At 38.1% G+C, this 1,153,433-nt stretch overlaps 34 protein-coding genes, 7 long non-coding RNA genes and 6 other non-coding genes across 55 annotated transcripts; 24 read left to right on the top strand and 23 right to left on the bottom strand.

Annotated features, from left to right (window-relative positions):
• Positions 1-107,679: 107,679 nt before the first annotated feature.
• LOC134673452 (nucleolar protein dao-5-like) lies at positions 107,680-122,435 on the bottom strand. Its single transcript, XM_063531442.1, has 3 exons — positions 119,456-122,435; positions 118,532-118,735; positions 107,680-111,284 (listed from the first exon to the last, which is right to left on the bottom strand). Exons 1-3 carry the CDS (start codon positions 122,258-122,260, stop codon positions 111,204-111,206), a joined length of 3,090 nt encoding a protein of 1,029 aa, XP_063387512.1. The 5' UTR covers positions 122,261-122,435; the 3' UTR covers positions 107,680-111,203.
• A 4,428-nt stretch (positions 122,436-126,863) lies between these two features.
• LOC134673334 (uncharacterized) lies at positions 126,864-129,646 on the top strand. Its single transcript, XR_010099462.1, has 2 exons — positions 126,864-127,267; positions 127,886-129,646. It is a non-coding gene; the product is annotated as an uncharacterized LOC134673334 (long non-coding RNA).
• A 4,509-nt stretch (positions 129,647-134,155) lies between these two features.
• LOC134673303 (chromosome-associated kinesin KIF4) lies at positions 134,156-157,488 on the top strand. The gene is made up of 17 exons (XM_063531266.1): positions 134,156-134,288; positions 134,458-134,851; positions 135,830-135,931; positions 136,685-136,876; positions 137,402-137,561; positions 138,583-138,794; positions 139,734-139,896; positions 140,757-141,267; positions 142,713-142,901; positions 143,283-143,456; positions 144,951-145,154; positions 145,678-145,832; positions 146,192-146,340; positions 147,031-147,275; positions 154,982-155,101; positions 155,930-156,124; positions 157,017-157,488. The coding sequence occupies exons 2-17, from the start codon at positions 134,608-134,610 to the stop codon at positions 157,323-157,325; spliced, it is 3,324 nt and encodes a 1,107-aa protein (XP_063387336.1). The 5' UTR covers positions 134,156-134,288; positions 134,458-134,607; the 3' UTR covers positions 157,326-157,488.
• A 257-nt stretch (positions 157,489-157,745) lies between these two features.
• LOC134673317 (chromosome-associated kinesin KIF4-like) lies at positions 157,746-162,172 on the top strand. Of its 5 annotated transcripts, XM_063531287.1 has the most exons (6): positions 157,746-158,109; positions 159,032-159,078; positions 159,149-159,256; positions 160,119-160,209; positions 160,395-160,461; positions 162,029-162,172. In XM_063531287.1, the coding sequence occupies exons 1-5, from the start codon at positions 157,807-157,809 to the stop codon at positions 160,404-160,406; spliced, it is 561 nt and encodes a 186-aa protein (XP_063387357.1). In that variant the 5' UTR covers positions 157,746-157,806; the 3' UTR covers positions 160,407-160,461; positions 162,029-162,172. The 5 variants fall into 5 exon arrangements, 3 of the variants coding, with proteins under 3 accessions (XP_063387357.1, XP_063387359.1, XP_063387356.1); XM_063531289.1 differs by lacking the exon at positions 159,149-159,256; XM_063531286.1 differs by lacking the exon at positions 160,119-160,209 and having other exon boundaries at positions 159,149-159,389.
• Positions 162,173-162,892: 720 nt separating this feature from the next.
• On the bottom strand, positions 162,893-163,011 carry LOC134673689 (5S ribosomal RNA). The gene has a single exon (XR_010099499.1). It is a non-coding gene; the product is annotated as a 5S ribosomal RNA (ribosomal RNA).
• A 4,357-nt stretch (positions 163,012-167,368) lies between these two features.
• On the bottom strand, positions 167,369-167,487 carry LOC134673695 (5S ribosomal RNA). Its single transcript, XR_010099504.1, has one exon. It is a non-coding gene; the product is annotated as a 5S ribosomal RNA (ribosomal RNA).
• Positions 167,488-170,103: 2,616 nt separating this feature from the next.
• LOC134673694 (5S ribosomal RNA) lies at positions 170,104-170,222 on the top strand. The gene has a single exon (XR_010099503.1). It is a non-coding gene; the product is annotated as a 5S ribosomal RNA (ribosomal RNA).
• A 576-nt stretch (positions 170,223-170,798) lies between these two features.
• LOC134673692 (5S ribosomal RNA) lies at positions 170,799-170,917 on the top strand. Its single transcript, XR_010099502.1, has one exon. It is a non-coding gene; the product is annotated as a 5S ribosomal RNA (ribosomal RNA).
• Positions 170,918-171,284: 367 nt separating this feature from the next.
• On the top strand, positions 171,285-171,403 carry LOC134673691 (5S ribosomal RNA). Its single transcript, XR_010099501.1, has one exon. It is a non-coding gene; the product is annotated as a 5S ribosomal RNA (ribosomal RNA).
• A 493-nt stretch (positions 171,404-171,896) lies between these two features.
• LOC134673687 (5S ribosomal RNA) lies at positions 171,897-172,015 on the top strand. The gene has a single exon (XR_010099497.1). It is a non-coding gene; the product is annotated as a 5S ribosomal RNA (ribosomal RNA).
• A 6,926-nt stretch (positions 172,016-178,941) lies between these two features.
• Positions 178,942-265,728, top strand: LOC134673595 (putative epidermal cell surface receptor). The gene is made up of 20 exons (XM_063531595.1): positions 178,942-179,187; positions 206,623-206,742; positions 234,499-235,019; positions 235,455-235,641; positions 236,826-236,955; positions 237,626-237,770; positions 238,156-238,537; positions 243,909-244,125; positions 245,049-245,378; positions 245,413-245,519; positions 248,770-248,943; positions 249,540-249,714; positions 250,497-250,698; positions 252,968-253,104; positions 259,700-259,890; positions 261,001-261,220; positions 261,526-261,629; positions 262,364-262,528; positions 263,114-263,197; positions 263,361-265,728. Exons 2-20 carry the CDS (start codon positions 206,634-206,636, stop codon positions 263,366-263,368), a joined length of 3,588 nt encoding a protein of 1,195 aa, XP_063387665.1. The 5' UTR covers positions 178,942-179,187; positions 206,623-206,633; the 3' UTR covers positions 263,369-265,728.
• Positions 265,729-266,017: 289 nt separating this feature from the next.
• Positions 266,018-270,014, bottom strand: LOC134673332 (uncharacterized). The gene is made up of 2 exons (XR_010099460.1): positions 267,784-270,014; positions 266,018-267,749 (listed from the first exon to the last, which is right to left on the bottom strand). It is a non-coding gene; the product is annotated as an uncharacterized LOC134673332 (long non-coding RNA).
• A 53-nt stretch (positions 270,015-270,067) lies between these two features.
• Positions 270,068-378,770, bottom strand: LOC134673594 (neuroendocrine convertase 2). Its single transcript, XM_063531594.1, has 15 exons — positions 378,705-378,770; positions 378,351-378,620; positions 329,776-329,880; positions 316,457-316,691; positions 313,517-313,554; positions 308,035-308,111; positions 295,325-295,413; positions 287,278-287,453; positions 278,103-278,215; positions 276,532-276,732; positions 276,009-276,084; positions 274,546-274,703; positions 273,835-273,999; positions 270,778-270,895; positions 270,068-270,254 (listed from the first exon to the last, which is right to left on the bottom strand). The coding sequence occupies exons 1-15, from the start codon at positions 378,768-378,770 to the stop codon at positions 270,087-270,089; spliced, it is 2,055 nt and encodes a 684-aa protein (XP_063387664.1). The 3' UTR covers positions 270,068-270,086.
• A 10,106-nt stretch (positions 378,771-388,876) lies between these two features.
• On the top strand, positions 388,877-392,839 carry LOC134673593 (uncharacterized). Its single transcript, XM_063531593.1, has 4 exons — positions 388,877-388,987; positions 391,202-391,390; positions 391,496-391,638; positions 392,677-392,839. Exons 1-4 carry the CDS (start codon positions 388,877-388,879, stop codon positions 392,837-392,839), a joined length of 606 nt encoding a protein of 201 aa, XP_063387663.1.
• Positions 392,840-398,161: 5,322 nt separating this feature from the next.
• LOC134673319 (uncharacterized) lies at positions 398,162-405,183 on the top strand. The gene is made up of 4 exons (XM_063531290.1): positions 398,162-398,316; positions 398,820-398,876; positions 402,581-402,829; positions 403,646-405,183. The coding sequence occupies exons 1-4, from the start codon at positions 398,265-398,267 to the stop codon at positions 403,786-403,788; spliced, it is 501 nt and encodes a 166-aa protein (XP_063387360.1). The 5' UTR covers positions 398,162-398,264; the 3' UTR covers positions 403,789-405,183.
• A 1-nt stretch (position 405,184) lies between these two features.
• LOC134673312 (protein arginine N-methyltransferase 1) lies at positions 405,185-414,010 on the bottom strand. Of its 2 annotated transcripts, XR_010099455.1 has the most exons (9): positions 413,699-414,010; positions 413,436-413,596; positions 412,248-412,412; positions 411,878-412,026; positions 410,939-411,086; positions 410,483-410,572; positions 409,759-409,908; positions 407,111-408,967; positions 405,185-407,058 (listed from the first exon to the last, which is right to left on the bottom strand). XR_010099455.1 is itself a non-coding variant. In XM_063531280.1 (8 exons), exons 1-8 carry the CDS (start codon positions 413,760-413,762, stop codon positions 408,824-408,826), a joined length of 1,071 nt encoding a protein of 356 aa, XP_063387350.1. In that variant the 5' UTR covers positions 413,763-414,010; the 3' UTR covers positions 405,185-408,823. The 2 variants fall into 2 exon arrangements, 1 of the variants encoding a protein (XP_063387350.1); XM_063531280.1 differs by having other exon boundaries at positions 405,185-408,967.
• Positions 414,011-419,091: 5,081 nt separating this feature from the next.
• Positions 419,092-434,842, top strand: LOC134673308 (b(0,+)-type amino acid transporter 1-like). Of its 2 annotated transcripts, none has more exons than XM_063531272.1 (9): positions 419,092-419,240; positions 426,148-426,392; positions 426,548-426,817; positions 431,498-431,623; positions 432,194-432,338; positions 432,663-432,890; positions 433,417-433,513; positions 433,917-434,238; positions 434,624-434,842. In XM_063531272.1, the coding sequence occupies exons 2-9, from the start codon at positions 426,161-426,163 to the stop codon at positions 434,686-434,688; spliced, it is 1,485 nt and encodes a 494-aa protein (XP_063387342.1). In that variant the 5' UTR covers positions 419,092-419,240; positions 426,148-426,160; the 3' UTR covers positions 434,689-434,842. The 2 variants fall into 2 exon arrangements, with proteins under 2 accessions (XP_063387342.1, XP_063387343.1); XM_063531273.1 differs by lacking the exon at positions 419,092-419,240 and adding an exon at positions 425,199-425,221.
• LOC134673044 (uncharacterized) lies at positions 427,246-429,670 on the top strand. Its single transcript, XM_063530983.1, has 4 exons — positions 427,246-427,410; positions 427,509-427,841; positions 428,577-428,760; positions 429,257-429,670. The coding sequence occupies exons 2-4, from the start codon at positions 427,510-427,512 to the stop codon at positions 429,401-429,403; spliced, it is 663 nt and encodes a 220-aa protein (XP_063387053.1). The 5' UTR covers positions 427,246-427,410; position 427,509; the 3' UTR covers positions 429,404-429,670.
• Positions 434,843-435,851: 1,009 nt separating the features above from the next.
• LOC134673323 (DNA damage-binding protein 1) lies at positions 435,852-466,781 on the bottom strand. The gene is made up of 23 exons (XM_063531294.1): positions 466,600-466,781; positions 466,123-466,271; positions 465,298-465,563; positions 464,702-464,801; positions 463,694-463,799; positions 462,449-462,531; positions 461,694-461,847; positions 461,121-461,342; positions 460,496-460,658; positions 459,712-459,820; positions 459,108-459,292; positions 455,277-455,428; positions 455,008-455,179; positions 453,952-454,095; positions 453,196-453,319; positions 452,122-452,320; positions 442,732-442,865; positions 441,449-441,574; positions 438,536-438,685; positions 438,093-438,223; positions 437,594-437,758; positions 436,673-436,901; positions 435,852-436,009 (listed from the first exon to the last, which is right to left on the bottom strand). The coding sequence occupies exons 1-23, from the start codon at positions 466,658-466,660 to the stop codon at positions 435,926-435,928; spliced, it is 3,408 nt and encodes a 1,135-aa protein (XP_063387364.1). The 5' UTR covers positions 466,661-466,781; the 3' UTR covers positions 435,852-435,925.
• A 1,957-nt stretch (positions 466,782-468,738) lies between these two features.
• On the bottom strand, positions 468,739-477,917 carry LOC134673536 (uridine diphosphate glucose pyrophosphatase NUDT14-like). Its single transcript, XM_063531534.1, has 6 exons — positions 477,549-477,917; positions 477,151-477,361; positions 476,755-476,831; positions 476,309-476,459; positions 474,186-474,259; positions 468,739-468,899 (listed from the first exon to the last, which is right to left on the bottom strand). Exons 1-5 carry the CDS (start codon positions 477,736-477,738, stop codon positions 474,187-474,189), a joined length of 702 nt encoding a protein of 233 aa, XP_063387604.1. The 5' UTR covers positions 477,739-477,917; the 3' UTR covers positions 468,739-468,899; position 474,186.
• LOC134673535 (uncharacterized) lies at positions 468,784-472,703 on the top strand. The gene is made up of 4 exons (XM_063531533.1): positions 468,784-470,007; positions 470,157-471,124; positions 471,229-471,348; positions 471,444-472,703. Exons 2-4 carry the CDS (start codon positions 470,989-470,991, stop codon positions 472,646-472,648), a joined length of 1,461 nt encoding a protein of 486 aa, XP_063387603.1. The 5' UTR covers positions 468,784-470,007; positions 470,157-470,988; the 3' UTR covers positions 472,649-472,703.
• Positions 477,918-478,180: 263 nt separating the features above from the next.
• On the top strand, positions 478,181-479,958 carry LOC134673497 (17S U2 SnRNP complex component HTATSF1). Its single transcript, XM_063531489.1, has one exon. The coding sequence runs from the start codon at positions 478,305-478,307 to the stop codon at positions 479,907-479,909; it is 1,605 nt and encodes a 534-aa protein (XP_063387559.1). The 5' UTR covers positions 478,181-478,304; the 3' UTR covers positions 479,910-479,958.
• A 1,467-nt stretch (positions 479,959-481,425) lies between these two features.
• Positions 481,426-487,049, top strand: LOC134673071 (WD repeat-containing protein 20). Its single transcript, XM_063531009.1, has 3 exons — positions 481,426-482,279; positions 483,557-483,739; positions 485,542-487,049. Exons 1-3 carry the CDS (start codon positions 482,001-482,003, stop codon positions 486,841-486,843), a joined length of 1,764 nt encoding a protein of 587 aa, XP_063387079.1. The 5' UTR covers positions 481,426-482,000; the 3' UTR covers positions 486,844-487,049.
• Positions 487,050-492,123: 5,074 nt separating this feature from the next.
• On the bottom strand, positions 492,124-510,013 carry LOC134673096 (protein phosphatase 1B). The gene is made up of 4 exons (XM_063531033.1): positions 508,859-510,013; positions 506,231-506,348; positions 496,743-496,869; positions 492,124-495,966 (listed from the first exon to the last, which is right to left on the bottom strand). The coding sequence occupies exons 1-4, from the start codon at positions 509,669-509,671 to the stop codon at positions 495,858-495,860; spliced, it is 1,167 nt and encodes a 388-aa protein (XP_063387103.1). The 5' UTR covers positions 509,672-510,013; the 3' UTR covers positions 492,124-495,857.
• A 433-nt stretch (positions 510,014-510,446) lies between these two features.
• Positions 510,447-524,811, top strand: LOC134673327 (translation initiation factor IF-2, mitochondrial). The gene is made up of 16 exons (XM_063531297.1): positions 510,447-510,713; positions 510,789-510,927; positions 511,117-511,237; positions 512,245-512,408; positions 512,987-513,167; positions 513,652-513,828; positions 515,999-516,048; positions 516,541-516,755; positions 517,702-517,780; positions 517,963-518,088; positions 519,098-519,250; positions 520,872-520,944; positions 521,491-521,612; positions 522,544-522,727; positions 523,157-523,297; positions 524,628-524,811. The coding sequence occupies exons 1-16, from the start codon at positions 510,691-510,693 to the stop codon at positions 524,798-524,800; spliced, it is 2,121 nt and encodes a 706-aa protein (XP_063387367.1). The 5' UTR covers positions 510,447-510,690; the 3' UTR covers positions 524,801-524,811.
• Positions 524,812-526,319: 1,508 nt separating this feature from the next.
• LOC134673097 (uncharacterized protein CG45076-like) lies at positions 526,320-550,288 on the top strand. Its single transcript, XM_063531034.1, has 10 exons — positions 526,320-526,577; positions 544,015-544,209; positions 544,605-544,717; positions 546,149-546,282; positions 546,485-546,646; positions 547,761-547,962; positions 548,355-548,400; positions 548,503-548,937; positions 549,176-549,282; positions 549,820-550,288. Exons 1-10 carry the CDS (start codon positions 526,506-526,508, stop codon positions 549,950-549,952), a joined length of 1,599 nt encoding a protein of 532 aa, XP_063387104.1. The 5' UTR covers positions 526,320-526,505; the 3' UTR covers positions 549,953-550,288.
• Positions 550,289-551,043: 755 nt separating this feature from the next.
• On the bottom strand, positions 551,044-551,723 carry LOC134673098 (uncharacterized). Its single transcript, XM_063531035.1, has 2 exons — positions 551,564-551,723; positions 551,044-551,250 (listed from the first exon to the last, which is right to left on the bottom strand). The coding sequence occupies exons 1-2, from the start codon at positions 551,678-551,680 to the stop codon at positions 551,077-551,079; spliced, it is 291 nt and encodes a 96-aa protein (XP_063387105.1). The 5' UTR covers positions 551,681-551,723; the 3' UTR covers positions 551,044-551,076.
• A 424-nt stretch (positions 551,724-552,147) lies between these two features.
• LOC134673040 (probable maleylacetoacetate isomerase 2) lies at positions 552,148-554,688 on the top strand. The gene is made up of 5 exons (XM_063530980.1): positions 552,148-552,313; positions 552,666-552,843; positions 553,543-553,661; positions 553,850-554,061; positions 554,516-554,688. Exons 1-5 carry the CDS (start codon positions 552,305-552,307, stop codon positions 554,640-554,642), a joined length of 645 nt encoding a protein of 214 aa, XP_063387050.1. The 5' UTR covers positions 552,148-552,304; the 3' UTR covers positions 554,643-554,688.
• Positions 554,689-556,974: 2,286 nt separating this feature from the next.
• On the top strand, positions 556,975-769,908 carry LOC134673326 (phosphofurin acidic cluster sorting protein 1). The gene is made up of 19 exons (XM_063531296.1): positions 556,975-557,324; positions 737,051-737,278; positions 740,998-741,091; positions 745,166-745,325; positions 746,086-746,225; positions 748,077-748,217; positions 750,490-750,615; positions 751,226-751,379; positions 752,999-753,067; positions 754,706-754,839; positions 755,127-755,276; positions 755,796-755,992; positions 756,865-757,004; positions 757,778-757,919; positions 758,316-758,430; positions 762,602-762,766; positions 763,821-763,950; positions 765,749-765,871; positions 766,065-769,908. Exons 1-19 carry the CDS (start codon positions 557,215-557,217, stop codon positions 766,187-766,189), a joined length of 2,643 nt encoding a protein of 880 aa, XP_063387366.1. The 5' UTR covers positions 556,975-557,214; the 3' UTR covers positions 766,190-769,908.
• On the top strand, positions 641,780-643,891 carry LOC134673109 (uncharacterized). The gene is made up of 3 exons (XR_010099417.1): positions 641,780-642,275; positions 642,773-642,901; positions 643,784-643,891. It is a non-coding gene; the product is annotated as an uncharacterized LOC134673109 (long non-coding RNA).
• Positions 643,666-645,553, bottom strand: LOC134673108 (uncharacterized). The gene is made up of 3 exons (XR_010099416.1): positions 645,185-645,553; positions 644,855-645,087; positions 643,666-643,935 (listed from the first exon to the last, which is right to left on the bottom strand). It is a non-coding gene; the product is annotated as an uncharacterized LOC134673108 (long non-coding RNA).
• LOC134673077 (NADH-quinone oxidoreductase subunit B 2-like) lies at positions 708,891-724,230 on the bottom strand. Its single transcript, XM_063531017.1, has 5 exons — positions 723,954-724,230; positions 723,191-723,380; positions 713,644-713,771; positions 711,314-711,539; positions 708,891-709,013 (listed from the first exon to the last, which is right to left on the bottom strand). The coding sequence occupies exons 1-5, from the start codon at positions 723,995-723,997 to the stop codon at positions 708,897-708,899; spliced, it is 705 nt and encodes a 234-aa protein (XP_063387087.1). The 5' UTR covers positions 723,998-724,230; the 3' UTR covers positions 708,891-708,896.
• Positions 769,909-770,881: 973 nt separating the features above from the next.
• On the bottom strand, positions 770,882-772,460 carry LOC134673526 (actin maturation protease). Its single transcript, XM_063531524.1, has 2 exons — positions 771,823-772,460; positions 770,882-771,326 (listed from the first exon to the last, which is right to left on the bottom strand). Exons 1-2 carry the CDS (start codon positions 772,311-772,313, stop codon positions 771,005-771,007), a joined length of 813 nt encoding a protein of 270 aa, XP_063387594.1. The 5' UTR covers positions 772,314-772,460; the 3' UTR covers positions 770,882-771,004.
• Positions 772,461-772,792: 332 nt separating this feature from the next.
• LOC134673305 (uncharacterized) lies at positions 772,793-789,848 on the top strand. The gene is made up of 12 exons (XM_063531269.1): positions 772,793-773,045; positions 778,254-778,438; positions 779,697-779,872; positions 780,002-780,199; positions 781,145-781,295; positions 782,679-782,848; positions 783,947-784,158; positions 785,239-785,426; positions 786,124-786,243; positions 787,083-787,198; positions 787,996-788,300; positions 789,659-789,848. The coding sequence occupies exons 1-11, from the start codon at positions 772,946-772,948 to the stop codon at positions 788,180-788,182; spliced, it is 1,803 nt and encodes a 600-aa protein (XP_063387339.1). The 5' UTR covers positions 772,793-772,945; the 3' UTR covers positions 788,183-788,300; positions 789,659-789,848.
• Positions 773,534-774,738, top strand: LOC134673511 (uncharacterized). Its single transcript, XM_063531505.1, has one exon. It carries the CDS (start codon positions 773,927-773,929, stop codon positions 774,572-774,574), a length of 648 nt encoding a protein of 215 aa, XP_063387575.1. The 5' UTR covers positions 773,534-773,926; the 3' UTR covers positions 774,575-774,738.
• Positions 789,849-791,013: 1,165 nt separating the features above from the next.
• On the bottom strand, positions 791,014-844,357 carry LOC134673306 (uncharacterized). 2 transcript variants are annotated; one of them, XM_063531271.1, is made up of 11 exons: positions 844,013-844,357; positions 801,767-801,928; positions 800,728-801,003; positions 800,455-800,532; positions 799,889-800,022; positions 798,999-799,095; positions 797,903-797,953; positions 796,921-796,953; positions 795,886-796,065; positions 792,824-792,992; positions 791,014-792,002 (listed from the first exon to the last, which is right to left on the bottom strand). In XM_063531271.1, the coding sequence occupies exons 1-11, from the start codon at positions 844,046-844,048 to the stop codon at positions 791,821-791,823; spliced, it is 1,398 nt and encodes a 465-aa protein (XP_063387341.1). In that variant the 5' UTR covers positions 844,049-844,357; the 3' UTR covers positions 791,014-791,820. The 2 variants fall into 2 exon arrangements, with proteins under 2 accessions (XP_063387341.1, XP_063387340.1); XM_063531270.1 differs by lacking the exon at positions 844,013-844,357 and adding an exon at positions 823,463-823,995.
• Positions 815,093-820,018, bottom strand: LOC134673340 (uncharacterized protein K02A2.6-like). Its single transcript, XM_063531303.1, has 2 exons — positions 818,988-820,018; positions 815,093-818,692 (listed from the first exon to the last, which is right to left on the bottom strand). Exon 2 carries the CDS (start codon positions 818,661-818,663, stop codon positions 815,400-815,402), a length of 3,264 nt encoding a protein of 1,087 aa, XP_063387373.1. The 5' UTR covers positions 818,664-818,692; positions 818,988-820,018; the 3' UTR covers positions 815,093-815,399.
• Positions 844,358-849,662: 5,305 nt separating the features above from the next.
• LOC134673328 (uncharacterized) lies at positions 849,663-978,707 on the bottom strand. Its single transcript, XM_063531298.1, has 8 exons — positions 978,659-978,707; positions 941,491-941,538; positions 941,040-941,113; positions 905,478-905,683; positions 897,099-897,126; positions 871,428-871,512; positions 854,479-854,655; positions 849,663-853,902 (listed from the first exon to the last, which is right to left on the bottom strand). The coding sequence occupies exons 1-8, from the start codon at positions 978,693-978,695 to the stop codon at positions 853,694-853,696; spliced, it is 864 nt and encodes a 287-aa protein (XP_063387368.1). The 5' UTR covers positions 978,696-978,707; the 3' UTR covers positions 849,663-853,693.
• Positions 978,708-1,029,199: 50,492 nt separating this feature from the next.
• On the bottom strand, positions 1,029,200-1,030,669 carry LOC134673592 (uncharacterized). Its single transcript, XM_063531590.1, has 2 exons — positions 1,030,578-1,030,669; positions 1,029,200-1,030,141 (listed from the first exon to the last, which is right to left on the bottom strand). Exons 1-2 carry the CDS (start codon positions 1,030,629-1,030,631, stop codon positions 1,029,200-1,029,202), a joined length of 996 nt encoding a protein of 331 aa, XP_063387660.1. The 5' UTR covers positions 1,030,632-1,030,669.
• A 19,369-nt stretch (positions 1,030,670-1,050,038) lies between these two features.
• On the bottom strand, positions 1,050,039-1,058,478 carry LOC134673591 (uncharacterized). The gene is made up of 3 exons (XM_063531589.1): positions 1,058,396-1,058,478; positions 1,051,915-1,054,875; positions 1,050,039-1,050,104 (listed from the first exon to the last, which is right to left on the bottom strand). Exons 1-3 carry the CDS (start codon positions 1,058,435-1,058,437, stop codon positions 1,050,039-1,050,041), a joined length of 3,069 nt encoding a protein of 1,022 aa, XP_063387659.1. The 5' UTR covers positions 1,058,438-1,058,478.
• Positions 1,058,479-1,060,352: 1,874 nt separating this feature from the next.
• On the bottom strand, positions 1,060,353-1,071,977 carry LOC134673320 (uncharacterized). The gene is made up of 2 exons (XM_063531291.1): positions 1,071,863-1,071,977; positions 1,060,353-1,060,704 (listed from the first exon to the last, which is right to left on the bottom strand). Exons 1-2 carry the CDS (start codon positions 1,071,923-1,071,925, stop codon positions 1,060,369-1,060,371), a joined length of 399 nt encoding a protein of 132 aa, XP_063387361.1. The 5' UTR covers positions 1,071,926-1,071,977; the 3' UTR covers positions 1,060,353-1,060,368.
• Positions 1,071,978-1,072,350: 373 nt separating this feature from the next.
• Positions 1,072,351-1,077,946, bottom strand: LOC134673321 (uncharacterized). The gene is made up of 2 exons (XM_063531292.1): positions 1,077,813-1,077,946; positions 1,072,351-1,072,692 (listed from the first exon to the last, which is right to left on the bottom strand). The coding sequence occupies exons 1-2, from the start codon at positions 1,077,873-1,077,875 to the stop codon at positions 1,072,372-1,072,374; spliced, it is 384 nt and encodes a 127-aa protein (XP_063387362.1). The 5' UTR covers positions 1,077,876-1,077,946; the 3' UTR covers positions 1,072,351-1,072,371.
• Positions 1,077,947-1,083,855: 5,909 nt separating this feature from the next.
• On the top strand, positions 1,083,856-1,085,636 carry LOC134673331 (uncharacterized). The gene is made up of 2 exons (XR_010099459.1): positions 1,083,856-1,084,555; positions 1,085,438-1,085,636. It is a non-coding gene; the product is annotated as an uncharacterized LOC134673331 (long non-coding RNA).
• Positions 1,085,320-1,087,197, bottom strand: LOC134673330 (uncharacterized). The gene is made up of 3 exons (XR_010099458.1): positions 1,086,839-1,087,197; positions 1,086,509-1,086,741; positions 1,085,320-1,085,589 (listed from the first exon to the last, which is right to left on the bottom strand). It is a non-coding gene; the product is annotated as an uncharacterized LOC134673330 (long non-coding RNA).
• A 19,563-nt stretch (positions 1,087,198-1,106,760) lies between these two features.
• Positions 1,106,761-1,109,224, bottom strand: LOC134673313 (uncharacterized). Of its 2 annotated transcripts, XM_063531282.1 has the most exons (3): positions 1,109,091-1,109,200; positions 1,107,773-1,107,791; positions 1,106,761-1,107,466 (listed from the first exon to the last, which is right to left on the bottom strand). In XM_063531282.1, the coding sequence occupies exons 1-3, from the start codon at positions 1,109,151-1,109,153 to the stop codon at positions 1,106,871-1,106,873; spliced, it is 678 nt and encodes a 225-aa protein (XP_063387352.1). In that variant the 5' UTR covers positions 1,109,154-1,109,200; the 3' UTR covers positions 1,106,761-1,106,870. The 2 variants fall into 2 exon arrangements, with proteins under 2 accessions (XP_063387352.1, XP_063387351.1); XM_063531281.1 differs by having other exon boundaries at positions 1,106,761-1,107,791; positions 1,109,091-1,109,224.
• LOC134673333 (uncharacterized) lies at positions 1,108,057-1,117,235 on the top strand. The gene is made up of 2 exons (XR_010099461.1): positions 1,108,057-1,108,184; positions 1,116,006-1,117,235. It is a non-coding gene; the product is annotated as an uncharacterized LOC134673333 (long non-coding RNA).
• Positions 1,117,236-1,117,367: 132 nt separating this feature from the next.
• On the bottom strand, positions 1,117,368-1,142,257 carry LOC134673302 (uncharacterized). Its single transcript, XM_063531265.1, has 9 exons — positions 1,141,965-1,142,257; positions 1,139,379-1,139,651; positions 1,129,774-1,129,968; positions 1,126,113-1,129,502; positions 1,123,516-1,125,913; positions 1,123,250-1,123,373; positions 1,119,238-1,119,416; positions 1,118,249-1,118,365; positions 1,117,368-1,117,667 (listed from the first exon to the last, which is right to left on the bottom strand). The coding sequence occupies exons 1-9, from the start codon at positions 1,142,142-1,142,144 to the stop codon at positions 1,117,522-1,117,524; spliced, it is 7,002 nt and encodes a 2,333-aa protein (XP_063387335.1). The 5' UTR covers positions 1,142,145-1,142,257; the 3' UTR covers positions 1,117,368-1,117,521.
• Between the last annotated feature and the right edge of the window lie 11,176 nt (positions 1,142,258-1,153,433).

Raw genomic sequence — 1,153,433 nt, 5'->3', positions numbered from 1 at the left:
TCTACGAGTAGGTAGGTGTGTTCAATTTGTTTTGGAAATGGGGCGCTTTGGCACTGAAAATGTTAAACGTTATAGGTAGGTATTTAAGTATTTTAGCTACCTATGTCCAAGTTAATCTATTTCTTAGCTTGAAGCCTACCTGTTGACAACTATAGCTGGCTGCGGGCGTATCTAGGTGCCATACGTCTTGGCCAGCGCGCGTGCGCGCTCGCTCGGTCAATACCAGGCTTCTAGCAGTGTATCTATTGCGAAACATTTGGATGTGAATAGGTAGCTGGGTTTTTGTATGGTGTGAAATGATAATGGGTGGGAATTGACTAATTATTCCAGGTAACAGAGACACATGTCTGTGCCTAGCATTGTCCAAGCTTTGCACGAATTGCAGTGCTAGTAATAAATGCATTCCTGATTGGCGTGAAATAAAAACTACACATATTAATCATGTTATTCGACAATTTTAATAACAAATCATCCGTGAGACACAGACATATTAAAAACGGGTCACTCACATGTCATACATGTCGAGCATTTGCGACTTAAAATACGTGAGTGACCCGTTTTTAATATATTTAACATGTTATTCGACACACTGAAAAACCAATGGTACTTAATCTTAACCTCAAACATCGTAAATTTTATAGCATTTTCGGTGCAGCGGAGTGGTGTTAACGGAATTGGTATAGATAATTCCAACTGAAGTGGTAAGTTAAGGTTAATATTAACGTAATTAACGGTAATTAATCATAATTAGGGTTGAAATTGTTTATACCAATTCCAGTAACACCACTCCGCTGCGCCGCCGCCGATAATGCTATAAAAATTGATGATGTCTGCTTATATATGTATATGTATTATTATATGTATATAGAAATAGAAAATATTTATTCGTAAACAGAAAAGAAAGTTATAGGTACAAAAATAAACATAAGGAGGGAGTACCTAACTACTACGAAATGGTCACATTTCAGCGTGATGATGGCGACTTCCAGTGCTCTGCAATTTGCGAATTTCGGTTTTCGCGGTAGCCCCTCTGATCTTCCGACGCGACCCGCCGGTGAAACAATCACGACATCGAACTCTAGTTTGGCTTAAGCACTGGGGGCTTAGCCAAGATAACACTCGTTGATAGAAAACGCCGAAACTTGAATAATGTATAGAAATAGTCACGTGAGTTTTCGTAGTAGTTGTCATCCCGTATTTTCTTTACGTTTGGCGTTAGTCGATGTATGATTGCCACTTTGGATAGGCCCCCTGGGCCCTGGTACTCTGGAAAAAAAGTTTAAATTTTTATATATATATATATATATATATATGTAAATGTTTGGTAAATAGGTACGCTAGAACCATCTTTGCTGTCCAATATTGTAAATGTAGGTAAGTATGTGTAGGTACATAAAATGGTAAGTATTCAGAGAATAAACCACTTTTAAGATAACTAATCTTTAGACTAGTAATTACCAGTACCACCTAAAATAGTATATAAAAATAGCCTATTCTAAAGGTAAAGATAAAGGAAGTTTCATACTTCTCTGCCGAGCTACGATGATCAATCAGTCGATTGTGGCTGATGTAGCCAGCCCTTCAAGTATTAAGTTAGAATCTAAACGAATTCTGACATTTTCGAATTCACCCAAAAACGATAACGTTTTATAGATATAGAAATAACCACAAATAAAAGCAAGTGAAAATTAAATCCCATAAAAATAGTTTTATCTATAGCCGCAGATAAATTTTCTCCCCAGTACGTGGCCGGCGCGCCCTCTGCTGTGTCCTGATAATTCCCGATGTTTATTTGCCCAGGCTAATATCGGGGGTCGCAGTCCGAGCTTCGCACTGATCTACTTTCGTTTTTTGACTATCAGAGTAAAAAATATCCTAATATTTCAGTTCAGGTTGTTCTGATATGTTTTTGCAAAAGTCAGAAGCAACAAACAAGTGATGGTCGAAGAAAGACTTTACTTCTATAGATGAGTATCTATAGAATGGACGTTACTTCAATCATTTGTGACGTCGCTTTTATTAACGCCGCTCCAATATTATTGCGGCGCTATGCGACGTAAGCGATAGCCGCCATAAGGTACCTTTTGTCGTGGAACGTCACATTTGTTCTTGTAAAGAAAATAAAGCGGGCTAGTATCCGACTAAGCTAACCTATGCAACGACTTATTGGCAGCGCAGCGCCACTATAGAGATACACGTGTACGCTCTATAAATAAACGCCATATACTCTTATCAAAGAGAATAGATAGTATAGAGGGCTATTGCCAAAGTAAATTTTGTAGTCACGGTACATTTACTGCCATCTATCGACACACGATTAAAACTTAAAATAAAATTGAAAATGTATAAATTAATCAAAATATGTTTACGGATAAATGATTTATAATTTTTATTGTTCCATACTGACCCATGTTCTTTCACTGATGTGTTAAAATTGTTAAATATCAAACGGTGTCGTCAACGCCATCTAGCCGAGAATAGGCCAAAGGTGTGTGCGCCATCTATTCGAGAATGACTTTTTCTTGTTTTCCGAGGCACGTTTTTTCTTTAGACTTTATTTATCTTATACGGAGTTATATACATATATCTCTGCTCTTATGGTTATCTTGGTTTCATAAGTATTTCACGCTTATGGTAACGCTTTTACAATGGAAGGTAAAGGTAAAGGAAGAGGTATGGAAAACAATCTCCATGTATCAAAAGGTGTCCGTCAAAAATCCTTCAATAGGTGGGTGGCATCACAATACCTAGAATATTTGATAAAAATATTCAAATTATCGACAATAACACCTACGTTCTTATTTTTATTTATTTATTATTTAGAAATTTAATTCAGGCAACAAGGCCTATATTACGAATACCTTACAGACTAACATACAAATGTATTTTATAATTTTTATAAACTAAAAAACTAAACACTATTTAGTCGACAAAACGGCGTGGCTCCGTTGCATCGGCTACTCTTGTGTCGGATTTGGGAGTTTGCCCCGGAACCTCCGAAACACGACACCTTTCGGCCAGAAGTCGGCGCACTCGATGGTCCCCTGCAGCGGTCGCGGCACGCGCACCATAAAAGAGTTGAAGTGCACTCTTAGCTACTCTAGCGCTTCTCTGGAGAGATTTGGAACTATTATTTACAGCTAACTGCTGGACACTTTTACAACTGTTCTACCATAAGAGATTTCACTCCTTTTACTCTATACTCCATGACTTTTACAATTCGTTGGTTGCAAACTCGCTGCAGAGATTCAGGTCAATTTGAACGTACACTTACAAAATTAAACTCGAACCACGAAGATTTGATGAACATTGAATAGTTTTATCTATATTATAGCACTGCAATAGGTTTTCTGCTAGTACGTGACCGGGCGCCCTCTGTCGCCCCGATAATTCCCGATGTTTATTTGTCCAGTCTAATATCGGGGGTCGACGTCCGAGCGTGTGCTCTACTTCATGTCGGAGTTGCTCTTCGTTTCTGTTGTTTTAGCTGACCGATGAGAAAGTATCAAGGTTTTAATATGCTTACCTATAGTTTGGCAAAATGTATGCGCGAAGACCTCCCATAGAAATTTTGAATTTCGTGCCCTTTTCTACTAAGTGGGTTTACATAGTGTGTATATTAAATAGTGTTGGGGGTAGATACTTACATACATTTTTTCTTTTGACATAATCTGTCTGTTTTGACAAAATCTTTTGGCTTTTGGAGTGCACTGTTATTGGGGTATCTTACCTATACTTAGTACCTAAACTAAGAACATACTTAAACCTGTTATAATTATTACGAGTAAGTTCACTGTGATATTCTGTTGAGTTTTTTTTATGTAGTAAACTACAAATGTGTTAAATTATTTTTGTATTAAGCAGATATATTTGCTAAAAATACTACTTATAAAAGAAAAGTGGATAAAATGTGCGAGAAAGTGGGCGAGAATCGAATATGTTACACCGAGACTAACTCGGTGACAATGGTTTTATAAATTTTGTAATTAATTATTTTAAAGTCATTTCAGCGTCAACTTTATCTATGTACAAATGTAATGTTTTAGAATTGACACCTATTTCATTTATAGGTAATACATATAAGTATCTTCAATCAAACTATTATGTCCCCCAGATTAATGAGCACTCCAAACTTTTTCCGATAAGAAGCCAAGCAATTTGATGGCATTATACGTATTTCGCCAAGCAGACGCTGAGCCAACATTGCTGTTGGCTCATTATTGTCTAAGTCCTCCTTTTAACTCCCATTTAATATTAGCCGGCTTTTTTACGGGACAAGACATTTTATACAAGTATTTGCTATCGAAAGATGAAATTAAAGATTTCATTTCCTTTGTTACTTATTTTTTTGAGTTGCGTAAATAAGGAAAATTTAATCATTCAGCTATTGTTTAATAAAATTAAATATAGGTATATAATTAGATAAATATCGCCTACATATGCAATCATCATCATCATCTCAGCCATAAGACGTCCACTGCTGAACATAGGCCTCCCCCTTGTTATGGGGGGTGAATGCCATAATCGCCACGCTTGGCAGGCGGGTTGGCGATGGCAGTCGAGTACACCGAATTTGAGGGACGCTGCTGCCCGTCCACCGGTGGTCTTGGACATCCCCGGGTACTACATATGCAATAGTGGTAAGTTAACAAAAAAATATTATATACATATAGCTAGATTGTATTCATGGAACAATTATTATTTTTGTGGTTTATAATTTATAATTTTAAGTTATTGTAACTGGATGAAGAGCAAAGCTAACATATATAATTCCTGCACCAATATTACTCAGTTCCGCTTATAAGGTATAATTTCAGGATTGAAATTAACCCTTAACCAAACGGAACACTTTTTATGAGATTTTTGAAAACTAAGAATGGTTTTTAGGTAATTTGGGTACGTAGATTACGATAGAGATATAGATAAAAAGAATTTTAGTGGGGGGAAAGGGGGTTTTGCGGTGGGAAATAATTTCCCGTTATCCGTTACGGAATAACAAAATTTTGAATGAAGTGGGAAATAGTTTCCCATTGTCCGATACGGTTACGAACTTTTCACTAGTTAGTAGCTCCCCCCGGCTTTGCTTGGGATTCAAGTATGATCCTTTAACGTTATCTTCAAAAATCAAAGAAATAATAAAAGAAAACAGAAAACAAAAACAGGCACAGATTTTTTTGTGCAACAGGCAAACGGGCATATATGTATTTTTATTTATGGAAACCAATTAAAATTTAGGTGGAGAACAAACACTGGGGAATAATTTCCCACTTGATAAAAACTACCAATTTTTTTGTAATTCGTACGTTCAGGGACAAACAATGGGAAATAATTACCCACTTACTAAAACCTTAAAATCTTGGCTAAATTATATCGTTATCATAATTCTCTTCAAGCAAAACACAGGGAAAATAAGTCTAGTTTATGATAGTGTTCAGTGTATGCACTTACAAGATTTTTTTTCGCACTTAACCTCAAAACACAAAAAAAATTGTCGTTATTGCAAAAAAAATCACAACAACTGACATTGACTTTGACGTAATGGCGGCCATTAGAAAAGTGTTGCCATTTTTCAAATTCAAAATGTTACTAAGATTTTAAATCTGTATGGTTGGTATCGCTGAATGCTGCATTTAAAAAGATAAAAAATATTTCGTAAATTAGAATGAAGTGGGAAATAATTTACCGATATTTGATTAAAGGTTAATTAAAATAACATTTAACATTTTCATCAAAATATGTATTTTCTTATTCACACTCAATTTATTAGTCAGAGTTCAATTCATCTTAATTACATAACCTTGGATTAAAAAATATACCTTGGATTTCTTTCTCTTAATAAAATATTCATAGAAATATTATAAACTATATTTATATTATGACGACCGGTCTGGCCTAGTGACTTTGTGAGTAGTGACCCTGCCTGCGAAGCCGATGGTCCTGGGTTCGAATCCTGGTAACGGCATTGCGGATATTTGTTCCTTAGTCATGGGTGTTTTCTGTGTAGGTATATAAGTATGTTTATATCGTCGCCTAGTACCCATAGTATACCCATTGTACAAGCTATGCCGACCGGCTAGGTCGATCTGTTTAAGATGTCCCCAATATTTATTTATTTTATCTATACTCGTATATATAAATGCAAGTGTCCTGACTGACTGACTGACTGATTCATCAACGCAGAGCCGAAACTACAAAAGCCAGAAAGTTGAAATTTGCACACCAGATTACATTTATAAAGTGTACAAGAGATAAGAAGCGATTTTGAGAAATTCAACCCCTAAGGGGGTTAAAAAGGGGATGAAAGTTTGTATGGGGTTAAAGTTTTCTTTTAAGCTAGGAATTTGAAACTTCGTAAAAAGATATAATATTAAAAACACAGAAAACTAATTTCAGCGTTTTTGAAAATTCATCCCCTAAGGTGGTGAAAAAGGGGTTGAAAGTTTGTATGTATATCAAACATTTTTTCGAGTGGTGGACTTGAATCTTTGTATTTAGGGATATTATTAGAAGACAGGAAAAGTAATTTCAGCGTTTTGTAAAATTCATCCCCTAACAGTGTTAAAAAGGGGTTGAAAATTTTAATCCATTACAAATGCTTTGAAACTTCTTAGAAAGGCATAATAGCCAATTACAAAAAAAAAATATTCCAACATTTTTGGAAATTCAACCCCTAAGGGGGTTAAAAAGGGGATTAAAGTTCCTCTTCGGGTGCAAATTTTATTTCAAGCTAGGAACTTGAAACTTTGTAAAAACGTATTAAATTAAAATACAAGAAAACTAATTTCAGCGTTTTAGAAAATTCATCCCCCAAGGTGGTGAAAAAGGGGTTGAAAGTTTGTATCAAATATATCAAATATATTTTCGAGAGCGGGACTTGAATCTTTGTATTTGGGGATATTATTAGAAGGCAATAAAAGTAATTTTAGCGTTTTGTAAAATTCATCCCCTAACAGGGTTAAAAAGGGGATGAAAGTCTTATATGGGGTTAAAGTTTTCTTTATAGCTAGGAATTTGAAACTTCGTAAAAAGATATATTATTAAAGTACAAGAAAACTAATTTCAGCGTTTTTAAAAATTCATCCCCTAAGGTGGTTAAAAAGGGGTTGAAAGTTTGTATGGATATTAAACATTTTTTCGAGTGTGGGGCTTGAATCTTTGTATTTAGGGATATTATTAGAAAACAGGAAAAGTAATTTCAGCGTTTTGTAAAATTCATCCCCTAACAGGGTTAAAAAGGGGTTCAAAGTTTGAATCCATTACAAATGCTTTGAAACTTCTTAGAAAGACATAATAGCCGATTAGAAAAAAAAGTAATTGCAACGTTTTTGGAAATACAAGCCCTAAGGGGGTTAAAAAGGGGATGAAAGTTCGTCTTGGGGTGTAAATTTAATTTTAAACTAGGAACTTGATCTTTTTGCAAATAAAGGTTTTAAATTAAAAAAAACATGAAAACGAATTTAAACATTTTTGAAAATTCATCCCCCAAGGTGGTGAGAAATGGGTTGAAAGTTTGTATGAAGATCAGATATTTTGTGAGTGCGGAACTTGAATTTTTGTATAAGGGCATAGGTACCTATTATTAGAATACAAGAAAAGTAATTTCAGCAACCAACATCAAAATCCACTTGACTTAAAACTTCATACAACTTGATAAAAAAGAAAAGTAATTTCAACATTACTAAAGATGTAAAATGTTGAAGATATGATTTCACGCGGACGAAGTCGCGGGCAACAGCTAGTTTTATTATAGATTCAAAGGTACCTACTCAAAATAAAACTGGCGCCAATTTACTGAACTTTCTTAAAACTGTTGCAGGTTTAAACGAATCTATAATTGTACATAATAAGATCAAACAGTGATTACTGAGGGCGACGGCGGACTTTTCATAAGTTCAATTGAACGGAAAAATCCATCCGTAGTAATGACTTGGACGGCGTCATGCAGTAGTGAAAGTATAATGAAATATTGCATTATTTTATAAGTGTGTGTATTGTGTTGTTTCCTAATTCCTATTTATTTTTATTTTATTTTGTGATATTAATAGAAATAAAGATGTTTTTGTCATCATCCTCAGCCGATTATTGTAATTTGCCGATGTCTAGCACATGGTACATAGGCCTTTCATCATAGGTAGCTAAACCAAATGACTTAAATAATCAATATTTTCAATTTGGGATGGAATTTTCTTCTTATTGAAGTGTCTTATAATTTTGATTAAAATATAATGCAACCTATTAACAGGTTTGAATTTAGGATTATCTAAAGTCAATCCTGCAATACGAATGCTAGTAAACTTAAAGTTTTATATAGGATAATACTTACAGCTACTTTCCAAAAACACGTTCTTATCAATCCAATGAACCAGCAATATTCCTTGGCGCCTTATCGTCCACTCCTCTCAAGCTAACAATTAAGGTTGATTTAAAAAAAAAACCTTTATTTAAGAGAGGACTGGACCGAGTCGTAATTTGTTCAAATTTTCTTTAAAAATTCTCATCGATGTCCATTTAATGGAGTAGGTACTTGTTTATTCTGACTTCGTAATTCGATTGAGTCGTGAACTTTGTAATGAGATTAGCTTGTAATTCTGTTTTAATAATTACTCTGGGGTTTTATGATGATTAATTTCTAAAGAGGTATGTCTATGTTCGATATTCTTGCCTAATTTTAATATTATTAATTTGAAATAATTTATGTAACTAATTCATGTGTTTGGAGTCTCGGCGCATGACGTGTCCACCATCGGAGTCGCCCTTCGGTTAATTTTTCGGGCAAAGGTCTGACTTTAAAGCCCGACTACGGCGAAGCAAAAGGAAGATAATGATTTAAACTTACTGCCGTATTCGAACTTCAAGATATTCACAAGAGACGACACGTACTAGATTCATTCTAGATACGTTATAGTTTAGATATCAACTAGTTCTATTTTGCAGCGTAATTCGGGCAACCAATGTCACTTTTACGTTAGATAGCGTAAGATATCAATTAAATGTAAATTGGATCTCTAAGTCATATCCTGAGGAAATTAGTCAAGAGTATTTCCAGAATCACGCAAATGTCAAATTTGACAGGTTTGAGGTTAGGTTAGATCTTAAACATATCGTTATCGTATCTTAGTGATGTCTAAAAGATATCTAATAGATGTCTATTTCAAAATCCGAATCGGGCCCATAAGCTATATCTGTCCTAACGGCTGACGCTAGCGGTCATATCTGTCCTAATCGTAACAGACGCGTTTTGTTAGAGAGTGAATCTTCTGTACCAAGTACTATTATTTTTTCTGTGCCTAATAATGTAAAATATTTAATAATTTATATTGAATTTTGACCTGGATGTATGTTCATCTGTTCGTTCGCCCTCATAACTTCTAAAATACTTAGGTAGGTACCTATTTTTTTCTGTAAGCACAGTGTTCCTTCTTAGGAGACAAGTTCTCAAGCAACTCCAAAGGTACCAGGCCAACCGACAATTATAAAAACGTTATCAGCAGAGATAAGGCCCGGAACCGACGCGCAGACAGGCAAACAGACTTATCTGGACGGTTGGGACCTTCTAGCGCTTTGTTATGTACTTATTGCGTTCCGATGCAGTACCTACTACCTACCATTTATCTATATAGAAAATAATTATAAATCAAAATAGATGTACGTACCCACGTGAGCCGTAAAAATAATTTTTGAATGCAAGCTACAGGGATATATTTCATTCGTAAAACTATTCGAGAGTGGCAGAGGCGTTGTCCTAATCCATATGTCCTGTCCGTACCTACTGTAGTTGCTGACTGTGCCACATTCGGGAGTGTAAAAATAACTTGGGTACCTACTCGGATACAAGATGGCGCTCTCCTTGATGAGGACCAACAAAAATACCACAGATTATTCGATGTTCACGTTTGTACCAATTTGGCAATCGCTCCACGTTGCCGCTGACGCGAAGCCAAACATTCTCGGAGCCGGTCGCGGCAGTTTTTTCGTCTCGCCGCCTCCTCAGCTGAACAAACAGTGACAAGTGTGCGCTTCAAGGAAAACAGCGATTCAGAAAAATGAAATTTTTCGCGTAGGCTCCCGATCCATTGGCGAAGCGATTTTCTGCTTCGCTTATACTAGCAGGACATTGACAGTATCCTGCTACATCTCAGACGCTTTAGTTTATTAATTGAATCTTGTCTTATGTAATAAAATTATTGCAATAAGGCCTTTATAAGGGGTTCTGGGGCTCAAGAGTGTATAGAAACCGTGCGCGTTGGAGGGTCTGCCATCTTGTGGCCTGAATCGGAAACATAATGTGCACATGTACTTTGCCAAAGCAACCGTTGTCGTCGGTACCTTTCCTTGTGCATAGTAGGTTCCGCCATCTTGCGGGCTACATCGGAAGCATAAACGACACATACAACTACGCCTTGCTCCATCTGATGGCTCCAATGCTGCCCCCTATAGTTCATGCACGGGGCCTATAAAGTAGACAATGTCAAATATTTGACAATTGATGACAAGACCAAAGTTATAAAAAACAAGTTGAATCTAGCTCCCTTTAGAATGCACTAAGAATGGGCGACTTCAGAGATTCATCCTACCTTATAGCCTTTCAAATTTGCTTATGATATCTGTAGCTTACAAATAAATAGAATTAGCTGTCTCGCCACTGGACAACCGCCTTAAAACACGCCCTTTCCATATCCGTCATTTCTCCGTTTATTCCATTATTTCCATTACAACAAGGTGTAAATTCCTACGAAGAAACTTTTCTGTTTCCAAGGCCTAACCCATGTGCTGGAAATTACGAAATTGAGAAAAACAGCTTAATGGGTGGCCATTGCGAAATACGTGCGATGCTCATTGTACTCAGTACGGCGTAATGATGTCATGCTAAGTGACCTTTAAAATAACCTTGCCAAAACTGGAAATTTGAGTTATTTCCAAGTGTTGAGTTTCAAAGATATTTATGTGATCTGTTTAAATTATTTAAGGTAAATAGGTACATTTATTCAATAAACTATTTTATTTATTACAACTTCTGCTCCTACTCACTATCATGTACACATCATACATATATATGTGTATCATGTATCATGTATGTATCATGTATCATGTATGTGGCTTTACCTAGGTTCAGGTCTGCTATAAATAGTATCCCCTCCACATAAATTCGAGTCTATATTGACTCATTCGACAGACTGAAATAATGATTAATTCCTTTACTTAAAAACTTTATCATTTCCTAAAACCTCAAAAACGAGAACCCTAAAGGATGACTCACGCTAGACCGGGCCGTGCCCGGGCCGGGGCGTCCGACATGTCATTTTCTATGACGGCTGATCGGTGATCACGTGGTGCTTCCATAGAAAACGAAACTCCGGAAGCTCCGGCCCGGCCACGGCCCGGTCTAACGTGAGTCATCCTTTAAGGATTCTGCTTACCGTCAAATACGTCTGGACTCAGGTCTATTATACGAGAAGGCTAAACGTACCCTTCGGATTCTGACTACATTAGGATTCCTGCAGCGGTATTGTAGCGCGACATAACTGCTGCCTGCATCGCTGCGGTAAATGTAAAAAAATACGGGCAGAGACATCGATTTTGACATTTGTGGCAGTAGGTAAAGCCGTGTAGCTGGTGTAGTTTGAATCCGAACGGTACATTAAGAGTGGGGTCTTTACACATCGTATGCTTTACATACACTTTTGAATTTCGTCGCAGATATGTCCAGGTTTCCTCGCGACACACTTATGAATTTCGTCGCAGATATGTCCAGGTTTCCTCGCGACACACTTATAAATTTCGTCGCAGATATGTCCAGGTTTCCTCGCGACACACTTATAAATTTCGTCGCATATATGTCCAAGTTTCCTTGCGGCACGCTTATGAATTTCGTCGCAGATATGTCCAGGTTTCCTCGCGATATTATCTTTCTCTGGAAGTTTTACAAGTAAGCAACTCTTAGATAGTGGAATCCACATAGGCACCTATCAGCCCCTCGATATAGTAACATTAACTTGCGTAACACTTATCTATAAGCTGTATGAAGCAACAAGGAAAATTACTCAACCATTTATTAAAACTGTAAGCTTTCAGTGTCAGTGATAACCTATAATCAGCCGATGAACCCATATCGACAAGGGTTTCATACCTATCTGTAACTAATAACATCGTAGATAACCAATATAAAGGTGATCTTTTGACCTATAACAACTTAACGTAATCAAAGTTCTTATTATACTGGTTATCAAATGAAATGGAATAACAGCCAAGTTTACTATCAAGGTGCTTCGGTTATCTTAGAGTAGCCATTTTGTGTCTACGCCACTCCAGATTAGCGATTAGTGTCTAAAGAATTGGTTTTATCGCTTGTAAGATTGGATTAAGGTATCAAAACAAGCAATTTATTGTTTTAATCAAAGTAATAGGTGTATCGAAAGAAGCGGATCAGACTACGCCTCAAAAGCATCTAACAACTTAACAAAAACACTCTTTATGTATATTAAAAAAAAACATATAGACTACTAGCGATAGGGTTACACAAAACCTTAACAAATTATATAGCTAAACCTTCCTCAAGAATCTCTCTATAGTTAGGTGAAAGCCGCATGAAAATCCGTTCAGAACTTTTGAGTTTATCGTGAACATAAATACACATTACACACAAAATCAGACAGACGCGACGGGGAACTTTCTTTTATAAGGTAGTGATTACAGATATTTTTGTACGCAAACTGTAGAGATATATATGTATTATCTCTGTTTGGAAAAGTATGCTGACTGCAGAAGGGTAGTAACAAGGTTTTACTCGTAGGATATTGATTGAAGTCTATTTCTTACTTAAGTTTATAGTCTCACCAAACAAAGTCTGCAGCGGATTTGATATTAGCCCACGCAGTGTATAAGCGTTATGTTTACGTCATAATTTCATAGAAGTTTGACGTTTAAAATTCACTTGCACTGCGTGGGCTATCAAAATCGCTGCAGACTTTTTACGGATTGACTATAGTTGTTTTTTGAAACTCAACGATTTCGGCTAATTATTTTTTTCAGTGTAGGTAAGTCAGCAAAACGTTCGGCCGTGATGTTTGGAGCCCATGTTGTTTTAATTCCGGCTAAGTGCGAGCCAGTCATCTCCGGGGACGAGATCAAAGACGCCGGCGAATGACCAGGGGGCTATTCTGACCAGCGCTCGACATTTTCTGAAAAAAGTAAAAAATTAAAAACAGTCTTAGTGCTTATTTATAACCAGATATTATAACATCTAAGTTGAGCAGTCAGAACAACGATGAATAGGTAACTATTATAGTTAATCGCAAATATTCTTTCTACAACCTAGATTTAGGTCACAATTCTAGAAATCCAGGACCTAACGCTAATAATAAATCCTCTAAGTAGCTTTTAATAAGCAAAAACAATAAACAAAATGAGCATTTCTGCTTTAATTCATACTTTTATAATTGTAAGCTGTTTATTTCCCAATAATAAAAAAAAAACAATATTATATAATATAAACCTAACCTGTTGTTAAAACTAGCGCTGCGATTCATTGAAATCTGTCTGAAGGGCGTATCAAGTTTGTCTGCAGCTGACTGTACCTAAGGATAACTATAATATAATCTAGCACTGAGTTTAGCATCTGACTAACATTTTTGTCATCACACCATTGTCATTTTGTAAGGATAAGTTACCCGTGTAGTCATATTTAATTACACAAACGGGTCTACCGCGATATAATTTCATTGGTTTTACCTTAAATGCCCACGTTTCAGCTGAGTTGCAGCTGGTGCAATATGTGTACAAAACGCGAGAGTTTAAAGTGTTACACCCGTGTAGTAGTTGAGAATAGCCCCGGCGAGACGGAGCGAGACACAGGGAATATTAGATGGCTCATTCCCCATAATCTCGGCTGCGCGAGGAATTAGCTCGGCCACTGCGCATAGGCAAGGTGCTACGAGCGATATATGGCTCTCCTTAGGCACAGAATCAGTAATAGTACTACCGTACAGAAAAACCTTAGCGAACTCGGCGCCGTCGACTGGACAGAGACGGCTTTGGACAGAGTAGCATGGCGGTCTTTGGTGTCGGAGGCCAAGATCCACTTAGGGTCGTTGCGCCACAGCAGTAAGTAAGTAAGTACTACCGCACAGAACGGAAACTACCCACAAAACTGACGTTTGAATCATGTTTTCCCTTTTATCTGTCGTTGTGCACATGCAAAGGAATGTCAAGTTTTGCCTACCCGCTTTCGAATTGCTCGTATCGTAGCAATGCTGAGCCGAACGGAACCGAGAACGCCCGAAAGCCAGAGTGTTACCCCAAGGCCTTTGGTAAGTTTTACCGGTCATTCTTTTCCTATTTATAATATCTTATTATTATTTTACACAAAAGTTTTTCCTGGGTATATTTACCAGTTTTCTTTGGTTCCCCACATCAGCAAAATAGAAACCCAATCAATGTCGTGCATCGACTGCTTCAAAACCTTAAAAAAAGTATAAATAGGAAAACTAAAAAATATTTATTTCAGTAGGATATTCATTTTTAAGGCCGTTATCAAGTTTCTAAATGATTAATTCTAATTACCACCATCGACAAACAAACAACCCCCCCCCCCCCCCAACAAACAACCCCCCCCCCACAAACAAACAAAGTCCCCCGCCGCATCTGTCTGTTTATATGTATGAATGTTCGCGATAAACTCAAAAACTACTAAACGGTTTTCACCTATCCATAGGTTGATTCTTGAGGACGGTCTGTACCTATACATAAATTTTTTTAAGGTTTACCCGTGCGAAGCCGGGGCGGGTCGCTAGTTCCATATAAGATTATTTTTACTGAAAATGACCGGTTAGATCTCGCCTCCGCCAGGAGTGGCTCACTCCGCGATGTCGTCGCGTCGCTACAAGTACATGCGGCCACACCAGTTTTGGTGTCTAGCAGTAGTAGTTGCCGCGCACCGTTACGGAAGGGGCGCCTGCTCGCACTTGCGCCACATTGCGGTCATATCTGTCGTAAGAGAACGCGTTTTGTTAGAGAGTGAACCTTCTGTACCTAGTACCGTAAAACGGGGTGAGTAGGTTTCGCGGGGAGAGTTGGGTTATGAATGGGGAGAGAAGGTTTGATAGGGGGGTGAGAAGGGATTTTAAGGCTACTGCTACAAAAATAATGTATTCCAATTTAAAATGGGGCTATAGTAATACGCATAATAAAAAAAAAATCGATCAAACAATCTTCCAAAATCACCTTTGTATGAAAAACCCTCTCACCCCAAATACGAGGCACTACGGGGTGAGATGGGTTTTCCTCTTTATCGTCAAAGTTATGAAATGGAACTACCCAAAATAAAATACAAACGTCCGAACCACTTATTATATGCACCATTCAGTTTTCACATCATGTAAAAATAAAATTTTATCGAGGTTTGAAAGTCAAATTTCACCCAACTCACCCCATTTTACGGTACTAGTATTTATTCTGTGTTTCCGCTCAGTCTCTCACCATCCGCCCGCCTTACCCTGATTACATCCAGCGACATCCCTTTGATGCGTCGGACGTATGAAAAAGTTACATACTGCAGAATTTTATTATGAGCGCCGCTTAAGCATGCAGAGGGCCTACCGCGAACCACGTTCGTCGTGTTGCCTCCCCTATCACACTTACGTACTAATTTACAAGTGCGACAGAGAGGCAACACGTCGAACGTGGTTCGCGGTAGGCGAAAATAGATTGTAGGCGGCAACTTGAGATTTCATATCAAAATTGTGTACTGCTTACGGATTATAAGCCTTATGGAATTAATAAAAAGGTATATTTTAAAAGTCAGATTAAATGCACAAACTCTGCAACATGTTTATTAGATATACTGCAGATGTTGACGTTTTAAAGTTCTATGTAGATACTATTTTTTATACACTTATACATAAAATAGATAGGTGCTTATACTATAAAATGTATGCGCTTGTAACTAATTATATTTCCACCATTTTTTTACAGCTTTGAAGAAGGTAATTACACCGCAGATATACATATATTTTAAGACTAGCTGAAAAGTAGTTGAAATACATGAAAGCATAATTTTGTTCTTATTTATTTTAAAGTAATATCGAAAGTTATGTACTAACTTAATTTCAGATGTATTGGTTAATTTTAATAAGGTATTTAAATAAAAATACCATTCAATTTCCTCGGAAAATTACATTCCACGAATTTAAAATAACGAATTTTCCACAAATCTGACGGTCAAGGGATTAATAAGGCTTACAGAGTTATCGCAAACAAGCCTACGCGAAACCATAATCAATTTACTTCTAAGAACCAGTTTTCCGTAAATACATCTACACTATTCATAGAACAAGAACCGAATTCAGATTTAACAGTTTGTTATGGTTTTGACATCATTTTGACACAGCACAACATTGAAAATCTTTCGCGCTGGAAGTTAAATAAAGCGAAAATCGTGTATAAAATGCGTGCCAATCACGGAGACGGTCGTCAAAGTCGTATCAAAACCAGCTCAAGATCATAACAAAATGTTTAATTAGAATAGTCTTCCAGAATCTTCATCTCACGTACTTACCTACTCTTAGCGACGTCAAATTTGCTATTCCAATTAAACGCATTTCATTTCCAATCGTTTGGTGTATCATATAAGGTTGAAATTTGGTTGGTTTAAAAATGTTTTGCAAGATTAGAGGAACTAAACTTAACTAGAAATTCTGCATTGGTTCTGTCTTTATCATCTTGTTTGTTTCTCGGAGCTTCGTTTCTTAAGAGTTTCTCTATTTATTTAACAAGTTTATGAAGGGGTCAATTGTAACTTTGAACTTCTAAATTAGGGACGAAGAAACAAAACAACATTTTAAAAGTAGCACAAATAACATTTAACCGACGTAATTTTTTCTTTATTCTTTATTTCATTGTAGTCATGTTCATAATACAGTAAGGTGTTACCAGTATAAAACGGTAGGTACCTACATTAAATTAACTTATTTTATTTTTATTTTATCTTTCTTTGGTTACCAATGGACACCATGGATTTTATACTTACAGTGTGTTTTTCCTTTCTGTCAAACAAAGAGGTCAAAATTGCTTCTGTCATTTTAATAGTCATTGAATTTTTGGCCCGTGATATTTAAGAATTAGGAGCAGAATATGGAAGCAATTAGCGCTTTCTGACCTTTACGAGTAGGTTTGTAGGTATCTTATACTTTCCAGTTCTTGTTAAACACTAAAATATGATAAAATTAAAATTCCCGGTACCGAGCTAGGAAGGGAATTTTTAGACCCTTCAGCACCCATTGAAAGTGCTAAGCGGGCATTTTTGGACGTTTTTGTTATGTTTCTGTGACATAGCGACCTCGCACCGACCCGCTAACGACGGGGTTCAGGGAATCAGATGTGTGCACACGTATGGAATGCAGGTTCTATACTGTAAAACGTAATTCAAGACCAAAAAAAGTAAACAATGTTGCCACTTTTTACTAGCGCGTCTTGCATTTATGTAAAAATAAGTAAAGAAAAGTACTTTTTTTAAATAAGTAGTAGGAGTAAAATTACGAATAAATAATTTATCTTAGCGTGATTATTTATCAAAAGGAATTTACTATTTTACAAACAAAGGTCTTGAATTACCTTATGCAGTTTAGTGGTGAGGCTTGTAAACCTTCACTGCCCAATTCAAACTGATACGTCAATTAATAAATCTATAAACGATATGGATTAGATGTGTCAGTGTTAAAAGTGACGTTTTTGTTTGAATAAACGTCAAATTGCCGTATGTTAAAGTTCGAATCGGGCCGTCATTCCCACAACACAAGCATGCCAGTCTGAGGCATTGAATACAGCATCTTAAATCAAAGTTTTAGCTCATATTATCATATAAGTCAGAGATTACCCTAGATGTGGTAAGGCTGAATATTTTACAAGTTTAGGTACTGTTGCATGTGACAAGTTTTCATGTATCTGTTGTATCTGATTTTGATTATCTACTTGTTAAGTCAAATCAACATATAAAATGAACATACCGTACCATGCCGTACCGGTAGGTACCAACTTAAAAACTATTAACGGAAGTTCAATATCTTGGAACTAGCTTGCAAACAGAATAACATAAACATAGAGTTCCTATATGTACCAATATAAACTCTGGTTGTTTATAATAAGTTTTCTAATACAGACGTCACATTTTTAAACATATATTAGTCTTATTCTGTTCTTTTACCAGTGGGGGTACACAATATATTTTGGAAACCTAATATGTTACTAATTAATCTGAGGAATCTCCAACATGTTCAGCGCACAGACAACACGCAGCAACAATTGGCGACATACCCCAATAGTGTGGAAAGTTAACAGGCAAACAGGGAGATTACACGACGCCGGGCAAACAACGACGGACCTTCATTCGAAATTCTCAAAAACCGTGCCGTTGTCTCGCTTACATAAATATTTACTCTGGCCAGTTATTGGCGGGTACAGTCGCGCTCCGGGGCACTTGCTTTTTACTTTTTACTCGTGTTTCACGGAGATTTTAGGTTATTGAGGACGTGTTAGCTTTCTTCTCGAGTAGCTGGATTTTGTGCTGAAGTTTCAGGCTGTTCAAAGCCAGTAATTTACACCTAATGTAGTAATCGCTAAAGTCAAGTCAACATTGTTCCGCTGGATCAAGACCTGATACAGTTGCGGCAGTGAAAACTCAGGAACAGGCACTCGTTTCCAAATGATAGAAATCGAAGATTCCTTTTTTAGTGATTCATAAAATCCTAAGTTATTACAATTTATCTTATGACTGTGTGATACCACTGGCGTACACGAAGAGAGGCCTATGCTCAGCATTGGGCGACTGAAGGCTAGAATGATGATGATGATGATGATACCATTGTGATAGGTACAGATACCTACGCCAAAGAAGGGCCGCTTCTTAAACTTGTCTACTTTCAAATTTTCATACTTTAAATGTACCTAAACGGGTTCAAATTTTCCTCCATGTTCGCTAATACCAAAACTGCAAGTTCATATTAAATATAAGAAAATAAAAAATTAAAATAACGACGGGCTTTCTTTGCTGCAGGTATCTTAGTGACGCATGATACTCGTCGTAGACACAGATAATCATAACGTCAAGCGTCAAATCTATACAGATGTAGTGCATAATTAATTAATTATCTTCCTTGGTATTTTCACGGAAACGTGTCTTACTATTTCAATCGTCTCGGTATAAAAAGTATTGAGTACTTTTAGGTTCAAAACGTAGGTAGATGCATCTGTTTGCCGATACGTTACCTATTTCATCATATAGACATACCGGGTGTGGCCTGTAATATGAGCAAAAATTTAAATTGTAGGCTTTACTCTTCATACTGACCAACATTTGTTCATCGACTTTTAAAAATAACTTGTGGTTTGATTTTAAATACACTTTAAAGTTTATTCTACGACGCAATGTATTGCAAATTTTGTTATGTTTAAGGCGTGACAAGCATCGTCAATCACAATGAAATAGCGTGGCGATGGCGTCCATTGAAGATAATATTTATTTTGTATGAAAAATAGGGAGTCTAAATACTTCATAGTTTTTAAAAGTTGTTGAACAAAAGTGTCACCGTTTGAGGAGTGCAATCTATGTTTTAATTATTTGTCATGTTACAGGCCACACCCGGTAGATGACCTTAACGACCTGTGCGCCGGACTGTACTGAACACAAATCTTTTTCGCCTCGCAATAGACTTCACGTCCACGCTCCACGGTCCACCTCTGCGGCTATTTGCAGGTATATTGTAGTTTTACATAACGAATAGATTACGTATTTTCTCTGGGTTATTCGCGGACGGTCTAGAACGCAAAATGACGAACCTAACCTACCTGTGTGATATAAAAAAGTGGTAATTTTGCGTTCTAGACCGTTTGCGATATATATAGGCAAATATTACACTAGTCATTTTGCGTTCTAGACCGTACGCGGCTATACCTTATCTCTCTGGTTTTTGGCCATGAGGTTCGTGTAGAGTTAAATCAAGAAAAGTCTGCAGAGATTTTGACAGCACACGCAGTGCCAGTGTTATTCATAATAACCATAATTTCATAGAAGTTTGACGTTTAAAATAATCCACACTCAAAATCTCGGCAGACTTTTCTTGGTTTAACTGTAAAACGATTTTGGAATAGGTAAACTGTTTAACTGGTTGTATTGCAGAATTTTCTTGTGCATTTTAAATACAAATTAAATTAAAAAAAAAACTTTAAAATTAAAAGTAGATATTTAAAAAACATTTTTAGTGGATCCTTGAAATTGAGTGCATATGTCGTGGATGTTGTGCGAAAGTTTTCATCTCATGAAACATATGTAACCATCATATCTAGTAAACATGTAACACCAGCCTACCTTATATACCTAAAATCGTTAATAAAAATTTTAGGTATATAAGGTTTGCTGGTGGTCAGTTAAGAGTATTGATGTACCTACATTACCTCCATTTACATTACCTACATTTAAATAAAGTTCACTCTAGAAAGTACAATGTACCTATCCGCCTCGGCTCATCTCATTTTATATTTTTACATATTAAAAACAAATGTTTACAGGTTTATGTTGTCTTAGGGCCGAAACAAAAGGACTGCAACCCGACTGCTATATGTATGCTGCTGGCCGAGTGCAACGTGGCTCTAAAGGTGACAGTCCATTTCCAACGACAGCTGCATTATTGTTCATTTTACTATGGAAATTGATAATAACAGCGACGCGTTCAGTACTAGTAGTAGTAGTAGTGCAGCTGCGGTTAGAAATGGAATGTTACCATTACGTGCCGCCAAACTGCGCCGTTCCAGACCGACCGTTTAAAAACTTCTTTTCTAAAGTATCGTTTCCTAACAAAAAGGCTCATAAGGCCACTTAGCTTTATCGGAGGCTCACGAGCAACGAGGTGCTAATCCACTCGCCTTATTAGAGCCCGTGCTAATCACGCGCAAAGCAAGTGGCTGGCAAGTAGCCTGGCAAGTAGCGAGTAGGCGAGTAGCTCAAAGGGCTTTGTTGATTCCAGGCAATACGCTGACCTCTTAGCAGAAAATTAAGGTTATTAAGTGTCGTAACTTTTTCTTAGCACTTTGAGATTGTTCAGACTTTTTCAATTTGCAATAGGTACCTTACAAAGTTTACTTTTGTTGTTGACGTTCATTGTGAAAAACAAATTTTCGTACCATTATTTTAATAGTATGAAGTGGTGTATTTCCAATATAAACCAGGTACTAACTACACATGTTAAATAAACTTAGTAGAAGCAAAAAAAAATAGATAGTATAGAGGGGTCCTGTCATAGTTTTTGTAGTCACTGTCAATTTACTGCCATCTATCGATACACGACTAAAACTCAAAATAAACACGTATAAAAATATCGAAAAATGTATATATATGGATAAATGATTTTATTATTTTTATATCATTTTGACCCATGTTCATTTACTGATATCTATGTGTTAAAATTGTTAAATATGAAACGGTGTCTCGTCACGGCATCTAGCCGGCCATAGGCCAAAGGTGTGTGCGTCATCTATCCGAGAATGACTTTTTCTCGATTTCCGAGGCACGTTTTTTCCGTAGACTTTATTCATCTTATACGAAGTTACATATATCTTTGGTAGAAGTTAGCAGTTGTCAGTTGTGTATGTGTAGGTGATCGCCATTTGCTTTCGTTTGACTATGTATTCAGTTTTGGTACGTACTTGCTACATTTTTGAATCACTCTTGAAAAATATCTAAGTCGTAATTATTTATTAAAAAATACAAAATTATTTAATTTAAAAGTAATTTCCAGTTTTTAGTGATATAGAAAATATCCACGTGGGATTGTGAGCCCCCTTTCAATTAAATTGCATTAAAACCGCTTTACTTCACTGCCCACTCTATGTTGCATACAAAGTGACATATAGGACACGTAACGTCATTATATTTAATTACCAAAAAGCATCAACTGACTAGCTTAGAGCTACAATTTTGAACTGAATCCTATAGGAATTAAGGTGGGAATTTGAATGAATTTGGGTTTTTAGGTTATACGTTTTGGTTGGCTAGTGATGTATATGATCACGCTGCAGTGACCTCTCGAGGCACAAACAGAGAGCCTTTGATCACGCCGCCACACGGCGACAAGAGCCGACAGGGTTGCTGCAGGTTGCTATTCGTGTATAAAAATGAAAGAAAATCAATATCGACAGCAAAAATTAAACTAAGTAGGTAGTTAATAAAATACATAGGTACTATCTTTATAAGTTTCGTAGGTATAATTTTTAAATTCCGTAACCAAAGTACCCGTTCCGTAAACGGGACCTTATTACTAAGACTCCACTGTCCGTCTGTCTGTCACCAGGCTGTATCTTATGAACCGTGATAGCTAGAGAGTTGAAATGTTCAACTTATGTACTTCTGTTCCCGCTATAACAACAAATACTAAAAAGTACAGAACCCTCGGTGGGCGAGTCCAACTCGCATTTTTTTATTATACGGTTTTTATTATACGGATTACCAATTCGCTGGACGATATCAGCCTGTCAGTTCAAGGAAAAATTTGACAGTTCCAAACAACTGACAAGCTGATATCGTCTGGCGAACTGGGCTATAGCCGCGAAAATCGAAGTTCGTAAATTGCGGAGATTTTTCTCTGTCACTCTAATTACGCCTTCGTTGGAGTAAAAGAGAAAGATCCCCGCAATTTGCGAATTTCGGTTTTCGCGGTAGCCGCTCTGGTAATCTGTGGGCCCCTTAAGACGCGACAACCCTAACGTCGTAGGCCTTTGATGAGATTGTGTATATGTAATGCGGATGCATGCCGTGTAAGGCGTTTTCTTTGTCATCCTGTTTCACTATGCTGACTATGCATGCAACTATCATACCCCAGTTTCGCACCTTCATTGAACATGCAATTTTATCGTTAAAATCATGCTTATATACGTAAAGGTTGTCTGGAAGAGATCGCTCTTAAGCGATAAGACCGCTTGCTGTTTCCCCTATTGTCTTTACTATTAGAAGTATTTGAACAAATTAAATTATTTTTTCAGGGGGCGCCATAAGTTCAGTAAGAAGTGCATATACTTGGAAAAATTCGACTTGGGCCGCTGTGGCCCGGTGGCCGAGTGGCTTAGGCATCTGCCGCGATAATAGAGGACGCTGGTTCGATTCCAGCCTGGGGCTCTGGAGGCCTTGGTCACTTTTTCTTAGTATATGACATTTATTTCACTCTATTGTCTTTGTTTATGTTACTGTAGGTATATTTATTGTAGACTGAGAGGTGTGCAATAAAGAGAGTATTGTATATATCTCCTCATTTAGTAGAAACTAAAGTAATTAAAACGAATTCAAATAGTTTATTGTAAAGTACCTTTTTCTTACCATTTTAATATTGTGTTGTCTTCGTCAATGACCATTGTTGAAGCAACATAAGGGAATTTATTTCTCAGATAATTTGGGCAACGTCCATTTGAGGGACACAGCGCCTCTTGTGACTTAACAAGTTTATATTTTTGTAATTATTTTGGTAAGGGTTATAACCCTTTATTTTAAGTTCTCTAAGTTTAAGTTTAAGTTTTATTTTAAGGTCGTTGGGTGGATGACCTTCAGAAAATTGAGGGGACTTTTGGATGAGACTAGCCCAGGACCGGGATAAGTGGCCTACACGAAGAGAGGCCTATGCTCAGCAGTGGGCGACTGAAGGCTAGAATGATGGATGATGATGATGATTTTAAGTTCTACGTTAAGTAGGTAAGGCAAGGTTATACATTACACCTAAAGCCCGTTATCAATGTTGCAATTTATTGAATACTAGCTGTGCCCGCGGCTCCGCCCGCGTGGAATTCGATCTGTGTCAGTAAGCGGCTAATTTCTAATCCTAATTTCTCTCCCTCTCCCCTGGAGGCGGAACTTGAAGTATAGTTGACAGATGGATATGCTAGAGGACTGCAGTCCAGATACAATATTTTACAATTAGGTACCACAAAATAAAACTACAATCCAAAATCAATAGTTTTGCGATATAAAAAAAAATCGATATAAAAACGCAATTTGATAGACATTTGTACATTTTTACTTTTAGTATGGAAATCAGTCACATCATTTTATCACGAAAATCAACAGTACTACAGCAGTAACGTTGCAACAGAGTAATGCTGCCGTAGTCGCCATAATTATAAAGTCATTGAAACCGCGAGCGAAGCGAGCGCGAAAATTTTTCGATATAAAAACGCAATTTGATAGATAGTTGTAAATTTTTACTTTTAGTATGGAAATCGGTCACATCATTTTATCTCGAAAATTGACAGTGCTGCAGCAGTAACGTTGCAATAGAGTAATGCTGCTGCAGTCGCCACACATCAGAAAGTTGTTGAAAACGCGAGCAGGCGTGTCTGACTCCGCGATTTCGTCGCTTTGCTACAGGTAGCTAAAAGTACATCCGTTCGGCCCCAATTTTGGGGTTTGCCATAAGCCGCGCGTGGCGCTGTCGCCACCTAGCGGCCATATCTGTGCTGATCGTAACAGACGCGTTTTGTTAGAGAGTGAGTCTTGAAGTACTTAGTACAATTATTGATTCTGTGACGCGAGCGAAGCGAGCGCGAAAATTTTTCGATATAAAAACGCAATTTGATAGACAGTTGTATATTTTTACGTGTAGTATGGAAATCGGTCACATCATTTTATCACGAAAATCGACAGTGCTACAGCAGTAACGTTGCAACAGAGTAATGCTGTTGTAGTCGCCATACATTAGAAAGTGATTGAAACCGCGAGCGAAGCGAGCGCGAAAATTTTTCGATATAAAAACGCAATTTGATAGATAGTTGTGCATTTTTACTTTTAGTATGGAAATCAGTCACATCATTTTATCACGAAAATCGACAGTGCTACAGCAGTAACGTTTAACAGAGTGAGAGTGACATTCCATTTCCAACTGCAGCTGCAATACTGTTAATTTTACTATGGAAACGCGTCGCTGTCATTGTCAATTGCCATAGAAAATGAACAGTATTGCAGCTGCAGTTGGAAATGGAATGTCACTTTAATGCTGCTGCAGTCGCCACCCGAATGTCACTTTTATCGTAACTTATAATGTTATTGTAAACGCGAGCGAAGCGAGCGCGAAAATTTATCGATATAAAAAACGCAATTTGATAGACAGTTATACATTATTTTTTACTTTTAGTCCCAACCAGGCGCGAATCCAGGATTTCATACAGAGAAGGGACGGGACAGTTTTCTATCAGCCTAGCTTCGCATAGGGCTCGACATTTAAGGGTCTCAGCGAGGTTGTTTTCATACAGAAAAGATGCAAGAAAGCAGAGCTTTGAATTGACCAAGTGAATTGAATTGGCGAAGTGTGAGCAAGGCAGAAGGCCCAGCTGCGAAAGAGGAAAGCTTGGATTTGGATCCACGCCCAAGTGTAATTAAGGGAGAAGATCAACTTTGCCATATTATGTGTAGAGTTAAAGGTGACTCAGCTCAGGTAAGAAAGCACATCAAATTGTATGAAAGCATCTCATAACAATCAGTCAGATTCATATAATATGTATTCTCATTTCTTTTATTGATTTTAATTTCTTTTCCTTTTGTAAGATTTGATATGTTTTCTGAAAGAGCTACGTATTTGTGATTTCATGTACATATATGTTTATTTTTTATATCAAATTCTATAAAGTTATGTACTCACTGAGTATAATTGCATGAATTCTATAGTAATTTAAATTGTATTTTTCTTAATTACTCGTAATGCATGTTAATTATAAGATGTAATAATGTTTTGGAAAGATGTGTCCCGCCGAGTTTGTTGCCGGTCCCATATTGGGATACCCTCCTCCAATTGAGGGGGGATTTAAATCTTCTCGGGGCAGAGGTGTACGGTTGGAGCCGGTAAAGGTTTATTTGACGTTCATAAGCGCATTGTAATATGCCTACTTGAATAAACTATTATTTATCTTATCTTATCTTTATAAGGCAGAAGACCTCGCGTGAGACCTTACGCCGAACTGCAAAGGAGTGGCTTGAAATCGAATCTATATGCATGTAATCACGACTCTTCTACTGCTCGCTCTTTGGCTTCACTCGAAAGCGCTACTTCATAGGATCCTTTTAGTTTTCGGCTTTCACGGGGCCCCTTATAACACTTTGACAGTTAGGTCTCAGGATCGCGGCTAAGGAGCAACTCGGCTTGGCCGACAAATCTGGCGTGCAAGAGAGCAAAATTCGCTATAAAATCGGTAACCTATGTCGAAAAAATCGGCTGGCCGCAAGCCCGAAAGCAAGATTTTTTTCCATGACTTTAAGGGCCTCCGCGTAAGGTCAAATCGAAAGCCTACGTTGGAGATGTTCTTACGTACCCTCACTCTCTTACTTGATCCCTATATACGGCCCTTCGTTATTAGATGGGTACTTGTATGTACACGTATAAAAGTTTCATGTAGGTACCTACTCCACGACGACTGCAGTGCTAATGCAGCCTGCGCTTTTTTTGGCCTACGGTTTTGGTGCCATAAGCAAGTGCTTATTTTGCTTAAAAGGGTTAATCCGGCACTGCAAATGACAGAGGTCAATGTTTTTTTTTCAAAGTACCCACCTTCGTGGTCATTATTATTAAGTGCTTAAAGTAGGCGATACGTATGAATATAGATTTGATATGGGTGCAATAATTACGATTCATGATAGAGAAAATTAATAATTTTAAATAACTATGCAATTATACGCGTGTTGATATGTGTGTTTATTTTACCTCTACGTAACTATGTAAACTAATTTTTAGTTTTCTTGATTACTTAATGTTTACTCAGTTCCCCAAAAGATGGCACTGTGCAATGAGGGGCAATTAATTTACCGTCGTTTAATTTTGTTGTATTATTAATTTATTAAATCAACATAATTATTCCATTATTTTTGTTGATATATCCGTACTCCCTTTCTAAACTTAGAGTTAATTTGGCAAAATCTTTCCTCGGTGGCTTATTCATGTCACAATGTATTAAATTCAGCGCCATCTGTTAGTTTACCAGGATACTCAATAGTTGTAGCACAACTATTGAGCAATAGTTGAAAAGAGTTTGCCCCTCTTTCCTAAGTAGCGCCATAAGATTCAGGGGCAAACTTAAGTCAATCGAGTGTTGTGGCTACCCCCCCTTTTAGGGGTTGAATTTTTATAGCCTATAACCTGGCCGGGGATTTTCTCGACAGATTAGTAAAGTTTTCATCAAAATCCGTTCAGCCGTTTTCACGTGATGCGCGTTCAAATAAACAGACAAACAGATAAACAGACAAACAGATAAACAGATAAACAGACAAAAATTCTAAAAACTGTTGGAACGTGTTCTGTTATCGATTCTAAGTATCCCCAGCCAACTTTTTTTCAAATATCTTCCAAGTACAGACTTTCGACCGTCTTCAGCTTTATTATATGTATAGATAGATCAGAGGTTGGTAAAACTATCCAATCCACCGTAGGGAACCCTTTTAACTTCGCCGTCGGTACCCAACTTCGCCCAAGTACAATTTATAACTAATAATTTAACCAATAGATCTCCACTGAATTCACAAGAAAATTAGCTATATAGGAATAGTGTAAAAGTATTTTTTTATTTAACCTACATTTGCCACCCGTCCCCCAACTTAACCGTATATTTTCTTAATTTTTTTTTTTCTTAGCCTATAGTAGTGTCCCACTGCTGGGCAAAGGCCTCTCCCCCTGATTTCCACAACTCCCGCTGTAGTGCCTTCTCCGGCCAGCCACTGATGAAGGCATCTAAGTCGTCCCGCCATCTCCGTCTGGGCCTGCCACGTCCGCGCTTCTTTTGCGTATTTTTTTTAATAATATAGTTAAAATTAAACTACCTACAACTGATTCCAAATTCTAAATGTTAAATACTTACGCCCATGAATCTCGTGATACAATTTATAATCACGAAATCATGATTTAATGTTAGTAAAAGCGAAGTTATGCTACATATATTTTTGTCATCCACTCGTCAAGTTGCCGAAATCAACGCCCTCTATGATTCCTGATTTCTAGGTAATAATTTCCACCACATTAACCCCACAGTACTTGTTGGAGTACGAGACAATAAGTCTGGTGTTTCGTCCGTTTATTAGAACGCACACAATGCGCACTACACCGGATCGCTTTCGTTTTATTTTTAATATTAAACCCCCCGGCGACGGTTCGGCGGCCAGAGTAGGGTGGGACAGAGAGTATGGGATTAGTTTTAGTACCTACTGTAATTATTTTTATCATACTAGAGAATAATAACCATTAATATTAAACCTGTGTTGTGTACAATAAAGTGATTACTACTACTACTACTAATATTTCATTCTCTCTAAACTATAGTACATAGTTTCGAAATATAATTCTAACTAGGGGGATATTGCTATACATGTAATACTTTTATTTGAATGCCTAGCATAAAAATATTATTTACAACGGGTAGAAAATGACAGTTTTACACGATAATATGTTGTTTTAATAATATAGAGTTAAATTGACCGCATAGAATGAGGGTGTGATGCGAAATCTTACGTAGACAGTGCTACGACGACCCGTAGACACTGCGTAGCGATATCTTCACACAAATGTAACATATCAGCGCCACCATCACCAGCATGGATATTGTGGTCGTATTTGTCTACGCGACAGCGAGATAAAACGGTGCCCGTCACTTTCTATCCCGCTGTGTTAAACAGTGACAGTTATTTTATCACATGGATAAAGCCATCCATAATACGCCTATTTGCATGTTTGACATTTTTTTGTAGCTAACAAGCTTACAGATTGAATATTACATTTTTCTTTATAAATCTGCCCGGAAATCTGGATGTTGTCTCTGTACTGCTATGATCTGCGCGTTGCGTTTCTGCGCAGCTTGGTGGAGAGTCCTTCAGGCTATTATTGAGACCAGTCCTCGTGTCTTCTGGCTCCGTATTCGGCACGCGTAAAGTCCTATGACGGTATTGATTTGGGTCTCAATCATACGTCTGCAAGCTATGATGATTATACGATTGATTAGTGAATGAAGAAGTTAGATACTACTTAGTCTGTGTAATAATACCTATGTTATCGTAATAAAGCAAACTAACTTCGAATTGTATTTTTTTCGTACCTATTAATGATATATATATTTATTATTAATAATATGGCCGGCGTTTTAACGCTTCCTGTCTTTCTATCATCCTACATATTAGTGCGATAGAGACACAGATAGCGATATCGTTTCACTGTCGTAGCGTAGCGTAGCATCCTTGCTAGGCACGCTGGCGTTCTTCGAAAATACTTATAAATGCGATGTCTGTCTATAATAATAGTCCACGGGCCTACCGCGAAAATGGTTATGTCGCGAGTGATAGAGAAGCATATCGATTTTCCATATTCGCCATGGACCTACGTTTTTATAACTAGAGTTAGACCAAGAAAAGTCTGCAGCGATTTTGATAGCCCACGCAGTGCAAGTGTCATTTTAGACGCCAAACTTCTATGAAATTATGACGTATAAATAACACTTGCACTGTGTGGGCTATCAAAATCGCTGCAGACTTTTCTTGGTCTAACTCTATCGATTGATCGCCCTAAGTGCGTGCGCAAACAGCGAGCAAGTGGTTTGACAGCGATGAAATTCGCCATGTTTTTGCACCAGCCGCTCCTTCGGACTGTCAATTACTCCCCTAAGACACGCGGCGCCAACTGTTACTCGACTACTGCGATGCTAGCACGCCAAACGGTTTTGTAATGGGTCCCGGATCAAAACTTAAGTACTTAACTTTTAATATCAATGTCCTCTTTGAAAAAGTAAGAATAAGATTTAGGAATAGAAACAAAAGCGGCACAGGAAAGCCCGAGACGCACGTATTTGTTCGAAGCTAAAGAGAAAGTCAACGTAGTGACTTGAAGAACCTAGTTCAAAACTGTGGTAGAGAGAACGGAACAGAGATTTTGGCCAAGCTCTTCAAATTATGATGAATTGTGATGATATCCTATTTAAGGTTTACATTGCTGCGGACTGCATTACTACATGAATTGTCAAAATCAATTTTGATGCCTGAAGAATTAACATTTCCAGCATATGTAAATAACTCCATGTTTTTTTTTTCTTCATCCTGTCGTACGTAGAATTTCAAAAGTAAACTCGTAAATCCTCACTTTTAGATGTCACTTTAACAAACATCAATCCGATTAAAAATATTTTTTTTTGTTCGTGTTGAGATTGAACTAGAAACCCTTGCCCCAAATTTTCAACCTCCATCGCTGGCATTGAAGTAGTCAAACAACAGTACGCAAACTGGCCAGATGGTGTAGTGTTTGCCTCGAACTTTGAACTGAACCACGCTACCCCACCTGTCCATGTTTGGGTATTAAACCTATGTTGTTTAAACGTATAAGATAATCTTCATTAGCGGGGTTACTTTTTTTATTAACTGTATATGACCGCAACATTACGTACCTACTTAGCTGTTGGATTTGCGTAACGACAAACGAAAATAGTTTGCGATATTATAGAGAGTACTTATTGCGAATATTTGAGCCAATACGACCATGGGTTAGTATTGATTATTTATATATTATGCCTGACATTATTCTTGTTTTCAATGTACTAATAAATATATTTTAACAAAATTGATTCTACTTTTTTAAATCACTTTTGGACATTTGAACGTTGATAATAATATAAGACAGCATATTTTTTTAGGAGTGGTCATCTAATATTAATAACGTTATATTCATTAGGTTATTATTTTAGTTGGCCTGGCAAACACAATTAACTAATTAATTTGTTTTGAGACCATTAAATAATCGTAAGTATTAGGTCTTCTTTGATGTTTTTAAGTGGTTAGTTAATTACTACTTCTGCTGCTATTTTGGGTACAAAAAATAAGACTTAGTCTCATTTAAAGTTAGACAATGTGATCTGTTAATAGGTATGTCGATGCGTAACTATATGTTCCTTCGGCTATAAAATCTTGTTTTAATGCCTATTTTTTTACTGATTTTCACACAGGAAGTGAAACTTCATTGTGACTTTCTCCTACTAATATTAAACATCAAATGATCCCAGCGTTTTTTGAAAATTCATCCCCTAAAAAGTACCCACGAGGAGTTGAAAGTTTGTATAAGGTGAAGATTTATTTTCTAACCGCCACTAGCACCATCCCACTAACCGGGGGTTAAACGGTTAAACCTGGAGTTGCCATGGTCACCAATGTCACCAGTACAATTTGACGCTGGGTTAATGGCTTAACCGGCTGACCCCGGGTTAGTTAAATGGTGCAAGTGGCGCTGAGGGAGATAAAAGGAAGTTCAAAGTTTACGTAGGCTGTTCCATAAGTCTTGCAATGGAAGGAATCTAACAAGCTTTGAAATGTATGACTGAGCGTATGGTTATCTGCCACTAATTACAAGTTAAACATGATGTGTTTGTTGAGCCTGCCAGCAGTGATAGTCGGTAAATAGATCGAAACAATTGTGAAAAGGGTAACCGCGAGTACAGAGTGATTTTCTATTATAATTTCAAACGTGGATTATTTTACCAAAAGTGCCACGAGGGAAATGTTCGGTGCCTTTGGTAAAGAGTGCCCTTCCCTTTCTACCGTATTCAGGTGGTACAAGGAATTTCAAAGAGGCAACTATAATTTAGACGACGACGAAAGACCGGGCCGACCCTTTACAAGCAGGACCCAAGAAAACATAGACGCTGTTAGAAAACTGATAACTATTAATAGGCGAATTACGTGCAGTGCAGGCAGATTGAGGACTTCTCCACATTAGTGCATCAACACTTAATTCAATTTTACACGAAGACCTACAAGTTAAAAAGTTATGTTCTCTCTGGATCCCTCATCTGGGCAGTTAGCACCTCCACCATCATAACGCTCCTGCTCATCGTGCGATTAGAACTCGGGAGTTTTTGGAGCAATCGGGGCTTACTGTGCTGTACCATCCGTCTTATAACCCCGACCTTGCACCGTGCGATTTTGGTCTCTTCCTGCTGATCAAGAGCCAATTAAAAGGACGACGGTTTGCAACTGATGACGAGCTAGTGAGTGCATGGGATGAAGCCTGCGCCACTGTCACAAAGGAGCGGTGGAAGGTCATGTTTAATACATGGTTGGAACGCATGCATAAGTGTATTAACAGTGATGGTTTTTATTTTGAAAAAGCTTAATAAGAAGTTACACTTTTGCAAGACTTATGGAACAACCCACGTATATCAAGAACGATTATTTCCAAAGCCCATATGGAACTACAACCAAAATAAAAAGCCACGAGAACGAAGTGGCAGGCAACAACAACTAGTCTTACTATAATGTGACAGTGTAATGTAATGATATGTAAGTATATTACAGTTAAAAACAACTAAGGGCCCGATTCGGATTTTGAAATAGACATCTATTAGATATCTTTTAGACATCACCAAGATACGATAACGATATGTTTAAGATCTAACCTATCAAATTTGACATTTGCGCGATTATGAAGATACTCTTGAACGATTTCTACAGGATATAACTTAGAGATCCAATTCACATCTAAAAGATATCTTACCCTATCTAACGTAAAATTGGTATTGCAAAAAAGAACTAGTTGATATCTAAACTATAACGTATCTAGAATGATCTAGTACGCGTCGTCTCTTGTGAATATCTTGAAGTTCAAATACGGCAGTAAATGACATATTCTTCTTTTAAACTAATGCTCACAGGTGGTGAAAATAGGTACCTATTTGCGTCATACAATGCGTCATAGCATAGCGATAACTTGTTTCGGTGATGGATTCGTCTGTTCACGTCACACGATACATCTTGCTCGAGGGAAACTTATGTTATACTGCAGTTTATAATAAAATTGTATGTATAACATAATAATTATTAAACGTAATCCGTAAGTAATTATACTATGAAGACAGTAAGTGTCAACATTGTATCAAAGAGAATTTAGACTAGAGGAGTATTGTCAAAGTAAATGATTTAGTCAGTACATTTACTGCCATCTTTCGACACAAATTATTAAATCTTTTAGAACGCCATTTGACTTTGATCCTTATTTTTTATATGAACGAATAAGGTTCAAAGTCAAATGGCGTTCTAAAAGTTTTAATCATTTGTGTAATGTACATAATTTACTTTGACAATATTCTTCTAGTCTAAATTCTCTTTGATTGTACCTATACCTAGAGGTACAGTGGGCTACTTTGTAGTATGTCCGGCTGATGGTTATCGAGACGGCGCGGCAATTTGGACCATCGCGTGCGACCTGGCAAGGGGCTGCAGTACAAAGTAAGGGTGGTAGCGGATACATATTACATTAGTATGTTATAATCATAATAATTTATTAATTGCATTCATTTATTCCCTAACCAAGAAGCTTTTAACGTGCGTAGGTAGTATAAATGAGGAGAGTTTTTTCAAAACGGCTTATTTCTCTATGAACCCCATACCCCATACAAAAATACATTATTAGAACGCCATTTGATTTTGATCCTTATTTTTTCATATCAGTGAAAGAATAAGGATCAAAGTCAAATGGCGTTGTAAAAAAAGAGTTTATTCACTTAGACAAGCTCAAAGGTTGTCTGGAAGAGATCGCTCGTAAGCGATAAGACCACCTGTTGTTACCTCTATTCAATTGTCTTTGAATATGTTACTGTACATTTATTGTAAACTAAGTGGTAAGGGGGAGGCCTATGTTCAGCAGTGGACGTCTTATGGCTGAGATGTGATGATGATGTGATTGTAAACTATGTGAGATATTATTCTTTTTCCTCATTTTCTCACATTGAAACACTGAGGGTAGCGACCACATTGTTTTGTGCACCAAGACTCTCTAAATATTCTACGATTTTCCGCCGCCTGTGTGGATCCCTGGCAGGCCTAAACTAAACTGATATAACTGACAGTAAACCGCTAAAGCTTGTAACTTGAGGTTATAATACCAACACTAAGCGGTATCTAATGGCCACGGATAACAAAGGCAATTACAAAGGTTGTGTAAAGTTTAGCGCACTAATGCCTGCATTGTTTCACTACACAACTACACATCTCATTCGCACTTCATTATTATAATCATAATTTCCTGCACTCTTTTATTAATCCTATACTTACCGGCTCGATTCGGAAAATGAATTAGATTTCTACTAGACTTCAACAAGTTACGATATGGATAATTTAAAGATATTTGTAAGACAGATATGTCAAATTTGACGTTTCCGCGATTCTGGAGGTCCTCTTGAACGATTTCGACAAGTTATGACTTAGATATCCAAGTCACATCGAGTCGATATCTAATTTAGATCTAGTTGATCTCTAAATCGTCTCTAGATCTTGTGATTATCTCGAAATCCGAATAGGCCTGCTACTCTTATTTCAGCGTTATTCTTATTTCATACCAATAGTTCTGCGCGTATACGCATCCTGTTTTTAGTTATACTGGGCGTGTCTCATTAAAACTGTATATTACAGATTGTCAAAGGACTGTCTCATTTCAATCATAGACAGAGAGAATCATAGGTACTATCTTTGTCTTGCACTTACTAGCACCCAAAAGAAAAGGATGACTTTAGTTTTCCTGGTTCTTACTGACTGACAAATCGGTTCGACCAACTATATATATCTGTACTCTTATGAAACATTTTGAAACTTTCGAAGCAGTCCTCGTGTGTAGGTTATTTTAAAATAAGATTCCTTGGACTTTCCTTTCATTAAAGAGACCTACTATATTTAAAATAGGGCTAGCTAAAAGTTCTCCAAGGCATTTACTCAGCTTGACCCTCGAAAACGTTTGACGCCGAATACTTAGCATGCAAAATTACCAACACGAACGAAGGTTATTGCCCCCTCTGTTCCACTTTGAACCACCTAAAACCTTCAAATTGCCAGTTATGTAAACACCGAGCGTTAGCATGCCTCAAGTGGTCCCAACGGGGATGCGTGTACACTCGCCGTGCCCCATACCCTAGGGTACCGGGTACCCCTGGGGTATACCCTGTTTATTGCGAGCCCAGCGGCCTTTGTCTTCCCCCAAATTGAATATATTATTAATTTAAATGTTACCAAAAAAGGTTTGTTAATTTTATATTGCCGTGATTGTGTTGGTTTAGACGTTTCTAATGAAAACTTTTGTCAATATTTACGAGGAAAATAAGTTTCGTATATCTTTAATTGTTTTTCGTTATTAACTATTTGCCGACGTTCTTGTGATCTCGGGCAGCTTCGTTCTTAGAAAGTTTAATGAAGTACTTTATCTTCACGTTCGTAATAGCGACTTATAAGTAACAATAATTATAATTTGTTGTTTTTTATGTGTTTTTGTATTTTACTTTTATATTCATGTTATAAATGACCTAGCCTAAGAAGAAAAATAAATAAATGAAATTATAATTAAATATATAAAATACAAAGTAATTACATTAGTTTGTAAGTATAGACATGTAATGTTTGTTTGGTCCAATAATGCCAGGAAAAAAAATATTTATCCAGTTACTGAAACATTATCTTATACATTAAATATGTATCATCAGAATTTTGTGTTTTTGCGATAAATAATGCGAAAAGACAAAATAAATTTTAACTTGCTTATTAGAATGTTTCATATTCTAAGCAAGTTAAAATTTAACCCATTATCCATAGTGAAATAACATTTTAATAAATTGCCTAAATATGCCTAAATGTCAAAGACGGCATTTGTCGTACAATTTCATTTAAAAACGAATTCAATTTGTAAAATTCGGCTATCGCCTGGTTGTTTGACGAGTTTTTCATGATTATATTGATCGTTCCGACAAAAAAATTAAAGGTACCTAAGCATGGACTACATGGTACAGTCAGCCAAGAAAGTGGATTACCACTTTTCGACTCTATCATCTGATTGATAGAGTCGAAAAGTGGTAGACCACTTTCCTGGCTGACCGTACGGTAATATCTAAAACGAAACCTTACTCATATATTTAAACTGAAAGATAAATTATTACCCAAACCATAACCATTTGGCAATACTTAGATTGCTTAGCCAAAACTCTGAATCCTAGAAAACCGCCATATGTAATTAAAACTAATAATACCGGCTTAAATCATAACAATCACAGTGTAAGGGGTGTGGACATATGGCCGACATTACTGGACGGTTTTATTAACTGGCTGTCTGTCAATTTGCCGTATTAGGGCCCCGGGCGCGCGGATCAGGGGTAGAGCGTGTCCGCAATATTAAGTTGGCTAAAAATATATTTTGGTTTTTTCCGTGGCTTTAGGCGCGTAGAAATACATATAGTTTAGATAGATATACTCTTTATTTCACACGTGAATAAAAGAAACAGTATCTAAGTACATGAAAATAGATAAAAGATAGGGGCAGACAAACGGCGGTCATCTCAGGTAACTACGCTAAAAAGTAATCTCTTCCAGTTCAGGTAACCTTAGGATATTGGAATCTGCGAATGTTTAGATACATGTGCCAGTCTCTCGCAAGAAATCCCATATTTTATTAAATACTTACTAGAAGTAAATTACAGTGCTTTATCTGTAGGTAAATTTCTACATCGTTAGGTAGAATGAAGTAGGTTTAATATTGTAATTTTAACCAATAATTTTGTATTTAACATCTATTTTGAGCATACTTACTATGAAAGTAAAACTACAAAATGAAACACAACATACCTACTTTTAAGCATAATAGCCTCCAAACACTATTATATTTTTTATTTTCAATATTTTATTTCTACCCTGTTCTTTTTATAAACCGAATCACCCCGTACACCAATCCTTAGCCGCAAGCGTTTAGCGCTGACAGCCATTGAATAGATCTACCAATGTATACCAAAAAGTCGTATGTTACCATGAATTTTGTATCAAGATTCGTACCTTTCGGCTCCGCGCTGTAGAACTGCGCGGGAGTTTGTTGTGAGCCGCGTATAATTGATTCAGTTGCGCGTGAAATTCCAACCCTGTAGTACGTCATTTTATCGCTCCGATTATTTATAATAATGTTTGGATGGTTATGAATGAATTTGGTGTACAAACTTTGTATGACTGACTTATTATCAATGATTTTTAAAATAAAACTTTTTTTTTAACGGCGTAGAGGTGAAGGAAGGCTACACGCGCACCTATATCTATATGGTTTATACGATACGCAATATATTAGTTAAAGATACGATTTTTTGGTAGCCTATTAAGGTGTCCCACTGCTGGGCCCCTTGTCTTCCACGACTCCCGACATAGCGCCTGCTCTGGCCAGTTATTGAGAAAGGTATCTAGGTCGTCCCGCCATCTCCGTCTGGGCCTACCGCGTCCGCGCTCTCCTCCAAGTGGATGCCAGAAGGAGAGAAAGATATAATAATTCAGAGTAAAATAACCCCAAATGCAATGTAAACTCCTTACAACGTCACTCCATATAACGTTTCACTCCGAATTACGTCGACATTTTTGGCTCTAGTTGGTTTATCATAATATTATTAAATTCACTCTATTTAACGAAAACTCTCTATTTAACGTCAAAAAGTGTCCGGTCCCTTGAGTGTCGCTATACCGGGTGTGGCCTGTAACACGAGAAAATAATTAAAACATAGATTGTACTCCTCAAACGGTGACACTTTTGTTCAACAACTTTTAAAAATTATGAAGTATTTAGACTCCCTATTTTTCATACAATATAAATATTATCTTCAATAGACGCTATCGCCACGCCATATCATCGTGATTAACGTTGCTTGTTACGCCTTAAACATAACAAAATTCGCAATACATTGCGTCTTAGAATAAACTTTAATGTGTATTAAAAATCAAACCACAAATTATTTTTTAAAGTCGCTGAACAAATTTTGGTCAGTATGAGGACAGCCTACAGTTTAATTTTTTACTCATATTACAGGCCACACCCGGTATAGAGTTTACACCATTTTCGTCATGTGTTTGAGCTGTATTGTGCTTAGTTCCTACAAAAATGTCACATACGCAATAGAATATTTTATGATAAGCATTAATTAAAGGTACACACGCACATGGCCGATATCACTACAAGCTGCCCAAGTGTCGCATTCAGTAGGGGAGAGAGGGGTATAGTGGATCAAGGGTAAAAGTCTTTTTCCACTTTTTTTAAAAACCCCTTTCTTGTTTCATAGTATTAGAGTAGATAATGTTAGGCTAGGTTTAATCTGTAAATGTAACTGTATATGGGAGTAATTTTTTGAAATAATTTACATATTTTATCTAAATATTTAATTCGTCACCTGTTTGTTAACACCGCCCCGTAATAACAATTGACAACTGTCAGTGAATAGAGTTTAATTCAAACAAGTGTGATTAGAAATGATAAAGGTAAGTTTGCCTCAAGATTTAATGACAATTTAATTTTGGGAAATAGCAACCACTAGCAAACACAAGCTGTTGACGAACACAATTGATATTCGTTACAAAACTTTTTTTTTACTCCAATCAGTCATCAGCTTCTATATTTAATGATCGAGTTATCCAGTCTATCCCTGTATTACTACTTACGAGAACTAGGTATATAGGTATGAACTTTTATCTGCATTTACACCCAACTGTTACTAATAATAAACTGTCTGCATCTTTATCTTTAATGTACAGGTACATATTTATCGATGGGTGAATGTTTTTCTTGAATATACAGCTCAAGATCGTGTTATAATTATTCTCCAAAATGTATACACAGGTGTATCCGTTCCCGTCATAAAATGGCGTATGTGAGCGAAAAAGATATGACGGATAGATCTTTTTTAGGGAGGTGAGTGGGTGCTCTAAATACCGAAGCACCGTACGAGTCTCGCAAGAGTTTAATTTTTATGTATAGTCTTGAATTTGTGTTTTATATCTAGTCGATTGAAAAATAATCTTCAGGTATTATAATTATTTTATTATATTCAGCTACGTCATAATATATTAAACGTAGGACTTAACTATGTACCTATATAGCAAGGTAAGCATGAGTTTAATAACATTCAGTACTGTAATAGTTCATTTCAACAAAAAATTCTCGTTGTTCCAGTAGATAAAAAGCGAGTTACAATGCCACCACTATCGTCGGTGAGGTTTCCATTCTGCCTTTTACTAGAAATGTTGTATTACTACAATAGGTACATGGCTACTACCTACATAGACATATACAAATTGCATTTAAATGCACATTCACTATGAAATTAGCGGTTCTTTTAAAGAAACCAAACCATGTTTGTCGAACAAACCCACGAGTCGCAGGCAAACTCAGCGCATGCGTCGCACGAGCATGCCACATCGCGAATAAGCTATAAGTTTCACAATAACCGACTGAACTCACAACCAAATAGAACAATATACCTTTTCCTTAATAAGCATAAACGGCTTTTTGGTTTTAAGGAAGTTCTAGGAATATAAAAGAGTTTTTGGGATCGTGTCTTACTTCTTGGAATCATAAAGTGCAATATTTGTGGTGTGATAATTAGTTGGTTTTGCGAAATAGCATTTACATGGAGACACAACTGTTGTTATTAACGCGACAAGTACATAATGTATGACGTATGTAATTAAGTATGTACCTATGTATATATAATATGTCCTCAGCGGCCCACATCTGCATTCGAGAGGAGACAGAGCCACTTAGTACCTTATAACGATTTTTTGACACTTCAGCCACGTTGGTGTCAAACGTGGTTGAAGTGTCAAAAAATCGTTACAGCTTTATAAAGTTATTTAAGTATAGTTGGTCAAGCAAATCTTGTCAGTAGAACAAGGCGCGAAATTTTCTATGGGAAGATAACCCTTCGCGCCTACATTTTTATTTGCCGCCTTTTTCTACTGACATGATTTGCTTGACCAACTATATAAATACTTCTTTGCGTACTTCCGCACACGGCTGCCGTACGTTACTTACTTGTTATAGAAAAAGACGAAATCATAAAACAAAAAGTAAAATGTATTAACAGTTTTACAAAATGTTAATAAATTACATATAAACAAGGATTTTTTTAATTGAATGTATTTTTCAAATTTGTCCACTGCAACAGTTACAATTGAAAGGGGCCATAAGCCATCTATAGAGGTGTTTATCCTCGCAATAAAAACAATCGGGGATAAATAGTGATCATCACACCCTCGCCATTAGCGTCATTGTGCCGACGCAACGGCGTCGCCCGCGCGGAACCGAAATCAGTGCGGATGACCCCAAATCTCGACGTACCCTGTACCACAAGACACGTCTGTTTTCAGTGACAATTTAGTTTGACTGCGTAGTTAAATGAAGTAGGTAAGTTGTCAAGTGGGATCTATTGTAAGTATGAAAATGAGACTTTATATCCAGTGTTTAACACCCATTAAAAATGGTCCCCTTGTATATTTTGAGCTGGAGTGGGCAGTGTTTTACAATGTTGCTTCGTAGGTTCCAAGACCATATACCTGAGCCTTGCTACAGTTGCTACCCGCATTGGGTAGGTACGTAAAAATTGATAACCAGACTGAATAAAATGTAACAAAACAAACATATTACGCAGCTTAATTAATTACAATATTTTCCTTGATTTTAAGTATTATGTTAGTTAGAGTCTGTGCGGAAAGAGAAGTGTCGTGAAATATATGGGGCCCAATACATTCTTCGACTCTTCTATTTCCGAACAGATTATATATACCTACCTATTAATCTAACGATTTAGTTTGACAAAATGAATCCACGAAAAACCGCACTGAATCGTTTTTTTAGATAATTCGCGATGGACAGAAATACAGGGTGTCAGAGTGCGGGGCGGGATTATCTTTCGTTAGCAGGCGGGCCGCGTGAGCCGCGCGTGACGGCGCGAATATGTGGGTAGGTGAATGAGGGACTAGGGGAAAAGTACTGGTACAAAACGTGTTAAATTGTTTTATAAAGGCTTTTAATTTTTTTATTCGAATTGTTTCATATGCAAAAGTACCGTATATAACCTTACAGTCTGTTCTACAATCAAAATTTTGATGGATAAAGTTATATCGAAGCAAAGTGCACTAAAAGGAAATAAAATGTACCACTATTCACCATCTCTTCCCGTTAAATAGGTTACTATTAAATTTAAAGAAACGTTTCCAGAATGAAACATAATTTATATTTGTTGTAAATCATATCGGGCGCAGATGTTTTTCATTAGGTTTTCTATATAAATAGTTTTATTTTATTATGAATGGGCTTACTCATGGTCTTAGTTCGATAATGATGGTTTTCATGAGATTTTAAATTAAGTTTAATAAGTATTACCTACTCGTAACTAAATAATGTACGTCGCAATACCACGGAACGGACAGTCCAGCAAAAGCAATTTAACATTAAACATAAACCAACAACCGACCTTTCCTGTAATTCTCGTAACCATTCTCATAAATCTCCACAAATGACGTCCAAACTAAATGCCCGTCAATTGGCGACTATTAGCGCCAAGATTTAAAACTCACAACTTAAATAAGCTTGTCGCACAAACGCAACACATGCTATCGCATTTGTCCTCCCACTATAACAATCAAACATTTAAACTGTTAAATTTACACCGTGCATTCCAAAAACAAACAGGTTCCCCCTTCGTACGAAGTCGCATAGACTTACGACCTTTAGTTTCAAGTAGGTTGCTTTAAGGGCAAGTTCACCCTATGATGTTAATCTTTATTAAGGGGCTTATATGTGGATTGGTTGATTTGGACAGATTCGCGCGGGATTTCATCTCAGATTTATGTTTATGTCGACGAAGAATTTATTGTTACATTTTACGGGCGTGGGGTTGGATTGTTAAATGATGTCGGCCTTATTAATTATTATTGAATTTGATCTAGAATCAGAATTTTAGTGTTTCTGTTAATATTAAAGGTCTCGTTTTATACATTTATTATCATTCTTATCAATATCATAATCTGATCGTAGACGAAACTAGCTCCTACTTTCAGCGCACAATAGTTTTTACTACAATGGGGTTGGCAACTGTCAAAGGTTTGCATAGATGGCGCCATCATAGCTTGCCCCCTTTTCTGTGAGATTTGGCTTAAAGGGCTGGCATACAGGGCGTTAAAAAAAAACAAAAATTTTACACAATTCTAGGGATTGACAGGGCAAGCTATGATGGCGCCATCTGCTAAATACTTTGACCGGCCAACCCCATTAGCATACCATTACAATAAAGTTAGACTCATGTCTGGAGTATATATTATGTGCAACCTGACACTTTATTATTAAAAGATATACAGTCGACTCTCGTTAATTCCAACCTGCGATAATTCGAACCTCTCTATAATTCGAAGTTATCACGAGTTCCCTAGAAAATCTCTTTATATTTCGAAATAATTCCATACATTTTTAAGCACTTGGTAATTCGAACAAAAAAATCGTCGCTACGTAACAAAACCACGCGTTAATTCGAACTCATAGGCGTCGAACACTCGATAATTCAAAGTTATCAGATTGCAGAGGTAAGTGTAAGTAAGTACCCTACATTTTGAGACAAGTTCAAGTTCATCGTTGCACGAGCATTTGTTATTGTAAAATCATTTCCGGCACTAGATATTTCTGATGAAAAAAAGTTATTGATCAGTCTCAGCAATGTGCTGTGAAGCAAACTAATATTACAGACTTCTTCCCAAAGACTAATAATTAATTCACATTATGTATATGCATGTATGTATGTACCTCTAACCTTTGGTAATTGTTAAAAAATTAGGAGTTAATAAATCATAATTGATTATTATTCAATAATTCGAACTTACATATTTTTTCTCTCAAAAATTTCGAACTATTTGATATTTCAAACTCTCGATAATTCGTAATATTTTTAAAGTCCCTTGGGTTTCGAATTAACGAGAGTCGACTGTACACATAAAACTGATTTAATGGTTATACGGAGCGCATGATTATTTTTATGCTTGATATTGTTTTTAAAACCATAAATTTATTTTCAGTTAAATTAACTTATCTATGAAATAAAATTAAACTGAAACTAAAAACTAATAGTAAATAAAATTAAAATACATCCAAAAAAATTGGGAAACATACAAATATATGAATATTTATCTTCTTTTGAGAGTAGGATATGCATATTTTTTATTCATTAGAAGGCACTTTCTAATTAGTTTTACTTTTACATTTGACGTTAGTTTACATGTTTTCCATTTCAACAATGTAGGTACCTAGTTTAAGTTTATACTATATTTAGCATATAAAACATTATATTTACATAGGTCTCCCCAAGGAGCACAGTCGTCTTATAACGGGCTCCGCGAAATTGCTGGCCCGTAAAAAATAAATAAACCTCCCCTCAGTTTAGTTTGATAGACTTGTGGAGTTTAGCGAAACTACGAGGGACCGTGGGGATGCAGCTTTATGTTATTTACTACGTTTGTTTTGGAATAATTAACTATTTTTAGGAACATACCAAACGTAAACCAACACAACGTTCAAAACCGGAATAATAAATTATTTAGTCCTGGTCGTTCAAAGAGGTAACGCCAGCAGCGTGTTAGGCACATTTACCCGGGTACCTAATCTACGTAGTACATATTATAGTATCCTTAATTTTTAGATTTAGTTTTTAATAAGTTTGTAAGTTATATTACTTTTTAATATTTGTTATACAAGTAAATACATTTTTCTAAAAACCATACAAATTTTATCTACTTTAACAAAGAGGTACCTACGTAGGTAGGTACTTAGAGTCCATCTAAGCTAACTCTGCGCTCTTTAACGTAACAAAATGTATAAATGCAATAGCATTTTATAATAATAAACTTCAGATTTTCATAATAATTTGACGTTTACAGTGATACAATCTGCAATCTGTGCAGAGTTCTTCGAATCTACAAGTTTTCCCAAAAAAACTGCCAAATACGACATTCGTCTCCGTCAATCACGCAATCAACCGCATTCGGCACCCTACTAAAAAGCGCTAAACACGGCCCCAATGAAACAACGATAATTTATTCAGTTGTACGATAATCCCCGCATCGCGTCGCGATGAAACGCAACGCAGAGAGGGAGGGTTAAGGGAGTTGTACACTAGCAAAGTTTAGCAGGGCGCCTAGCCAAGATGAAAATCGTTTGCGCCACGACAACGAAACGCTATCTATCTCTCTATCACACTAATATGTAAGAGTAGGCTAGGCCCCCTAGATTGCTTGGCAACGTTAAAATATAGCTCGAACAAAATGTGAACTCATTGTGGCTGATTCTTTCTTCTTTTTTGCATTTAGGTGGAAACTGGACGACCGCCCCTTAACTGCCTTTCCACACTAACTCTACTAGGTAGGACCATTTAAATTTTGCATGGAAATGTTTTTCGCTCCTAATATAATAATCAAAAAGATAAGAAATAATCATATATTTTTTCGCTGTTGTATGTACAGTCAGCGTCAGAGAAACGTGACCCCCCTGATTTTAAAACTATAGCTCACACGGCAACGTCGAAACATTAGTTCAACATCGCCACAGCTGTTTCAAGCATCATATTATTTCAAAAAGTCATTTTTCCCTTTTGTCTCCAACCGTTGTTGGGAATCGATCCTCGGACCTCGTGGCTGTTATTAAGACTACATGTTCTTACATTAGTCCGTCACTTAGACCATTGAGCCACCGAAGACATATTATTACTTGCGAAAATATGAATCACTATCGTCAAATCGTAAAGGTGGAAGTTACTTACTCGTATGTCGATGCGTCCTTGTCTTAGTCATAGATACTTAATATAGTCTTGTCTTTGTTTATTATTATTTCTCTACCCTCATATCCGAATCCGAAAGTGAGTAATAACATCTTTAACTAAATATGTGTTTAGGTTGAATTTAGTATGATTATCCCGTTTCGCATTTTTAAAATTACAATTGAGTTTTAGGGTAACTTTGTAATAATTCGCATCCGCCGCAAATCATTACCGTCATCGTTACGTCTATTCTAGGTGTGCCGAAGTAGTAACGTTGTTACATATTATTCTCGACTTGTCCGAAAACTTGTGTCAACTGAGTTTTAAAATGGTTCGATTAAACTCTTTTATGAGATCGAAAATTGTAGTGCTTCGGGAACAAAACCAGAGTATTAAAAAAAATTGCACGAGAAATTAAAATAGCGGTGAGTTACTTAGAGTTTACTCCATTCCATTGGCCATGTTTTGTTAATAGACCTACCTATTAAGTTTAAATTGTGTTTTTTTATTTGCAGAGGAACACGGTTCGCAAATTGGCTAAGGCGGTATGAAAGAACGGGTGACGTTAAAGAAGATCGGCAAGGCCCTCGTCCTTCTGCCTACACAGAGGAATCTCAGCGGCACCGTAGTATTGTGCAAATTCATACCGGCGCTCCATTTACTACAACTCGCTCAACAGCTGAGACATTTGGGGTCATCTCTTAGCACTGTCAGAAGACATTTGCACGCTGTCCAGATACACCATTATAAACCAGCAAAAAAAAATAAGTTTGTTTAATAAGCATCGCGACGATCGTCTTAATTTTGCCAAAAAATATTAGGATTTCGACTGAGAGAAGCATTTAACGTGTCTTTACATTTAAAACACTTTTGAAAAATAAGTCATAGTAAATATGTTACAGTTGTGTAGCAAGGATATATAGGTATTACATTATTTTGGTTTCATAAGTAATAATTACTTTTTGTTAGAAGCGTATTATTCCATAACAAGACTTGTCAAGATTGTTAACCCTTTTTCTAATGCTAAAAACAAGGTATAGGTAGTAAGTGTTGTGTTTCCTAAAATTGTGGTAACGTGACAGGAGATGAATATTGTTATCGCTGGCCGATAACATGCTGTTTCTCTCTCAAACGTAGTTAATGGCTCGCAAGGTTAGAATATCTTCGCGTTTTACACATAACCATTATTTATCAAACCCAATATTTATATATAGTTATCTGTTATGCAACTGCATAATAGATATTAAGACAGCTATAATCGCAGCCTATGTAACATACCACAATTTTAATTAACTCCCACTATAATATTGTTGTTTATTTAACTATTAAAAGACAACTATGCAGCTGTTATGCAAAGATAAAATACCAATAAAATACAGTGTTTTTAAGATTGTTTTTATTTTATTTTTTCCTATTTCTACTATAATATTTGATATTTAGTGATATTACCCGTATTTAGTTTCCAATAGTTCTGAACTTAACAAAACAAAGAAAAAAACCAAAAAGATTCTAAATCCTTTGGATCGGTCTCGAACCCGGTTTCTTAGGATCTTTAGTCCGCTTATTATGAAACCACACAGCTACGCAAACATTACGTGTGATGACGAAATTATTGTACAGTTTCTATACTGATACCAGGGGGGTCACGTCTCTCTGACGCTGACTGTACATTACAGACAAATTGCACTATGTAATTTACTAGTTGAAGGTAAATACAATTGCTTATGTTGCTACATATAGCCCCGTAAGACCCAAGTCAATTTTTGCGCTATCGAATTTGGAACTTACTTTTATTTCTTTTAGAGTTCATAACTCAAATTTAATTCGTACTTGTACAAGTACGCGGGGACATATGAGGATAGAGCTCTTCATACTATTCTAATTTTTAAATTTAATTAAGTATAGTATTATAGTATACTGAGACTCCACAGTCAAACTAAATGTAGTTTTGTGGAGCATTGTATGTAACAATAAAGTTGTAACTTCTAGTATAATAAATAACTAAAATGATAAAATAAAATAATATACCTCGATAAATTAAATCGCAGCGTTTATCAGCAAGTGTGCAACCCCCTCGCAAACTGCACCGCGGGGCGGCGACCGAAAACAACACGATTTCTATTTGCGTCTAAACCGTTCTTTGTTGTGCGATTAGTCGCATTGTGCCGCAAGTGCGCAGCGGGCTTACATTATATTAGTAGGCTGGAATAGTGGGTGTGAAAAGATTGCAGATGGGAAATCAAATGGCGTATTTATTGGACTGTTTCATTGGGGTAAGTTCATAGAAATGATTTTTCGGTAGTTTTCGGAGATTGCGAGTTGCTATTGCTACTTTAATAAATTGACTTAATATTGAGAATGTTAGCGTTTCTTAAATTCTTTACATTTGCATAATTCTGAACTTAAATTTATTGTAATTTGGAGATTTAGGGAATCAGGTTGTCCGATTAGCTATGTACAGTCACCTGCAATAATATGTTATACAACGAAGGCCGCAAAAATATCTCACACGATCTTATTTGTAGAGCCACAAGAGCGTGTCACATATTTTTGCGGCCTTCGAAGAGTGACATATTATTGCAGGTGACTGTACGAGTACAATCAGCTAAACAATTAGTTTATCACCTCTGCATACATTTTTATTGTATAGGGATACTATTAAACTCATAGTTTTTGTATCTATTTGGATTTAAACTTTGAGTAGTTTTACATATTATATAGTTGAGCTGAACTAAATCTCTTACTTATAAAAAAAAAACTAAATAATACCTTTTACGTTTGGAACTCTGGATTGCACCGGTCCGGATTTCAAAAACAAAAACTGTGACAAAACTTGTAAGGCATTTAGTCCACTTGGCTATGGCCTGTTATATATGTATGCGCAAGTATATAGTTTACCCATATAACCATTCCAGTCGCAGAATCATCAAAGTGGTAACTAAATGTCAGATGTGTCGTAACAGAGTCCACACAATGTGTCTAGAATTGTTTCGAAACAAAGTGTCGTCGCCGTGTCTACACTTTTCCGTAACAAGGTGTCGACACATTTGTGTGCACTTTGCGTGCGGTTTGCGACTAAATCTGACAGCGAATTTGTGACAGCAAATGTCAATATAAAATACCTCTTGAAAACCAAGGTTTGTCAAACTACTATTAGTGTCTCGTGTGCTCGTAATTCTAGTAAGTCATCATGGGCGATGCGAATGATAAAAATCGACCAAAACCATATAAACACCCAACACCCGTCAACCTTTTACAGAAAAGTTTTTAAAGAAATGCAATACGCTACTAGGTCAGGCAACGAATGCTCAATAAAGTTGTAGAAGGAAATGCTCAGAACACAATTTTTGGCTCCTTAACTTGGTTTGGACAAGTTAGGAGGTGAACATATCAAAAGTCCTCGGCCGTAGCCTTTGAGCGGGGGGGAGAGAGGGGGCTTTGAAGGTCCCATTTTCCGGTTTTTCGATTATATCTCGGAAACTATGCATCGTAGCGACATGGCCACTTATAGAAAATGAAAGTTAATTTAATTTGTTACAAGTTTATTTCGTCAATTTTTTCCATATATTGAATAGTTTTTGAGATATCCGCTCTTGAAACTTTATTTAGGGCTCTCAATTTTATCTTGATCTCTACATCAGTGAAGGTGCTAGGCTAGTTCCACAAAATTTAAAAACAATTTTTTTAGGGTTCCGTACCTCAAAAGGAAAAAATTGAACCCTTATAGGATCACTCGTGCGTCTGTATGTCTGTCCGTCTGTCACAGCCTATTTTCTCGGAAACTACTGGACCAATTAAGTTGAAATTTGGTACATATATGTAAATTAGGGACCCAAAGACGGACATATAACGTAAACAAATTGATTTTATACCCAAAAAATGACCATTGCCCCCCCCCCCCCCCTTTATCTCCGAAACTACTAGGTCATAAATTTTGAAAAAAATACACAAAATAGTCCTTTACCTATCACGATTATTAAGGAAAAGGAAAACCTATTAGAAATGTGCAGCCAAGCGCGAGGCGGACTTAATGTACGGAACCCTTAATACGCGAGTCCGGCTCGCACTTGGCCGGTATTTTTTAAACTCCTCTTGACGCTTAACCGCTGAACCGATTTCGTTGAAATTTGGTATAGAAATAGTTTGCGTCCCGGAACAGGACATAGGATAGATCTTATAACCAAAATCATCTTTTGAAGGTGTGAAAAGTGGCGTGAAAATTTGTACGGACAATCAATAACCGCTGAACCGATTTATATGAAATTTGGGATGGTCTACAATTCTACATCTTTGATTTAGTTGAAAATGATAAAAAACATGACTTCAAACCTAAACTTAAACAGTAAGTATTAACTTCAAGAATTCAATTCTGAATTCCGCCCTGCACCACATTTCACACCTTTAAAGGATGATTTTTGACATAACTTATCATGTCCTGTCTCGGGACTCAAAATATATGTGTACCTTTAAATTAAAACTGTTCAGCAGTTTAAGCGTGAAGAGGAGTTTAAAAGAAAGTATTTTAATAAGTTTATATGTTTTTACTTCGGAATGGTGTCAATGTGATACCATAACTAAATTTGGTACTGTGAATTTATACGAAAACGATACCAAACATGGCCTCGTAGCTTTACTGATGTAGAAGTCAAGATAAAATTGAGAGCCCTAAATTCTTATTACTTGGCCTAACTTGTGTAGAAGGAAAAGGAAAAATAAAAGTCTTCGGCAGGAATATAAGACACAAATATAATTTTTAGAGTTACTATTTCAACCATCAAACATAAACATACCTTGATTATATTATTCTAGTGAGATACGCATATATAAACAAAAACATTAAAAAAATTACAAGGTCGAAATGTCACGGAGCTTGTGTGAGTTATATGTGAAAAATAAAAACTTTTATGACAAGAAAATCTGGACACAATTTAAGAATCATCCAATTGCGTCGAGGAATCATCAGTATTTTTGCTTGTTTCATTACCTCCTTGCTTCTTTTTTTGTCCTTTGTATTCTGTAGCAATTGATTAGATCTGAAAATAAAGATAACTTGCGTCGTCACGGATGTCGATTTATAGGTTTTAGGGAGTGCAGAATTCGAAAATGATGACCATTTTATAATCCAAGATGGCGGCTACGCATGTTGTCATAAAAGTCGTCATGAATATTGTTTTATAGGTTTTAGGACGTGACAGGTCCAACAATAGGGTATATTACTGCAATGTTCTGCCGCCAGAGTGCAGCACTACCGACTCAGTAAATTCATAGACTAACTTATACATACTGTGCCTTAAACTGTTTTTTGACAAGTTTTCAAAGACAATAAAATATGACATTGATGCATCAAGGCGGTTTGTTAACAAGTGCCTACCGGTAAACGCGAAAATCGAAATTTAGTTATCCGCCTCTTTATCGCTCGAATATGCGAGAGTGATAGAGAGGCAGAAACCGAACCCTCGATTGTCGTGTTTCACGATAGGCGATATGTGAGTGACGTAGTGACGCATGTTTGTTTACTGTATGTGTACTACAAGTGCCACCTACGCAGAGCTTTGCCTAATATTCCCTATTGTCTACATCACTGTAATTGAAGTCACAGGCCTCCATGGGCTACGGTAAACGCTTACCATCAGACGGGCGGTGTGGTTGTTTGCCACCAACATGTTAATTAAAAAAAAACTCCACTATATCGCCAGTTAATAAGTACTTATTTTGCGAAGCTAATGACATTTGTCACAAGAAATACGACAATTGTCACGAAATTCCGACACAGAACTCAAGAATTACCGAAAGTTCTTTGAAATCTTGTGACAATTTCCATCATTATCATCATAAACATCGCAAAAGAAATACATGTTTTTGCCGATATAATAAAGTTTTTAAAAATAATACAATGATGGTGACAAACAGGAATACGGCCCGCCCGATGGTAAGCGATAACCGTAGCCCATGGATGCCTGTGACGTCAGCAACAATGAGACTTGTCGAAATGTCGCACCTGTCACGTTACGTCACATTGTCACGCCAGGGAGTACATCTGAAAATTGTGTGTTCCCATTTGTCCCCATCCCGATAAGGTGGGAAAAAATGGGAAATATTTACATGCAAATCCTATTCCATCTGTTCCCTACGGAGATAAATGGGAATACATCCGAAAATTGTGTGTTCCCATTTGTCCCCACCCCGATAAGGTGGAAAAAATGGGAAATATTTACATGCAAATCCTATTCCATCTGTTCCCTGCGAGGATAAATGGGATTACATCCGAAAATTGTGTGTTCCCATTTGTCCCCACCCCGATAAGGTGGGAAAAAATGGGAAATATTTACATGCTAATACTATTCCATCTGTTCCCTGCGGGGATAAATGGGATTACATCTGAAAATTGTGTGTTCCCATTTGTCCCCACCCCGATAAGGTGGAAAAAATGGGAAATATTTACATGCAAATCCTATTCCATCTGTTCCCTGCGAGGATAAATGGGATTACATCCGAAAATTGTGTGTTCCCATTTGTCCCCACCCCGATAAGGTGGGAAAAAATGGGAAATATTTACATGCTAATACTATTCCATCTGTTCCCTGCGGGGATAAATGGGATTACATCTGAAAATTGTGTGTTCCCATTTGTCCCCACCCCGAAAAGGTGGGAAAATTGGGAAATATTTACATGCAAATCCTATTCCATCTGTTCCCTACGGGGATAAATGGGAATACATCTGAAAATTGTGTGTTCCCATTTATCCCCACCCCGATAAGGTGGAAAAAATGGGAAATATTTACATGCAAATCTTATTCCATCTGTTCCCTGCGAGGATAAATGATAAATGGGATTACATCCGAAAATTGTGTGTTCCCATTTGTCCCCACCCCGATAAGGGGGGGAAAATGGGAAATATTTACATGCAAATACTATTCCATCTGTTCCCTGCGGGGATAAATGGGATTACATCTGAAAATTGTGTGTTCCAATTTGCCCCCACCCCGATAAGGTGGGAAAAAATGGGAAATATTTACATGCAAATACTATTCCATCTCTTCCCTGCGGGGATAAATGGGATTACATCTGAAAATTGTGTGTTCCCATTTGTCCCCACCCCGATAAGGTGGAAAAAATGGGAAATATTTACATGCAAATCCTATTCCATCTGTTCCCTACGGAGATAAATGGGAATACATCCGAAAATTGTGTGTTCCCATTTGTCCCCACCCTGATAAGGTGGAAAAAATGGGAAATATTTACATGCAAATCCTATTCCATCTGTTCCCTGCGAGGATAAATGGGAATACATCCGAAAATTGTGTGTTCCCATTTGTCCCCACCCTGATAAGGTGGAAAAAATGGGAAATATTTACATGCAAATCCTATTCCATCTGTTCCCTGCGAGGATAAATGGGATTACATCCGAAAATTGTGTGTTCCCATTTGTCCCCACCCCGATAAGGTGGGAAAAAATGGGGAATATTTACATGCAAATCCTATTCCATTTGTTCCCTGTGTGGATAAATGGGATTACATCTGAAAATTGTATGTTCCCATTTGTCCCCACCCCGAAAAGGTGGGAAAATTGGGAAATATTTACATGCAAATCCTATTCCATCTGTTCCCTACGGGGATAAATGGGAATACATCTGAAAATTGTATGTTCCCATTTGTCCCCACCCCGAAAAGGTGGGAAAATTGGGAAATATTTACATGCAAATCCTATTCCATCTGTTCCCTACGGGGATAAATGGGAATACATCTGAAAATTGTGTGTCCCCATTTGTCCCCACCCCGATAAGGTGGAATAAATGGGAAATATTTACATGCAAATCTTATTCCATCTGTTCCCTGCGAGGATAAATGATAAATGGGATTACATCCGAAAATTGTGTGTTCCCATTTGTCCCCAGCCCGATAAGGGGGGAAAAAATGGGAAATATTTACTTTCAAATCCTATTCCATCTGTTCCCTGCGGGAATAAATGGGAATACATCCAAAAATTGTGTGTTCCCATTTGTCCCCGCCCCGAAAAGGTGGGAAATATTTACATGCAAATCCTATTCCATTTACGTACAAAAATGTCCCCCTGTCAACTTTCAATCGAGATTTATTCGATTAATATTCAGATTAATGCAATTTCAATCTATGTTAGGTCGACTAAATTAATCGCGATTAAAATATGAGGATTAACTTTTTTTTATTCCACGGCATGGCTCTTACACTTTGAGAATATCTGAAAACGAATGAACACAAGGAGCCATTTTGCAAATCCAGTAACTTTGTTATTACTTTTGACAGCGCGTGTCATGTGTCAACACAGAGTCGACACAAAGTCGAAACATTTGCGACTACTTTGTGACTGCAATATTTCTCAGCCTTAAACCATATTTATACATCATAATTAACAAGTTTCGTAGTATGTAAAGCGTTATTTCTGTTATTTAAGTATAGTATACGCATCGAAGTACTAAAAATGCATCAAATAATATAGTTATGAACACAGGCACTGAGAAGTAAACAATTTCATTTCCGGCTAAACTAAAACAATGTGGTGGCGCGTAGATTATATTACACTTAGTTTATCAAATCACTCGAGCAGTTTAATTCCCCATAATAATTTAAGTCCTATTGTAATATAAATGCAAACAATATATAATTACGTCTTGTAATCCGTTTTAGAGATGGCGTATTAATGTCACTTATTTTTATTTAAGCATTTTTCCATCTGACAGTTTCCATTTGACAGGAACGAAATGAACGAATGAACGAATGATTTTGGCATAAAGTAGTCGCAAACCCGAAACAATGTGTGCACACGGCGACCACACTTTATGTCACTTTGTGTCATGTGTCGACCCTTCCCCATTTCTGGTAACTGTGTCGACACGGCGACGACTCTGCGACTGGAATTGTGACCGAAACAGACGGTGTCGACACAAGATGTGTCAACACCGCGTCGTAACGGCGACTAGAAATGGTTGTATGGGTAGTTAAGTGGGTAATGGTTGGTATATAATTAACTTGATTACACGAGGCTCGGTCTCTTCCGCTGCCAATTAATTAAAGCATCAAGCCGCCGCCGGCTACAGGGTGATTCAGTTGGTTTTCAATTTCAATTAATTAATTTAAAACTAAATGCAACCTTATACACAGGACCAGCCTAAGTCATTATGTTTCTTACGAGTCAATAAACAATAAAATAAAATAAAAAACAATAATATTAAAAATAAGTAATAATTACATAAGGTCATGTCATATTTTATGTTACAACGGGATTAGAAAGAAACCGAATAACCACAAGTTTCTATTGGATGGCACCAAAAAAGTAAGATGAGTAGATTTGTGGCATGGCGGTGCCGAACCCAATCCAGACTTTCTCTCCTTCCTTGGATACCTCAATTTTGAGGGTCGTGACCCATTGATCAGTTTACCCATCTTTAGCTACGGCTTCAACAAATTATTTAAACGCCACCTGCCGCCTTTGGGACGGTTCCGCCAAGCATCAGCTGGCGGCCCTGGACTCAATAGAGCGCCGGGCTCATTCAATTCAATTCAATTTCAATTTATTTTATTAACGCAAAATGCAATTTTACAGGACTAGCCTAAGTCATTACATTTCTTATACCTAAGTTCAATTATAAATTAACTAATAATAATACAAATAAAACAAAACGATTACATACAGATCATGTCATACAATACATCGAATTTAAACATTTAAATCATTTGGTTAGTAACTCGCATATTTTCAAACAATCTTTCTCAATAACCGAACCGAGTTTCTCATAAACTTTTAGGCGATGACCCAGCTGTCAAATCGAAGTTACAGAGCCTCGATCATCGCCGACGAGTCGCGTGTCTATCTGTGTTCTATCGGATACATTCTAGGGAGTGCGCACAAGAGCTGCATGACCTGATCCCACCTTCCCCTTTCCATCATCGGACGTCCAGGCGCGGGGAGCGAATGCACCCGTTCGTGGTTAATATCCCATTTGTCCGCACAAAACGATTTGCCTCGTCTGTTTTGGTAAGGACGCTAGAGTAAATAGGCTATTACTGAACCGGTGAGCTTCATCTTAGGCTCTGTCTTCACTTTCCATCAGGTGTGACTAGAGCCAATCGCCGCTCAGTTTATAATAATAAAAAAAACGTCGAGTGTACCTAGTGTAGACTTTTTCAGACCAGTGCACTCTGTGCTCGGCCCCATTGGTCAACTGTCAAACGTTTCCAAAGGTTTCTGCGGGAAAACTTCACATTGCTTGTTCAAATAATATACAAGATGCACGTCCTGTGAAGCTAAGTTAACTTTCCTAACAACAGCACCCTGTAATAACGTTATGCGATACTGTAGGTGGCTGTACGTAGATATACTGTTGGTGCGCATCCCGTAGCCTAGTTTCTTAGTAATTTACTAATAGCTATATTATTCGCTTCCATACATTCTCTCTACTTGATATGTAGAATGCATACAACCTTATATTCATGTAGTTTGTATGTATGTACTGTTATGTGCCTACTGTAAACTTCTGTAATAAACAACGTCATTACAATAGACAATTCATACTCGTATTCAACTTAAATGAGGTACTTGATGAGGTAAAAGTCCTAGTGTTCGACATGCTAATGCCCCTGCACCTGTCACGTCTATTCACAAGGACTTTCAAGTTTTAAGACGACATGTACTGGGACAGTGACGAGCACTCAGGCGTTTACCTTACGCGAGCTTTACGGAAAATCAGATTACTTGAATTCTCTTGAGCAGGGATGCAAATACATATCTCTATGTATTTAGATCGGGCCACTATATAAGTAATCAGGCCGCGTAGCCAAGATGCCAATCGCTCATGCTCCGTAGCGATCGAAACGCTACTGTCACTGTCGCACTAATATGGAAGAGTGATAGAGAGACATAAAGCTTTTCGCTGTCGAAGCGATAGCGATTGTAATCTTGGCTAGGCAGGCAGGCCTACATTATCTCAAGTAAAGCCAAGATGCTGCGCGGGGGCGATAGCGGGCCCGTGCCCGCGGCGCGCGGGGCCGGATTAGGCCCCAACTTTGCAAGAACGGACTTAAAACGGGGACGGTTATCCGGGAAATAAGGGAACTTTGCATTCGGATGTTTAGGTATTGCGAGAGGCTACGCCCTTCGGAGAGGATGCGCGGACGGGCATTCTTAAAGGGGCCCACTGATTTCCAGTCCGCCGGAAGATATCGGCCTGTCAGTTGTTCGGAACTGTCAAATTTAGCGTTTTAACTGACAGGCTGATTATCAGTAACAAATGCAATGCACAAATTGCAGAAATTGCAGAAATGTTCTCGGAAATTTCAGGTGATTAGATGAAAGAAACATAGAAAGTTCTCTGTGAGAATGTTCCCATGAGAACTTTAACGTTTTGTGTAATATATATTATATCACGCCACATAACAGTAAAGCGGGCAGGCGAAATATTTAAAATGGCATGTGTCTACGTCGGTCTTGACACGATTAGATTTTTTATTAAATTTAAGTTCCAGAGAATATTCTTCATAGAAGTTTCGCAACTTAAGAAACTTCTCCTCGGTGCATTGCTAGGCTGATGTCGTCCGGCGAACTGGTAATCAGTGGGCTACTCTCAGCAGGCGTAGTAGTCAATTTTTAACACCACGGGATTGAAAGTGACAGACGCCGTTTTATCACGCTGTCACGAAGACAAGAACGACGAAGTGTGTATGTTTTTAACATAGAATATTAGCTTGTTAGATTATTATATTAGAAGTTACCTTCACCCATTAAAAGAGACATAACCGCGCGGGTTAGGACTTTGGTTATGGGAGTTTGGTTTTGGACGTAGCCAAAATGACAATCGTTTATCGACGATTAAAAATTATAAATAATATATTCGTCGGCCTAAATCGCAAACCTCGAAACTCCATTTCAAGGAAATTAGTAATTGCTACCTTGGACAACAATACTTATAGTTGCAAATCTCGTAACTCCCCCGAAGGAGTTACGAGGTTTGCGATTTAGGCCGACGATATAGGAATGGCGTTCAGAAACCCGGCTAGAGTTCGACCGAGGTAAGTCTGCAGCGATTGTGATAGCACACACAGTGCAAGTGTTATTTATAAGTCATGATTTCATTGAAATTTGACGTTTTAAATAGCACTTGCACTGCGTGTACTATCAAAATCGTTGTAGACTTATCTCGGTCTGACTATAATCGCAACCATGTACTCGTATGGCTATTTCTAAAACGTGTAAGTCTAGTCTAGTCTATTTTGAAAAGACACTAATAAAGCCAAATGCGAACGACAAAACTCATAATTTTGTTTTATAACCATCTAAACTCCCTCGTACTGCTAGACTTGCATAATCGCAAACAGTTAAAAGACGCTGAAAAAATATTAATTAACATTCCCGTATTTACCCGGAATCGCAATTATGAAACGAGTTGGCGACAGAGATAGTGACACGGTACTGTTATACGCACGCAGTATCTTAACTTTATACTTTCCTGTTGTGAGCTGATATTATATGGAAATGCTCACTGTGTGAATTAAGTATCTAGTATATCAATTTATGATAGATATATTTTTTTTCCCAAACAAACAACAACATAACAAGCGTATAGGTACCTAATAGGTATATGGGAAGTAATTTTCTGCTAGCAAATTCAATCCGTGGAAAAGCAGGCTACATTCCTACTAGTCAAGTTAGCTTCTTTTTTAGAACTGTCAAAACGGTTTGCTAATATGGAATTTACATGAAAACGAATTTATTTAGTGACCTCACGGTAAACTCACCTACTTTTTATATTTCAATCCGATTTATTAAATACAAATTGTGTTTAAAAATAGCTGCTATCTATGTTTTTCTAATAATTATCTGGTGCTATATTTCGTGCACGTTATTTTAAGTACAGGAAACATCCCTATTGGCCGTTTAATTGCCAGTATTTAAGGTAAAGGCCTCATCATATTTGGTTAACCTTTTGCAATACTGTTTAAAACTTAAAATTTATTCAATTACACAAACGGGTCTACCGCGATATAATTTCATTGTTTTTACCTTTAATTCCGACGTTTCAGCTGAGTTGCATCAGCTGTGGTCACGGAAAGACTGAAACGTCGGAATTAAAGGTAAAAACAATGAAATTATATCGCGGTAGACCCGTTTGTGTAATTGAATATGTGTACAAAACGTGAGAGTTTAAAGTGTTATAACTTAAATTTTGTTAGAACGGATTTAACTGTGTATAAAATTAGCTAAGTACTAACACAGTCTAAATAAGTCCAAATACTGTTGATAATACTTATAATGTGAGGTTGCGTCCCAGTTGTTTTATTGCTGAAATTAACCCGTTTTTAGTGGAGATACATAATATAATTAAGGAGGGAGGCCCCCTTTACGTGCCCGGTTCAGATGTTTAGAAAAGATTCGACATTTGCTTACACTTTTCAACTGTGGTTTAAAAATAAAAAACTGATAATTATGGCAATTATTATCTTTAAATACCATAAATATATCGTCAACCTTGTGTATCAGTTACCATCTTAGGGTTTAAAGTTTTTCTGTTTTTAAATACACACTATAGAGCTACGCCGTAGTCCGTAGCATATTACGTAGGTAGGTTCTTAAGGTTAACTAAGTAATAAGTTTATAATTATTTAATTTTAAGAAAATGTTTTGATATAATTTCAAAGAATCGAGGTTTTTGCTGCTGTAGTTTTGTACCCACCCATCCATCTGGGATTTTAGGCCCTTGTTACAAGATAAAAAAAAATCCTTAATTTTTTTACTATCAACCACATTGTGTTCTAATTTGTGTCACCAACTTCCTCCGAATATCCCAAACAAAAACCATATCGGTGACATTAAGTGTTTCAATCACACGAACAACAATGTCCGAAACGCGCCCGCCACGCTCCTACGCATATTCCCAATATTGCTGCCGTCACACGAACTGTATCACCAAACCATTTTGCACCCTAACATTTAAACTATAGAGTTCAGTTTGTAAAAGATTGGAGGGTAGTTTTAATATTGCAAAGCGTTGCGCGCACACGAGGACACGTGCTGACGCGTGCGCTGTGGAGGACCGGCGGCCATCACTAATTTTGACGGGTACCTAATGATCGTTTGCTCATTTCGGTTTTAATTCTAGTGATTTATTCATTAGGGTGGTAAAATCAGCAGGATGACGAATTTTTCGGGTGACAGAAGTACGATAAACGAAGTAAAGAAAACGAAGTAAGTATGTATTACCTATCCTTACCTGCGTACCTACTTAGAAGCGCACACTAACTACGAGTACCTAAATTATTCATGTTGTAAATGAAGTATACAAAAAAATCTTATACCTAAGTATAGAATCAGACCGAGATAAATCTGCAATGATTTTAATAGCACACGCAATGCAAGTGTTATTTAAGATAACGTGAAACTTCTATAAAATATGACGTACCTAGGTATGAATAGCACCAGCATGCGTGTGCTCTGCTATCAAAATCGTTGCAGACTTACATCGGTCCGGTCGGTACACTAGGTAATTTTTGCTGCAATGCTGCACTTAATCGGGAGGATTGGAGGTCTAGGGGGGAGGCCTTTGCCCAGCAGTGAGACACCTTATAGGCTTTAAAAAAAAATTTGGATAGACAAATAAAAAAACAAAATTCTCATAATATTCGAACTTCGAAGAAATAGTGTTTCAGCGACAAATATGTTTGTCTTTATTTGTTGGTTGTTTACAAAAATGATTTGTATCTATTAAAAGATTTTTACTTTGTTTGCTATTTACACCTACGCTTAATTTAATATACTTTTGCATAATGTACGTTTGCCTAATACCCACGCTGAATAAATACCTAACTACGTACGTTACACCAAACTTTGCAGTTCATGCAAACCCATGTACGAACCTTCCTTCCTTCCAACAAACCTACCCAAAGGAATCTCCGTTTGAAATGAGCACTTCGACTATGAGTCTAGTAGACAGAGAATTTTAACAAGTTAGTTCTATTTGATTCGTTCCGTTCCACCGGCGGCCCTCTATTTTAATATTTCATTACGCGCTAGACACTCGGCTTTAATAGCTTTGAGCTCTTTTATTGTACTTAGCTGGTTTTCCCAGTCGACGATTTGAGTTCGGTTTTTTGTGGGTTTAGTTTTTTTGTTTTTGTTGGGGTGGGTGTAAAAAATCTAGGTACCTACCTAAGTATGTACCTATATGGCAATGGACAACTTCTTATTTTTTATTTTCTTAGATTCTTCTTAGAATTAGACATGCTTTCGTGTTTCTTTATTGTATCGAGCCAACTTTAACCTTTTAATCTTTTGTTGTGATACCTAGTTGATATATTTTCTGTGTGATTTTTTTTTCAAGACATTTGAAAAAAAATTAATTAAATATTACATAAAAACTACTTATTTTTTCCGCTAGCCCCCTCCTAAATCAAAGCAACTACGAGTACACAGAGGATAAAATACACATTACATGTGCAATATTTGTATATTTTCCTTTCGGCAATACAGTCGGGTTCACGTTTACGGGCACCTTCTTCACCGTAGGTAATAAGGTAAGCATGAAAAGAGCAGATGGAAATTATTTCCCCATTCTATATGCTGGCGACTGTACCAAGTGACAATGCTCAGTAATTGGAAGGGTTGTCGATCAAATTGTGAACGGGTAGCGGGTTCACGCCCGCGCCGGCCCGGTATCGCCCGCTCCTTATTTTAAACACAAATATTTGCTCCCAGTGAAACTTTTCCTCAGTCTCCGGGCCTTATTAATATTTTATTATTTTGTCTTGTTACGTTTCGGAAATTCTCAACTTCCCTTGTTAGCAGTTCCCGGTCTAAAGCGATTATATTTTAAATTATTTTAATTAAAACACTGTGTAAACTGTTAAGTACTCGCGATTTTCTGTTGAAATTGTTTCGTAGAATAATTAGAAATGTTCGGTGCCGGTAAGTTTGTACTCTTAAGTGTAACTTACAAGGGCTAATATTTTAGAAATATACCATGGCTACTCCAGTTTTTATAACCATAAAATAAAGACATGTTTAAAAAAAGTAAAATTAGATATTTTTTTCGTATAATCTAAAAACTTTTTCACATTAAATAAAACAGTAAAAAATACTAAATAGGCAAGCACTATTAAGGCTAACTAAAAAAGCTACAATTAAGTGACTAAGTACTTACCTGTATACGACTATAAAGTTTGCGAAGAGAAACAGTTCCAGTCGTTTTTATTTTATTCAGGGCATTTATTACTACATTAGAAAATAAATACACATAATACTAATCCTGTAAATAACCAACTCTACACACTAAATACAATCGTTTATTTTCTTTGGGTAGTTATATGTTTTTCGTAAAGAGCTGTAGGCTGTATATTTAAGTCAGTGGCTGTAGGTACCTATTTCATTCAACTATAAGATTTATTTTCTTAGAAGAGTTTTGCCTTCAATTGTTTTTAATTTGAAATGCCCGGTCGGGTCCTCGATTAAAAAGCCTGTTTACCCTCATTCCGTCGCTGGGATGCCAAATTATAAATATTTACCCCTTTATTTCGATGCGCAACACAGAAACAATCTTATTTTACATTTATGTGTGAATTTAAGTAATATTTTTTAATCTTACTTGGTATTGCCGTCAAAATATTCCCAAGGTAAATAGAATAGTTTTTGGAGGTAACAAATAGCGCTTGAAATTGAGCACTATTCGTTAGGTCTTAGTTATGTACCTATATGAGATTTTTTTTACTGATTGAGTTGGGTACACAAGCTCTTTGCAATCTAGTAAAAAATGCAAAAACGATCGCGATTTCGCAAATTCCCTCGCAGACAATTTAAATATTCAAAGTTATAAACCTATTACAAGTTCGCAACTCAAACTACTGGGTTATTCTGTGAGGCTTAAAGTTTTTGTGAATTTTACACAAGTACGTATATTAACAACGCTCGGAGGCCGATGAAAGTTTCACCGTCCTTAATTAATTAGATTAGCCCCCGAAAATGTACGTTTAGAAAATATAACGTTTCAGAATATTCCCGAATTTTAGCGATACTGTAGAACCTACCTACTATGGGTAAGTGAAAGTTTAATTTGCATTTTTAATACAACTATTTTTTATACAAGTTCAAAGGCCGAATTAAGAACTTATTTGCCTAAACAATAGGTTGATAAAACATTGATACGCTTAAAAAAATCTCTTCACTAAACAAATGATGCTTAGGATCATTTTATATGCATCCCCGAAATGTATCTAAAAGGACATGACGATCATTTTGCTTTCGGGCGTTTTCAGTTACTTACAATAAATATATATCCACTTCACTTAATCTCAACTTAACCAGAAAAACTAAACATTTGCTTTTGATGCAAAACCAAATAAACCACAATAGGTTATACAATCATAAAGCATAAAAAAAAACAATTTCAAACTAAGTATTGTAAATCTTAATTTTATAAAGATAAGGTTCAACATACAATATGGCTTCTGATAATAACTATAATAAGCAACTTAGAATAATTATGTTTGCTATGGAACTGTCAGTTAACGCGCCATTTTCGAGGGCCCTCAATGTTGCCAGCGTCGAGAGCGGCTGATTCTGACGGCTTTTGTCACAAACGGATTATATTTTACTATAGATAGCTTTCTTCTAACAAACGTGAGGAGATTGCGGATAAAAATAATAAAGTTTGTGTTATGTGTGAAATAACTGTCAAAAGCCTATTGAGAATTATGTCACTATGATAAATATTTGTGTTGCTGAAATGAATAGATAAGTATTAGGTAACCACCAACGAGGCTCCATTCAAAATAATAAAGAAATAAATAATTGTTTATGTACTTATCCACTGTCAGTCGAATATTGCAGTGTAGGCAGATATATGTCCCGTAAACCGCAAAAAGTAATTAGGATTACATATATCGTGATTAGTTCGTGCTTTAAATAATAGTTGCAAAGTTACTTAGGTAAATAAAGCGAGGTTTAGACTAGCAAGAACTTGCATGCAGTTTTCATTACACTACGGTATCTGATCAAACTTTTGAATGCAGTTTATCTTAGTAGTCGGCAATGTAACGTAAAATACATGCAAGATCTTGTTAGTCTACGTCTCGCTTAAGTTTATTTAAGTTGAGTATTAAGTAGAGATGGGCCGAATATTCGGTAATTATTCGGTATAATATTCGGCCGAATATTTGGTTCGGTACGAGCTGAACCGAATATTCGTATTTGCAAAGTCTATATTCGGCCCATCTCTAGTATTAAGTCATATAAGTTTTAAAAACTTGCGCTATTTTATAATTTGCCTACTCATTGTTTACCTACTTATAATTTTCCACAGCACATGGTGTCACCAGAGCCCTGATAACGCTCTAATCCTCATATAAATCACGGCGGCAAATTTACGAGCCATTCATAAATACCTACGTAAATTATTGCCAGCGCGAAAAATACCGTCCTAACGGGGAAGTAGGTTAAACGTGCTTCTACACGGTTTTAACGAGACTTGATCTTTCGAATTGTTTTATTTATGTACGAATTTACAAGGGTAGGGAGACGCGCGCTGAATTTTAATAAAAAAGTATAAGTTGGTATAATCTGTCTATTCGAAAATTTCGAAAAGTTAAAATAAACCAAGGCCATGACAACATGAATAATTAAAGGTTTGCATTTCAAAGGATAATAAGATCACAATAAACTTCGGAAAGCATTTATTTTATGTAGGTAATTAACTATTCTGATAAGCAGAGGGTATGTAGTAAACTAAAAATAAATAAAAAATCTTTAAGATATCATTGTTGTCTCTTGCCTTACAGTATATTAATCTAGTAAATTGTTATGAAAATCTTATCTCTATAAAATTTTTCGCTACATCTACTTATACTAGACATAGACATAGACATAGACATAGAAAAACTTTATTTAACATCACAAACATGACATGAATGGTACATTTGAACATAAAATCTTAAAAAACTTCTAAAACAAAATTAAATTTATGTTAACATATAAACAAAACAGCGTGATGTTAAAAAGGGGCTCGACTCAGCATGATGTTGCAGTAAAATTAACTGCAACGCTGATTTTCAGTCTACTAATAAAACCTAGCCTAATACAAATCCATCGCTATCCAAAATAAGGTATCTCTTAAAAAGTTAAGTATGGCATAAATTAAAAGTAAATCTACCGCAATAACTTCCAATTTTAAATTTCCTATTGTTCCAACACGTGGCGGTGTTGTATCACCAAACGCTTTTTTCTTCATGACGCGTAACCTATTCTCAAATTCTACCGGCCAGACATGTGTTATTATTATTCCGTATTTCATTCACCTTTCTTTGTCCAACAATGAGCGTCCGCGGAACTATGGGTCTAGTATAATAAGAGACAATATCCAAAAGCATAAAAGAACCGAGAATGTTGGAAGAAAAATGTTACGCCGCTTCATACAAATTGTATTTCGGATTGTAAAACAAACTGACATCAAATGTAAATATCTGCCATTGTGGAGTGTTGTCATCTGTAGAATAACATTTATAATGGATATTTAATGGTCTTTTTTGATGAATAGTCCAACGTGGACAAATACTTCCGTGCTGTCGCTGTTTGCATAATTTTAAATAGGTCATGTTCTACATTAAGTACACGTCCTAATTTTGGTGTTCAAACTCATTAGTTGTGGTACTTGTGGTAGATATTATCACTTAGGTAATAATAAAAAAATATGTAAAGATTCCGATCCGCACCGGGCTTGCGTGGAAACTACCTACTTAATAGTTTAACTTACTTTACATTAAACTAGGTACAGTCGCCATCAGATATATCGGAGCAGGCAAGGTGTTCACAAGTATCTGAACACGCCTCTATTGTCAAGGCGTTAGAGTGCGCGTTCAGATATTGTGAACACCTTGGCCGCTCCGATATATCTGATGGCGACTGTACTTGTGTTTACAGAGGAGGTTATAAGCCCTATGTTTGCAATGACCCCCAGCTGACATTTCCTTTTGTTTATTTTAAATGTAACAAGGGTGAATTGAAGGAGAAAAAGACGGAGACAACCAACAATAAAATGCAACGAAAAACAATTATTGGTAGAATTATTCGCTAATGCTTTTGGATAATTTAAGTTGATATTTTCAAAGGGTCGGACCAAGTTATGCAATGACAAAGTGAGGAAATGTCATCATCAATGTCAAATTACATACTACAAAAATATGACGTTTATAATGACACTATCCCTCACTTTTGTTCTATTTAATTCCGTGCTAAGTTGGCCTAATAGACGGGGTCTACAAGCTTAATTTAGGAAGGGACCCCTATAAACCAAATAAATAAAATAAAACAACCGTAAGCCACAACCCCTCGGCACCACTAAAAGTTTGACATTTTCTTAAATTTATATACTTAGGTAGTAGATTATCACAAATTTTCCAACAAGGTTTTACCACCTAATGTAAAAATACTCTGCGGCTTCTCGGCCTACCCTTTCGGTTATCTAAATCCGACTACGGGTTAGATTACAGACAAAAGTTGTTCGACAATTAAGAAGACAAACAAACGAAATCAACTTTACTAGTAAAACCACAAATAAACTCATTGAATTGTGATTTGGTATTAATGTTTGCGTTTGAAGAATTTAACTTTAATTTAGCCGTCTAAAACGTAGTAGGTATAGTTAATATACTTTTCTCAAAAATGGACGGCAAAGTCGACTTTGCCGTCTAAAAAATTGGGCGCGAAGCGCGTAGTTTATGGACAGACAAAAATTAAAAAGTTAAAAACATTGCAGTCTCGATTTTGGGACTGCAATGTTGCATACAAATTCCATTATTTGTCGAGTTCCAAACTTTTTAAAAGTTGAAATTACCATATCAAATGAAGGCACAGGCCCATTAAACAGCCAAACAGATGAATAGTACCACGACTATTTAGATGTCTCAAATAGGTTGGCGTATTTTTGGCAGAAAAATACACTTCTATTTGTTTATTAAAAAAAATAAAAAGGCGGAAAGGCTTTTTTTCTGTCAAAATATATATGTAAGAACGTTGCTTTTGTAAAATATTTCTATGATATTTATATTTCTTGCACCATTTTTGAGAAAAGCACTATATATGACTCGGCTAGAAGGCTACTTGCTGGCTTCGGATTCAATTAAACGGACTCCCAAGGTCGTCCGTTTAAAACGAATCCTCAGCCTGCAAGTAGCTACTTCCGAGCCTCGACAATAATGTACTATTGGGTCAAGCGTGAAACATGGGCAAATATTTCTGGTCTAGTGATAATTTATAGTTTTAGGTACCTACTACAAATATGTATAGGGTACAATAGGTGCATTAGGTGAAATCTAGGCTACGCTACTTTCAAGACCACTTATGACTTATGAGCAACAGCTTTGATGTTAACACTTATTAAGGGACAAAATCAAAGAATCAGCCTGGTAAGTATTACAAGGTCCATCCATACATTTTGTCTGGATGCCTTTTCTCTGGAGCCACAGAAATTATGGCGCCGCCATGACGCCTCTACCCTCTGTTCACGCGTTATGTTTGAACTTTGAAAGCTGGAACAGTTAAGACAATAATAGTATTTTTCATCAATTTGTGTATTTTAGATATGCCAGAGTGTCTTTAAGTCTCTTTGTCTTTTTGTCCGTTTAGCCACGGTGGCACAAACACGTCACGCCTCTCATTGACAAACATGTTTTTACAGTCAAAAAACAACGAGCAAGTTTATTTTTAACCTTACCAGAATAATAATAAGACCAGTTTTAGCCTGCATAGGTTTCTTTAAGTTTTTCTAAAATTTCTTGAAGACAGATCTCTGGTTTTGTTACGTAATGGGATCTCGGCGCGTGAGTGGAAACCGAGGCTTTTGTCTCACGACCGCTTATGCTAATACACTCTGTAGTTCATAATAATATTAATACACATTTGGTTTAACTGGAAAACCACGCTGACTCAGATTTAGAACAAGGTCAGTATAATTATCTGGAACTGTCTCAAAGAAACCTTTTAAAACTCGAAAAGTTTACTTAAGAGAAATGCAATTCAAAGATAGATCAATTTACAATTTCACAGCACGAACAGATCGTCATTCCGTTTTTAGATTTAATTTGTAACAGGCGTATCGCAAACAAGTGCACCAAACAAACTTCATACAATCTTCATAAAAGTACTGATCGTAGGCATTTCAACAAAAGAAAACATACCTGTTAACAGGACATACCATACATCCGACGAAAACTTCCGTACACCGACAAAGCTCGCGAATTCGCCACGCCCAAATCAAAATATATTATCGACCTATAAATCGCACAAAAACTGGCAACATCGATTTAAAAAAAAACGGCATTCGCACAATCAATCAAGCGATAAGCCAATAAACCTCAACGATGCGCTTTTGAATTTGGAATTCGATTTTTGAATTGTGCCATTGTTGCGTTATGGCCGGCGGCGGTGCGAGCTGCCTTGTCGAATGGCACAATGAAAGGGCAAACGGAAGTGAACGTCGGTGTCTCCTGATCAATGGAACTCTGGATAGTTCAGGAACTATAGAAGGCACTGTAAAAACGGCGGTAGCGTCAGCAAAGATATTCAAGAGATAATGTAAGTAAAGCCAGTTGGTGCACCGACCTGTGGGTCGATAAAAGTCTGTTGTTTGAATGAAATATCCTGTGCGTTTTACCGATATGAATAAAACAACCGAATATTCTAGAAGAATTTATTTAACAGTGTTACCTCCCCAAGCATATCAATTGTAAGTAAAGGAGATTTAGTCAAATATATATATTCCAAATATCCATAAGTAATTACTACATGAATCCGAAACTAAGATTTCTCTTCCGACCATACAAACTGATATCCACATATGATACTCGTATAAAAATGTCCAGATACGAGCCAGAAAAAATATTGTATAACAATACACCGCCCCCTATTGAACACAAACCTGGCATTGTAGCCGCCGTCACGAGTGAAAAAAAATTACGTCCGGGGTTGCCAGCGCAATAAAATAAAGGCCCATAAAAGGTGAGTAATAATGAAATATGTATTACACGGGTATAATGTTGTTAGCCCCCGTTTAAGGATGAATGGGCGCTTTGATAGTCAGTTTGACTTGTCCCCATTGTGGGATTGCCCGTGAAATCGCTCGAGATTCAAGGGATAGATTTATATCCAAGGGAACTAATAGTTTTGCTAATTACAGGGGTTGACACTATTAGTCACGTTAAATTGCAGGGAAATTATGATTTCAAGCGTGGTTTTTAACTTAAAGAAAGCGATACTTTCTCTGGCTCTGCCATTGAGTTTAGTCTGAGTTTATAAGCATTTTTGAAATATATACTTTAGCGATTGAAGACCTTAAACTTTGGTAATAAAGATGGATTAATGCTCAAGAGTCTGTAGGTGCGAGATGGTATTTAGAAAGACGGCACTTTCGTTCGTCGGAAGAAGTAAAGCCGGTTCGACTAATTAGTGTTAATCAAATAACGTCCTCTTTGGCGGTACCGGCTGGTTTTGACTAATAAGAAATCTTGTGAACTTAAAAATGTAGTACGGTGATTTATGCAAGATTTTCTAGCGACGCAACCCAAACAATATATAAAAAATATCGTATATTAGGTAAAGTATCTGCAGAAAGGCCTTTTTAGTAATTCTAGTATACTATACCTCCACGACAAAAGTGAGATTCGGATAGCGACTAGCCGCGTAGAAGTCGTTTAAAAAAATAAAAATTATAGGACAAACTTACACAAATCGACCTAGCTCCACAGTACCTAAGCTCAGTAAGGTCTGTGTACCTACTAGATGACGATATATTACTAGATAGACAACTCAGGAACAAATATCTGAATCGAATACACAAATAAATGCCCGTAGCAGGATTTTAACCCGGGGACCTCCTGATTCGTAGGCAATGTGGCAGGGCCATTGCCGACTAGGCTAGGAGGAAGTATCTTTAATAATTTCCTTGAAAAATTCAGTGACGATAAAACTTTGTAATCGCGACAGCAATGCGGCACCACCATTAGTTGTCATGCAATGTCATGGAAATTATCAGTTCCATCGCCCATTTTCTGCTGTTGCAACGCAGCTGCAGTCGCCGCCAGAATGTCACCTTTAATGTAATCTGTGACACACCTGTCATTTAGAAACATCAACCAATAGCTCTACTATAAGTTCCGTGAATGACAGTGAGAAGTGAAGATAGTGAGAAAGTTAAGGAAAATGTATGGAGTAATTGTACAGTGCCTCTACCGGTCACGTAAAGAACTAAAAATTTCAATTTGTACCATGAGTTACAAACGTTTTTACGCGAGTTTTCCATACTTGCCTAACTTCACACCTAAAACGCTCTCTTTCTAATTATATAATGAAAACTGAGCCAGAATTATTCTGCGTAAATACTTTACGCGAGTAAACGTGACAGATGTTATGGAAAAATACGTGCGTTTTCAACGTGACATTTCTGTCAACTTGTAAACACAACAAATACGCAGATTTTTCACGAATATTAATGCAATTTTCAACGTAATATGTATAAATTTATAACAGTATGTGAACTTCAAGCAAAACTTTAAGGGATAAATCAATTAATAGTTCGATAAAAGGCTGATTTAGTACAAAGGTAATGAGTTATACTTGACTTGAGTTCCTATTTCTACTGCTACATTTGCGAAAATCACATTGCTTACGAGCAATTTTTGGTTTTAGGCAAGAAGCTGATTGAAAACAACATTTCCATGAAAACCCGGATTGCATCATGTATGCATGCATATGCATGTAGAAGTTACATATGTATTAAGAATTAAGGCTCAATACAAGGGGCGGTACATAGACATGTTGCTGTTTTTGTTGCTGGGTGCACATAACACATATTGTAGTAAGAACATACCGCAAGACCTATTATAATATTTACACAAGAATTGCTACGTATTTTATTAAGCATTATTATCTTAAATAAAATAAAACATACAAATGTTCTGTGAGTTTATTTATTTTTCTTTAAGTACTAAGTAAGTATTATTTTATTTTTCGTTGTTCAAATTATTGTGTTTGGTACCTAGGTAATCGTTTTTCATGTCAACTTGGTAACAGGAAATATAAAACTTTCTTCAAAAACTTTTGCTGGTGGTTCAGAATCTGAAAATTTAAATAAGATTTAAACACATTTATTGCCAAAAACCCGCTGCGTGGGTTCATTTTGTATTGGAAATGGGGCGCTTGGCACTGAAATATACTCGAGATCATATAGGTACTATAAAATTAAGATCGCTATTACGGTCATACGTAGGGTCTGTGCGGAAAGAGAAGAGTCGTAGGTATAATGTATGGGCTCCCCTAAATTTCACGACTCTTCTCTTTCCGCACACTCTATTAGATAATGTTACTTAGCAGTAGGAGACGGCCGCTGTCATGATGCGGACTGAAGCGGACCATTATAATACATACCTATACTGGGTCAAGCAAATCTTGTCAGTAGCAAACGGCGGCAAATTTGAAAAATCGCGGGTTAGCAACACTGTGTTCGAATAATTCGAAAATCGCGTGTCACCTGTGTTTTATCTGTGGAATGTGGACCGTGAATGACAGCCATCATCTTCTTTGTTTACATTCTGAATCGATTCTATTTCGAGAGATATTTCTGCTGCGTCACCATTAAATACCAATATATTAAATAAGATTATGCTCAAAGCTAAGATGCCTATAATGCCTACAGTGCCAACTGAGAAATTTAATAAAATATTAAATTCCAGTAGGACATCTAACCTGCTGAAGCAATACATTCTTGTTTAACGGCATAATCCACTTCTAATTTTATTTCGAGATCTTCAAATTAGTTAATCATTTTTATCAACATCACACACCGCTTTAAATTGTCCGTCCATACCTATTAATAACAATTTTTAACATTTTCAATTATTTTCAATGGAGAAATCCGCGAGTGACAATTTGAATTGACGTACGTAATAGGGCGCGTTCAGCGGAAAAAAAAGTTTTGGTTCGATGTACATTGTACATTGCTGCTTTTCTTAGCGCAATACTACTCTTTGAGTGTTGCCCTACTTTAGTTTGCTTTACATTGCTACTGACAAGATTTGCTTGACGCACTATATTTTAATATTTTAAGATTTCTTCTCATGTGTGTACTATTTTCATCATAGGTAATAAATATGTAGCCAAAAGTAGCCTGTATAATCGCGCCGTATACTTTGCTTCCTATTAACACGAAAAGTCATAATTTTAACTCGATTTTTAATGATGTTTACGTAATTATCATATTTTGCAATTTTTGTCTTGAATACAATATATTTTAATTTATACATTGTTTACTAACATTGATGTGTTTATTATTTTCGTAACTATGGCAACGTCAAATCTTTAAAAAATTTTAGAATGAAGGTTGAGTCAGTAACAAAGTGACAAAATTGGTCTTAGAGCATTTAATAACTGGAGTGGCCATTGAGTGCTTACTGTTAGGATTTAGGATTAGGGTTCCAAGCAGGAAAGAAAAGCTTGTTTTAACACCATATAGGTAATGTTTATTAATCTCAAGCAAGACTACATAGTAATGGCACATCATCTCATCTCATCGAGAAGAAAGAACACCTACATTTGTTATATATTGACAACCGAATAAATCAAATATCATAGTCGTAGTAGTCTCGAAGGTATACTCTTTATTTTTTTGTTGACATTATTACTTACCCCTCTGCCGAAAAACTTGCACAATTGTGCAAACTTTTGTATGGACTGACATGGCTATTTGTACGTTACGTACAAATCATGTAGAAATAGCAATACATTTGACGTCCCCTCCCCCGCAAAAATCGGCAGACTGTTTTGTAAAGAAAATGACAGCGATGACATCTCCCTTCTAAATGCTCTTAGTGGATGGTAGAGGTAAGGAATACAATCTCCATGTAATTAATAATGAAAAAGTGTCCGTCAAAAACCTTAAGAGGGAAGTATACTACGTAATCGTCCATACAAAAAGAGAAAACGTTTTTCCACTTGTAAATACGAGTATCTTCCATTCTCCATGATTTTTAGTACGGTATTGATACAATGAAAAACTAGGTGTATGGGTTTTCTTTTTTTCGCTTTTTCGCTACTCTGGAGAGATTTAGAATAGTTATAATAGCTGACAGCGTGCCCAGTTTTTTCAAATATTCTCCCATAAAAGAGTTTTCTCATAAAGTCATAAAGGATTCTCCTTACCTCTACCCTCCATATTCACGGCTACCATCAGTATATGTAACATTACTTTCTGTGCATCTCACTTGCACTAATATGCGAGAGCGAGATGCATAGATAGTAAATTACGTAGACGTGAGAAAATGTGTCAATTTTGTTATTTAGTTCTTTAGGTGAATCCTAGAGGCGCTGTATAAAACTCCGATATAACTCTTGCTCTGTTTTTTAGTATACTTAGAAAGGGACAGCATCGTTTGGAGTGGAGTGAAGTTAGGTACATAAGACCGTAAAGAAACGTAAAACGTGACTCACGGCACGTTTATTCACTGAAAGTAAGTGAAAAATACTCTGCCAACTGATGGTAGAGGCACAAATCTCTTTGTCACCTTAACTAGACTTAGTTATAAATACGGTAATTATAATGATAACGTCAGCCTGACTCATGGAAAATTACCGCACTCTCTCTGACGGAGGAATTAAAAATAAGACTTGCAAAATGTGACATGATAAGGACGTAGTATTTATCTTGCTTGGTAAACAACATGTTTACTTTAATGAAACGATATTAAAAACATTCGCAGATTTCACAACATTATCTGTAGAATTTCAATATAGTTTGATTGAGATAGTAATTTGCAATATACATATTATGTGAAATTCATGTACCTATGTACGTATTTAATAATTAAAGATATATATGTACCTAGGTATATGCAAATCGTTGATAAGTAGGTACATAATAAAATTTTAAAAGCATATTTTATTAGTTGAAGCAATTTAATCCTCCTACAGAAGTAGGCAGGGAAAAAATCAAATTACTTTTATTTTTAATATTTCGGGACATGGCGGTAGCGGCTTAAGTTGAAGACGCCAGTGCTGCGATTTAGACCTCCACTAAGTAGGTACTGGAGGGCTTGGTCACTTAACATATTTTTCTTTAGTAGGTAGGTATATGATTTCAGTTGATAAATCCTCCCGATATTTAAGAAAGAAAAGTTACAAAAAAACGGTCAATTTTATAAAGTTTCAAAAAATAATAAATATTTAAAGACAAACAGTATAAAGGATAGTCATAAAACAAGTCAACAGGAGATCCGCTGCAATAAAGCGACATTTATACCAGTCAAATATTAAATATTTACCTAATAAACGTGGGGCCATGTTTGCTGGCAAAATAATTTCTAAGACTCGGCAAATTCATTTAGAATGTTGCCCGAATTGAGCATTGATAAATAAAATCAATATACAGACAGACTACAATAATGTTAGGCACTGCAAATATGTATCTTTGCATTTATATTATGATGTGAGTTAGTTATTAGCTTATTAGTTTGATATGTGTAATGTTGGTTGGTTTTGGATAACTGGGGAAACCGGTAGTGCTGTAATTAAGTGATATATTGAGGTTTCATCGCGTTAGGTTAGTATTTGCACTGCACTGCCCAGTGAGTGATATTTAAGTATGTTTACGTAAGTTTTCTAACGCAAATTTTAAAGGCACGATCTTCGAATGAAACCAATAAAGGCGCCTGCTTTACCAGACGCCGTTCGCAGCGGGCTGCCAGCCACGCAACTGACGACGCCGAAATGCTTTGTTAGTTAAAGTATGTGTATGTGCAAGCTCCACAAATAATAAAGATGTTTACCAAAGAAAATATAAACTACTCATGAGTTTAGTGCAGTCCAATACTGTTTGTATGACACAGCCGCGGGTGGCGTTTTACGCAGACCGTAGTCTTTTACATCTGGTGCCAAATGCTGTTTACATCAAAAAATAAATCAGTCGAGCGTCAAACGACTAGGTAATCTAGATATTCAATCATTTTAAAGCTTAATTGTTGTTTTCGAAACAATACAATCTATCCTACAAAATAAATAAAGTCCTCCATTCGTCTATTAGGTACATTTCCCAAACAAGCGTCCCAACAAAAGAAGCCCACTTGCCCGCTAACTGATAAAACAAATGAAACCTACACTAAGTGAGGTGTTAGTATTATAGTCAACAGCTATTATTCAATACACATTTTACTTAGAAACTGTAATCTTTTAGCCAATAAGTGATCAAACAGAGTTGGACGTGCGACTTTCAATAATTATGTGTGCGGATTGTGTTAGCGGGCCGTGTTGGCTCACGGACAAAATGGTAGTGGAAAAGTTATATGTGGAAATGTTTTGTAAGTTATATGACGCAATGGCTGTAACTTTTTAGAACTTTTTAGAAGAATTCTTTAGCCTATTTGAGTCTCCAAATGCTGGAAAAATACCTCTCCTCTAGTTTTCAATTTTGTAGGTACTTCCGGACATTTGTAAAGTTTCAAAATCTCCCTGGGCCTACCCCGCCCACACTTCTCTACCTGCAACCACTTGGTGGGTATGTTAGCCCACCTATCCGGATGTATACGATATATGTTGCTGGCACAGTCGCATTTTAGCCCATTTGCGAAGAATAAACTATAACTGCAAATTTCAAAGTAGGAGGTTCCCAGATTACGGGGAAAGTTGCGAAGGGCAATATAATATGTTTTCATTGAAGAGATAGAGAAATAGAAGATTAACATCCCATGACCCATTAGGTTTAGATCCTTTTCATTACCCCGTAATTGTTCTTGTTGCATATTCCGCTTAATTGTTTATGTTGTGACGTTACAGCTTGTCTTAATGTATACTTTAAGGTATACAAATCTGTTTACAGATTTATTCAGTATAGTTTCCAAAAATATATTATTTTATTTAAGTTACAAGTCACAAAGTAAAGCGCATAGGTTTAGTTGATGGAGGGACCTACGTTTAAAAATAAAAGCCACTTGAAAACGACGACTCTGTTGAAGCATTTGGCCTGAGTGAATTGCAAGGGGACTGGTGGCATGGCAGATGGACTGACATAACAGTACTTACTGGTGGCACTGGACGGCGGAGTATTACTTAATAAATCTAATTTCGAATATTTGAACTTTTCAGTAAAGTTATCAAAAAATATTGAGAATGAGTAGGTAAGGTATATTGAAATTTACACTTGTGTACTTATACATATATATAATAATGAGTTGTTGAAATATATTATGTGTCATACATAGGTACTTTTGGGTTCGACGAAAATCATATACCTACTTACAATTATTATGACGGAGTTTAATTCACTCCGTATAAACTCAGATATTTTTTATTTCTTTGAAAGTGCCTATGTATGTAAGTACGGACATTATGCCAAGTAATTACAAAATTGTGACTAGATAATACAATTCAATTAACGCATGGATTTGGCTTTTTTGACCCAGAGCCAAGAAAATCCACGTAGTGAAAGAATTGGCGGTCGCTCATTCGTTCGTCGCTCAGTCGCAAGTCCTAGAACTCGAATCTTTAAAACACTGATACAAAATAAGCACATATCCCGTATGTCCTTAAAGATGTTTATATAGGTACGAGAACAAAGGTCACAGCTAAGGGCATAGCTACACCGTGTTCAAATATTTTGGAGTTAACTTTGTCCCGATGTAAATAACCTCGTACTAAAGAATTTTGTTCGTAGCGTACTGTTTCAAGTAGGTACATCGAAGCTGTGAATTATCTTACTTTGGACAGGACAATTATATGTGTATCGCTAAACAAATACGCGTTAGCCGTGGTATCGAATCAGTGTGGGCGCGAATTGAAAACTCAAACAGTTGACTTTGCGCTTTTGGAGATGGTGCCTTGTTTAGTAACTACTTCGGCACGATTACATGGAAACTACACGCATACCTACTCGTATACTTATTTAAATACTTGCATCCATGCATGGTCATCATCATCATCATCATTTCAGCCTATATACGTCCCACTGCTGAGCACAGGCCTCCTCTCATGCGCGAGAGGGCTTGGGCTATAGTCCCCACGCTAGCCCAATGCGGATTGGGGACTTCACATACACCTTTGAATTTCTTCGCAGATGTATGCAGGTTTCCTCACAATGTTTTCCTTCACCGAAAAGCTAGTGGTAAATATCAAATGATATTTCGTACATAAGTTCCGAAAAACTCATTGGTACGAGCCAGGATTTGAACCCGCGACCTCCGGATTGAAAGTCAGACGTCATACCCACTCGGCTACCACTGCTTCCATGCATGGTGCATGAGACTTATACGAGTTGGCAAACGAAATATTACTTTTAAACTTTTTATAGTAGTTAGGTAGGTAGGTACCTACTTGCAACTGTAGTGTGATCTCTAATTTTTAGTTTAATAGTCCTTTCAAAGTAAACAGGTAACCTCTCTGCCGAGAAGCTAATAGCTTTGTAGTAAAAGTGAAAGTTACACAGTAACTCAGTATAAACACAAGTTTTTCTCACTGTTCCCGAAGATTTCCCCTGAAAACTTAAATATATAAAATAACACATGGAACAACGCGAATAAGATCAATATCGCAAATAAATAGGTCGCCACACCATTTCTTTACGCTTTCTAAAAATCAATCATATGGTGTTCAAATGACTTACCAACTTAACCAACTACTAAAACGTACCAGTAAACGCAGCACCACAGGGCATCAGAGGGTCGTATTACAGTGGACCCGATAATTTGTGTTGTCGGCTCTCTCGTTCATCTCATTAACACGTGCGATGCGATCCGGGTACGAATGTGGAAGACATGGAACCACTAAACACGGTTACTTTGCTTGTTGCATAGTTCTTGTTGCGGCTACAGAAGGTCTTTTATCGCTTGAATATTAGATATAATAAGTTGGTTAGGTATTTAGATACAAGCTTTGGCGTGGCGATGTCATGTTCTAAATTAAAAATATGTTTTGAACCAAATACACTTGTACCAGAGACTGCTCCATAACCCATGTAAGAATGCTGGTGCCAAGGTTTGCACGCACCCATTGTCTTAACACGTTCGCTGCGATATAAGGCTTAAAAACCCGATGCATGTACTCCCACTCTGTGCGGAGGCGAGAAACGGTGAACTTCCCCTGGTGCGGCGGCTGTATAAGGAGCATTTCTGTATGTACAAAAGAGACAAGTATAGGTTTGAGTTCACGACCTTAAGGGCTACTCAAAAAAGCATGAAAATTGTGCTAAGGCTTTCCGGCCTGATAACGCACTAAGTAATTCTTTTTTCGATTCCTTGCGGGTAACGGGCCGGAAGGCCTGTCATAGAACACAAGGTCACTCCACCCCTTCCCGCACTGTTATAGGTGATTGAATTACTTACTTACGATTAGTGTTGTGTCGTAATTAGCGGGAACAGACGTAAATACGATGGTGCATTATTCGAGTGTTTGTTTACGTTTTTACATGGTGTTATTGAAGTTTAATTGTGTATTATGTCTCGGCCAAATAAACGATGTAGAAAAATGCTGGAACTATCGTTTCAGCAAGATAGAAACCTTGAAAGTGAACTTTCTGATACAGACAAATCAAAGTGGAGAAAGGTGTTTGTGAAAAATGATTTAAAAAAGAATGACTCGCAGCAAAATCGCTCTGAAATTAATATCACCAATCCTTGATATTAAAAATATTATGTCGATAACTTATTTCCCAACACTAATACTTCCTGAAATAAACCTGTAATTCGGTGCGGTTTCGGGTTACAAGACCTCACATATACTTTGGCATATATCTCTCAAGTAAATAGTAGGAACCCGGGGCGAAGCCAGCACTATGACCACCAACTCGTCGACTATCGATATTGATAGGTAGGTATCCATTTTTTTACGTTTTCGCTTAGTTATAGTCATTTATATCGGTCGATACCTTACTAGGTCAATAAGCCTCATATCGCCGCGGCGGAGAGTCTAAGCACCAGGCCAATCGGCCAGTTAACGCACCATATAAAAAACCGCCAGTTTTGGTCCCGCAGCGAACGTGTTAAAGACGAGACGCTAAGAAGAAAACATGATCATACTTCTTGACACTAAAGTCCATATTCTACAGCTTAGTCCACTAATACATGTGTCACATATACTTCTAATTTGATGATGATGGAGTTAAAAGAAGTTAAACATAGATATTTCATAAATAAGTTAACTACTACAATAACTATACAAATACATTTAAATGTATATCTACTAAAGCGTGATCGTAAAATTGTGTGTTTTACACTAGCTGCATATAATAGAGAAAATGCTACCTACCACAATAAAATTATATAGGTATAAACATAAGAAAAGCTTAGAGTAGGATAGACGACCACACTGAGATAAAACGACTTTGCCATCAGTTTTCCGTAACTACAAACACTTTCATGCAGCAAAAAGTTAAAAAACAAATCGCGACCCGCCCACGTAACAATGTACACAGATTATCGTTTCAGTGACATTACACAAGTGGCAATGTCGTAATTGTGCTTTCGGTACAAATATAAATATTATGTTTATATATTGATAGAGTAGAGCGCTCGTCAAACAGTTGGGTGCCAATATTAACTCTAGTTATCAGGCTGTGGGTGAACCTGGTGAAGGTCAATGTCAGGGCTACGTTTCAGGGTCGTGGAGTGTTCTATTTTCAAGTCTTGGTGGGAATTTAAAATTTGAGGAAACAGTTGACGTGCGTGCGTGCAGGCTGGTTTTATATACGAATTTATTTTCGTGCATTGCGATGATGATTAATAATTTTGTAAATCCTTGTAGAGTCGGATCGGATCACGCTAAGTTTTCATGTCAAATGTAGGTACAACAAGTATGGAGCTTTTAAGGATATGTATGCCTTATTAATGCCATGAAAAGTTTGATTTATTAATTTACGTCTTAGCAAGTATCAGAAACAAATGAGTATCAGTTGAAAACATTTGCTTCAACACAGTATTCTATAGTATAAACTCTCTTCTTGTATCAAGTTTTATGTCAGCTACACACACGGCTATCCTGTTTGCCCAAATATTCGTATTGCATTGAATCTTTTTTTGTCAGCATTAAAATAATAATATTAATTTGTTATATAATAATAATAATATTATCCAATAATAATATATGCGTGCGTTAATTATCTCTTTACAGCCCTCTTCAACAATGAAGATTTTTTTTCACATTGGTAATAGGTACTTAATTTGATCATTTTTCACTTCATTAGGTATATAAAACGTCCTGCAAGTAAAACGTTTTTATCCAAACATGTAAAGATTACAATACAATACAATACAATACTCTTTATTGCACACCTCACATACGAAGTAATCGGATTTTTCAACAACAGCTAATCAGAATATTCCAACGCCACCATCAACCAACAAATAAAATCCATTTAATATATCATAAAATAACGATCGACACAAATTGTGTATTTAATTTATCAAGGCAAACTCCTTGGATTACATTGGCGGTGTTTCCAAATATTTTCCGTGCAAGCGGGCGATGTGTGCTGTGTACATATTATGTGTGTTTATGTATTGTGATGTGTGTAGAGCACATATTTAGCTGGGCCCAATACGAAGCCCCTTGGCCTTACGTTATACCTGACTGGGTTAGGAGAAACCTTACGGTTAGTGTGTTGCAGAAGGTTTGAACGAATTCTATTGACATATACCTATAGGTACGTGTTATAAGATATGTTGCTAGGGGGGTACCGTTAGGGGGTACTTAGGTACATATTGTAATACCTACGGCGTGATTCGGGAAATGAATTAGACATTCACTAGATATGAAATTGTAACGATATGTGACGGTCCACGGCAAAAGGTACCTTTTGGCCGCAATAATATTGGAGCGGCGTTAATAATAGCATAAGTGCCAATCGGAGTAGCACATCGGAGTACTGATAATCTGGAAAAACTCATAATAACCGGCAAGGTTGATGGTAGGCGACCAAGAGGACCCAGTCCCAAGCGATGGTCAGACCAGGTCTCCAAAGAAATGAAGATGCCGATGTCACAGGCTCACAGGCTCTCCATCAAGCTGAAGACCGCAATAAATGGAGAAGCCTATTGCAACGTTTCCGTCGAAGCCACGATCCTCAGCAGTGAGGGAACGACTTAAGGAGGAGGAGGCCAACCGCCATTGTAATTAAGTTGGTTCTGGAAAATGGCAGCCATTTAAAGGATGACTCACGCTAGACCAGGCCGGGGCTGAGCCGAAGCTTCCGTCGCTTCGATTTCTATGGAAATCACCTCGTGATTACCAATCAGCCGTCATTAAAAATGACAAGTCGGACGACTCGGCCCGGGCACGGCCCGGTTTAGTGTGAGTCATCCTTATGGCCTTTACGATTTTGACGAATAGGGAATAAGTAGGTAATGATTTAGGGAGTTTTATAATTTTAGGTTAATTTTATTCTAAGTTTGTTTTTAATTATGTTTATGGTTTTATAAAATAAAAAAGTAGGTAATTTAAAAGTTCTAACCGAAAAATCAATCTAGCTATTAGGTTCCTTTTGCCACGTTATCACGCAGAAGCAAGAAACTATTTTTATTGTTATTTTATCAGGAAAAGTGAATACTAGATTTTTTTGAATTTACTTATAACGTGCATTTCAATGCATCCTGTCGCGCTTAAAAAGGGTTGAGCACAATTTACATACTGTGTGTCAACACGATACGGTAATACTCGTATAAGTCCCTATCTGAAACATGATGTAGTTTAATTTTTTTCCATTCAGTTACCATAACATCTATGGGTTAGGTTATTTGTAACAATAGATTTGGGTACATTTTACTAAGGCTACAATCAAAATCATACAGCTTTTAAGAAGTAGACGGTTGGAATGGAACATGGTGGGTATAAGGGCCGGACCCGGACCTAAGAAAATTAGGCTTTAAAGTCCATCTATTTAATTATGTCCACAGAAAAGACACTTAACTAAAAAGTTTTCGACTCAATCGAGCTGCAGTACAGAGCTAAAAGTACCTACTGCATATTCAGATAATCACTAACCTAACAAACTTTTAAAAACACATCGAATATCCAAATAAAATCCTCAATTACGCAAACGGAATAATCCCAAAGTTCTCATTAACATAAAAGTAGGCACAAGGAGACCTTTTACAAAACAGGTCTCCAAACTCATTTCCATCGGTTTACCGCTCCTCTCACACAGACCAATCTAAGATTGATCTTTGATAACGTGTACTTAATACGGGTCATGAGGTCATATAAATGTCGTAGTCAGATCGTATAATCCGCCGTATTACATTACGGCTAGCCGTTTTCAAAAACAGGGGCGTTTTGAAATGTGGCGGTTCGACGATTAGCCGGATTGTCATTGCGATACGTTCTTCAATAAGGCGGCCTACGTTTAGCCGCATCGTACTACTATTTTAGATTGTAGAGTGACCAATTCTTTCGGTCGGCTACGTAACCGGAGTTTGACAATGTTTGCAATTTAATTTATTTTTACCATGGTCCAACCGCACTACATGTGTTTCTTTTACAAAAAAATACCTTCACAACTTAAATAGACGGAGCCCCGCTTCGCGGGGCTCCTATTTCTGGGCGGTTTGCCCTTCGGGCATCTGAAGCTACCTAACGAACCTAACCTACTTACCTACCTACGCTTTTTTCCCCAAAGTGTAATGTTTTCACGGATGTCTCACTTAATAAATAGGTAGGTAGGTTAGGTTCGTTAGGTAGCTTCAGATGCCCGAAGGGCAAACCGCCTAGAAATAGGAGCCCCGCGAAGCGGGGCTCCGTCTAATTAAGTTGCGAAGGAGATGTTATTTGAAAAGAAACAGTCCGACGAACTCCAGATTTGATGGACACCCCAGCGTTTGTCAGACAGCGCCACGAGTGTTAAAAATGGGAACTAAAAACTGTCAAAGCGGCGGCTAATAACTCGCTGTATTACATTACGGCTAGCCGTGTTGAAGAACGTATGGCGCCGAATACATTCCGGCGGATTCTCATTCAGCCACATTCAATACGGCTAATCGTTAAACCGCCGCATTTCAAAACGCCCCTGTTTTTGAAAACGGCTAGCCGTAATGTAATACGGCGGATTATACGATCCGACTGCGACATAAATACTGGTAGGCTGAGACAATGGTACGATTGAAGATGGGAATAGAAGAGACTCTTGCGCAGCGGCGCGCGCCGGCGCTCTGCAAACAATATGGCGGCGATAAGCGGCCATCTTGGGACGGATCGAGGTTACGACGCACCGCTGGAAATTCAAATTATGATTTTATTGCTGTGTTTGACTTAGTCGCTAGGTATGTAGAAAAGAAACCGTAGGTAGGTTTTACAAGGGGGTGTACCTATTAAAAGGAGGGGACATAGAGATTACGTTGGATATAGCGTTTAGAAATTACGGATGGAGAAGATGAGAGATTGGTAGGTGAGAAGAGATCTCTGCTGCGAACAATTGAAAACAGAAGTGGAAACATGTTGGGGCGCCTCATACGTCACGATACTTACATTAAAGTTTAAAGCAGAATAGATAAACAGAGAGGCAGAGGAAGACCAGACGTGCGTATTTGGACCAGACCAAAGAGAAAATCAACGTAATGACATATCAGTAGCTCAAAACAGTGGCAGAGAGAAGACTGGGATGACGATTACTCCACCGACAAGAGCCAGGCTCTTAAGAATAATGATGATGATGAAGATGAGTGATTTTGTAAATAAAGGTAAGTACCTATATTAACTTTTACTACAATAATATTGTGATTTTTTTATCATACTGCCGTATTCGAACTTCAAGATATTCACAAGAGACGACACGTACTAGATCCATCCTAGATACGTTATAGTTTAGATATCAATTGGTTCTCTTTTGCAGCGCAATTCGGGCAACCAATTGTCACTTTTAAGTTAGATAGAGTAAGATATCTATTAGATAGTATAACTGACAGGCTGATATCGTCCGGCGAACTGGTAATCTGTGGGCTTTTTTAAGGATTTTTAAATTTTTATGAGGGTAGAAATGTTGCCGATAAAATGCAGGAGAGCAGGCTGCGATGGTATGGTCACGTAAAAAGAAATAACTTCTGACTACGTAGGAAATTCGGCTCTACAACTTTCCATCCCAGGTCGAACATCTAGGGGCAGACACACGGCTCAATTCGGAAAATGAATAAGTTCTCTACTAGACCTCAACAAGTTACGATATGGATAATTTAAAGATATTTGTAAGATAGATATGTCAAATTTGACATTTCCGCGATTCTGGAGGTCCTCTTGAACGATTTCGACTAGTTATGACTTAGATATCCAAGTCACATCTAGTCGATATCTAATGTAAATCTAGTTGATCTCTATATCGTCTCTAGATCTTGTGATTATCTCGTTTCCCGAATACGCGTGACAGAACAGGATGGAAGTATGTAGTGCTAAAGGACATGAGTGCAAGTTATCCGAGGACGATGTCGTGGACAGGAAAAGTGTGTTTTTTACGACATCTACGCGGACGCCATCCTAGACGAAGCTGTATAAATCAAACATTATATGTAGGTATGTGCTAAATTTGGCAAAAGCAAACCGCAAACACAACAAGAGCAACATTTTTGCTCTCTAACTGTGAGTCCACCCTTACACGCGCCAACTAGGTGCCTGATTGTTGGCTCAGCAAATTTGTTCTCTGTCTCACTTCGCAGCGGGGATTACTCTGTTTTTCTACAACAGATAACAGTATCACATGTACGTGGTTGCGAAATAGCGGGCTTGAGTCATGTACGGTCGTTAAAGTTTAATTATGAGTTTATAGGGTAATTATTGTTTTAGTTCAAACAGTATCATTTTAAGTATTTAAGGACCATGAGTGCTATTTCTACAGAGAAATAAATTGTCTTTACGATGGTCATAACTCTTTTAAATAAAGTTTTACCTCTACAAAATAGGTAGAAGCAGATATTTTTAAGTCGATTGTACAAGGATTTTCTCATTTTTGTTGCTATTTAAATACTTAAATTTGTTGTTGTTTAAATTCATCTAGGTAGGTATCAGTAGGTATCATACATAGCAATATACTTATTGCAATATTGGACTGATTACGGGGAATCGGAGATAGACGAGTTTTGGAAAACGGGATTAGAAACGGATTCTAAAAATATATTCATAGCCTGTCATTATAAATCTACTATTTATAGATTCCTTTACTCAAAGTCATACCTAAAACACCCCAAGAGTTTACGTCATCGTCAGCTAATATTTAATTGCCTTATCTAGATGGAGATGTTTAATTCTACATTGAAAACGGTTGTCTATGTATTGTACGTTAATGCATATACCTATATAGTCAGGCTGCCTTATATAAACAGGTAAATGATGTTTAAAGATGTTAATACCCGGAAACAAAGATGACGCAAACCTATGCAATTACGTTCACTAAACAACAGAATAAAACTAAACTGATAATTTTTGGGGGGTTTTATTGAACCAAGGTATAGGTAGCAGGAATACTTTGTAACGAAAATAGTGTATACATATAAAATAAAGGAATATACATTTATAAAGGATAGAGAGGAATATATAAGGTTGGAGGAGGCCTTTTGCCAATAAGTGGCACACAGACAGGGAAAATAATACGTAAAAAAATTAAATTTACCGTCTGAAATAAAGGATTATTACATTACATTACATTATTACATTTATAAAACCAATGAAACGGCCAGGACATCGATGATTGAGTATGTTTGAATTATTCTCATTAATTGATACAGTAAATCATAATTAATGCCATATATACCATTACAATGGTTTTAAATTAAATGTATAAGTGTGCACAGTTGGTCTTGTTTTTGGTGCGTATTAATGAATTGTGTATAATTTATAGGTAGGTATTACCATTTCAATGAAATATAAAATGATCGTGTTTTATGCAAATTTCGTAACAGTTTAAAATATTAACTACAAAGTAAAAACTTAAGAATGTTAAAATTCATTAGTTCACGTTTTCTCATTTCAAATTACCTACGATCTGTTTCAATTAACTTCTTTCATTAGTAGTACACTACACTGTCTAGTAGAAAGTGCATTTACGAAGTTGGCAAAAAAAATTAGGGTAACACCACAAATAAATAGGAAAAAATATGAATAATAGGAAAAAATCTAAGAAAATGTAAGAAGTATCGTCAACCATCATGCTTCAGTAAAGAAAAAGCGGAAAAAGCTAATAACAAATTAATAATGTGTGGTATGTTAGCAAAAGATGTAGGTATACAAGGATTTATAAGGAAGGAGACGCAAAAGAGGGGCAAAAAGAAACACGTGTAACTTAAAAACGTGTAAGGATGTTAGAGGACACGTGTAAGGAAGTCTTCCGTGACCACAGTTAGGGCAACCTGGCTGAAACGTCGGGAAAAAAGGTTAAAATAATGAAAAATCGCGTTAGACCCGTTAATGACATTAATTATGTTTAATTAATGTTAGAGAAGTCGACAGAGAAAAACAAATGCTGAAATTTTGTCTAAGTTAGTCTTCTTTATAATTTAGGAACATTAAGTATTGGTAAAAATAAATAAATAAATCAGCATACATAGGTATAGGTACGTCCTACTGCTGGGCACAGGCCTCCTCTCACTCGCGCGAGGGCTTGGGCTATCGGTCCCCACTCTGGCCCAATGCTGAAATATAATAAAAATATAAAACACCATAAAAACAGAAAAAAATGTCCTTGGTTAAATTTTTGTTATTTTATTACCGTAACGACCGAGTGGAGAATTTGATATTAATCAAGCTAATAAAAACCCCGTCATTTATATATTGAAAGTTTATCATAATTAATAACCCATTTACAAGCAGTTGCACATTAAGATACCAAAGCGCAAACATAATTATGACAATATTCTAACAAAACAAAGACGATCAATGTCCAATCCGCACACCAAGTAACACGGAGACCAGGACACACAGACAAACAGCACGACAATATGTAGATCGTCTAATCGCGCGGAGAGATTTCAAATATTAGTGTTTGGCAAAGAAATAGAGCCCGGCGCTGTTTGCCTCGGACCCCAATCAGCTGTTAACTTGGCGACCTACTATTATATCGTTCTTTATCAATATCTTTTTTAATTTGAGTTATGGATTGCGTTGCCAAAGGATGAAAGTAGAGGGATAAAGATAATTTTTAAGAAAAAAAAACCGACTTCTGTGGGGGCCGGTGAAAGATTATTGTAGATGGTACACTATGTAGAAAAGGAGTTAAAACCACCCACTTTTCTACTAGCATTTCGCTTCTGTAAGGGTCGTAGTTCTAGCCTAACCTAACCATTGTTCGGTTCTGTGAGGATCGCAGTTCAAACCTAACCTAACCCACTAAACGGCGGGGGTTTAAGCGGGAGGGGCTAGTAAGATTGGTATCATCATACTTTATACCTACATTTTATGGTAGGTAATCATAGTGGTTTATTTAGTTAAGGGTATCATAGTGGTTTTCCGGGTCAAGGTCCGGGTCCGAAACCGAGTCCGAGTTCGGGTCCGAGTCCAGGTCCGAATCCGGGTCCGAGTCCGGGTCCGGGTTCGGGTCCGGGTCAGGGTCCGAACCGGATCCGGGTATGAGTCCGGTTCTCGGTCCGAGTCCGGGTCCCAGTCCAAGTCAAAATCGAAATTCGTAATCACCAAACGTGTACTCTATGCGTCGTTGAAGAGTTCTGTTCTGGTCATCATCAGCAGTTTCACTTCATCAAATGCGATATGTTTTTAATGTAAATGCTTGATTTTATGATGATAATACAGAAATCTTTATACGCATGCCTTTAATATTTGAGGAGTTCTCTCAATTCCCTATGGATCCCATCATGAGAACTGGAGCTTGACAAAAATGTGCCTTAAAAACTAAACTTGCTTAACAAACATAACGAAGAGGAAAAATCGCCAAACGTGAACTATGCGTCGTTGAAGAGTTCTGTTCTGATCATCATCGGCAGTTCCACTTCATCAAATGCGACAGTTTTTAATGAAAATGCTTGATTTTCTGATGTAAATACAAAAATCTCTATACGCATGCCTTTAATATTTGAGGAGTTCCCTCGACTCCTTATGGATCCCATCATCAGAACTGGAGCTTGACAAAAATGTGCTTTAAAAACTTAACTTGCTTAACAAACATAACAAAGAGGAAAAATCGCCAAACCTGAACTATGCGTCGTTGAAGAATTCTGTTCTGATCATCATCAGCAGTTCCACTTCATCAAATGCGACAGTTTATAATGAAAATGCTAGATTTTCTAATGTAAATACAAAAATCTCTATACACATGCCTTTAAGATCTGAGGAGTTCTCTCGATTCCTCATGGATCCCATCATCAGAACTCGAGCTTGACAAAAATGTGGCTTAGAAACTTAACTTGCTTAACAAACATAACGAAGAGGACAAATCGCCAACCGTGAACTATGCGTCGTTGAAGAGTTCCGTTCTGATCATCATCAGCAGTTCCACTTCATCAAATGTCACTTTTTTGGATGTATATGCTTGATTTGTTGATCAAAACCCAAAAATCACTATATGTATGCCTTTAAGATTTGAAGAGTTCCCTCGATTCCTCATGGATCCCACTATCAGAACTGGGTTTTGATAAAAACGGGACCAATCTGTATGCATATACATTCAATCAAAAAAAGAATTTTCAAAATCGGTCCAGTAATGACGGAGATATGGAGTAACAAACATAAAAAATAAAAATAAAAAATAAAAAAAAACATACAACCGAATTGATAACCTCCTCCTTTGGGATTTGGAAGTAGGTTAAAAAGAAGCACCTATTAAGAACGTAACCTGGAACAAAATAACTTTATTAATTGGCCAATAAGGATGACTCACGTTAGACCGGACCGTGTCCGGGCCGGAGATCCGACGCGTCGTTTTCTATGGAAAACGTCACGTCATCGCATGTCATGTCATAGAAAAGTCATCCTTTAGTTCGGGAGTTCGTATCGGAAAAAAGTTTGAACTGATAATAATTAATGGGTTTTAAATGCCGCTTTAAAAAAAATGCCGCTTTTGTATTTACCTATATGATGGTGGGGCGGATATTGCTAGGCTAGATTGTATTTTATTCGGCTTTCATAAATTAAAATTATTAGTCTATTATGCATGATAAAGCATTATGCAAACCACTCACTCGGGAGAAAAGTTCCATTAATATTTTTCTTTAAATTAGTTTAAGTTAAATGGTTTTTTCTTTGTTTCATAAACTATCGAAATGAGGCAAGAGTGAGCTGTCAACAAGAAGATAGGAAGAACCAAAATTTCGGTGTCAATATAATCTTATATTACTTAGTATAATATGTATATGTATGTTTAACAAGGAGGCGAGGCCTCCGGTTTGGTAATGATTCAAATTTCGTTATTTATTCGGTAACTATTTTTATTACCCATATTACTGGAAAGCTGCTTTATATCACCGATGATAAAAATCGTGATTCTTTCTCGTAATATTAGTCCAGATGTCAAAAGGCACTTCCAAATTCCGCCCCTCAATTATCGAGTTTCCTCATTGTTAATTACTATTCAGCACAGTCGATACCAGGTGTTAATTTAAAATCATTAATTGCTGCTAATCTAATAATCCAATAATTAACTTTTCCGACACCGTCGTCAGTAAGGGAAAAAACTTGACTCGAGAAGTTGGTAATTTAATTTTAATAAGAGTAAAAATTCGGCGCGACTTTAGATTATAAATTTAAGTTCATATTGCAAATTAGTAGGAAGTAAGGTAGCTACAGTCAGCTGCGGCGATGGATACGTCTATAATATACAGGGCAAAATAAGTGCATTCCCGTTGCCAGGGAGGTTTTGGGATTATACTGAGCAACTTTTACTATGCGATCAAATCCGAATTTGCGAAAAAAAAATTTGGCTGTTTCATACATTTTGGCTGGTTCATTTTCTATGGGAGGGTAAATATTTTTTTTCGCGATTTAAGGGTTGGTTCCATAGTAAAAGTTGCTCAGTATAATCCTAAAACCTCCCTGGCAACGCGAACGCATTTATTTATTAGCCACCGTGTATCGTTTTACAATAATACTCGTAGTATGTAGATTATTTACGTTACTTAAGTATTCCCTAATTTATGAATGAATATAAACCTTGAAATGGACATTATTTACACATATATCTTCCCTATCGGGCTATCAGGATTAAGCAAAACAAACTATTTCACCCTCAAAATTACTCTAATCTATAATTCCAACTCCATTCGTTTTGGAACGCCACCTACGTTTCCCAATTAATCCGTTTGGCGGCAAGTTAAAAATCGTTTAAACGCTACCTGAGCACCAATTGAATTATTAATGCAGCCTCCACAAACGGCGCGGGTACATATTTACCCGCGCGTAAATAGATGCGCACACAACCAACACGCGTTTTCAGTTCTGTATATGTAGAATCCGCACATGCAACTGCCGGCGTATGGATGGCTTTATCCACGTGATAAAATAACTGTCATTTTTTAACACCGCGGGATAGAAAGTGACGGATACCGTTTTATCACGCTGTCACGTAGACAAGAACGATCATCATATCCATGCTGGTCACACTCTAAAACCAATTACCTACGCAGCGCAGCGGTACTCAAACCCCTTTCGAAGGAAATTTTCATCTTCTTGGCCACCCCATCCAGTCCCACTACGCTGGACCCCTGAAAATCTGACTAAATAAATATTTAGCTTAATAGTAACTAGTAAGACGCGTATATTTTTGTATACGTAATTCCAGGCCAAAATTTCACGGATCCCATCAAAGAAAGTCCGTCGTGAAACCGGAAATACAATTTACTGAAAATGTGTAGTGTACCCAAATCACCCATGAGAAACTAACAATAAAATCCGGTTAGCGTATAATAATGAAATAAATCCCTACGGCTTAAGTATACGTGCCTACTCGGATATTTAAATTTCAAAAATGTTGGGTAGGGTGTTTTAAAAAGTGTAGGTAGAGTCTATGTGGAAAGAGAAGAGTATAATGTATAGGTTCCATATTCCACGACTCTTTTCTTCCCGCACAGACACTACCTAAGTATATTTTTTTTTCTGCAACCAGAGGGCCTACCGCGAAGCACGTTCGACATGTACGAATTTACAAGTGGAACAGAGAGGCAACACGTCGAACGTGGTTCGCGGTAGGCCCTCAGTGCAATCCACATTGCTTCATCTGAAACCACTTCATATACTTCTTCGCGTTCTTGTACACAGTTCGTACGTAAAAGGCCGTAGTTTTCCCGGTTGCGCGCGCCTCTGTCGATGTGTGCATGTATGTATATCCCTGTGTCTGTGTGCACACATCCCTCTTTCAAAACCAGAACGTACCAAGACGAAAACCCACTTGGGAAATTTCTGTCTTAGTGGGAAACAACTTAAGTTCAAAATTGCGTAGTCTGGTGTGTTTTAATGATCTTATGTATCTGTAATGCAATTTCACATGTATTGGAAAGTAAAGGACGTAAGTGTCGTTGTGATTTCAGTGTAATTACGTCGTTTTTCATAGTTTTCTGAGCGTGTGTGTGTGTGCGGGGTTGGCCTTTTGGGTGGGGCGGTGGGGGCAAGGGAACCGTGGAGTCGTATTTGCCGACTTGTGCAATTAACAGCTCTTTATGAATATTCAAGAGTTTTTATACCAATTGGCGATCTTCGCGTGTCTTCAGGATATAGACGACGTGTTTAGTTTATAAATAAAATAAAATTGAAAGAAAGAACTACGTGTTTTAGTTATAAAATATGATTAAATTATCATCGTCTAATGACGAAAATTACTATTATGAGTTCCTACGTAAAGTTAGGTAGGACAATGTAATTTATAAAAAATTTGAAAACAACTTTACGTATAAAATTTTCTTTCAAATATAAATATTGTATAACTTTTACTTCGTCATACTAAATAACTTTAAGAAGATGTGGTCAGGATTTGTTAATAACATTATTCCCTTCAGCAATCACTCAAAAAATCTTAAGTAATCCCCATAAAATGGGTACAACCCAATCAGAAGTCATGGTGTAAAATGCGTTGGAAATTCCGAAACAACATCTTCAGCATTACAAGACTCTCCACGCGACGGGAAACTGTGCGAGCGAGACGACATTGCGTTTAAAGAGACAGCGAATCGGGGGTGAGCTCTGTACAGAAATATCTAGAAAAGCGTATGGCTCGCGAGGAGGGCCGTTCCAAAACGAATGGTGGCTAAACGTTTTAGAGGCGTTTTTTGTTTGTTTATTGTGTTATGTGAGTATTGTGCGTGTTGTATTAAGGCAGAAGAGTGCGGACAACAAATATTGATTCGGTGCGAGGGTGTCTCCGGCGGCGGTGCGGGGCGGGGGGTTATAATTTGGACTAATTCCTGTTCTGTTGACATAAGCTTGTCTGGCTACCCAGTGGCCAGTGCAGATCAACTTTTAAAAGTAACCGGGAAGAAAATGGAACTGGAAACGATCTTTGCGGGTTTCCATTTTGGTAGGGTGACGGTAAAGAAAGGTAGTTAATAATTATCAACGTAAGTTAATGCAATGATTTAGGAAACATACCTGGTTATTTTATGAACCTAGCTCTCCTATCATAACAGGTATTCAAGTAAAAGTATACATAACTTTTACTGATGCATATGCAACAAAATGCTGATCATTCTGCGTTTCTGAAAAGGATACCTAATAAAAAAACAGAAATGAGACTTGCAGTGACAGTTTGGGACTTGCGCCTCAGGTATTAAAACTAGATTTTCGTAGGTAAAAGTGCGTCAAGCAATTCTTGTCAGTAGCAATGTAAAGCAAACTAAAGTAGGGCAACACTCAAAGAGTAGTATTGCGCTAAGAAAAGCAGCAATGTACAATGTACATCGAACCAAAACTTTTTTTCCGCTGAACGCGCCCGATTACGTACGTCAATTCAAATTGTCACTCGCGGATTTCTCAATTGAAAATGTTAAAAATTGTTGTTAATAGGTAAGGACGGACAATTTAAAAGCGGTGTGTGATGTTGATAAAAATGATTAACTAATTTGAAGATCTCAAAATAAAATTAGAAGTGGATTATGCCGTTAAACAAGAATGTATTGCTTCAGCAGGTTAGATGTCCTACTGGATTTTAATATTTTATTAGATTTCTCAGTTGGCACTGTAGGCATTGTAGGCATCTTAGCTTTGAGCATAATCTTATTTAATATATTGGTATTTAATGGTGACACAGCAGAAATATCTCTTGAAATAGAATCGATTCAGAATGTAAACATAATGTAAACAAAGAAGATGATGGCTGTCGTTCGCGGTCCACATTCCACAGATAAAACACAGATGACACGCGATTTTCGAATTATTCGAACACAGTGTTGCTAACCCGCGATTTTTCAAATTTACCGCCGTTTGCTACTGACAAGATTTGCTTGACCCAGTTATAATAAGCGCAAAATCACTTCTAAGCCAATAGCATATTTTAACCAAACATGACAGGAAACGGATTCATTATACCTACATTATAATATGTTTGCACACCACACCTCGGATGGGAATAGAAAACAAGCCATCAGTAGCACTTAGTGTGTGCTCGAACATTTACATACATAATTCATTAAAGTACACCGTTAATTTGATTGGTAAACGTTTTTGCCGAAGCGAAGTGTCCAAATTGAAAATGTACGTAAGCTTTGTATTAGAATCGGAAGGTTTACTCTGTTAAGTAGCTTTTTACGTCTTTGAAAGAGTACCGGGACAGCGAACACCGCAGCACGCTGCTATCTTCAAATAGATACCAAAGATTTTATACTGCCTTCGGTAGGTAAAAGTAGGGAATATTACGCATAACTTTGCGTAGGGGTCGCCACTACCATTATCCATCACAATCTGGGGGGCTACCGCGAAACAAGAAATTCGAAATTTCGTTATCTCCTTATTTTTGCATATTCGAGCGATAAAGAGGCAGATAACTAAATTTGGATTTCACGTTTCCCGGTAGGCCCCTGAACAAACTACCTTGATGCATCAATGTCGTATTTTATTGTCTGTGAAAACTTGTCAAAAAATAGTTTAAGGCACAGTATGTATTAAGTATTATTATATTATCGTATGGCTTTATTGAAAAAAAAATTAAATTAAATTTACAAAGGTTAACATTATATGTACATCTATAGCTTAATATCTAGGTTTGACAGCCAATCCCTGGCATCCGTAGTTATTGCATGGAGATCTCCATGTATTAAGTTACTCTATGGTTTACTAGCTAGCTTAGTGCTGCACTCTGGCGGCAAAACATTGCAGTAATACCCCCTATACCCGCTATCCCAATCCCAACTACTTAGGCCCGCTTGCACCATTCCACTAACCCGGGATTAAGCGGTTAAACACAGTATCATAGTATCAAATTGTACTGGTAACCATGGGAACGCCAGGTTTAACAAGTTAACCCCGGGTTAGTGGAATGGTGCAAGTGGGCCTTAATATTATAAATTACGTAACTAACTTAAGCTATCTGTTACCTTAGGTATAGTTTTTATCCATCATCAACATCATCATAATTCCAGACATACGGCGCGATTCGGGAAATGAATTAGAGATGCACTAGATATGAAATAGTAAAGATATGTGACGTTCCACGGCAAAAGGTACCATTGCCCCGGCTGAATATTGGAGCGGCGTTAATAATAGCGTAAGCGCCAGCCGTCATAAGGTACCTTTTGCCATGGAACGTCACATCTTTACTATTTCATATCTATTGATTCTCTAATTCATTTCCCGAATCGCGCCGATAATAAAATAACTAGTGCTCAAAAATATTTTGAGATTTCTCTATGGAAGCTTAAGTAATTATCCAGGTATTTACATTACATGTAACGCTAAATTACCTCCAGGTACCACATTCCCACAGAGTTTAGACCAACAAGTCTTATCTCTGTTCAAACTGCTCGTATCTCAGAATATTTCCATATAAGAGAGTTCCGAGAAGATAGCGGGTGAACGGTCCTTTGTCAAGGGTAAAAAATACGTTTTCACGCTTTTAAAGATAGCTTAGGGTTACCAGCCGGTATTATGGATGGCGTTATCCATTTTTATCCACGTGATAAAATAACTGTCACTTTTTAACATCATGGGATAGAAAGTGACGGACACCGTTTTATCACGCTGTCAAGTACAAGTAGACAAGTACGACCATCGTATCTGTACAGATGTAAGGTTAAAAAGTCCTGAGTGAAAAGAAAATGTTGAAAAAAATCTGACCCGGATCAAAAACATTTAGGAAAACTGGCGTCTTTACTGTAGACAATACTCAGAAAGTTAACGATTTGGGTGCATTTTAATAAGGCTTTAATTATCTAAATTTCAAGAATATTTGAAACATACGTTTAAGAGTCCGAAAATATACGCGAAGTACCTACCTACAAATTGTAGGTGGCTGCGCTCGTAATGGACTGGTATTACTTTCATATTTTACGTTCGTTTTGTATTTATCTTAGTTTTTGTTGCCTTAATAATATGTTGCCATAGAACTAAGTACGACATTCGAATCATACTCGTAATCGTCTCTGAATGAAAATATTCGAGTTAATTTTGGACTACGAGTAAGTATACGAGTAATTGGCTGATTTTTGCGGTTTCCATCTACTTCATCAGCCGTTTACTTCTGAACAAATCGCAATGACCGATTGTGCGCTGTTCATTCCTACAGTTTTCTACGTACATTTTCTGGTTATTTTAAAGCCCTTATACCTACGGACCTTGTAGGTACCTACACCCCTTTTGGCAACTACCATACCCCCTCTTCCAAACGTACAATAACAATTTGCCAGCAATACAGCATCACCTAATAAACGTCAAATGATTCACCGTACAAAATCAGGGACGTTTAGCCCTAAGGGCCGCCACCCTCGAAGGGATGATCCACGATCTTACGCGATATTAGAGCCCGGGGCAGCACAACCCTATAAATAAAAAATACTTATTACAATCTGTAGGGCGGCTGCTGGTATAAATATGTAGTGATTTTTTAGGGATTTGAGGGCTTACTATTGCAATTTTCAGGGTTTAGGAAATAATTTTCACCCTGAACTGCATTCTTACATTAGGTGTTTTTTTTTTTTCAATTTTATTGAAATTATAAATTGGGTTGAGTTATTTTTAGTATTCTGTCGGTACAATTAGTTTCTTTAATTGTAGTTTGTGTTTGTTTGTTTGTAAATGAGTTTAGTTTAAATAACAGTATATTATTTAACGATGGCTAAGTTTTCAAAAAGAGAAATAAAAATCCTCTTCTTATTCAGCCATTCAAAAGTAAGAAATCATATTTATTTATTAGAAGTAGGTACAAATGGCAGATTTCATAGGTACCTTAAGGCATTTCTCTACCAGTGAACCTCTGGACCAAAAACCAAAAAGAGACGTTTGTTAGGTGCAGGATTTATTTAATTGAGAATAGATAAATGATATCACTACCTACCTAAATATTAGGTACCTTCCTACAAAATAGATATGTAGTTACAAAATATGCAAATTTTAATAAAAGTACCTAGAACATTTACTTTTACATCTTACATAAAAGGAAAGCGATGGTACGGGCCGCCGAAGCTTATGAGAATTTTAGATTCTTGTCTCTTGCACTTGTAATGAATTCGGCTGAGATTGTTACTATTTATATGTCTTTATACCTAAGCTGCTAGGTTTACCTAATAAAAGGGCACGTTTTCAAATGTTTCCATTTGCATCTTTTAATGAAATTCAATTTACATTTGATAACTTTACTTGTCAGTCTCTTGCGGCGAATTTATAATATTAACTTTGAGTATATTTTTTGTAAATTTATAACTTTGAAAGTTATTTAATTTACGTAGGTAGTTATTTATTAAAGTAAACTTTGCATTGGTAAATAGTACATTTCGATGCTAGTGCGGAAGGTATGTCATTACTTCACGAGTACCGAGATATCTTGCCACGAGCCGCAGGCGAGTGGCAAGACTCGGGACGAGTGAAGAATGACATTTCCGCACGTGTATCGAACGACGTTTTTTAATACAGTTGCGAAAAAATAAGAAAAACATTGTTAATCGTACACTAACCAAAGTGGTAACAGTGACAGCTCGGTTAGACGTCCTCTTTAAGTATATTATATCTATGGCCGTTTGGCAGCTATTCCGTTCCATTCAGTCAACTTATTAAGAACGGAATTTTCAATATTGAATATTAAAAAATAAACGTGTTATAATCATGAAGAGGTAAGTAATTAAATATGAAATATGTAATATTTTTCGTATTCTTACATTAACGGTAGGTTTTTATGCTGATTACGACGTTTAAAGGAAACTAATATTAACACTCATCAATAAGTAGTCGTGAATTGGAACAAGTATAAATTTAAAAAAATTGGAAAAGTAAAAAGCACTAGTTCGAGATAACCAACTTTCCGCACGCTAAACAGCTACGTAAAGTAGCACTTTTTGAGCAACTGTATTAAAATAGTACATTTCGATGCTAGTGCGGAAGGTATGTCATTACTTTACGAGTACCGAGATATCTTGCCACGAGCCGCAGGCGAGTGGCAAGACTCGGGACGAGTGAAGAATGACATTTCCGCACGTGTATCGAACGACGTTTTTTAATACAGTTGCGAAAAAATAAGAAAAACATTGTTAATCGTACACTAAACAAAAGTGGTAACAGTGACAGCTCGGTTAGACGTCGTCTTTAAGTATATTATATCTATGGGCGTTTGGCAGCTATTCCGTTCCATTCAGTCAACTTATTAAGAACGGAATTTTCAATATTGAATATTAAAAAATAAACGTGTTATAATGATGAAGAGGTAAGTAATTAAATATGAAATATGTAATATTTTTCGTATTCTTACATTAACGGTAGGTTTTTATGCTGATTACGACGTTTAAAGGAAACTAATATTAACACTCATCAATAAGTAGTCGTGAATTGGAACAAGTATAAATTTAAAAAAATTGGAAAAGTAAAAAGCACTAGTTCGAGATAACCAACTTTCCGCACGCTAAACAGCTACGTAAAGTAGCACTTTCTGAGCAACTGTATTAAAAAATCATTTTTCACACTAGGTAAAATAGTAATAGTAATGCACTAGGTAACATAGTAATAGTGTTTAGGTTTATTGAAATTGCTTTGTTGTTGTCATCCTATGGTACCCCATTCGTACAGAGGACCTTCGTGAGACGTCGCCATCTGCTCCTGTCCAGTACCTCGTGCTTATTTATACAATTTCAATTTACCCCCCTGTCATGACAATGTCTTAAATGTTATAATAATTCGTAAGTATTAGACGTAGATGATTTCCACCGTGCGAAATTCGTTGCCCGATATATTACATAAATCTAGCTTCTGTACGCTACTTCCTCTGCGTGTAATGATGATGATGATTGCTAAAAACCTATGTCCTATATCTGTACGGATATGATGGTCGTTCTTGTCTACGTGACAGCGTGATAAAACGGTGTCCGTCACTTTCTATCCCACGGTGTTTAAAAGTGACAGTTATTTTATCACGTGGATAAAGATGGATAAAACTATCCATATAGGCCGGCAGGCCTCTGACTATCACCATAGGTAGTAAATTTCATCTTTATCGGTACAGCGGTTTAAAAGTGAAGCAGTAACAGAGTAACCGATAGAGTTTACTTTCGCATTTATAATAATATATGGGAGACTGAGCTTTGCTCGAAAAACATATAAAAATTCAAAAATGCTTGTTTTCCCAGAGGTAAGACCTAGCTAGATCGATTTTCGCCCGCAAAAAACCCCCATATAGCAAATATCATCGACATCGTTAGAGCCGTTTCCGAGATCCCCGAAATATATTCATATGTCATCGTAAGACCGATCGTAAGATCAGGCATATCGTGAAATTCCTAGGCATATCGTGAAACGTGAAAATCTTTGATTCGTTCCCTGAGTCGACGGAGCCCCGCTACGCGCCGGGCTCCTATTTCTGGGCAGTTTGCCCTTCGGGCATCTGAAGCAATCGAACGAACCTATCTTACCTATATATTGGTTTAATGTGACTATCCTCAAATCAATACACAGAAACATTACGATTTGCCTGATCTTACGATCGGCCGCCGACATATATAAATAAACAAGAATTACTCGTTTAAAGGTATTAGATAGATAGATAAATTAGTAGCTTTATTTCTGCATGAAAACACGTGAATGACACCTACAATTTACATTCAAACGCCATCGACACAAAGAAAACCAGCGTGTAATTTAATGCGCCTATTTTGCCGGTTATGTATTCACTACCCTTAAATTATTCCCTACACCCTCCCCTGAGCAGTAACTCTCGCAAAGTACACCCAACTTGAGAAGTATCTAAGTACCAGCTTAGCGAATCTACAATTTATGCGCCAAGAGTAGGGTTTGCAAGACGGATCCGAAATGTATGGGAAGATCCGCGGATCCGGATCCAGATCCGGATAATTTCATACATTTCGGATCCGGATTGCAAACCCTAGCCAAGAGCAAATATACTATTTTAGACTTGCCGAACTTATAGTATACCTTCTGTGAAATAGGTAGTCCATAGTACAGGATGCTGATTAAAACATCTGACACAGGTGAAAAGGTTATTATAGTACAATAAGTACGGTCGGCCTCAAAAGCCTCTGAGCATTCAATCGTTTTCCGATTTCATATATTTAGTCAACCATTTTCCCTTTTTTCGCCAAGTATGGCGCATATACGCAACATTTTCATAGTATGACACTTCCTGAGGGCCTAGCCAAGATGCCAATAATTTACGCCGTAGCGAACGAAACGGTAATGTCTTACAGTCGTCCATATACTTAAGTGCGATAGACAGACATTAGCGTTTCGTTCGCTACGGCGCAAACGACTGGCTTCATGGCTAGGCCCCCAGATATGGTTACTTCCAAATCGTTGCAATGCAAACTTAACGTAGACTGACTCTACCACGGAATACAATAATAAAAGGATATTGCCTTATCAATTAGTAAGTATGTATCACTTTTTAGTCAAGTGACTCTTGCCATCTTGCCATGGCAGGCTTGCCATCTTGCCATGGCAGGCTTGCCATCTTGACTCTTGCCATCTCCTGAAATAGCCAATTTTATACATACTTAGCTCGTTAAAATATCAGCTTTTTATCTATTTAGCTGCCACTGCTTGCAACATTAGCAGTCAAGTTTCATAAGGCACTCTATATAATAATAAAAAGTTAGGTTTGCGAGATTTTACCTCGTCTAAAATCGACGCATGGCTGCGTGTTATAACAGAGCCCAAGAAGTACCGAAGCAACATAAAAGTTCATTGACTGTGTACAAATCGTTCCAAGAGTAATTAGGCTTCGGTTCCACCTCTAGGACCCTAAGTCAAACAAGTTAATTCGACCGTAAAGGCGGCGTAAATAATCGCGCAAACATCATAAAACACGGAATGATTGCAACGCGTAGCGGCCATCTTGGTTTCAAAAGTGTCATTTATCAACGTCGATGTGTGGGTAAGGGCGTTTTTAAAAATATGATGTAATTAGTATATAATCACAAAATAAGATTTTGAAATTTCAGCATGATATAAACTAATAAACGTTCTGCTTGCCTACTTTAAACCAAAATGCCTACATTAAAATATATTCGAGGAAAATGCGGAAAAATCTTTTCACAAGTATTTTATAGGTAATATGGAATATTTGCGAGAAGAATCATCAGTCATCACTAGAATAGGTGTAGGTACAGTCAAGGAATTTAAATTCCGACCCATTTCGTACTTTGTCACAGTGACAACCGTATGAGGTCTCTAGCGGCTTTCATATTGATTGTCACTGTGACAAAGTATGAAAATTAAATTCCTTGACTGTACCTACCTTTTATTTCTACAGCTTGGAAAATTCTGCGTGACATTATTTAATTTCTTTGTAACTCATTGTTGTTTTTCGTTAGGTTACTTACCTAATCCATTAAATGTACCAATATAATGTAATTATTAATGAGTGTGTGTTATATGGGTGGTATGTAGCTATGTGCGAAGTTGGTGGTGAGGGAAATACATGCAACGCCAACGCACGACGTGGTAAAGATATGAACTTTTGTGGGACGACATCTTCATACTAATGTAATTCGCAATTGTAACCGTCAATGACGCCCCACACCCACTAGGGTGGCGCCACAGTCAAGCACTGAGCGAATAAACGTCATCACTGTCTTTGCTTTAGCCTGGTCTGATTCTAAACATCTCTAGGCATATGCAACACTTCTATATTCAAACTAACGGCAACATATTTTTTAAATATTCGGCAACTTATCAACCAGCATTAACTGAAGGGGCGTTCAGACCATAGAGAAGCAGATGCGTTCAGGGCGTGTTATTTGCTTAGGATGCGTTCGATGCAAGCCCGGGGGAGCTCCGGAATAATTGAATACCAAGATTTGATTCTTGCTGTTTACGGATTATCGGACATGTTTTTGATTTTTATGTTACGAAATCTTGTTGGTATTTTGGTTGACTGGATACAAATGTAAGTTCCGTAAAACCTTAAAGATTCAGACAGGATAATAAAAAATATTTAATACTAGTAACTAGCTGTACCCATTTCAAAGTCTTTCGTCAAGTTACTAAACAACTTTTTTAATTTCATTTGCTCACATCGCGTCCTGAAAACTTAAGCAGGCCACTGACGAGCCTTCCAAATGGATGCCGTTACAATGGATTCATCCAAATGGACGGCATCTTAATATTAAACATTGTACGTTTTTGACATTCACGGACCGATTTTGGATTGCTGCCACGCTATTTGGACTGTTGGAAGGCTCGTCAGTGGCCACCTTTAGACACGCACCTCGACTTTGGCATGGGCGGTTTAAAGTCGGACCAAGCTAACACTGCACGGGGTTAGCCTCGGGTTAGCGATGACAAACTGTTTTCTATGAAAAAAATATGTTTGTCCTGTTGAAGTCTGTACAAATTTAGACGGGCTCTATCTTAACACTAGTCTTGTGTTTCCATCTAAAACTACACCGAGTCTGGTCTCTCTAATGTGTACGAGTAAGTAGGATTAACGAAAGTTAACAAACAGTACAAGACTTTTGCCTTCACGTCTTTAAAGATAAGACCTAAGACAGCATGAGAGTATGTTTTGATACAGGCATATTTAACTAAGTATATTATTAATTTAATTGAAGAGTCGTAGAATCGTACAAATAAATGACGTAAAGAAATTCGTAGCTCATTAGTCATTTTTATATAAATACCTAAGCCTCAGATAATCTTAATTAAACTCAACTTGTAAGTAGGTACGTGCTTTTACGTCTACACAAACCTACTGGGTACCTAATAAGAACAAAAACTATTAAAAAGGTATGTAATGACCTTTTCAGTGTTTAAAGCAACAACAATAGAATACTTAAATCCGAAAAACCCCGTCTAAAATAGTAGGGAATCCCGAATGCCATCCTTGAAGTAAGCAACGATGCATGAAACGACTGATATCTTGAGGCCGTTTTCTAAACGTTTGTAAACTGTACCGTACCTACTGTAGTTCGGAACCTTAAAATCCAATCTGAAAAGAAACTCCACCTTAATCCTTAAGGACGAAAGTTAGGTCGTTAAATTACCTATATCGACATCATTAGAGCCTTTTCATTTTTACGAATTACAAATACATTATGCCTAGGTAGGTAAGTATTTATATGTACCTTTAGCTACCGCTTCGTGGGTTCTTGAAAACTTAAACAAACGATACCAGTAACGACATCTATGAACAAGCGTTGGAATTAATAAACTCCGTTCAATTTGACCATCGCGTGTATCGTGAGTTCATGGCATTTTTCACCCCACATTATGCACATCTTAATTACTTTTTATTTTTTATATTATTAGGAAAGTTACTTACATAAAAACATTTTAGCCAGCCAGAGTTTTAGAAAAAAAATTGCAGTTTGAATTCAGTGCTGCTTGTTAGTGTTGTTTTTTTAATTGGTATGGTTTTTATAATTCAGCATTTTACACAATAAACAGCATTTCCGGCTAAAATAAACCTACTTTTTCGGTGAAGTTAACAAAAACTGTAGTTTGTGTCCAATAAGACATACACTCTACCGTTATAATTGATCGCTTTCATTTATGCAGCTATTCTATCGAACTGCCACAGAATAAATAATAGTACTAGGTACAGAAGACTCACTCTCTAACAAAACGCGTCTGTCACGATCAGCATAGATATGACCGCTAGGTGGCGACAGCGCCACGCGCCGCTTATGGCAAACCCCAAAATTGGGGTCGAACGGATGTACTTTTAGCTACCTGTAGCAAAGCGACGAAATCGCGGAGTGAGCCACGCCTGGTACTGCACAGTATTGCAGAAATCACTGAACCAACACACGTAACAAAGAGTAATAATGTTGTAACGCTCAGCAAAACACACAACGTTATTTAATGTGTCATTATAGCCCAAAGCTCATGGCCGAAAAAAGTTGAGCACACATTCGTCGGTCTGTCCGTCCTATTTGCGGAAGCAATTTCGCGAAATGCCACAATTTATTTAAAAATTACCCTTGTTTGTGTGAGTAAATATTGACGTGTTTGGTTTATGATAATGGCAACACTGGCAGGTACGAGCGCGGCTAGCGACAGTATTATTTAACAGCATTTAATATTTGCCGTCACAATGTAAAGTTTACTATATAATATTTGTAAAGTGATGCCCCTCTTTTGAAAGTTTGTATTTACAGCGTATATATGGTTTTTAATGAAGGCAAATTTGTAGAGCGTCTAGGAATACGTTCGATGTTTATGTTTGCAAATAATTGTACAGCGGGTTGATCGGCTGACTAATAACTTGTACTTAACACGTCATTAATCCTATTAATGTTGGTGTAATTAAAATGTAATCTATGTTTACACTCAAACAAGTTACATTTACATGGATATGACTTATGATCCCGGTACTAAAGAGTGTACTAAAGAGTGCACACAATAACACCATTAACACCTAAGAAAGAGCTCAACATTTTTAGGGTTCCGTACCCAAAGGGTAAAACGGGACCCTATTACTAAGACTTCGCTGTCCGTCCGTCCGTCTGTCACCAGGCTGTATCTCACGAACCGTGATAGCTAGACAGTTGAAATTTTCACAGATGATGTATTTCTGTTGCCGCTATAACAACAAATACTAAAAACAGAATAAAATAAAGATTTAAATGGGGCTCCCATACAACAACGTGATTTTTGACCAAAGTTAAGCAACGTCGGGGGGGGGGGTCAGTACTTGGATGGGTGACCGTTTTCTTTTTGCTTTTTTTTTTTTGCATTATGGTACGGAACCCTTCGTGCGCGAGTCCGACTCGCACTTGCCCGGTTGTTTTTGCCTGACATAGCTTTTTAAGCAATAGAGCGAGGACTGTGTGGTGAGAACATAGACTAGGGAAAATCCAGGACCCTACCTTGAACAAATTTGACTTTGATAGTGGAATACTTTACGTTTGCGGTCTAGCGAGATCAGTTGAAACGGTTGACCAGCTTGACCCAATGAGAGTCTTGTCGCTGTCAAAGGGACAGGAAGAGGTATAGTACCTACGTTCACACTAAGATCGTAGTCTTCGTACTAACGTTTACGATCGTTTACGAGTTTAATAGTTAAGGGCGTCATCAGCCTGGGAGCTTTCTGTTACTCCAATGATCTATTCAAGAGCCGTAAAAATGTCTACTTTTGCTGCTGTGTCCCTAAAGTCTCTAATACAATGAAATTAAATGGAAATTAAAATGAATAGAAAGATTACTTAGTCCAGATTTCCATGGAAATTGGCCTGCCTTCCTGGGTTACTGTTTTCTAATAAAAATGCATATAAGAGATACATATTATGACAATTTGTATAGGTACTCCTAGTAATATTATTATTTAAAAAAAAATACGCAAATTAATTATGAGAGGACGATAGAAAGGGCAATACCAAGGGAATATAAGCATAACCGAGACAACCGTGTGTATAACAATAGGTACTAAGTACCTAGTTTATAAACTTTGTTACTTATTTCAATTACCTATCCATGTAAATTTGTAAACACCTGCACTTGAATGTACTATTAACATTGATACCTGCACTTGAATATACTAGTGGTTAAAACAATAAGCCATAAGGCATGTTCATGTGTAGGTAAATAGGTAAGTAGAACTATAATACTCGTAGTTTAGCATTTATAGCACTACGGCTGTACGGCTGGTTGCCGAACGGTTGCCCGATATACAAGAATAATCTCATGATAATGTCATGAAATAAACTCTTAATGAAGGCCCTTAATTTATGTACTTAATGCCATTGTAAACCAAACAAAGGAAGCGCGCGGACGACCTTCTCAATCAATTTATAATAAGTGTTGACTTGTTACGCGCCAAACAAACTCTCCGATCGAACTCAAAGTCTAACAGCAAACAATATCATCATAGTATTTGTACTGAAACAACAAATTTGTAGCTAGCTTTAAATGCAAGCTTAACAGGCCAGCACACACTCAACGTGTGTACAAAGACAATATGTAGGATACTACTAAGATCTTAAGCAACGCGATAAAATGAATCTCCGTTGCGACTGATACCTACGGCCCAAATCAAACAGTCACCGCCATTTTGTTTCCAGCTGCACCGAAGCAAACTCGACCTAAACAGACTAAACTTTAGATTTAAAGTGGAACAGCAGTAATCGCCAGTAGAAACATCGGAAATTAAGGGAGGACTAGACGCGACTCTGTTTGCCGTTGAACGTCCCAGGACGAAGTTACAAATATTTGACGTGTCAATTTTGTGAATGTTGACCGAGAATTGTGGTTAATATTCCTGACCCGGACAACCTGGCTGCCGGTAATTAAATGACTCAAATATTCTAACTGTTAATTTATTAAGTCGCGAGCTGGGACATATTAGCTATACAAATTAATGGCGGGCTTGAACATTGGAAGATACACCAATCCATTTGCGTAAGTAGCTCGCGCCTGCTGCTACGCGCGGTTCTCGACTGATACGATTTCCTATATCCACGTTCCAGTAACTGACTGATGCAGTCTGTACTATGTAATATTTGTTAACTACTTACGCTGAGTATGATGCCGCAATAATTGCGTTAAACTTCCTTAACCTTTTCGACGCAGTGTCAAACACAAAAGCTGTCACGCTGACGCCACGTCACCGAAGTGTCAAAACTGAAATTGAACTTTATGCATATACACGTAGGTCTGTGTTGCTCTGTGGTCCGTGACCGATTAATCGGTCTTTGGCGTTGAACCTACGGTGCGCATATATCGGTCATTGGCGTCCAAAAGGTTAATACAAATATAGATACACCACCTCCACCTATCTTCTAGAATTCTTGCAGATACTAATCTTACGGCGCGGTTTCTCCCTAGATACGAAAAAGCTTCTGTGGTCAAAACGGTTTAAGTAGTAAGAATGTAGTACCAACCTAGTTTAATTAATTACATAAGATTAAAGACTATGAGGCCTGATATAGAGACTATATATAGCACCTGATGGCATCTAGGTATGTGCCGATCCCAAAAAACCAAAATATGGCTTGAAGAAGATGAGAATGCAAAACAGGATTAACGTTTAGATGAAATAGGATATATTCGCTGTGCACGACTGGTGCTGCCCTCATTTTGGCGGAATTTCTACGTTAAATCTTATGGAGTAAAATTAGTTCAAGCGGCTGCCGCTAGTACTAATGTCGGATATTCCATAAGATTACTTACCTGTGTTTGTGACGATCAGCGCCACTGACTTCGCATTTTCCCAATATGTAGATGTGTACGATTTAACTATGCACTATACCTACCACACCTTATCAAAAGGACTCGCACTATTCAGACAACCATAACATTGTCCCAACTTGTTACCGCATATTGCTCCGCGCTATTTATTTTCAAGTGGCAACACCGTGAAAACAAAAAACACTACACTTCGGCAATTGTTTTCATTGACAACAATGCTGTGTTACAGTAAGTGGCGGCACTCACTTTCGCGACTCAGGCATCTGAGTAGGGGCCCTCAGTATTTTCATTGTATGCTTTTAATTTTGAGTGCGCGAACTAGCTCGCTCTCCGGGGAGGAATGTTTGCGAGGGTAATATTTGCTTCCGCTGTATAATTCAGCTGGCCGCCATATTTGCCAAAGAGCAATCATTTTAATATCGTCAGGCATCACATTAGGGTCGGATACGTTCTTCCGCCGGTGGATTACTTTTTGCAATTTTAATTATGGCTTTTCTTCGTTATCGTGGTGTTTTATTATGGAATGGAGACTTGGGTAAAAGGTTTTCTAATTGAATTCAATGCATTAGTTTAGTTGACTGTCTCTGGTGCCCATCATTAGTAAGCAGAGTTAGCTTAGGGTGGGTATTCACCTGTTCAATTTGTATTGCATCTCGCATTTTTTGCTTAATGAGAGAGTGAGACGCAATGACATTGGACAAAGAAATTGGACAGGTGGAACACCACCCTTAAGCATTTCGTCCTTAAGAAGACCAAGGCCCACTTTTTTTGCAACGGACTGTTGGTATAGTTACTTACGATACAAGTGCGAAAAAGAGGAAATTCGAAACGAGTGGTGTTAAATTAAAACACGACCGAAGGGAGTTGCGAATTACCTATTCGCACGTGTATCGTACAACGTTTTACAGTACATATGGCCCTTTAAACTTTTGACATCGCACGAAAAGTGCTATTTTACGCACTAGTGCGGAAAATAGGACCATATGTAGTGTAAAGTATATTAGATAGCTACGACTAATATCTACTAGTAGTGTACGAATACTAATATGGCAAAGAAATTATAGAATAACATACTTTAGCGCCTATTATGACTAGGTAAGTCCCATAACTGACTGAATTAGTTTCTTAAATATCGAGAAATGTGTAGGTACTTTTAGTACCAAACGCACCTCCACCCACTCTTCAGTCGGAATGCCGCATAGGTAAGTACTTGCAACAACACTCGGTAAAAACAACAGTTTATCCCGTTTTCACGCATGGGTTTATTTTTACCTCCTGCCTACAACGCCATCTGTCGACTGGGGCTAACACTAAAACTAAACGCACAGCGCCACCTAGTTATATATGTATGTACTCATTTAGTTTTAAAACTACATATATTTTTTGTATAAAAATGCATACGTTTCAACGTATTTTATGTTACGTTGTGTTTGGCGGGGAAATTAAAAGCAATAGACTGACCTTGACCAACTAACCATGACACATAATTTTCTTACTAATATAGTTCGTTTCTTTAGCATTAGAAAAAAGGTAATCTTACGTGTCTTTTTATTGAAAAACACTTGAAAAATAAGATACGGCAAATATGTAACAATTATGAATCTTATACGATTATTTACATTCTTTTGCTTTTATAGTAGGTAACTGATTTCTATAAAACATTTTTCAATTAAAAGACACGTCAAGATCGCGCATTCTTTTTCTGTTGCTAATAAAACTAACTAGGGTAATTCGCCAGTAACTGGCCACTCTAAACTAAAAATGAATTCTATTCACCTATGAACAGAATTCATTTTAGTATAAGTAGGTGGCTAGTTATTGAAGGCTGGCCAGTTATTGACACCTTGAAGTATGAATGAATGAATGAATTCTGTTTATAGATGAATAGAATTCATTTTTAGTTTAGGGTGGCCAATTATTGGCCGGTGACCAGTTACTGGCGAATTACCCTATATGAATTCACATCGCAAAACTAATTTTATTTTGTGTTTATCGCTATTTTCTCAACAGTTGACCAGTCAATCCAATGGCAGGCATATGTTTAATTATTGTTTATCCAATAGTACTAACAAGTATAATAACAGGCATTTTGGATTATTAAATATTTATTTAGTAAAAAATTTAGGTACAGTTATTGGTCCCTTCAAGCAAAATCATCCTACACCAAGAATAAATATTCTACGAGACATATTGAGTAGTATTTTAACTGAGGTATAAACATTACTTATTGTCAAACGTAGTATCAAATGCATATGTCGGCGGCCGATCGTAAGATCAGGCATATAGTGAAATTCCTAGGCATATCGTGAAACGTGCAAATCTTTGACTCATTCCCTGAGTCGGCGACGCGCGGCTCCTATTTCTGGGCAGTTTGCCCTTCGGGCATCTGAAGCAACCTAAGGAACCTATCCTGTCTATCTATTGGTTTAATGTGACTATCGTCAAAACATTACACAGGAACATTACGATCTGCCTGATCTTACGATCGGCCGCCGACACATACACGTGGTAAACTGAAATTAAAATTTAAATTAATCTTTATAGAGAAATTAGTTACTTAATTATTTAAATATTACAGTGTTAAAATAAAACATTGTCAATTCATCACATTATTGTCGTAATTGCAAATAATTATTGATTGTATTAGCAGAGATATATATAACTCCGTATAAGATAAATAAAGTCTAAGAAAAAAACGTGCCTCGGACGGCCAAGGAAAAGTCGTTCTCGAATAGATGGCGCCATTACCTTTTTACTATTCTCGGCTAGGTGGCGTTAACGACACCGTTTGGTATTTAACAATTTTAACACATATCAGTGAAAGAACATGGGTCAGTAGGAAACAATAAAAACTAAGAATCATTTATCCGTTAACATATTTTGATTATTTTATACATTTTCAATTTTATTTTAAGTTTTAATCGTGTGTCGATAGATGGCAGTAAATGTACCGTGACTACAAAATTGACAATGACAGGACCCCTCTATACTATCTATTCTTTTTGGTATTAGACATCTAAAGTTAGATGACTTCGTGCTTCAAATTTGACAGCTAATGTAGATGGCGCTGTACGGCCCCGTAAATTATGAGGTTTATCAAAAGTTGGCCTTTGAAAATTAAGTTACTAAAAACAGCGCCACAGAGTCCGTGCGTGTTGATCTGCCATCTCTTGACCTCAATCGAAAACTTCAACAATGGGGTTGGCAACTGTCAAAGGTTTGCATAGATGGCGCCATCATAGCTTGCCCCTTTTTCTATGAGATTTGGCTTAAAGGGCTGGCATCCAAGGTATTAAAAAAAAACCAAAAATGTCACACAATTCTAGGGATTGACAGGGCAAGCTATACAATACAATACAATACAAATACTCTTTATTGCACACCTCATTACAGAAAACAATACAAATAATACAGGAAGAGGAGGTCAGGGAGAAGCTATGATGGCGCCATATGCTAAAAACTTCCACCGGCCAACCCCATTAACACCTAAGCAGGTGCTGCCCCCTACTGTCCACGCACACTCTATTGCGCGTAGTAGTCTGCCATCTAGTGGCTTAAATCTAAACATAAAAACATGACAATGTGCTTCGCGCCAATGAATAGGAGGCTTCTGTGCTGCCCCCTACAGTTCGTTTACGCTCCCTATACAGCGCCATTTTCTTCAACTGTCAAACTAGACGATACTTTTTAGGGTTCCGTAGCCAAATGGCAAAAGACGGAACCCTTATGGATTCGTCATGTCTGTCTGTCTGTCCATCCGTCCGTATGGTTCCCCATACTTAGAACTGAAACTCAATTTTTTTTTTTCATCAAACCCATACGTGTGTATCTATGGATAGGTCTTCAAAAATTATAATGAGGTTTCTAATATAATTTTCTTCTAAACTGAATAGTTTGCGCGAGAGCCACTTTCAAAGTGGTTAAATGTGCCCCCCCCCCCTGTAATTTCTAAAATAAGAGTATGATAAAACTAAAAAAAATATATGATGTATATTACTATGCAAACTTCCACCGATAATTGGTTTGAACGAGATCTAGTAAGTAGTTTTTTTTAATACGTCATAAATCGTAAACCGCAATTGTATTATGTTACTTGCTGCTACGGAACCCTTCATGGGCGAGCCCGACTCGCCCTTGGCCGCTTTTTTCTTATACTTTACACATCTTAACTCAATCATTGTTAAATAGTAATGTTAAAAACACTATGACCGGCATTATTAATAAAATCAAATTAGGTACATTAATATCAACATTCGAGATATTAAAATTAAGATCAATACAGATCAAAATGTCAACTTAATTCAGATTGCCACTTAAAACTTAAAATCTGATAAATATAACCACAGCACACTCACTAGGTACTTATATTAGATTTCACTTAAAACAAAACTTACTATAAACTTGTATTTTAAATGCATAATTTGACTTAGCAGCGAATCCGTGCTAAAAATCCTCGAGTATGGTTAATTTTTAAGGTATCCCTGTTATTAAGAGTTGTTCATAATATAACATTTAGATATCTTAAAAAATTCTGACTGCACACATATGTAACTGACGAATCATATGTTTTTTTTTTCTATTAAAAGTCTTAGAAGTCATGATATGAATTGATATTATAAAATTATATAAATGTTACTTATACATATAAAGAAAAGGGTATGCTATATTTTTTAATCCTGTTTGCTTTATATAAATAAAAGAATATGCAAATTTAAACCGATAAAATATTCACAGAAGTTTACTTGTCTAAATTTTAAAAAAAAACCTAATCTCCACTCCGCTTATATTATAAGACTTAAAGTAAAACTAAAAATATTATACTTAATTTGTAAAAAAACGCGTTGTCATGTAAAAAAGAAATTTATGACGAATTTTGTACTCGTACATGTATGGCAAATATTAAATATGGCCGCACTAAAAATTTCTTGGTTATTTTGAAACTAAAAACTAAGTCATGATCATGATAATAAACTCATACATAATAGACCAATTTATACATAAGAGTCAGAACGGTTTAAGTCCACTTTAATTTACACGCGATTAAACTCCTTATATCGCAAACAATAAAGAGTAGAATGGCGTAAATCTTTAAGTGAACATAGTTTTGTCTGTTCTCAACTATAAGAATACTTAAACTACAGTGTGATTACGACGAATACTGTGATTAAAGCCTGACCAGGAATATATGATCACGCGCCGTGTTGCGGAATTTCACTGGAACTTTTTTTTCATACTTTACTGAACTATCACCCTATACATGAAAAAAAATAGCCGCAACCGAATACAGAACCTCCTCCTTCTATGAAATTGAAGTCGGTTAAAAATAAGAACGCCCTCTTGACAATGATCATATATTACTGGTCAGTTTTAACGTGATAATGACTTTGAATGTTCAAAAAAAAATTACAGCTGTAAAACAAAGATGATTTCTAAAAAATGGATGGCTTTAGTAAGATTTATTCTTACTCTAAGGCCCACTTGCACCATCCCACTAACCCAGTGTCAAATTGTACTGGTAAACATCACTCCAGGTTTAACCTTTTAACCCCGGGTTAGTGGGACGGTGCAAGGGACGCTAATAAGATAAGCCTGTGGTGATCTTCAGTCGTAAGTTGTAACACAAAAATATTCAGAACCAATGAAAAGGATACATAAATTCCATACACGGCGGGAAGAACTTGATAACTCCAGATATTCTACTGAAGAAATTTGAACTTAAAATAAACTTCCATAAGGTTCAAATTTCTTCAATTTTTTCTTGCCAGATATCAACTTCTGCCCGCCGTGTACGGCATTCTCCATGGAATTACAACCCGTTTTCATTGTTCTTGCATTAAACTTAGAAGACTGCTCCATGATTTCATTGATATTTACAGATCTATTCAACCACCAAGTCAAATTCTTCAATGTCCTCGCACATCGAGTTGAAACATGCTGCCCAGGCGTCCACCTCTGCTTTCTGGAATAAAAAGTCTTGTAAGAATTCTATGAGCCAAACGGCAAATGGTACAGTCAGTAAAACTATGAGTAGATACGTATTTGTATGCAGAAGTGCTAAGCTAATAGTTTTGATTATTATATTCATAAAGATTAGCTGGGTATTTATTTATGAATAATTATGAAACTTCGGAAGTAGGGATGTAACGATACCGATATAACTGGCAGGCCGATATATATCACAATCGCGGATTGAAATTCAGCCGATATCACAGTTTGAAAAGCACGCGAAACGAACGACGCTGCTAATAATTTCGTTTCGTTAAAATCTGCCTAAAGTGAACTATAATTACTGATTTGATTTACTTTTGCTTTGAGTGCTTGATGGTTACCTAAATAAATATTTTCTTTGATTTTTATTTGGCATTTTTCTTTATTTTATTTTACAGTTATTCACACTTCATAATATCGAGTGTCTATTATACATAAGTATGTTAGTATGTTTTATGCATATTAAGTATATAGTTCCTTATTTATTTGATTTATTAACTAACTACTATGCCGGGGGGGAGGAGGGAGTAGGTACGCTCAGGTATGCGACGCTGGGCTATTGGCCAACACCTCAAGTCCATCATACACGTCCCCGTCGTCCCTGTATCTGCCGCCGCGGATCAGGGCCGAACCCACCCAGGGTCTCATTGGTGGGTGGGTCGTCCCTCCTGGGCAATGCTAGTGGTCGGATCGGGCGTCGCTATATTTACCAACTTACCCCGGACCACTAGTAGCGAAGTATGAGGGCCCCGCCTGGTGTGGGCCACGCCAAATGTTGTGGCATTCCAACCCGCCAGGTGTTCCTGTCCTTACCCTAGAATTCCATCTTTCAATCCCATGATCCAAAATGTCACTTCCTTTCTTTATTCCCGTCTCAACTTTCCTTCTTCTAGGGTTTGCAGTCCGGAGCCTGAATGTGCGGAATAACCCTTCCGCACATTTGGGACCCGGAATGCAAACCCTAGACTTCCCTTTCACTCCACAACTCCTACTCCACTCCAAGAGGAGACAACCTCTTTAATAAACCCCAATCTAAGGTGGACCAATCGTGCCGAGAGATGCGTGGCTGAGGGGGAGCTCAGTCGCTAACGATGACCCTCGATACCGGGCAACCTCGAGGTGTATTTTGCCTTGTTCCAGCAAGCGGGGCTCTGCTGGCAACTGACCACATTTTTCCCTAGCTTCTCGTGGGATTTGTATGGAAGAAGCAAATAAAAAAACTGAAGGTACCCTGGAAGACCTATGCCAGGAACTAATGCCCCTGATGGTAGGTGCGGAAGATTCTGCCCAAACATCGGAGCAAGCCATGGAGGGAGTGGAGAGCGCCGACACGGTTGAAAGGAGCGATACTCATTGCCCAAACAACCCAACGGAGGCTCCCAACCCTGACACGCGCAAGTCCGTCAAGAAATTGACGGGCTCTGTGAAGGGCCGCTACAAAGCTCTTAGAGGACTAGGAGTGGCGCACTAGGAAGCGCTACAACTGTCCGCAAAGAGCTTTGCGGAACTTAAAAAGATGGGGTACAAGTTCGGGTCCTCACACTCCAAACCCGAGCCGAAATCGGCCAAACGGCCGCGCTCGGAGGAGAAATCGCCACAGGGTAACGCTAGCAAGTTCCCAAAGGTGAGTGAGAGCCCTACAACCCAACCCCAACCTCCACAACCCTATAACGAGGTCCTTAGCCAAGTCCGGGTCGGAATCAAGGACTCCAAGCCGATGAATGTCGCGCAATTGGGGTCCCTATGCAATACCATCCTGCAAAAGATTGCGACCCTGGAAATGGACAAGGGACCAAAGTTTAAGGGTTACGCTTACAAGCCAGGCTGGTTACTCATTACATGCAGTGACCAAAGATCTAAAGCCTGGCTTGAGGAAATAACACCAACCCTAAAACCATGGCCGGAAGCCAACCTCGGGGTCATCCCTGAAAATGAGCTTCCTAAGCCTAATATAGGGATGGTGTTCATTCCTGAGATAGACGACTCCAAGGTCAAGCAGTCGCTATCTCTACTCTATGCGCAGAACCAGGGGCTGCACACAGAGTTATGGAAGATTCTCCACACCAAAGTCGAAAAGGGCGGGGTTATGGTAACCCTGTCTCTAGACGACGTGTCGGTGGAGAACCTTCAAAAAAAGGGCCTAAAGGCAAACCTAGGTTTCCGGGAGGTCCAGTTTCGGCTAAAGGGCCAACCTAAGACCCAACAGCCAGAAACGCAACCCACCCAAAACCCTACACCGCAGCCTGCAATCCCTGTCCCACCCACCACCCTAACCCAAACACCCGCCCCAAAGGTGCCTTCCGGCCCAAAGCGGGCGGCTCCTTCCACCTCCAATCCTACTCCAGGATCCTCGGGGATGCAGCGGTTTCTCGCCAACAGGGGAGGCCACAGGGGCAAAAACCGTCCAAGGGGTAGAGGGAACGGAGGAGGCCACCAAGGGCACAACAGTGCCCACCGCCGTGGCAAATAACGACGCAACCAGGGGTAGGGGGGGATGTTCCTACAGGCCAATCTACACTACGCCATAGCGGCCACTGCGGTCGTAGAGAAACTCTTCGGCGAAAATGGCCTGGACATCGCCCTCATACAAGAACCATGGATAAACAACAAATCCATGGTAACAGGACTCAACAGAGCAGGAAAGGTACTAATCGACGAAAAAGGTGCTAAACCGAGAGCCTGCATCGTATTTAACAAAAACATTAACTTCTTGCCTGTTGCAGAACTATGCAGTGAAGACACCGTAGCTGCCTATGTCAATCTCAAAGGGAGAGGAGCACTGAAGGTAATAGTTTGCTCCGCCTACCTGCCCGGAGAGAAGCAAGACCCTACAGAAGAACTGACTAAAGTGCTAGAGTACGCTCAGGCACAAAAGGCGGAACTTATTGTGGGGTGTGATGCCAACGCCCACCACACCATCTGGGGGAGCACTGGAATCAACAAAAGGGGTGAGTTACTATCCCAATTTATCTTTACCAATTGTCTGCACTTATTGAATAAGGGCAACACGCCCACCTTCGTAACTAGAGCTAGGCAAGAAGTATTAGATATAACCTTTGCTACTGAAAAGGCGGCAAGCTGCCTAGTCGACTGGCGAGTCAGTAGCGAAAACTCAATGTCGGACCACAGACATATTTTGTTCAGTGTTAAAGACTCTCTAGCTAGGGAATCACTAATGCGTAGAAATCCAAAAGAAACGTCATGGGAAGCCTATAAGACTGACCTCGAAAACCGTCTAAAGGATTTACCAAAATATGTTAAAACACCAGACTCTCTCAACCTAACAGTCGACTTATTATCCGAAGGCATACTTAAGGCCTACGAACAAAATTGTCCTTTGAAGGAGTCAAAAACTACTAACTCAACGACGTGGTGGAACAAAAGGCTAGAAAACCTCCGCAGGTCCACACGTCGCATATTCAATCACTCTACCACACCGAATGAGTGGGAAAGGTATGGTAGAGCACTGACTGAATATAATAAACAAATCAGGAAGGCAAAAAGGAAGTCCTGGAGAAGGTTTTGTGAAGAGATTGCCCAAACTCACAAAGGAGCACGAATTCACAAAATACTCTCCAAGACACCAACCAACTACCTCGGTCTTCTTAAAAGACCAGATGGCACTTTTACGAACACAGAAGAGGAAACTCTAGACCTGCTCAGAGGCACCCACTTCCCCGGTTCGTACACAACCAGTAACACACAGTTATGCGCCCAAAGGAATAATCAAATCCACAGGGCACGCAATATAGACTGGAATTTGGCAACTAACATCTTTAGACCAAACAAAATTAAATGGGCTTTGGGAAAATTTAAACCATTTAAATCGGCGGGAGAAGACGGAGTGTTTCCAGCGCTTTTACAGCAAGGACAGGACCTCCTCCTCCCGCATCTGGTCAGAATATTCCGAGCAAGTTTTGCGTGGGGAATTATACCAGATCAATGGACTAGGGTCAAGGTACGATTTATACCAAAAGCAGGGAAAAAGGACTATTCACAGCCTAAATCCTTCAGACCCATTAGTCTAACATCGTTCTTACTCAAAACGATGGAAAGAATCATTGATCAGCACATTAGAGCGAAATACCTGGTGGAGAGACCACTAAGCGTAAACCAACATGCTTACCAAAAGGGAAAATCTACGGAGACTGCCCTACTCGACCTGGTTGACAAGGTGCAAAAAACCCTAGAGGAAAAGCAAACCGCTCTATGTGCGTTCCTTGATGTTGAAGGTGCTTTCGACAACACGCCCACAGAGACCATACTCAATGGTATGACATCAAAGGGAGTAGACGAAATCACCACCAGATGGGTACATAGCATGCTCTCGAACAGAGTAGCCACTTTGACCATGAATAATATAGAGCATGCATTTTATACCACTAGAGGGTGCCCACAAGGAGGCGTTCTATCCCCACTATTATGGACCCTAGCAGTGGACCAACTTCTTGCAATCATGTCAGGCCAAGACTTTGACACACAAGGATATGCCGACGACCTTGTAGTTATCGTCAAAGGCCCTTGCCTCAGCACCATATCCAACCTAATGCAAGAAGCTCTAAACACAATATTCAAATGGTGTAAAGAAAATGACTTGTCCATTAATCCGAGCAAGACTGTAATAGTACCATTCACAAGGAAACGGAAGCTCGATAAACTAATAAAACCAAGACTTAATGGACAAATAATACCGTTCTCGGATGAGGTCAAGTATCTAGGGGTCACTTTTGACCAAAAGTTAACTTGGAACCCTCACCTGAGAAACACTATGCAAAAAGCAAAAATGGCCATGTGGTCATGCTGTCGAATGGCAGGAGCAAGATGGGGCTTAAGACCCAAAATTGCTATGTGGTTATACACAGCGGTAGTGAGGCCAATTGTCACCTACGCCTCCGCAGTCTGGTGTAACAAAACCAACCAAAAGACAGCAATAGACACTCTAAACAGCCTGCAACGCACGGCTTGTTTAACAGCAACAGGCGCCTTCTCCTCGACACCGGGAGCGGCCCTAGATGCACTGCTAGACATCATACCACTCCACCTGCAGGTGCAAAAGGAGGCCAAGCAGTGCGTCTACAGAATATGCACGCTAAACAGGCCAAAATGGCGCTCTCAGGCATTAGCCAATCTAAAGGCCTGGGTTTTTGCAAATAGAACCCTTAGCATGCCCACTGATGACACGCACACCGAATGTCATCTCACCAAACTGTACACAGTAGAAATACCTCCTAGAGACAAATGGATCAACAACCAAATGTACGTCGAAGAGGGAAGCCACGTTTGGTATACAGATGGTTCCAAAAAAGGCAATGATGTAGGATGTGGGATCTATGGTGAGAGACCTAAGCTCAGAGCTAGCGTCAGCATGGGCACACAGGCCTCAATCTTCCAGGCAGAAGTCTTCGCCATCAACAAATGTGCGGAGATCAACCTGGATAGAAACCTAAGACACCAGCATATCTACATCAACTCAGACAGCCAGGCTGCTCTGCTGGCACTAGAATCCCTTGAGTCAAACTCAAAACTAGTCCAGAACTGTAAAACAAACCTAAATGCACTGGCTAACTCCAACAAGGTCACACTTAGATGGGTACCAGGGCACTCCGACATTAACGGAAACGAAGAAGCGGACGAACTTGCTAGAAAGGGCGCAGACACACCCCTGGTCGGCCCAGAACCGTTCTGTGGAATCACAAAACGGGATGCATATTCTCTGCTCAGCAAGTTAGAAAAAACGAGAGCAACCGAGTGGTGGAAGTTCGTTAAAGGACAAGAACACTCGAAAGCTCTAATCAAAGGGTTCAACAGCAGAACTGCTAAAGAGCTTTTAGGACTCAAAAGGCACAAAACCTGCGCGGTGACCAGAATACTGACTGGACACTGTAAGTTGAATAAACATATGTTTCAAATTGGGAAGAAACAAGATGCGACATGCAGGTTCTGTCAGGAGTCAGAGGAGACTGCAATGCACATTGCTCTGCTCTTGTGGACCACTAATGTCAAAAAGAAGTACCTACCTAGGGCGACACGTAGTGCAACCCTATGAGGTACAGAACATTACGGCCCAAAGAATCTGGAACTTTCTGGATGCAACGGGCATTAGTAATGAACTTTAAAGGGCCGTCACAATAGATCAATGCTGGTCGATGCGACACTCAAAGGCCCACAACACCACAATAATAATAATAATAAGCCCGCAGGGCAGCTTGTGGCGAGCTGTTGGGGAGTAACGACCCCACGGACCCGAGTGCTCCCGAGAGTCGGTCAGGGTCTCCATCTCCGGCGTGTCTTCGTCGGTCGGAGTGGACCCCAAGGGGACCCGCAGGACTCTCAGCTCTGGTTTGCCTTAATTGGCCGTCCAGAGAGGAGTCGTTAGAGCTATATGCTCCAGGGGTGGAAGTGAAAGATGCATAAGATGCGAGTTGGCACAGTGGCTGGTAACAGCCACTGGGTAGAAAGCGGCGCACACCTCTCGACACCCCTGAGCCGCTCACACCGATGTTGCTCCTGGTCGTCTTCGCGACGGCAGTTTCAGGGGCCCATCTAGTCAGCGGCAAGTCACCACCTGCCGCGATAACATGTTTTAGCATTGTTATGGCAGGTGTCCGGACTTCTCTACAATAGCCCAGTCTCATTGTCCATCCAAACTTCAATCCATAGACCGGTATACTATTCACTTTTTCTACAATAGTCCCAATGCCTGCTGCGACCGGTTCATGGGTGTTTATTGTTGCGCCTGTGAACGGGTTCCAGCAGGCGTTCTACATGACATTAAAGCTCTCCAAGGGGCCTCTACGTGTTGGATCTATATCCCCACGCAAGCCTATCAAAAGACCGGGATTTGTAGGCCCGTGAATTCCAAAATGGAGAAACAAATAATAATAATAACTACTATGCCATTGATATCGGTATCTGTATCGGTATCGCCGATTATTTACTTCAAAAATCGGTATCGGTATCGTAGCGGCAAAATCATGTATCGTTACATCCCTATTCGGAAGCAATGTGAATGATACAATCTGCCCGTAAAATAGTCTGTTGTCAAAGTTTATTATATTTGTACAATATTTGAATTTCAAAGTCCACCAATAGGAGTGTTGCTGTTTGTACAAATAAAAACCACAACTCTCCAAAACGTTTATGTCAATAATTTGTCAATCCAGATGTTTCTGCAGAAACATTTTGCTAACATAACATAATAAATAACTCTAAACATACCTCTTTCTTTGACAGCACCTGTTTCTTAGTTTTCTTCTTCTTAGTGGCTTTCTTGGCCTTAACCTGCGGTAGATGGAAGCTCAAGTCTTCAAGGTTGTCGACTTCTTCATCACTGGATTGGTTGCGAGCTTCGTCTTCAGACGCGCTGTCGGATGAGTTTTGGAAAGTCACCTTTTTGGCCTTGCCATAGCTTTTGCGGGTTGGCTGGAAATTAGAGAAAGATGAGGTTAGATTGGACAAAGGTTTATAAGGTAGGTGTTATAAATAATATAAGGATAATTTTAGACAAATAGATCTATACCACAGTAAGCTGAATAAGGCTTGTTATGTGCATAATACATAGGTATATACAAATACTTATAATACGTATATGCATAAAAAACATCCATAACTCAGGAACAAATATTTGTGATAAATGCCCTTAGCAGGATTCGAACCCGGGACCTCCTGCTTCGTAGGCAAGGTCACTACCAACCGACTAGGCTAGCAGGCTGAGATTTAGGCATAAGAGTCTATTGCAGCATTTCCCAAACTACGGGTCGCGACCCATTGGTGGGTCACGAGCGAATATTGAGGGGGCCCTGAAACTACTAGGGAATCTGAGCTTTACCAATAATATTTTATACCCCCTTTAAGACCGCCAAGAGGTGGGTCCCGAATTTGGCAGTATTTGTTAGGTGGGTCGGAGCCCAGTCAACTTTGGGAACCACTGATCTATCGAATTAAAGAAGCTTAAAGAAACACTTGAATCAAATGAGAAACCTTTCTGGCCCTAATAATGAGGGAAAACAGGAAAACATCATCATCACATTCAATAAACAGACTCACTTTTCTCATACTAGATGCATCATGGGCCTCTGAGGAAACAGCGTCAACCTTTAACTATTTTAACTTTATTATAAAAAAGACAAAGATTATCTGTACCTTCAAATGATGAACCAACTCAATATCTTCAAATAAATGCACTGATTGGCTGTCATCTTCCAAGCCATCAGCCATCTCAACATTTGTAACCTCAGCATCTCCCTGCTTATGCAGCAACACAGGTGCATCAGCGGCAGACTTCATCTGATCATAGATCTTCTCCACTGCCTCCGAGCTTGGAGCAAGCTTAGCTTTCATTGCAGCGGGTAATTCAGCCCTCATAGGTCCCGTTTGCTTATTTATTTCTTTGAGCACAGCTCCTGATCGTGACCTGAGGCTTCGTAATCTGTTATTATTCACTTTTACTGGTGAAACATTCTCCTGATTTTCACTGTCATCAAAACCGAATAGTGTATTCTCATTGTCTTTACGAGGTAGTTTTGCTGGAGTGGGATTATTATCATCATTATTTTTACGTTTCTGTGGTTTGTTGTGGTCACTAATTTCATTATCTGCACTGTTGTTGGAAGCCCCAGATGTTTCTTTACTTGGTGTGGCTACGTTTCTTGTTACATTAGACATATCAAATAATGAATTAGCTTTTGTAGGTGTGGCTGAGGCTCCCCTCTTCTTTCTATTAGATTTCTTTTCACAAACTTCTTTGATAAATGAAATTATGCTTGTTTGCTTTAACTTGGGTGCTGCATCTTCTAATTCTGGTAAAGGATCATTAGATTCTGTAACCATGTTAGTATAAACATGTTTCTTCTTGCTATCATCAAAATGGTTGACAAATGAGCACTCTAAAGCGGGAGTCATGTCTGGTTTCACATATGTGTTTGCCTGCCATTTAATGGGTAGATTTTCAAATTCAGCACGCCACGGTGTTGCAGATGGGTTCTTTGATGTATTCATACTACTATTTGCGACAGGTTGCTCATCAAAGAAGCTTAAATCATTACGCAAATTTAGAGGATCATCAGGCCTGTACTCTGGGTTTGTATTGGACGGACAACTTTCTGGCTCTGTTTCAATTCTGTGAGGCGAAATCACTGGAGAGTAGTTAATTTCATGATCCATGGAAGCATCAAAATCGGCAGCAATGTCTTCAACCCTATATGAAACATGTTTAGTGGACACATTACTTCTTACAGAAGTATTTTGAGCTGGATCAGGGTGTATCTCAGCAACTGTGCTGATGAGTATTGAACTGTGTTGATTATTACCTGGTTGCATAGTATTTGAGGTTTTTGCGATTGTTTTACTCTCCGGATTTTGTTTAGAAACTACATTTTTCAAGTCTGCTAAACCTCTTGCCATGTTTGTCTCATAATCAGGGTGTATCTCAGCAACTGTTGAAGATGGGTTAGGTACAGAGACTGCTGTTTTGTTACTTGCTTGTTGCATAACATTATTACCTGTTTGCACTGTATTTGAGGCTTTTGTGGCTGTTTCACTCTCCGGATTTTGTTTGGTAACTACATTTTTCAAGTCTACCAAACCACTTGCCATGTTTTTCTCATAATCAGGGTGTATCTCTGCAACTGTGCTGATGACTGTTGAAGAGGGATTAGGTGCAGAGACTGCTGCTTTGTTACTTGCTTGTTGCACAACATTACCTGGTTGCACAGTATTTGAGGTTTTTGGTGCGGTTTGACTGTCTGGTTTTTGTTTGGTGACTACATTTTTCAAGTCTGCCAAAGCTTTTGCGATGTTTTTCTCATAATTGTTCTTATAGACCCTTGTTTTTGGTTTGGTTGGTTTTCTAGTAGTAACTTTCTTCTTTTTCTTCTTTTGAGGTGCAGGCTCTTCAGTTGGATCAAATATGAATTCATAAATATCTTGCTCACCATTTTTCGATTTTTTCTCTTCTAGAATTCTAAATGAAGAATTTGCTTTTAAAATTTTCTTGCCTCCAGTGTTTGTTGATTTCTTTTCAGGACTCTTTAATTTAGGACTTAGGGTGTCCTCTTTATATTCTACAGGTTTTCTTAACCGTCTTACCCTGTCTTGTTTTTGATTTAAGTTTGTATCTGTGTTGTTGTTCACAACTTCGCTTAATTTCTTTTGTACAAGTTTTTTCTGAGTGACCTTAGTTTTAAATGGTGTAACTTTGTTGGGTTTTAGAGGACTTTTTTGAGGTGTAACTTTCTGTGAGTTAGCTTTTTCTGATGAAGTATTTTGTGGTGCCGCTTTCTGCAATGTACCTTTCCTTGGTGAAACTCTTTGAGGTGTTATTTGCAATGGTTCATTTTCAATTTTTTGTTGTTGGGCCTGTTTTTGTTTGCCAACATTTTTAACATCTTTAGGCTTCTCATGTCCTTTAGACACCAATGGTGTGCTAGTATGACAATGAGTTGGAACAAATTTGTTAGGACTTGAGTTTTCATCAAATTTAGAAGGTAGCCTGCTGACTCTCTTCGGTCTATTTGCAAGCAGACTGTTATCTAGTACTGTAGTTGGCGTTTTGAAAGGCGATTCTACATTCACAGTGTTTTTAACAGGGGTTTTTTTAAGTGACTTGGTAGGAGAAACTGCATTTTCTTTACTGTTAGAGAGGCTGTTTAACACTTCGTTTTCAACATATCTAGGCGGCAGACGCCTGTTTCGACGTGGTCTATTTTCGTCAACAGTGACCGGAACTGCTGCAATAGGTTTTTGTATTGGTTTGTTCGACTTCTTGATAACCTTTTTGACGTGCTCTGGACTAGTATTTTCATCTGAGGCCGAGTTCGTTTTATCCGCTAGGGGTTTCCGTGCCGGTTTTGTGGCTTGCCTTGTGTTTTTCGTCTTATTTTTGAGCAGGTTCTCTACATTTTCTTTGGACGCTTTTGGCGCTCTGACTGTGCGAGTCCTAGCAGGCATTATGCCGGAATTAACACATTTCACTGGTAAAAAGATAGCTTTAAACTGTCGTGATCTATGATTTTTTCACTGCTGACTAAAATTATACTCTTTTAATTGAGCAATAAGTGGTGTCGATGATTTAAAACGTAATTGTAAACAATTATCTCACGATTTTCGCTCGTTTTTCCAACTTTTGACAGATCGGAACATTACCATAGAGTATACATACTCTTTCAAATCCGTATAAAGTTGCCAGTGTCTGTCGGCCGTAGATACAAAAGCCGTAACACACCACCGTACCGCACCAAGGCCGTGGCCTGTCGTGTGAGCGAGAAAGAAATATATCTTTCTCGCTCTCACTTATGGGTGCGCAGCACCAAGGTCGCGGTGCAGTGCGATAGTGTGATATGGCTATTGAAGTATGTAGTTTAAAACTATTAAAACAATACATATTGTTCTCATAAGAATATCACATTAAACAACTGTACCGCTATTCGGAACCTAATAATAATATTGAGAATGGCAACCCTGTTGTCGGTCGTATTGTCCTTTTCTAGCATATACGTCCCTCTCTCTCCCACACTCCCACCACACAGCAGTTTGCTTTTTGGCGGTTGTCGCAAAAACAAATTTCCAACTCATTGGCTTGCTGTTTTTCCATCTGGAAGGTCGTGAAGCTAAACTGCTGGTGAGTTTTTGAATTGTACCCCAGTTTAGCTGACTATATTGAAAAACAGTTTCTAACGGCTTTTGCCGTTCGAAATAAATAATTAAATTTAGTGTCCGTTAAACTATCTAGCAAATAAAAACGATCCGGAATAGTAATGTGTAAGTTTTCAAAGGCTGCCTGCGCGCACCGTGGCTATGCTAATGAAAATACTAAAACACATAATGGTAGAAAACACATCGAGCTGGTAAAGCGTGCACTTGTCACCATTAGAATTTAATTAATATTATACCTACATTAAGTCTCTTCAGAGTCTTATTACTTAATTACTTTAAATCTTTGTGTGTCTATAATAACTGTTGAAATTAGGTATAACACTTAAATGGTGATGTGTGGAGGCATACCCTTCAGTTTTCAAGTGATTTGTGTTTTCGAATACGAAAGGATCGGATAGTTAATACGTGTTACGTAGAACCTACGTATTAAGGTAGAAGCTTATAGACGTGTAGGGTTTATCTGTCCAAGTATCTATCAGCAACTTGTCGGTTTATCCCGTTCCGGGTTAAATATAATATTGCATTTTTGGTAATAAACTTGCTGATAAATAACGTGTACCCGCTTAGGAGTCGACGAAGCCCCGCTTCGCGGGGCTTCTATTTCCGCTCTGAGGGACACAAGGTAACGAACAAACCTACATCGCAAGAATTGCATTTATTTTTGTGGAAAGTGAGTACTTCGGCAGTACGTAAACTTAAGTCTGACTAGATAAAGAGATATATTAGCATGGCTCTGCGCAAGAATGACATGGAAATCCTTAAGTATCTCACTCCTTATCAATTTACATCTCTCCAACTAGATCTTAGATTTTGAAAAAAAAAAAAAAAAAAAAATGGTTAAAATGTAGGTAGATAGGTATCTCTTTAAATAAATAACAGGTACTAACAGCTTAAAAGAACTCTTGCATGTAGTTGCTATATGTGCTTGTATTATTTTGGATTTGAATAACTTGATTATTCATTCTATATGTAACTATAGGTACATACAAGACGGTTCTTTAAGCCTACCTACCTACCTACATAAATAGTACCTACACTTGTAAACGTTTTAAATAAAATCGGAAGCCTGTGACTTGAAAGGGCATTAACAATATGGGAATGTTTAGATTGATTCATTGACGAAGACGCATGGTTTGCTTCATAATTTCAAATTATATTCGCTAACTGTAGAGTTAAAGTTTAGTCATGGCAAATCTCGTCACCGTGAATGACACTTTCTAAAAGTGCCTATTAAAGTAAATCCTTTCCCCTTGTCGAGCGAAGAACTCGCAACTAAGGGAATATTACCCATAAACATAAACTTCATTTGAATGATATTCTTAAGCTATGTCTGTTATGGTTCCACCTGCGTAAGGTGTGCCTAAGAGAATCTTTTATTCAGTCACAAACTAACGTCAAGTTATTTGTGATGATACCAATATGTTGTGTACCTATTTAAGCCTGCGCAAGGCTGCCATGTTTCCACCTGCGTAAGGTGTGCCAAAGAATCTTTGATTCATTCACAAATTGATGTCAAGTTACTGATGATGATATTACAACCTATATAAGCCTGCGCAAGGCATGTCAGAAATTAAATGATATGGTCATAACACAGGCGAGCGAGTAGGCCACAATCATAAAAATATAACAAAGATGAATATGTAAATACCTCCTTTTGGACAAAGGACAAGTGAAAAGGGTTCTAACAAAATAATGTTCTGGGTAAAAATCAGTCGAAATAGGTTACGTTATTCGAGGTTTCATTTTTGTTTACCAATCTATTTTAAGGGTCCCGGATACCCTATTGGCTAAACTCAAAATTGGAATAATTAACATTTCTAAAATTATAATATAATAGATATGAAATAACCTAAGATTCCAGGCCTATCTCGACTCATTTTTATTTTAAAGATGAAAAAATCTTTGCACCCTAATATAAAATTGTGGTCTAGAGACGCTAAGCCTCATAACGTTGGTGGCATAGATAATACTAAGAGATTTAGTCACCTAAATTCGACCATAAGCCCAGACAGAATATTGATATTTAGAATAAGGTGTGGTCAATCCTCCAAGGTCCAGATAATCTGTGGACTCTAATTAAATCAGGCTCACTTAAGCTCACGACACAACATAGCTTACGGTTCAATTCTGAAATAAGCTATGTTTAATATCACTGATGGTGTGAAAATAAAATTACAAGAGCACAAACAGCCTGCTCAAGGTGTACAAAGGGTTCCGTTTAGCGGCCCTATGAATATCTAAAAACCTTTGAAGTCTATGCCTGCTATGACAGACTAGAAATTAATATAAATTATATTTGCCTCGAGAGCACTAGTCTTTCAGTTAACATTTTTACGAGTACCTACCTATGTAGGTACACGACATAACCAAGGTTAGGTACCTATTTAATTATTATATCCCTGACTGGCATGGTATAGGAAAATTGTCATGTGCTGCACAAGCATGTTGGAAATAAAAATGTACAAAACTGACCTAACGGGGCGTTTATGAATGATTTATTTTACACCCTTATGTCTGCCTTGTGAACCTTGAGGATTCGAACCACCTTGATCGTAAGTGCTCCTATGCACAGATTAAGTTTATTTTAAACTACCCATGCACTAATCTCAAAGGCACGTGCTTCTATGCACGGACCAAATATTGTTATCACTTAATTCACTTAACATTATTCGTCATAGTTTGATACTATACGTTTAACAAATGTACCCACCGTGGAATGTAATGTACCCAGTCATAAGGTTTTTAATAAACAGTGACTTAATGGTTTGCACGAACGATTCTAGTATAACTTCTGGGCGGTCACGTCTAGGGCATGACCCTCTAGTTCTCAATTTATACAAAATTATAGCATTGCGATACTGTTTGCTTTGCACAATGTGAAACAGCAGCAAGCCTTGCGAAAAGGCGAAGCTATTTTGAAAGGCGAGTACTTTTCAAAAATACATTGTAATATATATAAATATGTTTTTGTCGTGGAACAAGTACACCCAAACAAATGCAGTCATTTATATTATATTATAATATGTTGGCAAAACTCTGCAAAAGAGTTATATAGTCTGTCTGTACAGTGTAACTTGAAGGCATCAATGCACATGAATCTCTTGAAACATGGTGGATCAATTAATTTACACCCCGTCTGTGTCTTGCTCCTATTACCAAATCCACAAGTTAAGGACCTCAACCTATATATAGGTACCCTTCTTGCTCGAGACCTGTAAAAAATGTACACAATAATTTCATGCAGTCAAGTGTCGGAAAACTAGATCCACACACTTAGCGATATCGTGAATATATATCCAAGAACTCTGTATATTGCCTCCCAGGAGGCGGGATGTTATTAGACTAACCTATATAGTAGGTAGTAGGCCAGAGATATAGTATACAAAAGTACACTGGCCCAAATTAAGTAATATTATATTTCAGAATATAAAATAATTTACAATCTTGCTATTATTGAAATATAAACAAGTAACAATTATCCTTAGTTCATAAGGAGGATAAGTATACCTAAATATCTAATAGATTCGACAAAGTGTTGATTCTAGCATTGGATAAAATAGGTCCCTCTTAAAGGGCCTCTGCGCTGTGGCTTTGGGGCCACAGGCGCCCGGCAAATGGTCGGGAACCCCCTGGTTTCCCACAGCAAATAATGTAAAATCACGAAATAAGCACATAAATTTGTATTATTATTACGCTGCACAAACTTCTTCATGATAATTATTTACTTGTAGTAGGCGTAATATCATTCAGCCTCTGGCCATGTTAAGTATTCAGAGTACCTAAAATTTTAAAATTTCTCAACGAGAATTCAAAATTTTGTATCAGATTTCTGAACGCATAGTCGCGCCCCCGCGCGCGCGCCGCTTCTGTCGCCCTCATTGACGTTTTTCATGCAGCCGCGGCCATTACGTCCTATTAAAATAAAAAAGTATTTATATCAAATAAAGGACGAAATATGTAAAGAAGAAAATAAAATAGTATATCTTATTTACCAATATTGCGGAATAGAAGAAAAAATAAGAAGATTGGAGAAGATTCAAGAGCATACGCGTTCAAATCCAAATACGGCGTCCTTTCGTTGGAAAAGGCCCAGACGCGTTACATACCGATCGATGGATCATGGTCTTCAACCTATTCTAGGTCTGCAATTCTGCATCATCTAGATCCCTATCTCCGCCAGCGGCGTAGAGAAGTAGATATCGCTCGGTATCCAGATGTAAGCCTCGCTCTCCAATAGTGCCAGCATTCGGTTAATTATTTAATACACATAATATTCCGAAAAGGAACATTAATTATAATCAGGTAAAAAATATGATTTGTTTAAGTTATTTTTATCTGGTGTTAGTGCTGTGCGTTGGAGTGTTATAACTAGCCAACTGGTTGCTGACTGTACTTGGTTATGATGTGCATATGCATTCTGTAGCGCTATTCTCTGTTTCTAACTGCATAAAATGGCTGTGCTAATCATTTTGGAGTGTTAATCTAGACATCTCTGTTTGATATTCGCATTTGGCAACTTTGGCGTACTACACTAGGTGCGTTCACTGCCAATAGCCAGGGGATATTGTCACATATTCCTTGCCAACAACACTGAGACATTGCTCATTTCCTACCTGATAATAGGGTGCATTATAAGCCACCTACAAGTCTTGCTAGATAAACTTACCTACTGGGTTTTGTGGCGTGTTAGACTAGACACCGCTCTTAACCTAATGAGTTAATCATGTGGTATGCCAGATTAGGCCGTCTCTTGATATATACTCATCTTCAAGTAGGTGAAATTAAGAAGGTACTTACTTATTCTAATGTCAGCAAGCGAAGAATTAAGCGAGCAAACCTTGACATTGTCGGAGGGACGCACCAGAATTTTGGATATTATGGGAAAAATCCTTATAGGATAGTGTTGTTGTTTGATTACAGATAAATAATTAAGAACATTATAAAAGAAGTATGACCCGGACAAGATTACAAAAAACTACTCTGCGCTGTAAGAAATTATTGGTCCTCCAAAGATGAACCCACAGACTTAACCTGCAGCTGGCGAGATTCTTGCCAGTGGGGAACGAGGCTAAGTATTGAAATGGTACAAAATAAAGTTTCCTGTTCTCTGACTGTGATGATTTAGCTCTCAAAAATTGTGTACTGTACCAGCTATAAGAAGGTATTGTCACTTCTAAGTGATTCTGTCCATTTTTTGAAATTAAATACTGAATCATAATAAATGGCATAAGAGGTTTATTAAATCTTTTAAACATGCTGTTGACAAGTGATGTTTTAAGAAAATCTAGCAGAAGAAGTTTAAACTCCGGCAGCCCAGCCCGTAAGCCTGGCACTTTAAACTTCAAAGGCTCAAATACCAATCATATTTTCTAACGTATGATTTGCTGTTGTATTTGTTTCATACAATAAAGTATTTATTAAACATAACAATATACAAAAACCCCTGGTCAAAAGCAAGGAAGAGGAAGCAGAGCAAGACTTTCCTCTCTGCAGTCACAATGTGGTCGCCACAGTGGTCGCACACAGCGACATCACAACAGCCTGTGTTCATTTAGAACAAATTCTTAAAAGCTGTGGTTTACTTAATTGTATGTACCTAACCTACCTTTTTTCACATATAAGGATTTTGTCTGGTCTATCTCATACAAAGTTCCTTTTTTATCTGTGCCAACACCTACAAGTATTCCGAAATATGATCACTTCTGTGAAATTGATAGTCGAATACTAGAAAAATATGTGACTGAGGTATATACTGTGTGTACAAATATATGCCTATGATGACCTTATAAAATCATGTTCACTTTATAGGTACCTATAGGCAAGATCCATATATTAATATATAAGCACATTTAGGTAGTGCAACTGAGCGGTTTTAAGTTAACAAGATATTAGAATTGCCAGAAACTAAGAACACAAAATTGTTAAATGAGCACTAGCTCCAAGATGTTTTACTTGATTTCTTGAATGTAGAAAACATATCTGTTTCATGTGGAAAGATGAGATTTCAGTTTTTAGTCTTAACATACCTAGACTATTAAACTAGATATCTCTCTAGCTAGATATATGTGCCAGACCTTTTATGAAGTGTTTAAGATCACATACACACACAGACTGTTTAGATGATAGATATATCTATTGTTGATACTCCTTATAACAAATGTTATACTATGTAGGTACTTATACAGGACACACTTAATTTTAGTCTTGGTACCATTACCTATGTGGAGTTATAATCAAATGGAACTAGCTTCTTAGTACCTCAGAAAGCTGGCTACTATATAGATTTATTTCTTTACCTACTAGGGAAAAAATTCAAAGTTAATCAAAAGATAAAGCCCTTTATAAATTGGTACATTGCTAATATAAATTGGTTGTTTGTATAGTTATAGGATAAGTTTGGCTATCTGTATGTTTACACAAACGCTTTAAGGGTTAAAGAGCTGAAAAGACAAAAATACATACTTAAGTATACTAAATTCAATATATTTTAAGGAAACCTAGTGTGACATTTTTTTTGGTGGCTCATTAAAATAAAGATTTATAAATATACTTTCTGCAGATATTTACTTACTTACAGTAATAGTTTATTGACACGCTGGGGCGGCAGATTAGAATGAGTTAGCTGTTGGATTATGGAAGGAGTCAAAAAGAATATATATTACATTAAATTTGTTCAGCTTATGGTGGTCTTTTATGTTTAAAGACTTTCTTTCCGGTTTAACAGATTGTGAGATGCTTCTGAGAGCACAGCTTGACAACACAGCTATCGCAATTATTTATAAACCGAATAGGTGAAATTAAATCCTGTATTTTTATGGCTAGGAACATTTTGCAGTGGTGCGAAAAAAGACATTACAATATTCTACTTAAATGATATATTTGTGCTATAAAGCTATTAAGTGATAACTGGGGATTTTAGAGTTAATACAAAGTTTTAATACAAATTTGAAATGTCTTGCAACATTTTGCAACTTCATATACCTATCGAGTTATTGGTAGCCGTGCAGATGAAATATGTGAACGCTATACATATATCCTGGTGAAGTAACCCAGATGTTTTTTCTACATAAGTAGATGCTTTCACGTTTTCATGCATATAAAAATTATTTTATCTATGCTTTTCTTTAATTTGAAATGAAATCTAAGGTATTAAAGTTATAGGAAAACCAGAAGGCACGGTCACTGAAACTACTCAGTTTAACAAAATATTTATAAGTATATGTTACATATAATTGTAAAGAGTAAGAGCCCCAGCTCTCAATTAAATAAACTTATTCTATTAACCGATTTCAAGTTTCAACATGGTTATCCCAGTGTTATCCGGGGAGTGTCATCAGCCATCTCTGAACGAGCAGGGAAGAGGAGGAGGAGACAGGAGGAACTTCTGATTGGTGAGGCCAACAGTATGGTGTAATCCCTTGCGCCCAACACCGTCAAGCAACATGATGCCTAAACACTTGAAATACTGGTGTATATTTTGTGAAAATAATTACATTATTTTATGGTATCTGTTCCAGAAGTGCTTGCCGTTTTAATAGCATTACTTATGCTAGGTATAGAAGTGTAATTTTCTGTAAATCTGTTCTTGGGTTTTTATTGGGGAATAGGCTCTCCTCAAATGATACAATTGAACATTTTAGGAAGAACGTTTTTTAGATTACACCCACCTCAACATTAAAGTGTGAGCTGATACCTTAATCAGTCTTAAATTACTTATCAACAATGTCACCAACTAATGAAAATATTTCATTAGGTACAGACAGAAAAAGTAAAAAATTACTTTATTTCTTTTATTAGCCATTGTGATTATACGCAACGTGCAAACCCTCAAATTGATAAAATATGAAACTTTATTCTGATTTTTGATAAAGACCTTTATGGGCTTTATAAATTACAGTAACCTTTGCTACCTTCAAAATTAATTTTTCAAGATAAAACTAAATTGAAATTGAGTAAGGTTGCTTAAGCTAAACATTGGTTAGCTATATATAAATGAATGATAATATTCGTGATGGTAGATTATAAAATTGTTAGTGATTATATATTATTGCCTTCAAAAACCTCATGCAAAATTGCATGTTAACTCCTAATTTCTATAAGTACCTACTACATCTCAAGCAATAAAATTCTATGTCTATTTCAAAGAAAAAATCTCTTCCTAAACGATTTGTAGATGGACTAAGTCCTACTCTTAAAAAATAGTGGTGTTGATATTTTTTAATCCCACCACTCATTTAACCCATTATGCGCAGCCTGACAAGGCTGCTCAGGCTGACAAGCAGCAAAATCGTTTAGGAGTTACAAAAACATTATACTTCTAATAATTTTGCTCAATTTCATAATCATAGTTCCATCTAATTCTAATAATTATATAAAGATATATCCTTACTATCTAGTTAATGAGAAAATACGTGTTACCAAAGGTTGTAAGCAGCAACACACTATCAAGAGTTGCTTATAGTTGTTGAATTCGTTAAAAATTGCATCTCATGCTAACATTTGATTTCTTTGATAGTCCTATAATAATTGAGTTTTAAGTGGTACTTGGTGCTATTAATGAAATACCTATTAATAAGAAACAAATTAATTTTGTTTCAATTATCATATGACAGGCAGTTTGATGAAATAATGATCTCTATATCTATAATGATCACTAGATCTCTAAATAATGTTGTTAACTAAATATACATATATACTGAAAATAGTTGATGATAACTAAAAAGGTACCTACTTTAAAAATGAAATCATAAATCATTGATTTCATTATTGTAAGTAATACAAAGCCAAAACAAACTTTGAATACTTATCTCTAAACATCTACAAGTAAATAATTATCATGAAGAAGTTTGTGCAGCGTAATAATAATTGGAAATTAAACGAACTTACCTGTAAGTGAAGTTCTATTTCAATTATATTAGCTGCACAAACTTCGAAATGATAATCCCTCCCGCCCAGTACCCGCGTTGTCCTGAGACAACCAGGGATTTTAATAGTGAAAAATCCCTGTCAAAGTTTAAGATAATATTGGCTTTGCTGAGTTGCGGGCCAAGCTGTCATATCAGTTGGCATATTCACTGCCAGCGCGAGCTACGAGCGAAGCTGATAATATGCGTTTTCCGCTTTGTAGCGACAAGCGCCTAAGACTAGAGAACCTGCCTAGGTAGCGGGTCACTGGCAGTGAAAGTATTATGTCTTGGCTTGTTACTCTAAACTAAATGAGGGCGACAGAAGCGGCGCGCGCGCGGGGGCGCGACTATGCGTTCAGAAATCTGATACAAAATTTTGAATTCTCGTTGAGAAATTTTAAAATTTTAGGTACTCTGAATACTTAACATGGCCAGAGGCTGAATGATATTACGCCTACTACAAGTAAATAATTATCATTTCGAAGTTTGTGCAGCTAATATAATTGAAATAGAACTTCACTTACAGGTAAGTTCGTTTAATTTCCAATTTCGGTTAAAAGCACCTATGCGATGAGCTAGGGTTTCGAATTAAGTATCTGATTCCTTATAATTTACACACTGAATAGAGAAAACTGAATATTCAGAATTAAGCAATGTCTATGAATAGTTTACAGAAATTAAGCCACTTTAGCGGTCAGAACCAATAAAGTTTTAAGGCTTATGTCTACCAGTAGGCACCAGATAAAGTAAACCACTAAGAAACTACTCTTACTACATATATACAAATTATTGAGTAAAATTAAGGTTATGATAGCTAAACATGAATTTAATTAGAATGACTCTGCAAATATTATTGATAAAGTTCTGTGGCAATTCTACACAAGAACACCACAAAGCGTCATAACTAGTGCCACAGCGCAGTGAACAATGAGTGTTGTGGCTTAAGCTCTCATAGTACCTAACCTTCACACTTTTAAGTAAGGTTTATTTATGTATTTACAGTGACTTGCGTTCTCGTTAGTAAAGCATATAAAAGGGTTAAATGCATTTTATAGCTATAACTATAACCTATAACCAAGTATATGGCTTACAGTCATTAAATAAATTTAGTGATTCCCTATGACATTTGAATAAGTACCTAATTTTATTAACTCTGTTTGTGGTGATAGTGATATAACGAATAATTAAAATATTCGTCTACCTAATCCCGAGGGATTCTGGAAATAAGAAAGGTCCTGTCCTTGTTATATTCCTGCAACTGCTTACTTTACTATTATAGATAATTATTATCAAATTTGATAAGAATTGCGACTTATAAATAAAAACTACTCTAGTACGTTATTATTTTTATCTTTTCATACTTGAATTACATTACTCCTTATAACAGATGTTGTATGCTCTTTGAAGAGTAGACTGACTTATCACATCTTCTTTTACCTAGTTTTCACATACCTACATTTAAGTAATTAAGTATAGCACCCTTGTGGTGACTCACTTATTCTTTTTGAACATTTATAAGTACATTAAGTACGTATACAAAATGTTAAGTTAGTATCATAATCATAATATAATGGAATATCAAATTGTATGCTTTACTAAATACCTCTCTCCTCACAGGTGTTAAAATAAAGGGTGTACTGCATAATTAATTAAACACTCATAATATAATAATATTACATATACATAATAAGTACATGTATAATCACATTGGCTTGGCGTCTTCCCACCACCAGGCGATAACAAACACGTCTCAATATTATTATTAGGTTCCGAATAGCGGTACAGTTGTTTAATGACAGCGTTTTACACAAAAATAAAACGCTAATTAAATAACTTACCCTATTCGGAACCTAAAGTTTTAATCCTGCCTGGTGTAATTTTGAGACAATGAGTTGGAAATTTGTTTTTGCGACAACCGCCAAAAAGCAAACTGCTGTGTGGTGGGAGTGTGGGAGAGAGAGGGACGTATATGCTAGAAAAGGACAATACGACCGACAACAGGGTTGCCATTCTCAATATTATTATTAGGTTCCGAATAGGGTAAGTTATTTAATTAGCGTTTTATTTTTGTGTAAAACGCTGTCATTTAAAATTTATTACATTTTGTTTTTATTTCTACTAAAAGAGTCTCGTTGTTGTTCCCATTTTCATATGCTACATGTATGGCTAGCTTTATTTTTTGTTTGTTATTGTGGTACTAAAACACGGTAAATCTATTGCCTAACAGATGGCGCTGTTTGACGTGATGTTGCATACGCATATGGCAACATATGTTTCAAAAATGACGTCGGTTTGATATCCATCTCAAATCAGTCCAACCGTTGTGCCTTTGAAAATTGTTAATGTTCGCGAGTGATATGGTGTGGCTAATTTGTTTTTATTATTTCTAATGTGAACTAAAATTAAGCTTAAGTAGGGTAAGTAGACTTATTCATATGAATTCACTAGAAAACAGTTCATTTTCCTAGCTATAGTCGCAGTACTTTTTGGTGTTTAACCTTCGCAATTCTCTCACAAATAAACCTATGTTTTTTTATTATCAACAAAGCGAATTTATATATCTTATGTTCTTCAACCTTATTACAGATATATAACGTCACTGGTTGGCATAAAATACTTAACTGGCGTAAGCTGTCCGGTTATAAACATTGACATACCAACAAAGGATTTCTGACCATCCAAGACCGCATTTGCGGTATAACTTGGAATTATTGGACAATCTGAACCGAAGACAACATGGTTGACGGGGAAAATAGCAAAGGAACGATAGATACGGTCCAGGTGGCCCTTCGTATTAGACCTTTGATGCAACAAGAGACTGACAGGGGCTGTGATGAATGTATAGAAGCGGTGCCCGGCGAAAACCAAGTTCAGATCAAAGACCTGGCGTTTACGTATAACCATGTATTCCCACAACACATAACACAGCAAGAGTTTTATGATACGGCAGTGAAAGGGCTTATTTCAAAGCTGTTTCAAGGTAATAATTATTTTAATCTGATAATGTATGTTTTTTCTATACCTGATTGGATAAATAAGCTAAGCTGATTTGTGTTTATTTAATATTTTGTATCAAAGTTGATAAGGCTAATCTTTGTATAATTTCTTTTAACACTTTCAGTGCCCAGTACCTGCTTGTCAGGTCCATTTTGTATTGGAAATGGGGCGCTTGGCACTGAATGAATTAGACTGTAGTGACCTTAATGTATGGTCAAACTATTAGTAGGCCTTCACTCAAAACTTTTAAGCTCATCATTATCAGAGGTGCGAAACTCTTGACTTCGGCCAAACTCCGCTCCGCTCGGCTCAGCATTGCTCCGAGCAATTATTAGGGTTGGCACCACTTGACTTCCTTTTGCGTGCACGACCACAGATAAGATAATCACTTGAATTATGACAACCCTAAATAGCCCAAAGGGATAGTGCCATATATTAGAAAGGAATAGCAAGATTCGACCCTGAACTGCTGTCAAACTTCGGTTTTGTAGGAAGTTTCCTTTCTGTACGATAGTACTATTATTTATTCTGTGTCATTATTAATGAGGAAGCATTTGGTGTGTGTACGAGGTGTGAGCAGCACAGTTGCCCAGGGCCTTGCTCTTGCAGTGGCCTCACATTACAGCCAACACCTTGTTGCAACTTCTATAAGTACCAAAGCATGACACCTTTGCTTGGCAGAAGAAATGTAGGCAGACCACCCGCCTGTTGGTCCGATGATATTAAGGAAACTGCAGGACCAGTCTAGATAAGGGAGACTAACAACCGCTCAAAATGGAGAGATATTGGAGAGGCCCAATGGTGGGCGAACACACCTGAAGAAGAAACCTTTGCTGCGGCAATTAGTTTAACTCTTAATGAAGCATACTTTTCATGGGGTATTTTGATCCCAGTGAAGATGCTTCTGATGCACATGCTTATCATGGCATATTAAATAAAAACAAAGTTATTTTCATTCCAGGTTACAATGTTACTATATTGGCTTATGGACAGACGGGGTCAGGAAAGACTTACACAATGGGCACTAATTATTCAGGCTCTGATGGAGACTACACTAAACTAGGTAATGTAGGTGGGAAGAAGTTGATATCTGACGGGCAAAAATAGAAGAAATTTGAACCTTATGCAATTTGATTTTAAGTTCAAATTTCTTCAGTACAATATCTCGAGTTATCAACTTCTTCCCGCCGTGTACGGATTTATCCAGTATTCATATCATAAACATTGAAATGAGAAGTTCTGTCTAGGATTATAGCTTTCATGCAAGATCTAAGTATGTAAAAATTGTCAAGGTATGAATTATTAGGGTCTCTCCACAACCATCAACGTGGAATTGGTAATAGTAATAGCCGATAGAAAAAAGCTATATGTCTACGCAATAAGAGAGAAAAAGACGTAGTCAGGTGTGAGCTGAGCCGGGCTTAGCCAAACGTCTTTTTCGCTTTTATTGTATGGACTTAAAGCTTATTTCTGGCGTCCTTTGCTGATTCCGCTGTGTGGGAAGACCCTTAATTTCATCCTTTCTTCAGTTTTAAGTTTTTAGGCAACTTAAGCCCAATTTGATCCATAAGAATCTTGCAAGAATGTTAAAGCAGGAGTTCTCCAATACGGTTCCAATCAGGCGGTCTAGCATAACTTGCGTTCTCGCGCGCCAGTCTATACTTGAATTCGCGCTTGATGTATGGAGTCGCGCGCGAGAACGCAAATCATGCTAGAACATCAAAGTTCAACAGTATAATGTAAAAAAATCAGGTATAGATTATTATATCTGCTATGTTAAGACAAAATAATCTACTAAATCGTCATTTGTCTACAGGTGTAATCCCACAGGCAGTAGCAGACATATTTGACTTCATAGAGACCCACGAGGACAAATTCATCTTCAAAGTAAATGTTTCGTTCATGGAACTGTATCAGGAACAGTGTTATGACCTCCTCTCGGGAAAAGAGAGGGGACACTCTATAATTGAGATTAGGGAGGACATCAATAAGGGAGTTATTTTGCCAGGTTTGTATGAAAATTTTGCTGATGCATTTATACAGGATGGCTAGAAAGTAAGTGCATTCCTGTTGCCAGGAAGGTTTTGGGATTATATTATTGGGATATGGGACCAAGTCTGAAATCGCGAAAAATATATATTTTTTTTTTATTATGAATGGGCTTACTCATGGCCATAGACTAGCCGAGGCGTAGACGTGGCCTACGATGGAGCGAGCTCGCCCATACGCTCTCATAGAAAATAGACCTTGCAAAATGTATGAAACAGCCAAATTTTTTTTGCGATTTCGAGGTTTGTTCCATTGTAAAAGTTGCTCAGTATAATCTCAAAACCTGGCAATGGGAATGCACTTATTTTTTGGCCAACCTGTATGCTACAGGAATCATACTCAAGCTGAGTCTTAAGGTCTGTCTAGATCTGGCGAATACACTGCCTTTTAGCTTTTTAAATTCCAATAATTATAAAAATATACATAATTTTGTATTATGTATATTTAATAATCCCACTAAAAATTACAACTGTTCTACATTTAGGTATAACGGAGCTGACCGTGACATCAACCATGGAGACTATGATGGTACTGGAACAGGGTTCCTCTGGCCGAGTGACGGGCTCCACTGCCATGAACCAAGCCTCTAGCCGGAGTCATGCTGTCTTCACCATAATCATCTCCAAGGAAAGCCGGACTGACAAGTGAGTTTATGTTAAACTAGATTCTAGGTACTTGATACTTCATCTATAAAGGTACCTATACAAAGATATTATAGGGCAATAAATAAATAAATATTATGGGACAACTTTACACAGATCGACCTAGTCCCACAGTAAGCTCAATAAAGCTTGTGTTGTGGGTACTAGACGACGATATATGTAATATATAATAATTGTGTAATATACACACATATATAAATACTTATATACATAGGAAACATCCATAACTCAGGGAAAAATATTTGTGATCATCACACAAATACATGCCCTTACCAGGATTCGAACCCGGGACCTCCTGCTTCGTAGGCAGGGTCACTACCGACTAGGCTAGGAGGCCGTTAAAAGATGAACTTTTCAATCCTTTTTAGGGTTCCGTACCCAAAGGGTAAAACGGGACCCTATTACTAAGACTTCGCTGTCCCCAGGCTGTATCTCACGAACCGTGATAGCTAGACAGTTGAAATTTTCACAGATGATGTATTTCTGTTGCCGCTATAACAGAATAAAATAAAGATTTAAGTTGGGCTCCCATACAGCAAACGTGATTTTTGACCAAAGTTAAGCAACGTCGGGCGTGGTCAGTACTTGGATGGGTAACCGTTTTTTTTTGCTTTTTTTTTTTTCGTTTTTTTTGCATTATGGTACGGAACCCTTCGTGCGCGAGTCCGACTCGCACTTGCCCGGTTTTTTTAAAAGATATAGCGCAATATCATTGCCATATTATTAAGTACTTCTGAAGAATTTATCTATGTTGTGTTATTAGCAAGAAAATGGTTGGTGGTGGAACAGATGCCAAAGATTCGTAAGCACATTTTTGGGGTTCCTTACCCAAAGGGAAAAAACGGGACCCTATTACTAAGACTCCACTGCCCGTCCGTCTGTCTGTCACCAGGCTGTATCTCATAAACCGCTACAACAAAAAACACTAAAAAGTACGGAATCCTCGTTGGGCGAGTCCAACTCGCACTTGTCCGGTTTTTATTGTAGTTATGTACGTTTTCAGGAATCTAGCCACCACATCAAAGTTCCATCTAGTCGATCTGGCCGGTTCAGAGCGCATCAAAAAGACGAAAGCCAGCGGAGAGCGGCTGAAGGAAGGCGTGAAGATTAACCAGGGCCTTCTGGCTCTTGGTAATGTGATCTCAGCTCTTGGAGACGGCACCAACAGGAGTTATATTAGCTATAGGGATAGCAAGCTGACCAGGTTACTGCAGGGTAAGTTAACACTTTCCTGTCAAGAATTTACCTGAGGACCCCCCCCCCCCCCCACATCTAGCGTCTTTCGAGCGTCGGCGACCGGCGTCTACAACTCTATGGCCGCTGCTCGACGCAACAGCGCAGCGACGTCATTTTCCATAGCGCTGACCAGACGCCGACGCTCGAAAGACGCTAGATGTGGGGGGGGCTTAACGACAACGACCTTGGCTGTGCTAAAGATATTTTTTCTGGATTTCATTGAATACAAATGCCGCTAAAATAATAAAAATTTGGTTAAATGTCTTTTGGGCACTACACCATATAAAACAAAGTCCCCCACCGCGTCTGTCTGTCTGCGTCTGTATGTCCGCGGTAAACTCAAAAACTACTGAACAGATTTTCATGCAGTTTTCACCTATCAGTAGAGTGATTCTTGAGGAAGGTTTCGCCGGGTGGGTCGCTAGAAAATAAATAAAAATTTGTTGTAATGTTAAAAGTATTTTTTATCTCTCCTGTTCGGATAGTTTACCTTTCATAAGCTGATAACCGGGTGGAAAATTGCATTTTCCACCTTAGGGTGGAAAGTATTTTTTTTTTTACTTCGAGCAACGGCTAACAGCAATATATGCCATATTATAAGCTCTCATATCAGCTTCCGCATGACTGAAATTGGCGCCGTTTACATTTTCAAGTGATTCGAGTCACTTATAGTTATGTGGTTTACCTATCTATCTTTTAATAATTTGTTCTAAAGAATTATACTTACCAATAATAAATCTACATTTCTCGTGTTTAACTTTCCTCATAGTCGAAATGAAGAGTAGAGTGTTTAACTCAGGTAAAAGTAACCATCTCACCCTCGAACTATTGGCGCTCTCTCTTCGTTCGACCGCAAAAAAATCTCGGGTGAAATGGTTCACTTTCCACCCTTAACGATCTACTATTATTTCCCAACAGACAGTCTTGGCGGTAACTCTCTGACGCTAATGGTGGCGTGCGTCAGCCCAGCGGACTACAACCTGGATGAGACCGTCTCCACGCTGCGGTACGCGGACCGAGCGCGACGTATTCGCAACAAGCCTATTATTAACCAGGACGCTAAGGCTGCCGAGATCGTCAGGTAAGGCGACAACGAAACAACAACAACAACAACAGACAACGAATGTGGGAACGAAAGGCTCCGATTGCTGTGCCTCGCTCTAACCTATGGTGACACCTTAGCCAAAGCCAGTCGCGCAATGTCGTGGTCAGGCCGTAAACATAACTAAGGGCGCATCCAGATTGCTTATATACCATGAATGTGCCAGTCAGGCTCGCTTTGTGTGCAATCTAAAGTTGATTTGCGTGCGAGTAGCTCGCGAATGACGTAGGTGCGGCGTGTGTTCAGCGCGTGGAATTCTGGACGCACCTTAAGATGCGCCTCTAGTGCCTCTACCTCTAGAGTCAAACCGAGAAAAATCTGCAGCGATTTTGATAGCCCGCGCAGTGCAAGTGTCATTTTAAAGTTCAAACTTCTATGATATGTAAATAACACTTGCACTGCGTGGGCTATCAAAATCGGTTTGTGTAACTCTACCTCATTTTCTGGTGCAATTAGACACACAACGAACAGACAAAGGTTTTTATATACATATAAATGTACAGTTGCCATCAGATATATGGGAGCGGCCAAGGTGTTCACAATATCTGAACACGCACTCTAACGCCTTGACAGTAGAGGCGTGTTCAGATATTTGTGAGTACCTTGACCGCTCCGATATATCTGATTGCGACTGTACTCGTAATACGTGAGTCCTTTGTTGCAAGGTTCTAGTGCTCCATCGTAGTAGTTTCTATCTTCATTTATAAACGAGAATGCATTGTTTTAAGCTTTCTATTTTATCCTGTGTTATCTTAAGCATCTTTCAACCCTTTAATATTTTTTATTTCTGTAAATATCAAACCAACTACTCTGTTTACGTGACTTTAAACTTTTTACAGGCTAAATAACTTAGTTAACGAACTCAGACTCCAACTGCTCGGCAAAGCGCCCACCGTCAGCGAGCAAAACAACGAGAAACTTATAGAAGAAATCGAGCGCGAGAAAGCCAAATACGCTGAACTACTCAAAAAACACAAGCAAGTCACCGAACACCTTGGAAACATGCTCATCGAGAACACAAATCTATGTGAAAAGGCGCTCCTAGCCGAAGCTGCCAAAGACAAAATAGAGCAGAAACTCAATGAGCTCACAGAACAATGCAATCAAACCATAGACAATCTAAATGAAAGTAAAGACGATGAAAAGAACAAGACGACAGTGCTGGATTATATTAAGGAGATTAAGAGTAAGCTAGAAGATTTGCAGTCGGTGAACTTTAAGACGAATGAGGAGTTGATAGATTATGAGATAAAGTCGTCATTCACGAAGGATGAGGGCGAGGAAGGGGACGATGTGGTGCTGAGCGAAGACCAGGCGGTGCTTGAAGAAGAAAAGAGAGCTATGGGACAGGTATGTTTCTGCTTATACTTATGAAACTATATCCAAATAGTTTCACAAAGTTGTAAAATTATACATCTGGTTGGCGCAGGGTCGCCATGTGGTGTTAGGCGTTAAAGCAAACACTGTTAGACTTTTGTTCATTGAGCACTTTATTCTTTAAAAGACACGTTTAAAATACGATTGTTAAACACTGATTTAAACTTTCACGATTTATACTCATTATTATCTAGCAGAACGGATCTAAATGGGCGATTCCCGTTCTCTCAATAACACGGTTCATCATCATCATCATCATCTCAGCCATAAGACGTCCACTGCTGAACATAGGCCTCCCCCTTTTTTGGGGGCTGAATACCATAATCGCCACGCTTGGCAGGCGGGTTGGCGATCGCAGTCGAGTACCGAATTTGAGGGACGCTGCTGCCCGTCCACCGGTGGTCTTGGACGTGGTTTAAGGACATACCCGGGTCCTGGACGTAGTTTAAGGACATACTCGGGTCCTAACACGGTTATTGTCTGTTTAGTTGCAGGCTTTTAAGATTGATTTCAGCAACACGAGAGTACCGCGAAACGCGCCATCCGACAGAATATCGCGCGAGATAGACTATTCGTTTGATTTTATATTTAGAAAGAGGCCAGTAGTCAATATCATGGTCCTAGTTGTGCGGGGTTGCATGATCAAAATGGCAGCCACTAATTCACCACCAATTCCTAGTAACAAGACAATAGATAATATAACAAATATCATATTCCAGGTGGCATTAAACCAAGAGCTACAAGAGTTAAACCGCGCCATGGCCATCAAGGCGTCCGTGGTGCAAGCGATCCTTGCCAACAACAAGGACATGCTGGACAGCCACAACAACCTCAAGGAGAATGAGGAGAAGATAGCGCTCTTGGAAAAGGAGAAGGAGGAGCTAGTGCAGCAGTTGAGGAATAGTAAGGTAGGGTGTTCATTATATGTGACGTATAACAGGTCATATTCCAGATGGCACTAAACCAAGAGCTACAAGAGTTGAACCGCGCCATGGCCATCAAGGCGTCCGTGGTGCAAGCGATCCTTGCCGACAACAAGGACATGCTGGACAGCCACAACAACCTCAAGGAGAATGAGGAGAAGATAGCGCTCTTGGAAAAGGAGAAGGAGGAGCTAGTGCAGCAGTTGAGGAATAGTAAGGTAGGGTGTTCATAATATGTGACGTATAACAGGTCATATTCTAGGTGGCACTAAACCAAGAGCTACAAGAGTTGAACCGGGCCATGGTCATCAAGGCGTCCGTGGTGCAAGCGATCCTTGCCAACAACAAGGATATGCTGGACAGCCACAACAACCTCAAGGAGAATGAGGAGAAGATAGCGCTCTTGGAAAAGGAGAAGGAGGAGCTAGTGCAGCAGTTGAGGAATAGTAAGGTAGGGTGTTCATAATATGTGACGTATAACAGGTCATATTCTAGGTGGCACTAAACCAAGAGCTACAAGAGTTGAACCGCGCCATGGCCATCAAGGCGTCCGTGGTGCAAGCGATCCTTGCCGACAACAAGGACATGCTGGACAGCCACAACAACCTCAAGGAGAATGAGGAGAAGATAGCGCTCTTGGAAAAGGAGAAGGAGGAGCTAGTGCAGCAGCTGAGGAATAGTAAGGTAGGGTGTTCATAATATGTGACGTATAACAGGTCATATTCTAGGTGGCACTAAACGCTGTAATAAAAAAGAATAAAAAAATATAAATAAACGCCGCTGCAATACTATTGCGGTGCTCTGCGACGTAAGCGCCAGCCACCATAAGGAATACCTTTACTCGTGGATCGTCACATATTAGTGCGAGCGAAACCTATAGAAAGTAAGTTACGCAGACGTTAGCGTAGATGTAAATTTCACACTGCTAAGGCGGTCGTGGTAAGGACTACTAGTGACTTTATTTATTAAAACTCAGATAAGGAGAAATTCCCATTAGCTTTAGTCAAGAGAAAAGTAAAAACTCTACTACAGAAAAGTGAATTTTAACTTTTTTTCCCCATTTAGAGTAAGGATCCAACCCACGAAGAACGCCGCACCAAGGTCCAGACCCTGGAAGCTGAGATCACTGACCTCAAAAAGAAATGCCAGCAGCAAGCGTCCATCATCAAGAATAAAGAAAAGAACGAGGCTAAGATTGCTGCGCTCAATGCCGAGTTAAAGGCCATGAAAGCTACTAAGGTAAGAAATACATCGGTAGAAATGGTGGAATAAGGTCATCTGTTCAGTAAGGAAATTAAACGAGTTTAAATGGAGTTATATGGGTGAATCAATTTTTTTGTCAAATGTTGCCATGGCTACGTTTTCCTCGGTATCTCTCAAAACTCTTGTTTTATGGTATTTAACATTTTGAACGCCAAACGGCGCATCCATTTGCCGTGAATTTGTGAATAAATAATACCAACCTAAAAGTGGGGTGTTTTTCAGTAGATTTTCATCAAGAAACGATCGACGTCAAATGCCGTCTTTGGCGTCGTTGTCACGATTTTGCGTTGACCTCAATTGCCGTCTGTAGCGATCAAAAGGTTAAATTAACTAAAAGTGCAAGTTTTATAGTCCGACAAGAAATTGTAGAAAATTATTGAGGGCGCCACTTCCTTCTCACTAGCCGGTGTTGCTCGAAGTCAATGACAGATGATTTTAACCACACTAATAGGGTATTATAGGTATACTGTAATTAAAATAAATTATTTTACACCATGCATGAAATAAAGCACCAAATAATTATTAGAAGGGTCAAACTGAGAACCTCATTTTTTTTAAGGCGGTTAAAAACACAGATAGTGGTTATTTATAAACACAAGTTCTATTTAATAAATCGGATAGAAATATAAAAAGTAGGTAAGTTGACCGTGACACCACGATGTAATGTTTCACATAAATTCCATATTAGCAAATCGTTTTGACAGTTCTAAAAAAGTAACTGATTTGACTAGTAGGAAAATACCCTATTAATGTCCCTCAAGTGTTAAGTATAGTCTCTCTTTTTATTTAGTTCTGTATGAGAGAGATCGGAGATGAACTATCGCATGGTCGAGGACAGTGGATGGAAGATTTTAAAAAGAAGTTTATTGTCGATTTTGTTAATATTCCATTGGAAAGAGAGATAGTATGTACCGACTTTGGCAATTCTTTTTTACAATTGTGTATAAAATTAATCTATAGCATAGTCATCATTAGCGTAAGCCATATAACTTTCATAGCACAGTCTCCGATCATATAGTTTGGGTTCATAAACACCTATACCGTATTCGCGATAGTTTGCATCTAGCGGAAAAGCGATATAAATTTCTCAGTTCAGTCCCTAGATCGATAAATACTGTGTCTGATGTCACAAAAATATCAAGTACAAAATTAAACGATTATGTGTGGATTTGCATCACAGAAGGGTCCCTATGCACAGAGGCACATGTAAACCATCACTATTTTTAAGTCTTTGTTTTATATGAATATAACCATGAAATACGTGTTTTTAAATAAATTATGTTTATGCATATGCTTCAAGTGCAATAAGGACGTTTCCATCTGAAATTCTGAGAGAACAGTCCTCATTGCAGATGAAGCATAAGGACCCTTCTCTGTGGAAAGCCACATATACATTTTTACATCTAAATAAACTTTAGACGTATAATTTCGTATTATATTAAAGTACAAAAATATCAAATTCCTGAACAGGTGAAAATAATCCGTCAAATGCGCGAAGAAAGCGAGAAATTCCGCAAATGGAAGGCCGACAACGAACGCGCCATGCTCCGACTCCGGAACGAGGACCGCAAGCGCGCCAACGCTATGGCCAAGATGGAATCTCTTCACGCTAAACAGCAGAACGTGCTTAAGAGGAAGATGGAGGAAGCTGTCGCCGTCAACAAGAGGCTCAAAGTAAGATCTTCTTCTTGGTCGTGACCTCATGAGGTCAGACACATCTGAGACATGTCTGAGGGACGTGACTCCTATGGGGTATTCTTCCTATCACTGCTCTCCTCTCGATCTTTCTGCATCGTTACCTGGAGCGAAGTCAAGGTGAGATAGGAGCTGACAATATTCTATGTTGCACCTCAACGAGGACCGCAAGCCAACGTCATAGTTAAGATGGAGTCGCTACACGCTAAACGTGCTTAAGAAGAAGATGGAGGAAGCAGGCGCCGTCAACACCGCTCAAGGTTCGAATTAAATCCTGCGTATATAAACGATAGCTTAATCAATCAATCAAAATATACTTTATTCATGTAGGCCTAGCAACAAGCTCTTATGATAAAATCAACTATGTAAATGTGTTCACGTATATACTTACTCTTAATCACTGTAACAGTAGAATTCTATCTCGCCTATGACTAGCGAAGCGTCTAGACAAGTAAGCTGTATATACTTGAGAAGACTTCTAAAATTAAATTTTATTTCACAGGAGGCCTTAGACAGGCAGAAGCAGACTCAAATGAAGCGTAGCGCCAAGGGCAACGTGAAGGCAGGGGCCGTCCAGCAGTACATAGAACAAGAGCTGGAAGTACATCTTAGCATTGTTGAGGCAGAGAAGTCGCTCGAGGAACTCATGGAGTACAGGTACTTAAAGCAAGCTTAACGCTGTACCTCCAAAGGCGTACATTATGTTATGTTAGATTGGCTGCACTTTTGATTGCACTGATCCCTGATGGGTGAAATAAATGGAAGCCTTCCATTTCTCTCAGATTTTTTCTGTTTCCATCCAGTTCTATCCAGCTAGTTGTATGATGTCGTCTGCCCATCGTTTTTGATTTTCCTCAACCTCTTTTTCCCCTTGGACCTGACCATTCTGTTACCCTTAAGGTCCACCTTCCGTCCAAATATCCTAAGTATTAGATAAACTATAAGTATAAGCATGAACACGACAAGACTGAAACAATTACTTTGTGAGGGTGATTAATAATGATAACACCTTTCAGAGCGTGGATTACGGAACAGATAGAAGTCCTCCGCAAGGGCCCCGACAGCGAAGAAAACCAGCAGAAGATAGCCGAGCTCGAAGATAATCTGGCGCTTCGCAAGGCACAGATATCCGACTTGCAACAGAAAATACTCACCGCCGATCAGGGTAAGTTTCACGCCGTGCACGAAATAAAGCACTAGATAATTATTAGAAAAACATAAATAGCATTATTTTTAAACATAATTTATATTTAATAAATCGGATGGAAGTATAAAAAGTAGGTAAGTTGAGTGTGACGTCACTACACAAGTTTTCATATAAATTCCATATTAGCAAATCGTTTTGACAGTTCTAAAAAAGAAGCCGATTTGACTAGTAGGAAAGTAGCCAATTGGCACACTACGACCGTGAGTTTACCCTAGCGTCTTTAAACTTACTTGCAGTGTATTTCGCTCAGACTGTCTTATTGTGAGTGTATCGCTAGCGAATCATCATCATCATTGGCCACGGGATCTTGGATGATTATTGCAGGGTGTTCAGTGCGGACTGAATTAGTTAGTGCTGGTAAATCTTCTTTGGTGGTTAAATAATAACTACTAAACGCATAGTAGTTGGTAATCGTAGGTCTACAAAAGCCTAAGGGCCTAGCCACGACAATGCGCGACCGGCGACGGCGGAAAAACGAAAGGTCTGATCGCTGTGTCTCGCTTCAACCTATGGTTGTCGTCGTCGCCGTAAGTACTAGCGTTTGGTTGGCGCCCAAAATTACATATTTAACCGGCTACCAAAAAAAACTTAACAATCTGAGGGCCTGATGATTTTGCCTCATAAATTAATATTATATACCATTTCCAGAAAACAAATCCCGCACCCAATGGGACAACGTCCAATCCATGCTCGAAGCTAAGGTCGCCCTCAAATGCCTCTTCGACCTCCTAGTAGAAGCCAAGAAAGAACTCCAGAACCAGAGCGAGAAGGGTTACCAGGCGCGCTACGAGGAGATAAAGGAGGCGCACGACAGGCTGCTGATGGAATTCGAGAATTGTAAAGCGGACTTGGAGCAGAAACTCGCCAACCATAAGCTGCAGAGCGAACAAAAGGTAAGATCTGACCCGATCAGGCCCCAATTTCACCACGGCTACAATTGTCAGTGACATATTAGACCAGCGGTGGAACAAAAATGGGTTTTGATAACATTAAAGTTTTTTCTTTTTTGATATGTTATTGTAAGCATGTTAAATAACATTCATGTAAAAAGTTAGAAAATTTTAGGTGGAGCGTTCGGCCATATTTAAATTTTCAATTTTTGCTAAATAACTATGTGAATATAAAATTAAAGTTACAAAAAACTTTAACATATTCAATAACACTTTAATTTATTCACAATATTCGGTTTTTAGAAATCTGGAACAGCTGCTTACTGGTGAACGTAAAAACAGGAATTATTATGTAAATACAGAATTAGAGTAGCTGATATTGCAAAATTACGATATTATCTATCAACTTAGTATACATGTAAAAAGTTAGAAATGTAGACAATGTGCTTGTCTAGATATTGATTTCTGGTTAAGCAGTATAGCCAATATTGAATTAAAGTTTGTAGAGTTAATATTACACGGTCATAATAAAGATCTTACTTCTCACACAAAAGATTAGAAATATAAAATCACGGCGACACTAAATACTGATACGTAAGTATGCATTCCGCGCTTATATTGAGTTACATTTCAAACGCGCGGCGATTTCGCGCGCCGCTGTGTTCGCCGTGGCAGGAGGCAGCGGTCGACGGTGGCGGGCTAGCGATTAGCGCGGTGCCCTTAAAAATACGCAAAGCGTTTATAAAATTATTATCAATGGTAAATAGTTATATTGTTAATAGTGGGTACACTAATGGAAACTTACCTACACTTATTTATTTGTATATGTACTAGGGATTGCCCGCGGTTTCGTTTACGTAGAATTTGTTATCATGTTATACAGGGCGTCCCACGGCGATGCCACATGGAGGGAAAGTACCTTAAATATCATAGATAGCATATTTTGCTGAAAGAAGACTTCATTTTATTTTTAAAACTTAGTTAAATTGCATTCATACTTTTTTAATTTTTTTTGAAAAAAAATTAAAAAGGTATGAATGCAACTTTACTAAGTTTTAAAAATAAAATGAAGTCTTCTTTCAGAAATATATGCTATCTATGATATTTAAGGTACTTTCCCTCCATGTGGCATCACCGTGGGACGCCCTGTATAAGTATAGAAATAATAGATACATTTGAAAATTATTTTAGGTGCATTGTCATACAGATAACCACCATTGTTAAAGTATTCTTCAAATTCAATACACAGGTGTCATTTCAATATAATTTTGCGTAATTTGGCGCTTTTAGGTTATAAATGACTAGCGACATATATTTTTTAAGAGCGATCATCTCCGATAATATTTACTTTATCATAAAATCAATTTCAAACTAACGTTATTCAATATTTATCATTTTAAAGTCAATATTACCAACCAACTGATCCAATTTACCTACGGTAACAACTCAAAATTTGCATCAAATTAAATGCCACTTTTCTTATCCGTTTCGAACAATCAAGAGGGCCTTTACGAGCTGATGTGGTGAAAATTTTATTTAACCTTTTTTCATTCACTACGCTCAAGGTTCAACTTTACGAACCACTCGCTACGCTCGTGGTTCAATTTTAGAATGTTTGAATTTGTGAATGTGCTTCCTGCCTCGCACAGCCAAACTGTGGAATGAACTGTCCGATACGACCTTCAAACCTTCAAAGACCCCCATCTTAAAGGTCGGCAACGCGCTTGCAACCCTTCTGGTGTTGCGGGTGTCCATGGGCGGCGGTAATCGCTAACCACCAGGTGATCCGTCTGCTCGTTTGCCTCCTATTTAATAAAAAAAAATGTTTCGCTTGTTTGGGTATCAATATGAGCACGAGCGGTTAATTAACAACTTTTCCCCTTGTAAAAATATGGTAGGTGAGGCAGCAGGTGGAGCAGGCATATGAGGCCCGGCGGGTAACAAAGGCCCAGCATTCAAAAATAGCAGTTGCTCCCTATTATTCCCAATTATTCTGAATTTGTACTTGTTGCTAAGAAGGCCCACTGTCAGTGCAGGTAAAAAGGTCTAGTCCCGGGCCTTATTGAACGTATGAGATGAAATATTAGATTAAAATATTTTAAGATAATTTTCAATATTTTTAATCTCTTATTAATAAGGTCGATTTGAAGAAACTTCTATGAAATTATGACTTATAAATAACACTTGCACTGCGTGGGCTGTCAAAATTGCTGCAGACTTTTCTTGGTCTAACTCTAATAATTTTTCACTTGCTTTATTGACCTAAAGAATCAAAAAGTCTAATAACATTGAGGCACTTATACTTTTTAAAGGCAGTAACTAATTACAAGTGACTTTTTTTTGTTAATACATAGGTAGGTATTTACGATCATCATCATATATTTAATAGTATGACTCTTGTCGGTGGAGCAATTTCCATGTTTGGCGGTCCTCCGCCTTCTCTTTGACAGCCCGATACGACACGACGTTGATCTTTTCCTTTATTTGATCCATGTACGCTCTCCTTGGTCTTCCCCTCTTCCTGTTTGCTTCAACTTTCCCTTCTATGATATTTTTGATAAATTCGTCGTGTCGTATCAGGTGCCCAAGCATCCTTCCTCTTCTATTGTCTATAGTTCTTAACAAACTCCTCCTCTCTCCTACTACATAGGCCACACTGAATGTTTTACACTACTGGCCACTGGTAAACATTTAAATTATGAATTGTATATTTAAAAAAAATACAGGCTTTTGATTATGGAATGTGACAAATGTTGGCGACAAATCGATCGTCTTTTGTTTTTAATGGCTTGTCAAAGTAAGTCAGTGCGTTGAACGTGGCTTTAACGCGAAAATATTTTTAGAGCTATGATTTTGTTATGATTTTAAAAGTTCGCTTACTCCGCAAGAGTGTAGTGCTTGCCTTCAAAATGCTTTTGGGATTGAAGCACCACATCTGAGCATCGTGAGGCGTTGTTATGGTGAATTTAGTAGAGACAGTATTATTCTAGATAATGATTTTCGTGAAGGTCGACCGTCCACGGCGATCATTCAAGGAAGCGTGGCTACTGTGAGACGACTCATTGAAGAAAACCCACGAATCACCTATGACGAAATTTGTGGACAATTAGGGATAGGTATGAGACAAATACAAAAGATTTTACAAGAATATTTAAAAGTCGGGAAGCCTTGTTGTCTTTGGATTCCTCACGAATTAACTTCAGTCCAAAAATAGGTACTTTTTGACTGGTGCCGAGAAATGCTGCGTAAGTATAAGCAAGCAAGTTCAAATGTTGTATATAACATCGTTAGAGGAGATGAAACCTGGATTTACTGCTACGATCCGGAAAAAAGGCATTAGTCCAGTCAATGAGTCTTTCGAAGGTGACAGGAGGCCCATAGAAGTTCAACAAGCCAAAAGCGTTGCCAAACATTTTGATCGTCTGTTTTTTTTTTAAACGCGACATTTTTGTACCGTACTTTTAAATAATAAAAGAACGTTAAATACTGAGTAGTACACTACCATTTTTGTGCCCGCAGTCATTGAAAAAGACCGCGAGAGACGACCGAGAAGCCGCATGCTCCTGCGTCATAATAATGCGTCCACCGATACCGCAATAAAGGCAAAAACATTTTTTAATTACGAAAACGTGGAAAATGTCTCTTATACGGATTATAATCCAGACATTGCACCCTGTGACTTCTATCTATTTCCCAAAATTAAGGATTTAATTTGGGGTTTGACATATTTAAGACCCCGGATAAGGCAGTTACTACGTTTCATCACCACGTCGAAAACATGCAGTCAAGTGATTGGGCCTCATCTCCGAAACTACTGGGTCTAAAATTATGAAAAAAATACACATATTAGCTCTTTTCCTATAGATGACAGGAAAAACTATTAGAAATGTGCAGTCAAGCGTGAGTCGGACTTAAGTACCTAGTTTTCCGATCCCTACGGGTTTTTTAAAGACATTTTACTCACTTTTCTCTAAAAAAAATATATTGTTCAAAATTGTGTAATGTACAGAACCCTTGGAACGCGAGTGCGACTCGCATTTGGGCGGTTGTTGTATTATACTTACATACAATAGTTCTTGTAGAAACGAAACGGCCAAGCCACACACTTTTGGTGTAGAGCTAGTAAAGTTAGAGGGCTTGTAGAGTTAGAAGCTTGGCAAGAGATCTGATAACTTTTTGATAGTGCGAGCCTTATGGTTTCGTTTGGGCAACATTTTGCATCAAAATGTTTTTGATGGGATTTCACTTCTTTTTGTAAGTTGTTTATGACAATCTTCCATCCCCTAATTTAAAGGGTTGGGGGTAATTTACTATTAAAAATCCTGAAATAAGTATCTGGGGGCATCTGTTACACAATGTACTTCTTACTGATTCCCCATATAAACCCTTCACCCCGTAAGGGTAAACTTTGGGGTTGAAATCTGCCTTCACCCCGTAAGGGTAAACTTTGAGGTTGAAATCTGTTCTATATCCTTCCCCATAACAATACCTATCTACATACCAAATTTCAACTAAATCGGTTCAGCGATTATTGATTTCCCATACAAAATTAAACCCCATCCTCTTAGGGATAAAAATTTTTTGAATTAATTTTTTGTTTGTGTACTAAAACTATCTTACATACCAAATTTCAGCTTCTTAGAGGACTTCAGGAAGTACCCGGTATTGATGATCATCAAGTGAGTGAGTCAGTGACGAAATCGAAGTTTTTAGATATGAATAAAATCTAAAGTATAAGAGCTATGCAATTGATATGCTTAATAAGTCCGAGAACTTTGTTTATCTGGTATAATCCAACCCCAAGTTATGAGGGTTCCAAAAAACGACGAAGCGCTTCGAGAAAAGGTAGATAGTGCCCTTGCGCTTTTCTCGTCTTGGCGGGGGCACTGCCGTGCCCCCAGATGTTAAAAGATGAGACTACTGTAACTAATAAAGATTTATGTTTAGTTACCTACTATTTTCGCGTAAACTAGACAATTTTTATATCTTTAGTTATTAAGACCCAAAATAATTATTTTCACTTATTATAAATAAATCCTCCTGTTATGAAGTATCAAATATTCTTATTTGTATATGTATAACTCTTAAGTTAAAAACAATAAAATCTGGTATTACCTACTGTCAAAATGATTATTTGCGGGATATTTGTCAGTAAATAAAAACAAAAAACTATATTCATCCTTTTCTTTTGGGTGCTAGTACTAGTGTAAGTCAAAGATAGTATGATGATTCTCCCTGTCTATGTTTGAAATGAGACAGTCCTCTGACAAACTATGTATAGTAAAAAATAGTTGTGAATATCTTGTACATTTTTATTACAATATTAGTCAAGATAATGAAATATAGCTGGTCAAGCAAATCTTGTCACTAAAACAGGCGCGAAATTCAAATTTTCTATGGAACGATATCCCTTCGCGCCTACATTTTTCAAATTTTCCGCCTCTTTCTACTGACAAGATCTGATTGACCAGCTGTAGGTATTTTTACTTAATAAGATATTTTAATTTCACGTAATGTCCGCATCTAATTTATATATGTGCACAGTAAACAAATGAATGATAAGAAAAGACAGACAGTGTTACTGAGCGGGAGGTGGGGCGAGGGGCGAGGTATAGGTAGGCTATGATAGGCTCTCGAGCGCCGCGCCGGCGACTGACGGACCAGCGCGGCGTATGTATGAATTTCGCGCCTTTTTAACTAGATTTTACTATTACAATGCAAGCTACACACAGAAATTTCTTACTTTCCATAATATGGCTTCGTATATTATTTTATAGTAATAGACTTATTTTTACAGACTCTAATTCAATATTAGATCTTATAGGACAAAAAACCCATATTAATTCTAAAGCATATATCTTATTCTTCTAGCTTTTTAGCTTGCCTATTAACTTATAAATTTAGATATGTTGTTGTGGATTTATTAAACTTTAATTCAATATCGACAAAATAATAAGCTAATTGTAGTTTGACAAAGAAGCACGTTAAAAAAATTTCTAATAATTTTACATTATAAAGCGTCATACATATTATAAACAATGGAACTTAAACATTGCACTTTAATTCAATATTAAAAAATCATTACTAAAAATATATAAATACCTAATTTATATCTAACGCTCGTTCTAACTTTTCATCGTATATAGCATATATGCTTAAAAATATGTCCTATATCAGATAAGTATCACTTTTTCAACTTTAGAATTATCAAAACTTTTAGTGCAAAAATCCGGTCCCACTATTGAGCTATATGTCGCGCGACAATTGTCAAGCGACAGATGACATATTACAATTTTATAAAATATTTTCTATAGAAATACTTACAAACATGACAGGCATTTTGCTACAATTGTATGTATTACAATTATGTTGTGAACCAAGAATTATTTTTTGTAATCGACATATTTGTAGAATTGTCGGTGAATCTTGACAGGAAATGAGGATTGATGTCGGAATTTCGTGACAATGTTTCTTGTGACAATTGTCATAAACTTAGCAAGAGAAATATCTGTTTTTTTCCGATATAATAAAGTTTTTTTTAATAATAGAATGATGGTGGCAAACAGGAATACGGCCCGCCCGATGGTAAGCGGTAACCGTAGCCCATAGATGCTTGTGACGTCAGCAACAGTGACGTTTTAAAATTTTTTGCACCTGTCATCTATGTGAAATTGGGGCCTGATCACAAACATAAGCGACATAAATACGAACATGATTGACGTGATGCCAACGGCCGCTTTCTACTACGGCACCGTTTATCCTGACACCCTAGAGCTTCTCCTAGGTCGTCTTAGTAGGAGTAGTAGTAGTAGTAGTTAAAATATTTTAATTTTAGTTTCCATGCCTTGTATTTAAGTGTTTTTCTTTAAATTTGTTACTTGTAAATGTAACTTTATTATGTAACTAATTCAGTAATTTTAATTGTAACTGGTTCCCCGCTATACAGGCGCAGCCTAGTGCGGAGACCCCTGTAATATTCTGTTAATTATGTGTTTTTATTGATACTAAAATTTATTCTTATTCTTACTGTACGGTTTAAGAGGAATATTCCCCTGCGGATGCTCGGACTGTGGAGTGAGATCCCTGCCGAGGTTTTCACGAGGGACTACAGTATGGGGTTCTTTGAAAAAGAAGTGTATAGGTTTTTAAAGGATCATTCTAATTTAAATAAATTAGAAAACAGCCCAAAACTTATCTCAGTAAGCTCTATCTGCAGTGAAAAACAATAAACCAGGTGTTACCTAAGTATCTTCGATTAATTGTGATTTATACATAACATAGTTCTATTTTTTTTAACAAGCGTTTATTAGGCCGACCTGGGGCCGACTGCATAACAAACTACAACTAATATTACAAGCGGAACTCCTTTTCTAATTTCACTTATTAAATAAGGAGTTCCGCTTGTAACTATGTAATGGAATCTAAGGTAACTAATTAAACCATCTTCCAAGGATCGTAGCGTCATGAAAATTGGCAGCTGTATGTAGTCCTGATGACAATACAATAATATGGTACTGTCGAACTGATCTGATGATGGAGACAGGAGGTGGCCATAGGAACTCTGTGATGAAACAACGCAACCTAATTGTGTTAGGAGTTTTAGAATTGTCTCGATGAGTATTAGTTGTCTGTCGTAAGAAAAGTACAGTCAGCGATAAAAGCTTGTACCAAAAATGTTTTTTTTTTTCAAAAACTTCTTTCCTTTTCAGCTAACAGCGCTAGTCGCCCTTCAACGCGGCGTCGTAGGCAACAAGAGTCAAGCGTGCCAACACCTCCAAAACGTGATACAATACCAACAAGAGAAACTGGACCAGGTCGAGGCAGAGAATGTATGTAGTGCGCTCAAAATATACTATCCTTATTGGTTCCCCACGTTTTATTGTAGATTGTTGTCTCTTTTTTTCTTTAGGTAGGGAGCGAGAAAGCCTTTTTTATGTCGAGTTTTAGTTTAGATTAACTTGAAATGATATCTGCAGATCGTGATTCAGTATCAGCGAGAAAAGTTGGACCAAATTGAAGCTGAAAATGTATGTTGCTGATTTCATGATTTTGTAGATAGATATGTCGTTATTTTTTTTACCGTCACTGGGTTTTGGTAGGTATTTTAGTTATATCATTAGGTATAACTAAGATAACATAAACTTTAGAAATGGATGTAATAATTGTTTTTAAATAAGCTGTATTACTGCAACTATTTATGGGGAAAGAATATCACAATTTATATGTACCTGTAAGAAGTTTATACATTATAGGTATGAAGTGTTTAGAAACCTATGAATCACAAAAAGTTATGGTAACTCGTTATAGTTCGTTTTTTTTAGCATTAGAAAGAACTTGAAAGAAGATAAGCGATCTTGGCATGTATTTTAATTGAAAAACGCTTTTAAAAAATCAGTAATTATTACTTATGAAAGCAGAAGAATATAAATCGTATTAGATTCATGATTGTTACATATGTGCCGTAACTTATTTTTTAAAGTGTGTTTTTCAATTAAAAGACACATCAAGATTGTTTACCTTATTTCTAATGCTAAAAAAACGAAGTATAAGTTTTAAAAGCAAAATATCAGCTGGAATTCTTGCAAAGAAATGAAATAAACAAACAATAGTACATATAATTACCATCACCTATATATTTTTCATAATAAAATTTCCAGAAAAAGTTGTCTGACGAACTAGAGCAGCTCCGCACAGCGCCCACGAACGGGAACGCCAAGAAACAGAAGAAGGGCAAGAAAGAGGGAGATAAGAAGACTGAATACGTTGAGATTTCCGATGAGGAGGAAGAGGACAGGGAGAATGATGATGACGATCCTGATTGGAGGGCCACGCCGCTTTACAAGCGTATACAGGTACGGTCATCATACTCGTACATACGGTGCGGGAATGTTTTACACTAGCCAAATAACAAGTAAAAACTGTAAAAAACGATACTAATTTAACATTTCTAAGCGCATTTGGACCTTACTACCTACGTTTAATTCATAGTTTGGTAATTATTTTACAATAAACAAAGTTATAAATACACAAAATCATTCCCGCACCGAAAACCCGATGTAAGGTCATCAAACGTCGAGTTAGGACGCTTCTTGCTAGAGTCAAAGGAAATTCAACCTTTTGGTGCAGTAGTTACATTCATAATTTAATTGGCAGCGTCGCGCGTCTACTTTAAGCGCGCTTACGGTGCAATACGTATAATTTACGCGATGCGAATACCTATTTCAATTGTTCCCTAGTTCAATAGACAAATTTATTCGAATTGTTCTTTAGTCGAATAGGCAAATCAATAAATTATATTGTGGCAAGTCGGCTTTCTCTGTAGAAAAGGAGGCAAATTTGATGAAGGAGCTAAGGATCGATCTCTCATACAAAATTCGAATTTCGTGCCTTTTTCTACTTACAAAGTTGGCTTGCCAGAGTATAAAATCTCTTAGTTCTTCTCTTCTTTGTCGTCACACTCTTGTCAGAGTGGTCGTGGTCGTCACATCAGGGCCGCTGGCAAGCTTCACAATCCGGCGCCATTCCTCCCATACTGTAGCCCTTCTTGTATATTCATGGAGTGGCTCTTGGTTCTAATTCTCATCTCATTCTAACATTTGTGGTTCTGCCAGAAAACTCATGTCCAATCTAGTACCTAGTATTGCCTTTGCGACCTTTCCATTCTCTAATACGCGGAAAATCTCTTAGTTCTAATTCTTATGAATTCTCATTCTAATTCGCCCTACTATTCTAATTTCCCCACAGGCGCACCGGTCCCGCCTCACAAACAACTTCACCGCCGACAACGCCAACAACTCCAACGAGCGCCTGCGCGAGCGCGAGCCCAGCCGCGCCGTCAAGCGCGACAGCGGCGGCACCACGCACTGCACATGCCGCGGCAGCTGCTCCACCAAGATGTGCGGCTGTGTGAAGGCTGGCAACGGGTGCGGGAGTGGCTGTCGGTGCCAGCCGGCGCTGTGCAAGAACAAGAAGCTTTCTTCTACTAATGCGTCGGATAGCGAGGAGAAGGAGAACACGGTTAGTAAAGTACAGTGTAAGGGACAAGCGAGATAGCGGCGGCACCACGCACTGCACCTGCCGCGGCAGCTGCTCCACCAAGATGTGCGGCTGTGTGAAGGCTGGCAACGGGTGCGGGAGTGGCTGTCGGTGCCAGCCGGCGCTGTGCAAGAACAAGAAGCTTTCTTCTACTAATGCGTCGGATAGCGAGGAGAAGGAGAACACGGTTAGTAAAGTACAGTGTAAGGGACAAGCGAGATAGCGGCGGCACCACGCACTGCACCTGCCGCGGCAGCTGCTCCACCAAGATGTGCGGCTGTGTGAAGGCTGGCAACGGGTGCGGGAGTGGCTGTCGGTGCCAGCCGGCGCTGTGCAAGAATAAGAAGCTTTCTTCTACTAATGCGTCGGATAGCGAGGAGAAGGAGAACACGGTTAGTAAAGTACAGTGTAAGGGACAAGCGAGATAGCGGCGGCACCACGCACTGCACCTGCCGCGGCAGCTGCTCCACCAAGATGGGCGGCTGTGTGAAGGCTGGCAATGGGTGCGGGAGTGGCTGTCGGTGCCAGCCGGCGCTGTGCAAGAACAAGAAGCTTTCTTCTACTAATGCGTCGGATAGCGAGGAGAAGGAGAACACGGTTAGTAAAGTACAGTGTAAGGGACAAGCGAGATAGCGGCGGCACCACGCACTGCACCTGCCGCGGCAGCTGCTCCACCAAGATGTGCGGCTGTGTGAAGGCTGGCAACGGGTGCGGGAGTGGCTGTCGGTGCCAGCCGGCGCTGTGCAAGAACAAGAAGCTTTCTTCTACTAATGCGTCGGATAGCGAGGAGAAGGAGAACACGGTTAGTAAAGTACAGTGTAAGGGACAAGCGAGATAGCGGCGGCACCACGCACTGCACCTGCCGCGGCAGCTGCTCCACCAAGATGTGCGGCTGTGTGAAGGCTGGCAACGGGTGCGGGAGTGGCTGTCGGTGCCAGCCGGCGCTGTGCAAGAATAAGAAGCTTTCTTCTACTAATGCGTCGGATAGCGAGGAGAAGGAGAACACGGTTAGTAAAGTACAGTGTAAGGGACAAGCGAGATAGCGGCGGCACCACGCACTGCACCTGCCGCGGCAGCTGCTCCACCAAGATGTGCGGCTGTGTGAAGGCTGGCAACGGGTGCGGGAGTGGCTGTCGGTGCCAGCCGGCGCTATGCAAGAATAAGAAGCTTTCTTCTATAGCGAGGAGAAGGAGAACACGGTTAGTAAAATACAGTGTAAGGGACAAGCGAGATAGTCGAGACAGCACTTGCGAAAGAAGTTGCTTCAATAAGAGGTGTGGTTGTGTGAACGCCGAGAATGGCGTTATACAAGAACACGCAGCTTTCATCGACGAATGTGGTGGATAGTGTGGAAAAGGAAAAGGGTTAGTTAAATACCTTATACACAAACACAGATTTGACTGTGGAAGACATTGGCGGTACATGAGTTAGATTAAATAACGCTATTACCAGTTTCCGAGGTCCAATCGAAACCTTGAAAACTACCTCATTATATTTGGGCTTGTTAAAATTTTTTTGATGAGTATTAACACATTCAGGGCCAAGAACCCGACTGTCGGGTACACTTTTCGTAGCGACTACGCGCTCCATACGGCAAAACCGTGTCTACGCGCTACGAGCGTAACCCGTAGCACTTAGTGGCAATGAATGTGTTAAAATTAGAGGCAATAAAATTTAGTGTAACATTTTTGACAATAACTAACTATATTCTATTATTTTTACAGCCAACCAGTGTGCTGGACACAACACCGCCCTCATACTTCGGCACCAAGTAAGTATCATTCATGCAACCCTTTCCCACTCCACCATCGCAAAACTAACCCTAATCATTTCCCGCCTAGCTTACGCCCGACTAGCCCAGAGTCAACCCTCCAGCTCACGCCTATCAAACAGAGAGAACGGCCGCTGACGAACAGAAGTCTACGAAGCAACCAGACACAGAAATGGATGTTCGCATTGCTAGTATACAACACTTGTGTGGCGCCTATGTCTTCATACTGCGCCAACAATATAGTACAATACGGGATGGACGTGGCCAAATATAATGTGCTTGCGAACGTAGTAAAACTACTGATGCGGGAGGTTACATTAATAATTATGAGTTTTGGGGACTATGCTCTTACTGATAGATAAATACAAAGACGGATTTTCTGTGTACTTGACAAAAATAATTTCGTTTTTGTTTATAATGTCTGAACAGAGGCGAATTTAAGTGGCAACACTGACCGAAACCACAATAAATAATAGTACTAGATACATCAGAAAGGTTCACTGTCTATCAAAACGCGTATATTACGACAGATATGACCGCTAGGTGGCGCAAGCGCGAGCAGGCTACTATGGCTAGACACCAAAATTGGTGTGGCCGCATCTACTTGTAGTGACGCGACGAAATCGCGGAGTGAGCCACGCCTGCCAAAACGCCCCTTTCATTGGTCAAGCGCGAGTCTAAAGCCGTTTTATAACTATAACCACTTTAAAAGATGGGGTCTAGGTATATACAGTAACGTCTACTAAACATTATGACTTGCAAGCTATCATCCAAAACCTAAATAATTAAAAATGTCAATCGCAAGCCAACTGTTTTGCAGCAATAATTTGGCTAACACAGCTTGTATAAAGGCACTAAGCTTTAACAGCGTATGCCTCCACTTTCAATCTTTTGCGACATTGTAGGAATCACAACGTAAACATAGTGTTGAGAAGGTTAAAACTATTCGATGTTAAATATATTTAAAAACAAGCTAGTATTATATATTGTCGAGTGCACAGAACACCAAATTCATACACATATTTCTTTGCTTTTTAAAGGAGAAACGAGAAGTATTCATTTTACAAAAACTTGTCTGGGATTTGGCACATATTTAAAAAGAAGGATGGTGGCACCAAAAGTTTGCCCTCAGTAAGTGCATAGTTCTGCAAAGCATATTTGTAGTTAGCCTATAATATAGAGCTTAGACCTAGGTAGAGCTTTTAGAGTAGTTTAATCTGTAATTATTGCTATGCAGAACTATGTATCTTGATTTGTATTTTGTAGACTTACAATAAGTCATAATAATAAGCTTATCATGTCTTGTTTTTTTTCAGAAGTCACCCTAACCTAACGTTCGTAAAGAAAAGACAGAGGAGTTACTTTTTCTCTAACGACGAATAGGTAAGAAAGTACTAATTTGTTTGCATCATAGTAAATTGATTAGTTTAATCAAATCAGTAGATAAATTTGGTTAGTTTGGTTTGGTCTTAAAGTATTGTTTAATAAGTTTTTTTTTATTTACTGCAAAAAAAACCGGGCAAGTGCGAGTTCCGTACCATAATGCAAAAAAAGGCAAAAAAACGGTCACCCATCCAAGTACTGACCCTGCCCGACGTTGCTTAACTTCGGTCAAAAATCACGTTTGTTGTATGGGAGCCCCACTTAAATCCTTATTTTATTGTTTTTAGTATTTTTTGTTATAGCGGCAACAGAAATACATCATCTGTGAAAATTTCAACTGTCTCTGTCTAGCTATCACGGTTCGTGAGATACAGCCTGGTGACAGACCGACAGACGGACGGACGGACGGATAGCAGAGTCTTAGTAATAGGGTCCCGTTTTACCCTTCGGGTACGGAACCCTAAAAAAGGGATTCTCTTGTCGCTGTCTAAACTGAGACGCGTCACGACAAAGCGCATGAGTAATATGTTCAAATTTCGAGGCATTCATCAAAAGGTCAACTTTCGTAAGCGACGTGACGCGTATGAACAACTAACAGCAAAAATCTATAGGTTTACCGTTAATTTGCCTTATCCCAAATTTCAGACGTATAAAAATATATCACGTACACCGAATCGCAAAATTGCATAGCCACTTTATGAATGAATTCACTCATAAGTCATAATGTGTCCATGCAATTTTGTTGTTCGCTGTACCTGACGCTATCTTTCGTTACACAGACTGTAATAGGCTTCGTACCATCGTCAACATCGTTAACTGATATCTCGTCAACCTTATTGCAACGAGAGAAGGCCCATCAATGCTCAGTAAAACCCCATTTAGACAATTCAAGAACTTAGCGTATTTAGTCGATCGACTGAATTCATTGTACTCTGTCTTAGAGCATTTAATAACTGGAGTCGCCTTTAAGAGCTTACCCCTCTGCCGAAAAACTTGCACAATTGTGCAAACTTTTGTATGGACGGACATGGCTATTTGTACGTCACGTACAAATCATGTAGAAATAGCAATAGGTACATTTGACGTCCCCTCCCCGCAAAAATTCTGTTTCGTATAGAAAATGACAGCCATGACGTCTGCAGTTACTAAATGCTCTAAGTACTTTGTAGTTGGCAATGTATCGAATATTGCATGCAAGTTCTTGAAGCGTCTAAATGGGGACTTTACTGAGCATTGATAAACCTTATTTCGGGTTATTCGCGGATGGTCTAGAACGCAAAATGACTAAAATGACGCTTCCGCGGGGCTCCTATTCTGTGCTGTTTGGCCTTCGGCCATTTGAAGATACCTAACGAACCTAACGTACCTATGTAAAATGTGGTGATATAAAAAGTGGGCATTTTGCGTTATAGACCGTTTGCGATGTAGACTAATAGCGATATAGACAAAATTACTGTAGTCATTTTGCGTTCTAGACCGTCCGCGATTGACCCCTTATTTCGTTGCAATAAGATTATTATTGCGTTTTGTTCGTTCAAATTATTCACATGTAAATTTTCTGTTCCAGACTGACTTAATCCGCTGGATGCCGCATAGTATTTATAATCTATATCCTTAATGTGTTTAAATGTTTACGCCTTTACAAATTTACTTATACGCTCCGCCGAAAATTACGATGTTGCATTGAATTATGAAAATTAGGAGGTTATAACGAAATAAATTCGTATTTATTACGTAGTTTTGTTTCATTTTTAGATTGCATGTTAATTTGGGTGTTGAGGTTTTTGCATGTACATTCGTCATCGCTATTTAATTACTTAGGCGGACTACTTGCTTTTAGTGGCACTAATAAATAGTTAAATTTAAATGTATTAGTGCGTTAATCAAATCTTATGGTGAGTCTGACCACGCTAAGATTTCATGCAAAATGCCGAGTAGTCAAATATGGCGCTCCTATCTTAGACAGCCGCATAAGAAAAAGTCTAAAATAGACCAGTTGAATTTGAACCTGTAGTGTAGGAAAGAGTTGATTTTGCTTTCTTTGAAAATTGAATGGTGGTATAAGCATTAGCGACGAATGCGCACAGCGTAGAGAAACTGTCAACTGTCATGATCACGAGAGACTGTTCATACTATTTGGCAGCTGCCAACTGTCAGACAGTTAGTTTGTGTTTCTTACCCGCCAGTGCGGCGCCACAGTTACGAAATTCAATCAGAGTATATTATTGTATTAGATACCGCAAACACAAGGCGCCTAAAACAAATTCAGAGTGATTTTTAATGTTTATTGATTATCATCTCTATGGCCTTAGATATTATTAGATGTATAATGAACTGGCCGGCACGCGTCTACTTAGCGCGTGCCAAACAGATAAGACAGCTGGTTAGGGCAACGAACAGAGGAGAACGAGAAACCAAAATAAAAGCAAAAAGGCAACGACACGAGGTGTTCCCAGGCGGTCACCCATCCAAGTACTGACCTCGCCCGACGTTGCTTAACTTCGGTGATCGGACGAGAACCGGTGTATTCAACGTGGTATGGACGTTGGCGATCAAGAGTGCAAAATTTTTGATCTAAACATTACCGGAACATGAAAGTTCATTGTGTAAGGTTGAATTTAAAAAAAAATAGTTATTTGTTTTACAAGGGGGCAAAGTTGTTGTTTAACCGCTCGTGCTAATATTGATACCCGAGCAAGCGAAAGATTCCCTATCAGTTTTTGAATTGCAATGTAAGCCTTTCCGAACTGGTGTGGTGAAAATGATTTTGTATAATCATAAACAATCACCTTATGATTCTCAAGGATCGATACAATCAAAGATTGGTTACAAATAATCAGCGAAACATTAAAATAAAAGTAAGTTTAATATGGGAGCACATCTTGGTACTAAAAAATAAATAACAACCTGTTACATGTTCGAGCGCCATTGGTAACGTTTGTTCAAATAATCTATAGTTCGTTTTTTTTAGTACTTATTAGAAACTAGCTGTGCCCGCGGCTCCGCCCGCGTGGAATTCGATCTGTGTCAGTAAGCGGCTAATTTCTAATCCTAATTTCTCTCCCTCTCCCCTGGAGGCGGAACTTGAAGTATAGTTGACAGATGGATATGCTAGAGGACTGCAGTCCAGATACAATATTTTACAATTAGGTACCACAAAATAAAACTACAATCCAAAATCAATAGTTTTGCGATATAAAAAAAAATCGATATAAAAACGCAATTTGATAGACATTTGTACATTTTTACTTTTAGTATGGAAATCAGTCACATCATTTTATCACGAAAATCAACAGTACTACAGCAGTAACGTTGCAACAGAGTAATGCTGCCGCAGTCGCCATAATTATAAAGTCATTGAAAACGCGAGCGAAGCGAGCGCGAAAATTTTTCGATATAAAAACGCAATTTGATAGATAGTTGTAAATTTTTACTTTTAGTATGGAAATCGGTCACATCATTTTATCTCGAAAATTGACAGTGCTGCAGCAGTAACGTTGCAATAGAGTAATGCTGCTGCAGTCGCCACACATCAGAAAGTTGTTGAAAACGCGAGCAGGCGTGTCTGACTCCGCGATTTCGTCGCTTTGCTACAGGTAGCTAAAAGTACATCCGTTCGGCCCCCATTTTGGGGTTTGCCATAAGCCGCGCGTGGCGCTGTCGCCACCTAGCGGCCATATCTGTGCTGATCGTAACAGACGCGTTTTGTTAGAGAGTGAGTCTTGAAGTACTTAGTACAATTATTGATTCTGTGACGCGAGCGAAGCGAGCGCGAAAATTTTTCGATATAAAAACGCAATTTGATAGACAGTTGTATATTTTTACGTGTAGTATGGAAATCGGTCACATCATTTTATCACGAAAATCGACAGTGCTACAGCAGTAACGTTGCAACAGAGTAATGCTGTTGTAGTCGCCATACATTAGAAAGTGATTGAAACCGCGAGCGAAGCGAGCGCGAAAATTTTTCGATATAAAAACGCAATTTGATAGATAAGTAGTTGTGCATTTTTACTTTTAGTATGGAAATCAGTCACATCATTTTATCACGAAAATCGACAGTGCTACAGCAGTAACGTTTAACAGAGTGAGAGTGACATTCCATTTCCAACTGCAGCTGCAATACTGTTAATTTTACTATGGAAACGCGTCGCTGTCATTGTCAATTGCCATAGAAAATGAACAGTATTGCAGCTGCAGTTGGAAATGGAATGTCACTTTAATGCTGCTGCAGTCGCCACCCGAATGTCACTTTTATCGTAACTTATAATGTTATTGTAAACGCGAGCGAAGCGAGCGCGAAAATTTATCGATATAAAAAACGCAATTTGATAGACAGTTATACATTATTTTTTACTTTTAGTCCCAACCAGGCGCGAATCCAGGATTTCATACAGAGAAGGGACGGGACAGTTTTCTATCAGCCTAGCTTCGCATAGGGCTCGACATTTAAGGGTCTCAGCGAGGTTGTTTTCATACAGAAAAGATGCAAGAAAGCAGAGCTTTGAATTGACCAAGTGAATTGAATTGGCGAAGTGTGAGCAAGGCAGAAGGCCCAGCTGCGAAAGAGGAAAGCTTGGATTTGGATCCACGCCCAAGTGTAATTAAGGGAGAAGATCAACTTTGCCATATTATGTGTAGAGTTAAAGGTGACTCAGCTCAGGTAAGAAAGCACATCAAATTGTATGAAAGCATCTCATAACAATCAGTCAGATTCATATAATATGTATTCTCATTTCTTTTATTGATTTTAATTTCTTTTCCTTTTGTAAGATTTGATATGTTTTCTGAAAGAGCTACGTATTTGTGATTTCATGTACATATATGTTTATTTTTTATATCAAATTCTATAAAGTTATGTACTCACTGAGTATAATTGCATGAATTCTATAGTAATTTAAATTGTATTTTTCTTAATTACTCGTAATGCATGTTAATTATAAGATGTAATAATGTTTTGGAAAGATGTGTCCCGCCGAGTTTGTTGCCGGTCCCATATTGGGATACCCTCCTCCAATTGAGGGGGGATTTAAATCTTCTCGGGGCAGAGGTGTACGGTTGGAGCCGGTAAAGGTTTATTTGACGTTCATAAGCGCATTGTAATATGCCTACTTGAATAAACTATTATTTATCTTATCTTATCTTTATAAGGCAGAAGACCTCGCGTGAGACCTTACGCCGAACTGCAAAGGAGTGGCTTGAAATCGAATCTATGCATGTAATCACGACTCTTCTACTGCTCGCTCTTTGGCTTCACTCGAAAGCGCTACTTCATAGGATGCTTTTAGTTTTCGGCTTTCACGGGGCCCCTTATAACACTTTGACAGTTAGGTCTCAGGATCGCGGCTAAGGAGCAACTCGGCTTGGCCGACAAATCTGGCGTGCAAGAGAGCAAAATTCGCTATAAAATCGGTAACCTATGTCGAAAAAATCGGCTGGCCGCAAGCCCGAAAGCAAGATTTTTTTCCATGACTTTAAGGGCCTCCGCGTAAGGTCAAATCGAAAGCCTACGTTGGAGATGTTCTTACGTACCCTCACTCTCTTACTTGATCCCTATATACGGCCCTTCGTTATTAGATGGGTACTTGTATGTACACGTATAAAAGTTTCATGTAGGTACCTACTCCACGACGACTGCAGTGCTAATGCAGCCTGCGCTTTTTTTGGCCTACGGTTTTGGTGCCATAAGCAAGTGCTTATTTTGCTTAAAAGGGTTAATCTGGCACTGCAAATGACAGAGGTCAATGTTTTTTTTTCAAAGTACCCACCTTCGTGGTCATTATTATTAAGTGCTTAAAGTAGGCGATACCTATGAATATAGATTTGATATGGGTGCAATAATTACGATTCATGATAGAGAAAATTAATAATTTTAAATAACTATGCAATTATACGCGTGTTGATATGTGTGTTTATTTTACCTCTACGTAACTATGTAAACTAATTTTTAGTTTTCTTGATTACTTAATGTTTACTCAGTTCCCCAAAAGATGGCACTGTGCAATGAGGGGCAATTAATTTACCGTCGTTTAATTTTGTTGTATTATTAATTTATTAAATCAACATAATTATTCCATTATTTTTGTTGATATATCCGTACTCCCTTTCTAAACTTAGAGTTAATTTGGCAAAATCTTTCCTCGGTGGCTTATTCATGTCACAATGTATTAAATTCAGCGCCATCTGTTAGTTTACCAGGATACTCAATAGTTGTAGCACAACTATTGAGCAATAGTTGAAAAGAGTTTGCCCCTCTTTCCTAAGTAGCGCCATAAGATTCAGGGGCAAACTTAAGTCAATCGAGTGTTGTGGCTACCCCCCCTTTTAGGGGTTGAATTTTTATAGCCTATAACCTGGCCGGGGATTTTCTCGACAGATTAGTAAAGTTTTCATCAAAATCCGTTCAGCCGTTTTCACGTGATGCGCGTTCAAATAAACAGACAAACAGATAAACAGACAAACAGATAAACAGACAAACAGATAAACAGATAAACAGACAAAAATTCTAAAAACTGTTGGAACGTGTTCTGTTATCGATTCTAAGTATCCCCAGCCAACTTTTTTTCAAATATCTTCCAAGTACAGACTTTCGACCGTCTTCAGCTTTATTATATGTATAGATAGATATATAGATTAGATAGATAGATAGAAGATAGATAGATATATAGATAGATAGATAGATAGATAGATAAGGATTTTGAATTGAAAAACACATTTTGAAAATAAGTCATGGCAAATATGTAACAATTATGAATCTAATACGATCATTTATATTCTTCTGATTTCATAAGTACTAGTTTTTGATTTTTAATAAGCCATGTCAAGATCGCTTACCTTCTCGCAAGTTATTTCTAATGCTAAAAAAACGAACTATAGATTCGAAAAGAGCGAAGCTGAAAAAGCAAAAAGCCAACGACACGAGGTGTTCCCAGGCGGTCACCCATCCAAGTACTGACCTCGCCCGACGTTGCTTAACTTCGGTGATCGGACGAGAACCGGTGTATTCAACGTGGTATGGACGTTGGCAAGTAAGCGTTTGAAATTGCTGATCGCTTGGTTCTACATCTACATATGTGACGTTCCACGGGAAAAGGTACCTTATGAGGGTTTCTAGTTTCGGAGATATGAAATGTTTTGTAAAGAGGTGAAAAAATGCTCAATTTTTTTTATTGTGTGATCTGAAACCTTAATGCGTAACGTTTGTTTACCTGTTTTTATTTTTGTTATAAGTTAGTTATAAGCCTAGTAATGTCGTCTCAGAGTTTAGTCGAAAAGGTACCTTATGGAAAAAAGATTGAAAATTCCCAAAAAAACTAGTCAATACGGGAAAAGAAGTTTGGTAGAGAACTGTATTAGCATTCTGCAAAACTAATTTGATAATTTCAGTTCTGGTTGGGGCGCCCAGCAAATATTATAACCGTACATCGACCGACATTACAAATCCAAGTAGCCTGCTATTATACCAAAGTTACTCTCGTCAAGTCTTTCTTAACTAGAATAATCTTCATTTGGTTTGGTCGCATGCAATAAATCAGCCATTGGTTTGCTGAAAAATGCCAATACCCGACGCATTACCTTATGGAATATCTGAGGTCATTGAACCTCAATGCCGCTTGTCTTCAATGGCAACCAAAATATATTATTGATAAGTAATAGACTATTTATACCATCTTTACCCCAAAATATTATTAGTTTATCCTAACTGTTCCTTCATCATCATGCCTCATCATGTAACTTAACCACAAGGTACCTTTTCATTACATACAAATTATTGGTCTTTTTTAAGATTATTATGACGAAGAACTAATTAAATTTGTGGCAGTTTAATGTAAATTAATATTTTCTATTCATAAAAGATAAACTTCAATGTGATTGATGTTTTGTAGTGATGTATTATTAGATTTATTTCCATAAGGTACCTTTTCGTAAATGTATGGAGCAAATACTGTAATTGTTATGTAAGTTTAAAGTGGCATATAAAAAAAAATAAAAAATAAAATAAATAAATCATTTATTCAGGTGAAATAAACCCTATTTTACAGATGTTTTTCTTCTGCCAAACTGCAGGGCAGTTTGTTGGCAGAGGGAACTCCCTTAAACATAGATGGGTAGACTTAGCTAATTGCCTAATTAATTGTTAACTTATTTAGGTACATCTTATTGCTTATGCTGGTAACTTTAACTTAATTTTGTTTAATAAAAACCTTTTCATTTTACCTTTAAACATCCTAGCTGATTTACATTCCCTTATTTATTAGGGGTTAAATATAGTATTTAGTTGGGGTTTTAGGATTTATTTCATTTGAATGATAGAATTTCTTTCATATGTGCTCAGAAAAATTGATTGTTTGTTACATTAAAAGTAAAAATATTCAATTTTCTGATTTTATATGAAAAAGTCAGAAAATACATTTTCACCTCTAAATCGGTATTGCTTTTTGCTTAAACTGTCTTTCAGTGTCGTTTTCTAATAGATACAATTTAAATCTTGAGAGCTCATTGCAATCAATCGTGAAAATGAAATAAAACTTTATTTCCAAGAGATTGGTTAGTATACACATAAATCAGTCGATATCAAAGGTTTCTATTTGCATTACAGAGCAAGTCGCAACATTTTTTTAATCTCAGATATATAAGGTATTATTATTTGTAGTCAACTATGTAACTTACTTCAGGAACATAGTTTTCTAGGTGGCTAAACTTAAAACTTCACTATTGTAAAGTTGCTCATTTCACAACATTATTTTCAAAAAATCATATCTCTGTAACTACGCAACTTAGAAGGTTGATCTTTTGTGTTATCGATAGCTTATTTATTGTAGATTACTGGGGTATGCATAACTCCATACCCGCCATAAGGTACCTTTGCCCGTGGGACGTCACATATTATAATGATCCAATTGCATCAGCCACAGTTGGTAGTACCCATGTCATTATTTTTTCCAAACAGAAGTTATACGTGCCATTTTAGTACCGTTACTGCGTTCTTTATTTGCATATTTGACAACCGTATTTATTTAGGTCGACCGTAATTGATTAGCTTATTTTGTAATTACTAGAATGTAATCAAAATTATTGTGAAACATTATTTTTTCCGATTTTGAGTTCCGTGCCATCTAGCGGCATATATTGGTACTGCCAATAAACGAGGGAACTACTACTCTGATAAGTATGTACTCTGTGACAGAGATGGCGCTTTCGTGTACTGATTTTCATATTTTTAGTTTACATTGTCCAACATATTTTCAGTTATAAATCATTTTAAATATGTTTTTTTTTGTAATAGTTACGTCGACCAAATGTACACATTGATTAATATTAAATGCGAGTTTATACATTTGCTACTGAACGCTACTAGAAGTAGCAAACGTATGTAAGAGCCTTAGACTCGTGATGAGGGAATAATCCCTTTTTGTGACCTTAAATATTAAAATAATAACTATAAAACCTTACTGTTCTTGATACAAGTTTCTATACTTTTGATAACATGTTTGCAAAATACTCGGTTATCACTATCACACCAATGTTGATCCACAGGGCCACCGGTTAAGGTTGTAAGAACAAGACGTCTGCAGTGCGTATAACAACACAAGCTACTCAACTAGGTATCTCCTTGGTAACAACATTTTTGTCCAAATGGTCGCCAACGTCCATACCACGTTGAATACACCGGTTCTCGTCCGATCACCGAAGTTAAGCAACGTCGGGCGAGGTCAGTACTTGGATGGGTGACCGCCTGGGAACACCTCGTGTCGTTGGCTTTTTGCTTTTTTGGAGTTGCAGTTCTAAACCACTGCAGAATGCAGAGCGGGCTGTAATATAAGATTTCCATTTCGGTTGATTCTGCCATCTTGTGGACTCTGGAAGGGTATAACAAAAGATGTTCACTATATTTTTAATGTACTACTTAAAACTAAAGATGGCATGGCACCCAATATGTAGTAGGTACCTACGTGATAACTTGTGTTTGTTTAAATATTGTTTTATAATTGATAGATTTCAACGTCACTTCATGAAATTGCCAATATAACTCATAAAATATATTTTAAAGGGAAAAGAAGCGTTTCAGTAATGAATCTCGGCGCGATTCGGGAAATGAATTAAAGATTCACTAGATATGAAATAATATCTTTACTATGAAATAGTAAAGATAATATCTTTACTATTCATTTCCCGAATCGCGCCGTATGTCTTTAAATTGGTGACCCCGACGTGATCTCTCTACGTCATTATAATCGGGAGTTATTCGGGAAATGATTATGTGTCATCGTACGCTAGTGACGTCACGTACTCGTAAGCACTTACAGTTTTTGAACACAATTTTTGTCATAGTGATCGCCAACGTCCATACCACGTTGAATACACCGGTTCTCGTCCGATCACCGAAGTTAAGCAACGTCGGGCGAGGTCAGTACTTGGATGGGTGACCGCCTGGGAACACCTCGTGTCGTTGGCTTTTTGTTGTTTTATTTTTTTGCGGAATGCCGGTAGCAGTTATGTGTGTCACTAACTTTATTTTATTAGATAGCAATATAACACATCTATTTTAAAACTGGTAAAACGCGTGCCCTTCGCAATTCAATAAACACAATTCTGACAATAGAGTTTTTTTTGTGATAATATCATTACTTTTGCTACTTGCTTTTACTCATAAATTAATACCTGTTAATACTTTACGTGCCACTGGTGGTGAAGGTGACCCTTACGCACTGCCTGTACTTTAATAATTTGTAGTTTGTAGTTATTCAGGTACTGTCATACGCAGTGACGTCAGATAAAGTACTGTGATACAAGTTATGTAGAACTATTTTGATATGATGGTCGCCAACGTCCATACCACGTTGAATACACCGGTTCTCGTCCGATCACCGAAGTTAAGCAACGTCGGGCGAGGTCAGTACTTGGATGGGTGACCGCCTGGGAACACCTCGTGTCGTTGGCTTTTTGTTGTTTTATTTTTTGCGGAATGCCGGTAGCTAACTTTATTTTATTATTATTACTATTAGATAACAAATATATCACATCTATTTTAAAACTGGTAAGGATGGTATTCCATCTATCCAATATCTTTGTCCAAAATGATTATTTGCGTCTCTCATTAATTTGCTTAGTGAGAGAGTGAGACGCAATGCACATTGGACATAGAAATTGGACAGGTGGAATACCACCTTAAAACGCGTTCCCTTCGCAGACCGGGAATCACAATTCTGACAATAGAGTTTTTTTGTGATAATATCATTACTTTTTGCTTCTTGCTTTTACTCATATATTGATTTCTGTTTTTACTTTACGTGCAACTGGCGGTGATGGTGACCAACGCACTGCCTCTACTTTAATATTTTGTAGTTTGTAGTTATTCAGCTGCTGTCATACGCAGTGACGTCAGATACAGTACTGTGATACAAGTTATGTAGCACTATTTTGCTACTATGGTTGCCAACGTCCATACCACGTTGAATACACCGGTTCTCGTCCGATCACCGAAGTTAAGCAACGTCGGGCGAGGTCAGTACTTGGATGGGTGACCGCCTGGGAACACCTCGTGTCGTTGGCTTTTTGCCTTTTATGAAAATGGCGTCCAAATCTCAAATGTTTTGTATTTGGTTTTTTCCTTCCAAACTATTTTAGTACTACAAGGACTCAGAATGTTGAGTAAATCATCGTCATCATCATATCAGACCTGCTAGCATGACATGCGATTTCGCGGGCGACTCCATAGCCATACATCTTGCGCGACTTCAAGTATTTTTTTTATGATATAGGAGGCAAACGAGCAGACGGATCACCTGATGGTAAGCGATTACCGCCGCCCATGGACACCCGCAACACCAGAGGGGTTGCAAGCGCGTTGCCGGCCTTTAAGATGGGAGGACGCTCTTTTCTTGAAGGTTTGAAGGTCGTATCGGTCCGGAAATACCGCTGGCGACAGTTCATTCCCCAGTTTGGCTGTGCGAGGCAGGAAGTTTCTGGAGAAACGCACAGTTGAGGACTGCCAACCATCCAAGTGATGGAGATGGTAATGTTGTCGCGTAGGGCGATGGCGAAAAGAAGCGGCAGGGATTAATCCGAACAATTCCTCGGAGCACTCCCCGTTATACATGCGATAGAAAATGCAGAGCGAAGCCACATCTCTACGCAGCGCCAAGGAGTCAAGCCGTTCCGAAAGACGCAGGCAGTCGACAATTCGAGCCGCTCTTCGTTGGATGCGGTCCAGAGGGAGAAGCTGGTATTGGGGTGCCCCTGCCCACAGATGAGAGCAGTATTCCATGTGTGGGCGAACCTGCGCCTTATAAAGCTGTAGGCGCTGGGCCGGTGTGAAATACCGTCTCGATCTGTTGAGCACACCGAGCTTCTTGGAGGCTAATTTAGCCTTACCCTCTAGATGACCGCGGAACTGCCGGCCTAGCCAAGGTTACAATCGCTATCGCTTCGATAACGAAAAGCATTATGTCTCTCTATCACTCTTCCATATTAGTGCGACAGTGACAGTTGCGTTTCGATCGCTATGGAGCGTAAGCGATTGGCATCTTGGCTACGCGGCCTGGACTTCACTCGAAATGTCGACACCAAGGATTCCGATACTAGCTGCGGCACTCAGGGGAGTGGAGTGTCGGTGGGGGGGCGAGACGAGACGTGGACTTGCGCGCCAGAATGCAACTCATGCTAGACGCTCAAGTGAATGTTGTTAACTACTGGAAATAATAACGTTCAAATGGTTCAAAAGGTGTTCAGTTGGTTAATGGATGGATCGAGTTTAAATTCCTTAACAGACTACAATCATGAATGTTTACAAGCAACCATTTGGATTCATCTCAAAAATGTCACATGATTGTTTCCATATGCTTACGTATGGCTTACGTATTTTGCATTGGTTATCGGTTACTAAACAATTGTTGAAACATGGCATGTGGCATGGCATGTGCTTATGTTGTGGTTTACCGTGTACGTATAGTGTTTCAAGAATTGATCTTTACAAAGCTAACAATATTCTTTTAAAAGGAGTCCTGAGAATTTGATACGGTTTGCCATTTGTGACCATTCTGAGTAGGTATATGAAAACTGATCCGAATCTCATTTCGTCTTTAATTGTAATATTTTCGTTTCGTTAGTTAGATTTACTCGTCAAATACAATAGAGCACAAAAATGTATTATTGCACACCTCAATAAAAAGGCATTAGCCAGTTCTCGCTAAAAGGAGCTTTTACAGCTGACTTAAAATATTTAATATGATAATGATTCTGCATTCATATAGGTACCTACTTCTTTTAATTTCGCGGATAAAATACGAGTAGGTAATAAAAATATACTGTCTTCTTATCTAAGGTTGCCTCCAGAATCTCGCGAACTAAATTGACAGGTGAATGTGCACAAATGATACCACAGTTTGGCCATAGATACAACCAGTGAAACCTGTGTCGAAACGTCGGTAAATAAAGGTTATTGAATATAATTCGCGTTAGACCCGTCTATAATGTGAGTTAACATATAGATATTTTCAAAAAAGTTTGAATTAGAGAATATCGTGAGAATTCACCGCTAGCGGCGCTACTGTTGCGCGGTCAGTTAAAATGTATCTTTAAGTAATTTAAATTATTTTACAAATGTTACTTGGTATTTCGAAAATTGTGCAATTTTATAGTAATAGATACAAGGATATTGGATAAACATATTGTAGGTAATTAAATAAATATTTTATTATATTTATTTTATTTTATTTCTTAGGAAAACTTACAGCTAGAGTAACAAGTTGTAGGTGATAACATAGAAACAGTGATTTTGGCTCAAAATACAAATAAGGCCGACCCAGACGGGGAAATAAAATAAGATTTCTCATTTTGTCTGGTGTGAACGTAAAAATGAAATCGCCTCGTTGATCCCTAATTTTTCGATTGTAAAGAAGACCAGTCCCTAAACTGGACATTCAAGTTGACAATTAGGTCAGAATTTAAATACAGTTACACCAAAAAAAGTCTGCAGCGATTTTAATAGTCCACGCAGTGCAAGTATTATTTTAAACGTCAAAATTCTATGAAATTATGACGTATTAAATAACAGTTGCACTGCGTGGGCTATCAAAATCGCTGCATACTTTTCTTGGTCTAACTTTAATTAACGATCAATCTCATCTACCGGTCACATTGTATAAAATTAAATAACCAATTTTAGATTTATGGCGATAACCGCGACCTCTTGATATAAACAACTTGCCCCCAAACTTGCATATAAATGCCAACAGGAGTGGTCATATCTCCATACAAACGTAATCGACTGTTTCCTCCGTGGGTTTTGATACTAGAGCAATGATTTTTTCAACACAGATTAATATTGTCAATACCTGCGTGTCGGACCGTTTTGATATTTTTGTTTTTTAAGGCGCTAGAGCCCTTCAAAAATGGCCAAAATGGCCTAATTGACTATGCCGCAATGAGAGGCGTGGTATTCAAAACTGATATCAATTAGCCAAAAAAGCAAAACGGTCCGACACAGATAATCTCAATCATTTAGATTTCCAAATTTGGTTACGATTGGATAAGTGTTGGAGGAGGAAACAGTCGAGTACGAAACCTCGATTTTAGAGATTTTTACGCAGGAATTTTCGCCTTGTCCTTATTGCACTAGTTTTAGGAGCCGCTTCCGTTAGCGAGATGGGTATATTTACCTAAAATATTTAAAACTCAGCTCCTGTTTCGTCTTTACATTGAAATTTGTCAGTTTCACATTCGCACCTCCTGATTTGATTGGTAACGTCTCAATCTCAATTTTACAATTGAAGTAACCACTTTTCTCGTCACATTCATACAAATTGAAATCGTTATAATTATCACATGGGTAGTAAGTGCATCTTACTTATCGATATCATTTTATCGACATATACCCCTGACTATTTTTTCTTTGCTATTCCTGCGGGCGCAGCACGGTTCCATTTTTATCGACTATCACTATGCGCGTCCCTTTCGCACTTACATACTTGTTAGAACGTGACAGGTATGGTGACAAGGGATAAAAACGCCACCGTGCTACGCCGCCTGGTATCATTTTAATTGTCAAACTCATGTCACTTTAGTTTGCGAGTTTCTGGAGGCAACTGTAGGTCCTTTTAAGAGTCTACCTCCTACCTCGCATGCTATAGTCCGTTTTTTTAGCATTAGAAAGAACCTTGCAGAAGTAAGCTTGTGGTTCCAAACCTGGCACTTTTAGCGGTAATAATTTGAAGTAAATTGTATGTATTGACCATGCTACATTAGATTATTCAGTACTTATTAAGTTATTAACAATTAAAGAGCCTGACAAAAACTGCACGCTTGCTTCTGTGGAGTTCTTTCTAATGCTAAAAAAAACGAACTATAGATAGGTTAGTGTCGAAGATGCTAGGTATTTTTAGGGTTCCATACCCAAAGGGTAAAAACTGGACCTTATTACTAAGACTCCACTGTCCGTCTGTCCGTCCGTCTGTCTGTCACCAGGCTGTATCTTATATGAACCGTGATAACTAGATGATGTATTTCTGTTGCCGCTGTAACAAAAAATACTAAAAACGAAATAAAATAAATATTTATGTGGGGCTCCCAAACAAAATACGTAACTTTTTTGCCGTTATTTGCGTAATGAAATGAAAATGAAATGAAAACATTTATTTTCAGGCAACTATTGGCCCATAGATAAATACCTTAAAACTAGCATACATATTAATACAAAATATATCTTAAAACTAAAAACACAATTATGGCTGCGATGCAGTTCGCAACCCCGTAGTGTCAGGGAGCCGGCCGCGGAACCGCCGGAACTTGACACCCTTCGGCCAAAACTCCTCCTTGGTGAAGGTCGCTAGATGTTCAGTCGGAACGCTCAGCACAAAAGAATTAAAATTCACACTGTGTCGAGATTCCAACTTCACGACCCTCAGGATGAATCCGGACTTTACTCGTACATACTTCACGATTTCCTCGACCTTCGTAAGGTAGTGTAATCGGGACACATACAGCAGCGTCGTCGTAATGGTACGGAACCCTTCGTGCGCGAGTCTGACTCGCACTTGGCCGGTTTTATTTTTGGTTATCATAACGTTCTATATTTTTAGGTAGTCCTTAGAGCGGGATATTAATTAGGCACTTCTTGAATATATTATTTGTTATTTGACTTGTAATATACCTTCATATTGTATTGTATGAAATAGTGTCGATACTCAATTTCAATTATTTATTCATAAAATTTACATTTTATACGTGTATCTATGTGTGTGTATACATGTAATACGTGTATTTTATACGTGTATGTAATGTAATCCGTTTGGTTGGACCTTCAATATACTTATTGTTCTAAAGATGGTTTAATGTATTTATTTATTGATAAAAATGTTTAACATGACATTACAGTAATAACCAATGCGTCACGAAACTTAGCCTAACAACAATAATAATACTCATAACAGCAACAATCATAACAATGAATAGCAAACACATTATATTGGAACAGTTAATACTTTAATTCCGTGTTTTGCGTTAAACCACGTCAAACCTAATAATAACTTTTTTATTTCTTAAGCACGCTCTGATAATTGGATTGGCGAAAATAAAAAACGACACTAAAAGTAGAGTGACTTCATAATTCATACATAGTGCGCCTCCTAACATCTAACCATAGAGGTGGGCCATTGCCACTGCATGCTTGTAATAAACTGGTATGTATTTTCTAAGTGTAAGGAGAATTTATTTAAATATATTTTAGCTAGGTATCTTGTATGATCAAACGTAGTAATTCAAAGGGGGAAATGTAATATGTAAAAACAGGATTAAAATTAATGGCCTCCGGGTTTTATTATTTGGAACAGGTGCATATGACATGACGCCAAAGTATTATTTTCTTGCGTAAGCCTTCCTTCAATGATCACCTTAAATTTGCATATTATCTGATACTTTGACCATTTAGGAGGTCCTTCGAGCCGGATACCATTTCAACAGAATAAATCGAAGTTTCCCAACGATCAATAGGAATTCCGAGATGTGCATTCTATGTCACGCGTACAGTTTTTTTTGCGTCAGTCCTTTAAAAGTCCACCTTGACCGATTGCGAACATCCTGCCCAGCGTCATCGAACGCTATGTGAGTCAAACGAAAGCCCCAAACAATATTACCAACGGTTCTCGCACAGATGTCGATGGCAAAGTTGACTTTAACCAGCGGTATGTATGTCACAGACGTCTCAGTATATATGAAAGTAAGAAGGAGAGTGTCATATTCGTACGTACATAGGATGATGATTAGTCGTGACATCACAGTGAGAATTCTGTGCATAGAACTTATTATTTAATCTGTGCTTTAACTCAATATTTCATGCTTTGCTATGGAAATAGAAGTAGGTAGCTAAGAATCTTAAAAGGTGTATGTCTATGAAAGACTGTGGTTCTGCAAAATTTGTCCTAACACAATTGTATTTTTTACAAATCCGAGCTAGAGTCAGTAAAATATCACAAAATCTTCTAAATACCGCTAAGTTCTGTAAATTCTGAGAAATAGCAACACTTGAAATACAATGGACGCTGAGAGGAACTATAAAACAATTAAGTAGAGTCTATGGTTTAGTTCTGTTTACGGTGTTTAACGCTATTCAATCTGCTCCATTCCTGTGTTATTTTCTTGCTTCTTGGAGATAGTAAGTTGTATTTATAGACAGGTTTTTTTAGGGAATGACAGAGTGATGTTTAAATTAAAGGGACAGACTAAAAAATCCTGGATATTGTACCTATGTGTTAAATATTAAAAAGTTTGCTATAAGATTATGTTGTTCCGATTGCTCATATTTTTCTCTGCGATCTACAATCAAACTATTCAGGGAAACCGGGGGTCAATAGAAACATAGGTCATTTAAAACAAGTTCAATAACTCCCAAACGGACGATGGCAATCATGGGGTTCCAAAGAAGAAAAGGTGCCGATATCTTGCATTGACCTTAACCACAGTAAGGGGGTAACTAATATAGCTCTAGTTGGAATAGACTAGATAATTTACATGATAACTGCAGTCCCAACAAATACATAAATATATGCACTCAAAGACTGTGGTAAAAAAAAAGCCAAACATACCTACCTACTTGCTGAAATCGGATCTCTACAGCACGCTTTAGCAGCTCTATGTATAAGACTACACTCCTACACTGATTCTTCTTTCGCCCGTCCTCTCATCTTGCTTTAACAGCAGTGGGGAGACACTCCTGACTTCGGTCGAACTCGGCTCCGTTCGGCTCAGCATTGCTCCGAGCAATTATTAGGGTTGGCACCTTGACTTCCTTGTGCGTGCACGACCACAGATAAGATAATGACTTGAATTTTGACAACCCTAAATAGCCGAAAGGATAGTGCTATATATTAGAAAGAGATAGCATGATTGGACTCTGAATCGCTGTCTAACTTCGGGTTTGTAGGAAGTGTCCTTTCTGTACGGTAGTACTATTATTTCATCTGTGCTTTAACCTCTTTCTCACCTTCCAATCGAGTACTCATAGTACCGCTCACACCTGCGTTTCGCCACGAGTCGAGGAAAGGCTCGCTTTCGATGTTTACGGGGAGAAATCTCTGCCCGAGACCGGTCGCGCCAGTCTCGCGGCCCGCGCCGTCCTCGCACCACGCATACCGCCGCGGCCAACCTTCCCCGAATTTCCCCCCCTATTCCCGGTAGTGAAGTGTTTTGTTTGTGAGTGAACCAGGATTTTTAAAGTGTGTTTTTGCTCGGGTACGTTCAATTTTGTTTTGTTTTTAGGGACGCCACCGGCATCTAACCTGATTCTCGTGAAGCTAAGTTTAATTGACCCGTGTTAAAGGTTTGTGGATGGACCGTGTTTGAGTTATGTTGCGAGACTTGCGAGTTAGGGAGCCGTTAGTTTGAAAGGTTTTGGTAAAAAACTTCGGGCGATGCGAGCCGCGGTGTAATAGAGTTCAACGCTTCACTTTGCCCCAATATTACAAGTACATGCCACAAGCAAGACATTATACAAACAAACGTCACCAATAGGTAGGTATGCTGTATTATTTTGGCGTATTTGAATTCATTTTGATCGTTTTCCAATGCATGCGTAGGTCTTATAATATTTGTAGTAATGTAGGTAACTCTACCTTAGAACATAGTAAGATACCATGAAGATATTAAGTTACGAGATAGTTACTGACTGCTTATTTAATTTTACTTGTTTACTCTTAAATTAAGGTATCAAAATTATGTTATCAGAGTGTATAATGTTTATGTGTATGTATATATTTTTATACAAAGTTATTATCAACCTTCACTAGTTGGAGAGGCACTAAAAGAGAGAGATATGTACTGTAATAATTTATTACGATATTTACGATATAGGTACAGTCAGCCAAGAAAGTGGTCTACCACTTTTCGACTCTATCATCTGAGTGATAGAGTCGAAAAGTTGTAGACCACTTCCTTGGCTGACCGTACATATAATATTATTGCCCCCTCTTACTCTTGACCGTATGTTGGTGCAATTACCTCCTTAATATATAAACAAACTAGCTACATAAAAATTACAGCTACATAAAGTTGTACATAACATTTTTGTTATGATTTAGTGGCAAGTATTTAGCAAGGTTGTCTCAAAGACATAGGTAGGTATATATTTTTAGAAAAAAGACCCGCATGTTGTTTACTTCTGCTTTTAAATTTCATGATTAATAGGTACCTACAAAAAATATATTTTTGATTAAAAAAGGTAAGACTTAAAGACTAAGAAACATTAATCAACTTGCTTCGAGAGATACTTATAACCACTTTCAGTTCAAATCCACATAAATCCATAAATTATTATGAAGATATTGAGGATTCTAAAAGGCTTAGGCCATTTAGCAACTACGGTTATTACTTGAGAAGTCTCGAGACTTCTGAACACTGCCTTTCTCAATTTATAATCTGACGTCAGCGTACTCAAACAGCACACGTTTGGGATGTTCCATTTAAAACATAATAATTATGGTCCAAGCGGACCACGCAAAAGATATGACATAGGTATTATAGAGCAACGAAATCCTACTTTTTAATGTGCCCAACAATATCCTTATTACTATATAACAGCAGATCAGAACCTGACAATTGTTCATCAGTAGAGGCTACAATGGCAGGCTGACCCTCCGTCTATTATTCCTGAATAATCACTAGTCTCATTGTTAAATTAGTGCAAAACCTGGTTATAACCCGACTAACCACGCCCCGGACTTAATGTCTGCTGCATCTCAAATATTAAGAGGAGAGTCTGACTGCTTCGACTTGATGGCGAAGACGACTACCTTATTTGTGCTCGACAACTACTTATGTGGTCGTAGCCATCGCCTCCTAGCGAATGAAATATGAAACCTCTCACACAACAGCACACCAGTACTCTCCATTTCTCCAATCGTCCGCTCCCGGACACTTCTCAAAAATTTCTTAGTTTTTGCACCTGACTGCGACTTTTTTGCCGACAAACATAATAAACTTTATAAGGAGTTTTTACTTTTTTGTGAATCAACATAGTCATAATCACTGTAGTTTAAATTTTATCATATTTATCATATCATTATTACTATAGCTTTACTATAACATTATTTAATTTTACAGTGCATTAGCGCTAGCTATAATGCTGTAAAATTGTCTCTAAATAGTTAAATAACAAATAGTTTACCAACTGCGTTACTTTCTAGGCATTGATTTCATCTCGACTGTCTTTACAGCTATACAGTATGTATCAGAACGAAAGGCAAAGAAAGAGACCCATTAATGTTTAGGTTATACTGAGCAACTTTTACTATGGGACCAACACCGAAAACGTGGAAATAAATTGGATGTTTCATACATTTTGCTGGTCTGATGTTGAAATTTCCTATGGGAGAGTCAAATTTTTTTCCCGATTTTGGGGTTGGTCCCATAGTAAAAGTTGCTCAGTATTACCTAAACATTAAGGGGTCTCTTTCTTGGCATTTCGTTCTGATACGTACCATATTTTCAATAAATCCAATAATACTTACTTGCCTTAACTAAAAGAAAGTCTATCTGGTTTATGTTTCTTAGAAAAAAGCAGTCCATTGCGTGTCTAGTGTCAGGCTAGGTGCTGATTCTTTTTTGCCGATCATGAAACGATCTCGAAGCTTTGAAATCCGTGGCTTTTTCCACGCATGTCCTGCTCCATTCTTTTCAAATAAGACACGACGACTAGACGATGATTACACGACCGACGACGAGGTGTAGACGATGACAAGGAGGAGGAAGGAAGGAAGGAAGAAGGATTATAAAGACGGCTAAGAGGATGGACTTTGATGGACTTTCTTACAAATATCATGTACCAACTTTTGTAACTCCTTATTTTGCACATAAATTAGTATGAATTATGACAAAATTTTTACTTCATTGGCATTATACATATTACTTGTTAATACTTAAGTAGTTAACTACGACAACACCAAGATTCGATGATTGATAATTGTTGAAATCTAACTTGGTACTTACGGTACATAAATAATTGGTAAGTACACATTTTAATTTGCGTTTTGGAATTAGCAAAGAAACGTTGCGAATTTAAAATATTTTCTGTCTGATATTTGACAGTCAATATTTTTTTAGATTTAGATAAATTGATGACCTATATCTAATTTGGTCGTCAAGTTTATAAACGCCTGACTAATATCTTGAGCTGACTCATGCGAGTTTTCTCCGTGCAATATTGCATCACACCACAATATTTACATTACACCTCACACGCCCACTGTCCCATTGTTTTCACACAGAGTCTTGTTTCATCAATAAAATATTTGTATCCAGCCTGATAAGAATTTGTAAGACATTATAAATTATATTATTGAATTTATAATAAGAGTGATGAATTTTGAAGATATTATTGTTTTTTTTTGATATTTTTTTTCTATATAGGTACTAAGCTTTATTTTCTCTAGTGATCAAAATAGATTATATACAAATTAAAATTTTCAATGGTCCTTTCCGTTCCTGTAAGTTTCCAGTCTTGATACTCTTAGGTCACGACTCATTTGTCACAAACTTAATACAATATACTTATAGGCAGTGTTGGCATCAATCTGAACTAAATCAATCCGGATTGATCAATCGAATTGACGCGTCAATCCGAATTGATCAATCCGGATTGATCAATTCGAATTGAATCAATTCTGATTGACGCGGCAATCCGATTGAATCAATTTGAATTAACGCATCAATCCTCAATTCGGATTAAATCAATTCTCAATCTAGATTAACCATAGTCCCTAAGATTACTTTTCAAAGGTGTAAGTTTTTGGGACTTACTTACTGGACTTAAATTCGATATCTGAGGTTCCCAGAGGTTCGAAAACATGTTCCTGATGTCAGTATTGACTGATGTCCCTTTTTGGGACATTTTTCGAAATTGGCCGATTAAGTTCATATTCGTAATCGATGTCGACCATAGGTCCCTAAAAGTTTTTGGGACTTACTTACTGGACTTAAATTCGATATCTGTGGTTCCCAGAGGTTCGAAAACATGTTCCTGATGTCAGTATTGACTGACGACCTATAATTTTATTATTACAGGACCGGGAGTACTTATTTTATTTATTTTATATATTATTTATTTAATGTATCTTATTTATTTTAATTATATATATATATATATATTATTTACTTGATTTACTTGATTTTTTTTTAATTCTTTTTTTTATTTTTATTTATTTTATTTATTTTATTTATTTTATTTATTTTATTTTTTTTATTTATTTTATTTATTTTATTTATTTTATTTATTTTATTTATTTTATTTATTTTATTTATTTTATTTATTTTATTTATTTTATTTATTTTATTTATTTTATTTATTTTATTTATTTTATTTATTTTATTTATTTTATTTATTTTATTTATTTTATTTATTTTATTTATTTTATTTATTTTATTTATTTTATTTATTTTATTTATTTTATTTATTTTATTTATTTTATTTATTTTATTTATTTTATTTATTTTATTTATTTTATTTATTTTATTTTGTTTTATTTTGTTTTATTTTGTTTTATTTTGTTTTATTTTGTTTTATTTTGTTTTATTTTGTTTTATTTTGTTTTATTTTGTTTTATTTTGTTTTATTTTGTTTTATTTTGTTTTATTTTGTTTTATTTTGTTTTATTTTGTTTTATTTTGTTTTATTTATTTTATTTATTTTATTTATTTTATTTATTTTATTTATTTTATTTATTTTATTTATTTTATTTATTTTATTTATTTTATTTATTTTGTATTTTATTTATATTATTTATTGTATTTAATTACTTTTATTAATAATATAATAAGATTTATAATAAGAACACACCACACAGGTAGATATAAAGATAAACAGAGGAACGGCAAAAAAACTTGTTTATGCTGGAGGCTTCATAGATCGCTCATGCCAACCTCGGTTATTCAATAACAACTTGAATTTAAGTGTGCGTAAAGATTACAATCGTTTGAACTGGTCAAAAACTTTATAATCAGGTAACTGAATAGACTGACTGCGTTTTTATTTCGGTTACCGGTAACAGAGGTTAACCGTATCTGATACGGTTACCGAATCAAAGTGTTACCTTATCAGACGGTTACCGTTATGGTAGGTGTTTTTACAACCGCTTCTAAAATAACCCTATGAAAAACCCCGGTTAAGGTAACCGGTTCCTGTCCCTGGTAGAATCTAAATATTGCCGTTGAAACCATGTTTTGCACCTTAGATATCGATTTTGAATGCAATCAGTCACTTTCAAAAAATGTCACTAAAATGTCCCGAAACAGGACACCTTTCAATATTGCAGTCGAAAAGATGTTTAGAAACCTCTGGCTACCTCAGATATCGATTTTAAACGCAATCGGGTAATTTCTAGAAATGTCCCAAAAAAGGGCATCTCTCAATATTTCCCTCGAAAACAAGTTTCGAAACCTTTGGGCACCTCAGATATCGATTTTGAACGCTATCGGTTAATTTCAAGGAAAATCCCGAAAACGTTCCAAAAAGGACATCCTTCATAATGCCGTCAGAAACATGTTTCGGAACCTTTGGTAAACTCGGACACCGCTTCGGAACGCATTTGGTCAGTTTCAAAAAATGGCCTAAATAAACAGGACATTAGGTGTACATACAAAGTAATCGTCAATCCGAATTGACGATTGAGGATTGAGGATTGACCGGCCAATTCGAATTAACGATTAGTAATCGTCAATCTTCAATCAGTAGATTTAGAATTAGTTTCGTCAATCGTCAATCGTCAATTCGAATTGATCGGTCAATCCTCAATCGTCAATCGTCAATTCGAATTGATATTTTGCCAACACTGCTTATAGGTAACCACTAGGTAACAATATTTCAAGTTTTGACAGTATTCTTACTCTATAACATTTAAGCATAATGACCATAGGTATACTAAAAAGAAGTCAAATGAAGTATATAATAATAAGTGGGAGAGCCATACATAATATTGCTCCGTTTTCTAAAGCAACTGAGCCGCAAAAGTAAAAGGCTTGTGATGATTTTGCCTTTTGCGACAAATCAGTTCCGTTACTCATTTGTTAAGTTATTCCGACACTTTCAGTTGCCACTAACACTTTTCTTTTTCGTCTATAGTTAGGTGTGAGACAATGTAATGAGTGCCAATAAAGATTGTCATTTGTTACACTGGATTCATTTGTAGATACTTACGTTACGTTGGTCAGTCGGTATATTTGGAAAAAACTTAATTTGAACCTACCTATCTCTCGAATAAATTTTTCGCCGTACAAAATCATTGCAAATTATATTTCGAGATCAAAAACAACTATACTTACATCCTTTTTCTAGGATTTCGTATTTGGCTGATTATGTGAACCCTACATATTGTTTGTTTATCTTCCTATGTCTACGTTTAAATATCACTAGTTTTAGTTTACCTAATAAGTACCTATAGAACATTATTAGTTATGTTTCTGGATAATTATTTAGTGTTTATATTTGTTATTCTCATCGGACATCAACAATGTTCTCTTTAGATGTATATTTAATGTATATTTTGTTATGTTATTGCTGTGGATGATTTTCACACTTAATTACTTAACACGAACCCGGGGCCGGTCGCAGGTAATTTATACGTGGATTGTAAAAGAGTCATTTACTTACCGTAGGTACGTACTTAATACCGGTCATAAAACTATAAGCGTTACCTACTCATGTTGTAATCATTCAATATAAAACACAGAGTCGGACCAAGGTAACTGCTTGACATTTTGCAATGGCAAAGTGTGGCAATGTCATCTTTAATGTCAAGAATTTAGATTCCGGTTCGTTACAGCCAAATATCATAATGCCCTTTTACATATTTTACTAAATCTCAAATTGTCTTAGTTCCAAAAATGCCTAAATTCCCAATTTTCAATACAATAAAATGTCATAATAACATTTACACATTACATCCGTTATCCAAATTGTATAGTCGGTAAAATGAACAATAACTTCAAATACCGAATTATTATTGAGACTGAAAGTGAAAATGCATTAGCTTCATAATTACCAAAATTCAAAAATGCCATGTGTTGACAGGCCCAAAGATCAAAATGACACTGTCTCATAATACCTAAAATTTTAACCACGCAGTATTTTAGTGTTACGTAATTATAAATGTAATAAATTAGTTCAGTTTATCAGAATTGGTTTGGTTAAAAACTGTAAACTTCAACGTAATTTTAAATATTTTCCATAGATACTGAGTTTTAGATATAATTACTCGTAAATGATGACGTTTATAATGACACCCTCACTGTTTCTTTTCAAATATACTTGGAAATGAAAACTAAGCGCTAATGAGCCGTAACTCTATGAGCATCCTTTCGCAAAAAAAACTGTTGAATTCGTGCCGACTGCCAATAATCAACCCACTTCTTCGATTTAAAGAGACAATGGAATTAAAGCTCTGCTTCTTAGAAGATAAGGTGGAAACGTTTTTGTGTTCAATTCTCGGGATCGTTGCTCCACAAGTTGACTATATCGGGCTCGTGAGAAATAAAATGTCTAACAGGGTCGAGTTACTCAACTAGGTGAGATGATTTTCTAACGTCGTGTAGTGAGCAACAGAAATCTAAGCTAGATGTATGTAATATAGATCACACTTTCAATACCGTAAAATCACTCATGTATAGTCCAAAATGATCTTAAGAGTTCAGGTGAAATTATTATTTGAATTTCGTAGTTCGAATGCTAAATAATTAAGTGTATGCATAGGTGTAGTAGGTACCAGACTATAGTTGGGTGGTTTTAGGGTAAGCAACGTATATACAGGGTGAAATCTGGGTCGTGTAGTAAGAAAGAAAAATAAGACTTGCCACTTAATTAGGAACACAACACTGTAGATTAGAGTGCATTAATTTGTATTTTTTTTGCACATACAAAAATAAAATACAAAATAATTTCTTATTTAGGGTCATGGTCACCCTACAACTTGACAAGACAAACATCTAGAATCTCGAAAAGAAAGTAGTGGTAACTTACGATAATTAACTGATAACACTTATCTTCGGTTTTACATTCAGTGTAAAAGCAATTAAAAAGTTTAAAAATAATTTAAAAACTTTATTAAAATTATTTACAAGCACTGGGACGGAGACTCCACAAGCTTTTAACAAATACGATCACAACTTAAACATACTTCAGGAGCTGCTCGAAGTGTGATCCGTTTTGCTGTCGACACAATTCGGCTCGTCCTCTTAGGTTATCTTTTAATCTGCCGAGAGCAAAGTGATCCATTTTCACACTTTCAAATGCTCCAATATCTCGCTGACAAAGCTCTTCGATGGTACAATCTTTGGATTTCGCCCCAGAGAAAAAAATCCAAGGGCGTCAGGTCGGGACTACGAGGAGGCCTTGCCACGGGTCCGCCGCCGCCTCGGCCAATCCAACGTCCCGGGGAACTGTTCATCGAGGTAATTGCGTACTCGGTGTTCAAAATGAGCCGGAGCACCATCGTGTTGATAGTGTAGGTTATGCAAGTAATGTTCCGGCACTTCTCGCAGTAATTCAGGCACCACTTTTCTCAACATATCAATCGATAACGTTGGTGAAATAAATCCCGAGCAGTGGTAGCACGACGTGCTTGGTAATAAAACATTACCATGTCAGACCGCTCAACATTTGAAAACGGATATGCCGCGGGCATCTTTCTGCTTAATTATCTTTAAAATTACCAGAATTAATGAACTCAATGTACAATCTTTGAATGATTTTATTTATTTTAAAGTTTTGACTTTGTCATAACAGTGACGGTTGACATTTCTTACTCATCTAATCAGTTGTTTATTAAATAGGTTTTAACAGTAATTGTAAGGTAACCATAATTTGTGTTTTTAACTGGGATACTTAAATTGTTGATTAATTAATGAATAGCTGCAATTATTTAAAAATTAACTTCATACCTAACATCGCGTTAATTTACCGAGTTAAGTACAATAGGTTTGAATCACGACCCAGATTTCGCCCTGTAGAGTTAGACCAAGAAAAGTCTGCAGAGACTTTGATAGCCCACGCAGTGCAACTGTTATTTTAAGCCTCAAACTTCTATGAAATTATGACGTATAAAATACACTGCGTGGGCTATCAAAATCGCTGCAGACTTTTCTTGGTCTAACTCTAGCTACACCCTGAAAGCTAGACAGTAGTAGGTACTAGATAAGACTCTTGGATTATAAGGGTCAAGCAGTTCAGAGCTGGAATCTTCGCACATTTGATCGTGGCGCAGATTCCTAAATATTCGAAAATTAATGTAACTATACTGCAGCTCAAAAGCAATATTGACCCGAAATTTTGTAATCTATTTGCAAAATGAGTGGTGGTGGAAAAACTAAAACTGCTGTACGTCGTGGCAAAAATCTTAATGGTCACGGGCCCAAACTTCATGCCATTTGAGATGCGTCAACTGTCAAAATAACTAATGTAGTTCATAGCTGTCACACACACAATACGATTAATTGATCAATATGCATTAAATGCTTGGCATTGGCATACGCATACTCGTAAGCATATGCGTAACCAACTTATGCAATGGATTAACATGCAGTGCGCGCGTATGAACCTCCGGGATGGGGTCGACATGCTAATTTCAACATGGCGTCTGGTCTGTCAATATAGCGACATCCATTTCGCGACGACTTGACTGTAATGTGGCCAGTACAATGTTAATCCAGACGGGCGTTTTAAGAGAGGCAAGTCTCTATAGTTATAGAGAAAAAAATATAGAGACTTGATTCCTTTTCAGAGAACTCTATTTTTTCATTCATCATAAATCATACATTAACGCCTATCTTTGCTGTTATTTATATATTAAACTTAAAATACAACTATTGACATAGCCTTCAGAATGAAAATTCGGAAGCTAGAGTCCTTTTGAGTTGCACTTATGTTCGGCTTGGTACTTAAAATATGTAGGTACGTACGAGTACGCTGAGTCTCGCAAAACCTAGTCGAGTTCTTCAGATTTAGAAACAAAAGACTAGTAACTGTCAACACTATCTAGAGTTAGACCGAGGTAAGAGTGCAACGATTTTGCTAGCACCCGCAGTGCAATTGTTACTTTTACGTCATAATTTCATAGAAGTTTGCCGTTTTCAATAACAACTGTGCTATCAAAATCGTTGCAGACTTATCTCTGCCTGATTCTGTAGCTCTCTTAAATCGATATTGTCAAACTCGTGCATATACTTATTTGATTTCAAAATTATTTTAATGCCTTAAGTTTGTATAAGCGTCTATGTACATTCGCCATCAGATATATCGGAGCGGCCAAGGTGTTCACAATATCTGAACAAGCACTCTAACGCCTTGACAGTAGAGGCGTGCTAAGATATTTGCGAACACCTTAGTCGTTCCGATATATATGATGGCGACTGTAATATCACAGAATAAATAATAGTACTAGGTACAGAAGACTCACACTTTAACAAAACGCGTCTGTTACGATCAGCACAGATATGGTCGCTAGGTGGCGACAACGCCACGTGCGGCTTATGGCTTTCCCCAAAATTGCGGTAGAACGGACTTTTAGCTACCTGTAGCAAAGCGACGAAATCGCGGAGTGAGCCACGCCTGGTAATATGTATACCAGTAAAAGTAGGTAAGTTAAAATGAATTATGCATGTACATAATAAAAAGCAAACAGTCGATACTTTGCATCTGAGCTAACAAAGTTTAATTAAATATACGACCGCATTGCGAACGCTCTAGTTTTGTGGATTTCTCCGAATATACGGTCCGAATATAAAATATGCAGTAACTGGTATAAATAGCTAAGCAACCAAAATTATAATTATTAGTTGAATTGTTAATTTGGCAGTAAAACTGCAATCATATGCCCATTCGCATGGAAAATTCCCACAGCGGGAAATGTATACATATTGGAAAGTTAATTAATTAGCAATAGGTAAGTTATAATTTGAACCAGTATAAAATGATCATTGTCATCTGAAGAAATATTGATTATATGATTATAATAATGATACGTAATGATTATAAATCGTTATTTGCCTTTCACACTACATATGGCGGTCAAATTACTTTCTGAAACTTTCTCGAGTCAAATTGGTCCTGGTAGACTCACCGACTCACAGGCCTATTCGGATTTCGAGATAATCACAAGATCTAGAGACGATTTAGAGATCAACTAGATCTACATTAGATATCGACTAGATGTGACTTGGATATCTAAGTCATATAACTTGTCGAAATCGTTCAAGAGGACCTCTAGAATCGCGGAAACGTCAAATTTGATATATGTAGGTATCTTACAAATATCTTTAAATTATCCATTTCGTAACTTGTTGAAGTCTAGTCGAAATCTAACTCATTTTCCGAATCAAGCCGTCAATGCCACCATTTTTTTTTTCAAAATCTGAAAAGCTTGAGCAAAAATAAGTCACAAATGCTAGAAATTTGGTACTTCGGACTTGTGAAATGGATATTGGCTGGAAAACCAAGACGCCCAGCTAAGGAGGTTTTGAGGCTTCACCCGAAAACGTCAAACGAAGCCTTACGATCAAGTATCAACTTATGCAAAGAACAATGGCTTTAAACTCATGGTCAAGGCTTTGGTTATGTGATTAATGGCCTGTATGGGATCCGCAAGTCAGCAGTAAAATACGGTCTAGGTTTACAATTACGTAAAATCGATAATTCGGTCGTTAAGGCCGGCTTGTTATTTGTGAACTAAGCTACGGTCGATAAAAGCTTATTCTTAATCAATAATTAATACTAAAGGCTTCCAGGAGTTCCAGGCTGAAACAAGTCTACTCTAGTAGTAGGAAAAGGCAATTTTAGGTAATATAGAGAAGTATTTGGATTTGAAGCAACTAGCTGCAGAAATATTGTAGCATATTAACTCACATTATAGACGGGTCTAACGCGAATTATATTCAATTACCTTGATTTACCGACGTTTCCTCTCTGTCTGGACGGGTGCGTGGATATTGTGAGTGTTTCGTGTCGGACTATTGACAATAATTAACATTATGTGTGGTGGGTGGTTTGAAAATGTGATGTCTACCCCAAACTTTTCCATACACTTCTCGTCGGGTAGATGCACAAATCTCTGTTTTGACATTTTGCTGGGACTCAGTCAGCCGCGACCACGACCAGTGAAACCTGTGTCGAAACGTCGGTAAATCAAGGTAATTGAATATAATTCGCGTTAGACCCGTCTATAATGTGAGTTAATATGTATTCAAAACGCGAAAATTTAAAATATTATATTGTAGCATAGTTTTTCTAAATCTTTACGATGCGATAAATAAATATTATAGGATATTTTTATACAAATTGACTAAGCCCCACGGTAAGTTCAAGATTTTCTTGCGATATTCTTATCTTTTGCTTAAACCTACGTATTATATAGTACACTGAGAGAAAAATCATCACCAGGAATTAAAAAACAGTACTGTACTGGGGGAAAAAATGAAGTTTTAATCATTATGGACGTTTCACTATTTCTGTAAAGTTTATTTATTTCTACAAACAGCTCAGTAATCCCAAATATAATTTCAACAAACAGATAATAGAAATTGCAAAAACTAATAGAAATTGCAAAAGTCAATTTGTTCCTATTAGTTAACTCTCCTTGTCCCCGGATTAAGTTTATTTTTGTAATTCTAAGTGTATTTTTGTTGTACTTTTCTCTCAGTGTACTTGTACCTATTTATTAGTATCTCATTGAATTGGTATCAAAACGAATCTGTAGGCGAGGTCGGCAACTTCTGCGATCAATTTAAACAATCTAAAAAAAACAATTTAAGAAAGTAGTCTTGGTCGCGTAGCCCCCATTACATATTAAAAACTGAACAACAACGCCACCACTTCGCTTAACCGCTGCATGGCGCAATTCTTCATTCTATTTCGACAACTCGTGACATCGCTTTTATGATTTTACTGCCGGGCTAGCACATGATTGGCGCGACAGTATCTCGCCGCGAGATAGACTGCCCGTCCCTACTTAATTAATACAGTTAGAAAAGGACCAGTAGTTACCTACTGTCGTGCCAATCATGTGTCATTTAGGAGCATGAGCATGAGCCATTTCAAAAAATCCAATTATTTGTTGCCGACCTTAAGGCCCCCCCCCCACATCTAGCGTCTTTCGAGCGTCGGCGTCTACAACTGTATGGCCGCGCTCGACGCGACGTCGACGCAACGTTGACGCAACTGCGCAGCGACGTCATTTTCCATAGCGCTGACCAGGGCTATAACCGCGAAAATCGAACTTCGCAAATTGCGGGGATTTTTCTCTGTCACTCTAATTACGCCTTCGTTGGAGTAAAAGAGAAAGATCCCCGCAATTTGCGAATTTCGGTTTTCGCGGTAGCCGCTTTTAGTGAAAGGACAGTAACAGAAAAGAGCGAATTAAATTCAAACAGTTCCTCGCTTTATAGACTAAAGTCGCCATGTGACGCGCTGTGACAAAAACATGTTGAACAGACCTTCAATCTACGCACGCGGCTCTAACATTTCTTAGATGTTCTCAGAGATAGCAACACTTGCCAGACACTGTTTCTGCCCCAACAGACAGCGATTACTCGCGGTTGTAAAGCGGAGGGGAGTACAAAGGGTGCTACAGTTGATCTTATCGGGTGTCCCCTGATAACGTCCCTACCGCAGACAGCTGGACTGAATAATTTATTTGAAAATAGCCTATGATGCTCAGATTCGTTATTGATTTTGGTTACTGTCGATGTTATCCTTTAGATTAGTAAAATCTCTAATGACTTGGGAGAAGTAAAGCTGTTATGGTGAATTTGGTGACGAACATAATTTTCGAAATCGGTTCATTAATGCCGCAATTCTAAGGTAACAAACATAAAATAAAACATACAACCGAATTGAAATCCTCCTTTTGAAATTTTGAAGTCGGTTAAAAGAGGCGAAAAAGAGAAATAGAATACTAGTTGAGAAAACAACTAATTAGATCAAAAGTTAATTACATAAGTATTAGCTACCTAGGGTGCTGTCCATAAATAACGTCGACGATTTTTGACCCCCCTCCCCCCCCCCAATCATCCAAAAATCATGCTTCGAATGACCCCATTTCCTCCTACGACATGCTACCATCATCCGATGTCCTAGCCCCTAGGTTTGGTTTTGGTTTAAAAATCTAGAAATTGTAAGTATGTGTTTCTATCTGACACAGATTAAAACAAAAATAGCCAGAATAACGGCCCACTCAAACACCGGTTATCGGTATACAAATGCGGATGCGTTAAACTAGTTAAAGTACCTTCCTACACCGTTTACATTATTCAGCGAAGAGTGTGATATAATGCCGGTTTTGCATAAGTAGTTACCTACTGTTTGCATTAAGGTGGGATTCCACCAGTGTGCAGAACTGTGCGGCATAGGCATATTCAGTACAAAAATGCTTGTGCCGCGCACTGGTGCATGATTTTAGATTTAGATTAGAGATTCCAATGGAATCCAGCCATTATACTTAATCTAACCTAACGCAGTAACCTGTGTTCTGTGAATTGCTAGACATATAAGTAAATCTAAAATCATGCACCATTTTTGTATTGAATATGCCTGTGCCGCACAGTGCTGCACACTGGTGGAATTCCACCTTAATGGATTCCATGGAATCCAGCCATTATACTTAATCTAACCTAACGCAGTAACCTGTGTTCTGTCAATTGCTAAACATATAAGTAAATCTAAAATCATGCACCAGTGTGCGGCACAAGCATTTTTGTACTAAATATGCCTGTGCCGCACAGTGCTGCACACTGGTGGAATCCCACCTTAATGGATTCCATGGAATCCAGCCATTATACTTAATCTAACCTAACACAGTATCCTGTGAATTGCTAAACATATAAGTAAATCTAAAATCATCTCTATGTGATGTCTTCTATAAAACGATCTCTAATCAGGAATGTAGTTAGGTATTTAAATAACATTTTTGCTACTTATGCACATACTCGTATTTAACCCGCGGAGCGCCCCAGAATTACCATAGTATGGAACTCCTATATTAGTTACCAGCATACGTGTGACAGTAGGGAAAAAATGCACTAAACTAGTAGTGATTTTATTACCCCTCCCCATTTGAGATCCCTACAGTTTCCCATATATTTATATATAAAGCTTTCTATATATCTAGCTTTCTAGTAGTCGAGTTAAAAAGCTTATAGAACATACAATAATGGTTATTATGATTAAACTATTATTTTAGCATTATGCATTCATGCATGGAAAAACTCGCATAAGTATTCTCATCATATTCACATAGCGACTCATCTTCTTATAATTTATAACCTTTATGATTAATTTTATTCATACTTCATGTCTGTTAATGGCATCATTATTATGCCTAGGAACTCGTTTTCAATACCCAGTCTCAGCTTAGCTGGAATGGAAACATGGTTGCAAAGAAAAATCTTAATTATTAGAAAGCGAAGTTGCTTATGTTGTTCTTATCGGGAATTCAACAACAATTCCACGATATTTATAAACTAAAATTATACAAATTTAATAAAAATAAAACCTTAACTATTAAATACTTGCAATCCCGCATCGTGTTCACTTCTTTAGGTTTTATTTTTATAAATTTAGTATAATTCCACGATATTATAATAATTTTATGGTTATACAAGTATGTAGGTAGGTACCGTCGCCATCAGATATATCTGAGCGGCCAAGGTGTTTACAATACATATCTGAACAAGCACTCTTAACGCCTTGACAATAGAGGCGTGTTCAGATATTTGTGAGCACCTCGGCCGCTCCGATATATCTGATGGCGAATGTACAAATGTACAGAATACTAAATAGTGAATGTGACTAAATAGTCACTCTTCACTCTTGCTGTTTCTAGGAGGCTATGGGTTAATGTTAGTTAAAAAATTAGCAATGTTTTACAAGAAAAAAAATATCTATAAAGTTGGGGGTCTCTATTAAATGCCGTCATCGCTTTATGACATGTTAATCAATCTATGATTAGAAATTTCCCACTCCCTAAATTAGGGGTCTAACCCCTAAACCGAACATAGACTTTTTTAATGGGTTTCTCCTCTTATTGGGTTTTGGCAGGAGGGATTTTGCCAATGACGACGTTTTAAGACGTACGAGTACCACGCACAACTAGAATGTTCGGTGAATTATTTTGATTTGGTAATAGGTATTGTGCTGGGAACCTAAAACAAAAACATTCATTGTTATGGACATCACAGACAACAAAGTTTAGGTACGTTGTTTTTGTGGTAGTACTAGGATTGAAATTACAGACACTTTTTATCATTATTTTCCGCCTAAAACTATGAACATCATGATTACATTCCAGCTTAAGTAGGTACCTACGTATTTCATGCTTTGTCCGCGTAAATATTTAGTGAAAAAACTATTTTTTAATTGCATTCTTTAAGACTAGGTTGTGTTTACATCGATTGTCAGGCATCGATGGCAGCACTAGGGCTTAGGTACACAAGTACAATGCGTTCCCATAGCTACTGGGCACAAACAATAACTCCACGTTAAACAAACCAACATACAAACCGTGAGTAGAAACCACCATTTTACTAACCAATTGTATAGCCAATTTGGTTTTTATACGTTCATTTAGCATACATCATGTTGTGATGAAACTATCGTAAATGAATAACCTCAGTATTTTTATCGACGGAATAGCGGAGTCAAAAATAAAATATTAGGTATTGTCAATGTTTACTTGCTAAACAAGTTTGTAATAAAATTTATATAGGTAAATTATTGTTTTTTTATTATTCTATTGTGGCTTTAAATATGCCTCACAGTTTTTTGGCTAAACACCCTTCTTTTCCGTTGGCAACATGTGGTTATGACAGATGAATGTCATTCTTGTCGTTGGCTTAATAATAATGAGCTTTGATGTAAGTAGGTAACAAAATAACCGTCAGTAGTTTATTAAATCTTTCCTCAAAGTTTTAAATATGTGTATGAGCTCAACTGCCATATGTATACAATTATAATAAAGCTCATCCATAGATTTTACATTTGTGCGTGATGCTTTAAAATCGCCGGATGAGCTTTACTGTATTTTATTATGTTCAGTTGAGGTCATAGGTATTAGGTATAGCTCAAAGTATTAAAATAGGTAGCTTTAAGTATTCAATCATTTATGTCATAAACAGAAAATAACCGAAATATTTGTAAGTGGAAAAAATGCGTTTATTTAAATGAATAAATACACACATGATTGTGGTCTCCGTATAACCTCCCGGCAGTTATACCAACCTAGTTTCCAAATCCAACGCAGACAGCAAATTTCAAAATGCTCATTGTACCTACACATCTATGAATGACTAAAAGTTCAACATAATATCATATTCACACGAAGACGAGCTTCCAAAGCCGACCCAGCTGACCCCCGGCTAGCTAAGCTCAAGGCCAGTCGCCTGCGCAACTATTGACGACACTGACCAACCTTAAACCTTAATGCGACGCGATAAGGTCTATCAAAGGTCAGTTCCGTTTGTTGCTGTTAGTACTATCGATTGTATAATTCATTGACCACTCCTAAGCCTTAAGGCAACGGGATAAGGCTCACGAATGAGCATTTAAGTACTCATTTGAGGATGGGAACTTGGCGTTACTCAAGCGTGCATAATAGCGTTAGAATGAAGCTTAATTTCATTGTTAGTAACAGGTTATAAATACATATATTATATGTATATATTATATATACTCCTTTATTAAAACGGAGTTCATGGCCAATCTATTTATACAGACTTTTATTGAATAAATTTAACAGCTTCTTTTCAACAGTTTACAAGCCAGCTAGCTTCCTTGTTCCGATTGAATCGATTATTAGCAAAGTTGATAATAAGTGTTTGTAAATTGTTATTGCAATTTTAAATAGGTATCTTCGTAGGTACCCAGTTAAGTCTTTGTTTTTTCATATTATGTACCTACTACAGTATATGCAACATGCAGCAGACAATTAATTGATTGAAGATGTTCCACTGACCTTTTTGTAATTAACCGTTAACATTTTCGACACCAACATTAATTGCTTTAGAACAATTAAGTGCTGGTGTTTAGTTGAATATTTCGAAGTATTTTGACGCAATTGCACATAATTATCTTTCACTAAAAGTTTAGGAATATCTTTATAGTGATGTGATTGTGTAATTACCTACCGTCGCAATGTTGCCGAGACCGTTGGGAAATGGTTTAGGTACGAGTAAGCTAATTCTAAAAAATAGGTAGGTATATTAAAATTTTATAATACTTACATATACATTTCTTGCAGTTTAGGTACATTTGTTTGGCTCTTTTAAACTTAGGCGTGCACCTACACATTGCTTGCAACGAAAATTATCGTTATTTATCAGCATTTAAGGGCAATAATTACAATATTAGCACGCCAGAAACTTAAGACGTAAAGACGTGACAGCTGTTGTAAAGTGTTGTGTAGTAGGTAGGTATACAATTCTGCTTCCTAAAATCATTCTATCTATAGTTCGTTTTTTTTAGCATTAGAAAGAACTTGCAAGAAGGTAAGCGATCTTGACATGTCTTTTATTTGAAAAACGTTTTTAAAAAATCAAAAACTATTACTTATGAAAGCAGAAGAATATAAAAGATCGTATTAGATTCATAATTGTCACATATTTGCTGTAACTTATTTTTAAAATGTGTTTTTCAATTAAAAGACACATCAAGATTGTTTACCTTATTTCTAATGCTAAAAAAAACGAACTATACTGCACGAATTAACATTCCATCATATTGAAAGGCAAATTACCGGGTATGTGAAAAGTTAAGCCAATAGAGTCACGCATACCTACAAACCTAAAAAAAAAATGTATTATGTTTATTTTTTTACCACTACACAAAAAAATAGTACTTACATATTCCCAGAAATATTAAAGTAATGACACATCACTAGGAATGGCATTAGGACGCTTCTCCCAGAACGTTGCAACATCCCATCGATCATAAAAACCTAACTCGCTCCATACAGGTTTTCTTAACAACAGTTGGCACGAAACTTTTTGCGGTTTCCTCTCGCTTCTTCAATCCGAATTTAGCTTATAAATATAGGTAGGTAAGGGTTAATATCCTTTGTGTTCTACAGATGTAGACACAATGAGATGATTTCGCAAGTCAGTTGCCAGTTGCGCTCCGTTTGCTCTCCTCAATGGCCGGCTCTGATAGGGATCTGACGATTTTGACACTTAGCGAAATAACGCGGCATAAATACCGTGGTTACTGTACACCAGATAATGAAACAATACTTTGATAGTAAACATAGTTAAACAGGCTGTAAGTACCTATAATTTATTGCAAGCAACAATTTTTGATTTTTATTACACATTGGTTATTACACAAGTTGAAAATGATTGACCATCACCAAGAAACTAAAATACTTTGGAATCAAAATGTGTAGGATTTTGCAGGAGCACTTGTAAAAAGTGTTTATATTTCTTTTGTCAATTAAATTTACAAAAAATCTCTATATATTATGTTTACCATATTTTTTTCACTAGTACATTTTAAGTACCTAACTACACAATACCTAGCCATAGACAGCGAAGATAACAATTATTTATCGAACTAACGCCAATCGAAAAGAAAAATAAATCGAGATGAGATACGCAAACGAAAAGTCACGTAATCATGCCCTTAGATTTTTCTGTAAGTAAACGATTGGCACTAGTTTAGCTCCATTTTAGAGGATTACCATTTTGAGAATTCAGCATTTATCTATTAGTTCGTTTTATTAGCATTAGAAAAAAGTAAACAATTTTCACGTCTTTTTATTGAAAAACACTAGAAAAATAAGTCACGGCAAATATGTAACAATTATGAATCATATACGATTATTTATATTATTTTGCTTTCGTAAGTAATAGTTACTGATATTTAAAAAGCGTTTTTCAATCAAAAGACACGCCAAGATCATTTACGCACATTTACATTTTGGCACTGCATCACAGGAACAACGGTAACACGAGAAGCCATTTCAACGCAAAGACGGCCTACTAATAACTGCGAGCCACTTCGGTCGGTCGTTCGTCTTTTTGCCTCTCTATCACTTAAATAAGTGATAGAGAGGCAGATAACGAAATTACGATTTTCGCGGTAGGCCCTCAGTGTCAATCACCCGTTAATGGAGCGTGCCATTATTACGTGTTGTATTTACGTTTTTCCGTCATCAGTGTTGAACGTCGAGTAATACAGAGCATTTCTTATCAAGTATTACGTCGCAATAGGTACGTTGCATCCTTCGAGGTTGCATCTTAAAGCGAAGATGCTCTTGATGTGGCTGAAGGGTACTGACCTAAGTATAACTAGTCATTAGGAATAAAATGTAGTACTTATTCTTGATTGAATAGCAATTAATACTCATAAATCGGATGCATTGCATCCGTGCTGGTGAAAATATCTAAATTTTCTGAACTGTCACAGCAAAAAGAAGTAGGTATGATGGGGATCCGGATTTCACGTTTTTAGTCCGGACACGTGGAGCAACGTCGTCTGTTCATAAATTCATGATGACAAATAACTATTTAAAAACAGTTGTGCAAGTTTACATTGTATCCTATATAATATGTATTTGGTGTTAGTGGGGTATGCGGATATTTACAAACTTGACAACACTAAGAACAAGAAACAGTACTAGTACTACGAGTGATCTCAAAATAATTCGATATCTTTTTAGGTTATTTTATTACACATCGATTCACCTGTACTGTACTGTATTACTACCTAAATATTCTTCGTCATTAGTTATTTCTATGTTCAAACATTACAGTTCTCGTCTCGCATTAATACAACATTCATGAAACAAACATCGTAGTTCAAGCCAAAACTAGGCAGCAACGACTGAATTCAAATTGATTACGTCTCACAGCACACAATGGGTTACGAAACAGTGACCGATTGAGGTGAGAAAAACTGTAGTGTGGGAAAGTTTGAGGTTTGTTCAAACGCGACGTGGGTACAGTTAGATATATCGATTCTGACGTATTAACAACACCAAGTACCTAATATAAAGTATATGGAATATGAATAATTAAATTAAAAATAACTAAACGGAAGACTTACGCATACCTATAATTGCTGTATACCTATAATTGTATATATGTCAATATAAGGGTCGATGAAGATAGGAAGGTATAACACCATCTTGTGAAGGCGCTCTGGCCTCTGCACCTTTTGGGTGCAACAATATGTCAGGCACAAACTTTAACTGTCCATTCCCCGCAACATCTTTCTAAGGCACCTCAGTACCTATCGTAACCTATACTTCACATTTTACCACGTACTCAATCCTTCTCAATAACCAATTACATCTAATTACACGATTTTTACTCTTATTCCTATGGTAACAGAACTGTCTTCAATGATTCGCCTCTATAGTCGAAGGGATTAGATTGCAAATATCAAAGGCTTCGAATGTCATAATTGTTCCATTAACATCGGGCCTTTTGTATCTAGCGCGTTGGACAGTGTAGTTAATCGTAGTGCTCGCACGCGCTCATATCCGTCCTGTGAAACTGTAAATTCTCTGATCTGCATTCAAGTAATAAGCGGTTGATGACATGTTATTTAGCTACCTACTAATGCAGCTCTTCATATGAACTTACGGTTCTGAAACTGATTAAGACATAACATGATTTAAATTGAAACATTCAATGATGATCATGGATGTTTTTCCAAAATAACGCAACATCTTGGTTATACCTCAGAGGGACGGAAATCGCACACCTTCGTATTGTGCGAGCGATTGCGAGCGATTCTAGCTCTTAGTGAAATAAGCCTTATCCAGGCGTGGCTTACTCCGCGATTTCGTCGCTTTGCTACAGGTAGCTAAAAGTACATTTGTTTCACACCAATTTTGGGGAAAGCCATAAGCCGCGCGTGGCGCTGTCGCCACCTAGCGGCCATATCTGTGCTGATCGTAACAGACGCGTTTTGTTAGAGAGTGAGTCTTCTGTACCTAGTACTATTATTTATTCTGTGCCTTATCCAATTTTACATCATTTAAAAGCTAATTGAATAACCTAAGAGTGAGTGAAATTTTAGAGATTGTCCAATTCTCCTCGGATTTGAGCTTAGACTTTCCTTACTTGCTACTAGAAAAGCTTGCTTTGAATTAAATAAAAGAGTCTCGCACCTCGTGATGCATCAGTTTTCACTTCACCCACAAATAAGGAAATCAAAATGATTATTGCTTACTTTCAATCTACCCAAGTGCAAAGCTTAGATCCAGGCCAGATCACCGGTAATCATACAAGATTACCCGTTTTTATCTTTCGATTATAAACGCCTGTTCCCATCGCGTTCCATCGACAATGCAGAGAAATTTGTGTAGAAACAAATGTTTTGTTAAATGTAGCCAATTAATTTGCTTAGTAAAAGCTCGTAATTATTTTGAGAGTTTCTTTGCGTGTTTAAAAAATGTTTAGTTGTGTATTGTGTAACGTGTTAACACGACTTTCATAGAATAAACGTTTTGATGTTCAGTTTTTACAATCTTTTGTGTGAGTCATACATACTTATAGAAGAAAGTCAGCAACATCCACTTTTTATGGTTTCACACCAAAAAGGTAAAAAAGAACCTTTACTGGTTGCTGACTTTGTTACCATAAGACATATATTTATGATAGAAACAAAACGTGGGGAAGCCTGTGCCCATCAGTGGGGCAGCATATTAGGCTAATAAAAAAAGTTACAGCGCTGTTATTCACCATAAGACATACTAAGAACTCTACTAAACTAGAGGTGAAAATGTCATTGTGACCACGTATTGCTCCTTAGCCTTAGATTTATTCAAAGTTGCTGGTCATATCGTAAGTTTGGTCGCATGAAGAACAGTAATAGCCCTACTATTAACTGAGACAATAGCGACCGTATGTCACATGCATCTGGCATGGGAAGTATGAAGAAATCGACCCGGTTCGGAGCTGCTGCGATTTCACGCTGCTGCCGGTAATTTTAACGAAGATAATTCAATTCTGTCACTTCCTTGTTAGGAATGTCATGTGCACCATGAAAATTCAGCGGAAAGTGGCTTTTCGATCTTATAATGGTATATAACTACAACTATTTAATTGTTATTTGTTACGGTGATATCAAAGAGTTAGCCCTTCAGTAAACGTGCAATTGTAATTAAAAAATATGGTAAATAATACACGCTTTTTTGTAAATTTTAAACGCTTACCTACTTATTATAGTCACTAACCTACGAAATATGGGGATACCTACTACCTATATACTTACATAGAGTCATACATTCCACGACTCTTCTCTTTCCGCACAGACTCTGACAGAAGGACGGGCGGACTAAACTAAAATGTATTAGTTACACTTACAACATAATATTAACAATATCTGTAAACGTCCTAGTTCTGTAATAATATTCATATTGACGTAAAGACTCATTAAAACCGACGCTAATAAGTACTAAGAACTGACACAGTTACCCGTTTAAGCCGTTAGTTCCGATCCATGAAATTTTGATGAATAGCATGTGAAACATTATAATATCTTTTGAAATCTTTGGCGGCATTTCGTTGAAAGACATTGTGGCTGAATGGTCGCTTTCTTTGCCTTAATCACGGGATTTATGAGTGTTGCCGTCCCAGCAACAATGCGTAAGCCTTAATAATCTTTTTGTTTAAGTCGAGACGAACTGTCATTCTGAAGGACCGTGTCTGGGGTTTTTGTCTTCAGAGTTATGGGGGAAACCCGGCAATTAACAAAAACAAAGCAACAATTAGGTTTGAATGTGCTCTTTGCTGTTGAAATTTAATGAGAAATCACGTGTTATTAAAACATCCGGAATCATTAACATTCGAGATTATTATGAGTAGGTAAGCATGTCTTCCACTCCCAAATGAGTTATTGTGAAGGTACTATCGGCCAAAGCCAGAGTCGACCACCTTAAAGGCGCATTTTGTTTGAAGCGGGAACATCTGCCCGAGGCTCTTCAGCTTTCGTCCACCAATGAAATTTGGGGGCGGACCACTAGAATTTCTCTTGAAGTTTTTTGTAAAAAAAATGTGTATGGGTATCGGTCATCTGTTTGAAATGCAACGTCTGGTCATGTCCTTTAGGACCCCAGCAGGTAAACGCAGTTATTCGATGCTTGACTGTCCAACGAAAAACCCCCACGCTATAGTGAACGTCTCTAATATTTTGGAGCCCTGGACTAGTACCAACTGTTGGAACAGGAAGCTCAAAATATGTTAGTCCCCGTATGGTGTGGATAGCTTTGTAGACTAGGAAATAAGTATAACTTATAACGCCACTCCAAAGATGCGCAAAAGGACACTTGTAAACTACTTTTAATAATAGGTTTAGGTTTTATAATATAAAATTACGTTTAGGTATATGATATGGAATATTGATCTTCATAGCTCGGGCCCATGCAATCCCTATGTGAAACTACTTTTAATATTACCGACCATATTCCAATACAATCGAGCATCAGTTTAGGCGACAATAGTTGAACGCTCTGTACTGATTTTACTATAAAGTCGAGTTCATTTAGGGTCCATATTGGGTAGCATAATAATTGATTGTCCTAATGTAATGTTACGCATAAAACTCATTTCGCATAATTGTTATTGTGCTGGAAATATTAACATTTCTGAAAAATTATAACACAAACCTAACCTAACCTACCCTATTCTATACAACCTATGCAAAATATTTTGGAAAATACTTCCTGTTTCAGCTGGAGAAAAAATATGCGAAAAGTGATTTATATGATATTATAGACATACACGGTGATTGGAAATTCACCGTATTCCTTGAAAGGGGTTATTCTATAAGTCATTTGCAATGATTTAACTCCAGTCAACTAGGGGTCAAAACTCAATGGTTTTCAAGTTTTTTGAGTTTTTAGGTTTTTGTTTAAAAAACCCGCCTTTCGACTAAAAAGTGGTAATTGTGAAAAAACTAATGTATCTAATGTAATAAGTATGTGCGTTCAATTTTGCATGAGCTGCATGTAGAGTAAGTAAGTAAATATTCTTTATTGCACCAATAATTATACATTTTACATACATGTAAAACTACAAAGAATTTTTAACGGAAAAATAGAACCGCAATTCAAACTTTTTCAAAATTGTTCGTAGTCAATATAACAAGTAAGTGGTAGTAGATACAAAGAGGTTCAATAATCTACGACAGTAGAAATCAATTGGACTTCCCGACCTTGTGCGAAAGCGACAACTAATTTCAATACAATTCGCTGGCACGCGAACAATGCTTGTTACGTAACAGCCCGAACTGGCACAACATAATATTATGTGGCGACAATTCTTCATTTTTTGTCGGTCTTCCGGCGCAGAATAGCCAGAGACCGTAAATTTCCTGAATGTTGCATCATTAAGAAAAAAGTTTATTGCCTGGAACGCTGCAGTGGTACTAATAATGCAGTAAAAAGCACAAAGAAAAACTTCCATATATTCCTTCCGTACTTACTTATTTTAAAGACAGTTTGGAGAGTAGTGCCTACGTGTACGCGTAAAAGGCTAAAAGCCTATTTTACTAATTAAATAGAAAAGGCTTTTAGCCTTTTAGGCGTCAAAAGATTGGACGAGCCCTAAAAAAAGAGCTAACAGGGCTCGAGTCTTTTGGATCACTATTCGAGAGTCTTGAAAATGGAACACCGAGTCCCACGACGTTCGCGTCGGTCAGTCGATCGATCGATCCATCGGAAACATTCTGAAGTGTGCACGAAAAAGCGCACACTTCAGAGGAATTAGGACGAAAAGCACGATTAATTTAATTATTCTTTTAATATGTAAATAGTTCATTGACATAATTATAGGTAGTTACTTAATTTATATACTTATAATAGTTTATTTAACAACATGGCAAAAAAAAAAAACTTAATGAGATTAAATTACGCATCATGCACATTGTTATCTTTACGATTTAATATTAAACTTAGGTGCATGTGCTTGTTTTGTAATTGATATCATAAGGACAAAATATGCAATAAAAAAAATTCGAAGTTAAGGTTTTATTTTTCGTCAAATGGCGCTAGTTGTCAAGCGGACCCCAGGCTCCCATGAACCGTGGCAAAATGCCGGGATAACGCGAGGAAGAAGAAGGTGTTAAATCGTATTATGTTTCCATGTTAGGCTTAACTAAAACTATGTCAAAACAAACAATTGACACCAGCGGTCGGAGTGTTTCTCAATACGGCAAACCACAGTGCCCCTTTTACGACCACGAAATAAAGCAGTCTCGCTTTACTTACTTTTAGATCAAATAACCTTTGCTCCCTCTAAAAACTAAATTTTGACTACTGATATCACTAAGAACCTTTCATATGTGGTGGCCAAAAATAGTGGGTTCAAACCTTGGTTGTACTATTATGTATAGAGCAGAAAAGATTGTTCTCGAAAAAATTTTTGCATTTTTTTCGAGTAGTATTTACGACTAAATATTCACTCAGGATTCTTAACGTACAAGAGGTTAATACCTCTCATTTATTTAGATATGTAGGTACCTAATTTTGATTCGAAAAATCACGTTGCGTCCTCTTACACAACCTAATAGCATGTGGCGCCCTTTCGACTGAATGCAAGTGAAGAGGGCGCCACCAGCTACCACCTAATACGTGGGCCACACTGAAAGTTTCTGGATTCTGATATATGATACGACAATTTTTTTCTAAGTGGCCAGTCCAGGAATTTTCAGTATGCCCTAAGTAGTAGCGGAGTGGTGTTTTGACTATTAGATAAACATACAGAGCAATAGTTACTTTCCTTTCCACCAGCCGTTACCGTGTCCCCGCTCTCCCCTACTCTTAAACCCTTGTGAAGTGGCTCTCTCTGTATGATGCATGACATCTTTGCTGCACTGCAGCATTATCAGTTTACTCTAACGCCACATTATAACAATGGTGTTTTTGTTTTAAAATAATAAATATTAAAATCCCTTCACCTAACAACATTTTACCTACTAGGCTACTACCACAGCACGTAACTAAAATCGGCCTGCAAAACAATTATTGTTTTGTGATTGACCAATTTCATTGTTCATTGTATTCTATCCATAAACCTTTATCCCAGCGATAATGCCGAAGATGTTATTGACAAGGTATTGTTTAGTAGTGATTTGTATCTATCGTGTAGATAAATAGGTCATCCTAATTAACACACAAACCTATTGCCTATCCGTCATGCCTCAGCTGGTCACCTACTAGGTTTAATCCAAGGGTGCAAAATAAATGTATTTATCACTTGAGATTGCCCTAATCGCTTACCTTAGATACCTCACACGTATGGGTTTGACGAAAAAAAAATTTTGAGTTTCAGTTCTAAGTATGGGGAACCCCCAAAATTTATTGATTTTTTTCTATTTTTGTGTGAAAATCTTGATGCTGTTCACAGAATACATCTACTTACCAAGTTTCAACAGTATAGTTCTTATAGTTTCGGAAAAAAGTGCCTGTGACATACACGGACAGACGTTAGACAGACAGACGGACAGACATGACGAATCCATAAGGGATCCGTCTTTTGCCATTTGGCTACGGATTCCTAAAAAACGATATTAATTTAACATTTCTAAGCACATTTGCACCTTACATTCATAGTTTGGTAATTATTTTACAGTAAACAAAGTTATAAATACACGAAATCATTCATCCATGTCATGATGACCGATTGTTGTTCCAGATGTGGCGGTGATGGCTATGTGCGCGCGCGCAGCGCTGTTGTGCGCGCTGGTCCTCGCCGGCGCGCACGCCTACACCGTCGACTGCAACCGCGAGTACACGGACTGCGACTCTGAACTAAGTAAGTCACATACTTATACCATAGCCAAGGGTTGTCTGGAAGAGATCGCTTTTTAGCGATAAGACCGCCTCTTGTTTACCTCTGCTTGTATTTCTGTTTTCTTTTGTATTGTCTTCTTTAATGAGGTGTGCAATAAAGAGTATTTGTATTGTATTGTACAATTATGACCGAGCGAGCGCGAAATGCAGGCGAAGCGTGTCAGTTTTAGCTTGGACAAAAATAATTTCGTAGGTATGTCCGGCTATCCTTTTCAATAGGTAGGTCGCATTTTTCAACCGATTTTCGTGAGATGCCGACCTAGCCAAGGTGTCAATCGCTATCGCTTCGACAACGAAACGCTTTGTGAATCTCGATCAATCTTTTATATTAGTGCGACAGTGACAGTTGCGTTTCGAACGCTGCGCAGCGTAAGCGATTGGCATGTTGGCTACGCGGCCTGGTTCGATATTAAGTTATTGCCAATTCAGTTTGTGAAATTATATCAAAATAGCGGAGACATGGAAGTTCACATGGTCAAAGTCTACAACTCACAATTCAAATAATGCTACATTTTGCGTTGTTCTCATTTGTTTTACTGAACCAATTTAAACAAAAGGTCTATAGTAATGAAAGTGTCAATGAAGGCATTAAGTCCGCCATTTGTACATTATTGTATTATATTTTGTGCAATAAAGTTTAAATAAATAAATAATGAATAGACATCGTAAATTTCATAGCATTTTCGGTGCAGCGGAGTGGTGTTAACGGAATTGGTATAAACAATTTCAACCCTAATGATTAATTAGCATTAATTACGTTAATATTAACCTTAATTTATCATTTCAGTTGGAATTATCTCTATCAATTCCGTTAACACCACTCCGCTGCACCAAAAATGCTATAAAATTATCTACCCATTTATTGTTGGGGATATACCGGGTGTGGTCTGTAACATGAGCAAATAATTAAAACATAGATTGTACTCCTCAAACGGTGACACTTTTGTTCAACAACTTTTAAAAATTATGAAGTATTTAGGCTCCCTATTTTTCATACAAAATAAATATTATCTTCAATGGTCGCCATAGCCACGCCATTATCATGGTGATTGACGTTGCTTGTCACGCCTTAAACATAACAAAATTCGCAATACTTACATTGCGTCTTAGAATAAACTTTAAAGTGTATTAAAAATCAAACCACAAGTACTTAATTTTTAAAAGTCGCTGAACAAATGTTGGTCAATATGAGGAGTACAGCCTACGGTTTAATTTTTTGCTCATATTACAGGCCACACCCGGTAGACATCATTTCATTTTGTATATCCATGTCATACAGCCACAATTATTAAGGCCATCTTAACATTGCATCTCTGAAAAACAACATTCCGACGCCGTCAACAACATTAAATGTGATTACGCCTAATTAATTACTAAGTACAGTAGTAGATATTAATGTCGTTCTGATTGATGGGGGCAATGACCTGGACAGTTAGGTGGTCCGAAAGTCTGGTCATGTACGGCGAACGGGAAAAGCTACCGTTTTGGCATCTGTTTTTATCCGGCTACGGCAAAAAAGGGTTATGATACTTTTGATTTTAGCTATCTGTGAGGTGGTGAGGGAACTATCAAAATGACTGTCGCAAGAAGAAGAAAACGATGGAATCCGGGTTTTTGGTAATTTTGCTGCTGTTTTTGGAGTGTTTTGTGTGAATTTAAATTATAAGTTCGAGCTAAAAAGACCACAAATTTAGATTTCTCGGTACAGTCGGCATCCAAAGTAACGGGTCAGACTACGCATCCAAATTAAGTATCTATCATTATTGAATAGCTTAACAAAACGGGATATGTCATTATATGTAGAATAATTAGACTGTACCGAATTATTTTGAATGAGACCTGTAGAGTAGAAGCCGGGATAACGCTAGGTAGAAGAAGACCTGTAGACATACTTGAGAAATTTTTATTTGGAAAAGTATTCCAGGGTTAAAGAGAAAAGAAATATAATAAAGACAATAGAAAATAAAATACTAATTGGACATCTGCTACGACACGACATGTTCCTAAAGAACATCATAGAAGGAACAATAGAGGGAAAAAGAAGAAGAGGAAGACCGAGAATAAATTATTTCAACCAAATAAAAGAAAAGGTTCAGGTCCTGTCATACCAGAAGGTTAAGGAGATGGCAGGGGACCGGACGAGTTGCAGATTGTTCCACCGACAAGAGCACAGCCCTTAAATGTAAAGAAGAAGAAGATTCCACGTTGGCAGATACATTTGGTGCGTTGTTTCATACGCTACTAGGTATAGATAGATGCTGACGGTACCTACTAATTCCCTCGTTCAAAAGACTCAAACGCGCGCTCGAGCCGAACTGTAGATAATCTTGTTGGTTTTTGTGAAGCTTTTGTTTAATAGACGAACGGCTATTAGCGGTTATAATCTAACGACTAATTTGGCCGGCTTTGGGAGCAAATTGCTACATTACTCATGGGAGTAAAGGAGGGAATACACGTTTACTTTTTCAAAGTATTTTTTTTGCATTTTATGTAGTTTTTTTTTGTCTATAAAATACTTAAGTAGGTAGGTACCTACTTTAGTTTAGAATAAAATAGAATAGAAGAATAGAAATATTTTTATTCGTGAGCAAAAACACAAAAAAGAATATTATTTATTAGGTACCTACTTATTTGTATCATTTAACGAACTGTACCTATGTGTTTGATATACGCGTGGTTATTTTAAAAACTTTGTTTTAAAAGTAAAATCTCACCCGTTTCGTCTAAAATGAAATTTTCGCCCCCAATAATCGTAAGAAGTAAGCAAACGAACATTCCAAAAGCGGCTTTTAATGTCAATGTACATTCTTGTCGAGGCAAGTGCCCACATAATCCCCAAATTCCATATTTAATTCGCGATAAGCCGGTGTGAGCGCAGCCTAACGTTTTTTTTATATTTGTTTTTTTTTTCGGTCGGCCGATGATTCTGTTACCGCACTTAATACGCCGGTAGACGTCTTTGTGTGGATGAGGCTTTAGAAAAAAACATAGCTTAAATACTACCTATAAGTGACATTAAATACTTTATTTCATTTACTTATTTATGTATGTAGGTATTATACTTTATTGCGCATAGAAATTAAAACACGAGAAACTCAGTTACAGCGTAAATTAAATACCTACAACAAAGGCGAACTTATCCCTGTATGGGATCTCTTCCATAGAAATACCATAGAAATTTAGATTTTGCTCGACTTAACTGTTAATTTTTCAGAGTTATATTCTTGACCGTTCGACGATAGCATAGTATCCAAAAAAATATGCTTTTAACCGTCCGCGGGAACCTTAATATCCAAAGGGGTGGAAGAAAGATTTGATTTCAGAGCCATCTAACGGAATATTTCGGCATTATTTACTAATTCTCTTGATGCGACAACGTAGCCTAACTAAATAGTTAGCTCTAAAAAAAATTAGATGGCAGTGTAGTTACAATTTTTGTAGAAAATTGTGAATGCGCTGCGCGGGGCGTGCGTCGCTAAAAAAAACCCGGACGGTTGACAGGAAAACAGTCTCGCGGGCCGGACGGTTGAGTGGTTATGGTTAATATAGGGGCATTTCACATGTAAAAAATAGAACATAAAGAGAAACATGGATAGATTATGCTCATTATGTTCTTACACAAAAGTAACATGTAAAGAGTTACAAAATTAACAACGAACTCGACTAATGCCACGGTGTTACCTACAAAATATCGACGACCGAAACTAAAGTTTCCTTAAACTTGTATGTGAGTTGTATGTATTTGAACAAGTTAAAGCTTTTAGTTCAATTGTATTGTGTAATCATTTCCGTGTGTAAAAAGTTCGTTTGAATGCCGCTCTACCTGGACAAGTAGGTGGACCGCTTCCTTTTTTATTCCTTGGAAGTGCTTTTTGTGTCGCTTTACTTTGGTATCCAATCCTAATGTGCAAATATGTATTATGTAGGTAGTACTGCTGTCTAATAGTAATTTATTTATTAAAGGTAAAAAGAGTATTGTAGACACTACAAAGTCTATTTTTTTCAGCATTATCCGACGAAAAATACATGAAAAAATAGTACGTGTCGATTTAAAAAAAATTACGAGACGTAGTGAAACACCTCAGTCTAATAACCCATTTTTATTCCGACATTTATCAAATAAAATATTGTTTCGCCTATGAGTCAGCGACCAATTTTGCAGTATTATATATATGTTTATTGGTTGCAAACCGGTCAGTGTGGATAATGTTATGCCCGTAGAGGCCGTGCGAATATCGGTAAACGGCATTGCTGTCTTTTGTTTTCACTACTTTATGGATTTAGGTATTGGACTATTCCAATACTACAATTATGGTCCACAATTAGGTAACAAAACCAATGCTTTTCTTTTGTTTTGCCTGAGTTTATCTTGCCTCAGAACTGCGTCATTCAAATAATAGGCACACCTAAACAAAGATATTATACCTAATACGTATTCGTGTGATTTTGCGGTATGTAAAATACCTATTATTCTATTGCAATTCCTTGAAGTAAATTTAAAGTGACTGCTTTTTGATTGGAATTAGTATTGATTGACATTAGTATTTAATTATTTAATTAATGTTGTAATTAGGATGACCACATCACGCATGAGCGTGATTCATAAGTTTCATGAATATCCGTGTCCGCATGAACGTATTTCTAAATTAATATACCTTCCCACGCCATATATGAAATCTTTTCCACATTCTTTAAATTTACTATAAAATATTTTAACGGTAAATCCACACAAATCTTTAGTGAATGTGTGCACGTGGGCCCGAAAGGCTCTCAATGAGAATTCCAAACCGGCTCAGGAGATAACATCCACGGGCCGCGTCCAAATATTTTACCACCTGGCACCGCTGCGTAACTCTATACGAAGCTTGGAAGAATCAACCGTGTTACACTAAAACTGTATACATTTTGTGAGAAGTTGGAATGTTTTGAGTGCGGATAAAACATAATACAAATAATATTTTGACATCTATGCTCGCGCAATTTTCTCGTGATTTGCATGTGAACTCGGCCATACTTGAATATATAGAAATAGTTTTGGCTGACCGCGTCATAAAATATGAAAAACACTTGTTTAATTTCCTTTAACAGTTTTTACATTTTATGATGGCTTGTTTTCTTTCAATTCGTATGCTCCAAATTCCGAGCTCTTTGGATTTCAATAGGAGAATAAAGAGTAAAGAAATGGCATTAACTGTGTCATTTATAGCTGGTTGTACAAGTATAATTCTCTTAAACCATACCTTAATTAAATCCCAACCACATAATTATACAAACATAAAATAGGTAACTGTCTAATGAATACCCAGAAACATCAAAAGATGAATCGCCCCGGTGTCGGTCAAAAAAGCCTCAAAAAACTCACTGTATTCAAAAGGGAACACATCGTTTCAAGTTACTGAGGCGCATTCGCTCTTTTTAAATTCGAGGTAGCCCAAAAATATGGCGGAACCGCCCGAATAGTGAAGTCGTGACTTCACCGCAGCCTTTTTCGGAAGGCTCTACGCATTCCTTGTTTTGGCTCGTTTTATTTTCTGGTTTTTGTGCTCGGGCGGTCATCGCTTCATCACGGCGGTTTCAACGGCCATGTTGTTGTGGAATAAGGAAACTGGTGGCGCGAACCGCGACATTTCACTAGTTTTTTGGTTGCGTGATTAATTACGCGCCACTTGCACCATACCACTAACCCGGGGTTAACCGGTAAAACCGTTAATCCAGTGTCAAATTGTATTGGTAACCATGGTAATGGTAAGTCCAGGGTTAACCGGTTAGCCCCGGGTTAGTGAATGGTGCAAATGGCCCTAAGAAGATTTATTGTTAATGTAACTTTCGTTGTGATTGTTATAATTAGTTGTTTAGTGTAACTTTGCTGCTATAATGCGACTCTTTCGAGTGGTAGGCATAAAAGTAGGACTGTAATCAATAATACTAAAACAGACAGCAGCTTAATATTAAAGCTGTTTGTAAGGTTAAGGTACTGATGCTCGACGGGGTTCCATCAGTACATGCCAACTTGAAACTTAAGTCGTTGTCAATAGAGGCACAGAATAAATAATAGTACTAGGTACAGAAGACTCACTCTCTAACAAAACACGTCTGTTAAGATCAGCACAGATATGTTCGCTAGGGGCGACAGCGCCACGCGCGGCCTATGGCTTTCCCCAAAATTGGGGTGGAACGGATGTACTTTTAGCTACCTGTAGCAAAGCGACGAAATCGCGGAGTGAGCTACGCGCCACGTCTGATAGAGCATTAGCATGTCGAGCACTAGTACGTTTACCTTACGTTTTTTCGTTAAATAGAAGACTATGTTTTGTCTCGTCGATTAGTCAGGGAAAGTTACAATTACCTATGTCTGGCATACAAAATTCGCCACGCTTCAAATAACACGCGCCCATTTTGTAGTAGATACGAGTATTTGACAAAATTAACTTAATTCTTCGGAAACAATGCTCAATACAACAGTTCCCAGCATTGCAGCAGCGGCACTTTAGCCTGGGAAGCTGTTTTGTGTAATTACATCATAGTTTTACGACATTAGTTTAATCATAAACAAGAGAAATATCACAAAACTAATCTACATAATACAAGTAACCATTTTATGAATATTTGGACTTGTAACACTATTTTTTGCATGCGTGATGTTATGTACACTGGCGTTCAAAAGTGCATTCAACCGTAATTTTAACTGCCGTATTCGAACTTCAAGATATTCACAAGAGACGACTCGTACTAGATCCATTCTAGATACGTTATAGTTTAGATATCAACTAGTTCTCTTTTGCACTGCAATTCGGGCAACCAATGTCACTTTTACGTTAGATAGAGTAAGATATCTATTAGATGTGAATTAGACCTCTAAGTCATATCCTGTGGAAATCGTTCAAGAGTATCTCCAGAATCGCGCAAATGTCTAATTTGACAGGTTAGATCTTAAACATATGGTTATCGTATCTTGGTGATGTCTATTTCATAATCCGAATCGGGCCCTAAGGCATTACGGTCGACAACAGAACTATCCATGCACTTTTGAACGCCACTGTACAGTTCAATAACATGTAATTAAAGAAATGTTATGACGGAAGTTTATTCACTTTCCTTATTATTTTGTGTCGTGTCAACTATGCGCTAAAATCAATTTTTTTCTTCAATTTCCTGCCCTATGAAGTTATAATAATAGTTGTATTTAATGTAAACTTGATCGAGGCCACTATTTTTGGTACCGATTACAGTTCTAGAATTGTAATTCTAGAACGGAATAATCGAAAGGGTTATGTAGTTACCTATAGTTATTCATTCCACGCGAAAGCTTAAAATGTTAAGAAACTATTATTTATTGTTAACATTTTATTACCCAACCGTCGGTTTTTGTGCCACGATGAGTACTATCTTTGATAAATAAACCATTGTTTCATTTGTATCGTTAGTAATATCGTGAACTAATCGAAAACAACGAAAACGTGAATCCACGAATCGTGTCCCAATTAGTTACCCGAACTCGAGACGAGGCGTGAGTGAGGCTTTAATAACTATAAGGATAGAATTTTAGATATTTTTTAAATATTCCTTTGAAAATATTGTTAAGTGAAATAAAAATAGTTGGGTTCAGGTACTCCAGGGTGCTTAGCCAAGATGTCAATCGCTTACGCTCCGTAGCGAACGAAACGGCAATCGACGCACTTATGGGGAGACTAAATACCGTATCCACCACGGAGCGAACGATTCTCATGTTGGCTACTCACCCAGAAGTGTACTTTATCTGCAGAAATACATACCTATTAGATGTTAAAAAGAAAATTCAAAAATATGAATACATATATTGTTTAGGTCGTACCTCAAGAAATCGGTACCTAATGCAATTTCATGCAAGATGATTTTGCAATTGTTTTACTATAACTTTTCTCTATGTAAGTACATAAAGAAAAGTCAAAATAAAGGGCCTTTTCGTAACAATTTCATCACTCGCACAGAGCGTTGCTCACGAAATGCACTCTTAGGCTGTAGGTACATAACATAGTACAGGATACAACATTACTTCACTCTTCGATTGACGCCCTTCGATTGACACACATTTACACAAGTGGGTATTCCTTATTGCACTACAAATCAAAACAAATGTACAATTTAAATAAAGTTTTACCGCTATCGTCGCTTTTACCATATCTTCCAGACAACTTTAGGGCAGCTGGAGATAAATAACGATGTTTTTAAACAAGTAGTTAGGCAATGAATAAGTTTCTATTATTTATTTTGTGTCGTTTAAATTTTAGTTTGTATCTACATAACATACCTATTGATGTTGCAGAAATCGGGCCCGATTATTCGTCAGATCACAGGCAAACGTATTTAATGCTTGAATTTAATATTTAGATACGAATAAAATATATTGGCACCTATTTTATTTTACTATAAAATAAAAGAATACATTAATGAATCTTGAGGTTAATAAAAATATACAATACAAGCGAATATAGGTACAATAAAAACTATTGTCGTGGGAGTTCGTTGAAATGGCCGACACATACATCTGTATTGTGCTTAACTGGCTATTAACGATTGAATAGCCGTAGATACCTATCCTGGTATTTATGTCCCTCAATAGGTACCATCCATCAAATCCCCACGGCCATCCACTTTCACTACCACGCAAAACGGCACAAGGTCGATGATCTACAATGATAGACCGATTCATGTGATATATGGCCACTTGCGTACTTGCGTAGGCGCATAACATGATGCAACTGCTTGACGTTTGACATGTCATATGGGAAGGAGGTCGATCTGATTATTGCAATGATTGTATTTAAGCATGTGCGCTTATGACAAGTGTGGTGAAATTTAGAATTACAATTATGTACCACATACCTATACCGTTATAAATCTAACAACTAAGAAACAGTCGACAATCGTTTGTGTTGTCTGTTATATTCACGTCCGTGTTAGTTACATTACAAACATACAAAATTGAATAGAGATATGCAATATTTTATGAATAAGTACTTTTGTATGTATAGGTATTAGGTAAATTCATTAAAGCTGGCGCTAGATTAGTACTGAACAGTCAACATTTTCATTGAATATCCGCGTTAGCTTTCGTGGAATGACTTATACGGGTACGTATAAAGAATGGAAGTTATATTTTTAGTATAACTCAATTAAACAAACCTATTCAAGTATCTTCTGACCGTGTGCGACACACGTAAACAACATACACTTTAGCTGTAGCCGCTCATACGTCAAACCTTGCCAAACAAAATGAAATTTTATGTTGTCAACACAAAGTTCAAATTAGAATCGAACAGGAGACCTTTTTATAGGTCTCTGGGCGGCTAGAGGTTAATACCAAAACGTCTTAACTTGATACTTACTTGATAAAGTTATACATCACACGTCGTTTTTATGGCCTTGCTTGCTTGATGCTCCCTTTTAATTATTCGCAAGACATTCAACCCATTACCTACATAGTACGAAACCGGTATCATTATCATACCCGAGATATAGAATAATAAAGCACAGACAGTAAGTATTTATACTGATGGGCCGTAGGAAAATTTCCAAAATTGCGAAATTTCCACTTAGTGAAATTTCGGAAACTTTCCTTTGTTTCCTGTGAAATTATCCTTGACTTATCCAACTATTTGGAAACTTGCACATTACATATATAGAGTTAGATGAAGCTAAGTTGGCAGCGATTTTGATAACACAAACTGTGCAACTGTTATTTTAAACGTCAAACTTCTATGGTGAATGGAGTGAGCACTCTATTCTTAAGTACTATATATCTCTATGCCCAGACTAAACTGACAGTATTATAAAGAGTGTATTTATGAGGATTATGAGATTAACGCATTATTGTACAAATATATACATCATCATCATCATCATCTCAGCCATAAGACGTCCACTGCTGAACATAGGCCTCCCCCTTGGACCTCCACTCATACCGGTTGGAAGCGATCCGCATCCAGCGTCTTCCGGCGGCCTTAACAAGGTCGTCCGTCCATCTTGTGGGTGGACGTCCTACGCTGCGTTTGCTAGTCCGTGGTCTCCACTCGAGCACTTTTCGACCCCATCGGCCATCTTCTCTGCGCGCAATGTGGCCTGCCCATTGCCACTTCAGCTTGCTAATCCGGTGGGCTATGTCGGTGACTTTAGTTCGTCTACGGATCTCCTCATTTCTGATTCGACCACGCAGAGAAACTCCGAGCATAGCCCTCTCCACAGCTCGTTGAGCGACTTTGAATTTTGAGATGAGGCCGATAGTGAAAGACCACGTTTCGGAGCCGTAAGTCATTCTATACATAGTTTTCACATTTTACGTTTCTACTGCATCTCATCCTATCAAGATCTACTATAGGTCAAAATTAATTACTATCAAAAGTCAATTATTGCAGGACTCCGACTATGAGATCGGAGTCTATAATTTATTCGCGTGCGCGGCGCCGGCGCCGGTTATGTCAACGTTACGCGCTTCCTCCGGTTATCGACTCCTGCGCAACTCTTTGTTTTTTTTTACATTTTACGATGTCGTCGTTACAGGATGTCAAGATAATGTGTTCTCGAGCGATAACGTACTATTTTTCTGTTTATAAGTTTTTTTTTACCGTGTACTTTTGTCTTATGTAAAAATGAATATTTTGGATAGGTACCACTTCGGTGGCAAACAACTGAAATAATCAAAGGGCCCGCTTGATGGTAAGGTAAGCGATTTCTGTAGCCTCTTGACCCATGCAAATCTAGACGCCCCTGATATAAGTCTTACTTATTTAATATTTTATTGTTAATAAGTATTACAAAACTCATTGTAACATTTGTAATGGAAAAAGAAACTAACACGTCCATAAACTTTGTAGTTGAAATAAGTAGACAAGTAGGTAAGTAAGTAAGCAAGTAAGTAGGTACTAAAGGCAGAACTATAAAGTTCAAGTTAGTCTTAAATATTAGATAGGTACCAACTTATGGAAATTTGTGGAAATTAACCAATAGAGTTGATTTATAACTACAGTCGCTGAGGTTTAAATGTAATGTAATAACAGTTATTATTTTATAGCCGCATTTATAATTCACGCTTCGCCAGCAATTACATTTACGGCCAAGGAAAGTAATAGCATCGTTGTTTATAGTTTAGCCGATCACGCCAAACTTGTACAATGAAATGCACTTTCACTGCAATTCTGTCATTTTCCGCGCAGTGATCTTGCTTGCAATTTTATTTCCCAAGGGAATGAATGTCATCATTGTTTTAATGATTAAAACTTTTGTATAATTTTAAACGGTTTCTACTCTTTAGAAAACTTTTTTTTTGTTGACTTATCTCACAGTGTAAATGCCCCCGAAGCACACTTTAATTTTATTATGAAACGTAATTACGTTTATACACAAATTGTGAATCTAACCGCCATGTTTTATTCCTAATTTACTTAATGTTTGATTTTTCTGATTTTCGATTTATAGGGTACAATCTTTATTTGTATTTATTATATTTATTTGTATCAAATTATTTATATTTGTTTATGACAAAAAACTACGTACCTACATTTTTATGTCACAATACGGCGTGATGACAGAGCTTGGGCCCCATACGAGCACAGCCATAAAACAGCTTTAATTCAGCTAAGGAAACCACAGTCCTTAAATACAATAAATGGTTGTTTAATATTAGCAATAGTTTAAATCTAAATTAACCCTCCTTAAAACGCATCATCCCGGAAATTCCTCGAGTAGGCATCATGGAAAACTAACTACCTATGTAAGTATAATCTCCATAATTACATTTCAATTTCCTTAGCTTCGTAAATGGCTTCCGTACTCGCTAGTGTGAGCTCGTGATCGTTCTTATACTATTAATAGTTGTGTAAAAAGTGGAGAGACATTGTTTTGTTTGCTTCAATGACTGTAATTTGAATAAACATAAGAAGCCCCTTAGAGACGAGAAGTCGACGAGGCGTGATACATAAGTACTTAGTAATGCGTGTCTTTTACTTCGAAATAATGTTCATAATGTAGGTACAACTCACTTGGTAGAGTATTTTTTTCATGGCATAAATTTTTTTAAAGCAGTGTAAGTATGCCGGTTTAATACATGCATAATGCAAATGCAATCTTCTCCCCATAGATAGCCAAGTATGTTGGAAATATATCGACGGGTGACAAACAAAAGTCACTAAGTACTATCAAAAATTGAAAGTAACAATGCACTTTATGACACTTGTAACACGGTTTATTGTCCAATTATTTCAATGGTGTTAGTTAGTGACTTTTGCTTGTCACCCCACGATATAGGAGTGAACTTAGAGTGCACATCATTATAATAAGTTTTATCAAGAAAACTTAATCATAATAAGATATCACCTATCTGCAATTAGTAGGTATTAAGTTCCCGTTGCACTTATTATCTGATAAATGAGGATATCCTTGTTTGAACTGAGCAGTATAATTCAGTGAGGTGTCCATTTAATTAAAGATAAAGATAAAAAAATGTTTATTCAAGTAGGCATATTACAATGCGCTTTTGAAGGTCAAATTAAACTACACCGGCTCCAACCCTACACCTCTGCCTCGAGAAGATTTAAATCCCCCCTCAATTGGAGGAGGGTATTCCAATATGGAACAAATTAAATTGACGCTTCACTGAATTACATATACTGCTCTGAATTAAACAGCAATCGAATTCAATTACTTAAGAAGACTGCCATTAACACCATCTAATGGTGATGACTGCATCGAGCCACGTTAAAAGGTCCCTTTCATTCAACCTTGATGTTTCGTGATGCCTTAACGACCTGCATGGGGCCCTTAATAATAATGTCACGATATTTCTATTAAGGTTTACCATGCTGTTGACTGTAGCCATTGTTTGTGCCAACGCGAAGGTTGAGCTTATCATACAAGTGTTATTTGGAATATGAACAGAGCGAACCAGATTTCTTCCGTTTTTAGGGTTCCGTACCCAAAGGGTAAAACGGGACCCTATTACTAAGACTTCGCTGTCCGTCCGTCCGTCCGTCCGTCCGTCTGTCACCAGGCTGTATCTCACGAACAGTTGAAATTTTCACAGATTATGTATTTCTGTTGCCGCTATAACAACAAATACTAAAAACAGAATAAAATAAAGATTTAAATGGGGCTCCCATACAACAAACGTGATTTTTGACCAAAGTTAAGCAACGTCGGGAGTGGTCAGTACTTGGATGGGTGACCGTTTTTTTTCTTCTTTTTTTTGTTTTTTTTTTTGCATTGTGGTACGGAACCCTTCGTGCGCGAGTCCGACTCGCACTTGCCCGGTTTTTTCTGTTGTAAGTGCCTATGTAGTCTACATGAGAATTATTCCGACAAAATGTTTCGAGAGTTATATTTGCATTAGCGGCTACGAAACCCTACACTGCCTCTTTGCCGGTTGTTGACACTATCTCCTACACAATCTGCATGGATGTCTCCGACTCTCGGTCAAATTGAAAACTGTATAAAGTATAAAAGGGGTTTCTCTGCGTACTAATAAAGTAGTATATACATAATTGTTTTCCATCGTATTTTTCGGAAACGTTCGTAGTTGTCATGCCACTGAAATAGCAAGACACGTTCTTACGTTTCCGTGAAAATACGTTGGAAAACAATTATCCACTACATCTGTAATCTGTATATATTGGTACGTATTCTTGCTATGCGTAGGTAGAATAGGTAGGTACGGCGTGAACCGAAAACAGTCTGTGACCGAAAACCAAAGGACAAACACTAACTAAAGTCTAAACCGAGACGTTACGCTAGTATGTGTTATGCTTCCCGTGATCTCATAACGTCAATCCGCGGAAACGCTATAACGCCACGACCAGTGAGGCGTGTGGCGTAAATAAATACAGAGGGCCTACCGCGAACTACGTTCGACGTCTTGTCTCACTGTCACACCTATAAATTCATAAGCAAGTGTGACAGGGAGGCAACACGTCGAACGTGGTTCGCGGTAGGCCCTCAGCTCTTCAGTGTTGACTGCATTTCACGCCTACCGCGCGCGTGTCGCTTAATTATGGTAAGATAATTAGATATCTCTCTCTGGATCTTCATATACTACTGTGATTAATAGTTAAATATAGTTTAGATACTTAATCACTATCACTACACCTTATAAAACAAAGTCCCCCGCCGCGTCTATCAGTTTGTGTGTTTGTTCGCGATAAACTCAAAAACTACTGAACGGATTTTAATGCGGTTTTCACCTATCAATAGAGTGATTCTTGGGGAAGGTTTAGGTGTGTAATTTGTTAACCCGTGGGAAGCCGGGGCGGTTCGCTAGTTATTAATAAGTATGTTGTTATTAATTAATTATTGAAATTGCTTACTTGCTGTGGCACCAGCCCACGGATGCTATTGATAGGATAATTATTAGATCAATTTTTTTACAAACTGACTTTAACATACTTAAACGATATTCCGCTAACGAACTTTGTTAGTTCAAAGGTTTTAACATATAAATCTTCGTAGCTATATAACTACCTATGGTTTCGTGCGCAGACATTTTCACGTGTGATTAATCTTGCGTCTAAAATTCCCACTACGAGTTAGTTAGGTAACTCTGTACCTGAGACCAAAAGTGAACAAATTCTCACTTGTTTACACGCGACTACAATCCTTATCCCAATAATTTTAAGTTCTATAATAGTGTAACATCATGGGTCCTTTTTGGTAACTAATTTTAGACAGGTTAAGACTTATGTGCGACTAAAATGCGTTTGCAAAGCTTGCTCACCTCATTCCGATACTCTTTACAAGGCATCTTGTTTAATTATATTTATTTATTTATTTATTTAATCTTTATTGCACAAAAGAAAAATCTTATAGTACAAAAGGCGGACTTAATGCCATAAGGCATTCTCTACCAGTCAACCTTAATTATAGTCAATTTTGTTTCTTAAAACGTCCTACTTAGTACCTAATGTGTTATAATTCATAAATATCATAATTCTCGTAGGATAAGTTTTATATTATTATAGGTTTAGCTGTCAGGTTTTTTAACAGAAGGCACTAAAAAAACGAAATGTAATTATAAAAATTTGGTAGAACATAGTTGAGTTTCATACCATAGAGTAAGTATCCGTGATCGGTTTGACTTTCACCTTGTCAGGGTTTTACTTATACCTATCCGTGGTCACTATGACAACATTATTCCATAACAGGACTATGACGTCACGGTATACCTACTTATTGCCAAAAAACTAATTTTGATTGAAGTAGATTCTTCCTTATAATATCAATATACAATTAATACTTCCGTAAACAAAGTCGTAACCGAACACTAATTGTATGACAGACTAGTTACGAATGTTACGTTAACAAACTGAAGCGTGTAATAATTATCAATTACTTAACCTTAAACTTCCTGCTCAATAAGTTGGCGTAACATTGGCGCCGTAATCCGGATCCGGACTGGATCCGGAGGACGTCCGGGTAGGATAATCGGACCGGTAAACATCCGGCGACACCGTCACATCGCGTGCGTACCTGCCTACCAGTTTTTAATATTACAGTACACAGATTTATAGATAGAGCACATAGGGTACATCGCCAATTATTAGCCAGTTTTCAATTACTGGCCACCTATACTAAAATGAATTCTGTGTATAGGTGAATAGAACTCATTTTTGTAAGAGGCGGCCAGTTATTGAACGAGTGGGTTGTGGATAAATTTCAGTTACTGGCCATTTTCCTTATACTGAAAATGAGTTTTATTTATCTGTAAATAGAATTCATTTTTGGAATAGGTGGCCAGTAATTGAAAACTGGCTAATAATTGGATTTTCGTACCTTATATACTAAAATGAACTTTGTTAACCTATAAATAGAAATCAAATTAAGTGGCCAGTAATTGGGGGGTGGCTAGTAATTGGCGATGTACCCTATGTGAGATCATGAGATGGATGCAACCTTAACGCAATCTGGACTGACGTACTAGTAGGTCATCATCATCATCATCATCATTTCAGCCTATATACGTCCCACTGCTGAGCACAGGCCTCCTCTCACGCGAGAGGGCTTGGGCTATAGTCCCCACGCTAGCCCAATGCGGATTGGGGACTTCACATACACCTTTGAATTTCTTCGCAGATGTATGCAGGTTTCCTCACGATGTTTTCCTTCACCGAAAAGCTAGTGGTAAATATCAAATGATATTTCGTACATAAGTTCCGAAAAACTCATTGGTACTAGCCAGGATTTGAACCCGTGACCTCCGGATTGAAAGTCAGACGTCATAGCCACTCGGCCACCACTGCTTCTATTTGCGAAGGTGCGAACAACTTGCGAAGTTGCGAAGTCCTATTGACACGTAATTCCTTATAGTAAATTATAGCTACCCATCGGCTGCATTTTCGGAGCGCCTTGCGCAAACTATCGGGAGGTATTTTCCACGATGCAATACCGGCATACATAATAGGTATATGACAGCATACACATACGTATTTAATTATTTGATATTCATTAATTTGGTAACTTGGAAATAAATATAATACAAATACATAATAAGGGTGGATGTAATCTATGGTTTCGTGCGCTGTAAGATGTAACTTAAAAAAAAATAGGTATGTAAGCTGTGGTACTTGAAAATATTTTTCTACTTATATTATCCTACATAGTTTAAGCAACTATAACCAATTAACCACGTATTTCTTGGCTATAACCAAGATGATGGTTTGAAATAAAAAAAAAGTTTAGAGGCGTCAAAAATAAAGCAGGATAACGCTGTAAGTGATAGAAGTTGACTGTAAAAAGTCAAAACTTGCCTTAAATGAGACACTAGCACGCGGCCCGAGGGATCCAAACGACAGATCTCGTAAGGGCCACATTCCACGCCGTCGGATTACACTAAACGAGCCATTACAATGCCCATTACTCCCATTAGACACGTATTTTATTCGCTAGAATAAGGCCCGAGACACAGTCAAGATGGTATACTTAAGACAGTATTTTAACACCTTCAGGCCGGATAGTTTCGAAAATATACCTACTTCCTATTTTACCATAATCTTTATATATAAATATACCTAATTTAGGCAAATGTAAAACATAGGTACCTCAATTAAGTGTAGTGTGTAAATAGTAGTAGTGTTCTGCAATTAGGTATAGATGTGCAAAAATAAGGATTAAATATGTGTTAAAATTGATAAAAAAAACTCAACGTCCAACGTCAAAATCAAGCGTCTAAACGTCTCGTACGTAGGAAAAGACGTCGTCCTAAGGGTTTCCTTTAGCTCCGTCAGATTACACTAAATGAGCCATTACCTACATCCCATTACTTCCAACAAACACGTTTTTATTCCCTTACTCGTAAGTCGTAGAATAAAGCGCTGGGCATATGATCGTGATGTTATAGCCAGTATTTTAACTTCCTACTTATACATACTTAATATTTACACAATATCAGAACTGATGCAATAATTCCAATAGCTTTGTCCGTTTGGATTATGGTGACGTTTCTATAAATCAATTGTGAATTTTTGACACAGTTATCGAGGAATTAAATACACATACACATTACCATACAATAATATTAATACTTTATTTATGTATGAATAAAGTAGTAATATTATTGTATATATAAAATCATAATGTAAACATTCTAAACGGTGTGCCTATAATGCTCATATGTGTTCTATATTGAGTTTAAATACTTTTTAATTTATTTATACCATTACCATGTAACGTTCTTTAACGATAAATTACGCTCTGGCAATGAAAATAACTCTTTTCACCTCCAAATTGGGTCTTCAATTATGCTGTACGTAAACGTCCAACTTCCTACTTTGTCATACTGCCGTATTCGAACTTCAAGATATTCACAAGAGACGACACGTACTAGATACGTTATAGCAAAGACACATATAACTTCGTATAAGATGAATAAAGTCTAAGAAAAAACGTGCCTCGGAAATCAAGAAAAAGTCATTCTCGGATAGATGGCGCACACACCTTTAGCCTACGAGTACCTATTCTCGGCTAGATGGCGTGACGAAACCGTTTCATATTCAACAATTTTAACACATAGATATCAGTGAATGAACATGGGTCAAAATTATATAAAAATAATAAAATCATTTATCCATATATATTCATTTTTTTGATAATTTTATACGTGTTTATTTTGAGTTATAACTAGTCGTGTGTCGATAGATGGCAGTAAATTTACAGTGACTACAACATTTACTACGACAGGACCCCTCTATACTATCTATTCTTTTTGGTTATAGTTTAGATATCAACTGGTTCTCTTTTGCAGCGCAATTCGGGCAACCAATGTCACTTTTACGTTAGATAGAGTAAGATATTCTATTAGATGTGAATTGGATCTCTAAGTCATATCCTGTGGAAATCGTTCAAGAGTATCTCCAGAATCGCGCAAATGTCTTTGACAGGATATATCGTTATCGTATCTTGGTGATGTCTAAAAGATATCTAATAGATATCTATTTCAAAATCTGAATCGGGCCCATAGTAGAAAAAGTTGTCCGCTTCACGAAGGTAGACCCATGGTTAATATTTAAAGCCTGTATTAATGTTATAAATTAACACCATAGCTAGCTATGGGTGTATGAGTTTATATATTTCTTTTTATAAAAATGTGTTGAACGGTGTTGAAAAATTACGCGCATATTACCTTAATTAAGATATTAACTCTTTTCTTTTAGAGTACCGTAAAATGTGGTGAGTTGGGTGAAATTGGACTTTCAAACCTCGATAAAATTTTATTTTTACATGTGAAAACTGAATGGTGTATATAATAAGTGGTTCGGACGTTTGTATTTTATTTTGGACAGTTCCATTTCATAACTTTGACGATAAAGAGGAAAACCCACCTCACCCCGTAGTGCCTCGTATTGGGGGTGAGAGGGTTTTTCATACAAAGGTGATTTTGGAAGATTGTTGGATCGATTTTTTTTATTATGCGTATTACTATAGCCCCTTTTTAAATTGGAATACATTATTTTTGTAGCAGTAGCCTTAAAATCCCTTCTCACCCCCCTCTCAAACCTTCTCTCCCCATTCATAACCCAACTCTCCCCGCGAAACCTACTCACCCCGTTTTACGGTACGCTTACCAATTTCTTAGTGGAAGTTAGGTGGAAATGCATTTCGCACCTGAAGCGTTCGTATACCGGGTGTGGCCTGTAACACGAGCAAATAATTAAAACATAGATTGTACTCCTTAAACGGTAACACTTTTGTTCAACAACTTTTATAAATTATGAAGTATTTAGACTCCCTATTTTTCATACAAAATAAATATTATCTTCAATGGACGCCACCGCCGCGCCATATCATTGTGATTGACCTTGCTTGTCATGCCTTAAACATAACAAAATTCGCAATACATTGCGTCTTAGAATAAACTTTGAAGTATATTAAAAATCTAACCGGAAGTTATTTTTAAAAGTTGCTGAACAAATGTTTACTACAGTTTAATTTTTTGCTCATATTACAGGCCACACCCGGCATAAAGTACAAGCGAAATGTACTATATCAATTTCGATATTTAATTTTTATTTTTAGAATACCGTTCCTTGTAAGTTGTATTGCTATTTTAACATCGATAAGGTAAGAATGGGGCTGATTGTACAATGGGCAGGTCGGCTGCCCTAAGCAGAAAACAAGTAACTCAGTTTTGACAAATTTTTGAGGAGAGCAAAAAAACGTAATTTGTCTGTTTTGTTAGGTATTTGGTCTAAAATATAACATTTTATTATACCATTATGTTAAGGGCGATAAAATTAAGCTTATACAGACTTTATTTTTTTATATTCTTGTATATAAAACTTTGTACAGGCATAAAATGTTTTCTGTGTAGTTTACTGCCCGAAAATCTCAGAACCATTCTACACAAATTCAAGTATCTCGTGTTTAGCTTTGAAATAGCAAGCACTTTAGCTTCTTAAATACTAAACATATTTGGCTCTCCGCTCAATAACTTTTCAAATTTTCATGTAATTCTGAAGGAAATGGTATCAAATGAAAGCTAATGATATAAGCTACCGATAACTCATTTTTGTTTCTTTCTGGTTTGTCGACTTCAAAATTTCTGTTACATAATAAAACGCTTGAAAGAATTATATTTTTTTTATATATATTTTAAACTCATTTTCTCTTGGAAATTATACTTTTTTTTATTAGTAATTGCCCAACTAACAATTAAGCGACACTTAGCACTTATTTTATCACCTAAAGACATAGAACGGCTGTAGAATAGCTACATATTCTAAGCTTACAGGCTCTGGTGACATCAAGGTCTTTAAGAGGTCCATATATAGCTTTAAGATCCACAGTAGCCGTTTTGGCCGCTACAATGCATCTTAAGCCGCTAGTGTTATAGCTCAAAGTGAATTCTACCACCTTAATATCTATATGAGTAATAAGCAGCAGCAATTTTCGCTTAAGGTTCTAAACAGGCGATAAAAAGTCTTTTATAGCTCCGTGTATCATAATCGCTACTTAACTCTCTTGTATCACTTACAGTCGAAAAGAGAAGTTATGAGTCACCATTATCGATCATGTAGTCGCAGACGAGCGTTATTCAATACCTTAGTACATCTTATACTGTTATTAGAGTCTTACTTAGGACCTAAGCCTATAGCGCCATGTTAAGATGACCGATGAATCAATAAGCAAAACAAAAACTATTAATTAGAACGTAAATACTTCATAAAAATCGATACTTTTGCTCAATATTGACCTAATGTTAGTATTGTTATATTTAAAACCGGACTTTACGTATATTGAGAAATTTTACGAAAATTAAATACGGTGGACCACAAATAAAAAAATATTATATTCAGATAAATATGCAAAGGATCAGAGGCCCATTAAAATTCTGTTAGTAATACATATAGTTTTTGACAGTGTAATTAATTTCGCCATCATAAATCCGCAGATAACTCCTGCATCAGTGAACTAAAATCATTATTTGCTTTTAATTATCCGCCATTACATTTCACTTCAAGCTGTCACAGAGCAAGCTTACGAATAATAATACAAAATGGAAACATCTGCAACCAAAGCAGATAGGGCTAAGGAAAAAATATGCAATTACCTTCTTGAGTGTTACAAATATTGACTTTAAATGCTAATATACCATCTAAAGCTGAAAGTATCATCTATATGGCCCTACACTACTACTCAAATAGTTAGTATTCGCTTATTTGGCACCCTTTTAAACCCTAAGTACTTAATCAACGCTATTACAACACTACTTTAGCGCTCTTCTACTACAACAGTTTGTAGTCACCTATATGCAACCCATCTAGCTCCTAAAGAATTAATTAACACTATTGTAGCTCCACTATACCGCTCTTATATCTCTTTTTTTATCCGCTAACCCTACTGTAGCACTGTTATAAATCTTATGGTGATAAAATTTGTGCCCAATCCGGGGTTAAAACGGGGTTATAGCCGGCTATAACTCCTATTTTTAGAGTACTAACAACACCTAAAGAGTAAATAGGCGCTTATATAAATCTCTTCTAACCCTTAAATTTAGCGCCTAATATATGTTAGTTGGGTGATGTTGCCATCCTCAGACCTTCTGACACATGGTTATTGGTAGCTATTTCATCGATTTTATTTATTGCCAGCGATTATTTTGTGATGCAATATCCCATTCCTTCAACAAACCCTCTGTCTTCGTGGATGGGTGGTTTCAAACTTCTAAATTAACGTAAAAAAAGATACGGTTGTTTATGTCAAAATACGTAAGTATTCGACAGTCTCAAATGAATCAAAATTTAAAACTGGTAGGTAGTAGGTAGCTTAAGGAAGTCCCTTTGACCTAGAACTATGAAATGTGGCAAGTAATATTGTCTTACACTATAAGTATGGGAATAATCTGAAAACTATAAAGTACCTACTAAAAAAGAAATAATTTAAATTTGTAAGGTCGGCAAGTTTGACTTGCGCTTGCATTTTTTATAGTCCTATTTGACATATGTCTTTGATAGGAATGAGGCTGGTGCATGGTATGGTGAGAGCTGGTGAGTCCATAAAAATCAATATTTGGGGACAATCTTTCACCTGTTGACCTAGCCCCAAATTAAGCAAAGTTTGTACTATGAGTACTAGGTGACGATGCCGACGATATACATACTTGCATAGATAAATACTTAGGTGTACATAGTTACTTTATTTACTATTTAACTTTACTTATGTAACAAAGTAAAAATCGAATTAAATCCTTCAAGTCAGTTTTCCCTCTTTCTTATAAATCAATATCGATTCTTGGCTATGTTACCTATTAATATGGTAAGTAATTGGTGGTTCTCTTTATTGGCTAGAGTTAAACCAAAAACTGCAGAGATTTTGACAGCACACGCAGTGCAGGTGTTATTTTAAACGTCAAACTTCTATGAAATTATGATATAAATAACACTGGCACTGAGTGTGCTCTCAACATCTCTACAGACTTTTTTGGTCTAACTCTACTAATAGCCTCCTCGAAATTGATCTCAGATGATTCACTACACCACATAATATATTTCTTTATAAAAATTCAATTTCTGGATTAAAATAAATATTTCCCTTTTGGTCAATTGAATCCAGTCAGTTATTGTTTGTTTCTATTTTTTTCCAAAACCTTTGGCATGGATACGGCATGATTATGATTTCCTCTTTCTTTGGCGTAGGCGTCTATCTCATGCATTCTAGTGTTCTGTTTTCATTAATGTAGACAATACAGATAATTTTAATTGTTTTAACAACACTTTTTCTTTATACTTAAATCTCACAGACTCTTCACGTGTTAGCCTTTGACACGAATATTGCTAAGCAAATTTGTTCTCTATGTACTCGTCAGTATATGTTTAAACAAGGTACCTTCTGTATAACTATGTAACTAATTTCTTACCTAAATTGCAGATTGTGTTGGGAGATACTTGTTTTACCATTGTAATAAACTGATTCGCAGTTACGAACATCTACGCTAAACTCAAGTATCTCGGTCATCTATATGAATTACAAGTATCTCTGTTTAGTTACTTGAATTTAGCGTAGAAATGGGACATATACTTGAATTCAGCGTAGAATACAGGGTCAAAAAAAGATACTTGGATTTTAAAAACATGAATATTTTAAAAACTACGCATTATTTTACAATTATTTTTTTGGTGAAAGATGCGCCTAAAATTGTAGATTCCGAAAATCCAAAAAACCCGTTTTTGAAAATTTCCGAGATACTTGTTTTCTGCTTAGGGCAGCCGAGGTTAACGCGTGTCGTCTCGTGACTGCACTCGTTTAGATTTCGCTGTTGATTCGTCAAGCTTAAAGTGAATTAAACGAACCAAACCGCTGTAACTAATACTTATCCAAATAAATAGAGCATTTAGAAATGTTTGTGCTGATTTTTTTTAACTGTGTATCTATATCTAATGTGGTTGGCCTACACCCCTACACGATCAGATTCTTTGAAAAGAATTCTTTACATGTGAAAATAAAATGTATGACGCATTTAGTCTTTTCGGTTTAGCTAGTGTAGTTACTAAGTTTTCGCCATTATCATATTAGCCAAATAACTCTCACTACTTATTACTATAGGTATTTAGGCCTTCTGCTATTTGGCGTCTACAGTACTCGGTCTCTTGCGGCCTTCACCCATTGTACTCCCACAACGTTCATGGATCAACTTCGGATTTTAACGAGGAATTTAATATAGGTATTCGATAATTCAGAATCGTAATGCCTTGGAAGTATCGAATACCAATAAATTTAATATTGATAGATAAAAACAAGCAACCCGCGCACCAAGTAGCGATATCATATTATTGGGCCGCGATTAGAATTTAAACGAGGTAGCGGTTAATTTACATATTTAACGTAAGTATATGGATGCCTATCAATTTTAAGAAAGATAAATACGAATATGTGGACGTCAATATCTTTATATACACAGATAGGAAGTAATTTTTAGGGTTCCGTACCCAAAGGGCCCCATCAAAAAACTATTTCTATTTCTATTTAAAGGGTAAAACGGGACCCTATTACTAAGACTTCGCTGTCCGTCCGTCTGTCCGTCTGTCTGTCACCAGGCTGAATCTCACGAACCGTGATGGCTAGACAGTTGAAATTTTCACAGATGATGTATTTCTGTTGCCGCTATAACAACAAATACTAAAAACAGAATAAAATAAAGATTTAAATGGGGCTCCCATACAACAAACGTGAATTTTGACCAAAGTTAAGCAACGTCGGGCGTGGTCAGTACTTGGATGGGCGACCGTTTTCTTTTTGCATTTTTTTCCGTTTTTTTTTGCTTTATGGTACGGAACCCCTCGTACGCGAGTCCGACTCGCACTTGCCCGGTTTTTAGATGTTGATGATTATTGATTAGGTACCTATGTACCTACCTATGTCATGTGTATGATGTGTGCTGGGAACATCAAAATACAGAATTATTAAGTAGACGCGGCACTAGTATAACTCAAAACTCAAAACTCAAACTCAAAATATACTTTACTCATGTAGGCCTAGCAACAAGCTCTTATGAATCGCAATTAATCTTAATCTAATTATCAGAGCAATTTATTGATGTTAATATTATTCCATAATAACATTAGATTATTATACAGATCAAATTTAACACTAAGAATTTCACAAAAGGATCGTCAAACATTAAAAAAATTGTATAAAAAAATACTAGTCTAGAATTTCTAGAATAAAATCTAAATGTCAAAACAAAAAAAACAAAAGAAGTAGATAGCATTACATCAGAATATCCATTTCCTCATCAATAATCAAATATACCTAATAAACAAATTAATAATCATTTCGAATAACAATTAATCCCGGTATCCCATAGGTAGCGGTTCCAACCAGGCATGGCCTGGGGTAACTGAAATCCCAGAAGAATTTCAAAATTATACAGGAGAGATAGAGAACTTATATTGAACTAAAGTACCTACACGTTTAAACTGCATTATTGGCAATTCTAGATTGTACTTAACCCATTACCTACCTTTAACCTATCGGCTATTAGAAAAACCGGCAGCGGCGTTGTGCGCCGGCCCTTACAGAACCGGTCGGCGGTTGTTTGGGCTAACCCACATTCGGTCGGTTTGAGGTCGCCACCTTAGGGCATCCGAGTACCTACCTGCACCCGAGCGTGAAAAATGACGTGTTCGATTTAAATTCGCTCTTTTTTGGAGTCAAAGGAGTACAGTCAGCAGCAGATGTTGCTAAGCGGGTAAGAGGTTCAAAATGATAAACTCGTGTTAAATAAATTAATTTTTAACACCTCGGCCGCTTAGCAAATTCTGTCGCTGACTGTACATTATGCTAAATCAAGGCACCTATTTAATTTATTTAAGTAATTTCTGGGTGTCTTCGACCTGATTTGACGTTGTAAGCACTTGATTTTTTTAGGGTCATACGAACATTTAGATTTCACAACCAGAATTTTAGTTTAGTTGTATGTGTCTATGCCTATGTATAAGATAAGGTTTACTCGGGTAATTCCGAATGTCGAAAACTGTCGGATAATTCCGAAAAGAGACTTTTATTATGATGGAATTTAGGGTGATTTTCATGTGAATTTTGGAATTATCCGACATTCGGTATTACCCGAATACACCTTACTTACAACTCCGTCTTTGTGCGAGTGCGGTCTAAAATTTGACTTATTTTTGTGGTAACGATAAAGACCCAATATAGACCTCAAAACTCGAGGACTCGATTCTCGGAGACTTCGCTCGTGAACAAGCAAAGAGTAAAGCACAGCCTGCACTCGTATGCAACGTATGCAATAGTATGCATGTCACATATCTCGTGCTAATATCGAGGTGTTGGGCCGCCTGGTTCGTGAACTCATGTGTAACCATTATGTAAATGTATGCAGGTGTTGCATTGTTTTTAGAGCATTTGCTTTGCTGCACTAATTGAGAGGTAATATTTAATTTTAAAATATTAACTGCATATAAGTACATATGTACATATAACTTATATATTAGACTTATATCGACCGGGATATGAACCGTGATTACTTTTTGTATTGTTTACCGTGACTAGCCGTAAATCATTCAACACTGTTACTTCTATATTGACGCAAAATAAGGACTCTATTTTTCTGTGTCAATAAGGGTATGTTCTATATATTTACGTATGTATCTTTACATTGGCTATATATATTTATACCTATACACAACACAATCCTTATTGAATTTACCTTACCTTATTGTCGTCGCGAAAGAATGTTCTTACCTAATGTTATTTGTCATTTCATTCTCTACGCGTGACAAATACTTATTGGCATGCATGAAAACATGTCTGGTGATGAACATTGTTGATCTACATTGTTTTGACAGAGCTGTTTACCGCCAATGATACGAGTATTGTTACAAATAAAATACGCACCAGTATCACAGAATAAATAATAGTACTGCCGTACAGAAAGGAAACTTCCTACAAAACCGAAGTTTGACAGCGGTTCACGGTCGAATCATGCTATCCCTTTCTAATATATGGCACTATCCCTTTCGGCTATTTAGGGTTGTCAAAATTCAAGTGATTATCTTATCTGTGGTCGTGCACGCAAAAGGAAGTCAAGTGGTGCCAACCCTAATAATTGCTCGGAGCAATGCTGAGCTGAGCGTAGCCGAGTTTGGCCGAAGTCAGGAGTTTCGCACACCTGCCTGTGTTTACACATTATCCAATTTAGCTGAAGCCTCCTGAGGTATTTCCTTTGCGCTACGACATGGGATTTCTTCAAGAAGCGGGTATTTAGGGTTCTCAAGGGTCGGCAACGCTTAAGTGGGTCCTGTGGTGTTGCTTATGTCCATGGGCGACGATGACCGCTTCCCATCAGGCGGCTCGTCTGCTCGTTTGCTGACTATTACATAAAAAAAAAAGTTCTATTTTTCGCGTTATGGAAAATTACCTAATTATATTAAGGCTTAGCTCCCATCCCATTTTTAATCTCATCATAGCCGGTACTCTTTTGTTTTGCGCTCTACTGACCACACACTTATTGCTCTTTTAGTATTTATTCCAATTAAGTTCAATCACGAAATGCGATTCTCACGCTCAAAAAGTCATTGTATTGTCTACGTGCCCGTCGATACGTCTCGGCATCGCATAAGAAAACTAACATATTTACGCACATCGTGAAACGCAAAAAAATCTCTATTACAAAGTGCGCAAGAACGAGAACTATTAAATTTACGTTTCGACGTCAGCAAATTTATGTTTGTTTGAGAAGTTCCAATCGAACTTTACAAGACAGTTACGATTGGAATCCGTTAACGGATTCGATCGAGTAGTTTCCGATCACTATAAGTCAAAGCCTTTATTACATGTACATAAGGTTTTAAATTGCAATGGAAAAATAACCGTACCTTTGATGTGCAGGTTCCTCTCGCCTACTGACCTTGCTCCAGTTTTCATAACTTTATGTTGGAATAATCAAATGGAGTAGATTTTTGATATGCTTTTTGCAGCTGTATGCAAAATAGCAAGACGGTGTTTGATGAACTACAAAAGTTACACTCTGAAAGTGGGTCATTGTTATTCTATACAAGATGTCCAGAAAGTGATACGTTTCTGCACTAGAGCATTTTATATTCCATGTCGTTATAACGTTGATATAGTTTCAGTGATGCAGGAGACAATATTTTTTCACATCACAATGCTAATATTCAAAGCTTCAAAGCTACTCTAAATTGTCTGTTTTTGTTCTAATTAGTAATTATTATAATTTTCTCTCCAGGTAAACTAGTAGGAGAAGAAGATGACGGAATAGTGGCAGCACCTCAAACCGAAACAACGGTAGAAATGGTAGAACATCTCACCGAATCACCCTCCCCCACATCAACCAAAGCCACAGCGCCCCCCACGAGATCTACAGCTCCTCCCACACCAGAACCAGAAACAGGAAGAGAAACAGAAAGAGAAACAGAAACCACTAAGGAAGATGATACGGCTACGATCGAATCACCCAATCTGAAACCAAAAGGAAGACTACTAAATTTAAATCTAGATGAACTAAAGAATTTCGCCCTCACACTACATAATAGTACTAAAGTTACTGATCTTAGCGATGTAACTTTGGATGGCGAAGAAGAATTTGATCCCTCGAAACTAGAAGTTCTTAAGTCTATTAAAGATCTGCCTGATAAGTTTTACTCGAATCTGCAAGCACCGTTCCATCCTGCGCTTTTGGCGGATCATTCTGATGAAGGGAAGGAGGAAGGAGAGACAATATGCGTTGAAAATGGAATCAGTTATAAGGTTAGTTTAATATTATGACTTTGACTTGTTATGACTGACCGTAGCCGTTTGTTAGCTGCTAGTTAGAAGCTGACTTAGTGCTGCTAATTTCAATAGGTTTCATAATACACATAATAGTTACATAATTATATCAAAGTACAAGTTACAGAAATTTCCCAGTCAAAAACGTTTCCATTTAAAAACTAGAAAATATCATTCCATATTACCATAAATGAGACCTTGCCAGACATTTTCTTGAAAATTGCACAATTTTGGTAATTTTCCATTGCCATATATACAAATAGTTGGTGTACCGAACCGAAAAAGAAAATGTGCTTGCGTACATATACCAAAGAGTTTTTATCTATTGTCAAGCTTTTGTATGTACGATTCTCCTTACACTATTTAGGTATTCAAAGAAATGTAAAACGTCAAATCCACGTATCTTATTCCCAGGTAGGACACCACGTGGATCGTTCATGTGAAGAGACATGCGAGTGCATGCCAAACGGCAAATTCAATTGCTCCCCGCGCTGCAAGCATCCGTACGTCCGCCGGGGACGGACACTGAACGATCCGCTGTGCTTCGAGTCACCCGTCGATGAGTGCTGCAGTATCATCGCGTGCGCCACTGGGAACGGAGGTAACTTGTCCGATTGGCAGGTGTTCTTACGGCTTAGCGACGATATTCTGGGACTGGCGTCGGCTAAGACGACAACCAATAGGTTGGAGCGAAACAGCGATCGGATAAAGGTGGTAAGGACGAAAGCGTTCCCACCTATGGTTTTCGCCTTAAGGTGACAGTCCATTTCCAACGACAGCTGGATTATCATTCATTTTACTATGGAAATTGACAATAACACCGACGCGTTCGAACTAGTAGTGCAGCTGCGGTCAGAAATGGAATGTTACCCTTAGCCGAAGCCAAAGTCATGGCCAGACCGTTAGGCCCAGGTTGTTCTCACCCGCCGCTCGCGTCGAGAGCGACCACTCCCGAACATCTACGAACACACCATACAAACGCCCCGAACGAACGGTGAGAACGACCAGAGGGCCTACCTCGAATCACGTTTGACATGTTGCCTCACTATCGCACTCGTAAATTCGTACGTAAGTGTGACAGAAAGGCAACACGCCGAACGTGGTTCGTGGTAAGCCCTCTGGGCTGGGCTTACAATCGGAGCGTTCAAATCCTGGACTACGGGAAGTATCCGAGAAATTCTAGATTCTGCTTTTCTTTTTGTTATATTAGCGATATTATGAAAACAAATTTCCTTAATTTTATATATGTGACGTTCCACGACAAAAGGTACCTTATGGCGACTGGCGCTTACGACGCATAGCGCCGCAATAATATTGGAGCAGCGTTAATAATAGCGTAAGCGCCAACCCCTATAAGGTACCCCTGGCACGTCACATATGAACTAGTGCCAATAGGGATGTTTCCTGTACTTAAAATAAATTATTTCAAACCGTGCACGAAATAAAGCACCAGATAATTATTAGAAAAACATAGATAGCAGCTATTTTTAAACACAATTTGTATTTAATAAATCGGATTGAAATATAAAAAGTAGGTGAGTTTACCGTGACGTCACTACATTAGTTTTCATATAAATTCCATATTAGAAAATCGTTTTGACAGTTCTAAAAAAGAAGCTGATTTGACTAGTAGGAATGTAGCCTATTCAAGAAAAGTAGGTAGGCGTGCAGCATACCATAGGTACCTTTTTTAGTACTTCGTTAAAAAAAGATCTGGCAATTAGTAATGAGTGGCATGACTAGTGTCTAAAATCCCAAGATGTTCATTTGTTTCCCTGCCTGCAGACACGAAGGTGACCAAACTGGAGGTGTGCAAGTACGGCAACGACACGCACCTCACGGGCGACACGTGGAACGTGGGCTGCGAGCAACGATGCACGTGTGAAAAGAACTCGATCATCGTCTGCAAGCCGAGGTGAGTTTAATGCAATGTGTCAGTTTTTGCTCTCTCTTCGTCTAATCGTTTGACCCTTACCATGCCCTCCCATCACGAAAGGCTTATAATTATTTTCAAATCGATATCATAGATGGCGCTAAATGTCGCAATTGACCATTACGAAATTCATTAATTAAAAACATTATAAATTAAATACAAACATGAATAAAAACACGAAATCAATGCATTATTTTAGAAAGTTATAAACTACAACTTGCTACAACCCTTACTAAAGTTGTATTGATCGAAAATACCTACACAGTGTGATTTTTGAACTGTGTCAAGTTAGTTATACCGAATAATTATTACCTACTAAGGGGCTAACCCCGAAATCTCAAAAACAAATACTTTAAACACATCGCTTTATATCACACATCGGTCGGACATACTCCATGTCACATTCTTATTAGGTCAATTTCGAGTTATGTCACGTTCCGAGGATGTCACTTTCTGAGGACGTCAGATTCTGAGTTTGACACTTTCTGAGTTCGTCACATTCTGAGTGAGTCACCGAAATGTATGAAACAGCAGATTTGTTATTACGCTACCTACAACTTATTCACCTAATCCTTTTCAAATCATCTTGTAATAGCAATGACTGCAACGTAGGAATAATACTCTATCTTTTTGACTCTATTCTTTTTCTCAGGTGTGCCCCTCTACCCCCATCGGACAAATGCATCAACGTCCAAGATCCCAAAGACGCCTGTTGTGAAGTGCAAATCTGCGACGTTTCGCAAGATGTGCACGAAGATCAAACTGACAACGTCACTAATTCCACGACTACTGCTGAGGTAAGAGGTGTCTGCGTGATCACAACTAAAAAAAATATAACGTAACAAAAAAAAAACATTAAAATTTTATTTTTGGTTTCATTACAAAAAATATGTGGTGCTTAGCTTTCAATTTATCAGACCAGCAGTCTAGCCTATTCTGAGAAAAGTTTTTAAGTGAAAACTTCTTTAGCGGCGCTGGTCACTTTTTGTGATGGGGAAAAATGTTAAACTCGCGACAGGTCACGTGACCGACAGTTTCGACAGATTGAAAATTCGTATGACGGACACGTGACCTGATAGAAAAATTGTTACAATGTCATCGAGTTTTCACTTCTGCTGGCACTCCCGGAGTGCAACCCGTTGTTTTTTTTCAATCTCAAGAAAACGAAACTTGTATTTCCAGATACCAAACCTCACAGAGGAACCTCCAACATCTACCACCATGCGTCCACTAGTGCTGACCGAACCTATTGGCTCCATCAAGGTCCTGCAAAACAACAGCGTCCAGGTGGCCCTAATGCACTCCAACAGCAGCGATGCCCCCATCCATCTCCTCATCAGCAATGACGGAGGAACCACGTTCGAAGACGTAGAACTTAAATATGATAACCTCATCCTTAACCTGGACGGTGGAAAAGACTACATTCTGAAGACGAAGGAGACTGGAACTAAGTTTAATTTCACGATAACTTCGATGGATATGGTGGAAAAAGAGCCGCCTGAGGAATTGGTTGAGGTTGATGAGAAGATGGGGTGCCATGAGAATGGCAAGTTTTATGAAGTTGGTAAGTACTTACTTACAGATTTTTTTGTACGGCGTTCCGTAGCTTATTGCTATAGTTAATTTTTTTTGCATTAGAAATAAGGTAAACAATCTTGATCTGTCTTTTATTTGAAAAAGACATTTTAAAAATAAGTTGCGGCAAATATGTAACAATTATGAATCTAATCTAATAAAGTTGATGCAGCTTTGAGAGCCTTCCTAAGCGCGTGTATGGGACAGTGGACCACAGTCCTTCGTCAACCAGGAGGCAGGGATGACCGTCCTGGCCCGCAGGATTTTATAAGGATTGAGCGAGGAATTTTTCAGGGCGACAGTCTGAGTTCTGCCTAGCTTTAAATCCCCTCAGCACCCTGCTGAAGCTGAATTTGGGACTAGGTTGTCGGCTTCGGAGAGAGGGTGAAGTCATTTCGCACCTTCTGTACATGGATGACCTCAAATTATTTGCACCAAACAACCAAGACCTGTCGGAGCTACTGAAAACCACGGAAGTCTTCAGTAGTACCATCAACATGGAGTTTGGTGTCGATAAATGTGCGGTTATGCATGTAGAGCGGGGGAGGGTTGTAAATTCAACAAATTTACAACTGTCTGAGACAATGTCTTTCAGATCTATCTCTGAATCAGAAACCTATAAATACCTTGGTATGTCACAGTCGTTGGGTATTGAGGAGGAGGGTATTAGACGGTCGGTGAAGGAGCGCTTTTTCAGTCGGCTCACAAAAGTCCTTAACAGTCTTTTGTCAGGAGGCAACAAAGTGCGCGCCTTCAACGCCTGGGTAATGCCCCTACTCACATACTCCTTTGGCATACTAAGGTGGACTCAGACCGAGCTGGACGCCCTGGATCGGAGGGTCCGATCACTGCTCACCACACATCTCATGCTACACCCACGCTCGTCAGTTATGAGATTGTACATCCCACGGAAGTGTGGAGGCCGAGGCTTCCTAAACGCCAAGGATCTCCACAACCGCGAGGTGTACAGTCTCAGGAACTATTTCCTTAACAACGAGTGTGGGATGCATCGTGATGTGGTGGCAGTAGATAGGAACCTCACGCCGCTCTCCTTGGCAAACGAGAACTGGCGCAAACCTGTGGTACTAAGTACTGCGGATCGCAAGGCGGCATGGGAGAGTAAGGTGCTACACGGGCGGTTCTACAAGGCCCTCACGGGACCCGATGTGGACCTGCTCGCGTCGGTGAACTGGTTACAATTCGGGGACCTCTTCGGAGAAACCGAGGGTTTTGCCTGTGCAATTGCAGACGAAGTGATGATGACGAACAACTATCGGAAATATATCCTGAAGGACGGTACGGTCGACATTTGTCGGGCATGCCGCCGTCCCGGAGAGTCACTCAGGCATATCATTTCCGATTGTTGTCATCTTGCTAACGGCGAGTACTTGCACAGACATAATCTCGTAGCCAGGATTATTCACCAGCAACTTGCTCTTCTATATGGCCTTTTGGACCGCGAGGTAGGACTATTGTAGCCAATAAGCCTGATATTGTGATAATAGACCGTTCGCAACGTCGGGCCGTGCTCGTTGACATCACCATCTCCCATGATGAGAATCTCGTGAAGGCCGAGAAGGACAAGTCCAGTAAGTACCTAGACTTGGCTCACGAGATAACCGCCATGTGGGATGTTGATTCGACGATCATTGTCCCGATAGTCGTTTCAGTGAACGGTTTAATAGCGAAGAGTCTCGACCAACATCTCGAGAGACTCTCGCTAGGTGGTTGGATCAAGGGACAGATGCAGAAGGCGGTGATCTTTGACACGGCGCGGATAGTACGTCGGTTCCTCTCTCTGCAGCCCTGACCACCGGTAGCTTGGGCCTTGCCCCGCTGCTGGCGGCACCCTAGGTTAGGTTTTTTATAATGTGTTTATTAGGGTGGGTCGATTATGTATGACACAATTTTTTTTTACTTAAATTGTAGCTGGCTGGGTTTAAAAAAGCGCGTTTTTATTAATACTTTTATAAAATTAAAAAAAAAATTGATTTCGTTATATGTTTTAGCCCTCTACAGGTATTCAAAGTTTCATAATTTTTAATTTATTGTAATTATTATCATTTATTAAAATAAAATTATATTACATTACAATATCATTAAAGCCCATTTACAAAAGTTAAAATAATACAATATTTCATAAGGATGGGGTTTTTTACAATTTATGTTGAGAAAATAAAAAAATAATTTGTCTGTTTCAAACATGCATTTTTATTACATTAACAGTTGTATTGCGCCTTGTAATCAATAATCAAATGTTGGCATAATTGATCTAGATTCCAGTTTGGTCCGAATGATTCCATCCCGAGCATTTTTTGATGCCACCGTGATTGATGCTTCTGTCACAAGTTTTATGCAACGTTCTACAGCCTGCGTGTGACAGGGAAATTTTGGGAACATTATATCTTCTGATGGTAAGTCTTTCGCTATCATCTCGTTCAAATTCTCCTCGGATATATGGCTCATTATTGGCGGAGGTGTTACTTGGCATTCAGCCCAGATTATCATATCTATATAATCAGTTGCATTAAAGTTGAGCTTGGGTAATTTAAACACTCTAACAGAACTACTGTTTTTCTGATGTCTTGCTTGTAAAATTTTTCGAAGAGCAAGTTCCCTTACTGACCTCCTCTCATCCGATATCATAGCCATTAGTATATTTTCAGGATGAGCGAAAAAAGCATTTCTTTGAATAACAGGGTCAATTATGGATCTTACATTTTCATTGAAGGATCTAGATAAACGTATTAAATTGAATACGTGTTGTGGGCTATAAATACAAGACTGTTTTTGTTTGATTTCAAACCAGACTGGAGCGTACACTTTAATTATATATTCAACGAGTATCTTCAAATTATTTGACGGTTTCTCACATCCAATATAGTAGCGTAATATACGATTAGCTGTGGTAAGCCAACGAGAATGAGCCATTTTCCCAGGTTGTCTATTTGCGAGTTCTGCACTGCAAGTCCCCGTCGACACGGCACAACACATTTCGTACAAATACTTTTGATCTGTGCTTAAAGATTTTAAAACATTCTGATCTAGAATAGCCATATCACTATAAATAGCTACGTACTTTTTTACGGACAATTTTTCGCAATTTTCAAGGGCCTTTCCTATGGGACCAGAGTATTCTCGAGGGCCATTTGTGCCTCCATCTAAGTGACAAAATAAATGACGCAAAGGCAATTCATTTGCATGGAGTTGGCAATGGTAATGGTCTTTGTAATTCCAATTCAGTCAGTCTAATAACTCCTGCTTTACATCCTGTATTTGTGGCAGTTCCATCACAACCTATACATTTAATTGCTTTCAAATCTATTTGGTTGCTTTGGCAAAATTCTATAATTGAATTGCTAATTTCTTTGCCAGTTCCAGCTCTTGGTGTCGTGTGTCCTAAATATACGGAACCTGGTTCACTTATAAGTGATATATGTTCTTCTACAATAAGTCTACGATAAGAACGATCATCAGAATGTTCAATAAGCAAGGTTTTATCCTTCCTGCCGTCAAAATAAATCGCTTCGACTTGATTATAGCTAACATGCTGTTGCAAGTTAAGTCGTTCCTTATTGCGAGCCCGCCGTACTTTGCTTTTATCAACTACCAAGTTTTTCTCTTCGCGTGATATTATTCCTATGTCTTGGAGTACAGCTGTTGCGATGGCAGCTCCCGATCGATCTGAAACTCCGTATCGATCACAAGTCTTCGCTAGTTCTGGTAATCTTAAGGTATTGTATGTTGACTCATTTTTTAACGGTAATGTCAGGGATGAAGTTAACTTTTTAACGTCGTAATTAGAAGCAGTATTTATTTGCGAAGAACGTGCTATTTTGTGATTGGAGCAAATGGAACTTGGGCCTGGTTGAGACTTTAAAAAATCGGTCATCCGTTGCTGCAATTTTTGTTGTCTTTCGATTTTTGTGTAATTTTTTTTGGTCTGGATTTTATCTACACCTGCTATTGCCATTTTTCTTTCCGACCGTTGATCTAGAAGAAATTGTTGTTCTATGACTGGCACTTTGTTTTGCTTAGGGCAGAGGCAATAGTTGGTTGAAAGATTAATTCTACACTTGCAAGCTGCTATGTCAAAAAGTTGAGATAGGGAACTGTTTTTGAAACTTGTTAACTTTTCAATGTAATTCTTAGACCTTTTGTTTTTAGGGTACCGTATAATCTTCAGGTATTCATCATAATACTTTTTTAGTAGCACTTTTATCCTTTTGGGACTTACAGTAGGTATAGAAGCAGAAATCCAGATCTTCTCAATGTCGCAGGTCACAATAGCAAACACTTCGGTAATTGATGGTTGCTTTCCGGAATTGATATCTTGTAAGTTACGTCTTACATAAAGTATATATTTTATAGTGTCTGATATTGTAGGCAAGACTCTCGTATTAAGATCGGATGGTGGTCCAAACAAAGGGCAAGATACTTCACTGCGCGTTTTAAAGATAGATGGTTTATTACTCATTTTTAAGAAAAGAACTCGAAATTCCAACAGTATTTATACAATGTACTAGGTATAAATGTTATCTAACACAAAGATTAACGAATATTTACTGAAAATCTTGCCAAATAAGTATACATAACGTTTTATTTATACGACAATATTTACATCAAAACGTAAGTAAGAAGATTGGCGGGTATAACGAAAATAAGGTTGACAAATATAAGTCTACCTTCATTTTAATATGAAAAATTATGTTTAGGTTTCGTTCCATTACTCGCAAATAATAAAAAAAAACAACAAAAAAGTAAAAACAAAATATTTGAATACATTTTAGGTACAGTAATATTACTCATCGAAAAATAATTATTCCCAAATATTCAAGTTTCGGTAGAGGGCTGAAAAATATATCGATTATTTTTTATATTATTTTTCTGACACTAAATGAACTAAAACGCAACTTTTGTAACATACCCAACATTCATTATAATTATTTTACAAAATCGACCCACCCTAGTGTTTATATGTATTTTTATTGTTTTGTAAGTGTTTTTATATTTTACTTTTATATTCATATTATAAAAATACCTAACCTAAGACGAAAAATAAACAAAATGAATCTAATACGATCATTTATTTATATTCTTATGCTTTCATAAGTAATAGTTACTAATTTTTTGATCATGACATGACTTTTAATTGAAAGCGTTTTTCAATGCCAAAGGAAATCTCTTGTTCACGCAACGCCGTATTTTAGGCCCAGCACCTTCTAGGTTTGTTTTATGGCAATTCTGAAAATTTACGCGTTTCTGAGAAAAACCAATTATGACTAACGAAAATTCGGACACACAATACATTATGACTTAAAACTTTTTGGGAAAGAATAGAAACCATAAAACTTTTCCAGGCGAAGAGTTCCACATCGGGTGCTCCGAGCTGTGCGAGTGCACGGGCGATGAGACGCGCGAGTGCGCGGCGCTGGAGTGCCCGTCGCACGTGGGGCTGGAGCTGATGTCGAAGGGCTGCGTGCGCTGGGCGCCCAGCCCGCCGCCCGCGCCGCCCAACTGCTGCCCGCGCGCCGCGCGCTGCCTCAGCGACGGCACGTGCCATTACAATGGAGTACCGTAAGTAAACTATAGTACATTGCGCAACATGGGGCGTAAGTTGAATATTGCAAACGAGAGTAAGTTAAGTAAGTTTATAAACTCGAGTTTGCAATATTATTACGCCCCGAGTCACATAATGTTTTTCATCACACTTGCAATACAAAAATTAAGTATAAAGACAAAAAACTGTTAATTATGCCACTAGAAACTTCATAACTCCCTAGGGAGAACGCTTTTTCTATAACTCCCGCTAAGCCTGCGTGCAATTCCACATTTACTGAGCGAGTGTGATGAAATAGATATTTAAGGATTTATCCAAAAGGATATCAGCAGATGCCACTGGTGATCGTAGAGCTGGCAGCTTCCTCGCACAAAGAATAAGTATTGCGATATAGCAAGGATATGCTGCCAGCATCTAGAGCACCATTCCGCCGGGGAATAATTTGTAATTATTTATTTTTAGATTCGTTTTATATATTTTTAGAACTATAGATATACTCGTAAGTAGGTACGCAAGACGTCAATGATCTAATTAAGTTGGTTCTCTGAAAGCCTTCTCTGATAAATAATTAGCTGATTAGTAAACGTAAATATATAGTTTTAACTGTTTCTTTGTTAGTGACAGCTTACCATTTTAATAAGTTTTACACAAAAAAAAAATTTAGTAGGTACAAGCTTTTATCGCTGACTGTACTTTTCTTTCCACGGGCAACTAATATTCATCGAGACAATTCTAAAAACCCAAGCACAATTAGGTTGCGATGTTTTACCAGATAATTCCATAATATTGCATTGTCATGCATTGCATGCAAATTTTCGGCTCCACTGGAAGTCGGAAAGTGAGTCAAATTTAACTTACAAGATTTGACCGTTACAAACTTAAGCAGGTTGATAAAAAGCTTGTAAAATAGGCTTTTTTTAATAGTCATACCTTGTTCCAGCATCCCGAACTGGACCGACGTGCCTATCAGCCTCACGGGCTGCTCGCAGCGCTGCTTCTGCGAGAACGGCGAGCTAGACTGCCAGGAGGTGTGCTCCCCCCTCCCGCCGCTGCCCCCGCAGAACATGCGCTGCCCCCCCGGACACCACCCCGGGGCCGTCAACATCTCCATCGACGACTGCTGTCAGCAGTGGGGCTGCGTACCGCACGGTAATGTCCTTACTCGACTGGTAGTATTCCCCCTCCCCCGCAGAACATGCGCTGCCCCCCCGGACACCACCCCGGAGCCGTCAACATCTCCATCGACGACTGCTGCCAGCAGTGGGGCTGCGTACCGCACGGTAATGTCCTTACTCGACTGGTAGTATTCCCCCTCCCCCGCAGAACATGCGCTGCCCCCCCGGACACCACCCCGGAGCCGTCAACATCTCCATCGACGACTGCTGCCAGCAGTGGGGCTGCGTGCCGCACGGTAATGTCCTTACTTGACTGCTAGTATTCCCCCTCCCCCCGCAGAGCAGCGCCCGTCCAGCCTCCACCCCGCGCCCGTCAACATCGACGACTGTGTTATCAGTGGGGCTGCGTGCCGCGCGGTAATGTCCTTTGCCTAAAATGAGTGGAAGATCTGGCGCGGCGTCCAAGTTAAAAATTTAGTTATTTGTTTTACAAGGGGGCAAAGTTGATGTTTAACCTCTCGTGCTAATATTGATACCACGCACGAGAGTTAAACAAAATTTCCCCTCAAGTGAAACACAATATTTTTCACCACACCAACCCGAAGCAAATATTAAATGTAAAATATCAAACCAAATCAAATCCAAATGAATGTTATTAAATATTTATCATCCAAAATCGTCATTTAAAAGCCAATTCTACCAGCAAACATAAGAAAATAACTCAACATTTGCATTTGATTACTTTGCCTCACATGTGAATAAAATGCAACTTTGCTATCAGTGTTTGAAGTGCAAAGTAAGCCTTTCCAAGCTGGTGTGGTGAAAAAATACAAACATATAGGTACGAACGGCCTCAGTGCACGCTGCTCAAATCACTTGGAAGCTCGACGTCCCGCTGGACGCTCGCCACTGGGACTATACACTTACTTCCAACGTAAGCTTAGCATTTGAAGGCTTATGTTAGGTTTTATCAATAGGGCCGTCATATGTGAAACTTATGCTCTAGTCGCCGTATTAGCAATTCATATTCAGTATTAATAAATGAGACCACTATCCAAATATAAAAGTAAGAGCCCATCCATCAGGTCCGGATAATTTGATAACCATATAGCTACTAGTTGATAGATCATCACCTCTACATCACGCTATTGAAACATCATCATAACTAAAATTTAAAATTTAATAAGATTAGTAGGTACAGGCCGCGTAGCCAAGATGCCAATCGCTAACGCTCCGTAGCGATCGAAACGCAACTGTCACTGTCACACTCATGTGGAAGAGTGATAGAGATACATAATGCTTTTCGTTGTCGAAGCGATAGCGATTGTAACCTTGGCTAGGCGGCCTGTTTCTGTCACCCACGCGATTCCTAGTCTATGCCCACGGCAAAATATTAAATATACTGATTACCTACTACCAGAAATTATACAACCACTGGAAAAAATCTTTAGAAGTGGAGTGGAAAAACATCACATCATCAATCATCACCATCACAACTGTCTTGGAACTCTTAAAGCATGCTTTTTGAAATGCTGTTGCATGATCATTCATATCATAATCAGACATCGTTAACAACCAAACACTAATTTTACACTTAAAATTACAGAATTTAATTAACATGATTGGCTGTTAAAGATGTCTGTTATTAATTCATTTTACTTACAGCTGAAGAGGGGGATGTATTACATTCTGACACGACGCCGCCGCCAATCACCGTGTCTTTCCCACCGCGACAGAGCAAACCCACTGACAGCGATCCCTACAGTCGCCTCAACCTCAACCAATACATAACAGAACCCGACGACTTCAGTCTATCCAATGAAAACGCCACAGTCTTCAACTTTGCCCACTTACACATTCCATTAGACAGCTCCGAACCCATGGAATTAAACAACTATTCGGAGCCAAACAAGGGAAGACTTCCCGAGATACAAATAACTGACGATGGTTATACATTTTTCCCTCCTAAACCTGTCGTTCCAAAACAGCTTATTTACAAAGTTATGCACAATTCTCTCCCTAATGTCAGCCCTCCAGTAGCCGTCAACCAACCACGCAATAAAGATACATCATTCCAAAAACAACCCATCAAGAATGAAAATCCTCCTGAACAACCAATTTATTTCACACCAGCTTCTAATTTTAAGCCGTCAACTAAAACTATCAAGACCGAGCTGACACAAAATTTCGTACAACCGAAAGTTCTCCTACCCACACCCTCAGTCTCACATTTCAAATCAACAACTTACAACGTATCAACGCTAACGCAGAATCCTGAGCGTTTCGCCCTTCCCATACCTATCAACAAACTTCCAGATTACAGACCACACGCAGACAGACAGACTTATGACAGACCACATGGAAAATTCGTGACAGCATTACAGGGCGTGTCTGTAACGAAACCAACGAAACCACCGACTGACAAAAGGCATTGGGAGCAAAGCACTAAGATGCACGTGTTAACGAAATTGCCCAATCCTTACGAAAACGTCCTACTAAGAGCTGTGCCCAGCACGAATGAACCGTGGTTCTTATTCAACCATCAAAGTAATACTCCTACTAAAGCTTATTCAGCTTTAGACCTAGAGAATCTTCTAAGCCAGATGGAAGTGGAATCAGAAGCAAATCGGAATTTAGAACGATCAGCAGACAAAAACCGATTTACCGGGGCAGGTCAGTGACCTCGCCAGGTGTTAGATTCTTCTAGTATCTGTATTGAGGCTACTGACTGACTTGAAACGACTGACTCTAGTTTGTGACGTTACTAATAAAGTGCAACGTAGTTTGGCAAGACTTTTTAACAAAACCCATTCTTCACTTTTAACTCTCATGAACTAAACTATCAGTGGTGGAGCGTCCATAGAACTCGATTCCTATCGGCTTATCTGGTATTCAGGCTATTGGGCCATTCTCTTTAAACTTATGAAGAAAAGGAAAGGCAACTTAGCTACGGCTTGCCTACGAACTATCTAGACGCGCCGCCACTGATACCTATTCAACTATAGTTCGTTTTTTTAGCATTAGAAAGAACTTACAAGAAGGTAAGCGATCTTGACATGTCTTTTAATTGAAAAACGCTTTATAAAAATATAAAACTATTACTTATGAAAGCAGAAGAATATAAATGATTGTATTAGATTCATAATTGTTACATATTTGCCGTAACTTATTTTTAAAATGTGTTTTTCAATTAAAAGACACATCAAGATTGTTTACCTAATTTCTAATGCAAAAAAAAAACGAAGTATAAAACTCAAAACAAACTAAATTATTTCAGCTTTCTTCTTTTAGTAAGGAATGTGAATTTAGACTATTCCTACTAATACCTTACGTAACTTACCTTCGTAGTTTAAAAACTTACCTATGAACGTTTTAGCGTCTAACAACCATCTTCGTGTAATCAATTAGCTTAAATTGTACGTAGATACTTACTAGAAAGGCTTATGATGTCCCTACTTATGTATTTTCAGTATTGCTCGCTGTGTATATTGTCGGTGTCTCACAAAATACAATGCCAATTTCCATAAATAAATGAATGTCTTCCAGGTCAAACCCCGTCATCAGAAGTGCCGAGTTCCACACAGACACATATACCAAAAGCGCCGTTCCTGCCAACGGTGCCCCCGGATTCCTCGATCCACTTCCCGGATGAGGATGTCGGACAGAACCATATAATACAGCAGCGTCCTGTCAACCCGCTGGTGAACGGGCTACCACCAGGTAAAAATTTTAAAATCAAGCATCATCTTTATCAAGTACACAATTTCTCGCGGTATACATATTGAACACTCCGTTCCAGATTTTTCGCGTCGCCAATTTTACAGTCAACATTGTACTTAGTGTTAAGATCTAGGTGGCTAAACTCAATATCTTATTACGTTTACGGGACCTGCGGAAGACTTGCCAATTTTTTTCAAAGTGGTGCTTATCGCTCAAGAAGATAACTACCTAATCAAGAAACCAAAGAGAGAACGCAGCCAGTCTTATGGGAACCCTGCCACAGGGATAGGACCTGGGTGATCTAGCATAATATAATATACATAGTGTGCTACGTCACCCATGTTATGTTTTATTTATTTTTTTAGGTATTAGTTTTAGTTTTGTGGGTATTTTTAATTTTATCAAGAAACAGACAACCGTTGAGTTCATAAGGATTTAATTAATACGAGTAGCTTTAGATACGAGAATTAAAGGGGGCAAAAGGAATCCCATGACATTGGGTAGATTAAAAATTGAATTCACCGAAACTACAACAACAACACACAACAAGAAGACAACAACAAGACAAAAAGTAACGCTAAAAAAATTCTTTCCAGGTCTCATACCCTCCGGAATACCTGGAATCACGGTACCGCCGAACAACGAGAACAAGAAGCTGACGGTAATCAACCTGGTGGCGGATTCGCCGACCAGCGTAAAGATGCTGTTCGCCCTGCCGCCTGTACTCGTTGGGTTGCGCGGGAGTGTCGACCTGAGATATACTGACAAAGCGTGAGTCACTTTCGGCTGATTTAAGGATGACTCGCGCTAGACCGGGCCGTGTCAGGGCCGGAGCATTGTTTTCTATGGAAAGCACCACGTGATCACCGGTCTCCTGTCATAGAAAAAGAAGCGTCGGAAGTCTCGTCCCGGGCCCAGGCCGTTCTAGCGTGAATCATGGTTTAGTCTCACCAACCATTTTCCTTACTATAGTTCGTTTTTTTTAGCATTAGAAAGAACTTTAAAGAAGGTAAGCGATCTTGACATGTCTTTTAATAGAAAAACGCTTTTTAAAAATCAGTAACTATTACTTCTGAAAGCAGAAGACTATAAATGATCGTATTAGATTAATAATTGTTACCTATTTGCCGTAACTTATTTTTAAAATGTGTTTTTCAATTAAAAGACACATCAAGATTGTTTACCTTATTTCTAATGCTAAAAAAAACGAACTATAAAAGGAGGCGGTGAAATTTATATGGGGATTTATATATATAGGGGGAACTTTGACTGCCCTTTATCAGAAGTCATGACCACTCATTGGTCTCCGACTGACACAGTGCGGTGAGTGTTACACCTTCTTATACCGAAGACGGTAAAAAATTGAATAGGGACGTTAAAACATGATGAAAGCACATTGAAATTAGTAGAAATACTGTAATGATAAATAAAATACACGACCTTACTTTTGTTTATCTTCCAAGATGAAAAGTTAATTTTATAAAAACGTATACTCTCTGACTTTTGCTAAGTTTTTTGAGCTCTAAGTAACTACAATTTATATTTCTCCCCAGTGACGAAGACATCTCACACTGGTACTCCCAAGTGTTCGCGCCGGCGGACGAGGTCCTCACCACGTCGCGCCTGGAGTTCCGCCTGACCGGCCTGAAGCCGGCCACCGTGTACAAGATGAGAGGGAAGCTATACCTGCACAACTTACCCGTAGAGCCGGAGAGCGAGATATACAGCATCCGCACGCTGGATCCCCTGCCCACGGTAAGTAATAGATGGTAACGAGGTCCTCACTACGTCTCGCCTGGAGTTCGGCCTGACCGGCCTGAAGCCGGCCACCGTGTACAAGATGAGAGGGAAGCTGTACCTGCACAACTTACCCGTGGAGCTGGAGAGCGAGATATACAGCATCCGCACGCTGGATCCCCTGCCCACGGTAAGTAATGGTAACGAGGTCCTCACCACGTCTCGCCTGGAGTTCCGCCTGACCGGCCTGAAGCCGGCCACCGTGTACAAGATGAGAGGGAAACTGTACCTACACAACTTACCCGTGGAGCCGGAGAGCGAGATATACAGCATCCGCACGCTGGATCCGACGGTAAGTAATTATTTCACTTAATTATTCCATGGTATCTAAGTTTTGACACTTTTTAATTGCTTAGTTAACTAGGTATACTTATTTTATTTATTTTATTATACAGCTTTGATTGTGCATGGGGAGGACTGGTCTAGCGCTAAAGAGGCATCGGAGAATGCACTATATCATGTGTCGCAGTGGCTGTCATCTAATCTTCTTACACTAAATGTCGATAAATCTAAGTTTATAACCTTTTCGCCAACATCTGTTTCGCAACCAAGTGCGGAGTTCTCGGAAATTATTGTTCACAGATGCCCAAGGCAATTAGCTGAGTGTACTTGTTCCTCACTTTCGCGTACTTATAGCATTAAATACCTGGGTGTAATAGTTGATAGCAACCTCCGGTGGGAATTACATATTGATACACTAAGTAAAAAAATTAGGAAATTAATCTATATTTTTAAAACCCTTCGCTCAGTAGTCGACCAAATGGCATTAAAAATGGTGTATTTTGCCTTGGCACAATCACTGCTAACCTATTGCATTAGTGTATGGGGTGGTGCTGCGAAAACCTTACTCTTGTGCTTAGAAAGAGCGCAACGTGCAGTCTTAAAGGTAATTTTCAAGAAGCCCTTCAGGTATCCTACCACTGATCTTTATAGGGAGAGTAAAGTGCTGTCGGTACGAGGTCTATTTTTCCGCCAAGTCATTTTAAAAAAACATAAGACCATAACCTTTGATAAAAACCTCAGGAAAAATAAACGTAGAGTTCGTGTCTGTGGTATACAGAAATTTCGCCTGGCAGTTTCAGGACGTCATGTTGATTACCTTAGTTCTAAATTGTACAACAAGGTTAACGACCTTACCGATATATATGCTCTCACACTAAGAGAATGTAAGCAGAAAGTCACTGATTGGCTACAAACGCTAACTTATAACGAGATTGAGGATTGCCTAGCCTCTCATTACTAAAATATAATTCGAGCAACTTACACAACTAACACACATACACACATACACACACACACACACACACACACACACACAAACGCGCGAGCGCGAGCACATTCACATTTACAAATTAATCACACTTTCAACTCCTGTGTATTTTTCCGATATTTTTAGTTTTTATTTTTATTATCAGTTCTGTTGTACACTTGTAGATTTAGTACCAAAACCTATATAATAATATAGGTATACTTAATGTTTTCTCCGGGGTGAGAGCCTGGTGAACTGTAATACAGGTTTTTTACCTAGTTCAGACTCCAGTCTCTCACAAAGGATCACAACGTCATCTCGAATTTAAATTTTGTTATCATACTGTGAAATTGTTACAAATCCTTTGTGAGCTGATAAATAAACATTTTTTATTATTTATTATTATTATTATTTATTTAGTGAAGGTATTCAATCATTCGGTCACTTCTGTGACCCACGACCTAATAGTCATATTGAGCAACCCACAGATTTTACTTTACCTACGCCATAGATAACGACTGGATATAACGCTTGTGCTCTTATACTTTGTGTGAAGTACTTATACTTACCTACATATCAACAAAATTGAGTTCTCAAGTATCATTTTCATCATCATATCAGCCCTTTATCGCCCACTGCTGAGCATAGGCCTCTCTTCTAGTACGACACTTGTCCCGGTCCTGAACTAATCTCATCCAGAAGTGACTCGCAATTTTCCGAGTGTCGTCCACTCAACGAGCCAGCGGACGCCAGGCGCTTCTTTCATTTGAAAGCGGCCACCATTCTGTTAACATTTTAGTCCACCTGCCATCGCTCTGCCTAGCAACATGTCCCGCCCAATTCCATTTTAGTTTGGTAATGACAAAACCCACGTCATGCACCTTGGTGCGGCGACGGATCTCGACATTCCTTACTCGATCTTGAAGCTCGATACCGAGCATCATTTTATGAGTGGTAAAGTTTAGCTTTTGTGGACAGGTGGCACCGGTAGAAGTGAAGAGGCGAGAGATCGATAGCAGAATGGCGGTCCACGAACTCAACGACTCCGTGGCTCAGATCACATGGAAACGGTTCACCGAGGCAGATTTACCGTTTATTGACGCCATTCAAGTTCGGTAAGTCTAATTCTATTCCTAGCCAATGGTATTATAAAGAGGCATAACAATTGGAGGGCTTCAATTGAAGGGATGTTTACAAAATCAACATATCTGACTACACTGGTTGACACCTGAAACGATTGACAATGTTTTTAAAAAAGTGTCAACCGCTCTAAGCAGTTATGTTGTTTTTGTAAACATCCCTTCAATTGTACAGTTGCTCTTTTGGTCGCGCCTATAGTTCGTTTTTTTAGCATTAGAAATAAGGTAAACAATCTTGATGTGTCTTTTAATTGAAAAACACATTTTAAAAATAAGTTACGGCAAATATATGGAATAATTATGAATCTAATACGTTTATTTATATTCTTCTGCTTTCATAAGTAATAGTAATTTATTTTTAAAAAGCGTTTTTTATTTAAAAAACATGTCTAGATCGCTAATCTTATTTCAAGTTCTTTCTAATGCTAAAAAAAACGAACTGTAGGCAAGCGAAAAATGCACGCGCGAATGAGCACACAACAACGATAGTTAGTAACAAAGGTAAGCGAAAGTTAATCAACATTAACAGATTCGTTCGTAGATATGTAATTAAATAAATGTGGAAGTATTTTTGTGCTCTTTATGTATGAGTAAAACCTGTCTATAATCATATAACATTGTTTCTAGCCTGTTTTTTCCGAAAATCTTGTAAACGTATATAATATATTCCGGTTTTGTGTGTGAAAAACTTGTATAAATACTTTAAGTTTGTTAAGAATTTACCCCCTTATTACTAAACACAGTAACTAAACCTTTGTGAACCATTCGTATGCCTTGACAAAAATTTGGTTAGTACTAAATTAATAACCTTGATATTAAAACCTTAAAATTGTAAATTACAGTCCAAAATTGTCTGGATAAGGCATACGAAAGGTAAAATGTTGTCTATTTCTAACAAACGGAATTCTCAAAATGACGTACATGTACAAATTCCAACGGTTTGTTGGATTTGACAAGACGATCAAATCCGACTATAAATCGGAATGTATCTTCGCCAATTCTTCTTCACTAGGTTTAACATCAATTCTTGGGTCACTAACAGAAATTCTCGTATTATTTTCATCATCATTTGTATCTTCTCGCTCTATAACTTCCTCTTTTAAATGAATTGTCAGTTCAGTATCCTCATTTTCTGTTTTATTATCAGCAACTTTAGCTTTCTTCAACTTTTTAGCACTTACTGTGTTACTATTCCTTTTTTTTGAGTTATTGCAGTTCTTGTTTAATAAATACAGTTTCACCCGCTGTTAAGGAATCTTTTTTTTTATCGTCTCTATTCTCACTGGCATAATCTCGCGCATATTCGTCACGGCGATCATCTTTGTCGTCATTGCTATCTTCTTCATATTCAGTTTTGATAACTAACGTTTCAAATTCCTTCCTAGTATTTTCTAGTCCTATATTGACTTCTGTTGCATGTTCTATTTCAATATTGACAAGCGAGTTCTGTGCGCGTTTAACGTCTTAACAAAATTGTACATTTATAGTTTCGTGTCACAGTCTCGGCAGACAGTCTTAGGTAAGGATGCGTCATTGAAGTCTAACTATACGATGATGTCGTTAAAGGCGACTGTTGTCGTGTTTATAGCCAGATACGGCTTGTTGGATATGGAGCTGCATTCTTTGCTGAATTCGCCACAGAAGCGACATTTCTCTATAGTGCCTCTGCTTAGAGGGTATTGTAGCTCCTTGGATGACAAGTTGCTATCTGGAATATAGTGTTTTAGCAAGACAACTCAGATATAAAAGTCAGGAATTGCGACTATTATCAATCAAGAACTGTGGAGTAGGTAAATTTTTCCTTCCTCTGAATCGATTATATATTAGGATCGGTTCATTCGAGATAAATCTTAAAAGGCGATGACTCAAAATATTGAACACTAGTCTGTCGGCATATTATTTCAGTGAATCCTGCAAATTAACGCCGCAGTGGGCTGCCTGTATTTATTACAGCTCCACGGTCTCGCCACTGGGCCTCGGCAGCATGCGCAACGACACCAATACATCGGAGTTTAACATCAAGATGTTGGCAAGCTTACTCAATTCAGAACTAGCGGATGTTAAACGGGGTCTGGTTAGGATTGACAATAATTTAAGTACCAGAAATCAAGATATTTTTAATGAAATGAAAAAAGAAATCTCCCGCGCCATAGGTGGCATTAAAAATGAATTCACCGAAACAACTTACGTTTTAATCCAACAAATAAAAGACCTGCAGACCAAACTCTCTGCAGTCAATCAAACAATGCAAAACCTTACACAAAATAACTATCGCCTTAACGCAGAACTTACAGGTGTAAAAACTAACCTTAGTTCAACACTAAATATCACGGAGTTGGAAGAAATAGTTGACCAGATGCATTCAGAGCTAAATGACAGAGACCAGGCACTGTTGCAAGATGATTTGGAAATAACAGGGGTACCAGAACAGCCGGGTAAATCAGCTTTACACTTTACGAAAGGGATCCCACTGAAACTTGGCACGAGACCGGAAGAACCAGATGTCATCAGCATGCAACAACAGAGGCCGGTTAGGACGACCAGCAGTGTTGACGGCCTATGGCTATGCCCCTACCCGCCGGCTATGCGTTTCACTAAACGTGTAATGAAATCCTGCGAAAGGCACGGATTCGCCAGGACCTCGACACCAAGGACATCGAATTTCCTGAGCACACTCTTTGCCGGAAATTTACTTAAACGAGAGGCTAACAATGACAAATATTTTAGAAAGTACGGCAAGCGGCCAAAGCAACCGGCTGGAAGTTTGTGTGGACCGGGGAGAGACACATGTATGCCAAAAAACAGACGGCATCGACAGCAAAAGGCTAAGAATTCAAAATGAAAATGAATTTGAGCGTGTTTATTTTATAAATCCAACAACGAATATCTAATAATAAGTAACTATACCTACGTGTTATATTATAATGTTAACGTTTTACCTCTGGATTGTAAATTATGTATGAATGTAGCTGAGTTTAAAAATATGCTCTTATACAATGGAAATATATATCATGTTATTTGTATTGTAGATAGTTATTATAATAGTTTTTTTTACTTTTAGGTACACACTTAGAAATTTGGTTATTCTTTCAGGAGATGGCTTTACGATTTTATTCTTGATTTTCTTAACATGTGATTTCCAATTTATGCCTGTATCAATATTTAATAATTAAATATTACAAGAACCTAATGAGTAATGAATATTGATATTCATAAATATTTATTTTATGGTGTTGAATTGTGTGTCAAAATGTTTTATTATTATTTATTTATGAATATTTTTATTTAACATTGTTATGACAATCGAATTATATTTTACACGGGTTCTTAAACATCCGCCTTAACCCATTGTATGCCTTTGTCAAAAATTTGCTATTGAATGACCTTAAAATCGTCCATTAGGCCCCCCCCCCACATCTAGCGTCTTTCGAACGTCGGCGTCTACAACTGTATGGCCGCGCTCGACGCAATGTCGACGCAAAGTCGAGGCAACTGCGCAGCGACGTCATTTTCCATAGCGCTGACCAGACGCCGAAAGACGCCGACGCTCGAAAGACGCTAGATGTGGGGGGGGCTTACAGTCCAAATTATAAAATAAAAAATATTTTTTTCTGGCAAAAGAAGTGCACAGTATGGGTGTTGAAGTCCCTGTCTTCTAAGCTAGGCAAAAACCTGTGTTACAAAAGTCAGTGTCCTCTCCCAGACAATAGAAACTGTGTAGGAATCAGGAAATTACATATTATGGCTTATTATTATTAACTACAATTTATTGTTAATTTTTAAATTTGAAACAATTCTTTTGTGTGTGTACGGGACAAGGCATACGAAAGGTTATGGTTAAGTATACAGGGTGGAAAGATAAGTCCGGCCCTGGAGGGAAACTACCTTAAATCCTTAAGCTGGCTCATTTTACTTAAAGGAGACATTCCTTTATTTTTAAAAAGAAACAGAACTGCATTCAAAGATTTTCAAAAACTCGCTTGCCTCGCCCGGGAATCGAACCGTCTAAAAATTCCAAAAAATAAAATCTCGCAATTTTATTCTACTAATCGATACAGTTAATGTTAATGATAACATTTCTCCAAGAAACATTAGGTCTTACACTCGTCTGTCGTACAAAATATCCATAAAATGTAATATTTAGTACTTAAGATTTTTTTAGACAAGCCAAATTGAAGAAAAAAATAAAAATACTGTAAATACTGTACTGTGTTACACGTAATAAATAAATATTCATTCATTCATTCATTCAAATGCAGTTTTGTTTCTTTTAAAAAATAAAGGAATGTCTCCTTTAAGTAAAATGAGCCAGCTTAAGGATTTAAGGTAGTTTCCCTCCAGGGCCCGACTTATCTTTCCACCCTGTATATTGACATAAGTTTTGCTTACAATGAAAATATTAGTCATACAAAATAATGGCCCACAATGTAAAACAATGAACAAGTTACGAGATACGAGCTTTTTAAAGTAACTGTCAACGCTTGTTGTTGTTGTGTGGTCACAGAATAAATAATAGTACCACAGAAAGGAAACTTCCTACAAAACCTAAGTTTGAGAGCGGTTCAGGGTCGAATCATGCTGTCCCTTTCTAACGTATGACACTATCCCTTTCGGCTATTTAGGGTTGTCAAAATTCAAGCCATTATCTGTGGTCGTGCACGAAAAGGGACGTCAAGTTGTGTCACCCTAATATATAATTGCTCGGAGCAATGCTGAGCCGAACGGAGCCAAGTTTGCCCGGAGGGAGAAGTTTCGCATCCCCGGTATGGCGTAGCATTTATTGCTTGAATGAAATGGGATTTACGCGTGTTATTTTGTTTTATGTACTTCGCAATGTTAAAGTGACATTCCATTTCCAACTGCAGCTGCAATACTGTTCATTTTCTATGGAAATTGACAATGACAGCGACGCGTTTCCATAGTAAAATGAACAGTATTGCAGCTGCAGTTGGAAATGGAATGTCACTCTTAATCCTACGAGCTGCATGTTTGCAGCATAAAGTAAACAATTGAATAAAGGGCGTTTTCAGAAATAAATATCGAAAACCCGATTCTCACAGATCCCGGTGTTTTTGGGTTCTTTCAACTCAGAATCACTAGCATATTCAATTCTGATGATAAAATAAAATGTCCAACAAGTGAAAAAAAATTTCATTCTAAAACGTGACGTAATGGAATGGACATTTTGGGACATCTTTTTTTAATAGTGAGATGGGGAATGCTGTCGATTCTGAGTAGAATAAGCCCAAGAACGTCCAGATGTGAAAGAATCAGGTTTTCAATATTTATTTCTGAAAACGCCCAGAACATATTAGGTAAGTAGGTATTACTACTACTACTAGATATATATGTACATAGATTTGTCTACCTGTTGCTCAAAGAAAAGTTTAACAATTGTTATCTAATTGAATTATTTGTGAAAATACTAACAGAAAAAATTGTTTAAGATGTCACAAATATATCATTAATATTACGAACCAAAACTCTAAAAAAAACATCCGATTAACATACTCTGGCAGGCCCACTTGTCAGTAGAAAATAGAGGTAAATTTTAAAAATGTAGACGCAGAGTTGACATCCCATAGAAACTTTGAATTTCGCGCCTATTTCTAGTGACCAAGTGGGTGTGTTTGAGTATAGATGAGAATATTTATACTGTCAAATGATATATAGTTGGTCAAGCAAATCTTGTCAGTAGAATAAGGCGGCAAATTTAAAAAATGTAGGCGCGAAGGGTTATCGTCACATAGAATATTTTAATTTCGCGCCTTTTTTTACTGACAAGATTTGCTTGACCAACTATAAATAAATAATTTTAAGTTCAATAAGTATCAGTAAGTAAATGTAAATATATATTATATTTTAGTTAAAATTATGTCATCAAAAAGACTAATAAGTACTTCTGTAGGATTTTAATAAGCATATGCCTCGCTTATTTTAATGTGTAAATAAAACAAAAATGTTTGAAGAGTTATAAGTGTTTTTGTGACAGGTACCTACAGTAAGCAATAACATGCCTGTCATCTCAAATATGAAATTATGACGTATAAATAACACTTGCACTGCCTATGCATTCAAAATCCAAATTGTTCCCCTCCCCAAATATTTTTAAATGGGTAAAAATTCTTTTTGTATTGTTTCTGACCACTCTGTCACGTTTGGTTTTCCGTCTTCTATCAAATTAATAAAAAGTCGAGTGCTATATATCGCATGTCTTTCTAGCGGTAGATTATATTTTACACAAGAAAAAATAAAAACTAAATTTCATCTCACAAAAAAAGCTACACTCCGTCACATTTTTTGAGGACAAAAAACAAGAAAACGAATAGAATTTTGACCCAAATACAGTAAAACCACCCAACCATTATCTAAAAGCTCCCAAAAATATGTAAAAATAACATAATATCTTCGTTGAGATGTGAATGTCACAGTTGCGCAGATTTTTTTGATTCACAGGACGAAAACACTCAGCCGACGCCAAAAAAAGATTAGTATTGATATTTACTGAAATATAATTGGGTGGTTTTAGGATATTTCATTTTATTTATGTATATTGTTCGGATTGTTCCAGCTACCGTCCCGTTGGCAACCCGATCTACAGCATGACGGAGTTACTCCACCACAGTCGAGACTCCGTGTTCCTACAGGAGCTACGACCTGGGAGCAGATATGAGGCCTCTCTAGTACTAGTGCCGCCACCTGGAGCCACTACTGAGCTGCACGACCCCGCTGTGCTCGAGTTCACGACCGCACCTTACATCGGTAAGTGTGTTACTATGACTTGCTTCACCACAGTCGGGACTCCGTGTTCCTACAGGAGCTACGACCTGGGAGCAGATATGAGGCCTCTCTGGTTCTAGTGCCGCCACCTGGAGCCACTACTGAGCTGCACGACCCCGCTGTGCTCGAGTTCACGACCGCACCTTACATCGGTAAGTGTGTTACTATGACTTGCTTCCCACAGTCGGGACTCCGTGTTCCTACAGGAGCTACGGCCTGGGAGCAGATATGAAGCCTCTCTAGTACTAGTTCCGCCACCTGGAGCCACTACTGAGCTGCACGACCCCGCTGTGCTCGAGTTCACGACCGCGCCTTATATCGGTGAGTGTGTTACTAATGACTTGCTCCACCACAGTCGGGACTCCGTGTTCCTACAGGAGCTACGACCTGGGAGCAGATATGAGGCCTCTCTAGTACTAGTGCCGCCACCTGGAGCCACTACTGAGCTGCACGACCCCGCTGTGCTCGAGTTCACGACCGCGCCTTATATCGGTGAGTGTGTTACTAATGACTTGCTCCACCACAGTCGGGACTCCGTGTTCCTACAGGAGCTACGACCTGGGAGCAGATATGAGGCCTCTCTAGTACTAGTGCCGCCACCTGGAGCCACTACTGAGCTGCACGACCCCGCTGTGCTCGAGTTCACGACCGCGCCTTATATCGGTGAGTGTGTTACTATGACTTGCTTCACCACAGTCGGGACTCCGTGTTCCTACAGGAGCTACGACCTGGGAGCAGATATGAGGCCTCTCTAGTACTAGTGCCGCCACCTGGAGCCACTACGCCATAGTAACACACGGTAAGTGTGTTACTATGGCTTGCTCCACTACAGTCGGGACTCCGTGTTCCTTTGCTAGGGGCAAATAACATAAAATGCCATGAAAATCTTCTCAAAAGGCATAAGAAACGCGTCAAAAGTACCCGTAGGTCAAGTTACTCGGCAAAGGATTCGCTGTTTTATCGATCTACGTGTACATATGTTCACATTTTCACGTCGTTCATATCTTTGACGTCGACTACGTCTATGTTTAAAGGCGAAGATAAAATGTGATAATTTAAATACTTACCTAAACCCTTACCTTCTGATTCCAGACCCATACAACTGGTCAGTGCAGCTGGAAGCCCGCTCGGTGGGCGCCGAGGCGGCGGAGCTGACGTGGCGCGGCGTGCCGGCGCCGGCGGAGCGCTGGGTGCGCGTGTACCGCGCGGCGCACGCGTGCGGCGCCGGCCGCCGCGAGCACGACGCCTTCCGCCTCGCCGTGCGCGACCAGGCGCCCGCCATCACGCTCACCGGCCTCGAGCCTGACACGAGGTCTCTATTTCTTTCTCTTAGCATTCTCTCTCTCTCATACCCGGAACCCACATTCCGCTTTGCGACATTTCCTCCTCCACTTTGGTACCAGCCTACCACAAAAATTGAAATTATTTGTGACGGAGAAAGATGCCCGCAATTTGCGAACTTTGTTTTGCGCGATAATAGCCCAGAAACTAGCTATCGTTTTTACTATTTCAACCAAGCTTATCCACTTACCTATACAAAAGACTCGTAACCAACAATGTTACAAACTATGTTATGATATTATTTATGTGCTAAATGTGAATTATTATCATTTTCAGGTGTCGTGTGTGGCTTGAGCTGTTCCTTACAAATGGAAAAGTGAAGACCAGTAACGTGCTAGAAATTAACACAAAGTCCCTAGACTCTCCGGAGCCAATCGACAGTGAGTATAACATGACTTTTTTTTTAATAGCCTGTTATAGTGTCCCACTGCTGGGCAAAGGCCTCTCCCCTTGATTTCCACGACTCCCGTTGTTGAGCTATTTCCGGCCAGTTATTAATGAAGGTGTCTAAGTCGTCCCGCCATCTCCGTCTGGGCCTGCCACGTCCGTGCTTATTTGCGGCATCCACTTGGTGGCTATCCGGATGTATGCGGCCGACGTGACCTAACATGACCTAATACAAATACCTACAAAATAACATGACCTAATACAAAAAAAAATCTTGGAATTACGACACAATAATTATTTAGGTAGTTTTGTACCTTTGTAGGTAAAATAACCTACCAAAAGGATTACCTTTAAGGTTAAGGTATTAACCTTTAAAGGTTGGTTCTTATGAATAATTCATGATGGACAAACCCTTTTTTTTGCATCTAAGGGCCGCCATACACGGACTGCTTTGAGCAGTCAGTGCCAACAGCTTCAAGCTGTCGCCGTTGGGTGATCTGCAGTTTCAATACAAAATCTCTCAAGCAGTTGCAAATGCTTCGGGCGGTTGGCCGCGCGGTGAAATTTCATCATGCGGTCATGCTGCAAAAGCAGTCCGTGTATGTTGATCAATGGGTTACTGCTCGAGCAGTCCCTGTATGGCGACTCTAACGACTTTGTACGACTTCGTTGTGTAACGAGAAACATAAATAAAATACTATAGTTAAATTCTACCTACCATTTCCAGATGCCATCGAAGCCTCATCAGTGGGTGGCGCCATGGCGCCGCGGGGAGATTACTACGGAGCGCTAGTGGTAGTGGGCGTGGTGGCCGCATTGGGCGCGCTGACGTCACTTTTGCTTCTGCTGGTGGTTGTCCGTCGACATCGCCCGCGCTCTGTACCTATTACTCGTAAGTAATCGATGGTGTTACCACTTTTTATTTACAAGCTTTTATTTAGTTTCACCTGACCGTTGTCTGTAATCAAATCTTGCAAGTTAAATTTGATCCACTTCCCGGTTTCCGATTGAGCTGAATTTTTGCATACATACGTAAGTCGGCTGACAATGCAATATTATGGTGTCATCGAGCTGATCTGATGATGGAGCCCAGAGGTGGCCATAGGAACTCTATGATAAAACAACGAAACCTAATTGTGTTTGGGGTTTTTAGAATTGTCTCGATGAGTATTAATTGCCTGTGGAAAGAAAAGTACAGTCAGTTATAAAAGCTTGTACCAAAAATGAATTTTTTGTCAAAAACTTATTATTTATTTTGATTTATGGTACTACTTAATACTGCGTCAGTCAATTAAAAACTAACGGCATGCCGGGGCTAGTATTGTGAATATACCTAGCTAGTAGCTATCACACTAATATTCATTTAGTGTCGTAGAAATATAGCTAGTTCTTATTCACTTCCCAGATTTTCTACACTATCTACTATTTTAGATTAAAAAATAAAAACGAAAATTAATTCAGTCTTATTTGTTTACAGCTGTACCTACCGCTCCAAGGGAGTCGTCGCTTCCACCGTACGACAACCCCGCGTACAAACTAGAGTTACAGCAAGAAACTATGGGTAAATAACCACAACTATTGTAAATGATACCTTACCGTTCAAGCTTTAAAGTCTATATTTAGTTGCCTTACCTCAGTGCTCAGTCCTAGTCCGATTTCAGAAAATTTATGACAACATGGAAAATAGAACCTTATTCTCAAACCACTAATGTTGTATTTTCCAGATCTCTGACAATTAAGCTCCCGTGGGCACACGAACGGCCTGAACGGGATCTCGGAGCGCGGCGTGGACGTGCCAAACGGCCGGCATTACAACGAAATGGGCGTTTAAAGAGCCGGCTACGAAACAAGTGTCAAGACATTGTAGGAAGAAATTAAATGCACGTAAACAGAAACGATGCTAGATGCACATTATATAGGACTACAGCTGACTGTACATCGAAGATAAAATCAGTCTGTCAGAAAGTTGGCCAGTAGTTTTTGACGTAATATGGTTGAACTTATCGCGTGATTATGACAATATAAAATGTGCGTCTTTTACTGTACATAACAGTAGTCTGAAAGTGAATTATGTTATTGCTTGAAATAATTTCGTCATAAGAGCGACCATAAAAGATCGTCAGCAGCTTTTATTCTTCAGATTTTTTTAGTACAATGTCTTATTTGTGGATGTAAAATGCCGCCAAGCCTGCTCAATGGATGGACTGATTACCAATTATTTTGCTGCAAAGCTGCTTCGCGTGGCTGTATTTAACAACTATTGGCACTCCATATATTTCTTCTAAACAAGAGATATATGATATTTGTCAATTTAAGTGAAGCATAAAAAGAAAGACCGAAATGTATCGTAAGCGACATATATTCTAAGAGATAGGCGAGAATGGATCCTAATTAAAGAAGTATTGGACTATTACAGGTTACTTCTATAGCAGTGAGTGAAAGTGACAATGATCAAGTGCAAAGTGTTAGCCAAAACTAATAGTGTTATATTGTAAGATAGATATTGTTTACGTGTAGGCAACTATAACTTTATTAGGAGTCAATATAACATGATTGTACCTACATATTTGTAATGAAATATTTTACTTTGTACCTATACACTACGACATATTCTTTGAACAAATCAATATCTTTGTAAATCATTTGTGACCTTATTTACTCTACATATTTGTAAGTCAGATTGGTTACAGTCAATTTAGGATATGGAAAAAGTATAACTGGTCAAAATATGGTTCAAAAATGGGAAAAATATTTTAAATACTTCAGATGTGGCTGTTCCAATCTAGTAATTAAAGTTTAACATTTTGTTTAGGTATAAATGTTATCAATCTTTACAGAAGAACTTATTGTATTTAAAAATGTGATTTCAATAAGTTTCAATTTTAAAACGTTAAACCTTTTCTGGATAAATTATAAAGAGCTTAATAATTGCCTTAAAGTACTGCAACTCAAGCGCATAGTGATCAAAAACACCATATACTTACGACAGCAGTTCTATTGCCGTATCTTCCATACAGTTTTCCCACGGTATTTCGTTTTTTTTAGTGATACGGCAATATTTATAAGATTTTCTCTTTAAGCACGGCAATTTGAGACTGTACACACCAACCCCAATAAATAATTAAGTATCTGGAAAAATTGGAAATCGCTCTAAATCATATGAATATTACATGATTGAGGACATCGTCAAAAATAGTGTGTCATACTAAGGCTCATTTTGTTTTTTGTACAGTTTATACTCGTATTGTTATAGTTATACCTAACTACCCTCACAGAGATTATTTTAAAACGTTCTTTAAGATAAGTGAATACAGATAGTGCATAGGAAATTATTTCCCATCGTATTTTCACGGAAACTTACGAACGTGTCTTGCTATTTCATTTAGTCTTGGTAAGTATAAAAAGTACTGACTGAGGTTGACTGAAGTAACATGACAATTTCGAACCTTTCCGAGAAAATACGATGGAAAACAATTATATGCTGCATCTGTACTTGTTTAATTACAACATATCAGTTCAATTGACATATTCGCTTGAAGTATTTATTATTTAATTTTTAAAGACTATAAGTATATTAAAGCATAGATTTTTTAATGAAAAATAGAACCAAACACATATTTTTAATTCTTGTAAATCCTATTTCATTGAATAAATGCATCATATTAATAACCTATATGTCATTTTTATGATTTTTTTTATTCAACTTCACATTATTCAAACTTTCTTTGCTAAAATAAGTCGTGGTAATTTTTCTTACATTTAAAACAGCGTGGTAATTTTAAACGCCGCTTGTTTGAGATTAAAAATGTACATAATGTTGCCATGTTTTCGTAGTTATCTTAGTGTATTTATAAAATATAATCAGTGTTTGGACAACGAATTTTTTAAGTAAAATTACGAAAGTGCCTTTTGAATCGACCAACATTTTGATAAATTGAAATTTGTATATAGTGTTAATAAGTTAAGTAATATTAAGTGTAACGTACGCTGTGGTACTGATATTATGTGTTTGTATAGATTAAACTAATGAAGGTTTATAAATGACTAATGCCGCAAATCGTTAAACTTATTGTAATATAGCTTTACAAGTTATTTCTTGTTTCATTTGCACCTAATGTTAGTTACGTAATCTTATCAAAAAGTAAAAGTACGCGTTAATAAATAATATCGTAAACCCCTTTGCTTTCATCGCGTCATATTCACGAGTGACTTTACCTAGAGTGAGTAGTGCTTAATTTTTTTATCGTTCTTTTGCCCTATACAAGTTCCAAAGGTTCTAAATACTAGACAGATCTCCTGAACACATTTTGCATACGTGTTTTGATACCGACAAATAATTAGTGGGTCACGTGGTCACCTTTATCAAACTAAACGACTGAAGAAAACTTTCAAATATATCTTTATTAGAGATTTTACTACCTCGGGATACTTGCATGAACAGTAAGAAAGGGAAAGGAGTAGCAATTACAAAAACATCATTTAATTCATATACAACACCAAATCACATTATATTTTCTATATATTTCTTAGTAGGTACATAATAGATTTCTTTATATAATTTTTATGTTCTAACGACTACCTATCCAGCAATAACCCGTGGATATTTATAACGCCGGAGCGTACACAGTTCCATTTTCAATTGGTAATAAGAATTGAAAAACACGTTATGTTGTTTTTTATTTATTGTATTTAATAATAAAAATATTATGTTAAGAAAATATATAAGGAGCCGGAGGTAATCGTAAGTAATCATGTTCACTGGGCCCGAAAGGAAGTTCTCTGATCGCATAATTACCTCTATGTTTATAAATATCTTTATTATATACCTTATGTCAGTAACAATAACGTCTATGCTATTAATCCTTCATCTTCCTGGCGCACGCTGGGTGACATGGGAGGATGCGCCACGAAAATCGGATGCCGTCAAATGGACGTCATTTGGCTGGGACAAATGCCGTCCATTTGATTATTTAAACGGAACAATCAAAAATAAACTCTAAAAACTTAAAAACGTTAAAAAGAAATGGAAACGTTCCAGAAAAAACGTTTCTGAATTTATCTCAATTAACTAAAAATTATAAGCGTATTAAAAATCAAATGATTTGTAAGAAATATTGGACCTGTAGTATCAAGCAATTTTACAGATTTTTGAGAAAATATGTTTATGGTCAAATATTTCACCGTAAAATAGATTGTTTTGCTCGACTTTGAACCTGAATTTTGATATGTCGTATCATCCACAAACTAAAGCCAAGTAATGAATTGATAATAGGTAAACATCTCACGCCTCACATCACCAAAATAAGGTAGATATCTGTTTAAAAAGAAGTAATAATTACAACTACATTGTAAATAAAATAAAAAAATGCTAAAATAGCCATTAAAGTGAGAAACTCACGCGTGCATAATTTAATAATTTTTACGACAAATAAAATATAATAAATACAAAAATTAATATGAGTAAGAATTATTCCAACCACAATAATTCTCCTCCTGCTTTGAATTTCAAAATAAAGGCCACAACTTTCCATTTTTTTTCGGTATTTTTTTATAAATTGATACAAAACCTATAACAATAGGTAGGTATGTGTGTAAATTGTTGAAAATTGTGGCCCACATACTCCAAGCGATGAAGTATTTTATAAATTATTTCAAAATTGTAGTTGAAATATTAAACTATAAAAAAACTGCAAGTTATTTGCAGAATAAAAGGTTGCTGGTATATAATATAATCTAGAGATTTACCGATTTATTCAAATGTGAAATAAACATTAATCGCATGGAGTACATTTTGGATATGGTCACCACCTTTACTTTTTTTGCGTTGTACGTTCGTAACATTAAAGCACTACTTAAAATATTTATTTAAAAAATTGTTCTAATCTTGGCTCGAGTGTATCGGATGGTAAAAAATAGAAGGTATAAGATATTTTCAAAGAAGGATTGGTTCACGTTATCAACAGTGTCATATCAAGCATTCAGAATATGAAATAAGATGCAAAGAAGTTATCAATCAAATGGTCGTATACTAATCGGTTGTGTCAAATATATTTTACGTTAGCACACTTACGTTCAGATATGAAATCTAACTTTTCATTCAAAAAATAAAGGTCCTCATTATAAAGACAACAACTTCAAGATCCACACATTTTCACTTGCAGAAGCAGTAAATTCTGATGATAAACTCGTTTGCTAGACTCTTATTAGATCACCCATCACCACTTGGTCTGCACCTTTCGCCACAATTGCTCTCTCGACTTTACCAAAACTGACTAGACTGATTGAGTGCCTAACACATTCCCAAGTTATTTTTTTTTTATCTTTTTCATAAACCAATCAACATAGCCTGAGATCAAATCGCATTACAAGTTTATATTAAGATGTAATTTTGTCCCGCCTATTATTTTTCAACCTTTACTTTTAGTACATAAAATAAAGTCCTTTTCAGCCGTAGCAAGCACGCACGTAGATATATCGGAGCGGCCAAGGTGTTCACAATATCTGAACGCGCACTCTAACGCCTTGAAAATAGAGGCGTGTTCAGATATTTGTGAACACCTTGGCTGCTCCGATATATCTGATGGCGACTGTACCTAGTAGCAGCACGCGTTAACACGCATTAGTTTAGCATCCTTTAATCTGACCCCACAATTTAAGGCGCTACTTTGACATTTTGCTTAAAATACGCAGTATATTTTCAGACACTTGCTGGTTATTTAACATTTTCTAAGTGAATGACGACGTTGTATATTTTTGCTGTTAAAACAAGTGAATTATAATTTATACAGAAATACCTTCATTCAATGTTCTGCGCAAATCATTCTTCTATAATTATTCAACGTTCACTTAAATACACTCAGCAGCAAATATCGACGTCACGACTTAATATCTTAGGGCTCATTTATTAGACGATACGAGAACTCGCATGCGAATTTCATTGCATTGCGGGTTTTGATCGACCGGTTGAATTGGACGTAACTAACAGTCCGCAATGTAACTAAAATCGCATACGAGTTCGCGCGCCGTCTAAATCAGCTCTTAAAGTTTGCACTTGTTTTTATTAGCCACTGTATTAGTACCTATAAATCCTGATCTTCCTTTCCAACTGGCCGGTGGATAAAATCTCTTCGACATTCGAATTATCACTAATTTTTAAAAGGATGTACTTTGGTGCGTGTTAAACGTGTGCCTGGAAGTATGATCGCGTTTACCGTTATCATTTAATCACCTGGTCCGACTAAGGCGCTCACAAATATCGGTACACGCCTCTATTGTCAAGGCCTTAGAGCGTATGTTCAAATATTTACGAGCACTTCGGCCGCTCTGAATCCGATATATATGAAAAGATCCGCAACTGGGTAGCGACAAGGATTGCCCACAGGCGCGTACCTGTGCCCACAGGATGGGTTTACAATTCGGCCAGAATTGAGTCAAAATATGTCTCTCGTGCGGTGCGGACGATGAGATTAATACATAATTGTATTAGATGTGTAAAGTTTAAGACAGATGCGTTCGATTTGAATTGACAGCGTTCATATATTCGTTCATTATGCGGTCACTTTAGTAGTCAACATTAGACGTTTGACAAAACAGCTTTATACTTATTCTTAACTTTACACATTCAAAAATTGTTTTTGATAACGGTAAACTCGAGCATAAATAGGGTTAGCCGGTCGCAGTATTTAGCAGATGGGGCCAGCATAACTTGCCATGTCAATCCCTAGAATTGTGTAATTTTTTTGTTTTTTTAATGGAAGTTTATGCCCTGGATGCCAGCCCTTTAAGCCAAATCTCATAGAAAAAGGGGCAAGCTATGAAAGCGCAATCTATGCAAACCTCTGACAGTTTCAACCCTATTGGAGCTGCAGCCAAGATGACAATCGTTTAACGACATCGAATCTCAAGGTAAAGTTAGACCGTAAAAGGTCTGCAGCGATATTGATAGCCCACGCAGTGCAAGTGTAATTTTAAACGTCAAACTTCTATGAAATTATGACGTATAAATAACACTTAGGTACACTGCGTGGGCTATCAAATCCGCTGCAGATTTTTATTGGTGCGACTTATATCTGGTTAACAGCTACGAAAAGTGACGTAATCATTTACGAGTATTTTAGTTTCATTTGGCATTCCCTGCGAACGATTGTCACTCGGCCGCGTAGCCAAAATGCCAATCGCTTACGCTCCGATAGCGATTCAAACGCAACTGTCACTGTCGCACTAATATTGGACGTGCCACGTGTAAAGGTACCTTATGGCGGTTGGCGCTTACGCTATTGTTAACGTCGCTCCAATATTATTGTGGCGCTTTGTGACGTAAGCGCCAGCCGCCATAAGGTACCTTTTTCCGTGGAACATCACATATGGAAGAGTGATTGTTGTCGAAGCGATAGCGATTGTAACCTTGACTAGGCCGTCTGATCTTTTCGGCTACGGCGGTCTCGGTCTGTCTAATGCTGAGCGTCCTCGTGCGCCTTCTTGACGACGGCCAGCTTGGAGTGCGGGTCCTGCGGCTGCAGCTGCGCGTACGGCGGCGCGCGCGTGCCGTGCAGCACCAGCGACCAGCCGCGCAGCCAGCCGGAGGCTTGCGACGCGCTTGAGCCGCCGTTGAAGCGAGCCTGCCAGACACAATAACATTTTTAATTTGAGGCTTAACCTTAATCCTTTTTTTGACAGACATTGTCGTTTTTGTGAATCGATATTTTCATATCACAGGGACCGTGTTAAGTTTTCATCGAGTGCTACGTCAATCATGGCGCTCCTATACTCTATCATTCTTCGCGTGATCAGAATTTATTGGGTAGTAATGATGTGAGCTCAGGGTAAGTGTGCTCTGATTTGCAATCACAATATTATTGTAATTTAATATCAACTCTTCAGGATTAATAAAGAAGCCTTTTATGTCTGCTTCCATAACTTCGTAATGACGATCAAATTATAAATCTTACTTAGGCCCACTTGCACCATTCCACTAACTCGAGGTTAACAGGTTAAAAATGGAGGTACTATTTGGCACTGGGTTAACAGTTTAACCGCTTAACCCCGGGTTAGTGAGATGGTGCAAGTGGGCCTTAAAGAGTTAAATCAGTTAAGTCAGTACATCTGTACCTATATAGGAGTTTTTAGCAATAAATGTCGTACCTCTAAAGTCCACGTGCCCTGCGGGTACTCGCCCCAGGTGTGCGTGGTCATGAACGGCCACTTGGCGAAGCCGTCCCGGCTGTCATCATCGTTGGCTCGCCTGCTCAGGATCATTGACCTGCAATATAAAATAAAAAACATGCAGAAAACTTGCTCGAATTTCATAGACACGTGTGATAAAAAAATCCGAGGCCTGGATGTGCATCTTAGGCTCACTTGCACCATCCCACTAACTTAACCCGGGGTTAAGCGGTTAAACCGTTAACCTAGTGTCAAATTGTACTGTTAACCATGGTAACTTTAGGTTTAACCGGTTAACCCCGGGTTAGTGGAATGGTGCAAGTGGGCCTTAGATGTTTGAACCATCTCATCATCTGTATGCCTTTAGAATTTAAGGAAATAAAATTATCTATACAGGCAGGTTTCATGCTTGCAACGCGGAGTAATTTCCCACAAGAGACGTGGATTGTTCCGGTTCAGATGCTTTAAGTTTGCTCAGATTTGGAATCTAAAGATACGGAAGGCTACAAGCATGTAGGGGCGGGGCTTCCGTACAGCAACTGGCTACTTTCCTACTCGTCAAATCAACTTCTTTTTAACCGACTTCCAAATCTCAAAGAAGGAGGTTATCAATTCGGTTGTATGTTTGTTTTTTTATTTTTTTTTATTTTTTTTTTATTTTTTTATGTTTGTTACTCCATATCTCCGTCATTACTAGATCGATTTTGAAAATTCTTTTTTTGATTGAATGTATATGCATACAGATTGGTCCCGTTTTTGTCAAAACCCAGTTCTGATGATGGGATCCATAAGGAATCGAGGGAACTCCTCAAATCTTAAAGGCATACATATAGTGATTTTTGGGTTTTTATCAACAAATCAAGCATATACACCCAAAAAAGTGACATTTGATGAAGTGGAACTGCTGATGATGATCAGAACGGAACTCTTTAACGACGCATAGTTCACGGTTGGCGATTTGTCCTCTTCGTTATGTTTGTTAAGCAAGTTAAGTTTTTAAGCCACATTTTTGTCAAGCTCGAGTTCTGATGATGGGATCCATGAGGAATCAAGGGAACTCCTCAGATCTTAAAGGCATGCGTATAGAGATTTTTGTATTCACACCAGAAAATCAAGCATTTTCATTAAAAACTGTTGCATTTGATGAAGTGGAACTGCTGATGATGATCAGAACAGAACTCTTCAACGACGCATAGTTCACGGTTGGCGATTTGTCCTCGTCGTTATGTTTGTTAAGCAAGTTAAGTTTTTAAGCCACATTTTTGTCAAGCTCGAGTTCTGATGATGGGATCCATGAGGAATCAAGGGAACTCCTCAAATCTTAAAGGCATGCGTATAGAGATTTTTGTATTTATATCAGAAAATCAAGCATTTTCATTAAAAACTGTTGCATTTGATGAAGTGGACCTGCTGATGATGATCAGAACAGAACTCTTCAACGACGCATAGTTCACGGTTGGCGATTTGTCCTCGTCGTTATGTTTGTTAAGCAAGTTAAGTTTTTAAGCCACATTTTTGTCAAGCTCGAGTTCTGATGATGGGATCCATGAGGAATCAAGGGAACTCCTCAAATCTTAAAGGCATGCGTATAGAGATTTTTGTATTTACATCAAAAAATTAAGCATTTTCATTAAAAACTGTTGCATTTGATGAAGTGGAACTGCTGGTGATGATCAGAACAGAACTCTTAAACGACGCATAGTTCACGTTTGGCGATTTTTCCTTTTCGTTATGTTCGTTAAGCAAGTTAAGTTTTTTAGCCACATTTTTGTCAAGCTCGAGTTCTGATGATGGGATCCATAAGGAATCGAGGGAACTCCTCAAATATTAAAGGCATACGTATATATTTTTTTGTATTTTCATCATAAAATCAAGCATTTACATTAAAAACTGTCGCATTTGATGAAGTGAAACTGCTGATGATGACCAGAACAGAACTCTTCAATGACGCATGGTACACGTTTGGTGATTACGAATTTCGATTTTGACTTGGACTGGGACCCGGACTCGGAGTCATACCCGGATCCGGTTCGGACCCGGATCTGGACTCGGATCCGGATTCGGACCCGGACTCGGAACCGGACTCAGACCCGGACTCGGATCCGGACTCGGACCCGGTCTCAGACCCGGATACGGACCCGGACTCGGACCCGGACTCGGACCCGGACTCGGACCCGAACCTTGACCCAGAAAACCACTATGATACCTTAACTAAATAAACAACTATGATTACCTACCATAAAATTAATGTAGGTATAAAGTACGATGTTGCCAATCTTATTAGCCCCTCCCGCTTAAACCCCCGTACACCGCACGGCATGCGCCATTAAGTGGGTTAGGTTAGGTTTGAACTGCGATCCTCACAGAACCGAACAAGGATTAGGTTAGGTTAGAACTGCGAGCCTTACAGAAACGAAATGCTACTTGAAAAGTGGGTTTGATTAGGTTCGAACTGCGAGCCGCACAGAACCGAACTGCTATCTGAGGAGTGGGTTAGGTTAGGCTAGAACTACGACCCTCATGGCTCCTCTTCACGATGGGCCAACGTCGGCCACTCCAAGGGACGCATTTATGCGTTAGAGGGAGCAAGTGATATTGCTATCTCATTCTACCGCATGGCTGCGTCCCTTGGAGTGGCCGGCGTTGGCCCATCCTGTAGAGGAGCCATTATACAGAAGCGAAATGCTAGTAGAAAAGTGGGTGGTTTTACCTCCTTTTCTACATAGTGTACCTACCATCTACAATAATCTTTCATCGGCCCCCATGGAAGTCGGTTTTTTTTTCTTTAAAATTATTTAGAATGGTCAAAACGATTTGCTAATATGAAATTTATATGAAAACTTGTGTAGTGACGTCACAGTCAACTCACCTACTTTTTATACTTCCATCCGATTTATTAAATATAAATTATGTTTAAAAATAACTGCTATCTATGTTTTTCTAATAATTCTCTGATGCTTTATTTCGTGCACGGTGTGAAATAATTTATTTTAAGTATAGGAAAGTACCCAACAGAAGCAGCAGAAAGGAACGTACTTCGTGCCCATGGGGCTCGTGAGGAACAGCTCCAGATCTCCGCGGCGCGTGGCGTTGGCGCTGACCACGGCTTGCACGTGCTCCAAGTAGCGGACTTCGCTGGGCGACCCGCCGCATGCCGTCGTCTCGATGCGGAGGAAAATGCTGCCTTCTGACGGGATTTTTCTGTAATAGCAAATTGATTTGATACATTTTGAGATGCTAGGGCTAAGGTGGTCGACTCTTTATCACTTGTCACCATGCCTGTCACGTTCTAACAAATATGTAAGTGCGACAGTGCGTAAGTGACGCACGGTATGAAAGGTGATAAAAATGCGACCATGATACAGCTTCAGGATCAACATAGCCTCTTAAGTCCCTGCGTACAATTTATTGTACATATTTCAAAATCTATTTTGGACTTTTATTGTGTAACTTAGGGTTCCAATTTCAAAAACAAAACAATTGCTTCTGGATCTCAGGAGGTTAAAATTGGTATTGTTATTCAGTCCATTGATCATCGAAGGATTGACAAGATGCCGCCAACCTGCTGGTTTATTGTATTTATGGAAGTTATGGGCTTTGAGCTGAATTGGAAGGCAGAATTTTGGTTAGCTAAAAAAGCAAGCACATAGAACTACCTGAGGCACTACAATCTTGGCAACCAATGTCATGATTGCAATACCTCACCACGCTGAGAGCCTAGAGATGGTGGTGTAGATGTAGACTTACGTGTGGGTATTGACGGAGCCAGCCTCGCAGTGGTACCGTGGCGGCACGGAGCGCCAGTTGGCAGCCAATGCTGTCATAGCCCCGGCGTCTAGAACTCCAAACCCGAAGAGATGATTGAACTCCAACCCGACCCCGTTCATCGTCCAGTGGAAACGGCCCTGAAATTAAACAATGAGGTTAAATAATTTAAAATCCAGTAGAGACCGGTAAAATATAACACAAGTTCCGATTACTATATAGTCTGTATCTTTGGGTATTTAAAAATAGTAAACAAAATCTACAGTCAAATGGTTTCTTAAGCTAGTAGAGGGTAGATGAAAACATAACATGATCAAATAATATAGGTTAAAGTCAAGTCGTTCAGTGACAGATCCAGGTGGTTTTGTATTTGGTTGGTTAATCAATAATGTACATTTTCGGGTAGTCATAGTCGAAAATGTACCAATTATTTGTTTACTCTTACTTAAGTACCTAAAGATACAGAGCATAATAAAACATAAATAAACACACTATTACTTAATATCTGGGAGACCGAGTTTTGCTCGGAAAAATATAAAAACCCAAAAATGCGCGTTTTCCCAGAGATAAGACCTAGCTAGATCGATTTATCGCCCCCAAAAACCCCCATATAGCAAATTTCATGGAAATCGTTAGAGCCGTTTCCGAGATCCCCAAAATATGTATATAACATATAAATAAATAAATAAATAAACAAGAATTGCCCGTTTAAAGGTATTAGATTTAAAATATTAATAATTTTGTATACAAATCATCAACTATGTTCATAACCTAACTTACTTAAATGAGGTTACAGCGTTATTACAGTAACTAGTTAAATTAATTTCCCCTAAGTATAGACTAAACATAATTAATTATCCCAGAGATCATTAGTTACAGTTACCGAGAAGGGCTCCACGCTGTTATTAACTTAGTTTAGATATATACCCAATATTGTAAACAGAGTAATAAACTTCCAAAGTGGGATGAACATTGAACACCCACTAAGTATATTTACTGGAAATTCACGTTACTGTGCCAAGTCAGCCTTCGGCGTGTGTGGGACGCGATCGTAAAGTGTACCAATCTTCATAAAAAGTCAAATTGCGCTCACAACGCAGCGCCTACACCTCATAAGACCATAAAAAATTAATAGACTTAATTTAGCAACTCAAATAAGATAAGGTTTATTACTTTTATTACACTTTCCCAGGAATTCCAAACATCAACACTAAGTAAGCACCATTTTTTTACTTTTTTTTTACATTACCACAACATAAACAAACACAAATAACACAAACATAAATTTAACAGAAATTTAATTTACATTGTAACATCGTCCACACTGTTTTTGTGTTGTCAACCTTTTGGCAAAGAAATAAGGTTCAGAAATGGTGTTGCTGTTAATACATCTAGCATATGTATACCGTACTCAGAAAAGGTTGTAAGGTAAAAAAGGGTGAAACCTTTGCATCGTAAAGCGAGTTCCTCTTTGAAGTCAACACGGTCAGATGCTGAATGTCTCGCCAAGTTAAACTCGGGCTGAAATTAAAAAGATACGGTTTTATGTTCAACGCTTTTATATAGAAGCCAAGGAGTAGTCAGATTTTAATTTATTAGCCGTATATTTCAACTGAACTTGAAGATTGAGCTGCCTAAAAACCACTTTTCATATTCGCGTTCAGATGCTGCTAAAGAATATTAATCACTAACCAGTTTGATATTAAGGACATTACTGCGCTTTTTGTCACGCGACACAATCTTGCCAAAAATCAGGAAACAAGACTTGTAGCTGCGCTGATTCGCACGCGATTTGAACGCAGAATAGGCAAAGAAAACAGAGGCGCTACCGCGAAAACCGAAATTCGCAAATTGTGGGGATCTTTCTCTTTTACTCCAATGAAGGCGTAGAGTGACAGAGAAAAATGCCCGCAATTTGCGAACTTCGATTTTCGCGGTTATAGGCCTGTATAGATGACAGCGACTCACTTGGCATGAAGCGCCAGAGCGAAGACTCCAGCGGCCTCAGGCGCCGCCGCGGACGTCCCGGAGTGCGTCGCCGTGCATTTGCCATACAAGTCAGTGGTGGCTACACCGGTGCTTGGGTCCCTTGCGCCATTACTGAACGTGCTAGCCAGTGTTGAGGAGCAGGACTCGTCGTAGTGTGCGTTCTGGCCATCGTTGATGGCGCTGAAAATGAAGCCAGAATACGTAATTTTTATAACTAGAATATTGACCATCCCTGGTGGAGATGTACGACTGCAAAATTGTAGACAGAACAGCTAATCTACTTAATAATATCCACCTCTTGTACGAGTATAATGAGTGATTTACATAGCCAGCCTATACCATAATAATAGGTCAATTATACAGTTTAGTTTAAATTATATAGGTTAATCGGATACCCGTGTTTATAAATGATTCTGTGTAGAAACCTAACTTTGGTCTTAATTAGTAGGTGCCTATTCACGTCGATAACAATATCCAGGTCACTCCAATAGGTAATTGATATTGTTGATGCCAAAAATACCTCTTCTCTTTAAAGAGTTAGAATCAAATATCTAATACGGAGAATAGATAGTGATAACATGACACTGATGGCTAAAGTGGACAAACATAATATGGACACACCTTTGTTACCGGACTGGCTAGAAATAAGGATGTATTCCGATATAGGTACCTACTGTAATCTGCAGGCCTAGCCAAGGTGCCAATCGCTATCGCTTAGACAACGAAACGCTTTGCGTCTCTTTATCACTCTTCCGACCCGGGACCCGGGTATGTCCTTAAACTACGTCCAGGACCCGGGTATGTCCTTAAACCACGTCCAAGACCACCGGTGGACGGGCAGCAGCGTCCCTCAAATTCGGTGTACTCGACTGCGATCGCCAACCCGCCTGCCAAGCGTGGCGATTATGGCATTCACCCCCCAAAAAAAGGGGAGGCCTATGTTCAGCAGTGGACGTCTTATGGCTGAGATGATGATGATGATGATGATCACTCTTCCATATTAGTGCGACAGTGACAGTTGTGTATCCCTCGCTACGGAGCGTAAGCCGTCTCTCATTCACATGGCACTTTATCCAACTCGTGAGCCTATATTTGATCGTAAATGAGATCGTTCTTCATCATCCCGTCAATTAACATTCATCGAGCATCATAAACTTGTTGCAGAATCTATCTGACCCACCGGTCGGCAGCGTAATTGGCTTCTTCCCACTTTGTATTAAGTAATTAAGCACGGAGAAACTTCGCGGTGTTGAGAAAACCCCGCTAATCGCTCGTTCCAGGATTATTGCGGGAAATTGACGAATAAGAGATTATTTTTTAAATTTTGCATCAACATAAAGTACCTTCGTTTGTTAACACAGGTAAGTGGTAATTTTGTAAACCCTATTGCTAAGGTACAAGATAAGGTCAACCTTAAAAACCTGTGCGTATTTAGCACATATTTAGAGATAGACCAAGTTAAGCTGACATCGTTTTTGATATCACAGCAAAATCTGTGCTTCCAAATCGCTGCCAACTTATCTTAGTCCAACTCTATTTGTTTTACCTACCTGTTAATAGAGACGGTCCACATGGAAGCAGCATAGCCGTCGCAGTTGCAATCGTCGTCCTCACCCCCGTCGCCGCTAGCCCACACGTAGATGTTGCCCAAACCATTACGACCCTGTGTACAATATCGAACATTTAAAGTGACATACTTAATTTATACACAATTTAGTCACAAAATGGGGAGACCCACTTGGCAAAAGAGGCCATGGCAGACCACGAATGCGTAAAGGGCTTTGTATTTTTTATTTTATTTTAGGTACTTAACTTATGAGCGGATTTTAGGCTGGTAAGTAGGTATAGCAAGCCGAGGTAAAATGACAGGATTATGGTAGGAAGTCGTTGAATGAGATAAATACCAAGTGGTAGTTTACATTCATGTAACTTTTAAGTCTTGCGGTTGGCATCAATATTTTCTTTTAACTTCGTTCTATATTGACGCTACCTATGTACCTATGTAAATAAAAATAACATGCGGAAACTGAACTAGAAACTACGCTTAACTGGGTAAACGAAGAGGCCATGCTGAAACACGCACATTTTTAATAACTAATGGAAATAGCCAGTTTACTATAAATAAATTTGTTCACAGCAATCATGAAATCGTTTTGGCCATAAAATAAACAGAAAAGGCAAGGCTTTATCGTTCTTCTCTCTGAATATTTTAACATATTCAGAGCGAAGAAAGATAAAGCAAGCAGCAACACCTCATAAAATAGTTGGGTTTATTATAGGTAATTTAAATATTAACCCTATATAGAACCCTATGGAGGAACCTGGTCTTCAACAGAAGGATATGATGTCACGATCCTCAGTATTGAGGGACCGACTGAAGAAGAAGAAATATTAAAATACACTGGCGTCACTCGATAACTGTAGGTAATAGGTAAACCGTTTTATAAAAACAGGTAGGTATTCATTAAATTAGATTTTTGGTAAAAAAAGCTTTTTTTATTTAAGTCATCTCGTCTAATTTGGGCGATGATTCAAAATGTCGACAAATATCAAATTTGCCGAAGCCCACGCAATCGGAATTTGAGAGAAATTCAATAAGAAAATTTGTGCTATTTCGGAACAGGATAAATGTGCGTTCATTAGTGACCCGTGAAATTTGTCTTCATCAATGTAAAGTAGGTATAGGGGTATACCTATGTAATTTTTAGGGTTCCGTACCCAAAGGGTAAAACGGGACCCTATTACTAAGACTCCGCCGTCCGTCCGTCCGTAAATCATCATCATCATCATCATCATTTTGTTAATAGTAGTAGCAGTAGTACCCACAATCTCTCTGCTTTGCCTAAGGTTGACGCATTATGTCCGCCTTTATGTACGATAAGTTTTTCTTTTGTGTAATAAAGATTAAATAGGTAAATAAAAAAATAATTAATCTTATTTAGTAAGTAGACCGAATTTTGTCCGGACCACTGGACCGAACCGACCGTTGCTGTTTTCTTACGGGCAACAACTAATTATTTTTCGTAAATATCAAGCCATTTACGCCCACACGTTTGCCATTTGAACTATAAGTATAAATAATAATGAAATAGGTACTCATTCTGTGCTATAATGATTAATTAAGACTATGTACTTGAGCCTACATCTCTGACATACTAAATTATATATTGTACATTTAGTTGATATAATAGAGACAAGTTTAACGTAAGCGTAAAAATCTGTACAAAATTTAGTACCTTTATTTCAACTTTATTTTGGACTAAAAATCTCATCGTAATCTATCATTATGTATCTCGCTATGTACAGTCACCGCACGGGATTGTTATGCCATTTAGGGTTCTTACTAAATTGGAAATTCTATAGGGTAAGTATTGAAAAACCAATTTAGCTAGGACCCTAAATGGCGCAACAATCGAGGAGCGTGATGATACAATATCTTAACCACTTCAAGATCAGAATATCTACATTCCTTATTAGAAAATACGAATTAGCCTCCGAGACTTGACGCGGCGCATCCTCTTCGTCTAATATGTTATGTACGTCTCGTTTTAATCTTATATTTCGGTTTAAACGTGACAAACGTCGCATCCATGTGTGAGATCCCTTATCGGGCGAAAATGGAATCCTATAAACCAGACACTGAAAAAAACAGAGCCTTTACTGTCCGTTGAAGCATTTAAATCCAATCCAATATAGTAGAGCGATATTTCATCTGCTGCGTATTGCAACGTCAGCCAACCAAACAGAAGGGATATAAAGAAGGGGGAAGGGAAGGGGTATATGAATCCACTTAAGGGTGACAAAAGTTAACCTTGGGAGATTGTAGGTTGGGAGGTGTCGTTTATGTGATGGAAAACTAAACGGATTCGGATATTAATCGAAAGTATTTTTTGTTCGAACCGAAGCGGAACGGATGACGAAAATAACAATTACCTAACACATATACCGGTACCTAGATACTACCGTATTCGAACTTCAAGATATTCACAAGAGACGACACGTACTAGATCCATTCTAGATACGTTATAGTTTAGATTAGATATCAACTAGTTCTCTTTTGCAGCGCAATTCGGGCAACCAATCTCACTTTTACGTTACATAGAGTAAGATAGGTACTTATCTATTAGATGTGAATTAGATCTCTAAGTCATATCCTGTGGAAATCGTTCAAGAGTGTCTCCAGAATCGCGCAAATGTCAAATTTGACAGTTTAGATCTTAAACATATCGTTATCGTATCTTGGTGATGTCTAAAAAAAGATGTCTATTTCATAATCCGAATCGGGCCCATATATACCGAGTTATAGCGTTATAAGAAAGAAAACGTGTGTAGCTGTATGTAATTAAATAAGACATTGTATTCCGGTGTGGGAGCACCAGACGACAAACCATTTCATCATCATCATAATTAACTTAAGAGTTATCCTCTTGTCGGTGGAGTATCTTCCAACTTTCCCTATCTTGCGCCAGCTCTTTGACTTTTTGATACGACACGACCCTTACTTTAATGTATACGTAAATACTATTTGAAATTCAGTGTCGCTTAGAACTTACGATTGAATTTTGGGGTACAAAGACTTCGATAATCATATTTATGGAGTTGTAAAATATTTGGATAACTCAATCAAAAATTAATTATTGAGCCTACTCTACCTATGTCTACATCAAATTGCCCTATAAAATATTTAAATTCAATTAAAGCTACGAAATACCCAGCTTTCCTACCAGAATACATTAATTGAATCATGGCCCGTGGGTCAACAACTTAGTCCAAAGAAATTAAATCAAGGTATTAACCGCTTTATAAACATTGTCTCAACTTGCGAGGATATTATACAGCAGTCTCATTACGATGCTAAGACGAGCGTTGGCGACTTGATCGCTCAGGAAACTAGTTTAAAAACGTTGTCCAATTACGCAACAGATGTTAAGGATCTGGAGGTCAGGATACATTGGTTAACCCGAGAATAGGACTAGCCCGCGCTCGCGCGTAAATTATGAATACTTGGACAGTCGGCTCGTCACGGCTCGTTTCTTCAGCAAAATCCCCGTCGTTACCTCTCATCTGAAACGAGGATTTGCTACAAAGCTCTTGAATATTTAAGTGATGAGTAGCTTTTTCTAAATTGTTATTTTATATTAGCGCTAGTAGACCTTTCGGATTTAAGTACTCGCAGAATACGTTGGAATCACAATTTATCGCCTACTTTTCTTTATTGTACTCTAATAAATTTAAGCAGCTTCGATTTATAACCCTTCCAGACCATCAGGCACTTGCGCGTAAATCTAAGACCCTTTTTCACACAGAGAAAAAACAAAAGGAATGTTTTATTGAGGCTATAAGCGCTGAAGTGCTAGACTTGGCTATATAAAGCCTGGAACGGGAGTCTGAAAGACGTTTATTATTTTCTTGAGTAAAGTAAAAATATACAGTACATAAGAAGTGCTTACCTACAAAGAAGAGTACCTATAGATTTCAAAATACTCCGTATTTATTCTTATAAAATTCAAAATACTTTTTAATGAACCCCGGTATAGAGGGTTAGTTAAACGGAAAGTTAAAATCCAACAAAAAATTTAATTTCTCAATAAGATCACATACAAGCTGTAGGCATACTACATATCATACTGTAGGTACTCTATACACAGATATTTCATGTATAATACTGGCACGCTAAACGGCAAGGCAGGAAATGATGGTGCCAGTCGTGGAAATGGAGTTCGCGACAAACCAAAATAGAAAATGAACGTTTGTGAATGCTGACAGACGTAAAATACATATTGTACCTTATACCTTCTGAGTTGATGTCAATACCGTAGGTATACAGAACTATATAGGCCTATATACTATAACTGTGGTCCAATTTTAACGTTGATTATTGAAGAGCCGAGTGAGGATTCTTTAGCACATACTTTAACATAATTATATGAATTTTAATTTTGACCATAGTTGTAGGTTTTGGACTAAAGTTACCTGATTTTATGATTTTAAGTACAAATTCAGAGTTGCCAAAAAAAATAGTTGTTCAAAGAAATGGTCAATATAACCTAATTATTTTAACCTATCCCCAACTTAATAATATTTTTCACCAAAATCAAAACTTCTGCCAAAATCTACAATGTTACACCATTCACTTTAAATCTTGGGTGGTCAAATAATTTTAGTTAATGACTAATTATGACTAAAATTAAATTCAAAGACTGAGGCCAAATATCATTTTGTACTTTCAATGTTTCAATGTCGTTAGCAAGCTTGTGTAAGAGCCCATGACGGGTATTATGTACAAATCATTTTAATGATTAATGGATATGAGCTATAACATGCGTAGCTCGTATTTATGGAAAATAGTTTCAAATTTTCTTAACAATCTTACATAGTATTACGTCAGCTTAAGAGTTAATTTTAGTTCAGCTAAGTCTTTAAGCTGTTGTTTCTAAAGTGACAAGACAGGATAGACCACGACATTTTACTTCGCAAAGTACTTGTCTTGCAGAGATTAAACAAGTAAAGTTTTGAGATACAATAAAAATTACCAAGATACATAATTATATATATGTGAACTGAAGAATAGATATTTATATTTAATAAAATTTATATAATATCATTGAAATAATATTTATATATAAAATCACAGATAGTTTAGCATAGGTATTTACGATATTTAATCGATTTTTCTAGTGCAAATTACCTTAAATATACTTAGCAATGGTCACTTAGTCAGATACAATAAGATATAGAATTCGACAATAACAGATACTTTATTGTAAGAAAAAGGTCACTGATTCTATAGTTACGTGAAACAAAAGAAAAAGAAAGCTACCTGCAAAAACTTTTTCTACAGTTCCGTTCTCAACAAAAAAAAACCTAAACGGCTGGGAAAATAAGTACTTTGCAGGAAGAATCCATTAGGCTTAGAAAAATATCGGATTACCGTTCGATTCCCTTACCTAACCCCCGGACTCACCCCCTGCTGGCACCCCTTGGTCGTAGTTCACCCCTCATTGTGAACTAAAGTCTTCAGATTTCAGGTAAAGAGTGTTTTGTGAAAGGGTTAAATGTAGGTGGCTTATTCTACTTAAATACTTCAACCTTGTCTGTCTATGTAATTGGAATAGAAGAATTTCATCTATTAAAATTAAATTGAAGTAGCTATGTTATCCATATATGTAGTTTTTACCGTAAAAAATACAAATTCATATCATAGCATTTATACTAAATTTCAAAATTAACCTGTACGTCACGTGACCGAAAGCCCCTACCTCCATTTTTTTCTCGTGAGCTATAGCAACTGTAGTAGAAACAAGTGTTAAATTTGTAACAACGGCGACAAGTTTTGACATTTCTTTGTTACTGCACTGCTATTATGACGTCACAAAAAAGACGGTTGCCTTTTTGGCGCGAACATTAAAGTGATTGGTAAATTAAAAACAATTTTTTCTTTTCGTAAAGCGATATTATTTTAAGGAAATAAAAATACCAGTTGGTTATCGAAGCTATATGAACATTTATAAATATATTAAAAAAAATCTAAAAGCGTATTTCAGAAAAATATATCCACATCAGTATTTTAGCGAGCTAGTTAGCTACTAGCTAGTTCATTAATCTCTTTTATAATCTAGAACCATAACACGAATGTGTTTGTGTACAAGCCTTTCACATTTACCGCCCCGCCCACTGAACTAATCGCACATTATCTTTTATCTCTCCTCGAGGAAGTAATGAATACGTTATTGATTGATCAATTATTTTTATGATATCGCCCACTGTGCTTCAACTAAAACCACAATATGTTGACCTTTGTTCTATTTTTATAAAACACGGTAAAACATCTGATATCTGTTTGTTATAATAATCCAAGAAACTTATGTAATAAAACTTCGTCAAATTTTTATTACGTATAAAGTTACGAATAAATGAAAACTTTCTGGTACTAAGGATTACTAAACTAAGCTAAGTAAATAAAAAGTTTCCTGAGCCATATTCAGATTTTTCAATTGGTTATGAACTGGTTTTGATACATACTTGACGTTCGTCTTGCATCTTTCACGACTTTCACGTAATTTTTTTTTTATAGATTCAAAATTTTGCATCTCTCTTCTTTTTCTCAGTCGGATACTCTTGTTAGAGCAGTCGTGGTCATGAAGTCGTTGTTTCTCGTAGTTTCCTGCCATGCTTCTCTATTTATTGTATTCTGTACGCACAGATTTAAATTAAAGGTGACCCGGTGAGAGCCTTAACTTGGTCGGTCCATCGCATTTCTCAGCGTGAGCAATCTTCAAGGACGTATCACAAGCAGTGCAAGACCATAAATTCTTAGATCTGAATTCTCTCCTGCTACCTCCTCCTTCGGACTCCTTGGTAACTACGGATCTCTAGACAAAAATATATCTCATCACGTTATACTAGGTATGTACTTTATTTTCTGACGTTACTTACTAGCAGTACCCTTGAATCTCAATAGGAGCGAGTTACGCATCCAGTTTAATTAATCAAAAGCCTAATTGCGTTAACTGCTTAATTAGATCCTGAATTAATGTGGCTCAGGCGGCGAATTATGCCTACTGTGTAACACATGACAGTGATTCATAAATTTATTAACGTTGGAGAATAGAATCTAATTCCTACCTATATGTTCCTATATGTGTACCTATATGTTCTTAAATAAAATGTCCGACTGAAAGAAATTATAGGAAATCTGTAAGAAATTGAGGGTGCCACTTTTCCCATTCTTGAAATAAAATAATTAAATATGGCTACAATTTAGTACCTATGGAATTTTTTTAGTTCCATTTTATTTTATTTCTACTATTTATGGCGCTATGAGATTGTTGCATATGAAAACCATATTTAAAATAACCTTGTCTGGCAAATTTCGGCAGCGGGAATGCGCCGGAATAATTAACGGAAAATTAAAACGGCAACTCAAAATTATTTTTCTATAGGATGCCAGCTGAAGGATTAATTGGCAAAGCCTTTGTGAGCTGCGCGAATGACTGCCTAACAGCTACGGGTTACATTAACAGAGGGCCTACCGCGAACCACGTTCGAAGTGTTGCCTCTTTGTTGTACTTGTAAATTCGTACGTAAGTGTGACAGAGTTTGCGATAGGCCCACACCACAGTTTTCATGTGTCAAACAGTATTAACATTTGGTCCTTTGTAATTTCACATTCCTGCCACAGTGCGCGCTTTTATCACGTTTTGTACGCTTTTAGCACGTAGTGAATAGAGGTAAGCCATTTTCTTTTATTACGAACTCTATGATATATTACTCGTATGTACTTGAATGTACAAGTGATTTCTTTAGTGTAAGTCTGTATTTAGTATGTTATAGAGGCAGTAGGTACTGATACGACTGCTCTCCGTGGGCACATTGTGTGGGAGATGTTAAATATTCAGCAAATTTGAAATCTACAGACAACAGGCTTCATTAACGAAAATTAACTCAGATTACAGCATCTACATAATTGGTGAAGCGAAGTTTATGGCAAATTTCTAGAAGTTTTCTGACGAAATTGAATACGTGAAGTTTTGTAAAATTTTAATTGATGAATACATCAAATGGCTGGCGTTCGGTTAGTAGTAGCAATAATTCAATAATAATAATTAACTTGCTTAAAGACGAGTTCTTAATATTCAACCTAAATACCCATTAAAATACCGTAAGAAACACCTGCATGAAGATAGTATGTTTACGAGCTCGAACATATTTTAAATGCAAATTTCACCCAGCGCGCGACGTGTGAGAATTTTAACCATTTTACCTTCAGAAAATGTGATTTAAGTAAAACATGAATAATTACATGAGGTGAAGCTCACAGAGTATTACTTTCCGTATACTTTGTGTCGAACTTAGAAGAGTGGGCGTCTCTGAACAAACAAGACCGTATTACGAGTAGTTTGTTCAATAACGTGAGAACTCAATTTCCCAATTTTATACATCGAGTTAAGTGTCTTGTTTCAGTTTATTTTCACTTTACTTAAGTGTTTCTTCTGCAAACTAAACAGGACTAACAGAGCCCTAAATTATATAAAACTTACCTTAGTTGCTAAGAGCAGGAAGAAATATAGCATAGATTGGACCTGGGGAGCCGGCCGTTTCCCCTCCTTTTCGGGGGTAGGCACGGTACTATCTAGTGGCTACCGGGCCAAATCAGCTTTGTTTGACCTTAGGAACAATCGTGACAAGCGGCATCGCCTGACAAAAGTGCACACTACTGCACTTACTGAGCCTACAGTTCGAAAAAATTATAAATTTTGAAAGGCTTTATTATCTCGGAAACTATTAGATCTATAGAGACAATTCTAGTCTCGTAATTTTTTATCGTCCGGTACGCGACTCACTCAACGAGCTATGGAGAGGGCTATGCTCGGAGTTTCTGTGCGTGATCGAATTAGAAAGGAGGAGATCCGTAGACGAACTAAAGTCACCGGCATAGCCCACCGGATTAGCAAGCTGAAGTGGCAATGGGCAGGCCACATTGTGCGCAGAGAAGATGGCCGATGGGGTCGAAAAGTGCTCGAATGAAGACCACGGACTAGCAAGCGCAGCGTAGGTCGTCCACCCACAAGATCGACGGACGACCTTGTTAAGGCCGCCGGAAGACGCTGGATGCGGGTCGCTTCCAACCGGTATGAATGGAGGTCCAAGAGGGAGGCCTATGTTCAGCAGTGGACGTCTTATGGCTGAGATGATGATGATTCGACTCACTAGATTAAAGCTCACCTCATTGACTCCCCTGACGATGGCTCTCATAGTGGCGTTCCTCGGGCCGTCGACGGTGCGCCCGTCGTCCGTGGGACCCCAAGACGCGCTGTAGATGTGGATCTTGTGTGGCTCGTGCCCCATCGAGTTGGCCTCTATGAGGTCCGTCATGTAAGGCTGGTCGAGCATCCGGATTCCTGTCGAAAAAAAATAACGTAAGGTCCAAGTTAAAAAAACAGATAGTAACTACGTACAATATAAGTTTATAACATTCAATAAGAATGGAATGTAACCATGAACATATTGATTCAGCATGGATGAGGCCTCCAACTCATATCGAAACGCAACTCTGTAGTTACTGCATTTTTTGTTTCGACGCCATTTTCTTTTTTAAATAAGTTTATGCCGTCTCTTTCAGAGATTTTATTTTTATAAAAATATTTTGAAAGCATATTCTTCATAACTAGAATAAGATGTACCTAACGAATATATTAATTAAGGCTTTTGTCCAGTATAGAAACCGTCAATCATTGCAAAACGTGTAACCACCTCGCAATTTCAATCCCCAATCCACATAAAGCAATTTGCCGGGTCGTCTCAATCGTTGCAAATAGCTATGTGTGGCTAAATAGCTGTGTGCGGCCACACACAGTGTAACATCGCCTCAAATTGCACACAGCGCGCGCCGCAAAGCCTTCGATCACACTCGAATTACCAATTCAATTTCCTGGGAACACGCCGCTGACATTCGCTAGGCGACAAACGCCTGGGCCGATATAATGCAGCCTTTGTATTACGGTAACCTGCCAACAACGCGCGTGAGACGCGCTCGTGCGTACTGACCTAATTCGCATCATGACTTCTTTTTTCATGGTAACAATCGAGCTTTTTTCTGAGAAAAAGTTCGCGTCAAAAATTTGGTGACAGAGGTCAGCGATTTATATTTCCTCTCTTATTGACAAGAAATTTACATTTTGAGGTCAGCTACCTATACGAAAAGGTAAGTATTCGATAAGTATTCGGTTAGCTGCCTAAGCTACGAAGTTACTTAACCCTGTGCCCTGTTTATCAAAAGCTTGTAACTTGTAATTCAAGCGGAAGTCCCTTTCAATTAAAAGCTGTCAAAAAGGGACTTCCACTTGTAATACAAGTTACAAGCTTTTGATAAACAGGGCGCTGGTGTAAAATTAATCAGCCTTGTTGTGTTTCGAGTGTTCCACTCGCTCGCTCTCGGGAAACGATTGGATTAACTCTCCAGGGTAGAAGGTCGCACGAGAATGATGTATTAGGAAATGAAAATGTGTCAAAACATTATGGAGTATTTTGCCTTTATTATTCCTACAATCTTCCAGCCTTTTTGGGATTTCTGCGGACAGTTGATATGTGGCATCTGTTCCAAATAGGCATATTACAATACTCTTATGAAGGTCAAAGTATATCTAATATCTTTCTTCAAACTTGCAATCTGACGTTGGTTAAATCTGTACCGTTTTTAAATGAAGTGTTGGAAAAATATGTTTTTATTCCGACCTATATCCTAAACGCGTTCATCGGGGCGTTACGGAAAACTAATATCAACTAGGGAAAACGCGTTTTACTTGAGTTTTTACGGTAACATAGACACTAAACTACATCCTAAAGAGTAATATTTTTCTAACTATAGCCGTAAATAGCTTCAGTATTTTCTAGGTCTAGTATCATGGTGCTGAAAAGCTATTTAAATGTCTGCGGTCCATAAAGCGATTAATGTTTCTTAATTTTGTTCAATAAATCGTTTCTCACGAACTGAAATCCCTATAAATTTATTAGCTGCCGCGTTCACCAAGCTAACCGCACCGTATCCTCAGGTAAATTAAAATCATCCTTTAATTAATGTTCCGTGAAACAAGTTTGCTACGGAACACTAACTCCGCCTCCGGCCGGCATCAGGTACCGGTACCCTCTGACATTTTGGATAACTGAACAAACAGCCTGAATGGGACCTTATCAGCGGTTATCGCGTTCAATCGAGCCCATCTATCTGAATCAACGCGACACCTCTATTGTATTATTTATTTCCTGTCGCCACTTAAACGTCATATCAGACTATATGAAATGAAAAACAAAGCATTTATGAAGCAATATGAAATTAAAAACAAGCGCGATATACGTGGATGAATTAATGGTGTGATGAAATGAAATCTGAGAAATGTTTATCAAATCAAGTTAATAATATCATATCATACCTACACATTACACAAAAGCTACCTAAACGCCAACAAAGTTGCAACCCCGTCATGTAAAATGTAGAATGTAGATGTAACTGTCAAAGTTCACACGATGTGAGTTGTGGGCATCAACTTGCCAATACATACATACAACTTTGTGAATCTTAAGGTGACAGTCCATTTCCAACGACAGCTGCACTACTGTTCATTTTACTATGGAAATTGACAATGACAGCGACGCGTTCAGTACCGGGAGTGCAGCTGCGGTTAGAAATGGAATGTTACCATTAAGAATGACTCACGTGAGAACGGGCCATGGCCGGGCCTGAGCTTCCGGAGCTTCGTTTTCTATGAAAAGTACCACGTGATCACCGATCAGCCGTCATAGAAAATGACATGTCGGACGCCCCGGGCACGGCCGGGTCTAGCGTGAGTCATCCTTTTTTTAGTTTTAAGTAGCTACACACGTGTAAACCCGCATTCTATTCTGAGAAACGGTTACTGTTTCTGGCCAGAAATAAATCAAAGAATAGCTACTGCCGTATTCGAACTTCAAGATATTCACAAGAGACGACACGTTAGTACGTGTCCATCCATTCTAGAGACGTTATAGTTTAGATATCAACTAGTTCTCTTTTGCAGCGCAATTCGGGCAACCAATGTCACTTTTACGAGGTAGAGTAAGATATCTATTAGATGTGATTTGGATCTCTAAGTCATATCCTGTGGAAATAAATAATAATAATAATAAATAAGCCTGACATCGTGATAATAGATCGATCGCAACGTCGGGCCGTGCTCGTTGACATCACCATCCCCCATGATGAGAATCTCGTGAAAGCCGAGAAGGACAAGTCCAGTAAGTACCTAGACTTGGCTCACGAGATAACCGCTATGTGGGATGTTGATTCGACGATCATTGTCCCGATAGTCGTTTCAGTGAACGGTCTAATAGCGAAGAGTCTCGACCGACATCTTGAGAGACTCTCGCTAGGTGGTTGGATCAAGGGTCAGATGCAGAAGGCGGTGATCTTGGACACGGCGCGGATAGTCCGCCGGTTCCTCTCTCTGCGGCCCTGACCACCGGCAGCTTGGGCCCTGCCCCGCTGCTGGCGGCACCCTAGGTTAGGTTTTTTATAATGTGTTTATACTTATTTTTTGTTGTTTTTTATGTGTTTTTGTATTTTACTTTTATATTCATGTTATAAATGACCTAGCCTAAGAAGAAAAATAAATAAATGAATAATAAATAATATTAGATCTTAAACATATCGTTATCGTATCTTGTTGATGTCTAAAAGATATCTAATAGATGTCTATTTCAAAATCCGAATCGGGCCCCTAGGCTAGCCACGGATTTGATTTGATTCATGAGCGGCCGGACGGATTTGGTAAGATAAATAGTCCCTCACGGGGTCAAACGGATTATGTTCATACGGAGAAGGTTAAGGTCGTCTCTTAGGAATATTGGGAAAATAATCCAGCAATTGGAAGGTATCCCACGTTAGTCAATGAAAATAGGATAGGCTATATAACTCGTATCATGATCCGATCATCGGCCGGCTGAGAAATAACAAAAAACCTTGACATCACTACACCTGAAATGGTTCTAGCCGTTTTTATCGGAAATTTTGAATTTTTGAGTTTTAATAATTTCTAATCCTAATCTACCTAAATGCATCTACTTTCATACTTTTTTTGCTGAAGTAAGTCGTTTTAATAATATATTTATTGCAGTATATGTATTCACTTAGTCCATGTAAATAGTGAAAGGTGTTTGTTTTAGTTCGAATGGAGAGAATAAATACTCGTGGGGCGCTATTTTTATCGATAAGCAAATGGGTACCTGCATCTTTCCGAAGCGGGAGATTGGTTTCGTAACGACAATCCCGACGACGTCAGGAACAGAAAAAAGTACATCACTCAGAATTGTATTTAAATTTTGTTCAAATTGTAACGAACTTTAATAACACGGCGAATTAATTTAATTAAACAAAGCGGGCGACGTCTGAAAAATAATGATCCATGGTTGTAGGAATAAGATACGATAAGATTAAAAATTAATATCAAATTTAAAACCTATAGCCGATGCCTAAATATTTCACCAACTTCACAATTGTCACCTAACAATAACTAATATTTCCCGCCCAAGTAGCACAGATTAGCTGTATAGCAGCCGCATAATGAAGTACGAATACGCTTGAAGCTGGAATATAAAAGCTGCATAATCGTTGTATAAGCGTCTTTTCTGCTTTTATAACTCTTAAATGGGCACAAATTATGCAGCCTTAAGTTCACATAGCTGTTTAAGAGCATTGTAGCAGCAATTTAATGGAATTATAAGGGGTAACAGGAGTTATAAGAGGTGTATATTGACTGGGTAAGAGACCACCAGTTACCCTTTATTCAGTTAATACGTCACATGTGCGCCCTAATACCGGGAAAGATTGACGTTGGGCTGAATAAAAGATAATTATTAACATACTTTTACACCTCTGCCTTAAAAAATATATTTATATTGAAGCAAAAACGTTTAGCGCAACGACACCATAAGTCATTTTGTTAAAGTGTTTAGTTAAATGTTAGTACATGATCTTTTATATATATAAACATCGCATCGCATCTTTCTCGCATTAATATTAATGCGAGAAAGATGTTTGGGAATGCAAGTTTATTGACATTATATATATACATTATCTAAGAAAATTTCAATGCGCCACGAAAATAATTAGGATTTATTTAAATTAATCATATAAATAAGCTATTGTGTAAAAACTATTTTAGTGGTTTGGACAGAATTATGAGATAAAAAGTTAATAATACGTTATAGGAAGTGCTAAACTAATGATTTAGGTTAAGAACTCATGCACAAAACGTTATTGTTGCCCTTAAAAGTTGGAAAAGTAATTTCAATTTTGTAGGTTATATACAATAAAATGGCGGTCAATGTTAAAAAGCAACGTGAACCGTTAAAATTCTAATATGCAGCATACGACTGTTATATATCTGATAAAGATACTTAAGTGAACCACTATAAAGTCCAAGTCGTTCTTTCGATACACTAGTGAACCTCTAAACAGTTATAAGGTATCTTGTGAACGTTTAAATAGCCGCTATACACACAGTCTCAACAGTAGTATAATAGGCTGCTTAGCGGTAAACATGTTCAGCGCTAAGCCGTATTATGCGCCACATGTGTTCGATTATACGTCTATTGGTTTCATAATAGTTCACCCGTTCTTCCTTATAATAAGATAGCGAAATAAAAGCTGCTTTAGCGGTATAAACATCTTCAGTGATAAGCAGTATTATGCGCCCCATGTGTTCCATTATACGTCTATTGGCTTCATAATAGTTCATTCGTGCTTCCTTAAAAAGTCAGAATAATAAAAGCTGCTTAGCGGTAAACATGTTCAACTATAAGCTGTATTATGCGCCACATGTGTTTCATTTATAGGTCTATTGGCTTCATATTAGTTCACTCGTGCTCCCTTAAAAGTGAGCGTAATAAAAGCTGCTTAGCGGTAAACATGTTCAGCGATAAGCTGTATTATGCGCCACGTATGTTCCATTATACGTCTATAGGCTTCATAATAGTTCATTCGTACTTCCTTAAAAAGTCAGCGTAATAAAAGCTACTTAGCGGTAAACACGTTCAGCGATAAGCTGTATTATGCGCCACAGGTGTTCCATTATGCGTCTATTGGCTTCATATTAGTTCATTCGTGGTCCCTTAAAAGTCAGCGTAATAAAAGCTGCTTAGCGGTAAACATGTTAAACGAAAAGCTGTATAATGTGCCACATGATTTCCATTATACGTCTATTAGCTTCATAATAGTTCACTTGTGCTCCCTTAATAAGTCAACGTAATAAAAGTCCACAATTACCTCCTTATACAGCACATGGCGTAATTTTATCCACTAAACAGACCTTATAACGGTTAAAGCATTTGATAACCCTTAAAGCTGTATAGGTTCGTAGCAAATATACCTTTATATCACTCTTTGCGTATTAATGGCAGTTTTCAGAGCCGTAATGCAGCTTTTAATCAGCCCTAAGCTATATAAATATCACTGAAATCTATTATACAGCTGTAGGACCACGAGTGTGCTGTTATAAGTGTCTTAATACGCACAGAGCGTTAGATAGAACTAAAAGTGAGTAGTTATAGAGCTATCTGTGCTACTTGGGCGAGGCCCTACCGCGAAAGTCGGAATTAAGGTTTTCTAGGTTGAGATAAGTAACCAGCATTTTGATTTAACGTTGAGGAAAGCTGAAGTAGGTACTTCAATATCGAAACTTTTTTCATTCCCACATAACCGCAGAAAGGAAAAAGATAATTTCTCTCAACAGGAGAATTATTAAAAGAATATTTCCTGAACATCTCCACGAACGGTATGATAATATTTATAATTATGTAAATATGGCGATGGAAACTTTTAAACGTTGCGAAATTGGTCAGATGGAAATAATTCTCATTATTACATGGGCAACAAAATTCTCCATTTCTTTTATTACCTATTTGTAAAATTTCCGAGAACATTTCAAACCTTTTTGCAAACGTTCCGCAACTGGCACATCATATTGATAGATAATCAATAATCATTCCGCTATTGCAAGTTTTGAGTATTAATATGGGTAGTAGGTATTTCAGGTATTTGTACAATTTTCTAGGAGGGACAATAGGCTTGCTTGAAAAGTATAATAAATCTCCTCGTCTCGAAACTAATATGACGTACAATTTCAATAAAAAGTTCGTAAACTGGAATCTCATCTAAAAACATGGCCGATTCTCACTAAGAGTCGTACGTAACATTCGGTGACACGGGCCGAGACCAACGTGCCAATCATACGGCCCAGCGGAGCGAGGGTAATGTGTGGTGATCCGGCCCCAATCACCGGGGAATAAGGACCAATTTCGCGTGAGCAGAAGAGTCAGGTGGTAATTACAGAATGTTCACAGAACTGTATAGTTTCTATCAGTTTTATGTATGATTGATATTGTTGAGAAAATAAAAGTCGATAAATTCGTAACAGTTTCTTGGTTCGAATATTTTCATCCGCACGAAATATTATTTTTTTAAAGTTAAGTAGAAACTCCTGCTAGCGTATCTGCAATATAATCTTTTCTTCCACTTAGTATGCATAATTCGATGAATGTAGGACATTACTTCGATAAAACCCGAAAATGGCTTAGAAATCAAAAGGTTCAAATTAAGATCATTTTCTAACTTATTAAGACATATTTCCAATGCAAATTGTTACACGAGACCGACGCAGCTTTAATTTTCTGCCACAGATCTCTAATTTGTTCTAAAAGGACCGCTTTATCACAAAGCGAACCATTTCAAATTCAATTCCAGTGGTCTCATCGGAACGGATTATTAAAAGTAAAGTTCCGAGCAATCAACGTGGTAGGAATAATGTAGGAGGAGGTATTAGCAATCAACTTGAGCAGTGTTTAATCTCTTTATGAGGCTGGGGGAAGTGGGGGGGGGGAGACCCCAAGGTGTTTGACTCTCTGTTCAATGAGCGTGATAAGGAAAAGCCCATGAAAAACAACTAATCTTTAGTTAGTGTCCATATTATTGTTTCACAAGAAGGTAAAAAAATTAGGAAAGAAGCTAAAATTGGGGGTTTTATTACGGTACAGTCAGCAGCAGAAATAGCTTAATGAGCGAGATTTTCAAAATGATTTCGTTTCGTGTGAATTTTGGAACGGAAAATTTTAAACAACGTACAAAAACATGAGAAGTTTCCGAAATATTTCAATGTGGTCTTTTGGAAACTTCCCTTCGGCACATCAGTATTTATGTTTATGTAGCGCATGGCGTGAATCAGAGATCCTTCAAACCACTTACCAGCAACTTTAGAGTGGTACGCGACACCGACGCCGCAGACGCCGTTGTCGCGCGCTGCGGCGACCTCTCCGGCGCACCTCGTGCCGTGGCTGCGGAGAAACCAGTACTTTTAATAACATTCTGATAATAAAACAGCATAGCATATCGCATGCGTTCGCTCAGTCGCTGTGGTAAATGTGAGTATGTCATACTTTAACTGCGAAGTAAGCAGTAGTTTTAAACCTTTTCCAGGTATAGTGCACCTAACGACTACATACGCGCCAATAGAATTTCAATCTTAAGAGTCCAATGTGTGTAAGGTTTATATTCGATTGGACTTTCGGGAAAACTGACTTGTGATTAATCATCAAAGCTGCATTATTTTTAATATATTTGCATTTTTTAGGAAAACCTTGTAGTTTGATGCGGCCTGAAAAAGGGTTAATGAATACTAATGATGAAACCACGATGAAACAATAGCAAACGAGGGAGTCGTTAGTTCAGCTCAGAACAAAGACCCGGGAATCTTTCGGGCGATGGTCCGTTTTAATTGTTCCAACTACCTATTTTATTGTATTAGTTAGTACATTAGGGGCTATTTATACAAACTTTGAAAATACCTTAAAAAAAGATTGATAAAAATTGCACATTTGGGCTCCTGTTATACAAAAAGAGTTGGTACCGTAAAGCATAGGATGTGGAAGATAATTAAATAAACACACTTCGTTGATCTTCTTTATATTCTTTTAATATATTTTAGCTACGTTATAATAATATTCGGCTAGCCTTGATGGCTGCCTCTTCTGGAATGCCGTTCCGCACACCCGATCCATCTGACAGCGAGATCAAATTCTAAATTTAAATAACTGGTAGCCGTCATTGATCAAAAACGTTGTAAAGGTTGCAAACTTTACTGTAGCCCGGCTATAGCCCGATATAAATACCTACCTAAATAGATAAATACAGAAATGATCAATACACGTGCCCTTCAATGCCGAGACTTACGAGTATTAGTTACCTATCTGTAACTGAATTACGAAAGTACCCTACACTGCAGATCAATTTTGTTTGCTCTAGGTGTTTTAGTAAATTGCCTTGCGAAGACGCGTGTTGTAACCACTTGTATAACTAAGTGTAGAGGTTGTGTGTATTCATAAATAATTTCATAACTAGTCGAGACAATGGATTCCTGGGGGCAAAATGTAATGAGAATGACAGTATGTAAGGTATGTAGTTCCTATATCGATAAACTCAATTTTATCGATAATTTTCCCTTGAACTTGTCACGGCTCCAAGTTTTGCGGGTAAAAATACTATGATACGCGTAGTATTAATCAAACAAAATAATAACTTAATTTTCTTCTACTTTATATTATATTTAAAATGTTTTTTAAACTTCTTTAATCCCATTTTTTCTTCAAAAGTGTCTTACCGAATATGCTATGCTTTTAACTATGTCATTCAGTTTCCTTAAATGTGCTTGGCCATACCCAGAATTTAACGGAGTAAAAAACCGTGTATGTTTAAACTATACTCCCATCAGTAGCTCTACTATCAGTTGGCAGAGTATTTTTCACTTACTTTCAGTGAATAAACGTGCCGTGAGTCACGTTTTACGTTTCTTTACGGTCTTATGTACCTAACTTCACTCCACTCCAAACGATGCTGTCCCTTTCTAAGTATACTAAAAAACAGAACAAGAGTTATCGGAGTTTTATACAGCGCCTCTAGGATTCACCTAAAGAACTAAATAACAAAATTGACACATTTTCTCACGTCTACGTAATTTACTATCTATGCATCTCGCTCTCGCATATTAGTGCAAGTGAGATGCACAGAAAGTAATGTTACATATACTGATGGTAGCCGTGAATATGGAGGGTAGAGGTAAGGAGAATCCTTTATGACTTTATGAGAAAACTCCTTTATGGGAGAATATTTGCAAAAACTGGGCACGCTGTCAGCTATTATAATTTTTCTAAATCTCTCCAGAGTAGCGAAAAATAGAAAACCCATAAACCTAGTTTTTCGTTGTATCAATACCGTACTAAAAATCATGGGGAATGGAAGATACTCGTATTTACAAGTGGAAAAACGTTTTCTCTTTTTGTATGGACGATTACGTAGTATACTTCCCTCTTAAGGTTTTTGACGGACACTTTTTCATTATTAATTACATGGAGATTGTATTCCTTACCTCTACCATCCACTAAGAGCATTTAGAAGGGCGATGTCATCGCTGTCATTTTCTTTACAAAACAGTCTGCCGATTTTTGCGGGGGAGGGGACGTCAAAAGTATTGCTAATTCTACATGATTTGTACGTAACGTACAAATAGCCATGTCAGTCCATACAAAAGTTTGCACAATTGTGCAAGTTTTTCGGCAGAGGGGTAAGTAATAATGTCAGGAAAAAAATAAAGAGTATACCTACGAGACTACTACGACTATGATATTTGATTTATTCGGTTGTCAATATAAAACAAATGTAGGTGTTCTTTCTTCTCGTATGAGACGCCATTACTATGTAGTCTTGCTTGAGATTAATAAACATTACCAATATGGTGTTAAAACAAGCTTTTCTTTCTTGCTTGGAACCCTAATCCTAAATCCTAACAGTAAGCACTCAATGGCCACTCCAGTTATTAAATGCTCTAAGACCAGTTTTGTCACTTTGTTACTGACTCAACCTTCATTCTACAATTTTTTAAAGATTTGACGTTGCCATAGTTACGAAAATAATAAACACATCAATGTTAGTAAACAATGTATAAATTAAAATATAATTGTATTCAAGACAAAAATTGCAAAATATGATAATTACGTAAACATCATTAATAATCGAGTTAAAATTATGACATTGCGTGTTAAAAAATAGGAAGCAAAGTATACGGCGCGATTATACATGCTACTTTTGGCTACATATTTATTACCTATGATGAAAATAATACACACATGAGAAGAAATCTTAAAATACTAAAATAGGTATGTATTATAATGGTCCGCTTCAGTCCGCATCATGACAGCGGCCGTCTCCTACTGCTAAGTAACATTATCTAATAGAGTGTCCGGAAAGTGAAAAGTCGTGAAATTTAGGGGAGCCCATACATTATACCTACGACTCTTCTCTTTCCGCACAGACCCTACGTATGACCTTAATAGCGATTTTAATTTTATAGTACCTATATGTGACGTCCCACGGGCAAAGGTACCTTATGGCGGGTATGGAGTTATGCATACCCCAGTAATCTACAATAAATAAGCTATCGATAACACAAAAGATCAACCTTCTAAGTTGCGTAGTTACAGAGATATGATTTTTTGAAAATAATATTGTGAAATGAGCAACTTTACGATAGAGAAGTTTTAAGTTTAGCCGCCTAAAAAACTATGTTCCTGAAGTAAGTTACATAGTTGACTACAAATAATAATACCTTATATATCTGAGATTAAAAAAATGTTGCGACTTGTTCTGTAATGCAAATAGAAACCTTTGATATCGACTGATTTATGTGTATACTAACCAATCTCTTGAAAATAAAGTTTTATTTCATTTTCACGATTGATTGCAATGAGCTCTCAAGATTTAAATTGTATCTATTAGAAAACGACACTGAGAGACAGTTTAAGCAAAAAACAATACCGATTTAGAGGTGAAAATGTATTTTCTGACTTTTTCATATAAAATCAGAAAATTGAATATTTTTACTTTTAATGTAACACACAATCAATTTTTCTGAGCACATATGAGAGAAATTCTGTCATTCAAATGAAATAAATCCTAAAACCCCAACTAAATACTATATTTAACCCCTTATGCCACTTTAAACTTACATAACAATTACAGTATTTGCTCCATACATTTACGAAAAGGTACCTTATGGAAATAAATCTAATAATACATCACTACAAAACATCAATCACATTGAAGTTTATCTTTTATGAATAGAAAATATTAATTTACATTAAACTGCCACAAATTTAATTAGTTCTTCGTCATAATAATCTTAAAAAAGACCAATAATTTGTATGTAATGAAAAGGTACCTTGTGGTTAAGTTACATGATGAGGCATGATGATGATGGAACAGTTAGGATAAACTAATAATATTTTGGGGTAAAGATGGTATAAATCGTCTATTTCTTATCAATAATATATTTTGGTTGACATTGAAGACAAGCGGCATTGAGGTTCAATGACCTCAGATATTCCATAAGGTAATGCGTCGGGTATTGGCATTTTTCAGCAAACCAATGGCTGATTTATTGCATGCGACCAAACTAAATGAAGATTATACTAGTTAAGAAAGACTTGACGAGAGTAACTTTGGTATAATAGCAGGCTACTTGGATTTGTAATGTCGGTCGATGTACGGTTATAATATTTGCTAGGCGCCCCAACCAGAACTGAAATTATCAAATTAGTTTTGCAGAATGCTAATACAGTTCTCTACCAAACTTCTTTTCCCGTATTGACTAGTTTTTTTGGGAATTTTCAATCTTTTTTCCATAAGGTACCTTTTCGACTAAACTCTGAGACGACATTACTAGGCTTATAACTAACTTATAACAAAAATAAAAACAGGTAAACAAATTTTACGCATTAAGGTTTCAGATCACACAATAAAAAAAAATTGAGCATTTTTTCACCTCTTTACAAAACATTTCATATCTCCGAAACTAGAAACCCTCATAAGGTACCTTTTCCCGTGGAACGTCACATATGATCTCGAGTATATTTCAGTGCCAAGCGCCCCATTTCCAATACAAAATGAACCCACGCAGCGGGTTTTTGGCAATAAATGTGTTTAAATCTTATTTAAATTTTCAGATTCAGAACCACCAGCAAAAGTTTTTGAAGAAAGTTTTATATTTCCTGTTACCAAGTTGACATGAAAAACGATTACCTAGGTACCAAACACAATAATTTGAGCAACGGAAAATAAAATAATACTTACTTAGTAAAGAAAAATAAATAAACCCACAGAACATTTGTATGTTTTATTTTATTTAAGATAATAATGCTTAATAAAATACGTAGCAATTCTTGTGTAAATATTATAATAGGTCTTGCGGTATGTCTTCTTCTTACTATGTGTTATGTGCACCCAGCAACAAAAACAGCAACATGTCTATGTACCGCTCCTTGTATTGAGCCTTAATTCTTAATACATATGTAACTTCTACATGCATACATGATGCAATCCGGGTTTTCATGGAAATGTTGTTTTCAATCAGCTTCTTGCCTAAAACCAAAAACTGCTCGTAAGCAATGTGATTTTCGCAAATGTAGCAGTAGAAATAGGAAAATATGATGCCAAGTATAACTCATTACCTTTGTACTAAATCAGCCTTTTATCGAACTATTAATTGATTTATCCCTTAAAGTTTTGCTTGAAGTTCACATACTGTTATAAATTTATACATATTACGTTGAAAATTGCATTGATATTCGTGAAAAATCTGCGTATTTGTTGTGTTTACAAGTTGACAGAAATGTCATGTTGGAAACGCACGTATTTTTCCATAACATCTGTCACGTTTACTCGCGTAAAGTATTTACGCAGAATAATTCTGGCTCAGATTTCATTATATAATTAGAAAGAGAGCGTTTTAGGTGTGAAGTTAGGCAAGTATGGAAAACTCGCGTAAAAACGTTTGTAACTCATGGTACAAATTGAAATTTTTAGTTCTTTACGTGACCGGTAGAGGCACTGTACAATTACTCCATACATTTTCCTTAACTTTCTCACTATCTTCACTTCTCACTGTCATTCACGGAACTCATAGTAGAGCTACAGAGATATATTATAACTCCGTGTAAGATAAATAAAGTCTAAGAAAAACACGTGCCTCGGAAATCAAGAAAAACTTCTCGAATAGATGGCGCCATACCTTTGGCCTATTCTCGGCTAGATGGCGTTGACGACACCGTTTGATATTTAACAATTTTAACACATTTCAGTGAAAGAACATGGGTCAGTATGGAGCAATAAAAATTAAAAATCATTTATCCGTAAACATATTTTGATTAATTTATGATTTTAAATTTTATTTTAAGTTTGAATAGTGTGCAGCAAATGTACCGTGACTACAAAATTTACTTTGGCAATAGCCCTCTATACTATCTATTCTCTTTGCTCCCATCAAATGAAAATTTGTAGTCACGAAACTAGTCCAATTTAGATAAGTCAAAGTATCGCTGAAAAGCAATAGTTAGCGCCAACTTAAATCAACATCGAATTCCACTGGTATTTAAAGTTGACGAAATCATTTAATTTGTCTAAGAATTTAGCACCACATTTAATAGTGTTTAAGTACAATTTCTCATTGAGAAATGTCGTGAGTTTAACAAGCCGCTGGTATTGTGCTTCATTGATTACGCTAAGGCGTTTGACTGCGTCCAGTGGAGTACGATGTTAGATGTGATGATCGAGATGGGCGTGCCTGAACACCTTACTTTTTTGGTGCAGAATTTGTACCTCGATGGTTCGAGCTTCGTGAAACTGGAAAATGAAAAGTCAAATAATTTCCATACAGAACGAGGCGTTCGTCAAGGCTGCATTCTGTCGCCGAAACTTTTTAATTTGTACGGCGAACATATTATGAGGAAGTCATTGGACGGCTGGAAAGGCGGTATCGTAGTGGGTGGACAGAGGGTCAGCAATCTGAGATACGCAGACGATACGACGATAGTGGCATCGAGCGAAGAGGAGATGGCAACTCTTCTGAAGAAAATTGAGGTTGAGAGTTGTAGGCTTGGTCTTAAGATTAACCATTCCAAAACGAAAGTAATGGTGGTAGACCGAGCCAATCTACTTCCCATCACCGATGCACTCAGTAAATATGAAAAAGTGAGTGAGTTTGTGTATCTCGGGTCGCTGATAACCTGTGACGGTGGCTGCACTGGCGACATACGCCGCAGATCTGGCATGGCAAAAAGTGCAATGGCGAACCTCGACAAGATATGGAGGAACAGAAGTATTCGTCGTTCAACCAAGGTGCGCTTGACCCGATCTCTGGTATTCTCGATCTTCGTTTACGGTGCCGAGACATGGATCTTGAAAAGTCGCGACAGGGCAAAAATTGACGCTTTTGAGATGTGGTGTTGGCGAAGGCTCCTACGCATACCCTGGACGGCTATGAGAACCAACAAGTCTATCCTAGAGGAGCTGAAGATCACCACACGGCTCTCTACAAAATGTCAAGAACGCGCACTCAGCTTCTTTGGTCATATCATGCGGTCTAAAAAGCACGACCTAGAAAGGCAAATTATCTTGGGCCAAATAGAGGGCAAGCGAGCGCGAGGAAAAGCACCCACGAGATGGTCTGATGTTGTGAAGAGAGTGGTTGGCGGCAACATGCAGTGCGTGACCCATATGGCTTATGATCGCACACTGTGGAGACGTAGCATACATGGTCGCGATCCTCAGCAATGAGGGACCGAGGAAGAAGAAGAAGTACAACACTAAAATGGTTAGGTTAGGTAAGTCATACACAGGCACAGGCAACATAAAAGTAAGGCGGGGTTGAATTATTTTATGAAAACATACTTAATTTTCCTGCTACCCAAAGGTTGTCTGGAAGAGACCGCTTTTCAATGATAAGACCACCTGTTGCTACTCAGTCTTAACTTGTATTTCGTTTGTATTTTTTTTTCACTATATGGTGCACAATAAACAATAATTACTTTCTCATATAAGGCGCTGCTTTTAGCAATTTAAAGAAAAAACTAAAAAACGAAGGAGTTTTTTATAACGATAAATCTAAGCTCAGCAGTCTAAGTGCTGACGGGTAATCCAAAGTTTTAATAACTGGAAGATTATACAGACTAATTTTACGGAGTGGTTGTTAGGTTGTTACTCATCGCGGTAAAGGTCAAAGTTCATACTTTTCCAACCCGCCCCTAAGATTAGGTACTCATTTTAATTTAATTGCTGTACGAAATTTCATAATACCTTTTCTGAATCAATTAACTCCTGTGTGTTTATACACGGCTACGGGTAAAATTAGGTAACGGATGTGCCTAAAGGTGACAGTCCATTTCCAACGACAGCTGCATTACTGTTCATTTTAGAGTGACATTCCATTTCCAACTGCAGCTGCAATACTGTTCATTTTACTATGGAAATTGACAATGACAGCGACGCGTTTCCATAGTAAAATGAACAGTATTGCAGCTGCAGTTGGAAATGGAATGTCACTTTTACTATGGAAATTGACAATGACAGCGACGCGTTCAGTACCGGTAATGCAGCTGCGGTTAGAAATGAAATGTTACCATTATACTTACTCTAAAGGCCCATTTACACGAATCTGTAGGTATGCATTCAATTTTCGTTACATTGCGGTATTTGGTTGATCAGTTGAATTAAGTAGTTAGCAATAATATTGCATGGAAATTCTCGCACCGTGTAAATGGAGCTAACTCAAGGTGAGGTAAGAAGGTGATAAGGCTAAAGTATCTTATTTTCTAGGTATCTTTCAAGGAAAGTTTTTATCTTATGAAGCAGGTTGCAGTCGGTGCAGGACCTATTTGAAGCACCAGACTTTTTATTAATAGTTTAAACCACTCTGGCGCTCGTTTTAACGACGATCGTTGACCTAAGAATAAGCTACCTCTAGCCGCCCAGAGACCTATAAAAAGGTCTCTTGTTCCATTCTAATTTGAACTTTGTGTTGACATAATGAAATTTCATTTTGCTTAGCAAGATTTGACGTACGGGCGGCTAGAGTTTAAACTGCTGTTTAGATATGAAATCATGAGAAGTCTTACAATAGTATCCCTTTAATAACTATACGAAAAAAGAGCATTTTAGTATTATAATAGTAGCCTAGCTTTTGTCTACCTAACCAATTAACTTTTCACTCAAGGACGTACAAAAGCAAAACAGAAGACTAATTGAAATAAAATGTCACGCTTTGTGAAAGTTATTATAAAAGACAACAACTATTTAACGCAAAACAAAGGGCTTTTTTTCTCTCTAGCTATTTTTATGGAATGAGTTTGTGCGATAAACTTTTCATTAGATTTTATGAGAAAATTGCTTTTTATTTTTAAGCGTTACCTACTTAAGTAGATTGCATTTATAAACCACGGATAAATAATAAACAATATTTGCAGACAGTAGTGTTTATGATTACATTTAGATGAATTGCAGTATAAACATTTGTATTATGCATTTGATAGTATACGTTTACGAGTATATAGTAAGTAGTAAATAGTTTCTTTCTACATTAATATGAAGGTTGGTAAAGTTAATATGACGTACTCGTATTTATTTAGCCAAATGCTAGCCAAATGTAATTATATGTATACAAGTATACGATTTAAATAGGTACATATAATGCGGGTGTAGAATGATCTTACCATTAAAATGTAATTTTCTCGATGAAATGCTAGTATAACTAGGAGTTTTATAATTTAAACAACCAAATCAAGATATTTACATATGTAATTGAAAGATAAGGCACCCTACCGGAGGGCACGGACCTGGGGCCAATTTATTATTTGTAGGTTTTTTACTTTTTAGGTAGTTTTAGTTAATTAGTTTAATTTTTTTTTACTTTATTATTTTGCTTCTATTTATATTTAAGTTTAGTTTTTAATTAGTTTTATGTTTAGATTATGTAGTTTATTTTTAACTGTTTGCATAATAAATCTGCCATTGATAGGTAGCTTACTTATTCGAAATAAAACATGGTATTAAGACATGATAGGATTGATAGGTACCAAAGTCAGCATGTCACATACGCATAAAACCCACTTAAAATTATTGCATTTTATAAGATAGACTGTTAATTTTTTGTAGCAAGTTAACAAGATTATACCTAGTTAATTTTAAAAGTAAGAAGTAATATGAATATCCAATCAAATTAATGTAACAAAAATAATTAGTTAAATTGAGTCAAGTATTATAGCTACCTATAAAAACTCGTTTACAATTTTTCACTAAACCCAGTAAGTACTTACGAATTAAAATGGCAAAGTAAATGGTAAAATAAATTTAATTCATCAAAAATGTTTAAAAGCCACTCTACTTTTATTAATCGTCAATTTGGAGAATTTAACAGAAATTCTTTGCTCATTCTAAATGTTGTTTATGAATTAAAATAATCGGCTTTGTAAAGAACATTTGCTTTGGCTGCTTTTTAGAGAGTCAAAAACAACTTTATATCTTGAATCAGGTAAATACGTGATTAACGCATTATATATTCAAGTTTTAAGTAGTTTTTAGGGTTCCGTACCTCAAAAGGAAAAAACGGAACCCTTATAGGATCACTCGTGCGTCTGTCTGTCTGTCCGTCTGTCACAGCCTATTTTCTCGGAAACTACTGGACCAATTAAGTTGAAATTTGGTACACATATGTAAATTAGTGACCCAAAGATGGACATTTTTTTTTAATAATTTTAAAATACATAGGTTCGAAGTTATTTAAGAAAATAGCCATAAAAATGACCATTCCCCCCCTTTATCTCCGAAACTACTGGGTCTAAAATTTTGAAAAAAATACTCAAATAATTTTTAAGAAAAAAAAACCGACTTCTATGGGGCCCGGTGAAAGATTATGGTAGATGGTGCACTATGTAGAAAAGGAGGTAAAAACAGTACTTTCTAGTAGCATTTCGTTTCCGTGAGGGTCGTAGTTATCTAGCCTAACCTAACCCACTTCTCTGATAGCAGTTCCGTTCTGTGAGGATCGCAATTCGAACCTAATCAAACCCACTTTTCTAGTAGCATTTCGTTTCTGTAAGACTCGCAGTTCTAACCAAACCTAACCCACTTTTGTTCGGTTCTGTGAGGATCGCAGTTCAAACCTAACCTAATCCACTTAACGGCGCATGCGGTGCGGTGTACGGGAGTTTGAGCGGGAGGGGTTTGGCATCATCATACCCACATTTTATGGTAGGTAATCATAGTGGTTTATTTAGTTTAGGTATCATAGTGGTTTTCCGGGTCAAGGTCCGGGTCTCTGAGTCAGAGTCCGGGTCCGAGTCCCGGTCCAAGTCCGGGTCCGGGTCCGGGTCCGAGTCCGGGTCCGAGTCCGGGTGCGAGTCCAGGTCCGAGTCCGGGTCCGAGTCCGAGTCCGAGTCCGGGTCCGAACCGGATCCGGGTATGAGTCCGTGTCCCAGTCCAAGTCAAAATCGAAATTCGAAATCACCAAACATGTACTATCGTCGTCGTTGAAGAGTTCTGTTCTGATCATCATCAGCAGTTCCACTTCATCAAATGCGACAGTTTTTAATGTAAATGCTTGATTTTATGCTGAAAATACAAAAAATTCTATACGTATGCCTTTAAGATTTGAGGAGTTCCCTCGATTCCTTATGGATCCCATCATCAGAACTCGAGCTTGACAGAAATGTGGCTTAAAAACTAAACTTGCTTAACAAACATAACGAAGAGGACAAATCGCCAAACGTGAACTATGCGTCGTTGAAGAGTTCCGTTCTGATCATCATCAGCAGTTCCACTTCATCAAATGCGACAGTTTTTAATGAAAATGCTTGATTTTCTGATGAAAATACAAAAATCTCTATACGCATGCCTTTAAAATTTGAGGAGTTCCCTCGATTTCTCATGGATCCCATCATCAGAACTCAAGCTTGACAAAATTGTGGCTTAAAAACTTAACTTGCTTAACAAACATAACGAAGAGGACCAATCGCCAAAGGTGAACTATGCGTCGTTGAAGAGTTCCGTTCTGATCATCATCAGCAGTTCCACTTCATCAAATGTCACGTTTTTGAATGTATATGCTTGATTTGTTGATAAAAACACAAAAATCACCATATGTATGCCTTTAAGATTTGAGGAGTTCCGTCGATTCCTCATGGATCCCATCATCAGAACTGAATTTTGACAAAAACGGGACCAATCTGTATGCATATACATACAATCAAAAAAATCATTTTCAAAATCGGTCCAGTAATGACGGAGATATGGAGTAACAAACATAAAAAATAAAAATAAAAATAAAAAAAATAAAAAAAATAAAAAACATACAACCGAATTGATAACCTCCTCCTTTGGGATTTGGAAGTCGGTTAAATAGTTCTTTACCTATAGATGACAGGAAAACCTATTAGAAATGTGCAGTCAAGCGTGAGTCGGACTTATGTACGGAACCCTAGAAACGCGAGTCCGAGTCTCGCACTTGGCCGGTTTTTATCAGTAAAATTGACCTACTGGTCCCTAATAACAAATTTAGCTATCTCTATTCGTTTCCAATTATCTACCTTCATATTGAGATTAAATTATAAACTGAAATAGAATATATCTCAATGTACTAAAGAGTGACCAAGCCCTCCGCTGGCCGAATATTAGTGTAACTACTTAAAACACAAATCAATTAATAATATGAAATAAAATAGTTTTATTTGTTCCCTAGTTGTAATTCTTAATAAAGTCAATGTAGACCAAAATTTCATGAACACACAAAAATGAACTCGTACATAAATTGGTAATGTAATGTACCATCACCCTCCGCGATTCTTGCGCCATTTAGAGTCCTAGCTAAATTGGTTATCCCATACTTACGCTATAGAATTCCAATTTAGCAAGAACCCTAAATGGCATAAACATCCCGTCTGGTACAATATACCATGATACGATTCCATAGTACTCGTGGTAGTCGGGGCATCCACCGTTACACACTGCAATGAATGTCGACTCGACACCATTATCGACTTTATCACAACCCCCACAAGATTGATATTGCAATAACTCACCTATTGAACCAATCGTCCGTGTACCGCGGGTAAGGGTACGGGTCGTTACTGCTGAAGTCATACGACGCCTCGGCATTCTGCAACCAACAACTTTTAATGGCGACACGTTCACACTTGGAATAATAACGACGTAAGTTACTGATAGTTGGGTGGAGATAAGGCATTTTACATGGGGACGTTCTAGCGTTAGCAATTCACGACGCAGATCTTTGTACTCGTAATGCCAGCGTAAGGTGTTCCTGTAGCCGTACAGTCAGCAGCAGAAGTTGCTAAGCGGGCGAGGTTTTCAAAATTACCTTAAAACACTCTTATTATCTTAACAATAAAGTCGCCTCAAAAAGATTTTGAACACCTGGCCCGCTTAGCAACTTCTGCTGCTGACTGTACCACTAGTTGACACTTGACGTTTACGTTGGCAACTGTATTGGTACGAGAGAGAAGGAATGCTATCGAGTTCACGCAGGTGCTGTGACGTAAATTTCAAACGCCAACTCATGGCAGCCGTGCTGTTCGCTTAAAGGCCTGACCAGACGAGGACAATTTTTCGGTAATCTGATTAAATTGTCCGATCAAATCACGTGGTGGTGGACGCAAACGCCAATTTGGCCACTTTCACCAATCTTAAATTTATGGTGATGTTGAGCGCTCTAAATTAAAGAAATGCCCCCAAACGCAAATACAAGCGTCACAAACTGGTATTCTTGCATCCGCACCCCATTTTATCGGTAATATCGGTCATAATCGGCAGTTGAATTCGGCGAGCCAAATTGGCGTTTGCGTCCGGCCTGATTTGATCGGACAATTTAATCAGATTGGCGAAAAATTGTCCCCGTCTGAACAGCCTTAAGGTGTGCGAGCGTGACACAATTGAGCTCTCAGACGTACTTGGTCTCATTATGATCTCTTTCAGAAATCATATTGCTATTCATTCTCTTTCAGAAATCATATCATATTGATGAGAATCAATAGGAGAGCGAAAGAACCTTTGCCTCGCTTATGATGTGTAAGTAATTACGTTACCTACAGGAAAACATACTCGTAAATGTCGAGATAAGAAATACAAGTGGAAGCTGCTCAGACAGGCTTGTGTATGTATGTATGAGTGTATGCCTCGTTAAAAACCCCGTGCAGCAAGAATATTGCAAATACGCATAATAATTTACACAGCGTACGAGTATATCCTTGTATGAAACTTTGCTTTGTACAAGAGCATACGAAATAGCAATGCGCAAGTTAAAAGAACAAATTGTAATAACCTTTTAATAAATTTAAATTTCGAAATATAGCTCCTGCAGGAGCGGTTTCGCACTACGTCCGATCCGAATCCGATCCGAACCCGTGAAAATTTGGTCCGTAGTAGGACTATTTCTATAGATTTCTATGGTAAGTCACGCACCGCACACGTTGAATGACGGAATGAAATCGGATGACGGAGATCGGATCTAGTGCGGAACTTACCATACTTAGAAATAGTTCTACGGCTACTACGGACCATACTTTCACGGGTTTGGATCGGATTCGGATCGGACGTAGTGCGAAACCGCTCTAAAAGTTAAAGCATTAATATGTTAGAAAGAAAACTTCCATGTATAACAGAAGTCACAATCATGTTTAATACACTCAAAGGCGATCAAAAATCAGTCTTTTTTAAAGGAAATTTTGAAACACATTCATAATGACGCCAGAACCGTGCTTAAATACTTCACACATATTGCTCTGCCTCTTATTCATACATATTTATTTTTTGTCGACCGTAAATATTAGAATAATTATTAAATATTCTAAAGCAGAATAAACCCAGCGACACAAATAGCTTTAATTATAATTTGGTATCATCAAAGTCAAAGGAACACGAAGTTATAAAAGAAAAGCCATCCTAAAAATAATTCTTGTTAGTGATAGGAAGCCAAGTTATTTACGTTTTCGAAATATTAAGGATTCGTTCTATCTATGACGTTGGTATTGTATAATATAATATGATCAATGAGTGCGATTTTGAAATCATACTACTAGACCACTACTAGACTAGTGAAACCAGTCGAAGTAGTTAGTAGAAGCACAGAAGAAATAATAGTACTAGGTACCGTACAGAAAGGACACTTCCTACAAACCCGAAGTTTGACAGCGATTCAGGGTCGAATCATGCTATCCCTTTCTAATATATAGCACTATCCCTTTCGGCTATTTAGGGTTGTCAAAATTCAAGTGATTATCTTATCTGTGGTCGTGCACGCACAAGGAAGTCAAGTAGTGCCAACCCTAATAATTGCTCGGAGCAATGCTGAGCCGAACGGAGCCGAGTTTGACCGAAGTCAGGAGTGTCTCCCCGCTGGTAGAAGTGAAGTAGTAGTAGTGGACTTGACTAGTGAAATCAGTTTTTTTTTAGGATTGTCATAACGATTTGCTAATATGGAATTTATATAAAACAATAACTTCACGGTTAATTCCCCTACTTTTTATATTTCTGTCCGATTTATCAAATAGAACTTGTGATTAAAAATGACTGCTATCTGTTTTTCTAATAATTATCTGGCCGCGTAGCCAAGATGCCAATCGCTTACGCTCCGTAGCGATCGAAACGCAACTGTCACTGTCACACTAATATGGAAGAGTGATAGAGAGACAGAATGCTTTTCGTTGTCGAAGCGATAGCGATTGTAACCTTGGCTAGGCCGGCTGGTGTTTTATTTCATGCATGGTGTATAACTTAATTTAAATACAGTAAAAATATGGTCAAGTGTAAAAATATGAGTGCGCATACAACTTACTCAAAAATATATCCCATAGTTCTTATTTCGCGGACTTAAAAGCTATGGGACATATTTTTGAGTATAATGAGTGCACCCATATTTTTACACCTGACTGTACTTCTTTGCTCAATATTATATAACTACGTACTCGTGTCAGAACTTTAAGGGGCCCACTGATTAACAGTCCGCCGGACGGTATCGGCCTGTCAGTTAGAACAAAATTTTGAGGCCGATACCGTCCGCGCGGCGGACTGTTAATCAGTGAGCCCCTTTATGTTAATGTTCTCTAACTCCCAGTATTTCCTACGCTAAATAAATGTACTTATAATTGCCAAGCTATAAAACGTTATATTCCTTCATCAAATAACCCAGCAACCTTTATTTATTGACTACATTTCCAACGTCAATAATGCGGCCATTAAATTCGTAGTAGGTATTTGAGGCGTAAAATGATCGCGTTGTTAGAAATTGTACGAATTTACGGCAGGTGTGATTTGCATTCGGTTCTTGACAATACATTCGGTGCGATTCGAGTTGAATTATAGATTCGATTTCGAAATGAATTATAGATTCACTAAAATGAAATAGTAAAGATATGTGACGTTCCACTGCAAAAGGTACCTTGTGGCGGCTGGCGCTTACGCTATTATTAACGCCGCTCCAATATTCAGCCCGGGGCAATGAACGAAATTCATTTCCCAAATCGCACCGATTGACAATGTAATTTTAATGTTCGCCGCAAGTTCTCTGAGGTTGTACAGATGTATTTAGTGCATAATTTTATTGTTTTCCATCGTATTTTCTCGGAAACGTTCGCATTTTCATGCTATTTCAGTCAATCTCTGTACTTTTTGTACCGAGACGGAAATAGCAAGACACGTTCGTACTTTTCCGTGAAAATACGATGCAAAATAATTATGCACTAGACATCTGTATTTTTATCTGTGAGGCTGATTCTGGTTTAATAATTTAATATACTTTTCATCTTATTTTGATACCACCTTGAGCCAACGTGCGCCGCTGCACCAATGTCAATGTCATTAACTTTCTCTCTTGCACTTATGGTATGGCTCCTCTACACGATGGGCCAACGCCGGCCACTCCAAGGGACGCATTTATGCGTTAGAGGGAGCAAGTGATATTGCTATCTCATTCTACCGCATGGCTGCGTCCCTTGGAGTGGCCAGCGTTGGCCCATCGTGTAGAGGAGCTAGTACGCGTGAGATGGCTTGATTGAAAACTTTGAATCAAAATAAGACCATATCAAATTTAAATTGTAAAAAAAAAAATAACAAAAAAAAATTTAAATTGTAGAGTTCGTATTTTTTAGCATTAGAAAGAAGGTAAGCCATCTTGACATATATTTTTATTAAAAATCACCATTGGAAAATAAGTCACAGCAAATATGTTTTAATTATAAATCATATAGGTACAATCTTTTACATTCTTCTGCATTCGTAAGTAATATAACTAATTTTTTAAAGCGTTATTCAATATTTTTAATAAAAAGCAACACGTCAAGATTGTTTACCTTTCTAATGCTAAAAAAACGAACTAAAGAACTCTGAATCGGAACTTGTTGTGTAAATTAAACCAGATCTTAACCAGTATAACGACCACTTTAATGTTCCTGTTCCTACTGTAGGTACTTTATAGACGACGCTTTATGCCATTCCATTTGGGATTGCGTAGTTACTGAACTTTAAAGACCTATCAACCTGTTTTCGGTACATAAAAGTGCAGCATTAATAGGGAATATTACGTGAAACTCTGCGTGGGCGCTACCACAATACATCACAATCTGGTGGTCTACCACGAAACAAGAAAATCGAAATTTCGTTATGTAACCTATCACTCTTGCATCATCATCATCATCATTTCAGCCTATTTACGTCCCACTGCCGAGCACAGGTCTCCTCCCTTGCGCGAGAGGGCTTGGCCTATAGTCCCCACGCTAGCCCAATGCGGATTGGGGACTGCATCACTCACTCTTGCATATTCAAGCGATAAAGAGGCGACTTAATTTAGATTTCACGTTTCCCGGTAGGCCCTTGTTAACAAATCGCCTTGATGCATCAATGTCATATTTTATTGTCTGTGAAAACTTGTCAAAAAAAAAAAACAGTTTAAGGCACAGTATGTATAAGTTACTCTATGGTTTACTAGGGGCGCTAGTGCTGCACTCTGGCGGCAGAACATTGCAGTAAAATAAGAAAATCAACTATTATAATACATATTTGACGTATCCTAAAGTGCGAATCAGGCCGTTAAGATATTTATAGCAATACATTATGCTACACTAGCTACGGATTACGCTACGCCGTAGACGTGCTACGAATCCCAACGCGCCATTAGAGCAACCTCAAAGAGGAACCAACTTTGACCTTTGCCTAAATCCTGCTCGCGCCGGAGCGCCGAAGTTAATAAAAAACAAAATTCTAAAGGTCATTTTAGCCTCTAGTATAATAACCCTATTCATACAGGTCAGAAAACTCATTTCACAGTACACCACCTCTAACTTAAAATACAAATAAATTGTAAATATCAAGATATTATACGTTGATGATACTCGTAGGATGATACTAAGGATCATCTTATCTACTTATTTATTTATTTATTTATTTATTTATTTATGTTATGGAGATCCAACAGCTATCTATACAGAGTATGCCACATTAATAAGAGATACACATACAGATAAAGACAATATACAGATAAAGTTGTATACTTACGTAATTATATTTCAAATCTGGGTGCATGTAATCCACACCTGAAACAATAAACAGAAAATTGATTCCTTCGTCTTTTGGAACATAAAAGGATAAATCTATTATTTGAATAAAAACTACGTTGCAGGTAGGTATAAAGAATGTTCAATGTACAGATACGTCTGAAGTTTGTATGCCGTTTTTTTTGACGGGTTTCGATAAAATTTGACCACTAACCTAACCAAAACCTATAGTCAGGCCGTAAAAAGTCTGCAGCGATTTTGATAGCCCACGCAGTGCAAGTGTCATTTTAAACGTCAAACTTCTATGACATTATGACGTGTGGCGCACCGCAATACGAGTACTGGCTGCCCACAACCCGGCTGCATGTCTACGTCTTTACGTCTACGTATCTACGTCAATGTCATTCCGACACAACGAAATTTTCCTTGTACAACGCGGAAGCCTAAATCTTATTTGCTAATCCAATTGTAAATGAATCATTGTAAATATTCTCTCATTATATGTAAATATTCATCATCTCTATCTCCGCGTATTATTTGGCATAAAAATAGTGCTCTCGGCAAGGGCACTAAAGACGTATACATAACACTTACACTGCGTGGGCTATCAAATCCGCTGCAGACTTTGTTTGGTGCGACTCTTTAAATGCAATAATATGTCTTTGATAAAGGGAACATGCTTAATTTTCATACATTTTCAGTTGTAAGTATATCGTTACCCTACATACCATAGCAGTATAGTTTTAATATAAGATAGCGAGTGATATATAGCCAAGGAATTTGACGAGCAGAATTTTAAATATAATTTTATTTAAAGAATAATTGAAACAAAAGGTAGAAACCCACGCGACGGCCATATTTACATTTGTTTCCCTCAAATTTTATACATTTGCTCACTAATTTAATTTAATTTTGTATTTGATAGTTGTATTTTTCTCATGTAAGTGAATAATTGTTATTCTTATGAGAAAAAATAAAGATCTTTAAACCGAAATTTACTTGGCTTTAAGTACCCCTGTTAAAACGCGGTTCAGCAAGTTATACATAGAATTGCATTGTATTTCAATTTCAAGCCATCATAACAACCACTACACAAACTAAGTGAAACAGAGTACCCAAATTAAACATAAATGAGGTTTTGTGTCAACTTGGAGCGAGTCTGTTTACAAATCAAAGTTGGTCCGCGACGTAAATTACTTGGGAAAATGTTCTTGCCTTCATCGAGCGACTAAATTAGTTTTCTGAAGCACTGGTGTTGATGGAACAAAGCATTTCTCACTTTCGCTGCCATGAACCTGTTAGACTTATTTCTTTAGGTAACTTGAAATAGTAATAAATTGTAAAGGAAAGTGGGGCGTTTAGGAACACATAACTTTCAATACTCTAAAATTAGTAGGTGATATAAAAATTATTATATACAATAAAAATTATCACAGAAAATTTTAACGATATCATAAACATTGCCGTTCCACTTTATTTGAAGCCTTATGAATCTAATTTTTTTTTATCTAATTGAAAACGAACTAAACTATCTAATTTTTTTTTTATCTAAAGAAAAGTTCGCGCGGGAAATGGAAACATCAAATATTTTCAATCAAATAACACCGTTCAGTTCAAGTGTCTTTCATACCTCGGGCATACAATACAATTGGGAAAGATCTCATTTGCTTAGTTTGTGTAGTCTCCGCGATTTCTATAGGATCCCGTCTTCAGGTCCTGAGTTGATGACTATGTGGTCAAATAAAAAGCTATCAACAAAAAATTTCTATAAAGAAATCGGACTTTTAGCTAAGTTTTATTTAAGTTTCTGAGTAACCTTTTTTTAAATCTGTTAACAATATTTTAAAAATAAACTAGTAAAATAAATGTATTTGAAGACCATCATTTATCCTATAAAAAACGAAGTTATGACGCTATGACCCGGAAGTTTATTTTAAATTAGGTCAACACTACGTTTGAGCTGTCTCGAACAAAGGACCTCGTCAACTCATTTTCATCTCAGCGAAGGAAAATAAAAGTGCTCCTGTATAAAACGCTAATTTAAATGTAAAATCTATGCAAACGGATTCTTGTGAAACGATAGTGATGTGAACCAGTTTAATGTAGATTTCATTATGCAATTTGTATTAATTTTGAATTAGATCAGGGTTTCTAGCACTTCCGCGTGAAAAATTTCGATTCATTCGATCTAATTTAAGTAAGCACAATCATTGAGCTATTATATACAGGTGCAGAGAAAAGTGACTGCATGCCTAGAATTTTATATTATACATATAATATACAAAGGTGCTCAAGCAAATACGTGGGCCATACTCAAAGTTTCTGGATTCTGATATATGAGATGACTTATTTTTTCTAAGTGGCCAGTTCCAGGAATTTTCAGTATGCCCTAAGTACTATTGCTGACTATACACATCATGCAAAAGACACTCTGTGAGTAGTTTCGTAATATGGACTTCTAGTTATCACTACAACTATACTACTAAACCATCTTATACCATTTCTACTCACAGCTACTATTTTTCGATGATGACTGACGATCTATGATGGCAGTTGTTACACCGCATCATTGCATCGCAGGCTCAAAGAGGTGATAACAAAAAATCCTTTAACTAAAAGTTAATATCTTTCAGCTGATCGATGAATGAGGTGAGTTAAATGACCAAGTGGGGATCAATATTTTTAATGCCCGGTCTATACACTGTATATTTAGGTATTTAAATAAAAGTAAACAAAATCTACCCTCAAATCGCTCCTTAAGCCAGTTGAGGCCGTTGAGGGTAGATAAAAACATTACTTGATCAAATAATACCTACATGTTAAATTCAGGTCGTTGAGTGACAGATCCAGACGGTTTTGTATTTGGTTGGTTGTTTACTTTTATTTAAATACCTAAAGATACAGAGTATAGCGTGAGTCATCCTTAAAACAATTAACTTACCATCATCCATGATGGCGGTGGTGACATTGACGCCCGTATACCCCAGCGCCCAGGCCGCCTCTACATTGAGGTCTAGCTTGGGCTTGCCGCCGTTCTGACCCGTGTTCTTCAAGTACCATTGTAGGGGGAAATAGGGGTCCCTAGGCTCGTCGGCGGGCGCGGTCTCCGGCAGGCGGAGGGGGCGGAACCCGCGCTTCACTCGCTTGAAGCCGGGCTGCTGGACTGCTGTGTGTATCTGCAAACAAGTAGAAAGATAAACTGAAGTAAATGTCATATAGGTACTTAGAAAAAAGCGCTGGTGGCCTAGCGGTAAGAGCGTGCGACTTTCAATACGGAGGTCGCGGGTTCAAACCCCGGCTCGTACCAATGAGTTTTTCGGAACTTATGTACCTACGAAATATCATTTGATATTTGCCAGTCGATTTTCAGTGAAGGAAACCATCGTGAGGAAACCGGACTAATCCCAATAAGGCCTAGTTTCCCCTCTGGGTTGGAAGGTCAGATGGCAGCTGCTTTCGTAAAAACTAGTGCCTACGTCAAATCATGGGATTAGTTGTCAAGCGGACCCCAAGCTCCCATGAACCGTGGCAAAATGCCGGGATAACGCCAGGAAGAAGATAGGTACTAAGAAATAAAAAGTTACCAAAGCCTCCAGTGCTCCAGGCTGGAATCGAACCAGCGTCCTCTGCTATCGCGGCAGGTGCCTGTGTCATTCGGCCACCGAGCCTCAGCGGCATAGGTCGACATATGTACTTCTTATTCAAGGCTTATGTTATGGCTCAAGTAGAAAGATATTTAGGCTTCAAGAAAGAAAGAGGTTCCTCCTTAATTTGTCCTTCAAATACATATTACAGACAAAGTTTTTTTGTAGTAACTCGTGGTTTTTCTTTCTGAAAGCTCAATTTAAGTAAGTTAAGATGAAGTATGAAACTTTCTATATAATAGAATTTAGCGAAAGCTTTAACCGTGATAGAAGCTTTGGTGCAACTGACCCTTAGTGAAATAAAGAGTATTAATTTAATGAAGAAATTCCACAAAACTGTGTTGTAATACTGTTTTGTAGAATCGATATTCTTTTATATTAAAAATTATTTGTTACTTTGTTACTTGTATCTCTTCATTCCGATAAGATTGCAATCTAAAATGTTTGCCGAAAAAATTATACGCGCGGTCAGCCCTCTCATGTTTACATGTGTATACACAGGGCAACGATGTAGGTACATAAACGCCGCAAAAGCACTGACATGTTCGTAAAAGTTAAAACTTTGCGCTTTAACATAACTTTGCCCACCGCGTCACAGTTCAGTATAAGCGAAATAACTTTAAAGTAGTTACAGATACACTTTCTGAAGAATCGGTATTGCGTATGATGCTTCTTTAAAAGTAAGCTTTAGAGGAGTTCTGTTTAAAAATCAACTCTATCAAGAGTTTAACCTTTACCATCAGACTAGCTTTTATAGCTGCAATATCATAAGAAATAAATTAAGTCTACGCCCATTTAGTTAATATCTTAACTACATACCTATATCAGATTAGGGTTTTTCCAATTATTACCTAAACAATAGCTAACTATATAATCCAGTTCGGTTCGGATAAAGTCTAAAATGGCTTTATAAACTCGTACCCGGGTCGAGCAAGCGGCACAACAAAAACAAAAACAAACGCAACTTGCTTTGTTCACAGCTTGCAGATTGCATTCCGACCGTAGACTATCAACCGCAGACTCTCTACCAATGTACGTTTCATGTCATTTAAATGGGCTTTTCCAACATTATCCTATACACCCGAGTCAGCAGTCGCGGCACAACAAACACAAAACATTTAAACAAACGCAAATTGTTCGTACCTCTACCTTCCATAGTACGTGCAAGAATCACTTGACAAGATGTCAGTGTCATTAATCAATGATCAATGATAATGATTGTATAGAAAAAACTTTCATAAATGGAGTCTGCGGGTTGTAGTCTACAGAAGCTGTGGACAAAGCGTGTAACCACGTACGTTTACATTACCTACTATAAAGTATTTTGTATTTTGAAAATAGAAAATAAGTCCCAAAAACTATTTCAAATAAAATACAAAATAGTTTTCTTCAAAAGGTATTTAAATACAAAATAGGTATTTTACATTTTGTATTTGCATTTTAAATACATGTATTTCAAATAAGTCACATCTCTGGTAGGTATTAAGAATATATTTGGACAAGTATTTACGAGTCATTGGACATCATGTTTTTCCTATATTAATGTAAGTACATAAGTAGTATTAAGTAGGCAGCTTACACTTCGAAAGCCAAATGTAAATCTCGACTCGACACGGAAATCGTCTTAATACCTGTCGCCGTAAATTGATATATTACCGATAAATATTACGTGGATCCAAAAAGATTGATGGATGGGAGTTTTCTCAGTGAATCAATTTATTTGACGCGTAATCCGAAGTGGCACAGATTCGTGCGAAAAGTACATCCATCAAGCTTTAATCCTGGCGGACATATTGCGATATTGCGCCGCCATTTTAGGCTAACGCGGGTTTTATTGTTGTTTGTAAATTAACTTTATTACTTGTCTGAATTTTGGCGTTGCGAGGTTTGGCGCTACAATACTGGTAGAAGTTTTTTTTATTTATTGTTCGCTGTGTTTGCTTGTTAGGTACAATAAAATATGGATTTACCGAAAAAAGATATCCATTGAATACCTAGCTAATACCAATTATGGAAATCTACACGTACCTATCGTGCAAATCAATGTGTAAGTCAGATAATACATTATTTAGAATATTAAAGTACATACCTTCAAAAAGAGGATGAGATAAAGTGGAACTTTTTTGTGTGTCATTAGATAAAGCGGTAAGTAAAATGAGCCTGTACGAAAACCGAAATCAATACAAAGGCTTCATTTGAATATCTGTCGTATGATATGCTGATAAATTTATTATTGTGCCGTACTTTGCAGAGTATTTATGCTTAAAAAAACAAATCTCCCGGCCTATTCTTCCAAATATATGAAATATACGCTTTAAATCAGAAACCACAATGTTTCAAAATTGTATATGAATGAGGCACAATCAGCCTTCTTCTTTCGTATGATATGCTGATAAATTTAACATTGTGCCGTACTTTGCACAGCATCTATGCTTAAAAAAACTTAAAAATCTAATCTCCGGGCCTATTCTTCCAAATACATTAAATATACGCTTTAATTCAGAAACCACAATGTTTCAAAATTGTATATGAATGAGGCACAATCAGCCTTCTAAGAGAGAAGATTAAATTAATGTTATCTCGGCTCGAGTTCGGTGACGGCACATTCGCTAATCACCCTATTCAGCTTGTCTTTCACCGAATTTTCAGCAGAGGGTATATCTAATACGCGGTCTAATGATAGTATTAATACGTGAGCACAGACTTGAGTAAATACCACATGTTTCAAACTGACTGAAATATTAACTACTCGGCTTTCGCATTAAGATTTTAACCATAACACAGGACAGTATCTACATTGTACAGTAGCTGAATAAGCAGTGTAGTCGTGCTTTTTGTGAACTATTTGTAAACGGTTCGAAGCGAGTCATGGACTGAATGACGTGAATTGTAATGAATGTGTGTGTTGTGTGTACTGTAGGCACACTTGTACAGGGTGTAGGTATATACAGAACCTGTCGATACATCGGCTCGTTTACAGAGGGTATGGCACACGCAAAATTGGGGTCTTTCTTTTCGATGTGGCGCGCGCACAGCTCTTGTGAGCAAGGACCCCGCTAAGGATACGGGCGAGCCTTGCTCATATGCATATCTGTCGCCAGTTTTCCCTTAATCGCCTTATACGACAGCCACGGGACGAGATGGGGTGGTGGTATTCTTTTCTGATGCCGGCACCACACGGCACCGCAAAATTGGGGTGCGAAAGGCAAATCCCTTCTATGTAAGAAAACATTTATTTAGGAGACAAAATGTACATACAATTGTAGGCTTAACATTGTCACTGACGGGATGATTTCTTAAAAACGCATAACAAAATGATTAGTCATAACAAGCCTAAAAGAAAAAAGTGCTGGTACTGTCCCTGTCAATTTTTGTAAGCGACAAGATGCATATAAATAAACATTAACGCTTGAGTTTTAAAGTACCTACTTACGTCAGACAATGTGAAACAGTTTTAACTATAAAACTCCCGTAAGAATCAAACATATTAAAATTATTTTAAGCGATACTCTCTTTTTCAATAAACATGTCAAGCTATTCGACATAATAAATAATACGTGAGTAACCCGTTTAAAATTATTTTAATAAATGTGAAAAACATTTCTAGGAAATTCAGTGATTTTTATCAAAATAATAATGTTGATTGAAAAAACTGAACACATGGTAAGTGAAACTTAATAATAGGTATCACTTAATTTTTAAACTTACGGCTCGATTCGGGAAATGAAATAGATCTCTACTAGATCTCAACAAGTTACGATATGGATAATTTAAAGATATTTGTAAGATAGATATGTCAAATTTGACGTTTCCGCGATTCTGGAGGTCTTCTTGAACGATTTCGACAAGTTATGACTTAGATATCCAAGTCACATCTAGTCGATATCTAATGTAAATCTAGTTGATCTCTATATCGTCTCTAGATCTTGTGATTATCTCGTTTCCCGAATACGCGTGTAAGTGAAGAAGCCCGAAGAAGAATTTCAGTTAAATATTTTTGTCTTTACAATATTTATGAAACTTCCATGGACATGTCCTTGGCTCATATGTAGCAGACCCGCTGTGTAATATATCAGCTAAGAACCAAACCCGCTGTGTAACGTATCAGCGAAGAACCCAAATAAGTTTTAATATAACGAGTCCAAAATATAGCGCAGAAACGTACGTGGGCGGGCCTGATTAGGGTTGTCACACCCCAGGGACGGACCGTCTTGTGATTTCGGACGTCATCCTGTTTAATACACAAAAGCCTTGATGCTTAATCTATTTATAAGATTAAAAGTATCAGATTAGACTCATAGCCCGGAAAGCTGTCGCTGTAGGCAAGGGTTGAACTCTCCCCGGGGTATTTATGTCCAAGTACAGTGGCGTATAGCTTTAAATCTTCTATCGAAACCCAAAAAGTAAGTAGTCTGCGAATCTGATGATCCTAGGTCTTAGAGCTATTTTTAGGACTAATTATTTTTTATTTTATTTTTTTATTATGTATGGGCTTACTCATGGCCACAGACTAGCCGAGGCGTAGACGTGGCCTACGATGGAGCGAGCTCGCCCAGAAGGTGCCTGTTCACTCTTGATTTGAAGGTTGCCGGGTTATAAGAACACGGAAATATAGACGCCGGCAAGGAATTCCATTCCTTGGCAGTGCGCATAAGGAAAGTAGAAGCAAAGCGCTTCGTGCGAATTGGTGGAATATCTACCAAGTAAGGATGGAAACCGGCCGTGCGTCTAAAAGTCCGATGGTAGAATGGGGACGGTGGAATGAGCTCGTGTAGTGTGTGTGTGTGTATTATGTTTAATATACCTATGCTATACCTAGAACTCAGTGTTACATTGATGAAATAGTCGCGACAAGTACGACTTTTATATGATATGAAATAGCCATGATATTTAGCTTCAACCGACACACTGTGTGAAATGTATCTTTCTAGAGTTTCTCACCATTTTATCAGATTGGCGGTTCCGACACATCAGCCGTTGGTTCAAGCAATGTGCTTCGTCCACTGTCTCTTAAATCTAAGAGCTCTCCGAGCTTGTCACGGTTACAGTCATCCAGCGGTGGATGAAAAAGCAATGGCAACGTAAAGATCGGTTTTCCTATAGTTCGTTTTTTTAGCATTAGAAAGAACTTGGAAGAAGGTAAGCGATTTTGGCATGTCTTTTAATCGAAAAACGCTTATTAAAATCAGTAACTATCATTTATGAAAGCAGAAGAATATAAAATGATCGTATGAGATACATAATTGTTACATATTTGCCGTAACTTATTTTTAAAATGTGTTTTTCAATTAAAAGACACATCAAGATTGTTTACCTTATTTCTAATGCTAAAAAAAACGAACTATAGGATAGCGGTGCCGTCATATAGCGGCCGTCTCCATACTAAATAATACCGCTAAATATGGATGTCGTAGTATTTGTATGGAGGCGGCCGCTATATGACGGCACCAAGAAACAAGAGCATAAGCAATAGAAATGGCAGTCAAGGTCATATCATCGCCATCGTGCCAGCCAAATGTCAAATATACTGATCTCTTTCAATGGTCGCCATGTTTTTAGTGTTCCGTACAAAACTTTGTTTACGGAACACTTATGGGATCACTTCGGTCTTGCAAATCAGTTAAATACGTTTTTCTCAGAGACCGTTTGACATAGATACCTAAAATTTGGAACAGTTATAGCAATTACCACCACTCATATTGTAAATAAGTCAAAACTGCTTATTTCTTATTAAAGGGGGAAATTTAGGGGGTTGAGAGGGGTAGGCTGAAACTTTTTTCATTTGTAAGAATCGTGTGGGGTACCATTAGAAAGCTTGCAAAAAATTGAGTCGATGGACTGATTTTGACTTCATTTTAGACTGCAATAGTTTCGTCAAAAAATGCATTTAAAGTTGCAAGTTTTCATACAAAAATTTTCACCTCTGTCCTGGCGATTTTCGCGAAAACTATAGCTAACAGGCAGCTGACCAGTCAATACCCAACTTAAAGAAGCATGGAGACGGCGGGAAAATTATCAGCTTAACTTTATCTTTATTAGTTTTTCAACTGCAGCTTGACCTTTGGTTGCTTAGGGCTAGCTAACTGATGCTTACACTGGTCAATTCATATTAGGCGAGAAACATCCTTAGTTAAAACTTTGGCATTGAAATTTATGACTTATGTCTTTGACACAAAGTTTAATTCTGCTTGCTTATTTTTGTGGGATATTTAATTTTATCTCAATAGCCTACTATAAGTATGAGAGAGATCTACAAAATACGACCTTATTATATTGCAAATAAGTTTCAATTTCGAACGGGCTTTCCAACCAATGGACTAGGCATCTCAAATATCAGAAAAATTCAAATTAAGAATTCCGTTCTTGACTGTCGTTGTGTTTTTTTTTCCACAATAGGACACATAGAGTTAGTAAGGCGTATAGAGATAATAAAATAAAGTCATTTAATATTTATGAACAGCTTGAGCTTTGGCCTCATGTATAGATTTTATTGAGAGTATCTAATTCGTCGAAACAATATACACAATATTCCTTTTCATTAAGTACCATTACATTTCTGTATTAATTGTATAATTATAATATCTATTAATTATATTCAGTAAAGCTGGTCAAGCAAATCGTGTCAGTAAAAAAAGGCGCGAAATTCAAATTTTCTATGAGACGATATCCCTTCGCGCCTACATTTTTCAAATTTGCCGCCTTTTTCTACTGACAAGATCTGCTTGACCAAGTTTACTTATGTATATTTTTGAACGGATCGGTGAGCAACAAGATTCAGGGCTATAACCGCGAAAATAGAAGTTCGCAAATTGCGAGCATTTTTCTCTGTCACTCTAATTACGCCTTCATTGGAGTAAAAGAGAAAGATCACAGTTTTTAGAAACAAAGGTAAAATTGACGAAATATTTAAAGTAAGCCGATCTTGTTTTTTAGCAGTTCTAAATAATATTTAAGGATATATATATGGCATAAAAAAATAATGAGTTCTAAATTCAAATTGAAGGAGTATACATTTAAGGTAATGAGTTCTAAATTCAAATTGAAGGAGTATACATTTAAGGTATTATAGGCCAAGCGCGCACACGATTTTAATTTTTGCGACACGATTTTAGAATCGCGCTGTAATATATCGCAGAAAATTCACTGCGCGCACTGCGATGAAAAAGTCGACGATTTGTTCATTCTCAACATGGATTTCGTACCAGTCGCTTGTCATGAAACATTATTGATTAATATGCCATTGCTGTATGACTTTGAGCATTTATAACACAAAGGTGATCCCCGTCTATTTCCATAATTAAATGGTCAACATCTAGCGTCTCATTTTGAGACTCCATTGGAGTAGCAGGTGCCGAGATGTTGGAGTTTGGAGAGCGAAATGCCGACTGAGGTCCGGCCGGGGTGCGATTTTATTATCATAGTGCGCGCGGGGCCATACAACTCCGCATGCTGCAATCACTTTGCTACAATCGCGGAAAAATGTGACAAATCACAATTTTAAAATCGCTGCAATTTTTTTGTCGCATATGCGCGCACTAACATATAAACACATACGTTGCATTTCTGCGACAAAATTATCGCAGGACAAAAAATCGTGGTGCGCGCTTGGCCTTACTCTAAATTATTATAATACATCAAGCATTCGCGAGATGCTCGACTTCGGTATTCAAACACAAAGCAATAGTACAAGAATCTAACTAAATTCAAAGGCCGAAGGAGCGATTCGAAGATCCGAAGCGTCCGACAGACGCGCGCCTCCCGTAACTTTTCCAAGTATTTTTAAGTACAAGTGTCTAAGTCGCAAGATCCAAAGGCTGAAGTCGCATTGGGCCGAAAGCCCGAAACATCCAGGAGGTCAGTTCTAAACACAGGTAATTAATACAAGTGTCTAAATGCGAAGGCCGGAGGCCGAGCTCCGCGTAGGGCCGAAGGCCCGAAGCCTGCAAGATGTCAGTGGTTAAACACAGAACTGACAGCCTGGACGCTTCGGGCCTTCGGCCCTACGCGGAGCTCGGCCTTCGGCCTTCGCATTTAGATACTTATACTATTGTTCTGTGTTTAAGTACTAAAATCCTGGACGCTTCGGGCCTTCGGCCCTACGCGGAGCTGGGCCTTCGGCTTTCGCATTTAGACACTTGTACTATTGTTCTGTGTTAAAGCACTGATATCCTAGACGCTTCGGGCCTTCGGGCTACGCGGAGGTCGGCCTTTGGCCTTCATATTTAGACACTTGTACTATTGCTCTAATGCTCTGTGCTAAAGCGATGACATTTTGCTAAAGCTCGGCCTTCGGCCTTCGCACTTAGACACTTTGTACTATTGTTCTGTGTGTGTAGTTGAATACGGTATCCTAAAAACAGACAAACAACCCCTGTAAAATGTAACGATGCGAGCGGTACGGCTACCATCAGTTTGGCATTGACATAAACGCTACCGTGGGCGTGAACGTAATTTACTTTCTATGCATCTCGCTCGTACTGACATATTAGTGCGAAAGAGATATACCTATAGGAAGTAAATTACGTTCACGATATCGTTTATGTCAATGCCAAGCTGATGGTAGCCGTACGGAACACTAAATGCCTCGAGCTATCTCGGACTTGGCCAAATTATTTTTTTAATAGATAGCTTACCCCTCTATAACTTTTCCTACGAGCAATTTTCACCCAAGCAACTTAAATCTCCTCTCCAACCGTGTGCTAAAATCACCCAGTAACGGATAACATTGAGCGCAGTCAAGGTCATGTCAAGTGCCAATTAGCCTTCTATTATAATAGCCGGCGATGGCGTCAGCTTCAATCGTTTATCAACTAGACGTTTAATCAGCGAACCAGAATGGTTACACTGTTTTTACGAGATTTGCATTTTTATTACTGCTCCGCGACATCTGCAGAGCTTCATAATATTTTAGTAGTTTCTGTTGGGGTATGAAAAGATAATATATGTCACTGAAAATTCAGGATTCTAGCTTTATGGCTCCTCTACACGATGGGCCAACGCCGGCCACTCCAAGGGATTTATGCGTTAGAGGGAGCAAGTGATATTGCTATCTCATTCTAACGCATCGCTGCGTCCCTTGGAGTGGCCGGCGTTGGCCCATCGTGTAGAGGAGCCGTTAGCCAGCACACAATTACAGGACGTCGAAAATGGCCTGAATCGCTTCGAGAAAAGGATGGTACGGCCGTGCCTCTTTGTTTTGCTCGACTTGGCGGGGGCACTGCCGTGCCCCGACATACCACACACAACTGCTGTAATAAAACTATCGGGCCTATTCGAACTTCAAGATATTTACAAGAGACGACACATACTAGATCCATTCTGGATACGTTATAGTTTAGATATCTACTAGTTCTCTTTTGCAGCGCAATTCGGGCAACCAATATGTCACTTTTACGTTAGATAGAGTAAGATATCTATGAGATGTGAATTGGATATCTAAGTCATATCCTGTGGAAATCGTTCAAGAGTATCTCCAGAATCGCGCAAATGTCAAATTTGACAGGTTAGATCTTAAACATATCGTTATCGTATCTTGGTAATGTCTAAAAGATGTCTAATAGATGTATATTTCATAATCCGGATCGGGCCATATATAATTGTTTACCGCGCAATAAATTCCAAATCTGAACTAGTTTTCCAATAACTATTAGCTGTTATGGATAAGTGGTGCTGAGGCCCATTTTGGTAATATTAGGTAGCCTAATATTTGGGTCAAACAGAAAACTGTGTTACGTTCTTTCCTGTAGACATACACAAGAGTTAAGGGCTATAAAGGTTAATTTCCTTATTTAACCCTTATCCACGTGAAAAGGTCCTCCTTTTATTTAGAGAACTATGATAAAATCATTACTTACATGCCCACAAGCTGTTAACTATTGCCCACAGGAGAGAAAACTAGTGTGCTCGCGCGAACTGTACTTTTTTCTCTCCTGTGGGCAATAGTTAACAGCTTGTGCGCATGTAAGTAATGTAAGTAAAGTAGTTCTCCAAATAAAATGAGGACCTTTTCACGTGGATAAGGGTTAAATAAGAAAATTGACCTTTATAGCCCTTAACTCTTGTGTATGTCTACAGGAAAGAACGTAACACAGTTTTCTGTTTGACCCATTTAGTCCACAAACTATCAAGTTACGGGTTAACAGGTCGGTTCGAGAAAGGGGCCCCTGGTGGGGCATAATAGTTGCTTGTTTTCATTTATTCTTATATTTCTGGTGTAGGGTTCTTATATACACCGTGTTTTTATTGAATTCCGTTAACTTCGGGGTATGGTTAAGTACGTTTAAGAGAACTAAATGGCATAGTAAATAAATAAAAAAATTTTTTTGCTTTTTTTTGTAAAAAAATTAAGTTTAAATAGTAATTAAATGTAGCATGTAGCGTTGTTCTAAGACGGGCATTACATTTAACTCAACCAAACAAATGAAATCTGTGACATATCAATGTCATTTCGAACATCGATCGACCGATATTGTACTTAAGTTTAGTAGCAAACGTATGAACTCATTCTAAACACTAATCAATATGTAAACCGGCCCTAAGGCAAGTGTACACGCTTGTAGAGGCCTTATAGGAAAAAATTTATTATTGATTATCTCCGAAATGGAGTTAATTAGAATATCGGTGTCTTCGCGAAAGTTACTTGATTTAAGCTCAGGAATGGACCCTTGAAATTAACGGAAAACAAAAAAAACACGGTCTATAAGAAATTACCTATAGGTAATATTTTTACTAAGCAGATTTATCTATGTATATACGTTATGTGTGTATTATTTATTTATGTTGTGTACGTGTATGTGTGTAACTAGCCATTCACAAACTATATTTAACTAGAAATAAAAAGACGCAATAGTCTCAAATAACTACGTAAGAAGTTCTATTTATTCTGAACCTACTACTTGTTGAAAAGGGCCATTCGCGATGGAGAGGCAATGTCAAGCACCGAAGAAAAGGTCAATGTTAAGTCAATATAAGCAGTATCGTACCCGTATATATAAGTATTAACCCTTAGTAACTCATTCTTTTTCGATTAAACACAAACGTTAAAAATATTTCATTACCTAAATACAATTAAAGTATTTAGTAGTAATTACCAAAATATTTTCAATCAGAAAATTCGGTAGGTATACATCTACATATTATTAAGTAGTACACGGCAGAGGTAGAACATATTGACTTTTATACACTTATGGCAAACCTTTCATTCAATTCAATTAGTAGAACCCTTTTTACTTTATCAATTCAATAAAATAAATTTAATATTTTTATCTATCGTACAACTGGCTTCAAAGGTAAACCTTAACTTAAAAGCAATCAATACGTAACCGAACTGAACGTTTTCTTTGACTTATTTGATGTAAAATGCCCCGTTTTCTACACCCTTGACATTAAATGCACTTCAGTAACTGACTAGCTACAGAGCAGTAAACCAGCTCGGAGCGGAAGTGTAAGCTTGTAGCGATGTAGCGTCCTTTGAGACGCGGGATTAACCGGGTACTAAACTTGTATAATATACCGGTAGATACACAGACTTAGTGCAGGCATTTAAAGTTACAGCTAGTTAATAATGGGATTATAAACTTGAACATGAACAAAGTTGTAGCTGTAATACGTCTGTAAGCTTAACTAAAATATTAACATATACGTAAATACTTTGTACCACCCTTCTCTAGGGTTCTCGAGTGAAACTTTGTTATGAAATGAGTTATGTATTAATTGTAATTTGGTTCCCCGCGAATCCCGCGATACAGGCGTTGCCTAGTGCGGAGTAGGGAATGCAAATCGGTTATAACCGGTTATGGTTATTTTCGGTTATTCATTTATGACTTTAATTGTATGTTTTTATCATCTAATGGCTACAAAATCCTGCCATTTTGGGCTGTGACGCCTGTGACTATAATTTTTGTCATTCGTGGACTTTAATAACAAAAATATACCAAAAATACTTCCTTTATTTATGAAATATTTTTATTGAATATTGTATCACGTCCAAGGTCATATTTTACTTTTACTGTATTTGGCGTAGTTTTTTTTAAAACGAAGATTTTTACTCACATTCCCTAATACTGTAGGTACTAAAACAAAGATTTTTGTATTGTTTTAATTACTTAACTGTAAATTTATAATTTATCGTCGAAAATAACCGTAACCGATTATAACCGATATTCGGTTATTTTTCGGGCATAACCGTAACCGAAACCGGTTATGAAGTTTGGCCGGTTATTGCATTCCCTAGTGCGGAGACCCCTGGTATATCTGCAACCTTTGCGGAATTAAATGATCTATTCGTATTATTTATTATGTAGAGAAGGGGATCATTAAATGGCAATACCATAAAATGCGAGAAATGCAATAGACAGGACAGATCAATTAATTATAATAAGAAATGCATTATAAGAAAGGAAAACAAATAAAGAAGTAATTTAAAAATCCGTTACACTGCTGCTCAAACGATAGACAACACCGCAGGCAGGCATGTACAGTCAGCGTTATATAGTAGGTAGCATCCAAAGTATTCAAATAGTTCGGTACACCATATAATATGTATGGACCTAGACCTGGACCTTAATATCTATGCAATAAGATTTATTATCACATAACAGTGTACACTAGTACTTACAAGAGGGTGCTGTTTCAGCAGCCTGGTGTGCGAGATGGACCGGCGCGGACGCGCGTGCGGGAGGCCCCGGTGCGCGAAGTGCCAGTCCGTGTCCGAACCCAGCAACTACAATAAAAGATAACATATCGTAAGATAAGATAACATTATCGTAAGTTAAGATAACATGTCGTGAGATAAGATAACATATCATAAGATAAGATAACATATCGTAAGATAAGATAACTTATCTTAAGATAAAATAACATATCGTAAGATAATATATAACATATCGTAAGATAAGATAACATGCTACAACAAGCAAAACGTTACAACACTAACCCGACTATGTTTGTCGTAAAAACACCTCCTTCGAAATCGGTTAGACAAGTAGCGTATAACACGCGTGGTGTGAAAATAAATCTATTGTGACAGCATTTATCGAACTCTGTTCAAAAATTCTGACGACAAAGTGAAACATACGACAATAAACTTAAAAAATAATAATAACTGTAGTCGGAGAAAAATAACTAGTCACAGATGGTGCGCTTTTATTTTGTAACATATAAATCGCATTTTTTATTATACCTTTGGGCATTATAAAAAAGATATAGCGGCCATTTAAAAAATATGTGCCGCACAATTTTTTACCACTGACTCCTGCTAGAGAATTTTGGCCTTAATAAAAACAGTTGCCGGACAGCGGCATGTCCTGAATTTTTATGAAACGAAACGTGAATTACCCAAAGTGACACAAAAGGGCTATTGTTAAGCGAAATAAAACCGCAAAAACTCAGACATTGTTCTTAACTCAGGATTAAGCAAAATTATGCTCCGCTTCTGAAAACTCTTCACAAGGTTTAATGAATTTGGGGTGAGGTAAAATTTTGTAATACATTGTTCTGAATACTCGATAATAGGTAATAATGTTGTTATTATAATTAAGTCTGTGGCCCTCAAGCTTTGTAGGGCTTGTAATTAAAAACGTATCAGAGCTCCAAGGATACTCTGAATGGATTTGGGATGATTTAGGTATTTTGTTAAGTTTGGGACATGACGAAGTCCTATGTCGTTAGAATAAAATGAGGACTTACACCTTACCTTATAAGAAAACTTGTATGATATCTAGCCCTATACAAAATATATGTAGGTACAAATATGTAATTAAGTAACTACCTACCTACTCTAAACTTTAGTTCTTTATGAAATAGGTACGTTTTACATAATAAACAACTGAACTAGTTTCTAATTTATTATCGCGAAAACAGGAATATTACTTTAGTTCGCAGTTATACAGGATAACTTTCCGGAGCATACACCCACGAGTATAAGTAATAAGTATACCGCAGCCGAACTACATATCACCTTATAAAACAAAGTCAACCCCCGCGTCTGTTTGTTTGTGTGTTTATATGTTCGCGATAAACTCAAAGACTACTGAAAGGATTTTACATGCGGTTTTCACTTATCAATAAAATGATTCTTGGGGAAAGTTTAGGTGTATAATTTGTTATGGTTTTGTGGAACCCGTGCGAAGCCGGGACGTGTCGCTAGTTAGTCTTAAAAAATATTCTTACACAGTAACGAAATAAAACTGATTCTGTAAAAGTAGTAATAAATAATTTAAAAGCGGTAGTCGAAATAACGTACCTACCTATTATTTTTTGTGATATACTTGGCTTATTATAGTTCGTTTTTTTTAGCATTAGAAAGAACTTCGCAGAAGTAAGCTTGTGGTTCCAAATCCGGTACTTTTAGCGGTAATAATTTGAAGTAAATTATATGTATTGACCGTGCTACATTAGATAATTCAATAATTATTAACAATTAAAGAGCCTGATAAAAACTGTACGCTTACTTCTGTGGAGTTCTTTCTAATGCTAAAAAAAACGAACTATAGAAGCCATCTCTAGTACGGTATTATATTATTTGACGTTGTACCTAAACATGCGCGCAGTACCGTACAGCGCGTACCGTACCGTACAGTACAAGTCACTCGCGGCATAATTCCCGTGGGTTCTTTTTTGAGCTCTAGTGAAATTTCTAACTAAGTATCATCATCATCATCATCTCAGCCATAAGACGTCCACTGCTGAACATAGGCCTCCCCCATATGGGGGGTGAATGCCATAATCGCCACGTTTGGCAGGCAGGTTGGCGATCGCAGTCGAGTACACCGAATTTGAGGGATGCTGCTGCCCGTCCATCGGTGGTCTTGGACGTAGTTTAAGAACATACCCGGGTCCCTAACTAAGTATAGGTACGGGTAATTCTAGTTCGTTGTACTAAGCACAATGCGGTGACACGGTGTAATGTAATGACACATTTGCTAAATAGGTACCTACAACTACATATTGTTATACCTGTACTGAAACAGCGCTGAAGTCACTCGTACAACTTTAATTAAATACATTGAACGAGTTTTCCAGCGCGCACATTTTCCGTGCTAAGGCATTTAGAAGTTGTCAACGCCGTAGTCACGACTATCACGAGTAGATACTGTCACCAACATTTCTTACGACGATATATGTATTTGCTCGTGTTACAGGCCACACCCGGTATGTATAATAGATAGGTACCAATGAATACTTAAATACATACTGTAATGTGTTTAACACAAAAATAAATGCCCTTCCCAGGATTTGAACCCGGGACCTAAGGCAGGGTCAGGGTCAATACCGCCGTTAAGTATTGGAAACGCACAAGTCGCGCCTCCGATCTTTGATTACCACTAAGCAGCGGTTGTTTATATGAAATAAGAAGACTTTTCCTTCTTCCGTATTTCTTAAGGAAAAAATCACTGTTTTTGAGGTAGTAAAGCTCCCTAAATAAGATGTTTGCGGGTTTTGTTGCTATTGGATTCTGAAGGTCTTTTGTGAAGACATTCTATTCAAAACGTGTTTTTTTAAGCTTATTTCGGGCAGTTATTTATGATGAAATTATCTTTAGCGTAACGTTATAATATAAACACAACGTTACATAGTTTGAAAACGATATTGTACACACACACAGTTTTTACTGAGGGCCTACTGTGAACGAAAATCGTCGCGCGAATAAAGGATGACTCACGTTAGACCGGGCCGTGTCCGGGCCGGAGCTTTCTGAGCTTACTTTTGTATGACACGACAGGAGATCACGTGATGCTTTCCAACAACGCGTGATCACGAACTAAGCTAAGTGCACCCTAACTGCATTAAAACATGCATGCGCAGCTGTTAGTATTACGTGGACAGTATTACGGCTGGACACACATGACACAAGAGAATGTAATACCTACTAAAGACTAAGGACGTCACTAGATTAGCTAAGTGCATACGCGTGCATCAAACGATCGAAGTTAGGAAAAATAGGGTGACTGCTATAATTATTGGCCACTACATTAGTAATTGGCCACTCTTAACAATAAGACTTCTATTAGCTTGTTTCTTTCCGATAAGTTAGATAGTAGCCACGCTAGGAAAGAAAAAAAAATAAAATTAGAAACAGTACAATATAAATAAGCTGAGTATGTTCCATTTCCAGAAATTCCTTAAGAGTAGGTAAATTGCCAGGCAGATTCCAACCTATTTTCCAAGAAACTTTCTCCAGAAACGAGAACATTGAATTTATACCTAAAATTTTATGTAAGAAAATACTACCTACACTCGTGTTCTGTTTTGATACGATACAATATCGATACAATAACAATACGGATATATCAGAGAAATTTCCCAATAACCTTTTAGAAGTGACATACATTTTTAAAAATCAAGGAAAACATTCAGAAGTTTCAATTTGTAAGGGTAACCTTTGAATTGCAATACATCATCATCATCATCATCTCAGCCTATATACGTCCCACTGCTGGGCACAGGCCTCCTCTCGAGCGCGAGAGGGCTTGGGCTATAGTCCCCACGCTAGCCCAATGCGGATTGGGGACTTCAAATACACCTTAGAATTTCTTCGCAGATGTATGCAGGTTTCCTCACGATGTTTTCCTTCACCGAAAAGCGACTGGTAAATATCAAATGATATTTCGTACATAAGTTCCGAAAAACTCATTGGTACGAGCCGGGGTTTGAACCCGCGACCTCCGGATTGCAAGTCGCACGCTCTTACCGCTAGGCCACCAGCGCTCTCTTACCGCTAGGCCACCAGCGCTCTGCAATACATCAATGAACGGAAAACCGATATTATAAACTCAATATTTTCTTTTTTAAGCGGATAATTTTACTGGGTACGTTACTAGAAAATAACCATCATGAAGAAAATTCCCGGTAAGGGCACAGGCAGCATGAATTAGTAAGGTATAAAACAACGCGCCAAAAGTACCTATTACATATCTGCCATCCTGAAATACTTTTCCAAAGAGACTCACATGCTTTTGGTAACTGTAGCTACCAGCTGTCACCCTTATTTTATTATAATAATAGAGGTCACTGAAAAATATCAAGCATGTGAGTGGTTAAATCTCTATATACCTACAGTTCACATTTAGATACAAATTGTTATGCATTAGGCCCTAATTCAATTTCACGTTAGGGTTTAGGTAGTTAGGTACCTGCTATAATCACAATAATAACCATTTATTTCGTAAATTCACAAAAAAAATTAATAATATAATTAACCTAAATAATTAGTTGATTTTATTCATCAATCAAGTATTTTTATCTTATTTATTTTGCTGTCCTTTCATTTTATGGCTTCCTTTGCAAACTCATATTCTTCTATATTGGTATAAAATTTATAAATAATTAATACATTTATATACTGATTTATAAATATTAGGGGTTTATTAAAGTAGCCGGCCGGCATTCATTAATCCTGATTTGAACAGGCCTCGAGCTTCGTAAATAATATTTTACCTCATTTTGTGATGTGCGATATAGATTATGGCCTTGAGCGGGTAGTTTTTTAACACCTTATATTTTTATAAGGGAAATAGTAGCACATAATACATATACATAAGTACCTAACTGTTTAGATGAAGTGAAAAGAAAAAAAAACACTATCAATTAAGGTTTATATCACTTAATATGTGACGTCCCACGGGTAAAGGTACCTTATGGCGATTGGCGCTTACGCTATTATACGCTATGCAACGCAAGCGCCAGCCGCCATAAGGTACCTTTTGCCGTGGAACGTCACATATATGTTAAACTAAGACCACCACGTAAACCATTTCAGCGTTACACAGTGCCAAATGGGCCTGCATGAAAAACTACACTTAGAAAACATTTAATAGGTTTTTACTCCTTTTTTCCTTGCCTCTTTATGGGTCGAAAATTTAAGAAGCTAAATATAATTTCGGTATATTATAGACCAGTGTTTTATGAACCTACGACGTTTCTATAGACTAGAATATTTTTCTTTCGGCCCAATTCAAACAATGCTTATAAGAAGTCACAACGGTACGATACCGATCTGTCAGTGTCAAAAGTAACGTTTTTAGGGTTCCGTACCCAAAAGGTAAAACGGGACCCTATTAATAAGACTTCGCTGTCCGTCCGTCCGTCCGTCCGTCTGTCTGTCTGTCACCAGGCTGTATCTCACGAACCGTGATAGCTAGACAGTTGAAATTTTCACAGATGATGTATTTCTGTTGCCGCTATAACAACAAATACTAAAAACAGAATAAAATAAAGATTTAAATGGGGCTCCCATACAACAAACGTGATTTTTGACCAGAGTTAAGCAACGTCGGGCGTGGTCAGTACTTGGATGGGTGACCGTTTTTTTTGTGCATTTTTTTTCCGTTTTTTTTTTCATTATGGTACGGAACCCTTCGTGCGCGAGTCCGACTCGCACTTGCCCGGTTTTTTTATTTGGTTGTAGAAATGTAACTTATGACATAGACAGATCTTTATCGTACCGCTGTGCCATCTTATAAGCATTGTTAGAATCAAGCCGTATGGCATTTTCTAGATTCTTATTCAAGCCGGTACGAGATTACTGCCAGCTTCAATATACTGCTGCAATTTGCTCCGATTTATGGCGCTCTACTCATCACGGCGGCGCTAATGAAAACAGACTTTATCACCTGGTAATAAAGTCCACATCAACGTTTATTGTTATAGCCTGCCGATACTCACTTTACGGGTAGAGAAGTTTAATTTATCTTTAGATGAAATAAAAAGAACCGGGCAAGTGCGAGTCGGACTCGCGCACGAAGGGTTCCGTACCATAATGCAAAAAAAAAGCAAAAAAAAAAAAAACGGTCACCCATCCAAGTACTGACCCCTCCCGACGTTGCTTAACTTTGGTCAAAAATCACGTTTGTTGTATGGGAGCCCCATTTAAATCTTTATTTTATTCTGTTTTTAGTATTTGTTGTTATAGCGGCAACAGAAATACATCATCTGTGAAAATTTCAACTGTCTAGCTATCACGGTTCGTGAGATACATCCTGGTGACAGACGGACGGACGGACGGACGGACAGCGAAGTCTTAGTAATAGGGTCCCGTTTTACCCTTTGGGTACGGAACCCTAAAAAATGGCCTAGGATAGGGTAACATAGGACTAGGTATAGATGTCACGTTTTACTTAGTTATATTGACATTGCGCAGATAGAAGTTAAACATACAAAATGCTTCATTTTCCAATTTCTCTTTGTATAACAATTTTTAGTAACGGAAATTACTATCAGACATTGATATGTTTTATACAAGTGTTCATGACAAGTCAAAACGAATACGAAAATGACTATCACACATAGATATGTTTTATACAAGTGTTCATGCCAAGTCAAACGAATACGAAAATGACTAAGTATCAGACATAGATATGTTTCATACAAGTGTGCATGCCAAGTCAAAACGAATACTAAAATGAATATCAGACATAGATATGTTTTATACAAGTGTTCATGCCAAGTCAAAACGAATACGAAAATGACTATCAAACATAGATATGTTTTATACAAGTGTTCATGCCAAGTCAAAACGAATACGAAAATGACTAAGTATCAGACATAGATATGTTTCATACAAGTGTGCATGCCAAGTCAAAACGAATACGAAAATGACTATCAGAGCGGATATGATGGTCGTTCTTGTCTACGTGACAGCGTGATAAAACGGTGTCCGTCTCTTTCTATCCCATGGTGTTAAAAAGTGACAGTTGTTTTATCACGTCGATAAAGATGGATAAAGCCATCCATAATACGCCGGCTGACATAGATATGTTTTATACAAGTGTTCATGCCAAGTCAAAAGCATGTCGTTTTGAAATGAGAGCGTAATTACGATTACGTATGGAAACGGCGGGATTGTGTGACTTTTAATTAACTTGAGTCACTTTTGCTACATGACTTTATTTGCTACGACTGCTACGAGCTTGGACTGCTACGTACTCGTACGCGTAGCGTAAGGTCTACGATTGTAAGTACTTACAATTCAAGCGCTAATCTTAGAATATACGGCCCAATTCGAATAATGTTTCTAAGAGATCACTGCGATACGATACCGTTCTGTCAGTGTCAGAAGTGACGTTTTTGGTGGAGTAAATGTCACATTTGACACCGCGTACCGCAGTGATATCGTAGAAGCATTGTTCGAATACGGCCGATAGCCAAATAAATGCGAGAAAATATTCCCAACTTCAGTGAAAATATCCAAAAAGGGCTAAATAAGTTACACGTCATTGCATTGTTTGCATCGACACGTCTTCTAGAAACAGTTAATGTATATCTCCTTTTTACGAAATCCCGCAAATAACTATGTAGAATTTTTATATAGGTATCTAATATAACTACTCCGTTGATGTTTTTGAATACTGCTATAAAGTTAAACGCACTCCATTGTACTTACTGCTATAAAGTTAAACGAAAGAGCTTTTACTGTGCTCTTTGACATTTGAGTTACCGCAATCATGAACGTGCTCGATGGCACTCAATCCAGTAATCCGATAGTGCAGAGGGCCTACCGCGAACCACGTTCGACGTGTTGCCTTTCTGTCACACTTGTGAATTCGTACGTAAGTATGACAGGGAGGCAACACGTAGAACATTGTTCGCGGTAGGCCCTCAGTATCTTGGGCTGTTTATTACTGTTTCCGTCGCAACCTTCGTGTTTGGATGCATTGTTTATGGTCTAGTGTCGTAAAAGTAGAGCTCGAACCAACGGTTATCGCTGCCGCCGTCGCGAGTCGCGTAATGTCGTGGCTGAGCCGTGACAGTTTTAGATCTGAATTACACAATCAAGTCCAATAATAAGTTACACAATCAAGTCCAATAATCAAACTTCTATGAAATTATGACGTATAAATAACACTTGCACTGCGTGGGCTATCAACATCACTGCAGACTTTTCTTGGTTTAACTCTATCTATATTAGGTATGTTTTATGACAACTGGGAATCATTACAAGTTCTGAAATGGTAACATCTTGGGACGTAATTAGCTTACCCTATACCTACACACTTGAATAAAACTAGATAAGAGAGATCTAGGCCTTAATCAAGGTACAAAGTTATGGAAACTTTACAGCATTGATTGGCTTTTGCGACAGAATCGATTGATGACAAAGTTAGAACCAATTCCAGCCTTAGTATTAACTTCAAATGGGTTTAATTGACAGTGCTTAAGGATGACTTTGTTAAAGGTTAAGTGTTACGGAGGATTATACCTAGATGTACCTAGTGTATAGGTAATTGTTTTCCATCGTATTTTCTCGGAAACGTTTGTATTTGTCATGCTACTTCAGTCAACCTCAGTACTTTTTGTACCGAGACTGACTGAAATTGCAAGCCACGTTCGTAGGTTTCCGTAAAATAACGATGGAAAACAATTAAAAAATTAAACAATGCACTACCTACATCTGTAGTTCTGACGTGAAAAGGAAGGGTTTGGTTTTTAGGGTTCCGTACCCAAAGGGTAAAACGGGACCCTATTACTAAGACTTCGCTGTCCGTCCGTCCGTCCGTCCGTCCGTCCGTCCGTCCGTCCGTCCGTCCGTCCGTCCGTCCGTCTGTCACCAGGCTGTATCTCACGAACCGTGATAGCTAGAAAGTTGAAATTTTCACAGATGATGTATTTCTGTTGCCGCTATAACAACAAATACTAAAAACAGAATAAAATAAAGATTTAAATGGGGCTCCCATACAACAAACGTGATTTTTGACCAAAATTAAGCAACGTCGGGAGTGGTCAGTACTTGGATGGGTGACCGATTTTTTTTTTTGCTTTTTTTTTGTTTTTTTTTTGCATTATGGTACGGAGCCCTTCGTGCGCGAGTCTGACTCGCACTTGCCCGGTTTTTGATTTATATACCTATGAATTGAAAACTAAAAATTTAAAGAAATAAATACTTATCCTAAAAAGATTTCGCTAGATAGGTATGTGCAAGTTGTGGAAAAGATCCACGGCCTGGGGGCCGATTTTTGAAATTCGATCGTTCGATTTCGTCATTCGGAAATCGGTGGAAAACGGCGAAATGCTAATTTTTGAAATACTAGCGATAGAAATTGGGAATCGAGTGGTATTGACCACTCGTTTTCAATTCTATTAGTAGAATTTAAATGCCTAGTAGTGGAGATATTATTGAAAGAAATACACGAAATCGAGTAGTCGAATTTCAAAAATCGGCCCCCAGATTCGAATTTTTATATTCGTCTAAATTTGCTAACGATATCCATATATCGTATATGGATCGGATATATATGTCAGTGTCAAAGTTGACGTTAATGTTTATTAATTTAATTTATTAAGAAAATTTAATGTAGGTATGGTTATATAATATTAAAATAACATGCTGTAATAAGTAATAACGATAGAAAATATGTCGCTATTATAATAGAACATATACCTAATTTTCTATACTATAAGTATTACAATAATACTCATATTACTCATATACCTGCTTAACACCGTTTATTTTATTCCGGACCCAAGTTGCCATACTAATTGTATAGAAAAGGGGATACTTAAGTTAGGGGATCGCTATAAAAGGGCTTCCAAAGGCAAAGGTTACATTAACATACGGGAAATTTACATAATCACCGTGTATATTCGTTAATTGCTCCCGTGGCGGTACACGTGTATTATAATAAATACAATGACTACCCTTACATACTAGCCCAAAACCAAGGTACCCAAACCTGAACGTATAAAATACATAAAATTTTAACGTATTGGTGGATACTGTGATGTGATATTAAGGACACACGTGATACTTAGTTAATTAAGGTGATAAATGCGTGTAAACTAATCCTGAGAATACGTGTACACCTTATTGAAAAATACTTCAAAGAAAAAATAAGCAAAATAATATTCTATTAATGCCTTGAATACACAGTTCTGTTGTAGCCAATATTAGGGCGTCGTGTTTGCACACTTGTTGAATAGAATATGAAAGAAATTGGTAAGTAAATTCGATTTTACCATGTTACTTAAGTAACATAACCTAGAATCCGCTACACATCCGCTAAAACTTTTGACAAATAATAAAAATCCATTCAGAAGTTTTCAATATTCCAGGAAATAAATAATATGACTTACAAAATAAATATGCGTCTAAAATACGACCTGACGTACGCAGTGCGTAGCTGGTAAGTATTCTAGTTTTCCTCAGAGGTAAATTGTGACAAAACCCACTAAAGACAAAACGGCTAGGTACTTAACTTAATTGTAACGTGGATACCATGTATTGCCATCAGATTTCAGATCATTTATTCGTAAATATAACATATATATAATCCAGTGGAACATTTGGCAATACCTAAATTGCTTCCACGACCGAAATGGGTAGCGAGACGGAACGCTATATAACCTAACTCATAGCACGGATCAATGCTCTCATAAAAGTTTATACCTAAGAAACTTTTAATCAGACAGAACCTCAATAAATGGCTGAATGTCCAATAATGTTAAATGAAATCATTAATTAAAAGCCTTAGCATTGATCATTAAGCGTGTACCTGACATATGTTAACAGAAAAAAAAGTAAATTGTTTTAAAACAGTAACATGTTCCACAGAGTAATACATAGATTATAATTCTATCCCACATAGTCCGATATAATAGCAAAGTGCTAAAAATAATTTCCTCTTCCTACATATATTTACGAAACAGTAGTATTTTTTGGCCAATTTCTGTTATGTTCCTTATGAAACTTCAAAATAATCTATTATGAAATCGTACATAATATACAGGGTTATTTTTGGACCAGCTATATTGTGCGAGGTGATTAGGTAGGCCATACTGAACAGCTTTTTCTATGGGACCAACTCCGAAATCGCATAATTTATTTTGGCCGTTTCATACATTTTGGTCGAGTGGATGTCGACGTTTTCTATGGGAAGGGCAAATTTTTTTTTGGGATTTCGGGGTTGGTCCCATAGAAAAAGTTGTTCAGTATGACCTACCTAATCACCTCGCAAAATATGGCTAACGGTCCAAAAATGACCCTGTATAGGTATCTTATCTTATCTTATTGTTTTCGGGGGCCCTTGCGGATACACTTCGACCCATAGGGATCTTTTGTGCAATTACCCCCTACCCCCTATCCCTATATAGGTAGCTATTGACACCTATTCCCGGGGGGCGTCTAAAATGGTTAGAACGTGGAGGGGCGTGCAGGGGCCGGAAGGGAAAATACGGTTTATTTACTTTGACGGTAATTCTGTTTACTTTTCTCGCATGACTTCTGCGAGAACTGCGCCATCGCTCTGTAGCGAACGAAACGCAACTGTCACTGTCACACTAATATGGAAGACACAAAGAATATTATGACGTATAAATAACATCTTGCACTTCGTGGGCTATCAGAATCGCTGCAGACTTTTCTTGGTCTAACTCTAGTAAGTATGGCGCGAAACTTCGCGCGTACATTATTAAAATTTGCCACCTTTTTTTATTTACAAGAACTGCTTGACCAACTTTATATCATAATTTTCAAACTATTTCTAGGTAGAACGATTAAGGCGCGGTGTGTAGTAAAATGCGCTTTTTTGTAACCATATTTACAGACTTTTACAAGGATTTTAAGCATGATTTTCTAGTATGTATAACTTTAGTCCTTGAACTACGTTATTGCTTGTCAGGAACACAACGGCTCATTATTTTCTCGATAGAATCTTAAGTTGAAAACATGCTTAAAGCTGTCTTTTGATCCATATTTTAGAAGTACTACGACGAAAATGGATATGAAACTTACCTCATTCGATAGCTTTTAAGTAAATCTTCGTTATTACTGGTCCTTTTATCGATACGTTAATCTTTTCATTCATAATTTTATGAATTCAACTTTTGCTTACTAAATTACACCCTACGCGGCAATACCTTGCGCCCATTCCCCGCGCCAGTACGCCCGTGGCCACTGCCAGCGTCGGACCTATGCTAGTTTACTGGACGTTTCATAAAATGGGTAACCACTGTATAAATATGCAAATATGTTATACACACAATGTTTTTCAACATACTTACGAAGAAAAGCAAAATAATTCTTAATTATTGTGACATTTCAGACATTCGCCCGTCATATTGTCAATTTATAACAAGTTGGGAAGCAAAGGCACACACCCATCTAACCAATCCGGAATTCAGTCACGATTGATAAATTGTGTAAACATATTTTATTAAAGCCTATTAAATTAATCAAATTGAATCATTTTTAAACATATGTGTACGGGATTCAAATACCTATGTGGGAGTGTTTAGTGTATGGTGGTAACCATTTCACCGCTTTTAGTTTCCGAGTTACCTACATGCGTTTTAAGGGTTTCGTGTTTAATATTAGGTAAGGTAGAAGTACTAGTGCTCGACGCTGCACTAGTTTTTGACAAGGTATAGTGTGTAGCTTTCAAATAGAGCTCGATGGCTAATCCTATTGTCTATTGTTAAGTAAAACCGCTCGTGCCACGTGCCACAACCACCTGCATAAAAAATACGTACTTCGGTTACTGAGTGCCGGCGAGTCGAACGCTACAGAACCAGTTTAAAATGTGTCATCGAGATGCGTAACAAAGGCGCGTTATCGGAGAGCGCACCTACACTGGTTTTTTGAGCGTTGGCCTAGCCCGCGCTCAGGTGCCAAATAAAATAATTAAGACCCTTTTTTGCAGGTAAGTAGCACGTGCGGTTTTACTTAGGGGCTATTCATAAATTACGTCATTTCAAATTGAGAGGGGGGGGGGGGTCTGGACATCGGATGACGGTAGCATGAAGTAGGAGGAAATGGGGTCATTTGGAGCATGATTTTTGGATGATTATAAGGGGGGGGGGGGTCTAAAATCGTCAAAAATCGATGACGTAATTTATGGACAGCCCCTTAACAATAGACAATAGGATTAGCCGTTGAGCTCTATTTGAAAGCTACACACTATAATTTATGTCAAAGTAATATAGGTTAAATTTGAACGGCGACGATCTTTCTGTAGTCAAATTTAGTTCTTGTCACTTTGACATAAAGTGCCCGTGTCGAATACTAGTGCAGCGTTGAGCACTAGTACTTACTACCTTATTTCCGCCAAGTCCGTACCGTGCGATATGGGAAATTTATTCCAAAAAATACTGTTTTTATATACCACACTGGTGGCAAGCAAGCATACGACCCACATTCACCATAGGCTATGGACGCCTGCAGCTACGGGGATGTGACACATCATGCCAAATGTGGATTGATTTTATATAAAATAAAAGTCCTAATATATAAAATAAGCTTTCATATGTAATAATAACTGATTTTTAAAAAGCGCTTTTCAATTAAAAGACATGTCAAGATCGGTTACCTTCTTTCAAGTACTTTCTAATGCTAAAATAAACGAACTACAGTATTCTTCCTTATTTTCAAACCTACTTGCCCGAAATTGACTTCTAGAATTAGACCAAGTCTGCGACGATTTTGATTGCACACGCAGTGCAAGTGTAAATCATAATTTCATAAAGGTTTGTCGTTCAAAATAACACTTGCACTGCGTGTGCAATCAAAATCCTTGCAGAATTTTCTTGGTCTAACTCTATTATATTTTTAAGGTAAGTAAGTACCAATTTCTGTCTCATAATAATTGGGTATAATTTGATTAGGTTCTTAGTTTGTCGGGGTATACTCTCATATTGTATATAATTTCATTAAATACTCATTAAAATACGAATTTGTTAATAAACCTTATTCGATATTAATTGCCGGAAAAAATCCCGGAACTGACAAATCAGAATATTCAGAATACCGATGGCGCCAGAATAAGGATGTAGACGTGCTGCGCGGGAATGGTGCGGCGGGGCGCGCGGGGCGCCCGCCCGCCTGTTCTACCACTCGTCTGCTTCACCCCCTCGGAAACGTAAAACTCAACTATAAGAGCGCCTTAATTACAAAACATTTATATTGTTTGGATTCAGATAACTAAATTAAAGTTAAATACGTAGGTACATAAATCAACTAAGTATAAAAACCAGCGAAAATCTGCATTGTGATTATGTTTATAAATAGGTACAGTCGACGTCAAATATATGTTTACATTTTTCGCCTTATCACAAAGGAGTAAGGTGCAAAAGTGTAAACATATCTTTGACGTCGACTGTACAATACAAGGAAACTAAAATTGAAATTATGACTTGTTGACACTCCCTTCAAAACGTCAAACTTTCAGTCATTATCTAGTTTAAAAGGCAAGTCGAGCGGAATAACAGCCCAAGAATCGTTCTCAATGTACGTAGGTATGTTATTAGGCGTATTTATGAATACGAGATATGTCAAGGAAAGGTTACATATATTCAATAAGCAAAATGTTTAGGCTTTTTGTGTGCGCAACACGCTTTATAAACGAGCCTATAAATGAATATATTTCTGCCAAAATAAATAGCGTGCGCGTTTATTGAATAGGATATTAAAATATATTCAATGTGTGTTACATAATAAAACATACTAATCTACAGTTGGTTCAAATCGTCAAGGAATCTAAACAAGAATTCTAGTAGATATATCACCAATTCTTATATTTTAAAACATATCTAGATAGAACGAGTAATTATATTTACATAGTTTGGATTCAGATAACTAAATTAAAGTTAAATACGTACTTACATAAAACAGGTAAGTATGAAAAACTAGCGAAAATCTGCATTGTGGTTTATGTTTATAAAATTAAAGAGGTAAGGTGTATTCGGGTAATACCGAATGTCGGATAATTCCGAAATTCAGATGAAAATCACCCTAAACTCCATCATAATAAAATAAAAGTCTCTTTTCGGAATTATCCGACAGTTTTCGACATTCGGAATTACCCGAGTAAACCTTAGGTACAAAGGTAACTAAAATTATGACTTGTTGACACTCACTTCAAAACGTCAAACTTAAGTCCCTAAATTCAAACTTCAAAGTATGTATATTCAAACTTCTCTCCCACTCCAAAACTTTTTGAAACACTTTATATTTTAAGAAACTCGTGACCAAGAAAGCAATCTTTGCATCGAGCCTTTAAAAATATTATTTATAAGGGATCAAGAACGAAATTTGTATTCCACAAAGAAAACTCCATTAAATAAGATTACAGCCTGCTGGCCACTGACAGAAAAGTAACCTCCTCGGATGTCAAGTTCAGGCCTGTCAAATAAGATACGCAATTTGTCTCGGGCCCGGCGGCGTGCGTATATTTATGTTGATATTTACATAATACTTATTAATAAACCAATATGATATTGGGTTACGTTGGTGAATTCTTGAGAATGATACTATCTATATCTATCTATCTGCAGTACCTAACTTTCGGGAATCATGGTGTGAATTGTATAAAATATGGTTAGAAGCAATGACTTCTGTTGTAGGTTTATTTTCGTATCAAGGTAGAACTATCACGTGCACACGCATAGGTAGCTGTTACTAGATTATTTCTATAATGCCTGCCTAAAGGGCGCCACTACCACAATCCAACACAATCGGGGGGTCTACCGCGAAACAAGAAAATCGAAATTTCGTAATCTAACCTCTCCATCACTCTTGCAAATTCGATTTGAGAAGGCAGATAACTAAATTTCGATTTTCGTGTTTCCCGGTAAGCCCTTGTTTACAAACCACCTTGATGCATCCATGACATAAATATTTTATTGTCTGTAAAACTTATTAAATAGTATAAGGCCCAGTATGTAAAAGTTACTCTATGGTTTACTAGAAGCGCTAATGCTGCACTCTGGCGACAGAACATTGCAGTAATACTCCCTATTATACAAGTTTTACAATTCGATTCGTAGGACTAGCCAACGTGATATTGTGGTCGCGTACGGTACGGAAAAGGTGGCATACAAATGTTTACCATTACCTACAATTAGGTACCTTAGGTAGGTACCTACATTTACATTGCATGTAAGTTTACATATTTACATGTTGGAGAACAAACTCTTATGTACCTTATAGTGCGGAACGACGGTAAGCGCCCTGACGGGATGTCACTGATTCCCTGGAAGATGGGTCGTGCGTTGGTATGGGACGCCACTTGCGCTGACACGCTAGCGGCGTCCTACGTCCCATCGACCAGCAGGCGTGCTGGCGCGGCGGCGGACACCCGGGAGCGTCTAAAGGTAGCCAAGTACAGCTGTCTCGGCGCCCAATACGAATTCGTTGCATTTGGCGTCGAGACAGTGTGGGGCAGAGGCGCACATATGCTCCTTAAGGCGCTTGGGAAAAGGTTGAGGAAGGCAACGGGTGACCCCCGCGCGGGCAAGTTTCTCGCGCAGCGAATTGCCATCGCAATCCAGCGCGGGAACGCTGCCTGCGTATTGGGCACCCTCCCGAGGGCACCAAATATTGATAGGTATTTTTAATTTTTAGTTTTAAGTATTTTAATTGTAGTTAGTTTTAGTTTTATATTCCTATTTATGTCTTTTAGTAATTTATTATGTAATTTAATATTTTGTCCATGTACTAGTAACAACGTGAATTGCAATTCGACACTTAGGTTTATGACTCGTTAAATTCTATCAAAATTTCTAACTTTCAAATTTTTCAAAATGCTGGTTGAAAAACAATGCCTTTCATCAAACATTCACCGGAAATTAGTCAGTTTGAGAAGAAGAGTTTAATTTCGGCATTTAAACCCCCATAATAACAGGCACCCGGTATATCGCGTACCAACAAACCATTATGTACCTACTAGGACATCGTTACAAATATCAACAGAGCATTCCTTGTGGATAGTGGATAGGGGGTTGATGCAGGCCAGCCAGGGCTTTATAGCGCGGTTATCCGCGAAAATCGAAGTTCGCAAATTGCGGGCATTTTTCTCTATCAGTCTTATTACGCCTTCATTGGAGTAAAGGAGAAAGATCCCCGCAATTTGCGGATTTCGTATTTCGCGGGCTACCGCGACACGCGTTTATTTCACAATATTGATCTGAGGGGCTACCCTCAGATCAATATTGTGAAATAAATCACTACATGTAATACTACTTGAATTTTACCATCATTGTTAGATACATAAACCAACTCACAATAGACATTTATACATTTGTAACGGATCTCACCCTATACAAATATAAATACCTTAACTAAAAATGTGTTCTTTTTATTCTGAAAAGCATTTATAAGTCGCGAATTTCCTAAACAAATTTTAAGTTCATAAAGGAGCCCTAAAGACGCCTAGCAAACTTTCAAAAAGTTGAAATCAAGAATCATTTTCGCCTTTTCAGATCCGCGATCGTATAGGAATCCTAACAAAAAACTCAATTATAAAGTTATTGGTTTATGAAAGCGGAAAATACCCAGAATCTGATCCAGACAGGCACTCGGTTTCGGTCTCAGCTCCGCTAGGATCGTCCGATCACTGTCTGGTGAAATCCGTGTCGATCCACTCTCCTCCTGATCTCTGCCCTAGGGGCACGAGGTGAGTATGGCGATACGAGTCAGCGGACTGGGATGAGATGCGGCATTTCTTTGCGTCTTTCCCCTGACAGCAGGTCTGTTTTTCTTCGGGTGACCCCTCGTGTTCTGCTGAGGCTGTTGCGGATGTGATTCGGCAGGGAATGGAATATTTCATTCCGTTCTCCGACCTATCGCTCGATCACAAGACCCGAGCATGGTACAATTCGGACTGTGCTCGAGCCGAGGCTCTTAAGCAGTCTGCATACCAGGCTTGGGTACTAGCCCGCGATACCAAAGCTGGAGCACAGAGGGTTCGCGCGAAGAAAAAAGCCTTTAACTCAGCTGCCAAGTCCTGCAAACGGGTGCTTCGAAAGGCTCGATTCGACCACGTCAGTCGAATAGGGGCCAAACTCGCCTCCTACCCTCCTGGTAGCAAGCGGTTCTGGTCCCTGTCGAAAGCGGTCGAATCCAACTTCTGCAGACCCACATTGCCACCTCTGCAGAAACCTGATGGGACACTGGCCCACTCCGCGACAGAGAAAGCTAACTTGTTTGCTTCTCTGTTTGCGAGCAATTCACGTCTAGATGCAGGCTCAAAACTTCCACCTACGCTACCTCATTGCAGTGCCTCTATGCAGAGAATTGCTATACATCAAAAAGAGGTACGCCGAGCTCTGCTGAATCTTGACGTGAATAAGGCCAATGGACCAGACGGTATACCTGCACGTGTACTAAAGCAGTGTGCGCCTGAGTTGTCTCCTGTACTGACACGCCTGTACCGCCTCTCTCTCCAAACAAGAACGGTGCCGAAATCCTGGAAGCTTGCAAACGTGCAGCCAGTACCCAAGAAGGGTAGTCGTGCTGATCCCTGCAATTACCGACCAATCGCCATTACCTCCATGCTCTGTAAAGTCATGGAAAGGGTACTTAACGGCAAACTGCTGGCATACCTCGAAGCAAATGATCTGCTCAGTGACCGTCAATATGGCTTTCGCCGAGGTCGGTCTACTGGGGATCTTTTAGCGTATGTCACGCACTGCTGCGGCGAGGCCATCGAGAGGAACGGTGAAGCGCTTGCTGTTTCACTGGACATCTCGAAGGCCTTTGACAGGGTTTGGCACGCAAGTCTTCTTAGCAAGCTTCCTGCTTACGGCATCCCTGCTGATTTTTGTAGCTGGCTATCTGATTTCTTGAGTGAACGGTCGATCAGAGTAGTTATTGATGGCTGCTCTTCGGACCTCATGGCCATTGACGCCGGTGTTCCTCAGGGGTCTGTTCTCTCCGCAACCCTTTTCCTGCTCCACATTAACGACATGCTGCAACCCAGCATTGTAGGTTATGCAGATGACAGTACGGTTGTTGAGAGATATTTGGCTAGTGCAAGGGACAGCAGGGAGGATATACGTTCACAGAGAGAGGCCATGGTTGAGCGAATGAACTTGACCCTTAGTCTCGTTTCCCAGTGGGGTGATGACAATCTGGTCACGTTCAATGCCTCCAAAACGCAGGCTTGTCTATTTTCCGCTAAACGGAGTCCATTCGACCTGACTCCTTCTTTCCATCTGTACCTATTACCGACAGCCTGGAACTCCTCGGCATGGAGCTGAGTTCAGTCCTCGGCTTCGGCAGCTTCATTGAGTCTAAAGCACAAACTGCGGCCAGAAAGCTGGGCGTCCTAAATAAGGTGAGGCGATACTTCACACCTGGACAGCTTCTAACACTTTACAAAGCTCAAGTCCGGTCGTGTATGGAGTATTGCAGCCACCTGTGGGATGGCTCAGCTAAATACCAACTCGCCGCTTTGGACTCAGTGGAGCGCAGAGCCAGGAGGATGATTGGCGACAAGAAGCTAACGGCTAAGCTTCAGACTTTGGCCCATCGGCGGAAAGTCGCCAGCCTGTCGGTATTCTACAGGTTGCACTTCGGGGAGTGTGCCCAAGAGCTACACGAGCTCATTCCACCGTCCCCATTCTACCATCGGACTTTTAGACGCACGGCCGGTTTCCATCCTTACTTGGTAGATATTCCGCCAATTCGCACTAAGCGCTTTGCTTCTACTTTCCTTATGCGCACTGCCAAGGAATGGAATTCCTTGCCGGCGTCTATATTTCCGTACTCTTATAACCCGGCAACCTTCAAATCAAGAGTGAACAGGCACCTTCTGGGCGAGCTCGCTCCATCGTAGGCCACGTCTACGCCTCGGCTAGTCTGTGGCCATGAGTAAACCCATACATAATAAAAAAAAAAAAAAAAAAGAATTTCTGTGAAATATTGAACCTGGGTCTGTTTAGTTGTTAAACTTACTTTAATCGTTCGATTGTGTATACTGTACCTATTGTGTAACACTAAACAATATTTTGCGTAAAAGCCGTTCAAAAAAGAACAAACATCCATCCATCCATCCATCCATCCATCCATCCATCGTAGGCCACGTCTACGCCTCGGCTAGTCTGTGGCCGGTGAGTAAGCCCATTCATAATAAAAAAAAAGAACAAACAAATCTAAAGTATGGACCTCCACACAATTTCAATAGAAATTTGGAAAACGTGTAATCACAATCCAATGAATTTTCTTTTATTATCTGTAATCAGCACAGTAATCAGTGTAGTCATGCACTTTTATAGAACAAACATGACGAAATTGATGAACAACAATTTACTTTACCTAATCCATCTATTTACTTACATTCTTTCTACTTAATATATCAGAAAATTTAGCATATTTCACAGTCCCTCGCATTTGTTCTCTTTTTTTTCTACTTTCTATCGATTGACCATAAACTACACGACTTAAAAAAACTTAAACTTAAATCTCCGGACACCGATCGCTACATTGCGTCAAAGGCAATATTATTAAAATTAAGAAACAGAAAGCTCACCCCATCAACCTTTAAAGAAAAAAGTTTTCAACTGAAATCTTAAGACCAAGAATTACCCCGAGTGCCATTTTTGTAATCTCTTCCATTTCTTTTGGACAATGCTTTTCTGCTCGAGACGTCAAAAGAGGTTTTTGAGTAAAAGATAAGGGCTCGATTTACTGAGCCCGCGAGCACTGTCAAAGGACCGACCGAAAACGAAGATTCACTTGTAGATTTATATTTTAATAGATTTTTATTAATAACAAACAAAACGAAATAAAAACTAAACGTTAAAATTGAAACCAAACTATAACAAATCTTAAACTAAACTTATAAATAAAATAAAAAATGCCCCCCAGGTCACTTTCACGCGTTATGGTGCCCAGACAGCTGGTAGCGTTACCTTTTTGGATGGCCAGGCGCAGGCTTATCCTCTGGCCAAGGTAGCTGCCAGCCCTCCGGTCACCTGAGGTGTCAATAGTTTAATTATAACTAAAATTAAACTTGTACACCTGCGCCGACACTGACAAATGAAGACTCAGAGAGCTAAGCCAAGATGATAATCATACATGGACAAACGTCAGACGTAACGAAAACATGTATGGGGATGGCAGGGCTATAACCGTGAAAATCGAAGTTCGCAAATTGTGGGGATTTTTCTCTGTCACTCTAATTACGCCTTCATTGGAGTAAAAGAGAAAGATCCCCGCAATTTGCGAATTTCGGTTTTCGCGGTAGCCGCTCAGATGCTACGAAAAAAAAAACATATGTTCAAGCGAAATAAACCCTATTTGTACATTTTCTTCTTATGCCAAACAGTTTGTTGGCAGAGGAACTCCCTTTAAACCTAGATGGGTAGACTTAGCTAATTGCCCAAATAAATAAATAAATTGAATTAGTCACGAGTCTATTTCCATAAATTATTTAAGGTAAAATTAATGTTTCTTTCACGAGTGTTGGCTAGATCTAGGTATCGAGTAAACGGTTGTAGACATCATTCATTTGGAAGGTTTCAAAAGCAGTATAAACACACAATAAAGTAATTAACTATCGAAATTGGTAAACTCACCTCTGAATCTGAAATCAAGTATTTAACCTTTCACCGACTTTCACCCGTTGACTTATATATTACTTCGTACTTTCACCAGGCGTGGCTCACTCCGCGATTTCGTCGCTTTGCAACAGTACGGTTACCATCAGTTTGTCACTGACATAAACGCCGTCGAGAACGTAATTTACTTTCTATACATCTCGGACTCGCATATTAGTGCAAACGGGATGTATAGAAAGTAAATTACGTTCTCGTCGGCGTTTATGTCAGTGACAAACTGATGGTAACCGTACAGGTAGCTAAAAGTACATCCGTTCCACACCAATTTTGGGGAGAGCCATAAGCCGCGCGTGGCGCAGTCGCCACCTAGCGGCCATATCTGTGTTGATCGTAACAGACGCGTTTTGTTAGAGAGTGAGTCTTCTGTACCTAGTACTATTATTTATTCTGTGCTTTCACCTCGTTGTTAACAACTAATGAATATTACCAGGCGTGCGGTTTAGAGATTTAAATGTTATTTCAGATAAAATTAGTTTTAATATGCCCTAGGGGCGCTAGCTATCTTTCGTTTGCATAATTTAACGGTGTAAACGCTACGGAGTTTGCTCATTGGTTATTCACACAATGATGGGCGGCCATTTTGTTGCTGACTAATTTAAGGTCCATCGCGGGTAAGATTTCTAAAGGGCTGATTTATTAACGATTCTTAGACGGCAGCGTGGGCGTATTTAACTTATACAGGGTGTTACTGACCATGGGGCTTTAAATCCAGGGTTCGATTCTACTCGCTAAACTCTTCTACTTTTATTATGGCACCAACCCCGGAATCCCAAAATATTTTTTTACTTTTTCATACATTTTGGCTGATCAGATGTCGACGGAAGAGATTCTATGGAAAAGCCAAAAAAAAATCCCCGATTTTAGGGTTGGTCCCATAGTAAAAGTAGCTCAGTTTAGAGAGTAAAATCAAGCCCTGGAATTAAAACCCCATGGTCCGACACATACTGTATAGGGAATGCAAATCGGTTATTTTCGGTTATTTTTTGTATGGAAATAATCGGTTAGTAACCGAAACCGCGGTTATTTCCATACAAAAAATAACCGATTTATTGCATTCCCTTTACTGTATAATATATTCGATTGGACTTTTTAACTATTATTTCTATTTATTACTTGTTTAGGACCAAAATTTTTATTATTGTTGCCTATGACGAAACATGTATAGTGAAATTATTTTGATTGGGTACAGTATTGAGGTAATGTTGATAAATGACGGAGTTCTAAGGTAACAACATTGAAAAAAATAAAAAAAATAACCGTATTGAGATCCTTTGGAATTATTGGAAGGATATTGGACTTCCGCTCCTCCAAACGTAGTTTCCATTTTCCTTTCTAGACCTTGATATTATGGAAAAAAATATGATGTATTATAGACAAGTTGGTTACAATGTAAGTTTGCCCCTTCGTTTGCCTTTTTTTTTTCAATTGAATGCTCCAAACTTTTATACTAATTTAAAAACATATAAGTAGCACACGCTAACGTAAGTCAGTGTCAAACTGGTGGGAGCCATACAGATGGGCCAATATGAAAACGCTCTGACCGTCACTTCCTAACAAACATGCAAGTGCGAAAGTTTCGCATTACGCGATATAAGCGTAATCACCATATCCGCACATCATTCGACATGACGTGAATAAACAGGATCAACAATAAAAGCAACAATACAGTACAAACGCATTTACGTGATTCGTAAAAACATTATTCAGTGCGTAAACACTGACAAGCGAAAACCCTTCGCTTTATCTCATGATGTACTTGCTAGGCTGTTATTCTAATACCAGGGAAATGTTAACCAGTATATTTCGAGTTCGTGTTGCACAGCTACTATTAGTCTTTGGGGACCACAAAATACTGGTCAGGTGCAGAATTTGATTGCCGGGCGATGGATAGATACACAAAAGCATTGCAGTAAAACACCTTTTATCTCCTGATATAGGATTTTATGTTTACAGGCTTGCATTTGAATGTAATGGTTATGTTTTATTGGTATCTTAGATATTTCAATAGGTTCGCTAATGACGGGTATGGCCATAAACCAAAAAAACGCCTGAGATTCATAAATGAGCCTCTTTATTTAACTTGGAAGTGCTTCAAAAGAACTAAAAAAAATAACTTTCTCTTAGATTCCAGTATAAAGGGGTATCTAGACGGGACTGATGAAATCAGTAGATTTCTTCAGGAAAATAATTGGTCAATCTCATCTAGCGTCCACACGTACACAAATTAAATCACCAATTTGCATTCTACTATGAAAATTGGCATTTTTGTGTCCGCACCTGCTGATGTGATCGGGGAATCAAATTGGTATTTGCGTCCGCACGGCCCTGTTCGATCGGAGAATTTCATCAGATTGGCGAAAAATTGTCTCGTCTGGATACAACTTAACAATGGTTTTAGGATGCTGTCGGGGCTGCCGCAATACTGTAGTGTAATGCAGATGTTTACCGATGCACACACAGAAAGCTGTTTCCGAACGTGATTATTTATGTATGTTAGCGTATTCGAACGAGTCCCTCTGTTCGTCTTGATTTTGTATTATCTATGTTGTGTGGATTTTCTGTTGTGCGCGATTGCCCAATAAAAACTCATTGCTTATAAATAAGATATTTTATTATAAACATTTGCCGCTATTTTGCGTAAAAGAGTTGCATCCTTAGTGAAGAGGTTGCTGGGCAGCCCAAACATACTATAAACACCATTGTAGATCCACAGCTCAAATTATACAATAAATCTAAAATATAAATTAACTAAGACAAAATGAAAACTAAAAATAAACAATAGTTATTGTTAGATTTTACGAGGGGGCAAAGTTATTGTTTAACTCTTTTTATTGATAGCCGAGCAAGCAAAAGAGTCCAAAGTGGAATCTTGAGCGTTGCTTGAGTTTCAAGGCACGATATTTAAACAAAATTATGCAGTATGTTCAACCAGCACAGTTTAAAAAAAAATCGTGGTGCTTTTTTAGATCACACGTACGGCTGACAAATAATATTGAGCAATCTTGAGGCCTGTGGGTACCTACATACATAAACAAAAGACCATTCAAATGAATTACAGTCTATATATAAACTTAAATTAATTCCAATAAAGTAAACACGAAATACCGCCATAATCTATCGTGTTTGCTGTTCGAGTTTACCAACGAACAGGACGTGACTCAAACAGTTGAAACGGCGGCCATTTTAGTTGAAACGGGCACGTTTCCCCGTTTCCCGCCAATTTTGCGGCGGGAAAGATAATGCGGATCGCAAATAAAAGCCATATCGGTGATCAAACGAGTTCATGATTTAAAAACGAACGGTATTGTGAATATTCTAAAACAAGTGCGAGTCGGACTCGCGCACGAAGGGTTCCGTACCATAATGCAAAAAAAAACAAAAAAAAGCAAAAAGAAAACGGTCACCCATCCAAGTACTGACCCCTCCCGACGTTGCTTAACTTTGGTCAAAAATCACGTTTGTTGTATGGGAGCCCCATTTAAATCTTTATTTTATTCTGTTTTTAGTATTTGTTGTTATAGCGGCAACAGAAATACATCATCTGTGAAAATTTCAACTGTCTAGCTATCACGGTTCGTGAGATACAGCCTGGTGACAGACGGACGGACGGACGGACGGACGGACGGACAGCGAAGTCTTAGTAATAGGGTCCCGTTTTACCCTTTGGGTACGGAACCCTAAAAACAGTGGCAGAGAGAAGAAGGGAATGGCGGTTACTCCACCAACAAGAGCCAGACTATTAAAATTATGATGATTATGATGTTTTTAGTTTATAAATGAGCTATCTGAGAATAAACAACATATTTTTTTTTTACTGAAAACAAAAACAATGCGTATTAATTTTTCGTAAGAGCACTGATATTATTTAGGTACCTATTAAATAAAAATAGAAGCCCGGATAAGTACCTTTAAGCATGTAGCCAATTAGATCTCGTCAATGAATTGTTTTCCTTTTGATTTAATATTTTTCTGTTGGGTACAAAAATCGAACTAACGTTTGTTCTAAATTATTTCGTCACTGTGAAGAGCCTTATTATATAAAGTGTCTGAATTTTTAATTTTCTTTTTTCATGTTATTTTTACACAATGCTTATGTTCGTATAGTTTTAATAACCCTAGTGGTGAATGGTGCCGAAAAACCCCACCCGATATTATAACGGTACCTAAATGGTACCCGGTTAGTCTAAAGCTTAGGGCACTCTAAGTAAATGCATCAACTTCGCTCTTCAGTACAAGTAGTTGCATAGTTGGATACCATATACATAAATAAATTTATATAGCTACTTACGAAGCTAACTTTTGAGCGACCTTACTAAATATCAGTATATGTCACTATGACATATTTTGTTACGCTTTTTGATAATTTGACGACTGTTAAATAATTGACCATTTCTCGATTTCCGCATTCCTTCACCGAAATCAATATAAAATTATTAATAAAAAAAGTTCGTTGGCATTAATATCATGACTGAGGCATAAAAAACTATACTTATGAAACACCGGAAAATAAAATATTAAGTACTTTAGCTACAAATCCCTTTAATTTTTTCTAAATTTCTTTAAAAGCGTCGCGGTTCGTCGTTAAATATTAAAAATAAAAACTTTATTCAGCGTATAAACCATAAATACATCATTACGCTTATGGAGTCAATATTTACCAAACCATTAGGTACAATGCCTACACCCAATTAAGCCCTCCGTAATATATTATGATCACACACAACCCACTTACCACAGTTAATGTCTACCATTAAACAACCTGTAGCGACGCTGTTTAGTTTCGAACCATTCGATATTTATATCCACCATTCGCTTTTTGGTATAAGAAAATATTGCGAGATAACAAATCGTTTATTATACAAATCCTTTATTTACCAAACATTTTTACAAATTGACATAACAGATCGAACTTAACATAAATTAGATTTTACAATAAAATTAAGTTAATAACCATCGGGCCCCAAAAGCGCAGGAGAATTTGATATTACTGAATAATTCTAAACTAGATATGATGCCCATTTTTTAAATGAGAAAACTCAAATATAAAATTTTACGTACAAAAAGTCTATGCAGAACAAATACAATCTAAAATAAAAAATACAGAAGAGGTATGCGTATGAGGAATTTATATTTAAATAAAATGATCTAAACACAATTATTGGCAAGAGAGTGTATAAATCATTTTGAAAATCTTGCATCCTTATTTACTGTTACTGTAGGTACTTTATTATTAGTATAACATATGTGTTTATCACCTTTCAGTATGCATAAAACATAAATGAAAATATATAGGAACTCGCACGGACGCTACTCAGGTGCAAATGTAACAGGGGCAATAAATCCGACCATATTTCAATCCATATATTGTTGTTTACATAAGTATGCATGAAATGTTTCTGAGTACCCATATAGCTTTCCCCATACTGTTTCGCGAACTAATGATGTTTGTTTTTACGTTGTAGGTGCGTAATGGAAGTCCATTTGCTAAAAATAGCACCAGCCTTGGGGTGCCACGGATCTAGCGGTGACGGTGACGTAGGTAAATTATGTTATGCCATATGTGATTACCACGTTGGGTTAGGCCTACAATCTGTGGCGTAAGTAACAAAAATACCGCGTTGCGGTATCCTGAGTTAACGTTGATGTATTGCTAAGGTGATTGGATTATACGATACAGCAGCGTCTCTGTTTTTAGCCCTAACTTAATACGGTCGAATTTTAACTGTATAAAATACATGAAACTTATACGTAAATGTACCTATAAATCCCTTATGTCAGCGAATTAAGAACTATGGGACGTATTTTTGTGTAAGTAGTATTGTGTAAAACATGGGTATGTTTTTAAACTTGACTGTACCTACAATACAAATTTGAATGTGGTCGAGCAGAAGACGCTAACAATTACAAAGCATCTGTGACGCAAATTAAACCCTTCCCAACTTAATTACGAGAAACAATTGCTTCGAATTCAAAATTATAACTTTTTTATACAAGTTTGAAACATCATAATCTCATTCAATTGATTCAATTGCGAATTCATAAAATTAATTCAGGCAAGCAATTAAGTTAAATTCGATTTGTTAATTAGTTTAAGCAGAAGTTAAAATGATCGGTCATTAATTGAGATGAAACGCGAAATGACAGGATTACTATGGGGATGGGGAAAATGGATATACGGCTAAGGTCCTAAATATACACTGCTTACTTGTGAAAATCCTATTAGAATTTACCTTGTTATGACAGTGGGGAGACACTTCTCCTTTCGGGCATTCTCGGCTACGTTCGGCTCAGCATTTCTCCGAGCAATTATTCGGGTTGGCATCACTTGACGTCCTTACAACCCTAAATAGCCGAAAGGGATAGTGCCATACATTAGAAAGGGATGGTTCGTCCCTGAATCGCTGTCAAACTTCGGTTTTGTGGGGAGCGTCCTTTCTCCCTAGTACTATTATTTAGGCTTATGATGCGGAAATGATTTTTATGACCTTGAGATCCTATAGATTCCTAAGATAGTGATCTATATCAAACGCATGTAGCCAAAGTGCAAGCCAGGTGCGACAACGATGCCAAGAGGACAATCGTAAATCGGCAAACACCAAACTAAAAAAAATATATCGGGATGATAGATGCTACGAAATATCACGTGACTATTTGCATACATTATTTAAGTTTCGATTGGCGTTTCCTATTGACCATTGTAATCTTGGCTAAGCACCTAGGTATCTCGTCTTCGCCCTAACCACGCCTCGCCACGCACTTCCCTAAAGCAACACCGCGGCCGTCTGCGCAAACATGATTGTTAACGGACAATGTGGGTGTATCAACAAAGACTTTTCCAGTTTTTTTCCTTATATTGCCAGTCAACAACCTTCAAATATAGCTTACCCAAAAATAGCAAAAGTGGTCCCTACTTTATGCGATCAAATACGATAAAACCCTACTCTTCAGTAATTTGCGTTGTCCTAAATTGGTAACATACCTACTCGTAAAGCATGATTAGCTTTCGAAAAATATTTTTATCTAATTCTTCCTCAGTTGCTCAAAAGAAAATCATTTTGTAAAGGCTTATAACTCACAGAATAATTAAAAAATCAAACGAAGGGGCACATCTATAGTTAAAAATATCGTCTAGAGAGGAAAATTGTGCCATCTTTTCGAGCGATGGCGACCTTTGGCCTTAGATGGCAATATTGGCAATACATTTTGACATTTAACAAGGATAAAGTCACATGGCGTTCCATAAGTGTTAATCATTTGTGTCGAAAAATGGCAGTAAATGTACCTACTGATTACATATTGATTTTATTCCTCTATTACAAATTCTCTTTGGTACAATTTTTTTTTTATATAATTTTATATTTTTTACAAAAATATAGTTTTCATATTTTTCCCTGTACTTGTAGTGTAACACGATATTAATTGCAAAATTTTACAGTTCTAGGCCAACGTGAAATATATGTTGATTCCCTTGAGTGTCGGAATATACATTTTTTGCGGCATAAACGGCCGTATCTTTTTTTGCTTTAACTTAGTAGTTTGAGTTTTTTCACAGTTTCAAGAGGCTGTAGACCTGAGTAATTGAGTATATGGTTTTAATTTCAACAAGATACCTCCACGCGTTCCCGAGATAAAGGGTATGGACGGACGGACGGACAGCAAAGTGATCCTATAAGGTACGGACCCCTAAAACATCTCACCTGGCCATCTGGCTGGCACGTCGCACGAGCATTTGATTGTGCCTTACAAGGCGTTTTCTTTTAGAAAAAGTGACGAAGGGCTGACGGGCTGTCCTTCAATGTCAATTTTATTTTTGCATATCACTTACGTCGAAGGTTTCCTTATGAAGCAATACATTGCTCACAGGATATGTTTTGCTGGAGAAACCGAGTTCTGAAAACAGCATCTATTTTCGCTTTCCGTATTTTTTCTTATAACAACGAATTAGGCTGACATGCTTTATGGTTATTTTTTAACACACTAGTAACTAACAAATGCTGTAGGTTATCACGTGGCCGGTCAACTTTTAGCTAGGTAGCCGTATTGATCTAAATCTAAAACCTTGCGAGTATTTATTATAGATAATAACGCAATAATTTACTATATCGAGCTGATATGGTGGTCGCGCCAAAAGATATACCTACTTGGAACTTTTCGATAGCTACTAAGTATTCCATTCTATGGGGTGAGTTTAGTAAAATGGGCAATAAATTATTGTGATTTTAAACATGAACATAGGTATTGGCAGAAACTTATTTCCCTGTCTATAATCAGAGAACATATTTTTAGAATAGCATTAATTTAATTTTAGTTTTTAATCTTTTTGATGCTACTCATTATACGGTACTATTTTTGCTGAATAAAAACCATACTAAAACTAAACAATATTTAATGAATAAATGAATTTATTTATTACTCCAAATATTGTTAGGTTTGAACTTAATCTACATTGTACATGTAATAATAAATATATAATTAAAGTGATTTGTTCTTCTGGCTCATTTTGCACATCAGAGGACAAAGATACTTATTGGCTATTAATGCTATTATGCTTAAAATGCTGTTGCCACTCCCGCTTAATGCTTTTTTTTCCTTGCACTTAGGAAATAAAACTATTGAAACGGATTATATCGCGTATATTGATATTCATACTACATCCCGACGGTCAACGGGAGAGTGAGGAAAAACTACACTGTGCAAAAACTACCCACGTACAAAATGATGAACCAAAGCATAAACCTACTCGCCTAATCATGAGACATACGTTTCTAAATGTAGAAAGTGAATTAGAAATATCACTTATCACTCAGCATTTGCTTGCGTCACTCCATGACGTCAAGGTGCTATGAAAACAACAGCTAATGCATTGTGACAGATTGTTTACGCATTTCCCATAGCTTTAACACCCACTTTTGGAATAAGAATGGAATGAAAATTAACATAAATGGTCACGGAATAATAATGTCCTTGCATGCTGCTATTATGCATATGTTTACCAACAACAAATACAAATCTCAATAGATCTATCCTCTCGTTGGATACTATCTGCTATGAATAGTGCTTATGACATCTATATGTCGGCGGCCGATCGTAAGATCAGGCAAATCGTGAAATTCCTAGGCATATCGTGAAATGTGAAAATCTTTGACTCGTTCCCTGAGTCGACGGAGCCCCGCTACGCGGGGCTCCTATTTCTGCACAGTTTGCCCTTCGGGCATCTGAAGCAACCTAACGAACCTGTCATACCGATATAGAGGCATTCCACGAGACTGTCGCTTACATAACGCTTTTGCCTTGTATGGCAGCTACCTCAATAAAATACGTGAATCTCGAGAATATACTGCCAATTTGTTAGCCAAGTCATGAAATATTACCTGACCCAATATCGCTTACTTCAGCATTTCCAGAAGAATTGCGTTATGTAAGCGACAGTCTCGTGGAATGCCCCTATATTGGTTTATGTGACTAATCGACAAAACATTACACAGGAACATTACGATCTGCCTGATCTTACGATCTGCCTGATCTTACGATCGGCCGCCGACATATACATTCGCCGGGCACGGGCACTTTTTGTAGGGCGGCGAGTCAACGGACGTTACCAGTAGGGACCACTATCACCCTATAGTTTTTATCTGATATTTAAATAAAAGTAAACAAAATCTACCCTCAAATGGCACCTTAAGCCAATTGAGGGTAGATGAAAACATTACATGATCAAATAATGTAGGTTAAAGTCAGGTCGTTCAGTGACTGATCCTGCCGTTTTTGTATTTGGTTGGTAAAATAAATAAATGTTAGTACTACCTGAAAATGTACAAATTATTTGCTTACTTTTATTTAAATACCTAAAGATACAGAGTATAGTTAGCAACCTAACAGCAGTTTTTGTTCGTAAAAATAATAAGTAAACATTCGTAAATATAAAAATAAATCTACTTCCACAATTGGCATTTCTACTTGCTTTTAAGTTTAAAAATATAAAACATTGAATATTGTGGCAATTCGAATCGTAACATTATTTTCTTAAAATATAATTTACAGTAAGTATTAATATTATTTACAATTTAAAAGAGTAGAAAATTTTCGTCTAAAGTGCGCTCAACATCTTAGTTTTAAAACAAAAAAAATGACTAGGTATTTTTATTCCTTTTCTTAGAACAGCTTAAATAAAAACGCCTTTAGCTGTAATTAATGCCATGATAGATGATAGTGATAGTACTAGTATTTTAATAGGTATTTTATTGAATGTTTGTTATTTGTACAGTTTGACGTATGTTTTGCCGCTTGGTCTGTCCCTATATATTTGATTCTGTTTGTATTAATAATAAAACACATGTCCAAATCCAATGCACATACATTGACTTGTCATTGTTCCAGATAGTGTGAAACTTTTTAAAACAGAAATAACACACACACCCTTTTTACACGACTGCCCAAACAAAAAGAGTGTATTGTTTTCAGCGTTCATGTTTGTATGTATTTATTCATTCCTTTTTTATTTCTTTCAAGTTCATAATTTTCTCAACTACCTAATAAGTAGATTACTTTTAGTTTTTTCTTAACCTTTAGCCTACGAACTGCGAAGTCGGCTGCCACGTCACAGGCTTAGCCTAGTGTGGGGCCACAGGACACCTATTGATATTTGTAAACAAGGTTCTTTTCAAATAAATATTATTCTTATTCTTATATGGACACACGCTAAACCTCAAGCAGACTTTTCAGACTCACGTTTGCATCACATAACAAGGAACGAGACTATACCTACTGTTTATATTTGCGGAAGGGTCATATTAGTTTCGATCTGACCTGCCATGCGTGATATACAATTGAACAATAGGACGGTTTACAAAAGGTCTAATCCAGTGATGTATTGTATTCACTAAATAATTCTCTGTAAGTAAGTATTGTTGTCTTTTAAATAAATAAATTGAAATTGAATTCTCTTAAGGGTTTTTTGACTATAAATTGAATTAAATCAAACCTTAAAGTTTGAGGGTCAAGTCATCATTTCAAGTACTGAGGGATATGAACTCTCATGTCAGTTTATGCCATATGTTAAGTTTTAATTGCCATGCCCTCTTGAGATAAGACTATATTAATATAATACAGTCCCAGATATTAGAATTCATGCCATCAATTCGAGATAATATATACCCGCCTACGAGTCACATAGAGCGATGCTTCATTCAAGTGGGGGAGGATAATAGGAAAGTGGTATATTGGGATGTATGTATATTCGAAAATTAGATTGACTGTTAATAGTAACTACTAACTAGACTTCTATTGTGACAAACCGCATGTCATTTTAGACAATTTTTTATTTATTTATTAGTTATTTATTATACTAGAATTTACAACTTTTTAACCGACTTCCATTTCATAGAAGGAGGAGGTTCTGTATTCGGTTGTGGCTATTTTTTTTTTTCTATGTACGTTCACCGATTACTCCGACATCCGTAGTCCGATTTGAGTAATTCTTTTTTTGTTTGAAAGGAGCTACCTCCGAGTTGGTCCCATTTTAATTTGGTTCTGTTCTGATGATGGGATCCATGAGGAATTGAGGGAACTCCTCAATTTTTAAAGGCACATACATAGTGATTTGGGTGTTTTCTTAAGCAATTCGAGCATTTTCTCCCGAAAACCACCACTTTGATGAAGTAGATATGATGATTGTTTTGAAGATAATTTTTTAAATGTAGTATGTTCAGCGATTACTCCGGCACCTGTGATCTGATTTGAGTAATTCTTTTTTTGTTTGGAAGGAGTTACCTCCAAGGTGTTTCCGTACTATTTTTGGTTCTGGTCTGATGATGGAATCCATGAGGAATTGAGGGAACTCCTCAGTTTTTAAAGGCACGTGTAAAGTGATTTCGGTGTTTTCTAAAGTAACTCTAGCATTTGCTTCCGAAAACCGCCAATTTGATGTAGTGCAAGTGTAGCCTTACTACGAGTTTGACATTGACATATTCGCTAAGTTAGCGACGCTAACGTCTTCGTAACTTGCTTTTTATGCATCTCGCTCGCACTAATATGCCAGTACGAGCGCGATGCAAAGAAAGTAAGTTACACACACGCTAGCGAATAAGCCAATGTCAAACTCTTGGTAAGCTGGTAAGCCTTCCTGCCTGATCGGGGGTTAGGGTTAGGAGTTAAGGGGTCGGGGAATGGCGGTTGAAGGGCTGCTTGTTCAGAGTCGAGGGGTTCATGGATCAGGGGTAGATGCACTGTGAGGTAGAGTGATCGGGGGGTTGAGGGATTGGGTCAGTGGCGGGGCGGAGGATGGATTTAGTGTAGTGACAGGAATAAAAAATTTCCCAGACGAACTCGAGAAAATTCCTGATTACATATTTATGAAAGTAGGTACACGAATTCAGTGTTAATCATGATGTTGTTTTTCATTCATGCGTCGCGCTCTTAACAATGCGTTAAAACTAAAAATTGAAAAATAAAAACATTTTACAAAAAAAAGAAAACCGACTTCAAAAAGGATGAAATAAAATATTATCCTTTTTAAGTCTATGCGTTACCAACTGATATGTTTGAAGTCGGTGCCAAGCCAAGTAGTAACAATACCCGTCAAAAATAATCAGCATTATGACTATAAATCCCATTAGAACTGTACTAATAACTATTATAAATGTGTAAGTAATTCTGTCTGCCCCTTTGCCGCCTTTACATGACTAAACAACTGAACCGCTTTAGGTGAAATTTGGCAAGAACGTAAATTCCTTGAATTGTTTTATATTTTGAAATGTAGTCCTCTGAATAAGGGACAGGAAATAACTTAGTCCCAATCCCACGCTTGCGTGCCGACAAACATGGTACGGACCACAAACATGAACCCATCCATGATGGTGGAAACATGGTTCTATACCAAGAAGGTTTGATCGTGTGTTCTGCATGAGGTGCGTTCTTAGGTACAGTCGACGTCAAAGATATGTTTACACTTTTGCACCTTACTCCTTTGTAATAAGACGAAAAGTGTAAACATATTTAATGATTAACGTCGACTGTACCTACAGAAAGTACGTTCATTGTCATCGTGTAAGGCAATCCAACGATGTACATCCTTATAGAATCGCACCAAAATCATGGTATGCTTCAAAAGTTGGCTTGGCACCGACTTCAAAGATAGACTTAAAAAGGATTGGTAACGTATAGACTTAAAAAGGATAATATTTTATTTCATCCTTTTTGAAGTCGGTTTTCTTTTTTTTGTAAAAAGTTTTTTTCTTACATACAATGCTCCACAAAACTACATTTTGTTTGACTGTGGAGTCTCAGTACACTAAGTATAGTCTCAGTATGCCGGCGAACGCCCCTTTTGACCGTTCAAGAACTTCCATACAATTTTCGTTGCATTGCGATATTTGGTCGATCGAATTCATTGTACAGTCGCCATCAGATATATCGGAGCGGCCAAGGTGTTCACAATATCTGAACACGAACTGTAACGCCCTCACAATAGAGGCGTGTTCAGATGATTGTGAGCACCTCGGCCGCTCCGATATATCTGATGGCGACTGTACTTTGTAATCACCAATGTATCGATATTGCATGCAAGTCCTTGAGTCCTCTAAATGGGGCACATGTACATATGTGCAACGAATGCAATCGATCAAATGCCGCTATGTAACGTAAATTGCATGCAATTATCGGTGAGGTTTGTAGAGGTCGTAATGAAATTTAACTTTGCTAGTTAAATGTAGTTTTGCGTAGTTAGTATCCAAAATAAACTTGATACGTACGTTTTTACAGTATCTTATGTATAATAAATAAATAATAATAATTCAGCCTATATAGGTCCCACTGCTGGGCACAGGCCTCCTCTCGAGCGCGAGGGCTTGGGCTATAGTCCCCACGCTAACCCAACGCGGATTGGGGACTTCACATACACCTTTGAATTTCTTCGTAGATGTATGCAGGTTTCCTCACGATGTGTTCCTTCACCGAAAAGCGACTGGTAAATATCAAATGATATTTCGTACATAAGTTCCGAAAAACTCATTAGTACGAGCCGGGGTTTGAACCCGCGACCTCCGGATTGCAAGTCGCACGCTCTTACCGCTAGGCCACCAGCGCTCTTCTTAATCTTATTTATTATACGGAAAAACATAGATCAAATAAATAATGACGGCCTGTTAAATTTATTTGTATCTTGATCATAAGCTGGTTTTAATTTCACGTATCCTACCGACTGCGCCAAATTAATTATACTGACCACACTAAGCAAACAGTACCTACGTGTCTTATATTTAGTTATAAAGATTTATAATCTCGAAAATATCCGTAAATTAGACAAACTAAAATCCCCTGTGACCTGTGATACAATGTGTTGAATATTTTGCCCGTTTTGCCGAACCTGAGACGAAACTTAATTTTACAGTCTAGTGGTTCTGCCATCGCCCACACTGTTAATTGTACGTCGGTGGACCTTATGCCTTTTATAATAAGGTCCACCGATGTACAGTCGCCATCAGATACATCGGAGCGGCTAAGGTGCTCACAAATATCTGAACACGCCTCCATTGTACATTGTACATTGTATTGTATTGAACGGAGCCACGCCGTTTTGTCGTCTAAATAGTGTTTAGTTTTAAGTTTATAAAATACATATGTATGTTAGTCTGTAAGGTATTTGTAATATGGACCTTGTTGCCTGAATTAAATATCTAAATAAAAATAAATAAATAAATAAATTGTCAAGGCGTTAGAGGGCGTGTTCAGATATTGTGAACACCTTGGCCGCTCCGATATATCTGATGGCGACTGTACAGTTAGAAATGTTACTGTTTGTACCTATGTACGTATTGGAGTGGATCAAACGGCCCACGTCTTTGACGCTGGCAACAATGGCTGAAAAACATGTTGGTGGATTTTCCCGGTCTAGTGAGCATTGAGCGATTGTATTCGAAATAGCTTTCTATATTTGTAAGTTAGGCACACGTTTAAATTATGCTTATTAGGTATAGGTAATTATGTGATATTAATATTATATAGTAAGCTTCTTCATTTTTGGTACAAGCTTTTATCGCTGACTGTACTTTTCTTTCCACAGGCAATTAATACTCATCGAGACAATTCTAAACACCCCAAACACAATTAGGTTTCGTTGTTTTATCAGAGAGTTCCTATGGCCACCTCTGGTCTCCATCATCAGATCAGCTCGATGGTACCATAATATTGCATTGTCATCCGATTATACATGCATGCAAAATTTCAGCTCAATCGGAAATCGGGAAGTGGATCAAATTTAACTTGCAAGATTTGATTACAGACCGACAGACAACCCAACAAACAATTAGGCGACACTTAGCACTTATTTTATCACCTAAAGACATATAACGGCTGTAGAATAGCTATATCCTCTAAGCTTACAGGCTCTGGTGACATCAAGGTCTTTAAGAGGTCCATGTATAGCTTTAAGATCCACAGTAGCCGTTTTGGCCGCTATAATGGATCTTAAGCAGCTAGTGTTATAGCTCAAAGTGAATTCTACCACCTTAACATCTATATGAGTAATAAGCAGCTGCAATTTTCACTTAAGGTTCTAAACATGCGATAAAAACTCTTTTATAGCTCCGTTACTCGCAATCGCTTCTTAACTCTCTTGTCTCACTTACAGTCGAAAAGAGAAGTTATGAGTCACTTTTATAGATCATGTAGTCGCAGACGGGCGTTATTCAATACCTTAGTACATCTTATAGTGTTATTAGAGTCTTACTTACAACCTAAGCCTATAGCGCCATGTTAATATGACCGATAAATCAATAAGCAAAACAAAAACTGTTAATTAGAACGTAAATACTTAATAAAAATGGATACTTTTACTCAATATAGACATAATGTTAGTATTGTTGTATTTAAAACCGGACTTCACGTATATTGTGTAATTTTGCGAAAATTAAATAAGGTGGACCACAATTTAAAAAATATTATATTCAGATAAATATGCATAGGATTAGAGGCCCTTTAAAATTTTGTTAGTAATACATATAGTTATTGACAGTGTAATTAATTTCGCCATCATAAATCCGCAGATAACACCGGCATCGGTGAACTAAAATAATTATTTGCTTTTATTTATCCGCCATTACATTTCACTTCAAGCTGTCACAGTGCAAGTTTACAAATAATAATACAAAATGGAAACATCTGCAACCAAAGCAGGCAGGGCTAAGGAAAAAATGTGCAATTACCTTCTTGAGTGTTACAAATATTGACTTTAAATGCTAATATACCATCTAAAGCTGAAAGTATCATCTATATAGCTCTACACTACTACTCAAACAGTTAGTAGTCGCTTATTTGGCACCCTTTTAAATCCTAAGTTGTTAATCAACGCTATTACAGCACTACTTTAGCGCTCTTCTACTACAATAGTTTGTAGTCACCTATATGCAACCCATATAGCTCCTAAAGAATTAATTAACACTATTGTAGCTCCACTATACCGCTCTTATGTCTCTTTTTTTATCCGCTAACCCTACTGTAGCACTGTTATAAATCTTACGGTGATAAAATTTGTGCCCAATCCGGGGTTAAAACGGGGTTATAGCCGGCTATAACTCCTATTTTTAGAGTACTAACAACACCTTAAGAGTAAATAGGCGCTTATATAAATCTCTTGTAACCCTTAAATTTAGCGCCTAATGTTAGTTGGGAACGGTCGTGAAACTAAATAAAAGCTTGTAAAAAAAAAATGTGCCATTCTCAACCAAAAGGGTACTTATTGTCGGTTGACTTCCCATATAGCTTCAATTTGAAATTAACCTTATCGGCAACCGACAATGTGGTATATTTTGATTGATAGCGTCACATATAATTTTAGACATGTAACTTATCAGTGCCCTGAAGCCATCTGAGAGTTAAAAAATATATATATTCACTTTTTTGATAATTTTATACGTGTTTATTTTGAGTTACAGTCGTGTGTCGATAGATGGCAGTAAATTTACAGTGACTACAACATTTACTATGACAGAACCCCTCTATTCTATCTTTAAAACTTACATGCGGGTCAACTTCAACACACAATACATATAACTACCATGTAACAAAGACAGCATGCAATGCACTGTTTACTCGTGCTATCTCACTTCCTTCAAGTGCACTTCACGTAGAACTGAGTGGGATAGATAAACAAGTTACACAATGGACAGCAGACAATGGTTGTCACAACAGGGTATTACGTCCTCTACGGGGCTTAAAGACGAGAATGTAAAGCTTGAATGGGATCTGGAAATGTTCAATAGGCACTTATGTATAAATACAATATAGCTCAGAGTATTTTATAAAAAAAAAGCGCTGGTGGCTATAGTCCGTTTTTTTTAGCATTAGAAAGAACTTCGCAGAAGTAAGCTTATGGTTCCAAATCCGGCACTTTTAGCGGTAATAATTTGAAGTAAATTATATGTATTGACCAAATGACCATGCTACATTAGATAATTCAATAATTATTAACAATTAAAGAACCTGATAAAAACTGCACGCTTACTTCTGTGGAGTTCTTTCTAATGCTAAAAAAAACGAACTATAGGCCGGTGGCGGTAAGAGCGTGCAACTTTCACGCTGGAGGTCACGGGTTCAAACCCCAATGAGATTTTCGGAACTTTTATGTACGAAATATAATTTGATATTTACCAGTCGCTTTTCGGTGAAGGAAAACATCGTGAGGAAACCGGACTAATCCCAATAAGGCCTAGTTTACCCTCTGGGTTGGAAGGTCAGATGGCAGTCGCTTTCGTAAAAACTAGTGCCCACGCCATTTCCTGGGATTAGTTATCAAAGAGGACCCCACGCTCCTATAAGCCGTGGCAAAATGCCGGGATAACGGGAGGAAGAAGAAGAAGAGTATTTTATAAACCAAGATATTTAATAAGCACTCGGAAGTAGGTATTGTTTAGAATAATAGGAATTTCAAAAAATGACTAAATAAAGTAACTGGCCTTATTCCAAATGAGTGTAGGTCTTGGCTATGTGCACGCGTGTGGCACACGCCTGGCAGCTTTAAGCCGCATATGATATTTGACAGTTGACTTTTTAAAAAAAGGCAAAAAAAACGGTCAGCCATCCAAGTACTAACCCCGCCCGACGTTGCTTAACTTCGGTCAAAAATCACGTTTGCTGTATGGGAGCCCCACTTAAATCTTTATTTTATTCTGTTTTTAGTATTTGTTATTATAGCGGCAACAGAAATACATCATCTGTGAAAATTTCAACTGTCTATCACGGTTCGTGAGATACAGCCTGGTGAGTGACAGACGGACGGACGGACGGACAGCAGAGTCTTAGTAATAGGGTCCCGTTTTACCCTTTGGGTACGGAACCCTAAAAAACAGACCCCTTTTCTACCCTACCTATGTTTTGATATTTATTACTATATTCAATTAAATTTATAGTGTATAGATTTATTATTTTAAGTTATGTAATTTATGTAAGCGCACACAATAGGTTAAGAAAAGAGTGTTTTTAACTTTTTATTCGCCAACAAACTGTTCCGCAGTTTGGCGAAATTTCAAATGTGTAAATTTGTTTATTGTGTATGTTAGAAGTGTTAGAACTAAATAAAAAAAATGAAGCTTAAAAAAACAGATGCCACCCTTCACTATTAAGTATATCCATTATAAAATTAAAATAAAACATTATTTTTGAGTACCTATTAAATGTGGTAGAATAATCCTATTAAAGTATCGCGTAAAATCGCACAGTGGATAAAGGTAGTCTGCTATTTCCAAAAAATTACCAAATTACCACCAATTGATCGATTGATTATTTAGTCACCTATAAACATTTACACTTTACACACAGTTTGCAACAACTCGCCTTTAATTTTTAAATAAATCCTCAGTTAATTGAAACCGAGCGCTGTCACCATTTTTATCCAATAAACTTGTACATTTCCAGCGTTTGCGACGTGTTTCGTTAAAATTTCGCTGGTATTCCTCCCCGTAAGATTTCCCGGCGGACGGCCGTCACCCGCAATTATCGCCATGTGAGGCTGCGCAGCTAGCTTCCATTTGAAGCGGAGCTAAAGCTTAACAAATCTAATATATGTCACTTTAACATTGATATGATGGAACAGAATTTCGAGGGCATTCAGTTTTTAGGGTTCCGTACCCAAAGGGTAAAACGGGACCCTATTACTAAGACTTCGCTGTCCCTCCGTCCGTCCGTCCGTCTGTCCGTCTGTCTGTCACCAGGCTGTATCTCATGAACCGTGATAGCTAGACAGTTGAAATTTTCACAGATGATGTATTTCTGTTGCCGCTATAACAACAAATACTAAAAACAGAATAAAATAAAGATTTAAGTGGGGCTCCCATACAGCAAACGTGATTTTTGACCAAAGTTAAGCAACGTCGGGCGTGGTCAGTCAGTACTTGGATGGGTGACCGTTTTCTTTTTGCATTTTTTTCCGTTTTTTTTTTTTCTTTATTGTACGGAACCCTTCGTGCGCGAGTCCGACTCGCACTTGCCCGGTTTTTTTAAATAAATTGTCAATCACGGGTCCATTGATTGTGTAAGGTTCCAAGTTGTGGAAAATTTCCAAATGTATGTATGCGGAAGTTTCTGGAAAAAATCAAAGAAAACAATTTTAAGGGAATGGAATCAAATTTTAAAATTAAAGGTTAATAATATTGTCTTCGGTTACCGCGATTTAATTCAATGACGTTAAAACTTTCCCCATAAAGGTTAAAACTGTTATCAAAGTAAGTTAGTGTTTTGTGTTTTTTACAATAAAGAGTTTATACATACATTCATACAAAGTATTTCCTGAAACTAACATGAACTTATTAGTCCAATAAGGAGCCGGATTCTGATTTAACAATTCGCTATGGTTTTGATCTTGTTTTGATACACCTTGAGAATAGACTTCGTGACTTTTACTTTCGCTTGCACCAACCAGCGTGAGCGATACTCAAAGTCGTATCAAGACCGTAATAAATTGTTATAAATATTAGAATCGGGCTCTAGAATAACTATTAAGAAATAGGATGTTTAGTGTTCCTCCTTAGAAACTTGATGATTATCAGATTTAATTTCAAAGTAAAGACGATTTCAATTTTATTTAATATAGTAGTAGGCTTCAAAAATAAAAGCAAAACTTGAAGTAGACGCTTTGTACTCGATTGACGAGATTTTTTGTAGTATTCAATATATAAATAAAAAAACCGGGCAAGTGCGAGTCGGACTCGCGCACGAAAGGTTCCGTACCATAATGCAAAAAAAAAAGCAAAAAAAAAAAACGGTCACCCATCCAAGTACTGGCCACTCCCGACGTTGCTTAACTTTGGTCAAAAATCACGTTTGTTGTATGGGAGCCCCATTTAAATCTTTATTTTATTCTGTTTTTAGTATTTTTTGTTATAGCGGCAACAAAAATACATCATCTGTGAAAATTTGAACTGTCTAGCTATCACGGTTCGTGAGATACAGCCTGGTGACAGACAGACGGACAGACGGACGGACAGCGAAGTCTTAGTAATAGGGTCCCGTTTTACCCTTTGGGTACGGAACCCTAAAAATGGATATGTAATAAGTTAATAAGAAATCTATTATAAAAATATACTTAATATTGTAATATGAATGATGGATAACAAAATGTACCTAATAGACTTAATACTATAAAATATGTTTTTAGTTACAAATTTGACGTGTAAAATGTTAGTATAATTTACAAAAAAAAATGAAATTGAATAAGTCTGTCTTTAAAAGTTTTCAGGCTCTATAGTCCGTTTTTTTAGCATTAGAAAGAACTTCGCAGAAATAAGCTTGTGGTACCAAATCCGGCACTTTTAGCGGTAATAATTTGAAGTAAATTATATGTATTGACCATGCTACATTAAATAATTCAATAATTATTAACAAATAACGAGCCTGATAAAAACTGCACGCTCGCTTCTGTGGAGTTCTTTCTAATGCTAAAAAAAACGAACTATAAGATTTATATCTTAGCATTTATTAGGCTGTCTCCTTTACCGCTTGCGGGGTAAACGAGGCAAAGTTCTCACATATGCTGCAGTGACCCAATAACCCCGATGTAGTTAACTGGCACGTAGCATGTTCATTTGTAAATGGACGGACCTACTTATGGCTCGCGGTGGAGCTATTGGAGCTGTAGTGGATGAGGACTTTATTAAGTGCTTGGTGTTTAGCAGAAGGTATAACGACACAGTGTATTAGAAAGAGTGAGAGACTATAGCAAAGCTTATAAACTGAAATAGATGTCATATACTTAAGCAAGGCTCTAGGCGAGATAACGCCTCCATAGAGCGACTGGTCGTATAAGGAAGAATGGAGGGAACCAGATCGCGCGGCAGATCACCTAGCTATGCGCTGGACTGATCAAATGAAATCCGCAGTGGGAAACCGTGTAACTGACTGTGCCAGACAGTTTGCCAACAGGGAGAGATGGCCGGAGATTGTGCGAAAAGCTATATCCGCCTCTACTACCTATGCGGACTCCTCAACGTGACCACGACCGCTCTGTCAAGAGCGATACGACAGAGAAGAAGAGATTTAAGCTAAAAAAATCTCCACGTCTTGGCCACAGGAGGGGTAGTCACTTTTCTTAAGTATTTTCACACCTATCTAAGTTTTATAATTTATAGGAAGGAATATCGTTTATTATGATTTTATTAGGCCTTTGAGGGGGATATTGAAAATTGGAGACTTAATTGTATTAATACTTTTACAAAGTTCAACTTTTTCCCATATCAGCTTTAACATAATTACTTACAAACTAACACATGTATATACATAGGTATATTAAACTAAAAATCATAAAAGCTGTAAAGCTTTAGTACTTAAATGATCATTTCATACTACCCGCATTTGAAAGCCGTTTGGCATTTGTTTTTCATTTTGCCCTAATGGCTAACACAAAGCCGCAATTATCTATTCCAGCCTCACCCGCAATATTATGCTACAGTAACGAAGCCCGTTGTAAGCTCGTCCTTATTTCGTGACCCTTGTATTTACATTACAAAAGCATTTTGCAATTACTCTCATATTAAAGAGAAATCACGTTTCGATTTGATCTCAGGCCTATTTGTTTTATTTTGATATTGTTTATGTGTGACATCTGGGTCGCAATGATATGTGTATTTACCTTAGTATTATTATTTGTGGCGACAATTTTCATTATCTCTCCAAGCCAGAAAGCTCTCAAATTAAAGTCATTTCGGCTTATAAATCTACAAATAATACAACAAAGTTAACTTTGGAATAAAAGGGTACTTTCATTGTAGGACTTTTAATATATATTAGCGAGTTTTGTAGAAAAGAAATAATTTGAGGTAAAAACCATAAAAATAATTTATTTGAATTGGCATATATTATTACTTATCCTCCTAAGTCCTAAGTTCCTTTAAAAAGAACAAATTAAAATCTAATTTTGAACTATTAGGAATAAAAGAAGGTTCCAAATTTAAAACTCCAAAAATGAATCTGAGTCTTAGGAGGACATATGAATTGGAAGGTCAAAATCTGAAAGTCCTACACTTGACATTAGGTACCCGTAAATCATAAATGTCATAATCATAAAAATGTAGCAGTTTGATCTTTATGAACTGGATTCCCAAAGGATATTAGTCGCTAGATGTCTGTATAATCTTATTATATTCTGTCAGAAAGAAGTGAGAAATATATTTTTTATTTGGTAATAAAAATGCATTGGCTTATTACTTTGTCCTTAAAATAACTTACAATGGACCCTGGAGTAATGCCCAATGTCATACGAACCAACCGGCCTAGCCAAGGTGACAATCGCTATAGCTTCGACGACGAAACGCTTTATGTCTCTCTATCACTCTTCCATATAAGTGCGACAGTGACAGTTGCCTTTCGATAGTTTCGATCGCTACGGAGCGTAAGCGATTGGCATGTTGGCTACGCGGCCAGTAAATAGCGTAGTCACTAGCCTATCTAACACGTTACGAAATCGGCGCCAACTGTACCCGACCGGATGTATAATTTGAATTTAGATATGGAAACTACTATACTATATATTTATCTTTATCATTTTTATCTTTTCTAGGAGGTAATTGCACAAAAAAATACTGTGAGTCGAAGTGTATCCGCAAGGGCCCCCGATAACAATACGTAAGTAGCAATGCACGCACGAGAACTTTCCAAAGTTGCGAAACTTTCCACATGAGAAATTTTCGGTAACTTCTGAGAATGTTCTCGAGAACGAGAATTTATTTATTTATCGTAGTTTATACCATGAATATTCACGATAGTTTAGGTGTAGTCCTTACCCCCAGAAAATTCCGACTTTTGGTCGTCCGTTTCCGGTCAGAAAAATGTATGACGGCCCGGCCAAACGGTCAGACTTAGGTGGGGGGTGCTCGACCAAATGTCATAGAGGGACCCTGGCAGTTTTTGATGCCGCCATTTTTTTTCAATATGGCCGACTTTTTTTTTAACTTTTATAATTTTGTCCTGGCGCGCTGAAATTTTGATCACGGAATCTCGGAGTCCCCTAGATACCTATGAAAATTTTTTTTTTAGAAAAATGCTACAATTACGGGAAAACTGGCCACTTTTATTTTGTATGGCAACTTTTAAACGGTGCGTGATAGGTGGGGGTGCTCGACCAAATGTCATAGAGGGCCCCGAGACAAAACAAACTGCATTTAAAAAAAATCAAAATGGCCGACTTTTTTTTTAATTTTTTCAAGTTGGTCCGAGCGCGCTGAGATTTGGCATGGCGGGAGATAGAGGCCTCTAGATTCTAATGAAACAAAAAAAAAATTTTGGAAAAAATTGTCGAAAGTCGAAATGTTCTCTGATATACAGTGAGAATTTAAGCAACTTATTGGTAAATTTATCACAACAACAAAATAGCTAACTGTAATAGACAATAATATATGCATAATAACATTTAGTTTTAAGTTATGCCTATTTAAACTTTATTTCGAGTATATTCTCTTGTTTAAACAATAATTTCCAAGTTGCAGGAATGTTCTGAGAACATTCTCGAGAACGTTTCCGCTTTTTGGGAATGTTCTGCAATTTGTACATTGCTATACGTAAGATAAGATAATAAAAAAGCGCTGGTGGCCTAGCGGTAAGAGCGTGCGACTTGCAATCGCGCTTGAGGTCGCGGGTTCAAACCCCGGCTCGTACCAATGAGTTTTTCGGAACTTATGTACGAAATATCATTTGATATTTACCAGTCGCTTTTCGGTGAAGGAAAACATCGTGAGGAAACCTGCATACATCTGCGAAGAAATTCAAAGGTGTATGTGAAGTCCCCAATCCGCATTGGGCTAGCGTGGGGACTATAGCCCAAGCCCTCTCGCGCTCGAGAGGAGGCCTGTGCCCAGCAGTGGGACGTATATAGGCTGAGATGATGATGATGATGATGAAGATAAGATACAGTAGTTTCCATATTTAAATCCACAGCCTATATGTGTATCCCACAGGATTGATCTCTGGGCAGAGGAAGACCCAAACGGAGATGGCGGGACAATCTAGATACATTCTGTGTGGAGTGGCGGGAGTGTGCATTAGACATAAACAAGTGGCGGAAAAGAGGGGAGGCCTTTGCCCAGCAGTGGGACATACTAATAGGCTAACAAAAAAAAATGTGTATACTCATATACACATATAGGCGACGTCAAAGTTATGTTTACACTTTTGCACCGTACACCTTTGTAATAAGGCGAAAATGTAAACATATTTTTGACGTCGACTGTACAAATTTAAATGAGGATACATTGACCTACCCGCATGGTGTAGATTGGATCTGTCACTTGATCCCATTTACATACCGCAAGTTCAATTCCGGCAAATGAGACTGTTCTGCACGGTCACGGTTTTTAAGAGGAAAGGGCACGCGACTGCTTCACCATACAAACGTAGCCCCATTTTCCTCAATTTTTTCCTGACTAATAAAAAAAGCGGCCAAGTGCGAGTCGGACTCGCCCATGAAGGGTTCCGTAGCGGCAAGTAACATAATAAAATTGCGGTTAACGATTTATGACGATTAAAAAAACTACTTACTAGATCTCGTTCAAACCAATTTTCGGTGGAAGTTTGCATGGTAATGTACATCTATTATTTTTTTGTTTTATCATTCTCTTATTTTAGAAGTTACAGGGGGGGGACACATTTTGCCACTTTGGAAGTGTCTCTCGCGCAAACTATTCAGTTTAGAAAAAAATGATATTAGGAACCTCAATATCATTTTTGAAGACCTATCCATAGATATCCCACACGTATGGGTTTGATGAAAAAGTTTTTTTTAAGTTTCAGTTCTAAGTATAACCCCCAAAATTTATTGATTTTTTTCTATTTTTGTGTAAAAATGTTAATGCGGTTCACAGAATACATCTACTTACCAAGTTTCAACAGTATAGTTCTTATAGTTTCGGAAAAAAGTGGCTGTGACATACGGATGGACAGACAGACAGACAGACATGACGAATCTATAAGGGTTCCGTTTTTTGCCATTTGACTACGGAACCCTAAAAATAGTAAAAAGTCAAACGACTCCTTCGTTTCCACACAAAGGAAGGATACAGCTATGTTATACAGGGTGATTCAGGAGACGTGAGCAGGACTAACACTGCGCATTTTGTAAATTATAAGCAACTGTTTCGTATCAGTATTAGTGAGATTAACGTTAATTTTCTACTCGTGTTGAAAAAAAAATTAATAAATTTATTTACGATATGCATGGTCACCCTAAAATTAGAATACTAAACTACCGATATTCTGTGTCAAATTGAATGTCATCACTGTCATCACGGTCTGGTTACTTTTGAAAACTCGTATCTCATTCAAGTTTGACAGTTTATTTTCTTCGTAATCAAAATCCTGTCATTACTGTTAAAGAGGTTTTATGTTTATTAATTAGATCTTGTAGGGTAACCATGATTGTAGAGTTAAATTTGCCCTCACCAAAAAGTAAAAAAATAGGAAAAAGTGTCGTTGTTTCACCTAAATACAACGGTGATCGATCAATTATCAGTTACTGAGTGTGCAGGATTAGTCCTGCTCACGTCTCATGAATCACCCTGTATTATACATGGCGTCCCACGGCTATGCCACATGGAGGGAAAGTACCTTGAATATTGTAGATGGAACATTTTACTGAAAGAAGACATTATTTCAATTTAAAAAACAATTTAAACTGCATTCATAGATTTTTAAATAATTACATGGTTGAACCAGGAATCGAACCCGCTACACGAGAAAAAAAATACCCTGTAGCTTTATCATACCGATCGAAAGGCTTCATTAAAAGGATTATTTTTGGCTAAATAACATAGTGTCAGAAATAAAAGGAAGACCATATTATTAATTTTCTCATTGACCCCAAAAGTTCGTTACATTGCCGTCATTCAATCTCGGGTCCGTTTTTTCCTTGATAGGTACGGAACCCTAAAAATATAAATTTGTAAATCAGGTCCCAAAAACAAAAAAGTCTTATTTACAATTTTAGGAGATAGCGAAGTCAAGAAAAAGATTTATCAAATTATCAGCTTTCATTTCTGATAATTATTTTTTTTTCCAGAATTTCAGGCGTTCATAGAAAGCAAAAAACCGGTCAAGTGCGTGTCTGACTCTACTACTATACTTACTTACCAAGGATTGCGGCCTATTAGGAAGACAAAATTCGATTTACCCGCGTTTACAAACATTCAACCGAGCGCTGCAACGTCATGTGCTTGATAATACCTAGTTACTCGTAGTAAATACATAATAACTCGTATTCAATTTAACCTTATCCAGCCTAATTCGCCGCCTTCTGCCGTCGTCATCCGAAACCCGAGAACGAAACCCTACTCGCCTGTACTTACAAAATATGAGTATGTGCTTATGTTTACTCAAAATCACGTGGTCACTTACCGGGCCGAGGCTGTCGAAGCCGTGGCGCGCCGCGAGCTGGCTCGCCTCCTCGCGCCCCACCGACCGCTTGAACCGCACCAGGAACGAGTTGGTAAAGACCTCGGAGGATGTAGCCGCGGCTATAAGGACCGTCACGGCCACGCATTGCAACCACATGATAACGCTGTGGCCGGCAGCGGCTGACTGAGGCCTGTCTTCACTGACGTCACCACTATCGACCTGCGAACCGCGCACGCGCGCCGCACATCCTCCATTCAGCCAATCTCGCCTCTAACTCGCCTCGGATTATGAGAACGTCCCTACATCACCATTGTTTTGAATAATACAACCTAGAAGCCGTTAATACTGAGTGACCTTGGGCAGGGTTACGGGGTCGTCACTCACGGCGCAGCTTGTGTTAAGTACCAAGTACTTTGCCATGGAAACAGCGCCGCAATTCGGTTAAAAGTTTGCCTTTTAAGTAACGTTTATCGTGGCGCTGTAATAGCGTTTACGTGTCAACCGATTGAATATTAATGTAGGGCCATGATGGATGAGTGATATCACGTTATCTCTCTCATACAATAAGTAAGCAGTGGGGATAGAAGCAGAAAAGAGATACACGTGCATTTCATCGCTGCATGCGTCATTGGGGCCTTACAGAATACATGCAACGATGAAAAACATGTATGTATCCTTTCCGCTTTTATAACTATGATGGCATATGCAATGTGCAATGGTACATGTCAAAAGGATGGCACATCTGGGCAATTTCCAAGATCCATTCAATCTATTAAAGAAGTTAGATTTATATTTCATGCAATGTTATGGTACCACGTAGAACAGGCTCATATTTGTGTCATGCTGTTAGTAAGTAATATGATAAGGTATTCATTAATGTGTAAGTATATTTATAAGTACATATAAACTTTTGATGGTTGCGTATTGTGTAATGCGGCAATTTCAAACAACCTGTAGCAGACGGCTCTTTGATTACAAGGATTGCATACTTGCATAAATAATTGTTACAGACGGCATTCGCGAGATATTTAATTTCTTGCATAGTTTAAACCTCATGATACTCTAACGTCATAACTTAACCGATGTCCCCAGAGCATTGAACTCGGTGAAGCCAAAACAAAGCTGGTACAGATCCCGTGCGGGATACTTATTGTATTGTATTGTAGTTAGGGCGATTTTCCGCAACTCGACGTCTTGCGACTATTTTGCGTGATAGGGGGTGGACTAGTCTTGCCAGCCCAGCTCCTCGAGAAATCCTATCAAAACTTTGATGTTGAGTAGGACCTCGGGGAGGTCTCTCGGGGATCCGAGATGTTTTGCCCTGTAGGTATGGGGCAAATCCAATCCGCTGCATTCCAACGTCACGTGAGAGGCTGTTTCTTCTTTCTCCATGCACCCACGGCATAGGGGACTGTCTGTGACACCTGTTATAAAAAGATGTTTGTTAAAAAGTCCATGACCTGTTATGACACTGGTTACCATACTCAGTCGAACCGTTCCTAGTTAAAGGAGCGTCCTTGTGAGCTTACCGTTCATGCTAGGCATGGCTTGCTTGGCCTGTCTGCATCCAGCTTGGTTTAGCCAGTGTTCTGTGTGTAGTTTCCCTGTACGTGCCAGCTGCATTGAGCGGGATACTTAGTAAAATAAAAAAAACTACTTAGGTATCCGAAATAAACTTTCTACGGTTAAAGTTCCTACGAGTAGTGCGTTTGATGAATTGTTTGTTGTTTTATGGAAGGTCGAGCTCCTTTTTTCAATTTTGAATTTCGCGCATTTTCTGTTAAGAAACTGGTTTGCTCGGCTATAAAAGTGCATCAAATCAAATGCCTTCATATTTCCAGTTGCCATGCCTCGTTAATGAATTGAGCGAGCACCAACCTAAAGGGGCCCACTGTTTACCAATTTGCCGGACGATATCAACCTGTCAGTTGTTCGGAGCTGTCAAATTTTGCGTTAAACTGACAGGCTGAAATCGTCCGGCGAACTGGTTATCAGTTTCAGCTTTGACGCTTTGAGTTTTAACGACCGGTCTGCCCTAGTGGGTAGGTAGTCACTTTACCCGTGAAGCCGATGGCCCTGGGTTCAAATCCCAGTAAGGGCATTTATTTGTATGATAACACAGATAATTTGTTCCTGAGCCATCGTTGTTTTCTATGTATTTAAGTATTTATATACAATATATATCGTTGTCTGAGTACCTACCCACAACACAAATCTGTGTAAGAAACTCCTATAAAAATATTTATTATTTATTTATTTATCTTGGGCAAAATGCCCGCGGCCGAAAGCGGCTGTGTTCCTGTAGATGTCGCACTTTTCAATCGGATCTCGTGAAATTTTCTGATTAGTTCCATAATTATATTATACGAGTAAGGTATTTTTTGTCCATTCGGTTTATATTTTTTTTTCAAAATGGCGGAGCTATGGGGGTTTGCGAGATCTACAGTTCACAGAGCCACAGATTTACTAATTATCTTTAATGATAATCAAAGCGCTCAAAAATTGTTGTTGGCAAAGGAGTATTCACATAAACGGTTTATCCGGTTATTGAATAAGTATAATAATATAAATAAATTGAATAAGCTTACGTGGGCTTGTCCACACAACGGTGAACACATGATCTCTTGATCCGAGTTGACGTGTATACATGTATGACGCAAACTCCGACCTACTCAAGATCAATTCATTATAGACTGATTGACTTTATTCTTGTAGGTTGGGACTAAAATAAGGCAAATATATCTAAAAATACAAATGTTAATTTCTGGTTGATTTAAATTTGATGTATAATGTTTTACAGCTAATATTTTCCTCGCAATCGTGTGGTGAAAAAGGACCCCTATTCGACAAGCGACGTTTGACGTATCGTGTTGATCTCCCGTTGATGTGGGAAAAATCATAAGTTCTCGAATACGTACAATGTCAAAATTTGACATTAACAATCCACAGTTAGGGTGACAAGCAAACCAAACCGAACCAACCTTAGTTTAGAGTTGAGTTTTGGTTGTACCAAATGATATTATCCACCGTTGATGGAATCAACACTCAGTATGCAATAAAATCAACTGTTGATTTGACGTGGATGCGAAATCTGACAGTTGCACATGTCGAATTTGGAAGTTGAAAGTTTCACAAACCATTGGTTGCCGCTATAACAACAAATACTAAAAACAGAATATAATAAATATTTAAGTGGAACTCACATACAACAAACGTGATTTTTGCCGTTTTTTGCGTAAAGATACGGAACCCTTCGTGCGCGAGTCCGACTCGTACTTGGCCGGTTTTTAGGATTTTGTAGTCAACTAGAAACCCTTATAGTTTCGCCAGATCTGTCTGTCTGTCCGAGGCTTTGCTCCGTGATCGTTAGTGCTAGAAAGCTGCAATTTTGCATGGATACATAAATCATGCACTGCAACAGAACGGTAAAATAAAAAGTACAAAAAAAAAAATTTAGGGTACCTCCCATACAAAAAGTTTTTTTTTTAAATTTTTTTCGCTTTGTCCCAATAGTGTGGGGTATCGTTTGATAGGTCTTTCAAAAGAAATAAGGGTCTTCTAAAATCATTTTGTGGAAATATGCCCCCCCCCCCCTCTAACTTTTGAACCACGGGTCCAAAATATACGAAAAAAATTGTGAAACGAGAGCTTAATAAATACTTTCAATGAAAACTATAGCGAACATGGTCGGTCTAGTCGTTTGTGAATTATTGCAAAACATCTTCTTTTCTAAGTAAAAAGACGTAATAAGCGCTGCAAAGGTACTCCCTTATGATACTTACTAATAGCCCCCGTTTGGCCTATTTTGACAGAATGGTAACTCCGAAACCCTACAATGAGCATGGCCCGACATGCTCTTGGCCGATTATTTATGATATAGGTAACAAACAAATTCATAATCATATAAGTCATAGCGGTCATAATACCTAGTCTATTGCGTACGTGAGTTGAATAAAACCGCAATGTGATTGATGACAATCATGCCAAGCCTTCGTTATTATTAATTTTCTCATTCTTACATCCTACACGGGATTTGCCCTTCATTTTTCTTCATCCTTTTCCTTTAGGGATTGTTATAAACGTTATTATCTCGAAATTGGATACAATTTAGTATATTTTTTTGTTTTGAATTGTAATCACAAGACTTTTTTTTGTATGTATATAATTAATATTTTTTAAGGCAGGAGCGTATTATCTTCTTAACAACTATCAACTATAGGTAGACCCAGAACATCTAAGGGCAGACCCAGAACAAGATGCAGGATGTAGTGCTAAAGGGCATGAGTGAGTGCAAGTTATCCGAGGACGATGTCGTGGACAGTGGAGAAGGTTAAGCAGGAAAGCTGACCCCGCCACCATGTGGGATGGATAAGATTTTTACGTTTCACGATATACCTAGGAATTTCACGATATGCCTGATCTTACGATCGGCCGCCATATACATACGTAAAGTTTTCCTCGAACATTGCACGTTGATTTAAAAAAGTTCCTGTTTGTTGATTGGATCCATATGCAACTAGGGTGAGTTTCATGTTGATCCGAACTAACCAACTACTGAACTAACGACGGGCGGGCAAATTGCTACGTCGATCCTATAGTTAACCAAGAACTTTGCAACATGCGCAATTGAGTTGGGAGTTGGCTGGTTGCTACCAGATTGAAATGTTTGCGAACCTCTTAACTATAAGAATAATGAGTAGCGGACTACAATGATCTTTTATTTATGTAGACGTGTGACGTTCATAGTTGACAAAACTAAAATTTGATCCAACGATTTTGACAACTTGACAGGTTGGCGTCACCCATACGACTAACTAAATATAGGTTCCGGAACCTATATTTAATGGCTCACGATCGTGCGCCTGGTACCATATCTACCTCAATTTACTTACACCTATGGCGGACTAGCCATTTTAATAACAAAACCACTACACTAGACTAGCCAGTTTGATTTATGACCATGGCTGATTTATTAGTAGGTACCTATAATTATAACTAATATCGGGGAGACCGAGCTTTGATCGGAAAACATATAAAAAAGACCCAAAAATGCGCTTTTTCCCAGATATAAGACCCAGCTAGATCGATTTTTCGGCCCCGAAAACCCCTTAAACCAAGTTTCATTAAAATCGTTAGAGTCGTTTCCGAGATCCCCGATATATATATATATATATATATATATATATATATATATATATATATAATATACAAGAATTGCTCGTTTAAAGGTAAGGTTATATTATAAGTAATGTGATAAAAAAATAATTATGCATAAACGCTAAATTTGAACGATAGAAATAAATTTTAAGTAATTTTTCGGTCGGGATTTACCTGCTACGTTTTGGCAAGACTGTATTTTATATGTAGGTACAATTTAACAATTGTGTTGATAAAGCGTTTGAGCTCTTTTTCTTAGTTTCTTTTTAAAGAACACTGAATAGCACTGTGGAGGGTATAGACGTTTGCGCTAGCGAACACATACTCAAGACTTTAATTTCAGTCCAATTACGTATATTACGATACGTCGAGATTAAAACCATAAAAAGTCTGCGTATGTATCGAAAATTAGTTAATTACATTTCCCAGCTGCTGGTTAACGGAATGATAAATTTAACTGCCCAACCATTTTACACTGAGAGCTGGCTCCGTAAAATGGTATATGATAATAAGAGCAACGAAAAATAATCCCCTGGACTTGACACTTAAATCATTTGACAGTCATTTGTTTCAATAATGACAAATATGAATATGATGTTGCCGATATGTATGTACTTATGGGCTACTACTATATCAGACCCAGAGGGTTTCGCAAATTGCGAAATTAGAGTGACACCTCATTAAAAGATGCCCGCAATTTGCGAACTTCGGTGTTCGCGGTAGACCCTCAGAACTCTCAAACTGGTATCCTTCCAGTTGGCTGCATTCTCTGACCGATGAACAACTGCCAGACGCCTGGATCCAGTAATAAGGATTATAACAAACTGTATAGTTGTTGCTCTCATAATCGTGAACCATTTTCCGGCGTTAACTCTCGGTCTATTGTATCTCTCTTGATTAACGTTTATTTCCAGTATGGTTGTTTGCTTAAATAATTTCCCGAGAGATAAGTAGTGCAGTGAATTAACTATGGTTGTGCCGGAGTTCTTTAATCTTCTAGTTTTATTTATCACAACGTGTAACAGCGCGATGGAAGGTTTTATCGAAGGTGGCTCTTACGCGAAAATAGAGAATTTTCCACATTCTGTGTATTTGTACATAAAATGTAAGGAGCATCAAGTGTGCGGCGGGTCTATTTTGACGCAGAATCTAATTTTGACAGCTGGACATTGTTTTGAAAATTGTTTTGTGAAACAGAAAGAGTTGTTAGCGTACGCGGGAAGCGATAATACTAATGAGGTATTAGAATTTACTAACTTATTCAATCCAGAGCCATAATAGTTTTGGGCGATAGACTAGAGATGAGTACCTATGTACTAGCTCTATATTATTTGTGAGTATAAAGGGGCACACAGATTACCTACCAGTTCGCCGGAAGATATCAGCATTTCAGTGTTCGGAGCTGTAAATTTTTGCGTTTAAGTGACAACAGGCCCCTTAACAATTTTAAGCAACGAATACTAGTATCAGACATAGATATATGTTACGTAAATGTTCATGCCAAGTTTCATGTCATGTAATATATATATATATATATATATATATATATATATATATATATATATATATATATATATATATATATATATATATATACTTATATATATATATATATATATATATATATATATATATATATATATATATATATATACTTATATATATATATATATATATATATATATATATATATAGTCCTCCACATCGATTTCGATGACGGCGACCTTAGCAATCAAGGGTTTTTCCTCTTATGAGCTCTTATCTGGCTGGCCAGGCCAAACTTGTATGTCAGTTGTATGTGTATGTCATGTAATACCTATATGATATAAGCGTGTCATTTTAAAATGACGGCGTACCTAATTCTATTATTTTGCCTCCTTGTAAAACAAAAAGAATAAGAAGAATAAGAATAATATTTATTTAAAAGAAAAAATGTTATTAACAAATATCAATATCCTGTGGCACACTAGGCCAGGGGTCTCCAAACCCCGGCCCGCGACGCGTTCCAATCCGGCCCACCGACACCTAAAGCGTCCGGCCCGCGGGAGCCAGGCTCCAGGGGTTCAGCCCTCAAACAGCAGCAAGCAGACGGTGGCCCGCGCGAAAGTTAAAAAAGTTTGCCGTAACTTATTTTTAAAACACATTTTAAAAATAAGTTACGGCAAATATGTAACATATATGAACCTAATACGATCATTCATATTCTTCTGCTTTCATAAATAATAGTTATTGATTATTAAAAAGCGTTTTTCAATTAAAAGACATGACAAGATCGCTTACCTTCTTTCAAGTTCTTTCTAATGCTAAAAAAAACGAACTATAGGCCTGTCTAAGAAAGAACTACTTAATCTAATAGGTGATGCTAACATAACATAACATAAGCATTAAGGAAATTATGTAATTCAAAGAAAAAAATAATGAAAAAGGTTGTGGTAATGGTAATGTGTGTGCGCACAATCACAAATAACTAAAGCCTATTATTTCAGATGTTAGTGGCCGAGAGCATCATCGAGTTTCGGATACACAAAGATTACGATACGGAAACTCTATTTAACGACATAGCCGTAGGTTCCCTGAAATCCGAGTTACCACTGGGAAATACGATGAAACGAGTTATCATAGCCAAGAGCTTTCCTGGTGTTACCATGGCTAGAACTGCGGGATGGGGAGCAATCAATGTATGTAAACAAGTTTCTGACAAAAAATTGGTTTTTAAATATCTTGTAAAGGTAGACAATGTGCACATTGCCCCAAAAATATTCTCAGAAATGTCAGAAAAACAAACGAAACTTCAATTTTTGAAATGGTATTTTTCGATTCCAATACAAAAATATGAGAACTTATGGAAAGTGGATATCTTGCAATGTTGGTAACTTTCTCGTGGCACATCAGTAGGTAGACTAAGTATATGAAGGCAGTAGTTCTAAACATTAGGAAATAATTCTAAGCAAGCCATTTGCACCCATATACTCGTATCATCCTTAAAAAGAAGCCCAGCCGAGCCGAGCGGCGAGCAAACACGTAGACCAACATTTAATAATTAAACTTCTGTACCTAAATGCAGGAAAAAACGTTGGAACAAACAGAAAAATTGAAGATGGTGGTACAAATTGTACAACCGTCCACTACTTGTAAAGAAGTAACCAGACTTAGGGTCGGAATGATGTGCGCTAAGAATAACGAAAAGAATCACCCATCGCGGTAAGTTTACCTACTTGCAGAGATGTGAACAATATTTTATAAAAAGTATTTAAATACAAAATACAAATACTTCCTTTATAATACTATTTCAAATGCAAAATACAAAATAGTTTTTGAATTTGTATTTAAATACAAAATACGAAATAGGTATTTTCAAAATACTTTTTAAAAATACAAATACTTTGCGATAAAAGGTACTCTGAGTAGTTAATACCTAGACTGAATTAAAAAGTATTACTCGGAATTTCCGAGTTGAAAAGACTCTTTATTCTTTGAAATCAAACCTCTATCTAAAGTGCAAATATTTAGTTGTTTGCTCATATTAACCGGTAGGATGTAGGTATGGATGATGGTTTTTAACGGCCAACTTTTAAAGCATTAATTTGTAATGTTTTACAGCTAGTATAATGCCTCTCGTTAGTGTAATGAAAACGTCTCGTTTGTGTTTCACCAGGGCAGAAAAGATTGTTCTGCTCTCGTGCCTTGAAACCCTCGCAACACTCAAGATTCCACTTTTTTAACCACTCGCTATGCTTGTGGTCATGTGCGACGTTACTAAACAGATTCAACAGTTCCATGTTAAAAGAATGACACCAGAAGACATCAGAAGAGATTGTAACTCCTACCTACATTATCTACCTACTATAAAGTATTTTGTATTTTGAAAATAGAAAATAGGTCCCAAAAACTATTTCAAATAAAATAAAATACAAAATAGTTTTCTTCAAAAGGTATTTAAATACAAAATACAAAATAGGTATTTTGCATTTTGTATTTGCATTTTAAATACAATATTTCAAATAAGTCACATCTCTGCGGCTACTTGGGTATACTTACAGATATAAGAAAATTGTTTTCAATTTGTTTTATAGACTATAATTATAGGTATACACGGTGGCTAAAAATAACTGCATTCCCGTTGCCAGGGTGGTTTTGGGATTATACTGAGCAACTTTTACTATGGGACCAACCCCAAAATCGCGTTGGTTCCATAGCATAACCTACTCACTAAATAATTATAACTACCACAGAATTGACAGATATACAGAAATAGGGTCGTTAAGACGAGAGTATGACTTCATATCAACCCGAATGTGTGCGTGTGGTACGTAAATACAAGGAAATTGGCGTGTTATGACATCACAGTTTTGGAATAGCGACCCAACCTCAGCTCTTTTTTTTACGTTGGGGAAATGCGTTTACGCATGCCACCTGGTCCGGGGGAACCAGGGGGGATAACGGACTAACCAATGAAGGACTACCGTCTAAAACCACCAACGAATGCCGGCTCCGCCTCAGATAAGGTGCCGCAGGGTCGCTATCAGCATTCGACCGCGTGCGCCCCGGCAGGCGGCCTGCAGGCCGTAAGCATTTTGGGTGCTAGTTGGTTAGCACCCCCCGTCCTGTGAGCTTTTGACCGCAGGAACTCCCCCGGGGCCCTGCGCAGCCCACTACGGCGGAGGCAGCAAACGCGCATAGCGCCTGGCTCTGCCGTCTGGTCGTTCTCGCGTGCACGCTCCGCTGCCTCCTTTTGCGACATGATTTCGTCACTGAAGGAGGCCATCGCCTTCCATGCCTCTTCGCTGTCGAGCATGGCATTAACAATGCTCGCCAACGAAAGGTCTGCACCTAGAGTTGCTTGAAGGGTGGCCCGCTGGGGCCCCCATGCGGGGCACTCCTCAAGAGTATGACGCGCCGTGTCTACAGGTGCGCCACACTCATGGCGCATGGGGGATTCCTCCCTCTCTATGCGATGCAGATACTTACCGAAACAGTCAGTAAGTATCTGCACTGGAAAGTTAGCGTACCTTGCCTCCTTGACCCAACCTCAGCCTATCTGTCAACTCTGTGATAATTGCTATACCTAATATTTTTCAAATTCGAACACCAGTCCATATATGTAATTTATAACCTAAAATCGCCAAATCTCGAAAAATTGTATTGAATTGGCAAGTGTCATACCCTTCGAGTTTCTAATGGCTCCTCTACACGATGGGCCAACGACGACCACTCCAAGGGACGCAGCCATGCGGTAGAATGAGATAGCAATATCACTTGCTCCCTCTAACGCATAAATGCGTCCCTTGGAGTGGTCGCCGTTGGCCCATCGTGTAGAGGAGCCCTTAAAACATAATAATTCCAACAGTGGCGACTCCGGCAGTGCTCTAATGTCCAAGGACGGGCAGCAGATTGGGCTGGTCTCATTCCGGACGCCGAGTAGAAAGGAGGTCGTGATCTACACTAACGTATCCTACTACTTTGACTGGATAGAAGAACAAGCAAGAAACCTTTATTGTTCGGATTAAGGATAACCCTTTTTTTAAGCATGGTAGCCAAAAAGGACAAAGAATACATTTTAGTCTATACTTTTCCTTTGTATTTCTTATAACCCTAACTTTACATAAAAGTAGATTCCTTACTACATGTTTTCTTACACTTATTTTCAATTACAAGTGAAGTTTATTAGTTATCACTTTGTAACTACTTATACTGAAAATCGTAGTTCAAGACCAAAAAAAGTAAGACAATATTGCCACTTTTTACTAGCGTGTCTTGTATTTATTATGTAAAAATAAGTAAATAAAAGTACTTTTTTAATCGTAGGACTAACATTACCAATAAATAAGTTATCTTAGGGTGTTTATTTATAAAAAAGGAATTTATTTTTTTACAAACAATTTATTGCAGTGACAACATTGTCTTACTTTTAATGGTCTTGAACTACGATTTTCAGTATAGGTACTCGAAGTATACTCGGTATAAGCATGTATAAGGTAGGTATAAAAATTACTGGTTGTTTTTACCTACTTATCACATTTGCTATTTATATTTCACTAGGCGTTAATAATCAACGTTTTTCTTAGCCTAATTTAGTCTGCCCGCCGCTGCCAGCCTGCCTGCAGCTGCCAGCCTGCTGGGCAAAGGCCGCCCCTCGTTTCTTCCACTCAACCGTATCGTCTGTATTTGTTACTTCCGCACCATACCGTGTCCAAGTCGTTGTCACCTCCTTTTCAGCGCCCGCACAGTCTAGGTACATGGTACCATATACCTAGACTAACATGGTACACGTTTCCGAATACATTAATTAGCAATCACCTATGCATCTTTGGTTCATCTTAGGTTGCCGATTTCTGACGTCAGGTACCTATTGAGTTTGCATTTCAGACACATGGGTGGTGTAAATAAAAAAAATACTTAATACCTCCGCAGTTAAATAAAGTACAGAAAAACTAGGTACCTTACCAATTCAACTACATACCAATGTACTTAATCAATAATCAACTAACAAATTTTATGACTTCTCATTAAGAAATTACCTACTTTGTTGCATTCCGTTCACTAAGTAACGATAATCACTACCTACAATTAGCTGCAAATAACTCAATGTTTTTGTTTAGGTAACTGATTTCAAAGAGCACTAGCTAAAAAAATCAAAATGGAAGCATATGTAGTAGGAGGTCATGATGCTATGATAGAACAGTTTCCTCACGTTGTGTTTATGTATATGGCGTGTAATGGCTTTCATTTTGTTTGCGGTGGGTCTATTTTGACCCAGAGTTTAGTGCTGACGGCCGCGCACTGTTTGATGTCCTGTCAGCAAGAGCTAGATGTGATCGTTTTTGTTGGGAATGCTATAATGCCACAGAATGTACGTATAGTTTCTGAATAATAAATAATAAAATAAAATAACTACATGCCGTGCAGAGCCTGTGCGGAAAGAGAAGAGTCGTGAAATGTATGGGATCCAATACATTCCCTCCAAGGGATAAGTTCGCCTTTGTACTTCTTACTAATTGTATGTTATTTTTAATATGTCTATTTGTACAATAAAGAGTTTACTACTACGTACTACATTCTACGAATGTTCTCTTTCCGCACAGGCTTTACCTACAATAAATTGACAACACCGAAGCTCAAAAATCTTAAAATATCTTATTTCATCAAGCCAAATGTCCGATGAAAACGTCGTTTAAGCTAATGCATTTTTACCCCCGAACAAAACGGAAATTGTTTATGTGGATGCAAATTAATGCTCCTTAATATCTCCAAATCGACCGCTACAACGCCATCCACTTCAGCTGCCAAACACGGGAACACATTTTTTTTAGACTTAACACATCTATTTCTATAATCCTAGCCCCACTATACCCATATAATCTCACAATCTCTCTGCTTAGTCTTAACTCCACACTCATGCGCGATTCGCGGAGCGAAGCCGAGAACGCGAGTGTGGCGTCGATTTCGCAGATTCACGCCTTCGCGCCTTGTTCTCCGTTTTTTGTCGGTATTTCGGCCCGCCGCAAACCAAACTGTGAAATCGCCGTGAAGCGTGCGAGTGTGGAGTCATATACGTCAACTTCGCGATATGTTCGCTCCGCGACGTCGCGCCGCGATTCACGCACATAGTCTGGAGGGGGCTTTAAGGTTGCTGGTAGAGAATGCCTTAAGTGTTTCTTTTGTGCAATAAAGATTAAATGAATAAACAATTGTAGATGAAAGCAGCCAGACCCGTGTCCCTGTACATGGTTCACGAGGGCTTCGACGAGCGCACCTACCGCGACGACGTCGCGCTGGCTCACACGCAGGAGGATCTGCCCTTGGGAAGAACTGTCAAACGAGTCATCATAAACAGGAAATTTCCGAGCGTGGCGCGGCTGCAGCTTGCTGGTTGGGGACTTGATGTAAGGTTTAGTTGTATAATTTGATTACCCGTGCGAAGCCGACCCGCATCGCTAGTATTATTCAATTTCTAATGTTCCAATCGCCCTATAATTTTGTGTTTACAGGATACCCGGGACGGCCAGTACCTGGAGACAAGCAGGCTGCAATGGCTGCAGCAGTCGTTTAAGCTCAAGCAGGCTTGTAAGATGTACGCGCTCTCGCCTGGCATGATGTGCATTGAGAATGACATTAATCAACGCCCGAGTCTGTAAGTTAAAGTTGACGAAATATGTATAAAGACCGCCTGTTGTTTAACCTCTTCTTCCTGTATTATTTGTTTTGTTTTCTGTAATGAGGTGTGCAATAAAGAGTATTTGTATTGTATTGTATTGTATTGTATTGTATTGTATTGTATAAAGTGAGCCGACCTTGTTCTTTGTTCGAGAGATCGACTCACTTTATACTTCGTCAACTTTGCTTATCGTTTTTCATGCTCTGAAAGTGAGTTACGGCGCGATTCGGAAAATGAATTAGAGCTTCACTAGATAAGAAATATTAAAGATATGTGACGTTCCACGGCAAAAGGTACCATTGCCCCGGCTGAATATTGGAGCGGCGTTAATAATAGCGTAAGCGCCAGCCGCCATAAGACATAATTTCATATCTATAGTGAAGCTCTAATTCATTTCCCGAATCGAGCCGTTACTCTTGTTCTGTGAAGTATGCAGAAAGCAATTCATTTCTGATCTATAGCATTTTTACTCTCTAAGAAGTAGTAGTTTTTACTTTTTTTTTACGATTAACAATTAAAATATAGTTTTAAATGGATTTTTTTACAATATCCATTTTGATATTTAACTCCCCATTCCACCAACCCCACCCCATTTTACCTAAATTACCTAAATAACCATGAAGATTTAATTTAAGAAAAAAACCGGGCAAGTGCGAGTCGGACTCGCGCACGAAGGGTTCCGTACCATAATGCAAAAAACGGCAAAAAAAAAACGGTCACCCATCCAATCCAAGTACTGACCCCGCCCGACGTTGCTTAACTTTGGTCAAAAATCACGTTTGTTGTATGGGAGCCCCACTTAAATCTTTATTTTATTCTGTTTTTAGTAATTGTTGTTATAGCGGCAACAGAAATACATCATCTGTGAAAATTTCAACTGTCTAGCTATCACGGTTCGTGAGATACAGCCTGGTGGCAGACGGACGGACGGACGGACAGCGAAGTCTTAGTAATAGGGTCCCGTTTTACCCTTTGGGTACGGAACCCTAAAAATCAGATATATTTGCTCCCTAGGGGCGACTCTGGCTGCGGTTTGATAGCCAACTTCGTGCAGCAGATCGGCCTGTTATCCTTCCGGCACCGTGGGCACAAGACCATCATAATCTACATGAACGTCTCCTACTACTACGACTGGATACAACGGGGCGCGAGACAACTGATTTGTACTAAAGTATGAAGGTCTAAATGTGCATCCGTCTATAACCCAGAAAATTGAAGTTCGGAAATTGCGGGCATCTTTTTCGGTCGTAATTACGCCTTCATTGGAATATAAGAGAAAAACCCCCTCAATTTGCGAATTTCTGCTTTCGCGGTAGCCCCTCTGACTGATCTAGCATCCTAAGGACATATACCAACCACCATAAAAGGTAATACCTTTTGCCGTTGGACGTCGCAAATAATTATAAATCAATCAATCAAAGCATTTATTTTCAGGCAACTCAGGCCCATAGGTACATACCTTGCAAACTAACATAATATGTATACACTCGTATAATAAACTCTCGTATTTCCCTTAAGAAGACTTGCTGGTCTGACCTACCAATCCCCTACTGGAGTGTTCGATTCCTTAAGGATGACTCACGTTAGACCGGGCTAGAGCTTCCGGCGCTTCGTTTTCTATGGAAAGCACCCACGTGATCACCGATCAGCCGTAATAGAAATAGACATGTCGGACGTGCGTGAGTTATCCTTTATTCTAACTTTCGCTACGATTAACTACATAGGTACACGTCCATAAAAACAACTAAATAGTTATGCATTGACATGTAGCCACTTTTGCTTTGGACTGTACCTCTACATATATTCTTACCATATAGAAGCATAACATAAAAGTGCAACAATAAAGGGCAACAAACCTGAGACGTGCAATATTAATAGAAACTCGTTGTCCTCAAGGCTTCCATCTTATGTAAAAAAGCGTCGTTAAAATACACGATGCTCATAGCTACATATGACGTTTTCTCTAACGAATTGTCGGAGCAGTCAAGTAGTTGACGCATGTTTATAGCATATTTTATAAGTACAGTCAACGTCAAAGATATGTTTACACTTTTGCACCTTACTCCTTTGTGATAAGGCGAAAAATGTAAACATATATTATCTTTGACGTCGACTGTACCTACAGATGTCCTCGATTGCTTTTACATAAACAGGCTGTCGTTTGATTATTTAGCTACGATGGAGATCTTTGGATGGTGAAAAGCAGGCCAAGTTAAAAAAAAATCTTAAATGTGTATGGGTATGTGACTATGTGTAATAAATAATAATATGTGTAGGTATTTAGGCTTGATATAATTATATTTACAGTACATATGGTGCTACTTTACCGCCTTAGGGCGGGATTAAAGACAATACGTGTCAAAGATGTAATAGTAGTTTATGTGACTGCTACATAATGAGAGGCATTAAAATACGAGTGTGGGTTTAAGAAACGAACGTTAGTGAGTTTCTTAATAGGATCACACGAGTGTTTTAATGCCTAATTATGTACAGTTACATACACTACTTTATCTAAACACATACTTAAAACTAACTAAAAGATAAACTGTACGTCAAATGGCGGTGAATGAAAACTTTTTTCACACATGTCACACATCCGTAGTTTTTTTTAATTCCTAGACAAAAGAATGAAGTCCCTATTCTCATGTCACTCGAGATCAAATGTCGTGCGGTTTATATTTAAAAAACATACTAAATTGACGTTTCGTATCGATAACTGTTTTAATATCTATGGATACTAGAATAGACACCTACTTGAGTTTTGACTGATGTTCCAAATTTAAACTCATAACCTACAAAGATCTATAACGTTATGAACATTAAAGTACAAATTTTCCTACTACCACAGATAAGAAAGTTCTCATAGTAAAATTGGTTATAATAAAGCTTGTCATTTCCTACGGTTTCTGAACGCATTATAGAGCACTAATGACATGTGTGTAGATAAAGGGCCATTATGTACTGTAAAAGGTTGTACAATACAGTGTGAAAAGGTAATTCCCAACTCGTGTCGATTTAAAACACCCTTCGGGCGTGTTTCAACTTATCGCTACTTTCCTACATTTCGCACTTGTATCCTAATATAGGTACTATAATTGTGTTATTTACGAGACATCTAATTGATACGATACCTACGAGTATGTCAGAAATGTGTACTAGTAAAGAGTATTTATGTTATCGTTTCCGTTTTTATAGTTGCATAAAATTGGTAGGTACCGGCATCGGCATCCAGTGCGCACACACTTACTTATGTATGCTGATTCTCACGGATATTTGACCAAGGTGCATTCATTATTCTTAATTAGATTTACGAGCAGATAACGTGGCATGAAGTCGGCTAAGTGTGGATAATATGCATATGTTGTTTCCTAGTACCGGGTCGAATTTTGAATCCAGGCTCCATATCTATGAGCTATATACCTACATGACCAATTTGTGTATTTCTTGTTTTGGCTTTTGTGAATTATTCTATACAGTGTCGTACAGTCAAGTGTAAAAATATGGGTGCACAAATCATCTAAAAAATATGTAGCACAGAATAAATAATAGTAATAGGTACAGAAGACTCACTCTCTAACAAAACGCGTCTGTCACGATCAGGACAGATATGGCCGCTAGGTGGCGACAGCGCCACGCGCGGCTTATGGCTAGCCACCAAAATTGGTGTGGAACGGATGTACTTTTAGCTACCTGTAGCAAACCGACGAAACCGTGGAGTGAGCCACGCCTGCCCATAGCTCTTATGTCAACAAATTAATGACTATGGGACATATTTTTGAATAAGTTGTCTACACCCATATTTTTACATTTCACTGTACGTAACAAAGAAGCGCTTGGTAGCCTAGCGGTAAAGCTATAATAATACTATTGGGTACATATTCTGTGGTAAAGCGTGCGACCAACTTCCAATGTGACTGGTGATATTTCACGCTGAAAGAAAATATCCTGAGGAAACAGGACTATATAATAGGTACCGATTAAGGGTTAATTTCTTCTCTGGGTTGATGAATAACATTATATTGTAATGTCCAGTTATTACCTACTTTTATAGATTAGATATTATGTAAATCCAGAACTTGGCCGTGCTCTGCCAATCGGCATGGATCGAGGCCGTGCGCGGGCGCAAACTGGTTCGCAACGGTACCGCGGGTCAGCCACCTTACACCCTGACACTGTCAGACTGTCACCAACACTCTAATAGTCAAATCACTATTATCTACACGAGCTTATTCTACCGTCCCTATTCTACCATCGGACTTTTAGACGTACGGCCGGTTTCCATCATTACTTGGTAGATATTCCACCAATTCGCAAGAAGCGCTTTGCTTCTTCTTTCCTTATGCGCACTGCCAAGGAATGGAATTCCTTGCCGGCGTCTATATTTCCGTGTTCTTATTATTTATTTATTTATTTATTAACATAAAAATATACATCTTATACAATTACAGTGTCCCACAAAACAGTTTACACGGTTATAACCCGGCAACCTTCAAATCAAGAGTGAACAGGCACCTTCTGGGCGAGCTCGCTCCATCGTAGGCCACGTCTACGCCTCGGCTAGTCTGTGGCCATGAGTACCTAAGCCCAATAGTAATAAAAAGAAAATTCAAGATGTGCAAGTAGCGAAACTTTTCAAAAACTTGGAAATGTTCTCACAAATCTGGGAATTTCTCTTCATGTAACTTCCTAGAAGCTTTCCAAGTTTTTGGAACTGCAACCTGGCAAGCTCTGTTGAGGGAAAAACTCGTCGCCCGCCTGATATTGTGTTTAAACCACATTAAACGGTGTAGAAACTAGAAAAAATACAGAATATAAACTGCGTGTGTATTCCAAGATTATATACTGGGTATCTACCGCAAACATCGAAATAGAGCATTTTTTTATTTCGCGGCAGCTCCCTGGTTTTCCCGAGGAGTCAACTACGACGGGAGAAAACGGCTATGATCCCGAAAGTACCTAAATAGCATCCCTTAAGTTCCCCAGGTTTTGAATAAATATAATATACGTAGGTACCTAGCTACCTATACCTACCACATATCTTTATCATTTTTTTTCTTTTTTTTTACTTAACCCTGTTTTTCTGCAGACTAGGTAGGTACTTATAAAATTCCTACCTAATAATTATGTTATACAAAAGACATAATTTAATAAATTGTCCACATTATCACCATCAGTTAAAATAAATAGCAAAAGTTATTGACGCAAACCCGGACCGTTCAAAGTGCAGTGTCATATATACACATTTAAAGTGACTAGTAGGAAAATTCAAGTTAATCTCGTTATATAACACCTGCATATAATTGCAGGCCTCGATAGGAGAGTTTAAGGACAACTCATAGACTGGCACTTTACCATACCAGTACGCACTTGAAGTATAGTTCTGCACGAAAGTGAAAATAATTTATTTAGCCAGCTTTGTCAGTAGTAAAAATTCCATACAAAATTAGAATTTTGCGCCTTTTCCCCCTGGCAAAGTTGTCTTTCCAGTATTTCCCTGCCTTTGACAGGCAAAATTCAGACCTTTTATATGATCAACAAAACAGATATTCAGATAGTGGAAATATTTGTCAAAAAATCGTGATGGGCCCCGAAGCAATGGTTTAATTTATGGTTCTTGGTCTACTCTGCAGGTACGATACGGGTTGCTCTAAGTCGCATCTCTGGCAACATGACGACGAGTCTGGCCTAGGTAGTGACACTGCCTATGAAGCCGATGGTCCCGGGTTCGAATCCTGGTAAGGGCATTTATTTGTATGATGATACAGATATTTGTTCCTGAGTCATGGTTGTTTTCTATGTATTTAAATATTTACTATATATATTAAATATATCGTTGTCTGATGAGTACCCAAAACACAAGCTTTCTTGAGCTTACCGTGGGGCTTAGTCAATTTGTGTAAAAAATGTCCTATAATATTTAATATATTTATTATCTCTTAGGTTACTAAAAGGGGCACATCTATTTAAAGTTGTACCCAAAAAAAATGTGTTAGAATAGGGAATGTACATATTATTTCTAGTCAGAATCACTATAGTTAGGTATATCATACCTACTCTCGCTGCTCTATGCCCTCGTCAGCGAGATTCACCTAAAATGTTCAAATCTGAAACGCGCTCAGCTTCTCTTGTCTCTTAATAGTTTTAGATCTAGAGGAGGAGATAGGATGACTCACGTTAGACCGGGCCGTGTCCGGGCCGGAGCTTCCAGCGCTTACTTTTCTATGACATGACGGGCGATCACGTAATGCTTTCTATAGAAAACTATGCGCCGGAAGCCCCGGCTCAGACACGGCCCGGTCTAACGTGAGTCATCCGTAAAGGCGCTCAAACATTAATAATTATGTACATCCATAAAAATGCTAATCACTTTTTTTTCAGACCTTGTCTATTCCTGCATCAGGCTAACTAATTTTACAGCCTCATAATTAAGTATAGATTAGTATCTTCGTAAACATTTCGCACGCGCCAGTACCGGTAGATCCACCTATACCACCTTATTTTCATTAGGGACATCGATCTCGGTGCTCCACTCCGGCGCACGCGAGATATCATTTTATATTAATTTAATAATTATTTTATATTAAGTTAGTAACTGTGCTACGATGGATAAAAAGTTTTGCGTCGTCTTTGTTGCCATTATTGCTGTTGCTCAAGGTAGGTTTATATTTATTTACGAACTTTTATCATTTGACATACATATTTTGTATGTATTTATTTTGCATACCTATTCTAAATATTTTGCAGTAATTACTTAAATTTACTTTAAATCTGCAACATACTCTTATCTTATATTATTTTGGTTAACTTCGGTACCTTTTTGATTTTAGTACATGTCACTAAAAAGTGAAGTGATAACTTAATTTACATTTTCAAAGTAATCTTTATAATAACTAATGTCACTGTAGAAAATTATAAAAACTAAAAACGACTTTTTATTTATTGATATAAATTTAGGCACATAGGATTGTCCAGATACACCTACTTTATCTTATTACAGAATAGATCTCATCATTTAATTGGAACTTTGAAACTACTATCTAGGTATTTATTTTAAGTCTTCAGATGTTTAAAAACGAAAGATGTTTTACTGGCAGGTGTAGGCAACTGCAGTTTTGAATTTAGGTACTGTTTATTTACACATTTTATTACATAAATAGGTGTGCAGCAACAATCCAATTACGACCTAAGCCGAAACAGGCTCGGCTCGGGGAATGGTGAGTGTCACTAATCACAATCTATGGCAAACATGACATCGCATATCATTATTCCACATTAATACTTGCACCATTCCACCAACCCGGGGTTAACAGGTTAAACCTGGAGTTACCATGGTTACCAGTATCACACCGATTTAAAAAATTAACCGCTAATCTCGGATTAGTGGCATGGCGCAAGTGGCGTTTATTGTTAGAATTTAGATCGTTTAGGGGGTTCATTCCAAAAATTTAACCACAAAGACTACTTTAATAGTCGTAAACACAACTGCATCTTCCGAACTGTTATCGACATCTCATTCAGGTCAACTTGGGTAAAAGCGCTGGCTCTCACTTTATGATTAATTATTACGGATCTGGTCAATAAAATGTCCCTGGTGACTAGTAACGATCTTACGATGCCTTTAGGTGTTCTCGGCGTTTAAAAGGACCATGTATGGAAATAAAAATGAAGGCAAGAAAAATAAAATATAGAGCTGAGAAAATTAATTTGCTCTATTAATTTGATTATTTGTTTACCAGAAACACGTTATGTGGTAACATTTTTTTTAATCCAGCGATGATTATTAAAAAAATACATGGTACTTACAGATGGTCAAGCAAATCTTGTCAGTAGAAAAAGGCGGCAAATTTAAAAAATGTAGGCGCGAAGGCTTATCGTCCCATAGAAAATTTGAATTTCGCACCCTTTTCTACTGACAAGATTTGCTTGACCAACTTTACCTATACATACTCGGCGATGTTTGCCTTAGAGAATCGTATCTAGCAATCGCATGGATAGAGTTAATTGACACAGTCAGCATCACTGTTCAGACATTGAAGTCGGTACCTATTTACTTTAAAAACTTTAGGTGCATGTTCTTTCCGAAAAATATCTGTCTGGAAATTGTAAAATATGCCCTAAGTTTGTTGTAAGGACTGAATAACTTAAAACTTCTCCTTGAGTCTGATTAGGAACGTGCCTACCTATCCAGTAGCGAGGGGCGGGCGACGTAGCGGGTTGAGAACTTTCATATAAAATAAATTAAGAATTACTTAAGTACCTACAACAAGGTTAGGTTACCTAACCTAAGTACATATTTATATTTTATTCTCAAGAGCCATAAAATTTGGTCATTTGGAATTCTGAATATAGTTATTAGTAACCCGTCTTGAATGCTCTTAAGTCATTTAGCGCTACTTGCACCATCCCACTAACCCGAGGTTACGCGGTTAAACCGTTAACCCAGTGTCAAATTGTCCTGATAACCATGGTAACTCCAGGTTTAACCGGTTAACCCCGGGGTAGTGAATGGTGCAACTAGCGCTTAATTTGATATCTCTACAACAATCTTTTTTAGGGTTCCGTACCTCAAAAGGATATAAACGGAACCCTTATAGGATCACTCGTGCGTCTGTCTGTCTGTCCTTCTGTCACAGCCTATTTTCTCCGAAACTACTGGACCAATTGAGTTGAAATTTGGTACACATATGTAAGTTTGTGACCCAAAGACGGACATGTAACGTAAACAAATGAATTTTAAACATGGGGGCCACTTTTGGGGGGTAAATGAGATAATCAAAAAATAAAGTTTTCAAACTATATCGTGTTACATATCAAATGAAAGAGCTCAATGTGAGAATCTCAAGCATATTTTTTTTATTATTTTAGAATAATATTAATTATTAATAAATTCCCCCCCCCCCCCCTTTATCTCCGAAACTACTGAGCCTAAAATTTTGAAAAAAATACATAAAATAGGTATTTACCTATAGATGACAGGAAAACCTATTAGAAATATGTAGTCAAGCGTGAGTCGGACCAATTACTTAGTTTTTGATCCGACCCCTACGGGTTTTTTAAAGGCAATTCACTCGCGTTTCACATATATAAAAAATATATTGTTAAAAATGTAGTAATGTACGGAACCTTTGGAACGCGAGTCCGACTCGCACTTGGCCGGTTTTTTTTAATATGAATTGAATAACAAGAGGGCACCGCAAAGTCTGTTTATTATTATAACTGTACCAAAAAACTACCCATACGATTCTAGCAGCATTTTAGAAAGTTCACGTCATTCACCATTCGCAGTTCATTTCGTCTCATGACTAATTCCTTAACCTTTATCTGTGGGAAGTCACATATCTTTACTATTTCATATCTAGTGAATCTCTAATTCGTTTCCCGAATCGCGACGACTAAGTAACGTCTCACTTATTAAAGAAATACCAATTCTGTGAAACGACAAAAACACCTGCATTGTTATCGTCACGTAAACTGGTAAAAAATACCAACAATTTAAGATGATTATGCTTAACTAACGTGTACTCCAAACTCTAACTAATTAATCATCTAATTACAATGGCGTCTCGAAACAAGGACAGACGAATGTGTTGTTAAAACTACAATTAGGTAAACCTCTTCTCAAGCCATAAGGAAATCCTTGGTGCCTAAACTAAGCCACGGTCTGTAGAACATCATTCAGTAGGTATCTTGCGTTGCATTATCCGAGTTATTTATACATAGGTAGATAAAGATTTTGTCTCCCAAGTTGAATAGTTCTAAGAGAGTACGTGGTTCCTTCGCTTTTCTATAGGTATTGGTATTGTTACCTCTTTGACATTTTATAGAATCTCATTTTACCCCCTATTTTACAGGCTGGCTTTAATAGGTAAAGCATTTTTTTCCAACTCAGCTACCCTGCCCCTACGTAATTATTTACCCCCAAGTTCGGATCCGGTGTCCTAAGACTACGATCCTTCTAGGTTGTTTTTGCGTCAGATAAAAAAAAGAAGAAAGAAAGAAGAGAGAATTTTTTGTGGTAAGAGTGGGAAAGTATAATAGTTAAAAAAATAGGTATGTAGAGCATTGCACCTTAGTACCTAGTACCTTAATCCTACTGGAACCTTAATAACTGCTATTAGATCTTAGTATTTCATTTACCTACTCATCTTTCATACCTATACAGTTAAGATAGACAAAAACGTACCTACTAATTTTAACTTTACTGCGTCGAATTTTTAGATGTTCGTAAAGATAACATGAAACAATATTTCCATTAATAAGCAGTTCATTTTAACTAAATTGTGCTTTTGTTATCTTAGGTAATATTGAACTAAGTTTAGGTAGGTAATTAAAGGGTTACCTCTACCTAAATTACTTAAGCTGTAATCAGATTTCGTGGTCAATAAATTTCTTGTCTCGGTTGCGTGATAAAAGATCCCTGGATTCGATTTTTGTAACCCATTCCCAATAATTGGCTCTAGGACTCTAGCTCATATTATGAATAATATCTTGCTCGGAAAACACAAAAATAAAAATAAATGCGCGTATTCCCAGAGATAAGACCTAGCTAGATCGATTTCTTGGCCCGCGAAAACCCGCTTATAGCAAATTTCATCGAAATCGTTAGAGCCGTTTTCGAGATCCCTGAAATATATTAAATATATATATATACGTACAAGAATTGTTCGTTTAAAAAATTCCCCTTCCAAAACAGAGGAGACACTTTATTGAGATTAAGTAGTTTAGTTTTCTCAATGTTTTAACAAGTACCTATGGTCAACCAAGAAATATCAAACGTTCTTAAATTCATTAATTATCATTAACATCACTCTCAGTAACCAAATATGTACATGCACATTGCACACCACCATCTTAACCATCATCTCATCTCATCCAACCACAGGTTTCAGCCTAAGAGACATAGCGGCTTTTTTCCTAGGCGGCTACGGACAGTACAACCCCGACTACTCACACTACCCGAACACCGGGCCAGGCCTCTACCCCAGCGGGCCCGGGTACCCGGGGCAGTATCCGGGGAGTGGATACCCGGGCGGGTACCCGGGTAAGCCGGGGTTGGCTGGGCCGCCGGGCGCGCACCCGGGGTGCCCGCTTTGCGACTCGTCGGTGTATAGCTACTGTTCGTATAAGGAGGCCCACGATGCTTGCTGCTGCGAGAGAGATACTGGATGTAAGTTTTTTGTGTTTATTTTGGAAAAGTAATTATACTCGTACAGTCATAAAAACACCTGGGGGCTTATTCAGACAGCCATTCTTGTTATATTTTTGTTATGGTCATGATCTGTGAGCCGTTGACATTTTAAGTTGAAGAAACGACTATTAAGTAATATAGGTTATAACAATAGTAACCTATTTGGTATTATCATTGGAATCATACTCTTGTGTAGATAACAACAAATTACTATCTGAAAGGTCTATTGCTGCAATAATAGCAGAAATTAAAATATCTAGCACATTTTCTCTCACGTTTTTGCGACGAAAAAAAAGCTCATGCCTTGAAACCCGCGTAATACTCAAGATTCCACTTTTTAAACCACTGTGCTCGTGGTTCATTTGGAATCTTTCGCTTGATCACCCCACGCCCACGTTAGCGTGACGGGTAAACAACCATGCTCCCTTATTTAACAATACCTCTATCAGTATCAGTATCTACCTGAGTTACACATGAGTAAGGAGCATTTCTAAAAAAGGTCATACAAAATTAACGTCATTAAATGAAAAAGTTAATAGAAAAGAAAGAAAGAAAATACATTTATTTACGTCAACCAACCAGTTAAATTACAAATCATTTAATGATTCTCTTGTGTTGATAAAAGCTTATTTCCGTACACGGCGGAAAGTTGATAACTAGAGATATTTTACTGAAGGAATTTGAACTTAATATGAAATGACATAAGGTTCAAATTTCTTCAATTTTTTCCCGCCAGATATCAACTTCTTCCCACCGTGTACGGAATTGATCTACATTGAACCTTCATGTCCACAGTCAGCCTCAACTGCCGCAAAGTGGACTGCAAGTACCTGTACGCGAACTCGTGCCAGGAGTACAACCTGATCTCCTCGTGCTGCTGCGTGGACGTGAAGAGCGCTGGTGCCGTACCCGTCGTGCCGGTGGCTGTCGTTGGATAACCAACCTTATCTTAAAGTACCTACTTTGATCAGCCTACCCACGAGAACGAATGAGCCGAATAAGGGTTTCCGCGATCGAGTTTTTCACTAGGGGTCATCCATTAATTACATTAAGTCACACGTTTAGGGGGTGGGAGGGAAGTCAAGAAAATGTGACATGTTGTGACATGGGGGAGGGGGGAGTCACAAACATTGTGACGTCATTTTAACTTCTTCACTATTCGTCAGTAACCGAAAAATAATTTATATTTTTTATTCGCTGTACATTTAAATAATGAGGTTTTGGAAGTAAGTAATTTTCGTTCCTAATTGGTTTTGTGTTATAAAATTACTAATATTTCTTTTACCAAAAATATTTTTTATTAAAAAAACAATGCCGAGTTAGTATTGCCGATTTTGTTGAAAATAAAATTGCCTAAAATGTGACGTCACACCAGGTGGGGAGGAGGGGTCAAAAAACCTAGAAATTCGTGTGACTTAATTAATGGATGATCCCCTAGATGACAGCACCGTAGCGAGATGTCTAGCTGTCATAATCCACCAATCATGTTTAACCGTGTTTTTTTTATTGGTGGATTTTGACAGCAAATCAAAAAGACCTCTCGTCACGGTGATGCCATCTAGTGAAAATCTCGATCGCGGAAACCCTCATGGAGCGAGTTTTTTCTTGATGGACGAGTGTTTCTCTTAGAAAAAGTACTCGTTAGCGATGTAAATTGTCAGCTGTATACGAGTATTAACAAAGAAAATTTAAAAGAGGGATGTTATCAAAGTTAATTTTGTAGTCACATTAAATTTACTGCCATCTTTCGACACAGGATTAAAAGTTTTAGAACGCTATTTGACTTTGAACCTTATTTTTTTAAATACTAAATTTTCTTTGGTATTATATGTGCATCTCATTTATTACATATATTCCACTCTGGATTCTGCACATACGTTGCTGGCGCGTGAAAATGGCCGATTACTAGACTCAGACCAAGCTAACTCTGCGTGGCAAAGTATGGCAATGTCATCATTAATGTCAAAATTCTATGAAAATATGAAGTTTACAATGACACTCCCTCACTTTGTTCTGTTCAAAATAAACTATCTTCTGTACCTATTTTGTAATGTATAGAAATTAATACTTGCACCCAAAACATCGGCAAAATGTCTTCATTGGCAATGACAGCTTTAAAATGTAATTCATTCAAACAACATGACGAACTTAACTAATTTTATAATTTCATACTTGACAACCAAAACTCGCTATAAGTAACAAATACTATCAGGACTCGTGTATCGGACTTAGTGTAGTTAGCGTTATTTTATAGGAAACGATTGTACCGAGTTTTGGCTGTCAACTGAATGTAATATGTATAAGGTACCTAGCTAATAAAATAAAAAACAAAACTTTGGCTTACTCATTTATGCACCTCTAAAATTAAGAGTACCACCGGTACTACGCACTGTTGTAGAAATTCCGACACAGTCGGCTATCAAAATTCAACTTTAAGTCGTTACAACGAGAGTCAAAATTCGCTTGGGTTGAGAATCTCACAGATACACCTAGGCGTATTACCAGGACTATCACAGTAAATCGCGTACAACACTCCTATTGAAAATAATACATACGATGTTCGCGGTCACGCCCATATCTAGTACAAACATGAGAAATCTAACTACTGACACTCTGAATTATTAGCATACAGCATTGAAAATTCCTGTATTATAAATTCAATTATGTTTACAAAATATGTCATGCAATACAATTATTCTTCATACAACAGAGTACAAATGTGCAAGTTACTGAAAGTTTTCGAAAAGTTGGAAACATCATTCAGAAAAATAATGCCTAGGCCACACTAGTGCAAACGCCGTTAATTATCGTGATAATCCCAGTGTGGCCATATGAAAAACGTCCAATATCGCCATAATCAACGGCGTTTCCCGTTAGTGTAGCTCCGGCAGTCTTTGGTGTGCAAAGAATTTATCAAAACTGTATTCCAATAGTGGTCCGAGTGCATATCACTATGTCCAATATCCAAGCTTCGACCTTAAACAGTAGTTTTACATCGCAAGATCTATCACTCGAAGTTTTATATTGGACGTAATGACAATACCTAAAATACAAGAATAATACGTAACACTGGCATATACGAGCAAACTACCCAATGCAGAGTTCTATGTTAGGCTATTTCGGCCCATTCTACAGAACCATAATAGTTTTACAATATTTGTAATTAAAACGAAATTCATTTTGAGTTGGCAAACTATTTTTCAAGGCCGAATCGATATTGAACATAATCACAGGCTAAAATTTCACAAGGGAGACAAAAGAGCGTCGCAAAATAAAAGCAACACTTTTAGGCCACCATAATATAAGTGTAAACAATGTAATTTAAATTCAATATCAATATTTACTACGAAAAGTCATTACTTGTGTTTTAACGTTATAAAATATGACCCGTCGTATCATAAGCTCAATACCTTTAGGATTCGTTTGACATCTTATGGCGGCTGCGGCTCCACTGTGCGGCACTGTTCGGCACAAAGATTTTCGTACTGAATATGCTTGTGCCGCAGAGTCCCGTAAACTGGTGGAATGCTGCCTTTTATATAGTAAAAAACCCCTAAAGATATTGATATCCTGTTTTCAAATAACCAAGCTATCTGGAGTTTCTCATACATACTAGTGTAAACTATCCTTATTCCTAAACATACAGCGACCATTATAATAAGAACGCGTTTCCTATTATGAACCATTTTAAAGAACAAACTTACAGAATTTTGTGATATTATGAAATTTATGAAACATAATTCAAAATTATTTAAGCATTAAACATACGAATATTGTCGATTATGCATGTGTTTAAATTGTTATTTTATAGCATATATCAAAAATACAAAACAGATTGCATGCTGAAAAACCCATTTTATATAAAGTGATGTGACTTATATGTTTCTGGCCAAATTCCTAAATGTCTAATCTGGCAGATATTTGTTTGTGAATCATTTTCTTTTCACAAGAACACTTCGTATGTTTAATGCTTTTCATGAAAACTATAGCAAACTCATTCTATATTCGTTTTTGGTAATAAAACTGATCAATTATAGGTGTGATTATAGGTACAAAGCATTTCTCAATATGCACAGTACAAGTAAAATAACTTAAGAAAAAAGGCGTTATGCAACATATGCGCAACGGAAATATTTGATGCCACTTACAATTTCGTAATACTACGGGCTACTTGCACCATCCTACTAACCCGGGTTAACCGGTTAAACCTGGAGTTACCATGGTAACCAGTCCAATTTGATACTAGGTTAACGGTTTAACCGGTTAACCCCGGGTTAGTGGGATAGTGCAAGTGGCGCTAAAAGGTTAACTTGACATTAACGGCAGTGTCTAAAAAGGCACAAAAAAATATCCAATCTACTCCCTGATAAAACACAATGCTAGCGATTCTAAAACAAATAATTTTGTGCCCTGGTAAAACATGAAAAACGCCTCATTTCTTAAGTTATTATGCATAAGTCTCAGGAATAATAATTGTGAGATGAAAATATGAAATTCATTCTGATTACCTAGAAGTCTTAGAACAACAAAATAAAGTTTTCTGGCATGTATGCTCCAAATACTTATTACAGAATCACTAAGCTTATTTCAAAAATAAGACGGTAGAACACTGGGACATGTCCATTCGTTCCTATAAATTTAATGTAGCTTTGGTTTTTTTTACACTTAATGCTCATACAAAAGGCTGTTTAAAAAAGTAAAATGGAAGCCTGTCTGATCTAAAATGGCAAAGGCACCCAATATTTTAATGTATGTACTTTAACTGTAAGTAAAGAATATATTCGATCAAACCGTTTTTAAAAAAAATATGATAGCATTGATTGAATTTCTTAATTTATTTTGTGGCAGTGTCAGCCTCATGGGCCCTTGCCAAAACACAGTAAATGTAGATCACAAGTAAAATATTAATAGAAAGTATTAATGCATGATGTACGGTGATAGGCCTTCACGGTGCACTGGAGGATAGCTAGAGCAACAGCACAAAGCGTAATGGCGGACGAGACCACGAACCGCCGAATGATGTCCAAGAATTGGTTACTTATTCGTATTTCCAGAAGAATTCTTCATTAACTGCACCCGTCACACTTGCCATTCACTGCATAATATGCTATCTAAATTATACATTAAGCAGCAGAATGCAAACAATATAAAAAATGTCTGGAGCACGATCCGCCATGTTCCAAGGATCATTCGAAGGTCGTCGTTCGTGTGTAATGTGTGACCCCGCGTCCAATACAAAATTTTGAATGCGGAGTCTCAGAAGTTTAATCCTAGGCTGACATTTCAAAAATGACAATTGAATGTCAGTCTTTCTCATCGAAAATTGAACACATGTTTGAAGTTCCGTATGTGGGAAATATATATCCCTTAGCCTAAAGGGTTAAGCCTCATCAGATATACTACCGAACACCGGCTATCGCTTTACTACAGAATAACATATTGGCCGTATCTTCAACTTCCACGCTTTAACGCATTCACTGCCAGGGGGCGTGGCCTAGGAACAAACTTGTATGGCGGTGAACGCACATGTGCGTCGGGGGCAGTGAATGTGTTAAGAGCCCATCAACGTGCACAATAGCGCCACTGCTAAATTATCGTAAATTTAACAACAGGTATTTAAATAAAAAAGGGTACGTACTGTATTTTGTATTTAAGTACCTTTTAAATACATCAAACTAGTTATTATGTCGCTGGATTCGTCCAAAGTTAAAACGGACGTTTTTGTTTTGAATTCATAGATCGACGAATCCAGCAACATAAAAACTAGTTTGATGTAATTAAAAGATACTTAAATACAAAATAACGGCTCCCTTTTTTAAATATCTTTCGTTAAATTTAAATAATCACGATTATTTAGCCGTGGCGCTAGTGTGCACATGGATGGGCACTTAATTCAGCCATAATACAAAAGAATAGCATAAAATGTACGTTAAAAACCAAAGCTACACTAGCAGAAAGCTATAGTGGTAGCGCTCAGCGCATCCTATAGTGGTTCTTCTCCTGCACCTGGCACAACTCGCCCTTGAAGTCGATCTCGATCTCGAAGTCCAGGTCGCGGTTGTTGCGCGCGTTCTGACGCATCGAGAACGTACCTGTTATCTCCTCCTGCTTTTTCACCTGGACGGGGGAATAATAGTGTCAAGTTACAATATGTGACGTTCCACGGCAGAAGGTACCTTACGGCGGTTGGCGCTTACGCTATTATTAACGCCGCTCCAATATTATTGCAGCGCTATGCGACGTAAGCGCCAGCCGCCGTAAGGTACCTTTACCCGTGGGACGTCACATATAAGCGCAGTGTAAAAAGTAGCAGTGGACCGCGGCCTTTGGTGTTTGCGTAGACACACACAAGAACACAGGTTGTCATAGACATTTACACAACTAGGCAAAAATTATAAACATTTCAAATAAGACACGCTAGCCTTGTAAAAAAACTAGAATAGCAAATGTTTGTGAAATATATAAAAAATATACAAAAGACTGGTGGTAGTTAGTTAAAAGTGACAATTACAATCTATAATATGTATATCTATAGTATAGATTCTATACAAACAAGAATCACTACCATCGAAACACAGTAAATCGTCTATTCATAAATCTTATTGCAATGAAATAAAATATAGCACTGTTCAGTTGTGTCACTGGGTGTACCATAGACTATAAGGAATCCTCTAGACGGAGCAGAGCAATTATTTCATGAAACCGATGCTGCCAAAAATACTGGGGTGCGGACGACGAGGTGAGCGAGTCCCGTGCCGTGATTGGTCCATTCAAAGATACGGGCCTCACACAAATACACTGACTCGAAAATGGAGTAAAACTACCGTATATTTCTGGCAGAGGGGGTAGCGCTACTATGAGCATAGTAGCCAGTACAGACATGACATCCTCCACTGCTGGGTACTTACAGTCATGTACTCATCGAAGTAGAAGACGGTCTGCTTCCAGTGAGTGTAGGGCGCCTCGGGCGCCGTGCTGAACCCGAGCCGCTTGTGAGACTTCGTGAACTCCACGTTGAAGAATGTCACCAGCGCCTGGATGAAGTCGTTGCGGCGGACCTGGCAACACGCATAATTTTAATATTGGCATAAACTCCTATACTTAGGGCATACTGCAAATTCCTGCCACTTAGAAAAAATAAGTCGTCTCGTCTATCACAATCCAGAAACTTTCAGTATGGCCCACGTATAGTCACTAGGACAGGAACATTCCCTTGAAATAAATGGCTAATGAACACCAGATACCTAATAATGCAACATGGCTTTAGCACAGAATAAGTAATAGCCGTTCTGTATGATATTCATACAGAACGGCCACGCACCGCCCCGCCCCAACTCGCATTACCTCGCCCCGCGACTGGCCGCGACATGAATCTGGCGGACTTCTGGCGTCCTCTCAGTAAAGCGGCTTACCCACACATACACAATGACGCGTGTACAGACGTGCCGCGCACACATATAAACGCAAATTATTTTTGATGTATGGCGTGTCCGCCGTGTGGCTTTAGCTGCCGCATTATTGACTAGACTACTAGGCAAATTCGATCAAGTTTCGTAAAACATTATTATGCTTTAGCCCAGGTGCTTTTATATTTAGTAGAAAGCAGTATCAGACTTAACGTTAGGTACTTACTTGCAGATGGAATTTAGATTCGAAGTTTAGATCTTCTTTCTTGACCGTGTAAAGATCTATTTCTTTCAGCAGACACGAATTCGTAACTACCTGTAACACACATTACCAAAATTAGCTCTCGTTTCCGAGAAAATACGATGGAAAACAGATACACAGTACATCTGTATCATTTTAGTATATACGACACGCAATTTTGTCTGAAATATGGCGTGGAAGCCTTATATATCAGAAGCAAAGGGAGAAGCAGTGAAATTACTTAGATTAGCGGCTATTACGCTGCGTCTTACGTAAGCGCGGCGCGGCGGGCCCAAGGCGTTCGCGTTCGCAACGAAATCGCCCACGTAGGACACTTCTACAGGTACTCGTATCAAAGAATTGATTCACCCCGCGCCGCATCACTTCGCTTCGCGTTCGCGTGTTGTTCGCCTACGTAGTACGCTGCGTTAGTGTTCTGACCTGTTTGGCGTCAACCACGTCGACCAGCGGCTCCGAGATGGCCACCTTGCGGATGGAGGACATGTCGAAACCGTACACATCGTCCCACCAGTTGATCTTCTCGTCCTTGTACTGCCGGTCCTCGATGCCGCAGATGAACAGGGTGCATCTGAACAAAATAGATCCATAGACTACCACGAACACATCTGAGGTGTACCAGTCGCAAAGGGGTATTCACAAAAAGGCCTAGTTGCCTCACGGTTGGAATGTCAGGAGGCAGTAGGTTTCGTAAAAACACAAGAGTACACCTATATCTGATGTGATATGCAATAAACAATTTCAATTTCAAGGTAATAAATTCAACTTCACAAAACAGGTTTTTTTTGCTTTTAGAGAGCAAACGCACAAGCTATTACAAAAAAACCGGGCAAGTGCGAGTCGGACTCGCGCACGAAGGGTTCCGTACCATAATGCAAAAAAAAAACAAAAAAAAGCAAAAAAGAAAACGGTCACCCATCCAAGTACTGACCCCTCCCGACGTTGCTTAACTTTGGTCAAAAATCACGTTTGTTGTATGGGAGCCCCATTTAAATCTTTATTTTATTCTGTTTTTAGTATTTGTTGTTATAGCGGCAACAGAAATACATCATCTGTGAAAATTTCAACTGTCTAGCTATCACGGTTCGTGAGATACAGCCTGGTGACAGACGGACGGACGGACGGACGGACGAACGGACGGACGGACGGACAGCGAAGTCTTAGTAATAGGGTCCCGTTTTACCCTTTGGGTACGGAACCCTAATAATAGGGTCCCGTTTTACCCTTTGGGTAAGGAACCCTAAAAACACTTAAATTGGTATAGATGACCAATAATATTTGAAGAGTACCCTTTTTTTCAGGGTCCTATCAATAGGACTAATTAGAAAGTACACCTTAAAGCAAACATATGTTCCTGCTAACCTGTCCGGGAAGAGCATGCCATCAGGCTGCAGCCACTTGTCACGAGCAAACAGCACCGTGTCCAACATGCTCTCGTAGAACAGGCAGTAGCCCATCCACTCCGAGATGATGATGTCCACCTTCTCCACAGGCAGTTCAATTTCCTCCACCTGATGAGTTTAAATTTTATTAGCCTAAGGCCTAAACCATTCCATTTGTGGAGTAAATAACTCGAGTGGCGACCATGGGAGCGTCCTCGATTAATCATTGATCTTTATTCACATTTTGCTTAACGAGAGTGTGAGACGCATTGACATTAGACCAAGATATTGGACAGATGGAATACTACCCTAATGCTTGAGACAGCCAAGCATTTTAAGTAACCACTGACCTTGCCCTTGATGATCTCGATGACGTCATCGAGCCGATTGGCCTCGACGATCTTGCGCGCGTAGTCCACGATGTTCGAGCACTCCACCGCGATCACCTTGGCCGCTCCCGCCTTGGCGGCGAACATTGACAGGATGCCCGTGCCGCAGCCTATGTCTAACACTATCTGGAATTCAGAATTTTTATTTATAGTCTTAATTGACACTTCAAAACAAAATGGAAGGGGAAGTGTGTCACTTAACTTCAAACTCGGGTAAATCCATTGACTGTCTCAGTAAATATCTACCCTACTACATTTTCTTAATACCAAAATTCCATAATCTGACAGATGGATTTGAAGTTAAGCAACTCGAGTAGCCATCGTTTGAATACAGCAGTTCAGCATAAATATGTATAACCTTATGCCAACCAATGTACAGGGAACTGCATAATTGCATGGACAAAGATAGAAACTTTTATCTATATAATATCTATAGTTCCATGACATGAGCCCTCGCTATGGGAGCAGCAGGCAGCCAAGCGTACGGAATGGCGGGCTGCAATAAATGCCAAGACAACAGATTTTGAATCTCGGCGGTGCTTAGAGGTTGACGCCAAGCGTGATAGAATAAAAGCCAGTCCACCTGCGGCAATACCCTATAACTATGTTAACGGTGTGCTCACATGCCTGCAGTGTTCGCAAACTTTTACTAACAAGATCGGCTACATCAGCCACTTACGAGCATACCAACGACAGCAACGGAGTTGACAGCAGTCGCCGTGGCCGAAGTCGGCCGTGGAGTTATTATTATTATAGTTCCATGACAAGTTTGTACAGAAAACCAGACCGAAAGCACCCTGTCACAAGCCCAAATAACATGCACTTAGAATGGAGACACAGCAATAAAAGTTTGTTTTTTCTTTACAGAATTTTAAGTAAATATATTGTATATTTTTGTCATGTCTCAATTGTAACATATTATTACTGGTGAGTTCTAAGATCCAGGCTCAGCCTAGTCTGGGGCTCATTGTAGTATCCTTATTGTACCTAGTTCTTGTCTATGAACTTGATTCTAATTCTTTTTCTCATTTTAAGGTTAGGGAACACAAGCATCACCAATAAAGTGAGTAAGTACAGTAAGTCTACTAAGCTCCTACAGCCGCAAATACGGCTTGAATAACAGATAGTAATAAAACAGTTTTAACTTACTTTTCCCTTAAATAAGTGTTTATTGTGGTACATAGCATTCCTATACGTGAGTGTGCGAACTTCATCCTTTAACATCTCCTCGTGAATACCGAAATGGGCATACGAGTCGAAATAGTAGTCTCTTGAAGTCATTTCCTCCGCCGTAACATTCTTGTCGGGCCCTAAAAAGAAACATTATAATTATGTACTTGGTGCTTGACAAAGAAACACGTTTTTGCTTCAAGTACTAAAAACAAGCATGGTGTTCGTAACAGGACACTCACCGTTTTCCACGACGGGCGTAGACGCTGCCGAGGTTCCTTCTTGAGCGACATCCATGCTTTCCATTTCAAATTAACACTGGTGGAAAAAGCCGAAATTCTAATTATAACCTAGCTTTGTACGTTATATACGCCGAATCGATATGTTGCAGATCAAGCCCAAGTGACTCTTAATTTGAATGTATTTTCACACTCCTATTAATTGTTACTAGCTAAAGGAACGTTAAAAGTGAATAATAAAGGAAATTAACCACTAGTTCACTATTTTACAAAAAAATGCTCGAAGCAATCGCAAACCCTCCGAGCATAACTTTTTTTTCAATTTCAATATTTTTTATTCTCTAAAGTCTATAGTCTATTCTTGCACATTAATTTATATGGCAACATTATAACGAGCATAGAGCAAAATTTACTATACATAATTTTTATTTTTAATAAAATATAAATACTGACAAATTCGGAATAAAATGCTAAATATAAATGACTATAAAATTAATGATTTTACTTTATACCTACAAAAGCTAAGCATATAATTTTTAACCCAGGCCGAAAATATTGTTGTCAAAGTCATGAACAATATTTAAAAAATATAAAATAGTGATGGCAAGGCCCCTACCTTTATTGTTCTATTTGACGGCGCAGCAACTAATATCATTTCTCTCTCCTCGCTCTTTTAAAATGCCATTTGTCAAAAAAGGACAACTATACTGTTGACAAGATGGACTTCAAATCCAAGTGGCCCCTTTAAGTAGCTAACACACTACCGCACCGCACCAAGGTCATTGTGGGACGCACCCATAAGTAAAAGGGAGAAAGCGATATCTCTTTCTCCCTCTTACTTATGGGTGTGTCCCACAATGACCTTGGTGCGGTGCGATAGTGTGTTAGCTACATAGGCGACCCGGGTTGTGCATGTGTGCGTAAAAACGTATATGTGTGCTCTTTTAGGGATGTGAAAAGTCGATTTTAATCATGTTATATATCGATAAACGCTACACAGCGGAACGAAATAGCGATTAATTGAAGCTTCAATATCTTCGTTAAACATAAACATAATTGAAATGCTAATGGATAATGAATATATTATAATGTAATAAAATAATTCAATTATTGCGGACCACCTATTTTAATAGGTATTTTAGTATTTTAATTAAATATCTGAACTTTCCCTTGGTTCTCTCCTGGGGCGTGACTACAAAATTGTGATCTGATAACCACAATAAAGAAAAAAAGCGTTTTTGTTCATTTTAGGTATAGTTAAACCTTTGAAGTAAAATTAAAATTGCAAGAAATGTCGGTAGTTTATCGATATGACTTTATCGACATGGCTACAGCAAAGTGGGTCGCTTTGTTAATCGTACACTAAACAAAAAGTGGTCCCACTGACAGCTCGCTTGGAAGGCATCTGTATATATTCTTATATCTATGAGTGATGGGCTCCAGAATATCGACACGATTTACACGACTTCGCAGCTTTGTACAAGAAAAGAAAGCTTAAAAGTTTATAAAATTATTGTTGGAATAAAGGCTACAGTTACATTCTGCAGGCTAGCCATGGTATCAGCTTAAAGGAAACAATCAATTCGACAACAATGTTGATGTTGGAATGTGAGAAACAATGGACTAGACGTTATTGATTGAGAAATCGTATAAGTAGAATCGATCGGAAAATAATCGATGATAGTTTATTAAATAATAAAATAAAAAATACTTCGCCGGCTAGCTAAACTACTCTTATTATTATTTATTTCCTTAGTAGGTACTGGAAGATATCAAAAATATCGAGCCGAATATCCGCTAACCTGCCATTAACGTCACGGACGTAGAGAGTAAACGGGATAGTGTACACTGGCCAAAAAGTGTGTCCACATGAGACATCAAACCTGAGCCCTCCATCTCTTTCTAATTAGGGTGACCATAAGTCATATGTATGTGGGATATTAGCATAAGATTGAATGTATAGTTTGGCCAGGATCTTTTCTCATTCGTACATAATCAGAGAGAATCATACTGTATTTTCCCTATGCTAGTATAATTGTCCCAGAAAAGAGATGGATATAGTTCTTTTCTCTCCTGTAAAACGCTTCACAACAACCTTACTTAATTTAGTCGTTATAACAGCTTTTAGTCGTTATAAAAGCTGTTACAGATGGGATGGGCGTATTGAATCGCGATCATGGTCGATTGTGAGGAAGGTGTGGTCCGCCGTACCTACATCAAAAACACAGCTATAAGAGAGAGCGAGACAGATATCCAGGATGGGGTAAAACGTTGTACTACGTAACTAGGTAATTCGCAAATCGTGTCGATTAAAAACACTGCCTTCGGTCGTGTTTTAATTTATCACCACTCGTTACGAATTTGATTCTTACTTTCAACACTTGTATCGCAAATTACCTTATAAATTAATACTATACCGACTAGTTATCGATACCACTCATTTTGTCAAGCCCTAGCGTAGCGTGGCGTAACAATTTATGTTTATACACGAAATTATCTTGAGTATTGACTAAAATAATAAAATATTAGCACACAACGAAATAAAAACTTACATTTAACTGTGTAAACCGGCATCTTACACTATTTATGCTTAACAAAATACCTATCACTATCAATATCATACTCATGGTGTGTTCATATACGTGATGACTTCCCTTTTGCATACTTAAGCTATTCTTTAAGCGTAAGCGTCATCGTAGATTTGTGGTCTGCAACAAAATTTTCAAATTTGCCGCCTTTGTATACTGACGGAAATGTGTGTCCAACCTATATAGAATCGATTACATCTATATAAATAGTTAGAATTAACGTTTCAGTAATTAAATATTATGTATAGCCTGACAACAGTTTATTTAACCCTGAGATAGTGTCGCTGCAAACAGCTCACGTATGGCAATAATGTGTGTACGTCATGTATAGTTGGGGTAGTGGGCATTGGCTTCATGTTGATACTCGTATAATGTCAGAAACATTGCTTACAGAGAATTCGGTTCTTTCAATTTACCTGTTCGTCAAAATCTAATTCTAAATATTCAATATATATATATTGTTCGTTTTCTGACTCTGACGAAGTCTGATTTTCATCAGATGTTGTGTCGATTTCAGGACCACTAACCTCGATTATAAAACGTCCAGTCTCCAATTCGATTATAGGACCTTTATTCCTATAATCATCTTAAATTTTTTTAATATGGTCACAGCAATTGCTCCAATTTTGTTGAGTTACTTCCTACACGATACGATAACCAGTTCAATACAACCGCACTATAAAACGTCAATACCGGTCATGTCAACAACCAACTTTAAAACATTGTTTATTGGAATGCTATGTAATCCTTCATCTTTTTTAAGCTGTAAGTATTTGATTGCATTCACTACAATTTTTTTCACATCTTTGGAATATTTTTTTGTCATTTTTTAATAAAACCGTTTATATTTGAATATATTCGTAGATATTTTCTATTTGTTTACATCGGTGACATTCGATGACATCCAACGTTCGTTGTCAAAGAGTACTTGTTGCCAGTAAAAGAAATTAGTACCATTGAAAATCCGCAAAATGGCGAGGGTCAAATAAACTGTTGTCAGGCTTTAAGTAAGTATAAACATGAGTCTGTAATGTCTAAGGACTTTGGATTTAATTTTTTTGCAATTATATAGCTCTCATTACATGAATCGAATAATTAAACATGCCGAAATAAGTATATCTTTATTTATTTATTAGTATACTATTTAGGTAAACTTATTTTTACATTAAGTACGTAATAACAATTCTGTAAGACCGATCCAAATCGCACCGATATCATAGTCACCCTAATGAGTTTGACAGTGTTTTCTTGATTGTACACGTGTGTGTGTGTGTGTACACGAAAAATATGTCATCAAGTTGGGGATACCAATTAATATCCAAAGTTACTACAATTTCTACCATATTCAATTTAATGTTTTTTTTGTTATGCACATGCTTGGTTTAATCAGTTAATAATATTGACATCATAATGATTAACAAATTATTTAAAAGATATCGGAACTGTAATCGGAATATAGCACTAAAATAGTATATGAAGGTAATTACTTTCAGTAGTATATTGATATAAATACTGCCACAATGGTATCTTTTTTACATTGGCAACATGTGCGAGTGAGACACGGGGCTCTGGTTTTCTATCTCATGTGGACCGTTTTCTCTAGTCTGGTACGAACAACTTTCTGGCTCGGTGATAAGGTTCAATTTAGTATGACAAAAAAAGTGACAGTTCGCTCCCGATTAAAGTAGCTAACACACTATCGCACCGCACCAAGGTCATTGTGGGACGCACCCATAAGTAAGAGGGAGAAAGAGATATCGCTTTCTCCCTTTTACTTATGGGTGCGTCCCACAATGACCTTGGTGCGGTGCGATAGTGTGTTAGCTACTTAATATATAACTTCCTGATTAACGTAGCTTGTAGAAAAAAAATACCTGAAATTTTGTATTTAGTAAAAATAAATGTGATTAATGATTCAGCCTATATATTTATAGTCCCACTGCTGGGCACAGGCCTCCGCTCATGCACAAATCTACATCTTGTGACTTTGCAGATGTATGCATATTTATTTATTTTTTTGTATGAAAATGTTTTATTTATTAAAACATAAGTCTAAGTAAACTTGTCCGTCACTTATTAAAAAACTAACTTCATGGGATCTGTAAGTCTAATTTTAATTTACTTTAGAACTTTAGTATTCTTATTATGTTATAGAACCATATTTGAAAAACAAGCCCTTCTAAAAATATAATAATTATGTATGATACGTATCATAATTATATGATAATTTTAAAATAAATCTAGAACTACAGATACAAGAAATTAAAGTCAAATTCGAAGTTAAAAGAGCCTTTCATTCACAAGAGATTGGAGTAGTCCTGCAGGTGCAGGTGTGTACGGTTTTATTTCTATGCAGAATTAAGCTGAGTAAGCTGCACCTGAACATTTCTACGTAGAAATGCATGCCTATATTTTACTGCCAGGATCGCTTTTGTAAAAGGCCTGTACACTGCTTGAAATTATTTTTTTATCATTTAGTGATAAGATAAGATACTTTGATGAAATATTTTCTGTCAAGTTAGCAACCAAATGTAACAAATGCCATGAATTTTATTAATATATGTACCTACACATAGAAATACATACAATCTTATCTCCACTTTTTCTCCGCCGTTGAAAACGTATGTAATACTAAAACTTATTCAATTATATACCTTATTCTCAAATAATAAAGTTTAGTGCTAGTTTCAATGAATATTGAACGTAACATAATTATTATGGTGTGGTAGAGCACATGTTCTTTCACGTTCAAATAGTGTGTTGTATTTGTATATTTGTACGACAAGCATGTTATTTGACAGTACCGGAGCTTAAGTGACCAGTGGTGCACGCGTTTACGTGAATCCGTTATCAAGAAATACAATAAATGAAATACAGTTAAATAAAAAGTTCATAAAATATTATTGGTGATGTGGTGAAGTTTATTTTTAAATTTCAGTACCTATATAGAGCATCAGGTAAGATTTAAAAAAAGTTTATATTTTGTGACACAAAACCAGCATAAAAAATATCCAGCAATGCGATTCTGATAGAAGGAAAATAAGTAAAGAGAAAGAAATTAATAATTTTATTATGTCATATCGTATGGCTTTATTCCTATTATTATTAATACATATTTCTTTTATTTACACAAAAAAGTACAATAAATACTATGAATATTATGTTATGGACTACTAAACTTATAATACACTAAGCTAAGCTATACGTAACATACGTATATAATTATATAGATTATAAGTAATATATGTATAACACTAAAAAGCGATCTATTCTTTATTATTATTCGTATTTATATTTATTATCCAATGCTCGGTTCGGCGGATACCAAAATTTAATGCATTCAAAGTATGTAAGTAGCTTGTATTTACATTTATCTTGTAATGATAATTTAATATGAACTACTTTACTTTTGTTAAAAGTGTAAATATATGTACCTATTGCTATTATAGCAAAAAAGTAAGTAGTTCTCGTCAGCTTAAATGTCCATAAGTCTATTTGTTTATTTTTAGAAACTGTGTTTGTTCCTGGACAAATAAAAAGTAAGAATAAAACAGGATCTCTAAAATGCAGTAGAAAAAAGGTTCAATGGATTCTTTGTCTGAAATTACGATAATTTAAAACAATTAACCCCTGAGGATTCAAACCTGTCCAATGTTACACTTCTCTTTTTGTATCTTACGAGTACTGAGAAATATAAACTGGAATTTAAACAGCTTTAATAATGAAAACTTTTTATCGATACATTGCATACGAACGATAGGTAACAAATTGTGGACTTTTTTTTACAAAGAAATACCTTTTTATCTTCAGATTGCAAATTTGATATAATTATTTTAAATTCCTGTATGTATAATAAATAATAAATCTTCATCAGTGAAGTCCATTTCGAAGAAGCATTTCAATCAGATATTGTGTTCCATCGGTTTTCCGCGTAATGCAATATGCATGCTGTGCCTAAATCAAGATTATTAATATTATTATATACGAGTATTATAGCATTATAATTTATAACTTATGCTTTTCATACTTAGCGTATTAATTTTTTTTTAAAGTTTGATTGGTTTATTTTGATTAAGGCGTCCAACCACCTGTGAATAAACACAAAGGACTGAGCGTGTATGATAAAAATAAAATCAAAACAAACATGACGCATTCCGTTGCATTCGTGCATTTAGCTGGACACCGGAAAGGGTTCCACTGAATGGACGTCAGTGTCTACTTTGTTATGTCTAGCATAAAATAATAGTGCATGAAGCTCATGTAATAGATAATTGTGTCATATCATTTATATCATCGCAACAAAGCAACTGTGTAATCACAAACGTTCGATACCTACACTAAAAAGCACTTATAAACACGTATCGCTGTCAATCTTACGCAAATATTTATATGAATTCCAATTATCCTTAAAATAAGCAAAAAACATTCTAAACATAAAACGTGTCATGGGTTTGAATTATGTAGTAAGCGATCGTAGTGGCAGGATTACTGGCGCCGGCTAAGTGGATTTGCTGACATCTCTAACTGCATAGTGCAAATTTAACTGAGTGGGTGGAAAAACCTGAAACCAACGTATCAATATAGAAATGAATGTCTACCTGCCGCAACTGCAGCGTCTTTTAAAACTGACAAAAATAAATTTGTTGCTTACTAGCAAGGGCAGGTAGATAGAGTACTTTTACTAGGTAACCCACCACATTTAGCAATTTAGCGTTCGAGGACATCTAGGCCCAACCTACCTATACCTATAGTACCTTATAGTATTTAGGCTTGCTATTTATTAATATTCTATTGCTTCACACCGTCTAATACCTTAAGTGATAAAATGCACAATGACAGCAATGTAACCGCTCATTATGTAAACGACCGCGGCAGGCTACATTCTTAAACGAACCACATTTTGGTCGTTTTCCGTCTATCTTAATTCTCTTTTTGTAGCTCTTTTTTTTTGTACTTTAAACTATAAAGGTACGAGTAATCGAAACACCATGCAAGACTGGATTTAAAATAAAAGGAGTAAAGAAATCGAGCCTTACATCACTTAAAGAGCTTTGTTAACACGTTTCTCGAATAATACTACGTCGGACGTATAATCTTAAATGTCTAATACAATGATGCTATTCATTATATTTTAACAGCGTGTTGGAAATTGTTCGCTTATTCTATTCTTAACACACAGACGTATTAGATTAAAACACAGGTGAGACATGTTAGGTAAAAAAGGATAGTATTATTACAACACATCTTTTATGTATGTACTATGTACCTAGTACATCCATTATTTTATTCACGCAAACGGAGTCGCGGGGACTTCTAGTCATAGCTATAATTACATAGTCTAATACCGAAATATAATATCGTATTAGACTCGTACAGTCAAGGTATTAAATATGAACACGGGCAAATAACCAAAAATATGTACACACAACCTTAACGTATGGGAATAAGGTCGTGAATACATAATTTTTGAACTTTGTCCGTGTCTATATTTAATACTTTGACTGTAGATATCTAAGTACCTAAACTAATTGATGCTATCATGTGAGTTTGAGTAACGCTATACTTATTCACTCGTTACTAAGTCGACAAAATGTATCGTTTGCTTCTTATCTGTTTAATGAACTTTATAATTGCTAGATTAGTGACTTTGTAATCATTTCCTTATCGTTTAAGTGGGAACATCGACTTTATGTAAATTAAGAAGAGTTCAAAGCTAATCAAAAAATATATGTAGGTATTTGCAAAAGGATTAAATACTTTTTTATCCAAAAAACAACTGTTTGCGTTTACTTAAATGAAAGTCTTTAAAATTTTATATTCGAATAAGGAAAAATTATTTTGCAAACGAACGTACTATACATACGAAATAAAATAATTATTCTTAGCAATTAACCGTTTCGTGCACCACGCTACGACTACTTCTTGAATCAGAAATAACATTTATACTCTAAGTAAAACATGCAAAACATCAAAGAATGAATAGTCGTGATATGCCTTTTAGCTCTTGACTGCTAATGTGATTTCATAGCCGCCACAGGAATTTCAAGGAAGGAAACATAAATGAAACATTACTACCGACTTTTGGCAAAAGTCGCAATATTGAGTGTCATTATGTGCCTTAGTGTTGACAAAAAATATTCGTCGTTTGTTATAAATGTTTTTTTACGTTTCACTTTAGTTCAGTAAAAGTGAGGCTCAATATTTTTTGTTGATGAATGAAAGATAATAACGAATAATATTTTTTTTAATTCAGTAACATAGATTAGGTTTACAATTAGCTGTGCTTGTGCCTTTTTAAATTATTTATGTATGATACTTGTGTTAAGAGAACACCGCTCTTCCACAGGTTGTTTTGCTTACAGTCTAATATAATATGTTAATGTAGGTAAGTGCATAGTTTTATCTACTGTTGACAAAGCTTTTTACTTTAGAAAGACAAAAACCTTGACAAAACCTATAGATGAGAAGATAATTAATTAGTTGGAGTTGGAACACTTTAAACTATTAAAGTGACATTTTATACTTCATGAAAATACTTAATTGTTTACTGAGAAAATCGTCGTGTGCACTACAAAATTAGAGCGCAGGTGGAGAATAATTGGCGGGTAATATCACGGGACATACGATTTACTCGTCACCTACTTCTACTTACACCTTGAAACTTCGTAATTTATAGTCATCGCATTTATTTATACCTACAACAGGTTTGTAAGTTATAAACTTTTAAGCTTGTCAGCGTATTATGAATACCTAGCTTTATCCATCTTTATCCACATGATAAAATAACTGTCACTTTTTTACACCGTGGTATAGGAAGTGACGGACACCGTTTTATCACGCTGTCACGTAGACAAGAACGACCATCATATCCGCACTGTTGTAGGTATAAACTTATAAAACTTTAAAACCTGTTATATTATAAGTATGTATAAATAAATGCGATAACTTGCCATCTATCATTGTAAATTCCAAACCCAAACTGACACAAACTTCAATACATCGTAATCATATATATACCTATGTAATAGCCACGAATCTACCTAAATACTTTCCAATCGATATCGGGTAAAGTGTTTATACAAGTGCCCGATAAATGACATACGTACGAACCTAAATTGTCTGGCCCGCTCTAATAAAGAGATAAGGATTGATAATATTGTATTGTTTTAATTATATTTGAACAATGCTGTTGTTTATTTATAGCTATATTGGAATAACTACATATTGTTTGAACATCATACTAATCTTTGATTATCTGTATATCGACTATTCACAAACAGATGCAATACTTACATAAAAAGTTGCAATGGTAGATAAACATTCGATACACGATACGATAAACATTAATTATATTACAATTAAAATGAGCAAGCCGAGTTATATTTTCGGTCTTAGAAAAGCGTTAAAATCAAATACTATGTATAATGTCTAATTTCACCTCTATCAGTACAATTCAGTCATATTAGTGGCTTTATAATATAGAACATAACTGATGACTAATTCGACATTACGAAGTATAACTTAGTATCAAAACAGAATATAAATATACAGTCACTGGCATATGCCCTGTCCCACTTGTTAATTCGTACGTATGTGTGACAGGGAGGTAACACGTCGAACGTGGTTCACGGTAGACCCTCAGATTTTTGTTTACAACATTGAAATAAGTATCATATCGTTAGTGTCAAAAGAACCAGTAGGACATGCATGTCATTGGAAACAATGTACTTACATGTTGTTTGTGCCGTTTGTGACGTATGTCGGTAAATAAATAGATTATGAGAATGTATTTACTTGAAATCGCACCCAGCATTGTCCTTATGATATGAAAATATTGAGAAAATGTAAGTTACCTAGTGTGTATAATACCTAACTTTGAAGTCACAATTCGAGGTATATAGTCGTTAAGTGATAGTAGATATTTGTGACGTTCCACGGCAAAAGGTACCTTATGGCGGCTGGCGCGGGCGCTTACGTTGCATAGCGTCGCAATAATATTGGAGCGATATTAATAATAGCGTATGCGCCAACCGCCATAAGGTACCTTTACCCGTGGGACGTCACATTTATATTTTTAAATGATTTCAAAGTACCTACGATGTACTTGCAAATTTCATAGACCCCGTGGAATTGGAGTAATTTTAATGAAATTGAAAAATTGTAATACATTGTAGAAATAATGATCTAGTTAGTACGGTGGGAGAAAATTGCAGCAAACAAATTAAATGTGCATATAAATTTGGCAGTTTATCGCTATGTACCCTATACTTAGATTGCAGACTAACAAAGTCTCGGGCAACAGTTCTCTGATCCAAATCTGTAAATAGCTCAGGGTAAAGGACATTCCAGGGAGACTGTGTAGGTAAACTTCATACAATTTACGGAGCGGAAACAATTACACCAATGAACGTTTGAGAATTGTGACTTGAAAGGAACTGTGAGATATCAATTCATTGCTGTAAGTGGCTGATTGAAAGAATTTATTTCGGGAGTTCCCGTATAAGATGTAGACTTACATGTTCATTTACATAAGTAGAGTTAATTACAGGATATCCTTAATGCAAATGTACTTGCAGTTAGACCAAGAAAAGTCTGCAGAGATTTTGATAGCCCAAACAGTGCAAGTGTTATTTTAAACATCAACTTCTATGAATTATGACGTGTAAATAACACTTGCACCGTGTGAGTTATCAAAATAGCTGCTGACTTTTTCTTGGTCGAACTCTACATCAGTTAATTTTCCTTGATTAATTGTTATTATAAATTGGGATCATTGCTTACATAAAAATTAACACAACTATCAATAATATTTGTTATTTGCCTCGTGTGACTATTCTAGTACTTTTACTTATTATGTGGTGTCACTCATGCAGGTCCTGTGTCGAGTCATTTTACAGATAAGCTTTAAATGGATGCTGTTGTATTATCGCTAATATCCGTAAGTAAAACCCATTGTTTCTGAACTAGTGAACTAATGTATCAATTCGTTCAAAATCTACAACTATTGCCGTGTGCCATCAGTTTAACAAAAAGACAGTTGGCCTTCTGGCCTGTAGCTGATTGCTAGAAAATGCAATTTGCCGATCTTGTATTAAAGCAGGTAATTTAAAATAAATTAGATATTAATATATTTGTGTAAAGTACACCCTATTTGTACGCTTATATTGTATATGTATATGCAAAAGACGTCTCTAGGTATAAATAAACGGTTGTTAAATCTGAATTACTTCAAGTGGCTTCAGTCCAAATGCGTTAGTTCTTCTTACATCAATTTAAATTTACCTGAAAAGTTTACTTATTACCAAAAGCAAATTGGCAGATTAAAATTGTAGTCATCTGGTATTTTACGAGTTGACCTGACTCTCTTTTAACAAAAACTGGATAATATATATTTTGAAAAACCTCGCCCCCTTCACTAAACATAGGAAACAATAATCACACAAACAAGGTAGGCTCCTAAAATCGCGCTTAAATTTGTCTGAGTAATCGAACGAGTAACGATTGTTACTTAATTAAGTAATTACACTAATTACTGATATATAACTCCCTTGACACTCTTACTTGCTTGTAAACACGCACTTACTAACATAAGTACATAAAATAAAACTATGATGGCAACTAGGTTTAAAGACGTTAAAGTAATAAAACACAAACATAAATCTACGCGTTAATGTGCACGTGGTACATTTTCCGGGTATCAACAAATCAAAACAGTGTTAATGATAAGTAAACGCTAACGTTTTTGCCCTATATATAAACCACAATAAATAAAGTCGAATCATTTCAGGACACAATTTCCATTGTTGTATAGACATACATATACTTTATTATTGACATGTGTAAATAGTAACTTTTTTGTTTCAGTATAAAATACGAAATGGCAGAAAAAGAATCTTTAAAACTTGAGAATGGAAATGGAAATGCAAGTGTTGCAGGCAGTACGGTGAAATTAAAACGAGAATTGGGTCTATTTTCTGCAGTTAATTTAATATTAGGGGTCATGATTGGTTCAGGAATCTTTGTGTCTCCAGCATCAGCATTGAAAGAGTCAGGCTCAGTTGCTTTGTGCCTTATCATCTGGACGGTGTCTGGAATTATATCCTTATTAGGTAGGTTGTCCGGAGGAAATATGTCGTCAAATCGTTTCACCAAAAAAGACGGCAAATTAAGTAGTTGTGCACCTGGCATGAAAGTTTTTAGTGATTTGGTGAAATGACATTCGTAAAACTTGCTAATTATATTTTTTATCTCTTTTTGTTTTCAGGAGCATTATCATTCGCAGAATTAGGAACGGTAGTTAACAAATCCGGTGCAGAGTATGCATATTTTCAAGAAGCATTTAGCAAATGTCATAAGTTTTGGGGACCTCTTCCAGCTTTTATTTGTGCTTGGATTTATGTTATGATTTTAAGACCTGCAGAAGTTGCAATTATTGTTATGACATTTGCTGCGTACGCCATTCAACCATTTTCAATTGATATACCAGCTGAGAGTCGAGCTCAAGCTATTAAACTGGCATCCTTGTCAGCTTTATGTAAGTATTTCTATTTAATTTATATGCTAAGTAGTTTATTAAATAATAACAACCTGTTTATTTTTACTAAATATTTGTTGATTTACTTACAATCGTTTTTAAACATTTTCGTTATTATTTGTATTAAAAAATATTATATGTACTTCGTTTTTTAAAACGAATTATATCAATAGGTCAGCTATCACATCACATCACACACATATTCTATATATAATAGCTTACTAAGGAAATTAGTGAATAAATACAAACTGGTAAAATGATATACAAAACAAAACATAGAAATACTATTTTTATACATACGAGTATACGACATTTTGAGTAAAAGTCGCAATATACCATTTACATAAATCGATTCCTAAAACTTATCGATCATATCAGTTTCCACGATCACCTCGCATCACTAGTACTGTCAGTGTCAACTGTCAATATTCAAACGCGAACCGACGCTACGCTACGCTCCTTCGCTACAAGCTCCGCTACCGATTTCTCGTCGCAATTCAACGTATTTTCGGTATTTTAACTATTTTATATACGTGTTTCATGTGGATTACAAGGAGCCTGTATTATTAATAATAATAGATTTCATTCGCAAAGTAAGTTACGTTTTATTTTTAAATCAAATTATTATTTTCTGAACAACTTTCTGTTATTAAAATGTTATTGTTACTTACATATCTATTATATCTTACAGAATGTCTAACGAAAGCAACGCACAGACGTGCGAACTACTAGGCAATGAAATAAAAGCGATACAATCACAATGCAAGGAGTTATGTTACATTATCGACAACAACGAACCTATGGACATAAGGACAATTAATTCCCATAATGTCAACGAAAAGAAGTTGTGTAGCATTGAAAGTCTGGCCAAGCACATCCAGAACGAAGAAACACCAATTATTACTGATAGTAATGTGAACACCAGTACATTTTTGAGTGAAATAAAAGATAAAATAATACAAGTAGAAGAGCTTACAGCCTTTACAGCGGGTACAGTACAAGACGTGTGCAATGAAAATAAGAGGTGAGTTTCTGGATATTAAACTTGACCAGGGGTTTCCAATCTGTTTTAGGGCCCCCCCACATCTGGCGTCTTTCGAGCGTCGGCGTCTACAATTCTATGGCCGACGTCGACGCAACGTCGACGCAGCGTCGACGCAACTGCGCAGCGACGTCATTTTCCATAGCGCTGGACCGACGCCGACAGACGCCACCGCTCGAAAGACGCCAGATGTGGGGGGGCCCTTAGTCCGTGGCGCACTATTATATTTCAATACACTACAGAAATAGGTAACATGGTGAGGAGATTTGCCTCACGGCGCCCCTCTCTACTGGCTACAGTACAGGTTGGGAACCCCTGAACTATACTATAATGACAAGTCAGTATGTGCAGGGTTCCAAAAGATTACTTATGTATGTCACTTTGATTCATTTTCACTATACAAATGTTAGATCCTTTAAGAGCATTGACTAGTGGCAATATGTGTGCAGTTAATTTAGTTATTATAAAATGACTATTAGTTAGTAAGTAACAGTTACTTTTTAACTACTACTTTCAACATAATTTTCACTCGCTTTGGGTTAAATTTCAAGACTTGCACCATCACACTAACCCGGGGTTATAACTGGAGTTACCATTGTTACCAGTACAATTTGTAAATTTATGGTCTTAGCTTCAATGTATTAGGCTGTTTTAGGTTGTCTTTCAGTACCTACATAATCCAAGTATAATGATGAAAATTTTTGTATTTATTTTTAGGTTGAAAGAGTGCATCAAGTTAGTCCAGGAGGCCAAGTCACGGCCATGGGCAGGCCGGCGCCAAGTACAGCCGGAGCATCTGCAGCGTGCCAAGGATCGCTTCCGTACCATGAAGACGGAGCTGCATGGTCTCATACATTCACTCTTCCCTGGTGATTCTGATGCCATTACAGGAGTTTTAGCAGTAAGTTCAACATTATATTAGCCTATTTGAATGAAGAAATGGGTGCCTACAAATTTGGTTTTAGACATTCACTCTTCCTAAAGGCGTGTCTCCATATTGCGCGGCAAACTGGCTCGCGAGCCAACCCGGTATCCATTGCGCGCGGCTGCCTCGCGAGCCAATGTTCGATAGTTTGCCGCGCAATATGGAGACACGCCTTTAGAGCTTTTAATGCAATTACAGGAGTTCAGCTCTACGTTTTATGTTACATTGGCATAATTCCGTACACGGCGAGAAGAAGTTGATAAATGGCGAGAAAAAATTGAAGAAATTTGAACTTTATGTAATTTAATTTTAAGTTCAAATTTCTTCAATAAAATATCTTGGAGTAGTATCGATATGGATGGGTTTTCTCCTCTTAGCACTTTTTCATTTGAATAATTAGTTTATCAACTTTGAAATAGGGGGTTATATTAAAAAATAAACATGGGTTTATCAAATGTTTTCTTTGTTTCAGGAGCTGATGAAAGAAAGAATGGATGAGACTTCCAGTGGCTATATCCGAGTGACCCCTGAGAACTTTCACCTGATTGAACTACTTAAAGATAAGAACATAACTTCTGCCAACCCTTACAACAAGATGGAAGTCAAATTAGCTTTTTAGACTTACAAGTTTGAGTATAGATTATTATACTTCATTTACTATGTGTTGCGTTAATAGAATAGCATTTAAGAAACATATGACTGCAAAAAGCTATATAGCTATCTAGCCTTAAGCATTGAAGGCTAGTGATTTAAGACATTTACGTTCTATACCATGAGAGTGCTTGCCTATGTGTAGGAATATAACTTCCAAAAATTTATTGACATTAATTTAAATTAATCGTGTTACTTATTTAGGTATTAAATAAACTACAATCATGTCACTATAGTTACTAAGTACTCTAATGAATGAATAATGTTTTAATAACAGTAATTAAAGATTTAAGAAGCAGTTTTTTGTTTTATTTGATGTTTTTTCCAAAGTTGTAGGTATAAAGATACTGCAATAATATGTATATTACATAACGAAGGCCGCAAAAATATCTGACACGATCTTATTTGTAGAGCCACAAGAGTGGTCACATATTTTTGCGGCTTTTGAAGAGTAACATATTGTTAAGCCCCGTCTCCATATCGCGCGGCAAACCATCGAGTTGGCTCGCGAGCAAGGCCTGTTCACTTCCTAAGAAAGTTATGTCCCCAAATAATTGCGCATGTGTGCGCCTTAAGCTTCTATGTGTGCGTTGGCCTCCGGGAAAAAGTTGCGAGTAATAAAAATAAAAACATTTTTCTACAGCAACATTGCTCCCAACTCTGATTTAAATTATCACGAATTTTATACAATATTAATCATAAAACGAAACTTAAAACGCTTAAAACTTAATTACATGCGATTAAGTTTTATAATGAATATTTGCTTCCAACTGTCTTTATCAATGTTCATAAAATATATGGAGGGTAGGTACGTCTACCCACCATAATAAAAAATATATTTGTCAATGACTCTGTCCAACTGCTGTGGTTAAAGTTCATAACGAAAATTTTATTTATTAACTCTTTAAATAATACATACAACGTGTACCGCTACGTACCACTTAAGACTGTAAGTCTGTACCTACATAGATTACAGCAATGCACATAGAAAATGTGCTAAATGCGGAGCAACGGCTGTTGAAGCAGCCAGAGTGAAATTTACAACTTTAGTGGGTTCAGAAGGAACCGAGTCATAACGCATCTGGAAAGCGTATTAATTAACCGTGAAGAAATGTATGAATACAAGTTGGAAATCTGTGTAAAATGCCGTGTGTAAAGTGTAGTGTATCTGTGTGTAAAGTGTAATAGGTAGGCATGCCTAATGTTATTTGTATAAAAGGTACTGAAAACTTTGTGAATGCGCTTTATTAATGTCTATTTTTTTATTAAGTTGCCAGTTGCCAGTTTTCAGTGTATATTTTTATATGTAAAACATTTTTTAATAAATAATATATATAATGTTATAAACATAAACATGCCTTTTATTTAAATCAATTGATAATACCACAAACAAGGGGTAATATTTGCATCTTGCATATATTTCGTGATATGAAGATAACAAATATGTTTATCAACAGAATTACTACCTACCAATACCCGCCAGGCTAAACCGGTTGTCAACTTTAGTTCCATTGGTACACAAAGACGGCGCCACTAGTATAAACGTATAAACGGTTGGGGACATTTTTTTGTATGGAGTTACCGTTCTTCTCCTAGTGAGTATTATATTCTTTGCTCGCGAGCTCCATTGCGCGCGGCTGCCGCGCGAGCCAATGTTTGATGGTTTGCCGCGCGATATGGAGACGAGGCTTTACAGGTGACTGTATCTACTATATTTTGACCTTTTTGTTTTTTTTGTGTAACAAGAATTGGTTTTTAACACATTCACTGCCAAGAACACACTATAATAGGTCTAAGAAGAATGGCTTTTGGCACCTATAGTGTTAATTGACAGTTATGAGTTATGAATGAATTGACCCTTATATAATACGAATCTCAGGCGAGCTAAGGCTATCAGTTTAATGGTAGGGTAGGTCTTAGCTTCATTTATATAAGGGTCAATCCATACCTATCAAGAATAGTATTTCATACGTACTCGGACTATACTTGTGACCTCTACAGTCGTTATAAAACGTGTTACTGCCACATAACAGCGTGATAATGATAACGTAACGTGTTTCAGTTATAATGACGTACATCAACATAACGAGTGTGAAGCTGTTCGTGAAGGTGCAGAATGTGTTTGGAGTGTGTAAGGTGTTCGCATGCCTTGTTGTCATTGGAGGCGGGATCTATGAGATAGCTAGAGGTGAGACACACTTTTTTTCTAATACAGGAAACAAATTGGTACCTACATACACGATACACGTTTCGCAAATCCGAACTCGTGGCTCTGCCAACCGCTCCAACTGAGCTACCGAGGCTTAACCTGCCCGAACGATGAACCATTATTGGTTGGTATATACAGACCTCTAATGATGCAGATGCTGAGACCTTTGCTTAAAGATGACATTTGCAGCGCATTCGTTGGATTTAGTTATTAAAAAAACATTTATTCATTTATGTATAAAGTGGTATCCAGACGGGACTGATCAAATCGGTTGATTTGATCAGATATGAAATTAGCGTCAATCTCCAATTTTAGATTTATGGTGATATTAAAGCCCTCTAAATTAATAAAATGTCCCAGAACGAAAATACTGGCCTCACAAATTGGTATTCTTGCGTCCGCACCTCATTTTATCGGTAATATCGGTCATTATCGGCGGTTCAATTCGGCGAATCAAATTGGTATTTGCATCCGTGCCTCCTGATTCGATCGGGCAATTGAATCAGATTAGCGAAAAATGGACTAGTTTTGTTTTTTTTTATTTCACAGGCAACACTGCGAACTTGGGTAAAGGTTTCGAAGGCAGCACGACCAACCCGGGCGGGATAGCGCTCGCGCTTTACTCCGGTTTGTGGGCCTATGATGGCTGGAACAGCGTAACGGTCGTCACGGAGGAAATCATCAACCCAGCTGTGTAAGTTTACCTACTACATTGTATTTATAATCTCATATTCCCAAATTATAAAATGTCAATTCGACCAAAGACTACGGTAAAGGCGAATCCCAGACATGCTGAAATTATCAGAAATTAAGTACCGGATTTCTATGGTTACGGATTTTTTAAATACTTATTCTGATGTTTATCCAGGATCAGCTATGTAACTATGTATTTCGTTGTTTAGTTTCAAACACATATGTGTTCTGGACAGCGCAGCGTTGCAAAAGGGAAGCTTCGTCCCAAAGTCTATTAGCATATCTTAAAAATATTACCCAAAATACATCATGTTTTTTTTTTCAGAAACGTCCCCCTCAGTATTTCCATAGCCGTTCCTCTAATCACAGGCCTTTACGTGTTCATGAATGTAGCCTACATGACGGTTTTAAACTTTGAAGACATGACCAGTGTGCCGGCCGTGGCTGTGGAATTCGGCAATCGCGTGTTGGGTCCTGCCAGCTTTTTAATACCGCTTGGAGTTGCCATCGCGACGTTCGGTTGTGCTATGAGCGTACAGTTCGGTGTTACCAGGTATGAAAAATTTCTACAAACTTGGTAGATTTATTGGTTGCGAGTTAACGTTCGGGAAAATCGGCTGCTTTTCTGTGGACATTATAAAAATTAACCACTTGGATACATTTTTCTAAGTCAAAAATGTCATAAAAATTTTGAGAAATCTAAGGTTTTAACATATCTATAAGGATTTTTTTAGCTTTAGTTGTAGTTAATTTTAGTTTTGTATTCATTTTATAACACTTATTACACAATAAATGAGTTTTCCCTCTATAAGGATAAAGTACGAATACGAGGCTAGTCTGTGATGTCTACAGGAAAGACGCATAACCTGAACTCGAGCTATGAAAGACTCTTATTGAGTTAGACCAAGAAAAGTCTGCGTCTGCAATGATTTTGATAGCATACGCAGTGCAAGTGTTATTTATACGTCACAATTTCATAGAAGTATGACGTTTAAAATAACCATTGTACTGCGTGTGATATCAGAATCGTTGCAGACTTATCTAGGTCTAACTCTTACGATTTTTGCTTTTGTTTACAGAGTCTGCTATACAGCAGCTAAGGGTGGACATATGTTAGAAGTATTTTCGTATGTAAATATGAAAAGGCTGACACCGGCTCCCGCGGTAGCCTTTCAGGTTAGTTTGCTTGTTGCAAAGTCAAGCTTCAGTAAACATTAGATGGGATCTGTCAGCAGTGGCGGATTTGCAATCTTTGCCGCCCTAGGCCCCAGGCCTTGTAGCCGCCCTTTTCTCAGCACCCATGATATTGACTACATTTTGAGTTATTTCTTGTTATCATCATTACATTTTTTGTCACAATTTGCCGCCCCTAATATCTACTTACGCCCGGGCCTACTTGGCCTTAGGGCAAATCCGCCACTGTCTGTCAGTCGCATCAAAATTCACACATGAATGTCTATTATGGTTCAGTGGTTGTTTGTCCGAATATTGGTTTTCAAAGCCGCTAATTCTATCCAAGAGATTTCCGTTATCAAAAACTTTTCTTTTTTATTCATAAAACTTTATATTTTTGTTACAGGCATTGCTGACAGCAATATTTATTAGCATTGGCAACATTCAAACACTTATAGAGTTCGCCAGTTGGTTCCTTTGGTTTTTCTACGGACTCGGAATGGTGGCATTGCTGGTTTTAAGAAAAACCCAGCCGGACAAGGAAAGGCCGTACAGAGTACCAACCATAGTGCCCTGTTTCGTGTTGCTAGTGGCAATATTCTTGTCAGTGTTGCCAATAGTTCACGACCCGTCTGTTAAATATTTAATGGCCATAGGCTTTATAGTTGTTGGAATTATTGTTTACACAGTTTTTGTGTATTATAAGAAAACACCTAAAGCTATTTTAGGTAAGCATTTACAATATTTATCTGCATCAGACTTGTCGCGCCATAATCCTTTTTCAGGCATAGTACGAATTGTCGACCACATACCTACGCGCCAATAGAAATTCAACTTTAGCATTCCGATTTAAGGTTCAGGTTTGATTAATGATTGTACTTTCGGGAAATGTGGCTCTGATTCAAACAAATCATCAAAGTTGGGTTAATTGGAATATATTTGTTTTCACCACACACAATTTGCACTTCAAAAACTGATAGCTAAGTTGAATTTTATTCACATGTGAGGCAAAGTAGGCAAATTTTGAGTTGTTTTCTTACGTTTGTTGGTAGAATTGACTTTTAAATGATGACTTTGGATGATAAATATTTAATTATTCTTTTTTTTTTTCAGATAAATTGACATTCCTGACTCAAGTGATGTTTGAGAGCGTTCCGCCGAACAGCCGCCAAGACTGATATTATATACATTTATTTACACTAAGTATATACCTTTTGAGATCGTTTTGTAAATATTTTATGCAAGGAATATTATACAAAATAAATTAGGGTTGGTAAGATATAGATTTTACTGCATCTGTAATGATGAATACATATTTTACAAATTATATAACACGTAATTTTATTTTCTTAAGCTTTAAACAGCACATAATAGTCTTTCTCAATGTCGTGTTATCGTGTTCATCTATAGTTCGTTTATTTTAGCATTAGAAATAAGGTTAACAATCTTGATGTGTCTTTTAATTGAAAAACACATTTTAAAAATAAGTTACGGCAAATATGTAACAATTATGAATCTAATACGATCTTTTATATTCTTCTGCTTTCATAAGTAATAGTTATTGATTTTTAAAAAGCGTTTTTCAATTAAAAGACATGTCAAGATCGCTTACCTTCTTGCAAGTTCTTTCTAATGCTAAAAAAACGAACTTTAAATCTAGAAAAGATTACCATTACCAATTCTAGATTAAAATACCTTCCACATAAAACGAAATATAGATTGTCAAAGCACTGTCTCATTTCAATCATAGACAGAGAATCATACTATCTTTATCTTACACTAGTACTAGCATCCAAAAGAAAAGGAAGAGTATAGTTTTCCTGGTCCTTACTGACTGACAAATTAGTTTGACCAACTATAAATATCCAAGGGGGCATCCACAAATTAAGTTACACGAATTTCATGATTGACCGAGCGAGCGCGAAGCATCTCCGTGTCAGCTTGGGCAAAAATGTTTCAGTATATGTCCGACTGTTCTTTACGGATCGCATTTCTCTACCGATTCTCTTGACATTTTGTTAGCCGGTTCGATAATTATGTTCTTATTGGGTCCACAGCTCACAAAGCAAGTAGTTTTAACGGGTTTTACTACATATTAAAACATACAGTAGGACAGATGGCCGATAAGGCAGAAAGGTTCTTGACTTCTTGAGTGGCGACCGCGAACCGGAAAAGACCCAAAATAAGATGGTCTGACGATCTGAATAAGGTCGCAGGGAGCCGATGGATGAGAGCGGCGCATGACTGGTCGTTGTGGAGATCCCTGAGGGGAAGCCTATGTCCAGCAGTGGGCGTCTTTCGGCTGATATGATGATGGTGATGACATATTAAAAGTCCACAGTAGGGTTGTGAAACATTTTATGTTGGTAGGCAAATTTTTCATATAATGTTTAATCTTAGTTATATCCTAATGGCCTAGTGTATCCTCGTGAGGTCTTCCACGATCTTCACCAGGTCGTCCACCGTCGCGTCGCGCATCATGCCGCCGCCATCGTCGATCTGAACAAAAAAACATTATCACTTCCTATGCTGTTAAAGTATATCCTGCTGAGTCCCTGAGGCTTTATATAAAGGATTAAATCCAAATGGAATATTGAATTAAAATGGAATATAACAAGGTTCTAAATTCAAAACTACAATAATGACAAGGGGGACACAGGAAGAAACCTTTATGGATGAGGGTAAGTACACTACATATATATTTTTTTGTATAAAAATAAAATCTTGTTTAGGAACTCTTTTGCTTTAGGAATAGGACCCACAGCCACAACCCATGCAAGGGCTACACCGTTCGCACCCTAGCCCGTTTGGCTGTCGTGTAAATATTTCTATCGTCTTAAGCCCCAGCCTTGCTGTATATATGGCCTAGTGTAGTGTTCCTACCTGCAGCCCCTTGACGGTCTCCTTCTGCTTGTCGCGGCTGAGGTCGAGGAAGCTCTCGATGAGGTCGCCGTCTATGAAGCCCTCCGCGGGCTCGGTCTTGATGTCCGTGTTGAACGAGCGCCAGAACGAGTGGGGCACCTTGCCCACCGACTTGATCGTGTGCGTGAGCAACCCATGCAAGGGCTACACCGCACCCTAGCCCGTTTGGCTGTCGTGTAAATATTTATATCGTCTTAAGCCCAGCCTTGCTGTATATTTGGCCTAGTGTAGTGTTCCTACCTGCAGCCCCTTGACGGTCTCCTTCTGCTTGTCCCGGCTGAGGTCGAGGAAGCTCTCGATGAGGTCGCCGTCTATGAAGCCCTCCGCGGGCTCGGTCTTGATGTCCGTGTTGAACGAGCGCCAGAACGAGTGCGGCACCTTGCCCACCGACTTGATCGTGTGCGTGAGCCGTTCCTGCAGCTGCTGCAGGAACTCGTACAGCTCTTGCGTCAGTTGGACTACTAGGCCTGTGCGCAAAAACATAATAGGATGAATAGGGTATACAGTATGTATTGTAGGGCAGAGTAGAAGGTACCCGAGCGCGAGGAAGGTCGCCCATGAGGTGGACGGACCAAATAAAGGCAGCAACGGACGGCCCTAAACGCGCAGCCGTCAGGGAGGAGTGGAGGCGAGCCGTCAAACGTGTCACAAAGGGAGACTTCCAATGATGACCACGACCGCTCTGTCAAGAGTGACCCGATCAAGAAGAAGATAGTGTATTTAAAATAAATTATTTTACACCATGCATGAAACAAAGCACCAGATTATTATTAGAAAAACACAGATCGGTGTTATTTTTAAACGTAAGTTCTATTGAATAAATCGGATAGAAATATAAAAAGAAGGTGAGTTGACCGTGACGTCACGATGTAATGTTTTATATAAATTCCATATTAGCAAATCGTTTTGACAGCTCCAAAAAAGTAACTGATTTTGACTAGTAGGAAAATACCCTATTACTAGTACCGTAAAACCTCCCAACTATAGTCCAATACTGCAATTATGGTCCACAAGTTCAAAAGGAAATTAAGTATCAATACCAATGTTCCTTTTGGTTTACTACGGGTTTTTTCTTCCATTCATAAACATACCTTGTCTTAGAACGCTGGGTTATAGACTCTACCCCGTCGGTATAAGGTCGACGGTCCCGTGTACTCACAGATGGCGCCGGTGACGGTGGCGAGCAGCACGGGCGAGGTGACGGGCGCCGCGGTGTCGGCGTGCGTGGCGACGAGCGAGCCGCAGCGCATCACGTTCACCATGTCGCCCACGTGGAACTGGCCCGTGTAGCCCATGTGTTGACGCTCCTCGTCTGTTGTGGCCGCACTGGAATGTTGTCATCAATAAATAATATGCCTCTAAAGAACTTGTATAGCAAAAGAGCAATATTTCTATCTATAAACTTTACACGCAGCATTTGGGGTCAATCAATGACCGGAGCCTAAGTGTAAGGCCTGAGTGGACGCTCGGAGCGGAGCGTTCGGCGGGGCGTGCAGCGTGGCGTCGGGCTCACAAGTGTTTTGAGCGTGAGAGCGTGACGAAGTCGTCAACCTAATTGACGAACGCTAAAGGGACACGAAATGCTAAATTTAGCACAAAACGCTATCAATTGATAATCAAACGTTAACTGTAGAAAACTCAGTCAATCTTCGATACCGACCTGTCTTTTTGGCAAACGAATAGATTGAAGCTGTTCTCGGCGCCGAGGAACGTGTCGTCGTCTAATATTTCCACGGCCGTCATCCAGTTGGGACTGTAGTCGCGCGCTATCTCCTCGAAACTACCCTCCATCTGGAAATACCGAATACATTATACATTTCATATCAGGACTTCAAAGTGTTTGGCCCCAGGGCAGGGGTGCGAAACTTCTGACTTCGGCCAAACTCGGCCCCGCTCGGCTCAGCATTGCTCCGAGCAAGAGCGGGTTGACGCGACTTGACGTCCCTTTGCGTGCACGACCACAGATAATGGCTTGAATTTTGACAACCCTAAATAGCCGAAAGGGATAGTGCCATATATTAGAAAGGGACAGCATGATTCGACCCTGAACCACTGTCAAACTTCGGTTTGGTAGGAAGTTTCCTTTCTGTACGGTAGTCTCACCTGTTTATACTGAAGTAGCGTCATGGACCGCATGAGATCGCCGACGAGTATAAAATCACCTTTTACTTTGAGATATAACGCTACTATGTTGTTAAAGTGACTGCATTCCAATCTTAATTCTTTGTCTGAAGTCCATTCGAATAGACGAACCTGTAATAAAAACATATTTTGTCATATTTCTGATATTTTAACATAGTAATTTACTAACTATATTGAAACAACAATAGGATGAGGCCTTATCTAGTATTGAAGGCATGTCTATTTTTCTATAAGATGTTCATCTTGCTTTGGTTATTGAATGAATGAATGAAAACATTTATTTTCAGGTACTATGGAATCATAAAACGTGTACAACTTGTTATTGGTTACGAAGGTTACGCTAGTTACAAAACTTGGTAACATATGAAAGGGTCATTCCAGGTGATTTCAACAAATCGAGTGTGCCGTATGATTTTTGATTTGAATAAAAAAAATTGAGGATATACTTCATGGTGGCAGAAGTGCTGAACCACCACCAGTTTTTTTTTATCTTTTAATTTCCAGATTTTGCCCATTCGAAGTTAACAGTGGGGTTAAATTCCTGCTTGTACAAAATCAGACATAACTTTTTTTCTATACAAGGTAACGAAATAATTATTACTTTTTTTGATTAGGTAAGAAATGTGGATATTATACTGTATGACAAAATTTATCTGAATTAACTACAAAAAAAATGGTCACCACCCGAAGTGTATACCTAATTGGTCAATTATTGCAATTTTAAATTGGTTCTTGTGCCAACCCTGGTGCATATCAAATATTACTTTTTTCTGAAATATAAAGTACTTGCCGTGTTCATCTTGTAAAATTAATATAATTGTGTTAGAGCATTTACTTCTAATAGAAAAATATAAGTGAAAATTGAGAAATTCGAAAAATGCTCGTGTTTGACTCTAAAAAAATCCATGTGGAAGATAAAATAAAATTTTTATTTTAGTCAGCAAATATAGCTGATATCTTCGTTAATTAGATTTAGAAAAAAAAGTTTTGTTATTTTGCCTATTTTTTGAAATATGATTTTTTAAACTGCTCGTCTCATACATTTTCGCTCTTGTTGTATTTATGCAGATTAAAATACATATGACCTTAAACTTATAAATATGAATTAATTCGATGGAAAAATATAAATAAAATCCAGACGATTGAAATTTACTTTATATATTTATACAAAAAAAAATCATTTGCAAACCTTTGCTACTTCAAAATTTTCTGAAGTTGAATAAAGTCGCACTTTTATGTCATTTTGAGAAATGGGAACGAAGCTATGATAAGAACGTGTATTTTTTATGGTCCTTATATTTTTAAATCGCTCTGATAGATATACCTCAGCTTCTTCGACATCTGATTTTGAGACGAAAAAGAACTTGATCCCATGAATTTGAACAGTCAACTATTAATAACACAAGCACTTACTACAAAAAGTTTGCACCACTTCATTATCTCCTAGATCAATTTATATATTTCCTATAGAACTTCGATAAGGATTATTGGGCCGTTTACTTATGTTCGTAATTTAGCCATGTAACATGCAAATAAAGCTTGTTAACAAGTCAGGAGGCGTCGGTTATTCACTACACGGCTAAATTAAGAAACATTCGCAAGTGATTCACAATCCTTGTCAGGTAACAGTGCATTGTCGAATTTCTACCCTCATTAAATTTACAAATGAAATTATTGCCATGTCAAAAAAAATATTTGAACATAAAAAACGTAAATAATATCCGTATGACCAATTACCGTCCCATTTTTATTAATTTATAACATAAAACATTTTGTATCGATAGTTGTAAAAAGTAGCATGTTAAAAAAATCATATTTCAAAAAATAGGCAAAATAACAAAACTTTTTTTTTAAATCTAATTAATGAAATTATCAGCTATATTTTCTGACTACAATCAAATTTTTATTTTCTCTTCCACATGGATTTTTTTAGAGTCAAACACGAGCATTTTTCGAATTTCTCAATTTTCACTTACATTTTTCTATTAGAAGTAATTGATCTAACACAATTATATTAATTTTACAAGATGAACACGGCAAGTACATTATATTTCAGAAAAAAGTAATATTTGATATGCACCAGGGTTGGCACAAGAACCATTTTAAAATTGCAATAATTGACCAATTAGGTGTTACACTTCGGGTGGTGACCATTTTTTTTGTAGTTAATTCAGATAAATTTTGTCATACAGTATAATATCCACATTTCTTACCTAATCAAAAAAAGTAATAATTTTTTCGTTACCTTTTATAGAAAAAAAGTTAGGTCTGATTTTGTACAAGCAAGAATTTGACCCCACTGCTGCTGCTAACTTCGAATGGGCAAAACTTGGAAATTAAAAGATAAAAAAAAACTGGTGGTGGTTCAGCACTTCTGCCACCATGAAATATATCCTCAATTTTTTTTATGCAAATCAAAAATCATGCGGCACACTTTTTAATTCAAATTTGTTGAAATCACATGGAATGACCCGAAAACTAAAGCTTATGCTTTTACCAAAATTAAAATAAATTAACAGCCTATACAGGGTGCTTCCTGTAACAGGAGCAATAAATTAAACATAAGGCTGTACTCCTCAAACTCAGCAACTTTTAAAAATTATAATTCTAACTTGAAACTTGTCACGCTTTTAACATAACAAAATCTGCAATACATTGCGTCTTAGAATAAACTTTAAAGTGTAATAAAAACCAAATCATGAGTTATTTTCAAAAGTTGCTGAACAAATGTTGGTCAGTTTGAGGAGTACAGCCTACAGTTTAATTTATTGCTCCTGTTCCAGAAAACACACTGTAGAAGAACGATAACATTTTTAATAAAAATAACTTTGGGTCCGCTCCCAAATCAATAAATATAAAATATCATCTACTCACCGTACTGTTTATTGAAGCTAGCAATTTCCCATTAAATTCAACAAGAGAATAACATCCGCCTTTAATGTCTTTCTCAGCGACTTGAACTAGTTTACCTTCCAACCAGTGGAATAGCAATATTCTTCCCTGCAATAAAAAAACTCATTTAGATAGAAAAATAAAGTCAACTATCAAATATTGTTTTTTTTTTGTCCCGTAATCGCAATTACGCGTTGGTTACTAATTTAATCTTATCCATACTCCAACCAGGGCTATAACCGCAAAAATCGAAGTTCGCAAATTGCGGGCATTTTTCTTTGTTACTCTAATTACGCCTTCATTGGAGTAAAAGAGAAAGATCTCCGCAATTTGCGAATTTCTGTTTTGGCGGTAGCCCCTCAGAAACTGTAGAAAATTATTGAGGACGCCACTTCCTACGTAACTGTCACATTTTTTAATATGGCAACAATTTAGTATGGAAAATTTTTGTTCCATTTTATTTAATTTCTACTATTTTATGTCGCGCTATAAGTCTCACGTTTGTGATATCGCACACAGAATTTCATATAAAATGTATCAAAAACTTTTCATCACTCTTCACCCAAGAGAATGTCGGCGGAGGGGTTTAAACCCCTGGAACTTACGAGGTTTTTGACATTGTCGCTGGCCGGCGCTCTAGGGGTTAATAACCTTTTCGACGCCGTGTCAAACACAAAAGCTGTCACTCGGACGCCACGTCACCGAAGTAGTAAAACTGAAATTGAACTTTATGCATATGCACATAGGTCTATGTTGCTCTGTGGTCTATGACCGAATAATCAGTCTTTGGCGTTGAGCCTGCGGTGCGGATATATCGGTCATTGGCGTCCAAAAGGAAGAGCCAAAAGTGTCCCACTGCTGGGCAAAGGATCTTACCTAACTACTGAGACTATACCGGGTGTGGCCTGTAACACAAGCAAATAATTAAAACATAGATTGTACTCCTCAAACGGTGACACTTTTGTTCAACAACTTTTAAAAATTATTAAGTATTTAGACTCCCTATTTTTCATACAAAATAAATATTATCTTCAATGGACGCCATCGCCACGCCATATCATTGTGATTGACGTTGCTTGTCAAGCCTTAAACATAACAAAATTCTTCTTTGAATAACCTTTAATTTAAAGTGTATTAAAAATCAAACTACAAGTTATTTTTAAAAGTCGCTGAACAAATGTTGATCAGTATGAGGAATACAGCCTACAGTTAAATTTTTTGCTCATATTACAGGCCACACCTGGTATGAGAGCAATATTAAGTACCTGTTTCGGTTCCGACTCTTCGGGATTTAAAGTGGCCGTCCCGACGGCGTAATAGTGGTTGTTGTCCTCACCAAGCTTGCACGACACTAGAGACATTGCGTATTCGTTCGACATCAGTTGGTGCGCGTGTAATACTGCAAATATACAAATCATGTAGACCAGCGGTCGGCAACCTGCGGCCCGCGGCCCGCATGCGGCTCGTGAACCTGTCACTTGCGGCCCGAGAGCCGCCTTGGCTATTTTGTATGTAATAGTGACAAACGACTCATAAAGTCATAAATATTAACAAAGTACGGCCCGCGTTACCTCCGTTAACTACTATTTGGCCCTTGGCTGCTAAAAGGTTGCCGACCGCTGATGTAGACAATTGAATATCAAATCGTCGGGTGACAAGCAAAAGTCACTAAGTACCACCACAAGTTCATAGCCATAGTGAACCATATTAGTACTAAGAAAAGGTCGATTTTTGTTTAATTTTTTTTTAGTATTTAGTGACGTTTGCTTGTTACCTGACGAAATGTTACTGTGTGTAGAGTTGGACGAAGGTAACTCTGCACTGACAGGGTGTAAGAGTTCCACCATTTAATGGAAAATTTCTATGAAAATATGACATTTTTGGGACACCGTCACTTCAAAGTGCAGAGTTAGCTTAGACGGGCTCTGTAAAGAGGAGGTATTACAGTAAGCGGTCTGGTAAGCCCTGCTTCCAGGAAAAATGTGACGTTTTAACCAAAAGGTACCATATTGTCGGTTGTCGATAAGGTTGATATTAAATTTAAGCTATATGGAAATAGCGCCTTATTGACAATTGACAATAAGTACATACCATGTTGGTTGAAAATGGCAAAAATGTAGTTTAAAGAAACAGGGAAAGGGTAATTATCGAGATGTTAAGGTTTTCCTGTCTCGAACAAATATAGATTTATAGTTCGTTTTTTTTAGCATTAGAAAGAACTCCACAGAAGCAAGCGTGCAGTTTTTATCAGGCTCTTTAATTGTTAATAATTATTGAATTATCTAATGTAGCATGGTCAATACATATAATTTACTTCAAATTATTACCGCTAAAAGTGCCGGATTTGGAACCACAAGCTTACTTCTGCGAAGTTCTTTCTAATGCTAAAAAAAACGAACTAGTTCATATCAATGTTCTTTAATGCGGACGCCGAACTTTAAGTGATTACCTGCAGTTTTCATCGATTTTTGACAAGTTTTGAATCGTATCTCTAACTTTTGCACTACAGATAGATTTATAAGACAAACGGCTATCGGTTCTTCAATTTTTTATCTTCATTCTTGTCTACCGAATTTTGAAAGAAACGAATATTTATTCTTTTATGATTTTTTTAAACATTGTCTAAAAATACACCTTTTCGTATCTTGATATTGTTCATTTTTGATGCCAAATATCTCGAAGACAATACTATATTAAACCGTTTAGACGACAACGGCTTCACTCACTTGAATTGTTAGTCGCTATTATTATTTAGTATTATGGGATATTATATCGCTCAAAGCCGTCGCCGTTAATGTGATAAGCTACAAAAACCATTAGAAAACTAAGGGATTCAGATCGAAGGTCATCGACGTGGGGGAGCCCCTTAAGAGCCAACAGGAGTAGTCATTCCTCCATACAAACGTACTCCTCGTTTTCCTCCGTGGTTTTTGAAGCTAGAGCAATGATTTTTTCAACACAGATTAATATTGTCAGTATCTGTGTCGGACCGTTTAGCTTTTTGTGATATTTTTGTATTTTAAGGCTCTAGAGCCCTTTAAAAATGGCCAAAATGGTCTAATTGACTAAGCCGCAATGAGAGGCGTGGTATTCAAAACTGATATCAATTAGCCAAAAAAGCAAAACGGTCCGACACAGATAATTTCATAATCATTTAGATTTCCAAATTTGGTTACGATTGGTTAAGTTTTGGAGGAGGAAAAAGAGGAGTACGAAACCTCGATTTTTGTCATTTTTACGCAGGATTTTTTGCCTCAGCTGCAGTTGTCCCTATCGCACTAATTTTAGGGGCGGAGTCAAGTTTCTAAATACGTGCACAGCCAGAAAAGTGATGGGCAATAGTCGACATTTAATGTCGATAATCTAGTGATGTAAGAAGTTATCGATAAACCGTATATTGTGTGAAAATATCTAGATCCTCCTAAGACACAAGGGGTTTTGCGTTGAGAGGGAACACATTTTTGTAGTTACATAGGTACAATTTATTTTGAACTTTTTGATTCTAATATTTCAAATTAGAAATCAAAATCAAACATATTTTATTGCATGGTTATGGGTTTACAAAATTTTTAGGTACAGTCACGCTCCGTAATTGTCGAGCAATTTAAGGTCCTAGCTAGGGAATGCAATCTCGCACCATGATTGGCGATTCGAGATCTCGCACGAAAAATCCGAATCGAGATTGGGTGTTTCGAGATCTCGACATTCAGGTTTTCGGGATCGAGATTAATATCTCAACGAGATCGAATTTGACAAAGTAACTAAAAATGTGTTATTTTAATCAAAAATCTCTAAGAATTCCATACATCATAAAATCGGGCGTATCGAGAAATTCCTAGGAATATGTATAATGAAACGTCGACATTTCATGATCTGCCTAGCGAACACCAGCCATTTTGTGCAAACCTCAAGGTGTGATATTCTGATATTCCTATAGTCTATAGGCAAATTAAACAAAAGTCGTCTCCTTCACGATTTTCGTCGACATCTCTTCTAAATACCTAAAACTGGTATGGACGTGTTCCTCGTGGTCTCCAGAATATGAATAGACCGGTTTTTATTTTATAGGGGGGGGGGGACGTGTCGAAAAAAAGGAAGGAAAAAGTGGGCGGCCGACCAGCATTGATATTTGTTCACGTCTTTAGTCCTATGGGACCGATCGGTTCGTGTGAGATGTCGTTTGAAAGAGTATTAAACGTGCAATTATTGTTTTATAATAACCGTAGTCATAACTGTAGTCATTTACAAAATATTTAAAATATATGATTTTTTACCGTGCATGGATGGCATAAGTACTGACAAAACATGCGTCTAACTCAATAAATTATAACTTTACCGCAATTAATGTTATTATAAAATATACGAAAAATTTCATTAGCTTTCCAAAAACATAAGTTTTATTGCTGTATGATATTATATAACAAAGTAATGATGAATTTTGTTCCGTCACGTAAATGGCGGGCGACCGACCTCAACTGATCATTATTTCTCGGGTTCTATTTTACTGATCAATTAGGATTGTTCATTTTTTTTGGACCTCCATTTTTATTTTATTTTCTGAAAATATAGGTTAATTTAAGATATCAATTTGAATGATTTAGTAATTCGTGGCCCGGTTGAATATTTATAATTTATTGAAAATATGAGATACGACTTCTCGTAAATTACATGTCGTCGGCTGATTAGGATAATGCACAAGCAACAACAAGCATTAAAAAAATAGTTGTCATTGTCAATTGATTGTAATGTCACCTGTCGACAATGTCAGTGTCACGTGTTTCTATAAATAACAATCGTCTGGAACTCGTCTGGAATGGAAAACTCGTTTATTTTGAATCATTAATTTCAAAATACCTACGCTATAAATTTGAGAAAGCTGATTCCAGAAATCTGCCTAAGTTATATAATATAACTTAGTTTTATTGGAGTATGATGATGGCCAATTCAAGCACGACGATGCCTGGATTTCCTCTTTAAAAGAAAAACGCTTGAGGCGCCACGAGCAGGCCTCCAACCCTCACCCATCTGGGGGAGCATACACCTGCCGCGTGTGTGGACGAGGAATCCTCTCCCGCATAGGGCTATACAGCCACGAACGCAAGTGTCGTTACCGGGATGCTGCTTAAAACATCTGACACAGATGAAAAGGCCTATTATAATTTGAGTATGTATCCATATAGCATCCAACTCCAACCATAACTTGGCTGAAATCAAGGAGCAAAGATACAAATGTAAGTTACCTACATCATATATATTTTAACTGATTCGATTTGTAAGAAGATTGGATTCATAAAATAGTTACAAGCGTCAGGCGTAAAGGTAGCTTAGCCCAGTGGGTACTTTATACCGGCTTGTCACCATAGTTTGGATATTGTACTACTTATACTACTATATTAGGAACAAGCCAATTTTGCTAATTATATCCTATTATTTCAGGTCATCGTGATTCCTATTTAGATACAGCTGTGGGATATGTAATGTACAAATGAGGTTGATTTTGTTAAGGCACTTGGGCCCAGAACAAAGTTGAGCATTTTGTATTGAAACGAACGTCATATTAATTATTAATCGTCGTAATATTTTACGACCGTAAATAATGCCTGGGAACAGAGTAAATAACAAACCATACACTTCTCTTCTGGATGGTCAACAAGAAGCCATCATTATCAGATGCTCGTGCAGAACTTGATAAACATACATATATGTAAAGTTACTATTTTTTTACATATATGCATATATTTCCTAAATTAATACAAAAGTAGGTAAACAAAAACATGTTTTATTATTCACAACTCTTTATTAACTTAAGTGTTGTCCACCATGATATCAGCAGCTTGAACTGCAACATGTACCTGGAGATCAGAAATTATATCTTTTTAAAGCAGTTTCAGGCTGAATTTTGAGTATGGCTATGTATTCTTGTATATATTCTTTCTTTCTAGTAGGCACCATCTCTGTTTAACTCTTTTACCTTTAGATACTCTGGCTACATTACCACAGAAAAAAAATAGATACCACGACCCTACCAATAAAGTGAGCTTTTAAATAATTGTAGTAAAATAATATTAATTTTATACTTACATCGACGTGATCCTACAGCAATACCGCCCACAATCTCTTTGCTTTGCCTTAAGGTTGACTGGTAGAGAATGCTTTTGGCATTAAGTCCGCCTTTTGTACGATAAGTTTTTCTTTTGTGCAATAAAGTTTAAACAAATAAATACTGTGTGTAACACTTGAAGTAGGTAGGTATTCCAAGTTTAATTCACGGCACCATCTTTCACGTCGTAGGTCTTCGTGGATTCGAACTATTATTTTTGTGAATCATTCCCACACGTAGGAACAAGGTTTTTGATATATTATTAAGCAATGAAATCTATTCTTTAGGTATTAATTATAAATCAAATCGTAACAAACAAGCGCAACTGTTTAACTGAAAGTTTTTATTATGACAATCGATGACAATGATAACTTTGACAATTACGTGAGTGACGGATTTATTTACTATGGTTCGATAACTTTTATTATGCGACGACTTTACATTCAGCCTAGGAGAAGGTCAAACTAAGGTCATAAGGATATTTGTTGAAATATCTTCAATCCTCAATTATTATATCGCAGCAAATGTCGGAAATTGTTTAGAAACCTTATATCTCGAAATGGTTTTCGAAATAGAACATTTAAAAAAAAATGAACAATCCTAATTGGTGATGCATACCATTAGAAAGAATATTAAACATACTATAATTGGTTTCTAATAACCGTAGTCATAACTTTAGTCATTTACAAAATCATTGAAAATATATGATTTCTCGATCAATTATTTTACAATGCCCCCGCTATGAAGCTAGGAATATCAAAGAATGCATTGCTCTGATGGATCCGCCGTCTCTTTCATAAGGAAGATCGTGATATGCCTGGGTTAATATTAGATCAGGAAATGGTGGCGTTTCATGATACGCCTAGGATTACGATTTTTAACATAAAATCAATTTAATTTTTACTTTACTTCTATGAAATGCTATCGATGTTAAACCACTATTTACCTTTACTTAGAAACTGCGTAACAATAATAGAGCTAAAGCCGGACACATAATAGCACTGCCTGAACAACATGAATCTAAGGTCATATATTACTTAAAACAAAGTTTTTCACTTTCAGTCTTGTTCGAGATCTCGAAAATATTAATCGAGATCTCGACCGAGATTGCATATATCGAGATTTCCTGTCAACTAGGTTAAATTTCGAAAATACGTGCGAGATCTAGCGAGATCTCGAAATTGCGAGATCTAGATTGCATTCCCTAGTCCTAGCTGAATTGGTTGTTTCATACACTTACTCTTACTCTATAGAATGTCCAATCCTGCCTTACAAAGACATTAATATTTATATTTGTCATGTCTATACTTCGTTTCTGAGCATTATTGAAAAAAAAATACTTACTTGATACTAGTATTAACCACTAAGTACATAAATAGGGTAATTCGCCAGTAACAGGCCACTATTAGTAACTGGCCACGCCAAACCAAAAGTGAATTCTAGTTACCTATAAATAGAATTCATTTTAGTATAAGGTGGCCAGTTATTGAAACCTTATACCTACTAAAATGAATTCTGTATAGAGGTGAATGGAATTCATTTTTAGTTTAGGGCGGCCAGTTACTGGCGAATTACCCTATTCGATATCGAGTTCCGTAAACGTAAGCCGGGTAAGTAAAAAAGTTCAATCGCAATAGGGTAATTCGTCAGTGGCCACCCCAAACCAAAAATGAATTATATTCACCTATAAATAGAATTAATTTTAGTATAAGGTGGCCAGTTATTGAAGTTATTGAAACCTTATACTAAAATGAATTCTGTTTATAGGTGAATAGGATTCATTTTTAGTTTAGGGCGGCCAGTTATTAAAAGTGGCTAGTTACTGGCGAATTACCCTACTTAGTAGTAGCAGTAACAAAAAGTGACAATACAAATTGCAATCAGTCAGGTGCGCGCCAGCGCCAGTACGGGCGCACCGCACGCGTCTGTGTGCGTGCATTACACATACAAATACAGTCTCTCACGGCGCGGTTACGCCCCGTCAGAGCGACGGGTATATTCAGCTTGAAATCTCAAAATTGACTTTTAGCTCAGCTCCCGTTTCGTCTTAACTTGTGGCTCACCTTCGAATGTGTGCTGGTCGATGATGAGCAGGTTGTGTATCTCGAGGTCGGCGGCCTGCGGCGCGTGCTTGGGCGCCTGCGCGGCGGCGCCCGACGTGGCGGCGGCGCCCGTGGACGCCGACGCGCGCACGGCCGTGGCGGCGCCGCCCGCCACGCCCCACTCCGGCTTGTGACTCACCCTCGAATGTGTGCTGGTCGATGATGAGCAGGTTGTGTATCTCGAGGTCGGCGGCCTGCGGCGCGTGCTTGGGCGCCTGCGCGGCGGCGCCCGACGTGGCGGCGGCGCCCGTGGACGCCGACGCGCGCACGGCCGTGGCGGCGCCGCCCGCCACGCCCCACTCCGGCTTGTGACTCACCCTCGAATGTGTGCTGGTCGATGATGAGCAGGTTGTGTATCTCGAGGTCGGCGGCCTGCGGCGCGTGCTTGGGCGCCTGCGCGGCGGCGCCCGACGTGGCGGCGGCGCCCGTGGACGCCGACGCGCGCACGGCCGTGGCGGCGCCGCCCGCCACGCCCCACTCCGGCTTGTGACTCACCCTCGAATGTGTGCTGGTCGATGATGAGCAGGTTGTGTATCTCGAGGTCGGCGGCCTGCGGCGCGTGCTTGGGCGCCTGCGCGGCGGCGCCCGACGTGGCGGCGGCGCCCGTGGACGCCGACGCGCGCACGGCCGTGGCGGCGCCGCCCGCCACGCCCCACTCCGGCTTGTGACTCACCCTCGAATGTGTGCTGGTCGATGATGAGCAGGTTGTGTATCTCGAGGTCGGCGGCCTGCGGCGCGTGCTTGGGCGCCTGCGCGGCGGCGCCCGACGTGGCGGCGGCGCCCGTGGACGCCGACGCGCGCACGGCCGTGGCGGCGCCGCCCGCCACGCCCCACTCCGGCTTGTGACTCACCCTCGAATGTGTGCTGGTCGATGATGAGCAGGTTGTGTATCTCGAGGTCGGCGGCCTGCGGCGCGTGCTTGGGCGCCTGCGCGGCGGCGCCCGACGTGGCGGCGGCGCCCGTGGACGCCGACGCGCGCACGGCCGTGGCGGCGCCGCCCGCCACGCCCCACTCCGGCTTGTGACTCACCCTCGAATGTGTGCTGGTCGATGATGAGCAGGTTGTGTATCTCGAGGTCGGCGGCCTGCGGCGCGTGCTTGGGCGCCTGCGCGGCGGCGCCCGACGTGGCGGCGGCGCCCGTGGACGCCGACGCGCGCACGGCCGTGGCGGCGCCGCCCGCCACGCCCCACTCCGGCTTGTGACTCACCCTCGAATGTGTGCTGGTCGATGATGAGCAGGTTGTGTATCTCGAGGTCGGCGGCCTGCGGCGCGTGCTTGGGCGCCTGCGCGGCGGCGCCCGACGTGGCGGCGGCGCCCGTGGACGCCGACGCGCGCACGGCCGTGGCGGCGCCGCCCGCCACGCCCCACTCCGGCTTGTGACTCACCCTCGAATGTGTGCTGGTCGATGATGAGCAGGTTGTGTATCTCGAGGTCGGCGGCCTGCGGCGCGTGCTTGGGCGCCTGCGCGGCGGCGCCCGACGTGGCGGCGGCGCCCGTGGACGCCGACGCGCGCACGGCCGTGGCGGCGCCGCCCGCCACGCCCCACTCCGGCTTGTGACTCACCCTCGAATGTGTGCTGGTCGATGATGAGCAGGTTGTGTATCTCGAGGTCGGCGGCCTGCGGCGCGTGCTTGGGCGCCTGCGCGGCGGCGCCCGACGTGGCGGCGGCGCCCGTGGACGCCGACGCGCGCACGGCCGTGGCGGCGCCGCCCGCCACGCCCCACTCCGGCTTGTGACTCACCCTCGAATGTGTGCTGGTCGATGATGAGCAGGTTGTGTATCTCGAGGTCGGCGGCCTGCGGCGCGTGCTTGGGCGCCTGCGCGGCGGCGCCCGACGTGGCGGCGGCGCCCGTGGACGCCGACGCGCGCACGGCCGTGGCGGCGCCGCCCGCCACGCCCCACTCCGGCTTGTGACTCACCCTCGAATGTGTGCTGGTCGATGATGAGCAGGTTGTGTATCTCGAGGTCGGCGGCCTGCGGCGCGTGCTTGGGCGCCTGCGCGGCGGCGCCCGACGTGGCGGCGGCGCCCGTGGACGCCGACGCGCGCACGGCCGTGGCGGCGCCGCCCGCCACGCCCCACTCCGGCTTGTGACTCACCCTCGAATGTGTGCTGGTCGATGATGAGCAGGTTGTGTATCTCGAGGTCGGCGGCCTGCGGCGCGTGCTTGGGCGCCTGCGCGGCGGCGCCCGACGTGGCGGCGGCGCCCGTGGACGCCGACGCGCGCACGGCCGTGGCGGCGCCGCCCGCCACGCCCCACTCCGGCTTGTGACTCACCCTCGAATGTGTGCTGGTCGATGATGAGCAGGTTGTGTATCTCGAGGTCGGCGGCCTGCGGCGCGTGCTTGGGCGCCTGCGCGGCGGCGCCCGACGTGGCGGCGGCGCCCGTGGACGCCGACGCGCGCACGGCCGTGGCGGCGCCGCCCGCCACGCCCCACTCCGGCTTGTGACTCACCCTCGAATGTGTGCTGGTCGATGATGAGCAGGTTGTGTATCTCGAGGTCGGCGGCCTGCGGCGCGTGCTTGGGCGCCTGCGCGGCGGCGCCCGACGTGGCGGCGGCGCCCGTGGACGCCGACGCGCGCACGGCCGTGGCGGCGCCGCCCGCCGCGCCCCACTCCAGCTTGTCCACGCGCATCGTGATCACGCCGAACGTCTACAAGTTAGAGGTCAACGCTGGGTTTCAACTTCTTTGGAGACACAAACGAGCAAAATTAATGCGAATGTCTAGTAGCGAGTGGTCAATGTTGGGCATCGTTCTTTGGCTGGAAACATCGAGCAAAATGGTATGGTATGCGACACGAAAACTGAGTGGGTATTTAATTTCACACCGCGAAGATTAAAGCGAGGTGATCAGTGTAGAGATGTCGGCCTAAGACCTCGCATATCGTTGTTGTAAAGGTGATGCCCATGGGCGTACGCAGCATTTTTTAAGGGGTGGGGCAGAAGTAGGGGAGGCTGGGTACGTTGTAACAGGGTACGGTTGAAACTGAAATTCTAATCTTATGGTCAGAGACCAGGGTGGGGCAACTGCCCCACCGAGGATACGCCTATGATGATGCCTTATATTTCCAATTTAATCTCGACGTCTACAATTAGGGTAATGAGAAATAGGGCTGGATTTTCCGGCCGACTCAGAATTCCATGTTAAAAAAAAAAGACGTCTACAATCTTACGCCGATTCTATTAACCACTTTTATGTCTTAAGTCTTAAGGCTAAATCGACCACCAAGTATATAATGTATATCTACAATTGCAAAAACAATCGTATTTTCAAAATAACGTGTAGAAAGAAAGCACGTTATAAACGACCGTATACTAAATAGCGAGCCCATTTCGTGGTAAACAATGTGTACCTGAATATGTATGTTTACCTTATCATGTTACTTTTGTATCTTAGACTAGTTTATCACGAAAAATAAATGATTTATAAAATAAATGAAATACTCATCACCACATGAAAATTAATTAGAAACATTTAAAATACCGATACAAAAATGTATATCAAAATATTTAGTCGAATCTGGTTACCTGTGATGCTTCTTGATAAGCGATGCGTCGTGGCGTCTCACCGAGGGGTACTGTCCTGATATGAAGTTTTTGTATTTCGTCTATTGTGCCGATGGTTACCGTGCTGTCTGTGGCTAGCGCCAAACTATTGAAAACAAATTAATACATTAAAACTGCGTCGAGCAAAATAAGCGAAAAAGGCAGTCACCGTTTCAGACGCTAGCGTTCACATCTCTTTAAAAAAAATCATAATAAATGTCACAATTATCCCAAAGAGTGTGTTTACAACGAATCACCCTTGAAAATCTGAAATCTTTTACAATATAATAAATACACTTATGCAAAGTTGTACCTAAATAAAATGAGATACGAGATTCAGCGTTTAGTAAAATTTGTATAAAAAAATCGATGCTCAAGCTATAAAATCCAAAAGCCAGATAATTGGACTACAACGAATCAGCCTTTTCCTATTTTTCCTCTTAAAGGCAACAGAGAAATTCAATCGTAAATGTAAACTTTCGTAAAATATCCATACATCCGCCATATCTGTCAAAATTCTCCTTTGATTCAGATGCCCGCTGGGGCTCGTGCGGAGCGGTCGTGTACCTAGACGTCCCATTTTGACATTTCGTTTTGGCATATATACTGACAGAAATTCCATGTCCAATGATTTTCTATCATCATTCGTATACATGATGATAGAAAATCATTTTGAAATGTTTCTTTTCTGGGATTTTATGCGCACTTGGCTGTATTATTACAATTTTTATACATTACCTGTCAGGATAAGCAGCCGCGTTCAACGAGCACATGTGAGTGACCTCTTTGAGGTTCACGTTCGAGAAGACGAGCTTGTGATTCGAAGAGAAGATGACGGTGGGCCGGTCGGAGCACGCGAATATGTTGGTTGTGGATAGTGATCTGTGAATAAATAAAACTGTTACGGAATGACCTTGTTTTGCATGTTAAGACTGTTTAAAGAGACACACAGAGTGGATGTGCTCATGTTTAGCCCCCCTCCACACTCTTGCGCGAATCGCGCGAATGCGAGTGTGGCGTCGATTTCGCAGATCTCTAGTTATCTCTCTAGAGATATCTAGTTTAAATACGATTGGGCCAAAAATGCCGAAGTAGAATATGGCGGCCGGCTTTTATAAATTTTGAAAATAGATGCATATTTAGGGTCCTCGATACCCGATACTCGATATAGGGGGTACTCGTAAGGATATCGATTTTTCGACGACGCATTACACTGTACATATATTGTGTTGTTGTTGTACCAACCGGAGACTTCTAAATACAGTCGGTGGATTATAGTTCGTAGTTTCGTTACTGAGCCCGAGCTAATCCTATTGTCTATTGTTAAGTAAAACCGCTCGTGCCACGTGCCACAACCACCTGCATAAAAACCTGCGTAATTCGGTTACTGAGTGCCGGCGAGTCGAACACTACAGAACCAGTCTAAAATGTGTCATCGAGATGCGTAACAAAGGCGCGTTATCGGAGAGCGCACCTACACTGGTTTTATGAGCGTTGGACTAGCCCGCGCTCAGGTGCCAAATAGAATGAGTATGACCCTTTTTTGCAGGTAAGTAGCACGTGCGGTTTTACTTAACAATAGACAATAGGATTAGCCATCGGGCTCTGTTTGAAAGCTACGCAGTATACCAAAGGTGACGTATTTTTCAACACAACATTTTTAACATTAGCAGACCAAAAATGACGTAATTCAAAATGGCGACCGGCTTAATACAATTTGGATTTTAGACTACTGACTAATAATTGGGGTTTTCTCGGATTCCCAGATATCAGTATTTTACGTTGCGTACATACCGGAAACTTCTAAGTACAGTCGGTTGCGTGCCGAGTGTGACGCGTTTCCGGTTAGTCAGCACGCCAGTCTCCGGGTCCACGGTGAAGTAGAACATGGAGCCGTCTCCCAAAGCGCAGAGTAAATAACACACGCCTTCCAGAGTGCAGATAAGCAGCGAACGCGGAATTATTTCTGTGGAAGAAAGGGTCATTTAGTATTAAAGTATGCTTCTCATTAACTAAAAAAGCAGCCTTCTTATACCTATAGCTAGAAATCTCCAGAAACTAACCTCCAGATAGTTTCTCAGTGTGTAGAGGCCTGAGATCCGGCAGCCGCAGTACTCTGACGGATATATCCGTCCACAGCCCGACGCCAAGTAACGCCGTGTCGCCGCCGGGGCCTAGGTCCAAGCAGGCCACTTCTTCGTCCATGCACACCTCCCTGCATAAAAATACTCAAATTTTAACCTTATAATTTTTAAAGATAGTCAACTGCCTATTTAGTTTTGCGATGAATGTTCAATTTTTTTTTCTATTGTCCCAAGTTGAAATATTAGGACGTGTGATAAGCAGAATGGCCGAGTCAGAGTGCAGATTGCGGCAGCGGCGAGAGGGTAGAACCCTAAGTGGGAATGAGAGATCAGCTCGCAGTGGGTACGAGTTCTCACTCACATTGTCACTCGCCGCTATAGTCGGAGAAACGTTTTAATAGATTTTTGACAGTTATGAAACCTACTGTTTAACTGAAAGCCTTAACTCACGTTGGTTCGACTACCGCTGCTGCGCGATGTCGTTCCGACATGTATAGTACTCCGACTCGGCCATTCTGCTTGTAACACGACCTCAGGGCCATTCCACGAAAAAATAACAATTTTAGACGGGGTGTTTTTATGATACAATTAACTGCCAACATACCGTGTTTTAGGCTTGGTTTTAAGCAAATATACTCACGCTAGGGTTGTAAGCGAAGCATCTCCGAGCGCGACGAGGTAGATGCGCGGTCCGGCCGCGCACACGCAGCGCGTCTCGCTACACGCCACTACGGAGACACCTCGAGACCCGCCGACAGCCCACTGCGCTGCTAGCGTCCAGCCGGACTCTTTGTGTGCGATCAGGGATATACTCACGCTAGTGTTGTAAGCGAAGCGTCTCCGAGCGCGACGAGGTAGATGCGCGGTCCGGCCGCGCACACGCAGCGCGTCTCGCTACACGCCACTACGGAGACACCTCGAGACCCGCCGACAGCCCACTGCGCTGCTAGCGTCCAGCCGGACTCTTTGTGTGCGATCAGGGATATACTCACGCTAGTGTTGTAAGCGAAGCGTCTCCGAGCGCGACGAGGTAGATGCGCGGTCCGGCCGCGCACACGCAGCGCGTCTCGCTACACGCCACTACGGAGACACCTCGAGACCCGCTGACAGCCCACTGCGCTGCTAGCGTCCAGCCGGACTCTTTGTGTGCGATCAGGGATATACTCACGCTAGTGTTGTAAGCGAAGCGTCTCCGAGCGCGACGAGGTAGATGCGCGGTCCGGCCGCGCACACGCAGCGCGTCTCGCTACACGCCACTACGGAGACACCTCGAGACCCGCCGACAGCCCACTGCGCTGCTAGCGTCCAGCCGGACTCTTTGTGTGCGATCAGGGATATACTCACGCTAGGGTCATTCCAGGTGATTTCAACAAATCGAGTGTGCCGTATGATTTTTGATTTGAATAAAAAAAATTGAGGATATACTTCATGGTGGCAGAAGTGCTGAACCACCACCAGTTTTTTTTTTTATCTTTTAATTTCCAAGTTTTGCCCATTCGAAGTTAACAGTGGGGTTAAATTCCTGCTTGTACAAAATCAGACCTAACTTTTTTTCTATAAAAGGTAACGAAATAATTATTACTTTTTTTTGATTAGGTAAGAAATGTGGATATTATACTGTATGACAAAATTTATCTGAATTAACTACAAAAAAAAAATGGTGACCACCCGAAGTGTATACCTCATTGGTCAATTATTGCAATTTTAAATTGGTTCTTGTGCCAACCCTGGTGCATATCAAATATTACTTTTTTCTGAAATATAAAGTACTTGCCGTGTTCATCTTGTAAAATTAATATAATTGTGTTAGATCAATTACTTCTAATAGAAAAATATAAGTGAAAATTGAGAAATTCGAAAAATGCTCGTGTTTGACTCTAAAAAAATCCATGTGGAAGATAAAATAAAAATTTGATTTTAGTCAGCAAATATAGCTGATATCTTCGTTAATTAGATTTAGAAAAAAAAGGTTTGTTATTTTGCCTATTTTTTGAAATATGATTTTTTAAACTGCTCGTCTCATACATTTTCGCTCTTGTTGTATTTATGCAGATTAAAATACATATGACCTTAAACTTATAAATATGAATGAATTCGATGGAAAAATATAAATAAAATCCAGACGATTGAAATTTACTTTATATATTTATACAATAAAAAAAAAATCATTTGCAAACCTTTGCTACTTCAAAATTTTCTGAAGTTGAATAACGTCGCACTTTTAATTCATTTTGAGAAATGGGAACGAAGCTATGATAATAACGTGTATTTTTTATGGTCCTTATATTTTTAAATCGCTCTGATAGATATACCTCAGCTTCTTCGACATCTGATTTTGAGACGAAAAAGAACTTGATCCCATGAATTTGAACAGTCAACTATTAATAATAATAACACAAGCACTTACTACAAAGAGTTTGCACCACTTCATTATCTCCTAGATAAATACAATTTCCTATAGAACTTCGATAAGGATTATTGGTCCGTTTACTTATGTTCGTAATTTAGCCATGTAACATGCAAATAAAGCTTGTTAACAAGTCAGGAGGCGTCGGTTATTTTCTACACGGCTAAATTAAGAAACATTCGCAAGTGATTCACAATCCTTGTCAGGTAACAGTGCATTGTCGAATTTCTACCCTCGTTAAATTTACAAATGAAATTATTGCCATGTCAAAAAAAATATTTGATAATAAAAAACGTAAATAATATCCGTATGACCAATTACCGTCCCATTTTTATTAATTTATAACATAAAACATTTTGTATCGATAGTTGTAAACAGTAGCATGTTAAAAAAATCATATTTCAAAAAATAGGCAAAATAACAAAACTTTTTTTTCTAAATCTAATTAACGAAGATATCAGCTATATTTTCTGACTACAATCAAATTTTTATTTTCTCTTCCACATGGTTTTTTTTAGAGTCAAACACGAGCATTTTTCGAATTTCTCAATTTTCACTTACATTTTTCTATTAGAAGTAATTGATCTAACACAATTATATTTATTTTACAAGATGAACACGGTAAGTACATTATATTTCAGAAAAAAGTAATATTTGATATGCACCAGGGTTGGCACAAGAACCATTTTAAAATTGCAATAATTGACCAATTAGGTGTACACTTCGAGTGGTCACCATTTTTTTTTGTAGTTAATTCAGATAAATTTTGTCATACAGTATAATATCCACATTTCATACCTAATCAAAAAAAGTAATAATTATTTCGTTACCTTTTATATAAAAAAAGTTAGGTCTGATTTTGTACAAGCAAGAATTTGACCCCACTGCTAACTTCGAATGGGCAAAACTTGGAAATTAAAAGATAAAAAAAAACTGGTGGTGGTTCAGCACTTCTGCCACCATGAAATATATCCTCAATTTTTTTATGCAAATCAAAAATCATGCGGCACACTTTTTAATTCAAATTTGTTGAAATCACATGGAATGACCCGCTAGTGTTGTAAGCGAAGCGTCTCCGAGCGCGACGAGGTAGATGCGCGGTCCGGCCGCGCACACGCAGCGCGTCTCGCTACACGCCACTACGGAGACACCTCGAGACCCGCCGACAGCCCACTGCGCTGCTAGCGTCCAGCCGGACTCTTTGTGTGCGATCAGGGATATACTCACGCTAGTGTTGTAAGCGAAGCGTCTCCGAGCGCGACGAGGTAGATGCGCGGTCCGGCCGCGCACACGCAGCGCGTCTCGCTACACGCCACTACGGAGACACCTCGAGACCCGCTGACAGCCCACTGCGCTGCTAGCGTCCAGCCGGACTCTTTGTGTGCGATCAGGGATATACTCACGCTAGTGTTGTAAGCGAAGCGTCTCCGAGCGCGACGAGGTAGATGCGCGGTCCGGCCGCGCACACGCAGCGCGTCTCGCTACACGCCACTACGGAGACACCTCGAGACCCGCCGACAGCCCACTGCGCTGCTAGCGTCCAGCCCGACTCTTTGTGTGCGATCAGGGATATGCCTTCATCCGTAACCTGCAACAACCAAAGACAACTACAAACATACCCTTTGTTTCCCATAAAGTTTTAAGTAATAATGTATTGTTTGTCATATTATCGTTAGTCATAAAACTGAAACCGTTAACTTTTCAGGATTTTCGTAAGGTTATTGTATAGATAGGTTAGGTTAGGTATTTTATGGCAATCCTGAAAAGTTACGCGTTTCTGAGAAAAACCAATTATGACTAACGAACATTCGGACAAACAATACATTATGACTTAAAACTATTGGGAAACAATAGAGACCCCAAACATACTTTACCAAAAAGTTCGTAAGGTGGTCGTAAGTAAAAAGTAGCTTAATTTAGGACTAAGTACAGTAGACATATTGCCAACAACATCCAATCCATCCATTCATTGACAACAGTCAATTTCGTTGATAGAATAATTATTACCTGTATGAGTTGGTTGTGGCATACATTTCCCGTGTAGAATGTCTGTCTGTCTGAGACAAAACCTTTGATTTCTGTTTCCTCCACTTCTTCGCCATTCAGTGTCAATACCCTGCAAATTATTGGAAGTTTAGATACAACAAGAAATATATATATATTTTATGTAGAGACGTCGCGGGAAACCGTTGGTTGAGGTCAGCGAATGACCGTTCGCTGGGGAGATCCTTGGGGGAGGCCGTTGTCCAGCAGTGGATGTCTTTCGGCTGAGATGATGATGATGAGAAACGCTAGCAAGTTAAGTGCGCAACACTGTTGTAAGTGCTGTGTGCACGGCAACAACGTCACATTTTCATCGTAATTCTAATTTGTATGGTGGTGTTGCCCCATTACCCCACTACAAACTTAATCTTTTGAGTCCCAGCGATCAGCGAGATCCGGTCATCAATGAAAATTGAATTTTAAATTTATATCCTCAAGGTCGTTTTTCGGCTGACTAATTTAGATCCTTGGCACTCGAGGTGTTATACGGACAGCAGACAGCACACTACTAAGCTTATGTAATAAGATAATAACTGCACAAACAATACTAAATAAATTGTAAATTAGATATGGAAGAGCGGTGCCTCCGAGCACAGGTTATTTTGTAAATAACTTACAGGGAGACACCAGCCATTGTTAAAAATATGTAATGCTTTTTAATGAAATAAAGAATTTTGTTATTATATCTTTTGTAACAATTAGCGCTGATTTCCTATAATAATAAACCATTAATATTTTATAACATTACCTAGTCTGTCCTACAAATGCTAGCACCAACGTGTCATGGTAGGTAGAATCCTGGGCTAGAGTCAGCGCCCACATGCCCTTAATGCCCGGCAGGTCTATGGAGGCCTGCTCCTGGATGCCGATGCCGTTTCTGATGATGCGCAGCGAGCCCATTTTGAATGCACCTGGAAAGATGGGTGCGTGTGAGAATATATTTGTATACTATATAATATCAAGCGATCAAGTGGCATGCGTAATTAAAGATAGCAGCCATGTCCTTCTTGATAATTTTGTTTTCAGAATTCGGACGGTGGAGATTCCGAAATGTTTCTTGATTTTAGGGTTCCGTATCAAACAGGTACAAAAGGAACCCTATTTTTCTAATGCGGCGGCCAATGCGACCTTGCACTTAGACTTACATGTCTGTGAGTTGTCATGGGAGTCGTTTTTAGGGTTTTCAAGTTTTTGCCTGTTTTAGCGATCTAACCTATATTTTTTTGGGGTGTGCACGCGTAAAGCCAGTAATGCCCCGATACCTCATTTTCGCAGCTCTATAATTGTTTTTAAGTAATTGTAATTTATGATCTGTATTTTAAAACTGTAGAAGTTTTGGTGCCTCCTGTAAGCTTGTGTCTGAACAAACTGACCCGAGCACGTGATGAGCTGGTTCTGGCCCTGCCTCTCCAGGTCCACCACGCACATGTCCACGATGGGCGCCAGGCTGGTGAAGGACTCCATGGTCTGCACGTACTGCGCCGCCTCGTCTCGCGCGGCCGACAGGCGGACCAGCGCCGAGTCGCCGAAACGGGACCCGATGAACACGACGCCGTTGTCGAGGTATGTCATGCATTCGGGGATCGGAATTTCGCCTGGGGAAAACAAAAATTGATATAGTGTTGTTATTGTCACGGCTCTGTAAAAGAGATTGGCATTATAATCCCAATATTCGGTGCAAGTCGGAGTTTAAACAAAAGCGACTGTCATCTTGCATTAACCTACAGACGCGATAACCTTAAAATTAAGGTTTTTTTTGGCTGGCAAATTTGTATCCCTGAGAATCAAAGGGCAAACCAGGGCCTAGTCGGGATTGGTCACGTTTCAAAACGATCTTTTCCGTCACAGAAAAGTATCTTATCTGATACATCAATATGAATTGAAGCAAAGCCGAGAAACAAATTCGTAAATAGGTAAAAGGTTAAAATAGAAGCAATAGTACTCACCAAGTAACTCCACTTTAAGATCCTTGACCGCTTGAGTGCCATCAATCTTCTCTTGCAGTTCTAACAGCAGCATGAACAAACGGCCTGCAATGTCGCCCAGTAGATACCGCAGACCGGCCGTGTCCACGCGGCAGTAGCAGTTTATTGGTGTTAACTGTTAACAGCAAAATTAAGTTTAACGCTAGAAATTTCCTTTCTTGAAAAAGGAGAGCATAATTACAGATTCACACACACACACACAGAGGTCGCCCGTGAGCACAGAATAAATAATAGTACTACCGCACAGAAAGGACACTTACTACAAAACCGAAGTTTGACAGCGAGTCAGGGACGAATTATGCTATCCCTTTCTAATGTATGGCACTATCCCTTTCGGCTATTTAGGGTTGTCAAAATTCAAGTAATTATCTTATCTGTGGTTGTGCACGCAAAAGGACGACAAGTGGTCCCAACCCTAATAATTGCTCGGAGCAATGCTGAGCCGAACGGAGCCGAGTTTGCCCGAAAGGAGCAGTTTCTCCCCACTGCCGTGAGTTTTAATTTAGGCGTTTTGACGAGCCTTGACTCGCCTGGCGCTCAAATAAAATAGTTCACATTTTTGCCACGCCGATCGCGATCATCGTTTTTAATGTCCCCATGCAGTTTTGTTGCTTTTTAAAAATAAAGGAATATCTCCTTTAAGTAAAATGAGCCAGCTTAAGGATTTAAGGTAGTTTCCCTCCAGGGCCCGACTTATCTTTCCACCCTGTATATACCTTGATTTGCGGTGGTGCAACAGCTACGTAATTTTGTCCATCGTGGTATACTATAGACTCTGTGCCAATGACGATAGCCCCACCTGCAAAAAGTTTAACGTATTCACTGCTTAGCAATGGTCGTAGTGTTACTACATAACATGGTTAGAACAGTTAAAAGGTATATTGCTACAAAGTGATGTGATTAACACATTGAGTACCGGGGGAACCCGCTTGGCCGGTTCTCTGTTCGTAATCGCTTTCCTCTACAAAGCGGGAAAACGCTGGGATCGGCTACGAGCGTAGCGCTACGAAAACTTTGGCAGTGGATGATGCGAATACCGAATTAACCGAATAATGGGTTAGCCATTAGAAAACTGTATAATGTATGGTGGGAAAAGAAAAATCCATGGGATACAGTTACAAACTAGACATGGCAAATTTATGTGGCTTGCCAAAGCAATTTTTGAGGTCCCAATAGCCGGGTCCACACAGAGCGAGCATACGCGCGAGGCATTTTCCTCGCGCACAAAACGGCCAGTGTAGACGTGCCTCGCGCGCGCCGCCTCGGCCGAGGCATATTGCTTCGTGCATGTGCTCGCTCCGTATGGACCTGGCTAATCATAATCACACTTTTATATACAATTATACATATTATCTTCTTTTGCATGTTACGTTTTATTATACCAATATACACGGTGTAACATGAGTAAACCGAATAATTCTAACAGCGTATTCCTGATCATATATAGAGACAAAAATGTCCTATAAACTTTTTTGAAATTCGCCTAGTTTCAGAGATATTATTAATTTATAAAAAAACAAGTTTTTATTGTTACATAGTGTAAAAGGCTTTTTTGACGGTGATGTTGCTGCTATGGGACGTAGTTTAAATATCCTTATTGATAGATGTCAAAAAGTGACAAGTAACACTTTGCAAAAAGTAGGTTCTACGAAAAAAACATGTAAAAATCAATTTTAAGTGACAAGTTTACCAATAACATTTATTTTTTATGTACAAATACATTCAAAAAATTGAAAAAAACACAACAAAAAAAAATTTTTTTTGGCGAAATTGACCTAAACTCATTAATTTTTTTACTTCTTTTGACCTCAGAAATGCGTGGTTAAAATTATTCGGTTTCCTCATGTTACACCGTGTATAATATATGATTTATCAAGAGGTTGGTCGATTTCATAGGTGGAGTACATAACACATGCTTCTTTTGTTATTTAACTTAAGTAAATCAATAAAAATATTCTTACCAAGTGGACTAGGCACTGGTATCAGAATGGACGCCTCGGTTTCAACATTATCCTGTCTCCAGGGTACCTTTCCAAATTCTTTGTCTCTTAAATTTATTTCATGAGTCTGAAAACAATTATTAAATTTTTGTATAACTGAACACATACAATACACAGCAATGTAACACATTTAAATGTATTAACCATGACTGCGATGCCACATACATGCAAATTATGCCTAAAGACCTATGAAGTGTAAAGATAAATAGTCTAAGAAAAAAATGTGGGTCGGAAAATCAAGAAAAAATTATGGTCGAAAAGATGGCACCATAACTTTGACCTATACTTGTGTAGATGGCGATACCATTTGATATTTAACAATATTAACACATCAATGAAAGAACATGGTTCTATGTCATATCAGGGTTCTAAAAGTTTTAATCCTGTGTTGAAAGTGAATACAAAATTTACTAAGACAATAAGCCTCTATACACTCAATTCTCTTTGCTATGCCAGCCTTTGCTTAGTTTTGCATGCAGCAACAGCATTAGGTCTTAAGTAGTGTAGTTACCTTGGACAGCTTTTCGAACCAATGTATCCATTTTAAAAGAACTTAGGTTAAGAGAACGGCTTTCGTCGACTGTTCAATACACGAAACGAACACTGGTACGAATTCTTAAGTTCTTTGGCAATGTATCCAGAAATGTGGACTCATTGGAAAGGCTGGTAGTACAGGGCCAGATCGAAGGGAAAAGATCCAGAGGAAGATATCCTACCCGATGGACGACCTTTTAAAAATAATTACGAAGTCATCCATAGTCGAGTGCACTCGCAACGCCATCAACCATCAGAAATGGAGAGACATTGCGAGAGAAAGTTTGAAGTCCACCAATATAACCGGAAAGACCAGCCATGTGCGTCATCCAAACAGCCACAACCACTCTGACAAGAGTGCACGACTGAGAAGAGTGTAGTTACCGCATTATGCTGTTCAAAAATGATTATGCAAGTATGTAAATGTTTGAATACCTTAATATGCCTCCCATTGAGATCTTGGTGTATTAAAATTAGTGTAGGATTGGCACAGCCATGTAGAAACTCCGCATCATACACATTGAGTTCCTCCAGTCTGAAATGAATAGGTAACACTTTCAAATGTCATACTTTACATAACTCATCTACGAGTCTGAACATTGAAAATTGAAATTGATTGTGGGAGCCACACAGATACATTATAATGAATCACCTGTATATTATACAGTATGTTTTTCGAAGTATAGATTTTTTCAATAATATCACAATGAGTAGTTAAATAATGTTGAGAGACAGGCAGGAAAAATGAAGAGGTTGCACATGGAGCCAGAGGAGACCTCAAACAAGATGGGAAGATGAACTCAAACTCGCAGTGGGCCCAAACTGGAGAAGAGTGGCCCACGACAAACTCCAATGGAAAAAGCTGGAGGCCTTTGCCAAGCGGCACACTGAGTTAAGAGACATACTCTAACTCAGAATAAAAGGGTTTAATAGATAGATAGACTGTTAAATTTGTAATTTAACTGGTTGGTTGACGTAAATAAATGTATTTTCTTTCTTTCTTTTCTAAATAATATCAATAGATATCTCACCTCAAACTAGCCGCTTTCAATTCCATAGAATCTTTATCAAGTGGTATAATTTTAAACAGTCCATCATACAACCGTAACCCGATAACCCTTGCTTGTGGGTCTATAACAGCCAGTATACCGTTCTCCGAAGGTTTGCCAATACTGTCGGAGACATTGCCGTGGGCTCGGGTGACCACTTCAAGCTCCCCGTTAGTGCCAGTCCTCCATTCTAGTATCATTGCATTGTAGCGTACTGTGAGTATGAATACTAAATCTTTTGTTTCATGCTGAAATGTGATCAATTATAAAATTAGCTAGTTTGGCACAAATTATGTACAGTGTAAACTCTATAATGTCACTTGATATAACATTTCCCTTCCGACATTTTTGCCTCTAGTTAATCTAGTGGTTTACTTTAATATTAATTTCTCTTTATTTAATGAAAACTCTCTATAATGTCAAATCCCTTGAGTGTCACTATATAGAGTTTACACTGTATTAAGATTTCCATATCATGTAAAATGTATTATGGTTGCAGGAAACCTTTTTTTCCCTTCTGAGGAAACCTTTTTTTCCCTTCTGGATTGAAACAGTGAGTGATTTTGACTTTTGAATGAGGTAATTTGTGTAATAAAAAGTTACATTTCATTTGCATTAAAATAAATAGTAGGTAAACTATATTTTAATGGCAAAAAAGGTCTGTAAAAGCAATAATGAAACTGTAGATATCAGTTACTGACCACAATATGTATAAACAAAACTAATTGGAACACAATGGATACAATAATGATATACATAAACAATTATAGGTTAAATGATTAGTTAGTCCACATGATAGTTACTCACTGGAGGCCTGAAAAGCTTCATCTTAGCGACCCTTCCGTATAGTCCGACCTCTTTCATGGGCCGCAGGCCCTCTGGTGTCACTAAGTACATCTCCAAGCGGTTCACCTTCGCCACCAACAAATTAAGATCCGTTGGCGATGTGAAATTGCCTTAAAGTTAATCATATGGACATTAATTTACCTTCAGTTAATGTTCCAGTCTAAATTTTGTTTTAAAATTAGGTAATCTTTACGGAAAACAATCAAATCATGCAAAATAGCTAAGCTTTGGAGTTGACAATAGTATATTGCGCGCCGGTCAATATCTAACATATAAGGCTACTTAACGCACAGTTTCACACGAGACAGAAATCTTCATTCTTTTATACATTTGCCAAACAGTACTACTCTACTAAAATATACCTAAAATATGATAATAATCATAATATACGGACATAACCTCAATTTTCTTGAAACATTTTTTCTTCGTTATAATTACCTGTAATACATGATGTAACGGCCGTAGGCTTTTGGGCCGTAACAATGTAGTGGTATGCCATGATTTTTTACCACAAAATAAACCCTTTAAACTAAACTATTTTATAATTCTCATAACAAAATCCTTGCACAATCCAAACAATACTATCCGCCATCCGCCACAATTTGATTGCAGTGTTGTCAGCGAAATAATTAAAACGTAAAGGCTTTTTTACACGATTGTCATCCTTCCAGCGAAAGTGACTTTTGCTGGTTTCCGCTTACGCCAGTTTACGTTTGTGTGCGGACAGCGGTGGTTTCCTCGGAATAATTACATTAATTACTGTCCGAACCACGAACAAACACTTCAAACGGCACAACACGGTCAGGCAACGAGGTTTTCTAATTCTATATTGGCAACCAAAACGTATTGAATTTCTACTACCTGACCTTAGTAGAAATTCAAATACATTTTGGTTGCCAATGCCCTGACCGTCGATGCTTTGCTGCCGCCCCCATAACCGCGAAAATCGAAGTTCGCAAATTGCGGGCATTTTTCTCTGTCACTCTAATTACGCCTTCATTGGAGTAAAAGAGAAAGATCCCCGCAATTTACGAATTTCGGTTTTGGCGGTAGCCCCGCAGGTCTGACAACGGCCAATTTTACTTCGGTTCTTCTTCTTGGTCGCATCCATCATGACTGATGATCGTGGTTGGTGGGTTTTGTTCGGGCACGAACACACTCTCGCCATCGATTCCGGTCCATCGCTTTCCTCACCGCGTCATAGAATTTCTGAGATGGTTCCTCGCCTTTGAGTTGGTCAGTCCATCGTGCTGGTGAACGGCCCCGTGACCTTTTGCCATCAGTATTACCAACAACGATTAACCTTTCCAAACTTTCGTCTCCCCTTCTCATTATATGGCCAAAGTAACTTAGGAAGCGTTGTTCACAGATTGTGGACAATCGCACTTTCACGTCGAGTTCCAACAGTATGGAGTGATTCGTGCGCTTAGCTGTCCATGGTATTCTCAGCATACGCCTCCAACACCACATCTCAAAGGCATCGATCCGTTGTTTCTCTCTGCTTTTGATTGTCCACGTTTCGGCTCCATACATAAATATTGGAAATACCAGGGCTCGTACAAGTCTTATTTTAGTGTTTCTGGATATTCCCCGATTACGCCATATTTTCTGAAGCCGCGTCATGGCATCTTTAGCCATTCCTATGCGCCTTTTGATCTCCGGAACACAGCTGCCATCATTACATATCTTTGACCCCAGATATACGAACTCATCAACAGTGTCTATACCCTGGATTGTAGGAGCTGCAGACAGGCGGCCGGCGCGATCCACAATCATCAGCTTGGTTTTGCTTCGGTTGATTGCAAGACCTAACTTCCCGCTCTCGACCTCCAGTCTGTTGACAAGTTCTTGCATGTCAGATATTGAAGATGCCAAAAGGACAGTGTCATCAGCATATCTCAGGTTATTAATTCTCTTCCCACCAACAGCAAACCCTTTGTGCCATCCTTCAAGAGATTTACTTCGGTAGTTGCGTGTATTTCGCTCTGCCACGGTCACTTTTGCAACAACCAAACAAACCATTGTGCTAAAGGACGCTAAGCACAAAAAATTTAGTACACTGACCCGCCAGTTCCTATCTCTATCACACTTATATAAATGACATGTTGCTTCTCTGTCGCACTTGTAAATTCGTACGTAAGTGTGACAGAGATGCAACAGGTCGAGTGGTTCGCGGTAGGCTCTCAGGCCAAGTTTGGAATGATTCTCATGTTCTCTTCTCGTATAATATATTATATAAATTAGGAATGAGGAATTTATTTATGAAATAATTGTTGTACGTTTTCAATACAAAAAAATCCATTTGACAAAAAATTAAAAATATGTTGTGACCGTTTCCTCATGGGGTTTATTTTTGTCTATCACATTGACTTACACAGAGTGATTTTCTTATGTCTGACCATACTTTTGAGGAGTGAATATGTAGGTCATAGGTCATACTGAACAACTTTCACTATGAAGCAAACCCCGAAAAAAAACTGCTGATCCATGGAAATCCAATGAAATGTATGACACGGCAGCTATTTTTGACCGCTAGATAATAATACTTATGTACTTAGTTATAAAATAAAACAAAGATTCCTTTTTAACAATTTCATATTTCAAAAACACATTAACAATAATCACAGTTTCAAATTATGCATTTATAACCAGGAATAACAATACATTTAAACAGGAATAAATTAACATTTTATCAAGGTAAAAGATGTAATATTCTTGCCTTCTATTGCCTACTTACTCTGCAAAGAAAAAATAAAGGGTTTAATCTTGACAATTAAAAAGTTATTGGAAAAGGCTTCAATTATCGAATTACCGAAATTTTGTGACATATTTTTGCAGCCGAAAGTGTTGGTGAGTAATTAGCGCCTACACACCTACTTTTTGGAACCCACCATTTTTAGGGTTCCGTACCCAAAGGGTAAAACGGGACCCTATTACTAAGACTTCGCTGTCCGTCCGTCCGTCCGTCCGTCCGTCTGTCACCAGGCTGTATCTCACGAACCGTGATAGCTAGACAGTTGAAATTTTCACAGATGATGTATTTCTGTTGCCGCTATAACAACAAATACTAAAAACAGAACAAAATAAAGATTTAAATGGGGCTCCCATACAACAAACGTGATTTTTGACCAAAGTTAAGCAACGTCAGGAGTGGTCAGTACTTGGATAGTTGACCGTTTTTTTTTGCTTTTTTTTGTTTTTTTTTTGCATTATGGTACGGAACCCTTCGTGCGCGAGTCCGACTCGCACTTGCCCGGTTTTTTAAATGCTGTAAGCATAACTCCATACATCAGTTTTCTTACAAAAACGCGAGTTATTTCGTAGCCGACATCTAGCGTCAAGTAGTGGAACTATCAGTACCGCTACTGTCACAGAATAATTAATAGTACTGACGTACAGAAAGGAAACTTCCTACAAAAACGAAGTTTGACAGCGTTTCAGGGTCGAATAATGCTGTCTCTTTCCAATATATCGCTATTTAGGGCTTTCGGCTATTTAGGGTTGTCAACTTGTCAAAAATCAAGTGATTATCTTATCTGTGGTCGTGCACGCAAAAGGAAGTAAAGTGGTGCCAACCCTAATAATTGCTCGGAGCAATGCTGAGCCGAGCGGAGCCGAGTTTGACCGAAGTCAGGAGTTTCGCACCCCTGCTACTGTGTACCCATGTGGGTACAATGGGCGCTAATGGGTTAAAAGTATTAAAAGGTCTAAGTGTAAAACACACTTATTCTAAAAATACATAGTTTGATAAAATAGGAATATGTATGTAAAGTTAGCAGTAGAAATAGGTAAGCAAGTCGGGTGTTCAAAATTTCATTGGCGCTCATTTGGCGCTACTTTTATTAGGTATTATGGCTCCTCTACACGATGGGCCAACATCTGCCACTCCAAGGGACGCATTTATGCGTTAGAGGGAGCAATTGATGTTGCTATCTCATTCTACCGCATGGCTGCGTCCCTTGGAGTGACAGGCGCTAGCCCATTGTGAAGAGGAGCCATTAGATAATTTTGAACACCTTGCCTGCTTGTTTACCTACTTTAGCTGCTGATTGTACATACAGTGATCTAAGACGTTTGACCCCTTGTGTTTGTATGCACAGGGGGTCAGACATCTCTGCTGCATATTTTACGTATACCTAATACGAATCTAGTAAATACTACTGTTATACATGTGTAAGCTTATAACTGTTGTTTGTGACCGCATTATTCATATGGTGGGACTATTAAAAGACTAAAGTTTTTTTGTACAGTCGCCATCAGATATATCGGAGCGGCCAAGGTGTTCACAATATCTGAACAAGCACTCAAGGCGTTAGCTTGACAATAGAGGCGTGCTCGGATATTTGTGAGCACCTTGGCCGCTCCGATATATATGATGGCGACTGTACGCAACTTACGTAGGAACTACAATCAGCTTCACTGGTTTCCAGTAATTAAATAAAATCATTTGATTAGGAGTATTAGGACTTAGGTCATACATAGGAGATAGAGTCTGACCAGCGAGTCGCTGCACAAGCATTTTTACAGAATTCTTCATATGGCAACAATTTTATCTGTCAAAAGTGTCAAACAACTGTCAAAATGTTGACAGCTTCTGTTACCAAACAATATTGATATTTGTGTCACATTTATGTGAGTTTTTATTTGCAAACATATGTTTGACCAGCGAGTCGCTGCACAAGCGTTTTTAGAGAATTCTATATATGGCAATAATTTTAGCTGTCAAGTGTCAAAAATATTGTCAAACGAGTTTACACATAACCTAGATTCTCAAATTCTCATGTTAGTTCATTCGTTACGGAAGTTTATAGTTTATATCGTATTATAATGGCTAAACCGATTAGAAGCAGTGTGAGGAGCATGTTATTTAAGATAATCTGTAACTATAATCAAGTTCGACACGACGAAAATGAGAAATTACTAGAAAAGAAGCGAATATTGGACGAAATCATTCAGGCGACCGGTAAGTCATAATCAAACAATGTTGATGCTTCTTGTACCAAATTTAATTTACGAGATAGGAACATTTGTTTGTATTACTAAACTTATGATTTATTTATATTACAGCGGGCGTAGATGACGAAAATGTTAGAGAAACTATTCAAAAGCTAGCAAGCGAACTGAAGAATGTTATTGATAATAACGCATCAGAATCAAGTTATTTAGAGAAAGTGTCTACTATGACAGGTAATATAAATAATCTATATTTTCACATCTAGGTTTATTAATATTTTAGTGTTCTTTTGTTAAAATTCCTATTGTTAAAACTGTTTTTTTTTCAGGTGCAAGCATTCGTACACTACGCACAATTAAAAAAGAGGGTTCTATTAACCAAGGCCAATGGAATACGCCAGGGAAAAAACGACCCCGGCCACCAACTGTGTCAAATTTAGACAATTTTGATGTGTCAGCCATCCGTAATAAAATTAATGAGTTTTATTGCGTCAAAAAGCAGGTACCTACTCTAAGAGCCTTACATGCGGATTTGAAAGAATCTATAGGATTCTCAGGATGTTGTGAAACACTGAGGAAAATACTACACGAGAACGGATTTGAGTTTAAAAAAAATAAAGAAGAGCGCTCCATCCTCATGGAAAAGTTTGAAATATCTGGGTGGAGGCAAAGGTTTCTTAGAGCTATACATAAAAAACGGGAAGAAGGAAAAAATATTGTCTATCTTGATGAGACATATGTCCATCAAAATTACAGACCGAAGAAGTCATGGCAAGGGCCTTCAACTTCCGGTTTAGTTGAAAAAATTTCCTCGGGTAAGCGGCATATTATAGTGCATGCTGGATCAGAGCAAGGATTTGTGCCCAATGCTTTGCTTGTTTTTAGCACAAAATCCAAAGCAGCTGACTATCATGATGACATGAACAGTTCTAATTTTTTAAAGTGGCTACGAGAAATGTTAATCCCAAATTTGACTGAGCCCAGTGTAATTGTTATGGACAATGCCAGTTACCATGTAACACAAATAAATAAGCCTCCAACCATGCACAGCTTAAAGGCTGATATTCAAAAATGGCTAAGGGAAAATAATATCCCATATGAAGAGTGTTTCAAAAAGGAGGAATTGATGTGCCTCGTTGAGGAAAATAAAATTGGTCCCATATATGCAGCAGAGGAGTTATTGAAGCAGCATGGGCATGAGGTCCTTAAATTGCCTCCATACCATTGCGATCTAAACGCTATTGAGTTGATATGGAGCCTCACAAAGCGAAAAATAGCCAGCAGAAATGTGGGGCTACCGGGTTCAGATACGGAAAACTTGATCCGAGAATGTTTTGCAATGATTACCCCGGAAGATTGGAAAAAAAGTACAGACCATGTAATAAATGTGGAACGAAAATACAAGTCTAAGGACAACATTACAGACACTGAACTAGCTCCATTCATAATAGAAGTTCGGGAAAGTGACAATGACAGTGATAGTTCTCTGTCAGGAATTGAATTTCTTGAATCCGATTTCGATTATGATTCTTAAATAAATAGGCACCTTCTTTATAAACTAACAATATTAAAAGTAGATTGAAACTAAATTGTGTTTTCTTTCACCTACCTTCAGTTCAGCTCCATTATACAATATGTGACTTTTTATTATTACTAACTTTATAAGTACAACGGGAAGCATAAATATTTCCCTTGTGAAGGTTTACTTTAATAGCACAAGGGAAATATTTATGCTTAATAAATAATCGCCTGTAATTAACCCGAGTTCAAAACTTCAAAATAAAACACAAATAAAGTAATTTTTAATCCTATCAAAAATATAAATGTCATATGAGAACCAAGTTCAATATTATGACATATGCCTTGGTTGTTGACTTCAACGACCAAAGAAATGAGATTTAAAGGGTGCCGTTTAATGGTCAGTCCTGAAATTTATTTGTAACAACAAAGTATCATTTTCTATAACTTAGGAATCTTAGGATAATATAATAACTTACTTTTTGTTCAGTTGAAGTAAAGATATTTATGTTTACTACATATTTTTGTAATGATTGACTGATTAGTCTACTAACAATTCGTTCCTTCGTTTTTTAGTATCTCTGATAATAATGATAACTATTCAATCTAAGTTCTAATTTGCCCTGTCGAATACTTCAAGCCAATTTTAATTCTGATTACTAATTACAATGGAAACTGATTTTATTAGTATAAAATAATTTATATTGTAATTTCATATTATGAAATAAATAAATCTAAATCTATACCGTATATATTGTTAATTTAAGGCACAATAATTTATTTACGTCTACATACCTGCAGCTTGTTTACTTGTTTTTGATGACAGGCGGTTTTTATACATTTAATTTTCTACCTTGAAAAAATCGCCAAGTCCACAATGCGCAAGATTTTTTTAAATATCATCATAATCACGGTTGTATCAATGGTAAAAAATTAAATGTATAGAACCATCCTGAAATCACAAACTAAAAAGTTTATGTACAAACAGCAACACTCCTAACTGTACATCAGTGGACCTTATTACAAGTACAGTTAACAGTGTGCATGGGCGATGGTACTTGTATATGTTCTACGCATTTATTTTAACTCAACTCGATAATACAACTACTCATGTGCTGACGGAAAGTTTTTTTAGTTGCCAAATTTACTACATGGAAAGGAAAGACCTCGGAAATTTCACAAGATTTCACTTTGGGAAACCATAAGGGAAATTTCCATTAATTCTTTTGAAATTTTGCTGGAAACTTTCCGCTGCTTACACATCTGTAAATGAAAAGTAGTACGAACCATACCATAAAGGGGAACCGCTCATCTTATGGCTCCTCTACACGATGGGCCAGCGCCGGCCACTCCAAGGGACGCAGCCATGCGGTAGAATGAGATAGCAATATCACTTGCTCCCTCTAACGCATAAATGCGTCCCTTGGAGTGGCCGGCGTTGGCCCACCGTTTAGAGGAGCCATTAGACCCCTAGTTGACTGGGCTAAAACCATAGAGCCCAGTTTAAGGTACATGTCAAATTACAAATCATGCTGTATAACAGATACACTTACGTCACTGTATGAGCCAATCCCAAGCTCGTTCCTTGTGCTTTTTGCATTCAGAGCAAGTGTAGTCGAACGACCGACTAGAAAACACAGTAATATTAACCTCCATAGACTACCACCACCGTTTTATTTTCGAAGAGCATTTTCGAAGAGGGTGATGGCAAAAATACTATGACACAAGCATCCGGAGCATCACTACTGATCCTCTTACATGTGTGTTACTCTGTTTATAACATGTGTCAAGTTCTTCAAGGCTAAATCAAACGTCTTTGTCGTGCTTTTAAACCTACACTTAAATATAAATTTATATAAAATAAAACTTGGAATTACAAATAGTACAGTCATTATAGATTTTGACCCGTGAATAATTAGTTCTTGGATTTTTTTTTCGTAGGTCCCTCGGGGGAGTCACTGGGAGTGTAAATTCAAAAAGTAGGCTTAATCAGGCTCCTGCGTATATTAAAAAAATGGTTTTTTTTTCCAAAAAAACGGTTTTTCTTCAATAACTCGGCCATTTTTGATTTTACAGTAAAACCGTAAGGACAAAAATTGTAAAAAATTTGATTCTCTACAAGATAGTCCAGTCATTATATCCAAAAAACCAACCCTTTCCGTGAATAATCAGTTCTTGGATTTTTTTTTGTACGTCCCTCGGAGGAATCACTGAGAGTGTAAATTCAAAAAGTAGACTGAATCAGGGTCCTGTGTATATTCCAAAAACGGTTTTTCTTGAATAACTCGGTCATTTTTGATTTTACAGTAAAACCGTGAGGACAAAAATTTTAGAAAATTTGATTCTCTACAAGTTTGGTCCTCACAATTTTTCTTCTAGGATCGATAGTTTGGAAATAAAATTTGAAAAAAGCGACAAATTCAAAATATTTTCAACATCTCGTTTATTTTCAACTTTACGACATAAATGAAGAGGACTTAACTTGTAGAGAATCAAATTCTGAACAATTTTGGTTCCTACCTTCTTTCCCCCAAAATCGATATTTTAGAAATTAAACCTGAAAAACGCGACAAATTCAAAATATTATCATTATCTCCTATGTTCCATGCTTCTCCTATGTTCCACGCTTTACGGCATAAATGAAGGGAAACAAAGTTGTAGAGAATCAAATTCTGAACAATTTTTGTCCTCACGGTTTTACTGTAAAATCAAAAATGACCGAGTTATTCAAGAAAAACCGTTTTTCGAATATACACAGGACCCTGATTCAGTCTACTTTTTGAATTTACACTCCCAGTGATTCCCCCGAGGGACGTACGAAAAAAAATTCCAAGAACTGATTATTCATGGGAAGCGTCGGTTTTTTGGATATAATGACTGGACTAACTTGTAGAGAATCAAATTTCCTACAATTTTTGTCCTTACGGTTTTACTGTAAAATCAAAAATGGCCGAGTTATTGAAGAAAACCCGTTTTTTTTTTGAAAAATACCATTTTTTTAATATACGCAGGAGCCTAATTAAGCCTACTTTTTGAATTTACACTCCCAGTGACCCCCCCGAGGGACCTACGAAAAAAAAATCCAAGAACTAATTATTCACGGGTAGGGTCGGTTTTTTGGATATAATGACTGTACTAAAACTACAACACAGTTTACTCAAGATACTACAATCCCGATTATAATTTATGCCAGGAATAAATTTATTATATTATATATTGTAGTAATTAGGTATAAGATGTGGGTAGGTAATAATAAAAAATTATATTATTGATAAATTCGAGATACACAGTATTTCACTGTGACCAAATTTATGTATATAACAGCCTGAATTCCAAAATGAGCAAAGATATTGTGCTATATAGGCTTAATAGCCGCGATTTCGGCACGCAATTATTATTTAGAAATCGCTAAAAAACCAGTTAAAATTTTCCCATACTTCATATTCTGAGTCATTGCAGGGCCTGAGTGACGCGAATCATCACTTTCTTGAGTGTACCATTAATGCATTTTGTATATTTCAAATGTTATTTTATCTTTAGATAAGTGTTACTTGTTATCTCTTGACATATTGCCACTTCAAGTTACGTCATTAATATAAGAACACGTAACGAAATCGTGACTCGCGTTACACTTTCCTTAAATGACTTTTCATACGATCAATAGCCAGTTACCTACATATACTTGCTAGCCTTGTTGTGCAAGAACCACATCATGGCGAATAGGAAGCTGGGTGGGCTCTGCACAGGTCCCGGAGAGCTCAGTAACTTTTCCATCTCGGGAATTGTCATCTCCACAATATCAATGAGTTCATCATCAACTCCTCCGCCTGAAAATGCCAGTTGTATATTACAAATGGAAGTTAATAGGATAATGTTCCTGTTCAGGTCAAATCGGCTACTTAAGGCCTGTGCACACCGGCTGCGTGTGCGTGACGTGCACGTGCGCGTGCGGCGTTGTAGTATACAGATCCTTATGAGAGACGGCACACCGCTTGCGTGACGTGTGCGTGTGCGGCTCCAACATTTTAGCGCACGCACACGCGCACGTCACGCACACGCAAGCCAGTGTGGCTCCGCCATTATTGTGAAATATAAAAATTTATTGTTACTATGGACACTCACCACGTTCAGTTTTCATGTCATCTGACACTTCACAGAAAAAGAGTGTCTGTAGTGCAGCTTGCACACCAACTCCTGATCTGAGGAGAAATTTAAATCTTTGAAAATGGATCAACTACAATATTATATGGGACATTTTTTTAAGCAAATAATCTTTAAAAAAAATCCATGAGTGGAAATTTAAAAATATTTGTTAGTGATGTAGATTTACATATATATATTTTTTCTTTATTGTACAGAAGAGAAGAATAAAGGTACATCAGATAGAACATAAAATAAAGTACAAGGGCGAACTTATCCCTAAGAGGGATCTCTTTCAGTAAACCTGTAGGTACCTAAGAAGTAATTAAAAGCTAGACATATTTTGACCCTATAGATCCAAAAAGTTACAATCGGTACCTGTAAGAAATAATCCTTTCCATTTTTTCAGCGGGAACATTATAGCCACACTCTTCCAACACTTCTTCAATGGCTATATCCACCACTGATTTGTCCTTGTCTACAATCCCAGCGCATATCTCGAGAGCCAGTCCCAGAGACGGAGGATATTTCTCAATGTCTATGGTTTCCTTATCACGGTCTTCTGGGAGAATGCTGTTGAAGTGCATGGCTGTGAAATAATTATTTTATTAATGTTATTAGATATAGAGAGACCTAGAGAACTTTAGTTTATAGTACATAGTTTAATTACATTTTTAATTTTTTTTTCTGGGAGATAGGCCAAGGTTGAGTTGGTTTTTTTTTCTATTGCACACGTTCATGAATGATAATTATACAATTTACTATATTATACGTACCTGGACGGAACTGTTTAACTAACACCAAAACTTTTCTCGTAACATTGTAAATAACGATAGCCACGCTGTCGTGAACTGCCAGTAGATCCCAGTTCTTTTCCTTCCCATTCTGAGTGTAGTGGAACCTTAGCGGCTTCACGTATTTAGATTCTGGCATAGGGGTTACACGAATATTTTTTACATCCTCCATGGTACAATTACAAGTAACTTCTCTATACGTTAGTCGAAATCTAATAATTATGTATGTTCAGTATGAATTATCTCTAATCTAATTAACCACACGAACAATTTATATAAACTTCGAAATAATAAATATCTTAATTTACAATAAAATATACACCGATTACGATTACGCTGCGACCGCGAGTATATCATCTGTCAATAGTGTCAATGTCATGAATGTCATCAGTTTTTTTTTCTTTTTTATTCATTTTTTATTTGCCTAGGTGTCGTTCCAAATCTAAACGCATTTTTTTTATGCTGTTTAAAGTTAGCTATTCACTAAAACAACCGTACAAAGGCTTTGTCAGGCTTAAGTTGCCCCCCTTGATTTTGTCCAGCAGTCGACGAGTGCTTCATGGTATAAACATTTTCTTATCTGTTTAGTTTACTATCAAGTTGACAGGTACATAACCTATTTATGTACGTTGTACAATTTTGTTATTTCGTATCGTCACATAATTACATTTATTTGTGTATTATTGCATACTTTAGAATAAGTACGTTAAAAAAATCACCGATGATAAAGATTGAACAATGTCAAAGAGTGCAAAGTCAGGGTTTGTTATCAAACTCTCTACTGAAACGGTTCAGAAATTGACTGAAGAAGAAGAACATGCAAAGAAACAGGCTGAAGATCAGCATCTTCAGGAACTTCAGCCTTCTGTAAGTCATTTAGAAGAAAAGGATTCAAAAGGCAAGGGCGACACCGTATTACATTCTGGCAATGAGCCTTCCACAACGAACAATCGAGACGTTTCACCTTCACCTGGTATTAAGAATACCGAAAGTAAGTCAAAAGTTGAGTTGACTGAAAAACAAGATACCGATCATGAAGATAAGGATAAAAAAGAACTTAAAGGTGATGCAAAATCTGAATCAAGTGACAACTCATCCTGGGGTGATTATTCCCCATACATTACGTACGAAGGGGAAGAGGCCATTTACACAGATCCCACCACACAAGTAAAGTACACATGGGACCAAAAAACTAATTCTTGGACTCCAAAACCAGGCTCTGAAGTACCAGGCAGGGTTTACAGTTATGAAAATGATACACACATTTACACTGACGCAGATGGCTCCAAGTCTTTTTGGGATGAAGAAAAGAAAGCATGGTTACCTAAGGTTGATGATGACTTTCTAGCACACTACCAAATGTCCTATGGTTTCATTGATAACACCTCCAAAGAGGATGAGGAAAGTAAAAAGAAAGAAAAAGAGAAGTTACCAAAAGAACAAACCAGTGGTGTTAAAAGAAAAAATGATCCCCAGTGGTTTGACGCTACAGACGAGAATAACACAAAGGTGTATGTCTCAAATCTTCCTTTAGACTTAACTGAAGAAGAATTTGTAAATTTTATGCAAAAATGTGGCCTTGTTGAGCGAGACCCACAGTCTCAAAAAATGAAGGTTAAACTTTACATGGATAAAGAACAAAATTGCTTTAAGGGTGATGCACTATGTACTTACATAAAGATAGAATCAGTTGATTTAGCACTGAAGTTACTTGATGGAAGTGATTTCAAAGGAAATACAGTAAAAGTAGAAAGAGCACACTTCCAACTGAAAGGAGAGTACAACCCAGCATTAAAACCTAAAAAGAAGAAGAAAAAAGAGCTGGAAAAACTGAAGAAAATGCAGCAGAAACTATTTGACTGGCGGCCAGAGAAGTTTGTTGGAGAGAGATCTAAGCATGAGCGTGTTGTTATCATTAAAAACCTCTTTCATCCTTCTGACTTTGATAAGGATGTTCAATTGATATTGGACTATCAGCAGGACTTAAGAGAGGAGGCAGCTAAGTGTGGTGAGGTCCGTAAAGTGGTCATCTATGACCGGCATCCAGAAGGAGTAGCACAGATCACAATGAAAGAGCCAGAACAGGCAGATGCTGTTGTTGCTTTAGTCAATGGGAGGTGGTTTGGTAAAAGGCAAATCACAGCTGAAATATGGGATGGAAGAACTAAATACCGGATTGCAGAAACCGATGCTGATTTGAGTAAAAGAGTTGACAAATGGGACAAGTTTTTGGAAGGTAAAGAAGAGCCTGAAACAAGCAAGACATCAGTACAAACAGATAAAGAAATTGGGGTAAAAGCTGATGATGTTGCTATTGAACTTCCAAATGCCCCAGAAGCGTAAATTAATCATTTTACTTTAAGTATTAATGTAAAATAATAAAACTGCATTTTAAAAATTTATGTATTTATTTGTTACACTTTATTACTATTGACATAGCCAGTTATTTAAACTACCAAATTCTATCAGTTAGGTTTTCTAAAATTAGAAACTTATCTAATTTTACGCCTCGTTAGGCAGTTTCGATGATGTGGACTCATAGACTATTTTGAATGCGGATGTTAGAGTTTGTGCGGAAAGAGAAGAGTCGTGGCAGAAACGGGAACTAACATTTTAAATTTTATATGGCAATCAAACCTTTGACACCTGTCTTGTAAAAAGTAAACAAACTTCTGTCAATGTATATTTTTATTAACAAGAACCGCAAGTTTTATGTATAAAATATTTTCAAAACACGATAAAACCGTACATAAAACCACAAGGAAAATTATATTTAACATTGTTCGGTTTTGTCAGCGGGAAGAAAGCGGCTAAAAGCCGACTATCGACTTACAAAAAGTCGCGGAACGTATTTCCGCTATTCGCGGGTATTGATGTTGTATTTCATATTAAATAATTACCTATTTAATAAGCCCCTAAGTAACTTGTCTCCGGTACATAATCGGTAAGTATATTCATTCAAAATATATTAATTTTCATAAATATGCAGGTCATTCATGATCTTTAAAATAACTGACAAATAGTCTTGATACTTGCCATTTTATGCATATTTATATGTAATTTATTTTTCAGGATTGTGTAGAAGATAGTTCTATGAGTGTCCCTGGTTGTTTTGAAGCTAGCTCAAACATAAGTGACATTGAATATTTTAATTCAGACTTCGATTACAAAGAATAAAACTTTTTCTAATAAAATATTTCTTTAATTGTAGGTTCTGTTAGTTACGAAATTATATTTCATATTTGCAGTGACTTTTCGGCGAAGTAAAATATCGTGAGATGAGAGAACCGGACATATCCCAATAAGGCCTACCTACTTATGCACTATTTTTATTCATATTCATATTTATTATTAATAATGTACACATACATTACAAGTCAAGTTTACAATGGGTGAAATATATCTCAGATAAAATTACAGTTCTATTGCCCAATTTCTACCCGATCTACCCGGTTTTAATAACTGTTGGACTGCACAGATTAGGCAGTACATAAATGAGACTCGTATCTTGTTTGGTACTAAAATTACAGTTGTATTGGACAGATTCTTAAATAGTTTTAGCAGTTTTGTCAATCGCAGTCACTTTTTAGTATCTGAGATATAAAACCAAGTGTGTTTTAGAAAGAAAACTAGTGCCTGCGCTAAATCAGAGGATTGAGTTGACGAGCCGACACCACCACCAGGCTCCGTTTAGTAAGCCGTGGTAAAAAACCGGAACAAAAGGGATTCAAGTATCATGACCTTTAGTATCGTACTATAATCACGTGACCAGTGTTGTCAGCATAGCAAAAACCATAAAATAGCACTGGCGCGCCCTCAAATCCCACGACTCTTCTCTTTCCGCACAGACTCTAAAAGGAAGCCATAGCCCTTTTAATGCACTTGAAAAAAGTTAAACCATAAACAAAACTTAGAAACCGTCACGTTTGACACATGACTATTATTGCCAGATGTATGATAATTTTCACAACTTGCTTGAAATATTTTACTTGTTCGGATAAGTGAAATGAAACACATTTATTAGTAAAAGCTTTCGATAATGCATTTCTAACAGCAAATTAAAATAAAAGCTTATCCTTTTCTCTAAATTTTGGAAAATTCCTTAAGTTTTAAAAAATATCGTCAAGTTTAAGTATATCGGCGTAACAAGAATTTATTAGAATTCTCCCGGTAAGTCTCCGTCAATAGTATGGAAACCCCGCAGCTGACTTTTTATGTTGAATGCAAGAGAAATATTGAATTCTACGTTTTATACTTATAAATAAACAATTTAATTCACAATTAGTCGTAGTCAAATGAGTATAGTCGTCATCGGTGCATGCGGCAGCATGCGTTGCTGCCGCGCGTTCCCGTACATCCGTCGGCCGAGCTGTCACTTTTAATCGGGGCTTCTGGTGGAGTTTATGAATAATAACAGGATATTACTATGATAATATGGCCGTGCAGTCGGACTCCGGCGGGAAGGATGACGTGAAGACGCAGTTCGTGACGCGGGAGGGCACGTACCGCCTGATGACGCTGTCGGAGTACTCGCGGCCCAACCGGGTCGGGTACACGAGCGGGTCGGGCTCCTCTCACGTGCGCGTGTCGCTGGTGTCGCTGCCGCCGGGCCCGGGCGCCGCTCCGGGCTCGGACGGGCCGCCGTCGGACGACAGGATATGCTTCAATCACGGCAAGGAGCTCTATGTATATGTGTACAGAGGAGTTAAGAAGGTGAGTGGGTGTTTTATGTGTTCCGAGCAAATACACTAGCTTCTATACAAAGTGTTTACCTTTTTAAGCGTAAGCAGTGAATTTCTTGTTTGAATTTGAAGGTGCCTTGGCTTCTTATATTGGAAATTGATATATAGTTGTCAAGTTTTATGATATATGAGAGAATGCAATTCCACAGAAGTGTTATCATTCCTACAACTCCTTTTACACTTTTGTAATGTTATTAGTATTTGTTTCTATAGTAATATGTCTTACTTTTTGTAGAGATACACTGAATTAAAATAAGTTAATTAACACATTCAGGACAGAACCAAAAACATGGACCAGATTAGTTCATAATAAGGAAGAGTGGAGAAGATTGGGGGAGACCTTTGCCCAAAGGCACACATAAGCAGTTACCATAGAATGTAGAATAAGGAAAACTGTAGATATAGTATAAAAAAAACCTTTTTTGAAATAAGGCTATAAATAAATAATTAAAAAAAAAATTAACACATTCATGGCCACCCAGCCAAGATGTCCGTGCCAGGCCACAACAATTTCCTCATATTCAGTAGTACCACGATCCTGACTATCAGGTTGTACGTCCTGGGAACAAAATCATAAAATACCTGATAGTCGGGTTTTCGGCACTGAATGTGTTAACAATTTTCAATTACAGATATAAGAATTGTGGGCAATTTGTATAGATTGTTCATCACTTGATATTGGGAAGGGAACAGAAACTAATGCTTATAACTATTAATAAAATTTTAATTAGGACTTTTTATAGTTTCTCATAGCTAAGCAGAAAAATACTAGTGTTGAAATTCAACGAAATAAACTAGATTTATAACTTCATTGCAGGTTATGTTTAAATACCCAGCTTAATTTAATCCTCTTGGTTCCCTTGTTATTACTAACCTGGATTTATTACAAGCTTTTATTCACTTTCACCTGACCATTGTCTGTCGGTCTGTAATCAAATCTTGCACAGCACATACTTCACTAAGGGTGTTATTCCATCTGTCCCATATCTTTGTCCAATGTGTATTGCATCTCACAGTTTACTTTAATGAGAGAGTGAGATGCAATGACATTGGACAAATAAATTGGACAGGAATAAGCAATGTGATTAGGCAGTATGATTGTTATGTGCATTAGCCACTTTAGGCAGGCACATAACTTGGTCTGTGCATACGCCCTAGCCCGACGCATTGTGCTGTGTACTTGCAAAAAAGTAGATATTCAAAATGAATATTTCTAACAAAAGTTACACCCACCAATTGGCATTTCAGGCAGCTGATCTGACAAAACCAGTGGACAAGAAAATGTATAAAGGCACAAACCCCACTTGCCACGACTTCAACACAGTTACGATGGCCCCGGACAGTGTGGCGCTGGTCATCGGCTTCAGCACTGGACAGATACAGCTTATAGATCCTATCAAGAAAGAATTAAGTAAATTGTATAACGAAGAGGTAAGATTGTGGTTTTATTTTTTTCTCTATAATTCATTTTATTTGACATTAGATAAAAGGCGAAACAATCTTGACGTGTCTTTTTTTACAAGCTTTTATTTAGTTTCACCTGTCCCGTTGTCTGTCGGTCTGTAATCAAATCTTGCAAGTTAAATTTGATCCACTTCCCGGTTTCCGATTGAGCTGAAATTTTGCATGCATGTATAAATCGGATGACAATGCAATATTATGGTACCGTCGAGCTAATCTGATGACGGAGACAGGAGGTGGCTATAGGAACTCTGTGATGAAACAACGCAACCTAATTGTGTTAGGGGTTTTTAAAATTGTCTTAATGAGTATGTCTGTCGTAAGAAAAGTACAGTCAGCGATAAAAATTTTGGACCAAAAATTAAATTTTTGCCAAAAACTTATGTTGAATTGAAAAACACTTTGAAAAATAAGTCACGGTAAATATGTAATCAATTATGAATCATATACGATTATTTACATTCTTTCGCTTTAATATTTTTGATACTGATCGCTTTTCAATTAAAAGACACATCAAGATCGCGTAGTCTTTTACTAATGCTAAAAAAAAACTAACTATATATAATTGCTTTTAAGTTATTAAAATATCTGCTCAATTGAATTTTAGTATAAAATCGGATAGATTTAATAGCAGGAACTAGTGGGGATTGAGTGACCACACAGAAGAGTTGCCTCGCGCGGAAGTTGCCTTGCGAGGCAGTTTGGTCTGTGAAGTGAAGACCAAACTTGTCTTGCTTGAGGCATTACAGCTCATGCTTTTGTGTTCAGTGTGGCAATTTTCTTGCTAGTTCTGTGTGGCCTAATTGGTTCAAATTCAGAGTTAATAGTGTGCCTGCAAATAACATGAGCTTGATTCATCTTGTTAAAAACGATGTTAACCCCTGTTATTGTTTTTGTAATATCAGTTCCGAATAGGTGATATGATATCTACCATATCTACTTTCAGGCATGTATTTTTCCATGGTTTTTTGGCTTAGTACAGTCAAGTGTAAAAATATGGGTGCATATAACTTACTAAAATAAGAGCTATGGGACATATTTTAGAGTACCTATAATCATAGGTAGCCAATCGGCTATGATGTGTGCAGTGTGAGGCACATTTATATTACGAAAAATAGCTATGCCTACTTAAAAATAAAATAGTGATTATATTAATATTATTTACCCTATTAATTACTTTTTTCATTTCGTATTTTTGCCATCCCGATATTCATATTGGCGCCTTGCCTCATCATTATCAGTATTTCAATATCTTATCTGATCCACTCCAATAATCAATTGTGTTCAGTAATAACATTTATCTCTGTCCATATCTCTTGATTTGGTTTCAGTTTCTTCTTTATTAATTACACCTGTCACTAAATTAATAAATTTAATAATGCATATTTAAATGTACAGGATAAAGGCAATTTGTGAAGTATTGTAAACTCAGTTTGCGTGTGAAATCGAGTTTAGAATGTTTTTTGGAGGATAATCTTCTTGCAAACTAGAAACACATTTTACTGTATTTTATTTTAGTATAATCTGCAGAAGAAAGAGCTAAGCAAGCAATGCATTCAAAATGGTCCTAACTCATTCATAGTCGTCCAACTTGCCTATATCATTTTGAAGCTCTCACCCGCTCAGCTACCTCTGTTAATTGCAATTTTAGCTGCATTCATTTCCTGCTACACGTGCCTCTGGGTGGCCTTTTCCTTACGGTTCATTTTATGCAAATGACAGATTATCAACTCCCATTCAATGCTAATTAAACTATTTGCATTCTATTCCAGAGACTGATCGATAAAACCCGGGTGACGTGTATCAAATGGGTCCCCGGCTCTAGCAACCTGTTCATAACGGCCCACGCCTCCGGGCAGCTGTATGTTTACAACGAGGAGTTAACTTGTGGGACTACGGCGCCGCATTATCAGTTATTTAAGCAGGGGGATGGGTACTCAATACACACGTGTAGAACTAAATCAACGAGGAATCCGCTGTACAGGTGGGTGATCGGCGCCGAGGGAAGTTGCATAAACGAGTTCGCATTCTCGCCTTGCGGGACGAATTTAGCCGTCGTCTCCCAAGATGGCTTCCTCAGAGTATTCCACTACGATACTATGGAGCTGATCGGGAGGGCGAGGTCGTACTTCGGAGGTTTTTTATGCGTGTGCTGGTCGCCCGACGGGAAATACGTCGTCGTCGGAGGGGAGGACGACCTGGTCACGGTCTGGTCGTTCAGCGAGCGGCGGGTGGTCGCGCGCGGGCAGGGCCACCGCTCGTGGGTGTCCGTCGTCGCGTTCGACCCGTACGTCGTTAGCTTCACCGACCCGGAGAGCGAGGAGCCGGAAGAGGAGAGACGTGCGAGTGACGTGCAGTGCTATAGGTTAGGGAGTGTATCGCAGGACACGCAGCTGTGCCTGTGGGACCTGACGGAGGACGTGCTGCGGCCGCCCGTGCGCGCGCGCGCGTCCGCGCACCTGTCGCCCGGCGCGCCCGCGCCCGCGCTGTCGCCCAACGGCGTGCCCGGCAAGCCGCCCGCCAAGTGCGCCAAGACCAACAAGATCGGCCACAAGCACGCCGAGCTGAGCAACGCCGCCGGCGAGCCGTCCGGCGCCAAATCCAAAACGACGAAGGTCAACAACGTGTCCACTCTGAACATCAGCGTCGGGAAAGCCAAGGAGGAGACCGCGATAGGGGTGAATTCTTTGACGCAGCGGTTGGCCGGGTTCTCATTCGGCGAGCGACGCTCGGAGCACCGGCGGAACTTCAGTCTGACGTCGAAACCCGAGCAGAAGTCCGCGTCGAACACGGTCGCGATGCGCGGGAAGTCCGCGGGCGCGCCCGACTCGTGCGACCCCGTGAAGCTCATAGGCACGCCGTCGTGCCCTCGGTTCGACGAGTGCCCCGTGCTGGAGCCGCTCGTGTGCAAGAAGATCGCGCACGAGCGGCTGACGGCGCTGCAGTTCCGCGCGGAGTACCTGGTGACGGCGTGCGCGGACGGCTGCGTCAACACGTGGGCGCGCCCGGCGCGCGCCAGCAACGGCGAGGCGCGCGCGCACCGCAGGTTCGAGCGCATCGACCTCGTCGACTAGTCCTTTAAGAATAGGCGCCTAGGATCCGCCAAGGCCCTGCTTCATTGATGCATGGCCTCTCTGACCCTTAAGGTTCTTTTCCGCCGACGAGGCGAGGGGAGTTGGAAATATGCCGTCTATTCTTAAATAGTCTTTATAACTGCTGATAGTATGACATTTTAAAATTAGGCTCGCTTCGCCTGTAGAAAAACTCCCTGTGAGCCGTTTACGTCATAGGGCCCCCCCACATCTGGCGTCTTTCGAGCGTCGGCGTCTACAATTCTATGGCCGACGTCGATGCAGCGTCGACGCAACTGCGCAGCGACGTCATTTTCCATAGCGCAGGACCGACGCCGACAGACGCCGACGCTCGAAAGACGCCAGATGTGGGGGGGCCCGAGTATATTGAATAATTCACGTCCCGATTTCGGGAGCCGTTTTACCAAATGGAGTGAACCGGTCACTTGACTCGTGATGTTGCGCACTTCGTTAAAATGATTCAATGACAAAAGTTCTGTAGTAAACTAACGCCCGATCGCTTTTAAAACTGTTTACACAAAGGAAACAATTTATTTAATATGACTCTTCTATCTCAAATGTCAACTGTAATATTAGTCCCTAGCGGAATTGTGATTATAAATTATTTTCTCTTAGTTAGTTAAAGTATAATAATTAATTACCCTTCAGCTTTTCTGTAGACATTTGTTTAGGTTCCTATAGAGAGGAACATTGTTGCATTTAGAATGAAATAATAATTTGATAATATTTCTTACATTTGAGTTGAACTGTTGAGCAACGAATTACTTTAATTTCATAATTCCTTTGTGTAACATTTTGAAATAAACTACACAATCATTTTCTGAAGACTGACAGTAATCCGGGAAATCATACTCTACAACTCTTACTATAGGGCCAACCGCGAAAAACTATAGTTGTTTGTAACGATGTTTTCTATGGAAAAGCAACGAATTGGAAAAGTAAATATTGATCGTCATTTCGGGGTTAATCCAATAATGAAAGTTCTTCAGTGTGATCTATTTAGTCACCTCTCATAGTACTGTTAATCTTTAAAAATAACTCTGTACAAAGTTGTAAAATACAAATATACAATAGAAGCATTTTTCGGCTGAGCCTTTGGCGGGCCTTGGGCGGCGTAATACGCAGACTGTTCTCTGATTATTCCATTTTAGAGTGTTTGTTGGTAATGTGTGCACTGGAGCTTTGTTATGTTAGGTATAAATTGTAACTTATAAATAATTTAAACTATGGACAGGTTTCTTTGCGTAACCAATTAGGGAGAAGAACCATTGGACCCTTTCGTACATGATCAATTGATGTTAAATAAAACCTTATGAGTTATGTTATACCTACTTATGACTATGGTTTACCACATAATAGTTAAAATAAATGTGCATGTCTTGCCATATATGTCATCGGCTTCAATGTAAGAGCGTAATATTGTGTATGAATATATAGGCAGTGAAGTTTTGTAACTTAAATATTGTATACAACTGCATACAGAATTTGATGGTCTTATTCACTACTATAAATTATTTTTACATTAGTCTGAACATATTTAATTACACAAACGGGTCTACCGCGATATTATTTCATTGTTTTTACCTTAATTTCCGACGTTTCAGCTGAGATGCACCAATTAAATTATACCGCGGTGGATCCGTTTGTGTAATTAAATATGTGTACTAAACGCGAGAGTTTAAGTTTAAAGTGTTATGTTAGTCGGAACGCCTTAACACAAAAAGTGCAATATTTATAAACCTGATGTGTTAGAAGTACGAAGAATGAATGTCAATTTCACAACAAAGCTCCAGCTAGGGTAGTCAGGTCACGGCCCAGTCGATGTTAGCGAATATACTATTTATATCTTACCCCATAGAGTTCACATTCTCGTGACATATGGCCATCGGCTGGGTTAAGAATGAAAGTTCTAGATAGCAATAGAAATGAGATTTAAATTGTATAGAAGAATGTAAATTGTAAATCGTAAGTTAAATTCCTTCTCAGTTCACCCTTGTAAATATAGTTGTACATTAGGTTGTAATGCAATCCAAGATTGCCTATCCCACACTCTTAGTTATACTTGAGGGATAATATTTATTTGATTTTTTATTAAATTTAAATGTTGACTTGTCTGTGAGACTAATCGAATTGTAATGTCAGACTTGTTGAAGTTTTGTTTTATTATTAAGTTTCAGCTATTAGATTAGGTAGGGTAGTGGAATTATTTTATTGTAATCGTATTGCTGGATTATTTGACTTGTACCCTGCTTATGAATATACGTTCGTTGTTGCATGATATGATCAAGGTTGAAAAATCTTATAAAGCTTGAAATCGATTTAGTTACGTGAGAGCAAAATAAAAAGAACAATTGTTTCCAAGAACGTGCACGATAAACTAACACATGAACTAGACTGATGCAATATTTTGAGAATATACCTAGAGTCCTAGCTAGAACATAATTATGTACCTAATATTTTACCCATATAAGCGCCACTTAATGGTAATAAAGAGTTCTCATAGATGGGCCACGAATAAATTGCCGCGCGAGGTAGTTCGTTTTATGTGAACCTATCTATGAATGAATGAAAATACATATATATATATATATTCGAGAATGTTGGACGTATAACCGCGCGGAGGTACAAGTCAGATAATTCCATTTGATCATATAGATCGTGCAATTTAATAAAACGATACAAATTACGATATGTATTTAATTCTGAACCGCGTTTTTATTATGGACACATCGGTGATCTTTCCTACATAAGTTCACTCTTACAAGGAAAATTAATGCTTGCATCGTCTCGAAGATCACGATTTCGAGCGCAGTTGTTATTGACCTAACGAATTGAATGATGTTACCGATCTGTTCAGAGGTGGGATCACTTATAAATTGATCAATTTATTCTTAGCAACTGTTAGTGCCGTAGATCAATATGAATAGTTTTCAATATTGTAAAATGCTGAAATTGCAGAAGGTGCGAATGTCTTTTTTAAGCTTGGGAAATGCTGCCCCTTACAAAAGTAATCTATGTTTACAGAACCAACTTATTTTGGCCTACGACTACCAACAGTTGGCGTAGGTAAATTACTATGGAGCTAGTAGCTAGGCGCTCAATAGGTAAACTCTAAATCATAATTAGATTCCAAAAAAAGTAAGAAAATGTTGCCACTTCAACAATTTGTTTGTAAAATAGTAAATTCCTTTTTATAAATAAATACGCTAAGATAATTTATTTATTGGTAATTTTACTCCTACGATTAAAAAAAAGTACTTTTATTTACTTATTTTTACATAAATACAAGACGCACTAGTAAAAAGTGGCAACATTGTCTTACTTTTTTTGGAATCTAATTATGATTTAGTTTAGAGCATAGGTTGCGTCACAGAACGAGCTGCCTCGGTAGGAAATTGCCGCGCACAACAACTCGGTCTGTAAAGACATGCCTCGCCCAAAGCAAATGCACTCGTAGTAGCTAATTAAGTAATTACTCATGATGCCTCGGGCGATGTGCGTCTTTTTAAGGATGCTCCCAAGAACATACTAAAATTGTCTGTCAGCGTCCCGGTCACGGATAACGCAAGTGTGACAGAGATTGATATAAAGTTTCCAAATGTCTATCTATTTTCACTGGTACTGTAAAGCGTTTATGGCGAATAAATCAAACAGGGACATCTTGATGTGTTAATCTCAGTATGTTCTACCATGTTGTATTTGTGTAAGTTTTTATACACATGAGTGAACCTACCAATACCGGTCTTTGCAGCATTTCCTGAAACAATTATAACACTACGTATTAACCAATTAAAAAACACCCATATACAAAGTAACAAAAACTTAAATTCACTTTAGTTCTTGTATGCATGTAGTACCTAATATGGGAACGTGAATTTAATACAGGTCAGTAACGAGTTGGTACAATACAAGCGGATTTCCTTTCAAACAACTGCTTTTATTTCGGGTTATGTTTTATATATAAAAAATAACCTGTAATTTCTGTTCAGATTACAGGTTATGCGCCTTTTATACAACGCGTCTCTGGAATGGCTTACCATTACAATTCCAAATAACTTTCTTGAACGACTATTCTTCATGTCTTGTGTAAACAAAATATACCTACTACATATTATATAAAATCATCATTTGCATAGTAAATTATTTTCATGTTCGCCTAAATTATATTAAAGCCTTGACCAGTAATATACGATCATTGTCAAGAGGGCGCTGTTATTCTCATGTATAAGGTGACAGTTCAGAATAGTATGAAAAAATTAGTTCCAGTGAAATTCCACAACATGGCGCGTGCTCATATATTCCTGGTCAGGCTTTACATATGTAGGTACATGATTTTATAGTCATTATTATTTATACACATTGGGTACGAATGATGTAGCACGAAGATCGCCGGCACAGAACATAAAAGTGGGGCAGAGCGGCTGCATACAAGCTAACAAACGCTCAAGACACCACCAGCTAAAAGTGGACCTTATCTCAATGCAGTAAGGTGTACCAAGGGTCAAAATTACAACACCAAAAACAGTTCGTTACAGCTTTACCTAATTTACAAGACCAGAGAGGCAGAGACTTTGAGAAGTGCTTAAAAATTGGCTTAGACCATTTTCTTTCTTTTGGCGCAAAAGTCCATACCTTACTGTTTGACATATATCAACTGTGAAATATGAGAAATATCTAATCGGGCTCATGGCCGCCAGAAGACATTAATGCACATAGCCAATAGTGGAGTTATCGATAGAACTAGATTCAGATCGACTTATGTTTTATAAATATTTAGCGCTTTACTCTATTGTAATGAATCGTGTTGGAACTCTTGAATTCTTTCCTACATCCAACTAATGCAAACAAATTGTGTGGTAGTGCTCAGACCCACTAGGCAGCTATACCGACCGGTAAAACGAAGTATACAGGAAATGAACTAAAAATGATTTAATAAATGCTTTTTTGAATAGACCTGTCGTTTTTGTTTTTTCTTTACCTATATTTACAGTCCGCTCGAAAGTTCCTGTTGTTATACTAAACCCAACCAAATTTTGCCTATCACACCTTCCAAAAAAAAACACTTAGTCCTTCGCTGCGTCTGTATGTTCGCGATAAACTCATTAACTACTGAACGGATTTACATGCGGTTTTCACCTATTAATAGAGTAATTCCTGAGGAAGGTTTCGATGTGTAATTTGTTAACCCGTGCGAAGCCGGGGCGGGTCGCTAGTAAATTAATAAAAAGGGACGCCAGTATGTATAAAATCAAAATAAACGTGTAAATGTAGGTACATATTTTATTATTGATCAAGCGTCTACTAGGTTCTAACGAGACAATCCGTAAGACTTTCGACAGAAAGCCAAATTATAATTAAAATAAAAAGAAAAACTATCAAACGTGAACTTCGTTCATGTGAGGGTTCCGTACCTAAAAAAAAAAGAAAATATTACTCTGGTACATAAGAACCGAAATAACTTTCCCAAGACAAGACTATAATTGTACTTTGCCGTATTTACAAATGCATCTAGTTTTTGTGTAAATAATGTTTTTTTTACATTAAGGTACGGAATCCTGGTTATCATGGACATAACATTCATTCCGATGAAACCAATATTTGGTCTTATTCACAAGAAAAAAAAAGTTATGTTAACCTAAATAGCACTATGTTATTCTCGGTTTACCACCCTTTTTCATAAGTGAAAATGTTAAAAAAATTAAAATAAATATATTTCCTAGAACATTGGATCGGGACAGGTAAGTTAAAACAAGTATATTTTTGATGGAAGCAAAAATTTTATTCCTGATCTCATAGACCTAGCAATTTGGCTATTAACTAACCACATTATAAAGCGACTACGAGACGCAAGTACCCGCTTTTAATAAATAGGCGCTATGTTAGATATTTGAATTTATACTTACTGCTGTATAATAATAAGGATCCAATTTGAATGTACACAAATCTAGAATTATTATGTATAAAGTACGAAATACTTGCGTCGCCTAACCCCTCTAGGTCTGTGGACCTAACAGTTAATGACATAACATAACCGGAATACAAAATTATGAGCCAATAAAACATTGATCACAGCTTTTTGCTACCACCAATAATTATCTTGTAGTTAATACACTAGGACACAAGATGCTCGCTGTTACGCGCTATGTTACTCAATAACTATTATAGCCCGTCAAACCAAACTGGGTCGAACGTTAATTATGCCATTCTCTTAATTTATTTTTCAATCATAAGTACGTAAGGTCTAATTTGGTTTGAAAGACCGATTTTAATGGAAGTTTTCCAACTAGATATTTGATATAGCACTCGCTTACAGGCAACAATTGGGCTCACTCCTTAAGAAATACATTTCAAAACAAGCGAAAAGACAAATCTCGTCCCAAGAACACTGTTCTCACACAGCAGCGTATATGACTTCAGAAGTGGGATATAGTCCGTGTCACCTGTTAGCGAGTGCGTACAACTCTTAGTATAGCGTGATAGTACAGCATCTAAGCTTCGGTAGACACCGCCCCATATAAATTTGTTCCGTAAAAACTATTTAGTTACACTCTAATGAACCTCTCGAACAGGTACAAAAGTATTTTCTCGATTTTCTCTTTTATTTACAAGAGGAAAAGAAATAAACTCTTTGTCATAAAAAGATCGCTTTTATTTTTTTAAATTTGGTAACAGATTTATTATAATGATTTTTTTTTTCAGATATAATGATACATTAACATCGGCTCTCGTTCTACATTTTTTTGACAGTTCACATTTTGTACGGTCATGGTGAATACCTAAACATCAAGAGTAACCAAATACACTTTATTAGTAATTTTCTAAGTACGAAGCATTCGCAAAGCAATCCAAAGTTATCAAATAAAAAGGAAAAAACATTCTAGTGACGCATAATAAAAGAAAAATTTAAAAGCAAAAATTAAATCTACAATTTTATTTCATAACACGATAGAAACTGAAGTACAGCTCCGTGGAAGATAACCCAAACACTATTACCCTAATTCCAAATCCCATAAGATAACACCTAAAATGACTTTAATATTTTGGACAATGACTATGTAGTTGAAATACAGAAATTATATACAAAAAGCTAGTTTATTATGTTTCCATTGAGAATTTATTTTAATACATTATTTTAATCTTTAAAAGATTTTAGGCTTTCGAATGTAAACAACTTGAAACAGTTATTGTTATAAGAAATGATTCAGTTCGTCGTGCCAAATCATTCCGTAAACAATATCGCGGACAACACAAAACAACGAGGTTTACAGAGAATCATGTGCAAACGGCTGTATACGCATATATTACTCGAATCCATATTACACATCTAGTATTATGACATTTATGAATGGCCGAAAATAAGTAAGACGAAAACGAGAACTAAACTACGAAATGAAGACGTAACGCGACTAAATAAAAATAAGAACGGTTTCGCTGGCTCCCTACGCCGGTAAGGTGAAACGGAAATTTGTGCCACACATCAACATTTACATTCAGGTAAAACAACGAATCTGCTATGGAACGGCGAACGACAGACCTATTTATACACTAAACATTTAGAAGTAAACAAAAAATAATTTAGTCTATGACTCAAAGGTGCCGGTTCCATAACAGACGAGGGCTAGAGTATTACATAGCGTTACACATACAGAGAACCAGAGACACGTAAGGTCTACGTAACCTCAAAAATGTGTAAATGTTAGTAATTTTAGTTTAGCGAAACATTATGTTAAGATACTCCTTGTCTTTTAGATGCTTGGTGACCATAGATATCCAGTTTCGTAGACCCGATGTCTCTGGATATTGTTTTTATTAGCATGTGTACCATGTTGAGACTGCCGCGCTAGACTACCACAGACAATCTTAACTCTATTAAACTATGGTCACACGTTGCAGATTTTGTACAAAGCTCGCGAAATCAACGACAATCTCAACAGAAATTCGGATAGCGTGGATTTTCATGTACATTTATAGAACAAAATCATACACTATCTTCGAATCCCTGAATAATTTTGGGCCAATAACCGTCAGTAACGATGGCAACAATTTCCAATCTTTCTCAAGAGAGAAATGTAGCCATTAGTGATTTAATCTCGATATTAGGTACGCTAATATAATTTTCCGGTATTAAGCTTTTAGATAGATTTGATGAACAAGTTCTGAAGTGAGATAGTGTGCAATTCTGTCTAACCGAGCCGCCCGAGAGGCCTGTGAAACAAATGTCTGAAATTGAGTGTCAAAAGTATGAAAAATGTACATGACTTTTGCTGCACAGTACTCTTACTCGGCCGCTTGAAATCATTTAGTATAATCGCATCGACTACCTTGATTGACATGTTCACAACAGACTAATCAGAAATGTATAAATCATACACATCGACTTCGGTACGTGCAAATAAAAGCTGGAGTTAAAAATTACGGTGACAAAACCATCTATGTTTCAATTATCGATATCGACTTACAAACGAATTCTACGTAATTTTGAACTCCACACTCCATTTGCATTCAAACAATATGCATACAACTGGAGACAACGCAATAATTCTGTCAATAAGTCTATTCAGGATACGAGCGATATAATCCTTCTGGCTTTGGTTGACTGATTAAAGTTTATTTTGAATTCCCAGATACTGAATTCACATTTCATATTTTTAATTTAAAATTGCATCATTTTATTGGATGACGGTAAAATGATGACGTATTTTAAAGGAGTCATTAACAATATGAACTCTCCGCAATAATTTCCAATGTTGTCTTTCCAACCATTGCTATGACTAAAAAAGGCGTGAAGTTCAAAACTTCCCCCCACGTCTTTATTTTTCCAAATTGCTGCCTTGTTTTAGTGAAGGAAATGATGTGTCAGACTATATTCTGGTACATCCATCTGCAAAATTGCATTCGCAATGTAAAAAATGCAATTTTGCACATTTTGAAACGTCAATTAAGTCTCTAGAAAAAAATGGTCACAGTCAATCGGGTGGTCGATGCGAGATGGGCGCTTAGTTGGCGCCGAACGCGTCCGTAAGCTCGGGCTGGCAGTCGAACGTTTCGGAGCTGTCCGCGTGCTCCGGGTAGAACTCTCGGTATATCTTGTCCAGGAGCGATTGCCTGAAACGACAGTTACGGGATTAGCGAATAGACCTTAATACACGGGCCAGATAATATTAAACCAAACGATTCTCGGTCGCTGCAATATTGAGATACGAAACGTCACGTTTCAAAGCAAAATTTGAAAAAGGCTCCCAAGATATTTTTTTTCAGATTTAATAACAGAAAATGAAAATTTTTACCTATTCAGGAGTCAGGACGCTTGAAGAAATTACTATTTTCGAATAAATAAAAACATTTACGCCGTAATCGTGAATGAAAAAGGAAGTATTTTGCTGGACGAGATATTCTCCCGGGCGAGCTGTTTCAGAATCCACGAGAAGTGGCAGACTGTATCCTGGCGCTCCTGTAGACCCTCTGACTATACAATAATAAACTCACTTGGCAGCCAGGCCTCCGCCGGGGGGAAGGCCGGAGATGTTCTCCCGGGCGAGCTGATTCAGAACCCATGAGAAGTGGCAGACCGTATCCTGGCGCTCCTGTAGACCGTCTGACTATACAATAATAAACTCACTTGGCAGCCAGGCCTCCGCCGGAGGGAAGGCCGGGCATGTTCTCCCGGGCGAGCTGTTTCAGGACCCACGAGAAGTGGCAGACCGTATCCTGGCGCTCCAGTAGACCCTCAGACTACAATAATAAACTCACTTGGCAGCCAGGCCTCCGCCAGGGGGAAGGCCGGGGATGTTCTCCCGGGCGAGCTGTTTCAGGACCCACGAGAAGTGGCAGACCGTATCCTGGCGCTCTAGTAGACCCTCAGACTACAATAATAAACTCACTTGGCAGCCAGGCCTCCGCCGGGGGGAAGGCCGGGGATGTTCTCCCGGGCGAGCTGTTTCAGGACCCACGAGAAATGGCACGCCGTGTCTTCACGCTCCTCGCTGCCGGCGCTTTTCTCGATCAAGGCTGAAAAAAAAAACAATTAGTTATTCTACAAAACTTTGTCTGAGCAGAAGCTTTCTACTTTGTTGTAGTTCAATTTGTACGAGTTTATAGTAACTCGAAACAAATGCTTTCATTCATTCATTCCTTTATCAACAAAATATTCCATAGCAAAAAAAAACATATGAATGAATCATTCGGCCAATGAGCTAAGTACAACATTTTGTATCTATGGTGTTATATGCTTGGTCAAACAACCGAGTCGCCAAGTCATTTTTTTTTTGTTTAGGTACATTCCTGTAAGATAAAATAGAGTGGATAAAGATTTAATTAAAGACGTTAGATTTTTAAGTAGACAAGCAACAGACAAAAAGTAATAGCAGGTAAAACATTTTTATAGTCATTTTATCTCAATATTTAACGGTTAAATAATATGATACAAAGAAACATCGGAATACGACACCGGCATATCAATGCCATCATTGGAAACGGTTACATACAAATATGGCACAGAGTAGTTTTTATAGCATAACAGCCAGAGCGCAAAAAAGCGCTTACCTACTATTTTTAGCTGCCATCCAGTTATACTTGGATACCTCGTACAGTCAACTAAAAATGGGTCACCGTTAAGGTGTCACTATAAAGAAGTTTATTTGTGAACGAAATTTGTTCAGCCGACGATAGATGTTAATAGGCTTGGTGACATTTTTGTGTGGATCAAATGTCTTACCGATTGCATAAAAACAATAGTTACCTAAGTCACAACTCTCAAATTAGGAGTAGGTTAAGATAATAATCGGACGTTTCTTCCGTCCATTAATAATGCTTCATACTAAATAGACATAGGTTAATAGGTCATATCTTTACTTTACACTTAAGTATAAGTTATTCTACCGCCATAGTACAGTAACATCAGCCGGGCTAGCACATGATTGGCTCTTTAATCAATACAGTTAGAAAATGACGGGTAGTCTATGTCGCGGCGAGATACTGTCGCGTCAATCAAGTGCTTGGCCTACTGATACTTAACCCCTATAGAGCCTAGGAGGCATAGTTTGCGGGTGTTCGTACGTGTTATTCCTATATTGTTAAGAAAGCTGTCGAATGTGTCATCGACTCTACAACAACAAACTGAACAGAATAGACGGAGAAAAACATAGTAAGATTACCGGTCTAATCCCAACAAGGCCTAATACCTTTTCTAGTTTGGAAGGTCAAATGGCAGATGCTTTTGTTCAACCTTGCGTCTACGCCAACCGTTTGTCATAATCATAACGTCTTGTTCTTTTGTTCAATGTATTATGTAACTGGTCGTACGGTTCCTTCGTTTAATGTATTATTTTGAGGCGACTGTCCTCACCTCACGCAATAGGCACTTTTTACTGCTGTGGTATTCACGTAACCGTCGGTGCCAAGTTCAAGGCCGAAGTGATAAAAATAGGCTGCGTCGCCATTTTAACTGACTGCGATAACGACAAAACGATACTTTATTTTATCCGAGGTATGGATAGTTTGACCCCTGCAAAAACTATTCGTTATCGGCGATTGACAAGTTCCGAAAATGGCCGGTATAAAGCGAATAAACGCCAGCGCAACACTACCGTACGTGAGGAGCTAAATCAATTTTATTTTGTTTTAATGGAACTATTTTGTAATCCATATAATATAATATGTGCCGGTTGGAAGCGACCCGCATCCAGCGTCTTCCGACCACCGGCACCGGCACGTATGGAGGTCCAAGGGGGAGGCCTATGTTCAGCAGTGGACGTCTTATGGCTGAGATGATGATGATGATGATGATAATATAATATTATAAATGCGAAAGTGTGTCTGTCTGTCCGTTACTCTTCACGCTTAAACCGCTGAACAGATGTGAATGGAATTTGGTATAGAGATAGTTTGAGTCCCGGGGAAGGACAGAGGGTAGTTTTTTATCCCAGTAATCCATCTTAGGGGGTGAAAGAGGGTGGAAGTTTGTATGGGGAATCAATAACCGCTGAACCGATTTAGTTGAATTTTGGTATGGAGATAGTTTGTGTCCCGGGGAAGGACATAGGGTAGTTTTTATCACAGAAATCACCCTTTAAAGGGGTGAAAAGGGGAGTGGAAGTTTGTACGGGGAATCGATAAAAAGCAGATTGGCTAAAAAATAAGCTACCCAAATTACTAAATCCACGCAGACGAAGTCGCGGGCAAAAGCTAGTATGCAATATTGTACCTTCTATTGTAACCTGAATTACCATACGCAAAAAATAAATCATTAATTCATTCAAACGACCTGCCTCGCCACTCGAGCCCTACGTGTTAGACACTTAGTCAGGGATCTTCAAATGACGGCCTGGAATGGAAGGGCTTCTGCCTTCCATTCCAGCCCGAGGTATGATTTTTACAGGCCCGTTAGGATAATCCGAACAGTGCCAGCCTTCTGAGTTAAATGAATTCATTAAAGTTTACTTAGCGAAACGATACGATGCGTGAGGTGAGGGCATTACATAAGTCCGCCTTTTGTACGATAAGTTTTCTTTTGTGCAATAAAGTTTAAATAAATAAATACTCCGTAAGATAAGATTTGCGTATCTCAGCCACGAGTTAGGTATTGCTACAATACGTATTAATTGATATGATTAATAATCCAGTAGGTACTGCACGTTTTACTATACCTAGATAACGCGAGCGACCTATGATATGGTCAAAAGTCGAATAGATTAGGATTTTCTATTGACCAAAGCAGAGATAAGTTGACGACCTAATATATACTCGTACCTAACTATTATAGCTAGTTATCAAATCAAATAATTATTTTATTTAGCAATTTTTGGATTAGTATTTATTTTATTTTAAGTATCACTACTTAATCTTATTTCATATTAATCTATAGGTATAGTCGTTACATGTTTATAGATTGTGTCAACTCTTCGTTTAGATTATCCATTACAAAATGGTATATAATTATGCCATTTCTTAATTATTTTTCATTCACATTTCTTTGCGATACCTTTAAACTTGCACGTGCGTAAATAAACCTATGCATCCCACTCACGTGCACACAGCCAAGTAGGTCAAACAGGTGACAAGACGAACAAACTGGATTACGATCGCACGCACTAGGCTTCCTAGACTTTACAGTTATTTGTGGCGCCACTGTCTACGCGACTCCGCCGTTTCCCGCCTTGTCGCGACTGAGAAAATTAGTTCAGCGTTCAGCCACTGTCTATGCCAACTTGGCAGAAAACTATGCCCGTATGAAAATGTATTCAAGACGCACACGGACACTAAACAGCGCACGTAGCACACGCTCATTGCCTTAACCCTTTATTTAAAAAGCGAATTCGAAAATTGATCTAACTAGAGGGCTAGGATTAAAGGCAATGAAACCATGGCTTTTATTGCAAATAATTTAATTTTAGTAAACAATTCCGTATTAACATTTAAGTATTAGTAATTTTAGTTATCACACACGAACCCTAATTTAGAATTTCAAGATTTGTATAAATAGGCAAAGTCGAAAGTTTACATATCGTATCACAATATCTCAGATTTTAAGAAAATATTTGTCAATTATACTGTTAAATAACTTAGTTTTTTAAGGATTTTAAAAGTTCCTACGTGGATTATTGATAACCAAGATGCCGTATAAGTACATATAATATTGCTAGAAAGAAAATTCAACTAGAATCACAAATATTTAGCGTAATGTTTTCTACATTTCCTATGGGGAAGTATATCAGAAAACATGCTATTGTTTAGGGGTTGTGCACAAATCACGCGAGGTGTTTTCGGCTACTTCTTGACCCCCCTCCCCCTTGTAGATATTTGGTGAGGTTTTTGGCTACCCCCTCCACCCACACAACCTCAAGTGTATTTTTTTTTTTCACTTTTTCATTCGACCTAATTTTAAGATAAATAGTATTGTATGTAGAAAATCTTGTTTATTTTTCAATTTTCGTTAAATACTCGCTATTTTGAAGTGCAGAGTGAAGAATATCTACTCATGTGGTAGGTGTTTTTTCTTAGTTTCGTTCACTGTAGAAAAATACACGTGAGGTTTCCTTATACCCCCCCCCCCCCCCAACGTGATCTATCGTGATCGAACCCCCTATCGAACCTCGCGTGATTTGTGCACAAGCCCTTAGTGACAGTATAATATTTTATTTGTGTTGTATTTTCTTTCAATTCCACATGCTACATTAAGCTAACTCAAACCCGTTAAATTTATTACCTACACAACATAAAATAAATAACAATAAATATTAAAATTATATACGAATCTACGGTAACTTTGCACTAATAATAATTTGATTATTATTACTCATTATATACATAAAGTTATTGAACACTGGTGGGTAGGGGTATACTACAGGATTACATACAAATATTTGACAGAGTTTTAGGCTGTAATAAAAATGTCCAATTATTTGACAGTAATATAAACTGTCATTATACCTACATGACATTTTTACTCAGCACCGGCATACTTAATCTCATAAGTATATTCCATTTGGATCTTAAAATAGGGTAAACCCCATTTTTCAGTCATTTGGCGAATGGAATGAGGTACAACATTTTGTATCTATGGAATTATGTCACTGGCCGAACGACTGAACCACATGATATTTTTTAAGATCTTTATGGAATAGACTAAAACAATATGAGACAGTTAAAAAAAAAATTAAATAATAATAATAATTTTACATGCTTAATTTCTACTCAAAAGTACTTGATACTCTTGATAGTACCTATCCCTGTTTGACAGAATAGCACCCTCATACAAAAGTAATGCCCTTGTTTTTAATACCTGTAATCATATTGGATATTACTTTTATATGAAGCTACTGGACTATGCTTTACGTTTACGTAGCTTAACTATTTAAGTTTATTATATTATTATATATATACAAAATGGCACAATTAATTTCTAAGGAAAGGGCCAACTGGGGCAAGTTACGTAAAATCTAACACTGGGAGTCTTTAGAGGCAATGGGACATCTTAATATTTATCAAACCAATAGTGTTGCGAGTTAGTTTATAACTTTAAAAATTAATGCCTTTTAGTTCTGAAGTTTGAACCTTCAATGTTCGACTAACCCTAACTCGTACCACAAATTAAAAACGTCACAAACACCTAAATTTTCGAATCGAATTGGTCCATTACTAAACTAAGTCACGCAGGTTAGTATACAGAAGCTAAAAAACGAATGTTTTCGTTTTAAATTATTTACGATATGTTTTAGAATTGGACTGGTTGGGGCTTGCTTTCCTCAATTGGGTCTAAAGGAGAGACGCTTACCGGATAACGAAAAGTAACCAAACCGAGCAACATATTTATTTCAGAGAACACCGTAATTTTAACAGTTTTTGTGGATTTATGAATTGGACTCTATTTATAAACAACGTCGACTTTTCGGGACTTCCCCGTACGTTATCACCAAGTACTTACCTAAATGTCTATCAACTTTATATAATTGATAGAAGATAAAACATTCAGACTTCTAGAGTTAGACCAATAAAAGTCTGCAGCGATTTTGATAGCATACGCAGTGCAAGTGTCATTTAAATACGTCATAATTTCATAGAAGGATGATGTTTAAAATAATACTTGCACTGCGTGTGCTATCAAAATCGTTGCAGACTTTTCTTGGTCTAACTCTATCGTTGGTGGAACCACCTAAACATTAACTTATTGTGGTAACAGGTGGGAATATCTCAATTTTCAGTCTGTAAAACTCGGATCGACGTCTATACACGAGAGCCACGAAGCACCGGTGCATGCAAATTTATGGCATCGTGACATGACTCGCAAGGAGGTCGTATATTTATAAAATATTGCACGGGCCCCTTCTACATCACGATCGAACTATCAAAGTAGTTCGATTCATAAATAATATTTATTAATACTTTTGCTGGATCAAATCGTCTGAATAGCATGGGAAAAGTAGCATATTTTGGCGGCAAATGTACACATCAATTAAAAGTAGTTTATGACCTTTATCTTGGCACTAGAAATGAGGATCTGCCGAGTCCTAAAACAATTTAGGCATCTTAACCCCTTTTCTGGGGGGTATGTGCAAGGGGGTTCATTTAAAAACAATCTCATTTGACAAACTAGGCAAGCGAGGTATCATTTTCGTGTATTTTTCTGCGCTGAAGCCTAAATATGGCAAATTTAGGCTTATTTTACCCATAGTAGAAGTTTTTGTACATATATTATGTAAAAATCCTGCATTTTATGCGGAACAACGAATACATTTAACAAATCAATAGAAATCAAAATTTAAAACTATGTTCATATATTTAGAAAACATTCTTATTAAATTTGTATACCTAATTATATTACTTAGAACTAAAAATAATTTAAGTCAATATTTTAGTGTCTTTTTTAATTGTACTACTATAACGCAGATGTCGATGTCTAGCAAAATAGTGCATAACGTATATTTGAAAAATAATATTGCGTGACTACTTTGATACAAACTCGTATCTTGTTCTGTCAATCAAAAAAAATGTGCTGACTATGAACGGGATGCATACAGAGTTACTGCGTTTTAATTTTGAGTAGCAGTGGCAGATACGAGATTTTTTCAATATAATGACGATTTGTAATTTTGTATGTATATTATTTTTGACCAAATGGCTTTCGCTTTTTATGCTATTTTCATCAGGTATTTTGGAAAAGGTCCGCCGTGATGATGTTGAAATAGTTCAACAGTTCACCAAGTTCGGAAAAAATACTCGAATATCGGCTTATGTTTATAGTAGGGTCATTTGCCAGTAACTGGCCACTGTCAGTAATTGGCCACCCTAAACTAAAAATGAATTCTATTCACCCATAACTTAAACAGAATTCATTTATTTAAGTATCAGGTTTCAATAACCAGCCGCCTTATACTAAAATCAATTCTGTTTATAGATGAATAGAATTCATTTTTAGTTTAAATTGGCCAATTACTAACAGTGGCTAGTTACTGGCGAAAGTGGCGAATTACCCTATCATCAATTGCTCTATTAACCCTAGTGTGAAGGGCGCTTAAAGCTTAAATGCCCTTTTTTAGGTTCATATGAACTTGTTAGTACCTACCACAACACGTCTTCCGTTCCGTTCAATGAATTTGTTACGTCTTCATAATTCAATTAGCCTGTTATATTTGAATTGGATTAAATTGATCTGTAACGTAGCAAAGAAATATGGTACAACTACAACTGTTATTGATGTACTCTTACATATTATTTACTGTACCAATATTTTGTCAATTCCAAAATCTACTTCAAGAGTCCGTCTAGGCTAACTTTACACAAGGTGGGGTAGTATCATTATAAACGTCATATTTTCATAAAAATATTGATATTAATGATGACACGCCACACTATGTCACTGCAAATGGCATGCAGCTAACTAGCTTGGTAGGACTCTAGAATTGATGATTACGATTACCAGGCTTTTCTATTATGATAAAAAATGATTTGGAATTAATTAATGGACTACAAAAATCCAATTGAAAATATGACAGCATTATGAAAAAATGTATTCAACACCTTATACAGTTGTAATAAGGGAGTGGTTACAATATTTATACTTGGTAATAGAAAGTTGACGAACTCATCAATGTGTATACAAGTGTAAAACCGAAGAGTTAACTCGGATACGTTTTCGCGCGTAAGTGATTGTTGGAAATGTATTGTATACTAATATAAAAGTTTTCTTAGTACTATTTTACTTTTTTACTTTACTTACATTATTGCTTCATCTATGTAATTGAATTTAGGTAGGTAGGTACCTACTTATATATACTTTCCAACCTACCATAGGATTTTAATAATTCGTTTATTTAAATTATTTTTGATCAAGTCTAAAATATCGTCTCTTTGAAATTCCAGTAAAAAAATCGCTGTATCTTTCTGGTAATGAAATTAATAGTTTAGTTATTTAAAATACACCGGGTGACTTCTTCGACAGCAAAATCAGAGATTCCAATGCTGACGACAAAAAATAAACTCTTTGACGTTAGGGTTTTTTTGGAACGTGCCTATGCTAAGAGTGTTTTATGTACTCGCACGTGTCTGGTAAGAGGTTTATGTGTCAATTTTCAGAAATTGGGTTAATGTGTTATATTTATATTGTACGTCATTAGTAGAGCCGGAAACGCTGATTTGTAAATTACGTTAAAGAACTCACTTTGTTAATTCGGTCGACGTCGAAGATTATTATGTATAAAATTGTAGCCTAATAATAATGGAATAAAGCGCAAAACCGTACACATGTTTGGCAATACACATGCACCGAAATCACTTGAGACTATCGATTGCACATGTCATATAAAAAGCGCATTATAGCAGCTAATATGACCCGATATGTTCGACCCAGATACGTGGACCGTTGCCCTACAAGATGACCTTGAACTGAATTACGTACGTTTACTTTACACGCAAGAATTAGTAGGTGATCTTAATAGTGGTAGATTCTAAAATACCATTATGTCTAGTAGATTGGGGAGGAAATAGGCACAATTAATCCTTGACTATTTGGGGCAACGCGGCGCAGCGAGCATGATAGGCACCTTTGCACTAGTAGGAACGATTACTTTATGTACTTAGTTTTGTTTCAATTTCTTACTGACGGTAGAAATTTATTTTGATGCTATTTATTTTTTAATTAACTTAATTTTATGTTACTTTGGAATATCTTCAAGTCACTGAATTTGAATAAATACTGACAGACAACATCAAGCGTGGCGCAAAACAGATATTTTATCAAATATTGTTAAGATCCACAAAAAACTGTTTATTCAAATTCAAACCAAACCCTTAAACGACCTACTTCCCGTGTGCTGGTGCGTATACGCATGCAGTAGTGAGTGGTAACACTGGTAACAACCTACGAACCGCTGCGTCTATCTCAGCCATGTCTTTGACTCCCTACAATCCTGCCGGTGTTTGTCTACACGCACGCCTCATTAGCCGCTGCCTCATCGCCGTAGCTTATAAAACTACCAAGGAGATACAAGGTGCATCCCGGACCCCAAGTACTAGTGGCAACTCAGATAACCTATAAACCCAAGCAAACAGCTAAGGCAGTCCCGGCAGTGTCTTCCGGCGCGCGTCCTCAACGATTGCATTGCAAAATGACCAAGCATTTCAAAATTTCAGTACTTATTAAAGAGAAGTATCACATGTAATCTTAAGCTAGTAGGGTTGCCATGAGTCAAAATTTCTCCTGACATGAGGATTTTTGGACAATTTTTTTTGAAGTGAAAACTTCTTTAATAGAATAGAATAGATTTTATAGATTTTTTTTTTATATGGCAACCCTATCCCCTGGCATCGTTGGACTCCCTACATTCCTGCCCCCGGTGCTTGTGGGTACACGCATGCAGTAACGAGTGGTAACAACCTGTCAGCCGCTGCCGCAGCGTCTCGTCGAGCTCGCGGTCGGCGCGCTGGGCCTCCGCGCTGGGCTTGGGCGCTGCGGGGAACGTCACCAGCACGATGCTCATGTTGTCTTTGCTGCCCTGTAATGTTTCATGGTGGTTAGTGATTGTTTTTGTTCATTTATTTAGGATTTTTTCTTGATGATGACAGATCTATTAGTAGATATTTTTCAATGCTATTACACTTCAACAAGTGTTTTTTGGACCACCTTACGAGTTTTAAAGACCTGTTCAATTATGGGCCTCACATTGCAAACAAATAGTAGGATTGTCTATTAGATTTATATATTTTTAGAAATTTTCATAACTAAATTACATCTTTACTGAATAAAACGACTCTATAAATAAGCAGTTGGACATGATGAAACCCCATTATAAGGGTTCTGTTTCTGTTCTGCTATTTATATAGTTTATCCAATGTGGTTTCGACTGGAGACCCATGCTCTACTACAATTAATTCATACCTACAGAATGTTCCTTATTCTACAGCTATAAAACCTTAAGAGAAGTAGTTGTCATGATAATAAATCCGCTGATAATAATATAATCCAACAGTCAGTAGCTGTATGATCTACCAGAACAAATTTAGATATAAGTACAGTCAACAAATGATATCATATGTCTTTTAATTTGTTTCCTATTGTTCTATCTCTATACCTACTTGGTCAGTCATGACTAAACAGTAATTTACATTGTTTAGTGTTTACCTGAGATTGTTAATTTACGCCTTAGATGCAGTGCAGGTTGTTATTATATAATTATGGATGAGTAATACATAGTCCAGACAATAGTAACGGCACCAATTATGAGACATTTAAGAGAAAAATTCGCGTATTATTGATATTTCACCGAAACCAGTAAAATTTCTACCACTTTCAATGTGTAAAAGTTGAATATCCTTTTCAACATGTTTAATGAAAGATACTGCGATTGGTTTCAACATAATTAACAAATTAAAACTATGTTTTGTTTTTCTCCAGTCAATATTCTAATATGACTTCTGCAGTTTATATTAACCTGCCAACTTGTCAAGCATCTAGTAACCTATGTTAGTCTATCGAGACTATGTAAGGTATAATGAGGGGAGTGAGAACACTTGATGGATTAAGGTAGAAAATATCCCAGTGATTACTGTATCTTTTATGGGTACTTTTTGGCCTAAATCTTTACAAGATTGCACAGACTGCCTAACTAATATATATATTATATTTCACTTCACAATTTTATATTCATTAAAATTATAAATAGTACAAAATTCATCTTCAAGACTTATTCTCAATCCTAGCCCGTACCTTACCATCATTCTCAACTCTTCAGTTCATAGATTGATCAATTATTTTTGGTTTCCATACTATTACCCAAAAGAAAATTAGCAACATAGTATGTTAGGAACATTTTTCTTATACACTCTCCTGAAATATTTAGCATGATGGTACAAGTTTACTCATGAATACATGATTGATGATTTAAATCCTATAAAAGCGTAGTGATGGTCAAACTTTATGTTGCTTCTGATCTACATTAGATAGGATTAAAACTTCCATACATCTATAAACAAAACTGTAAATAAACAAGACACTCAGTGTAACTCGTAATATCATTTAGACTTTGTATCAGGTCTTTCAGCCCAGTGCCGCAGTGAGCATGTTAACTTCATACTTATTTGTCATAGTTCAATAGAACCATTAGTCATAAACAAGTAGGAACATGCTCAGATCCCAATCTATCCAAAATAATGCATATTTTTCCTACTTATGTAAAGCATGTTCTAACTATTTCTTCAAATACTCTATTGTTGTTGTAATAGTTATGAAATAAGGAAATTGAAGCTAATGCCAAGAATGTTCATGAGTGTAAAAAACTTAGGAAGTAAAATACAATTACACCACATGGTCTAAGCATGTAATCATTTCAAGCATTTAGCTGTTTTTTTCCAAAATAACAGATAAATTTACAATTTTTTTAAGATTACTACAGTATTTGAACAATTGGAATGTATTTGTTGATTAAAAATAGTACTTTGGGAATAAATGTTTTGAGTGGCAGATCATTAACTTAATGAAAGCTAAAATGGCAACAATATGTTTATATTTATTGGTGATAAGATCAAACAAAAAATAAACACCACACAACGAGCCATGGAAAGAAGCATACTGGGAATAAACAAAATGCACAAAATTAAAAACGACACTATAAGAATAAAAACAAACGTCAAAGATGCGCTCACACAAGCCCTTAAGCTCAAATGGCAATGGGCAGGACATATTTCAAGATACACAGATGACAGATGGACAACACTAACAACAAGATGGAAAGGACCATTACCAGCCAAGAGGAAAGTTGGCAAACCAGTCAAACGGTGGACTGATGACATAGTAGAGGTTGCAGGAAAAGACTGGATGTACAATGCCAAACACAGACATTTATGGAAGAAATGGGAGGAGGCCTTTACCCAAACGGGATCCATACCTCACAAAAGGAGGAAAAACAACAGAAACAACAGCATAAAAACATATTTTAACAGAAACTAAAAAAATAGAGTTATGGAAATAAAGAGGCTATAATAATATAATAATAATGTTTATATTTACCTTATAAAGACAGGTATCGATGACCTGATTGGTCACAGCCACCAGGTCGTCCGTCAACTGCAGCAGCGAGTGGACATAGGCACACAGTGCCTCGTTACTCATTACATCCCATACTCCGTCACACGCCAGCACCAAGAACTCATCCTCCGTCTCCGAGCGCTCATGAGTCGACACCTCTGGCTCCGGGGACACAAGCTGCTCACATGGACCCCGGTCCAACACCTTCTTGTATTCATAATCGCCCAATGCTCGTGAAACAGCTAAGCTCCCGTTTACACGCTGGATCATTACTGAACCACCAGCCTGCACTATGCGAGACTTCTCAGATGGAAGCTCTGGCTTGTGATCTCGCGTAGCAAATATAGGTTGACCGTTACGCGCGAGCACAGCGCGTGAATCGCCGCAATTCGCTATGTATATTTGTTTAGGTGACACGAACGCGCACACGGCGGTGGAGCCCGACTTCTCCTCGCCGTTCGATAGCTCGGGAAGCTCGCGCATCTTCTTATCTAGATCCAGGAAACCGGCCCGGATCGCCTCCGCGATCTCCTCGCGCCGAAACTCGTCCGTCTGGAGGATACATTCCAGCAGGTTGTCGGCGCAGTGTGCTGACACTCGCGCGCCCGCGTGACCGTCGAACACCGCGAAGTAGCTCCAGTCTGATAGAGTCCCGTTTAGAGTGCACTGCGCGTGGTGGGCATCTTCCATCTCCACGCGCCAACCTTGCATCGACGCCACGCCATAGCGAAGACCGTTTCCTTCCCCATTCTCGTTATATTTCTTAGTCTCGGGCTTGTTCAAAAACGCTCCCATACTGAGTCCTCTCTCTGATTACTTAAGTTGTTATTCGCACATAGTTTCCACACCATCAGGCACTCGCAAAGCGAACGTCGCGACCGATAACGTAAAAGGGAAGCATCACTGGAAGTACGATACGATCTCACGGCAGGAGCACGTCAGACGGTCGAGCTGTTGCACTGCTCGCGCCGAGTCTTCACAACCCGGATTTTTTCAAGTCAGCTGCTTGTAGAAGCGTATTATTACGCGCTGATGCCGCTTTGATGACAAATTCCTTGCGATTTTGGATTAAATCGTAAAACGAAAAAGCAACTCAAAAGAATGAATGGCGGACATAAATAGTAATTGTCTATGATTTATTTTTTTAATTTCATTAATTAAGCTTGTCTCTGGCTTTTATTTCATTAAAATCGCATTCATAGCTATGAAATATAAACGAATGTATATTAAACGAAAAGTATTCATAACGATAGATCATAAATAATTTTAAATATTATGTATTTCCAAATATTATATTTGATAAAAGATTTTCATAGCTTACTTTCTGTGAGTGTAATCACCTAATGTAATAACTAAACGCAACAAAATATAGATGATTTGATTATTTTGATTACAATCAAAATAAACTTTTTGTGAATATTCTCTTGATTTAATTTACTGTGCAAATAAATACTTTTTAAAATATACTTTCTCATATTTTATTATACTTATAATTACGGTAAGGTAACGAAACGCATGTTATCTTATCTGTGTTTTATGTCAGTTTTCAGCATAGTTTTCAGGCTAGTGTCAAAAGTTGAGGTTATGTTTTGCAGTTTTAATTCCTGCATTAACGTACAATTTGTTGGCTAATACGCTAGATTCACTCACAATTATGCTAAAAAGTAATGTATATATGGCCGACAAGCGCGTGGGTTTCTAAGAAAGTTTTTATATGGTTATTTAATTTTTTATAACCCTAACTTTATTTACATGCAATACCATTGTGTAATTACTATTTAGTTCTAATTTAGTATTTTATAAAACTATACAACATGTACAGGAACCTTTTATTACGGTAAGTAGAAAGGTTGGTTTTATTTAGAATGAATAATTTGCCTTAAATTGTATAACAACTTTATCTCCCTTTCAGTTTACCTATCAGATCATTGAAGAGAGAAACACTGCCACTGTTAACAAGTATCAAAAAAACACCAGATATTATCATTCAGGCTCGTCAACTGTCAGTAACATGTATCTATTGCAAGAAACGTAGATCCATAGAAGAAAAGGTGTGTAAAATCAGCTGCCAGATGCCTGGATATAGTAATGCCAATAGTATAGCAAACTAACTTTATTATGTACCATTTACCTAGCTCTCTGTATTACATACATTTCATAGTTGAATTGTATTAATGAAACACTTTAGTTAATTTTTTTGTGTGCTGTAATAATGATGTTAAGAATTTTGTTTATTTTAGGCTGTAGAAACTCAAGGGAGACAGGCTATCAGATACTCCCCAAAAGCGGGTTCGGAAGTGGTGGGGATATGGAGGAACATGACAGTGAGAGATGTGGCTGAGGTGCTTAAGAAGGATGTTGGTATGTAAACTATCTACCGTTGACGTCAAAGATATGTTTACATTTTTAGTCTTATTACAAAGTAATAAGGTGCAATAGTGTAAACATATTTTTGACTTTGACTGTACCTAATGCTTATTCTTTGTTTCTCATACAGAAAACAATGATGTCCTGGACTATTGGGAGATGTGTATTTGAGGCAACAAAGGGCTTCTTTCAACACTGATGAAATCTTAAGGGTTTACCATATGAATGCTTCGGTTCTGTCCTGGGACTTATGTAGAGGCAGCACCCGAGAAATAATAGAAAGTTCATTACGGGTCATCCATTAATTACGTCACACGAATTTCTAGGTTTTTTGACCCCTCCCCCCTCCTTGTCACACTTGGTCACATTTGGCAAACCCCTCCCCCCTAGTGTGACATCACATTTTTTCTATGAAATCGCCAAATCAAATTAAGTAAGTACCTAAGTATTATTAATATTTTATCAAAATATTTTTCACTATATAAATATTAGTAATTTTATAACCCAAAACTGCTTAGGAAAGAAAATTAAACGAATAAAAACGATTATCGTTTTAAAAACTTGTTATTTAAATGTATAGCGAATAAAATTCTATTAAATAAATTCTCGGTTACTGTCGTTACTGATGAAGTTAAAGTGACGTCACAAAGTTTGTGTCTCCCCCCTCCCCCATGTCACAATATGTCACATTTTCTTGACCCCCTCCCTCCCCCTAAACGTGTGATGTAATTAATGGATGACCCCTTATTTTAGTAGATCAAAATTGATAAATGTCATGGTACCTGTGAAAAGGGACGATATTGTGAATGGACCTTACATCATGCATGATTCTTTTTTCCTGCAGTAAACTAAAATAAAAAAAAAAAGAATTTAATGTTCTTAGAAAAATATTAATTTACTCTAATAAACCTCTTTTGAATCATAAATTACAATTTACAATGTATTGTATCTACTTGTAATTGTTTTTTTGTAATCATTCGACATTTTTTGTCTATTTTCAGACCATGTCTTCAAAGTATTGGAGTTTGCCGATAAGACATCAGACATAAACTACAAAGCCGACACTGTGATACACAACCCGCAGGTTGTTCGCGACATAGTTAAAATATCAGGATTCAGGTTTAAACTGGTGCCTAGGCCTGATGAAGAGGCAGAGGTTGAGGAGGCAAGTGGCTTTATAAAAAGCTTGTATCAAATTGACTTGTAGCTAATTAACGTTGTAATAAAAGTCTAGCAATACAACTTAACTTAAACCTTTTCTAAGTCATATTGATTTAAAACTGTATGCAAAACAGATGGTAACATAATAATTTGGTACCGTAATCATCAAGCTGATCTGATGATGGAGGTGGTTAGTTAGGTCTTCTATATCTACTAGCAAAGAGCATACATAGCTGTCAAGCTCGAATTTGTCTTACATTTTACATTTCTAAAGCCTCGTCTCAATATCGCGCGGCAAACCATCGAACATTGGCTGCCGCGCGAGCCAATGTTCGATGGTTTGCCGCGCGATATGGAGACGGGGCTTAACATAATCAATGAATTTTTGGTAGAACACTTGAATTTTCGACTAGTCCAATACTTCGAAAGCATCAACTTCAACTACAGTCTGCAATTAAAGCTTGCACTTACCAAAAATCATTTTACGTGTATGATTCACATCAAGCAAAAACTCGAGTTAGGCTGTCTAAACAGAAGAATCAAAGTGATTTGAATTTTGATTAGATTATTTATACTCCGTAGAACAAGGACGCAGTCCCAGCCCCACCTGCGCCACCAGAAGCCCTGCGACCCCGTCCGCCTGTCGTCTGCGTTATGGGACACGTGGACCACGGGAAAACTACGCTACTAGACGCTTTGAGAGACACATCCGTCGTCGATCAAGAGTTCGGTGGAATTACGCAGCATATTGGAGCGTTTGAAGGTTGGTCTTTATATTGTAGGTTTTAAGGCCGATATTAGCTATACAAGAACGCTATCCCAGCGCCGGCAGCACAGCCCGAAGGGTTGCGACACCGGCCGCCCGACGTCTGCGTTATGGGCCACCTGCAGCACGGGAAAACTACACTATTAGACGCTTTGAGAGACACGTCTATATGCTTTTTAAGGTTGGATTTTAAGTATAAGCTTGAGATTATCTATGCTACATGATTATCTATGTTATAGACAATACTACTTTACTGAAGGCGTTGAGAGACAACTCAATTTTGTACCAGGAGTTTGTTGGTATTGAGCTTTAAACATTAGGTTTTAAGGTCGAAGTTTGCTGTTCACTCTCGTTAGTTGAGTACATATCTAGAATTTCTAATGACCTCCTTGGAGACATCACTCTGTGGTACACTAGAAGTTAGTTGTCATCACGTTAGTGAATTATTGCTATGAACTAAATTTATTTCCCTTGTCCACAGTAAAACTGGCGTCCGGCGAAACAGTAACATTCCTCGACACGCCCGGCCACGCGGCGTTCACAGCCATGCGGTCTCGCGGCGCGTTCGCCACCGATATAGTGGTTCTAGTGGTCGCTGCCGACGATGGCGTCATGGAGCAGACCGTGGAGTCTGTAAGGATGGCGAGGGAAGCTAACGGTCAGTGACTCATATAGCAGGATACGATACACAAGTATTTACTAGCGACGTTCACAGCCATGCGGTCTCGCGGCGCGTTCGCCACCGACATAGTGGTTCTAGTGGTCGCTGCCGACGATGGCGTCATGGAGCAGACCGTGGAGTCTGTAAGGATGGCGAGGGAAGCTAACGGTCAGTGACTCATATAGCAGGATACGATACACAAGTATTTACTAGCGACGTTCACAGCCATGCGGTCTCGCGGCGCGTTCGCTACCGATATAGTGGTTCTGGTGGTCGCTGCCGACGATGGCGTCATGGAGCAGACCGTGGAGTCTGTAAGGATGGCGAGGGAAGCTAACGGTCAGTGACTCATATAGCAGGATACGATACACAAGTATTTACTAGCGACGTTCACAGCCATGCGGTCTCGCGGCGCGTTCGCTACCGATATAGTGGTTCTGGTGGTCGCTGCCGACGATGGCGTCATGGAGCAGACCGTGGAGTCTGTAAGGATGGCGAGGGAAGCTAACGGTCAGTGACTCATATAGCAGGATACGATACACAAGTATTTACTAGCGACGTTCACAGCCATGCGGTCTCGCGGCGCGTTCGCTACCGATATAGTGGTTCTGGTGGTCGCTGCCGACGATGGCGTCATGGAGCAGACCGTGGAGTCTGTAAGGATAGCGAGGGAAGCTAATGGTTAGTGACTAATTAACAGTGGCGGAGCGTCAAACATATCCATAGGCAAGCCGGGGCTAATTTGGCTTACTTATTTCCTTTACAACTCTGCTCAAACGTCCAAAAACAGGCAAGCCGGTGGGAATCGGCTTTTATGGACGCGCCGCCACTGCTAATTAATAAATCTCTCTCTCTCTCTCTCTCTTTAGCCTTTTTCTACCCTTCGGGTGTAGGCCTCCTTCATTTTACGCCATTTGTCACGGTCTTGTGCAACCTGGAGCCACTTCTTCCCCCAAATAATTAATAAATAAATGTGACTAATTAATAAAATAAAAAATAAGCTTAAGTGGGACTGGGCTGGACATGTCTCCCTCTTGCACCCTGAAAGGTGGGCAAAAATAGTTACAGAGTGGGACCCACGGAACACCATAGATGGTGCTGGCCGAAGTGCAGGCAGACCGAAAAGGAAATGGCGGGACGACTTGGACGCATTTTACCCGGATTGGCGGGAAACTACGAAAGACAGGGTTGAGTGGAAGAAGGGGAGGCCTTTGCCCTGCAGTGGGACACTTATCCAAGCTAATAAAAAAAAAAGAATGTAATGTAGGAGAAATTTGATACTGGAATATGCTTTTCAAGCCTGGAGTCCTTACTTTGCCAAGGACATAGATATGCTGGAGAAGGTTCAACGGAGTTTCACAAAACTACCAAGGCAACTTAAGAACAAGCCGTATGAGGAGAGACTGAAGGAACTGAAGCTCACTACTCTTAAGCACCGCAGAGAACGTGGAGACCTAATAGAAACATACAAAATACTGTCTGGGCACTATGACCTCAAGGATTTTCATGAGATGTTCAAGCGCAACAACAACACCCGTCTGAGAGGTCATCACTTAAAGTTAGAAAGGCATAGGTCCCACAGTAACCCATACAAACACTTTCTGAGCAACCGAGTAGTGAGGGCTTGGAACAAACTCCCCGAAGATGTGGTTTCAGCACAAAATGTGAACCAATTTAAAAATAAATTAGACAGACACATCAATACATCTACTGGTCAACGATAACTATTAATGATTACTGGATACAGGCAATATCAGTTGTCACAACTGCCTGCCTGCTTACACAATAATAATAATAAAATAATAATAAATTTACAAATTTTTACCAGCAACTATTGCTATCTGCAGGCGTATTATGGATAGCTTTATCCATCTTTAGCCACGTGATAAAATATCTGTCACTTTTTAACACCGTGGGATAGAAAGTGACGGACACCGTTTTATCACGCTGTCATGTAGACAAGAACGACCATCATATCCGTACTGGTGTTAAACTGGCCACCAATGTAAGACTTATCGTTTCATTCTTTAATAGGTGTTGGAGTGAATCAAACTTTTTTATTAACTACTCGCCATGATTTCCGCAAATAGGCGATTTTTAAGAGTATTTTATGACACGACTAATTATTGCTGTAGTAAAACGTTTTAATGTACTGTTTTGTTTCCAGTGCCCATTCTGGTGGCGATCAACAAAATCGACAAGCCAGGTGTGAACATTGTAGGTATGCCTCAAGTTTACTTTTTTGTTGAGCAGCTCACATATGATATATATTTAAAAATCGTTTTTTTTCCTCTAAAAACTGCTCTTGAAATTAAGTATGTATACATATTTTATAAATCTGACATTAATTAAAATAAATTATTATCATCTGTGACCTGCGAGTAGTTTCGTTATGCTTAACGCTTTACCGATATTCAAATATTTATGTGAATGAATTTTAGTTTTGTATTATTTATTATTTGTGCTAATAAACATTTTTTATTCATATTCTTATCAGGGCAACCATGGTTACGAATTTACGAAAGCGATGTACCTATAGCATAAAAAAAAGTAAATTGGTAGCTCAGTTGGTATGAGCTGTCGGCCAATCTCCCGAGACTGGAGTTATAATCTGATAATATTCCATTTTACTTCAAATTTTAAAAATGTAAAAAAAGGTCAGTGGACATCAGTTTTGGAATCACTTCGGTAGCAACACCTCTGTTCCAGGAAAACACGATGCGCTCCCTAGCGCAGCACGGCGTGGTCTGCGAAGCCCTCGGCGGCGACATCCAAGCGATCCCAGTCTCAGCGCTGAAGAAAACCAACCTGGATACTTTAGTGGAGGCGTTGACGCTGCAAGCTCAGCTTATGGAGTTGAAGGCGGACCCGAGCGGATATGTCGAGGGAGTGGTCATTGAGGCGCAACTCGATCCTAGAACTGGGTGTGTATATGCTCTATGTTTAGTATTTTAGTGTCTAATGCATCGCAGTCTCAGTTCAGCGCTAAAGAAGACCAATTTGGATACTTTAGTGGAGGCGTTGACGCTGCAAGCTCAGCTTATGGAGTTGAAGGCGGACCCGAGCGGATATATCGAGGGAGTTGTCATTGAGGCGCAACTCGATCCTAGAACTGGGTGTGTATATGCTCTAAGTTTAGTCTTTTAGTGTCCAAGCCATCCCAGTCTCAGCGCTGAAGAAAACCAACCTGGATACTTTAGTGGAAGCGTTGACGCTGCAAGCTCAGCTTATGGAGTTGAAGGCGGACCCGAGCGGATATGTCGAGGGAGTTGTCATTGAGGCGCAACTCGATCCTAGAACTGGGTGTATGCTCTAAGTTTGGCTTTAAAATAAATCTCGGCCCCTTTTCTGGCGTGCTAACAACATATGCAGTAATCGCAGTTGAAAAGTCATGCAATTGTTTGTTTATCTTGTTCTCTTTGAATAAGTTCTTTATTTAAATGATGATTTTCATGCAAGTACTGTACATAGTGTACATACAATAAGCCGGGCAAACCTTCCCTTGTTCTATCCTATTGTTTTTTTTTACTAAAGGGTTGAGAGTCCCGTGATCCCCTTATACAGACTTCGCTACCCCCGAGAATGGGAAACAGTGCTCTAAGTTTATGTTGTCAACATGTTTATCTCAGTCTCAACTCAACACTTATCTATTTGTAATAATAGTTTGATAAGTTATACCTACACTCAAATAAATGTCATGAGTTCACCAAATCAAATGCACATTACTAACTACGCCGATGTTTTTACGCTAACATTTAATGTATATTATTAGGTATAAAATTATCTGACATAAAATTTGATATCTTCGTGCTATTTAGAGCTGACTTTTACTTTTATTTTTACTCTATAATATTGTTCTTATGTTTTTAGAAAACAAGCTACAGTCCTGGTGCAAAGGGGAACTCTACGCCGCGGCAGTGTCATTGTAGCTGGCAGCGGCTGGGCCAAGGTACGCCATTTTGTGAACACATTAGATCGCTACTCGTACCGTACAAAGTTCTACGTTATTTTGTTTTGCATCGTCTTCTAAGACTTTATTGTCTTTACAATAACCAATCACAATTGTTTTGAATGAAAGTTTTTTGCTGGCAGATATCATTGTCAGGCCTAATTACTGTAATATTTATGTAGGTGCGCGTGTTAAACTCCGCTGAAGGCCGTGTCGTGCTGGAAGCTCCGCCATCAACTCCCGTGTCCGTGCTGGGCTGGCGGGAGCTGCCCTCCGCCGGTGACCAGGTGCTCGAAGTCAGCTCAGAGGTAACAACCCTTTTAACATTCACACTTATGCTATTGGTCTAGGTTTGGGTGCAATGTTGTGTTAAGTGTATCTCTGCGGAGAACCGTGTCGTGTTGGAAGCGCCGCCATCAACTCCAGTGCCGGTGCTGGGCTGGCGGGAGCTGCCATCCGCTGGCGACCAGGTGCTCGAAGTCAGCTCTGAGGTAACAACCCCTTTAACCTTCACACTGACGCTACTGGTCGAGGATTGGGAGCAATGCTGTGTTAAGTGTATCTCTGCGGAGAACCGTGTCGTGTTGGAAGCGCCGCCATCAACTCCCGTGTCGGTGCTGGGCTGGCGGGTGCTGCCCTCCGCCGGCGACCAGGTGCTCGAAGTCAGCTCAGAGGTAACAACCCCTATAACCTGCACACTGATGCTACTGGTCTAGGTTTGGGTGCAATGTTGTGTTAAGTGTATCTCTGCGGAGAACCGTGTCGTGTTGGAAGCGCCGCCATCAACTCCCGTGTCCGTGCTGGGCTGGCGGGAGCTGCCCTCCGCCGGTGACCAGGTGCTCAAAGTCAGCTCATAGGTAACAACCCTTTTAACCTTCTTACTGGTCAAGGGTGTGGTGAAATGCTGTTAGGTGTGTTAAACACTGCTATCGATTCCAGTGTCGTCGCTAGCTTGCTATTATAGTCGACTTAAGGAGCCATTTGAGGGTAAATTTTGTTTACTTTTATTTAAATAATAAAGATGCAAAGTATAGTAGTGTAGTATGATGGCTTTCCATATAAAAATGTATCTTAGGGTGATATTCCACCTGTCCGATTTTTTTGGCCAATGTGTATTTACATCTCACATTTTGCTTAGTGAGAGAGTGAGACGCAATGCACATTGGATCAAGATGTTAGACAGGTGGAATACAAATACAACCCTTACGTAATTTTCATAAGGTACTCATACGTTCGTAGGTACGTACAAATAAATAGATTATCTATCTATCTAAACAGATTACTTCATAAACTTTAACAAAATTGAAACTTGTCTAGAAACGCGCCGCCGAGGTGATGAGATGGCGACACAACCAGCGTATGAAGGAGAAGCAAGCGTCCGACCTCGAAGTGATCGCCGCTAAGGAAGCCACTCACCGCCAGCAGTACCGCCAGCAACTAGAGAGGAAACGGGCTATGGGCAGGATGCGGGTACGGGATATTTACAAAAGACAATTTGTTCTCTAGATAAGGATTTTTTCTATTCATCGAAGTATGTATTTATGTGTATAAGTATATACATCATTGCCTAATATCCATAGTACAAGGGTCCATATTGGCTCATATACAATTAATGATTCGAATATTTCTAATAATACCGCTTTGTAGTCATAATCATCATTTCTCCGAAAATTGTTTCTCATATATTTTTTTAATAGTTTTTTGTACTACTACCTACATTATTCATAACGATTCATATTCCGTTTTTTATTACTCATAATGTTGTCACTGAGAATGTATCTGTGCCCATAATATTATTTCCTAACCTAACCCACCTGTCTGGCAGCATATCGGTTCTGTGAGGGTCACAGATCTAACCTAACCTAACCCACCTTTCTGGGAGCATTTCGGTTCTGTGAAGGTCGCAGTTCTAACCTAACCTAACCCACCTTTCTGGCAGGATTTCGGTTCTGTGAGGGTCGCAGTTCTAACCTAACCTAACCCCCCTTTCTGGCAGCATTTCGGTTCTGTGAGGGTCACAGATCTAACCTAACCTAACCCACCTTTCTGGGAGCATTTCGGTTCTGTGAGGGTCGCAGTTCTAACCTAACCTAACCCACCTTTCTGGCAGCATTTCGGTTCTGTGAGGGTCGCAGTTCTAACCTAACCTAACCCACCTTTCTGGCAGCATTTCGGTTCTGTGAGGGTCGCAGTTCTAACCTAACCTAACCCACCTTTCTGGCAGCATTTCGGTTCTGTGAGGGTCACAGATCTAACCTAATCTAACCCACCTGTCTGGCAGCATTTCGGTTCTGTAAGGGTCGCAGTTCTAACCTAACCTAACCCACCTGTCTGGCAGCATTTCGGTTCTGTAAGGGTCGCAGTTCTAACCTAACCTAACCCACCTTTCTGGCAGGATTTTAACCTGACTTGATCTACTTTTCTTTTTATTTTTGTCTTTTTTCTTATTTAGAATTTACTATTGCAGGTGCATGCTTCTGTAAATAAAATCTAATATGTAGAAATCGATATGTCGAATAAATTATCATAAATTTTAGTAATAGAAATATCTGTGTAGAATGACACTATGATTATAATAAATTCGATGTTCCAATGAGTATTGTTTAAAATGAAAATGTATAATGATCATTAGGATGTAAAATTGTATGAGATACATTTTCGGAGTTTCAATAATCGAATTCGCAATTTTATATGAACTTTGGCGCACCCATAGTACAAGCTTTGCTAAGTTTGGGGCTAGGTCGATCTGTGTAAGAGTGGCGCCTACTATTTTTTTCAACATTTATTCAATTATTTACAAATATCGATAGTCAAAAACACTGGAGCGAAAAAAGTAGCGCTCTTGACTTGGTGTATTTCAATTTTGATGTTAACTGTGGGGCGTATTTTAATTTTAATATGTTCTACTATATTTTTTGTATTTAAAGTATATAACTTTTTATGAATTGACGAAGCTTGCGCTGTGGATCTGAAGGTACCTATGCTGTTATTATTATGTTTATTTTTTATTTTTGGGTCAATAAATGTATTACTAATTTAGAAAACTTTGTATATTTGTTTATTAACGAAGTCAGTCGATTTTTGTTAACAGTTACGACCCGTGGGACCGCGGCAGAAGATGATCCAGTACGACGACCATCCGACGCTCAGCGTTATAGTTAAAGGTAAAATTACGAGACAAATAAGATGTCACACCGATACGCTACCGATCTGTCAGTGTCAAAAGTGATGTTTTTGGTTGAAAAATGATACTTTTGACACTGACAGATCAGTATTCCGTCAGTCCAATATCTTGGTCCAATTTGTATTTGCGTCTCACATTTTGCTTAGTGAGAGAGAGAAATTAGACAAGTAGAATACCACCCTTATATTAAGCATTGTTCTAATCGGGCCATAAGGATAAGGATTTTCAATGTCAAAGGGTCAGAACTCAGAACAAACAGAACGTAAATTCTTTACTGTTATTGTGTTGTTGTTGAGTAAGTATTAAAAAAAATAATACCAACGTGTTATTTTAATTAACTAACCTGGGGGACTTTGGATTGAACACTCGTAGATACTACGATTGCAAAATGTACAGTCAGCTGCAGAGAGAGGTGACCCCCCTTGCATTGAAAGTTGTTTGGGGGGGGGCACCTAGCTCTCTCTGCAGCTGACTGTACGTTAGGGTTGAGAAAATTCGCATCTATTTTATTATATTTATGTGAAAGGTGACGTGGACGGCTCCGTGGAGGCGATCCTGGACATCCTGGAGACATACGATGAGCATGACACCGTGCGACTCGACCTTGTCCACTTTGGAGTTGGTCCTGTCACTCCGAACGATCTGGAGGTAAACTTGTTTGTAATGTCTCCATACCCATGTTATGTTATAACACTTAAGCAAGCATATGAAAAATAAACTTTGTTATGTATGAAGAATATTTTACACCGGGTAAATACAAACCTGTAAACCTGTACACGTGCAACCTGTGGAGCAACTACACCAAAAAAACGTTTAGTGCTCTGCGTGTCCAGTACAACAACGCCTTCAGGGGTTTGTTGGGGCTGCCCTGGCGATGCAGCGCGTCGGGGATGTTCGCCGAGTGGAGCACAGACGGCTTCCACGCAGTGCTGCGCAAAAGGGTGGCGTCCCTGTGGCAACGCGTGCGGGGCAGCACCAACACACTCCTGAAGGTGATTGCGGAAAGGGTCGATAGCCCTCTTATAACTCACTGGATGACAATGCATGTTCGGTCCAATGAGCATTATATGTTTTACTAACACTAACATTAGAGTTTATCTGTATAGTTTTTATATTTCTTTGTTACCTACTAATATTACTAATACTTAGTTTTGTAGACAAAAATATGGATACTTGGTGTCTGAAATAAATATTTTCATTTTCATTTCATTTTCAAAATAGGTCTCTAAGATTTTTTTCTTCCAATATTTGTGAATGCCTATAATTGTTAATCAAAATTGTAAGCGACTGTAAATTGGAACGAGTTGTTGTAATTGCGATCGGTCTGGCCCAGTGGGTAGTGGCCGTGCCTATGAAGCCGATGGTCTTGGGTTGGAATACCGGTATGGGCATTTATTTGTGTGATGAGCACAGATATTAGTTCCTGAGTCATGGGTGTTTGCTATGTACCTATATAAGTACGTATTTATCTATATATGTATGTTTATCGTCGCCTAGCACCCATATTACAAGCGTTGCTTAGTTTGGGGCCAGGTTGATCTGTGTAAGATGTCCCCTGATAAAAAACCGTTACTTTCAGATAGCAGAAGCGTTCAACGCCGTCATATACGCGTTCAACGTGGACTGTCCCACGCCGCTGGTCGTCGAGGCCAAGAACAAGAACATTGGCTTGAAGAAACACAACATCATTTACAAACTCGTTGACGATGTGAAGGATGAGCTCAGCGCGAGGATCCCGAAGAGGCAGGAGGAAGAGATTATAGGTAAGCACTTATAGTGACAATTTGAGATTCCAAAAGCGTTTAGATCTGGCGAATGACGTCGCCAGCACGCCATTTGCGAAAAAAACCGGACAAGTGCGAGTCGGATTCGCCCACCGAGGAGAAACCGGGTAAAAACGGGACCCTATTACTAAGACTCTGGTGTCCGTCTGTCTATCACCAGGCTGTAACTGGAGAACCGTGATAGCTAGAGAGTTGAAATTTTCACAGATTATGTATTTCTGTTGCCGCTATAACAAATACCTACTAAAAACAAAATAAAATAAATAATTAAGTGGGTATCCCATACAACAAACGTGATTTATTAGTCGTTTTTTTGCGTAATGGTACGGAACCCTTCGTGCGCGAGTCCGACATTATACAATACAAGCCTCACGTCGCATAGATAACTGATAAATATTCATTATCTAGGTGAAGCCAACGTCCTCCAGCAGTTCATGGTGACGGAGGGCAAGCGCAAAGTGCCTGTGGCCGGGTGCCGCTGCGTGAAGGGCTCACTCCAACGCAACGCGCTCTACAGACTCATACGGGGCGGAGAAGTCATCTACGAAGGTATAGTGTGTAGCTTTCAAACAGAGCCCGACGGCTAATCCTATTGTCTATTGTTAAGTAATACCGCACGTGCTAAATACCTGCAAAAAATCTTCATTATTATATTTGGCACCTGAGCGTGGGCTAGTCCAACGCTCAAAAAACGAGTGTAGGTGCGCTCTCCGATAACGCGCCTTTGTTACGCATCTCGATGACACATTTTAGACTGGTTTGTAGCGTTCGACTCGCCGGCACTCGGTAACCAAAGTACGTATGTTTTATGCAGGTGGTTGTGGCACGTGGCACGTGTGGTTTTACTTAACAATAGACAATAGGATTAGCCGTCGAGCTCTGTTTGAAAGCTACACACTATAAATGCTAATGCCCTTAGATTACTGGTTAAGTGTGGTATTCCATCTATCTAATTTTTTGTCCAATATCATTGCGTCTTACTCTCTCATTAAGCAAAATGTGAAACGCAGTACATATTAGACAAAGGAATAGGGATCCGAGTATTACTGCAATGTTCTGCCGTCAGAGTGCAGCACTAATTTGTTTAGTAAACCATAGAGTAACTTATACACACTAGGCCTTAAACAGCTTTTTAACAAGTTTTCACTATGACATTGATGCACCAAGGCGGTTTGTTTACAGGTTACAGGTGGCCTACCGCGAAACGCGAAAATCGTAATTTCTTTATTTGCCTCTCTGTTGATCGAATATGCAAGAGTGATAGAGGGGCAGAAACCGAACTTTTTACCGTCATGTTTCACGGTAGGCCATGTGATTGACATAGTGACGCGCGAGTGATTGATGATGTCAATGAGGTTTGTTTACTTTATGTGCTAGTGTGGCCACCTACGCAGAGTTTGCTTCCCATAGGCGGAATACCGTCCTAAGCCAAATACATACAAAACTTACAAATATAAAAATTCATAAACATGATATCCGCGCCGGGCACGTATAGCGATCTCGCTCACGCTTACGCTCAGTGCGACTGAAAGAACCTGAACCCACTGGGCCTTAGGGCTGATTTAGACGGCGCGCGACCTCGCATGCGATTTTAGTTACATTGCGGACTGGTTACCTCCAATTCAACCGACCGACCAAAACCCGGAATGTAATGAAACGCATGCGAGTTCCCGCATCGTCTAAATGAGCTCTAAGGCTTGCACTTGCACTGTCCCACTAACCCGGGGTTTAGCGGTTTAACCGTCAACCCAGTGTCAAATTGTACTGGTAGCCATGGTAACTCCAGGTTTAACCGGTTAACCCCGGTTAAGTGGAATGGTGCAAGTGGACCTTAATGAAATTGCCAGATATACATCTTTGACCACGTTTTTTTTTTCAGGTAAATTAGCCTCCATGAAACATCTGAAAGACGAAGTAAACACAATAAAGCGTGACATGGAGTGCGGCTTGCGGTTGGATTCGACCGAAGTGTCCGTGAGCCCGGGGGACACGTTAGTCTGTTACAAGCTGGTTGACGCTAGCGACCGGACCGGTTGGGACCCAGGCTTTTAAGATTATTAAATGTGTACATTATACATTTTGTTTTAATTATCTCTGCTTACGAGCCTAAATAAAGTTTACGTTTTATCCCTTTCTTACAGCTGCAGTGGCAGTTAGTATGGCGGGTTTTGGACTTTATTTGTAAGCCCATAAAATTTCACTTTATACACTATTAATGACTAGAGCAGCGTTTCTCAATTTTTTTTTGACGGAACCCTTTTGGAAAGCGAAATATTTGATGGAACCCTACATTGTACGTAAAATTTAATCTAACCCTACATATAATTTTTCGAGGCGACTAAAGCATAGTGTTCTAAATTCTTGCGGAACCCCTGCAGGGGTGTCGCGGAACCCTAGGGTTCCGCGGAACACACTTACCCCCTTATTCATAAACGTTCACTAAAGTTGATAAGCCGATAATAATCGTTTGTCCCTTTCCGACGTATTAGTATGATGGAAAGGGACAAACGATTATTATCGGCTTGTCAACTTTAGTAAACGTTTATGAATAAGGGGGTTAGAGTATGGCTGGACTAGAGTATACATATACAATTATAAATATGTATATAATGCGTCTTTTTTATCAACACTAACTCGTAAACTGTGTTATTCCACGCAGGTTCTTCGGAAATTATAGCTGATTATTAACAAGGGTCATAATTACGTTAACGTTTTGTTTTGTATGAAGGTTAATTTAATAGAGAAAAAATATTAGAGTTAAAAAACCTATGTACTGTGTATAGCTACAGTAGGTAGGTCTTTAAGGTCCACTTTTATCTCAGGGGGTTGGTTGGTGAATACATTAGTTTTGGGGCAAAAACTAGCTTATATATTACATTTTCACACTTCACAATAAGCTTCATGCAGTTAAGCCTTCAACCAAACCGTAGTTAAACTAGTTAACTATAATAATTTCTTACCAAGGGGCTATTCATAAATTACGTCATTTCAAATTAGGGGGGGGGGGGTCTGGACATCGGATGACGGTAACATGAAGTAGGAGGAAATGAGGTCATTTAAAGCATGAATATTGGATGATTATAGGGGGGGGGGTCCAAAATCGTCAAAAATTGATGACGTAATTTATGGACAGCCCCCAACCGCCTCAGTTAAACGGTTAGGTACACCTGTACAACCATTTTTATCCAATGATTTAACAGGATATGTCTCGCTATTACTCATTAGAAATACGTAATATTTTGTTTACGACGTTTGAGCCAAAGTGCTAAGTTGCGTAATTGTATTGCGGAAGAAAAGTGAAAGAATAATCATTGATGACAGAGCGCTAGGTTTGCCAAGTCCCACCGACGCTTCTCACGATTCGATACTGATGAAGGTGTTCTGGAAATACTACGGCGTAGATGACTTTGAATCAACTATTGTAAATAGCCATCCTACTCCTACTTTCAACCTTCTCGAAGTAAACGCATTCCGTGACTCATCGGCGTAAACAAACCACGGTTTATTTTGATCGTCTGCATTTATAAATGCATTCCACTGTCATTTGTAATTCGCCTTAACCCAATTGTTAGGCCCTTGCAACCTTAATATTTATACAGTTTTACAAAAATTGAGGAAAAGCGCGGGAGTGACGTGGAAATTGCAATGACAGTGGTCTAAATATATCCGGCGCGGCGTCGCGCGTAGAGCTGGCAGCGCGCCTCAGTCGAGATCAGACCGCCGCGAGTCACACACGAACGATACCGAAACAGCAACAATGGTTTACGAGAGTGACTTTTACACTACCCGCCGCCCTTACAGGCCGACGTCCACCTACAGCAGCCTCACGGTGAGTCTCGTGTACCTAACAACGACCCGTCGCGGCCGGGCCGGCCGGGCACACCGCTCGGCCGGCCCCGCCGCGACCGCACACCTCTGAGCGTGCAGTGCACCGCTCCTCGCTCCAACTCTCTCTCCCGGGAGCCGGACACCCTCGCACCAGTTCGACCCTCGACTCTCACTCTATCTAATCAATCTTCAACCATTTAACAAGTTTTCGTCTCGGTCCTCGGAATAGGGATAACAGATGTCGAAACGTCTCGCGACGACTTCCGCTTGTAAACATTCCTGATTGCTTTCATTAAGTGTCCTAGGTTAGGAGTTTCGCGTTGACGGTAGCGGTAGGGAACCGGGAATATTCCGCAAGTGGGTCAGATCGTGAAACGGAGTCGGAAAGCGGAGCTACCGGGCGCGCCAAATATAGCCGCGGCTGGAGGCGCGGCCGACTAACGGCGACTTACGCTTGCAGCGGCCGACGGTCGGGGACTGGGAGAAGGTGCCGTTCGTGCCGCGGCCGAGTCTCGTGCCGGACCCGGTGACGGCGTTCGGCCGGCGCGCGGCGCGGGCGACGCGGCCGAGCATCCTGGACCCTGTGGCGCGCGCCGCCATCCCCCCGGCGCCCGAGAGCAAGCTGCGACCGCTGGCGCCCTACGTGTCGCCGCGCGAGCGGACGCGCGAGCGCGTGCTTGCCGCTGTTGGCCAGCGTGAGCGCGCCTACGAGGCGGACCCGCTGGCCACCCCCCGCGACCACATGGACGTGGCCCTGGCGTACGCGCACGGCCTACCCCTGCACGAGCCGCGTCGACACGTCTACTATTCCAACTACGCTTCCTATTGAACGGGACGCGTGGAAAATTTTGTGTCGCTTTCGCTTTTGTAGTTAACCATAACTTCGTCCGCTGGAGACGTATGCTCAATTAGTATGGGGGTTGTCGGGGGTAGTCTCGCGAAGGACGAAAGTCCGAGGAGAAAAGGTAGATGACCGGTACGGTACATGACTGTATAGTTAGGCGGTCGCTGTCAGGAATGATACGGAAGACGAGACGTGTTCGATAAACTTGTTATCGCGGATTCATTAACGGTGGGAGATATAACGGATCCTAGATAGATCGGGCTGGTGCGAGGGCGGTGGGGTGTGGCGCGGTGGTGCTAAGGGCCCGGTTGTTGCAGACGCCGAGGCACTACGTGGTGGTGGACCGCGACACGGCGCCCCGCCGCGCCGATGAGCAGTACTCCTACTCCTACTCGAGCACAACGGAGAGGTCCGACGGCAGCGGCCTGCCCCAGCGTTCCTCGTACAGCACGTCGACCGAGCGCCGCACCGGCAGCGGGCCCGGAGGGTACAACTACACCTCGGAGCGCAGCAGCAGCCTGGGAGGCCCTGGCGGATACTCGTATTCCTCCACCACCAGCGGCCGCCTGCCCCACGGCACCACCTACCGTCACTACTCTTACCGCGTCTAGGCCCGGCTCCCATCCCCCCCAATCCCTAATCCCCCTTGGCCTCTAATCAGTATTCGCTAACGCAATGTGATCGCTCTACTTTAATGTTAAAAGCAAGTAGATGTGAATCGTTATTTAAAGCTTTTTTGATGATTTTTTTTAGTGTATAAAATTTATTTATTTAAGCTCTATGGTTTAGACTGAATTTTTAATAAAGCTTGCATTTTTATATTCTATTTTTCTTTTACAATACCCATGGACTGGGGACAAGGGCCGGTGATGAACTCGACCCTGCACTAACATTCTGGTTCTTTTCAATATCTTCTATCCGAGTCTTTCTTTATTTGTGAGATAACATTTTCCAAAACTCTAATTGTGGCATATTATTTCTTAAATACTTAGGTACATTCGATGCACTTATTTATAAAATGTTTCAAGCATAAATATGGTCCTTCGAGCCGGATGTAAAGGACCGATGATACACATAGATATAACGCAGCATATTTGTATTAAAATAATGTAAAAACAAAGTTTCATTAATAGCCCCGAATAAAGATTGACATTCCAGAATTGTATTAGTAGCCAAGAAGGTCGTTTCCAGGATTTAACTAGTTACAGTCTATTATTAAATCGTCAACAGACAGGAAATTCGTGGGAAATGTTTCGTCTAAATTATTTTAAAGTACAATGTACATATCATACTTGAATAATGAAGTATATTTAGGTAGGTACCAATTTTATTTCAAGTAATTATATAAATTATCATTTAAAATGAATTCAGCGCAATATTAAAGACGCGAAAAACAGAACAAAAGCTAATTTAGGAAGGGTAAATAAATAATGAACCCTTGCCAGGAAGTGAATCTGACAATGATAATAAACGATAGTGCGAATGTTTGTAGCCAAAAGTACAAATTACAATGGGCTCATAGTAATTTGTTTTCTGACGCGGCAAGAACATCGAACCATTTGCAAGGTGAACAGTCAGCCATGATTTTATTTATAAGTAATCTCAAGGGATAACCATGATATAAAAATCAATTCATGGGATTTTTTTTCACAAATTGGAAAAGGTAATTTAGATTTAGAACCGCTAAAACATCTTTCAAATTCAATTTCCAGAAATAAAATATTTGTCTCATCTATACCGGGTGTGGCCTGTAACATGAGCAAATAATTAAAACATAGATTGTACTCCTCAAGCGGTGACACTTTTGTTCAACAACTTTTAAAAATTATGAATTATTTAGAATCCCTATTTTTCATACAAATAAATATTATCTTCAATGGACGCCATCGCCACGCCATATCATTGTGGTTGACGTTGCTTGTCATGCCTTAAACAAAACAAAATTCGCAATACATTGCGTCTTAGAATAAACTTTAAAGTGTATTAAAAATCAAACCACAAGTTATTTTTAAAAGTCGCTGAACATAAGTTTGGTCAGTATGAGGAGTACAGCCTACAGTTTAATTTATTGCTCATATTACAGGCCACACCCGGTAGATTGTATACAAACAGTATTAAAATATTGGTGATATCGCTGCCGATTTAGTGCTGAGAACTTATTTAAAGCCTCGTAAGACCCAAGCCAATTTTTGCGCTTTTGAATTTGGTACTTTCTTTTATTTCTATAAGAGTTCATAACTCGAATTTAATTTGTACTTGTTCAAGTACGCGGGGACTTACGAGCAGCTTTAAGAGGATAGATAGAGTTCAGTCTTCTTCGGTAAAGCACTAGATTGACACCGGATTTAATTTGAGCGTTCTCAAGTAAATAGATACCTAATCAACTTCGTAATCGTGCAAAAACTCTGTATTATATTTGATATTTAATGAAATCAAATTATAGATGCCTACCTATGACTTAAGTACTATACCTGATGAGCCCTGTAACACGAGCAAATAATTAAAACATATATTGTACTCCTCAAACGATACAACTTTTAAAGATATACACAAATTAATTATAATTTTCAATGTCAATATCAATTGTAATTGACATTGCTTGTGACGCTTTAAACATAACAAAATTCTCAATATTATGTACATTGTGTCTTAAAATAAACTTTTAAGTGTACTACAACAACACAATTATGTTATTTTTAAAATAGCTGAAAAAATCGTGGTCGTTTGAGGAGCACAGCAGCAGCCTATAGTTTAATTTATTGCTCCTGTTACACACCCGCACAGTGTTTCGTCTAGAACAAGCTAGGTGGACAAAATTATTTTTTTGTGTTTTTGGGTAGTATTATGGTTAGTATTGCTTAATTAAATATAATTTACTAAAAATTTTAAAATACCATGAAAAAAAGTAAAAAAATTAAAATAAAATATATATTTAAATTAATTATATATTTTTTTGCAAATAAATTATTAACACAATAATAAACAAAATTTTACAGTTCATTAGATACATTATTTTCATAGTATTTACTTTAAAATATACAAAAAAATAAAAATGTAATATGGAAAATTAATTAAAACTTAACTTATTATTAATAATTAATTTGTTAATTATTAATAACTTATAATCTGTTCTAACTCGTGTATTATATCAGAATAATAATTGTTTTCCTTGTTTTGCGTAAGTTTTTTAAAGTTCTTCTGAAGGAAATAACACGCTTGTACCTTTTGCATTGGGCAAATAATCATATGATGAATATTTATGATAATCAGCCTTCATTGACCACATTTTAGTCTGCTTGTAAGTTTGTATTTGTCGATTTTGACTCAATATAATATGCTAATGCCTCATTAACACTTAGCTGCCTAGAATTCATTGAAGTACCTACTGCTGTCGTAAGAACAAGACTACGTTGGCTTATGTGGACTTTCTCTAATATTTTTTAACATTTTTGCCGTGTTTTATTTGCTGCCGATCACGAATCAATCGGGATTTCGGCAGCAGTTAAAAAATAGGTACGTAATTGTACCAGATCTTTAACTCAGCGTTTTTTCCGTTTTAAAAGGGGAACTTTTGAAGTTTAATTTGGGTCTTCCTGCAGGATTAACATTTTCAGACGACGTTGATGCACTTGGTCTAGTTATGTACACTCGTAATTCTATATTTTGGCCATCCATACCACTTTTAAACTTTTTCACAAATTGCTTCTTTAAATCTTGACGCACTATTCCACTTGGTATTCAGTTTTGATGAATAACTGGTTAAAATATTTTTTAACCGTCTCTCAGACTCTTCTTTGAAATCTCGTAACTCATATTTTACCAATATAAACTGATAAAGGTGGAAATTTTAGTCGTTTTTCCCCTTATTTGTCCATTCTTCAAAAACCCCTTCCTTAAAATAGAGAGAACGTGTTCTGCAAAAAAAATGAAAAAAAAATGTTATGCAAATTTATGCAAAATGAAATATACACCATCATAAAATAGAATTATGCAAGTAAATAATATCAAAAATCTAGACCGGTGTCAAGCGGTGTCAAGTATTTGCTAGTCTATCAAAGTTCTAAAATGAAGAAAATCTCACCACGTTTTTAAGTGCATATTTATTGCTCTATACGAGCATTATTACAACTGATATGAACATGTTTTTATGAAAAATATAAAGTGCTTACCTTCAGTTATAAGATCTATCACCAAACCTTTTCATAAAATAACGTTTTACTTGTAAGAGATGTCGTTGAACGCATCACAAAATTGCAACTGATTAAATTGTGCAATTGCACTTACCTCATTAGCTGACTTCTGCACCCTATGGCTCATAAAATTAGAAAGTTAGACATAATCTATTAATGGGTTTGGGGGTTTCAACATGTTGTTTATCATATCTAATGACTCATTAGAGATAATTTGATAACGACTTTTGTCCACCTAGCTTGTTCTAGACGAAACACTGTGACCCGGTATAACTGAAGTAATACCTAATATAGTACTTGTATAATTAGGGATACGAATATGGATAGAGAAAAATTAAAAATTGTAAAGGAATAATACCCAAACTATGGTCGTAGGTATTTATAATATACATTCGCGCGATTGGTAACGCAAATGACAAGACGAATTGGGGGTATAGGATATAGTATTGGAGCATTCCATGTAATTGTCTTCCGTTTGTCCCGTACAAACGAGAATTTTCTGAAGATTTGCAGGTATAAGAGTTTCCTTTTCTATGACAAATGGTCAAAAATATGCACCGAAAAACAATCGCCTGCTTAAAACGCCGAAAAAAAAGTCGCAACACAGGAAATAAAATGCGTTTGTACGGGACAGCCCGTGGAATGCTCCTATTCTACATTTCTCGAGTCCAATAGCCTTAGTCCCAATCCGAAAAGATTGTAAAAATCCTTATTCCTAACCAGGAATTTAAAAAAAAAACATACCATGGACAGTATTTTACACGCATTTTTCGGCTCTGGAAAATACTCCGAGCGAAGGCACTAGGCAAAAGGTTCTAGGTGTACTGTACATATATCTACCCTTACACTAAGGCAGCGGTCGGTAACAGGCGGCCCGCGACCCTCCCTAGCTATTTTGTATGTAATATTGACAAACGACAATGTCAGCTAAAGTCACAAATATTACCAAAGTGCGGCCCGCGTCAACTTTATAACTACTATTATGTGGCCCCTGGCTGCTAAAAGGTTGCCGACCGCTGCACTAAGGAAACCATGATCGCTATCCTATTATCCTATTTATTTGTCGTCAACAGTCCTGGTTGCCCTTGAGTCCGTTGACATCCATCTACTACCTCTCGTCTTCGTTTCTACCCTACTCGATATATAACGACCCTTACGTCTCGTACATACCGCGACTTTCACGGGTGAGTATATACAAATACATGTATATAGATCATTCTGCACATAGTGGCTGATCACGCACCACGCGCCGCGCAAATCCAAATGTTATATACCATTGCTATTATCATAAATAAGTTTTTGGCAAAAATTTCATTTTTGGTACAAGCTTTTATCGCTGACTGTACTTTTCTTACGACAGACAACTAATACTCATCGAGACAATTTTAAAAACCCCTCACACAATTAGGTTGCGTTGTTTCATCACAGAGTTCCTATGGCCACCTCCTGCTTTCATCATCAGATCAGCTCGATGGTACCATAATATCGTATTGTCATCCGATTTATACATGCATGCAAAATTTCAGCTCAATCGTAAACAGGGAAGTGGATCAAATTTAACTTGCAAGATTTGATTACAGACCGACAGACAACGGTCATGTGAAACTAAATAAAAGCTTGTAAAAAAGTCAAAAGGCGAAATTCTTGTCAAGTCTATTCTGTCTTCGTGACATGAAGATATCTAATTAACAAAAGGATAAAACTTTTGTTTTCTGTTTTATATGTATTGAAAACATTTTATAATTGATCCTTCGAACCGGATTGAACCGACCGAATCAAAAAATAAGACAATTTTTAAGTTACACTAGTCGATATTATAAATACACGTACTTACTTAGAAATCAAAAAGTTATCATGACACTCTATTAACGGGGCTTAGGAGCCAATGTGGTTCAAAAACTTAAAATAAATAACTGATTTGCAAGACCGAAGTGATCCCATAAGTGTTCCGTAAACAAAGTTTTGTACGTAACACTAAAAATACCTTAAACCGCAACTACAAACTGCGAGCGCAAACTATAATTACGAGTATTATACCTTGAAAATCTATAGGCTGGCACATAACATATATATACCTACAATTGTCCATTACATGTAGCTACTATGTCACCAGTCTTCGTTATATTTCATCAATTTGGTCCTGCGAGCTGGATCTTATCAGAGGGTACACTCCAACACTTAGAATAATATTAGTTGATTAAGTAGGATTATTAGTTTTCGTAATAAATAAACATAATTGTAAATTTGTGACCTTTATTCTTAGTATTACCCTTGTCGACCCGTATCAAAATGGCGTATACATATCAATCGTTATGCAGTTGTCACACTTGCGCCGCCAGAAACAACATCAGTGTGTGCGGAATAGTCTATCACCAAAACATGCAAACGCGCGTTCATATGTCTTTTCCATATCTCGGGACCATGGGGTCCCAGACCTTTGCAGAGGCCCTTTAAGACACTTTATTTATGTCTATACGAGTTCATAACTCGAATTTAATTTGTACTTGTTCAAGTAATCATAATCATATCATAATCTTTATTGTTTGTGAGAAATGGATTACGTTGCCAGTAATTACTAATTGTAACAATATTTTATGGACTCACCAAGACTCTACCTTTACAGGTGTACAAACAAATATTTCCTATGTTAGGTACCTACATAACAAATGATGTCAAGTATTAATACAATCATAAATCACAATCTTAAAGTCTTATTAAAAACTCATGCAATAACAAAACGAAATAAAATAAAATACTAATAAAGTCATCCACAATCTAATCGCATTAAATCATTATTTAAAAATTCATTAACACTATAAAAACATCTCTGTATTAGCCAAGCATGGACTTGTGATTTAAATATATTCAAATTATTATTCTTAAAAATGTCAGGTAATTTATTATAAATACGAATACACATAATATACGAGTTTCTTGAGGAAAGTGCCAAATTAACAGAAGGTTTATGTAAAGTAAACTTATATTGTGTCCTTGTCGCGCGTGGACCCATTGTTTGGAACTCCACAAACAAGTATTTATACTTGTGTACAAAAACACACACTTCGAAAATGTACATGCTAGGAAAAGTGAGTATGCTATTTTCTATAAAATGAGCACGACATGAGCCCATATAGTGTATGGCAAACATGGCTCTTATACAACGCTTCTGTGTTATAAATATTGCGTCCTTTTCAATACAGTTTCCCCAAACTACAAGTCCATATCGTAAGAGAGAATTTACGTAGCCATTATAAGCCAGTAGCGCTGCTTGGGTCGAAACAGTTTGGCTAATTCGTCTAAGTGCAAAAATAAAACTATTTAGTTTGGATCGTACATTAGCAGCATGTTCCGTCCAATTACAGTGGCTGTCAATAATTATGCCTAAAAACTTTGTATTTTGCACTTCTTTTACAGGCTCGTTATCTAAAGTTATATGCAGTTTCTGTGTATTGTACGCGGGGACTTACGAAGATAGGTAGAGATTCAGTCTTCATCGGTCAAGCAGTAGGTTAATTATGGCACCGGATTTGATTTGGCCGTTCTCATGTAGGTACCTAATCAATTTCGTAAACGTGCAAAAAGTCTGTAAGTATTCGAGCTCGTGATTCTGAGTAGAAATAACATAAAATTTCACAAATAAAAAAAAAGTGTAAGAGACAAATGGCACAAACAGGCGACAAGGGGTTATAGTGTAAGGAGCACTCAGTAGGACTTTTAGATAACATCGGGTTTTCTGTGCAACTTTGACCTGGAGGCATTAATTAATGTGACGCGTATCGTCCTTTAAATTTATTGTCAGTGTGACATGGTACAAAGTAGCATAGAAATTAAATCCCATGGCTGTACTTTACCAGGATGGAATAAGATCACAATGCAATAAGAGTGCCCCCAATACTTCTACACTTGATATAGTATTCTACATTTCTCGAGTCCATAATAGCTTTTAGGTCTTAGTCCGAAAGGATTGTAAAAATCCTTCTTCGTAACCAGGAATTAAAAACAAAACATACCATGGACAGTATTTTACACGCATTTCTCGGCTCTAGGTGTACATTTACATATCTACCCTTACACTAAGGAAACCATGATCGCTAACTACATCCTATTTATCGTCAACAGTCGTGGTTGCCCTTGAGTCCGTTGACATCCACCTACTACCTCTCGTCTTCGTATCTACCCTACTACCTCGACCCTTACGTCCCGTACATACCGCGACTCCCACAGGTGAGTATATACAAATACATGTATATAGCTCGTGTATATAGATCATTCTGCACATAGTCGCTGATCACGCACCGCGCAAATCCGTATGTTATATATCATATTGCTTTTAACATAAAAAAATTAAAATGGACGAAATTCTTGTTGAGGCACAGATATCCTATGTCTTCGTGGCATGAAGGTATCTACTTAATAAATAAATATTATGTATTACGAGAAAAAGATAAAAGCTTTTGTTTTCTGTTTTATATTTAATTATAAATACATTTTATAATTGATCCTTCGAACCGGATTGAACCGATCGAATAGACAATTTTTAAGTACACTAGTAGATATTATAAATACACGTATGTACTTAGAAATCAAATCAAAAAGTTATCATGTCACTCTAACTCATGGCTTAAGTGCCAACGTGGTTGAAAATGAAATTTAAAGTAAAAAATAACCTAAAACCGCAACTACAATACAAACTACGAGCGCAAACTTAAATTATTATACCTTGAAAATCTACAGGCTGGCACATAACATATACCTCCATCCATACATGTGTACCTACTATGTCACCAAGTCTTCGTTATATTTCACCAATTGGTTGTGAGCATAATTTGGCCCTTCGAGCCGGATCTTATCAGAGGATACAATAAATATCGATCGTTAGGCAGTTGTCACACTTGCGCCACCAGAAACCACATCAGTGTGTGCGGAATAGTCTATTAGCAAAACATGCAAACGTCCATCTTATTACATAGTTATCCTTAGTCGCCATATTATCTCTTGCTTTCATTGTTTAAGCTCAAACAAATAGTAGCAGGCATTGAGCACCGGACTCTGATACCTACTTAATTATCGATAAATCAAAGTAGTCATGAAACATGACATGACAATATAATACTCGTAGTAAAAGGTCGCATTCCTGATGTGTTCGAATATAACGTCACCTCGGCCTAATTCACATGTCATATCAATATCACGAACGGGGATGTAAACTTCACAGTTCTTGGTAGTAATTTATTTCTATTGGACATTAAAGTATTATGAGCAAACACTAGTGACATTCATTGTAATTAATTAATTACAAGTTAATTAATTAATTAATTACAACGAATGAGTGTCACTTAAGCGTGTTACTCGATACGTCCCAGGTAACCAGGTAAAAGTCGGACCAAAAAAAGTCTGCAGCGGATTTAATAGCCCATTAAAATAGCACTTGCACTGCGTGAGCTATATATCAAATCCGCTGCAGGCTTTTCGTGGTCTGACCTAATAGTAGCTAAATAATTTATTACATACAGGGCATAGAAGTATTCTTCACGACATGGGCAGAGGGCATGGAGCTGTAAACTGTATATTTAAACGTTTCCGAGAAAATATACGATGGAAAACAATTAGGTATGCTGTACACTATACATCTGTAGGTACTTACAATACGTCATGATAGAAGAGTTGTTTCGAAATAAAATACATATTGTGAACTCATTATATTGATGCATAGATCGCGAGTTCGATGAATGTTGCTCATAGGTGCCAAGCTTTTAATAAAGAGACATGATTAACAACTTTAATAATTTTACCTGTAGGCTAGCGTCCAAGTGCTAAATTGGGCTACTTACCATGACTAATGGAACCGTCACGTCTCTAGGGGTCTGAGTCAATCACTCTAGTATTATGAGTTATACTCTAAATAGAGCCAAACAAATGACGCTCCTAATAGGACAAGACATCAAGGATGAAAATTGGCATGACCCCCGCCCGTCCCCCTGTTACTGTGACGTAATATATATGTGGACGAATGCAATATTCACCAAGACAATCAGTAACGTATTTTAAGATCAATGATATTTCTGGGCAATTCAGGGCAGTTTACTGCTATCCGACGGAAGGCATTTAACTAGTTCCATACTTAACTTTTGAAAATGATGCCTAGGTTTTGGGCGTAGACTGTCCTTATTTCTTATTTATTTATTCATTAAATATGTACAGCAAACTTTTCACTATATCTAATTGTACATTTTAATTGAAACCAGCGTTTAAAGACATAGTGTGCAGTAACAGTCCAAAAAGACCAAAAAAAAAACCAGGTATGTATCTGAAGACACAAGATATAGGAAGGCTGCTGTTCGAGGTATTAGGCAAGGTGATGATGATATTTTGTCTAGCAGTACGTGAAGAAATTCTAAAATTTATCGAGCAAATTAATGCAGTTCTTGTTTCCTACGCTTTACAAAGACAAACAATCCATGTTTACAAAATTAACTGCGCATTTAGGACTTTCATCCTGCCAAGTGATTCCAGTGGTCAACTGACGTCATGCACAGCGCGTTTCACAAGTTCATCACTGAAAATATCTTTACAATGTTTACGCGGATCAGTCGAGACGACAAGATGGATGAATGTTTTACAAGATTTCGTTTACCGCTTCTTAGTAGAATGTCAAAATAACAAGTTTGTATCTTACCATCTCTAAGTACTTATGTAAAAAAGACTTGGCTTAAAGGTCTCGTAACCACAGGCCATAAATTCCAAAAAAAATCTATCTACCTTATCTTCCGCGCGTGTATCAAACGCTTTATCCAATCCGATACCAGTAAATGAGCGAAGTAAATGCTGCCTTGCTTGATAATGCAAACGTAAGTTCCCCTTCAGGTGGCTGTAACTGTAAGGCGAACCCTACACGTCAATAAATATTGTGATAATTATCATGATATTTATTATGTATCGTGGGCCAGATCACAGCACACCCTACACCATCAATACGGATCGCGTCAGTACGAAGCGTTCTTTGTACGAGGCAGACGTGATGGACTCTAGACAGAGAAAAATTACTGACGCGATAAATATCAAACGCGACACTACACGCAAGATAAATAACGATCCAGGATCTAGGATTAGATCACAAGCATTTCCAGAATTCCAGCGAAATATTGTGATCCGTCAATACACTACCCTACACCTCAATAAATATTGTAATCCGTCAATATAATTGACGGATCACAATATGGATCTTGCGTGTAGGGTTCGCCTAACCCAGTAGGTATGCTTAAACAGCCAAACGTTAACTTACCTACTTGGGGAATAATATGAGCAAAATTTATGATCCTGCACATCTAATTCGTATAATCCGTTAATGTTCTTAGGTTCCATAGTTATACTTCGTAGAGATCACATATACAGTTAGGTACGTTGTTCTTACTATAGTCTTGGCAAGTAGCCAACTGGCTAATTACAGAGTAGATATGAGCGCCGATAGGCATTTAGCCGGCGGCGGCGCGCCGGTCAAAATCGGTCGGCGGCGGCGGCGAATCGGCGGCGTGGCCTTGAAACACCTTTAATTAATGAAAAAAAGATTTCTAATCAAAATTTTACCGAAAATACATGTTTTTGCTGTAAGAAAGTTAGAAAATAAGTGCATTTTTCAATTTTAAGCAAAATTTATTGAATAAAGGTACGAAAAAAGTTTCATATACTATAAACGGCATCGCGCGGCATCAGAGGCGGTCTTAATCTTCGCTAAACCCTGGCCGGAAGATCTTTGCGAGGCCCTTATCTTTTGTGCTAAGTAAAAAGTAGCGGATCGACTATATCGGGGATTCGTCTGAAAAGAGCCTAAGTGAAGAAAATCAAGCTTCACCAAACAAACAAACCGATTTATGTCAAACAGTGAGGCTCAAGGCCGAGCTCAACCTAACACCGAAGACCTGATTCCGACGCCTTTCCATGCGAGGCCAGAGGCTGAGCTGCAGGAAAGCATACAACTTAGAATCGAACGCCAAGTATAAGCTTGGCTGACGGCCGAATGTGCGGAGCGCCGATTACGGCGCGCTTCTGTGCGAGGCCGAAGTCCAAGCTGCAAGAGAGCAGAGCTTGGAATTGAACTTTTGGTCCAGTGTAAGCAAGTCCGAAGGCCGATAAAGACCGAAGTGTTAAAGGAGTTTTTCCGCAGGTGTATTCGTACGAGGCCAAAGTCCGTGCTGGTAGTGGAGCTAAGATCGGAGAAGAACTAAGCGTTTTAAAAGCGAGGCTCCAAACAGGATCGAAAACTTGAAGGTTCAGATAGCGGCTTACTTCTATGCGAGCGATGCGAGGCCAAAGATTGGGTTGCGAGAGAGCAAAGCTTGAAATTTGAACAATGGCCAAGCTTAAATGAGACCCGATTCCGTGTCCAATGCCTTCCGCGCGAAGCCAACGGCCGGACCTTTGGGCATGAAAACACTTAATATCTGAAATAAATCCCCTTTTACACCTTTTGAAGACATTCAACCATGCTTGCAATGGTTAAATTCGCGGTGATTGACGGAGGAGCTAGCCAGCTGGCTAAATTAGTCATTTCGTTGCCCTAACACTAGTAGCGCGGTTACCAAATAGAAAAGTTTGAATTTAACATCGATATTTTTGAATTATATGCACCTAAAATACCTTTTGAATGTCTATAAGCTATTCAGACTGGCGCCGTTAAAGATCTAAACTAGATAAAATATATATTGTCTGATTCTGAAAGTAGTAGTATCTAACAAGGTCACGCCGATGCCACGCCGATAGCGCAGCGTCGGCGGCGGCGGCGCGAAAACATTGTCGGCGGCGGCGGCGCACCGGCGCGGCGCTCATATCTATTACAGAGTAAAACGTAACACATTGTAAAAAACATTCTTTCAAAAAGTAATTTCCGGGGCGGGGAGTAGGTACTTACTACAAATTATACGAAACACATGGCAGTAATTGTGGAGTCTGGCCACTCGTTTATCAAGAGAATCTGTTTGGAGAGCAAAGCAAACAGACAGAAAACGAGAACGTCAATAATAATGAAAGATATTTTGGTACACGTGTGTCGCTGTGAGACATAATGGTTGGTGAAAAACGTAGGTATTTAGGAGATGCAAATAAATGTTCGTGTAGTCACGAAAATGTAGAGTTAATAGTATGTCAACCAAATGAATACGGGATTGATTCGATTGCTGAAAAACCGTAGATATAGAGGTCTCTAGTGTTTCCCAAAAAGTTTAAAGATTAAAAAAAGGTATTTCATGGTTAGTGAACAGAATTGTTGGCTTACGGTGTGAACTGTCTAAATCTGAGAAGTTCTGTTGAACTGTGGGACTGATGTTAAGGACTGATGGGATCTTCAGCAGTGTTTTGACCAATAACCATTACAAATTGAACCGTAAACGTTACAATATTGGTCAATTGCAATTATTAACGTTCGGCCAACATTGATCTTCAGTGACCAGAGTCTACTCATGGGCAGTGCCAGCTGGTGGGCTATGGGCAGTTGATATGTAGTTGATACGGCCGATGACCATCAAGGGAAATATAATAAATAAACATAAAAAAACGGTCAAGTGCGAGTCGGACTCGCGTTCCAAGGGTACATTACCCAATTTTTAACAACGTATTTTTTATGTGAAATGCGAGTGAATTGCCTTTAAAAAACCCGAGGGGGTCGGATCAAAAGCTAAGTAATCAGTCCGACTCACGCTTGACTGCATATTTCTAATAGGTTTTCCTGTCATCTATAGGTAAAGAACCATTTTCTACATTTAAAAACAAAATTTAGACCCCGGAGATAAAGGAGGATAAATCTAGGACACTGAAATGTCGAAGGGATGTAAGAAACCATGAAAAGTTAAAAACAAATCAAGTCACAAGAATATTTAAATGACATCTTTGCAAAAACATCGGACACAGCGGTTGCGAGAATGACGCAACGAAAGCGTTTATAACTAGGTTCCTGCTCACATATTATTATGTACATTCTAGTTAAAATTTACGAGCTCTCTTTTGAACATAACAAAGGCCGGATCTTGAAGGGAACGTAAACATTGAGCATTCCTGGCAAGAGGCCGAAGGTTGGCTAATTACCAACTATACAGCCAAAGGAAAAAGATCTGATGAACATGGGAATTACAATCGCGACTGATCTTTTCTAATCGTGTTTTAATAAAATTTATTGAACTTCGTGGAATCCTAAGCAATACTGATTTTTATGAGTCTTGGCACAGAAGCAATTAGAAAATTGAAATTTTTCAGTTTATAAAAACGAGACACTTTAATTCTTGATAAATACCTTTAGTTTATGTAGGTTTCATTTATGTTTATTGCTATCGCAAAAAAAAACATAGATCTTAAATATGTAGCATAATGTACATAGTCATACAATAATTTGTCGCAATGAATAATTTGGCAGTGCCATATTCCTTAAGAGATGACTCACATGACCTATTTCAATCTCTTTCTGGGTATCTAATGTTACAAAAGACATCAAACTACGATAGGGTTGCCAAACAATGGCATAGCAGACTTTACACTTCTTTATCACATATATGGACTTAATAATCATTTGCGGAAGTGCCGCACTCTTATGGACGCTGTCTAAACCATCATCTTATTGATGTTAGGTACAGGCCAATGATGATGATCACACATATGTAGTCCACAGATCAACATCCCTTAGCAGATCATCTCCGGTTTCAATACATTGTAGTTATACTAGATACTTACTCCATTATTTACATTACTATACAAAATCTAATTTTAGGCTTCCCCATGACTCACTGCCATTGATCAACGCAATAAGGTCCCCCAAAAATAGCCCGTGACGCTTCGGGATGCGGCATTTCATAAACAAAATGGAAAAACTAATCGTTGCTAAACTCTCGACAAAAACAAACTCCATGCTGGAGATTGATTGATCTAATCAACGTTTACATTTTTCACGCTTCTAAAAATCTGGGTCATATTTTGTGCTAAATACCTAACTCAATGTTCTGCAGATTTGTCCAGACTATTTGACACTGAAGCAGACGATAGATTTTTCCGGCTCTGTCGTCATTGAATAATAGTTACCAGTATTTTCAACACCTAGCTATTATCATGGAACATTCTATGTATAGTTTCACCAAGCGTAACGTAAGCGTAAGATATCATAAGCCAATATGAAACAATCATGATTTCAACTGTTTTGATTTGATTGTACATTCACGCCAATTATTTGCATGAGTTGCCACAAATGCTTTGCATCTGTCACCAGCTATGTGTGAAGTAACGAATGCAGTGATAAATAAGCTTCAACAGTTAACCACGCTTCAGAACAAATTACCAAGTTACATGAAAAATTACTTTAGATTTACATGCACAATTTCTAAAGCATTTTGGCACTGGTTCCAACATACCTCTACAATCGCCTGGGATCTAGTGCTATGAATTATATTTAACCCTGTCCTGATATTTGCAACAGTAAGTATATCTGTGCCATTGCCTATCGATATCCACTAGCCGCCCTGATTTGAAGTTTTATTTTGACATACCTATCAAGATTTCGTTTGTCTTGGCAAGTTTTGATGTCTAGATGGGCGACTAGAAGATACATGAATTTAAACACAGCTTATTTGGAAGGTACCTTGTTATAAAACTTGGCATGTTACCTTACCACTATATGATATTAATTTACGTAATATTGTACAGTACATTTGTCCTTCATCGTATTTTGCCAGCTTGACTGGAAGGCAATTCTAGCAAATGTGCAAAGTAACTAACAGTCGTATTTCTTCGACACGAGCGCTTTCATGGGACATCGATAATAATGCTTCAATGTTATCTATCAATAAATAAATGCTATCGGCGAGCTAGTTGAATAAATAGGTACTTTGCTCTATCGCTTAAGCAAATATTTCTGACCATTCGATAAGAGTAGCAGAGGAAAAACACTTCTCTCGATTGTAAAATTTAATATCCTTCATTTCAATAAAACTTTCACCCAGATCCGTGACTCTCCTGATATATAGCTCTAAGCTTTACCGAAATTTGAAGACACGTCAATATTGTGGGTGGTGAGTACTATCAGCGTTAGGGGCTCCAGCCTAGACAAAGTAGGGGAGGTAGGGGACCATTGGGCAGTCGGGAAGCTCGGGCACCCTTTTATAAATCAGCAGGCGTAGTATTACGGATGGCCGTATCCACGTCACAAAATATCCGTCACTTTCAATCGTGCTCTGTTAAAGTGATCCGTACAGGACGATTTACAAGCGGGATGACCAAGCGTCCCGCCTTCCCAATGGTCTCCTACCTCTCCTATACAGTACAACAGCCTAGACAAACTATAGAAGTATACATACAAGTGCGTTTATCCTCAGCTACTTCCGAATTGGTCAGGGCTTTTTTACTACCCCTACTTAAACCTGAACTCTCTCCAGGCGGAGTTAATATATCGTCCAACGGCTCGCAGCGTGACTCGACTCGTCACTTACCCCGAGGCGCCGCACCACGTGGTCAGGGTGCGCGTGCGCCCCTCGGTGGTGCTTCGCGAACTAGACCGCATCAACTACCGTTATCGCCCGCACGTCGCTGTCACCGCCCTCGATGAATTCTACAATGCAGAGACTACTAAGGTATCATACTTACAGTATAAGTACCAATACTTCTCCCTTTGAATGTGGAGTTGTTAAACCCGGTGGATTCTTAAATTTCAATAGCACCTACCCTTAGTGGCTTGTTAAGCCATCTTTCCGTTTAAATTTGGAGATCATAACAAACTAATAAACAAGTTATCACCAGGTATTGCCTGAAAGGTATCAGCTAATATTCCAAAATCGTTCTAAGATATTGATATCTTGACGACGATAATCGTACTTAGGTACTTAGTGAAATGAAGGGGCATGTAGAAAATATGAATATCAACATCTTCTAAGAGATAAGAGACTGGTCTACATGTTTTTGCGACATTCTGATGCTACGGAAAACCTGTCGATAGCTAAATGCTAACCCTTGAATCTCTCGTTTCCAGTATTTCGAAGACGAAAAACGCCGCATCCGTGCCGATACCGCGTCGCTTCTGGCCCGCGCCCGGTCCGTGGTGCCGCGTGCTAAGTCTCTCGCGCCCCTGGAGACATTATACTCGTAAGTTTTTGTGGATTCAGTAAGTAGGCTAGAATAATAGAAAGCAACCCCGGCCGATATAAACTCCCTAACGATTCGGCATCGAAACGAACGCGAAGCATGCAAACTCAAGGCTGATGTCAACCGCCATCCATTTGTTTTAATTTAACCGGTCGACATTAGCTTCGAGCATCCACTTGCTGAGCGTGAGATATGTGGCCTTCGGGTAAGAACTGAGGACACATATATTGCAAGTTTGTTTATACCGAGACTTGAAAATAGACGAAACAACAAACATTCTCTGGAGGCTAAGCCAAATAATAGTGCCAATAGTTTCCGCAACGTAAGTATCTCCCCCACCAACCAGTGGGATGCAGAAAAAAAGATTGGCAACGCATTTAAATGACCCTGAGAATCCTGGGAGCTGGTAAAATTTAGTAGGTACCTACACCTTTTACTTCTTACATTCGGAATAAGGAGTTGGAAAGGAAACTGAAAATAAAGAGATAAGTATTGCAGAGATAAGAGCTATTTTGCGGTCAAGGTGATAAGGCGTCTCTCGTTGCACCCCAGACGAACTACCCTAGATAAATATCTATCGACAGAGCAGTTTCTTCTCGCACCTGCTCATGCGGTCGTCAAGTTTTTCTTGGCCACATGTGATGCTATATAAATAGCCAGCCCATTGATGCCCGACTGCCCTGGCACTGACATTGGATTTTGACGACATTATCGCCCGCTGATCTACTGGCAATGAACGCTACATAGGTACTCTAGCGTCAAAACTTCTAGTTACTAATTAGCAAACACCTATAATTATTCGAGATATGTAACAACAATACGTTCTCTCATATTTGGTTGCGATATTTTCAGCGTGGGTGTAGATTTCGTAGGCAAAATCTCCGTACGCAGCGTAGGCAACGAATCACCGGATAATTATAGACTGGTTAAATGCCAGCAAATGTTTTGCTCTGTAGTGCTCCAATAAAATGTTTTATGGTTTATTTTCATTGGGTAAACATGTAAGATTTTTCAGTCTAATTGCGTTGCTTGCGACATTTTTTTTATACAGTCTAAGCATCGAGTAGCAAGATTATTAAGCACTGGTAGCCTTCTTAAATTGTGATAACGAATTAAAAATACGACAAATCTCTATAACTCACAGCATACACCTAAACAGGTATATTTTTGGGGCTATCGAATTGAAAATCCTTAGAGAATATATGAGGTAAAGTTAACCATAAAGTATTTTATTCTGACATCTTCTTGTATTATAAGCCATTACAAGTCTTGGCCTTCTCTAGAGACCTTACAGTTTATCTGTTATGATATGTGCCTTGTTTCGATTTAGGTTGTTTTCGAATTCATAAGTTTCCACATAATTATACCGTCCAACTTTTGTTTGGTAATCATCTTGGTGTTTGTTATTAAATTGCTTTTACTTGTCCTCAGATATTCCTATGGCGATACTGTTCCATACCGTTACAGCAGTGACGCTTATGTGGCTAGTCTCCCACTGTCTCTACGCAGCGTCGTCCACCACATCAATAACCTCGCTTACTACAAGTACCCGCCGAGGTTCACAGGTAAGTAACCAAGTACACCAGAACTTAGGGCACAACCATCTAAGGCAGCTGTTACTACACAACACAACAAGAACTCAATACCGACTCTTAACAAGTACTGATCTGAGTGATCCCTCTTCAACATCTCTTGAATTCAACTCCCGTAACCCTTAACAGTCAGTTCCAGTGTGCCCCCCGTGATAACATGCGGTGTTCTCGCCAGGACGCGGCCGCCTCGCGTGTCTGCACTACTCCGGAAATAAAGCTTTCTCCAACCGCCAACCTCTCTACAAGGAGATGAGCATCAGGGACGACGTCAATCTGCTGTCGTTCTATGCGAAAAACAGGCTCGCCGCCGCCGGCCTAGCCGGCAACGCGGTCACAGGTACTATGATTGCATCGCAACTCTAACGCCAGCTCACCCTACGCTTAATTAAAGTTCAAGTAAAACGTTCGCAGTCGCTCGCTCTGTGTAGAGAGTGGGTCTAAACAGGAATATAAAGTCCGTGTCTAACACTGTGTGTGGTGTCTCTTGCAGCGGGCGCGCAGGAACAGCCGACGGCGGCGCTGAGCGCGTAGCCCCCGCGCACCCCGCTCCCGTCCCCCGCGCGCGCGGCGCGGACGCGGTACAACCCGCGCCCGCGCCGCGCGAGCCCTTCGCGTACTCTGATCTCGGTATAACACGCTCCAACTAACCTAGAAGACCTAGATCATCTATTTTTTATCCATTTATTCAGATAATTTTATTTTAAACGAATACTTAACGAACGAATTATAATTAAATCTATTTTTCTAGTCATTTTTCGTGACGGAACGACTCTTCGTTTTGGAGAAGCTCCTGTTACTTAACAGAACTGATTTTAAGTAATAATAAATGATTATAACCGATCTCTCAGTTGTTTTAATCATTCCGCATGACAAACCTTAACAGATCCAGGCTTACATAATGCTTCGCTTTTTAATAACAGTTTCGATTACTCTTTGTTTTTTTAATAATTCAACACACGATAAACATCATGTTGTACATAACATAAACCAAAAAAACTAAGCCTATAAATAAGCCAAGAACTCAAGACGAGGTATCATTTCATGAGATGCAAGCAGGCGCGTCGCAGTCGAATGCAGCTTTCAAAAGTTTACAGCATGTATGGTTCCAGGGAAGAGGGAAAGATGTTCAGGCTTGGCGATGAGCTTCTGGGTCTAACTGCTTGAATGAGGAAACCCGATGAACTGCAGCTGCTTGTTGTTTGTCCACTGGTTTTGAAAAGACTAGCTGTGTTGTCCCTAACATCAACCCTCATATAGATCTAACTACCTAAGAAGATAAATATTCATTTAGACATTGGACCTTCGAAAGATAGATCGTGAACGACACATTGTTATCAAGAAAAATATTAGGATTCATCTGTAATATTACCTATACCGCGAAATTTCACTCCGATGAACACGCTAGTCTTTTCAAGTCGCTTAAGCCGTTGGTAACAAGGGCCTGGGTGCAGTAACACTGGACCCGTGGAGGCCGAGCCGCAAGTTCCAGGCTCCTAAGACGATGGACGACCCCTCCGAGGAGCTGAAGGCAGCCAAGGCTGAGAGGGAAGCGAGGTTCCGGGCCACTACAGCGGAGCCTGTGCTGACGCCGGCGACGGACCTGGCGGAGATCAAGAGAAAGAGGCAGGAGGAAGCACGCGCTGCTGAGGAGAAGTAAGACCTTTAGACCTATATATCATATTACAGAAATTATGTGTCGTTTCCAAGCAAAAATCGTATAGATACAAGTAAATCTCCTTATGGTAAGCGACAGTGGGACTTTTGACTAGACTTCGACACATACAGGGCCTCAAGCTACTAGGATGATGAACAACTTTCAAAGCTAAGACGATCCTGGTGAAGGATCAATGAGGTTTCTCTAAGTACCTAAGACCTTTTATGTCTTTCGTACAAATAATAAAGACAGCGCTGAACAATAACGACGAAAAAAACCCAAAATAATGTATGTTAGCCGGAATGATAACTGAGTCCGATTGACAAAGATTCAGTTTTTTTTAACGATTACCTACACAAAAATATAAATTTTAAATTATCTCTTGTTTCAGAGCTTTAAAGGAGGAAGCAAAACGTGAGGCAGAACGCAAGGCACAGGTAATTATTTTATTGCTGATGTGATTTCCCACGCTCAATGCCATTAGATCTACTCCAACCAGTTGGTCTTAAAAACGATTACAACCTATAATTTTCTTTCAGGCTGAACGTGAAGCGGCAGAGAAGAGGAGGGCCGAAGAAGAAGCACGCGAGGCCGAGGAAGCCAAGCGCAAGGCGGATGAAGAGGCTCGCAAGGCCGAGGAGGAAGCCAGAATAGCCGAAGAGGCACGTATAGCGGAAGAAGCAGAGAAGGCTGAGGAAGCCAGATTAGCCGAAGAAGCCAGAATAGCCGAAGAGGCGCGTTTGGCTGAAGAGGCGAAAAAGGCCGAAGAGGCTAGGTTAGCTGAAGAAGCACGCCTAGAAGAAGAAGCGCGTCTAGCAGAAGAAGCCAAGAAGGCTGAAGAAGCCCGTTTGGCCGAAGAAGCCCGTCTGGAAGAAGAGAGGCAAGCGGAGGCCAGGAGGCAGGAGGAACTCGCTCGCCTTGAAGAGCTGGAGAAACAAGCTCAGGATGAGCGAGAGGCAGAACTCGCGAGACAGGTAAACACAATTGACAATTCCTTATTTATACATACCCATAAAGCATTATCTATGGCCTGAACTTAAGAAACAAAACATAAACTACATTTAACAAAAACCGGTACATATCTAAAATAGTATCACATTAACAGTGATCAGTTTTCTCAAAACTCTCCTCAATCCTACAGATAAAAACATTCCAATCTTTTATTTAATGAATTAATTAATCCCGATTACAGCATACGTCACCATGTTTCAGGCGGCTGAATTAGCGGAGATCGCGAGACAAGAATCCGAACTGGCAGCCGCCCGTTTGGAGGAGCTCTCACACAGCGGCTCCGCGGCTGAAGTACCCGAAGTTGAGGCGTACGTATCAACTTTATCTTTAGATACCACCGTTGAGATATCGCACCGACAGAAATCAGGTTTTAGTCAGACTGCGCTCGCTTATTGACGCGTCTTTACTTCAGCCATAACAGATATTCCTTTTATGAGCTCTTTCGGAGACCAATCACTTTACTGAAGTCTCTTTATTCCGATTTTCTCAGAAGTAATAATGTCAGCCAAAAAACTTGCACTGCTGGACAAAGAAAGGCTTATAGGTTTTTGAACTCTAGAGGGCAGCACAGGAGCCTCCTGTTTATTGGCGCTAAGGCCTGAAGACAAGCTAATTTTCCGACATTTCCGATTTAGGCTACGCACTAGGGTCTTTGCGCAAGCAAGTGTTCTGTTCGTGAACTTTAGGAAACCTATTTATTGAAGTTCGTAAAGTTGTTCGATTTAGCTCACATTATGGCAGATGACGTGCATGTTCCGTGTAGAATAGACAGCACTCATTTGTACTGCTGTATTGATAATTATTATATCTTCTTTTTATATAACAGCTTTTTATTTGTATTCTAGCGAATCCCAAGAGGATGAGCCTGTTGTAGAAGAGCCCGAATCCCTCGCCGTGGAGGAGCCCGCGCCCGCGGACGAGCCCGCCGAAGCCAGCGAAGACGAAAAAGCAGAACTTGACGTCACGGACGAAGAATAACCTAAACTTTCTACCAATTGTTACCATGAAGGGATACATAGGAATCTCTGTGCATTTACACAATCTACTAAGATTACGCTAAATGTCATTCAATTGCCAAATAGATTTAATGATATAATAGCATTAATGTAAGCCCCCAACATCAAATGTTTTCTGCTCCGTAATCAAATTACGTAATGTTGAAAACACACCAATCCTAGCTACCTTCATGTGTTTGTAAAACTACCACCGTTAACATTTCTTAAATTATATTGTTACAAAACAGTTAATGTTATAGGTTAAGTGTTCGAAATTGTATTTTTGTTAAATTTTAACAATAAAAGACATTAACAGTTATCTATGTTTGCTTATTTTATAAGTACCAAAACCTACATTTTTTTCAAGCAATGTTGTGTACAGCAATAGATGGATACTAGGCTGATTTGGGAAAACATAACTCCAATTTTATGAGACATACTAGTCGGAATTTACAAGCAAAGCAATGATAACAATCCTGCTAAATGTCAAAAGAACAAATATTTCCTGTTAGGTAATTAATCAATAAATTTTATAAAACTGTGATCAACTCTGGCTATCATGTGATTCAGTTCATTTTTTCATTGTCATAGACATTCCTGTGGAGCGCTCCAAGATTAACATAGTATGGAAATCCTATACTAGTTACCAGCACACATGTGACAGTAGGGCGCTCCACGGGTTAAAGATGTTGCGAATGACCGTAGCTTTTATGTACACCATAAAGTAATTCGATCAAGACATTAAGTAATTAAAAAATAACTAAACAGAAGCACTTGATAAAAAAGTAAATTTTGAACAATATCCTAAACAAGAAAAAAAAAGAAATACTTTGTATGAACTTACCTAGTCACATACTAATGTGTTTGTTCCAATGCTTAATTGTGAAATGTTGGACTAAAATCAATGTCTTGATGATCTCAAAGTCCAACTAACCAAGTCAACTACCTGATCAGGAAACCCTTAAGTACTTTTCGGGACGGAGCTACAACACTTTTCAATAACAAAATTTTAAAGTATGGTGTTTTACTGTCTATCAATACTTGGAAACTGTATAAACGAAATACCTATATAAGTAAAATTTAAATAAATATACTTAATTTTTAAAGTCATAAATCCATTTTCACTATTTCTTCTGCAGTTTTGGACACTTCTTCCTTGGTTACTTTCTTCACAGATTTTTTAGGAGGCTGTTTGGCAGGCTCTTTAGGTTTTTGAGTAGGCTTTGGGTTCTTATTTATTTCTACAAATTGCTTGTCTATATCTTGGACTTTCTGCTTTATCTGAAATAATTACAGATGATTTAAAAATATAATTTATTTAATAAATAATAGTACTAATTTTATTAATATAATATAAATATTTAAAAACTATTTATAGATGGGGCTTGATTACAGAGTACATAGTATTCTATACATACATTATGCTGAAGCATTCTAATATTGGAATGAACACAGCAAGCATTACGCCACTTGAAATGTAACTATAAAAATATGTACAGAATGAAAAATATATATATATATTTGCTAGGTCTGACCTAACAACACGTAGATGGAGTGCAATATTACCAACAATTTCACTAAATTATTAACTTACATTTTTCAATCCTAGATTCACTGCTTTTGCCTTCGTCTTCTTCAAACTCTTGGCTCCAGCGACTTTAAATACATTGGCTTTAGGCCCCTTGGGTCCCTTTCCTTTATTTTTACCCATAATATTGGCACTTATTAATTACGATGCAAAGGAAAAGTAGGAAAACTAAGGTTATAAATAAAATAACATCAAAACAACAAAGCATGTTCACGCATGCCTGTATAAACATTTTTTAAATTTGGTACAGTATCTTATACTTTATTGCAAGTATTTAAAGCCTATTTTGTAATACTCGTTCCTAATACACTTAAAAAAAAGTATGTTTATTAAGAGACTTCGGAGACTTCGTACTGTCAATGTCACTGTCACACAGTACGGCTGCGTTCAAATTTATGTTTCCTCGGATATTTACATGACGCTTGATTATTTTTTATTAAATTATATATAACCAGTAAAAAGTACTTAATTACTAAAAGTATTTTAAGATATATTAGATGGAGATGATATTTATTTTTATCAACCTTCACCTTTCACCCAACGCATACCCATTTCCGACCCATGTGCATCCCTAATCAAAATTCCTCACCCCACCCATCCCACTGTAAATTATTGTCTGTGTCTGTTCGTTATCATATCAGTATTTAGGTTTTTGATAACAATATTTTGAATTTTTAAGATAAGACGCTAATAAAGGCCGTCAAAATTAGTTACTACTCCAAATACAACGGCAACTTATCCGCCACCATGGCTAAGGTAAGCATCCGCTATAACCGGTATAAATTTTTAATGATATTATTTTTATTAGTTATTTGCATACTGGTTCAGTTTGTTGTTTCAAGATGAAATGCTAATAAAGGCAATAAACCAGTCCTTGTGTCTATCTTTATAGTAATCACGAGTTTTAAGTAGTGTAGTGTAGCGTTTGTTATAGAGTTCGCATAATCGTTCCGTTATTTCTTTGGTAAAAATGTCCGATAACAGTGAAATTAAGGTAGGTACTTAACATTGCTATTGGAGTATTATTCTACTAACGGCCAACAAGTTTCACAGCAAAAAAGTGCGGAAAAAAATACACAAAGTTTTTAAATTATTTTTTTCTTTTCAGCCAGTACTATATTCGTACTGGCGAAGCTCATGCTCCTGGCGGGTCCGAATCGCACTGAACCTGAAAGAGATTCCTTACGACATCAAGGCTGTGAGCCTGATCAAAGGAGGTGGAGAGCAACATTGCAATGAATACCGGGAAGTGAATCCAATGGAACAGGTGCCATCACTTTGTATAGGTGAGGTATATTTCTAAAGTCCTGGAGAAAAAAAAAATACTTTATTCTAATTCATAATATTAAGACACATGTAGATACATTAGGATAAAAAACTGTATTTTATTTTTAATAAGCAGAAACTGCAAACATTGCTATTAAGCTTAGAATACAACCCAACACAAGACAGTAATTTTTCCACTTTTAAATTTATTCTAAGCTTAAAAACTGTATTTATTCAATAATTAATAAGGGGTCATCCATTAATTACGTCACACGCTTAGGGGGAGGGAGGGGGTCAAGAAAATGTGACATATTGTGACATGGGGGAGGGGGGAGACACAAACTTTGTGACGTCACTTTAACTTCATCAGTAACCGAAAATTTATTTAAATTATTTAGTTCGCTGTACATTTAAATAACAAGTTTTTAAAACTAAAATAGTTTTTAATAGTTTAATTTTCTATCCTAAGCAGTTTTGGGTTATAAAATTACTAATATTTATATCGTCAAAAATATTTTGATAAAATATTAATAATACTTAGGTACTTACTTAATTCGATTTGGCGATTTCGTAGAAAAAAAGTGACGTCACACTAGGGGGGGAGGGGTTTGCCAAATGTGACCAAGTGTGACAAGGGGGGGGGAGGGGTCAGAAAACCTAGAAATTGGTGTGACGTAATTAATGGATGACCCCTAATTAATATAAATTGTGTCTTTCAGATGGCCATACTTTGGTGGAGTCTCTAAGTATAATGCACTACTTGGAGGAGACAAGACCGCAGAGACCGCTCATGCCACAAGACTGTTTCAAAAGGGCCAAAGTCAGAGAAATTTGTGAAGTAAGTTACCACTTTTATTTCAAGCAAATAAATTAGCGTGGCAGTGAAAGTAAGTGAGAAATTTTGCAATTAGAAAATGAGGAAAGTTGCAAATTTGAGTAGCTTTCGCAATCTTCCTTCTAAGCAAGTACAGCAGTCTCAGTTTTATGATGTAAAAGTTTAATTCAAGTTACATATTTAAATTTCAGGTGATATCTTCAGGCATCCAGCCTCTCCAAAACCTGATAGTCCTGATATACGTGGGTGAAGAAAAGAAGAAGGAATGGGCAGGGCACTGGATCACCCGGGGCTTCCGTGCCGTGGAGAAGCTGCTGTCAGCTTCTGCGGGAAAGTACTGTGTTGGGGATGAGATCACCCTGGCAGACTGCTGTCTTGTGCCACAAGTTTTTAATGCTAGAAGGTGAATTCACTTAATAGTTGACTTGATTAATATGTGTGCGATCAATAATGAAGGTATGCACAGTTAACTCATACCTATATCATAGATAAATGGTATGGAGAAGAAAGATATTTTTAATGAACATAATCAAGATATTCTATGAGCCCTCTACCTATACCCCCTACCTACGATCCTCTATACATGGCTTGCCAAACTAAGAGATTTTTTTTTCATCTGTGTATCTAAAACTCCGTGCCTAATCTTCAGATTATTTAATTATTATTTTTACCAAAACAACATGTATCTATGTAATTGTTTTATGGCTGGTGCGCCTTTATTCCTTCTACACCCAATAAGGTTCTGATCATACCTCATAAGCCTTTAACTCATTTATGAGGCATAAATATAATAGATTGTAGAATAAACCACTTTGAAGTGAAAATTGTATTCATAACAGAATTTTTCTACTCCTCAGATTCCACGTGGACCTGCGTCCGTTCCCGATAATCCTGCGCATCGACCGCGAGCTGGAGAACCACCCCGCCTTCCGCGCCGCGCACCCCTCCTCCCAGCCCGACTGCCCGCCCGAAGTCGCCAAGTAACCGCCGACGCCACCCAGTCCTCACTGACCCGCCATTAAAAAAATAATAGCCTTCACCATAGACTAGGAATCGTCTAGACGGAGCATAGAGCAACTGTTTCATGAAACCGATGTTGCCAAAAAGACAAGGGTGCGGGGACGAGGTGAGCGAGTCCCGTGCCGTGATTGGTCCGTGCAAAGACACTTGGGCGTCACATCACACAAAGACACTTGATCGAAAATGGAGTAAAACTACCGTATATTTGTGGCAGAGCGCTACTATGCTGTCTGAAGGATTCCTAGTCTATGGCCTTCACTGACCCAGAGACTGGGCCGCCATTTTAAACATGGAAATGACGAAATGGCGTTATATTAAGATGATATTATGCTTATGAATAAGTAAAAATACAAACATTGTAGTAACATGGTACTAATGGAACCTTCTAATTTGAAGATCTTTCAATGTTAACTTATTAGCTAGTGCCTAGCTTTTGTTACTAAACATAAGTTAGTTAATTATTTTACAGAAAAAAAGGAACTCTGACAGTTAAAATAAAAGAAAATCATTTTAACATCAATGAGATTTATGAGAAATCGACGTTTAACTTCAGCATTTTCTATACCTTCGCCTGTTCTTACCTGTTGTTTTTCACACATTCCCTGAATGGGAAATCAACTACATACTATGAAAATTACTGAATTGTATGTAATTTATTGCATTTTACAATTCATAAATACATAATCCAAATAAAAAGAACTGACTAAATATACATTGTAGCAGAACATGAAATGACCATTAAAATAGCATGCTTTACCATGAATTTTTAGAAGTAAGATTTTTTGATAGCCAGCTATAATTCATAGTATTAACTTGTACAATTTTAAACTTTACATTTTTGTTACTTGGAAACAAATCATTATATTGTTTATTTACTTTTACAATTTTATACACATTTGTTACATTGTTTTTCTAGTCGAAATTGTTTTGTTTGTAAGCAGGTTGTTTGTGTTACAATATTATAGGCACATTCCATTAGCATTTTAGTGGTAACTTTAAGTTCAAGTAGTTTCGAGTTTGACTTTTATTATTATAGTGCGGTTGCTGAGCAGAGTATTTCGTACATTGACCGGACTCTTCTCTGTCACTTCCGCGCAATAAGAAAAAAGAGAGAAGATACGAATTTACGCGAGCTCGGCGACGGCCCTTAATTTTAAGTACAAATTTATTAGCTTTAGATCTTTGGCTTTAGCTATTGCCTTCCTTGAGTTATTTTAAGGCAGGTATTTAGATGTGTACAAGTACAGGTTTTATTTGGTGACAAGTACCTAAATAAAGTTTTTGTGACAAATTGTTTTTTTATCTGCCATTCCTCATTTTAGGGGTATTACACATGTTTCACTTTACCAGTCGTTTCGGTGACGGCAAAAATCGTGAGGAAACTGAGGACCCAATAAGGCCTAGTTTTCCCTTAGGCTTGGAAGATCAGTAATTTGTAATAACTACCTTACTGCTTCCTGCAGGTCTATGAGTTCTATGACGAACTAGTAGCCGACCGGACCCCAGGGCTCCTATGAGACGTGGCAAAAACCGGGTCTACGTGATACTCGATATCATTACCCTATCCATTATATTTATCTCTGCATCCAGAATACTTTAGGATTTTCTTAGAATCGATAAAAAATTTAAAATATAGATGGTCACTTGACCAAGTATAGTAATGAAAAGGAGGATAATCATGAGAAAGTTTACAAACTAGATATAGCCGGTCAAACAACTTGGCAGTAGAAAAAGGCGTGACTACTTTTCTATGGGACTACCACTTTTTTCTACTGACGGAAATGGCTTGACAGACTATTTTTATAATTTGAAGTGTTGAGAATTTTGATCACGCCTTAAATAATGAATTCGCAAAATTTTATGTAATTTAGAACGCATCCGTACAGCGCCCTCTTTTGATGACAGCTAAAAACATGTTTTGTGTTGCCATAATTATACTATTTCCGCAGATACTGGTAAAATTATTTTACAAGCTGTAGGCCCGGGTTATGGCGAAATTTAGTTCTAATATTATTTGTTTTACAAATTGAAATTTGAAAAGATATTAAAGATTTTATCATGGAAGGTGATGAATTTTTACAAGAATTTTAGTATAAGATTCCTATCAGGCACATTTTATAGTCTCCATAATATCATATTTATATAAAAAGGTTTGTTTAACCGATCAAGTCTCTAATTTCACCATTGATCCAATGGAAAATGTATAATCAAATTCTCACTTTTATTTTTATTAATGAAGTATTTTGGGGAAATTTATATCAGAAATGTGATATAGCAACATCGCGCCTCTGGCTGTCAAACGTATCGAACGCCCTCGTTCGCTTCGGAGATCAGCCGACGTTTCTATCGTGTCGTGCTTTGATCAAAACGAGAGTGTTGTTGTATATGCGGTCGGAACTGCGACGCGTTCGTTCTGTGTTACAATAAAACATGAATCCAGTGCTGTGCTTAGTGATCAAATAACAATGCCAGTCAAAACTTAAACAGGTGCTGTGCTGTGAAAAGTTTTACTTTGTTGTGTGCTTCAGATTTTAAGATGACGGAGAAAAATAAATCTGAAAAGATGACTAATACATCGAAACCTGTTCCCATGAAGCTTTTTGCTGCCTGGGAAGTGGACAGGACGCCTTCCAACTGTATTCCAAGGTGAGTTTGCTAGACGGGAAATACTTTTGAAGAGTTGGAGTAGGTATTTTAAGTTAAGATTTGTGGTTATTTCGCTGTGCAGTTGCGGTTTATCGGCCTGAGGAACGTGCCACAAGTCCACAACACATTGTATAGGTATTTGTAATCGAAGCCGGCATGTTATCGCCGTTCCGTACACACATACTATTTGTTTTGCATTGTTTATATGTGTGCATTGGACAGCTTATTGGAGATAGGTGTTCATTGTTTTGTTCCTGCATTAAAGTAACACTGCAGTTAGATATGTTATGATGACAGGAAAACCATGAGGCTGAAATATTTATGTTAGTAAAATTCCAAAATGTCTGTGTTATGACTGTATAGACAGTATTTAATGTGATCAATGCTCTCATTTCATAGAGCTAAAGGAAACAGGAGTTGTTATGATTTGTTTTCCTGTTTCATGAATGTATATAAACATTATTAGGATCCATCTAGAAACATGTCAGTTTGCATATCATATAAACTGATGTGCACAGAATTTATCAGTATCACACATTCAAGTGATTCATGAATGAAAAAACCCTAGCGATAGGTAGATGGATAGAGTTAGACCAACAAAAGTCTGCAGCGATTTTGATAGCCCACGCCGTGATAGTGTTCTTTTCCGTTCAAACTTCTATGAAATTTTGACATATAAATAACACTTGCACTGCATGAGCTATCAAAATCGCTGCAGACTTTTCTTGGGCTAACTCTTGCTAGAGATTTGGGGTGACCTGATTAGAGCTCCGATTTTACCAGTTTTGGGATTGATCACTCCATTGTCTGTTAGCAGTGTTTGTAGGTTTTGTTGATTAATTAATATAGCCTCTTTATTTCCATAATGCTTACAAATTAATTATTATAATTTATAATACAGTTAAAATATGTTTTATGGTATTGTTGTTTTGGGAGATTTTTCTACTTTCTTGAGGTATAGATCCCGTTTGGGTAAAGGCCTCCTCCCATTTCTTTCATTTAACTTTTCTCTATGTAACGAAAATTCTCTATAGCATCAAAAAACGTAGGGACTCTAGGGAGAGTGGCGCTATACATATAGAGTTTACATTATGCTGTATTAAAAAAATAAACTCAAACCCAAAAACATCTCTACTGTTCCCGATTTGTTGACAATTCATTAAGTAGGTAACTAGCACTGTTTACAAAGCTATATTTATGGACCGGCTTATCAGCATTCATGTATTGACAGCAGTGATAAGATTGAACAGTGAAGTCTCTTATCAAAGTGGGATATTGTTTTTGGTTTCATTAAACACTGAATTTCATTTCACGAGGAACAATACCATGTTTCATATACATGCATGTTTTATAATCTTACAAATATTGTGTCAAATGTATCAATGATGGAAACAACTACTCGAGTGGCCACCCCATGGGTGAGGAATGTCCTCAAAGTCGAAGGACTGCGGGGAAGAAGTGGCTCCAGGTCGCACAGAACCGTGACAATTGGCGTAAAATGAAGGAGGCCTACACCAGAAGGGTAGAAGAGGGGTAGAGACAGAGAGAGAGAAATATGTCAACAAAGCATTAGGTTTCTTCATATGTTCAAACTACCTACTTAATATGAAGTAAGCTGTCTTAGTGCTCCTCTACAAGATCGGCCAACGCCGGCCACTCCAAGGGACGCATTTGTGCGTTAGAGGGAGCAACTGATATTGCTATCTCATTCTACCGCATGGCTGCGTCCCTTGGAGTGGCCGGCGCTGGCCCATCGAGTAGAGGAGCCTTTACACAGCTTGAGCATTTAAGGCTCAACAAATCAATTGGCCCATCAGGGCTATAACCGCGAAAATCCAAGTTCGCAAATTGCGGGCATTTTTCTCTGTCACTCTAATCACGCCTGTATTGGAATAAAAGGGAAAGATCCCCGCAATTTGCCAATTTCGGTTATGGTGGTAGCCCCTCTGAATTGTAAAGATGAAGATGAAGAACAAGTAACAATAGCAGACAGTTATGACTAAACAAAACAGTATCATACTTTTTTTTTTTATATTAGCCTATTAGTGTGTCCCACTGCTGGGCAAAGGCCTCCCCTCTTTCCCGCCAAGTATCATACTTATCTAGAATTAACAAATGTTTGCAAGTTGCAACGAATAATGATTGTATAAATACGTAGACACTTGAAGTTTCTAAAAGGAAAGTGAACACGGTAGGGATGAAGTGCACGGTTACAAAATGTACTTTCTTGCACTGCACATGTGTATGAGTCAGCTCAGAATTGCAATACCGGTCATGCTAATGTAGTCAGCGCACCTCACAACAGAACAGAGCTAAAAAAGAATTGGTGCAAGTCATAGGCGGTTATCACACTATTACTTCGTTTTTTTTAGCATTAGAAATTAGGTAAACAATCTTGATGTGTCTTTTAATTGACAAACACATTTTAAAAATAAGTTACGGCAAATATGTAACAATTATGAATCTAATACGATCATTTATATTCTTCGGCTTTCATAAGTAATCGTTTTTGATTTTTTAAAGGCGTTTTTCAATTAAAAGACATGTCAAGATCGCTTACCTTCTTGCAAGTTCTTTCTAATGCTAAAAAAACGAAGTTTAGATGCGATTCGCACGTCGCGTCAACGCTATGCGCGTATTATAGCGATATCAGATGTGCGAATCGCATCCAGTTTGATATCCGCCGCGTTGTAAAATGCACAATGCACCTTTGGCACCTGCACGCTGGCGTCGAATCCGCGGCTTAACATCAAGAGTATTGGAACGGAGTAAAGGCATTAAGATAAACCTATCGGATCGAAAGTATGTAGTACTTTTCTAATGACGAGGGCGATTAACTGGTTATTTTTGTCAAATCAGTAATGTAGAATATCAACAACGTAAAATAATAATGCGGTAGAAACACTAGACTACCGTGACTCAATCACGCCGCTTCGCGTTGCTTCTCTCGATGTTTGAGTCCAGCCAACCTAGTTTGACTTTTGAAGGTAAATATAAAGTCAAGATAGTTGGCGTGTGTTGAAGCTGAAGGTCTCATCAGGGCCCCGTTTATCAAAAGCTTGTAACTTGTAATACAAGTGGAAGTGCCTTTCTAACAAAAGCTGTCAAAAAGTGACTTCCACTTGTATTACAAGTTATAAGCTTTTGATAAACAGGGCACTGGGGCTGTAACCCACGCGCTCGCGCCTACCCAATTCGCTGTCTCTTATGCCTGGGGCTGTAACCCATGCGCTTGCGCCGAGGGTGACACAAGGTCGGCGGGGGGTGACGAGTGGGTGCGATTGACTCACGGCTGATTGGTCGGGATCGGGTGACAACTGCGGAATTAACGGATTAGACATACCTATATAATACTGGCGACATAGGCCACATAAGGATATAAACGTGATGGCACGAAATAGTCAAAAACAACTCTTACACAATGTATTTACTAGTATTTAGCAGTGATATAGCCTAATAGCAAATTTTCGCGTACCTACAATGAATATTGCAGGGGATTTTACTCTTAGATAAACTCATACATCCATAAAGGCTTGGCCACACACAGAGCGCGACGCAGCGCCGCGTCCGCGCCGCGTCCACGCCGCGCGACCGCGGCACATGCTAACAGGTTACCGACGTCAAACAGACTGCGTCCCGCCGGTATCACGCCCCGCTTCTGTCGCGCCCCGCGCCGCGCGGCCCCTTGCGTCCGCGCGGCGCGTGCGCAGCGCTGCGCCGAGCGAACGCGGCGGCCCGCCGCGTCCCGCAAGGTCACATCAGTAGGATCGGACATTAGGCAGCGAGCGGTGCGCCGCGTTCCCGCGCGGCCGCGCCGCGTTCCCGCGCGGCCGCGCCGCGTTCACGCGCGCCTTGAGGGCGTGTTGAGAGCGTGAGGCCGGCGCGATCGGCGCGCGCCCTGTTTGACCAGGCATCGCGTCGGCATCACGCGGCGCGGACGCGGCGCTGCGTCGCGCTCTGTGTGTGGCCAAGCCTTTAGATACTTAATAGGTACCTACTTTAGAGCCTATAGGTAGTATAGTTGTATAGGTATCTCTACCTATGTGTTTCTGTGTAAGATACCACTTTATTACAAATTATTAAGCAAGCCACTGACGTGCCTTCCAAATGGATGCCGTTACAATGGATTCATCCAAATGGACGGCATCCTAATATTAAACGTTGTGCGTTTTTGACATCCACGGACCGATTTTGGATTGCAGCCACGCTACGAGGATTTGGACTGTTGGAAGGCTCGTCAGTGGCCACCTTTACACAATTGGCAATAGGCAAAGCTACGGTACTATACTAATTTCGCACATCTGATTGCTTCTGTTGTAATACTGACGAACTTTAACCTCATACTATACTTTATGTTTGATTACACAAGTCGGAGTCGGAGGAGGATTTAATGAGATATTTGTAGAGCTGGGCGAATGCGCAATCATTTGCATAATTTAAGCCAAATTATCTTTCTTAAACACGCCTCGTAGTCCCATTTTTAGTATGATGATACATCCGCTTAAAGGATGACTCACGTTAGACCGGGTCGTGTCCGGGCCTGAGCTTCCGGGGCATCGTTTTCTATGGTGAACATCACGGGATCGCCTTCGAAAAGTAAGCCCCGGAAGCTCCGGCCCGGACACGGTCCGGTCTAACGTGAGTCATCCTTAATGCACAGCTTAAATAACAACGATTGATCACGGAATACTAATTAAATTATCAAATATTTTTTCCCACGTCTTATAGAGTAAACGGTACACATCATTAGCTCACATACCGTAAAATACCTTCGTAGGTATTGATATGATTCTAATCTTAATTAGGTAGGTACTAATTGTTTTAAAAAAAAACTAGCATAAGCTTCATTTACGCTTGCCCTCATTCGTCAACAGCTCAAATATATCTCAACAGGCTATAGCGCCTCACAAATAAGTACACTCATGACATCTACTTCAGATGCTTGTGAGACTTTGTGAACTATCAAACATGTTGTATTTCGCTTTAAGGCCTGTGCACACCGGCTTGCGTGTGCGTGACGTGAACGTGCGCTAAAATGTTGGAGCCGCACACACACACGTCACGCAAGCGGTGTGCCGTCTCTCATAAGGATACTACAACGCCGTAAGCGCACTTGCACGTCACGCACACGCAGCCGGTGTACACAAACCATTAATATACATATTTGACAACCGCTGTAGAAAGAGCTAATAAGTACATAATACATGTACACACAACAACGAAAGTATCAACAGTTTTTATAATATTCCTTTTAACAATATTCGCTTCTTAAGAAGCGTTAGAACTTATAAAAGATCACGTACGCGGCCTACTTACGCAACTGAAGTTCATTATCGAAGGAACGGACATTGAGCAACTCACTAAGGGCCTGGGCTCGCAAACTACTCCGTTCCTATATACGCCTCTCTATCGCTCTTGCATATTCGAGTAATAGAGACACAAATAGACGAAACTTTGATCTTCAAGGTCCGCGGTAGCCCGCCTGTCCGGTCACCATTGGGATTTGGGGCCCTAAAAGAAGTCAATCATTACGCCTTTGTTCTCGCTGACAGATGAAATGAGGTCTGTGAATGTAAAATAAATCGTAGCTACTTAAAATTCGGTTTAGTAATCACAGGAGTGTGGACGGCTAATAAAGAAATACATATTAAAAAAAATGCGACAGAGTGACATTGGAAACAAGTCAATTTGAATTAAGTACCCGAAGATTTCGAATTCCCTGAGGATCTTAGTACTGAAACTACATTTTCAGTAGAATATAGAATAAACAAATAAACGAAAACCCAAATCAAATCAGGCTTAGTTCCAAAGTTGCTATAAACAACAGCACCTCTAGCACAACTGGCCGCGACAGGCGTGAGAAGTGACAGATCGGCGCGACTTGGCGGCTTGTCGCGTGTTGGCAGCACAACTCACGCGCGAGAGCCGCGACAAACTCGCGATCAGATGTCACTGTCAGAAAATGACAACGATCGCGACTTTGAACTAAAATCCGTAGCACAACTGCCTATTTTGAGACAAAATATTCTCTCGTCTTTATGTCAATCCGCGAGTCGAAGTCTACGCGACTTTATAACGCGACTCGCTCTCGCGGGTGGTTTGCTTGTACTTTTTTAACTAAACTCATGATAATTATAACTTAAAAACTAGTTTCATATATTATGTAATAATATAATTTGTATAATTACTTATTGCCCTAAGGAATAAGGAAGTATGGAACAATCACTAAATGCGCTTTACGCACTCTTATATCGATTATGCACGGTGATACCTACAAGTACCATAACACACCCATCATGTTTACAACTTTAATTTCAAACAGCTAGCTTGTAGGTACTCAATTAAGTAATTAGGTACATATGTAGGATTTTTAAATTTCAATTCAGGTTCGTAAGTTTGTAAAAGTAATCCTAAGACTTCCTTACACAAAACTTTCATCAACCTAACAACGGAGCCCGCTTGCTTGTACATAAATGAAGCCGATGAGGTGGGTAGGTACAAATGTTCAAAACAAACTATCCAACTTATTAAGTAAGCCATAGTGTTAGTAGTAATATTTAGGATCACGGTTAGATGTCTAATTTCAACAATCTCTTACTATTTAGGTACCGTTTGGAACCTTCCTCGACTTCAACAAAACATACCTACATGTGGCCTGTGCCCGCTGCATCGTACTGTAATAGAATGATGTAATACGTGGCTATAACAGGATCATGTCCGGCTCAAAATCATGCTTTGTATGAAATATTATCAGTCAACACCCACTAAACCATTCCGTCCCCTGCCAACACCATACTGTGACGTGACTGGACCGAGCCGACCAATAATATTTTGAAGGAGTCGTTACGCTCATGTCATAGTCTGCGTAGGTAGCATAGGTACGGTTATCATAGGGTCTACCATATTGAAACTCCTCTAGATCATACCCGTGTTCTAGATGTTTCACTTCATGTTTGACAGGGCCTGATACGATCATGCTACGTTGCTGTCAATATTAAGTATGAAGTGGGCCTTGGGGAGCTAATTAATAATGGCTTCTAGGAGTTTTAAGTACTTACCTACCTACTTTATTTTTGTTTCTTTTCAGGTAAAAATACAGGAGAAAAAAAACAATATTTAAATTAATAGTATATTGCTTTGCCTTATATATTTCTTATTATTAAACCTGATATATATAAACATCTAGAACCACTATAGAGAAATTGTAAGAATCTTCTTTATTACCCTTGAAAAGTATTTTCTCTCTTCCTTTTTCTTCGACATGCGGCGTAGGACAATTAAATATCACCCTGGAAAGAAAATTGGTTTGTAAACAAGACAATAAAATATGGTCATGACTTCATCGAGGACTATGAAATAAGCTTTTCATATCAATTTGTCAAATCATAAACAGTTAGGTACACAGTACACACACATGCTATCCATTATTGTTGTGCCAAAAAACTATATGAAACTTATTTGAGAGTTACTGTGGCAGCTTAGATAGGTATGCCATAACCATTAGGGTTATTATTAATAGTTCACTTCCTCGGTGGTGTTCTTAAAGCTAAAGCGCTTCTCAAGTCTTAGTTAATTTAGAAAAGGGGACAGCTCCGCGTTTGAAACCTACAAGCTTGCCTAGTGTGTTTCTTTTCCTGAATCTCCACTTCGGGTCCCGTTGGCACGTTCCTGTTAATAATATTTTCCTTTGGGTGCTGGGATATCAATCGTATCTAGGATAATGCTGAACTTATTCTGAAAAAAAAAACACTATTTACAACAGGAATATGAGAACAAAACCAATAATAGCAATTCCATTATTATAGTTACTTACAAAAAAAAAATTATTTAAAAGGTTTATTAAACAGAAATTTTTAAACAATATATATTTTAAGGAATATTATCAATATTAAGTATATAAGGCTCTATTACTTACATTTTTTCATATTTTTTCCCGTAATTAAATGTTGACAAAATTTGAAAGTTCCTTGACTTTGACAGGAAAAACTTAACCATCGACAAAAAACTAGATTTTTTACCACCAAAGAACGAATGATTTAGCGCATCCCTGGTTTCCGATTCAGTGTTGCCACTTGCAAATATCGATTTATTTAGACTTTGATTTCGCCGGGTAACACTGACGAGTCGCGCCGCGACTTTGAGTTTTCTACGCGGCTGTTGCAGTCGCGGGTACAAGTTATGCTACGGAAATCGACAGATTTGACAGCCGCGGGAATGGCGACTCGAGTCGCGGTCTAAGTCGCGGATGCAAGATGTGCTAGAGGTGCTGAACACAAGAGGTCTAACTTGCTATTTTGGGGGCTAATAAGTTTCGAGCCGGCGTCTAAATCTCACTAAGATCGGATACTTTATAAGTTTATACCTAAAGGTTCAGCCGACTGGCATTTCGCCTATCTAATTCAAGTGACCTTTGACTTTGTCCCAAGTATGATTAGACACACTAAGCACATGTGATTTGTGGAAGTTAAAGGTCAAATCACGGTAAGAGTGCTTTGATAAATCTTTGAGAAAGTGAGCAAATAAAAATATTTCGCAAGTAGCAAGTTATAAATGAAATGTAGGTATTATTTGCTAATCCGTCAAGTGGATGGAAACGGACACCGGACGATAAACTGACGCAATAACCCTATTCCACAAAACGCTCATTGTGCGGGGCGACGTTAACTAATATCTTAACCAGATTCTTTTGACGTTTTAATAATCAGTTTAGAAATACGTTTGAGGCATCAAACGTTTGTATTGCTGTTTAGGTATAAATCGCCATTCGCCAGGTTACATAGCTTCGTGCAAAGTAAATTAGAACTTATTGCACAGGTAATAGTGTACTTAGGTTTAGGCTAGACGGGGTCATCGACACAGCCACAAAAAGGGGTTCGATCAGTTCACTCACTAACGGTAAACTGATGAGATACGGGGCCGAGGCCGGCGCGAAATTGCCTTCGGACTGTTCCATTTTTAGGGTTCCGTACCCAAAGGGTAAAACGGGACCCTATTACTAAGACTTCGCTGTCCGTCCGTCCGTCCGTCCGTCCGTCCGTCCGTCCGTCCGTCCGTCCGTCTGTCACCAGGCTGTATCTCACGAACCGTGATAGCTAGACAGTTGAAATTTTCACAGATGATGTATTTCTGTTGCCGCTATAACAACAAATACTAAAAACAGAATAAAATAAAGATTTAAATGGGGCTCCCATACAACAAACGTGATTTTTGACCAAAGTTAAGCAACGTCGGGAGGGGTCAGTACTTGGATGGGTGACCGTTTTTTTTTTTGCTTTTTCGTTTTTTTTTTTGCATTGTGGTACGGAACACTTCGTGCGCGAGTCCGACTCGCACTTGCCCGGTTTTTAAATGATAAGTGTGAAGTAATATTTATTGCTGGCCATTTATACATCAACCCAGTTAGAGTCGGACTGGGATATCTCTGCATTTGCAATGACAAAGTGCCACAGATGTCATCGTTCATATCAAATTTTCTATGAAAAATATGACATTTATAATTACAGTTCTTGTTCTGTACCACACGATACAAAGTTAGCTTATGCCACTACAGACCATTTCAACTGTTAGAACAGCTGTGGCCAGAGTCTGACCAATAATGGTGACATCGGATGTCAAATTAATTGTTTATCTTGTTCTCTTTGAATAAGTTCTTTATTTAAACGATGATTTTCATGCAAGTACTGCAAATACAATAAGCAGGGCAGAAATGTCAACAGCAGCAGCCTTTACTATTGCGACATTTCTGACTGTGGTGTTGACGCAGGCGGTGTCATTGTCAATCTCTTTAATAAAATGAGTGACGGATTGAACGTACGCGCATTCATGGTCGGGAACTCGCATGTAACATCTCTGGTGTTGCAGGCTTCTATAGGCTACGGTGACTGCTTACTATCAAGCGAGCCGTATACTTGCTTTTTAAAACAATCAAAGTATTTTCTCGGGTTTATAGAAATGAGAAAAACGTCTGCAGCGCTTCCTTTCCGATTGCATAACGGATATTACTGATTCGCTCGATGATAAGTCGATTTTAGAATCGATTTCTTCATTGAGCACTTATTACGTGGAGTCGACGTAATCGGTTTATACTTTCTTGAACTTTCCATTGTGTTTCGCGTAAATATATTTAAAAAAGTTCGTAAAGGCCGTAAAGTTTACATTGGTTAAAAGTTTTACTAGGATCTTGTGATGATATAACATATTTATGAATGAACCACGAGGTTGTAGCATGCCTATTTGACTTATTTGAGCATGCAAAGACAATATTGCATTAGAGCCTGGTGACGAATCTTGCCAAAAAGTATGTGCAAATATAATTCTTAAATTAACACTGTTTGAATTTGAATAAAGTCTGTCATGCTCTCATGCTCAAAATTTTCCACCGCCATGTTTCTCGGTATAAAAACCAATTTTACACTTCCCTATTTCACTTAATTATTACGGTCAGAGATTTCGCATCCATCCATTAATGGTTGTCATTTGAGGAAAACGGATTTTTTTGTCGTATTAATGTCGACGTACCTTCCATTCTCCTGTTGTCCCGATTTGTAGTGTTTCCTTAGCTTGGTTTCCTTTTAGCTCTATGTATTTGACATTTGGAAACTGTTAATCCTATTAACTACCTATCAATTTAATGTAAGTATCAGGGTAATAGTTTTGCACTTAAAAAAATTTCATACTTGACGCTCGCCACAGTACTTGTAGGTTAAAGCAACCATTAATAGGCTTCATAAAATTTAATCTGGCGCCTATCGCGCCTCTGACTTAGCGCAGATGGCGAGACAAACATAATGGCACCTTTCATAAAGACTTACGGGTAAACGTTCAATATAGGGCTCCGTAAAAGAAGCGTGGGAGTGCTCAGCTCTGTTTTAATATCGCAGATATTAAAATGACTGATTCACTACCTAACTATCCTACTATTGTAGTAATGTTTTTTTACTAAAATAACTCTGATATCTGTCGCATCTGTCACCAAATTTTATCCGGGATATAAAGACAAGGATTTGAAAAATGCCTTTACCCAGCACTGTGACTAAGGTTCTTGTTACCTTCAGTCTAAACATTAGGCATTCACATATTTGCCATTAGTCATATACGAGTACAGTCAGCCAAGAAAGTGGTTTACCACTTTTCGACTCTATCAATCAGATGATAGAGTCGAAAAGTGGTAAACCACATTTGAATCACAATAATTTGAATCTACATAAGTACTTTTCTTTATAGACACTCGCTGCCGCGTCCCATATTCTTGTCACCTGTACCTTTTATTGTACCCGTTTAAAAAAAAGAGGGATAAAGTACTCTGTGGTACTCAATTTCTTGTACAAGAAAGAGGTATAAGAGGTATAGTTACTGTAAAGTGAACATTTCAAATCTGAATAGCTACCGTTTATTTGTATATGATGAGTACCACTACACTATATCCGTTCGTTCATTTGTCTACCCTAACGACCTGTCAAGCACACATGTGGAGTCTACCCAACATTTGGCACTGACATGGGAATAGGCACTGCCAATGATTACTTTCGGTTTGACTTGTTATTTTTGTCACCAATACGCGTAAGTTTCTGGGATGTTTCTGGGATGATGCATTCGTGCCAAATGTATGTGTAATGTTGTTATGTTATTAATGTTATTATGATATATTTACATTCATGTATTGTGTAGTGGCGGGTTGTCATGTCCCTTAGGCTTATAATTCGTGACTTGTAGGATAAGTTACTTCATTAACTTAATATGTAAGTTCAGTTATATATTAACAATATACTCAGAATTATATTGACAGACAACACATCTTGAAATTTAAAACTTGTGTTCTTAAAATGTTGATATTCAACTCCTATAAGATGAAACAGACTTTTTCGAGGACGAATTCTCGGCGGAGGTCTCGGAGGAGTAAGATTATAAGTAAAGCTTATCACGCCATATTTACCATTTTAATTGGATTGTAATTTGCTAATCGACAGTACAAAGCCCTTTCGTTTCTCTCTATAATCTAACGTTAGTTTCTCATTCTCTATAACTCAAGCGAACTTCCGTTCTCTTCAGTCCACAAACTACAAAGTAGCTATATACTCGAACGCAACAAGGCCGCACATTAGCCGTGATAACAGGTGCATTGGTTTGAGCACACTTATATAATTACAAGCTACGCAAACAACGTCGGGATCGTCGCATGTTCATACAACTTCAACCGCACTTGCAACGTTTTGGGCTTGCAACAGCCGTCATGTTTGAGCGAGCAAACTAAAGGCATAGGCATGCACGCGACTGTACTATGTATGGATTTAATAACGTGGATGTCGGCGGCCGATCGTAAGATCAGGCAGATCGTAATGTTCCTGTGTAATGTTTTGACGATAGTCGCATTAAACCAACATATAGGTAGGATAGGTTCGTTAGGTTGCTTCAGATGCCCGAAGGGCAAACTGCCCAGAAATAGGAGCCCCGCTCCGTCGACTTAGGGAACGAGTCAAAGATTTTCACGTTTCACGATATGCTTAGGAATTTCAAGATATGCCTGATCTTACGATCGGCCGCCCACATGGATACTGCGTTCTCTTTTAGCGGAGGCAGTTATAAAGTTGACCCAAAAAATTTTTATTAAGCTATGAGCTTCATCACATATGTTCCTTGAGTAATTCTAAGCATTTCAAGCCTGGGAGGCAATAAGAAATGTGCGTCTACTCGGATTTGTAATGGATTCAAACTTTCAACCCCTTTTTAACCCTGTTAGGGGATGAATTTTACAAAACGCTGAAATTACTTTTCCTGTCTTTTAATAATATCCCCAAATACAAAGATTCAAGTCCCGCGTTCGAAATTTTTTTTGATATCCATACAAACTTTCAACCCCTTTTTCACCACCTTAGGGGATGAATTTTCAAAAACGCTGAAATTAGTTTACTGGTATTTTAATAATATATCGTTTTACAAAGTTTCAAATTCCTAGCTTAAAATAAAACTTGAACCCCATACAAACTTTCATCCCCTTTTTAACCCCCTTAGGGGTTGAATTTCACAAAATCGCTTCTTATCTCCTGTACACTTTATAAATGTAATCTAGTGTGCAAATTTCAACTTTCTATCTTTTGTAGTTTCGGCTCTGCGTAGCAAAAATCTCCAACCAAATTTTTCACCATTTTACGTTTTTCTTGTAAAATTACTATGAAACTGAAAAAAACAAATATCAGCAATGAATTATACGTCTTTGGTTTATACGAAAATGATACCAAACTTGCCCTTGTAGCCACCAGGATCATAATAGATTTTTTTTAAAGATCTCCCACCCTCCCCGACTAGACGCACGCTTCATTTTGCCTCCCAGGCTAGAAATGCTTAGAATTACTCAAATATCAGATGTGATGAAGCTCATAGCTTAATAAAAAAATTTTGGGTCATGTATGGCAGCGTTACATAACTGACTCCAGTATTTAGAAGATCTACACTCGCGAGCAATGGAACGGAATCACTACTTTGACTTCTTCTTCACAGGATTTATTTCATTGTCAGTTGCCGCAATGCTTTGTTTATATTGTCATTATTCCGCGCTAGGTGCAAGCATCATTATTATTCGTACAAGGTTTATTGACCTGGAATCATTAAATTAGCACAGATAAAAATATATACTTATAACAGGTTTTCCTTGTTAATTAATTATTCATTAATAAAGCTGTTTGTTTTTGGGATTCGATTCACGACTCTGTTAAATTATTCCGATTTATGTATTTACAAGTGTTATTTTCTATGGTTACTCGTATTACTAGATCTTGTATAATTAGGTCATAATTTTCTATGCATAATGTTGTATTCTTGGGTTTTCCTAGACTCATAATACCGAATATGTACTTGTTTCCTTGAATTATGAATGCATCTTCCTGGCGTTATCCCGGCATTTTGCCACGGCTTATGGGAGCCTGGGGTCCGCTTGACAACTAATCCCATGATTTGACGTAGGCACTAGTTTTTACGAAAGCGACTGTCATCTGACCTTCCAACCCAGAGGGGAAACTAGGCCTTATTGGGATTAGTCCGGTTTCCTCACGATGTTTTCCTTCACCGAAAAGCGACTGGCAAATATCAAATGATATTTCGTACATAAGTTCCGAAAAACTCATTGGTACGAGCCGGGGTTTGAACCCGCGACCTCAGGATTGAAAGTCGCACGCTCTTACCGCTAGGCCACCAGCGCTTGAATTATGAATGTTTGATGAATTAATGATACACGTGCTGTAAGTTGATTTATTGACGTGTGACCACATAATAAATAATAGTACCAGGTACAGAAGACTCACTCTCTAACAAAACGCGTCTGTTACGATCAGCACAGATATGGCCGCTAGGCGGCGACAGCGCCACGCGCTTTATGGCTTTCCCCAAAATTGGGGTGAAACGGATGTACTTACTTTTAGCTACCTGTAGCAAAGCGACGAAATCGCGGAGTGAGCCACGTCGTCGATGTGTCGTGTGTCTATTATTTACAAGGAATGCTACAATATACTACTACGGATTATAATTTATAATATAATCAACCATTTAGGTTTAGAGATTTTAGAGTTTAGAAATATGCATAGTATCTACTACTACTACTACTACTACTACTACTTAATTACTTATAGTAGTAGAAAGTAGTAGCTAATGCTACACGGGCGCGGATGAAATATGTTCCATACAATGTTGGCAGGCCTGCAATAAAAAACCGGGCAAGTGCGAGTCGGACTCGCGCACGAAGGGTTCCGTACCATAATGAAAAAAAAACGGAAAAAAATGCAAAAAAAAAAACGGTCACCCATCCAAGTACTGACCACGCCCGACGTTGCTTAACTTTGGTCAAAAATCACGTTTGTTGTATGGGAGTCCCATTTAAATCTTTATTTTATTCTGTTTTTAGTATTTGTTGTTATAGCGGCAACAGAAAAACATCATCTGTGAAAATTTCAATTGTCTAGCTATCACGGTTCGTGAGATACAGCCTGGTGACAGACAGACGGACAGACGGACGGACGGACAGCGAAGTCTTAGTAATAAGGTCCCGTTTTACCTTTTGGGTACGGAACCCTAAAAAAACGTAAAAAGATAAAACCTAACAGATTTACATGCGTATATGCAAAATATGTCGTAAATCAATTAACATTACTCTTATAATGTCTTATAAAAATAAACTGTAACGCTAATGAACTTTATTTTTGTTAATACCGCAAGATTACGCGCATACGCATAACATAACTGTTATCTACACAAATCTAGCCTCGCGCTAAACCATCATATTTACGATCTCGGATCACGTATATTTGTCATAGATCTGAGGGTCATGTTATAACAGTAACATGTTCAAAAGCAACTCAGATTTTAAAAAAAAGTTAGGTATCATCTGTTGTTCTTATCTCGCTGCGTCAGACGTATTTGATCATCCATTATTGTTAATTAAACTGATATTGTTACTATGACTTTGACCGTTAAGTATTAAATGACAGTCATGTTATTTTTAAAGTACGACGAATTAAATTTTACAATGTTTAATTTATTGATGACAAGCTCGAATTAACTAAATTGTTTTATTTATTAATTGCTTTATTGTCATTGTTCTGTAACATCCTAACAAAAACCTATCCTATTCTATATGTATAGAGTAATAGTACATTACTACAGAGGCCGGGACAAAAGGGGTTGCCGGCCGAAGACATATAGACGGCCGAGCGAAGCGAGGCCGGATAGGTCTGAGCGCGGGCAACCCCATTTCCCGCCGAGGTATGTATAGTGCTTTTCTCAAACATGCAATGAAATAAATAAAATAAAAAATCCACGAAACCCAAGTTTTATTTATAGAAAAAACTAAAAGTAAACTACACCCAAAATATAACCAACACGTACCTATATCATTATCACGCGTATGTTTTACACGAGTCGTGTATTTTTACTACCCGTATATATCTTTGATTTTTTCGCCTTGTATCCATCTGACTGTCGTTTTCGTCACATAAGTTTACATAGTCTTTCATATTGATATCATGTTTCACATACATCGTTGCTTTATGCATGGAGTAAATAAGTATAATTTCCACAGTGTTGACGAATTTGTAGTTACATTCATTTAAAATATGCCACAAAACTGTTTCTAATAAACTGTAAGCCATTTTTCTTAGTTTATCAAATAATAAAATTGCCATAAGCAACCATATACATACTTCGTCTTTGACTTGGCGGCAGAGGCAACAAGTTATTTAAAATCAATTCTTCTTACGCTGCCAATTCCAACACCTACGATTACAATTAATTTCATTATTTCGTCGGAACTCATATTAAAGTAAAAAAATCAACAACGCACCATAAATCCAATAAAACAGAATGAAAATTTTTCAACTTTACCTCCATAACAATTTAAAAAAAATAACTACGCGTGTTTGAGTAGACCTTTTTACCGCTAACGTTTAGATGAAATATTTTAAATGTTTTTATTTGTGTAGTTAAATTTATAATTTAAAATTATAAAATTTGGTTAATAATGTATTATTTATTAAGTTCATGTTGATTTTATACAAATAAAAATGCAAATTATATCAAACATTGTTTTTTGATTTTTTTTTAATAGGCGTAGTGGCAGTGTCATTACGAACCATAAAGCCAAAACTGCCTCTAGTTTTTTTTTGTGGATCAATGCCACGATGCTGTGTCACAAATATCTGTGAAATGAAAATTAAAAAAGAGGACTTTGCCGGCCTAGGCCTGCAAGATTTGTATGAAATTCCATTAAATACCTTTTGTCCTAGCCGCACCTGAAACGTCATACTTCGCAGCCTATTATAAGGAACATAACATCAATATTTCATTGCATGTTCGAGAAAAGAATATAATGTGGTATAGTTTTGGACTAATAGCGAAAAGTTGCAGAATGTATGGACGTAAAGACTGTCATAAATAATTTCAAAATTCATATGAATTCGGTGGAAGACTGTTGATTGTTTTACACAATGCGTATCATAACATAAGGGAGAGCGATCAATTGTACACATTATTACCAATGTAACGGTTTTCTGACTCAAAATATGCAAATCAGATCCTATGTACAAGTTGGTGCAGATGTGACCAGTTCAGCTATTCAAATAAAAATCTCCAGATGCTCTTTTGTTTTCACACGTCTCGCAACTCGCATACGTTCTTTTTATTCATCTCACCAAACGCCGGCTGATTTATTGGGGCACCTTTATAGAGCTATTCTCTATGGACTATTATTTTTAAATTTCGTAACCTCGTGCCGTTCCAGTCACGGCCCGCTTTGTGGATTGTCTGTGTCACAATGGTTTTGTGCTCAGTGCCGTTATTTGCTGTAATTTTGTTTGGGACACATCCGAAAATGTGACGAAACCTTAAGTAGTATTTAGGAAACCTTTTTCATTGTGTACACTTAAGTATTACACATTTCGAATAGCTTATTATCCAATTGGTTTATGCAATAATAATACATCCGTATTATAACATTATGTGTTCATCTTAGCCTATAGTCTGTTTAATTTTGTACAGATTTCTTACAATTTCGGTTGATATCATGACTCATTTGATAATTTTTGCCACAAGTCAACGTCGACGAAGATTTAATCCGTGCAATTTGCAATGATGACGTCACCTGCATTATACGATGTGCGACTGCGATCGAAACAACGTGTTTCCGGTGCCTCACTGATTTATATACAGTCCGCCTCGTGATTCGTACATGTTTCTGTATACTAATGCATCGTTTATGTAGTGATTATTTGTGTAGTTGTCGCGTTTTAGTCGTGTTTCATTAAGTTCAGTCGGTATCTCTTCCAATTTTTCGTATAAAATGTTGGACATTTTCTATTATTTAGGATCAGTATTGCTATCAATTATGAGCAATCTGTAAAGCAAAAAGAAAACGTCTAAGAAGGATTTACTCAGAAATGTAGAGCATGTTTCAATCTTGTTTTTACAATTTACAATGTACCTACTTTTATGTTGTATTTTGCACATAATTTGTATTTCTATTCTAATGGCGTCTGCCATTTCATGTAGTGCCCCCATCTTACGATACGGTGGGACAGATCGTTAAATAGTAACTATCTGTCCTATTATGTCTATGTATTTATTCAGAATCGTATGATATTAATACAGCCGTAAAATACTCTTAATATATAACCATAAAGTTTCTAACGTATTAAAAATTAAACTACAGAATTTAGTTAGTCTGTGAAAGTAGAAATAAACTGGAAATCTCTCTAGATTCGAGATCGTCTAGGCGCGTGAGTTTCTAAACTCGATGACATCTCTAGTAAACCTGTAGGTACAACTACTCTCACTACAAAAATTGCTAAGCATCCGACTATTGGCGATGTGGTAGAGTATAAAACTCCTGTGAGAATCACACATATACGTCAGAGGGATTAAAATAATTTTAATATGGATGTGGTAGAGTCCGTGTAAAATAAATAGAGTCGGACCAAGCTAACTATGCGTGGCATTTGCAATGACAAAGTGTGGCAATGTCGTCACTAATGTCAAATTTAAATAAAAATATGACGTTTATAATGAGACCACTATTTCTATTCAAGCCGATGCAAAGTTAGCTTTACACGGACTGAAAGTTTTTTAGATAGAACATTATATTTTTTCTAATTATGTATGTACTTAGGTACTTATTTTTACGGTTATACAAACAATAGTAACAGTAAAACCAACAAGTCTTACTTACATATACGTTGTTTTATTGAATTTGACAGCTAAGTAATTATAAATTATGTAAAACCTAAACAAAAAACTCGTATGGATTATGATTTTGTTTTATGATGTGCTCAAAACGCAGAATTTCTTCAAAGGTCACTCTGTGCCTTGTGAATACAGAGATAAGCTAAATTTACAAAAGTTTCTCCATTATAGCAACAACCATATCCTATTTTATTTCACAAACATGACTGCAGATTTCGCTAGAACGTGCTTTATACAGGAGGACATTTAGACTGCGCAAAAAAGTTAAGCTAAAAACATGCATACATATGCAAATATAGAATTTACTTTACTATGTTATTTAATATAATAACAGATACCTACTTAGTTATTTTAACTAAATATATTCAATTTTTCTAAAATACTTCGCGAGATGCCAATGTCAAGGTATAGATGCAATCAATCGGCCAAACAAATGAAATGAAAAACCTTCAAACCTTTCTTAAAACTTCAAAAATTATGAAGAATAATGTGTACACGGCCTAAATATAATGAAAATGACGTCGTTTACACATATGTGTAGGACATTGTAAAACTTGTAAAAAAAAAATTGATAAGTTTATTGTATTGCCAATCTTTTATTTTTAACAATACTAGACCACATTTAAATGTTGTTCAGTCTTAAATACCCTGTATAAGGAAAGTCACGAAACGCCGTCCAAACTAGCTGAAGAAGCAATAAATTTCAGCTAGATACCGTCAAAGTAAACTGCTTTAGAAGTCTTGAAACTTAACTAATATACGTGCGGCCAAGCGGGAACTTATTTGAGGGATGGCCCTTTATCAAAGGAATGTTTAAGATAAAGTGTAAGGTGACAAACTACGCCCTCTAAGGAATTTGAGATAACCCTTATTACTTATCGACCTGGGTAGGGACAGGGACTGCGCAAGCATACACAGGGATGACGCTTGACACAGGTTTCAATAATTAACTCATTAGAAATTGGCAAGTCGCATAAGCGACAATAATATCGCGGGTACTCTTTACAAAATTACAGGTACTTTTTGGGTGTTACTTCTCTTTGTTGGCCAAATGGCCACCCTTCCTTTGAATTATCATGCTTAAGAAAGCAGCATTTAAATCAGTGTATGTAACGAAGTCGAAATGTTACAATATAAAAAAAAGAATATTTTTGTTTGTTAACGATGAGTAGAGTCGGTTATACCGCATAGACGTTGCAGTGATTGAATATGACGTTTATATTGACACTTCCACACTTTGTTTCGTCAAAGTCGGTGCAGACTTGCAGAAGTTACTTAGGCGGACTCTGTGGTAAAGATCACAGAAAAGTTTAGTGTCAGTTTCAATTGTACCCTGTATTCTATTATTATAAAGGTTATGTCAACGAATAGTGGTGTCAGGGCCAGAGGGCACTCGGGGCACTAATAACAGTAAATAAAGGCGATAATAAAGTAGTGATTGGAGTCTCGCTCGTAAATATATCAATTTATCGTCTGTAGGTACCTATCAGTGGCGGCGCGTCTACATTGTTCGAAGGCAAGCCGTAGCTAAGTTGCATGTCCTTCCTTTCTTCATAAGTTTAAAGAAAATGGCCCAAGAGCCTGAATATTAGACAAGCCGATGAGAATCGAGTTCTATGGACGCTCCGCCACTGGTACCTATATATCAGAACTGGGTCGGTGTAGTTGTGGGTATATGATTCTTTGACTAATTAAATTCATACACAACTATCCTTGTTAGAAGTTGAAAGCGAACGTGAACATCGTTAAAAATTTTAAACTCCATTTTCATCTCTTAAGTGAATGTATTCCAAAATGTCCTTTCTTAATGCTCAACAACATTTGCAAATTACTAGGTCCTATATTCAATGTTTTTATTAGGCTGTGCGTTGTCGGTCAATATATATGTATATAACAGGACTGCATTCTATGTAAAGATGAGGATAAACTATAGTAAAAATAACAAATAAATACCTATGGCCGCCCCGAATCAGACTATTTAGCTAATTATAACGATCGCGCTGTTATGTTTGTAAACATATTCCATTTTTGCGGTTGAATTTCGATCAACGTTGCAACATTGAGGAAGATTAAAAAGAAAATGAAATTAAAATAAATGGAAACTACACAACCATAATGTAATAAAGTGATGGGAATAATGAGTTAGAAAACGCCGAAAAGTTTCGTAGCCTGCCTCTAAAACGCGTAAGATTATATCTGATGATCAGTTCCTTGATCCACTTTTAACTCGTCTTCCTGTGTGGTTTGTTAATTGTTAATACATTTCCGAAGCACGAACTTGAGTTAAAATTCTCGTACAAATCAAACATACGGCCAATCTGTGTAAACATGAAGCTGTTATTGTTGGAGCCGGAAAGCGGCGCGCGCGCACTTCGAGCGATTAATTGCCCTCGAAATATTATCAATGTAACTTAAATCAACTGTAATATATAAATTAATTTTGATAAATCTGCAATAAATAATTTTATTTTATATGCAAATCTATTATATGATTCTGTTTTGAATCTTCAAAAATGCCTCTTTGTTGTCAGAGTAGGCTTCATTTTAATACGAATTCGTAGATTCGTACGAATCTACGAGTAAAGCTGGCGGGATGCCGCTCTGGACCGATCAAAGTGGCGTGCTCTTGTGTTGGAGGCCAAGACTCATTTTGGGTCATCGCGCCAACCAAGTAAGTAGTAAGTAAGTAGTAGTAGATTCGTACCCGCGATCGCCAGTGGCTGGCGTAAAATTGAAACAAGAAAATATATCAGTAATTACGTTTCTTATGTAGGTCGCCTAACCTATCGTCTCCTTGGGTGCAAGGGTTAAATGATAAATTAGACTCAAATACCTACAATCCATCTAGGAAGCCAGCGAGTAACGAAAGGCTAAATTAATAATACGTAAGTATACAATACATTCCCGGCTTCATGAAAATCATAATACATGCAATGTATTATTACTATTTTAGGTACATATAAACAAAACATTCCAATGCAGATGTACTCGTAAAGATGCAATGTTTATGCAAGACGAGTCTGTTTCTCCTGTTTGTTTTATTTTAATATACCGCAGGACGGGTTCCTGGTAATTCCTGGCGTACGGATGATTGTTTATGTTGAAATCTTTCGGTTATAAGATCATTCGACTCGGAGTTTATGTATAAGTACAGCCAGATATATAGGCAGCAGATGAAACATCGATCCAAAAGTATCTGCCACCCTCTCAGAGAATTTAAGAGCTTACCCCTCTGCCGCAAACCTTGCACAATTGTGCAAACTTTTGTATAGACTGACGTTTATCTGACACGGCTATTTGTATATACATTACGTACAAATCACGTAGAAATATCCATACATTTGACGCGCCCCTCCCCCGTAAAAATCGGCAGACTGTTTTGTACAGAAAATGACAGCCAAGGCGTCTCCGCTGTCTCCAGTTACTAAATGCTGTAAGGCCACCCTGGAATATCTGTCCATAGTGTCCATATACCTAGAGATATATCTCGACAGTTCGCGTTCTAAAGTATCTGTAGAATTGTTCTATTATATTTAATCCTTTCGGCCAGAACGCATTCAATTCAGATTCTAAACACATTGTATTCAAATCATTCACTACACGTTTCTCCTTGACAGAGTCCAGCACACCGAACTCCATTCAATGGCCAATTATCGTAACGTAAACGTAAAAGTAAACAGCACGTAACGTAACCAAAACGTTACGTAAAGGTGGCCAATGACCGTGGACGATATGAGGGTGAGCTACGCGAACAATCGGTAGCATGTTTTATAGAATCGGCCGGCAATATTCCTTTCTTTGACGTAAAAAAGCAGTGTCAAGATTTTTTTTATAAGATTATTGCACATATTCGTGAAATTGGGACGGATATAGCCTTGGCTGGATAGCCTATAGGTCCATGGCGTTAGTCGCGTAACCTGAAGACCTAGCGGTTTAGCCAAGGTGACAATCGCCTGCGCTTCGCCATCGAATCGCATTGTGTTTCTCTATCACTCTTCCGTATTAGTGTGACAGTGACAGTGGCGTTTCGTTTACTACGGAGCGTTAGCGATTGGCATGTTGTCTACGGGGCCACAGAATAAATAATAGTACCTACTGCCGTACAGAAAGGAAACTTATTCCTACAAAACCGAAGTTTGACAGCGGTTCAGGGTCGAATAATGCTGTCCCTTTCTAATAAATGGCACTGTCCCTTTCGCATATTTAGGGTTGTCAAAATTCAAGCCATTTTCTTATCTGTGGGCGTGCACGCAAAGGGACGTCGAGTTGTGTCAACCCTAATAAATGGCCAAACTCGGCTTCGCTCGGCTCAGCATTCCTATGCTGAGCCGAGCGAAGCCGAGTTTGGCCGAGGTCAGGAGTTTCGCACCCCTGATGGGGCCTGAACCTCCATTGCTTCATCGTCATCTTCGCGAACGTCTAACCTCAATTTAGACGACATAATTAACAGAAAGTTAAAAACTGAGTTCTCCGGGTGAATTCGCCGTTTAGCTCTAAAAACCATTGCACTACCGGCGACTGCAATTATTCAAGCCATATCGGAATCGGTTCCAAGTCGCATCCTGAGTTTCTAAACGTCGAGACACTTTCTCCTGCCACGCTCGGCGCTCGGCTCAATTGACTGGCAAACTGGCTGATTAACTTGTAATATACCTTCATTTTCATTTATAACCTCGGAGTAATTAACAATGGAGCCGCCATTAACAGGCATTCCCCTCTGTCGAAAATAGGCGGCCAATGGTCAACCATATGTATGGACTGACGTTTATCTGACATGACGTACCTATACATTTGATGTGCCCCTCCCCCGCAAAAAACGGCAGACTATTTTGTACCGAAAATTTTAGACATGGCGTCTCCGTTGTTAATTACTCCGAGTTTATAACGGAGTCATTTGTGTGGAGGAGTGGGAAAATTCACTGATTATGTGAACCAGGATATAAATCAGTCAACCAACGAGTTAATTCATCTTTATTCCATCGCCATCGTCTATTTTGTTAATTTTGTAGTTTGACACTTGAAGTTAGCACCGGCACTTAACTTTTAGAGACTGACACAGAGTAATCTGAAGTGCTGATTTTTAGTGTTCCGTACAAAACTTTGTTCACGGAACACTTATTTTAAAATACAAAGGTTATGTAAGTATGTACTTACTCTTTTTATGTTAGTGCTTTTACAAGATTGCTCGATATTTAAACAAGAATGAAATGCATAAGTCACCGCCTACAATCTTTTCTACTTTTCTCTAAGGTTGACTGCTAGAGAATGCCTCATGGCATTAAGTCCGCCTCGTCCACATTTTTTTGTGCAATAAAGTTTAAATAAGTAAATAAGTATGTACTAAAATTACCTGGGACTACTCTAATGAAGAAGCAGTATAGGCCTAACCCAAGATTATTATTAACTAAATAGGTACTAATATTGTCACTATTTTTCGGACGAAATTAATGGGATGACTTAACCGGATGAGTACAAGCCATTGTAACAATCGACTTAAAAACTCGTCCGATTATTCAAGTATGCATGCTTTATGAGTCCCGTATTAGCACAAGATTCGTTATGCATGATCGGATTCTTTGTTTAAACGCGCGGAAACGAGACGATCAGAAACCGGTTTCCGTGTCACAGGGTTTCCATATTAGTTTATTTCACTTTCGCGTGTTCAAGAGGTTCCGTTGTTTTAAGCTGTCTTCCGGAATATCTTGACTTAATAGATCGAGTTTACTTCATTCATCGATTTATATCGTTACGTCTTTACGAAGGCATTCTATTACAGATTATACAACATTATTACGGTTTTACTAAGTTGTGTAAAGGTTTCTACAGACCTTACCATAAATGGCATGCGATTTTAGGCTAGCTAAGTAGGAACAACTAATTCAATCGATTAATGAAACGCCGCAATGTGTATTGCAAATCGCATGCGATTATCAGTGACGTGTTTAGAGGCCATAAGAGTTTCATATAAGTCTTGAACAGTAGGTACCGTATGGATATTTATATCGTTTATCATGTTATGCGTCACTCTCGTATTTACAAAATTTCTTAGAAAGTGATGGCCTCGGTTACAGACGACAAAAACAATATCTTAAGGCTCCTCTTCACGTTGGGCCAACGCCAACGAGGGACGCACTTATGCGCTAGAGGGAGCAAGTGATATTGCTATCTCATTCTACCGCATGGCTGCGTCCCTCGTTGGCGTTGGCCCAACGTGAAGAGGAGCCTTTAGGCAAGTTGGGCAAGTCTCCTGGAATCCACCTACATTGTTTGTAAGTATAGGAAATAAAAAAGTTAGACGATTTTGTAAGTTGATTTCAACAAGAAAGACGATAAACAAGTATAACGAATCGATTTAAACTCTGCACAATAAAGTTTATAATAAAACTGAAGTACTCGTGGACATAACAGGTAAAACAAAACTACAAGATATTATATTTTTAAAGAACTCGAGAGAAAACTATTGCCTACTGAGCACCGCCAATTAAGAAATTACTGAGTTTGGTATTTGCGTACATCGACTATGTAGTCAAAGATGTTTATCTCCCTCTAAGCTACTACACTACACTAGCAAACTGGAAAGTGGCGGGGTAGTATTTGGCGCGCGAAATCGAAAATGACAGTGATTCACGGTAAAGACCAGCTACCAACTGTCAGTAGGCTACTGGGTTGGCGATTTGTTATTTATTAGTCTAACCGTGCAAGCCAAGAGGGGGTGTCGCTATGAGACAAGCTCGGTATAAGAAACGTCTATAATGTATTATGTTACCTAAGTATGTTTATATTATATACTCCTGAAAGTTATTTAATTCATCGATTGTATAATATTAGATATAAGTTTCTTATAATTTTCAATGTCATGTATTTCATCGTGCAAAATAGACACTGAAACTTTCTTCGAATTATCTTAAATGGCGCTGATCACGCTGATGGTATCAACTAATCTATTGTGCTTGAAATTTTAATCCTTGCAAATATTATCTTTACTGGTTTTGAGGGACCATTTCATACCATCTATCCTATGCCACTTAAAATATACTGTACATTCACATTAAAATCTAAATCTACATTTTCCCAAATAGGTCATAGCTGCTTCGTTATGTTTTTTAAAATCTGCATCCTTTATAACTCATATGTCGCGGAGTTCCAAAATGTATTTTCATGCAAATCTCTTTAAATTTGAAACGAGAGACAATAGCGGCTGTATTTCAGAGGACCTAGTTTGCTAGACTTTCTCTATTGTGCACCCGTCGCCGTTCGTTACTGTCATCGCAATGCCGGCTAATGATGCCCCGATTCTGAATCTCGTAGGTAATTAGGATATTTCATTTTTTAAATTAATTTTAACTTTGTTTATAGTTTAACTTGGAGAATTTTCTGCCATTTATATACAGATATTGGTGGAAACGCATGCTAAAGACGCATTCTTATCTAAAACCCTAAAAACGGAAAATAAAAGTCCTAAAACCCCACCTCCTGTCAAAAATGTCGTTCTTAATTTTTTGCACTACATTGCAGTAAATCAGTGTAAACAGTATTTTAAAATGAGAAATGAAATGATGTTTATTTATGAGCAGGACCGGAATATGCAATTTGTTTTCCAAGCCTGAATCGAGACTCATCTATAACAGAATATTGCGCTGGGAATTGGGGACATTTTGTCAATAATGTAATAATGCGTACGATTTTAAGGGTTATTATACGAGTAGTAAAAGCTTTTAAAAATTTAGATTTGAGTTTGTAGTTTTAGAAACATTCTAACCGGGCTTTCAAACGTCACCTTTAGGCCCTTGCCTGACTTGTAACTTGCTGCCAAGACAGACAGTTCAAGATTTACTTTGAAACTCTACAGTGATTACTTCAAACAAAGCAAAGATTAGTGAGGTCAAAGCTACTTATTACATGTTAATACTGTTGTTTTACTTATAGTTAACAAAAAGTAATGCTCAAACGAGCTCTTTAATAAATACTTTGCACATTTATTACCATTTCCATTCAAATCGTGTGAATTTTGCTGTCTTTTAAAGCGTGAAACATAATGTGCGTCAAATCCAGCAGACAAGGAAACCAACTCTATCGTGGGAACGAGAAACAATTTGCAGTCGCTATGCCCAGTAATGACACTTCTTAGTATTTCATATGACTGCACAACGTTGCTCGGGTTACGCTGTTTTAGGGTTCCGTGAGCGTTCCGAGAACAATGGTGAGGAATGCGTAGAACAGGGGTCTCCAGACTTTTTTACCTGAGGGCCATATCGCGCCTCAGAAACTTTCACGCAGGCCACCGTCGGTTTTTGCGTCGCGGGCCGGCGTTTGGAAACCCCTGGCGAGAACATGATGCCTGTTAAGCTACCGTATGCTCTTAGTGAATAGAACTATGACTTACTACTATATTAAATACAACAGCTGACTTTAATTAGTTTAATTCTTATTTAATAATCGCTGACATCGCTAATCAAAGTCTACTTCACATATTAAGTCCATTAGGTGTTTTCAAATCACTCATGGTCAGGGCCTATTCAAAAAATCCGGCTAAACATGGCAACCATGGCAAGTCTGAAAAAAATTAAAGGGATTCCGTAAACAACTATGACAACTATGATTCTAGCCTTACTCTACTGACATTATAGTCAAGCTTTTCCAAATATATGGGAATTAAAATGTATGTGACCTACTGAAATAATATATAATACGTTAAAACAGATAAACTGAACTAGATCTAGACTAGAAATTTGATTTATCTTCAATGTAACAGAATAATTGCTACCGCTGCAGTCTCTTAATTGGATCGCTTTATGATCTGAATTATACCGACTGGCTGGATTCCTTTATTCAATTAACTACTGCACGTGAGTATGGTATTCTGTACGTTACATTGTATGAGTGAACTGTGTGATTTGTGCGTTTCAGTTCTTAGTCGAGAATGTGGATTATTGGGACAATCATAGCAGCTCAAGGTTCGTCGATCTAACGAATACGCGGCGAGAGCACGCATAGCATGGTCGCTACGAATTGTGTGCTTTAACTGGCTTTAAGGCCTGGCCCCACCGATTGCGAGTGCGTGAGTGTGCGCTTAAATGTTGGAGCCGCACACGCAATCGGTGTGTCGTCTCTTAAAGGAGTTATAAGGAACTGTATATTACAACGCTGACGTGCACGCGCACACGCACCCGGTGTACACAGGCCTTAAAGCACGAACGTTGCGTGATTTACACGTGTGCGGGACGTTTAAGAGGGTAAATAAAACAAACGAGGAATGCTAAAAGCGATGGTTTAATCTTCTATGAGATGCAGTTTAGCTTTTAACACTATTGATGATTCCATGGTGCATTAAAATAAAACAAAAGTTAACAAAGTTAGCGGCGACACCTAAAATATTTCGTAAAAACTCGTCTGAATCAGCAATTAGATCAAAAGACCTGCAATGCGTCCATTGTAAAAACGTAACGTGAAAAGTTAGACAAAAGTCGTAAAACCAAATGCTAATCTTGCGTCAACTGTAAAATTTTAGCAGTTGGGAATACTACTGCCAATTTGTATAAATTAAGAATCTCAGAATTAGTCAACAACAAACAACGATTATTCAGGATAAGTTTATTAATTCTGATAATTATTGGCTTAACCTTAGAATAATAATTATAATTATAATTCAGCCTTGTTTATTCCTTAATAAAATTTCATTAACATTACAATCATAATCATAAAACATCATTATACCTAATTTAATTAATAGAAGTCATTTTTTTTTTTTGCATTCAATATAACTATTATTAAGGACCTCTCTACAGAGTAAAGGCCTCCTCCATTTTTCTCCACAGGTCTCTATCATTTGCCTTTTCCATCCAATCGTGTCCTGCTCTATTTACAATTTAACCTTAGAATAACCAACCCAAAAAGTAAGTAGACAAATAATTAATTTTAATTTTTAACAAGCAGAAACGTCTGCGAACAATGTTATTAAGCTTTGAATAAATTTAAAAGTGGAAAAATGACTGTCTTGGGTGTCAGAGGCGCGTGAGTTGAAGTCTCAGACAAGACAGTAATTTTTCCACTTTTAAATTTGGACAAATACTTGTATATCAAAAAAGCAATAAGGCATCACTGATGCCTATACACTGCGTTATGTTCCCGTGTGTAACTACATGAAGTTAGTAATGAACCAATTAACCACTCTCCGGTATCGTAATTAACGTGTCGCTCTGATTAATTATATTATTGTAATCTAACACGCAACTAAAGTGACCTACATATAATTGTTCGCTCTACACCTGCTTACTTAGTATGATTACATTAAACATTTATGTAACTTCTTCTGAGGACCACGAACATATGCAGGCCCTTTTTTAGTGTTCCGTATTTTACATAGTATTCACTGTCCAAGAATCTTTCGCTGATACTTAAAATATGTATAAACCTGTGTTATAAGTACTACTTATACATGTATTATATACAGAAGAGTATTATTTATAATTAGATACATACTGTAAAGAAAGTTATACAAAATCTTATTCAAGATTAGGAATTAGGTAGTTAGATGTTATCTATGGATGCATAGTCTATTTCAGGGGTCGGCAAACATAGATACATAGGTCTCTATGGTGATATTTTATAATAATTATAATGGATTCGCATAAATTACTTAAGTATACTTTTTTATTTGTTATTCTACAAGTTTTGCTGAACTTGTTAAAAATTTGGAAAAAATCACGCTAAACTTCTTCTATCGAAGTTTTGAAGTTCCATTAAACAAATTGACTATGAATATTGCTAAGTTTTTCAGCCAATGATGTATGAAATTTATAATTGACTTCTGAAATAATTTTTAACAAAACTTCTAACGTCCTATTTATATTTGTCAGACAAATTTTGTCTTGATGAACATCCAACTGGGGAAAACTTTCCAAATGTTTATAATTTCCATTTTATCTCCCATCGTTTTTTTCTTCATTAAGGTATCTATGTCATCACATCATCATCCGCGTAAAATAAACATAATGGACTAGTAGGCTGGTTCTGTTTTAACATTTTTTTATTGATGTCTTGAAATATCTTATGTTGTTAAGTATCTCATGCGCACCAATAGGCGCCAGCAAGATGAGCAAGATATCCATTCAGTGCCAGCGCATGCTAAGCGCTATGAGCGTAGCCGATAACATGGAAAAACCCGTATTTAGGTACCGAAAAACTATTACATAGCAACATAGAATCCGCCTAGCAGGTCGCTGGCAGTGAACGTGTTAGCAAATTGTTAGTCAGAATCGGCCCCTAGACACCAGTGGATTATGTAAGACACATTACTTCGTCTCGCGATTTCCGTGCCCGCTATCAGTCGTCGAGTTGACCTTCCTTATCAGTAAGTAGGCTACGCCGGAATCACCTACTTAAGCGTTATGCGGTCGATGCCTCCGAGAAAGCCATGGTATTAAGATAGCGTAACGGCCCTGCTGTAGGTGACTTTGGTTTACTTTTATTGTTACGATAGTATGAGAGACGTCGTGTGTGTTAGAAGTTTAATAATCCACCTAGATTATACAAGTATGAGTCGTCGAGTTGACCGTCGTTATCAGTAAGTAGGCTACGTCGGAATCACCTACTTAAGCGTTATGCCGCCATTCCTCCCTGAAAGTCGTGGTATTAGGATAGTGAAACGGCCCTAATGTATTCCCTGGGGTGACTTTGGTTTACTTTTCAAGCGGGTTATTGCTGCGGAGTTAAATCGCGTACACTTTGGGAACCGTTCAAACTATTGTTACTATGGGGTGAATAAAAGACGTATCGTGTGATGTAATTTTAAAATAATATGATGAAGCTCTTTTGTATGAGTTTGTGCTAATTTAAAAAATAATTGACAGCGGAAAAAGATAAACATCCTTGTTTTTCCGGTCTATTTTCGTAAAATTATTTTTATGACTTGTAAAATTTTGCAATTTAATACATCTATAGTAAACTAGCCTACTGAAACATGGAAGTTGAAATGTTTTAAATAAAAGTATTGAAATATTGAAAAACCTAAGAATATGAAATAATACGCTACTGTGACAAATTAGCCCTCTAATATGCTTAATAAAGGTACGCAATAGGTTGGGTATCGGTAGGCTTATAACAGGTAGGTACATGATAGATTATGTCCATCACAGTATTGAATTGACCCAATTTCTACGGTTCAATTTCCTTGCTGGCTTTCTGTGGCATATTTACAATAGCGACGGCGGCGTGTGGAGAAATTATTTGAACTCATTAGAATAATGTTGGTTTAAGGATTACCGTCGGGTCGTCGACATGATATCTGGGTCAACGGGTAGGTACGCTGTTAATTTGTTCTGTACATTTGTAAATAATTGCTTTAGATGATGTAGCTTTATCTAAGGTTTATTCTATATTCATGTACTTACTAAAACCGTTTCAATATATTTACATTAAAATAACCCTTCGATTGTCCCATCTTGTACGCGGTCTATCCAATGCAACTGTGATTTTAGTACAAAACCAATCAGATTGCGCAATGGAACTGTCAATTTGGCATCTGGTAAAAAAAACGCATAGTTTACAACAAAGTATCTAAGGCGAATGGGAAATGTAACTTATTGTATATATACGTATTATACCTAACAAAGTATACCTTAACATTTTAGCACCCAGACTTTCGGTAAGACTCGAACGCTTCATGCTAATCTTTCAATAGAGGAAGTTCTGTTCGATCAGTTCGACCTTTCAATAAGTATTCTCTAATTTTTTAAATGTTTTGTTCCAGGTAAGGTGAATTGTCTGAATTGGTTCCTGATGCGGATCGCTGGAGTTCCAATTCGTCAATTAATATAACATGAGGCCAATTGGTAAGAAGTTGAGTGTCTGGTTACTCGTGTCGTTATCGGTCTAGTGGCGGTTTTTTTAGTTATCGAAGTAAGGTACTGACGATAAAATGCAATTAATAGGTACTTCCTTATTGACTTTCATTGTTTAACCACAGCAACCGTCACCAGTTTATACGACTATGTGCATATTTAAAATAATCACATACACGTATGTAACACTCAGTACAAACGTTTAATGCTTACAACTTATTTGCATAAGTAAACCATTTCAACCTCATAAATGTCACGGTCCCCACTACATCATGTGAATTCATTCACATCCTCGTGCGTGTTAAAAGCCTGGGATGGAATGAATATTTCGATGTTCGCCCGTTATTCATTCCAAAATAAACTACTTACTTTCATATTTTCTTTATCCTTTTCATGAGCGCCTAAAATATTCGCTGAAAAGCTGTTTCCGTGAAATATGTAAGATATGTACTGGCTATTCATACTTTCATAGACATTAATATTATATTACACGTATAATATAAACGTATGACGCAACTGTGTGCAATGCGTGAAAAGCGGGGGATGTTTATTATATAGCGCTTTGGGTTATTAAAATTTCAGCAGAGCGTTAATAATGTTCATATATTAGGTAAATGAACATACTCGTACCTACCTTAGTTCTCTATTTGTTTATTAAAACTAGAGTAATTTCTGTATAATAGTATACAGAAATACAAAAAATACTCTAATTTTAATGACTCCATTACTCATTGAAGACGAGTATCTACTCAGAGGAACGTTATTTAGGTTTGTGTCCCTAATTAAACCAATTCACTTCGTCATTCAATCGCGCACCGAGTTAGGAGACCAATTATCCGTGCTTGATGAGTTTCTAAATTAAATTCGCAACCGTATATCGACGGCATGCCAAACGAGCACGGTTTCCGTGCACCTAATTCCGATTCAGGGCACGGTTTTCAATACGTATCTTAGCAACAAGTGACGGATTTCACTTTCGCGTTTGCAAAGTTCATTCACCCGTAGTAAAATGATTCCTAATTGCTACCTTAACTCGGGAGGGTAAGGACTAGAATGGCTAGTTTGTCTGACTGGTCAATTGGTCAAGACTGATGGCGGAAGGACTGATAAATGATAGCGTTAGGGCTGGCGATATGGCCCTTTCAACAGGCTCGGTTCTGGAGGGTTTTATTTTGACATTGATATATATTAGGTTCTATCGAAGCGATCATCCTTGATCGTACGTTACAGTTTATATCTGATAGACGTATAAAAATGTTGGATCGAGACCATTACTCATGAATGTCGCGCGACGTATTTGCTCCATATTTTAGGCATTCGAATTGATGTGTCAAATGAAAGGGTACTTTTGGCCAAGGCCACAGTAATTTAGTGTGTATTTTCAATACAATCAAGTGCAAAAGCAAGAAAACTGGTACTTGCGCATTTTACATAAAATCTGAGATAACCTAAAGTGTCATTCTATGGAACTTGCTAACTATGTAAACAAAAGTCACTAGTAAATTCACATTCAGAGACAATTTCAATATGGCGGTTTGTTTACATTGCTAGCAAGTTCCATTGAATGACACTTTCAACAGCCGGTATGTATCTCAATCATTAAAAAGAGATATTTCTGTCGCCCAGGTTTTAAAGAAATATCGTTGAATGTTAAATTAGGCTTATCTCTTTTCATGCCCTATAGATATGTACTTAATATACTTTTTTTTGCATTATAGTGAGTTACCTACTGTACATTATAGTGGGCAACTTATTTACCTCTCGCAGCAAGCAAGACCTTTGTTTATTAATAAGGAAAGTGCTGGCCTTACGGTGTTGATCTAGTTCCGCCCCTTGTGGGTGCGTACAATCAATAAAGCCTTTAACGATAATGGTCAGGCAATGACAGAAGCATTGCTTAGATTCAATGGACATTACTATGAATGATTTATGACACCTTTTAGACAGCGATGATATACTATAAGTGCAGTTGAAAAAAAATTGGTAATGTTTTTGGCAAATATTGGCTGTACCGTAAAGTAAATGTTTTATTGACATGTGAAAGAGCTCATAACGCCTACCCGCAGAGTAAATATTTGAATAAAAAAAAACCAAAGGTGTCAGTATACAGAGCGATGGAAGTGAAGACATTGTTAAAACGACACGGGGTTGAATTGAATAAGCTTGACAAATGGCTTTAACAGAGTAAGAAGTATTAAAATGAAGTAGATACGAGCCCCGATGCATATGTTTTCGTCTAGTTCCGCGCAACAATTTTGTTTATTTTAATAAATTTTACACATGAACATATAATGACCCAGTAATGGGAACCATAATAGCAATGTTTAATGTAGTTTATTTTGATCGTATAATAAAATTGCATAAGACTTTTATTGCTGAAAAAAAGGACTTTTCAAAAACGTTGTCTAAATCATATTGTCCTCTCTTACAGCACTACTGCATGCATGGGCTCGAAACAAAATTGTCAGTACATTGGCAGAGCCCTATTGTTTTCCCTGGTAATAGCCCTTTTCACATATGTTGTAATCCTACCCGTCAAAAAAAAAATATAAAATCATTATTTTTTTTCTTTCAGTACAAACGGTATTTCTTGTATTTGGATTTAGTTATTGCAGAGTATTATTATATAAAATTAAATTACATTAGTATAAGCATTAAATATTAGTAATCATTAAACAAAAACATTAGTTTTGAACAAACGCGAGAACCTCATAAAATGGGGTCACCTGACAAAAACATATGCATCGGGGCTCGTAATACTTATGTATATGCAAATAAACTACCTATATTTAGCATGGAAAATACACCAAAACCTTTACGCCTTTACAACTTTGGATACATGACGCTTATTACAAAATATGGCACTGAACACTTGAACAGGCTTTGTTATGAACACACACAATGCCACAAACAACACTGCGTCAAAGAGCTCACGTGCAGCCACCCCAAAACATATAATAGCAACCTTGTCATATTAATGTAAGGATTGTAAGGCATAAGCAACCGAGTGGGGGCATTCAGTAGCTTAAAGCGACGAGGTACCAAAATGCATACGTGACTTACAATTGCGTGGATTGCCTCGGCCGATGTTATCGGCATTCGGTTCAATATATCTGCCATATACAATCCGAGTTATTGTAAAATCAACCCTGTCTTGTGTTCAATAAAGTTGTTATTCTAAAATCTAAAGTTTGGAAAGGTAGAGCACGAATGTCGATATATTATTTGGACTGATTTGTCCCTTTGTCTTATTTTGGAGCGTGTCTGTTTGGGTATTACTTATGGCGACGATCGATTATGCTTCCGCTTTTTGTATGGATAAACCATAATGGGCCTAATTGGCAACGAATCGACAAAGGCCGTGTCCATTTCAAACGTTTAAAACAATGTTTTGTGTGTACATTTTAATGACAAGTTGTAACATACTGCCCGTATATTGATTGTTATAAACGACTTCAAAAGTCATCAACGCATATTAAATCATTCCTAAAATTAACTACTCCATTTGAAGCAAACCGATACTTAAGAGCCAACAGGAGTGGTCATTTCTCCATACAAACGTACTCCTCGTTTTCCTCCGTGGTTTTTGAAGCTAGAGCAATGATTTTTTCAACACAGATTAATATTGTCAATATCTGTGTCGGACCGTTTTGCTTTTTTTGATATTTTTGTTTTTTAAGGCGCTAGAGCCCTTCAAAAATGGCCAAAATGGCCTAATTGACTATGCCGCAATGAGAGGCGTGGCATTCAAAACTGATATCAATTAGTCAAAAAAGCAAAACGGTCCGACACAGATAATTTCATAATCATTTAGATTTCCAAATTTGGTTACGATTGGTTAAGTTTTGGAGGAGGAAACAGAGGAGTACGAAACCTCGATTTTTGAGATTTTTACGCAGGATTTTTCGCCTTGTCCTTATCGCACTACTTTTAGGTGCCGCTTCCGTTAGCGAGACGGGTATATTTACCTAAAATATTTAAAACTCAGCTCCTGTTTCGTCTTAAGAAAATCATGTGAATGCTCACACTTGAGTTCTTAGGAACACGAACTAATAGTTTAGAAGTTAGTCGAAACAAAGTTCTGACAAGTTCGGAAACTTCACAACGAATGGTGCCAATTGGAAAAGTTCCAGTACAAGCTATAGATTGAATAATCGTTGCTCGAATGAAGTAACTTGTGGGTTGTCAGGTTGTCAACCTATAAAAGAAAACATTATCGTCGCCAGACTCTTTCTAATATCAGTCAACAGTTTTATATTACTAATTTCGTATTATACTTTTCTCATTCATTTAAACAGGTGGGTCTGAACTGAACCTTCGTCTGTCGGTTGTTGGTCAAAAGTCAGGCAATTGCACATGAATCTAGAATCCTATACATACACATAAAAAAGTAAGTTTAATTCAATCGAGCAAAAAAGCTGATACATTTGGGTCAAGCATGACAGTCTATAGTATAATAGTAATCTGGAAATAAATCCCCCCAGGGATAATATTTATTCATCTGGAGACACTTTCTCTGATTAATATTGGCCACTTTGACCCAGATGAGATGACCAAAAAAACACGTAAGCAGTTAATTCGAACCTTTCCGACATAGCAACGTGGTAACAAGCCTGACGTAAGTTCTAGAAAGAAAGAAACAGTCAGTTTTTTGCCAGTCCGCGAAGAAAGTATTTCTTTCTGTTCCGTCACGCACGACTGCGCGTTGCGAGGCGTGAGCGTACGACGGAAACTGGTGACAATTACTTTGTCCATGCCATGGGAACTAGTAATATTCCTTGTTCTGGGCAATGCAATTACTATGATATGTGTAATCAGTTTATGAATTGAATTTTCTTGAGAATACAGTGCATGTCGATTAGCTGGTGATTATGCATAACCGAGAAACCGAAAGGGCAACATTAGAATCAACTTTAAATAGTATGAGCAAATCGAGCAAAAACTTTTCGCTTTAGGCAAGAGACTGAAGGTAAAGACATTGCATATATTTGGAGCAAATGCTAAAAATCGGTTGAAAGTTTGAACCGTCTAAATAGGGTTTTATGTAGGTGATCGATAAGATCTCTAAAACCAGAATGTGAAATTAAGAAATACATATATGGCAGGCAACACAAATACTACATTTCTCAACAAGGTTAGACAGTTTCATTTTCAGACATTTCAAAATTAAATACTACGAAAAACCTTGAATAGCAAGCTGGAGCTGATGGGAATGTGTACACTATCAATCAATATATGTTTCCTATTTTATTATCAATCGCGTTGAACCACTCACTAACTAATCATAGTGACAACAGTGTGAGTAGGTATAAAATAACAGTTTAACATCGACACAGTTATTTCAAAATAAACATGCTTGTTTCATTCACCTCGCAAGTTCAAGGATTAAACCGGCTTAAACCGTCAACAAATACTTCACAAACTTAATTTTACCGTTAATAATGTCGCTAGCATCTAACACTACGCTTAGGTCAAAGATGTTTCCATATTTTGCCGCTTGCCAAACTAAGTTTGTGAACGCTCAGGCTTTACAACGGTAGCGCTGCTGTCGAACAATTGAGATGAATACTCAGGTCTTCGATTATTCGAATCGCTTGCAGAGTACGGGTGACTAGGCGAACATCTAACATGAATCCCGAGTACTTTTTTTGGTCCCACGGAGAAGAAACAAGAAAGCCAAAGGCTTACGTGTGTGTGAACCTAGCATATCAAGTGCTAGCATCTCAAACTTTTATGAGAGTTCTAGTAGCATCCCTAATAGTTCTACAGTTCTAGATGGTTTTTTTTAATAGTTCTGCTCATTTTCGCGAAAAAAATGAAATTTTAAAATGAGATGCTAACTTCACATTTTGACACTCCAGCATCCCAGCCATTACCCACTCCACAGCCTCGAAATAGCATTTAAATGAAAGATACTAACATTTCTAGACGATATATAATGAGTTCTAGTCAAAACTGTAAAAAAATTTTTTTCATATATGTATGGGACACGGACATGAAAAATAATTCTAGGTAAATTTTGATTAATGCTAAGTTTGAGCAAAAATCCGAGTTTTGACAACCAGCATCTCAGCAGTTCTGGATAGCGAGCTCCCACGTGCACAAGAATAACCACAGTTCTATCTTCTAGAAGGAAATTTGACATAGTTTTGATAGACTATGTCCGAAAATAGTCTCGAAATCGAGTAAATGCTAAGTTCTGAGCGTAGCATCCCAGCCAATGCAGGTCTGATACCCAGCATCTCAGCAATTCTGGATAGCCAGTTCCCTAGTGCACTAAAATAACCACAGTTCTATCTTCTAGAAGGAAATTTAGCAGATTTTTGGAGGATTATGTTTGAAATAGTGTCGAAATAGCCTGACAATAGCCTCGAAATCGAGTAAATGCTAAGTTCGGAGCTGGCATCCCAGCCAATGCGGGCTAGATACCTAGCATCTCAGCAGTTCTGGATAGTCAGCCCCCTAGAGCACTAGAATAACCACAGTTCTATCTTCTAGAAGGAAATTTGACAGAGTTTTGGAGGATTATGTTTGAAATAGTCTCGAAATCGAGAAATAGCTAAGTTCGGAGCTTAGCATCCCAGCCAATGCGGGCTGGATACCTAGCATCTCACCAGTTCTGGATAGCAAGCACCCTAAAGCATTAGAATACATGCCGTTCTATCTTCTAGAACGAAATTTGGCAAAGTTTTGAAAGATAGCCTTTCAAAACTCCAAAAAAGTATCAAAATCGAGGAATTGCTAAGTTCGGAACTTAGCATCCCAGTCAATGCAAGCCATACACCCAGCATCTCAGCAGTTCTGGATAGCCAACTCCCTAGAGCACTAGAATAACCACAGTTCTATCTTCTAGAAGGAAATTTGACAGAGTTTCGATAGACTATGTCCGGGAATAGTATCGAAGTCTCGAAATCGACTAAATGCTAAGTTGTGAGCTTAGCATCCCAGCTAATGCAAGTCTGATACCCAGCATCTCAGCAGTTCTGGATAGCTAGCTCTCTATTGCTCTAGAAAAACTACAGTTCTATCTTCTAGAAGGAAATTTGACAGAGTTTTGATAGACTATGTCCGGAAATAGTATCGAAGTCTCGAAATCGACTAAATGCTAAGTTCTGAGCGTAGCATCCCAGCCAATGCAGGTCTGACACCCAGCATCTCAGCAGTTCTGGATAGCCAACTCCCTAGAGCACTAGAATAACCACAGTTCTATCTTCTAGAAGGAAATTTGACAGAGTTTCGATAGGTAAGTTTTACTGCGGCTGAAGTCAGACAAGTGATAAAATCTATGTCAAAAGGAAAATCTCCGGGTCATGATGGTCTCAGCGTCGAGCACCTCCAGTTCGCGGGTCCCCACCTCGCAAGAACACTTGCTGTGCTCTATACCCTCTGTGTAAGCCACTCATATTTACCGCCTGAGCTCATACGCACGGTAGTGGTGCCTATTGTGAAAAATAAGACGGGAGATCTGTCCAATACTAGTAACTACAGGCCGATATCCCTGGCCACTATCATAGCTAAAGTGTTTGACGGCTTGCTGAACGCACGATTGCAACAACACCTGCAGCTGCATGACAACCAATTTGGGTTTCGGCCCGGACTTTCCACCGAAAGTGCCATCTTGTGTTTAAAGCATGTCGTCAGATACTACACAGATCGAGAAACTCCTATCTATGCCTGTTTCCTTGACCTGTCGAAGGCGTTTGACCTGGTTTCATACGATATCTTGTGGAAAAAACTCAAGGAAATTAATGTTCCGTGGGAGTTAATACAAATTTTCAAACACTGGTATGGAAATCAGGTCAACGCTGTTAGATGGGCAGGTACATACTCTGACTGGTATAGGCTGGAGTGCGGTGTTAGGCAGGGGGGGCTGACGTCACCCTCGCTTTTTAATGTATATATTAACTCACTCATCGAGGAGCTTAGCGGTCAACATGTTGGCTGCCATGTGGACGACATAGCAGTCAACAATATAAGTTACGCGGACGACATGGTCCTGCTGAGCGCCTCGGTGTGTGGGTTAAGGAAATTGCTGAGTACCTGTGAAAAGTATGCCTCAGATCATGGGTTGATATATAATGTAAATAAATCCGAATACATGGTTTTTGGCAGGGGGAATCAAGTGCCTACTAGTGTGCCGGAGGTTAAATTGTATGGTTCTCCACTAAATAGAGTGCAGCAATTTAAATACTTGGGGCATATACTTACTCCGAGTCTTAAAGACGATAGTGATATGGAAAGGGAGCGTAGGGCGCTGTCAGTGAGAGCCAATATGTTAGCCCGCAGGTTTGCTCGTTGCTCCAACGAAGTTAAAAAAACGCTTTTTAAAGCTTATTGCACATCTTTTTACACGAGCAGCCTGTGGGTAAACTACACTCGAAAAACGTACTCAGCCCTACGCGTACAATATAATAATGCGTTCAGGATGCTGATGCGGCTGCCCCGCTGCTGCAGCGCATCGGGGATGTTTGCAGAGGCGAGAGTTGACTGCTTTTATGCAACAATTAGAAAGAAATGCGCGTCCCTGGTGCGGAGGGTGCGGGATAGCCGCAACAGCATCCTGGCCATGATAGCGGATAGGATTGATTGTCCATTTATACGGCATTGCTGCAGTTTGCACATCACCAACTATGCACAAGTGGTCGAGTGATGTGCGCACTGTTGCAATGGAGTATTTATTTAGTTATTAATGTACAAATACCATAGATATAAGAATACTAACCTAGATTATAAGTATTGTGTTACTAACCATGTATTACTATGTATTATGAATCTTTGTTATTTGAAATAAATGATTATTGATAGACTATGTCCGGAAATATTATCGAAGTCTCGAAATCGAAAAATAGCTTAGTTCTGAGCTAGCATCCCAGCCAATGCGGGTCAAACACCCAACATCTCAGCAGTTCTGGATAGCCAGCTCCCTAGAGCACTAGAATATTCACAGTTCTATCTTCCAGAAGGAAATTTGACAGAGTTTTGATAGGCTATGTCCGAAAATAGTCTCGAAATCGAGTAAATGCTAAGTTCTGAGCTAGCATCCCAGCCAATGCGGGTCAAACACCCAGCATCTCAGCAGTTCTGGATAGCCAGCTTCCTGGAATACTAGAATAAACACAGTTCTATCTTCTAGAAGGAAACTTGACAGAGTTCTGATAGACTATGTCCGAAAATAGTATCGAAATCGACTAAATGCTAAGTTCTGAGCGTAGCATCCCAGCCAATGCAGGTCTGATACCCAGCATCTCAGCAATTCTGGATAGGCAGTTCCTTAGTGCACTAAAATAACCACAGTTCTATCTTCTAGAAGGAAATTTGGCAGAGTTTTGGAGGATTATGTTTGAAATAGTCTCGAAATCGAAAAATAGCTAAGTTCGGAGCTTAGCATCCCAGCCAATTCGGGCTGGATACCTAGCATCTCAGCAGTTCTGGATAGCAAGCACTCTAAAGCATTAGAATACATGCAGTTCTATCTTCTAGAACGAAAGTTGGCAAATTTTTGAAAGATAGTCTTTCAAAACTACAAAAAAGGATCGAAATCGAGGAGTTGCTATGTTCTGAGCTTGGCATCCCAGCCAATGCAGGTCTAATACCCAGCATCTCAGCATTTCTGGATAGCCAGCTCCCTAGAGCCCTAGAATAATCACAGTTCTATCTTCTAGAAATAAATTTGACGGAGTTTTGATAGACTATGTCCGAAAATAGTCTGAAAATCGAGTAAATGCTAAGTTCTGTGCGTAGCATCCCAGCCAATGCAAGTCTGATACCCAGCATCTCAGCCGTTCTGGATAGTCAGCTCCCTAGAGCACTAGAATAACCACAGTTCTATCTTCTAGAAGGAAATTGGACAGAGTTTTGATAGACTATGTCCGAAAATGGTATCGAAATTGAGTAAATGTTAAGTTCTTAGCTTAGCATCCCAGCCAATGCAGGTCTGATACCCAGCATCTCAGAAGTTCTGAATAGCTAAAACCCTAGTGCTCTAGAATAATTACAGTTCTATCTTCTAGAAGGAAATTTGACAGAGTTTTGATAGACTATCTTCGAAAATAGTCTCGAAATTGAGTAAATGCTAAGTTCTGAGCGTAGCATCCCAGCCAATGCAGGTCTGACACCCAGCATCTCAGCAGTTCTGGATAAGCAGCTCCCTAATGTACTAGAATAACCACAGTTCTATCTTCTAGAACGAAATTTGGCAGAGTTTTGGGGGATTATGTTTGAAATAGTCTCGAATCTAGAATTAGCTAAGTTCGGAGCTTAGCATCCCAGCCAATGCGGGCTAGATACCTAGCATCGCAGCAGTGCTGGATAGCAAGCACCCTAGTGAATTAGAATACATGCAGTTCTATCTTCTAGAACGAAATTTAGCAAAGTTTTGAAAGATAGTCTTTCAAAACTCCGAAAAAAGTATCGAAATAGAGGAATTGCTAAGTTCTGAACTTAGCATCCCAGCCAATGCAGGTCAGACACCCAGCATCTCAGCAGTTCTGGATAGCCAACTCCCTAGAGCACTAGAATAACCACAGTTCTATCTTCTAGAAGGAAATTTGACAGAGTTTCGATAGACTATGTCCGGAAATAGTATCGAAGTCTCGAAATCGACTAAATGCTAAGTTGTGAGCGTAGCATCCCAGCCAATGCAGGTCTGATACCCAGCATCTCAGCAATTCTGGATAGGCAGTTCCTTAGTGCACTAAAATAACCACAGTTCTATCTTCTAGAAGGAAATTTGGCAGAGTTTTGGAGGATTATGTTTGAAATAGTCTCGAAATCGAAAAATAGCTAAGTTCGGAGCTTAGCATCCCAGCCAATTCGGGCTGGATACCTAGCATCTCAGCAGTTCTGAATAGCAAGCACTCTAAAGCATTAGAATACATGCAGTTCTATCTTTTAGAACGAAAGTTGGCAAATTTTTGAAAGATAGTCTTTCAAAACTACAAAAAAGGATCGAAATCGAGGAGTTGCTAAGTTCTGAGCTTGGCATCCCAGCCAATGCAGGTCTAATACCCAGCATCTCAGCATTTCTGGATAGCCAGCTCCCTAGAGCCCTAGAATAATCACAGTTCTATCTTCTAGAAATAAATTTGACGGAGTTATGATAGACTATGTCCGAAAATAGTCTGAAAATCGAGTAAATGCTAAGTTCTGTGCGTAGCATCCCAGCCAATGCAAGTCTGATACCCAGCATCTCAGCCGTTCTGGATAGTCAGCTCCCTAGAGCACTAGAATAACCACAGATCTATCTTTTAGAAGGGAATTTGACAGAGTTTTGATAGACTATCTCCGAAAATAGTCTCGAAATCGAGTAAATGCTAAGTTCTGAGCGTAGCATCCCAGCAAATCCAGGTCTTACACCCTGCATCTCAGCAGTTCTGGAAAGGCAGCTCTCTAGTGCACTAGAATAACCACAGTTCTATCTTCTAAAACCAAATTTGGCAGAGTTTTGGAGGATTATGTTTGAAACAGTCTCGAAATCGAGAAATAGCTAAGTACGGAGCTTAGTATCCCAGCCAATGCGGGCTGGATACCTAGCATCTCACCAGTTCTGGATAGCAAGCACCCTAAAGCATTAGAATACATGCCGTTCTATCTTCTAGAACGAAATTTGGCAAAGTTTTGAAAGATAGCCTTTCAAAACTCCAAAAAAGTATCAAAATCGACGAATTGCTAAGTTCGGAACTTAGCATCCCAGTCAATGCAAGCCATACACCCAGCATCTCTGCAGTTCTGGATAGCCAACTCCCTAGAGCACTAGAATAACCACAGTTCTATCTTCTAGAAGGAAATTTGACAGAGTTTCGATAGACTATGTCCGGAAATAGTATCGAAGTCTCGAAATCGACTAAATGCTAAGTTGTGAGCTTAGCATCCCAGCTAATGCAAGTCTGATACCCAGCATCTCAGCAGTTCTGGATAGCTAGCTCTCTATTGCTCTAGACAAACTACAGTTCTATCTTCTAGAAGGAAATTTGACAGAGTTTTGATAGACTATGTCCGGAAATAGTATCGAAGTCTCGAAATCGACTAAATGCTAAGTTCTGAGCGTAGCATCCCAGCCAATGCAGGTCTGACACCCAGCATCTCAGCAGTTCTGGATAGCCAACTCCCTAGAGCACTAGAATAACCACAGTTCTATCTTGTAGAAGGAAATTTGACAGAGTTTCGATAGACTATGTCCGGAAATATTATCGAAGTCTCGAAATCGAAAAATAGCTTAGTTCTGAGCTAGCATCCCAGCCAATGCGGGTCAAACACCCAACATCTCAGCAGTTCTGGATAGCCAGCTCCCTAGAGCACTAGAATATTCACAGTTCTATCTTCCAGAAGGAAATTTGACAGAGTTTTGATAGGCTATGTCCGAAAATAGTCTCGAAATCGAGTAAATGCTAAGTTCTGAGCTAGCATCCCAGCCAATGCGGGTCAAACACCCAGCATCTCAGCAGTTCTGGATAGCCAGCTTCCTGGAATACTAGAATAAACACAGTTCTATCTTCTAGAAGGAAACTTGACAGAGTTCTGATAGACTATGTCCGAAAATAGTATCGAAATCGAGTAAATGCTAAGTTCTGAGCGTAGCATCCCAGCCAATGCAGGTCTGATACCCAGCATCTCAGCAATTCTGGATAGGCAGTTCCTTAGTGCACTAAAATAACCACAGTTCTATCTTCTAGAAGGAAATTTGGCAGAGTTTTGGAGGATTATGTTTGAAATGGTCTCGAAATCGAGAAATAGCTAAGTTCGGAGCTTAGCATCCCAGCCAATGCGGGCTGGATACCTAGCATATCAGCAGTTCTGGATAGCAAGCACCCTAAAGCATTAGAATACATGCAGTTCTTTCTTCTAGAACGAAATTTTGCAAATTTTTGAAAGATAGTCTTTCAAAACTACAAAAAAGTATCCAAATCGAAGAATTGCTTAGTTCTGAGCTTGGCATCCCAGCCAATGCAGGTCTAATACCCAGCATCTCAGCATTTCTGGTTAGCCAGCTCCTTAGAGCCCTAGAATAATCTCAGTTCTATCTTCTAGAAAGAAATTTGACAGAGTTTTGATAGACTATGTCCGAAAATAGTCTGAAAATCGACTAAATGCTAAGTTGTGAGCTTAGCATCCCAGCTAATGCAGGTCTGATACCCAGCATCTCAGGAGTTCTGGATAGCTAGCTCTCTAGTACTCTAGAAAAACTACAGTTCTATCTTCTAGAAGGAAATTTGACAGAGTTTTGATAGACTATCTCCGAAAATAGTCTCGAAATCGAGTAAACGCTAAGTTCTGAGCTAGCATCCCAGCCAATGCGGGTCAAACACCCAGCATCTCAGCAGTTCTGGATAGCCAGCTCCCTGGAGTGCTAGAATAAACACAGTTCTATCTTCTAGAAGGAAACTTGACAGAGTTCTGATAGACTATGTCCGAAAATAGTATCGAAATCGAGTAAATGCTAAGTTCTGAGCTAGCATCCCAGCCAATGCAAGTCTGATACCCAGCATCTCAGCATTTCTGGATAGCCAGCTCCTTAGAGCCCTAGAATAATCTCAGTTCTATCTTCTAGAAAGAAATTTGACAGAGTTTTGATAGACTATGTCCGAAACTAGTCTGAAAATCGAGTAAATGCTACGTTCTGTGCATAGCATCCCAGCCAATGCAAGTCTGATATCCAGCATCTCAGCAGTTCTGGATAGGCAGCTCCCTTGAGCACTAGAATAACCACAGTTCTATCTTCTAGAAGATAATTTGACAGAGTTTTGACAGACTATGTCCGACTATAGCCTCGAAATAGAAGAAGAAGATAGAACTGTGTTTATTCTAGTACTCCAGGGAGCTGGCTATCCAGAACTGCTGAGATGCTGGGTGTTTGACCCGCATTGGCTGGGATGCTAGCTCAGAACTTAGCGTTTACTCGATTTCGAGACTATTTTCGGAGATAGTCTATCAAAACTCTGTCAAATTTCCTTCTAGAAGATAGAACTGTAGTTTTTCTAGAGCACTAGAGAGCTAGCTATCCAGAACTCCTGAGATGCTGGGTATCAGACCTGCATTAGCTGGGATGCTAAGCTCACAACTTAGCATTTAGTCGATTTTCAGACTAGTTTCGGACATAGTCTATCAAAACTCTGTCAAATTTCTTTCTGGAAGCACAGAATAAGTAATAGTATTATCATACAGAACGGACACGCACCGCCCCGCCCCGACTCGGATTACCTCGCCCCGCGACTGAGTTCTGACGGACTCCTGACGTACGCTCAGTTCGGCTAGCGACGCCGCGACGCGATGACGCAACGTTAAAAATGCCGGTGTATTGTGCGATGTACGGGTAGTACGGATACCTACTTATTGTAGAAATGAATAATAATATAGTTTTCCAAAGAGACGAAATATGTATCAGTAAATAAGGCTATACTTTTGCGTAAAAATAATAATATCATATGAATTAAAACCCGTTCGTTGAATTTGTGAATGTTAAGCCAACATTTAATATTTAAAGTACCTAAGGTAACTAGACCTTCTACACAGATATTTCTCGTAAATGTTTTATTTTTAGTTTAACACTCTTTTCACAAAAAAGAACTTGTTGGTCGCGGGACATTCGCGTTTGATTTTTAATTTAATTTTAAGAATTTAAGAAATAATTTACATAATTATTTCTTAAAATGTTATATAAAATAATCAATAGCCATCAACAATAAGGTACATTTAATAATGGCGTGTTGAAAGTTCAAGTACGTGCAGGACTATAAACTGACAAAACCAATTCAACAATTGGAGCGAAATAAAACATAAACCTATATTTTGTTTTTTTACGTATTTCGGTCGAATTATGCAACGCAGCGGGCCGCTCGTCGATACTATTACTAATACTATTACTTATTCTGTGTCGTCGTGTCCTTCGGCCGGCCTCGGCAAACCTCGGCTTCGCCTTCCCCGCGCGCCGCACGAGTCAGCCCTAAGCCACTTACTCACACAATGACGCGTGTACAGACGTGCCGTGCACACATATAAACGCAAATGATTTTCGATGTATGGCGTGTCCGCCCTGTGCTAGAAGATAGAACTGAGATTATTCTAGGGCTCTAAGGAGCTGGCTAACCAGAAATGCTGAGATGCTGGGTATTAGACATGCATTGGCTGGGATGCCAAGCGGTGTACTGCCATCTCGCCGAAATATTTTTCGCCTAATTTCACTTCCCAACCAACTTATTGCAGTACTTTTAGTTGGCAAACCAATGCTTAGCATATTATTATTTAGCATAATTTTTATTTGACTACAATTTTATTTAGCAGATGTTCATTTTACCACGATTTATTTAGAAAAATAGTCACTAAGCAAATGTTTTATTATACCTAACTATTTATTGTTACATAACGTTTGCCAAAATTGAAACTTCGCATACTTTTTATTTGATCACAATTTTATTTAGTAGATGTTCATTTTACCAAAATTCATTAAGACAAATAGTCACTGAGCAAATGTTTCAACTTAGCTAACTCTTAATTGTCAAAAAACGTTTGCTTTATTTATACTTACTTTTCATAATATATTTTGATGGCTATTTGACCTGTTGGTGGCTTTTTTTTTAACAAACGTATCTACATATTTCCATGGACGGGTGCCACTACGCTAATAGATTTGATGACTGTACCAACATGTTTTAGGTTAGATGACTGCAATCCCCAAGAAAACAAACGGTTGCCAGAAAAGTGGGTTAGGTTAGGTTAGAACTGCGACCACACGAAAACAAACTGTTACCTGAATGGTGGGTTAGGTTAGGTTAGAACTGCGACCCCCGAGAAAACGAACTGTTGCCAGAAAAGTGGGTTAGGTTAGGTTAGAACTGCGACCCCACGAAAACAAACTGTTGCCTGAAAGGTGGGTTAGGTTAGAACTGCGACCCCCAAGAAAACGAACTGTTGCCAGAAAAGTGGGTTAGGTTAGGTTAGAACTGCAACCCCGAAGAAAACGAACTGTTGCCAGAAAAGTGGCTTAGGTTAGGTTAGAACTGCGTCCCCACGAAAACAAACTGTTGCCTGAAAGGTGGGTTAGGTTAGATTAGAACTCCGACCCCCAAGAAAACGAACTGTTGGCAGAAAAGTGGGTTAGGTTAGGTTAGAACTGCGACCCTACGAAAACAAACTGTTGCCTGAAAGGTGGGTTAGGTTAGGTTAGAACTGCCACCCCCAAGAAAACGAACTGTTGCCAGAAAAGTGGGTTAGGTTAGATTAGAACTGCAACCCCCAAGAAAACGAACTGTTGCCAGAAAAGTGGGTTAGGTTAGGTTAGAACAGCAACCCCCAAGAAAACGAGCTGTTGCCAGAAAAGTGGGTTAGGTTAGGTCAGAACTGCGACCCCACGAAAACAAACTGTTGCCTAAAAGGTGGGTTAGGTTAGGTTAGAACTGCGACCCCCAAGAAAACGAACTGTTGCCAGAAATGTAGTAAACAAAATTACTACCTCCATCATTGAACTGCACATCTCGAAAAAACTACCTACGTAACGAAATAAAATGCTACTGTAATTTGTACCATGAGTAGTTGAGTACTATATTATTAGGGTATTTAGTAGTATGCATCACAATATTAGGCGAAAAATAATTTATGCCTATCAATACATTCGACATAACAATAAAAGACATTTTGAAACATGACCAACTAAATATTTTGCCATACAATAATATTGTAAATAATCATTTGCGACATGTTATATATGCGAAACATTGGTTTGCCATCTGATAGTTTTGCCAAATGATACTATGGGAAAAATAGTTTGGGAAGTGATAATTTGCCATACAATTTTCGGCCACATATTAGTAAACCATGCCAAGCTCAGAACTAAGCAATTCTTCGATTTGGATACTTTTTTGTAGTTTTGAAAGACTATCTTTCAAAAATTTGCAAAATTTCGTTCTAGAAGAAAGAACTGCATGTATTCTAATGCTTTAGGGTGCTTGCTATCCTGAACTGCTGAGATGCTAGGTATCCAGCCCGCATTGGCTGGGATGCTAAGCTCCGAACTTAGCTATTTCTCGATTTCGAGACCATTTCAAACATAATCCTCCAAAAATCTGCCAAATTTCCTTCTAGAAGATAGAACTGTGGTTATTTTAGTGCACTAGGGAACTGGCTATCCAGAATTGCTGAGATGCTGGGTATCAGACCTGCAGTAGCTGGGATGCTAAGCTCACAACTTAGCATTTAATCGATTTCGAGACTATTTTCGGACATAGTCTATCAAAACTCTGTCAAATTTCCTTCTAGAAGATAGAACTTTGATTATTCTAGTGCTCTAAAGGGCTAAATATCCAGAACTGCTGAGATGTTAGGTATCTAGCCCGCATTGGCTGGGATGCCAGCTCCGAACTTAGCATTTACTCGATTTCGAGGCTATAGTCGGACATAGTCTGTCAAAACTCTGTCAAATTATCTTCTAGAAGATAGAACTGTGGTTATTCTAGTGCTCAAGGGAGCTGCCTATCCAGAACTGCTGAGATGCTGGGTATCAGACTTGCATTGGCTGGGATGCTATGCACAGAACGTAGCATTTACTCGATTTTCAGACTAGTTTCGGACATAGTCTATCAAAACTCTGTCAAATTTCTTTCTAGAAGATAGAACTGAGATTATTCTAGGGCTCTAAGGAGCTGGCTATCCATAAATGCTGAGGTGCTGGGTATTAGACCTGCATTGGCTGGGATGCCAAGCTCAGAACTAAGCAATTCCTCGATTTGGATACTTTTTTGTAGTTTTGAAAGACTATCTTTCAAAAATTTGCAAAATTTCGTTCTAGAAGATAGAACTGCATGTATTCTAATGCTTTAGGGTACTTGCTATCCAGAACTGCTGAGATGCTAGGTATCCAGCCCGCATTGGCTGGGATGCTAAGCTCCGAACTTAGCATTTACTCGATTTCGAGGCTATTGTCGGACATAGACTGTCAAAACTCTGTCAAATTATCTTCTAGAAGATAGAACTGTGGTTATTCTAGTGCTCAAGGGAGCTGCCTATCCAGAACTGCTGAGATGCTGGGTATCAGACTTGCATTGGCTGGGATGCTATGCACAGAACGTAGCATTTACTCGATTTTCAGACTAGTTTCGGACATAGTCTATCAAAACTCTGTCAAATTTCTTTCTAGAAGATAGAACTGAGATTATTCTAGGGCTCTAAGGAGCTGGCTATCCAGAAATGCTGAGATGCTGGGTATTAGACCTGCATTGGCTGGGATGCCAAGCTCAGAACTAAGCAATTCCTCGATTTCGATACTTTTTTGTAGTTTTGAAAGACTATCTTTCAAAAATTTGCAAAATTTCGTTCTAGAAGAAAGAACTGCATGTATTCTAATGCTTTAGGGTACTTGCTATCCAGAACTGCTGAGATGCTAGGTATCCAGCCCGCATTGGCTGGGATGCTAAGCAAACATAATCCTCCAAAAATCTGCCAAATTTCCTTCTAGAAGATAGAACTGTAGTTATTTTAGTGCACTAGGGAACTGGCTATCCAGAATTGCTGAGATGCTGGGTATCAGACCTGCATTGGCTGGGATGCTACGCTCAGAACTTAGCATTTACTCGATTTCGAGACTATTTTCGGACATAGTCTATCAAAACTCTGACAAATTTCCTTCTAGAAGATAGAACTGTGGTTATTCTAGTGCTCTAGGGGGCTGACTATCCAAAACTGCTGAGATGATAGGTATCTAGCCCGCATTGGCTGGGATGCCAGATCCGAACTTAGCATTTACTCGATTTCGAGGCTATTGTCGGACATAGTCTGTCAAAACTCTGTCAAATTATCTTCTAGAAGATAGAACTGTGGTTATTCTAGTGCTCAAGGGAGCTGTCTATCCAGAACTGCTGAGATGCTGGATATCAGACTTGCATTGGCTGGGATGCTAGCTCAGAACTTAGCATTTACTCGATTTCGAGACTATTTTCGGAAATAGTCTATCAAAACTGTATCAAATTTCCTTCTAGAAGATAGAACTGTAGTTTTTCTAGAGCACTAGGAAGCTAGCTATCCAGAACTGCTGAGATGCTGGGTATCAGACCTGCATTAGCTGGGATGCTAAGCTCACAACTTAGCATTTAATCGATTTCGAGACTTCGATACTAGTTCCGTATATAGTCTATCAAAACTCTGTCAAATTTCCTTCTAGAAGATAAAACTGTAATTATTCTAGTGCTCTAAAGAGCTGGCTATCCAGAACTGCTGAGATGCTGGGTGTCTGCCCTGCATTGGCTGGGATTCCAAGCTCAGAAATTAGCAATTCCTCGATTTTGATAGATTTTTCAGAGTTTTGAAAGACTATCTTTCAAAAATTTGCAAAATTACGTTCTAGAAGATAGAACTGCATGTATTCTTATTCACTAGGGTGCTTGCTATCCAGAACTCCTGAGATGCTATGTATCTACCCCGCATTGGCTGGGATGCTAAGCTCCGAACTTAGCTATTTCTCGATTTCGAGACTGTTTCAAACATAATCCTCCAAGACTCTGCCAAATTTCGTTTTAGAAGATAGAACTGTAGTCATTCTAGTGCACTAGAGAGCTGCCTATCCAGAACTGCTGAGATGCAGGGTATCAGACCTGCATTTGCTGGGATGCTACGCTCAGAACTTAGCATTTACTCGATTTTCAGACTATTTTCGGAGATAGTCTATCAAAACTCTGTCAAATTTCCTTCTAAAAGATAGACCTGTGGTTCTTCTAGTGCTCTAGGGAGCTGGCTATCCAGAACTGCTGAGATGCTGGGTCTCTGCCCTGCATTGGCTGGTATGCCAAGCTCAGAAATTAGCAATTCCTCGATTTCGATACATTTTTTGGAGTTGTGAAAGACTATCTTTCAAAACTTTGCCAAATTTCGTTCTAGAAGATAGAACTACATGTATTCTAATTCACTAGGGTGCTTGCTATACAGAACTGCTGAGATGCTAGGTATCTAGCCCGCATTGGCTGGGATGCTATGGTCCGAACTTAGCTATTTCTCGATTTCGAGACTGTTTCAAACATAAACCTCCAAAACTCTGCCAAATTTGGTTTTAGAAGATAGAACTGTGGTTATTCTAGTGCACTAGAGAGCTGCCTATCCAGAACTGCTGAGATGCTGGGTATCAGACCTGGATTTGCTGGGATGCTACGCTCAGAACTTAGCATTTACTCGATTTCGAGACTATTTTCGGAGATAGTCTATCAAAACTCTGTCAAATTCCCTTCTAAAGGATATATCTGTGGTTATTCTAGTGCTCTAGGGAGCTGTCTATCCAGAACTGCTGAGATGCTGGGTGTCTGCCCTGCATTGGCTGGTATGCCAAGCTCAGAAATTAGCAATTCCTCGATTTCGATACATTTTTCGGAGTTTTGAAAGACTATCTTTCAAAACTTTGCCAAATTTCGTTCTAGAAGATAGAACTGCATGTATTCTCATTCACTAGGGTGCTTGCTATCTAGAACTGCTGAGATGCTAGGTATCTACCCCGCATTGGCTGGGATGCTAAGCTCCGAACTTAGCTATTTCTCGATTTCGAGACTGTTTCAAACATAAACCTCCAAAACTCTGCCAAATTTGGTTTTAGAAGATAGAACTGTGGTTATTCTAGTGCACTAGAGAGCTGCCTATCCAGAACTGCTGAGATGCTGGGTATCAGACCTGGATTTGCTGGGATGCTACGCTCAGAGCTTAGTATTTACTCGATTTCGAGACTATTTTCGGAGATAGTCTATCAAAACTCTGTCAAATTTCCTTCTATAAGATAGAACTGTAGTTTTTCTAGAGCAATAGAGAGCTAGCTATCCAGAACTGCTGAGATGCTGGGTATCAGACTTGCATTAGCTGGGATGCTAAGCTCACAACTTAGCATTTAGTCGATTTCGAGACTTCGATACTATTTCCGGACATAGTCTATCGAAACTCTGTCAAATTTCCTTCTAGAAGATAGAACTGTGGTTATTCTAGTGCTCTAGGGAGTTGGCTATCCAGAACTGCTGAGCTGCTGGGTGTCTGACCTGCATTGGCTGGGATGCTAAGTTCAGAACTTAGCAATTCCTCTATTTCGATACTTTTTTCGGAGTTTTGAATGACTATCTTTCAAAACTTTGCTAAATTTCGTTCTAGAAGATAGAACTGCATGTATTCTAATTCACTAGGGTGCTTGCTATCCAGCACTGCTGCGATGCTAGGTATCTAGCCCGCATTGGCTGGGATGCTAAGCTCCGAACTTAGCTAATTCTAGATTCGAGACTATTTCAAACATAATCCTCCAAAACTCTGCCAAATTTCGTTCTAGAAGATAGAACTGTGGTTATTCTAGTACACTAGGGAGCTGCTTATCTAGAACTGCTGAGATGCTGGGTGTCAGACCTGCATTGGCTGGGATGCTACGCTCAGAACTTAGCATTTACTCAATTTCGAGACTATTTTCGAAGATAGTCTATCAAAACTCTGTCAAATTTCCTTCTAGAAGATAGAACTGTAATTATTCTAGAGCACTAGGGTATTAGCTATTCAGAACTTCTGAGATGCTGGGTATCAGACCTGCATTGGCTGGGATGCTAAGCTCAGAACATAACATTTACTCAATTTCGATACCATTTTCGGACATAGTCTATCAAAACTCTGTCCAATTTCCTTCTAGAAGATAGAACTGTGGTTATTCTAGTGCTCTAGGGAGCTGACTATCCAGAACGGCTGAGATGCTAGGTATCTAGCCCGCATTGGCTGGGATGCCAGCTCCGAACTTAGCATTTACTCGATTTCGAGGCTATTGTCGGACATAGTCTGTCAAAACTCTGTCAAATTATCTTCTAGCAGATAGAACTGTGGTTATTCTAGTGCTCAAAGGAGCTGCCTATCCAGAACTGCTGAGATGCTGGGTATTAGACCTGCATTGGCTGGGATGCCAAGCTCAGAACTTAGCATTTACTCGATTTCGAGACTATTTTCGGAGATAGTCTATCAAAACTCTGTCAAATTTCCTTCTAGAAGATAGAACTGTAGTTTTTCTAGAGCACTAGAGAGCTAGCTATCCAGAACTGCTGAGATGCTGGGTATCAGACTTGCATTAGCTGGGATGCTAAGCTCACAACTTAGCATTTAGTCGATTTCGAGACTTCGATACTATTTCCGGACATAGTCTATCGAAACTCTGTCAAATTTCCTTCTAGAAGATAGAACTGTGGTTATTCTAGTGCTCTAGGGACTTGGCTATCCAGAACTGCTGAGATGCTGGGTGTCTGACCTGCATTGGCTGGGATGCTACGTTCAGAACTTAGCAATTCCTCTATTTCGATACTTTTTTCGGAGTTTTGAAAGACTATCTTTCAAAACTTTGCTAAATTTCGTTCTAGAAGATAGAACTGCATGTATTCTAATTCACTAGGGTGCTTGCTATCCAGCACTGCTGCGATGCTAGGTATCTAGCCCGCATTAGCTGGGATGCTAAGCTCCGAACTTAGCTAATTCTAGATTTCGAGACTATTTCAAACATAATCCTCCAAAACTCTGCCAAATTTCGTTCTAGAAGATAGAACTGTGGTTATTCTAGTACACTAGGGAGCTGCTTATCCAGAACTGCTGAGATGCTGGGTGTCAGACCTGCATTGCCTGGGATGCTACGCTCAGAACTTAGCATTTACTCAATTTCGAGACTATTTTCGAAGATAGTCTATCAAAACTCTGTCAAATTTCCTTCTAGAAGATAGAACTGTAATTATTCTAGAGCACTAGGGTTTTAGCTATTTAGAACTTCTGAGATGCTGGGTATCAGACCTGCATTGGCTGGGATGCTAAGCTCAGAACTTAACATTTACTCAATTTCGATACCATTTTCGGACATAGTCTATCAAAACTCTGTCCAATTTCCTTCTAGAAGATAGAACTGTGGTTATTCTAGTGCTCTAGGGAGCTGACTATCCAGAACGGCTGAGATGCTGGGTATCAGACTTGCATTGGCTGGGATGCTACGCACAGAACTTAGCATTTACTCGATTTACAGACTATTTTCGGACATAGTCTATCAAAACTCCGTCAAATTTATTTCTAGAAGACAGAACTGTGATTATTCTAGGGCTCTAGGGAGCTGGCTATCCAGAAATGCTGAGATGCTGGGTATTAGACCTGCATTGGCTGGGATGCCAAGCTCAGAACTTAGCAACTCCTCGATTTCGATCCTTTTTTGTAGTTTTGAAAGACTATCTTTCAAAAATTTGCCAACTTTCGTTCTAGAAGATAGAACTGCATGTATTCTAATGCTTTAGAGTGCTTGCTATCCAGAACTGCTGAGATACTAGGTATCCAGCCCGAATTGGCTGGGATGCTAAGCTCCGAACTTAGCTATTTCTCGATTTCGAGACTATTTCAAACATAATCCTCCAAAACTCTGCCAAATTTCCTTCTCGAAGATAGAACTGTGGTTATTTTAGTGCACTAAGGAACTACCTATCCAGAATTGCTGAGATGCTTGGTATCAGACCTGCATTGGCTGGGATGCTACGCTCAGAACTTAGCATTTAGTCGATTTCGAGACTTCGATACTATTTCCGGACATAGTCTATCAAAACTCTGTCAAATTTCCTTCTTGAAGATAGAACTGTAGTTTTTCTAGAGCAATAGAGAGCTAGCTATCCAGAACTGCTGAGATGCTGGGTATCAGACTTGCATTAGCTGGGATGCTAAGCTCACAACTTAGCATTTAGTCGATTTCGAGACTTCGGTACTATTTCCGGACATAGTCTATCGAAACTCTGTCAAATTTCCTTCTAGAAGATAGAACTGTGGTTATTCTAGTGCTCTAGGGAGTTGGCTATCCAGAAATGCTGAGATGCTGGGTGTCTGACCTGCATTGGCTGGGATGCTAAGTTCAGAACTTAGCAATTCCTCTATTTCGATACTTTTTTCGGAGTTTTGAAAGACTATCTTTCAAAACTTTGCTAAATTTCGTTCTAGAAGATATAACTGCATGTATTCTAATTCACTAGGGTGCTTGCTATCCAGCACTGCTGCGATGCTAGGTATCTAGCCCGCATTGGCTGGGCTGCTAAGCTCCGAACTTAGCTAATTCTAGATTCGAGACTATTTCAAACATAATCCTCCAAAACTCTGCCAAATTTCGTTCTAGAAGATAGAACTGTGGTTATTCTAGTACACTAGGGAGCTGCTTATCCAGAACTGCTGAGATGCTGGGTGTCAGACCTGCATTGCCTGGGATGCTACGCTCAGAACTTAGCATTTACTCAATTTCGAGACTATTTTCGAAGATAGTCTATCAAAACTCTGTCAAATTTCCTTCTAGAAGATAGAACTGTAATTATTCTAGAGCACTAGGGTTTTAGCTATTTAGAACTTCTGAGATGCTGGGTATCAGACCTGCATTGGCTGGGATGCTAAGCTCAGAACTTAACATTTACTCAATTTCGATACCATTTTCGGACATAGTCTATCAAAACTCTGTCCAATTTCCTTCTAGAAGATAGAACTGTGGTTATTCTAGTGCTCTAGGGAGCTGACTATCCAGAACGGCTGAGATGCTGGGTATCAGACTTGCATTGGCTGGGATGCTACGCACAGAACTTAGCATTTACTCGATTTACAGACTATTTTCGGACATAGTCTATCAAAACTCCGTCAAATTTATTTCTAGAAGATAGAACTGTGATTATTCTAGGGCTCTAGGGAGCTGGCTATCCAGAAATGCTGAGATGCTGGGTATTAGACCTGCATTGGCTGGGATGTCAAGCTCAGAACTTAGCAACTCCTCGATTTCGATCCTTTTTTGTAGTTTTGAAAGACTATCTTTCAAAAATTTGCCAACTTTCGTTCTAGAAGATAGAACTGCATGTATTCTAATGCTTTAGAGTGCTTGCTATCCAGAACTGCTGAGATGCTAGGTATCCAGCCCGAATTGGCTGGGATGCTAAGCTCCGAACTTAGCTATTTCTCGATTTCGAGACTATTTCAAACATAATCCTCCAAAACTCTGCCAAATTTCCTTCTAGAAGATAGAACTGTGGTTATTTTAGTGCACTAAGGAACTGCCTATCCAGAATTGCTGAGATGCTGGGTATCAGACTTGCATTAGCTGGGATGCTAAGCTCACAACTTAGCATTTAGTCGATTTCGAGACTTCGGTACTATTTCCGGACATAGTCTATCGAAACTCTGTCAAATTTCCTTCTAGAAGATAGAACTGTGGTTATTCTAGTGCTCTAGGGAGTTGGCTATCCAGAAATGCTGAGATGCTGGGTGTCTGACCTGCATTGGCTGGGATGCTAAGTTCAGAACTTAGCAATTCCTCTATTTCGATAGTTTTTTCGGAGTTTTGAAAGACTATCTTTCAAAACTTTGCTAAATTTCGTTCTAGAAGATAGAACTGCATGTATTCTAATTCACTAGGGTGCTTGCTATCCAGCACTGCTGCGATGCTAGGTATCTAGCCCGCATTGGCTGGGCTGCTAAGCTCCGAACTTAGCTAATTCTAGATTCGAGACTATTTCAAACATAATCCTCCAAAACTCTGCCAAATTTCGTTCTAGAAGATAGAACTGTGGTTATTCTAGTACACTAGGGAGCTGCTTATCCAGAACTGCTGAGATGCTGGGTGTCAGACCTGCATTGGCTGGGATGCTACGCTCAGAACTTAGCATTTACTCAATTTCGAGACTATTTTCGAAGATAGTCTATCAAAACTCTGTCAAATTTTCTTCTAGAAGATAGAACTGTAATTATTCTAGAGCACTAGGGTTTTAGCTATTCAGAACTTCTGAGATGCTGGGTATCAGACCTGCATTGGCTGGGATGCTAAGCTCAGAACTTAACATTTACTCAATTTCGATACCATTTTCGAAGATAGTCTATCAAAACTCTGTCAAATTTCCTTCTAGAAGATAGAACTGTAATTATTCTAGAGCACTAGGGTTTTAGCTATTTAGAACTTCTGAGATGCTGGGTATCAGACCTGCATTGGCTGGGATGCTAAGCTCAGAACTTAACATTTACTCAATTTCGATACCATTTTCGGACATAGTCTATCAAAACTCTGTCCAATTTCCTTCTAGAAGATAGAACTGTGGTTATACTGTGTGGTGGTGTGGTGGAACTGTGGTGTGGTGTGGTGGTGGTGTGGTTGTGGTGTGGTGGTGTGGTTGGAACTGTGGATATGTGTACAAAACGCGAGAGTTTAAAGTGTTATAGAACTGTGGTTATTCTAGTGCTCTAGGGAGCTGACTATCCAGAACGGCTGAGATGCTGGGTATCAGACTTGCATTGGCTGGGATGCTATGCACAGAACTTAGCATTTACTCGATTTACAGACTATTTTCGGACATAGTCTATCAAAACTCCGTCAAATTTATTTCTAGAAGATAGAACTGTGATTATTCTAGGGCTCTAGGGAGCTGGCTATCCAGAAATGCTGAGATGCTGGGTATTAGACCTGCATTGGCTGGGATGCCAAGCTCAGAACTTAGCAACTCCTCGATTTCGATCCTTTTTTGTAGTTTTGAAAGACTATCTTTCAAAAATTTGCCAACTTTCGTTCTAGAAGATAGAACTGCATGTATTCTAATGCTTTAGAGTGCTTGCTATCCAGAACTGCTGAGATACTAGGTATCCAGCCCGAATTGGCTGGGATGCTAAGCTCCGAACTTAGCTATTTCTCGATTTCGAGACTATTTCAAACATAATCCTCCAAAACTCTGCCAAATTTCCTTCTAGAAGATAGAACTGTGGTTATTTTAGTGCACTAAGGAACTGCCTATCCAGAATTGCTGAGATGCTTGGTATCAGACCTGCATTGGCTGGGATGCTACGCTCAGAACTTAGCATTTAGTCGATTTCGAGACTTCGATACTATTTCCGGACATAGTCTATCAAAACTCTGTCAAATTTCCTTCTAGAAGATAGAACTGTAGTTTTTCTAGAGCAATAGAGAGCTAGCTATCCAGAACTGCTGAGATGCTGGGTATCAGACTTGCATTAGCTGGGATGCTAAGCTCACAACTTAGCATTTAGTCGATTTCGAGACTTCGGTACTATTTCCGGACATAGTCTATCGAAACTCTGTCAAATTTCCTTCTAGAAGATAGAACTGTGGTTATTCTAGTGCTCTAGGGAGTTGGCTATCCAGAAATGCTGAGATGCTGGGTGTCTGACCTGCATTGGCTGGGATGCTAAGTTCAGAACTTAGCATTTACTCAATTTCGAGACTATTTTCGAAGATAGTCTATCAAAACTTTGCTAAATTTCATTCTAGAAGATAGAACTGCATGTATTCTAATTCACTAGGGTGCTTGCTATCCAGCACTGCTGCGATGCTAGGTATCTAGCCCGCATTGGCTGGGCTGCTAAGCTCCGAACTTAGCTAATTCTAGATTCGAGACTATTTCAAACATAATCCTCCAAAACTCTGCCAAATTTCGTTCTAGAAGATAGAACTGTGGTTATTCTAGTACACTAGGGAGCTGCTTATCCAGAACTGCTGAGATGCTGGGTGTCAGACCTGCATTGGCTGGGATGCTACGCTCAGAACTTAGCATTTACTCAATTTCGAGACTATTTTCGAAGATAGTCTATCAAAACTCTGTCAAATTTTCTTCTAGAAGATAGAACTGTAATTATTCTAGAGCACTAGGGTTTTAGCTATTCAGAACTTCTGAGATGCTGGGTATCAGACCTGCATTGGCTGGGATGCTAAGCTCAGAACTTAACATTTACTCAATTTCGATACCATTTTCGGACATAGTCTATCAAAACTCTGTCCAATTTCCTTCTAGAAGATAGAACTGTGGTTATTCTAGTGCTCTAGGGAGCTGACTATCCAGAACGGCTGAGATGCTGGGTATCAGACTTGCATTGGCTGGGATGCTACGCACAGAACTTAGCATTTACTCGATTTTCAGACTATTTTCGGACATAGTCTATCAAAACTCCGTCAAATTTATTTCTAGAAGATAGAACTGTGATTATTCTAGGGCTCTAGGGAGCTGGCTATCCAGAAATGCTGAGATGCTGGGTATTAGACCTGCATTGGCTGGGATGCCAAGCTCAGAACATAGCAACTCCTCGATTTCGATCCTTTTTTGTAGTTTTGAAAGACTATCTTTCAAAAATTTGCCAACTTTCGTTCTAGAAGATAGAACTGCATGTATTCTAATGCTTTAGAGTGCTTGCTATCCAGAACTGCTGAGATGCTAGGTATCCAGCCCGAATTGGCTGGGATGCTAAGCTCCGAACTTAGCTATTTTTCGATTTCGAGACTATTTCAAACATAATCCTCCAAAACTCTGCCAAATTTCCTTCTAGAAGATAGAACTGTGGTTATTTTAGTGCACTAAGGAACTGCCTATCCAGAATTGCTGAGATGCTGGGTATCAGACCTGCATTGGCTGGGATGCTACGCTCAGAACTTAGCATTTAGTCGATTTCGATACTATTTTCGGACATAGTCTATCAGAACTCTGTCAAGTTTCCTTCTAGAAGATAGAACTGTGTTTATTCTAGTATTCCAGGAAGCTGGCTATCCAGAACTGCTGAGATGCTGGGTGTTTGACCCGCATTGGCTGGGATGCTAGCTCAGAACTTAGCATTTACTCGATTTCGAGACTATTTTCGGACATAGCCTATCAAAACTCTGTCAAATTTCCTTCTGGAAGATAGAACTGTGAATATTCTAGTGCTCTAGGGAGCTGGCTATCCAGTACTGCTGAGATGTTGGGTGTTTGACCCGCATTGGCTGGGATGCTAGCTCAGAACTAAGCTATTTTTCGATTTCGAGACTTCGATAATATTTCCGGACATAGTCTATCGAAACTCTGTCAAATTTCCTTCTAGAAGATAGAACTGTGGTTATTCTAGTGCTCTAGGGAGTTGGCTATCCAGAACTGCTGAGATGCTGGGTGTCAGACCTGCATTGGCTGGGATGCTACGCTCAGAACTTAGCATTTAGTCGATTTCGAGACTTTGATACTATTTCCGGACATAGTCTATCAAAACTCTGTCAAATTTCCTTCTAGAAGATAGAACTGTAGTTTTTCTAGAGCAATAGAGAGCTAGCTATCCAGAACTGCTGAGATGCTGGGTATCAGACTTGCATTAGCTGGGATGCTAAGCTCACAACTTAGCATTTAGTCGATTTCGAGACTTCGATACTATTCCCGGACATAGTCTATCGAAACTCTGTCAAATTTCCTTCTAGAAGATAGAACTGTGGTTCTTCTATTGCTCTAGGGAGTTGGCTATCCAGAACTGCTGAGATGCTGGGTGTATGGCTTGCATTGACTGGGATGCTAAGTTCCGAACTTAGCAATTCCTCGATTTTGATACTTTTTTGGAGTTTTGAAAGGCTATCTTTCAAAACTTTGCCAAATTTCGTTCTAGAAGATAGAACGGCATGTATTCTAATGCTTTAGGGTGCTTGCTATCCAGAACTGGTGAGATGCTAGGTATCCAGCCCGCATTGGCTGGGATGCTAAGCTCCGAACTTAGCTATTTCTCGATTTCGAGACTATTTCAAACATAATCCTCCAAAACTCTGTCAAATTTCCTTCTAGAAGATAGAACTGTGGTTATTCTAGTGCTCTAGGGGGCTGACTATCCAGAACTGCTGAGATGCTAGGTATCTAGCCCGCATTGGCTGGGATGCCAGCTCCGAACTTAGCATTTACTCGATTTCGAGGCTATTGTCAGGCTATTTCGACACTATTTCAAACATAATCCTCCAAAAATCTGCTAAATTTCCTTCTAGAAGATAGAACTGTGGTTATTTTAGTGCACTAGGGAACTGGCTATCCAGAATTGCTGAGATGCTGGGTATCAGACCTGCATTGGCTGGGATGCTACGCTCAGAACTTAGCATTTACTCGATTTCGAGACTATTTTCGGACATAGTCTATCAAAACTATGTCAAATTTCCTTCTAGAAGATAGAACTGTGGTTATTCTTGTGCACGTGGGAGCTCGCTATCCAGAACTGCTGAGATGCTGGTTGTCAAAACTCGGATTTTTGCTCAAACTTAGCATTAATCAAAATTTACCTAGAATTATTTTTCATGTCCGTGTCCCATACATATATGAAAAAAATTTTTTTACAGTTTTGACTAGAACTCATTATATATCGTCTAGAAATGTTAGTATCTTTCATTTAAATGCTATTTCGAGGCTGTGGAGTGGGTAATGGCTGGGATGCTGGAGTGTCAAAATGTGAAGTTAGCATCTCATTTTAAAATTTCATTTTTTTCGCGAAAATGAGCAGAACTATTAAAAAAAACCATCTAGAACTGTAGAACTATTAGGGATGCTACTAGAACTCTCATAAAAGTTTGAGATGCTAGCACTTGATATGCTAGGTTCACACACACAAGGCTTACTCAGTCAAAAAGTTTGGAGACCCACCCTAGAACATGATGCTCGAAAGTCTAAGTACTTTGGGTTCTCTCAGATAGATTTTGCGATTCTTAAGCTCAATATAACTGGACTTCATAACAAATCGACTAGCCTGTAACCGCGCAACCAATACACGATCTGGCCTGTTGTTCACATAGCTTATGTTGAATATGGTAAACCGGTATTGTTTGATCTTCACTGTGAAACTTTGTTACGGATCTCCAGATCAAGTTATACTAGGAAACAGACCTTGAAATGTTGGTTTCCTCACCTGCACAGTAAACTTTGTCGTGCTATTCGGAAACTGGTACGTGCGGTAAACGCCCCCGTTTTCTAATAGGTATTCGGTTAAATTATTAGAGGTTTGTAGGAAAGCGGACGCGAGTAACCCAGTTCACCCTAGCCGTGATTCGTGCGTACCATCGCCCACACTGTTAACTGTCCATCGATGGACCTTATGCCTTTTGTAATAAGGTCCACCGATGTACAGTTGTGTTGCTGTTTGTACGCCGGGGTGGCCTGACACCAAAATTGTCGGTTCGTGGGTTAATGTAATTACATACAAAGCTTTTATCGCCCTCGTGAGGAACTTGAAAAGATAATGCACAAGTTGTGAGTAATAAAGTTCAAGAGCTGCACGGATTATGAGAATTTTTATTCAGATACGCCACTCCAAAACAAAATAAGGTTAGATGGGGTAAGAGAAACATTGGGGCAAGAGATACACTTGTAGCGAATCCTCAAAACTACTGTTTCACTTATCCCACATGATCTTACTGAGTGTACCGACAAGGACGTAAATCATAAATACCAGAGCTATTCTTGTCATCATCAATATTCATAATTTCATCAATCATCATCCGAAAGATATAATATAGATTATGGAATATTAACCAACTTTAAATCAAAGAAGGCTTATTTATTTTTCTTTAATGGTTGATAAATAAATATCAATTACAGAGCACTTTTAGCACTTCGTGCAAGGAAAACAATGGAATCGTGTCTTAGGCGGTAGGAACGTTATTTAAAATATATTTAGGATCGTATTTTTTAAGTAGCGTATCTTTAACACTGTTGTTTAATCTGTGACTAACATTTGTTTTTTAAAAGCCAGAACAAATGTGAAGAAGCGATTCAAAATTATCAACAGTATATTACACTGAGTGTTGTAAACACAGTGATTCAAGTGTTGAAGTTTGTTTTTTAAAAGGTACAAGCATTGTAACGCGAGAGGTGTGTTATAATGTAATGTAAGCTCCGTAACCGAGCGATGTAATCTCTTTTACAAGTGTTGTATGTATTTTATTATAAACACTACCAATCGCAGATATTTATGGCATTACTAATAAACGCATTACATTCTTTAATAAGCTATTAATCGTGTCTTAATCTGTAATTTCGACACATTATATTAACCACTCACATGCTTGATATTTTATAATAAAATCTCTCTATTATTATAATAAAATAAGGGTGACAGCTGGTAGCTACAGTTACCAAAAGCAAGTCAGTGGTTATAGGCAGTCTTAGTGCTACATATAAAGAATTCACTACCAGTCAACCATCTGGCAAAGTTGTAAGCGATGTAACATTACGTTGTTTTAACAAATACTTATTAGGTATATTCAACCGCTTGTAATTTATATTAATGTTCGATCCCAATTAATGTTAACCTTCGACAGCACGGCTAAGAATGCGTAGACCGTAGACCTGAATGATTTATATGCTTAATGGCTACGATTCCTTTGTGGTCCGCCCTTGGTGTGTCGATCATGTCACGATGGCTACCGGGCTTAACAGAGCGGTACACTAGTGATGTCGCGGAATATTACCTAGGTGTGAACATTCCTGGCTACCGTCTAACTTGAATGATTTATATGCTAAATAGCTAGGATTCCTTTGTGGTCCGCCCTTGGTGTGTCGATCATGTCGGGATCGTTACCGGGCTTATCAGAGCGGTACACTAGTGATGTTGAGGAATATTACCTAGGTGTGAGTATTCCTGGGCACGGTCTAACCTGAATGATTTATATTCTAAATGGCTACGATTCCTTTGTGGTCCGCCCTTGGTGTGTCGATCATGTCGTGATAGTTACTGGGCTTAACAGAGCAGTACACTAGTGATGTCGCGGAATATTACCTAGGTGTGAACATTCCTGGCCACCGTCTAACCTCAATGGTTAACATGCTAAATAGCTAGGATTCCTTTGTGGTCCGGGTCCACCCTTGGTGTGTCGATCATGTCATGATGGTTACCGGGTTTAACAGAGCGGTACACTAGTGATGTCGCGGAATATATTACCTATGTTCGAACATTCCTGGGCACCATGAATTTATTGATAAAGTCGCCATGCACTTTTTAAATTATACGTTCATTTTAATTCAATGATTCATGTTCACTTCCCGCACGTACACTCGAAACCTTTGTTAGATCATTTTCATGCAGCCAGTTGAAAATGCCATTGGACATTAGGTTTGTGCACTTACTGTGAAATTAAGTTTAAATAAATGAAATATATTCAATTTCACTAAGAACGTCGAATATTATTTAATGTTACAATAGAAACCAAAATCTCGCATATTTTTTCTTGTAAATCGATACATGAAACATACATGATACATGATTGTTCATGTGTATTCAATATTTCTAATTTCTATGCCTATTCAGGCAGGATGTGCTGTTCAACAATTGTTTTTTACATCTTTATTGTACCGCATTCAAGAAATAACTAAATGATTATAATGATTACACAGGTACTTTATCCTTATGTAAGAAATATTCCCAAATCACAACATTCCCGCAGCGCATCACTACAACGCATTGTTATACGCTTGCGTGTGATAATAATCGGCATAGCTCTTAGTACAACGGGTCAAGAGCGATTCTCGCGCGTCAGATTATCGCTCTTGTTGAATAGGTTGTTGCTAACTTGATAAACTCGATTATTGCTCGAGTAAACACGAAACAGCCTGTGATTTAATTACGATGTCGTCTGTGAAGGAAAATTGGCAGGTGGAGAAATAACTAGAGATGCAACGGATAGTTGTTTGGCCGGATACCGGATATTCGGCCTGACCATCGGCCGAATATCCAGTATCCGGCCGCTAATATTCGGCCAGCGGAACTATACCTACATTTCGGTTTTTCAGGTGCGTATTCTGCAGATTGGACCTGTTTCCTTAGTAAACGTTCGCGCAGACTCATTTCTAGGTTCGAAATGAGTGCGCGTGCAAGTCAGTGGAATGATTAAATTGTTTTAAAATAAAAAATAAGACGATTCGAATGACACATCGTTTGTTAAATTATAATAAATAGGTACTTTAGAAGTTGTGAGGGAACAGATGAACATACATACCCACATACATACCCGTCAAAATCATAACCCTTCTTTTGCGTTGCCGTAGTCGGGTAACAAGTACGATTATGACCGTGTCTGTTTCTTAAATCCAATTTGTTTACTCCGAAATCAAGCAATGTTACTATCCAGATACCGGATAGTAACCGGATATCCGGTGCATCTCTAGAAATAACCAAGTCAATAAACAAGAAATATAGTAGGGTACCTAAGTTAGGGCGTCTTCAGGCCTCACCGATATGCGATTTTTGATTCTATCTATGGAATTAGTTGCATATCACCATACGTGTGCAAAATTGGCGCAGGCCGTGTAGCCAAGATGCCAATCGCTTACGCTCCTTAGCTAACTAAACTGACAGTGTCGCACTAATATGGTAGACTGATAGAGATACACAAAGCGTTTCGTTGTCGTAGCGCAAGCGATTGTCACCTTGGCTAGGCCGCCTGGAATTTATTGATGTATTATAACGCACTTGCTCATTGACAATCCTCTATAACTGTAAAGAGTTTCGATATCATGTGTATGGGCCCGATTAGGATTATGAAATAGACATCTATTAGGCATCTTTTAAACATCACCAAGATACGATAACGATATGTTTAAGATCTAACCTGTCAAATTTGACATATGCGCGATTCTGGAGATACTCTTGAACGATTTCCACAGGATATGACTTAGAGATCTAATTCACATCTAATAGATATCTTATTCCATCTAACGTAAAAGTGACATGGGTTGCCCGAATTGCGCTGCAAAAGAGAACTAGTTGATATCTAAACTATAACGTATTTAGAATGGGTCTAGTACGTGTCGTCTCTTGTGAATATCTTGAGGTTCGAATACGGCAGTATATCTAATAACTATTTATCCTAGAAAGTAATGCCATTTAGGCGAAGCAGCTTACACGCACAAGGATCGGATTATGTGACAATGTTTATATTATATTGCGCAGTATTATTTTAATACGCAAACAGTATGAAATTGGCCTGTCCTAATAAGGATGTTTACGTAGGCGGAGTATTCATTCAATTCTAACTGTAGCCCATACCTTCTCGTAATTGGGTCAAACAGAAAACAGTGTTCGCGTCTTTCCTGTAGACATGCACAAAAGTTAAGGGCTATAAAGGTTACAGGAGCCCACAGGAGAGAAAACTAGTGTTCGCGGGAACTGTACATTTTTCTCTCCCGTGGGCAATAATTAACAGCTTATGGGCGTATAGGTAATGATTTTATCATACTTCTCTAAATAAAAGGAGTACCTTTTCACGTGGATAAGGGTTAAATAAGAAAATTAACCTTTATAGCCCTTAACTTTTGTGTATGTCTACAGAAAAAACGCGAACACAGTTTTATGTTTGACCCAATTAGATGATTATGTGGTAATAAGGCAGGGTGTGTGTGCTTAACGACATAAATACAGTCAGCAGCAGAAATGAGTTACAAAAAGTAACAGTAACAGTGTACAGTCTCTTCGAAGGCTGTAAAATGTGACACGCTCTTATGGCTCAACAAATAAGATCGTGTCAGATATTTTTGCGGCCTTGCTGTGTAACATATTATTGCAGGTATACACGATTTCATGATTTAAGAGAACAAGTGTGTGCAAACATAATTTCTATTTCGTGATCTTTTGTTGATGACTACAGAATCGCTATTGGCTGGCCCTTTAAATTTGTTTTCACCACATCCAGCTCGGAAAGGCTTACTTTGCACTTAAAAACTGATAGCAAAGTTGTATTTTATTCACATGTGAGGCAAAGTAATCAAATGCAAAAAATTTCGCCTGCTCGGATATCAATATACCTATAAGCACGAGCGGTTAAACAACAACTTTGCCCCCTTGTAAAACAAATCTGGGGGCACGGCAGCGCCCCCGCCAAGTCGAGCAAAACAAAGACGCACGGCCGTACCATCCTTTTCCCGAAGCGATTCAGGCGATTTTCGAAGTCCTGTAATTTTGTACTGGCTAATAAAGCTAGAACCCAGAATTTTCAGTGATAACTATTACCTAAGCTCCAACAATATTGAATCCGCTTTACAAATTCCATTGGAATATATTCAATCAATTCTAAAGACGAAACACGGTCCTAGACAAAACACTAGTGAAGGTTATTACGATATCTTTTAGGACGGCTTTGTAATTGGCCTCGACAGCCAGAAGTTATTTTTTCTTTAAAACTAAAACAATTATTATTCCGTTGGTATATTGAGGATCCCTCACTCACACAGTTAGCAGTTAACTATATAGGGTAATTCGCCAGTAACTGGTCACTTTTAGTAACTGGCCACCCCAAACCAAATATGAATTCTATTCATAAATAGACTTCATTTTAAATTGTGGCGGCCAGTTATTGAAATGTTATACTAAAATGAATTCTGTTTATAGGTGAATAGAATTCATTTTTAGTTTAGGGCGGCCAGTTACTGGCGAATTATCCTACCCAACATATAGGTAGGTACTTTATTGCGTTGATTCCATATAATCTCACCTTTTGTACTAACTAGTAACCTGTGAAAGGAATATAGTGAAAATAATACCGCACTTACAATCCCGAGTAGGAAAGTCAGTGTTTTCTTTAATGACTGTAATTTTCGCGGCGGCGAATTGAAAGCTTCCCTAATGAAGGTAACATTATACAGCGCTTTCGCTAGACGGGCTTTGAGTTATAATACTTATAATATTTATACTTTTAAAGTATGTTTTGAAACCCGGTAAGGCATTGTATTTGTGTTTATCACGAATACTTATTCGTTACTGTTATAGGTAAATCCTTGTCTAACATTAACTAACTAAGTACAATTTAATACAATCAAAATACACAATTCAAAAATAACCTAACCTAAACTAACAACACAAAAACTATTCACAAAATTCGCCCCGCGCCCCTAAGATGCAACAAAGTATGCTAATAAAAATACGTTTTGAAATATTTATAAATGTTTTCTTTAAAATGGCATTTTCGTAGTAGAAGTTTCGTAATTCAATAAATTAATTTTAGTTATTCGAATTTATGTTTACCTACAACAAACTTTACGTACGTTTCCAACATTAAGCATAATAATTACTTTAAAAAAATCTCGATTAAACACACATATACTTTGGTCAATAAATCCATTTAAGTCGCATTTACGTCTACCAACCCGCATATTAGGTACCTAAAAATAATGAACAAATCAGAACAAAGATGAATCAATGTCCATTGAACCAGAACCAGCTGTTTCTCAGAACACGGACAGTACAGTTTCTACGAATGATCAAAGTAGTGTGAGTCAAGACCCGCCTGAAATAACCGACAGTTATCTATTTGTTAGTGCGTGAGTAAGCGGCGTGGTATTCCGCACGTACGAGATGCCCACACATACTTGTGGTGATCAGTAATTGGACTACGAATGTGGTGAATTAAAAAGGTGGTGGTTACAGCGAGTGGGAAGATATCCGATTTAGCTTAAAATGTGAAATAACAAAGTGATACTAAGATGCGTTATAAAAATAAACAAACATAACCACACACACATATACACATATATTTTGACGACCGGTCTGGCCTAGTGGGTAGTTAGTGACCCTGCCTGCGAAGCCGATGGTCCTGGGTGTTCGAATCCCAGTAAGGGCATTTATTTGTATGATGATACAGATATTTGTTCCTGAGTCATGGTTGTTTTCTATGTATTTAAGTATTTGTATATTTTATATATCGTTGTCTGAGTACCCACAACACAAGCCTTCTTGAGCTTACTGTGGGACTTAGTCAATCTGTGTAAGAATGACCTATAATATTTATTTATTTATTTATTTATAACATTACAATGAAAAATGTATGTCAATACAGGAAAACAAAGCATCAACTGACTTGGCAATACGCATTAAGAAAAAGACTGTCATAAATTATCCATATACGCTGGTAAGAGTTTTTCTTGAGAGAGAGAAGAGAGGTCGCTGTTCGTTGGGACTTGGGATGGCAACTGAAGACTTTTAATTCAGAAGAAGCCTTTGTAATATTCTTTAAATAAACCAATTCAGGCATGGCGATAATATTTGCGTCAGGCAATTAATAAAATAATCATTTTTTAATGGCAAATATCCGGCAACGGATTTCCTTGATATCATATTCCTAATATTATGAGTAGACAGGAAAATTTGTAGAATCTGGGAAAGTGATAATGTATTGTAAGCGATATAATTCCTCTAAATTATTACCTATACATATTTTTATAATCAATATGAAGGGAAGTCGAGCTACTGATTACATCATACTGTGTCAATAGAAACTGAGCGTAAGATGAATAAACAATACTTGAAGAATCTGTTTACGATCAAGAATTAATTATAGACGCAATGTCCAATCCTTTCGGAATGCATTTGCCTGATCGTTCTCGCTTCAATGTGAACTGATTTCGATTATGGGCCCGATTCGGATTTTGAAATAGACATGTATTAGACATCTTTTAGACATCACCAAGATACGATAACGATATGTTTAAGATCTAACCTGTCAAGTTTGACATTTGCCCGATTCTGGAGATACTCTTGAACGATTTCCTCAGGATATGACTTAGATATCCAATTCACATCTAATAGATATCTTACCTATCTAACGTAAAAGACATTGGTTGCCCGAATTGCGCTGCAAAAGAGAACTAGTTGATATCTAAACTATAACGTATCTACTATCTAGAATGGATCTAGTTGGTGTCGTCTCTTGCGAATATCTTGAAGTATTCAAACACGGCAGTATTTCAAGTGTAAAGAATACATAAAGTCATGATTAATGAATACTATTAACTCTACTATTTATATTCCAGATCAAACAAATAAAACGATTCATAGCAATCAAAGAACTCTAAAAAGTAGGTTCTTCTATTTCAGTTTCGTTTAGTTTTGTAATATGACCTCGCATGCTTCAAAGACATTAGCTTTATCAGTAACCCAATACCTACATGTAAAGTCTACTGCCAAGTCTAGGCTCTGTATGCTTGTAGTTGTCTAAGCCCTATCATTCGTCATATAAGAACAATATAAATACTAAAAGTGGCTCTGTCTTTGCGAGCTGTAGAGTTGTAGACCTCGCGAACTTCCACGGTTCTGCCATTTTTCTGAGTACCTATTTTCCAAAATCTGTATCGAGAAAATGGGTCCACTGAAAATCAGCGTCGTTGCACTAAGTGCTCCGACACATGCTGAGCGGTATCCTCTTTATGACAACCAATTACATGTTTGTCGTCTATTAATTTTAAGATTGTGTTGATCCAAATAAATTATATTCATACATACATACATACATACATATAATCACGCCTATTTCCCGGAGGGGTAGGCAGAGACCACGGATTTCCACTTGCTACGATCCTGACAATAATGACATACCTCTTTCGCTTCCTTCACATTCATAACATTCCTCATACACGCTCGCCGGTTTAGGGTGTTCTTGACCTGGCCTTTCTTCAGGATTATTTTCATTTCATTTCAAAATCCATATACATACTAATTATCGAACTTGATCACAAAATTTCACCAGAATCGGTTCAGAAATGCGACCCGTGACACTCGTAGAGGAGAACGGACGGCCGGAGACGCAGATTTTTACTTTTTTAATAAAAGTCTAGCTCTCTCCAATTTCACGCGCTAGCTACAGCGTTTTTCGTAACATTAACTTTCAAAAACATATGATACGAACATATGATTTTAGGATGAAACGTTAAAGCGTCGCTTACAAATTGTTGGTATTTATGAACGCAATAAACGAAGTATTTCGGTTTGCGGAAGTTTTAATTAAAGCCCAGCCAAATTGCGACCTTAGAGTACAGTAGGTACATAGTTATTTTGTTAAAATTTTGCTTTGCTGGGAGTCGAGAAAGTGCCTACAGGCAATATTGCAACACTCACTTTTGATCATACTCGTAAACGAGCAATATTCTTGTTTACATCGGTCCTCGACAGTTTCGATAAATTTTATTGTATTAGGGGCTTTGGAGAGTTCAATATCAAACTAAGTGGGTATTATTTCTAAGAAAATTGGGTTTTCCAAGCGTTTCAATTTATTTATGTGTAATGTATATTTGTGTGCAGGTAAAACTATAATTTTATCACTAAAATAAGTAACTCTATTTCAGCTAGAAAAGGTACTTAAGTACTCGTATATGTAAATAGGTACCTATTTCCTCTTTTAACTGTTTTTTTGCTGGAGGTATTTTCGCATAACAATAAAATATCAGAATCCAGTAACTCGAGATAATCTGATGCAGACAGAGCAAAAACTAAGAACGGAGATAATTTCTTCAGCAAAGCTCATGCTTTATTCAAATTGAACTGAATTTTATTATCATCTTCAAACAATGTTGCAGACGAGAATTGTATCTTTATCCCTAACTTCTGTTGTATACATTACCCATTTGAATTGAATACATTTTAATGTAAAAGTTATAAAATACCTACGACAGCTGTAGCGAATTTTTTTTTTAATAGCCTATATTGTGTCCCACGGCTGGGCAAAGGCCTCGATCCCCCTGTCTTTCGCCACTCGTCACTAGCGAAAATATTAACACCTAATAGTACATTTCGATGCTAGTGCGGAAGGTATGTCATTACTTCACGAGTACCGAGATATCTTGCCACGAGCCGCAGGCGAGTGGCAAGACTCGGGACGAGTGAAGAATGACATTTCCGCACGTGTATCGAACGACGTTTTTTAATACAGTTGCGAAAAAATAAGAAAAACATTGTTAATCGTACACTAAACAAAAGTGGTAACAGTGACAGCTCGGTTAGACATCGTCTTTAAGTATATTATATCTATGGGCGTTTGGCAGCTATTCCGTTCCATTCAGTCAACTTATTAAGAACGGAATTTTCAATATTGAATATTAAAAAATAAACGTGTTATAATGATGAAGAGGTAAGTAATTAAATATGAAATATGTAATATTTTTCGTATTCTTACATTAACGGTAGGTTTTTATGCTGATTACGACGTTTAAAGGAAACTAATATTAACACTCATCAATAAGTAGTCGTGAATTGGAACAAGTATAAATTTAAAAAAATTGGAAAAGTAAAAAGCACTAGTTCGAGATAACCAACTTTCCGCACGCTAAACAGCTACGTAAAGTAGCACTTTTTGAGCAACTGTATTAAAAAAATATTTTCAGGCTTTCTAATGTATTTTTATTTTGTTTACAGGTAATGAATTGATGAAGCAGCGTAAACCCTAAGGAAAAACGTTTGTTAAAGTAAGAATAAACGTTAAAAGCAAATGCTCATCTTTTCAGGCGTTGACCTGAGGGTATATAAAGGTCGGAGACCCCGAAAATATTGGCCGGTACCGGTATTTTCGCCGGTCAAATAAGGACTAGGCTCATCCCAACAGGTTTAATTGTGAGAAAATATTCCAGGAAGGAGGTACGGACAAAGAATTTGATTTCCACCACTTCGAACTTTGTGACAATATCAATAAAAGGTATGAAATCCCTAGCGGCTTTCGCATTGATTTTCATTCTGGCAGGATTCGATTACGAAGTGGCAAAGAAATCAAATTCCTTGGCTGTATTTATCTAACTCGGAACCATACGAAGGCGATATATGTAAACTGTTACAACATTACCGTCCTACACTAAAACCTGGAGCGGCCACGGTCGCTGATGCAATAAGGCCTGACCTACAGCACTGTCCTTGCCATGTCCACTGCACATTAGGGACTTTACTCACATTTCTTCACCAAAATTAGCTTTTATTCCGTTGCCAATAAAGTTGATTTCTTCGGGTGCTGAGTCTTTCTGCACTACTCTGCAAGGTTGTGTTTTTAGGATTTAGAGAACTTTTTTCTTCCTACTCTGGTTCATGGGCACTACCTTCAAGGGTCAAAAAAAGGGTCGTAACGTTTTCAGAATGTGCTATTTACTAACCCTACTTTTCTGTTAGCTTTTGTATGGAAGAGACTCAATGGAGAAACCAAAATACTTTTTTGTTTTACTCTCCTTAGTAGGATCAATAGTGTTCTTGATTATGAGTAGTGGTAGCCTAAAATTACTGGGATCCTGAGAAAACATTAACTTTTACGAAAACGCTCCCAACAATCGTGCCCCGTAATTTTTCTTATTTCTTGGACTGCATTGCTACAAACTTCTTAAATCCAAGGTTACGGCCAATGCGATAAAATTTAGCCCAGAACTGCATTGTCCTTGCCATTTACAACTGGTCATTAGATTATTAAACACGACAATGTCACATTCTTCAATATGGTTCTCAAATGGGGAAGTCTTTAGTAGCTTTTATTCCACTGTCAATAAAGTTTAATTTGCAACAAATTGGCAGGCAATCCTGGCATTCTTTTACAACTTCTGGATCCAAGCTTACGGCCAATGCAATACAATTTAGCCTAGAACTGCATTGTCCTTGCCATGTATTTTGCTCATTAGCGCTCGCGGCATTGGAAACTAGCATTTAGGCATGCAATTTGGAAGATTACCTGAAGCAATTTTTTTAGTTTAGTTTTTCAAGTTTACAAAGACAATACTGCATTGCGATTTTTATTACTCGCAATTCGGCGTTGGGTTAACACGGAAAGACAATATGACAGACAATGATTAAATACGAAGGCCAGAGAGAGAGAAGGGCAGAGAGTATTTAATCATCACTCTCTCTTGATGACCATATTAAGAATTTTCATTACGATTTTCATTTGAAATGTTATGGTCGTTTGTAAACTGTGTGTATCCGACTCCTATCCCACAACGTGTTCTTCCAAATTTGTGTGTGTATTGTATGCTTGTCTGAAGTAGGTTTCTTCCTGGTTGGCTGTGGTACCTATATTCTTGTTAACATTTTCATTCGAATAGTCATGGCACTGATATAAGGTGTATTTGCAGTGTTGTTGCACTGATTGAGATGCATTTGCAAGTTAAAGCGCTTGTCTGCTTGATGTCAACTCTATGCTAATGTTATTTTCCAGGCTATTGAGAACGCAACTGTTTCGCTTTATCTGAGCATTTGTCTATGTCATACCTGCATACAATAAGTAAGATAAATGGTCTTATTGCGTTGTTTCAATATAATGCAAGCTGCAACAAACAGAGAGTTGGGCATACAACTGATATCAAGAGAAACTAGTTTTTGTGGAAATTATTTTTGTTGAGGACACTTTGGACAGTATCTAAGGCAGCGGTCGGCACCTGCGGCCCGCGGGCCGCATGCGGCTCGTGAACCTGTGTCACTTGCGGCTCGAGTGCCGCCTTGGCTATTTTGTATGTAATAGTGACAAACGACAATGTCTCATAAAGTCATAAATATTAACAAAGTACGGCCCGCGTCACCTCCGTTAACTACTATGTGGCCCTTGGCTGCTAAAAGGTTGCCGACCGCTGATCTAAGGGATTCTAGGGTTTACCAAAGGCATGTCACAACCGATATAGCAGTCTTTCAAAATATTACTGTTGTCACTTTGTTTTAGCCGTTCACAGTCCTTCACCTAACTAGTATAGGTCCTGTGTAAGCCCAGTATGATTGTCGCCCATATAAAGTCGCTCGCGTCCCGACAGGACACAAAAATCCTGTTACATTCGAATATACAAAATAATCGTGCCTGAACGATAACAATCTATACGACTTTCCCTTGCTGTAATTGAAATACCCTGCCTTTGAATAATAAATTTTCTTCGCCGTTTCTCTCAAAGCTTTCGGAAGTAAACATATCTTAAAATATCATAACAGCAAAATAATATTCAACGGAAATGCTAATAATGCCACAGCCACCACCATTACTCATATGGAATCCATTTACAAAAGCCGCACAGAATTACCGTCATTCGGTCAAATCGATTTTCTACGAGTCATCTTGTATCCTTATCCTTAAGCCCTTGGGACGTGACGTGACAGTTATTACTGTTGCTGTCAGTCCCACGAATTCGAAAAAGGACAGCATGACTTTCAGGGAGCTTGGAGGTAAACATGTTTTTCAGACCAGAAAATCTTATTTTAGTGTAGGGATGATTTTTGTCTTCGTTTTTTTATGGTTTCTGTTTTGTGTTTATATTCAAAACATGGAACAACACGTTATAATACGCAAACAATAGGTACCGTATGGAAGGCATTAGTTGGAGAGACAAGATAACGAATGAGGAGGTGCTAAGAAGAGTGAATGAAAGGAGAGCTATCCTGAACACCATCGAAAATAGACGCGGAAAAATGATTGGACACTTAATACGACACGACCACTTCTTTAAAACTATCCTGGAGGGGCGGATAGGACACAAGCGGGGACGAGGAAAACCCAGACGCAGCTTCTTGGAGCAAGTGAAAGAAAAAGTGGGGGTCGTGTCGTACCAAAAAGTCAAAGAGCTGGCGCAGGATAGGGAAAGCTGGAAGATACTCCACCGACAAGAGAATACCTCTTAAGTTAATGATGATGATGATGATGATTTAGTTTCACCTGACCGTTGTGTGTCTGTCTGTCTGTGTGTAATCAAATCTTGCAAGTTAAATTTGATCCACTTCCCGGTTTCCGATTGAGCTGAAATTTTGCATACATACGTAAGTCGGGTGACAATGCAATATTATGGTGTCATCGAGCTGATCTGATGATGGAGACCGGATGTGGCCATAGGAACTCTATGATAAAACAACGAAACCTAATTGTGTTTGGGGTTTTTAGAATTTATTGATGAGTATTAGTTGCCTGTGGAAATAAAGTACAGTCGGCGATAAAAGCTTGTACCAAAAATGAAGTTTTTGCCAAAAACTTATTTATGACTTATGACTGAAAGGAGGTTTGCATACCATAAAGTAAAAGTGGTTGTGTATAGTTTCCAGATTTCCCCAATAGTCTAGTTAATTATATGAAGCCATGTAGACTCCAGCTATAGTACTATAGGTACTAATAACGTCAACACCCTTAACTGGCCATTGGTAGATCTTTTACCCTTGTAATAAGGCATACGATTGGTCAATTCAATGTGCTTCATCCAGTACAAAATGCGTAGGTACTACGCCGCGCCTTAGTGACGCACTGTATAAGTCAGGTATAACACTAATAAATTACTACGTTCCATAATTCAATCTCTTCTAGGCCGATTACAATTGTTGTACCTATATGAAGCTCAACGAAAATATACTTGGTCGTTTGAGGAATGCCATCTATAGAGAACAGCCGGACAGACATATGAAATCATTTTTGTCTTAAAAACTGAAACGGGGGCCTCGATTTACAAAAGATAACAGAAAAAAGGGCCGTAGAGAAAGAATGTCCAATAAAATTTGTCTTTCACCTATAATTGTTATGAAACTTAATACTCAAGTTACCTACTCTTAAATAGACGATATTATGAAAAGGGTAGTGTTGAAGGCAAATCACAATCCATTGGAAAAATTGCTTACTCGAGCATATAACCATATTTTTGCATGATTTCGTCATCTTTCATAAATTTTCGAACTCACTCAACCGAACTATGAGCACAGTCACACTCAGCGAAGGCGGGCAATTGCTATAGCAACCCCAGTTTAAGGTTGACCTCTGGTTAGCTCTAGTTATTATGGGTCTACAGTCACAATTATACTGGTTAAGCTGTTTCAGTATTCTGGATACCAATTTACTAGAGCCCACAATAAAGTCTGTAATTTCAGCCGCTTACCTAATTTATTAGTCAAATTAGTACACCGCCCTAATGGGGAGTGATACTATAATGTGATTAAAAGTTTGATGTTGAATGATTAATGCCCTTAATGCTATTCTAATTAGCGGGCATAATATACTTATGAAGTTAGGAGCGTGTATCATATATTGGGTTTGTTTTGATTGATGCTTTATAAAGAGAACTTTTGCAGTAACTTAAGTTTATAGTACAAATGCGAGAACTTCAGAAAATGCTCCGAATTTAATCTCTGAAAATGCTCCGAAACAAGGGCCGGCCAACTTTTGAGATGAAGAGCCAACCGCAGTAAAATTCATCAGTTTTAGGAATCTCAAGACGAAAAATTGGCGTTCAAATAAATACGGTCAAAGCAGCTCTTAAGGTCCTCTATTATTGGCCTTTGTTTAGTACACAGTAAAAGTATGAATAGAATATATTTTTCCCGCTGTTTGGATAGAAACGCTAGTGTGCAGGAACACACCAGGTTTTATGCGAGTTTTAACAGCATATCCCTTTGCCGAGGTGAAATTAGATCCAGGATATTTTTATATCCTACGTAATAAAATTTAACCAACAAAATTTATAGAGGTAGCTTTACTGTCGCATTAATTCTCATGTTTCGTGTGTTTCGCTTTGATTATCCTATTTTTTCGTGTAATGGGCGTGCAGTGAGATGAGAAATGGAGAATGGTATTTTTACACGGCTTACTTTCCAACTTTTTTTGCGCCGAGAACCCCCTTTTTGTTTGTAAAGTATTTTGCATGCCAGTTGTTGGAAATTCTTGCATTAGATCGCAGGTTACCGATGAATAAGTGGTTGTAGGAATTCTTGGGAAAGGCGTTCGTCCAGCAGTAAACGATATGATGATGATCATAGATCTTATCTTCTTGTATAAATAAATCTATAGAAAACATACGGCATTCGCTTATCATCATGCATCACGGTAATTTGCAACATAAGAAAGCATTGTAAAACATTATGACTTCAATATTAGAACAATGAGAAGTTAAAATCAACAAAATGTGCAATACCTTATCTTTTATCACGAGAACATTTTACAACCCCACATGACTCATGACTCATCGTAATAGGTGCATGAAAGGATAAAGGAATGTTATCATAAAGATTAGGTACTTTTCATTCCTTATATCTTTTGTGCTGACAATAGATACTAGTTACCAACGTAATATTTGTCCTTCTCATTCTTTTCAATACGAGCTAGAGTTGTAAGGAATTTAAAAAAACCGACTTATTTCAAAAACATGATTGGCCTTGTCAATCCTACATCTAAAGACGCCTTTACTTTCGATGGGAACAATACACAAAACTATTTCAAATACACGAATAGACTCAGATTAAGATACATATATTTAAATTGAATAAGTTTACGGTTTAGACTCACTTGTTTTTTAGTCAATGACTTGACTTAGACTTGTTTTGTCAAATTATTTAATGTTAGTATGTCTCATAACAGTTTGAATTCGATACATATATGTATTTATTACACAACATATGACTGCAGTACAAATTGTGTATGTCAATTTCCATAATCCATGAAAGTTTATCCGCAATGTCGGCTTCATCAGGATACAAATACTGATCCACTGCAGGCTTTGGCCTATTTATACTCGTAATATGTGCAGTATACATACCTAATAAAACATCGACGAGCAATATACTTAAAACATCCGTATTGACATCAATTGGACATACCAGTTGGACAGTTCACCGACACCAATATTCAATTACGAGTCAAATTCCAATGGGCGTTAATAAAAATATAAAGGAAATCAGATATTGAGTGGAACGAATGACATTGTTAAAGATAGCAGGGCGAGTACAGTCACGAATTAGATAGAACCGAATCATAAAGGTTAGGCATAATCGTATAAGGATAATGTATTATATTATACCCATGGTGGTTTGAGATCTTCTGAGTAATGATAGAGTAAGAGACATCTCGGCGCCTGTCATTCAAACGTTACCTACTTGGGTTATTTGTTTGTAAAATTATATAGTTAGGACCGCTTTAATCTAACCTGATAATAAATGTTTAAAAAAGTACCTAAAAAAATTTAAACCTATTTATTGCTACTTATGCTTGTGAAATGACATTATCATTTGGGTGCTGGTGCTGAGATTGATCCTTCTTGTGATAAAGATTTTTTATAGAGTCAAAGTCAAGTCAACTCGTGTCGATTTAAAAAACTCCCTTCGGTCGTGTTTTAATTTATCGCCTATATCATTACTTCGTAATTACGTTTAAAACCACTTCTCAACATCTAAAATAAAACAAAATTTTTATTACTGCCAATTTCCACTGTGTGCTTACGATTCGACCTCGGCAAATTGGTTTAATAGAGCCAGTCGCAAATACCAGTTCATAATGCTGCTCAGATTCGGAGGGCAAGTGTGCTGGTCCCTTCGCTCCCACAGCACTTTGACGAGCAAATTGGCTTATCTGGGCCGCGGAGCGTGCACATGGCTAACAAACAAACCTACTTACTCGTATAGCTGTTGCTATATGGCTATTATAGGGTGTATGTTCGTAGTTTTCTCATGAGGACCGCGAACATCCAGATAAGCGTTTACGTTTTTGCAGAGTTTATTCTCCAGGTCAATCCAAAGTAGGTTTAATCAGATCCTTTTCTTATGTGTAGCCCTTAAACTTATAGTACATTACTTACTTAATGGCGCAGTGACCCAAAATGAGTCTTGGCCTCCGACACGAGTATACGCCAGTTGTCTCGATCCTGTGCTCCGCCAGTTATCGTTTATCGTACATTAACACATTACAAATTCTCCGTTTATAATTTAAATTAAATCAAAACGTAATAGAGTTTTATGGTAATAATAATGAGACATGTCTTTCAGATCTATCTCTGAATCAGAAACCTATAAATACCTTGGTATGTCACAGTCGTTGGGTATTGATGACGAGGGTATTAGACGGTCGGTGAAGGAGCGCTTTTTCAGTCGGCTCACAAAAGTCCTTAACAGTCTTTTGTCAGGAGGCAACAAAGTGCGCGCCTTCAACGCCTGGGTAATGCCCCTCCTCACATACTCCTTTGGCATACTAAGGTGGACTCAGACCGAGCTGGACGCCCTGGATCGGAGGGTCCGATCACTGCTCACCACACATCGCATGCTACACCCACGCTCGTCGGTTATGAGATTGTACATTCCACGGAAGTGTGGAGGCCGAGGCTTCCTAAACGCCAAGGATCTCCACAACCGCGAGGTGTACAATCTCAGGAATTATTTCCTTAACAACGCGTGTGGGATGCATCGTGATGTGGTGGCAGTAGACAGGAACCTCACGCCGCTCTCCTTGGCAAACGAGAACTGGCGCAAACCTGTGGTACTAAGTACTGCGGATCGCAAGGCGGCATGGGAGAGTAAGGTGCTACACGGGCGGTTCTACAAGGCCCTCACGGGACCCGATGTGGACCTGCTCGCGTCGGTGAACTGGTTACGATTCGGGGACCTCTTCGGAGAAACCGAGGGTTTTGCCTGTGCAATTGCGGACGAAGTGATGATGACGAACAACTATCGGAAATATATCCTGAAGGACGGTACGGTCGACATTTGTCGGGCATGCCGCCGTCCCGGAGAATCACTCAGGCATATCATTTCCGGTTGTTCTCATCTTGCTAACGGTGAGTACTTGCACAGACATAATCTCGTAGCCAGGATTATTCACCAGCAACTTGCTCTTCTATACGGCCTTGTGGACCGCGAAGTACCGTACTACAAGTACTTACCTGCGCCTGTTCTTGAGAATGGTCGTGCCACGCTCTATTGGGATCGATCTATCATCACTGACAGGACTATTGTAGCCAATAAGCCTGACATCGTGATAATAGATCGATCGCAACGTCGGGCCGTGCTCGTTGACATCACCATCCCCCATGATGAGAATCTCGTGAAAGCCGAGAAGGACAAGTCCAGTAAGTACCTAGACTTGGCTCACGAGATAACCCCTATGTGGGATGTTGATTCGACGATCATTGTCCCGATAGTCGTTTCAGTGAACGGTCTAATAGCGAAGAGTCTCGACCGACATCTTGAGAGACTCTCGCTAGGTGGTTGGATCAAGGGTCAGATGCAGAAGGCGGTGATCTTGGACACGGCGCGGATAGTCCGCCGGTTCCTCTCTCTGCGGCCCTGACCACCGGCAGCTTGGGCCCTGCCCCGCTGCTGGCGGCACCCTAATAGGTTAGGTTTTTTATAATGTGTTTATACTTATTGTTGTTTTTTATGTGTTTTTGTATTTTACTTTTATATTCATGTTATAAATGACCTAGCCTAAGAAGAAAAATAAATAAATGAAGAATAATGTCCGTTAACACCGCAGGGTCTACTAATTCCCAATTGTTCCGGGACTCGATTGTTACGAGGTATTTGCGTGGTAAGTAAAGTAAAGGAATAAACAAGTGCTATATTTATTATCTGCGTATTTATATTTCACCTTCTATTCTAAAGGCTGTTTGTATAGATTCCATTCTCAGAAAAGGTAATGACTACAAAGGTTACATTGAGATTTAAATGTTCCATAGGTCACAACGTGACGGTACCCCTTCAACGTGCCTGAATATATTACAACAAAAACATGCTAAATTATAATTTTAAATTCGTCACCCATGGTAAATATGTAGACAATGTTCCCAAACGGTTTGGAAAAACATGATATTTATTATTATGTACTCGTCCATAAATAATGGATGTTTTTCACATACTTATTTGAATAAATGAACAAGGCGTAAATCCACTGTTGCATATATGTACCTACATAATTATACATTAGGGGTTGTGCACAAATCACGCGAGGTATTTTCGGCTACTTTTTGACCCCCCCTCTCCCTTGGTGATATTTGGTGAGGTTTTTGGCTACCCCCCTTCCCCCACGCAACCTCACGTGTATTTTTATGAATTTTTTTCATTCGACCTAATTTTAAGATAAATAGTGTTGTATTTAGAAAATATTGTTTATTTTTCTATTTTCGTCAAATACACTCGCTATTTTGAAGTGCAGAGTGAAGATTTATGTTTAACGAAACCGAGAAAAGGTATTTTACTCATGTGGTTGGTTTTTTTTCTTAGTTTCGTTCACTGTAGAAAAATACACGTGAGGTTTCCTTATACCCCCCTCCCCCAACGTGATCTATCGTGAGTTTTTCGTGACCCCCCTCCCCCCATCGAACCTCGCGTGATTTGTGCACAAGCCCTTAGCAGCTATATCATTTTCGGTGCAGCGGAGTGGTGTTAACGGAATTGGTATAAATAATTTACCAAATGATTAATTAGCGTCAATTACGTTAATTTACCTTAATTTACCATTTCAGTTGGAATATGCTATAAAATTTACTAATTTACGATGTGTAACTTACTGGGTGATATGACAAGTTACTGTCCTCTATAATTAAATATGTCGATAATGACAGATGTGGAAAACTGGAGTGATTGGCTCGTATTCATATCGCAGACTTACTATTTATTAAAATGTTCGAATACAGTTCAATTAATGTTGTATTCAACTAAAGCAACTTCTTCAAAGGCAAATTATTTATTTATAAGTCTTCAAGTTATTTTTTTTACACATTATTAAGTAAAGTAAACCAAAGTTGCAGGCATTCGGTTGTGATATATATGATTTTGATTTTATAGAATATAAAGAGCGCATTAGTAGACCGGTATGAATACCAACACTGGTTGTAATATAATGTTAACTTAGATCGTTTGCATATTTGGATGGTGTTTAGCAAAAATGAGTCATCCCACATCCATTTTGCAATAAAATGTCAACTTTAAGCTTCAATTTTATGAGTTGACATCTTATTGAAAAATTTATGTGCGTTGACACATTATTGCTTAACAGCATCCATTTGCAAAGTATGTAGGTTTGTACTAACAAATTTATTTCGCTTTCGTAAAATATTCGTATTTTACTTCAATGTAACTTCAATGTACCTATCCATCTTTATTGTGTTCTTTAGAAAAACATTCATCAATCACTCCCTATAGATACTCAAACCACGGATTTGTTCTCGGGTTACCGCCTAATAGGAATCCAATAGGAGTGAGCCCCATCTGGCAATCTGCCCTGAATTACTTTTTCTGCACCGCCCTTGACCTCGGCAACTTGGCGCGTGGTTTTGTTGTTATTCTATACCTTAATGTCAAGTTCAATGTGAAGAGTTCTGCCATCTGCGTTGATTTAATTGTTTAATAAGTTATGTTATGTGAAAGATGTGCCGCTAAGTTTGGTGTATCCGGTGTATCACTAGACCTAAATATAACATTTGTTAATTGATTATACTCGCAACGTAACCGCGCACGAAGAGTAGCGCTCATAGCGCAAGCTACCTAATATAAGTGCGGAAATCCAACTTCTGCAAAAATATCCACTGTATTTAATATTCATTTACAGAAATGATATCCTTCATGTCGTCACTTGGTCACTTCTCCTGTCATTGAATTAACTCGTACGAGTCGAACGCCCTAGATTTTTACATTGAAACTGTATGTCAGAGGCAGAGCAATACAATTTTTTTGGATATTTATTTTCTGTCTGAGTTCATTCAGTGAACAGTTGAACACGTATATGTGATAAAGGAAATGGAAATTAACTATTTTCTGTGACATAACATATTAGCAAAGCTGATTAGAACACAACTATGTACGCCGCTGTAGACCTTGGCAGTTTGATCCACCTTCATTGATATACTAATTCTAACCGTAATGTCAAGTTCAAGAATTCTGCAATCCAAATTTTATACTTGAATAATTTTATTTCTACTCGCCTCGTGCGGGCCGGAAATCGTGTCGTGCCAAATAGGTCGACAAATTGATGATTCATATTTGATTTGTTCTCGCCCGAATTCCGTTTTAACCAGGTTAAAGGTTACAGTCAATACCAATAAAGCTTAGCTATCAGATACATAGCAAAATTTTACTTTAGAAATAATATGTTCATGATGTTGGAGTATCGAGAAGTCGTGACTTTATATGTCAGAATTTGTTGACTTAAGGTTACATCCGGTTGTAAATTTTTGATAAAATTAGTAACGTAGATGAACTTTTTAATCGTGACAGCTATTGCTTAATAATTGAAGGAAAAAATGAAGGAAGGTCGTGGTAGAAGGCGCACATCATGGACTGAAAATATAAGAGACTGGTTAAAAGTGAAGAGCATAGATGGACTAATTCGCATCACTGAACATAGAGACACATATTATACACATATGGTCGCCGACCTCCTGGACGGAGATGGCACTTGAAGAAGAAGATTCCTGTCCGCATTCGTTAATACCAGTTAAATATTGGCTGCAGATACTGCACTTGCAAAGGAATATAACCTTTTGCTAGTCGACTAAGTGAATTGCCTCGATTTGGCGATCGACGATAGTATGTTCGATCTTATCAAAACTGGGTTGCACCAAATGATCGTTAAAATTTTATTGTATGGGAAGTGTTATGTTTGCGTGTGTTAGTTTGCTGCTATAAACTAAATTGTCTCACCAACTGGTTAATGAGCTGTTTTCTTTTATGTCCTTACAGCCGTATTCATAAACAGTTAGAGCATTGATCATCAGTTGCTGATAACCGGATGTCACAAAACGTGATTCATAAACACTTTTTAGCGCTAAACAGTTGATCATCTCTTTATTAAATCCTCGGAAAGTTACGGAGCCGAGGACCCTTCTTTATCTGTTTATTATCTGCTATTTTACAAGATGGCGGTCACGAAACAGCTGATTTTGGCAAGAGTGACAAGAGCAAGAGCAAATAGTACGTTTTGGTTAAAATCCCAAATGTGAATGGAAAACAACTTTAATATGTGCAATTACGTATTACATACCTGGATATAGTGCGAAAATGGCGCGAAACCTAAATATCCCGCTTTTTATAAGTTGTTTATGTGATTTTGTGTATGGTGATTTTCGTTTAACCAAAATATCGAAGAAGGCAACAGAATTCTATGATCGCGTAGTCGGAAAAATGCATCATAAACGGAGCGAGTTCCTCCCTCACAGCTATTAGGCGTTTGGAGAAATAGGTAAACCGCCAGATTCACTTAAATCTATGCGGGCCAGCTTCATTGCTCGCCATACAATCGCATTTTCGAAACCAAGTTTGGCTTGGCAAGTAATATTAGAGCGTTCCATGTTCCTAATTAAAAATATTTGGAGGAGTCGCCATCGTCGGACACGGCGAGGACTTACTTATATTTGTGCGTAAACCCTTTAGTTATTCATTATTACCACTTGCCAGAAACGTTGTTTTTAATTTAAGATCAGGGTGTTCGCATTTCGCAAACTTAAATTTAATTGCATTTCTTGCGCACATTATACCTACCTATATAATATTATAGACCCTGTAAGAGTACATCAATCTCGTTCATAGTTTGCAATTGAATAACTAACCATTATACCTAATGAGATTATAATATTTACCATAAGTTAACTTGTTTTATAGACATATTTAACCGACTGTGTTTAATAAAAAATATCACAGGTAAGTAGGCACTACTTAAAAGTATCAACTTATTTACAGGTAAAAGAAGTGTGCACTCTTGTCAGTCTGGTAAAGTGATGAAAAATCTGAAAAAGTCACGGGTATATGCAGTCATTGCATAGGCAGTTTGCTCAATATTGGCTTTGAGCATAACAATTTGGCCTCCAGGTAAAAATATTGCAAGCTGAACTTTATAGAATGAAAGTTTCATTTATGTCAACTAATTATTCAGTATAGTCATCCAGGTTGGATTCTATACCTACCTGTTCTTGACGCTAAGGTTTCCAGTGCTCCCAAAAATGCACTGTCGGCTATTTGTAACTCCGCTAGTTGCCTGTAGGCTGCAGTGCTTAATATCAGATGGGCAGCACTAAACTTGTCCTTGTCATTGTCTGGTATTCAAAAATACCTTTTAATTTTATTCTACATAAGAACCATTAATTACCAATATTATTTTTGAACTTCTTTGAACTAGGTACATAGCATGAACTTACCTATGAATATCTACTTTACTTTATATAAATTGTACACTTTCATCAGAACAATATTGCAAACACATGAATATCATAAATATGTGCAAAATAGGGTCCTACTTTCCTTTTTAGAACTCTCAAAATGATTTGCTATTATGGTATTTATATGAAAATTTATTTTCTAATAATAATCTGGTGCTTTATTTTATACATGGTATGGTGTGACATAATTTATTTTAAGTACAGGAAACATCCCTATTAGACTGCTAGATACATTTAAGATTTTATTGCATTGTAATTAGAAAAATGGAATTTTGAGTATTTCAATATGGGTACAGTCGCCTGCAATAATATGTTACTCTTCGAAGGCTGCAAAAATGTGCAATGCTCTTATGGGCCTTTGTTGTGTAACATATTATTGCAGGTGACTGTACATCATTAATAAAAATTGTACAAACCTTAACAAGTCAAAAAATATATTTAATTAGTAAAATAAAACACCAATTAAATTAGAACAATTTTATTACTTCAACCTAAATCAAGCTAGGTTTTCATTTTGATGTTTTTTTTCTTTTAGGTTCCTTGCTGATTTCCTGCTGGGACTTGCAGTGTACGGAGTCAGTTACACTTCTCTGACCAATATTCACAGCTGTTCACAGGCCACAGCTTTTCTTCCAAAGCCTGGAGTTATTCAACAATAACAGTGGCTAATGATGGTACTTTCAGGATCTGAAAAGATGCAATAATTTGAATAAAAGTATTTTTGTATTCAACAATTTTCTTTAATTTTTAGCTTATGATATAATGGATGTACTTAAGTTAGGGTCACATGATTCAATATAGTTATGGTAACTAAGTATCATTTTAAGCTATAGACAGAGATCAATATGACTTCATTTATTATTCATTACCTATTAGGTACTATAATATGATATCATTGTACATTGACCTTGCAAACTCTCTGGAATAGATGTCCAAACTGTCTGATGAGATATAGATTAGCCAACTTAATTATAACCAACTGTACGCAGAAAACATCTTATTTTTAATCAGCAGGTACACAGTATCTATACACACACCTGTACACTGGTATTTAAATACTGCCTAATTTGTGAACCATCCTTCCTCGTAGTAAGTAGGTTGGCTAGGTGATCGAGTATAATAACCATCGCATTGTTCCATGCATAAAATAAATACCATTACAAAATTATTACTAATGACACGATGACAAGAAGTAAACTCGCGACACAACGGCTTGTTACAATAAAACATCACTTGTACATATAATTATCATTTGGTTCCATTGTATGGTTAAGAAATATAATACCTATAATAGGTAGGTACCTATGCATAATTTTAAACAAATACACCAAGCTCCACAAAGCACGGATAAATTTACCAAATTTATAAGTGTTATAACCTTTAAATAATGTCAAAGCCGTCAATGCAAGTGTCAATCTTAACATGTTCAGATACTACATTTTATGTTACGTACCTATGTCTATAATATATTATAAATAGATGGTCATGCCCAAAATTTGAACTGTACCTAGAGTTATCATCAAAATCGCTGCAGACTTTTCTTTGTCTAACTCTAAACACTGCAGGTATGTAAGGTAAACAAGAAAGTATAGGACATTGTTCATACCTGATTTAGTGAGTCTGAATGGACTTCGTTTTGTTGACCCGTTGTGAATTTCTGCCGCAACCAGAATAAATTAGTGTGAACTCATGAACCATTATTCAATGGTTCTTCTTGCGGAGGCGAGTGGGGTCTGGTACGGTATCTGGCTTCGACTTCTTCTCTTCGCTAATTATGCACTTCTCGGTTAGTTTGAAAGAACCCCACTTCTTTCGACTCCATTCCACATAATATTGAAACTAAAAGCAATAAGATATAGGTATATCAACATTGCAGTGAACTCATATTATTACTTGTTGCTGTATAAGATACTTGTCTGTAAACGTAGTTACTCACCAAGTTTTATAAAATTTCCGGCCATGCAGCAATCTTTAATTATTTTTGTGGCACAGAAGCTATTTTAATAAGAGATAATTCCGAAAATTAGTCAAAATAGTAAATCAACTTCTTCATGATATTACGATTGGCCGCTAGTGCTGCTGTCAAACTTTTTTTTTAATTTAATGTTCAGCCATATTTTAGTCTATGATGCGCCAAGATGCCAACATAACGCGTCTAATCTGCTTATTAGTTAAGAAGCCCCTAATAAACGTTTATAAATCATGGTTCTTATCAACGGCTTATTAAGCCTAAACAGCGGATTAGCTAATAAGCTGATCATTCCTCATTTAAGGATTTTTTATGAATACGGCTGTTTGTCGTTAGCAATAGTTTTTCGCAACGACCTTTTTTTGTAAGGAAGAAAAAGGATAAATCCACTTTAACGACTTTACTAATGATTCTTTACGTAAGTCTGCACGGAGCTAAGGCTGGGTTTTAAATAAAAGTTAAAGTAACCTCAGGATATTCAAGTCAGTCTCGTGACTAAGGACTTCTTTTTGCGCTTTTTGTACAGGTCGAGCGGAAACGGAACCCGTCGCATGGAAGTACTGGCAGATATAATGGACTGTTGGTTAGGACCGACTTACATTCGCCGACAAACCTATATGTCTGCGTGTGTAACTGTGTAAATGGCGATACCTACTGGTTTGAATATTAATTTTTCTGTTTTCCATGACAATGCCTTAGTTTGTTATTATTAGTAAACAGTAGGTATTATATTATCCTATCTAGCAAACAACAAAAATTTCAAAGAGGATTTATTTTAATCAACATTAATACGTAAGTGCTTGTTGCTTCTAATCTAACTAATCGAATTATAGACTGCCACCTTGTGGTAAAATAAGCATTCTTAAAGGTCATCTAGATAATGGTTATTTCCACCCAACACCTATAACAATAGTAGTAGTAGTACCGACCATTAATGATAATGTATTTCATTATAAGGCTCTTTATATCGTTCGTTCACCGGATATTCGGCAAGGCAAAAGATAATTTCGTAAATGTAATTATCAGTTATCTTATACTTACTCACTTCGTTGGCTCAGCGACCTAAAATGAGATTTGGCCTCCGACACAAGACAGCGCCACTTTTCTTAGTCCTGTGCGACCTCTTGTCAATTGTTGACTCGAAGTTCGCGAAAATGCTATATTGAGATAAAGTGTTAATTTAGGCAACAATATGAATGGGTATAGCAAGCGTCTTTTGATATCAGTGCCAGAGAACCTTAATTTCCGGAGGCACTAGGCCAAAAATGGTAATTACACTAATTACCCCGAACTTCAACTAATTATAGCGTTCTATTTCGAGCAACCCAACACCACACACCTTACCCAAATACTTCACTATAATCAGAATTTCGGTTTCTCATTACGTCTCGGCCACAAAACGAGCGTACATGCTCGGAGCGTAGGTTTCGTGGCTGAAGCGTGAGTGAACACTCGAACGGGACGACCGGAGACTTGTCGGCTGGCGCACCATTCATGTAAAAACAAATGCAGACTTTAGCGTGCGGCGTTGGTTCATGCTGCTAAAATACCTTGGAAGCTTCACGCCACGCTGGACGCTCGTCACTATGACCGTATTCTTCTTCGTACATATATATCGTATGTTACTACTTTACTCTATACAGGGCCAATTAACGTAAACTAGTATTTGATGCCACCGTGCAAAGCACGTACTTGCTACTTGCGAGTAGGGTTGCCAGATCGAAAGGCGCTAATATCGGGAAATAATATCTATTTTTCGGGATTTTGGGACTTAATTCGGGAAAAAAAAATACATTCATATTAAAGTGATTATATTAAAAACAACGATATTTTACATTATTGGCACTACGTCAGCTCGCTTGCTCGGCGACAGTTCGGAACTTGAAATTATTGTTTTATAACGTGAAGCTGTTTTTCGGGACAAGTTTCACTTTGTCGGGAATCGGGAACACATGCTAAAAATCGGGAGAATCCCGCCAAATCCCGACCATCTGGCAACCCTACTTGCGAGGCGTGTGGTCGCTTTGAGACAGGAGTGAAACATTCGGTGGTAAATTGTAATCTATGAATTTACCCGAGCAGACTTCCCACTAAGCTTGAAAATATATTTAATTAATGTAAAACGTTCTGCGTTGCGACAATTTAAATGTTAATTTCCTCCCGCGCGAATATTCCTGCTAGGTATATCATTTATTCACCAGATTAACTTACTTTTGCCACCTCCTATTTACTGAACCCTGTAATTTCATTAACAACCGTGTGTCGTAAAGAATAAAGTTGTAATTCAATCAAACGTAGGTATAAGTAGGACACACCAAAGTGCAGAGCACTCGGAGTTGTAAGTAGGTGCTCGGTAATTATTTTCTTATGCATCCGTGGCTATGGCTTAAATTCGTCGCCTGGAAACTGACATAATTAATGAAGACCCCTTCTTGCAAAAGGATTGTAAAACACGAAATCGTTAAAGCCTCGTAATCCTGATTTTGGTCAGGTTTTTATTCAACGGAAAAAAAATCAAGGATTGTTGAATATAACTTTTAAATCCTGTAGAACTTTTCCGATCCATTCAAATATGTCAAATAAAGCTCCAGCTAGACTCAGCACTATCGTGTTTTGTGCTGTTTGTCCCAAACTAAAGAATTTAGTAACGACCCGAAAGTAACGAGGTTGAAAAAAACGAAAGGCAAATCACTACATCCTTCTACGTCTAACTAGACTAGAGTAATATTACATTTGAAAAGGTAAGCAAAAAGTCGTTTCCAACTTTCGCATCGCTCGAGAACCGGGTCCAGAGGTTTTATTCCGCTCCGTTTCTGCGCTAAGCTTGTTCGATGGCTTAAATCTCTTAAAAGAAAAAAACAACTCCTTTAGAACTTGCTTAAGATTTAACGAGAGGCCGGTATTATCTTATTTTACTCAAGTATATAGAAGTTTTTAGTGTGATATTATATTTCTACAAAGAAATGTAATAATTTGCTCGGTACTCATTTGTAGGGTTCCCTACCTCAAAAGGAAAAAACGGAACCCTTATAGCATTACTCGTGCGTCTGTCTGTCTGACCATTCCCCCCCCCACCCTTTTATTTCTGAAACTACTGGAATAAAATCACAATATACATAGGTCTAAAATCTTGAAAAATTTAACAATATAAATAGTTCTTTACCTATAGTCTAAGGCTACAGATGACAGGAAAACCTATTAGAAATGTGCAGTTGAACGTGAGTCGGACTTATTTTAAAAACTTAGTCCATTACAAGTGTAAGTTTAATTTACATATCTATTTAATATTAAGCATTTCCATCAAAACCACAGCACTAGCATTGGCGCCACAAATCCGACATGCGCGTTTGAATATGACAGCAGGGTTGCTATTCAACATGCCAACCAAGTTCAACCAACCACCACACGACCAATATACGCCTGACCTGACATCAGATTGTGCATTCATATTAACAATATAGAGGTCAAGTTAAATTAGTCAAAGTACACACGAGACAGTGCTGACATTGTTTTACGAACAAAATGCTGCTTCTGCATCGCAGTATGCATTTGCTTCCTACATATTAATTGTTTTTCTGGGGTCGTTGTGAACGTTGTGAACCTTCCATTTTTATGAGATTTTGTTCAGTAGGGAGAATATTTTGCTAATAAGTAAATTGTTGCATGGTAGTAAGGTAAGTACCCCTATTAACGAGGGGGTTAAGCAACTTTTACAAAGACAGCCAAAAATGAAATATAAGCTGGCTCTGTATGAAAAAAGACATATTTTTTTATGATAGTTTGTATATCGAAATTTATATTTTATTGAGTTTTGGACTTGTTTTGGCCAATTATATGGAAAAGAATAATTATTAAAACCAAAACGTCGAAATCGCCTATTACCGTGGCAATTGATCATTGTTACCCAAATACCGCGGATAAGGGTTCCTTTTTACGAGGGTAGATAAACCCATCGCATTTTTAGTTCCTTATTTATATACCTAATTATATTTATTTGACAATTGTAGTTAAATAAATAATAGGGATTATATTTCATCTGATTTCCAATCATAAGATTCAATTAATTTTTTTTCTTTAAAGAAACAAGAGGATTTTTAGTAAAACATAATTATGAAAATTAATTCCTTTGAGCCTACACCTACTAACTACACTTAGATAATAGATATGTGGTCGTATCAAAAATACATGCTGTATACGAGTATCTAAATAATATTAATAAATTATAGACGGACAATAAATTCTAGAAATTAAAAAGGCGGTCTATATAAGGGGACATCTTACACAGACCGACATAGCCAAACTATGCAAAGCTTGTACTAAGGATACAAGGCGACGATATACATACCTACTTATATAGATAAATACGTACTTATATACATAAAAAGACACCCATGACTTAAGAAAAAATATCTGTATTCAACACACAAATAAATGCCCATCAACATCCAATGATACAAGATATGGGAAATCAAATATCAAAATAAATAAAAAGAATTTATTTATACAATAGGTTAATGGTATATAAAATTATACAAAAAAAAACATAAATACATATATCTAAATATTAAAATATGTATTTTAATCTAAAAGACCTCCGCGAGTTGTACCGGGTGCAAAGGTGCCCATCGCACTTGCCGCTTTACCACGTTAAAATAAATTAATATTGTATGTTTGTGAATTATATGTTCTAATTAAAATAATACAATAGGTTTTATGATAATTATATTATGAACCTATTTATTTCCTACCAAAGTTGTAGGTGGTCGGTATTAGGTTCCCATACATCTTATTACCGAGTGATGTCTTTTGTAACCATCGCTAAACGGTTTAATTCACATTATTGCAAAACTCATTTACGAGTAATAAAAATAAATAAAGATCGTGTATATTTTGAATACAATCAAAAGGGAAGATTCTAAATATTACAAAACATTGTATAAAACAGACTTGACAACCAAGCTTTTGTTTTTATATCAATATTTAAACAAGATTCTCATATAATGGGGTCTAAGAAAACCTTCAGTTAAGTACTTAATACTGTAGTCAAAATTAAGAGTTCTTGAATAGATTTCATACCACGTTAATGGCTCTTTAGCTTTATAGATGGTTAAATATTTCAATAACATTAAGAGTTATGGAAATGTGTATCTACATATGAATATACAACCCTTTGAACTTAAAATACCGTTTCCGCTATTACCGAGGTATACCTCGAAATTAGGAACCACACCAAAAAAAGGGAACCCAACACCGAGGTTTTGATATTCCTATTTTTTACTATTGGCAAGCAAATATTTACAAATTGAGTATTTGGGAACCATAAATATCATAATTCAGAATAGATATAAAGTCTTGGTCTTTCTATAATATTCACCATTACTATGAAAATCACTAAATAAAATACGCGTTTGCTTACTTGAGGTGTTGCGCGTTAGTATGGAGCATTCAAATAATGCGCCCCCGATGAGTTAGTTTACGGTTTTCGAATTATTTACTTTGTGTTTCTTTACTAGTGCTATACTTATTCGACAGTCAAAAGAGAAGGCTTTATTTGTGCGTACTTAAATTTTAAAAAAGTCAATTGGTTTTCTTATAAAACGCCTTTTTGTACATACCGCGGTAATCACTGCCGATTTTAAGGGGCTCGTTAATAGGGGTACTTACCTTATGCATTTACCACACGCTCTGCTTCCTTCATAGTAAAGTTCCTCTTTGTAGTAAAGTTTCCATCTTTATAAGATTTTTATAGCTTAAATACTTTAGACGAAATCTTTTTTTTTAATTCATGTAATCGTCGTAGAGGTCTTAGTATCAAACCGGGCTAGAACAAAAAGTGATGTCGATTGCAACTCCGTTGCCGAATGCTCGGCACCGCGCCGACACCTCTTGACCGCGCGCATTCCTATCAGACATTCAGACGTCAATAGTTTCTAAAAGAAATTACAAGGTGCAGGGTTGAAATGTTTTTAACCCATTCATTTCATTACTGAAGCTAGCAATAGGATAATATCACACCCGCTTATTCGCGTCCGCGGCATAGAGTTTATTTTACTAATTTTTATGCAGTTCTATTGCATAATATTATATCGTCATCATCATTCGTTTGGTGTCTAATACTTGAGATCGGCACAATACTTTTTTTATTACTCTGTCGCTTTTCACTACTTCCTGCCCTCCATTAGATTGTCTTTCTATGTATTATTTTGCTGCTCTCCAAATTAATTGCTAATACCTGCTAAATAAGAAATACTGTTCCTTTGTTGTTTTGTTCCCATCGATTGGTACTAAATCTAGAAACAATCACTGCAATCGTAGACTTAAATACTACAACGTATACATATATCCATAAAAATAAATCCGTGTTAGTGGGTTATCTATCGCTATCGATTTATTGGACATGTAGACTTCAGTATCTATGTTTAGGTGTACGCAAATACGCCCCAGGCAAATGTTTCGAGTGTTCCAATTATGTGTCATAAAAGTTGTACCATAAATACCATAATAATACGGAACTTTTACGATATAGCTATTAAGCACTTCTGTTTTATGTATTAGAAAAGTGCCTAGTGGAGCATACGATTGGTGTCATCAAGTTCTAAATACATACTAAATCGAATTGAGGAAGTGAATCGGTTCTCTTTCTTTACTTTGATACAACGTTATGTTGTATAAACTGAGTGATATCAGTGATACTTTTATTTACCGAGTTGCACCAAATCTTCTGTAATCAATAATTATAAACATAGTAATTAGCTTGACTACAGTACGTTTTGACCGTTCTCTACTTTATCTACAGAATGATGGCTGCCAGCGTCTTTTACCTTGTTTATTGTATTTCGTTGTTTAACAGTTCTTGTCATTCAATGTAATAATTTATTAATAAAATGGTCTTCTATTTAACTACCTTGATTGATTGATTGATTGATCGATTAATTGTAGTTAGGAGCTTGGCTGTTCATCAAATATTAACTTACCTATTCGTAGAAGTGATCCGATATTTTTTAAACAATTACATGTTTTCATTACGAACTTTAATTTAAAGTATCGTAAAGACACGCTTACTTTATACGCAAAGATGACAATACTAATAAATTCATAACGCTTGCGTTGCATGCATGCCAACCGTTTTTAGGGTTATAGCGTTTTTTTCACAATCCGTAAGTCCACATCCACAATACACGTGCGAATAGGTAATTCGCGACTCGTGTCGATTTAAAACACTCCCTTCGGTCGTGTTTCGAACTTCCTCTTTTCCGCAGTTGTATCGTTTAAAATTTTAAATAACTATTTTAACACCTCAGTCGCCTAGCAACTTCTCCTTGTGACTCAAATGCGTTGGCACGCTTGAAATTCGGAAATTCATAAAATTCAATTTACAAAACGCGGTCGGAACGCGGGTCGACAAGTCCGTGAATCGAGATAAACGTGATTGACACCTATTATGATTGCAGATATTTGGGTTATCAAGGCAGTTGGATCCTGTTATCGTGTGTGTATTGTGTAGGTACCTATAGCACAAAATAGATAAGTACAGAAGTCAATCACATGTATGTACTTTACTTTTCATACCTACGCTCGGCGGTCGCTCTAGGGTTGCGATTGTTGCGAACTATGACTTATGCACAAAAAACTATCGTGGTAGTGGCACTCGTATCTATCATATCGTATCTCGTATTTAGTTGTTTGATTTATTGTTGAGGATGAAACGGGAAGAATTCCATAAATTAATAAAAACATTAATAACTCAAATAGGTATTTTAATTTTAATGTCATTGTTATATTACAAATTTGCCACAGAAAATATCTTGCGATGATGCCGAGATTGGCGAAATACACGATTATTATATTTTTAAGTGTAATAAATTCGCATTCTCATGTACAATGTAATAAATTCGCATACGCATTCTCTCTGAAACCACTGGTAGCTTAAAAAACGACAATTCACCGTTTAATGTTGAATTTAAACAACCGTCCACTGCACATTTATAATAACTTTTTGTTTTGTTTCTCCATTATGCACAAAAAAGTTCACAGACGCGTGTCTCAAGCGGATGGCACTCGCGCTCGCACTGGTCCCAACTGGTCCGAGATATCGTGTCCGTGAGCAGTGTCTATGTGTGCGTTGCTCGAGCGCGCTTTGTATGTAGGTTGATTTCTGTACCTATCTGTTTTGTGCCTATAGGTTCTGTCGTTACGCGGATGTTTGGTTCAATTCAATTTTCACGATGGAATAAACCGGAGATTGGGCTTTAGTCATTATCTTTTTAACGCCTCGTCGGTGGCAAACATACGGCCCGACATATGGTAAGCAGTTACTGAGGCCTATGGACGACTGCAATCCTCGAGGTGTCACATCCCCGTTGTAGATCCTCGTGTAAACCATCACTCAATTCACTCGCTCATAATTCCTTTCAACCCGTTCAGTGCGCGACCATTTAGGGTCCAGGGTGTGAGGATGAACTCTCTGCCGACGACAAGTGGTGCTTAAACTTAAATATTCTGTATCTATTGCGAATTTGGGGATCTACGACGATTCATCATATCATTTCGAGTAGGTACTACCACTTTGGCGGTGTAGCTGTGATTGTAAAAATAAATTAGATTTTATTGAACTGTTTGCTCTTTAATTTTGCTATAGAATGGTGCAAATAAGTACTACAAATGTTGATACAGCACTTTTGCAATTTCCACTATTTTTAGCCGTAGCATTAACAAGATGAAACTCGCTGGCAATTAGCTGATGAAAAGACTCAACCTCGTCGTGTCAACGCGGCAGAATTAATTACATAGTCAACAGTCACACAGTTACACGTATTTATTATTTTTATGTGACACTACTGGATAAACCTAATTTCACAATTGTGTCATTCGTCAAAAGAGCTCGCAAAATAGTTAATTTTGAAGAACTGAATATGTGTTAAGGTTAATCCGAGAACTGCTTCAACACCTAGTTGAATATGTATGGAATGATCTAATCGTTTAATACCCTAAATAAATTATCAGTTTAAACACTTTTGGTTACATGAATGTTCAAAACAAACAGAACATGCGTTGCAAATTGCAGAAATGGCTCGGCGACAAGCCCTGATGAGAATTACCGATACGAGACGCGTGATACTGATACTGCCAAATCTATTTTTGATGACAGTCACTTATGCCGAGTAGCTTATACATTTATGACAATATGCAGTGAAATAGATGAGGCGTTCCTAAAATGTCTTACATTTCAAATATTTTAATTTAATAATTTTTAATTTAGTAATTATATATCGTCATCAATAATAGTTATAACTTTAGCTGTTATAATTATAAAAACCTTTTTAACAGTAGTATCAAAAGTAATGAAGTTAAATTAAGAATAAAGTTCAAAGGGGATTTAGGAACGTCGAAAGAGACGTTGAGCGAGACAAAATAGTGATTCAAATTAACCATAAGCACTTTGCGCTATCTATCTATTTATGTGCGGTATAATCTATCGGACATACGTTTTTTTACGAGTACGAAAATTTACTATATACCTATAACACCTAGGTATATACCTATAAATATATACTTTACAAGTAGGTAGATATGCTTATTAAGACGTATCAAACTAATGTAAGCTATGCGTGTATTATTTGCTCGTTGCAATTTGCAATCAAATGTGAAATAAAGACAATAGCTATAGTAGTATCAAGCCTAATTTAAATATTATCGCCATTATCACGGGTTCGTGAATGCGAAATTGTAATATACGGGTCAAGTGCAAAGTCAAACAGGCTATTTATATATGTATGCCTTTGCAATTGCAAATGTAAACACAATTTTAGATTGCTATTTCTACCCTTGTACCCTTAAAGCTATAATTTAGGGCTCCCTTCTGTTACTGATAATTTAGTAATTACGTGATATGTACAATATAAGTACAGTGTTATTACAATAAACGCTGTGTCAGAAATATAACATGTTGTAGCAAAGCGTTAGTAAGTACAGAAAATTCTACTTTAGCTCTAGCGGAGGAATTTACCAATTTACTAGACGGCAATATTACAGAAAGCTATAGAGACGGGCACACTTTGGTTTTGAATTTCTGTACAAATTGTCCTCAAAGCTGTTGGGTTCTCCGTCAAATGTTCCGGTAAAGAAGTAACGTTCATTGGGGTAACTTCGAAAGCGGGATAATTTTGAGAATGGTAAAAGTCTATAAACTTAGAAGCACATCATATTTCCAATTTCAGTAACACTTACGCTACCTACTGAAACGCTTACCTTCTAGTTTAAATATTTGCTATTTTCAAAATTAGCCCACTTACGGAGTTACCCCAATGCAAGGTGCATATATATGTATAAATCCTTTCTAGTTATTTATCCTCCGTTTCTCCTTAAATATGCGTCGAACAATCTGTCCTCAGGGCCGTCTATTTCAGCTCCTAGGAAACGACCGGTTGATTTATAGGGAGCATACGCATTACGTATTCTAGAGGACGTTCAAGGCCGGGATGATGGGCAGCACGTGTTGTTGGGTATTCTAGAGGACGTTCAAGGCCGGGATGATGGGCAGCACGTGTTGTTGGGTTGTTGATCTAGATATTGTTTACTTCTCTATCGTATCCACAGGTAAAGAATGTACCAAATATTGCCTGTCAAATATCAAGTTCCATCTAAACTTGTATTCTTTTTCATAAGAGCTGCGTGAGATTTGTACCTCTTTTCACTAGACCCACAGAATTGTAGCAGTCCTATCTAATTATCTTGCGATTAAATATCATATCATATCAATATGTTATGTATACGAGTATGATGCTCTAGATATTTTGAATTCCGAATCATTTGTAGAACCTCTCGTGCAAGATAAATTGTCTTCATTATGTACGAACCATGTCAACTTGTACCGTGTAAAGATGGTATATGGAATTTACCAGCAATCAGATTTTTCAAATTCAAATATAAGACCCTGAAACTTTTGGCTCTGCTTAAATTACAACTTTCTCCGTCACGTGCCGATCCGTTCCCTATAGGTTTAAGAATATACTTACCAATCGCCGAGTAAACAGGAGCCTACGAAAAGTTTTCTGACGTATGAAAATTTGAGAGAAATTTTCAGTATGTGGAAGGGTAGTTAACGAAGTTAATCAAATTTTTTCGTCTTTACTTTTACTTGCGACGTTTATATTTTTCCTTAGTTTTTTATAGCACCTGATTGTTATTCCTCGTAAAACAAAACAGGAGATAGCATTACTACAGGACGCTTAATTTTATATTTACAAAATGCTAACTTTTACCTACAACAAATAACGAAGTAGGTAAACCTACTCTTTTTAATTGTTGTTGGCTTAGGTTCCCTTTAAGTATCAAACCCTTAAAGCGAAAGAAAATGGAGGGAAGTGATTGTTGTTTCTGCCTACACATGCGTCTAAAACTTGCCTTCGATGTGATCGACTGATCGTCCTACATTCAGCAGCAATAGTTGCTAAGCGGTCTAGGTGTTCAAAATCTACGACACTATTGTTAAGAGCATAAGAGCGCGTCAAGGTAATTTTGACCGCCTCGCCCGCTTAGCAACTTCTGCTGCTGACTGTACAAGGACAGAAGATCTTAAACAAACAATGCTAGTAAGGGCGGCAGTAGGCCCTTCCCAAGGCCGTACCTTGCGCGTGATTTGAATCAACATTACTAAGTACTTAGTTACTTACTTGTCATGCAAGTTTCGTCGCCAGAATTAATTATTTCATGTAAATTTACTATACTTCTTTGTTCAATGTAATCGTTCTGCGTCGTAGGGTTTATGCTTTAGGAAGTTATCCGGATATAGATGCTGCAACATATATAAAAGTAATACATATGATACATATAACACGTGCGGGGTATAGCTATACGTACTTATCATGAATTTATTTGTAGTAAATAACAAAACACAAAAGCTCATTAAAACAGACAAACGTGCTCAGCAACTTCAATACATTTCGTTCATTTTATATTTTCACGGGGCCTTTATAAATTTTATGTAAATTTGTCTTTGCTTCGGCAAATTACAGACGCTGCGAATTTTCGATTTCATTTTAAAAGTCTAATATTCGGATTTACATTTACATACTTCCTGTAAGAATTTAGCAATAATAGCAATTTATTCCGGTTCTGTGTGGTTTTGAATACATTGAATGAACATTGCTGAAAGTAGTGTGTTTATCGGAACTTATACCTATACCTATCTACCTAATGAGACTAGAAGTCATTATGGAAGACTTTTCAAGATGATTTTTCATTTTCTTTCAGAAACAATGCTACGTAGTTTAAACTTGTGTTTTTGACATTTTTTCGAGCGAAAATATTTTCTAGGTTATTTATTACACGGGGCCATTTTGTACGTCATTCTCTTATAATTAATTTTCGTCTCCAAGTTCGCCCAGCTCAAGAAGAGCTTAAGTGAACCTGGATTCCGTTCAATATACTTTTATTAAAATTGTACATTTTTTGTCTCCAGTTCGGCGCCCTCTAGAATTACGAGCAAAGTAGCAAACAACAGGGAATGGGAGCTGTAAAACGGGATTAAGGCGTGCTTTTTCCGTAGGAGCTAAGTGAACCAGTTTTTTGAATCCATTAGAAATATAAGAAACAATGTTTTAAAATTGTGAAAAAAATATATCTTATACTTAAGGATCTGGCAGATACGTTTTGGATCTCAAAAACATGATTAGATAAACTTTGCTCGATAGAAAAAAATTCCAAAGTTACGCCTTTTTTTAACAATAAATCCAAACCATATCTACAATACAAACTTTTTAGACTTGTTTTTTACACAAATGTATAGGTAATAAGATAATCTAGACGTTTTGGATCACTTTGTCCGATAACATCATTAAAATAATTTCTATGTTTCAATACCTACTAAATCCGCAAGCGCAATCACTCGCGAACGCACTTACGCCCTCTTCAGTCGCGCGGCAGCGCTTGTAGAGGACGGACCTGTGTCAGTGTGTTCCGCGCGGTCACGTGATTTTACCATTTACAAACAATGGGAAACAAAGCATATGAAACGTAAGAAAAAGTCACTAAGTGCTATAAAAACACACTTTCTGATAACAGAAGCATCTAATACTTTACGAGGTGGTTGAAAGCGCCTAGCTTTACTACATCAACAGTTAAAATATTTCAGTATTTTCACTAGGTCAGCAACCAATCAATCAATGTAGGTAAATAATATTATATTCCTAGATAATATAATTGTGAGTATGTAAGTATGATATATTTACAGTATTTCACCTTTACTGATATACCTACGTCCGATCTGCAAAATGATTATATTCCTTCGTGCTCTTTGACTCCTTTGAAAATCAGAAATTATTTATTTGGATTGACACAGTATGGGGATGTTACAATATATGTATAGTGTTACGCTTTTAGTATGAGGATGCCGAAGGCGCCCGGCTTTGGATCGCATGCAACGTGCCAGGCCCGTCAAGCGTGCAAATTCATCATCATAATCATAAATTTATATAAATATAAAATGTCAAATTGAATTAATTGAAAAAATTACTATAATAAGCATATCGCAATACAATTATTTAAGAACTAAATACATATCACTAATTTTAATATTTGACCACGGTCGACATGAATTAAATATAATTGGGTAGGTAAAGTTTTTTGAAGATAGGCAAATTATATTTTTTCCCGATAGTATTCATTATAGCGATCACGGAAATGCAGCTCTTTTATTTTTATATTATTTTATTGATTAAATATAATTTTTTAAATGATCGATATGACGTTTGTGAGGTGAAATGGCAGATTCGAGTAATTAATTCCTTTGCCGTAGTAAATGGGACGAGATAGAAAAAAAATCGATGTCAACTGTCAGTGTCATTCTTGGAAAATAACTTGCAAATAATTGGAAAATAATGGTCGGACGAAACATTTGTGTTTTCATGTAATTGGATGTCGGTGTGATTTCTAGAATAAGTATTTTTAACGTCCCTAGCACGCTCAACACGGATATTTTGATAATGATAACGATTGCTTTCGACTACTTGGCACTGCTTCTTGGAGAACATTTTCATTAACGCCTTCACCACGACTCTTGGACTGCTACACGAGTCATTTTGGATCTCAGTATCAACACAATAGATGGAGACGATCCCGGAAACGTTCGAATGGAAATAGAATATTACAGAGATGAACTCAAAGTGCGTCGTACCGTCTACAAGACAGTACAGACGTTACTTTCCAAATTCAGCGTATTTGAGCACACCAAAGTCTTTAACAGCGATTCGGTGCCAAGCTTTGAAGATATATTGGCCAAAATGGTAACTTATACGTTTGTGAGGACTATATAAACGTGATTGTTGTATTATACATACATAATGATTAAGATTGTAATAGTCTTATAACTAGGTCGTTATTGGCTATTATATATGGGCTCGGCAAGGTGTTCACAATATCTGAACACGCACGCCCTGATAATAGAGGCGTGTTCAGATATTTATGAGCACCCTAGCTGCACCAATATATCTGATGGCGACTGTACTTTAGAAAACTTATAATATAAATCCAAAATAATATAATATAAATCCAGTAAATTCCGTTTCGTTTTATTTTATAAATCCACAAATTATTATCCTTAAGCATTAACATTACAACAGTATATAGGATCACGCTGTGTGGCGTGCCCTTGAAGAGAGTTGAAAGGTTCAAATATGGTCAATATGGATAAGTATGTCTGTAGGGTAAATGTGCTTCACGTTGGGGCCTGTTTACATATTGATTAGTGTTGATTGCGGGTTTAATACATTTGCCACTATACACAAGTAGCAAGTGTATCAACTCGCAAAAATACTACATTTTTGCTTCCATTGAGGTATACATAGTAAGCACTATTCTCAAATTATGTGAGGAAATAAAACAAATTCAATTTAGTAAAGCGTATTTAATAGGGGTAAAGTGACGCGAATACAATTAAAAAAGCAACGCATATTCTTAGTTTATATTAAATGTAGATGGCTTTTTAGTTTTCACTTGGTCACAGAAATACGCTAAAAACCACTTTCAGAGTAGGTGTTTCTTGCGTTTTGGCTGTCCTTCTTGTGTCCTTCCACAGCATGAGCATGTCGTAAGTCCTGTTGTATTTGTCCCTGGACTTAGCAGGAAGCTAGTTATTCATTATTAAGTTTGCTTCTGCTTTCAAATGAGGCGGTGTGCCGTCTATTCCAGGTCGTTTTCGTCACTTGAACTCATTTTGTTTATTACGAGTATTAAAATAACAAGCGGTAACTTATTGAGTATTGCACAACGAATAAACTTTGCCGCCTTTTATTTGCATATTTTTTAAAATTATATTACCATAGATACTAAGCATACGGTACGCGCATGCGTCAATCCGGGCGCACCGCGCAGCGCCCTTTCGCGGTGCTAAAGCGGTGTCCAGACGGGACTGATAAAATCGGTCGATTTGATCAGAAATGAAATTGGCGTCAATCTCCAATTTTAGATTTATGGTGATATTAGAGACATTTAAATTGAAAAAATGCCCCATAACGAAAATACTAGCCTCACAAATTGGTGTTCTTGTGTCCGCACCTCATTTTATCGGTCATTATCGGCGGTTGAATTCGGCGAGCCAAATTGGCGTTTGCGTCCGTACGTCCCGATTCGATCGGGCAATTTAATCAGATTGGCGAAAAATTGACTAATCTGGATACGCCTTAAGCAACATCGAGTTCACGATAATTTGACATATATAGTTGGTCAAGCAGATCTTGTCAGTAGAAAAAGGCGGCAAATTTGAAAAATGTAGGCGCGAAGGGATATCATCTCATAGAAAATTTGAATTTCGCGCCTTTTTCTACTGACAAGATTTGCTTGACCGTCTATAATAATAATAGATTTTTAGCATAAGTTGCATTTCATAAAACTTAACCCAAATCATTTGTACATTTTCAAGTCAAAGATAAAGACATGTTGGTTTTAAAATTTTAATAAGTATAGACCATAACATTGTCATGATCTTGTAACATTGTTAAAATAAGAGAGTCTCCCATTTACATTTTATTGCATTTTTTATAAAATGTCTTTAGATTCTCGGGATATCTTGGTCCTAATTCGATTGCTCTTTTTTATGGAAATAATTATATCCTTCAGATTCACAGGATGCTCGAGGCTTAGCCGAATAACACTGCAAGGAAGTATGTCATGGCTCAATGATTCTAATTAGCCATCAGTATAATACCGCCAATGAATGTTTACATCCACCTGAAAATAAGAACAACATTCATAAAATGAGGATAACCACACAAAACTAACAGATGGTTGAAATTGTTAGAAAAAATTAGACCGATTTCTTGTTTACGAACTTAACAGCTCATGGCAATTTAATAATAAAAATCAAAACACAAGTGAAGATAGTTTTATGTACCTATGTATTTCACGGATACGTACTCCTGTACGGCCATTGCTCCTCTAATTCAACGGCATTGTGCTTATCACTGTTATGATAATAATTTCAAATTTGTAGAATCTGCTCGCAATCTCGTATGAACTCGCTTATTTTTCTTGCAAAACTCTGTCCAAGGGTCAGCGCAGGGGCCGTCGTGTAGGGGTGGGGAAGAAAACGTTGTCCGATAATTATGCAGTGCCAAGTTATCGAAAGTAAATTCAATCTTTGTCCAAATACGCGCAGATGTCGTGGGGAATCAGAAGTCCGTGGGTCGTGCTGAGGTCGTCGAAAATCTCAATGATAACATTAATAGCAATTCGCAAGGTAACATGAGGCTTGTCCGTTATTTTTCGGGAATGAGAGCTAAGTGACACTGACAGTTGACATCGTTTTTTTTTCTATCTCGTACCATTTACGACGCGCAAAGGAATTATTGGGATCTGCCATTCCACCTCACAAACGTCATATCGATCATTTAAAAAATTATATTTAATCAATAAAATGAAATAAAAATAAAAGAGCTGCATTTCCGTGATTGCTATAATGAATACTATCGGAAAAAAATATAATTTGCCTATCTTCAAAAAACTTTACCTACCCAATTGAGAGTTCCAAGTGCCTACAGGCAGTTCATCTTGTGCTTGGTTGTATTAGTCTTGTTCGAGAAACTGAACACGGTGAAAAATAGATATAATACTCCTAAAAATACGTGTGATACCTCATTAGATTCGTCATAATGCCTAGAAAAATGTATTCGAAGCGTGTAGTAGCACACACAAAATATCAAAAGTTATAAGCAAAAAAAGGGGGGAAAGTAGAGATCTTTAATTTCCCCAATATCTCAAAAAGTATTCATATTACGGTGCGAGATGGGTGGGGGGTGCTCGACCAAATGTCATAGAGGGCCCCAAGACAAAACAAAATACATTTAATTTTTTTCAAAATTGCCGACTTTTTTTATTTTTTTTCAAGTTGGTTTGAGCGCGCTGAGATTTGGCATGGCGGAAGATAGAGGCCCCTAAATTCCTATGACAAATTTTTTTTGGAAAAAATCCAAGATGGCGGAAATAATGGTCATTTTAATTTTGTATGGCAACTTTTAAACGGTGCGAGATGGGTGGGGGGTGCTCGACCAAATGTCATAGAGGGCCCCAAGACAAAACAAACTGCATTTAAAAAAAATCACACAGGGCGACTTTTTTTTTTAATTTTTTTCATGTTGGTCCGAGTGCGCTGAGATTTGGCATGCGGCGAGCTTGGAGGCCCAAGATTACTATGTGAAAAAAAAATTGGAAAAATCCAAAATGGCGGCGGACACAGGCCAAATTCAAATTTCCAAGTAGGTTAGGCGAGCCCGAAGGAGGCTGAAGGCCGACCCCGCGGAGGGTCGTCAGGCCCGGAGCTTAATCTCGAATGTCCAAGCATGCTCCACCCCCAGTAATTTTGGGCGAGGCCGAAAGTCGAGCTGCGGGAATGACGAACAAAGCAAAATCCTATACAAAAGTTTATAGGATTATTAAGCGATTTGTTAACCCGCGCGAGGCCGGGGCGGGTCGATAGTAATAAATAAACATAAAGCATACGCTAGACTGAATAAAAATATAAAAGTTTCACTAAAATTTACTGGATTGTACAGTCAGCAGCAGAAATAGCTACGGGGCCTAGTAATCAAAATGATGACACGGAAATGTCAAGATAATAAGGTCTGTGTCGATCATTTTGAACATGTTATTCTGCTTATCTATATCTGCTGCTGCCTGTACTGGTTTTAGAGTCTGGTTAATTTAGGTAGAACTAGAGTTTAGCTAAGAAAGGTAGAAGAAATTAATTTGACCGAACCATATCTGGTAGAAAAAGAAAATGATTGATGTTTTAAACCTGTTCAAGGACGTGGAATAGTAGATATTAATTCGGCGTCCTTGAACAGGTTTTCAACAACAATCAGTTAATTATTTAATAGATATTTGGAAGAAACAAAACATAATATTGAAAATAATTTGTTACATTACGGTATGTACGTGTGGCATAAAGCCAGTGGACTGTAGTTTTTTAAGTTAGTTCCTTCGCTACACTATACTGCTTTACCAGATTGTAGAAGGGCTTACCGGGATTTTGTGGTCTGCAGCTGGCAGAGGCCTCGGCGGGTGGATTGCTCGCTGCTGGCTTCCTCGTTATTTCAAGGCACTGTTTTATGGTATATTTTGCGAATTCAGATATCCTTTCTGTCGCGATGTTTTGGTGACACTGACACCGTTAGTTATTACTTTTTAGACCATTGCTTGTGTGTCGCCGGCCAGTAGCCTCGCTACCTCAAGTAAATCAGTATAGCAGTAGGTATTAAGGATTAATACTAAACACCCCCCACCGAAAGCACTATGTGGCTTTCTCATAATATGAAAAAGTTAAAAGTTACACCAAATCAAAATCGTTGCAGACTTATCTTTGTCTAGCTCTGCCAATCAATTCAATTCCATCATCCGCTCCTCCATCTGACCTTTAGCTGAGTTTTCCCTAAGCCCGATAAAAAAAAAATTTTTTTTTTTGTGAGTACCTCTTATAATGAAGGATATTTTTGCTGAGTATCAACATCCTACTAGTGACAGTTTTTGACTTATGATTTTATTATTATTTTTCTTTAATGTATTGTTTTTCGGGATGTATTCAAGCGATTTGCTGAAATTTATTGAATAGTGTTCTTTATTTAGGTATGCCTTGATACTCAAAAACCGAATACCATTTGTCATATAAAAAAAAATTACTCTCTACTCAACCGGTGTTTTACAATGTAGTATACAAACTCTTCGATTATGTTTGCGTTTTCTTATCAGGTTGTCGTATTTAAGAGTAAAATGCTAATCTCTCACCCCGATTGATTAAGGTTCTACCTACCTACCTACCTTACCTACCTACCTACCTACCTACCTACCTTACCTACCTACCTACCTACCTACTGAAATTTATTGAATAGTGTTCTTTATTTAGGTATGCCTTGATACTCAAAAACCGAATACCATTTGTCATATAAAAAAAAATTACTCTCTACTCAACCGGTGTTTTACAATGTAGTATACAAACTCTTCGATTATGTTTGCGTTTTCTTATCAGGTTGTCGTATTTAAGAGTAAAATGCTAATCTCTCACCCCGATTGATTAAGGTTCTACCTACCTACCTACCTTACCTACCTACCTACCTACCTACCTACCTACCTACCTACCTACCTACCTACCTACCTACCTACCTACCTTACCTACCTACCTACCTACCTTACCTACCTACCTACCTACCTACCTACCTACCTACCTACCTACCTACCTACCTACCTTACCTACCTACCTACCTACCTACTTACCTACCTACCTTACCTACCTACCTACCTACCTACCTACCTACCTACCTACCTACCTTACCTACCTACCTTACCTACCTACCTACCTACCTACCTATACCTTACCTTTATATGAACAATACCTTACCTTAATTGACCGTCACCTTAAAATGTTTATTTCCTTTCGGTACTTTAATTCTACTACGCTGCCATTAAATTAAAACGTTGTTACCGATCACTAAATAATAAGTACACATGGCTCTGTAAAAATAATAATTCTAAATATAATGATCAGAAACACGTAATGCAAAAAATATATACATATACAATAAAAACTATAAAAACGTGACCCTTGCACGGTATGGTTAAAATACTGCCATCATAAGATCCTTATACTGTGACCCGTTTGCTATCGCCGCCGCGCACAGCGCGCGCTCACGTGCTCGTCGAGCGGTTCGGGACGCGCGGGCGGGGCTTCACGGTTTGCCGCGCACCTCACCCCCTCAGATTCGTTGATGAGTCGAATCATATCGCCTTAAATTATTCTTCATAAATCAAGGCTTTCGCGGAGATTCCATTACGCAAAAATATCAAGATAATGGTATGTCTCGGTCAATCAACTTCAACGAGGGTTGTACCGAAGAGAGATTTTTATTAATTCCACGGGCCTTAAATAAAAATACCAGAAAAATGTATAATTTAGAAATATACCTACCTGAAGAAAAAGATAGTTTAACGCTCCTTGTAAGCAACCCACGCTGGTTCGTTTTCTTTTACACGTGTTTTCCTCATTACTTACGGAACCTTCATTTGTTAACATTTGTTCCACTCTCACGGCTTTCCTGGAAGTAATCCCGGAAAGTTTTCCTCCGCCGAGAGCGATTCAGATTCAAGAGGGCATTTCCAAGTCTAATTGTTGTAATTATTTTGTGGCTATTCTATTAAGTGTTACACCGCCACATTAATATTGGGAGTTTATTGCAGTTTCTACGGATACGAGTATTCAAATTTTTTACAACAAAAATGTTTTGCGAGTTACTTAGAAAGTGTTCTCTGCGAAGTAATAAACTGTAACATTTTCTTATTAATTTTTATATGTTGCACATAACAGATAGGTTCAAGCTCGATTATGAAAATGTCCGTTACTTTTGTGACATAAGGCCGATAACATATTTTTACATACAATTAATATTCAGTACTTAACTTGTTTCTTTATCTATTAATGTGATAATGGAATTACTTTATTGTAGAATTTGTAAATAATTCTGCCGGGCGTTCCACAGTTTCAGAAACAATCAATACAAAGGCGCCCTCTCATAAATCTACCATTACGCAATACGGGTCTATCTATGAGAAACAAATTAATCTGGTTTAGGACACATATAGGTACGAGTATCCTTGGAAAATCGCAATGTAAGTAATCCCTCTGACAATTGGGTCGGACAGGGACACTCAGAATGTCATTGGGGATTAAATGGCTTATCCTTCGTTGACTTAAAGGTGTTGTCATTTTCACGCTTTTTTCTTCTCAGAAACAAATTAATTAGGATTGGAAGGAGATATACTTGGAAAATCACAGCGTTCGCCCACGGGAGAACCGAGATGTGATAGTCTTAATATTATTAGGGGTTATCGGCTTTATACTAGGTGTTGTTTTTTCACACCCGTTGTTTTTAGGGTTCCGTACCCAAAGGGTAAAACGGGACCCTATTACTAAGACTTCGCTGTCCGTCCGTCCGTCCGTCCGTCCGTCTGTCACCAGGCTGTATCTCACGAACCGTGATAGCTAGACAGTTGAAATTTTCACAGATGATGTATTTCTGTTGCTGCTATAACAACAAATACTAAAAACAGAATAAAATAAAGATTTAAATGGGGCTCCCATACAACAAACGTGATTTTTGACCAAAGTTAAGCAACGTCGGGAGGGGTCAGTACTTGGATGAGTGACCGTTTTCTTTTTGCTTTTTTTTGTTTTTTTTTGCATTATGGTACGGAACCCTTCGTGCGCGAGTCCGACTCGCACTTGCCCGGTTTTTTCCTATATCATTAGGTATTTTTTCCCAGAAACAAGTTAATTAGGACAGGTAGAAGATCCGATATCCTTGGAAAATCTCCGCAATAGCCCGCTGTTGATTGGGTCAAGTCATGCCCGCCTACTCGGAAAGTAATTAAAGATTATCTCGTTTATTCTCCTCTGGCTTAAAGGTGTTTTCATTTTCACACTATTATTCCGACCCAGACAAATTAATCAGTTCTGGAAGAAAAGGTCTCCGAAACCGCCGCGATAGGCCGCTGGCGATAGGGTCGGGCTGGGATACTTTAATGTAATTGCGGATTATCTTGTTGACCCCTTTTTTGATTCAAAGGTACTTATTATCTCAGCAATCTAACTGTTCTATCTCCCTATTTTCTTCACCACTATAAATGAGAAAAGATCATATAATCCTGACATATCACTAGCACGGTGTAGTGACAAGTTTAACAAAATATTCTACAAACGCGGAAATTGTACACGTTACGGACTCTAGTTTCGCCGTCTGCGCAAGATCACCGACCCATCGATCGATAATCGATCTCAATGATTTGGCGACAAATTAGACGCAGTTATACCTGATGTACCGTGAGATATCTATACAGAATCCGTGTAGACGTGTTTTTAAAGACGTCGCGCGCCATTGAGCGCTCATAAATGCGGCTATTAGATTTTTTGCATGTGCAAGTGCTGCGCTGATATGAACGATGTGACTCTAATGAGACGTTTGTCACAGTCCATAAGTAGACAAGTACTGTTAGTTTATAATGATGTTAACGATTCTTAAAGCGTAATACGGATACATGACTGCTTTTTAACTACAAAAAAAATGTAGTTGTTGATTTAAATACAACGTCTAATGAAAAACTCAACTGTTTTCTATTTGCGGTTTCTGAAAAACAGCTCACAGCTTGATGTAGACAGGCGGACAAGCGGTGGCTTTGTGATAAAAATCAGTCCATCCGGAAAAAAACCCATTCAATTGAACCAAAACAGACGGCATACTAGCCAGATCTCCCAGTCTGTATAACTACATCACAATATGAGTGTACTCAATGCACGGGCACGTTCGCAATCAGCCTTCCCCTGGATTAGATTCATTATGAATGGACGTTAATGGCTTTCGGCTTTACGTTTATATCTACTATAGCTTCTTGTCTAAATAGATCTTTCTATTCCATGTGGACTTGATTTTATCAGACTGAAAAACGGGCCGAGATGAAACAGCAGAATTGTACGAACCTATTCGGAGCCTAATTAGGCTTTGTAGACATATTTTACGATAGCCGAAAATTAACATTTACTTTCGGCTATCGTAAAATTTTACTATTATAATAAGTACCTATATAAAGTTCGACGGGTCTTTAATGGTTTTTTTTTTCGTTACTTTAACCAGTCGGTGCTATGAACTTATTATATAAACAATTAGATCTTGGCTACCGGTAGGGATTAGGTATTTGATAAATATGTAGCAAATTATTGGCATCAACAAAGTTTAACATCGATAACTTCAGATGGAGAAATAGCACACCTCAGTAGAGGTCGCGCCGTGAAATAAGGGCCACCCCATATCTAGCGTCCCTCGAGCGTCGGCGTCTGGTCAGCGCCACTCAGCGCTATGGAAAATGACGTCGCTGCGCAGTTGCGTCGACGTTGCGTCCATAGAATTGTAGACGCCGACGCTCGAAAGACGCCAGATGTGGGGGGGGCCTAAAGTTACAACTATAAAATAACGTTAGACACAAACAAACATGTTATTTACACGTGCTCGCAGTTAGCGAAACTTACAGCCAGACACAGTCACTCTTGTTAATTGTGTGACGTCACGGACCTGACCTCACCTCAGTTGCAGTGAGTAGGGGCGTGAGGGAGCTATTTCATATAATTGTTTTTTAATTAGGTCGATGTTGTCTGGCCGCGACTGCTCGACGGCGGATAAACACTAGGTATAGGTGTTTATTATAGAGCTAATATAATTTAGGTACCTCTCAATATGTCAAAGCATTATATGAAATGCATGACAAAGTGCAGGTATTAAAACTATACGGTATCAGAACCATTGTTCCTTATTCACCTTCCATAACTACTAAGGGCCGTCAACTACTTACGGTTGAATGAACTGAATCAACGTCAATTTAGTAGTGAGGTATGACACTTACCATACAATTAAATTTAGCGAAAGTATTAACGGTTACAGACGGTTTGCTGCATTCTAACAAAATTTTTCATAAGCAAACTACAATATTTACAATCATGTAGGTAAACAAACCTCGCGTCCTTCATCTCTCATGTCAAAATACAATTATATTTTATTACAGGCTGTTCAAAACTATTTAACAAGCCACTGAAACCCGACCGAACAAGCTCATAAATAACTCTCCTGTCAAAACGCAACAGAATTGACATATGACTGCAGCGCTGACCGATTTAGGGCCGTCCATCCGAGTGGCAGGTCAATCAGACGGATTGATTGGGTACTACCTTAACAACAGTTTACAGTGATTGGCTTTTCAAACTGTTTCACTGACAGTGTGTAGTTGTATTTTTGAACTGTTTGACTGCCTCTTAGCGTAATCGTTAGTGACCATGCTATGATTTTATGCTATGCTTTTGATGCTAGGAAAAATGATTTAAGTTTCTATTGGCGTTTTATATCAACGATTGTCATCTTGGTTAGGCCCTCAGGTAATGTTTAGGTAGACAGAAAAAAAAATACACATATTTCGCTTTCAACAACATCGTACCCGCTCAGCATCAGGATCAAGTCTCATAATTTTTGATTTTGGAATAACTAACAGCTAATCTAATCACTTATTAAACAATAACAACAGTCGTAAAATATCTACTAAGCCTAACTTTCTAATCTAAAACCGAATAGCCTGAGACGTCACGCGCTTCTGTAGCCCCAGAACAAAGAAAATTAATTTCCGCTCCACTTACAACAATGCCTAATATTTTCCCTCACAATGGCAAACAAAACATTTCGGTCATAATGTTAAAATGATTTGAGGCGAGTTTAATAAATGTTATGCCTTCAAATTCCAACTGCATTACGTTTATTTAATAGCTATTACACATCTCTTGACGTCTAATATATGTTGTTGGGATAAGAGCTTGAAATAATGAGACCTACAACCTCCAGTTAACCTTAAAAGGACACATTCGAGGTACAGTCACCTCCAGACCTCCAATATGAAACATTTCAGCATATAATCTCCAGATATTAAACATTTGCTCACAACTCGTGAAGAACATTGCCAAAGAAATAACAGGATTTCGCAGAACCCCTACAAAGGGCGCACAAATCAAGTTACGGTTGCTGGATAAATCATTCTAGCGTAATCCTAAAAAAATAACCAAAAATGTTTTGAGAGCCGACATAATCCGAGCCGCCGTCGCAAGAAATGTGAATAAACGCAGTAGAAAGGTTTTCCTGGAGGCTTATACTAGGGTTTCCGGGGTTGATGAATATTGTACAAATCTTGAAATTAATCATCGCAAATATGCAACATCCTTCCTCTTTTTCATCCAGAAAATAATTGTCTTTCCCAAGTTCTTCATAAGATTCCCATTTTAACCGCAAATGTGTTGTCTAGTGTTCCTCAAGTATTTCCTTATTTGAAGAGTCTGTGCTAAAATTCCTGCTTAAAACATTTGAAAAGTCATTGCCACGGGCTAGAATAAGTCTTCTTCTTCTTCCTCGCGTTATCCCGGCATTTCGCCACGGCTCACATAGGAGCCTGAGGTCCGCTTGACAACTAATCCCATGATTTGACGTAGGCACTAGTTTTTACGAAAGCGACTGCCATCTGACCTTCCAACCCAGAGGGGAAACTAGGCCTTATTGGGATTAGTCCGGTTTCCTCACGATGTTTTCCTTCACCGAAAAGCGACTAGTAAATATCAAATGATATTTCGTACATAAGTTCCGAAAAACTCATTGGTACGAGCCGGGGTTCGAACCCGCGACCTCCGGATTGCAAGTCGCACGCTCTTACCGCTAGGCCACCAGCGCTTCTTGAATAAGTACATAGATAATTAAATATAACTGCCTTAGATGCCGAAACCATGTTTGAAAGCCGCACACCTAAACCAAACCACTCCACTTTTTTCATAAGTCTTGAAATTGCGTAGTACATATGTGCCAGTACCACATTTCTATGGCACCATAAACCTAACCTGTTAAATGCTCCATATCCAGTGTTATAAATTGCTGCATGCATTAATTTACTTAACAGCAGCGTCAGCCCTGACCTGTGACTGCACGAGATTAATTCGCTTCTGGTTCCACGGTCCACGCGGGCCATGTCACTCGCCCTGATAGAGTGGTCTGAAATACGGCCATCCCGTATATTGCCCTTGCAATTTACCGTACTTATCTGAGGGTAGCATTATGCAGATATGTTAGTTCTAATTCTAATGTGTCTCACAGAGGATTAGGGCTGGTTAAATTAGAAGGTCTATGTGGACTTCATGGAACGGCAAATTCTTATTTAAATAGAAGGGGTTTAGTAATTTATCTAATTATGCGAACGTAGGTAATGTGCATAACTTGACAAATTAGTTACATAGTTTCTTCTTTAAGTTTGATAGTTATTTTTTCTTTTAATTATGTAGTAAACGGCATAGGTAGCAGTGGTGGCACGAAAGAAATGAAAATGACAGTACGTGAAAATGGTCAAAAGTAATCGATAATGTGCATAGAACGATACAGTGGACATTTATTATACATTTATCAGAAATCTTTGAATTATCAAGTAACCCCTAAACAGAGAAGTGTAATATCTTGGACAATGGACATTGCTAAAACTATTTTTTACAATACTTCGCACGTTCACTTCTATATTGTTTGGGTCAACTTCATAACTGCTTCCCGTACGTCGAATACCTACGCTGCGTTTTGGTCAATATCACATGTTTCTCTAGTTGTCTTTTTATTTGAAATAGATGTACTTACATCCAGTTCCTAAAATAGCCTACGCAGTACGCAGAGCCTTCCCGGCGCGTTAAAAGGCAATTGTCTACAACTCTTGAATTATTCATCTGTTTAAGACGCCTCGTCGCCTCATCTCTGCGGTTTAAGCAAATGGCGCTCCAATGAGGTTAGGGCGCCGTGTCCTTCAAATAAAATCATAATAACCAACTTTTAGCAATTTAAACCCGTTTAGAGAGCGGCTTGTTTTGATAAACAAACTTAGTGAAGCGAATGAAAGAACTAATTTCTGACAATTGAACAGTGTACCTATCGATAAAGGTTTAGGCAAATGAATGGCGCTCCAATGAGGTTAGAGCCCGTATCCTTCCAAATAACTAAAATAATAATTACAAAATTTCTGCACGGTAAGCCCGCTTTGAGAGCGTTTTGTTTTGTTCAAACTTAGTACATCGAATGAAAAAACTAATTTTCTCAAACATGCAATGAAATATTGATGTTATGTTCCTTATAATAGGCTGCGAAGTATGACGTTTCAGGTGCGGCTAGGACAAAAGGTCGTTAATGGAATTTCATACACATCTTGCAGGCCTAGGCCGGCAAAGTCCTCTTTTTTAATTTTCATTTCACAGATATTTGTGACACAGCATCGTGGCATTCATCCATTAAAAAAAAGTAGAGGCAGTATTTGCTTTATGGTTCGTAATGACACTCTGCCACTACGCCTATAAAAAAAATAAAAACAATGTTTGCTATAATTTGCAGTTTTATTTGTATAACATCAACATGAACTTAAATAAATAAATAATACATTCTATAATTTTAAATTATAAATTTAACTACACAAATAAAAACATTTAAAATATTTCATCTAAACGTTAGCGGTAAAAAGGTCTACTCAAACACGCGTAGTTATATTTTTTAAATTGTTATGGAGGTAAAGTTGAAAAATATTCATTCTGTTTTATTGAATTTATGGTGCGTTGTTGATTTTTTGACTTTAATATGAGTTCCGACGAAATAATGAAAGTAATATTAATTGTAATCGTAGGTGTTGGAATTGGCAGCGTAAGCAGAATTGATTTTAAATAACTTGCTGCCTCTGCCGCCAAGTCAAAGACGAAGTATGTATATGGTTGCTTATGGCAATTTTATTATTTGAGAAACTAAGAAAAATGGCTTACAGTTTATTAGAAACAGTTTTGTGGCATATTTTAAATGAATCTAACTACAAATTCGTCAACACTGTGGAAATTATACTTATTTACTCCATGCATAAAGCAACGATGTATGTGAAACATGATATCAATATGAAAGACTATGTAAACTTATGTGACGAAAACGACAGTCAGACGGATACAAGGCGAAAATATCAAAGATACATGAAAATATACGGGTAGTAAAAATACACGACTCGTGTAAAACATACGCGTGATAATGATATAGGTACGTGTTGGTTATATTTTGGGTGTAGTTTACTTTTAGTTTTTTCTATAAATAAAACTTGGGTTTCGTGGATTTTTTATTTTATTTATTTCATTGCATGTTTGAGAAAAGCACTATACATACCTCGGCGGGAAATGGGGTTGCCCGCGCTCAGACCTATCCGGCCTCGCTTCGCTCGGCCGGCAACCCCTTTCGTCCCGGCCTCTGTAGTAATGTACTATTCTGACAGTTGAGCTGTGTGTCGATAAAGGTTTAGGCAAATGGCGCTCCAATGAGGTTTAGAGCCCGTGTCCTTCGAAATACAATGATAATAACCAACTTTCTGCACGGTAAGCCCGCTTAGAGAGAGTCATGTTTTGATAAACAAACAGTGTAGCGAATGCAATGGAAGCCGCGACACCAAGTTTTGACAATTGAACAGTGTACCTATCGATAAAGGTTTAGGGAAATGGTGCTCCACTGAGGTTAGGGCGCCGTGTCCTTCAAATACAATAATAATAACAAACTTTCTGCAATTTAAACTCGTTTAGAGAGCGTCTTGTTTTGATAAACAAGCTTAGTGAAGCGAATGAAAAGACTAATTTCTGAGAATTGAGCTGTGTGTCGATAAAGGTTTAGAGAAATGGCGCTCTAATGAGGTTAGGGCGCCGTGTCTTTACAAATATAATAATAATAACCATCTTTCTGTACGGTAAGCCCGCTTAGTGAGCGTCCTGTTTTTATAAACAAACTTAGTAAAGCGGACGAATGGAGTACATATTTGATTTTTATAATGACTTTTGAACGATCGCGCCGCATTTCGACTCGAAATTTTCGAGGCATCTTGCCACTCGAAGGGATATCAGTTTTGAATGATTCACGGTTAGTTTTACTAGACTTATATCGACCGGGAAAACAATACTGTAAAGGTAATCATGGTTAATATCCCAGTCGATATAAGTCTTTTGAACTTTCATTCAATCCCTAGTTTCAATCTTAGATTCTTATTAAATGATGCATGTAATAAGTCTAATATTATTATATTTTGTTCACAGGTATGTATATACGACATGAATAACAACAATCACTGCAGCCACTTCCGTCTTCACTACGCACATAAATACCTCAAGTAAGTACGCGGTGACATTAATTGTTAGATCAAGAATATGCACATGCAAATGCACTTTCGCTATATGTCTATACAATCCAGTATGGGCATATGTTTATGTTAACGTTCCGCGACATACTGTCATTTAACACGCATTTGTGTTTTTATGTACTTTCCGGCTGAAAAGTGTTATACCTAGGGATGTACCGACTAGTCGCCGACTAGTCGGGAAAGCCGACTATCCGGCCACATTTGTAGTCGGCGATTAGTCGGCGACTAGTCGGCAAAAATGGCCGATTAGTCGGCACTTTATTAGTGAAAGAAAAACAGAAAAAAAGAAACCATCAGTCAATATTTACCATATGTTTTATGTCTATTTTACCAAAATACCTATTCAGGGTGTGGAAACTTTTGTAAAGATAAAGATAAAAAATAGTTTATTCAAGTAGGCATATTACAATGCGCTTATGAACGTCAAATAAACCTGACCTATTTATATAATTGACCGTTTAATCGTTATCGTATGGTAGTGGGCTGGTGTTTTCTTCTACAGGGCGATCTCAACTAATCCTCGTGTAATTTCATGGCAAAGTTCTATACTTAAAGGATTTTATTATAATTCAGTTTTTGTTTTTATTAATGTTATTCTATTAATGTTATTGCAAAATTTAGAGACTTATAAACAGGGCACGTTGCTCGTAAAGACGCTGACCACAGGGTATAGGTTCTTAACTGGCGACTACGTACGAGAAATAGGGCTTTTGAAATACCTCCTACAAGTTGTACCTACTGACGGTCTGCTCAGGATCGCAAAATAAAAGAAAGACAGGAATTAAACGAGGATTCTTGTGATAGGTCTTTGAACCTGTAGAGAACACCTTTTAGCCAAGCTAATATATGAATAGCGCAACCAAAAGAGCAAAACTATTGTTTTTCACCTGAACTTATACGAAACTAATGATCTGGCCGACTAGCCGACTAGTCGGCCGACTAATCGGCCATTCGAGCGCCGATTAGTCGGCTAGTCGGCTAGTCGGCCAAATCAATAGTCGGTACATCACTAGTTATACCATGTTACTTATTTTCTTCTGAAAGCAAAACAGTATAAACAAAACAAAATACTAAACTAACAACCATGAGCATTTTCTTCTAAAAATGAGTTTTTGTTATGTTTTTTTTACAACACGTTGATAACTGGTAAGCGATTGCTGTCTCTAATAGAGACGATATTTCACTTATGAATAATTAAACCATCTTTGTTGCCTTATCATTTTACCTATTTTAAGAACGAAGATTTTTATGCGACACTATATGAAAATCGTATTGACCAATAAATAAATTTTAGTAACATTCGTGATTCGTGTGTGTGATTCGTGAGCTCGGTGCCGTCGATTGGACAGAAACGGCGCTAGACAGAGAAGCATGGCGTTCCTTAGTGTCAGAGGCCAAGATCCACTTCGGGTCGCTGCGCCACGGCAGTAAGTAAGTAACATTCGTGAGGTATCAAGCCTCCTTATGGCGTTTAGAAAGGGTCGGCAACATGTGTCAATTGTGATAGTTCCAAGCTTCTGTTGGTTACAGCGGCGGTACGCTAAAATATTCGTAATCAATTTGTTTTTTTTTTCTTCATCAGCCGTAGTGTAAGTCAACTGGCTAAAAATGAGATAAACCAGTAGTACTAGTGGGAATCAGATCTGCGGAGTATACTAGGATAGACTACGCAACCGATTACTATCAGCCGGCTGTATGTTTAATTGTCACAGACGAATTTAAAAAAACAAAAAACATATGTAGTTCCTCTTTTATTTGTTCCACGACTGTACACGTTCTTTACTTGCCTGCGACCGCGTCGATATGAATACAATGCAGAACGAATAGTTTTTACATATCGCTCGCAGATTACGTCACCAATTGTCTTTGTTACTTACAGTTAGCTGTACTTTATAGATTCATAAATACTTTTTATTACAAGCTTTAGGTATGAGTTGAAGTTATAAGGGTTTGCTAGAACTAGGGTTACTAGATGACAGGAATTTTCCTGACATGTCAGGAATTTTAGCCTTTTGTCAGGAATGGGGACGGAACACGAAAATATCAGGATTTTTTTGAATTGATAGACTTTTTTATAAAGTACCTTTTTATTTACTTAAATTAATCCAAAAATATTGTAAAAAAATAATAAATGATATCCACTCAACTTATCAATAACTTCGTAATTATTAATTAACAAATCTTTACTCAAGCATACATACATAGATGTTTTAGAAATCGAATTGTACCGCTTTAACGGCTAGACCCAGCCCCCCCCCCCCCCTTAATATAAAAATATGAATGTCAGGAGAAATATTCGGAAATCAGGAATTTTGTCAGGAAATTCTAAATTTGTATCTGGTAACCCTAGTTAGAACCGAACCGTCTCTTTGAGTACCTTGTCAGATGGCTATTGAAAGAAAAGTACGTACATTCAGCGATAAAATCTTGTATCAAAAATATAAACTAAAACCTACCTACAGAAATAAAGTTCCCATTTCTATTTCTGTTGTTATTTTTATATTTCGCCCTCTGAATCGCGGCAATTATTTTAATCGTTATTCAGTTTTATAAATCATGAAACTCACGTGATAGTTCAATCTCTCTCGGACATAGTTTGTTAATCAGTATCAAAACTATGCGGGTTCCACAAATTGGGAAAGTTTTTAATGTATGGGATTATCGCTGACCCGCACTATAACTATCTAGGAACCAAATGGTTGTATCTTCTCATAGTTTCTGTTGGATATCCGCCGTTTTACTACTGAGGTATGGATTACTTAGTTCCTCTAGTAACTATTAACTTTATGTTTTGATAATGTTAATGCTAACCCTTGGCTTTAGAGAAGGGAGTTACCACGCATATTAATATTAAGCTGGAATTGATGCTAATGTTAACCCCTAATGCTAGTCCCTTGTCAAGTGGACCCCAGCCAGGCTCCCATGATCCGTGGCGAAAATGCCGGAATAACGCGAATAGGAAGAGAGCCTCGAAACGCGATCAAGTGATCAATGAAAATAATGAAGTACCTATTAGGCTAACTACAGCGTTATTCTTATTCTTTTGTCATATGTATTTAGTTGACATCATTATGCATATTTCTAATTATTACTCGTACTTAGACGAAGATACTCGTAGTGTTATTCAAACTTCTTATTGAGCTATCCCTAATGATAAATAACAAACAGTACACGCCAGCTGTGGCGCCCATTTGGAAAACATATTCCCAGCAAACGCATTCTAAAAAAACTGACTAATTATGCCATCTTCAACCTTAAACAAAACACATTAAGATACTCCTGGACTTTTCCAACTACGCCACTAACATGGCAATGTTTGTGTACTAACGGACAACTACAAATTAATCTGTGCCAAGAAGTCATCTATACGAGCTTGGCAATAAAAAACTGTATGTAATCCAAAGCTTCTTTACTATGTTCTTAATTTTGAGTTTTTTGTTTATTGTGGTATTCGTTAACGATCATTTGCATTTATATAATCTTTTCCTAGTCTTATTTCTTGGGATCATGAGCTAATTTTTGTTTTTGATTTCTTTCGCGGATGGGCCTTCGATCCGTCCGTCCCTTCTGAGACTTGTCCTGCTACAAGCTAAATTAAAATTACCTATAGGAAGCGATTGAAGAAGCATTGGGCTTCAAATCGAGTCAATTTTATTAGAAACCGCACCGTAGCTTATAAACCACAGCTGATATAAAACCCCGCTGCTTCTACCGGTTTCTTATTGAAAACCGCAGCCCTAACCTTTCATCTCTGTTTGTCTACGGCTAGGCACATCTTTCTGTAGCCTTATTGCATTTTTAAGAACGATTTTGTTATATCTATATCTATAGTATTCTTATGGTTTTTACCTACGGCACGTCAGTCAGAGGTTTGAATCCACGATTTTCGTAGCCAGCAGGCCACACACATACGAAAAGTTTATTAAAATGGTTCCTATAGTTTCATCATTCTATCATTCGTTACTAATGAACGAACACGTTGAATGAATCTATTTACAGTACTAATCGATGTTAGCGGCCTTTGTTCCGTGAACGCTTGTTTTTCGACTGACGTTCTCATGCCATTACTGCCATTAGTGATCTGAATGTTTTGACATTTCTGTCAATCCAGTCAGAGTGAATGACGCGAGTGCTGGATTATGCGTCGTAAATGGTTCACTCATTGGGAAGAATTAGCTGGTATTGTAGGCATTCATGTATATGTTTGATATTAATATACTCAAAAATTGATGATCATTCCTCTTTTGCGATAGTGAATGATTGCATACCCATGTAGATATTGAAGTGAAATGCGCTGAAATTATTTCAGCATTTCATGCATAATTTGTACCTAAATTGTTTAAAATTTGTTAAGCGATCTAAAGCTGTATAAAATCGCACCAGTCGATCTACTTATTTAATGACTTATACCAATAAATATAGCGGTACCTATAATATCGAGACGTGCACCACCATCCGCAGAACAAGGAAACGTGTGTGTGTGTCAGCGCCTCCTAATCTGCGACCTTGGATGTTATTCCAATCTACCACCGAAATCGAGCGACTCGAGTGTATAAAGTGTCATTCTATGGAACTTGCTAACTATGTAAACAAAATTCACTAGTTTGTTTACATAGTTAGCAAGTTCCATAGAATGACACTTTAGTTTCTACGAGTATCGAGGAAATAAACTGTATTGTAACTTACAGCATACCTACTTAGAATCAATAGAAGTGGATGATACAACTTGTTTTCTAATTATACAAGGGTTTGTTTTATATTGAAAACTACCTCATGTTTTAAAAATTACTCTAAAACAACACATTTTTAAAAAGGAGCCTCTTATCTCAAGGAGTCTTTTTTAACTTGTAGGTCACATTACCCCATGAATCTGGCATATAACTGGATCTAGCATGAGGGGTGGGGGGAAATGACCGAACAGACGTCACAGTCTCACATTTTTTTATTCCCCACCGTAAATTCAGTATGTATTAAATATGGTGGGCAACAAATAAATTCGACCAATCATAGTGTCGCATTGCGTAGGTATGTTTTGTCCCTCACGGAGGCACGCGTAAAGCACTTCTATAGGATCCTACCTCTTCATTACCCTGCTTAGCCAAGAACTCTCCCGCGTGAAGAAGCCGATGGGAACAGGTGGCCATGCCATGCCTACACGATACCGTTTGACCTAGACCGTGCCCTCGCCCAAGACGCCACTAAAAATAGCGTAGTGCCACCGGCCGTTGCCCAGGAGGTGTAAAATTAACACTCTTGCCGCCATCTCAACGTGTCACACGGCGATTATCTGTGATTTATATCAATAAACACATTGAAGAACTTTTTAAATAGGTTCCATTGCGTGGTATTTAGTATAGATACATTTTTTTATACCCACATAAACATAGCAAATTTGCTGCCTTCTTGTATTGTACTAGAAAGAAACACCGGTTTACCAAAAAGAGGCAATAAAAAAACTCTTGCGCCAATTTAAGAATTGAAAATGATAAGAGTTTGCGCGGAAAGAGAAAGAGTCGTGGAATGTATTGGTTCCCATACAATTTACGACTCTTTTCTTTCCGCGAAGACTCTATATGCAATATTAGAGTATGACTCATATATCTTAGGGCCCCCCACATCTGGCGTCTTTCGAGCGTCGGCGTCTACAATTCTATGGCCGACGTCGACGCAACGTCGACGCGGCGTCGACGCAACTGCGCAGCGACGTCATTTTCCATAGCGCTGGACCGACGCCGACAGACGCCGACGCTCGAAAGACGCCAGATGTGGGGGGGCCCTTAGGGCGTCTGTTGGCGTCTGGTCACCGCTATGGAAAATGACGTCGCTGCGCAGTTGCGTCGACGTTGCGTCGAGCAGCGGCCATAGAGTTGTAGACGCCGACGCTCGAAAGACGCTAGATGTGGGGGGGGCCTTAAACTCATAAAAAACTATGATGATGCGGTGACAATTTGACAACACCATCAATAATTATAATTTATACAAACCCATTAGTCATTATCTACGCGAAGACATTAATGACTCATATCGCGACCTTGTCAATGGCAGTGTTTAGTCTATCAATTGTACGGACAATACCCGTCTATGCACACTGGACAGTGTTGTTTTGTGGTTTTCCCTATGGACATCAATGAGAACATTGAGAACACTGTTCGCTACCTACTGATAAGTGTATCTTTTCATGCCGGTGCCCAACTAACGGGAAACGCCGTTGATTCTTCTTCTTCCTGCCCTTATCCCAGTTTCCCTGGCGTCGGGCCTCCTTGTGCATCGGCGCCAGGTTATTCTATCCCGGGTTGCCGTTGGTGTAAGTTTCTGGGCTTTTAAATCCAGGTTGCTGGTCGTCTGCCTCTTCCTCTAGATTGGGTACCGATTAGGGTGGCCCCAGCATCATTATCAGTTGCCAACCCAGGATTACTGGCGCCCATGGACACATGCAACACCAGAGAGGTTGCAAGTGCGTTACCTGTATTTCATATGAGAGTCCGATCTTTTCTTGAAGGTTTGAAAGTCATATTGGTTTGGTCCGGAAATATAGTTTAGCTGTGCTAGGGAAAATGTGACGGGGGCAAACCTCAACATTTTGAAATTTGAAATAATTCCTCGTTTTGAACCTAATAATATCTCTAGCTAGTCCAACACTCGTGTAAAGTACAAAGTAGTTTGTAAACTGCACCGCATGTGGTTTAATAAAGCGTTGCGAAACTCAAGCAAGACTGGTTGCAACACAAATTAAACTGTTCCTACTCTGTTGAAGCTTTATTCATTTCTACTTCAATTTACGCTCAACAGATGCGCTTAATGCCGTCGTAAGTGTAATTTAATAACTCTGCGAGTATTATTGGGCTATAAAAATTAATGAAAATGTAAACAAAATAACAAGAGCTAGTAACTCATCATGAATTCATATCGCACTGAATAATACCGTAGATCACGTGCCACCACTGGTTTGCAGTACCTACTTGACAGGTTTATAATTTTAACACCTTACAATATGTGACTTTTGCGCGTGAAAATTATACCTACGTGAGTTGTAAGTTGTACAAAATCAACGTAAGTGTAACAACAATATACCTACCAACTACAAAACAAAACCAAGGGCAGAAGTTATAAATAAAACCAATTTCGCTGTGCGTGTTAGGTTAGGAAGTTTATAAATAAGTTAGCACTTATGGAGCACCACCTTTGACGTTTAATTAAGACAAGTTCGAAACAAACAAGCTCTATTGTTTAATAAAACTATGTCCTCAAATGGATTTATAAAAATAGAAATTTCAGGAGAAAGAACATAGGTTTCTACAGTTGCCTCTAGAATCTCGCGAACTAAATTGACAGGTCAATGTGCACAAATAGAATAGAATAGAATAGAATGTTTTTATTCGTGACAAAACTTAATGGATAAAACAACAGGTAATACTACCACGGTCACGAAATGATACCACAGTATGGCCAGTGCTGTGCATATCGATATTTTCAAAAAAGTTTGAATTAGAGAATATCGCGAGAATTCACCGCTAGGGGCGCTACTGTTGCGCGGTCAGTTAAAATGTATCTTTAAGTAATTTATTTTACAAATGTTACTTGGTATTTCGAAAATTCTGCAATTTAATAGTAATAGAGACAAGGATATTGAATAAACATATTATTGTAATTAAATAGTTATTAATTTATTTTGTTTCATTTGTTAGGAAAACTTACAGCTAGAATAGCAAGTAAGGTGATAACATAGAAACAATGATTTTGGATCAAAATACAAAAAAAGGCCGGCCCTGATGGGGAAATATTTCGTACAATGTGATTAATTTCTCATTTAATTTGTGTCATCAACTGGTCACATGTATAAAATTAAATCACCAATTTTAGATTTATAGCGACAACCGAGCTCTTGAAATAAACAACTTGCCCCAAACCTGCATAGAGTCAGACCAAGAAAAGTCAGCAGCGGATTTGATAGCCCACGCAGTGCACGAGTTATTTTAAACGTCAAAATTTTATGAAATTATGACGTATAAATAACACTTACACTGCGTGGGCTGTCAAAACCGCTGCAGGCTTTTCTTAGTCCGACTCTAGGATAGAAATTTGTCAGTTTCGCATCCGCACTTCCTGATTTGATCGGTAACGTCACATCACAATCTTACAATTGAATCAACCACTTTTCTCGTCACATTCATATAAATCGAAATCGGTTGTGACCCCTTTATAATTATAACTTGGGTAGTAATTGCAATAACTTACCTACTTATCGATATCATTTTATCGACATATAACCGTGACTATTTTTTCTTTGCTATTCCTGGTATCATTTTATTTGTCAAACTCATGTCAATTTAGTTCGCGAGTTTCTGGAGGCGACCTTAGTCTGTGTGTGGTTTCTGTCGAATTGACACTGAGCGATAGCGAAGTTTTTGAGTAATTCCTTGCTGTAACAAAAATATGCTGGTTCAGTTTCTGAAGAACGTCATCACGTAAATCCTCATATATCGTTATAACAAAACAGTGGCAGCATGGTACATTTTAGATAACATTAACTATCAATTTACAGCCTAGCGGGTGTTGCCTCAACTTGCGTCCTACTTATGACACGAGCAAGGGCAGTTTTCGCTTGCTGTACTTGTATAAATTGTCGCATGGGCATCTTACTAGTATATGTTAGGGTCGGCTTCTTTAGCATATTGTACTGTACACGGGAAAAACAAGTGCGAGTCGTACTCGCGCACGAAGGGTTCCGTACCATAATGCAAAAAAAAAAACAAAAAAAGCAAAAAAAAACGGTCACACCCATCCAAGTACTGACCACTCCCGACGTTGCTTAACTTTGGTCAAAAATCACGTTTGTTGTATGGGAGCCCCATTTAAATCTTTATTTTATTCTGTTTTTAGTATTTGTTGTTATAGCGGCAATAGAAATACATCATCTGTGAAAATTTCAACTGTCTAGCTATCACGGTTCGTGAGATACAGCCTGGTGACAGACGGACGGACGGACGGACGGACAGCGAAGTCTTAGTAATAGGGTCCCGTTTTACCCTTTGGGTACGGAACCCTAAAAATTAATTTCCTAGAAAAAATATATTCACTAGAAGAATTCAGTGAGAAGCACCGCTTGGTTATTTCGGTCAAGCCCGATTTAATTAAATTACAATTAGTCTAATCAGCAGCTACTTGAAAATTAATCCCGTCTGGGCAAACGCCTCGAGTTAAACCTTATGCTGATAGAACTAATTGCTTACTTACAACGTAATTTAGATTTATAAGTACAATTTTTTAAATTATCATGGCCGTTTGGACCCGTCAAGATGTACACGGCTCCTGTGTCAAATGAGAAGTCACGAGGGTGTAATATAGCAAGCCAAATAAAAATCCTCAGCAAAAAAGGCTGGGCATACAGTTTTTATAATTTTTTAGCCGCCTGGCTAAATTATAAGTCCACGTTAACTTCACATAAGTAAGCGTGCAGTTTTTATCAAGCTCTATCATTGTTAATAATAATGGAAATATGACATTATAGGTCTCCAAGGGGCCTCTACGTGTTGGATCTATATCCCCACGCAAGCCTATTAAAAGACCGGGATTTATAGGCCCGTGAAATCCAAAATGGAAATACAATGAGTACCATTTGCTCCGCCTTAACGATTTCCCGAAGTATCTCCTTGAAAGGAACACTTTAAAATACGCGAAAACCTTCACTTTGATGATACTTCAGTCGAAGGCAGGATAAAAGTCGAGATGGAACGAACGAGCTTTTACGCAGCTTCGAAAGAACTCGAACGTTTTCGACGTGAAAAGGGCTACAGGCTTTATCTTAAATAAATTCTTAAGTAAATAAACACTTTAATGTATGTACAATAAAATATATACTAGAAAATGGTAAAAATGCTTCGCCGAGTCGCTGCTAAACGTCATGTTTAATACTGAAATACCTACGCTAATCAAGAAATTTGGAACGGGGTAGATAAATCTGCAGCACTGCGTCAATAGATAAATTTGATATTCAATGTTGTACCGACACCAGACTTTAACTAGTTACCCTAGTAACTAAGGTAACTAGGTTCTCCGTTGTGTTCCGTAACTTACGTAACCGCACTGAAACGCTAACAAGAAAGCAATTTGCACCAGCTACGTCTACAATCTCAGTGTTCGAAGCGAATCGTTCAGCTAGTAATTAATGAAGTTGCATTCGGATTCCAATCGATTGCCAACAGTGGGACGATCGCTCGTACGGACCAGTACAAGTCAAGAACGTTATAGATAACGCGCAGATTCTTAAGGGGCTGCGTTATAATGAACCGCCCAAGAATCAGGGGGTCTATCGCGAACCATGTTCGACGTGTTGTCTCCCTGTCACTTACGTACGAACTTACAAGTGCTACAGAGAGGCACTTTCTCTGGCTCACCTACACTCGCGAAACCAATGACAATCACACGAGCCGAGCAGTGGTCAGACGCCGTGGCACCAAAAGAATGTAAAATCCTCAATATTTACAAGAAGATAAGCTTCATGTCCTTCATCGGCCATAATAAAACCAGAAGGGTGTATAAGTGTACAGGTTTGCATGACGGTACGCTTTTATAAAATTTCTCGTTCGTTTAATTAAGACTGCTACGTTTAGGTACTTGACGAAAATATTGGGAAATGGCTGGAGGCGGTTTCGTTTAGTTGGGAACTGATGGGAATCAACGGGAGGTTGATAGTACATTTTAATTAAAGGGTGCTTTTGTTGGAAAGATCTTTTCGTAAATCTCTAGGGATAAAAGGATCGTCCTCTGTTACTTCGGACACTCGGTCTACGCGCCCAAATTTAACACTTTCAGTGCCAAGAACCCCATAGTCGGGTTCATTTCGTATTGGAATTGGGGCTCTTGGTACAGAAAGATAAAAACTTAATTTTGACGCAGCAGCAGCACCTCGGCTGTCCTAAGCAGAAAACAAGTAACTCGGTTTTGACAAATTTTTGAGGAGAGCAAAAAAACGTAATTTGTCAGTTTTGTTAGGTATTTGGTCTAAAATGTAACATCTGTTTATACCATTATGTTAAGGGCGATAAAATTAAGCTTATACAGACTTTATTTTTTGTTATTCTTGTATATTAAACTTTGTAGAGGCATAAAATGTTTTCTGTGTAGTTTACTGCCCGAAAATCTCAGAACCATTCTACTCAAATTCTTCTTCTTCTCAGTATAGGTCCTATACTTACAAATACTTGACGCCTTCTAAAATCTAGACCAGGCGTTTCCAAATATTTGATCCTAGGGCCAATTGTAGTAGGTACCTACATCCTTCGTCTCTCTCGCATTCTTGCCGCGAAGCCGAAAGCAAAATTAAGGCCGTAAATTGAACTCCGATGTGGTAATAGACCAACAAAAACCACTATGCATAGTAACATAATGCAATATTCTATAATGCACCGACCTTTGAGCACCGCTTCACCAAAAAAATGCTACAATATACATTCTTCTCTCTTCAATTTCCCAGAAAGGGTTTAAAAGGTCATACAAATCCCGGTCACTTAGGCCCGGTACCTAGCTGTGTCACGGGCCCAAGGGCGGAAATTAGGAACGGGGCGACACTTATCTGACCGATCGTAAACCTTATTACAAAACCCAAAGGTCTACCATTGTAGTGCTCTCGTTAGCACGCCCCAGTGCGCTGACCCGTGTGCCTGGCAAAACGACACTTGTATGGCTGCCTATCAAAAGAAAGCCACGCTATCACCACTGAAAATGGTTAAAAGAATAGTCTGGTCTTGGATGTCAGGCGCCAGTTTAACAAAAAAGTTTATTGTAATATTTTAGCGCTCATTTTTCGTTCGCAGTGCTATGTGTAATTTTATTATGTTAGAGCTCCTATTAAAACATGTTCTTAGAAGAGTTCTTGCTTTATATGGTGTTGCCCACTCGCTTTTTCAATTACCGACTTGATAAATTTGTAGGCCTTCGCTGAAAGAATTATGATTATGGACTGTTATGCTAAAGGTGCCATGCTATTTTCCACTCTCACAGTATACCTATAAATGTTTAGGCCTTTAATTTAATTATATTTCTGCAATTTATTAACAGCTGTTCATTATGCACCATTGAACCAACTTGAGTACGTTTTTTAATACGTAAGTGTATTCTATCGAGACAGGTTTAAATATCACTATTAGAATGGTGCTGTTTAATTTTAGCGGTTTCTAACGTTAAAACTCATAATTGCTGATGATTAAAGATCGTTGCATGTCACTAACTTGCTTCTGAACTGTTCGCTGGAATTAGTTCAAAGCAAACGAGTAAAGTCAGTGCAGAATCATAAATAACATCTGCAGTTGGTAGCCACGGCATTATTTATGGTAAGCCTATCAACCTTGGACGGCGTAAACATGGACTTAGCTGATTTACATGTCAAAACTGCACAGGGATTTAATAGGTTTCAATTGTATAATTTATTTACTTAATTATTACTCAAACATACAAACCTAAATAAGTACGACCCAATTGTATATTTTACTGGTAAAAACTTTCCTCATTATTTTATGTACGGAACATTTTGATGGGTACAATTTTAGACAAAGAAACAGTTGAGAAAGGAAACTCTACATTTTAATTCGTGTATGGACAGATCACGAGCACACAATTGTCATATATGTAGGTACAGTCATCAGCAATAATATCTTACACAACTAGGGCCGCAAAAATATATGACGCGCTCTTATTGCGCTCCAAATAAGAACGTGTCACTAGTTGTGTAAGATACTATTGCTGATGACTGTACCTATTATGTCATTATTGTGTACGAGTATGTGCATTGTGCATTAATATTAATTAGGTACTTAAACTAGTGGAATTTTCTTTTCTATACTGCCTTTATTTATTGTTTTATTTGGTTTAAATTTATTATGTAATACTGCTATTAAAGCGGTTCCTTAAGCTCCGAGATAAAGGTTCATGTTTGTTTTGTCACTTTGCCGAAGTGAAAGCCGGTTGGATAACAAACCAAACAATTATCGCGACGGGTTTCACTTTTATCGACACAGCATCTCATGAATATTCACCGGCGGTTTTGTTAATCATCACCTTTATTACTACCTATTCGTACGTAGGCACTTCTACATGAAATAACCCGTGTAAACCATCGTTTATCGACACATATATTTGTTTAAGACAAATATCCCTAATGTGATGTGATCAAAATTTATGACCATGTTTGACTACAAATAAATGTAAAGTACTTATCTGAATTCTTATCGTAGGTTTGAGTTTTTCTATGCATAGAAAGAGCCTAAATGCCGATATGTAATGGCTCCTCTACACCTTGGCCCAGCGCCGGCCATGCACTCCAAGGGACGCATTTATGCGTTAGAGGGAGCAAGTGATATTGCTATCTCATTCTACTGCTTGGCTGCGTCCCTTGGAGTGGTCGGCGCTGGCCCATCGTTTAGAGGAAGTCATAAAAAGATACCTAGTTATGACAATGAGATTTAAGAGTTCATTGGGTACTGTTTTTTATATGAAATTCATGAAAATATTATTAAGAGTGCTATTACATTTCGGGGTTGAGCGAGTTTAGGTATTTTACGCGCTGCGGCAGGCCGTGCGAGCTCAGTATTCCCATCCCTTCTACCACACTCGCACTACAATGATGGATTAAACATTCTTGATCCTTCGCGAAGCATATTGAAATTAACCATAACAACACTAACTGTACTTAACTTATAAAGTCCTAAAACTGTTATTTGGTAAGTACGAAAATACTAAATGCAGTGCAAATGTACATAGGGGCTGTTCATAAATTACGTCATCTATTTTTGACCCCCCCATCCCTCAAATCATCCAAAAATCATGCTTCGGATGACTCTGTTTCCTCCTACGTCATGCTACCATCATCCGATGTCCAGACCCCCCCCTCCTCCCATTTGAAACGACGTAATTTATGAATAGCCCCATACTCGTACTTATGAACGTATATTACTCGAAAGAAATTATAGGTACTCGCTTATTTACAAGAAACAAGTTACAAGAAACTGAAGATACACAGGGTCTGATGATGGAGCTGGAAGGTGGCCACGGGTACCAGTCTCTCATGTAACTAAACAATTTCGTGTTTGGGCTCGTTTGATTCGTCTCAACAAGATCTTTGACACAAGACAGTACTCAGGGTCTGATGATGGAGCTGGAAGGTGGTCACCATTACCAATCAACCATACAACTAAACCACATCGTGTTTACTTCCAGCTCCATCATCAGACCCTGAGTACTATCTTGTGTCAAAGATCTTGTTAAGACGAATAAAACGAGCCTAAACACGAAGTGGTTTAGTTGCATGGTTGATTGGTACCGGTGACCACCTTCCAGCTCCATCATCAGACCCTGAGTACTATCTTGTGTCAAAGATCTTGTTGAGACGAATCAAACGAGCCCAAACACGAAATGGTTTAGTTGCATGGTTGATTAGTACCGGTGACCACATTCCGGCTCCATCATCAGACCCTGAGTACTATCTTGTGTCAAAGATCTTGTTGAGACGAATAAAACGAGCCTAAACACGAAGTGGTTTAGTTGCATGGTTGATTGGTACTGGTGACCACCTTCCAGCTCCATCATCAGACCCTGAGTACTATCTTGTGTCAAAGATCTTGTTGAGACGAATCAAACGAGCCCAAACACGAAATGGTTTAGTTGCATGGTTGATTAGTACCGGTGACCACATTCCGGCTCCATCATCAGACCCTGAGTACTATCTTGTGTCAAAGATCTTGTTGAGACGAATAAAACGAGCCCAAACACGAAGTAGTTTAGTTGCATGGTTGATTGGTACCGGTGACCACCTTCCGGCTCCATCATCAGACCCTGAGTACTATCTTGTGTCAAAGATCTTGTTGAGACGAATAAAACGAGCCTAAACACGAAGTGGTTTAGTTGCATGGTTGACTGGTACTGGTGACCACTTTCCGGCTCCATCATCAGACCCTGAGTACTATCTTAAGTCAAAGATCTTGTTGAGCCGAATCAAACGTGCCCAAACACGAAGTGGTTTAGTTGCATGGTTGATTGGTACCGGTGACCACCTTCCGGCTCCATCATCAGACCCTGAGTACTATCTTGTGTCAAAGATCTTGTTGAGATGAATAAAACGAGCCTAAACACAAAGTGGTTTAGTTGCATGGTTGATTGGTACCGGTGACCACCTTCCGGCTCCATCATCAGACCCTGAGTACTATCTTGAGTCAAATAAATACATATAGAATGTCAGGTCGTTTCAAATATTTTTAATCCTGTCCGGTAGTTTATTAAACTGTACCATTATAAATTATAATACTATAAAAACAGTGCTAGGATCAAAGTCTCTCGTTGCGGTTTACACGCACACAGTATAGCGTTTTACACGGCGCCCGCCGCACACAATGATAAAAAACCTCGTCGTCGCCGTTGAAAATGTGCGGAGCCGACCGACACACGTCCTACCTGTACAAGCTCTGCCGCGGCACTGAGCTGGCGAGCGCGCGTCATCGGTAATATAGAGTAGTTTTCAAAAAATTGCCAAAAAATTATAGTAGAATTTCATAAACACTAATGTATACCAACAGTATAAGCAAACGTTGCAGATTACTTGAGTATGAAAATGACTTCGATATTTAGTAGATTTTCGTAGAAATTGACACTTGTTTCGGAGAGAAAATTGAGTTCGTTTTACTTTGATTTTCTCTTTCTCAAAGGTATGTAGGAAAAATATCGTTTGATATGCCTAAAGTACAGGGTATTAGTAATACAAAATAGCCAGGTTTAGCAGAGTAAACTTCTCACCATTTCCAAATAAGAGCTTGCCGTTCAGTGCTTCACGGGGTTTTTCGGAAACGACCATCAGAAAAAAATTCATTACTAATTTAATAAGTCCTTTTTCTAATATTTACAACGATATTTAAAAAGATAAGAAGACGCTTTTACTGGAACAAGTACTCATTGTTTCTAATAATGAGCACAAAGTCCTGAATTTCGTCGACTAGTATCATCAATTTTGCATTATTTCGACTTTTCTTGTAAGAGCGCTCTTAAGTACTATCCGTAAAAGTAATACCTACTCAAGTTTATTTGTTTATTGCTAACATTTTCTTTAAATACATTGTAAAATTTTAAAGCAATTTATATCTTGATGGTAAATAAACTTGAATCAAATGTGTTCCGGTTCTTAAATTATTATTAAAAACAATATTATGTAACTTATTACGATTTGGCGAGAAAAAAAAATAAACAAACCAGACCACATAAATGATATAACTAGCCGAATCATTGACCTACAATAATAAGAAATAAAACAGGCCTAATACTAGTATGTACAGTCATCAGCAATAGTATCTTACACAACTAGGGCCGCAAAAATATGTGACACGTTCTTATTTGGAGCGCAATAAGAGTGCGTCATATATTTGTGTAAGATACTATTGCTGATGACTGTACCTATACATATATGTAATATCAAAGATACAGAAGTTACGCGAGTAGCTTATTATGTAAATGTATTCACTTCGGACGATTTATTTTTACCTGCAGAGAACATCGCGTGTTGTTTTTTTTTAAACATTGTTTATAGCATTGGTTTCGCTATATATAACTTAGTTAAAGTTGGCGAAAGATTAAATGTCTTATAAGACTTAGGCACAGTGTACGATAATTTAAATAAAAATTAATTTTAGATTATTTCGTATCTGTTGTAAAAAGTTGCCTTAGTCGTATGATAAGTTGGTTCTCTAAATAAAAAAACAAATGGGTCCATTCATTTTCTTATCATTTTACTCATCACACAGAGCGGTCATCATTTCAACTCTTTGGTGGCTAGTTTCTCACCGCCATTCTTCCCTGATGCCTTTCGTGTTTTGGGTATATAAACAATATTTCTCGTTTAATAAGATAGGGTTTATGTATGGTTAGCCCGAGTTGCTGGTAGCAATCACCACCTGCTGACAAGAAAGCTCGCCCTGTCCTGGGCTGGACGTAACGCGTGCGGTAACAGAAAGCCTCGATCGCATGTTTATCATGTCAAGTTGCCTTTCTGAAAACTAAAGGCCCTTGTTGCTTTACGGTACTCCCAAGAAAGGCGCGGCATGACAGGCTACAAGTACCAATGTCAGAATTGTAAACAGCCTTCACCTCTGTACTGAAAGATAAAGGGGGAGGAGACAGAAAATTTACGTTTTATACCGGGTGTGGCCTGCAATATGAGCAAAAAATTTAACTGTAGGCTGTACTCCTCATACTGACCAACATTTGTTCAGAGACTTTTAAAAATAACTTGTGGTTTGATTTTTAATACACTTTAATGTTGATATCCGTGTCGTCGACACTGACGCTCCTTCTTACCTCTCACGACCCGTCACATCTGTACTAAAATCAGCTGAAGACGAAAAGCAGAGAAAATATTCCACGGCCTGTGAAATGCGACATGCAACGTTCACCCCACTTGTAACATCTGTTGACAGCGTCTATGCACCCCAAATGTCCTCCTTTATAAAACATATGGCAGAAACCATATCTCAACGGTGGAACCGTTCTCTAAGCACCATACTGGGCTGGCTGAGATGTAGGATCAGTATCGCCGTTATACGCGCCACCAGCATGTGTATCCGAGGCACACGCCACCGTTTTAAGTCGACCGCCAGGTGGCGTGGGTTCGACGACGGTGCCGCCCTTCCACACATCGATTGAAACCACTTTTCTACCCTACCCACATATGTATTACCTAACCCTTTGCCTATGTACTTATGATTGTTTTAATGTAATAATTTTTTATTGGTCTTTAATGTTTATTCTAAGACGCAATGTATCGCGAATTTTGTTATGTTTAAGGCGTGACAAGCAACGTCAATCACAACGATATGACGTGGCGATGGCGTCCATTGAAGATAATATTTATTTTGTATGAAAAATAGAGTCTAAATACTTCATAAATTTTAAAAGTTGTTGAACAAAAGTGTCACCGTTTGAGGAGTACAATCTATGTTTTAAGTATTTGCTCGTGTTACAGGCCACACCGGTATTGCATTAGTGTACCTACAATACCCCAGTTTGTGAAAATATGTCTCTTCTCTGTCGTATCGCTCTTGACAGAGCGGTCGTGGTCACGGAAAATATGTACAGCACCTCATAAATGTAGCAATCACATTTGTAAATTGCTGTTATTATAAAGGGAGTACATCAACTGTGCACACTGAATACGTCATTAAAGATACACACCTGTTGGTGTTGTTCTGATCGCTTACCGAGCAAGAGGTATTCTAACCAGTATAAGTGTGCTCTCCAAATACGCATAGCGTTGAACCAAGCTGACTTTGTAGTTTTGCTGCGGCAAAGGATTAAACCCCCAAAAGACCCGCTAAGGAATGAAAGCTTATGCTCACTTTTTAGATACATAGCACATCAAGAATAAGCGGGCATCTCGCTTGTTTCTTCCCATAATGTTCAGATTGTAGAATGAGACCTGAGGTATTTCCTTTGTTCGAAGATCTGGGGTTCTTCAAGAAGCGGGTATTCAGATTTCTCAAGAGTCGACAATGCGTGAGGGCTCCACGTTGCTTATGTCCATGGGCAACGGTGACAGCTTTCATGTCACTGCTGCTGCTGAGCTGGTTGCTACCAACTTTTAAGGTCACGTGACACCGGTTATAGTTGTTATAAAACTTAAGCGCTCACGCATGCAGTAACAATAGCAACATCGTTATCGGCCTTTGTTCAACTAACTATTACATAATGCTTTGTTTACATACGCGCAATTAGCTGAGTGCTCCTGATTATGGCACTATACTGATTGTGATATTTCATAAGATTTCAAGAATAAATTATAATTATTTGCGTGGGTTATGTTAAACTTATGGCATTCAGTGGGTAGTGATTAAAAATGTGATTTGTGTTTACCCGAATATTTGTTAATTAATCTGTGGGTAGTCGCGAAAATGACCCTTCTCTCCTACCCGCCAATTCTAATGAGGGAAAAGTATAAAATGTAACTTACCATGGGATGGAGGGATCATTCTCGCTTGGCGCTTGAACCAGTAACATGTAGCACGAAGGTTACGGCTTGTTAAACTAAATATTGTCAAAGAGTGTTGAAGTAAGAAGTTGGAGTAAAATAAAAGTAATTGATTGTACGAAGGACTTTGATTCATCACAAGTCAGAAGCGGGGATCAACGGCGCCCATAAAAGGACTAGAACGTGTGAGTACCTAGTATACATATACATATTTTATATACTCAGACGTTATGGTAGTAAGTTTTAAGTTGCAATGCTTGTAACCTCAAAACCTGATTAAGAATACATGTAGATTCGCGATCATGGTCAAGTTGAAGTAACGAATGCAGACTTATTACATAATTTAGAATTCTGCTGGTAATCAAAATCGGTACAGGTATTGAGCAAGTTAACCTTTTTTTTTTACAAGAGCCATGTTTAAGATAAGACCGTGGTTACAAGTTGTCTTAGAATTTGAATACTTACTTACGATTAGTGTGTACAGTGTAGTAGTATGTTTTTTTTTGTGTAATATCGATGTTTAGCCGAGCATAGGCATATACGATACGTGATCGCGATTATAGTGAAATTGGATACGATTTGGATAAATATTTAATGAATCCATTAGCAATTAAGATACAAACATGTATAATTGTACGTGTACGGTTATAGGCAAGTAGGTAAGTTTATTGTCATTAAAGGAACAATTTCATTTACCAGAGTGGTTTTAAATTTAAATAGCCCATATTGTGAAGAAACATACAGTGTGAAGTGCTCTGTTGTCATGCAGATTTTGTTTAAATACTTGCTGTCGTTAAAATGAAAGTATTTACATCATGCATATTAAATATATACGTGAGTTTCGAATACTGATCTTAATCTATTCTAATAAATAGTATGAGCTAAATGATCTAATAAGTAAAGTCATACATGATAACGCCTTTGATTGGTTTCTGAAATGAATAAAGGGCTCCATTAGGTTAATGACACGTTGTCATTAACAGTGTAGTCACCATGTAGGTGGTGTACCATCATAGTCAGACGGGTCAGACCCTAATGTCTTTGTTATACAGATTTTTATTGGTAAATTTTTCATGTCATTCGATTTTTACAAATAAAATTATTATTAACTATAATAAGTGAAAATGTTATAGTAGGTAAATAAGTAATTAATAATGGGAGGTAACTGTTAGGACTTAGAACCCTATTCAATACGATGTGTTGGAATCAATGATCGTTTTGCATAGATAATATAGATTCGTCAATTGAGTAATAAGCGTGTTCTAGAAGTAATGATTTCAGTTTTTGTTGAATGTTGTGTCACTTTTTGATTCCTTTATGTCAGTCTGCACTGAATTACAAAGTGTTAGTCCATGATCTTGAAGAAAGGCTTCGTCAGCAAACATAACGCAGGTTGTGTCTGTGTTAAGTATCTTTGGCAGGTCAAGAAATAGTAGGCATCCACAAACGCTTCCCTGAAATATTGACATAATGGAATAAACAATATGACGCGATTTTGATGTCACGGTCTTTAGTTCCTCGCGGTCCTTATCTAAGTGTTCTACTTGTATGCATTGTTTACGGTCTCAGAGGTACGATTTGATTTGAACCAAATATACAGAGTGCCGCGTATTCCCATCCCGTACAATTTACAGAGTAAGATTTCGTGTGATACTTTTTTATACGCTTTTGTCATGTCCACCAAAAATCCTAAACTATGTGTTCTGTTGTCTTTATGACCTAAGATGTTCTGTATGTATTAATAAAATGTAAATGATAAAATACTGTACTTTACGAAAAAGTTGTCTTAGACTCCATTTATTAAGATAAAATCGGGTAAGAGTGCGATAGGTCGATATTGGTTTGGATGGATTACGTCACCGTTTGTAAATATGGGTTTAATAATGGATATTTCATGGATATTAAGTAAGTCCGGGAATATTCCTTGATTAAATGACTGGTTAATCAGTTTTGTCAGTGGCTGTGCTAACTTTACAAGAACGGGCGGGATTTCATCGACTCCAAGACTATTTTTATTTTATTTTTTGAGTTGTTTTATAATTTTTATTGTTTCGGTCACCGGCTGAATGAATATCGAGTTGATGGCGGGGTATGCACACGGCGCGCGCGGTCCGTTATCGCTCCTGCTTTATTAAATATGAGAACTCTTGCGCTGATTGATAAATTGTTGAACTATGGGGAAGCTATATATCGTAACATATCATATAGGCGGTACCCTATAACCAGTTTTAATGGTTAGTTACCTATGTAGGTTGTTATGGTGTAGTTAGTTAACTTGTAAGTGCTATGTTGCTCGTGGACCCGATGTTCCATTACCTGAGTACGGGAAGAACGATCTAGTTGCCACGTTATTACCTACATATATTTAATATTATACTACGTACACAAGAGCTTGATCCTATGATTAGTGGTTTGAATATATATGTTTTTGATAGTATCATTGGGTACAGGACAAACAAACCACATGAGATCTGTTATTGAGTTCACTGCAAATGGATATTAAGACTACTATATTACGGGTACCATTTAGGTTTGTTTGGAGGTGGTATGTTATAGCTAGACCCAACGTCTAATGAGCCAGTTATGTGTGATCGCTTTGATTATTTAGTTGAATTATTTTGAGCCATGTAGGCGAGCTGTTTAGGAGTGCATCTGTTTATGAGTGCAGCCATCTATTAGGTGTGCTACCAGAAAGTCCACAGCCATGTAGATGTGCTGTTTATGAGTGCGGTTATGTAGTGCGCAGCTAGAAAGTCGATAGTCATGTAGATGTGCTGTTCATGGGCGAGGCCATGTAGGTGTGCTGCTGGAGTCTACAGCCATGTAGATGTGTTGTTTATGAGTGCGGCCATGTAGTGTGCTGCTGGAGTCTACAGCCAAGTAGATGTGTTGTTTATGAGTGCGGCCATGTAGTGTGCTGCTGGAGTCTACAGCCAAGTAGATGTGCTGTTTATGAGTGCGGCCATGTAGTGTGCTGCTAGAGTCTACGGCCATGTAGATGTGTTGTTTATGAGTGCGGCTATGTAGTATGTAGATGTGGTCGAAAGTCAGAGTTAGGTTCTGAAGAGTTAAAGTTGAATTAAATTAAAGAGTTGAATTGAGTTAAAGAATTGAATCGAGTTAGAGAGTTGAATCGAGTTAGAGAGTTGAATCGAGTTAGAGAGTTGAATCGAGTTAGAGAGTTGAATCGAGTTAGAGAGTTGAATCGAGTTAGAGAGTTGAATCGAGTTAGAGAGTTGAATCGAGTTAGAGAGTTGAATCGAGTTAAAGAGTTGAATCGAGTTAGAGAGTTGAATCGAGTTAGAGAGTTGAATCGAGTTAGAGAGCTGAATCGAGTTAGAGAGCTGAATCGAGTTAGAGAGCTGAATCGAGTTAGAGAGCTGAATCGAGTTAGAGAGCTGAATCGAGTTAGAGAGCTGAATCGAGTTAGAGAGCTGAATCGAGTTAAAGAGTTGGATCGAGTTAAAGAGTTGGATCGAGTTAAAGAGTTGGATCGAGTTAAAGAGTTAGTTTTGAGTTAAAGAGTTAGTTTTGAGTTAAAGAGTTAGTTTTGAGTTAAAGAGTTAGTTTTGAGTTAAAGAGTTAGTTTTGAGTTAAAGAGTTAGTTTTGAGTTAAAGAGTTAGTTTTGAGTTAAAGAGTTAGTTTTGAGTTAAAGAGTTAGTTTTGAGTTAAAGAGTTAGTTTTGAGTTAAAGAGTTAGTTTTGAGTTAAAGAGTTAGTTTTGAGTTAAAGAGTTCGTTTTGAGTTAAAGAGTTCGTTTTGAGTTAAAGAGTTCGTTTTGAGTTAGAGAGTTCGTTTTGAGTTAGAGAGTTCGTTTTGAGTTAGAGAGTTCGTTTTGAGCTAGAGAGTTCGTTTTGAGCTAGAGAGTTCGTTTTGAGCTAGAGAGTTCGTTTTGAGCTAAAGAGTTTGTTTTGAGTTAAACTGTTTGTTTTGAGTTAAACTGTTTGTTTTGAGTTAAACTGTTTGTTTTGAGTTAAACTGTTTGTTTTGAGTTAAACTGTTTGTTTTGAGTTAAACTGTGTGTTTTGAGTTAAACGGTTTGTTTTGAGTTCAAAATCAAAATCAAAATAAACGGTTTGTTTTGAGTTAAACAGTACAAAGAGTTTTATTTTGAGTTAAACAGTTTAAAGAGTTTTATTTTGAGTTAAACAGTTTAATGAGTTTTATTTTGAGTTAAACAGTTTAAAGAGTTTTTTTTAGTTAAACAGTTTAAAGAGTTTTATTTTGAGTTAAACAGTTTAAAGAGTTTTATTTTGAGTTAAACAGTTTAAAGAGTTTTATTTTGAGTTAAACAGTTTAAAGAGTTTTATTTTGAGTTAAATAGTTTAAAGAGTTTTATTTTGAGTTAAACAGTTTAAAGAGTTTTATTTTGAGTTAAACAGTTTAAAGAGTTTTATTTTGAGTTAAACAGTTTAAAGAGTTTTATTTTGAGTTAAACAGTTTAAAGAGTTTTATTTTGAGTTAAACAGTTTAAAGAGTTTTATTTTGAGTTAAACAGTTTAAAGAGTTTTTTTTTAAGTTAAACGGTTTAAAGAGTTTTTTTTTAAGTTAAACAGTTTAAAGAGTTTTATTTTGAGGTAAACAGTTTAAAGAGTTTTATTTTGAGTTAAACAGTTTAGTTTTATTTTGAGTTAAACAGTTTATTTTGAGTTTAAAGAGTTTAACAACTCGCTGGCGTAGGGTGATAACAAAGTTTAACAACCAATCATGCAGCGCACTGAAATTTAATTACAGGGTAAAATGGATTCCGATATTGACACCCCGAGATCACCTAGACTGTCGTCACGAGCACGACGGATGCAGAGTCGCGAGCGGCAGACGCTGAAAGTCAGCGACGGTGAATCTACCACAGAGGACGCTGTGGACTGCGACAGCCGAGCGTGAGGGGCCTGAAGACAGATGTCGTCACCACAGTAGGCGCTGACGACGGGGGCCTCTCTCAGATGACCAGTACGAAGAAGGCGACGCTCAAGAGGGACTTTGCATCTGTTAATTACAAACCTGATTAAGCCATTAATGTAATCACGTAGCTTCCCCAAAATATTATTTCCATAAACAGTTCCTACATTTACTATGGAAGGTCTAAAAATTCGATTATTAATGTCAATTATTATCGCTCATGCTGTGGAAGTTGTTTCTTTTTTCTTATATCAGGCAAAATTTTATTGCTCATGTTTGTTATAAGTAGAACTTAATTGAAAATAAGTATGTTACAGTACTAAAATCAATGCAATGAAATTTGGGCTTATATTCTATAAGCACGTGCCGATAATAATGTGTCTATAACCCTGCGTGTAATTAGGTAAAATATCTTATCGTATGGGGATGTAAATTTTAGTAAAAGTAAAGGGTTTGACAGTGTGGACGATGTATTTCGTGAACCTTTACATGATTAGTAGTATAAGTAGGTATTTAAATATCCCTTTTTATGTAACAATAATACTAGTCTGAAGAATAAATACCGTTTACTTTCTGCAATACCTGCTACCATGAGTAAATTAAATAATTTGAAGTTTACCTCTACTAAAGTTGCTGTAATTCTTTGTATTATTTTATTGTATTCTGGTGTACAATGAAGAGTATTGGTATTGTATAAACAGACTACTTTTAACTAAAATAGGATTGAAAAGGCAATAGGCAACACGGCCGAGTGTGATATTATTGTTGATCGTGCACCGGAGGTAGCACGCAGTCGGATGGCCGAGTGTGATATTTCATAAGATTTCAAGAATAAATTATAATTATTTGCGTGGGTTATGTTAAACTTATGGCATTCAGTGGGTAGTGATTAAAAATGTGATTTGTGTTTACCCGAATATTTGTTAATTAATCTGTGGGTAGTCGCGAAAATGACCCTTCTCTCCTACCCGCCAATTCTAATGAGGGAAAAGTATAAAATGTAACTTACCATGGGATGGAGGGATCATTCTCGCTTGGCGCTTGAACCAGTAACATGTAGCACGAAGGTTACGGCTTGTTAAACTAAATATTGTCAAAGAGTGTTGAAGTAAGAAGTTGGAGTAAAATAAAAGTAATTGATTGTACGAAGGACTTTGATTCATCACATGATGATTACTTACAGCGTTACGGCAATTCAATAAGGTTTAGATTAGAATGGCCATTTCCTGTGTAGATACTAAACGAAGCATTATAAATAAGGAACACAGAATTATCCTTTCCATCCATCTTCCTACTTCGTTGTGATTTTTCATCTAGACTTTTCATTTCATTGACATAGAACATCTAAACACAACCAGGTTCCGAAACCAATAAGTTTGCATTTAAAAATGCACACCTTATAAGTTTATCAGCATGACTACTAGCTCCAACTTTCAGATGTTTTAAATTAGTTTATATCAAATTCTAAAAAAAATCTGCACATGTTTAAAGAAATACTTTTAGCAAATAAAATGCCTTTGCCTGGTACTCTTATAGTAGTTTATTTTCGATGGGTGACGTATTTTAATGGTGTTTTGATCGGTTACATAATGATAGTAATTATTTCCGTTGATGAAAACAATCCACTCTGCTGTCTGGCCCGAAGGAAGGGCACCTTTCAAGTCTAGATGCCTGCCAAAGCCTCAGGCAAGGCATAACAAGGCTAGCTAATTGTCTTAAGTGCACCACGCCCGCTGACTCACCGCCGTGTGCCGTCTGCCTGCCGTCTGCGACTCTGCGACGTCAAACGTTGAGATTGCCTGTGATCGGCCGTGATAATTACTGATATTGATATTTCCTACATTAAGACGTGATGCATGACAGATAGGTCATGTCGTATTATGAGTACGATTAAATTTCACCATAGTACATTACACTTGCGGCCATTGTAATAAATAATTACAGTTTGTACATTTATAATTTAGATATTGTTGAGTAATGAAACGCCGTATGTTTTATTTCTTATTAAAAATTAGACAAGTAATTATGTAGTAGTAGAGAGATCGGATATCGGACGAATTATATGACAGTCTCCTGTAATTGGATATTATAAATGTGATATTTGACCTTTTCACCTGGTACCCCTTACCTTTGGACGTAGAACAAAATCAATAATTATCAACTCAACCAATAAATCAGTTTATACTGATCGAAGTTAATTACTCTTTAATATGTAGAGTTCGTTTTTCTCTGCGTAATTGATACTATAAGTACAGATGATTAATTAATTGCATTAATTGCCAATTACGACATTATCTTCAGTGTAGAAAATGAATTTACATGTATACCTTCCTTAAATTGTGCAAAATCGATACTCTCAAAGACACAATGGATAGAATATATTCAATTTAGCTAATTATCTTAAAAGTATTTAAATATAATATAACGTAATAGTTCAAAACGACGCTATTAAAAAAATACTTTCATGATACATACAAGATTGATGATACCTACCTACTAATCTAGTTTAGGCTATCTTTAACCTAAATTAAAAGCCCGCGTATAATGATGTTCAGAGCAAATTAATTAGACTAAAGAGTACTTTTTTCATTTTATTTATGATAAATTGATAACATTGTCACACTTTACCATTGCAGAATTAGCTTGGTCCCACTCTAGACATATGTATAAGCTAATGTACTAAGTGATAATTGATTAAAGAGCTCGTGGTCATAATAGCTGCCATTGACCACTTAATCTGACGCTAAATGAATTGGCGTGACAATGTCTGTAATTATGGAAATGGTAACAAGAAAATAAACGCAGCCAATGTTGCCAACTCGGATTTTGAAAAAATGCTAGACTAATGTCTAGATTATGCCAAAATTATGCCAACAATTTTTGAAATACCTATGCTAAAAAAATGCTAAAATATCACTTGAAATTAGACACTTAAAACACATACTTTTTTTCAAATTTACCGCCTTTTTCTACTGACAAGATCTGCTTGACCAACATTATATAGTCCGTTGACGTCCATCCGTCCACAAAAGGCAAAATTCATTTCAAAATATGAACCACATAAGGCGATGGCGCATATTGTTGCTGCCAAGTTGGTGCAAACTTGGCTTACACTAAATTATGCTAAAAAATATGCCAGATGCTAAATGTAAAATTTTGGTGCCAAAGCGAGTGAAAATATGCCAGTTCTGGCATCATTTATGCCAAGGTGGCAACACTGAACGCAGCTAATTTAATAATTAACAACTGTTACTTTACAGTACTTGATTGATTTAACACAGTGTGCAAATATGTTGTGACATGTGTGCTTGTGAATTTCTTCTTCGTTTGGTAACTTTTTTAACGGTGAATTTTTTGTTACAGGTAAATACATCCGTCGCTCTGTTGGTTAAAAAGTAGGTATCTATTTAAGACGAAACAGGAGCTGAGTTTTAAATATTTTAGGTAAATATATCCGTCTCGCTACCGTTAGCGACTCCTAAAACTGGTGCGATAAGGACAAGGCGAAAAATTCCGCGTAATAATCTCAAAAATGGAGGTTTCGTACTCGACTGTTTCCTCCTCCAAAACTTAACCAATCCTAACCAAACTTGGAAATCTAAATGATTATGAAATTATCTGTGTCGGACCGTTTTGCGTTTTTGGCTATTGATATCAGTTTTGAATACTACGCCTCTCATTGCTGCATATCCAATTGACCATTTTGGCCATTTTTGAAGGGCTCTAGCGCCTTAAAAATTGGCCTTGTATGAAGAAATGACCACTCCTGTTGGCTCTTAATTATATCAGTATTTAAATGTACACAATAAGCAACTGACATACATGCTGAATGGCTTCCTGCCTTGCACACAAATGAAAATAGAGTTCAACATATGACCAAAAAAATAAGGTGCAGAGGGACCATTTCGACTGCGGGGTAATTTCAACTAAGTATAGGTAAATTATTCTGAATGGATTTTATTTTTAAAATTTCATCGGCTTCATTAACTTAGGGCTGAATAAAATGAAATGAATAAAAAACACGTTAAATAAAAAGTGGCCGAGTCTTTGAAAAGACCCTTTTAGATGTCCTAGGACTCCTAGGTGAAGGACAATGTTATCGATGACGGTCAGACAATGATAATGGACTTATTTTATATCGGGTGGAACAGAACGAGGGACTTTTACGCAAACGGGGTATTGTTTAGGCTTCGTACTTTATTTTTCACTTATTAATCACGTTAATATTTCTAACCGTTTTTGAGATACCGTTTGTTAAACATTAGTGCTAAAATATCCATGTTTCAACTCTAGCAAGTAGATTCTATTGAATGACATGACATGTGTCAAATTCAAATGTAAATAAATTTGTAGGATTGTCACTGATATAAAAATATTTCATTTTATTGATTTTGTTTTACTTTTTAGTCCAGCTTTACGATTATACTCGTAATATAATAACTCGATTATAGATCACTTAGATAACACTATCCTTTCAGCTCCCTCAGCTCAGTAAGACTCTCTACTTCTGGGCTCAGAAGTAGAGATGTTCCACCCTGTATATTGGACCTATTATTGGGGGAATCGAGTGAAAATGGTGTCTGTGAAAATGGGTATTTAAATACACATGTGGACTAATTGTCCATTAAAAGCCTGAATGGCACGCAGTTATTAAGTTGCTATTACTTACATTTACACTTTTATGACTTTTATGAGTAACTTGTATTGAGTGAGTTTTATGAATTATTTACATAGCAAACAAATGAAACGTAATAAATAAATACTTAGGTATCTAATTCAAATTATAACTACATACTTAAAAAAGTACATTAGTAGTTTAACATACGGATGTGAAGCCTGGACACTAACTCTGAAGGAGGAAAGTAGGCTGTTGGTGGCCGAAAGGAAGATTCTCCGCAAAATCCTCGGCCCAACGCAGAGACCCGATGGCAGCTGGAGAATCCGAAATAACGCCGAAATTGAAGAACTAGCTGCTGAACCAAACATCATTGGTGTGACAAAGGCGCAAAGGCTTCGGTGGCTCGGCCATCTTGAGCGAATGGAAGGTGATCGGGCGGTGAAAAGAGCGTTTGAGGGAAAACCGATAGGACGCCGCCCGGTCGGTCGACCTAGGTATCGATGGGCAGATGTGGACGCTTATCTGCGCGAGCTCCGGGTTGAGAACTGGAGAGACACGGCACAGAACCGGGATCAGTGGCGAGCAGTCGTGTTGGAGGCCAAGACACACTTTGGGTCGCTGCGCCAGAGGAGTAAGTAAGTAAGTAAGTACTTAAAAAAGTTGATCAGGTTGTTAAGGTAGATAAGTAAATTCTTAAACACCAGCTCCACTAGGAAAATTACTTATTTTTTACGATAAGTCATAATAATGTCTTTAATTTTACGGTATAAGTATAGTCACATCATAAGATATGGGAGAATTGCGCCCAAGTGTACTAAAAAACTTTATATCAAAACTTTATTTTTAGAATTGATTGACCAGATGATTAAAAATACTCATAAGATTATTTATATTCTGAAGTAACATCTCGTCTTTAAGTTTGCCTCAGTATATTAGAAGTGGTTGGCCGAGTAATTACCAGTACGGATATGATGGTCGTATTTGTCTACTAGACAGCGTGATAAAACGGTGTCCGTCTCTTTCTATCCCGCAGAGTTAAAAAGTGACAGTTGTTTTATCACGTGGATAAATGTGGATAAAGCGATCCATAATAGGCTTGCTGATAACCGATTACATGAAACGATTAATCAACCTTCTCACGCTTAGAGCGGGAGTTGGCAGCTGCGCTATTTATTGATTTTTGTAAGGATTAAACAGCTTATTTCTGTCTCGGGACTTTCGAGTCTGCGGGGCACAATGTCGGATGATTAAGACGAAATTTTTGTAGTTCATGTTATTATCTGTGAAAAAAAAAAAAACGGATGACCTCCGTGTATGTATATACCTAAGAAATATTGATGTAACGTCGTCCCCGCATAGAATAGGTTAGATTTTTTGTTTAAAAAAGCTCCTGAAATGTGTTTGATTTGTGTGTTTATCGATGAGATTAATATTTTTAATTCAAAAATACATCAGTTTAGATACTATTAACCATTAAAAATACCCAAAGTCTACAAATTTTAAATATTTAGTAAAAATAATTGATGCAGCCTCCCAGTTTCTCTGCATAGCCCATTGTTCTAGATAATTGCGGCTCGCATACTGTCTGTTAGAGTGCATTCACTCTGTTCTGCCGATCGGTATCGATCTCAGGACCTTTCCTGTTTGTTTCTCGCGCTGGCTTGCAATCCTACCTTCTTCTTCTTTCCCTTATCCCACGTTATGTGGGGTCGACACAACATGTTTTTCTCTTCCATTCTCTTCTATTTTTCGTCATCTCAGCTCTAACTCTTTTCTTTCTCATATCCTCTTTCACACAATCCTGTTTACCTGTTATTTATTATATAGCCTAGTTTGTGTCCCACTGCTGGGCAAAGGCCTCCCCCTTCTTCCGCCACTCGTCACGGTTTTGTGCATGTTCCCGCCAGTCGCTGCAAAAAGCGTCAAAGTCATCCCGCCATCTCTTTTTTGGTCTACCTCTGCCCCGGCTAATCTGCGGTGTCCATTCATCCTTCGGTGTTTACCTATAGGTTTTTAAAATAAGAGCATTTAAGGTCTATGCCTAGGGTCTCAAGAGGCAACACTAGGGCTCCGTAAAATGCTGGAAAACTTTTTGACACAATTCTTTACTGCGTAAGTACCAAATTGTTGTAGGTACATCCAAAGGCTCTGCCAGAACGAAATAGCCCTAAGATGGTCCTCAAACAGAACGTCAGGACAAAACGAGTAGATAGGTACGGTAATTGTTTTTAAAACAATGCGGTGGTGCAATGAGTGCAACAAGTGTGTTAACCAAAATTTAAACCAACCCAAAAACCAAAAAATCCAGCCAAGTACTTTGGCTGTAGTTATACAAGCTACGGACGCAAATGTATGCAGTAAACACTGAACAGACAGCTCAGTACTGGTATAGTCGGTTTGTAAACAATGGCCTCGTAATATTTTATTGGGCCGACAGAGCGATAAAGCACAGACGGTTACATCGCTCCCGTGGGAGCTTAACCTCTCGAGGGGGTTTAAAGCTTTCTGAACATTCGGTTCGATACAGGAACGTAGTTGTTGAATGGTCTCTGAATTCGATACAAGTAGAACATGGGTGCAAACTTAGGGTTATGGTCTCTAGATTCTTGAGATAGTTCTGAACTGTGGTTTAAGAATGAGAGTAAAAGTTAGTACCCTACCGCTACATATGTAGGCGCTGGGGGACAATTCCGACCCAAGACAGATTTCGCACGATCTAAAAAATATAGGATCGCCACCGACGATAATTATGGCCAGTTTTGTATTATTTATCACATCAAGGCTTTAATGTGCATGCATGCGTGTAATATAATGAGTATACATATAAGTTGTAATTTGTATATTCTACCTGCCCTTGTGTTAAAAGGTACGAAATGGACGTTACAAAGGAAATCGCATTAAAACAAGCTGAAAATGACAGGGAAGTTTCAACTGCTATCAATTCAGATCCTGAGCCAACTGCTCGCTTTGTTGTTGTTGTTGTCGAAACTTTTGTCAGATCTGAAACTAAGTCATCTAGAAAACATTTCTGTACAGTTCTTTGTGCGCTGTGCAGAACAAATTATTGTTCGTTTGATATTATTGAATTAATCTATATCGTTTATTGCTAAAGGTTCTTTGTATACGTTTTAACATAGTTGTGAATTTTGAATTCGTTATTTAAAAGTTTCTGCTTCGTATTATTACAGTTCAGTTGTCCTTAGCTTACTCGAAATCGTTTCGCTGAATTTCCTGATGTTTTCGTCGGGAAATTGTATACCCTCTTACCGTAAACCGTCTCAGTGTACAGCCGACCTAGTTTAGTCGAAATTCCGGGGCAGTTTAAGCTATACGTGCGGTATAGACTTCCTTCGTAACCACGTTTACTCGGTTCAAAGTCATACACAATTTAAGAGTAGGCCTTTTTTGCTGCTGTCACAATATTGAGAGCTGAAGCGATTCATATGAAAAATACTGGTGTTTCTTGCCAACAAATAGCAAAATGAGACATGCGTTAATGCATTTCATTGACAGATTTGTCCTATAATTGATACAATATGCTAAAAGTTTGAAGCTTACAAAAACCTTAATGCCTTTATCGTCCACGCAATTTTTTAAGGGAAAGAGCTAACCGCAGTCACAGAATAAGTAATAGTATTATCATACAGAACGGACACGCACCGCCCCGCCCCGACTCGGATTACCTCGCCCCGCGACTGAGTTCTGACGGACTCCTGACATACTCTCAGTTCAGCTAGCAACGCCGCGGCGCGATGACGCAACGTTCAAAATGCCGATGTATTTTGCGATGTATGGTTGTTTTTTAAATTCACGAAATAAAGAACATATATTTTTATTATACATATATTAAAAAGTAGCGTTTTGTAATTATTTATATTTAGTCCACGCTAATTGTGTATCGACAATTCGACATGACATTTTTGGTAATTTATTGCCGCACCATACTTTACGTAATATTTTACGGCCTTTACGGGTTACGGGTGAGTTCGCATATACGTTCAAATAATATTAGCTGTGACCTGTGAATAGAACAGTTTATTATAGCAAGGATCTACCTAGGAGAAAATACCATCTTGTAAATTATATTTGTTTCTTTAATTTTAGGAATAAAAATGTTTGATATTTACTTTACGAGTACAACGATAACGCTCCGTGAACTCAAAAACATGTAAATAGAGCCCTAAGCGACTTACTCACACAATGACGCGTGTACAGACGTGCCGTTCACACATATACACGCAAACGAGTTTTGATGTATGGCGTGTCCGCCCTGTGCCGCAGTAATAATTTAGAGACAATGAAAAACATCATAAAATTTTGAGCCTACAATGGCTACGTGGCCACCACAAATTAAATCGTCCAAAAGCCACCAATCCTTTGTTAAAAACCTCATAAAGATCCGAAACAATGGCCATAGAATCGCTGGCCTTTACTCGCTTCCGCCCATCCCGGCGTCCCGTAAACCATGGAGCCAGAATGAAGCACGTATAGAACGTGACTGGGTGTAAGCTCCGCTTCTTACCCCGATAAAATGTAGTCCAACAGTGTTTCCGTTGGTGATAGTATATATAGGCCTTAGATATTTGCAATCTGTGATCTAGTAATAGAGATCTAGTAATACGCTAACCACGTTCGACGTGTCACCTCCCTGTCACACTTACGTTCGAGTTTACAAGTGCGACACAGGGGCAATACGTCGAACGTGGTTCGCGGTAGGCCCTCCGTTGCTTGAACAAAACGTCTTAATCGGAGAAAAAGGATATCACAGGGTTCAATCCATAAAATAAGGTGCCCTACGTTCACCTACGCATTGATCGGTGTCGGATCGCAATACATAAGTTTCTGTAGAAGATTTAAACACACCTAGTCGCTATCGAAAATTTCCAAGTTTTCTCACCCAGAAAAGAAGCACTCCATTGTAGATCCAAGCTTGTTCAGTCTGTTCGTCGCATGGCTGAGCGACTTTATTTATTGTACACCTTTACTTCTCTGGGTTGTATAACATACCTACAGACGAAATAAAAGAGGTATTTTGTTCAGAAAATGCAATTGGTAGGAGTAATTTACTGTATTGTGTTCGACTGACAGCATTTTATTTTAGTTATCTCGTATAGAAATAGAACCGTTACTTGGGCGATCTACTCTACCTTTCGTGGTAATCACTTTTTTTAAATGGAAACTGAGAAGTTACAGGTAACTAATATGTGTATTTTAGTGGATATTTATATCATGTGTGAACGTTAGGCGATTGCAGTGCAAACTACATTTTTCTAAGATACTTAACAGCTATTGCAGTATTTCCCAGGAATGTAAAGTGTCGAGACATAAAAAGGACAAGCGTCCCACGGCGAGCTCTAAACGCCTTCCGGAATGCAAGCAGCAAATGACTTGGAACAGATAACGTGATGCGTAAACATTCCTTCGATGTACTTAATAACATTTCTTTCCGTATTATTTGCAGCGACACAAGATGACAAATATAAAAGTTATATTATTTATAATAAGAAGTTTCACGGTTAACGGCGGACTTTCCCATGTAACCTCACATGTAGAAATTGTAAAATTTGGTCATTTCACAACCACGTCATTAATGATTAAATCTTTGTGATTTTATACATATATTTTAATAAGCATGTTAAAAGAATGAGATTTTATTTTATTATGAATGGGCTTACTCATGGCCACAGACTAGCCGAGGCGTAGACGAGGCCTACGATGGAGCGAGCTCGCCCAGATGGTACCTGTTCACCTGTGCCTGTGAAGGTGTGCGTTGGTGGTCTTGTTGTGTTGTTAATTGTATAATTGTCTAAGCTACGGGTGACCTCTCTTGTATTTCTAAAATAAAAACAATCCAATCCAAAGAAATCACATATAATGAATTAATGCCTATACCAGGCCTGCAGGACTCGCATGCGTTTCACCTTCCGTTGGAGTTGCAGCATCCCGTACAGGAGCGCCTCGGCCGTCGGCGGGCACCCGGGCACGTAGATATCCACCTGTAATTATTTGCTTATTATAGATAAACAAGAAATACATTCATTAACGTCTGAAGAATACAAACACATCCTTCCCTTAGCGTAATCCCACGGCTTGCGGGGTAGGTCCCCGCTGGAAAGCCTACCGCAAGTACCTACCGTTCTTTTTTTTTTTGTTTTATCCCGATAGTGTGGGGGATCGTTGGATAGGTCTTTCAAAATGAATAAGGGTCTCCTAAAACCATTTCTTGATTTAGTTAATATTTTCGGAAATATGCGCTCTGAAAGAAAAATAATATGTGTCCCCCCTCTAACTTTTAAACCACGGGTCCAAAAAATATGAAAAAAATCGTGAAACAAGACCTTAATAAATACTTTCAACGAAAACTATAGCGAACATGATCGGTCTAGTCGTTTTTGAGTTATTGCAAGAAATCTTCTTTTCTTAGTAAAAAGACGTAAGTACAAAGGGCTGCAAAAGTACTCCCTTATGATACTTACTAATAGAGGCTTTGGCCTATTTTGACAGAATGGTAACTACGAAACCATACACTGAGCATGGCCCGACATGCTCTTGACCGATTATTCATTTTTAGAGTAGGTACTGCATGGGTACTTACACTTACTTATCTCTTATGTGCTATTTTTATTATTTTGCTATGATAAGCTTTTATAAAATTAGAACAACAGCTTTTCGTGACACCAGTACTGTAAATGTGTCGTATTTTTTTATTATATTTTGTAGGTACTGTGGGGTATACTTGAATTAATTAAAAAATAACATAATAGAAAAAAGTATATCTCAAAGGAAAATAAGTAAAATTCCAATTTCAATTCAATAAAGCGTTTGTTATTTGATATTCAAAGGAAAACTCGATTTATTTGGCTCCGAGAAAGGAGATTCCAAATATTTTCTCGTAATTGGATCTAATAAATAATAGTACTACATAGGTACTATGAGAATTGGGTACATATTGTACATAACAGTCAAATAATGACTATTCCTTAATCTTTATATATTTCTTTCTTTGTTACAGTATAAGGCAGTCAGAGTAGTGTTTGTTTTTTAGAAAAAGGAAAAGATATAGAATAGGTTTTAGTTGTTGAATAACGCATTTGAACGAATTATCATGTTCTTTGGTGTCATATACTACATTATTTGTATTTGTATTTATTTGGGGAAATCCTGAAGAAAGGCCAGGTCAAGAGCACCCTAAAACGGCGAGCGTGTATGAGGAATGTTATGAATGTGAAGGAAGCGAAAGAGGTATGTCAGGATCGTAGCAAGTGGAAATCCGTGGTCTCTGCCTACCCCTCCGGGAAATAGGCGTGATTATATGTATGTATGTATGTATGTATGTATTTATTTATTTATTGTATACATGTACAGTATAGGTAGGTATCGAAGACTACCATTCTAGGCATAAGCAAATTCTTTTATCTTTTAATTCCTTTAAATAAGTTGAAAGTCGCCAAAGCGAAGTATTAAGTTTAACTAGGTACTTAATTCTAAAATTTATCCAAGTATTTCAAGTGCCTGAGGCAAAATTTCATTTCAAGTTCGTATTTAAGTTCATCACAGGACTCATAAAACAAATCCATTTTATCTGATTTAAACTTTAGTCATACTGGGTTTCTTAGCTTGCTTAAGATTACTATATTTATTACAAGCGTACATACGATAAATCTTACAATATAAACCGCTGATGAAATATACATTTTCAGCGGCATGTGAATGGAATTTAGAGTGCAAAAAGCTTTGTAAGTCGAGCTTAAATAAAATTGTTAACAAATCAAAATTGTGCTCTACGTATGTAATATTAATATACGTAACTATAGTGTTGTTTGAGGATTCTTGCATAGTATAGCAGTGTGAGATACCTACTACATATGTGCTCATTTAGACAGTTATAATTTTTTGACTGGGGCATATGACACCATGTCGTAGGTCTTGCACAGAATCGGCGCCATTTAGAGTTGATCACCGTGCCAGCGACTATTATAACGACGGCTTGTAGTGTCGCGCAAGTCGGTTTGCAGTACCACCCACCTTGGCTCGGGTATCGTTTCATAGAGCTTGCGTACGATGGGCGTCATCTAGTTGGTCACCATGCCAGTCTATTATAAACATGGCATGTCGAATGCCGCGTATACGAAGCACTTACTGGTATAATCCTGTCACAACCCCGCACAGTGCTGTACGTGTAGTGGTAGTACCCGCAACCGATGGCACAGCTACCCATGGATAGCATCCAGAACGGGAGCCATCTTGTTGGTCACCGCGAGTATAAGGCTTTTTGTGTGCATTAAAAACCACTTACTGGTACAATCCTGTCACAACCCCGCACAGTGCTGTACGTGTAGTGGTAGTACCCGCCACCGTTGGCGCAGCTACCCATGGACACCACCCAGCGCGGTTCCGGCATCATGTCGTATGTCTTGCGCAGGATGGGAGCCATTTTGTTGGTCACCGTGCCAGCGACTATTATGACGTCTGTTTGTCGCGGCGTCCCGCGGAACACCATGCCGTAGCGGTCCATGTCGTATCTGAAAATCAAATATCATAATAGAGGTATGTGCTCCTCGTAGCTAGATAATCGCCTCCTATTCGTTCGCCTTTATTCGTTCGGAATTCACTTTATTACTTTAATGGAACAAGCGGATCATCAGTACCACCTTGCTTCGTGCTAAGTAAGAACACTACATGAATACCTAATAATCTTCTCTACGTGATTTACTGTTAGGTTTCTGTAGGGCTGCTCTGAACTTGAGATAAATGAAATCCCGTAGGACGTGCCGTACCCTTCGTGTACAAATTAAAGTTCGCATACAGTAAACCCTTTTCAAAGCATGTAAAATGTAGGCACTCATTTTAATATGACTGATATTGGTTTGAACTTTATTTGAAATTAAATGTCTAAGATTGAAATTATTCTAGCTTAACACTTGTAAAGCAACGACCCAGAAAAGGGTTAATTTAATAATGTTCTCGAACTATAATTCTCACATCCGCCGGCTCCAGTATACTCAAACACCGAACCTTTCAGATGACATTTACTGTAACCTTTACCGATTATTGGAACTGCCACACGCTTCAATAGTTTCCAAACAATAATGAGATTCTATCGAATAAGGCCCCGAGTTGGTTGATTAAGCTATTATTTCGGGCGTAAAGTTGGACTGTGTTAGTTAGAACTGTAGTATTGGATTTGGTGCCTTTGAAAGCTTATTATTTTAGCCCCTATCCATGACCCGAGAAATAATTATACATTTAACTCTTTAAAAAATTACATCTAACAAATAAATTTTTGATAGATATTTTAGACCGACATTTTATGATAATGCTGTAAATTATTCTAATAGTCTAGTCTAAATTCAATAATAGTCCAGTTATTAAAGTTCGTGGGTTATAGGTAGATATATAAAAAATCTTCTGTGTTTGACAAAAATCGCTCAAGAAAAAAGATTTCAAACTTCTTCTTAGACTGTGTGACATACCCGAACTATCTTCTAAAACCTGATAAACATTCTAAAATCCGAATATTTTGTAAATAGAGTCAGACCAAGCTAAGGTGGCCGTGATTTTTGATAGCACAACTGTGAACGTGTTAAGTAAACGTCATAATTTCATAGAAGTTTGACGTTTGAAATAACACTTGCACAGTCTTTGCTATCAAAATCGCTGACTCGTCTGACTCTCTACCCATATGTGTTCGACTTAATCTCAAGTGTGGATTGTTTGAAAGTTGCACGCCCCTAAACGATAAGGTCGGCAGATATCGTGGTAGCAAAATTATATGCCGCGATTACCGAGACTAGTACTTAATTATGCAACAGGTAAACGAGACCCGGGGCTCCGATTACGAGATAATGATCACTTGTATCCGTTACACTTGTTTCTACAAAACGACGTATCTCGTATGAAACTTGTGTACAGACAGCAACATATAACTGACCTTTGTTAGACCTTATGCCGTTGCAGTAAAGTTCAGTTAATCAGAATCTTGCAGCATTGTGTTTCTGAGGTTAGTATGGGCAAGGTAATGAAGGGCGATAAGCATTCCTCATCTCAGATGATATAAGGATAAGGTATCAAGTACCTATTGTAGAACTTGAGCTGGTCAGTAATATATGCACATAGTTTTTGCACCTTCCATGTATGGCATAATAAATAATGAGAAATAAGGCGTTGTAGATAGTTTTATGTAACTGTGTTAGTGTGTAAGATTACAATTCCAAAGAGTCAATACTTTCTAAATCAGCTATCATTTTATTTGAAGTTTTATCATTGATAAATTTAAGTTCAACATGATATTGATATTATTTTCTCATAAACAGTTTTGTGTTTTACCTATTGATAAAATTGTAATGAATATGTATGACTGAGAAAGACAAGCATTTAAAACAAGATACCGTCAAATGAAGCAATTCACCAAACATTTACTGTCTCAATGTATCCCTAATTAACCCTGATTCATTAATCAATGTGAGTAATACGTGTGACAAGTCACTTGCTATAATCAAATCTCGACAAATTGCTCTTCAAGTTCTGGGAAATGAACCGTGAGTCACTTCTGAATAAGATTTATCACTGAGTGTGCGACATGTGGCAAAAATCTGATGCTAATGTACGTAACACAAAGTTAAATACCTAGGTGCGGCGTAATGCATCATCTCCAAGGCGCAGCAAGCGAGGCCGAAGGTCAGAGGCCAAAGCGACCCTTTGCGGCCCCAGTTGAGGATGTCGTCTGCTCGAGCCACTACCCATTCCACCTTTGACTGAAACAACCAACATTTATAATAAAGCATTTTGTACCTAGTCTCCATTTTGGTTCTAGTCCTTACTGTATTTAAAGGTAAGTATATCATCCGGAAAAATAGGTACCATAATATTTGTGATTAAAAAAAGCTTTTAAAATTAGATCAGGTGTTGCGGAAATCCATATGATTGTTCCAATTATTCCAGTGGGTCCCATCCCATGGTATAGCGGTAGTGTGCAGTAAAAACTTGTTATATTTGGAAGTCGTCCAAGGAAGCAAGCCCTCGTTTGCTTCTTAAAATTGTCAGGCGTCTATAAAATTCAACACGTATCACAGCTATGTAATATTATCATATAGTACTCATAAACGCATAAACTGCCTCGCGTTCAACACACAGTAAAGCCTATTCAGAGACCATGCAAGCGCATACACCTCTGTGCTCGTGCATCGAATACTAAGCCGTGACTCACCGCGCAAACATCCCGCGGCTAATATGCTCTATTAGCTTCGGGTAATCACGGCCTTGCTTCGTTGACAAATTGGACACTTTGGACTTGGACAGAACCCTATTGTTTTTATGATAGCTCATCGTTTGACTTGGCATTGTTGTGCTTCTGGTTATACTCATTGTTTTCACTATTATCACATGCAGCTACTTGTGGCCAATCAGTAAGTTCCGATTCCTCTGTGTTGATTGTCATCTCGACAAGATACCTCATTCCTTTTCATTTACTCCACTTTTTGTGTCCTCTAAGGGTGGAATCACATTTGTCAGCATCGAGCCGCATTTTATATATGAGAAATTGCTCGTTAGTATGAAGCTTTTAGCTTTCCGATGCGTACGCATCTTCATACTAACGAGCTATTTCTCATATATAAAATGCGGTTCGATGCCGACAGATGTGATTCCACCCTAACCCTTCTCAGCAGCTGTCTACATTTATTATTTGTTAATTTTACGACATATCTACCTTACAGTCCTACTCGTACATAGTTCGCTAGCAAACCACGGGTTAGGAACATTGAGCTTTTACCAAAGAGTTTGAGTATCAAAGACTACCTACTCGCTGGTAAGTACTTATTTCTTCTGAGCATCGTAGATGAGAGCTGAAGGCGTACACACGCAGCACGTGCCGGTTTTACTATCACGTACCAACATTGTAAAAACAGATTACATAATACTTATGGCACCATCTCGCTCTCACAGACGTTATTGTAATTAAAAGTTTCCTCATTTGTTAACCCGTTGGCCGTTCCGTACTTTAACGTGGTGTTTACAAGTGATTCTATTCCTGTTTATCTATCCGCAGGGTGCGTACGAACCGATAAACACGCCTATATACCGCACAGAGACGTTTCCCAGATTTGTTAAGACACGAATAAAACGAACGTAAAAGTTTATTTTGCGGAAACCTTTAGATGTTTTAAATGGGGATTGCGCGGATGTTATTCTTCTTACGTAGTTATCATCATCATCGTCATCATATCAGCCTTTTATCGCCCATTGCTGAGCATAGGCCTCTCTTCGAATACGCCACTTACCCGGTCCCGAGCCAACCTTATCCAGAAGTGACCCGCAATCTTCCGCAATCGCACCCAACGAGCCAACGGACGCCAGGCACTCCTTTCGCCTGTCTTCTTCTCATGTAGTTTTACTTTTAAGTATTAGATTTTGTCTAGTAACTAATAGGAAGCGAAATTTATTGAAGACGTCGTAGTGGGACAATATTTCAGTCAGCAGCAGAAGTTGCTTAGCGGGTGAGGTGTATGTAATGAACGGCACAAACTTTGCTGTCAAGGGGATAGGAACGTGTGTAGTTTGAAGGTCTCACTCACTCGCCCCCTTAGCGTCTATTCAAAATGTTAAAAATATGTAATAGATATATCGATTTCTGCGTTTTGCTTATAACTGTCATAAACTTTTGCTTATTATATGGTAACGGTGACCTAGCCCAGGTGACCGTAACCATGTAAACGAGTGACAAAAAAACTGATCCACTCTAAAATTATTTTTTGTTTGTGCATTTTATATCCATGATATATGACATTCAAACTAATACACATTTTCTGTTGTTCACAGGTATGCCAAGACACATTACACAGTAAAAGGTCGAAGCGTAGAAAAAAGGTGGTAATGTGAAACTCTTAGAACGACCTTAGAGCAAACACGACTAAAGTTTTATGAACAATGTATTCATTCAACGCTAAGGAAAGTGTCCCGTGACTAGGGAATAGCTATACTCGTGAACATTCGTCTAAACAGCTAGTACCACAGATTAAACAATATTAGATCTGCCACTTTGAAAGAAAAACCGGGCAAGTGCGAGTCGGACTCGCGCACGAAGGGTTTCGTACAATAATGCAAAAAACGGCAAAAAAGAAACGGTCACCCATCCATCCAAGTACTGACCCCTCCCGACGTTGCTTAACTTCGGTCAAAAATCACGTTTGTTGTATGGGAGCCCCACTTAAATCCTTATTTTACTCTGTTTTTAGTATTTGTTGTTATAGCGGCAACAGAAATACATCATCTGTGAAAATTTCAACTCTCTAGCTATCACGGTTCGTGAGATACAGCCTGGTGACAGACAGACGGACGGACGGACAGCGGAGTCTTAGTAATAGGGTCCCGTTTTACCCTTTGGGTACGGAACCCTAAAAACGACATACTTTTCTACCTAAATGTCAATTTTGCTGCCGCCTCTGACTCCTCATTTTGCGACTAAAAAACCTGACCCATTTGCTCATTTAATTTGAAATATTTACATATACGGTATACTTTGTTACCTATATATTAGAGGTAGAATGTTTTTATAATAATAAGAAACACTCTTTAATAAGTCGGTATATACCTCTCTCTGTGGCCGTAACCATTAGCAAGGCTAGCACAGGAGAGGCGCGACAGTATCTCGCTGCCGAGATAGGTTACCTGAAATAAAAGAGGGACGAGTCTATCTGGCGGTCGAGATACTGTCTCGCCACTCCGGTGCTAAGCCCACTGTAGCTTGCGCCCTTTCTCGCTGCCGGCGGCACCCTATAGTTCGTTTTTTTAGCATTAGAAAGAACTCCGCAGAAGCAAGCGTGCAGTTTTTATCAGGCTCGTTAATTGTTAATAATTATTGAATTATCTAATGTAGCATGGTCAATACATAAAAATTAATTCAAATTGTTACCGCTAAAAGTGCCAGATTTAGAACCACAAGCGAACTTCTGTGAAGTTCTTTCTAATGCTAAAAAATACGGACTTTAATCAGTGGGCCCCTTTAGAACGACCTTAGAGAAAACACGACTAAAGCTTTGAACAATCTATTCATTCAACGCTAAGGAAAGTGTCCCGTGACTAGGGAATAGCTATACTCGTGAACATTCGTCTAAACAGCTAGTGTCACAGATTAAACAATATTATCTGTTCTCTCTCTCTCTGACTCCTCATTTTGCGACTTAAAACCTGACCCATTTGCTCATTTAATTTGAAATATTTACATATACTTTGTTACGTCGTATATATTAGAGGTAGAATGTTTTTATAATAATAAGAAACACTCTTTAATACGTCGGTACCTCTGTCTGTGGCCGTAACCATCAGCAAGGCTAGCACAGGAGGGGCGCGACAGTATCTCGCTGCCGAGATAGGTTACCTGAAATAAAAGAGGGACGGGTAGTCTATCTGGCGGTCGAGATACTGTCTCGCCACTCCGGTGCTAGGCCCACTGCAGCTTGCGCCCTGCCTCGCTGCCGGCGGCACCCTATAGTTCGTTTTTTTAGCATTAGAAAGAACTCCGCAGAAGCAAGCGTGCAGTTTTTATCAGGCTCGTTAATTGGTAATAATTATTGAATTATCTAAATGTAGCATGATCAATACATATAATTTATTTCAAATTGTTACCGCTAAAAGTGCCAGATTTAGAACCACAAGCGAACTTCTGCGAAGTTCTTTCTAATGCTAAAAAAACGGACTATAGGCAAGATTTTTAAATGAATAAAAAACAGCCGAATGGATTCCACCTCAATTCGGTGACATATTTTTTTGAGAGCGGTGTTTCTGCCATTGTTTTATGTAATCTATACAACTATATCCCTTATCCCGTATAGTCATTTCGCGGGGATAACGCCATTCCGCGGTAATTGGGTCCCGCTGCGGCAAAACCTATTCTCCCCACCTTGTTATGTCTTCTATCACATTCTTTCAAGTTAACCACAATGCGTAAGAAAGGGACATGATATCTGAAGATATATCTCGAAGTATATTGAGAATAAGGCTCGGTACTCGATATTTACGGCTTGGAAAGTTTTTTACGTTATCACACAAGAATATAAAATAAATGCCCTCTCGCGCATGAGAGGAGGCCTGTGCTCAGCAGTGGGACGTATAAAGGCTGAAATGATGATGATGATGACACAAGAATAGATAAATTAAGATCGGAGGTGAAAATAAGTATGTATAAGTTCTTAATAAATAAGAGCAAAGAGGAAATTCTTGGAAAGAAAATCCCAGCTGTAGTTGTGACAGAAATAGAGAGATATATTGTAGATGAGGGCCTCTTTTTAACATAAGTATTTTTCTAACAGAGTGTTTACTTTAAACTTAGAGTAAAAATAGTTCTTTGTTTTACAAGGGGTCAAAATTGTTGTTTAACCCCTCGTGCTAATATTGCTACCCGAGCGTAAGATTACAAAATTGAACCACGAGCGTAGCGAGAGGTTAGAAAAGTGGAATTATTAGCGTTACGAGGGTTAAACAAACTACTACCGAGTGAAACACAAAATTTTCGTGAGGAAAATACTGACTGTAAAACATTAACCCCCTTTTTTTAAAACTTTACGGGCCTGATTCAGTTAAATTATGTTTTACCCCTTTCTTACAAATACATAAGTCAAAATGACAGATAAAGACAAACGATTATTAGCTAATTGAGGTTAGTCTTGTTTGTTGTTGCTTTTTGTTGAATAAGGGAGTAAGTACAGTCAACAACACTCCCAGCTGTACATCGGTGGACCTTATGCCTTTTGTAATAAGGTCCACCGATGTACAGCCGGGAGTGTTGTTGACTGTACTCAAGGTAATAAGAACCTGTGATCCAAATCAAATCAAAGGCTCTCTACGTAATAATGATGGGCTCCCAATCAAATACCTTTAACCGCCCAACCAACCGAACGCTTACACGTGCAGAGTTCAGGCGAAATTAAACCTTATGTCCATGTCATTTCGTTATCGAATTTTCGTTTCATCCGTTTATCTACACCGCTAATCCTCAAGGGTTCCTACTGAGCCCTAATCGAACCCATGATTCCCTGGACCCTTAATTACTTGGCTTGTCCCGGATTATTCAAATTCCCTGATTGCTAATTAAGATCAGGGATTTTGATTTTAAATATTTTTGGGTTCCATTTTGCAGTTCGTTCCTTATACTACACAAGTATACAAGGATCACACTTCACACGGTTTTTTTTTTATTTTGAGTCGTCAATGGGATCATCAACTGGGTGTGGTCATTGTGGTCACTACGAGATACGGACGCCGTTATAATTATGACTAATGATAATCTGACAATCATTACATTATGACTTTCAATAATTTTGACATTTATGACAATCAAAGGGATCCGGGCAGGGGTGCGAAACTCCTGACTTCGGCCAAACTCGGCTCCGTTCGGCTTAGCATTTCTCCGAGCAATTATTAGGGTTGGCACAACTTGACGTCCATTTGAGTACAGGACCACAGAGTCCACAGATAAGGTAATGGCTTGAATTTTGACAACCCTAAATGGCTATTTAGGGTTGTCAAAATTCCCTTTCGGCTGAAAGGGATAGTGCCATATATTAGAAAGGGACAGCACGATTCGACCCTGAACCGCTGTCAAAGTTCGGTTTTGTAGGAAGTTTCCTTTCTGTACGGCAGACACGGCAGTACTATTATTTATTCTGTGATCCGGGTGCAAGCCACTATCAGTGCTTTTTCACGTAACTCTGCTAACTCGAGATAAAATTACAATTATTTATAGGTATTATAATATACTCGTAATTCAACAAATCCTCAGCAAATACACATCGTATTCCTATCTAGACACGCGGCAGCGTGTCAAGCCAAGTTCAAGCAAAGGAACTGGCTAGCCAGCGCCGAGTGTAATATTACACGAACCACTTGGTGCCACTTTTGACCCTTCTATAACTCAAAACATCTTTGACGTAAACACATAAAACTACGTGTGTTTAATTATATCCATAAGGATATCTAGAAGCCCAAATTTCATGAAGCTAGCTCAAACGGTTATAAAGGTATGAAGGTCAAAAAGTCGTAAATTTTAAGACTGACTTATGACTTATAGTACCTAAACCTAACCTACTTCCAGATGACCTAGAAGGATGAAATTTGGAATCCAGCTTGGTTATTGTGTGTAACCGTAGGAAAAAATCTAAAAATAAAATAAAGTTAAAAAATAGGGGGGGTCCCCATACAAAAAAACCACTTTTTATTGGGACTGACATATAAGTACCTAAACCTAACCTACTTCCAGATGACCTAGAAGGATGAAATTTGGAATCCAGCTCGGTTATTGTGTGTAACCGTAGAAAAAAATCTAAAAATAAAAAAAAGTTAAAAAATAGGGGGGGTCCCCATACAAAAAAATATTTTTTTATTGTAGCGTTGGAACCGTTACAAGCAGATATTTGAAACTACCCCAATATATGTATTATTATATTTGCTATATTAAAATAAAGTTTAGTCAAAAAATAAGTGGTGTACCCATACAAAAAACTTGTAATACGCTCTAAACAACCGGCCAACGGTGTGTCGTCGGCGGCGCGCGGCACCACATAATTATACAAAGAACAGAAGTAAAAACCATACAGCGGAAACACAAGAAAAAACATTAAATCTCAATACCTGCCTAGTTTTCTTTACAAAAAGTATTGATATCCCACCAAAAACATAAATGTAAAAAAGGAGAGCCAAGTTCAATACAAAAATTATGCTTGGCTGTGGGGCTTGCCGCAAAAAGAATGTAGATCTAAATGAGTGCCACTGCCAAGTTCTATGCAAAATCCAAATATGTATTTATAGGAACAAAATAACATTATAAACAAGTATTAAACTCTATTTCTTTGCTTTATTGGATACCTATAACAATTGCTGTTATTTAAAAAAATGTGAGATCTTAAAGTAGGTTAGATTTGGCTTGGCCAGGTTTTATCAGAATTACAATATATATGAAATGATTGATATAATGAAAACTGGCCAAGTCAAATCTAACCTACTTTAAGATCTCACATTTTTTTAAATAACAGCAATTGTTATAGGTATCCAATAAAGCAAAGAAATAGAGTTTAATACTTGTTTATAATGTTATTTTGTTCCTATAAATACATATTTGGATTTTGCATAGAACTTGGCAGTGGCACTCATTTAGATCTCCATTCTTTTTGCGGCAAGCCCCACAGCCAAGCATAATTTTTGTATTGAACTTGGCTCTCCTTTTTTACATTTATGTTTTTGGTGGGATAAAGAAATGAGACGGCCAAATTGCGAAGCATATTGTGTTTACACGTCAATATTTGCCTCGCTACTTTGTCCTTAGCCGAGCATTTCTCCGAGAAATATCGATCCCAGAGGATCGCTTTACTTGGCTAAAGGCAGCTTGTTTAGTGGTAACCTCTGCAAAGTACGTGAAGTCACACGTTTTGTCACTTTGTTGCTTTAACTCGATACATGCATTTAACAGAGTGCCTTCGCCAAATTCGCCAAAACCACCTACAAGTTTTAAGTTTATTCGTGCAGTCAAGTACAACTCATAGGTACATCCTTATCACTCTCTCTCTCTCTCTCTCTCTCTCTCTCTCTCTCTCTCTCTCTCTCTCTCTCTTCCGAGCTATGTATCCCACATGGCGATGGGGTCAGCCTCACAAAACAACGCCCCCCGCCGCGTCTGTCTGTTTGTGTGTTTGTATGTTCGCGACAAACTCAAAAAGTACTAAACGGATTTTCATGCGGTTTTCACCTATCGATAGAGTGATTCTTGAGGAAGGTTTGTGTATAATTTGCTAACCCGTGTGAAGCCGGGGCGAGTCACTAATTTTTATATTACGATGGCTTTTAAAGTAACTAGTCCTTGACGCCTTTAGTAATTAATTAGGTACCTACGTTAATTCGTACCTTGTCTTGTTTAGTATATTTCTGCCATATTGGTTTAAAAAAACCGCTTTTACCTATTGCAAAAAATGCTTACAAGTGGCGAGTAACTCTGTTGACTTCTACGATGTTCGCAATTAATTATGACATAAATCATAATAAGTAATAAGAAAAAACAAATAGCTTTCGTTTTGTTTAACACAAGTTAATCTGATAGATAGAGACGGAAGATTTATCTTTCTAATACTATGAACCCAAGCCATAATATATACACAAATCATATCTCCACACGATCCATTGGATAAGAATGGCATAATGCAATAAAACCCCGGCCCGGTCGCGGGTTCAAACCCCGGCTCGTACCAATGAGTTTTTCGGAACTTATGTAGGAAATATCATTTGATATTTACCAGTCGCTTTTCGGTGAAGGAAAACATCGTGAGGAAACCTGCATACATCTGCGAAGAAATTCAAAGGTGTATGTGAAGTCCCCAATCCGCATTGGGCTAGCGTGGGGACTATAGCCCAAGCCCTCTCGCGCTCGAGAGGAGGCCTGTGCCCAGCAGTGGGACGTATATAGGCTGAGATGATGATGATGATGAATGCAATAAAACAACCTTACTAGATTCAGTTCCTGAACGATCTTGAAGAAGACTTGGATTTTAAATGAACAATGGATCCTCCTCCATTGGATAACGAAGTTATCCTTTCGAAATAAAATCTCAATTCTCAATAATTCAATTTATATTTTCCATTCAGAAATATAAATTTTATTTAAACCATAAATCTCTGAACGCAATTTTTGCGCGCAAATTGAGGCGCCATCTTGGTGAACGGTAATTCAGAGCTGGATTGTTGAATTCAGCATTTTATTTCTCGGAATATTTCTCTTTCCTTAAAATAAATTCTTTTGCGGCAAAGAGTACATTGCGGAGAGTTTTGACAGCTGGTTTTATTTGTGAAGATGGATAGCAAAGGGAATAATGTGGTGCCGCTCAGTGTTTTACGTTAGTTAGGTGTTCCTACCAATTCCATTTTTTTATTATAGTACATATATAGAATCTCCTCTGGAAAAGAATGTTGTGCATATGTCTCTAGGGATTGTTATAGCATAAAGTTATAAAGAGACGTGAATGATGTTTCACGATTTTTAAACTAAGCACAATATTTACTGTCGAGACCTGACAAAGAATCAATTAAAAAACAGTTACTACTAACTAGTTTTTAGGTAGCATCCATAACAAACACACGAATAAAACATCAACAATTTTATTAACCAAATGTAGGCTTGATATTCAATCATAATTACCTGTCCGGGCTCATGGAATGGCGAGTATCTTCGCGGCTCTCCCTTTTTAAAAATCTTGTGGGCATGTGGTGGGACAGGGGGGCATGTCTTAGAACTGGCCTGTCTCGCTGGCACCAAACTAGCCTCCCTGAGGCACCGAGCTGCTAGGTCATCATCGCCCAAAACAATCTTTAAACTCTTCAGCTGATTCCTGAAATATTACATTTATTTATTCATTTTTTCTTTTCCATTAAGTACCGCAGGCTTTTAACGTGGAAACTAATCAAGATTATTAATAAGTTTGCCCTCTTTGTTGAACGCGATTGTTATCCGTGAAGATGGGAACACAAAAGATCCTTTGTGCGAGGGAAAGTATTGAATTTCGCCCGAATACTGTTTTCCGTTAACTGTATATATAATATAATATATACTTAAATATGAAGTCAAAGATAACAATGACTCGAAGTTCTTTGTCGCATAATGTCTCCTAAATGTTATTTCGGTATCTAGTAAAAAGACAGCCTACACAAATTGTTGGGTTCAGTGTCTCTCAGAGTTTTCTAGGAACTTGTTTGTTTGAAAATCAAAGCTCACGAGCTTAAGTCAGATGTTTATTTATTCTTTTGGGGTCCAACTTTATATAGTACCTTTGTAGAGATTTATTTTCGCAGTGTAAATCGTTTATTTACTAAATATTTACCAAACATTAGAGATTACAAAAATAAGTGTCTGAAAATGTATAGTGCAATCTAAGGAATTCGAACGGGATATAAAATAAACAAACCTGGCCCAAACATCTCTCAACGAGTATCCACGGATGCGTAACATTGCACTATTTATAAATAATAAACGAATAATGTATTATACAAACGTTGAATTTCACACCGCCCACTCGACAGCCTGACAAGTCTGAAGTCTGACACGCCGTCAGTTGACAAACGTCACTCGTTCGGTATTTGAACATCGTTCCAGAGACATAAATTTTATGTTCGCGAAACTTTTGATAGAAACGTCAAGTGAAAAGGTTAGTTATTTTCGCAAAATCGTATTAGTTTCATATTGATAACAGAAAAGCAACCTTAAAGTGTAGGTGAAATAGAGTTTTTAAAAATAAAACGGAAGTGAATTATGAGGTTTTGAAGAGTTATGTCGGTCTTGATCCAAGAACTGGAAAAACGTGTCAGAAATGAAGATGATTAATAAAAAAAATCGGAGCATGTTTATGATAAATAAGATCGGAATTTTAATAAAGATTTTCAAAAGACTACAAACAAAATTTCTTGATAATCTGGTTTGTCATAAAGTAAAACAGTTTTATTGAGATACGCAAATATGATTGTAAGTTTATGGCACGATAATATATTCATTAGCGGATGTTTTGGGGTCTTTGAACTGATATGAACTGATTAATTTAATGCTATAATTCACTTTGCCGTATTACCATGGTATTACCTACATGCGACACATAGCACTTCTTTACCTTAGTATTTATTAATAAAAGAGGTACCTATAAGTAGAGCCGTATTAACGGAGCATAAATGACGAGTGAGTTGATATCATAACTTAACATTTCGCTAAATGTCTATCTTGATTAGCGTGGCTTAAGGCTAACTATCTATATATATAAGTTGATAATCGCGTCCATCATAGGCCTGCTGGTTCGACAAAAAACAATTTTCTTGTACTTAATTTACAAAGTTCCTCTAGAGGTTAGTCCATGCTCTGAATTACTTGAAAGTAAGTTTTATTGAATCCTATCCAAGCGGAAAAGTGATTAATGGACTTCTTAATACACTTCCACTTAATTATGCTCAAGTTGGAATTCCACATCATTGAGTGCTTTTTTATCTCCTCCCCACACATAGGGTTTCTGCTCGAGAATTCCCGAGGCGAGAAATCTCGAGAAATTTGTCCTAAGTCGAGACGGGAAAAAAATATTCAATGCCTCGAGAACTCGAGAAATAAAACTCTTGTGATAAATAAAAAGAAAACACGCGTATAACACATGATGTGTCTATAATGTATTTCATTTTCAGGCAGGAACCTACTTAAAACAATTATTACCAACCAAATAAAAAACTACCTCGATCCGTCCCCTATCGTTCTAGCTTTAACCGAACCATGTTTTCAAACTTTTGAACTATCATGATTCATGACATTCATGTAGTGTATTTTTATTGAAAAACGCTTTAAAAAAAATTGTAACGAATTATAGAACCATGTAATAAGTGTACTAACAAAACTAAATTGCTATTGATAAATCAAATCATCCCGATATATTCCTATCAGCAAAATATTTCAATTTTAGCAGCTTTATTGTTACGTTGAGTAAGTACGAGTAATTAATATTACGTAGTAAAACTTCTGTAAGTTTTTTCACATCGAGTTAAATTGATTGACTTGAATATTGCTGCCTAATAAAATACCATATTGTAGTTTGTTTATATTTTGTTGAATAGGTACCTAAAGAAATACACTATAGCACAACACATCGCCTATAGTTTTTTTTATGGTGACTAAAAATGTACTATATGTTTGATTATTGATCTCACCTACGATTCCTACGAGTCTGATTTGTAAAAAAGCAAAAAAAATTAAATAACATGGTGTTTTTTGGAGCTTTCAAAATTTCTCGAGATACTCGAGAAACTCGAGAAATCTTGGTCGAGAATTCCCGTGCCTCGAGAAATTAAAAAGGTCGAGAAACCAGAAACCCTACCCACACATTCCTCGAGGAAGATAAATGATAGGGAATAATCTATTTTTACCCTATACTCATATGAGAAAATACCATTATTTATTTCTGCCTTTTAACCGTAAGGCTCCATAAAATATGTGCGGTTTTCAATCGAACCCTCTTTCGGCTGTCAATAAGGCGATACTGCCATATAGACTCTGAGGGCCTACCGCGAACCACGTTCGACGTTTTGCCTCTCTGTCGCACTTGTACATTCGTACGTAAGTGTGATACGGCAACACGTCGGACGTGGTTCGCCGTAGGCCCTGTGACCGCAACTGCCACTGTCGCACTAATTTGGAAGAGCGATAGAGAGAGATGACTACGATACGCTACGGAACGTTACCGATTGGCACTTTGGCTACGCTACGCTTTCACAATTGTATCGTTTGGAATATTAAGCTATAAATACTTAAGCTCATATACTCGTATATCCGTTCCCGTTTGCTTGTGTAAGCAGAACGTCTTTACTTAGAACCATATTCAAAGCATTCTGCTTATTCACTGGTTTCCGGAATACCTTTGTACGCGATTTACGCGCGAAACTGAAAGGGTCATTGTATATTCCTATCCTAAATAAAGGATTACTAACCTATGTTAGGATATAAGAACGTATAATGTATGGCTCTTTGCAGAGTATTGTGTTTAACTGGGTAGTTCAAAGGCAAATAGAGTTAGACCAAGATCTGCAACGATTCATAGAAATTTGACGTTTAAAATAACACTTGCACTGCGTGTGCTATCAAAATCGCTGCAGATTTTTCTTGGTACCTCTAGCGGCCCACCATACAAGGAAAATTGGCAATCCAATTTGAATCAACGGTATTAGAAAATAGAGTTGAATTTGTTTTGTTTTAAAATCGAATGAAACGAAATAAAAGAAACTCTATTCCATTTCATTGAGATTTAAATTTCATTGGAGGTAATTTGTACTAGTATTAGGACATTGAACCCCAAGAGGTTAACTCTATATTACTTTAAACAGTCTAAACTCTTGCGTTTTGTAGATATATTAAGTGATACAAACGGTTTAACGCGATATAATTTAAGTATTTTTTCCGTATTCGACGTTTCAGCAGGGTTACACTGCACCAGCTGTGGTCACGGATGCTGGTTGCGGAGTTGCACCAGCAACCATGACCATGACTACAGATGACCGACCGGCTCTTCTTATCTCTGAATGCAGCCAAAGCTATTAATAGTTATTCTCTGTTCTCTTTCCAATAACACAAAATTATACTTACATAAAGAGTTTGTAAATGAACGTTTCCTGTAAGTTGGCCCATTTCACAATGCACATGCACGTCTACAAATAGCAGTCATTAAATGACCGCCGCAGAAATAGAGGGAACAGTATGAGTAACGGCACATGTGCGAGCATCGAAGCCGCGACCTAACGCAACCGGTTAGGAATTACGTTAGTCATAGCTGGTCATATCTTACGAGAAATACTCAACAAATTCACACGTGCGACTTATGCGGCAAAAAGTGCCGTGCAGCGATAGGCTTCTTATAGCCATAGGCGGAAATGTATTGGCCATCTCAACTGCTCTTGACACAGCGTTACAACAATTATCCTTCAGGGATGCAGTGGTCATTGATGATGCCGAGAAATACTGACATAACATACTTCTCATCTTAATTTTTATTGTTTTCCATTGCGAGTTACCTCCTGAGGTATTTTCCTTTGCGCTATGCATTGGGTTCTTCAAGAAGCGGGTATTCAGGGTTCTCAAGAGTCGGAACCGCATAAGAGGGTCTTCCCAGGTTTCTTATAACGCTTATGTCCATGGGCGACGGTAACAGTTTCCAATCAGGCGATTCGTTTGCTGACTATCAAATAAAAAATATATTTCCAATGTCAAACACATTGAAAGTTAGGTTAGCGTTGTTCAATACACTTCCAATGTGTTTGGGTTAGCGTTGTTCATAACTATTCCTAATTTCAAATCGATAGCTTCAGTAGTTCTCGAGATATTTAGCAATGTGACGGACAGACAGACGGACAGAGTCGCAACATAAGGGTTCCTTTTGTACCTTTTTGGTACGTAACCCTAACAAGGATCGGTAACGAAATCTCAAGATTTGATTTTGGTTTTTAGGAGAGTAACTGCCATTCCAAAATTCAACCCTTTACGGAAAGTAGTCGAATCTGGGATTAAACCTCACTGAGTATGTTGTTTTTTTTTAATTTTCTTTCATTAAACAGGTAGTGCTACTAACCAAATGACAGATATTCTGAACACGAGTTCAGAGAAACTTATTGGCACGAGCCAAGTTTAGACCCTACTACATTAGCGCCGGTTTAAAAGTCGTATGTTTAAGGTACTCTCATACTCTGCTTCTATAGCGTGATTCGTGAATCAAATGAGTCACAACATAAAAATGCAGCATCGGAGCCGCGACCTAACCCAACCGGTCTGAGGTTAAGTGAATCATACGAGAAATAAACATGTCAATAAATAAAGCACATATTAAAATTCGTGGACCATTGACATTCTATTTTTAATATAGTACATTTTTTTAAATAATATTGTTTATTTCAGGATTATGAGTTTTACGTGGGTATTATAAGAAATTATATCTTTCCAGTCCTCTGGTCATTTGAAGTCACTTACAAATCCTTTCCTTAAACAAGATTAAAACACTCAAGTTTCCATAACATTTCATTTTTCAACTCAACGGGCGCATTAATTCTAAACAAGTCAAACTTTCTTTATCCTTAAAATTCCTTTGAAATTGCGAAAAGAATTGGATATTATTCAAGTTTCCCTCGTTGATTATTCTGGTCTGGACCCAGGGGAAGTTTCCGTAACAACTTGTTTCATAAAGTTTTTTTCGATTTCGGACTTTCTCTTGGCTACGCATGTCGCATGCTTATCGAGATTTTAGTAAATTCGGCACCGGTTGTATTTTCTCCCTTATCGCTGGTAATTTAAAAACGAATGGACGGGAACAGACATGTACTGAGACATGATCGGTGTTGTTTTCTTGCAGACTACTACATATTGTTCAGAATGGCTTTCGATAAGGAAAACTTTAAAAAAAGCTGGCAAACTTCTATAATAAATGTTCTTTTATCCTTGTATAAAATAGTTCCTTCACTTAGATAGGTACGTAGTCTACGTAGGACCGTAGAACGTAGGACATTGAAATTTTAAACACATTTTGTAAATGTTGTAAAGTTCCACTAGGAAATGGATACGGGATTAGGATTAACTACCTAGGTATTCTAGGTACTTCTACTCGTTTACTCTGAAGTCGCGAGTAGTTAATTGGTAAATATAAAATGTTATAATCACTATACTGTAATACTTAACTAATTTTCAAATTCATATGATGCTCCTGCTGTGATTCAGTGACCGAGAAGCCAATATACTCGTAATTACTCGCTTCTAGGCATTATTAATTATTAGTAATTAACGTTTCCTCGCGATCTCAATTAAGTTTCTAACTAGGCGGTCTAGGCCGCGCTCCTGAGACTTTCGCTGAGGGACTAAAGTATGCCGACTTATGTAGAATGTAGAACGATCGACGGAACTATGTTGGTAAATGTTAGATGAGAGTACCGAGTGTACCGACTATGTTTAGAACCTAAGTAGGCCTTATCGTCATTTCTAAAAGATTCTGCCCAAAATGACTAGTACGATAGTGCCTTTGGCACTATTGGCCCTTAAAGTACCCTCATTGGCCCCTATTTTCATAGTAATGTCACCACTGCTGACTTCTTAGAGAATTAGGGAATTTTCATAGTAATGTCACCACTGCTGACTTTAATTAGCGATGAAGACTGAAAAGGCTAATCATTAAAGGGATACCGATATACGAGTTGGTGTAGTTTATTCTATGTATATCCCAATGTCAAATCAAACTAATTGTTTCGTCATTATGACTCTATTTAATTTTTGCTACAATTCATATTACATTATACTAATTGTTCAGCAAACATGGTATGGTTGGGAAGCGTGCGCGGAGCTGAAGCAAACACGTAGAGGCCTTTTTGAAACTTTAATGAAATTTAAGGGGATCCATCTGCCATCAATACAAAATTATTGTATATCGCAGGGCTAAGTCAATTCGTTATCGAAGTAATAAAGGAAGCGGAATACAATACGGCCTCTCATGAGTCATGAGGTTTGCACAGACGTTCATTGATGATATAAATGAATGTCTCTGGAAAACTTGTGAAGATGCGGTACTCATCATAGCTCGACTTATTTTAAATATCAAATGGGTGGTTCTACTTTATCTGGTCACTGGTTATATCATGGTTACATTTTTTACTTATAAAAACTGTAATTATAACTATTATAATTATGCATGTCTATGATAGTTATTAGTAATATTTCCTTACAAGCCATCTACTAAGCATGTTAGCAGTTTTCATATCGCTTATTCTCACTAGCTGTACCTATCACTCTTGCCTTCTGGATGACGGGGGAGAATAACAACAAGAAATAGTTGATATACTTACTTACCCAATTTTATAGGATGTAGTAGTAATAGTAGTAGTAGTAAACTCTTTATTGTACAAATAAACATATTAAAAATAATATACAATTAGTAAGAAGTACAAAGGCGAACTTATCCCTTAGGAAGTATTAGGTATAATATCTCTGGAAGTCTGAAGTAAATTTTTTTAAAATTATATCTACTTTATCGTTATGTTGTAACAGTAAAAAAACGCGCTGAGCTGCATTATTGTTAGCATCTGAATACATTATTAATAATATATAATGTTTTTCGCACATGAATAGCAAGTTTATATTAATCTACGTGTCAAACTACAGTTAGAATTGCTATCAGAGCAACGCGAAACAGACGCAAGGTTATTGGATGTCTAGTCCATTTCCCGATTAGTGATGGCCTGTTTCCGGTAACGCGACGGGGAATATTCACGCCCGGTGGGAATAAACGGGAAATATTTTATACTCATCAAGTAAAAAAGAAACATTTAGTAACGATTTTTTTAGGTATCCTAAATAACAATAATGACCATAATTACATGTACTTAGATAGTATACATATAAAACGGTCACCCATCCAAGTACTGACCACGCCCGACGTTGCTTAACTTTGGTCAAAATCACGTTTGCTGTATGGGAGCCCCACTTAAATCTTTATTTTATTCTGTTTTTAGTATTTGTTGTTATAGCGGCAACAGAAATACATCATCTGTGAAAATTTCAACTGTCTAGCTATCACGGTTCGTGAGATACAGCCTGGTGACAGACGGACGGACGGACGGACGGCCGGACGGACAGCGAAGTCTTAGTAATAGGGTCCCGTTTTACCCTTTGGGTACGGAACCCTAAAAAGAAAACACAAAATAAGATTAAAGTGCCACGAAATGGCCCCATTTCAGCATGCGTATTTTTCGTATGTTATATTGGACTATGTTGAATAAATAAATGTTAAATACGAAACTAAAGTCACAAATACCGTAAGGCTAAATGTTTGCAACACTCAACCAATTTAGACCCTAATCCAACTTGAAACTTAAACTGTTTTACATAGGATAAACGGTGCCCAAAAGGCTTAAATATAGATCAAATAATTTTAGGCCAGATATGCAAATGTTATGAATATTAAACATTTGATGTGGAAATATTATTTTGTCAGTTAATATCAAAGCACAAGGGTCTCCAAAGGTTCCTACTGTTTCTAGCCAGTGAAGGTTTCTGTGTGCTCTTTATTTGTTTTCTAATTTCTAATCTTACCATTACTTTGTTAGTTATATAACACTTTAAACTCTCGCATTTTGTACACATATTTAATTACACGAACGATATTTATTTCGCTGAGACGTCTTTTCGTGATCACAGCTGATGCAACTCAGCTGAAACGTCGAAATTTAAGGTAAAAACAATGAAATTATATTGCGGTAGACCCGCTCGTGCAATTAAATACTTTGTTAGTTATTTTCATTTGACAGCACTCACGCTTAACAAATTCAGAGCCAAGATAGCAATTTTGTGCCCAACGAGGTTCACTACCAGATGAATACGCGCGATGACAAAGCCAATTGCCATTAAGTCGAGAACACCACACGGAAGCAGGCGTGGCTCACTCCGCGATTTCGTCGCTTTGCTACAGGTAGCTAAAAGTACATCCGTTCGACCCCAATTTTGTGGTTTGCCATAAGCCGCGCGTGGCGCTGTCGCCACCTAGCGGCCATATCTGTGCTGATCGTGACAGACGCATTTTGTTAGAGAGTGAGTCTTCTGTACCTAAGACTATTATTTATTCTGTGACGGAAGGTAACTGTTTTTGTGTCGTATCTGATCTGCTATCAAGTGAAATGTAATCTTTGCCTCGGGTCTCAGGCGTTTGCGTAAACCCATAAGTTACGTCGCAGATGGGTCCAGAATGAAACCCGCAGATGTTGAGGTCCATTTGCTTTATGCGCCATTTTTAACGTTGGCCGAGGCCCGAGATTGGGCTAGGCCGTAGAAAATAAATCGCACCCGAAACTTTTTATAGTTGATGCAGACGGTCGTTCTGAGATAAAATTTTATAAATAAGCCTATTATTTTTATCGTACCCACATTATGTGCACTAACTTACAGTACCCGGCGATAAATATTGCACATCGGTCTTTAGAAAGGGAATATTGGAGACAACGAGAGAGAAAGAGACAACACTCTACGAAGCCGAAATTCCGATGTGCAATATTTATCGCTAGGTTCTGTACCAATTTACGTATTTACCTATTCCCTATATACGAAACGTATTTTGGTGGAGGTGAATAAGAGGAAGAAGCAAAAGTACCTAAGTTATTTTTAGTGGGTTTATTTTTCATACTATTTGGCATCTATTTAGTGTCACATAACTATCCCTCCTGCAAGCCTATTATGGATCGCTTTATCCACATTTATCTACGTGATAAAACAACTGTCACTTTTAAACTCTGCGGGATAGAAAGAGACGGACACCGTTTTATCACGCTGTCACGTAGACAAATATGACCATCATATCCGTACTGAAGTCCTGACCCTCCATTGATGAATAAGTACCTCGGATGAGCTATTAATTAATGTCAAATTCAAAATTTTGAACATTAACACTGCAGATGCCTTAAATATTTGTGCAAGTCATGACAGTGGATAAGTTTTGGTACCTCTCGTGGAACCCAAGGACAACCCTATGTTCCGCAAAAATTTGTACGTTTCAACAAACTTTGATCCTTAACTTTGACCGTCATTAGTTGTCCCCTTTTATCCTTAGGTATTTATGTCGTCAGCCGATCGTAAAATTGTAAAAGAGGTATTTTTATGCAGCGTATATAACTACAATCCGCGCAAGAAGTCTGTGAGAAAGAGGAGTTATCCCCCTTTTTACCATACCGCTTCATTAGCCTCTGGATCAGTGCTTTGTGTATGAAACAGTCCATTTCCATGTAACCATAGGTACAAACACTAATTACTCCACCATTTTGAAAATATTTCAATAATTGAATCGATAAAAAAATATTCATATTAATCGAACCTGCTGACAAAATTTCGGCATGTAGCAGAGAACAGCTCGACAGTCGGACAGACAGACGTACATTCGCCATCAAATATATCGGACCAGCCAAAGTGCTCAATAATATCTGAACAAGAACTTTAACATCTTAATAATAGAGTTCAGATGTATCTGATGGCGACTGAAGTAATTTTTGCCCGAGCTGAATAATGAACTGTCAAGAATTTGTCAGTGTAAATGTGTTCATTCCATGTTAATGTCGGTTTGGCAACCCGGAAAATTGCGGACGTGACGACGGATGTATTACCCGGTAATATGCAGCCGTCGCTCGCTAATATGTTTGCTGAAAAACATGCTCCATAAACTACCGCGTCTTTCTCCATCTCTGTCGCTCGATTAAGACGAAAAAGGAGCTGAGTTTTAAATATTTTAGGTAAATAAGGCCACAATGAGGCCATTTTGGCCATTTTTGAAGGGCTCTAGAAAACAAAAATAAAAACAAAAATATTAAAAAAAGCTAAACGGTCCGACACAAATATTGACAATATTAAGCTGTGTTGAAAAAATTATTGCTCTAGCGTCAAAACCCACGCCACGGAGGAAACAGTCGAGTTCGTTTGTATGGAGAAATGACCACTCCTGTTGGCTCTTAAGGTGGTCGATGTAAGGGAAAGATGGAGAAATATGAAATATGAAAAACGGGCGTCTCGGTTATAGCCCGTGGGTAACTTGATATTATAAGCTAGTATTAAACCTATTTGAGATTTTATATGTAAGCGAGATGGAATCTTTGGATTTCATCATGTCATCATCATCATCATCTCAGCCATAAGACGTCCACTGCTGAACATAGGCCTCCCCCTTTTTTGGGGAGTGAATGCCATAATCGCCACGCTTGGCAGGCGGGTTGGCGATCGCAGTTGAGTACACCGAATTTGAGGGACGCTGCTGCCCGTCCACCGGTGGTCTTGGACGTGGTTTAAGGACATACCCGGGTCCTGGACGCAGTTTAAGGACATACCTGGGTCCGGGTTTCATCATGTATTTACACGCACTTAAAGTGTCATTCTATGGAACTTGCTAACTATGTACATAAATAAAAGTAATTAGTAAATTCATGATTCAGAAACAATTTCAATATGGCGATTTCGTCCCTCTACATTCGAAGGCATACCCAACAGACCACCGTAGCGTCAAAACTGCTGACTGATATCTTTCCGATTGTAATTCTAAATAACTTTATTCCTAGCAGTTATCGTGCATTATCCATTTCAAAACAATAGTTAACAAACTGGTGAATAATCTGTTTTAAATTAAATTTTCATTCACCACACACCAATCATATCATATTAATAAAAATTGAGATTAAAAAAGATTTAAACGTTAGGGCTACGACGCCCTAATAGGCAGTTTTCAATAAAGCCATGGTAACCAAAAGTCAACAGCAATTGGAATGCCCGCAACGCAATCAACAGAAAGGGTTTTCCCTCAGGCATTAGCTTAAAAATATGGGCTATTTTCGACCTTTCTCGTATTAAAGATTATCCTCCTGCGAATATTACAAGAGCCCTTTTGTATATATGAAAAAGTTTATCGCATTATATGTTATATCCTTACCCCATATATATGCCCAAAACTGGTTTTAGCTCTTTACAGGCTCATTATCCTACTAATTTTAATTAGCAGAAGCAAGGATTAGGTATTCAGTGAGTCGGAAGCGACCCAAGAGACGAAACTTATAAAACTACGGACCCTTTTATTTTGTTTATTGGAATAAATTACAGTTAGTATGTAGGTACTTCTAACATGTAATATCAATGATGTTTGGAACTTTTACTTGGGAGTTTGGTAATCGTTTTGTCGTATAGGAAAGTTCTTTGTGATGGTGATGAGTATAGGCTGATTCATTTGAGTTGTTTGTTGTTAGTCATAAGTATATCGGAAGCAGATGAATAATACACAGTGAGTTTGTGTTATCTTCAGTCCTAAAGGACAATATGTGTTTATTTATGTTTCTTGGTGAGCTTTTACTTATCTATAGGTTTAAACGTTACAAAAAATATAGGAATTGCTATTATATTTCGATAACTGTCGTTAATATTGTCAGTATATGTGGGTAGATTGAAATGTAGGGTAGGTTGATCGGCATGCAACAAAAATAATAAATCAGTCTATAATCAGCTCAGGTGGTTTCATTGTACGTTTCCCAATACTTTACATGGCGCAGCCGGTAGGATCGTAAGTATATCGCATAAGTATATAGTCATAAGTATATCGGAATAAACAATGAATGGCAAAACGGAACTGTGCATAGTACTGTAGGACCACGGTCATATCTTATAAAGATGACGTCTGGTAGAATTCTAAGACGTAACCGCCGACAGCTGATCGATGACTCACCACAGCGCTCAGACCAACCTGCAGTATGTTTTAATTATGACGATATAAATATCACTACGCCCTGTGCGCCGCAGCCTCCCATCAGCTCCCGGGGTCCAAGTCCAAACCAAGAACCAATAAATAATACTAATTATTATGTTACTCGCTTTGGCAGGATGGTGAGACCTCCTGATCGGTGGACCTACCCTGTACCTGAACCTCGTCGCAATTAGATTAAGTATTACCTACTCAGAGGTAAACAATTAAATTGTGTTCGCATGATAAACATAAAATTCTAGTGATGTACTTTACTTATAATTAAATTAGAAAGCAGTCTGATTACTTAAAATTTGAATGTGATAAAAATGTATTAATAATAAAATAATAATAATATTTAAGTAGCGAATGTTAGAATGAATTAAAATGTAGATGGATACCTACACTTGTATGTGTAAGTTTATATCTCATCTTGTAAAATATAAATATATATATATATATTAATATACAAGTTACAATATACATCTATGTACCTATATATATAATCAATTTAATTAAGGAATCATTTAACTAAAGGAAAGAGAATGTATGAATAACGAAAATAGAAATAAAACACCTATGTAATTTCCATGTCCTAAAGTAACGTCAAGCATGTCCTAGGTAATAAATAAATTGTAATTTTTTTTTGTTTTCATTCAAAGGGGAGTTGTCAGTATATGTGGGTAGATTGAAATGTAGGGTAGGTTGATCGGCATGCAACAAAAATAATAAATCAGTCTATAATCAGCTCAGGTGGTTTCATTGTACGTTTCCCAATACTTTACAAATATTAAGTATTGCATTAATAGAAATTCTGAAATCGCTGACATACCTCAATTTTTGAAAGGATAGGATGTCAAATATAATAAAATCCCTACTTAATCAATAGATTGACCTATTATGTCTTTTCAACCTTCTGAAAACGTGAAGTACATGTAATAAATATTACTCTGTAGTAGTCAAACCGTGTATGTTCCCGGTATGTCCTTAAACTACGTCCAGGACCCGGGTATGTCCTTAAACCACGTCCAAGACCACCGGTGGACGGGCAGCAGCGTCCCTCAAATTCGGTGTACTCGACTGCGATCGCCAACCCGCCTGCCAAGCGTGGCGATTATGGCATTCACTCCCCAAAAAAGGGGGAGGCCTATGTTCAGCAGTGGACGTCTTATGGCTGAGATGATGATGATGATAATGATGAGTCAAACCGTGAAGGCGTTACAAATTCATATTCGCATTTATAACGTTCCCATTTGTTCCAGGCTGTGCACACTACGCGTCACCCGTCTACGCGTGTGCGGTGCCCTTGGCGAGGCGGGCGGCGGGGCGGCGGGCGGAGCGGGCGCGGGCGCGGTCATCCTGGCGGCGCGCATGCACAGCAGCAAGCGTACGCTGCGCTCGAATGACATCGCCGTGCCGCCCATGGACGTTGAGCTCGACCTGTGCTTCTCATTGCAGTACCCGCATTTTGTTAAGCGAGATGGCAATAGGTAAGCTGTAGTTTAGAAATTTTCAAATGTAGCTATTTTCATATAAAAATCAGGAATATATAAGGACTGATAGGTACGAGTAAACGTCTAAAACAAAATCAGAAGAAAAAAAGTACAGTCAACCGTAAAAATATGGGTGTAGACAACTTACTCAAAAATATGTCCCATAGTTCTTAATTCACTGACATAAGAGTTATGGGACATATTTTTGAGATGATTTGTACACACATATTTTTACAGTTGACTATATGATTATAGTATGCTACATACAAAATAAATGTAATAAATCTACTTCACGGTTATCATCTTTTTACTGACTTTTCCTGCTAATTCTTTGAAACCACAAAATTACTACCGGTGTTGTTCACAATTGAGACATTAATCCACTTTTTTCTTCATCAGACACCAATTTTGTTTACATGTCAGTGTTTACAGCTCATTCTAATTTTATTGCCGATCGTTGAAACGTGGGTTTTATACGAATTGAAATTTCAAAGCCGAGGTCAATTTTAATGGCGTAATAAAACTAATAGAGGGGTGCTATCCGCCACGTTTATCGCTGCTGCGTTGGCCGTGGCCTGTTTCAGACCTAGCTTTTTGTTTTATTACAAATATTATTATATTTATAAGATATAGAGATTTATTTTTTTATGTCTTAATCTTTTATTATTTTTAAGCTTTATCTACTTTAAAAAATAGGACTATTAACTTTTTTTACTTATCTTTTGTAGCTCCGTTGTTCGTTGACTCTACGGTGCTACAAATTTCACTACTTACAAAAAATCAGCAGTGCGCTACGGCGTAGCACGTGTAGCTATGTTAGAAACTTAACTAGAAATAAAATGTTATACAAAGACGTCAATATCATTGTAACATCTCGTTACGAACTCGACGTGCTGATATCAAATTGGTAAATTAATGAAATTTTGGTGTAGTTAAGTTTTAGTAGTACCTACACGGTGTAGGTACAGGTGTGTAGGCTACACCTAGTAAAACACTTCATTGCACAAATAAGTACGAGTACGTAACACAGAGAAAACACAGTAAATGTGTACAAAGGCGAACTTAAATTGTATGTGTCTAACTAAACAGGCATTTACGCTAAGATACGAAGGAAGACAGAAATCCGGTGCCGAGGATATTGGATGTCACTGTCACCTCGCCTTTATATTTCTCCTTTGAACTGAGAAACAAATTCCTGGAGCATTCGAAGAATGTTCAAAGCGCATAAACGCAACCCACATAATAGGAAAACGTCGTAAAATCGATAGCGTAAAAGTTTAAAGCCACTAAAATGTTTTAAAGCTGGCTTCAAATAGAGAGTTGTGTATTTGTAAACCCGAATTCCACGATTCGCAGCAATAGAAATGGGTCAGTAAGGGGAATTTGCTAACTAATTTGAGCCTTAACTCGGTTTTATTTAGTTAATTCGATTCGAGTCGTTTAAGGTATTAGAAAGTAATAAAGAATTAAACAAGTATATCCAATGTCTTGGCCCATAGGGCTGCGTCTTCACTAGGAGCCAGCAAGTCTTCATGGTTGCCAATAAACTTTCTCTTAGGGCAGTCGACTGTTATGCGGTGGATAGTCTGCTTTGGAGCTCTGGGCTATAACCGCGAAAATAGAAGTTCGCAAATTGCGGGCATTTTTCTCTGTCACTTTAATTACGCCTTCATTGGAGTAAAAGAGAAAGATCCCCGCAATTTGCGAATTTCGGTTTTCGCGGTAGCCTCTGCAGTCACACTCGGGCGAGTCTTGCCACCCGGTAACATTACTGGTACTTAATTAATTCTATCTCCAAGGAGTTATCGATTGATTTATCCTCTCTGCTTCACTTTCCTTTTGATGGTCCTAGCTTTACTACTTCTAATATTTATTACACATCGTTTGATTTCAGTAAATTAATGGAATCCAATAAAAAGGGTAATAAAATTAATTATCTACGATTTATATCACGTCGCGTTTGTCGTGTTTATGGAATTTCGACGGTGAGTGACGGAGACATTTTAGAGAGAGATTCTCAGTTGTTGATCGTAAAAAGTTTACACCCACATAAAAAGCAGTTATCTTCTAATCAACTATGAGTACTAGTATAAAAGTATTTTCGAGCAGGGCTCGGAACCGGTATTTTTTAAAAACAGAAATAACCCAATATTTTGCATTATTTTATGCTGTTTACATAGGACTGAATCACGTATTTAGGTAACAACTTTGTATTATTAGGTTGTCCCATTAAAAATTAAATAATAAACCAAAGAACAAAAAAGAACGTAATAATACCGGTATTTTTGTATGGAGCAAATACTGGTTTCCGACCCCTGTTTTAGAGAGAAACATCTGATATCTTGACTCAACGAATTTGATGTCAGGTACAGTTACCACCAGTTTTGACAGTGACATATTTGCTCACAACTACATAAATTTATTTCTACCTGTAGGTATATCTCGCTTACACTGTGCGAGTACGAGCGAGATCCACAGAAGTATGTTACGTAGACGTGAGCGAAAATGTCAATGTCATAACTGGGTCAATATGAAAGCCTCTAGGGATATTATTATCACTATTACAAGGTACAAAGTGGCACAGAAATCGGATTCCTTGCCCGAACTCATTTTGACTTTCTGCCTTAACTTTGTTTTACGAGACTAGAACTTAAAAATAAAATAGGATGGCAATAATCGTTTGTTCGTCCTACCAAGAAATCTTTGATATAATTTTGTATTTATTATCCGGCCTAGTGACATTTTTGATATCTACCCTCTAAATCTTAATTTTTATTTTAACTGGATAAAACAGGTGTCACTAGCACTGTCAGCTGTCAGGTCGAACTTAAACATTTTACGAGAACTTAAAAAATAAATAAAAGTTAAAAAATATGGCCGGTTACGCCTGTATAAACTTGGGTACGTCAACTCGTGCCAAACTCTCCATTTTTCACTGTCAATGCAAAATTAGTATGTATTACCAATAAAACTCTAATATCTTTGATATAGAGTTTAAAATCGCTTGCAAATGATCGTCGTTTCTGTTTATCTCATCGGTACAGTCGCCCTCAGATATATCGGAGCGGACGAGGTGCTCAAAAATAACTAAACACGCACCCTAACGCCTTGACAATAAAGGCCTGTTTAGATATTTGTGAGCACCTCAGCCGCTCCGATATATATGGCGACTGTACCATCAACAAACTATTGACATATCGTAACATTCGTAACCCTTATTGCAAAGACAATAAGGTCTACCAATGATCAAGTGTGTTCCTGTGCAAGCTCTCAGCTACTCTCACACTTATCGCTAATGATACGTTGGTGGGTGATAAATCACCAATAAAACGAGTATTTAATGGACGCACAGGAGCCACTCAGGCCTAATCGACCGCGCATTTATAAGCTTTATCTATTTACACACGTAATATATTATAGACATAATACCTTTAAATCGTTAAAAGTAAGGTGAAAGAGAAGCTTAAGTAAGAATTCTTTCTATGCATCACGTACTCGCATATTAGTGCGAGCGAGATGTATAGAAAGTAAATTACATAAACGTTAGCGTATATATACATATATGTCACTTTTGACACTGTCAGTGACTCATAATATGGGTATTGATAATAAAATTAATTAAAATGGTCTTTTCCCTTTAAATGGACCTTCGATGAAAGGTAAAAGCAGGTAAAAGCCTTTATTGTATGCTAAGAACTACATTTTTGTCGTTGCAGGTTGCAGATTATGCTACAGAGACGCAAGAAATACAAGAACCGCACCATTTTAGGATACAAGACGCTCGCTGAGGGAGTTATTAGGATGGATCAGGTATGTAAATTTTATCTTTACCTATAGCATTGTTTATAAGTTAATACATATAACTATAGCTATGTCGAATTTCAAGACCAACTCGTATGAAATACCTACATAATATTTATTTATTTATTTTGAAAGGCCTATCCATCGACACCCCACACTATGAGGTTGAAACAATAAAAAAATTGTCACACACATTTTGTTTCTTTCAAAGCCATTATTTCCGAAAATATTCACTTGATCTAAAATGTTCTTCTAAAGCCCCTATTCATTTTGAAAGACCTTTCCAACAACATCCCACACCATAGGGTTGCCACGGAAAAAAAAATCATCACGTACGTACATTTTGTTTCTTTGGAGGCGATTATTTCCTAAAATATTCAGTTTATCAAAAAATGATTTCTAAAAAACCGTATTTAATTATTTCTCAGTTTTTTTTGTGTTGTGTTATAATCTGTTGCCTGATGGCACACTCGTCTCACCCGTGCTTGGTAAATATAAACCCGTCCGTTTTTCAATCTCGTAAATATTAATGTCCTTGTGTTGTATTTATGAAGCTACCTTGATCCCGGAGTCGTGTTGACTTGGATTTAAAGATTTAATGTTTATCTTATGAGTCTCAATAAATTTACATGTGACTTGGAAATACATATAAAGTTATAAACATACTTTATAAAAAGTTAGCCTTGAAAGAAGTTTTCTTTTGTTCTTGATTTAATATTTTCTTGATTTGATTAATGATTATTAAAATCATGCACCGCTAGTTTACGAATATTTTAATTAGGTGTTTATTATACATTTATTCGGAACCGTGTCGGGATAATATAAAAAGTAAATATGTGTATGTTACGTTACATGCATATAATTATTCATTCGGAGAATTAAATTAGCCTAAATTAAAAATAATTATTCATACATAAAGGTCTGCCTTAATTATGTGGGTATGCACCGACCGCTTTTACCGACCTAAGTTTAAATTATAGACGAAATATTCTCATAACTCTTTTAAGTAGAATCAGTAATAGTAATGCATATTACAGATGTAGTGCATAATTGTATTCAATCGTACTTTCTCGGAAATGTTCGTATTTGTCATGTTAATTCATTCAACTTCAGCACTTTTTGTACCCAGACTGACTGAATTAGCAAGACACGTTCGTACGTCTCCGTGAAAATACGATGGAAAATAATTATGCACTACAACTGTACATTGGTTGACTACAGAAATTATGGATCTGATGATTAAAAGACAGAAACTAAGGAATAGAACAGATGAAGAAAGCATACAACAATATAAAAATCTTACAAATAAAATAACTTTAAAGTGCAGAGAAGCAAAGGCAGCAGACATTGAAAAAGCATGTGATAGAACGATGTATGAAAAGAGGAAAAATAGACATAGCCTATAAGGTAGTTAGAGACATAGGAAAACACCACAAGACAAAAAGTTCTACTATAAAAGATGAAAACGGTAAAATTTTAATAAACAATGAAGATATTTTACAAAGATGGATAAGATACATTGAAAAATTGTATGAAGGCACTGGTTTAACAGATAATGATTTACAAACCGTATTGGAAGTAGAAGACGATAGTTTAGGTCCAGAAATTATTAGAGAAGAATTTGATAGAGCGGTAAACAGTATTCAGAACGGAAAAGCTGCAGGAGACGATCAAATTTACATTGAACTTATAAATAAATTAGAGTGTGATGCCATGAAATATGAAATATTTACTATAGTTAAGGATATGTACACAACAGGCGAAGTTCCAAGTGATTTTAAAATAAGTAAAACCATCACATTACCTAAGAAATTAAACACACTTAAATGCGAAGAGCATAGAACATTAAGTCTTATATCGCAGGCCTCTAAAATACTTTTAAAAATAATACAAAGTAGAATAAGACCGATAGCTGAAAGCTATTTAGGGCCGGACCAATACGGTTTCAGACAACATAAAGGAACTAGGGAAGCTATTCTCGCTCTTAGGTTAATTATTGATAGAAGATTGGACGTAGGACTTAAGACCCACATAGCATTTATAGATTTAGAGAAAGCGTTCGACAAGATAGACTGGATACGGATGATGAACATTATGAAAACAATAGGCATAGATTATAGAGACAGACGAATTATACATGCATTATATAAGGAACAGGAAACTATAGTAGAAATAGGACAAGAAAAAGGAAAGGCGAAAGTAAGACAGGGAGTGCGTCAGGGTTGTCCACTCTCGCCATTAATTTTTAATATATTCATCGAAACCGCCATAAGAAAAATTGTTGAAATAGGAAAGGGGGGTGTCAAAATTAACGGAGAAAAGTTTTATTTCGTTAGGTTTGCAGATGACATAGCAGCAATAGCAGAAAATTCTATAGAACAGCTTGTAACGGAAATGGACCACATATTTACAGAATTTGGACTTAAGATCAACATCAATAAAACAAAAACATTAATAACATCTAAGCACAATAACAAAATAGACCCTATTCAAATCAGAAATACAGTAATTGAGCAAGTAAAAAGTTTTAAATACTTAGGAAGCATTATAACATGCGACTCCAGATGCACTTCGGATATCACCACACGCATAGCCATGGCTAAAAAAGCTTTCAACGCCAAGAAACACCTGCTTAAAGCAAAGATATCCCGAAACATCAGAAAGCGATTTATCAAGACCTACGTCTGGAGTATAGCGTTATATGCAAGCGAGACGTGGACATTAACCCAGCGTGATAGAGAAAGATTGAGCGCTTTTGAAATGTGGACATGGAGAAGAATGGAAGGAATAAGCTGGAAAGAGAGGAAAACAAATACGGAAGTATTACATTTGGTAGGTGAGAAGAGATCTCTGCTAAAAACAATTGAAAACAGAAGGGGAAACATGTTGGGGCACCTGATACGTCACGATAATTACATAAAGTCTATAATTGAAGGCAGAATAATAGAAGAACAGAGAGGCAGAGGAAGACCGAGACGTGCATATATTGACCAGGCCAAAGAGAAAATTAATGTAGTGACGTATCAGGAACTCAAAACAGTAGCAGAGAAGAGAACGGAATGGCGAATACTCCACCGACAAGAGCTAGGCTCTTAAGAACAATGATGATAAACTGTACATTACTTACCGCCATATCAAAACTTACTCAAAAGAGCTATCTACAATTTTATACTTTCATCGTGTATGCATTTTGTATCATGATAAGCTCAGTGGAAGGTACGACTGGTTAAATATGTGAACCACCTTAGTATTACAGAAATAAATACCGGAATCACATTACATGTTATTTATGTATGTTATGTCAAAAGTAATTACGTGGAATGTACAATACAATATAAAACATGTGTACCTTAAAAACGAACTAGCATTAGTCCGAACATTCGCTGCTACCTATCCGGTCGGTCCAAACCCGGCCTAATATGTGTTATTGGAGGCAATTAGCAAAGCGTTTCATTTGCTTTTAACAGATGCAATTTGTGTTTCCTTTATTCAAGCCTCGAGTACATGGCCAGGGTCGGTTGTTGACTGTTCTATATACTCAGCAGTGAGTCATACTCGTCTTTTACGTAAAGTCAGATGGCTCATAATTCATCATGGTTGAGTCTGTCACCAAATTCGTCCTCGTATTCAAGGAATGTTTATTAAATATCTAAATAAGAATTGATTAAGAATTTTGTTTGTAATCTTTCTTAAATCGTTTTATGAAATAAACAGCTTAAATATAATATATTAAAGCTATATCTAAGATTACATGTATTTAGATGCTTTCATATGCATCATCAAAGTTGACTGTTGGTAACTAGAGCTATCAAAAGCAAGTGAGTAGTTTATTTCGATAATATGTAGGCGTAACGAAATGCTTATTGTAAGCTTTACGTCTCTGTTGAGACAACCATGAAACATCCAAAGATTCTGAACATGTAGCAGCGTTTCACATTTTATTAAAGTTACGCCGTGTTGGCGAGGCTCTTATTCAGACAGTATCACCCGTTTTTAACATTTTCAACTGAAGATTTCTATCCATGGTAAGATTAAACAATTATTTTCGCCGCGATTATTGATTAAGCTTTTTCTGCGTTCCAGGTGCTGCAGCGCTCCATGGACATGGAACTAGAACTGACCGGAGTTGGCTGCAAAGGTGGCGCGGCTGCAGGCCAGCCTGTCGCCAGACTATCCATCACCGGGCTGGCGTCCACGCCTGTCGACCACGACACTAAGAACAATAACAACATGCTCATCACTGGCAAGTATCATGTAACCGGAGTCGGGTGTAGAGGCGCCGCTGCAGGCCAGCCTGTCGCCCGGTTGTCCATCTCCGGGCTGGCGTCCACGCCCGTCGACCACAACACTAAGAACAATAACAACATGCTCATCACTGGCAAGTATCGTGTAATCGGAGTTGGCTGTAGAGGCGCCGCTGCAGGCCAGCATGTCGTCCGACTCCATCACCGGGCTGGCGTCCACGCCCGTCGACCACGACACGAAGAACAATAACAACATGCTCATCACTGGCAAGTATCGTGTAATCGGAGTCGGCTGTAGAGGCGCCGCTGCAGGCCAGCCTGTCGCCCGGCTGTCATCACCGGGCTGGCGTCCACGCCCGTCGACCACGACACTGAGAACAACAACAACATGCTCATTTCTGGCATGTTTTTTAGCTAACAAAATATGCTTTCCACTTGAAGATCTACAAAAGCCATCCTTCACAAAGAAAAGATGAGATAAGCCTGTATATCCATGTTACCTATTAAACGTAAATAGTTTCCACTTGGGCGCTGGGAGGAGTTCGTGGCTACGAGATCGAAATGGCACAACGCCTAGACCAAAAGCACTTTCTAAGGAATACCGAACGGAAGCCTACGTTTACTCATATCTTTTGAATAGTCAGTGACTGCACAGTGCGACCGCTCCATGCCTCCTTCCGTTTCTCAGCTCGAAGCTCGAACGCAACTCGTATGAAGACTATTTGTATCGCACATTAACCATTCAATGTACTATTCCAGAACGTGGCTACTCAGACGAAGAGGAAGAGGGCGAGTTTAGCTCCGTGGAGGAAGCAGACGAAATGACGTACGGCGCGCCGGCGCGGCGCAGGACGCACCGGCAGCTCACGTTCAACAAGGCAGACCTATCCTACACTAAGGTAATTCTATTCTCTTCTTCTTCTTCTCTTCTTTATATTTAAGCTGTGCTCTTGTCGGTGGAGCAATCTCCAACTCGTCCGGTTCTCTGCCAACTCCTTAACCTTCTGGTATGACATGACCTGAACCTTTTATTTTGGTGATTCTAGTCTACACTAAAGTAATTCTAGGTGTCTAACCAGTGAAAGGGCACCTTTGGGGGAGTATCGAGATCACAAGGGAACGTATCAACGTACGAGGTTTTAATAAGGATCAGTTGCAACCACCACAATTGACGGACATCAACATCACTCAGTGGAGAACTAACTTCTCTTACGATAAAATTTAGCGAACGACCGACTTTAAGGTTATGCTAATCCATACTAAGGTATCTAATTCTAGCTCAGGAGTTGACTAGTCCCGCGCACCCTCCTAGGGAAACGTACCGTATACAGTTTAACTAACTTTAAATTGCAAATAAAAATCAAATTATTTATCATGCAAATTATTCATTGCTACTTCCGATGAATACTAATTTATATCTTGAAGAATTTAGGTTTACAGTTCACGTTATCGTAGTTGCGTGTATAAATGTATGTGCTCATGCGCGTAACCGTTTTTAGGGCTCCGTACCCAAAGGGTAAAAACGGGACTCTATTACTAAGACTCCGCTGTCCGTCTGTCCGTCCATCTGTCTGTCACCAGGCTGTAACTCATGAACCGTGATAGCTAGACAGTTGAAATTGTCGCAAATGATGTATTTCTGTTGCTGCTATAACAAATACTAAAACCAGAATAAAATGAATATTTAAGTGGGGCTCCCATACTTAGAGAATATAACCAAACGGAGTGGTCATTAACAGGCGTTCCCCTCTGTCGAAAAAAGGCGGCCAATGGTCAACCACCTGTCAAACACATGTATGGACTGACGTTTATCTGACATGGCTATGTTGACGTTACGTATACATTTGATGTGCTCCTCCCCTGCAAAAAACGGCAGACTACTTTGTACCGAAAATTATAGACATGGCGTCTCCGTTGGTTATATCCTCTAAGCTCCCATACGACAAACATGAGTTTTTGCAGTTTTTTGCGTAATGGTACGGAACCCTCCGTGCGCGAGTCCGACTCGCACTTGGCCGGTTTTTCAATTCAAATAAGTGCGTGCGCGCTTATAATGTGCAACAATCAACTAAAGGCCACACGCACACATGAATCAGATGGATTTAATACAGACAATTGATTACGTTCAAGATGCAAGCTTGTTTATCACACAAGCTGCATGGTTTTAAAGTCTAAGATAAAGGTTTCTAGTCCTAGTCCTATTTGTGAGTGAGGATTTTTGTGTTTCGGTTAAATCAGTTTATCTACGCATTTTTTTAAATGTAGGTACATATGTGATGTGTACTGTAGGATTTTGAAAATATGTGAGTTAGATTTTTAAGGATGAAATTTATCAAGGTGAGATTATACATATCGATATAAAATTTTGGTATTACGGTAATAGCTAGGAATTAACTAGCGATTTTAAAAATAATTGCAACTGCATGATATTTATAATTATGATTAACAAGTAAGTAAATTAAAGTTCTCTTAGCATTTTTCTATTTTTAATAAAGATAAGAGGATATTTTTTAATATAATATTACCGGTAGATGAAGAGATATTTTAATATTTTATTAAGGTTATACTAAGATATTTTTAACGCATGATTATTGCCTAAAAATTTTTTTATTCTTATTTATTCCGCTAAATTCAGTGCCTACTATAACAATGCTGTATATAAATTTTAATCGAAATTGAACGCAATGTGTATAACTTTAAAGCATTTTATCGCTTAGCTTAGCCGTAACATAGCCGTTGCTTGCACGCAGCTGTCGCGCTCACGAGACTTGAGCTTCATGGAGCGCGAGCGAGAGAGACAGAGCTATATGCGCTCCAAGGCGGACAGAGACAGCGACAGTGAGCTGGAGAACGCGGCCGCCAAGCGCAAGGGCAGCCGCGGCAAGCTCGCGGTGAGCGCGAGATTGAGCCTTGCTGCTATATCAATAGAGATAACTTTGCTTTGTTTCAATATTGCACGTAGATTATTCAAAAGTATCAATATCGAAGTGGTCAATAACTCTTTGAAAATGTATACTAACGTAAGGATGCGCAGCATGAAGAATTTTGTACCCTATCTTAATCGCATCACAATCGCGCGTAATTGTATTGCTGTCCAGCCCATGATGCCGGCGGTCAATACCACTGTGCGAGCGGGAAAGCAATGCGTGCTATAGAGATAGAAAATGGCAGGTCAATATACGAAATTCTTCGTACTTAGCGTCCTTACTTTAGTGAGTTACGCATTTAAAGCTCGGTTCTATATTGATAATATTGAAATTGATTACGAGATTAATTAAGAGTTATTGTATCGCTTTGATATTTAATTTAGTAGCATGTGCCTTTGCCTTTACTAAGTTTGCAATTTATTTACTTTTACTAGCTTTACATGAAGTTTGTTGTGCATGAACATAAGTTTTACATTATTTTAATTTAGGAATTTGGCATTATTTCTATTTATAGTGTGACTGTTATTAATTGGCTACTCTATAGGAATCGGCCACTCTTAACAATGACTTTCTATTGCCTTGTTTCTTTCTGATGTATTAGGAGTGGCCAATTACTATGAAGGGGTGAATTACTGTAGCAGTCACCCTATAAAGAAGATTATTTATATTAATTGTATTATATAGTTTTGACTTTTGTTAGTGAATTTCGTAGTGGTCTAGTAGAAATTTAATTTAAGTTACACTCTTTGAATAACCGAATAGGCACTATAAGATAATAATTAGGATATCCTTCCGCGTCTATATAAACTTATCTTATGTAGATCTTTCTTATCGGAATTTGAAAGTCAAGGCATTATAGCGTCACCGTAATGTTTTCACACTTGGTAGCTTATCTCTTAGATTAGATAATAAAGGTTTGGTTAAAAATTAAAAATACTCATCAGTTGTTGCAAACGCATCATGGAGGTAAAATTTTTTTTAAAAGCGTCGCTTGTTTGTAAAATACATATTTTTTATAATACATATCATATTATCTATAAAATCTGATTTTCACATAACACTGTATGCGGTTTGAAAGATATTTTGTGAATATTAAAATTAAATATAATTATTTTTTTGGGAATTAGAAAACAAAACTGGGAAGTGTAAAATTAAGGTTTTGGAAAGGAATCTTTTGTGCGTGTGTGTGTTTTTCCGATGTGTTGTTTTCAAATGTTCTTCGCATGAAGACTGGATTGTATCCCACACCCCTATGGGCTTGTGCAGAAATCACGCGAGTTTCTATGGGGGGAGGGGGGGTCACGAAAAAATCACGATAGATCACGTTGGGGGAGGGGGGTATAAGGAAACCTTACGTGTATTTTTCTACTGTGAACGAAACTTAGAAAAAACCTACCACATGAGTAGATATTTTTTTCTCGATCGGTTTTTTTCGGTTTCTTCACCCTGCCCTTCAAAATAGCCAGTCTATTTAACGAAAATAGAAAAATAAACAAGATTTTCTGTATACAATACTATTTATCTTAAAATTAGGTCGAATGAAAAAAAAATCCAAAAAATACACGAGGTTGTGTGGGGGGAGGGGGGTATCCAAAAACCTAACCAAATATCACCAAGGGGGAGGGGGGGTCAAAAAGTAGCCAAAAACACCTCGCGTGATTTGTGCACAACCCCTATGTGCCTATTCTACTTAATTGTAAATGTGATCGTAAAAAATTGATAAATATTATTTTTATTATATTTTAATGTTACTTCCTCGAAATCTTAAACGACAGTATGATATTTATCTTAAATTAAAATTAGTAAACATAAATTAAGGAAATAAATAAAACACGAACGCATCTCACTTATGTAACGTACAGATTTCAAGATTTCCAAGTTACACATTACACATCACAGATTATTATATGTATTATGCATTCATTATCAGATAATATTTAACACAATTCACTAAATAGTACGACTATGGGCTCTACGAAATGATTCTCTGTAGTTTTCACTAGCATACTGCAAAACAATATTTAATTGATCATTCTCTTTACCTCTGTTATTTTGAACAATGTAAATGGTTTTTCCATGCGTCTTATTCTGTCTAAAATGAAAGAAGTAAAATAATTGATTGATGACATGAAATGAAAACCGTTTCCTAACACACCCTGTATACCTCCTCTTTACGCACGCATGTTACACCAGTTGTACGTTACGTGTTGCAACCAACGTCCCTTACGTGTTACAGCAACGCAACCTGAAGCAGAAGTTCGCCGCGCTGTTGCGGCGGTTCAGAGTGCCGGATGAATTGGGCGAACGCGGCGCGGCGAGAGATACGCACCATGCGCAGAGGGACATAGATGAACTTTTCCAGGTAAGTTACGTTATTCGAGGCGTTGTAAGGGGGAGGCCTATGTTCAGCAGTGGACGTCTTATGGCTGAGATGATGATGATGATACGTTATTCAATTTGCAACAAATGATTTGGAGTAGAGAAGCTTTTTAGTGTCAATAAGGGCTGATCTAGACGGCGCGCGAAATCGCATGCGATTTTAGTTACATTGCGGACTGTTGGTTACGTCCAATTCAACCAACCGATCAAAACCCGCAATGTAATGAAACTCGCACGCGAGTTCTCGCATCGTCTAAATGAACCCTAATTGTCGCAAACAGACTTAAATATGAAATGTAACTACTGTACGTTAGGTTCTAATTCCTTTGACTCTAGTCTAGTAAGAGTGTCCTAACTTCAGCTGTTTGAAATGAGTCGTACAACCTATGGAAGATAAATATTCAGACACATTTACACGTCGTCTCCTTTAAGTTAGGCTTGCTAGTGTCTTGCTAGCTAAACCAAGCACTAGAACTACTTGTGCAATAAAAATTAAAGTTAGTTTTTCAATACAATTAATTAGTATACAGATCGGTTCCCATTTTAGCGGGTCTCATGCGTAATTATTAGGTAAACAACATGTTATCCAACAGGAATTAGAGTCGCTATCATGCGGGGAGGGCGAGGACTCGGGCCCCGACCAAATGGACACCATCAGCATCGGCTCCACGCCCAAGCCCTCGCTGCGGCCCTTCTTCAGCAGCTCAAGGAGCTTGGCCAACCAGGAGCACCACAGGCATTCCAATGGTATTTGGCTGGTTGTTGTTTGAAGTTTGATTTTGTTTTGTTATGGCTCCTGGTCTAATAATAGAACTGATATAAAATTGTATAAAATGAGGCTTTCCGCGATCGAGTTTTTCACTAGATGACATAGATGACAGCACCGTGGCGAGAGGTCTGGCTGTCATAACATAATCCACCAATCATGTTTAACCATGTTTTTTTATTGGTGGATTTTGACAGCAGCCGTCAAAAAGACCTCTCGTCACAGTGCTGCCATCTAGTGAAAATCTCGATCGCAGAAACCCTCATTGGCCTCATTGCTGTGCCTAAAAATATTGTTTTGATTACTGTATCGTGTAAGGCTTTATAGTTTGCCTTTAATAGAAGATTAATTAATAGACATAAAGTATGATCAGAAAAAATACAACGCATGTTTGTACCGACTTGCCAGATTTTAATACTTCTAAATCATACTCGTAATGCATAAGATGCTAAATTAGTTTAAAACATTCGTTACAACATTAAAAAGTGTCTAATTTAAGCTGTGCATTGAAGGGACGAAATGGGCAAACCTTGTTTTTGTTTTGTTTGAACGTAGCAATTTGTGTGACGCTTTTGTTCCGAAAATATTATTAGCCCAGGAGCCAAGTAAAAGGGATCATTAATTTTTAAAGTCGTAATTATAAATTATTTAGCCTGAGCATTTATGGCACTTATGGCAGTGCAGTTTGAAGCTTACATTGATTATGATTTGCATTGCAATAGTCATAGAGCAATCATACAGAATATACATACATTTACATATATGTTGAATATTATATATTGTTTTGTTTGTAACGCTGTGTGCATAGTGTTTTAGCATGTGAGCGTGAGATGGACTAACATACATGATACGAGCACGGTTAATGTCATCATAACTGTTTCACATTCATCTATAAACAAAAAAAAAGACAAATTTACGTTACATATGGTCGCACATTGGTTGATAACTAAATAAATTAAGCAACACAAACGCATAATCTTTCGTTTATACTTATTTAATAAAAGATCAAACAGTTAAATATCTAATATTTAATTTAATCCCAGTTTAATCTAACTAAATTGCTGTAATTGTTCACGAAACTAATTTTGTTTAGTTTGACATATAGTTAGGTATCTACACAGTATAAACAAATGAATAAGAACTTAACTTTGTTTAAACTTCTATGCTGATTACGATTAGTGACTTAGTATTAGTAACTAGCAAATAATATCGGCCAATCGGCAAAAGTATATATTAAATGTATTTGGGGTTAATTTCATTCTACGTTAGCATCGTGTATTGGTCGAGAGTAGCGTCGCTCGCGTATTGGTACTGATTTTGGGAATTACGGCTGAGAGTTGGAGAAAAAAAGGCCAAGGAGCAAGACTTTTGGAATCAATTTGTTATACAAAAAAATATAAAAAGGGTAGACTCGAGTACAGATAAATAGGTCGGAAAACAAAATGTTTCTCAACTATTATTTATTTATTTATTATTTTAATCTTTATTGCACATTACATGGAGGTACTAAAGGCGGACTTAATGCCTTAAGGCATTCTCTACCAGTCAACCAAACTATCATTTCATACGTCCATCTCACACGCACGTCTGGCATGCGCAGTGAGCCGGCACGCGAGCCTCGCCTCCACGCAGCTCTGCGAGCGCCTCGCCGTTACCGTCCCGCTCACAGGTAAACTGGACCCTAACGCCTGCGCGTACGGTGCATTATCGCTTGATCCTTATGGTTGACACTATCCTTACAAAACATGTCGGCCACAAAATAGTTTAGCGAGCGCTTCGCTACTTCGCTACCGTCCCGCTCACAGGTAAACTGGACCCTAACGCCTACGCGTACGGTGCATTATCGCTTGATCCTTATGGTTGACACTATCATTACAAAACATGTCGGCCACAAAATAGTTAACGAGCGCTTCGCTAGTCGGCTACCGTCCCGCTCACAGGTAAGGGCCACCTCACACTAGCGCCTTTTGAGTGTCGGCGCCTAGTCAGGCCAGGTAGGCAACATGCCACTCGCTTACGTTCCGTAGCCATAGACTAGGAATCCTCTAGACGTAGTTTAGAGCAATTATTTCATGCAACTGATGCTGCCAAAAATGCGGGGGTGCGCGGGACGAGGTGAGCGAAGTCCCGTGCCGTGATTGGTCCGTTCAAACGACGAACGAGTTCACGGACGTCACACAAAGACACTTTCGACTCGAACATGGAGTAAAACTACCGTATGCGTGGCAGCGGGGGTAGCGCGACTATGCTCAGTCTAGCTAGAGGATGTTTTGTCTGTGTCCGTAGCGATCGAAACGTAACTGTCACTGTCGCACTAATATGGAAGAGTGATAGTAAGACATAAAGCGTTTCATTGTCGAAACGATAGCGATTGTCACCTTGGCTAGGCCGGCAGGGCTATGGAAAATGGCGTCGCTGCGAAGTTGCGTCGAGCAGCAGCCATAGAGTGACGCCGAGGCTGGGAAGTCGCTAGTGTGTGGCCTCTCTAAACTGGACTTTAAAAGCGAACATGTAGGGCACATTATCGCTTGATCCTTACACGCTGTAAGTTCAGCTCAGCGAGCGCCTCGCCGTCGTAGCAGCTCACAGGTAAACAAAGATTTTTTTTCAAGTTATGGTCACTTACCCATACTAAAAAAAACTCTTGGTAGTATGAGATCGGTGTCAACTATTTGGATTTTGTCTTTAAAGTTTGAACAATATTAGTCTGGTTTTTACAATTATAGAGATGAAGACATGCATTTAACAAAATTATGGGCCTATTTATTGACCTACTGCCGAGCCAAGGCTTTTTTATGTCACTCACATCGTGGTTTGTTGAGTAAAAAAATCTCAATTGGATTGTAACAATTAGACTAGATAAAAGTATTTTTTAACGAAACGGGACTAAGGGCGATTTGTTACATTTTACAGTTTAAATTAATAAATCAAATTTACTTAATTTTTCGTTTAGTTTACCTATTAGAAAGCTTTTGTCTTTGTCTATTCTCCTCACTACACTCATTCTGCTTCTATTTTCACCAGTTTGGTTTACAAACGGACTATCCATACTACTCAGTTTCTATTCCAAACTGTTCAACAATATTTAGCACGAGCATGTGTTTTGTTTTGATTTCTTCAGTTGTTTATAAAACCTACACATTTTCCGCTTCTTTTTATTTAGCAAACTTTTTAATTTAACAAGTGTAACAAAAATGTGTTCTTCAGATTTCAACGATGTTTCAATCTACATTTACCCCATGAAATGGTTCTGTATCTAAAATCCAAGCGAGCGTTGTCAAGGTCTGATCATAAATGTTATGTGTAGAAACGGAGGCGATTCGAAGCTCGGTGGGCGATGAAAGAGGCAGCGAAGGAAACAGTGATGGTGATCTAACAGCTGATGCGCCTGTCTCTGGCGCTTCAGTTTCCAGCTCACCTCCTAATGAGACTAAGGCACAGGTTAGTAGAACAGCTTAGTAATACTTACTCGTAGTTGTAACTATCATAATCTTAGATTCGAAGCTCGGCGGGTTTCGAGTTCACCCCCCAATGAGAGCGCGGTACAGATTAGTAGAACGTCAAAGTACCTTACATAAATTAAATAATTTTTTATCAGCAATTTTCTACCATTTTAAATACCTATGCGCTACCATTGATTGGCGCGTATGGCAACCACTTGCAGCATAGAGCATGTTAAAAATATCAATTGTAAAAATGCTCCTTCTAACCTTAGTTTTTTAATGCAGGAAGACAAGCGTTCCCGCCTCTTCCGGAGTGCGACAAGCGGAGGCAACCTCACGCCGGCCGGTGCTACGCGCAAGAAGAACTCGTTGGCGGCCTCAGATCGACCACTTTCGGCACACGAGCTGCCCGTACAGAGTCCTACTACACAAGAGGTATTAACTACTCTCGTCTATATCTACTTCAGATTGTGCATCAAGATCTCTTGGCGGCAAAAAGAAAATTGAAATATCTTTTGTTGCACGTTGTCTTAAAACCCTATCTGCCGCGTTTAAAAACTGCTTTTGGCATTTACTTAACCCGTAGTATTTTATAAATGGAAATCAGGGGAAATCCTGAAGAAGGGCCAGGTCAAGAGCACCCTAAACCGGTGAGCGTGTATGAGGCATCCCTCATAACATTTTATGAAAGTGAAGGAAGCGAAAGATAATGTCAGGATCGTAGCAAGTGGAAATCCGTGGCCATTGCCAACCCCTCCGGGAAATAGGCGTGATTCTATCGTTAGGTGAGAAGCAAAAGTCACTAATTACTAGAAAAAATAAATAAACATAATACGACCTTCTTTTAGTTCACTATGGCTATGAACTTGTGGTGGTACTCGTACTTAGTGACTTTTCTTGTCACCCGACGATATGTATGTATGTAGTGTTTTATAACAAGTGGTTCTTTTTCAGCCTCGACGCACAATGGTCGAGCAGATCAGCCGTCTCCTCGGCGACGACGCGCCGCTCCCGGAGTGCGTGGCCGTGGCGCCGCCCGGCGCGGCCGGCGCGCTGCACGCCCTGGGCGTGCCCACCGTCGTGACCCCCGCACCTCATGCCCCGGACGCGAGACCGCTACTGCAGGCGCTGTATGCGAGGGCTGGGAAGCAGTGAGTATTAGTATATTGTTATGATATCCTGGTATGGGGTGTGCCACACGCCTGGTGTGGTTAACGCGCTTCACGCTTTATTGTCATCCCTGCATCCTATACATACGCTCTGGACGCAATACCGTAATTACAGGCGCCGTATGCGAGGGCTGAAAAGCAGGGAAGATTGTATATGTTTCCGGTTGTACGTAGTAAGGTCGCTAGTTCCGGCGCGGGCAATTCGCTTCACGCCTTGTGTGTTTTTACATTTGTTACTATTGCATCTGACGCCTCTGATGCGTGACCGTTCCTGCAGACGCTGTATGCGATTGCAACGTTTAGACGATGTTTTACCCGCGACAGCTGTAGAAACTAATTTCTCCAACCGCGGTGGATATTTCTAACTCCGTCCTCAGTAGTTCACTCTTGACATGTATGATGAGACGTATCTATCGTGGATAACGCGGCCCTCGCAATGCGCCCCCACTTGCCACGGTCTCGAGCGTTACGGGAACATTGGACTATGGTGGTTTGTGTCGCAGGTTTTATGAGGTCTGCCCGGCGCGTAGGTGACCGACCTCGGGATATTTCTAACTGAAATGTTATTGTGTGTAACACCATATATATGTCGGCGGCCGATCGTAAGATCAGGCAGATCGTAATGTTCCTGTGTAATGTTTTGACGATAGTCACATTAAACCAATATATCGGTAGGATAGATTCGTTAGGTTGCTTCAGATGCCCGAAGGCAAACTGCCCAGAAATAGGAACCCCGCGTAGCGGGGCTCCGTCGACTCAGGGAACGAGTCAAACAGTTTCACGATATGCCTAGGAATTTGACGATATGCCTGATCTTACGATCGGCCGCCGACATATACATTTCGTGTGTCCAGGAGCGTGCGGCGCGGCTGCATGCGCGTGGTGGTGGCGGGCGGCGACGGCGCGGCGGCGGCGGCGCTGCGCGCGCACGCCGAGCTGGCCGCGCGCCGCCCGCACGACGCGCCGCCCATACGGTTCTACATCGTGCCCATCGGTAAATGCTCAATCCTTCTTTTCTATTTGTTAGCCGTTAGGGCTGATTTAGGGCCAGTTGCACCAACCACATTTGACAGACTGATCGACGTCAGACGACGCGCCCCGGTGCGTTACTATAAAACTTTCCATATAAATATTTAGCGAACTTTTTAACGATACGAACAATTTGGTGCAACCGATCCTTAGACAATGCGCGAACTCGCAATGGAGTTTCCTACCATCGGTTGAATTGGACGTAACCACAATGTAACTAAAATAGCATGCGAGTTCGCGCGCCGTCTAAATCAGACCTTATTCTTCACTTCTGAAGTACGCCTGTGTGATGTTCATTGGGGTTCTATCTTCTCCGAGAGCCACGGAATACCTAAAGGCACGCTTGACGCTGCCGCCGACAGAAATTGTTTTGTTTTAACAGACCGTGGCCGAGATATCCAGCTGTGCGTAAAGCAGATAGACTACAACTATCTGATAGAGAGATAGGTCCGTACAAATTTTAATTGATTAGGATCAATAGGAGAGCGATGTGCCACAACGATTTACCTCAACTTTCGCCTTTTTATGCCTTCATTCAACGCTTCCCAGTGATCTTAACCAGATCGTAAGACCACAATGTTCCCCATACAGGAATAAGTTCGCCTTTCTTGTATTTAATTCCCACTGTTTTTCGTGTTTTTATTTATATGTACAATAAAGTGTCTACATACATAGGTACAATGTTAAGGACCTTCTTTGGCTGTGTTAAAAGAAATTCTAATCCCTAATTGTACATAGGTGGTGTGACGGTGGCCAGACACTTGGCAGCCACGGACACGGCGTATGGCGCGCTGTTCGGCGACGCGTGGGCCGCGTGCTGCGAGCGCGCCGCCGAGGGCAGCCTGCCCGACCAGACCGAGATGTCCTCTAGGATAGCTAGGTAAATGGAAAACATAAAAACCTGACTAACACATTAACAGTACAATTCTCAAAACAGTGGGTATTAACCTTTTGAACGCCAAACGGTGCATCCATCATTTGCCGTGCCACTGATGTGACGCCACGGGGGTAAAATTTATTTTTGTGTACCACGCCACGGGTGTAAAATTCAGTTATGCTTACCTAAAAGTGGGGTGTTTTTCAGTAGAAACAAAACGATCAAAAACCGATCGACGTCAAATGACGTGACGTCAAATGTTTTTGGCGTCGTTGTCACGATTTTGCGTTAACGTCAATTGCCGTCTGTGGCGATCAAAAGGTTAAAATAAATTCATACCAGATAATTACGTATGTATCTTAAGAAACGTTTGTATTAATGAAGTATTCTGATGCGCAGGTACCTCAACAGCATCGGGCCTGTAAACAACGTTCCCATCGGCGAAGCCATGGTGGCGTACCGCGAGCGCTCAGGAGACGAGGACGCCAGTCAAACATTCGTGCCCTTTATCGCTGTAAGTAGCTATATGGTTTATATTAGATTCACCAACACCTATAACAACTTCAAAATGGTTGGTAAGTTCCCGGTCTTAATTTAATAGTTAAAGATATAACTATGTAAGTAACCATAACTATAAGATTACTATAATCTGATTTGGATTTTAGGGGGAAATATCGGTACGACCTAAAGATCGGTTTTCCTATGATAGCGGTGCCGCCATATAGCGGCCGTCTCCATACTAAATAATACGGCTAAATATGGATATCGTAGTATTTGTATGGAGACGGCCGCTATATGACGGCACCGCTATGCTAGGAAACCAGAGCATAAGCAGTGAGCGTCCAGCGAAGTGTTCATCGGGGTGTGCAGCGTGACGTCAAGCTCGCTCGAGCGTCCACAAAGGTTGCACCTTAAGGGCCCATTTGACCATTGAACTCCTTACAGGACAATTTATTAATTTGGTACAGGCGCGGTTAAGCAAAAAAACTTAAAATTAGGATTCCTTAACGCAGGTTCTCTCGGAACTAGTCACAATGAGCTTATAGTTGCTGTTGAACAAAGTTATGTAGACATAATGGCCATCAACGAAACCTGGCTACACGAGGGAGAGGAGGGGCGGGCGCCAGTCATACCTAACTATCGCCTGCGCCACATCCCGCGGCCGCGCTCCGTGCGCGCGCGCGGCGGCGGCGTGGGCTTCTATGTCAAGAGTGGAGTTGCGGCTCGTCGCTGCGCGCACCCGCCCGATAAGGGAATTGAACACATGTGGCTCAAGTTATCAATTAATGGTTTAACTCTGTTAATAGGAACTGCATACCGACCGCCATGGTTAAGTATCGATACATTTCTTGACGCAATGACTGATACTATTTCTTCGTTTTCTATATTTGATTATATTGTGTTAATGGGAGATTTTAATATACATTTATTGAATAATGATAGTAATGCCTCTAAGCTCAAACTGTTATTTACTTATTTTGATTTAAAACAACATATTGACGTACCCACGCATTTTACTAACAATAGCAGTGCCTTAATAGACGTGATATGTAGTAATTGTCTCGTTACTAATACTCAAGTAAATTATATTCCGACTTTGAGTCACCACGCATTCTTATCTTGCGAATTAAATATTAGAAAATGTAAACCTCTGCCACAAAAAATATGTTTTAGACCACTTAAGGATATTGATCAGGAACTATTTAATAGATCCATAGAATCTATTAAGTGGGAATGCATATCCGAGTTAATGACTGTTAATGACATGGTAAATACCTTCAATTGTGTAGTCCTATCCCTGCTTGACGCATATGCGCCTCAGAAAGTAATTTTAATTAGAGAGAGGAGCTATCCTTGGATAACTCACACGATCAAGGAAATGAGGCGTTTACGTGACGAGGCACATGACACGTATAAAGCGTCGGGACTAGACAGTGATAAACTGTATTATCATGAACTCAAAAAATGTGTAAATAAAGCATTATTTCATGAAACGCGTGCGTATTTTAATCAAAATATTAATCGAAATGCCAGCAACTCTAGAGCTCTTTGGAATAATCTTAAGCGCACTGTCAGAATAACTAAAAACTCACATGAATCGGAAATACCTTCACACTTACGTGACCCTGAACGTATCAATTTACATTTTCTAGAAGTTGCAGGTAACGTGGCAGCACCGCAATCATATCTTGCTAAATTTGAAACCAGTAGCTTTCACGATTCGACCTTCAGATTGGAGCCAGTGGGAGAAGACCTTGTACTTAAAATAATCAAGACCTTAAAATCGTCCGCCTTGGGAGATGACGGTATCTCTTTAGACATGTTGCTTCTTACCCTCCCCCATTCTCTAGGTGCGATCACTGCCATTATTAATAAATCTATTTCTACCTCCGTTTTTCCTGACGCCTGGAAGGTTGCATTAGTAACGCCGCTTCCTAAAATAAATAATGTCACAAGCTTTAAAGATTTAAGGCCGATTAGTATACTTCCGTGTCTGTCTAAAATACTTGAGCGCGTGGTATACATGCAATTGTCAGCATTTCTCGAAACAAATAAAGTTCTCCCAACCCTGCAGTCTGGTTTTCGCAAATCTCGTAGCACGACGACGGCACTCCTAGATGTAGTGGATAATATTCTGTCAGCACAAAACGAGGGTCATAGTACGATAATGGCACTTTTAGATTTTTCACGTGCTTTTGATGCCATAAACACCCAATTATTACTATTCAAAATGAGATACTATGGTTTTGAGTCAGATACGGTCGCATGGTTTGCCAGTTATCTTAGTGGCCGCACGCAAGTAGTTCAAATCTCAAACAATACTAATTTATATGCAAAATCAAAGCCATCTGTCATCTCCAGAGGTGTGCCGCAGGGCTCAATCTTGGGTCCGCTCCTTTTTATTCTCTACACAGCTGATGTCAGTGGTATTATTAGGAATTGTAATTTTCACATTTACGCTGATGACATCCAAATTTACATCTCTTTCGACCCAATTGATACTGGTTATGCCGTTGACAAATTAAACAAAGATCTTGAGAATATTACAGCCTGGTCCGAGTCAAACTGTTTAGTGTTAAACCCTAGTAAATCCAAAGTTATGTTTATTGGTTCCAAGAAACAGATTAAACAGGTAGAAAACCATCAACCAATTATATCTCGGGAAATGTGGTAGAACGTGTATCGGAGGCGCGAAATTTGGGAGTATTGATGGATGAGTCATTGCGTTTCGAGGGTCACATAGCTCAAATTGCGAAGAACACATTTTACAGACTTAAAGTACTTTATCGGATTCGCGATTTCCTAAGTGTTGACTTGCGAATTAAGCTTTGTTCTTCATTAGTACTCTCTAAATTTGATTATGCTGATGTCGTTTATGGCCCCCGTTTATTAGCTAGTACAGACCGGATGGTGCAAAGAGTGCAAAACGCCTGCGCACGTTACTGCTTTGGAGTCGCACCACGAGAGCACGTGACGCCATATTTGAACTCAGCGCGTATTCTTAAAATGTCACTACGCAGAGAATTGCATCTTTCATCTCTGTTATTTGGTGTTTTTAAAACGTCTAAACCAGAGTATCTGTTTAATAAGTTTAAATTTCGCGGTAGCAGGTCAAGCTTGTATGGAATCAGATCAGTTTGCAATGATTTGTTGTTACCTCATTGTCACTTCGCCGTTTTCAAAGGTAGCTTTAAATACTCAGCAACAAAATGTTGGAATAACATACCGCCACCTATCAAAAACTTAAATACAATTGGCACTTTTAAATTAAAACTCAAACAACAACTTCTAGAATTTCAAAGCACGCTACCTCCTGGTACTAGAGTAAAACCGACGTATCTGTAGTGGTCGAAATCTTACTTATGCGCCGTTCAACTTTGTTAATCTCAGTACCTATACATATAGTAATATTATTACATTCATGTATTTCCTCAATATATACTTTATTACCCAACGTATTTATTAAGCTTAAACATTAAACCTACCTTCACATATGTCATAGTATCATGCAGTATAACCTTATAAATGTATCCACAAACAAACATATATACACATAACTATATTATCTTCTACACAATCTAAAATAGTCTTAGCCATAGTTTCCGACAAGCAGCAAGCAAATTCATATTGTACGAAGGGTCGGCCTGAAAACCAGCGTTGTAGTAGGTAAGCCTGCTGCAACACACGCTGAGGTTCGCTCCTTTTTAACATCATAATTTAAAAAAATGATATCTACATGTAAACATAATATTTTTTGCCTATTTAAGTTTAATTCTAGCTTATAATGTTTTGTAGCATTGCCTGTAAATATTTTTCAATGTGGTGTTAAATAATTTTTTTCTATGTCTATGTTCTATGTCTATGTCCATTTAGACGATGCGAGAACTCGCTTGCGATTTTAATTACATTGCGGAGTGTTGGTTACGTCCAATTCAAAACGACCGACCAAAACCCGCAATGGTATGAAACTCGCATCCGAGTTCTCGAAGCGTCTAACTCAGCCCTAATACGCCCGACCACCGGAGTAGATGAACGTGTAAAGGCGCCCACTGATTCACAGTCCGCCGGAAGGTATCGGCCTGTCAGTTAGAACAAAATTTTGACAGTTCCGAACAACTGACAGGCCGATACCGTCCGGCGGACTGTTAATCAGTGGGCCCCTTAATGACACCTTTCAATTCCAGGAGGTCCGCGTGGGGTGCAGCGAGGGCGGCGTGTCGTCGCTGGAGCTGGAGGAGGGCGGCTCCCCGCCCGCGCGGCCCTCGCCGCCCGCCACGCCCGCGCCGCTCGACCTGCAGCCGCCGCTGCTCGCCCGAGAGCCGCTCGAGCTGCAGCTCGACTACTGGCTGGTGAGTGCTACACGCTGGAGCTGGAGGAGGGCGGCTCCCCGCCCGCGCGGCCCTCGCCGCCCGCCACGCCCGCGCCGCTCGACCTGCAGCCGCCGCTGCTCGCCCGAGAGCCGCTCGAGCTGCAGCTCGACTACTGGCTGGTGAGTGCTACACGCTGGAGCTGGAGGAGGGCGGCTCCCCGCCCGCGCGGCCCTCGCCGCCCGCCACGCCCGCGCCGCTCGACCTGCAGCCGCCGCTGCTCGCCCGAGAGCCGCTCGAGCTGCAGCTCGACTACTGGCTGGTGAGTGCTACACGCTGGAGCTGGAGGAGGGCGGCTCCCCGCCCGCGCGGCCCTCGCCGCCCGCCACGCCCGCGCCGCTCGACCTGCAGCCGCCGCTGCTCGCCCGAGAGCCGCTCGAGCTGCAGCTCGACTACTGGCTGGTGAGTGCTACACGCTGGAGCTGGAGGAGGGCGGCTCCCCGCCCGCGCGGCCCTCGCCGCCCGCCACGCCCGCGCCGCTCGACCTGCAGCCGCCGCTGCTCGCCCGAGAGCCGCTCGAGCTGCAGCTCGACTACTGGCTGGTGAGTGCTACACGCTGGAGCTGGAGGAGGGCGGCTCCCCGCCCGCGCGGCCCTCGCCGCCCGCCACGCCCGCGCCGCTCGACCTGCAGCCGCCGCTGCTCGCCCGAGAGCCGCTCGAGCTGCAGCTCGACTACTGGCTGGTGAGTGCTACACGCTGGAGCTGGAGGAGGGCGGCTCCCCGCCCGCGCGGCCCTCGCCGCCCGCCACGCCCGCGCCGCTCGACCTGCAGCCGCCGCTGCTCGCCCGAGAGCCGCTCGAGCTGCAGCTCGACTACTGGCTGGTGAGTGCTACACGCTGGAGCTGGAGGAGGGCGGCTCCCCGCGGGAAACAGAACCCTATGGAGGAACCTAGTCTTCAACAGAAGGTTATCATGTCACGTTCCTTAGTATTGCGGGACCGGCTGAAGAAGAAGTGGATTTAAAAGTATTCTACGTTAAAATATTCTTTCATCACTTTGTCGTATCCTCATTTTGAAGTGACATTTATGTTTCTAGGTCCCAGGCCGGGCAACAGAGGGCGCTGACGGCAAGGTGACAGTGAAGGCGTCCTTCAGAGCGCTGCACGTGACGCGGCAGAACGCGCACCTCTGCATCACCTACCTCACCAAGGAGAAGAAACAGAAGAGTGAGTTTACCAACTACTGCGATAGTATCGACTAAAATAATATTTTGTCTGAAAAAATCTTTCGCCCAAGAAAAAGGTCGCTCATCGCTAAGTACCTACTTGTTTTCCCTTACCGCCGTTGGTTGGACAGCTACCATAGACACGATCCCCTCTGACTTGCTTATAAGATATTTGAATAGCTTAAAATATTAAAGATCTTTGTGTGTTCTCGTGAGCCCTTGATAATTAAGTAGTTAGTCCGGTACGTCCATATGTCGGCGGCCGATCGTAAGATCAGGCATATCGTGAAATTCCTAGACATATCGTGAAACGTGAAAATCTCTGACTCGTTCCCTGAGTTGACGCAGACCCGCTACGCGGGGCTCCTATTTCTGGGCAGTTTGCCCTTCGGGCATATGAATCAACCTAACGAACCTATCCTACCTATATATTGGTTTAATGTGACTATCGTCAAAACATTACACAGGAACATTACGATCTGCCTGATCTTACGATCGGCCGCCGACACATATGACAATTGACTTAATCGTATTGTTGTTAGATAAGATAAGATAAGATAATGATTTATTTGCTTAAACATGGTACATAAGTTGACATAATTGGTATAAGTAGGCAGTATCACATGTTTAGCCAAGGGCAGCATGCAAATATTGATCTTAAAATTAAACTATTTACATTATGTACATTAACAATCAATTATTTACATTCAGTACATCCATTTTCTATTATAAAATTAAATTGAATACATTTTATTATCATTTTACATAATTACACATTAAGTATAAATATTTAATGTCCAAATTCATTAATCAAATTATAATACCTACTTACATAATTCGCCAAAAAATTCATTTATTGTATAAAAACATTTATTTATCAGCCATTTCTTTAATTTTGTCATAAATAATGTGTCTTGCAGTTTACGCAATTCTTCTGGTAACTTATTATATACAGTGATGCTCATGCCGTAACAGTTATTTTTAAATAAAGCAGTTGAGCATGATGGCATTAGCAATTTACTCTCGTCTTTTTGTCTAAGTCGCTGATTGCGATTTACTGTTGTATATGATGAGAGCTCCTTCCGTACATAACATGCTAATTCAAAAATGTATAGGCCAGTTAGTGTAAGCAGTCCTAGTTTTTGGAATAAGGGTTTACAGGAGTCCCTGGGTCCGTAGCCACAGACTGCTCTTACACATTTTTTCTGTATAAGAAAAGCTTTAATAAAATCTGTTGAGTTGCCCCATATAAGAATACCATATTTTAAGACTGATGTTACATAGCCGTGATATGCGAGGAGTGCTGTCTTTTCTCCTGCGATCAACCTCACTTGTTTAAGAGCAAAAACAAATTTTCCAAGCTTATCACATACAACTTTTATGTGCGCTTTCCAAGAACAGTGTTGGTCTAATGTAATTCCTAGAAATTTCGTTTCATCTACTCGTTGTATTTCTTCACATTGACAAAGTATCTTAAGGTCTACTTTTTGTGTTTTGTAGTTATGAAATTGAATGTAACAGGTTTTCGAGACATTGGTTTTTAAATTATTTTTATTTAACCACATGTCAATAGATTTTATTGTGTCATTTATTTTATCCTCATATGAGTTTGTCTTTTCTTCGTCTGGTATGATAACAGCTATGTCGTCAGCAAAGAGTGACATCGGATAAGATGTCTCTCTAGGAAGATCGTTAATATAGTAATATAGTTGTTTTGACATTTCTCTGCTTTATGTCACAGTTTGTTTTGTGTGCCAGAGTTTGTTTGTGTGTAATGTGAATGTTTTTATTTATTTCAGTTATGCGGTTGGGCAAGAAGAAAGAAAAGACTGGCGAAGCGGAGCCGGGCCGAGCGCAGACTGTCGACGGTGTCGCGCGACTCATATGCTCTGCTAAAGGCTCACACAATTTGCCGCTCAAAGGTTCAGTCCTAATAATCACTTAAGGGTTTCACTAGTGTATCTAGAGACGTAGCTATTTATTAGAATAATGCTTAAACAATTGGTGTCTCAGTCCCCCTGTTAACCCCCCACAAATTTTCCGGATAATATATTGAGCCTTAGTTTATCCTTAGGTAATAATAACAAATCAATAATGTTTTTCGTTATTCCACAGTGTACATCGACGGCACAGAATGGAACGGCGTAAAATTCTTCCAACTGTCGACGCAGTGGCAGACGCACGTGAAAACGTTCCCCGTGGCGACCTGCGGTGCGCCGCTCGCGCCGCCGGAGACCTAGAATTGGCTCCGAACCAAACTCGGTGTCATCCACTCTCTGGCTTCCTCGCTCTGGCACTCGAGGGCGACCCTAGCCGGCCACGAATAATCGCCGAGCTGGTTTGACGAGTTCAAATTTGGAACGCGGCCATTTTGAAAAGCGCAGCGGCGAATGCTGGCCGCTAATAACAAAAGCGCAGCTTGCTTGATGAGTTCAAATTTAGAACGCGGCCATTTTTAAACGGCACTCTTAGACGTAGGGTTGCCGACGGCTTTCTAATGAGGCTCTGAAACTTTTCGAACGTATCGATTTTTAGTATTAAAAATAATAAAAAATACGTTGGTTATTTTGCAGTCAGTAATATTACGCTATCGAGCTGCCATGATTTTATTAGCGCGTAGAAAGCTTTTGTTGTGTAGCTTGAATAGGGTTTACTGTTTGTTATTAGATTTGTAGTCAACTGTATGCATGCTTCGACTTCAATGTTTATCGTATAGGTATTCAAGTTACATAATAAACGCTCAAAATCACGTTAACTATTCATTCATAGTCATTCATTAGTTGTATGTTTAATGTTATAAAAAACTAGATATTCGCATACTCAATATGTATCGAGTTGATGAAGGGTTCGTGACATTTCCATAATGTATGTAAAGTAAGCTAGGTTATGTATCAGACTAGAAGAAACCGAATTTCGGAGTATCTGTCGGCACATATCATTGTAGGTTCGTGCTGCTGCGTGCGCTCGTTTTTATTATCTGTGATTCGTTAATGCAGTCTAAAAAATGGCGACGGCGATCGCCTGACATTTTTTTGTATATTATTTGTAAGCACCTAAATTAACTGCAGTTTTTTAACTTTTGTACCGATTAATGCATAGAATTTTTAATACAAATAGATTGCTAGAACACCAGTATCTTCCGCATGTAATCTTACGCTCCAACGCTTTTAATTTAAAGCCTATTATAGCAGGAATCATATCTCTTAGTTTCCTTGAAGTTTTCTGCCTCCAGTTTGATGATTCCGAGCCAATTTGGACTTTATTTAATGGTGATACGGCTAGTTTTAGGAGGTGAAAACCCCAAGGGGACGGGTGATGTACTGTAGCAACGACTGTCGAATGATATCATAGGTTAACTATAGGTTAACTGTACTCTTGTAGGTTAGAGATGTGTAGTTCACACTCGCGGCTGTGTTGTCGAAAGTCAGCCATGTTTACTCAAATTTCAGGAAAATATAAAGGGATTTTGATCGTAGATTATAGCCAGGTCGTGATGCGTACTTGGTTAAAGTTTGAATAGTAAGCTAAGATTGAATACTTGTAGCAAGATTGAAATTACGCAGTTTTTGACTTACGAGTCAACAAATTTTGAATGCTGGTACTTTTAAGTACATTTAAATATGACTTCGAGCTAATGTATAAACGCGTATAAAGGGTCAGTTTTAAATTATCTATGAATTAGTTTCCCAAATATTTTGTTTATTGCCTAATTGTCTAAGTAAATAGTTTTTAGCATATATTATTAAGCAATACGAAAAACGTGCCAAATTAGAATCAATTTTAACGTTAACACCGTTTAGATTTTGAAGTAGAAGCTTGTTATGTTAATTAGAGGAAATAACATTATTTTAAAATCAATAAACGAAATTCACCCCTACTACCTTCAAAGTAAGGTAAATTATAGCAGTCACATGGATAATATCTGTTCCAATACCTTGTCGAAATTGTAAAGATTCCAAGTAAAATACTAACAACTCGTAAAATCTCTGTATACATATTATATGTTACTCATATTTAACTGTTGAACTACTTAGTCTTAGCTGTACTACAAAATGAATACTTAGGCGTAAATAAAATATTTGGAAGAAACTAGTTTTCGTAAGTATCTACTCGTAAAAAATAAATTCGACAATAGTTTTGCCAATAGTCGTACGCTTTCTGTAATTAATCGTTGTAGTCCGTTAGTGTAAGGCGTAAAATAAGAACAATCAATATAACTTCACAATAATTTGTCAGATTATTGATCCTCCTATATTAAACTGAAAACTGACTCCAATCCACCCTAGCCACAGTTTTTAGAGCACTCGCTACGCTCAATATTCGCTATATTAAGTCCTATTACTGTAACTATAGTTCGTTTTTTTTAGGCATTAGAAATAAGGTAAACAATCTTGATGTGTCTTTTAATTGAAAAACACATTTTAAAAATAAGTTACGGCAAATATGTAACAATTATGAATCTAATACGATCATTTATATTCTTCAGCTTTCATAAGTAATAGTTTTTGATTTTTAAAAAGCGTTTTTCAATTAAAAGACATGTCAAGATCGCTTACCTTCTCGTAAGTTCTTTCTAATGCTAAAAAAACGAACTAGACATTGTCATCACTGTCATTATTGTTTACTGAAGTTCTTAATCTACTCTTATGGCTCATTTAGACGATGCGAGACCTGGCACGCGAGTTTCATTACATTGCGGTTTTTGATCGGTCGGTTGAATTGGACGTAACCAACAATCCGCAATGTAACTAAAATCGCATGCGAGTTCGCGCACCATCTAAATCAGCCCTTAGTGTGAAGTTGTCTCATAAGTAGTAAAGCAAAGTTTACTCAAGGCTTCTGAGATCGATTTTGAGCGCACTGCTTCATTTCAAATAATTTCTTTATGATCTTTCAAAGCTTTTATCCAAATTTCTGCCTTATGTTTTCATTTCTTTTTTTTTCTGATGTACTAATTATTGTTATTGCCGATATGTGTCAAAACTGTAGTACATTTTATATAAGTAACATCTTTATTACGTACTCAATATTTAAATATCGAGTCTTATCTTTCTAATGGCGGAAGCATATTAGGCGCAGACTCTAGTTTCGTTACTCGATATGTCATGCTTTTCTAAAATATTCGGTCGAAAGTACCTTTTCCTCTTGTTACAAAATTAAACGTGTTAAAAAATTGTACCAACCTACCAACTATCACAGGAATGAGCCGTATAAACTCATTAAACAATACTTGTATCTCAATTAATCTGTATTTCTTAAAATAACAAATTCAATACAATTAATAATAAATATTGATATTTAATCGATACGCGCTCTAGTCGTCTCGCGTAATGGATGACTTCTTTTTGTATTAAATGCGTATGAGATTGTACTTTAGCTATACGAATCGAGCCGTGTGGTTTTACTACAAAGTTAGAAAACAAGGATAAATCCTTTTACCTAGTTACTAAAGTAAAACAATTGTAAAGTCAACTCTATGTCATCGCCATAAGGTGCACTGCGAGCTGGAGTTAAAATAACCTACTGGAATAGCATGTATGTTATTGTAGAGTAAATTTCGAGTAATGGGATTCGTCATTATATTTCTTACTTTGTAGTGGAATCACAACACGTTCAGTCCCCATTGTACGGTTCAACTCTATTGTCGCATGAATAACCAGTTGGACCGTGTGCAGAGGGCTTTGCTGTCCCCTTATAAAATAACGTACAGTAGAAAAAAAAAATTTACATAGATCTGGGCTAAAATATTTTAGGGTTGGTGAACAATACATATATCTGCATCGGTAGTAACGAATGATTTTTGTTGAAAATAAAATCGATTTAACTAGTCTGAATGTGAAAGTACTGTGCGTTTTCATATACGTATAGGGGCAGCTTAGAATAAGTATCTAAGCAAATTTGGATCGTAGGAATCGAATATAAACCATCCAAGTTCAATAAAGTAGGATAGTTGTTACTTTTCAGTTGTAGCTCTATATAAACGTATCGCAATAACTGTTTAATGTAATCTAACTGGATTAGAGCTGTCAGATATCATTGGACTTACAATTATGGTGCCATTATAGTGTTGGCAATTAAAACAAAAAGAAGCTCAAAATAAATTAATACGTTTCGTCATATCTAGAGGCCTAGCCGATGTGTAATATGGTCGATGGTACTGTGAGTAATATTAATGGTGTTGCTGTATCATTCTATACTATCATGAATTCATGATACAGTAATATAATTAAATGTTACTGTCAGTGTCTGTCCACCCTAGTGTAACGTTGTTCCATAATCGTATATTCGTGTAATAGCGTGTAATACTTATAATTTACGATTATTTAATCAATTGTAATTAATATAATTTGATCTCATAGCTATCAAAATATTGGCATTATATTATTTCAAAATAACATAAAATTTGGTTAAAATAATATAATTGTATTTAACTAGGTATTTGGTGTCATTTCGAAAATCATCACAAATTATTGTGCCCATGAGGAATGGCTGAACGAATTCGTGAATTTCGTTGAAACATGTCATATGTTCTTTTAAGTTAAATTAGTACAAAAATATTTTTATGTTTGTTATCTACTAAATACCTATATTATTTTCTGTAAAAAGGAGAAAACTGATTGTCAGTGCAATAATTTGTATTGAATACTCCCCCAGGGCTAATGATTTTATTTCAGTTTGACATAAGCCCCCTCCAGACTATGCGCGTGAATCGCGGGCGAAGCCGCGAACGCGAGTGTGGAGTCTAGTTCGCTGATATGCGAAATCGACTCCAGACTCGCGTTCGCGGCTTCGCGCCGCGATTCGCGCACGAGTGTGGAGCGGGCTTTACACTATGATTTAATTACACTACTTTTAAGTGAAGTGATGAGATATATTATTTTATCATAATTTGCAAGTATGGTTTGTATTTATTGTACAAATAAAATTTTGCATTGAAATAAATATATCTTTTATTTTATAACATCTAACAATAAATAACCTTATAAAATTGTAACCATCTTGATTAGATGTAAAATCTTGTAAAATTAGTAACACAAATATGCTTGTAAATAAGACTACAGGCCATGAAATATCACAAACTGTTTCCTGAGACCATCAACACCCCCTATTCCTCCTTTAGGTATAATAAACAACTGGTTCTCTTTCCCTTTTGGAGGTATAAATTCCCATAAGTTCTTATTACTGTTGTACAGGTCAAATAACCTCCAAGTAGCCAGATATTTGGATTTCCCATGCCTGCATAGTACATAGACATTGTCAGGGTCTGAGTCTAGTGCTGATCCGGAGTTTTTACTGACAATGACTCCACTGACGAGGGCCCAGTGTGCTTTGTGGCCCTGTCTGAGACATGGTGAATGGTTGGCGTCTGCATCATAACTGTAATTCTGGATAAGGAATTATTACAATATGTAAATCACAATACAATTGTCATGGATCATTAATAACACAAAACATTAAAAGGTAACCTTTCAGTTCCACATCCAAAAATAATGGAACCTGTCCTGTATGATGCTTGGCAATGATTATGTTAATCTGTATTGGCATTGATAATTCTTTTGCCATTAACCTTTTAACCGCCAGGAATTTTTGAGCGAGCGTGCTCGTGTCGCCACCGGCAGTAATTGTACCACGCAAAGTAAGGTTGGCATAGTTACGGGAGTTATAAATGGGCTGAAAAAACCAAATCAGATCTTTGTCTTATTTATCAGACTGTGGCGAAATGAGCTGGATATGTAATGTCTTATATATCAGACTCTGGCGGTTAAAGGGTTAAATTAACACATTCACTGCCAAGATGACTTATAGCAATATTTTTGTATAAACAATTAAGGAACTTAAACCTAAAAAAATACGTAAATAATGAAAAGGATACGGAACTAGCAACACAGCACCATCCAATAACTTCTCTATGATATTATGGCTGAAAAGATGTCCGAACTTCACCCCACATGAGACACCCTCTATGTCGGCCAAGCTGAAAACTTTCTCTGCCAACTTTGTCATGTCCTTACTGCTCAGCATCTCTCCATTGTTACTGTATCCCTCTTGCTTACATATATCTAACATTTCACTAGCAGTAACCTTCCCTCTTACTAGCATTGAGAGAGCTGCCAATCCACAAGTGGGCCCAACTTGCAGAATAGACTCAAAATGCTTGTAACAATATTTAAAAGGCGCGATTTGAGGGCAAATACTATTTTTAGCACAAGCTTCCCACAAGTCTAGGTTTTTTGATGCCCATTCGCAAATTTCTGGGAATTTTGGTGTTGGATTGCTGTCTGCGTATGACGGGAGCTCTAGAGAGTCGTGCTTGAGGTCGAGGGTCTGAGGAGGCGGCGGAGGCGGCGGCGGGAGAGAACACATCCTTTTACTGTTACAGTTTTAGCTTAGTTGCAACAACTCACAGCAAAACTAACCTTATCTAACTATTATGTAACAAATAATTCATAAACTAGTAATTCACAAAATAATGTCCAATGTCCAAAATATTCAAGTAGTCTGTTATTTGTAAAAGAAACTTTCATCACATAGCGTTTGGTTGACGCTTGACAATGATCCATGACTTTGATTTGACATGACAGCTTGACAGTACACAGCTGATTTCTTAGGACGCGTTCTTTTAAGGATAATAATTATATGGAATGCAGATTAAGAACATGAATCAGTTATCGTAGTGAAATCAGCTACGAAAATCTAATTACTCAGATTTTATTTATTTATGCTACGAATATTGTATAAACATATTTTATTTAATAAATCATGAATAAAACCTTAAAATGAATGAATGAAGTGAACAAGGGTGCGGTCTTTAGTTCTTGACGTCACATCAATCACTAGTCGTCGTTCGTAAATCGTCATTCACTCACACTGAGTTAACAGATGGTCGATAAGTGCATGGCGAAAGATAATTAATTGTTGCAAGTACTTGTTCTTATTGAGGTGAAAGAGAAAGCTTTCTCCATTACAAAACCGGTTCAGCAAGTACCGAATTCATCATGTCTGAGCCGCGGAAGAATCATCTCACCATAGATGGAGGGCAGCCGAAGGACGACGAGCACGTCGCTACTTACAAGCCTATTCCAGAGGCTGATACAGGTACATCCAGATGAAACTATAGATATCTCTAATTTGAATCATTATTCCGATTTAATTTCCACAAATTAATATTTGAATTGTCTTAAAAAAAAAAAAGCTCGACCTTCTTTATTTACATTGTAAGGGCACTAACCGGTCATACACGTGTACTTAGTGTAATTAAGTAAGTCATTAATTACTGTAATGTTTCTTTCTTTCTATCTATTGTTATCTTCTGTCTGTCATGGGCCGGTGATAAAAATAACGTCACTAGCCCAAGTATAATACGTCAATTTTTGGAAGGTCTTGGTGTACTTTATGATACTCATGAACTTTACTAACATAATACCTACGCTGTTATTTACTTTAATGCTGTTAGATGTAAATTTATTTCTGTATATATTGGTTTGGAAAAGAAACTTAAAAAAGTAATTTTATTAATACTGATAGGGTCTCTTAGGTCTGACATTTTTACTCGGTCGGGTTATAAAGCGCTTTTTTCCGCCACGCGCAGCGCCATTTTGTGATTGTTCGCTGATTGATGCAACTAAACATTTAAATTGCTTTACTTCAGTATTTTTACTATTTTCCTGTTGTATTACCTTTTACGAATATCAAGTGACCTCATTTATAATATGAGCAACGATCACAGTGAGTTTGAATCATGATTTGGGACTTAACCTTCAAATAATAAGTGAAGAAAACAAGTTACATTGTTAACTCCTGCAGCGCACTGGCTGCTAGACGTCTAAATTGCTTAGCTACCAATTGATGTCTTCCAAATGAGTTGCATCCTGTCTGGTTAAATAAGGACCACAATTTAGGACCTCCATACATCCTAAAAATACATTCTATCCAATGATGGACCAATTTTATTACAGTGAGTTTCTTGAACAATAAATATGTTGAGCCAAGAAATGGAACCAGAGTTGGATGATGGTGAGGATCACTGGGAACACCAGAACATCCAAACACTGTTGAATATGTATTTGCAAAACATTGACAAGTTTAGAAATCCAAAAATTAGGAAAAAAAGTGTCTGGGTTGATAAATCGAACGCCGTAGGCAAAGGTCCTGATTGTTGCGATAAGAAATTCAGAAATTTAAAACAAACCTACATTAGATTACTTAAGAAGAAGAATAGAAATGGCACAGCCAATGTCAAATGGCCTTACTTTGAAATTTTTGAAGAAATATACAGTGATAATGGTGCATACCAGCCAGATATACAACAGAAAATAGAAGAGAGTGCGACAGAGCGGACCGTTGCTAAAGCTTTGTTGACAATGAATTCAGCTTCTAAATTTGAACCGCACATACCAGAGAATGGGGAAAGTTCAAGTGGGCAAAATGAAGAAATGAAAAAGAGGTTGACCAGAAAACGGCATGCGGAGTTCCGTAAGGTTACTCTAGAAATGAGAGATCGGCAGAGGCTGGTGGAGGAGAAGCTTGATAGGCTAATTTATATAGTGGAGGAATCTAATAACATACAGAAAGAGAGGAACCGACTATTTGAACAGTTTTTGGAGAGACTTAACCAAACACAATGAATGTTTGTGTAACAATATTATGTGTAGTATAATATCAGTTCAGTTTGTTATAGCTGCCATTTTAATCTCCGTCAAACAGATCCAAACAGATCGGCTGAAATTTCATACCTACACTGTGTAAACTCTAAATCAAAATTTCACAAAAATGAAGTCATAGTTAGGGGTCATCCATTAATTACGTCACAGCAATTTCTAGGTTTTTTGACCCCTCCCCCCCCTTGTCACACTTGGTCACATTTGGCAAACCCCTCCCCCCAGTGTGACGTCACATTTTTTCTACGAAATCGCCAAATCGAATTAAGTAAGTACCTAAGTATTATTAATATTTTATCAAAATATTTTTGACGATATAAATATTAGTAATTTTATAACCCAAAACTGCTTAGGAAAGAAAATTAAACGATTAAAAACTATTTTCGTTTTAAAAACTTGTTATTTAAATGTACAGTCGACGTCAAAGATATGTTTACATCTTTCGCCTTATTATAAGGGAGTAAGGTGCAAAAGTGTAAACATATCTTTGACGTCGACTGTACAGCGAACTAAATAATTTAAATAAATTTTCGGTTACTGATGAAGTTAAAGTGACGTCACAAAGTTTGTGTCTCCCCCCTCCCCATGTCACAATATGTCACATTTTCTTGACCCCCTCCCTCCCCCTAAACGTGTGACGTAATCAATGGATGACCCCTTATATAGGTACCTAGAGCCATTGCAACAGTACCTGTATATTCTTTGTACCAACTATGCCAAATGGACAGAAACAGGCACTGGACAGTAAACTGATGCAATGACCCTGTAAATAACTGTGACCTCTTTTTTTGTCATTTGATATAACTAATATTCCATAACACAATAAAGTGCTTGGTCTCTTGAATTTCCTTTAGAAGAGTTTACACTGTATGTCATATAGGTAAACAATTATTCTTATGTTAGCTCTATTACCTTGTAGCTTTTAAAGTCCTAGTCTAAGCATGTATTTTGACTGTGATATCCAAATCAGTTATATGTATAAACAGTTGTCTTTTTACCATGATATTTTATATAATACAAAAAGTACCTTATTATAATGCATGAAGGTTCATTTCAAACTGTACTTGTTGGCAATTATTGACTGGCCGGCAAAAAAAAAATATTTTTTTAAATTTTTTGGGTTTTGTGAATAGTATTTTTAAATAGGTAATTATAATAAAGATATAGGTATTAATTGTAAAAATAGAAAAAACTTAACATAATAATACTGACAAAATTACCACTTCATTAACAATGAACTACAATTATTTCTTTTAGTTAATTTTGTACTTTTCATTTGACCCTCACTTTGTTTATTAAAATGATATAAACAAAAAGAGGAGGCATTTTTTAAATATTAAGTTATTTCGGGTTTTAACAATAAATGAATGGGTTTGTGTGGTTATTATGCATGTGTATCTTATTTTATCAGCTCAGTTTTAAAAATTAAATTATGGAATAAATATTTTAATGTACAAATTTGTGTTTATTTTCGATTTAAAAAATGTACTCATTTAATACTAATATAATCAAATAAGTACTCATTTTGGCATATTAACTGCATAGAAAAATGGATGCTTATGTTAGGGCACCGACTGTACATGACTGCCATAACTTAAATTACCAAAACCAACCTTTGCTCTGTATTCCCATTTATCACATCACTGTAAACACGAAAACATTGTACCAATTAGCTACTACACCTACTGTTTTCATCTCACGACACATGACTGGTTCATTAGGCTTAATTCACACGGCGGTATTAGCTCGGCTAGTGGACCATGACAGTGTATCAATTAGGGTTAGGACAGATAGACGCGTTCCATTGTAAGGCTATTAAACATTGACTGTCTTGAGACTCGCGTTGATACCCGTGCCTGCACGATCTTGCCAGACTTCTGAGAAGCGACAGGTATGTTCGCTCTTTTTGTTCAGGAATTCTTGGTGTGTTATATATTAATAGCAGATAAGTAAATGGATAAGCGCGAGTCGCATTATACTGTGGGTTCTTCAGACTAGTGTAGTTTGCTTAAACTTGCATATGATATATGTGTGGTAGTTTAAAATCATGGGTTCATAACTTCAGTTCAGACCTCGGATGTGCTGAATAGAGCAGAAAAAGCTGTTCTCGAAAAAAATGCATAAAGAAAATCGTTAAGTAGTTCAGTAGGTAAAATACTATGAACTTGTGTTACCCAGAACTCGTCTTTGATTCTTGTGTCCACTGTCCACCGTAGCGCCGAAACTACTGAGCCAATTTTGATGAATAAAGTATCTATTCCTCTTTATGACCCAGGTGCATACTTAGGCAAAATTAATATTACTAGGAAGAACTACACAAAAAATCCTAGTGGGATGGACCGAAGAGTGGACCAACGAAAAGTAGGAAAGCTATCCCAAAAGTATAGTCAGTCTAAAAATACAATTTACTTACAATAAAATCTTGTTACAAATATTTTTTTCATGTCGATGATTGCAGCAAGTCGTAACTATTCTAAGTACAAAGTGTTTATCCCTACATATGTTTAGGTATATTACAAACACAAAACTGCTGGAACCCAAATTCTTACAGGCTTATTGCATGTTCCGAAATGTGGCCACCCCACTGTTTTCATAAGAAACCGAGTAACCTGTCTCGATGTTTTCGGAGTTGCCCTTAACTTTATACGGCTACATGCATATGTATTTGAAATGTAATACCTGCATTCAAAGCTTCGAGCATTTTCTTACGCACAGTGGTTGCGCACGGTTGTTACAGCTCCATCAATTAACATCTAAATAAGTGATACATATTTAATAAGTGACTTATGGTCTTAATAGACGTTAGAGCTTAATAACTTATGCATTCATAATTTCCTGGGCGATTACTGTTTTAATCATTCATTAATTTATACCAGTCGAGTTGCAAGGTCGCGGTCCTATAAATCCTATAGCCGCTTTGTTTATATTATGAGACTCAGAGCTATAAGACATTTTTTAAACACATTTGCTGCCAACGTTTTCGTAGCCGATCCCAACGTTTTCCCGCTTTGTAGAGGAAAGCAACTACGAACAGAGAACCCGAGCCGAGCGGGTTCCCGGCACTCAATGTCTTAAAGGAGTATTGTGTGAGTTTATTCTAAAAAATAACTACAAAATATTAACTTTTTGAACTGTACTTTACTTTTAAGATCGTATGAAGAACATAAATTGAATTTTGACAATAGCATATATTATTACAAACGGCCATCGTTGGTTGCGCCTATTATGCTAACAAAGTCCTACTTATAATTCTTTTATATGATGCATATCCAATTTACACTTAGGTGCTGCAGCATTTGATATTCTAAAGTGTTAAGTGTAACACCAGTTTGCAAAAAATATTTCGTTTTTATTTCAAGTACTCAGGTATAGGTATAATACAGCTTTAAAGATAAGATGCGTTGTTTTTTTCTAACGAAGTACTCTTTTAGGACTAAATGGTAACAAAACATCAAAGAGTAAATAAATTAATCTAATTGTTTAGTCCACCGAGGGTAGGAGCGCCGAAATAACTACACCTTTATAATTAAAAACGTAGGCGACGAACAAATTAGTTAATGATCTCTTTGTGGCTCCTCAAATTATCTATTTAACACACCGTCCTACCGCAGATTTAATCTAAATCAATCTTAATTTGTTTTAACAGAGTTCCGCTCGTCAAAGTCAAGCCTCCACAAATCCAAGGAAAAGGTCGACGAGGCCGAGGAAAAACTTTTAGAGAAGGAAGACGAGGCCAAGATCGTCACGCGTGTCGACATGGCCGACGCCAAGTACGTCGTGGGCGACCACCGCAACGGCGACGCCAAGATCGAGCTCGACGCCAACAAGAGGGTGAGTAGCGACTGTTGCACGCCAAGTACGTGGTGGGCGACCACCGCAATTGCAACGCCAAGGTCGCCAAGATCAATCGCTTATGGGCGCGGATTAAGAAAATGTTAATGGAGGCAAAGCAAAAAATCGTACCCCTGTTACAGTTTAGGTAACGCCACGGACTGGACGCAAACGGTGCACGGCGCCATTCATATATTGCGCTCAACCAAATATATGTACGCCACTTGCGTCCAGGCCACGGCCTAACAATGTCAAGGAAAAATGATTACTGACTTGAGAAAAAGTCATGCTAATTTTGTTTACGAAGCCTACTACTCGTACGTATTTGTTTTTACTTACCTACTCGAACACCATTGGTCTTCGAGCAACACCAGCTTCCGACACGTCGGAAAGGAGGGGCCCAAGCGATATCTTACCGTACAAATCTTTCTGCCGTTTTTTGCGGGGGGAAAGGTGCACACAGTTACACTTCTCTCACACTTACATACAAAATCCAATCTGTAATGACGACACAAATACATAGAAAATGTGCTGTTCGAAGCCACTGGTCGTTATTGCTAATCATGGTAACAAACCATATAGATCATATCCTAATTCAGCGTTTGAAAATCGAATTAATAATTTTCACAACATAAATATTTTCCACGTTGTTATTATTGGATTTTGTACACTAATAAAATAAACACTGGGTAGAACAATTTGTCAAAAATTAACATAAACCCTGGATTTATAAAATGATATATAATATTTACGGCAAAATGCGCGCTATTCAATTAAAATATTCCATAAAAGCCGGTTTCAGCGGTCGCCTGTCTAGCGATCCCCTCTTGACACGCGATATGTCGGCAATGAGTTCCATGGTGCGTTCAATCTCACTTTACTTTAAGATCGTAGTTGTAAAATGTGTATAGGGAATAAAGAATCGCTCCGTAAATAGTGCCTTAAACGCTTCACACGCGTTATTTAATTCAGTCGTCCTAACTGGCATCTTGACTAGGATCCTAAAAAAATATTACCCAGTTAGTGCAGAATCTAAACGTGGTTACACCATAACGACTTAGTAAGATGTGTGAAGCGCTTTAGTTGTCTCATTTGAACGACTTTCCTTATAGATTGTCGTAAGTCAGTTGTTTAACCGGCGGTGGGAAAAATTAGCGATCGACTGGTTTAAGTGCCAGTAATCGGAATCCATCTTAGTTAGATACATGGGATGATATTCCTTTGTTATTCAATAACTCAAATAAGATCATGTTTCCAGCAATTCTCCGGTCTAACCAAAGAGGAGCTGATGAAGTACGCTGACGACCCGTTCTGGATACGCCTGCGCTGGGCCATGTTCATCTTGTTCTGGGCGCTCTGGCTGTGCATGCTGGCCGGCGCCATCGTCATCATCGTCCGGACGCCCAAGTGCGCCCCGCCGCCGCCCAGGGAGTGGTAAGATATGTGGCTCGCTGGGCCATGTTCATCATATTATTTTGCTGAATCTCAAAATGTCATTTTAATATGAGATATCTGTTCTCCATACTTGGTTAGCCTGGGATTATATCAATTATATTTTACTAGGTTCGAAAAGTACGCCCTCGTAGAATCCGACGGCGTCCTACCGAGCGAAAGCGATCTGGACCTGCTCCACGACTCTCAAGTCGGCGGCGTGTTCGCGCAGTTCGCCTGCGGGGCCGACGCCTACGAGCTGCTGAAGACCAGCACCTGCCTCGACCAGTTCAAAGACTTCGTCGCTAAAGCCAAGAAACGCAGTGTCAAGTAAGGCATATCATTTGACTTTAACAAGCCACAGTGACCTGGACCTCGCAAGTTGGTGTGTTCAACTGTTTGCCGCCGTTGTAACAGTTCGCCTGTACGAGCTGCTGAAACACCTGCCTCAACCACAAGGACTTCGTCGCGAAGTCGAATCGCGGTGTCGGAGAGTTTTCATCTCTCTTGTTCGAAAAGTTCAACCTTATTTCATGTTAGTAGTAATGTTTAACTCGAGTGAAAGCACCCATTTCACGTTTGAACGGATGACGTTCTCTCTTTGTTCAACCGCCAAAACATCTTAGATGCAATGGGTCACTTTCAACCCTTGCTTACCAATTTAATATTCGTCATATTTTCCAGAAACGGACCATATAAGTATACACCGTGTTTTTTTTTTATTTCCGTTAATTTCAAGGGTGCATTCCTGAGCTTAAATCAAGTAACTTTCTCAAAGACACCGATATTCTAATTAACTCCATTTCGGAGATAATCAATAATTTATTTTTTTCCTTTAGGGCCTCTACAAGCGTGTACACTTGCCTTAGGGCCTGTTTACATATTGATCAGTGTTTAGAATGAGTTCATACATTTGCTACTAAACTTAAGTACAATCTCGGTCGATAGATGTTCGAAATGACATTGATATGTCACAGATTTCAATTGTTTGGTTGAGTTAAATGTAATGCCTGTGTTACAACAACGCTATATGCTACATTTAATTACTTTTTTAAATTATTTTTTTGTTTTAAAAAAAGCAATAAAAATATTTTTTTTTTTAAATTAACTACGCCATTTAGTTCTCTTAAATGTTCTTAATCATACCCCGAAGTTAACGGAATTCAATAAAAACGCGGTGTATACTTCGCCCGACACCGGGATTGCTTGAACTTGTCTCTTGCCAAACAACCCCTTTCTGGCCCTCGGCAGTAAAGTACCTTTTTCCATGTACAGGGTGATCGTGGACCTGATCGCTAACTACGTGCCCACCACGCACGAGTGGTTCGTCAAGAGCCAGGCGCGCGACCCGGGCTACGACAGTTACTTCATCTGGCACGAACCCAAGGGGTACAATGGAACACATCCCAACCCGCCTAATAACTGGGTATGTATCAAAAATGGAATTAGCTCTAACTTTTCAAATCGCACATGAAGATTAGACACCGCTTCTCTATACAAACGTTGTCCCTATTTTCCTTTATAGGTATTAATATTATGGAAAATATTGTTTACATATTTTGACGTATATTTACCATGTCTAAAGTACTGAGTGCAAGTGTTATTTTAAACGTCAAACTTCTATCACAGAATAAATAATAGTACTAGGTACAGAAGACTCACTTCCTAACAAAACGCGTCTGTTACGATCAGGACAGATATGGCCGCTAGGTGGCGACAGCGCCACGCGCGGGTTATGGCTAGCCACCAACATATTGGTGTGGAACGGATGTACTTTTAGCTACTTGTAGCAAAGCGACGAAATCGCGGAGTGAGCCACGCCTGCTTCTATGAGATTATGACGTATAAATACCACTTGCACCGCGTGGGATATCAAAATCGCTGCAGACTTTTCTTGGTCTGACTCTTATGTCCCTTTGGTTGACTTTTAAAATTTTTTTATTATAAGAATTAGTAAAAGGAAAAAATTAGCGAAACTTTTTTGGAAACTTGAACTTGTGTATAGCCTGACAACAGTTTATTTAACCCTGAGATAGTGTCGCTGCAAACAGGTTACGTATGGCAATAATGTGCGTACGTCATGTATAGTCGGGGTAGTGGGCATTGGCTTCATGTTGATACTCGTATAATGTCAAAACATTGCTTACAGAGAATTCAGTTCTTTCAATTTACCTATTCGTCAAAATCTGATTCCAAATATTCAATATTTATATATTCTTCGTTTTCTGACTCTTACGAATTCTGATTTTCATCAGATGTTGTGTCGCTTTCAGGACCACCAACCTCGATTATAAAACGTTCAGTCTCCAATTCGATTATAGGACCTTTATTCCTATAATCGTCTTCAATTTTTTTAACATGGTCACAGCAATTGCTCCAATTTTCTTGAGTTAGTTCCTATACGATACGATAACCAGTTCAATACAACCGCACTATAAAATGTCAATACCGGTCATGTCAACAACCAACTTTAAAACATTGTTTATTGGAATCCTATATAATCCTTCGTCTTTTTTAAGCGGTAAGTATTTGATTGCATTCACTACAATTTTTTTCGCATCTTTGGAATATTTTTTTGGCATTTTTGTAATAAAACCGTTTATATTTGAATATATTCGTAGATATCTTCTATTTGTTTACATCGGTGACATTCGATGACATCCAACGTTCGTTGTCAAAGAGTACTTGTTGCCAGTAAAAGAAATTAGTACCATTGAAAATCCGCAAAATGGCGGGGGTCAAATAAACTGTTGTCAGGCTTAATAATTAAAACATTGAAAACAAAAGTAGAATGACCTTTTTTGTGCAGCGAGCGGTGACGAATGAAGGTGCTTGGGCGTACAGTGAGGCCCGTAAAGAGCTTTACCTCAGCCAGTACGGCGCCGGCAAGGCGGACCTCAACTTCCGTAACCCTGACGTCGTCAAACAGTTCGACGATGTCCTGAAGGCGTACATGAAAGAGGGCGCTGCTGGGGTCAGGTTAGTGTTCACTTACATACAGTAAGGGTAACATTCCATTTCTGACCGCAGCTGCACTACTAGTACGAACGCGTCGGTGTTATTGTCAATTTCCATAGCAAAATGAATGGTAGTGCTGCTGTCGTTGGAAATGGACTGTCACCTTAAGGTTAACGCACTGGTGCTCGACGCGGTGTGACGCGATGTACTGGACATGTCATCTTGAAACTTAAGTCATTGTCAGTAGAGGTGACAGCAAGATTGTCATCTATTGGGCAATAGCATGTCGAGCACTAGGACTAGCGATACTTAAATAATGCATTTCGGTCTTTGGAAATAGACCAGCCATCAAGTATCGTATTTATTAAGTGTCGTTTCATGTCAGTTAAATGCTACAATTTATGGATTAAATTTTATTTATCGGGACTATCGAAGAGAATTTTTAAACAGCTTGGGTATGGTGACAAAAGGTGACAAATGTCATCTTTAAACAATTTATAACTTTAAAATCTTTATAACCTCTATAACACTCTCTCCGGAATACCTCAAATCCTTCTTTCAATACTACGGCGTTTCTCGCGTCCGCCAACTTCGCTCTTCTGGCAATATGTCTCTGTCCATCCCTCCTCACCGAACCGGGTTCATGTCGAATTCGTTCACTGTGCAGGTCTTTGGGCGCGTCTTTGGAACGGACTTCCTTTTAACATAAAAATGCGCCTAATAAGTTCGCTTTCAAAAAATCCATACGTACTTTCTTTGCGCGCAGAATGAAAAAATCTTAGTGTATTATTAGTTTTAGTATATGTGTATAGTATATTTGTAATTTGTATAGGTAATTAATATGTTATTCGTAATTTATTGATTGTTTTTGCTGTTGTAATTATAGCAGCGCTCACAATCTCTCTGCTTAGCCTTAAGGTTGACTGGTAGAGAATGCCTTATGGCATTAAGTCCGCCTTTTGTACTATAAGATTTTTCTTTTGTGCAATAAAGATTAAATAAAATAAAATAACCTTCTCACGTATCAAAACGTAAAATTCTGATATATGACAATTTTCTTGCTATCCATAAACTTAATTCTTCACTCTGCGATAACCTAACACTTGACGGTGTCCTCAGACTGTCCCACGCTCGTCTCCTGCTCGTGTCTGCGTCGTTCCACGACGACCAGCTGCTCGCCAACACCGACAAGACGCCGACCGGACCCACCCCGACCTACGGCGACTATAACTTCCTGCGTCACACTTACACCGCCGACCAGCCGGAGCTAGACGCACTACTGGCGCACTTCTCGCAGGTCGTAGATGATAACGCTGCGGAACCTGGAGCCAGTGAGTATTGATGGACCTAGAATGCGGCCTTGTGGCAGAGTTGTGGCACTCCACTACAACTTCCTGCGTCACACTTACACCGCCGACCAGCCGGCCCTAGACGCACTACTGGCGCACTTCTCGCAGGTCGTAGATGATAACGCTGTGGAACCTGGAGCAAGTGAGTATTGATCGACCTAGAATGCGGCCTTGTGGCACTCCACTGCAACTTCTGGCCTGCGCCACACTTACACCGCCGACCAGTCTGTGCTAGACGCACTACTGGCGCACTTCTCGCAGGTCGTAGATGATAACGCTGTGGAACCTGGAGCAAGTGAGTATTGATCGACCTAGAATGCGGCCTTGTGGCACTCCACTGCAACTTCTGGCCTACGCCACACTTACACCGCCGACCAGTCTGTGCTAGACGCACTACTGGCGCACTTCTCGCAGGTCGTAGATGATAACGCTGTGGAACCTGGAGCCAGTGAGTTTTGATGGACCTAGAATGCGGCCTTGTGGCACTCCACTGCAACTTCTGGCCTGCGCCACACTTACACCGCCGACCAGTCTGTGCTAGACGCACTACTGGCGCACTTCTAGCAGGTCGTAGATGATAACGCTGCGGAACCTGGAGCCAGTGAGTTTTGATGGACCTAGAATGCGGCCTTGTGGCACTCCACTACAACTTCCTTACTTAAGTAACTTTGTTGTTGGTCCTAAAATGCTACCTTGCGGTACTCGAAGCATAAATGTTTACTTGCTTAAATAGTTCCTTATCTTCATTTTGACACCTGCTTGTGCTTGGCTCTAAAACTGTACCGTGGTCAATCGCAGATGTTTTAGAAGGCATATACTAGGTTTCCAAAAATTATCTGATGCCTCCTTGTCAAATGCTTTAGCTATGTCTACGCCTTCACATTGATAAACCCAAAGTCATCGTCACTTCAAGAGGTCTCCGAGCATCTTAGAGATTTTTTTTTACTTTTTTAATCTTAAAATAGAACCAGTTATAAAATCACGTAATCTGTGTAACCCTTGACTTAAAAAGTTACATTTTATATCCGTGCCCCTTTTTTTAACACATCCGTATTGTTCCAGAAAAATCCGTGTTCACGATAAAGGAGACAGATGAGAACCACTTCCAAGAGCTGTACCTGCTGGCGCACAACGTGTCGTCTCTTCGGCCACCAAGCGCCGCCGCCATTAGCGTTGACGTGGAGCCCGCCGTGCTTGTTAACAAGACCAGCGTGTCCACAGACAAGTTCCGCAAGTGGCCCGCGCTACAGGTACTGACAACACTACCGCAGAATAAATAATAGTACTAGGTACAGAAGATTCACTCTAACAAAACGCGTCTGTTACGATTAGGACAGATATGACCGCTAGGTGGTGACAGCGCCACGCGCGGACGCGCGGCTTATGGCTAGCCACCAAAATTGGTGTGGGACGGATGTACTTCTAGCTACCTGTTGCAAAGCGACGAAATCGCGGAGTGAGCCACGTCTGACACTACTATCACCATAAAGGAGACAGACGAGAATTCTCTCAAGCGCAACATGTTTTATCCCGGTAGTCGCCTGAATAAAAAAGCATGAATGAAAGTTGAATATCTTACGAAATAATGGTCAGGAAATCAAAAGTTACAATATGTTACCCAGATTTGACTATACTGTTCTGCAGGTTATCAATATATGGAGCTAAACTTCGACGATGTTGCCGAAACCACTCATTTTCGCTGATATAATGGAGCTCTAATAAGAGACCTTGTAAAATTCTCTATCATTTGATCTGTAGTGAAAGCGACACCCTTATGCTCTGGTTTCCTAGGATAGCGGTGCCGTCATATAGCGGCCGTCTCCATACAAAATACTACGACATCGATATTTAGCGGTATTCTTTTGTATGGCCGCTATATGACGGCACCGCTATCCCAGGAAAAACGAGCTTTACTGCATGTAGTTACTACAATATTGTATTGTGCAGTTAACTACAACGGACGCTATGGCCGGGGCTGACGTGGCGGCGTTCGCGCACCTGCTGCCCGCCGCGCCCGCGCTCACCGCGTCGCAGCTCGCGCAGTTCAACGCCTCCGGGGACGCCAAGGTGACTAACTAATCCGAATAACTATACATTAAACCCTTCAACGCCACGCCTCTCGTGATTCAATATCTACTCACCGATTTTCTTCAAGTTTCTAACTAACTATTTTAGCTCAGCGATCCAAAAAGAATCTTGGCCTCCGAAACGAGAGCGTGCCACCTGTCCCAATCCTGCACAACTTCCTGCCAGTTACTGACGCAGTTACATCAATCATATTATTATCTTCAAGTTTCGCATTTATAAAATTCGTCAGTCATATTTTTGGCTACCTTGTACAATGTACAATCGCCTGCGCTCGCGGTGTTCCAGTTAAGAAAAAATTGCCTTGCTACCTGCTATAATACCTGCAAGGCGTTCAAACGAGAATCGCCATAAGGGTGGAACTTGGGTGGAACATCGAGAGCGCAGGCGATTGTAGGTACATATGCATCACCTTCCCGGCGATAAATATTGCATATTGGTCTTTGGAAAGAGAATCAAAGACCGTTGCGTAGGTACAGTCAACTGTAAAAATATGGGTGTACAAATCGTCTCAAAAATATGTACAATAACTCTTGTCAGGGAATTAAGAACTATGGGACATATTTTTGAGTAAGTTGTCTACACCCATATTTTTACAGTTGACTATACAATATTTATCGTTGTGTAATTTAGAGGCAATAATGATGATGATGACATAGTAACATCAATCATATTATTATCTTCGGTTGGTGTAACTGTACAATAAGTCTACTAACAAAATCTGTCTGTCTGTCTGTGTAATAAGTCTACTAACGAATCTGTATGAGTCCATAGTTGCTCGAAATAAATATTTTTCATTTCATTTGTACGTTTGTTTCCAGAGCGAGCTGGGCCGGCTGGCGGCGCTGCGCTCGGAGGCGAGCATCCAGCACGGCGAGACCAAGATGGCGGCCGTGCCCGCGCGCAACTCCACGCTGCAGCTCGTCGCCGTCGCCAGGTCACTATTCTAACTGTGATTCTAACCTACAAGCTTATAGTTGGGGAGCCGACGATGCTAAATGTGTAGTTACTCGAGCGCCACTTTTCTAACCCACAATCTTATGGAGCATTCCACGAGCTGTGCTGTACAAACGCATTTTATTTCCTGTGTTGCGACTTTTTTTTCTGAATTTAAAGCAGGCGATTATTTTTCTGCATATTTTTGACCATTTGCCATAGAAAAGGAAACTTTTATACCTGCAAATCTTCAGAAAATTCGAGTTTGTATGGGACAAACAGACAATTTCATGGAATGCTCCTTATACAGTTTGGTTTTTTGACTGTCTCATTTCAAACAGACAGAGAGAATCATACTGTCTTTGTCTTAAGCTAGTAGTACTAGAACCCAAAAGAAAGGGATGAGTTTAATTTTATTTATTCTTATTTACTGTCAAATTGGGGGTAAAAACGGATTACCCACGAGGTAAAAACGGGACCCTATTACTAAGACTCCACTGTCCGTCCATCTGTCTGTCTGTGACCAGGCCGTATCTCATGAACCGTGATAGCTAGACAGTTGAAATTTTCACACATGATGTATTTCCGTTGCCGCTATAACAACAAATACTAAAAAGTACGGAATCCTCGGTCGTTGAGTACGACTCGCACTTCTCGCAGGTTTTTATTTATCAGATTAGATTCATACATAAAATTATAACAAAAACAAGAATAGGTAAATAGCTTGCAGTTTTAAAACGGAATTCTGAATTCAGATATCGTTTCAAGACTGAATGTCATTGATGTTTGTGTATGCAGGTGGAAACCCGGTCACACGGGGTACATAGCGGTCCTCAACACGCAGCCGGAGCTCCTGAGCGGCAACCTCACCGCCATCGGCGTGTCCGTGCTGCCCGCGCAGCTCACCGTGCACTACATATCGCATGAGGTGGCCAACCAGACTGGGTACGAGTATAATAACCCCTCGAGACCCAGACATACATAGCGGTCCTCAACACGCAGCCGGAGCTCCTGAGCGGCAACCTCACCGCCATCGGCGTGTCCGTGCTGCCCGCGCAGCTCACCGTGCACTACATATCGCATGAGGTGGCCAACCAGACTGGGTACGAGTATAATAACCCCTCGAGACCCAGACATACATAGCGGTCCTCAACACGCAGCCGGAGCTCCTGAGCGGCAACCTCACCGCCATCGGCGTGTCCGTGCTGCCCGCGCAGCTCACCGTGCACTACATATCGCATGAGGTGGCCAACCAGACTGGGTACGTGTATAACAACCCCTCTAGACCCAGACATACATTCAGACAGCCGAGCGAACTGGTGTTTTTCCTTACAAACATAGTTGTAATTTTCGTTCCGCATTTATTTTTCGCTCCTAACTTTTATAGTTATCATTATCAATAATCCAAGTGTCGAAGGGGCATAAATAAGGTTAATATTAGTGATGTACCGACTATTGATTTGGCCGACTAGCCGACTAGCCGACTAATCGGCGCTCGAATGGCCGATTAGTCGGCCGACTAGTCGGCTAGTCGGCCAGATCATTAGTTTCGTATAAGTTCAGGTGAAAAACAATAGTTTTGCTCTTTTGGTTGCGCTATTCATATATTAGCTTGGCTAAAAGGTGTTTTCTATTGGTTCAAAGACCTATCACAAGAATCCTCGTTCAATTTCTGTCTTTCTTTTATTTTGCGATCCTGATGAGCAGAAAAAGTTTTCACACCCTGAATAGGTATTTTGGTAAAATAGACATAAAACATATGGTAAATATTAACTGTTGGTTTTTTTTTTTCTGTTTTTCTTTCACTAATAAAGTGCCGACTAATCGGCCATTTTTGCCGACTAGTCGCCGACTAATCGCCGACTACAAATGTGGCCGGATAGTCGGCTCTCCCGACTAGTCGGCGACTAGTCGGTACATCCCTAGTTAATATGCATCAAATCGTGTAAAAATATTTCCCATAATGTCAGGACCCACGATAAAAATGAGGATTACTTTTGTATGGAGAAGGGGTCACCATCCTCTACGCACTATATTATATTTATTCTACGCACATTTTTACGCTATAAAATTTATATTTAATCGCTGTAGCTCTAAGGCTTACTTGCACCATTCCACTAAACCGGGGTTAGCCGGTTAAACCTGGAGTTACCGTGGTTACCAGTACAATTTGACACTGGGTTAACAAATTAACCGCTTAACACATTCAACACCAGGAACCCGACTGTCGGGTACACTGTTCGTAGCGACTACGCGCTACATACGGCGAAACCGTGGCTACGCGCTACGAGCGTAACCCGTAGCACTTAGTGGTAATGAATGTGTTAACCCCGGGTTAGCGGGATGGTGCAAGTGGGCCTAAGAGTTAAATATGCGTGCAAGTTTTTCCTGCGTCCACATATTCGCGATTCCATTCGTTTCGACTCGCATATGGTTTTCTATACCTGATCTCCTCTTGCAGTTACGCGACCAACAAGCCAGTGGACAGCGACGACGTCCTCGTGCCCGCGAAGTCGTCGGTGCTGCTCTCCTTCGTGCCCAAGAGCGCCGAGTAACTTCGACGAGAGAGTTCAATCGCTGGCCGCAGTGTACGCGCGGCGTTTTGGTTGCATTTCATTTTTGTACCGTTTCAAAATATAGTATGAGCATTATCTGTTGTCTTATTACTAGCCCTTGGATACTAATGATGATAAATTATCATCGCACATAGAGAAACAAAAGTTTGTTGTAGGGGAGAGCGGGGTTAAACGTGCCGGAGGTAAGTTGATCCGATGGGAATAGGAACGCAAGTAAACCATGGAGCGATTCGTATGATGTTTGTCGCGAAAAGTCAGACCACTATGCGGTTGCAGGAGCCGTTTTCGTTGCTTCCATTATAGTAGAATAGTAGTTATGGAAAATAAATCAAAAACGAGGGCACAACGAACACCACGGATAATCACATTTTTGCTTTGGATTTTTTTTACTATCTGTTGATAGTACACAACAAATTATCTTATATTTCGACGAACTGCAAAATACTCTTTTAGCGTGTGTGAACTGAGATTTAAATATTTGACGGATAAGTTATAAATTTTAACAACGGAACAACCCGCTCCATAGCGGGGTTAGTTGTTCCGTTCCGACCTATCTCATAAAAAAATTCTGGTAAAAAAACTGTTTAACGATGCACAAAATAATATCGCTACTCAGAAACGCAAATAATCATTATTTAATATAGCGCAACCCACATACCTTATTCAGACTGTTTTCATATATCAAATTTGTATTTTATGAAAATCGGCACGTTTAATCCCGCTCTCCACTACCTGAAGTTATAATGCTAGAAATTTATTTCTGGTTATCATTTATTGAAGGGGGAGGCATATGTTCAGCAGTGTACGTCTTATGGCTGAGATGATGATGATGATGATGATGATCATTTATTATGAAACCGTTCTTCAACTTCAAAATTATTACCACTATTTCTCTATGTGATGGTTTAAGCCTTTTCCAGGCATAGGTAGTACCATTTATCGACCACATACGCGCCACTAGAATTTCAACTTTAGCATTCCGATTTAAGATTTAAATTAGATTGCGCTTTCGGGAAATTTGACTTGTCTTCAAATGAATCATCAAAGCTGGATATTGGATTTTAAATAAATATTTGGATTGGAATAGGTATATTTGGATTTTTGGAAAAACTTTTAGGTTGGTGAGGCCTGGAAAAGGGTCAATGCAAGTTTTATGGTTCCTGGAGCATGTGGTAGTGTTTTGAATTAGGAGCGGATTTTTCTTTAAACAAGGATTTGTGGTTTGTATAAAAACTTTAAATTAATAAAGTATATTTTAATAGGTCTATAACAGTATGTTAACATAAAAGCATAATTTTCATGTACAGTCTGCACAACATAATATGTAACACATTTTGAAACAATTACATTTGGTCACATCACATCACGACTGTATCAAGGCCAAAAAACATTATAAAAATCTCACTAATGGCTAAAAATAATCGTCGAGATTTTCAAAATTCCTCTTAAATATTAGGTACCAATATTCGTATGGCAAAATTTAATAATAATTAGGAATTTTAAATATCTAAATTGATCTCTAATATTTTAAGTTTTCATGCCCGGTTTTATAAAGACATGTTATATTGTATGTTAAAAAGGTATCTCCTTTGTGTCGTAGGTACCTAAAGTGTTCTTAACACATTTGTCCTGAAACTTCAGAATTAATAATAAAAGTGAAGAAAACAGGTTTTAATCCAATACTGGAGTATACGCTAAATATTGCAAAAGAAAAATACAATTCGTTAATTCATTGTTATTTTTCTGGAATAGGTGACATTGTGCTTGAGATCGAATGTCCTTTAGGGCAAGCTAAAAATACAAATCAATTATTTGTTGTTAATTCTTTGTTAGAATTTTGCGACAAAAAATCTCTAAAGTAGTGTCCGTCAGTAACGTTTGTATTTTAAAAGTCAAGTAGTAATCCAGGCGTGTTATCGGCTAAACTTGTTAAGGTCCTGTTTTGGACCCGATTATCCAAAGTTAGAAGGTTTACTATAGTTTATAATCACGCGGTTTGAAATAACCGTCCATAAGTTCCATAGTCAGCCTAAGTTCCCCGGCTGTGTTACCGCCGTCTGGAGTTGCTCGGCTTCGCCTGGCCGGGCTTAGGCTTGTTGAACTGGAAGGAGGCGCACTTGGGGATGTGGCGTTCGGCCGCCGCCTGGTTGAAGCGCCGGTTGCAGTGCGGGCACTGCACGTAGTCGGGGTTCTCTGAAGGCGGGGGTGGCGGGAGATCGCTTAGTTTACCTGGAAAGATGAAAAGGCCATAGAAATTAAGTAATGACTCGCTGAGTAGGTACTTAATACGCGGATCGCTAAAAGCATTACAAGTAAAAGGTTGAGTGAGGTAATGTAGCAATACAGTCCGGTCTTGTAGCATGGAGTTAAAAAGGGGCAGATCACATTACGCGTGAAATTGATGGCTGTGATGAGTCAACAAGCATGTAACACCTCTGGAGTTGCAGGCGTTCATAGGCTACGGTGACTGCTTACCATCAGGCGGGCCGTATGCTTGTTTGCCACCGATGTGGTATAAAAAAAAAAAAAACAAATCACTTGAATAGGTAGTTGATGTAAGTGATGAAGTTGTGAAGTTGAAGAAGTAAGTGGTGGTTGCTGTTATTATTATGTTTTTTTTTTTGGGTCAGTAAATCAATTTTTAGTGGTGAAGTTGATGTAAACTATTGCACCCATATCTGTATCTTTAGGTATTTAAATAAATGTAAACAAAATATACCCTCAAATTGCTCCTTAAGCTAGTTGAGGGTAGATGAAAACATTACACGATCAAATAATGTAGGGTAACGTCAGGTCGTTCAGTGACAAATCCAGGCGGTTTTGTATTTGGTTGTTTAACCAATAAGGCCCACTTGCACCATTCCACTTACCCGGGGTTAACTGGTTATACCTGGAGTCGCAATGGTTACCAGTACAATTTGACGCTGGGTTAACGGTTTAACCGCTTAACCCCGGGTTAGTGGGATGGTGCAAGTGGCCGTAAATGTTATAACTACCCGAAAATGTACAAATTATTTAAATACCTAAAGATACAGAGTATAGACCCTTACCTCCAGCAGCTAGATGCTGCTGCACCTGCTTCGCAGCTCGGATGGCCTGGATGAACTCCTCATGCTTCTGCCTCCAGCTGCTGTTCAAGGGCTTTGCCTTGGCGGGCGCTGCGTTGCTCGCAGTGTTGCCCTTGCGCAGCTTGCTTATGAACGGCTCCGCTTCCGTGCCCTGAGGGAATGCAATGAGTTAGAATAAAATCGCATGATGGACACGAGTCCATATGTGACGTTATCAATGAAAAGGGACCTTATTGTCGATGGCGCTTACACCATAACTATGCTCCGATGTAAATGGGTCAATTTTCAAATAGGCATTTTTTGCTGTCCCACGGCTAAAACTCGAAGTCCATAGGACTAAAAGACTGGGTATGTATATATTTTCATTCAGTGTATTATAAGCTTTAAAAATCATGCACAACTGTACCTAAAATATTATTTGTTCCTGACAAAATCGCATTTGAAGTTCCAAAAACGGCGAAATTTGCCGTTTTTCGCGTGTCCCAGTGGCGGCATAGCGCAATAAAAAAAATCATAACTTTGGATGTAGGCAACGTATTATAAACAACTTTGTATTTCTATAAAGAGCATTTTCTATAGAATTGATTTAATCATATTGATAAATTAATGCGTTATTTAATAAAACAAGGGAAGCCATTTATCGCTGTCCCGCGCGGCACCTGTTTTGTTATGATTTAAATATACCCCCTATAATCTACTTTGTCTATTGAATAACGGTTAGATTAATATTACGACGCAATAGTGCGGTTAGTTGGGCATCGATTGACATCAAATGTAGACCCGGAAACAGTTTAATTTATTTAAAAACAGATAAAAATCTCTTTCGATATATTTTGGTACGACTACAATGACATTTGTATGGACGCTTAATACGTTGGTACATAGTTGGAATAAAAATGTTTATTTTATAATAATAGTTGCAAATATAGTGTTAAAATATATAGTAAAATAAATAAGTGAATCGGTTGTATTGTGTAGGAAATATCGCTAAAAAATATTATTGGCGACATGTCGCGACATTTGTATGGCGACATTTATACGGCTATTTTGACCGTATAAATGTCGATTGTGGCATACAAATGTCGACATAGTGCCATACAGATGTCGAGAAGGTGTTATACAAATGTCGTCAGGGTCTTATAAATGCAACAAATATAATAAATAGTGGCATATACATGTTGATACTGCCATATAATGTCGAAAAAATGCCTTATACATGTCAAAAGCGCCTTACAAATGGCTAAATAGTGTCATACAAATGTCGATCTTTAAACATTCATATCTAGCTAACTATAAAAAGTACAGAGGTGCCTCCTACAGTAAATTTTTTGTTGTTAAGTACCCTTCCTAAAACTATGATTATAAATCAGATTTTTGAAAAATAAAAAATTGCCATACAAATGTCGAAAAAACACCCTCTTCAAAAATTGACCCAAATACAATGGCGCGCGACGCGGTGCGGCGTAAGCGCCATCAACAATAAGGTCCCTTTTCATAGATAATAACCCATATACACACACATATAATTATTCCCTATCTATATTCAAAGGTTCCATTATGTAAGTACCTACATTTGAAAAAGTGCGGCAAACCAAAGGCATAATAAAAGTTTAAACTTATTTTAAGGTGCATTAAAGTAACAGTCCGTCTATAAGATATAAAATTAGTGTTGGTAGGAACTGTAGTCCTTTGAGTCTGAATTTAAAGAACTCGGCTCGTTTTACGAGACTCTTTTGAATTTTAAGAGTCTGAAAAATTGAGTCGAGTCTTGAAGCTGAGGACTCATGGGACTCGAGTCCAACCAACACATAGGTACTACGTCTATGTATACATTTTACTTTCTATGTGGAAGAAATCAGCCAATTAGTTGAGTTGAGTGTTGAGTGCGTTAGCTCCTTAGTCGAATTGAATATAATTTGTTTCTTAGGTACCATTCTGTACAGAGTTCTGGCAAGCAAACAAATAGGTGGCATGCTTAATTACGTAAATAGCTTGCCTTGAACTCCGCTGCATCCGTGCCCTTTATGTAACAATAAAAATAAATAATATAAATACTAATACAAAACTACCTACTCCTGGATCTAGTTGGTGGTGCTTTTGTATTTAAAGGCTTCTAAAAACGATGCAACATGGCATTCGATTTTGGATGATTGCCGGCTAAGTAGGAGCAACGAACTTAATCGATCGACCAAATGCCACAATGCATTGCAAATGGAATACGATTATGTGTTACGTTTGTAGCATAAGGGTTCCCCTAGATATGTCGACGCGGAATCGGCAAAATACGATAGGAAAAAGCTTTATGTCCGCGCAATAAGAGCGAAAAAGTCGTCGTTTGGCTCGGCTCGCGACGGCCGACGACGCCGGACGCGTCGACCGGTTTTTCGCTCTTATTGCGCGGACATAAAGCTTTTTCCTATCGGCTTTTGCCGAATGCGCGTCGATATATTTGGGGAGACCCTAACAGTTGCCTACGTTTTAAAAAGTTTTCTACGAAATATATCTATGGTGCTATATTTTACATGGCATAGGTATAAACTAAGTTGACACTACGAAAAACTGCTACGGATTCATAAAATGATATACGGCAAATTATACCAATCCATTGTAAAACTATAACTTACCTAATACTAATCAGCAAAGTAACGGAATACCTTAATTATTAGTACCTATACACCTACCATATTTTCTCCTTGCTTTCGAATATTTTGGAGGTAATCGCGTCTATTTATTTCATAGGTAGGTATGTTTGTATACATTATCTTTAGGTATATTTCAATATTCTTCGGTTCTAAATAGCGATACAAAAATGAAAGGTTTATTTGGCAGCTGTCTATTTTGATTAATGACATATTATACCTAATGAGTAATGACAATATGCATTTACTACAAAGTTCCAACCTAAATTTTTTTATGCGGGGCAAACAAAAGTATAGCCCGCCTGATGGTACAAGTGTTACCGTAGACGATTGCCACTCCAGGGGCCAAGACCTTGGATTGCGACTTGCGGCAGATGTTCTGATGCTTAGCAAGGCGCGACTTACCGCGAGTCTATGCTTCAGGGCGTCAAAAGGTTTCCTCTTCTTGGTCTGCGCCTTGCGGCAGATGCCTTCGTGCTTGGCGAGGCGGTCCTCGGCGAAGCGCCGCCCGCACACGCTGCACGGCACGCCTGCGCCCGCCGTGGACGACGACGCCGCTGACACGCGTTTTACTTGCGATGAACTCTGGAAATATTGACGGTTTCAGTACCTATATCACTACACACACACGCACACACACGCACACATACACACACACACACGCACACGCACACGCACGCACGCACGGACGCGCGCGCGCACACACACACACACACACACACACACACACACACACATCAGACACAATAAAAGACGATTTAAATTTTATAACACCAGATAACTAATAAAAAATAAGTTATGCTTATGATTTGCATGTTAATACTTAAAAACACAGTGAATAATGCCATTCGATAAATAAGTAAACTAGAGTCAGACCAAGAATAGTCTGCAGCGGATTTGATAGCCCACGCAGTGAAAGTGTTATTTTAAACGTCAAACTTCTATGAAATTATGACGTATAAATGACACTTGCACTGCGAGGGCTGTCAAAATCGCTGCAGACTTTTCGTAGCTTTAACCTAATATTCATTAAAATATTAGGCAGGTGCTGTAGTTAATTTATAGTCAGTAAGTAAGGATGTGTGTCTGGACTTCACATTGGGGTCTGTTTACTACTAAACACAATGTATCAGGTATGATAGCCATAGCCATTTGCACTTTTTCCGCAACCACACTATATGTAGTTCGTTTTATTTAGCATTAGAAAGAACTCCACAGAAGCAAGCGTGCAGTTTTTATCAGGCAATGTAGCATGGTCAATACATATAATGTAGTACTTCAAATTATTACCGCTAAAAGTGCCGGATTACTCGGATTAGGAACCACAAGCTTACTTCTGCGAAGTTCTTTCTAATGCTAAAAAAAACGGAGTATACTCCGTATCGACCTTAATCACTTATTTTTAGAAAGCTAACTCTAAAAGGTAGAATTAGAGCTTACCCCCGGTGTACTTCTTATCGCACTACTGCCTACCTGAAAACAAAAACAATATAATATAGGTATAGGTTCAAACTCATAATGTCATAATTTACAGTGTCATTTTACGATTTACAGCGAATAATTAGAGTTTAGTTAGGCAATCAGCTGTGATCTATGAAAGTACAATAAAATTTTGCGAACGTTCTTAACGGCGTAACCCTTAAGTGCCACTTGCACCATCCCACTAACCCGGGCTTAAGTGGATAAACTGTTAACCTAGTGTCCAATTGTATTGGTAACCATGGTAACTGCAGGTTTAACCAGTTAACCCCGGGTTAGTGGAATGGTGCAAGTGGGCCTGAGTAGTATGTACGTGGGCCATACTGTAAGTTTCTGGATTCTGGTATATGAGACGACTTATTTTTTCTAAGTGGCCAGTTCAGGAATTTTTCAGCATGACCTAAGTACTCATCCTTTTACATGGATGAGCGAGGTAACTGCCGGCTCTCCGGTCTCCAGTTGCGTGCCTACTTAGATATGTATTAATATACCTAATATTTATAAATTGTATAATAATATAATATTTTTATTTATCGTACTTAACGTAAAGTAACGAAAGAGGGTCGTTTTGTTTAGGTAGTTAGTTGCTACTTAAGGAGCGCTGGTGGCCTAACGGTAAGAGCGTGCGACTTTCAATCTGGAGGTCGCGGGTTCAAACCCCTGCTCGTACCAATGAGTTTTTCGGAACTTATGTACGAAATATCTTTTGATTTTTCCCAGTTGCTTTTCGGTGAAGGAAAACATCGTGAGGAAACCGGACTAATCCCAATAAGGCCTAATAGTTTCCCCTATGGGTTGGAAGGTCAGATGGCAATCGCTTTCGTAAAAACTAGTGCCAATGTCAATTCTTGGGACTAGTTGTCAAGCGGACCCCAGGCTCCCATGAGCCGTGGCAAAATGCCGGGATAACGCGAGGAAGAAGAAGGAGTTAGTTGCTACTTACAGTTTTTGGACCTCTGCTTGCCATAGAGCCCTGGGTCTTGCTCTCCGATGCCTAGACGACACAAATAACACACCAATATATATTTGATAACATTCATACATTCAGTGATAGGTCAGCCAAAATCTTGAATTACGTAAGCGTGAAATACATCGTTGGTATTTAACACGTTCCCTGTGCATGCATCATATGTGTAGCATTTTAGGGTACAGATGATACGTGCATGCACCACAAATGACGCACGACCCCATATAAACTTCAAGCATTGCCAAAATTTACACGTGTCGTGTGAGCTAGGTCTTTTTTATTTGCATGCACATACTGGCTATGAACCTTTTGACAAAAAACATGTTGCACGTGAGAACTCAATTTCTGGTTCCTAGGCACACAGGGAACGTGTTAATTAGGCAAATATTTAAAAAAATATGGAGTTAGGCAGTTCACTGTTTCCATATCATACGAACTTTAAAGAAGTTTGTCAACTGACGTGCATAATCCATAAGTTATAAGCACTTTTACATCAGTATTGATATTTTGAATATTGTTTAATTTCACTTGTGCATTTTAAAAGATGTTTGTGATGTTGAGTTATTGATTGACTTGACATTGACGCGTGTTTCGTATTATTTTTAAACTTCAGCCAGTCAAAAGCAAAGTCACCATTGCAATCCATGAAAAGGTTTATTGTGACTATTGGAACTTTAGTTTTGCTCATCGACTTACTGCCGCAGATGAAAACGAGTAGAGTCGGACCCGGACCACGCTTAGTTTTCATACCATAGGGTATGTGCATTCTTAATACTGCCAAGTTTATGCAGAGTCTATTGTGTCATGTGCTGCGTTGTATTCAAATACATGTATTGTAGACTCTGTGCGGAAAAAGACGGGTCGTGGACTGTACCTATGGGGCCCAATACATACATTCCAGGACTCTTCTCTTTCCGCACAGATTCTTTAAGCCGACCACTGACTATCAGGCCGCCGGACGATATCGGCCTGTCAGTTAGAACAAAAATTTGACAGCTCCGAACAACTGACAGGCCGATACCGTCCGGCGGACTGTTAATCAGTGGGCCCCTTAATTATAGTAAATGCTTACATTTCCACTGGGGGTTCTCCTGGGGGGAGCGGCGGGCGCGGCAGCCGGTTTTGGTTTGGTGGCGGTGGTGGACGGGGTTGTTTTTGTCGTCGGGCTCCTGTCAATGTGATACAAGTATTTTTTATATGGAGAGTTCAATTATACTGAAAAATAAGCTGTCGAAAACGAAATCAGACGTAAAAAATAATTGTTCGTATCTGAGTATCTCTTGCACGGATATGATGGTCGTCCTTGTCTACGTGACAGCGTGATAAAACGGTATCCGTCATTTTATATATACCAGGGGCATTTTATATAATATATTGGAGACCCAAACTTTTTTAGTATCCGAAGGCCATATTGCGCCTCAGAAACTTTCACGCGGGCCATAGTCGGTTTTTGCGCCGGGGGAGGGTGTCTGGTTGCTGTTGTTAGGCACAGTTCCACTCTCAATGAATTCTGAACCCCTGGGTCTGGCTCCCGCGGGCCGGACAGTGGGCACTCACTTTGGGTGTCGGCGGGTCGGATTGGAACGCGTCACGGGCCGGGGTTTGGAGCACCTGTTCTATGCCAAGGTGTTTAAGAGTGACAGTTATTTTATCACGTGGATAAAGCCATCCATAATACGCCGGCTGATGTGACACCCCATCGGCCACCTTATCCCGATAAAATTGAAGATGGCCGATGGGGTCGAAAAGTGCTCGAGTGGAGACCACGGACTAGCAAGCGCAGCGTAGGACGTCCACCCACAAGATGGACGGACGATCTTGTTAAGGCCGCCGGAAGACGCTGGATGCGGGTCGCTTCCAACCGGTACGAATGGAGGTCCAAGGGGGAGGCCTATGTTCAGCAGTGGACGTCTTATGGCTGAGATGATGATGATGTGACACTGGGTAGGGGGTTAGTCTTACCTCCTAGGAGGCCGGGCGGGCGGCTCGTCACGCGGAGTGACCGGCGCCAGCGCCTCGGGGAACGTCTCGTCCTCCAACATGTTGCCGCCCCCGTCTAATTCATCCACTTCGTGTACCAGTCCGTTGCTTATCAGCTGAAAACATACTTAAATTCAACATATGTCTATCCGAACTCAACTTGCTAAGTTCATGATTAGATGTCTATTTGACTCGACACAAATAAACCTATTTAACAATATTTAATTTTAGGGTCAACCTGGGTAAATGCGTCACTTGAGGTAAATGTGTCTTTTGAACGTTTCTTCTAAATGGAACATTTTTGAACTATTACAACCCTCCCTATTCGAAGTGTGGTCACTGAACTTCTAGTGTAGACGGCTATAATAGTTATATTAATATGTTGCGTTTGGAAGATATCTTCAAAAGACGCATTTACTCCAAGAGACGCATTTATTGCGCGCGTTGACCCTATATCGTAAATAATTCTACGTTAAAGAATATGAAGTAAACATATAGAAAGTATATGACAGTCAGGCTCTTGCCTGACAGACTGAATGGAAACTTACAGCCTCCTTCACAGCATTAAGGTCTGGCTGGTGGTTGTGGTTGAGGTCCCCTGATCTGTTTACAATCTCTTCAGTTTTCTGAAAAGAAAATTAAAATATATACCTACGTCGTGTATGTGGGCAAAGTTTGTATCTGTGAAGGATCTTCGCAAAGGTATCTATTTTGAGCCTATTGAGCATGCATGCGAGACTTAAAATAAAGAAACACACATTAACGATATGAAAAATATTAATGAGTTTCTAGATAGGTAAACTACTTAACTAAAAACTTACTACGTGATGTTTCTTCATACTCTGCGAGCTGATGCTCGTATGCGCCATATTCTTCTTCTCTGTCACCCGATTGGTTGTCCTCGTGCCATTCTGCCTGTGCTCCGTCCCGTTCTGGACGTTCTGAACCCTGGTACTGGACACTTTGGCAAACCCGTTGGGCAGGGGTTTGCGCGAGCGCTCGGTGTTCTGAATTGGTTGGAGGGGGTAGCTCTTGTCGATGCCTTTGGTTCGTCGCTCCTCGAACATTTGACGGACCTGGAAGATCATTAGTTGATGCTCATATGTTACTATGGTAAAAACAATCGGGAATGTATTGAAATGCAAGTTGAAAGGACAATAGACTGAACACATAGGATAAACATTCGATATTTCAGAAAAGAAATAGAAACCATGATCCATAGGGTGCAACTTTTGGTAAAAGACACCCTGTTAACTAAGACCATTGGAAAAACTTAAAAACTATAAATTACATCCTACGCGACTGCGCCAAATATGCCTTATTTAGGTCTGCTAATAAATACATCGAGCATATGCATCGAGTCAAGCATCGTAAATTCTAGAATATGGAACTGATGCAAGACAGGGAGACACGTAACATGGCGAAAGTATCTTACAAGGGTTTTCTCTTATGTAAGTATAATAATATTTACGAGTATGTTACCTTGCTGGCGGCGTGTGTGTTACAGGTGGCTGGTGGGCTGGACAGACTCTCGCTCGGCGATCGGTGCACGAGACTATCGCTGGGCGAGTGCCACATGCGAGGCAACGCGGGCGCCTGTCGTGCCTCGTACAGAGACACTATCAGCTCTCCCTCCTGCATCTGTTGGAGTGTACTAGTTACCTTGTCGGGCTGATGTGTTACGAGTGGCTGTGGTGGGCTGGACAGACTCTCGCTCGGCGACCGGTGCACGAGACTATCGCTGGGCGAGTGCCACACGCGAGGCAACGCGCGCGCCTGTCGTGCCTCGTACAGAGGCACTATCAGCTCTCCCTCCTGCATCTGTTTGAGTGTACTAGTTACCTTTCCGGGCTGTGTTACGAGTGGCTGTGGTGGGCTGGACAGACTCTCGCTCGGTGATCGCCGCACGAGACTATCGCTGGGCGAGTGCCGCACGCGTGTTAGTGCTCGCGCCTGCTGCGCTTCGTACAGTGACGCTATCTTCAGCTCTCGCTCCTGCATCTGCTTTTGTTGGAAACGCGCCTGAAACAAAGAAAGCCATATTTTTAGACAATCCGCCTGATGGTAAAAACAGTATCGAGCAACTCCAGAGCTGTCACATGCGTGTTGCTGGCCCATTAAATATCTAATGTCACATAGATTTACTTTAACATTACAGCGATCTTTCTTTCTAAGCTTTTTTATGTCTTTCCAAGTATGTACCTATAAATATACTTGGAAAGCTTAAAATGCGGAATAATTATTGGTTATGAATAATCTTTTAGTTTAATACGCGCATCCGGCCGACGTAGTGCTTTGTTAAAATTGATGAAGTTAATGCTCTTAAATCCTAAAATCCGTATCAGAAACAGGAAAGACGAATTACAGTCTAATGGACTTACACACGCACGGGCACTTATCCAGATCGTTACTTGTAGACTCTTTACGAAAATTTATACATACAGTGGGTTTGCTAACGACAACCCATCAAAATAAGTCTTGGAGAGAAATGTTAGTTTTTGAGGGCGACCGCTAGATGGCGCGGGTGCATGGACCGGGCACACGCACGCGGGTGCTATTGTAGATAAAATCCTCGCATACGTCTGCGCAAGTTATAGCAGTTAGCGTTGCTCATACTATTTTTCGTTAACTCACTCACACGCTCCGTACAACCGCGCTAGCTAGCGGACGCCCTGATCGGTAACTTTCGTTGCAAACTAATCAGGAAGTACCTAATAGTCTGCAAAACGCCCCCGTCGTTTATGACCTTGTCGGTCAGAAGCGAGAACAATGCTCATTGCTTAGTATCTATTGACAGTGACAGGACAAATAATTTGCCGGCAGCTGCGTGGGTGGCGAAAGGCTCCTTCTACGGCTAATCGCCGGTAATAGACTTGTCTGTTTTGTTTATAAGGACGTTTGTTTTGTAAGCTATGTTTAATGTCTAATGTGCTACGTGAAAATATTTTAATATGACGACTTGTCACTATTTTATCTCTGGCTAAACAATATATGTAAGGTTGGTATGTAGCTGTAGGTAGCATTTGTTTTATTTATTTGCTCCCTTGCCAGTAAAAAAATAAATTATGTCCTGTTATCCTTCCAACTGTGTATGAACTAGATTAACTATTACTTATTTTAATTTATTAAAAAATATTGATAGGTTAGTGTTAGAATATTTTTGAGTAGGTACAAATAAATAATAGCGAAATACCAACGTTTCGATTATCAAAGTGGGCGAAATAAAGTATATATTGAATCGATGTCCATTGTTCAGAATGGAAAACGTTTATCTATAAGTGTTTCCTATTAAGGCTTTATGGACAGAATGTGTTAGCTTGTTTGATAAAATAATCGATTTCGGGTTACTGACCGGAGTTATCTACACAAATGTTTAAGCACGTGACGATGCCCACAATTCTTTTTCATTGATAGGTATCTATGTAAGTTGTTTGGTGCTTTATGCAAGTTAATATCTATAATTTTGTATCAATAACTAATTTTGTTTTGTTTTTGTTTTGTTGTATCATTTTGTGCAAGGGATAATGTTACAAGGGTCTGCATGAAAACCAGCGTTGTATCTAGCTAATAGGAGGTAAGCCCATAACGGGTAGCCCGCCTAAACCGGGTAAGCTTGTTAGTGTGCGGCGTATAACAACTGTCAGTGAGAATGTACGGGTGTAATGAGGTAGCGTGACTGTCGTCCAATCACAGGCAGTCGGCTTCCCGCTGTAAGGTAAGATGAAAAATTGTTTTTTTAATGGTTTTACTAAAAAATACAGCAATTTTGTAACTTTTAATACACACATATTGTGTGACACATATTGGCTTAAGTTTTGTGTTATGAATTTGCGGGGAATGGGCTTCTAAATTTCGAAAACACGTGGTTTTCTTGTAATTTGTTTTGATGTTATGTCGGTTGAAAATTAAAACGTGCATTTTGGGCATAACGGGTAAGGGTAAAACGGGTAGATACCCGATTTGCCCTAGTATTCTAGTATGCTTGTGTTATAACTGGTTGGTTTGTATGAAGCTTTGATTAACTTGTAAAGCTTTGATTAACCAGTAAAAGAAGCACAAAGAGAAATAGAAAATAAGAAGAAACCTACTAATACTAAGCTTAAGGCAGTGAAGAAAAATTTTAACAAACCCAGCACCAACAAGAATGAATGCGGCGAAAAGAAGAAAAGTGGTGAGAAGAAGAAGTCGAAGAATGAAAATGCTTCGTGTAGCTATACCAATAAACGGCAGGTAAGACGCAAACATGGTCCAAAACAGAGCAAAGAGAACGAAACTGAATACGCTTGCTTAGTCTGTGCTGAGCTATATACCCCATCCACCTCTAGAGGATTGGATCAGGTGTGATGATTGTAATATGTGGGCTCATGAAGCGTGTACTTCTTATTCTGGCAGAGGCAATTATTACTGCGATCCATGTCAAGAATGATTTAGAGATTTTTTTATTTTTTTTATTTTGGTAATTATGTTCCAAAGATAATTTGTACTTTTAAGAGAAAGACTTAAAAAAGAGACTATTTAGTTATATAATAGGCTTAAATATGCAAATAGAAGTGATATTTTGTTACAAAAAAGTTACAAAACTTTAAAAATATGTTACATTTGTTGATTGATCTCATTAGTTATTCTTTACCCGTTTTGCCCAGACGATGTACCCGATTTAGGCCCCCCATAAGGGCAAAACGGGTATTTGGAAGGGTGTTCTATTTTGTGTTTTTCTAAGATTATTATAGAGAATGATTATGTTTGTTTTTATATTTTGTTTCTTTAATAGATGGACGTTTCTTTCAATAAAAATATTTGGTACATTTACGTTTATAGCAATGTTTTATTTCACATCTCCCTTAGCTTACCCGTTATGGGCTTACCTCCCCTACACTGCAACATTATGCTGAGGCAAGCTCCTATTTAATACTCATGAATATTTTTTCTCCCTTAGATGTGCAACTCAATTTCTTATTAAGTCTAAATTTTAAGATTTAAATATCTGTAAAAATGTGTTACAGTATTTGTTAACTCTGTCATTTCATGTGATGTTGAATAAAATTGTTTTATGTCTGTCTAAAATTTTCGTTTCTGATACTTACAAGTTTTTATCGCTCTCTGTATTATTCTATTAACAGGCAACTAATAATACTCATCTAGACAATTCTAACAAACCTAAACACAATTAGGTTGCCTTGTTTTATCACAGAGTTCCTATGGCCATCTCCTGTGTATCACCAGATAAGCACGATGGCACCAAGTAGGTATTGCATTGTCAACCGACTTACAATTTTTTTTTATACAAGCTTTCAGTTTCACCTGAAACCGGAAAGTGGGTCAAATTTTACTTGCAATATTTGATTACAGACAGACAACGGGACAGCTGTCCTGGCCGCGTAGCCAAGATGCCGATCGCTTACGCTCCGTAGCGATCGAAACGCATCTGTCACTGTCGCACCAATATGGAAGAGTGATAGAGAGACATAATGCTTTTCGTTGTCGAAGGGATAGCGATTGTAACCTTGGCTAGGCCGGCTGTTGTCTGTAATTAAAGATTGTAAAAAGACTAAAAAAGGTTAATCTTTCGCTAATCAAACGACAAATATCATCATCATCATCATCTCAGCCATAAGACGTCCATTGCTCAACATAGGCCTCCCCCTTGATGGGGGGTGAATGCCATAATCGCCACGCTTGGCAGGCGACAAATATAAAATCAATAAAATATAAAATTAAATATAATATGATGGGTCGGCTTAGGAGCAGTACCAACAGCATTCTGGATGTCACTGCAGAAAGGCCTGAAAATCCTATACTGGCGCATTGGATTCGCTAAGTTATAGGGTTTCTTAAATTTAGAATATAGTTTAGGTTATAGTAGTTATAGTTTAATATATGTACATACACTAGATGTAAAAATTAACATTAGTTCCTAAGTTATACTAACAAATATGGACGCAAATCTGAAATAAATATTTTCACTTCAATTCAATTAAATAAATTAGGTATCTATCACGTAAGATCCGTGTGACATGGATAGACATCCGATACTTGAATTCAATTTTAATTAGGTACACGCTGTTCGTAATTACAAAGTCATTCAATCGCGAATTCTCGCCCGCACGATCGCAGTTCTCATGACATGCTAATTGTGGCCCCGAGTCGTCAGTTAATTACCGGCCTTGTGCCAATCGTATTAAGTTTCATAATCGAGTTGCTAATGCGACAGGACGCGCTCTGAATAGCAACGTTTGGTAACCAGATTTGGTAGGCAATAACACCAAATTTATAGGAGTAGGTTTAAATAACACGTCGTAAAGTCTAGTTCACGTAGGTGCCTTCATAGTTTATGCACTGGGTAAATAACAGATCTGTTGCCTGTCAAATATCAAAAGTGCGACGTACAGTCAGCAGCAGAAGTTGCTAAGCGGGCCAGGTGTTCAAAATCATCTTGACGCGCCTTTATTGTTAATAGAATAAGAGCGTGTCAAGGTAATTTTGAACACCTCGGCCGCTTAGCAACTTCTGCTGCTGACTGTACGTGTGAAGAAATAATACCTACATAGGTACGTGATGCCGTCAATTATTTATTATTAAGTATTTCCAATATATCAGTTATATCACCCATCGTTTCTGCTGAATACAATTTTTCAAATTTTCCAGTCCGCTAAACTATTATTTTTAGTTTAATTTATTTTATTTTCTAATTTTCCAGGCACTGAACTAACTAAAGCATCAAGTTCTTGCTAATTACAAGCATTTGCCTTATCCCGCTATGTTTTGTATGTTTGTTTGTATATTTTGTTTCAAAAATGCAGAATCAGAATCAGAAATCAGAAATTTATTTGTATAACATAGGTAATAAATACAGGTGGTACTTTTTATACATTTCGATCACTATGTTTATCCACAAATGCGGATGTACAAATTTAATGTAATGCCTAACCTAAATAATAACATGCTGCGTGCATACTTTGACATTAATAATATTCTTACAAATATCACAATCAAACTTGCAAACAATACAAAATATTAGTTATTGAAAAAATTTTATCTATATCGTGTGATGTCATGAGGTCCTAACATATACAATTTATATAAAATGAAAATACGAGTACTTAATTATACTATTAAAGAAATGATATTACAGTAAAATGTGAGAAATAATTAAATATGGGGAAGGAATTCCATTTACAATATCAGTTATCTATGTCGTTTAGGAAATCATTGATTGAGTAATAACATTTACGAATTAGTAATTCTGTCAGCTTTTTTTTGAAATATTTTGTATCTAGCTTTAGAATGTCACTTGGTATCTTGTTATAGATAATAGGAGCCATTTTAAGAATGTTTTTATTGAACAGGGCTGTATTTCCTTTTGGCGCTCGTAACTTATGCTCATATTGTGTTCTGACTGGCAGCCTGCGCCCTTGAGATGCGAGTACAAATAGTTGAGGGTTACTTTTTACAAATAGAGCTATTTCTAGGATGTAAATCGAAGGAAAAGTTAAGAGCTTTAAATATTTGAAACCGGGAACACAACTTTCCCTGTATTTCAAGTTAAGTATTGCACGAATGCATTTTTTTTGCGCTATAAAAATATGTTCTGTATAACTAGAGTGACCCCAAAAAATTACCCCATAACGCAACTTGGATGCTACGAGGCCATGATAAGCACTTATTAAGGTTGTTCTACTTACAATTTTTGAGAGGTTTCGTAAAGCATATACTGCTTTGTTGACTGCTTTGCAAATTTCTATGCCTTGTTCTTTCCATTTTAAATTACTATCTATGGTAATGCCTAGGAATTTACAAACTTGAACCTCGTTGATATTGGTTCCTTCATAATTAATATTCATACAAGGTACTGAAACCACCTGCTTAAAGTGCATTATATTCGTTTTCTGGAGGTTTATAACTAAATTATTATTTTGAAGCCATCCAACAATATCACTTAGGACAGAATTTATGTCATTTTCATATTCATTTAAATTATCACATTTAATTATGGATGTACTATCGTCGGCAAAAAGTATCATGGGACATTCTACAGCAGTGGGAAAATCATTTATATAAATTAAGAAGAGTAGTGGCCCAAGTACACTACCCTGAGGGACTCCGTGTGTGCATTTCCTAATATCTGAAGTGTATTTTAATTCCTTCTTCCGATTTGTGCAAATATGGGCTATTTCTGTGTATTGCTGTCTATTACTTAAGTAGGATTTTATTAGATTTAGTACTTGCCCTCTAATTCCATATGCGTTAAGTTTTGAAAGCAGGATATTATGATCCACGTAATCAAATGCCTTCGTCATATCTGTATAGATTGCACATATTGGGGTCCTGTTGTCTACATTTTCAACAATTAATTTAAGTAAATCAAAAATTGCCATATTAATCGTTTTATTTTTTCGAAAGCCCTTTTGTTCTTCGCACAGTATATTGTATTTAGTTAAAAAATTGTACATTCGATCATAAATAACATTCTCAAAAATTTTAGAAAATATAGGGACTAGAGCTATCGGCCTGTAATTTTGACACAATTCTCTATCTCCTTTTTTATAAAGCGGTTTGATTATAACAGTTTTTAAACTGTTAGGATATTTACCAGCGTCTAACGTAAGGTTTATAATATGGCTTATATGTTCAGCTATGGAGTCTGCTACAAACTTTACTACTGAAGTATCGATCTCATCGTATCCCACATAGTATTTTTTAGTTTTTTAATTATATTTTGTACTTCTTTGGCTGAAGTGGGGTAAATGAACATTGAATGTATATTAGTAGGTATGTGACTCGAATACGGCATCTGGGTTGGGGATGCTTTAATTTGATCAATAAAATAATCGTTGAAAGCGTTGGCTATATCTCTAGGTTTATTAGCAACATGGTTTTCGTCTATTCGAACTGTACGTATAGGTTCTTTAGGGCACATCATTTTCGAACTATTAATTATTTGCCAGACGGCTTTATTTTTATTACGGGCTTTGCTTATTCGGTGATCATTTTGTGATTTTTTCGTTAACTTTACTATTTTTTTATATATCTTTGAGTAATTGTCAAGGATTAATTTATTGTCTGCAGTAGGGAAGAGTCTGTAGCGCCACAGTAAATTTCTTTGCTTTCGACTGCATATTTTAATTCCCTTTGAGACCCATTTAACTTTTTTGAAGCTTTTAAATAATACTTTCTTAAAAAGGGAAGCATAAATCATAAAACATTCGAAACGTTTGCAAAAATGAATCATATGCTGTATCTGGATCTTGTGTTTTATATATTTCAGAGAAAGACAACGCATCAAGGCAAGATTTAAATCTGTAAAGATTTGAGCTAGAAAAATCGCGTTTCATTACGGACCATGAATCGAGAATACATGTTTTTTTTTTGGGAACTTTTATTATCTGCGCTGTGTGATCTGACAACCCAAGGTCGAGTACTTCGCCATTACAGCCGGATTTATAGTTATGTGCTATGTTATCTATGCAGCTATTACCCAGAGGTCTAGTAGGTATTCTAAATTGTACCTCAAGGTTATAGTTAGCCAAAAAATGTTCAAAATCTTGTGCGATTTTATTTTCTCTGAGAATATCTATATTGAAATCTCCGCATAAAATTATTTTTTTTGTGGTATTGTTACACAATTTATTTAATATCAGCTCTAATTGTTCATAAAACATGTTTAAGTTAGAGGAATACGGTGGCCTATATGCACATATAATTATAACTTCATGCCTAACTAATTCTATAGCACAGCATTCAATTATTCCTGATATGGAATACTTAGCTACGTCAGGTCTTTCTTTGAATTGGCGATGGGACTGGACTAAAATACACGTGCCACCACGATTCATACTTTTTCTTGAATAGCAAGCAGCTATTTTAAAGTTTGGAAAAGACAATAAAGTTTCGTTACCAGACATCATAAAATGCTCGCTTATACATATTATATCGACGTTCATTTGTTTTGTTTTTAATTCTTCCAATTGGACCATCAATAAATCAGATTTATTTATGAGACCAGCAATGTTCTGATGTAAAATATGCAAATAATTATAATGGAAAAAACTTGTTATTAATATTCGAATCATCGCCATTTGTGATACTAATACCGGAGGATTCTGGTTGAGGTGAAGACGGACTTATTACATAATAATGTTCTATATCGCTAATTGTTTGTTCAAGTTGATTAAAGATTTCGCGCATGCCCCTATTATTTATCACACCCTTTGATTTGGAAAACATGTGATAATCATACGAAAGGTTGCGATTTGTGTCTATTAAATATGCGTATTGGTGCGTTTCATTATCGAGGTACAATAAATTATTAAAATTTTCTACGCGCCAATTGTACAGGACACTGGTTTCATTATACTTATAAGTAGGGGCACATAATATAACATTAGTGTGTGTAATTGATTGACATTTTTCCCTTATATAGTAAATGAGGTTAATGTGATCACTTGTTTGCATGAAATCTTCTTCGCCGATAAGTATTATGCAGTAGTCTTTTAGTGTGAAATTTGTGATTTTGTTATGAATATTTTCAGTCAAGTCTTTTATTCCACGACTTGGCATTAAATAGTGACAAATGTACGAATTTGTCGAGAGCGTTGAGTGAGCAATTGCAGATATTTTGTTTGTAGAGTTGCTGCTAATAATACTAATTTGTCTTTTATGCGATGTGTTAGACTCTGGCGTGGTCGCCTTTGGTGGCGAAAGCGGCGCAAGGTTGTCCTCTTCGGTTTCAGGATCTACATACATAAATATATCACGCGTCACCGCGTCACAAGAATACCTACATGTACCTATGTCATGTATTTTACACTATCAATTCTGAAAATTTGTCTGTTGAACTTACGTCCGTCACTTTAAAATATTTTTAATCACGTATCAACATAATCCCACCACGAGCCAAATAACATCACTCCATTATTTCCTGTCTAAACAAAGTGAAAGGACAACAAAACAACAACATAAACATGACAGTTGTTTTAACAGCGCCGCCAGCGTAGGAGGGAATCGATCGGAAGTGTGGTATGCTAATGGCCCAAGGTTGACGCCTAGTATAGGCTGTGCAAGTCTGCCAATTGTTACCGGCATGTCTCGATAGGTATGCATATATCACTTTGATACCTAGCTTCCAATTTGTTAGAATTCGAGAGTATTAAGAGCCCTTCAACGTGCACACTAGCGCCACAGCTAAATAATCGTGATTATTTAAATTTAACGAAAGATACTGAAAAAAGGGGGCCGCTACGGACTGTATTGTGTATTTAAGTACCTTTTGAATACATCAGACTAGTTTTTATGTTGCTGGATTCGTCAATCTATGCTTCCAAAGTTAAAACGGCCGTTTTTGTTTTGAGTTCCTTGATCGACGAAACCAGCAACATAAAAACTAGTCTGATGTATTCAAAAGGTACTTAAATACACAATACAGTCCGTAGCGGCCCCCTTTTTTCAATATCTTTCGTTAAATTTAAATAATCACGATTATTTAGCTGTGGCGCTAGTGTGCACGTTGAAGGGCTCTTAAGGGTTATGCACACCGGCTGCGTGTGCGTGACGTGCACGTGCGCGTGCGGCGTTGTAGTATACAGATCCTTATGAGAGACGGCACACCGCTTGCGTGACGTGTGCGTGTGCTGCTCCAACATTTTAGCGCACGCACACGCAAGCCGGTGTGGCTCGGCCTTTAAAGTCGGGTTACCCGTTACCAATAGTTCTGGGCTAAGAGATAAATATTTTTAAAACTAGCGTTGGTAAGAAAAACCGAATTGGTGCTTTTTAGGGTTCCGTACCTCAAAAGGAAAAAACGGAACCCTTATAGGATCACTCGTGCGTCTGTCTGTCTGTCCGTCAGTCACAGCCTATTTTCTCGGAAACTACTGGACCAATTAAGTTGAAATTTGGTACACATATGTAAATTAGTGACCCAAAGATGGACATATTTTATATAATTTTAAAATGCATAGGTTCGAAGTTATTTTAGAAAATAGCCAAAAAATGACCATCCCCCTTTATCTCCGAAACTACTGGGTCTAAAATTTTGAAAAAAATATTCAAAATTGTTCTTTACCTATAGACGACAGGAAAACCTATTAGAAATGTGCAGTCAAGCGTGAGTCGGACTTATGTACGGAACCCTAGAAACGCGAGTCCTACTCGCACTTGGCCGGTTTTCATTTATTAGGATCAATTATTTAGAATTTCATTAACGTAATTATTTCTTTAATCTAATAATTTCTTTATTAGCGGAAGCAGTTATAAAGTTGACCCAAAATTTTTTTATTAAGCTATGAGCTTCATCACATATGTTCCTTGAGTAATTCTAAGCATTTCAAGCCTGGGAGGCAATAAGAAATGTGTGTCTACTCGGATTTGTAATGGATTCAAACTTTCAACCCCTTTTTAACCCTGTTAGGGGATGAATTTTACAAAACGCTGAAATTACTTTTCCTGTCTTTTAATAATATCCCCAAATACAAAGATTCAAGTCCCGCGTTCGAAAATTTTTTTGATATCCATACAAACTTTCAACTCCTTTTTCACCACCTTAGGGGATGAATTTTCAAAAACGCTGAAATTAGTTTTCTTGTATTTTAATAATATATCGTTTTACGAAGTTTCAAATTCCTAGCTTAAAATAAAACTTGAACCCCATACAAACTTTCATCCCCTTTTTAACCCCCTTAGGGGTTGAATTTCTCAAAATCGCTTCTTATCTCTTGTACACTTTATAAATGTAATCTAGTGTGCAAATTTCAACTTTCTATCTTTTGTAGTTTCGGCTCCGCGTAGCAAAAATCTCCAACCAAATTTTTCACCTTTTTACGTTTTTCTTGTAAAATTACTATGAAATTGAAAAAACAAATATCAGCAATGAATTCTACGTCTTTGGTTTATACGAAAATGATACCAAAGTTGCCCTAGTACCCACCAGGATCAGAGTAGATTTTTTTTAAAGATGACGGATGGCGGCCGTCTTTGTACCCCACCCTCCCCCCCACTTCAGGCTAGAAATGCTTAGAATTACTCAAATATCAGATGTGATGAAGCTCATAGCTTAATAAAAATTTTTTGGGTCATGTATGGCAGCGTTACATAACTGACTCCAGTATATCTATGTTAAGGTAACTTAAGTAGGTAAGTACATACCTATGTAGTTTTAAATCTATATAAATTGCAGTAGGTAGGTAATTGCTGCATCACTATACCTATAGACGTTATGTATATTATCACATCATATCGTATCATATCATTGATATCGTTAAGTAGATAGCAAGGAAAATGAATCAAAATGTTTTTGAAACAACTTAGTAGGTGCAGGTACAGTCAAGGAATTTAAATTCCGACCCATTTCGTACTTTGTCACAGTGACAATCAATATGAAAGCCGCTAGAGACCTCATACGGTTGTCACTGTGACAAAGTACGAAATGGGTCGGAATTTAAATTCCTTGACTGTACCAGATTATCCGTTTATGTGGGTGAATGTGGGCTGATCAGCTAGATAAGTTTCCATTCAGTCTAGCCTTTATTTTGATCAAGTATTACCTTTAACTGCCCTGTGATTTGCATTGTAAGGTCGATGACAGTCTGACTCAGTAGCTCGGCCTACAGATGTGCCTTATTTGTGCTTTGGACCTTGCCGACGAGATTATGTAAATTCTGCAATATATCAGACATTCTAAATTTAGAGATTTTGTTTTATATATAAAAAAAACCGGTCAAGTGCGAGTCGGACTCGCGCACGAAGGGTTCCGTACCATAATGCAAAAAAAAAAACAAAAAAAAAAAGCAAAAAAAAAAACGGTCACCCATCCAAGTACTGACCACTCCCGACGTTGCTTAACTTTGGTCAAAAACCGGGCAAGTGCGAGTCGGACTCGCGCACGTAGGGTTCCGCACCACAATGCAAAAAAAAAAAAGCAAAAAAAACGGTCATCCATCCAAGTACTGACCCCGCCCGACGTTGCTTAACTTTGGTCAAAAATCACGTTTGTTGTATGGGAGCCCCATTTAAATCTTTAGTTTATTCCGGTTTTAGGATTTGTTGTTATAGCGGCAACAGAAATACATAATCTGTGAAAATTTCAACTGTCTAGCTATCACGGTTCGTGAGATACAGCCTGGTGACAGACGGACGGACGGACGGACGGACGGACGGACGGACGGACGGACGGACAGCGAAGTCTTAGTAATAGGGTCCCGTTTTACCCTTTGGGTACGGAACCCTAAAAATCACGTTTGTTGTATGGGAGCCCCATTTGAATCTTTATTTTATTCTGTTTTTAGTATTTGTTGTTCTAGCGGCAACAGAAATACATCATCTGTGAAAATTTCAACTGTCTAGCTATCACGGTTCGTGAGATACAGCCTGGTGACAGACGGACGGACGGACGGCGAAGTCTTAGTAATAGGGTCCCGTTTTACCCTTTGGGTACGGAGCCCTAAAAAGAATAAAAGATATTATAAACGTTATTGGAATCAATTTCTATTAGATTATCTGCAGAAGCCCTATATTTTCTCTACTAGCAGTAGTTTATGCTCAGCAAAAAATAAATGGTTTACATAAAACGAGTACGACAAAAGCGAGTGTGGATTCAAGCATGTTTATCCTTAAATGAAATCATACAATACATGAGTCACATTTAAACACGCGCCCAAGTTACGAGTGTGTAAAATAAGTTGTGATGTAAGTCAAAACAAGTAACCTCTGAGCCTACGCGACCCGAGTTAAATCCATATTTGTACCCACATATTATAAGTAAATTGTTTGTTTCTTTTATAAGTGATATATTATAGACAACAAGGGAAAGGAGATAGATAATTGATTAAATTCTGCACAGTTTTGTTTAGGTATGAAAAATAATCTATAATGTTTTGAGTTTTATGCAAAGACACACGTACCAATTGTTGACACTGTTGACCATTTTACGTCTATCTCGCTGTATAACGCGAAAAATCTTATTTTGAGTTGAAATTGGTACTTAGGTAAATACTTACTTAAATAATAGGTAATAACTTCGTATTTAGGTCATAAGTATGTATGTACGTACAGAGTTAAGGCGGAATTCTACCAGTATGCGGCATTGTGCGGTACAAGCTGTATTGATGGAGGCTCAGGACGGCGGGAGTGCTGCAGGCTTTATTATATTTTATTTTAGGATAAATCGAGGAGCGAAATAAGACCAACGCCATGTTCAGATCAAAGACAATTCTTTATTTTCTTTTCATGCATAGATGGCACGACGACCATAGACAACATAACATTACATGCCCCTTTTTTAGTAAACGCAAAAATACATTTGACTCCTGTCACTTGAGTGACACCTGTCACATGGATGACATCTGTCAGTTGAGTGTAATAACCTATTTTACAATTACATCAATTTTCATTAACGACTGTGAAAATGAATACATACATAATTATGGCATTATTTCAGAGAAACCTCGTCAAGAATGAGAATTATTATTAATACATAATGTTGTCAAATTATTGAATAAACTTATAAATCTAATTTGTTTGTTTTCTTTAACAATCTGCCTCTCGAGCTATAGCGAGGTTCCTCCTCCTGATCATTGAATGTTTGCATGCATGGTAAGTCTACATTGTTTACATTATCACTATTATTATTATATCTAGACATTGTACATATAGGGTCAACACTTAAACTAGAATTAGGACTTGACACATTCTCCTGCGATTTACTGGATACAAAACTTTCATTGTTATCACTTGAATTTGAACTATGACTTATATTTAAATTATTTATTGGACTAGACTGACATGACTCTTGACTTTGCACTAGATAATCAGGTATGTAATAGTATAGACAGTTATCTCCCCTTTCACCATCTTGACATATATTATTTTGACTGGAACCCTGATCATGAAAGACTGACTGTGACTGATCATTTTTATTTGTGATTGCTTGACTCGACTGGCTTGACTGAGGCATTGACAGATTCAGACTATGACTGTTCGACTGACTGACATTTTTAGACTGAGACATGACATTATCACTAGATCTAGACACTGACTTTGACAGACATGACTTAAACAACTTAATATGTTGAGTATTTCTCCTATATATCGTTCCTTCTGAACTTTTGACTAAATAAGATCTAGGAAATTTAGTTTTTGACAGAATTATCCCTTTTGTCCATGACAAATCATTAGGATTTTTCTTGAAAAAGACTGAATCATTGACCTGGAATTCCTGTGAAGGAATTGCATTTCTATTGTAATATGCCTCTCTTTTTGAAATTATTTCTGACTTATTTTTAGAATGGTCTGCGAATGTAATGACTTTAGGCTTTAGACTGTCTACATGTGTAGGTAATCTAGTTCTAAGCTTCCTAGACATGAGCAATTCTGACGGTGACTTTAAATTACCTCTAGGTGTTGTCCTATACTGTAACAAACCTAGGTGAAAATCAGTACCTGAGTCTTGACTTTTCCTTAATATATTTTTTACTATTTTTACAGATACTTCGGCTAAACCATTCGACCTTGGGAAGTGCGGACTAGACATGATGTGTTCAATATCCCAATCACTAAGAAATTTCTGGAATTCCTGACTATTATAAGGTGGACCTCCATCGCTGACCAGTTGCAATGGGATACCATGCCGGGAGAAAATTGACTTTAAATGTTGAATAACAGTTTGACTTCTATGATCTGTGTTTAACTGTGCAATTTCTATGTAATTTGAATAGTAGTCCACTACCAATAGATATTTTTTACTATTGTAGTCAAATAAATCTGTTGCCAACTTTTGCCATGGTAGGCAATGTTGGTCATGTGACAATAAAGTTTCTTTTGTTTTATTTGGACTAAATGTCATACAAGTTTCACACTGTCTAACTTTCATTTCTATGTTATGATATATGTTAGGCCAAAAAACTAAACCTCTAGCTAAGTTTTTTGTTTTCTCAACCCCCATATGACCTTCATGTAAAATATTTAATATTTCTGAACGCATTGACTTTGGAATTATTACAGACTGATTTTTGAATAAAATATCATCAATAGCATGAATTTCATCACGAATATTCCAGTAAGGTAATGTCATTGGGTCACACTGAGTTTTACTATTTGGCCATCCGTTGACATAATATTCCTGCAATTTCAACAAGGTTAAATCCGACTTTATATGATCTTTAATCTTTTGTAATTTACTTGGAGAAATAGCCAAATTAGATGTCAATAACTTTACCTGACAGACAATGTTACTTTCTAATTCCTTAGCATCAAATTTATCTATATTTTTGTTTGATGAAATTGGTGCTCTTGACAAAGTGTCAGAGACATACATTTCTGTACCCTTTGTGTATGAAACTCTTAAGTCATAAGCTTGTAGTGTAATCATCATTCTCTGTAGACGAGCTGGCACATCTGACAGAGGTTTTTTAAATAGAGTGACTAATGGTTGATGATCTGTCTCTACTTGTATGGTTTTACCATATATGTACTGATGAAACTTTTTACATCCGAAAAGAATAGCATACAATTCACGTTCAATTTGAGCATAATTTTGCTGTGTGCTTGTGAGAGACTTTGATGAATAAGCAATTGGATTTTTTCCATGAAAAATAACAGCACCTACTGCATCTTTAGATGAGTCTACAGACATTCTAACTGGTTTGTTTACATCATAGTGCACTAGGACTGGAGATTGACTAATAAGACTTTTTAATTTGATGAATTCCTTTTCATGGTTATCTGTCCATTGCCAAATGTTTTGTTTTTTAAGTAAACTTCTAAGCAAATTAGTTTCATTAGCTAAATTCGGTATGTATGAGCCTAAATAATTTACCATTCCTAAAAAGCGTTGTAAGTCTTTAATGTTCTCTGGTCTTGGCATCTCAACTATTGCTTCTATTTTAGATTTATCTGCAGAAATACCATTCCTATTGAAAACATGACCTACATAAGTGACTTCAGACTTGTCAAATATACATTTTGACTTGTTAAACTTTAAATTGACTTCACGAGCTCTCTTAAGAACATTTTCTAACCTTTCATTGTGTTCTTTTTGACTTGAGCCAAATACTAAAATATCATCGACAAAAATAAGTACTCCAGGTAAGTCTCCGAATAAGTCTGACATAACTTTATGAAATATTTCACCACTAGAGTTTATACCATATGGCAGTCTAAGAAATTTGTATCTACCAAACTGTGTGTTGAAAGTACACAATCGACTACTCTCTTCATCTAACTGTATCATCCAATAGCCTGAGTTTGCATCTAATTTTGAAAATACTGACGCACCTGCTACTTTAGAACGTAAATCATCTAATGTAGGGTAAGGAAAATGAGGTCTTTGAATAGCCTTATTTAGTGGTCTAGGATCTAGACATATGCGTAATTGACCATTTGACTTTTCTATAGGAACAATAGCATTCACCCAGTCTGTAGGGGTGGTAACTTTTTCTATGACCTGTAACTCTTCCATTCTATCTAACTCAGTCTTAAGTTTTGGATGTAAAGCATATGGAATTCTACGGACAGGACAAATCTTAGGTGGAACACTTGTGTCAACATGTAAATGAGCCTTGTGAGGCAGACAACCTAAGCCCTCAAACGTGTCTGAATAAGTCTCTAAAAGTGATTTTACTGACCTGTCACTTGTCACCTCGTAGAGCCTTTTGACAAAACCTAATTCTTCAGATTTATCAGCACTCAGTATAGTCGAGCATTCACAATCTAGCACTATAAATTCGATGTCAGCCTGTCTTCCATTTTCAAAAGTTCCAGACAGCATCACAGTACCTAGATTATTTATTGGTTGTCCTGAAAAAGAGAATATTTTATCATATGATCTCTGAATAGGTATTTTGCAGTTATTTTCCTTTTCCAGCTTTTTAAAGGTGTTTAATGATATGACAGTTGGATCGGCTCCTGTGTCCAATTTACATATTAATTCATAATTATTACATTTAAATTTGACTTTCCATTTGTTTCGATTTGAATTTGAATTATTACTAATTGATTCAATTACAAAATTATGTGCATGACTAGAAGGATTACTTAAATTATTTTGACTTTGGTCTGTGTCTGAACTTACATGACTAGAGACAGCACTTACTTTTTTATTTTTTAAGAAACAGTACTGTGCGAAGTGATTCGGCTTCTTGCAGTGAGCACAGGTCTTGCCTTGCGCTGGACATTTGTGACGGTGGACTTGCCCGCATCGCTGACATGCCCCGCTGTTTCTTGACTGACTGGCTTCCCTTGAATATGACGAAGTGCTGCGTCCCTGGCTAGGCTGGCGATTGTACCTCGATTTTGTAGGTGTTCTTGCTGACGAGTTCCTAAATTTTGTTCTTGAATTATGTTTTGTAATGGCTTGGACTAGGTTACTTGGTTCTTGACGTTCTGACAATTTTTTTGATCTTGTGTTCGACAGCTCTATAGTTTTGGCGATGTTGACAGCTTCGCCGACGTCTTGAATCTCTTGGTTTTGTAGCAACTTTTCTTTGATAGTTTCGTTTTTTAACCCTATAATAAACATATCCTTGACTAGTGATTCTTTTAGGGTTCCGAGTCACACGTGGCAGCTAAATTGTTGAGCGACGTGACGTACTGGTCGAGTGTTTCTTCATTTTGATAACGGGTAAAAAAATTGTACCTCTCTACCGTGGTATTCTTACATGCATTGAACTTGCTATCGAATTTTTTTATAAGATTTTCTATGGTTTCGTTAGCGAGGTCCACGTTGAATGAATTGAATATTTCAAGGCCTTCATCGCCTATAGCATTTAACAGAATTGCAATCTTTTTCTTTTCCGGTAGTTTATCTAAATCGTTCGCGTCACTAAATATTTCAAACCGTTGCTTCCATTTCCTCCATACTTCGGAATTTGCACATTCACTTTTTGCTCCGCCATTTTGCAGATTCAGTACGAGCGGTTTTAGGTTGTTGGCGAGAATTACGTTTTTTGTCGTTTCTGTCATCTTCTTCTTTCGTTTTCTTCTTCCAGTTTATTCTGACACCATGTATTGATGGAGGCTCAGGACGGCGGGAGTGCTGCAGGCTTTATTATATTTTATTTTAGGATTAATCGAGGAGCGAAATAAGACCAGCGCCATGTTCAGATCAAAGACAATTCTTTATTTTCTTTTCATGCATAGATGGCACGACGACCATAGACAACATAACATTACACAAGCATTTTTGGACTAAATATGCTTGTACCGCACAGTGCCGCACACTAGTGGAATCCGGTCTTCGAGTAGGTGAAAAACCAAATACAAGTCAGGGGATAAAAAGTGAGTAGCCCCCTGATAGCAGGTAGGTATTTCGGTAATTGGTCACTTGACATTGAAAAGTAAATATTTAATGACGCTATAAATGTCAACTACACGTATACACAAGTCTGGAAAACTGTTTAATTATTTAAGAGGACACCAAGTCCTTCAAACAATGTATTTTCATAGCACTTATAAATTTTTAAACTCCATAATTAGAGCCCTATAGAAAGTTTGTTGCACGACAAGTAGGTAGATATAGGTAACCTTTTATGGTATTTTTAAAGATATAGAAGGTAAGTTAAAGTTTTCTAAATGGACACCTACAAATTCAATAAAAATATGCCTAATACAATTTTTTAGAGTTCGAAGTTTCTGGGTCAAATAGTTTAAAAAAGCGAGAACTAAATATTTAGCACTATAAAAAGAGGTTTTACCTTGGTTTTACCGAAGTGTCACTCAATCACTCGATGTAGAGCAATTTTTTTACTTGTTGTGTGTCTGTATGTAAGTGAGATGGGTGTTTTCGTCATGTGTGGTTTGGTTACAAGGCAGTCAGCGACCGTAACCAAACTGACGATTAATGGTAACATTCCATTTCTAACCGCAGCTGCACTCCTAGTACTGAACGCGTCGCTGTCATTGTCAATTTTCATAGAAAAATGAACAGTAATGCAGCTGTCGTTGGAAATGTACTGTCACCTTATCGTCAAATAATTATGTTTCGTAACAAAATGGATGGCACTAATATGTACTACATGTGTATTTTAGAAATAACGTAAAAACATCCGTGTCTGACACAGCCCCATCTAAAGGCCCAATAGAGCCTACTTTCTATAGTGCATACATAATATTCTAGCGATAAATGATAGGGGTGTTAGATGACAGGATGTCTACTTTGGAATTAGCCTTTCAAACTACATTAACACTTACTTTAATTTAATGTAATGTACGTAGCCAGCTGGCGTATTATGGATGGCTTTATGCATCTTTATCGACGTGATAAAATAACTGTCACTTTTTAACACCGTTGGATAGAAAGTGACGGACACCGTTTTATCACGCTCTCACGTAGACAAGCACGACCATCATATCCATACAGGTAGCCACCAATTAACATGTAAAATTTTGCAAACTTAACGGGACTGCCGGCCTAGCCAAGGTTACAATCGCTATCGCTTCGACAACGAAAACCATTATGTCTCTCTATCACACTTCCATATTAGTGCGACAGTGACAGTTGCGTTTCGATCGCTACGGAGCGTAAGCGATCGGCATCTTGGCTACGCGGCCTGGTGAGACGTGTTCCACATAAAATAAAGGAACGCATGGATATTATTGAGCCAACATCTTCCTTGGATCACGGAGCCACGGTAAGTCGATGTACTGATATTATGTAAGTAGTTAAATCAATAAGTTTAAGTAATAAACTTGTGAAGGGTAGGTACAGCGACTAGTTGTCTGCATCATTATTTAGAGACCTCGAGGCATATTCAGATTTAAATAACAGGTTATGAATTTGACCTGGATTTGTTATGGTTACGATTGGTTAGCGTCAAAAGTGTCATTTTTCAACCAGTAATGTCGCTTTTGACACTGACCGCTCCATAACAAATCCAGATCAAATTCATAACCTGTTATTACAATCAGAACACGCCTCGTCGTTGACGCACTATCACCGTTTGATGTTCCACCCCGTGGAGCCAGGTCGAGTCAAGGTCGCAATAACAAACATTTATATTACCGTAAAAAGTATTCAATTTACTGATCAATAATTCTGACGCAAACATGGATGACAAAGTGTTGATGAAATGGTATACAATTTATTCGTTTCAAGCTTTTTATACTTACTTATTTGTAGTTTCTTTTATTGATTACATATTATACTTTAAAAGGAATGATTTCATATTAACTAAGTGTTATCTGCTGTTGATCATGTTATAAATCCTTGTTGTTGGGATTGTCTAATAGAGAAGTTAAGGTCGGTAATGAATCAGAGAATTACGCCATTTAAACAATTGTGTGTTTTTTGTGGTCTTACTCATATATTCCGACTCATTTCAATTCCCTTAGTTAATCTCCTTCTTGTTTTTATTTCTCCAACGTGAAACGTTTGACAAAGGTGGACCCATACTCATTGTCTAAAGAGCTTTTAATATAAATATACAGTTGTGCAAATCTAGTATGTTATAAAATAATTCTATTACTTAGTTCGTATGTATATTAAAACCGAGTAACAGGGAGTAACTTCGAAAGCAAAGCGACATCTGGGAATTGTGTGTTTGAATACTTAAGCTGCATACTTGATATGAACCAGGTATCTAGTGTAACTACTCTAATTAATTAAGGTAAAAGTGAATATAAACACTGGTAAGAGCAGTATCAGATTCTAGCTGGGTCAAAAACAAAACTGTGTTCGCGTCTTTCCTGTAGACACACACAAGAATTAGGGGCTATAAAGGTTAATTTTCTTATTTAACGCTTATCCAAGTGAAAAGGTCCACCTTTTATTTAGGGAATTATGATAAAATCAGTACTTACATGCCCTCAAGCTGTTAACTATTGCCCACAGAAGAGAAAAATGTACAGTTCGCGCGAACACGCTAGTTTTCTCTCCTGTGGGCAATAGTTAACAGCTTGTGGGCATGTAAGAATGATTTCATCAAAGTTCTATAAATAAAAGGAGGACCATTTCACGTAGATAAGGGTTAACTAAGAAAATGAACCTTTATAGCCCTTAACTCTTGTGTATGTCTACAGGAAAGACGCGAACACAGTTTTGTTTTTGACCCAGCTAACAACCAACGAGGTAAGGCTCGTTAGGGGCCTATATGAGTAATCGATGACTGTGCAATGAAAAACAACGATAGATTTCCTAAAAAAGTTTTGTTTTAACTCCTTTATTCTAATAGTTGAGAGTATTTCAAGCTGATCTTTTTAACAATGGCGGTACTTTAACATACTGGGATAATAATCCTTCCCTTCGGATGCAGAAGAGGCAGCCATTAATTCCTAATGTCCGCAGGATCCACTCTCTCCAAGAAATTTTAAGACTCTGTACGAGGATCGAGGACACGTACTGCGAAAACTGCGGCCTAGTCAAGGTTACAATCGCTGTCGCTTCGACAACGAAAAGCTTTATGTGTCTCTATCACTCTTCCTTATTAGTGCGACAGTGACAGTTGCGTTTCGATCACTATGGAGCGTAAGCGATTGGCATCTTGGCTACGCGCACGCGGCCAGTGCGCGTTGTCCAGCGAACGGGACATGTCTGAGGTATCCATCAAGAAATCATACTAGTATTATCCTTACCTTAGGATCCGGTAAAGTCAGCCAGCCATTCCTAATGTCCGCTGGGTCTGCTCCTTCCAAAGATAAAGAGGACGTGCTCCGAAGCTTTTTCGTCTTCCAGTGCTCTGGCTCCCACCAATGCACGTTGTCCAGAGAACGGGACATATCACGGGTTTCCATTGCCATCGGGACTTTGAGGGGAACAGTACTGGGATAAGGAGCACTTCTTTTTGTTAACGAGAATCCTATTTATATTTGAATTATGTTAATATGACTGTACTTTAAAAATGCGATATTTTAAATAATTGATTAAGTTAGGTAACTTTGTTTCGGAAATGAAGTAGGTAGTAATTATTAATGAGTTAGGTAAGTCCAATTCGCTATTTGTCAGTATACAATATACACCACTTGCACTGTAATTTTTTCCACTACCAGTAGACACAATTTTGCATTGAAAACTCTATAGCTAATTCCATTACACGCGCTAAACGACATCGACACTACAAACTTTCTCAAGCAAGTAAGTTGTAACCGTCTTTACCACCCCAAGACCGGGTGCCGAATGTCCTACGGGGTTGTTTGTTGTCGCTGCCCGGGCGCCTAGCAACAGCCACGTGGCCTCCCCAACCCTGACCTTACCGCTTTACCGCTACTTGACCCCGACTTACCAAACTCATTCTACACCACATTCTGAAAACCACTACCTTAATAACTTCGACGTATGACGCAAAATCGTTTAGCAAGGGATTGGGTAACGGTATATATGATTTGTCGCAAGTGTAACTGTTTATTTAGGAAATAATAGTTATGCTGCGGTAATAAGGTTCATATTCGCGTGTTTTAGATATCGTATTGTTGGAAAGACAATATTGAGATTCTCTCAAGAAGTTTGTGGTTAGCGTGATAAAGTGTTGTTTGAGCAAGATCTCTAGAGAAATAGATGTTTGCGATAAGCCTACAATATCCTGAGATATTCTTTGACTAAGATTAATTTATCTTATCCAAAGCTTACTTAATATCAACACAACATTGTGGAAATATCAACTAGAGTAAAAATCCAGTGGATATTCTCAGTAAATATCGGCCCATATTTGGAGAACAGAAATTAGCCAGCCATATTCGCAAATATGCTCACGTCACATCTGTTCTACTTTCTACTACATACATGCCTGAGCTTCTATCTAATATTTATGAACCTACAATTTAAGGTACTTAAAACCTTAAAGCCTAGGAAATAAGTAGCAATTTCGTATATGTACGGCTAGAGGATGGTGCCCCGGAATTTTTGTTATTTAATCAGCCTTATGATGTAGGCGTATAGTAAGTAGGATGCATTGTCACATTACATAAAGATTAAATCTAACCGGAGCTCTTAGTCTCCTTTCACTTTTCTATGGTACCTACAGGTTCTTTATTTTATGACTGAAATTTTTTTCTAAATTCCACAGCGATGAATTGAGAATTATTGTTGCAAAAGTGCAATGCAACCAATCCATAAGGCAGGGTAACCTAATTGTCAATCTAACAGCACTAAAAAGTTTCTAAAATGTATGGAAAATTATGTAAAATGTACCCAACAAATAAAGGAAGTTTTCATCATTTCCATATTATGGAAATTCAAGACGAAAGTCTTTAATCAATGTGTTTTACCAGTGATGACTTACGGCTCCGAAACGAGGTCTTTCAATATCGGCCTTATCTCAAAATTCAAAGTCGCTCAACGAGCTATGGAGAGGGCTATGCTCGGAGTTTCTCTGCGTGATCGAATCAGAAATGAGGAGATCCGTAGACGAACTAAAGTCACCGACATAGCCCACCGGATTAGCAAGCTGAATTGGCAATGGGCAGGCCACATTGCGCGCAGAGAAGACGGCCGATGGGGTCGAAAAGTGCTCGAGTGGAGACCACGGACTAGCAAGCGCAGCGTAGGACGTCCACCCACAAGATGGACGGACGACCTTGTTAAGGCCGCCGGAAGACGCTGGATGCGGATCGCTTCCAACCGGTACGAATGGAGGTCCAAGGGGGAGGCCTATGTTCAGCAGTGGACGTCTTATGGCTGAGATGATTATGGAAATTATATTTTCGGTTCCCATACAAATATGTGAGATGTTTTCAAACATTTTTCAATTGGGCAATTTGGCAAGTTTTGAAAACCTTCAAACTACTAATCATACCAAATAATTTGCTCATTCAGAACTTAAATAAGTGCAGTTTGTTGCAAATGGTATTTCATTGCGACAAGTACAGTCGCCATCAGATATATCGGAGCGGCCAAGGTGTTCACAATATCTGAACAAGCACTCTAACGCCTTGACAATAGAGGCGTGTTCAGATATTTGTGACCACCTTGGCCGCTCCGATATATCTGATGACGACTGTACACAGTTTGTTTGGATGGGTCGTCTGGCTGCGACCATAAATGTCGAGCCTGAGGCTGCGGTGACTCAGGCGCCTCCTTCTAAGGCGCGCTTAGACTCATGACGTCATCATTATCACTTTTGTTCCGTCAGTGAGCTGATAAGCTCTTTCGATTTATGAATTTAGTGAGTCTACCTTCAACATCGGATAATCGAAAGCCCTTATCGCTCGAATATGCAAGAGCGGTAGACCCTCAGATTATGAGACAAGTAACAGTACTTAGTTAAAAGCCATTTCCTGACTAACGGCATTTTTATCCGTTGACATTTGACTATTTAAAGTGCTCATTGACGTTAATGAAGAGAAAGGATGACGAATAATGGTAGGAAAACCCCAAACAAAGGGAAATAAAAGAAAGTACTTTTAGTTAGTTTAGTTTAAGTTCTTCGTGTGACAAATTTTCGCAGCGGGAAAGTGAAAGAATAAAATGTCAGAGAGTTACAATTCCAACAACATAAAACGGTGTAGGTAGGCTCTTGAAGGGTTAATAAAATCGAGTGTATTTTTGGTTAATGTATTAACTAATGTAACTCGTAGTTTAAACAAAATTTATTATAAATTGAAAAGATGAAATACTTAATCAAAGAGTTTGCTCGACAAAGAATTTTTTTATTGAATACAGATCTACAATAATAAATTTGCGGTTTAAATATCCAAACATTAAAATAAATAAATAAAGGTACCTACAGCCTAATACAAATAACAAACTCCATATTAAGAAATTATATAAAATGAATTCTATTAAAGCCATAAATTAATTCGCAACACGAAAAATTCATTTGCATCGTTTATATCATGAATGTATCATAAATCAATTACTCATATATGAATTAACGAGTCTGACGACCTTTCAGAAATACATATATACAAAGTTGTATATTAAATGCTCCTATTTAACCTGACAAACCTTCCAAAACGCCGTATAATTACATTCGTGTTCTTCTAAAACGAACTTTAGTCCATGATGTTAGAGATCACGTTGGTGTAAAACGAAATCGAGATACGAGTTTTGACAATTATCTCTCGGTAAACATTGATATCAAGCGCTAATTATGGTCATTGCCTTTTATTAATTTATTCGTATTTATTGCCATATTTAAGTCTAAATGGTCGAAGTGAGTGTGTGAGGTTTCTGATTTTTATGAAATTATACGAGTATTTATAATTTTTATTGTATGTGTGTAACTTTTATAACTATCCTGTTTGCTCTACAAAATGTACTCGTAAACCATAAAGTTTTCATGTCCGAGGCTAATTTTATCAAGTTATTGAGGCGATTTTCTAAACTCTATTATTTACCATGATATAGTTTCAGTTATGACAGCCGATTTAAAACAGTTGTTACGGTTCCCAGGGAAAAAATACATACGACAGCTGGCTTATTGATGTATTGATACATAATAAAATACTCATAGCAATAAGTACTTACTGACGAGGGCTAGTTATAAGAAAGCTTACATGATCAAGACAAGCTTTGCGTCCAGTGGCCAAGGATCTTCTTTGTACGTGGTACGGCCGCCCACGGACATATACTTAATACTTCCCTGTTGCAAGAAACTATGGAATGACTGCCGTGTCACTGTCATATTGTCAAGCCGTATAAGCCGTATTTTGTCTTAAATACATATGATATATTGATATGATATGACTGTCATGTAGCAAACTGGTGCTTGACAGACGACTTTAAATCACGGAGTCATGGGTTGGTGTCATAATAAAAGTAGCTCAGTTTAGCGAGTAGAATCGAGCCCTGGATTTAAAGCCCCATGGTCAGACACACCCTGTATAGATAAATACATACTTATATACTCTATGTATTCTATAAACACCCATGACTCAGGAACAAATATTAGTGTTCATCACACAAATAAATGCCCTTACTGGGATTCCAACCCAGGACCATTCGGCTTCGCAGGCAGGGTCACTACCCACTAGGCCAGCCAGACCGGTCGTCGAAGTTTGAAGTTATTATCTTTGTTTATAATTTGGTCCTAAACGTCAAAATATGTAGCAGCGCCATTTGTCCCCCATTAGTCATTGTCCGCCGACGCAGACACCCACTGCACTGATTGCAGTCAGCACTGCAATTACATTTACTTACCTTGCCTTTGACACCCAGCCTCCCTGAATATATATGTACCTAACAGTGGCGGCGCGTCAAAAATATCCATAGGCAAGCCGGGGCTGATTTGGCTCACATATTTCCTTTACAGCTCTGCTCAAACGTCCAAAATAGGCAAGCCGGTGGGAATCGGCTTTTATGGACGCGCCGCCACTGGTACCTAAGGCTGTTAATCGTGGTCGAGGCTCACAAAGCATTAAAAATACTTTTTATATTATTCTTTATTTTATAGGAAAATTTACGCAAAAAATTGTCTTTTTATGAAAAAGATTCAATAACCCTGGCGTACGCAGCATAGTCGTCCCATCGACGGCAAAGTGGAGGTGGAACTGCTACTTTGGCGGATTTGGAACCTTGACTTAAATGTAGGTTTAGGTTTGAATTTCAAATTCACTAAAATATCAGGTTCGCAAAAGTTCAAAGCTTTTGCGAATCTGAATTTTTAAGGTTTCCATACAGTGCTCGGATACTAAATTTAATAAAAGTAATGAAGACATTTTCAAAAATTTAAATATCGATCAGGAAAAGGCGAGAAGGGATGGGCCTGCCTGTGCCTGCGCATCTGGTGTGCCTTTCACTGGTTTGGCTGAGCCGTCGACCCGCTCAAACTAGCTCAAACAGCGATTGGAACAAACTGTTATTATGCACTATAACATAATAGGTGAACACAAAGAAATAAGGCTTGATGGTCTTATTGTTCTTTAATACGCAAGGGAAACAATAACTAAGGTTATATTGTTTTGTTCTGGTTTTAAATATTGTAATCCTAACAATAGGTGTTATTATACTTACTAATTTATGTAAGTAGACATTTTGAAGGCAATTCTATTCAGACCAAACTAGATTTAGACCAAAAAAAGTCTGCAACGATTTTGATAGCACACCCAGTGCAACAGTTATTTTAAACGTCAAACTTCTATGAAATTACGATGTACTTATACTCACCCCAATGTCAAGAAAAACCCCGTGGTTTTTTTATTGTATACCTTTAAACGAGCAATTCTTGTATATTTATTTATATATTTCGGGGATCTCAGAAACGGTTCTATGAAATTTCCTACATGAATGACTGCATGGTTTTCGGGGGCGAAAAATTGATCTAGCTAGGTCTTATCTCTAGAAAAACGCGCCATTCTGATTTTTTATGTTTTCCAAGCAAGGCTCGGTCTCCCAGATATTGTAATTAAAAAGTGATGTAACTCTTTTCGGCTTACATGTTTACTTGTATGTCATTTAGCAGCATAGTATATATATATATATATATATATATATATATATATATATATATACTATGTGTATCGATATCAAGATGTTGTTACCATCTACCTATTAATCAATTGCTGCTCGCCGCCGACTCGATTCAACTCGATTGGTATCGAGTCAACGATATTGGTTGGCATCGCTTTGATGTAATAGCAGAAGTGGCTCACTCCGCGATTTCGTCGCTTTGCTACAGGTAGCTAAAAGTACGACCGTTGCACACCCATTTTGGTAGCAAGCCATAATAGCGCGTGGCGCTGTCGCCACCTAGCGGCCATATCTGTCCTGATCGTAACAGACGCGTTTTGTTAGAGAGTGAGTCTTCTGTACCTAGTACTATTATTTATTCTGTGGTAATAGAATTATGGTATTATTTATTCTGAGGTGATTTGTTCACTTTGTCATATTTCCGTGAAATAACATTGAATATCTTTTGTTTTTCTATTGTACCCGATGAAGTAGAAATCGGGTAAATTTTATAAATTCACAAATTAGACCAGAATAATATATTTAAGTAGATACACACTTTCCCTACACGCAGCGTTATGTAGCCCTACATATCTACTTTATAATATTTAATATTATGTTCTGTTGTTATTTTTATTTTTTTTGATATTTTTTTACTACCTTATCTATTGAAGCTCACCATTAACCAAGTTTGAGTTTATCATTATGGGCCAAGCAAATACGAAATCAAACTTTTCCCGAACAAATGCGTGTTTGTATTATTGTAAACAATGAGTATCCACAATAGAATTATAAGCACTGAAAACATCAAATGACAATAATAATTGTAATATGGTCCGTTTAATATTAAATCAAATAGTTTTTCCTTATTCAAAGTACCACTAAGTTATTTACGACGATTGCACATGAATGTAATCGTAGAAATTCAACTTGTTTTGCTCTACCAGTAAGTATTGCAGGAACTGGAGTAATATGAGTCTCGAGTCTAAACTAAAATTGAAGAACTCGACTCGTTTTTATGACACTAAGCTCAAATCAAATAACCAAGCAACAAGAAAATAAGCGTTATAGTATGTTTGATAAAGACAACGCATTTTGATATGTTTTGTAATAAACTTAGAGGGCTCTACTCTCTTAATATAAGAGTTGAAAATCACTCGACTTTCGGAGTCTAAAAACTGAGTTGAGTTTTAAAGCAGAGGCCTCAAAAGACTCGAATCTTAACCAACATTATTACCACTGACTATGTCGTTGCGAGGCTTGTCCGCTAGGCATCCAAGGAATTGTGTAAATAGACTTTTATGGGACGCTTGCCGAGTGTGGTTTACTGGATAAACCTGCTCTATAAACTTAACATTTCGAATCGACTGTGAACCATCACCAGTGTAGCTAAACTTCAAGTTTCTATTACAACTATCCTTAACCGGGGGTCTTATTTATGCAGGTTATGCGAAGAGAAGTGGTTGGTTAGCATTTGTAAACAACCAAGACTGAATCTAGGCAACTATCTAAGCAGAATCTAGGCAGGCGAGGAATGTCGACGCAGACCTGTGCCGTCGGTAGGTAACTAAAATACATAATGCATTGGATTAGACGGTCTTATATCCATCGCATTAGGGCTCAAAATTGCTATTAAATTGTATGATGGTATGATTAGGAGTATTTGCGGTTGTTGTTAGTAAGGATGGAATATATTGGTTTACATATTGCGATGGATATTTCTATATGTTACATTTCATTTAGGTACTCCCAAACGCGCAACATACTGGCTACTGGCTTCACTGTTTATACATATTTAAAAAAAAAACAGTGTAATATGCAATACCTATTAATGAGCAACGAAAAAATAATGTCTCAGTGCATTTTGCTCGGTTTATAACCAAAGTCCGCATTTTATGGAAAATAATAGGTATAATAGTAGTAGGCTAGGCTCGACAAATGGGCTTGGTCGTGAATTATTGCCTCGTTGATAGCATTTAATTAATGTAATAATACTATTAGGCAATATTAATACACGACGACGGGCCTCGAGCACGCTTTGCTGTTTACTTTGGATACTCAATCTTTGCTTTTCACTTTACACTGAAAACTCGATGTCTGTAGTATAACCTATACACCGTGTTTTTATTGAATTCCGTTAACTTCGGGGTATGGTTAAGTACGTTTAAGAGAACTAAATGACATAGTTAATTTAAAAAAAAATATATTTTTTTTGCTTTTTATAAAAAAAAAAAAGTTTAAAAAGTAATTAAATGTAGCATGTAGTGTTGTTGTAAGACGGGCATTACATTTAACTCAACCAAACAATTGAAATCTGTGACATATCAATGTCATTTCGAACATCGATCGACCGAGATTTTACTTAAGTTTAGTAACAAATGTATGAACTCATTCTAAACACTAATCAATATGTAAACCGGCCCTAAGGCAAGTGTACACGCTTGTAGAGGCCTTAAAGGAATAAAATAAAATATTGATTATCTCCGAAATGGAGTTAATTAGAATATCGGTGTCTTTGAGAAAGTTACTTGATTTAAGCTCAGAAATGCACCCTTGAAATTAACGGAAAACAAAAAAAACACGGTGTATAATGCATTAAGTACCAATATAAAAATGCATTGTTGGTAATTCGTCAGTATAGGAGGATTCAGCTGGGATGATCGCCAAGAGATAAACTTTTTCGAAAGAATCATATCATAATACGAGATTTCTAAATTTTTTGCGAAACTGGAATATTTTTATTTGGGGAATAATCCCAACCTACCTACCTACCTTTAATTTACTAGACTAATACCAACCGGGATATGGACCTACGGGCACAGAATAATTAATAGTACTACCATACAGAAAGGAAACTTCCTACAAAAACGAAGTTTGACAGCGGTTCAGGGTTGAATCATGTTATCCCTTTCTAATATATCGCACTATGTCTTTCGGTTATTTAGGGTTGTCAAAACTCAAGTGATTATCTTATCTGTGGTCGTGCACGCAAAAGGAATTCATGTGGTGCCAACCCTAATAATTGCTCGGAGCAATGCTGAGCCGAGCGGAGCCGACTTTGACCGAAGTTAGGAGTTTCGCACCCCTGCTACGGGATGTTTTGGAACTCACGGTCCATATCCCGGTCGATAGGTATAAGTCTAGTGTGACTAATCCTAAAATTAAAATTCAAAACAGTTTACTATAAAAAAAAAATCCAAGCACTCTATAAAATTAACTGAGCTGTAACTTCCTTGTTTATGGGCTAATAGCTAAAACCGCATTAACATTATGCAACGTTGAGTATACCTCTTATCTATAAGAGCACCGCCCATGATCCTCAAGTGTAAATACAAACCACTCTATAACATGCGTTTGCGCAGGCCGCGCCGGCCTATTTTAGAAAAGCCGATTCAGAAACTAAAATTTAATATCAATATACTTATTTAATTTTATTTAAAATATTAGGTCACGCGCAGAGTGGACGAGTGGTTTTGGCTTGCGATATTTACATTGAATAGAATAAAGCCAGTTTATTCAAATAAAATCTTACAGAACATTTAAAAACAGATGCTAAGTTTCCCTGTGAACCACGTGTGAACGGTCCTATTCCTAAATTTAAAAGAAAAAAAAATGAATTAAGAATAAATCACAAATCACTAGATTGTGGTAGCTATCATCTTATTAGCGCACACTTTTTAATTTTTTAGTGGTAGATATTGTAGACGACTGCTACCGCCTGTAGGTAAGTACTAAGTTAAATGAAACCTAACTGAACCTAACAGCATGTAAGCTGATTATCATAAACCACACTGTCATTATTCACCGCCGAATGTTAATATTGCAATTATTCACCGTTCAACTCCTACACTTGCGTTGTTAAATTACAAATCAGTCCGTAAACATCGAACCGTGCGTGCGCGCAAGTTAGACTATTTCCAGCTGCGCACGATTGCCACTAATTAAAGAATGTGCGCACTTGAGCCAATATTGAGCATGAGGACCGTTACAGGCATACTTTCTTTGATGACGTCATAATCACGATTAGAGTCGGACCAAGCTAACTTGCATGTAATGACAAAGTTCGGCAATGTCAAATCTCTTTGACAACTTGACGTTTAACAATGACACTTTGTTCTGTCAAAGTAGGCGAAGAGTTAGCTTAAACGGGAAAGTAATTTTCCAATTTGCACAGTTTTCTACGAGCTGAGTACAATCTCAAAATAAATGCAATTATTTCAGATGAGATCGGGAAAATCAATTAATTCTATTACTACTACTTACTTACTATTTTTTAACATTGCAATAAAATTATTTAGCATGGTCGGAAGTTCTCGAACTTATTCAACTTTTAGGGGATTTCATGAAAAAAAATATGTAAGGTAACGATTTCATCTATCAGTACGGATATGATGGTCGTTTTTGTCTACGTGACAGCGTGATAAAACGGTAACTTTCAGTAGCGCTCTAGTAATATATTGTCATGTTGGATAAAGCCATTCATAATAGGCCTGCTGCTTCATGTGGCGCAAAAGTGCACACATACTAGTAACCCAAATCCTTTATCGCCTGATAAAGGATTATTAGTCTGTTGTCAAACGAGAACTGTATGCATTAAAGTACATAGTTGTGTGTAAAAGATAAGCTTTTCAAGCAAAGTTACGAAACTTAATAAGCCTGTCTGTGACCTCGCAGAGACTTTTAATGTAAAATGTTTTACAGAGATTTTGAATAAATAATTTTAGAGTTTTGAGAGTAGTTATTAAATAAATAAAAATAAAACCACCGGATGTTTAGTGTGGAGGCACTACTTATATGTAATCGATGTACTTAAGTATTGATTGACTGGCAGAGAATGCCTTAAGGCATTAAGTCCGCCATTTATACCTTCATGTATTGTTCAATAAAGATTAAAATAAATAAACATAATTGAAATGCTAATGTATAATAAATTAAGTAGGTATTTATAATATACGGAATAAGAAGCTTTTTTATTACAATATGCATTTAGTTTTAACTCATTCAATGCTTAAAGAGTTCCTATAATCGTCGGTCTTTAATTAATTGGGACCATCAAATGACGCGTTATATCGTAGTTTTTTATTTGAGAAATATATCGGAGCTTATTTTTAGCCTAACAGTGTATGATAGAGGCGTAATCGTTTACGAAAAGGTTCGGAAATAAATTCCAATTGTAAAACCATCGATTTGTCTAATAGGGATGACAACTTGGCAACACCAGAGCGAGTTTTTATGACACACAATAAATAATATTTTACTGATTTGTTGATAAATGGTAGAATAATTATTAATAATGATTACTATATATATTTTTTTAATTTTTAGTCTTATTTAGTTTGTACTTAGTCTTATGTACTTCGTTAATAGTTTTAGTGTTCTATTCCTGTTCTTATTTACATTGATTAAATAAATATTTTCTATATATTTAAGTAGAGGCTATATATTTTAATTTCATGAAAGTGAGCCAGATTCACTTTAACTCAAATATCCAAGAACTCCAAGAATAAATAAATCATTTCTTCGCAATGCAATTGATCATGATTAGGATTCTATTTTTAAACTGTTTGAAGATTTCGAAGGAGATGAAATTCTCTATTCGTCGATTTTTTTTAATATGAACTTATGTTCCCTGACTTCTTCAAGACGCCTGGGCCGATAAAGAAGAGTTATTTAATTACTTTTTATGACATCAGGATCTGACAACTTTGGAACCCTGAAGAAATCCAAAGGACTTTTCAATTATTATCGGCACACCTAGCTACACATCTTGATTTTTTATAGTAGCTTATTCATTTCCTCACGGTACTTCGTGTGTTAAAACTTATCTTGTTTTTATGTACAAGTAAGGACCTTTGGGTATCCCATGGCACAACCCTATCCAGGATACCGATGTCCTAAAGCGTAGGCGGGCGTCGCCCCACATCGATCGGTACATGTACCTGCTATAATAAACTGATACATTTTAAGCCCTATTACATACGCATAAGGTCCATCGATAGTTAGATAGAGTGGCTGTTAGTACTGCCGCTGCACATACCGCGACATATATACCAATAACAGAACATATTAACCTATCTCTGTCACGCGAGTTCGTGTGAACCGGCCTAATTACTGGTAGTGTATGCGAGCTTTTATAAATAAATGTTAGGTGTCTGTCTGGACAAAAAGTACTCAAGATAATATACCAATAACATGCCATATTTAGTACGTTTTGTGAGTTCTCATACCGGTAGTCAGAATTTTCAGATTTCTTCAGCCTAAATATAGGCCACACTTACGGCTCGATTCGGGAAATGAATTGGAGAGTCACTAGATAGTGCTAGCGCCAGCCCCATATGGTACCTTTTTCAGTGGAACGTCACATATCTTTACTATTTCATTACTAGTTAATCTCTAATTCATTTCCCGAATCGCGCCGTTAGATATTTTAAGCTTGTACGATTTTTGCACATGAAATATTATTTGCTTAAACGGGACTTAACCGCGTATTATCAAGTATTAAAATTACTTACCTCTAACCTAACTAATAGTCAGAACCTTCTTAGTTGCGGTTCTAGTAACATACTTGCATTTAGATACATATACTAATGGCGATTAATTACCATTAGGCAGGCTGTATGCATGTTTACCACCATCGTGGTATAAAATAAGTTTCTTGTCAAAAAAAAGCATTTTAACAAACCCAAACACAATTAAGATATGTTGGTTTATCAGTTAGCACAGAGTTGCTATGGCCACCTCCTGTGTCCAATATCAGATCAGCTCGACGGTACCATAATATTGCAGTGTCACTCAAACTTAAATATGTTGTGAAGTTTAAGCTCTCAATCGAATAACGGAAAGTTGGGTTTTAGCTTGCAAGATTTGGCCCAAACAAACAAACAGGCTAAGCTAAATATAAAAGCTTGTAAAAAGTATCTGCCTGATCAAGGCACTTAAAAGGATCGCTCAGTTAATAGGTATCTTCTTTGCCTGGTGTCAGTGTGGGAGTATGGACGGATTTGGCGACGCAGCAGCCGCGCCTACGCAGCAAGAACCACCGAGTTCGCAAATGCTTGTTTTGTTTCCGGTATAAGACCTTCAGATGACTATGTTGATAGCCATCTACATTTTGGGTCAGTACGCGTATTTTGGAACTGTTAACTTGTAAATCAAACGGTAGAAATATCAAATGTGTAGGTACCCCAAACGAATATGATTAAAATATTAGTTTAAACATTTTTTGGATTCGTCATGTCTGTCCGTCTGTCTGTCTGTCCGTGTTTGTCACAGCCACTTTTTTCCTCTTACTAGTATTTTTTTATATACCTACCTTATATACCTATATATACCTACTATAAGCGTCGTGTATATTGCAAATGTTCTTTCGTCCGGAGTGCTCAACTCAACTCGACCGAACACTAAACTAGAAACGTCTGCAGATATAAAAATACATCGGTAAGCCATTTACATAACGATAACACTTTATCCGTAATATTTTAAGGCTTTAAGGCAGCGGTCGGCAACCTTTTAGCAGCCAAGGGCCACATAGCAGTTAACGAAGTGGACGCGGGCCGCACTTTGTTAATATTGATGACTTTATCCGACATTATCATTTGTCAATATTACATACAAAATAGTCAGGGAGGCTCGCGGGCCGCAAGTGAGAGGTTCGCGGGCCGCATGCGCCCGCGTGCCGCTGGTTGCCGACCGCTGCTTTAAGGAATTAGAATTTAAGGCTTATAGGTTTATAGAAGGCTTAGAACATCCCCGGAAGCCGTGTAAGCCGAGGCGTGCGGCAACTTCGTGCAGTTGCATTAAACATGCCATTGGGACTCTCTGGAATCCACACTCATAAGATTAATTAATTATAGACCTTTCTACCACGTGATAAGGTCTTGTTCTGTTTACTTTACCGGTTGAACTGACGGTCGTGGAAACGTTCATGGAAGATTCATTAGTGTTTAATGGCACTCCATAGTCCATCGTTTAACATGAACGGAACGGAACTTAAAAAACCCGAACTGATTTTTGCTATTTCGAATTAGGCTAATACTTTATATAGTTAACTATTGTAAGCATATAAATACGAGTATGTTGTTGGTGTATTTAACTTATACAACGAACATAGTATGTACGTAAGAGGCTTAAGGGTCCAAACCACAGACCCTAACCTAACCCTTTCCAAGTAGGTAGATACATTTCCAGTACCACGTGTCTATACCCCATAATCATATTATGACTGTCATTATGTATGAAGGTAGTTGTTTTAGCCTTAGTAATTTTGGGTCCAGTTTATGTAATTTTACATTCTCGCCAAGGTCCTGGGCCCAATGTCCTAAATTAAGCGTTAACAAGGTCGCGGCAGAAATATTTAGCAGTCTATCTATAAAATGTGACACTTAGGTCAAACCCTATTTTCAATTTCATTGTGTGTAGAAAAAAAACCTACTTTCAGTACCTACATAGCCTGAGTCTGAAGTGCTTTATAATGTTTTTCTGATTTAAGGCCCTATTCATTGCTTGTACCTATTATTCATGGATAAATTATTCATATCTCATATCATAAATATAACATTCTGTAGATACCTTCGGGAGCGTTATGTTAAAAAAATGTTCCGATTTTAGGTCCCACTCTATTGCATTCTTATATTTAATTCAAAGGCCCAATGAAATAAGATAAACATTCTGAAGATAACGCAAGAAGACGGCTCTTAAAATTTCAGGTTTCAGGGTCCGTCCCAAAAGGGGCCCACTGATTAACAGTCCGCCGGATGGTATCGGCCTGTCATTTATTCGGAACTGTCAAAATTTTATTCTAACTGACAGGCCGATACCGTCCGACGGACTGTTAATCAGTGGGCCCTTTTAAGATGTGTAAATAAATGAAAGAATTTGCACGCTTCTGGTAAGCTTCGGTAGCTCAGTTGGTTTCAAAAGGTCACAAGTTAGAGTTTGACCCGAAACGGTGAATTTTTCCTTTATTTAAATAAAAAGATTGTATCGTTTACAGACTGATCTGTTTAGAAAAAAAATAGTTCAAGGTTTTGTTTCAGGTCTCACTCGGTAAGCCACTGCCACTACTATACCTACATACATATATACGTGAGAAAGATTTAAAACTGCACGCGCTGTCACAACTCACAAACGGTGACGCGAGCATTCTCGTCGACACAAATTATCGTATTATCCAATCCAATCGATAGCATGTGTTTAGTCCAATTTGAACGCGTGAGCCAACAAGACAACAAACGGCCGATATAGGGCATTGGGGCGGCGTTTTAGTTGACCTGAATTATGTACCTGAGCTAATCAATTTGTCTGATGTGTCGGTAAATGTGGGACAAATTCGTTTTATGATGGCTATAAAGGCGTGGAAACGGAAATTTCAGAAGCGATCGATGTATTTGCGTACCTAATTTATATGTTGACTTTTTTCGAGGAGGTAAAGGTTTTTGTCTATTACCTACTTAAGTTTATATCTCTTGACCACCCTCTAGCCAAAATACTTTGACGTTAATATAATTACAGCCGCAGGACTGTAAACTATTGTCATTAAGTAATCAGTCATATTTTTATTATTATAGGGTTCAATAGAAATATCTTTCAAATATAAAAAGAGTTAAAAGAGTCTACTTTTTTTTTACGTTGGGGAAATGCGTTTACGCATGCCACCTGGTCCGGGGGAACCAGGGGGGATGACGGACTAACCAATGAAGGACTACCGTCTAAAACCCCCAACGAGTGCCGGCTCCGCCTCAGATAGGGTGCCGCAGGGTCGCTATCAGCATTCGACCGCGTGCATGTGATGAATACTTTGGAACAGCTAAAGATTCCGAAATTTCATCATGGTACAGATCATTTATTTTTAACATATAGTTTTTTTTACATTACAAATAATGTGGCAGACGAAGTGATTATAAATAAAAGGAACAAATATAAGATATTATAGATATATAGATCGTGAATAACAATCTAAATAACAAAGCAACTTGTTTTAAACGTGTAGCTAAATTCCGTCCCGTCATTAAATAACGTAAACTCATTACTACGAGACGACGAATTCCAACATTTCCAACCTTACTTTGGGACAGTCGCCATCAGATATATCGGAGCGGCCAAGGCGCTCATAAATATCTGAGCACGCCTCTATTGTGATGGGGTTAGAGTGCTTGTTCAGATATTGTGAACACCTGGGCTACTCCGATATATCTGATGGCGACTGGACAAGGCGAAACAATCGACCTTTGTTGGATCCTGACGGTACCTAGGTAGGTAGGTGAGGCAGTATTGTGAACCTTAAAAACTCAATTTTCATTGTCGAGATTTAGTAATATGAAATATATTTTCTGATTGATTGTATTTTTTAAAGATTTATTGTTAACCCGTGACTATTTCCGGGAGGATAAAAAATCACTCTTCCTTTCTGTCGCGATTTTAATAGGTTGTCGACAACCTAATAAAATTTCTTTCTACGTTTATTTAGTTTCCTACCATCCATGCACTTCGTATGGTGTCATTCTCATTTGATTCAAAACTTTTGATTCTAACGACAATCCGTTTGGTTTAAGTATCCGGCCGTTGGTCTAAATCAGCGGTCGGCAACCTTTTAGCAGCCAAGGGCGAAATAGTAGTTACCGAAGTTGACGCGGGCCGCACCTTGTTAATATTTATGACTTTATCAGACATTGTCGTTTGTCAATATTACATACAAAATAGCCAGGGAAGCTCGCGGGCCGTATGTGAGAGGTTCGCGGGCCGCATGCGGCCCACGGGCCGCTTGTTGCCGACCGCTGGTCTAAATAAACACTTGTAATAAAGTGTCATTGGCCGCCTCGTGACTAAATTGCTACTTTATCAGTTCCAGTGGCTGGGTAGTAATTCCGAGGGTCAAGGTTCGCAATAGTCCGCATCCAGCCTGATTCAGGGTTGTTTTGCGATTGAAAAACTCAGGGCATCGACCAGACAGATGGATAATATTACACAAATGAGTCTAGTACCACAGTAAGCTCAATAAAGTTTCTGTCGAGGGTATTAGATGAGATATCGACAAAAATATAGGCAATAGATAAAAATATATATTGGAGCATTCCACGGGCTGTCCCGTACAAACGCATTTTATTTCCTGTGTTGCGACTTTTTTCTCGGCATTTAAAGCAGGCGATTATTTTTCTGTGCATATTTTTGACCATTTGTCATAGAAAAGGAAACCCTTATACCTTTAAATCTTCAGAAACTTCGCGTTTGTACGGGACAACGGTAGACAATTTCATGGAATGCTCCATTATATATTAAAACACATTTAAATAACATATTTAACCAGGGGTGCGAAGCTCCTGACTTCGGCCTAACTCGGCTCCGCTCGGCTCAGCATTGCTCCGAGCAATTTTTAGGGTTGGCACCACTTGACTTCCTTTTGCGTGCACGACCACAGATAAGATAATCACTTAAATTTTGACAACCCTAAATAGCCGAAAGGGATAGTGCCATATATTAGAAAGGGATAGTATGATTCGACCCTGAACCGCTGTCAAACTTCGGTTTTGTAGGAAGCTTCCTTTCTGTACGGTAGTACTATTATTTATTCTGTGATTTAACTTTATAAGTAATGTTTAAGTTAATGTTAATAATGTTTAACTAGGATTCGAACGCAAGACCTCAGGGTTACTATCAACTACGAAATAAAGTAAGTACTTATATACAATGCAATGCCAATGTGGACTCCCTCTAAGTATGTTATGTTGAGGTAAAGTTATACTAGTTCCGAATTAAAAGGTAAGTCGAGATACGTTATAAACCAATAATAATACTCGAATAGATTTGAAAGTGTTTTGAAATAAGACGGTTTTGTGACGTGAAACTTTACATATGTTGTGATAATGAGTCATACCTATTACCGGTTGTTTGGGTCATGAATACTGTCGGTTTTTGCACATACGTCGACTAGCTGTGAAATATAAACAGTTGTTATGTTCAATTTACGTCGACATCCGTATTTAGTTAACTTAGATAAAATCATGCGTGAAATGGTTTATCATGAGTTTTTTCACAATTTTATTTACAATGTTGTTGTCATTATGCATTGGTATTGGTGTGTATACTGTATATTACAATAGCTACAATATTTAAAATTCATCGCTCATTGGCCTTTGCGTCTATTGCAGACGATTTATGGTGTAACATACATTACACCGCCTGGGACGGAATTAAGGAAACGCAGGGATGCCCAGCACCTGCATTACCCTCTCGGCTCCACTGTTTTATCCCACAGGAAAGGCGAGCCAATACGTGCGGAGACAGGTCGGCTGCAGGAATCTGCCGCATATTTCAGGTTGGACCCTACTCGCGCCTAAAATTCATCGAATGACTGAATAATGATCCCACGGGCAGTTCCCGTTTGTCACTAAATGTGATATGTAGTTAAAGGGTTAAATACGGTTAACTATGATATAGTACCTACGGGTTAATAGGATGACAAATGAGAATGAACCATAGGTATATGAGTCGGTTATAAAGAATCAGACGGCTATGAAATAGAAATAGTTGTAGCAAAATCAACGAAAAATAATAGTCTATTTGCAATCATATCGGGTTTGTACATTATATTATTATGAGGGGTCGTCTATATTAGATTATTTTTATGTCGTTTTATGTAACTTTTTAAACTTAAAAGTAGACGAAGACGGATCTCTCCACCTAATTCGCTGCGCGTTTTGCAGTCAAGTGTGAAAGACGCACGTACCAACCTAGTCGTCTGCAGTCAATGACGACCTTATCCCATTGTTATTAAGTCAATTATCGTATGTTTCTTGTCACCAATAAGTCGGTTTGCCTGTAACGGTCGAGCGCGCTGCCCTTGAACTCTGGATGCAGGCGTAGGGTTGGCAAGACAATTAAAGTTTTATTAATTGATAGTTCTGCCTAACCTCAGTAATATACCTAGCTATTATATTTATTTTTATTTATTTATTATTTTAATATTTATTGCACAATATAACAAATAAAGTACAAATGGCGGACTTAATGCCTAAAGGCATTCTCTACCAGTCAACCACCAGGCTAAACAGTAGTAGGTGCAGGCATTAAACAAAAAAAAAACGCAGAATAGGTAACTTAATTATACTATAAGCTAGACCGGTTTTTTTTAAAATATCATAATAACATCTAACCTAAAACTAAAATATCACTTTAGTTCACATCAGAAAAAAAGTATCTTGGCTTCAAAAGAGCACCAAATCACGAAATTCCTACAAACCATACTTTTACGTTATATTTTGAATTTTTGACCCACGACGCCACGACTAAATATGTATTTTATGACAAATAAAACCGTTCAATCTAAAATAAAAAATGTCGAGTCAAAATAGTGAAGTCAACCATTGTATGTAAATGACATCAACGATTATGTAGAGTCCTAATACCCAACAGATGTTCCAAACTCACATGATCAAACACCAGCTCTACTGATAAGCCTTTCAATTAACCAAAGACAGGTGCCAACCCTAATGGAACCCTTGTCGTGACGTCACACTTGATATGGAACGTCTCTGGAATTCAAACTGCCTCATATCGAGACACGTCTCAACACCGCGTATGGTAATTTTATGAGTGGTTGAATATAAACCTTAACATTAACTAATTAAGGTTGAGTTTATGTTGAAGTCATAAGACAGATAAGAACTTGCGAGAATTAATCGACCAGATTTGTTAACATGAATGAGTCAGCTGTCGTGAGGCCGTAAGAATGATGGTGTTCTTGGATCCATTAGCAAAAATTCTAAACCTTTACCTTTAGTATATTCGGATTAATTAATGTCTATTACGTTTTAATTAATCAACCTATTATTATAGGACTCTGCCGTCAACGTATCCCATTCTGTATACGTGTAGGTACGTTTTTTTTAACGTATTTTTTTTTTATTGTGAATGTGCTTACTCATGGCCACAGATGGGCTACCGCGAAAACCGAAATTCGCAAATTGCGGGGATCTTTCTCTTTTACTCCACTGAAGGCGTAATTAGAGTGACAGAGAAAAATGCCCGAAATTTGCGAACTTCGATTTTCGCGGTTATAAGCCAGACTCTATCGCCTGTGCCTTACGAAATTACAATGAAGGAAAATGATCTAATACATTCTCGTTTCAAAGCTGATTAATGACTTATGATGATGCAAACATCTTTGGAAAGTTATAAATATTCAGGTAGGTATACATTATTTACCTGCTCTAAGAATTAATTGTAATAACAAATTAATTTATTTAATTTAACTGACACTTTTATTAGGTACCTACACCTAATAAAAGTGTCAGTTAAATTAAATAAATTTTAGTTTAATTAAATTTTAGTTTGCTGAGTGAAAAAATACTGAGTAATTTTACTAGATAAAATAATTCTGAGTTAAATGGTATATTTACATTAGGCCTATTAATAGGTATAGAGTTAGACCAAGAAAAGTCTGCAGCGATTTTGATAGCCCACTCAGTGCAAGTGTTATTTTAAACGTAGAACTTCTATGAAATTATGAGGATTTTAACACTTGCACCGCTTGGGCTATCAAAATCGCTGCAGACTTTTCTTGGTCTGACTCTAGATACTGGATAAAAGAATTGACGTTTCGGATGCGGATCCAAAAACACTTTAACTGATTATGAAGTTCAATATCCTACTTTTGTGTCAAGTTTTCCAGGAAAAGATGAATTTATAAATGGGTCACTATGATTTCATGGTCAATATGATTTTTCTGGGCATAGTATTAAATAAATTATTTATAACACTTAACGGAATACACCTAACAGTAGTCATAATTCATTATACAAACATACCTGCATCTGCATTAATTTCGAACCGCCTTTCTCCATTTTCGTAGACTCCAGCACACAAAATAAACAACCAATTAAAATCACCACTCAAAAGTCACAAATAAATGTAAACAGTCCTTCAAAATAAGTAAATAAATACGCGCGATTTTCCAAAACTATAACCATAAACGTTCACAAAATTTGACACACGGCCGAATGTCACCGGTGACCGCGAAAATGAGATTCAAATATAGAACGCGCGTTCGGAAATTGCGCTAAAGTTTGCAAAATTAAATTGTTTATAGTTTTTAGCGCGAGTTCGTATAGCGATCAAACAACCAGCCGTCTGAGCCGTCGCCTGGCGACTCGAGCGCGTTGTGTGGCTGTGTTTGCCTCGATACCGGCATGAGGCATGACTGTATAGCCATGCTAAGTAATCTGCGGCCGGTCTAATTCTTAATTCAACCTACATATGGTTCACAATTGCTTGTGTGCCCTATTTAAAGTTGGTGAGTAAGTACGCTGACTAATCGGCTGCACCTACGGCCTATAAACTTGGCCATTGCATATTTTTTCTCTAAGTGAAGAGTCAACCGTAACGAGAGGTAATAAGGTATGAATTTGATTAGTTTAAGCAAGCTTTAAAAAGTTAGCTTACTTTTTTTTATCAAAGATTCGTGTAAAGGAGTTTAAAAGTTAATTCGTTGACATAGAGTGCTTTTTGAATTGATTCACTGCTGACAGACTACTAAAGAAATTTGCAAGTCTGCAAACGAATTCAGTGAAAGTATTATCGCGAACCAAAACCGATTAATCACTGAAGTAACTCAGTTCATTAGAATAAGTAATATTACACAGCGAATCAAACGTTTCTACTAAATTGATATAATCAGTATGTATAATTAATCACTATATAGCTTTAACCTTTTCTGTGTACAGTCAGCAGCAGAAGTTGCTAAGCGGGCTAGGTGTTCAAAATGATCTCGACGCGACATTATTGTTAAGAGAATAAGAACATGTCAAGGTAATTTTGAACACCTCGCCCGCAGACCAAGAAAAGTCTGCAGCGATTTTGATAGCCCACGCAGTGCAAGTTTATTTTAAACGTCAAACTTCTATGAAATTATGACGTATAAATAACACTTGCACTGCGTAGGCTATCAAAATCGCCGCAGACTTCTCATAGCTTAACTCTACAAACACAGCATCTTCAAGTCACACTGTATTCCTTATATTAAGTACTTGTAGGGTAATAAAAGTCATGAAGTTCAGCCGCACTGGCGTTTATTTTACAAAAGTTACATACAAACATTCATATTCTGTAATGTGAACATCGCTATGTGTAGGTACTGTGGATGTTAAGAGTGCCTGTCAACTAGAGATTACTCACCCTCACATTACTGATGAGCCTACGGAAAGATTTAAATTCTCTAAATTTCTGACATTTATATGTAGGAAAAGAAATTTCCCATTTCTAAAATGTAAACTTCCTTTATTTCTTTATGACTTTTTCCAAAAAATTATGGAGAAATCCAAACTTTCACACGCGTGGTGGTATAAGTAATATAAGATTGCGTGATCATCTAGATTTCAGTGGAAAAACTATATTATCTCTGCATGTGTATAAATAAAGAATAACCTGGCCGCGTAGCCAAGATGCCGATCGCTTACGCTCCGTAGCGATCGAAACGCAACTGTCACTGTCGCACTAATATGGAAGAGTGATAGAGAGACATAATGCTTTTCGTTGTCGAAGCGATAGCGATTGTAACCTTGGCTAGGCCGGCAGGACTAACTGTAGCTTTATAGGTTATTGTAGGACTTCATATGTTAGGCAATATTTGGCAATATCATAGCGAAGGGTATATAAGTAGGTTTGCATTTGGTTGTATCTCATTTGCGTAAAATACAAGGTGTGTCTGACCAAGGGGCTTTAAATCCAGGGTTTGATTTTCCTCGCTAAACTGAGCTACTTTTACTATGGGACCAACCCTAAAATCGGGGAATTTTTTTTGGCTTTTCCATAGAAAACGTCGACGTCTGATCAGCCAAAAAGTATGATAAAGTAAAAAAAAAATCGGATTTCGGGGTTGGTGCCATAATAAAAGTAGCTCAGTTTAGCGAGTAGAATCGAGCCCTGGATTTAAAGCCCCATGGTCAGACACACCCTGTATAAGGACTGTTCTAGTACTTACGTACGGCACTCAAGTCAGCATCTCACGTTAACAGGCACTGGGAGGCTATTCATTATTTAGTTAGCACGGAAACATTGTCGATTAAGGTTAACTAAGTCGACTTTTTCGACTTTGCAGTTCACTTACTATTTCAAAAAACTCCGTAGAGCTGGCATATCTTGATCGGGTTTATTTAATTGTCAAGTGATCTGAGAGTTAAATAGCACAGATTTTTCTCCCCGATGTCCTACTTAACATCAAAAGTTTGATAAGATTTCTTGAGGAGTTGGGCTAGCTGGATTGGCCTATCCCCCTCACGCAAAATAGACTCTAGTCATCGAGTTGTGGAAACCTGCCAATAACTATTAACTGCACTCAGGAGTAATTTTTCATTATCATTATGCAGTAGGTATTTAAGTTTTGAACACTCGATCAACCCAATCAAGAATTGCGGGTCAGCCCAATTCGCTCACAAAGCTGTGCAGGTTTGTATAATACGACATGCGCGAATGAAAAAACCCCTAATAAGATTTAAACCCATAAAATGTGTTGAAATACTATTATTAGTATTTTAACAGTATAACTCTTATGACTTATACATCATAAAACGTGTCTCATTATGGAAAGAAATATCTCAAGCAAATGAAAACAAAATTTCAGGATGTTACATTGAAAAGCCTTTATCAATTTAATTCCTTTATGTTTAATGCACTTTTCTTTTCTTTAATTCCTTTATGTTTAATGCACCTACTTCGTTCCTAAAGTTTCTTGCTATTTATACCCTCAAAGGGTAAAGGGTAATGGGTACATAAGTTTAACGCCTTCCATTTTATTGAAGGCAATAATCGTGTTGACACTTGTATGTTTGTGAGCGAACAGGACCGAAGGAACAATAACACATGGCACGACGTCGAACCTACCTACTCACGTCTACGCATCTTATTTGTCGAGACTGAACATTAGTATGACTACTTGCTTGGTCTCGTTGGAAATACCAGATTTGTAACCGAAATGCAGGCATCATGTACTTAATACCACTGTCACACTGGCATTAAGTTGCAATAAAAAAAAGTTCTCCAATAGAAACTAAGTACATCAATGAAATGTTTAAACATATAATACATACTAGTAAATTATCAATAAACATTTCAAAACTAGAACGAATAAAAGGTATACCAGTCCACATTCCTAAGTCATTCTAGTCCAAAAGTGCAAATATGTTTCAAACTGAACTCTAATAAAAAAGTTAACAAGTATTTAATTTGTTTCTTTACTAAACTTTAATTATCAAGGTATTGGACCATAACTGCCGTTTTGAGGGAGTTTTACATTATCTTGATTTTTTTCTGGTAAAGTGAATATATCAGTTTTTTTTTGTATACATATAATGGACCATTGGAGATAAAATACACACATTAATTATATAAGAACACATATGTGTGATTCCAAGCGAGACCAAGCGTCTATGACCACGCCCTAAAACTATGCATGTTTTCCATGCACCTTACCGACATCCTAGCAAGCACGACTGACCAGCGTCCTATTGCCACTTAATATAAATCAATTCATTCGTTTTCTTATGAAAAATAATTGGACATGCTTATAAAAATACACTTTTGTTGGCAAGACACTTTAGGCTCAGAGTAGTATGTCTGAATTTTAATAACCGCTCTAGTGGATTAGTAAGCTTTTTAGATGTTAATCTGGGGTCTGGACCATTATGTTCAACTTAATATCCCTTTTTACTAAAGTAACGAAGTTAGATTAGGTACAGTCCCGTTCTCTAAGTGTCTTAAAGATCATCAACTTTTTATACTAGTTGACGTCAATCAAATATTATCTCAGTTCTTAGGCGGCCAAAACAAGACGAATACTTAAAGATTTCTTGCGGCTACTCTTTTCTCAGATTGCTCTTGAATCTGGTTAGATTTCTGGTCTGCTTAGAGATGCTGTTTCTATTTTGAGTTAAGAGTTGTCTGCACTTAATTAGACCTTTCATGGTTCAACTGTGTGACATTGAAAGTTTTATAACATAAACAACTGTAAACATTGAAAAGCCTTTATCAATTTAATTCCTTTATGTTTAATGCACTTTTCTTGTCAATTTTATAAGGTTTTATGGTTTTAAGTTCACTTTCCTACTTCGTTCCTAAAGTTTCTTGCCTTTTATACCCTCAAAACATATATAAGTTTAACGCCTTCCATTTTATCAAAGGCAATAATTGTGTTGAGAAAAACGGAATATATTCACTATTACAAATTTTGTATAACTTGTTTTTAACAAACATACATCAAAATGGAAACATTGAACATGAAATATAACTCCGGTTTACAACCGGAATTTATTGTTTAATTATTTTAAATAAATTAATGGCACATTCACGGGAACGCTCACTAATCTTAATAATATGTCTAACTTATTCTAAGGATATCAAGTGGTGCAGTTACAAGAATAAGGTAGAAACGATGATTTCCAATGGAGTCGTATACAATTGACATAATTATGAATAGTCGGATATTTTTTTAATATGCATCCTTTAATCCAGTTAATTTTTGTGGAGTAGCTGTGGAGCAACACTGTGCAACGGTAGTCAACTGTGTATTTAAGGTGCCTCATGTTAAGTTACTGCAATATTTCTCCACAAAACTGCGGCGTGGAGGCACCGTTATAATTTAGTTTCTACATCACTGCGACATTATATAATTTTTCATGGTGGGTCATTTATTTAGCTAAAAGTACTGATAAGTGTATTTTTCATTATTTAGTCTTCAAGACTTTTTTAAAGTTATCTATATCAATAGAAGACATATCAGTTTTTCACTTTCCATAAACTCGTGACTACACCACTGAGATCATTGGGCGTATACATTTGCGGGTTTCGCATTCCCTTACAAACGTAGCCCTTTACACGAATTGCTCTACAACATCTATGGCTTCATTGCAAGATTATTCAACAGAATTATTAGAAAAATATGTTCACATTTGACTAAACTTAATTTTTTCAAAAACCATATTTTATCTAGTTTTAGAAAAAGGCATCCCGTGGTAACTATTAGGTTTGGTTACGTTAGACGTGAAACTGTTCTGAAAATCCGGCAGGATTGGAATAAATACACATTTGGACAAATCAAATAAAAATTTGGCAAGTTGATCTTTAATTTGCCTCATTTGATTTGACCGAACGCGTATTTTTGACGAAAAAAGTAAAAAAAATATCTTCTTGTTTAGGAATAGATACATTGATAGTTAAAAACAAAACTATATATAGAGACCTGTAAGAGGTAAATCTTGCAATGAAGCCGCGCGGGGTAGGGAGGCTGCCGCGGCAGCGCTAGTTACGTTAGGCAGTCTTTGGGTAGGTCGGGAGAATAGCCACTACGCACTCGATAATTCAACTAGTACACCTACCTATACGCTATGCCGACACGATCTGAAGCTTTGGAAAGTAACTAATCTGCTTAAAGATAAAGCAAATATAAAAAAAACAGATACCCATTACTGCCGGCCTATTATGGTTGGTTTTATCCATTTTTATCCACGTGATAAAATAACTGTCACTTTTTGACACCATGGGATAGAAAGTGACGGACACCGTTTTATAACGCTATCACGTAGACAAGAACGAACATCATATCCGTACTGATGTATAGTTGGAAAGAGCATGTAAACAAAGTTAAGGAAAGGCTCTAAAGAAATATTTTCAATTAAATAATTATCAGTGTTTTGTCTTCGATTCATTAGAGAAAACTGACAAAAAATAGACATTGGTTCAGGTTCAGTTGCATCTAATCTAACCATTAAGTAATTGTAAAATTCGTGAATGAATACGATTTAATACAATACAATACAATACAATACAATACAATACAATACAATACTCTTTTTTGCACACCTCACATACGTTCGCTAAAACTTGTATGGAAAGCTTCTTGACTCTGTCGGTCGTGTATGGTACACTGACTACAGTTACTTATTTGTTAATCAAAAAATGTTTGTGAACCTTAATAAAAATAAATAATAAAAAATAAAAATTAAAACGAAATCAATCATGATACTGAAAGTACCCAGGAGGTTAAAAAAATAACAGAATCTCAGGAATCAAGATATTTTTTTGCAGATTAAGCAACTTTTCAAAGGCTCAGATCAGGGATGTTACATTCATTTTACTTTTCTCTACCGACCACATCTCTACATGACTAACATCAACACTAACTTACATTACATTAATTTATTTGAGTACCTATTACATTTTCGTAATTGGTGTTTTGGGGACAGGTGCGCCATAACATATTATTTATTAATTTTAAATTGGTTAATCCCCATATATCGATTTGTGCAAAGTTATATTTTATATTCATTCTTTTGTTATAAGTATTATGATCACTTTGAACTAATAAGTGCAAGTGTGATCGTCATTTATATAACATTGAAATGATTCATTTAATGAAATAAGGTAGGTACCCTGGATTATGTTACGTAAATATTCGAAAATTTTCTCAAAACATATCAAAAGAATATCTTACAAATGTTGGCATCAAAGCCATAAAATTGTCATTTTGAAAGCACATGAATAACACAGTGTTAACCTGTTCGTATGTTGTTAGTTTTAACTTTATTTCTGTATGAATGATCGACCTTTTCGACATTTAGATACAACAGTTTTTTATAACTTTTTTAGTTGTAATGCTTGGTTTATTTTTTTATAAACCACCGGAAAATCATCAATAAAATTGTGATTTTCGGCAAAACCCTGTTTATTTATTAATCTTCCTACTTTGCATTTATAACATTAAACAAATTTACTTGTACAATATTACACAAACTTCTTTAAATATATTTTTTTTATTAAATCCTTGGCTTAATGCCTACTTCTTCGTGCAAAATCATCTGACGATGAAATTTTCCTAGTACTTTTCAAAGCCAGATTTTTTTACACAATATCTACGTTTCTCTTAAAACGCAGAAGCTAAAGGGCACTCAATCGTCCAGCTGGTTCAGTGTAGGCCGAACTTAACTAACCTTAAAGCTAGACACTTCTATAGATGTCGAACACACGTTACAACTATGGGGCATGCAGCTATTTTTATTTTATGTAATACTATCAGATGTCCGATAACAGTCCCCAACCACATTGTGTGAGAAGCGAAGCATCGCCAAACATGCGAAGCATGCTATAAAATCTCTTGTTCACGTAACCGAGGGTCTCATATCTACTGTTTTCAAAAAATACAATACATATTTTTATCCTATCGCAACCTCGAAAGATTTTTGTCAGATTTTGTTGATTTTCATTTGACCGAAACGCGTTTATTTATCTAATGAAAAAAAATGTCTTTTTCGAAGTTTTTGTAAAATGCATCCTGTACAAGCCATTAGGTTAGATTTGTGACCCTTTTGAAACCCGGAGTTGTAAAAAAAAAAACGGTCAAATGAAAATTTGGCATATAAAACATGGACTTAGTCCACTAAAAAGCTTGTGAGGGGTAGGTATAACTTATTTATAGTAATTAAATATGGAATATGAAGATGTTCAAGCGGAATACTTCGCTTCTCAAATAATGTACCTTAGTGTACATTGAACCATAGTCTTACGTCGATTAGGACAGCACACTTATACATCGATATATCAGTATGAGAAGGTACGAGTGACTCTCAATGTTTCGCCTTGAAACGTTTCATAAGAACATACAGTATGATTATTTTAGATTGTTGACAGTCAAAAATTGTTAGACGGTAATGTAAAGACAGGTACCTCAGAGTACATATCTTCTATTTTCCTTACATGGTTAGTTTTTTAAAGGTGTTCAGGTTTGTACTCGAACTATGGCGCTACCATAGTCTAATAAAATATGGTCTTCTGTTCCCAGAGTGACACAAGCCTACGTCACAATAACATGGCCGCTATATATAGCGCTATCACACATTATCATATAGCGAAGAGAGTATAAGAAAGTTATACCAGGCGGAGTATATTATTATACCATGGGCGCTACTAAGGCCTAAAAGAAAATTTATAAGTTTATATTTTTTTGACTGTCAACAACCCTCGTTGGCACATATTCTCGTGTGACCAGCACATCAACTCTCACCCGATTTTGAGCAACAAAGCGTTCGTGTATAATCGTACAAAAACGTGCAAGAAATACAATAAACACCATCGAAATCCACATGCAAAAATATCGTGTTCTCCCATGATACATGTAACGTTTCAAATCATTTATTCTAAGGGTAAAAAACCGTCTCCCATACTTTATAATACCTATTATTGGAAATTTTCTCTCATACATTATTTACCATCTAAACATCCATTTATACGTTTTACAATTATTCGTCACATTTTAATCTAACGCTGAATTAATGGAATTTTCCATCAGGAATTATAACTAGACAGAATCTCTATTTCCTAGCACATTTATTGTACGTACTAAAGGTCATTTGCGGGGTAAATGCCAAATAAATTTGCCAATAATTCACTGTGTAGGTATATCTTTATAGTCTATTTCAGACTATGTCCTTGCTCCAATTGTAAATAAGCTTTTTATAGCACTAGACTACAGATGTATATGTTGTCGAAAGTTCCAAATAGTTGGAAAAGTTCTCGAAAATTTCATTAAATCACAGGAAATAAAGGAAACTTTAATTGGAAAATTCATTGAAATTTACATTGGGAAATTTGCATTCCCATACAAAAATATGAGTAGTGTCCAAAATTTTTCCATGTGGCGATCTCGGAATTTCGAAAACTTATCGACGACGGTACATCTGTAGTGAAGATTGATATAATACTACCTTCTTGATTGACGTTAGGTAGAATTGGTTATAAAAGGCAAGTACCTAGACTATACCGTCCCCTAGTATATCTATTAGTAGAGCTCGCCATTACAAGGTCAGGAATATACTTAATTGGTAATATTTGGCAGTCATTTCTATACCTAGAAAGTAACACATTCATGGAACAAGGACTTTGATCTCATCACAATCAACTAAATAGGTTTGTAAGTTATGTCTTGACCACATCAGTATTAAACCTGTAAAAATGTCTTTCTTTCATTTATAGATGTGCAAGTCAGTTGATGATAAGATCTAATCTGATCGGATCTGCGCTCGCACCAAAATGTTATTGATTTTATAACAGACTTGAAGTCTAAGAATAATTCATGCTTCAAAGACAGCTGATGTAGATGCGTTATGGGGCTGTGATAATCGGGTTGGCTGGTCGAAGTATTTCACAGATACCGCCAGCATAGTTTTCATGTCAATCCTTAGAATTGTGTCAAAATATCGATTTTTTTAAATCTTGTTCTGAACCCTTTAAGCCAAACCAAGATAACAAAACAAGAGTCAGGGAAAACCAGTGCTGCCATCTCTGCAAACCTTTAACACTTGCCAGCCCCATTATGGTTGTCAAGAATAGGCGTTAAACAATCGATCAAAAACCTATAGCGCTGCACCACGTGTTCAGCTGTTAAAGTCGGAGGCACGAGTTCTTCCATCATCAATAACTCGCACTAAGGTGGCCACGACATCAGTTTACATCATGAAGTCCCCGCAATCGACGCCCATGTCCCAGTCGTCGCTGGTGCCCGAGTCGTCATACTCGGAAAGGGCTTGGTCGTACGCGGACGCTTCGTACGCCGTGACTCCATCCAGCATGGAACAGGCTTGGGAGACGTTGGTGTGGTGCATGATGGGCATCGCGTGGAGGGCGAAGTCGTCGCCGTCTTGGGACCAGGTGAGGCCTGAAAGAGGTAATTGATGGTTATATATTTGGAAACAATTCTAAGAGACCCCCACACTAATATAAAAAATAATCACAGTAAAAGCTTCTTTTGATCGTCAGCGTCTAGTCAACTTTAAGGCTGCGAAGTGAGCGTTGGGAGGTTAACGTCATCATAATATTATTTATTTGTAAACAATATAAAATTTAATAACATTGACGGATCATCATAACATAGAAATCCTCACATGATATCAAGACACGTATCGAACACCCAATTGGAAAAAACTAACTTGTTATTGGAAAAAAGTGAGCTTTCTTGGGTGACTTGCGGAAACTGCCCCAGGAAATCTAACTTAATGACAATGAAGTCAACATCGATTCTGCCTAATATGCATGTAATGCAAGCAATGTCTTTAAATAAGGACACTAACTGTAGTATCCAATCTAACTCACGGCCGCTTCACTCGCCGTTCGGCGGCGTAACCCCCACCCTTGCCCCCTCGTTCTTGCTCGTGCCGTAGAATAGTCTTTCATGATCGCCCCCAGGTCTCGGAAGACTAGTTGTATCCAATGTAACAGTTAAAGGTATACTCACGTCCGCTCCACACGCCGTTCGGCAGCGTGACCCACCCCCACCCTTGCCCCCAGGCGAGCTCGTGCCCCAGCTGGCCAGCCAGTGGGACCTGACGCTTGATGACTGCCACCAGCCCTCTGCTGTCCAGCGCGCCGGACGCGTTCCGCTGCCGGTTGTACATCTCCGACGATGTGGCTGCTGGAAACCGATGAATACGATTTAGGAAAATTTTTGGAAAAAATTACATTTTTGGTACAAGCTTATATCGCTGACTGTATTTTTCTTTCCACAGATAACTAAAACTTATAGAGACAATTCTAAAAACTCCCAAACAGAATTAGGTTGCATTGTTTTGTCACCGAGTTCCTATGCTCACCCGGTGTGAAGTTAGCGGCCAACTCAATGTGGTACCTACATAATATTGCATTGTCACTCGACTTACGTACGTATGCAAATTATTAGCTTCATCGGAAACCGGGAAGCGTTCTAATGGTAACCATACCAAAGATGTGTCGGGCAATAATATTGAGGAAGATATTATGCATAGACCATTTTCTGCAGATAACTCCATCGAGAAGAAACAGCTAGTCTGCATAAGTATTTCGTCGCTCGACGATCAGTTATCCCGAATGGCATACGATAAGCTAACAGTTAATTAATAGTCAAGTACTATTAATACTATTATAGCTAGGCATATTAAGTGACCCGTTCTAATATATATTTAATATGTCTGGGACACTCGGGAGCTTTCTAATTAATCTCGGCAAGGTCATACGTTCAGTTGCCTAGGTAGTTTAGAAATTATCAATACCTAGCACTGTCGAAGTATCAATATTATGGCAGGTTTAAGTTTGAAGTAGGTAGAATAGGTAGTAATCACTTACAGGTTTAAATTTCTTTGTTTGAAACCTGTTCCTTTTTATCCTTATTTCCTCAAGCGACCAGAAGTCTGTAATATAAACGTGTATAAATAACAAGACGACACGTGCCCTTTATTGCTATCAAGATGCATAAAAAAAGAAGTCTCACATAAATAATATATTATATCGTAGTTGAGTAAACCTCCTAAATAAAATACGACAATACGCAACGCCTCTAGTCTCAGAAGCATTCCAAACTTGGAACGCTGTATAAACCCACTGTAAGTATAATAGTTAAATGGAAGTATAAATAGTTACATACATGATAATATACATACACTATAATATGTATGCTGTACAACATATTTTTAGGAATAAATACCTAATGTCCCTCATTATTGCCCTCATGGATAAATTAGTTAATATTTTACGAGATACCTAAAATTTTTGGATTTGTCGTTTTTTCTTCCATTTTTACAAATATATCCTGGCATACGAGTAGAATAACGACGAATAATAATGACACTGGTATTCGAGCTAATTTTGGACCATATTTGTGAGCTTTTGAACTATAGTTTCATTTATTTACTATTTCTATCTTTTCATCCTGTCCAAATTTCGGATTGGACATCACTTTACCATCATACCAACTAAGAATTTAAAATTGGTTTATTTTTGATATTATTTACAGCCGATAATGTCAAAATTAAATCAGCAATATCGATTTGTTAAATAAAGCTTTTATAGTCTTCCTTCAATAGATTTATTAACGTAAGCTTTTATAAGCTTTTATGAGCTTACGTAAATAAATCTCTTGAATTTATAAGCAAAAATACACCTTTGACATTTTTAACGTCGTAATAAAAATCTGCTTTGAAAAGTTTTGATGGTTTTATAAAAAGATTTATTAATTAACAAGGGCACAAAACTTTGTTTACCTTCCAATATAAAAACAATACTGAGAGTCCTTCATTTCCTTGTTTTTTATAAAAGATTATTGAATATATACGACAAACAACTTTTTTATTTTGCGCCGTTTTATTTATTAAAAGGAACGCCTACAAACATTATTTCTTGGTTTTACTCTGCTGCTGTACAAAGCCGCAAAAGCCGTCGTCATAACGTACCCTGCCATGTTTTCCAGTCACTTGTTTCGCGAGTTGACCGTTTTGGGCGACCAGTTTAAATGTTTCTTAGGGTCAATGTTGGTAAGACCGTCTATAGGTATGTTACTTGAATGTTAATGTAAAATTGTATGATATTTCAGAATGCCGTCTTTAGGATTCCGTATCCAAAGGGTAATAACGGGACCCTAATACTAAGCCTCCACTGTCCATCTGTCCGTCTGACTGTCACCATCAGGCTCTATCTCATGAACCATGGCAGTTAGACAGTTGAAATTTTCACAGATGATGTATTTCTGTTGCTGCTACAACAACAAATACTAAAAAGTACGGAACCTTCGGTGGACTACTCCGACTCGCACTTGTCCGGTTTTTAAAATGAAAACGTAACTTCGATTGTACTACGGCGGCTAGGTTTATCTTAAGCTTTTCGTTTCATCATCATCATCATCTCAGCCATAAGACGTCCACTGCTGAACATAGGCCTCCCCCTTAAGCTTTTCGTTTACGTATACATATTTAATATTAGCTTTACCATATGTATATCTAGCAAGCCTATTATGGATCGCTTTATCCACATTTATCCACGTGATAAAACAACTTTCACTTTTTAACTCTGCGGGATAGAAAGAGAGGGACACCGTTTTATCACGCTGTCACGTAGACAAATACGACCATCATATCCGTACGATGGTATTCCACCTGTTGAATTTATTGATCCAATGTGTATTTGCATCTCAATTTTGGTTAATGAGAGAATGAGAACACGTGGAATATCACCCTCAAATAGACCTCGAGATCACATCACTCTGGTTCGCCTAAATATATGTCTCGCGCTTGCTACCAATAGCAATAACACGGCCTTGGCTAGACGAACGTAAACAAAGCTTGTTGTCCCGTTTCTGTCAATCGATTCCCGCTAATGGAAGAGAGGGTTAACGTGTTGTGTGTTGTTTAAGGCTACGAGAACGAGGGCCTTTTCAATGGCCCGTGCTGTGAAATATTTGTAGATGATACTCGTACACAAATCGGCAAGGGGCCGATTGCATAACAACATATTAGCAGAAGTCTCTTTCTTATCAAGGGATTTGGAAGATTTGGAGATTCCGACTAATATTGATTAGAAGTTAATTGCTATGCAATATAATTTCCCTGCTGTCTTTGCATTTTTAAGGATGACTTACGTTAGACCGGCCCGTCTCCGGGCCGGAGGTTCCGGCGCATCGTTTTCTATGGAAAGCATCACGTGATCACCTGTCATGTCATAGAAAAGTAAACCCCGGAAGATCCGGCCCGGACACGGCCCGGACACGGCCCGGACACGGCCCGGTCTAACATGAGTCATCCTTTATTGTTATCCTTTTCTTTATTTTCATCTTTTTGTCCTGTGTATGTGTGCTTTATCGAATAAATGACTTTCTATTATATTCTATTTCTATATCCTCAAGGTCTTTTTAAATATATTATCAACTGTCTTCTATACCCACCCACCATCCTTACTACCCACACCTTATAAAACAAAGTTCCCCGCCGCGTCTGTCTGTATGTTCGCTATAAACTCAAATACCACTGAACTAATTTTTCATGCGACTTTCCCCTACCGATTTTTGAGGAGGGTTTAGGTGTAAAATTTGTTAAGGTTTTGTGTAAGCCGTGCCAGGCCGTGCGAAGCCGGGGCGAGTCACTAGTAATATTATAAATGCGAAAGTTACTCGGATATCTCTTCACGCTTGAACTGCTGGACCGGTTTAGATCAGGGGTGTCCAAACCCCGGCCCGCGGGCCAAATCCGGCCCGTGACGCGTTCCTATCCGGCCCGCCGACACCCAAAGCGAGTGCTCACTGTCCGTCCCGCGGGAGCCAGGCAGGTTCAGCATACATTGAGAGTGATGGAACTCTTCCTAACAGCAGCAACACACCCTTCCCCGACGCAAAAACCGACGGTGGCCCGCGCGAAAGTTTCTGAGGCGCAATATGGCCCTCAGGTAAAAAAGTTTGGTGACCCCTGATTTAGATGGTTTTCTAAAAAAATTATATGGACATCATTTGAGGCCCGGGATAGTTTTTGTCAATCATCATCATAATTCCACGCAAACAAAGTCCCGGGTAGAAGCTAGTTTACCTACTATAAAAAACCGGTTAAGTGCGAGTAGGACTCACGTCCCAAGGGTTCCATTACCCAATTTTTAACAATGAATTTTTTTATGTGGATCGTGAATAAAATGTCTTTAAAAAACCCGTAGGATCAAAAACTAAGTAATTAAGTCTGACTCACGCTTGACTGCACATTTCTAATAGGTTTTCCTGTCATCTAATAGTTAAATAACTATTTTGTGTATTTTTTTTTTCAAGTTTTGTCCAGAAAAAATCGAATCGGTCGCATGGTTGAAAGACAGACGCACGAGTGATTATAAGGGTTCCGTTTTTTCCTTTTAAAGTAGGTACGGAACCCTAAAAAGGTCGAAGTCCAATAACCACAACTTACTATTCATATAGCTCAGCAATCTCAGCATTAAGCCTAATGGTTCCGCAAAGCTGTGCGCTCGGCGATTCGGCCTGTTCGCCCACAACAATACTTTGAGAAAGCAGAATGACCGCTTAATAAATTTATGAGGTCCAGAGGGACGCGGACCTCAAAGTTATCCTGATTGCGGGAAAAGCGCGGGTGAATAACTACATATGTGGCTAGGCTGAACCATGAAATGAAATGAAATTCCTTTATTCAATTAGGGTCTTAGGTTAGGATTTTACAATGTGAGTATAAAAGTAAAATATAAAAACACTTACAAAACATTACAAAAATATATAAACACATTATAAAAAAACCTAACCTAGGGTGCCGCCGGCAGCGGGGCAGGACCCAAGCTGCCGGTGGTCAGGGCCGCAGAGTGAGGAACCGAACGTACTATTACCGCCTTCTGCTTCTATGAAATTTATTATTAACTAGCTTTTGCCCGCGACTTCGTCTGCGTGGAATTATTAGTACCAGCAGCTAGAGTAAGTACAGCGCCTGGATAAAATCTAATAGCAATTCGAGCATTGTTTACACTTGTTTACACCAATTAACAGGCACTTAATTAATTTTCCCATTTCCACCCCCCTTTTCACCCTCTTTAGGAATGACTTCTGACTTAAAAACTATCATATGTCCTTCCCCGGGACTTAAACTATCTCTATGCCAAATTTAAACAAAATCCGTTCAGCGGTTTAAGCGTGAAGAAGTAACAGACAGACAGACATACTTTTGCATTTATAATATAATATATATATATATATATATATATATATATATATTTTAGTAAGGATAACACATCTTTATAAGTCAGTATACAATAGTATTTAAGTATAAGTAGAACTACATAGGTACCGTCATTATAGCCAACTAATCTGATGTCAGGCTCTCTCTACACTGGAAATGTGTAGGACTCAGGTTGCGGTCTCTCGTGTAAGCAATAGTATTACACGGTCTTTATATAAGTTTACACATACATTTATATCATTGTTAGTTCGGGAGCCAATCGTAAGGCGCTCGGGTGTTGTAAAATTAGAGTGTTTCAGGACCGCAATAGGTTTTTGCTAACAAATACGTCTGCTTCTTTTTAGCTAAACAGGCGCGAAATCCGCGCGTTTAGGCGACTCAAATGTGCCATTTTTTTTTTAATAACCGGTTTAATTTTATTTTCTTAAAATATTTTCTAAATGTTCGGGATCACTTCATGCTTCAGTCATGCAAATACCTGGGTTAAATGAGTTTTTAATTGTATTTATTTCAGAAACACATTTATTTGGAATTTTCCTTGCGTAATAACTTGACTAATTAAACACAACTGTAAATATTTTTGTAAGTTAAGGAAATAAAGGCTTATTATTATTATAATAACTTAACTCTCTTATTCTGTCCTCTAATATCACCCAGAGCTCTGTTGCAGTCGTTTTAATAATACTGTAACATGTTTCAAGTTGCGTTATTAGGCAAAACGCCATTCGAAACTTAAATAATGTATGTAAATAGTCATTTGGGACATTTCCTCGCATCTGTCATCCCGATATTTTTTTTCTTTTCGATTAGCGTTTATTGATGTACGATTGTCATCTTCGTTAGGCCCCCAGTACCCGTACCATGAGTCACTGACAGTGTCAAACTGACATATATACCCAAATGTCTACGTAATTTACTTTTCACCACACCATCTCGGAAAGGCTTACTTTGTACTTCAAAAACTGATAGCAAAGTTGCATTTTATTCAAATGTGAGGCAAAGTAATCAAATGTAAATTTTGAGTTGTTTTCTTATGTTTGCTGGTAGGATTGACCTTTAAATGATGATTTTGGATGATAAATATTTAATAACATTCATTTGGATTTGAGTAGGTTTGATTTTGTTTGATACATTTAATATTTGCTTCGGGTTGGTGTGGTGAAAAATTTTGTGTTTCACTCGGGGGCAAATTTTGTTTAACCCTCGTGCTTTGAAACCCGAGCAAGCGAAAGATTCCAAAATTGAACCACGAGCGTAGCGAGTGGTTCGATAAATGGAATCTTGAGCGTTGCGAGCGTTGTTAGGGAATATTAGCACGAGCGGTTAAACAATAACTTTGCCCCCTTGTTAAACAAATAACTATTCTATACATCTCGCTCGCAATAATATGCGAGTACGAACGAAATGCATAGAAAGTAAGTTACGTTCTCGATAGCGTTTAATGTACTAAATTGTAGATGTTTTAAACTAAAACATAGATGGCTCTGCAATAAGAATCTCGTTCGATTTTAGAGTTCCGTACCCAAATATATGCCTGTGCCAAGGAAAAGGCACCGCACGCTCCATGTGTGAACACAACCTCGCTAAGTAGCGGGCCCCGCGTTCATAAAGTATTGTTCGGCGGACATAGCTTATGCATTATAAGTTCCGAACTCATTTTGGCATATAAATCTTCTACTTATGTATTGCTATGGCAGCAAAATGAGATCAATTTGTCAACTTCAATAAGGCCACTTAGCGTTTTTCGATCGACGTTAATGGATAATGTATGTCTTTGTCTTTTTTCAACAAATATCTTTTCGAAAGGAACACTGACATAGATTACAGGTAAAACTCATAAATACTATTATTTACACCGTCTATTGTTTACGTCCGTGACCCATTCTACATAGTAAATACGAGTACATACCTATGTATTTACTAGAATGGGTCACGGACTATGTAGAATGGGTCACGGACAGAGATGTTACATAATTATTAGAAGGTATTTTCTAAATGTCAACCCTGATTTGATGTGTGTGGTGGAAACCTTATACTCATTCAAAGTGGCCCTGGCGGCCTAGCCAAGGTGACAATCGCTTGCGCTTCGCCATCGAACCGCTTTGTGTCTCTCTATCACTCTTCCAAGCAGATATTAGCAAATATTAGCATGACAGAGTGACAGTTGCGTTTCGTTCGCTACGGAACGTTAGCGATTGACAAGTTGTGTACGGGGCCTGACCTGCAGGTCAAGAACTTACCCTTCCATAATAGGCTTGCAAGCCTATTATGGACCGCTTTATCCACATTTATCCACGTGATAAAACAACTGTCACTTTTTAACTCTGCGGGATAGAAAGAGACGGACACCGTTTTATCACGCTGTCACGTAGACAAATACGACCATCATATCCGTACTGGAAGATGCCTGATGACGATCTACACGCATTATTTATTACCTTAACAATACATTTACATTTCAAATATTGATAGAGATAATCCTACATAATCCTGCAACCGATTCCCATCCTGTGCAATAATATTTTGTGTCTCAATATTATATTTTCGCCTAATCTCCATTGCCATTAATTCTTTAATCCTGAATACTTGTTCTGTATCCTGACAGCCAATAAGCTAAGAGCCTTAAAGCATTTAGTAACTGAAGACGCCTTGTCTGTCATTTTCTGTACAAAATAGTCTGCTGATTTTAGCTGGGACGTCGTACAAATACATTACGTACGTGTACGTTACGTACAAATAGCGATGTCAGATAAACGTTAGTCGATACATAAGTTTGTACAATGGGGTTGGCAACTGTCAAAGGTTTGCATATATGGCGCCGTCATAGCTTGCCCCTTATTCTATGCGATTTGGCTTAAAGAGCTGGCATCCAGGCATTAAAAGAACCAAAATTTGCCACAATTCTAGGGATTGACAGGGCAAGCTATGATGGCGCCATCTGCTTAATACTTCGACCGGCCAACGTTGTGCAAGGTTTTCGGCAGAAGGGCTCTTAAAGGCGACCCCAGTTATTGAATGCTCTAAGCTCAGGGCAGATCGTGCATTTGATGAATATGGGGGCATTGTTCTGACGTTTAGGACAAATTTATGCAAGGATTAATTACGCACAACCCTGATAAGCGTTACAACAAATTTACATATATTTATGATATTCTGGAGGTTTCGCCAACCCTTGCTAGTTAGTAGGGCTGCTAATTTTGTTATTGAATTGGTATTGTCTAGATAGTCAGGTGTATTATTCTGTTTCGGATTGTATTTCAGATAGAAATAGACGCGCTCGCGCTACTAATGTATTTATAGTGTAAATATAACGGGTTCAAGGGGTAAGATATACCGGGTGTGGCCTGTCGTAACATAAGCAAATAATTAAAACATAGATTGTACTCCTCAAACGGTGACACTTTTGTTCAAGAACTTTTAAAAATTATGAAGTATTTAGATTCCCTATTTTTCATACAAAATGTCCTATAATGTTTATTTATTTATTTATTAATTATTAAATATTATCTTCAATGGACGCCATCGCCACGCCGTATTATTGTGATTGACGTTGCTTGTCACGCCTTAAACATAACAAAATTCGCAATACATTGCGTCTTAGAATAAACTTTAAAGTGTATTAAAAATCAAACCACAAGTTATTTTTAAAAGTCGCTGAACAAATGTTGATCAGTATGAGGAGTACAGCCTACAGTTACATTTTTTGCTCATGTTACAGGTCACACCCGGCATATTTGTATGTATTTAGATAATTTAGACGCGTTGATCGTGCGCTGCGTTCGTTGAGCTGCAATCGTGCCATTATGTGCATTTCGTGTGTGCTTTTCAATACGCAAAGCGCGGTTTTTAACCCCGGCTAGTAGTAACATTTATTTTCGATTTTAGTCGCTCTTCGGCGAAGGAAAACGCAGTAGAAAACCGTACACCCAATAAGGCCTAGTTTCTCGTTAGGGTTGAAAAGAAAGACGCATATTTTTTTCTTTCTCAACGATTATTAATAAAATAAGTACTATATCAAAATAATGTTAGAGTTAGGCCCTGTATTCGTTTTGAAAGACCATATCCAACGAAACCCCTCACTATACGTAGGGTTAAAGCGAAAAAAAAAGCATCTTCTCTTTTGTATTATGTATTTTAAGTGTTAATTTAATTTAAGGAATTGGTGATAATTATTTATTTTTAGTTATTTTTGTAATTATTATGTATATGGACTGTTTGTCTGAAATAAACGTTACATTACATTACATTTTGTAGGAGAAGTATACCTACCAAGAACATTTTTTATTTTATTTTACCAGTTTATCGCCATGATTGATATTGTACCGATGCCAAATTGCAGCTTTCTAGCAAGAACGACCAGGAAGCAAGGACGGACAGACAGACGGACATGGCGAAAGTATTACATACCGGGTGTGGCCTGTAACATGAGCAAATAATTAAAACATAGATTGTACCTACTCCTCAAACGGTGACAGTTTTGTTCAACAACTTTTAAAAATTATGAAGTATTTAGACTCCCTATTTTTCATAAAAATAAATATTATCTTCAATGGACGCCATCGCCACGCCGTATTATTGTGATTGACGTTGCTTGTCACGCCTTAAACATAACAAAATTCGCAATACATTGCGTCTTAGAATAAACTTTAAAGTGTATTAAAAATCAAACCACAAGTTATTTTTAAAAGTCGCTGAACAAATGTTGATCAGTATGAGGAGTACAGCCTACAGTTACATTTTTTGCTCATGTTACAGGTCACACCCGGCATATTTGTATGTATTTAGATAATTTAGACGCGTTGATCGTGCGCTGCGTTCGTTGAGCTGCAATCGTGCCATTATGTGCATTTCGTGTGTGCTTTTCAATACGCAAAGCGCGGTTTTTAACCCCGGCTAGTAGTAACATTTATTTTCGATTTTAGTCGCTCTTCGGCGAAGGAAAACGCAGTGGAAAACCGTACACCCAATAAGGCCTAGTTTCTCGTTAGGGTTGAAAAGAAAGACGCATATTTTTTTCTTTCTCAACGATTATTAATAAAATAAGTACTATATCAAAATAATGTTAGAGTTAGGCCCTGTATTCGTTTTGAAAGACCATATCCAACGAAACCCCTCACTATACGTAGGGTTAAAGCGAAAAAAAAAGCATCTTCTCTTTTGTATTATGTATTTTAAGTGTTAATTTAATTTAAGGAATTGGTGATAATTATTTATTTTTAGTTATTTTTGTAATTATTATGTATATGGACTGTTTGTCTGAAATAAACGTTACATTACATTACATTTTGTAGGAGAAGTATACCTACCAAGAACATTTTTTATTTTATTTTACCAGTTTATCGCCATGATTGATACGAGTATTGTACCGATGCCAAATTGCAGCTTTCTAGCAAGAACGACCAGGAAGCGAGGACGGACAGACAGACGGACATGGCGAAAGTATTACATACCGGGTGTGGCCTGTAACATGAGCAAATAATTAAAACATAGATTGTACCTACTCCTCAAACGGTGACAGTTTTGTTCAACAACTTTTAAAAATTATGAAGTATTTAGACTCCCTATTTTTCATAAAAATAAATATTATATTCAATGGACGCCATCGCCACGCCATATCATTGTGATTGACGTTGCTTGTCACGCCTTAAACATAACAAAATTCGCAATACATTGCGTCTTAGAATAAACTTTAAAGTGTATTAAAAATCAAACCTCAAGTAATTTTTAAAAGTCGCTGAACAAATGTTGATCAGTATGAGGAGTACAGCCTACAGTTAAATTTTTTGCTCATATTACAGGCCACACCCGTTATAAGGCGAAGTCTGCAATAGCAATCCCTGAGATGTCCGTTCGCGGCCTAATTAGGAATTCATTTAACACATCTTCCCGGCCTCATCTAATTCCCTTCCATTATTAAAAAGGTACACGAATTGCTGTTAAGGCGCGTTGTACTCCCAATGACTTTTCTGGCCCGTCGACAACATGCCAACGCTGCGTAGCGAACTAACCGCAACTTTCACTGTCACACTAACATGGAAGAGTAATAGAGAGACACTAAGCGATTCGATGGCGAAGCCAAAGCGTTAGTTAATTTCACGTCGTTTAGAAGCTGGTCAAAACGAATCATCGCTTAATAAAATTATTTTTTACCTTGGATAACGTGTGAAACTTTACCAACCTGTCAATTTAGGTTCATTTCAGAAATAATATATATACAAGGTATTAACTTGATGCATAGATATATCATGCCTATCACTGTGACCTTCGTCAAATATATTACACGAGTGACCCTTTCACAAAATGTTCTCAATAATTAGTCTAGAACGCGTCTCGGTGATAGGGCGTTGACCTCTCCTAAGGGCACTAATTTCTGATCCAATTTGTTCGAAACTTGTAGATGACAATGTATGGAAAACTACATAGTTACGTACGGAGCTTTTTCCATGTTAATAATAAGAAAGTTGTTGACCCAATTAAGTTTCTAATTGATGAAGTCACTAGAGAAACGTAGGACACGTTTGACTTTTTTATATTTTCTTTATTATTGTATTATTATTATTAATTCATTTATTCATATAAACAATTACAATGATACATATATACAATAAATGCGCCAAACTGGAGTAACCAGTTTGTTGGCGCGCCGCACTCAACTCTTACTTAATGTTAAGGTAAATGTTTACAATCGTGACTTATTTATATACTATTGTTAGTAGAAAAGAAAGCATGCATTTTTTTTTTGTAAAGATTTGGTGCACAAAAAACCTAATTTTTATAACAGATACTTAATTAAAAATTGGAAAAATAATCAAACGTAACGTACATATGTATGTAATATAGCTTTGGTTGATATAAATCAACAAATTAAGGTAAATATCCAAAGGGGAAAATGAGGACTATTTACGTTTGTATGAACGATTTCGCAGTTTTCTTACAAAAGAGGAAATTGGAGGACCCTCCAATTTCAAACTGGAGTAACCAGTTTGTTGGCGCGCCGCACTCAACTCTTACTTAATGTTAAGGTAAATGTTTACAATTGTGACTTATTTATATACTATTGTTAGTAGAAAAGAAAGCATGCATTTTTTTTTTGTAAAGATTTGGTGCACAAAAAACCTAATTTTTATAACAGATACTTAATTAAAAATTGGAAAAATAATCAAACGTAACGTACATATGTATGTAATATAGCTTTGGTTGATATAAATCAACAAATTAAGGTAAATATCCAAAGGGGAAAATGAGGACTATTTACGTTTGTATGAACGATTTCGCAGTTTTCTTACAAAAGAGGAAATTGGAGGACCCTCCAATTTCCTGTTTTGTAAGAAAACTGCGCCTTAAGCTACCCCCCTGTTTGGGTCACTCAAATATTTAAAATATTGTCTCGCCTCCATCCCTAATCCCGGGCATTTCTGAAATTAAGCTGTAATGACTCATAACATAAGCTATGAAACATTAATAATAAAAGGTTTCCTTCGAGACTTAATTATCTGTAGATACTGGGTATCGCATGTTCGCGTATTATCTATACTTATTTAAATAATATCCCCTACAGTCGTGCATGAAACCAATAAATAGTACCATAATATCGTTTGCATAATATCACCAGTGTTGCCAACTCGGATTTTGAAAAAATGCTAGACTAATGTCTAGATTATGCCAAAATTATGCCAAAGTTTTATAAATATGTTAAAAAAAATGCTAAAATGTCAACTTGAAATTAGATACTTAAAAGATATAAATTTTTCAAATTTGATGCCTTTTTCTAATAACAAGATCTGCTTGACCAACTTTATATAGTCCGTCGACGTCCATCCGTCCACAAAAGTCAAAATTCATATGAAAATATGAACCACATAAGGCGATGGCGCATATTGCTGCTGCCAAGTTGGTGCAAACTTGGCTTAGACTAAATTATGCTAAAAAATGTGCCAGATGCTAAATGGAAAATTTTGGTGCCAAAGCAAGTGAAAATATGCCAGATCTGGCATCAATTATGCCAAGTTGGCAACACTGAATATCACTACACCTTATAAAACAAAGTCCCCCGCCGCGTCTGTCTCTTTGTATGTTGTTGTTGTGTGTTTGGTATGTTCGCGATAAACTCAAAAACTACTGGATTTTCATGCGGTTTTCACCTATCAATAGAGTGATTCTTGAGGAAGGTTTATGTGTATAATTTGTTTACCCGTGCGGAGCCGGGGCGGGTCGCTAGTTTAATTTACTGGTTGTTTTTGAATATAAATAAAAAACCGGGCAAGTGCGAGTCGGACTCGCGCACGAAGGGTTCCGTACCATAATGAAAAAAAGGCAAAAAAAAAACGGTCACCCATCCAAGTACTGACCCCGCCCGACGTTGCTTAACTTCGGTCAAAAATCACGTTTGTTGTATGGGAGTCCCACTTAAATCTTTATTTTATTCTGTTTTTAGCATTTGTTGTTATAGCGGCAACAGAAATACATCATCTGTGAAAATTTCAACTGTCTAGCTATCACGGTACAGCCTGGTGACAGACGGACGGACGGACGGACGGACGGACAGCAGAATCTTAGTAATAGGGTCCCGTTTTACCCTTTGGGTACGGAACCCTAAAAAATACAACTTGAATAAATAAATGCTAAGCTATAAAATGTCAAATGATCGAACCATCTTGAAACGACTGAATGACTGAAGCTAAATATCTACGAGTGTTCTTACCAAGCTATATAAGACTCTTGACCAAATCAGTTTCAGACAAAAAGAAACTTAATGACTCTCCATTCTATTTCAGTGAAGGATTTATTAGTATAAAATTAGACACCTTACCTAGCAATTTTCCACTTCCAATATCAGGGGGCCTACCGCGAACCACGTTCGACGTGTTGCCTCCCTGTCACACTTACGTACGAATTTACAAGTGCGACAGAGAGGCATCACGTCGACTGTGGTTCGCGGTAGGCCCTCAGGCTCCAAAGGCAAACCCATCTGCACGTGATGAAAATAAAATGGAGACAGGCATCCATAGCCGTCACAATTCAATTTGAACTCTTATCAGTTGCAAATTAAACTTAAATTTGCTTGTCAGGATTTTTCTGATTTGTGCTCGTTGATTAATGCGAGACGGATCGATCCGTCCTCGCCCGTCATTCGCACCATTTTTAGGGTTCCGTAGCCAAATGGCAAAAAACGGAACCCTTATGGATTCGTCATGTCTGTCTGTCTGTCCGTGTATGTCACAACCACTTTTTTCCGAAACTATAAGAACTATACTGTTGAAACTTGGTAAGTAGATGTATTCTGAGGTCACATTAAAATTTTCACACACAAATAGAAAAAAAAAATGTTGAGGGTTCCCCATACTTAGAACTGAAACTCAAAAAAAAAATCCCTCAGACCCATACGTGTGGGGTATATATGGATAAGTCTTCAAAAATTATATTGAGGTTTCTAATATCATTTATTTCTAAACTTATAGTTATAAACATAGACACGCGCGATAGTAGTTTAGCGCGAGAGACACTTCCAAAGTGGTAAAATGTGTCCCCCCCACTGTAACTTCTAAAATAAGAGAATGATAAAACTGAAAAAAATATATGATGTACAATTGTACATTACCATGCAAACTTCCACCGAAAATTGGTTTGAACGAGATCGAGTTTGATAGTTAGTAGTTTTTTATTAATACGTCATAAATCGAAAAACCGCAATTTTATTATATATAGACGGCGCTGCTATCTCTATGTTATAATTGAAGTAGGTATCTAGTAATGAATTTTTTTATTTTTAGAGTTGGACGCTTTTTACATACTTATCAAAATTTTTTAGGATCGCCTTTATGTTTAATCTTGTCTGACGACCGGTCTGGCCTAGTGGGTAGTGACCCTGCCTATGAAGCCGATGGTCCCGGGTTCGAATCCTGGTAAGGGCATTTATTTGTATGATGATACAGGTATTTGTTCCCGAGTCATGGTTGTTTTCTATGTATTTAAGTATTTATATATTACATATGTCGTTGTCTAAGTACCCACAACACAAGCCTTCTTGAGCTTACCGTGGGACTTAGTCAATTTGTGTAAAAAATGTCCTATAATATTTATTTATTTATTTATTATTTATTTATTATTTGTGCTTTTCCTTTGGAAGCGGTATTTAAGTATAATACTGTGTATTTAATACAATAATATCATGCTATTATTGTTTTTGAGGCGATTGCTCAATAAGCATTCGGGACACAACAATTTGTTTGAGTCTAAAAATGGATCATCGACGTCACGAATCAGTGATTTCAAAAAGGTAATTTATTATTTCGTTTAAGTTTTTCTCTTTGATTTTCCTCGGGACATAAATACGGTATACTAATTGGGCACTGAACTGTATGTATCACGCCGCTTCAGTTTGCCAATTTTGGCATAAATGCCTTGCTAAATAGCGCAATTTTGCTTTTCGCGGAGCATTTGTCATAATAATGGTGTGCAGCAGCCAGATGCTTCTTTGATGCCGTAAAGAGAACAGAGAAATGTATGTTTGTTCGCAGATAATAATATGTTTATTTAATGTAGTTTTGGCAGGCGTGGCTCACTCCGCGATTTCGTCGCTTTGCTACAGGTAGCTAAAAGTACATCCGTTCGGCCCCAATTTTGGGGTTTGCCATAAGCCGCACGTGGCGCGGTCGCCACATAGCGGCCATGTCGCTGATCGTGACAGACGCGATATTATTATTAATTCTGTGGTACAGTCAGCATCAAAAGTAGTCAGGCTACTCGATCAGGCTACGCGTCAAAAGTATCTATTTATTTTATTTATTTATTTAAATACTAACAAACGATCATAAAAAAATATTGTTACAGTTTCTTCTCTTACCTATACTTCCCATTTTTATTAAACATATATTTATATCTATGTAAATTCTTAGTCTTTAAGAACAATCATTGTACCATACTTTTCTCAATAAATTATTTGTATTTGTATTTGTATATAGAAGCACGAAAAAGTACCTATCTTGGCTTAAATATATCTATAAAGTATATGTCTCTATATCATACTGTTCTAATTATAAGTACAGTGGCTAACACTTTTGAACGCAATAAGTATTTTGGAATAGGCACTTTAGGCGCTTTGTGTCATATTTACTCTACTATTCATGCTGACTGTACATCTTGATATCGCCCGCGAATTACTACGGATTTTGTCAACCGTAGTTTGTTTGTAGACTTAGAGCCAACAGGAGTGGTCGTTTCTCCATACAAACGTACTCGACTGTTTCCTCCGTGGGTTTTGGTGCTAGTTAGAGCAATGATTTCTTCAGCACAGATTAATATTGTCAATATCTGTGTCGGACCGTTTTGCATTTTTGATATTTTTGTTTTTTAAGGCGCTAATGAGACCTTCATAAATGGCCAAAATTGCCTCATTGACTATGCCGCAATGAGAGGCGTTGTATTCAAAACTGATCAATTAGCCAAAAAAACAAAACGGTCCGACACAGATAATTTCATAATCATTTAGATTTCCAAATTTGGTTACGATTGGTTAAGTTTTGGAGGAGGAAATAGTCGAGTACGAAACCTCGATTTTTGAGATTTTTCGCCTTGTCCTTATCGCACTAGTTTTAGGAGCCGCTTCCGTTAGCGAGATGGGTATATTTACCTAAAATATTTAAAACTCAGCTCCTGTTTCGTTTTAAGGCCTAAAATGGGCGTTTAATAAAACGACAATGAATCAATACTTAAATTGAACAATACTTACGCCTTACTCTAACGGTGGGTTTCTTGAAGGCGGTGCGAAGATACGGCATGGACATCACCAGCTCGATGTGCGGCGGCGGCGGCAGCTGGAACAAACAAGGACATCAGCTGACGTTGGGGCACATTGGAGCCAAAGGAATACAGGGTGAGGAGTAGTGCTCCAAAAGACTGGAGCCCTGTTAGCTCTTTTTTTAGGGCTCGCCTCATCTCTTGACGCCTAAGGCCCACTTGCACCATCCAACTAGCCCGGGGTTAAACCGTTAACCAGTGTCAAATTGTACTGGTAACCATGGTAACTCCAGGTTTAACTGGTTAACCCCGGGTTAGTGGAATGGTGCAAGCGGGCCTAAAAGGCTAAAAGCCTGTTTTATTTAATTAGTAAAATAAGCTTTTAGCCTTTTAGGCGTCAAGAGATGAGGCGAGCCGTAAAAAAAGAGCTAACAGAGCTTGCGTCTTTTGGATCACTAGTGAGGAGAGGTCATGAGATGTGAGGGCCAACTCTAGACACTCAGTAGGGACTCAGAACCCTTAGGAACCCCTTTGTACGAGTAATAAGTCCTGACTTACAAGGGGTGCCCGAGCCCTACCTCCCCTACACACGTTCATCATCGTATTTAAGTAAAACAGACACACCTTTCAACCTTTATTGGTAAATACAAACATTTTTTACCATCATGGTTACCATGTAAAACCTGATTAATAAATATAAAACTTTTATTTTCGCATTAACGCGTTCTTCGTCCTGGGAACAATGCCTCAGGCTAATTTAGGGCTAGATTTATGATTTATTTATTCTATTATATAATATCTGTTTTAATAAATACTTTTGATTCGTTCTTTTGAACAACAAACAATAATTAAATGTATAAAAAATATAAAAAGGCACTTTTACGTTCTGCTCTTTGTAGAATCTAACGCCACTAGGGCATTCAAGGAGCGAAATAACAATAGAAAAATTTCCTCGTCCGGTAAACACAGCGGGAAGGATATTTTAAAAGGCGTCCTTGAGTTGGCAGTCGGAGCGATGAGAGCTCCGCTCGTCTCATATTAATCGTAATGTACTCCGTCTCGACAAGGCAAGAACACACTATGTAGGTACATATACTCAAGGTCGTTTCTCAAAAAGTTGGCACCGCCACCTGTAAATAGGTTTATGTTAGAACTTTTTTTTCGTTATGTACTATTTTTATATATAAAAAATTAATACATATTTAGAGAGACTTTTTACACAGAGGCCTAATACTTTGAAAAAGATTTAATAAATATTGATTACAAAAAAAAATATTGTAACTACGTTTATCCGTTAACCTGCCGTGTCCCAACGCGAGGTACTGATGTTCCGAGCTATGAAAACCACACAAAATATTAACTTAATTTAACGGCATTACCGTATTTTATTAACATATATCCTTAACTTTTAAAGTATTACTATCGCATAACAATATTATACTTATATTTTAAGTTATTCGGCTTCAAAGTTTGTCCAAGGCAATTCTTAACAGTCACCTGGCGCGTCACGTTCACGACGATTGTATAACCCCCACCGCACCTTTCCCGTCTCACTCCGCACGAGCTGAAGCTGTCACTCATCAGCTATCACCTGGTAGGACGAAGACGTGGTTATTGTGCTTCGCAAATAAAACACAAACGACAAAGTATCGGAAATTGGAGTTTGTAATGGGTAAGTACTCTTTATCCTGGAGTCGATATCTTGCTAATTATGTAACCTATCGCATTACTATCAAGATATGTAACGTAAACAATAGTTTAGTTTTATATGCCTAAGTATGGAGTTCATCAAGCTAATACATTTTGTGTATTCGCGATATAACTGCCATTTTCCCCATCACCTGCATATCGTCCACCTGGCTAAAACTGCCAGGTGGATGAGATTTTGCGGCAGGTTAATGTCACTGATACCACAACTAATACTCGTAACTATATAATTATATAGCAGTTATATCGCTTTTGTGTGTTAATTTAGGAATAAAAACTATCCTGTCTGTTAAAGCTGCATATTATTGAAATTTTTGTACTTTTGTCTTAAGTCTCGTTAATCTGTCCAAAAAAGTCAGGTGAATGATGCAATGGCAGGTGAACGAAGCGTCATTCACCTGCCATATGACAGGTGATCGATAATTATTTAAAATCCACGTTACATATACTCAAACTACATTTGTGACGTCCGACGGTAAAAAGTACCTTATGAGGGTTTTTAGTTTTAGACATGTATTAAAATGTTTTGTAAAAAGTATAAGTATATGCAGATTAGTCCCGTTCTTGTCAAAACCCAGTTCTGATGATGGGATCTATGAAGAATCGAGGGAACTCCTCAAATCTTAAAGGCACACATATAGTGATTTTTGTGTTTTTATTTACAAATCAAGCATATACATTCACATTATAAGCTGCATTTTTGTCAATCTCGAGTTCTGATGATGGGATCCATGAGGAATCGAGGGAAGTCCTCAAATCTTAAAGGCATACATATAGTGATTTTTGTGTTTTTATTTACAAATCAAGCATATACATTCACAAAAGTGACATTGGATGAAGTAGAACTGCTGATGAAGATCAGAACGGAACTCTTCAACGACGCATAGTTCACGTTTGGCGATTTGTCCTCTTCGTTATGTTTGTTAAGCAAGATACGTTTATAAGCTGCATTTTTGTCAATCTCGAGTTCTGATGATGGGATCCATGAGGAATCGAGGGAACTCCTCAAATCTTAAAGGCATACATATAGTGATTTTTGTGTTTTTATTTACAAATCAAGCATATACATTCACAAAAGTGACATTGGATGAAGTAGAACTGCTGATGAAGATCAGAACGGAACTCTTCAACGACGCATAGTTCACGTTTGGCGATTTGTCCTCTTCGTTATGTTTGTTAAGCAAGATACGTTTATAAGCTGCATTTTTGTCAATCTCGAGTTCTGATGATGGGATCCATGAGGAATCGAGGGAACTCCTCAAATCTTAAAGGCATGCGTATAGTGACTTTTGGATTTTCATCACAAAATCAAGCATTTTTATTAAAAACTGTCGCATTTGATGAAGTGGAACTGCTGATGATGATTAGAACAGAACTCTTCAACGATGCATAGTACACGTTTGGCGATTTAGATTTTGACTTGGATTGGGACTGGGGCTGGGACCCGGACCCAGACTCGGGCCCGGACTCGGACCCGGACTGTGACTCGGACCCGGACCTAGACTCAAACCCGGAGTCGGACCTGGACCTGGATCCCGGCTCTTATCTGAACCTGAACCCGGACCTAACCTGACCTGACTTTGCACCAAACCTGAGTTCCACTAGGTACTGCGAGGGTTCAACATCAGCTCTATCTTGGGTACTGCGCTCCCAAGTGCTCATCAAGACGTGTCGAATGACCAAAACAGCATGTGTCTATGTTGCATCAAACCTGAGTTCCAGTAGGTACTGCGAGGGTTCAGCATCAGCTCTATCTTGGGTACTGCTTTCCCAAGTGCTCATCAAGACGTGTCGAATGACCAAAGCAGCGTGTGTCTATGTTGCACCAAACCTGAGTTCCACTAGGTACTGCGAGGGTTCAGCATCAGCTCTATCTTAGTAACCACTTTTCCAAGTGTTCATCAAGACGTGTTGGATGACCAAAACAGCGTGTGTCTATGTTGCACCAAACCTGAGTTCCACTAGGTACTGCGAGGGTTCATCATCAGCTCTATCTTGGGTACTGCTTTCCCAAGTGCTCATCAAGACGTGTCGAATGACCAAAACAGCATGTGTCGATGTTGCATCAAACCTGAGTTCCAGTAGGTACTGCGAGGGTTCATCATCAGCTCTATCTTGGGTACTGCTTTCCCAAGTCCTCATCAAGACATGTCGAATGACCAAAACAGCGTGTGTCTATGTTGCACCAAACCTGAGTTCCACTAGGTACTGCGAGGGTTCAGCATCAGCTCTATCTTAGTAACCACTTTTCCAAGTGTTCATCAAGACGTGTTGGATGACCAAAACAGCGTGTGTCTATGTTGCACCAAACCTGAGTTCCACTAGGTGCTGCGAGGGTTCAGCATCAGCTCCATCTTGGGTACTGCTCTCCCAAGTCCTCATCAAGACGTGTCGAATGACCAAAACAGCGTGTGTCTATGTTGCACCAAAACTGAGTTCCACTAGGTACTGCGAGGGTTCAGCATCAGCTCTATCTTGGGTACTGCTCTCCCAAGTCCTCATCAAGACGTGTCGAATGACCAAAACAGCGTGTGTCTATGTTGCACCAAACCTGAGTTCCACTAGGTACTGCGAGGGTTCAGCATCAGCTCTATCTTGGGTACTGCTCTCCCAAGTCCTCATCAAGACGTGTCGAATGACCAAAACAGCGTGTGTCTATGTTGCACCAAACCTGAGTTCCACTAGGTACTGCGAGGGTTCAGCATCAGCTCTATCTTGGGTACTGCCCTCCCAAGTCCTTATCAAGACGTGTCGACTGACCAAAACAGCGTGTGTCTATGTTGCATCAAACCTGAGTTCCAGTAGGTACTGCGAGGGCTCAGCATCAGCTCTATCTTGGGTACTGCACTTCCAAGTGCTCATCAAGACGTGTTGGATGACCAAAACAGCGTGTGTCTATGTTGCACCAAACCTGACTTCCACTAGGTACTGCCAGGGTGAATAGTAGGGTGGAGCGCGCTTGTATGGGAAAAATTTTTTTTTCGTAGAAACAATTCTAATAGTGCGGAAAAGTTGTCTTTGGGTGTGAGTATATTGTGTGATTTGTTATATTTTTTTATGACGTCATCTTGTGCCTCCGCATCGCCTTCAAAATATTTAAAGAAGTGGAAAAACGTGACACGTGTGTAACCATCAAAAATGATATAAAGCTTTATTTCCTGCCTAAATATTTAATTATACAGTTATTGTAAGCACCTAAGTAAACAAATATTTATTTAAAATATAAGTACCAATTTATAAAAAAAAATATTGCTTGATGAAATGGGCCTTGAAAATCCATACGGGCAGCATCAACATCGCTTAAGTGAAAATAACCGAAATAATAGTACATTTCGATGCTAGTGCGGAAGGTATGTCATTACTTCACGAGTACCGAGATATCTTGCCACGAGCCGCAGGCGAGTGGCAAGACTCGGGACGAGTGAAGAATGACATTTCCGCACGTGTATCGAACGACGTTTTTTAATACAGTTGCGAAAAAATAAGAAAAACATTGTTAATCGTACACTAAACAAAAGTGGTAACAGTGACAGCTCGGTTAGACGTCGTCTTTAAGTATATTATATCTATGGGCGTTTGGCAGCTATTCCGTTCCATTCAGTCAACTTATTAAGAACGGAATTCTCAATATTGAATATTAAAAAATAAACGTGTTATAATAATGAAGAGGTAAGTAATTAAATATGAAATATGTAATATTTTCGTATTCTTACATTAACGGTAGGTTTTTATGCTGATTACGACGTTTAAAGGAAACTAATATTAACACTCATCAATAAGTAGTCGTGAATTGGAACAAGTATAAATTTAAAAAAATTGGAAAAGTAAAAAGCACTAGTTCGAGATAACCAACTTTCCGCACGCTAAACAGCTACGTAAAGTAGCACTTTTTGAGCAACTGTATTAAAAAAAAATTAAACATGATGTGTATGTATTGATTATTGTATATCATAAAAATATGTTTTCCTTCTTCGATATTATCCATTTTCCACTTAAATAAACCATAATAAATGGTTTCAAATACCTAAGAAGAAACCACCAACACTACCTGAGTGCAAGCAACTTTTACTCTCATACGTATGTCTACAATATTGTTTTCCTTTGTTTTTAAAAGGTTATTATTTTAGATAAATATGTAGATTGGAATACATTTAGGTGTTAAAAGAGTTTTTTCTTTTATTTTGACTTCATAAAAAGTTTTGCAATATATTGAAGACTACACTCTTCTCACCGTATAACCCACTTCAGGACGACAAGTTATTAAATGTGATTAATTACAATAAAAGTATATACAACGACAAATTAAGTGTCTTCTGAAACAAAAATAATCAACTTTGATAAATAATTCAGAAACATAATATTTAAATAAATATAATTGTGTATTTATAATATTATAATCAATATTTAAGGCCAAAGCGATATGTATCCCTCCTCCACTTAATCATCAGATAGAAAACTGGAATTCACAGGAAATTTCGTCAAATTGGTATTGATATTTTGCAATAGCATGGATTCACTTTCATCGCTGATATAATGAAGACATAAAACATACATTTTTACCTCTACTGGGTCAATTTGACTATATTTCAAATACACGTCATTGCAGTGAATACGGCCCATATTTGACTACTGGTATAATCAATAATTACTATAGAAGTGAATGCCTGAGAGAACTTTTTATTCACCTAAAATAATAACTTTAAATAAAAAAGAATAACTAATAAGTAAAAAAGCTAAATTTGTCATTTTAAATACAAATAATCCTTAAACAAAGTTGGTGCTATATACAGAATAAACATTTTTCATACAAAAGTTCATTGACCTTGCGGAGGCACTTACTCCCTTTTGATAGTAAAGTCGTCATAATAACTTCTTATCCTAAACCCTAAAGGCAACTTTTTGTCACTATTAGAAAACCAAAATCCAAAAAAAATAATTTCGCTCCACCCTAGTGAATAGACAGCAAGATTGAATGTTTACTTATTCACAGAAACTTGTTGTTAAATTGGGAATCGAATCGAAGGTGAGGTGGGTCAGAATCCAAAATTTTAATCATCGTGGTGGACAATAAGTTCCCTTTTTATTGAAGATGACACATTTTTCGATTATTTTTAGAAGGCATTGAAATGATGTGGTGGACAGGTGGATGACACTCATTACAGGTGAATGATGACAAGAAACCAGGTTAACGGCAACGGACACAGGTTAATGACGCCTCTCGATAACCTGTCAATATTTTCATTGGAATTTGTACTTATTTCACGATAACCTGCTTCTACTATCGATAACCTGGAGATAAAATATCTTTCACCTGCCCTTGATATCATTCACCTGAATTTCAAACGCCTATATCTTCTAAACTAATTGAAGGAATTGCTTCCCTTCCACATTTTCTAATAGTTTAAGTTGCCTTTTAACGATCCCAATAAAAAAAATGCGAAAATGCAAAATTTTTGAAAAACATAAATTTTAACCTGGCGGTGCCAACTTTTTGAGAAACGACCTCAATCAATTAATTTATTAAACATTTTTAGCCTAGATAATTTAACTAAACAGAGAGAAGCGTCGGTTGACGTAACTGGTGACCTAAGACAGGCGTCTCCGCGATTTCGTCGCTTTGCTACAGGTAGCTAAAAGTAAATCCGTTCGGCCCCAATTTTGGGGTTTGCCATAAGCCGCGCGTGGCGCTGTCGCCACCTAGCGGCCATATCTGTGCTGATCGTAACAAACGCGTTTTGTTAGAGAGTGAGTCTTCTGTACTTAGTACTATTATTTATTCTGTGCCTAAGAGCTGGCGGCTACCTCGCATAACGCATTGCATTGCGATACAGCGAGGAAATGCCGCCAGCATCCTTGGTAAAATGCCTCAAGGGCCTGTTTTAGATTTAAGTTAGTTATTAATTTCTTGTATTATCATATTGTCAAGAAACATATCTCCGAAAAAACAGAGGGTCAATAATTTGTAGGTATCAACATCTCATTAAGTACCTACTTATTTTTGTGGAACATTTCTATCTGTGACGTTCCACGGGAAAAGGTACCTTATGGCGGCTGGCACTTACGCTAGACCGGACCGTGCCCGGGCCGAGGCGTCCGACATATCACACCCTATTTTCTTTGCAATAAAGTAGCTGATTAAGCTGAAAGGTAAAGTATCCATGGGCAACCTCTTCAGTCGTCAAATCCTCTGTCTTATTATCCTAACGACGGGGCAAAGGTCACTCCACACCGTCGGTATTCCGACCGGGGTCTTAACACTTTCAATGCCAGGTGCCCGCCTAGCGGTTACTCGAAGACTTATTCATTGAGCTAACTAAATAAATTATAAATATGAAATAATAACGTTAATGTTAAGATTGTTATTTATTTATTTTATTTTTATTTTAGACTTAATAAAAAAAAAATATGTACTAATAATTGACTTAAATCGATATTTAAAATTAATAATTTTTAAATTAGATGGATAATAATAATAATAAATAAATGGATTATAATTTGAATTAAAAGTAGTATGTAAGTTAAAATAATTTGACCTAAAATAGTAATAATGATGTTCTGTAAATGTTTTAATGTATGAAATAATAATGTGTGCTGTAACAGATATAATGTGTTGACATGTAAAATAGTTATTTATTTATTTATTTATTTATTTATTTATGTTAGGAGAACCAACAGCTATAAAATTTACAATAGACAACAAGATTAAAACAGGAAGCCAATTACAGGAACTCACAGGTAGTTACAAAGTAATAAATTTTAAACTAATGCTAGCACCTACGCACACACACATGCGTACAAAAAGAAAGTGGAAAAAAAAGAAGCATAATTGAAAATGGCAATAGAAGCCTTACGCTACGTCTTACGTAGGCGAACAACGCGCGAACGCGGCGCGGCGCGGCGCGGCGAAATCAATCCTTTGATGCCCATAGAAGTGTCCTACGTAAGCGATCTCGTTGCGAACGCGGTGCGGCGCGATTTGCACGCGAATGTCAGGCGGCGCGGCGCGGCGCGGCGCGGCGGCGGCCGCTTTCGCCGCGCCGCGCCGCGCCGCGTTCGCGCGTTGTTCGCCTACGTAAGACGTAGCGTTACAATAGATCTTAAGTTTTAACACTTATAGCTAAGTTTAACACACACTAAGTTGATAAATTCAATGTATTTGCTCGCCTAATGAAGAAAATAAAAAGAAAAGCCGAAAGTATAAGTACATGAATTAAATACATTAGTAGAAAGGTCGCTCACACAAAACACCGCTTAACCAAACTGTGCCTCACACTGGGAACTTTGCAATTGAATATATCGATATCAATGTCCTTCGATAGCTCATTTAGCCTTCGACTCGCGCGAACTAGGAAGCTATTCTGTCTATACTTGGATGATGCAGTTTTAACAGATAATGGGGGATAGTACCTTTTAGAACGATAGGGAGTATTGAAAGAAAGTTTACCAAGTAGCTCGGAACAATCAGTTACACCACTGGTGATGTTCAAGAGAAAGGTAATGTCCAATATATCACGTCTTTCTTGCAACGGGACTAGATGGTGTTTCTTACAAATACTTAAATAATTGGATGAACTATAGGGATATTTCAGTTTATAGCATAAATATTTTATAAATTTTTTCTGGACGCGTTCGATTCGGTCAATGTAAGTACTATAGCATGGGTTCCAGACCTGTGACGCGTACTCCAGTTTACTCCTCACATATGCGCAATAAAGCACTTTAAGGGTTTTAGCCTGGGTGAAGTATATGGAATTTCGCATTATAAAGCCTAGCGCTTTTAGTGCTCCACTAATAATACTATCAATGTGCTTGTCAAATAAAAGTTTACAATCGTGAATAACACCCAAGTCCTTCATATAAGTTAATTTCTCAAGCGGGTGGCCCTTTAATGTATATGATGTGGAGGTTACATTGCGTTGACGGGAAAATGTAATTGAAAAGCACTTGGAGGGATTAAGCTCTAACTAGGGATTGCAATCCAGCAGCGTTTTCAATCCAGCTGGATTTTTGCTGGATCGGTATCAATCCAGCTGGATCCAGCGCGGATCCAGCAGTTTACCGATTTTGCAAAAAAAAAACACATGGTGCAATTCCGCAGGTATTTTTTATTAAAATTAAAATAAACCAAACAAAAGGAGGATAATAAGGCGTAATTTAAACTTAAAACTCTTTTCTTGGGATCATTTCTTGCGAAAGTTTATTACTTTGAGCTCTCTGAAAGTGAGATCTCAAAAAACAAATAGTATTAAGGGTGTCGTCACCCAGTCTGCTTCTTATGGCACTGCATACATATCCCGCTGCAGAAAAAGCTCTCTCAGCTTCCACACTGGTTGGTTTCAGCGTCATCAGATAATCGTATACTAAAGATAAGTTTTTCCCTCTGACTCCATCACTTTCGAAAGCAGCCATTTCTTTTTTTATATTTTTTTCATAATCCTTTACCGCAATATTAATTACGTTTCGCTTCAGACATACGTCTCTCTCTAGTTTTAATTGGAACTCTAACTCTTCTTCCATAGTAACATTTCGCGTTTCACACATGAGATCATTATTAGTATTCATATCATTATCTTCCTTATCATCTCCTTCACCTTCTTCCGGATCTGCTTGATTTCCTCTCAGACGAATAATTACATTTATAATTAATTACATTAATTTCTTGGCGGATAACATTCTTTTTTGGCATTTGGAAACACGACGCATCAGACGTTTTTTTCTTGACTTCAAGGTCATATTTGATCGGATTTTGTAAATATATTAACATCCCAGTAACATCAGTAAGGCGCCTCTCAACGATCCTTTTTTGAAGTGCCTCAGAGAGAGCTTCGCTGAGAATTGAGCCGTGGATTTTTAACTTGTTCAGGGCAAATTTGAGAGTGGTGTCAGCTGTGATTAAAGTAGATTCTCTTCTGCACAGAGCCTCTACGGCCAACTTTACGGGTTGAAGACAGTTTATCAAGTCACTTATAAGTGACTCATTAGCCGAGAATATTGTAGTTGAGCCGCAGTCTATAAGAGCCTTATCGATACAGGTTTTCAAACTGTAGAAACGTTCTAACATGCTCAGCAAACTACTCCATCTTGTGCGACAGTCCAAAATTAAGCTTAATTCTTTGCCTTTCTCTTCTTAAACATATTTTTGTAAGAACACGTCATCCTTAGTTGGTGACTTTTTAAAAGTTTTGACAACCTTTCGCACTTTTTTAATAACTTCGCCGTATCTCGGAATAATTTCAGCTTCCGGTGTTGATGATTTCATTATCATTTCCAAGCATTGATCCGTATCCATGGTATCATCATCACCATCACTTTCATCTGTTCCTGTATGCCCAGTTTCTTCTAATTCTAACGCTTGTAATAGTTGTGATTTGTACAAAACATCGACAACAGCTAGTTGGATTCCGTGGGCAAAACAGAGTTGTTGGTAACAAGGTAACAGCCTGCCATTTTTTGTCATCACTTTTGCCCCATCGGTCGTGATACCAACAATATCGGTTTCAATTTTTAAGCCGAATTTATTCAACCGTTCAGCCACCAACTCGAGACAATGCTCGGCAGTGCATGACCCATAGATACGTATCAGACCTAGATTGAAATGCTTCTCCTTATGTTGAACATTGAGATTTATATATCTGTGATTTTCTTGAGATGTCCATTCATCAAATGTCAAAGAAAATCTCTGTCCTATCTTTTTAAAATCTGTGAATTCTTTTACCAATTCGGTTTCAATATTATTTGCATAATTAGTTACCATCGAACGTATTGTGTTAGGCGAAGTCGGAAGTTGATATCCACTTTTTGCGAATAAACGTCTCAAATCGGCAGATGTACAAAATGAATTTAATGTAAAGCCATCTTTGCACACCATTCTGGTAACTATAGCTTCCATGCACTCTTCTTTTATAAAGTAAGCATTAATAGTCTTCTTAGCCTTTTTGTTTGGTATGATAACTACTTCGTGATTATCTTTATTGTTTGATGAAGACGTGGTTGCTTTCACGGTAGGAGCTATTGTATCCATGTTAAATTGTAATTTATTTGTACTGTTGCTGGTGCTGCCGGACGTAAAATTGACACAGTGAATCTTCTGCAAATGACCTTTTAAGCCTGTGGTTGAACGGTTACTTATCATTAGAACCTTTGAGCATAGCAGACACTTAGCACTCCGGTCATCATCTTTTTTTTTAAAGTAATCCCATAGGTTTTTTTTATCACTATTATCGTCCATTTTAACGTTCATATTATATGTTTATGGTATACACAAAACTTAAATCTTAAACGAAAGTTCACACGCGGTTACGCGGTTAAATAATCTAGGAACACTAACGATAGGTCCAGCTAGAAAGTCGTAGAGTAACTGATTGCAAAACAAATCTGGGAGCGATAACTTGCACTCGTGGTCCATAACGAACGGTCAAGCAGATGGCATCGCATTCTCACGCTGAGGAACCGACAATAGATATTAGACAAAACAAAAGTAATAAACACATTAAAAAATGTTGGCTAACGGCTTATTGCATAACAATATGACGGTTATTTAAATAACACAAACGTGCAGATGGTGCGTAACAGTAAACTTTAAGAAAACGTTTATATTTGGGCGAGTATAGCTATAAGGCAATTTACCTACACCAGTAGATTTGAGATGGGCTAAGCGCGGGAACGCGGGAACGTTTAAATACAATGTTCTTATAAGTTTTTGTAAAGTTAAGTGTATAGTTTTTTGATGATATTTTTTTGCGGATCCGCGGCGCTGGATCCAGCGCCGACTGCTGGATCCAGCACACCAAAAAATGCGCTGGATCCAGCTGGATTGCTGGATGTTGGATCCAGCAATTGCAATCCCTAGCTCTAACCTATTTAGTTCACAGTACTCATCAAGACGTTCAAGATCGGATTGCAGTAACATTGAGTCATGGTTGGATTTTATCTTGTTAATGATCTTCATGTCGTCTGCAAAGCAAAGAAGTTTAGAGTGCAAAAAACACTTGCCTATATCGTTAACAAAAATGTTGAATAATAAAGGACCGAGCAAGGACCCTTGAGGGACGCCGCTCGGGACTGACACCCATCCAGATATATAGTTATTGACCACGACGGCCTGAGACCTATTATTGATGTAAGAGGAGAACCACCTCAGTAAATCCCCATGTATTCCCATGTCACACAACTTGGATATCAGTAACCTATGATCAATCCTATCGAAACACTTGCTGTAGTCAGTATATATGACGTCAACCTGAAGGCCACTATCCATTGCTTCAGTGACATAATCATTCAGTAAAACAAGATTGGATACAGTAGACCTTCGTTGCAAAAATCCGTGCTGATGATCACTAAAAGAATGTTTAAAAGTATCGTATACTTGTTTAAATACAATTTTTTCTAGTACTTTTGAAAGTATACATAATTTCGATATCGGTCTGTAGTTAGTTATTTCCGTTTTCGGACCCTTTTTATGCACGGGGGTGATAAAAGCCGACTTCCATATTATTATTTTATCAATAAAAGTTTTGATTGATTGATTGATTTGATTTGAATATGAATACATTTTGCCTCTTTCTGTACCTATAGCACATTTTTTTTAAATGACGGGTAGAACGATTAGAGTTAGACTAAGAAAAGTCTGCAACGATTTTGAAAGCATACGCTTGCACAGGCAAGTGTTATATACAGGTTGATTCATGAGATGTGAGCAGGACTAATCCTGCACACTCAGTAACTGATTATTGATCGATCACCGTCATTTTAGGTGAAACAACCACACTTTTTCCTATTTTTCGACATTTTGGTGAGGGCAAATTTAATTCTCTACAATCATGGTCACCCTACAAGACCTAATTAATAAACATAAAAACTCTTTTACGAAGAAAATAAAATGTCAAACCTGAGTGAGATACGAGTTTTCAAAAGTAACCAAACCGTGATGATAGTGATTGTGAGTGTTAGGCCCTATCTTCGTGTGTCGCAGCGGGGGTGCGCAGGGGAGGGGAGAGAGTGGACTGTAGAATTCTCATAGGTAGCAGAGGATGGAATGAAACACGCAGCTGGCTTATTCAGATGCAGGAGGGTCGAGGTTGGAGAGGTTCCTTTTTCTTCTTTTAGTTGTTTCCTGGTCGGCTGCTGGCTCTAGACTGACGCGGAGCGGGGCGATGTACCGGCTTTTATAACCACCTATTTTATGCGCCTCGTCCCCCGCTCCCCGCGGGGCGCGCATGCGCGGATCGTGAGAGATTGGCGCATGCGCGCAGGTTACCTATCTACCTATCTCTCTCTAATTAGGGAACCTCTCTTTCCTCGGCCCTCTGGCACTTATTTATTTATTTTATAAATACATTTTATTAAACTTACAAGTCTTATAAGCTATCCTACCTAATCTATTCTTATTAGGCTCTAGCCTATCTTAGTAAACTTATTGGAAAGGCGCAAAGTGTGTGTCGCCCTCGGCGACCCACACTTTGCCCCCCTCGTTAAGACGTACAGAGCTACGTAATGAAAAGACAATAGGGTAATATTTTATTATTCACAAATTTGGATCTTAATCTAAATTATCTCTTAATGAATTTACTTATCTAATTACATTTGATGACTGGGACGCGCGTCGTGTACATTTCTCCCGCCGTCGCTTCGCGAACCCACTGGCAGCACGACGATCTTCTTGGTCGGCCTCCTCAGCACGTGTCCCTTGCTCGTAGAGACGTCCACGACTCGAACCACGCCATCCTTGCCTGGGTACGTCTGCGTCACTATCCCACGCGGCCATGTGTTGCGGGGGAGGTTGGAGTCGCAGATGATCACGACGTCTCCGACGGCCGGGGCGACTCCTTCGTCGTAGGGCTCCCGCCGGTGTTGGAGTAGCGGCGCGTACTCGCGGACCCAGCGCTGCCAGAAAGTGTCGGCGAGCTGCTGGGCGCGCTTCCAGTGTTGTCGCGCGTTGGTGTCGCTCTCCTCGAAGGTGCCGGGTGCAGGTGAGTAGCAGTCCGGCCCTAACAGGATCATGTTCGGGGTCAGGGCCGGCGGGTCCTCTGGGTTAACGGCCACGTAGGTCAGCGGTCTTGAGTTGACGGTCGCCTCCGCCTCCGCCAGTAGGGTCTGTAGGGTCTCGTCGCTCGGGTACTTCTCGTGCAGCGTAGCCTTCATCGCTTCCTTGACGGTGCGCACCATACGTTCCCACACGCCCGCCATGAATGGGGCGGCGGGGGGAAGAAAGCGCCAGTTGATGCGGCGTGCGTGGGCGGCGTCTCTCATCGCCTCCGCCAGCTCTCGGTGTGCTCCTCTGAAGGCGGTCCCGTTGTCGCTCCACAGCTCTGTAGGGCACCCGCGCCGAGCAATAAAGCGGCGCAGTGCGTTGATGGCGGAGTCGGTGCTAAGTGAGACGACCATCTCCAGGTGTACGGCCCTCGACGTCATACAGGTGAACAGCGCGACGTACCTCTTCTCTCTATGGCGGCCCACTGTGACTTCTTGCGGCCCGTAGTAGTCTAGGCCTGTGTAGGTGAAGGGCCTAACGTGGTGTGCTAGGCGCGCCGCTGGCAGGTCACCCGTAGATGGCGCCGCGGGCTTCGCACGACGCAGTCGACACCGTGGGCACTGGGCGATCACTTGTTTCACTGTCGGCCTTATCTTCACTATGTGCACGCGCTGTCGTAGATCGTTGACCACTATTTCGGTGCCGCCGTGATGTAACTGTTCGTGGACGTGAGAAACATATAACTTCGTATAGTGATGTTTCCCGTGTAGCACTATAGGTCGCACTGTCTCTTCTTGTAAGTCGCCGGCCGCTATTCTGCCCCGTAGACGTATAATGTTGTCTTCGTCCATATATACGCTCAGCTTGGCTAGTCGGTCGTCCTTGTCTGGCGCGCGGCCGCTCGCTATGCGCCCTCTCTCTTTCTCGTAGCTATCTTCTTGTGAGGCGCGTATTAACAGCTTCTCGGCGGTACTTAGGTATTTGGCTTCTAACACTAAGTACTTTTTCTCCTCTGGCGGCGATGTGGCGGCGATCTTGGCTGGCACGCGTGTGTGAGTGGCGCGTTTATTCCAGGCTCCGTCTTGTGACTCGTTTGCGCGCGTTCGTTTGCGCCTGGCCGCCGCGACAAGTTGTGTCGCGGGCCGGGCGGGTTCACGGGGTCGAGGGCGCACGAGGTCGATGAACTGTAGCACGCGCGCGGTCGCTCGTAGTAATCGCGTCCACTTGGAGAAGCGCTCGAACTTAGGTATAGCTGCGTGCTTATCTAGGGGCACGGCAGCTGTCGCGGCGCACGTCTCCTTTTCTTCACCGGTCACGGGAACTTCGACTTTATTCTCACGGGGCCAAGTCGATTCTTCATTGTACAGGAACGACGGGCCTACGAACCATCTGTGGCTCGTATCGAAGTCAGCTGGGGTGGCGCGGGTCGCGTCGTCGGCTACGTTGTGTGCTGTCGGTACCCATCTCCACTCGTTTTTCTTAGTGTGATCTTCTATCTCGGCGAGTCTGTGGGCCACGAACGTCTTGAATGTGCGAGGCTCGGCGCGTATCCATGCTAGCGCCGTGCGAGAGTCGCTCCAGTATGTTTTTGAAGCGATCTCGAAGTCGTGCTCTTCTATCACTGTTCTTGCTAGCCGTACGCCTAGGACGGCCGCTTGTAGCTCCAGTCTAGGTATGGAGATAGGCTTCCTCGGTGTGACGCGGCTCTTGGCGGCGGCTAGGGCTATTTTCACTGACCCGTCGGCCCTCGTCATCCTCCAGTATACGGCGGCCGCGTATGCTTCTTCACTAGCGTCGACGAAGGTGTGCAGGTCGCGTACGGTGGCGGGCGTCGCGTCGTAGCATCTAGGTATTTTTAGGGTACCTAGATCTCGCAGTTGTTGTAGCCACTCGCTCCAGCGCTCGCGCAGCTCTTCTGGTATAGCTTCGTCCCAGCCCGTGTTGTGTTGCCACGTGTCCTGCATTATTCGCTTGGCCGGCGTCGTGATAGGTGAAATTAGGCCGAGTGGGTCGAATATTGACATGATGATGCTTAGGGCTTCTCTCTTCGTCGGTGGCCGGAGATCATTGATCACCTCGGGCTGATGAGCTCTTCTTGTGTTGAGGCGAAACCGGATGCTATCTTCGTTCGTGTCCCACAGCAGGCCGAGTGTTTTTTCTATCTCGCTCCCGCCGATAGGGACTGTGTTTCCCTCTCGCTCTTCGCTGCCGACGACGTCCCTTATTGCTTCATATTCGTTTGTAGCCCACCCACGCAGTTGAAACTTGGCTTGTTTGTGCACATGATCGACGTCTCTTGCTACTTGTCTCGCCTCTTCTATTGTGTTGAAGCTCTGGAGATAGTCGTCCATGTAGTGGTTGCGCTCTATCGCTCGCGCAGCCTCCGGATACTGTGTCGCGTGTTCTCGTGCGTTTCCATTTTTGATGTATAGAGCGGTGCACGGCGATGACGTCGCGCCGAATATAACTGAAGTCATGCGGTATTCTTCTGGTTCCCCCTCGCGGCGGTCGCCCCTCCATAGGAAGCGGAGCGCGTCCCGGTCCTCCTCGCGTATCTTGATTTGCATAAACATCTCTTTCAGATCAGCTGAGACTGCGATGCCGTGCTGACGAAACTTCATGATGACGCCGGGCAGCGATTGCAGAAAGTCTGGGCCCGTATGTAGCATGTCGTTGAGGCTGCGGCCGTGTGAGGTGGCCGCAGCATCATGGACCAGTCTTATCTTCGGCTTCTCTGGGTTGCAGACGGCGAAGTGAGGTAGGTACCACGTCCTTCCGCTAGGTGGCGTGGTCGCGCGCTCGGCGTAACTTGAGGTAAGTAGGTTGTTGACGCGCTCGTTGTATTGTTGTTTCAGGTTGGCGTCTCGATCCAGCTTCCTCTCGAGCGTGTGTAGCCGCTTCAGTGCGTCGTGGCGATTGTTAGGTATTGTTTCTTCTTGATTGCGCCACAGTAGCCCCGTCTCGAACCTGCCGTCGGGTAAGCGGCGGCTCTTCTCTTCTAGTATGCGGAGCGCTTGTTGCTCGGGATCGCTGCTCGGTCGCCTCGGCTCGATCGCTAGGGACTTGAGAGCGAAATATTTCTTCATTGTTTCTTCTATATCTTCAGTTGACTTGGCCCGCGTGAGGTGCGCACAGCAGTACGCGATCGGCTCCGCTCTAGTGGTGCGACAGCCGTGGAGTACCCATCCTAGTAGGGTTCTTGAAGCGACGAGTTGATCGCGCCGTCCTCTTCTTATTTCTCGCGACACGATTAGCTCTCAGTTGTCTTGACCGATGAGTATTTGTGGGGTTGCGCCGCGGTAAGTTAACTTGTGCTTGAGTCCTCTGAGATGTGTGCAGCCTTCTATCTCGCTCACACCTATGGATTGTGTGGTGAAGCCCAGACTGCCGACGGTATGCGCGTTTGATATGCGCTGCTCCTGCCCGCCGTACTTGTTGCGTATGTAAACCTCGACCCTCCTGCTCTGATTGTGTTCCATCTCTTTTCCTCCTACTCCCTGCACCCACATTGGTTCGGTGGGGCCGTCGAGCCCGAGTGTGTCCGCCAGCGCTGAGTCGATAATTGTCACGGTGCTGCCTTCGTCGAGTAGAGCGAATGTGTCTGCTTCCGCCCGCGGGCCGCGTAGTGTGACTGGTACTATCTTCAGGTAGGCGCGTCTTGTTCGTGCTGTCGCGCAGGCGATCTGGTTCACTGCCGAGGCCACGACTTCTTCAGGTTTGTGTGGTGGGGGTGGCTCGGCAGCGGCTGCAGCGGCGGCCGCGGGTGACGACTTCTCGTGGTGTAGTAGGCGATGATGTCTCATGGGGCAGCCTTGCTGGCCGCAAGGCTTCGCTCGGCAGGCGAAGCGTCGATGTTTGCTGACGAGGCACCGGTAGCAGATATTGTTTTTCTTGGCCACCTCCCAGCGCTCGTTCGTGTCGATCTTCATAAATTGCGGGCACGACGGCAGTTGATGCGTAGCGTGTTCACATAGTGGGTACGCTGGCTTCTCTTCTTTTGGCTTCTTATTTGTCTCGACCGCGGCGGCGTACGTTCGCTCGGGCTTCTTTCTTGCGCTTCTTACTTCTTTATTCTCCGTCGTATTCTCAGGCGGAGCGTAAGGTGTGCACTTGTCGGCTTCATTGTTCAAAAAGTCGGCAACTTTCTTGAGCTCGGGCGTCTCTTCTCTCGTAGCTGCGTAGTCGTACCATTTGTTGCGAATTATCGGCGATAATTTGTCGACTATCGACCGCAGTAGCTCCGGGTTGTAGAGGTACTGCGGTTTCTTCAATATTTCGATAGTCGTCACAGTGTTCGCGATCCGGCTGGCGAATATGCACAGATCGCGCGGGTTGTCGGTGAGGCGCGGCAGTCCCTTAATCTTCTCCAGTTCGTTGATGAGTAGAGCGTCTGGTCTTCCGTATCTTCTTTCTAGTGCTCGGATGACGTCCTCGGGATGTGGCTGGCTAATTAGGAGGGCGCTGACGGCCTCCGCGGCGACACCTTTCAGACTTCTTCTTATACGGGCGACGTTTTCACTTGCAGAGAAACTGGGCGCGGACTCGTTGTACGCGGCCTTAAATTGTAGCCACTCGGTGCACAGGCCACTAAAGGTCGGCAGGTCGGGTATGTACTTCTTGTAGGACTTGCTGGCTTGAATGGCTTCTGTGAGGGCGGCGGTTAGCGACGACACGTCCATCGCACGAGTGTCTTCGTATGTATTCGGCCGCGCGCGTCGTCTAGTAGTGCGCGCGGCGGGCTCTTGCGTTTCTTCTATATGGACGGCCTCTTCTATCTCTGTCGCTTGTTGTGGTCGGCGATTGAACCAGTCGGCGATGCGCTGCGGCGCGAGGTCCTCTTCCTCTTCTTCAGACTCCTCTCTTGATGACACCAGTTCTATTCTTTCTTGACGTATTCTTGCTAGTTTGGCTTCTGCTTGTACACGCTTCACCTCTAGCTCGGCCAACCTCTCCTTGGCCTCCAACTCCGCGAGGAGTCTCTTGCTGGAGGCCTTAGATCGGTGTGACCGAGCGGGCTTCGCTGGTTGTCTCGGTGGTGGCATCAATTGGGTGGGGTTGCGTTCGACGATCGTGTTGGCTAGGCTGGCCGCAGGCGTTGCTTTGATGCCCGACGTGTCGGCGGGGTGGACGGCGTTGCTCGGCCCGGGTTGATTTTCTGGTCTGGGACGCGTCTTCCTGATGGCGCCCGTACCCGACGATGCAACTGTGTCCAGAGTCTCCGCTGAACCCAACGTAGTGCCGGTGCCCGACGTAGTGCCGGTGCCTGACGTAGTGCCGGTGCCCGACGTAGTGCCGGTGCCTGACGTGGTGCCGGTGCCTGACGTAGTGCCGGTGCCCGACGTAGTGCCGGTGCCTGACGTGGTGCCGGTGCCTGACGTAGTGCCGGTGCCCGACGTAGTGTCGGTGGCGCCGGTGCCCGATGTCGTGCCTGTTTCCCCGGAGCCCGGAGATTTTTCTGACGATTCTTCATCTTCTTTGCTGTGGTTGTTTCTTGTTTTCGCCATCTTGCTGTCTTCTTGCTTCAGAGATCCGGCTTCGACGAGGACCAAACAATGTGAGTGTTAGGCCCTATCTTCGTGTGTCGCAGCGGGGGTGCGCAGGGGAGGGGAGAGAGTGGACTGTAGAATTCTCATAGGTAGCAGAGGATGGAATGAAACACGCAGCTGGCTTATTCAGATGCAGGAGGGTCGAGGTTGGAGAGGTTCCTTTTTCTTCTTTTAGTTGTTTCCTGGTCGGCTGCTGGCTCTAGACTGACGCGGAGCGGGGCGATGTACCGGCTTTTATAACCACCTATTTTATGCGCCTCGTCCCCCGCTCCCCGCGGGGCGCGCATGCGCGGATCGTGAGAGATTGGCGCATGCGCGCAGGTTACCTATCTACCTATCTCTCTCTAATTAGGGAACCTCTCTTTCCTCGGCCCTCTGGCACTTATTTATTTATTTTATAAATACATTTTATTAAACTTACAAGTCTTATAAGCTATCCTACCTAATCTATTCTTATTAGGCTCTAGCCTATCTTAGTAAACTTATTGGAAAGGCGCAAAGTGTGTGTCGCCCTCGGCGACCCACACTTTGCCCCCCTCGTTAAGCAGAGCTACGTAATTATTATTATTATTTATTATTTTATTCAAACAAAATTCAAACAAAATTTTATACAGTCTGACAGTATAAACCAAATCACTGTAACAATTTAGAGTTTACTTATACGCTACGGTACACAACACTTTACAAACAGTTTTATAAAATACCACTACCATCCATCGCCTCGCAGTACCTCAGGCAGATACTACATACACTTGCCCATCGACTTGCAAACAAATCACATTCAGGAGCCCATGACAGAAGCGCGTTTAGAAATTTTAGAGCGCGAATGAGAGGAGATTTTAGGTGTGCTGCAGTACGCGTTGCTGGAACTGCAAGAAGGTTATGGTGTCTAGGCCTAAGTTCCTGCTTGGATAGGAAAGGCACAGACAGACGTAATGAAAAGACAATAGGGTAATATTTTATTATTCACAAATTTGGATCTTAATCTAAATTATCTCTTAATGAATTTACTTATCTAATTACATTTGATGACTGGGACGCGCGTCGTGTACAGTGATGATCTGATGATATTCAATTTGACACAGAATATCGGTAGTTAAGTATTCTAATGTTAGGGTGACCATCCATGTCGTAAATAAATTAATAACTTTTTTTCAACACGACTAGAAAATTAACGTTAACCTCACTAATTCTGATAGGAAACAATTGCTTACAATTTACGAAATGCGCAGTGTTAGTCCTGCTCACGTCTCCTGAATCACCCTGTATTTATACGTCATAATTTCATAGAAGTTTGACGTTAAATTTCTTTTTCTGCAAACAATTGTCACCTTGGCTAGTCCCTCAGGTGTTGCTCAAGTTAACGATCCAAAAAAGGTATCGAAGCATATTGAGCGATAACAAATTATGTTAATGATCCGTTATGAATTATTTTTTGTATATTTGAGTCTCTCGAGTCTAGAGCTTCAATCTTTTACTATTTAATCTTTATTCTACAAAAGAAAGCTTATCGTACAAACGGCTGACTTAATGAGAAAAGGCAATTTCTGCTAGTCTAAAAGCCAAAACAGAAAAGTTTACAGGCTTCCAGCCTGCCGTTACAATTATGTACTTGTAATCTAGACTGTAAAATCGTTTCAATTGCACGTAAAAAAGAATAAAAAAAAAAAATTGCCCAATAAAATTGCCTAGCAATCACTAGTGAACTTTTAGACTTTACCTGGCAGTGAAAGGGTTAAATAAATTGATCACGAGCAGTTAGTGTAACCTTCGGATCGGGTCTGGCCCGAGTCACCCGCGGGTCAACGCTCGGCACCTGAATTATTTCAGTATCAACTACCGTATAAGGCCCACTTGCACTATTCCAGAAACCCGGAGTTAGCCGGTTAAACCTAGCGTTACCATGGTTACCAGTACAATTTGATACTAGGTTAACGGTTTAACCACTTAATCCCGGGTTAGTGGAATGGTGCAAGTGGGCCTAAGTCGTATAAATAAGTAATATGTGGGAGACCGAGCTTTGCTCGGAAAACATAAAAACTCAAAAATGCGCATTTTCCCAGAGATAAGACCTAGCTAGATCGATTTTTTGCCCCCGAAAACCCCCTTAAAGCAAATTTAATCGAAATCGTTAGAGCCGCTTCCGAGATTCCCGAAATATATAAATATAAAAATAGATTGGGTTCAATTTAAATTATCAAATTTGATCTGAGTCATGAAGCGAGTCATGATAGCGTCATGAAGTGTATTAAGTTACCTAGTACTTAGGGCATACTGAAAATCAGAGGCGTAACTAGGGGGGGGTTGGAGGGGGCACGTGCCCCGGGCGCCGTCCTAGGGGGGGCGCCAAAATGGGCAAATGACTACCTCTCCGCCTTGCCAAAAGGCAGCAGGGAAACTTTTGTCAGTCGTATTTACCACCACTGTGAAGTGTGAAATGCGGATGGTATTCTGGCCCACAGCGCAAAAGAGAATGCCGATCTCTTAGGTAGTCTTTTTGCCTCGAACTCGACCTTGAAAGACGACGGTAGCCCCCTACTGCCCACCATCCCGCAGTGTGAATACTCTATGCCAGAAACCTCTATTTATTTAATCGTATGGCAATAGCCATATGGCAAATTACCATCTTATGGACTGTCCAAGAGACTACCTATGCAAATGGATCACTATCCCTTTGTCCGGCAGGCGCATATGAGCCGTAGTAGACGGAACCTGGCCGCGTAGTCACTGTCACACTAATAAGGAAGAGTGATAGAGAGACATACTCGTAATGCTTTTCGTTGTCGAAGCGATAGCGATTGTAACCTTGGCTAGGCCGGCTGCTCCAATAGCTGCTGCTGCTGCATATCGGTGACATGTTGTCTATCGACGACATTCATCAATATGCGGACGACAGTACCATGGCTAAAAAATAACTACATTCCCGTTGCCATGGAGGTTTTGGGATTATACTGAGCAACTTTTACTACGGGACCAACCCCGAAATCGCGAACAAAAAGTTTACCCTCCCATAGAAAATGGACCAGCCAAAATGTAAGAAACAGCTAAATTTTTTTTCGCGACTCAGGGGTTGGACTCATAGTAAAAGTTGCTCAGTATAATCCCAAAACGTCCCTGGCAACGGAAATGCAGTTATTTTTTAGCCACCCTGTATACAGGCTGGTCCAAACCTTGACGCCCAAAAATTTTTTTAGAATCCTCGACATGGGTTATCAGAATATTCCCCATGTACGAGTATGTTAGCCGATTTGCGTAGTTTTCGAGACTTTTAACTTTTGTTAAGAAATTGCGGGGTGAAGCTTTGCTTTGCTTAAATTATTAAACACAAGTTCTATTTAATAAATAATAATAATAAATAATTTCTTTATTCAGACAAATACAGATCACATTTGTTAGTCTGTTGCTTATAAACTAGGCCTTCTAAACTTTAAAATTATGCCTTCTAATAACAAAAAAGGATTTTTTTACAACTTATGACTATTAAGTATCACTTTTTTGACCTTTTAAAAAACTTAGGGTCTAGCAGTTTCTAAAATAACCAAAAGTCCTTGAAATCGCCTGTATTTTTAATTTATTTAGGCAAGGGCAACATCTAAGCTTGACATGCTTGAACGTAAAACTGTCCTTTTTTCCCAATTCAGCCAAGTGAGGATGCTGTTTTTTTTAAGCAACTGCGCCGTTTATCAAGGATTATGTTACAAAAAGAAACATTTAAAAAAGTTCAATAGTTTTTTTAAATAAATTAATTGCTTCACCCCGGAATTTCTTAACAAAAGTTAAAAGCAATAACTAGAAAACTACGAAAATTCGGCTAACATACATACCTATTCTAATAGACCACGGCGTGAGCAATATAAAAAAAAAAATTGAACGTCAAGGTTTGGGCCAATCTGTATAACACATGCCGAGCCAACATCACTCGGTCTGTGATACTAGAATGTCGTGAAAAACCTGTGTCAGGTATCGAGAGCATTCTATCCAGAGTTACGGTGTGGGATCGGGACAATTCAGTCCAATTCAATCCCACCAAGATTCAATTTTGCGCGTTTACCGCTAAGAAAACCTCATTTTTCAAGGCACAACCCTTCCCATGTCAGGGAGTATTGGGAGCCTTGATCGGTGTTGACATCTCCATCAGTGACGTCCAATAATTTCGTAGCCACCTTGCTGGGTAGGCTGCGCTCGTATCCAAAAAAAACTCGGTGTGCTCAATAAAGGGAGGCGATATACTTTACTCTGGGGTAGACTGATCCCATATATTGAGTACTGCTGTCACCTTTGGACAGGAGCACCTGGATGCCACCTTGGACCCTTCAAATCAGTCCAAAGCCGCGCTGTACCTATGAATAGTCTACGATCCCAAATTCACAAGCGATATTGAACCTTTAAGTCTAAGGAGATCTCCACAAAAGAAGTTTATAAGTTTTAAAATGGTCGGCAACGCGCATGTAACACCCCTGGAGTGCAGACGTCCATAGGATGCGGTGACCGCTTACCATCAGGTGGGTCGTAAGCTTGTTAGCCACCGATGTACTAAAAAAGCATAGGTACACTGTATTTGTCTAAATTAAAAGTAAACTTTAATAAGCAAAAAAATAACCCTTTCGTTTCGTTAGTTCATTTCGTTTGGGGGGGGGGGGGGGGAGGGCGCAAATTTGGTGTCTGCCCCGGGCGCCATATCCTCTAGCTACGCCCCTGCTGAAAATTCCTGGACTGGCCACTTGGAAAAATAAGTCGTCTCATGTATCAGAATCCAGAAACTTTCAGTATGGCCCACGTAGTTGTTATGGCCCACGTTGTTGTTATGGCTCCTCTACACGATGGGCCAACGCCGGCCACTCCAAGGGACCAGCCATGCGGTAGAATGAGATAGCAATATCACTGGCTCCCTCTAACGCATAAATGCGTCCCTTGGAGTGGCCGGCGTTGGCCCATCGTGTAGAGGAGCCATTAGGTGCCACCCCGTCTAAGTACTAAAAGTATGCAGTACAGAAAACGCTCCAAGACCTTTGCACTCGTCCGTTAAAGTTCTCAATGTAATTTAAACTTGAAAAACGGACACGGAATAGTAATAGAACGAATCCTATTACGGCATCATTATTCTTGTACAGTCGCCATCAGATATATCGGAGCGGCCAAGGTGCTCATTAATATCTGAGCACGCCTCTATTATCAAGGCGTTAGAGTGCGTGTTCAGATAGTGTGCACACCTTGGACGCTCCGATATATCTGATGGCGACTGTACCTACCTACAGGCCAATTTTATTCGAACGTACACTGACATCAGAATGATGTCAGAAACGTTTTTAATATATTTAATATAACTTTAACAAAAAAAATCAGTAAGCAAAAAGGGCTTCCTAGTTTATTGTTTTCACAAAAACCCCATTTCTGAAGTTATCCCAATGTTACACTAAATATGACTATTTTTCATACTTACCGTTTTTGATATGGCGTTCATCCAATCCCTGTGCAGCAATGAAACAGAAAACAACATATTTAATTTACATTAAGAGTCACATGAACACAGCCGCCGCCATACAATCCGAGTTACGTTCTCGTTTTAAAACGACATTCAAGTAACATAATATACCTATGTCTGGAGGCCTGCCGCGAAAACCGAAATTCGCAAATTGCAGGGATCTTTCTCTTTTACTCGCATTAAGACGTAATTAGACAGAGAAAAATGCCCGCAATTGACGAACTTCGATTTTCGCGGTTATAGCCCTGGTACTGGGACTAGTTTTCGCTCCTAGAAAGAGGAGAAGGGAAACACCGGGGCATGAGGCCATGAGAAACAGACAGGCTAAAGGATGATACGTTAGACCGGGCCGTGTCCGGGCCCGAGCCTAAGAAGATAGAAAATGACTCAACCTATCTGCCGTTTTAATTTGGCAAACGATGTACCAAACACCCTGTATACAAGAATTGGTACATATAAGGTAACTCGTTTAAAGGTATAAGATGAAGCGACTTGGCCATGTAACATGCAGCCTCGAAAACGAGTGGATTTGTCCTCGGCGCCGGAGGGCGAACAGACATTGTGGACACATGCGGCGCCGCGTGCGCTCGCACGTGCGCTCCGCCGGCACGGGCGAGGGGCGTTCGGAAACCAAATGTAAACGAGGGCTGCGCAAATACTTCTAAATTTAAAATCTCGCTATTTCCTTTACTAATATTTACAGTGGCGTTCAAAAGTGCATTACATATGGTGCTACTTTACAATATGTGCCATATGTTAACTTAAATGGCCATATGTATGTACTGTAAAACGTTGTACAATACTCGTGCGGAAAGGTAATTCGCAATTCGCAACGAGTGGTGATAAGTTGAAACATGGCCGAAGGGAGTGTTTTAAATCGACACGAGATCCTACTACCTGCTCCTACTTTTCCCACTTGTATTGTAATATACTATTATGTAACGGGTAATGTTAGAAAGTTAAGTAAACTCCGGTTTACCCTAGTACAACGGATTCGGCGTTTACCCGTACACATCTAATAGGTTTCCCAACACTGGCTGGGTAAACAAAGGCAACACCTAACATTACCCAGTCAGTGTTGTGTATACCTAGATGTGTACGAATAAACGCCGAATACAGATTAATATTTTTAAAATTCTAGGACTTTACCCAAAAGGCTCGGGTAGTAGTAGTTATACCATGGTAAACTAGACTTTTATTCACCTTCTAACATTACATTTAGATAAAACCTATATAATTGTTGACGTAGTCTTTATTCGGAGGCCCGAGTCTTTTTGAGTTGCGCTTAAAAAAGACTCGACTAGTGACTGAATTAGATTAAATTTAAACGTAATACTTAATCTTCAAAAGTAGACTCAAAAGACTCGAGTCCCAACACTAGTAAAAACGACATACATAAATATGTATAGTTTCCATAGGCCTTTGGGCCCTATTCGGATTTTGAAATAGACATCTATTAGACATCACCAAGATACGATAACGATATGTTTAAGGTCTAACCTGTCAAATTTGACATTTGCGCGATTCTGGAGATACTCTTGAACAAATTCCACAGGATATGACTTAGAGATACAATTCACATCTAATAGATGTCTTACTCTATCTAACGTAAAAGTGACAGTGATTGCCCGAATTACGCTGCAAAAAAGAACTAGTTGATGTCTAAACTATAATATCCTCTCTGCTATAACGTATTTAGAATGGATCTAGTACGTGTCGTCTCTTGTGACTATCTTGAAGTTCGAATACGGCAGTTTAGCAGTGGATCTCTCTCTCCTATAATTTAGCTAGGAAGCTTTAAATTGGCATTATTACAAGGCAACGCGAGCCCGCCTCATTATTTATAATAATTGGGTGAAAACGGATAAGGAGGAACACGAACCGAGTGCGTCGACGGAGTGAACGGAAAAAAACCGGCCAAGAGTGATATCACGGTGTAGAGGGTTCCGAACTATGAGAAGCAACCTACAGTCTGACAAAAAAAGAGTAGAAATTAAAAAGTGTCGTCCTGTTTTCTTATACCGGGTGTAGCAAATAATTAAGACATAGATTGTACTCCTCAAACGGTGACACTTTTGTTCTACAACTTTTAAAAATTATGAAGTATTTAGACTCTTTATTTTTCATACAAAATAAATATTATCTTCAATGGACGCCATCGCCACGCCATATCATTGTGATTGACGTTGCTTGTCACGCCTTAAACATAACAAAATTCGCAATACATTGCGTCTTAGAATAAACTTTAAAGTTTATTAAAAATCAAACCACAAGCTATTTTTAAAAGTCGCTGAACAAATGTTGGTCAGTATGAGTACAGCCCACAGTTTAATTTTTTGCTCATATTAAGGCCACACCCGGTATATATTGATTTGAAAGGGACGACGCTACAGTATTGCCACTTTTTAATTTCTACTCTTTTATGTCAGACTATAGTCGATATCTATACAAAAAAGGTGGGAAAAGGGTAGATATATTATGGGATTTATGGGACAGTCATACACAAATCGACGTAGGTACCAGTACCTAAGGTTGCGGTACCGTAAGTAAGGTTATTTGGTCCCCGCGGACCCATTCAAGCCGTAATTCATCATGGCCCCTGCCGGGGACTGATCACTGCGTTATGTGATCGCTTAATTACCATGTGTCAAATTACCAGCTAGGGATCGTTATATTTCGTTTATTTGGCATTAGTGTAAGGCCTGAGAAGACGCTCGAGTTGAGCGTGCAGCGGGGCGGGCGTGCGGCGTGCATGTCAAACAAATGCAAACGTACTTATAGGAGCGGCTTTAGTGCACGCTGCTCAAATCACTTGTGAGCCCGACGCCACGCTGCACGCCCCGCCGAACGCTCCGCTTCGAGCGTCCACTCAGAGGGGTTACCGCGAAAACCGAAATTCGCTAATTGCGGGGATTTTTCTCTTTTACTCCAATGAAGGCGTAATTAGTTAGAGTGACAGAGAAAAATGCCCGCAATTTGCGAACTTCGATTTTTGCGGTTATAGCCCAGGCTTACTTAGGCACTTAGAAAAAGACTACGCGATCTTGACGTGTCTTTTAATTCAAAAACGCTTTTAAAAAACAGGAACTATTACTTATTAAAGTAAAAGAACGCAAATAATCGTATATGATTTATAATTGTTACATATTTGTCGTGACTTATTTATCAAACCTTACCTTACCCTTTACTTTACCTTTTTTCTAATGCTAAAAAAACGAACTTTAATAGGGTTACTAGAAAAGAGCAGTACGGCTACCATCAGTTTGGCATTGACATAAACGCTATCGTGAACGTAATTTACTTTCTGTGCATCTCGCTCGTACTGACATATTAGTGCGAAAGAGATAATATAGAAAGTAAATTCACGATAGCGTTTATGTCAATGCCAAACTGATGCCGCCGATGAGAATGATGCGGATGATAAGCCGAACCGCTTTAAAGATTAAACTTGTTGTTGGTTTCTTAATCATCATCATCATCATATTAGCCTTTTATTGCCCACTGCTGAGCATAGGCAAATCTTCTCGTACGCCACTTGTCCCGGTCCTGAGCTAATCTCATCCAGAAGCGACCCAAGTTTTCAAGTTTGTTGATAAGGTTCTCTCGTCCCCGCGGACCCCTACAAGTCGTAATTCATCATGGCCGCTGCCGGGGACTGATCACCGCGTTATGTGATCGCTTTACCATGTGCTGACATGTTGGAACGAGTGCTAGCAGGTTACTACAAACGGTTTACAAATAACGGAAGAACAACCTGATAGTAAACATTGTGCTTAATAGGGGGCGTAAAGCCAGGAAATTAGAATGAAACGAAAGATATGGCGCACCGCGCCAAACTTGTAGGTATCAGTAGAATAATATTTATTTTATCGACATACTTATTTTATTACAAACTCGATATTTCGATACGTACTTACATTTATACTCGTACAGTCGCCATCAGATATATCGGAGCGGCCAGGGTGCTCACAAATATTTGGACACGGCTCTATTGTCGGGGCGTTAGAGTGCGTGTCCAGATATTGTGAACACCTTGGCCGCTCCGATATATCTGATGGCGACTGTACTTATCTACACAAATGTATGTACTTATGTAAAAAAGTTTTCGTTCATAACTTTTATATCCATACTTATTGGTAACTACGTATATTCGTATCGTTATGGTTATAGCTTATGGAAATCCGGGAAGGAATGATGTGGGTGTATCGTAAAAAAGTTTCATATAGCAGTAACTTACTTGACTCACAATTTCATGACTGACTAAGGGCCTGATTCGGATTTTGAAATAGACATCGATTAGACATCTTTTAGACATCATCAAGATACGATAACGATATGTTTAAGATCTAACCTGTCAAATTTGACATTTGCGCGATTCTGGAGATACTCTTGAACGATTTCCACAGGATATGGCTTAGAGATCCAATTCACATCTAATAGATATCTTACTCTATCTAACGTAAAAGTGACATTGGTTGCCCGAATTGCGCTGCAAAAGAGAGCTATGTACGTAAACTATAACGTATCTAGAATGGATCTAGTACGTGTCGTCTCTTGTGAATATCTTGAAGTTCGAATACGGCAGTAGGTATATGGCGTGGCCAATAAGTAGGTTGGTACGTTGCATTTTTTATGCGGCATATTGTTACTAATAAAAAAAAAGTTTGCGTTTGTGTATCGATAATAAAGAATGTTTTGAAGATGATACTTTTCGTTTTAGTTTAAATTATCGTCTTAGTCTTAATTTTTAGTGACATTTTGTAAAAGATGTGAAAATGAGAAAAATATTCCCAAAAAAATGTTGTCAACGTATATTTGGGTCAACCTATACTAGTTATTGTAGTGTATTTACTTATACGTCAATTATAGCTTTTCTTCGTACGCATAATAGCCGTAAAAGCCATTTAAAACCAGTTTGAATTTGAAATTTATCGGCGAGAATACGATAAACAATTGCATGAGTTTCTCAAATGGTTTATGTGGTGCAACCTGCAATTATATGTTACACAATGATGGCCGCAAAAATATCTGACACGGTCTCATTTGTAGAGCCATATGAGCGTGTCATATATTTTTGCGGCCTTCGAAGAGTAACATATTCTTGCAGGTACGACAGAAAAATGTAGTTTAAGTACGGGTAAACTTACTTTGATTCGTATGGTAACACTGATTTTTAAACCAGGTATAAGGAATTCGTTTTTGTACGCTTTCATCATGTATTTCTGCTAATAAAGTTTGCCAAACACATCATAATTTTTTTAAGCTCGCGTTAAAAATACCAACTTAATATTCCGCAAAACTCGATGATCATAGCAATTTTACGCCGCAAATCAAACCTAGTTAACGATAAATTGACGTTTATAATAAATCTTTACAAAATTCTTTCTTAAATAATTTTCACATCATTGTAACTACAACACAGCGTAACTAATCGATATCAACAATTAAAACGTCTGAACCCGTGTAATGTATTATGAAATGTTTTTCTGAAAAGTATATTCCCTTTTCCACCCACTCGAGCGGTATCGCCAGCACGTTCTACACATTTATACAGGGTGTATAAGATAATGTATGGAGATTATCAGCGTATACACTTTAAATATTTTGCTACCTACAAGAAGTATTTTACCTTTTGCAAAATAGTTCTTACTAAGGTACGTAAACTAGTTAAACTACTAGCGCAGACTCATTTACTACATACTACAAATATATCTTTCTTTGTGTATTAAGGATGACTCACGCTAGACCGGGCCGTGCCCGGGCCGGGGCATCCAACATGTCATTTTCTATGACGCCCGATCGGTGATCACGTGGTGCTTTTCATAGAAAACGAAGCCCTGGAAGCTCCGGCCCGGTCACGGCCCGGTCTAACGTAGTCATCCTTTATGTGGCATCAAATCATATTGGAGGCCATTAAAACAAAACCTGCATGGGATAATGGTACTCGATGCGCGGAAGATAATATAAAATATATTTCCATGTATAGATAAGGAAGCTGTAAGTACATACATACTCGTAGATGCGAGTTATCCTTTCACGGCCCATAAAAACTTGCACCGGATAACAAACAGGGAATTCACATTTAGTGACTTGGCGCTATTTTTACCGTATCAAAAAGGAAAAAAATATTGATTATAATATACCTACGTAATTAAAGTAACTATATTTTTCCCTTGTGAAAAATTATCTGTTTCCATTATTTAGCGAGTACTTGAAAGGCGAGTCATTAGGGTTCCGTACCCAAAGGGTAAAACGGGACCCTATTACTAAGACTTCGCTGTCCGTCCGTCTGTCCGTCCGTCCGTCCGTCCGTCCGTCTGTCACCAGGCTGTATCTCACGAACCGTGATAGCTAGACAGTTGAAATTTTCACAGATGATGTATTTCTGTTGCCGCTATAACAACAAATACTAAAAACAGAATAAAATAAAGATTTAAATGGGGCTCCCATACAACAAACGTGATTTTTGACCAAAGTTAAGCAACGTCGTCGGGAGTGGTCAGTACTTGGATGGGTGACCGTTTTTTTTATTGCTCTTTTTTGTTTTTTTTTTGCATTTTGGTACGGAACCCTTCGTGCGCGAGTCCGACTCGCACTTGCCCGGTTTTTTTTAAACAAATGTAACGAGTGATTAAAGAAGATTTATCTAAATGTATTCAACCTTTATAATCAGCACTTATTAGTACACTCAATAGCAATGAAACCGGGTCGATTCCCGTAGAAACTCCTGTACCTACCAGTTTTAATGCTCCCAAGTGTACTTAAAAAGGACTGCCACTGTCTGCATAGTTTATAACCGGGACAAATGCACGTTACATAAAAGCTTTTACTGGTTTCAGGTTAATGTTAGGGATTTAGGGTTTTAGTCAAGCGTGCATGATGTACTGCCGTATTCGAACTTCAAGATATTCACAAGAGACGACACGTACTAGATCCATTCTAGATACGTTATAGTTTAGATATCAACTAGTTCTCTTTTGCAGCGCAATTCGGGCAACTAATGTCACTTTTACGTTAGATAGAGTAAGATATCTATTAGATGTGAATTGGATCTCAAGTCATATCCTGTGGAAATCGTTCAAAAGTATCTCCAGAATCGCGCAAATGTCAAATTTGACAGGTTAAATCTTAAACATATCGTTATTGTATCTTGGTGATGTCTAAAAGATATCTAATAGATATAGCTGGTCAAGCAAATCTTGTCAGTAAAAAAAGGCGCGAAATTCAAATTTTCTATGGGACGATATCCCTTCGCGCCTACATTTTTCAAATTTGCCGCCTTTTTCTACTGACAAGATCTGCTTGACCAAGTATATATGTCTATTTCGAAATCCAAATCGGGCCCGTATTCGGGTAAAAACTGGTGGAGTGTGCAGATTTCGCCAGTCACCCACTTATGTAAGGAATATTTAATATCAGACGCGGCTTGACTTTATGGATATCCAATAAATCTTGAATACATTGCGTTATTATTTTTGCAAGCCCTAATTTCATTTATAAGTAATTTTATTTTTTAATGTGCATTTAGGGTGCCCCATAAGTCGAACCGGAGATCCGGCAGACCTCGTCGGCGATGGTGGCGGGATAACTTAGACTCCTTTTTGAGAGACTGGCCAGATGCAGCTCAAAATCGGGAGGAATGGAAGAAGAGGGGGGAGACCTTTGCCCAGCAGTGGGACACAATAGGCTCGCAATAATAATGTGCATTTGGATGAAATGGCATACAACATGCCCTAAACTCTGCCGCGATCCTAGCGCCATCTACGATAGCTCCGCCTCTAGTAACAATCCTTTACGACATGGCTCAGCCAGTGGCGGCGCGCCCATAAAACTCGACTCCCACCGGCTTGCCTGTTTTTGGACGTTTGAGCAGAGTTGTAAAGGAAATATGTAAGCCAAAGTAGCCGGCTTGCCTATGGATATGTTTGGCGCGGCGCCACTGTGACCCACAGAAACTCGGAGTAATTAACAATGGAGCCGCCATTAACAGGCGTTCCCCTCTGTCGAAAATAGGCGGCCAATGGTCAACCACATGTCAACCATATGTATGGACTGACGTTTATCTGACATGACGTACCTATACATTTGATGTGCCCCTCCCCCGCAAAAAACGGCAGACTATTTTGTACCGAAAATTTTAGACATGGCGTCTCCGTTGTTAATTACTCCGAGCACAGAAACATGTTTCTAAAATAAATGAATATACTCACTAAAAAAATACCGCTTCGAGCCCTGGAATAGACAGCGTAATACCTACCAGTCCGCGGCATTAGTCCGACCCGCATATTTCTTTCTTTCTTGCAGCTATGAATGAGAGCAAGAAAGAAATATACTCACTTCATTTCCTCATCATTTTTAGCGAGCATCCACACCACATGCCCAGGGCTCTGCCGCGACCCTAGCGCCATCAACTGGGACAGCTTCGCCCCTGGAGGTAACGCCGGCCGCCGGGGAACCTGTCCCGTCCAGGTGGAGATGGCCAGCATCTCGGGACACTCCTTCACGAGGTGTTTCTGTGTGGCCATGCATTTGCCTGATGCGTCCTGTGAAAGAACAGATAGTTTAGAAAAGTTCTTGGCAAGTTGTAGAACGTACACAATATTCTTGATGTCTATTTTGTTGCCTTGCTTTAATGGTATGGGCCATAGACTAGGAATCCTCTAGACCGAGTTTAGAGCAGTTATTTCATGCAATCGATGATGCCAAAAATGCGGGGGTGCGCGCGGGACGAGGTGAGCGAAGTCCCGTGCCGTGATTGGTCCGTTCAAAGACACGGACGTCACACAAAGACACTTTCGACTCGAACATGGAGTAAAATTACCGTATGCGTGGCAAAGGGGGGTAGCGCGACTATGCTCAGTCTGGAGGATGTTTTGTCTGTGGTATGAGCAGACGAAACTCCTCCCTTCGGCCAAACTCGGCTTATTAGAGTTGACTTGGAGTTGACACAACTCAACGACCCTTTACGTGCACGACCACAGATAAGACAATGACCTGAATATTGACAACCCTAAATAGCCGAAAGGGATGCCATATATTAGAAAGGGACAGCATGATTCGACCCTAAACCGCTGTCAAACTTGAACTTGACTTGTTTTGTAGGAAGTTTCCGTTCTGTACGGTAGGTAGTACTATTATTTATTCTGTGGTATGGTATGGGAATTTAATGGCATGGGGCAGACGCGAGTGAGTAAAATAGCCGAAGCCCGCGCCACTCATACATTTGGGTGACAATATGATGCCTTTTAATCCTGAAACACAAGCGCTTAGTTAGGGGCTATTCATAAATTACGTCATGTCAAATTGGGGATGTAAAGGATGTAAAGTCTGGACATCAAGCATGATTTATGGATAATTTTGGGGGGGGGGGGGGTCAAAAATCGATGACATAATTTATGGACAGCCCCTTAGAGCATGCGACTTTCAATCCGGAGGTCTAACCCCGGCTCGTACTAATGAGTTTTTCGGAACTTTGTACGATATGTCATTTGATATTTATTAAGGCGCCCACTGATTAACAGTCCGCCGGACGGTATCGGCCTGTCAGTTAGAACAAAATTTTGACAGCTCCGAACAACTGACAGGCCGATACCGTCCGGCAGACTGTTAATCAGTGGGCCCCTTTAGTCGCTTTTTGGTAAAACATCGCGGGGACTTCAGACTTATTCCAAAAAGGCCTAGTTTTCTCTGGGTTAAAAGGTCAAATGGCAAAAATTAACGCTGCAAATTCCTGGGATTACTTGCCAAACGGACCCCAGGTCCCATGAGCCGTGGCAATAAAAGCCGGGACAACACGAGGATGATGAATATGATGATGATGATGTGGAAATACCAATAAATAAGAATTAAGGACTGTTCATTTTATTAAGCGGACACACAAAAAAGTATAAATTACATTTTTCTAATTCTGGAATCGCTTTATTTAGATAAATATAATAAAAACGGAAACCAACGCAAAACATTTTAATGTAAATATAGTATAATATAATAACATCGGTAAGATTTTCGTACTTTTACACGGTTGCGCCGTTCAAGTGCCTGCACATCAATTTTTGACACTTTTTGACAAGTTGTAAACAACATTCGTTTGAATTCTTTCAATGTTTTAGCTTCTCATCTACCCTTTTTTAAGTGCATCTTCACATTGGTCAAGTGCCACTCGATGGAGTGGAGCTCCGGGCAATTAGATGAGTTGACTTGTTTTTGAACGAAATCAATGTTTTTCAAATTCAGTAGCTTTACTTTCTGACCAGCATAGTGGGCACTTGCCAAATCAGGCCGAAATGAAGAGGTGACATTATGCGTCTGATAGACGGAAAGTACTCGTTATTAGATGCATTATTTTCTGTAAATGTCGCAACCAAAGTTCATGTCGCAAAATAGAACAAACTTTTTAAGGCCACAGGAACCAATTGCCTGCCAGACAAGGACTTTCTTCATGAATTGGTCAATTTTGATGTTACTCTCCTCGTCGAATATATGATCTTCTACAACGGCATGGTAGCATCAGGGCCATTGGTAACGTACTACAGCAACATTTTACGCATTTTCCGTTGTCCATTAAAATGCTACGAAATTTATCTTAATGTAAAATGTAGTACAGTTTGACGCTTCTTTTTTTCGATTGCTTTCGCTGCTCTGTAATTCTTTTGTCCATTTTTTTCTTTCTATGGGTCCATTTATTGTACATACTTCTTATATTTTAATCTGTGCCTACTCTAACGCCTGCTGTCTTAGGAATTTCGCGAACCGATAAGTAATTTATTGATTTTAACAGCCGCATGACAATACTTTTGTTTCTGGATTGGCCGGGCCGCTTCTGTGCCGGGATTTTGTAAAATCTTCAAGCATATGATGCTCTGCAAATGTTTTAATAATTTTATTCACGTTTAACTTGGAAAATTTGTACATATTTACGATTTTTCGCAGTGAATACTAGCCTGTGCATTCTTATTGCAGAACTAACTTGCTATGTTCCAAATTTGTTCGGTCCTTCGGGAAAAATATTTGACTATTATGGGAATAAATATGTAGCAATTGATAAATAAGGGATTGTTAATTATATTGTTATGAGCTGTACGTCAATTGATTTTAAATTCGCCGATTAAAAGAGGTGTAAGAGTGTCCGCTTAGTAAACTGAACAGTCCTTAGTTTGGCGTGAATTTAATGTGAAATTGGTATACGTCTAAAATATTAATTAATTCCGCGTAATTATCGAGTAGGTATAGAATAACATGAAAGGGCTCTCTCACGAAATGTCTATGGGTCCGATTCGGATTATGAAATAGACATCTATAAGACATCTTTTAGATATCACCAAGATACGATAACGATATGTTTAAGATCTAACCTGTCAAATTTGACATTTGCGCGATTCTGGAGATACTCTTGAACGATTTCCACAGGATATGTCTTAGAGATCTAATTCACATCTAATAGATATCTTATGCTATCTAACGTAAAAGTGACATTAGTTGCCCGAATTGCGCTGCAAAAGAGAACTAGTTGATATCTAAACTATAACGTATCTAGAATGGATCTAGTACGTGTCGTCTCTTGTGAATATCTTGAAGTTCGAATACGGCAGTACATCATGCACGCTTGACTAAAACCCTAAATCCCTAACATTAGCCTGAAACCAGTAAAAGCTTTTATGTAACGTGCATTTGTCCCGGTTATAAACTATGCAGACAGTGGCAGTCCTTTTTAAGTACACTTGGGAGCATTAAAACTGGTAGGTACAGGAGTTTCTACGGGAATCGACCCGGTTTCATTGCTATTGAGTGTACTAACAAGTGCTAAAGAGAACTAGTTGATATCTAAACTACAACATATTTAGAATGGATTTAGAACGTGTCGTCTCTTGTGAATATCTTTAAGTTCGAATACGGCAGTATGTAGCGCAAAACATGCCGACCTCCCTTATACAAATTTTCACGCTCGAAAATACCTGGTAATTACACTTTAGTAAGAGGGAACGGGTTGCCTTTCAGCGCAAACATGCGTGAAATAAAAAATGTTAAAAAGCGAGTGTAACTGATGGGGCGCTGTCAGGTTGTGTTTTTTTTGGATTAGATGCGCGAGCGAAAGCGAGTCATGTAATTTGGCAGGACCAGCGTAAAGTGAATTAGTAAAAGTGAACCAGCGTAAAGATCTGTAATGGCTCCTCTACATGATGGGCCAAAACCGGCCACTCCAAGGGACGTATTTATGCGTTAGAAGGAGCAAGTGATATTGCTATCTCATTCTACAATATGGCTGCGTCCCTTGGAGTGGCCGGCGCTGGCCCATCATGTAGAGGAGCCATTAGATTGCAATCGATCGCCATTAAAGTCCGAGCGACCAACCAACCAACCGGCGCGCGGCGGCGATCGTCAAGCGTCTGGAATCACAAGGGTCTCGTGCGTGTAACTCCCAACTCGCTCGTTAAAAACAGCCTGAGGGCCTCTCGCGAACCACGTTCGACGTGTTACCTCTCTGTAGCACTTGTAAATTTGTACGTAAGTGAGACAGGGAGGTCAGACGTCGAACATGGTTCGCGGTAGGCCCTCTGCTTTACCCGACTAGCGAAGAACGGCAATGTTTTTCATTGATATGTATCACTACCAAAAGGTCAAAGGTATGGTGCCATCTTTTCGAGCGATGGCGCCATACCTTTGGCCTACTCTCGAGTAGATGGCGACACTTTTTGACATTTAACAAATTTAACACATATCAGTGATAAAAATTAAGTATAAACTAAATAAATTAAAACTAAAACTAATAAAATAAATAAATAAAACTTACCCACCTACCTTAGGTCCCCCAGATCTGTTTAGTTTATACTTAATTTTAATAATAGTTTGTATAAGTTTAGTGATAAAATAAGGATCAGGCAAAGGGTTTTCGAAAAGTTTTATATAATCATTTGTGTCGAAAGATGGCAGTAAATGTCTATTACATAATTTAATTTGACAATACCTATACCTCTATAGTTCGTTTTTTTTAGCATTAGAAATAAAGTAAACAATCTTGATTTGTCTTTTAATTGAAAAACACGTTTAAAAAATAAGTTACGGCAAATATGTAACAATTATGAATCTAATACGATCATTTATATTCTTCTGCTTTCATAAGTAATAGTTACTGATATTTTAAAAGCGTTTTTCAATTAAAAGACATGTCAAGGTATTGAAAAGTCATTTCATTGACATGGCGTAGGTATATAATATATTGTCAATACGTGTACGTCGAACAAATACGAGCGAAATGCACGCACGATTGATAACAAATTTTAACCATTTATATATCAATTCAATATATACTTCGAATTTTCCTCCTTAGTCTTATGTTTTATTTTTTATTTCTTTGTTTTTGTCTGTGTCCCTATTAGGGCTTCCAAATACCGGACTTCTTTCAATACCGGTATTAATACCGAAACTGTCTTCATCAATTGACTGTGAATCGCTTAACATTTTTGAGTTTTATTAAAAAAAGGCTCACTGTAACACCAGATATGTATGTCCTTAGCTTAGGATAATAAACAATAATCGCCATCTGCAGTAATAGGGATTATTACGCAAAACTCTGCATAGAGGGCGTCACTAACTCAATCACATGGCCTACCGTGAAAACGAAAAGTTCCGTTTCTATCTCTCTATCACTCTTGCTTATTCGATCGATAGAGAAACAGATAACGAACCTGTAAACATAACGCCTTGATGCATGCATGAATGTCATAGCGCCTTGATGCATGAATGTCATAGTAAAACTTGTCAAAAAACTGGTTAAGGCGTAGTATGTATGTATAAGTGACTCTATGGTTTACTAAATAAATTAGTGCTGCACTCTAGCGGCAGAACATTGCAGTAATATTATCATTTCACCCTCCAGGTTGGCAATAATTTTATCCACCTTGTTAACTACACCACTTTTACCAGTCACATTTTTAGTTCAACCTAATAAACCAGCCATCTATATTCAAATTTGCCAATAAAAATTCGTTTGCCATACTACAATTCCTTGCACATTAGTTTCCAATCGTAGATATAATTGTAAGAACTAACTATATAATTATCATATCCTTAACATCAGAATTCATTACCAAATATTTATCTATGCATATGCACCGACCTTGATCCAATTAAATGATCTTGTTTAATTAAATGGCCAAGTAATATTCTTGATACAGCCGAAGTTACTCATTTTAATGGATTTTAAACGGTATAATCGGCACACTTTTTCCTTGTTTTTTAAAATACCGGGATCCCGGTAATGCATTAAAAAATACCGGTATTGAAAAATGCATTTTCACAGCCGGGATCCCGGTATTTCGGATTCCGGGATCCCGGTATTGGAAGCCCTAGTCCCTATGTGCCAGTCGACCCTATCGGAATCATAGAAATTCAGCCCTTTAGCGATTTACGCCTACTTCGCCCTAGCAATAAATCATTTGTACATAAAGGGAGTATTCCAGACATGTCTTGTATTTTTCCCGGCGTCGTTAGGTCGCGCTGAGGGCCCTTCTGGGCTTGGAATCGTGCCGCGGGCGAATCTGGCAAGTTTGTGCCGCGAAGGGCTCTCGAGGGCGGTTATTAAGGGCCTGGTAATTGAACTTATTTTGTATATGTGTTGTGGCTGTAAATACAGGATGATTCATGACACGTGAGCAGGACTAATTTTGCACACTCAGTAACTGATAATTGATCGATCACCGTCGTATTTAGGTTGTTCCACGACAGTTTTTCCTATTTTTAACTTTTTGGTGAGGGCAAATTTAACTCTCTGCAATCATGGTTACCCTACAAGACCTAATTAATAAACATAAAACCACTTTAACCGTACCTAATGACAGTATTTTGATTACGAAGAAAATAAACTGTCAAACTTGAGTGAGTTACGAGTTTTTAAAAGTAACCGGGCCGTGATAACAGTGATGACATTCAATTTGACACAGAATATCGGTAGTTTAGTATTCTAATTTTAAGGTGACCACGCATGTCGTAAATAAATTTAATAATTTTTTTTCAACAAGAGTAGACAATTCACGTTAATCTCACTAATACTGATACGAAACAGTTGCTTATAATTTACAGAATGCGCAGGGTTAGTCCTGCTCACGTCTCCTGAATCACCCTGTACACGACACGAATGTGTTGATGTAAAGAAGTTTGTCGTTACAAAAGCTTTTGATAGAATCTCATGTTAAGTTTAGATAGATATCGCTTAGTACTCGTATAGGAGTTAATAGGCATTGTTTATACGACAACGGTTTCACTCACTTGACTAAAAATTCAAGTGAGTGAAACCGTTGTCGTATAAACAATTTAAAATATGTCTCACGAAAGTTTAATATCGGTTAATAGGCATAGTTTATTGGGACATACTTGTATTGTAGATAGGCCTAAATTTATTAAAGATCTACAAATTTTGAGGTGAAAGCGCTACGCATATAGAAGATATTATAATGGTCTGCCTTGTTTTAGGCCCTCGGTAACGTTTAACTCGCAATGGCCGTATTTTCACTGTTAAAAGATGGGTTATAAGGTAAACGTACTAGTGCTCTACATGCTAATGCCCAGTAGATGACACCTTACAGTCACCTCTATAGGAATATTAGGCAAAGCTCTGCGTAGATGGCACGTTTGTGGCACATACATAAACAAACCACATTGACACATTACACGTCACGTCAATCACATGGGCTACCGCGAAACAAGAAAATCGAAATTTCGTTATCTAATCTCTCTATCACTCTTGCATATTCGAGCGATAAAGAGGCAGATAACTAAATTTCGATTTTCGCGTTTACCGGTAGGCCCTTGTTAACAAACCGCCTTGATGCGTCAATGTCATATTTTATTGTCTGTGAAAACTTGTCAAAAAACAGTTTAATGCACAGTATGCATAAGTTAGTCTATGAATTTACTGAGTGCTGCACTCTGGCGGCAGAACATTGCAGTAATATCCCCTATTGACAATGACTTAAATTTCAAGATGACATGTACTGGGACCGCGTCGAGCACCAGAACGTTTACCTTACCTACTTTGTTTCTACTATAACTTTGTTCAAAGAAAGCCTATAATCTGCGAAGCTGTAGAGTAATTTACAGCTTCCAGCCTATCATTAATTACCGACAGGTGTCGCTCCGTTGGGATTGCTCAGTTTTTAAGTACCTACAGGAAATACTTATAGTCTATATCTTTAGGTATTTAAATAAAAGTAAACAAACAATTTTTAAATTTTCAAGTAGTTATAACATTTATTGGTTAACCAACCAAATACAAAACCGCCTGGATCTGTCACTGAACGACCTGACTTTAACCTACATTATTTAATCATGTAATGTTTTCATCTATCCTCAACTGGCTTAAGGAGCCATTTGAGGGTAGATTTTGTTTACTTTTATTTAAATACCTCTGTATCTTTACAGAGATAAGATTGCCATTTACCTATATTCTTAGGTACTGAATCAGTGAGTTGTATCGACTGTTTCACCAATTTAATAAATAAACCTTTTAAGCGTGAGTCGGATTCGCGCTATTTTATCAACCCACCAGGCTGTTTTATCTTTTTTAACACAGAGTCCTTACAGACAGACCTCATTTGGGTGTAGGAAAAATGACATCATTTGGTTGTAGGTCCATTTTTTGTAAGATTGTCTCATAAATCTCTTCATCTAATACTTTTAAACGAGTAATTCTTGGTTATTTGTATATATATATATTTCGGGGATCTCAGAAACGGCTCTAACGATTTCGAAGAAATATGGGGGTTTTCGGGGGCGATAAATAGAAGTCTTATCTCTGAGAAAACGCGCATTTTTGAGTTATTATGTTTTCCGAGCAAAGTTCGGTTTCCCAGATATTTTAATATTTATTTATCACTAGGTAACAATTGCCTATTAAATGGTGCTGTTGTTGGTAGCTGTATGCAATTATATACGAGATAATCAGTGGCTGTTAAGGTTTGCTCATCTTAAGAAAAAACACAAAGATCCGATAAACTGCCGTATTCGAACTTCAAGATATTCACAAGAGACGACACGTACTAGATCCGTTCTAGATACGTTATAGTTTAGATTTCAACTAGTTCTCTTTTGCAGCTCAATTCGGGCAACCAGTGTCACTTTTACGTCAGATAGTGTTAGATATCTATTAGATGTGAATTGGATCTCTGAGTCATATCTTGTGGAAACCGTTCAAGAGTATCTCCAGAATCGCATAAATGTGAAATTTGACAGGTTAGATCTTAAACATATCGTTATCGTATCTTGGTGACGTCTAAAAAATATCTAGTAGATGTCTATTTCAAAATCCGAATCGGGCCCAAAGTCTTCTTAAACAATTGAGTAGGTACCTATAGATTTTATCACCTTAAAATAATTTAAAAAGAGTATTTGAACGTTCATGACCACCAACAACATTAAATAACATACGAATATTTTTAAATTATTTTGCCGTTACAATGTATCACCCTTATCCTGATGTTTTAAGCTTAGTGTGTTAGGGTTACCTTAAAATAAAGTACATTAGCGCTGAGAGACTTTGTGTCTGAAACCTATAAATATAAAATGAGGGTATTTGAGCTCAAATCAGTCTGCGACATTTGTATAAGTATAACGGGATTATGGTTACGCGCCAATGGTTTAAAAATTAAAAGCGGTATTAAGCTTATATAGGTGATTTTAGCATTTTAACATTGTATTCATTCTAGATTTCTCTATAAAATGTGTCTGTTATTAGATATTAACCCCATTTATTGATAACTAGCTGTGCCCGCGGCTCCGCCCGCGTGGAATTCGATCTGTGTCAGTAAGCGGCTAATTTCTAATCCTAATTTCTCTCCCTCTCCCCTGGAGGCGGAACTTGAAGTATAGTTGACAGATGGATATGCTAGAGGACTGCAGTCCAGATACAATATTTTACAATTAGGTACCACAAAATAAAACTACAATCCAAAATCAATAGTTTTGCGATATAAAAAAAAATCGATATAAAAACGCAATTTGATAGACATTTGTACATTTTTACTTTTAGTATGGAAATCAGTCACATCATTTTATCACGAAAATCAACAGTACTACAGCAGTAACGTTGCAACAGAGTAATGCTGCCGCAGTCGCCATAATTATAAAGTCATTGAAAACGCGAGCGAAAATTTTTCGATATAAAAACGCAATTTGATAGATAGTTGTAAATTTTTACTTTTAGTATGGAAATCGGTCACATCATTTTATCTCGAAAATTGACAGTGCTGCAGCAGTAACGTTGCAATAGAGTAATGCTGCTGCAGTCGCCACACATCAGAAAGTTGTTGAAAACGCGAGCAGGCGTGTCTCACTCCGCGATTTCGTCGCTTTGCTACAGGTAGCTAAAAGTACATCCGTTCGGCCCCAATTTTGGGGTTTGCCATAAGCCGCGCGTGGCGCTGTCGCCACCTAGCGGCCATATCTGTGCTGATCGTAACAGACGCGTTTTGTTAGAAAGTGAGTCTTGAAGTACTTAGTACAATTATTGATTCTGTGACGCGAGCGAAGCGAGCGCGAAAATTTTTCGATATAAAAACGCAATTTGATAGACAGTTGTATATTTTTACGTGTAGTATGGAAATCGGTCACATCATTTTATCACGAAAATCGACAGTGCTACAGTAGTAACGTTGCAACAGAGTAATGCTGTTGTAGTCGCCATACATTAGAAAGTTATTGAAAACGCGAGCGAAGCGTGCGCGAAAATTTTTCGATATAAAAACGCAATTTGATAGATAGTTGTACATTTTTACTTTTAGTATGGGAATCAGTCACATTATTTTATCACGAAAATTGACAGTGCTGCAGTAGTAACGTTGCAACAGAGTAGTGCTGCTGCAGTCGCCATATCGTAGAAAGTAATTAGTAACGCGAGCGAAGCGAGCGCGAAAATTTTTCGATATAAAAACGCAATTTGATAGACAGTTGTACGTTTTTACTTTTAGTATGAAAATCGGTCACATCATTTTATCACGAAAATTGACAGTGCTGCAGCAGTAACGTTGCAACAGAGTAATGCTGTTGTAGTCGCCATACATTAGAAAGTGATTGAAATCGCGAGCGAAGCGAGCGCGAAAATTTTTCGATATAAAAACGCAATTTGATAGATAGTTGTGCATTTTTACTTTTAGTATGGAAATCAGTCACATCATTTTATCACGAAAATCGACAGTGCTACAGCAGTAACGTTTAACAGAGTGACAGTGACATTCCATTTCCAACTGCAGCTGCAATACTGTTAATTTTACTATGGAAACGCGTCGCTGTCATTGTCAATTGCCATAGAAAATGAACAGTATTGCAGCTGCAGTTGGAAATGGAATGTCACTTTAATGCTGCTGCAGTCGCCACCCGAATGTCACTTTTATCGTAACTTATAATGTTATTGTAAACGCGAGCGAAGCGAGCGCGAAAATTTATCGATATAAAAAACGCAATTTGATAGACAGTTATACATTATTTTTTACTTTTAGTCCCAACCAGGCGCGAATCCAGGATTTCATACAGAGAAGGAACGGGACAGTTTTCTATCAGCCTAGCTTCGCATAGGGCTCGACATTTAAGGGTCTCAGCGAGGTTGTTTTCATACAGAAAAGATGCAAGAAAGCAGAGCTTTGAATTGACCAAGTGAATTGAATTGGCGAAGTGTGAGCAAGGCAGAAGGCCCAGCTGCGAAAGAGGAAAGCTTGGATTTGGATCCACGCCCAAGTGTAATTAAGGGAGAAAATCAACTTTGCCATAAGGCAGAAGACCTCGCGTGAGACCTTACGCCGAACTGCAAAGGAGTGGCTTGAAATCGAATCTATGCATCACGACTCTTCTACTGCTCGCTCTTTGGCTTCACTCGAAAGCGCTACTTCATAGGATGCTTTTAGTTTTCGGCTTTCACGGGGCCCCTTATAACACTTTGACAGTTAGGTCTCAGGATCGCGGCTAAGGAGCAACTCGGCTTGGCCGACAAATCTGGCGTGCAAGAGAGCAAAATTCGCTATAAAATCGGTAACCTATGTCGAAGAATCGGCTGGCCGCAAGCCCGAAAGCAAGATTTTTTCCATGACTTTAAGGGCCTCCGCGTAAGGTCAAATCGAAAGCCTACGTTGGAGATGTTCTTACGTACCCTCACTCTCTTACTTGATCCCTATATACGGCCCTTCGTTATTAGATGGGTACTTGTATGTACACGTATAAAAGTTTCATGTAGGTACCTACTCCACGACGACTGCAGTGCTAATGCAGCCTGCGCTTTTTTTTGCCTACGGTTTTGGTGCCATAAGCAAGTGCTTATTTTGCTTAAAAGGGTTAATCCGGCACTGCAAATGACAGAGGTCAATGTTTTTTTTTCAAAGTACCCACCTTCGTGGTCATTATTATTAAGTGCTTAAAGTAGGCGATACGTATGAATATAGATTTGATATGGGTGCAATAATTACGATTAGGTATAATTCATGATAGAGAAAATTAATAATTTTAAATAACTATGCAATTACTTATACGCGTGTTGATATGTGTGTTTATTTTACCTCTACGTAACTATGTAAACTCATTTTTAGTTTTCTTGATTACTTAATGTTTACTCAGTTCCCCAAAAGATGGCACTGTGCAATGAGGGGCAATTAATTTACTGTCGTTTAATTTTGTTGTATTATTAATTTATTAAATCAACATAATTATTCCATTATTTTTGTTGATATATCCGTACCCCCTTTCTAAACTTAGAGTTAATTTGGCAAAATCTTTCCTCGGTGGCTTATTCATGTCACAATGTATTAAATTCAGCGCCATCTGTTAGTTTACCAGGATACTCAATAGTTGTAGCACAACTATTGAGCAATAGTTGAAAAGAGTTTGCCCCTCTTTCCTAAGTAGCGCCATAAGATTCAGGGGCAAACTTAAGTCAATCGAGTGTTGTGGCTACCCCCCCTTTTAGGGGTTGAATTTTTATAGCCTATAACCTGGCCGGGGATTTTCTCGACAGATTAGTAAAGTTTTCATCAAAATCCGTTCAGCCGTTTTCACGTGATGCGCGTTCAAATAAACAGACAAACAGATAAACAGACAAACAGATAAACAGATAAACAGACAAAAAGTCTAAAAACTGTTGGAACGTGTTCTGTTATCGATTCTAAGTATCCCCAGCCAACTTTTTTTCAAATATCTTCCAAGTACAGACTTTCGACCGTCTTCAGCTTTATTATATGTATAGATGTACCCATGCCTCCCCCTTAAATAAAAATGCTGTATGTATAACTCGGGAACATTTTACTTGTACCTACACAATATGTAGGTACTCACGAGCATTAATAATGATCCAGGTTTAGCTCCCCTGACAGCACATAAAGGCGACGTATTTATTACTCGAAAATGAACGCCTAACCAGGTGCGCACAACCCATGGCTAAGCCGATTAACTGTTTTTTATCGCTTTAATTAAAAAGAAATTATTTTTTACGGCAGATTCCGCTTATAAATTACTACGCTACGTGTCGATATGTAACGTTGCGAAGGCTTTGTAACTCTTGGATATTTGTTCGAATTGCAAGCTTATTTGATAAGGCACAGGGTCGACTTTGTAATAATGGAAGAGCATGAGATAATATCTTGTGTAAGTTAATAATGGGTTTACGTGCCGTTACGGGCTGGTATCACGGGCTTACTCAGCTTTTGGCTTTGTAAGGGGTCGTAAAGAGGCTATGATGAAATTGACCTTTATTGATTTCGGGCTACGTCAGAAATGAACATAAATTCGGCTATAGAAGGGATTTAGTAATACCAAAGAGATATGTAACTTCGTATTCTATTCTTTTTGGTAATACCGATGTGACATCATAGTTTTAGTTATCCTGCAGTTTGTTAATTAAAAGTGAACACTTTAGAGTAATTGTAAGTTGGAATAACATAAATACTAGAGATGCAACGGATAGTTGTTGGACACTGGCCGAATATCCGGTATCCGGCCGCCGGATATTCGGGTGGCGGAACTATACCTAGGTACATTTCGGTTTTTCAGGTGCGCATTCTGCAGGTTTGACCTGTTTCCTAGTAAGCGTTCGCGCGGACTCATTTCTAGGTTCGAAATGAGTGCGCGTGTAAGTCAGTGGAATGATTAAATTGTTTTAAAATATTAAACATGTACGATTAAGACCGTGTCTGTTTCTTAAATCCAATTTGTTTACTCCGAAAGCAAGCAATGTTATTATCCGGTATCCGGCCGGATAGAAGGTCACTATCCGGTATCCGGCCGGATAGTAAAATGATGGCCGGATAGGCCGGATACCGGATAGTAACCGGATATCCGGTGCATTTCTAATAAATACCTATGTCCGTTATTAGTGGTTTTCATTGTTAAATAAAAAAATTACAATTCTTAGCAACGAAAACCAGCCAAAAAATAATGTCTAATTTCATGGTATAGACGGACTCTAATAAAAGTAATAAATGCTACCTATAGCTAAAAATATTCGAACGATAATCCTCTCCATTTTTTTATTTGTCAATATTTATTACCGTGGAAGTTGTCAGTAGAGATGCCCCGAATAGTGAATTTGGCCGAATACCGAATACCGAATATTCGGCCCCTCTCTCGGCCGAATACCGAATATTCGGCGACCGAATATTCAAAATATTCTAACGTTTGCTAAGATATATTTTTATGTTGAACTGAATTAATGAATTTAGTTAGTCAATCAAATCAGACTCGGGATAAAAATAAAATATTTTGTAATCAACAAATGCTCAAAAACGTGCCTTAGTATTTAACTACATTCCAAGAATACATTTTAAATATGAAATATACCTACGTTTTGGTTATTTTTATGAGTAATTTTTCATTTTAGGTAGGTGCAACAGATATTCGGTATTCGGCCGAATAGTAACATTCGGCCGAATACCGAATATTCGGCCGAATAGGCCGAATACCGAATAGTTGCCGAATATTCGTGGCATCTCTAGTTGTCAGCCTGTTATTTATTAACTGAATTCGACGCGCCTATTTCATTGAACGTGACGAGCAGCAGGTGACAAACGGCAAATTCATTATTTTCCTCCATTCTGTCGTTAATACAAGACGTAACAAAAATAGTGGGAATACGTTTAAGGAAAAAGTAGAAGAAAAATGTATTTGAAGCGTATTTTTTAGGGTTCCGTACCCAAAGGGTAAAACGGGACCCTATTACTAAGACTTCGCTGTCCGTCCGTCCGTCCGTCCGTCTGTCACCAGGCTGTATCTCACGAACCGTGATAGCTAGACAGTTGAAATTTTCACAGATGATGTATTTCTGTTGCCGCTATAACAACAAATACTAAAAACAGAATAAAATAAAGATTTAAATGGGGCTCCCATACAACAAACGTGATTTTTGACCAAAGTTAAGCAACGTCGGGAGGGGTCAGTACTTGGATGGGTGACCGTTTTCTTTTTGCTTTTTTTTGTTTTTTTTTTTTGCATTATGGTACGGAACCCTTCGTGCTCGAGTCTGACTCGCACTTGCCCGGTTTTTTAGGGGACAGGTCGTCCAAGGCGGCCAACTCTCCATACAAAGGCCAAGCATTTTATGCGTCTAACAAAATTTTCTTCAAAAATCAGAACACGATACCGAATATAAATAGAACTTATAAACTGTGTAAATACAGGATGATTTCTGAGTCGTGATCCAGAACCACTTTTTCTGACTCTGTAAATGATCCACATTATCATATGGTAGTATTTGATTAAAAAATAATTACTTTAATTATTCTTATTTTTCAAGTAAAATTAATGTTATACTAAGAAATTATGGTCACCCTATGACTTTTGACATACGCTGTATGGAAAGCGACAAGACGTCACATTGAGTAGGGTCACCAAATTCTATGCAAAAATGTTTTTTCCTACTTGCCATCTGGAAAGTAATCATCATTATCGGTGATAAACAATAATTAACAACATCATTAGGCTCATCTTTGGATTCTGTATGATGTCTGGCTCTCTTGCTCCACGACCCCGAAATCACCCTGTATAGACCAACGATTGAGCTACAAATGATCTATTACAGTTGTTTACTCTTCACTAGAATCACCAGCGAGGCACCCACGTTAGGCACAGACATACTGCCGTATTCGAACTTCAAGATATTCACAAGAGACGACACGTACTAAGATCCATTCTAGATAAGTTATAGTTTAGATATCAACTAGTTCTCTTTTGCAGCGCAATCCGGGCAACCAAAGTCACTTTTACGTTGGATAGAGTAAGATATCTATTAGATATGAATTAGATCTCTAAGTCATATCCTGTGGAAATCGTTCAAGAGTATCTCCAGAATCGCGCAAATGTCAAATTTGACAGGATAGATCTTAAACATATCGTTATCGTATCTTGGTGATGTCTATAAGATATCTAATACATGTCTATTTCATAATCCGAATCGGGCCCATGATCGCCACTTGAATAGGCGCGAAGAGAAATAAAAAGCTCATAATAAAAATGTTCCAAGTTCCAGCGTCCCGCTTTATTGTGACAAACACGAGTGACGTCAGACGTGTAAAAAGGGAGCGAGTGTTCTAAAAGTAATAAAGTGGAGAGAAAAACTGGGCGTATTTCTGTAAGTAGAGAATCGCGAGGGGTAACACCAGTTTGACGGGACCTTTCCGTTGTAACTTATACATACCTAGATTTCGTTTATCAGATAAATTAGCATTACCAATTACTTATAAACAAATTTTAATATGAATATAAACTAAACATGAACAAACATCTATCAATCTCACTACGCCAGGTAAAGACTCCATAAAGCGACTGGTTGTACAAGGAAAACTGCCGTATTCGAACTTCAAGATATTCACAAGAGACGACACGTACTAGATCCATTCTAGATACGTTATAGTTTAGATATCAACTAGTTCTCTTTTGCAGCGCAATTCGGGCAACCAATGTCACTTTTACGTTAGATAGAGTAAGATATCTATTAGATGTGAATTGGAACTCTAAGTCATATCCTGTGGAAATCGTTCAAGAGTATCTCCAGAATCGCGCAAATGTCAAATTTGACAGGTTAGATCTTAAACATATCGTTATCGTATCGTGGTGATGTCTAAAAGATGTCTAATAGATGTCTTTTTCAAAATCCGAATCGGGCCCAAAGTGGAAGGAACTAGATCGCGCGGCAGATCACCTATGCGCTGGACTGACCAAATAAATTCCGCAGTGGGAAACCGCGTATCTCACTGCGAAGATCGTGCGAAGAGCTGTGTCCGCCTCTACTACCGTTGCCACACCGAAGCGGACGCCTCAACCTCTTTTGACAAACGGTCGTGTCAAGAGCGATACGGCAGAGAAGAAGAAACATTTACCTACCGTAACTAGTCTGCATTAGAAAAACCTAGAACGGGTGCCAAGATTGTCAATGTACCTTTCTTGCAGGCGTCGATCCAGCTGTCCGAGGAAAGTATTTCCTTCATCAGCAAAAATCATAAATTCTATAGCCTCCTAAGCCCAGCCATACAAATAAAATACCCAAAATTTTCCACTGAAATTTGAATCTATAGTGCAGGGAAGGCATTTAACGAAACAAAAGAAATGAAAGTCTGTTCCAAATGAATATGGTTTAAATTTTATCGAACCGAAGAGGTATACTATAGGTAGGACCTTGGGCCTTAGGAGGATAGGTTGATTCACAAGTGCTGGCGAGAGATATGCAGTGTTGCCATCTTGGCATAAAAGATGCCAGATCTGGCATATTTTCACTCGCTTTGGCACCAAAATTTTCCATTTAGCATCTGGCATATTTTTTAGTTTGCACCAAATTGGTAGCAACAAAATGCGCCATTGCCTTATGTGGCTCATATTTTCGTATGAATTTTGACTTTTGTGGACGGATGGACTCTATAAAGTTGGTCAAGCAGATCTTGGCAGTAGAAAAAGGCGGCAATTTTGAAATATGTATGTGTTTTAAGTGTCTAATTTCTAGTAACATTTTAGCATATTTCAAAAAACTTTGGCATAGTTTTGGCATAATCTAAACATTAGTCTAGCATTTTTTCAAAATCCGAGTTGGCAGCACTGGCAGATTTGTGCAGAGATGTCAAAAGTTTGGTTAGCTATTGGAATGTCACGTCCGATCGTCGTTTACGGCTGTTTGGGACGGATCTGCGCCACCCATGTTATTTACCCCGTTCGGGCGTAATTTGAATATTTATATCGTGGTTGACTTTTTATTGCAGTTTTATTGGTAAATCGTATTTATTGCAAGGTGAACCTAAAATTATTTGATTAAGATATTAAATAACAAAAACCCCACACAGAAAAATCATCTATAGGTACAGTCAAGGAATTTAAATTCCGACCCATTTCGTACTTTGTCACAGTGACAATCAATATGAAAGCCGCTAGAGACCTCATACGGTTGTCACTGTGACAAAGTACGAAATGGGTCGCAATTTAAATTCCTTGACTGTACATAAAGCTTCGTCAAACCTTAGGTTGGAATTTAATAAAGTTTAAATGGACTGGTGACCGAAGAGCTGGCGGCTACCTCGCACAACGTATCAGCATTGCGATACAGCGAGGAAATGCCGCCAGCATCCTTGGTACAATGCCTCAGGGGCCTATTTTAGATTTAAGCTAGTTATTATTTTCGTTTAGTAGTACCACTGTATATATATATATATATAGGGTGCCATCTATTTGGCATAGTTTTTTATGCGTATGCAATTTACAATTATTCCAAAATTAATTATGCGTATACAAGGGGAACCATATATATATATATCTTCTTCTTCCTGGCGTTATCCCGGCATTTTGCCACGGCTCATGGGAGCCTGGGGTCCGCTTGACAACTAATCCCATGATTTGACGTAGGCACTAGTTTTTATGAAAGCGACTGCCATCTGACCTTCCAACCCAGAGGGGAAACTAGGCCTTATTGGGATTAGTCCGGTTTCCTCACGATGTTTTCCTTCACCGAAAAGCGACTGGCAAATATGAAATGAAATTTCGTACATAAGTTCCGAAAAACTCATTGGTACGAGCCGGGGTTTGAACCCGCGACCTCCGGATTGAAAGTCACACGCTCTTACCGCTAGGCCACCAGCGCTTCAATATATATATATATTGTATGTAAATAAATGATTTTAAAAAATAAAGTTTAAATACTGACTTAAACATTTACAATTTTTACACATTAGGTTAAGTACGGGTGCACGATGCGGTCCCAGTACATGTCATCTTGAAACTTAAGTCATTGTCAATTGAGGTGACAGCAGGGCCTAGTTTTATAAAGGTACAAGTTACAGGTTACAAGAGTATAGGCTACAGGCACCTGTAATGCACTGTGAACGGCTACAGGTGTTTTATAAATACACATAGATAATTACAGTTGTAAAAAGCCACGGTCAATCTCGATTACATGTGAAATTTACAGGTGTGAAGGACATCACTATAAAAAAAAAGTCTGGCATATATACTCGGTGCTTTACTAAATGCTGTGTTATTGTTTGCTGTAAAATATTAAATACTGGAAAAATTGCCAGAAATGAAGGAAAAATCGAGTGGTTGAGAGCGGTGCTCGATGCCAAGGATATAAAATTGTACTTTTGTACTTTTATAAAACGCAAATTGTAAAAAACGGAGCAAGTGTTGCCAGTAAACGCCTGTAAACTTGTAACTTGTAACTTTATAAAACTGGGCCCAGGGTGTCATATATTGGACATTACTACATTAGCATGTCGAGCACTAGTACCATCACTTTACATAATTTTACGAAACCGTATATAACCGTGAACCGTGTATAATTAAGTTATAAAATGACCTCCGAAGTTTCGAGGACGACAGCGTTGTCCTCATGGTCTCGAAGAATGAGTGCCTAACGTTGACATCAACATACGAGGGGCAAACTGAAAGTGTTTAGAATAGAAAAAGCTGAAGTAATTAGGACGTTACTCTTTATTTTAATGCGTGCTTTATCTCTTTCTGACCACGCGTACAAATTTTCATTAGGATAGGATTACCCTGAAGCGCACACAGCTCATTCTTCCAATGCCTTTTTTGTATGGCGATTTTAGGTCCTCGGAGGTTTTGTATGAAATTCATGAGGTGCCCATCGGGATTCAAGCTTTTTTGACACAAAATAATTTAAGCAAGATTTTTTTAACAGTGTCATATGGATACTGAGGGATATCAAAAACTACTGTTATACAATTTTTTGCCAGTATTTTTTATTAACCGCACAACTGTGCGATGTAAACTTTTGACGTCACTCTTGAATGACATGCTTCTCTATGATCATCCGTTGAATAACTACAAAAGCGATTAAATGTGTAATTTAAAAAATAAACAGATGTACAAGAACTAGGCTTCATTATGAGACTATAACTAAAGCCTACTGTAACTCTGTTGTTGGCTGAGCCCACAATGAAAATCGTTATAAATAGTAATACGAAAAAATTCTTAGGTCGAAATTGGAATAACGCTCGACGTACAATTTCCAAATTGCCATCAATCCTGAAACACAGATAACGACCAAATTGCATATAGGTACCTCAAAAAAAGTATAAAGAGTTATATTTTCATAAATAATATGCCTCTTTTTGTTATATGATCTCTAAGTAGCCTTTTCTAAGAACTTTCAGAGTTGCCTACGTACTTCATTAGCTGCGCGAGTTTTTCGAACTATCCGCACTTGGTCTTGTACGCAAAAAATAATACGCGGTTGTTGTAACTATTAAGTGTATATATGAAACCGGGACTATTTTATTTTATAGATAAGTTAGTTTATTTTCATTTTTAATATTTGTATCTACCTTATCAATAAACCTAAAGTTTTTGAGGACTGAAACCGGGACTTAACTGTGTAATAATCACAACAACTGAGCATTCTAAAAATTTATGGATAATCTTTTTGTAAATGGGGGTCGGGGGTATAAATATGAATTTAAATACTAAAATATTACAAAAGGTAATTCATAGATTATATCCCAAAAAAAATGTCAAGCCTTTTTCACGCTCGCATGAGCTTGCTTGCTTATTCACTAATATTCATCAAAATTCAAATTTATTTCTAACTTTATTTACAATATATCCACTCATATTTCAAGATTCCCAATGGGGGTAAAAGTTTATTGATAAGGTAGATACAAATATTGAAAATGAAAATAAACTAACTTATCTATAAAATAAAACTAAATTAAAACTAAAAAGTAATACTAAATAAAATAAGACAAAATTAAAATCCCAATTCTACACATTTCAAATAGAGCCAAGTGACAAAAGTATAATCGGTACATTTTTGAAGAAACACATTTAAAATAGACTAGAAAACGTGATTTCTTTCGCAAATAAAATGAGCTTATCATCATTTTGTTGTTCAGTCTCGAGACACTGCCATAAAAAGAAACTGCCCTTTAATGGTAAATTGGGGGTCGAAATTTATGGCACGAACCTTCGCATCCGCGTTGTTGTTACCATTTTTAGGGTTCCGTACCCAAAGGGTAAAACGGGACCCTATTACTAAGACTTCGCTGTCCGTCCGTCCGTCTGTCACCAGGCTGTATCTCACGAACCGTGATAGCTAGACAGTTGAAATTTTCACAGATGATGTATTTCTGTTGCCGCTATAACAACAAATACTAAAAACAGAATAAAATAAAGATTTAAATGGGGCTCCCATACAACAAACGTGATTTTTAACCAAAGTTAAGCAACGTCGGGAGTGGTCAGTACTTGGATGGGTGACCGTTTTTTTTTGCTTTTTTTTTTCCATTATGGTACGGAACCCTTCGTGCGCGAGTCCGACTCGCACTTGCCCGGTTTTATTCACTCTGTGGGCGTGCTTTAAGGGCCGTACAACTTGCGGGTAAAAATTCGTATTGTGTTTTTCTTAATACAAACGCAATGAAAACGGCTCACTTTGTATGGAAATTTGCACAGATTCTGTTTGCCCATAAAACGATGAAAGGATACATTTTTAGTATTGTTATCTTTTTTTAACTTTAGGTTTGTTTTTGATGTTTTCTTTACTAAAGTGTCGACAGTCATGTTATATTGAAATTTAAAGTACATATTGCTACATTCTTTTTTTTATCTGTTTCTCGTAGGTATTCAGGCAATAATGTTGGCTCTATATCTAATTTATTCACTTTTACACACTTATGGAACCGTAGTTATAATTATCATAAATCACAACTGGACTAATATCACTTTTCAAAATTTAAATATCCATACATACGTTTAAACAAATTTATTGCATGTCTAGTAAAAAATCAGCTTAAACACAAATGTAAGCAACGCTACGCCTTAAAAGCGAGAGAAATGTACTGCGTTAACATGAAAAATATCACGCCCCAGAGGGGAGTTTATCAACTCTGTGTAACTCCATGCTCACTCCGTGATATCGTCTGCTAGAATGATCACACACAACATGTGAATGGCTTAATTTGAACACATTTGGCGCGGTGTGGGAACTCTTTTGTTTATTACGCCATTTGTAACAAAATTCCATCCATATTTCCGGGAATAAGCACGAACTTGGGTGAATTTCACGTTCAAATTACTAATCGAATTATTTCGGCAGCCTCTCATATTTTTGTATGGAGAACGACATCTATCATTTTTATCATTACAAGCTTTTATTCAGCTTACCCTGTTAGTATGTAGGATTGTAGGTACCTATGTATATTACTTTACTTATCGCATTTGTATCGTAACTTGTAAGTCCGAATTCGAACCGGGCAGTCAGATCGAATCTCAAATCAAGATCAGATTTTTCAATGAATATATACTTATCCCAGGAACTAAGGCCGGTTATGACAACTCGCCAAAAGCCGACTGGCGTCGAGTTCGCAAACTTGTTATAACTTGTCGCAACAATCTGAACTCGAGTGGAATCACGGCGTTTGCCATCAACAACGGCCTAGGGAAAACGGTAGGGTTGATTCTGTTATAATAATTCGTTAAGGGGCCCACTGATTAACAGTCCGCCGGACGGTATCGGCCTGTCAGTAGTTCGGAACTGTCCAAATTTTGTTCTAACTGACTGCCGTATTTGAACTTCAAGATATTCACAAGAGACGACACGTACTAGATCCATTCTAGATATGTTATAGTTATAGTTTAGATATCAACTAGTTCTCTTTTGCAGCGCAATTCGGGCAACCAATGTTACTTTTACGTTAGACAGAGTAAGATATCTATTAGATGTGAATTCTAAGTCATATCCTGTGGAAATCGTTCAAGAGTATCTCCAGAATCGCGCAAATGTCAAATTTGACAGGTTAGATCTTAAACATATCGTTATCGTATCTTGGTGATGTCTAAAAGATATCTAATAGATGTGTATTTCAAAATCCGAATCGGGCCCTGACAGGCCGATATCGTCTGACGAACTGTTAATCAGTGGGCCCCTTTATGTAGGCCTAGTACATAACAGGAGTGGCACGACAGTATCTCGCCCGCGAAATTGACTACCCCCCTTTTTCTAACTGTATTAATTAAAGAGGGATGGGTAGTCTGTCGCGCCACTCCTGTGCTAGAGCGGCTGGTTTTGAACCAGCTTTGATACGACCATGACGTTTGTCTTGTTGTCTCGCTTCATTCCGCATGCATCAATCAGCGTGAGCGATTTCCAAGGTCGTATCAATATAAGATCAAAACAGTAAGGGCCCTCACATCTAGCGTCTTTCGAGCGTCGGCGTCTGGTCAGCGCTATGGAAAATGACGTCGCTGCGCAGTTGCGTCGACGTTGGTTCGAGCAGCGGCCATAGAGTTATAGACGCCGACGCTCGAAAGACGCTAGATGTGGGGGGGCCCTAACAAGTTGTTAAATCTCCCGGGGAAAACGGCCGAGAAACACCGGCTCGAGGTCCGAATTAAAGATGGGTCGTTATTTGAGTCAGTTTGTGAAATAGTCCCCTGATAATAATGCCCTTAGGAGAATGTCAAGAGATATGATTGATTAGGAAGTGTATAATGTATAATTTGTAAAGTGTATAGTAGTAAAGTAAAGTGTATAATTTTGACGACCGGTCTGGCCTAGTGGGTAGTGACCCTGCCTGCGAAGCCGATGGTCCTGGGTTCGAATCCTGGTAAGGGCATTTATTTGTATGATGATACAGATATTTGTTCCTGAGTCATGGGTGTTTTCTATGTATTTAAGTATTTGTATATTATATATATCGTTGTCTGAGTACCCACAACACAAGCCTTCTTGACTTTAACGTGGGGCTTAGTCAATTTGTGTAAAGATGTCCTATAATATTATTTATTATTTATTTATTTATAATTACGTCATCGATTTTTGACGATTTTTGACCCCCCCCCCCCTAAATTCATCCATAAATCATGCTTCGAATGACCCCGTTTCCTCCTACGTCATGCTACCATCATCCGATGTCCAGATCCCCCCCCCTAATTTGAAATGACGTAATTTATGAATAGCCCCTGCAGATACGTGTAATATGATTTATAGTATCATACACTTATTTTAGCTAGCGATACTATCTGGCCGATTCGAACTTTAAGACACGTCACTTAATAGATCTAGAAACGATATGGATTAGATGTGTCAGTGTAAAAAGTAACGTTTTTTTTGAAGAAACGTCACATTTGACACTGTCATATCTAATCCATATCTTTTGTAGATCTATTATAGTCTGGCTACTGAAATTTTACCTAAATGTTCGGCGGGAAATTCAAAAAATCTTGGGCTGGTCACACTTTGTGTAGTAGGAATTATAGTTTAGATACTAGAAAATATTTTTGATTTTCTATGCACACGTAAGATATCTAAGGATATAAGTTAAATATACGTTGACGTGCACTCAAAGTCAGCTCACATAATTTCTACCACTATGTAAAGTACAGTCAACGATAAACACATATGTTAACACTTTCTCACCATATACCATTGTAACAAGGCGATAAATAAAATGTAGTGTAAATAAGACCTAGCTCGATAATACCGTAATCTTAAGCCATCACCAAAAAAAATACATAAGTACTATGCCAAATATGTTAAATGCTTAAGTATCAAAATATTTATAGAGCACCAACCTCCTGCTTTGTTTACATTTGTTTAGGAGTTGTAAACATTGCAGTTTTTCGTTATACAACGCTACACGTCGACTTCGCACATTATCATAATTATTTACGAGCTTAAATAATAGTTTGCGAACCTCACTCAGGATAGACATTACTAATATTATTTAAAATAAACCCATTATAAACCCCAACTATCCGCAAACAATTTGAATGAATGACATAAATTGACAACTGACTTTTAGCTTTTTTTTAAATCATAGACAATTGGTAATACAACAACGAAATATCTGTCAACAATTTTTGGCTAGCCAGACTCTAACTGACGAATCTTAAAGTTCGAATCAGGCATACGGCTTTGAAGAAATCTACTCATTCTTATGTCAAACTAGGTGGTGGTAATTCCTGACATGAGTCTGTTTTTGAGACTTTTTAGAGCGTAACACAAAAGGACTCGAAACATCGTTGTAATTTTTTTAAATACCACTTAAGTTAAGAATGAATTTACTTCTACCTATTACTTATATGTATTTATACGTACGTACGTACGTCTATATCTATTTATTTTAAGCCTGGCTTCATACATTTTCATAATATCACCATATACCGTGTGAAAAATCTAAGCACACAATTATTTCCTGCATTTCTCAACGTAACAATGCTCTCAGGCGTAGCTCGTAGCGCTACGAGCTACGAGCGTAGCACTCTGCTACGCCCACAATGCACCCATTAGTATGGTTACCTTCACCGGTGTAAAGTCTCGGAACCGATTCATATTGAAATAACTGTTACGGTTTTGATATGACCTTGACGATCGTTGTGGCAAAGAGAATAGAGTGTATAGAGGCGGATTGTCAAAGTAAATTATGTAGCCGCTGTAAATTTACTATCATCTTTCGACATCGTTTGTTCCTAGGCCACGCCTCCTGGCAGTGAATGCGTTATAAGCAGGGATACAAAAGGCGAAAGTAGCCATCTATTCTCAAACAAGTGTAGTTAAGAGCTAAAAAATAGTACAATAAGCCCTGCGTGTACAATTTATCGGCACGGAAGTGACGGAAGCGTTTACCGACCCTCAGTTACCGTTTCCCTAAGTAAGATGTTTATATTGGGGTGCAGATGACGACCGCCTATTGCTTTCCTTTTATTCCTTTTATTTAACAGACAGATAGACATACAGTTACTTTCGCATTTATAATATTAAAAGCAGGGATACAAAAGAAGAAAGTAGCCATCTATTCACAAACAAGTGTAGTTAAGAGCTAAAGAACGGTACAATAAGCCCTACTGTACATTCATTTTGCCGGCACGGAAGTGTTTACCGACCCTCAGTGACCGTTTCCCTAAGTAAGATGTTTGTATTGGGGTGTAGATGACGGCCGCCTATTGCTTTCCTTTTATTAATAAGTAGCTGCTGCTTGCGGCTTTCCGAATTGCCTCCTATTTGAAATCGGTTAAAAAGACGAAAAAACCGGCCAAGTGCGAGTCGGACACGCGCACGAAGGGTTCCATACCATTACATAAAAACGGCGAAAAATCACGTTTGTTGTATGGGAGCCCCACTTAAAAATATTAATTTTATTAAACAACTGTACCGTTAAGAATAACATTGGGAGTGGCAACACTGTTGTCGGTCGTTTTGTCCTTTTCTAGCATATACGTCCCTCTCTCTTCGACACTCCGACCACAGCGTTGCTTTGACAGTTACAGCAAAAGCAAATTTGCCATTGGCTTGCAGTTTTTCCATCTGGACGGTCGTGAAGTTAAACTGCAGGTGAGTTTTTGAATTTGTATCCCAGTTTAGCTGACTATATTAAAAAACAGTTTCTAATATTCAAATTTAGTTGTCCGTTAAATTATCTGCCATGTAAAAACGATCCGGATATGGGCAACAGAAATACATCATCTGTGAAAATTTCAACTGTCTAGCTATCACGGCTCATAAGATTATCACAGCCTGGTGACAGACAGACGAACAGTGGAGTCTTAGGGTCCCGTATACCCTTTGGGTACGGAACCCTAAAACCTAAACCAACATATCTTCCACATCGACTGCACTAAGTGCTGTCTCGCTTTGAGTGAGGTGAGCGCCAGAATACAAACGCGAACGAGCAAATTTAAAAAGTGATATCAAAAGGGGCCTACCGCGAACCACGTTCGACGTATTGCCTCTCTGTTCCACTTATAAATTCGTACGTAAGTGTGACATGGGAGGCAACACGTCGAGAGTACTTCACGGTAGGCCCTCAGCCAAGACATCCGTATTTCCAGGACAGTGTTTAGATTCGGCAGAATAGCTATCTTGAGATTACATTTCCGATGTATTGATTTCGCTGAGCTGAGCCAACTTTTATTTATTGCTGTTTGAATTTTAGTGGACAGGGGACGGATGGTGGTATTAGGATTCGACATTAAAAGGACAATCTTTAATGTTTTGTATATGTATTCGTTTTTTCTCATTATTTACTCCGTATTTACGTGTAGTTGGTTCAAGTCGACCTTGTCAGTAGAAAAAGCTGGTCAAGTTGACCTTGTCAGTAGAAAAAGCTGGTTAAGTCGACCTTGTCAGTGGCAAATTTGAAAAATGTAGGCGAGTCTTATAGAAAATTTCAATTTCGCGCCATTTTCTACTGACAAAATTTGCTTGACCATCTTTAGAAGCACACATCTTCAAATCTTGTAATTTTAATTTCAATTAGTTAAGGTACCATCAAATCACTACATCTTAAGGTGACAATCCATTTCCAACGACAGCTGCACTGCTGTTCATTTTACTATGGAAATTGACAATGACAGCGACGCGTTCAGTACCGGTAGTCCAGCTGCGGTTAGAAATGGAATGTTACCATTATAAATCAAAGTCTTCCGCCGCGTCTGTCTGTTTCTGTGTTTGTTCGCGATGAACTCAAAAACTACTGAACGGATTTTCATGCTGTTTTCACCTATCAATAGAGTGATTCTTGAGGCAGGTGTATAATTCGTTTAGGTTTACCCGTGTAAACCCGGGGCGGGTCGCTAGTATCATAAAGGTCAACTGACACATTTCAATTCCCAATTTCGCTAATGCAATGTAGGCTGTCTACGTATAGAAAAATAAACTGTCTGTCAATCGGAAGTCGTGAATATATTCACATGTGCTATTTTACATTCGTGCTTATTTCAGTAGTTAAATCCCTATTTTACACTGGCGACGAAAGGAAATAAGGAAAAGCGTGTTTGCGGTAATTTATTCTCACCATACATATATAAAATAGGGCAAGAAAATGCCGATTGGTAAAATAAAAGAGTTTGACGTTAAAAACGGAACATGGTCGGCTTACATTGAAAGAATGGAAATGTATTTTAAGGTAAATGATATCAAACCGGAGAATCAACTGCCTACATTGATAGCTACAGTCGGGGACGAGGCGTATGAGCTGATAACGAACCTCGCGAGTCCAAAGAAACCATCGGAGCTAACGTACGATGCAGTTGTCAAATTAGTCAGAGATCATTTACAACCGACTCCGTCAGTTTTAGCGGAACGTTACAGATTTAGGCAAAAGAGACAGGGCACGGAATGTATTAGCGATTATGTGGCGGAGTTGAAGAAGGCAGCCCGTTTTTGTAAATTTGCGACTAATCTAAACACTGATCTGCGGGACCAGTTCGTATGTGGTATTAGAAGCGATCAGATTAGAGAACGTTTGTTTGCCGAAGATGAAGGTTTGACCTTCTCGGACGCGGTTAAGAAAGCGACGACTTTAGAGGCCGCAATCAAAGATTCGGCTGCGGTTGACGGTTCGGCGGGAGCGGTTAACGGCGAGGGTGCTGGGGCGGGAGTGGACCCAGTACACGCTATAACCACGGCATACGGTCGGCGTATCAACGCTGGCGGCCACGGAGGACGTGGCGGAACGCGCGGATCGCGCGGACATGGTGGTTCACCAGGGCGGAGTTCGGGCGGAGGCACCCACCACTGCGGCGGGTGCGGTGCGAACAGCCATACTTACCAGACTTGCAGGTTCCGGAGTTACGAGTGCAGCCGGTGCCGGCGCATTGGCCATTTGCGTCGCGTCTGTCCAGAACTGACAGCAGAAGGGTCGCGCGATAGACGGACTAATTTACATCAACTATGCGGGAAAACGGAAGATGACGGAGTAGAGCATCGCGCGTTGGAGGCCCTGCAGGAGGAAGATTTTCATCACTTATGCTTAAGTGACTATCCACCGGTGAGATTACCTGTTTCCATTAATAATCATTCACTGACTATGGAAGTCGACACGGGGTCGGCTGCGTCCTGCATAAGTAGTGAGACTTACCACACCTATTTCAAGGATATTCCTTTACAACCACCAGGTGCTTCCTTTACGTCTTACAACGGAACACCACTGACTCCTTCCGGAATGATAAAGCCCAAGGTTCGTTATGGTGCTACAGAGAAAGAGTTAGAGTTGTTTGTGATTAAGGGTGGTAAAACCCCATTAATAGGTCGACATTGGTTGGTGGAATTAAAAACAGGCATTCCGATTTTTGACAACTGTCATCATGTAGGTGGAAATAATGAAAATTCGAAATTAAATGATAACATTAAAACTTTATGTGACAGGTATAAGGAGTTGTTTCAAGGCGGTTTGGGGCGGTACACGGGCGGTAAAGCGACGTTGCAGTTGCGGCCCGGCGCGGTCCCGGTATTCCACCGTGCGCGTCCGCTGCCGTACGCGCTACGCGCACGCGTCGACGCCGAGCTGGACGCCATGCTACGCGACGGCATCATCGAGCCCGTCGACTGTTCCGACTGGGCCTCTCCATTGGTACCGGTAAACAAACCAGACGGCTCCTTAAGGATTTGTGCGGATTACAAGGCGACTGTTAATCCGGCATTATTAGTAGACCGCTATCCACTGCCAAAGATTGACGATTTAATTGTTCGATTGGGCGAATCACGTTTCTTTTCAAAGATCGATTTATCACAAGCGTATAATCAAATAGAGTTGGATTCGTCTAACAACTGCACGGTTATAAATACTCATCGTGGTTTATTCAAATACAACAGGCTTGTTTTCGGTCTTGCTTCTAGCCCAGGTATTTTCCAACGAATTATGTGTACTGTGTTAGGCGGAATTCCCAACGTCGAAGTGTTTTTGGACGACGTAGTAATTGGGGGCAAGAATGTGTCGGAGCATATACAGGCGTTAGAGACAGTTTTCAATCGGTTACGTCAAAACGGGTTAAGATTGAAGGCTGCGAAATGTGTATTCCTAGTTAGCGAGATTAAATATTTGGGGTATGTTCTAAGTAAGGACGGGGTCAAGACGGACCCGGATAAGATAGAAGCAATCACCAAGATACCCCGACCGGGTAATGTCACAGAGTTGCGGTCATTTCTTGGGTTGATTAACTTTTATGCAAAGTTTGTTAGGCACTTAAGTGGACGGCTCGTACCACTGTATGATTTATTAAAGAAGAACGTTGAATGGCACTGGTCGAAAGATTGTGAGCAGGCGTTCGTAGAAATTAAAACAGTGTTATCCACTGCGCCGGTTTTAGCTTACTATGACCCAGATCGTCCTCTGAGTTTGACTTGTGATGCATCAGCACGGGGAATTGGTGGAGTTTTGTCGCAACCAAACCAGAGTGGAGGGGGTGAACGTCCAGTCGCTTACATTTCTAGGACGCTAACGGACGCAGAGAAAAATTACTCTCAAATACACCGTGAAGCGTTGGCAATAATTTTTTGTGTCAATAAGTTTCATCAGTACCTATATGGTAGGCATTTCACACTTAGGACTGATCACAAACCGTTGGTATCCATTTTCGGGCCGCACACAGGAATACCAGCTATGGCCGCTAGTCGCATGGAACGCTGGGCTCTGATTTTATCAGCATATACGTACACTATCGAGTATGTTCGTACAAACGAAAATGGAGCAGACGGGTTGTCTCGGTTACCGGTAGTCCAGTGCGGAGAAACGAGCCCGACGGCGCCCGAGCAGACATACTTACATTTTATTCAGCAGGCATTGTTGCTCAACTATGGTGAGGTTTGTTCACAGACTGCTCGGGATCCCATATTGGCACGGGTTTTAAGGTACATTAGAGAGGGTTGGCCCGCCGATTGTGACATAATTGGTTTACAACCATTTTTTAATAGGAAAGTCGAATTATACGAAGAGCTGGGTTGCGTTATGTGGGGTTACAGGCTAGTGATTCCGGAGTCATGCAGGGATCGGGTATTACGGATGCTCCACGAGCCTCACATGGGTATAGTGAAGTCTAAAGCTTTAGCTAGGAGTTATGTCTGGTGGCCCGGGGTCGACGAGGCAGTCGAGCGCATGTGCCGCGAGTGCGACGCGTGTGCAGTACAAGCGGATGCTCCCCCAAAGCAAGCGCCTTGCATGTGGCCTTGGCCGGATCGGCAATGGTCTAGAATTCATCTCGACTTTATGGGTCCAATTACTGGAAAGACTTATCTTGTAGTAATTGACGCGATGTCCAAATGGGTGGAAATATTCCACATGACGAGTACCACAGCTACCGCTGTAATTGCCATTTTGTGCGAATTATTTAGCAGGTGGGGGATACCCAAACAAATAGTTTCAGATAATGGGCCACCTTTCACTAGTACCGAAATGCAAAATTTCAGCCAGGGACTCGGTATCGAACATATTTTTTCTGCACCTTATCATCCAGCTTCAAACGGTCTGGCTGAAGTTACGGTAAAAACTCTAAAGAGAGTAATCAAAAAAGCTATTTATGAAAAAAATGATGTAAATAAGGCTCTATGGACTTATTTGTTATATTATAGAAATACGGTTCACCCCACTACCGGCCAGAGTCCAGCCATATTACTTCAGGGTAGGAGTCTTCGTACCAAGCTCGACATTTTGAAGCCCGACACTAGGGCCGTGGTGCGTCAGGCGCAGCAACGGCAGAAGTTAGCTGCGGGAGGAGCACATAGGGAACTAGGGTTACAAGAAGAGGTTTGGTACAGGCAATACCTTAAGGGGGAAAAATGGGCCCCAGGTCAAATAGTGCATAGAACCGGGTCGGGTGATTATAGCGTCAAGGGGGCTGATGGGTCAGTGGTTCATAGACATGTCGATCAATTAAAGCGGCGATCGGGTAGACAGTCTCATGTATATCCCGTTCCAGAAACTTTGGAACCTGATATCCGTACAAATCCTAATAATGAAAGAGTTCGTAAACTTAATGTAACAAATTACCCTGACGGTTTTGAAATGGAGACCCGGACGGACTCAGTCGGGCGGTCGGTGGGATCGACGTCAGACATGGTGGGGTTTCCGGAGCATGCGTCTCAACCGAGCGTTTCTCCCTCTAAGTCACCACCTGGGTCGCCTATTTTTCAAGATGCTTTACCTAGCGCGCCACCATCCCCAAATGTTTCTTCACCGAACACACCGTCACCGCCCCAGGCTCGTCCTTTTAGGCAATGCCGCCTTAAGGGAATTACTAGGTTAGATCTATAGTTTTGTTGTTGTACTCATTAAGGGAGTCCTTTAGTTTGATGTGTTATTAATAATTTATTGTGGAGGAGTGCAATGTAGGCTGTCTACGTATAGAAAAATAAACTGTCTGTCAATCGGAAGTCGTGAATATATTCACATGTGCTATTTTACATTCGTGCTTATTTCAGTAGTTAAATCCCTATTTTACAGCTAATACCCCAATCTCTATCACCTAGCTCTTAACCACCAGCCTTTAGGACTATAATCGTAAAACATGGACGTCTCTCTACTATAAACGTGTGGCGCTGACATGGCGGCGAGATAAGGCATGCAATATGACCGTGGTCGTATCACGTGATTGATATCGACTTTAATATCCTGACGGGAAATGTAGCCATTGTTGGCTCTGGTGGAATATAATGCTATCTGCTGATGTGCCGTAGCCGTTCCATATATTTGGAAAATTCATTGACGCGAGGCACATTTTATCTCTAAATATACCGGGTGTGGCCTGTAATATGAGCAAAAAATTAAACTGTAGGCTGACACTCCTCATACTGACCAACATTTGATCAGCGACTTTTAAAAATAACTTGAGGTTTGATTTTTAATACACTTTAAAGTTTATTCTAAGACGCAATGTATTGCGAATTTTGTTATGTTTAAGGCGTGACAAGCAATGTCAATCACAATGATATGGCATGGCGATGGCGTCCATTGAAGATAATATTTATTTTGTACGAAAAATAGGGAGCCTAATTAGTAATAATTCATAATTTTTAAAAGTTGTTGAACAAAAGTGTCACCGTTTGAAGAGTACAATCTACGTTTTAATTATTTGCTCGTGTTACAGGCCACACCCGGTATAGACAGTGAAATTTGCTTGCATTATGAAATACCCCGCAATGAAATCGTGACACATTTGTCTGTCGTCTTGTGTTGTGTTGTGTCGTGCATCACACAAATGTGGACACAACCATATTAAATATATGAAATCGATTACCGTTATGAGGCGTCACGACACAACTGTCGTGTGTCACAGAAAAATGTGAATCCGACTTTTTCATGGAATTACCCATTATGTTATAGGAAAAGCAAGCAAATAGGTAAATCTTATATGTATTTCCAATAATAATTAGGTTCACATGACCAGGTTTAATAATTCTAATATCATTTTACAGTACATATGTTGCTACATTACCGCCCTAAAGCGGTAATTAGCACAATACGTGCCTATGTCGAAAATTTAAAGGGCCATATGTATTGTGAAACGTTGTGCCTAAATATGACGTCATTAATAACTAAGTTCAACCGAATTATTTTCTCCAATTAGTAGGTACTTGATGTTAGCCATGTTCTCCACTTGTTCGACATTTTAAATTCATCTAGTTGTGTGGTAAATTAGAAGTCTTCTATCATATCATGATGGAGTGTGATCGGAACGAAGACAAAAGGAATGATCTTTTGCTCCAAGGCATTAATTTTAAGGACGGCTGTAACAGGATCTTGGCTTTCCCTCAATCAAGGGAATCGAGAGCTCTGTACAGTATGGTGATGGTGGGCATCCGAAGACGAAAAGAATTAACTGTTTAGCTTTTAATTGTATTGTAAGAACATTTCTTGATGTGTATTATTGAGCATCCGCATTGGGCTAGCGTGGGGACTATAGCCCAAGCCCTCTCGCGCATGAGAGGAGACCTGTGCTCAGCTGTGGGACGTATATAGGCTGAAATGATGAAGATGATGATGATTATTGAGCGGCATCGCCTTTTAGACTAAGCTCGTTAAATAAAGATATAAAAAAAATCTGCTTATGTTATATTTGTATGGTTGTCCTTTCTATTCGCATTCATAAATTTCGTTCACGCGATCTCTGTCCCAGGCACACAGTTAATTCACTTTAAGAAACTAAGACCAGTACTATGTTTGTGTACACTCTAAACTGACCCAAAGTGAACCTAAAGTCGTTGCAATAAGATCTCCAAATGGTCAGTTAACGGCGGTATGTTAACGACTAACCTCGGAGTTCACATTTGTCATGCTGAACAATTAAAGTTCCCGCCGCGGGGTTAATGGAAATAGTTGGGAGTGAACACCGCGCATCGATTCGCCCCCAAACGCTAAGCGAGAAACAATAGTCCAGTTACGGGCAAAAATGTATGGTATATTGATTTAAACGAACATGATATTTAATAATAATAATAAAACATAATATGCCTTCATGCCTTTATGCCTTTTATGCAGCTTTCTAAGAGGCTGCGAAACCCATGATAGGTCCTGGTTTCAAGACTTGGCCCGAAAACGAGCAATAAAACACACGCGCGATGAGGGTCGCCTCAATGCGGATCCTCAATGCACTTTTATTTTTCACAAATGTGGGAGACTGTGCCGTTCAAGAATCGGGTTATATAGCCACGAGCGACGCTGTCGCTAGATAATAAGTAAGTCATAGATGCTGCTTAAATCATCTGTTAAGATGCACAAGGCCTAATGTATGAAAACATAATATTGTTAAAACATAAACGATCATTGTTCCTAGATAGTCGTGTCAGCGAACGGTCTCATAGCGAAGAGTCTCGACCAACACCTAGAGAGACTCTCGCTGGGTGGTTCAATTTTGGACACGCCGCGTATAGTACGTCGATTCCTCACTCTGCGGCCCTGACCACCGGCAGCTTGGACCCCGCCCCGCTGCCGGCGGCACCCTAGGTTAGGTTTTTTATAATGTGTTTATATGTATTTTTTAATGTTTTGTAAGTTTTTATATTCATATTATAAAAACCCTAGCCTAAGAAGAATGATGAATAAAGAGAAACATAATATAATAATAAAAGTTCCGTGAGACACAGACATGTTGATTATATTGTGGTTTAAGCTCTTCGTTTATACGAAGCGAAAAATGTCGAGCATTCTTAGACTTAAAAAATACGTGAGCAACCCGTTTTTAATATATTTACACTCTTTATTTAAAATCAATCGGGACTTACAAGTCAGTGCACATATACGGATAAAGATAGAGATAAAGATAAAACCGTCTCTATTTTTTAAAATATGAAAAATATATGGCTTCACAAATTGGATACTTACTTTCACAGGAACAAATAGGTATCATTAGTACTTTCTCCCTGGGAGATACCTCGCAGTAGTTATAAAAAGATGTATATTGATGCCTCGTTAACATCAGCTGCCGTTCCGTTGGTTAGTTTAGAAACGGTAGCCACCCAAACATGTAGAAATATATTTTAGTATTTAATACTTAAAAAAAAAGTATTTTCGTCCATAAAATATCAATTTACATATAAGAAGTTATCCTTAAGAAAATATGTCAGTTGACTTTAAAGTGGTACACGCCAACGGAGTGGTAGCTGAAGTTCACGATCCATCATCTTTAAGTCTTCCTTAACCACTTTAAAAATTAAGGGTATTTAAATCGTACCTTGAACCATGCCATGGTTGAGTCGTCGTACAGCACCACCCACTCCTCCGACCACGAGTTCCACAGGTATTTCCCTGTTGACAAAACATCTCTTTACAATAGGGGGTATTACTGCAACGTTCTGCCGCCAGAGTGCAGCACTAGCTCGTCTAGTAAACCATATAGCCGACATAGCAACAAAAGAAATTTGGCGGTGTCTGATAGACTGCACATCAGTCGCAGAGGGTTAACCTCTAGCCACCCAGAGACCTATAAAAAGGTCTCCTATTCCATTCTAATTTGAACTTTGTGTTGACAAAATAAAATTTAATTTTGCTTGGCAAGGTTAGAGGTTGATAATACTTATCAGCATGTTCCTGCTGTCACTTACTAAGAAAATTGCACCAGCATTTTCTCGGAACCACGATTTTAATAAAAGGTAGTGCAACACGGTAATATAATAACTACTCACTCTTGTACCGCAGCATGTAGCCTCCCTTAATTTGTGTGCCGCCATGTTCTGAAACAATTATTTCGCTGTTTAAAATTGTGTTACGCAGCGTACTACGTAGGCGAACAACACGCGAACGCGAACCGAAGCGATGCGGCGCGGAGTGAATCAATGATACCTATAGAAGTGTCCTACGTGGGCTATCTCGTTGCGAACGCGAACGCCTTGGGCCCGCCGCGCCGCGCCGCACCGCGTCGGCTTCGCGAGTTGTTCACTTACGTCAGACGCAGCGTTATAGAGGTTTGTACATGTACTAAAGTCAAAAAGACGCAATTCCCTTGTACTAGACCGAACTGTTCCCTAAATTTTCTGCTCTTAGTATATTTTAGTACACTACACGCGAAACGGAACGGGAGCGAGGAGTGACACTGAGAGCAAAGCGATCCGAGTGATCGGACCGAACAAACGTCGAGCGAGTGCGGTGCGATGACAACCGAACGGCTTTCGGATAATATAAGTGAGACATACATAGCCGTCACTCCGTTACTGCACGGGAGTAAGCGAGATAACAAATTTTGAATTGTACTACTTTATAAAACGTCTGCACAAACCATTCCGTTACATTATTATGCTCAGTTCAACTCGGTGTACTATACTAAATGTACTAAAAGACCGAAATAGTGTTGTGAGATTGTACTAGTTTGGCTTGACGCGATCTTTTCAGTGAATGAGCATGTACAATGCTATTGTGTTACGTGAGTTTGAACGAATTGTCTAGCGTCTTCGAGAATAGTATCGTACATTTTACTGTGAAAAGAATTGGGGAAGATCGTCATTCATCATTCTCTTGCCCTTTTCCCATTCACTTTCGTCGCAGCGTGTCTATTTCTTCCGTTCTCTGTCGTTCGTAATATCATCACAATTACGTATAATTTTATGATGATAATTGATAAAGTAGGTATCCTATGTCCTTTACCAGGTCTCCAACTATCTCCGTACCAAATTTCATCTAAATCGGTTTAGCGGTTTTAGCGTGAACAGACAAACAGAGTTACTTTCGCATTTGTACCTATATTAGTAGGGATTTAACCAATCGTTGAGAGACTGTGATACTGTTTGTACGTTTACTGTGGCAGGGAGTAATATTATTAATCTGCGTATGGAAGGATCATAAATAAATGAGGGATTAAAATTAATCGCGGTAACGTAATACTATTTGTGACTTTACTGTGACGGGGAGCGACATATTTCATCAAATTATTTACTTTCTGCAACAAATAGTAGGTACCGACAGTGTCAAAACTAACATACGCTAACGTCTACGTAATTTACTTTCTTTACATCTCACTCGCACTAATATGCGAGTACCAGCGAGATGCATAGAAAGTAAGTTACGTCAGGCGTGGCTTACTCCGCGATTTCGTCGCTTTGCTACAGGTAGCTAAAAGTACATCCGTTCCTACCCTAGTGTCTATTTCTTCCGTTCTCTGTCGTTCGTAATATCATCACAATTACGTATAATTTTATGATGATGATTGATAAAAAGTAGGTATCCCATGACCTTTACCGGGTCTCCAACTATCTCCGTATCAAATTTCATCTAAACCGGTTTAGCGGTTTTAGCGTGAACAGACAAACAGTAGGGGTTTATCCAATCGTTGATTGAGAGACTGTGATACTGTTTGTGCGTTTACTATGGCAGGGAGTAATATTATTAATCTGCGTGTGGAAGGATCAAATGAATGAGGGATTAAAAAATCGCGGTAACGTAATACTATTTGTGACTTCACTGTGACGGGGAGCGACATATTTCATCAAATTATTTACTTTCTGCAACAAATAGTAGGTACCGACAGTGTCAAAGCTAACATACGCTAACGTCTACCTAATTTACTTACTTTACATCTCACTCGCACTAATATGCGAGTACCAGCGAGATGCATAGAAAGTAAGTTACGTCAGGCGTGGCTTACTCCGCGATTTCGTCGCTTTGCTACAGGTAGCTAAAAGTACATCCGTTCCTACCCCAATTTTGGGGAAAGCCATAAGCCGCGCGTGGCGCTGTCGCCATCTAGCGGCCATATCTGTGCTGATCGTAACAGAGACGTTTTGTTAGAGAGTGAGTCTTCTGTACCTAGTACTATTATTAATTATGTGGTTACGTTGAGTCTTGTAAAGTTTTATGAATAAGGGTGTTTATTTCGAATATCGAATTAATTCACTTCCCCCATTTCTTATAAAAAAATCTAAATAGTAGATGTATAGGTCCTTTAGAGTCAAAATTAATATGTTCGTAAAAAAATAAAATAAAATAAAAAGAAATATTTTCTGGTATTGGTATGGCCTAGACCCTTTATTTTATAATATATTAGGTATTTCTAGTTTTCAAACTTTACCCGTTACAAAGCAGAATTTTCTTTTTTGTTCAAAAGTTTGCTATCTTTTTTCGCAACGAACTTTGTTCTGAATGTACAATTAAAATAACTTCGGAATTCAAAATTCACTGCAAAATGGAGATAATATTTGAGAGAGCGCGAATTTTCTGCCTGCATTTTAACTTTTATTCGCAATTGATTCCGAGAGAAAGTAACGGAATAGGTATCATCTAGGTATAGACCGACAAGAAATAAAATTGTAGAAATTATTGAGGGCGCCACTTTCTACGTAACTGTCACATTTTTGATGTAAAATGCTTGAACATGGTAACAATTTAGTATGGAATTTTTTTAGTTCCATTTTATTTAATTTCTACTGTTTTATGTCGCACTAAATATACCTACATATAACAATACATATAAAAAATAAAAAATGTATACGTATTTCTAAATTTCACGGCTTCGGATGCTTTTTAAAATTTGCACCTTTTGGATATGTTCGCAGTGCGTGCGTAATTGAGTGATCGCGTTAGAATTTCCAAAAATGTGAAATTTCGTGGGTCTTTTTCAACTAGATACTTCATATCTGCTAACTGCCAAATAAAGTACTTAATGTGTCCCATGACCGCTAGACGGGCGGCACAATTGCGCACACAACTTAAATATTACAATATAATAGCAATAACAATAAACCTTGTTAACCTTGTGTCAAAACATATTTTATCTTTATCTACGGTGTCAATGACGAAATTCACCAGAAATAGTATTTTATGCAACCGTTGTTTAAGAGAGGTCAAAAAAGGCGAGTGGCGTGAGTACCAATTTGAGGCGAAGCCGAAAATTGTTAATAAAGACGTCACGAGTATTTTTTGACTCAGTTAAACAACGTTACATACAATACTTTTTCTACGACCAAGCACTTACTTTGAAATAAAATTGAAAATTTAACAATTTTTTTTAATTCAAGAAGTAGCAAAAATGGAGGGTACGGGCGGGAAAATAATGAATGAATGAATGAATTTAAAATAAAAACATGTGTATCAGATATGACATTTAAAATAAGGTTGGCAACACTGTATTTCATTCAATATTTTTAAGTCGTCGTTACACGAAGTATCGTAAAATCGCCAATAGATACTGCGTGTATGCACAAATTCTTTTTTGGGGAATAGACTAAAGACTTGTCTTGACAACTATAAGGTAGGGTTTTAAAGGTGTGTGCACGACCCTTTAAATGACAAATAAAAGTACGGGAGTAGAAAAAGTTAATTACAATTGGCAATTCTTCCACCAGTACCAGTATTCGCAATCAAATACTCCGCCTAAGCTTGAATATCACAATTAAAGACAAAGATAGCGCCAGTTGTGCGTAGATGCAAATGACTGACCGTATAGATGGAGCAGGTACAGTCGGTACCCCATCTTAAGGATGATTAGCTTAGACCGGGCCGTGTCCAGGCCGGAGCATCAGGCGCATTGTTTTCTATAGAAAGCATCACGTGATCACCTGTCACGTCATAGAAAAAGAAGCGCCGGAAGCTCCGGCCCGGACACGGCCCGGTCTAACGTGAGTCATTCTTAATGTTCCTTTAAGTACCAAATTTCAACTTAAGAGTGCTATTACATTTCGGGGTTGAGCGAGTTTAGGTATTTTACGCGCTGCGGCAGGCCGTGCGAGCTCAGTATTCCGATCCCTTCTACCACACTCGCACTACAATGATGGATTAAACATTCTTGATCCTTCGTGAAGCATATTGAAATCAACCATAACAACACTAACTGTACTTAACTTATAAAGTCCTAAAACTGTTATTTGGTAAGTACGAAAATACTAAATGCAGTGCAAATGTACATAGGGGCTGTTCATAAATTACGTCATCTATTTTTGACCCCCCCATCCCTCAAATCATCCAAAAATCATGCTTCGGATGACTCTGTTTCCTCCTACGTCATGCTACCATCATCCGATGTCCAGACCCCCCCCCCCTCCTCCCATTTGAAACGACGTAATTTATGAATAGCCCCATACTCGTACTTATGAACGTATATTACTCGAAAGAAATTATAGGTACTCAATTATTTACAAGAAACAAGTTACAAGAAACTGAAGATACACAGGGCCTGATGATGGAGCTGGAAGGTGGCCACGGGTACCAGTCTATCATGTAACTAAACCACTTCGTGTTTGGGCTCGTTTGATTCGTCTCAACAAGATCTTTGACACTGAAGATACACAGGGTCTGATGATGGAGCTGGAAGGTGGCCAGGGGTACCAGTCTCTCATGTAACTAAACAATTTCGTGTTTGGGCTCGTTTGATTCGTCTCAACAAGATCTTTGACACAAGATAGTACTCAGGGTCTGATGATGGAGCTGGAAGGTGGTCACCATTACCAATCAACCATACAACTAAACCACATCGTGTTTAGGCTCGTTTTATTCATCTCAACAAGATCTTTGACACTACAGTCCGTTTTTTTTAGCATTAGAAAGAACTTCGCAGAAGTAAGCTTGTGGTTCCAAATCCGGCACTATTAGCGGTAATAATTTGAAGTAAATTATATGTATTGACCATGCTTCATTAGATAATTCAATCATTATTAACAATTAAAGAGCCTGATAAAAACTGCACGCTTGCTTCTGTAGAGTTCTTTCTAATGCTAAAAAAAACGAACTATATATAGGTGATACTCAGAGTCTGATGATGGAGCTGGAAGTTGGTTACCGGTACCAATCAACCATGCAACTAAACCACTTCATATTTAGGCTCGTTTGACTAGTCTCAACAAGATCTTTGACACTAGGTGATACTCAGAGTCTGATGATGGAGCCGGAAGGTGGTCACCGGTACCAATCAACCATGCAACTAAACCACTTCATGTTTAGGCTCGTTTGATTAGTCTCAACAAGATCTTTGACACTAGGTGATACTCAGAGTCTGATGATGGAGCTGGAAGGTGGTCACCGGTACCAATCAACCATGCAACTAAACCACTTCGTGTTTAGGCTCGTTTGATTCGTCTCAACAAGATCTTTGACACTAGGTGATAAACCAAACACGAAGCCCAAACACGAAGTGGTTCAGTTATGTGATAGACTGGTACCCGTCGCCACCTTCGAGCTCCATCATCAGACCCTGAGTAGTATCTTGTGTCAAAGATCTTGTTGCGACGAATCAAACGAGCCCAAACACGAAGTGGTTCAGTTACATGGTAGACTGGTACCCGTGGCCACAGTCCAGCTCCATCATCAGACCCTGAGTACTAACTTGTGTCCAAGGTCTTGTTGAGACGAATCAAACGAGCCCAAACATGAAGTGGTTCAGTTACATGATAGCAGTGTTGGCAAAAAATCAATTCGAATTGACGATTGAGAATTGACCGATCAATTCGAATTGACGATTGACGAAACTAATTCTAAATCTACTGATTGAAGATTGACGATTACTAATCGTTAATTCGAATTGACGATTACTTTGTATGTACCTACCTAATGTCCTTTTTATTTAGGCCATTTTTGTGAAACGTCAGAAACATGTTTCGAAACCTTTGGGCACCTCAGATATCGATTTTGAACGCAATCGGTTAATTGGAAGAAATGTCCCATAAATGTCCAGAAAATAAACATGTTACGGAACCTTTGGAAATCTCAGATATCGTTTTAAAGTGCCAACGATCAGTTTAAAAAAATGTCCCGAAATGGAAGGGACATCCTTCAATACTGACGTCAGAAACATTTTTCGGGACCTATGGTCGACATCGATTACGAATATGAACGTAATTGGCCAATTTCGAAAAATGTCCCTAAAAGGGACATCAGTCAATACTGACATCAGGAACATGTTTTCGAACCTCTGGGAACCTCAGATATCGACTTTAAGTCCAGTAAGTCCCTAAAAAGGACACCTTTGAAAACTAATCTTAGGGAAGGGAAAGGGACCCTAGGTTAATCTAGATTGAGAATTGATTTAATCCAAATTGAGGATTGATGCATTAATTCCAATTGATTCAAGCGGATTGACGCGTCAATCAGAATTAAATCAATTCGAATTGATCAATTCGGATTGATCAATTCGGATTGACGCGTCAGTTCGATTGATCAATCCGGATTGATTTAGTTCATATTGATGCCAACACTGCATGATAGACAGGTACCCGTCGCCACCTTCGAACTCATCATCAGATCCTGAGTACTATCTTGTGTCAAAGATCTTGTTGAGATGAATAAAACGTGCCTAAACACGAAGTGGTTCAGTTACATGATAGACTGGTACCCGTGGCCACCTTTCAGCTCCATAATCAAACCTTGTGTATCTTCAGTGTCAAAGATCTTGTTGAGACTAATCAAACGAGCCCAAACACGAAGTGGTTTAGTTGCATGGTTGATTGGTACCGGTGACCACCTTCCGGCTCCATCATCAGACCCTGAGTACTATCTTGTGTCAAAGATCTTGTTGAGACGAATAAAACGAGCCTAAACACGAAGTGGTTTCGTTGCACGGTTGATTGGTACCGGTGACCACCTTCCGGCTCCATCATCAGACCCTGAGTACTATCTTGTGTCAAAGATCTTGTTGAGACGAATAAAACGAGCCTAAACACGAAGTGGTTTAGTTGCATGGTTGATTGGTACCGGTGACCACCTTCCGGCTCCATCATCAGACCCTGAGTACTATCTTGTGTCAAAGATCTTGTTGAGATGAATCAAACGAGCCCAAACACGAAGTGGTTTACTTGCATGGTTGATTGGTACCGGTGACCACCTTCCGGCTCCATCATCAGACCCTGAGTACTATCTTGTGTCAAAGATCTTGTTGAGACGAATTAAACGAGCCCAAACACGAAATGGTTTAGTTGCATGGTTGATTAGTACCGGTGACCACATTCCGGCTCCATCATCAGACCCTGAGTACTATCTTGTGTCAAAGATCTTGTTGAGACGAATAAAACGAGCCTAAACACGAAGTGGTTTAGTTGCATGGTTGATTGGTACCGGTGACCACCTTCCGGCTCCATCATCAGACCCTGAGTACTATCTTGAGTCAAATAAATACATATAGAATGTCAGGTCGTTTCAAATATTTTTAATCCTGTCCGGTAGTTTATTAAACTGTACCATTATAAATTATAATACTATAAAAACAGTGCTAGGATCAAAGTCTCTCGTTGCGGTTTACACGCACACAGTATAGCGTTTTACACGGCGCCCGCCGCACACAATGATAAAAAACCTCGTCGTCGCCGTTGAAAATGTGCGGAGCCGACCGACACACGTCCTGCCTGTACAAGCTCTGCCGCGGCACTGAGCTGGCGAGCGCGCGTCATCGGTAATATAGAGTAGTTTTCAAAAAATTGCCAAAAAATTATAGTAGAATTTCATAAACACTAATGTATACCAACAGTATAAGCAAACGTTGCAGATTGCTTGAGTATGAAAATGACTTCGATATTAAGTAGATTTTCGTAGAAATTGACACTTGTTTCGGAGAGAAAATTGAGTTCGTTTTACTTTGATTTTCTCTTTCTCAAAGGTATGTAGGAAAAATATCGTTTGATATGCCTAAAGTACAGGGTATTAGTAATACAAAATAGCCAGGTTTAGCGGAGTAAACTTCTCAACATTTCCAAATAAGAGCTTGCCGTTCAGTGCTTCACGCGGTTTTTCGGAAACGACCATCAGAAAAAAATTCATTACTAATTTAATAAGTCCTTTTTCTAATATTTACAACGATATTTAAAAAGATAAGAAGACGCTTTTACTGGAACAAGTACTCATTGTTTCTAATAATGAGCACAAAGTCCTGAATTTCGTCGACTAGTATCATCAATTTTGCATTATTTCGACTTTTCTTGTAAGAGCGCTCTTAATTGGTCCAGTAGTTTCGAAGAAAATAGGCTGTGACAGACGGACAGACAGACGCGCGAGTGATCCTATAAGGGTTCCGTTTTTTCCTTTTGAGGTAAGGAACCCTAAAACACTTTTCTGTAATAATTTAGCTCATCAAACATTCCTAGCAGGTTTACTTGGGCCAGTTCTTTACTAATAACAGTAATAACCGCTCAAGTTTATGTAAAAAAGGCTGTCAAAGTTTCCCTATTAATAACCAGGAATAGACTCGGAGTTTAAAACAACACTTCGAGCAGCTTTTAAAAACATTTTTTATATATTGTATATATGTAAGTATAAAATATATATTATGTATATTGTATATTTATTTGTGTATTCGGTTTTGTTGTAATAGTTGTATAAGTAGTATGTAATATGTGTGTTTGTGTTTAATAGTCTCCATATTTCACTCCGTGCACTACCTGTTGACTTTTGTTTGAGTTACACATTTCCTGCTACCCAAAGGTTGTCTGGAAGAGATCGCTTTTTAGCGATAAGACCGCCTGTTGTTACCGGGTTCTATTGTAACACTAAAATTTCTTTGTAATTTTACATGTATGTAAGATGTATGGTTATTGGTGCAATAAAGAATATTTACTTACTTACTTACTTACAAATACTTATTATACTATAGGTATACATATTTAGTACTTAGTAATATACTTAATATGTTACGATGTAGGTAATTATTTTAGAGATAGAGAGATTTGATCTAGGGAGTAGATTAGCTACAGTCTAATAACACGAGAAAAATTGCCTACTCGAGAGCACACAATCGCTGTGGCCGAAATCGGTCGAAATTTATTTCGGTTTATGAGATTATTGTTATGTTATCCAAGGCATGCAAAAATATATTTGAATGAGACATATTTAATTTCATTTCGGCATTTGTACGATAGCCATAGCTTGGTTTTTAATTATAAACTGTCAGAGTGGATGAAGCCATAATGAACGAAGCAACAATGATGGATGATTGGCGTTTTGATTAGCCCTCCCTTCGTGAAGGGTGTCGGCAAAGAGCTAAATTGCCTTGTAAGGGTTGTCGGCGAGCGTAGACTAACTCTACGAGACCCCGCATTCTGATTATTGTAAAGCATATACAGAGATACGTTTAGGCATAAGAACTGACTTTGAATAATTTTACGGTTTAGACTCACTCACTCACTCACTCGGAGAGCCTAGGTCCGAAACATGTCGCGCGAGTGACTAAAAACAAGTGAGTCTAAATCGTAAAATTATTCAATGTTAGTATGTCTCACAACAGCTTAAATTCGATTAAGAACTGACTTGCCAAGAAGCAAAGTGTACAGCGGGGCTCCACAATTTGTCGTTGTTAAGTCGGTGCGGTGGGTAGATTTGAATAAATCATTCATAAGCAGATATCGTAAATTTTATAGCATTTTCAATTTCAAACAATTTCAACCCTAATGATTAATTAGCGTTAATTGCATTAACATTAATTTACCATTTCAGTTGGGATTATCTATACCAATTCCGTTAACACCACTCCGCTGCACCAAAGATGCTGTAAAATTTACGATGTCTATTCTTAAGTTTTATGAATCCTCAATTAGTTAAATTATGTTTTATGGCTTTCTTACTTTAATACAAGTCAATAGTTTAATAATAGTATGAACGCTCTAATCTTTATACTGATGGTGATGGCCCAACGTTGCTAAGTAACTTATGAGCTGATGTTAAGTCATACAAAAATATAGCGTCATTGTGAGTTGGCCGTGAACTGTCGTAGTCGGTTCCCTAATATAAATAAGTATCCACTTTTCTATACAATTAATATGGCGATGTGATGTCTTAAAGGAGCATTAAGAATGACTCACGTTAGACCGGGCCGTGTCCGAGCCGGAGCTGTGTTGCCAGATCTACTGATTAAGCAGTAGATCTATCTGATTTTAAAAATATCTACTGATCTACTGCTTTTTGCTGCTGAGCTACTGATTTTTCGAAAACGAATGATTATTCGTCGTGACCGGATCATCTAGTTACTTTATACCGTCGTATCGTGTCGTCTAGTGAACAGTGCTGGATAAAAAAGCGCCGCGCTTAAAAACCGCCTTCGTGTGAATGGAATACATATACTTGGTCAAGCAGATATCGTCAGTAGAGAAATGCGGCAAATTTGAAAAATGTAGGCGCGAAGGGATATCTTCCCATAGAAAATTTGAATTTCGCGACTTTTTTTACTGACAAGATGATTATCCATTTGTGTCATTCAAACGCTTTTTTAACGCGCGGTGAAAACGCTCCCGTGCGAAATTGGGGCCTAAAAAGGTAAAAAACACAAAAAAAAAATTATGGGAGGTTGGTGTCAGGTCAGAGCATAATTTTTATTTGTTCAATTTTACCTATTGCAGACATCACTTTTTAAATCTACTGCTTTTTTCCCCTGTCTACTGCTAAACCGATTTTTTTTCTACGGAATATTTCAGATTTCATCTGGCAACACTGCCGGAGCTACCGGCGCTTCTTTTTCTATGACGTGACAGGTGATCACGTGATGCTTTCTATAGAAAACAATGCGCCTGATGCTCCGGCCTGGACACGGCCCGGTCTAAGCTAGTCATTCTTAAGATGGGGTACCGACTGTACCTGCTCCATCTAGACGGTCAGTAATTTGCATCTACGCACAACTGGCGCTATCTTTGTCTTTAATTGTGATATTCAAGCTTAGGCGGAGTATTTGATTGCGAATACTGGTACTGGTGGAAGAATTGCCAATTGTAATCTACCTTTTTCTACTCCCGTACTTTTATTTGTCATTTAAAAGGTCGTGCACACACCTTTAAAACCCTACCTTATAGTTGTCAAGACAAGTCTTTAGTCTATCGCCCAAAAAAGAATTTGTGCATACACGCAGTAAAAAAAAAATGACATCTCTGACAAATAAGTGAACCATAAGTAAACATGTTTCTTTTTTATTACATTCATTCATTCATTCTTTTCCCGCCCGTACCCGTACGTAATTAAAAAGATTTGTTAAATTTTCAATTTTATTTATTTTCAAAATAAGTGCGTGGTCGTAGAAAAAGTATTGTATGTAACGTTGTTTAACTGAGTCAAAAAATACTCGTGGCGTCTTTTTTACACTACATATATGGTGTTACATGTGAAATAAAAGAGATCATTATGAAAATCTCATTTTTTTAATAATTTTAGAATAAGTTTAGAAGATATTCCTTATAATATTATAGCTCCATATATTACTATATTGTTTACGTCGAAATAAATTATTTATCACATTCTCATAAAGTGAAATGAACAATGTCTTTTAAGAAACTAAAATTCCTTATATTATATTTAAAAAAGAAAATAGCCAACAATTAAAAAATCTACTTTTTTTAGAATTCACTGTGCAATTTTTGCTGTTTAATATACAGTAAAAGGGCAGTCCCTGCCATAGTAGTAAATTAAATATGAAGCCAAAACCATTCCGATATCGAATATCGATATAAAATTGTAACGAGGCACTTTATCGCAAATCTTTGCCGCCCCGTCTACCCGTCTCAGCTTATCAATATGGCAAGAGAGAGACGGAGACCCTCGTTTAAAAGCCCAATCGTGTCGGCTTTGTTCAAAATGAGATTTCGTTAAGTACCTACCTGTGTTATTTGCGAAGTAATGAAAAAAAATAGAAATATATCTACCTACCTACTGTGTGCGGCAATAAGTAAATTTAATACTCGTAGCCCGAGAAACTTATTCAAAAGGGAGAGTAGTGTTTTATTTTCGCTGATTAAAAAACAACAGGTAGGTAAGTGTTTTACATTTTTAAAAAAATGTTCGACTTAACGTGACCGTGACAAATCATATTTAAAAAAATCTGGTCAAAAGTGTATATGATAAAATAATAACAGAGGACGTCCACTGCTGGATATAGGCCTCCCCCAATTATTTCTATGGGGGGTGAATGTGGTATCGTCTTGGGTCGTCCCATTAGTTTTTCGTCAAGTTCTTCAAATTAGTCCTATTCTGCTTTCGTCACTCATTCTACATTGAAAGCCATCGACGATTGTGACGAATGCAGCATGAGTGACGAAAGCAGAATAAGACTAATTTAGGTTAGGTTACGTACCTAACAGTTGAAATTTTCACAGATGATGTATTTCGGTTGCCGCTATAAAAACAGAATAAAATAAATATTTGAGTGAAGCAGAGACTCATAGCCTTTGGCATCGTAAAACGTTTATTTACTAATGATCGAATTTAATCACTCTGAGTTAGATTTGACTTTCACAAAGTTATTGTTTCGAATTCAGAAAGTTAGGGATTGATTGATTTTCGTAAGTGTTGTTATTATTTGTACCCTGAGTGCGGTGGAGATACTGCGGTCGCCAACCGGCATGCCAAGCGTGGCGATTACGACATTCACCTATCACGGTTCATGAGATACAACCTGGTGACAGAGTGCCGTGTGGTGCCGGCATCAGAAAGAATAGCACCACCCCATCTCGTCCCGTGGGTGTCGTATAAGGCGACTAAGGGAAAACTGGCGACAGATATGCATATGAGCAAGGCTCGCCCGTATCCTTAGCGGGGTCCTTGCTCACAAGAGCTGTGCGCGCGCCACATCGAAAAAAAAACCTGGTGACAACAGACGGATAGACAGACATGTATACGGAAAGAGGAGACTTGGTAGGGTCTTCTTAGAAATGGAGACCTTCGCTTTCGCTAAGTAAATAAAACCGTAGTAAGTTACGGGTACTGTAATATGTGTCTGTCCACTCATGACATCAATTCACTTAACGTACTAATATTTTCACTCTGCCCACAGAAATAAATATGCCTGCTCTGCCCCCAAACAAAATTTCATTACTAAAATCCAGGAATCATCAACCTGCCTACCCAGAATTTGATAAAAAGTGCAATTTAGCTGGCCACGTCCGTGAGTGTGGAGTCAACAGCATTACCATAAAACCAATATCACGGCAGTGGCACCTGTGGCCTTGTTGAATTATGGACCTGGCCAGAGCCGATTTGAAGTTACAAATTGATCTCAATATCAATGTTTTTAAACTTGAATATTAAAAAATATCATCTTATATCGCTCACTTTTTACGCACGGCTTTTGGCTTTAAAGTGGAGACAGAGAAAAATGCCCACAATTTGCGAATTTAGTTTTTCGCGATTAAAGCCCAGGGGGCCGATTTTTGAATTTCGATTGCTCGATTTCGTCACTCGAAAATCGAAAAAAAATGGGAGTCGAGTGGTATTGACCACTCGTTCTCAATTATATTAGAGATATTATTGAACGAAATACACGAAATCGAGCGGTTGAAATTCAAAAATCGGCCTCAGAGCCTTTTTGAACAAAGGTTTTTACGGACGGTTGGGTATGTTAGACTGTTCATAAATATTTTTAATTTAATCGTGAACTGTATAAATTGATCCCAAGACTTCTAATAAATGTGTATTGTAGGATCCGGCTTACACTGGTCATATTTCAGAAACTAATTTGTAGTATTTGTGAATTATTAACCTTTTTCGAATAAAATTCGCGCATTTATCAGCACTCGAGTACCTATCTATAGAAATAGACACGTGCACGGTAGAATGCTTCGAGCAACACCGGCTTCCGACACGTCGGAAGGGAGGGGCCCAAGCGATATCTCGCCGTACAAATCTTTCTGCCATTTTTCGCGGGGGGAAAGGTGCACACAGTCGCATTTCTCACACACTTACGTACAAAATCCAATCTGTAATGACGACACAAATACATAGAAAATGACACACGTCAAAGACAAATCTTGCAAACCTCGATCTCTTTTTATGTACGGACGAGTGACTAGTGTCACAACACGCACACTAACACATTTTCGTTGAAGTATGTCATTGTATTCTGAGAGATGAGAAGTCGGATTTATCGCTCGACCGATCCGCAATTTGTACTGAGCGAGCAAAATCGATAAATCCAACAATTACTTGAGACTAAAATATAATAATTGTATTTAAATGTAATTTAACGTATGGTATGTAAAAAAAAAAATTACATGTGAAATGTAACATTTTCTTTTTGTAAATTTGATGTCCCCGACCTCTTTTTATAACAAAAAACCGAGCAAACAGGCATTTTTGTGCAGCAGTGTTCACGCGCGCGTCTGGACTCGGTCTAGTGAAAAATCCAAGTGCAACTAGTTTTATTACCCGCGCTAGATTATTTTGACGCGCTAATCTTGTACCTCGGCAGAGGGGAAATAGTGCGAATGCCGCCTCCCTTCCGTGTTGCTCGAAGGTAGAATGGGTGACTCTTATATTCAAATTTTCTCAATATTGAGAAAAAAATTCTCGATATTTAAAAAGTTTAGCACCGTGAACTTATTGTTCAAGCTGTGTTAAGTAGTACAGCAGTTTAATTAAAATATGTAGTTATTAGTGTCGTAAGAAAGAGAGTAATGAGAAATATTAAAGTATTTAATCATACAACTCATGAGAGAGTTGTATGATTCAAGTTTTCAATAAGTAGGTACATTAATTTTAATATCACCCGTGTAACCCGTGTTACGCTGATCCTTTTAAGGGAATCGTCTGTACTTGTATAGGTATGGTATACCTATTGATTAGAAAAAAAAACATTACGCGATTTTATACATAATTACAGCTAACATATTTGAGTGTTTTAAGAACATTTCTCATTACGTAGACCAGGCCCCAATTTCACATCGGTGACAGGTGCGACGAATTGTAAAATCACTGTTGCTGACGTCACAGGCATCCATGGGCTACGATTACCACTTACCATCGGGCGGGCCGTATTCCTGTTTGCCACCATCATTGTATTATTTAAAAAAACTTTATTATATCGGAATAAAACAGATATTTCTCCTGCGAAGTTTCTGACAATTGTCAAAGATTTAGAAGAATTGTAGGTAATTCTTGACAGGTAATGAGTTATATGTCGGAATTTCGTGACAATTGTAGTGTTTCTTGTGACAATTGTCATAAACTTAGCAAGAGATTTACCTGTTTTTTTCCGATATCATAAAGTTTTTTTAAATAATAGAATGATGGTGGCAAACAGGAATACGGCCCGCCCGATGGTAAGCGGTAACCGTAGCCCATGGATACCTGTGACGTCAGCAACAGTGATTTTACAATTCGTCGCACCTGTCACGTTGGTGAAACAGGGGCCGTTACCTATGCAGGTACTTTGATCATTTGAAGAACGTCGGCCTGTAGCGGAATTTTTATTGCCGACCAAAAGGACATCCTATAATCATATTCTAAGATGGTCTGATATTACATTTATAAAAAAAAAACACAAAGACTAAAGATAGTATTTTTAATAAGGAAATGATTTTATTTATTTCTTATAATAAATTTTACTTACACTTACTTATAATTTATAATTGACATTAAAATTCAAATAATGAACCATTGTAGGAATTCTCAAAATGTACCTATAGGCAATATAAGCCGAATAAAAGCTTGTTTCATAAAATTTCTGGTAAACACAAAAGTTCTACCAAAGGTGACACGTTTGAAAAATGGTCAGAAAACCTTGAAACACCCTGTAGCTCTACTATGAGTTCCGTGAATGACAGTCGATAGTGAGAAAGTTAAGGAAAATGTATGGAGTAATTGTACAGAGCCTCTACCGGTCACCTAAAGAACTAAAAATTTCAATTGGTACCATGAGTTATAGACGTTTTTACGCGAGTTTTCCATACTTGCCTAACTTCACACCTAAAACGCTCTCTTTCTAATTATATAATGAAAACTGAGCCAGAATTATTCTGCGTAAATACTTTACTTTACTTTGAAATATACTCGAGATCATTTACTATAAAATTAAGATCGCTATTAAGGTCAGGGTCTGTGCGGAAAGAGAAGAGTCATAGGTATAATGTATGGGCTCCCCTACATTTCACAACTCTTCTCTTTCCGCACACTCTATTTGATAATGGTACTTAGCAGTAGGAGACGGCCGCTGTTATGATGCGGACTGAAGCGGACCATAATATAATATATACCTATTTTAGTATTTTAAGATTTCTTCTCATGTGTGTACTATTTTCATCATAGGTAATAAATATGTAGCCAAAAGTAGCCTGTATAATCGCGCCATATACTTTGCTTCCTATTTTTTAACACGCAAAGTTATAATTTTAACTCGTTAATTAATGATGTTTACGTAATTATCATATTTTGCAATTTTTTTCTTGAATACAATATATTTTATTTTATACATTGTTTACTAATATTGATGTGTTTATTATTTTCGTAACTATGGCAACGTCAAACCTTAAAAAAATTTAGAATGAAGGTTGAGTCAGTAACAAAGTGACAAAATTGGTCTTAGAGCATTTAATAACTGGAGTGGTCATTGAGTGATTACTGTTAGGATTAGGGTTCCAAGCAGGAAAAAAAAACTTGTTTTAACACCAAATAATGTTTCTTAATCTCAAGCAAGACTATATAGTAATGGCGTCTCATACAAGAAGAAAGAACAACTAGGTACATTTGTTTTATATTGACAACCGAATAAATCAAATATCATAGGACCCGATTCGGATTTTGAAATAGATATCTATTAGATATCTTTTAGACATCACCATCAAGATACTCGTAGGATAACGATATGTTTAAGATTCTGGAGATGCTCTTGAACGACTTCCTCGGGATTTGACTTAGAGATCCAATTCACATCTAATAGATATCTTACGCTATCTAACGTAAAAGTGACATTGGTTGCCCGAATTGCGCTGCAAAAGAGAACTAGTTGATATCTAAACTATAACGTATCTAGAATGGATCTAGTACGTGTCGTCTCTTGTGAATATCTTGAAGTTCGAATACGGCAGATACCTAGTCTATATTCTTTATTTTTTTTGTTGACAATATTACTCACCCCTGTGCCGAAAAACTTGCACAATTGTGCAAACTTTTGTATGGACTGACATGGCTATTTGTACGTTACGTACAAATCATGTAGAAATAGCAATACATTGGACGTCCCCGCGTTTTGTAAAGAAAATGACAGCGATGACATCTCCTTTCTAAATTCTCTAAGTGGCGGGTAGAGGTAAAGGAGTACAATCTCCATGTAATTAATTAATGAAAAAGTCTCCGTCAAAAACCTTAAGAGGGAAGTATACTATAGTAGTACCAATAAAAGTCTGCAGCGGATTTGATAGCCCACGCAGCTTAAGTGTTATTTATACGTCATAATTTCATAGAAGTTTGACGTTTAAAATGACACTTGCACTGCGTGGGCTATCAAAATACTTTTGCAGCAGACTTTTTACGGTCTGACTATACGTCGTAATCGTCCATACAAAAATAGAAAACGTTTTTCTACTTCTAAATACGAGAAACTTCCATTCTCCATGATTTTTAGTATGGTATTGATACAATGAAAAACTATGTTTATGGGTTTTCTTTTTTCGCTACTCTGGAGAGATTCAGAAAAATTATAATAGCTGACAGCGTGCCCAGTTTTTGCAAATATTCTCCCATAAAGGAGTTTTCTCATAAAGTCATAAAGGATTCTCCTTACCTCTACCCTCCATATTCACGGCTACCATCAGTATATGTAACATTACTTTCTGTGCATCTCACTTGCACTAATATGCGAGAGCGAGATGCATAGATAGTAAATTACGTAGACGTGAGAAAATGTGTCAATTTTCTTATTTAGTTCTTTAAGTGAGTCCTAGAGGCGCTGTATAAAACTCCGATATAACTCTTGCTCTGTTTTTTAATATACTTAGAAAGGGACAGCATCGTTTGGAGTGGAGTGAAGTTAGGTACATAAGACCGTAAAGAAACGTAAAACGTGACACACGGCACGTTTATTCACCGAGTGTAAGTGAAAAATACTCTGCCAACTGATAGTAGAGCTACTGTTATTGACAACAGTGTTTACGTCCTTGCACAAATACAAGTTATCTTTTATCCGACCCATTGTTCGCCACGATAAAACGAATTCAAAGACAAACCAAAAATGTCGATCGAGACTTGGCGAAACTTCTCCTATAAATCTTTTCCACTTAGATTTATCCTCGGATCGGTCACACGTTCGATTCCTGAGTTAAGGATGGATTGTGTTACACCGTGTCGAACGAAGATCGAGAGATGTATGCGGATTGCGTGAAAAAAGTTAAACGCTCAATGTGGCAAAAATTTACATTCAAGGGTAGGGTTGTAAAAAAACGGTTTTTTTCTGACTTGAAAAAAAAAACATGAAAAAAACCGTGAAATAAAAACTTTTTACAAAAAAAAGAAAACCGACTTCAAAAAGGATGAAATAAAATATTATCCTTTTTAAGTCTATGCGTTACCAACTGACATGTTTGAAGTCGGTGCCAAGCCAACTTTTGAAGCATACCATGATTTTGGTGCGATTCGATAAGGATGTACGTTGGATTGCCTTACAATGAACGTACTTTCTGTAGGTACAGTCGACGTCAAAAATATGTTTACACTTTTCGTCTTATTACAAAGGAGTAAGGTGCAAAAGTGTATAATACATATCTTTGACGTCGACTGTACCTAAGAACACACCTCAGAACATACGATCAAACCTTCTTGGCACAGTCCGTACCATGTTTGTCGGCACGCAAGCGTGGGATTGGGACTGAAGTTATTTCCCGTCCCTTATTCAGAGGACTACATTTCAAAATATAAAACAATTCAAGGAATTTACGTTCTTGTCGAATTTCACCTAAAGCGGTTCAGTTGTTTAGCCATGAAAAGGCGACAAAGAGGTAGACAGAATTACTTACACATTTATAATAGTTCTAATGGTACAGTTCTAATGGGATTTATAGTCATAAAGCTGATTATTTTTGACGGGTATTCTTTACTACTTGGCTTGGCACCGACTTCAAATATATCAGTTGGTAACGCATAGACTTAAAAAGGATAATATTTTATTTCATCCTTTTTGAAGTCGGTTTTCTTTTTTTTGTAAAAAGTTTTTATTTTTCCATTTTTAGTTTTAACGCATTGTTAATAGCGCGACGCGTGAATGAAAAACAACATCATGATTAACACTAAATTCGTGTATCTACTTTAATAAATATGTAATCTGGAATTTTCTCGAGTCCGTCTGGGAAATTATAATTCCTGTCACTACACTAAATCCATCCTCCGCCCCGCCACTGACCCAATCCCTCAACCTCCCCCCGATCACTCAACCTCATAGCGTATCAACCCCTGATCCATGTACCCCTCGGCCCTGAACCAGCACCCCTTCAACCACCACTACCCGACCCCTTAAACCCCGGCCCCTTAACTCCTAACCCTAACCCCCGATCAGTAGCCTTACCAGCTTACCAAGAGTTTGACATTGATTTATTCGCTAGCGTGTGCGTAACTTACTTTCTTTGCATCTAGCTCGTACTGGCATATTAGTGCGAGCGAGATGCATAAAAAGTAAGTTACGAAGACGTTAGCATCGCTAACTTAGCGAATATGTCAATGTCAAACTCGTGGTAAGGCTACACTTGCACTACATCAAATTGGCGGTGTTCGGAAGCAAATGCTCGAGTTACTTTAGAAAACACCGAAATCACTTTACACGTGCCTTTAAAAACTGAGGAGTTCCCTCAATTCCTCATGGATTCCATCATCAGACCAGAACCAAAAATAATACGGAAACACCTTGGAGGTTTTTTTTCTATTTGCAACCCTATTCAAGGGGTCCAAATTCCCATGCGATCTTTCAACTGACAAATAACTAATAAAACCATTGCTTCTCACCAAGAGCGTTAAATAATTTTCTTTTTTTAAATTATGAATGGGCTTAATATCCATGGCCACAGACTAGCCGAGGCGTAGACGTGGCCTACGATGGAGCGAGCTCGCCCAGAAGGTGCCTGAAATATACCTACTAATGGACATTGCTTCTAATGAATTCCTTTGAGGCGCGAATTATATGTCCTTAAATAACCTCATGTACTCAACCTATCCCTATTTTCAAGGTGAGTCTCTTGAGAGTTGGTTAATAGTTACCTAATGGCCAGGGACAGGAACCGGTTACCTTAACCGGGGTTTTTCATAGGGTTAATTTAGAAGCGGTTATAAAAACCCCTACCATAACGGTAACCGTCTGAAAAGGTAACACTTTGATTCGGTAACCGTATCAGATACGGTTAACCTCTGTTACCGGTAACCGAAATAAAAACCCAGTCTTACGGTTACCTCATTATAAGGTTTTTGACCAGTTCAAACGATTGTAATCTTTACGCACACTTAAATTCAACTTGTTATTGAATAACCGAGGTTGGCATGGGCGGTCTATGAAGCCAGCACAAACAAGTTTTTTGCCGTTCCTTTGTTTATCTTTATACCTACCTGTGTGGTGTGTTCTTATTATAAATCTTATTATCAGATCTGGGGGACCTAAGGTAGGTGGGTAAGTTTTATTTATTTATTTTATTAGTTTTAGTTTTAATTTATTTAGTTTATATTAAAATAAAATAGATAAAATAATAAAATAAATAAAAAAATTAAAGTAATAAGAAAAAAAAATTAAACTAAGAAAAATAATAATAAATAAAATGAATACAATGAATACAATGAATAAAATTAATAAAATGAATAAAATTAATAAAACTAATAAAATTAATAAAATTAATAAAATTAATAAAATTAATAAAATTAATAAAATTAATAAAATTAATAAAATTAATAAAATTAATAAAATTAATAAAATTAATAAAATTAATAAAATTAATAAAATTAAAAAAATTAATAAAATTAATAAAATTAGTAAAATTAATAAAATTAATAAAATTAATAAAGTTAATAAAATTAATAAAATTAATAAAATTAATAAATAAAGTAAAGGTCCCAAGGTCGTCCGTTTAAAACTAATCCTCAGCCCGCAAGTAGCTACTTCCGAGCCTCGACAATAATGTACTATTAAATGTAGCAAACCAAGCAACCGATAATAAAGGTTACCTTAACTGAATGAAAACCTGTTAAAAACCCTTAACAAAGATAGGGTTACCGTTTCAATAAGGTTACCATTACAATCAGGTAACAGTATGATAGGGTTACCGAATGATAAGGTAACCGAATCGATTGGGTTACCGAATTGAAAGGATTAAGCGTAAAGAGGGGTTTTCCGGTCCTTGCTAATGGCAAATTTTAAGTGATTTGTCCTGTGGAAAGTAGGGACACTGAGTACCTACATGTAGGTGAACCCCAATTTTTGATTGACCCTCAAAATTCGGTATTTATTATGTATTTAAGCTCTTTGCCATTGACTTTATCTCACAGTCAGACTCTGTGGAACGACGCTGTACTTGAGGTAGGACATGAGAATTTTTCTACGATAATTTTTTACGGTGTTGACAAAGAATAGTAAGATTTCAGAGGGCTATTTAGTCCTGAACAGATTTCCAAGATCCTCACAAAATTTTATAAATTTTGTTAGGACGATAGAAAGTTACCGTCGAACAGAAATATCTCATGTCTAACAACAAGTATGGCGTCGGTCCACAGTGAGCCGTCCCGGACTCGTCCCGGTGTAACAACCGCCCTTTATCCTGTTTACATTATCCACAAATGGCCGGGAAACTTTAGGGGAACGTATTTATAATCAGATTAGACGGCGTTTGGGAAAAATGTGACCTTCCACAAAGTCGGTGTAGGACGGGACTCCGCTTGGAAATATTAGGATTCCTGGGAGGCCAGAATCAAAGGAACTATTCAAATTCTTTGTCGGTCCCTCATTACTGAGGATCGTGACCACTTGGTTTAGCAGCTTATGTCATTTGCCTCCATATGTATCGATCTTCCGTAACCCTGCTTGATGGAGTTTTTCTGGAGTGGCCTTTTAAACTTGGTCGGACCATCCAGTTGGTGGGGGGCCCAGAAGTTTTTCGTCTTCCACATTTCCGAGCACGGTAATTTTTTCCAAGGTTTCTTCACCTCTACGCATAACATGATGGCCGAAGTAAGAAAGCAAACGGTGTTGGCAAAGGGCCATACGCATACACTAATAATTAGGTGAAATTCCCGATGGATTCTCTTAGACACAAACCAATCAATTTTCCAGTTGCCATATTCTCTCGCAATAAAGTCTAAATTTCTAACGGAATTTTCAATGGCTGTTATGGCTGTGGTGTGGCAGACGTTTAGTGTACATTATTTTCTTCTCTTACATATATTGAGTATATAAAAAGGATATGATATTAAAGGAGTTAATGATGATGGAAGCGAGAAACGGGCTATCGAGTAGGTATATCGTTTTTAATTTAAAGTTCCAAATTAAAAACAAAATAAAAGTTTGGGCCTTTGGAGGATATATTTGTCTTTAAAGTTCTAAACGATAGTTAAAAGTGACTGAAACTACAAACTTGCCTTTTTTGGCATATCTAGACAATATTTCAACACACATATACCATATACATATATCGTCCATACCGCACGTATAGGTATATTTAAGAAGAAGTTTTACTAACAATGAATAAAACGTACCTAAAGTGACTTTTTTGTAAACTAGTTTAACTGTGTTGTAGAGGCAGATTTCCAGAACCAAGGACCGGAAAACCCCTCTTTACGCTTAATCCTTTCAATTCGGTAACCCAATCGATTCGGTTACCTTATCATTCGGTAACCCTATCATACTGTTACCTGATTGTAATGGTAACCTTATTGAAACGGTAACCCTATCTTTGTTAAGGGTTTTTAACAGGTTTTCATTCAGTTAAGGTAACCTTTATTATCGGTTGCTTGGTTTGCTACATTTAATAGTACATTATTGTCGAGGCTCGGAAGTAGCTACTTGCGGGCTGAGGATTAGTTTTAAACGGACGACCTTGGGACCTTTACTTTATTTATTAATTTTATTAATTTTATTAACTTTATTAATTTTATTAATTTTATTAATTTTACTAATTTTATTAATTTTATTAATTTTTTTAATTTTATTAATTTTATTAATTTTATTAATTTTATTAATTTTATTAATTTTATTAATTTTATTAATTTTATTAATTTTATTAATTTTATTAATTTTATTAATTTTATTAATTTTATTAATTTTATTAATTTTATTAGTTTTATTAATTTTATTCATTTTATTAATTTTATTCATTGTATTCATTGTATTCATTTTATTTATTATTATTTTTCTTAGTTTAATTTTTTTTTCTTATTACTTTAATTTTTTTATTTATTTTATTATTTTATCTATTTTATTTTAATATAAACTAAATAAATTAAAACTAAAACTAATAAAATAAATAAATAAAACTTACCCACCTACCTTAGGTCCCCCAGATCTGATAATAAGATTTATAATAAGAACACACCACACAGGTAGGTATAAAGATAAACAAAGGAACGGCAAAAAACTTGTTTGTGCTGGCTTCATAGACCGCCCATGCCAACCTCGGTTATTCAATAACAAGTTGAATTTAAGTGTGCGTAAAGATTACAATCGTTTGAACTGGTCAAAAACCTTATAATGAGTACGGTTACCTCATTATAAGGTTTTTGACCAGTTCAAACGATTGTAATCTTTGACTGAGACTGGGTTTTTATTTCGGTTACCGGTAACAGAGGTTAACCGTATCTGATACGGTTACCGAATCAAAGTGTTACCTTTTCAGACGGTTACCGTTATGGTAGGGGTTTTTATAACCGCTTCTAAATTAACCCTATGAAAAACCCCGGTTAAGGTAACCGGTTCCTGTCCCTGTCCAGAACACGAAATCACATTCCGCATAATTGAGTTTTGCCGTAAACTAAACATTTCGCCTTTTCGACTGAGTTCCGTCAACATATTCAATTATACGAAAAGCTAAATAAATACTAGGGCTTCAGAATTCTGTAAAATGCAAAGTGTAAAGTGCGGTGGTAATTGTTCTCTAACTACTGCCTAGGCCGAGTATTCCGATCGGCTGCGCTAGCGGAGGTAAGTCACGTTCTGCACCAAAAAGTAAGTAGGTATTGGTTTAAATAGGCGAAGATTTTAAAGGCTTGTGCGCGATGTAATATACGAATCCTTATGAAAGCGTGCGTGGCGTGTGTGCACGACTCCATTCCGAACATTTTAGCGCGTGGATACGTATACATCACGCAAACGCAGCCGGTGTGTACCGGTTGTTGAAATCGCTGGATCAATATTACAAAGTTCTATGTTATATTTTCAATATAGTTGAAATTCGACTTAACGTCACTAATGTTTAAATTTCAGTTCGATAAAACTGAAACATAATACTTAATAATATAATAATTCGAAAACCGAAGGAGATATTCTGCCATGGGCTGTATGGTGCCAATCGTTTTTTTTTTTTGGACGGGCCATTTGTTTATTTATGAAGGTAGTTAGTGAATTGTCCAACGTTAACTTTCGGCAACCAGAGCTACCGCTAATGTCAATGACACTGTACGGCTCATGAACAGAGCCCTACAATCAAAGTGTGGTGGTCAAGATCGTTCAAAATAATTTTTATAGAAAAAAAATTCAAAAAGATGACTAAATGTTCGGTCAGGATTCTTATCAACCGTTGATTCGATATCTCCTGTATATGTCATCTTATGTACACAGTTTACAATAAATAAATACTTTACTTTATATAAACAGACAAGAAGTGCCAGATTAAAAGAACATAAAGATACTCGTACAGATTTGAGGACAGTGTTCAGTTTTTTACAAATCGTGTTAAAAAATAGATAGCTTGAATTTTCGTTCAGGAATTTGAGTCTTTTCTAGAGAACACTGGAAATTTGTACAACCAAGATGTTGTCTTTACATACTATGTATTCACGATTTAGATCGACGCGAAGAGTGAACCTTTAACTCGCCCTCACCTAGTGAGCTATTAGAATTACACTAGTTACACCTGAGGTCACGTTGAACAAGCTAGTTCGTTAACTGTAGGACCTGCATAACTACTTGTACTACAGAATGTTTCCCATAACCATATCTCGCAATCGAGCTAGCAAAACCGTAGCAAATGACAGTTGAATGTAAAGGTTAGCGTTCATATGTCATGAATCATCATCATGACTCATGATAACATAGTCACAATTTTTTAAATTTTAAAGTTAAATTTGTGTTTCAGGAAAGTAAATTATTAAATTACTTCTTTAATTTTTTATTTATTTGATCTCAATTTGTTTACTCTTAATTTGAAATACAAAATAAATTCTACCTACTTATAACGTAATGATGTGTGTATAGCACAAGGATGTAAATACCTTATTTAGCGTAATCACACGCAAACAGATCTTAAATAATTAATTTAAAACATAGTTTTTGTATTTGACTTAGTAAATACGTATATAAACGTCAACCTTAATGTGCAACTGCTACGGTTTTGCTAGCTCGATTGCGAGGTATGCCCATAACACGAGCAATAAATCAAACTGGAGATACTTACATTGGAGTATCCAAAGTTACCACCAAGTGGTCCCGATGATTTAAGATTGTTTGTTTAGGAAAAAAATAGCTTAAAACAAAGTTTTATAAGCAGGATACTCACATTACGATATACTATCGTTAGATACCGGGGGCACAGAATAAATAATAGTACTAGGTACAGAAGACTCACTCTCTAACAAAACGCGTCTGTTACGATCACCACAGATATGGCAGGTGAGCGACAGCGCCACGCGCGGCTTATGGCAATCCCCAAAATTGGGGTCGAATGGATGCACTTTTAGCTACCTGTAGCAAAGCGACGAAATCGCGAACGCGGAGTGAGCCACGCCTACCGGGGGGTTTTCTTGGTACCGGAACGTCTTGGTACGTGCGCTTCAATACAAATTATTTTTAAAATGAAAACAGAGAAAAGTAGTTCTTATGACTACGAAACTAGAACTCATACAGTAAGCATGACACGTTAAGTTTTGCTGCCAATCTTGCAACAATTTTTTTTAACTACGGTTCTTTTAATTTTCATTCAACTTATTCGAATTAGTAACTGATTTTAGGCTGCCTTGCCACTGTGATAGAGACGAGCATTGGTTGTAATCCACTTCTCTTCTCCGCTCCGCTGGATTACATTCAATGCTATTGGTTGATTCTTCTCATTTCTGCTGATCTCCCCTGACCCCCCCGTCTCGTCGTGTCGTCGTTGGTATCGTCTTGGGTCGTCTCATTAGTTTTTCGTCAAGATCTTAAATTAGTCCTATTATGATTTCGTCATTTATTTTACATTGAAAGCCACCGACGATTGTGACGAATGTAGAATAGGTGACGAAAGCAGAATGTCCTATTCTGCTTTCGTCACCTATTCTACATTCGTCACAATCGTCGGTGGCTTTCAATGTAAAATAAATGACGAAATCATGAATGAAGAATGTCCTATTCTGCTTTCGTCACCTATTCTACATTCGTCACAATCGTCGGTGGCTTTCAATGTAAAATAAGTGACGAAATCATAATAGGACTAATTTAAGAACTTCACGAAAAACGAATGGGACGACCCAAGACGATACATCGTCATCGTCATTATTTCACTTAAATGTTCGTGCCAAGTTAAAACGTAACTTAGGTCGTATGGGAATGGCTTTTTGGCGTTGAGTTCGTACGCTAGAGTTAGGCCAATAAAAGTCTGCAACATTTTACTTCTAAGAAATTATGATGAATGTCTACGTAGATTAGGTACCTAAATAACACTAGCACTGCGAGTGCTACCAAAATCGTTGCAGACTTATCTAGATCTTATCTATTAAACTCCTTGGTTTTAACTTGTTACTCGTAACAATTGTAATACAATATCATGAATTTCTTTTTTTGGCTTATTTAGGATGCTTCCGCTTACGGCAAACGGCGATTAGGGAAAATTGGACGGGATTTGAATTTTTATTAACTCACAATTAATTAGTGTGCTGAGCTAAACGTGATTAGATATTTGATGAACCAGGGATACTCTTAAGTAACAAATAATGCTTTTAGTTAGTTTTTCTACTCCTGTACTTTTATTTGACATTTAAAGGGTTGTGCACATACCTTTAAACCCCTATCTTAAGCCAAGCGCGCACCACGATTTTTTGTCGCGCGATAATTTAGTCGCAGAAATGTAACGTATGGGTCTATATGGCGGTGCGCGCATATGCGACAAAAAAATCGCAGCGATTTTAAAATTGTGATTTGTTACATTTTTCCGCGACAGCGCGCGACGCGTTTGTCGCAAAGTGAATTGCAGCATACGAAGCTGTATGGCCCCGCGCGCACTGCGATAATAAAATCGCAGCCGGGACCTCAGTCGGCATTTCGCTCTCCAAGCGTCAACATATCGGAACCTGCTTCTCCAATGGAGTTACAAGATGAGACGCTAGATGTTGACCGTTTAATTATAGAAATAGAAGGAGATCACCTTTGTGGTATAAATACTCAGTCATACAGCGATTGCATATTGTTTCACGACAAGCGACTGGTACGACATCCATGTCGAGAATGAACAAATCGTCGACTTTTTCATCGCAGTGCGCGCACTCAATTTTCTGCGATAAATTACAGCGCGATTCTAAAATCGTGTCGCAAAAATTAAAATCGTGGTGCGCGCTTGGCGTTATAGTTGTCAAGAAGAGTCTTTAGTCTATTCCCAAAAAAACTATTTGTGCATACACGCAGTATCTTTTTGACACTTTTACGATGCTTCGTGTAATCAGCACTTAACAATATTGTATGAAATACATTGTTGCCAACCTAATTTTAATTGTCATCTTTGACAGATGAGTGAACCATAGACATGTTTTTTTTTATTTCATTCATTCTTTTCCCGCCCGTACCCTTCATTCTTTGCTATTTCTTGAATGAAAAATATTCGTTAAGTTTATAATTTTATTTCAAAGTAAGTGATTTGTCGTAGAAAAAGTATAGTATGCAACGTTGTTTAACTGAGTCCAAAAATACTCGTGGCGTCTTCATCAACAATTTTTGGCTTCGCCTAAAATTATTACTCACGCCACTCGCCTTTTTTCACCTCTCTTAAGCAACGGTTGCATAAAATACTATTGTATGTCATCACGAAACCATAAAGTTATAAACTCAGGAATTCTTTCCCGCACCCAAAAATCTGGGGTATGATCATCATCATCATTCTACGCAGACAAAGTCGTGAGCAAAAGCTAGTTTACATATAAAATTGTAATTTTCATTTGCTAACAGCTGCAACAGCTTGCAGCAATCCAAACATAATTTTATAAAATATCAACCCCTTTTTAAATGGAAAATCTTTAAAGGCCGTATACTGAACTCAAAAGACTTTTTCCAATACTTTTTGTTCCATATTGTCGGTGAACTTCAAAGACTTAATAGCATTCTTTGCAGACGTGCAATAAATTTCTTATTTTACAAAGAAGTATTATCAATACATATCTAGTAGCGGAAGCAGTTATAAAGTTGACCCAAAAATTTTTTATTAAGCTATGAGCTTCATCACATATGTTCCTTGAGTAATTCTAAGCATTTCAAGCCTGGGAGGCAATAAGAAATGTGTGTCTACTCGGATTTGTAATGGATTCAAACTTTCAACCCCTTTTTAACCCTGTTAGGGGATGAATTTTACAAAACGCTGAAATTAGTTTTCTTGTATTTTAATAATATATCGTTTTACGAAGTTTCAAATTCCTAGCTTAAAATAAAACTTGAACCCCATACAAACTTTCATCCCCTTTTTAACCCCCTTAGGGGTTGAATTTCTCAAAATCGCTTCTTATCTCTTGTACACTTTATAAATGTAATCTAGTGTGCAAATTTCAACTTTCTATCTTTTGTAGTTTCGGCTCCGCGTAGCAAAAATCTCCAACCAAATTTTTCACCTTTTTACGTTTTTCTTGTAAAATTACTATGAAATTGAAAAAACAAATATCAGCAATGAATTCTACGTCTTTGGTTTATACGAAAATGATACCAAACTTGCCCTAGTACCCACCAGGATCAGAGTAGATTTTTTTTAAAGATGACGGATGGCGGCCGTCTTTGTATCCCACCCTCCCCCCCACTTCACGCTAGAAATGCTTAGAATTACTCAAATATCAGATGTGATGAAGCTCATAGCTTAATAAAATTTTTTTGGGTCATGTATGGCAGCGTTACATAACTGACTCCAGTATAGTAACGGTAGGGATAGTTACATTTTTACAAAAGTTGGTAATATTATCTTATTGAAGTAATTGTACAATTTGGTAATATATTGGAAATATATACATATGTAACTGTAATATAATATTTATTCGATCTTCCAATAGGGTCTAGTCTAGGGTCTAGCGGCTCGATTCGGAAAATGAATTAGTTCTCTACTAGACCTCAACAAATTACGATATGGATAATTTAAAGATATTTGTAGGATAGATATGTCAAATTTGACGTTTCCGCGATTCTGGAGGTCATCTTGAACGATTTCGACAAGTTATGACTTAGATAACCAAGTCACATCTAGTCGATATCTAATGTAAATCTAGTTGATAGAGATCAAAACAACAATATAGAGATATCGTCTCTAGATCTTGTGATTATCTCGTTTCCCGAATACGCGTGTAGGTCTGGGGGTAGGAACGCTTTTCCTTTCTGCACTTGATCACCTCTTAAGAACCTCTCAACCCCAGTGGTGCAACAAATATTGGTTAAGTATATTATAAATGAATAGGTCATGTATAGAAAATTTAAAATCTCCTACGAAACACGAGCGAGCAAGATGACTTTACCATGAATGCAAGTTTTTTTATTAAAAAAACAGGTAAAAATATGGCGAATAGTTACGTTGAATCAGAGGGCTTAAATGTACGAGAATCTTTATCGTAAATGTCGTAAAATGTCGAGAATTTAAATCGTCGATATTGTAGATGTCAACAACACATATTTAAAAACGATGGCCTACAATTTCATACATTTAAGCATCTTGATGTATAGTGACGATATTACGTACAGTGATTTTATTTTGTAGTCCAAGGTAAAGTATAAAAGCGGCCAGTTAAGTAGGGGTACCTACTCATGATGCTGAATGGTAATCACCCACACTTTTAACTGTCCATCGTTGGACTTTATGCCTTTTGTAACAAGGTCCACCGATGGACAGTTGTTAAGTGTTGCTGTTTGTACATGTCACCTGCAATAATATGTTACTCTTCGAAGGCTTCAAAAATATGTGACTCGCTCTTATGGCTCTACAAATAAGATCGTGTCAGATATTTTTGCGGCCTTCGTTGTGTAACATATTATTGCAGGTGACTGTACTACATATCTGCATTCAATCTTTATTATTTATGGGAGCAAGCAAAAATGGTCGCTCTGATTGCAGAGTCAATTTAAATATTGAATTGTTGATGCGACTGAATTTTTAATGGCTTTTCCCGTATAAAATTAACAGCCTGGTTGTAGTACACGTACTGTATTGTCATATTGTATCTGTGTACGAGTATGTTATGTTATCTACTTAGTAAACTACTGTAGTACTTGTAACAAGTCCCAGATAATAACACTTTCGCTTACTCATTTGATTCATTCACGCCAGCGTTTTAAAAGGTAAATTTAATTAAATACTCATTTCCTTTAATATTAAACAGTGGACTATGACTATTTCATTTCATCACATTTCCTAAAAACAAATAAATCCCCTTAAGCCCCGAATTAAACTTTAATAAACGCCAACGAGGAAACCAATACGTCCGCCTTTACTTTTAAACTTGAAAAGATTTCAAGTTCACGCCAGGTCGCACGACGAAATTTGGAATACCACCTCCATCGCTGCTTTTATTTTAGACATTTTTTTGTCTCCGAAAGGTTAAAGAGCAATGATCATTGAGGCGTTCGTTGTAGTAATTACATTGACGTTTCTAGGGAGCTGTGAGAAGATTATCGATCCGACTTAGTTTTATGAATGGCCGCCTCGCCTCCCGCCCGAGACGTGACGCACCTGCAAGAACATACGAAGGCCTAAATATAGCTGTTGAATTGAATGTCTGCAATCTGTGGGTATTGTGTCTGGGTTGCGTTATGTAAAATGAGGCAAGGCAGTTTGATTAGAACTTTCTAGTGGCATGACTTCACATTTGCAACTCTACAGCTAGGTATAGCTGGTGGTGATGACAAGCCGTAGCTAATTATTAATGACTTTAACCGGACTGCGAGATTCAATACCAGAGTGATTCTCAAGAAAGTGGTATCGACTTATTTTTTGTATTTTTTTACTTTTATGAATGAAAAACATGTTTTACTACTTCAAGTACCCCAAATATTCAAAAGGAAACGGAAAATGAAGAAGTTATTTTATAAGCAGGTTACAGTGAAAAATAGATTCATTTTTATTTTTTCCCTTGAACGGATAATAATACGAATATCTCACTTCCAGCATATCTATGCTGAAAATGAGACATTCGTATTATTGTATTAAGGTACTTGCTGCACCTAATAAGGCCCAGTTTTAAAACTTGCTCAATTTCAAAATTTCATACTTTTATAAGTGTAAATGAGTTTAAATTTCTCGCCCATGTTTGGTTAGTACCATAGACAAAATTGCAAGTTTATATCAAAAATGAAAAAAATAAAAAAATAAATTAAAAGTGGGCCTTATTAGACGCAAGTAGGTACCTTATTAGTTGTATGTAACTCCGGGGGTAAGCATATTGTAAACTCGAGTCTTTAACTCCCTCCAGGCTGCGGCTGTCGGGAGTTATAGACCTCGTTTACAAAATCTCGTTGTACAATGTACTATTGTCATCCTCTCATATTTCTATAGAGTATTATCGGGGAGTTTTAGTGGTATTCATTCATATCTCCGTTAACATGCCGGGACCTTATCGTCAGTCAGACCCAGTTGAAATGTCAGATAAGGTAAAACAATTGAATTATATTATCGCGTTAGACCCGTTCTAATCACTAAATATAGGGGCTTGATTTTACATCTATTTTACAATCAATAATTGTTTGATAATACAGTGACCAATTGAACTACCTTCAGACTACCTACCAAAGGTGATCTGGAAGAGATCGCTTCTTAGCGATATGAGCGCCTGTTGATTATTTGTGTAGATGTTTTCTTTTATTGAGGTGCCCAATAAGAGTGACATTCCATTTCCAACTGCAGCTGCAATACTGTTCATTTTACTATGGAAACGCGTCGCTGTCATTGTCAATTGCCATAGAAAATGAACAGTATTGCAGCTGCAGTTGGAAATGGAATGTCACTTTAAGGAGTATTTGTATTGCAGTTTGTGTACGATGCATAGATTTTACACTACGGGGAGTAACAAACTTCCTGCTCCTACACTAGATGTCGTTAGGGGCAGTTGTCGATAGTAAACTCGCGCCGTAACAATTTTACGATATGACTACTAACTCGACTCTATCCCAAGTAATAAAACGGGAAGCCATATCGAGTTCAACGGATTCTTCTCGATTTTATATATAATTTGGAATGTTAGAATTTTTATCCGATAGTTGACTAGACTCGGGTCTAGGGAATGCAAATCGGTTATTTTCGGTTATTTTTTGTATGGAAATAATCGGTTATTTACCGAAACCGCGGTTATTACCATACAAAAAATAACCGATTTGCATTCCCTACTCGGGTCTTAAAAGACTCGGATTTTTTCTTCGCAGTGTCGTAAAGACGAGTGTAGGTTTTTTTTAAATTTAGACTAAAAAACTCGAGTTCCTTCCAACACTGATGTACCTGTATCCCTCTCTTTCGTACAATTAAGTGTTAATTACACTATATGAGTCAAAAAATTTGCCGCTGATTGTACACAATTATGAATGTACATTCCTGCCAGCCCTCTAACTAATACTATTGGAGCAAAACAACAGATAGTTAATTTAGTTCCATACCCTGTAGACTAAAGTTCGCAACTGTTCAGAGTGCCTGAGGCCGTACATCCACTCCATTGTACTGTACTTTATTAAATTAATTATTATGCGGGGTTGCGTAATGCATCGCAGCCATAATGTGATTTGTAGTGTTTAGTTTTAGAATATATTTTTATAATATGTATGCTAGTTTTAAGGTATTTATGTATGGGCCACTAGTTGCCTGAAATAAAGATTTCATTCATTCATTCATTACTGGATAGCTTTCGCTTGCGGCTTCAGTGTGGTCTGGCTAAACAATTTTGTTGTAAAAATGTGGCAATAGAGCACGCTATGAAATTGTTCCGTAATCACGAATCTGAAGCTTTGCAGGTAAGGTGGTGGTATTGCTGATCGACGCGGTCCCAGTACATGTCATTTTGAAACTTAAACCATTGTCAATAGAGGTGAATATAGCTGCTGCTGTTAGGGCTGAAGGAGCCTGGGCTATAACCGCGAAATTCGCAAATTGCGGGCATTTTTTCTGTCACTCTAATTACTCCTTCACTGGAGTAAAAAAACAGATCCCCGCACTTTGCGAAAAACGGTTTTCGCGGTAGCCCCTCTGGCTCCCGCGGGGCAAACGCTTTAGGTGTCGGCGGGCCGGATTGGAACGGTCGGGTTTTGGAGACCCCTGTGCTAGTATACTGATCATCGGTAACGAAATATGAGTCCGCCATCTACAACAATTCATTTTGATTTTGATTATTTAACTTCGCTATTGGTAATATTTAAACTCTGAATAATATTTACGACTAGTATAGACGGTACGTACAGTGGAGGCTGATCCTTTAAAACAGCGGTCGGCAACCTTATAGCAGCCAAGGGCCACATAGCAGTTAACGAAGTGGTCGCGGGTCGCACTCTGTTAATATTTATAACTTTATCAGACATTGTCATTTGTCAATATTACATACAAAATACCCAGGGAGGCTCGCGGGCCGCAAGTGAGAGGTTCGCGGGCCGCTGGTTGCTGATCGCTGCTTTAAAACAAACTTTCATTCATCCGTACCGCTAGCCCGAGCTTAATGAAGCCCACGTCACTTATCTTAATTGTTTTATTATGTAATGAATTTAGAAGTATCGAGTTGTTGGTACGACGCGCCCAAGCCGTTAACATCCTTCCATTAGAGTATTAACTCTTTAGTACGGATTTATATTTTAACGACCACTTCGGTGTAAGAGGGAATTAGGATAGAATACAATGTTTGTGTTATACGTTCTAATATTTACTCACACCAATTTATTTTGTACTTAGTTGTTTACTTACAAAACGATTTGACTCTGACCAAATTTCTTATTATTTATAGTTCATTTGAATTTCTTATTTTATAAAATAGGTGAAATAGGTGTTCCGCAATAATTGAATTATATTATTATATTATAATATTATATTCATTATCCATTAGCATTTCAATTATGTTTATGTTTAACGAAGATATTGAAGCTTCAATTAATCGCTATTTCGTTCCACTGTGTAGCGTTTATCGATATATAACATGATTAAAATCGACTTTTCACATCCCTAAAAGAGCACACATATACGCTTTTACGCACACATACACAGCTTGGGCGCATCAAGAAAGGCAACACTTGATTTGAAGTCCACCTTGTCAACAGTATGGTTGTCCTTTTTTGACAAACGGCATTTTAAAAGAGCGAGGAGAGAGAAATGATACTAGTTGCTGCGTCGTGAAAGAGAACAGAAAACGTTGGGCCCTTGACACTGATATATCCAATCCATATTCGAAGCTTGTTTATTCGCCATTAGCTGTTATCCAATTAGTAATAATAATAACAGTTTTCGATAGCATCTCACAGCAGCGGTATAGCCGGTGTAGGTAATAGAAACGCAGTCTTAAACAAAGCCTACATAAAGATCTAAGTACCACCTCAAGACCCACAACTGCCGCCAAATTATATCTCGGCCGTTAGTTGAAAGATTAAACATCTCACCCTTTCACTTGGAAATAGGGTAAGACATTTAATGGGGCGCTGGAGTCAAATAATGCTGCTATTAACGGCTCTATTTAGATTAGAGATGGTAATAATTGTTTTCGTTATGTAATGGGGGATGTTTTAATCCAAGACAATGAGCAAAAATCTCCAACTGATTTAAGCAGGTAAATATAGAATTAATCTAAAGCGTTATTAAACTTATAAACTCTTCTATACACCGTGTTTTTTTTGATTTCCGTTAATTTCAAGGGTGCATTCCTGAGCTTAAATTAAGTAACTTTCTCAAAGACACCGATGTTCTAATTAACTCCATTTCGGAGATAATCAATAATTTATTTTTTTCCTATAAGGCCTCTACAAGCGTGTACACTTGCCTTAGGGCTGGTTTACATATTGGTTAGCGTTAAGAATGAGTTCATACATTTGCTACTAAACTTAAGTACAATCTCGGTCGATCGATGTTCGAAATGACATTGATATGTCACAGATTTCAATTGTTTGGTTGAGTTAAATGTAATGCCCGTGTTACAACAACGCTATATGCTACATTTAATTACTTTTTAAACTTAATTTTTTCTTTTAAAAAAAGCAAAAAAATATTTTCTTTTTTGAAAATTAACTATGCCAATTAGTTCACTTAAACGTTCTTAACCATGCTCCGAAGTTAACGGAATTCAATAAAAACACGGTGTATAATAAATAATAATTCTATGTAGTTTAAATATTTCTTAGCAATAGGACCTTTGTCCTATTGTCAAGACATCCACGTAAGTGCATGTTCGTATATTTATGAGCGCCTTGGTCGCTCCGATATATCTGATGACGACTGGATCTACATCATTAAATATCTCCCTACCTTATTCCTAACCTGTGTAGAAATCAACATAGTATCATTTCGATACACAAAACCTTTACAATACCTTTTACAAAACATTACAGGTGTTGATGTTTTAACCCTTCTCTGAATTTTATATAAGACAACCCTTCACAAACTTAGCTGGCTAAAACTTCGAGTTTTAACTTTTAAGAAACATGTACATAAGTATTAAGTTGGAAAATGTTCACAACATTAAAAAATCCTGAATATTAAATTTTGACATAAGTTTGGGGAGTTTTTTGAGACCCGAAACCGACTCACTAGCAAAACGTCCTGACACATAGACACATATCTAATCCAGAATAAGAATGTAGATGTTCTAAATCTACAATTAATTTCGATGTAGGTGCCTATACATATATTACATATATATCGATAAAATATTGTGTGTGGTGTGACCCAAGAGAAAGATTGAATTACTTTTTCTACGGAAACCTGGTGTCAAATAAATCAAATTATCGAAAATGGGGCATTCCATAAAAATATTATTTAATAATGGTTTCGTCACCCTGAAGCAAAGAGAATTTGAAATAGAGAGTTACTCTCATGGTAAATTTGTAGCTACAGTAGTCAATCTTTCGACAGATAATTAAAACTGTTAGAACGCCATTTGACTTTGATCATTATTCTTTCACTGATATATGTTAACTTGTTAAATATTAATATTAACGCCATCTACTCGAGAATAGGCTGAAGGTTTTGGCGCCATCGCTCGAAAAGATTGCACCATCCATACCTTTGGCCTATAGCTAGGTATAGTCGTGTAGTTTTAATACTATTAATAAGTAGGTATTTTAAAAGTTAATAGGTACATATCAGTGAAAGATTAAGGACCAAAGTCAAATAGCGTTCTAAGAGTTTTATGTTCCGTCGAAAGATGGCAGTAAATTTACAGTGGCTACATAATTTACTTTGACAATCAGTCTCTATACAATCTATTCTCTTTGCGCTGAAGTAATAAAACGCCTCAACGATGCGGACGACAGCTGGCGGGACTTAGGAGTTTTTTAATCTACTTAAACACACCGCAGCGTCAGAACAAATGTTTTTGTTTCCGATACATTTCGGTGGGAATCGAGAAAGCTGATGACATACAGGATAATTTTGTGGGACGCGATTTCTGGCTTAATTGGAAGTTGACAAAACATTGCTAAGCTGACGTTCGGGATGTTAAAACGTAAAAAACCGGCCAAGTGCAAGTCAATATTTAAGTAACAAAAACAGTCTAGCACGATATTTTCTTGGCTTCCTCCAATCGTCGACATAAATTAATTACCGCTGTTAATATAAATTAATATTAATTAATAATGATGAATGAACGTACCGTGCTCATCTTTGTACCGGCGACACAGGGAAAACATGCTGCCGGAGCCCGACCTGCGGCAATACAATACAATACAATACAATACTCTTTATTGCACACCTCACATACACGTAGTTTACAATAAATGAACAATAACATAAACAAAGACAATAGAGGTAGCAACAGGCGACAATTATTCATTATTACACATTGTATTCATATAAAGCTTAATTAGGAATAAAGGAACATTAATTAAGAAAAATTTTGCAAGCACTTTATCCCTATAAAAGCCCTTATGATGCCAAGCTTTAAAAATTTGTAAGACACGTGTATTTGTCACGCTTTAAAAAAAATTAAAAATAGGAATCCGTGGGTTAAGATATAATTGCTTGTTCTGACTTTAAGACCTCTAACACACTACAAACAATATGCGTATTTACTACGAAAGTAATTAAAAGTTAGCGTAATCCTACCAGGAAAAGCGGAAAAGTCGTGCAAGTGTTATTACGGAACTATAGTATAACTATCCGTACTACCGGATTCCTATTACCATCTGTTTCTGAACGATTCAGACTGTTCATTAAAAGTCAAATGTCTCAAGAAATCGTCTTGTTTTAGGGTCTTTAATAGGGCCAGGTAGTAGCAAATATTACAAAACTAAATTACTGTTGATTAATCAAATTATCGCGATATGTTCCTAAGCAAAATAGCACAATTTTAGCTGCTTCATTGTTACGTTGAGTAATTATTAATATTACGTAGATAGTAAAACTTCTGTAAGGTTTTCACATCGAGTTAAAATGACTTGAATGCTGACTTGAATATTCTTGCTTAAAAAATACTATTCCTAATAATTGTGGTTTGATTAATTTTTTTAAAAATACCTAAATTAATACACTACACCATATCACATCGCTGGCGCGTACGCTTGCTATATTGTCTTTATTGTTCGTTGTTTAATTTTTAATTATTACGTGCAATTCACTAACTAAAATTTTACCATTTGTTTGATTATTGATCTCACCTACGACTCCTATGAGTCTGATTTGTAAAAAATGCAAAAATTTTAAATAACATGGTGTTTGTTGAAACGCTCAAAATTTCTCGAGATACTCGAGAAATCTTGGTCGAGAATTCCCGTGCCTCGAGAAATAAAAAAGGCCGAGAAACCAGAAACCCTACCAGTAAAAGCATGGACAACAAAATCCTAAAAATTGTGTCAAATCGGAGATCATATTACACCGGGCGCTGAAGTGGTGACGTGACACTGACTGGGGTAAATGTCGGGAAATGCCTATAGCCGATAGAGGTACAATAATATGGAGATGACACGGGGGAGGGGCCAAACGACCGAACGAGATGCATTTATAGAAATTTCAGTAGGAGTAGCAGAGAAAGCGGTATTATTGCTTGTCCTTGTCACAGTCTCACTTTTTGTTTGTTCCCCACCAACAATTTTGTATGGTTTATGGTGGGCAACAAATAACCCGACCGAATTACGTAGATTGTTTTTGGTATGTTGTCAGGAATGTTAAAACGTGTTTTTAATATTGTCGCTTTGGGTATGTTTTGTCCCTCACGGAGGCACGCGTATAGCTTATCTATGTAATACTAGGTCTATGCTATAGCCACTGTATTGTAATTGGATTTTGTGAAGGCAGACAGTTAGTCGAATGTTTAAGCAAACCAGCGTTAATGCAGCATTCCGCGAAATTGTCTTCCGTTGCCCCGTACAAACGCGAATTTTGTAGTATTTGCAGGTTTAGGAGTTTTTTTTTCTGTCTCAATGTTTGTAAAATAATAATCGGCTTGAAACTTTTGAAGCATGGGCCTCAATAAAATTAGTTTTTACGGGACAGCTCATGGAATGCCTTCCAAAAAAACCCTTCCAGCGAATTCGTTTAACTCCCATGTGGGAAACTTCGACTGCCATACTAAGTCAACAAAATACTTTTTCAAACAAACTTACGACATCCCACTTTGCGTCGGGGGTAAGCTTAATAGGTAACAAATGTTTTGTGGTCTATTTTATAGACAAAGCTCACGACAAAGCTAGATTTTCATTCAATCCGATTTGTAACTAAATGATATGCTAGTGTGTCACACATCATTTTGTTGACATCCATACCTCTGGTTTTCAGGGGACGTCAGAACTATTACTAAAAAGTATCGGGAACTGTAGAACTCCAATAAAAACGTGATCTGTACGGTTACCATCAGTTTGTCACTGACATAAACGCCGTCGAGAACGTAATTTACTTTCTATACATCTCGCTCGCACTCGCATATTAGTGCAAACGGGATGTATAGAAAGTAAATTACGTTCTCGACGGCGTTTATGTCAGTGACAAACTGAGGGTAACCGTACTGCTAACTTGACGGACATCAACTCGCCCAAGCGCTTGGAATCACACTCGAGTTGTTTACTATGAGTACGAGCCACAATGCCCACACACTGCTACTGCTACCACAACGTATAGGTACAGTCAAGGAATTTAAATTCCGACCCATTTCGTACTTTGTCACAGTGACAACCGTATGAGGTCTCTAGCGGCTTTCATATTGATTGTCACTGTGACAAAGTACGAAATGGGTCGGAATTTAAATTCCTTGACTGTACATGTGACGTGCAGCTTCGTAGCCTTCACTCTATAGTTAGTTTTTTAGAATTAGAAAAACTGATCTTGACGTGTCTTTTAATTGAAAAACACTATGAGATTTATAAATTGTTGCATGTTTGCCGTGACTTATTTATCAAAAGTGTTTTTCATTAAAAAGACACGTCAAGATTGTTCACCTGTTTTCTAATGCTAAAAAATAACGAACTATACAACGTGTATGTGTGACGTGTAGCTTTGTAGCCTTTCGCTTTCAGAAGCTAGTAAACCCAACCCGACTGTAACTTGCGATTGACTGCCGTATTCGAACTTCAAGATAGATAGACACGTACTAGATCTATTCTAGATACGTTATAGTTCAGATATCAACTAGTTCGCTTTTGCAGTGCAATTCGGGCAACCAATGTCACTTTTACGTTAGATAGAGTAAGATATCTATTAGATGTAAATTAGATCTCTAAGTCATATCCTGTGGAAATCGTTCAAGAGTATCTCCAGAATCGCGCAAATGTCAAACTTGACAGATTAGATCTTAAACATATCGTTATCGTTTGAAATTGTGTGTGAATTCTAAAAGATGTCTACTAGATGTCTATTTCAAAATCCGAATCGGGCCCTGAAGATTTGCACTGTAACTACAAAAATCTTGAAAAACGTCTGAAATAAGTGTTAATATTGGTATAGTCAGATATCTCTTTGGTTAAAGAATATTTATAAAAGAGTAGAATACATTTCAGATTTAAATAGCTCTTTAAAGAAAATACATCGGTGATTTCGATAGACAGTATAGGTACTTATGTCTACTGGTAAAGTAATTATTTTAATACCGATCTATGCAACGATTGCTACTAGTACATTTTAATTATGCGTATCAAGTATTTTCCGTGCCCTACGCCCTTAATTATATTTATTATTACTTATTTGTTATCCTACAAGCCACAACTTGTATTTTAATATGATATTACCAATAATAACTATAAAGCAGCAATTTATGAGAGTGCATCGAAGCACTTCCATTATAGCTAATGCACGAAATGCAATGTCCATTAACGGGAAAGCTGATGGTATTGTGTCGTGGTCGGCAGCACACACGTATAGCTGACGGTACGATAAATCTGATACAAATAAGGCACCAAAAGCTGACGGTATTGTGTCGTGGTCGGCAGCACACACGTATAGCTGACGCCACGTGTGCTGACGGTACGATAGATCTGATACAAGCAAGGCACCAAAAGCTGACGGTATTGTGTCGTGGTCGGCAGCACACACGTATAGCTGACGGCACGTGTGCTGACGGTACGATAGATCTGATACAAGCAAGGCACCAATAGCTGACGGTATTGTGTCGTGGTCGGCAGCACACACGTATCGCTGACGGCACGTGTGCTGACGGTAGGTACGATAAATCTGATACAAGCAAGGCACCAAAAGCTGACGGTATTGTGTCGTGGTCGGCAGCACACACGTATAGCAGACGGCACGTGTGCTGACGGTACGATAGATCTGATACAAGCAAGGCACCAAAAGCTGACGGTATTCTGTCGTGGTCAGCAGCACACACGTATAGCTGACGGCACGTGTGCTGACGCTACGATAGATCTGATACAAGCAAGGCACCAAAAGCTGACGGTATTGTGTCGTGGTCGGCAGCACACACGTATCGCTGACGCCACGTGTGCTGACGGTACGATCGATCTGATACAAGCAAGGCACCAAAAGCTGACGGTATTGTGTCGTGGTCGGCAGCACACACGTATAGCTGACGGCACGTGTGCTGACGCTACGATAGATCTGATACAAGCAAGGCACCAAAAGCTGACGGTATTGTGTCGTGGTCGGCAGCACACACGTATAGCTGACGGCACGTGTCCTGACGGTACGATAGATCTGATACAAGCAAGGCACCAAAAGCTGACGGTATTCTGTCGTGGTCAGCAGCACACACGTATAGCTGACGACACGTGTGCTGACGCTACGATAGATCTGATACAAGCAAGACACCAAAAGCTGACGGTATTGTGTCGTGGTCGGCAGCACACACGTATAGCTGACGGCACGTGTGCTGACGGTACGATAGATCTGATACAAGCAAGGCACCAAAAGCTGACGGGATTCTGTCGTGGTCAGCAGCACACACGTATAGCTGACGGCACGTGTGCTGACGGTACGATAGATCTGATACAAGCAAGGCACCAATAGCTGACGGTATTGTGTCGTGGTCGGCAGCACACACGTATCGCTGACGGCACGTGTGCTGACGGTAGGTACGATAAATCTGATACAAGCAAGGCACCAAAAGCTGACGGTATTGTGTCGTGGTCGGCAGCACACACGTATCGCTGACGCCACGTGTGCTGACGGTACGATAGATCTGATACAAGCAAGGCACCAAAAGCTGACGGTATTGTGTCGTGGTCGGCAGCACACACGTATAGCTGACGGCACGTGTGCTGACGCTACGATAGATCTGATACAAGCAAGGCACCAAAAGCTGACGGTATTGTGTCGTGGTCGGCAGCACACACGTATAGCTGACGGCACGTGTCCTGACGGTACGATAGATCTGATACAAGCAAGGCACCAAAAGCTGACGGTATTGTGTCGTGGTCGGCAGCACACACGTATAGCTGACGGCACGTGTGCTGACGGTACGATAGATCTGATACAAGCAAGGCACCAAAAGCTGACGGTATTGTGTCGTGGTCGGCAGCACACACGTATAGCTGACGGCACGTGTGCTGACGCTACGATAGATCTGATACAAGCAAGGCACCAAAAGCTGACGGTATTGTGTCGTGGTCGGCAGCACACACGTATAGCTGACGCCACGTGTGCTGACGGTACGATAGATCTGATACAAGCAAGGCACCAAAAGCTGACGGTATTGTGTCGTGGTCGGCAGCACACACGTATAGCTGACGCCACGTGTGCTGACGGTACGATAGATCTGATACAAGCAAGGCACCAAAAGCTGACGGTATTGTGTCGTGGTTGGCAGCACACACGTATAGCTGACGGCACGTGTGCTGACGCTACGATAGATCTGATACAAGCAAGGCACCAAAAGCTGACGGTATTGTGTCGTGGTCGGCAGCACACACGTATAGCTGACGCCACGTGTGCTGACGGTACGATAGATCTGATACAAGCAAGGCACCAAAAGCTGACGGTATTGTGTCGTGGTCGGCAGCACACACGTATAGCTGACGCCACGTGTGCTGACGGTACGATAGATCTGATACAAGCAAGGCACCAAAAGCTGACGGTATTGTGTCGTGGTCGGCAGCACACACGTATAGCTGACGCCACGTGTGCTGACGGTACGATAGATCTGATACAAGCAAGGCACCAAAAGCTGACGGTATTGTGTCGTGGTCGTGGAATTTTTCAGTCTCTCAGATAGATTAGTATAAACATAATTGCTGACGGTACCACATGTACCTATTAACTTAGAAAAGCAAAGCGAGGGAAGCGGAGCGAAGTTTTAAATGCCCATTATTGGCTGACGATCAAATACAGAATCTAGTTCTGATGTGTATTTACTGTAACTACCCAAAAGTTTGAACCCAATGAACAAATATCCATAGTTTTGGTAGGGTATGATTTGATCGATTACTGTTGGGTATTTTTTCATAACATAAAGATATGTAGGTACAAAACTTTTTATTTTGTGACTGATCTACTAACTTGGTAGCGACCGAGATTTTATTTAAGCAATAGAATAGTGATCAATTTATTATTTTCAATACTAATTGACATTAATTTGGTTATTCATTTTGAGACCGTTTTAAATAATTTGACGAAAAATATATTAGTTGGGTAGGTAATATTATACATATAAATTAGTGACCAATCTAAACATTGGCGACAGAAAATATAGTTGCGATTTTGGTACAGTACAGCCTATTTAATAGGAGTAGGTCATAGGCGATATTGTAAGTATCAGGTCTCTGACACTCCATTATTCTGAAGAAGGAGTAGTTCATATCATCGTTCATGAATTTAATTCCAGTACCATTTCGTACCTTGTCACAATGACAGTAGTATGAGGTCCCTTGTGACTTTCATATTGATGTCACTGTGACAAGGTACTGAACGGTACTGAAATTAAATTCTATGACTACTACAGAGATATATATATAACTCCGTATAAGATAATTAAACGTGCCACGAAAATCAAGAAAAAGTCATTCTCGAATAGATGGCGCCATACCTTTGGCCTATTCTCGGCTTGATGGCGTTGACGACACCGTTTTATAATTAACAATTTTAACACATATCAGTGAAAGAAACTGACTCATGTTCTTGGAACAATAAAAATTAAAAATCATTTATCCGCATATTTTGATTAATTTATACATTTTCAATTTTATTTTAAGTTTTAATCGTGTGTCGATAGATGGCAGTAAATGTACCGTGACTACAAAAATTACTTTGGCAATAGCCCTCTATACTTAGAGAATATAACCAAACGGAGTGGTCATTAACAGGCGTTCCCCTCTGTCGAAAAAAGGCGGCCAATGGTCAACCACATGTCAAACACATGTATGGACTGACGTTTATCTGACATGGCTATGTTGACGTTACGCATACATTTGATGTGCCCCTCCCCCGCAAAAAACGGCAGACTATTTTGTACCGAAAATTATAGACATGGCGTCTCCGTTGGTTATATCCTCTAAGCCTCTATACTATCTATTCTCTTTGCTACTACTATTGTTTTTTCAATAAATGCTACCACGTGTAACGAACCGGTGGAATAAAACCGGTCAGTTACAAACGTCCACGAGAATGCTGACGGTATTGTTTTGTGGCCGTCTGTAACAGGGATGCTGCGAATATCCGCATCCGTATCCGCATAAAATCGATGCGGAGCTTTATGCGGATGCGGATGTCGAACAAGTTGGTACAGGAACGTATTAGCGGCTCAGTAAGTACTAGGTTATTTCGTCATTACCTATAACCAAATTGTTTAGATCCAGAAAAGTCGGCCAAGTTACTGTTTAATTAGGTACATACAACGAATCTATGTTCTTGCTAAAATACTAAATGAATCGTTTTTTTAATGAAAATTACTATTAATGTAACATTCGACGTTTTCAACTACCTAATCTTGACATCCGCATCCGCTTTGCAGATGTGAGCCTTTAAACATCCGCATTCGCATCCGCGGATGTCAAAAAATCTGCATCCGCAACTTCCCTGGTCTGTAACAGCTACAAATAGGTAGCTGCCGACCGTACCACGTGTACAGCGGGTGCAAGCGGTAAATGAAAAGCGGGGAAATTACAAATGTCAATATTGATATTGGCGTAGCTGTCTGTGGCAGATACATGTAGCTGCTGACGGTACCGAGGGTAGTTAGTTGGTACAAGTAACGAATAAAAAGCGGGTATAGCATTGTGCAACGTGGGGGGTAAGTGAAATATTGTACGAGAGTCTATTATATTCACGACAGCCGTAGGCTGGAGTGAATAAAAGACTCGAGTGACAATATTATTACCCCGGAGTTACACACAATGTTTTTCATCACACTTGGGAAGAAATAACTATTTTTCGGGGTTGGTCCTATAGAAAAAGTTGCTCAGTATAATCCCAAAACCTCCCTGGCAACGGAAATGCACTTATTTTTTGGCCAGCCTGTATAAGGGCATTTCTCAGGAGGGCCGTTTTTACGTGTCCTGGGCAGTAATTGATTGAATTTACTGTTCAATAAATCTGAATTAATTTAGGCATGATCTTCAGCTTATATTCTGTCTGGGACACTATCAAATTATTTATTTATTATTTATATAATACAAGAAAAAGAAATTCAAATGCCAAAAATGATGTTCGGTGGGCGTGTCCCGCACCCAGATTTTATGAAACAAAAAAATATTACTCAAGATGGGGCATTAGATCGGAGTTATTATGGGTATTCACGCATAGGGTATTAGTTAGCTTATCATATTCTTTATATCACAATAATGTGTTTGCTCAACACATTGAATAAAACCAAATTTACGATGTGTCCCGGGCTAGTGACTGATATCGGTGTAATTTGCAAAACATGTCAGTACTCCTTCAAAGTTGTAGACCAGGAACTCAGTGTCTCAAACATAGTATGCTTTAGTTGTGCCTTAACCGTTGAATAAAGTAGAGGTACAGTCACAGTACAATAAAGTGATTTTTTAAACGTTTCTCCGTCCTTCGCTGCGTTTGGTCCTATGTTTTTTTGAGATCGGTGGTGCAATTTACTCCGAAATTTTTATTGCAATTATCGTTATGTAAGTGATTAAGAAGTCATCGAAAGTACGTAAATCCACCATTGTTACATCTCTTCTGTATCGTTCATGCTATTTCTGTAATTGCTAAAAAGCGATTAATTTTGATATCGCTGGTGTTGATTTCCCTGGTTTCGGTGGATTTTTTGACCACCGATATCAAAAAAGTGATCACTGAATTCAAATCCTGCTTTGTAAACTAGTTTGTTGTACTAATTTATCATGTCTAAAAAGTGAAAGATACGTTGTACAAACGTAAAATTATGTTTGTAAGTAAATTATGTCATAGTAGGTACACAAAATCACTAGTTCACTATGAGTAGTTTTTTAAACCAGACGTATAGACCCAATGTTTCTTTCTCTGTCTTGATATTCTTTTCCAACCAATTAAGTAAATTATGTTCGTTGTCCTCTGTATCACCGGAGGCCCTACACCTCGATACCTTTAAACATGTCAGCCATGTTAAATAAATGTAGTCAATTAGATCCCACTTCTTTTAAAATAACTTGTGTATGTAAGTACTATGCAAGGTGAACCCAAGGGACAGGATGTACAGAACAAGGGATTAAAAATAAAATAGCATTCTAATGTCGAGATCGCTTCAAAGGCACTGAGCGTACCTACTGATCGATATTTCTAAAGGATAGCCATAGACACAAATTGAACACAGCAAATGTTTTAACAATCCTCAATGTCTTATGTCTTTGTCAACAACTTTTTTACAATTTAGCTCAAGTGTTTGAGGGTGCTGGAGATCATAATTAATTGGTAATTGGATCTTCAAGCATTACTCGACTACTTCAAATATTATAGTTTTAAATTGACGGAGTTCACGCTTTTAAACTCTTTTATTAAAAAAATACTTGTTTTCCGTATTGCATCACATTGCTTTATAAGTACATTAAATATTTAATGAGCATTGAACACCACTCAGGCCCCCTCCACATCTGGCGTCTTTCGAGCGTCGGCGTCTGTCGGCGTCGGTCCAGCGCTATGAAAAATGACGTCGCTGCGCAGTTGCGTCGACGCTGCGTCGACGTTGCGTCTACGTCGGCCATAGAATTGTAGACGCCGACGCTCGAAAGACGCCAGATGTGGGGGGGCCTCAGGAGTGTATTGTTTATCGGGTGCAGGTAACATAAGTTTTTTTTAGATGCGTGTGCGGTCGGATTGCGTGAAACAAACATCTTCTCCTTCATGGATATAATAATGCAATGAATCAATGATTATAAATAATGTGCGAATTTGTGGTCGACAATATCGACATGTCTGAAACTCGTTTCAGGACCACACATCACCCTATTATATGAGGCCAGTCATATAGTGTGGGATATCTTCTAGAGATGTTGATTTACAAGCCGTAATTTGGTTATTTTAAAATCTTGAGTCTATATCTATTAAATTTATGTAAGCTTTCGAGATCATTAGCCTTGTGACATCGCTTATCAACAAATAGGATTGAAAAATATGATTAAAATAATTATATAATTGAGATATAAAACCTAAATGTGATTTTGGTGTAAGCATTATTGAATTCGGTGACGCAAATTGATTTCAGTGCCTGCACATGATTTCGGTGTTTTTTAAATCTCAAATATCTTGAAAACTATAAGGTTCTAATGGAGGCCTCCACTACCAATATTTTTTATATTAAGGGTAGATTTTAGGAAATAAACTCGCATATTATATAAGTTAAAAAAAAAATTTGGCACCGAAGTCAGGCACCGAATGTCATCTCTGAGAATCGCCCATAAGGAGGATTCTCTTGTAACTCGAGGCACCCCTCAATTCAGACGACCACAGACATGACAACAGCTCCGCGTAATTCAATTGTGAAATTCATATAAATTAATAAAACGGAGTCAGACAGAGCGAGATAAAATATTTCGTAGATTCGCTTAGATATTCTCGCCAAAAAGGAAATACAGTTATTTGCGGCTCGTTTTAAGATGATTTCAGCAGTTTTGATGGTGGTTTCAGGAATGATAAGATTTTTTTATATCATCAACTTCATAATTTAATTTAATTTAGTTTAGTGACTTTGTATCATAATAATATGGCTTGTACTGTAGTAATTATTTTTAGTAATAAGCACTGTACCAAAAAAAAAATTGAATATAGTTGTCAATCGCTCTCGCAGACTTCCAAGATACAGGCTCAGCCTAGTTTGGAGTCTGATAGATATATTCTGCACATGTATACTACTCTTTTATGTAAATCATTTGTATTGCTATTTGTATTTGTATAATAGATAGCGTTATCCCGGCATAAGGGATGACTCACGCTAAACCAGGCCGGGCCTGGGCCGGAGCTTCGTTTTCTATGGAGAGCACCACGTTATCACCGATCAGCCGTCATAGAAAATGACATGTCGGATGCTCGGCCCGGGCACGGCCCGGTCTAACGTGAGTCATCCTTTATGCCACACAACACTTATATATTTCTCCTTATTCATAAAACTTTACGTGCCTTCAGGCCTATTATGGATGGCTTTATCCATACGTGACAAAGTATCCGTCACTTTTTAACAGAGCGCGATTGAAAGTGACGGATACCGTTTTATCACGCTGTCACGTAGACAAGAACGGCCATAATTTCCGACTGATTTAGTTAAATTATGTTTTGTCCCTTTTTTACAAATACATAACTTAAAATGACAGATAAGGACAATCGATTATTAGCTAATTGAGGCTTGTAGCGCGTTTATGAATAAGGGGGTAGTTAAAGCTATGTTTTACTGGTTTCCAAGTGATATGCTAAAAAAAGCAGTGGTGGCCGAGTGGATATGACGTCTGACTTTCAATCCGGAGGTCGCGGGTTCAAATCCTGGCTCGTACCAATGAGTTTTTTGGAACTTATGTACGAAATATCATTTGATATTTATCGTGAGGAAACCTGCATACATCTGCGAAGAAATTCATAGGTGTATGTGAAGTCCCCAATCCGTATTGGGCTAGCGTGGGGACTATTATATAGCCCAAACCCTCTCGCGCATGAGAGGAGGCCTGTGCTCAGCAGTGGGACGTATATAGGCTGAAATGATGATGATGATGAAGTGATATTTACCATTAGCCTGGTTCAGGCATGTTTAATAAGCAACAGGGTATTTTCCTACTAGTCAAATCAGTTACTTTTTTAGAACTGTCAAAACGATTTGCTAATATGGAATTTATATGAAACATTACATCGTGATGTCACGGTCAACTCACCTACTTCATAATATTTCTATCCGATTTATTAAATAGAACTTGTGTTTTTAAATAACTGCTATCTATGTTTATCTAATAATTATCTGGTACTTTATTTCATGCATGGTGTAAAATAATTTATTTTAAATACAGTAATAAGTAATAATAATAGGTGACCTATAGAGCGCTGGTGGCCTAGCGGTAAGAGCGTGCGACTTGCAATCCGGAGGTCACGGGTTCAAACCCCGGCTCGTACCAATGAGTTTTTCGGAACTTATGTACGAAATATCATTTGATATTTACCAGTCGCTTTTCGGTGAAGGAAAACATCGTGAGGAAACCTGCATACATCTGCGAAAAAATTCAAAGGTGTATGTGAAGTCCCCAATCCGCATTGGGCTAGCGTGGGGACTATAGCCCAAGCCCTCTCGCGCTCGAGAGGAGGCCTGTGCCCAGCAGTGGGACGTATATAGGCTGAGATGATAAGTAATACCCTATTGTATGAGTGTGTAGCTGCGCCACGTGGCGGCAATGGCCCCGCTCGAACACTTTGCTAAATTACACCTAATTTATCTCGCTACTTTCTGAAGCGCTGGTGGCCTAGCGGTAAGAGCGTGCGACTTGCAATCTGGAGGTCGCGGGTTCAAACCCCGGTACCAACGAGTTTTTCGGTATGAATGTAAAGGCGGACACAGCTCTTCACACGATCTCCCGCCATCTCTCCCTGTTGGCAGACTGTCTGGCACAGTCAGATACGCGGTTACTATTTATATTACGGCTGTTATGATTGGTGGGATAGAATTAATTGTTCATGACGAGAAATATAAATCTGGCTTGAAAGCCTGAAGATTATTAAGCGTACGCCATAAAATACTAGATTTTGCCCGCGACTTCGTCTGCGTGGAATTAGTGACAGCAACTAAAGCAGCGCCTGCATAATGCTAATAGCAATCATTCAATTCGCGCATTGCTTACTTTAATTACTAGGCAATTCTTCCCCGCTTTGCACTCTCTTCAGGGATGATTTCTGACATAATCACTATATATCTAGTATCTTATGTCCTTCCCGTGACTCAAACAATCTCTATATAAAATTTCAACTAAACGGTTCAGCGACTTAAGCGTGAAGAGGTAACAGACAGACATACACACTTTCGCCTTTATAATATCATTATAATATATTATTTATATATATTTATATTTATAATATTAAGTATGAATATAAGCGACCTCGACGATCATCAACGTATTTAAGGGTTTTCGCGTTCAAAAGGTTAATTAATTTAAATTTGTTGAGTGATATCATCGTTTGTCGTCGAAGCTCGCATAAAGATTAATGTCTGGGAGACCGAGCTTTGCTCGGAAAACACATAAAAACTAAAAAAATGCCCGTTTTCCCAAAGAGACCTTGCTAGATCAATTCATCGTCCCCAAAAACCCCCATATAGCAAATTTCATAGAAATCGTTAGAGCCGTTTCCGAGATATCCAAAATATACCTACAGGATGCTTCCTGTAACAGGAGCAATAAATTAAACTAAAGGCTGTACTCCTCAAACTGACCAACATTAGTTCAGCAACTTTTAAAAATTATGAATCCTTTAGACTTTGAGGATAGGGCGAAGTGGAAGCAAATAACACGGAAAGCTGACCCCATCACCATGTGGGATATATAGCTCGGAAGAGAGAGATAGAGAGAGAGAGAGAGAGAGAGAGAGAGAATCCTTTAGACTTCCTCTTTTTCATACAAAATAAATATTGCCTTCAATGTACGCTGACATCAGTGTGTTTGACGTTACTTGTCACGCTTTTAATATAACAAAATTTGCAATACATTGCGTCTTAGAATAAACTTTAAAGTGTAATAAAACTCAAAACATGAGTTATTTTCAAAAGTTGCTGAACTAATGTTGGTCAGTTTGAGGAGTACAGCCTACAGTTTAATTTATTGCTCCTGTTACAGAAAACACACTGTATATAGGTATATACATTTAAATAAACAAGAATTGCTCGTTTAAAGGTAAGTATTAGATATTAGATAGATAAATACACATACAATCTGAGTAATAAACGAGATTAGTGGTTTTATATTTTCGTGCTAAATAAATTTATAATTTTAATGGAAATAAGCTTAAAGTCTGAATTGCCGTGGCCTATTTAGACAAATTACCTATTTACGTCTCTTCTTTTGTTTCTAACATTAATAACAAAATCTTAAGATATTTTTTCTTGCCATCATGAATAAATACATGGGTTTTACGAGGCTCATAGATAATTACGGCGTGATTTACGTAAATAAATACCTTATAATACAACATTGCCTGACAACAAAAATCTAGTCTAAGTACTATAAACCATAGGCTAACATATACACGAACCTTAGTCCACGGCCTACAGTCGCCGTCTGGCCGTTTGAACGATACCCATCGCGCGAAATACAAATTAAAAAAAAAACAAATTCAAAATTTAAATATCGAACTGTATACCGGTCACTGCACTATTATAAAAAAAGTTTATCACATGTGTAAAGTGAAGGAGGATGGATAGTAGCGCGGTCTGCGGAGGTTGTTTAGCGACTAGTCGGGACATCGGTCGGGGCTCGGGCGCACTCGGACGCAGTCGGGTGTCTCCGGGGCTCCAGCCCTTTCTGACTAGGACGGGGAGTCCATCAGTGTGAGTAATGGTTTTTTAGTCAATTCTGATGCTCAATTTAGTGATTTGATAAAAATGCATTAATGTTGCGTTCGAGAGATGGGATTAGGAGTCAGGTTGACGCTTCGTTTAAACGCTTTCCTTGTAAAAGTGGCTTTTAGCGTCGGGAAAATAAGCGTTCGTTTTTCGGGATTTAACGATTAACGACAGGTCGATTCCGAGGAATTCGTATGAATGGATGGGATGAATGAATCATTATGTTACGCAACAATACAATAGAACGATTAGGATGGCAGCAAATGGAAGATGTCATTTGTTCAATTAATTTTCATCCGTGTCAGTTTTTGTTCAGTAGACTTGTAGGTAGTATATGCTTTCTTAGTAATGTAAAATAGGTTGATAAATCGCAGTCTGTATTTGTACTTACTGTTGCAATTATATCTTAACTAGGTATTAATTGGTCCTTACATATAGTTAGACCGTAAAAAGTCTGCAGCGGATTTGATAGCCCACGCAGTGCAAGTGTCATTTTAAACGTCAAACTTCTATGAAATTATGACGTATAAATAACACTTACACTGCGTGGGCTATCAAATCCGCTGCAGACTTTTATTGGTGCGACTATAGCTTCTTTATTCCTTACTACTTGAATTTTTCTTTTGTATACGCGATGACCGAGGTTTAATCTACAATAGTCTGACCGATTTGCTTATAACGTAATCACTGCCAGCGACCCGCTAGGCGGGTTCTCTGTATTGGCTCCTCTACACGATGGGCCAGTGCCGGCCACTCCAAGGGACGCACCCATACGGTAGAATAAGATAGCAATGTCACTTACTCCCTCTAACGCATAAATGCGTCCCTTGGAGTGGCTGGCGTTGGCCCATCGTGTAGAGGAGCTATATGTAGGCGCTTTTCGCTGAATGCACTTTTTCCCGTGTTATCGGCTACACTCGTAGCGAGTAGCCCGCGCGCTGTCACTGTGAACAGTGTGAACGCGTGAAAAATTGGAATTGGCGGCTACATGCGCTACGCCGTAGCTCGTAGCTGTAATTGTACAATACTGCTAGCGTACGAGCAAATTATAATTGTATATTTAGCAAACTACTCTACATTTAATGGCTCATCTACACGATGGGCCAGCGGCTGCCACTCCAAGGGACGCATTTATGCGTTAGAGGGAGCAAGTGATATTGCTATCTCATTCTACCGCATGGCTGCATCCCTTGGAGTGGCCGGCGTTGGCCCATCATGTAGAGGAGCCATAAGAGGGAACAATGCAAGGAAATTAGAAGATATGGCGCACCGCGCAAAACTTGCAACGGAAGATATGGCCGTCTAACGGGTTTTTACCGTATACCTTTAAAATTTTGGTCGTCTTATCCCTTGGCTATTTTATAACAATATTATACTGCTTCGAATATAAATGAAAATTAGATATATTTTCGTGATTTTTTCTATCAAGTCAACTTTAACCTCTTAAGGTTTTAGTTAGGTCTGTCCTTGTACATATAGTCAGTTGCATAGTGAATTTTTTCATAGTATTTTCCCTTCATTTAAACGTTTAAAAATCCAATGTAATAAGTTAATAACTAAAATTTTTGAACGTGGTTTGTTAAGGGGTTGTGAACATATCACGTGAGGTGTTTTCGGCTACTCTTTGACCCCCCTCCCCCTTGGTGATATTTCGTGAGGTTTTTGGTTACCAACATAAATGCACGTGTATTTTTTCAATTTTGTCTATCCATGCCAAGGCAATGCGCTCCAAAATTTCGCAAAATAGTCTCGCTATTTGAAGTGCGGAGTGAAGATTTATGTTTAACGAAACCGAGAAAAAGCATCTACTCGGGATACCGAAGAACGAAGACGATACCACTCGGATCGGATTCGTCGGGAAGACGATAGTCTTGGGTCATCCCATTCGTTTTTCGTCAAGTTCTTAAATTAGTCCTATTCTGCTTTCGTCACTCATTCTACATTCGTCACAATCGTCACTGGCTTTCAATGTACATAGAATGAGGGACGAAAGCAGAATAGGACTAATTTAAGAACTTGATGAAAAACGAATGGGACGACCCAAGACGATACCATCTACTCATGTGGTAGGTATTTTTTCTTTCACTATAGAAAAATACACGTGAAGTCCCCTTACCCCCTCCTCCCTCCCCAAATGTGATCTGTCATGATTTTTCCCTCGAATGAAACCTCGCGTGATTTGTGCACAAGCCCTAAGATGTTAGTGAACTCAACCGTACATTAACTGAGCTATGTTCCACGAAGTTTACCTATTGTGATGCCCTCTCGAACAGAATATAAGCCTTCTTAAACAAATTGAAATGTATTGTCTTCAGACCTCATTCCTATTGGTGTACGAGGCATTGAACTAACTAGTACAATTTTGCGTATAGTTTTAAGGTATTTAATAAAATTTTAATAAACCACAAATATACCGGGTGTGGCCTGTAATATGAGCAAAAAATTAAACTGTAGGCTGTACTCATACTGACCAACATTTGTTCAGCGACTTTTAAAAAAAAGCAATGTATTGCGAATTTTATTATGTTTAAGGCGTGACAAGCAACGTCAATCACAATGATATGGCGTCGCGATGGCGTCCATTGAAGATAATATTTATTTTGTATGAAAAATAGGGAGTCTAAATACTTCATAATTTTTAAAAGTTGTTGAACAATAGTGTCACCGTTTGAAGGGTACAATCTATGTTTTAATTATTTGCTCGTGTTACAGGCCACACCCGGTATATTTTATTGGGCAAGAACATTCAAATTACTAATTTCACTCAAGTGTCATGTGTCAAAACTTTAAAACAAAAGTTTTACTACATATTTATATTATTATAACGTAATAATTAAATAAATGAGCAAATTAACTCAACGTAACAATAAAGTTATGCGTTAACGTAACGCGCTGGCCACAACATTGCGCGACTGGCTTCGGCTAAGGCGACAACCATAGAGTGAGACACAGCGATTGGAACTTTCCTTCCCCCCCTATGGTTGTCGCTGCCGCCCTCGCTAGTCGCGCAATGTCGTGGCCGAGCCGTTATACTGTTTTGCCTAAGCCGTATACTCGCCTATGGCTATGAGGCGACTGAAATAACACCTCAGGACAATGAGAAAAGGGTCGTCAGGCCGAGCACGACTTGTTTACTAGAATTACTAATTGCCAGAGTATTGAAATGGTCTCGTTAACAATAGAACGTGATTTGTGCTTGTCTGGATTTAATACGACGACAGCATTTGAAACTCTGCGTTAATTAAGATATAATTTTAATAATTACAGGAGATGTAAAAGTGATGGGTAATGTGTGTAAAAGTGTAAATAACTCGCTTGTATTTTTAGTCGCTATTGGCGACATGTTTCGGGCCCGTCGGGGGTCCTTCCTCAGGCTCGAGTGCTCGCGGCGGCTGCGCTGCATAAACCGCTGCGTGCGTTGTGGCCATCAGTAAAACATGTAAATCAAGCATATTTTTGTGCCGCTACCACAGACAAAACATCCTCCAGACTGAGCATAGTCGCGCTACCCCCTTTGCCACGCATACGGTAATTTTACTCCATGTTCGAGTCGAAAGTGTCTTTGTGTGACGTCCGTGTCTTTGAACGGACCAATCACGGCACGGGATTTAGCTCACCTCGTCCCGCGCACCCCCGCATTTTTGGCATCATCGGTTGCATGAAATCGTTGCTCTAAACTTGGTCTAAAGGATTCCTAGTCTATGGCCGCTAGATTCGCCGTCGGAAAGTCTTCCAAAATTGCGAAAATTCCTAATAATTACGTGGTAATATTTATTAGGAACCTTTGTGTAGGAATCTAAATTTTCCATTTCCTCAATGTCCTTTGTTTCCTGTGAACCTTCCGAGAACTTTTCAAACTTTTTGACACTTTCCGTAACATGCACAGTTGTCATTAGTCCAGTCATTAGTAAATGTAAGCGGAAACGAATATCGACAGTCGATAAATCGAATATCGTTAGTGTTGTGTGTCGACAGAGTGACATCCCTAGTGCGCAAAACATTCAAACTGATAAGCGCCCTCCAGACTATGCGCGTGAATCGCGGGCGAAGCCGCGAACGCGAGTGTAGAGTCTAGTTCGCTGATATGCGAAATCAACTCCAGACTCGCGTTCGCGGCTTCACGCCGCGATTCGCGCACGAGTGTGGAGCGGGCTATAAACAAGACCAAGTGCGGGTAGTTTAAAAAAATTGCGCGGCTAGAAGATGTTGATGTCAACTTGAGCCAGTCTTCTCCGAGACCACGGGGACAACGCCGTCCTCGAAACGTCGGAGGTAAATCTTAAAACTTAAATACGCGATTAAGTCCCGTTGTGCAGTTTGATAATGCACAGTTGTATTGGCCGCGCAATCACCAATGATCGGTTTTTTATCATTTGTCATCATGTCTGTCACGTTCTAACAAGTATGTAAGTGCGAAAGTAACGCATGATATTATAAGTGATAAAAATGCAACCATGATACCGCTGCAGCCGGCGTATTATGGATGACTTTATCCATCTTTATCCACGTGATTAAAATAACTGTCACTTTTTAACACCGCGGGATAGAAAATGACGGACACCATTTTATCATGCTGTCAAGTAGATAAGAATGACCATCATATGGTGTGGATGGCTATGGGCCCGATTCGGATTTTGAAATAGACATCTATTATATATCTTTTAGACATCACCAAGATACGATAACGATATGTTTAAGAACTAACCTGTCAAATTTGACATTTGCGCGATTCTGGAGATACTCTTGAACGATTTCCACAGGATATGACTTAGAGATCCAATTCACATCTAATATATATCTTACTCTATCTAACGTAAAAGTGACATTAGCTGCCCGAATTGCCCTGCAAAATAGAACTAGTTGATATCTAAACTATAACATATCTAGAATGGATCTAGTACGTGTCGTCTCTTGTGAATATCTTGAAGTTCGAATACGGCAGTATATGTCGGACATAGTCAGACGGTACCGCCTGTAATTTAGTATAATCAATTCCGTGATCCATGATACAGGTCACGAAGTCATATTGTAATATGATGGCCACCGTATGTCGACGTTCGTTGGTCGCACGAATACTAAGTTCAGTTTGCACAGGCGGCTTACATGAGTGATGCCTAGTTGGCGAGTTCGACGTGGCTATAACATTGGAAACATATTTTTATACTGGATCGTTCGTAATCTTTGTGTGTTTTTTTTTCTCTAGCCTACTTTTATGTCCCACTGCTGGGTAAAGGCCTCCCCTCGACCCTGTCATCGGCATTTTCGCACCATTTGGGCTAGAATGCGTCCAAGTCGTCCCGCCATCTCCTTTTCGGTCTGCCTAAACCCCGGCCTGCTGCACTCAGTAATCTGTGTTAAACCTACCGAAAACCAGAGACCAGCGGGCGCAGCACGGTTCCATTTTTATCGACTATCACTATGCGCGTCCCTTTCGCACTTACATACTTGTTAGAACGTGACAGGTATGGTGACAAGGGATAAAAACGCCACCGTGCTACGCCGCCAGAACACCTTATTTTATACAAAAAACTGTCAACTTTCGTTTACGTAAGTCCAAATCTACTTAAGCTTAAAAATGCTTAAAATTTAAAAATATTTTAGCAACCTGTATTTTGACTTTATTGAAATTTCAGAGTTAATTTTTATCACACTTCAAAGGAGAAAACAGGGCCATAACTCCTCAGTTTTATATGTATGTACATAACAGACCAACAGCTATCGGTAACAACCAAAATCAAGTCTAAAACTGCTGTTTCATGCATTTTGGCTGGTCTGATATTGATATTTTGTATGGGAGAGGCGAAATGTTCCACATAGAAAAGTTACAGAACCTTCTCACATTTATGTACGGGGATTTAAACTTTCCGAAACGTAAAATGGAAATTTCTTATATTACTGTGTGATTTTCAAGAAATATTAGAGAACTTTTTCAACTTTCTGGAAACTTTTCGCAACTTGCACGTTACATCACGCAACTTTTCAAACTTACGAGCGTGAAATTTCATTCGGTCTCGGTACAAAAAGTATACTGAGGTTGACTCACAGATCAACCCGGTTTTTTGTAGGTTGACTGATGTAGCATGACAAATACGAACGTTTCGGAGAAAATACGATGGAAAACAATTATGCACTACATCTGTAAAATATTTTGTTCAGTTCCAGCGTTCCTAGGTCCTCGTAAAAGTAAAGTTGGCATTCGTCTGATCCCCGGAGTGGGCTCCTACTGCCGTATTCGAACTTCAAGATATTCACAAGAGACGACACACGTACTAGATCCATTCTCGATACGTTATAGTTTAGCTATATCAACTAGTTCTCTTTTGCAGCGCAATTCGGGCAACCAATGTCACTTTTACATTAGATAGAGTAAGATATCTATTAGATGTGAATTGGATCTCTAAGTCATATCCTGTGGAAATCGTTCAAGAGTATCTCCAGAATCGCGCAAATGTCAAATTTGACAGGTTAGATCTTAAACATATCGTTATCGTATCTCGGTGATGTCTAAAAGATATCTAATAGATGTCTATTTCAAAATCCGAATCGGGCTCCTATTTGCACTCCCGCTAACTGATCCGATTCAAACACACACAAAACTCTATATTAATATTAGATAGTTTAGTTTCAATCAAATCTATTGAACGGCGGCTTCTTTAGAAACGGAAATTATTATTAATAAACTATCTATAAAATTATACAAAATATATTTGAGATTCTCACAATGAGCTCTTTCATTTCATATATAACATGATATAGTTTGCAAAACTTTGTTTTTTAACTGTCTCATTTACTCCCCAAATGTGCCCCCTATGTTTAAAATTAATTTATTTACGTTAAATGTCCGTCTTTAGGTCACAGACTTGTACATATGTGTACCAAATTTCAACTAAATTTGTTCAGTAGTTTCAGAGAAAATAGGCTGTGTGTGACAGACGGACAGACGGAATCCTAAAAATTGGAAAATTTGATTAGTTGTATGGTATACCGGTTACTCATTCGGTAGTTACAAAGTGCCTAGGGGTGCTCCATTCAATTTGATTGTAATTGGGCTTAGAGAAAATTGATTAATTAAGTACACGTGCCCTTTTTTTCGACATTTAAAATACCACTGGTGCTGGAGAAAGATGCTTCGTATCCCCTGGACAGCATTTCGGACTAACGTCTCCATACTGCGAGAACTCAAGATCTCGTCGCGGCTGTCATCTGAATGTCTACGCAGAGTCCTTGAGTACTTCGGACATATAGCAAGGAAAGACGGTGACAGCCTCGAAAAGCTTTTTGTGACAGGCAAAGTGGATGGGAAAAGGCCTGGGCGTGGACGCAGTCCAATACGTTGGTCCGACCAGATCCGCACCGCTCTTGACTCCACAGTCCACAGGGCTCTCCATACCGCCAAGGACAGAACCAGATGGAGAGGAATTGTGAAAGAGAAGGTGATTCTGAAGGGAGGTCACGACCCTCATTACTGAGGATAACGACGCAAGGAGGGGGAAAATACCACACCTTTTCAGGACTCACTGGATTTTTTTATGAAATTGCTCTTATATTGTAAGGAATAGGGAAATATAAACATAAAATTGATAAAAGATCAAAATCTGACTAAATAAAAATCGGCCCTTACACCAACGAAGATATATGGTTGCCACTAACTTGCACGGTCGTCTTTAGTCATTGGCTACGACTGAAGACCACTTAAAGGTGACAGTTCATTTCCAACGACAGCTGCACTACTGTTCATTTTACTATGGAAATTGACAATGACAGAGACGCGTTCAGTACCCCGGTAGTGCCGCTGCGGTTAGAAATGGAATGTTACCATATATTACTCGTCGTTGGCATTCTAAAAGAGAAACGTTGAAAGACATTCCGTAATTACGTCACAAATCTCAAGTACCTACATTCCACAGGTCAACCATCATCGTTATCTAGGCCACTACTTCAAATTTAAATGTCAGTCTCAAAAGTATTTAAAACTTCTAACACCGCTACATCATTGTAAAACCAACCTTAGATGTTGCTGATAAAGTCTAAATTCCAATAAAAAGGAATGGGAAGTAAGAGGTTGGAAAATAAGATGTGTTTGCTGGTGTAAAGGGCGCTTAACTTAAATTATGCTCTACGAATTTTATGCACCAGAAATTTCTTAGGCAGCGTCTTATCAGTTTGTACGTATCCTATGGGATACGTTAGAATTCATGGGACAGGTTAAAATTCATGGTCTTTTGCTAAATAACATAGTGTCAGAAATAAAAGTATTTCTGACACTATGTTATTTAGCAAAAAATAATCCTCATGATGAAGCCTTTCGATCGGTATGATAAAACTACAGCATGATTTTTTTCTCGTGGTTCGATTCCCGGTTCAGCCATGTAATTATTTAAAAATCTATGAATGCAGTTTAAATGTTTTTTAAACTAAAATAATGTCTTCTTTCAGCAAAATATCCTATCTACGATATTTAAGTTAGGTACTTTCCCTTGATGTCCCATAGTATTGGGACAACCTGTATAGTTAGTGTTTGCAACATCAGGTTCACTGTGCTGAACTGCTAAGTCCTTGACACCTCACAGCCCAGCCTTGCTAAACGGGTGCATTAAGTAGGTCATACAGCGATGGCTCGTTCGTGTTTGTCTTCCTGGCGTCTACTCACATATCTAGAACGACGCTTTAAGTGTTTTTCTACATTGCGATATGAGTGAATTGCAAAAAACTTGTGCTTAGTTAAGCACCTGTAATTAGTTAATTGATTCCATTGTGTTACGTTACGACAGTTAAGCCGTTTCTATTTAAGTTAGATGCATGAAAGTATGTTCGTGTAGGTATGCTATACACTTATATGATATGTATATATGTGTTCGAATTAAGTAAAAAAAAGGTACAATAAATACAATAAAATACAATAAATTTACATAGTTAATTTTCGTAACACAACTGAATCAATTAAGTTAAGACTAATTACAGCTTCTTAACTGCGCTTAATTACGTAATTTTTTTTTTTGCAATTCACTCATATCGGATGTACGACCATGAGGGAACGAAAAAACAATAAAAGAAATGATGATTTAGAACCAAAATAGACACACAGGCTTTGTAAGACATCTCATTGATTTCAGGGTGAGTATCCTGCTAAGATCTCATTTTTATATTATTTAAGTCATTGAATTTAAACTTAATATTTCCTTGTATCAAAGCTAACTATGTATATTAAGTAAGTACGAAATTTAATGAGCATAGACGCCTGATAGATCTCATTATTATATAAAGTGTAATCTTATATCAATATAGCACAAAAATAAGGGTGTTTCTTCCGTCTGGGTCACGATGACCCTGCCAGGGATGAAAATAAAAGGATTAGGTAAGTATCTACTCAACCGACCTACCATTGCGAAAGCCTTAAACAATAGAGATCAATTTCGTGAACCAAGCTGTTTGCATTCTGAGCCTTACGTGTAGGGAATAAGATTCAAAGTTTTCTAGACGACTATTACCAAAATATCCGTTTTATTGAACTGGTGGACGGGTTACATATTCTTATTGCTTGCAGCATGATAGCGAGAAATAACATTATTCGTGACACAGGGAGACAAGGGCTCATTTAGACGATGCGAGAACTCGCATGCGAGTTTCATTACATTGCGGTTTTTGATCGGTCGGTTGAATTAGACGTAACCAACAGTCCGCAATATAACTAAAATCGCATGCGAGTTTGCGCGCAGTCTAAAGGTGGGATCACACGGTTCACTCGAATGAATGTTCACTTGAGTGAATGGTTCATTTTTCTTTCATTTCATGTTCACACGGTGCTGGTACTGGAGTCAGTTATGTAACGCTGCCATACATGACCCAAAAATTTTTTATTAAGCTATGAGCTTCATCACATCTGATATTTGAGTAATTCTAAGCATTTCTAGCCTGAAGTGGGGGGGAGGGTGGGGTACAAAGACGGCCGCCATCCGTCATCTTTAAAAAAAATCTACTCTGATCCTGGTGGGTACTAGGGCAAGTTTGGTATCATTTTCGTATAAACCAAAGACGTAGAATTCATTGCTGATATTTGTTTTTTCAATTTCATAGTAATTTTACAAGAAAAACGTAAAAAGGTGAAAAATTTGGTTGGAGATTTTTGCTACGCGGAGCCGAAACTACAAAAGATAGAAAGTTGAAATTTGCACACTAGATTACATTTATAAAGTGTACAAGAGATAAGAAGCGATTTTGAGAAATTCAACCCCTAAGGGGGTTAAAAAGGGGATGAAAGTTTGTATGGGGTTCAAGTTTTATTTTAAGCTAGGAATTTGAAACTTCGTAAAACGATATATTATTAAAATACAAAAAAACTAATTTCAGCGTTTTTGAAAATTCATCCCCTAAGGTGGTGAAAAAGGAGTTGAAAGTTTGTATGGATATCAAAAAAATTTTCGAACGCGGGACTTGAATCTTTGTATTTGGGGATATTATTAAAAGACAGGAAAAGTAATTTCAGCGTTTTGTAAAATTCATCCCCTAACAGGGTTAAAAAGGGGTTGAAAGTTTGAATCCATTACAAATCCGAGTAGACACACATTTCTTATTGCCTCCCAGGCTTGAAATGCTTAGAATTACTCAAGGAACATATGTGATGAAGCTCATAGCTTAATAAAAAAATTTTGGGTCAACTTTATAACTGCTTCCGCTATGGTGCTAACATTATTCACTTTTTATTTTCTTTCACTATGACGTCGAATGAAGTTGTGCGTCTTGTATAAAACAAAATTGTGATAATTTAATAAAGATCTAAACAAGCAAAGAGCAAAGAAAACGTCGACGGTGGTGGGCGCGCGCTTCGAATACATTGGGGAAACTAGCCATCGCAATCATTTGCGGATGGATTTTTTAAGTAATTTTGAAGAACTTCTAACTACGAGCAGGCCTATGGAACTCTCCGCGCGAGGTCTTGTTTATACCTACGAATCTGCTCCCGTTCACGGTAGAAAAGCAAGCCAGTTGGTTGCCACACGCGCTCGCGTACGCACGTCACCGGCGCCGCACTGTAAATTTTTACGATAGTTACAAGCTACGTAGTAGGTACATACCTACCTACTATTGACTTTCTGTATGTAAGGTAATGTTTATTATGTATGACAGATGTATAGTTTTAGATAGAAAAAACGACCCTCACACTCGCTACCAGTCTGCGATTGGGGGTCAAAACCAATGAGCCCCACCGCTGCCGCTGTGGCTCCAATGTTGACGAGCTGGGCCACCACGGCTTATCCTGCTAGAGAAGCGCGGGCCGCATCTCTCGCCATGCCTCCCTGAAAGATGTCATCCGGAGGGCGCTTGCTTCCGTTAGCGTGCCGGCCATACTTGAGCCGAACGGTATCGCACGTGACGACGGCAAGCGGCCCGACGGAATGACACTTATTCCGTGGAGGCTGGGGAGGACGCTTGTGTGGGACGCCACCTGCGTTGACACGCTGGCGCCGTCCCACCTACAGGCGACCTCCGTCAGGGCGGGAGCTGCGGCTACAACCGCAGAACAGAACAAGCGGCGCAAATATGCTGTCCTCGGTGAGGGATACATATTTGCGCCATTTGGCGTAGAGACTCTGGGACCGTGGGGGCCTAGCGCAAAAGCCTTATTTAAGGAAATGTCCCAGCGTCTCATCGACACCACAGGTGACCAGAGGGCTGGCAGCTACCTCGGCCAGAGAATAAGCCTGGCCATCCAAAAAGGAAACGCTGCCAGCCTCCTGGGCACCATAACAAACGAAGGCGACCTGGGGAGCATTTTTTATTTATAAGTTCTGTTAAATTTTAGTTTTAATTTTAATGTTGTTTTATTATCACTTTATTTGTTATTGGTAAATAATTTTTTTTTTAAAGTTTTAGATATGTATCTATTTGAAATAGGTAGCAAATTTTTAATTTATTTTGGTAAATGTTTATTTTAACGACAGTAAGTTAACTTTACACCGGAAAGTGCCTACTCATTTTTGCTCTGGTTAACTTATAATTAATTACCTGTATTCATGGGGTTTCTATTATTTTTAACATTAATTTCTATCTGGTTTTAAATTACACGAAGTTGTAAAACTAATTCTTGCTGGGATTATTGCGCGGTTTATAAAAGGGCGTAAACACTGCGGTTACTGCAGGGACATATGACCTTTTAAAATGACTATTTCGCAAACACTAACGTATAATTGGAATATTAGGTATAATATAAGATTTAGCTTTCCTTTTATTTCTCTCCGCTGTTTAAGTAGGTATTTATTTATCATTTCTAAGCGTCAGCAACCCTAGCGTTGTGCCGGTGCGCGCGGTGCGGGGAGCGGCGCGTTGAAGATCACTCCATTGTATTTTTGTGTAGGTATCAAAACGGTAGGTATTTGCGTTTTGTTTGAGAGATAAGTATCTGTTCGTAAGAACTATTATATAATCTGTGCTACGAGTATTAGTTGCATCAGCGGTAAGTACAACTAATATTAGTAGAAGTTAAATAAATCATACATAGTAGGCTACAAATACCATATCCTGCTTTTTCCAAGAAGTCTAGGACGCGTCACCAGAGTCTCCTGCATTCGGCAAGCAGTCGTAATTCTGACCACAATGGCACACTGCCAAATCGACACATGATTGACCTGTGTTTGTGTTACAGTCCGGTATAAATTGTATCCGAGAGCCAGACAGACAGACACATCCATTGTTTTACAAGCGAATATGCCGCTAATTACTATAACCTTAAATAGGTACATACAAGAAAGGCGTCAATATTTACATGGCCTTAGGGGCCCACTGATTAACAGTCCGCCGGAAGGTATCGGCCTGCCAGCTAGAACAAATTGTTCGTAGCTGTCAAAATTTTGACAGTTACGAACAACTGACAGGCCGATACCGTCCGGCGGACTGTTAATCAGTGGGCCCCTTTAGATCATTTGGTTCTCGCACATTCGTAAGTGGTCTTTCGGAATTATAAACTAGGCCGGCAACGCGCGAGTGATAACTCTGACGTTGGATTCATTCATAGGCTATGGCGTCACTTACATACACACTGACAGGCCACTAAATAAAAAAACAACTCTAGGAGCATACATTTAATTGTGCTAAAATATTTTTCTTAATGTCACTATTCAGAGAGAAAAATGGGCTACGTTAGTATGGAGAAGGGGGGCGTTCACTATCCTCAGCCTCGATCGGGCGAAAATCATATACTGGAGTCAGTTATGTAACGCTGCCATACATGACCCAAAAAATTTTTATTAAGCTATGAGCTTCATCACATCTGATATTTGAGTAATTCTAAGCATTTCTAGCCTGAAGTGGGGGGGGAGGGTGGGGTACAAAGACGGCCGCCATCCGTCATCTTTAAAAAAAATCTACTCTGATCCTGGTGGGTACTAGGGCAAGTTTGGTATCATTTTCGTATAAACCAAAGACGTAGAATTCATTGCTGATATTGTTTTTTCAATTTCATAGTAATTTTACAAGAAAAACGTAAAAAGGTGAAAAATTTGGTTGGAGATTTTTGCTACGCGGAGCCGAAACTACAAAAGATAGAAAGTTGAAATTTGCACACTAGATTACATTTATAAAGTGTACAAGAGATAAGAAGCGATTTTGAGAAATTCAACCCCTAAGGGGGTTAAAAAGGGGATGAAAGTTTGTATGGGGTTCAAGTTTTATTTTAAGCTAGGAATTTGAAACCTCGTAAAACGATATATTATTAAAATACAAGAAAACTAATTTCAGCGTTTTTGAAAATTCATCCTCTAAGGTGGTGAAAAAGGAGTTGAAAGTTTGTATGGATATCAAAAAAATTTTCGAACGCGGGACTTGAATCTTTGTATTTGGGGATATTATTAAAAGACAGGAAAAGTAATTTCAGCGTTTTGTAAAATTCATCCCCTAACAGGGTTAAAAAGGGGTTGAAAGTTTTTAATCCATTACAAATCCGAGTAGACACACATTTCTTATTGCCTCCCAGGCTTGAAATGCTTAGAATTACTCAAGGAACATATGTGATGAAGCTCATAGCTTAATAAAAATTTTTTGGGTCAACTTTATAACTGCTTCCGCTAATATCAAAAATATGACACAAGAGAGCCGAAGCGTGAGACTTCGTCAGAGCTTGAGTGTTCAATCTCGTGGAAGTCAAAGCTTAGCCAAAAAATAATTACGAAATAACAGATTTACATGTCCAAATCAGTCTCAATAAAATGACACAATAAACTTTCCAAACAAGTTCATTACTTTAACACTTAATTAACGTCTAGCCGCCCAGAGACCTATAAAAAGGTCTCCTGTTCCAGTCTAATTTGAACTTTGTGTTGACAAAATAAAATTTCATTTTGCTTGGCAAGGTTGGACGTATGGGCGACTAGAAGTTAAAATGAATAGGAGTGTTCAATCTTACAATAATAGGCTGGGCTTTACCAAGAAAACTAATCTTATATATTACAAATACTTAAACCAAGTTATAATACTTAATATTATATAAGTAGGTACTTACCCCTAGATCAGATCAGAAGTTACCTATTTCGTTCGCTGATTCACATTTTTGTATGTCAGATTAAGTTGTATGAAACTGCAATAATTAAAATAATTATCAAAACCACGTCCCAACAATCGCATCAATTTTATCACCCTATCACTTGATTGGAATGGATTTGTGTTCGATCTGTTGGAAGTAGGGCTGAGGGCGCGGCCCGGTCACCCGGTCACCCGGTGACCCGGTTCCGGGTGGCCCGGTGAACGCCCGGCGCCGCCCTGCACTTGCCGTTGCTAGCCGGTGCACGGGACTTGCACCGGTTTTCAGGGTTCGGAATTTAATTTAACTCATTTATTGCCTGACTGCCGTATTCGGACTTCAAGATATTCACAAGAGACGACACGTACTAGATCCATTCTAGATACGTTATAGTTTAGATATCAACTAGTTATCTATTGCAGCGCAATTCGGGCAACCAATGTCACTTTTATGTTAGATACGGTAAGATATCTATTAGATGTGAATTGGATCTCTAAGTCATATCCTGTGGAAATCGGTCAAGAATATCTCCAGAATCGCGCAAATGTTAAATTTGACAGGTTAGATCTTAAACATATCGTTATCGTATCTTGGTGATGTCTACTTAATAGATGTCTATTTCAAAATCCGAATCGGGCCCTCATTCATTGCCACTAAGTGCTACCGGTTAATACGCTTGTAGCGCGTAGCCACGTTGTCACCGTATGGAGCGCGTAGTCGCTACGAACAGTGTACCCGACTGTCGGGTTCTTGCCCTGAATGTGTTAAGGTTTTTTGAGGCCATCTGGGCCAAAGACATTTTATACCTTTCGCGTTCCTATGATAATAATTGAATAAAAATAATTGAAGGAAGTAGAAACTTTTAAAATGTCAAATTCAGTGTTTTAGTAAACATTTTTAATCTTTGATTTTGGGCATAGTTCCATTTGTATGGAAATCGTTACCGCCACGCGCTCTAATTAATTTTTTTATTACATAAAAATGTATGAATGCCTACTTTAAAGTGATATTTTCCAAAATAAAGAATACATGGGCTACATCGTCCAATTTTTTATCTAGTTCAAATCGCCACATTGTGATTGTCACATCCAAAATTCTCACAAAATATTACATAACATTTTCATGTTTTGGACAAAAATATTTTTTTTTTGTATGGAAAGGCATAATAATTATTTCAAAAATGAATTCCTCGTCCCTAATTTATACGAAAATTATATATAACTTGCCCTAGTTGCTAAGACTAGAAAGGAATATAGCATAGATTGGACCTGGGAGCCGACCCTTTCACCCTCCCCCCCCCTTTTTGGGGGGTCTGCATGGTACGATCTCCTGGCTACCGGGCCAGATCAACTTTGTTTGACCTAAGGAACAATCGTGCCAAGCAGCATCGCCTGAGACTAAAGTGCATGCACTTCCATACATTTGTGTTCCTTACTAACCCTACTATTATACCTAAGAACTGATGTAAAAAGTAATGAAATAAATGCATTTGTATTTGTATTTTATTTGTATAAAACTATAAAGTTATGAAATAAACAAACAATAGTATTATTTTGTGGGAAAGTGGATTTGAGCCTACTATGATTACAATGAACATATATACATTACACAATTCCAGTACTGACCGAATAGTATTCTTGCGGACTGCGGTTAACTAATCACAGTCGTGGTTGCCGCCTATTGCAATATAATCACTATACATGTATGTATTTGCCCGTATCGAATTTACACATCTATTTGGAGAGATGAAAGCCAAATAATTGCAGGTAAAATGGAATAAATAATGACACATTTAAATACAATAGTAAACAAATTTACACACTTAACTGTGTATTACTTAATATGTAGGTACAGGTACCTATATCACAAGGACGATTGCATTTTTGCCAAACGAATAAATAAATAAATGTGTACTAATCAAATGTCTACTAATGTACTAATCACATCTATCCATGCACTTTTGAACGCCACTCCTAGTCCAGGGTTCGAATCCCGGTAAGGGCATTTATTTGTGTGATGAGCACAGATATTTATTCCTGACTTTCCTGAGTCATGGTTGTTTTCTATGTATTTAAGTATTTATTTATTTTATATGCATATATATCGTTGTCTGAGTACCCACAACGCAAGCCTTCTTCAGATTATTGAGGGATCTATAAGAATGTCGTCTTACCCTGCCGTATCTATACATTTTCGAAGTGGCAAAATACGTAAGACGCAACATAACACTGTTTCCGACTCGTGGCAACGCCCGAGGTACGAGTTCCAGGAGGCCCATTGAACTTAATCCACCTAAGACGCGACTTGCCAAGTCCAGAAAGTGTATACATACGGTAGGACCTAAAGTATATAATAAAATCCAGCTGGAGTTGAAACAAACCACTAGCGACCTATGTTTCAATAAATAACTTAAATCTAAACTGGCGTCTGACGCATACGATACATTTTTCGAGACCTAACACTGTACGAAGTAGATAAAACTATAATATAGGTACTTACACTTTAATTCATCTAATAAACAACTACTAGTTCGCTGGCTCAGCCTTGCCTGTCCCAACTATGTAAATAAATCTAATAATTAATTATAAGACTTAGCATTAAGCATATAAAACCTGACATGTAAAATTATATTTTTTTCAATAAAGAATTGAATTGAATTGAATGTCCTATAATATTTATTTATTTATGTACCTAACTACTGTCTAGAGAGTCGTTCTAACTGTATGTAACTAGCAATAACAAAGTATGGTAGTAGGTATTGCATTACTGACAAAATACGAAAAATTGTGCGGTGCAAAGTTATACTGCGTCAAGCAAATCTTGTCAGTAGCAAACGGCGGCAAATTTGAAAAATCGCGGGTTAGCAACACTGTGTTCGAATAATTCGAAAATCGCGTGTCATCTTTGTTTTATCTGTGGAATGTGGATCGCGATTGACAGCCATCATCTTTGTTTACATTCTGAATCGATTCTATTTCCAGAGATATTTCTGCTGTGTCGCCATTAAATACCAATATATTAAATAAAATTGTGCTTAATCAAAGATAAGGTGCCTACAATGCCTACAGTTCCAAGATATAAATCTAATAAAATATTAAAATCCAATAGGACATCTACCTGCTGAAGCAATGATTTTATTCATTACATTCTTGTTTAACGGCATATTCCACTTCTAATTTTATTTTGAGATCTTCAAATTCACCACACACCGCTTTTAAATTGTCCGTCCATACCATTTAAATGCCATTTAATAACAATTTCAAACATTTTCAATAGAGAATCCACGAGTGACAATTTGAATTGACGTACGTAACAGGGCGCGCTCAGCGGAAAAAAAAGTTTTGGTACGATGTACATTGTACATTGCTGCTTTTCTTAGCGCAATACTACTCTTTGAGTGTTGCCCTACTTTAGTTTGCTTTACATTGCTACTGACAAGATTTGCTTGACGCACTATAGCTTAGACCAATTAAATTGGTTTCAAGAAAAAAATCTGCTTAGGCTTTTTTTTATTAAACCTCCAAGCGCGAGTCCGCTCGCTCGCAATGACTGGTGACGTATGAAAGCGACAATGTCTGCTGTCAAAATAAGGTTTGAATTTTATTGAATTTTACAGTATTTTGGAGATTTTTTTACCCACGTAAATAGATACAATTAGCAATTACTATATTTTTTTACACCAAAGAAATTAGGCATGGACAATAATTTAGAACACAAATTACAGCCAACTAAGCAGGAATCCTATGCACTAAATATACAAGGGACCAATAAACAAAACGGCAACTCCTACGAAGAAAAAGAACTCAGAAATTTCGATACAATAGACGTGGAAGTAAAAAACTCATTCACAACATACAACGTTGATAAGCTTTGCTTGTCACGCGGCATTGCGGTTAAAAGACTCCAAAATGAGAACAAGAAATTGAAAAACGATTTGGAGAAAGCTAGTGTCGATTTGGAATCATCTAGAAGAAAGTTCGAAGCTGTAACAGGCGAGTTGAAGAAACAACTAGACGTGGCGCAGGAACGGGAATCTGAAGGGATAGCAACGACGCTCGACTTGCGTTTGGAAAATGAGAAATTGCATGTTTTATTGGAATCCAAGCAAAGTTTGATAGACAAACTTAAGAAGGAGTTGTTGAATGCGAAACGTGCGCTGAAGGTGGCGATTAAAGGTATGTTCTATCCGATATTTTTACGATGTCAATAATGAATTATTGTTTCGGGCCTTTCAGGGTCCTTCCTCAGGCTGGACTGGCTGGTGTGCTCGCGGCGGCTGCACTTCGTGCACACAAACCACCGCGAGTAAAAACGTTTCGTCTAAACAGTTTAAAATATGTCTCACGAAAGTTTAATTTCGATGAATTATTGTACGAGTATGTACTGTGTACTGAAGTACAAAGTAAAATGTGTAGTAGTCTATTTATAAAGAAATTGCTTTAATGTGATTATAATCCAGTAAGTATTCAATTGATGTTCATGTCAGAGTTGAGTAACAATGGAATTTAATAATATCTAGACTAAAGTTCTGATAATAAAGTGGAAAGGTTAATTGCCATAGCAATTAACCATGTGGATTGTAGGTAGATAAAAGAAAACCCCACTAAACTGCACGATCCGAACTTTAGGATACGTCAGCTAGTAGATCTTGAAACAATATGGATTAGATGTATCAGTGTCAAAACTGACGTTTTTGTTTGAAGGAGCGTCACATTTGACACTGACACATCTAATCCATATAGATTCTAGATCTATTAACTGACGTATCGTAAAGTTCGAATCAGGCTGAAAGCCGCAACTATAGAGTATAGACCGACCGCTTAATGGCTCCTCTACACGATGGGCCAGCGCCGGCCACTCCAAGGGACGCAGCCATGCGGTAGAATGAGATAGAAATATCACCTGCTTCCTCTAATGCATAAATGCGTCCCTTGGAGTGGCCGGCGTTGGCCCATCGTGTAGAGGAGCCATAAATGAGTCCTCGCCTGCGCGGTGCGGCGGACGGGGAAGGTGCGGGCGCCGTACGCCTGCCGCCCGCACCTTCCCCGCCACCCTTAGTCGTCCTACCCCGTCGCCCCCGTACCGCGCAGGCGAGGACTCATTTAAGCGGTCGGACTATATTTAATGTTGTTTCTGTAGACATGTGCACCGTTTCCGGGGCGTCTGGCTTCGATGGTGGTCTCGAGGACCGGCATTCACCGACCGCCCGGAGCTCGTGTCCCAGAAACTCCAAGGTCAAGGTCAAGGTCAGATTCGCGGACAATAACTCGGACTCTCTGAAGAACAGGCAAACTTAAGTTTTTTTTTCGTTAAAGTTCGAATATAATTATAAAAAAAAAAATCAAAACATTCAAAATTATTTATTCATTTAACATGCACAGGGTGTCGAAGGTGTGTCGAATCCTCCATTTAAGTTAATAACTTGTATTAGGAGGAATTCGCTCTTCCATACAAGGTTCCGACTTATAATTAGGTACAAAGTTATAATAACTATATATCATTCTTTACTTACACTAATAAAAGGGGACCGATGTCAATAATGTCATTGTCGATTAGTTAATTATAAAACTTGGCCCAGTGAAGTGTGAGGCTACTGGCCCCGTAGCCAACGTGCCAATCGCGTAGCTCGCGCGCTCTCCATAGCGATCGAAACGCAACTGTCACTGTCGCACTAATATGGAAGAGTGATAGACACAAAGCGCTTCGATGGTGAAGCGATAGCGATTGTCACCTTGGCTAGGCCACCAGATACAAGATACAAGATATTTATTGATAAAAGTCAATGTTTTACAAGTCAGTAAATAATAAATTAATAATAATATGCAGTAGGTAGGTTGGTACAGCATTTGCACAGTAATTTTTATATTACTATTAAATAAACAACTTATTTTAAGCGAAACAAATCAAGTAAACAATCAGTAAGTAGTCAAATAGGGTCGCATATAGCTTGAACAAACATAAGTTATTATATTATTAATTTCATAAAGTAAGTATACATTTGTTTATAATTGTGTATAAGTATAGTAGATTACTAAGGGTTAGTGCACGTTTCGACAAATTCGTCGACGCTGTAGCATGCTAAGTCAATTAAAAATGTTTTAAGGTTTCGGTCAAACATTTTATCAGTTTTTGCCATCTTTATTTCCTCGGGTAGTAAGTTATATAATTTTACGCCTAAGATGCCAAGAGACTTCTGAGCTCTTGCAAGTCTGCACCCCGGGACGATTAACCGGTTTTTTCTACGGGCCTGCGAATGGGTAGCGTATCGATCCACGTTGGCCCTAACATACTTACAGGCAGTTAAAATGTAAACACTTGGAAGAGTGAGTATCTTATGGTCTTTAAATAAACTTTTTGCGGGATGATCATGTGACTTTCCGCTAATGATACGAACAGCACGTTTTTGTAATTTGAAAGGCCTATCGCGGTCAGCCGCCGTCGCCCACAGGTCAGCACCCATGATAAGAACAGAATGAAAATATCCGTAGTAAGCTTTTCTCACATTTTCGTGAGACAATGTCGGTGCTATTCTCGAAAGTGCATAACATGCGGAAGACAGTTTACCGCACACATGGTCGATGTGGGGGGACCACGTGAGACCGGAGTCCAGAATGAAGCCTAAGTATCTTACCTCTTTAACTTGTGGTACTTCGATGTTATTTAGTTTAATATCTAGTTTGTTATTGATGTTATATCTAAGCTGGAAATATATAATATTGGTTTTTTCTAAATTTACCAGCATTCCGTTTGCAGCAAACCATTGAGATATTTGATGCATAGCAATTTCGACCTTAGAATTTAAAATTTGAAGGTTGTCGGCACTCACCAGGATGCATGTGTCGTCAGTCCTGGTAGAGTCACCATCAACGAATTAGACATGAGTAGTTCGCGAATGAAAGATTCAAATGAAGTACTTCACTTGATGTCACTCTTTCATTGACTAGTTCAGCGTGGATTCATTTAGTTCTTTACTTCAGCAGTTCAGTTCAAAAATCAGTTCCATTTACTTGCTCATTCGCTTAAAGAGTGACAAGGACGCCATGTTAAACCTTCGATTCATAAATTAATTTACTTGAGTGATTCATATTGAATGAAATTATCTATCAAATTCTTCATTCAACTCAATATATCCGCGAATGAGAGAAATGAAACCAATACTTTTGATATAGAGGGATCTGTTGAGCTACTGAACTAAGCTCAACTAGTGAACTAAAAGAGTGAAGTACTTCACAGCGTACGAAAGACGCATATCAATCTTTTCTTTTCAGGAGCATTCCATGAAATTGTCTACCGTTGTCCCGTACAAACGCGAATTTTCTGAAGATTTAAAGGTACAAGAGTTTCCTTTTTTATGACAAATGGTCATAAATATGCACAGAAAAATAATCGCCTGCTTTAAATGCTGAGAAAAATGTCGCAACACAGGAAATAAAATGCGTTTGTACGGGACAGCCCGTGGAATGCTCCTTCAGTGATACATTTTGCGCATGTCTACAACGAATAGGGACCGTGCGCGTTGGAGGGTCTGCCACCTTGTCGCCTGCCGGCCTAGCCAAGGTGACAATCGCTATCGCTTCGACAACGAAACGCTTTATGTCTCTCTATCACTCTTCCTTATAAGTGCGACAGTGACAGTTGCGTTTCGATCGCTACCTAGCGTTAGCGATTGGCAGGTTGGCTACGCGGCCTGCCGGCCTAGCCAAGGTTACAATCGCGATCGAAACGCAACTGTCACTGTCCCACTAATATGGAAGAGTGATAGAGAGACATAATGCTTTTCGTTATCGAAGCGATAGCGATTGTAACCTTGGCTAGGCCGGCAGTATAGAAAACTCACACTTGGCATTGACACTCACATTAACCCTTTAAACGCCACGCCTATTAGCTCCTCTTCACGATGGGCCAACGCCGGCCACTCCAAGGGACGTAGACATGCTGTAGAATGAGATAGCAATATCACTTGCTCCCTCTAACGCAAAAATGCGTCCCTTGGAGTGGCCGGAGTTGGCCCATCTTGTAGAGGAGCCATATCGTGCGCAGCGCGTCATCGTGAACCTTGTATCTAGAATGCACCAAGGTTGTTATTAGAATAAAGACGCGCGCGTCAGTTGACGTCTTTGGTGGTTAACCCTTTAACCATTTGACATTCCTTTCTAGTAATTCGATTTCAAACCGTAATTCTTGATGTAGAAATGCGTTTTTGTTTTAAGTACGATGGCAAGTATGTTGCCGCTACGGACTAAAGGGTTAACCCTTTCGACGCCATTGACTTGATATGAAGTCCGAACATTTCGTGCCCCACACGCCACGACTCGATATCAAGTCGTAGTTTTGGTCAGGTTTGTATACGAGCAATTTTTGACATGGCCCTGATGACACTTTATTACTTCATTGACGTGGCGGCGAAAAGGTTAAAAGGTTTCACCAGATGGTTGATCCTACAGTTCGCGCACGCTCCTTTATGGCTCCTCTACACGATAGGCCAACGCCGGCCACTCCAAGGGATGCATTTATGCGTTAGAGGGAGCAAGTGATATTGCTATCTCATTCTGCCGCATGGCTGCGTCCCTTGGAGTGGCCGGCGTTGGCCCATCGTGTAGAGGAGCCATTACGCGTTAACCTTTTGAACGCCGCGCGTGTCATGCGCGCCGCGTCATCGTGAACCTGGTTTACTGAAAATGGCTTTACCACTGGATTTACCACTCAAAGGAATCACATTGAAATCTATCCGGGTGATAACTCCAGAAACTACCTGTGTGGTTACTTCAGCCACCTTGAGCTTTTTAACTTTTATAAAGCCATTAATGTGTTGATAATTTTTGAATGATTCTGTTGCTAATTGTTCATACTTTGGATCTTTAGGATTTTGGTGTACTAGGTCATCGGGGACCTGTGGGTTCTTTTTCCTGTCGCAAGTGACATTGATGACCTTATTATTAGCCCACTCTTGCTGTGTAATTTGTGAACGGCATGCAAATCTTTTCCCCTCAGTTGGAATCACAATGAAATCTATTCGAGTGATAACTCCAGAAACTTCTTGAGTAGTTTTTTGTGTTACTTTAGTCACTTTAAGCTTTTTAAAACTTATAATACCATTAGTTTGTTGATATTTTTCAAAAGATTCCATTGCTAATTGTTTATACTTGTGATCGTTAGGATTTTGGGGTACTAGGCCACCAGGACTCTCAGGGTCCCTTTGCCTGTCACAAGTGACGCTAAAGATCTTATACTCAACCAACTGTTGCTCTATAATCTGTGAATGGCATGGAAATGATTTATCTCTCGTAGGAATAATAATAAAATCTATTCGAGTGATTACTCCAGAAACTACTTGCGTTGTTACTCTTTTCACCTCGAGGTCTTTAAATTTTATAACGCCATTAGTTTGTTGATATATTTCGAAAGATTCTTTTACTAATTCTTTATACTTAGAATCCTTAGGATTTTGGGGTTCTAGGCCACCTGGTTGTTTGGTTGGTGTTGGTGGATTGGTGGTGGTTGGTGGTGGATCGATGGTGGGTGGTTGTTCTTCAGTTTCACTATTATCATTCCCGCAGTTTACTTTAACGATCATTACTGGATATTCGGGTGACCATGGAGTTTCCGTAATCCAAGCAGTACATTTAAAATACTCATTCTTGCCTGTAATCACATCGATTTCAAGGACAATGTCTATTTCAGTATTTACTCATACTTTTGCTCTGCGTACAGATATTTCCTTTACATCTTTTTTATCAAAAGGCTTATGGCCAGGGCTTACAAGTAAGGAATCAATAGATAAGTGTGCTAAGTCTATGTATTTAATATTTTTAGTATCTCGATCTTTCTTAGGTTGACTTAACTTAAAATTGCTGGAACTTAACTTTTCATGAAACTGCGAATCACATTTGGACGTAGTTTAGGGTAAAAGATCCAATCCACAAAAATCTGTTAGTAAAATTTGAACTTTCTGTCAAACGGAAAAGTCATTCATTTAAATGACAAATTTTAGAGGATGGATCTTTTACGCTAAACTACGTCCATTTATGAGTTACATGTTTTACATCCTTCTATTTTTGTTTCCATACACTGAAGTCACATGTTGTCGATTGGCCACTAACCAGGAATAATCGGAGTTTTATTTTAGTGATGATTCCTGAAACCACCTGTGTCGTTATTTTAATGACTGTAACATTTCTTTTGTCTTGGTCCCTGACATTGAGATAGGAATGTACTAGTTCATCAGCCATTTTTTTATATTTAGGATCTTTGCATCTTGCTTTTGTACTTCTCCTATTATTCCGTTTGTCTCGCCGCCGTAGCAGACCTGAAACACCATTACGTAGCGGGTATCAAGAAGGAATTTAATAGTCACAAATAGCTTTGTGGCCATAGAAGGTCTCATACACACGTTCCTAATTTAGCAAAGCCTGTATAAGAGCGAAGGAACATTCGTTCCATACATTAACTCTATGAGCGGTTAAACTCATGTTCATGTATCAAAGCGTGACATGTGTTAGACGACTGATTAATTTGAAGTTTGTTTTTATTTGTATTGTCTAAATATTTTTATATGTATTTTCATTTGTTTTGCAGTTTTGCAATGCCTTTGGTAGTAACATTGTAATGTTGTGTAAAGCTTGTTTGAATAATATGAAAATGCATTTTTTAAGAATGGATAAATATCCATTTTTCATTTTCAGGTTTATTTTCAAGTATTTTTGTCTCTACGTTGTTTACTTTTGTTTTTTCATAGTCTACAGTCGAACAAAAAAAGGTAAGTATTGAATTCCTCCGTAAGCTAATTGTATTACCTAGCTAATAATAGTAATAATTATTATCAAGCATTTAGGTAACTGACTATGTTTTTGTATGCTTGACGGTTGAGCTCAACAGCAAGCAATGATCTTGTTAGTAACATTAGTGCCAGAATCCGATGTAGGGTAAACCCTCCAGTGAATGAACACCCCCCAGTGAATGAACAAAATCACGTTTTTTGTCTAAAATAAGAAATATAGCAATCTCTTCCACTTGTCTTATTTTTTTTCTTATTAACAACTCTATTTTCTATGCAATGACAACCCGTAATAAATTTATTTTTGACCAGTTAAGATGTGACTGGCGTTTGAAGTATACGTGTTTCTGTATTTGAAGTTTTGTATGGAAACATTAGATCCCAGATAAGAACAGTGTACGTTTGGAGCAACATATGAAGTGATTATTTAATCTTTACCAGTACAAAGTTTAGTTATTTGGTTCGACTAAGAGTTGAACCTTCTATTTATGTACACTTTGTCGGCATATTATGCGATTAAGTCTTTATTTTTTATAGTTCCATTACTGGCTCATCAAATTGTTCTGAAACCAGTAAATGAACAGTGTGTTCATTTACTGGTGTTGCGTAGATTTCATTTTTTTCCCAAATGTATATGTAAACGCAATCGTATTGAGCTTGTTTTTTGTGATTCTGCAAATCTGCATAGAAAACGATTCTGATTCATTTAGCCAGTATTGGAACAAACCAAATTTCTATAGTCCATTTACTAGATTTGTCATGCCTATGTATGAACAATACAAAATTTGGCTTGTTCATTTATTGGATTTCTACTAATTCTATGTATGAACAGTGTAACCACGAACAATGCAGTGGCAAGTTTATTATTTTAAGCATTATTTGGTGAGCATGACCCCTTTTCATCAAAATATGCACGTTGGTTCTTGTTTTAATGGTTGACTTTATTTTTTCCTTTTAATATGTAACGGGTTTCTATGTTATTGGTGAATAACCATCATTTTATTACATTCTAATCGATTCGAAGTCAATATGGAGGGATAAAAAGATATAAACGCTGTCGCTATACCTATTAAAATAGAGACGGAAACGGTGTTTGTGATAATTATGACTTTATTATGCTAATTAAAAAGAGTTAAATAATGTTCATTCACTGGGTTTTTCGGTGTTCATTCACTAGTTTTTATGTTCATTCATTAGGTTTTTGGGTAGTTTTTGGTAAATTCTGGTATAACTCAAAAACTATAAAAGTAATTAAAAATCGCAGAAATTACTTTCTTATTTATTAAATGAGGATTGATTAAATTGCAGTTAATTATTCAAATTATTAATGAATGCTGAGCAATGATTTTTCAAACTTGGATAATTGCTTAAGTGTTCATTCACTGGTGATCTTACCCTATTGACTTAAAGTACCTGACACGATTTTCACTCATAAAACTGAGTTTTGCGTTGTGTGTAGACAATCTTTAGCGTAAAAGTGAATCAAAACTGTATGTAACTATACTTGATTTTTTTAAGCTGACCCTTTAGGATTATGAACTCTCATAGTCTAACTAAACGATCAGTTTAATCTCTTTCCGAGCATGACAAATGAAAAATATTTATAAAATGCTGAAAGATGTTATTTTATAACAAAAAATTACCCAATATTTATTTATATATTTTTTGGTATCAATAAAGAAATTTGGTATTTGCTTACCCCACTCCAGATAAGCAGAAAAACAAAAATATAATCATGCATTTTTATTCCCATTATTATCTATTTCACAGTGATCCGTGATTGTGTACAAAGTGATGTTATTGGTGATTATACATATAGGTATTTAATTTATAAATATTTGCGGATGAAATCCGCATTCATATTCGGTATTTCGGTACATAAAACAAATCCCCAAACCAATCTAAATAAAACAAATCCACGCCATCACTAATCATAGGTAATTACTTTTTAATCAGTAACCTGCAACGGTCATAGTAAATTTGATACACTTAAGAGCCGGGTAACGATTTTAGAGCAGAAATGTAAAATTGATAGATTTAGTCGTTGAAATTGTACACTTTTGTTACGTAATATCTGAATGACAGTAGGTAACATAAATATACACAAATATGTATAGAAGGTAGTGCACACAAAGCGTACCTAGACAGTGTCCCGGCCGCGGCCTCGGTAAACTGGGGCGACGACTGCAAAACGAGGTTACACATCATCCTAACATACTACCTAGGGGCTAGGTATTTATATCCATACAGCAATAGAGTCATTCTTAATACTAAGCGTTTCTTTAATTTTTTGCGATTTTTATATATTATGGCCTTTTTTGGCAATTTTGTGTTATTTCTAGTCAGGATCGCGAGCCTTTTTCATCCTTATAGAACAAAAAAAATCCTAAATTTTCCATAAGTACATATTTCAAACTTTCCTTTTTGTTACCGCCATACAAAGTATATGGATAAATGGTAACACAATAGGAAAAAACCTCTGGCACATTATTTTATCCCATTAGGATCGAAAAAAAGCTCGTGATTCTGAGTAGAAAGAACACAAAAGTGGTAAAAAAGGTCACAGTATATAAAAATGGCAAAAAAACCGCTCATACATAGATATTAGTTATGTATTTGTTTTACAATGGGGCTAAGTAGTTGTTTAACCTCGCGTGCTAATATTGATAACCGAGAAAGCGACGATTCCAAAAATAAACCGCGAGCGAGAGATCGAGAGGTTCGATAAGTGGAACTTTGCGCGTTGTGAGGGTTTCAAAGCACAAGGGTTAAACTAATTTTGCTTTGCTTTGCAATAGCACAGAACATAATACTAATACATACCTACTGTGACGCAGATTATCTAATAGTGAGCCGTAGTAAGGTATTATATGATTTAAAAAAATATAAGAAGGCGGGAACATAATTTTAGGTCATTTTATTTATTAAAACTAGGTAGGTATAATTTTATTTTTGCACATCTATATTTCCCATGTTATATTTTATACATGGGAGATAGATGTGCAAGATTGTAAATTGTTTTTAGGGCCATGTTATGGAATATACATTCTACGACGTAGTAGAATCTACGTCAATAATTTTATTTACCATGCGACCGATAAGTTTTTCCAGCGCGATGGTACAAAATAATGAGCCTCGAATACATTGATAAAAATAATGACACTTAAGTATAATTCCTTTAATATAATTCCTTTAATGTATTTCAACACCAAATAAACCATTTCTATTTCTATTTCTATTTCTATTTCTTTTCACACCACCTATTCGGAAAAGAGCTTTTTCACATCACCTATTCGGAAATGAGCTTTTTCTTCCCTGCTAGGAGGGATTAAAGTGACACTTTTCCTCCCTACTAGGAGGGATCAAAGTAACACTTTTCTGTTCAAGCACACTATTTTTACATTTTTTGTACATAATTTTTTTAGCTTAAATAATCTGTTTCAGCATCATATTGTGTCAACACTAACATTTCTTTATTTTCCTTATAAGTAGTTGATGTGAAAAGCATTATGTGTCACATGATATCAAAATTATTTCGTCTTGGGCGTTAACACTTGAATCCCTCATTACGCTCAGGATTCAATGCACGCCCTTGACGGAAATATATCATTTTGATCCCTTGTAACACAAACTACTATTTCTTCCCTGCTAGGAGGGATCAAAGTGGCACTTTTCCTCCCTGCTAGGAGGGATCAAAGTGACACTTTTCTGTTCAAGCACACTATTTTAACATTTTTTTGCACATTATTTTTTTAGCTTAAATAATCTGTTTAAGCATCACATTGTGTCAACATTAAGATTTTTTTATTTTCCTTATAGTTGATGTGTAATAGTACTCACTGTACTCAGGGACTTGTTCCTCTTCACTTCCGACTTCGTTCTTGGGATTATCAGGATTTTAAGATATGTCACAGGGCCTGATTCGGATTTTGAAATAGACATCTATTAGATATCTTTTAGACATCACCCAAGATACGATAATGATATGTTTAAGATCTGGAAGGAAGCAGTGGTGGCCGAGTGGATATATTATGACGTCTGACTTTCAATCCGGAGGTCGGGGGTTCAAATCCTGGCTCGTACCAATGAGTTCTTCGGAACTTATGTACTAAATATCATTTGATATTTACCACTAGCTTTTCGGTGAAGGAAAACATCGTGAGGAAACCTGCATACATCTGCGAAGAAATTCAAAGGTGTATGTGAAGTCCCCAATCCGCAGTGGGCTAGCGTGGGGACTATAGCCCAAGCCCTCTCGCGCATGAGAGGAGGCCTGTGCTCAGCAGTGGGACGTATATAGGCTGAAATGATGAATGATGATGATGTTTAAGATCTAACCTGTCGAATTTGACATTTGCGATTCTGGAGATACTCTTGAACGATTTCCACAGGATATGACTTAGAGATCCAATTCACATCTAATAGATATCTTAAGGTGATAGTCCATTTCCAACGACAGCTGCACTACTGTTCATTTTACTACGGAAATTGACAATGACATCAGCGACGCTTTCTGTAGCGGTAGTGCAGCTGCAGTTAGAAATGGAATGTTACCATTACTCTATCTAACGTAAGCGTGACATTGGTTGCCCGAATTGCGCTGTAATGGCTCCTCTACACGATGGGCCAGCGCCGGCCACTCCAAGGGACGCAGCCATGCGGTAGAATGTGATAGCAATATCACTTGCTCCCTCTAACGCATAAATGCGTCCCTTGGAGTGACCGGCGCTGGGCCATCGTGTAGAGAAGCCATAAAAGAGAACTAGGTGATATCTAAACTATAAGTATCTAGAAGTAAAGTAAAGAGAACTAGGTGATATCTAAACAATAAGTATCTAGAATGAATCTAGTACGAGTACTACGTGTCGTCTCTTGTGAATATCTTGAAGTTCGAATAAGGCAGACAGTTCACTTTTATAATTTCAGCCAAATTTCAGCCCATTTGTGTTCAAAAATTTAGAATGGCAAATGAATGGTTGACCTTTGATATAAAGAAAGACAGAAAGAAAGAAAGAAGATACAATTATTTAACACCACAACTTATTATATATAGAAAACAAAGACATACTTACGGACATAAAAAAATATTGAACGCTAAAATGACCCCACTCACCATAATGCCGCGGCAATTGGTGGCGCTGGTTTTCAGTGGAGACCTGCCTTATAACTATGAGACAACAACACATACGCCAGCGACACACAAAAAAAAACAGACATAAAAATGAAAGACACTATTATTATTATACATACTGAACAACAACAAAAGAAAAGGACAAAAAAATGTAGGGGCCAAAATGAAATCAATTGGAGTGAAAACTTCAAAAACGTTTTGCGTGGTTATTTTAGTCATCTTGATGTCTTTGACTATTATATCGCGAGAAGCTTTTTTGATATTCTTTGAAAGATTTATGTGTCATTGTTTATACTTGGGATCGTTAGGATTTGGGGTATTAGACCACCAGAACTCTCCGGGTTCTTTGCCTATCACAAGTGACGATAAAGATCTTCTTATGACCCCGTTCCTCTATAAATCTGTGAATGACATGAAAATGGTTTACCACTCGAAAGGAATCACATTGAAATCTATCCGAGTGATAACTGCAGAAACTACCTGGTTGGTACTTTAGTCACCTTGAACTTTTTAACTTTTATAAAGCCATTAGTGCCATTGATAATTTTTGGAAAGTTCTGTTGCTAATTGTTTAATAGGTACTTTGGATCTTTAAGATTTCTGTGTACTTTCTGGGTTCTTTTTCCTGTCGCAAGTGACCCTGATATCCTTATTATTAACCCACTTTTGCTGTGTGATTCGTGAATGGCATGCATATTTATTCCCTTTAGTTGAAACCACAATGAACTCTATTCGAGTGATCACTCCAGAAACTACTTGTACGGTTACTTTTTTCACCACGAGCGCTATAATTTTTAATTTTTTTTATTAGTTTGTTGATATTTTTTGAAAGATTCTATTGCTAATTCCTTATACTTAGGATCCTTAGGATTTCGGGTTTCTAAGCCACCTGGTTCATTTTCTGGTTCACCATTCGCTATCTTGCAGGTTAATTTAGCGATCATTGCTGGATTTTTGAGTGACCGTGATGCTTCCGTAATCAAACTAGTACATTTATACTCATTCTTGACTGTAATCACATTGATTTCAAGGATAATGTTTATTTTAGCATGTATTGATATTTTTGCTTTGCCCACAGATATTTCCTTTACATCTGTTTTTTTAAAAGGCTTACGGCCACGGCTTTCAAATAAGGAATCAAGACATAGTCGTGCTAAGTCTAGATAATTAAAATTTTTTGTCTCTCGATATTTCTTAGGTGGACGAAACCTTCTGGAACTTAACTTTTCAATAAACAGCGAATCACATTTATGAGTTACATGTTTTACATCCTTCCATTGTTGTTCCCGTACACTGAAGTCACATGTTGTCGATTGGCCACTAACCAGGAATAATCGGAGTTTTATTTTAGTGATGATTCCTGAAACCACCTGTGTCGTAACTTTAATGACTGTCACATTTCTTTTGTCTTGGTCTCTGACATTGAGATAGGAATGTACTAGTTCATTAGCCATTTCTTGATATTTAGGGTCATTTGCATCTTGCTCTTGTGCTCCTCCTATTATTCTGTTTGTCTCGCCGCCGTAGCAGACCTGAAACACCATTTTGTAGTTCGTATTAAGAAGAAATAGTCACAAATAGGTTTGCGGCCATACAAGGTCTCATACACACGTTCCTAATTTAGTAAAGCCTGTATAAGAGCAAAGGACCATTCGTTCCATACATTAACTCTATGAGCGGTTAAAATCATGTATTGAGGCGTGATATGTGCCAGACTACTGATTAATTTGAAATTTGTTTTTATTTGTATTGTCTAAGTATTTTTTATATGTATTTTCATTTGTTTTTGCAATTTTGCAATGCCTTTGCTAGTAACATGCTGTGTAAAGCTTGTTTTAATATCTTTCAGAGCATGACAAATAAAAAATATTTATAAAATGCTGAAAAACGTTATTTCACAACACAAAATTGCCCAATATTTATTTATATATTTTTTGGTATTTATAAAGAAATTTGGTATTTGCTTACCCCACTCCAGATAAGTAGAAAAACAAAAATATAATCATGCATTTTTATTCCCATTCTTATCTATTTCACAGTGATCCGTGATTGTGGACAAAGTGTTATGGGTGATTATATCTATAGGTATTTTTAATTTATAAAGATTTGCGAATGAAATCCGCATTTATATTCGGCATATCGGTACAGGTAAGTACTAAATAAAACAAATCATAGGTAATTACTTTTTAATTAGTAACCTGCGACGGTCATAGTAAATTTGATACCCTTAAGTGCTTATGCTTTTTCTGAATTAGCCATCATATTTACTCATTCGTTTTTAGGATTCCGTAGTAAACTAAAGAAACAAGACTTATGGTTTCGATTTATCCGTTATATAGGTAGGTACCTATAGTTTGTACCCGTCACATCTGTACTAAAATCAGTTGAAGACGAAAAGCAGAGAAAATATTCCACGGCCTGTGAAATGCGACATGCAACGTTCACACCACTTCTAACACCTGTTGACAGCGTATATGCACTAGATATGAGCGCCGCGCCGGCGCGCCGCCGCCGCCGACGAAATTTTCGCGCCGCCGCCGCCGACGCTGCGCTATCGGCGTGGCATCGGCGTGACCTTGGTAGATACTAACTACTTTCAGAATCAGATTTTATCTAGTTTAGATCTTTAACGGCACCACTCTGAATAGCTTATAGACATTTAAAAGGTAGTTTAGGTCCATATCATCATCATCTCAGCCATAAGACATCCACTGCTGAACAAAGGCCTCCCGCTTGGACCTCCATTCGTACTGGTTGGAAGCGACCCGCATCCAGCGTCTTCCGGCGGCCTTAACAAGGTCGTCCGTCCATCTTGTGGGTGGAGGTCCATATAATTCAAAAATATCGAAGGTAAATTCAAACTTTTCTGTCTGGTAACCGCGCTACTAGTCTTAGGACAACGAAATTACAAATTTTGCCAGCTGGTTAGGTACCGTAACATCGGGGTACTTTAGCCCATGGGGGTTACTTTGTCCCAAAACGAAAAAAAGATTGAACTTCCCGTCACGCTGCACGTCAGGACATATCGATGTATTTCGCGCTATTCATCGATAGATGACCGTATGGGGCGGTGGGTAGAAACAGTTTCACGTTAACAACGCTGATTGGTCAGTCCATAATTTCGGTCACAAGTTGTTACCTATAAACTACGCGATTCTATAATGTGCAAACTTTTTCTCGAAACAAAGAAAGCAAATAAGATTAAGTGTTTGATTGTTATTAATCGTAACAGATATGTATCTAGAATCCTAATGTGATATAAATCATAGAATTTAGGACATTATTGTAAGAAGTATATGTTATTGAAAATCAAAGTATTCTTTGGTTATCGTTTTCGGGTTTCTTTGACCCATGGGAAAACATTTCCTTCAGAGAGAACAGCGACGCAGATATAGTCTCACTTCATCTACTGAAGCTCTCATAACGGCACGAGATCAATCTGCTAACAAAGAAGACAATTTACTATTGACGCAGGTTATAAATCGCGATCCCAGGAACAGCAGCCAGTGGTTCGTCCTGTGCTGGAGCACTGGATGAACCACAGGCTCAGGTTTCAAAGACAGATTCTCTAGATTGTAATGGAATTAATGAAAACAAAGATAAAGAACATCTGCCGCATAAGTTTAATATCTTATAAAATGATTATCAATTTTTAAGACTGATTAGTTACAGTCGACTGTTAACTAGGTGCCTACCTAGTAAAATAATTCTATAGGAAAACTAATTTTTCATATGATAATTATAGTTATACACGTTAACTATTTCTAATGATTATGATCGATAAGTTTAGAAGGTTTTTCTGATTGTTTTGGCAAATAATAATAATAATAATAACCCCGCGGGGGCAGCTTGTGGCGAGCTGACGGTGAGTGGCGACACCGCGGACCCCTATTCCAGAGGGCCCTGTCATCTGGCCCTCGCCTCTGTGCTTGCCTTGATTGGCCGGCCAGAGTGGAGTCGCAAGAGCGGGACCTATGCTCCAGGTTGGAAGTGTAAAATGTCATAACGCCGGCGGCCCTTGAACGGATTACCGGGATCTGGCTACCGCAGACTCACCTCTCGACAACCTCACAGCCACTCCAAAGTGTTGCCCTGTTGTCGCACCGTGCGTGCGGCCATTGCGGGGCCCACTCAATGAGTTGGCGAGTCACCACCTGTCTGATACAATTTTGAGACTGATTGTCACGGCAGGTGTCCGCTAGTCTCTCCCATAGCCCATTATCCAGTCCATCCAACTTTCAAATCTATAGCCCATGACCTTAGTTCCCATCGCAGCACAAAAGTGCTGCACTGCAATAGTCTTTGCACCTGGCGGGGACCATCTCCGGATGTATCACATTGTGCGTTCGGGGATGGTATCCGCCACGTGTATCCCTTGCTTTTAGATTAAAGTGTCTTAAAGGGCCTCTGCGCTGTTGGCTTCGGCCCCACGTACGCCTCCCAAAGGTCCGGGACCCCATGGTCCCGAGATATGGAAAAGACATACAAATAATAATAATAATATTCTTTATTGTGCACAATGATTGAATACAGCAAATTAACAAACATAAAAAAAAAACTAAGCAACAACAGGCGGTCTTATCGCTAAAGAGCGATCTCTTCCAGACAACCTTCGGGTAGTAGAAATTATCGAAGGGAAGAAATAAGTATAAGGGTAGCAAAAAATAAATGAAGTGCAAGAACAGGAAAAAAATAAAACCAGCACAACTAAATATATAACAATATGAATACATACATTAATAAGATATATAGCTAAATAAATAAATATATAAATAAATACATATATACATAAATATATCACACAACACAGAATCAGACAGACAGACATAATCTAATTATTAACGAGTTTGAGGAAGTGACAGATAGTGAATTTTGAGTTGAGACATAAAAATGAAAGACACTATTATTATTATACATACTGAACAACAACAAAAGAAAAGGACAAAAAAATGTAGGGGCCAAAATGAAATCAATTGGAGTGAAAACTTCAAAAACGTTTTGCGTGGTTATTTTAGTCATCTTGATGTCTTTGACTATTATATCGCGAGAAGCTTTTTTGATATTCTTTGAAAGATTTATGTGTCATTGTTTATACTTGGGATCGTTAGGATTTGGGGTATTAGACCACCAGAACTCTCCGGGTTCTTTGCCTATCACAAGTGACGATAAAGATCTTCTTATGACCCCGTTCCTCTATAAATCTGTGAATGACATGAAAATGGTTTACCACTCGAAAGGAATCACATTGAAATCTATCCGAGTGATAACTGCAGAAACTACCTGGTTGGTACTTTAGTCACCTTGAACTTTTTAACTTTTATAAAGCCATTAGTGCCATTGATAATTTTTGGAAAGTTCTGTTGCTAATTGTTTAATAGGTACTTTGGATCTTTAAGATTTCTGTGTACTTTCTGGGTTCTTTTTCCTGTCGCAAGTGACCCTGATATCCTTATTATTAACCCACTTTTGCTGTGTGATTCGTGAATGGCATGCATATTTATTCCCTTTAGTTGAAACCACAATGAACTCTATTCGAGTGATCACTCCAGAAACTACTTGTACGGTTACTTTTTTCACCACGAGCGCTATAATTTTTAATTTTTTTTTATTAGTTTGTTGATATTTTTTGAAAGATTCTATTGCTAATTCCTTATACTTAGGATCCTTAGGATTTCGGGTTTCTAAGCCACCTGGTTCATTTTCTGGTTCACCATTCGCTATCTTGCAGGTTAATTTAGCGATCATTGCTGGATTTTTGAGTGACCGTGATGCTTCCGTAATCAAACTAGTACATTTATACTCATTCTTGACTGTAATCACATTGATTTCAAGGATAATGTTTATTTTAGCATGTATTGATATTTTTGCTTTGCCCACAGATATTTCCTTTACATCTGTTTTTTTAAAAGGCTTACGGCCACGGCTTTCAAATAAGGAATCAAGACATAGTCGTGCTAAGTCTAGATAATTAAAATTTTTTGTCTCTCGATATTTCTTAGGTGGACGAAACCTTCTGGAACTTAACTTTTCAATAAACAGCGAATCACATTTATGAGTTACATGTTTTACATCCTTCCATTGTTGTTCCCGTACACTGAAGTCACATGTTGTCGATTGGCCACTAACCAGGAATAATCGGAGTTTTATTTTAGTGATGATTCCTGAAACCACCTGTGTCGTAACTTTAATGACTGTCACATTTCTTTTGTCTTGGTCTCTGACATTGAGATAGGAATGTACTAGTTCATTAGCCATTTCTTGATATTTAGGGTCATTTGCATCTTGCTCTTGTGCTCCTCCTATTATTCTGTTTGTCTCGCCGCCGTAGCAGACCTGAAACACCATTTTGTAGTTCGTATTAAGAAGAAATAGTCACAAATAGGTTTGCGGCCATACAAGGTCTCATACACACGTTCCTAATTTAGTAAAGCCTGTATAAGAGCAAAGGACCATTCGTTCCATACATTAACTCTATGAGCGGTTAAAATCATGTATTGAGGCGTGATATGTGCCAGACTACTGATTAATTTGAAATTTGTTTTTATTTGTATTGTCTAAGTATTTTTTATATGTATTTTCATTTGTTTTTGCAATTTTGCAATGCCTTTGCTAGTAACATGCTGTGTAAAGCTTGTTTTAATATCTTTCAGAGCATGACAAATAAAAAATATTTATAAAATGCTGAAAAACGTTATTTCACAACACAAAATTGCCCAATATTTATTTATATATTTTTTGGTATTTATAAAGAAATTTGGTATTTGCTTACCCCACTCCAGATAAGTAGAAAAACAAAAATATAATCATGCATTTTTATTCCCATTCTTATCTATTTCACAGTGATCCGTGATTGTGGACAAAGTGTTATGGGTGATTATATCTATAGGTATTTTTAATTTATAAAGATTTGCGAATGAAATCCGCATTTATATTCGGCATATCGGTACAGGTAAGTACTAAATAAAACAAATCATAGGTAATTACTTTTTAATTAGTAACCTGCGACGGTCATAGTAAATTTGATACCCTTAAGTGCTTATGCTTTTTCTGAATTAGCCATCATATTTACTCATTCGTTTTTAGGATTCCGTAGTAAACTAAAGAAACAAGACTTATGGTTTCGATTTATCCGTTATATAGGTAGGTACCTATAGTTTGTACCCGTCACATCTGTACTAAAATCAGTTGAAGACGAAAAGCAGAGAAAATATTCCACGGCCTGTGAAATGCGACATGCAACGTTCACACCACTTCTAACACCTGTTGACAGCGTATATGCATATGCACCCCAAATGTCCTCCTTTATAAAACATATGGCAGAAACCATATCTCAACGGTGGAACCGTTTTCTAAGCACCATATTAGGCTGGCTGAGATGCAGGATCAGTATCGCCGTTATATGCGCCACCAGCATGTGCATCCGAGGCACACGCCACCGTTTTAAGTCCACCGCCAGGTGGCTTGGGTTCGACGACGGTGCCGCCCTTCCACAACATCGACTGAAACCCCTTTTCTACCCTACCTACTTATATCTTACCTAACCCTTTGCCTATGTATACCTTATGATTGTTGTAATATATAAATGCTTTAGTCTGTCCGATAGTTTGTTTTCCTCAACTCAGTGATTAGTACTTTAATCTCCTACAGCAGAGCTGCTCCGATTGTGTGGACATTACCGCTGGCGTTCCTCTAGTTTCTGTGTGATATACTCGTAATGATAATCATTGATATGCAGACGACAGTACTGGGGATGCGTATTACACAGGCCGTGCCAATGGGCCCGATTCGGATTATGAAATAGACATCTATTAGACATCGCCAAGATACGATAACGATAAATTTAAGATCTAACCTGTCAAATTTGACATTTGCGTTTCTGGAGATACTCTTGAACGATTTCCACAGGATATGACTTAGAGATCTAATTCACATCTAATAGATATCTTACTCTATCTAACGTTAAAGTGACATTAGTTGCCCGAATTGCGCTACAAAAGAGAACTATGTAGTTAATATCTAAACTATAACGTATCTATCTAATGGATCTAGAACGTGTTGTCTCTTGTGAATATCTTGAAGTTCGAATACGGCAGAATATCCCTTCTGTGGTGCTGGAAAGTCATCAAAAGCTTGTATCTGATATCTACCTCTATCTATCCTGAGTTTCGGCATGGGATCGAAACAATTTAGTGAGATTCAATACCGGGTCAATTTCTGAAGAGGGTTTTTTGTAAAAGTGTCTGTTGTGTTTTTTTGAAAAAGTGGAAAATTTCGCCGTTTTTGGAACTTCTAGTGCGACTTTATTATAAACAATAAATAATGTTGAAGGTACAGTTGTACATTATTTATAAAGTTTATAATACATTGAATGTAAATATATACATACCCACAGTCTTTTAGTTCTTCTCTATGGACTTCGAGTTTTAGCGGTGGGACAGCAAAACATGCCTATTGGAAAATTGACCCAACACGAAGACACAAGACTCGCCGACCATCCCAAAGTCACTAGCGATAAGCATGTAAATGTAAAAAAAAATGTATGGGGGGTGGGCACAAAGAATCTACCTAAATAAAAACCAAGTATTGAAAATTTTACAGTACCTACCTATGTTATATATTTGTGAACTACTCACAAAGCCCTTTCATTTAGTACCCCACATGGTATGTTTAAACGAAAATAAAAAAGTTTGTACTGCCGACTTTATGACGTCACAGCAACTACCCCCACCACTTTCGCGCTTGTCATCTCATATATTCGGGTTCAGGGCATTATCCTGAATGCATCGATACCATATTCAGCCATATCCGAGACGACATGAGCGAAAATCCATTTCTAGAAGACTTTTCTTTCGCTGGCCGGTCTACTATAACTTGCGATGCTTGCTCATTTACTTTTGTTTTAGTTAGTATGTAATCTCATAAAGTGAAATGTAGGTACAATAATTTCGTTTGAGAAAATAAATTTCATAAACATAAATTCGATTCGTTTGATTTTGCGCCTTTTAAAGGTTGTACCTACTACCTACCTTAAAAGATTCTATTGCTAATTCTTTATAGGTACTAATGCAGGATTGTAGCCGCCATGCAGTCACGATTATGACGACTCAAATAAAAAGCTTGGATTTGTAGTAAACTATAATAATCTTCCAAAAGGTACTGGGGCCAAATTCGACATGTGCATCTGTCAGATTTCGCATCCAATTCAAATCAACAGATGATTTTATTCCATACTGAGTGTTGATTCCATCAACGGTGGATAATATCATTTGGTACAACCAAAACTCAACTCTAAACTAAGGTTGGTTCGGTTTGGTTTGCTTGTCACCCTAACTGTGGATTGTTAATGTCAAATTTTGACATTGTACGTATTCGAGAACTTATGATTTTTCCCACATCAACGGGATATCAACACGATACGTCAAACGTCGCTTGTCGAATAGGGGTCCTGGTTTACAACGGTATTCTTGACAAAACGGTGCAGAAGTGGTGGTTATTTGTGTGGAGGATGATGAAAGAGGGATTTGCAATATTTTATTAGTAAGTACAAAAAGGTGGTGTAAATTTTAGTGCGTCTAATTGGCGCGATACAAAGTATGTGGGTGTGTTTAGCTACTGCATTATAAATAGTTCTAGATTTTATCAAAAACAAGAAAAGAAAAAAAGTAAATCTAAATTATTTATTCAATCAAGAGTAGGAGAATTACAAATTTTTACTCTTAATTTTATACCAATATACATTCGCAACAAGGATAATTAGAAGTTTCGGGGTCTAGGCAATCTGGTTGTTTGGTTGGTGGTGGGGCATTGGTGGTGGTTGGTGGTGGATCGGTGGTGGGTGGTGGTGGTTTGGTGGTGGGTGGTTGATATTTATCATCACCATCATCATCATCATCATTAGAGTGATCCTTAACTTTCTTGCAGATTACTTGAGCGACAATTTCTGGATTTTTTTGTGACCATGGAGATTCCGTAATCCAACTAGTACATTTAAAACGCACATTGTTGATTGTAAGCACATCGATTTCGAGGCAAATATCTATTACAGATTTCACTGATACTTTTGCTTTGCTTACAGATATTGCCTTTACATCCCGTTTATAAAAAGGCTTACGACCAGGGGCTTCAAATAAGGAATCAAGACATAGTCGTGCTAAGTCTAGGTATTTAATATTTTTAGGGTTTCGATATTTCTCACGTTGAAGAAATTTGCTGGAGCTTAACTTTTCATGAAACTCCAAATCACATTTATGAGTTACATGTTTTACATTCTTCCATTGTTGTCCCCATACACTGAAGTCACATGTTGTCGATTGGCCACTAACCAGGAATAATCGGAGTTTTATTTCAGTGATGATCCCTGAAACCACCTGTGTCGTAACTTTAATGACTGTCACATTTCTTTTGTCTTGGTCCCTGACATTGAGATAGGAATGTACTAGTTCATTAGCCATTTCTTGATATTTAGGATCACTTGCATCTTGCTCTTGTACTCCTCCTATTATTTTGTTTGTCTCACCGCCGTAGCAGACCTGAAACATCATTTTGTAGCTGGTTTAAAATTATTCATTTTAAGAAGGAAGCCTAAACTGATTGAAGTACTCAGGATATAGTTCGTTTTTTTTTTAGCATTAGAACTTGGAAGAAGGTAAGCGATTTTGGCATGTCTTTTAATTGAAAAACGCTTATTAAAAATCAGTAACTATCATTTATAGAATATAAATGATCGTATTAGATTCATAATTGTTACATTGTAACGGTTTTCTATAAAACCTCGTTTGCGCTAAGCGTTTTGTGCTGGCCGGTTGTAAAAAAAAATTAAAAACATTTTTACATAGTTTTCTGGAATCTGTCACTTGAAGAAATTTGATGAACATTTACGCCAATTTCTTGCAAATAAGATACTAAATATCTCTAAAATAATATAATTTACCTAACTTAATCTATCTAGATCGTGCCTTATTGGTATTATGCTGTGTACATTTCCCCGGATCGGGTAAGTGTTGTGAATATTTCATTTAAGTTACTACTAGGAATAATTTTACGTTGTATTCTTTTATACTGTTAACTAATCTGTTACTTTCTGACTGCTTCATCCGTGAACACTAAAATAATGCTGAAAGGTTAACTTTCCTGATATTTCTTTCTTTGTGGGCCGGATGTAGCAGTCATTATTGAGTGCATGTTCTAATATGCCCAATATTACTAGGGATCAAGTTTGGAGTTGAAATTGCCTGCACCCTGCCTGAAAACCCTCTATCCTGCACTACCCCGGGTTGCGCTATGCGCAAGCTCTGCTATCTGGAAGGTTTCCGTTCCGAGCTGAGGATCCTGAACCACAGCGGAAAGCCATCCTAGTCTACTCTGGACCAACTGGGACTCCTGCGCTGTACCGCGGAGCCATCTACAACGGCCCGTCTACGATGTAGAGCCTCAGGAAAGTGCCTCCTTTTAAGGACATGTTTCTATATTTCTATCTCTGTGTCAGCTCAGTTTTACGGACTCACGACCCTAACTAACTTGTTATTAATTTTAATTAATATTAAATACCTTTTCTAAATTAAACTTTCATTTCTAACCTATCTATCTCTATCTGGGTACCTAATGATTCTCCGAGAAACTTTTAGCAGATCATCGATTCGCCGACAACGATTCGCCGAATATCGTTTCGCAGAATCATTTATTTGTCAATGTAACTTTTGGTCGACTAACGTTACGTAGACTCTTGGTTCACATACCGTTCAGTTCGCTTCTGTGTAAATTAGCAGTAACTATTATTGGACGATTTCCATTTAACAGAGTAATCGTTACGTTTAAGCAATGTTTAGTCGAATAACGTTTCACATTTTACATATAAGTCGTTATTTTGGAAAAAAAGACTTTTTGCAAAAATAAAGCAAACCCACATCGAAAAGAATAAATTAAAATATTATCCTTTTTTAAGTAAATTATGGTTCATAAAAGTTGTTAAAATTATTATATTTATATGGTTTAGCTTTATTTTGCCGGCAATTTATCTATAGATTTTTGTTTCACAGAAAAAATACCAAGTATTTCAAATGGTTATGGTTCACCAAAAAATTTAAACATTGGTTTAGTTTCAAGGACAATTTGTTCATGTAATTTCATTTCCCAGAACCATGGACCTGTAGAAAAGTTACTTCTTATAAATACGGTTTTTACCAAAATTTAAGATACAGAATAGTCATTTAGTCGAATTTTATTTATTGAGTCGTTAATTTAACGCAATCTGCTTTTCTGGAAATAATTAATTTTTTAGGGGTCGCAGTTCTAACCTAACCTAACCCACTTTTCTAGCAACGGTTCGTTTTCTTAGGGGTGCAGCTCTAAACCTAAACTGCTTTTTTAGCAATTTCAATGAATTTCTACGTGTATGTAAAAGTAAAATAATAAATTAGAGTAAAACTTTTCTAGTCAATATTAATGTCAAATGAACATTCGACCAATGGTGTTTCGAGCAATGGTTTTTCGGGTAATTATGACAGTTACTAAATTATTATTCTACGAATAGTAAATATGCGTATCAATGTTCTGCTTATTGACTACTCTCGCAAACGACTACTATGCGTAATGAGATTCGGCCAATCGTTACTCTGCCAAAGAACCCGTCGGCGAATCGTTGTCGGCGAAACAAAAATCGGCGTAATTATTTTCGGAATATCAATAGGGCACCTCTCTATCTACATGTGACGCGAAACGTCACATTGGCGCCCAACGTGGGGCCAATGTGACGGAACTTATTTTTAAAATGTGTTTTTCAATTAAAAGACACATCAAGATTGTTTACCTTATTTCTAATGCTAAAAAAACGAACTATAATAATTATTATCAAGCGTTATAAACGCTTGATAATAATTATTTATACATCATTAATAGTAGTTATAAAAGGACATTGGCATCATACTTGAGTAAATATTTATTGCAATTCGACACATCGGATATTTATGATTCAAATTGAAACGGCGCACTTTGGCCTGGGGTTGCGAACGGGACATTTGTGGTGGCAAGCAGGATTGAGTCCACCTCCTAACATAACAACTACCTACATTAAATTTGGTCTTGATTATTCACTTTTTCGCCAAGGTTGCCAACACAACGCAAAATTCAGTTTTATGAGTGAAAATCGTGTTGGGTACTTTAAGTCAATACATCGGATTCTGAAACAAATGTTGCTTGCAAGATCATTGCTTGCTGAATAAGCTCAACCGGCAAGCATGCTAAAAAATATTGTGAGTTATACAGGGTGTCCCATAAGTGACACGTCACAGTGACACTGGAGGTAGACCAGGCCAAGAGGACCCAACATGACCCCAACCCCACCTTAACATGACCCCAGTAAAAGTGGCACGGTTTTTGAGTTATTGCCAAATTAAGGTTTTTCATGAATTTTGACCGTTTTTAATATTGTTAGTGCCAGTGTGCACTAGAAAAGGTCTCGAAGTTAGTTTTTTTCATGTGTACGGCACCATGAATAGTTAATTAAGATAACGGAATAAGTATTTTATCGATAAATAATGTAAAACACAAAAAAAGTACTGGTTTAATCTTGAATTAAATTCACAGCGAAACATCAATTTCGACTTTGACCACCTGTCGTGAAAAAAAATTACTAAAAAAGTAAGGAGCAAATAACGTCAAAAAATTTAACATGTTATGCAGATTCAAAAATGGTATAACACATGTACCTTCCTGCAATAAAATAGGAATTGTTATCATCTTTGGAAAGCCTCATAAAAAATAAATGAAAACTAGGAAATCTGCTATCCGTTGCTACTTATAGTAAAAATAACGATTTATGTTGAGATATCTAATTCTGGATTCAGAAATAATAAAAAAACGCCTATTCAGTATTTGCCGAATGCTTAAAAGAAAGAGATGGAAAATGGTTATGTCCCTTTTTAAGGATATCACTGAGTTAGTGCGATGGTTTATATCCTATATCGAGAATAGGACCCAGGCTGTTGTGGTAAATACTTATATGTCTGGCTGGGTCACTGTTCCTAGTGGGGTACCGCAAGGGTCATTACTAGGGCCATTGCTCTTTAATATATTTATTAATGATATTGACAAATGTCTCCTGCATTCTAAGCTTCTATGTTTCGCCGATGACATGAAGGTTTTCTTAAAGATAAAATCTGCTGCTGTCTCTATATTACTTCAGTCTGACCTTGCACGCCTTGACGATTACTGCCAATTATACAGATTAGATTTGAATCCCTCTAAATGTTTTACAATGACCTTCTCACGCCAACGTAACTTAATCGACACTAACTATGCCTTAAAGGGCCAAACTCTTCAGAAAGTATCATGTATGAGAGATTTAAGTGTCATGCACGACTCAAAACTGATTTTTGATAATCACATCAATAGCATTATTAGTGGCGCTTATAAAGCACTAGGTTTCATAATGCGCAATTCTATTCACTTCACTCAGGCTAAGACGCTTAAAGTGCTTTATTGTTCATATGTTAGAAGTAAGTTAGAATATGCCTCTCAGGTCTGGAACCCTTGCTACCATACATGTATAGACAGAATCGAACGCATTCAGCAAAAATTCGTAAAACACCTTTGCTTTAAATTAAAATACCCCTACAGTTCTTCCAACTATCTTAAAATATGTAAGCACCATCACCTTGTCCCTTTACAAAAACGCCGTGAAGTAGCCGATATTAGCTACCTAATAAGTATTACTAATGGTGTAATCGATTGCCCCGAGTTGCTAAGTAAACTGTGTTTCAAAACCCCCTCTCGTTCTAAAAGGTATCATCCCCCATTAGCAATCAAAAATGCATCTTCCAAATACAGACTGAATAGTTTTTTAACGCGCGCCAGTCGTAACCTTAACGAGTTGTCTAAAGAATTTGATATTGATATATTCAACTGTAGAATCCCTAACGTGAGACGTAATTTAGTGCAGAGATATTTCGAGTCTATTGAGTGAGCGTGTTGTGATGTTGTCGCCTTCTTAAATACCTACAAATGTATTATTAATATTTTTACTTTAATGTTTCCTCATTTTGTTACTTGTTAATTAGTATCTTTGTTACTTTCAATTTATCTTTATTAGATATAATTTGTGTTGGCTTTGTTCACATATGTGCTTGCGATAGTGCGTAACCTTAGTATAAGTAGTACCTGTTAGTTTAGTATTATGTTACTACCTGTGAGTTCCTATAATTGGTTTCTGTATCCACTTTAATTTCTATGGTATTGTCATAGCTGTTGGTTCTCCAAATAAATTTAAAAATAATACTTTTTTAGTAATTTTTTTTCACGACAGGTGGTCAAAGTCGAAATTGATGTTTCGCTGTGAATTTAATTCAAGATTAAACCAGTACTTTTTTGTGTTTTACATTTTTTATCGATAAAATACCTATTCTGTTATCTAAATTAACTATTCATGGTGCCGTACACATGAAAAAAAACTAACTTCGAGACCTTTCCTAGTGCACACTGGCACTAACAATGTTAAAAACGGTCAAAATTCATGAAAAACCTTAATTTGGCAATAACTCGAAAACCGTGCCACTTTTACAGGGGTCATGTTAAGTTGGTTTGGGTCCTCTTGGCCTGGTCTACCTCCAGTGTCACTGTGACGTGTCACTTATGGGACACCCTGTATAACTCACAATATTTTTTAGCATGCTTGCCGGTTGAGCTTATTCAGTAAGCAATGATCTTGCAAGCAACATTTGTTTCAGAATCCGATGTATTGACTTAAAGTACCCAACACGATTTTCACTTATAAAACTGAATTTTGCGTTGTGTGTAGGCAACCTTGGCGAAAAAGTGAATAATCAAGACCAAATTTAATGTAGGTAGTTGTTATGTTAGGAGGTGGACTCAATCCTGCTTGCCACCACAAATGTCCCGTTCGCAACCCCAGGCCAAAGTGCGCCGTTTCAATTGGAATCATAAATATCCGATGTGTCGAATTGCAATGAATATTTACTCAAGTATGATGCCAATGTCCTTTTATAACTACTATTAATGATGTATAAAATAATACAACGCTAAAAGGCATTATTTAACAAACCTAGGTCAAACCTACTTATATATATAGGTAAATGTTTGTAAGATTGCCCAATGTATAATTATATATTTGTTGGTGTATAAAAATATAATGAATATTTGCTTACCCCACTCCATATAAGAAAAACAAAAATATTAACATGCATTTTTTTTCAGGAACTATATCAGTGATCCGTGATTTTATTTAATTTATAAAGATATGCGGTTGAAATCCGCATTCATCTTCGGTTACCAAATAAATGAAAAGTCACGCAGTCACAAATCATAGGTAATTACTTTTTAATTAGGAATCTGTGACGGTCATAGTAAATTTGATACCCTTAAGACTGTTTTTGGTTTTTCTCAATTAGCCAACAAATACTGCGTTTTTAGGATTCCGTAGTAAACCAGGAACTACGAGACTTGTGGTTTCGGTTTGTCCGTTTATGTTTAGGTATTTTGTTCCGTCCACCGCATAACTCAGTGATTAGTACTTTACCTCCACCATAATGATGTTCTATTAAAAGCACAAAATTAAATCGAATCGAATTTATAGAACTTAATTTTCTGAAAAAATAAATACATTTTACTTCATGAGAATACACACCAAATTTAATGAGTGAGCATCGCAACTCGCAAGTTATACAAAACAAAACAAAAACAAAAACAATAAATAAAAAATTAGACTATTTGTCACGACAACTAGTAGATAAGTAGCACGCTGCGGGTACCCTTGCACTATAGAAGTCCAGAAGAATCTAATTTTGAACTATAATGAACCAGAAATTTAACCAAAATTCCTTCTTTCTAGGTGCGAAACCATAAAAAACCGGCCAAGTGCGAATTAAACTCGCGTTACAAGTGTGCCGTAAATTACAATTTTTAACAATGTATTTTCTTAAGTGAACCGTGAGTGAAATATCTTTATAAAACCCGTAGGGGTCGGATCAAAAACTTAGTAGCTGAATCCGACTCATGCTTGACTGCACATTTGTAATAGGTTTTCATGACATCTATCGGTACAAAGAACGCCGTACCGTACGAACGAAGACGTGATCTGTGATCCTATAATGGTTCTGTTTTTTCCTTTTGAGGTACGGGACCCTAAAAAGGAATAAATGGCACGAAAATACCTCATTTATGGCACCTGTTATGTTCGTAACTTATATTTACGAGTAAAAAGCCCCTTGCGATGGACGCACAACAATGGGATGCCTACCTACACAGCATAGCTCGATATTGTCTTGACAGATTTGTCCTTGGGTTGTTTTGTAGTATAAATATCTCAGAGCTCTCAAGGACATTCAACAACAATTTGTTTTTAACTTGCTACTAGGGGCACAGAGTCCAGAAAAGCAACATACAGTGTGTTTTCTGTAACAGGAGCAATAAATTAAACTGTAGGCTATACTCCTCAAACTGACCAACATTTGTTCAGCAACTTTTGAAAGTAACTCATGGTTTGATTTTTATTACACTTTAAAGTTTATTCTAAGACGCAATGTATTGCAAATTTTGTCATGTTTACAGCGTGACAAGTTACGTCAAACACACTGATGTCAGCGTACATTGAAGGCAATATTTATTTTGTATGAAAAAGAGGAAGTCTAAAGGATTCATAATTTTTAAAAGTTGCTGAACAAATATTGGTCAGTTTGAGGAGTACAGCCTTTAGTTTAATTTATTGCTCCTGTTACAGGAAGCACCCTGTATAACTCTTCTTTATTCTCCATTACTCATCTTCTCTAATATCATTAGAATGCTTGTCGATTGTAGGCCATAATAACGTAATCTAACAAGGACATTTTTATTAACATACTTACAATAATCATACATGCCATACTATTCTAAATATTCCGACCTTTGTCCCAATATGATATGTTGACTGAAACAACCTGATAAATATAGGCTTCTCCAATAAAATACGCAGGGATATATACAAACTGGGAAAATAATTATTAAAACAGTTTCGATTGAAAACTCTTTTATTTATTCCAAAAACAATAACCACACCTCATTTGGTTATATGATTTTTGAAGCACGTACAATACGTCTGATGGAAAAGGCAATGATAACGTTTATAAACATACTTTATACACTCGGTCGCAAAATTACATGGTCACTTCATGAATGAAATCATGCATAATGAAAGCATTCATAATGATGTCTACAATTCCGCACCTTGCTGAACAGGGTATTGCAAATAGTAGATAGGTAGGTAGGTACTTAGGGATCTGTATAAATGATGAAATACTTAACAGGGCGGAGAAATTGCATCAAAAAGTTAATACATATATTACGCACCGACTCAACTGTTAACACGTTGAACAGTTTCTGCCTTGTATTATCCAGTTGTATTCTTATCACAATTTACTTTTTTTATTTTGTGAATACTCTTTAAGTCTTGCCTAACTCTTGTGTAGCACTTTAGTCCATCAACATCCGCATTTAGCGGTCTAACGACGAAATTTATGTTAAACCACCTACCCGCGGCTAAACTAGGTACTGCTAATAAAAGTAACAACGATGTCAAACTTTCCTCTTAGGTCATATTTAGAAGTTCTCATGTATTCTTTTGGCGCTCTTGACGCTAAAATTAAATATTTTATCTTTAAACTAGTAGGATCTACCCAATCACCAGTACCAAAAACTACAGTACATTATAATAACTGGAACCACCGCCGTTCTCCTCGTATGCGAATACCACGCGTATTCGGGAAACGAGATAATCACAAGATCTAGAGACGATATAGAGATCAACTAGAGTTACATTAGATATCGACTAGATGTGACTTGGATATCTAAGTCATAACTTGTCGAAATCTTTCAAGAGGACCTCCAGAATCGCGGAAACGTCAAATTTGACTATCTTACAAATATCTTTAAATTATCCATATCGTAACTTGTTGAGGTCTAATAGAGATCTAATTCATTTTCCGAATCGAGCCGTACGTCTACTATATAATAACTAATAGTTTCTTTACCAAGACGTGTCCGTATTTTACCTAAACCCCTAATCTCGCTCTGCTTAACTGTCTATCCCTTAGTACTAAAATAACCGGTAATTGCTTTATCAAATAAAGATTAATATCTTTGTCCACTATTGGGTTGCTGACAGATTGAGATAGCCTTAGTTTAGAAGGTAAACAATTGACTTTAATATTTTTATTTTTTAGCCATGGTTGCTCCAATATCTCAGAATGGCATTGTAACGCGTTGCCTTTGGTAGGAATTGCCTTAAAATCGATTCGAATAATTACTCCTGAAACTACTTGTGCGGTAGCTTAAGTCACCCAAAGTTCTTTAAGTGTAAATAGACGTAAATTATGAGACGCTCGATATTTTTTTAAAGATTTTTCTGCCAATCGTTTGTACTTTGGTTCGCTAGGGTCTTGATTCATTTCGCCACCATATATGTATCTGGCTGGTCCCAGATAACTTTTTATTCGATAATGGTACACATTTCACTTAATATTTTTGTTATTTAGCCATGGTTGCTCCAATATCTCAGAATGGCATTGTAACGCGTTGCCTTTGGTAGGAATTGCCTTAAAATCGATTCGAATAATTACTCCTGAAACTACTTGTGCGGTAGCTTAAGTCACCCTAAGTTCTTTAAGTGTAAATAGACGTAAATTATGAGACGCTCGATATTTTTTAAAAGATTCTTCTGCCAATCGTTTGTACTTTGGATCACTAGGGTCTTGATTCATTTCGCCGCCATGTATCTGGCTGGTCCCAGATAACTTTTTATTCGATAATGGTACACATTTCACTTCAATATTTTTGTTATTTAGCCATGGTTGTTCCAATATCTCAGAATGGCATTGTAACGCGTTGCCTTTGGCAGGAAATGCCTTAAAATCGATTCGAATAATTACTCCTGAAACTACTTGTGCGGTAGCTTTAGTCACCCAAAGTTCTTTAAGTGTAAATAGACGTAAATTATGAGACGCTCGATATTTTTTTAAAGATTTTTCTGCCAATCGTTTGTACTTTGGTTCGCTAGGGTCTTGATTCATTTCGCCACCATATATGTATCTGGCTGGTCCCAGATAACTTTTTATTCGATAATGGTACACATTTCACTTAATATTTTTGTTATTTAGCCATGGTTGTTCCAATATCTCAGAATGGCATTGTAACGCGTTGCCTTTGGTAGGAATTGCCTTAAAATCGATTCGAATAATTACTCCTGAAACTACTTGTGAGGTAGCTTTAGTCACCCAAAGTTCTTTAAGTGTAAATAGACGTAAATTATGAGACGCTCGATATTTTTTTAAAAATTCTTCTGCCAATTGTTTGTACTTTGGATCGCTAGGGTCTTGATTCATTTCGCCACCATATATGTATCTGGCTGGTCCCAGATAACTTTTTATTCGATAATGGTACACATTTCACTTCAATATTTTTGTTATTTAGCCATGGTTGTTCCAATATCTCAGAATGACATTGTAACGCGTTGCCTTTGGTAGGCATTGCCTTAAAATCGATTCGAATAATTACTCCTGAAACTACTTGTGGGGTAGCTTTAGTCACCCAAAGTTCTTTAAGTGTAAATAGACGTAAATTATGAGACGCTCGATATTTTTTTAAAGATTCTTCTGCCAATCGTTTGTACTTTGGATCGCTAGGGTCTTGATTCATTTCGCCGTCGTATAATGGTTTACAGTTCACGTTAATATTTTTACGTTTTTGCCCTGGCCGTTCCGAAATCTCTGAATGGCATTGTACTGACTGAAAATCTAATGTTTGTTTGCCTGTGGTAAGAATTGCATTGAAATCGAGTCGAGTAATTAGTCCTGCAACAACTTGAGTGGTTACTCTAGTCACTATAAACTTCTTAACGGAAACAGATGAGAATCGAGGGCGCTGTTTCTCACGATACTTTTCAAAAGATTCTTTCGCTAAACGTTGGTACTTTGGGTCTTGAGGATCTTGTTGTAGTTCACCACCCAATTTCATCTCATTCAACTGACACGTAACGTTAAAATCATATTTGCCATCAACTTTTTTCCATATTTTTGATTTACAAGGAATTATCTGCCCTTTGTGAGACTCAGCATGGAAATCAATACGTATAATTGTTCCAGCTACTACTTGTGTGGTTACTTTGTCGATTTTAAGTTTTTTAAAGGGAATTTTGACGCTGTTGTGTGATTTACGATACCTTTCAAAAGATTCTTTCGCTAAGCGTATGTACTTATCGTCGTTAGGATTTTCAAGTTTTTGGCCGCCTACTGCATCATTAGACTGGTCTAAAAGGGCATCCTCTTCCACGTCACTGTCGTTCTCCTTCTCTCCCTCGGCTAGCCAAACTTCATTATTACAAGAAACATATTTAACTATTGCTTTTCTCTTTACCAGAATATGAGAATGACAATCCATTTCTTCACGTGATCCAAGACCCAACGGTCGCACTATGAAGTTAATCTTATATGTATGTCCCTTGGTCACTCCATACGTAACAAAAGTGACAATGGTGTCTTTTTTGCCGTACGGAGTACGGTTCTCCCAATATTTCTCAAAGGCGTGGTTGGCTATACCCACATATTTTTTTTCGGAGGGATCAGTCCATTTCATTCCACCGGCTTTTTTACCTTGATCTTGAAAACAATTTAGACTAATATGTTTTAAAGTGTTTTTCAGAGTTTCATAAACTGAAGTACATATAAAAACGCTTGTTTTAGTTTGGACTGTAGAGGAAACATTAAAATTAATGTAAGCAATTTTAGCCCTACCTGGCCTTGTTGCTATATTACTAACACTAATCATGTTAAACCGTTTAATAATAATATTTCTGTACTTTTCTTTCAAGTATTTTGCAGCGGATGTCATTACTTTTTGTATGAACATAGGATCGTAAAAGTTTTGACCCTGTTCGTTTTCATCAGAATGTTCCGTTTCGCCCGATTGTTCTGTTTGAGGAGGTTCGAGTTCAGGAAGTTGTGTTTCGTCTGATTTTTCTTCTTGAGACGGTTCGTGTTCAGGAAGATGTGTTTCGTGTGATTTTTCTTCTTGGGACGGTTCGTGTTCAGGAAGTTGTGTTTCGTGTGATTTTTCTTCTTGAGGCGGTTCGAGTTCAGGGTGTTTTGTTTCGTCTGATTTTTCTTCTTGAGGTGGTTTGAGTTCAGGAGTTTGAGTTGTGCCCGGTTTTTTTTCTTGAGGTGGTTTGAGTTCAGGAGATTGCGTTGTGCCCGGTTTTTCATCTTGAGGCGGTCCCAGATCAGGAAGTTGTGTTTTATCTGATTTTTTTCCTGTAGTGATATCGCAATCTATATCGGTAACTTTTGTCGACTCTATATTTTCCCATGGTGTTTCTTCAACTACGCTCTTACATTTATAACGATCATTGTTGACAGTAATGACATCAAAAGTTAGGACAATCATAATTCTGGAATCTACCTTAACTTTTGCCCTTGTTACATTTATTTTTTTTACGTCTTCTTTTTTAAAAGGTCTTTCGCCTGGCATGGCAAAAAAATCGCTTATAGTCAGCCTTGCTAATTTTTGATATTTTGGATCTTTAGGGTCCCGTTCCCGACCAGGTCCAGAATTAACTTTGGAGCTTAGTTGTTTTTTCGATAAGGGCAAATCACATTTAAAAGTTACAAATTTTAATTTTTCCCATTCTTTCTCCCATATTTTAGAATTGCATTTTGGCGATTTACCGTTAACCAGAAACATTTGGAATTATATTCTAGTGATGCTCCCTTCAACCTCCTGTGTCGTAACCTTAAGCACTGTTACTTTCTTAATATTTTTGGCTTTTATGTGTAAGTAGGAGTGTGCTACTTCTTCAGCCATTTTTAGGTATTTAGGGTTATTTGGATCTTGTTCCTTTTCCCCGCCAAGTGATACGCCAGCGTCATATCCGTAGCAGATCTGAAAAATTGTTACCCAGCTGAAGTCAGACTAACAGTTCATATTGAAATTGCGTCAAACGATATACCCGAAAATAATTTAGAGATTAAAAAAAACGGTCAATTTGGATGCGCGAAGCCAAAGCGAACGCGTAAAGCCCTTCGACTATTTTATGAAATGAAAGGGGTACGCTGAACGAATACTACCCCAACCCAACCCTTATTAAAGGACGCACGCCGAGACAGCACTCGCCAAAAAGTAGGCCCCATTGAGAGTGGATGGAATCTAAAATAGACTACAAGTATCTACAGTAGGTAGGTAGGTAAGTAGGTAGGGCCAGGTGTTCAAAATGATCTTGACGCGACGTTATTGTCAAGAGAATAAGATCGATTCAAGGTAATTTTGAACAGCTCGCGCTTATAGCAAGTTCGGGTGCTGACTGTACAACAGAAGAGCCTCAGAGAGAGAATGTAGAAGAAAAAGTGATGTCAATGATAGAACTAAATATAGTTCACACGCCGAATACTGTCCGAGTATGTATCGCGCCTGCATATTCCGCCACGGCTGATGAAGTGGTGGAATATTTGCGCAAGACCCGTAACGATGCGAGCTGAAAGCTTTACATCCATCCCCTCTCAATTTTTACCGGGTGTACACTAAATACTTTAAATGAGTTTTATTAGTCATAGTTTAGTTAGTAAGGAAAATGCAAAAAATCTTTTGTTTATTAAAATAACGTTTAGTGCCGCAAAGGTGCCTTTGGGCTGTCCATAAATTAATTACGTTATCGATTTTTGTCGATTTTTGAACCCCTCTAAAATAATCCAAAAATCATGCTTCGAATGACCCCGTTTCCTCCTACGTCATACTACCATCATCCGATGTCCAGGCACCCCTCCCACCCCCCTAATTTGAAATGACGTAATTTATGAATAACCCCTTACAGAAGCAGAACCGTCCACTATGCGTGGCCCAACACAATCTTGGCTTGTTTTTTTTATATCTCACTTGAAGAAAGAGCATAAAAAGCATGCTAAATTTACTTACCCAGCCTGATGTTAGCAGGAATAATAATAATATATTTAAACCCATACTAACATGCGCCGCCCGATCGTGTACATAACAATAGAACATAATACTTTATAGCTATGGATTTCTGTTAATGAAAATTATTTTCCAATTAAGTAATTTTCACCGCTCACTAACGTCAATTGTCTATACATCAAAGGTGTTACCACGGCTTCAACTAGCTGATTCATTATGAGAAGTACGTGTACAGTCGCCATCAGATATATCGGAGCGGTCAAGGTGCTCACAAATATCTGAACAGTCCTCTATGGGGCTATTCATAAATTACGTCATTTCAAATTAGGGGGGGGAGGTCTGGACATCGGATGACGGTAGCATGAAGTAGGAGGAAATGGGGTCATTTGAAGCATGATTTTTGGATGATTATAGGGGGGGGTCAAAAATCGATGACGTGATTTATGGACAGCCCCTATTGCCAAGGGGTTAGTTCGTGTTCAGATATTTTTGAGCACCTCGGCAGCTCCAATATAATATCTGATGGACCCTGTACCTGCAATAATATGTTACACAACGAAGGCCGCAAAAATATCTGACACGATCGTATTTGTAGTCATAAGAGCGTGTCACATCGTATGTGTGCGGCATCGAAAGAGTGACAATAGAGTCAGACCGTAAAAAGTCTGCATCGATTTTGATAGCCCACGCAGTGCAAGTGTCATTTTAAACGTCAAACTTCTATGAAATTATGACGTATAAATAACACTTACGCTGCGTGGGCTATCAAATCCGCTGCAGACTTTTATTGGTGCGACTATAGTACGAGGTTGTTAGCGACTCATATTGATTTTTACTGTGACAAGGTACCAAATGGGCCGGAAATTAAATACTTTGAACAGTCATAGATACAAATCTATCTCAATAATACCTACATATAATAGACATACACAGAAGGCATCTCGAAATTACTATCGGTAGGTATAATTAATAATGGTTTGTCTTTATCTGTCATTTTGACTTATGCATTTGTAAGAAAGGGATAAAACATTAACTAAATTAGGCCCGTAAAGTTTTATGAATAAGGGGGTCAATCTAAATTGTTTATACGACAACGGTTTCACTCACTTGAATTTTTAGTCGCTATTGGCGACATGTTTCGGGCCCGTCGGGGGTCCTTCCTCAGGCTCGACGAGTCTCACGAAAGTTTAATATCGAGGGGGTCAATCTGTTCAAATTGTGGAAATTATGAAACTATGGAAGTATTATATGATTACTCATTTCTTGAACAAAAATCACACCAGGGAAATTAGACAGCTTCAAAAGTGCATGATATGGCCATCGTGCTGGATGAAAACCATACGTAAAGTGTACATGCAACTATGCAGCTTGCTGTAAATATTGAAGTTACTTTTCATTTTCCATGCTCTGAAAGTGGCTAATCGTATATCTATGAAGCCGGTTGAAAGTGATACATTTCGACCCTAGGGAGTTTTCCTTTAAAAAAAATGTTATTTTTATGGTTAGCAATAAAAATTGTGTCAAAATAGGTTTGTTATAATTTCACCGATCCATTTACTTACCGCAATTACTTATTCATTGAAAGTTACCTCAAGAAGGAACTACAACTTTATACCTACTTAGTCATATTTTATTAAATATACTGTACCTTTGTAACTATTTTACATTCATTTTACGTGTCTCGGCGAGATGGAACATCCATAGAACGCCTAGTTGTGCAAGGAAGATTGGGAGGTGACAGGGCTAGAGGAAGATCGCCAATGTGATGGACCGACCAAATCAAAGCCAGTGTGTCGGCCACAGTAAGCGAATGCTCACGGAAAGCAGTTCTACGAGAGGAATGGCGACGTGTCGTTAAACAAGTCGCTCAAAAGTCTACATAATGGCCACGACCACTCTGTCAAGAGTGTAACGAAGAAGAAGAAGATTTTACATTCGTCGTATTCAATACGATCGGTACCGTGGATCAGTGGACGCACTTGTGTGACTTTCCATACAAATAATACTATAAAATCCGTTGCGTGCGATACGTCCGATGCGTGCCATGGGTATAGTCGCGGACGGTCTAGAACGCCTATTAAGTATATCCTTTTTAGTATACAGCGTAAACTGTCTAGATCGCAAAATGACCACTTTTTTATATAACTAGGATAGGTTAGGGTCGTTAGTTATCTTCAAATGGCCGAAGGCCAAACAGTACAGAATAGGAGCCCCGCGACAGCTGGGCTCGTCGACATCGCTAACGTAAAAATATAACGATGAAAATGATGTAGGCGTTTTGCGTTCTGAGGGCCTACCGCGAACCACATTTGACTCGTGCCATCATGGGGCCCTGTGGAACAGCTACAGCTGTGAACGCCTACCGTAATGGGATTATTTTTGAGATTAAATCTATCCTAGACCTTCCCCCTGGATTAAAACTATCTCTATACCACATTGTCATTGTAACTAAATTAGTCCAGCGGTTTAAGCGTGAAGAGATAAGAGACAGACAGACACACTTTCGCATTTATAATATTAGTATGGGTTGTATGATTAGTACCTAATATGGATATCCGTAAAACTAATAGAATTTAAACTGTTGTGAGACAACAGGGGCTACGATTACCACTTACCATCGGGCGCGCCGTATTCCTGTTTGCCACCATCATTATATTATTTAAAAAAAACTATTATATCGGAAAAATACAGATATTTCTCTTGCGAAGTTTCTGATAATTGTCAAAGATTTAGAAGAATTATAGGTAATTCTTGATAGGTAATGACTTAATGAGTTATCTGTCGGAGTTTCGTGACAATTGTAGTGCCTGTGACGTCAGCAACAGTGATGTTTTACAATTGTCGCACCTGTCACCGATGTGAAATTGGGGCCAGATGGAACTGGTAAAATTATAATAAAATCAAGTTAAATGGAAACATGTTTTATTTATGTGAAGAATTATGGTCACGTTTAAAATACTTATATACTTTTACAGATATTGCGAAATAGGAAACTGTATAAATGATATCTCTTGTGTTACAGAAACATCATCAAAACATTAATATACTCCTCAGCGACTATAATTTCAACGCTTTTAACCGATTTTGATTGAATTATTATATTCACAATTTACTTCAGTGATTGTTTGTTTTCCTTTCAAGTCTTCCCAAACACGGGTATAGCACTTCAATCCATTTACATCCACCTTTAGCGGTTGAACCACAAAATGTATGGCATGCCACGTTCCTGCGGCTAAACTACTGGTAGCGGAAGTAACTACGACGTCATATTTTCCTCTCAGACCAACCTTGTTGTTTGTAGTCCTAATGTATTGTACTATCGCTTTTCTGGCTAAATTTAAATACATTTTATCAGAAGGATCCATCCAATCAGTTCTACCCGCCAGAGAAGTAGCTTTATTACAATTTACGCCAATTAGGATATCTTCATTCCGTTTATTTGTAGCAAAAACCGCACTGCAATTATAATAACTGTAATCACCGTAGCTGTTGGATGCGAATACGTCCACTTTAAAATATGTTAAAATATCTTTACCAAAATCTGTTCGTGTTTTTTTAGAACTCCTAATCACGCTGTTCTCAACTCTCCATTGCTTAGTATCAAAATGTTCAAAGTAATCGGTTATTGCTTCATCTATTATGTTAAAACCCCCTTTAACTTTTAGCTTGCGGGCAAATTTAGATAGCGTTAGTTTAGAAGGTGAGAAACAATTCACTTTAATATCTCTACTTTGTAACCATGATTGATCTAAAATCTCAGAATGGCATTGTAACACATTGCCTTTGGTAGGTATCGCTTTGAAATCAAGTCGAGTAAGTACTCCTGAAACTACTTGAGTGGTCACTTTAATAACTTTAAACTCTTTAAGTGTAAAAAGAAGACCAATATGATCACGTCGATACCTTTCGAAAGATTCTTCGGCTAATTTTTGATACTTAGGATTATTGGGGTCTTGGTTTTTTTCGCCACCGACCGAATGGCCATCAACATCACCATTAACTTTCGGACGATATGCAGAAGCAGATAACTTGTTTAGCGGGTCACATATAACTTTAATATCTTTAATTTTACGCCATGGTTGTTCCAAAACCTCAGAATGGCAATGATATCTGTAGCTCGAATCAGTAATTACATTGAAATCGAGTTTAGTTCTTACACCTGCAACTACCTGAGTGGTTACTCTGGTCACTTTAATCTCTTTAACAACAAATAGGGGGCCAATATGAGTCTTCCGATATTTCTGAAAAGATTCTTTTGCTAGTTGTTTATACTTCGGGTCTTCAGGATCTTGCTCATTTTGACCTCCTACATTTTCAGCATTCAACTGACTGTTTGCAGAAGCAGATAACTTGTTTAGCGGGTCACATATAACTTTAATATCTTTAACTTTACGCCATGGTTGTTCCAAAACCTCAGAATGGCAATTGTATCTGTAGCTCGAATCAGTAATTACATTGAAATCGAGTTTAGTTCTTACACCTGCAACTAACTGTGTGGTTACTCTGGTCACTTTAATCTCTTTAACAACAAATAGGGGGCCAATATGAGTCTTCCGATATTTCTGAAAAGATTCTTTTGCTAGTTGTTGATACTTGGGGTCTTCGGGGTCTTGCTCCTTTTGACCTCCTACTTTTTCATCATTCACCTGACACATCACGGTAAAATCTAATTTATCATCTACCTTTTCCCAAATTTCAGATTTACAAGGAATCGTCGTCCCTTTGATAGGATTAACATGGAAATCAATGCGTATCATGGTTCCAGCTACCACTTGGGTGGTTACTCTGTCGACCGTTACTGTTTTAACATTTATTTTAATATTGGTGTGCGACTTTAAGTACCTCTTAAAAGATTCTTCTGCTAATTTCTTGTATTTTGGATCTTTGGGATCGTCGTTTGTTTGGCCGCCTATACGTTCATCAAGATCATCATTAACTTTCGGATGGTTTGCAGAAGCAGATAACTTGTTTAGCGGGTCACATATTACTTTAATATCTTTAATTTTACGCCATGGTTGTTCCAAAACCTCAGAATGACAATTGTATCTGTAGCTCGAGTCAGTAATTACATTGAAATCGAGTTTAGTTCTTACACCTGCAACTACCTGTGTGGTTACTCTGGTCACTTTAATCTCTTTAACAACAAATAGGGGGCCAATATGAGACTTCCGATATTTCTGAAAAGATTCCTCTGCAAGTTGTTGATACTTGGGGTCTTCGGGGTCTTGCTCCTTTTGACCTCCTACTTTTTCATCATTCAACTGACACATCACGGTAAAATCTAATTTATCATCTACCTTTTCCCAAATTTCAGATTTACAAGGAATCGTCGTCCCTTTGATAGGATTAACATGGAAATCAATGCGTATCATGGTTCCAGCTACCACTTGGGTGGTTACTTTGTCGACCGTTACTGTTTTAACATTTATTTTAACATTGGTGTGCGACTTTAAGTACCTCTTAAAAGATTCTTCTGCTAATTTCTTGTATTTAGGATCTTTGGGATCGTCGTTTGTTTGGCCACCTATACTTTCATCAAGATCATCATTAACTTTCGGACGGTTTGCAGAAGCAGATAACTTGTTTAGCGGGTCACATATTACTTTTATATCTTTAATTTTACGCCATGGTTGTTCCAAAACCTCAGAATGGCAATTGTATCTGTAGCTAGAGTCAGTAATTACATTGAAATCGAGTTTAGTTCTTACACCTGCAACTACCTGTGTGGTTACTCTGGTCACTTTAATCTCTTTAACAACAAATAGGGGGCCAAGATGAGTCTTCCTATATTTCTGAAAAGATTCTTTTGCTAGTTGTCTATACTTCGGGTCTTCGGGGTCTTGCTCATTTTGACCTCCTACCTTTTCATCATTCAACTGACTGTTTACAGAAGCAGATAACTTGTTTAGCGGGTCACAAATAACTGTAATATTTTTGATTTGAATCCATGATTGTTCCAAAACCTCAGAATGGCAATGGTACATGTCGCTCGAGTCAGTAATTACCCTGAAATCGAGTTTGGTGGCTACACCTGCAACCACCTGTGTGGTTACTCTGGTCACTTTAATCTCTTTAACAACAAATAAGGGGCCAATATGAGTTTTCCGATATTTCTGAAAAGATTCCTCTGCAAGTTGTTTATACTTGGGGTCTTTGGGGTCTTCCTCATTTTGACCTCCTATCTTTTCATCATTCAACTGACACATCACGTTAAAATCTAATTGATTATCAACTTTCTGCCAAATTTCAGATTTACAAGGAATTCTCGTTCCTTTGATAGGATCAACATGGAAATCAATGCGTATCATGGTTCCAGCTACCACTTGGGAGGTTACTGTGTCGACCGTTAATTTTTTAACACTTATTTTAACATTGGTGTGTGATTGAAGGTACCTTTTAAAAGATTCTTTCGCCAACTGTTTATATTTAGGGTCTTTCGGGTTTTGACGCTCTTGGCCGCCAGTCTGTTGATTTTTACCTGACTGGCCCATAAGAACATCATTTGTTGCATCTCCTTTGCTAATATCACAATTTACATTAGTAACTTCAGGCCTATCGAATGTTTTCCATGGTGATTCCAAAACTACACCCTCACATTCAAATTGACCATTATTGAGAGTGTTAACAACGAAAACAAGGGCATTTGTTATTTGTCTGTCTATCTTTACTTTCGCACTTGTTACAGTTACTGATTTTATATCTTCTCTGTTAAAAAGTTTACTGTCTCGAGTTTGAATGAATATATCAAGTGCCCGATTTGCTAACCTTAGGTATTTAGGGTTTCTAGGGTCCCGTGGTCCTGCGATTCGAAAATTGCCTAATGAGCTTAGTAGTTTGTTGGAAAACAGCCCGTCACATTTATAAGTTACAGTTCTCGAATCTTTCCAAGGTTGGTCCCATACTTCAGAATCACACATAGACGATTTACCGTTGACAAGGAAAACACGGAATTTGATTCTAGTGAGGACACCTGCCACTCTTTGTGTAGTAACCTTAGACACTGTTACTTTTTTCATGTCCTGTTTCGTTACATTCAAGTGGTAACGTACTAATTCTTCGGCCAGTTTTTGATATTTTGGATCATTTGGATCTTGCTCCTCTTGCTCTCCTATTCCATATCCATAGGAGATCTGTAAAACATATATTTATTTCAGCTTTACAAATTTTTTTATGACAACTCTTCTCTATGGCAACTGAATACCTATCTGAATTTATTCAGTGACTATGCAGAATACAGGCTCTTAATTTCTGAAAAAGTTTAGCTCATTTGTGATGTGCCTTAATTTAGAGGAAATATTTTCTATAGGTAATCGTATGGACCGTATGTCTGGATGGAATGAAGAATTTTACCTATGTAAGTAATTAAGACTTACCGTTCTATGTATTTGTCTTACAAGGAAGGCTACCCAACTGTCCGACTCCGATTTGATTTATTTTGATATATGTTATAGAGTAGTCTAAAATAACGGACTCGTATTTTTTTTGGCTGCCCAAACTCAACCTGTTAGGAGAAAATGGCCTTCAAAGTACTGAAAATTGACCAAACCTAATTTCTTCTAACAGGTTGAATTTGGGCAGCTCAAAAAAATACGTGTCCGTTATTTTAGACTACTCTATTAACATATATCAAAATAAATCAAATCGGAGTCGGACAGTTGGGTACCCTTCCTTGTTAGTACTACTACTATGATAATACTATTACTTATTCTGTGCTACTACAGTACTAGTGATAAGCGTCCTCGGGATTAAAAAAGTACCTTACCTTACTACCTTACCTTACTTTTATAAAGTATAGGTACCTATCGATTACCGTCTAATCATGTCTAATAACTAATTAGTATGGCTAATCTGATACTTCAATTTGAGTAAAAATGTTGCGGCCCGATTTGAACTTGATACGTCAAATATTACGACTAGTGGCCTATTTTATAAAGCTACAAGTTACAATTTACAAGCGGAAGTCTCTTTCTAACCCTATGTGTTAGAACGAGACTTCCGCTTGTAAATTGTAACTTGTAGCTTTATAAAATAGGCCATAGATACGATATGTCTGTGTCAAACAAAAACGTCACTTTTGACACTGACATATCTAATCCATATCGTATCTGGGCATAATATTTGACGTATCTTAAAGGTTCGAATCGGGCCGTTGGTTTGCGCCATAGAATTGAGTCTCATTAACACCACCTATACCACGACCAGGCTTTTAAAACTCATTGAAGTGAAAATGTAATCGTCTTAAATTTATGATCTACTAATTTATGCTTTCACCAACATCTAATGCCAGATGTGATATGCATATGCCAGATGTGACCACGAATCTATCTGTGGGAAATACCAGGACATAGAACCGTACACTATACAACATATTATCGGAAAAGAAGACACACTCAATTCCTTTATCAAATATACAAAATATATAATTGACACCTTAAAAACTTTTAACAAGACCTAACTGCACCTACTAGACACATCACATAATTATAGCTTCTATCCGACAAAGAGCAAGCGGCCGCCCGTAGTTCTAGCGAGGACCGGTTGACTCACACAAACGATACATTAAACAAAAAAAAAAAACACAATTTTGCTATCTTCCTGCAAAAAGGCAGGGAAATATGATATAGGGTGACTGCTGTAGTTACTGGTTATTGGCCAGTCCGCCACTCCTGACAAATCAGAACGAAACAAACAAATTGAAGCCTTAATGCTAAGAGTGGCCACTAACGATGTAGTGGCCGATAACTATATTAGTCACCTTACTTCTCTATTCCTTGACATATCTTAAAGTTCGAATCGGCCCGATAGAAGTTTTTGTGACATGACATAAACGAGTGTAACTTAAATGATCTTTATTCATATATAGTGTAGTAAACGAAGCAAGTTGTTGTATGGAGACCCATGCATTAATTTCTCAGTCGATGAAATTTTGCTTGGTTATTGTATAGTATGAGCCGAAACTAACATATAAATATCCAAAAAAAAAACCACTCCTAAGTTAGGTATTTATACGTAAAAATACAAATCTGTTTATATATTGAACCGAGTAATTCCTCCGTCCAAAATTATTTTACCAAATAAGTTATTTGTATCAGTATGTGATACTAGAAAAAAATCTAAAACTTTCGTCAAACATGAGAATTTTTTTTTTACGACAATTCCTTTTTTGACGCTCATTTTCATCGGAAAATTGCTCTGCCATTTTTTCCTTCTTATATGATCTTAGAATATAATTTGGCGTAGTGGGTAAGAAAATCCAAAAAAAATGCATACCCAAGTTTATGTATTTTAGAACTATAAAAAACTGAGAGTGGAAAATTTCTCAGCCTGATTTCTTTTTAAATATATACTAAGTAGTCACGTATATACTTAAATCCAAAATATCCAAAAGAACTGTCATCCCTTGTACACCCCGCTCCCTATACACTGCTCCCGATATGTTTAGTTTTGAATACGCTCGTTATTTTTTTGGATGTTTTTATAGTTGAATGGAAAGAAAACTGTGAACTTAATTCAATAAATAAAATGCACAGAGAAATTTTCCACAACGAGTAAAAAGGCAATTTCTGAAAAAAAGTATAGTTACATGTTACATGGTAAATTTTTTAGATTTTCAATTTGTATGTATAAATCGGCAATAAAATGGCATTCCAGTGAAAAAATTAGACTGAGCAATTTTCCGGTCCAAGCCACGCCAAAAAATAATATTTTGTTAATATTGGTATTTCTGCGGGGATTTTTTTTTTGATATTTCATATATTGATGCAATACGTTACATGAACATGTCCGGAGAAGAAAGTTTAAACGGAGCAATTTTCCGTAAAAAGATATTAACGATTTAAGACTTTAGGTATTTACTTAAATACTATTATTATTATTCTTTGGAAATTTATACAATACTTTTTATATATTGATACTTTATCATACTGTAAAGCTTTTTCTGGCTGAGGAATTACTGCGGGGTCCACTACCTTTATTTACTACACTAATATAGGTACAAAAACAAGTCAAAAAACAATAAACGAGTGTTGACAGAGAAAATGAAACATCGATCAATATGTAACTTATACTTTCCGTAAGTAAGTTTCCGAGAAATTTCAATACAAATCAATTACAAAGCGCTACATAATTCCTTAATTATGTAGGTATATTTAGCAGTGGCGGCGCGTCAAACATATCCATAGGCAAGCCGGGGCTAATTTGGCTTACATATTTCCTTTACAACTCTGCTCAAACGTCCAAAAAGAGGCAAGCCGGTGGGAATCGGCTTTTCTGGACACGCCGCCATTGATATTTAGTAGATACTTAAAAACTAAAACGTAAACTGTACGTAAAAGTATACAGTGCCAAAAGAATAGAAAACTACCAATAAGTATATCAAAGGAGAAGAAGATATCGAACGTGTTGTGCATTTCGTGGTAGCTATCTTATTATATCATAACCCTCCTTTTGCGTTGCCGTAGTCGGGTAAAAAGTATAACGTTAACGTAACATCGATAACAGACACGTTGATATTATATTACATTTTGTAAATCACTTTATTTTACCACAAAATCTTCTATGTCTGTATGATTATATTATTAATAGGGTAGGTATATTATTAAACACCTTCTAATTAAACCGTTTTAAATAAAACAAAACTTATTTACTTACCAATGGTACTAGCAGGAATAATATATAAATATATACATGCATATTTTGATGCCCAGATCGGTTGCCGCAGTTGATTGAAAATACCTACTAATAGGAAAAATAATACTTTATATGGAATCCGGTTAATCAATATCATTTTCCAATTAAGTGATTTGCAATGGCAGCTAAAGTTAATTTGTTACACTTTTAAATTTAGGCGAATCAAATTAGATTTTTCCAGGAATTAATTGCCAGCAAGCTAGAAATCGTCTTAATACCTCCTTTTGGTTCTAAATTAACGAAATCTGAGTTTGCTACATTCCAGGACTTGTGTGAAAAAAATTTGCTCTTTTTCAGTTTTTTGCTTGTAGTTCAAAAACGGTACGTCCGACGAAAAATTTGCTCTAATCATCATAAAAATTGACATCTGCGGATCCGAAAAATACCTTAATATGATTTCGTAGTCTAAGATTGTAAAACGTAGCCGCCACTTTGAATTTCTTTTTTTACATAAAAGTGTTTTATAATCCGATAATTTTTTTCACCAGTGTCTGATCTACAACCACCTTGCTGGTTAGATTGATGGTGGGTCCCTTCTACATCGAGTGGTTTTATCAATCCAATGTAAATGTATCTCCCAAGACCTCTAAAATTTATCCACATCTCCTGGGATGGAGCAAACTCGGACTATACGAATTTAGGGCCTAAATAAGGTATTAAATTGATTTCTAGCTTGCGGGGAATTAATTCCTCATAACGCTTTTTTTGGATCTAATTTGATTGGCCTATTCATACTGCGACGTTTGTAATTCGAGCCCCATGCTTAACTTAACAGCTTAACTTCAATCAAAGCTACATTTGATTGCTTCATCACATGCATTCCATAAATTATTGTCTATTAAGAGTATTTTCTTAGTTCTACCAATTTATACAAAAATAATGTTTGAGATATAAAAATCAACACGGTTTCCACCTCTTCCCAAATATTTGTGTATTCGTCTATTTAATATTATTCAAGGTCATTTTTTCTTTTTTTTCATAATGTATAGATTATTTATTAATATAAATTACTAAAAGACATAATATAAAACTAAAACTAACTACAATTAAAATAACTAAAACTAAAAAAAACCTATCGAAATTTGGTGCCCTCGGGAGGGTGCCCAACACGCAGGTAGCGTTCCCGCGCTGGATTCCAAGCGTCTCGACTCGACGCCAAATGCGACGAATTCGTATTGAGTGCCGAGACAGCGCAAGTAAGCGCAAGAGACTGAGCAAGATTAGGTTTCCTAAAATTGTGTCAAATTCTTGTTTTATTTTTGGAAATGTATGGCCCTGGATGTCAGCCCTTTCAGCTATGCAACTCTTCGACAGTTGCCACCCATATTGACTGATAAAAAGCGATACTTACCTATAAAAGACCCATACGATTCGTTGCAAGGTGAGTAGAAATGCAAAAAAAACGGTCAAGTGCGAGTCGGACTTGCGTTCCAAGGGTACAAAAGTCTGACTCACGCTTGACTGCACATTTGTAATAGGTTTTCCTGTCGTCTCTTGTCGACGCACGAGTGATCCTATAAGGGTTCCGTTTTTTCCTTTTGAGGTACGGAACCCTAATAATACGTCATAACTCTATTCCTTTTTTTTGGTGCTTTGGGTCAAACTGGTTCAAATCTTACCGATCAATCTTACCGATTTTCATACTTTTAACACCATTTGCAGCAATTTACTAAATTTCTGGGTGTAGGTAGAGGTACCGCTAACACTACAGTGAATCACCCAAGGCTCTCTACCGCCATCGCCAAGCAGGTGTATTTATGTCGTTACATTCTACTCTACTGTTTAACATTATTTATTTATTTAAACTTTATTGCACATAATACAAATAAAATGTACAAATGGCGGACTTAATGCCTAAAAGCATTCTCTACCAGTCAACCATAGGGCTAAACAGAGATGTAATAAAAATGGTGCAAGAAAAAAAGTAGTAGAATTTAATTATCACAATTTACAGTAACAAATTCCTTTTGATTTTCTAAGTTAACAAAGATTTTAGAATAGCACGTAAGTGCATCGCCATAGATAGGGAACACGATGAATGAAAAACGATACACATATCCGCCCACTATCTGTTTAGTGGCTTTTGTAACTATGATATCCTTGACAATTATCTGACCGCCAGAGTGAGTCTCTCGGTACTTATCAAACGATTCTTGGGCCAATTCCTGGTACTTCGGGTCCGTGGGGTCGTCTATATCTGGAGCGCCATCAGGCCCATCAGGTATTTGACGCTTCACTCTACTATGCTGTTTCATCGCGCTCGACGCCTCCTAAAAAAATAACGATAATTAAACGTTGATAAAGAAAATTCCGTAATGAACATAATAAACTATGTATATATATATATATACAGTGAAACCTGATTAATTGGCACCTGGATAAATGGAAAACCTCAATAATTGCAACCAAAAGTCCGGTCCCGGTCCCTTGAGACCAAAAGGCCTCTATAATTGAAATTTTGGAACCTCTATAATGGCAATTTAGATTTAAGTGCTTTTCGTAATTTTGCCTCTATAATTGACCACATCGCAACTTAAGACCTCTATAATTGACACTGTGCTAAAAAATCCGTTATTTTTGCTCTTGTTTTTACCTCTATTATTGAAACGAGTCTTGCTTATTACCTCTGTAATTGAAATAATGTAGTTGTATACAGCAGAAACAATATTTTAATAGCAATGATCATTTTATTTATATTTCCATCCAGAATTTTATTTATTTATTGGGTATCTATCACAGCCTGTAGTAGGTGAAATAGTTTTGATCAATAAAAAACAAAGTACTTATGCTTTTTACATTCTAATAAAACTTTCTTCTACAATTCAAGGGAATTTTTTAAACCCAAATGATAAGAAAATAAAGTGGTAATTATTGTAGTGTAAAAGTGCAAGTATAGACGGAAGCAATATATAGAATGTAAGCGTGTAAATCTACTTAAAATGGTTATTTGCACCTCCATAAAAGAAATTTGTCAGAACGCAACCTCTATTAATGAAAACAACGATTTTTTGAACCTCGTTAATTGACACGACCTGCTTACATGAAAAACCTGGTTAATTGACAAAAATTGGCCGGTCCCTTGAGATTGCAATTATCCAGGTTCCACTGTACTTGGTCAACCAAATCTTGTCAGTAGAAAAAGGTGCGAAATTCAAATTTTCTATGGGACGAACCCTACCTACCCTTGGTGCCTACATTTTTGAAATTTGCCGCCTTTTTCTACTGACAAGATTTCCTTGACCAAGTATATTATTATAGGTAATCCTTAACAACAAAAGAACCTATCAAACGACATCATATAAAAGCTTCGAGCACACCGGCTTCCGACACATTATAAAAGTCTATTAACACGCCTTAAGTACACGCCATCTTTTTATAGTGTTAATCTGAGTTCAACATCCTCAAATAGGTTTTCGAGATAATCCAAATAGGGTTTTTTTTGTTAATTTATCTCTATTTTTCTTTTTTCTACTTAAAAATATCACTAGTTTTCACCTAACGACTTAGTCTGTTCGAGATCCTGAAAACGGTGAAAAATGTGAGGGGGCAGGTAGAGGAGCCTCACAGGGATGATGGGAATGAAAAGGCAGGATCCAGAGCGATGAGGGGTATTTATTATTTAAATAAAAAGGCACCTGTAACAATACAGGTTACGTGTTAACAGATAGGTATGTATAAAAATACTTTCGTAATTCAGAAGGTTAGAAATCAAATAACTTACAATATGTGCCTTGGTGATGATGTAGATATATATCTGGAAGGTGTGCAGGGCCACAAAACGAGCACTATACTGAACTGCACGCACTTATGAATTATTACGTTTACTAATAAAAATCACACTTAAACGGTCGTGTTTAGAAACTTGGGAAGTACAGTCCGTTAGATAAAATGATGTTTATCGATCAAAGTATGTGATCGAACTGAAAATAAAAATCATTGAATGGAATTTGGAATAGGATTTGAATTTCAAAAAAGAATTTAGAATTTGTATGGTGCCAGAAATAGTATGAAGGTCGATAGTGTAACGCTTCGTTACACGCACCGTTACACTACCGGGGTCGCCCTGGAAGGGAAAATCCTGGGGCTTATGGCCAAAGGATTTTTCCGTAATGTAAATATAATGTAATGAATATGGGTATGAGTGATAAATTTAGAAGGTGGGGATGTTATATACAATGTTTATCATACAAGAGAGGCGATTTAAACATGCATACCAAAGGTCATTCATACATCATCTTATAAAATTTTGGTTAATTGTTTAACCAAAATAAGTTTCAATAGAGTACTCCTTTAAGTAGAGGACGTACTCATTAAATCGCTCTCCATTAGTATTAAGGCTTATTAATCAGTAACCACCCGCTGAATATTAATGAATCTAAATATAATATCTACAATAATGTGTACCTACAAAGAGTACGATTGTTGAAATTTATTCAACAAAATAATGCCGTATGGAATGTAGGATTACTACAAAATATCATAAGATAATTCCTTAACGGAATTAATAAATGTACTGTACGGTACGTATGTACCTAAGTACGTAAATATGAACGTTATGTCAAGGGAAGAAATATATAAATAAGTATTGTTCTAACTCTGGTAGAGTTAGCTTTGAATAACGTTATATGAACGTAATATAACGTTATATAAATTAAATAGTATAAATGAACGTATAAATTCGTACTAAGTAGGTATGTACGAAATGTAATGAGTCCGAAATGTATAATGGGGATGAGTTATAATTATAAATGTATAACATTATATACAATATTTTACAAGTTAGGAGCTTAGGAGAAAAGTAGCTAAGTTTGAGCCAAATAAGAATCTAATTAAGGAAAAACAGTATATTATTTATTTTAGAATTTTGGGGAGAGGTTTAAGGTCTCTAATATGCCATCGTCCGAGCATTTTGCCGGACCTGTCTTGTAGGACATATACTAAGGGTGATATTTTTTTTAGGATAGAACATTTAATAAACTTGGGTGCAAGTTTAGCAGAATAGTGTTTAGGAGAATTACTAATTGCGTAATTTCGTTTCCAGACGATGTCATTTTCGTTGAATTCGAAATGTTGGTGATGTTTATTATACGATGAAGAATTGGTTTGGTGCGCTCTCCAAAGACGGGCTTGTACTTCGGAGAAGACAGGCTGGAGAAGACCAAGATTATCAGCGTATTCGTCTCTGGGCGCGAATATAATATCATCTGTGAGATCAGATTTATCGTATGCTGATCCACATGTGACTAATTCGCGACCAAATACAAGGAAAGAAGGAGTATAATTTGTTGTTTCATTTACGGAAGTATTAATAGCAAATTGTATCTTATGTAGGTTGATATCCCAATTCCTGTGGTCATCCTGTATGAATGAGGATATTGCTGTGGTAACAACTTTATTATATCTCTCCACGGGATTTGGTTGGGCGCATTTAATTGCGCAATAGTGTATTTTTGGGATCTGATAGGAGTGGAATAAATCCGTTGTCTCTTGACTAACGAATTGAGGACCATGGTCAAGAATTATGGTCTGTGGGATTCCGTACACTAGGAAAACTAGGTTTTCTAGAATATGAACGATTACTGATGACGTAGCACGTTTAATCGCAAAGAGGAGGCAGTATTTTGAAAAACAGCAAGTAACGACAAAGATGAATCTGTTGTGTTTTAGTGTAGTAGGCAAGGGGCCGATCAAATCTATTGAAATGCATTGAAAGGGTCGAGAGCATTGCTTAGGTTTACCCATTAGGCCAAGTTTTAGTTGGGTTTGGTGTTTGCAAGCTAAGCAAGTCTCGCATTTGGCAATAAAATTTGAAATATCTTTGTACATTCCTGGCCAAAAATATTTCAATTTAACTTTATTGTATGTTTTAAATGTTCCGAAATGAGCGCAAGTTGGGGTGGAATGATTTTCTGTGATAATGGGTATTCTGTACTCTAGTGGGATAACTTCTTTCCAATTATACTCAGATTGGAGTAACGAAGGGGTTTTTGAGTATCGGTATAATTTATTATTATGTATTATGTAATCTGGAGTGGTGTTGGGGTTAGAACTGCATTTAGCGTAGATATTATTATACCAGTCGTCATTGGTATTAGAACTATTGTAGTTAATAACGTCTACTGAAGGTAAGCGTGATAAAGCGTCAGGGATTAGATGATCTTTACCACGTTTATGTTTAATTTCGAAGTTAAATGTAGATAGACGAATACTCCAGCGGGCTAGACGTCCGGTTGGATTATCTAGATGGAGAAACCATTGTAATGCGGAATGGTCTGTGTAGATTGTGAACTTTAAGCCGTTGTCAAGATAGCAACGCCAATGTTCTAGGGCTAGTAAGACACTTAAGAGTTCTCTTTCTGTAATTGAGTAATTTCTTTGGGGACCAGTTAGGGATTTGCTCATATAAGCAATGGGTTTCTCAACGCCATCAAATTCTTGGGTCAGCATGGCACCGATGCCGAAGCTGGATGCATCACAGTGGACTGCGAAGGGTTTTGAGAAGTCTGGGCAAGCAAGAACAGGGGTAGAGACTAGAGCTTCTTTAATGGATTTAAAGGCATTGTCTTCTAGTGATGTCCATTTAAATGGTGGTGCTTTTTTGGAAGTGGAGGTAAGTTTAGTTAGTGGTGCAACCTTTGTGCTGAAATCGGGGATAAAGCGTCTATACCAACTTGCTGTACCTAGGAACTTTTTAACTTCTCGAGGAGTTGTGGGAGGTGGGATGTTAAGTATTGCCTTAACCTTGTCAGGATCTGTTTGAAAGCCGTGTTCATTAACTATGTAACCAAGATATTTAAGTTCTTTTTTGAAAAATGAACACTTGGGGAAGTTTATAGTAATGTTGGCTTGTACTAGCCTTTGGTAAACTTTATTAAGTAAAGTGATGTGTTCATCGAAAGTATTACTTATGATGATAATATCATCTAAGTAGGTAAATACTGAGTTATCAAGGTTTTCAGAAGGGAATAACGCATCCATAAAGCGTTGTTGGGTAGCAGGGGCATTAGTCAATCCAAAAGGCATTACGCGAAACATGTACATGCCTTTGGAGGGTACATGGAAACTAGTTTTAGGTCTATCAGAAGGGCGTAGGGGTATTTCCCAAATAGTGTTGAGTCGCTCACTCGTGAGGCACCTCATTTGTACCACTCATTTTGTTAATTTGTCGCAGTACTTCATACCGCAAAAATGTCTTACTTCACTCCTCTATTCATTTTACTCATTTACTCGCGCGCATCACAAACACCTCTTGCCACACAAATCATTCACACACTTCAAATTTCAAAAAACTCTTATCCTTTCAAATTCACTCGCGAACCTCAAATACTCATACACTCTTCACAACTTGCAAAAGAGTGGCACGAGGCGCTAGGTCCTCGCATGCTCGCTGACATTCAAAACTCAAAATGTCTCAAATGAAGAAACGAGTAATGGCCCACACTGTCAACTGCCGAACTACAAACCTTATTGCAACGACAAAAGGTCCACCGAGAAATGCGTTGAGTTTGTACCACTCACTGCCTCTTTGTGACATGAGACATGAACGTGTTTGAGGTGTACCTCAAAAATTCTTTCAAAATGAAACAATGAATTAGAAATACCCAAAGAGGGAGTGAGACAGACACGCGCCGTACTTCAATATCGCCTCGCGTCACCACGAAAATACGTTAAAAATTAAACTCGAAAGATAACAAGCGTAAGCGCTGCAAGCTTTCATAGATCTTACGCCTTTTTGATCCTGACTTACTTGTCAAAATGGCCGAATGGCGCGAGAAATGTAAGTCATTAGAACGTAGTTCGGCGTGTTGCTTCTCTGTCGCACTTGTAAATTCGTAGGTAAGTGTGACAGGGCGGCAACACGTCGAACGTGGTTCGCGGTAGGTCCTCTGACTGAGCATGTGAGCATTTACGAAGCATGCTTAAAAACAGTAAAGAATGAATACCGACCAAAATATTATTTAAATTATTGAAATATAATACGGTCCATAATGTGGTGCTGGTGTATACAAAATGTAATCATTTACATTAGTGTAGTCATTAAATAGTAAGTATAATTTACTTAAGTGTAATAAACATGTACTTTACGTAATGATTTGAACTTGTTATTGTTACTTTTACATTTTGTTACCGTTCTTCGTAAACAACTTCGAAATAAAAACCCTGTTTATCGCGTTTTTTCGTTAACCTCTATTCTACAGCTCGAATATGCAAGAGCGATAGAGAGGCATATATGCCTCTATATCGCTTCCGCACACTATCGAGCTAATATATTAATATAATAGAGGCAGATAAAGCAATTTCGATTGTCGTTTTTGCGTTAGTGCCTGCCTGTAATTCAAAAATATAGTGATTATTAATTGGCATGTTTATTTATAGACCTAATTATTCTATTTCTTCACTCAACAATCTCATCATGATAAAAGTAAAACTGAATTCACAGGAAATAGTGCGAAACGAAACGTAAATCATAGGCGGCTGTGAGCTGAGGGCCTACCGGGAACCACGTTCGACGTGTTGCCTCCCTGTCACACTTACGTACGAATTTACAAGTGCGACAGAGAGGCAATACGTCGAACGTGGTTCGCGGTAGGCCCTCTGACAGCTGACTGAGCTGACAGTGACGGAACAAATAACAAAAGTTTGCAACGAGTTCATCGTGATGTTCAGATAATTTAGTTTTGTCTTATAGTGGTAATACTAATATATATACCGAAATATCTAAACAGGGACATTGTTTACACGTTTAAATATACCCGTGGCTCTACCTTGGTGTCTTTTGCATGCAAAAATGTAGTGAAAAATATTGCCGCCTGCGTTACCGGCGGCGCGAATGTTAGTGTGCTTTTATTTACATCACTTTGCTGTTAAATCATCTGAAGTGGTAAGTTAGTTATTTTTATATATAGTGATATCTAATTAGAAGAAAATATGGAATTTGTTCTCCTTAGTTTGTTAAAAAACAGTCTTACAGTTTTAAGGTTACTATTCTAATTGAAATATATTATTATTAAACTGTAAATAATATCAAGTAGCAAGGATTAAAATTGAACAAACAATAAAAATAATTTACAGCTAAATTAGAACCAGTTTCATAAAAGCATCAAAGTTTCTATGTAGGATGTGGGGGCTAGGTCCTTGGTTAGATTCTTATTTCTTAACTTTATCTGTCTTCTGTTGTTCAAGTTCTTTTCTTCACCTCGAGAATTGCATTCAAATTAAACATTTTTATGTGTAAAGGATGTTAGGAGTATAATTATATTATATGGTTTGGCCCAGGACTGTCTCATACCAAACATAGAGAAATTCATCATATACACCCAAAAGAATAGGATGAGTATAACTTTCCTGGTTCTTACTGACTGACAAGTTGCGTTTGACTATAAAAATAAATCCATTGTATCTAGTTTTTGTTTGCCGATGGAGTTCAGAGAAATTCAGAGAATATAGTAGCCGATACTGAAAATATGCCAGTACCTCACCTCATTTGAAGTAAGACATTGTAACACCTCATTTTTGAAAATGAGGTACTCATACAAACTCATTTTAAATTGATGTCCTACCCATCACTATTCCCAAAATGCTTTTGCTATGTCTATCGATGATAGATATTTAGCATTTTTTAGATTATCTAGAATGTCAGAAATGAGTGGGAGTTTGTAGGCATCTTTGCGCGTAATCGAATTTAGTTTACGGCTGTCGATGCAAAAACGCCACGTTCCATCTTTTTTAGGAGTTATTATGACAGGGTTTAGCCATGGGCTTTCACAGGGTTCGATAACATTAAGCTTTAGCATTTCATCAACTTCTTTGCATAAAGCTTTTTGTTTCTCTGGAGAAAGCCTATAGCATCGCTGTTTGATTGGTGGATGGTCACCGGTATCTATGTGATGTTCAATGAGGTGGGTTCGTCCTAAGGGTTTGGTTTCTGTTGAAATATTTTTAAATTTTTCAATAATAGTATCTGAAATTAACTGTTGAGTTTCAGAAAGGTTGTCATAATTAGTGATGTGTTGGTCGCAGGTGGAAATAACTAGGGTATCTATATGTTTATCAGAATATGACGTTATGTCAGGTAATATGTGGGGAGCTATATTGAATTTTCTCCAAAAATTTGTGCCTAGAATCAAGGGTTGCTTTACAGTAGGGATAACATGAGCGGTAATAATAGCCACAATATTTTTGTACGAAATTGGTAGTTGAATTGTACCAATAGAGTATATAGGGTAGCTGTCGGCTACAGAGCCTACGACTTTATGGTCGTAATTTATGGTAAAATTGTGGGATAAGAGAATTTTATGGGAATTATTTCCGAAAATAGTTAAAGCACTGCCACTGTCTAAGAGGCCACATAAAGTTAAATTATTTGTCTGGATGTTGACATAAGGTCGTTCATCGTATGGATCTTGAGTGAAAAGTGCTGATGTAGTATTGTATGATGACATAAATAATTTAATGGTATCTAACCATTGGTTCCATTCTGTAGCAGTAGTTTTATTTAAGTTACTTTTCTCCTTTATGCGTTTTTTGGAAATTTATGGCAAACTGTACATTTTGCAAAAGTGACATTTTGTTTGCCACAGCGGAAGCATACTATATTTTTACTTGTACAAATATCTAAAGAATGATCGTTTGTTCTGCAACGCGGACAGGAGTAGCGTAACGTAGAAGGTGGTGCTGTTACAGTATGGACCGGTTTATTAAATGGGAATGGTGGTATGTACGGTTGGGAAGGGGGGGTATGGTTAGAATCTTGTTGAATGTTGGTATAGTTGCTAGAGCTATAAGTAGAGGTAGTATTACAGCTTTCGTACCATTTGCACGATTGGAATAATGTGTCTATAGACGTAACATCTGTAGGAACTAATCTGGAACTGTAATAAGGGCTCATGTTTCTACGGAGGATATCTATTTTTTGTTTTTCAGAAAGGGGTTCATGTAATTTGGAAAAGAGGGCTTCCATGGCTGAAAAATACATTATTATTCGTTCATGTTGTTTTTGTTTACGGGAATGTATATTTTGTAGTAAGTTGTGGTCATGGTCATGCAATTCGAAATCTTTTAAGAAGTGGGTTTTAAATGATTTCCAATCTGTAAGGGTTGTTTTCTTTGACCTATACCAATCTAAAGGAGTGCCTGATAAAAAATCGTATATATATTTGTGTAAGCGTTTGTCGTCAATGTTACGCGCAATTGCAAACTCTTCGATGTTTCGAATAAAATCATAAGGGCAACTATCGCCTTTATAGTTGAATTTTTTAAAATCGCTTGGTTTTGCTTCAGAGAGGTTGGTTAATTTTCGAGCAAGTAGGTCTAAATTTGTGGAATCATCTATCAAAGAGGTTGCTGACGCGTAAGTTGACGTTGTTGTTGACGGTTGTGACATGTTAAATTTTGTTTGACATTTTGACAAAAATTCGCATATTTTCGAATAGTTGTCAATAATTTCTGGAGATAATTCAGTGGTAATATGGAGACGTTCTATTCTGTTATATAAATGAAATAAGAAAACCGCTATTCTATCGTGCTTCGCTTGGTTGGTGGTCGCAAGCTGTAGCTGAGAGGAAACTATTGTGAGGCATTTGCTAATTTCGGTGATATCCTGTTCAAGATCATATGGGCTGGAGAGATTCGAACACGGGTCCGCGAATAAATTTGGAGTGAGGAGCTGTCTTAAATCATCAGCCTGCGCGGTGGCTGGGAACCGAATGTTCCTGAGTTTGAGCTCATAGATGAGTTCAGGTTTATTTAATAGTGCTGGATTCATTGTTTATTAAAGTGGATACCTATCACGAAGAGAGTAATTGATGTTATCAATATAAATAAAATATGTAGTTATTAAATTTTATTTTTTATTGAATCGAAAGGAGAAGTTTATTGTGATATTAGGCTTAGTTGTGTATATTTATTTAATCGGGTGAAGGATAAGCTATCGGATTATCTCCAACAGTACTGCCGTAAGTCAGGATTGGTTCGCACTTCAGTGACTCCAAGGAGTTTTAAAAACACTTAGGATTGAAACCAATTTGTGAGATTTCAGTGGAAATCTTGGATTGTGTAATTGTATGTGATAGATGTTTTGTGTAATCACTATGTTAAGAGTTTTGTTACGTGGCGCGACAAAAAGCGTAGGACGTTGGCATAATAGGGATTAGAAAATAGATATAGATAAATTGGTATAAGATGATGAATGATGATAGATGTATATGTAATTGGTTATTTAAGGGGGGAATTTTGGTTAAACGGTTGAGGATTAGATAAAAGGTTGGTTGTAAAATAGAAAATTAAATAAAATGATGTTAGGCCGAGAGATATTGCGAAAATTTGAGTTGGGTCGACTATAACCTTTTAGAATTTTGAAAAGATCTTAAAGCTAGCAATTACAAACAATATAAAAAAAAAAATTGTTAGAAAAAGGAAAAATGTAGGACTGGAACAGCTGGTTGTGGTTGTTGGGTAGGAGCAGGTGCTGGCACGGAGGTACTGGAACGGGCTGCTCAGCGTCGTAGGGCGGGTGGGTGTCTTGTCAGGTCCGGGTTTGCCCCACGTTGGGCGCCAGTGTGAGGGGGCAGGTAGAGGAGCCTCACAGGGATGATGGGAATGAAAAGGCAGGATCCAGAGCGATGAGGGGTATTTATTATTTAAATAAAAAGGCACCTGTAACAATACAGGTTACGTGTTAACAGATAGGTATGTATAAAAATACTTTCGTAATTCAGAAGGTTAGAAATCAAATAACTTACAATATGTGCCTTGGTGATGATGTAGATATATATCTGGAAGGTGTGCAGGGCCACAAAACGAGCACTATACTGAACTGCACGCACTTATGAATTATTACGTTTACTAATAAAAATCACACTTAAACGGTCGTGTTTAGAAACTTGGGAAGTACAGTCCGTTAGATAAAATGATGTTTATCGATCAAAGTATGTGATCGAACTGAAAATAAAAATCATTGAATGGAATTTGGAATAGGATTTGAATTTCAAAAAAGAATTTAGAATTTGTATGGTGCCAGAAATAGTATGAAGGTCGATAGTGTAACGCTTCGTTACACGCACCGTTACAAAAAATAGAGATAATACTCCTAAAAATACGTGTGATACCTTATTAGATTCGTCATGATGCCTAGAAAAATGTATTCGAAGCGTGTCACAAAAAATATCAAAAGTTATAAACAAAAAAAGGGAGGAAAAATAGTTATTTTTTATGCCCCCAATATCTCTAAAAATACTAGTTTTAACTAGTGAAAATGCGTTTTTAGTTTTTTACCTAGGCAGTATACGGAAGAGAAAAAAGCATAAAAATAAAATGGGGTTTTTACGGTAACATAAATAAATATCGTCTCTAAATGTATCCATAACACAAGCCTTATTTGCTTATTGTGGGGCTAGTTTGATTTATATACCTAATATTATTTATACTTACATAAGGATGCGCGTCGACGCTCGCCATCACAGTTATAACTAGCACAAAGTTTACAGCAATCATTACGAGTATTGAAATGTCTACCAACTACTTAATTCAACTAACCTATATGCTACTTCTTGCAGACTTATTATGTAGGTATGTGGCCTAATGGGCCGTTTTATACCAGTTCGAATAATCATGTCGCATTAGTTGCGGGCACGCAACTTAGTAAATGTATTAAATATTAATTAAGGCCAGTCCAGACAGGATAACTTTTCACCTATTCTGATTAAATTAAATTGTATTTTAATCAGGTGGTATGGACACACAAATTAAATTGAGAGACTTCTTACATTCTACTCTACTGTTTAACATTATTTATTTATGTAAACTTTATTGCACAAAATACAAATAAAATGTACATAAATGGCGGACTTAATGCCTAACGGCATTGTCTACCAGTCAACCATAGGGCTAAACAGAGATGTAATAAAAAAAAAATAGTGCAAGAAGAAAAGTAGTAGAATTTAATTATCACAATTTACAGTAAATTTCTTTTGATTTTCTAAGTTAACATAAATTTCAGAATAGCAGTGAAGTGCGTCGCCATAGATAGGGAACACGATGAATGAAAGACGATACATATCTCCAGCCACCAACTGTTTAGTGGCTTTTGTAACTATGATATCCTTGACTACTATCTGACCAGCAGAGTGAGTCTCTCGGTACTTATCAAACGATTCTTGGGCCAATTCCTGGTACTTCGGGTCCGTGGGGTCTTCTATACCTGGAGCGCCAGGTATTTGACGCTTCACTCTACTATGCTGTTTCATCGCGCTCGACGCCTCCTAAAAGAATAATGATAAATAAACGTTGATAAAGAAAATTCAGTAATGAACATAATAAACTATATATAAGGTAAATGTACGCTTCACCGAATGCTTAAGCCCTAGACTTACGTTTAATTTTTTTATTAGTTCTGATATTTTCTTCCGAATATGTTCAATACTAAAATAGAAACATAGATAAATTTGTCCTCATTTAAACATACCTATAAATTACTGAAATGATTGGACGTGTATTAAAAATATTTTTAAAGTCATTTCTTCCAATTTTCTTGTTTGTACCGTTTACCGAACTAGGAAAGGTGATTTGCACATTACACCGAATAGGGAGCCCGCATTACCGAACTAGGAAATAATTGTATGAAAATATGGTGTTGAGTGGTGCTCAAACTTCAGTAGTTCACTATTAAATCCCTACTATGCTTCGTTTTTTAGCATTATAAAGATGGTAAGCGATCTTGACGTGTCTTTTTTATTGAAAAATACTTTTCAAAAATAAGTCAGTAAGTAAGGTACGCAACAATTATAAAACATGTACGCATATGTATAAAAAAATTTGGCTGTTTCATAAATTTTGGCTGGTCCATTTTCTATGGAAGGGTAATTTTTTTTTCACGATTTCGGAGTTGGTCCCATAGTAAAAGTTGCTCAGTATAATCCCAAAACCTCCCTGGGAATGGGAATGTAGTAAATTTTTAGCCACCCTGTATGGGAACCCCGGAATTTCATAACAAAAGATAAAAGTTTAAAAAATCACAATCGCCCACGACGAGAGGAATCTAAAAAAAATTTTTGGACATCTAGGTTTGGACCACCCTGTATAAAATATTATTGCTTCATTATTTTTATTATCCTATTCAGTTTTTTGTCCACATTCCAAGACTATTATCAGGCGTCCAATAAGTATGTCTAAAGTTTGAAAAGCGCTGGCGTTGAAATAATGGTCACAAAAAATAAACATATAAATATCGACCTAGCCGTTATCGTAATAAGGATGATATTCTCATGAACGTCGAATATAAACATGGCCAACGCAAACATGAGTTCGGTAGCAGAGACCATGGGTACCATTCACCGAACGGCCGTTCGGTGAACGAAACATGGAAAATATGTGGAACCTATTTCGCGAAAGGATTTTGAAAATAGTATTTAAATCGTAATCAATGTGGTATGACTACAAATCTATCATTAAATTTTATACTTGAATCCATTACAAAACCGTACATGTATAAAGTTCTTGCTGATACTGACGTAAAATATCTAAAATTATTCTTTGATAATAGTCTTGACAAAAACCTTATTTTGATGCCAAAAAGTCGTAAAACATGAACATTTCAAAGGCAGTTTTATAATAATCTATATAGATTATTGTTGTTCGGCAATTGCTCATAAAATTACAAATACATTAAGTTATTTGTGAAATTAGGTAGTTAATCTAAATAGTTCGTAATCAACCATTAAAAAAATAATTTCAAAAACATACGCTTTCCCTGATTCCGGACGCTGTTCGATAATACCTTCCAATCAAATTGTCGGTGTACTCATCACCGAACTCACATTAAGCTTAATTTCTGATAATATGACTGCACTAAATTAATTAAATTTACTAAAATACACAAACTAATTAAGTAGTCACACTGAAAAACCATACTTTGAAACACAGAAATAAATTAAAAAGCTTTTATGACCTTAAGAAATATACGCAACTTCTTACCGATTTCGTTAAGGTTGCCCATACAAAGTGGCAATCGGCAGCAACGATCCGTTTCGATCAGTTGCCACGTCCCAACTGCGGGACAAATTGGCCGACTCTGAGGCATAGTGGAAGGGATAGGTATTTAACTCGTGGAAAAAAAATACGCAAGTAAATATCAGCTGTAAATAATCGACTTATAGCCTAAAATAGAAGAAATTCGGTGGTACGGACGGATATTGAGCGTTCGGTGAAGCGTACTTTTACCTTATTGTAGGTAATCCTTAACAAAAAAGAACCGATCTAACGACTTCATATAAAAGTCTGACACGCCTTACACGCCATCTTTTTATAGTGTTCACCTGAGTTCAACATCCTCAAATACGAGTAGGTTTCCGAGATAATCCAAATTGAGTTTTTTGTTCATTTCTCTTTATTTTTCTTTTTTCTCGTACCTATTAAAAATATCACTAGTTTTCACCTAACGACTGTGAAATTTACAAAAACTAGTTTTGACTGAAAAATCCTAGTATTAAGGTGGTTCGCTTTTCATACAAAATTCAATCAAAGTTCATTAAGTAACTACACACTATTAGTACACAAATATTTCCGCATTTATCTTCTTTCGAATATTCGTTTGCGCGAAATTAACAGGAAAACAATGTTTCATACAGAAATCATGCAAAAATCATAGTTAACTTTTCATCAATTTTACGTATGTGTGTGTCACAAATGTCGTGTACAGATACATTTGCGACGTTGCCATACCATTTCCGACGTTGCCGGGCTGACCACGGCTCGAATTTGGAGTGCCGTCATGTTTAGTGCAATTTTGTTGACACTGATATTTGACAGGTAGTTAATTGACCTAAGCGAGAAGTTCGTCAGCTTAGCTAAGAACTATCATGGCGTGTTATGCAAACAGTCGCTTTTTTGCTTGCAAACGGAAGATTCCCGGTTCGATCCCCAGTCATTGTATGCTGGAACATAACTTTTTGTATTTTTGTTACACCTAAATTTCGTATTGTTTTTTTATTTTAATTTAATTTTTCTTATTATCATAAATCGATTATTAAGTATGGGCTACACGTATTCTTTTATTTTTACAAAGATAATTAGAAATTATACTCTACCTAATCTCTCTGATTTTTACAATCAGGACATCCTCACTGCAATAAAAACCGGGCAAGTGCGAGTCGGACTCGCGCACGAAGGGTTCCGTGCCATAATGAAAAAAAAAAACAAAAAAAAGCAAAAAAAAACGGTCACCCATCCAAGTACTGACCACTCCCGACGTTGCTTAACTTTGGTCAAAAATCACGTTTGTTGTATGGGAGCCCATTCAAATGTTTATTTTATTCTGTTTTTAGTATTTGTTGTTATAGCGGCAACAGAAATACATCATCTGTGAAAATTTCAACTGTCTAGCTATTACGGTTCGTGAGATACAGCCTGGTGACAGACGGACGGACGGACGGACGGACGGACAGCGAAGTCTTAGTAATAGGGTCCCGTTTTACCCTTTGGGTACGGAACCCTAAAAAGAAGTGTATAAAATTTCCTGTGGTTAAAAATAATGGATTTTGTCTATGAATGAAAAACACAATTATTACTATAGTTTGTATTTTTTAGCATTAGAAATAAGGTAAACAATCTTGACGTGTCTTTTAATTGAAAAACACATTTTAAAAATAAGTTACGGCAAATATGTAACAATTATAAATCTAATACGATCATTTATATTCTTCTGCTTTCATAAGTAATCGTTTTTGATTTTTTAAAAACCTGATAACACTGAGTATGTGGGGGAAGCGCTGCTGGCCTAGCGGAAAGCAATTCGGAGGTCGCGGGTTCTAACCCCGGCTCGTACCAATGATTTTTCGAACTTTTGTACGAAATAGCATTTGATACCTACCTATTTATACACCGATACCTATTTTTCGGTGAAAGAAAACAATGTGAGGAAACCGGACTAATCCAAATAAGTTTACTCTCTGGGTTGGAAGGTCAGGGCAGTCGCTTTCGTAAAAACTAGTGCGCATGCCAATTCTGGGATTAGTTGCCAAGCGGAGACTGAATATCTGGGAGACCGACCAAAGCTTAGAAAACATAAAAACTCAAAAATGCGCGTTTTCTCATAGACCTAGCTAAGAGATCAAACCCCTTATAGCAAATTTCATCGAAATCGTTAGAGCCGTTTCTGATACCATCCAAATATATAAATAAATAATTATATATATAATAATTGCTCCTTTAAAGGTAAGATAACACAAAGGAGAAACAAAAAGAAATTACCTACTCGCACCAGTCTTGAACCCCAATCCTCTTGCACGTATTTCCACGAACATACCGTTACGCTATTGCAACATACTTACGTTGTGTGAAATTGTCTACTACAAGCATCACGGAAACACTGTTTGCATGTGTGAGTAATAGTAGGAAAAAGCGTGACAACAACACTCCGTCGAATTAAAAAGGTGGTTTTTGCACAATGAAGTATTCAATGTTTATTTTAATAGTTCAATATTTACTTAAAGAGTGCGCGAAACATACTTTTAAGTATACAAATACCAAGACCATTTCACAAAAAAATAAAATCTGAAATTTTGCAAAAGTGGTGCCATCTAGCGAGAGTTAAGTTTTGAGTAACCTAGGCGAACCACCTTAAACTAGTTTTTACCAAGTCGTTTCAAAAAACTAGTTTTAAGTAGTGAAAATGCGTTTTTTACCTAGGCATTATAAGGAAGAGGAAAAAGCATAAGTAGTTACTAAAATCAGGTTTTTACGGTAAAAATATCGTCTCTAAATAAATGTATCCATAACACAAGCCTTATTAAGCTTATCTATTGTGGGGCTAGTTTGATTTATATACCGTAAAACGGGGTGAATAGACACGTTTTTCAACTTCAAGGACGATTTTCACCAATAATCCAAATGAGAAAAGTAAAATTTTAGACATCATTTTATGAGTCTTGGTTAGTTCTTCAATTTTGCATTTGTGAAATCAATTTTGACCCACCCAATTCAGAGAAAATCAAAGAAAACTGTCTGTTTTCTCCATATCCTTAAAACGGGGTCGATGGACACACGAAAGGGGTGAATAGAAATATGAAGTTTTAGTTGTCATAGGCATCGAAATGTCACTACATTTATCGCTAGAACAAAGTTCAGACAGGCTTCATTTCTTATCTCGGTGAGGCCTTCCTTTAGAGTAAAAAAAATCTAACTTTTAGGCAGTTTGATTAACTTCTTTTGGTATCAATGTAGAGAATAAATAGTCTACTATATACATATTCCAAAAAATCTGATTTTAAAGATGTACGTTTTGAAATATAACAACTTGAAAGAAAAAGTTCAAAATTTCTCCATTCACCCCGCGATTTCTGTTGACCCCATTTTACGGTACCTATTTAATATTATTTATACTTACATAAGGATGGGCGTCGACGCTCGCCAGCACAGTTATAACTAGTACAAAGTATACAGCAATCATTACGAGTATTGAAATGTCTACCAACTACTTAATTCAACTAACCTATATGCTACTTCTTGCAGACTTATTATGTAGGTATTAGACATGTGCGCCGCGCCGCCGCGCCGCCGCCGCCGACGATTTTTCCACGCCGCCGCCGCCGATAAATTTGACCGGCGTATAATCGGCGTGGGAAATTTTGATACCTATCGTGTCTTATTCCATGTTGCGTAGTGAGTAGATAGTGTCAGAGGTATAATTTAAAGATCCTTATGCTTTTTCGCTTATTATTTGCCAGTGAAGCATATTAGCATAATTTTTGTTGTTGCGGTGTTAGCTGTGATAACGATTTAGCGTTAATTTAAACAAGATCTTGTTTCTGGATCTCAGGTTATTATTTGATATTTTATCGCACAGCTTTTTTGTACAACGCATTTTGTTTTACATCAATAGTCTCTTTATTGTCAATTTAATCAGTGAACTAAAGTCAAGAAAATAGCAGGTTCATATCCTAGGACATAAACATGCTATTTTCTTCTTAGAATCTCCAGCAAGCTGTAATTGCGTAATTTATAATTTCTCGTATGATTCTGGTGACACGCATGAGGGTCATCAACAAGACATCAATGTCATCATATGATAGATATGATTTGAATTATTTATCACATAATATACAATTTCATACATAGTCATTTTATGGTGATTATCAGCTTCTTTTACTTAGTAATATATATTTCAATCAAAATTATAACAGTCAGGTTAAAACTTCGTAATAAGCTATACCTAAACAATGATACCTACTTATAGGAACTTAAATCACCAAATATCTTCACTAAGCTAGGAGTAAAGAAAACAAAGTAGACCTTAACATTCTATAAAACGGGACACTCCAAAGACATTCTGTTGAGCGAATCAACCGGCCAGATAAGTTTACTTTCGAAAACGACGATATCTTTAGTCTTACATAGTTTTCTGCTAAACTTCAGTTCAGACAAATGTAAAGTATTCATCATTATATCGTAACAAATCCTAAGTGAGGCGACAGCGGCTGCGAAAAGTCAATATAGATTTAAGGCAACTTAAAGATTTTTTTGTGTTTTATTTGTATTTCGCTTAAAAGTAAGTAAAAATACAGCCTAAAATGTAGCGTTTTAAAGTATCCTTTTTAATTTAATATTTAAACATACCGTTGGTAACTATTAAGTAGGTATTGGTAATAAATGGTTGCCAAGTGACATGCCGGGATATAATTTTCGGCAATAATTTAGAAAACACACATAATATGCTTTGGATAGCCTAGTAAATTATGCCACGCCGATTTCACGCCGATCACGCCGCCGCCGCCGGTCAAAAAATCATCGGACGCCGCCGCCGATGATTTTACCATCGGCGCACACCTCTAGTAGGTATATGGCCTAATGGGCCGTTTTATACCAGTTCGAATAATCATGTCGCATTAGTTGCGGGCACGCAACTTAGTAAATGTATTAAATATTAAGGCCAGTCCAGACGTGATAATTTTTCACCGGATCTGACTCCTAGATTAAATTGTATTTTCATCAGGTGGTGTGGACACAAAAATTAAATTAAGGGACTTCGCATCGCCGCGCCGATTCCACTATGAAATTGTGTACCTACGTATTTTTTGTCAATTTGATCATCTCTTCTGGACGGGCCTTTTAGTGTTCGAGCCACGGCTACGGCGGGTGATTTACTTATTGGTCAAGCAAATCTTGTCAGTAGAAAAAGGCGCGAAATTCTAATTTTCTATGGGATGTTATCCCTTCGCGCCTACATTTTTTAAATTTGCCGCCTTTTTCTACTGACAAGATTTGCTTGACCATCTATACATTAGTAAATCCAAAAACGTCCTTGGTACATAACAGAACTTTTTTTTAATGAATTTTCATTTGAATAGTACTGTACTATAGGTATAGGGTAGAGCATACTTACTGGGCTGTTTGGCATTATTGTGGTAAAATCTTATATAGTGGGTATAGATGGTCAAGCAAATCTTGTCAGTAGAAAAAGGCGCGAAATTCAAATTTTCTATGAGACGATATCCCTTCGCGTCTACATTTTTTAAATTTGCCGCCTTTTTCTACTGACAAGATCTGTTTGACCAAATTAGGTAAGTACGAAATCTTTTTCTTGTTTACATCGGTCACATTCGAAGACTTTAAACGTCTGTAACACCGTCTGTTCAAGAAAAGTCCAGTCTGCCTTTCATTATGTAGCAGTCACTACTACTACTACTTACTACTATTACTACTAGTATTCCAATAACTTTTATGTACCCGTCGAGTGACAGTTTTTAACTCAATGGTTTGGAATCGGGCAGTCGGACTTACAACTGCTCCAGTAATTAAAGCACAGGCTAATGAGCTAGAACAATAACGCATCATAACACTTTCTTTAAACTCTTGCGTGTTGTACACATATTCAATTACACAAACGGGTCTACCGCGATATACTTACCTACTCGTACTTTCATAGTTTTCACCTTAAATTCCGACGTTTCAGCTGAGATTCCCCAGTAGCTCTACTATGAGTTCCGTGAATGACAGTCGATAGTGAGAAAGTTAAGGAAAATGTATGGAGTAATTGTACAGTGCCTCTACCGGTCACGTAAATAACTAAAAATTTCAATTTGTACCATGAGTTACTAACGTTTTTACGCGAGTTTTCCATACTTGCCTAACTTCACACCTAAAACGCTCTCTTTCTAATTATATAATGAAAACTGAGCCAGAATTATTCTGCGTAAATACTTTACGCGAGTAAACGTGACAGATGTTAAAATGGAAAAATACGTGCGTTTCCAACGTGACATTTCTGTCAACTTGTAAACACAACAAATACGCAGATTTTTCACGAATATTCCCTAGTAGCATTTTCGTTGGGGCCCACGGTGCCAACGGTAGGGAAAACGTTGGGATGAAGTTCGTACCGTAGCCAACATTAATTTTGTATTGGCCCACCATCGCATTTACCAACATTCGCTGTGGCACAGATGCCCAACAATGGGCCTTTGTGTATTTTGGTACCGTTGGCTAAACAACGATAATATTCGTTGGCCCAATGATGACATATATCGCATTTACCAACATTGGCAGTGGCAGTGATGCCCAACAATGGGCCTTTGTGTATTTTGCTACCGTTCGCTAAACAACGATAACATTCGTTGGCCCAATGGTGACGAATACCGCATTTACCAACATTGGCTGTGGCACGGATGCCCAACAATGGGCCTTTGTGTATTTTGGTAACGTTGGCTAGTCAACCATATCATCCGATGGCCCAATGATGACAAATATCGCATTTACCAACCTTGGCTGTGGCACTGATGCCCAACAATGGGCCTTTGTTTATTTTGGTAACGTTGGCTAATCGACGATATCATCCGATGGCCCAATGACGACAAATATCGCATTTACCAACATTGGCTGTAGCATTGATGCCCAACAATGGGCCTTTGTGTATTTTGGTAACGTTGGCTAATCGACGATATCATCCGATGGCCCAATGATGACAAAAATCGCATTTACCAACATTGGCTGTGGCACTGATGCCCAACAATGGGCCTTTGTTTATTTTGGTAACGTTGGCTAATCAACGATATCATCCGATGGCCCAATGACGACAAATATCGCATTTACCAACATTGACTGTAGCATTGATGCCCAACAATGGGCCTTTGTGTATTTTGGTAACGTTGGCTAATCAACGATATCATCCGATGGCCCAATGATGACAAATATCGCATTTACCAACATTGGCTGTGACACTGATGCCGAACAATGGGCCTTTGTTTATTTTGGTAACGTTGGCTAATCAACGATATCATACGATGGCCCAATGACGACAATTATCGCATTTACCAACATTGGCTGTAGCATTGAGGCCCAACAATGGGCCTTTGTGTATTTTGCTACCGTTCGCTAAACAACGATAACATTCGTTGGCCCAATGGTGACAAATACCGCATTTACCAACATTGGCTGTGGCACGGATGCCCAACAATGGGCCTTTGTGTATTTTGGTAACGTTGGCTAGTCAAAGATATCATCCGATGGCCCAATGATGACAAATATCGTATTTACCAACATTGGATGTGGCACTGACGCCTAACAATGGGCCTTTGTGTATTTTGGTACCGGTGGCTAAACAACGATAACATTCGTTGGCCCAGTGAGCACAAATATCGCATTTACCAACATTGGCTGTGGTACTGATGCCCAACAATACCAGTTGAGTTTGCTTGTGGCGTCACTAGATGGCGTTACTGTCTCCAAACATCGAAGTTATAGTTATTTTCTCGATTATTCCGGATATAATCATAATATTTTTTAAAAGTAACTTATAAATCTAATAGCTATAACTATAAAATTTATATATAAATTTAAAAAATTGTATTTTACCAACATTTTCTCAATTTAAATCTCAAAATACATAAATCTCGCTTACGAAGTTTCGAAGTGCGGTTAGTATATATGTCGCAGTCGGATCGTATAATCCGCCGTATTACATTACGGCTAGCCGTTTTCAAAAACAGGGGCGTTTTGAAATGCGGCGGTTTAACGATTAGCCGTATTGAATGCGGCTGAATGAGAATCCGCCGGAATGTATTCGGCGCCATACGTTCTTCAACACGGCTAGCCGTAATGTAATACAGCGAGTCATTAGCCGCCGCTTTGACAGTTTTTAGTTCCCATTTTTAACACTCGTGGCGCTGCCTGACAAACGCTGGGGTGTCCATCAAATCTGGAGTTTGTCGGACTGTTTCTTTTCAAAAAAAAATTTCCTTCGCAACTTAACTAGACGGAGCCCCGCGAACGCGGGGCTCCTATTTCTGAGCGGTTTGCCCTTCGGGCATCTGAAGCTACCTAACGAACCTAACCTACCTACCTATTGATTAAGTGAGACGTCCGTGAAAACGTTACACTTTGGGGAAAAAAGCGTAGGTAGGTAATTAGGTTAGGTTCGTTAGGTAACTTCAGATGCCCGAAGGGCAAACCGCCCAGAAATAGGAGCCCCGCTTGCGGGGCTCCGTCTATTTAAGTTGTGAAGGAAATGTTTTGGAAAAGAAACACATGTAGTGCGGTGGGACCATGGTAGAAATAAATTAAATTGCAAACATTGTCAAACTCCGGTTACGTAGGCGACTGAAAGAACTGGTCACTCTACAATGTACGATGCGGCTAAACGTGGGCCGCCTTATTGAAGAACGTATCGCAGTGACAATCCGGCTAATCGTCGAACCGCCGCATTTCAAAACGCCCCTGTTTTTGAAAACGGCTAGCCGTAATGTAATACGGCGGATTATACGATCTGACTACGACATATATACAAATTAGAGTGTATAGTAAGTGTACTTGCTTCGGCAGTACATATACTAAAATTGGAACGATACAGAGAAGATTAACAACAACTGCTGCCTAGGGCCTTCATGTGGATACAACCAATGCCTACCGTAGTGTAATTGTAATATTTATCAGCAAAGGTCCAACGTCGTAGTACACAACCACTTACTTAACATAGGGTAACTGTAGGACTCGTAAACAAAAGCCCATTACATAATTACAGCCGTATTCATAAACAGTTAGAGCATTGATCATCAGTTGCTGATAACCGGATGTCACAAAACGTGATTCATAAACACTTTTTAGCGCTAAACAGTTGATCATCTCTTTATTAAATCCTCGGAAAGTTACGGAGCCGAGGACCCTTCTTTATCTGTTTATTATCTGCTATTTTACAAGATGGCGATCACGAAACAGCTGATTTTGGCAAGAGTGACAAGAGCAAGAGCAAATAGTACGTTTTGGTTAAAATCCCAAATGTGAATGGAAAACAACTTTAATATGTGCAATTACGTATTACATACCTGGATATAGTGCGAAAATGGCGCGAAACCTAAATATCCCGCTTTTTATAAGTTGTTTATGTGATTTTGTGTATGGTGATTTTCGTTTAACCAAAATATCGAAGAAGGCTATGATCGCGTAGTCGGAAAAATGCATCATAAACGGAGCGAGTTCCTCCCTCACAGCTATTAGGCGTTTGGAGAAATAGGTAAACCGCCAGATTCACTTAAATCTATGCGGGCCAGCTTCATTGCTCGCCATACAATCGCATTTTCGAAACCAAGTTTGGCTTGGCAAGTAATATTAGAGCGTTCCATGTTCCTAATTAAAAATATTTGGAGGAGTCGCCATCGTCGGACACGGCGAGGACTTACTTATATTTGTGCGTAAACCCTTTAGTTATTCATTATTACCACTTGCCAGAAACGTTGTTTTTAATTTAAGATCAGGGTGTTCGCATTTCGCAAACTTAAATTTAATTGCATTTCTTGCGCACATTATACCTACCTATATAATATTATAGACCCTGTAAGAGTACATCAATCTCGTTCATAGTTTGCAATTGAATAACTAACCATTATACCTAATGAGATTATAATATTTACCATAAGTTAACTTGTTTTATAGACATATTTAACCGACTGTGTTTAATAAAAAATATCACAGGTAAGTAGGCACTACTTAAAAGTATCAACTTATTTACAGGTGAAAGAAGTGTGCACTCTTGTCAGTCTGGTAAAGTGATGAAAAATCTGAAAAAGTCACGGGTATATGCAGTCATTGCATAGGCAGTTTGCTCAATATTGGCTTTGAGCATAACAATTTGGCCTCCAGGTAAAAATATTGCAAGCTGAACTTTATAGAATGAAAGTTTCATTTATGTCAACTAATTATTCAGTATAGTCATCCAGGTTGGATTCTATACCTACCTGTTCTTGACGCTAAGGTTTCCAGTGCTCCCAAAAATGCACTGTCGGCTATTTGTAACTCCGCTAGTTGCCTGTAGGCTGCAGTGCTTAATATCAGATGGGCAGCACTAAACTTGTCCTTGTCATTGTCTGGTATTCAAAAATACCTTTTAATTTTATTCTACATAAGAACCATTAATTACCAATATTATTTTTGAACTTCTTTGAACTAGGTACATAGCATGAACTTACCTATGAATATCTACTTTACTTTATATAAATTGTACACTTTCATCAGAACAATATTGCAAACACATGAATATCATAAATATGTGCAAAATAGGGTCCTACTTTCCTTTTTAGAACTCTCAAAATGATTTGCTATTATGGTATTTATATGAAAATTTATTTTCTAATAATAATCTGGTGCTTTATTTTATACATGGTATGGTGTGACATAATTTATTTTAAGTACAGGAAACATCCCTATTAGACTGCTAGATACATTTAAGATTTTATTGCATTGTAATTAGAAAAATGGAATTTTGAGTATTTCAATATGGGTACAGTCGCCTGCAATAATATGTTACTCTTCGAAGGCTGCAAAAATGTGCAATGCTCTTATGGGCCTTTGTTGTGTAACATATTATTGCAGGTGACTGTACATCATTAATAAAAATTGTACAAACCTTAACAAGTCAAAAAATATATTTAATTAGTAAAATAAAACACCAATTAAATTAGAACAATTTTATTACTTCAACCTAAATCAAGCTAGGTTTTCATTTTGATGTTTTTTTTCTTTTAGGTTTCTTGCTGATTTCCTGCTGGGACTTGCAGTGTACGGAGTCAGTTACACTTCTCTGACCAATATTCACAGCTGTTCACAGGCCACAGCTTTTCTTCCAAAGCCTGGAGTTATTCAACAATAACAGTGGCTAATGATGGTACTTTCAGGATCTGAAAAGATGCAATAATTTGAATAAAAGTATTTTTGTATTCAACAATTTTCTTTAATTTTTAGCTTATGATATAATGGATGTACTTAAGTTAGGGTCACATGATTCAATATAGTTATGGTAACTAAGTATCATTTTAAGCTATAGACAGAGATTAATATGACTTCATTTATTATTCATTACCTATTAGGTACTATAATATGATATCATTGTACATTGACCTTGCAAACTCTCTGGAATAGATGTCCAAACTGTCTGATGAGATATAGATTAGCCAACTTAATTATAACCAACTGTACGCAGAAAACATCTTATTTTTAATCAGCAGGTACACAGTATCTATACACACACCTGTACACTGGTATTTAAATACTGCCTAATTTGTGAACCATCCTTCCTCGTAGTAAGTAGGTTGGCTAGGTGATCGAGTATAATAACCATCGCATTGTTCCATGCATAAAATAAATACCATTACAAAATTATTACTAATGACACGATGACAAGAAGTAAACTCGCGACACAACGGCTTGTTACAATAAAACATCACTTGTACATATAATTATCATTTGGTTCCATTGTATGGTTAAGAAATATAATACCTATAATAGGTAGGTACCTATGCATAATTTTAAACAAATACACCAAGCTCCACAAAGCACGGATAAATTTACCAAATTTATAAGTGTTATAACCTTTAAATAATGTCAAAGCCGTCAATGCAAGTGTCAATCTTAACATGTTCAGATACTACATTTTATGTTACGTACCTATGTCTATAATATATTATAAATAGATGGTCATGCCCAAAATTTGAACTGTACCTAGAGTTATCATCAAAATCGCTGCAGACTTTTCTTTGTCTAACTCTAAACACTGCAGGTATGTAAGGTAAACAAGAAAGTATAGGACATTGTTCATACCTGATTTAGTGAGTCTGAATGGACTTCGTTTTGTTGACCCGTTGTGAATTTCTGCCGCAACCAGAATAAATTAGTGTGAACTCATGAACCATTATTCAATGGTTCTTCTTGCGGAGGCGAGTGGGGTCTGGTACGGTATCTGGCTTCGACTTCTTCTCTTCGCTAATTATGCACTTCTCGGTTAGTTTGAAAGAACCCCACTTCTTTCGACTCCATTCCACATAATATTGAAACTAAAAGCAATAAGATATAGGTATATCAACATTGCAGTGAACTCATATTATTACTTGTTGCTGTATAAGATACTTGTCTGTAAACGTAGTTACTCACCAAGTTTTATAAAATTTCCGGCCATGCAGCAATCTTTAATTATTTTTGTGGCACAGAAGCTATTTTAATAAGAGATAATTCCGAAAATTAGTCAAAATAGTAAATCAACTTCTTCATGATATTACGATTGGCCGCTAGTGCTGCTGTCAAACTTTTTTTTTTATTTAATGTTCAGCCATATTTTAGTCTATGATGCGCCAAGATGCCAACATAACGCGTCTAATCTGCTTATTAGTTAAGAAGCCCCTAATAAACGTTTATAAATCATGGTTCTTATCAACGGCTTATTAAGCCTAAACAGCGGATTAGCTAATAAGCTGATCATTCCTCATTTAAGGATTTTTTATGAATACGGCTGTTAGACTGTAGGCACACTATAAATTACACAACTATTTACCTACGGTAGTATTGTAAGAATCCTACACAAGGCCCAACGTTAAAGTTACAATGTTGGCCCTTTGTGGGATAAGCTGTGTTGGGCCTTCAACCTGGTGCACGACTACCTACCGACCTACCTGACTTGCCGTTGGGTAATTGTTGAATTTGCAAACAGAAGCACAACGAAACAATTAATTGCCCTTTTTTATTTTTTGCAGTTGGCCCTACAGCAAGCCATACGGCCAAATGTAACAATTAACCAACCATCAAACAAATGTGTATAGGCCCAACCACGGCCCAACCAAAACCACCACCGTTGAATAATTGTATGATTAATTTAAATAGGCCCAACGAAAAAATTACTCTAATGGCCCTCTGTTGGGAATCTTCGGGAGGGCCTTTGTCGAGGGCCCTCCAGCAAATCGTACGGCCAAATGTAACAATTAACCAACCATCAAACAAATGTGTATAGGCCCAACCACGGCCCAACCAAAACCACCACCGTTGAATAATTGTATGATTTATTTAAATAGGCCCAACGAAAAAATTACTCTTATGGCCCTCTGTTGGGAATCTTCGGGAGGGCCTTTGTCGAGGGCCCTCCAGCAAATCGTACGGCCAAATATAACGGTTGCCCAACTAATACGTAAACAAAGGCCCAACAAAATCCCTACAAGAAAATGCTATTAGGGTTAATGCAATTTTCAACGTAATATGTATAAATTTATAACAGTATGTGAACTTCAAGCAAAACTTTAAGGGATAAATCAATTAATAGTTCAATAAAAGGCTGATTTAGTACAAAGGTAATGAGTTATACTTGACATCATATTTTCCTATTTCTACTGCTACATTTGCGAAAATCACATTGCTTACGAGCAGTTTTTGGTTTTAGGCAAGAAGCTGATTGAAAACAACATTTCCATGAAAACCCGGATTGCATCATGTATGCATGCGTATGCATGTAGAAGTTACATAATATGTATTAAGAATTAAGGCTCAATGCAAGGAGCGGTACATAGACATGTTGCTGTTTTTGTTGCTGGGTGCACATAACACATAGTAAGAACATACCGCAAGACCTATTATAATATTTACACAAGAATTGCTACGTATTTTATTAAGCATTATTATTTTAAATAAAATAAAACATACAAATGTTCTGTGAGTTTATTTATTTTTCTTTAAGTACTAAGTAAGTATTATTTTATTTTCCGTTGTTCAAATTATTGTGTTTGGTACCTAGGTAATCGTTTTTCATGTAAACTTGGTAACAGGAAATATAAAACTTTCTTCAAAAACTTTTGCTGGTGGTTCAGAATCTGAAAATTTAAATAAGATTTAAACACATTTATTGCCAAAAACCCGCTGCGTGGGTTCATTTTGTATTGGAAATGGGGCGCTTAATTGGCACTGAAATATACTCGAGATCATATAGGTACTATAAAATTAAGATCGCTATTAAGGTCATACGTAGGGTCTGTGCGGAAAGAGAAGAGTCGTAGGTATAATGTATGGGCTCCCCTAAATTTCGCGACTCTTCTCTTTCCGCACACTTTATTAGATAATGTTACTTAGCAGTAGGAGACGGCCGCTGTCATGATGCGGACTGAAGCGGACCATTATAATACATACCTATTTTAATATTTTAAGATTTCTTCTCATGTGTGTACTATTTTCGTCAAAGGTAATAAATATGTAGCCAAAAGTAGCCTGTATAATCGCGCCGTATACTTTGCTTCCTATTTTTTAACACGCAAAATCATAATTTTAACTCGATTATTAATGATGTTTACGTAATTATCATATTTTGCAATTTTTGTCTTGAATACAATATATTTTAACTTATACATTGTTTACTAACATTGATGTGTTTATTATTTTCGTAACTATGGCAACGTCAAATCTTTAAAAAAATGTATAATGAATGTTGAGTCAGTAAAATAGTAACAAAATTGGTCTTAGAGCATTTAATAACTGGAGTGGTCATTGAGTGCTTACTGTTAGGATTTAGGATTAGGGTTCCAAGCAGGAAAGAAAAGCTTGTTTTAAGACCATATAGGTAATGTTTATTAATCTCAAGCAAGACTACATAGTAATGGCGTCTCATACGAGAAGAAAGAACACCTACATTTGTTTTCTATTGACAACTGAATAAATCAAATATCATAGTCGTAGTAGTCTCGAAGGTATCTATACTCTTTATTTTTTTGTTGACATTATTACTTACCCCTCTGCCGAAAAACTTGCACAATTGTGCAAACTTTTGTATAGACTGACATGGCTATTTGTACGTTACGTACAAATCATGTATAGCAATACATTTGACGCCCTCTCCCGCAAAAATCGGCAGACTGTTTTGTAAAGAAAATGACAGCTATGACATCTCCCTTCTAAATGCTCTTAGTGGATGGTAGAGGTAAGGAATACTCCATGTAATTAATAATGAAAAAGTGTCCGTCAAAAACCTTAAGATGGAAGTATACTACGTAATCGTCCATACAAAAAGAGAAAACGTTTTTCCACTCGAGTATCTTCCATTCTCCATGATTTTTAGTACGGTATTGATACAATGAAAAACTAGGTTTATGGGTTTTCTTTTTTTCGCTACTCTGGAGAGATTTAGAAAAATTATAATAGCTGACAGCGTGCCCAGTTTTTGCAAATATTCTCCCATTAAGGAGTTTTCTCATAAAGTCATAAAGGATTCTCCTTACCTCTACCCTCCATATTCACGGCTACCATCAGTATATGTAACATTACTTTCTGTGCATCTCACTTGCACTCATATGCGAGAGCGTGATGCATAGATAGTAAATTACGTAGACGTGAGAAAATGTGTCAATTTTGTTATTTAGTTCTTTAGGTGAATCCTAGAGGCGCTGTATAAAACTCCGATATAACTCTTGCTCTGTTTTTTAGTATACTTAGAAAGGGACAGCATCGTTTGGAGTGGAGTGAAATTAGGTACATAAGACCGTAAAGAAACGTAAAACGTGACTCACGGCACGTTTATTCACTGAAAGTAAGTGATAAATACTCTGCCAACTGATGGTAGAGGCACAGCTGTGGTCACGGAAAGACCACACACGAAATTTGAGGTAGAAACAATGAAATTAAATCGCGGTAGACCCGTTTGTGAAATTAAATATGAATAAAGCATACCTACTGTTAATTTTTTATCTTGTATTCTATGGTGGTGTTTATACACCCTTAGACTAATTTAGAGGAAGGCAAAATAAATTACTGATTTTGAAATTGTTATAGGTTCAATACCTATATATTCCAGTACCTAAACCTTTTTTTTGCGTTCCTCTTTTGTCCATGAATATAGAACCACGTCTACACGGAACCCTGCACTGAAGCGCTGAACGCAATCCGACACGGCCTGGAATTGATTTTTTTTTATATTGCTGATAGTTATGGATATTAAATTTCTGCATGAAACATACAACGTACAATTGAATGAAAACAAACAAAACTAAGCGAACAAAATAAATACAAAAAGCAGGGGTCCCATACAATAAACGTGGTTTTTTGCCGTTTTTTGCGTCCCTAAATGGTACGGAACCCTTCGTGTCCGACTCGCACTTGGCCGGTTTTTTATTTCTTTGAAGGAGTAAAGTTTTTTATGGCCGGATATTTAAAATAACAGCAGCATGACGGTTAAAGTAACTAATTGTTTGTAGGTGTGTACAGTGGCGATCAGATATATCGGAGCGGCCAAGGTGATCACAATATCTGAACGCGCACTCTAACGCCCTGACAATAGAGGCGTGTTCAGATATTTGTGAACACCTTGGCTGCTCCGATATATCTGATGGCGACTGTACATAATAACTACCTACTTACATTTTACAACTTCAACTTCCCCACACATGTATGTTATCATTTATTGTTATACTTAGATCATAAAAATGAATATTTTTTTATTGTTTGTGTTAAAAAATTAGTCGCATGGAAAAACTATAGCTATAATTTTAAATTATTATTTGTTTTATTATTTATTTATTTAATACAAGTGTATGACAGAAATCTATATAATATAATTATAGTACTTATTTAATCTATCGCTGATTCATGGAAGTCACGGATTACACAGTAGGTACCTAAGCTATTGTGAGTCTGCGTTCATCCTGCGAATGCGCTGTGAACTCATACAGATGTCTGCCATGCATTGCGCGCTTTATGCGAGCCTTGCAAAAGTTACGCTATTTATGCGCGCTATATGAAGTAAACGTGCGAACGCACTCGCGGAGCATGCACTAGATCTCAACAATAGGTAGGGGAGGAGCATCAGACAATTGGAAAAGACTTATTACAAGGGGATGCCCGAGTCTCCCAACTGCCCAAATGGTCCCCTACCTCCTCTACCTACATTTCAATATCTAGGTATGCCAGTTTGGTATTAGTGATGTAAACATTAGTACTTGAGTTGTTTAAGTTAGGTATTTTCATGGTTTTCTTTTATTTTATATGGTATGCAGATTTTTTTAAAATTATAGTTTCAATTATTCACAAATAGCATAGATTTCCACACTATACAATAAGTCCCTTTTTACAAAGATACAGCAGATATATTGAAGAGGGTAATTCTAACTTAGGGACCTTAATAGGGTATATCTAATATGTACCTACCCTCAAAAGAATTGTAACAATCACTTCAGCTATAGTCTCAAATGCAATTTCACATTTCCTAAAAAGAAAGTAAATGTAATATATCTTTTACTTTCTGGTTTGCCTTTACTGAGGATACAGGCCTGTTTAAAAAAAGTAAGATTTCTTTAATAATTTACAGTTTGTTTATCTCTACCTCATGTATATAGTAGCATTGACAGAGGCCACAAATGGGCGGGAAAAATGGAAATATACCATCTACAAATTCTTGCCTATATTAAGGTTAGACATATCCAAGCTCTTCTTTGTTATGCGAGCCCCCCGAGCCGCCTTCCTCTTTAGATATGGGGATTCCTGTGTCTATTTTTTTAACCTATACCATATTCGACTCTCCAATATCAAATAATATGTCTATAATACATAATAGCTAATTAATGTTATACCGAACCTTATTATAAAGTATGTGCGTTATACTACCTTAGCATTAGGTTGAAAGATATTATAGCAGTCACCTTTTATACTGTATGAGAGATATATCTGATAAAAATATGTCATTCGTATGTATATATCTAATAAATTATATCCGTTGATTGTTATATCGACCAATAATATATCCATAGTTGTTATATACAGTGAACCGCACCCATCCAAGCTAGACAATGCACACACACACATGATGCAGATTCATTCTGGGGAAGAAGGATTAAGATTGTTTTGTTGGAGTAAAAAAACTACCTACATTATAAGTAACTTTCTTTTAATAAATTTTTAAGAATACATATAAAATTCAAAAATAAATTCCAGAACAAAAACATGAAACAAATATAGACAATCCTTAATGTATAATGGCCATATTACAATTTGCACTTTCCAGATCACTAGTCGTCCGGTTCACATTTCACTTCAATTTCCTTCTTATTAAGCCACGGCTGCTCCCAAATTTTAGCATAGCATGTAAATATTTCCCCGTTGGTGGGTTCCACAGTGAATGTAATCCTTGTCATGGAGCCAGCAACTACCTGGTGAGTGACTTTAGTGACTTTGATTTCCTTAACATCAATTGGTCCGCCTGGGTTTGTCTCACAATATTTGGTAAAAGACTCTTGCGCCAATTGTAGGTACTTTGGGTCACTTGGGTCTCTTTCTGATTGACCCCCGGGTAATGGTCTGTTCGTATTGCTTTGATCTGTCATATCGTTTGAGATTCCTGAAATACAAGATAGGTATAAAAAAAATGTGTTTCAAATTTTTAGCCGGAGAGTCACGAGTGGATAAATGGCTTGACTGGTGAGACAATTAGTTTACCCACTCGCAATAACACTTGATAATCGAATACCTACATTCAAATCAAAACAATTGACAATAACAAAGGGGGCGTACATCTGAGTGTTTACATTTACAGATATACAATATTTTACCATGATTCCGATTCGAGCACGGATAAAAATTAGAATTATCAATTATTAACTACATAGTTTAAATTATACTGTACCTATTATCCTGCAATAATATCACAAAATCGTTACTAAAGTACCCACTTAACGTTTTGCGATTTACGTTAATGAGACTAAAGTGAGTCACCGTTGTAACTTTTTTTAATTTATTAAGAGCATTAACAACACGGCCTGCCACTCTAACCACTATTCATAAAGTACAATACAAGCATTCAATAACTTACAAGTAATAATATGTACGAATAACTATAACCTAGATAACACTCGATACTTGAGTCACAGCCAGCTATTGAGTCACTGTCAAAACAACTAAACAAGTTGAGCTGAGCTGAGCCAATCATGTCATTCATGTCACTTGAGCCAATAACATACAGCCATGATAATACCCGGCCGATAATGGCGTTCATAATGGTCCTTGTAACTCGTAAAGTAGCTAACACACTACCGCACCGCACCAAGGTCATTGTGGGACGCACCCATAAGTAAAAGGGAGAAAGCGATATCTCTTTCTCCCTCTTACTTATGGGTGCGTTCCACAATGACCTTGGTGCGGTGCGATAGTGTGTTAGCTACTTAAGACCCAGCGCAATTTCAGCGCTTTAAATTTGGAACTTTGTTTTTATTATTATATTTATTATTTATAAGAGTTCAAAACTCGATGTTAATTTATACTTGTACACACGGGGACGACACGAAATTACGAAATTATAATTCCAGCTACGTTTGGCAGAACTCCTAGCCGGGCTCCTAGGAGATGGGAGAGGAGTGTGTATTTTCCAATATAGAGTGAGCAAACTTGAAAAATTATTTTGGAAAACTACGCAGCATCTTACTTAAGACTAGGTCTAAGAAGTCTTAAGTGTTCTCACATAATATTGTATGACATCAATAGTAAAATTGGGCACGATTTATCGTTCTTACGGTAACAATGAATAAACCCAAATCATTTCGTATCTGGGGGCCTACCGCGAACCACATTCGACATGTTGCCTCTCTGTCGCACTTGTAAATTCGTACGTAAGTGTGACAGGGAGACAACGCGTCGAACGTGGTTCGCGGTAAGCCCTCTGATCTACATAACTCGACTGACGTCGAGTACTTCTTATTGTAACAATACATTCAACATAATATTATATGTAAGTACATAATTATATTTATAATTATGTGTGCAAATATGTCGCGAGCCGCCATTAAGGTTACCTACTATGTCAACTTTATTGCTGATGCGCAATAAGTAGGTACACACTTCGCTGATCAACTTTTTGGGAATAAAATATGTAATAATTTTTATCAAATATTATGATTTCTGTTTTTCAAGTACATAGTCACATATAAATATACACTAGAAATAGATGTCATATATGAAAGAAAAACTGGCAGCTTGGTTAGGCCCTCTGAAGGTGGTCAGCTAGCATCGAAAATCGTTTATAATCTAACCGCTACTTGGTCGAATATGCAAGAGAAGAAAGGCAGATAACGAATTTCAATGTAGGCGGTAGGCTCTCTGGACTTAGATGGCTCGAACATTCTGACTAACTGACCATTGAGCAAGTGGAGAAAAAGATGAACCTAATAGGACTTCCCCGCACTGGGAATAAATACAAATACAAAATACAAATATTTTTATTCAGTAATAAAGAACACATGTTAGCTTACATTTTAGTTATAGACCGGGAGATAGTGACACATTTTACTGGGTCATTTGTACCAGTATGGCGGTTCGTCAGGGGTCTAAGTACGTAATGAACGAAATAAAAATGATGGTCATAGCGTTGGTACTGGCGGCCCAATCGCGTGGGCGTTAGTCGAACGTGTCGGATAAAATACGAGTGTCGAACGATTTGTTCCACAAAAATCCTCGTATTTTTCGATAGTCCATAAAAAAGAAGTAGACGGTACCGTAATGCCATACTTCTCCGGTGTGACTTACAGCCCGCCATACTGAGGCGAACACATTAATTAAAAAAAAACAATTAAATCATTTGTACCAAGCTAATTTTTGCACAGGTGATCATCGTCGAGCAGCCATTCATGGACATCACCATGCCATACTTTTCGGATGGTTCCAAATGGCCGCCATACCGCCGCAAAGGAGTTAATTTTTTTTTATTGCTAAACGATTTGTACCATCTTGTAATTTTTTTTCAAGACTTTCTGTGTGATCATAAATGGAAATCTCATAATGCCATACCTGTAGGAGGTGGCAAATGTGTACAATATTTTTTTTTTCTAGTATGGTGCCCCTTTTCCCCCTATTAGAAGTATGGCAAATATAATAATGGTCACATTGCATCATATAATTTCCAAAAATCCAAATGCCATACTGGTACAAATCGTCAAAAAATTGTTTTTTGTTTTAAGTCTTGGCTTAAGTCTCACAGTCGTCCGCCCCGTAGTTATAATCTAAAATATTTTTTTTTTAGGTATAATTGTATCCAAACAAACAGAATATGATGATGCCATGCTGTAAAAAATTATTTTACGTATACATAGTCGTATTTTTGAAACGTGTCGATTAAATAAGTTTTTCAAGTATGGCAGCACTTTTTCCCCCTACTATAAGTATGGCAATTATAATAACGGTCACATTTTATCAAATACTTTCCAATAATTTAAATGCAATACTGGTACAAATCGTTTAGCAAAAAAAAAAATTAACTCCCTTGCGGCGGTATGGCGGCCATTTGGAACCGTCCGAAGCAAAGAATATAATACTCACTAGGAGAAGAACGATAACTCCATACAAAAAAATGTCCCCAAACGTTTATACGTTTATACTGGTAGCGCCGCGTTGTGTACCAAGAACTAAAGTTGACAACCGGTTTAGCCTGGCGGGTATTGGTAGGTAGCAATTCTGTTGATAAACATATTTGTTATCTTCATATCACGAAATATATGAAAAATGCAAATATTACCCCTTGTTTTTGGTATTATCAATTGATTTAAATAAAAGGCATATTTATGTTTATAACATTGTATAATTTTATTTATTAAAAATATGTTTTACATATAGAAATATACACTGAAAATTAAACCCTGACAACTTAATAAAAAAATTGACATTAATAAAGCGCATTCACAAAGTTTCCAGTGTAATACAAATAACATTAGGCATGCCTACCTATTACACTTTACACACAGATACACTACACTTTACACACGGCATTTTACACAGATTTCCAACTTGTATTCATACATTTCTTCACGGTTAATTAATACGCTTTCCAGATGCATTATGACTCGGTTCCTTCTGAACCCACTAAAACTGTGAATTTCACTCTGGCTGCTTCAACAGCCGTTGCTCCGCATTTAGCACATTTTCTATGTGCATTGCTGTAATCCATGTAGGTACAGACTTACAGTCTTAAGTGGTAGTACCGCTACGTTGTATTTATTATTTAAAGATTTAATAAATAAAATTTTCGTTATGAACTTTAACCACAGCAGTTGGACAGAGTCACATATATTTTTTATACAAATATATTTTTTATTATGGTGGGTAGACGTACCTACCCTCCATATATTTTATGAACATTGATAAAGACAGTTGGAAGCAAATATTCAATTTTAAAACTGAATCGCGTATAATTAAGTTTTAAGCGTTTTAAGTCCCGTTTTATGATTAATAATGTATAAAATTCGTGATAATTTAAATCAGAGTTGGGAGCAATGTTGCTGTAGAAAAATGTTTTTATTTTTATTACTCGCAAATTTTTCTCGGAGGCCAACGCACACATAGAAGCTTCAGGCGCACACATGCGCAATTGTTTGGGGACATAACTTTCTTAGGAAGTGAACAGGCCTTGGTCCGAAGAGTATGGCATGGTGATGTCCATGAATGGCTGCTCAACGATGATCACCTGTGCAAAAATTAGCTTGGCACAAATGGTTGAATTGTTTTTTTTTAATTAATGTGTTCGCCTCAGTATGGCGGGCTGTAAGTCACACCGGAGAAGTATGGCATTACGCTACCGCCTACTTCTTTTTTATGGACTATCGGAAAATACGAGGATTTTTGTGGAACAAATCGTTCGACACTCGTATTTTATCCGACACGTTCGACTAACGCACACGCGATTGGGCCGCCGGTACCAGCGCTATGACCATCATTTTTCTTTCCTTCATTACGTGCTTAGACCCCTGACGAACCGCCATACTGGTACAAATGACCCAGTAAAATGTGTCACTATCTCCCGGTCTATTAGCCGCAAAATAAAATAACGACGTAGTTACCGCAAGTTCAGTGACCAATCCCAATCCCTGTCGTTAAAATAAGGTCTACAATTGGTCAGTTAACTGCACTGATTATTAAAGATTACATAAAAATAATATACTTACCCACAACATTTTATAATTTTTATGAATGAAGTAAGCTACATTTTTCCCCGTACTAGTATTAAACTGTATCACGGTGGAATAAGTAAGTAGACTAGGAAAAAAAATACACAACATGTTTTTTTACCATTTATTTGGTGGTTCATAACATAATAAAATTAGGAGTATAAATATAAAAAGTATGTTCTGGATTAAAATCATGAAACCATGATTCGCATTTTTAATTCTTTTTCTAGCCGGTATAAAATGGACTCGGTCATTCAAATTACAAGTTTGTTGTTCATCATTAGGATCGTTTTCCTCTAGACCACCATCAATGTTCGGTTGATTAATATGCCTAATTGCAATCTACGTTAATATCTTTCTTGTTTAGCCACGCCTGTTCTAAAATCACAGAATGACACTTAATAATTTCACAACAGACAGTGAATACAGTGAACTGAATATCTGTCTTTAAACCAGCAACAACTTGTGTGGTAACTCTGGTTACTATGAGTTCCTCGACGTCTACTTGGCCGCCTGGGATTGTTGTGAGGTACTTATCGAACGATTCTTCCGCCAGTTGTTTGTAAGTTAGGTCATTAGTGTCTTGCAATGTTACACCGCCAGGCACTTGTCGCTTCACTCTACTTCGCTCCTGAAATACAAGGATAAATTATTGTTATTGGTTTAACAACGAAGTTTCTGCAAATTTATCGTTTAACCCTTATCTTGGCATTGTAACACCCGTGATACATGGAACTTAAAAAAATCTAGCAGGTTCACTTTATTACCTAACAAAATAATTCTGCCATCAATATGTCGAGCGACCCTCCTTTCTTACAGAAAAAAATAATGGACACAAGTGTCATTGTAAATTAATTAGTAATAATCAACATGGCGCCACGGAAACAACAGATTTCGGTTCGCACTGGAAGTTTTGCATTTATTTCTTAGATTAGTATATATTTTTCCATAACCTACATTTTGATGCATTTACTATCTGTTAGTGCATAAATATTTACAATGCGTAATTTAAAAACATTTAATACACAGAACCTTACATGAAACTGTTATGTATTATATTTGATACATTGCCAAGAACTCAGAAATGTACATATTGTTAGTGCATAAATATTTACAATGCGTACGAATTTAAAAACATTTAATACACAGAACCTTACATGAAACTGTTATGTATTACATTTAATACAGCTTGACAAAAAAGAGTAGAAATTAAAAAGTGGCAACACTGTAGTGTCGTCCCTTTCTAACCAATCAATATGAGAAAACGGGACGATACTACCTGTGTTGCCACTTTTTAATTCCTACTCTTTTTTGCCAAGCTGTACATTGCCAAGTTGTCGTCAAAATAATTTTACATGTTTTTTCAATTTTTTTAAATTTGTGGGGTTACAAAACATGTTTTCAGGTATTTAATATTAGTTTTCGTATTATTTAGTTATTGAACTTTGATTTTTTAAAAGTACTAGATTTTATTTAACTGTATATTCGTACGCTGTAGCATTATTGCTACGCCGTAGCCCGTAGCACGGGAAAATAATATGTGTATGGCAAAAAATGCCCCCACAGTAAAAATATTTTTGACTTTTAATTATTTGTTAACTTTTCATATTTTATCAACTTTTTGCTGACGACTTTTTTGAAACTTTACGGGATAAAATTTTCCGCCCATGTGATCAGGTATTCGAAGATATAATGTATTTTTACAGGTGTAATAGTCATCTGATGCTTTAGATTGCGTTTAATTAGCAATAAATGATAATTTCTGTTGCATTACATGTTTTATTATTATTAAAATCCACATTTTTGTTCTAAAAAGTAGGTAACTATAGTTCGTTTTTTTTAGCATTAGAAAGAACTTGCAAGAAGATAAGCGATCTTGACATGTCTTTTAATTGAAAAACGCTTTTTAAAAATCAAAAACTATTACTTATGAAAGCAGAAGAATATAAATGATCGTATTAGATTCATAATTGTTACATATTTGCCGTAACTTATTTTTAAAATGTGTTTTTCAATTAAAAGACACATCAAGATTGTTTACCTAATTTCTAATGCTAAAAAAAACGAAGTATAATTTGTCGAGGGATTGGCATTGTATCAAATATGATACATATGATTTTCCGAAACTGGAAAATCTTGGATTTTTTTCTCTTATTTTTTAATACTCTATTATGCTCAATAAGTGACGAAAATTTAAAAAGAAATTAAATTTAAGATATTTTGAGCCTTGCCAAGATATAAGGGTTAACACCTCGTACTAATATTGAAAAAAAAATAGCTCAAAGTGTAAAACTTCAAAGTCTTTGTTACTTGGTCAACTATTGAGTTTCACATTTTTTATAACAGTTTTATAGAGATTGCTAAGTATTTTCTCCGTTTTTAAATCTAATACCTTTAAACGAGTAATTCTTGTTTATTTATTTATTTGTATATTTCGGGGATCTCGGAAACGGCTCTAACGATTTCGATTAAATTTGCAATATCGGGGTTTTCGGGGGCGATAAATCGATCTAGCTAGGTCTTATCTCTGGGAAAACGCGAATTTTTGAGTTTTTATGTTTTTCGAGCAAAGCTCGGTCTCCCAGATATTACAGTCACCTGCAATAATATGTAACACGACAAAGGCCGCAAAAATATCTGACACGATCTTATTTGTAGAGCCATAAGAGCGTGTCACATATTTTTGCGGCCTTCAAAGAGTAACATACTATTGCTGGTGACTGTACATAATATTCAACACAAAGCTCCTAAATGATAGCAAGCTTATTAATAATAGTAAGTTAGTTAATAGATGGAGTCTTTATAGTATATACCTACCTATTTCTTTTTATTTCTACTTACCGAAGTATAGGCAACTCTTGCAAGCAAAGTTGCAAATAGCACAAATAATAGCGGAGACATTATTTAATTGTTTCGGACGACTTTCAAACGACAATGGAAGATATTGATCGTAGACGGCTGTTTTGTACTAGTTTACGGTCCCGCCCTATTCACAATTGTACAAATAGTGTAAGTAGAAAGTAACACTAATTAATCCTGGGATCCGTAACGACTCGTAATTTAAATTTTGTTCTCTTTATTAGCATAGCGTAAGCATGTTTGCCGACGCGCATATTGATGACTTCTATGCGCTCATGTGCAACAAAGTCGCGTCACTCATTAGACGAGTTAGGGGAAGCCCCAACAGTCTCCTACAGACAGGTCGTGGCCGGGAGGCAGGACAGCGCCGTGCTCGGCAGGTTTAACGAGCTGCATGCTCCGTTATGCGTGCGCCTCGGTGAACCGCTCGCCACGGCTGTCATGCAGGGCTTTTAGTTTTAGATTTTTTGTTATTAAATTAAGTAATACTAACCCATTTTACCTATTAGTACCTATTAGTTTAGTATTAATAATTTTAGTTTTTAATTTTAAGTTGTAATTTTAGTTTATATTTGTTATTTTAAGTAGTTACGTACTAACAATACTAGATGGACCTTGTTGTCTGAAAATAAACTCTTTTTTTATTATTATTATTTGTATGTCTTTTCCATATCTCGGGACCATGGGGTCCCGGACCTTTGGGAGGCGTACGTGGGGCCGAAGCCAACAGCGCAGAGGCCCTTTAAGACACTTTAATCTAAAAGCAAGGAATACACGTGGCGGATACCATCCCCGAACGCACAATGTGATACATCCGGAGATGGTCCCCGCCAGGTGCAAAGACTATTGCAGTGCAGCACTTTTGTGCTGCGATGGGAACTAAGGTCTTGGGCTATAGATTTGAAAGTTGGATGGACTGGATAATGGGCTATGGGGGAGACTAGCGGACACCTGCCGTGACAATCAGTCTCAAAATTGTGTAAGACAGGTGGTGACTCGCCTACTCATTTAGTAGGCCCTACAACGGCCGCACGCACAGTGCGACAATAGAGCAACACTTCGGAGCGGCTGTAAGGTTGTCGAGAGGTGAGTCTGCGGTAGCCAGATCCCGGTGATCCGTTCAGCAGGCCGCCGGCGTTATGAAATTTTACACTTCCAACCTGGAGCATAGGTCCCGCTCTTGCGACTCCACTCTGGCCGGCCAATCAAGGCAAGCACAGAGGCGAGGGCCAGATGACAGGGCCCTCTGGGATAGGGGTCCGCGGTGTCGCCACTCACCGTCAGCTCGCCACAAGCTGCCCCCGCGGGGTTTTTTTTTTTTTTTTATCACACTGACAGTATTCGTGGGAAAGAGATGAAAAGAGATTTCGTTGTAAAACAATGTCGACAGGCAAACAGGAGTTACTTTCGTATTTATAAGTGACATCCTCAATTATATCATGGTCGTTTACTACTGTGGTTTACCATTACGACGCTCTGACAGGTTACTTGTATAAAGATTTCATCTTCAGAGATGTGAAAAATACTCTATAAAAAGTATTTAAATACAAAATACAAATACTTCCTTGATAATACTATTTCAAATGCAAAATACAAAATAGTTTTTGAATTTGTATTTAAATACAAAATACGAAATAGGTATTTTCAAAATACTTTTTAAAAATACAAATACTTTGCGATAAAAGGTACTCTGAGTAGTGAATACCTAGTCTGAATACTCTGAATTAAAATGTATTACTCGGAATTTCCGAGTTGAAAAGATTCTCTTTATTCTTTGAAATCAATCCTCTATCTAAAGTGCAAATTTCTAGTGGTTTGCTCATATTAACCGGTAGGATGAAGGTATGGATGATGGTTTTTAACGGCCAACTTTTAAAGCATTAATTTGTAATGTTTTACAGCAAGTATAATGCCTCTCGTTAGTGTGATGAAAACGTCTCGTTTGTGTTTCACCAGGGCAGAAAAGTTTGTTCTCCTCTCGTGCCTTGAAACCCTCGCAACACTCAAGATTCCACTTTTTTAACCACTCGTTGCGCTTGTGGTCATGTGCGACGTTACTAAACAGATTCAACAGTTCCATATATGTTAAAAGAATGAGAGAGTTGCCAGGATTGTAACATCAGAAGAGATTGTAACTCCTACCTACGAGTAGGTACATTACCTACCTACTATAAAGTATTTCGTATTTTGAAAATAGAAAATAGGTCCCAAAAACTATTTCAAATAAAATACAAAATAGTTTTCTTCAAAAGGTATTTAAATACAAAATACAAAATAGGTATTTTGCATTTTGTATTTGCATTTTAAATACAAGTATTTCAAATAAGTCACATCTCTGTTCATCTTAATAGTAAGCAACATAGTGGTACCGTTTTATTAAGAACATCACCAGGCGTGGCTCACTCCGCGATTTCGTCGCTTTGCTACAGGTAGCTAAAACTCCATCCGTTCGACCCCAATTTTGGGGTTTACTATAAGCCTAGCTTACCTTAGCTAGGTTACCAGATGACAAGAATTTTCCTGACATGTCAGGAATTTTGGCCTTTTGTCAGGAATGGGGACGGAACACGAAAATGTCAGGATTTTTTTGAGTTGATAGACTTTTTTATAAAGTACCATTTATTTACTTAAATTACTCCAAAAACATTGTAAAAAAAATATAAATGAGATCCACTCAACTTATCAATAACTTTGTAATTATGAATTAACAAATCTTTACTCGAATCGAATGTATTAATATACAATTGCACTTTTAGGACTGCGTCCCCCTCACCCCGTCGTCGTCGTCAAAAATATGAATGTCAGGAAAAATATTCGGAATACAGAAATTTTGTAATTTTGTCAGGAAATTCTAAATTTGTATCTGGTATCTATATAAGCCGCGCGTGTTGCTGTCGCCACCTAGCGGCCATATCTGTGCTGATCGTGACAGACGCGTTTTGCTAGAGAGTGCATGAGTCTTCTGTACCTAGTACTATTATTTATTCTGTGACATGCACATAATATTAGTAGGGAGTAGATTTCAAGTACAATAGCTGTGACAGATAGCCACACATAACGAAACTATAAGGATTCCATTTTTGCCATTTTTGCTACGGAACCGTAAAAATACTACCTACAGTCGGAATTTTACAGAACCTTTGTGACGCAAATTGCGCATTTATGTAAAACAGTTTAAATAATATATGATCAGCTGGCCATTTAGGTAGGTATGCAAGTTTACTTTACTTTATTGCTCTACAAATATTATTGCCCAGCGGCAAACGTCTAGGGGTCAGTCTGGCCGTCATTGATTACGTAAGAGATGCGGGTAGGAAAGTTTGGCGACCACCTACATTCGTGGGAAGCCACCCTTATACTATAACCGAGGTATAGTTCGTAGTTTTGTAACAGAGCCCGAGCTAATCCTATTGTCTATTGTTAAGTAAAACCGCTCGTGCCACGTGCCACAACCACCTGCATAAAAACTTGCGTACTTCGGTTACTGAGTGCCGGCGAGTCGAACACTACAGAATCAGTCTAAAATGTGTCATCGAGATGCGTAACATAGGCCAAGAAATAAGAAGTTATAGAGGGAAATGCTAGGAACACAATTTTTGACTCCGTAACTTTGTTTGGACTAGTTAGGAGGTGAACATATCAAAAGTCCCCGGCCGTAGCCCCGGTGCTGGGGGGGAGAGGGGGGAAAGAAGGTGTCATTTTTCGGTTTTTCACTAATATCTTGGAAACTTTGCGTCTTAGCGACATGACTACTGAGACAAACCAAAAGCTGATAAAATTTGTTACAAGTTTTATTCAGTCAAGTTTTTCGATATCTTGAATAGTTTTTGAGATATCCGCTCTTGAAATTTTATTTAAGGCTTTCAATTTTATCTTGATATCTACATTAGTAAAGCTGCTAGGCCGTGTTTGGTATCATTTTCGTATAAATCGAGGGTGCTGAATTCATTTTTGGTATCACATTGACACCATTCCTTAGAAAAAACATATAAACTTTAAACAAATACCTTTTTTTTTAAATTCATCTTCACGCTTAAACCACTCAACCAATTTCATTGTAATTTGGTATACAGATATTTCGAGTCCCAAGACAGGACATAAGATACTTTTTATCTCAATAATCATCCTTTAAACTTGTGAAATGGAGTATGGGGGGAATTCAACTTCGTCGACGAAACTGAATTCCTGAGGTAAATACTGCTTAAGGTAAAGTTTGAAGTCATCTTAGGTATCATTTTCATCTAAATCACAGATGTATACCATCCTAAATTTCACCTAAACCGGTTCAGCGGTTATTGACTCCTCATACAAACTTCCACCCCACTTTTCACATCCTCAAAAGATGCTTTTGGTTATAAAAACCATCCTATGTCCTGTGTCGAGACTGAAACTATTTCTATACAAAATTTCAACGAAATTGGTTCAGCGGTTGAAGCGTGAAGAGGGATTTTTAAAAGTATATTTTTTTTAATTTTGGTTTTACTTCGGAATAGTGTCAATGTGATACCATAAATGAATTCAGCACCCCCAATTTATACGAAAATGATACCAAACATGGCCTAACAGCATCACTGATGTAGATATCAAGATAAAATTAAAATCCCTAAATAAACTTTCAAGAGCGGGTATCTCAAAAACTATTCAAGATATCGAAAAACTTGACTAGATAAAACTTGTAACTAATTTTATGAGCTTTCGGTTTGTCTTAGTAGTCATGTCGCTAAGATGCAAAGTTTCCAAGATACCAATGAAAAACCGAAAAATTCGACCTTCTTACCCCCCTCGACCCCGCAGCACCGGGGCTACAGCCGGGGACTTTTGATATGTTCACCTCCTAACTAGTCTAAACAAAGTTACGTAGTCAAAAATTGTGTTCCTAGCATTTCCCTCTACAACGTTTTTTGAGCATTCATTTACTGACCTAACAAAGGCGCGTTATTGGAGAGCGCACGTACACTGGTTTTGAGCGTTGGACTAGCCCGCGCTCCGGTGCCAAATAGAATAAGTATGACCCTTTTTTGCAGGTAAGTAGCACGTGCGGTTTTACTTAACAATAGACAATAGGATTAGCCGCCGGGCTCTGTTACAAAACTACGAACTATAACACTAATAGCTGTCATGTTGACAGACAGAGAAAAAGCCGGGAGACTACACGAACAGATAAGAGAATTATATGTAACTAAGGTTTACTCGGGTAATTCCGAATGTCGAAAACTGTCGGATAATTCCGAAAAGAGACTTTTATTATGATGGAATTAAGGGTGATTTTCATCTGAATTTCGGAATTATCCGACATTCGGTATTACCCGAATACACCTTAATTAACATTTTACCTATTCAACACAATATGGTCGTTATTTAATGTTCCTGACATCACCTCACTGCACTCGCACAAAAGTTTGTTTTTCAATGAACGAAATCATTTCTTAACCCGCCGATAGCCAAGGTTACAATCGCTATCGCTTCGACAACGATAAGCATTATGTCTCTCTATCACTCTTCCATATTAGCGCGACAGTGAAAGTTGCGTTTCGATCGCTACGGAGCGTAAGCGATTGGTATCTTGGCTACGCGGCCAGAAACTTAACACGAACGATTTATCGTTCTCACGATCTCACAATCAATGAATGACCCATGTCGTTCACGTCGAGTACTTGCTACCTTTACCTTACCTATAACAATACATCCATTCAGCATATTAAATACCTAGGTATATTCGTATTTCCTTTACAGGAAAACATTTACTTATTTGTTTGCAGCAAGTTACCATTCATCATCTCAGCCTATATACGTCCCACTGCTGGGCACAGGCCTCCTCTCGAGCGCGAGAGGGCTTGGGCTATAGTCCCCACGCTAGCCCAATGCGGATTGGGGACTTCACATACACCTTTGAATTTCTTCGCAGATGTATGCAGGTTTCCTCACGATGTTTTCCTTCACCGAAAAGCGACTGGTAAATATCAAATGATATTTCGTACATAAGTTCCGAAAAACTCATTGGTACGAGCCGGGGTTTGAACCCGCGACCTCCGGATTGCAAGTCGCACGCTCTTACCGCTAGGCCACCAGCGCTCGCACCAGTTACCATTAATGTTACCAAATTGTATTGTCAACTTTATTTCTAATGCGTGTGCAAAATACGTAAATTAGCTGCTGTATTTGCGCAAATGTCTGCATCATTTTCCTTGAGTTGAGCATATATATGGCCATGTCATGTCTAAATATATCAAAGATTATTATTTTATCCTAACGGTAGTCTAGTAAGTAAAATGATACACAATAACATGTTTTACTATTTACTTAATGGTTCACAATGCAGAAAAATACAAAAAGTAAGGTCCGCAATAAAAACATGAAAACATGTTTCGCATTTCATAATTCTTCTAGCGTTTCAAAGCACAAGTTACAGTAATGTCCTTTTTCTTCCGCCAGTCCTGCTCCCAAACCTCAGAATGGCATGTAAACTCTTCACCATTCTCAGGCTCCACGGTGAATGTAAGACGAGTAATCACACCGGATACAACCTGGGATGTTACTTTTGTTACTTTGATTTTCTTAGCTTTAATTGGTCCCCCAGGATTGGTCGCGCTAAACTTCTCAAGCGATTCTTGTGCCAATTTTTTGGACTCTTCGGTATTTGGGTCTTGCTCTATTTCTCCGCCAGAAATTTGTCTCTTCACTTTACTTTGCGATTTGTTTAAATTACAGTCTACTTTAATTTCCTTCTTATTAAGCCACGACTGTTCCCAAACCTCGGAATGGCATGTAATATCCTCACCATTGGTAGGGGTTACAGTGAAGTCGAGACGAGTCATACTCCCAGCAACTACCTGTGTCGTCACTTTGGTTACTTTGAGTTCTTTGAGAGTTATTTGCCCGCCAGGGTTAGTTGTGCGGTACTTTTCAAACGATTCTTGCGCCAATGCTTTGTATTTTGGGTCATTAGGGTCTTGAACTGCTGCACCGCCAGGCACTTGTCTCTTCACTGTACTTTTCTGTTGATTAACATTGCAATTTACGTCAATTTCTTTCTTGTTTAGCCAATCCTGTTCTAAAATCTCGGAATGACACGTTATAACGTCTCCATTGGTAGGGGTTACAGTGAAATCAATACGCGTCTTGAAGCCAGCAACAACTTGTTGGGTCACTTTGGTTATTTTGATGTCTTTGACATCTATTTGGCCGCCTGGGTTAGTCACACGGTACTTTTGAAAAGATTCTTCCGCCAATTTCTTATATTTCGGGTCATTTGGGTCTTGCAATGATTCACCACCAAGCACCTGTCGCTTCACTTTACTTTCCACCTGAAATATAAGAAGAAATGGTTATTTACTTAATAAGAACATTTGATCAAATTTTCTGTAAGTATATTCCTCATTTATTCTAAAAGCGGACCAAATCTTTGCATACGACAGGTTTTGTTTACCGGCCGAGTGCTGAACGAGACAAAATTCACAAAAATATTTACCTCCCACACAGGAATGATACTAGAGTTAGACCGAGAAAAGTTTGCAGCGATTTTGATAGCCCACGCAGTAATCGAATTTAAACTGTTTCCTCGGCGCGCGCGCGCAGCGTGCGACGCGGCGAGCTGCAGTACGCGATACACGGCCGTCGTGAACGCTGCTCGCACTGTTAGTGCTTGAGAAAGGAGACCTAGGCTCTCCGAAACATGTCGCGCGAGTGACTAAAAACAAGTGAGTCTAAACCGTAAAATTTTTCAAAGCCCAAGTGTTATTTATACATCATAATTTCATAGAAGTTTGACGTTTAAAATAACACTTGCATCACTACCATACCATACCACTTGCACTTGTTATGGTAAACATGTTTAAGCAAATAAATATTTCTATTTCACTGCGTGGGCTATCAAAATCGCAGCAAACTTTTCTAGGTCTAACTCTAGTTGGAAAACATACCTACATATTTATGGAAATTAAATTTAATGTTTTTAAATATATGTGGTAAGATACACGTACTATGACATGTACTGGGACCGCGTCGAGCACCAGTACGTTTACCTTATAAAATTATTATATTATTGGCTTAAGTACTAGCCAATTCTATCAGCCGATGTAGAGAAACAACTCTTAAAGTTCAATTGGCATTAATTTGCACTCTACATATAAAATTAAAAATTCTAATTTTAAGGAATAGATAGAACTTTTGGAACGAATGATGAAAAACTATAAATCGTCCGGGAAATGGATAGTGTTATTCACTTCTAAATAAGGTTTATTCAAACAAGAAATACATGTAATAATAAACAAAATAAAAACAATTATAAACTAAAATTAAATAGTGTTATTGTATTGGCGGAAAATGGTTTAATGTATAATTTATTATCTACCATCAGTGTTAATTTCATTCAAATTACAAATTAAAGCATAGTTTTTTTTCATTCTTATTCAGGTAATACGGTTTTAATATTTAATATAATTATTTAAGTGTCTTTAACTTTTTATTTGTTATGTTCTCCTATATTATTATCTTATTAACTATAGGAAATATACATTTATACATATGGTTCTAGATATACTATAATAATTATAAACAAAATATATAATAGGTACATTATAATTAAAATATTCATAGGTACTCACATTAGGATGCGCAGTCGCGCTCGCTAACGCAGCCAGAAACAATACAAAGTACAGCGTAGTCATTATGAAACAATACCAACTTCGCACTGATTTGCTAACAACTATAGTAAATAACGGCAGCCCGCTTATATATACCAAACCAAGCAGTCCCATTAACCGAGCGATAGAAACAAGTTCTTGGAAAACCAGCGTAGCGCTTGATACTATGAAAATATTATTAGGTACTTATTATTGTTTACCTACGTTGTAATTTGCTTACAAAACTAGAGTATATTAAACTAATAGTAGCACGCCCCGAACTGAAAACTCGCAGTTTGCTAAAAACTAGGGTTGACTATAATGACTATTATAGCGAGAGTGTGTATTTTGAATCTAAGAAACTTCGCAAAACTAGACTTCGCAGAACTTTCGAGGAACTTCACTCGTTCCTTCGATAACATTTTAATTAAAAATAATAATCATAGAACTGAAACAAACTGAATCTGAAATAACCACGAAATAACCCTAACATAAAACTATTAATGGCCGCTGCGGCGTAGTACCGAAAACGCTAGCAGCATTTCCTCACTGGATTGATAATTTGAGCGAGGAAGCTGCCAGCTCTTCGGTCACTGAGTCTCTTCGACAGGTCTTTGAAGACACTCAGAGCGCCAGAGTCCACGGACAAAGGGTCTCGTCTCGACGCCTAATAACTGTGAGCCTGATCCTGGCTCAACAACTTGTTACGGTTTTGATATTTTTTTTGATACGATGCGCGACAATCACCAAGTTGATCGTCAAAATCGTATCAAAACCATACACAACATTAGATTGAATCAATCTCTAACGTACTTACTTAGCATTTCGTGAGAAGCTAGGCTCCTGTAAGCAATCGGAATAGAAGGGCTGTTTAAATTTGTATTTCTATACCTAACTATGAATTGTAATTTATTCTTATGCCTATACCTACGTATAGTTTATGATTTTTATTTTTTTCCGGTTTGTAGAATAAATTTTATGTAGGTACAACAGAGATATGTATTTGCAGTAGTCAGCAAGACACTAAAAAAATGTAAAAAATTGTAATGCCGCTCATTACCGTTAAAGAGGTATCGCTACTAACTGAGGGGTATGAGAGGTTGTGCCTGTCTTGCAAATGTATGCAAACATTGCAAACTATGCATTATAGCAGTGCATGCAAAGTTGCAAACTAGACAAGTTTACAGTATAAGGTACGTACGTAAGGTTATCTACGGAGAGCCTGGGCAGACAGTTGCAGTCATTTCAGTATATAAATTTACTGTGCTTAATTGTGACGTCCTACGGGTAAAGGTACCTTATGGCGGTTGGCGCTTACGCTATTATTAACGCCGCTCCAATATTATTACGGCGTTATGCGACGTAAGCGCCAGCCGCCATACACTGAGAGAAAATACAACAAAAATACACTTAGAATTACAAAAATAAACTTAATCCGGGGATAAGGAGAGTTAACTAATAGGAACAAATTGACTTTTGCAATTTCTATTAGTTCTTGCAATTTCTATTATCTGTTTGTTGAAATTATATTTGGGATTATTGAGCTGTTTGTAGAAATAAATAAACTTTACAGAAATAGTGAAACGTCCATAATTATTACTAAAACTTCATTTTTCCCCCAGTACAGAACTGTTTTTTTAATTCCTGGTGATCATTTTTCTCTCAGTGTAAGGTACCTTTTGCCGTGGAACGTCACAATTGGTTTTTTATTTCTTCGATAGTTACCGGACATTTACAGCCCACAATAGGAGGTAATATATATGTATAGGTACATTTTAAACAATGCAATCGGTTATTATATTAGTTAAATCAGGTTCGATTATGTGTTGACTAAGTGTTGGTTGGCAACTGAACATTTTAAACTCCCATAGGTACATTGTAAATACATGTACAATCAATTATGCATCTTCTACCTACCTACCTATTTATCCAGTGTGTTTTCTGTAACAGGAGCAATAAATTAAACTGTAGGCTGTACGCCTCAAACTGACCAACATTTGTTCAGTAACTTTTGAAAATAACTCATGGTTTGATTTTTATTACACTTTAAAGTTTATTCTAAGACGCAATGTATTGCAAATTTTGTCATGTTTACATCGTGACAAGCAACGTCAAACACACTGATGTCAGCGTACATTGAAGGCAATATTTATTTTGTATGAAAAGGAGGAAGTCTAAAGGATTCATGATTGTTAAAAGTTGCTGAACAAATGTTGGTCAGTTTGAGGAGTACAGCCTTTAGTTTAATTTATTGCTCCTGTTACAGGAAGCAGCCTGTATATTTTATTTTGTTACGACCTCTTTGCCTAGTTGTCCTAGTTGGTAGTGACCCTGCCTTACGGAGCAGGAGGACCAGGGTTCGAATCCTGATAAGGGTATTTTTTGCGTGTTTATCATAAATATTTTTTCTAACTATATTTGATCTGCCTGTACAAATACCCGGTCATTAAATATCTAAGCGCCACTTGCACCATCCTCCCACTAACCCGGGGTTAAGCGGTTAAACCGTTAACTCAGTGTCAAATTGTTCTGGTAACTCCAGGTTTAACCGGTTAACCCGGGTTAGTGGGATGGTGCAAGAGCCGCTAAGTAAATTACGTTACTGGTGATACTTAATTGTGATAATGTATATAGATAAGTATGTGAACTTAACACTGACGCAAACAAACAATATGGATACCTACTTGAATGTTTTCAAAAACGGACCTTAGATGCAGCTTGCAATAAGCGCAAAAAGTAACCTAACTGCACTTTGCAATAAAATCATTTTTTCTGTTCTATCACAAAATACAATAGGACCTCTTCCCTAGACAACTTAAATCGTAACTTTAATACCTACCTACCTACTAATATTATATTACGACTTCGGAGCAAATTGCACACCGTATCGGATCAATTTAATTTTACGATGCATAAATTTAATTAGGTATATAATTAATTTCTTACCTACATTGTATACCTAATTGCTAAGATTACTTTACTTAGTGCAAATCTAATCGATTAACATGTTACAAGCAAGGTCATAACATGGTCATAATTATTGCACCTAAATACTTTTTTTAACAATAAATACCGTAAGTCAATCAATTTAAAAGTGGAAACATTACTGTCTTGGGTGAGACTTGAACTCACGGCCTCTGGTTACCCAAGACAGTAATTTTTCCACTTTTAAATTTATTCTAAGCTTAATAGCATCGTTCGCAGACGTTTCTGCTTGTTAAAAATTAAAACCGTAAGTCAATGCCCTGAGATACATATAAAAACAAAGTTAAGTAACATATCGGTTAACACCCCGACATAGTTTAAATGGCCTGTGTCAATATTATGGTCATAATTTGTTATACTAATATTGACGACACAAATTGATAAAAGTTGACTGCTGGAAACAAAAGACAGTTAACAATCGCGTATGTCAATTAGACACATATTTTTGATTACATACGGTATTATACTATACAGCGAAACAGTAGGTATATCTGGAGATTCTGTAAAATAGTGCAAGTTCTGGAGTTACAGACGGCGCGATTTGGGCAATGAATTAGAGATTCAGTAGATATGAAATAGTACGGATATGTGACGTTCCACGGCAAAAGGTACCATTGCCTCGGCTGAATATTGGAGCGGCGTTAATAATAGCGTAAGCGCCAGCCGCCATAAGGTACCTTTACCCGTGGAACGTCACATATCTTTACTATTCCAGGCGTGGCTCACTCCGCGATTTCGTCGCTTTGCTAAAAGTACATCCGTTCGACCCCAATTTTGGTGTTTGCCATAATCCGCGCGTGGCGCTGTCGCACCTAGCGGCCATATCTGTGCTGATCGTGACAAACGAGTTTTGTTAGAGAGTGAGTCTTCTGTACCTAGTACTATTATTTATTCTGTGCTATTTCATATCTAGTGAATCTCTAATTCATTTCCCGAATCGCCCCGAGTCTCGAAACGTCGTTTAAAAACACAGTTCTACTAAATGCTAAACATTTTCATGACTAATTCGCTAAGTAGGTAGATGTAGCTACTTCTTTTATGTGCCACATGCTTGACAAGTTATTTAGTGACACCATTCAATTCCTTTAAGTTTTACGACTTTGTTTATTGCGTTGGGGTTTCATCGTGTTTTGTATTTTCCTATTCGTCACTTTTGATTTTGAAATATAGTGTTCTACAGTCTGCACGAGTTTCGAGGGATTGGGAAGCCCTACACGGTTTAAGGGGTGCGAAACTCCTGACTTCGGGCAAACTCGGCTCCGTTCGGCTCAAAATTGCTCCAAGCAATTATTAGGGTTGACAGAACTTGACGTCTCTTTGCGTGCACGACCACAGATAATGGCTTGAATTTTGACAGCCCTAAATAGCCGAAAGGGATAGTGCCATATATTAATAAGGAACAGCATGACTCGACCCTGAACAGTTGTCAAACTTGGGTTTTGTAGGAAGTTTCCTTTCTGTACGTACTATTATTTATTCTGTGGCACAGCGCACACCCCTCGCTAGCCGCTACCCCCCAATAGTCTAATAAAACATGGTCTTCTCTTTCCAGAGTGACACAAGCCTACGTCACAATAACATGGCCGCTATATATAGCGCTATCGCATATTATCATATAGCGCTGTCGCATGATGACGTAGGCTTGTGTCAGTCAGGTGACCTAGAAAAGACGGGAAGAGAGTACCAGGCGGAGTATATACCATGCTACCCCCGCTCCAGAATAATCGAAACCCGTGCTTTAACTTTAAGCAACTACATAAATTTTGAAGAACAGTTAGAAAAATAAAAGGATTTATTTTAGAAGAACGTTAGGAAAATAAAAACAAGTCAGTATTTATTTAAAATGCGTATATTACGAGATTCATAATTACCAGTATACAAAACTTTTTACTTAAATAACTTAATATTATATTATGCTTAACACGATAAACAGTTATACACCCAAGAGAAATAATAACGGGTCACTTTGTATAAAATATCCACATAAGTGACCAGATTGCTCTTAAATGTAATAAGTTAATTACAGTCATTCATAATCATAAGTAAAGTATTCATTTCTTGTTTAAATAATTACGTTAATTAGGGTATGTATATACAAGAAGTTACGGTTACATGAGTAATATAGGAGGACAATGAATATAAAATCAATTTTTGGACTAGCAAAGATTCAAATTCATAAGAGAGCATAATAACATAGTCATAAGGAGGAAGAATCATAAAAAAACAGTACCTACTGCACAAAAACAGTACCTGCAGTACCTGCTGCCTAATCCAATATGTAAATTATGTACCTGCCTAAATGTATGACGTGTAATAACATTGTATCTGTTTTACCAATAAATAATCTGAATCTGAATGAAAGATACGGGTGTAGTGCATAATTGTTTTCCATCGTATTTTGTCGGAAACGTTCGTATTTGTCATGCTACTTCAGTCAACTTCAGCAGTATTTTTTGTAGGTACCGAAACTGACTGAAATAGCAAGAAACGATCGTAGGTACATTTCCGTAAAAATACGAAGGAGAATAATTATGCACTACATCTCTACAGATGTTTGTTTCAGAAGACTGGGTTGACATTTATTAAAAATAACTGATTTGCAAGACCGAAGTGATCCCATAAGTGTTCCGTAAACAAAGTTTTGTACGGAACACTAAAAAAACAACGCTTATCAAGAGGAATTTCGTACGGTGACCCGCCTGTCCCTATCTCTACTATCTGACCTGACTGGAGTTTTCCTCTCATCTACTCGAAGGTTTACTAGAAGAGACCTTTTCTCTGCAGCTGACTGTACGAAATTCCTCGTTCTAAGCGTCCTTTAAATCGCCAACTTCTTAATTAAACAAAATACAATGTATTTTTAAGTCTTATTTACTTTTGGACCTCTTTGACTATTTCGTCGGGTGACAAGCAAAACTCACTAAGTGCTATCAAAAAATTAAAGTATCAATGCAATTTATTGCATTCGTAACACGGTTTATTGTCCAATAATTTTAATGATGTTAGTTAGTGACTTTTGCTTGTCACCCGACGATTTTATATATTATGCCTGTTGGTTACAAACTTAAATTAAGGGCCCCCCAACATCTAGCGTCTTTCGAACGTCGGCGTCTACAACTCTATGGCCGCTGCTCGACGCAACGTCGACGCAGCGTCGACGCAACTGCGCAGCGACGTCATTTTCCATAGCGCTGACCAGACGCCGACAGACGCCGACGCTCGAAAGACGCTAGATGTGGGGGGTGTGTGAGCCCTAAGGTACACATTTGTGTTTTAACGATAACAAATAAGCGAATATTTATGACACTCTGAGTATGTTTGGATTTTATATAAAAAAGGTCAATCATTAGTCAAAGTCAGTGTGATTCAGTGGCCTGAGTGACAAACGTATATCGATAAACGCCAATTAAAACGCCAGTAAAAATTATTTCCATACATTAAGTTGCGATAGGCATCTTATATAAACAATTGTCACTTGGATAGGCCCCCAATTTTTCTTTACTCCTACGATTGTAACGTACTTAAGGCACATGTTCGATTAGCAATCGAAGCTAGACAGCAAATGTTTTTACATACCTTTTTTGTCTAATTGCAATGAATTAGCATGCAAAATGGTAAAAATAGCCGTCAACTGTACTATACGTTTTTTTTAACATTCGAAAAAAGGTAGGTAAACAATCTTGACTTGTCTTTTTATTCGTATTTCGTTTATAATTGTTGTATATTTGTCCTGACTTTGAATAATTTTACGGTTTAGACTCACTTGTTTTTAGTCACTCGCGCGACATGTTTCGGAGAGCCTAGGTCTCCTTTCTCAAGCACTAACAGTGCGAGCAGCGTTCACGACTGTTAGTGCTTGAGAAAGGAGACCTAGGCTCTCCGAAACATGTCGCGCGAGTGACTAATAAAAAGTGAGTCTAAACCGTTAAAATTATTCAATGTTAGTATATCTCACAACAGCTTAAATTCGATTGTCGTGACTTATTTTTCAAAAGTTATTTTCAATAAAAAGACACGTCAAGATTGTTTACCTTTCTTCTAATCCTAAAAAAATAGATAGGTATAGCAATACGCTATATACATTGTAAACGATATTTTAGTACTTGGGATTGGGATGTAGAAACAGAAACTATTTTAATATTAAATACATCACGCTTATCAAGATTAGTTATAATCTTATCCTAATGAGAATGTCGTACTACGTCTACTTCTTTGTAAAATGAAATATATTATTGCAACATTATTTAAATGTTCCTAAAAACATGAGATGAAATAATTACAATTATAGGTACCTACAGAAGTGCATAATTGTTTTCCGTCGTATTTTCTCGGAAACGTTCGCATTAGTCATGCTACTTCAGTCAACGTCAGTACTTTTTGTATCGAGACTGACTGAAATAGCAAGAAGTTTTCGTACGTTTTCGTGAAAATACGATGAAAAATAATTAAATGCACTACATCTGTACGTCATGTTGAGATTTATAAGGGCCAGTTGCACCAACCACAGTTAGCAGACTGATCAACGTCACGCAGCAGAGATCTATGAAACTTCCCATACAATATTTAGCGAATGCTTTAACGGTGACAGACGGTTTGGTCCACCCGACCCTAAGTATTTATAACAGAGAGCTCCTGAATATAACCAGGGGTACGATACCACAAGTATATTCAAAATTCGAAGACAATAATTAGCGCACCGCGGCCAAAACAAATGAAGTACTATTATTATCAGGGACGGTAATTTTACGTACCTAGATTCAGACTTGTATTACTCTGCACCCACTCGGCAGGCGATAGAAAGTGGTAGTGCCACCAAAAACGTCAGATTGCTATGAAAATATGACGTTTCAGTGGCACTACTACAATTTGTCGCTGTAAAGTTATTAATAGCCATCTGGGTGACACATCTGATTGGTTGACGTGCCGTCGCCGTGGTACACACGGTAGTAGCCTTGCTCGCCCCACGACGTGCCCCAAGAGCTCACTATCCAGTACCGCAGAGTTAATGTATAAAAGGTTAGATGACGGCGCTGCTCGCCATCTGGTTGACGCCACACGTGCCGTCGCCGCGGTACACACGGTAGTAGCCTTGCTCGCCCCACAACTTGCCCCAAGAGCTCACTATCCAGTACCGCAGAGTTATTGTATAAAAGGTTAGATGACAGCGCTGCTCGCCATCTGGTTGACGCCACACTTGCCGTCGCCGCGGTACACACGGTAGTAGCCTTGCTCGCCCCACAACTTGCCCCAAGAGCTCACTATCCAGTACCGCCGAGTTAATGTATAAAAGGTTAGATGACGGCGCTGCTCGCCATCTGGTTGACGCCGCACGTGCCGTCGCCGCGGTACATACGGTAGTAGCCTTGCTCGCCCCACAACTTGCCCCAAGAGCTCACTATCCAGTACCGCAGAGTTATTGTATAAAAGGTTAGATGACGGCGCTGCTCGCCATCTGGTTGACGCCACACGTGCCGTCGCCGCGGTACACACGGTAGTAGCCTTGCTCGCCCCATGACGTGCCCCAAGAGTTCTTCACTATCCAGTAGGGTAGGCGTTTGTTGAAGATTGGGTACTCTGAAATAAAAGGTTATTTAATTACCGTTAGACTAACTGTAAAATATTGTATCTGAATAATTATTTAAAATAAAAAATGAACTGTTTAAAGAAGAAAGTTATAAATAAAAACCCCCTACGCATTATTAACAAACAATTTTGGAAAAGAGCTGATATTCTTCAAACTCCTGGATTGATATTAATCAAACATAGCTAAGAACCACCGCAAGTAAACTCGCTTTCACCAGGCGTGGCTCACTCCGTGATTTCGTCGCTTTACACAAGTATGAGTACATCCGTCCCACACCAATTTTAGTGGCTAGCCATAAGCCGCGCGTGGCGCTGTCGCCACCTAGGGGTCATATCTGTCCTAATCGTAACAGACGCGTTTTGTTAGATAGTGAAACTTCTGTACTATTATTTATTCTGTGCTTTCACGTAAAAAAAAACCGCATCGAAATCGGTCCATCCGTTCGAGCTACGATGCCACAGACAGACAGACATTGGCATCAAACATCCCTCTTTTTTCGTCGTGTGTTAATAAAATAGTTTACATTATTGATTGGAAATACAATGTGAGTAAGAATTGAAACGTATGTTACCTTTGATCCCGAAGCCAACGATCAGCACTCCATGGTCCAGGTTCTTAGGGCTACAGAGCGCCTTCCATGGGTGCGACACGCCTCCGACGTAGAACTGCATCGCGTTTGCATTTATACCTGAAAACATTAACAGAAACATGGAATAAATAAAGGGGTAAGTTCGCCTTTGTACAGTCAACAACAGAGCTATGAATACAGGCAAAGTGTCAAAAATATGTATACAGTACTTTATTGCCTGTATTCATAGCTCTGTTGTTGACTGTACTAATGACGAATGTTATTTTTCCTGTTTTGTTTTCATTTTTGCACAATAAAGTGTTTTACTACTACTAGTTATTAAAAGTGCTAATATAAAACCGGGTTCACATTTTAATATTATTTTACGGTTAATCTTTCGTATGCTGCTGACAGAAGAAAACCGTATAAAATAAATTGTGATCATGATAAATACATATTTAAGTTGAATCTGCGCTGATCCGTGCCTAATAAGCATATTAAAGGTTCGTTGCCATAATTCACGCAGATAAGTGATATCTGTTGAACCGATTTATTTTGCGGGCCTGTGAGTCTTAACTAGGTAAAAATTTTTATAATTTTGTGTTACGCAATTGAGATATAATACGCCAAAATTATTCGTATGGTCCAAAGCATAATTTTTCCATATATGCACACACTTGCACAGTCTGTGCTATGAAAATCGCTGCCAAGTTAGCTTGCTCTAACGCTATTGATCTGTCAACACGGCCATGCTGACAACGGATATGTCCTCGTGTGTACTTACCGATAGAAATGGGTCCGTTGGCGACCAGCCACTGCGCCATCTCCGTCTCGTTCGACATGTTGACGGAACCACTGATTTGGACCCTCGACAGGGTCTTGTTGAACACGCATATCATCTTCATACGGGTAGTAGCTAACTCCAACCAGAGCTCACAGAGATTCGTCAATACGGTCATGCTGACAACGCACGTGTCCTCGTGTGTACTTACCGACAGAAATGGGTCCGTTGGCGACCAGCCACTGCGCCATCTCCGTCTCGTTCGAGGAGATGTTGACGGACCCACTGATTTGGACCCTCGACAGGGTCTTGTTGAACACGCATTTATCATCAGCCGCTTCATACGGGTAGTCGGTCTCTAACTCTAGCCCGCCTAGCTCTTCTATGGCTCTGAAAAAAAAGATAAAAGTGTTGTGTAAACTATTTTACGTACATATACGATGTTCATATTAATCTATTCGTGAAATACATGCATATGGTATTACCACGAAAGTAATGTAAAGCCATTATCAGCTTAGTTTCAAATAATCAACCATTGGAATAGCTATTACAGATATTCTCGTATTTCGTCAATTCGTCATTTATGAATTATAGTTCGCTTTTTTTGCATTAGAAAGAACTTCAAAGAAGGTAAGCGATCTTGACATGTCTTTTAATTGCAAAACGCTTTTTAAAAATCAGTTAGGTACTATTACTTATGAAACCACAATAATATAAATGATCGTATTAGATTCATAATTGTTACATATTTGCCGTAACTTATTTTTAAAATGGGTTTTTCAATTAAAAGACCTATTGCCGCCTGGCCAACCTGTTGCCTGTTGCTGGTGCCTGTCGCCGTCCTGTTGGTCGTCCCAAATACCGTTGGGCAGATAGAGTGGAGGCAGATCTCCGTGAGCTCGGCGTCGGCGAAAGCTGGCAGGATACCGCTCTAGACCGATCAAAGTGGCGTGCTCTTGTGTTGGAGGCCAAGACTCATTTTGGGTCACCGCGCCAACCAAGTAAGTAGTAGTAAGTAGTAATTAAAAGACAGGTCAAGATTGTTTACCTTATTTCTAATGCTAAAAAAAACGAACTACAGTAACGTAGGCTTTGTTTGTTTAAAAGATTATTTGGTAGCTACGGTCACGTCTGAAAATATAGATACGGATGATAAAGTCTAAAATATGTATGCACCATAATACATGGGCGAATCGTGTATATATTATATATTTCTGGGACTTTGTTTCTATCGATATTCTTTGATGAATGGACCGGATAGTCAGGCAGGTTTCGGCATGAAAATGATGTTTTGGCCGAAGGTCCATTTTCGGCTGAAACTAGAGCAAAGCTGAACTTTCGGTTTCGGCAAAAATTTCGGTTTTGTCGGACGTATAAGGGCGATGTGCCAGTTGGCGTGCAGCCGGCGTGCAGTTCCTATACAAATTGCAGCCGGGTTGCAGTCCGTCTGTACCGACCCTAAGCAGGTAAGAGTCAAAATGGTACACGCTTTAAATGTATTATTTAACGCGTCTTTGCTACTTCTACCGCTGATTGTGCCATACATAGCCACTATCAAAATACAAAACAAAACTAGAACGATTAGTCAATAAACCCAAAAACGTCTCGGAGGAAATGCCTAAATGCCTAATCCAAAACAACAAACAAATCTACTATGCCGATTATCCTGTTTACAAACGGTTTTACGAATGTTTCCAATTTCGCGATAACAGTGGCCTTGAGTCCACTTCTAACATTACGGCAATTTTATTGTTTGAAGGTAAACAATATTTTGTACCTACTTAATACCATCGTCAATAATATTTTTATAAATTAATAGAATACTTATTATTTTTTTATAAATTAACTGTAAAAAGTTTTGATTAGGTAGAATGACACTTAAGTGTGTCAAAAGAAATGGTACCTCATGGCGGTTGGCGCTTTCGCTATTATTAACGCCGCTCCAATACTATTACGGCGCTATGCGACATAAGCGTATGGACAGCCGCCATAAGGTACCTTTTCTCGTGGAACGTCACATATATATGTGTCTGCTACTAGAAATTGTAATACAAAGAAATTACAGCGATACTAGTAGGTACCCGATATAGGTAGATAATAGATACATTACGTGAATGTTCATATCATGTAATTTAAGCATGTGGTTTGAAAATGGAAGCGGCATTTTGGCGATGGGTGTGTAGTGTGACTCTAAGGGTCGGTTGCACCAAACCGTTTCTTACCGTTAAAGCGTTCGCTAAAATTTATTGTATGGGTAGTTTCATACTACATTGCTGATTGATGTTAATCAGTTAATGAAATGTGGTTGGTGCAACTGATCCTATATCTCTTAACTAATCAAAGTGAACCGATTATCGTAACAGCCCCTGAAATTAATTCATTGTAAAAGTCACTCGTTTTTATGTAATGTGAATAGCAGCTCCATTTGTTAATCATATATGTATATAATCGTCTGGCTATTTCAAAGTCATATGCCAAACCACGAAATGATTAATAGGTATTAATTAAGTTTCAATTACGTGTTTAATCGCTGCATCGCTTAATTGAATACCTAATTGTACTCGTTATTAAAGTTTTAGAAACACGCTATATTCCGATTCTTTGGGTTATGTTATTGTGATTTTACCTTCTAACCATGTTGCGTCTGTAAAGTCTGGATGTGAAACGCTTTACAATCTTTATTAATTACTTGTCTTTATAGCGTAGTCATTCATTCATTGCACTGCAGAGCATAGGCCTCTCTTCCAGAACGCCACTTGTCCCGGTCCTGAGCTAATCTTATCCAGAAGTGAAGTGAGAAGTGGGTGGAGCACCCAACGAGCCAACGGACGCCAATAAAACCAATCCATAAAAGTAAACATGACCTAGTCATGCGTGTATTGCATACAAGAACAATAGCATAGGTCGGACAACCTACACGATATACATATAACATTATATATATGCGGATATACATTCATGGTTTAAGAGCTAGACCCGAAAAAAGTGTACAATTTATACAGCTACGAAACCCTTCTAGATATTATGACTAGAACTGTGGAGGCCTCTAGCCAATATGATAATCGCTCGCAGCTAAACTAAATGCTATCTGCCTCTATCGCTCTACTCGTAATATGGAAGAGTGATAGAGACAATAGCGTTTCGTTTCGTTTTCTGCAAACGGTTGTCATCTTGGTTAGGCCCCTCTGGGCTACGATTTACCGGTACGAGTTAGAAATAAAGTATTGAGTCAATTTTCATGAATGAGACGACAATCCATTTGTCTTTATATGTAAGTACTTTTCGATTGATTTTTCATACTATTTGCGGGCTTGCTTCTCTAACTTCCACAAATGAACAGCTACGTGGGAGTTTTTGTAAAAAAGATTCACAAAACAGAATTTTAAAGTTTATTTGCTCTGTAAATTGTATAGGTACCATTTCCGAGTCTAACTCCCCGACTATCATCCTTATTGTTGTGACGACTGAATGATCGGTGGTTTTCTCATGAAACTGAGAACATCTTTGTTTTCTGAGAAAATTATGATGTCATTAATAGCACAAGCGAACGTATTTGTTAAGTCAATGGAAATTCTTCGCAGCATTCATTTTAGGACATGATTCAATATGAAAGGTGACGAAAGTCTCAATAAGACGAATACAATATGTACGCAATAATGCTTACTATAGTCAGACCGTAAAAAGTCTGCAGCGATTTTGATAGCCCACGCAGTGCAAGTGTCATTTTAAACGTCAAACTTCTATGAATTTATGACGTAAACATAACACTGCGTGGACTATCAAATCCGCTGCAGACTTTGTTTGGTGCGACAATACTCCTCGATAATTTTCGTCTTCAGGAGCAGTGTTGGCCGAAATGTTAATGCTATTAACCATTATAAATTGAACCGTAAACTGTAACCGTCCGTTACAGTTTACGGTTCAATGAATAATGGTTAATTGCAATTAACATTGGGCCAACACAGTTCAGGAGGCTAAGACGACAAACGTTAAACATTTACGATAATTAAAAAGTAATTCCCTGATGTTAATGACTTACCATCAAGCGATTCGTCTGTTCGTTTGCCTCCCATCATTACAACAGTAGCTGCTTACAATTCTATTTGTATATTTGTCTGTCTGTGTATCTATTGTGGGATAAGTGGTGTACACGAAGAGAGGCCTATGCTCAGCAGTGGGCGACTGAAGGCTAGAATGATGATGATGATGATGATGATATTTACCTGTAAGCATTGTCCATCAGGCCGCCATTGCAGCCCTGGTCCGTTTTGTCACAGTCCACCAGCTCCTGCTCCGATAAGGATAACAACTTGCCCGAGGTTAGCTTCCATTGACCCTCCACGTTTCCTGTACAACGTATTTCCGATTATTGATAGATATAAATCTATTTCTACTAATTTGCCTTCTAGTTTCAATTTCAATACATTTTTATATGCAGGAGTGTTAAGCTAACATTGTTTTTTATGTACTTAATAAAAAGTCATCTCACCTGTAACACTGAAAGCCCAGCAGCTACCGCATTGTCCCTGGTCCTTGACCCCCGTGACGGCGCCCTCATCGCGCCAGTCGAACGACTGTGGCAAATCTATCTTCGGAATCTCTGCCTTAATCATGGGGATGTTGTTCTCACTCTTCAAGCTCGTCTTCAACCCCAGATACTTGCTGCTAAACTCCTCTGAAGTCAAGTCAGAGAACTTGGTGATTGCGTATGTCGCCGATCCTCTTTCGTGAATGTTCAACTCGTGAACCTTTCTCACGTTAGCTCTGAATATCTTGAACCTTGTTGCCATCTCTTTGTAATCGTCCATGTAATCTGGCCTGTATGTTGCGAGGAAGTTGGCGAAAAGGTGTTCAGCTTGCATTCTATGATACACCTCAGCGGTCTCGCTTTCTTGATAATCGCAAATAACGCGGAAACTCGGAGGGTGGTCCGTCCAAGGCCTGATCCACACGTTGACTCGGCAGAACTTGTTAGTCTCGAATCCATCAGCTAACTTGCAGTCCGTCTTAAGACTTAACGCGGGACAATCTGTAACGCCAACCTCCATCTTTAACCTATAATGAATTCCAGCTATAGTTTGCTTCTGCAGAGAAAATATCCTAACAACCTGAAGCCTCTTTGCATTAGGATATTTAGCTTCTATGTGTTTTAAGGCTTCGTTTGCAATTTGATTAGCCGTATCAGCGTTGTCGAATTCCATTTGAGATTCTAACGGGGTTTCATTGTCTTCGCAAAGTACATCAATATTTCTACCGTTTTCCACCCACAGCCGTTCGAACACATGGGATATGCAATGCCTTATTGGGAGATACTCGAGAAATTCACAATTGCTTATATTCTTGATGGACTCATATTTTAAACAAGATGAATATCCGACGTCAAAATCTATTGTGGTCTCTCGTCCTCTTGTGATTTTTGTAGAGTAGCTATTGATTTTCAATACCCTCTGCTTATATCTATGCAGCGACGATGTTTCAAGTTTTTCCAGTGACGCTTCAACTAGTTCAGCAATGATAGCATCCTCGCTATTGGTTTTAGCAGGGCCAAAGCTGACATCTCTTCGTTCCCTGCGAGTTGGGTTGCATGAAGCTTTAATATCTTTTATGTCCTTGCTATTGGGAGAAAGATATATCTTAGATTCGCACGACGTAGCTGGTGTAGTAGAATCTACAAAACACATGTGTCGTTGTTTAAACACATCTACATCTTTAGTGCAGTTCGTCCTTAAAACAACAAAATTCAATTTAATAGGGAATCTCGTGCTGAGTGCAGGCATTACGTATGGGTCTCCTTGATGAACTAATTTGTATTTTATTTTTGGTGATTCCTCTAGCTTTCGCAACGAGGCGGCTATCAATTTAGATACTTCGAATCCAGTCACCGAAGAAAAGTCACTATCATCGTCGCAAACCACTACCACATGCCGAAGAATCATTTCATCATTGACAGAGGGCCATATCCTGACGTGACACAATTTGTGTCCTAAACCATCTATTTCGTCACACTCGGAGATATCTACAGTCTCTAGTTGATGACGCACACAGAATGTCATAGCCGTTTCGATGTACATACGTATCATTCGTGCGCCCATCTGATTGGATACATCAAGAGAATGAATCGTAATCAATTTCTGTAAGTTTTGAACGTCACTGCGTTGATTTAGATGTTGAATAGCACGACTGGCATAATAATATTTCATTTCATCATCCATGTAATTATCGTCATCATCTTCAATTACGTCTCGTTTATGTCTGTCGGCGTAGTTTTCTTTCGCGGTTGATGTTTCATCCTCCCAATCCATTATGTCTAACTTAGTAGTATTTGCATTCTTACACGACACTTGTATATCTTTAAAGTATATCCATGTCCGCTCCCGTACAATCGACTTGCAGAATATTACAACTTCAGGTTGCTTTATCTGGCAGTCGTCAATGTTAGTTTCATCAACAGTTAGACATTTCGTGAGTGACGCATAAAATTCAATAGTAGTCAAAATACCTTCACTAATTTGCTCATAGGAGTTCCCAATACTTTTGATTTTATGTTTATAGATCGAGTTAAACTGTCGTTCATACGTTTCCAGTATTTCTTGAGCAAGAATTTTTAGTTCTTTGCCTTTTTTTTCTTGCCGTGGGTGTAATATTAGTTTCTTTTCATAATCATCGTCTTCTTTTTTCAAAATGACACCTTCTTCGACTTTTCTATAATTACTTTTACAGATAACGTCAATCTCGTTTGATTTCAACGAAGGCTGAGACCAGATTTGTGCATTACAAGACAGAAGAGTGTCGTTTCGAGCGATACAATTTTCTTGATTAGCCTCATACATTGAACATGAAGTAGGAACTGCGGTGAAATCTATTTCGTAGAATTTCCCTGCCACTACCTAATGAGAACAATAAAAATCATTAGAGACTAGTATAAATATAATGCGAAACAAACATATAACGGTGTATAATTTTAATTTCACGTGTAATTTAAAAGTTATAAATTGGTTAATAACACGCATATTGAATTTGATAAACTAATAGATGATATAAAATAAACTATCGTGCTTTATACGTGCATGTATATTATGGATTTACCTTGGAAATCACCTTCTTTACTTCGACAACTTCATGATGTACTGGGCTGTTTATCATCTCCGTATACTTCTGTAAAGATTCAACCGCTAATAATTTGAACTGCGGCTCACTGGCAACGAGTTCATTTGGAGATCCTTGTTTATATTTCTCTGGGTTATCGTGAAATATTTCACGCTTTTCTCGGCCCTTCAAGTCACATTTGACATCTATTTCCTTCTTGTTTAGCCACCGTTGTTCCCAAATCTCAGAATGGCACGTTAATTCGTCACCGTTAGTAGGGAACACAGTGAAATCAATAAATGTTTTGAGGCCAGAAACTACCTGTGTTGCAACTTTGGTTACTTTCAGTTCTTTAACATTAAGTTGGCCACCAACAAGAGTCGCACGATACTTATCTAAAGATTCTTGAGCTAATTTACTGTATTTTGGGTCTTCAGGATTTACTTCGTTTTGGCCGCCAGGTATACTTTTTTTAGCCCTACTTTGCTGTTTATTAAAATCACAATCGACATTGATGTCTTTCTTATAAAGCCACGGCCTTTCCCAAACTTCAGAATGGCAGCTGAACACTTCACCCTCTGTAGGAGTTACGTCGAAATCAATTTTAGTTAAAGAACCAGCAACTACTTGAGTAACTACTTTTTTAACTTTTAGATCTTTAGCGTTAACGGTATTCGCATTGGTGGACTGAATGTAATGGTTCAAAGATTCCTGCGCTAATTTCTTGTATTTGGGGTCTTCGTGGTCTTGATTCACTTCACCGCCGGGTATTTGTCGCTTTATTCTTTGCTGTTTATTTACACCACAATGCACATTAATTTCTTTCTTATCAAGCCAACGCTGCTCCCATATCTCAGAATGGCATGTTATTTCGTCACCATTAGTAGGGAATACAGTAAAATCAATAAATGTTTTGGTACCGGACACTACCTGTGTGGTAACTTTTGTAACTTTCAATTCTTTTACATTAAGTTGACCACCAACTAGAGTTGTACGATACTTGTCTAAAGATTCTTGGGCTAATGTTCTGTATTTTGGGTCTTCAGTATTTTGTTCTTTGTGGCCGCCACGTAAACCTCTCTTAACTCTATTTTGTTGTTCGTTTACAACACAGTTTACATCAATGTCTTTCTTATTAAGCCAAAGCTGCTCCAATATCTCAGAATGGCACTTTATTTCGTCACCGTTAGTAGGGAATACAGTAAAGTCAATAAATGTTTTGGTGCCAGAAACTACCTGTGTAGCGACTTTTGTTACTTTCAGTTCTTTGACATTAAGTTGGCCACCAACAAGAGTCGCACGATACTTTTCTAAAGATTCTTGTGCTAATTTTATGTACTTAGGATCCTCAGGGTCTTGGTTCTTCATTCCACCTTTCAGACTACGCTTTCTTCTCTGATTTTTTGGGCATGTTACTGTAATTTCCTTCTTTTTAAGCCAAGGCTGTTCCCAAATCTCAGAATGACAGCTGAAGATTTCACCATCGGCAGGGATAACATCGAAATCAATTTTAGTTAGAGTTCCTGCAACAACTTGAGTGACTACTCGGTTTATTTTTAACTCTTTAACGCCGACTTGAAGGCCATTTTTGGATGCTAAGTGTTGTTTTATAGATTCATCAGCTAATTGTTTGTAGAGAGGGTCATTAGGGTTTTTCTCTATTTCACCGCCAACAAAGTTAGATCGTTTTTTTCTAAACACGGGGATCTCATTTTTTTCAACATCTGAATGTCTGTCAGTATACTTTTGGCACTTAACATTTATTTGCCTACTATCTGCCAGCCATTGCCTATCCCATACTTGTGCTTCGCACTCGCGAATGGGTGTATTTTGCAGTAATTCACAAGTATTATCGTCTACATTCTTATCGTTAAGGCAATTTGTATATCCGACGGAAAAGACGATTTTCGTTAACAAACCAGCCATGAGTTTGGTCGAAACTGATTTTATGTCGACTACTTTTAGTTTTCGATTAGCGTCTGATTCTTGTTCCAGGCTCTTTAACGCTTGTTGTATCATGTTACGAATTTCCGGATCAGCATTTCCGGTTTTCCTATCAACTTGCTCTGAATCTGCGAAATCTTGGTGTGCGCTTCGTTCAATGCACTCATATTTAATTTGCATATTATCATGTATTTCGTGTATTTCTACTTGACATATTTTAGAGCCCATTTCTTCTATTATACTACAGTTCACTCGAGTGAAAATATCCTGCGATTTCTTACAACTTGTATATTTAAGAGACAAGGTGATCCTTGTTAATATCCCGGACATCTTTTTTGTAGTTGCATCTAGAATTTTTACCAACTTGATTGCATTATCTTTAGGAGATTCAGATTCAATTTTTTCTATAGCAGGTTCAACTCGTTCGACTAGTATTGGATCGGCCAACAAAATTTCTTTTTCTTTGCTGAAATGGGTTTCATCTGCATAACAGAATGCATTTAGTACTCTAGGAGCGTTTTCATCGGTAGCCTCTACAGCACCGCTACAAACTTCTTTTTCGATCTCATTATAGTTACATAAAGATCCGTTGCAGGGCACAGTAGTTACTGACGCTTGTATGTAAAAGAAATGCTGGTTATTTCCAAATTCGTCTTCTGCGCGTATTATATCTCTAAAAACTCTGTTTTGTATAGCCATATCTACTTTATTTACGTGATCAACCATTTGTCGAGCTAAATTTTCAATGAATTTAACGTTATATTTGGGATTATTTCCGTTCTGAAGTTCATCGTAACTTCTTTTTTCTCTGTGATGATCACTAGTAACTTCCGGTTTTTGGAAGCTATCTAAGTCAAAATAGTGCATTAGATCATCAACCGCTTTCTTCTTGTCTTCGCTTAATATAGAGTTAGTTTCACTCGTTGGGAACTGCTGTTCGACGGCCGCATTTTCATTATAATTTCTTTGTATTTCGTCTGCGTGGATTTGCTCGGCAGTTTCTTGAGTCGGCGCTATTTTCTCTGTTGAAGTTGCTTCAATGCGATGTCCAGATGCCTCAAATTCACTGAACGGAATAATTTGGTCTTCCACATTTTTCAAAACTTCGTCGGCATTATAATTTTCTTGATTAGGACGCGCTTGCGCATCGAAATTGTGAATAACTTTCAAAGCATCAGGATCCGCATTGGGGTCTGGGTGAATTTCATTGTTTTCATTATTTTCAAGAACGGGCAGAACCTCGCCTTCGTCACCAAATAGCCATTCAGCAGTGCAGTTGTTGGCTAGTATGGCTCGGTACTTTGAACCGTCTGGTAACTTTTTCCAAGGCTTTTCGAGGATGGAAATTTTGCATGGAGTACTCACTGGGCAGGGCACGGCGTCAGGCGCAGTGCAATTGTCATAATCGACAAGCAGGGTGAGTATGTAGCGGACGCCATTTACTACCTGTAAAAAAGGTATGCTGCATTTTCATCGTGTTATTATATTATAATATATAGTGTCTATGTAGTAAATAGAAAATATTAAAAGTACAGTACAAAAAATATTTTTTTTTTTTTATTATGCATGGGTTTACTCATGGCCACAGACTAGCCGAGGCGTAGACGTGGCCTACGATGGAGCGAGCTCGCCCAGAAGGTGCCTGTTCACTCTTGATTTGAAGGTTGACAGATTTTATTTCATTTCCCTTGTATAATAGGCTAACTTTTAAACTAACCTGAACCTGTCGCTCAACATCAACGACAGATTTAAGCACATGCTTGGCCGGGTCGTGGAGGTCCAGATGTCGGATGCCAAGGTTGGCCAGCTCGGGCACGCCGGCTGCGCTGGGGTCCACGTGGGACGCGCAACCGATGCATGGCACGCTGGGGCTCGCTCGAGGGATCGCGACGAACTGCTCGCCTGATGTCACCTGAACAATTAGGTACAGATAATACTATATAGGGTATTTTCCAAGAATACTGCGCTCCATCGCTCTCTGGCAAACTTTGAGAGAAAGCTTTTGAGCATTAGCCAAAGATCAAGTCTGAGCGCCGTACGCAACTTATCCTAAACGATCCCGTGATTCTGTAGTAACACTAGGTGACAACGCTAAAGGTACCTACGTTCTCAATTACAATAGGAAACTACATGTGTGCTGTACACATCTAGTTTTCTAGCTGTACACAGTGTGCAGTTCGCGGGCGATTCAATGATGCGCAAAAGGAAAACGTATCCGCCATAGCTTGACGGATCTTAAGATGTGAGTCAGTGCCCTGGCGCTAATACTCTGCAAGGTCACTGTTATAAATATACATTGTGTAGTTGTAATACAATACATTTTCCACAATCAGCGTATTCGAACAACTGTTATTAGTGCTTCAGAAGAAGTATCACGATGTAGAACAATTACGCAATAGTTATTTACTATACAAGTGCGGAAAAGAGGAAATTCGAAACGAGTGGAGATAAATTAAAACACGACGGAAGGGAGTGTTTCAAATCGGCACAAGTTGCGAATAGGTATAGTCGCACGTGTATCGTACAACGTTTTACAGTACATATGGCCGTTTACACTATTGACATACGCACGGAAAGTGCTTTTTCCCGCACTAGTGTGGGAAAGTAGGACCATATGTACTGTAACAGGATTATTCTGTTGGTATACAAAAAACTAGACCAACTTATGTTTACTGTTTGTATTGAGAGCCGTCAGAAAGCGCAGGCAAACTCAGCTGAGGTAAATATTTGTACCATCGCCCACACTGTTAACTGACAGTTCGTAAACCTTATTACAATAGGCATAAGGTCCACTGATAGACAGTTAAGAGTGTTGCTGTTTGTACACATACAGAATATCTAGATAGCGAAAGGAAATGCATATTTTAGAAAGGGATTCCAGTAAATCAGCTGGAACCGGCGAATGGGCTTTCTCGAGAAGAAGGGTTCTTAAACTAGCGCTACGCTCGTAGACGATGCCAGCGTTTTCCCGATTTGAAGAGGAAAGCGACTACGGACAGAGAATAAATAATAGTACTAGGTACAGAAGACTCACTCTCTAACAAAACGCGTCTGTTACGATCAGCACAGATATGGCCGCTTGGTGGCGACAGCGCCACGCGCGGCTTATGGCTTTCCCCAAAATTGGGGTGGAACGGATGTACTTTTAGCTACCTGTAGCAAAGCGACGAAATCGCGGAGTGAGCCACGCCTGCTACGGACAAAGAACCCACCGAGCGGGTTCCCAGCACTGAATGTGTTAACTGATGGTCCACGTACCAATACTACCAATGGTGGTCATGACCTGAACTGCTTCGCGTATTTGTAAACTTAACAAACTATTAACTTTATTCGCTAAATGTATTTATTTGTTACCCAACAAAAAATATTTTTAGTTGAATGATCGCCAAAAGGTTAATGAACTCTATAACTTCAACTATTTAGGTTATAAGTAATTCAGATTTTTGTGTTTCCTTCAATGTTAATTTATCGCATTATCAATTACGTGTGAATACATACTATTTATATTACGAGTTATGATACTTATGATAATGAGGTCAAGATCATTTTAAGGATGACAATGAGAATATTATTAGATTATATAAATGGAGGCGCATTTCACACTTCATACTTATTGTTTGACTACATATTTATTATTGCATTTGAGTTATTCCGATAGGTTTTTGGTTGCCTTGAAAGTTGTGATATGATTACACTTGAAAGTTGAAACTTAGGTCATGCAGGTTATGAATTTTTGACCACCTTCACTAATTGGATATGTTTTCCAAAGTTTTGTTCTAAAATATAACCGAATTTAGAAATTACGTGTTTTAAAATGTATGTTTATATTTTCTGTAAACAGGGTAATTCCTAAAAAACACCAGAGTGAATGGCAAACATAGCATCTAGATTCTAGACCAGGGCTCCCCAAACTCCAGCCCGCGGGCCAAATTCGGCCCGCGAAGCGTTCCAATCCGGCCCGCCGACAGCGTTCCAATCTCGCCCGCGGGAGCCGGGCTCCAGGTGTTCAGCCCTAAAAGCAGCAACCAGATACACCCTCCTCCCCCCTTGGCGCCGACGGTGGCCCGCGCGAAAATTCTGAGGCGCAATATGGCGTTCAGGTAAAAAAAGTTTAGAGACCTCTGTTTTAGACTAATATTCCTAGTGTATCAAAGAATCTTTTGAAATATTGAAACTACCCCATTTACATCAGCATAGACTGCAGTTAAAGGAAAGGAAACCTAAAATAAAGGGTCAATACAATAGTCCATTGTTTCACTATCCCAGTATCTGCATCAATTGTGACATTTTCAACCAAAAGGTACCATTGTCGGTTGTTGATAAAGTTGAGTTCAAATTGAAGCTATGGGGAAACAGCACCTTGTTGACAACTGGCAATAAATGTGAGGGGGCAGATGGGAGCCTCACCAGGATGATGGAAGGTAATCAAAGTCGGGAACCAGGGGGATGATGGGTATTTATTAATTATATAAAAAGGCACAATATTTGCCTTGGTGATGATGTAGATATATATCTGGAAGGTGTGCAGGGCCACAAAAACGAGCACTAAACTGAACTGCACGCACTTATGAATTATTACGTTTACTAATAAAAATCACACTTAAACGGTCGTGTTTAGAAACTTGGGAAGTACAGTCTGTTAGATAAAATGATGTTTATCGATCAAAGTATGTGATCGAACTGCAAAATAAAAATCATTGAATGGAATTTGGAATAGGATTTGAATTTCAAAAAGGAATTTAGAATTTGTATGGTGCCAGAAATAGTATGAAGGTCGATAGTGTAACGCTTCGTTACACGCACCGTTACACTACCGGGGTCGCCCTGGAAGGGAAAATCCTGGGGCTTATGGCCAAAGGATTTTTCCGTAATGTAAATATAATGTAATGAATATGGGTATGAGTGATAAATTTAGAAGGTGGGGATGTTATATACAATGTTTATCATACAAGAGAGGCGATTTAAACATGCATACCAAAGGTCATTCATACATCATCTTATAAAATTTTGGTTAATTGTTTAACCAAAATAAGTTTCAATAGAGTACTCCTTTAAGTAGAGGACGTACTCATTAAATCGCTCTCCATTGGTATTAAGGCTTATTAATCAGTAACCACCCGCTGAATATTAATGAATCTAAATATAATATCTACAATAATGTGTACCTACAAAGAGTACGATTGTTGAAATTTATTCAACAAAGTAATGCCGTATGGAATGTAGGATTACTACAAAATATTATAAGATAATTCCTTAATGGAATTAATAAATGTACTGTACGGTACGTATGTACCTAAGTACGTAAATATGAACGTTATGTCAAGGGAAGAAATATATAAATAAGTATTGTTCTAACTCTGGTAGAGTTAGTTTTGAGTAACGTTATATGAACGTAATATAACGTTATATAAATTTAATAGTATAAATGAACGTATAAATTCGTACTAAGTAGGTATGTACGAAATGTAATGAGTCCGAAATGTATAATGGGGATGAGATATAATTATAAATGTATAACATTATATACAATATTTTACAAGTTAGGAGCTTAGGAGAAAAGTAGCTAAGTTTGAGCCAAATAAGAATCTAATTAAGGAAAAACAGTATATTATTTATTTTAGAATTTTGGGGGGAGGTTTAAGGTCTCTAATATGCCATCGTCCGAGCATTTTGCCGGACATGTCTTGTAGGACATATACTAAGGGTGATATTTTTTTTAGGATAGAACATTTAATAAACTTGGGTGCAAGTTTAGCAGAATAGTGTTTAGGAGAATTACTAATTGCGTAATTTCGTTTCCAGACGATGTCATTTTCGTTGAATTCGAAATGTTGGTGATGTTTATTATACGATGAAGAATTGGTTTGGTGTGCTCTCCAAAGACGGGCTTGTACTTCGGAGAAGACAGGCTGAAGAAGACCAAGATTATCAGCGTATTCGTCTCTGGGCGCGAATATAATATCATCTGTGAGATCAGATTTATCGTATGCTGATCCACATGTGACTAATTCGCGACCAAATACAAGGAAAGAAGGAGTATAATTTGTTGTTTCATTTACGGAAGTATTAATAGCAAATTGTATCTTATGTAGGTTGATATCCCAATTCCTGTGGTCATCCTGTATGAATGAGGATATTGCTGTGGTAACAACTTTATTATATCTCTCCACGGGATTTGGTTGGGCGCATTTAATTGCGCAATAGTGTATTTTTGGGATCTGATAGGAGTGGAATAAATCCGTTGTCTCTTGACTAACGAATTGAGGACCATGGTCAAGAATTATGGTCTGTGGGATTCCGTATACTAGGAAAACTAGGTTTTCTAGAATATGAACGATTACTGATGACGTAGCACGTTTAATCGCAAAGAGGAGGCAGTATTTTGAAAAACAGCAAGTAACGACAAAGATGAATCTGTTGTGTTTTAGTGTAGTAGGCAAGGGGCCGATCAAATCTATTGAAATGCATTGAAAGGGTCGAGAGCATTGCTTAGGTTTACCCATTAGGCCAAGTTTTAGTTGGGTTTGGTGTTTGCAAGCTAAGCAAGTCTCGCATTTGGCAATAAAATTTGAAATATCTTTGTACATTCCTGGCCAAAAATATTTCAATTTAACTTTATTGTATGTTTTAAATGTTCCGAAATGAGCGCAAGTTGGGGTGGAATGATTTTCTGTGATAATGGGTATTCTGTACTCTAGTGGGATAACTTCTTTCCAATTATACTCAGATTGGAGTAACGAAGGGGTTTTTGAGTATCGGTATAATTTATTATTATGTATTATGTAATCTGGAGTGGTGTTGGGGTTAGAACTGCATTTAGCGTAGATATTATTATACCAGTCGTCATTGGTATTAGAACTATTGTAGTTAATAACGTCTACTGAAGGTAAGCGTGATAAAGCGTCAGGGATTAGATGATCTTTACCACGTTTATGTTTAATTTCGAAGTTAAATGTAGATAGACGAATACTCCAGCGGGCTAGACGTCCGGTTGGATTATCTAGATGGAGAAACCATTGTAATGCGGAATGGTCTGTGTAGATTGTGAACTTTAAGCCGTTGTCAAGATAGCAACGCCAATGTTCTAGGGCTAGTAAGACACTTAAGAGTTCTCTTTCTGTAATTGAGTAATTTCTTTGGGGACCAGTTAGGGATTTGCTCATATAAGCAATGGGTTTCTCAACGCCATCAAATTCTTGGGTCAGCATGGCACCGATGCCGAAGCTGGATGCATCACAGTGGACTGCGAAGGGTTTTGAGAAGTCTGGGCAAGCAAGAACAGGGGTAGAGACTAGAGCTTCTTTAATGGATTTAAAGGCATTGTCTTCTAGTGATGTCCATTTAAATGGTGGTGCTTTTTTGGAAGTGGAGGTAAGTTTAGTTAGTGGTGCAACCTTTGTGCTGAAATCGGGGATAAAGCGTCTATACCAACTTGCTGTACCTAGGAACTTTTTAACTTCTCGAGGAGTTGTGGGAGGTGGGATGTTAAGTATTGCCTTAACCTTGTCAGGATCTGTTTGAAAGCCGTGTTCATTAACTATGTAACCAAGATATTTAAGTTCTTTTTTGAAAAATGAACACTTGGGGAAGTTTATAGTAATGTTGGCTTGTACTAGCCTTTGGTAAACTTTATTAAGTAAAGTGATGTGTTCATCGAAAGTATTACTTATGATGATAATATCATCTAAGTAGGTAAATACTGAGTTATCAAGGTTTTCAGAAGGGAATAACGCATCCATAAAGCGTTGTTGGGTAGCAGGGGCATTAGTCAATCCAAAAGGCATTACGCGAAACATGTACATGCCTTTTGAGGGTACATGGAAACTAGTTTTAGGTCTATCAGAAGGGCGTAGGGGTATTTCCCAAAATGCTTTTGCTATGTCTATCGATGATAGATATTTAGCATTTTTTAGATTATCTAGAATGTCAGAAATGAGTGGGAGTTTGTAGGCATCTTTGCGCGTAATCGAATTTAGTTTACGGCTGTCGATGCAAAAACGCCACGTTCCATCTTTTTTAGGAGTTATTATGACAGGGTTTAGCCATGGGCTTTCACAGGGTTCGATAACATTAAGCTTTAGCATTTCATCAACTTCTTTGCATAAAGCTCTTTGTTTCTCTGGAGAAAGCCTATAGCATCGCTGTTTGATTGGTGGATGGTCACCGGTATCTATGTGATGTTCAATGAGGTGGGTTCGTCCTAAGGGTTTGGTTTCTGTTGAAATATTTTTAAATTTTTCAATAATAGTATCTGAAATTAACTGTTGAGTTTCAGAAAGGTTGTCATAATTAGTGATGTGTTGGTCGCAGGTGGAAATAACTAGGGTATCTATATGTTTATCAGAATATGACGTTATGTCAGGTAATATGTGGGGAGCTATATTGAATTTTCTCCAAAAATTTGTGCCTAGAATCAAGGGTTGCTTTATAGTAGGGATAACATGAGCGGTAATAATAGCCACAATATTTTTGTACGAAATTGGTAGTTGAATTGTACCAATAGAGTATATAGGGTAGCCGTCGGCTACAGAGCCTACGACTTTATGGTCGTAATTTATGGTAAAATTGTGGGATAAGAGAATTTTATGGGAATTATTTCCGAAAATAGTTAAAGCACTGCCGCTGTCTAAGAGGCCACATAAAGTTAAATTATTTGTCTGGATGTTGACATAAGGTCGTTCATCGTATGGATCTTGAGTGAAAAGTGCTGATGTAGTATTGTATGATGACATAAATAATTTAATGGTATCTAACCATTGGTTCCATTCTGTAGCAGTAGTTTTATTTAAGTTACTTTTCTCCTTTATGCGTTTTTTGGAAATTTATGGCAAACTGTACATTTTGCAAAAGTGACATTTTGTTTGCCACAGCGGAAGCATACTATATTTTTACTTGTACAAATATCTAAAGAATGATCGTTTGTTCTGCAACGCGGACAGGAGTAACGTAACGTAGAAGGTGGTGCTGTTACAGTATGGACCGGTTTATTAAATGGGAATGGTGGTATATACGGTTGGGAAGGGGGGGTATGGTTAGAATCTTGTTGAATGTTGGTATAGTTGCTAGAGCTATAAGTAGAGGTAGTATTACAGCTTTCGTACCATTTGCACGATTGGAATAATGTGTCTATAGACGTAACATCTGTAGGAACTAATCTGGAACTGTAATAAGGGCTCATGTTTCTACGGAGGATATCTATTTTTTGTTTTTCAGAAAGGGGTTCATGTAATTTGGAAAAGAGGGCTTCCATGGCTGAAAAATACATTATTATTCGTTCATGTTGTTTTTGTTTACGGGAATGTATATTTTGTAGTAAGTTGTGGTCATGGTCATGCAATTCGAAATCTTTTAAGAAGTGGGTTTTAAATGATTTCCAATCTGTAAGGGTTGTTTTCTTTGACCTATACCAATCTAAAGGAGTGCCTGATAAAAAATCGTATATATATTTGTGTAAGCGTTTGTCGTCAATGTTACGCGCAATTGCAAACTCTTCGATGTTTCGAATAAAATCATAAGGGCAACTATCGCCTTTATAGTTGAATTTTTTAAAATCGCTTGGTTTTGCTTCAGAGAGGTTGGTTAATTTTCGAGCAAGTAGGTCTAAATTTGTGGAATCATCTATCAAAGAGGTTGCTGACGCGTAAGTTGACGTTGTTGTTGACGGTTGTGACATGTTAAATTTTGTTTGACATTTTGACAATAATTCGCATATTTTCGAATAGTTGTCAATAATTTCTGGAGATAATTCAGTGGTAATAGAGAGACGTTCTATTCTGTTATATAAATGAAATAAGAAAACCGCTATTCTATCGTGCTTCGCTTGGTTGGTGGTCGCAAGCTGTAGCTGAGAAGAAACTATTGTGAGGCATCTGCTAATTTCGGTGATATCCTGTTCAAGATCATATGGGCTGGAGAGATTCGAACACGGGTCCGCGAATAAATTTGGAGTGAGGAGCTGTCTTAAATCATCAGCCTGCGCGGTGGCTGGGAACTGAATGTTCCTGAGTTTGAGCTCATAGATGAGTTCAGGTTTATTTAATAGTGCTGGATTCATTGTTTATTAAAGTGGATACCTATTACGAAGAGAATAATTGATGTTATCAATATAAATAAAATATGTAGTTATTAAATTTTATTTTTTATTGAATCGAAAGGAGAAGTTTATTGTGATATTAGGCTTAGTTGTGTATATTTATTTAATCGGGTGAAGGATAAGCTATCGGATTATCTCCAACAGTACTGCCGTAAGTCAGGATTGGTTCGCACTTCAGTGACTCGAAGGAGTTTTAAAAACACTTAGGATTGAAACCAATTTGTGGGATTTCAGTGGAAATCTTGGATTGTGTAATTGTATGTGATAGATGTTTTGTGTAATCACTATGTTAAGAGTTTTGTTACGTGGCGCGACAAAAAGCGTAGGACGTTGGCATAATAGGGATTAGAAAATAGATATAGATAAATTGGTATAAGATGATGAATGATGATAGATGTATATGTAATTGGTTATTTAAGGGGGGAATTTTGGTTAAACGGTTGAGGATTAGATAAAAGGTTGGTTGTAAAATAGAAAATTAAATAAAATGATGTTAGGCCAAGAGATATTGCGAAAATTTGAGTTGGGTCGACTATAACCTTTTAGAATTTTGAAAAAAATCTTATGCTAACTATTACAAGATATATAAAATTGATAAAAAAAAAATATGTCTTCAAAAAGTAGCAGGCGTCGGCGTGGAGTAGGAGCACGAGCGTAGCGGAGGAGGCACGAAGAGAAGGGCTGCTCTGCGTCGTAGGGCGGGTGGGTTTGATCACGTTGATGGCGCCAGTGTGAGGGGGCAGATGGGAGCCTCACCAGGATGATGGAAGGTAATCAAAGTCGGGAACCAGGGGGATGATGGGTATTTATTAATTATATAAAAAGGCACAATATTTGCCTTGGTGATGATGTAGATATATATCTGGAAGGTGTGCAGGGCCACAAAAACGAGCACTAAACTGAACTGCACGCACTTATGAATTATTACGTTTACTAATAAAAATCACACTTAAACGGTCGTGTTTAGAAACTTGGGAAGTACAGTCTGTTAGATAAAATGATGTTTATCGATCAAAGTATGTGATCGAACTGCAAAATAAAAATCATTGAATGGAATTTGGAATAGGATTTGAATTTCAAAAAGGAATTTAGAATTTGTATGGTGCCAGAAATAGTATGAAGGTCGATAGTGTAACGCTTCGTTACACGCACCGTTACAATAAATAGACTCTTCTTGGTTGGAAATTGCACAATTTTTGGCATAGTTCTCTATAATTTAGATAACTCACCTCAGCATTGGGCTGTTGCACTTCATTATATAGCTTCACGGGCCCATCATAACCAGCAGACTCTGTTGTACGGTCTTCACCACTAACTCCCGTCTCCACATCTTGCGTAGAGCCAGTATCATGCTGCTCTACACAATCATGCCCTTGTTGTAAGACCAGTACATTATCCTCGTTCTGTACTAGTTCAGCTCTGCAACGCAATATCTTGACAGAATCCACATTATGGATGTCACTGACTTTGAGCCGTGCACAAACCTTGTAGGTGTTATCGTTCTAGAACAAAAACAATATGGTAAGAGTCATTGGCTGATTATTAAGCACTATAGTTTGTTTGTTTTAGCATTAGAAAGAACTTGCAAGAAGGTAAGCGATCTTGACATGTCTTTTAATTGAAGAATGCTTTTTAAAAATCAAAAACTATTACTTATGAAAGCAGAAGAATATAAATGATCCTATTAGATTCATAAATTGTAACATATTTGCCGTATGTTATTTTTAAAATATGTTTTTCAATTAAAAGACACATCAAGATTGTTTACCTTATTTCTAATGCTAAAAAAATGAACTATAAGTACATGTGATGTAGTGTCCTGAGCACCTGTCAGGGCACTACATCTAGGGAGCACCAAAATATCAAGAATTGGTTGTATCTAATTTTCCAATTATACACTTAATATGTATAATTATTGTTTGAATCTTGAATCTGATTACAGACAAGCAAGTTTCCATAAAAATTAAAAAGTTCTCAGAAAAGAAATAAAAGAGTTTCAATTTTGGAACTGAAATTAACATGAAGCTATGAGAAGTTTCCAATATTTTAAAAATCCATGTGGGAATTCTGAGTATTGGAAACTTGATGGCTCATCGGTAAATCTGATACATGGGGAAGTGATCTAGACATACCTATTTAGGGCACATAAGACTTGTTTTACCATTTGTTTTTGATGAAACTTATCTTGGACAGACTATATCAGTATTTTACATAGGACCTTATAATCTTTCAAGTTTCCATTTACTTGTTTCAGACAGTTAAAATACAATTAAACAATTATGTTATCAAAACTACTATAATAATTTCATGATAAGCATTAAATCAAAGGCACAAATTAATCGCCCACTTAATTCATTCACGCATCAAGGATGTTTGCAAAACATTCAGCTGATAAAGGCTATTTATTAATCTGACCTCTGATCTTTAACCTTTTGGCCGCCGGACCTAGTCCGCAAAGACGCTCACTCACACGCCAGAGCAAATTTTAAGTAAACAACTAATAAAAAGTTTAGGGATTGCAAATAGTGATATCGATATTTACAATTTATGGTAAAAATCTTTTTAATTTAGCTTTGTTCTTATCCTGTTTTAATTTAATTCCAAATTGCCAAAATTAAACATATGTTTTACACCCGAAAATGTTTAAAATATAGGGATTTAACATATAAAACAACCACTAAACAATGTCGATTCAAGACGTGATATCGCCGCACTAGGCTGTACGAGAAGTCTTTCATACAAGACAACGGCGCGCATGGCCTGCCCGCAGTGCAGATCGACAAGGACTGTTTCCGCGCGTATCAAGTAATAATAGTCTCTAGGTCAACGGCGTAAGCGCTTGTCGGTACGTAAACTTTATTGGCGTAACGTTAAAGCTGCGCATCATGTGTCGATAAAGTCAATATACCGGAACTGTTTTAGTGAAAATTACACGTGGGTTGAATTTTTAATGAGTGAAGATATTATTCCGGAATTAGAATCTATCATTATAATTTCAGTTTGGTTTACATTAATCTATAGGTAAACTCTTATAAAAAAAACGGTCAACGACTTGTTATAAAAAAATTACACATTAAATTCAATATTATAACAAAAAACTAAAGTCTGATAAACAGGTATGTCCCTGTACTACTCTTGTGCGAAGCGGTCGCTGCGGTGTATCCCTTCCCACTAAGCTATAAAATAACATCAAATATTTTTTTTATTTATCTCTTCTGCAATTAAATAGTCCACAATCTACAAGGGCAAATTGACTTGTCTGCCTCTACTTTATAGAGCTAAAGAAGCTGCCTGAACTTTAAATATAGTTATGCCTATCTGACTCTCGTTCTACGTATTCTAGTAAGTAGTTACCTAAAATTGGCGATTAACAAGTGTTCAAATACTTAGATAAAAACATATTTCTGACTTTATATTTACTTTAAAAATTCCCATATCGAGTTAACATTCCCATCCCTAGCTGTCTTTTATACAAGACAACGGCGACGAGGAACATGAATAATGTTGAAAATTGGAGCAATTTTTTTAAATGCCTTATTATAAAAGAAGGGATTTATATAGCGGCTTAAAAAGCAAATAAATGAAAAAACAAAGACCTTAAATATGAACACGAGTGTAAATTAAATTGCAATTGTTATTATTTTCACATTAACTCAGTGGTTGAATTTGTGTCTTGTATACAAGACGACGGCGCCAGCGTAACGTTCTATCGTTGTCTTCTATACCGGACAACGGCGGTCAAAGGGTTAATAACATAAGTACCATTCGTGATTCTAACATGTACAAAGAAATACAATTCAAATTAGGCTACGTACCGTCTTCTCCGCTTCTAAAAGTACTCCTTCTTCATAAGTATAAAGCTGATCGGGTAGATTGTTCAACGAATCTATGAAGCCATTCAAAATTTGTTCCTTTTTCTCAATGCTTATCTCACCTATGCAAAAGTTAATTAAAATACACTTTATAATAAAAACTGCACAGTAAGTGCGACGCATGATGCAAGCTTAACAAACGAGCATTGCGATTTACGCGAACGATGAATGTGAAATGCGTGATTCAGATGATTATAATAATATTTTGCGCCTTTGTTGACATCACTTCACTGACGAAAACGAACTGACCATAGAGTATAATAAGTATGTATAGGAAAAGAGAGCCAACTCGCGAGTAAATGTCAAAAAACGTCTACACCAACGCCACAAGCGGATTTTTGTTCAACTAACCTTTACGTATGTGTGCGTGCACAGTGCACACATGCATACAAATAAAAACTATACCATAGGATTTACCGCGAAAAACGAAAATTGAAATGTCGTTATTTGCCTCTCAATCGCTATTTCATGTAAGTGCATATTATGTGCGCGCGAAATAGCGATTAAGAGGCAAATAACGACATTTCAATTTTCGTTTTTCGCGGTAAATCCTATGGTATAGTTTTGAAGCTTCTGTAAAGTGAACTACAATGAGATTAATCCATTTTTTCAGCTAATTGCAAGAAAATCAGGTGAAAAAATTAATACCACTTGTATAGTTCACTGTACAGCCAAGGAAAAAAGTGCAATATATAATTCAAAGTCAAACGTAAACTCAAAGACGTTTATTTTACTCATATTAGGTACACATAACATTACATAACATTTTTTTTGCTTAAACTGTCTCTCAGTGTCGTTTTCTAATAGATAAATTTAAATCTTGAGAGCTCATTCCAATCAATCGTGAAAATGAAAGAAAACATTATTTTCAAGAGATTGGTTAGTATACACATAAATCAGGCGATATCAAAGGATTCTATTACAGAACAAGTCGCAACATTTTTTTAATCTCAGATGTATATGGTATTATTATTTGTAGTCAACTATGTAACTTACTTCAGGAACATAGTTTTTAGGCGGCTAAACTTAAAACTTCTCTATCATAAAGTTGCTCATTTCACAACATTATTTTCAGAAAATCATATCTCTGTAACTATACAACTTAGGAGGTTGATCTTTTATGTTATCGATAGCTTATTTATTGTAGATTACTGGGGTATGCATAACTCCATAACCGCCATAAGGTACCTTTGACCATGGAACGTCACATATGGAGCTTATAAAAGGGCACAGTATTTCAGTTACATAACGGGTTGGCTTAAAGTAATGAGAATTTTTGTTTTCGGACATAAAGACAAAAAGACAATGGCCATGGATTTCTGGATGTTATATTGAAGAACTATGCAATATCCAACATTAGAACCAAATTCAAGAATGAAGTAATTGGCCTCCCTTGTGTTAGTTTACGTAACATGCTTCTGACCGTTTGCTTTTCACTTTGGACAAACTACCAAGTACTCTCTGACTGATCGTTTTGTAATTACACGGTAAAATTTATTTTATTCTATAATATTTTTGCCTACTATCGCAATATACATATCAGAGTATATAATATTTGCCAAAATTCTTCGATTGATTTAAGTCTTGGGGATATTCTAGGGTTGGAAACGTTTAGTCGTTTTTCCGCGAGAGCCTAAAACCAGTTAAAAACGTCATTGCATACATTTTACCAAAATATGATACATAAACAATTTTCTCTAAATATCAATCAGTTGCAGATTTCATGAAAATGTTAATCAGTTAGCAATTGTGAATGATGGCATGATATAGATAACAAGCTAATATGCCGAAATAATTAAAATTAACGGCAATAAAACAGTTATGGAATGTAAATAAAACGTTGTCCAAAGCATGACGCAGAGGGTTTGAACACAGTTATGAGAAATCGGATGTGGGAGATGTTATAGTATTTATAATGTTTTCTTGTAATTTAAAATATGCTCTTGTTTGTCACTGTAAAATTTCGAAAACCCACAGCTATTGTCTTTTTTTTTATATTTCCGAAAACGAAAATTCTCATTACTTTAAGCCAACCCGTTATACAGGTAGCTGTTGTCATAAAGCTCCAAAGTAATCAGTCAACGGCCTAGTCAATATACGAAATACACATGCGAATTCTCGCACCGTCTAAATTACAAAGCAAAAACATAACTTATTTTGTCAAAGATCTGTGAGGAATATGCCGTGGCCCATGGATTGATGTACAACACCAAGAAGAGCGAACTACTCGTTTTCAAGGTAGGCAAAAAGGAGTATACGTCAGTTCCTGCTGTTTATTTATGTGGTGTTCCTCTAAATAGAGTTTCACAGTTCAAGTACCTAGGCACTAGGTTACCGAAGACCTCCAGGATGATGCTGACATAGAAAGGGAGCGCAGGGCATTGTCAGTAAGGTGCAACATGCTGTCGTGTAGGTTTGCACGGTGTGAGAGGGATGTCCAAAAGACCCTTTTTAAGGCTTTTTGCCAGTCCTTTTACGCGTGCAGACCCTCAATGCCCTGCGTGTCCAGTACAATAATGGTTTCCGCATGCTGATGGGACTGCCACGTTACTGTAGCGCCTCGGGGATGTTTGCGGAGGAGTGGACGCGTTCATTGCGATAGACGCACTGCCTCACTCATGCGAGTCCGTGACAGTTCTAACAGTCTGCTTCAGCTCATTCCTGGAAATCTGCTGGTACACTCTGGAGGCACTGGAATGACCTACAAATGGGATCTAGAGGCAATAAAATCCGAGACGACAAGTAGAAACCACAATATTTACTAACAACTAAACATTTTGTAAAGACAGACTGTTGAGGAAATGCACGTGATTTGGAAATAATCTACTTCATTTCCCATGCTCTGCAAGAGGGTTATTGCTGTTGTATGAAGTGAAGCGATATACTTAATTAGTTACAATTGTATTATTTTAATATACTATTTCTTAGTTTTATGCGTATTATAATAGATTTGAGCGTTTTTCTTTAATGGATCATCGTCCTCTCTGTACGTTACTTTTCCCGACAAGATCCTATTAATAGAGCGGCACCAACTAAATATTAAGACATTAATCGTCGTAGACGTGAAGAATTGTTTTAAAGATTCTCTGTGCTCCTCACAGTTAGAGGGAAAGGAAATAAATGAATCCGTCAAAAACATTATATTTTCTTTTAGATTTTTTTTTGTTAAATTTGCTTTTAAATAAGTAACTGTTGCGTCTTGAATTTCTCGAAAACTATTATAGAGTGCATCGGAAGGATAGCAAAGCCATCGCTTTTTAGAATACTCCCTAGCCTGCATCAGTGTATCCTCTCCCTTGTCATCTTTCGCGAGCAAAGTGTCTCTGCATACTTCACATGTTTTTACAATTTTTTTTAAACATTTAGTCAGGACCCAGCCACAAACATATCGCGCCTGCGTAGAGGAATAGGCGTTATTTGTTGTTGTACTAACTAATGTTTCAACTAGGTTTTCGCCTATTTCAAGTTGTGTATTTTTTGGCGACTTATCTGTTACCTTTTAAATCTAAACTTTGTAAATAAGAATTGAAGTCTTCCTCACAATTTGCATTAATAGACTGATGCGAACTAAAATTATTTAAAAGTAGCGATTTAAATGCACCTTCAAATGAAGTACAGGTTGGTGAGTTGTTTCTTGCCCCCAAACTCCTGATATTTCCAAAAAAATTTTGAACCGGGTCCTGATTAAAATTTCGTGTTAACATGCAGTCCAAAGAATATTTTTGATTTAATAATTTCCAAATCGCCTGCATTCCCTCTATAGTTTTTATAATATTTTTAGTTGTTGGTATTGTCGTCTCTACTAATCGGATTTTGTTGCCGTGTTTCTTTTTTGCTATAAATTTTGAGTTTTTGAAGAATAATATTGCTTTTCTCCATAATTTATGATGATCCGTGTTTTTTTTTACTGCTCCTCGGAATTTTTTTCCATTGGGCTCATGGAAAGTGCCAGCGTTTAAACTATCAAATAGTTGGTCAAATAAAAGCACTGGAGTAATCAGTTGCCGACACTCCTCGGCCAAGAGTTCTCTGGCAATCAAATGATCTGCGGTAGTTGCCACGCTGTGGCTGAATATTTGTGCTGCCATTTTGACTCTCATTTTTTTTATCTTCATCGGATTTACATGTTCCTCTGTCAGTTTGTGAAGGCTCCTGAAAATCAATAAAATCATTGTTAATTACCGTTTTTAGGGTTCCGTACCCAAAGGGTAAAACGGGACCCTATTACTAAGACTTCGCTGTCCGTCCGTCCGTCCGTCCGTCCGTCCGTCTGTCACCAGGTGTATGTATCTCACGAACCGTGATAGCTAGACAGTTGAAATTTTCACAGATGATGTATTTCTGTTGCCGCTATAACAACAAATACTAAAAACAGAATAAAATAAAGATTTAAATGGGGCTCCCATACAACAAACGTCATTTTTGACCAAAGTTAAGCAACGTCGGGAGTGGTCAGTACTTGGATGGGTGACCGTCTTTTTTTTTGCTTTTTTTTTGTTTTTTTTTTGCATTATGGTACGGAACCCTTCGTGCGCGAGTCCGACTCGCACTTGCCCGGTTTTTTTAGGCTAGAATAATACATTCTTTATTAGGGTTCCGTACCCGAAGGGTTGAAACGGGACCCTGCTATTACTAAGACTCCTCTGTCCGTTTTTAGGGTTCCGTACCCAAAGGGTAAAACGGGACCCTATTACTAAGACTTCGCTGTCCGTCCGTCCGTCCGTCCGTCTGTCACCAGGCTGTATCTCACGAACCGTGATAGCTAGACAGTTGAAATTTTCACAGATGATGTATTTCTGTTGCCGCTATAACAACAAATACTAAAAACAGAATAAAATAAAGATTTAAATGGGGCTCCCATACAACAAACGTGATTTTTGACCAAAGTTAAGCAACGTCGGGAGAGGTCAGTACTTGGATGGGTGACCGTTTTTTATTTGCTTTTTTTTATTTTATTTTTTGCATTATGGTACGGAACCCTTCGTGCGCGAGTCCGACTCGCACTTGCCCGGTTTTTTTGTCTGTCTGTCACCAGGCTGTATCTTATGAACCGTGATAGCTAGACAGTTGAAATTATCACAGATGATGTATTTCAGTTGCCGCTATAACAACAAATACTATAAACAGAATAAAATCAATATTTAAGTGGGGCTCTCATACAACAACCTTCTTTTTGTTTTTAGTTTTTTGCGTAATGGTACGGAACCCTTAGTGCGCGAGTCCGACTCGCACTTAGCCGGTTTTTATATTTGACAGTCAAATCAAGAAATGAATGCCCGAACAATAGAAATATACCTACATATAATATAATGTAATTATTCATGCTGGCTTACCGAAGCTCTCCTCGTGTTTTGTCCGCTTCATAGAGCTTTTGAAAGTATTCCCATTTTAATATTTTTTCGATTTGATCGGAATCTTTATATAGCAAGTCTTTGTTTAAAAGGTTATTTCGTAAACCCTTAATAAGATGTGGCACATCGTATAGCGGTATAATTTGCTGCCCGTCTACTTCAAAACATTCCTGTCGCCATTGTTTACCTGCTCGGATGTATTTCTCTTTCGTGTCTTTCACCAGGCTGTTGATGGCGCTGACGTTAGTCGCCCCTTGGTCGCATACTGTACATATTACTTTAAGTCCGGTAGTATGGATCGCTTTAAGAACATCTTTTATAATGTTTTTCAATTCAATTGTTTTTAAACTTTGAGTGAAATAGTATGCCACAGGTTGCTTGAAATTCTTTTTAATTCCCTTAACCATGAAAACCATTGCATGGTTGGCAATCTTGAATGAACTATCATGGCTTACAAAGCCTTTAAGTTCGTCGGTTCCTGCGTTATACTGTACATGAGGTGTCAATGACATTTCGTCAAAAATCAATGTGCACAATCGGTCTTCTTCAATAAGGTTTCCTACTGTTTCTTTTAATTTATTGAAAATACAATTATTAATACCAGGCATTATTTTTATATCAGATAATAAGTTTTTTAACGATTTTGTCGATGGCAGCCTAAAGTATTTATATAACAAGTTATAACATTTTGGACTTTTTTTATAAATTGATAAGGCCAAAACTTTCTCTTCGTTGTTGTAGCGTCTCCCCTTAGGTTTCTTTTTTGCTTGGCGATACTGCATAGTTGTAAAGATTCTTCCTGCCCGGGTCATATTTTTAGTAACTCTATTAATATTGTCTTGTCCTTCCACCAACTTACAAACGGTGGCGAGTCTTGCCTTATAGTGTTTACTATCTTTTATTGACTTAACTAATTTAGATTTTAATATTCTATTTTCTTTTTGAGCAGCTCTGTATTCTTTGTAGACAGCCTCGGGTGATTTTTGACCTGTAATCATGAATAACCGTGAAATCAAAAAAGTATGTAATAAAGGTTTAATAGTAGGTACTCCTTTTAGGGTTTATTTCGGTCATTCGGGAGTGACCGCCTAGTTTGAGTTCGCCTAGTACTCGTAGATAGGTTCTGTATAGTAGGTAGGTTCATTTTTAATGGTTTAATCTTTGAAGTGCTGTTACTTTGCAAATTAAATGGCTAAATTCATAAACATTGAAATAATTTAATTATTACATGAAAATAGCCTGTTAAACGTTAATTGCCACGATATATGATTTAATATATCCTTTCATAGAAAGATGAGCTTAAATCGTCGATTTTCTAAAACCCTCTACATCCGTGCTGACCATTCATCGAGGTCCTGCCACTTGACTGTTATTTGCGAAAATCCGCGGCGTCACTTGTCTACTTTTAGCGTTTTTGTTGATGCCTTGAAGGCATAGAAGGTAGGATCCTATAGAAGTGGCGACACTATGATTGGTCGAATACATTTGTTGCCCACCATAATAAGTACATACTAAAGTTGACTATGACAAGGACAAACAATTAGCGCTTTCGCTGCTACTCCTACTGAAAGATACGAGTACATAAGACTATCCCGTTGGGTCATTTCCCCGCACCCCTCATGCGAGATCCAGTTGTATACTAGATTCATGCTTGAATGACATGACAAAGCTCTTCAAATGACTTCTACATGTTGCTCGCTCGAAAATCCCGAGAGATTTAAACGGAGAATAAAAATAAATAAGTACCCTTGTCAAAACTGGTTTGAGATGTAGAAGGATGTTGAGTTGGATGAAGACGCTCCTTTAATTCTGAAATAAAAATAATACATTGTATATAGGGGGTATTAATGCAATGTTCTGCCGCCAGAGTGCAGCACTAATCTAGCTAGTAAATCACAGAGTAACTTATACCTGCTGGGCCATAACTTACACATAAACTGTTTTTTGACAAGTTTTCACAGACAATAAAATATGGCATTGATGCATCAAGGCGGTTTGTTAACAAGGGCCTACTAGTACTATGCCTTATGGGAAACTGTCGAAGAGATAGTTTAGATCCGGAAACCGCTACCAACTTTTAGTATGTTGTTGGGCAAGGTATTGGGTCTCCAAAACTGCCGGGAGACAGCGGCGCCGGCCATCTACTTCAGCGGAATGACGTCATCAAAATGACACCTGACTTGTTGCGAAAATTACATATTGCACCCAGACTATGCATTGCACATACGCGTGTATGGTATTAAATGAAAGCCAATGAAATATACTATATTTAAGCATTCATACATACAACAGACTAAGAGAAATTTACAAATAAATCAAAATGATGTCAAAAAATATTCGATTATCGTTTAATATTCGAATATCGCTGACCGTACAAACGAAAATGTTAGTACAGGGTGGCCAAATAAGAGGTATACACTTTATTTTTGAAATTTTATTCTATAAAACATAAAAAATATTAAGTATTCCTTGTTAAATATAATATGTAGGGTCAGCAATTACACATGGAAAATAATGCCAGACAAATGTTCACCTCTAGCTGCATGGCAGATGCGAACCCTCTACATCCGCGCTGACCATTCATCGAGGTCCTGCCACTTGACTGTTATTTGCGAGAATCCGCGGCGTCACTTGTCTACTTTTAGCGTTTTTGTTGATGCCACTTGAAGGCATAGAAGGTAGGATCCTATAGAAGTGGCGACACTATGATTGGTCGAATACATTTGTTGCCCACCATAATAAGTACATACTAAAGTTGACTGTGACAAGGACAAACAATTAGCGCTTTCGCTGCTACTCCTACTGAAAGATACGAGTACATAAGACTATCTCGTTGGGTCATTTCCCCGCACCCCTCATGCGAGATCCAGTTGTATACTAGATTCATGCTTGAATGACATGACAAAGCTCTTCAAATGACTTCTACGTGTTGCTCGCTCGAAAATCCCGAGAGATTTAAACGGAGAATAAAAATAAATAAGTACCCTTGTCAAAACTGGTTTGAGATGTAGAAGGATGTTGAGTTGGATGAAGACGCTCCTTTAATTCTGAAATAAAAATAATACATTGTATATAGGGGGTATTAATGCAATGTTCTGCCGCCAGAGTGCAGCACTAATCTAGCTAGTAAACCACAGAGTAACTTATACCTGCTGGGCCATAACTTACACATAAACTGTTTTTTGACAAGTTTTCACAGACAATAAAATATGGCATTGATGCATCAAGGCGGTTTGTTAACAAGGGCCTACTAGTACTATGCCTTATGGGAAACTGTCGAAGAGATAGTTCAGATCCGGAAACCGCTACCAACTTTTAGTATGTTGTTGGGCAAGGTATTGGGTCTCCAAAACTGCCGGGAGACAGCGGCGCCGGCCATCTACTTCAGCGGAATGACGTCATCAAAATGACACCTGACTTGTTGCGAAAATTACATATTGCACCCAGACTATGCATTGCACATACGCGTGTATGGTATTAAATGAAAGCCAATGAAATATACTATATTTAAGTATTCATACATACAACAGACTAAGAGAAATTTACAAATAAATCAAAATGATGTGAAAAAAGATTCGATTATCGTTTAATATTCGAATATCGCTGACCGTACAAACGAAAATGTTAGTACAGGGTGGCCAACTTGGAGGTATACAACTTTCTTTTGCCACCATTTTGTTTTGGCGGCAAATATGACAGTTGTTGCATGAAAATTACTTTGTGTAGATACGGCAAATTTGTTATGGAGCGTTTACAAGACGGGGACACGTGTCACGCGCCACGAGCCACAATAGAAACATTAAAAATAACGTTTCCCGGTCGATTAATTTCGTGAAACGGTGACATTGACTGGCCCCCAAGTTCGCCTGATTTAACAGCTCCTGACTTTTTTCTGTGGGGCTATCTAAAGGGACGTGTCTATGCTAATAGGCCAACGAACCTTCAGCAATTAAAACAAAATATTCGAAACACTGTCGCTGAAATAACGCCAGAAATGTGTGAAAAAGTGATGAAAAACGCGATGAAAAGGGTTCGCATCTGCCATGCTGCTAGAGGTGAACATTTGTCTGACATTATTTTCCATGTGTAATTGCTGACCCTACATATTATATTTAACAAGGAATACTTAATATTTTTTATGTTTTATAGAATAAAATTTCAAAAATAAAGTGTATACCTCTTATTTGGCCACCCTGTATAAGCGGATTAATAAAATACCGCTTTTTTCTAGTGAGGGAAATGGCTTGAGAAACTTAATTTTATTACCTTCGTCATTTGGCCGATTTTCTTGAAACAAATTTGCTGTGTTTCTATTTCCAATATTTGGCAGCGGGTGTGCTCTATTTCCAGGCTACAAGAAGACATAGTTACACCTGAAAATCAAAATAATAAGTTGTGGTGATCATGTGTTATAAATATAAAGTGATGATTTTGAATGATAAATATTTAATAGCTTTAATTGGATTTCACTTGCAATGTTTTACTATTAGTATTTTCCTCGCATTGGTGCGGTGAAAAATTTAGTATGTCACTCAATAGCAACATTTATTTTTTTTATACTACTCCAATGGCAAATTTAGTAAAGCTTTTATGTCTACCGTTCTCCAATTTTCCCTCAACTGCTCAAGGGTTAACTGGAAGAGATCCCTGAAAGGGATAAGTTCGCCTTTGTACTAATGATGTGTGTTCTTTCATGTTTTATGTTTCTTTTTGTACAATAAAGTATTTTACTACTACTACTACTACTACTACTACTACAAGCATACGACCCGCCTAATGGTACGGAGTTTTACAGTTGGGACAGAAAGCAACTTATTCTTTTTCAATATTGTTTGTTTATGATACCCACCTTCAAAATTCACAGAAGGTACAGCCTTATTTATTAAACGATGACAGGCCACTTTTTGATCTGGTGTAAAGTGATGGTCACAAATCTTCTTATTTTTATAAATTTTCAGTGGGTCTGTCTCCTTTAATCTGTCACCAACAATTGACAACCAAGTCCTAAATAATTCTGGTTTTCTTTCTGGATGAGGAAAGCTGTGCATGGGTGCACCTGCAATATAAAGTAACATTGATATAACATTACTCATATAAGTACTTCGACGGCGGGCCAGAAAAAGATTTCCATGACGGTCGTGTTTTAATTTATCGCTAGGTATTCGTTGCGAATTTCCTATTTTTCGTACTAGTATCGTAATGTAGGTAGGTACTATTATTCCATATAGCATATTATATCATCCTTCTGACATATTTTAAATCAGGATACGATGACTATTTTATTACGTGTTTGGGTGGTTGCCGTTCCCCAACTAACCACCTGAACGGCACGAGGGCTCAATGCACATCGTCTTTAACAATTTTACGAGTTATAGCCCGGGATGTGATGACCGACGAAATTTTTCATCTGACCCGCGGTCTAACGCAAAAAAATCATGACACGCAACAATCATAAGTTTATAAATATGTGAAATAAAAGAAATGCTATACTACTTACCTAAATCCGGGCAGCCGAAAAGGCAAAATCGTCTTCTTCTTCCTGGCTCACTCATTTTTAACAACCGATATACCGATATACGAGTATCTCTTTGCGAATTGCGAGTATCTTTGAAAAGTTTCAAATCTGACCGATGCCATTTTTTTAACGTTTCGTTTTTGTCAAAGAGAATAATAATACATTAGGTATAATAAGACTAATGTTAATTTCCTAAAACCTAAAACTACTCTCTACTCTATATAAAAGTAAGTATATTAAGATAATTATTTTTTTACTTAAATCACAGAAAATTTTAAAACGGTTTGTGTGAAATGGAATGTACATGTTAAAAATTAATAAAAATACACAGATAAGGTGTAAAAATATTTTTACGCTGTGGCACCATCTGTTTGATTTATTTGGAAGCATCAGGTGAGGAAATGTTGCTGTACATATGACGCCGACTGCGCTAGTTTCCATATATAAGGTACCCCTCTTTTAAGTTTCGCCCCCCTGGAACTGACGTAAGTGACATAGTTCCGCTGACATGACTGGACATGACAGTTCCATTTCCACCATTACATT

This window comes from Cydia fagiglandana, chromosome 18, assembly GCF_963556715.1.
Source record: "Cydia fagiglandana chromosome 18, ilCydFagi1.1, whole genome shotgun sequence".
NCBI classification, from domain to species: Eukaryota; Metazoa; Arthropoda; class Insecta; order Lepidoptera; family Tortricidae; genus Cydia; species Cydia fagiglandana.
The sequence above is the reverse complement of the archived record's forward strand: the minus strand, read 5'-3'. Positions and strand labels throughout refer to the sequence as shown.

What these genes read in the sequence shown, in the direction of transcription:
- LOC134673592 (XM_063531590.1), bottom strand. Translation starts at nt 1,030,631, where the DNA reads ATGGGAATAAAAATGCATGATTATATTTTTGTTTTTCTACTTATCTGG. An exon ending in TTCTACTTATCTGGAGTGGG is followed by an intron (nt 1,030,142 to 1,030,577) that starts GTAAGCAAATAC and finishes ATGGTGTTTCAG; the next exon opens with GTCTGCTACGGCGGCGAGAC.
- LOC134673321 (XM_063531292.1), bottom strand. Translation starts at nt 1,077,875, where the DNA reads ATGATTGCTGTATACTTTGTACTAGTTATAACTGTGCTGGCGAGCGTC. An exon ending in GCGTCGACGCCCATCCTTAT is followed by an intron (nt 1,072,693 to 1,077,812) that starts GTAAGTATAAAT and finishes TTATTCTTTTAG; the next exon opens with GAGGCGTCGAGCGCGATGAA.
- LOC134673511 (XM_063531505.1), top strand. Translation starts at nt 773,927, where the DNA reads ATGTTGAGCCAAGAAATGGAACCAGAGTTGGATGATGGTGAGGATCAC.
- LOC134673071 (XM_063531009.1), top strand. Translation starts at nt 482,001, where the DNA reads ATGGCCGTGCAGTCGGACTCCGGCGGGAAGGATGACGTGAAGACGCAG. An exon ending in TGTACAGAGGAGTTAAGAAG is followed by an intron (nt 482,280 to 483,556) that starts GTGAGTGGGTGT and finishes TTGGCATTTCAG; the next exon opens with GCAGCTGATCTGACAAAACC. An exon ending in GTAAATTGTATAACGAAGAG is followed by an intron (nt 483,740 to 485,541) that starts GTAAGATTGTGG and finishes ATTCTATTCCAG; the next exon opens with AGACTGATCGATAAAACCCG.
- LOC134673096 (XM_063531033.1), bottom strand. Translation starts at nt 509,671, where the DNA reads ATGGGAGCGTTTTTGAACAAGCCCGAGACTAAGAAATATAACGAGAAT. An exon ending in TCGATACCTGTCTTTATAAG is followed by an intron (nt 506,349 to 508,858) that starts GTAAATATAAAC and finishes GAAACATTACAG; the next exon opens with GGCAGCAAAGACAACATGAG. An exon ending in GCTGCGGCAGCGGCTGACAG is followed by an intron (nt 496,870 to 506,230) that starts GTTGTTACCACT and finishes TTTTTTTTTCAG; the next exon opens with CCTTGATCGAGAAAAGCGCC.
- LOC134673591 (XM_063531589.1), bottom strand. Translation starts at nt 1,058,437, where the DNA reads ATGCATGTATATATTTATATATTATTCCTGCTAGTACCATTG. An exon ending in TATTCCTGCTAGTACCATTG is followed by an intron (nt 1,054,876 to 1,058,395) that starts GTAAGTAAATAA and finishes TATGTTTTACAG; the next exon opens with ATCTCCTATGGATATGGAAT. An exon ending in TGACCAGAGTAACCACTCAG is followed by an intron (nt 1,050,105 to 1,051,914) that starts GTAGTTGCAGGT and finishes CCATTACGGTAG; the next exon opens with GCGTTCACAGCTGTAGCTGT.
- LOC134673044 (XM_063530983.1), top strand. Translation starts at nt 427,510, where the DNA reads ATGTCTAACGAAAGCAACGCACAGACGTGCGAACTACTAGGCAATGAA. An exon ending in GTGTGCAATGAAAATAAGAG is followed by an intron (nt 427,842 to 428,576) that starts GTGAGTTTCTGG and finishes ATTTATTTTTAG; the next exon opens with GTTGAAAGAGTGCATCAAGT. An exon ending in CCATTACAGGAGTTTTAGCA is followed by an intron (nt 428,761 to 429,256) that starts GTAAGTTCAACA and finishes TCTTTGTTTCAG; the next exon opens with GAGCTGATGAAAGAAAGAAT.
- LOC134673497 (XM_063531489.1), top strand. Translation starts at nt 478,305, where the DNA reads ATGTCAAAGAGTGCAAAGTCAGGGTTTGTTATCAAACTCTCTACTGAA.
- LOC134673319 (XM_063531290.1), top strand. Translation starts at nt 398,265, where the DNA reads ATGGATAAAAAGTTTTGCGTCGTCTTTGTTGCCATTATTGCTGTTGCT. An exon ending in CATTATTGCTGTTGCTCAAG is followed by an intron (nt 398,317 to 398,819) that starts GTAGGTTTATAT and finishes TTACATAAATAG; the next exon opens with GTGTGCAGCAACAATCCAAT. An exon ending in CAGGCTCGGCTCGGGGAATG is followed by an intron (nt 398,877 to 402,580) that starts GTGAGTGTCACT and finishes CTTTTTTCCTAG; the next exon opens with GCGGCTACGGACAGTACAAC.
- LOC134673536 (XM_063531534.1), bottom strand. Translation starts at nt 477,738, where the DNA reads ATGGAGGATGTAAAAAATATTCGTGTAACCCCTATGCCAGAATCTAAA. An exon ending in TGACATGAAAACTGAACGTG is followed by an intron (nt 476,460 to 476,754) that starts GTGAGTGTCCAT and finishes TGGCATTTTCAG; the next exon opens with GCGGAGGAGTTGATGATGAA. An exon ending in AACAAGGCTAGCAAGTATAT is followed by an intron (nt 474,260 to 476,308) that starts GTAGGTAACTGG and finishes TGTGTTTTCTAG; the next exon opens with TCGGTCGTTCGACTACACTT.
- LOC134673526 (XM_063531524.1), bottom strand. Translation starts at nt 772,313, where the DNA reads ATGTGTTCTCTCCCGCCGCCGCCTCCGCCGCCTCCTCAGACCCTCGAC. An exon ending in GGTGCTGTGTTGCTAGTTCC is followed by an intron (nt 771,327 to 771,822) that starts GTATCCTTTTCA and finishes CCAGAATTACAG; the next exon opens with TTATGATGCAGACGCCAACC.
- LOC134673594 (XM_063531594.1), bottom strand. Translation starts at nt 378,770, where the DNA reads ATGGCAAAGTACTTGGTACTTAACACAAGCTGCGCCGTGAGTGACGAC. An exon ending in TGCTGAAACAGCACCCTCTT is followed by an intron (nt 316,692 to 329,775) that starts GTAAGTACTAGT and finishes ACTTGTTTGCAG; the next exon opens with ATACACACAGCAGTCCAGCA. An exon ending in ACTCGCTTTACGATGCAAAG is followed by an intron (nt 274,704 to 276,008) that starts GTTTCACCCTTT and finishes GTTTAATTTCAG; the next exon opens with GGCCGTTTCCACTGGACGAT.
- LOC134673320 (XM_063531291.1), bottom strand. Translation starts at nt 1,071,925, where the DNA reads ATGATTGCTGTAAACTTTGTGCTAGTTATAACTGTGATGGCGAGCGTC. An exon ending in GCGTCGACGCGCATCCTTAT is followed by an intron (nt 1,060,705 to 1,071,862) that starts GTAAGTATAAAT and finishes TTATTTTTTTAG; the next exon opens with GAGGCGTCGAGCGCGATGAA.
- LOC134673306 (XM_063531270.1), bottom strand. Translation starts at nt 823,627, where the DNA reads ATGGCAATGGAAACCCGTGATATGTCCCGTTCTCTGGACAACGTGCAT. An exon ending in GTATGAAGAAACATCACGTA is followed by an intron (nt 800,533 to 800,727) that starts GTAAGTTTTTAG and finishes TTTTCTTTTCAG; the next exon opens with AAAACTGAAGAGATTGTAAA. An exon ending in TTAATGCTGTGAAGGAGGCT is followed by an intron (nt 800,023 to 800,454) that starts GTAAGTTTCCAT and finishes GTATGTTTTCAG; the next exon opens with CTGATAAGCAACGGACTGGT.
- LOC134673535 (XM_063531533.1), top strand. Translation starts at nt 470,989, where the DNA reads ATGGCTAAACCGATTAGAAGCAGTGTGAGGAGCATGTTATTTAAGATA. An exon ending in CGAAATCATTCAGGCGACCG is followed by an intron (nt 471,125 to 471,228) that starts GTAAGTCATAAT and finishes TTTATATTACAG; the next exon opens with CGGGCGTAGATGACGAAAAT. An exon ending in GAAAGTGTCTACTATGACAG is followed by an intron (nt 471,349 to 471,443) that starts GTAATATAAATA and finishes TTTTTTTTTCAG; the next exon opens with GTGCAAGCATTCGTACACTA.
- LOC134673328 (XM_063531298.1), bottom strand. Translation starts at nt 978,695, where the DNA reads ATGTTTTCCCTGTGTCGCCGGTACAAAGATGAGCACG. An exon ending in CCGGTACAAAGATGAGCACG is followed by an intron (nt 941,539 to 978,658) that starts GTACGTTCATTC and finishes TAATTGTTTCAG; the next exon opens with AACATGGCGGCACACAAATT. An exon ending in GAACGGCGTGTGGAGCGGAC is followed by an intron (nt 853,903 to 854,478) that starts GTGAGTATACCT and finishes TACCTCTTTCAG; the next exon opens with GCCTCACCTGGTCCCAAGAC.
- LOC134673312 (XM_063531280.1), bottom strand. Translation starts at nt 413,762, where the DNA reads ATGGAAAGCATGGATGTCGCTCAAGAAGGAACCTCGGCAGCGTCTACG. An exon ending in ACGTGGTTGACGCCAAACAG is followed by an intron (nt 410,573 to 410,938) that starts GTCAGAACACTA and finishes TGTGTGTTACAG; the next exon opens with GTAGTTACGAATTCGTGTCT. An exon ending in AATCTAAATTCCATCTGCAA is followed by an intron (nt 409,909 to 410,482) that starts GTAAGTACCTAA and finishes GCGTGTTGCCAG; the next exon opens with GTCCGCCGCAACGACTTCAT.
- LOC134673326 (XM_063531296.1), top strand. Translation starts at nt 557,215, where the DNA reads ATGACGGAGAAAAATAAATCTGAAAAGATGACTAATACATCGAAACCT. An exon ending in GCACCACAGGCATTCCAATG is followed by an intron (nt 751,380 to 752,998) that starts GTATTTGGCTGG and finishes TGGCATGCGCAG; the next exon opens with TGAGCCGGCACGCGAGCCTC. An exon ending in CATTCGTGCCCTTTATCGCT is followed by an intron (nt 758,431 to 762,601) that starts GTAAGTAGCTAT and finishes TTTCAATTCCAG; the next exon opens with GAGGTCCGCGTGGGGTGCAG.
- LOC134673040 (XM_063530980.1), top strand. An exon ending in AAGTCAGAGAAATTTGTGAA is followed by an intron (nt 553,662 to 553,849) that starts GTAAGTTACCAC and finishes TTTAAATTTCAG; the next exon opens with GTGATATCTTCAGGCATCCA. An exon ending in CAAGTTTTTAATGCTAGAAG is followed by an intron (nt 554,062 to 554,515) that starts GTGAATTCACTT and finishes TCTACTCCTCAG; the next exon opens with ATTCCACGTGGACCTGCGTC.
- LOC134673340 (XM_063531303.1), bottom strand. Translation starts at nt 818,663, where the DNA reads ATGCTGTCTGGAACTTTTGAAAATGGAAGACAGGCTGACATCGAATTT.
- LOC134673323 (XM_063531294.1), bottom strand. Translation starts at nt 466,660, where the DNA reads ATGGCATACCACTACATTGTTACGGCCCAAAAGCCTACGGCCGTTACA. An exon ending in GCGGCTGCTTATCCTGACAG is followed by an intron (nt 453,320 to 453,951) that starts GTAATGTATAAA and finishes TGTTTTCAATAG; the next exon opens with TTTGGCGCTAGCCACAGACA. An exon ending in CGCTACTTCAGTATAAACAG is followed by an intron (nt 438,224 to 438,535) that starts GTGAGACTACCG and finishes CGGTATTTCCAG; the next exon opens with ATGGAGGGTAGTTTCGAGGA.
- LOC134673302 (XM_063531265.1), bottom strand. Translation starts at nt 1,142,144, where the DNA reads ATGCGTCGCACTTACTGTGCAGTTTTTATTATAAAGTGTATTTTAATT. An exon ending in CTGATGGACAATGCTTACAG is followed by an intron (nt 1,119,417 to 1,123,249) that starts GTAAATATCATC and finishes CTTTTTTTTCAG; the next exon opens with AGCCATAGAAGAGCTAGGCG. An exon ending in CGTTGGCTTCGGGATCAAAG is followed by an intron (nt 1,117,668 to 1,118,248) that starts GTAACATACGTT and finishes CTTTTATTTCAG; the next exon opens with AGTACCCAATCTTCAACAAA.
- LOC134673303 (XM_063531266.1), top strand. Translation starts at nt 134,608, where the DNA reads ATGGTTGACGGGGAAAATAGCAAAGGAACGATAGATACGGTCCAGGTG. An exon ending in AAAAGAGAGCTATGGGACAG is followed by an intron (nt 141,268 to 142,712) that starts GTATGTTTCTGC and finishes GTCATATTCTAG; the next exon opens with GTGGCACTAAACCAAGAGCT. An exon ending in CGCTTTACAAGCGTATACAG is followed by an intron (nt 156,125 to 157,016) that starts GTACGGTCATCA and finishes ATTTCCCCACAG; the next exon opens with GCGCACCGGTCCCGCCTCAC.
- LOC134673305 (XM_063531269.1), top strand. Translation starts at nt 772,946, where the DNA reads ATGTCTGAGCCGCGGAAGAATCATCTCACCATAGATGGAGGGCAGCCG. An exon ending in GCAAGTGGCCCGCGCTACAG is followed by an intron (nt 785,427 to 786,123) that starts GTACTGACAACA and finishes TGTATTGTGCAG; the next exon opens with TTAACTACAACGGACGCTAT. An exon ending in CAGCTCGTCGCCGTCGCCAG is followed by an intron (nt 787,199 to 787,995) that starts GTCACTATTCTA and finishes TTGTGTATGCAG; the next exon opens with GTGGAAACCCGGTCACACGG.
- LOC134673308 (XM_063531272.1), top strand. Translation starts at nt 426,161, where the DNA reads ATGGCAGAAAAAGAATCTTTAAAACTTGAGAATGGAAATGGAAATGCA. An exon ending in GTACAGTTCGGTGTTACCAG is followed by an intron (nt 432,891 to 433,416) that starts GTATGAAAAATT and finishes TTTTGTTTACAG; the next exon opens with AGTCTGCTATACAGCAGCTA. An exon ending in CTCCCGCGGTAGCCTTTCAG is followed by an intron (nt 433,514 to 433,916) that starts GTTAGTTTGCTT and finishes TTTTTGTTACAG; the next exon opens with GCATTGCTGACAGCAATATT.
- LOC134673098 (XM_063531035.1), bottom strand. Translation starts at nt 551,680, where the DNA reads ATGGGTAAAAATAAAGGAAAGGGACCCAAGGGGCCTAAAGCCAATGTA. An exon ending in TGAATCTAGGATTGAAAAAT is followed by an intron (nt 551,251 to 551,563) that starts GTAAGTTAATAA and finishes TAATTATTTCAG; the next exon opens with ATAAAGCAGAAAGTCCAAGA.
- LOC134673097 (XM_063531034.1), top strand. Translation starts at nt 526,506, where the DNA reads ATGGTTTACGAGAGTGACTTTTACACTACCCGCCGCCCTTACAGGCCG. An exon ending in GCACGCGCTGCTGAGGAGAA is followed by an intron (nt 547,963 to 548,354) that starts GTAAGACCTTTA and finishes CTCTTGTTTCAG; the next exon opens with AGCTTTAAAGGAGGAAGCAA. An exon ending in AGGCAGAACTCGCGAGACAG is followed by an intron (nt 548,938 to 549,175) that starts GTAAACACAATT and finishes ACCATGTTTCAG; the next exon opens with GCGGCTGAATTAGCGGAGAT.
- LOC134673327 (XM_063531297.1), top strand. Translation starts at nt 510,691, where the DNA reads ATGTACAGGAACCTTTTATTACG. An exon ending in AAGAGGCAGAGGTTGAGGAG is followed by an intron (nt 512,409 to 512,986) that starts GCAAGTGGCTTT and finishes TATACTCCGTAG; the next exon opens with AACAAGGACGCAGTCCCAGC. An exon ending in GCAGGAGGAAGAGATTATAG is followed by an intron (nt 522,728 to 523,156) that starts GTAAGCACTTAT and finishes TTCATTATCTAG; the next exon opens with GTGAAGCCAACGTCCTCCAG.
- LOC134673593 (XM_063531593.1), top strand. Translation starts at nt 388,877, where the DNA reads ATGTCCAAGGACGGGCAGCAGATTGGGCTGGTCTCATTCCGGACGCCG. An exon ending in TTGACTGGATAGAAGAACAA is followed by an intron (nt 388,988 to 391,201) that starts GCAAGAAACCTT and finishes AAACAATTGTAG; the next exon opens with ATGAAAGCAGCCAGACCCGT. An exon ending in ATTAATCAACGCCCGAGTCT is followed by an intron (nt 391,639 to 392,676) that starts GTAAGTTAAAGT and finishes TTTGCTCCCTAG; the next exon opens with GGGCGACTCTGGCTGCGGTT.
- LOC134673313 (XM_063531281.1), bottom strand. Translation starts at nt 1,109,153, where the DNA reads ATGACTACGCTGTACTTTGTATTGTTTCTGGCTGCGTTAGCGAGCGCG. An exon ending in GCGCGACTGCGCATCCTAAT is followed by an intron (nt 1,107,792 to 1,109,090) that starts GTGAGTACCTAT and finishes CTTATATTTCAG; the next exon opens with GTGGAAAGTAAAGTGAAGCG.
- LOC134673077 (XM_063531017.1), bottom strand. Translation starts at nt 723,997, where the DNA reads ATGTTACGCATCCGTGGATACTCGTTGAGAGATGTTTGGGCCAG. An exon ending in TTGAGAGATGTTTGGGCCAG is followed by an intron (nt 723,381 to 723,953) that starts GTTTGTTTATTT and finishes GTAATATTTCAG; the next exon opens with GAATCAGCTGAAGAGTTTAA. An exon ending in GTTGTGACAGGATTGTACCA is followed by an intron (nt 709,014 to 711,313) that starts GTAAGTGGTTTT and finishes AAATAATTACAG; the next exon opens with GTGGATATCTACGTGCCCGG.
- LOC134673317 (XM_063531286.1), top strand. Translation starts at nt 157,807, where the DNA reads ATGGGTGCGGGAGTGGCTGTCGGTGCCAGCCGGCGCTGTGCAAGAACA. An exon ending in GCGAGGAGAAGGAGAACACG is followed by an intron (nt 158,110 to 159,031) that starts GTTAGTAAAGTA and finishes TTATTTTTACAG; the next exon opens with CCAACCAGTGTGCTGGACAC. An exon ending in CCCTCATACTTCGGCACCAA is followed by an intron (nt 159,079 to 159,148) that starts GTAAGTATCATT and finishes TTTCCCGCCTAG; the next exon opens with CTTACGCCCGACTAGCCCAG.
- LOC134673452 (XM_063531442.1), bottom strand. Translation starts at nt 122,260, where the DNA reads ATGCCTGCTAGGACTCGCACAGTCAGAGCGCCAAAAGCGTCCAAAGAA. An exon ending in AGTTGGTTCATCATTTGAAG is followed by an intron (nt 118,736 to 119,455) that starts GTACAGATAATC and finishes TCTAATTTCCAG; the next exon opens with CCAACCCGCAAAAGCTATGG. An exon ending in AGGTGCTGTCAAAGAAAGAG is followed by an intron (nt 111,285 to 118,531) that starts GTATGTTTAGAG and finishes TTTTTATTCCAG; the next exon opens with AAAGCAGAGGTGGACGCCTG.
- LOC134673595 (XM_063531595.1), top strand. Translation starts at nt 206,634, where the DNA reads ATGGCTATGTGCGCGCGCGCAGCGCTGTTGTGCGCGCTGGTCCTCGCC. An exon ending in ATTCCACGACTACTGCTGAG is followed by an intron (nt 237,771 to 238,155) that starts GTAAGAGGTGTC and finishes TTGTATTTCCAG; the next exon opens with ATACCAAACCTCACAGAGGA. An exon ending in GGCCTCGAGCCTGACACGAG is followed by an intron (nt 261,221 to 261,525) that starts GTCTCTATTTCT and finishes TATCATTTTCAG; the next exon opens with GTGTCGTGTGTGGCTTGAGC.